The sequence below is a fragment of the Schistocerca gregaria genome, chromosome 7 (genome assembly GCF_023897955.1).
Source record: "Schistocerca gregaria isolate iqSchGreg1 chromosome 7, iqSchGreg1.2, whole genome shotgun sequence".
NCBI classification, from domain to species: Eukaryota; Metazoa; Arthropoda; class Insecta; order Orthoptera; family Acrididae; genus Schistocerca; species Schistocerca gregaria.
This window is the reverse complement of record NC_064926.1, coordinates 117687117-118840549: the sequence shown is the minus strand read 5'-3', so window position 1 is coordinate 118840549 and position 1153433 is coordinate 117687117. Positions and strand designations below refer to the sequence as shown.

General features: G+C 42.4%; 4 protein-coding genes and 1 non-coding gene across 25 annotated transcripts in view; 3 read left to right on the top strand and 2 right to left on the bottom strand.

Moving 5' to 3' along the window:
• The first annotated feature begins 162072 nt into the window (after positions 1-162072).
• LOC126282138 (E3 ubiquitin-protein ligase SHPRH) lies at positions 162073-422542 on the top strand. Of its 3 annotated transcripts, none has more exons than XM_049981639.1 (24): positions 162090-162561; positions 190046-190105; positions 200619-201339; positions 224594-224755; positions 229675-229869; positions 231267-232204; positions 253932-254047; positions 260917-261036; positions 271996-272183; positions 295814-295977; positions 297962-298135; positions 301379-301550; positions 318379-318494; positions 331210-331347; positions 332146-332351; positions 342480-342653; positions 352284-352447; positions 362444-362556; positions 384896-385090; positions 385209-385355; positions 385438-385722; positions 398048-398155; positions 419013-419173; positions 419317-422542. In XM_049981639.1, the coding sequence occupies exons 3-24, from the start codon at positions 200625-200627 to the stop codon at positions 419945-419947; spliced, it is 5382 nt and encodes a 1793-aa protein (XP_049837596.1). In that variant the 5' UTR covers positions 162090-162561; positions 190046-190105; positions 200619-200624; the 3' UTR covers positions 419948-422542. The 3 variants fall into 3 exon arrangements, with proteins under 3 accessions (XP_049837595.1, XP_049837596.1, XP_049837597.1); XM_049981640.1 differs by lacking the exon at positions 190046-190105 and adding an exon at positions 163903-163964 and having other exon boundaries at positions 162329-162561; XM_049981638.1 differs by lacking the exon at positions 190046-190105 and having other exon boundaries at positions 162073-162561.
• Positions 422543-483936: 61394 nt separating this feature from the next.
• On the bottom strand, positions 483937-606656 carry LOC126282139 (tetratricopeptide repeat protein 5-like). The gene is made up of 9 exons (XM_049981641.1): positions 606211-606656; positions 597144-597276; positions 568931-569148; positions 544788-545030; positions 513425-513478; positions 495521-495706; positions 485053-485228; positions 484827-484971; positions 483937-484717 (listed from the first exon to the last, which is right to left on the bottom strand). Exons 1-9 carry the CDS (start codon positions 606274-606276, stop codon positions 484598-484600), a joined length of 1341 nt encoding a protein of 446 aa, XP_049837598.1. The 5' UTR covers positions 606277-606656; the 3' UTR covers positions 483937-484597.
• A 1-nt stretch (position 606657) lies between these two features.
• Positions 606658-1043688, top strand: LOC126282140 (ubiquitin-like protein 3). Of its 2 annotated transcripts, none has more exons than XM_049981643.1 (4): positions 606658-607058; positions 975281-975389; positions 1006912-1007076; positions 1041618-1043688. In XM_049981643.1, the coding sequence occupies exons 1-4, from the start codon at positions 607029-607031 to the stop codon at positions 1041680-1041682; spliced, it is 369 nt and encodes a 122-aa protein (XP_049837600.1). In that variant the 5' UTR covers positions 606658-607028; the 3' UTR covers positions 1041683-1043688. The 2 variants fall into 2 exon arrangements, with proteins under 2 accessions (XP_049837600.1, XP_049837599.1); XM_049981642.1 differs by lacking the exon at positions 606658-607058 and adding an exon at positions 912675-912767.
• Trnat-ugu (transfer RNA threonine (anticodon UGU)) lies at positions 853459-853532 on the bottom strand. The gene has a single exon. It is a non-coding gene; the product is annotated as a tRNA-Thr (tRNA).
• A 97261-nt stretch (positions 1043689-1140949) lies between the features above and the next one.
• Positions 1140950-1153433, top strand: part of LOC126281344 (cleavage and polyadenylation specificity factor subunit 6) — a 167089-nt gene continuing 154605 nt past the window's right edge. For 7 of the 18 annotated variants that reach the window (XM_049980243.1, XM_049980242.1, XM_049980240.1 and 4 more), the window contains exon 1: positions 1140982-1141268. In XM_049980243.1, coding sequence (XP_049836200.1) covers positions 1141209-1141268 — 60 coding nt within the window. In that variant the 5' untranslated portion in view covers positions 1140982-1141208. Of the gene's footprint in view, positions 1141269-1153433 lie in introns of all 18 variants that reach the window. The other 11 variants (XM_049980232.1, XM_049980234.1, XM_049980233.1 and 8 more) reach the window with 7 other exon arrangements.

The following is a 1153433-nucleotide window of genomic DNA, read 5'->3' as shown; positions in this document are numbered from 1 at the left end:
TAGCTAATTCGTGTGCCAGGAGACAGTTTTATACTTCGAACACGGCCTATCAGGCCGGAAGTTTTAAGTGTATTACGGCTAATGTTACACGTTGTTCTTTACAGCCGGGAAGAGTGCTGCACTTTGTGCTGAACATTTCACTGGGAATCACGCAGGTAATGAAAATAAAATGACGACAGCATACACTGAGAAAAGCCACGGTATTACTCCTAATGTCGTGTCGGACCTGCTTTTGCCCAGAATAGTGCAGCAACGCGTCGTGGCATTGAGTCAACAAGTCGTTGGAATTCCCCTGCAGAAATACTGAGGTATGGCTGCCTCTATACCCTTCCATAGTTGCGAAGGTGTTGATGGTGCAGGATCTTGTGTACAAGACACGGACCTCTAGATTACATCCCATGAACGTTCGACGAGAGTCAAATCGAGTGATATGCATGGCCAAATCATTCGCTCGAACTGACCAGAAGGTTCTTCAAACCAATTGCGAACAACTTAGGCGCGGTGACATGGAGCATTGTCATCCATTAAAATTCCATCTTGCTTGAAAACATGAAATCCGTGAATGGCTGCAAATAGTCTCTAAGTAGCCGAACATAACAGAGGACCCAATCCATTTCATGTAAATTTAGTACACACCGTCACGTAGTCTCCATCAGCTTGCAGAGTGCCTTGTTGACAACCTACATCCGTGGCTTTGTAGAGTTTGCGCCACACTAGAACCCTACCATCAGATCTTTCGACAGATATCGGGACCCATTTGACCAGGATACCGTTTCTTAGCCGTTTAGGGTCCAACCGATACGGTCACGAGCCCAGGAGAGGCGCTGCAGGCGATGTGGTGTTAGCAAAGACACTCGCGTCGGTTGTCTCCTGCCGTAGCCCGATAACTCCAAATTTCGCCACACTGTCCTAACAGACACATTCGTCATACATCACACATTTATCTCCACTGTTATTTCAGGAAGTGTTGCTTGTCTGCTAGCACTGACAAATCTATGCAAACGCCGCTGCTCTCGGTCGTTACATGAAGGTCGTCGGCTACTGCGTTGTCCGTGGTGAGAGGTAATGACTGAAATGCGATCATTTCGGCACAGTCTGGACACTGTGGATCTCCGAATATTAAACTCCCTAACGATTTCCGAAATGGAATGTCACATATGACTAGCTCCAACTACCATTCCACGTTCAAAGTTTGTTCATCCCCCTCGTGTGGCCATAACCACATCGGAAACCTTTCCGCACCACTCACGTGAGTACAAACGACAGCTCAAGCAGTGCACTGCCTTTTTGTACAGCTCGTGTAGGTGATACTACCGCCATCTGTATGAGCTTACATTGCTATTCCATGATGTTGTCACCTTACCGTATGCTTCCGTGCTCATAGGTCATAGGAAAATTCCTCTTGACGCTGCATGCCGTTCCTTCTTTGTCTCCTGGACAGCCATCCTACATGTCTGTTCATCTCCCAGCTGAGCAGAAATAGCCGGAGGAAAAAGGAAAAATATATTTTGCATCCTGACGAACCAAATTTTAGTATAAGATGCAAGCATGACGCGATTAGAAAATCTGTTGATTTCACAAAAAAGGAATTAAAAAACTATATGCAAGGGACTTTTAGCATCTACATCTACATGGTTACTCTGCAATTCGCAATTAAGTGGTTGTCAGAGAGTTTATCGAACCAGCTTCAAGCTATTTTTCTCTCGTTAGACTTGGGAAAAAACGAACATTTAAATATTTCCTTGCGAACTCCGATTTCTCTCGTTATGATGATTATTTCTCTCTATATAAGTGGTCGGCAACAGAATATTCTCACACTCTGAGGAGAAAATAGGTGACTGAAATTTCATGAGCAAATCCTGCCGCAGCAAAGAACCCCTTTGTTTTAATGGTTACCGCCCCAATTCGCATATCATATCCGTGGCACTCTCTTATCATAACACAAAACGACCTGCCATTCTTTGAACTTTTTCGATGTCCGTCTACTTATCTGATGCTGATCCCATACCGCACAATACTCCACAGGTGGATAAGAGAGTCTACGCCACATTCGAACACTACTGTCAGCTCTTCCCAACTGAAATCTGGACTCATTTGGCCAGGCCAAGCTTTTCCATACGTCTAACGACCAATCGATATGGTCAAAAGCCCAGGAGAGATGCCGCATGCGATATGGTGCTGTCAGCAAAGGCACTCGTCTCCTTCCGTAGCCCGCTAGCTCCAAATTTCGCCACAGTGTCCTAACGGATACGATCGTCATGCATCCTACATTGACCTCCGCTGTTATTTCATGAATGGCTCTTGTCTGTTAGCACTGACAACTCTATGCAAAAGTCGCTGCTCTCGGTAGTTAAGTGAAGGGCATCGACCACTGCTTTGTCCGTTGTGAAGAGTAATGTCTGAAATGTGGTATTCTAGACACTGTGAAACTCGGAATATTGAATTTCCTAACTGCGTGCGAAAGAAGTGGGGGAATGTAATGATTTGCTTGTTGAACAGCAGACACTCTACCAGGAGGAGGCTACCTGGCTTGATGTAACAATTTGCGAGAACAGTAATTACAAGAATATCTAAAGCAAATTTCTCGTAACGTACTGGAACGTGGCTGCACAGGCAAGTGAAAGAATGAGCATATACTAGGGAAAATATGCGCCACAGTCACGTCAATCCGTGGCGACATGCGCTTTTCATTTTCTCGTTCTGGTGGGACATTTCTACGACAAAATGACGAGGAATGGTGTAACGTTATGCTCTCACGCTACCCGCTCACGTACAACGTGCACTGTCGAGAGAACATTTCCTCATTATTTTAAGATCTTTTCGTCACACTGAACAGCAGGAGAAACAACGGACAGCACAATGCAGTACAAAGAGCACAGAAAATAAGGAAAAATTTGGAAATTTGTGGTAAGGACTATGGGACCAAACTGCTGAGGTCATCGGTCCCTAGGCCTACACACTACTAAATCTAAAACTAACTTAACGCTGAGGACAATACACACACACACACACACACACACACACACATGCTAAAGGGAGGACTCGAACCTCCGACGGGGGAGCACCGCTCGAACCGTGAGAAGTTGCCTTGACCGCACGGCTACCCCGCGCGGCTACAGAATATGGGATCAGAAGTGTTTGTGCAGCGAATTGACAGGCAGAATCGGCATAATAACCGGCGAACGAGTAAAGAAGGAAAAAGCTGAGAGCAGGCTAGACGACGTGGTCCACACCAGGGAGAGTAAGGCGGGATCGAAACGCCGGACCACTGACACCGTGTGAATCGCGTGCAAGCATCGCGTAATGAGAGAGGCCGTGAGAGTAATGGAGAGTCACCACATCAGGCATCCATCTCGGGCGGAGGTGCGTGAGATTGCACAGCTAGATGACCAAAGACAATGAGATATCACAGGGGACGTCTCGGCAGAGCACTGCCATCATACACGCAATGTGCGGTACTGACAATCGCAATCGCAAGCGCAAGACGACATTGACCAGTATTGTGATGACGCAGAGTTCCGGAAAAAATTGGACAATCGGAGCCGTGGAAGGAATTAAGACGAGAGCATGTCTGGATTCGTGGTTTGAAGTGACAGCTCATCGACGTCTTCCTACGCAAAACTGGTGGAAAGACGCTTTAAAGTAGCTATCTGTAAAAAGAACCTAGATAATTCCCGCTTTTGGGGCGAAAAGGAAGAAGGTAGCAAAACAGATCTTGTTGTTCCTAAGCGACGGAAGAAGTGGCTTCCAGGTGAATGCAATAGTCATCTGTGGGTTGTCAATCGATTCCATAATCGGTAATCACATACGAGTAGAGCGGTGATCATTGTTCGGACCACTAAAACCGTGGTCAATTTCTTCTAAGATCCGGTCGCATGAGCTGTAGAGAACTTTAAGGGCACAATTAATGCATTTAAATGTAAGGAGAACGAGGAAATTTACATAGATGGACCACGGAGCTTTTTTTTTTGTCATCAGTCCACTGACTGGTTTGATGCGGCCCGCCACGAATTCCTCCCCTGTGCTAAGCTCTTCATCTCAGAGTAGCACTTGCAGCCTACATCCTCAATTATTTGCTTGATGTATTCCCATCTCTGTTTTCCTCTACAGTTTTTGCCCTCTACAGCTCCCTCTAGTACCATGGAAGTCATTCCCTCATGTCTTAGCAGATGTCCTATCATCCTGTCCCTTCTCCTTATCAGTGTTTTCCACATATTCATTTCCTCTCCGATTCTGCGTAGAATCTCCTCATTCCTTACCTTATCAGTCCACCTAATTTTCAACATTCGTCTATAGCACCACATCTCAAATGCTTCGATTCTCTTCTGTTCCGGTTTTCCCACAGTCCATGTTTCACTACCATACAATACTGTACTCCAGACGGCAGCTAACCGGTGATTTATTAGAGGAAACTTGGGTTCTAGATGATGGGAATTTGCCGTCCGCAAGTCGTAATGAGAATTTCTCGTACACAGCCAGCGAAAGAGAATCTGACGGATATGATGCGACTGGTTGTGGGTTAGAGACCCGCGTACATGTATTATTAGGATTTAGAGAGCCAGACGCCGTTAATGTCTACGGTCCCGTGACACATGCGAATACTGAAGACAGGCTCCAAAAGGAATATACCCTGAAGAACCAAAGAAACTACTAGACCTGCCTAATATCGTATAGGGCCCCCGCGAGCACGCAGAAGTGCCGCAACACGACGTGGCATGGACTCGACTAATATCTGAAGTAGTGCTGGAGGGAATTGACACCATGAATCCTGCACGGATGGCCATAAATCCGAAAGAACACGAGGGGGTGGAGATCTCTTCTGAACAGCACGTTGCAAGGCATTCAAGATATGCTAAATAATGCTCATTTCTGGGGAGTTTGGTGGCCAGCAAAAGTGTTTTAACTCAGAGGAGTGTTCCTGGAGCCACTCTGTAGCAGTTCTGGACGTGTGGGTGTCGTATTGTCCTGCTGGAATTGCCTAAGTCCGTCGGAATGCACAATAGACATGAACAGATGCAGATTATCAGACAGAATGCTTACGTATCTAGACGTATCAGGGATTCCTTATCACTCCAAATGCACACGCCCCACACCATTACAGAGCCTCCACCAGCTTGAACAGTCCCCTGCGGGCATGCAGGTTCCATGGATTCATGAGGTTGTCTCCATACCTGTACACGTCCATCCGCTCGATACAATTTGAAAGGAGACTCGTTTAACCAGGCAACATGTTTTCAGCCATTGACAGTGTAATGTTGGTGTTGATGGGCCCAGACGAAGAGTAAAACTTTGTGTCGTGCAGTCATGAAGGGTACACGAGTGAGCCTTCGGTTCCAAAAGCCCGTATCGGCGATGTTTCGTTGAATGGTTCGCACGCTGACACTTGTTGATGGCCCACCATTGAAATCTGCAGAAATTTGCGGAAGGGGTGCACTACTGCCACACTGAACGATTCTCTTCTGTCGTCGTTGGTCCCGTTCTTGCAGGATCTTTTTCCGGCCGCACAGATGTCATAGATTTGATGTGTACCGGATTCCTGATATTCACGGTACACTCGTGAAATGGCCGTACGGGAAAATCCTCACTTCATCGCTATCTCGGATATGATGTCACATCAATCGTGCGCCGAGTATAACACCACGTTCAAACACACTTAAATCTCGATAACCGGCCATTGTAGCAACAGTGACCTATCTAACAGCAGCGCCAGACACTTATACAGGCGTTGCCGACCGCAGCCCGTATTCTGCCTGCTTACACATCTCTGTATTTGATTATGCATACTGCGGCGGCGCGGTTACTTTTCATCCCTTTCCTGCATCTACCTGCGAACTCGTTGCAGCAGATCGCCGGTAGGAAATCCGAGCAGAAACCAGTACTGCAACTCGCACCAGGCTGCGTACAATCTAGCTATTCCAAGAATTCGGAAAGGTCTCAATTTTGAATGAAAGGTGGAAATACTGGCAAAACTTCGGAATATTCTGAACCTTGATAATGTACACGTTCACTGCCAGACCCGAATTAATCTTAACACAGTCACCCACAAACCGTTTCATTCACGTTAGCAAGTTTAAGGTAACGCATTTCCCGAAATGTGAACAGCTACTAACAGTTTCTTAAATGAAAATGCTCGCCATACTAATAAGTTTATCGGTGTCTAATGCACTCAAGTTTTTAGTCACCTATCTGCTCAATATGCCACGCGGAATTACTGTCTTTCTCACACACAAAATTACTTTAAAAATCCGTACTTTCTATAAGACACACCGGAATAAATACGCCTTCATTTTAAAGCACTTCTCAGGCGTGTAACGCAACTAAAACCAGCATTTATGACTTCCTACGGAGCTCATACTACACACGACCGTACCAGTGAAAGGCTGGGCTCCGACTCCTTAGACTGCTGCAAACATTCTGTATCTTCAGAGAAAGGACGCGCGAAGAATACTCCGTTCTGATTTGTCAGTTTTCTTTAAGGCCAATAGAAAAACATTATTCTCTCGCGTTAGTCCGCGCTTTTCATGACTAACCAATCAAGAAATAACACACTTTCGAACTGTACTTTTTCCCGAAATAAATACTTAACATTCTGATATTTTGTTGATACTTTACGTTACTCACTTTTTTATTTGCACTCGAATTAGCTTTCTTTTTACCATAAACTTACTGAGCATATTATGGTACAAAATTCCCCATCGTACGACGGTCATCAGTAGAACAACGATCTACATATTTACTTTGGGCCACAGTCACACACCATTCACACTACTAAAAGCATATACAAATCTATGCAAACATAAAGCCTTCTAGAAATAAACAGAACAATTCACAAAAACATTCTCTTGACCTGTTTGTTGAATGTCTCTGTGGACCACTGTCCTCTAGCAGATGAAAATTAGAACTACGTACTTGAGTGATGCCAACGCTCGTCTGGAAGCAGGTATGGGCTAATATTAATAACCCGTTCCTGCCGTCGGACATCAGTTCGTTGTGGTACCGTGTCTTCAATGACACCTTTCCGACTAAGCAGCGTCTAGCAGACATCTCTGCCACACGAACGACTGCAGCCAGTGTGGAGCTGCCGATACCAGAGACCACCTTATAGAGTGCCGCTACGTGTGGCGAGTATATGAATTGTGTCGATTGATGGCGGGGCTTATCAACCAGACTGCTCCTTCTAGTGTGACACCAATGTGGATTATCCTTCCTGACTTAAAACTGCACCCAAAAACAAAGTGCAACGCCGTGGCCTGGCTACTGGGACACACTGCCTACGCCATTTTTGAGTTACAACTCAGTGACGCCGTGCAGCACATGGCATACCTGTGGGAATGTCATCAACGATTGGAACGTTCAACGAATTACCGCGACCATTCTGCAAACACTTTATCTGTTGCGTTAGTCTACGGATATCAGAGAACACTTCACTTGCAGTGAATAATTTCGCTATCTGTATCCCTTTTGTTTCAAGATTGGTTGTTCGATACATGAAGAATTTTCAATTTAGGTAAAAATTGTCACGAATTCCAGTCATTGTTTTATGTCTTCTGTATTATTTGTTAGTGTAATGTTGTGCCACTATCATACAACCAGGGAGATGTACAGAAAATACGGTGAAACGTACCCTTTTTACACTATTTCCTAAAGTGATAAGGCCATAATGGCATCGTCAAAACCAATAAATATCATCAGCATAGCATCGTCACATAGATCTAAAGTAAGGTGTAGACTAGGCCACATCGTCCACACAGTCATTAGTGCAACTGGCTACTGAAGTACAGTAGCTACCAGAAATCTGTTTTCCCACATCATCCCTAGATGTCGCTGCTGTCGGCTTAGATTTAGTCATCATTTACGTAAAAACATAACCTGATAAAAACACATTATGTAAAATACATGTAGCAAACTTTTAAAATTGATAACTATCATAGAAACTAAATTGTGATACATTAAAAGACGAATACAGTTACCCATATAAAATTATTAAAAGGAAAGAATAGAATAGGACCGATCCTTTTTATGGTGAATTTACGGCCAACAATTAATATACGTATTACATTTCCTGTAGAAACCTATAAATTGCCTATGAAAGATAAAATGTCTATATTTCCTTTTAATAATTTTATATGGGTAACTGTATTCGAGATCAAATGACTCTGAGCGCTATGGGACTCAACATCTGAGGTCATAAGTCCGTATTCATCTTTTAATGTATCACAATTTACACTCCTGGAAATTGAAATAAGAACACCGTGAATTCATTGTCCCAGGAAGGGGAAACTTTATTGTCACATTCCTGGGGTCAGATACATCACATGATCACACTGACAGAACCACAGGCACATAGACACAGGCAACAGAGCATGCACAATGTCGGCACTAGTGCAGTGTATATCCACCTTTCGCAGCAATGCAGGCTGCTATTCTCCCATGGAGACGATCGTAGAGATGCTGGATGTAGTCCTGTGGAACGGCTTGCCATGCCATTTCCACCTGGCGCCTCAGTTGGACCAGCGTTCGTGCTGGACGTGCAGACCGCGTGAGACGACGCTTCATCCAGTCCCAAACATGCTCAATGGGGGACAGATTCGGAGATCTTGCTGGCCAGGGTAGTTGACTTACACCTTCTAGAGCACGTTGGGTGGCACGGGATACATGCGGACGTGCATTGTCCTGTTGGAACAGCAAGTTCCCTTGCCGGTCTAGGAATGGTAGAACGATGGGTTTGATGACGGTTAGGATGTACCGTGCACTATTCAGTGTCCCCTCGACGATCACCAGAGGTGTACGGCCAGTGTAGGAGATCGCCCCCCACACCATGATGCCAGGTGTTGGCCCTGTGTGCCTCGGTCGTATGCAGTCCTGATTGTGGCGCTCACCTGTACGGCGCCAAACACGCATACGACCATCATTGGCACCAAGGCAGAAGCGACTCTCATCGCTGAAGACGACACGTCTCCATTCGTCCCTCCATTCACGCCTGTCGCGACACCACTGGAGGCGGGCTGCACGATGTTGGGGCGTGAGCGGAAGACGGCCTAACGGTGTGCGGGACGGTAGACCAGCTTCATGGAGACGGTTGCGAATGGTCCTCGCCGATACCCCAGGAGCAACAGTGTCCCTAATTTGCTGGGAAGTGGCGGTGCGGTCCCCTACGGCACTGCATAGGATCCTACGGTCTTGGCGTGCATCCGTGCGTCGCTGCGGTCCGGTCCCAGGTCGACGGGCACGTGCACCTTCCGCCGACCACTGGCGACAACATCGATGTACTGTGGAGACCTCACGCCCCACGTGTTGAGCAATTCGGCGGTACGTCCACCCGGCCTCCCGCATGCCCACTATACGCCCTCGCTCAAAGTCCGTCAACTGCACATACGGTTCACGTCCACGCTGTCGCGGCATGCTACCAGTGTTAAAGACTGCGATGGAGCTCCGTATGCCACGGCAAACTGGCTGACACTGACGGCGGCGGTGCACAAATGCTGCGCAGCTAGCGCCAGTCGACGGCCAACACCGCGGTTCCTGGTGTGTCCGCTGTGCCGTGCGTGTGATCATTGCTTGCACAGCCCTCTCGCAGTGTCCGGAGCAAGTATGGTGGGTCTGACACACCGGTGTCAATGTGTTCTTTTTTCCATTTCCAGGAGTTTAGTTTCTATGATAGTTATCAATTTTAAAAGTTTGCTACATATATTTTACATAATGTGTTTTTATCAGATTGTGTTTTCTGCGTGGTTCAAAAATGGTTCAAATGGCTCTGAGCACTATGCGACTTAACTGCTGTGGTCATCAGTCCCCTAGAACTTACAACTACTTAAACCTAACTAACCTAAGGACATCACACACATCCATTCCCGAGGCAGGATTCGAAACTGCGACCGTAGCGGACGCGCGGTTCCAAACTGCAGCGCCTAGAACCGCTCGGCCACTCCGACCGGCGTTTTTTGCGTAAATGATGTCTAAATCTAAGCCGACAGTAGCGACATCTAAGGATGATGTAGGCAAAAAGATTTCTGGTAGCTGCTGTACTTCGGTAGCCAGTTGCAAAAATGACTGTGTGGACGATGTTGCCTATTCTAACCCTTATTTTAGATCTATATGGCGATACTATGCTGATTATATGTTTTGACGATGCCATTATTGCCTTATCACTTTAGGACATGGTGTAAAAAACGTACGTTTTACCGTATTTTCTGTACATCTCCCTGGTTGTATGATAGTGTATTGTGATACGTATTGCTGCATTATGTTGAAAGACACACTGCTCACTAGGTCTATGTACTTGTATATTACAGATCTGAGGATGGTCATTACGGACTGAAACCGGTCATCGCTAAAGAATTATTATTGTGATCAAAGACTGGAATAAGAAACATATTAAGCAGAGCTGTGGCGATGAGGACAAGGAGGAAAATGCCTTCTATAGGGCAAAGGTTGTGTTCCACGACAGCATTTGTTTGGCTCACCTTGACTTTTCGGCACCTTTCCAGCTCTTCACCGACGCAAGTGCACAAGGCATTGGGGGATGTCTACAATAGAAAGGCAAGAATAGGAATGCGCATATTGTGGTCACATGTGCCGAAAGCTACTGGACCCGGAGATACGGTAATTATTACCAGACTGGAAACGCCGCCGTTGTCTACGCGAAGAAATAGTTGAGGAATTAACTGCTCGGTCGGAGAAGTCGTTTATGCAATGCTCTAACGTCCCTAAGAACAGACAGATACACAAGTAATAGAGTGATGCGTTGGACCGTGGCGATTCAGGAATTCGATTTGGAAATCGCTCGTTACCGGTGTAAACACAACAAATTTGCTGACTAGGTAAGCCGAAATCCTTTGCGGAAGGACGGCTACCAACACGGTGAGCGAGATAGCAATGAGGTTGTAATGGCAATGTTACAACAATGGGATCATGCGTGTAGCCGATACTATAGGAGGGAGTTAGCTGCAGCACAACACCAACAACCAGAAAGCCGGAGAGTAAAGGATTTTCTGCTTTATCGTCAGCGCTATCATCAGCAACTTGGCCATTACGGAGCAACGAAATTGTTTGTGACAATCGCCAAGGATTGGGAACATGGCGTACTTCAACTACAGATCTTAACTAAGTATTTTTAGAGATAAAAGCAAATTAGAAAAAATCTACTTAATACAGTATGTGCATATGTAATGTAACAAATGTACCAGACGCCATCTGTCGGTAAGAGTTTTATAATTAATATAAATGACGTGCATTCTGCCAACCAGTTTAATGTGACGCAGCAAGTGAGGGTTGCTGTGTGTGGACGGGTTACTCCTGTAACCGAAACTGCAGGTACGTTCTGTTACATTTGATGTTGATCGAATAGGACGAAACAGCTTTGCATTTGTGAAATAGTAAATTAGTATCATTGTAATTTCAGATCTGAAGATGGTTCTAGAGGAACCGAAACCGGTCATGTGACTAAACATTTCTGCAATCAAGAAGGATTATAGGTAACGTTGTATAACCAGTGATTGCGGTATCCCTTCAGACATTATGTCGGTTTTTGCAAAATTGTATGAGGTAAGTTGCATGCTACGTGGTATCACAGAATTTTTTAGTTCACTACTTTTTTGGCACCCAGCGTGGGGCGATCTCATTGTTGATCTACACATCATTACATATCAGAGAGGAGAAGTTCTCAATTCATTAAAAGCCTTTTCATTAGTTACATAGGCAATAGTCTGGATGACTGGATGATCTGGCCTCGTACAATCTGCCAACATGGTCCTGTAGTGCTGGTACTGTGAACGGCTGAAACCAAGGGGAAACTGCAGCTTTACTACTTGGCTAAATGATGTTGGTATTCTCTTGGCTGAAACTTTCCGAAGGTAAAATAGCCCTAATTCGGATCTCCGGGCTGGAACCGCTCAGGAGGGTGTTGTTACCAGGAAAAGGGAAACTGGTGATCTCTGTGTGGGAGCAAAGAAGGTGGAATCCTTTAATCACTTATATAGAAAGGTGAATTTGAAAAGTCAAATAAATGGGCTGCAGTTATATATAGTTGGAATTAGTGAAATTCGGTGGCAGGATAAACAGGACATCTGATCAGGTGAGTACAGGGTTACAAATAAATAATCGAATAGGGTTCAAATGGTTCAAATGGCTCTGAGCACTATGGGACTCAACTGCTGTGGTCATCAGTCCCCTAGAACTTAGAACTACTTAAACCTAACTAACCTAAGGACATCACACACATCCATGCCCGAGGCAGGATTCGAACCTGCGACCGTAGCAGTCGCATGGTTCCAGACTGCGCGCCTAGAACCGCAAGACCACCGCGGCCGGCAATCGAATAGGGACGGTACAGGAGTAGGACTAATAATGACTAAGACAGTTGGAGTGCGCGTAAGCTTCCATAGTGGAAAGCGACGAGCATCTCTTCCATTATCATGAGCTTCGCCATACAGAAGGATCGTGTTGGTGTATTCTTCAAACATGTACTAAACCATGTTGCTCTAACATCCACACACACGTGAATGAGTCTCAAACCAAGTCAGAGAGGTAGGACAGACGTCAGATAACATCAGCCGATCCGATGTAAGCACCCTCCACCACGACTACCCTGCTGCGTACCGACCTGGCAAACAACTTTTCAAACCGGGTGAAGGAAAATACCCACTACCATTCATAATAAAAGGTTATTTATTTGTCACACGACCGGTTTCGGGCTTGCGCCCACCCTCAGGTTTTTATATTGTTGGAGATCACTGAATAAATACAAAAAATTATTTGTTGGTGACTACACAGATGCAAGTGGGACAATTGTAAGTGGTAAGGTAGCATTAGACGAAAATATATCTGTACTTACATCAAAATGAAGCACCATTATTACCGTTATGCTGTGGTGACAGTTTTGCCACTTAGTTACACAAATACTGTCATTTTCACGTGCATATTTCAGTTTTACCAAGTATAGCTTCATATTTCTCTGTTATGAGGTGCACTCGTGAAATACACTATGTTTACATACAAACATATGGACTGTGGTCAAAGAACTTAGATGTAGCAGACGTAGGCTATGGTCAGAGAACTTAGCCACAGGAAGTGCAAGGGTGTTGCATATACAGAAATTTAAAAAACTATTATAGACTGGGACGTTTTTCGATACACATTTTGAAATTTTTTGATTCACATTTTCGTCAGAGAACGTAGATCTAGAAAGTACAATGATGTTATATACACTCCTGGAAATGGAAAAAAGAACACATTGACACCGGTGTGTCAGACCCACCATACTTGCTCCGGACACTGCGAGAGGGCTGTACAAGCAATGATCACACGCACGGCACAGCGGACACACCAGGAACCGCGGTGTTGGCCGTCGACTGGCGCTAGCTGCGCAGCATTTGTGCACCGCCGCCGTCAGTGTCAGCCAGTTTGCCGTGGCATACGGAGCTCCATCGCAGTCTTTAACACTGGTAGCATGCCGCGACAGCGTGGACGTGAACCGTATGTGCAGTTGACGGACTTTGAGCGAGGGCGTATAGTGGGCATGCGGGAGGCCGGGTGGACGTACCGCCGAATTGCTCAACACGTGGGGCGTGAGGTCTCCACAGTACATCGATGTTGTCGCCAGTGGTCGGCGGAAGGTGCACGTGCCCGTCGACCTGGGACCGGACCGCAGCGACGCACGGATGCACGCCAAGACCGTAGGATCCTACGCAGTGCCGTAGGGGACCGCACCGCCACTTCCCAGCAAATTAGGGACACTGTTGCTCCTGGGGTATCGGCGAGGACCATTCACAACCGTCTCCATGAAGCTGGTCTACCGTCCCGCACACCGTTAGGCCGTCTTCCGCTCACGCCCCAACATCGTGCAGCCCGCCTCCAGTGGTGTCGCGACAGGCGTGAATGGAGGGACGAATGGAGACGTGTCGTCTTCAGCGATGAGAGTCGCTTCTGCCTTGGTGCCAATGATGGTCGTATGCGTGTTTGGCGCCGTACAGGTGAGCGCCACAATCAGGACTGCATACGACCGAGGCACACAGGGCCAACACCTGGCATCATGGTGTGGGGGGCGATCTCCTACACTGGCCTCACACCTCTGGTGATCGTCGAGGGGACACTGAATAGTGCACGGTACATCCAAACCGTCATCGAACCCATCGTTCTACCATTCCTAGACCGGCAAGGGAACTTGCTGTTCCAACAGGACAATGCACGTCCGCATGTATCCCGTGCCACCCAACGTGCTCTAGAAGATGTAAGTCAACTACCCTGGCCAGCAAGATCTCCGGATCTGTCCCCCATTGAGCATGTTTGGGACTGGATGAAGCGTCGTCTCACGCGGTCTGCACGTCCAGCACGAACGCTGGTCCAACTGAGGCGCCAGGTGGAAATGGCATGGCAAGCCGTTCCACAGGACTACATCCAGCATCTCTACGATCGCCTCCATGGGAGAATAGCAGCCTGCATTGCTGCGAAAGGTGGATATACACTGTACTAGTGCCGACATTGTGCATGGTCTGTTGCCTGTGTCTATGTGCCTGTGGTTCTGTCAGTGTGATCATGTGATGTATCTGACCCCAGGAATGTGTCAATAAAGTTTCTCCTTCCTGGGACAATGAATTCACGGTGTTCTTATTTCAATTTCCAGGAGTGTACATTAACTTACTCAAAGCTATTACATATTAAAAAACGACAGCTAGAAATGTCTTGAGGCACACTGTTGTCAGAGAACGTAGCTCCAGCAGGTATAATAATGTTACACACATGAAATTTTGAAAGCTATTATACATTATACAATGACAGTTACAGCTTGTGTTTACAATATGACTATTACAAATTACGATAATGACACTTGGACTGTTGTATGACTGCTACATCGAATTGCCATAGAATATTAATTTGTTATTATATTAGAGGATAATTAGTTTCTGTTTTTGAATATTTCATGAAATATGTGAAGATAGGATTTGTTTCCAAGCTCCACTTTTTCGCTGAGAATAAGGTCTGGTGAGCTAGAGCTGTGAATATAAATTTCTAGCTCTTCAAGCAGATTCATTTTCTTTCCTTTGTTCACAGTGTGTAGTATTTGTAGGTTTTCTGTGATGGCCGTGACTGAGTGACAATGGTCTTTTAGATGCATTGCAAAGGAGGATTTATCAAAATTATTTAGCCAGAAGGCATCCATGTGCTCACAGTATCTTATAGTGAAACTCCTTCCAGTTTGACCTATGTAGAACTATGGGCAATTGTCAGATAAAAGTTTGTAAATACCTGATTTGTGGTGGCATTGGTTGTTTGTCTTACTTGAGGATGATGTGCTGTTGTAGCTTGTCAGTACGGAAAGAAATTTGAATACCAGTTTTCCGAAAGAGGTTGGTAATTTGGTATGAAATTTTACCTATAAATGGTATGTGGGAGAATGTGTTTTTTCCCTCTACGACAGCATCCACTATGGATAAAATTCTTTTAAGTTTTCAAATGTCTGTTATGTGGAAGAGCTACGTTTTCGGGCATGGGTTCCAATTCAAAACACTATCTACTCAGTCTTCTCTACAAGTGCAAGGATGTAACGGGATGCCGGCCGCGGTGGTCTAGCGGTTCTAGGCGCGCAGTCTGGAACCGTGGGACTGCTACGGTCGCAGGTTCGAATCCTGCCTCGGGCATGGGTGTGTGTGATGTCCTTATGTTAGTTAGGTTTAAGTAGTTCTAAGTTCTAGGGGACTGATGACCACAGCAGTTGAGTCCCATAGTGCTCAGAGCCATTTGAACCATGTAACGGGATTTTTTTCTTTGTTGTTATTTCATCTCCCCCACCCCACATGGGTATGACCTGGGTAGTCTGCGGGTACGATTTCCCACACTCATCAGCCACATGAGAGGAAAGTTTTAAAGTACTAGACATGACGTTTGACAAAAATAAACTTTCTGTAGAATAAAAAGACAGACCGTCAATTGCCTAAGTTAAAACATAAAAGATTGATTCAGTGATTAAGTAATTAATCAATATTAATTCAAATATAGGCTCTGATGAATGTAAAATAAGTGTCGCACACGAAGATATAAAAACAGATAGACAGTTGCATAAAGCAAAACGGAAAGGCTGATGTGTGATTTATTAAAGAAGATACATAAATGAGTGAAGAAATGAGAAGGAAATAGACAGCTACAGAGAACGGTATCAGGGAAACACAGCATTTAAAGGAAGTGCGTGGGAATGGGTTTGTGTAGATGGGTATTTGGAGAAGGTATGGGGTAAGAGGGATTTGGTTCCAAACCAAGACATAGGAAGAGAGTGAAGAGGATTGGAGGGGAAGGGAGTCCTGAGAAACGGTGAGTTGTTGGGATATGGTGGGACAGGTGTATATCAGGTCAGATTTCATGACTGTTTAAGGGAAGGAATAGGATGTGGAGGGTATGAAGGTGCAGTGTTGGTGGGATGTGGTCGCAGAGACGCAGGGGAGTACCAGGATCGATGAGCAGTGGGGAAACTAAGGGGTGGGTAGCATAGAGTTATTAGGAGGTGTTCAAGATGGAAAAGTGGGCTGGGGAATTTGATAAGTTGGTAGACGATACAGGTGAGGGAGGAGTCTTAAGGCTAGGTGGATTGCATGCCGTTCGAGGATCGATAGAGCGTGTTAAAAGGAGGGAGGAGCGGAAGTTCATGCCACATTGGCACAGCAGAGCATGCGTCGGATTAAGCGCAGGGCCGGCCAAACGCTGCATAGTGTGCAGACGTGCGGAAGTGCTGCACATGTGCGCACGTGTGCGACAGCGACATCTGTAGTTATACCTGCGTTCTAAATGGACGGCGGCGGCTCCACTTCCCTATTTATGTGGTATAAGCAAGAGCGCAACAGACCCAGTCTCGTTTACCCTTGGTGACCGTAACTTGAACAGAGTACTGAGAAATGGATGGTACTGTGAAAAAGCAAAGGACGGAAGATCTATGTTCTCAGTCGTTTCGATCAAGCATCAGTGATGAAAGTCTCCCGCAACTGCTTGCGTTTGTCAATGAGCCGTGCTTTTCTGCCCGATATTAACTATATCATTTCTCATGACCAGTGATAAACGTGTTTGGATTTATTCCTTTCATAATTAAAAATTATTGTTTACTAACTGTACATTATTGCCTCATTCTGCTCCATGTTACATTATTATAAGGAAAATTGGTCATTAAACCGATTGTTGTATACTTACATTTAGGGTTTTTTTTTAATGTGAGGGGCTACGCTCAGCGGAAGTCGATAAAACATAACATTCATCTAATTATCGGTTATTATACAGATTTAAAACGGAACTGATGAAAGATATAGCAATAATGCTGCAGGTCTTCATCGAGAGGCCTGCGGTTGTCATTCTGTTCAGAGGTCAACGAGACAGAAATTATGTGGGTGTAACTGAGGGCACCGAGAATTAGTTATAGGAAACCGTGCATTGGTTTAATGTTATTTGAAATCATGACTAAGGTTCGTTGGTAGTCGCTAAGTGCTCTCTTTCTTAAATGCTAGATCAAAAACATTACCCGTATTTACGTGCCGTCAATCAAGCTGCCTTAATAAAAAAACCCACGGTTGTTAACTGTATTACTTGTCTTACTGGGTTAAACTGTTAACATAAAAGTAGACGTTTCAATGAGTAGACTGTGAAAGTATTTTAAATGTTTAATACGCGAAATACCTTCCCATGGTTGGCTTGCAAGCTGTGCAAAGAGCACTAGAATGCGCCGGTACAGAGTATCTCAGCAAGTGGATAAAGGGACATCTGTGCGTAGAAACATGCGCTACATGAACGCTGACGGCTGCGGCGTGCACGCTGTGACACGGAAGTTGCACACGTGCAAGAGCACCGCACGCGTGCAGAATTTCTGGCCGGGCCCGGGATTAAGGTGTGGATGATTGTGGAAACACGCAATCCTCATGTATAGCCAGATAGTAGTTTCAATCATTTTAGCCTATTGTGAGTTTTCTATTGAACGATTATTTGATGAGGTTTCCATGTTAGTCAGCAATCAAATGTTAGTCTGGGATATTTTAGTGTTTTAGTTAACTGGATAGGTAAGGTAAATGATGTGGGGACGGAAGCCGCAGCCTATGACATTTGCCTGTGTTTTGGTGGGGTTGATGTTGAGGAACCACTGGTTTCACCAGGAGGTGAACTGATTAAGATGGACCCGGAAGGATCGTTGGGATTTCTGGAGGGTGGGATAGAGCGTGAGGAAGGCAGTGCCATCGACACACTGGAGAAGATGAACAGGAAGAGGGGGCTTGGTCATATCATCAGGGTAGAGGACATACAGGAGAGGCGAAAGAACAGAATCTTGGGATACACCTGCAACAGGGTGGAAGATGCGGGAGTTGGTGTTGTTGTTGATGATGACATAAGACAGGTTGTTAGAGAGAAATGAGGCAATGAGGCGGACATAATTTATGGGAAGTGCATAGGTCTGGAGCTTAAAGAGCAGTCCATCATGCCATGCGTGATCATAAGCTCCTTCAAGATCTAGGAAGAAAAAATGGCCGATTTGCGGTTGTTGATTTGGTGGGATGGGAGATGAGTAAGGTACAGAAATTGGTCATCAGAGGAAAAACAAAGGCAGAAGCCACTCTGATGGACAGCAAAGGGTAGGTGTTGTTGGAGGTGTTCATGGATACGTCAGAATAGAATGACTCAAGGACCTTGCTGAATATGGAGGTGAGACTGATGGGACTGTAGGAAAAGGTGTCAGTGGCAGGTTTATTAGGTTTGACGAAGAAGAGGATTCGAGAAGTCTTCTACAAGATAGAAACCGATGTATAGGATTGCATTGAAAGAGTGGCTAGGATTTTCAGGAAGGAGAGGGGCCATTCTTTCAGATGTCTGTAGGTGATGCAGTTGTGACTGGAAGCCGTGGTGTGTTTGTGTTGGAGTGTCTGTTGAATGACTTGTGTTGTTATTGGAGTATGCATAATTTATAGGACAACAGAGGGAAGCTACAGAAAGAGAGAATACGTCTGTTCTGGGAAAATTTACGGTACTGTTCATCCAATAATACGAGAATGAATTGGCGAGTTAGCTTGATATACGAATATAACTGAAAATTTATGTAAGCCAGGTCTATGGTTTCCTGCTACAGGACAAGAATATAAAATATAAGCCTTCCGTTGTATAAAAAGGCATTTAGTTATGAGGTTGGTGCCTGAGTCCATACGTTTTTCTTTTGCATGTTGGTACTCGGGTTGCTATGGTTTTTTTATCGATTGTAGTTTCTATCTGTAGTTTACAGCTGCTGTTTGAATTAACACGTTGTCGTTTTGTGATCTGGAGACAGAGGGTGGAGCTGTGGCCGCTAGAAGATGGAGTGCCAAGTGGAGAATTCGGGACATTTTCGATATATTCTTCTGTTTGAGTTCAGTAGAAGAGTGACAACAGTAGAGCCAGCCGTGTATGGGGATAACGCCGTTGGATATACAACGGCAAGGAAATGGTTTTCTCGTTTTAAGGAGCTACGTTTTGACATTAGTGACACTGCACGTTCATTAAGACGTTCAGCGTTTGACGAAGTTCTTTCAAAGGCTTTAACTCACAATTATCCACGTCAGTGTACTCGAGAACTGGCAGATGGAGTTAACTACACCACTGGCCATAAAAATTGCTACACCATGAAGATGACGAGCTACAGACGCTAAATTTAAACGACAGGAAGAAGATGTTGTGATATGCAAATGATTAGCTTCTCAGAGCATTCGCACAAGGTTGGCGCCGGTGGCGACACCTACAACGTGTTGACATGAGCAAAGCTTCCAACCGATTTCTCATACACAAACAGCAGTTGACCGACGTTGCCTGGTGAAACGTTGTTGTGATGCGTCGTGTAAGGAGGAGAAATGCGTACCGTCACGTTCCGACTTTGATAAAGTTCGGATTGTAGCCTATCGCAATTGCGCTTTATCGTATCGCGACATTGCTGCTCGCGTTGGTCGAGATCCAATGACTGTTACCAGAATATGGAATCGGTGGGTTCGGGAGGGTAATGCGGAACGCCGTGCTGCATCCCAAAGGCCTCGTATCACTAGAAGTCGAGATGACAGGCATCTTATCAGCACGGCTGTAACGGATCGTGCAGCCACGTCTCGATCCCTGAGTCAATAGATGGAGACGTTTGCAAGACAACAACCATCGGCACTAACAGTTCGCCGACGTTTGCAGGAGCATGGACTATCAGCTCGGAGACCATGGCTGCAGGTACCCTTGACGCTGCATCACAGACAGAAGCGCCTGCGATGGTATACTCAACGACGAACCTGGGTGCACGAATGGCAAAACGTCATTTTTACGGATGAATCCAGGTTCTGTTTACAGCATCATGATGGTCGCATCCGTGTTTGACGACATCGCGGTAAACGCACATTGGAAGTGTGTATTCGTCATCGCCGTACTGGCGTGCTACCCGGCGAGATGGTATGGGGTGCCATTGGCTACACGTCTTTGTCACCTCTTGTTCGCACTGACTGCACTTTGAACAGTGGACGTTACATTTGAGATGTGTTACGACCCGTGGCTCTACCCTTCATTCTATCCCTGCGAAACCCTACATGTCAGAAGGATAATGCACGACCGTATGTTGCAGGTCCTGTACGGGCCTTTTTGGATACAGAAAATGTTCGACCGCTGACCTGGTCAGCACATTCTCCAGATCTCTCATCAATTGAAAACGTCTAGTCAGTGGTGGCTGAGCAACTGGCTAGTCACAATACACCAGTCACTACTCTTGATGAACTGCAGTATCGTGTTGAATCTGCATGGGCAGCTGTACCTGTACACGCCATCCAAACTCTGTTGGACTCAATGCCCACCGTATCAAGGCCGTTATTACGGCCAGAGGTGGTTGTTCTGGGTACTGATTTCTCAGGATCTATGCACCCAAATTGCGTGAAAATGTAATCACATGGCCCGCATCTCGTGGTCGTGCGGTAACGTTCTCACTTCCCACTCTCGGGTTCCCGGGTTCGATTCCCGGCGGGGTCAGGGATTTTCTGTGCCTCGTGATGGCTGGATGTTGTGTGATGTCCTTAGGTTAGTTAGGTTTAAGTAGTTCTAAGTTGTAGGGGACTGATGACCATAGCTGTTAAGTCCCATAGTGCTCAGAGCCATTTGAACCATTTGTAATTACATGTCAATTGTAGTGTAATATATTTGTCCAATGAATACCCGTTTATCATCTGCATTTCTTGTTGGTGTACCAATTTTAATGGCCAGTAGTGGATAATCATCCCTCCATCGAGCCACATTTGCATGCAGTGGTGAAGTTTCAACCTCGGGTGTGTGAGTACCGCACGCTCTAAGCCAAAATCATTAAATTTAGCGGGCGTCCATATATGCATCTCTGCTTGCTCGTCATCAGTTGGCTCGTGAGCAACACCGACCAGTCGTATCCTATATCATTACTTGGAACGATGATTGCCAACGTAAGGTAAGGAAGGTAATGGCAAAGAAAGTAGCAACTCCGTGCCCGCTCTCACGAAAGACTGTGTTCTGCATCTGGTGGTAAAGCGACGGTGTGGTGTACTAGGAATTGCTTCTCCGAGGTGTATCCGTCACTGCTGATATTTATTGTCAACAACTGAGATGTACTGCAGACGTGATACAAGAACAAAGACCACGACGACTGCATGAAGTGATGCTACTCCACGATAACGCCCTCCCGCATTCTGGTAGTCCGACAAAAAAAACATACAGAAGTTAGGTTGGGAAGTCATTCCGCACCCACGTTATTCACCTGACCTTGCGCGCTCAGGTATTCACCTTTCCCGTTCTGTATCGAACAACCTTCAACAAATTTTCTTTTCGGATCAAAATGCGCCCCGGACATGGCTCGGAGACTTCTTTGCTTCAAAATCACTTGATTTCTACAGTCGCGGAATCGAAAAGTTACTTCAGCGTTGCCAGACTATCGTAAATAGTGAAGGAGACTATATTAATGATGACTAACGTCCCTTGGAACTTATGTACCAGCGCAATAAAACGGCCCAGCACTTGAACAAGTGAGTGTGAGGGTAGAAAATATGGAGAACTTTGTTAACTAGCATGAAAGATAACGGAAGCCAAGGCAGGGCCCTTCGAACTTCTGTTCTGCCATCATCTTAAATAACGCTCGGTCTACCGTGTACTGACTGACCAGCAGCATAACTACGATCGCTCCTGAATGTGAACTCGAAGATAAATTTAACTACAGTGATTAAATTTCTTCTGGGTATTATGCCGCGTGCCGGCCTGGGTGGCCGAGCGGTTCTAGGCGCTACAGTCTGGAAACGCGCGACCGCTACGGTCGCAGGTTCGAATCCTGCCTCGGGCATGGATGTGTGTGATGTCCTTAGGTTAGTTAGGTTTAAGTTGTTCTCAGTTCTAGGGGACTGATGACCTAAAAAGTTAAGTCCCATAGTGCTCAGAGCCATTTGAACCATTATGCCGCATCACTGCTAAAAACTAACAACAATAATAAACTAAAATCGGCGTTTCGGCCGAATTGCAACGGCCTTCCTCAGGGCACGACTGGTTTTGCATGGGGATAGGTGCTTCTATTTATTACAGACTATCGATGTCTGACGTCACTGTTGTGAAGCTTTTATTTGGCCCTGTAATATGATTGGCTAGTCACGACGTAAGGGAATATGGAAGGAAGGAGGCTATTCGTGGATGTCCATGTCGTCAACGATTGGTAGCTGTCCGCCAACCAGCGTTCGCCTTCTGGACGGCAAGTTTTCCTCCTGGGGTGTCCGGAAGTGGACTGACAGTTGCTCTACAGCTGTTCGTGCAGATACGTCAGTGTCTCGTGTAGCTTCTACCCCGCGATCGCTCGCGGTCCGTTGGACTGGGATGGCCGGCAGCCAGGACGTGGGGAGTTTGTAGACATCTTCTCTGATGATGTTGTCAGTCTGCTTAATAATTTCGATCGCCTCCCGTATTTCGCGTTCTCGCATCCACGATTCTTTCGCCAGTACTCGGGCTTCCTGGAACTTGATAGGTTGTCCACAGTTACGGTGGTATTCCGCTATCGCCGATTTATTATGTTGTTGTAATCGTACATAGCGTTCGTGTTCTGCTACTCGTAAGCTGACAGGTGTACCTGTTTCTCCTATGTAGGCAGCTCCGCACTCACACCGTAGTTCGTAAACACGTGCAGTGTTAAGATTGTTGACTACATGCTTGGTGGAACCTATCATTTCGTGGATCCTGTGACTGCTAAGAAAAATTGGTCTGAAACCTCGCCGGCGGAGAACGTTGCCTAGCCGTTCACTGACGCCTTTTACACATGGTAAGTGTAAGAAGAAAAGCTTCCACTGGTACACTTACCATACGTAAAAGCCGAACACTGTTTGGCGGACAGCTACCAATCGTTGACGACATGGACATCCACAAATAGCCTCTTTCCTTCCATCTTCCCTCACGTCATGTGCGCGATCACGGTATCTCTCCTCCGTCTTGTGGCCGAGGAGCCCTCGACGCAGTAAGCTTCGGTCGACAAGAAGAGGGCCGTGTAGCCAGGCTGCGGCACGGTTACCGTTAGCCCCCAGTACAGCGGTGAGAAGCCACAGCCAAGGGGTTGAGGTTGCTGAAGAGGCGGCAACTTCCACGAAAACGGCTGGCACTCTCGTGTTCTTCCGTGTCCTGAACCTGAAACCAACGGTTGGCTACCCTCTTCCAGTATTTGCCATCTTGCGATATTGCAAACTTAATCAAATTAGGAGCCAGAAAATTCGTCAGCCCCCACGAACCCATAGTCTGCTGTTAGGCATGCCGACGGTTATCCCAGGGGAAATTAGTCTGGTAGCGAATAATTAGAAATTAATTGTGACGACTTTTGAAATAACAGTTGAACAAATTCGAGATGCGTATCAATACTTCGTGCACTCTCCATTTGTCACAGAGCTGGACCATGCTGCAGTAGAGGCTAGTGGCAGCCCACGAAAAGTCTGCACTCTCTAAACGGATTAGTGTGGCATTCGTGTCTTTCTGACGTGCTGGCGGTCAACGAGGAAACATGAACTACAGCAACGTTATTACCAATTGCGCCCAAACAGGACCGACTTGCTGTAGAATGTGTCTGTCGAAAACCACCACTCTGGAATTGTGTGTCAAGTTCTCTGCTGGCTGCAGTTCGACACGAGACGCCGGTTAATATGAGACACTCCTCCGTTACAGACAACAAGAAGCGAGTGGTCAGTGATGCCCTATGGTTCTGATCTCTCCCGATGTGATCATCATGCCTTTGGTCCCTTAAAAAAAGCTTTGAAGGATCGACGACTCCTGTTGGACGATGATGTGCAGCAGACAGTTTCGGACTTCTTCACGCAGTTGGACACAGTGTTTTACCGAAAGCGTACCTTCAACCTGGTGCCTCGCTAGGACGATTGCCTTAATGCTCACAGTGACTTTTCTGTTTGGCATATCGACTGTGGACTTTACAGCTTTCGAAAGGAAACTTCTTGATCACCTCTTTCAAAACAAGGCTGACCATGCGCTGCCAGAAGGAAAAGTCATAAGACAAACAAGGAGAAAAAAAATGTAAGGCAGTGGACAATGTCGCTTACCATGGTACTGACAGTGTAAAAGACAGAACATGTGTCACGTGGACTTTATATGTCAGTTCCTTCGTAATACTACCTGAACCTATTTCCATTCCCCCCTGAATTCAGGAAGAATTTCTGTCTCTCCTCTTTTATTACTATGCGCCTTACATTTTCTCTTGATCTTTTATTAATGAGCAGACTTGTGGTTCATTTAACACACCTCGTTCTGTTATTTCCTGACTTTTTTTGTATTTCCAGTTGTAAGACCTTGAATTCTCATTAGCAGATTTATCACGCCCCCCCCCCCCCCTCCATCCGCACCTCGCCAATGTGATTGTATTAATGATATATTCTTTTATTTCGATGTTTTCCTCATAATGACTCAGCTTTTATCTTGTGGCTTTTTCCTCGTTTCCTCTATAATATCTAATTCAATATCTATTCAGTTTCAGTAACTTCCTGTAAAATTCTCTTTCTCAAAGTTCGAATCTGTGTTACCTTGTACCTCACCCTTCGTTGAATAGAATATTATAACTTCATCTTCCCTGTCTGATTCAATCAGATATATCCATTTCTTCCAAGTACTGCTATTTCGTTATTTGTGTCCCCACCATCTTTCATTGCTTCCCCATCTGGAAACATCATCTGACTCATCCCCTTAATTTCTCATCTGAATCACCTTTGCTGCCATAATTATTTTCTTTCTCATTTCCATTTTCCTCCATCTCCTCTGCAAACATCACATCACGTTCTTCCTCTTCTTCCATCACTCCCCATGTTCTACTCTGTGTTCGATTTACCTATGCCGTACTGCATAACCCTTTTTCCCAGTCTTCAAATATTTCACCCTCTTCTTGATCTAGCAATAGTTTCATTCTTAGATTCGTTCTTTTGAGGACACCGGTTTTCCAAAACACTGTTTAGAGATATGTCACTAATTTCCTCTTCCTTTTTCCCTTCCGTCTGGAAGTTACCTGTTCACGTGAAATTTAATTTGTTGTTCACTATGTTTTTTTCTTTTCTTAAATCGCGACACAGTCTTTAAAATGGTTTTCGTGTCTGCTATAATCAGCTTCGATTATAATCGAATAATTATTCGACATTAGCTCTTTGAGCAACTTATTTGTACGTACGTTAACTGAAGGATTTCACATCTTTGGAGGTAGGTTTTGATCATCAGCCAATGAGGAGCTTTAGCAGTTTTGGAACACAAGACGTTCTTTTTTGAATGTGGATTAGGTATTCTGGTGCTATGTTTCATCTAGTTCTGTTGTATTAGACTTGAGAGGAAGCCTGGCTTTGTCGGATGTCCGTCTAAGACGGTTCGGAGTTTCTGCATGAAAGAAGGAACGTGTGAGATATTTTCAGTAACTTGCTGTGGCGAATATTAGGCGAATTTTTAGGTTATTTCAGAAGTATTTTCTAAAGTTCCACACAGTTTACTTTCGATTACTCCATGTTCAGATTCACGAGGATGTCCTTTCACTTGGAAAAATGGAACCTCAAAGGTTCCTTACTTTGTGTTCAATGGAAGCTGACTATACGAGCGAACATTATGTTTTCAATCCGTCGTGTTGTAGATTCAAAGTTTTCATTTTCTCCTGAGCTGTAAATAGGTTATTGTCTCACTTCAATTAGTGTATTACGAGCATGTCTTTTCATTATTCTGCCGAGAAACTTGTATTCACCTTCATAGAATCCAAGTAGGCTTTTAATAAACAAACTTAGTTGTTTGATGACATGCACTAGCGCCCATCGCACATGTAGCATTAAGTATACACTGCAAGACAACTTGAACGCCGTAGCGTATTTAGTTAGGGAGTCCCGAATAAAATGCAGAAACAGTGTTAAGTAAGTGAATATCATCACATCAAGTTAGGCGATGTAAGCAGAGCACGCCAGGAAAACTGAATTGGCGTTTGCGGTGATTTCTCATGGCACTGATTGGAGCACATGGTGATGTATGTAATATATTTGCAACCAATGTAAATATTGTGTGCAAGTCATAGAAGTATTTGTTTGTGACTGATTAAATACTCACCTGACGCCGGCTGAAGCTGCACAAATAAAAGACAAAATAAGAAAAAACACGCGTGACCTACATGTTTAGGCTTGTGCTGCAGCACTCCTCTTGTGAAGTTTAGTACACACTGTTGAGACTCATTGCCGCAATTCTTTGGGGTAGAGTCTTCGTGACAGTCTTCTTCGCTGTGTCGCGCAAAGACTCGTGCCCACATGTAGGTTTGATTGAAGGAAAGCAGAAAGCTGAATGTTGATTCATCTGCTGCACTGCTGAAAGAACTTTCAGTATGTAAATGAAGTTGCTGAAGTATTTTTTTTTTCGGGAAACGTTTCACTTGAACCATAAAAAAATAAAACACCATACATTTTAGATTCCCATGTTCTTTCGCTAGGCACACGTTTTCAAACAATTGTAGGGAAACTATCGGTTACAAGTATTTGATTGTTTCAAATTTTAAATCTCACATCACAGGCTGAGGACACTTATTACTACACTTAAAAGCTGAGTAACTCACTACTAGTTGTTCGAAGAAGTTGCAGTGAATTGAGAGTGCGAACTGCCACAGCTAATCTGAAAGAAATTAGTAGTCCGAGATTGTCGTCATACTTCGAATGTGAGAAGTTGTTGGCTTAAATAGATGTGTGTATTTGTCGAATTACTGGCCGTACTGACATAGCATTAAGACTGTCGTTTGAAGACTTGCTGCCGTAACTTACAAGTTACTCGGAATATGCACTTGTGTGTAACTTCAGCTGTCGAAGTGCCGCTCGCTTAGCGTGCTGTGTGGCCATTCACAAAGGAGCCCCCTCCACTGCCGTTGTCCCCACCCTCTCCACCCTGGCATGGCCCAAGTTATTTTGCTTGCAGCGTATCTTTTCGACCGTCCTTTGCTAGTGGTGACTTCAAGTGTTCATCCCATTTCATATCGTCAGTCTCTGAAGTTCATCTCTCACATTGTAATAATATGCTAGAGAGTTCTTTCTCTTTGTCATGCGCATTTATAGAGAGTCTGTATTCCAAATCGAGACACAGCACAGGTCGGTTTAGCCTTATTTGCGATGATGGTAACATCATCATCCGTCCAAAAGGTGTAAGTAGGCTGTTAAGGTTTTTGTGTTGGTAACGCCACTTAGCGCTCTGTAAGAAAATCACTGGCTGTGCTGTGTGCAGTCTGTGGCTGGTTGGCATTGTTCGAATATTCGCTATTGTAGTGTTGGGCAGTTGGATGTGAACAGCGCGTAGCGTTGCGCAGCAGGAGGTGAGCCGCCAGCAGTGGTGGATGTGGGGAGAGAGATTCCAGAGTTTTGAGAGCGGACGATCTGGACGTGTGTCCACAAGAAAAAGGAAATTTGTAAGACTGGATGTCATGAACTGATATATGATGTTTGAACATTATTAAGGTAAACACATTGTTTGTTCTCTGCCAAAATCTTTCATTTGCTAACTATGCCTATCAGTAGTTAGTGCCTTCAGTAGTTAGAATCTTTTATTCAGCTGGCAGTATTGGCGCTTGCTGTATTGCAGTAGTTTGAGTAACGAAGATTTTTGTGAGGTAAGTGATTCATGAAAGATATAGGTTATTGTTAGTCAGGGCCATTCTTTGTAGGGATTATTGAAAGTCAGATTGTGTTGCGCTACAATATTGTGTGTCAGTTTAGTAATGATCAGAATAATTAAAGAGATAACTGAGTGCGTTGAGTTTTGATCAGCTGTTTCTAAATCGAATAACGTAAGAGGTTTACCAGCACAGTAATTCATAATTTTTCTAAGGCGACATTTCAAAAGATCCAGAGGTGTTTGTATAACAGGCACAGAGGCCTTACTTAATTGTGGTTCTCGGAACTTTGCAAGTAGGGTCTGACAGGACAGTTTGCGCCTATTTTCAAGTGTCAACAACATCAGGTTGAAACCGGCAGAAGTAAAGCTGTGAGGAGGGGGCGTGAGTCGTCCTGGGGTAGCTCAGTTGGTAGAGCACTTGCTCGCGAAAGGCAAAGGCCCCGAGTTCGAGTCTCGGTCCGACACACAGTTTTAATCTGCCAGGAAGTTTCATAGCAGCACACACTCCGCTGCAGAGTGAAAATCTCATTCGGGAAGATCAGGTTTATCAGCATATCTGTGGAGCTCTCCCAAAAGATGCAAATATTTGTTGCTGCTCTTCTTTGACTACGTTCAGTGTCCCCTGTTATTTGTACCTGGTATCGGTCCTACACAACTGAGCAATATTCTAGGATAGTACACCTTACTTTACGTTCTGCTTGACATTCTGTGTCTGGTTCACTTTAACGTTCAGTGTTTCGTAACTCAAAAATTATTACAGCGGTACCAATATTTCTTCAGGCGTCCTAATATCGTATGTTTACTCTCTGCTCAGGTTACTGCACAGTGTCTAACAACTTTCGCCTACTTAGCAACAAACATCGTACAACTCAGTTGCGCTTAATGCTTGCAAGATTGTTGTTGTTGTTGTTGTTGTTGTGGTCTTCAGTCGTGAGACTGGTTTCATGCAGCTCTCCATGCTACTCTATCGTGTGCAAGCTTCTTCATCTCCCAGTACCTACTGCAACTTACATCCTTCTGAATCGGCATAGTGTATTCATCTCTTGGTCTCCCTCTACGATGTTTACCCTCCACGTTGCCCTCCAATACTAAATTGGTGCCGGCCGCGGTGGTCTAGCGGTTCTAGGCGCGCAGTCCGGAACCGCGCGACTGCTACGGTCGCAGGTTCGAATCCTGCCTCGGGCATGGATGTGTGTGATGTCCTTAGGTTAGTTAGGTTTAAGTAGTTCTAAGTTCTAGGGGACTGATGACCGCAGATGTTAAGTCCCATAGTGCTCAGAGCCATTTGAACCATTTGAACTAAATTGGTGATCCCTTGATGCCTCAAAACATGTCCTACCAACCGATCCCTTCTTCTAGTGCTTGCTAGATATCGAGTGTGAAACTAGCGATGTCTGGTTCTTCTTGAATCTGCGCTGATGCTCTGAGAAAAGCTCGTTTCCCACCGGAAACGTCGTTGCGTGCCACCTCAAAATACACTGTGAATAAAAATGGTTGAAGCGAAAGGATGCAGGCGCAACATAGAAGCGGGGTTTGAAATTCTGAGAAAAATTTAATGAAAACGAAAAAAAAGACTGGCAGAAGATCTCTGAGAACGTCGTAATATCAAGAAGCTATACGAAGGCAGAAAGAGGAAAAGGAGCTGAAAGAACACCTAAGATTATTCATAATGCAATGGAGCATAGAATTCCAATGGACACTAAAATTTTTAAAGGAACGTAAAGGTAAACATTTGATCCAGTCGAAGTTTATGATAACTGATTTTCTTAGCCACTCGTGGTAATATCTTGCTAACATCACTGCAACGAATTCGAGCTGTTAGATAACTGGTGTGTCAGACCTTCCTCTCGACAAAGTACGGAAAGCTGTTACAGCGCCGAGTCGAGCAGCGAAGGTTTATGGCTCAGCTCGTGGCGCGCACGTAACTGGCGTGCCGTCTGTTGTTCGTGTGACTGGGCTGCTGGAAGCGCGCCGGCTTCCCGTGCGGCCTCGGACGCGCTCAACTAGGCCGCGGTTTAACCGCCTTATCACTTACAATGCGGAGACAAAAGTCTTGGGACAGCGATATATAGAGCGTGGTAGAGTCTAGTACACAACCTATGAAAGGTCAGTGCATGGGCGGAGCTGTCATTTGTACTCAGGTGATCCACGTGAGAAAGTTCTCACTGTGATTATGGCCACACGACGGGGACTTTAAAGACGGAATGGTAGTTGAATGTAGTCGCATGAGACATTCCATTTCGGAAATCGTTATGGGATTCAATATTCCGAGATCCACAGTGTCCAGAGCGTGCCGAGAATACCAAATTTCAGACATTACCTCTCATCAAGTGAAGGGAGCAGAGGATCAAGTAGGTAAAAAGACGAGGGCTAGTAGAAATCCTTGGGTGACAGAAGAGGTACTGAATTTAATTGATGAAAGGAGAAAATATAAAAATGCAGTAAATGAAGCAGGCAAAAAGGAATACAAACTGCTCAAAATGAGATCGACGGGGAGTGCAAAATGGCTAAGCAGGGATGGCTAGAGGACAAATGTAACGATGTTATCTCACTAGGGGTAAGATAGATACTGCGCACACGAAAATGACAGAGACCTTTGGAGAAAAGAGAACCACTTGTATGAATATCAAGAGCTCAGATGGAAGCCCAGTTCTAAGCAAAGAGGGAAAAGCAGAAAGGTGGAAGGAGTATATAGAGGATCTATACAAGGGCGATTTACTTGAGGACAATATTATGGAAATGGAAGAGGATGTAGATGAAGGTGAAATGGGAGATATGATACTGCGTGAGGAGATTGACAGAGCACTGAAAGACCTGAGTCGAAACAAGGCCCCGGGAGTAGGCAACATTCCATTAGAACTACTGGCGGCCTTGGGAGAGCCAGTCCTGACAAAACTCTACCATCTGGTGAGCAAGATGTATGAGACAGGCGAAATACCCTCAGACTTCAAGAAGAATATCATAATTCCAATCCCAAAGAAAGGAGGTGTTGACAAATGTGAAAATTGCCGAACTTTCAGCTAAATAAGTCACGGCTGCAAAATACTAACACGAATTCTTTACAGACGAATGGAAAAACTGATAGAAGCCAACGTAGGGGAAGATCAGCTTGGATTCCGTAGAAATATTGGAACACATGACGCAATACTGACCCTACGACTTATCTTAGAAGCTAGATTAAGGAAAGGCAAACCTACATTTTTAGCATTTGTAGACTTTGAGAAAGCTTTTGACAATGTTGACTGGATTATGCTCTTTCAAATCTCAAGGTGGCAAGGGTAAAATACAGGGAGCGAAAGGCTATTTACAATTTGTACAGAAACCAGATGGCAGTTATAAGAGTCGAGGGACATGAATGGGAAGCAGTGGTTGGGAAGGGAGTGAAACAGGGTTGTAGTCTCTCCCCGATGTTATTCAATCTGTATATTGAGCAAGCAGTAAAGGTAACAAAAGAAAAATTCGTCGGTATTAAAATCCATGGAGAAGAAATAAAAACTTTGAGGTTCGCCGATAACATTATAATTCTGTCAGAGACAGCAAAGGATTTGGAAGAGCAGTTGAGTGGAATGGACAGTGTCTTGAAAGGAGGATATAAGATGAACATCAACAAAAGCATAACGAGGATAATGGAATGTAGTCGAGTTAATTCAGGTGATGCTGAGGGAACTAGATTAGGAAATGAGGCACTTAAAGTAGTAAAGGAATTTTATTATTTGGGGAGCAAAATAACTGACGATGGTCGAAGTAGACAGAATATAAAATGTAGACTGGCAATGGCAAGGAAAGCGTTTCTGCAGAAGAGAAATTTGTTAACATCGAGTATAGATTTAAGTGTCAGGACGTCATTTCTGAAAGTATTTGTATGGAGTGTAGTCATGTGTGGAAGTGAAACATGGACGATAAATAGTTTGGACAAGAAGAGAATAGAAGCTTTTGAAATGTAGTGCTACAGAAGAATGCTGAAGATTAGATGGGTAGATCACATAACTAATGAGGAAGTATTGAATAGGATTGGGGATAAGAGAAATTTGTGGCACAACTTGACTAGAAGAAGGGATCGGTTGGTAGGACATGTTCTGAGGCATCAAGTATTGACCAATTTAGTATTGGAGGGCAGCGTGGAGGGTAAAAATCGTAGAGGGAGACCAAGAGATGAATACACTAAGCAGATTCAGAAGGATGGAGGTTGCAGTAGGTACTGAAAGACGATGAAGCTTGCAGAGGATAGAGAAGCATGGAGAGCTGCATCAAACCAGTCTCAGGGCTGAAGACCACGACAACAGTACGCAAAATACAAATTCTCTGTAATGTTTATTTATCTCAGAATCTGATTATAAGCAATGTTTCTAGTTACATGTCCAGTAGCAATAACGTGATTTGTAAATGTGAATACGGCGACGCTTTATCATAGCTGTTAGAGATAGCTATTGTTTTCTCCGACAGCCATTTGGAAGCTGTCAAGAGCGCTGTCATGTGTCAGGAATGACTCGACGGTAAGAGCGTCTTGGTTCTAAAGGATAAATGTATGAAAACTTCATTCATGGCGCGGAATTTTTTCACACTTCTCAGTGTTTATGACGTCATATCTTTTCATCTATGTGTCAGACAATGAAATAATGTTGTAGGTACATTAAATGGCATATGTGGATACTGCGTGCAAAATTTGTTGCGAATAGAGTTAGTAGGAAAAAAATAACAAATTTAAACGTCATGCACAGGGCGGTAGTTTTTCACGCCCCTCATTGTTTTGATGTCATACCTCCTGAACTATGATGGGCAGAAAGTCCTTACCTCTACAGCAATTGTTGCCTGGCAGTAAGGGTATATGTACTAAGTTTAGTTGGAATTGTTCAGTGTTTAGGAGCTGATGTGAAACATACACACATACGTACACACACATACAGTATACAGCCATTTTTCTAATATGTATGGATGATCAAAAGAATTGAAGCCTCATTTCGCAGCCCTTAGCAGGGCAGCGGGAGTAACACGTAGAATCTATCGTGGGTAGAAGCAGTTTGTTACTAGCACTGGATTTCAGGGTAAGCTCCATAGATGTTAACATGAATGAAGCACATCTTTTTCGTTTCATGATTGAGTCAACAAGGCAGCCAAGATCAAGGAAAGTGCACTTCATGACTAGGAAATATTTTTCGATTCGTCTAAGAAAGTATTGGAGGAAATTAGTGTTGTTCAAAATTTAGCAGGGATAGGGGACGTGAATGAACTGTTGAACGAGAAAATCGTTGCGGGGGATTGTGGCGAAAGAGACGAACTGGCGAATAACATTTATCATGACATTTTAAATCACTGAATTAACCGATTTAGTGGGGAGTGTAAAAGGAACTGTTTTCTACCGCTCGTGGATCAGCTCAAGCGAGGAGCTCTTTAGCTCCTAGCTTTCAGTAACAGTCTATTAAAGACCGACACTTTTAATCAAGTATTGCAGAATTTCGATTTCGAAAACGAGACCTCTTGACATGACACGACATTCCACTATTATCGGATCAAGTGAAATTAATAGAAAATATTCTTGTTTCCTCGTACTGTCTGCAGACTGAAATGAATGTAAGACATTTTCTCTTTACGAAGTATCAAATGTAAAAAAATCATTACTGTAATTATTCTGAGTTATTATATGTGTCTGGCATTGTCACAGGTTTATGAAGTTTAAGAGATTTGCCTGGATGTATTCTAGTAAAACCGATTCTGAGGTTACCGATAATTAGTTTGCTTAAACCTTAACGAACAGTTTTTAACAATTCACTGCATGTACTGTGGAACGATATTATACAGTATGATCCCGTGATGCTGTTACATACTTTCGGGGATGGTGGAGAAGGATAAGAGAATGAATTTGTGGTAAGGCACCCTGGTCCAGAAACGACTGAGTCGAAAGTTTTTAGCGAAAATCTTGCCTCGGACAGTGGACGTCTTCTGCTACAACCTCTTTGCTTCTCTTATTTTGAGAGGACGTAGTATGGACCAAAACAAGAAAAAATGTTCCCTAAACATGGGCTGTAAATGCATACCTTAAAGCTAAGAGCACTTGTGTATCCTAGCTACTATGAAACATCCATTTTACTGAACAAGGGGTCGTAGTTCTGAAGGTGTGTATTTGGAGCCCCTGTTCCCTAGACATTTTTTTTCGTTGGTTTGGTCCATATTATCTCCTCGCAAAGTATGGTAAGCGAAGACCTTGCAATAGAAAAGGTCCGCTGTCACAGGTATCAGAAAGATTTTCGCTTATACATTTCGACTGGATCATTTCCAGTCCATGGTTCCATACCTCAAATTGATACATTTACCGCCGGCCGGAGTGGCCGAGCGGCTCTAGGCGCTGCAGTCTCGAACCGCGCGACTGCTACGGTCGGAGGTTCGAATCCTGCCTCGGGCATGGGTGTGGGTGGTGTCCTTAGGTTAGTTAGATTTAAGTAGTTCTAAGTTCTATGGGACTGATGACCTCAGAAGTTGTCCCATACTGCTCAGAGCCACTTGAACCATATGATACATTTACCATTCTGCATCATTCCTCAAAGTTTGTCACATCATCACGGAATCACCCTGTATAGTTTTAAAGTAATTCTTTCAGCATTGCAGCGCGTCAGCAATCTTAAGTACCGAAATAATTATGAAAAATCCGCCTCGATTGCACAACTACCTGGTGTTTACGTAGGTTTCAGCGTGGGTAACCACGCCTTCTTCAGAACATGTATAAAACAGCTTGCCTAAATAGCCATAGTAAAAAAAATTATGGAGTCTTGCCACTGTAGGTGTTGATTTTAGCCTTTGACTATCGCTATTTAGGCAAGCTGTTTTATATTTGTTCTGAAGAAGGCATGGTTACCCATACTGAAACCTAGGTAAACACCAGGTGGTTTGTGCACTCGAGGCGGATTTTTCATAATTACTAAATTAATTCATTTGTATTTGTATGCTAACACTTGAACTTGGTAAGCGTAATATCTTGCACATATTATTAACAACATTTCAGTTTCTAACATTTTAACATAATAGTGTGAATTAGCTACTTGGAATCTCTGTTGATGAATAAACTAGCAATAGCGAACTGTGCAAAGGAGCAGAGAGATTTCCGTAAGGGTCTGTATCTGAACTTATGAACAAATAACCCACACCTATCAATCTGGGTTCGCACTAATAACATTTCTTAAGCATGCATATTCAGATGTTTCGTCTCTGTTCATTGGCCAGCTGACAGTCTGTAGAGTTTGCGATTCTTGATGGAGGAAAGTTGTGACTTCTTGTAGCGACAAAAGAAGAGGCAAAGTACTGGAACAAAGGCGGTGCTGGCTTACAGGTTGGAGTGAAGCCTGCCGTATTCCACCTAGGTGCAATGGACAGAGCCGTGCACGCAGATCCTAGCAGGTCTGTAGCAGGCAGGCAAGTGTATCAAAAGCTTTCTTTTTGAAGTAAATGGTTCCATGATTAATGTATGCAAATATTTTCGTATCTTCCATAGCTGCTGAGCAAATCAGTATCCCCTGACTTTGCAAAGAAGATATTGATGAGTGTAGAGACATTGGTAAAAAAGAACGACTTATCTGTATGTCGGAATACCGGGTTTTGTAGACATAATGCCGATATTCATACATCTGTACTACTTTTGTAATATTTCAACGAAATCGACCCATTCCCCCCCCCCCCTCCCCTCCACATATACAGCGTTTTTATAATTCTGTTTTGCATTCATATTTAGTGAGTGTTAGATATAAGTAATCACTATTGTTGATACAGTTTCTCAAACAATCTGAATAAAATGAAGATATTGTAAGCAATTATTATTATTATTATTTCGCTTGTTCCTTAAGAGTATGCAGAACGACTACTTGGCTTTACTCTTCTTATTCTTCTGTTCTTCCCAAAACTTCTTCATCCTATCACTGTTTATCTGTCACTTTACATATGTTTCCTTAGTTTCAGGCTTACTTCTGTTAGTTGTCTGAGTGTGAATTGCATCACTGAACCATTGGCTCAGTGGTGACTGCCCTGAGATATGTATGGGTGACAGCAGTGGTAGGACTGTGCCACTCGGAGTCCACTTTGTATTTTTGCCAGATCCCTCCCCTCCTACTCCTCCATGTCTCTGATGTCACACACCAGTTTCCCTACGTAAAAAATAGCAAGAATTTTTTTTAAAAAATGGACAAAAATTCAAAAATAGCCTAATTGCACTACAAGGTTACCCTCCATACCTGCTAGCACACTGGACTTGCATTCGGGAGGACGACAGTTCAATCCCATCCTGATTTAGATTTTCTGTGATTTCCCTAAATCGCTCCAGGCAAATGTCGGGATGGTTCCTTTGAAAGGGCACGGCCGACTTCCTTCCCCGTCCTTCCCTAATCCGATGAGACCGACGACCTCGCTGTCTGGTCGTCCTCAAAAAACCCAACCCCAACCTCCAAACCTATGATGACACTGTGGAACAGCATAGTTGACTTAGGTTTAAAATTGCAGAAAAATCCAAGGTGCTGCATTGTCCGATTGTGAAATTCAAAAAATCCAAGATGGCAGGCCCCAAAAATACGAGTGCAGCTCTGTGAGATCAGAATCCAAGATGGAGTCTTTGGGAATACGAGCCCTATGATGTCACAATCCAATATGGTAAACCTGATGGATATCAGAGCAGGCTGCATGACTGCAACATTTCTTGTGTTCTAAGTTTAGAGTTCACTTCTAAGCGTACATTGCAGGAAATTCATTAATTATTGGTTCTCCATAGACATTACAACTGAGAGTGCACTTACCTCGAGTTTAAGCATTGTGGTAGTACGGGATAGGAACAATTATGGCTTTATTTAAACAAATACTGCGCTGGGCAATCCCCCAGGTATAACATCATACGAAGTGCAGGCGTCTCACAAACATCATTGCCACCACCGTACAGTCACACCACAAGCACTAAGTCCCACTCGCCAGAGTGATGCCACCACCGGGACACTGCGCAACCATTACAGCCACGAGCCAGATCGCTGGCCTACAGAAAACTGTTAGGTGAACAGTTTTCTTTGAAACTCTGACCAACCATATTCCAGAATATTTTTAATCTCGTTTCCCTTGATATATTGGTGGATATCTGACGCTGCGTAGTGATTACAATCAACATTCAGTACCAGCAGTGACTGTTCCTTTTACCGCTTCCTGTTCACTTCTCGTTTTAGAATGGTGAAGGGAGTGCACAGCTGGGAGCTTACAGGCTGGCTAGCAAAAGATGATAATTCTTTCAAGGAGAGTAAGCTACCATAAAAATGTTCAGAATCATTGGTTAAGTTGCAGCCTCACATAGACAGACAGGTATTCAGTTCCCTCATGTCACAGTCTCCAGGCAGGTCACGGGATGACCACATTCGTCAGAAAAACACAGTTTTGTTGATGAAAGCCTTTCAGCAAGACAAGAGATCTCTACTTAGGTGGAACTTCCCAGAGATTCAATGCGAATCTTCGTTATTTCAGGGGTGATGCCACAAAATAATGTTTGGTTTACATTTTCAGAATCCAGCGTTCTGGTTGGTCCATACTGTCATTTAGTGTAGAGCACGCAAGTTTTCGGCCATGCCTACATACCAGCGGTATACAGTTTCAAAACTGTGCCATGTAGTGGGAGAGATTTTGTGCTTTAATCCCCACCCCTGAGCTCTACTAGTTCGAAATAACAAAAATGAGAAAGAGTAGGAGACTGTTTAACATCACTACTTGAGTTCCAATGAGCCGAACTCGTAATGTCTGCCATTACTGGTCGGACAGTTCCTGCTCTGGGGAAAATGAGCCAAGCTACAAATCATTCAGAGCGAGAATACGTTAGATGATTGAAGAGTACGCTTCACGTTAGGAAATGGTGGAGTAAACACTTCTTATAAGGCTTTAGCTGAGTAATAACTTCATGTTTGAAGGTGGAGGTCATTAGGTTTTTGGAGAACATTGACTTCGAGTTAGGCAACAGCAGAGTACACTTGCCGGTGGGAGATCGTGGAGTAAAGAGATGTCGCTGGACGACTGATGAGGAGAGCCTTGCGGTCACAGAGGATGCGTCCACCCGAGTTCTGAGGATGGAAAGAGAGCTGGAGTATGAATATCCGCCGCTACCTTCCATGTTACGCTGGGAGTCTGGTAAGCTGCGCCATCATTTCCATTGGCAGTGCGGTATTAGTTCACTCCCTTCAGGGACCAGTTATCCCGTTCTAACACTTCGCAGACAGCTAGTCTGCTTTCAGTATGTGCTTTGGCGATCTCACTGGTGTTCGATCCTGTTTTTCCATATTCGTCCTCTAAATTACTAACTATATTCTATTACTATTACTAACTATATAACCAGTTACATTCATATACAATCTGCGTAACTTGGCATTTATTGTGACCTCACGCCTGTGCCATGGTTACAGCTAATAGTGGGGCTAGGGGTTTCTGAAGCAGATAATTCACTCAAAATGGTGGTTAGGTTTCCCCTTCCGCCAACCTATGATGCGACACCCCCTCCAACCCCTGGAAATAACGGGAAAATTTAGCAGGAAATAGGGCAGTTGGTCTATCTCCACTAACTTAATTCTCCCACCCCTCCCACACACCTATGACGTCAACTCCTCCCACCACCACCACCCTGCTCCTGGAAATGGCGGGATACGGTCATTCTCTGTCCAGCTGCCAGAGAGGATGTTTAGTTTACTTTATTTATTTTTGGAAGAAACTGAACTAAAGATGGCTATTAAAGACATCTACATACATAGTTGTACACAAAGAGTGCCTAAAATCGGAATATGGCTCAAAATTGATGATCTCACGCAACTGGTGCTAACCCGATGGAAAAAAATTCACAATATCACTCGAAACTAGTAGCAGGTGGACTCAAAATAATTAGGAACTCTGCATAAGACGCTCCCTTCACCGATAGATCGGAACAAAACTCTCACTGCATTTGTTAATTGGTAGGAAAAAGACTAATTCTAAAACGATAACTCAAATGGCCCCCTAAACTGGTATATACATAGAAATTACGGAGAAACAAGAACTGCAGTGATGTTAAAAAAATCACTCTACTCATACTTGCAACTGCGGTATTCATCACTTTTCTCAAATACTTAATGTGATTAATTAACAGTTGCTGCTAGACCAATGGTGCTAACGCACTTATTTTTTTCTTTTTCTCAATTTTCGAGGCACAGTTCTACAATATGAAGCCCTCACTGCTGTCTAAGCGCACACTGGAGTATCGGAACAATTACGTATCTAAAGATTCATGACATATTTCGAAACCCACAAAAGATCGCGAATAAAAAGACAGACACACAGCAGATCGAATGTTTAAAAGATTCTCCTAGAATTCAAAGCAACCATCCGTCTGAACAAGAGGAGGCTGGTCTGTTTGGATTTGTTTCTGAACACTTGAAAAAAGAAGACACCATGTGACTCTCTGAGATCACGGAATTCTCTGTGTTGCCCTGTTCTCTCCCTGTATTGCTCGACCCTGTCTTTAGAGACTCCTATGTCTTCCCACAAAGGCTGGTTTATGACACTCTGGCGTTATGGAAAGTCCAGTGAATGAAGTATCCTAATTGGTTGTTACTGAGTTCGCCTGCCAAAATGTTGCTGCTGGCGTCATGTCTCTTTCTACAGACAGACAAATTACGAGCATTTCAGCGGAAAAATATTTTTGTGCAGATCGAAAACAACACAGAGTAGTCATATAGCACTGACAGTTAAACCCTGCAAAAGTGGTCTACAGATAATGAAATATGGAAAGTAATGCCCAAGACACTTAGTCAATTACATTGCTATGCTTCTGTCGAGAAAAACTCGAATATTTCGACGTGAAACCGATCTCCAACCAGGCCATATCACCACAGACTATAAGACTACTATACCATGTCGGTACGTCGGTGTAGAAAACACAATTCATATCCTGTACCATACAAAATCATCACGTCTGTGTATACAGGGTGGCCTATTGATCGTGACCGGGCCAAATATCTCACGAAATAAACGTCACACGAAAAAACTACAAAGAACGAAACTCGACTAGCTTGAAGGGGGAAACCAGATGGCGCTATGGTTGGCCCGCTAGATGGCACTGCCAACGTCAGACGGATACCAACTGCGTTTTTTTAAATAGGAACCTCCATATTTTGCTACATATTCGTGTAGTACGTAAGGAAATATGAATGTTTTAGTTGTACCACTTTTTTCGCTTTGTGATAATCGGCGCTGTAATAGTCACAAACATATGGCTCACAATTTTAGACGAACATTTGGTAGCAGGTACGTTATTTAAATTGAAATACAGAACGTAGGTACGTTTGAACATTTTATTTCGGTTGTTCCAATGTGATACATGTACCTTTGTGAACTTACAATTTCTGAGAACGCATGCTCTTACAGTGTGATTACCTGTAAATACCACAGTAATGCAATAAATGCTCAAAATGATGTCCGTCAACCTCAATGCATTTGGCAATACGTGTAACGACATTCCTCTCAACAGCGAGTAGTTCGCCTTCCGTGATGTTCGCACATGCGTTCACAATGCGCTGACGTATGTTGTCAGAAGCTGTCTGTGGATCACGATAGCAAATATCCTTCACCTTTCCCAACAGAAAGAAATCCGGGGACGTCAGATCCGCTGAACGTGCGACCAATCCACTTGTCATGAAATATGCTATTCAATACCGCTTCAACCGCACGCGAGCTATGTGCCGGACATCCATCATGTTGGAAGTACATCGCCATCCTGTCATACAGTGAAACATCTTGCAGTAACATCGGTAGAACATTACGTAGGAAATCAGCATACATTGCACCATTTAGATTTCCACCCATAAAATGGGGGCCAATTATCTTTCCTCCCATAATGCCACTCTATCCATTAACCCGCCAAGGTCGCTGATGTTCCACTTGTCGCAGTCATCGTGGATTTTCCGTTGCCCAATAGTGCATATTATGCCGGTTTACGTTACCGCTGTTGGTGAATGACGCTTCGTCGCTAAATACAACACATGCAAAAAATCTGTCATCGTCCCGTAATTTCTCTTGTGCCCAGTGGCAGACCTGTACACGACGTTCAAAGTCGTCGCCATGCAATTTCTGGTGCATAGAAATATGGTACGGGTGCAGTCGATGTTGATGTAGCATTTTCAACACCGATGTTTTTGAGATTCCCGATTGTCGCGCAGTCTGTCTGCTACTGATGTGCGGATTAGCCGCGACAGCAGCTAAAACTCCTATTTGGGCATCATCATTTGTTGCAGGTCGTGGTTAACGTTTCACATGTGGTTGAACACTTCCTGTTTTCTTAAATAACGTAACTATCTGACGAATGGTCCGGACGTTTGGATGATGTCCAGCATACCGAGCAGCATACATAGCACACGCCCGTTGGGCATTTTGATCACAATAGCCATACATCAACACGATACCGACCTTTTCCGCAATTGGTAAACGGTCCGTTTTAACACGGGTAATGTATCACGAAGCAAATACCGTCCGCACTAGCGGAAAGTTACGTGATACCAAGTATTTATACGTTTGTGACTGTTACAACGCCATCTATCAAAAACCGAAAGAAGTGGCCCAACTAAAACATTCATATTTCCTTACGTACTACACGAATTTGTAATAAAATTGGGGGTTCCTATTTTTTTAAAAAAACGCAGTTGATATCCATTTGACCTATGGCAGCGCCATCTAGCGGGACAACCATAGCGCCATCTGGTTTCCCCCCTCAAGCTAGACGATGTCGTTTTTGTAGTTTTTTCGTTTGATGCTTATTTCGTGAGACATTTGGCCCGGCTACTATCAATGGACCACCCTGTAGATATTGACCGCCAGGCACTCCTACATATACCGCGAAGACACACAGATCCTAAAAACAGAAGCACATGCGCTGTTCGCAGTCATGGTGCTAGATATTCCCAACCGAGGGTGGTCGGTCATCCACTGTGGCCACCTGTCGGCAAATGCCGCCGCGAGCGCTGACCTGATGCGCCATTGGAGCGCCCTCCGCACACAGCTGTCTCTCACCGAAGTGGTGTACAAAGGCTGGCCTGGTTCCTCCTGCACCAAGGCGTCCGCTAACGACATTCGTTCCTGTCGGAAGTGCTTGCTGCCGTGGTTTCTGCAACAAGTTATGACTCTGGGATTACAAGAATATTTACTTTCTGAGCTCTGTCGATGAGAAATGCTTCGTCAATCGCGATTTAATTTACCGATCTAGATACCGATATCAGATGCAATATCCGATTTTACACGCAAAAAATAAATAATAAACAAATAAAATTTTTAAAAATTAACAATGTAAAAATGACGACATTTGTGACACTTTTATCCTACAACCATCGAATACCATAAAAAATTCCAGAATTTCACGTATTTTCAGACGGTTTGCCGAAATATCATACCATTTACCCGACTCTTCTCGATATGAAGCATATAATGTGCTAACGACCACCTGCAGAATACAATTCAGAAGACAAAGAATGGACATTATACCTTTACAGAGCCAGTATCGTAGCGAGGTCATTAAGTAAGACGTTCTGCAAACCACTGAGTAAATACAAAATTGTCTGCGAAGACTTTTACGTGAAGACTCGAAAATAGAGGGAAATGGTGGTTCCACTTGCTTTTTTTTACGAAAACCGGTGTCAACGAGATAACGGGTTCCAGCTCACCTTCATATTTTAGAAGTCTTCTAAGGTTTTAATACCCGTAATCGTATGTGTTTATCATGTCCAGTGAACCTGCAAATGTCTCTTCCACCGGTGTTTCGCCATCTCGATGCAAAAAACACATCCCATCGATGTTCTCTCAGCCCAATACAGCCGGATAATGTGTAATAAAGTGTACCTCAACAACAGCAGGCTTCTGCAACTCTTTAACCTGCTGGACCGACGTCACAAAGACAGAGAGAGAGACATGTAGCGATTTGTCTCAAATGGTAACGAAACTAGGTAATGGAAATCAAGCAACTCTCGTACCGTACTTACACGACATTCGGCAACGAGCGACGTATCGGAAATACTCCTTCATGACGACTGTGGCTCTCGAAATATCAATTTCCTACACTTTCTTCGCACATGTCGGAACACTGACCACAGTATCTATACACTCCAACAAATGCGCTTTACTTACAGGTGCACAACGTCCAAAAAATTACGATACGTACACACTCGACCCAGCTGAATGTTATGTCGTACGGCCTTCTATAGCTTCTCAATAGCAAAACTCTCCCGCTACATCGTCGTCATCACGTAATTGTCGAGGAATAAAGGGCTTAATTATAATTAAAAAGCACTCGCGCCTTTTCTTTATGTAACGAGAGTTCTTGCACAATAGTCGGCGTAAGCCAGGACATGAAAGAGCACCTTAGAAAGGCCCAGCTAACTTCTACGAAAACATCACCTCAGCTCCCCCCCCCCCCCCCCCCCCAGACCTCACGAGATGTCTCGATTCCGTCACCTCCACGAAATGTAGTAATACATAGGTCTTCCAGCTAATCAGAATCGAGATGGAATTCAGGTGTTCTGCTCTTGGGATATGGTAAAAAATGGGTCGGCCTCCAGATTTCATGATTTCACCTTAGAAAGGCCCAGTTAACTTCTACGAAAACATCACCTCAGCCCCCCCCCCCCCCCCAGACCTCACGAGATGTCTCGATTCCGTCACCTCCACGAAATGTAGTAATACATAGGTCTTCCAGCTAATCAGAATCGAGGTGGAATTCAGGTGTTCTGCTCTTGGGATATGGTAAAAAATGGGTCGGTCTCCAGATTTCATGATGAGTGCTGCGTCATCATACATTGATGTGATAGTGGCTATTGGTGTATTCCCATATAATCAGTCCTTGCGATATCGCTGGAATGATCCCGTTTCGCCGGCCGGAGTGACCGAGCGGTTCTAGGCGCTACAGTCTGGAACCGCGCGACCGCTACTGTCGCAGGTTCGAATCCTGGCTCGGGAATGGATGTGTGTGATGTCCTTAGGTTAGTTAGGTTTAAGTAGTTCTAAGTTCTAGGGGACTGATGACCTCAGAAGTTAAGTCCCATAGTGCTCAGAGCCATTTAAACATTTTTTTTTAATCCCGTTTCAATGGATGGTGTATATGTTGGAGTCCAGTACTGGTCTGCATCATGCTGTTTGAAACACTCGGTGCACAGGCAGAGGAATGGAACGGAATGGTTTTTATATAGCCAAACGAACAAGTAACTACCCTGCCTCCTTCGCCCACAGTTTTACTGTATGTTCCTCAATTTTACGTATTTTCCAGAAATTGTCACTGCTTCATTCTACTTTCCTAGCTTTTAGGTATTTTCGAAATTTTACCAGATTTTTTCCCGTAATTTCAACAAATTTTACCCAATCAATCAAGTTGAAAACCACTACTCTTCACGACTTCTCGTGCCAATAAAACATCTCATAGCCTCTATCTCAAATTTACCCCTCCCCCTCCCCCAGCCTCCTCATATCTACCTAATACACAGCTCATAACTAGATGAGGAGAGGCGGCTGCATTGGCTATGTGCATGGCACCTCTCGGTCGTTGTCTGATCCGCCCCCCCCCCCTTCCCCCTTCTCCTCCCATGGACATCGGTGGGCGATATCCCACGCCAGGCTGCTGCGACCGGCACCTGTGTCACATAAGGAGCACGTGGAGAGAATCACAACCGCGTGTACATGGCACCAAAATTTTGACAAGCAACACATGGTGAAAATACGGTCTTTTCCGAACGTTACGACACGTCCCTCCATCGCTTGTAACAGTATACTATAGTAAACGAAAGTTTGGTTGGGAAACCTGTTATTTTCTAACGTCCAGTGGGATAAAAGGTTGGGAATACCCCCAAAACTTTAACATTCTCGGTGGAAGCGGGTATTTAGTTACCAAGTCTCGTCAAATAGGATAATATTCATGTTCACGAAATTTATGTTTGTATTTAGCGTAAATATTACAAACACAATAAAAATACTATCTTTTCCGGGTATAGCAGCGTGTACAAAGGTGCACAATAGCAAACGAAATTGTGTGTCTGGAAACACTGTCTGTTTGTTCTAAGTCGTGTCTCCGTACCACTTTCGCGCAACGACGCTCTGAGCGTGTTTTTTAGGGAATTGACTAGTTTGAACCTGGGACCTGTTGCTGGTAAAGAGACGCCAGACCACACATGACATGTAGAATTCAGAAGAGTTCAGTGAGACTAGCGATGATATAACCAAATACTTAATGATTTCAGCGTCAGCTCCACTGCACTCCCTGTAAAAGAATCTTAATACTAACTAAATTTAGTGGAAGAGGTTCAAGGCTTTCCTATTTTTAGTTAGCTGGTAAAATAACGTCGAAAAGCAGTTAAGTTTACCAATGAAAATTTTATTCTACTCACAAAACATTGTTTATAAATTGCACTATTGATAAAAGGAAGTGTTTTAATACAGGATGGTAAAAACCAACTGCGTTCAACAAATATGTGAACCAATATTCCCTGAATGGGTTTCCAAGTTCTACAATGGATCGAAGGATGACCTATGCCATATCACATCTACAATCTAGGTTTAAATTAAGTTTCACAAAAGAGAAAAACTATCAAAATGGTCTACAGTGACCCTCAATTATCTTTAATTACTTATCTAACTTGTCGTAAATTACAGTGGCTGATGGGGCTTCTCAATAACTATATAACATAAAAATCATCGCGTTTCAGATTTTTACTTCAAGTGGCAAATGTGAACACCATGAGTTTTAATTGACAATCGACATTAGTATTACGCAAAAAGGTGGTGTAACAGATGCGACTTCTGCAGTTCTGAGTGAAGCTTTATGCGCTGTTATGCGGCATTGCGTGCATTCATTACCTTGTCGGTGTTCGTCAGGGGGTGGCGGGCAGCACAGCTCCGCTCACCTCGCCGTCTCAGAAGCAACTCTCTCCTAACTTCTCCTTACTACAATTTACCGAAGTTGGTTTAAAAAAACTATCTGGCTGTGTTTTCATCTGACCAATCAGGGTCTCAATGTTAACCTTAAGCTCCGACTACAAAAATTCTGTCTATCCAATGAGAAACGTTATAACGTAATGTTTTTAAAGTTTGCAACGTAACAGAGATGCGAAAAAGTCTCACGCTAAAACTTGCAGCTGATGTGGTCCTTTTAATGTTATCGTAAGATCTATACTGTTCTTCTGAAGGCCTCTATCTTTTAACATGGGCTGGGGGGTGATCCTGACGTAACAGAGACGCGAAAAAGTCTCACGCTAAAACATGCGGCTGGGGTGGCCCTTTTTGTGTTATCGTAAGATCTATACTGTTCTTCTGGAGGGCTCTAGCTTTTAACATGGCCTGGAGGGGGGGGGGGGGGTCCTGACGTGACAGAGACACGAAAAAGTCTCACTTTAAGGCTCTAACTTTTAACATGGGCTGGGGGTGGTCCTAACGGTTAGCTGGCGACGTGGGTGTCCGTCCCTTACCTTAGGGCCTTCTAACTTAACACTGTTCTGCTCTTGGCTTCTGTTCTCGCTTCTCCCCTCGTAACTGATCTACTATGTCGTTGAGAATGAGTTCACCTGTAATAAGCAATCATTAAATCATCGAACCTCTAGAATTTTTTCAAATTCTTTCAGTGAATCGTCACATACTAGATGGGGACGACTCAAATCAAGTTGTTGGATGTGTACAAGAATGAGCTATAGTGCAAGTCTAGGAAGGTAATAAAATAGTGGGCATAGTTACTGTCACTCTAATTATTCGAACAAATCTTCAGAGACAGTTTATAGCCAAAATAAAAACTACATGGATAGCTGCCTGAGCCGGGGGGCTGTTCACGAGAGACATGGATAGCCGGTTGGTGGGGATAGGGCTGTAGGTCGAATTCCTCCCTATTGCACTAGCTACCCTGGTATTAACCAAATAGCTGTGGGCGAGGCTGTCTAGTGTTCTGGAATACATCCTGAATGGTTAACTTACGTCCTGTAGCTTTGTTATACCACTAGGTGTGCCGCAGGGGAGTGTCATAGGACCGTTGCTATTCACAACATACATAAATGACCTGGTTGATGACACCGTAAGTTCATTGAGGCTTTTTGCAGATGATGCTGTGGTGTGTCGAGAGCTTGTAACAATGGAAAATTGTACTGAAATGCAGGAGGACCTGCAGCGAATTGACACATAGTGCAGGGAATGGCAATTGAATCTCAATGTAGACAAGTGTAATGTGCTGCGAATACATAGAAAGATAGATCCCTTATCATTTAGCTACAAAATAGCAGGTCAGTAACTGGAAGCAGTTAATTCCATAAATTATCTGGGAGTACGCATTAGGAGTGATTTAAAATGGAATGATCATATAAAGTTGATCGTCGGTAAAGCAGATGCCAGACTGAGATTCATTGGAAGAATCCTAAGGAAATGCAATCCGAAAACAAAAGAAGTAGGTTACAGTACGCTTGTTCGCCCACTGCTTGAATACTGCTCAGCCATGTGGGATCCGTACCAGATAGGGTTGATAGAAGAGATAGAGAAGATCCAACGGAGAGCAGCGCGCTTCGTTACAGGATCATTTAGTAATGGCGAAAGCGTTACGGAGATGATAGATAAACTCCGTGGAGGACTCTGCAGGAGAGACGCTCAGTAGCTCGGTACGGACTTTTGTTAAAGTTTCGAGAACATACCTTCACCGAAGAGTCAAGCAGTATATTGCTCCCTCCTACGTATATCTCGCGAAGAAACCATGAGGATAAAATCAGAGAGATTAGAGCCCACAGAGATGCATACCCACAATCCTTCTTTCCACGAACAATACGAGACTGGAATAGAAGGGAGAACCGATCGAGGTACTCAGGGTACCCTCCGCCACACACCGTCAGGTGGTTTGCGGAGTATGGATGTAGATGTAGACGTAGGACCCCTTTATAATTAAAAAAAGCTACAGCGATAGATTACAAGTCCCGTCTTCATTAACAGGAAACAGGTGTATGAAGATATTCGAGCAGGTAGATAGTTGCTGACTGCTGTGTACTGAATCTTTGTGTATGCCTCAGACACATGGACAACAAACCTTGGAGTGATAATACTAAATACCTACGAGCGATGAATCTATACTGAAGCGCCAAAGAAGCTGGTAAAGGCATGGGTATTGAAATACAGAGATATTCTGATTCTCTCCAGTTTCGTTTGATACGCGGATTGGTATTTCCTTCATGAACGTTATTCCTGTTATTCCGTCTGTTTACAGGAGGTACCTCTGCTTGTCGTCACCCACACCTCTGTCATCCCAGTGATCCATTTGTATTATTATTATTATTCCTTCTCACGTTATTACTGTACTACAGATTGCGAAAGTTTCCGCCGTAATGCCTCCTCTTCTCTTGTGCGTTGTGCATTTTGTACGTTATATCCAGTTCTTGTAGTATCCTTTTAAATGCTGAAATATCGTTTACATTTTCCTGTCAGTAACTGTTGCTAACTGAACGGCAGTTTCATGAAACATAAACGAATAATTTCACTGCTGCTACACGGCTCATCAAAAAACTGGTTCTTCTTAACAAGTGATTCGAGACGCCTCACAGGGCTCTTGAATCCAACGAGTCTACACTGAAATGCCAAAAAAGCTGGTATGGGCATGCGTTCTCAAATACAGAGGTAAGTAAACAGTCAGAACACGGCCTGCGGTCGGCAACGCTTGTATAATGCAACAAGTGTCTGGAGCAGCAGTTAGATCGGTTACTGTTGCTACAATGGCAGGTTATCAAGATTTAAGTGAGTCAGAACGTAGTGTTATAGTCGATGCACGAGCGAAGGGACACAGCATCTCCCAGGTAGTGATGAAGACTATTTCACGAGTGTATCGTGAATATCATGGATCCGATAAAACATCAAATCGACATCGCTGCGGCCGGAAAAAGATACTGCAAGAACGGGACCAACGACGACTAAAGAGAATCGTTAAACGTGACAGAAGCGCAACCATTCCGCAAATTGCTGCATATTTCAATGCTGGGATATCAACGTCATCATGCGAACCATTCAACGAAACATCATCGATATAGACTTTCGGAGCCGAAGGCCCACTCGTGTACCCTTGATGACAGCACGACACAAAGCTTTAAACGTGTTCCCTGGTCAGACGAGTCTCGTTTCAAATTGTATCGAGCATATGGACGCGTACGGGTATGGAGACAACCTCAAGAATCCATGGACCCTGCGTGTCAGCAGGGGAATGTTCAAGCTGGTGGAGTCTCTATAATGGTGTGGGGCGTGTGCAGTTGGAGTGATATTGGACCCCTGATAAGTCTAGATATGACTCTGACAGGTGACACATACGTAAGTATCCTATGTGATCACCTGCATCCATTCATGTCCATTGTGCATTCCGACGGACTTGGATAATTCTAGCAGGACAATGCGACACCCCACCCTTCCAGAATTGCTACAGAGTGGATCTGGGAACAGTCTTCTCAATTTAAACACTTCCGCTGGGCACCAAACTACCCAGACGTGAACAATGGAACATTGAAGAGCATATCTGGGATGCCTTGCAATGTGCTGTTCACAAGGGATCTCCACTCCCTTGTACTCTTACGGATGTATGAACACCCCTGCAGGATTCATGGTGTGAGTTCCCTCCAGCAGTAATTCAGACATTAGGCGAGCCCATGCCACGTCGTGTTGCGGCACTTCTACGTGCTCTCGGTGGCCCTACAGTGGGCCTACACGATATTAGGCAGGTGTACCAGTTTCTTTGGCTCTTCAGTGTATAATAGATGATGTTCTGTTACCCGCCAGTTCAATGACATAATTACAGAAAGGAGGTTTAAGAGCAGGATTTGCAGAATGGATTCTTATGCAGACGACGCAGGCGTTGAATCCGATGAAAAGAAAAGCGCGTGATTCGGTTACTGACATGTAGAACGAGAGTCTGCAGAGGTTGCTGCAATCCCTCGAACTCTGCTCAGCGTGAGAGCTACTTGTAATTGACGAGCGTTCCATAACCAGTTAATTTCCTTGTTCAGAATCCCGGTAATTTACAGGTGCAGTGAAAATGGTGTTAATCAACAGCACAAATTGTATAATTCACCAGCGATGTGATCTACTTTCTAACGTGCCTCTGGAAGTAGGCGACTTGCTTTTACTAGATAAGTTCGCCAGTGGTGAAGATATGTGTGTAATTGCAGAGGTTTGAGTCGCTTACGACACACAGACGCATCTTGTCCCTGTGTGTGTGCGTGTGTGTGTGTGATATTGTGACTCACTTTCAAAGCAGCTGGCTGACAAAGCATTTCATTTGTAGTCTCCAACTGTTAGAGCCGTCGCTGCCCCCTGTGTAGTTGTGGCTCTCAAATACGGAACATAGCTCACCGCAGCGCTAATCCACTGACAAGAGATTGCTGCCTCGCTCGAGGAATGCAGCGTTTGTCTCGCCTCAGGTCACGGTAGAGACGGCTGCCCGCGATCCTCCACAGCAGACCGGAACGAACAGTCGTCGTTTCGTTGGCCGTCCAGAGCAGTGATGGGGAGCTCGTGAATGAGTCGCTCAAATGAACGTTTCACTCCAGTGAAGTGTGAACTGACCACTCAATTTCACAGATAGTACACTCCACACTTTTTTCTAGTTCTCTCACTCTCTTCCCCTCTCCCTCTACATCGGCGCTACGTCACTCATTCTCCCTCCAGTCCTCCCTCTCCTGCCTGTCGACGAACCGCGCGGTGTTTGTGGGGAACGGTAGGATTAGGAGGGGTTGGGGGATTAGGGGCGAGGGGAAGGCAGCGTCAGCTGCTTCCTGAAGTGCTGACGTCATTACCCGTGACTATCTGTGCAGTTAATGCATCGCGTCTACGTGCAGCCTACCGTTGGCAGCGCTTGCAGGCAAATGAATATTAAAGATACAAACGAAGAGGCTGACGGTGTGAGCACGCACAGCCAACATGAAAATAAAATGCTTACTTCGTGAGTCTGGAACTGAAGCATGCGTGGAATAAACGCTTGAAAGATAATCGTTCATGTAGGAATGTTTATCTCGTACACATTATTGAATCAATTACACTAAATGTCAATTTGAGGATTGTCCTAATTAAATATAAAAAAATACCCATGAACCATGGACCTTGCCGTTGGTGGGGAGGCTTGCGTGCCTCAGCGATACAGATAGCCCTACCGTACGTGCAACCACAATGGAGGGGTATCTGTTGAGAGGCCAGACAAACGTGTGGTTCCTGAAGAGGGGCAGCAGCCTTTTCAGTAGTTGCAGCGGCAACAGTCTGGATGATTGACTGATCTGGCCTTGTAACACTAGCCAAAACGGCCTTGCTGTGCTGGTACTGTGAACGGCTGAAAGCAAGGGGAAACTACAGCCGTAATTCTTCCCGACGGCATGCAGCTTTACTTTATGGTTAAATGATGATGGGGTCCTCTTGGGTAAAATATTCCGTAAGTAAAATAGTCCCCCATTCGGATTTCCGGGCGGGGACTACTCAAGAGGATGTAGTTATCAGGAGAAAGAAAACTGGCGTTCTACGGATCAGAGCGTGGAATGTCAGATCCCTTAATCGGCAGGTAGGTTAGAGAATTTAAAAAGAGAAATGGATAGGTTAAAGTTAGATATAGCGGAAATTAGTGAAGTTCGGTGGAAGGAGGAACAAGACTTCTGGTCAGGTGACTACAGGGTTATAATCACAAAATCAAATAGGGGTAATGCAGGAGTAGGTTTAATAATGAATAGGAAAATAGGAATGCGGGTAAGCTACTACAAACAGCATAGAGAACGCATTATTGTGACCAAGATAGATACGAAGCCCATGCCTACTACAGTAGTAGAAGTTTATATGCCAACTAATTCTGCAGATGACGAAGAAATTGAAGAAATGTATGACGAAATAAAAGAAATTATTCAGATTGTGAAGAGAGACGAAAATTTAATAGGCATGGGTGACTGCAATTCAGCAGTAGGAAAAGGGAAAGTAGGAAACATATTAGGTGAACATGGATTGGGGGTAAGGAATGAAAGAGGAAGCCGCCTGATAGAATTTTGCACAGAGCATAACTTAATCATAGCTAACACTTGGTTCAAGAATCATGAAAGAATATACATGGAAGAAGCTGGGAGATACTGACAGGTTTCAGACAGAATATATAATGGTAAGACAGAGATTTAGGAACCAGGTTTTAAATTGTAAGACATTTCCAGGGGCAGATGTGGACTCCGACCACAATCTATTGGATATGAACTGAATAAACTGCAAAAAGGTGGTAATTTAAGGAGATGGGACCTGGATAAACTGAAAGAACCAGAGGTTGTACAAAGTCTCAGGGAGAGCACAGGGAACAATTGACAGGAATGGGGGAAAGAAATGCAGTAGAAGAAGAATGGGTAGCTTTGTGGGATGAAGTAGTGAAGGCAGCAGAGGATCAAGTAGGTAAAAAGAGGAGGGCTGGTAGAAATCCTTGGGTAACAGAAGATACATTGAATTTAATTGATGAAAGGAGAAAATATAAAAATGCAGTAAATGAAGCAGGCAAAAAGGAATACAAATGTCTCAAAAATGAGATCGACAGGAAGTGCAAAATGGCTAAGCAGGGATGGCTAGAGGACAAATGTAAGGATGTGGAGGCTTATCTCACTAGGGGTAAGATAGATACAGCCTACAGGAAAATTAAGGAGACCCTCTGAGAAAAGAGAACCATTTGTATGAATATCAAAAGCTCAGATGGAAACCCAGTTCTAATCAAAGAAGGGAAAGCAGAAAGGTGGAAGGAGTATACAGAGGGTCTATACAAGGGCGATGTACTTGAGGACAATATTCTGCAAATGGAAGAGGATGCAGATGAAGATGAAATGGGAGATATAATACTGCATGGAGAGTTTGACAGAGCACTGAAAGACCTGAGTCGAAACAAGGCCCCGAGAGTAGACAACATTCCATTAGAACTACTGACGGCCTTGGGAGAGCCAGTCCTGACAAAACTCTACCATCTGGTGAGCAAGATGTAAGAAACAAGCGAAATACCCTCAGACTTCCAGAAGAATATCATAATTCCAATCCCAAAGAAAGGAGGTGTTGACAGATGTGAAAATTACCGAATAATCAGCTTAACAAGTCACGGCTGCAAAATACTAACGCGGATTCTTTACAGACGAATGGAAAAACTGATAGAAGCCAACCTGGGGGAAGATCAGCTTAGATTCCGTAGAAATATTGGAAAACATGAGGCAATACTGGCCCTACGACTTATCTAAGAAGCTAGATTAAGGAAAGGCACACCTACGTTTCTAGCATTTGTAGACTTAGAGAAAGCTTTTGACAATGTTGACTGGAATATGCTCTTTCAAATTCTGAAGGTGGCAGGGGTAAAATACAGGGAGCGAAAGGCTATTTACAATTTGTACAAAAATCAGATGGCAGTTACACGAGTCGAGGGGCATGAAAGGGAGGCAGTGGTTGGTAAGGGAGTGAGACAGGGTTGTAGCCTATCCCCGGTGTTATTCAATCTGTATATTGAGCAAGCAGTAAAGGTAACAAAAGAAAAAAATCGTTGGTATTAAAATCCATGGAGAAGAAATAAAAACTTTGAGGTTCGTCGATGATATTGTAATTCTGCCAGAGACAGCGAAGGACTTGGATGAGCAGTTGAATGGAATGGACAGTGTCTTGAAAGGAGGATATATCAAATGACCATCAACAAAAGCAAAACGAGCATAATGGAATGTAGTCTAATTAAGTCGGGTGATGCTGAGGGAATTAGATTAGGAAATGAGACACTTAAAGTAGTAAATGAGTTTTGCTATTTGGGGAGCAAAATAACTGAAGATGGTCGAAGTAGAGAGGATATAAAACGTAGACTGGCAATGACAAGGAAAGCGTTTCTGAAGAAGAGAAATTTGTTAACATCGAGTGTAGATTGAAGTGTCAGGAAGTCGTTCCTGGGAATATTTGTTTGGAGTGTGACCATGTATGGAAGCAGAACATGGACGATAAATAGTTTGGACGAGAAGAGAATAGAAGCTTTCTAAATGTGGTGCTACAGAAGAATGCTGAAGATTAGATGGGTAGATCACATAACTAATGAGGAGGTATCGAATAGAATTAGGGAGAAGAGGAGTTTGTGGCACAACTTGACTAGAAAAAGGGATCGGTTGGTAGGACATGTGTTGAGGCATCAAGGGATCACCAGTTTAGTATTGGAGGGCAGTGTGGAGGGTAAAAATTGTAGAGGGATACCAAGCGATGAATACACTAAGCCGATTCACAACGATGTCGGCTGCAGTAGGTACTGGGAGATGAAGAGGCTTGCACAGGATAGAGTAGCATGGAGAGCTGCATCAAACCAGTTTCATGACTGAAGACCTCAACAACAACAACAACATATTTATGAATAAACATCAACGGATTTGGCGAATGGTCAGAGATTTCCAAAAACATGGTTTGTTCCACTTTTTTTCCTGTGAGGTTATTTCTTCTGTCAGTTATAAGGTGTCCTGCCTTCAAGAACACTCTTTCACATGGCGTGGAGGTTGCAACAATACACAGTCGTATTTTTGCAAGTTCATAGAGCGAGGGGTATACTGACAGTCGTTCAGACCACCACTGAAATGGATTGCCTTGTCTCTGTAGCAGGGGTTTTGTAAATATTTGTACACTTCCACTATTGTAGCAGCTCTCAGGTGTGGGTTACTCTGCAGCCTGGAAAACACTTCATCAAATTCGAGCCAGAGACTAGAACTGAGATTGTTGCAGTAGCAGTGGATGTGTTTGTCACAAATTTCTCACAGTGCCTGATCAGGTTTAACTTCACTTTCTCAGCAGAATTTTTATCAGAAAAACCATGTAATTTGAACTGGGGATACAATGAAGTTGCTTCTGCGAAAATGGATTTTTCCTCTATATTTCGAAATCGTATTTTTAGGTCTTCAGCTAACTTTTCGGACATCTGTTGCATGTCTACATGAATTTCAGTGCTATTAACAAACCTGGAACACCATTTTTTCAACGAGCAACTAAGGAGTATAACTTTAGAAGCAGTGACAACATTTTCAGTTGACATTTCCTCAGTGCAGTTTTTGAAAACTTTCAAGGGGTCACAGGCTTATGTTACCCTTGCAATGTCTCTTGCGGTCAGATTTGGAATTAGGGAATTCTTAACCACTATTGTTCTTCGCAGGATATCAAAGGTTGAATTCCATCTTGTAAAAGTGTCCTGTTTTAGTGTCAGAACCGGCTATTTTAACTGTTGCTGCATCTTTTTCAGTTTCGTGCAGGCCTGCAAACTTCTTTTAAAAAATTCAACAATTTTTTTTTCTTTATTCAAAATGGGTTGAATGTGTGGAAGCCCACTCTGAACAATTAAATTGAGTGTTTGTTCAAAGCAGGGGATGGGTTTCCAGGCTGTGAGTCTTATAGCTGCCACAATATTAGCAGCATTGCCGCTAACAACATACACGACTTTTTCTTGAATGCCCCATTCCCTTGTGACACGTCGCAATTCTTCAGCGAGTTTTTATGATGTGTGTCTTTCGTCATATTGAAAGCACGCTAGGAGTGAAGACGCCAGCTCTAGGTCTTTAACGTAGTGTTCTGTCACTGACAAATAACTCTCATTTGTGCTTGAGGTCCACCCATCCATTGTCAGCACAACCGTTTCCGCAGAATGAATTTTGACTCACACAATCTCTTTCATCATGGTGTACTGTTGCTGTAGTAGTTAATTGGAAATGGTCTTCTGAGCTGGCATTCTGTAAGCAGCATTTAGATGGCATACAAAACTTTGGAAATGTTTGCTTTCCACTATGTTGAAGGGCAAATAATTCCGTACAACAGTCTCCAGAAGTGCGAAATCTATCTCCTGATTTCTTTTGTTCTTAAGTGGTTTTGGAAAATACATAGTTAATGTTCCATGATATTGATGTCTGCTGCCTTATAATGAAGTGATACTGTTATTTTCTGGCACCGGCTGTTGTTCGCTTCTGGCAATTTCTGATGTTGGTTCCGGATTGTCTGGGTTATTTGACCAAGAAATACTGGAAAATGCAGGAGCATGGCGCTAAGTGCCTGACCAGCAATGGCATTGTTGGATGCAGCACTTGAAGATGATGCGATAGATTAAATTTATTTCCTCCTTTACATGAAATACACTTAGAACAACAGTTGCACTTTGCTTTCCCATCACCTAAATCGCTGAAGAAACCCCAAATTTCACTACTTTTAAGCGATCGTGAGTTGCTAGCCATTGTATAAGGGTGCTCAGACACAAAAACTGCTTTCTGAATAAAATAAAGAGGGATTTTACCTGAAATCGTACCAATGATTACAGGTGACAGTTAACGTTTTGAATTTGGAGGGTAAACAAAAATAAAATCTACAGGAAAACTTCTGATTAATTACTTAACGTACGTATATAGACGTTGTGACAGTGACAGTGGTAAATATGCTCATTCTATTTTGGATTAAATTTTAAAAGGAACTAAAAATTGGACTGCATTTCGTTTGTAGCCCTAGTTTTCAGTACATAAATACAACAAATAAGGTTTCATTTGGCAGATAAAGACTTTTTTGGGCGCTTCATGAAAAAATGTCGAGCAAGATTAAATTTAATACCTTCTTTATATGTGACAGGCTTCTCTGTTTATCTTTCCTTTGTCCCCTTCGACCATGCTCTATTTAAGTTAACTCAGACGCTGTAAGAGAGTAAAACGTTCCGTGCACGTTACTGCACAGTTTGGCCATCTTTTGGTAAAATTATGAAGTATTTCGAAGCTTTATTCTACGAGCGAGGCGTAGCAAGAATAGCCGGGCTGAGCGGCGAACTGGACAACTTCACCAGGCAATTTCACTTCACCAACTAACCTGCATTGCAATCAGAGGAAGAAATTAACTGCATATATAGCCTCTGAAAAGTATCCAAACCGACGGTCTAAGCAGTTTGGCCACATAGAACGTACCAAAAATTAATTAATTAAAAGTATCCAAAACTAGCTAGCAACCATTGGAAAGTACTTCGAAATATTCGTCCGTCATTCAGTTTGAAGACATTGTGTGACTCTCCAGCCCAGCAGATGGCTCCATCCTTAGTCTCAATAAGTTCACTCTCCCTATTTCATAAGCTGTGCAGCACCGTGTTTCTGTAATGATTAGTCAGATGATATATTTAGCTTGTCTGCTTGTTCCAGTGCTTGTGCTTGTTCCAGTTGAAGATCGTAAATTGCACATTGACACAAAATGCTACATGTCATAAGTAGATGCAAAATTAATCCCATTACCTAATGATTTATAATTATAATATAATATAATTTATAATAAAGAATTACTTATTTTACATGCATTTCCAATATGTAAACATAATAAATAAATAAAATGAATTAGTAAAAAGGGTAATATGTTGAAAAATTTATATTGTGACTGTAAGTAAATTAATTAACAAAGGTAAAATATATTAAAAATAAAATGGACAACAAAAATGGACAACATTAAGAAAGTAAATAAATAAAAAGGATGTTAATAAAAGTAAATTATTTTAAAATTTTTTAAATATGAGTGTAAATAAAAATATTAAAATGTATTAGTTAACAGAGGTAAATTATATTTCAAAAATCAAATTTTATTTCTTCTATCTTTCCTAAATCTTTCAGAAATGTATATAAACTAGAAGTTAACACTAATATAATTTTTTAAGTTTTTCTATCACTTATATAGGAGCATATATTAATAAGTGAAAATTTTCAGTAAATATCCTTGTTCTACATAATATGTAAGATACTTTTTACCTTACATTATTTCATAAGCAAGTGTGTCATTTGGAATTTTATCATGAATAGTTGCACAAAGTTTCATATTTCTTTTTTGTGTAGTTATAACATTTTTTCTACTTGTCACATTAATCACACAATTTGGATAATTATTTACAAAACTAAAATGACTAATATCAATATCTGATCTTAATAAAGCAATTTTTAAATCTAAAAATGCATCATATGTTTTAAGATAATTATTTGGAGGATTAATATTCCACATTCCTTGAGGAAATAATTTTTTTTCTGTTTTTTTTAATATATATTCTGTAATTTAACATGATCAAATAATGATAAATCAACTAATTCATTATTTTTACGATATGTTTGAAATACAAAAAAATAAAACATGCTATATCAAATTCTAAAGAATTATAATAATTTGTGCTATCTAATTCAAAACAATTTTTATTAGATAAAACCAATATTTCTTCTGTTTGAAGTTCACAAAAGGAAATAGGAATTTTAAGAGTTTTTAAAATCTTTTCAAAAAGTCAATGTCATATTTTGAATCATATTTAACAATTTGTATACGAATTTCCATAGATTGTATCATAATTTTACCTTCTTTAGGAAATGTATCGTTTATTTCAACACCTTCATCATTATAATCTGACCAAAGTAAAATTGTGTCTCTAGTACTTGAACTACATGTAAAAACAATATTAAGTTTATCAAACACAATTTCTGCATAATCCTCAAGTAATGATAATGGATAAAGTACTTCAAATGTTTTACTATATCTCTTTCCTGTATTAGCAATATGTCCTTCTAAACTTATTTTATCAGTAACACAAGAAGTTAAATATAATAATGAAATAAGAGGATGTTCAATCCTAGATACTATATTATTTAGTATCTTAACTGTAATAAAAACAAACAATTTAGTTACATTACTATGAATTAATGTTTTATTTTATTTTTCATCATAAGTTGGATAAACTGTACCATTATTTCCAATATTACAAAAATACATATTTAATTGTGCATGATTTGGATGTAACCAACCATCACCAATATTTATTTCAATTTCCATACCTTTGTTAGGAAAATATTAATTATTTTTAGTTGTTTCATTAACAGGAAATGAAAAAACTAATAACTTTCAATTTTATTCATAAAATATTTATTTATCATTGTTTCACCAATTATATATTAATAAAAAATTTAAGATATCTTTAAAATTACAGATATTTGTAAAACAACAGTTACACTAGCCAATTAAAGTCAATTATTTTATAATTTTCATCAGTTATAGTAACTTCTAAATCTTGAATTGTATTAAAAATAGGAACACTTGTAAGATATTTTGACTCATAAATTATTGGTAAACCAAATTCTTCAAGAAAATGAAGATTTGTTACAAATTATTTTACTAGAGGTTCGCATAAAAATATAGATTACTTTCATTTATTACAATCTTCTAAAAATACCAAAACACTTAGTTACAGATATTTTACATTTTAGTAAATATATTTAGACAAGATGATACAAATTTAAATCAAATTTACCATGAATTTGTTAATGGAGATTTAAATTTTTATAAATTTAAGGAATTATGCACTAAATGTTGGAAAGATTTTGGTTTTTTTACAATATACACGGCTAGAAAAATAAATGAAGGTAAATATAAAAATAACATTCAAAATTTCTTAACAACATATACTTTAAATTTAAATATAAAAATGTAAAAATAAAACATAAACATCAAAAGGAAATATAAATATAAAGGTATAAACACAAACATAAGCATAAAACATAAATATAAAATGTAAACATAAAAGTGAGATAAAAAGAATAACATTATCATAAATGTTAATCATAAAGCTTAAACAAAAAAATATAAAATAAATAATGTTTTTACTTCCTTAATTAATGTTTGAAAAGTTTGGTGAAGAAGTTGCTAAAAAACTAAACAAAATAGAAAAAAGCTGAAGAATTAAAAGAAAAATTTAAACATTGGATAAAGCAACCAAGAACAGAATATGAGAAATCTAAAAAGGAAGATCAACATGTTATAGAGGCTATCGAGAAAATAAAATAAGGTATTGAAAGTTTAGGTGATAACGTTTCAAAAGCAACTGAAGAAAATACAGAAATAAGAAACCCAATGATTCCATATCATCATAATATAGAAGAAGTTAAGGAATTTTATTACCAATTAAACCATTAACAGATTGGTCTTAAGATGATATTTCTGGATAATATAATTATACATTAAGTGAATCAGAGACTAATGGTATATTAAACAAATATTAAGCAGAAAATAAATTATATAAATGAAAATAAACATAAAAATATACATGAAAATATAACAAAAATGGAAATGAAAATGAAAGTAACAACATAAATGAAACTATAAAGATAAATGTTAGTGACAGAATGTTGATAAATAATAATCATAGTTAAAATAAAGTATTTGCTTTAAAATCTGCTGCAATGTATAAATATGTAGATAACTTAACTGTAGAATTTAATAGTGATAATATAAAATTTGGTGACAAAACATATGAAGGTACAGATGGAATAATGAATATTTTAATCAATAAAAAATTTGATGCTATAGATTTATGCGGATATATTATTTAAATCAAGACTATAAAATACTTATGAGCCAAATTAAATATAATATATTAGAGGTAATAAATATAATTATTTAATAACATAAATTTTAGATGTTAATTTAATAAATTTAAGAATACAAACTATAGGTTCTTTAGACAATTTCAGAATGAAAAGGTAAAGATTTAATTAAAAAATATACAGAAAAAAATTGAATATCTTTGGATGAAAGATTTTAACAATTAATTGATAGATTAACGGTTATTAATGGTGAATAAATAGCTGGAAATAAGAATTAGTGTAATGAAAAAGGTAGTATATCACAAATGTTAATAAATAAAATTAGTGATTTTTTAATTGAAAATCCAAAAGGAATTCCATATTTAATTAAATTTCAAATAATACATTTCAGAAGGCAATAAATGTAAAAAATGATTGTTAAGTACTATAATTATCAAATTACCATTAGAAATGTATCTTCCACATTTTGAGGTCCAAATAGAAAATTAGAGGAAAGGTTAATAAAAGCGATAATGGTATAAATCCTTTAGATGAAGCATGTGAAAACCATGATATTACTTATAGAGATAAAGATTTACAAAAATGACATGAAGCTGATAAGGAACAACAATTAACTGCAATGGAAAGAATGTATATAGATGATGCTTGATATGGTAAAAAAAGTAACAGAAACAGCAGTTAGTGGAATAATGAAGAAAATGGTTGCGGATTATAAACACCAATATTAATTTTTAAATTATATAATAATCATTGTTCATATTTAATTTATTTAAAATCATTATTCATATTCTATTTATATAAAAATCATTATTCATATTTGAATAATATAAAAATCTTTACTCATTTTTAAGCCTTATAAATACATTTATACATTTTTAAACAATATAGAAATCATTGTTTAATTATTAGTTATATAAATAAAGTAACTGTACAACTGATTATACTGTGCTACCTTGTGATAAAACAAAACCAAAATCAAATAAATTAAAGTTGAATAATGAATAATTAAGTGGAATTGATAACTTTTTTACAGATGTTCACAAAAGGAAAAAGAAAACCAGGTTCAGGAAAATTTACTTATTACATTATGTATTCCTGTTGCAAAAAAAAATATTGACTATTTAACCGAGAAGATAGAACGTTAAGGATTAACACAAAATGAAGGTGGATTTTCCTATTACTACTAGCTGCATTACCACATTTAGCAACAATTGTTTCATTTGAGGATCTGCAGCAATTGCAAATGCAGTATTAAACAAAAACAAAAATGATAAAGAATTTGAAGAACAAAAAAGGCGTAATTTATAAATGGAAAAGAAACTGTGATTGGAATAAAGGAAACATAAAATCAAAAACTAATTAATAAATGTCCTAATGCATTTAGTAATTTTCATATAGAAGAATTAACTACACAATTAATAATTAAACATTTTCATATTGTATATTTGATTGCTGAGTTATTAAATAAAGCATTAAAAATTGAATGTGGTGTAGTTAATTAAGATATATCTGATAACTTTCGTATGCTTTGAGTTTCTTATTTAAAAAAACAAATTAAAAAGTCGTTTTTGATTCTTAGTTAATTATTAGGCAAAAATTAATTATTAAGGAAAAGATGAACTATAAAACAATATAGAAATAATACAAAATTTTGATGAAGTAATACATGTTGTTTTGTTTTTCTAATCATTTTAAAATTGCATTGTGATAATTATAATTTAAATGTTATTTTAGATTCAATAAACGGACATTTTTGGATATAGATACAGTTATTTTTTAAAAAATGACCAAGTACATTATACATCAACATTCAATTTAGAAAAAATTGAAGAAACTATTAAACAATTTTCAAAAATTGAAGAAATTAGAAATATTATTGAACAACTACAATCATCAATCCATCCAAACATAACTAATGCAATTAAACTATTTTTAAAAAATCTAATGATATTTTTTAAATTACTAAAGAATATAAAGTTTTAAAAATAGACTTGTTAATGTAAATGATCGAATTCATTAACGAACATTATTTTGTTAATGGACTTTCAAATTGTGTTACAAAACCAGAATTCACAACCATTTCAACCATATTTAATAACAAAGATTATGACAAGATTATTTCAGATTTAAAGCAACGAAGTGGTCTTATGGATGGTATTATGCAACATTATAATAAAGAAATAAACGACAGGTACATAAATCTTATTAATGCATTAAATAAAATAGCTTCAGTATTAATGTATGTTAAATCATTACAATTAGAAATTATAAAAGCCTTAGATAAAAAGATGAAGCTCTAGATATGTTGAGAAAATTAGATTAATTCTATTTTTTTTGAAGTATATAAATGGAAAATCATTCTTCACATATCTATATGATGTATTGTTTGAAATCTAAAAGGATCTGAAATACATAATCCAAATAGAGTATTAGCTGAGAAGATAAGACAAACAATTGAAAGTTGTTCTACAATTTGTAAAAATTAAACAACGTTATTTTCTCAAAAAAATTGCAGATAGTGAAGGTTAAATTAATAATAATGTTAAAATAATAATAATAATAATAATAATAATAATAATAATAATAATAATAATAATAATAATAAAAACCATATTGATGAAAATTTTATTAATGAATAACATAAATAAATTTGAAAAAAATTTAAAACAATACATGGTATTTCTTAAAATATAGATTATTTATGGCAAGCTAATTTAGTTGAAATGTATTCTGAAAATTTAAAAAGGATTTCATAAGTAAATAAAGGTTATAAATATTTAGTAACCATAATGGATGTGTTTCCAAAATATGCTTTTACTGTTCCTATTCAAAATAAAACATCTGAAAATATAAGTTATGCTTATACCAACATATTTATAATCAGAAAACCAAATAATTTACAAATAGATAGTGGTAAAGAACTTTATAAAAAGAATTTAAAGAATTGAATAAGAAATATAACATCAATCATTATTCTACTTTTTCAGAATTAAAAGCATCTGTGGTTGAGGGATTTAACAGAACACTAGAAAAATGTGGAAACAATTTAAAGGGAATTATAAGAGGTTAAATGTAGTTGAATATCTAATTGATAAATATAGTTATAGAACATTTTCTACAATAGGAATGAACAAATGGAGTAATTTATATAGATTAGCACCAATTACGTTTGAAAAATAAGTATTATTAATTTTCATTAAATTTTGCTTTTGAACTTCTTATGATTTACTTATTTCATCTTTTTTTGTATCATCTTTTATTTTATTTCTTCCCTCTTTTAATTTAATTCTATCATCTTTCATATTTATTATGTCATTGTTTAACTTATAAATCCTTGTAGTTTTTGCATACGACAATCCTTTTGTTTTATTTTACCTTTGTAATATTTGATTACATCTGTCTAGATGAAATACATTTATATCAAAAAATTTATACATACACATTAATTAATTTTATAATTTTTTTAATATTAATAATTGGTAAATTCTATTAATTTATAATTTATAATGACCATATGATAATGTATGTATTTGAATGTATTTTATTATCATGAGGACTTAATGCTTTCCTATTTTGTTGAATTGTATACATTTCATCTTTTTCACTTTTAATTGAATTAAAATCTCTATATTGTTCTAATCTTATTTTGTTTTTAACAACAGATGTTTTAATTCCTTTAGATTTCTTTTTTTGGTCACCAATTTTAAAAGCATAAATCTTTGCGCTTAAACAATAAAATTCTTCCATTACCTTTCGATTAGATTCATCGTTCATTATTTATTTGTGGAATATTATATATATTATCTGTAACAAAGTAATCAATCATTGACTTTTTACCTTTATAGAAATGTTCTAATATTATAAATATAACTATCTATATACTGTAAACTAATTAAAGATTTTCTTTACATCCTAGTTTCATAATTCTGTAATGAAAATCATACATTAATTCTTTAGGTAAATCATGGTTACATAATCAAACAAAAACCGGTTTATTAAATATAAATTTAGTTTTATTCATACGAATAGGAGCTAGAATTTCATTTACTATAATTCTATGTTTGAAGTCAGCTATAGATACAAGTTTATGACATCTTTGACTATTTGAAACTAATATTATATCTAGTCTATTTCTTATATTTTCCATTGTTTTACCAAATACAGAGTATTTATTAATTTAGTTATTAATTATTTATTTAACCATTTGGATTATTTAAATTTTCATACTTTATGTATCTGTGTAAGTTGTATTTCTAAAGATAAATATTGTTAACGATTTCTATAAAGTACCTCATAATTATGCTCTTTATTTAAGGTAGTAATTAATTTACTTTCATTTGTACCAGGAACAAGTTTAGATTCAAGAGCTAATGGTAAATCATTTATTTAAATCATGTAATTCTTTTCAGTAATGTAATTCTGCTACAGATATATAACCATTTCCAGAATTATTTGAAATTTCATTTATTTTTGTACAATTAAAATTATTTGGTACTTCCCATTAAAATCCGCCATATGGTAAAATTGGTTCATAACATAACCATATAAACTATTTGCATCTTGAAACTTTATATAATTTGATATTCCTTTATCATTGTAATATTTTAAATATTAATAAATACCTTTTACATATATTTTACAACATTGTCTAATTCCACCTCTTATTCCTTTTTCAACCATTAAAAGCATATGATAATCATGTAATATTTCAAGTTTTTGTTCATTTGTGTTTAACATTGCATCTGAAGATAAACCTTGTGCTGTAAAATACCATTAAGGTTCTACATTATATGTATTTATACATGTTTTTCTAAAAATCAAACACTTCACTAAACAATAATACATCAAAAGTCTCGAGTTCGAGGCTGCCAGGATGTTTCATATTAGCACACACTCTGCTCCAAAGTGATATTTACATTCTGGAATACTACATCAGTTTTAAGATATTAACCATGATATTCACTGAAATTTTGTGTTTTGAATGCTCCCCAAACTCCTTTTGCATGTTTACAATCTTCATCACTAAGTCACAATTTAGTATAATATTTGTCTTTTGTTGGTAATTGTGGTTCTTCAAATCTATTCCAAGAATCGATAAATTCCTTCTCTAATTAATAAATAAATAATTATGAAGAAAAATACTTTAAAATATTTTTAATTGATTTTTCTTTACTTTTGATGTTAGTCTATGAAGTGAAGTGACTATAAATATAAATTTATCAACAAATCTCTTTTTTAAATTTTTTGTATGTTTACGAAAACTAATATATTTATATTCGTTATTTGGTAATAAAAAGATGTGAATCATAACCCAATAAATTATGTAAATTAATAAGTACAAAATCAGGTTGTTTGAATTAAAATTCCAATTATTGCACAATGGATCAATGTATTTTCAAGTTAGATAATCATGATGACATACTTTATTAATATCTTTTGTATAATTACATTTACATAGTGCAGAATATTTAGGAAATAATATGTATTTTATTTTCTTCATTTGTTGGTTTCCTTTCTTCAATTTCAGTATATATTCTTCCAATTTCTTCAACTTACCGTTTTATACATTCTCTAAATCTTGTATGACAATTAGGTCCTCCATGAACTTATATGTTTTTTGTAGTTTTGGTTGACAATAATCAGTTTTTAAAAGTAAACAATCAAAATCAGCATAAATAACAAATGGAACTTTTGTGTAAATTGATAATTATTAAAATAAACATCTTCTCCATCACCTGGCATTTCAACATTTAATGGTTGTCAGTTATACAACTTGATCAATGATTATCTAATTTTTCTTTACTACTAAAAGGTAATAAACATGAATCACAGATAAATTTTACGTCAGTTTGTTTAGTCGTTTGGCTTGATACAAGCGTAAAAGAACTTTTCTATATGACAGCAATGTCATATGTAGATTTAAATGTTTTTCATTTTTAAAATTTGTTATTTTTAATGGATACACATGATAATTTGCATCTCCATTATCAAATCAATAAACATTACTAAATACATTAATTTTATTTTCTACCTTTCGAATATTGTCACTTCAACACTAAATTCATTATTTTCAAGTTTTTATCAAGAACAAGTCCAAAATATTTATATTTTGTTATAATTTCATCAGTTTTATCTACAGGAAACAAAGCTATTTTTATAGACAATAATAAATATTTTTGATCATTATTTTTTATATTAACACAAGCTTTTTTGTTTTTTATTACTTCAGGTAAATCAATATTAGATGATCCTTTTAATGGTACATATTTATCAATTGTTAGTTGTTAACCAACAGTTCTGTTTAATGATCATCCGCATCCTTGTGCTTGAAAATTAAATATTTTTTCTAAAATACGTCTTTTACCATATTTAATTTAATTATTAAAATCTTTTTCGTTAAAATATTGTAGTTTGGTGTTTGTTGTCCAAAATCTTGAACTTGTTCATCTATCTCAGCTTTTTTTAGTTTATATTCACAATATAAATTAAAATTTATTCTTACACAATGATGTACTTTGAAATAATTTTTAACAATTTTAAAAATTTTGGTTTTTACTGCATTATGAAATGATTAGGGTCAAGTCAATCTATACTGTTTTCTAAATTTATAGTTTGTAATCTATTTCCAAATACTCTTTCAACTAAGTAATCTTTAATTGTTTTTATATCTCTTGGTCTTACAAATAAATTTGTAAAAATATAAATATTCATTCTAATGGTTTATCTTCGTTACTTAGAACAACATATCAAATATCATAAAATTGTAAGTTTTTCAGTATATTCTGATTTATTATTTTTATCAATGTTTGTATAATCTTGTTCAGGTAAATAAATATTAACAATATATTTGTAATTTTTACTTACTTCATTTATATAAATTTTTATTTTCACTTATTTCTTGTTTATTTCATTTTTAACAGTATTTGTATATTTTAACTTGTATTATTTCCAACAATTGATGCATGTGTACTAATATTGTTTACTAAAATTTGAATATCCTTCTAAATTATTTATTTTACATAACTCACAAAGTCTTGCAACATTGAATTGTTTTAATCTAGTGGGTATGTTACTTTGCTCTTCTACTTATTACAAGACAATTTATTAAACTTATAATAAGGTTTTTTAAAATGATAATTATTTAATAGATGAACAAGGATTATTATTTAACAAATAATTAATCAAAAAGAGAATTAGTGTAATAAGAAATTAGTTTTTAAATAATTAGTTTATTAATTAATTAAGAATTAAATAGCTTTTGAACTATTAGTTTATTATTTCTTTTAACAATCGATTCGTTTTTAAACAATTGATTTTATAAAATAGTTTTTAAACAATTAGTTTTAAACAGTTACTTTTTAAGAGAATTAGATTACTATTTATTTTACTATTTAATTTAACAATGGATTAGTTGGTCTTCTATTTATTAAAAAAATTCATTCGATATGTAAAAATTATTTTTATTAATCAATTGATAATTACTTTATAGATGTTTAATGTTTATTATATAATAGATGATTAATCATAAACGATTATTGTATAATAAATAGTATATCATAGAGTTAAGCTTTCTTTTGCTTAATATATTCTAAAGTACATGATTATGTGATGGATTTTTACAAGACGATTAAATCTTAAATTTCCTGGCAAATTTTACATTTCTTTGTTTCTTCAGTTACAACTTCTTCATTATTCATTGTAAATTTAGATTTTTCCTCATTTTCGATTGTTAATAATAGTTTTGTATGTTCTTCACTTGGATTTCGCCTTAAATGTTCTTTAAAGTAATATTTAGCAACACTTGTTTCACATACACAAGGAGTTAAGTTTTTATTGTAATTTTGTACATCTTCTTTATGTATACATGGTCTACATTTACCTCCAGAAGCATCTGTTGCAAATTTTTGTAATGTGATATTATCCAGTAATTTCTCTGTATTACAATATGTACCAAATTTAGTTTTCACAGAACAATCTTGTTGCGCTTGCTCCATTTATGTAGGAAAATGTGTGGATTTGTGAAAAGTAAATTTCTTAATTTTTATAATTTTGTATTTTATTTTTAATTTATTCATAAGAAATGTTTTAAAAAGAATAGTCATCAGAATCATCATCAGGTTCATAAAACCTATTTCTAAGTTGTTGAGGTCTGTATTTTATAGGATCAAGAAGTTTTTCCCAAGATCTAATTACTTCTACAAAGTGGACAATGTTCTTTTTCTTTTAATTATTTTTCAATACATTTTTTATGATAATGATGATTACAATTTGTTTCACCAAATTGATTATTATTGTCATTCCTCAAACAAACAGGACAATCAATATCTTTCTACATACCTCAATTATTTCATATGTATCTTTTTCTTTTCCTTGCATTTAGTTTTGGTTCTCCATGTATAAGAAATAATTTTTATTAAATTTATAAAAAATAAAAAATGAAGTATTTAGTTTTAATTTAAAAATTACATAATTTTAAAAAAATACATTGTGAACTCTGTATTATGAAATTCTTTATTTCTATTTTTAAGTTTCTACATTCCTTTAATTTTCATTTCATTTGTCCTTTTTCAAATATTTCACAATCAAAATTGTCAATTAATTTAGAAAATCTATTTGGTAAAGTAACTTTAAAATCATTATTAAATTCTAGACAAAACTGTTCTCCAAATCTAGTATTTAAATATTCACAATTCGTAATATTGCATAAATTGTTTATCTCTAGCTTATTTACTTCTCTAATTTCTTTAGACATATTTAAATTATTTACCTTCTTGATTAATGTACTTTCCATTTATATAGAAGAAATTTTTATTAGTTTTTTCAATAATTTGTCATTGTTAACGAATTAATTTTATTTATTTGTTTAATGTTGTCCATTTAATATAAATTACCTTCTTAACTAATATATTTGAACTAGTTTAGTTACGTTTAGAATCTAACATTTTTAATATAATTTACCTTTTTAATTAATACATTTTATTTATTTTATTATGTTCACCTATGGGAAATGTATTCAAAATACGTAATTTTTTAATATAATTATTAATATATTATGATATATTATAATATTATATTACTATGTTATTTCATTATTATAATATTATAATTATTAAGGTAAAACAGATAGTAGAATGACTTTGTATGTTCTGGATTATTGGATCAATTTTATGGAAAAGAAATAATGAGAGTGCAAATGAGCAATTTTTTATTTTTTATAGTGAGCCAGAACTTACAAAATCACTCTACTGTAATAAGATCAACTGCTCTCACATAGCGAGACAGAAGTGGTGTTTCTTACTGACAAAATGTGAAAGATGGAAGCCGAATGAGTTTTGATCATTTCTGAAAGAGATGAGGTCCATATTTAACCTCACCTTCCGTTTTCGGGGAGACTTGATTTGACTGGTTGCAAACAGTTGGGTGACTCGGTGCAACTTCTGTTGTCATAGTATAGATCTCTCCAAAAAGGCTGATGCTCCTCACACTACAAGAGGCTCCTGGAACAGACTGATCACTAGTCTTCCACCGGAATCATTTCAGTGTGATTTTATTTATTTATTTATCGTATGGTGACAACAGCAAATAGTGAGAAATACATACAGTTTACAATTACATATTCAAGGATTTATATGTAAAGCTAATATGTTCAAATTCTTAAAAGTAATAATTCAATAATACTAAAATGACGACATTTAAACCATTAAATTGGGATTGTTAATTCAAACAGTTACATTTAGTCAGAGTTCAACATCTGTTGAATGAAGCCTCTTGATAACCGATGGAGCAGCATTAATAAAATCATTAAATTGTCCAGGGAACTTTCTCAGAGACCAGTCTCTGACAATATGCTGAACATTTTGCTCCTGGGCCCCCAATCACAGGCTGGAGAGTCCTTGAATCGACACTTGTTCATCAGAGCATTGCACCTGGTGTGACCAGTCCATATCCTATTAAGTTGTGTCCACTCGCTTCTCTTCAGATCAAATCCTGGTAAGCTGCCAGATGGATCTTGAACACCATGATTTTATTGTTGCAGTACTCCATCATCTGCTTCACTCTTCTTTAGGGTCAAACTTGTGCATGATATCAAGCGGTCTTGAGGAGGGTCATTTAAGACGGCACAAATTGGAATGTCTTTGGGGTAGTCGGGGTGATACACCTTCCTCTATTCTGTTAGTTGCTTGTCTATGTCACAGTTCAAGTGCTGGAACGTTTTTGATGGTGTGCAGCCAAGGAATCGGTGTGCATTTTAGTGTACCTGTAATTATTCTCATTGATTCATTCACACAGATGTCTAGTTTCCCTCTATGAGCACTGTGTTGCCTAACTGAGGCACAGTATTCAGCCACTGGGTATATTAGTGCCAGAGCTGCAGTCGCTGGAGTGGACGCTTTAGCACCCCAGATTATGCCAACCAGTTTCTTCATGATCTTATCTCAAGTCTTCAGCTTTCGGCTATTGCTTTCCATATGCTGTTTTATATGCTAACAACTAATCGAATGTGACACCAAGGTATTTAGGCTGAAAATTGTGTGTAATCCTCTGTTGACAGAAATTCACATTGAACTGTTGCTTTGTGATTCTTTTGTTTAAGTGCAACGTGCAGAGTTCTGTCTTGGTTGCATTTGGTTAGAGTCTCCATGCTTTGCAATATGTCTTGCTATTTTCTGAATGTGTAGACATTATATTCTCTCATTCCTCGAGGGGGCTGGTTTGTATGGCCATGGCAAGGTCATCAATGTAGCATAACTTTTTGCTAGTAGTGCTTGGCACTACAAGTTGAAGAGCAAGGATGCTAGGATGGATCCTTGGGTAAATGACTTGCTCTGTTGTTTTTTTCCACACATGTAGTCAGTTTGTCACTTGGGACACGCTTCTCTAGTTTCAGCAATAGTCCATCTAGCCACCCAACATCGTATGCTGCTGACAGAACAATGGAGGCCACCGATGTCTTTAATTCTTCCGGAATCCAACCTCAGTGTAGGAAGTCAAGGCCTGAACCTTGTCACAGCAGCTGTGTTGGCTTCTAAACCCAGCCGTCTGTGCTTAGACACAAGGGTGAGTTTCCTAGCGTAGAACTGTGCTTCGAAAAGTGAGGAAAAGAAAAAATAAGTGCCTTAACATCCTCGGCTCCAGCAGCACATATAAACTAAGGCCACTTAGCGTTTCAGAATAGTGATGAATTCCACAGTATTAGGTATGTGTAGACCGATTTTTTAACATCACTGCAGTTCTTGTGTCTCTGTAGTTTCTATGTGTATACCAGTTTAGGGGGTTGTTTTTCCTGCTAATTCTCAACTTGTACAGAGAGATTTATTTCGTCTCATAGCAGAAGGGAGCGTCCTATGCTGAGCTACTTTTTCTTTTGAGTCTGTCTCCTACTAGGTCTGAGTGGTATTATGAATTTTATTCCAGCAAGATAACACCAGTTGTGTGACATTGTCAATTTTGAGCCATATTGCAGTTTTAGGGTCACCTTGTGCAGCACTATGAATATAGATGTGTAATCAATAGCCATCTTTACTTTAGTTTCCTACCAAAAATAAATAGTCCACTAACCTATTCTTCCTCTCTAGCAGCTGGACAGCAACTGACTGTTTTCCGCCATTTCCAAGGTAGGGTGGTGGTGGGGCATGGGTGACGTCATAGGAGAGGGGGAGAGATGTGGGAGGCCAACAGTGCCCTCTGGTGGATGTAGTGTGAACAAACTAAGTTGGTCCCTGTATGTTGAGGCGAACTACATGCATCTCTGAGTTAGGTTACTGGAGGTAGTGAAATTGAGCTATAACAAAATAAATTGAATACAATGCCTTCCTCTCCAGCACAGAATTATTGTTTCCTATGAAAAATAAATAAAGTGCACTAACCTTAGCTTCCTCTCCAGTAGCTTGACAGAGACTGACCCTTTCCCACCATGTACAGAAGAAGAATGTTGGTGGGGGTGGGTGACATCATAGGAGTGGGAGGATGGGTAGGTGGAATTAGGTTACTGGAAATAGCCCAATTTCCCTATTTCCCACCATAATTTCCAAAGACTTTCAGGGGTGGAGGACAGCATAATTTCATAGAGGATGGGGGAGGGCGAAGGGGGATGGAAGAACCCAGCCGCCATTTTCAATAGCCCCACTACTATAATCCACCATAAGAACTCTTTGACCAAATGTTTAATGTTCAGTTGTTTATCTCAGTGGGAAACTCATGTATTCTACTTTACTCTAAAAGTCTGACTTTTATTGTCACCATTTGTTTCTCCTGTAAATTAAATGATCCCCCTCCCATTATTATTTCTATGTGCATGGTGTAGTACCCACAGTGTCATGGTTGATTGGGCTACCTCTGTTAATTATCATTCAGTAAGATGTTTCCATTGCTTATGAAAGCAATTTCTAGGGCTATAGTTACTTGTGATGGCTCTGCAGTCCATGTGACCTAAGTTAAAAGGTAGGGAAAAAGCAAAAAGCACACTTATTCATTAATCCATGTTGAAAAATTATGGAAAATTCAAAATTCGCTTGAGTTTATAATGACCCATAGCATACACATACCTTCTGTGGGGAAATTCAAGAGATTGCAGAATCAAATTCATCCTTCTGTGAGAAGATATATGTAGCACTTCTGGAGAGAAGAGTAAGAAAAGTAGGTCCTTTGTTAATGCAATATACCACAATGAATTTTTGTGTAGGGCAAATGGCAGCTATTAAAACAGACCATAACATGCCCTGTTTATAACCAGGCTATAAGCAGTCTCATTTTTTATTTCATTTTTTTTTTATTTCATCCTCTTCATCCTATAGGAGTGGGGAATTGCTATCAGAGGTACAATAATATACTCTTAAACCCAGACCATTCTTAAAATATAACAGAAAGACAAGAAAAAGAATATGAAGAGTGTTTTTAGTTTTTAAGGTAAACAGATTGCAGATCGGCAGCAATTAGGACGAAAAATATATACAACTTAACCACCAATTTCAGTGTTGTGAGATTCTTTTATGAAGAAGCATTGAAGCACTTTGACTTAATATCTGAATGACCTGCATTGGGTGAGAAGTATTCTGGTAGGAGAGAATGTGTTCCATACAGTTAAGGGATGTGGGTAAAAAGATAGATGTATGTTAGGTAGGAAAACTATGGAGATGATAGGCAGAACTTGAGATGGATAGTGGGAACACAGACAGAGGGAAAGAGTGAGGAAGAGGAGTAGTGTGGTGTGTGGGTAGGGTAGCAGCTATGAGAGGAAATGATGGAGATGGATTGAGAGGAAAGAGGAGAGAGGAGCCCTGATGTGGAGTGGGGCAGACAGGAAAGAGTTAAAGTTGGCAGGATGGATAGGTATCAGAGCAAGTCTCATTGTTTGAAGGAGGAAGTTGGTAGAAATTGCATTGGGTAGCATATGGAGTGCATATACATGTAGAAATGGAGGAATGTGTTGGTAAAAGTGCGACAGCACACCAGCATCATTGCTTAGAAGGGAGGCAAGGAGGTTATTGGAATCTAGTTTACAGACAATATGGGAGATGAAGAGGTGTTCGATGTGAGTGAGGGGGGTTGGCATATGATGATGTGGTATAGGATCCATGTGGGCGAAGGTAAACGAAAGCAGGTCACGAGACAGAGTGCATTTGAGCATTTGCAGGGACTTATGGAACTTTAGTGGGGCAGAGATCCGTGTGACATTTGCATAGCAGAGGATGAGTCAAATCAAGGATTCGTAGGTTTCGAGAATAGTGGAGGGGTGTAATCCCCAAATTCGGCCTGTTACTAGTTTTAGCAGTTTTAGTCTGTTAAGGGCTTTCTGTTGGATGATTACTAGGTCAGGTTTTCACATTAGTCGTCAGTTGAGGATTAGTCCAAGATATTTTAGTGTGTTAGGCAACTGGACAGAATGGTCAAAAATGGTAAAGTAGAAGTCATGAAGGTGGAAGCTGCAGGTGGTTTCTCCTATAATTATTGCCTGGATTCTGGAGTGGTTGATCTTGAGGAGACATTGGTTACGCCAGGAGATAAACTGGGTGAGGTGGATTTGTAAGGATCATTGGGATTTCTGGAGTATAGGGTATAGAGTGATGAAAGTGGTGCCATTGGAATACTGAAGGAAGGGTTGGGCATATCAGCACTGTATAGGAGATATAGGACTGAGCCTTCAGGCATTCCTGCAGTGGGATGGTACAGGAATTGGTTCAAAATGGTTCAAAGGGCTCTGAGCACTGTGCGAGTTAACTTCTGAAATCATCAGTCGCCTAGAATTTAGAACTAATTAAACCTAACTAACCTAGGGACATCACACGCAACCCTGCCCGAGGCAGGAGACGAACCTTCGACTGTAGTGGTCGCTCGGTTTCAGACTGTAGTGCCTAGAACTGCATGGCGACTCTGGCCGGCACAGGAATTGGTATTGTTAATACTGACAAAGGATGGGCGATTACATAGAAGGATGCAACAAGGTGGACATACTTAATTGGAAGTGCTTAAATTTAGAGTCTTAAAACGAAATCAGAATGTCATGACAGTTGTAGGCTTTCTCTCGGTCGATGGAGACAAAAATAGCGGTTTTACAGTTTACAGGCGTTGGTGGGTTAGGTGTGTGAGGTGCAGGAATTTGTCATCAAAGGAGAATTTGGGCAAAAGCCACACAGGTTAACAGCAGGGAGGTAGTGTTGGCTCAGGTATTTATGGATGCATTGCGAGAATATGGGTTCAAAGATCTTGCCAAAAGTGTGGTGACACAGATCGGCCAGCAGGAGGAGGTATCAGTAGGTGGTCTATACAGTTTAAGGAAATGTAGGATTTTGGAGGTTTTACACAGCGCAGGACAGTAAACTGTTGAGAGGATTACGGTACAGGGAATTGCAAAGATGACTAGAAAAGAAAGGCGGCATTCTTTAAGGTGTTTACAGGTGATGCAGTCATGAACAGGGAATGTGGCGTCTTTTCAGTGAAGTACTTGTTTTATGTCATGTGCTGTGAATGGTGTATATAATACTGCTTGAGGTATGTTGTAAAAGTATTGGAAGCTGGGAAATAGGGTTGAGACAGCAGCATTCTACATCTACTAGATCTACATCCATACTCCACCTGACGGTGTGTGGCGGAGGGTACCCTGAGTACCTCGATCGGTTCTCCCTTCTATTCCAGTCTCGTATTGTACGTGGAAAGAAGGATTGTCGGTATGCTTCTGTGTGGGCTCTAATCTCTCTGATTTTATCCTCATGGTCTCTTCGCGAGATATACGTAGGAGGGAGCAATATACTGCTTGACTCTTCGGTGAAGGTATGTTCTCGAAACTTTAACAAAAGCCCGTACCGAGCTACTGAGCGTCTCACCTGCAGAGTCTTCCACTGGAGTTTATCCATCATCTCCGTAATGCTTTCGCAATTACTAAATGATCATTAGTACGTTTGCAGATGATAGGGATCAGAGAGTAATCTGTGAGTCATCAGGGAAGGAGAAACTTTTGGGGAAATAGGATGCAAAGTTGTCAGCTTTGCTCTGGTTGTCATGTAAGGGATGGTTGTCGTGGAGGCAGGGGTAGTGAGGTATGGGGTTATTGCCAGTGTGTCAACAGAATACTTTTCAGTACTTTGAAGAACTTATGGGGAGAGAGTGCTGAGTCAGGCACATGTCTGGCACCAGTCCCAGTGGTTCTTTTTTCTCGCATTTGATAAATTCCTGCTGTGTGTCTGTATTTGCTATTGGTGTGTGAGTGTATCCTGGTCACAAGTTCACAGGAAGGAGCCACACATGAGGCATGATTCTCAGAGGAGTAGTAGGGCTTGTGGGGGAGGGTGGAATGATGAGGATATTTGATCTAGGTAGGAACATGGATGAATTCTTGTATAGCATATGACAAGGTCTACTTCTGGAAGAATGTGGCACAACGGCTATCTTCAGGGTGCTGGGTTTCTACAGATTCCCGATAAGCATTCAAGTTGACACAGGAATAGTCCTGAATAACTCTTGGAGGGAGGCTGGGATGAGGCACATGGGAATGTCACTCGCAAAAAATACATCAGTCTTATACATTGCCTGCCATTTACCAAATGTATTTGAGAATGAAACATGCTTAGTTGCAAGTTGACTCATGGCATCAAAAACGTGGAAAATATACATGATGAGAAAAGAACTACATTTCACGATAGCTGCACCCTGTAACGTAGCTGTATACAGTATTTCAACAATAAAAACAGTCAACTATGTTAGATGCAGCACTTGACGCCATCTAGTGAAGAGATGTTGAACAGAATGGACTGTAATAGTGCATGCTCCGCTCTCCTACTGGCAGTTCAAGAGTGAATGGCACCCTTCATAAACACAGTGAGGGTGCATGAGTCATCCATAGTGCCCAGTCGACTGCTGGGGTGCATCGCCAGTTAGAAGTGCAGGAGTCGCAGTGGTGAATGACATCACCACTAGAGACCAATGCTCTTGATGTCTGGTATGTTTTCATGCTTGTAATCGATTGCTGTGGCTCTCCCATATGCTATCAATATGGTACATACACAGTACACCTAAAATACACTCCTGGAAATTGAAATAAGAACACCGTGAATTCATTTTCCCAGGAAGGGGAAACTTTATTGACACATTCCTGGGGTCAGATACATCACATGATCACACTGACAGAACCACAGGCACATAGACACAGGCAACAGACCATGCACAATGTTGGCACTAGTACAGTGTATATCCACCTTTCGCAGCAATGCAGGCTGCTATTCTCCCATGGAGACGATCGTAGAGATGCTGGATGTAGTCCTGTGGAACGGCTTGCCATGCCATTTCCACCTGGCGCCTCAGTTGGACCAGCGTTCGTGCTGCACGTGCAGAGTGCGTGAGACGACGCTTCATCCAGTCCCAAACATGCTCAATGGGGGACAGATCCGGAGATCTTGCTGGCCAGGGTAGTTGACTTACACCTTCTAGAGCACGTTGGTTGGCACGGGATACATGCGGACGTGCATTGTCCTGTTGGAACAGCAAGTTCCCTTGCCGGTCTAGGAATGGTAGAACGATGGGTTCGATGACGGTTTGGATGTACCGTACACTATTCAGTGTCACCTCGACGATCACCCACACCATGATGCCGGGTGTTGGACCTGTGTGCCTCGGTCGTATGCAGTCCTGATTGTGGCGGTCACCTGCACGGCGCCAAACACGCATACGACCATCATTGGCACCAAGGCAGAAGCGACTCTCATCGCTGAAGACGACACGTCTCCATTCGTCCCTCCATTCACGCCTGTCGCGACACCACTGGAGGCGGGCTGCACGATGTTGGGGCGTGAGCGGAAGACGGCCTAACGGTGTGCGGGACCGTAGCCCAGATTCATGGAGACGGTTGCGAATGGTCCTTGCCGATACCCCAGGAGCAACAGTGTCCCTAATTTGCTGGGAAGTGGTGGTGCGGTCCCCTACGGCACTGCGTAGGATCCTACGGTCTTGGCGTGCATCCGTGCGTCGCTGCGGTCCGGTCCCAGGTCGACGGGCACGTGCACCTTCCGCCGACCACTGGCGACAACATCGATGTACTGTGGAGACCTCACGCCCCACGTGTTGAGCAATTCGGCGGTACGTCCACCCGGCCTCCCGCATGCCCACTATACACCCTCGCTCAAAGTCCGTCAACTGCACATACGGTTCACGTCCACGCTGTCGTGGCATGCTACCAGTGTTAAAGACTGCGATGGAGCTCCGTATGCCACGGCAAACTGGCTCACACTGACGGCGGCGGTGCACAAATGCTGCGGAGCTAGCGCCATTCGACGGCCAACACCGCGGTTCCTGGTGTGTCCACTGTGCCGTGCGTGTGATCATTGCTTGTACAGCCCTCTCGCAGTGTCCGGAGCAAGCATGGTGGGTCTGACACACCAGTGTCAATGTGTTCTTTTTTCCATTTCCTGGAGTGTATCTTGGTTTAACGACTGACTGGCATCTAACATGGAAACTTCATCTACAACCACCCAACAAAAATCTAGTACAAGATTAAAACTACTAACTCATCAATCTTGTGAATTGTACCCATCCACTGTCCTCCATACTTCGAAAGCTTGATGGGACTCGCCAATTACTACGCAAAAATTACATGGATATCCACCCCCCACATAAGTTCTAAAAGCCCCTCCACATTCTGGAATGCCATTCACTCCACCTCACTTTGCACATCCCTCTACCTTCCCCCACAAGGATTGTTTACCAACTTATCAATATTCTGCCTCTCCATACTCATAAGGAACAACTCCTGATAAACTACACCATCTGCAAACTCGACTTCAATAATCCTATCGTTTCCCCTCTCCTTCCCTATCCTTGTATCTCACCAGGCCTATCATGACACATCACACCAACCCTACATCTACACACCCTCCACATACTCTTCCAAAGAAATTTAAACCAACTCCTTCTCCTAGACAATGAGATCACTCAGATATTTACCCTCCTACCAACTTTAACTCTTCCCCATCTATCCCAGTCCACCTCAGGGCTCCTTGTCCCTCTCCATCGATGGTTCAAATGGCTCTGAGCACTTTGTGACTTAACTTCTGAGGTCATCAGTCGCCTAGAACTTAGAATTAATTAAAAGTAACTAACCTAAGGACATCACACACATCCATGCCCGAGGCAGGATTCGAACCTGCGACCGTAGCGGTAGCGCGGTTCCAGACTGTAGGGCCTAGAACCGCACAGCCACTCCGGCCGGCTCTCCATCAGTCCCCACTCATTTCTTCTCCTCTTAATACAATATCCTACCCACACACCACACTCCTCCTGAACCTATGTCTTTCCTACCTCTGTCTCCCCACTATTCTACCTCAACAACTATCTTCATACTCATAGTTTTCCAAACTACCATAATCTTGTCCACACACACACACCTCAAAATCTTTGGAACATATTCTCTCCTCTCGAAATTCTTCTCTCCCAGTCATTAAGTAAAAGTGCAGCGTTTCTTTCTTTAAAAACACTCACATTCGTAGATGTGGTTTCACAATGTTTTTTAGCTGCTCATTCTTTGACTTTTTAATTTTAAAAAAAAGACAATCTTCATATTTTCGTTTGTGTAGCTACCAAACAGTTTCATCCTGTTTATCGTTTTTAATACTGTGTGCAACGTTTCTCCTTTAATAAAAGTTCCTATCACCTTTGTTGTAGCTGTAAAATGCTCATGGCCGAAAAGTGGAATATTGCACCTCTGACAGCCCCACCCCCCGGCGCATATGGGTCGAGTGGGTTGAAAGAACAATAAAAGAAAAAAATACGCAGTTTAGTGCATACGTTCAGCAAAACTTTGAATTTTTATCGAAATAAATCAATATTTTACTTAGTAAATTTTGCCTCAAACCAGCTTTCCTACCGTTGACCCTATACATCGAAGAACCAAATGCAGTTATTCAACAAGTTTTAAACTCAACGGATAACACATGACAGCAGTCGCATTACTGCACATCTGAGGATTCCTACAACACTACACATTTTACGCCGTACGTAGGACATCAGACTTTTTCGGCAGGATTAATAGATGGAGACTGTCGTGGAACCTAAAGGTCTAAATCTAGAAAAATGTTCAAATTTGTGTGAAATCTTATGGGACTTAACTGCTAAGGTCATCAGTCCCTAAGCTTACACATTACTTAACCTAAATTATCCTAAGGACAAACACATCTCCGCCGGTACCAGCCGCACAGTCCATGACTGCAGCGCCTTAGATCGCTCGGCTAATCCCTAAATCTAGACAGTTGACATTTGTGACAGACATCAGAAAGATTTAGCCGCACGAGCATGAATCCCACGTAGATGCAGCAACGGAAGTACGTGGTCGCTTTTTCGTCTTACCCCACGTACAAGTGGAATGGGAAGCGGATTGGTGCTTTCAACAGCTACACAGTGTTCGGAAAATCAGCGATTAGTGCAATCAACAGTGAGGCTGAAAAATTCAGGATGAAGGAACGTAAACATAAGAATGAAGATCAATCGAGACGAAGAAAGACAGTTGACCTAAGAAACAGAATAGGAAATGGACACAGGCTCTATAGTTAGAGGTCTGCACGAATGTAGATATCCACAGTAATTTTTAGCTGGCGGATGAAAGTGTGCGCTGTTGCGGATATCCATGGATTATCTGCGGATATACACAGTAATGATTGTTTCGTAGCTAAAAATCAAAGCACAATACCGCTCTTATCACACACTTCACGTCAAATCGTATTACACACTGTCAGTGAACGAGACTGCGTGAAGCGACGCCGAACGACTGTCGTAATGTTAACTGAAAACTTGAAGTCAGCGGCCCCAACTAAAGCGGAAGTTTGTTTTCGTGCTTACCTTCTGGCTGCGACCGCTCTAGCAGCACCCTACAGCCCTGCGTTTCCGCTACCTTCGCTGTCGTGCAATTCGTGAAGCACATCCTGGCCAACAACCTTGGCCAAGGTTCTGCTACCTTCAGTTAACAACGCTTTGTACTGACTGAGTGAGCAAGTAACGAATGCGTCGGGGTAGTTAATAAAATGCCCACCAAGGATATAATTTCATTTATAATTTCATCTAAGGGGAAACAAGATGATTTCGAACTGTAGCGAGAAGCCGAATAGAAATCGTCGATTTGAAAGGAATTTTGCTTATGTACTTGATGGCAATGAGAATATCAGTGATAAAGTAGTTTGCTTTGCGTGTAGAAAGGTATATGTTTAGACTGGATACGAAACTGGGACGTTAGAGTTGTTAAAACATGCGTGCGAGGTTGGACAAACTAGTATATATATTTTTTAATAATAAGAGAGACGTAAAAGTTCTTGAGGTCGGACCGAATTTTAAGGTAAAAGTAAAAAAAAAAAAAAAAAAGACGCATCACTCTCGTAAGCAAAGGCATTGCACCTTTCGAAGTTGCGTGTGGAAATAGACTCTGGATCTCTCAAGGGGGCGTGATTTCTCATTGCTGTGAGAGTCAAGTACGGTGCACTGGGTCGAAAATTGCTATCCCATCCAAGCACAGTTTCAAGAAATGAAAAGAATGCCTCTGATCGTCTGCATGAAGCTGTATATAGAGAGATTAGGAATGTTTTCAGATATTTAGGGAGAGGCATTAAAAATCAATCTATGCAGTGATACATATCGTAACATGAACTGCACGGTATTGACTCCACATCACATTAACAGATAAGAACGAAAACCTGAGGATCGCGTGTAGTGCGCCAGAGATTTGGAGGGTGAGATTAAAAAACCTGGAGAAAATATTAACATGGACTGATAACGAAACTGCGGTCGTTCAATTTATTCAACATTGTACAAGAAGTCCTGTTTGTTGTCGACGCCTATCTGTCAGTTGTACGAGTAGCAGCAATTCGTCTATGTAAGAGACTGTCATGTTCAGCGGACATAATCATTATGTGCTGGAGGAGAAATCAATGACAAGAAGAGTGATGTAGAGCGATCAATAAATTATTATCGTGCTGTCACAACAGTTTTAAAAGACCTGGACTTCAGAACCGCATGTACAATTCGATGACAGAAGATATGGATACAGGATGGGGCAGCAAGCTAGACCCGTCTGAGCCAGTTAACTCGCATAGGTTCCAAGTTCTACCAGTTTTGTCCGACGTAAATCAAGACAGTACAATTGACTCTGTTAACAAAATAAATGTTGGAAGAAATGACAATATTTCTGACCCCATTTAAGTGTCTCTCTCGAGATACTTTAGTATTTTTCCTACATTTAACTTCAACCTCAGATTTGTGAAATATTACGAATCTAAATAAAGTTGATCTGTTTAAGTGCCTCTCTAAACTTTTAACAGACACGATAGCAATATTATTCTAGAAGAGGCTGTTCCGGTACGTGGAGCATTGGGCAGGCTCACAGTGGAGCCTTAACTGCACCTTACTTGGCCCCCATATCAGTCAGCAGCTATGCCGTCTCGACAAGTCCATTTCCACACGCAACTTCGGCAGATGAAATGTGTTTGCTGACGAGAATAACGAGGTCTTTTTTTCCGTGGTTACCTTCAAATGTGTGCGGACTCGGATGCGGATGCAGATATAAAACTTTCGGATGTGGATGCGGATAAGTATCTTGTGGATGCAGTGCGGATGCAGATGGAATTTTTCATATCCGTGCATAGGCTATAACAAACTATGGGCATGTACTGTGAGAAATTATTCAGTAGCAAAATTCATGTAATTATCTGCACTGGAGCCGGTCGGGGTGGCCGAGAGGTTCTAGGCGCTACAATCTGGAACTGCGCGAACGCTACGGTCGCAGGTTCGAATCCTGCCTAGGGCATGGATGTGTGTGATGTCCTTAGGTTAGTTAGATTTAAGTAGTTCTAAGTTCTAGGGGACTGATCACCTAAGAAGTTAAGTCCCATAGTGCTCAGCGCCATTTGAACCATTTGAACCATCTGCACTGGGAGTAGGTAGACTTGACACAGTTACAGTAGTTGTATACGAATATCACATTTGATTACTCTAATTCAGCAAGCATATATAATTGCTACACAATTTGCACAGTATGTCTGCTCGCTATGACACACTGCCAGAGAAAGACAAAGTAACAACGACTGAAGTCGCCTGTTTAACAACATGCCATTTCAATATGGATGATCAGCCATAAATTTTCTCTGCGCCGACACAAAACACACTTATTATTATTATTATTATTATTATTACATTTCTTCGACGAGCTAGACATTGAGGGAGATATTTCTTCTTCCTTATACAGGAACTATTAAAGAAAAAACATTTGCACAGGACACTGGCTCTTTGTAAATATTAACTGAAACATAACCTTTCTTCAAAAAGTAACATTTTTCGCCCCCTCGATGTCTATTCTATTAGACGAATAGCCTATAAGGCTTCGACCAAAAAAATTGGGGGACTTCATCAGTTTGAATTCCATTACAAAGTAACTTGATGTCTATATATTTCAGCAATAAATACATATGTTATGTTCATTATACAACTGCATGGTTGTTTTCCTTTTTTAAAAAAAGGAGTATAGGCATAAAAAGAGAAAAGGCGTGTTCACAAGACTGTGAATACCTAAGTAAAGCATCATGTATTTCTTTTTTTATGAAACGTCAAACAGTTAACTGCAGCAAGGTTTGACTGAGGATAAGGAGGTGCCTTTCTTTGTCTATTATCGCAACACGTTTAAAACAGATATTTACGGACATAAGTTACATTTGAAAGTGAGTAATTGTTAATGTTAAACTGTTTTTATTAACATTATGGTTTCTCCAAATATGAAGTTGGACTACAATTCCTTGTACAAGGATTAAGTAGTTTTGAGAAATTTCGTCATTGAGGTAATGACAAACTTAGATCTTGATTTTTATCTAATACTAAGCAGTCTTCACGCTTTTAAATGAGTAGACGATGACAGTTGAATTGAGAAATATTTGTCTGAATATAATGCAAAGTAGACACAAAGTCTTCTGATGACTGGGCGACGGTAGATGAATTTCCAAAATTTTGACTGAATACAAAGTAGACTTTGTGGTCTTCGGTTGTTCTGATGACGGCAGTTGAATTTAGAAAATCTGAGTACGAAGCAGACTCGTTGCCTTCATGAAATCGCCTGAGGATCAGCGTGGGAGAGGAGGCTGGGCTCCGTGCCCTCAGGTAGAGGCCAGCACGTCGTCTGTGCAGATCCAGCGGCCTGTGCAGACAGCCGGCGATCGCGTTGCCAGCCTTGTTCACCATCACGTAACAGTTATTATGAAACAACGTGAAAGGGCAGTATCAATGCACGATAGAGGCTGCCAGGCGCAAAGCTGCCATTGTGTTTAGGTCCCTTACATCAAATCGCCTATCCCCCCTTAAACAAAACTTGCAGTTACTTAATACGGTCACGATCTGCAACCATAGGGATTTGTGCTATTCATTAGTTTTACGTTGGTACTAGTATTTATGTTTACCGGCCTTACAAAGTACTAATACTAAAACTAAAGTGATTTATTTTGCTCCCACTGGAGTTCATGGTTTAGTGTTCTCTCACTTAATCTAAATCCTTAGCTACATGCACCACAAGAGTGTCCTATGATGGCAGATGGATATAACCCATGCACAGCCAGAAGCTTAAACTTCTGCGCACACTCAACAGAAAGTGCAGGTGTTAGGTTCGAAGCTGAGCCCGGCGTTGTCGGCTGTCACTTTACACAGGCGAGTCTTCCGGGAACAGTGCACAGAACCGTGGCGCATGTGCCTTTCAAAGGTGTCTGTGCTACAAGTGTCCTACAGTTTCAAAGGATTCAGTATTTACATCGGAACCATCACTCGTCTCCACCCTACTTATTACTGACCAGAGATGAGTACCCCCTCGCTGTGCTCATTCATATTTTTCACCGGTGTTTTGTTTTTACTGCAGTGAGGCAGTTTCTTGCACACAGCGATGTAACATGTCCATTTCATTAATAGAAAGCGTCACTTTGAAGTTAAGTGTTCGTGCGTATGTGCACTCGTCATTTTCTTCGCCAAAACTAGCATTCTTTCAACCCAATCCCCGGATCGTGATACTCACTGCTTACGAAGTATTTTCACATTGTACATGCTTTTCTTTTACAAACTGTAATGACTGGGACTATGAAGTGCGGATATCGTTACTTACTGGCTGTGTTTCCAGTCGTTCATCTTGGGCCAGCACTCTAAAGAGAAATAATTAAGCGGCAAAGGTTAGGACAGCAGGCTTTCTAGACCTGCACGTGATGTGACTTAAGGTACCTAGCCTTTCGGAATGAGATACGAAGGAGCAAGTGTACTCAAGTAATGCTAATGGTCAAGGGCTAAAAGAAGTTCCCTAGTTACTTCGAGTGCTCAATCTCTTACAAAAACAAACCACGGCTCAGTTTGGTTTCTGATGCAGTAACAGCTCTCCTCCATCCGAACAGCCCTCGAAAAGACCAACTATACCGACCGATCGCCGTGTCGTTCTAAGCCTATAGGTGTCTTAGAATGCGGACATGGAGGGGCATGTAGTCAGCACACCGCTCTCACGACCGTTGTCAATTTTCGTGACCAGAGCCGTTACTTCTTAATCAAGCAGGTCCTAAATTGGACTCACAGGGGCCGAGTGCACACCACTTGCCAACAGAGGTCGGCAGATCACAGGGGCCGAGTGCACACCACTTGCCAACAGAGGTCGGCAGATCACAGGGACCGAGTGCACACCACTTGCCAACAGAGGTCGGCAGATCACAGGGGCTGAGTGTATACCACTTGCCAACAGAGGTCGGCAGATCACAGGGTCCGAATGCACACCACTTGCCAACAGAGGTCGGCAGATCACAGGGGCCGAGTGCACACCACTTGCCAACAGAGGTCGGCAGATCACAGGGACCGAGTGCACACCACTTGCCAACAGAGGTCGGCAGATCACAGGGGCCGAGTGCACACCACTTGCCAACAGAGGTCGGCAGATCACAGGGGCCGAGTGCACACCACTTGCCAACAGAGGTCGGCAGATCACAGGGGCCGATTGCACACCACTTGCCAACAGAGGTCGGCAGATCACAGGGGCCGAATGCACACCACTTGCCAACAGAGGTCGGCAGATCACAGGGGCCGAGTGCACACCACTTGCCAACAGAGGTCGGCAGATCACAGGGACCGAGTGCACACCACTTGCCAACAGAGGTCGGCAGATCACAGGGGCCGAGTACACACCACTTGCCAACAGAGGTCGGCAGATCACAGGGGCCGAGTGCACACCACTTGCCAACAGAGGTCGGCAGATCACAGGGGCCGATTGCACACCACTTGCCAACAGAGGTCGGCAGATCACAGGGGCCGAATGCACACGACTTGCCAACAGAGGTCGGCAGATCACAGGGGCCGAGTGCACACCACTTGCCAACAGAGGTCGGCAGATACTGACGGTGAGCCATCCAAGGGCTAGCCAAGCCCGACGGCGCTTAATTTTGGTTATCTGTCAGGAACCAGTGTTACCACTGTGATAAGGCCACTGGCGCCATAACAACATGAGTACACAGAAAAAAAACTAAAGCAACATACAAGAAGAAGACAAGTTACTACTTAAATCTCAAGTAGATTATTAAAAAACACAACATAATGATCTACAACCTAAGTACCCATTTCCTCTCGCTTGCTGCTACTAAGGAATGTCACTGTGCCTAATCTTTCGCACTTTTGTTTCAGTCTACACATATTACTCTGCTATTTTCAGAAGATTTTCAAATTTAGGTAGGCAGTGGCGAATTTAGAGGGGAGGGGAGTCACGGGGGTCTGTGTTCCTCCCAGACAGAGTTAGTATGAGACATAAAACATCGCTTGTTACAACACTGTATTCATGACCCACGCATTATGCATGTATGTACTTGCAGCTATGGCCGTAAATGATTGTAGTAGAGGCACTGTTATTCCTATTCGGTATAATTTAAACAAGCAAATTGGCAATCTGTTACTTGTGAAATGAAAGTAACGAACGTGATCAATTCAGTAATTGTTTGTAAGCATACATTTTCTCCTTGCTTCTCGCTTTCCCTTAAACAGGAGACGATATGAATGGGTCCAAACTACAAAAGACACTTAACTGGCTTTTTTGTAAAATCTTTAAAGTTGAAAGTGAAATTAATCACTTCCAGCGATTGTGGATTCACCTTCTACAAGTAATTCCTCTGTAAGTAATGAGAGTGGTTTATGTGATGACGAGACTATTGTGGATGAATACGACATTGGCCATTTGATGAACAGAAAACGACATCTGGCGGACGAGGAAATATTTTAACGGTTAAAGTGCGTTTGGGTACCTCTTACCAAATTTTGCTTTCCGCAAGTTGCAGAAGGTAATAAAATGCGATCGTTCCAGAGAAAATGGTTAGAAAAAATGTTTGGCGGGTTTCGTAAAGCTTGCATTCTCTTCGGTAGGGCGGAATGAGGGAGCAATGATGTAAAATTAGGAAGACTAGTGAATGGACCAATGGAAATGTATAAGAAAGCAACTGAAACTGTACACAGTGACCGAGAGAAAGAGTACTACAAGAGAAATATGGTAGTTTGACAGTTCTTTCTGCGTGTCATTGAAGGGAAGTCATCGGATGTTGTAATAAGAATGGATTAGGAAGAGAAGAAGAGCAGACGAAAACAGAAAAAAACTAATCCCAATTATAAAGACAAGAATTTTATGAGGAGCTCATAATATCCTCTGATAAGCCGAAATATTATGACCACTCGTACCGCGACATTGAATGCCGCTGGTGCCGTGACGGGCACATGACGCGGTAGCAAAAGTTTGTAAGCGGAGCAGACACAGACGACGGCTCACCGCAGCGAAATTATAGGCTGCAAATGGGGAAATCCATCGAGATAAACGACTCTGCCAAAGGCCAGATTATTATGAAGCACAGCCTGTGATCGAGTATGTAGGAAACGGTAGAGCTGGTTAAATGTCCACGTGCTACTGTTGTGAGCATCTACGGAAAGAGATAGGACAGTGAAACTACCACTGGGCGCTAAATTGTTGGACATTCACAACTCTTCACAGAGCGTGGGGTTCGGAGGTTTGTCTGCTCTGTAAAGCCGGATAGATGGTGATCTGTGGCATCTCTGTTTTGTTTTAGGGTGCAAAAATAACTATAGCCATAGAATGAAATTTTCACTCTACAGCGGAGTGTGTGCTGATATGAAACTTCCTGGCAGATTAATTATAGCTGTGAGGACGCGGCGTGAGTCGTGGTTGGGTAGCTCAGTCGGTAGAGCACTTGCCCACGAAAGGGAAAGGTCTCGAGTTCGAGTCTCGGTCCGGCACACATTTTTAATCTGCCAGGAAGTTTCAACTACAGCCATGTCTGATGCGCCCATGTCAGAGCTGCAGAATACGACGACAAAAAAGGAGTTAAAAGCGACTACACTTCAAGCCCAATAGGCGGAAGGAAAGACAGCTAAAAACCAGGACTTTCCATTGGAAAAAGTCCGTAAAATACGATATAAAGACAAAGGAGGTCCTGAACTAAAGATTAAATGTCTTTCGCCATATTGCTACGACGTATAAAAAGTAAAACGCGGTCGACAGCTCGCGCGTTGTTCGCTAAAACGGCCTATAACTCTAACGTCAAACGTAAATGAGAACGTAAGTGGTTAAAAAAAGGGCATTGCGTCAGAAAATGGCTGACCGTCAGAGGTTGAGGGCATTGAGCACATAGTACAGGAGGAGCACAGCATAACAAATGTCGAAAATGGTCTCCTCGCGTCGAGAGGGCGGATAGGAGATCGTCCAAGCCACTGGGAGAGGTTTAATTCCCAAGAACTTGTTCTCATGAAGAGAAGACCAGTGGTGATTCAAATGGACACCACCTACAAACAGACAGCAACACAGAGATAATCGGAGGGAATGGAAGAACTAGCAGGCCGAGGTACGAGGACCGCAGCCTCGGCAGCAGCATCAGCGGCCTCATTGCCCATCAGACCGACGTGATCAGGGACCCACAGAAACAACACAGTCGCTCCATCAAGAATGAGAAAGTGAATGTTTTCCTGGGCCGTTGCACTAAGGGATGGACGATTACAGCTGCACAGAGGCTCTTATGGCCACTGAGAGAGGCGGAGCGGATGACGCAATTGAAAAGCCTGTGTCGCCGGACACAGTAAATACTGAGCAGCGTTCCGAAAACCGAGACCGAAAATGGTCGGTGCCAACGGCGGAGGTACACTCAACACCACAGACAGTCCGAAAGCCATCAGTTTACACAAAGGTACTATCGAAAACTTCTATGCACAGGTCGAGAAACTTACGGCAATACAGAGAGTCTGAAGCAATGTCCGTAGGAAGCGAATGAAATCCACGGTGAATACGGGTTGACACCCATTGGTAAAACAGCAGGTAGCGTGAAGTTAAGCTGCCGGAGCGATAGCAGAAAACGAACACCAAGAGAAGCAGGACGCGCCCCATACTGGCGATCAAAGCAGACATCGAAGAAGGAGATACTGGATAGGTGGCCAGGCATGGCAGACAAACGCCATGCGTCTCTGCTGAGGAGAAACTCACGGTGGCAAGACAGCGGTAGTTCAGCAGCTTCTGCCTACAGACGCTCAATTGGGCTAGTGTAAAAGGAGCCAGTGGCCAAACGGATGCCACGATGGTAGATTGTATTGATATGACATAAGATAGACGGACGTGCAGATGCATAAACGAAACACCCACAGTCTAGTTTCGAACGGACAAGGGACCGCTATAAATGGAGGCGGGTGGTCCGACCCGCTCCTCAGGAAGTTCCGCTATGGACACGTGGGACACAGGGATCGCGTGCAGCAGGTGGGCAAATAAGACACGAGAGGGGACCAAGAAAGTTTCCTATCGAGCATCAGCCTCTGGAATTTCGTAGTTTACACGAATGGAAGAGCAACATGCCCGAAATGTAAAGACAGTGGAAGAAACCCATTGAGTTGCCAGAAATTCATACAAACGGTTTTGTCTGTGGAAAAGGGAAAGCCACCGTCGATGCTCCATGAGTAAAGAAGATCAAGACAATACTAAAGATGGGGTTCAAGGAGACAAGTCCGTGGAGAACAGCAATAGATGGCAAAATCGTCAATAAAAAGGGAGCTGGAGATGCCCAGCGAGAGATAGGCCATAACAGGGTTCATTGCGATTGCAAAAAGGACGACGCTCAGAACGGAACTCTGAGGCATATGTCACGCAAAGCAATTGGAACATTAACAGACAGTAATGCCGTCTCTAATATCTACTTGCATGGAATTTCTGTTTATGGGATGAATACTAGCAGACTTAGGTGTAGTACAAATACACACAATTATTCACATGCTTAACTCCCCATCCACATCATGCACTTTGTGTTGCAATAGATATGTGTTAATATCATCGAAGAGCGGCTTAACATACCTTTGCCACAGGCTGAGATTGAGTCTCTTCCTGGTGATACATATACAGGTCACGCAGGTTCATGCATTTGGATCCTTTATATATACACATTGTCCTGGGTCTCGAGATATTAACTTCATTCTATCGCCCTCAAATACGTTGACGATGGATGGGTTGTTGCTGCTGAAGGTATTGATGTATCGAGTGGATGGTTTGTACTCGGTTGTCACGCAGTCTTCAATGTAGTTCAGTTTGCATCATAGTTGATCCCACTTCATATCACTGAACTGCACCTTTGTATGCTGCCAGTCTTTATTTATTTCCAGTATAACTTCAAATTCTGCTTCAGGTTCTAAACTAACATTTACACATTTTGATCTGTTCGTGGTCAACTGATAAGTAGTGTTGCACTGTGTAACCACTTAGCTGAGGCTTTTTGAGAGGTGCAGAGTTGAATATAGTGGATAGTCAGAGTCTGGAAACAATTCCATGTCTTGCTCCGATACATCAGGTACTGCATCAGAGAGATTGTCTGCACACTAACTTGGTGGTGTTGGTGATGGGCATAGAGGAAACTCAAAGTCTGGAAACAGTTCTCCATGCTGACTTGGTCTGATTTTCACTCCATTGTGTTGTAATCTACATCAGGGGGCTTGTCTGCACACTGACTTGATTTCTACTTCTTTCTGCTGTTGAAATGTACTTGATTTCATCTATAAATTTTAGGAGCTGCATCAGGGAGCGTGTCTACATGTTGGCTTGATATATCCTGCTGCTGCTGCCACTCCTCATATGTGTCAGGCACTGCAGCGTGTACAACAAGGAGATGTTGAACCGAAGGAGAAATAAAAGATCATAAAAACACACACACGCAGACACATATACACACATAACGAGTAATAAATACTGAAAGAGAGGAATTGTTTAGTTCTTACAATTGAATGTGCTTTTAAGTGTATTCTGCCCTGTTGCGGTAGATCTCTGATGATGCTTTATGATGGTGATCAGCCTTTCACTATGGAGTACAGAGTGCAAATGGTGGGTCACTTGATAACTAGTAAGCCTACGCTGAGAATGAGTGGTGGGGGTAGATGACCACAGCGCCACAGCAATTGGAGCAACTAGTTTGGACTGCATTTATGTCCCCAGGTCAGCCATCTTGGATTCTGATATCATCAGAGGCATCATGGATTCTAAAATTAGTACCTGCAACGTGACATCGTAGAAATAGCGTTATCCTGCTCAGTGGTTTACTGTGTTAGGGTGTCAGATGTGAACATGTGCTAGAAATTCATAGCAGAGATTTAATTTTTGATGTTTAGTAAGCCTGGAAGCTACAGGTGAGTAGTGGATAGAAATATGCTGGAAATCATGGATTTAATATGTATAACGTAAAACACAGCAAAAATCTGTGTTAGTTAAAACTTTATACTGCCACCCACAAAATAGTATGTGGGTGGCTCTGGTACAGCTAGCAGAGAATCCTACAGTTAGTTAGGAACCTGTATTCGCCTACTATTTGAATCTATTGAATCTACTACTACTACTACTACTACTATCACTACAACTAATACTATGACAACTACTAGTATGGTACTACACTAACTTAAGACAAAGCGACCCACAGGTCTGTATGAACTGTTATAGTACATTTTGTTGTACAGACACCCTTACAATTAAGCAGAAATGAGAGATGTGTGTTGTGTGTGAGATGGTTAAAGACATTGATGCTGCTTCTGCTATTGCTCAAACTTTCCAAAGGTGGCTGTGTACACTCTGTCAGCTTGCATGCAACACATTGTGGCGAATATCTTATATCTCTGCCAGTCCACTATTTTTACTGTTCCACCTGCATATGGAGCGTTGTGAGAAGGAATAAGTGTCTTTGTCAGAAAACTTTAATCATTCGAGTGTGATGAACCAGTGTGATTTGTACTCTGCAATATGGATCGAAATGGAGAGACTGTCTATGGCGGACATTATTTTGCCAAGTATTTGTTGCAACATGAAGTTAGCGTTCGTGACTTCTGGTCTGCGTTAAATCCTGGGTATGCAGGGTGGCTATCTCAACATGCTGCGTTTGTTTAAATAAATAAACGTTCCTGTCCTTTTCTGTCCTACAACATACTGATCGCTGGGCTTAGATGATGCGCCTCTTCCTAGTAGAGACAGTATCTAACATCTTTGTGTTACTGCATAAAGACATATCATACTGCTGGCCTCTGACTCGGCTTGCAAAGTGAGGTGTGGCAGAGGTGACACCAGTTGACAATGCGACGCAGTTCACTATGGACGTAGTGGTGTTTAAATAAAGATGCAACTGAATTCCTTTCCTGTTCCTTTCCACCGCCTACATATGACGCGATGAATGTTTGACAAACATGCAGATTCCATTAGTGGGCTCTTAAGGTTTAAAGTATGGGCAAGTGCCCTACATCATGGCAGCCAGTAGACTTCCCATTAATTTATTGTGGGAGAAAGTGGTTTTTCTCACCATTTAAACTTATGGTAGCTGGTGTGGAGGGGTAAACTATTTAAACTATAACGTCAAAGGGAGTCTTGGTTGTTTAAAATACAAAGTGGAGAGATGAAAACTTAGAGGTATGAGAAGCAGTATGCAGGGACCACACACCTCTGGGTGGTCTGTATGCTAGAGTTTCACAATGTGATAATGAGCCCAACAGGTCTGAGCTGGATTTTGACCTCATGGAGCCAGTGCCAGTATTCCAGGTCTAGGACCCTGACGTCTTAGAGCTGCGCCAGTACGACCTCGGTGTCCACGTTCGATAATCATTTTGTCATGAATCTGCCCCAGTATTCCAAATCTTGGATTCCAACGTCGTAGAACCAGTGTTCCTGGTCAACCATCTTGCATCACCATTTTCGATTCTGACGTCACAGATTCAATGGAAACGTTTGATGCATCATTTTTTGGGTTAAGCATGCCAAATCATGGAGTAACGATACTTTATCGAGGTCCTTACAAGAGAGGTGAATCGCTCACGGCACGATATTCTCGTTGTTGATGTATATTTTCACCGTCTTTGGATGGATCTTACACACTGTAATTCAGTAATACCTTCAGCGACTGAGACTAGAATCTCCCAGTTACTTGTACTGACACACACACACACACACACACACACACACACACAGCTAATGACGTGTTCTGTACAGGTATCCGATGGATCTTACACACGGTAACTCAGTAATACCTTCAGCGACTGAGACTAGAATCTCCCAGTTACTTGTACTGACACATACACACACACACACACACACACACACACACACACACACACACAGCTAATGACGTGCTCTGTACAGTTATCCACTAGCACAATCAATACACATACACACACACACACACACACACACACACACACACACACACACACACACACACACATAGCTTATGACGTGTTCTGTACAGGTATCCACTAGCACAATCAATTTTATAGTTTTGCAGTGAACACATGGTGTGTCGTGGGGGGATCACTCTGATTTAAAATAATTGAAAAGCCTCGATCGCTTCAATATCGTTTACCAGATGACCGGTTTCAGCACTCTGAAAGGCCATCATCGGATCTGTGAAGCTGTAACATAACAGGTTTGAGGGAGGGCTTACATGAGTTAACTAATACATTACAATTATTACAGAACCACATACCTGAAACGTGGATTAACATTTATAAAACCATATGGACACCATGGCACATGAGGCAGACCATCTGATAAAAATCATTGACACAACCAATAAAAAACAAAAAAAACTGCTCTCATGGTCGTTCTTTCCAAACAATATAAAACTGAAGTCACCGGATGAAACTACCTCTGCTCGCCTGACATCGGTCGGCATCATCACTGGCCTATTCCGCGCAGGCTTCCCTGCTGTGATTCTAGCGGTTCACAACCGGTCACCAGATAGTGCTGTCCAAGCATCGTACACACAGTCACACAGTCCCATGGTATAACCACTCATTACTACGAATTTTAGAGTGCGTAACAAACAGATATGGAACGAAATCATAGACATCAAGTTAGAATCATAACATTATGTACAGCGCAGACGAGATTCACTTCTTTCACTAAAATTTTCCCCGATTTAAGCACGAAATTGATGACTTAGCTCGTATATGTGTTGGATGAGCGAAGGAGGTTTGTGTGTCGCTGTGTTCTTGCTTCCTGCGTCGACGTTATTTGTGAATTTGTAATCATGGTAAATGTTAGGAACCATTACCTGTGTGCAGTCGTTGCTTGTGTCAATTTAATATCCAAACGCCCTCAATAACGTCTGTTGGAATTAACACCTCCACACACACCCAAAAAAATTGTTTCGATCTCTTCCTAGCTGACGGGAGGTGAGGCGCTGAGCGTTACTACAAAGGAAATAGTATAGAAGACACTAGTATCATCAATTCTAGATTCTGATTTCTAACATTTCACGGGCAAGAGCTACACATTATATTGAACTTGCTGCCTTTTCTCGATAGGTTTTGTAAAGTTTGGCATTAATATTTCACAAAATAAACGTCCACACACCTCACAATTGAGTTATCATAAACATAGTCTCGGGGAATTTATTCTCCAGCACATGCATCATGATTTCAAATCGAGCACCAAACTCATCTGTACCCAATTATTTGTCCTCCCCCCACAGCTTTATTTTAACGTGGTAACTCAGTGGGTATTTACTCTTCAACGCAAAATTCAGTGGCGCCGACACAATATTCGTTATAAAAAAGTAAGACTACACCTTTAGATGGAAATTTCGTCGATTTCGATACGATATTCATTGATTTCTCCACAAACTGATGTGAAAATTCAGAGGCGGCATGCAGCTGTGGCAGTTCCATGTTTACAGACATTAGTACGTGGACCACAGGTGGCGAACTTCATGTCAGCAACCACCGTGAAAACCGTAGCGGACATACCTGTGAAAGCACCGGGGCCTCGACCGGTGACGGTGGCCTCACCTGTGCCGGACAGTGTAGGCACGTAATGAGAGGCACGCAGAGGCGTATTACGTCGTGCGAATCATACTGCCGCATTGTATTTGTAGCTTCCTCTCTCCTGCCCTTCTAGCGTGACCATCTGTTACACGGCTTGTGCCCGCGGACTGCACGTGACTCGTGTCTGGCCCCAGAGGCTTATAACCTCGTGTGCTGTGGTTAACTCTAGTCCTGACGCTGTTCAGTTACGCTCAGGCAAGGGAATAATTCGGGGTGGTGGCATGGGAGGGTGTCTGGAAGACTGTTACTCTCCTGGTGTTTGAGTGTACAGTTTGGACTTTACCTTAGGAGGTGGGGGCATAGAGGCATGTACAGCTCGCTGATGTTATTTATGCTACTGTCGTCCGCTCAGTGCACAAATTTGTGGTTAGTTTTAAAAGCATTGAAGCAGGCAAAAAGGAATACAGACGTCTCAAAAATGAGATCGACGTGAAGTGCAAAATGGCTAAGCAGGGATGGCTAGAGGACAAATATAAGGATGTAGAAGCTTATCTCACTAGGGGTAAGATAGATACTGCCTACAGGAAAATTAAAGAGACCTTTGGAGATAAGAGAACCACTTGTATGAACATCAAGAGCTCAGATGGAAACCCAGTTCTAAGCAAAGAAGAGAAAGCAGAAAGGTGGAAGGAGTATATAGAGGGTCTATACAAGGGCGATGTACTTGAGGACAATATTATAGAATTGGAAGAGGATGTAGATGAAGATGAAATGGGAGATACGATACTGCGTGTAGAGTTTGACAGAGCACTGAAAGACCTGAGTCGAAATAAGGCCCCCGGAGTAGACAACATTCCATTAGAACTACTGGCGGCCTTGGGAGAGCCAGTCCTGACAAAACTCTACCATCTGGTGAGCAAGATGTATGAGACAGGCGAAATACCCTTAGACTTCAAGAAGAATATAATAATTCCAATCCCAAAGAAAGCAGGTGTTGACAGATGTGAAAATTAACGAACTATCAGTTTAATAAGTCACAGCTACAAAACACTAACACGAATTATTTACAGACGAATGGAAAAACTAGTAGAAGCCGACCTCGAGGAAGATCACTTTGGCTTCCGTACAAATGTTGGAACACGTGAGGCAATACTGACCCTACGGCTCATCTTAGAAGAAAGATTAAGGAAAGGCAAACCTACGTTTCTAGCATTTGTAGACTTAGAGAAAGCTTTTGACAATGTTGACTGGAATACCCTCTTTCAAATTCTGAAGGTGGCAGGGGTAAAATACAGGGAGCGAAAGGCTATTTACAATTTGTACAGAAACCAGATGGCAGTTATAAGAGTCGAGGGGCATGAAAGGGAATCAGTGGTTGGGAAGGGAGTGAGACAGGGTTGTAGTCTCTCCCCGATGTTATTAAATCTGTATATTGAGCAAGCAGTGAAGGAAACAAAAGGAAAATTTGGAGTAGGTATTAAAATCGATGGAGAAGAAATAAAAACTTTGAGGTTCGCTGATGACATCGTAATTCTGTCAGAGACAGCAAAGGACTTGGAAGAGCAGTTGAACGGAATGGACATTGTCTTGAAAGGAGGATATAAGATGAACATCAACAAAAGCAAAACGAGGATAATGGAATGTAGTCGAATTAAGTCGGGTCATGCTGAAGGAATTAGATTAGGAAACGAAACACTTAAAGTAGTAAAGGAGGTTTGCTATTTGGGGAGCAAAATAACTGATGATGGTCGAAGTAGGGAGGATATAAAATGTAGTCTGGCAATGGCAAGGAAAGCGTTTCTGAAGAAGAGAAATTTGTTAACATCGAGTATAGATTTAAGTGTCAGGAAGTCATTTCTGAAAGTATTTGTATGGAGTATAGCCATGTATGGAAGTGAAACATAGACGATAAATAGTTTGGACAAGAAGAGAATAGAAGCTTTCGAAATGTGGTGCTACAGAAGAATGCTGAAGATTAAATGGGTAGATCACATAACAAATGAGGAAGTATTGAATAGTATTGGGGAGAAGAGGAGTTTGTGGCACAAGTTGACAAAAAGAAGGGACCCGTTGGTAGGACATGTTCTGAGGCATCAAGGGATCACCAATTTAGTATTGGAGGGCAGCGTGCAGGGTAAAAATCGTAGAGGGAGACCAAGAGATGAATACACTAAGCAGATTCAGAAGGATGGAGGTTGCAGTAGGTACTGGGAGATGAAGAAGCTTGCACAGGATAGAGTAGCATGGAGAGCTGCATCAAACCAGTCTCAGGACTGAAGACCACAACAACAACAACAGTACCTCTATCTCTCTTTCCGGCTGTAGAGACTAACTCAAGTCATGCAGACTGTGATTGCTGCGCTATTACACTCTCATTTTGCGTTAGGTGTCTTTCTCTGCATGGAGCTGTCAGCGGTGCAGAGTGGTGCGACTCCAGGGTGTGTGAGTGTGTGTGTCTTACTGTCCCCAATCCTAACGATATGACATGATGCTGCCCAGTTCAGATACGTACCTACTACAGGCACAACCAGCCAGGTGCACAAAACCGAACAGTCTGCTAGAGCGTCTAGCCATCAGTTACAGTGTAACGTTCGAGTTTTCTGGTAGCGAATGCCATCTCTCGGTGGCAAGGAGCGTGGTACAGCACTGGCAAGGTGGCTGTGGCTGCAATATACCTGGTCTTGCCTGTTGTCTATGGCAGTGTGCAGCCGTGGCAGTCCCTTGAATGTTTACAGACGGTAGTGTACTGTCCACAGGTGGCGAACTGGACCTGCACAAACATCCTTTGTCTCTTTGATTCTGACCTCATAGAACTTGTCCCAGCATCTCAGATCTGGCCAGTATATCGGAATTCTACACTGTTACGAGTAGCCCAACAGGTCTGACCTGGAACCTAATATCATACTAAGGATGCACCAGTGTTCCAAGTCTCAGTTTGTGACGCCACAGAGCCTCTCATATTATCACACATCCTGGCCAGTACGCCAGACTTCTGCACTGTCGTAAATAACTCAATAGGTTTGTGCTGGATGGTGACGTTGCAGAGATAAGGGTAGTATTTCAGTTCCTGGTTAGAATGCAGGAATTCCACACTGTTACAAATAGCCCGACAGGGATGAACTGGGTTGTCATGTCACGGAGCTGTGGAGTAGACTTCAGTCATCACGTTCGACCGCCATTTGCATTCCATGATACCCATCTTGGCGTCTGACGGCATAGTTTGGCTGATGCTCGCATTCCAAGTTCGGTTTGTGATATCACAGAGCCCATTCCAATATTCCAAGTCAGCCAGCAATAAAATAAAGCATTTTGAAATTTTTGCTATTTCATACTTAGGACAACAACCTTCCTTCCATAGGAAACACGCTAGCGCAACTGGACTATTTTTTTCTTAATTTCGCGTCAAAATTAGAATTTTCTACCATTTTATATATATTTATATATTTTATATATTTCCTTTGTCAGACGAGGAGGGTGTGGGGGAGGGGAAATATTAGGGTTTATCGATGACGTCATCGAGATTATCATTAATGACGTCCTCATATCATACGAGGCAGCATCCTTCATTATGCCTGTTCTTTCCTTTTTATCCTAGTGCCTTAGGCCACAAGAGGTCCACTGGATACGGGAGTACGCATGCCCGGAGTGGGCACAGCGTATTGTCTCAGAGGCCAGAATCACAACTTTTTACGACTTGTTTCTCTGAGCTGCGTTGTACCAAGCACTGAAAATTGTTGTCGGCGGAGAAGAAGTGCATTCTGCTGTTTATGCAGAGGCCCTCACGTTGATCCTGGGAATCTTCCTGTAACATCGGTAGGCCTTTGAAAACATTTCACTGAAGCGGCCGAAGTGGAACAACTCTGCAGGATGCCTGGGTCTTTGTCATTTGGAGAGCTGTTGCTTTTTTTTCACCTAGGTACACAGGCCACACTGTCCCCTATGCTGGTAAAACAACAGCGTGGCGACTGGAACGCTGACCGTGACGTCAGATAACATAAGTGGTCGCCTGTTCGATGCCTCGAGATGTGTTAGGATTGGAGGAACAGTTTTTCTTGAATTATAGAAGGAGGCTGTACAGTACACAAGTGATATCACATTGACTGATGCAGGAGAGCGCTGCCATTTTCGATCGGTAGCTCTAAGCTTTTTGGTGTATACTCCACGTGAAGCTATTGCGCCAGGGAGATTTGAACTTGGACCGAGGACTCTGGTATGAAGGTGGATCCAAATGAAAGCAGGAGACAGAGATCCACTGTCCAAACAGGCAAACAAATGCAGACGCACTTGCCACTGCTTTTGGGATTTCTACATGCACATGATGAGCATTTCGCAGCACGAGCAATAGGAACCTTGTAAGTGAATTTCTCTCATTGGACTGCGCACTCACGGCAGCAGCAATCGCTGTACAGTTTAAGCATATTTTAGTCGTTTGTTCCACTCAACAGTTCACAATCACTGTCAATCGTATTAGTTATAGCCAGATCACGTTATCCATTTTAAAGCCAGAATTAGAGTCAATTTTCCAACCTCACTTCAACTTCGTCTTGAACATGAGCATAAATATAACTGATGAGCTACGTTCCACGTCATTCATGTCTTTTGGAAACACACTACTGGCCATTAAAATTGCTACACCACGAAGATGACGTGCTACAGACTCGAAATTTAACCGACAGGAAGAAGATGTTGTGATATGCAAATGATTAGCTTCTCAGAGCATTCACACAAGGTTGGCGCCGGTGGCGACACCTACAACGTGCTCACATGAGGAAAGTTTCCAACCGATTTCCCATACACAAACAGTTGACTGGCGTTGCCTCCTGAAACGTTGTTGTGATGCCTCGTAGAAGGAGCAGAAATGCGTACCATCACGTTTCCGACTTTGATAAAGGTCAGATTGTAGCCTATCGCGATTGCGGTTTATCTTATCGCGACATTGCTGCTCGCGTTGGTCTAGATCCAATGACTGAATATGAAGTCGAGAGGTTCAGGAGGGTAATACGAAACGCCGTGCTGGATCCTAACGGCCTAGTATCACTAGCAGTCGAGATGACAGACATCTTATCCGCATGGCTGTAACGGATCGTGCAGCCACGTTTCGATCCCTGAGTCAACAGATGGGACGTTTGCAAGACAACAACTATCTGCACGAACAGTTAGACGACGTTTTCAGCAGCATGGACTATCATCTCGGAGACCATGGCTGCGGTTACCCTTGACGCTGAATCACAGACACGAGCGGCTGCGATGGTGTACTCAACGACGAACCTGGGTGCACGAATGGCGAAACGTCATTTTGTCGGCTGAATCCAGGTTCTGTTTACAGCATCATGATGGTCGCATCCGTGTTTGGCGACATCGCGGTGAATGCACATTGGAAGCGTGTATTCGTCATCGCCATACTGGCGTATCATCCGGCGTGATGGTATGGGATGCCATTAGTTACACGTCTCGGTCACCTCTTGTTCGCACTGACGGCACTTTGAACAGCGGACGTTACGTTTCAGATATGTTACGACCCGTGGCTCTACCCTTTATTCGATCCCTGCGAAACCCTACACTTCAGCAGGATAATGCACGACCGCATGTTGCAGGTCCTGTACGGGCTTTTCTGGATACAGAAAATGTTCGACTGCTGCCCTGGCCAGCAGATTCTCCAGATCTCTCACCAATGGAAAACATCTGGTCAATGATGGCCGACCAACTGCCTCGTCACAATACGCCAGTCACTACTATTGATGAACTGTGGTATCGTGTTGAAGCTGCATGGGCAGCTGTACCTGTACACGCCATCCAAGCTCTGTTTGAGTCAATGCCCAGGCGTATCAAGGCCGTTATTACGGCCAGAGGTGGTTGTTCTGAGTACTGATTTCTCAAGATCTATGCACCCAAATTGCTTGAAAATGTAATCACATGTCAGTTCCAGTCTATTTGTCGAATGAATGGGAATAATAGAATTGGCCAACAGTTGGTACTAAGTGTGTATGTACGTCAGAATACTTATCAAATACCTTATAGTAAATAAACAGAGATGCATTGGTCTCCCATGTGTGTTATACGTGTAATAGTTTTTGTATCAGGGTGTATGAAGAGATTCATGTTCTAAGTACTTAGCAGCTGAATATCTCATACAACAGCACACGGCTGTGTGATAGAATACAAATAAGGTTGATCCCGCGCGGTGACCGTCTGAGATGTGGATATTGGAGCCACACTGCAAAGATGAACAGGATAGCCAGGCAGATGTCCTTGCTGTGTTTACCCGAGTGGACACCTTGCAAACGGCCTGACACACAATGAGAAGTATGCCAAATACTGATGGACTCTTGCAACCTCTGGAGCGTCTAGAATGCACATGTGAAGGCGCATCAATTATTCTGTCTGAGAGCAGGTGTTTCTACCTGCTATAAAAAGAGAGAACGTGTCGGGAATTCAAGCAGCCCGGAGACTCTGGAAGGAAGCGCCCACAAAGCGCCAAAAATTCTAAAGAACAAGTCATGCTTATAAATCACGAATGCCTGCAGGTCCATAGACGAAGCACTAGCGCGAGACTGTCCAGGCATCACGCAGAGATATCCGTTACATAGAAGCGTTGTGTGGCTGCTTTCCCAGCAACCAAGTGCTGAATCCTTGTTTGCCGCTTTTATGTCGTCTCGTTGCCTCTGTAGAGCTGTAACATGGCAAGTAAGGAGAGGATGTTGGCTGGTGGCCGGTATCCTCGTTCTATAGCACAAAGTGCACGCAGTTATTAATTGGGTTCTTTATTCATAAACAAAGAGGTACTTAAGCTTCCACGTGCTGTGGTACAATTTAGTCTGCCAATGGGTATATCGAGAGGAGGACGTCGATGACGTGGGAGATGGATGGTGAGTGAAGAGTGGAGCCGGTCAGACGGTGCAGATGCAAAAACGCTGCTTCGGTTGCAGCAACACACGACAGCCAACAATGTGGAAGCCGTCCCTGGCTCCCGCTGCACAGCTACGGAGGGAGCAAAGAGGAGGCCGGCCGACCCGCGCCGCAGAGCTCCGAGGCGACGCGCCGTACCCAACCAGCGCCTGCCGCCGACATCACCACACAACGAACGACCACGGAGGGTAGCGAAATGTATTCTTGCTCTCATCACTCCCCTTAATAGCTGAGTCGTGTCCACGCCCAGTCAAATCGGCCCTGACGTTTGTATCTTTTTGTTTCTTGTGTAAGAGCTACTGTAGTAAATTCAATCTTTTCATGGAGAAATCTCCATGGTCATGGAACGAGTCAATACATGAAATTATAACATGATAGTAGAAACAGATAAAATGAAATATAAAAAATATATTCAGGCGACAATTCGTAAGTTTAAATAAAGAAAATCAACAATGTAACAAAGGAATTTGATTAATTTTTTAGCTCTTCCGGGAGCTCCTCGACAGAATAGGAGTGATCCATGAGGAAACTCTTCAGTTTAGACTTAAAAGTGTTTGGGCTACTGCTAAGATTTTTGAGTTCTTGTGGTAGCTTATTGAAAATGGATGCACCAGAACACTGCACTCCTTTCTGCACAAAAGTCAAGGAAGTGCATTCTACATGCAGATTTGATTTCTGCCTAGTATTAACTGAGTGAAAGCTGCTAACTCTTGGGAATAGACTAATATTGCTAACAACAAACGACATTAAAGAAAATATATACTGTGAGGGCCGTGTCAGAATTCCCAGACTATTCAATAGGGGTCGACAAGAGGTTCTCGAACTTACACCACATATAGCTTGAACAGCCCGTTTTTGAGCCAAAAATACCCTTTGTGAATCAGAAGAATTACCCCAAAAAATAATACCATACGACATAAGCGAATGAAAATATGCGAAGTAGACTACTTTTCGTGTTGAGCTGTCACTTTTTTCAGATACTGCTCTAATGGTAAATAAAGCAGCATTTAGTTTCTGATCAAGATCCTGAACATGGATTTTCCACGACAGCTTAATATCTAGCCGAACGCCTAGGAACTTGAACTGTTCCGTCTCGCATATAATATGCCCATTCTCTCTGATCAAAATATCGGTTCTTGTTGAATTGTGAGTTAGGAACTGTAAAAACTGAGTCTTACTGTGATTTCGCATCAAATTATTTTCCACAAGCCATGAACTTATTTCATGAACTACATTAGTTGATACTGTTTCAATATTACACACAAGATCCTTCACTACCAAGCTGGTGTCATGAGCAAACAGAAATATTTTTGAATCACCTGTAATACTAGAAGTCATATCATTTATATAAATAAGAAACAGAAAATAAGAAAGAACAGCACCTACCCTTGGAGAACGCCCCGCTTAACAGTGTCCCATTGGGACTGAACATCACTACCACTCTCAATATTGCGGAAAATTACCTTCTGCTTTCTGTTCTTAAAGTAAGAGGTGAACCAATTGTAAGCTATTCCCCTTACTCCATAATGGTCCAACTTCTGCACACAATCTTTTCCATTCGCTTATCAATCCTTTAATCTCACAATCTTTTGCTTTTTAATTTCACTTAATTATTAATAACACTTAATTTTTGACTCTCGATGATGGCGAACTCATTAATAATTTGCATACTACATCATATCATAGTCGACATAAAAGTTTTCTGTGTGTCGTACTGCGTCATGAAGTATAAAAGTACTGCTGCTGGAGCAAAACCAACGTTTCGGCCACTTTTGCAGCGGCTGTCTTTTGGATCTACTGGTGCGTTCTAATTATTCAGTGTTCCTTATGTTTTGTTGTTACTGTTCACTTAGACAACAGAGGTTACGTTCGTCCTCCAACGCAACAACCTATTAATATAAATTTCTTGATGCAATAACATACTAACAGCCGTGTGTATTGTAGAAATTTATTTTATGAACTTCTCAAGTGCTACCAGTTTCGGCATTACATTGATGCCATCTTCAGCCTCCACACATCATAATCGTAAAATCGCTATACACGGTAGGATCCGTGAATCAAATCGCTATGCTACAGCTCTTGGTGGTCAGGCGACACAGACTGGAGCGGTTTGCAAACATCGATGTGTGGTCAAAGATGAAACCCAAATTGTTGGTAAATTATTGCATCAAGAAATACATGCCTGCCGTTGTCCCACAGTCCATAATGAATCAACAAAGATTAAATATTAAAATAAAGTTCCCCTCCTTCTTCCTGAAGTGACCAATGAAACGAACTATCTTTTCAAAATTATAACATAATGGCATGCGCAGTGAACAGTAACAACAAAATATAAGGGACACTGCGTAGCTAGAACGCACTAGTAGACCCAGAAGAAGGCCACTGCAACCGTGGCCGAAATGTTGGTTTTTCTCCAGCAGCATTAGTTTTTTACATTATGACGCGGTACCATACCCAAAAAACTTTTATGTCGACTGACTTTCTTTGCAGAAGCCTACGCAGTTACATCATATCACAGAGTTTTGAAGGATTCACTAGAGTATTGACGTCAACACGGGACTATATAATAAGTAATCTGCAGTTCTGTTTATGAATGGGATCGAAGAATTTTCAATTCATAACAACTTTGACGTCCAGTGTGGAGTGATCTCATTGACTATTTGCATCCTATGTTATATCATAAACATTTTCTTGCCGGCCGGGGTGGCCGAGCGGATCTAGGCGCTACAGTCTGGAACCGCGCGACCGCTACGGTCGCAGGTTCGAATCTTGCCTCGGGCATGGATGTGTGTGATGTCCTTAGGTTAGTTAGGTTTAAGTAGTTCTAAGTTCTAGGGGACTGATGACCTTAGAAGTTAGGTCCCGTAGTGCTCAGAGCCATTTGAATCAAACATTTTCTTGATTCACTGATACATAAAGATGCAGCTACTTAAATGTTGACTAAGTTTACATAAAATAAAATTACGTTGAATTTGTACCCTCTGCTGTCGACTCCACGACCTGTGAACAATGTAATAAACACAAACACACATGCCAAGGTTTGGACACGTAATAAGGAATATAACGCTAAGTTAAAAATGATAATTAACTGCCTGATCACATACTTTCTAGTTATGATTCTCACACGAGTACTTCCAGATTGAGTTATACTTTTGGCAGACGCTCGGGTCAGATCCCAAGACTCCTCGCTCAATATTCTCGCGCTGGAATGGCAGACTGATGCTTCTATTGATAGCAAACTCGCATCACATGTTTTCCTGAAACTCATGGTTTCAATATTAGTAATCCATTCCTGACACCCCCAAATGCGGATAATTAATTGTGTTGCCTATGTTTCTGCTGGAAAAAAACGTTGTTCACCTCAGCAACACCCCATGTCGTTCATACCGCGTGCTTGTACCTGCCTACGTTTGTGTCGCCCATTGCCATCATTATCTCATGACATAAAGAAGCTCTTCAACAGAACTCGCACTGTCTGTACCGTAAGAAATCTTCTACAACAACAAACTGACCGCGTCTTACATGTACTCAGACGAAGGGTGCTCGCAAAGACGCAGAAGAAAGGGTCCCTTCGCTGCGTTAGTGGGGACGAAACTCCTCAGCTGATTTCACGTCAGACGTGCACCAATGGCGTGGACACGAAATAAACTCCAGCGAATCACAATTTGGACGAGTATCCTCTGGCGCAGCCCAACGTATCCACTCAAAACAGCATAAACGACGGTAAAGCACGAACACGCCGACCTACATAGGAAGAAAGGGTCATCATAATAAATAAGGGAAATCAGATCTCACACAGAAAGATATAGGTGTTCGTTTCTTACGCACTGTTCGAGATTGGAATAATAGAGAATTATTGTGAAGGTGGTTCGATGAAACCTGTGCCAGACACTTAAGCGTGATTTGCGGAGTATCCATGTAGATGTAGATTTAGTTGCACATAAAGTATTTGTGAAAACCAACCACACATGGACTCCAAACTTGGAGTAAGACGACACAGTGTTCTGACTTTTAAAGACGACGTGAACAATATAATGAGAGGAGCACACTTCCCCGTGACTTTGTCAGTTACAAGAGAATATTCCAAGGTGTCAATAAACAATCTTGATGAGACTCGGCGGGTGTATAGAGGAGACAAAATAGCGCAATAAGTATTTTTTGTATTTTGTTTGTGACGAACTTCACTTTTAAATGATAATAGATACACCATGGTAATTTGGCATTTTAGGTTTGAAACAATGATACGTATAAAATGTTTTTCACATAAAATTGGTATGCAATTAATGTGCTTGAAACTCTAAAATCAATTTTCCTAACAATTTGAAATTTTGTAAAATACCACACCACTATTACCTCATTTTGAAAAATGAAAACTTTTGTTATGTCGTACATTAAAGAAGCTTACAAGCCACATATATCCCTATGTAATAAAGCTGGTTTCTGAAATGCAGTTTTTGGAAAATAAGCTGTATGCAGTGTCCTGTCAGAGCATTTACAACACACCTAATTTAAATTTCCAAATATTCATTACTATTGTAATTATTTATTTTACTTATATTTGTTTTATGTTTTAAAGTGTTATTTTAGATTTTAAATGCGTGACTTTTTTAATTTGGTTTTTGACATATTTCTATTTTGTTAATTGAAAATAATAAGTAACTCATTATTATAATAGAAAATAATTACAACAATTATAATCTGTATGAAAATACTTGAGATATAAGCTACTTTTACACCGTGCACATAAAATGAACAACATTGCTTCACATAATGTACACAGAAGGAAATATAAAACGAAATTCAGCTGGGTTTCAAACTGTGACTGGTGATCCTCTAAATATCCTGATTCGTATCAGACCTATTTCATTACATTGGTAAGCCTTTGCGAAGAGAATTGACTATGTGCTAGTGACTGCAGCTTGATTGTATTGTTTCTCAAGTGGAGACTGACATCATAATCATTCAAAAGTACTAAATTTTAAGGTCTCCTTACGAAGTTCTTCCAACATCAAAAGCCGTATACATTCTACGGTCATACCTGCGCCTCTGAGCTCTTTTGGGTCATCAGGTGTATTTTGTCCTTGGGCACGTCGATCAAAAAGGTTTTTTTCAAAGTTTTAAAAGACACTAATGGCGAGCTTGGACCGAGAATCTCTTTTTGAAACCCCAAATGTCCTACTGATACCATCGAAATCTGATAAACAAACATCTGACCAGGTCAAAAGATATTTGAAAGACGTTTTCTTTCCCGATGAGGGAGAAATATCTCTATTATTGTTAGATTCTAAAGGTGGTCAGTGTGAAAGAGCCGTTTAGAGCGTCATATCTGAGGATTAAGAAATTGTTCATTTGGTGATCACTCGAAGGGCTTGGCTGCACATGTACACTCCTGGAAATTGAAATAAGAACACCGTGAATTCATTGTCCCAGGAAGGGGAAACTTTATTGACACATTCCTGGGGTCAGATACATCACATGATCACACTGACAGAACCACAGGCACATAGACACAGGCAACAGAGCATGCACAATGTCGGCACTAGTACAGTGTATATCCACCTTTCGCAGCAATGCAGGCTGCTATTCTCCCATGGAGACGATCGTAGAGATGCTGGATGTAGTCCTGTGGCACGGCTTGCCATGCCATTTCCACCTGGCGCCTCAGTTGGACCAGCGTTCGTGCTGGACGTGCAGACCGCGTGAGACGACGCTTCATCCAGTCCCAAACATGCTCAATGGGGGACAGATCCGGAGATCTTGCTGACCAGGGTAGTTGACTTACACCTTCTAGAGCACGTTGGGTGGCACGGGATACATGCGGACGTGCATTGTCCTGTTGGAACAGCAAGTTCCCTTGCCAGTCTGGGAATGGTAGAACGATGGGTTCGATGACGGTTTGGATGTACCGTGCACTATTCAGTGTCCCCTCGACTATCACCAGAGGTGTACGGCCAGTGTAGGAGATCGCTCCCCACACCATGATGCCGGGTGTTGGCCCTGTGTGCCTCGGTCCTTTGCAGTCCTGATTGCGGCGCTCACCTGCACGGCGCCAAACACGCATACGACCATCATTGGCACCAAGGCAGAAGCGACTCTCATCGCTGAAGACGACACGTCTCCATTCGTCCCTCCATTCACGCCTGTCGCGACACCACTGGAGGCGGGCTGCACGATGTTGGGGCGTGAGCGGAAGACGGCCTAACGGTGTGCGGGACCGTAGCCCAGCTTCATGGAGACGGTTGCGAATGGTCCTCGGCGATACCCCAGGAGCAACAGTGTCCCTAATTTGCTGGGAAGTGGCGGTGCAGTCCCCTACGGCACTGCGTAGGATCCTACTGTCTTGGCGTGCGTCGCTGCGGTCCGGTCCCAGGTCGACGGGCACGTGCACCTTCCGCCGACCACTGGCGACAACATCGATGTACTGTGGAGACCTCACGCCCCACGTGTTGAGCAATTCGGCGGTACGTCCACCCGGCCTCCCGCATGCCCACTATACGCCCTCGCTCAAAGTCCGTCAACTGCACATACGGTTCACGTCCACGCTGTCGCGGCATGCTACCAGTGTTAAAGACTGCGATGGAGATCCGTATGCCACGGCAAACTGGCTGACACTGAAGGCGGCGGTGCACAAATGCTGCGCAGCTAGCGCCATTCGACGGCCAACACCGCGGTTCCTGGTGTGTCCGCTGTGCCGTGCGTGTGATCATTGCTTGTACAGCCCTCTCGCAGTGTCCGGAGCAAGTATGGTGGGTCTGACACGCTGGTGTCAATGTGTTCTTTTTTCCATTTCCAGGAGTGTACATCCATGAGATATATACAGCTTTCGCTATTAGAAGAACTTTGTGTAAAGACTTTCATATCTAGTACTGTTGAATGATTATAATGTCAGCGTCCACTTGAGACACATTACAATAAGGCTGCAGTCATTTAGTACATAATCAATTCTCTTCCCAATGGCTTAGCACAGTACTGAAACAAGACATTGGGGTATTTCAAATTATTACAAAAATTGATTACACAGTTTTCAAGAACAGTTACATGCCAACTTTTATATGAAAAACATTTTTTTCGAAAATATTCGCTTAAATGCGTAATTACTTTTTGAGGTGGGCTCAAACAAAAAAAAATAGATAGTGCACTATTTTGCCCCCTCTACCCAACTACCAAGTTTCGGGGAAAGTTTTCTTGTTAGTTTGCTTTTATGAAGTCGGATGTCCCCGTCATAAATTTACTAACCTCCAACTTCCCTTCCAACACCATCTTGTCGGTAAGTAAATCTGTACATGATACATCACACTGAGACTCCTACGAACTATACGACACCACACATAATTATGTGATTCAATCTCAAAATAACATATTTTAGAATCTAAGAATATTAATACCCTAACATCTTTACCGATCAACAATTTAAAAAATTAAATAATTATACTCACAACGTCTATAGTGTTAACCCATACCTCTCCCAACAATATCCAAAACACACATCTCACCTCTGCCATCTTACAAAGGGACGTACAAGAAATACAGGTACAAATATAACCTATCACCAAATCCACAGTTTATGAGTTACATAACTGAAATTATGTATAATGGTTTGTGGTAGTTCAGGGAATTTACTGAAAATGTTTTGTAATTTTAATTGAAATTTTGAAATTGTCTGGAAATTTTTAAATTTTTGAACTCACGATTCACATTGGTACCATTTACTAATAAAGTTTCTAAGAAATTTTCTTGTAAATTTTACTGTATAATCTCTACATAGATATAAAGAAGCCCACGGAAGGATTTCAATTTACTGACATTTAACAAAGTTTTATGTTTAATTATTTTTAACTGAAAAAAGCGCACATCAAAATTCTACCTTCTTAATTATATATCTTGGCATTCATGCACGATATTAAATATTCACTCTGTGTACGTGTTTCTTATACATAATACAAAAGACATTCCAAAAATCACAGTCACATCTTTTCTAGTTTTGGAAATAAATGTACCTGAATAACGTAAGTAGTAATTCTGCTCTTTCATTGTCGTTCCCTCCTTCAAAAGCCACCAGATCTATACTCATGGTCCTCATTTCCTTCCACACTTCTCTTCTGGCTTCTTCTTTTCTGTCTTGTCAGCTGTACAAGGTCTTCAATGGATGTATAGGCTGCAAGTACACGTTGAGTGTCTATCCCCTTTAAACTCCAGGTTTGAAGGCCATTCTCTGCAAGACCTTCATCCTCTCTGAGTTCCCACCATTAAAAACAATAACTTCGTCATAAACTGCAATTTTAACTATGTTGGATGAGCAAAATGTAGTTTGGGGGCAGCGTTTCAATGTGAGGGCATTCAGGGACTCATTAGGATTCTGCATTTTGCCATGAACACATTACTTGAGAAGATCAGGGTTGGATAGAACCCTGAATGTTGGCTTAATGACGTTTAGTAATTACATCCCTCTGAACCTGTTTGTAGCGACACTAACTAAATAGGCAAAGGTTGTGGATGGGATGTTCATCTGCGGATAACATATGAAAATATGTTGCCTAAACAGACTGGTGCATGTCTTCAACACTTGATAGGTTATCCCTAATACTCTTACCATAATACACTTGAAGGGTATCAACCATCTTCTTCGTTAACCTGTTCTTTCCACTTAGACCCTTTCTGTCTTCCAACTTCTTGTCCTTCATGTCATCCACAACTTTTCGCAAACTTGAGCCCATGCGCTTCTGGACGTGACCTACACATTCAAGCTTTCCAATAATACATTCTACAACATATGGTTTGCTGTCACTTACTACCTTGAATGTACTGGAGTCACCATCCCCAAGATACTTTATGTAACTGACTCCATGTTTAGAAACAGATCTGTTAAAAATTATCTTCATTCCAGCAAATTCCATCGAGCCACTTGATCCACAATGGTTCATTCTGCTGCTGTGATTCTTCATCAAATCTTCTGATTTCATATTTCTGGTAATAGGACAATTTTTACAGTAATTGCTCATTACTTGGACATCAAGTACTTTACCTACATCAACACTTATCACACTTGAAATGCCGTATTGGGATGTATGGCCTCTCTTCATAAATGTGCCAGCACATGAAACAACAACATCAGTCTTCACATGATTACTATCCTCATCATCCAAAGGATCATTCTCTCTTGCTGCCTCTGCTGTTGCTGCAGATAAATTCTCTTCACGAACTTCATAAAGTGTCTTGTCCAATTCAGTATTTGCCATTGAAAATCTAGCACATGGTGCTGGCATATTCATCATTCCACAGAGTATATTTCCTCCTTCTGTTCCTACACCAATTCATCTTAGACCATCTAAAAATCTCATATTCGCTTCATAATACCAGGTTTTTGATTTTGATGTTTCAAATGAAGTGTCAGCATCACAGCCCTTGCATAAAATATGTACCACACCCAGTCTGTTACCATCATCGAATAAGTCCAGAATGTCTGAACCACATGTCTTACATGCACATGCTAATTTCACTGCACTTGACAACAACTCAATGTCAATCATCCGATATCCAGTGTTATTTTGACAGTCATCACCATTGTCAGTAATACTGACACTTGAAATATTCTGTCTTGAGCTGCTGGGAGAAGAGTTCACATGCTTATAGCATGTGAAAACTTCTGTAGTTATTGGAGAGAAAACAGTACTCGACCACACAAGCCAGGAGACACGGAACTACTAATTAACTAAAAAAAACAAGAAATAATAATAATAAACAGAACGTATATAAAATCTAGAAAACACAGCCCCTCTAGAGATTGGGCGCGGAACTACACAGACGTCGTGTACAGTAATTACGACCGCACAGCACTGCACTCACACACACACACACACACACACACACACACACACCGACGAGCTTGAATTTACCGCGTGACAGCGTCGCTACAATCTCGTCAGACAACTCGGTACCATTACCGAAATTATTAGCGTGTCTGCTGTTTAATAAAGTACGTACATGCTTCTTGCATATATTTTTGAAAACTTTTCTTTGTCGTGGCATTATTAAAAAAACACAACGAAATACAACGATAAAATTAGCAAAACAACGCAAATAAATACAAGTATTCGCGATTTTGTAAACAAAGCTTATCGTTGTCTTTTGCTTCCAGTGACAATATACACTCCTGGAAATGGAAAAAAGAACACATTGACACCGGTGTGTCAGACCCACCAAATTTGCTCCGGACACTACGAGAGGGCTGTACAAGCAATGATCACACGCACGGCACAGCGGACACACCAGGAACCGCGGTGTTGGCCGTCGAATGGCGCTAGCTGCGCAGCATTTGTGCACCGCCGCCGTCAGTGTCAGCCAGTTTGCCGTGGCATACGGATCTCCATCGCAGTCTTTAACACTGGTAGCATGCCGCGACAGCGTGGACGTGAACCGTATGTGCAGTTGACGGACTTTGAGCGAGGGCGTATAGCGGGCACGCAGGAGGCCGGGTGGACGTACCGCCGAATTGCTCAACACGTGGGGCGTGAGGTCTCCACAGTACATCGATGTTGTCGCCAGTGGTCGGCGGAAGGTGCACGTGCCCGTCGACCTGGGACCGGACCGCAGCGACGCACGGATGCACGCCAAGACCGTAGGATCCTACGCAGTGCCGTAGGGGACCGCACCGCCACTTCCCAGCAAATTAGGGACACTGTTGCTCCTGGGGTATCGCCGAGGACCATTCGCAACCGTCTCCATGAAGCTGGGCTACGGTCCCGCACACCGTTAGGCCGTCTTCCGCTCACGCCCCAACATCGTGCAGCCCGCCTCCAGTGGTGTGGCGACAGGCGTGAATGGAGGGACGAATGGAGACGTGTCGTCTTCAGCGATAAGAGTCGCTTCTGCCTTGGTGCCAATGATGGTCGTATGCGTGTTTGGCGCCGTGCAGGTGAGCGCCGCAATCATGACTGCAAAGGACCGAGGCACACAGGGCCAACACCCGGCATCATGGTGTGGGGAGCGATCTCCTACACTGGCCGTACACCTCTGGTGATCGTCGAGGGGACACTGAATAGTGCACGGTACATCCAAACCGTCATCGAACCCATCGTTCTACCATTCCTAGACCGGCAAGGGAACTTGCTATTCCAACAGGACAATGCACGTCCGCATGTATCCCGTGCCACCCAACGTGCTCTAGAAGGTGTAAGTCAACTACCCTGGCCAGCCAGATCTCCGGATCTGTCCCCCATTGAGCATGTTTGGGACTGGATGAAGCGTCGTCTCACGCGGTCTGCACGTCCAGCACGAACGCTGGTCCAACTGAGGCGCCAGGTGGAAATGGCATGGCAAGCCGTGCCACAGGACTACATCCAGCATCTCTACGATCGTCTCCATGGGAGAATAGCAGCCTGCATTGCTGCGAAAGGTGGATATACACTGTACTAGTGCCGACATTGTGCATGCTCTGTTGCCTGTGTCTATGTGCCTGTGGTTCTGTCAGTGTGATCATGTGATGTATCTGACCCCAGAAATGTGTCAATAAAGTTTCCCCTTCCTCGGACAATGAATTCACGGTGTTCTTATTTCAATTTCCAGGAGTGTACAACAGTCTCAGAAATAAAACACAAAGAGAATATACTACATACATTTCACAGCCGTGTTGATGTTTCCGTAAGTAATACGAAAACTAGAGTCTCTTCAAGCAAGTGGGCGTGGTAGGACGAACACGTTAGGCACTTAATTTTTTTAAGGTGCTTAGGTTGCGATTTGGGTTGTGAAATTTCAGGAGATTATTGCCAATGGGTTGAGCTAACGAAAGAAGATCAATTTAAAAAATGACTTTTTTCGCATTTTATGTACGTCCCCCATTAAATACCTTCCAAAATCATAAGCTCCACGAAGAGATGCTTCAAAAAGCGCACTCAAACAATGCTGGGCTGTGAAAGGTGTTTTCACCAATGCTTGTTTTTTAATGTCTGGTACTACCCCCCTCCAACGGGCAGACAGTTCCTTTTCGACCAGTTCTCTCTACTGTGACATCGTGCAAGCGCCCTTCGGTTCACACCTCGATATCAGTCAGGACACCAATCAAAACTTCTCTCTTTCCATGGGAATAGCGGCGTGGGAACCAGCGCATCTCTCAAGAAATGCAACTATTCTTGAAATTCCTGGGAGCGTTACGGCGAACAAAGTGAAAAGTTTTCTTTTACAGGACGAAATGACGTTCTCTGGAAAAAAAATAACATTGTCAGGGTTAGCCGTGAAAGTTGATGCACGCTATCTCCTCTGTGCGGACACGATCCAGGGAAGGAGCCATAAAAACTCTGGCACATGCCTCTGCACCGATATCTCTCATGTCCCTGTGGGACACTGGTCTAGCCCCTCCGAGCTAGGACGCTTCTGCCACCATTCCTGCCCCACCCACAGAGGAAGCAGTGACTTGAGTAAGGCTCTTCCCCTATCGCTCAGCATATTTGAGCTTAGCGCATCTCATTTTTTAAACTGTATGACACAAAGTGGCTGCCTTGCTAGTCATGCCGGTGATAGTCTCTATGCTCTACAGCAGTCTCAGTTGGCCATGGTGAAGATATGTTTCCAACATGAGCACAGTTCCTTCACCTCAAAATACGGCATGCAAAACTACATTAAAGCCAAGACAGAGCTTATTCAGTGTTAATCCTCTATACAGTTCATTTGTTCATTGACTTGGTCACTGTGTCTCCTTAACGTAACATGAGTGCCGTAATCTGTATGCAGTCCTTTAGGGGAAAGTGAGGTTAGCCCAGAAGACTAGCCACCTTTCACAGTGGTACCCTTGTATGACACAAATCTGCTCTCTGTGCAGGCTGTATCGAATTTCACACACCCTGTTTCTCCATCAGTACCTTTCCTCTACTCTCCTGTGGCAGACCTAAATCCCCCATGACCTGCTAGCACGTGATCATGTTCATCCTATAATACTTTATCTCACAAATTTTTCTGGTACCACCCTTCACGGTCCCAACTTAGTTTCTCTGCACGAAACCCATCCCACACACAAAACTGCGACAAAGGGTTTACATTCATGTTTTCTGTGCTGTCTGCCATTCCTAAAGCTCATAGCCTCCTGTTTGAAATATCGTTACTTTCTTGCTCAATCCATCTGCGTTTCTATGCTTCTTTCTGAGTTTATGTATGAACTCAAACTCAATTCAGTTACTCATACTGTCCATTGTGTAAACCTACTAGATGGATCCTTCAACCCCAGCATTTCTTTCCATATAGACAGCACTTGAAGTATATGATTCAATAGGTAAGTCTAAGTATTTACTATTCCGTCGTGAAGTAGTTCTTCTCTGCTGAGTTCATGCATAGAACATTGGATGTTCCACACCCTCAGCCTCCTGACTCGACACACAACTGAGTGACAGTTGGCTGCATTGTACGACAGAATGAACTCATTATTGAAATTTGGAAACACTAATACTGGACTTGCCGTTGAAGCTTCTTTCAGTCTCTCGAAAGTACGATGACTACTCTGACTACACAAACTTTGAATTGTTTTTCATCCACTGTATTAAATGCCTGGAAATGTCCACAAATCCTTTTACGAACCTTCTATAATAATTCACAACGCCAAGGAATGATTGCAATTCCTTCACCAATTAAGATACAGGAAATTCACATATGGTATTAACTATCCTCGGATCAATCTTAACGCCATTCTTTCTCATTAGGCGTCCAAGGTATGCCACATCTTCTAGCAAAAAATTACATTTATCTGTAGTCAAAGTTAAACATGCAGTCTTTAATATCAGAAACACCTCCCTCAGGCAGCGCATATGCTGCTCCATTTCACTGACAAAGACAATTGCACCATCAAAGTACACCATACAGTGACATGGTTCTAAAACTCTGAGAATCCTATCCAAACAATCTCCGAAACATCGCAGGTGCGTTTTTAAATCCAACAAGCATCCTCTTGGATTGATAATACCCACAACGAAGAAAATTCTGTTTCTGATCAGACCTCCAGGGCCACGTCTAGCTGACTTCAAGCCCATCGATGAAAATATTTGCACTGGCCGAAATAGTCTATAGTTTCCATAATGTTCAGCGTACAGTAGGCATCCGTTACAGTCTTGGTTTTTAGATGCCGAAATCACAACAAAACCTGTGTTTCCTTGACCCATCCATTGAGTTTTTGGGCACGATGACGGTTCTAGTCCCCCAGGGGCTATTACTTTTCTCACTAATCCCATCCTTCAGCTGCTGATCGATTAATTCCTCCAGAATTGGCTACCCTCCTATCCTTCAGCTACTGATCGATGAATTCCTCCAGAATTGGCTGGAGTACCTTGATACCCCATATTGTTTGTGGTAAACTGGTGATTCAGTCCCTGTAGGTTCTTCAGTGCTGCATAATGTGCATTCCTGACAAGAACCCATTTGGGATAGAAAAATTGGCCGGAGTGGCCGAGCGGTTCTAGGCGCTACAATCTGGAACCACGCTACCGCTATGGTCGCAGGTTCGAATCCTGCCTCAGCATGGATATGTGTGATGTACTTAGGTTAGTTAGATTTAAGTAGTTCTAAGTTCTAGCGGACTGATGACCTCAGATGTTAAGTCCCATTGTGCTCAGAGCCATTTGAACCATATGAACCAAAGAAAAATCTTTAAATTCCAGTAATAATTCTTCCATCTGTTCTCTATCACTACCCTTTAGATGCTTTACTTGCACTCTTAATGTAGTTTCAGAGGCATTTGAAAGTTATTTGTGGTCAATAACCCTCGTGTTCCACTCTTCCTCCACCAGGATATCCACATTAGTGATTAACAACTCTATTGTTAACCTTAAACTCTCAGACTGAAATTATCCACAAACACAGGTACCGTTTTTCCACATTTGCATTCTTGTACACATACAACACTTCTTTTCACTAAACGGCCTGTCCAGTCCAGTACTTTGCTTCCAATGGTTCTACCACATACAACATCCCTACTGGTAAGTCAGACTCGTAGCATTAACTCTAATAGTTCCCCAGTACCCTCAGACACACAGGCCAATCAAGCCTTATTGTGCCTCTTCATGGTTTAAGGCTTAAGCCGTTGGTCATACTCAATAGCCTCCCTCGTGAAGTCGCTGCGCTGGCAACAGTTTCACCCCACTGAAGTATTTTTCCGTCAAGCTCCACCATGTGTGGAGGTCGATTTTGGCACAATTCTGAGGCAAGAAATCTAATCCCAGAATCGTGTCATAGCCTTTACTTACATGTGTCACACTTTCTACACATTGTCTGAACTGAACTCTACCCAGGCAAAAATCTATGTCTACTGATCCCAAGAGAGTGATATCTCTGTCCACCACTACATGAAATCTATACCATGGTTAGTTCCACTGCTTATGTTTCGCAGGTCCTCACTGGCAACCAACAGATGTGCCCCTATGACCAACAACTTCTTGCAATTCTCCTTCCCCACTACTCCTTCCTCCGCACAGTCCACCTCTTCATTCGACTTTGTGGCATCTAATTTTCCTGGGAATACCTCTAGGTGGACTTTGGGTTCTCTTTGGCCTTAAACATCTGTTTCTTCCCTGGTCCCCTACCTCTGAAACTACCATACATGCCCCAATTGTCCACAACCATAACACCTTAGACTGGCCAAAAACACTGCCCATCTGACTTACAATCTGGTCGACATATCAGTTTCCTTACATTCCGCGATCAATCTACACTACTGGCCATTAAAATTGCTACACCAAGAAGAAATGCAGATGATAAAAGGGTATTACTGGACAAATATATTATACTAGAACTGACATGTGATTACATTTTCACGCAATTTGGGTGCATAGATCCTGAGAAATCAGTACCCAGAACAATCACCTCTGGAAGTAATAACGGCCTTGATACGCCTGAGCATTGGCTCAAACAGAACTTGGATGGCGTGTACAGGTACAGCTGCCCATGCAGCTTCAACACGATACCACAGTTCATCAAGAGAGATCTGGAGCATGTGCTGGCCAGGGCAGCAGTCGAACATTTTCTGTATCCAGAAAGGCCCGTACAGGACCTGCAACATGCGGTCATGCATTATCCTGCTGAAATGTGGAGTTTCGAAGGGATCAAGAGGTGACCGAGACGTGTAACCAATTGCACCCCATACCATCACGCCGGGTGATACGCCAGTATGCCGATGACGAATACACACTTCCAATGTGCGTTCACCGCTATGACGCCAAACACGGATGCGACCATCACGATGCTGTATAAAGAACCTAGATTCATCCAAAAAAATGGCGTTTTGACATTCGTGCATCCAGGTTCGTCGTTGAGTACATCATCGCAGGCGCCCCTGTCTATGATGCAGCGTCAAGGGTAACCGCAGCCATGGTCTCCGAGCTGATAGTCCATGCTGCTGCAAACGTCGTCGAACTGTTGGTGCAGATGGTTGTTGTCTTGCAAACGTCCCCATCTGTTGACCCAGGGTGGCTGCACGATCCGTTACAGCCATGTGTATAATATGCCTGTCATCTCGACTGCTAGTGATACGAGGCTGTTGGGATCCAGCACGGTGTTCCGTATTACCCCTCCTCCTTACACGAGGCATCACAACAACGTTTCACCAGGCAACGCCGGTCAACTGCTGTTTGTGTATGAGAAATCGGTTGGATACTTTCCTCATTTCGTCACGTTGTAGGTGTCGCCACCGGCTCCAACCTTGTGTGACTGCTCTGAAAAGCTAATCATTTGCATATCACAGCATCTTCGTTCTGTCGGTTAAATTTCGCGTCTGTAGCAAGTCATCTTCGTGGTGCAGCAATTTTAATGGCCAGTAGTGTAATAGCTGCTCAAAAATCAAACGTAAGTTCTGCTTGCACCCCGACCTGTATGTATGATTACTGATCATCCTCATCCTACCCACAAATTCTTCTGCTGATTCCCTATCCCTCTTTGTTACTGTGCCCAACTGTTCTCTAAAATTTCTGGTGCTGTTCTGCTTCCTATATATTTGAACTAACCTATGTTTAAATTCTTCAGATGGTTTAGCTCCTTTGAGAGCTTCCATAAGATCCGCATACGTTTTTGCTCATCCAGTTAATCTTAATTTTATTACCCTCAAAGGTTCCATGTCAGGGCATTCTTCCAATCTGCCAAATTTGTAAATCCTGCACATATGCTTGCACATCTCAGCTGACTTACCATAGAAAGAAGCACCTAGGCTAGTGGCTGACAAATCTATATCTCGCTGTGCTCCCAGTTAGCCAAGTAACACCGTATTCTCTGCTGTCGGTTGTGCTGTCCTTTCCAATAAGATATGCTTTGCCTCTGGCTCTTTCACTCCTTGTGTCCCTGGCTCTGCCAAAGCCTTGCCCCTCTCTGTACTGATTCTGGAACATAAACAATTACGCAAATCACTAAACAAAATACATCAACTTCATTCTTGCATCTGATTATCAGCCATTTTGACTGCCGGTTCTGTCTAGCCATGTAGCCACGAGAAACCCATTATTGCTACTGATTCAGCGGTACACATCGCTGAATGAAGTTTTAAATTACACTGCATACATCTGACAGGTGTCCCCCATTACCCCTAAAGCGGGAAAATACGCGTATTCATTACTTTTCACAAAATTCACCATACAAAAGGCACAGTAGTCAAGTTTCTACATCTACATCTACATCCTTACTCCGCAAGCCACCTGACGGTGTGTGGCGATAGCACTTTGAGTACCTCTATCGGTTCTCCCTTCTATTCCAGCCTCGTATTGTTCGTGGAAAGAAAGATTGTCGGTATGCCTCTGTGTGCTCTCTAATCTCTCTGATTTTATCCTCATGGTCTCTTCGCGAGATATACGTAGGAGGGAGCAATACACTGCTTGACTCCTCGGTGAAGGTATGTTCTCGAAACTTTAACAAAAGTCCATACTGAGCTACAGAGCGTCTCTCTTGCAGAGTCTTCCACTGGAGTTTATCTATCATGCCCGTAACGCTTTCGCAATTACTAAATGATCCTTTAACGAAGCGCGCTGCTCTCTGTTGGATCTTCTCTATCTCTTCTATCAACCCTATCTGGTACGGTTCCCACATCGGTGAGCAGTGTTCAAGCAGTGGGCGAACAAGCGTACTGTAACCTACTGCCTTTCTTTTTGGACTGCATTTCCTTAGGATTCTTCCAAGGAATCTCAGTCTGGCATCTGCTGTACCGACAATTAATTTTATGCGGTAATTCCTTTTTAAATCACTCCTAATGCCTACTCCCAGATAATTTATGGAATTAACTGCTTCCAGTTGCTGACTTGCTATATTGTAGCTAAATGATAAAGGATCTTTCTTTCTATGTATTCGCAACACTTTACACTTGTCTACATTGAGATTCAATAGCCATTCCCTGCACCATGCGTCAATTCATTGCAGATTCTCCTTCATTTCAGCACAATTTTCCATTGTTACAACATCTCGATATACTACAGCATTATCCGCAAAAAGCCTCAGTGAACTTCCAATGTTATCCACAAGGTCATTCATGTATATTGTCAATAGCAACGGACCTACGACACTCCCATGCGGCACACGTGAAATCACTCTTACTTCGGAAGACTTCTCTCCGTTGAGAATGACATGCTGCGTTCTGTTATCTAGGAACTCTCCAATCCAATCACACAATTGGTCTGGTAGTCCATATGCTCTTACTTTGTTCATTAAACGACTATGGGGAACTGTATCAAACCGCTTGCGGAAGTCTAGAAACACGACATCTTCCTGGGAACCTGTGTCTATGGCCCTATGAGTCTCGTGGACGAATAGCGCGAGCTGGGTTTCACACGATCGTCTTTTTCGAAACCCATGCTGATTCCTACAGAGTAGATTTCTAGTCTCCAGAAAACTCATTATACTCGAACATAATACCTGTTCCAAAATTCTACAACTGATCGACGTTATAGATATAGGTCTATAGTTCTGCAGATCTGTTCGACGTCCCTTCTTGAAAACGAGGATGACCTGTGCCCTTTTCCAATCTTTTGGAACACTACGCTCTACTAGACACCTACTGCACGCCGCTGCAAGAAGGGGGGGGGAGGGCAAGTTCCTTCGCCTACCCTGTGTAAAATCTAACTGGTATCCCATCAGGTCCAGCGGCCTTTCCTCTTTCGAGCGATTTTAATTGTTTTTCTATCTCTCTGTCATCTATTTAGATATCTACCATTTTGTCATCTGGGCGACAATCTAGAGAAGGAACTACAGTGAAGTCATCCTCTGTGAAACAGCTTTGGAAAAAGACGTTTAGTATTTTGGCCTTTAGTCTGTCATCCTCTGTTTCAGTACCATTTTGGTCACAGAGTGTCTGGACATATTGTTTTTATCCACCTACCGCTTTGACATAAAACCAAAATTTCTTAGGATTTTCTTCAAAGGCAGGACATAGAACTTTACTTTCGAATTCGTTGAACGTGTCTCTCATAGCCCTCCTCACACTACATTTCGCTTCGTGTAATTTTTGTTTGTCTGCAAGCCTTTGGCTACGTTTATGTTTGCTGTGAAGTTCCCTTTGCTTCCGTAGCAGTTTTCTAACTGGGTTGTTTTACCACGGTGGCTCTTTTCCATCTCTTACGATCTCCATCATAAATTTCTTGACTCAGAGTACCATATGCCTTAGGATCAGATGTTGCACTGAAAAGTTGACGCCAGTACTCTGACACCAGTTGACCAGATGCAAGTGACTCACCTGTAATTCCCAATGCTTTATTAAGTCACCCTGCCATAGCTCGGTATAGGAAGCAGTAGCTTGACGGCAGCAATAGTTTCCTGGGTGTTACTACCCCGCAATGCTGACAGAGTGCAGCGTCTGCCGATTAGTGGCTTGTGTCACAACTGCTTCCACCACCGGCGACTCCAGCTCCAGGTGGCCTCAGCTAGCAGTGACCACATTTATTGTGACATGGCTCACGCACCCCACACTGTCCAGGAGGTAGTGGGCTGGATACATAATGTCAGTGACACGCTGTCCCCGAGTCGATGGCCAGTTGGCTACTTTCTGTGGAGGTGCTGGACTGTCCTAGTGCTGACTCCAGGTCCCACAGTTTCAGAGCGGACTGCCCTAATGCAGAGTCTAACTGTGGACCACGAACAGCATTCTACACAGCAGCCAAGCAACACAACACTGTGGTTATAGACCTGAAATACCAATAGAAATGACTTTATTACAAATGACTAGGTGTCCATATGCTTTTGAGTTGCACTTGTTTGTGCTGTGTTATGCCTTGTGGTACATATTCTAAACATTTTGGCATCTACTGGTGTGGAAAGTCTTACGGTATCTACCGCCTGGATACTGCTGTGTCAACTGTTTCCACATCCTGCCAGGCCAGCTCGCTTTGCAACATAGAGATGGCTGTGTTATATCTGCAGCTGGTGCTGCTGAAATTCAGTTCCATCTTCGTGCATTTATGACCAAATATGTTTGGTGCACTAAATCACTGTCAAAATGTTATATTCTTCGAATTTTATTTTACAGGTCTCTCTTGGTGACACCCATTTCATCAGCCGACAACAGTAGCTTCTGCATCATGTGGTGGGCAGTCACTGGCGAGTAGTGGCAGAAGTCACGAGGGGGCAAGTTGGCGCACCGTGCCCCCCCCCCCCTTTCTTGTGAGAGACTGTAGGGCAGGGCCGGGGATGGCATCTCCATAGCAACGTTGTCATCGAAGTCAGTGTTCGACATCGCAGGCGTCAGCGGGGGCGTCGGAGATGACGGCCGCACAGGACCCAACAATGGTGGTAGTGGAGGCTGCAGCGTCAGGTGCAGCAGGGGGTGCTCAAGAAGTGGGGGTCGAGGCAGAAACGGTAGACAGGGATTTTCCAGGCATGAGCTGCCACTGTGGTGCGAACTGTACCATCTGCAATACGGGAACGGACATTGACGGCAGTGGGAGGTGGGAAAGCCAATGGCCTCTCTGTAACAGCCCCGCCGTGAGCAGCCACAGCTGGTCGAAGTGACGGGATGTCCGCCCATTAGGAGAGCAGACAAAGAACAGGTGAAGGCCTCGGTAGTGGATGATGATGGCAGGAACCCAGTTCGGTCTGTGGCCAAAACCACGAGCCCTGACAGGTGCACCTGGTCAGAACAGCCAGTGACCCTCATTCACCAGCAGCAGGTGAAGGAGGGTCAGTAGTTGATGTCCATGCACCAGCTCCACTGGCCCCTTATCCTCAGCTGAAGTAAAATGGTACGAACTGAAAAGAGGGTGTAAGCAGCTTCAGGGGACCTGCTGGATGCATACTTCTGTATCTGATTTTAAATGTCTTAACCATGCTTTTGGCTTCACCATTGAACTGAGGATCAAATGAGGGAGCTGTGAGATGGTGAACGCCACTAGCCTGACAAAAAGATGCAAATTATCGAGAAACAAACTGGGGTCCACTATCGGTAATTACGGGTGTATGGAAGTCCCTCAGTTGCAAAAATCTTAGACAGGGCTAAAACAGTGGCCGCCGCAGACATGGATGAACAATACGCCACTTACGGAAACTTGGAATAGGCGTCCACTATATGAGCTAATATTTATTTAGGAAGGACCCAGCAAAATCGACATGCAAACGCTCCCACAGTCTCTGGCTGGCTGGCTGGCTGGCCAAAACTTTGATGTGAGAGATCCCCCAATTACCAACATCCAGAAGCCGCAGTACATTACAGAGTATGGATGTGGCAGCCACAACTCGAGGAGCAGGGTCCTTCATAACTAACGAACGAACCCCGTGAAAGACAGAGAGGCGGTGCTGGAGATAGAAGTAATTACGTAAGGGATCTGAGACACGGCCGAGGCTTTTTACAGCCAGGCGTGCTGCACAAAAGAGAGGACTCAAGTACAGGATGCGCGGCGACAGTCGAAGCTATCGTGGCACTAGTGATGGGAAAACCATCGACCGCGCTCTGGATAGTAATATCTAAATAGAACGCCGGATCTAGACTGACTGTGGCCGAGCGGTTCTAGGCGCTACAGTCTGGAACCGCGCGACTGCTACGGTCGCAGGTTCCACCCCTTCCTCGTGCATGGGTGTGTGTGATGTCCTTAGGTTAGTTAGGTTTAAGTAGTTCTAAGTTCTAGGGGACTGATGACCTCAGAAGTTAAGTCCCATAGTGCTCAGAGCCATTTGAACCATTTGATCCAGACTGAAAGGAAGTCTTGATTAAACATCAGGGTATGCGTGTTGCGCCATTAGCCGGTATTGGATTTGATAATGGTAACAGGGGAGAAAGAGGGCTCACCGCTGCAAACGATGTGCTGAATTGTCCGGCACAGAAGCCAAAGGGTTAAAAAGAGCAACCAACGGCTTGTGATATGTGATTAAAGTGAATTTAGAACCATACAAGAAGATGTGAATTTCTCGAGGCTGAACACAATCTTCAAAGCCTCCTCTCCAATCTGAGAATACCACTGCTGATGGGGAGTTGAAATCTTAGAAGCGTAAACAGAATGTCGTTCAGACCTTTCCGCGTTATTTGTGTGCCAGCACCGTCCCAAAATCGTGCTGAGAGCCATCTGTACCAAACACGAGACACTGACCGGGCTGCAAAATGATCAGACACATGGCAGATTGAAGCTTAGATTTAAGCACAGCAAACACTCGGTCACAAGGTGGAGACCAAAAGGAAAGCACATTTTGATGCAAAAGCGCGCGCAGGGGCTCGCAACACGGCATGCGGTGGGCAAAAACTTACAGTAATGCACAACTTTACCTCGAAACGCCCGCAATTCCATAGTGCAGATCGGCCACAACAAAGCCGCAATTGCGTCAACATGATTACACAACTGATTGGCCCCTATGTGAGAAACCTCGAAAGCTAGGTACTCAACTGACGACTGAAAAAATTGAGATTTGGTAAGATTGCACTTGAGACCCTCAGACTGGAAAGCAGAAAACAACGATTGGAGATTACTAAGGTGGTCTTCAATGGAAGAACCCAAAACAACAACTTCATCGAGGTAATTCATCCAGCCGTCCACAGAGGCTGTTAGCTCTTCTAAGAAACGCTGAAAAATTGCAGGCACACTAGCGACGCCAAACGGCAAGCGTTGATAGTGATATAGGCCGAAAGGTGTATTGACAACGGGAAGGTGCCCAGTGGCCCTATCCAAGGGGAGCTGGAGGTACGCCTCTGACAAATAAATCTTAGAAAAGTAGTGGCAACTCGTCAGGATTATGCATTAATCGTGACATTGAAGTCGCCGCGGAGGCGAAGCTTATTTGTCGGCTTCTTAACGATGACCAGTGGTGAAGCCCATTCACTGGAAGACACGAGGCCGAATGACTTTGAAGGATGTCAAACTGCCTCATTCGGCCTTGACAGAGTCGCACAATGTGGCACGCACTTGCTGCTCCTGGAAAAAAAAGGGTGGACAGGCTCTTTCATGGTACTGTGAGCTTGAAAACCAGTGGCAGAACTGAGCCCAGGGGCAAACATCGACGAAAACTCAGAGCAGAGGGACTCCAGTCGCTGACACCTAACTTGATCTGACAAGAAATTTACCTCATCGGCAATGGAGAAACTGAACGCGTTAACCGCATTTAACTCTAACAGGTCTGCGGTATGGGAATGATGCACAATAAGAAAGGTGAGAGGGCGAACAACAGATTTGTAAGAGACAGGAACGGACAACTGACCCAGGATCAGAATCTGCTGTTTATTGTAGCTAACCTGTGTGAGGGGAGGGGAGCCCAAGTCCACGTACGTTTGTGCATTTACTACCAGTGGGCATTTTTAACGGTTTATTGAACACATTCGAGTCAATAAACAATTTGTTCGGGAAGAGAGTCATTAAAGAGGTACAGTTTATGTCCATCGGTATTATTGTGCCCGCCACGTTTCAAGATGAGTTACACATAGATGCAATGTGGACTTTCTTTCAAAATTTGTTGCAAACAGTCCAACCCTTAGGCCACGCAGCACGCTCATATTGCGCAAGCGTGCTTGTGCAAGCTTGCTTGACCCTGTGTAGGTTTAATTAGCGCAAGTATCAGGCTTGCACAAGCAGCTTGATGCTTGAACGGGTTTCGGTTGACAAAGCTTATAGCTGACAGCATAGGTGGGGGTGGTGGGATCACTCATGGGAAAATTCCTGTACTAGTGGGTGTTAGAGCTGCACCTTTTTTAGATTGAAGTCAGCTGATAGGTATTCCTGCTTAAGGGAAGTCTCTCTAACAAAGGAACCACTTTTGACAAAGCTTAGGTATCCGAGTAATGAGGGAATTAGTATATTTTATCAAAATGTACAAGGTATTAGAGATAAAGTTAGTGAACTGCTTATAGAGGTAGACTCTGAAATTATTGGTATATCTGAACACTTCTTAAATAAGGCGATAATTCAGAGGCTTCCTTTAGCAGCAAACAGGTTGGCTGGCAGCTTTTCTAGAAGCTCTTTGCGGTGTGGGGGAGTAGTCATGTATGTGAAAAACGGCAGCCTATTTGAGTCAATTGATGTTTCAAAGTATTTCACTGAAAAGGTGTTTGAGTGTTGTGCAGGTGTGGCTAAATATAACGGAGCTAAACTTCTTACTGTTGTTATTTATAGATCCCCAGACTCCGATTTCACAACATTTTTGCTAAAGCTACAGGAGGTTCTTGGTTCACTTTATAGGAAATACAAAAGGTTAGTTATATGTGGTGCCTTCAATATTAATTGTATAAGTGATTGTGCAAGGAAAAGGATGCTGGTAGACCTCCATAATTCATTTAATGTTATTCAAACCGTATTCTTTTCAAAGAGAGTGCAAGGGAACAGTAGAACAATCATAGACAACATTTTTGTTCATTCCTCATTACTAGAAGGGCATTCTGTTAGCAAAAAGGCGAATGGCCTTCAGATCAAGATGCACAAGTTTTAACTCTAACAGATTTTTGTGCTGCAACACATGTTAAATATAGTTATCTACTTTTTAGGAAAGCTGATCCAGTTCCTTTAGAGACCATTGTAAACCTTATCAAGGAATAAGAGTGGCAAGATGTTTATAGTGCTGAAACAGTAGACGATAAATATAATGCTTTTCTCAAGACTTTTCTCATACTCTTTGAAAGTTGCTTTGCGTTAGAACGTTCAAAACAGGGTACTAGCACAGACAGCCTGGGTGGCTGACTAGAGGGATAAGAGTATCCTGTAGAACGAAATGGCAATTCTATCAAAACGTTAGAAACAGTCAAAATCTAAATGCAGCAGCCCATAACAAACAGTATTGTAAGGTGCTTAAAAAAGTTATTAGGAAGGCAAAAAGTATGTGGTATACAGATAAAATAGCTAAGTCTCAGGATAAAATTAAAACCGTATTGTCAGTCTTAAAGGAAGTGGCTGGTCTGCAGAGACAGGTCGAGAATATAGAATCAGTGGTAGTGGGAATGTCCGTGTTACTGATAAGTCGTATATATGTACAGTATTTGATAATCACTTTCTGAATGTAGCAGGTGAACTAAATAGAAACTTAGTCCCAACAGGGAATCATATAGCGCTTGTAGAGAAAAGTGTTCCGAGACTGTTACCTGAAATGCTCCTCCATGATACTGACAAGAGGGAGATTGAGTCAATAATTAAATCACTAAAGACCATGGAAATGACAGAGTATCTAGCAGAATACTGAAGTATTGCTTTATGTATGTTAGCCCAGTACTTAGCTATATTGGTAACTTTTCCTTTAGGAATGGTCGGTTTCCTGACCAATTAAAGTACTCGGTAGTGAAGCCACTTTATAAAAAGGGAGAAGGGATAATGTTGACAATTATAGACCTATTTCTATGTCATCGATGTTTGCTAAAGTTATTGAGAAGGTTGTATATACAAGGTTACTGGAGCATTTAAATTCACATAATTTGCTGTCAAATGTACAGTTTGGTTTTAGAATTGGTTTAACAACTGAAAATGCTATATTCTCTTTTCTCTGTGAGGCTTTGGACGAATTAAATAAAAGGTTGTGATCGCTAAGTGTTTTCTTTGATTTAACGAAGGCTTTTGACTGTGTTGACCACAAAATATTACTGCAGAAATTGGACCATTATGGAGTCAGGGGAGTAGCTTACAATTAGTTCGCTTCTTAATTTAAGAATAGAAAGCAGAAGGTAATTCTCCGCGATATGGAGAGTGGTAGTGATGTTCAGTCCCATTAGTGCACTGTTAAGTGGGGCATTCCCCAAGGGTCGGTGCTGGGGTCACTGCTGTTTCTTATTTATATAAATGATATGACTTCTACTATTACAGGTGATTCAAAAATATTTCTGTTTGCTGATGACACCAGCTTGATAGTGGAGGATCTTGGGTGTAATATTGAAACATTATCAAATAACGTTGTTCATGAAATAAGTTCGTGGCTTGTGGAAAATAATTTGATGCTAAATCACAGTAAGACTCAGTTTTTACAATTTCTAACTCACAATTCAACAAGAACCGATATTTTGATCAGAAAGAATGGGCATATTATAAGCGAGATGGAACAGTTCAAGTTCCTAGGCGTTCGGATAGATAGTAAGCTGTTGTGGAAAGCCCATGTTCAGGATCTTGTTCAGAAACTAAATGCTGCTTTATTTACCATTAGAACAGTATCTGAAGTAAGTGACAGCTCAACATGAAAAGTAGTCTACTTCGCATATTTTTATATGCTTATGTCATATGGTATTATTTTTTGGGGGAATTCCTCTGATTCACAAAGAGTATTTTTGGCTCAAAAACGGGCTGTTCGAGCTATATGTGGTGTAAGTTCGAGAACCTCTTGTCGACCCCTATCGAATAGTCTGGGAATTCTGACATTGTCCTCACAGTATATATTTTCTTTAATGTCGTTTGTTGTTAGCAATATTAGCCTATTCCCAAGAGTTAGCAGCTTTGACTCAGTTAATATTAGGCAGAAATCAAATCTGCACGTGGAATTCACTTCCTTGATTCTTGTGCAGAAAGGAGTGCACTATTCTGCTGCATCCATTTTCAATAAGCTGCCACAAGAACTAAAAAATCTTAGTAGTAGCCCAAACACTTTTAAGTCCAAACTGAAGAGTTTCCTCATGGATCACTCCTTCTATTCTGTCGAGGAGCTCCTGGAAGAGTTGAAAAATTAAGCAAATTCCAGTGTTTCATTTTTGATTTTCTTTATTTAAACTTACGAATTGTTGTCTGCATACGTTTCTTATATTTCATTTTATCTGTTTCTACTATCGTGTTATAATTTCATGTATTGACTCGTTCCACGACCATGGAGACTTCTCCTTAATTTGGTCCCCGCGGAACAATAAATAAATAAATAAAATAAAATAAAATATGTGTGCCTGTGTCTCCAAGCGTGCCCATGCTTGCTCGTGTTTGCCTTGAGTAGTGAGACTTGAACAATCACACATCCTTCGGTCACAGACTGTGGAGTGCGCTCGTTTATTTAGATTTTGTGTCGTTTCCTTCTTCGTTCTGATGTCGGACCGGAAAGTTTTGAAGGAATTTATTAGGTGCTACGAAAAACATCCATGTTTATGGAATATTAAAAGTAAAGAATATCACGATAAAATGAAAAGAGACACAGTATATGAGGTGCTTCTCACAAAGTACAAAGAAACAGAGCCATCAGCAATTTAAGATACTGTTATTAAGAAAATTAATACATTACGAAAGAATTACAGACGAGAAAAAAGGAAACGTGACAGCACTTACAAATCAGGGGCTGCAGCAGATGAAGTTTACAGACCTGTTCTGTAGTGCTTTGATCTTTTCAGCTTTTTAAATGAACAGCAGACACCAAGATGCTCTTCGAGTAATTTACAAGGAATGTAGGTAAGTGAGATAGGTCGGTATTGGTATTTAGTTACAGCCGATGCTTTTATTTGTTTATACTATACAGCAATACACATTGTTTTCTTTTACATTTTTCCTTACTGCTAATGCACAAAATTATGTTGCCAAGGAACTTGTCCTTCATTCACAAAGTAGTTCATAAAAAACCCCTCTCGCATGTTTTGCATCAAGTGGAATGTTTCCTGCAGTAGACCTTTGCAGTGGTAGCATATTAGAATCCTCTGTTCTTAAGCCATAAGGCGTGACGAGGGACAAAAGATTCAAATACGTTTCCTCATTCTTCCTGAGGTAATTATGCCAATCACGACGATATATCTTCAGTTCACTCAGTAAATTTGTATGAGAATACGATTTTCGTTTTTTAAGTCACTCTTTAATCCACATATCGCGTTTCCTCTTGTTTATTCCGTAAAACAAGCAAAAGGCTGCAACAGCAAAGCGCATCGTCGTCTGTGCTCGACATTTTCCAATGTAAACAAACAGATGCTTGTACGTGCGTGCTTGAGTCGTGTGGAGGCGAGAGCAATTTGTGCACGCTTGAGCAAGCTCGCTTGCGCAAGCGTGACTGCCAAGCATGCAGTAGCGTGTGTGGGGGCCTTTAGACGGAGCAGTAAATCAAAACGGAAGGGGGGGGGGGGGCATCTGGCCACTTATGTGAATCAGTTTGTTGCTGCTGTGGCTGTAACCGACGCTGCCCCATGCGACACTGAGTCAAAGGCTGTACTGCTGCAACGGCCTTCCCGTCATCTTGAACACTTGCAGCTTGCGTAACAGGGGTTGACTGAGCAACTTCCGATACCTCCCATCGCGCAGCAATCTGATCGTCTGGGCCCCGTGACATTTCAAAGGACTGTGCTGTATTGAGCAGATCCGTAAGCGTTAGATTCTCACATTGAAGAGCTTTTCACGGGTCTTCCTTATCCAGGTCCAGACGAATAATAACATCATTGTGATCAGCTTAGGATTCGTGGTGGGTGCTAATGACAAATTTACAACAGTGGCTCAACCCGTGTAATTTTGCAGCTCAGACTTTGTAAGATTGGTCTGGGCGTTTCTGACGACAGTAAAATTCCACACGCGTCGCAATGACATGCTTTCTGTCACAGTAATGGGTTGGGAGAAGGTTGAACATCTCATCAGATGATAAGCTGGCAGGTTCTTGCAAAGGTGCAAATTGGCACAACAACTGATAAATGGGTGGCGAAAACCAGGAAAGACAGAAAACGTAACACAGGTCTGCATCGTCCACGCGAAAAACGTGGAAATGTTGGCATAATCGTGTCTCGTAGGAGTCCCAATCTTCAGCCGATTCATCATATGCCGCAAAGGGCAACGAGTGCACTGATGGAAGAGTAACCTGCCGCAAATACACAGATGCCACTTGATTTAGAGTGGTAGTGAGAACCTGCTGTTCTGCCGTGAAAGCTTGCTGCTGGGCAATGAGACGTTGGAGTAATTCTTACATCGGGATGTATGTCAGATGAATGAGCATGACACTAACACACAGAGAAACATAACGCTCACACGTTGCCGAGTTTGCTACAGCAAGAATAAACCGGATGTTTGGAACATAGTACTTTATAGAGCATCACGTAAGGGGCACAATGAAGTACAGGTTGTGCGTAGCACTTAACAGACTGAGATGTATTTTCACACGGCCACATCTCGTCACGTAAAACACTGATTTGAGTCATGAAAGAGGCCAAGAGCCATTTATTTGTCAATGTGTAATATTTAACTACGCATTGTAATGATGTATTTTCACGATTTAAAAGGAGAAATTAATCAAGCTCCACTGACGCACCTAAGAAACTATAGACTAATTCAGCGCGCATGTAAAAATATCGATATTAAAGACAGACTCTGAAGACATTTGAATATTACAAAGAACAAGCGCGCAATACATCGTCCACTGAAACTAAACCTGTGAAGACGGGGCGAGAGTCGTGCTTAGGTAGCTCAGCTGGTACAGGCCCGCGAAAGGCAAAGGTCCCGAAGGTTTCAAGGAGCAACAATAAGAAAAAAAGAATATACAAACGAAAACATAAAATTACAGTAATGTTAACCAAACTAGGAATATAATAGGTTAATAGAATGAAATGTTTTTTAAATGTGTCGTTGTTAATATATTTAAATAAATATATATGGTTACCAAAAAAAAGTTCGAGTCCCGGTCCGGCACACAGTTTTAATCTGCCAAGAAGTTTCATATCAGCGCACACTCTGCTGCAGAGTGAAAATCTCATTCTGGAAACATCGTCCACTGCCGGACGATATGACTCTCCTTTTATCTCCTGTATAATAAGGACGCACCATTACACAGGCGTCATTATCAGACTTGTAAATAAATACTGTCATTTTGCTGCATGTGGGACTAGTATGTGTGAAAAACGCAGAGTGGTTAATGAATGGACATTTCTAAACTTTTCAAACCATGTCATTTTTACTCACGTAAGTGTTAACATGTTATATGGACTTAACGTCCAAGTTCGTAATTGTATCTGCTTAATCATTTACTTTCTATGCGCCAAGTGGTTTTTTTTTTGTTTTTTTTTTTTCAGAACCAACCGTGTCCGAAGTGTCATTGTGCGGACAGAACAGTCGAGGCCAACCTTAACATAGTACTTATATTTCCCCCTTGTAAAATTATTCAAACTCAGTTTTAAACTGTGTAAATAGGTTGTTTAGGTTTTTATATTGGTAACGCCACGTAGTGCTCTGTATGAAAATCACTGACTGTGCTGTGTGCAATCTGTGGCTGGTTGGCATTGCTGGAATATTCGCTATTGTAGTGTTGGGCAGTTGGATATGTGAGCAGCGTGTAGCGTGCGCAGTTGGAGGTGAGCCGCCAGCAGTAATGGATGTGAAGAGAGAGATGTCAGAGTTTTGAGAGCGGACGATCTGGACGTGTGACCGCCAGAAAAAGGAAATTTCTAAAGATGGAAGTCATCAACTGATATATATATAATGACTTTTGAACATTATTAAGGTAAATACATTGCTTATTCTCTATCAATATCTTTCATTTGATACCTATGCCTATCAGTAGTTAGTGCCTTCAGTAGTTAGAATCTTTTATTTAGCTGGCAGTATTGGCACTCGCTGTATTGCAGTAGTTCGAGTAACGAAGATTTTTGTGAGGTAAGTGATTCATGAAAGGTATAGGTTATTGTTAGTCAGGGCCATTGTTTTGTAAGGATTATTGAAAGTCAGACTGCGTTTCGCGAAAAATATTGTGTGTCAGTTTAGTGATGGTCAGAATAAGTAAAGAGAAAACTGTCTGAGTACGTTGAGTTTTGCTCAGCTGTTTGAAAACTAATAACACAAGAGTTTTTCCAGCACTGCCATTCTTTACATTCAGAGGGAAAGTTTCAACTGGTCCTTACGTACATTTTAAGTGCGAGCGACGTCCGGGAATTTCTTAGCACATTGCTCGCACGAAGCCTCACTGTTCCACAATGGTACGCGGCACTTTCTAAACGGGAAAGGGAGCCACGCAAGTATATGTTGCTTCCCCTCCTCAATCTGATGCTCAATAATAATAATATTTCCTCACATCAGAAGATTGACTGGACAAATTACAGAATAGGCCGAGCACTCTTTTGCGATGTGTTAAATAATGTTGTTCCTTAGGCGGCTCATCAGAACCCGGCCGGGGGCCCAGCCTAGGTGTCTCTATAAGTGGGCGTGTGAACTGTATGGACGCGCGATCTCTGAAATCAGCATTCCGTAGCACAAACGTCAGTTCACATCTTCTACCCATCTTCGCCTTCTTAACTCTTCAGTATTGCCGAGGCTCCCTGACACTTAAATAGCACCCCAGCTTTGCACGTAATGGAAAAATCCTGCCTGTACCTCAGACATAGGTGATCTATTAATCTGATACAATTACATTTTCCTGAAGACAAATGAGTGTAAATTTTATCTTCGATAAGGATAAAAGCCGAAGCAATGACTTAAAATTTTTGCTGTGACTGGGACTTGAAGAGAGGTCTCCCTGCTTAGTAGGCAGATGTGTTAATCATTACATCACTGTACTACTAAGCTATCACAGCTGCCTGGACTGCTATAGCTTAATGACCTCCCTAACATAAACTTCACACATGTACCCCATTTTCTCCTTCTTAAATAGCCGTTATTGGTGAGGCTGTCTGACATTAGGCTAGTACTCCATCTTTTCATGTAATGGAAAATCCTGCTTGTGCGTCAATACTGACGATTTACTGCTCCTTGGCGCTACAACCCTTCTATGGCCTTGGCCTCCCAGACAACCTCCGCCCACTCTTCTCTTCTGGCTGCCTTGGCTCTCCATCTTCTCAATCCCGTCCTTCTCAAAACCTCTTCCACAATGTCTAGCCATCTGGTCCTTGAACTGTCCCTTAAACGACGTCCACCGGGTTTCCCTTTCAAAACTTTCTTGACTGTGCTATTCTCCACCATTCTTTCTACATGTCCCAACCAACGTAGTCTATTACTCTTTATTTCAGTCACAATATCTGGTTTGTTTTACAACTCTCTGATCTCTTTATTATTTCTGATTCTCCAAAAATCCCTACCATTCACTGGCCCATAGATTTCCTAAGAACTTTCTTTCACATCTCAGCAACAACTCCTCATCGTTTTGTGTCATAGTCTAGGTCTCCGAACCATACATCACCACAGATCTAACTACTGTACGATACACCGTCAGCTTCAGATTCCTACTAAGGCTCCTTGCTTTAAACACTTTAACCAGGGCAAAGTAGCTCCTGTTACCAGCTGCAGTCCTTGCATGTATATCATCTATCATCTCATTATTCTCAGTTACCAGTGCCCCAAGATATTTAAAGCTCTCAAGCATTCATATTCTTTTCCGTTTAAAGTCATGCTCCTTTCTCCTTCACTATATCTTTTCCTAGATAGTAACATATACTTCGTCTTTGAATAATTAATAGTCAGCCCCATCTCTGGAGGGTCCTGTTTCCTCCTGGATAACAAATCAATATCATCCACATATGCAAGCTCCTGAGTCACTCTATTAAACAGTGTTCCCCCAGGGTAGTTGCTTTGTGTCTTTCGTATTACACTCTCCGAAGCGACATTAAACAGAATAGTGGAGAGCACATCAACCTGCCACAGTCCTTGGTTAACTTCAAATACCTTTGATAAAAGTGCCCTCGATCTTTACTTTGCATACTGTTCTTCTCAAAGTCATTTGAACCAATCTTATCAGTTTGTTAGGGACTCCTGCCTCTTTCATTGGCTTCCAAAGTTGATCCCTTTGATACTAACATAAGCTTGTTTGAATTCAATGAATGGCTGGTGGACATCGTTGTTGTACTCATAACATTTTTTAAGGATCTGTCTGATAGTGAAAATCTGGTCTGTAGTGGATCTATTAGATCTGAAGCCACACCGGTAGTCTCCTAGATACTCTTCTATGTATGTTCTTAACCACCCAGCCATAATTTTTCCTAATACTTAATGTACTATACAGAGTAGTGCAATTCCTCTATAATTCCCGTAGTCAGCTTTGTCATGTTTCTTATGTATAGGGCAGAGTACTGCTGTACTCCACAGTTTAGTTTTTCTCCACCATATTTTATCATTTCTGCTGTAATATTGCCTAGAGCTTTATTGTTTGTAAGGGACTTGATACTAACTTTAACTTCTTCCAGTGTGGGTTCTGCTACTGATCCCTGGTGCTCATTATTTCTGTTTACTTCCTGCTCCACCTCCTCTGCCATACCGGCATCTACCCCACCTTCATTTTCCGATTCAGCATTCAGTACTTCACTAAAATTCTCCACCCATCTGTCTAAAATCTGCTCTTTTCCTCCAATCAGATTTCCCTCCTTATATTTACAGCAAACTGCTCTGGGTTGGGAACCTTTCCTTATATACTTAACCCTCATATAGAATTTCCTTGTTTATTGAGCAGTATTTCTCTCTTCTAACTCATCAATCCACCGTTTGTAAAATTCTCTCTTTTTCTTCGTACATTCCTTATCTGCTTCCCTTCTCTTCTCCTTGTATTCTTCTACAGTACCTCTAGTTCTCCTCTGCAGCATTCTTTTTCTTGCCTCATTTCTTTCTTCTATCTTCCTCCTACAATCTTCATAAAACCAACTCTGGTTCTCAATTGCTTCATTCTGCCCAGTACAGTTTCAGCTGTCTCATGTATTATTCCTTTAACCGTTTTCTTCAATATCCTCTCCTGCCCACCCTTCGGCTTCATTAAGTCTATGTGTCAAGATATTTTTATACTGTTGTAATGTATTTTCATCATTTTTTAAATTGGTATCATCAAACCTTGGCGTGGTAGCTTTCTTGGTCTGTCTATAATTGGCTATCCTCTGCCTCTATTTGATTCTTACCAAATAATGACCACTATCCCCATCTGTACCACGACACCTATCCACCTATAATATATCTGAAGCATGACGTCTGCCTGTGAGTATGTGATCAATCTGATTTCTTGTGGTCCCATTGGGAGAGCTCCATGTAACTCTCCTTGTATCCTTCCTTTGCATCCATGTGCTTTTAATAATAGTGTTATTGCTCATGACAAAATCAGTTAGTCTGATACCATTATCATTAGAAACTTCATGCAGACTCTCCTTATAAGTTGTTTTCGTGTATGTGATTTCTTATCCTATTTGAGCATTGAAGTCCCCCACAACCACCTTAACATCATGCTTTGCCACCATTGCTATTTCCTGCTCCAGTTGCTCATACAACAATCTTTTTCCACCGATTCTGCATCTTCTGTTGGAGCATATATACATATGAAGGATATATTGGAGAAATGGAGTTTCATTCATAATACGCAGATTCTTTGGCTAACAGGCTTAAAGTTTAGTGTGCAGCCTTTCGAGCATTATCAACCAGAAAACCTGTGCCTTCATATCCTCTGATTCCACAGCTGTAAAACAATGTGTGTGTCCCAGATGATAATATTCCACTTTCTTTCCATTTCACTTCTTGTACTGCCGCCACCGTCACATTATATTTCTTCATTTCCTTTTTCAGGTTCTGTAGTCATCCAGGCTTGTTCAGTGTTCCCACACTCCATGTCGCTAAATACCAATTCATGTGCCGTTTCCGTTGCCCAAGCCATTTATCCATTACATCCATCCAGCTTTCTTTGTCCTTTGGCTCTGTAACGACCTCTTTTATCTGGGGTGAGGTTGTTAGCCTCACACACAACCCCCATCTTGGAGGACCTGGATTTTCTAGGGTCCACCCCGCTAGGAGGGTTGGCTTCACTACGCCTATAGAGCCCCCTTGCCCTATGTTGCGAGACACACTTCGTCTGTCTCCTCTGTCAAGACCAATCCGGCTTGGGTGACCCTGCCAGTAGCTACACTACTGCCGGCACAGCTCTCGGCTTCATTTGAGCACACAAACCCTCCCGCCTGGTACTGAAGGTGCCTAAGATAAGGCAGTGTCTCCTGGGAGGGAACACTAACGATTGAAGACGGGGAAAATGGGCTGAAGGTGTGACGTTTGTGTTAGGGAGAGCACTGGACTAGAAAAGTCCGTGAAGCTGTGGTAGTCACAGTGTCATGATGGTATAGTGGTTAGCACATGTGCCTAGTAAGTAGGTGACATGGGTTCAAGTCTTTGCTGCGGTATGAATTTTAACTCATTGCTTTAGCTCCTATCTTTATTGAAGAAAAATGTAATTCCATCAGATCAGTAGATCATCTATGCTTGAGGTAAAGACAGGACTTCCCTATTATATAAAAGCTTGGGTGCTCTTCCAATGTCAGAGAGCCTCAACAATACGGACAGTTAATAAGGGGAAGATGGGCTGAGCTGCACAGGTGTAGTGGTTAGCATATCTGCCTAGTAATCAGAGGACTCAGCTTCAATTCTGTACCATGGTACAAATTTTAATTCATTGCTTCAGCTTAAAATGGGGTGTAAGGGTGAAGAGAAATTTTTGTTAGGGAGGGCATTGAACTAGGGTAGTCCATGCATCTCTGGTGACCACAATGGTAGAGAGTTGTAGTGGTTAGCACATCTGGTCAGTAAGCAGGAAACCTGCATGCAAGTCCTAACTGTGGCATAAACTGTAATTCTTTGCTTCAACTTCTATCTGTATCATAAATTTAAAAAATTATTTTAAAAATCTTGACCATAAAGGTTACAACTTGAAATAAGCAATTACAATCATCAAAACAGTTTTAATGCCAATAAAATAGCAAAATAACACACTTTAATTACAGCTTTAAATACTTGTTTACTAGCAAGACTGATAGATAGACAGGTTTCAAAGAAATAACAATTCATAAACAGCTCCTCAGTAGCAAGGTCACCCAACCGACGCACCAAATAAGGTCGGCATCATACAGGTCGAGTGTGCGCCTTACAAGTTGTGGATACTAGTGGTCCACTTGACTGCAATCTACAGAAAGGGAAGTTACACACATGCCATACTCTTGAATACATAAGAAGTATATCCACTCAAAAGACATTAAAACATGAAATGTATGCCAAGAATAATTACAAGTTCAGCTGTGCTTGGCAGTACACCTGACTTAATAATCCACAGGCACAAATGTCATCGGCTTATGTAATATCAGTGCCTAACTGGTTCGTATTTTATGTTAGTAGTCTTCCTAAAACTAACCACAACAGCCTCAGGCCGCAGCAAAGATCTTGGTACCATGGAGCAGCAAGATGATCTTTGACCACACTCATCAGATATCTGTCGGACCCAGTGCATGGTTTACATATCTCTGCCGGTTATCTAAGAGTAGTGTGGCTAACATAGTTGAAGGCTTTTGAGAGATCAAGATACGTACTACAGACTTCCTTCTGTTCTTCCGAATCTTTGATAATGTGTGGTCCATTATTTCCTTGCACTTGCAAAAGAAATCTGGATGTAGACTTGCTATCTTCTCCACTGCCAAAATCTACAACTGTAAAGCAGAGAACCATCTCCACTCCTCTTCTTCTATAGCGCAAATCAAAACTCAGCTTTCCTTTAATGCATATTTTAAATCCATTCCAACAACAGTCGAATAACTTGGTTTTGCATCTGCTGAAATAATTTACTGCTACTCTCAAATCTAGTCTTGTTGTAAGCACAGCAAACATTAAACGACACAGTGGTTTAGATTCGCCTATGTAATTTTGATCATTATAAAGCTCTGTATTGCTTTCTATTGTGGGTTTGGTTCCTATTGGACTCTTTAACAATGTTACAATTTATTTATTTATTTAATGTGTCCAGGGCTTACACATCACAAAATACTAAGAATAATAACAAACTTCTTCCAAGCAGTGCTGATTTTCGGTTAGACAGACCGTAAGCACCAGAACTCCGTTGTTTTATGCCTTATCACTTGCTGCATATAGATATTCTGCAGCGCAAGCCTCAGGCAAGTTTCTGCAAACTGGAAAATGTTGTAGGACCTGCAGGTCACCACACTCACAAGTCTCATCTTCAGTCATGAAGTCTCAGTTCCTGTGGTCCGCATTCCATCTGGCACTCCTGTCCTCCATCAGTTTAGTGCTCATGTCACATAGGGAAGATGAAAGCCCACAGCAGGTTCCTCTTTGATATTCTCCCCAGCCCTTCCAGTTAACAAATTTCACCATAGGTCTGTTTGGCAAGTTTCAGGTGTCAATCTAATTTCTGGCTGTTGTGCACATGAAACTTCTCCTTGACCTCACCAAAGGTTTTTGTGGTTCATATCTAAACAGGGGTGTATGGGATAGATTTTCTGCTTCTTTTTTTCATTTCTGTGACAGTTTTTCTGTAAATGTCTTGTTACACTATACCCACAACTTGATAAAATTTAAGTTGTAGGCAGGCACACAATGCGTCCAGTCTCATTCAGCGCTGTAGCACCTGTTGTGTAACTTCATCAAACTGGTGCTGTGTACTCTGCAGCAGAGAATCATGGTGCCCGTGCAGATCTATTGTGCACATTTGGCTGCGAGACCACTTGGTGCCAGTACCTTTATGGGTGATGTTGTTCCATGCAGATACTTTAGCTTTGTTTCTTGGCAGTGATCTTTGAGTATGAGAATATGATCCAGCTTTGTTCCCAGGTATTTTGGAGTATCATAGTGGCATACCGTAGTTGTTGCCCTCTCCAGATAATGTTTGACTTCCTTCTGGCTTACCGATTTCTCAGATGAAAAGCAAAGACCTGCCTCTTTCTGAGGTTTGGCTTTGGGTGGTTATCATCATAACACTTGCTGAGACCTTCAAGAGCTGCTGTCACTTTAATCTCCACTTCCTCAAAGGTTTTGCCATGAACTGCAGTCGCTGTGTCATCATCATTCGTAAACGTTGTTGTTCCAGGGTTGATTAGTTGATAGCTTGTACAGATGTTATATAGCAGGGGTGTCAATATACATACGGAGAGAGACCATTCTTCAAGGTCCTCCATCGGCTCTTTTTATTATTCAATCATAAAAATCTCCTGTTTTGCTACAAACAGTGGGTAAACTGTGTGAAATGGTAGTGTTTTGTGATTGAATATACCTTTCTTATCAACTTCTTGCAACTGACGGTGTCACACGCTGTTGACAGATATATGAATGCCACTCCTGTAACTTTTCCCTTTTCGTATCCATCTCCTATGTACTGAATCATATTAAGCATTTGACCACAGCACCACTTCCCTGGGTGGAGACCTGACTGCTCATTTGTAACGTTTCATCAAAATTTTGTAAATTTAATTGAGGATTATCCTTTTCAAGTCTTTATACAGTTGGGAAGGAAGAGAAAGTGTTTAGGATCTGTTTGTTATTTTCCAGGCTTCAGAAATGCTACATCTTCGACTTTGCTCTAGATCTTAAAAATCTCTAATTTTGAAACAGATGTTCATTAAGTTTAAGATCCATTGTTTTGCTACTGGTCCATACTTTTTAATTTACTCTGGTCTTAGATCATCCAAGCCTCTAGGTTTATTATTCTTCGTAGACTGAGAAGTTACTTCCAGTTCTTCTATGGTCAAAGGAGTACCATGTAGCCCTCCTCATTACTATTTCTTTGAAACATCTTGTTCACCGTTCTTCTTTTAGTTTTCTCATTCAGCAGTAGTTGATATGTAGTCTGATCAGAAGCTGCATTAAGTAGACTTGGAGGAGCAGTTGCTGCATCGCTTTTAAGCTTCTTCAGCAACTTCCATGCCTCACCACTGCTCGTTTTGTGTCTGTTTGTGACACTATACCACATCATTTCCCTCTTCTGGTTGCTGATACAGCGTTCAATAGGTCCTCATCTGTCTGAAATGTTTCTGCACAAAATGGGTCCTCTTCAAATGTGTGCCCATATTTCCGAAGGAGAGAGTTTAAATCGTTATCGAGTCCAGGAATGTAAGATATTCTGCAGCCTCTTGGTATACATCTATGGGAGATGACGCTGGCTAATTCGATAAGCCAATCGTACATCTTTGGGCTTCACTCTAGCTTTATGAGCCCTGTATCGAGTTCTAGGCAGAACTTTTTCCATTGAGATCGTTTAAAATTAAACTGTCTTTTAAATTGTACAGTTTCTGGCTTCACTGCAGTTGCAACAGTGCAGATAACTGGTTCAGAGCTGAGTATGTGAACGAGACTACAAAACTTCCACTTTTGGCTACTGGATAATGTTTGCAGACAAAGATGTTGTCTGGATTCTACTGACCACACCATTTCCCGCTATTGAAAGAGGATGGCAGATTTCGATCATGTATTAGTCAGCCCCATCTCTTCAGACCATTCTTAGCAATATCCCGGCAACACCAATATGTGCTGTAACAGCTGAAGTCACCAATGACCAGCTTTATTGACTAAGATTGAAAACTATGGGGTTCTGCGAACCTGAATTCAGCATTTGGAGGTTTATACACTGATGCCACTGTGCGTGACCAGATCTCAACAGTAAGGATATCTACGTCGTTTTCTGTTGTTAATCCTTTGGACAGGATGTTTAGGCCAGATTTGACAAACTAAGTGCCACCGTACTTTATATGTGGTCTTTCAGTGACAAGTTCCATTTTTGGCCATTGGTCTTGTGGTCCTCTGTGGGTATTCTGTATCAATAAAAAGTCGCAAGCTGTATGAAGTGCAGACATCAGAAAATAAAACTTGTTTATCAGGTAATATTTTTTTCAATATTCAGTGATACTACTATGAGAACTGGCTTTTAGAAAAGCTGTTTTGATTAAGATTGATGTTGACCTTCGTCTTGGTCTGCCACTAGGCTGCCTCCTAACGTTGCCCAGAGTATGCCTGATCATTTGAGGTTTCATATTTCAAGCATGATCTTCTGGGAGGCTTCTTTCTTGTACCCAGGGTACAATTTTTCATGTCAAAACGTTCCAACTGTTTTCGCAAGTATATATGTTGCCTCATAATCATTCCATCATCTGATCTTTCCAAATCCATGCCAGGAAAACATTTAAGTTTCCCATATCTCGCACGAAAAATCGATTTTCCAAAGCTCTTTTAATCTTGTTGCAGCAATTATAATATCATTTACATATAACAGAATATACAGTCTACTACCTTACAAGTTGCTATGTAGAAAGATCTGTTGATGTTTGACTGTCGAAGTCCAATACTTTTGATAAAAATAGCAGATGTTCGATTCCACATATGAGGATGCCATTTCACTCATTTAATTTGAAGATTTGATTATTTTGACCTGTGGCACCTTGATGGATCTGCACAAAGTTCCCCACATAGCAAGGCACAGTAGACATCCATTTGGTATGTATATATATCGTCTTTGGTAATAGTCGACAACAGTTTTCTCAAGATAGTTAGAAGTACAACAGGAGGAAACGTCTCATCATAATCATAACCATTACTCTGAGTACAGCCTTTGATTACAATCCTCCCTTTATCTCTTTCAATTTCTCCATCTCGATAACGTTTAATTTTTAAGACCTTTTTGCTATCAACCGGTTTCTTCTCTGTACAACATTTAGTCAAAATCATTTCTCCATTCATCATTTCCCTCCATTCATAGCGTTCAAGAACATCATCAACAAATGATTCACCACACAATGCCAGTAAATCATTATCGTCAAAACGTGCAGAAACCCTTTTCAGGTATCTTCACCAGTTTTCTTGAATTTGCCGTCTTCTTTCCTTCTTTCTTCTTTTCGCCTCTCAGACGTTATTCTGTCCTTTTTTCTTCTTCTTCTTCCGAAAGCTACTAATCACCAGTTGTCCTGTCGAAACTAAATTTCGTTTTACGAAAAAATCCATCGATTTCTAAAATTACTTTCTTTGGTACTGGACACCAAAATCTGTATGGATTTGCACAGTAGTCAACAAAATTGCATTGAAGTGCAAGAAATCAAATTTTCTAACTACAAGTTCCGTTGGAAATTTAAAAAACCTAAACAACCAAAAGCCTTCATCATCTCAAAGTTGGGTTTTCTCCTATACCATAGGGTCACTGGTACTTTTCCTTGCAATGATGTGCCTGGACTCCCATATGTAATATAGACTGAACCCATCACTGCTTACACTTGTGAAGTTTTGATCTGAGATTCATAGGACTAGCATTATCCAAAATAGTCCTACTTAGACATTAAGATACCCTATTCTGCTGCAGTGCATGTCGTACTGATATCTCAAATTGTAAGCTCATGTCTTCACAGGTCGTCCTCAGCTCATTTGATATATATTCTCACCCATTATCACAATTAAGACAATTTATTTTCAGATTAAAATGAACTGTAAGCATTGTTTTAAAAATTTTGAAAAACTTTTGCACTTCTGACTTCGTTTCTAGAAAATATACACAAGAAAAATAAGTAAAGTCATCAAAAATATTTTAAAACGTGCCTTCCATTATCATGTGAACTTGGAGTAATTAGTACAGTAAGATTTCTGTGGATAAGTTCTAGTCGTCTATTTATTTTTTCTCTTTGCGTTTTATGGGACTGCAAGTCTGTTTTCTTCAATACATATATGACGAAAATACACTCCTGGAAATGGAAAAAAGAACACATTGACACCGGTGTGTCAGACCCACCAAATTTGCTCCGGACACTGCGAGAGGGCTGTACAAGCAATGATCACACGCACGGCACAGCAGACACACCAGGAACCGCGGTGTTGGCCGTCGAATGGCGCTAGCTGCGCAGCATTTGTGCACCGCCGCCGTCAGTGTCAGCCAGTTTGCCGTGGCATACGGAGCTCCATCGCAGTTTTTAACACTGGTAGCATGCCGCGACAGCATGGACGTGAACCGTATGTGCAGTTGACGGACTTTGAGCGAGGGCGTATAGTGGGCATGCAGGAGGCCGGGTGGACGTACCGCCGAATTGCTCAACACGTAGGGCGTGAGGTCTCCACAGTACATCGATGTTGTCGCCAGTGGTCGGCGGAAGGTGCACGTGCCCATCGACCTGGGACCGGACCGCAGCGACGCACGGATGCACGCCAAGACCGTAGGATCCTACGCAGTGCCGCAGGGGACCGCACCGCCACTTCCCAGCAAATTAGGGACACTGTTGCTCCTGGGGTATCGCCGAGTACCATTCGCAACCGTCTCCATGAAGCTGGGCTACGGTCCCGCACACCGTTAGGCCGTCTTCCGCTCACGCCCCAACATCGTGCAGCCCGCCTCCAGTGGTGTCGCGACAGGCGTGAATGGAGGGACGAATAGAGACGTGTCGTCTTCAGCGATGAGAGTCGCTTCTGCCTTGGTGCCAATGATGGTCGTATGCGTGTTTGGCGCCGTGCAGGTGAGCGCCACAATCAGGACTGCATACGACTGAGGCACACAGGGCCAACACCCGGCATCATGGTGTGGGGAGCGATCTCCTACACTGGCCGTACACCTCTGGTGATCGTCGAGGGGACACTGAATAGTGCACGGTACATCCAAACCGTCATCGAACCCATCGTTCTACCATTTCTAGACCGGCAAGGGAAATTGCTGTTCCAACAGGACAATGCACGTCCGCATGTATCCCGTGCCACCGTATGTGCTCTAGAAGGTGTAAGTCAACTACCCTGGCCAGCAAGGTCTCCGAATCTGTCCCCCATTGAGCATGTTTGGGACTGGATGAAGCGTCGTCTCACGCGGTCTGCACGTCCAGCACGAATGCTGGTCCAACTGAGGCGCCAGGTGGAAATGGCATGGCAAGCTATTCCACAGGACTACATCCAGCATCTCTACGATCGTCTCCATGGGAGAATAGCAGCCTGCATTGCTGCGAAAGGTGGATATACACTGTACTAGTGCCGACATTATGCATGCTCTGTTGCCTGTGTCTATGTACCTGTGGTTCTGTCAGTGTGATCATGTGATGTATCTGACCTCAGGAATGTGTCAATAAAGTTTCCCCTTCCTGGGGCAATGAATTCATGGTGTTCTTATTTCTGTTTCCAGGAGTGTATAATCTGACTTGTCAGCTTGCATCTGTAACTTCTGAATTATTGTATCACAGAAATGAATTCTGGGTGAATGTAAAATTTTTAAATTTTTTTCCCTAGCAAGCGCAAAGCTGAGCCAAGACAGGCCCAAGTGCTGTGTCACAATCAGGATTTAAGAAGGAAGAGCCATTGACACTCTACTTTCTTTCAGAGAACACAGAGTGCGACCACAGCAGAATGACAGCATCATACCACCATTCTTATGGCACTGCCAGGTGCCACAACAACATGTAAATCATACGCAAGAACGACTGTCAACCCACAGACATTGCAGAAAGTCTCAAATTGAAGAACTCAAAGACACAGCTGGGATACTACAATAAGATGCACAACATTGACAAGTTTAGAAAACAGAGCCAAATTCGCTCATAGCCACAGCCTGATGCAGTCCATTGCCATGGAATGCTGCTGATGTCTACCCTGCTGCCAAGGTAGCTTCTTCGACCAGCATTCCGCTGAGTGTCAAAGAGGGTGACCTGCTAGCTGCCATCCATATACTACACTTTTCTGGAGAGATGCCTTTTGCTACCCCCCCCCCCCTCCCCTGCCCCCTTCCCATTTGTACCTCTGAGTAGCTATAAGAGCTTTGGCTGTCTCTTGTGAGAGGCCAGGACACATTTCTGCGTGGCTACCATCGTCCTGTGGGGAGCTCGGAGAGCTGTTAGCTGCTGACCAGGACGCAAACTCATGATTTCTTCGAGAGCGCCATGGTAAAGCAATGTTCCACGCCGTCAGCAGCCTGGCTGTTCGGGAAATGCCTGCAGGCCTCTGTGTTGGCACCCTGCATGACGCTGCCCCTGTTGAAGGTGCAGTTTCTTACGTCAAACGTGCACATAGACGCTACCGATCTGGGCATTTCAGCGATTCCCAGCCGCCTGCACTGCTCTGTTGCCATGGATAAGATATTTCCATTGTATAATTCCTGAAAATAAATGTATTTACAGCCAGCACTGTATCACTGACGCCCTTGGGCGTTTACCGAACCACAGTTCCACACTCTGAGCTCGGCATCCTGTGAGTGTAAAGACCATCGCTTCCTGAGTAGCCACAATTGCTGTCAGAATTGGCTGTCGCCTTAGGACTACAGTGGCAGTCGAACCACGTCCACAGAATCACCAGCCATCACCTGCTTGTGCTTGCAGTCTGTCGCAATGTAGTGTAATGATTACCTATGATGGCCTTCTTTTTGTATTCATTTTGCATGGCCTTGGCGAGTTATAGAGACATCAATAACACTTGTGGAAGTATCTTTCTTAAGCTGTAGCAGCCTGCTAACTTTTCACAATTTAGAAGAAATTGCAAGGAAACATATTTAGCGCCAGTGAGGTATAAATTCTGTAATATATGAGGTCACAAGCTGTGATTCAATAAGGCATGCGAAATTTGTAGACAAAGCACAGGACTGTTTTGAGTCTTGTCCGGCCACAATACAGCAAAAAAACTAATTCAGTTTATTTTTGGTATATATTGTAAGTGCTGTTTTTCCATTATTTTCCTTTATTTTAATGGCAGTTGTAGAATACACAAAACGCCAGATGCATGTGCAACTACTACAAGTGAGTTTGTTTGTTGCTGTGTTATAAGAACAGTTAATGAGTTATTGGCAGTTAATTCTCAACAGGAGGATTACATTGAGAAATTATGTAGACAAGTAGAAATACTGCAAGTTATTCAACAGTATTTACAATTGGGATTGGGTGAAGTTAAATTGGTACTGAGTGTACCCCTTCGTTCTGTGGATCCATTAGCAACCAGTCTAATAAAGCCCTTTTCTGGGGAAAAAACGGAGGCTGGTAGTGTGTATATTAATGATACTGTAGCTCCCACCAAACTGAGTAATTGGACAGGCGACGCATGCACATGTATGGCTAATTTATAGTTAGTGGGTGATACTAAAACATGTTATGTATCATTGAGCAGTTAATAAGGCAGATACGTTTGAGCAGTTAGCTATTGGCCTGCGCCAGCACTGCCAGGTACAGGACAAGATTCTCCATGGGAAAGCTTAGTAGTCTGACACAGAAACAAAACGAATCAGTGGAATCCTCTCCAGATTGTATCTGAAAGATAAATGCACGAACATAAGAGCTGAGATGGAGTGCAGAGGCTGACAGAGTCGTTCTGTGTGGAACTGAAAATAGGGTTCTCATTGTCTTTTGTGGTATATTCCCATTGACATGTTATATAGAATTGGGTGGAGAGTCTGTTAGATCTCTCTGAGGCCATTAAAATCATCACTTCGAAGAAGCTGACATTACCACGAAAGGGTGTAGCGACCATTAAGTCTTCACCTCTGAAATAAAATGTTACAGGTGCAGATGTAAGGACCATCTGCAGAAGTAATGTCATGGTTCAGAGTGCTACATTTGTGAATGAGTACGACATAAAGCATGTGAGTCTAGAAATAAAAAAACAGGGAAACAGCATTGGCAGAAGCGTCCATTAAACACAAACATGAATGTGGAATGTGTCGCCCATCGGTAAGCATTCCTGGTAGGACATAATAATGACAGACATATGCAAAGATAGAATGCTATATATAGACTTATTACAGGGCAAGGCATAGAAATTTCTTGTAGACATGAGTACATATGTGTCATTTGTTAATCTGGGCCTCTTAAGCAGTAGGAGACTCGAGTTTCCACATCATAGGTTATGTGGTGTGTCAATGACATAAAGTCATTAGGAACAACATTGCACTGGAGGTAGAAGTTTTGATGAGCCCATGGAAGTGTTGGTGAAGAGTATTCAGCAATTCTCAGACTGGACTTTCTTGATAAACATCATGCTACAATAGACATTTTGTGGTATGCAATTGAACTCAGAGGAACTTTGTTTCAATTGGGAGCAACAACTGCAAGTAAGGCAATGTCACAAGGTATACCGATCATGAAGGTGTTGCCAACTGAACTGTGATGATGTATGATGATAATTGGTTCCCATGGCAATGTACTGTCAGGTACAGGAAAGTTACTTTGGATTACCATAGGTAACAATTTACCACAGGAAGTATTGTGTTTGACAGACCACTAGAAATTAATGAAGATTTGTATAAAATTCATTGTTGTGTGCACAGATGTGTGGCACATTAATAATAAAAACAGTGAGTCTGTGGTTCCAATTACCCTATGTAATTTTGGGATGGACGAGGTTAGTCTGCTAAATGGTTTAATGATTGCCACTTTAAATGTTTTGGATGAAGAAGCTATAGACAGGTCATGTTATGACTAATGCCATCTGATGGAAACTTTGCTCCTATGATACATGGATTTATTTAATGCAAATTGTCTGTTACCACCAACATCTGTTACACAACATCAGTAACACTCCAGACTACAGTACGCCATACTGCGTACCAGAGCATCTCCAGGCTTTTATGGAAGAATTCAATGATCAAGCACTGGCAGAAGAAATAATGAAACATGATGCAAATCCGTGGGGTATGGGAGTGGTCATTGTTCCGAAAAAAATCACCATATTGTACAAGAAAGATACTGATTCTGTTGGGATTACTGAACTTGAATGCAAAAACTGTCACTGATGCACAGTCCATCCCCAGTATTATAGAGAATTTGAACAACTTAAGTCGATGGCAAATATTTTTCAACAATGGGCCTAAGAAGTGCATATCACCAGCTAGAAGTATTCCCAGAAGTTAGACCAAAAACTGCCTTCACAATACCATGGGTCCATTATCAGTATCATAGAATGCCATTTGGATTGAAGAGTGCTCCAGCTATGTTTCAGAGACTCTTAGGAGTATTTAATGGAATAAAGTCTAAGAAGTGTACAGTACACTTGGATGACATCACAGTATTCTCGAAATCTGTGGAAGAACACATGAGAAGTATAGAAGAAGTATTCAACAGACTACAAATATCGCATCTGATGCTCAGCCTGAACAAATCCCATTTTGCGCAAACCGAAGTTAACTACCTCCAAAATTTAATTAATGGAGAAGGTGTAAAAATCAATCACTGATTAACACCATAAGCAACAAAGGAACTACAATCTTTCCTAGACTTATGTAATTATTATCGAAAATTTGTCAAGAATTTTGTGGAAATCACTGTGCCACTGAATCGTTTATAGAGACAAGGTGTAAAATCTGAGCAGCGGACACTCTCAAACAGCATTTCAGCATTGAAAGAGGTAACATCAGATCCAGTACATATATACCCTGACTTCAATAAAGAGTTCAACTTATTGTGTGATGACAGCAATGGTGTGGCTGGTTGTGTTCTCAGTCAAAACACACATGTTGAAGAATGTCCAGTGGCGTATCCACCTAGAAAACTAAACAGTGACGAGCAGAGCTCCTCCACTACAGGAAAGGAGATGTTAGTGGTTAATTATGGAATCATCTACTTTCGCTGATATTTGGATGATAAAAATTTTGAGGTAGTAACAGATGATGCATCGCTAAAATGGATGTTGGGAATAAAAGAAGATGGCACATTGAAGGGCTGAAACTCTGAAATAGGTAGCTACAAAATGAATAAAATCGTAAGGACGGCTGTACGCGTTCTATTTTCTCACAATAGTAAATGGCCCTCATCTGCGAGGCCTCTTGTCAAAAGGATGAACATACAAAAACCAAAAAAAGTCCATTCTAGTATACTGACAAGTTGGGTGCTCAAACTGAGTGAATGCGACTACAAAGTTGTTGAGAAAGCATGTAAAGGTAGAAATGTTAAGCAATAAAATGGGGGCGCTGCAAGCACTAGGCAAAAGCATCGCTGAGTGGCAAAAGGTACAAGCATCTGACGAGGACTGTCAGGCATTCAGGCCACAGTTGCAGTTTGTGATGCATGTTGGTTCACTCTACAGACCAACAAAATGTGAACCACACATGGTAGTTCTGGCAGCATTCAGGGTGAGGTTTTGCAGCAGGTGCATGATCACAGGTTAAGAGGTCATGGCAGTGAGAGAACAATGGATAGAGAAGTTTGCTGAGAAAATCTGATAGAAAATTTCATATGGAACAATATCTGAAATACTGCAGCGCATCTTGTGTCCAGGGGACTGACTTTAGTCGTTACAGAATACTGTTGCAAATATCTCCAGAGGCATCTAACCCTTTTGAAGTGATTGGGCTAGATATTTTAGGACCATTTAATGCAACACAAACAGGAAATGGGTATATACCAGCAATAATAGACAATTTTTTGTGGTACATAGCATTGATGGTAATTCCAGACCCATAAGCTAACACAGTATCATAAACAATGATAAATAGCTGGATACTCTAGTTTGGTTTACCGGATATCATAATTACTGTTCAGGGTATAAATTCCGTATAAGATTTAATGTATCAGTCATGTCATTTGCTTTGAAAAAAAAGTTCATTTTAATCCTCAAGCAAATGGGTGAACAAAGAGGGGGCATAGAACCATTTCTAAAATGTTAAGCCACTACGCAAATAGCCAGCATGGAGATTGGGATACATACCTTAAATTCATAGTTTCAGTGTACAACTTGGATGTCCATATCGTTTATCAATCTTTCACCATATGAGGTGGTTTATGGCAGAAAAATATCATCTCCTTTCTACATGATAAAGCTGAAAGTTGGAGCTAATAGTGAGGCAGTAAAGAAATTTGCAAAACATTAACATGAAGTTTGGTGAAGAGTGACGTGAGCCAATATGAAAGTCTTAGAACGTCAGGAACAGATGGGACAACCCATAGGGGAACTGCCTCAGTATAGAACTGGACAGTCAGCGCTCTTAACAATCCCAATACACCTAAAGGTAAAACTATTAAGTTTTTAAACAACTACCATGGTTGATACCAGGTCATTGAAGCGATTTTGCAATTAAATGTAAAGTTACAATTGTCGGTGAAAACATCTATTGTTTATGGCAATAGGGTCAAGCCATTCAAAGGAGCTGGGGATGTAGTGTTGCAAGTCCCATTCGCTGCACCAGTACCAAAGAAAACATCTAAAAAAATCGTTACCTAATGACAAATAGGTTGCACACAGTGTACTATATGCACTCAGATCACAGAATAAGTAATTTATGATAAGGTTTTTATGTTGTTTCTAGAATTATTATGTACATTTGTTGTCTTTACTTTGTTAATTGTTATTATAAGGCGCTGCAGACATGGACTGTGCTGCTGGTACTGGCGGAGGTTCGAGTCCTCACTCAGACATGGGTGTGTGTGTTTGTCCTTAGCATAATTTAGGCTAAGTAGTGTGTAAGTAGTGTGTAAGCATAGGGACTGATGACCTTAGCAGTTAAGTCCCATAAGATTTGACACACATTTGAACATTTTTTGTTATTATAAATTGGGAGGATTGTCATTGTTCTGATATTACTACATTTCGTCAGAAGAGGAGTACTCAATACAGCTCAAGACCAGCCTGTAAATTCTGGAATATTGTTCTCCAGGCAGCAGTAAGCGAGTACGGTCCATCAGTGCTCATTGAGATAAACTTGCGACCTATGAGATGTAAGGAATGAGCTTTCTGGTTACAAGATATATATCCCATGAGGTGCAGGATTGCAGCCAGATAACATCGACTTCTCGCCGTGGTACTTCCCTGCGACAACCATTCAGCTATCTTCTGGTGACAGTTTTGCACTGAAAAACGGTCACCAGAAGATGGCTGAATGGTTGATAGCCAAGTTATCGTCACAAGAAGTCCACATTATTTGGTTGCAATCCTGAAACTTCATGGAACACTCTTCACGCCAGGAGAGTTTCAAGAATCATACAAGATGTATTCTTGGAGTTAGGCAAGGAAGTGCAGTGAGAGAGTTCTAGAGGAAATACAGGATGCATAACAAGAGTAAAGATTCTCGTATCAAAAACTGAGAGCACAGCTGAACCAATTAACAGAAATAGTACCACAGACATTAGTACAAAGAAAAAGAGAATGGTTGGATGCAGGAGTGAAGTTATTAAAGAAAGTGTTTGGCACAGTGGATGGTGAAGACATGCAAAATTTTAATAACACGGACAAATACAGGTAATAACAGACACCACTAAGGCCACTATGGAGTGGCAAACTATGCAGCTCTCAAGCCTGGAACAGTGTGCATTAAATAATACCAAGATGGTATGGGAGCTGACGATAGAATCAGTGCAATACGTAACAAATGCTATGTGCACGACAAAAAACAACCCAGAAAGAGTAAAGGATTGCTTAAGTGCGTTGGACGGATGAATAACCATAGCTAGAATGTTGTGGGCATTGGTGGACAGCCTCAATGACAAAAGAATAGAAGTATCAACGTTGACTGAAGCGATTAACCATGCAATACATAGGCAACTGAGTTGTGCATTGGTGGCTCCGCAATAATTCTTAGCAGGCTTATGACAGGGACAAACCGAATTGTCCACAGAGCGGCAATATGTGGTAAAATTAACTGAGAAGAGCTTAGAACTATTCTATCAAATATGAACTGTCGAAATAAGTACTGCATGAGCAAATCTGCATGTATCAATCCGATTTCCGACAGTGGGCATAAATGCACAATACTGGTGTCTTACATTTCACACAATAGAGTGGGGAACTGTGCACAAGTGTATATCAGTACAAACAGTAGAAATGCTGATAAAACCTGGGCAGAGTGAAGCTTACAGTATAATGTCACAGAAGATTTAAGAGAATGTCTGAGAGAAAGTGTTACAAATTGTCCAGCCAGAATAGTGGAGATTTGTGTACACATATGAAATGCAGCTGTTTTCGGGAAAACGTAAGTAACATATTGTCAAAGAGAAGTGCTAACCCCACAATTTCATTTCCAGAGAGTGGGAGCACATTGGATTTATTCAGTTTTCCCACCAGAAATCGTAATCATGAATTGTTACAAGAATGGGGAGCTCAAAGCTATAACAAAGTAAAACAACAGATCAGTGGCATCTTGATAAATGTTACAAATTGTGATATAACAGGAGCACAGAGTCGCCTTCATACTATCATCATCGGCATGACTGCAATCAAGTTATCACAACTTTCATTGTATTGGCCAGAAAAACCATCACAAGTGTTACCAGGACAAAACATGACTTTCCTAAACAACGCCTTGGACACCAACATATTATATTCATGAGATGAACTTACAGTATCGCGAAGGGGACGGATTTCCATGGAACAAATGTTCAAGCACATCGACTAATACCAAAACAAATAACATTATAACATCACGACTATAACCATTGTATCTATCAGTGTTGCTATGGTTCTACTAGCAGTTTAAGTATTCTACTTTTGCGTTACACATAAAACTGCCTATCTACTCTGAGTGACCAGTGCATCAGACTCCTGTTGAGTGGCTTTGTAGTATAAATGTGGCACAGAAGGTGTGACATAATAAAGCCGTGAATTTCTATTAGCATGTAAGAGTCACCGGAAATAACGAGAATTGAGAAGCAAAACAAGCACATTATGAACCAGCTTTCATGAACCTTTAAATAACAATTATTGTCAAAGTAAAATCTATGTTATTGGATTGTTTCAGAAATATGAGATAAATTCGGGCCGAATTTTTTAAAGGGGAGGAGAATGCCACATGTCACAAAGAAATTCTGGATGAAGGTGAAATTCTTAAATTTTTTCTGACTTGTGCAGAACCCAACCAACATAGGCGTTACCACAGTGTCCCAATCAGAATTCAATTAGTAGGGAAGCCAGTGTATCAAATAGCGAGACACGCAACGTGGCATTGCCCCACCTCACTTGTGAGGAGAGTAGAGTGTGCAACCATTAGTAGAATGACCACATCATAATGTCATTCTGTCAGCATTGCAAGGTGACATAAAAACATATTAATCATGGCAGAAAGCGCCAATCTGAAGAACTAAAAGCCGCAGTTGGGACACTGCAGTAATGTGTAAAGTGCTGCCAAACTTAGAAAAATGAGCCACATTTGCTCATCGTCACAGCTCCATTAAGTTGTCAGCAAGTCCCATCCAGCATAAATACTGGGACTTCTGAAGCACACATTCTATTTCTATTCAGCTGTCAGCAGTCATTCGTGAGTCAGTGTGACTGTCTTGTGAGTTACAGTGAATCCACATCGAGGCCATGATGTGCTGCCTAATATTTATCTAGTAGCTATAAGACACCAGCCAGCCTGATGCATTCCATTGCCATGGAATGCTGCTACTGCCTTCCTTGCTGCCACTAATGCAAAACCAGAGCATCTTCGACCAGCGTCCCACTGTGGGTTAATCGAGGGTGACCTGTTAGCTGCCAGCCATACACACTGTCCCAGAGAGGTGCTTTTGTGCTCTCCGATGGCTATACCTGTGAGCAGCTGCTACCAGTCTTGGCCATCTCTGGTTAGGATGAAAGGGCATACTTCTACATGGCTACCATTATCACATGCAGAGCTGTTGGCTGCTGACTGGGTGACGAAGTCCCCACTGCTTCGAAATCGTCTTGGGTCAGCAGTACCCCAAGCTGCCAGCATCCCAACTGGATGGGCAACTCCTGCTGACCTCCAAGTCTACATCCTGCATGACGATGTCCCTACTGAAGGCGCTGTTTTCGACATCTGATATGCAACTCTGAGCTGGACAAGTCAGCAACTCCCAACCACATTCACTGCTCTGCTGCCTGCGGTCATTGCCACAGAAAATCTATATGCATTATATGGATCCTGAAAAATGGTTACAACCAGCACCATATCACTGACTCCCTCAAATTCTTCACACTCCTATACTCCAAGCTCAGCATCCTGCGACTGTAGAAACTACAGCTTTCTTGGTCTCCACGACATATTATCATAACTAAGATGAATTGTGCCACAACCTAATTATATCTGTTGTTGAATCTACTTGACATTATAGTTCCTTATCCACAAAAATTAGTTTGTACATGTCTGACTCACTTCTTTGGGCATCAGCAAGAGTGATGTTGTTCTATAGAATAATCTCTTTAACTGCGTGACCGCTACGGTCGCAGGTTCGAATCCTGCCTCGGGCATGGATGTGTGTGATGTCCTTAGGTTAGTTAGATTTAAGTAGTTCTAAAATCTAGGGGACTGATGACCTCAGTAGTTAAGTCCCATAGTGCTCAGAGCCATGTGAACCATTTGAATAATCCCTTTACAGTTCTCAAAATTACGTGCAAACCCTTCGATACTAGTTCGTGTGCTGATAGCACGTTACAGCTTGTGATGCCTCCTATTGGTGCCTATGGATAAGTTCTAGTGTCCGATTCCACTCATCAACTTTGAGGAATCACGTCATACCTAAGGCAAAGACGCTACATATAGGCAATCTATGAAAGAAATGGAGCATACTCGTAAACAAACGAATGTAACATAAATAAAATTACCATCACATTCATGCAGTTATTTACTTAGTCGTGAATTATATCTAAACGAACTGAACATAATGAAAATAATTAAGAGCAAGACTTAAAACCAAATTTTCAGGTCTGAAAAGAAGTAGTCTCGTAATTTATGCGAGTAGAAAAGCACAGAAAACCGTTAAATTGCATTGCAGTAAAGATAATGATGTTGTCACACTATTATAAACTAGCATTACTTTTACTATTAATTATTGAATCTAATGGGAGATGCGCAGGAAAGCTGGGGTTCTCAGCGGGGAGAAACTAAAATGTAACAGGAAAATGAGAAAATGAAATGAATGACAACAAATGCCAAACAGTAGCATGAAATGTGGAGAAACTGACACACTAAATTGTAAAAAAAAAAGCCAGTACATGACTGACAAGTATCTGCAAAAATAAAGAATATTGGAATCGATAACTAGAATTAACCTATGTAGGTAAATTCCAGTTACAGATTCCAACTGCTCCATGATTCATATGTAAATTATTTCTGCAGTTGTATGCTCTGAAACGAATAGCATTTCTACATTTGTAATTGCTCTCTAAAACTACTGCGGTGTATAACAAAACAGGATCAGTAACTAGAACTGACCTAGTTACTGATTCCAAAATTTAACTTTTTTCAGTACTTCAGAGAAAAATTACATGTACAGAAATCATATTAACCTACATTTTAGTGCACATATGTGCTGAAAAAACGATCTAGTTAATGAATCATCAAATGGCTGGAACTGGTAACTAGAATTGACCTATATATGAGGTTAATTCTAGTAACTAGAATTGACCTATATATGAGGTTAATTCTAGTTACTGATTCCAGCTATTCGATGGTTCATAATTTTGGACATATTTGCAGTAAATCGGTGGACTGTTTTTGTAAGATTTCTTGATTTCTTGTTGATCTCAGAACTGCTACGAAAAACTAATAAATATTGTAGGTACAGCTACCATTTTTTCTCTTTTTCATGCTAGTGAAGAGAGTAACAACATATGTAGAAATCCTGTAACACACATTTGATGTTGAAACAGTCTAAATAACGAACCTTGAAATGGTTGAAATCGGTAACTAGAATTAACTTATATACATCAACTCCAGTTACCAATTCCAGTATTTTTAGACCCTACTGTCTGTCAATCTTCGTTACTTGTGCTCTAGTCCTGTTAGTTTTAATAACTAGCATTAAAAGTTAACACTATTTCATAATACTATGATTTCATCATGGACTGTACTGTAAAGGATTTAAAAGTTCTCTGTGTTTTATTTACTCGCATAAATTATGATAATAATTTATTTCAGACACGTATACTTCTCTTTTTCTCTGCTTATTTATTTTTGTTACCTTTAAATCTTGTTGGTATAATTTGTGGCTAAGTAATTAAGCAAATGAACTGTGTTTAATTTTATCATATGTTACATTCGTTTGTTTACGAATATGATCAGTTGCTTTCAAAAACTGCCTCTATGTAGCGTCTCTGCCTTAGGTATGGTGTCATTGCTTAAATCCAATGAGCGAATCGGACACTAGAATTGAACCCTGCCTACTAGCACTTCCAAGATTAGTAAAGGTGTAATGTCATTTTTCTATGCCCAGCCAGTATTCTTAGCCTCATCGAGATATGTGAAAGTGAGGCGCCACAACACTATCTGTTACTGTTGTCAATATCTGTTGATCAATAAATTTAAATTAAAGTTATTACCATCAGCTAGCGGCCTTGTTTAGGGTTTCCCATTAAAGATACTCATTAGCAATTACTATACGGCTCACTTGTCTTTCAAAAGGAATTAATATCTTCGATTTTGCATGGCACATGTACATCGAACTAATTCCTTCAAAAGTCACAGGGCTCATTTAACACAGTTTATTTGATATGATTCGCTAAAATGGGATGTCATACTTCAGCCCAATAATAAATGTCTGTAATTGAAAGTCAGAGAAATTTACTTTTAATTAACTCAGCATCCAGTGAGTCTAACTATTTTACACAGTTGCACCATGAACTTACGAGTCACGAATATTCAGAACTACAATGCTAAAATCTCGAACACAAAGAGTCCCAGACACTAAAGACTCACAAACCCTAGAGACTAGCAGACGTGTTAAACGTTAACAATACATGCATTGGGTTTATATCATAGTTATGAAACAAAAGGATGTTAGTTAGAAACTCTTTGAATGAAGCCTCTTGCTACTTTGTGTGTAATTCTCTTCCATTTGCTCATATTATTCTTTTATTTAATTTGTCTGCTTTAAAACAATAATTTGTGATTTTGTAAGAATTGTTCATGGCCAGCTACAGCAAATTTTAGTTTAAAAAAAGACCAGATATGTAATGGGGAGGGGGTTGTTACAGTCTGAAGGCTGGAATCAACTGAATATTTCTAATCAAAATCAGAATTTTCTTGCCATTTACATATCTCATAACTTCAGTTTCACAAACACTTTTAATATGTAGATGTTCCAGACTGTACAACATTAATTTTAATTGGGGCTTTTAACTTTTTCATATTTTAAACTATATTCTACCATTTATTGAATGCACAGTAGCTCCATAATTCAAATACCATATAATTTCAATTAATGTTGCCGAATTTTCATACCTTCTTGCAGGAAAACGGTAATTATTTTCCTTGGCATCTTAATCATGAGAGGCTGCTCCTACAGATTTTTGTTTTGGTTTCTGTGCTTCGTTTTTCCTTGTTTTTCGACAATCTGATATTCTGTGTCCATTCAAACCACAGTTACAACATCGAAAAGTAAAATGATTAGTGTCTCTGTTATCTGATTTGACATTATTACCAGTTTTAGATTTCTGTCCTTGTTGTAACAAAAACAGTTGATGACTTAATGTGGTTTTTCTTGTCAGTTTGTTTCCTCTTTGTCCCTTCATCTAAAAGTCGATTCTTCACAAAATCTAGAGTTAATTATCTGGTGACAATGTTTCTAGCACTGTGACTAGATTGCCATAATCCGGTGACACTGTCAACAACAGATAGCAAACAGTGTCGTTTTCTTCTAATCTTACTCCAAACAATCACACCTCTAGAATTAATTTGTCGAACTGCACGAAATTATCAGTAAGCAAGTGATTTTTTTTCAGTCAAATCTCATCAAATCAAAAGATTCATGAGAGGTGTACTATTTTATAAATTGTTTAATTTAGATGCCAATGTATGTAATATTGTAGCTCTTGTATGTAGATTGTCAGCAGTACTGATGTTTACATTGTTTACAATATTGTTTGTTCTCCTTGTCTATATAATTTGTATTAACTGACTTCTCCTACAACACAGTACAACCTTTTGTACATAATGTAATTTAACAATATATTATTATCAGTTGGTAATTAGGAAAGATTTACAAATTAATAATGTGGCTTTTCATTCTTCTTCAATTGAAAGCATTGCGCAGCGAAAACTACAGATGAAATAAGGTAGGTTTGTCTTTGGCATACTCCAGAAAATTATCTTCAATTGTATCCATTGGCAAAAACTAGTAAAAATTCTTCGGTAGTTGCATGCTACAAAAATTACTAAAAGAGTTGTTAAAAATCCATGAAAATGCACATTATGTCAAAAATTAGTGATTCTGACAATAGACTTGAGGCTGTATAGGATTTAGTGAAACGAGAGACAGTACAACCAGCCACAGTACAGGATAATATCAGCAATGAACTGAATGGAGGGGCCAGAAATGATAAGTCACAGGTAGCAAATGCATGTAGTAATCATTTCTTAAATGTAGTAGAAAATATGGGGATAGGCAGTTCAAAAAAATGAATCACAGCAGTATACTGAAGACTCAACTCTCATAAAATTCAGTCATATGAATGTATCACACACATATTCTAAAAAGAGGAAAATTATACATACTATCAAAAATAAAAGACCATATGAGTGTGATGATGTTTACAATGTAATACTAAACGTCTGTTCCTTACAGTAAGCTCAGTCTTACCTGAAATATGTAATGCATCACTAATTCAAGACATTTTTCCAGACAGACTGAAATATACTAGTGTCAACCCCTTATTTGAGAAGGGTTATAGGAGAAATATCAATAGCAATATTTCTGAGATGTTCTTGTATTCTAGAATAGCATCTCAGCTGAGCAAGAATAATATCCTCATCAGATGACAGTTTGGATTTCAGAAGAGTTGCTCTACTGAGACTGCCATTTACATTTCCACTTACCAAATTTTGCAAGCATTAAACAACAAAATACTCCTAGATTGTATTTTCTGTGAACTTTCTAAGGCATTTGACTGTGAGAATAGCAGTATCCTCCTAGATACATTGAAGGTTTATGGGAATAATGGTATAGCCACCCAATGGTTAATGTAATATTTAAACAAAAGAATGCCGAAAGCTGTGCCTACTAATTCATACAATTTAGTCTGGCGATGTTATCCTGACTGGGAAGAAATGACTATGGGGTTCCCCAAGGCTCAATCTTAGGTCCACTATTGTTCCTCACACATGTAAAGGATCTTCACTCTAATACACAACAAAATGAATTAGTTCTTTTTATGAATGGAACTAGTACTATAATCAATCCAAGTATACATAAAGAAACAGAGCAAATGGTAAACAATGTTCTTAGAAGCATCATTGACTGGTTTTTTGCTAATGGTCTCACCCTCAGTATTAGAAGGGTACAATCTATTCAGTTCTGTCCATCTATGGGTATTACATAAATGATTAATATAACACATGGTGCGGAAATAATAAATAGGGTGGAAAATTCATAATTCTTAGATGTCGATACTAATGAGAATTTAAACTAGAAAAAGCACATTTTGTAACTCCTAAAACAATTTACTTCAACTACAATTGCAACTAGAATCTCGAGAAGAGACACATCATTAAAATGTTATATTTTGCATATTTTCATTTAATAACGTCACAGAATGGAATATTGTTCTGGGTAATTAACCTTTAAGAAAGAAAATCTTAATTGCTCAAAAAGTGCTGTAAGAATAATATATGGTGCTCACCCACAATCATTTTGTAGGTATCTCTTTAAGGAGTTGGGCATTCTGACTACTGCTTCACAGCATATTTATTCCCTCTTGACATTTCTTGTCAATAATTCGTTGTTGTCAATAATTCACTGCAGTTCTAAGGAAACAATGATGTACATAACTACAATGTTGTTGTTGTTGTTGTCTTCAGTCCTGAGACTGGTTTGATGCAGCTCTCCATGCTACTCTATCCTGTGCAAGCTGCTTCATCTCCCAGTACCTACTGCAACCTACATCCTTCTGAATCTGCTTTGTGTACTCATCTCTTGGTCTCCCTCTACGATTTTTACCCTCCACGCTGCCCTCCAATGCTAAATTTGTGATCCCTTGATGCCTCAAAACATGTCCTACCAACCGATCCCTTCTTCTAGTCAAGTTGTGCCACAAACTTCTCTTCTCCCCAATCCTATTCAATACCTCCTCATTAGTTACGTGATCTATCCACCTTATCTTCAGTATTCTTCTGTAGCACCACATTTCTAAAGCTTCTATTCTCTTCTTGTCCAAACTAGTTATCGTCCATGTTTCACTTCCATACATGGCTACACTCCAAACAAATACTTTCAGAAACGACTATAACTACAATAGCAGAAGGATAACTGACAGTTATTATTCCACATTAAGGTTGTCTTGAGCACGGGGAGAGGTTCACAAAGCTGCAACTAACATTTCTGACCACTTACCCAGCGATACAGCGATGTGTAAAAGACAGTAAAGTAAAATTTCAAAGCAAACTGAAAAAGTTTCTGCTTGACAAGCTGCTTCTATTCTATAGAAGAATGTCTGTTATTGCAATGTGCAAAAACTGGTGATTAGGAATTACTAACTTACATCTGGATATTGAAAAATAAATACAATAAATATAATAATGTATTTATTTTAACCCTCAAATGAGGCAGAATGCTTTGCTTGAACCTAGAGTGCCTCCACGCGAATAATAATAATAGTAATAACAAAATATTTTTAAAAATATTATAAATGCTCAGCATGTAGTCATATTTAAAAATTAATTAAGTTGTGAATGTAAAATGATTCGTTCCACATCATTACTGTTTACCGTGCAAAATGATACATGGAAGATGAAATTAATTAAGTAAATTTTGATAAAATTTATGGCTTCTACATAAGGTCAAGGAACTGTAACACTTGGCAACGACATATCAACGACAGAACAAAAAATGTCACATAGTTGCCACCTGGAAAAAGAATTAGTTTGGAAGATCTATACTGCAGCTCTCACGAAAACAAAGCAACATAAGAAAATAAAGAAAGAAGATGCAAAAGCACAATGACCGCTAGCATACCATAAGTGAGCTTGGCGAATAACGGTTAACTTCCGATCTTAGTAGATGATGACACCTTTCAACCTACAACTTCAAACCTCTCACCTTGATCTTGATGTCCTGTCCCATCCTGTTCCGTTGCGTTGACGACCTGTGTGAATGCCGCCAAATGAAATGCATTGTGGGTTTTCATGTTTTGTTCTGTTCCGTCAAATGCGAATCGACGTTTATTAGTTTACAGTATTTGTTGTGTGTCTATACTTGTACAGCTGATACGTTTCAAGTTCTTGTGTTTCACAGAATCAAATAAATAAAAGGAATTCGAATCATTGTTAATAAATGAGAGGAAATTTCTACCAGGCTCGTTTTGTTGTCAGTGCCAAGCGATTACGATTGCACTTACGATATCGATACGGATCTGTCATTTTCTTATGTCCAAGATAACAATACCGCCGGCAGAAGTTGTGTAGGTGTTGCACAAGAAAGTTTGAGTATTTTGTTTACGTTATTTGTAAATTCAGTATTTTTGTGTACACGATTATTCCTCACTATAATAGGAGAAAATTTCTCAGAAAATCGCCGTCGTAAAAAAGTGCGACGTCTGTCTACTTTTTAGTGAAGTGACAAGTGTGTGTAATGTGGAGTGGCGTCACGTTATAAGTTTTCGTAAGTAGTCGGCAGACAGCCGTAGCAATATTGTGGATTTAATGTTTAGTTAATCCAAATAAATGTGGTTATCAAACATTGTAGTTGTTTAATAACTTTGCAAGTTTACTGGGCAAAAGTTTGAAGCTGTTTCTTATATAGTGAGTATTCTGCCAGTGTAAGGAGGTGCAGTTCAGTACCTATCATTCCACAGAATTCAGCGAGTCACAGTTGTAACAGTAGCAATTGTTCTAAGACTTTTAAACTATGTCCTGCAACATCCAGCCAGTTATATAAGCAGAGTATAATACAAAACAGAAAAGTTAATCAAGGCCTCGATCCTTAGAGATCTCTGTGAATAGTTAAGTGTGATTAATTTCTGTTGACAGTTTAACAGTCCATGATAATCTGCTGATAAAAAATTATTCTTGGTGTGAACTGTCAATCGTGATTCCACCCACAGCACTAAGCCCTCTAGTTAGTTTGTTGGTCTGCTGCTTGCCTGGTAATTTTCATTAGATTTCCACGCATTTAGAATCGAAACGATCAAAGTATTTCATTCATTTGTTGAAAAAAACAATTTCCCGTAATTCAACTATTGTTTGTTTGCTATTCATGGCTATACTGTGGATGGTATGCTTGCAGTGCTGTGAACAGTTGCTTACAGTGTTACAGTACATCACTTCCACTGTATTGAGTTATTGAAAAACCTTTTACTTAATATGTTATTTGGACCATGGGTTGACTTTTTATTTCTGTAAACTAAATAATCATAGCAGATGCAGGTAAACCAACTGTAAATCTGTACCTACAGTTAAAGGCACAAACTACTGTACAATAAGCAACTCATTTTTAAAAACTTTTTCAGCAGCTAGCCGTCGTCTCAAGTCTTTAAAGAAAGCTTCTAAGTACGAATTGAAATTAGTAAAATAAATAAAAATCGGAATATGAAAGATGTATTAACAAGTGCTGTGCCTCAGTTCAGCACTTGGGTACAGAGAAATGCGCCTTTGCGACAAGTGTACATTGTTCCAAGATTATCGGAATTCTTAGGCTGTTTTAATGATTAGGCTTTTTCCCAAATGAATGTTTCATGCTGCAGTGCTCATTTTTGAAAACTGTGAAGTTAAAACCATGTCCTCAACCTGAACTTGAACTGAGAACATTGCCTTTCATGGGCTGTGTTCTTGGTGATTGCGCTACCCAGGCACAACTTAAGCCCCCACCCCCACATGTTTAGTCCTGCCAAACATTGACCACATGAAGTTTTGATTGAAATGTAGTCCTTAGACTTATATGGACAAGCACTCAATAAGTATAGCCCGAACTCACAAGTGCCTTATTCAGAATTCATTATTTCAGGACAGAACAAATCCTAGAAACTGGAATTTTACCTTATCCAGAGTTGGTGAAGCTATAAGCAGGTTTGTTACATATTCTTCTTAAACCACAACATTTATTTTGGTTGCGTGGACGTACTCCTTTATTGTTTTGATCTTCTGTGGTTTGATGTAGTTCTCCATGCCAGTTTATCCTGGGCTAACCTCTGCATAACTATTGCAACCTTGATCCTCCTAAAACTGCTTACTGTAGTGAAGCAGCACTGCCTGAGATGGGGGGGGGGGGGGGGTGGACTGGTCCTCCTGTTCTTTCTGTAGCAATTATGGTATGGGTAGAGCTTGCTTCTTCTATACCATCCATGCCTATGTTGGCTTTCATGAGAACATTTATGTACTATAGTAAGGACATCTTTACAGTTATGATGTAACCAGTCATGAGCAGACATAACAGGATCAAGTTATCCACCAATACTGGATGTCAGAATAGTATCTCATCTGAGCAATAACAATATACTCAGCAGATCATAGTTTGGATTTCAGAAGAGTTAGTTTGACCCAAGTGACATTTTGCATTATTTCCCTGTGGTCTGTCATCTCACTATTGTATCAGAGCTCCATGTAACTTGGTGGCTGCTAGGAGGGGTCAGTAAGCTGCAGTTGCTGAAGCCAGCTATGGCATCACTGTGATTTGCCTCCAAACAGTAAAGTATCTATTAACACGTATCTTCATACTCAGGTGATAGAGCACTGTAGGTTTATTTAAGCTGCATTTTCTAGTGAGAGTGAAATATGTCTGTGGAGATACATCACTGTTTACCAAATTGAGTGGTTACTGGGGCAGTGGAGATACCCATTGAATAGGAAATAAACTGCTTGCCTTTAGGACATCTGTCAGGTTATATCCCATCCTGGATTTTTCAGTGTATAAGATCCACATTGAAAAGGATCACATGTGTCTTGATGGTGACACTTTAATCCAGAAAAGTAAAACCACATAGCATTTCGTTCCCTGGCCAACCTGTGCCCAGAGAGTGAAGCAAAGAGAGATGCAAAAGCAGTTCATCCAGTGTTTGTTGTGTTCTGAAACTGCTAGTGAATTATTCACAATAACAGACGCCCTATTCTTTGTTGATAAATTCAGGAAAGTGGAAGTAATAGAGAAAATGAGAAATGGACCCCTTTTGTGTGAGATAATGAATGCCACTTCATCACATTCTTTGCTATGACATATAACTGCATCCGTTACTTTCCATGAAATATTAAATATGGCGCAGAGTCTTATCCTTGACTAAGGTCCTGTGTGACAAACTGTTGTAGAATTACATGCTAATTTAGAATGATGGGTGCTGAGTTAATTGTCCACACCCTGACAGGTGATAAAGAAAATGGAGTAGATACTGGGGCCTTTTTCTTGACTTTCAAAATAAATATATTTACTGATGTGACATTAAACTGTATGTTGCCCTAACCAATTCCTCTCAGTGCACCCATGCATGATCTTTCTTGTGATGACTGTGGACGACCAGTTTAATCCTGAAAAACACCGGATGTATGTAAACAAAGGCAGTGCTTTTCTCATTCACTAATATATCCTGTACTTAAAAAAAAAGATTAAAGAATATAAAACACTCTTATCAATATTATGTTATGACAGTATGAAAAAGTATGAGCAATTACATCTTGCAATACTGTAGCAGAACTTACGTCTGCAATAGACACTAGACTTCAGACTTTCCCAACACATCACTCCAGTCATGCTGTTAAACATGCCACTTGAACCAGGCCACTCTGCTCCATTTCTTTGATGCAGTTGGAACTGTGATGGCTTCATCAAGCATCAACTGTGTGTCATATGTAATTCCATTTGAAATGTGTCGCATACTGTCATTGTCTCGCTGCGCAAAGACGACTGTTGCGTATCTACCATAAAGTATGTGTTCCTATACAAGATACGGTTTTTGGACAACCGACAACCTACACTCAGAAACTGTTATTACAAATCCCGTTTTAGGGTTGATAGGGGATAAGTAGGGTATTGCACACTTATGCACTCAGAACCCTTCAGATAGTGAATGTCTTCTTTAGAAGCAGTGCCCATTCCAAGTAGGACTACTATTGTCATTACCTTAAGCACTCTATACCTCCCGCCATACATGAACACTATTTTATATTACCTCTGAACAACATATAGCACAATTATTGCAATAAGTGCATCACAAAACCACTCCATAGAAAGTAATCAACAACAGAATGCAAAGTATGGCGAGATCAAATGCCAAACATGGTACAGGTCCATAACCAGAGCTTTTGAAGAACGTTTGCTAAGAAAAGCATTTCCACTGCACACGATTGGGTACTTGTCTGTTGCAGAGTCACTCCATGCAATGTCATGAGCCATCCCGGAGATGGGAGGCATGTGTCAATTCTCCTGGGAGGCAGAGTCACGTGGGACACCGCCTGGGGTGTATCACATTGGACAGTCTCGCAGCTTGTGATATTGCTGCCAGATATTATATCCTGTTCCCTTCAAATTGTTACATCAGCTCAGTAATTGCTCCGCTCACACCAGTGCTGGTCTTCAGGAGCAACTCCGCCCCAACCATCTCGGACATCAGCTCCCCCTTCCCAGCTGGAGAAGCGTAAGACTTCTTCGGCTACTCTCGCCAGGAAGGGGTCCCTTGGGGACCTCCCTTCGCAAGTTACGACCAGTGGAAAAGCGGACACCCGCAAGTGGCTGAAACAACCACCAATCCCTGGTCGTAGGGCCTCACGGTCATCGTCCGTCCCTGAGACTGACCCAGTGAAACCCATGAAGCCTGAACCACCGAAGGCACAGCGCGACAAGCAGAAAAAGAAGAAAGTCCCCAAGATCAACGACATTGCGGTGGCACCCGTCCCACCGCTTCCTACAAGCTCTGCGTCTGAGGATGAGGTGGAGATTCTGGCGTCGGCTGAGGACCTCGATCTCGCCTGTCCCTCAGACACCATAGATAGCACTAGTACTGGTGCTCAATTGGAGGCAGCAGATGACCCAGCGGCGTAATCTGCCTTCCAAGTCCCGTCACGCCTTTCTCAGACATGGACAATACTATCCTCCAGTAGAACTGCGGCGGTTTCTTCCACCATCTAGCTGAGCTCCGACAACTTATCAGCCTTCACCCTCATCTGCATAGCTATTCAGGAAACTTAGTTTCCAGCAATGCGAACCCCCGCCCTCCATGGCTATCGGGGTTATTATAAGAACCGGGCAGCTAATGAAAGGGTGTCTGGTGGCGTCTGCATATATGTCCTTAACTCTCTTCACAGCGAGTCTGTCCCTCTACAAACACATTTAGAGGCAGTCGCTGTTCGGGTGTGGACACCACAGGCTGTTACCATCTGCAGTCTTTACCTTCCACAGGATGGTGATGTTGCGCAGCATGTCCTGGCTGCTCTGATAGCCCAATTGCTTCCACCTTTCTTGTTACTGGGCGACTTTAACGCCCATAACCATCTGTGGTGTGGGTCAGTGGCAACAGGTCGAGGCGCCACCATTGAGCATTTATTGGCACAGCTCGATCTTTCGCTTTTAAATGATGGTTCCTTCACACACTTCAGCGTGTCGCATGGCACGTACTCCGCCATCGACCTTTCCATCTGCAGCCCTAGCCTCTTACCGTCTGTCCACTGGAGATTGCATGACGACCTTTGTAGTAGTGACCACTTTCCGATCTTTCTTTCACTGCCACAGTGTCAGTCTTCTGGGCGGCCTTGCAGGTGTGCTATGAATAAGGCTGACTGGGACTTGTTTTCCTCCACTGCCACTATTGAGCCTCTCTCTAGTGATGACATTGATGCGGTGGTTCAATCTGTCACCACCGGCATCGTTACTGCCGCCGAATCTGCCATTCCGCGTTCTTCTGGGTCCCCTCGGCAGCGGACTGTGCCTTGATGGTCGCCCGAGAGCGCTGAAGCAATTAAAGATCGCAGGCGGGCGCTCCAGCGTCACAAGCGACATCCCTCAATCGAACACCTTATTGCCTTCAAACGGCTGTGTGCGCGAGCCCGCCGCCTTATCTGCCAACGCAAGCAGGAGTGCTGGGAGCGGTATGTGTCCACCATTGGCCTCCATGTCACTCCATCGCAGGTCTGGGCGAAGATTCGACACCTCTATGGCTATCGGACCCCTGTCAGCGACCCTGCGCTCTCACTGAATGGAGCAGTTTGTACTGACTCCGACGTCATTGCAAACCGCTTGGCAGAGCATTTTGCTCTGAATTCCGCTTCTGCCAATTACCCCTTGTCCTTCCGCTCCATTAAAGAGCGGATAGAATGTCGGAGTCTTTCTTTTCGCACCCACCATCCTGAATTGTACAATGTTCCAATCAGTGTGTGGGAATTTCGCAGTGCCCTAGCCACTTGCCCTGATACCACTCCTGGGCCAGATAGCGTCCACTGTCAGATGCTGAAACACCTTTCAGTGGACTGCCAGCGACGCCTCCTCGACCTTTACAACTGTATTTGGGTCGAAGGGGAGTTTCCGTCGCAATGGCAGGTAAGTATTGTTATCCCCGTTTTGAAACCTGGAAAGAACCCTCTGGAGGCTGATAGCTACCGCCCCATTAGCCTCACCAACGTTCTTTGCAAGTTGCTTGAACAGATGGTGAGCCGGCGCTTGAATTGGGTACTGGAGTCTCGGGGCCTTCTGGCTCCATCTCAGGGTGAGTTCCGTAAAGGCCGCTCTGCCGCCGACAATCTGGTGAGCCTGGACTCAGCCGTCCGTACTGCCTTTGCCCACTCTCAGCACCTGGTCGCTGTCTTTTTCGACATGCGGAAGGCGTATGATACGACATGGCGTCATCACATCCTTTCTACACTTCACGGATGGGGTCTTCGAGGTCCACTGCCGACTTTTATCCGAAATTTTCTGTTGCATCAAACCTTCCGCATGCAAGTCGCAGACTCATATAGTTCCTCCCAAGTCCAGGAGAACGGTATGCCACAGGGTTCTGTTTTAAGTGTGTGTCTGTTTTTAATAGCCATTAACAGGCTCGCTGCGGCGGTGGGAACGTCTATCTCAGTTTCCTTGTATGCTGACAACTTCTGCCTTTACTACAGCTCTATTGGCATTGCAGCTGCTGAATGTCAGCTACAGGGCGCTATCCGTAAGGCGCAGTCTTGGGCTGTAGCTCATGGGTTCCATTTTTCGGCAGCCAAGACCTGCGTCATGCATTTCTGCCGGCGAAGCACTGTCCACTCAGAGCCGCGGCTTTATCTTGATGGTGAACTTCTTGCTGTGGTTGAGACACACGGGTTTTTGGGTGTAGTTTTTGATGCCCGGTTGACTTGACTGCCTCATATTCGGCAGCTTAAACAGATGTGTTGGTGGCATCTAAATGCTCTGCGATGCCTGAGCCACACCAGGTGGGGCGCCGACCGATCTACTCTCCTACGGCTCTACCAGGCGTTAATCCAGTCTCGTCTGGATTATGGGAGCCTGGCTTATGGCTCAGCATCCCCATCTGCGCTGTGGCTACTGGACCCAATCCTACACAGCGGAATACGCCTTGCCACTGGTGCTTTCTGGACCAGCCCAGTGGACAGCATACTTGCGGAGGCAGGTGTCCCTCCATTGCGGTTAAGGCGCCAAAGCTTACTGGCCGCTTATGCTGCCCATGTTTTAGCTTGCCCGGGCATCCAAACTATCATCTCCTGTTCCCGCAATCGGTCGGCCATCTGCCAGCACGTCGGCCCCGGTCAGGTTGCATGATCGCGGTCCGTGTCAAAGAGCTTCTCTCAGGGCTTGGGCCTTTACCTCCTCCGCCTCCTTTCCGAGCACCTCTGCGTGCACCCCCGTGGTGTGTGCCTCGCCCTCGCCTTGAGCCGGAACTGGCACAGGGCCCGAAGGATTCAGTCCCTCCAGAGGCCTTCCGCCACCACTTTTATTCCATCTTAGCCATGTATCAGGGCTCTGGCATTGTTTACACTGACTGCTCGTTGGTTGCTGGTCGTGTTGGTTATGCGCTAACTATAGGGGACCATTTCGAACAACTTTCATTGGCAGCTGGCTGCAGTGTTTACACTGCTGAGCTGGTCGCCATCTTAACGTACCCTAGTGTATATCCGCTCCTGCTCAGCTGAGTCCTCCATTATCTGTAGCGATTCCCTGAGTGGTTTACGAGCTCTTGACCAGTGTTTCCCTCGTTCCCGTGTGGTGATAGCTATCCAGGAGTCCCTGCATACTCTTGCGCGTTGGGGCCGCTGTGTGGTGTTTGTGTGGACCCCCGGTCATGTCGGTATCCCGGGCAATGAGCATGTTGATCGCCTGGCGAAAGAGGCCACCAGTAAACCATCTCTGGATATTGGCCTCCCAGAGACTGATTTGAGGGCAGTCTTTCGCCGCAAAGTTTTTGCGTTATGGGACGATGAATGGCGCGAACTGACCACGTGTAATAAACTCCATGCTGTCAGGGAGACGACAGCTGTGTGGCGATCATAGTAGTCCTTTGCCGGCTCTGCATTGGCCACTCCCGGCTGACACACAGTTATTTACTGCGCCGGGAGGACTCTCCTATATGTCGCTGCGGGGCGGCTTTGATGGTGGCCCACATTTTGTTGGCCTGCCCCCTTTTAGCTGTGGTCAGGCAGACGTTTGCGCTGCCTGATATGCTCCCTGCCATTTTATCTGATGACCCTGCTGTGGCTGGCTTAGTTTTACGTTTTATTTGGGCAGGGGGTTTTTATCGTTTAATCTGAGTGTTTGTTATGTTCTTTTGTGTTGATTCTGGCCTTTGGCCTATGATTTTAATCTGAGTTTTTAATGTGTTACTCAGTGGTTGGCTTTTCCTTTTTTGTTTCTATGGTCGGCCAACCACCATTACACTCTGTGTGATTTTAGTTTGTCTTTTGTGATCTTGATCTAAGTTTCTCTTGTTCTGTGTCATCTGTGATCTTTTCTGTTAATCGTTTTATTCTCTGTGGGTTTTTTTAGTATTTGGAAAAAGGGACCGATGACCATAGCAGTCTGGTCCCTTTAATCCCCACAAACCAACCAACCAGTCCTGGTATCTTAATGTCAGTTGACATATACACTTCAGGAGATGGTGTCATATCTGTATCTGTGATTACTAGAGGCTATGAGGTATCTGGGACCAGTGCATCTAGATGTACTTTGGTCAATCTGTAGTCACAGAATGACAGTAAAGACAAACATGAAGAGGATATAATATCAGACTGGCAACAGTGACAAACACTTTTTTAAAAAACACAAGTTTGTTGACATCTAATACAATTTGTTAGGGAGTCATTTCTGAAAGTTTTTTCTGGAATGAAAGGTGAACAATAAACTGTGCAGGTAAGGAGAGAATAGACTCTTTGTAACATTATGGAAGAATGCTGAAAATTGGATGGGTACCTAGTAACTAATGACTGGTGTTCAGGGGTCATCAAATGGTTAATCTGGTAATTGAAAATGTATGAGGGAAGAATTGTAGAGGAAGACCAAGTTTCTTTTTATACATTTCAGTCACAGATCAGCTAAGTGGTTTTACTTCCAGTTTTTACTTATTACAGACTCATCATCAGCATGTGTGTGCGTGCGCGCGCGTGCGCACACACACACACACTGCTAATTACTCTGAAGTGCATGGAGTCACTTCTCAGGGTTTTTTCCTGGTCCCGTCATGTCTGCACTGTAGGAAGAGTGACTGCATTAAAGCGTCTGTGTGTGCACTATAATTTTGTGTTCACAGTTCCTTCAGGAGTTATATGTAGGGCTATGAAGAATATCTATATTATTGTTTATTTATTTAAGGTGCCCCATTACATTATAATATTAAGTGTGGTGAATATTTGTAAGTTTTTCACTTAATGTTGGTCCTAGAAAATTTCTAAGCAAGCTTTCATAGGATAAGTAGAACCTATCTTAAAGAGTCGCCTATTCAGGTTTTTCAACATTTCCGTGACACTCTCCTGTGTGTATACATCCAATATTCCCTGTTATGTCTATACGGTACTTGTCCCACACTCTTGAGCAATATTTGTAAGTGAGATTCAGAAGTGATTTGTAGGTGGTCTCCTTTGTAGATTAGGCTTATTTTCCCACTATCCTGCCAGTGAACCTAAGTCTGATACCTGTCTTACCAAAAGTTGAGTCTGTAGAAAAATTCTTTTTCATATTCCAGTGAACTGTGGCTCCAGTGCCAGAGACTATGGTCATGTGTATGAGTTGCATTTGCGCGAGTGTGTGTGTATGTGTATGTTGTCTAATTTTGACAAGGGCCTTGTTGGCCGAAAGCTGATTGTATGACAGTCGTTTTGTTGTGGCGTTCTGTGACTCAGCATCTATGCTATATGGTTGTAGCAGCTGTCCTTTTCATTATTTTGTTACGTTCCATCCTGGATTTTGCATTGTTTGAATTGTAATACCCAAGAATTTGTATGAGTTAGCTGAAATTAATTGTGAATCATTGATGTTGTAGTCATAAGATACTAGGTTTTTTTTCGTTTTGTGAAGTGGACAGTTTTATGTTGGCATACATTGATAGCAAGTTGCCTGTCTTTGCATAACTTTCAGATCTTATCAAGATCTGATTGAATATTTCTCCAGGTTTTTTAAGACAGTGCCTCATCATAGACAACTGCTTTATCTGTGAAAGTTCTGAGGTAACTATTAATATTGTAATATGTGACAGAAACAGCAACGGAGAAACACCAGAAGTTACTTCTTCTCATGTCAACAACAGATTCCCTCAGAGATAATGTGCTGCATCCTGTCTACGAAGATACCATCAACTTGGTCACAAATTTTGTGTTATGTGGCGTATAATCGTACTTTGGTTAATAGATGTTGGGGTGGTACCGAATTAATGCTTTACAGAAGGCGAATATCAAAATAATAAGAAACTAAATTACAAATCAAATAACTTCTGTACACAATACTCAAATGCATTACACAGTAACTTGCATAAGTGTTCAAGTACATACCGTTGTTTATGGAAGTTTATTTTGTCTGTAGTTTTATTTCCTAGTGTTTTATTATCCCCTTTTCTTTTTTTTCTAAACAGATCATCTGATGATGATTCTGTTATAAATCAAACCTGGTAATGCCACTTGTGTGAAATACAAAACATTTGCTACAGAGTCACTGTGTTTCCCTAAGGCAGTATACCTGGTCTGTGTAAGACTGAGGGTTGACTGGAGTAGCAGGTTCAGTTGGTTCTAGGTTGTTATTGGTGAATGTATATGCAGTGACCTAATAAGTGGATTTTTTTCCTCTATTATGCTCACAAAACTTTATTACTTTATTACATTATAAATAAGAACACATTTTCAGAAGGTGAGCCTATACAGAGATTTTACTGATGCATGCAATTCTCAGCAATAATATCCAGTTGGTAACACTGCTGAGTGACAGTAAAACAAGCAACAATCTGAATGATTGCCTTAGTTATGACTACCTCCCAAGGTACAGGCTTCTCCATGACATAAAGACCCATCTGGTACCAAAAGTGCCTGCTCAAAATAATGTACTCAGTAGTCTGAAATAACCTTACAAGGTAGCAGTGTGTCAAAGAACTGCCACATCCCTCTCCCTCTTGACAAATTCAAAAAGTTGGTGGCTTTATCACTGAGTCTCTAAGGAAGTGTGGTTGTATGTGAAAACTGCAACGGGTCTCTGCAGAAAACGTTACTTACGGGGGTACCTGGTATGATGTCTGGCTACAACTAGCTGTGGTGGGCTCAGGTGGAGTGTTGGTTTTGTCTCCTTCCTCTGACGAACACATGAGTTCTCTCCCTTCTGCTGTTGGCACATATAGTTGGAACCTGCCAGCTCTGCATTGCCGCATCTGAGCAGTCACTATTTGGTTAAGTGTAGGCCAGCCAATATTCTTGCTTCTGCCTCTGTAGGTGCACTTGTGGTGACAATATGCCTGGAACATCAATGAAGGATGGTGATAGTGCCCTCAAAATGCCCCTGAGCTGCATCTCAGTGTCAGATAGCTCAAAAAGACCCCAATGGGGTAGATTTACCTTAAGAGACAGGTCTCATGCTGTTACTACACTGGGGTGAAAGAGACTGGATGTCATCAGGAGATTAGTTAACAGCAGTAACACTCTCAGTTGGATAACAATGATGGCAGCAGTATTGAAGAATGCTGGACCTCAGACTGTGCTGCTGCTATTACTTGTCTGATCGTTGCAGATATTTTTGATCATTATGTCTAGACAGCTAAGCATCTTCAGTGTCAAATGCAGACATTCAGCAGCAAACAGTGCAGCCATCATTGCCGTTGACAGCTCTAGTCAGCATTCAAATACTCATACTCAGACAGTTACCTACAAATGATGCAGCAGTTTGGCTGAGCATACGTAGGATCTGCTGTGTTGAGCTTGACAGGTCCAGGTTGATGTAAATAGAGGATTTCGGTGGGACTTCTCCTGACGATCAGTGCCACCTCCTCTTCAGGAATAAATCTGACACAGCTTCTATTGATCAATCCAGTCCACTAAGTGTTGTTTGTAAAAGTCCCGTCCCACCATTTTGCTACCCTGTTGAATTTATGATAGGAAAGTTACGTAACATAACACTTTGTAAAGCCTTTCTTACATATTGTCCTGCAGGGGCTACATGTATGTCAATATTTGTATTCCATCAGCCACTGTATGGTATCCTTTACATGACACATTGCATACCACCATCACTTCACAGCCATCCTGCTGCAATATGTGAATGGTGTGCACTGAACAAATGTTTTTGTTTGCTCTGATTAAGATTTATTTGGAAGTAAGTAATATGTTGTTTCATTCTGTGTGGAAGCAGTCTTCAAAATGAAATAAGGAGGCTTTCTGTGATGCATCACCTTTCTCGTAGAATCTTCCAATGGAGTTGTATAAGTATCTCTACAATCAGAAACTTTTCAGGGGTTTGTTGAACTTCATAGTTCTTTTGAGAGCAACCCTCCATTCATCTTTCCTTGTGCATCAGTGGAAATTTAAAAATGTGTGGTGGATGAGGATAGGAACCTGGATCCCTGCTTTTTGCAGGCAGAGCACTATCATCTTTGTCATATAAAAGTCATTTCCTCAGAGGCTCACATGTCTTTTGTGCCCCTCAGGGACTCAGCATTAATTTGCTGGGCAAAAATAATGAGCTCGGAAATCCTGGGTTTCTGAGCTGAGGAGTGGCAAGCGCCACCACTTCTCTGTCACCATAAGTTCTGGACATGCTTAGCAACCACCATGTGGTGCAGCTTTGGAACATTGTGTTGCACAGGGATCTTGGCTGGCCCACATGGATTGCAAAGATGGTAAAACCTCTGTTTAAGAAAAAAAACCTCAGTCTCAAGGTGTACAGTACGCCAATGAGATGCATGGATGTTGAGGGAATCAGTCATTAGCAGATAACCTCTAGGGATCATGTCACACCTCAGCTGTATAAGGCTTACCTAGGCATGTGGGGCTCTGTCTGTGTGAACTTGTACTTCCTAGCTGCTCATGGGACTGAGATGGAACCCTCGAAATTATCACCTTCTCCTCCAGTGGAAAGGGTGAGCCACTAGTATAATATTCAGTCAAATAAGAGGGCTTGTTTAGCCAGTCCTCTAGACTTGGGGATTACACAGTCTTTCAGTCACAGGTAACAGAACATATGCTGGTGGCCAGAACTTGTTCCTTATAGTTAAACAGAAAGATAGCATATTTGAGAATGTTTCACCATTCTATGTGCAAAAAGGTTTAGGGGACATCACTGGAACTTTAAAATCTGTCAAGTGCTTGTGAAACAGGATGCTGTTGGTAGGAACTTCTATTTCCCAAATTTCACAACATCTTGAACTACAGTAAAGGTGTCGTGACTTGCAGGTATGTGATGGCATTCCCCGAGAAGAACTGAAAGCTGAGTGGTTCCAGTAAGGCATTGTTGACATGCAAAACATTATGAAAAGAATGGATGGTGATCTTGCGAAATCAGACTCTTTTATACTTACATTTAACATCACCGAACTTCCAGAGCATGTCAAGGCAGGATTCCTTTGCCCAACCATAAGGTCTTATTTCCCAAACAAAATGCGTTGTTTTAAATGCCAGCACTTTTAGCTCACTTCTCTTGTAAGGAAGAAGCCACTTGTTGCAAATGTGGAAAGCCTCCCATAATAGAGTTGGTTGTTCCTCTCCTCCAAAGTGTGTTAACTGCTCCAGGGATCACCTTGTCTGGAGTAGGGACTGCTGTATATATCTTGAAGAACGGAAGATCCAGGAGATAAAAATGACAACACATACCATACAGTGAAGTCAAAAGGATATACAAGGCCATGCACTTGTCCACGTTTGCTGTCTCCTTTGCTTATGTTCTCAAACAACCAGTCCTTAAAATCAATGCTACTACACAAATGGAGATTGCTAGTGTCAGCACTAGTACCTGTGTTTGTCAGTGCATTTGCGCTGCTGTAGTTACTTTGAAGCCTGACCCTCCCCACAGAACTTCTGAAAAGGCTGTGGTTGCTGATATTGTAGAATTCCCTGCCCTCCAAAGATCCAGTCTTGTTCGCCATCCAGCACTGCCACTACCACTTCTGCGGTTGTGGCTCCAAAGCTTCTTCAGACAAAAAAATCAAAGTCAAGGCAAAGATCGTCCACTGACGGAAATGGGAAGTACATAGTCCGACAAGGTTGAATCACCCTCTCTGATGTCTCTCTTGAATCTTCTTCATAGGCTGTAGCCCTTGATGTTGGATTGGGGCAATCATCTCACCCCAAAACTGAGCCTCCACTCATTGTGGGCTCACCTCTCCAGCAGAAAGTCAGGAGGAAAGTGCTACCCCATAATAGATGTCCCTCCATCCTATGTTGGAACATTGGTGGGTTTCTGAGATATGTGGAGGAATTGAAACACTTGGCACAGGAATGCCCCTGTGCTTGTGTTCGCAGGAAACACTTGACATCCCTGCACTATGGGGCTCTATACTCTGTTACAAGGATGACCTGACTGAGGAAACGACTAAGAAAGAGGCTGCTGCATTTGTTAGTAAAGCGCACCACTCCTCTGCTCTTCCCCTGGCTACTGATCTGCAAGCAGTTACCTTTGAAATTCATGTGTATGGACCAGCTCCCCCGACAATTACTCCTACTGGGGATTTCAATACCCACTGTCCTTTGGGCTTGACCTCTACTTGCCCTCAAGGTCTGATTTTGAGGAGCCTCCTGACGTCTCACGAGCTGCGCATCCTCAACATAGCTCCTCCCATTCATTTCTGTGCTGCTACAGGGTCATTCTCAGCATCAACTTCTCTTTCGGTTATCTAGCCCTCATTGACTATGTTCAGTGGGAAGTCACTGATGACTTTCATTCCACTGACCGCTTCCCACTTCGCATTCACCTGCTGGATGGAGCATTACGTGAAGAGAGACCATCAATACAATTGGTCAACTAGGATAACTGGATGCTCTTCAGCCAGTGGGCTATGTCTGAACACTGCGACTGTGTCCAGGAATGGGTAGATCATCATGCCACAGACTTACCCATATCAAAGTTCTAGGGTCATCTTAAGAGGCAACCTGTACCTTGGTGGATGGTGAGTGCTCCTCAGTAATCTGGGATGGACATGTGGCTCTTTGACACACAACATTTTTGGGTTGCAAGAGACAGGGCTCAATGCATAATTAAGGAGAGCATGAAAAGGTCATGACAAGTGTTTCTGGACTCCATTTATCATTCCACTTGTTATACAAAAGTATGGGAAGACATCAGGTGGATTTCTGGTAAACACAGTTGCTTACTAATAGCACCACTACTGAATCAGGGGTATCTCCAAACAATGCTCAGAGACAACGCTCAGACGATGGCAGAGCATTTTGAAAAAAATTTGCCAGTTCCAGCCTGAATCCAGTGTTTTACCATTACGGTGGAACTGTAGAGGGGAATGTTGGACTTCAGATCCAACAGTTCTGAGTCTTCCAACTACACTTTCTTCATGTTAGAGTGGAATTGGTTCTGTCCGAGACTTGTGATACTGCACCCAGTCAAGAACAAATCCAGTATTGGATGCTTCGATATTTGCCTACAGCATCAAAGGAAATCACACTTGAATGTTTTAATTTAATATGGCAGACATGCCACTTCCCCAGCTCATGGAGAGAGGCAATTTTGGATACCTCTCCTCAAACCATGAAAGGGCTGTACATGTTCTAGTAGTTACCGGAGTATCACTTTAACGTGCTGTGTTGGAAAGACCCTGGTGCAAATGGTTAACCATTGTCAGGTCTAGTTATTAGAAGACCAGACAACTCCTTAGCTGCTCTCAGTGTGGATTCCAGAGATTTCGGTCCATTGTCGACAACCTGTCCCTGCTAGAGATGGCTATTGAGCAGCATTTTCTATGTAAACATCACTGTCTCAGCATATTCTTTGATGTCAGTAATGCATACGATACTACTTACAGACACAGTATTCTAGTGCAAGTGGGGCTTTCGTGGCCACCTCCCCTTCTTCCCTTCTTCATATGGTCTTTTCTGTTTCAACAGTTTTTTATGTCCCAAGTTGGTGACATGCTGTCAGATAATTTTGAGCAGGGGAATAGTGTCTCCCAAAGCAGTGTTTTAAATGTCACTTGCTGTCCCATAGCCATTAACAATTTCGTTTCTACTGTAGGGAGTCTCATACAATGCTCGTTATTTGTGGATGATTTTGCTGCTTTTTGTTCCTCCTCCACTGTTGCAATAGTGTCTCGTCAGTTGCAACTTACTGTGCGGAGGTTGGAGGAGTGCACTGCAAAGACAAGTTTTCAGTTTTCTGCAGATAAGTGTGTAAATGTTCTTTTTAATCATTCTTGTCATATTTTTAATTTACCTGACTTGCGTTTGAGGCATACCATTCTACATTTCAAAGACTCACTGAGGTTTCCGGGCCTTAATTTTTTACTCTGAACTGTCATGATTACCATACCTGAGAGACCTGAAAGCCAGAACCAAGAAAGCATTGAATTTATTAAAGTGGCTTAGCCACAGGTCTTCAGGAGCACAGCTGTTCCAATTTTTTAGGGCGTTCATGCATTTGTATCTAGACTATGGGTGCACAGTACACAGGCCAGCGAGGACTTTCTACCAAAGATTATTGACGCAATCCGCCATGAGGGAATTAGGCTGGACACAGATGTGTACAGGACCAGCCCCATCAATTTGTGTGTTGAGGCTGGGGAACCACCATTCACCATCTGGCGGCAGCTCCTCGCGGTGCGTCAGGCATGTAAATTCCTCACAGCACTGACTTCACCTGCATACCATACTATTGCTTGTCCACCTGTGGAACACCTTTTCTGTAATTGTTCATGGGCAACAATGTCATTTGGGATCTATGTGCAGCATATGCAGGAGTCACTTGGTGTGAAACACGTACAACCCCAAATCCAGGGTTTTGACAGCCTGTCACCATGGTGACTGCACAGGCCCAGAGTAGTTTTAGATTTGATGCAGTACAGGAAGGATTTCACTACTGCATATGTTTTTAATTCATTATTTTATGACATTTTAACTAAATATCACTACTCTACAGGTGTCTTTACAAATGTGTTGAAACTGTCTTTGACACAGAATTATATGTGATCTTACGTGCACTAGAGGAGCTGAGATGTCGTTCAAGTGCTAAAGCAACACTTGTACACAGCAGATAAAATAGTCCAGAATATCCAGGACACCCTCCTCCAACTACAATGGGTGGAAAAGGAGGTGTTTTTCTGCTGGGTATCTTGGCACATGCATATTGTGGGAAACAAAAGGGCAGATGTAGCAGCCAAGGATCTGTGTCATGATTCTCAGTTATTTAAGTGTGCCATCCCCCCGCATGCTATCGCCTAGCTGTTGAGATACACACTTAGACGTCAGTGGGAAGGCAAATGGCTGGAAGTGACTGATAATAAGCTGCATCCAGTAACGCCTGCTGTGCAGCTGTGGCATACATCTTTCTAGCCACGAAGATGTGATGAGATCTTCCTCACTTATCTTCACATAGTCCACAGTCCTCCGACACATGGCTTATTGCTCTGGCACGACTACCCTCCAATGTGTGGTGCTCATGGCGTACGGGCCTATATGTGCCACACTTTTTCTAGTATGTGTTTTATTTTTGGACCAGAGGACAGTAGCAGTTTTACTGGCAGATGTGCACCCTCTTTTAAGTGGCTTTGAAACAGATGTGATAATAGTTTTAAGGTTTTATGATCTGTCCAAATTTTAGAGTGATGTTCTTAATATGTTAACAGGGTGACTGGCGCACATATGTTTTTTTTAAGTGGTCAGTCACATTTCCTTGGGTCTTTCTTTTAGCTCTTCTGTGGTTTTACTTCTGTCTTAATCCCATGTCTTACACTTTTCACCCTTCTCCATAGTATTAAGGCCTGTGAGATAGAGTATAGTTCAGTGCAAATGAAATGGGAGTGAGTGAATGCACACACACACACACACACACACACACACACACACACACACACACACACACACACACACACACACACACCTATGAGTACATGCTTGGACATCACAAATCACAGGGCCCTGGTTCTAGCTATGCTACTTCTCTGTCTGTGCTACAAGTCAATGTTTCTAATATTCTTTTTTCCCTTTCCACTTGATGGTCTTCTTGATGCCAGTTGTGCATGGATTTGGTTTATGATTTTGGAGGCTCAATTTCTTCATTTCCAGCCTTATACAACTTTTTATTGTTAACTTTGTGTTGTCCGTTTTTGGATTTGACCTGCTATCTCATTTCCAAATTTTACAGAAGTGCAGTTAGTGTAGGGAAGATCACCCAGTGTGGTGTATATTCCACCTTTTGTTCCTATCTTATTTTTCACCCTTCCCTTCTTGCAGAGATACTATGCCCAGTTCCTAGCACAGTAGCCACTGTGTTGGGGGGGAGGGTGGGGGAGGAGGGGGAGAGGTTCATCAAGTACTTGAGTTGTGATAGGCACCTGATCCCCACACAGGGATGAAGTGTCCCAGAATGCATTGCCTGCACTGTTTTCCCAGCTCGCCCTCTTTCCAAATACTGGGTTACTTAAATGCCCCCAATCCTTTGTGGGGTGGAAATATGACTACTGGCCATGATAAAACTGGTGAAAACTTGCTGATGGAGCTCCATCTTTGGCTCTGGAATAATGCTGTTCCCACACAATACAGGGTAGCATGTGGGTGTTATTCCGCCATTCATCCTTCTGTTTACAGCCCAGGTCTTCTCCCTTCCTTCCATTGGAGAGTCCACAATGACCTGTTTGACAGAGATAATTTTCTGATTATCTTGACATTCCCTCACTGTCACTCACCTGGGTGTCCACCCACATGGGCTCTTAACAAAGCTGATTGGGATGCCTTTGCCTCTGCTGTCACCCTTAGCTCCCCACCACATGGTGATGTCAATGTAGCTTTCCAGAGCACAATTGCAGTTGTTCTATTGGCAGCTGACTTAGTGATCTGCTATTCCTTGGACCTCCCTGTTGGAAGACAGTAACTTGGTGGACCACTGACATTGCTGTTACCATTAGAGATCACAGACAGACTCTCCAACACTATAAGTGATATCCTTTGATGAAACACCATTAAATGGCTCTATGCCCGTGTCTGCCACTTCATGGAGTAAAATGACAGAAACTGGGAACATTATATTGCTATCATTTGACTGTGTACCACTCCATCGAAGGTTTGGGCTAAGATTCAAATCTTCAATGGACGCCAGTCCCCCACAGGTGTACCTAGTCTCTCTCAGAATGGTGTTATCTTCTCTGTCACCGAACATTTTGCTTTGCATTATGCTTGACCCTCTGTGTCTGAGAATTATCAGCTTGCCTTTCATACCCTCAAACAGCAGTTAGAGTTCATTCACTTACCTTTCATTACACATTAGCTGGAACTGTATAATGGTCAGTTCAGTAAGTGGGACTTCCTTCGTATCCCAGCCGTTCTAAGATTGCAAGCATCACACCCTTGCCATTTTCAACTGTATCCAGAGCAAGGACAAGTTCCTATGTCAGTGATGAGAAAGTGTGATTTTTCTGGTACTGAAATTGGATAAATGTTCCCTTGAGAGGGACAGCTATCACTCAATTAGTCTCACTGATGTCCTCTGCATGGTGCTCGAATGTATGGTGATTAGCAGCAATATTGGTACCTTTATTCTCAGGGTCTTTTGGCTCCGTCCCGGGGTGGTTTTCACCAAGAGAGGTCTACTGCTGACAATTTGGTCTGCCTGGATTCTGCTATCCAGTTAGCTTTTGCCTGGCATCAACACCTTATCACTGTTTTCTTTGATTTGAAAAAGGCTTGTGATACCACATGGCATCACATTCTTGTTACCCTAAATAAGTGGGTCTCCAGGGCCTGCTTGTGATTTTTGTCTGGTACTTCTTGTCAACCCATACATTCCGGGTTCAAGTTGTAGTTTGACACAGTACTCCACATACACAAGAGAACAGTCTCACAAGGGCTCTGTATTGTGTGAGCTCCTTTTTCTAGTGGCCATCCCTGGTCTAGCTGCAGCTGTGGGGACTACAGTGTCGCCCTTTGTGTATGCTGTCAATTTTTGCATTACAATTGTTCCTCAGCTGTGGATGTTGCAGGATGCCATACGAAAGGCGCAGGCCTGGGCTCTCACCTGTGCCATCCAGTTTTCAGCCACCCAGGCAAGTATCATACACGTCTGTCACTGTTGTACCATCCATCCCCAGCCAGAACTTTACCTCGACAACCAATTGCTCAATGCCGCAAAGTCTTTTTACTTTTTGCGACTGGTCCTTGATGCCCAGTTGATGTAGCTTCCCCCTGTTCACCAACTTAAGTGAACATGCTGGTCACACCTTAATAATCTTTATTCACTTGGTAACATCAGCTAGGAGTGCAAAGTGCTCTGCAAAGCTCAGATCCTGTCCTATTTTGACTATGAGAGTCTGGTCTGTGGCTTTGCATTGCCTTCAGCATTGCAGATGCTGGACAATATTCACCACTGTGGGGTCTGACTTAAAACAGGCACCTCTTTGGACCAGCCTTGTGAACAGCCTATTCACTGGGGTTCCATCCCCCATCCCACACTCTTACAGATGAGATGCCAACAACTGCTCTCACATATACGATTCACATTCGTTGGTCCCATGAGTACCAAACTACCGTGTCCTTTTTTTTAGGCTGACAGGTCCACTTCCCATGAGAGAGGTTGAGGACTGGAATCAAGGTCGCAATTTGCATAAAGAGTCTCTACTCCACCTACCCTCTCATGGTCACCTCTTATTAGGCAGCAGTCACATACGTCCCCTTAGTGTGTACCCTGTCTGGGCCGAATAACTCTGTTGATCCTGCTGTTTTTCGCCACCTGTTAGTGGTTGTTCTTTATGCCTTTTTGAGTTTGGTAGTGGTGTATACTGATGGCTCTAAGGTTGACAGACAGACAGATTTTGCCTACTCACATATGCAGTGCAGTGAATCATGCTCACTGCAAAACAGAGGCAGTGTATTTGCTGCAGAATGCCTCGCCCCCTTTCCCTGCCTCACCCCCCTTTCCCTGCCTCACCCCCCTTTCCCTGCCTCACCCCCCTTTCCCTGCCTCACCCCCCTTTCCCTGCCTCACCCCCCTTTCCCTGCCTCACCCCCCTTTCCCTGCCTCACCCCCCATTCCCTGCCTCACCCCCCTTTCCCTGCCTCACCCCCCTTTCCCTGCCTCACCCCCCTTTCCCTGCCTCACCCCCCTTTCCCTGCCTCACCCCCCTTTCCCTGCCTCACTCCCTTTCCCTGCCTCACCCCCCTTTCCCTGCCTCACTCCCTTTCCCTGCCTAACCCCCCCCCCCCCCCACCCCCTCCTCCGGGACTCACCACCCTTTGGTGAGTTCGTGCTTGGTTCACCAGCCTTTGTGGCACTTCTTCTTCTCTGTACTGCATGTGTATCCTTCTGCTGTTCTTTTTCCCATCCTTTGGGGAACATGTCTGGAGTATTTTTGAGAATGTGTTCTGAGACATCAGAACGGCACCTCATCAGCTTTCTCTCTCTCTCTCTCTCTCTCTCTCTCTCTCTCTCTCTCTCTCTCTCTCTCTCTCTCTCTCGCCTGAGCTGTTGCCTTCCCAAATTGCCAATTGGTTATTTACATTCAGCTGCTTGGTGATCTGACTGAGGGAGAAATCCAAACTTACCTCTCTGATCAGGCCATCACTGCAGTAATGAAAAAGTTTGATGTAACTTAGTGCCTACGCACATTCTTTTTCTTACGTTTTATTGAGTAGTGCTCACATCCAAGATCAAAGAAGGCTATGAAGTCATAACAATCTGACGATACATTCCAAACCTGATGTGTTGCTCCCAGTGTCAATGTTACAACCACACTCACATGTCCCATCAAAACGTGGTCAAATGTGTTACTTGTGGTAGGGGTGCTCACGACAGCAATTGTCCGCCTCCTCCTTCCCGCTGTATCAATTGCGATAGTGACCATGCAGTCCCATCCTGAGAATGTCCCATGGATCTCGGTGAGCAGGCCATCCAGGGGATCCAGTTGAAGGAAAAAGTACCTTACCCTGTTGCTCACAAGTTGTTGGTTAGTCGAAACCCCTGCATTTTACCATCAGGCACTTACAGTACCATTCTTGCTATGCCCCGCTTCACAGAGGACGTGGCCATGCAGACTTGCGACCTCAAATTCAGCACTGCAGTTGTAAAACTGGCCAGTTTCATGGTGGGATCCCCATCTCCTTCTTCTCCAGCTGCACAACAGGCCACCAAATGTTTGTCCCCGGTGGTGAAATAACCTGCTTCACAAACGGAAGACTCCTGTGAAGATTTCTTACGTACCTCCAGCGAACAAACATCTGTGTCATCTCTATAGATCTCATGGAACAGGATCCTCCAACCTCTGCATCCTATGGCAGTGAGTCTTCGAAGGGTGGCACTTGGCAGCTACCAGGATAACAACCCTTTATTTATTCCCTCCCCCCCCCCCCCCCCTTTCCGTGTTATGACTCTCCTCCAGTGGAATGTTCACAGCATTAGATCCAACATGGAGGAATTGTGGCTGCTCTCGGAATTGCAGTTCCACTTATTTTCTGTCTCCTAGAAACAAAATTGTGTCCGCACGACTGTTTCGACCTCTCGCATTTCCTTCCAGTCTGCTTTGACCTTCCACACAAGGATGGCATTCCATCTCAAGTGGGAGTCAGGCTGCTCATCTGGCATGACATTCGTTGCCAAATCATCTCACTGAACACTCGACTGCAAGCTGTTGCAGTCCGCATTATCCTTCCCCGCTTCACCTTTTCTGTTTGCAACGTCTGAATCATGCATTGTCACTAGGGCAGACTTCCTCCAGCTTTAAGGTCAACTCCCTCACCCCTTTTGGCTGCTCGCCGACCTTAATACACACTGTCCCCTTTGGAGCTTTTCCATAACCTGCTGTTTGTCTTACCACTGGAGCACCCACATTCCTTGCAGACTCCACGCACACTTATATCCATTTGGACTTCTCGTTCTGCATTGTCCAGCTTGCCCCTATCTCAAGTGGTCCGCTCTCCTTGACACACACTTCACTGACCATTTCCCGTGTCCTATCTGTTTGCTAACTTCTACCCTACCACTGTGTAAATCCAATTGGCAGCTTTCGAAGGCCAAGTGGAGGCTTTACTCCTCCCTGGCAACCTTCGATTAACACCATTTCCCTAGTTGTGATTACCACATAGAGTACAATACAAACATTATCCTTACCACTGCAAAACATTCCATACCTCGCACTTCATCTTGACCATGCCATGTACCAGTCCCTTAGTGGGCTGAGGCATGCCACAATCCAATTCATGCACAGACACATGCTCTCCGTGTGTTTAGCTGTCATACTTCAAGGGTGAACTGTATTTGTTATAAACATTGCACAATGGCACATTCTTTGAGATTGCAAAAAAGCTATCTGGATTTCATTTATTAGTTCTTTTAACAGTTTCACTCCCTCTTCCGTCATTAAGGGGCAACCTCTGTTGACTCTCTGAGACCAAGGTCCATTCCCCAGTTTCCAGCCTAACCTTAGCAGATTAGATCATTGTGGACCCTATTGCAATCTCCAACACCTTAGGCCACTATTTTGCAGAGATTTCAAGCTCACCCACTATCATCCCGTTTCCTTCCCCTTAAACAAGTGCAGGCAGCTCAGATGGTACCCTTCTTCCCTCAGAATCAATGTTACAATGCTGCCTTTACTTTGAGGGAGCTAGATCATGCTCTCACTTCATCTCAGTCTTCTGCCCCAGGACTGGACGATGTTAACATTCAGATGTTGCAGCACCTTTCTCTTGTGGGTAATCACTTCCTCCTTCATATGTACAGTCACATTTGGGCTGATGGGACACTTCCCAGACACTGGCGTGAAGCTACTATCATGCCCATTCCTAAGCCCAGTGAGTACAAACACCTTATTTCTAGCTACCACCCCCATTTCTCTCACCGGCTGTGTTTTGCAAAGTGATGTATCATATGATTCTCGGCTGGTTGGTATGGTGGCTCGAATCTTGCAATCTACTAACCACTGCTCAGTGTGGATTTTGAGTGCGCCATTATGCAATTGACCATCTCATCACTTTGTCAATCCAAGTCATGAATGGTTTTCTACGCAAATACCAAATTGTGGCCACATTTTTTTATTTGGAGAAAGCCTGAGACACCTGCTTGTGAGGACTGGTGTCTTCCGTATTTTATACATGTGGGGCTTCCGAGGGTGCCTGCCCCATTTCCTTCAGGAATTTTTTAAAAGACCAAGTTTTCAAGGTACATGTGGGTTCGGCCTTCTCGGACATCTTTATCCAGGAGAATGGCATCCCTCAAGGCTCCGTCCTGAGTGTCATCATCTTTGCTATAGTCATTGACCCTATTATGGCCTGCCTTTCACCGGGCATCTCCAGCTCCCTTTTCATTGAGGACTTTGCTACCTCAAGGTTTTAAACATGGCTGAAACAGCAGCTGTTGAAATTCTTCACAGTAAATAATGACAGCCAAAACAGTTGCAGGATAAAGATTTATTAAAATTCTTGACCAAGATTTCGATATATATAAATATACCTTCATCAGAAGTAAAAAATCTAAAATTACATTCTACAATGGAGATTGGCACAATTGTTTTATTAATCTCCATTGCAGGATGTAATTTTAGATTTTTTACTTTTGATGAAGATATATTTATATATACCAAAACCTTGGTCAATAATTTTAATAAATCTTTATCCTGCAACTGTTTTGGCTGTCGTCATTTACCGTGAAAAACTTTGCTATCTATTGCAGTTCTCCACAGACTTATCTCCTTGAGTGGCGTCTTCAGTGACGTCTCGATCGTCTTTACCTGTGGAGCATTGACAGTGCTTTTGCCTTTCCTGACAAAACCATTTGTATGAATTTCTGGTGGCATAGTGGGGTTCTTCAACCATTTTTACTTCTTCGGCCTGTTGCTCTTCCATTTGCAGAAACTATGAAATTCGTGGGACTCATGCTTGATAGAAAACTTTCTTGGTCCTCCCACATGTCTTACCTCTTCCCTTCTGTACCCGGTGCCTCAGTGTCCTATGCAGTACTTCCTGGAGAGCAGATTGGATCACCCATCTCTATTTGTACTGATCTGTTGTCCGTTCAAAACTAGACTGTGGGTGTTTCATTCATTTGTCTACACATCCATCCATCTTATGTCATCTCAATGCAATCCGCCATTGTGGAATCCGTTCGGCCACTGGCGCCTTCTACACTATACTATACTACACTATACTAGTTGCAGTATCTGTTGATGACTTCCTTGACCGCCAATGTGGGGCATTCCCTTCCCCGTTACATCCCAGAGTTTGCTTTTGGCTCTTGCTCCTTCAGCTTAGCTTCACGTTACCTGCCACATTCCTGGTACATCGATGGCTCTAAGACTGAGTGTGGTATTGGGTATGTCCTTGTCATTGGCACCAACTACTTTCTGTATCAGCTTCCGGAACACTGCTCAAGTTCTTTGCCCTCTATCAGGCCACACAGTATACCCAGTGACACAGGCTTTTGATTTGTGTCATATACTCCAGTTCCCTCAGTGCCCTGTATGCTATATGCAGTCCATCACTTAGTGCAACTGATCCAAGAAATCTTCCACTTGCTCACTCTTGATGGAGCTGCTCTGATGTTTATGTGGATTCCTGGTCATATCACTCCAATGGGAAATGAGGCTGCTGGAGTTGCCGCCGAGACTGCAGTCCTCATGCCTGCGAGCTCTTCCATTCCTTCGGATGATCTCCACATTGCTGTCTGTCAGCAGGTGATGTCAGTTTGGCATCATCACTGGTCTTCCCTTCATGGGATAAGTTCCAGGGAATTAAACCTCCCCCAGCGGCTTGGCCAACTTCCTCTTGGCCCTCTCACTATGAGGAGAGCATTTTAGATAGTTGCGTTTTGGGCACTGTAATTTTTAGCCATCGTTATTTGGTGATTCCCTGCCACTAAGTGCTCATTGTCATCAACTTGTGACATTTCAGCATGTCCTAACCGAATGCCTCTTTTTAACTGCTTGCCTTCTAGTGTATGTTTGCAGTCTGAGTTATCAGCAGTTTTAGCGAACAACACATGGGCTGTCAATGGCTTATACTTTTTATCCATTGTAGCAATATGTCAAAGGACATTTAATCTGTAGTTCAGAACCTCCGCTGTCTCTACACCATATTTTATGGACCTTTCTCCAAGAGGAAGTCCTTGTTCTCAGCTCTTTCCTTCTATCGATGACGCTTAATGTGTAGTCACGTTTAACCTCCTTTTCATATTAGTGTTCTAAGGTTATGGAAGGGTTTCAGCATGTCTTATTGAAACATTTTCTTGTCAGTCAGCTTTGTGTTGTTGACACATGGCTGACCAAAGGCCACATCATCTGACGTGAGGATCCAGCCCACTGTTGGTGTCGTGCCCATCTGACGGTGGCCACATCCTACTGGACCCCCTTAATTTGGCCATCTTACAGTGGAATCGTAAACTTGATGACACACTGCCTCTGGTGGTAGTGATAGACACCACAGGTGTGGAAGCAGTGTTCAGATGCAGGGCTGTGTCTCCCATCGCACGGTGTGACCCGGGAGGCCTCCAACTGCTTTCTGTGTGAAACAACTCTTCCATTTTCACTCTTTTAGCCATCTCTCACTTCAGGTTGTTTGTCTCTCTTGGTTTTCTCGATTCTTGGATACAGTCGGGTTCATCAGGGTTTTTCTTTTTTACCCTTCCTCTCTGGGGATTATCCCGGCTTGACACAAAACTGATTGAGGGACTGATAACCTCATAGTTAGGTCACTTTAATCCCATTCATTCATCCAAGCACACCTTCTGGATGGACTAAAATCTTATAATCAATTAAATATACACATTTCTCAAAAAATCCATTCTCAGGTCATTTGGTTGGTCCCCCTTTCTCAATAGGTGGAACTCTACTGGTTTAAATCATAGCAGTGAAATTAGTTTCTGTAAATATAAACAGTGTACCAAGAATGCCTCAAATACTGTTGGGGATGACATTTCCCTGTCCTCCCAGGCATCTTCGGACAGGAAAAATACAGGCAGATGGTCTACTGATGTGCTCAGCCTAGTGTTACAATTGTTGCAGCTGTCTCTAATGTCATAACAAAATTATTTCCATTGTTTGATTATGCCATAGCAAAAACTATTCATGACACAAGTCTTTGTTTCTGTATTTGTTGTTGAGAAAGTTGTAAGTATTTTCATGCTGAATTCATTACCGATATTACCACAGAATTTTTCTCTGCCTGTTTCTGTTGTGACTCTTGTTGATGGTTATGTATAGTTTTTTCTTACAGCTTGGGAGCAACAGAATCCTTACTCAAATTTGGGAGTTCACACAAGAACTTGACAATAATCACAGTGACTGAACTTTTGTGCGCACAATACTTTAGAGTACTGTACTCCTATACAGTAAGACAGTTGAATAAATTGAGTCCAAAGACAGTTACCTCGGACTCGCATGTAATCTTTATTATGAATTTGCTCAACCCATTTCTCACATTACATGCTGAAAGGCATGGATAAAGGCAGTCAGCTAGATGCAATATATTTCATGATTTCCAAAAACCATTTGACTCAGTACGACATCTTCACTTATTATCAAAAGTATGCTAGTATGGGGTATCAAGCAGTTTTTTAAACTGGATTTCGTCTTTCTTTGTAGGGAGGGTGCAGCACATGAGAGTCGTCGACAGACGTAGAAGTAACTTCAGGTGTGCTCCAGGTAAATGACTTGAGACCCTTCATATTGTATACTGATAACCTGCAGACAATGCTAATAGCAGTCTCAGACTTCTTGCATTTAATGTAGTTATCTGTAAAAAATACTGTATGAAAAAACTTTACAAATATTTATTTGGCTCAGTGGTTCAAAGGATGGCAGTTTGCTTTCAATGATCAGAATTGTAAAATTGTGCACTTCACAAAATGATAAAATATGGTATCCTATGCGTACAAAAAATTGCGAACTATCAGTTTAATATGTCACTGTTGCAAAATACTAACATGAATCCTTTGCTGAAGAATGGAAAAACTGGTAGAAGCCAACCTCTGTGAAGAGCAGTTTGAAATCCAGAGAAATGTAGGGCCATGTGAGGCAATGCTGACCCTACAGCTCCTCATAGAAGATGGGTTGAGGAAAGGCAAACCTATGTTTATAGCATTTTAGACTTAAAGGAAGCTTTTGACAATTTTGAGTGGAATAATCTCTTTAAAGTTCTAAAGGTGGCAGGGGTAAAATGCAGGGAGTGAAATTTTATTTAAATTTTGTACACGAAACAGATGGCAGTTATAAGAGTCAAGTGGCATGAAAGGGCAACAGTGGTTGAGAAGGGAGTGTGACAAGGTTGTAACCTATCCCCGGTGTTATTCAACCTGTTTATTGAGGAAGCAGTAAAGGAAACAAAAGAAAAATTTGGAGTTGGAATTAAAGTCCATGGAGAAGAAATAAAAACTCGTGAGGTTTGCCAGTGACATTGTAATTCTGTCAGAAACAGCAAAGCTCTTGGAAGAGCGGTTGAACAGAGTGGACAGTGTCTTGAAAGGAGGATATAACATGAACGTCAACAAAAACAAAATAAAGATAATGGAATGTAGTCGAATTAAATCAAATGGTGCTGAGGGAGTTAGATTAGGAAATGAGACACTTAAAGTAGTAGATGAGTTTTGCTATTATGGAAGCAAGATAACTGATGATGGTAGAAGTAGGGAGGATATAAAATTTAGACTGGCATTGGCAATAAAAGTGTCTCTGAAGAAGAGAAATTTGTTAACATCGAGTATAGATTTAAGTGTCAGGAAGTCGTTCCTGAGAGTATTTGTATGGAGTGTAGCCATGAATGGAAGTGTAATGTGGACGATAAATAGTTTGGACAAGAAGCTTTTGAAATGTGGTGCTACAGAAGAATGCTGAAGATTAATTGGGTAAATCACATAACTAATGAGGAGGTACTGAAGAGGATTGAAAAGAAAAGAAATTTGTGGCACAAGCTGATTAGAAGAAGGGATTGGTTGGTAGGGCACATTCTGAGGCATCAAGGAATCACCAATTTAGTACTGGAGTGAAGAGTGTGTGTGTCAGTCTTTGGACTGAAGACCACAACAACAACAATGTGAGTACAATATCAAGAAGTCACAAATGGAATTGGTCAACTAGCACATAACTTGAGTGTAACAGTTTTTAGGGATACAAAATGAAATATCACATATTGTCAGCTGTGGGTAAAGCAGGTGGTAGGCTTTATTTCATTGGTAGAATACTAGGAAAGTACAATCAGTCTACAAAGGAGATTGCTTGCAAAACATTTGTGCAACCCATCCTAGAATATTGCTGAAGTATGTGGAGTCCATACCAAATAGGATTAGGAGGGGATAATGAGTGTGTACAGAGTAGGGCAGTATGAGTGGTCGCAGGTTTGTTTGACCCAAGGGAATGTGTTATGGAGATGCAAACTATCCCAAGAAAGCATGCTTATAAAGTTTCAAGGACCAGCATTAAATGACAAATTTAAGAATATACTATAACATCCTATGTGTCACTCGTGAGGTATCATTAGAACAAGATTAGATTAATTAAAGCACACAAAGGGGCATTTAAAGAATCATTTTCCTCCCACTCCATATGTGAATGGAATGGGAAAAACACCTAATAACTGGTATGATGGTAAGTACCTTTTGCCAGTGGTATGCAGAGTATTTATGTAGATGTAAATGTAGATGTAAAATCAACAGCCTAGAACATCAGTCTGGTGGCTTAATAACCATATGATGAGGAACAGTTGCAATGTACATGTAAACTTCAAGGGGCATTTAATAAGTAATGCAACTTTTTTTTTTCTGAAAGCAAGTTCGTTTTATTCAGGATTCCAATACACTACTTTATTTCCCACTCCTTTGGGTACAAAACTTTATTTTTCAGCATAATCGCCATTCACTGCAACAGCCTTATGGCACCTTACTGGGAGGACCTGTCTGCCCAAGTGATACCACTCTGCTTGTTGACAATATCTTGGTGCATAAATAACATCCCCATCATCCACACACTGCTCGCTGCAGAGTGCATCCTCCATTGGGCCAACAGATGGAAGTCGGAATGTATGAGATCCTGGTTCTAGAGTGGATGTACTGTTATGCAGTAGTGTCTGTTTCTGTAGAAGTTGCTTTACAGTGAGTGTATACTGTGAACACCCCTCTCAATATAGGTAGATTTGTGAGTTCCTCTTAGGTGCACATAGTTGTGTGATGCTTTGCGTTGTCATTGAGAAGGAGAATTTGGTTTACATTTTTGTAGCAGCAAACACGCTGAAACTGATCCTTCACTTTCTTGTGTGTACCACAATACATTTCAGAGCTGATTGTTGCACTTTTAGGAAGGACGTCAAACAGAATAACTCCTTCAGAGTTCCAGAAGACTGTCACCGTGACTTTACCAGCTGAGGGTGTGACTTTGAACTTTTTCTTTGGAGGAGAGGTGCTGTGGGGTCACCCCATGGATTGTGTTTTGTTTCCGGTTCAAAGTGATGAACCCACATTTCATCCGCTGTGATGACAATCAACAAAAAGTTGTCACGGTCAGTCTCATAACGCACAAGCAATTCTGCACAGATGGTCTTTTGTTGTTCTTTATGGTCTTCTGTTAATCAGTGAGGAACCCAGCGAGCACACACCTTTGAATACCCCAAGTGGTTAATGTGTTTGCCAGTACTACCAATGGAGACATCCATTTGAGTAGTGAGGTATGTAACTGTGATCCATCTATCACCTCAAATGAATGTGTCTGCAGAATCCAGCATTCCAAAAGTGCTGCAAAATGGTTCAAGTCATACCTCGCTAACAGGAAACAAAGGGTGTCAGTGCAAGGGGCTAGTGAATTAAGTCATCAGTCATCATCAGAATGGGAAGAAATTGCATGTGGTGTCCCACAAGGATCCATCTTAGGGCCATTGCTTTTTCTTGTGTACATGAATGATCTCTCATCAGTTACACTGCCAGGAGCAGATTTCAATTTGTTTGCAGATGACACAAATATTGGTGTGTCGAGTGTAGTTCTAGAAAAAAAGATCTGCTAATGATATTTTCATGGATATTAATAAATGGTTTAAAGCCAACTCATTGACATTAAACTTTGAAAAGACTCACTACATGCAATTCAGAACCTGTAAGAGGTTTCCACCCAGCATATGCATAAAGTATGGAGAAGAGCAGATAGAAGAGGTCAACAGTCTTAAATTCCTGGGATTACAACTTGATAATAAATTCAGTTGGGAGGAGCACACCACAGAACTACAGAAACGCCTTAACAAATCTGCATTTGCAATTCGAGTGTTAGCAGACATAGGCGACATAAAAGTGAAAAAGCTTGCATACTTTGCATAGTTTCATTCCATAATGTCATATGGTATAATATTTTGGGGTAACTCTTCAAGTCAAACAAGGTTTTAGAGTCTAAAAGCATGTAATACGTATTATTTGTGGAGTAAACTTACGGACGTCTTGTAGAAACCTCTTCGAAGAACTGGGTATACTAACTACTGCCTCTCAGTATATTTACTCCTTAATAAAATTTGTCCTAAATAATATATCTCTTTTTCCGACAAACAGTTCAGTTCATACATACAATATCAGTAACAAAAATGATCTGCACAAGGACTTAAAAGCACTTACTTTAGTTCAAAAAGGGGTCCACTACTCAGGAACTCTCATCTTCAATAATTTGCCAGCAAACAAAAAAAATTTAGTTACAAATAAAGATCAGTATAAAAGGAGCCTCAAAGACTTACTAGTGGCCAACTACTTCTACTCCATTGACGAATTTTTTAATAGAAACAAATGATATGTTGTATATATTTATACTATTAGTATTGTTTCAGCTTTTTTTTTAAAAAAAAAAAAAAAAAAAAAGGGACATGTTCCACATCCACGAGGATCTCCTCAACACGGATCTATGGAACGAAAATCTAATCTAATCACAGCCATGTGCAGCCAGCTTTCACACAAGAGATAGGACAGATTTGTGTGACCTTGTTGCAATGATGACACGTGCCTGACTCAATGGTTCACCAGGCTTTTGTTCACTGCCAGATCTCCATAGACATTATGCAAGCATCTGTGAACATATGTCATGCAATGGTTTTCCACCAAAAGAAACTCAATGACAGCTCTGTGCTTGGAACACACGTTGAAGGCTACATACAGTGCTGCCACCTATCGGAACTATATGAAACTATAGGAGCTGAAGCAGGAATATTCCAAAATGTCCCACAGCAAATTCTGCATTTCTTTCAGCTGAAATTGGCTGAGGAAAAAAATCTGCTGCCTTACTTATTGAACACCCTTCATAACATAGGTCACCATCTGTCCAAGGTAAGTGTATTACACAGACAGATTACATGATGTAATTCAGCTGCTGCGTGCCTCTGGCCCAGGCCACGACTGCTAGGTGTAGTGCAGGAAGAGCTGCCGGCTGCTGCTGCTGAGCAAGAGCATGCCACATCACAACGTCTCCAACAGCATGAAATCTCTTTACAAGGCAGGAGCATGTCTGTCTACTGTCACATGTTGAATATGTTTTCATAATTTTTTCTCTAAGTTGGACAAACTGTAAATAAAACATAGGTTTGCAGCATACCAAAACTACTATGGTTTTCAAGTTTTTGGATTTGCAGCCAAGTTGTCCAATGCATCTACACTGTAAATTGTGGTTTATTAGCCTCATAGCATATGTAATCTAAATCATTTTATTCAGATACAGGAGACTTGTCAAAATTGTGCTAAAACTTCGCCATAAACATAGAACGACGTACGATAACAGCAACAGCCTACATTAAGTTATTCCTTGCTCAAGTTATTGTTTCATCCTCTATGAATTCTTCCACTGACTGGTAGCATTTCTCCCACAGAATCTGTTGTAGCCTTATTTTTAGAATCTCTGGTTTCCTATTTAATTTTTTTCACTTAATTTATTGTGTATTGTCATCCCCATATACTGTGAATTTGGTACATATAATTTCAATTGGTGAGTGGGTAACATAAAATTCTTATTATTTCACATGTTTTACATGTGATTAAAATGATTATTCTCAAATAATTTTGTTCTGCTGCGAAGGAAGATTATAATTTCATAAATGTATATGGAGGGAACAGCTAGGATTTGTAGCTTCTGAAGTTATGGGTGGTAAAATTCGTTTTTCTGGCAGTACACATGTATCTGATAATTTTCTTCTGCAGTTCCACTATTGGAGATACACTGTTCGAATTTCCACACAAAATTATACCATAGACAATGACAGATCCAAAACAACTATGATAAGACTATTTTCTGTGTTTTGTGTCAGTAGAATTTGCCAGTATTTGTATTGAAAGTGCAAAACTGCATAACTTATTTGATAGAAAGTCAGTATGTGTATTCCAGTTTAAGTTCTTGTCAACATTTACTCCAACAAATTTGATCATGTCCACGTCTTCCATAGGTAGGTTGTTATGTTGTGTTTTAAGTACTACACATTTCAAACATTTGGTTTTGAAATGTACCGTATGAGCTTTTGCAATGTTCAGTTTCAACGCATTTAACTGGAACCAGTTTTCTAAGGTATCCATTGTGCTCACATTAGTGCTCAGAATTTTTTTCCACATCACCTTTAAGTAAAATAGAAATATCATTTGCAAGCAGAATTGAGGGGGGAAGTATTTACAGGTAAGTCATTTAAGTAGAATAGGAAAGTGATTGGCCCTGAAATGGCACCTCAAGGCATACCTTGTGATAGTGAACTTAATTTAGAATAATAATTTACAGAATTTGAACTGATAATTACCTTTTGTTTTCTGCTCTGCAAGGCATGGTGTAAGCTGTTTCAGAGCATTGCCCTTAATACCATATTTATCTGATTTATAAGAGAAGCAGTCATGATTTGTAGAGTCAAAGGCTTTTTTATGGTAACAGAAGATACCTGCTGCTCTACTCCTCTGGTCCAGTACTTTACATACCTTTTCAATAAAGTTATACTCTTCAAATCACTCTAAAGTGCCTGACAGAGGGTACTTCCATTGTACCAGTTATTAGGGTTTACGCCCATTCCATTCATGTAGAGAGAGCAAGAAAAAGAATTGCTGAAATGCTGTTCTGCATGCTGTAATTACGCATATCTTTCCTTCACTATCCTTAAGTGAGTGATACATGGGGGTTGTAATGTATTCCTAGATTAGTCATTCACAGCTGGTTCTAGAAGCTTTCCAAGTAGGCTTTAACGGGATGGTTTGCATCTGTCTCCATCTAGATAAACATCTACATCCTACTCTGCAAGGCAGCTAGTGGTATGTGGCAGAGGGTGTTTCTGGTGCCAGTAACTGATCCCCCTCTCCCCTGTTCCATTTGTGAATGGCATGTGGAAAGAATGATTACTGGTAATCATCTGTAATAGCTCTATTTTCCCAAATTTTCTTGTTGTAGTCATTTCACAGGATGTATTTGCGAGGAAGTAATGTGTTGTCTGACTCTTCCTGGAAAATATTCTCTCGAAATTTCAATAGTAAACCTCTCTTTGATGCATAACTCTTCCTGGAGTTTATTGAGCATCTCTGTAGTGCTGACGCGCCAACGAAATGATCCCATGATGAAACTAGATGCTTTTTGTCAGATATTCTCTGTCTCTTATATCAGTCCTACCTGGTAAGGACCCATATCGGTGAAGAATAATCGAGAATCAGCCGAACGAGCACCTTGTAAGTCAATTCCCTCATGGATAAGTTACATTTCCTTTAGTTCTCATAAGTTGTCAACCTTCTTCCCCTACTTTCATGAAATGTTGAAGATATACATACATAAATAAATTCAAAATTTGTTTGTTTCATATATTTGTTTATTTGTATTGTCTTTGGTACTTAGCATTTCTCTTTCATATGATATGCAGCTAAACAGTCTCAAAGATGTAACGCAACTCCACAAGACTTACACATTAAGTTTGTTGTTCTTCTCTTTTTTTGTTTTTGAAACATATATGACAGTTTCTTCGTTTTCGTTTATTCCTTTCAAAAATAAGTATTAGTTGGTGTTGGTTTACGTGACCAGAAGTTCTGTCAACCAGAACATGATGAGACGTATGCGATGTAGTGGCAACCTCCGAGTTTTGCTCCAAAGCAGGTACATGCTTAGAGGTCTGTGCAGATAAGAAAAGTGTAATCCGCATCCGCAAGGTCCTAATCCGCATATATTTAAGTTTTGAATGAGTGATTAATAGTAATAGACAGCAGTACTTAGAATTGTGGTATGTAATGACATACTTATTGCCGGCCGGAGTGGCCGTGCGGTTCTAGGCGCTACAATCTGGAGCCGAGCGACCGCTACGGTCGCAGGTTCGAATCCTGCCTCGGGCATGGATGTGTGTGATGTCCTTAGGTTAGTTAGGTTTAATTAGTTCTAAGTTCTAGATAACTGATGACCTCAGAAGTTAAGTCGCATAGTGCTCAGAGCCATTTTGACATAGTTATTCTTAGGGTACCATTTCTGCAACAACTTAACTACTTTTGACTTCTTAAATCACAGGGAATGCTCTATACCTACTCTAAAGCAGACCATTCCAAACAGGAAAGCACTGGTGCTCCAGAGCACACACAGTAATGGCTCGTATCTCACGAGATTCAAAACACTATTTAAAAAAATAAAATTAAATGTAATAGTATTAAATGATGAAAATACGTGTATAGAAACAATTATATTTCGCTGCTCTTGTCCCAAGGCAGCTGAAAATGACAATGGTTTTAAACTGTTACTAGCACATTGCATCATTTACCGACGGTTTTTTTTTGTACTCTGCTTGGATGTGCCAAATTTTGATGCCATTCATGTCAGCTGATGATTATATTATAGCTTACGCGTTCAGTCCTCGTCATTTCCAGGTGAAAATATATACAGTATTAGGCCTACACTGCAAAATGCTGGCACACCTGTGAAAAAGCTAAACGGGCCAGCAATAATTGACATTGTCTGAAAGAAAGAACTCCTCTTCCAAAGAGTGACAACAAAATCAGTGGTTATAGAAATTAGCAGTGGTTGGATGAGGTAGCAGTTCCTTAGCACTCACTGCACCGTACTTGTCCCCCACATCTATAAGAAACTGTGACATCTCGAGAAACCTAGATCAACACGCAACTTCGAATGGTAAAATGTCTTTGCTGACAAGATTGATAAGTTTTTCTGTCACGGCTGTCTTCAAATTTGGCGGAACTTCAGGAACTTTCACGTCCCTCTTGATATTTAAATAAGTAATTATGCTGCTTTGTCGAGCCTCACACGAATGTTTTAGGAAATTTGAAGTTCCACTTTTGTGTCCAGTGTAGGAATATACTTTTTTACATGCAATACAAGCCACTATATCTTTTATCTTTTCGTTGTCATCAAATACGTATGCGAATTTTTTTCCAAATTGGCGGTTTCAATTTATTTTCTTTCACTAATGTAAAATCACCTTTTTTCACCTTACGTGAAATTGTATCCATCTATATGGTGTTCATTTGAAGAAAGAACTCTCACTGATATTTGCTACGATGCACGTTTTCACTCGGTCACTACAAAGCGCTAACTGAAAGCAGCAGAAAATTGAAACAGGCACCTGTCTGGTAGACAGTGGGCAGGTTTGCCACCCAGAGAGCACTTCACAGGCCACACAGAAGACACGGTCGTGGAAACGGATTAGGCACAGGTCTCTTGGGGATAGCTATGTCAGTCGTAGCCAGGGGCTGAGGACAACAGACATCCGCTCTACCCAGGCCCTGCAAGATTCCAAGAATGTCAACAGACTTGAAGTTTTGAACTAACATTGCAACATACATACTGGGCAGATGCCTTGCTCATTATCCGCAGATGACCTGTGGATATCCGCGCCGGTCACAATTTTATCTGCCAAGTAACAAATACTGCGGATATCCACATCTGCGCAGACCTCTATACATGGTCTTTTATTCGTGAATAAGACACTTTCAATAAAAAATAGTGAAATCGGAGACTCTTGTGTTCTGTATTTAAATATTGACCTGTACGGAATACATTAAATAATGTGCAATGATAATAGGGTAATAACTCAAATATTGGTCTGCCCGATCCACTCCATTCATGTATTTGTTGCAGGCTAATACTTTTTCAGCTTTTTAAATTATGTAATTGGTTTTTCCAAATTTTCTGTGACTGTCAGTCAAAGTGGCATTATGTATTGTAGAGATCATTCTTATCGTTTTAGTTTTCGAAGCTCTCCATATCTGTGTGATAACTTCACCTTTTCTAACTAATTAATGGAAAATCTCATATAAAGATGTGAAACAATTACTAACAAAGAGATAGAGGGGCTGGCCAGTACTTACCTCAGCTCAGTACAGCCGATAGAAACACAAAAAACAACCGAAAATTTAAGCTCCTAGCTTTCGGAATAAATGTTCCTTCATCAGGGAGGAGACAGGGGAAAGAAAGGGAAGAAGGGAAAGTGGATTTAGTTACTCACAACCCAGGTTATGAAGCAACAGGGAAAGGAAAACAGGGAAGGTAGCAAGGATGGAGGCATGGTTGTCAGAGGGCTTCCCTCTTGTCATTATTGACACAATTCTTCACTTGAGCTATAGTTCCCCTAATACTATTCTCCTGAACTAAATGTTTCAAATTCCCCATTAAGATTTGACACTACTGCTTCTTTATCTAGTTTACTGAATTTATAAATCTTCTTTCTTTGCCCTTTGTATATCTGTAATCATTGTTGCTCCAAGTGTTTCACAATAACTGGTACCAGTTTTGATGTAGGTATCCTCAGAGTGTCATGTCTATTTATTACCAATATAACAAATATATTTCCATTGTGAGTGGGCTTCTGAACCGTCCATTGTAGGTAAATTTTCAAAGAAGACATTTAGTAATGTTTCACAGGATGTCTTATCATGCCCACCACCAACAAAATTGTAATTATCTTATTTTTCCCTTTCATGATATTTTGACAACTTCTCTAGTAGAAGCTCATTATTTGGGGCAAAGAAATCTGTGCTCAACACCTGATGAAAACAACTAGACAAATTGTCAAAATATAAAGGAAGAGAAATGGCAGCCCACTTGAAACGAAAACAGTTACAAACCATCAATTCCATGAACAAAATTAGCAGGATCACAAAAATAAAGATGTTTTTACCCATTGGTATAAATGGCTTTATACTTCTGTAATGTCATTTTCTACAATATTTGAGCATTAAGATATTTTTTCTTTTTTCAGGGGAAGATGCCTAAGCGGAAGTCTCAGCCCAAGAAAAATGCAGCTGACTCACAAGTCCAGTTACTGTGGAATAAAACAGTTGTTTATGGCCCAGATCCATTCAGAGGAGCTGGCACTTCACAGGCACGGAGGGAACAGCTTGTTAACAGTGACATTAGTGATACCGATGACTCTTCTGGTGAAGAAGGCAGTAATGAGCATGATAGTGACTCGGAATTGTCTATTGTCGAAGAGAGAGAAAGTAGGGCTCAGAGATCCAGTCGAGATAACAACTCAACTGATTCAGACATTGTGATAATTGATGAAATTAACTCTTCCAGTAACGCCGAACTTGATGTGACAGTTATTGAGGATGAATCAGGTCGAACTCCTCCACCAGGTCGAACTCCTCCAGAACTGATTGTCATAGACGACTATCCATCTCATAAGAGAAGAAGAGTGAGTGAAAAGTCACGTTTCTCCAAGGGTCCCTTTTCAGTTCTGAATGAGTACGCATCTGACTGTTCTTTTTATTTAACATTAAAAACTGAGCCACCCACAGAAGAAGCATTCATAGGTAGTGTTGTGATTGAAGGAGTTACATTTGAAAAAGTGGAGAAAGCTTCTTTCATAAGACTGTATATAAGTGAATTTCCTGGTAGAAGCTTTTTGTATATTAAAAATAAAGTTTCAGAAGATTATTGCATAATAACTCAAATTTTGGATGTCACTCTTTTTTCAGGTAAGTTAGAGTCTTTTTGATGTAGTTTATGCCACTGCAACCATAATAAATCAAGTCATTTTTCTGGTTTTGGAAGGCTTTAAGCTGCAGTTGTGGAACATTGGTGAATCATTACATGTATTAAAATAATGTTGCTAAAAGCACATGTAGTATTTATTTGTGGACTGTTTATTTGTAACTGAACCTTCATGTATTTCATGCAACAATTCTAAGAGCTGTACAAGAGATATAAGCACAAAAAAAAATTGTAAAACATGTAACAGGTGGGGCTGGTCAAAGGTGCCCATGCAGGAGAGGGGGTGGGGGCAAGTAGGTCCACGACCTCACCCCCCCCCCCCTCCTCATGTCCTAGAGAAAATATTTAAAAGTCCGTAGTACATAACTTTTTAACAAGATCAGAACTGGAACTTTTTATGGCTACTTAGAAGTCGCCTACATCTCCCAAAACATTAAAAAAAAGTATTCCACACTTCCAAGTCTAGTGTTCCCCCTCCCCCCCCCCCCTCCGCCCCTTCCCCCACCAACAAACTGTTGTATGGGTGCCCTTGGGGCTGATGTGATTCTTTCTACACCCATGTTATTCCTCAAGCTACAAGTTTGTTCTATGTGGTGCCGTTTGATGGACAGTTTGGGGAATTCTGCCAGCAATGTCTAACTTTGGGTTCTGTGAGTACAAGACACTGAACTGAAGTCTGTTCATTGCTGCCAGCACTCTGTTAACATAATGTCTCTGTGCTCCAATCGATAGGTGTGATGGTGGATCATAGCCCAACAGCAGTTTGGGCTAACAGCTTGGAGCATGGGGGTGTCAGTAAGAACACAAATCTGAGCCACATTGTATGCTGCATATAACATGACTCTTTCGTGGGAACAAACGAATCGGCAGAAGTTGAATGGCTTTGAGCCCATACAGAATGTTTCAACCTGTTGCTAACCTTAGCTAATAAATGATACAATACACTGTAGCATGGATAAACACTGTGACTGCTGAGTCAGTTCCAGTATGCTGCCTGGCCTGCAAGAAAACAGTGGGGCGCTCGTGTCCTCTGTGCCTCTTCTCCCCCACAGCAAGCATAAAACTAGGTGGCGGTGATGACATCCATATGGTCACATGGTCCCTGCATCCCTAACAAAAGGGCCAAGTTAAGTTGTGTGTGTAATAGGTCTCAGCCTGATTTGAACCTTGGGCCTCACCCCTTAAATACCTAGTCTCGCAAAATGAAACCTGCTAATTGTACTATAAGCTGCATATTGGTTCTGGTTGACCAGCACCTATTGGTAACACAATCTCCCAAAACATCCACGTAATTGAGCCCTCATGAAAAATACTCACAAAAATAGTGAAGCATAACACTGGGGAAAAAAAAGAAATTGTTATGCTTCAACTGCTTTGGACGTGTTAACGCGTGCGCCTTTGTGCCTGTCCCTGTGTGCTCTGAACGTGTTGATGTGCGCACTAGTCCTTCTACCTGGTACTCTGAATGTCTCTACACAGAGACATTCAGAGTACCACGTAGAAGGACTGGTGGCATGCGTAAACATGTTCAGAGCACACAGGGACAGGTACAAAGGCACGCACGTTAACACGTCCAGAGCAGTTAAAGGGTTAATTATGATGGTCACTTCGAAAGTTCTGCACACTTTAAGATAGAATTAAAGAGAATAATTTATTTTACAACATAATTTTACAGGCCTTCAATATAATTTCTATTCTTGCATTTGACAGTTTTCTAACTTTTTGGCAACTTTTGTATTTTGGATAGACTACCTTCATTGTTGAGCTGTCTGATTACTCAGATCAGCTCACTGGAACGTTTTCCACGAAGTTGTTCCTTCAATTTTGGAAACAAATCAAAGTCTCTTGGGCTCATATCAGGACTGTATGGTGGATGGGGAAGTATTTCCTATCCATATTTGTCCAGCATTATTATTACTGGAAGGCTTATATGCGGTCTTGCAATATTGTGTGAAATGGGGACACCAGCTGCAAGCATGTTGGGCCTTCTTTAATGAATTTTTGGGTGCAAAACATTTTGCGGATGCAGCTCGTAGTATGCACCTGTTACAGATATCCCAAGGACATTTGTAGCTATGACTCCATTCGTGTCATACGTAAAGATCATCAATTTGATGTTTGATTGTTGGTGGCAGAATTTTTTCAGGCATAGAGAGTGTGAACTTCCCCATTGTGACAACTGAGACTTCAGTTGTAGCTCAAAATGTCATATCCTGGTTTCATCAAGTGCAACAGTCCTTTTCAGAAACTGTTCTCCTTCTGTTTGATAATATCAAAGCAATTGTTCTGTGATTCTTTTGCGACCTGCTTTCTGCTCTTCACTTGGATCATGTGAAACCCATCTGCCAACAATTTTCCTCATCTTTAACTTTCCAGTTCTGATTCTGTAAAGTAAAGAGACAGACACAGTAGCCTCATGTATAATTTCTTACATGTTTTTTGTCATTCCCCTCTCAACATGTCATCAACAATAAACTGAGAGATGTGGTCTGTTGTAGATGATGGCCTTCCAATTCTTAGATTGTATTCAGTGCTTGCTCTATTTTCATAGCATCACCATGATGCTGTGCTACAGTTCACTGCACTATTCCTGCACCCCTCTCTCGAAGCATTGTAAATTTCTGTTGAGTTTTTTTCATGTAGAGATTTGATTTTGATGTAGGAACACTGGTCACTACATGTAATCAGACCTGACTGGGTTTCAGTTTCCATTTTAAAACTGAATTAATCAAGACACAGCCATGTGAAACAGCAAACACGTGTATGAAAGTCATGCCTAAAATCTTGCTCACAGCTGACACAAACAGTCTCACAACTGTTTTTTGTTCATTTTTCATTTCTTCATTCACCTTCTCCTCTCCTTTCACCGCTTCAGCATTTGAGGCTCCTCTTTTTTTCTTCTTTCTCCCTGTGGACTTCTGGAGGCCGGTCCATGCATCTGACGTTTAACAGGTAATTGGGTAACAGCCCCAGCAGCAGACCGACAGGTATGATTGGCATGTACCCCCTAATACAGGCCACACCCAGGGAGGGGTGATTGCCTGAGCTGCTACCTTCCCAAATTGCCGATTGTTCCCTCTGTCAGATGTTCGAGAGGTGTTACCTGAGGCATGAACAATAACCTAAGGTGTATGTGGCCCCTTGTGGAGGGGACACCCAGCTGGAAGGCGCGCGCCAACAGAGACAGTGGCAGTCATGGGAGATTTTCTTGCAATGAGCCAATCGTTATCTATGCAGTCCACATCTACCAAACATAAATGGAATGAACCTCCCAATTCAAAGATCCTCCCATTTGCACCACAGTTCCTTGTGGTTTCACTTACTTAAGGTGGTCAGTCCTTTTCAGCGGTCAATCTGTTTATGTTTCAGACAGGTGTTCATGCAGTTGCTGGCACTGTAAAATCCTGTTCTCTTTTCTGCAATGGCACTTTGCTTTTGGAAACTACTCCTGATTCTCAAGCACAACAACTGCTTGCCGCTTCGCTTCTCTGTGGATATCCTGTCCAGTAGGAAGCCCATAGAATTCTGAATTCTTCCCATGGTGTTATTTACACTAGGCTACTCGGTCTGACTGAGGCTGAAATCCAAACATAGCTCTCTGATCAGGGTTTCACTGCCATCCATCGGGCGATGAAAAGGTATGAACCTGATGTGATGCTACCAGTGTCATCATTTCAGCCACACTTGAATGTCTCGTCAACTCCCAGCCAAATGTGTAACTGGTTGTAGCGATGCACACGAGGGCAATTGTGCGGCTCCTTCTCCCCACTGTATCATGCCGTCGCCTCTTGAGATTGTCCCCTTTATCTCGATCAGCGGGCTGTCCAGGAGATCTGGCTAAAGGAAAAAGTACCTTATCCGGTCGCTTGCACGTTATTGGTTTGTTGCAAACCCTGCGTTCTACCATCTGGCACATACCGTACTGTTCTTGCTACATCTCGCTTCATGAAGGACATGGCCACGCAGACATATGTCCCTAGATTCAGCTCTGAGGTTGTGAAATCGTCCAGTATCATGGTAGCATTGCCATTTCCTCGTCCAGCGTGCATTAAGCCGTCAAATTCTTGCTTCATGGGGTGAAATCACCAGCTACACAACCAGCAGGCCGCAAAGGACAGAAAGAATACTCCTATGAAGATTTTCTATGTACCTCCAGCCAACCAGCATCTAAATATTCCTCTGCCAATCGGAAAGACTCAAACAAGTCCAACAAAGGCAAATGGTCTTCTCCTTTGCCGACTCAAAGATCCTCTTTGACGGCTTTGCCACATGCTTTCCTTGCCCGGCCAGCTTCTGTGTTGCCAGTGCATTGGACTCCACAGGCCGACATCAGAAGAAAGCCTATGCTTTTATGGATCTTCCTGCATCTGTGCCATGTAGCATAGTCTTTGTGGGCTGGCTCTCGGCAGCCACTGATGTGACACCCCTTCATTTTTTCCTCATCATGACACTCTTCCAGTAGAACGCTCGTGGCCTTCAATCCCACCAAGAGGATTTATGGCTGCTTTTAGAATTGCAGCGTCCACTTGTTCTCTGCCTTCAGGAAACAAAATTGCATCCTCACGACCACATTGAGCTCTTGTTTTTCTTCCCGGTCCGTTTTTTGACCTCCCCCCCCTCCCCCCCTTCCCCGTCTCCTGAGGTCGGCATTCCATTTCATGGGGCAGTCATGCTGCTGATACAGGATGACACTCATAGTCAACCCACCTCACTGACTACCCATCTTCAAGCTGTTGCAGTTCGCCTTCTCTTTTTCACCTGACTTTTTCCCTCTGTACCATGTATGTCCTTCCAACATTTGATGTCACTAGGGCAGACTTCCTCCAGCTTATTGGGTAGCTACCTCACCCTTTGATGCTACTCAGTGACTTTATTCCACACCATCCCCTTTGGGTTTATCCCAGAACCTGTCCAAGAGGTGCCCTCTTGCCTGACCACCTCAATCAGCTTAGCCTTTTCTGCCTTAACGCAGGAGCCCCCACATTCCTTTCAGACTCCACTAATACCTATTCCCATTTGGATGTATCCTTCTACACTGCCCACCTGGCCCATCATCTCAAATGATTCGTTCTCTCTGACACATGCTCAAGTGACCATTTCTTTTGTGCTGTCTGTTTGCTGACTCCTATTCCACTTCTGTGCACAGCCAAATGTCATCTAACTAAGGCCGACTGGAGGCTTTAGTCCTCCTTGGTGACCTTCGACGAACAAGATTCCCCCAGTTGTGATAAACAGATGGAATGTCTTACAAACATTATCCTTATCGCTGCTGGACATTCCGTTCCTCGCATTTCCTCTTTACAGTACCATGTCCTGATCCCTTGGTGGACTGAGGCATACTGCGACACAATTTGTGCACAGAGACGTGCTCCACACGTTTTTAACTGTTGTCCTACGATGGCAGACTGCATTAATTATAAACAAATGCATGCACAGTGTTGTCACATTCTTCAGGATACCAAAAAAGCTAACTGAACTTCATTCACTAGTTCTTTTAACAGTTCCACCCCCTCTTCCATTGTGTGGATCACCCTCCAACGGCTCTCTGGGACCAAGATCCATTCCTCAATTTCCTGCCTCACTATAGCAGATTGCCATCATGGACTTTATTGCTGTTGCCAAAACCTTGGGCTGCCATTTTGGGGAGATTTTGAGTTACTCCCACTATCACCCTACCTTCCTCCATCAGAAACAAGTGGAGGAGGATCGAGCAATACCCTTCTCTTCTCAGTATCGTGAGTGCTACAATGCCGCCTTTGTCATGAGGAAGCTAGACCATGCTCTCACTTCAGCCCGATCCTCTACCCCATGGCCAGATGCTGTTCACATTCAGATTTTGCAGCACCTTTCTCTTGCGGGCAAGAATTTTCTGCTTCATATGTGTACATTCGCATCTGGGCAGTGGGCAGGTTTCCCAGATGCTGGCGTGAAGCCACTGTCATACGCATACCTAAGTGCAGTAAGGACAAACACCTTCCCTCTAGTTATCACCCTATTTCTCTCGCCAGCTGTGTTTGCAAAGTGATGGAATGTATGATTTGCACAAGGCTGGTATTGTGGCTAAACTCTCGCAATTTACTAACCACAGCACATTGTGGATTTCAAGCACGCCATTCTGCAGTTGTCCATCTCATCACTTTGCCCACCTATATCATGAATGGTTTTCTGCGGAAATCCCAGACAGTGGCCATGTTTTTCGATTTAGAGTAAGCCTGCAACATCTGCTGGAGGACTGGTATCCTCTCTACTCTCTGCATGTAGCACTTCCCTGGCTGCCTGCCTTGTTTCCTTCAGGAATTTTCAAAAATCCAAGTTTTCAAGGTACATGTGGGTTGTTGGACACCTTTAATCAGGAAAACAGTGTGCCTCATGGTTCTGTCTTGAGGTTCATCCTCTTTGGTATCACCATGAACCCTGTCATGGCCTGTCTCCCAACGGACATCTCCGGCTCCCTATTCATTGACAATTTTGTCATATATTGCAGTTCTCCACGGACTTGTCTCTTTCAGTGACATCTTCAGTGGTGTCTCGATCATCTTTACTCATGGAGAATCGACAGTGGCTTTCGTTTTTACACCGACAAAACTTGTTTGTATGAATTTCTCGCAGTGCAGTTGGTTTCTTCCACCATCCTTACATCTTGGGCCTGTTGCTCTTCGGTTCATTGAAACTATGAAGTTCTTGGAGCTGATGCTCAATAGGAAACTTTCTTGGTCCTCCCACATGTCTTACCTGGCAGCTCCTGTATGTGGTCCCTCGAATGTCCTACGTGTCCTCAGTGGTACTTCCTGTGGTGCAGATCAAACCACCATTTGCCGGTCCCTTGTCCATTCAAAAGTAGACTATGCATCTGTACATCCACCCCTCTTATGCCGTCTCAATACTATCCACCCTTGTGGCCCCCATGTGGCCACTGCTGCTTTTGCACTAGCCCGGTTGAGGGTCTGTATGCAGAAGCTGCTGAACTACTTCTGTCCTACCACCATGACTTTCTTCTGAGCAGATATGCTTGCCATTTAGCTGTCATGTGTGACCACCCATCCTAAGCCTCCTCCTTCGATGTCTGCTATGATTACCAGTATGGGGCGCATCCCTCTTCTCTCTTACCTCCTGGAGTTTGCTTTCGGGTCTTGTTCTAGCAGCTTAACTTCTCAACTCCCTGCAACTTTCCCAGTAGGTATGTACCCTTCACCACTTGCGGTGCCCCGTGTTCACCTTGGCATTCACTTGCTTCCTAAGGACACTACTCCAGCCTCGCTCTATCGCCTTGAGTTTCATGACCTTCTTATGGATCCTCGCCATAGTAACTTTGTGTACACTCTCAGACTGACTGTGGTGTCGGGTGTGCCTTTGTCATTGGCGCCAACGTTTTTCAGTATCGACTTCCAGAACACTGCTCAGTATTTTCAGCAGAGCTCGTCACCCTGTTTCAGGCCACACAATACATCAGGTGACACAGGCTTTTCAATAGCGTCATCTGCTCAGACTCTGTCAGTGCCCTTCAAAGCCTGTGTATGCTGTACACCAACCATCCCTTACGGCAGTCCCGGCCAAACGCTGCACAGTGTGCAGACATGCGGAAGTGCTACACATGTGTGACAGCGACATCTGTTGTTAGACATATGTCCTAAATGAACGGCGGCAACTCCACTTCCCTGTATATGTGGTTCAAGCAAGAGCACAACATACCCAGTCTCGTTTACCCCTGGTGATCGTAACCTTAACAGAGAAGTACTGAGAAATGGCAGGTACTGTGAAAAAGCAAAGGATGGGAGATCTATGTTCTCAGTCGTTTTAAAATGACTGGGAACTGCAATTCTTTTTTGTAGCCGTTGGCGAAAACTCAGTGTTTGCTGTGCTGCCGAATAATAGGCGGCCAGCATAAGTTTTCAATTGAAAGACACTACAATACATATCACAAAGATGAATGTAGCGTACTCAACAGTGAAGAACGGCAAGCAAAATTCAATGTCCTTAAAGAAAATGGATGAGACACATCAACTCGATTTTACTGTACGTCACAGTAATTGATACTTCTTGAATTCTTGATTTCTTGTGTTACATTTATGTCTGTTATACTGTATGCTGTACAATGTACTGTTTTCAATTTTTCTGAATGACAACCACACTAAATCTTCACTACGAGCAAGTTTTAAAATCACATTAAGAATTGCACAATCTGGGAAACCCTTTTCCGAAGGGGAGTTTGTGAAAGGGTGTCTGATGCTGCAGAGCTTGTGTGTCCCAAGAACGTTAACAGGTTTCAAGAAATTAGTCTATCCAAACAAACAGTAAAATGCTGAAAATATTTTTTGACTTACATTTGGTCATAGTAACATTCTTGCATGAGAAGGGAAAAAGTGAACCTATGTTGGAAGACCCTTGTTGGATATCAGACCTTGCATTTCTCATGGACATTACATCTCACATGAACAGCCTGAAAGTCAGTTTGCAAGGTGAAAATAATTTAATTTCTGACATGTTGAAAAAAGTAAATGCCTTTGAAACGAAGCTTGCGCTTTGGGACAGAAAACACAGCACATTTCCCGGCTCTTGGACTGGTCCATGAAAGTGCTAGATTTCAAGACTACGTGTCAATAATTGTAAAAATTAAGGCACTATTTCGAGCACAATTTGCAGATGTTACAAGTTTGTCTCCTGTCATTCGCCTCTTTGGTCGACCGTTCTCGTCGTCAGTTGAAGATGCTCCGAATGATATACAGTGCAATACAAGACTGAAGGAGAAGTTCTTTGCAGTTCGAAGTACAAAAGAATTCTACGAAAATTTTTCACAACAAGAATTTCCACGCGTGCACCAAGAAGCCTCGAGAGTTGTGTCCATGTTCGGGTCGAAATATGTTTGTGAAAGATTTTTTCTTGGTGATGAAACTGAATAAATCATGGTTTTGATCAAGCATAAGTAATGAAAATCTTCGCAGCTGCTTGCGTTTGTCAATGAGCCGTGCTTTTGTGCCCGATATTAACTATATCATTTCTCATGACCAGTGATAAACGTGTTTGGATTTATTCCTTTCATAATTAAAAATTATTGTTTACAACTGTGCATTATTGCGTCATTCTGCTCCATGTTACATTATTATCAGGAAAATTATCAGGAAAATTGGTCATTACACCGATTGTTCCAATGTGTGTGGGTGTATGTGCGGATGGATATGTGTGTGTATGTGTGTGCGAGTGTACACATATCCTTTTTTTCCCCTAAGGGAAGTCTTTCCGCTCCCGGGATTGGAATGACTCCTTACCCTCTCCCTTAAAACCCACATCCTTTCGTCTTTCCCTCTCCTTCCTGAAGAAGCAACCATCGGTTGTGAAAGCTAGTAATTCTGTGTGTGTGTTTGTGTGTTTTGTTAATGTGCCTGTCTGCCGGCGCTTTCCCGCTTGGTAAGTCTTGGAATCTTTGTTTTTAATATATATATATATATATATATATATATATATATATATATATATATATATATATATATATAATAGAAAGAAACTTCCACATGGGAAAAATATATTAAAAACAAAGATTCCAAGACTTACCAAGCGGGAAAGCGCCGGCAGACAGGCACAATGAACAAACACACACACAGAATTACTAGCTTTCGCAACTGATGGTTGCTTCTTCAGGAAGGAGAGGGAAAGACGAAAGGATGTGGGTTTTAAGGGAGAGGGTAAGGAGTCATTCAAATCCCGGGAGCGGAAAGACTTCCCTTAGGGGGAAAAAAAGGACAGGTGTACACTCGCTCGCGCGCGCGCGCGCGCGCGCGCGCGCGCGCACACACCCACACACACACACACACACACACACACACACACACACACACACACACACACATTTCCATCCGCACATACACAGACAGTAAGTCTTGGAATCTTTGTTTTTAATATATATAATGACGATGTAAATAAAACAGAAAGAAACTTCCACATGGGAAAAATATATTAAAAATAAAGATTCCAAGACTTACCAAGCGGGAAAGCGCCGGCAGACAGGCACATGAACAAAACACACAAACACACACACAAAATTACGAGCTTTCGCAACTGGCAGTTGCTTCCTTCCTGACGAAGCAACTGCCAGTTGCGAAAGCTCGTAATTTTGTGTGTGTGTTTGTGTGTTTTGTTCATGTGCCTGTCTGCCGGCGCTTTCCCGCTTGGTAAGTCTTGGAATCTTTATTTTTAATATATATATATATATATATATAAAACAGAAAGAAACTTCCACATGGGAAAAATATATTAAAAACAAAGATTCCAAGACTTACCAAGCGGGAAAGCGCCGGCAGACAGGCACATGAACAAAACACACAAACACACACACAGAATTACGAGCTTTCGCAACTGGCAGTTGCTTCATCAGGAAAGAGGGAAGGAGAGGGAAAAATGAAAGGATGTGGGTTTTTGAAGGGCTACGCTCAGCTGAAGTCGATAAAACATGACAGTCATCTAATTGTCGGCTATTATGCAGATTTCAGACGGAACTGATGAAAGATATAGCAATAATGGTATTGAAATAACAGGTGATCATCAAGAGGTCTGCGGTTATCGTTCTGTTCAGAGATCAGTGGGACAGAAATTATGTGGGTGTAACTGAGAGCACCGAAAATTAATTATAGGAAACCTTGCATTAGTTTAATGTTATTTGAAATCATGACTAAGGTTCGTTGACAGTCTCTAAGTGCTCTCATTCTTAAATACTAGATCAAAAACATTACACATATTTACATGCCGTCAGTCAAGCTGCCTTAATAATAACCCATGGTTGTTAACTGTATTACTTGTCTCACTGGGTTAAACTGTTAACATAAAAGTAGACATCTCAATGAGTAGGTTGTGATAGTGTTTTAAATGTTTAAAACGTGAAATACCTTCCCATGGTTGGCTTGCAAACTGTGGAAAGAGCACTAGAATGTGTCTGTACAAAGTATCCCAGCAAGTGGATAAAGCAACATCTCTGCATAGAAACATGCGCTACATGGACGCTAGCGGCTACGGCGTGCACGCTGTTACCTGGAAGTTGCACATGTGCAGGAGCACCGCACGTGTGCAGAATTTCTGGGTGCCGTGCCTTAGGGCAACAGGTCGAGGAAAGCCGTCACTTGCTCACTCTTGATGGAGCCACTGTGATGTTTATGTGGGTTCCTGGTCATGTCGGTCTGACAGGGAACGAAGCTGCTGATGCTGTTACCAAGGCAATTTGTTTCTTTCACCTTCCTTAGATCATGGGTCTGATACTCTTCCATTCGTTGAAACTACGAAGTTCTCAGCCCGCTAGTTCTTACATTCCCTCCGATGATCTCTGTGTTACCGTCTGTTAGCAGGTGGTGTCACATTGGTATCATCTCTGGTCCTCATTTCATGGGAACAAGCTCCACATGATAAAGCTCCACATGATAAAGCCTCTCCCAGTGCCTCTCGCTGCAAGGAGGTCATTTTAAGTATGTTGTCTATTGGGCACTGCGTTTTTAAGCATCACTGTTTGTTAAGTGGTGCTTCCCCACCTCTTTGTGCACATTGCATGCAATTTTTAACTGTCTGTCATTTCCTGACAGAATGCCCTTTTTTTTAACCACTGACATTCCCGTTTGTGTTTGCCGTCTGAGTTATTGGCTGTTTTATCAAATGATGCACACCCTGTTGACCGCTTTTTACTTTTTATCCATAATAGCAATATGAAGAAGGGGATTTAATTTTTAGTTCTGGACCTCTGTTTCTCTCTGGTGTATTTTATTGACCTTTCTCCACATTCTCATTTTTACCTATCTTTTCTACCGTCTGTTGACATTGACATGTAGTCTTTTTAACTCCTCTCTTCATCTTCATGTTTTACAGTTTTGACATGGGCGAGTATGCCCCTGGGTTTTTTGTGCCCTTAAAAAAAACTATTTTTAATTATGCATTTCAAAAATATCATCATCAGGTTCAGTTAAGGGACCAAACATCATACAATGTGCCAAGTCAACTTAAATGTGCCATATTAAGTAGGAGTTTGGTTCCTATTTAATATGGTACACTTATGTGTTCCCTTAATTGAATCTGATCATGATATTTTTGAAATGCATCACTAAAAAGAGTCGTCATAAAAATGCCTTTGGCTGTTTAACTATTACACTAGCCTGCATTTTAAAACTTTTTGTCCAATGATTTGTTGAAAGTAGGTGTTCTTAAATTAATTTTTATGCGATTTTAGAAATAACTACTGTTTTTGTTAATCATGTCAGGTTTTTACACAAAGTAAGAAGTAATAGTTTGATGATTTTCACTTCTGAGCCCATAAATATATTCTCACACCATTTCATGCAAGGTAAGTTTTAATCATAACACATTTAAAAAATGAAATACATTTAAAAATACTCCTCAGAACTCCTCTAATTTGTTTCGTGACTACCTTGTATATTAATAAGAAGTCAGGAGTGTTCCATAATTTTTTAAAATTTCTCTTCTTTGACTGTCTTGTAGATCCTTTTATATGATGACTATCCCACTTGAATATCAAACAATAATCGGCCAACATAGCTGCTGTCTAGTGCCGCTGGATCTCAGATGGAAACCCAGTTCTAAGCAAAGAAGGGAAAGCAGAAAGGTGGAAGGAGTATATAGAGGGCCTGTACAAGTGCGATGTACTTGAGGACAATATTATGGAAATGGAAGAGGATGTAGATGAAGATGAAGTGGGAGATACGATACTGCGTGAAGAGTTTGACAAAACACTGTAAGACCTGAGTCAAAACAAGGCCCCTGGAGTAGACAACATTCCATTGGAACTACTGGCGGCCTTGGGAGAGCCAGTCCTGTCAAAACTCTACAATGTGGTGAGCAAGATATATGAAACAGGCAAAATACCTTCAGACTTCAAGAAGAATATAATAATTCCAATCCCAAAGAAAGCAGCTGTTGACAGATGTGAAAATTACCGAACAATCAGTTTAATAAGCCACAGCTACAAAATACTAACACGAATTCTCTACAGACAAATGGAAAAACTAGTAGAAGCCGACCACAGGGAAGATCAGTTTGGATTCCGTAGAAATATGGGAACACTGACCTTATGACTTACCTTAGAAGAAAGATTAAGGAAAGGCAAACCTACGTTTCTAGCATTTGTAGACTTAGAGAAATCTTTTGACAATGTTGACTGGAATACTCTCTTTCAAATTCTAAAGGCGGCAGGGGTAAAATACAGGGAGCGAAAGGCTATTTACAATTTGTACAGAAACCAGATGGCAGTTATAAGAGTCGAGGGACATGAAAGGGAAGCAGTGGTTGGGAAGTCCGCCCCCGGTAGCTGAGTGGTCAGCGCGACAGACTGTCAATCCAAAGGGCCCGGGTTCGATTCCCGGCTGGGTCGGATATTTTCTCCGCTCAGGGACTGGGTGTTGTGTTGTCCTAATCATCATCATTTCATCCCCATCGACGTGCAAGTCGCCGAAGTGGCGTCAAATCGAAAGGCTTGCACCAGGCGAACGGTCTACCCGACGGGAGGCCCTCGTCACACGACTTTCCATTTCATTTCAGTGGTTGGGAAGGGAGTGAGACAGGGTTGTAGTCTCTCCCCGATGTTATTCAATCTGTATATTGAGCAAGCAGTGAAGGAAACAAAAGAAAAATTCGGAGTAGGTATTAAAATCCATGGAGAAGAAATAAAAACTTTGAGGTTCGCCGATGACATTGTAATTCTGTCAGAGACAGCAAAGGACTTGGAAGAGCAGTTGAATGGAATGGACAGTGTCTTGAAAGGAGGATATAAGATGAACATCAACAAAAGCAAAACAAGGATAATGGAATTTAGTTAAATTAAATCGGGTGATGCTGAAGGAATTAGATTAGGAAATGAGACACTTAAAGTAGTAAAGGAGTTTTGCTATTTGGGGAGCAAAATAACTGATGATGGTCGAAGTAGAGAGGATATAAAATGTAGACTGGCAATGGCAAGGAAAGCGTGTCTGAAAGAATAGAAATTTGTTAACATCGAGTATAGATTTAAGTGTGAGGAAGTCATTTCTGGGAGTATTTATATGGAGTGTAGCCACGTATGGAAGTGAAACATGGACGATAAATAGTTTGGACAATAAGAGACTAGAAGCTTTCGAAATGTGGTGCTACAGAAGAATGCTGAAGATTAGATGGGTAGATCACATAACTAATGAGGAAGTATTGAATAGGATTGGGGAGAAGAGAAGTTTGTGGCACAACTTGACAAGAAGAAGGGATCGGTTGGTAGGACATGTTCTGAGGCATCAAGGGATCACCAATTTAATATTGGAGGGCAGTGTGGAGGGTAAAAATCGTAGAGGGAGACCAAGAGATGAATACACTAAGCAGATTCAGAAGGATGTAGGTTGCAGTAGGTACTGGGAGATGAAAAAGCTTGCACAGGATAGAGCAGCATGGAGAGCTGCATCAAACCAGTCTCAGGACTGAAGACCACAACAACAACACTGTCGCTGGTACCTCCTCATAATATCTCGTTGAAAACGTTCACTCCGCTCGTCAATATAATGTCCCAAATTTCTGGAAAGTAGTCGATATGTGAGTGTAGAAAGTGGGCTTTCACACTCATTTAAGAACTCATCATCTTCAAATTTTGCAACTGTTTTGGCCTTGTAATTAGGATCTTTGTTATTTTATCGAAAGTTCTCAGTAATGATCAAAAGGTGGTCATGCACCTTTTCCTCTTCATTGTCTTCTCAGAATCTTCATCCTTCATCAGTTTCTTTATTTGAGAACTAAAAAAGTATTCCAGCTTTCAATTTATATTGTGTGGTAAGGAGAAATTTCTTGGTAAGGTACTTGATGCAGGGTCCATCCTGTGGTAGAGCCTTTACAAATTACTTCATCAATGCCAGCTTTATCTGTAGATCTTTAGCTCACTAATTTCTACATACTCAAAATGGGCAATTATACTGATTGCAAAAGCTGCTAAACCTAATCGCTTTAGGAGATGCATAATATGAATTTTCCAATTAAGATTTTCATCCATATGTGCACCGAAAAACTTAGTATGCTCTACCCTGGCTACTGATTTCTTTTGCTGTGTTATGTTTATTGAAGGAATTATACTTTTTGCAGCAGAAAATTGGATGTACTGTGTTTTTTCAAAGTTCAGAGCAAGCCCATTTACAGAGAACCGATTAATAACTTTTCCAAAGGCCTTATTTGTATCATTTTCTATCGGACTTTCTTTTACTGGATTAATAATTATGCTCAGCAAACAGTGTCAGTTCAGCATCTTGTTTCACATAAGAAGGGAGGTCATTCAAATATATCAAGAACAGGAGGGGACCCATGATCGAACCTTGTGGAACACCTAATGTAATTTCACCCCAGTTAGATTAAGTGGCAAACTCCTTTGAATCATTTGAACCATATAAAGAAACTTTTTGCTTCGTGTCCTATAGATGTGTCTTAAACCACTCATATGCTGTTCCATTTTATACCATAGAATTGTAATTTCTCTAATATAATGTCAAAAGTGTTGGGAGAGGTACGTCTTGACCATTGGATGCCATATGTCACCTTTCCAAGTTTGGACGAAAATAAGATGCGTTGTTGTGTACCAGACCGAAACAGGTGTCCCTGGCGTTACCATTGATGCTGTGTTATCTACCAGCACAAACGTGATTGCTGAGCACTTTGGTGGGCACTGTTCTCGGGTCTCTGTGTCGGAGAATTACTCCCTACCTTTTGCACTCTCAAATGGCAACTGGAAGGGAAAGTCCTCTAATTCACTACACACCACAGTGAACCCTATAATGCCCATTTACAGAGTGGAAGCTCCTCAGCACTCTTGCACATTGCCCTAACACATCTCCTGAACCAGATCAGATCCACAGTCAGATGATTAAACATCTCTTGTCCGACTACAAGTGACATTTCCTTATCATCTTCAACTTGATCTGGTGCGATGGTGTCTTTTCATCGCAATGGGGGGAGAGCACAATCATTCCAGTGCTCAAACCTGGTAAAAACGTGCTTGATGTGGATAGCTATCAGCCTCACCAACGTTATTTGTAAGCTGCTAGAACGTACGGTGTGTTGGCAGTATGATCGGGTCCTGGAGTCACGTGGCCTGTTGGCTCCATGCCAGGGCAGTTTCCGCCAGGGTCGCTCTACCACTGATAACCTTGTGCCCCACGAGTCTGCAATCTGAACAGCCTTTTCCAGACGCCAACACCTTGTTGCCATCTTTTTTGATTTAAGAAAAGCTTAAGACATGACCTGGCAACATCATATCCTTGCCACATTAAGTGAGTGGGGTCTCTGGGGCCTGGTCCCGATTTTTATCCAGAATCTCCTATTACTCTGTACTTTCCATGTCCAGGTTGGTGCCTCCCATAGTTCCCCTCGTATCCAGGAGAATGGGGTCCCACTGTATTAGTGTCCTACTGTATTGAGTGTATCTCTATGTTTAGTGGCCATTAATGGCCTAGCAGCACCTGTAGGGCTGTCCATCTCATCTTCTCTGTACGCAGACAACTTTTGCATTTCGTACTGCTGCTTCAGTACAGGTGTTGCAGAGCTATCCACAAGGCACAGTCATGGGCTGTAGATCATGGCTTCCAGTTTTCAGCCACGAAATCGTGTGTCATGCACTTCTGTCAGCGTTGTACGCTCATCCGGAACCAGAACTTTACCTTAATGACGACCCACTCACTGTAGTGGAGACATATTGATTCTTAGGACTGGTTTTCAATGCCCGATTGACTTGGCTTCTTCAACTTCATCAGCTTAAGCGGAAGTGCTGGCAGCACCTCAATGCCCTCCCCTGCCTGAGCAACAACAGTTGGGGTGTAGGTCACTCTACACTGCTGCAGCTCTACAGAGCCCTTGTTCCATCCCGCCTTGACTATGGGAGTCTGGTTTATGGTTCGGCGGCACCCTCAGCGTTGTGTTTACTTGATCCAGTGCACCACTGTGGCATTTGATTAGCGACGGGAGCTTTTAGGATGAGTACGGTGACGAGCGTCCTGGTGGAGGCTGGAGTCCCTCTATTGAAGGTTAGGCGTGCACAACTGCTCGCCAGTTATGTTGCACACATTCGTAGTTCTCCTGCACATCCAAATTACTGTGGTTCATCTCCCGCATCAGCGGCCCAGGTCAGGGCTCACAAGTGCAGTTCATGTCTGATCACTTCTGTCTGAACTGGAGTCCTTCCCTTTACCACCTCTACTCAAGGTCCATTCAGATACACTTTCAGGGTATAAACCTCGGCCAAAGCTTCGTCTGGACGTTTCACATGGCTCTAAGGACTCAGCTAGTCCCACAGCTCTCCGCTGCCATTTCCTCTTGATTCTTGACATGTTCTGGGGCTTTTTAGTGGTTTACACCAACAGCTCAGTGGCTGATGGTCACGTAGGCCTTGCGTATGGCTGCATCGTTTTCAGTGCAGAGCTGGTGGCTATATCTTGTGCTCTTGAGCACATCCATTCTTGCCCTGGGGAGTTGTTTCTTCTGTGTATTGACTTCTTGAGGAGCCTACAAGCTACTGACCAGTACTGCCCTTGCCATCCTTTGGTAGTGACCATCCAGGAGTCCATCTGTGCCCTGGAGTGGTCCAGTCGTTCAGTGGTGTTTGTCTAGACGCCAGGTCACGTCGGAATACCAGGCTTGCTGACAGGTATGACATAACCTCAGTATGCACAACAAACAGCATGCCATAAAGGAGACTATGAATGTGTGGAGGTCCTCCATGCGGGCTTCTTGCAGGGACTCTGTGGTTCTCTGCCGGCTCCACATTGGCCACACATGGGTGACCCATGGCTATCTCCTGCACCATGAAGACTCACCTCAGTGTTAGTGCGGCCCCAGATTCTGTTGCACTGTCCTACTTTGACTGCCCTGTGATGTAATCTTCGGTTACCAGACTTGTTACCGTTAATTTTAATTGACAGCACTTCATCGGCTGATTTAGTTTTACAGTTTATACGAGACCGGGGGGGGGGGGGGGGCGTAGCATTTGTATAATTCTTATCTATGTTTTAGCGTACTTCCTTTGTCCCTCTACCCTGGTGCTTTTAGGCTGGAGATTTTAATGTGTTGCAGAGTGGTTGTCTTATCCTTTTTATTCTTGTGATCAGCTAGCCACGGTCATCTGCTCTCTTGTTTTAATCCATTCTATCTGTTTCTTGTCCTATTTTGTCCGTTGTAGTGTTTGTTGCCCTTCTATTGTTCATGTGGGTTTTTTTTTTTTTTTTTTTACCAGTTTTGTGCTGTAAGTCTCGTTGTTTTATTCTTTCTCTTGTGGAATTGTTGTATAGGAACAAGGGACCAATTACCAAGCAGTTTTGGTCCCTTCCCCCCCCCCCCCCTTCCTCTCCTCCCCCACACCTTTAAACCAACTGACCTAGTAACCACGTCAGATGATGGCCTATACCTTGGTGGAATGATGACTATTGATTGCTAATCAGAACCAGACGAGCAGCTCTGCGGAACTTCAAACAGCATCTAAGTACAGAAAGCCTTCATGACTGCCGATCTGCGAGAGCACGTGCAAAACGAATGAGAAAAGAACAGAAGAGGGATTCCTGGAAGGAATTCACAACTTCCATTAATCGGTCTACTTCCACTTTGCAAGTTTAGGAATCAATAAGGCGGATTTCAGGCAAGAGCAGTACTTGTCCTCTTACAGCCTTGTCAAAGAAACTTTTTTTTTCTGTCCAGACATAAGTGAATGTTACATTTTACACAGCTGTCAAATGATTTTTTGTCACTGGCCACTGGAAGATGCCCAACATTATCAAAATGAACATCAGCTTCTGGACGAGCTACTGCATTGGCTCGTTTTGAAGTGCTTGGAGGTGGCATTAGACTCTCACTAGCAGGACACCCCCTTTTCCTGACAACTGGCTTATCTATTTTTGTCAGTACTTTGGCCACAGTTGCCTCAAAGTGAAGCAAATCAAGCATCTTATTTTTAGGAACACCTAAGTCTGATGCTGTTTTCTTGTACTCAATCCTTGAATTTACACATGCAATATCAGTTGCATGAGCAAACACACAAAGCAACCACTTTCGCAATCTGATGAATGTGCGATAAATTGTGATCAGAAAATCCATCTTGCGACCCCTCCCATATGTTGACTGTAAACTTGAAAAACTTCTTTCTGGCTGGTCTATTTCAAAATATTTCTTTTCAGTTTTATCCCACCTTTTACACACAGTTTTGTTTCCAGTTCCCACAAAATTTGAAGCCTTTACCTCTGGCTTATTGTCATACCATTTTGTTACTATAACTTCTCCATCTTTACTTGTTAGTTCCTCAGCAGAGCCTCTACCATGTTTCTTCAAGTCTTTGTCACTAAAAAATGGTGGGTTCTTGAAGCAATTGTGGCACACCGTACATATTGTGTACGTACTCTTATTTCTCAAGTACTGCAGGAGACTATAATTTGAGAAATAATTATCAAAAATGAAAAGCACATTTGTTTCACTGATTGTTTCTGTGAATTTCTCTACTAGTGATGCACCAAGACCAAAATTTTTAAACATTGCTGGATCAAGTTCTGTCGTCGAGCCTTCATATATTATAAAATGAAATATTTGACTGCTTGTTCTACAGAGTGCAACTATTTTTCTTCCACATGGTTTCGGTTTGCTCTTCACATACTGTTTTACATTCAATGACCCCTCGAAAGGCACCATTTGCTCATTGACACTAAGATGTTCTTCTGTTGGTAAACTCAGCAACAATTCTCTTATGGAATTGTATATTGGTTGGAATTGTATATTGGTCCAACTTTCCAAAATCGATCATTTTTATCAGGATTATTTGTTATGTCATCTCGGTGGAAGTTCTGTCTCGCTATTAGGAAAAGGTTAAGTGACACAGTGTCTTCTATTTGGGAAATACGTAGCTGCAGCTCCCTGTAACATCTAATCCTGGGACACTTCAAATTTCGTGTCAGAATGTCAATTCCTAGAAGTGAAAGTATTTCTTCTTCACAAACCTCTACTCATACTTTGATCTTACAATGAATATGAGGCAGCTACAGCTGTAGACTTGAGCCAGGGCAAATGGTTTTCAATTTTCATCAGAGAAGACTACATGTGTCAATTTTAACTGAGCTCGTTGATGTTTTACCTACTGTTTTTAGGAAACGGTGTGCTTTTTGTGTTTATTATTTGATTCCAAATTAACTTGGCTGCCACACCTGAAAGACTGAGCTGAGGATGTCCAGTCATTGATTATTTTGAAATGCCTTAGTAGAAAAGAATGGGGAGCTCTAACAGGTTCTGCCACCTGCAGTTTTATAGGGCAGCATGGTCAATCAACCATCCCAGTTTCCTACTTCAAGATGCTAGGAGACGTCCACCATGAGAGCATCCATATATTGCCGGGAGCCTTTTGGACCAGCCAAGTTCAGAGTCTGTGTGCAGAGGCTGGTGGATCACCGCTCTGGATTCAGCGATGTACCAATTTGGCTCTACAGGCACTGAAAATCTCGGCGTCACTTCAGTCACTGGCATTTAGTGCATCGTTCCAACCCAACTTAGCATGGGTTCTCAGTAACCGGACCCATGTGACCACGCCATTTGGGACACAACCTACTAATTGTCTCCAGGACTTGGAACTATCAGACCACAAAATACACAGCCAGGCATGGAACATGTTGCTGCTGCCTTGGTGTCTTCAGAGGCCCAAAGTGATTTTAAGCTTGACATGGTACAAGAAAAGTTTACTCCATATTACGTTCCCACAACTTTGTTTTCGTCCATTTTAAATACATACCAGTTTTGTCATCGTTTGTACAGATGGATCCCAGCAAGAGAATGTGTTCAGTTGTTCTGCTGTTTTCCCTGATAGAGTTTTCAAAGTGTGTCTTCCAGAACAATTTACAAATTATGTTGTGGAATTATACGGCACCAGAGAGGATTCACAGACATCACTGTACAAGGTTTCTTGCCTGTTCTGACTTGCTTATTGCACTACCGCATTTCACCAAATGTATCCAGTACATTAGTTGATTCAGCTCATCCATGACTCCTTACAGCAGCTCCAACACTGTGGCAAGGATGGGTGCCTGGCCACATCAGGATACTGGGAAATGACATGGCCGACAAAGAAGCCAAGGATGCAAGTCGGGATGGTGTCCGATCCCGTTGCATGCCATCATCTCATTCTCTGACAGACGCATCTTGCGTCAGTGCGAAACTGAATAGTTTCAGGTGATGGTAAACAAACTGGAGCTGCTCAGATCAACCACAGGCATAATGGACTTCATCTGGAGGATCCCTAAATTGTTGGGGAAGGGAGGCAGACTGTAATGCATTATCAACTGCTCCGCATGTGGGGACAGCCTTCGTCCCCACCCGTGAGATTGGCATGCTGACCTTTCATCAGGTTGCTGATGACGATGATGTTGAGTGCCCCTCACCTCAAGTAATAATCATCTATTATGCAACAAAACAGTAATGTAGGAAAATGCATTAAATATCACTTTACTTAACTATGTTAATGAAGTATTTCAACTACACAGAGCACAAAATACCCTCAAAGATCCAGGTAATCTTGTCTTTCTTAAAGTCAGGTAATTGTAAGTAACTAACGCAAAATAATCAGTGATTTTAACTCTGTAATCTAACAAATGACTGCCTGGAAAAATGTATAAATGAAATATGAGGTTCATCCAAATGAAACCTGGTCAGTGCATCTACCTTTGCCTTGCATGTAAGGTGGCACCACGTAACTCCAGGTATAGTGGCGCCCTCTGTTGGTATAGGCACTGACACGTGCCCACCGTTTCATGTTGAATAGCGCCAGTATGGTTTCACGCCATCCATGTTATCGTCCACTACTGAACATGCAGGCGAGTAAGCAGCAACAATAAGGAGTGACTCGATTTTTGGTGGCGGAGGGACTTGGAGGCTGCGAAATGTATCAGCAGATGAAGGCTGTGTACGGTGAGTACAGTCAGAGTCATTCAAGTGTTCAGGAATGGCGCAAACGATTCCTTGATGGGCGCGAGTCATTGAAAGACTATGCTTGTCCTGGACAGGCTCATTGTGTCATCCTACCGGAAATGGTTGCAGAAGTGAATGCTTTAGTCATGGACAACTGCAGAATCACCGTGAACGAGATCCATTGGTTATTGTGTATTAGTGTATGCACCACCCACACCATAATGCATCAACACTTGAACTTCCGAAAAATCTGTGCGCAGTGGGTTCCCTACCAATTGACCACCGAACGGCACAATACTCAGATGGCACTGTCTGTGAGTCATCTGCAAAGTTATCATGAGGAGGAATATGGCTTTCTGTCACATATTGTCACAGGTGATGAAACATGGTGTCACCATTTTGAACCAGAAAGCAAGTGTCAGAGCAAACAGTGGAAACATGTGACTTAACCACCTCCAAGAAATCAAAGGCCTCGCACACCAGTTCTGGTAAGGTCATGATGTCCTTTTTTGACCACAAGGGCTCACTGCTTGTCGAGTTCCTGGAATAGGGAACCACCATCAATGCCCAGCATTATCAAGCCACTTTACAGAACCTTAGATGCGCCATCAAGTCGAAACGCTGAGGCTCATTGTCCAGTGGCCATGATAATGCTGCCCACAGACAGCCAATGTGGTGAAGACAACATTGCAGCAGTTTTGGTGGGAAATGCTGGAACATCCATCATACAGTCTCGACCTTTCACCGTGTGACTTTCATGTGTTTGGACCTCTAAAACAAGTTATTTGTGGACATCGATTTGCAACGGATGACGAAGTGTGTGACTGGGTCCAGACCTGGATCTGACAGCAGCCTACTGGCTTCTTCAAGGATTGAATTGACTGGCAAGTGTCGCAATCGGATAAATGTCCCAACAGTTTTTGTGACTCTTTTTGAGTATGTGTACTGTGTATAACTGCATTTTTGTGTGCTCTTACATAGTACTGTACATCTGTATTTGCACTCTAGCTAGAGAAAGTATTCATTCTTAGAGCTAGCAAGTTTTCTTTCTTTTCTGGGTGCGCCTTTCGGTGACAAACACTTGTGCTTTTCGGTGAGTCGTCTCCTTTACTCCTAAAGAATTTACATTCTACCAGAGCTTTCCAAGTGTCAGTATTGATTATACAGTATTTGTATGCTGGTGGACATCAAGGTTAGTCTTTTTTTCTCTCAACTCCACATTGTTCGGTGTGCTGACATTCTTTCATGTACTAGATTTGAGGTAATCACATAAAATTGTTGAAAGCTAACTTTATTTCTCTTTTTTAATTTGTGACTTACGATATGTTTCAGGTTTGAGGAGCCGAGTATTTCACCTTGTAGCAGAGTGTGCTCCAGAACATAAGCACATGCTTGTACGTGTGTTCATGAACACAAATGCACCATCTAGCTCCAAAGTAGAATTACGCAATAGAAATTCTGTTCTTCAGTATTTTTATGGTGTTGAGCATCCAGGTATTGTTCAATATCACTTGTCAAATTATTGTTTAGTACTTCCTTTAATATTTTTTTTACAGCAACTTTTGTTCTGTAACTAAATTAAATCATTCTGTAACTAAATTAAATCTCTTCTTCTCAAAGTGTGGATACTAGAAATAAACAATTCGGTACAGGTGAATTTGACTTATACAGGCATATGATGCTTGAAGCTACAGTTGTGAAATAGATTGCAAAAACAATTAGTGCACAGGGCATTAAAACAGTAATTTGGGTAAAATAGATTGAAAACACCATTAGGACATAGGGCACTAAAAACAGTAATTTGGCTGGCCGGTGTGGCCGAGCAGTTCTAGGTGATTCAGTCTGGAACCACGCGATCACTATGGTTGTGTTTGAATCCTGCCTCAGGCATGAGTGTGTGTGATCTCCTTAGGTAAGTTATGTTTTGGTAGTTCTAAGTTCTAGGGGACTGATGACCTCAGATATTAAGTCTCATAGTGCTCAGAGCCATTTGAACCATTTGAAACAGTTTTTTGGCTATCTGCAAATTCGTGTTACCTCTATTTTTTTAAAAAAAAATTGTTGGTTATGTTGCCACACAATTTAGAGGGGCATAATTCAGCTGTATCAGATGCAGTGCAGATGGTAGTTGAAAAGGTTTGTAATTGTATTTTATCCATTATAAAATGGCTGTGAAAGTCTGCAGCTTTAAAAATATGGTTTTGTTTTTATCATTAAAGTATTGTCTGATACTGGCTCCACAGAACTTGTTTTGCCACTTGGGGACTGCATGAGCTAATGATAACAGTGGCAGTTTCATCTCCTTTATATTTTCTCTTATCTTTCTCTTCCCACAGTATTCTTTTACCATTTTGTCATGTCTTTTTTGATTGTTTCTTTTCAACCATTTCACATCAGTTTCCTTATTGATGCTGTCTTGAAAACCTTGTACATTTAACACTTCTGAAAAAAAAAAAAAATTCTACTGCACCTTCTGATTTTATGCTTTGGATTTGTAAATCTTTTTTAACTTCTCCAGCTTGATTATTTCTGTTCCTGGAGATATTTGAAAATGTTTTTTATCGGTTTGTACTATATAAATATCCGAAAAACATCATTCTTTTTCTCAGTATTGTTTATTTTTTTATACATTTTCATATATATTTCACTGTGCTTCTTGATTTCCAGGCTTCTGTACTTATTGGTTCTAAAATTTTTCTCTGTAATATTTCTAGTTTGTCTGATTTATAGTCCATTGTGAGGCTTTCAAGTTTCACTACCATGTCATAATGTGTTATTTTTCCATTTCTCGATGTACGCTGCATTTGTAAATTTTTTGTTATTATGTATGCTTCTTTCTTTTTTAAAAAAATCCTTTCATTCACAGCAGACATTAATTATTTCTTTGAGATAGATAGTCTAGTCCACTTTTTCTATTTGACCTGTGACTGATTGTAAAATTTTTGGTGCAGTTTTGAAGATAGTGGTAAATTTTGTTTTCTTTGCAGGTATTTGTAAACCTTCTCTACTGGCTATTTGTGCTGAAAGAGTGACTTGTATATCTACATCTGCTAAATTTTTCAGAGAGTATAGCAAAATTGTCTGCAAATATATTTTACTTTCTTTTTTTCCCACACTTACTGGTGATATTTGATACTCTTTGAAAACAAGAACTGCACCAAATTCTTACTGCTTTTTCTAATGTATGGGAGATAGTCATAATCTTGCCGTAAACATGCATTAATTTTAAAGGGCTTAGAAATTTCACCCACAGAAATTACATTTGAGATTGTATAAGTTGTTCATTGATTGGATTTGTCAGTTAGTTCTCAGATTACTTTGTTTAAAGTGGCTGCATCAACAAAGTCAGGTTCATTATAGAAATCCGCAAATGTTGCAACTATGTATTTAGAGTTCAATAGACTGTCACACATAATACACACATTTAAAAAAAAGTTTTGCATCACCTCGGTTCCAAGAGTTCCAGAACCTGTTCAGAAAATTGGGATAGAGATCAACATAAACATCATTTCCACCATTTTTATTGCTTGTGAAAACCACACATTGCATGTTGTACCACCATACAGCGAGACCGTCAGAGGTGGATGTCCATATTGCTGTACGCACTGGTACCTCTAATACCCAGTAGAACATTCTCTTGCATTAATGCATGCCTGTATTCACGTGACATACTATCCACAAGTTCATCAAGGTACTGTTGGTCCAGATTGTCCCACTCCTCAATGGTGATTCGGCATAGATTCCTCTGAGTGGTTGGTTGGTCACATCATCCATAAACAGCCCTTTTCAATCTATCCCAGGCATGTTCAATAGGGAGCATGTCTGGACAACATGCTGGCCACTCTAGTCGAGCAATGTCGTTATCCTGAAGGAAGTCACCGACAAGATGTTCATGATGGGGGCGCGAATCGTCATCCGTGAAGACGAATGTCTTGCCAGTATGCTGCCGATGAGCCCATCTGTACCGCACTGCATGGTGTCGTGGTTGCAAAGGTGGACGTTGGAGTTCAAGTTGCACATCGTGCAGCCTATTGCGCACAGTTTGAGTCATAATATGACGTCCTGAGGTTGCACAGAAAGCTTTGTTCAACATGGTTGGGTTGCTGTCAGAGTGCCCCTGAGCCATAATCCGTATGTAGCGGTCACTGCAGTAGTAGCACTCGGGCATCCTGAGCGAGGCATGTCATCGACAGTTCCTGTCTCTCTGTATCTCCTCTGTGTTTGAACAACATTGCTTTGGTTCACCCTGACATACCTGGACACTTTCCTTGTTGAGAGCTCTTCCTGGCACAAAGTAACAATGCAGACATGATCAAACCTCAGTACTGACCGTCTAGGCATGGGTGAACTACAGACAACACGAGCCGTTACCTCCTTCCTGGTGGAATGGCTGGAACTGATTGGCTGTCAGACCCCCTCCATCTAATAGGCGCTGCTCATGCATGGTTGTTTACAGCTATGGGTGGGTTTAGAGCATCTCTGAACAGTCGAAGGGACTATGTCTGTGATACAATATCCACAGTCAACATCTATTTTCAGGAGTTCAGGGAATCGGGGTGATTCAGAACTCCTTTTGATGTGTGTAGATTGGAATAGAATATCATTCTAAGTGGGATCTGTCTTTTATAAAGGTGCCTTGATATTCATTTGGTTGTAGAGTGAGAATTTTCTGAGTTCTACTTAGTAGAATTTTTGAAAATAAGTAGTAAGAAATTAGTGGGAGAGACATCCCTCTGCAGTGTCTTTTCATGAGGAGCATGTGTTGGTGTGACTTCCAATTCTTCTAAAATCTTTCAGTTTTCCATATATCTTTAGAAGCAATATGCAGAGCCTTTATAATCCTTGTCTGTGCCTGTTTTTAGGGTTCCATACCTTAGTTGGTAAACATGGAACACTAATAAGATCACTTTGTTGTCTGACTGTCTGTCTCTTTCTCCGTGACAGGTACTTGTATCAAGTTGAAATTTCTCATGAACTAGGGTCTGTGGGTCCTTGGCAGTGTTAATAATTTTGGGTTCTATGCCAATGCAATTGAAATATACCACCATTTATGTAACATATTCCGTTATCTTGCCAGGATCACTATCAATAACAGAATTATGACTGGAAGCAGCAAATGTTTTTATTTTAAAAACAAAGACCAGGGCTTATATAGTTCCACTGCAAACTACAAATAAAATATAGTTCCACTGCAAACTACCAATAATATTTTCTATTATATCACTCTATGTTTTGAAATTGACTGATCCTCTGAGAGGAGTGAAACTAAAGTATTCTTTGGAATTGAGAAATATGAATATTAATAAAATTGACAGTTAAATACTATGCAATCTCCACAAGGACCTTGGCCACTATACACACAATTGCTATTGAATTAATCTTCAATTTTATTTGTACCAAATAACAGAAGTACAGAAGTTAGTTTCAACTGATCTATGATATAAACTTTCACAAGACATGGTGCAAAAAGGCTGAATGGAATTTTCATTTAGTAATAAAGCTTACACTGTAATGACTTGTCCTGATACGTTCTAGATGAGAGTTCAAATCCAGATAGGTGCAGTCTATAGATAATACTGAACAGGCAGAGCTGTCCAAGTATTACACAGACCTAACTCAAATGCACCCAGTAGCTCACCTTGCTGGACAAATGCCATCAGCCATTTAAGATATGGCATAAATGGATCAGTCACACCAGAGCCAATGCTTACAGAATGAAATTTGTGTTCTGCTTCAAAATGGAAAAATAATCACATTGTTATGCATCATATCTAACATCCAGAGTGAAATACCAAAACTCCTAAACTAGTTTTTCACATACCTTGGGGGATCCCCAAAAATTCAAATGTAAATTTTAAGCATGTCTTATTGATGACTACTTACATATTTATTTGCAGTCATTGTAATGGAAAAACGACTAAAGAGAAGTACTTTGAATAAACTCACTTTTTATGTAATGCAAGACAGATAGTTTTCTATATGTCCTTTATTATCACTACCAGCTTTGGTTACTAATCATCATCACAGTGTAAAAACCAAAAGTGTAAGGACCATCAGTGGTGACAATGAAGGACATACAGACAGACACCTATGTGTCTTACATTTCATAAAATACATAACAACTGTTGGCATTGCCTTCAGAGAAATACTTAATATTGCATAAGCTGGCCAGCGTAATTACAGCAATTCCTGTAGCATATTGCACCCTTTGCCGTAACTGCTTTTCCTTACAAATGTATTCCACTAATTCGTCATAGACGTCAAAGATTTTTTTTATACATCTGCTACACAGAGTGCGTAAATGAATAAGTGATGAAAATAATTAGTAACTCTATACATGTCATCTTCAAAAATCAATCTCTCCTATTGTATTTGTTCTATAAACCAATGTGACAGTGCCTTTCTGTTTATAGTGTACGAAGATGTGGAAACTGAAGCAAATGACCCACAAATACTTTTCAACGCTATTAAGAAATATCACCAGGCTGCAGGCTCTGTCATTAGTTCGGTCGATGTTCAGCACCCGTCGTTAGTGCCACAACTTCGTTCTTACCAACAGGATGCCGTGAAATGGATGTTAGCTAGAGAAAACCAACAACAAGTAGAAGGTGAGTACAGATGTGTTGCTTTTTGGGATACGAGAGGGGACCCAAAAGAAACCGGATTCCAAGGGTGCTGCCACCCGTAGATGTAGTGCAGGGTTCTCACTCTAGGTGGTGTTAGTAGATACCTTCATGAAACAGCTGTGCAGACGGCGTCAGTGTAGAGCTGAACGTGCAAGTGTGGTATTGTGTTTCTTTGACTGTTGGCAGGTTTACCTCTGCGAAGTCGTTATGGTAACTTTAAAAGAACAAAGAGTGTGTGTGAAATTTTGTTTCCTGCTTAAGAATACTGTAACGGAGACACACCAAATGCTTCAGGAATCTTTCCAGGAGGATGCTATGAGCCGCACACAGGTTTTCGAGTGGTTTGGGCGCTTTAAATGTGGTGAAATGTGTGTTGAAGACCAAGCTCGTTCTGGACGCCCTTCAACATCGCGAAATGAGGGAACATTGAAAAGGTTCGCCAAAAGATCAACGAAAATCTTCACCGAAAGATCGACCAAATTTCAGCAGAGACAGGAATCAGTTGGAGCTCATGGGAGCGGATTTTGAGTGAGGATTTGCACATGAGATGTGTTGCTGCTAAATTTGTTCTGCGCCTTCTCACACAAGAGCAAAAAACCATCCGCATGAATGTGTCTCAGAACTTGAAAACAGAGATTGAAAACTTCTTGAACAAAGTCATTACAGGGAATGAGAGTTGGTGTTACAGGTATGACCCAGAAACCAAGCAAGCATCAAGCCAGTGGAGGACTCCCAACTGTCCCAGACCAAAACTAGGCAAGTGAGGTCAAATGTGAAGACGATGATCATTGTCTTTTTTGATGTTTGTGGAATTGTGCATCGGGAATTCATACCCCCTGGCCAGACTGTTAACCAGAACTTTTACTTGGATGTTTTAATGCATCTGCGAAAGGATGTGAGGAGGAAACACCTGGAACTTTGGTGATCAGGTGACTGATTTCTGCATCACCATAACGCTCCAGCACACACGGCCTTACGAGTGACCCACTGTTTAGCATCTCAGAGGTGGTCTGTCGTTCCCCACGCTCCGTATTCACCTAGCCCTGTGCGACTTTTTCCTATTTCCACGAATGAAAAAAATGCTAAAAGTGGGAGTGCTATGATGATGTGGAGGCGGTAAAACAGCTTCGCAAAGGGCACTGGACAATATCAAACTTGAAGAGTTCCAAACATGCTTCCAACAGTGGGAAAAGAGACTTGACAAGGTGACAAGTAATTTTGTAAAAAGGTTCATCAATAAATTTTTAATGACAACAATCCGGTTTCTTTTGGGTCCCCCCTCGTATACCCATATCATATTGACAGAAATAAAATTGTATTATTAATTTTATATTTACATCTATTTAAATGAATCTAACATTCATTTATTTTTCTTTCAGATGATCTGCATTGTTTGTACACAGAAATTAAGAACTCAATTGGAGAAGAATTATTTTATAACAGATTTAGTGGTGAAATAAGAAAGGAAAAACCTTTGGCAGATGTTCTTCCTACAGGCGGCATACTGGCTGATGAAATGGGGTTAGGAAAGACAGTTGAAGTCCTCGCCTGTATTCTTGCAAATGTGCGGCCTTTGGAAGACATAAAACTCGAAACTGATTTCAAGGCTACAGTTGAACCAATTGAAAACACTGAAACCATCATAAGCACTAGTTCTGGTGGTCCCCAGTCTCCACAGCTAACTGTGGACTGTGTCCAAGAGAGTGTCGAAATTGTGACAGAAAAAACAGAACCTATTGAAGTTCCCACAAAGAATGAGATTAAGTCTGAGGTGCCTGCAGATAGCACGTATGAGCTCAGTGGAAAAGTGAAGCAAGAATCAAGCTATGAAATGGATGTTGAAGTAGATATTAAACTTCAAGCAGAAATTTTCAGTAAGCATGAGGGCAAAGTAAGGAAAAGAAAAGAAAACTCTAGAAAGTCTAAAGCACTGACTAAAAAAACATACAGAGATAAAAACACACAGAATGAATCACGTGACAGTGGTACAGTGGAAGACCATATTTGGGAGACAATTGAACATGTTATCTCATTCTACTGTCATGGCACTGACAGAAAACTTCGAAAGCCTAGGCCAAAGAATCTCTTAAGGTTATCTCTGCAAAGACTCTATGAACAGAAACTGGCAGAAATGACTAGACGTCCACAGTTTGTGCCTCTGGCACGGCTCACTGTTCAGTGTGTATGCGGTGCAGAATCACCGAACAAGGCGAAGGTGTGTTGCTCACGTTGTGGACAGTGGCAGCATATGAAATGCGTTGGTCTATCTGCAAAGGAGAAGGGTCTCTACCATTGTCCACAGTGCTGGCAGTTAAAGGTATGAGCCAGTTTTATGTCTTTAATGTGTATGTCTGTTTTCCAGTTTGTGTTAAAAGGTTCTTTTGTTGCGGTGTCATATTGCTGACAGTAAAATCAAAATATTACAGTACTTTCTATTAAAAAGTAAATCTGATAATGTTTTACATTGGTTGTAAAGCTATGCTGTGGTGAACATTCAATTTCTTTGACATTTTCGTTGTTAAGTATCTGTAATTCAACAATTCTGTTAACCATTACTGAAAAAGATATAATGCTTAGTGCTTCATATGAGCTTAAATAGTGTAGATAGGTATTGATTCATTGTGAATTCCAGATAGGAAGAAAAATGATGTATTATTCTGCATAGGGACATGTTAACAGGCAATCCATTATACTTTTTGCTAGTTTTTATACGAATGAGTGACCTTTAATTGTTTTGAAGAAAGTTTAATAGCAAGATTACATTCTACGCAAATTATTTCTGATGACCAATTTCAATGGTGAAGACTGTCATCTTCTGGTCTTTTTTTTTTTTTTTTTTTTTTTTTTTTTTTTTTTTTTTTTTTTTTTAACCTTGTCATTATGACTGCATCGCACATGGCACATTGGCATTATAGTGGATAGTATGTAGCACATTTGACACAGGTTTGTTAAAAGCAAACACAGGTTTGTCACAAATAAAAACAGTGAAGTTAAAAAGCACCTTATGCAACTGGTGATGTCCAAACACTTAACATTCCATTGATGTTTGTTAGATGTTGAATTGAATAACAGTGCACATTTATGCACTCCTGTATGTTCGTAAGATGAGTTAAATACTTCATGGATCCACAGTCTTTGAAGTACCAAAGAACCCTGTGTGGAATGTGCTTGTTATCCACCATACCAGGTGCATTCAAAAAGTAAGGTCACTTTATATTTTTATGAAAAATATACTTATTTATTCATCAATATTTGTGTTGTCCCCTTCAAAGTATCCCCCCTCATATACAGGATGATTATAATTAAACTTAAACTATCAAAACACTGTAGAAATAACACCACTGGTCAGAATGACATCAAATTGCAATGGGATATTATCGGAGAAGAGTGAAAACATATGGCAGAAGAAAAAAAAGTAGTGTGAAAAATGATCATAGGATGGTGCTGTATGTGTCAGAATATGTAAATGAAAACACCTGTCATGCGCACGACCCATTGAAGTCAGTATCAACATGCCAAGTACACGACTTTTCCTCCTTTCGCGTGTGTGACGTTCGCTATGACTAGCTCAGTGCAGGTTTTATTACAAGAATGATGACTGTGCACACATCTCTACAGAAGTTCCGGACACTGAAGGGTATGAAAAAAGGCATTGGTCCGATGACTGCCTTGGGTCTGGAGAAAATGATTAGAAAAGACAGGTTCTTTTGGTGTGCAACCTGGTAGAGGGAGAAAAGGAATTGATTCGACATCAGTGGAAGCGGTGGTCACAGCAGTGTAGGAGGAGACAAGTGGTAGTGTGCAAACGTGTAATGCACGGAGAATTGTCCGAACATAGGGCACCGTGAGCACGGTGCTTAAAATCCTACGAGGCATCCTTCTTTGCTATCCATTCAAAATTAACCATATGCATGAATTGCTTCCTGTTGACCTGCCAGCAAGAGAGACCTTTGCTTTAGAATTTCTTGCTCGCATGGAATGGATAGTGATTGGCCGTGGAAGATTTTGTGTACAGATGAAGCCCACTTCCATCTGACAGAGTATGTCGATACATAGAATTGTCGAATATGGGCAACAGAAAATCCACACACAAATCAACCAGTACCACTTCATACTGAAAAGGTCACTGTGTGGTGAGGATTTATGGAATCATTTATCATAGGGCCATATTTTTTCAAAGAGACAGGTGCTTCCAGTCCTGTTACCTGTACCGTCACTGGTAAGTGCTATGAGTGTCTCACACAACCACGCCATTCCAGTTCTCCAACAGTGTGGATGGGATCATTTTTATGCAAAATGGCATACCTCCACACATTGCAAATCCAGTTAAGCAGCTGCTGAAATGCCATTTCGGAAATGCTAGAATTATCAGCCTGGCCATCCCCATCACCTGATCTTAATCCGTGTGACTTCCCGCTGTGGGGCTATCTGAAAGATGTTGTGTTTAGTGGTCCAGTTGCAAGCAGCTGCATTGAAGGCATGCATCACACAACACATTCTGAACATGTCCCCAGAAACATTTTGACCAGTTGTTGAACATGCTGTTTCTCGATTTCAACTTGTTGCAGGAAACAGTGGACAGCATATTGAACATGTTTTGTGCCAGTCATACAGAAATTATGATCTGATTTGATTTTAGTTGATGCTTTTTGTGCAGTTTTTGGCCTCGAGACAACCACATACTGATGTGGTTGATGGTTTGTGTGCGGTTTTTGGCCTCAGGACAGTTAAAAACTGATTTTTCCCATCAGATGTGATATGACCTTGCCATGGTGGATGGGCTTACGTAACTAATCGTATCATCTCATCCCAATCGACAAGCAAGTCACCGAAGTGGCGTCACCTCGAAAGACTTGCACCAGACAACAGGTCTATCCGACGGGAGGCCCTAGCCACATGACATTTCCATTTCCATCAAACATACACCTTAGGCATTGTTGTATGATTCGTTTGTCATATGTAGTCGACCCCTATTAAATTATGTTGTTTACTGTGCCATTTATTTCTACATTTTGCAATTATTTACTTTTCTTCTGCCATACATTTTCCTCCTTCTCTCATAATATTCTGTTGCAATTTGACATCATTCTGACCAGTGGCATTATGTCTACAGCAGTCTGAAAGTTTAATAATCACCATCCTGTACAATACACTTGTGCCAACCATTCGACCAGTCCTCAAAGCACTTCTCATAAGCACATTTACGTACAGCCTTGAGTACTTCCAGTGATGCAGTCTTTATTCCCTCAGTATATAACACTACTGCTCCACTCATAGTACTGACATGCAATTTACCTAGTGATGACAAGGTTTATTTTTGTCATAACGCAGCCACCTGTAACTCTACAGCAGTAGTAAATTTGTCAAATATGGTCTACACTTGCAGTAAATGTTACCTTCTGAGAGGAATTTAGAAATTTGACCCAGTTTACCTAACAGAAAATTGGACTTGAACCTTAATTTCGTAAGAATAGCTGTAGGTATATGACGAGTGACAGTAACTGATTACTGTTAAACGAAATAGTTATACAGTCGCCAGCCTAATTAGGGCCGGCCGCGGTGGTCTCGCGGTTCTAGGCGCGCAGTCCGGAACCGCGCGACTGCTACGGTCGCAGGTTCGAATCCTGCCTCGGGCATGGATGTGTGTGATGTCCTTAGGTTAGTTAGGTTTAAGTAGTTCTAAGTTCTAGGGGACTAATGACCACAGTAGTTGAGTCCCATAGTGCTCAGAGCCATTTGAACCATTTGAACCTAATTAGGCATAATAATGTAAAAGCATTATTCATCAAGAACCTGTTTTTACTACTTCAAAGTGAACTTTCATTAAATACTGTTCTATGAAGTGCAATGAACACACCCAAATGGACAAATTACACAGTTGGTAGCTGTAGTCATCACTTTAGTGGTCACTAGATTTGCAAATGAGCTGTTCTCTTGTTTACTTTAATCACTACTTTTGTCTTTAACTAATATTGCTTAAAACTGCCTCTCATTAACCACACAAGACCAGATAGCACATAACAATAGTCAAGTACAATTAATACACATATTCACTATACGGAAGCGAATAGGACACACAGTATACAAACCTTCCATCTTTGTTTCTCAGTGATTACTTCAAGAATCATTAGCGTGAAACCTACTAAGCTGATTTATTCTTTTTGTTATGATGGAAAAGAAATGTGATGCCACAAACTAGCCCTTTCATTGTAACAACAAAATTTTTGCACTTTCAAATTTATGTATCATTAAGGTAGGATTGGATTACTTTTTCAATTTGAGATCGTTAAGTTTGTACTATTTTAACACTCTTTACCCAGACAATAACCTCTACAAAATAGAATCAATTTCCAGTAAAATTTTACTTCAAACAACCTCTAGACAAAATGCATATAGTACCACTTGTGAAACAATTAAGTTTTGAAAACAATTTTAAATCAGTAGACATTAGTACTTTCTTTTCCAAGTAATACTGTTTCCTAAACTAATTTTTAAGTTCATTTTCTAGTTAAGTTTCAGAACATTCAAACATGGACAGGCACTGTTACATGTATGAGGAACAAGTAATTTTTGCCTAGCACATTAAGTGTACTGGCGTAAAAGTTAGCCACACATTAAAAAAATGCTCCATAGAATTGTTAATGCTTTTTATGCAAAGGACATTCTCGGATTTCATTACTTAATGGAGAGTATCCTACTTGGAAAAGTGCGTAGGATTGACACTTTGTTCAAACACATTTTTGAACATTAGGAATACATTTCCGTAGAACCAAACACAACATTACTGGTACACACATTAATACATTTCTGACCTTTCGTGACGAAGTGGTTGCGCAATCAAAGTGGCGAGTATGTGGCAGCTAGGTGGTCTTTCCATTGCTCTGTTTACCTCTTTTTGGTATTGTTAATAATAATTTTAGAGCTTTTCCCAAATCGAGAGCATTGGTTACAGTGGCCAAGCGGTTCTAGGCGCTTCAGTCCGGGACCGCACGACTGCTACAGTCGCAGGTTCGAATCGTGCCTCGGGCTTGGATGTGTGTGATGCCCTTAGGTTAGTTAGGTTTAAGTACTTCTAAGTTCTAGGGGACTGATGACCTCAGATGTTAAGTCCCATAGTGCTCAGAGCCATTTGAACCAACCAAATTGAGGGCGCCATTTTACAGTGCATATTAAATCCGAGGCTATTCCATTCCACTTGTAATACTATAAGCCTCACTCGGCACCTGCGCTGTTTGCTCGTCAGTTACTTGCTGTTGACTGCCTGCTGTGCTCTCTCGTTTGCCGCTCAGATGAGCGCCACATCCACCTTTTCCTAGCGCTCCATCTCACTTCTGTTGCAGAGGGAACAACATTGGGTTTTTCTTTATATTATGCAAAGTCCCTATGTATGAACCAGTTACAGTGTAGTTACCATCAAACATATTTTAAAAAGTCTCATTTTTTAAGCATATTAAGAAGTCAACACAAATAAACGTAATTAAATGCTACTCTCCTCCAAATAATACAAAGAACGTGACTCGCAATGAATAAACATGTCACAAAACCTTTCCATTTCTTTAAAGTAGATCAAAGACATTACATATTAAAGAATATATGCTTTACATTACTCATAATAAATCAATACAAATCATTTTTAGTATGAAACTGTGATGTTACAAATCATGGAAATTCTTTGTCCTTTCATAGGTCTCTTCAGTTCTGGAAACAGGAAAAAGTTGCAGGGGCCAAATCCGTTGAATATGTGGCAGAGGCATGATTGTCATGTGGTTTTTGGCCAAAAAGTCTCTCACAAGCAATGATAAATTAGCAGGTGCATTGTCGTGATTCAAAAGCCATGAATTGTTTTTCCATAATTCTGGACATTTTTTGCATATTGCTTCTCGCAAACGGCACATAACGCCAAGATAATATTCCTTATTGACCGTACGACCTCAAGGCAAAAACTTCATGATGCACTACACCATGGTAATTGGAAAAAAAAGTCAACAGAACTTTGATAGTTGATTGAACTGTGATTTTTTCTATTTTGGCTCTCTGGGGTGCTTCCATTGGGAGGATTGGGCTTTGGTTTTGATGTCATAACCATAAACCCATGTTTTGTCACCAGTTATGACCCTTTTGAGCAAATCAGAATAATCATTGACATCATTCAAGAGCTCCTGAACAATGCTCATGCTATGGTTCTTATGATCAAAATTTAGAAGTTCTGGAAAAAACTTCGCTGACCCACATCCCATGGCCAAAGCAACCGAAAAAATTGCATGACATAAGCCAACTGACATGCCAACATCTGCAGCAACTTCTGTTATGGTATTTCGAAGATTTTCCTAAACAATTTTCTTCACAGCTTTCATGTTATCATTTGTTGTTGATGTTCCGGGGCGTCCAGAATGAGGTTTGTCATTGGCATCTTGTCGGCCATCTTGGGAGAGCTTATATCAGTTGTAAACATTTCTTTTTACTTAGAATGGACTCACCATATGCCACTGTCAACATTTCAAGTGTTTTAGAGCACTTGATTCCATTTTTCACACGAAATTTGATGCAAATTCTTTGCTCCATTTTTTATAATAATTGAACATCACCAAGCACACTAAAACACATCTAATCTTTCTATCTGTCAAAAACAAAGAAAGTATGCTGTACACTTGAAATTGTCAACATACGTTCGGGACATGTGTACCAACATAAAAAAAAGACCGATAATCGAATGTACATTGCCCACGCAATTTGAAAAGTCATCTTACTTTTTGAACAGTCTTTGTAATGTCAGCATGGCACATGTTATACCATTGTAATGGAATGAGCTTTTTTAAAGACCAGAAGATGAAAGACTTAACTGTAGATACCGGTCATAAAGAAAAAAAATATTGAGTACAATCTTGGCTATTAAATTTGTTCCAGCATTTAGCACACCTTCTGGTTTTGACATTACATCTAGATTACTTTAAAAGAACAGTTAAGCTCCTGGTAGCAATGTATTAAAAATTAGGCAGACTTCCTGCATGGAACCTGCTTTGAACTGTCACTTCCAAACTATCCTGCCCTAATATGCTGAACTGAAAGTGGCACACCGCAAACTTCACAGAGTGGTGGATCCTCCCACTGGAGGAGGAGGCCATGTGTTAAAGGGCTCTCCCTCGCAGGTATTGACGTCTTAAAATTCATTTTAAAATTTATATATCTGCATAAAAGATTCTTAAATTTGCACATAGAATGTCACTCAGACTATGACTTGCTCATTAATGTTAGAAATAAGTCTTAGCCGTTATACAACTGTGTATGTTACAAAAGGAAATTATTACAGTTGAGACTGTTTCAAGGAGAGGGAATAACAAATATGCTATTTGAATATTGTTTAAGACAGACAGTAAGTATCAGTAATTTATTTGTCATTTTATATAAATGAAATTAATAAGTTTTTGAAAATGTAATATAGTTTAGAAAATCTACTCACCAAGCAGTGGCAAGTAAGAATATATATAAAGGTCAATGAAAGGTGCAAGCTTTCAGAGCCAACGGCTCTTTCTTCTGGCAGAAAGGGTAAAGAGGAAGGAAGAGGTATGAAGGAAAGAGGACTGGCGAGCTTTATGAAATGGGAGAGAGTTTGGAGAAGTTGCGTAGACGTCCAGGTCAGGGGAGACTTACCAGAGGGGGTGGAAGGAAACATTTTAAAAAATTCTTAGATTCTCAAGCGGATGATATTGAGATGTGATAAAAATTGTTTCATTGTTTTGTAACTGTACTATGCTTGTACAAGAACTTGGCACTCCACAGGACCAACATGGGGTAATATCACATGGCATATGGCTTATAAAAAAAACAAATGTATACCCATGTTTCTCATTTTTACAAATGCAGAAGTGATGTGTAGGTGACAACTATGTCAATGATTTGTGTAGTTCAAAATTAAATCTTGTTCTTAAAAGTTGTAAAATGCTGGTATACGGTGTTACTGCAAATAGTATTTTTTGCTGACTATGGTTTTCACTGACTGGGATTCTATTACAGATTTTTGTTTTGTCCTAACCTCTAGTGTGTGTCCTTCAACAGCTTGCAAAAATTAGCAAATATGTCGCCATCATTTGTGTCATGTTGTGTTGCAATCAGTCAGTCAGAATTATTTTTTAAAAATTGATTTCATTCTCACTTTGGCAACGCTGTATCGAAATGAAGGAATAAATTTTTGGCAGAAGAGGTTCAACTTATTACTGAGTGCTTTTTTGTCTCCTTCCCCTCACCATGCATGTAATAGGATGCTACCATTGTGTCCCCAATATTCTTTGTATCTGTTTTAATGTTCATTTAATTTGAATTATGTATCACCATCCACATGGTATGTCATCTGAACAGCTGAAAACTAAAATGTATCACTGACATTTTGTAAAATTCTAAAGGCTTTCTCGTGGCAGACTAGAGTGAGTAAATATGTATGTAGTTGTCAACATAGAGTATTAATGTTCCGGAACATCTTTTCAAGATTGTCAAATCAGTCAGATTTATTACGGTGGCCACAATGTTTTCATGAGTAGGCAGAAAATTGTGGTAGCACTTACAAAACTTACTATCATAAATAATTATAAACATGTCCTGCTGTTTGTTACATTATTGAGTAGCTATTTAAGCAGTTTAAAAGTCAATTGAAGACAGGGCTACAGGTGAAGACTGCTGAAGGTTTTAGTGATGTGATATTTAACATGGTAAAATGATATGATTGGAAGCTACTTCAACTTAATTTTGTATACTGGTACAGCAAAACACAGTATTCTCTTTGTGAGTTCTGCTTATTAGACAGAAGTTAAATTAATATATGATGATGGCATATACAGTAGGGCCTCGATAATGTGGTATGCTCGGGGATCTGTCAATGCTGAATTATCAAATATGGCAGATTATCAAGGTCTCTTTAAAAATGTGGTTTAAAAAGGGGATATAAGAAAAGCCCCATAGTTTTAAAGTTAAAAAGTAAGTAATTTATTTATCGAAACAACAGGAGAAATTACAGTATTAAAAAAATTAAAAGAATGTATTACTTTTCTGTAAAAACAAATTTTTTTAATTAAAAGTTGAATACGATATTGCTTTATTAAATCAGTTTATGGCTCATGAAGTTTTAGAAAAGTACAGTACACAAATAATTTTTTGTGCACCAGTTATGAAAGAAAATAAATATGATTGATTTAAAAAGAGCAAACAATTAAAAAAATAGTTATCAAAAATTTGGTGCAGTTAAATTGGAATCATTGTCTGTAGGAATAGTGCAGATGTGTGATGTTATAAAGAACGTGGAACCCGCCTAGTAGAATTTTCCACAGAGCATAATTTAAACATAGCTAACATTTGGTGTAAGAATCGTGAAAGAAGGTTGTATACATGGAAGAGGCCTGGAGACACTGGAAGGTTTCAGATAGATTATACAATGGTAATACAGAGACTTAGGATTCAGGTTTTGAACTGTAAGACATTTCCATGGTCAGATCTGGACTCTGACCACAATCTCTTGGTTATGAATGGTAGATTAAAACTGAAGAAACTGCAAAAAGGTGGAAATTTAAGGAGCTGGGATCTGGATAAACAGAAAGAACCAAAGGTTGTAGATAGTTTCAGAGAGAGCATTAGGGAACGATTGACAAGAACGGGGGAAATAAGTACAGTAGAAGAAGAATGGGTAACCTTGAGTGAAATAGTGAAGGCAGCAGAGGCCTAAGTAGGTAAAAAGACAAGGGCTAGTAGAAATCCTTGGGTAACAGAAGAGATATAGAATTTAATTGATGATAGGAGAAAATATAAAAACACTGTAAATGAAGCAGATGAAAAGGAACACAAACGTCTCAAAAATGTGATTAACAGTAAGTGCAAAATAGCTAAGAAGGGATTGCTAGAGGACACATGTAAGGATGTACAGACATATATCACTAGTGGTAAGATAGATACTGCCTACAGGAAAATTAAAGACACCTCTAGAGAAAAGAGAACCACTTGTATGAGTATCAAGAACTAGGTTTGAAAACTAGTTCTAAGTAAAGAAGGGAAAGCAGAAAGGTGGAAAGAGTGTATAGTGGAGCTATACAAGGACAATTTACTTGAGAGCAATATTATGGAAATGGAAGAGGATGTAGATGAAGATGAAATAGTAGATATGATACTGCATGAAGAATTTGACAGAGCACTGAAAGACCTAAGTTGAAACAAGGCCCTGGGAGTAGACAACATCCATCCCATTAGAACCACTGATAGCCTTGAGAGAGCCAGCCCTGACAAAACTCTACCATCTGGTGAGCAAGCTGTATGAGACAGACGAAATACCCTCAGACATCAAGAAGAATTTAATAATTCCAATCCTAAAAAAGCAAATGTTGACAGATGTGAAAATTACCAAACTTTCAGTTTAGTAAGTCACGGCTGCAAAATTCTAACATGAACTCTTTACAGACAAATGGAAAAACTGGTAGAAGCTGATCTCAGGGAAGATCAGTTTGGATTCTGTAGAAATGCTGGAAAACGTGAGGCAGTACTGACCCTATGACTTATCTTAAAAGAAAGGCAAACCTACATTTATAGCATTTATAGAGTTAGAGAAAGCTTTTGACAATGTTGACTGTAATACTCTCTTTCAAATATTGAAGGTGGCAAAGGGTCAAATACAAGAGGCAAAAGGCTATTTACAACTTGTACAGAAACCAGATGGCAATTAAACAAGTCGAGGGGCATGAAAAGAGAAGCAGTGATTGGGAAGGGAGTGAGACAGGATTGTAGTCTATCCCTGATGTTATTCAATCTGTATATTGAGCAGGCAATAAAGAAAACAAAAGAAAAAATTGGAGTAGGAATTAAAATCTGTGGAGAAGAAATAAAAACTTTGAGGTTTGCCTATGATATTGGAATTCTGTCAGAGACAGCTAAGGACATGGAAGAGCAGTTCCATTGAATGGGCAGTGTCTTTAAAGTAGGATATAAGATGAACATCAACAAAAGCAAATCAAGGATAATGGAATGTAGTCGAATTAAGTCGGGTGATGCTGAGGGTATTAGATTAGGAAATGAGACACTTCCAAGTTTTCCTATTTGGGGAGCAAAATGACTGATGAGGGTCGAAGTAGAGAGGATATAAAATGTAGACAGGCAATGGCAAGGAAAAGAATTTCTAAAAAAGAGAAATTTGTTAACATCGAGCATAGATTTGAGTCAGAAAGCCTTTTTTAAAAGTATTTGTATGGAGTGTAGCCATGTATGGGAGTGAAACATGGACGATAAATAGTATAGACAAGAAGAGAATAGAAGTTTTCAAAATGCGGTGCTATAGAAGAATGCTGAAGGTTAGATGGGTAGATCACGTAACTAATGAGGAGGTACTGAATAGAACTGAGGAGAAGAGGAATTTGTAGCACAACCTGACTAGAAGAAGGGATCAGTTGGTAGGACATATTCTGAGGCATCAGGGGATAATCAATTTAGTATTGGAAGGCAGCATGGAGGGTAAAAATCGTAAAGGGAGACAAGGAGATGAATACACTAAGCAGATTCAGAAGGATGTAGGTTGCAGTAGTTACTTGGAGATGAAGAAGCTTGCACAGGGTAGAGTAGCATCGAGAGTTGCATCAAACCAGGCTCTGGACTGAATACTACAACAATGGTTGAGGTGAAATTTTTTTCAGAGTCCTGTGGAACTTTGCTGAAATGCTAACTTATTTCTTAAATTGAGCACTTTTTTTATCCGACAAAAATTATTTTGTATGATGTGCAGATGCATAACTTGAAAAACTTTTCTTTTTCATCTGTCTTTGTTTCTGATGTCCCCTGCAATTTGAAAACACTTTGTAATGTCTCATCAATTGTCAGTTCATTTTCAGTAAAAACATGGGGAAAAATTTCTGACGCATGACGGTCAATCAGGTCTACTGGATTATAGTGTGCTGGATTATCGCAGTTTGTGCATGAGGAATAACTCTGGGTGTATGGTTGGGGAGGAAGAAGGGGCATGCGTATACACATAATCTGCCTGTAATTTAAGCAGTTTGCTGTCCTTTGAATGATTTCTGCCTGATGCCACCACCTCCACTATTTGGTGAGTAGTTCATTATTGTTTTGCGAGAGGGTACTCAGAAGAACTGAACTAATTTTTTGGTGCGCAGAGCTTTTGTAGTACTGCATTTTGCTGCTGGCAGTACATAGAGCGAACATTCAGTCAGTAAGCAGAGCGCCGTTGCTGAAGGAGGTCTGGACTAGTTTCAACAGAGTTTATAGTTATAACAGTTTTGTGTGACTATTGTTTTTGCAATGGTTGATTTTCAGAGAAAGTGGAGCAGGTACTCTGGAACATTAAACCTTAGTACAAGGACGATGCTAACTTTGACGGTCCGAACACACGAGAATGTTGAAAACATTCATGCAGTCATAAATGAAGATTGACGATGGACAACTGAAAAAGTTGTGGAACTGTTGGGAGTGACTTGAGTCCAGTGCAGGGAATTGTGACAGAAGGTTTAAGAATGAAAGGTGTGGCTGCAAAATTCGTACCATGACTGCTGACTACTGAAAAAAACTGTTCTTTGAAAGAAGAGATCTGAAATTATGCAGACTTTTTTTCAGAAATAACCATATGACAAAACTTGGTGGTATGCTTAGCAAACTTTTTCTTAAAAATTATCGCAAGTGACAAAAGTTGATGCTGTGCTTCTGTGCTTATCACCCTGAATCAAAGCAGCAGTCAAGCCAGTGGAAAACATCAAGTTTAACTTGCCCCAAGGAAGCTGGTCAGGTGAAATCAAACATTAAGACAATGCTGATTAGTTTTTTCGATGTGAGATTAGTCGTCCTTTCGGAGTTTGTTCTGCAGTATCAGACAGTTAACCAGACACTCTACTTGGAAGTTTTGAAAAGATTGCACAACAGTATACAGCAGAAGCCACCTGATTTGAGGTAGTGACAATGCGCCAATTCACACAGCTCTGTCTGTATAACAATTCTTCATCAAAAATGATATGATCAATGTTCCTCACCCCCCCCCCCCCCCCCCCATAGTCCTACGATCTTGCACCATATGACCCTTTTTTTCCCCCTAGAATATAAAGACATAAAAGGAAAGTGTTTGTTGATATTCCTGAGTTGAAGAAAAAAAAAAAATGATGCATGTGCTGTCAAGCATAATAAAAGATGGATTTAAACAATGTTTTGCAAATGGAATAAAAGATCAGAGAAGTGTATTAGCATGAGTGGAGAGTAGTTTGAAGAAGATTGGAGATTTTTGCTTAAAATTTGAATTAATAAGTTAAAAAACATAGTAAGTTCAGTTACTTGTGGATACCTCGTCCCGTGTATAAATCTGTTTCTTGCTGGTCACTGCAACTGAAGGAAGGAAGATTATGGTTTAACATCGAATCAATAACGAAGTCATCAGAGATGTGCAAGGCTGTGTCATTTTTGAGTATACCAGGATGGTATTTGCCATAAGAGACATAGGGAAATGACAGATCTATAGCCATATCTACATCTACATAGATACTCCGCAAGCCATCATACAGTGAATGGTGGAGGATACTCTCTACCACTACTTATCATTTTGATTCCTGTTCCTCTCACAAATGGAGCGAGGAAAACATGGCTGTCTGTGTGCCTCCTTGTGATAACTTGGATTGGGATGGCCAGATAATGATTTCAACCTTGATTCTCCTGAATGGGAGTCCAGTGCACTGTCCGCAGCAGCACCTCCTACAATTAACATGTGGTGAGAGTGGTACTATTTCACTTGTAAAGTTATGTTTTCAGAAGAGAGACTTTAACTGTGATGTACTACACTCCTGGAAATGGAAAAAAGAACACATTGACACCGGTGTGTCAGACCCACCATACTTGCTCCGGACACTGCGAGAGGGCTGTACGAGCAATTATCACACGCACAGCACAGCGGACACACCAGGAACCGCGGTGTTGGCCGTTGAATGGCGCTAGCTGCGCAGCATTTGTGCACCGCCGCCGTCAGTGTCAGCCAGTTTGCCGTGGCATACGGAGCTCCATCGCAGTCTTTAACACTGGTAGCATGCCGCGACAGCGTGGACGTGAATCGTATGTGCAGTTGATGGACTTTGAGCGAGGGCGTATAGTGGGCATGTGGGAGGCCGGGTGGACATACCGCCGAATTGCTCAACACGTGGGGTGTGAGGTCTCCTAAGTACATCGATGTTGTCGCCAGTGGTCGGCGGAAGGTGCACGTGCCCGTCGACCTGGGACTGGGCCGCAGCGACGCACGGATGCACGCCAAGACCGTAGGATCCTACGCAGTGCCATAGGGGACCGCACCGCCACTTCCCAGCAAATTAGGGACACTGTTGCTCCTGGGGTATCGGTGAGAACCATTCGCAACCGTCTCCATGAAGCTGGACTACGGTCCCGCACACTGTTAGGCCGTCTTCCACTCACACCCCAACATCGTGCAGCCCGCCTCCAGTGGTGTCGCGACAGGCGTGAATGGAGGGGCGAATGGAGACGTGTCGTCTTCAGCGATGAGAGTCGCTTCTGCCTTGGTGCCAATGATGGTCGTATGCGTGTTTGGCACCGTGCAGGTGAGCGCCACAATTAGGACTGCATACGACCGAGGCACACAGGGCCAACACCCGGCATCATGGTGTGGGGAGCGATCTCCTACATTGGCCGTACACCTCTGGTGATCGTCGAGGGGACACTGAATAGTGCACGGTACATCCAAACCGTCATCGAACCCATCGTTCTATCATTCCTAGACCGGCAAGGGAACTTGCTGTTCCAACAGGACAATGCAGGTCCGCATGTATCCCGTGCCACCCAAGGTGCTCTAGAAGGTGTAAGTCAACTACCCTGGCCAGCAAGATCTCCAGATCTGTCCCCCATTGAGCATGTTTGGGACTGGATGAAGCGTCGTCTCACGCGGTCTGCACGTCCAGCACGAACGCTGGTCCAACTGAGGCGCCAGGTGGAAATGGCATGGCAAGCCGTTCCACAGGACTACATCCAGCATCTCTACGATCGTCTCCATGGGAGAATAGCAGCCTGCATTGCTGCGAAAGGTGGATATACACTGTACTAGTGCCGACATTGTGCATGCTCTGTTGCCTGTGTCTATGTGCCTGTGGTTCTGTCAGTGTGATCATGTGATGTATCTGACCCCAGGAATGTGTCAATAAAGTTTCCCCTTCTTGGGACAATGAATTCACGGTGTTCTTATTTCAATTTCCAGGAGTGTATGTATTGTTTAAGTCTTTTATTCTATTCTCAGTGGCCTAGAAGAGGTTTCCAGATCCTCAAACTAAGGGAATAAATAATAAATGCCTGTTACAGAACTTTAACTGAAATATCTTCATTTTACTGATGATGTGGACCATTTGCACGTGTACAATCAAAGACTAAAGAGAAGGAAATTCAAGTTAACAGCCGAGTCGTAGCCAGTTGAAGAGTTTTCGTATGTAGGGTATTTAAGTCATCTCATTATTAGTTTATATCCATTTGTGTGGGTGTTGAGGACCAGGAACATCATCTGATGAGCTTTCCTCATGTCTGTTTCCAAAACTTGGCTGATAAAAGTGTATGAATGCTGAACAGTTTACTGCCTATGTGTGGACTGTAAAGGGAAGGATGCAGAAATAAAGATAGTCTGGGCTGTTTCTAGTAAGATTTAAGATAAAAATAATTTTCAAAGCAAAGCTCCCACTCTGTGTGTGAGGGAACCTTACAATCAATGTGTATTACTAGTTTTCTGTTACGGCACTCCGTTATGGGCTTTAGTTATGAAAACCATTCAGAAACTAATGGCTTCTGAACTACCAACTGAGAGATGTGTATTAAAAATTTGTAGGACAGACAGGAAGCAAACTGATCGGTAAACAAGCTGAAGTTGGATAACTTTGTTTTGCTGTAGTGGAAATGAAACTGTTGGATAAGATGTGTAGACAGATGAATGGACAGTAGTTGGTTACCGAAGTTCCAAGAGATAAGGAAAGGTCAAAACGACAACCTAATGGAATGTGGATAGATGGCATTAGAGAATATGCAGAAGCGGAGCTTGCATGCATTTAGAAGAAGACTGTAAACACATGGTAAACTCTAGAGGCAGCCTTTATGCAGCAATGAAAGTGAAATTCCTAATCATGTTGATGCTGAAGTAGTTTTGATAAGATAACCTGGGAGCTTCTTTATGCTCTAGTTTTCACTCATATTAGGCCATACAAACATTTTGTTGGGAAGATGATGATTTTTTATCTTGCAAAGAAAAACCTTGTAGGACTAAAGGTAACAGATCACTCGATAGAATAAGTGTTGGGTCCCCAAAAGACACAAAAAAAGAATGAAAACTTTGCTAGGTTTCTGATGAATCTAAGAATTTTTAACATTTTGCAACCCTGTCAGCAACTGTGATAAATTAATATGTCAAAAATCTGCCTCAGTTGCAAAATGTTATTGGTCTTTACCTAAGTTTCAGCTAGAGTAATCTAGCCTTCTTCAGAAGCATGAAATAAACTAACACATGCCAAAATAAGGCTTTCGATTTTCGCCGAGCAACTTGTCCAGATGGCCCACGCACCCAATCCTCCAACTAGTACTGAGCTGTTACACTGCGAGGTAAAAGGCACTAGACTAGATACTCTAGAGGAGATTGCAAATTTTTAAACATATACTATTTGATAAAGATAACCTTCTAAACGACCAGCTGCTGCTGAGAAATAAGAACTTTTTTGAAGGTGCCATGCATTGTTTTGCCCACCGTAATTCATTTTATGTTAACATCGACCACCGTATTCTCTTTCTGCGACCGCGTACTTACACCGTGTACTTGTCCACCGTAATTCATTTTATGTTAACATCGACCACTGTATTCTCTTTCTGTCACCGCGTACTTACATCCTTTGAATGCCCGCTTATTTGCCCAGAATGTATAAGCTATTACTTTGATTTTGTTAAAGACCTTTTGCTACCATAACTTTGACTTCATAATCCTATACATAATACACCAGCTTGTGATGCTACTATGATACTTAGTACTGTTAATACATTTTAAGTTTCCAAATCACTATATGCAACTTGAATGTAGACGTTAACCCACTCTGTGAATGATTAGTTTACTACTAACAGTTAAGAACAGCATGTAGCTCGAGAATCACACTAACTTTTGAACCTTGTCACTGCATATCCATTCCTGATACATTGACGCTTAAGACTTAGAAATTCACCATGACATTTGGCAACATTCAATACTACAGTTTAATTCATATTCCTTACGGTAAATATATTCTAGTTACAACATAACTGACAGTATGGTAGTCAAACCTACTAACGATGCTGACACACATTGCCTTTTCTTTCTACCCATAGGCATTAAACCTTATGCCCATGTTTAATTCAACCTGGCCAATACTTTTTTACGCCAATTTAAGCTAAGTTTAATATTTATGCAATATTTTTTAAAGTATTCTTCCATAGGCAGATAACCTTGACCTTGTTGCTCTAAAGCATCTTCTTTAATGAAAACTATAGCATTATCCGTGTAGTCAAGCTGCATACAATGTACCCTTATAAGATTATTCCTATCAAAGGTTAGTTTGCAGACTATATTTTGTAAATGCTTGACCTATGTTGGTCACATAAGTGTGATGACGGAGGTGTTGTATTCCCAGTCACCCCCTACTTTAAATATTAGGTTCTGATTTATGCTATTAACCTATGTGAGACACTTATTTTTTGCTCACTATTAGACCATATCCTTAATTTATGTTCCTATTCAGAAGGGAAGAATACAGCTCATGTTCATATTATTAGTGGCCTTTGTTGGTCAATAGTATATAAGTGTGTTGGCAGTGGCATTGTACGCCCTGACACACTCTACTTTAAATATTAGGTCCTTATTCCTTGGTAGTCTATTTGAGAATTCCACCATGCTCGCAATAATCCTCATCCTAAATAGTTAATAGCCTTATAGGCAATATCCTAAATAGGTAGTATCTGATACACTAGAGTGTGTATTTCAACAAGTAGGGTGGCATATCCTATTTAAATGCATAGAGGTCTTGAACCCACTAACTAATAATTAACATTTTCACTTAAGAGTTTTGTTCCACATCACCCTTGTGATTACATATAGTGGACGGTCGTACATGTTATATTTATAGTTAGTGTACGTTTGGTTAAGTTATTACAGGTTTCGTAAACAGAATGTTGACCATCTGTGCATAAAGTCATAAATGATGCCCTAAGCTTTACACACCCAGTCAATCATAAATGGGTAGTAATGTAGTGCAATAACATAACAACATTAGTCAAATTTCGCATTAACAAATTGACTTATTACTCCATGTATAATGGAAATTATTTTATTCCCACCTTCTAACCCTGATAAGTTCTCACGTTACGGACCTATAACCTTGTTCATCCCCCACATGAGATCGTGCGGAAATGTACAACATAGCGGTGATCATATGTGGATTTATTCTAACAAGCTGAACTTAATGATGGAGTAAATTTCTTATCAGCTAAAAAGTCTCGGTTTACAGTTAACGCTCATGGGGATTCTATCTATGTAGTGCCTTGTTCTCTCACAAATTTACAGTTTAACATTATAGGCAAGTTCCTAGTACATAACATAAAGACAGCCAATGGTAGGCACCTTTGGCTTTCCGTGTGCGCATGCACGTGATCCTCCACCTTTCTCGGTACATATCCATGTGCCATAGTCAGTTCCAATGTAGCGTCCGAGGCTAACCGACCGCTTTCCACAAAGTGGGGCTGAGGCTGTTCCTCTGCTAAGTAATGTAGCTTAACATGGTGCCATGGTACTTTAGCTTTTTTTGTTTGACCGTGCCTTATTTTGGCATCTATTAGTTTATTTCATGCTTCTGGGGAAGGCTAGATTACTCTAGCTGAAACCTGGGTAAAGACCAGCAACATTTCGCAACTGAGGCAGATTTTTGACATATTCTGATGAATCCTTTTTTTGAGCTAGAGTATATGCACTTGGAGAGCTACATTTTGTTGACTGTACAGGAAGTAATGCACGCGCCCACACACATGCACCCCGCCCACCCCTATCGCGCACGCACGCACGCACGCACGCACGCACGCACGCACACACACACACACACACACACGCACATGCACACACAACAACAACAACAACAACAACAACAACAACTTTCAGCTGAGCTTCGTATTTAACTGTGATGAGGCTTTCCATGAACGATCTATAAAGATATAACCAGATATTCTGTCTTTCACTGTCATATTTGGTGTGTGTAGACATTCATCAAAGAAAGTCGACCTTCTCTGACTTTGGTCTCTCATGGTAACGTGCACTTAACATGTTGATATATTTATGTGCATGTGTGTACTTGCTAACTGATTTGAGAAGGAAATAAAACTAGATACAGGTGCATCCCAATTGTAGTAGTGAAGTACGAGGGTAATCCCAAAAGTAAGGTTTCCTATTTTTTTACAAGTACAGAACTCTGTTTGTGCGGCAGTTGATCAGACTGTTATGAAGAGTGCTTCACGCGCTGTGTGTAAACATGCGCACGGCACGCTGAGGCGCTTAGTCTTGGCTTGGCAGCCATTGAGAATGGAGCTCCCGTTGGATGTCACCTCCAAGTGCGAATTGCGCGCGGTTATTTGGTTTTTGAACACAAAGGGCACTGCGCTGACTGAAATCCATCGCCAGTTGACGTAAGTGTATGGTGAGTCATGCGTGGATGTCAAAAATGTTTGTAAGTGGTGTAGAAAGTTTGCAGATATTTGGACCGAAATTCACGACAAACAACGGAGCGGGAGACTGTCAATTTCTGAGGAGACAGTGTTGAAGGTTGAACAAAGCATGTGTGAAGACTGACAGACCACCCTGGATGATCTCTGCATATTGATTCCTGAGGTTTCCCGAAGCACAGCTCGCAGAATTTTAACGGAAACATTGAACTACCAGAAGGTGTGCGCAAGATGGGTGCCACGCATCTTGACTGAGGACCACATGTGGAAATGAGTTGATGCTTCCCACCCATTTCTTCAATGCCTTGCAGCCGAACAGGACATCTTTATGGACTCTATTGTCATGGGTGACGAAACTTGGGCATACCACTTTACACCTGAGCCCAAGCAACAATCACACCAGTGGCCGCATTCTTCTACGCCAAAGCCGCAGAAATTCAAACAAACACAGTCTGCCGGTAAAGTCATGACAACCGTTTTTTTTTTTTTGGATCAGAAAGGGGTATTGTTGGTTGACATTACGCCCACCATGATCACAATTAACACTGGCAGGTACTGTGAGACTCTGAAAAAACTCAAACGGGCAATTCAGAACCGGAGAAGAGGAATGTTGAGCAAGGGCATTCACATTCTTCATGACAACGCTCGCCCACAAATCGCTTGGCAAACCGTTACTCTCCTGCAACAGTTTCAGTGGAACATAATCACTCACCCACCCTATAGTCCTGACTTGGTGCCCAGTGACTATCACCTGTTTGCTAAATTAAAAGAAAATTTGGCCAGAAAGCGATTTAGCTCCAACGATGAGGTGAAAGAAGAGGTTCATAACTTTCTGAACAGCATGGCAGCAAGCTGGTATGATATGGGCATACAAAAACTGCCACAGCATCTACAAAAATACATCGACAGAAATGGTGATTTTGTCAAAAAATAGCTAAATGTTCAAGCTGTAAACTGATGTAAACCATTGTAGAAATAAACAGGTCTATGTACTTATAAAAAAATAGGAGACCTTACTTTTGGGATTACCCTTGTAGATAATAGTCTTAATGACAAGATGAACAGTAACAGTAACAGATACTTTTATTCACATGCATTGTGTTCCTTGTATTGAGCTGGTGCGGGAGCTTGTAGCATTTTCCCAAAAGTTTAGTCATCAGTAATATTTTCTCCATCATTGTTTACAACAGTACTGGGGTAACTTTTTCTTTTTCGACTTAGGAATCGTAGTTTTGAGGCAATGAACTCATTGAGACACGTTCGAAGCGCATTTTCATCCATAAAGAAAGTTACATTAAGGTTATTCGATAGTGTGTGGAAAAGGTGAAAATCTGAGGCCACAAGATTGGGTGAATAACCTGGGTGTGAAAAGACTTCCCAAGCCAACTTCTGTATATTATTTTTTGTCAGTCTAGTAGAATGTAGACGGGCATTATGGTGGAGTAGAATCACTTCACACAGTCTTTCTGGTCATTGTTCTTGGATTGTGTCTGCAAGACATCACAGCCTCTCAGTTGTTGACAATAAATGTCAGCAGTGATGGTAACACCTTATGGAAACATTTCGTAGTACACCCCACCATCACTGTTCCACCAGATGAAAAAAAATTTTTGTGGATGCGTGCAGGTCTTTGTACAGGGAATTGCTGCTTTGTTTGGGCTCAGCCATTCCTTTCTTTTCCAAATTTCTGCATAAAGACACCATTTCTTGTCACCAATAATGATACAGGATAGGAATGGTCAGTGTTGTTCACAATCCAGTAGATGTCAAGCAAGCAGGGATGCACATATGGCCAGCTGATAATTTTTTTGATTTTGGATTAGAGCATGCAGTACCCATACAGCTGATTTTTCACATCCCCTTTGCATGCCAATGTGGTATGATGGAGGGATGAGGACTGTTTATCACATTTGCCAGCTCCTGAGTACACTGGTGTGGGTTAATGCACTTAAATAATGGTCTTCCTGAATGCGGAGAGTCACTAATGTAAAAATGATCCTCCTTAAAGTGAGAAAACAAATTTCTTGCTGTGCTCTGTCCAATGGCATTATCCCCATATGCAGCACAAATGTTTAAATGCTACAATGTTGTGCACCATAGTAAATGTAGCAGGAAATATAATTTATGACTTATTTTGAACAATATCAGATTAAAACATTTGCCTCAATTTATGTAATAGTCTGTTATGTGGAGGACAATATGGCCATCATTTTCCAGTGTTCACTACATTGGTGCAGATCACCTATCTCTGATAAAATTAGGGAAAAAATGTTATTGGGAGAGTTTTGAAGGTTGATTTTTCTTGCTATATTTATTTATTTATTTTTCAGGAACCACTTAAATCAGGAGCTACATTGATTGTAGCACCAGCGTCCATAAGCTGCCAGTGGGTTGAAGAAGTTGGTAAACACATCAGTGACAAAAGTTTCAGTGTTCTGGTTTACAGGTAATTCAGTTGTTGTTATTGTTCTAAAAACTGAGTAGTTTTCATCTGAAGTCAAATAACAATAATAATATTGTACGTGTAAGTTATCTCCAAAATGAATCTTGTTCAGCAAAAAGACAAACAGAAGGTTGCACTTACCAAATGACATTTCACACAAAAAAAGAAAATAGTTTTTACCAATCTGCTGCTGGTTAAGTATAATATCTCATAAATACTCAGCTGGTAGCACAGAGTCCTTTGTCTTCTTGAATTGTTTCCAGCCTTATATCTTCATTGTCTAATGCTGTGAGTGTGGATAGATGTGCAGAGCTTTGTTCACGTTGTTCTTTCATACGTCCATACTGGAGCTTCACCCTTGACTTATAGATGCTTCTACAGAATACTTTGTTCCAATACCAAACACCAATATATCATTTTATTAAATTTTCTTCCGTGTATCAATTCCCACACTTGCATCTACATTTGTTCAGATCAAGCATTATCCCCACACTGGGAAAATGGATTGGGCGGGGGATTGCAAATGTTGTAACTGATTCATGCATCAAGTTTTGCAAGTAGTGTGAATAAGAGCTTGAAGTATAAATCTGTGATTCCAGGCCAGAACTATCTACAGTCATAAAAACATTGCCACTCGGACATCTGTATTACTAAATGACTTACCTGGTTCATGACATGTGGCTATAGTTGCAGATTGCCTATTTACTTTATCTAATTACTGTATTGACCAAATTTAAAAATGTTTAATATAATAAGATAATACAGTTAGAAACTGTGTGTATATCTCAAGACAGTGTAACCAAACCCATGAAAATATTCAGATTATATTCATTTGGCATTTGAGAATGAGAACACCGTTACCCCATAATTTCGAATCTTTATGAAACTTTTTCTGTGCTGTGGAACAACTGGTTAAGAATGGCTTAAACAGTGTCTACTCTCTGTGCAAGATCAGGCATCTCATGTATGCCGTTAAAAGACAACACTGTAGCCAACCTGACACAGTGGGGTCATTATGAACCTTTTCGTAGAGCCCACTGATCATATATGGATCATACTTCCAGTGCCTGAGCTACCAGCTCCCCAAGGGTGCCAAAGAGTAGTTTCCCATCTCCTAGGGACATTGGGACTCCCGACAACAGCCTCATGCCAGATGGCCTTTGCTAAAGCTGAGTGCACCGCTGGGGGATGCCCAGGCAAGTGACATGAGGGTGGAGAATTCAAATATGAAGTGCATCAAACTAAATCCACACAATGGCCTTACTGATCTGGCTGTTTCAATAGATAAGTATCGATATTTCATTAAGGACATTTACTATTCACCTGCTCTTCGTCCCCTGGCTTCCCCATGGGAAGATGGTCAGGTCAAAACACTGGGAATTAAACTGTTTATTTAATATCTGGTGTACATTGGAAATGAAGGAGCTACTTCTACATTGGCAAAACCAGTGTTTTTATTGAATAAATAGAAGTTAAATATGGAAAAAATTGAATTACGCCACTATTGATTGAAACCACCTCTGCTGCACAATCTTGAGCACGTCACACATGCCAGTGACTGTTACTCCACATAAAACTTTGAATGTGACACAAGAAGTTATCATTTACAGAGATATTGCACCCCAGAAAGATGAAGAGCTATGAGTTAATATAGCATGAGGAGGCATACATTTTGTCAGATATGTACAGAAAGGTTCAGAAAATCAGCAAGTATGTAAAGGTGGTTTTATCTTAGTTTTTGAAGGATGTGCCTTCCAAGAAATAGTTAGTTATGATGTAAATGTGTGATATGAACCCTTATTTCGCACCGCCCATGAGATGTTTTCGGTGCTTACATTTTGGACACAGTTCATCCTGCTAGACAGCAGACCCAAAATGCAGAGACAGTCGTAGATCACTTCATGAAGGTCATCCTTGTAAACAATCACCTTTCTGTGTAAACTGTATGGAATACCATCCCCTACGTTCGCCAATTTGCCCAGTAATTATAAAAGAAAAGAATATAAAATGATGGACCACCTGTCATATCCCGAGATACGGAAAAATGCGAATGCGAGCATCCAGTCGACATGATGACAGATCATGCAAAATTTGAGCTGTAACTCTACCTACCTCAACTTTTTCAGAACCAAATTTACCTCCTGCTATAAACCAAGAGGATACAATCATAATGACAAATTATGTGCAAGAGGTATAACTGCCCCCTCTTGACTTACGTTCTTGCAGAGCCGGCAGGAGGCACTTCATATCTCGCCAACTGCACAAGAGAGGAAGATCCACCCCACAGCTTCTTCCTCCAAACATGACTGATGTACAATCAGATACTGGTCAGTGGCTAGAAGAGACTAAGACACAGAGCCGATATCTTGTTTGACCATTTTCTTACTCAGACCTACAACCGGAAAAAATACATGAAAGAAAACAGCAAAGTGACAAAAAGGGAAAAATGACAGGAAACAAACAAAACAAAGAACTAATTTGTCACTTCAGATAAAACTGGAACTCTCGTTGGCAGCAGGTGAATCTCTGGACACAATGCCAGTTGCACAGGAAGCACTGGAATGCTCTTCAGATCAACATATCGCCTACATCTTTGCTGAACACCATGGCGGCACCTTTTCACTGGTTTTACAATGGTATTGCAATGGCTAATATCACCACCTGGAAGAAATGTGACCGTTAATCACACACTATCTCACAGTGTGTATAACAATACAAGAATAAAGATTTTTGGAAGATCATCTTCCTACTCATAGAGGATGAAACATATATCGGCAAAAAAGGGATAAACTTGAAACAAATATGAGCACAATAGTCACATCGAACACCTTCACTGGACAAATAACTATGAACAGTGCACTCAAAACAAAAGACATTAGAGTACAATTGAGCATAACAACAACAGTATGTAATACCTACATTCCCCATGACTGAGATATTACTTACAGAGAAATGGAAGACATAATTAAACAGTTACCCTGCCTTTCATTTCATTGGGAGATATCAGTGCACACCATCACATATGAGGCAGCAAGACAATGACTTGTGAGAGCATCTGCTAGAGAGATTATTCACACACTTTGATATGTGCCTAGTAAATTCACAAGCCTGATCGTATTTAAACATCTCCTATGGCTCATACTGTGCAGTAGATTTGACAATCTGCAGTCCTAACCTTGCACCTGTGGTCCAAGGGTACATTGTTGATTGCTTTTCCAATACTGGCTGTTACGCAGTGACTGCAACTGTCTTAAATTTACACCACACTGATTGTTTATTATGTTGGCTACTGCAAAGAGCCAATTGGAATGATTTAGTACAGATGATAACAAATAACAACAATAAATACAGAGAAAACAGTTGATGTAGTAGCACAAGACACACCAGAAATGATCATACAAGCTGTTAACACTACAACACCATTCTCTTTATGTCCTCGTAGATGGAAATCTTTACTGTGAAGGTGCAGTGAGATTGCAAATGCCACCGGTGAAAATTTTATTTTATTCAAAAGATCAAGAGCAAAAGCATTTTACTTAATGAAACAAGAAAAGAAAGAGTGTTAGGAACTCTGTTTCGTCAATGATGGTATAAACCACAGTTTCACAAGTGTGGTCCAAATTGTGGTGGATTAGTGGATTTCAGGTCAATAATGGAATGCAGGGAATCCTTGACGAACAAGAAATTAATACCAGTTCCCATGACATTGCAGAATTTTTAACAACATATTGTGCAGAAATGTCGCATCTAAGAATTACCATCCTACTCACGCTCACCATTGCCTTTTCACAAAATGTAATACCATGCCTTTCATCTTATCAGATCTGTAATAAACTCTTTGCAGTCTGAGAACTAAATAATGTATAGTATAGGGATATGTCCCCAAGATCACAAAATGTCCATAGTCAAACGCTAAAATATCTTGGTGCAAAATAGCAAAAACTGTTCTAAAAAATTTTAACAATACTGAAACCAGAACGAAACCCAAAAAAATAGAAATATCTACAGGCTCATGAATTTAACAAGTAACTTGGATATATTTTTAGAAAGGATGGCTAATGCATGGCTTTTTTGGTGCCTGGAATCGGGAATTGTCCTTTTCTGATTCTAATGCAGATTCCGAAGATCTTGAAATATGACTAATAATCTTACATGATTGGAGTTTGTAGATGGAGAGGTCTTTGTGCACCATTGACACACAGTCACAGTATTTTTTGATTTACACAAATGATATGATACAATGTGGCAGGATCACATTTTATCAACTCTGCATGAGCGGTGTTTTTGGGGAAATTTACCTATCTAGACACTTTTTTTTTTAATCACTTGGATTACTTAGGGTAGGTTGGGCGTGACCCTTAGTAACCAGTATATGCAAGATAATAGAGTCCTACAGGGATCAGTTTTAAGTACCACACTTTTTGGAATTCCAGCGAGTGGCTTTGTAGCTGCAATGGAACATACTGTCACACCAGCATTATATCATCTTTGTTTACTGTATTTACCTGATTGTAAGATGAGGCTTTTCCCCAAATTCACCATTTGAAAAATACAGTGTCTTCATACATTCACAGATAAAACTATTGCTGCTCAGGTTAACATTTTTCCATTGTTTCATAGTGGGTATAAGGGTTATCTAACATTCACTGATGGAGAACTGATACAAGTTATTCAAAGTGCCGGCTGAAGGACACACATTCAGTGTGACACCCTGAAGAAATGGGAGAGGAAGTGGTAAGAGAGTACATGATGTAATAAATTAACCACACACCACCAAGGTGTAAGCAGGCTTCACTACAAAGCTTGAAGAGGGAATGTATTGTGTTATACAGTCTCAGAACACTGGATGTACCAAAAAAAGGTCATGAATTTTTGCTGTGATGGTGATAAGCCTCAGAATCCATCTGTGAATGAATGTTAATGATTGACCACACCCTCAAAGATTGCACGACAATCCGAAACCTGTGAGGGTAAATGACCCTAAGACTTCATCTATCAAATATTCTAGTGGCTGACAAAACACCTGTAAGCCGTGTGTTACACTTGCTACAACGGAGTGGATATTAAGACGAAATTTAAAGAAGACACCATTGTAGGTCAGCTGAGGAATGAAGATGAGATGACAGGCCTGTCACTGTCAATCTAACCCTGAGGCGGCACCACCTGATTCATCATTCGCACCAGCACCTGTTGTCTTTGTTGATCCATTGTGGACTGTGGAACAACGGCTGGCATGTATTCCTTGATGCAATAATTTACCAACAGCTGTATGTGTCGCCTGGCCACCAAGAGCTGTTGCATAGCGATTTGATTCACAGATCCAGTTATATGGCTCCTTCCGAGTATAGCGATTTTACAACTAGGACGTGTGGGGCCTGAAGATTGCATCAATGTAATGCTGAAACTGGTTGCACATAAGAAGTTCATAAAATAAATTTCTACAATACATACAGCTGTTGGTAAATTATTGCATCAAGAGAACCTGTTGTGGTTGACAAAGTATCTCTATCTATATTTCTGTCTCTGAACCTGAGATACTAAGTACAGTGGTGGAAATTAGTGTAAAGGCACATAGTTATTTGTGGATAAAACATATTTATGTATGTATTTGTTATTGCACACTCTTTTCCCTCACAGTTTACAACAAAACAAAACAAAATACGTTCTCATCTTTCTGTTAGCATTGATGGTACTTAAGGAATTAAAGAAACAAGAGAACTTTAGGGCTGGAAATTTGGCCACCACCGAAGTTTCTACATGGCTGAACTAGTTCTCTTGTGCAGAGGTCATGCCAGTAGTACTGAAAACAAACTGGCCCATCCAAATTAAACCTCTTCCCATCTCTGACAATTACTTTGTTCCATTCTATGGTTCATGACACAATATATTCTTCCACAAACTTCATCCTTGCCTCCTTAAGTGTGTTGTTTAATATGGCTTATGGAGCCGTTTTTTGAATGCTGGCTTTGCGTCTTGAGTCGGGATTTGTCAGACACATCTGGAAATTACTGATAACTGCAATCAGCCACAAATTGAGAAGAACACAAGTTTTTGACTTTTGTTTTACACAGAGTCAAATATTTGTGTGTCAACATTTGAAAGCAGTTGGTGAAGAACTTCCAGAGACATGATTTTGAACAAACGAACATGGGGTTTTTGTTAACATCTGTGCTTTGGTAGGTCTATAAAAACACGCTCATATTCAAATGCAACGTTGTGTCAAATTTCAAAGCAATTGGTGAAGAACTTTCAGAGATATACAATTTTGAGCATACAGTGAACGCAAGATGTATGTGGCATTTGAAATGCTTGGAGAGGAAGCAGCTATTATATGGAAGAAAAGTTGGTGATAGTAGTTTTCCTTTTTTTATTTTATTTTTCTGCGGTGGAATCAGGAAACCATTACAATCAGTATTTTGCTAATTATGTTCTTCTCCGTTTTACATTATGTCACATCATCTGTTATTCTGTTATTGTGTATTGTGCACTTTCATATCTCTCTCTCTCTCTCTCTCTCTCTCTCTCTCTCTCTCTCTCTCTCTCTCTCTCTCTCTCTCTCTGGCTCTCTGGCTCTCTGGCTCTCCTCACCGTTCCCCCATCCACCTCCTCATCTACTGTACTCTTTCTATACCCATGCCTTATACATGTAATAACAATTAATAAATTGGTTCTGAATTTGAAAAAAAATAATATTCTGTTTGTGTTACTGGAGGTTTATGGTACAGACTTACTACCAACACAGTAAGTAATTTCGTAGCCAATTTTGATATATTTCTTTTGTCATTGGGTGGACCATTTTACGTCTTTCTGTTAAGTGTATTGTAGTGGTTCACTTGTACAATTCCAACTAATTGTGTGTGTTATTTTTACAGAGGAGTTACCAAGGGATTTGTCCAGCCATACATTTTAGCCCGGAGTAAAGTTGTTCTGACAACGTATGAAACTTTGAGGCGTGAACTAGTCTATGTGGAAATGAACAATGACTCAGCCAGGTAGATATTATTCATCAGTATTTATTTGCAACACATGTTCATCATTCTCATATTGGTCTAGAGGAATTAAACATATATATTTATAAGCTGCTCAAAAGATCTCTCTCTTTTACTCTTGCTAAAACAAAGAATATATCAGGAGTCAACAAGATTTAAACTTGACGCTCTACTTTATTTTAAGTAGTCTGTGAGTTATGTCACATTGTAATGTGAATACCTATTCCTGGCCTGCTGATCACGAAGTCCTCTATATATTGGTCAAACCTTTTTCTGGAAAAAAACTTAGAGAGTACCTCATCATGGAAGTATCTCAATACCGAGGACTAAAATAAATATACAAATGGAAACTCATCAGTGGAAATGGAAGGGTTAGAGGTAGCTGCTCACCATTTAATTGAGACATCAAATGACCATAGGTGCATAGATAAGACTAAAAATGCCAAGCTTTTGAACCTGACTTATACAGAATATGAGTACATGTACACCTGCACAGCTAAGTTGTTTCAACCAGCATATATTGTCCAGCTCAACTGGTGTGAGGGATTGACTCAGGTGGAAAAAGAGGCAGGAATGATGAAAGGAAGGGCGGCTGACAGCTGGGAGGGAGAAGCAGCAAACACATAGGGGAAAAAGTATGGCAGCAGTGAGCACACTCTCGTGTCAGCAGGAGGAGTCGCGCATGACACACAGTGGCCTGGAGGAGACGACCGGAAGGGAAAAGTGGAACAGAGGAAATAGGAGTCTGCAGAGAGTAGGGCACAACTATTTAATGAACAAAGTGTTGGAAGGGATATGCGAGAAGGGGAGAGGGGCAGAGGTCGCTATGAGGAGGATTGCAAGACTGAAGTACGTGTTGTAAGGACAGTCCCCATCTATGTAATACAGAGAAGCCAGTGTCAGTAGCAAGAATCTAGATGGCAGAGGTCGTGAAGCAGCCACCAAAGTTGAGCATGCTGCTCAACTGCATGTTCAGCCACTGGAGACATGGCTCTGCTTGTGATCAAAGCTGTGCAGTAGTTATGGCAGAGTGGATGTGGCATTACTCCTTTCGCAGGTGGCCCATTCCCTGATAGCATAGGATAGGATATCCTTGTGAGGGGACAGGAGTAGGATGTGCCAGTTAGACGGGACAAGTTTTGCATCTGCATCTTGCTTGGGGTTGTGACCCATGTGGTGAGGGGTCAGTGGTAACTGTGGCATAAGGATGGACTGGAATATTGTCTCAACGGTGTATGCAAAGAATGCTTTTTCAGAAGAGGTGAAAAGGGTTGTGGATACATTGTTTCTTATTTCAGACACAATTGTAAATAATTGGAGCAGTGGTAAAGAATGCAGCTAAGTTGTCTTAGTAATATTTTATAACAAGGAGGGTGCTTCTTTGCAAGAATGGTCAGAGAGTTAGGGACACATGCAGATACAACATGGGAGACCTGTTTGTGAACTAAGTTCGGGGGTAATACCTGTATGTGAAGACATCAGTATCACTTTCAATACACTGAATATGGGATTGCTTGTCACTACAAATGCACAATTTGTGAGTAGCCAGATTATACGGAAGAGATTTCTTGTGTGAAAGAGATGCCAGCTTTAAAATTTAGAAGACTTGTTGTTTGGTACGGACATAGACATTTCTGAGCAGTCACAGAAGTGTACAGGAATGTGGTATGGTGAGATGCTCTGGGTGAAGCAAGTGGGAGAGGACATGTTGAGATTTCTGAGAAATGATGGTAGAGTGCCTCTGCCACAGCTGCCGATCACGAAGGTGTTGTTGACCAATGTGAACTGGCTTAGGGGTTTGGGGTACTGGTATCCTCTAGATGCCCATAAACAAGTTAGCACAGGAGTGTCCCATGTTGGTACCCATAGCTGTGCTGCAGATTTCACACAAAAGAGAAAAAATTGAGGGTAAGGATGCAGATCGGGAGTCATATTGCGAATGAGGTCATTAAGCCATTAGGAGATCTAGCATTTGACATCCATGAGGCAGTGTGCATGGGGTATGTCTGTGTTTACAGAAGTGAATCAATGGTGACAATTAAAGATTCAGGTGCCACAAGAGTGGAGATGGTTGGCTTCAGATATTCATATGAAAGAGGAACACCACCACAAAGCTTACCAACTTCTTCAGTTTCATTCATGTACCCACTGACTATGCAGTTCCTGAACTCAGTAGCTCGGTACGGGCTTTCGTTGAAGTTTCGAGAACATACCTTAACCGAGGAGTCAAGCAGTGTATTGCTCCCTCCTATGTGTATCTCACAAAGAGACCATGATGATAAAATCAGAGAGATTAGAGCCCACACAGAGGCATACTGACAATCTTTCTTTCCATTAACAATACGAGACTGGAATAGAAGGGAGAACCTATAAGAGGTACTCAAGGTACCCTCCGCCACACACCATCAGGTGGCTTGCGAAGTATGGATGTAGATGTAGATGTAGATGTAGATGTAGAGTGATTACCTTTACTCCATCCATCATTTTAAGTAAATTTTTACTATTAATACCTAGTGAATTTATGCTCTAGGCGTTTCCAAAGTTCATTATGTCCTAGTTACATTATACCATAAATTTGAATTCCCTCACAAATTAAAGCTGTCTGCCAGACCAGGCCAGGAAAGAAACTATAAACATACTGTTCGTGGGCAATGCTTTTATACACTTGGCTATCCAGGTGAGCACGTGCAACAAAATAGTACATGTTCTCCCTGCAGAGTGGAATGTTCATTGTGTAAACAGCCTTCACAAAAATAAGACACATTAACTATTAAAAGCCTGTGAATTTGTCACTTATCTGGCACCTCTAACCCCTTTTTTTAATCCTATCTCACCTTCATTTTAACACAATTTTCATAGTTAAATTGTTCCACTTCTGTTTTTTGATTTTTAAATTATTACTTTTATTTTCATTACAGTTTCAGCATTTTCTGTACACTAATTTATTATACTACTTTAAGTAACAGTTGTGTTACTGCCTGCCATGTAACCACTTCTTGCCACCTAACCTCTTCTATTTTTCTTTTTGTTTTATCAGATCCATCTAGAACTGATGAATATGATAGTTTCTATTCTGTTCAGCATTTATCTGATTTTTGTTGCTTTGTACATTTTATATAAAGTGTATTATTAATAAGGCATTTTTTGAGGACACTGAAATACCTTTTACTATAAAGTAAAATAAAATTCCAGTGAAATATAAATTTTATTTATGTTGACTTACTTACTTAGTCCTTGGCGCTACAGCCCCTTTGCTCCTTTTGCCACCTGGATTTCCTGTGTAAACCTTTTTGACAACTCAGTCTACATGGCCCAGCCATCTGAATCTGTTACACTAAATTTCAGTCACCAAGTCAGGATTTCTATACAGTTCTTCCAGTTCCTTGTTTCTCCTTATCCTCCATTGCCCCTCCTCATACGTGGCTCTAAAAATCTTTCTTAATATTTTCCTCTCCCGTCTTCTCAAGAGTTCTTCTTCTGGTACAGTCATTGTTCATGTTTCTGAGCCATAATTACCACAGTTCTTATGACGTGACTGAAAGGTCTTGATCAGGGCCCAGTAAGCTCTATTTCCTGCAGCAATTCTAACTTTTATTTCTTCTCATTATCGTCTGTAACCAGCACTCCCAGGTATTGGAACTTCTCACATGTCTCATAATTGCCTCTGTTCTACTTAATATATATTTCTCTTTATTTATGTTTACTCAAGTAAAACTGTAGCTTGGATTACTGAATTATTTTAAATGGCTGTTCAATTGACATTGAAAAATATTATAAATATAAAAATAACTGGAAAGGTTATGACATTAATTTAGAGAAAAAACCCATGTGAAATTGAATATCATAATACATTATTTAGAAACGAAGTTCTCTTTAATAATTTGAATATTATGGATTACTTATTTTTGTGTGTGTGTGTGTGTGTGTGTGTGTGTGTGTGTGTGTGTGTGTACAAATGGAAATTGCACTGGAAAAGTTCCAAATTCTATTATGCCTTTTGGAGAGAGGTAGTAAATTGCAGTTCTCATTTCCTACAAACAAATTGTGGAGCAATGACGGAATGCCATAATTACTTCAGGATGAGATTTTTATTGATATTACTTACTTAAGAGAGGACTGTAAACAGCCATGTAACCTATATTTGACTGCAAAATATTATTCATAGTCTGTTAATTCTGATGTACTAAAAAATTAAAGTAGTAGACATTTTGTGACACAGATGATGACAAAAGATATGCTGCTGAAATAAGTAGTTTTTCAAATGTGTGGTTTCCAAATTGAGACATGTAGTTCAAATCTTTGCCAAGTTCACAGCCAAGCCTGTTATCACTAACTGGCCTTATGATTCCTAACAAATCATTGATTCTTTTGTAATTTTTATCTGAAATGCTTGTTTTATGACTGCTGAGCAAACAACGTACCTACAAGAAAAAGTAGAAAATTGTTAGGTTTTGGATAGATCAGTGCCTTCACTATTTTTCTGTCCCCTTATACATAAAATGCACACATTCCATTCTGGAATTCCCCATTACTGCATGTTTTTTAAATGTGTAATACAAGGGTTGGAACTTCAATAGTGGCAACTATTTATTTACAGCTCAAAACAAAATAGATCCGTGTTTCAAAGCTTTACTGACCTTCAAAGTAGTCACCAGCAATGTGGAAGTCGTAGGATACTCTTAGCAGTGCCAGTTGTGTTGACAGTTTGAGTGGCGCAGTCTACTGCCCGACGAATTTGTGGCAGTTCTGAATTGAATGCCGTGAAGTGTTTCCTTCAGTTTAGAAATCGAGTTGAACTTATGAGGGCTTAAGTCAAGGGAGTGCAGTAGGTGGTATAGCACTTAGCAGCCCCATCAATCAAACAAATCAGTAACAGCTTGCACTGTATGTGTTTGAGCATTGTTCTGCAAAATGATGGTCAGGTCCTCCAGAAAGTGTCATGACTTTTGTCTCTGTGCTGTCCATTTTTGAAACACAACCTACGATCAGCTTAGAGACAGAAGTGATGACACTTTCTGCAGGACCTGACCATCATTTTGCAGGACAATGCTCAAGCACATACAGTGCAAGCTGTTACTAATTTGTTTGACTGATGGGGCTGCTAAATGCTATAACACCTACTGTATTCCCATGACTTAAGCCCTCATGAGTTCAACTCAATTTCGAAACTGAAGGAAACGCTTCACAGCATTCGCTTCAGAACTGCTACAAATTTGTCGGGCAGTAGACTGCGCCACTCAGACTGTCAACACAACTGGCACTGCTAAGAGTATCCTACGACTTCCACATTGCTGGCAATGGGTTGTACGCAATGCTGGTGACTATTGTGAAGGTCTGTAAAACTTTGAAACTCTTATCTATTTTGTACGAGCTGTAAATAAATACTTGCCACTATTAAAGTTCCAACCCTCGTACACATACTATATAAATTATTCAAGGCCATGTGATAAGACCAATAGTAACATGATTTTGAAAAGTTATTGCATTGTGGGCATACCACCAAATTTTTACATTAACAACCACATAAAATCTCTGCAACCACTTTGAATTGCATGACAGCATAATCGACACAGTACCAGGTGTTCGGATTTCTTCGTGTTCCATTTGTGTAAGGAGTACGCAAAGACTGACTGCTGTGCATGCTGTAATTAGTTTGTTCTTGTCTTTGTGGTTTGTATGGGAGGGATACAAAGAAGGATCAAGAATTTCCCTAAAGTCTTCATTTAATGGTGGGTCCCAAATCTTCCTAAGTATGCTTTTGTGGTACAGTTGGCATATATCTTCAAGGACCTACTAATACAGATTTTTTTTAAATTTCTATATCGCTCTCGTGCGAGCCAAACAAACTTGTGATGTATTTGAGCCACCACTTTTTGTATACATTAAATGTTCTCTGTTAGATACATTTCGTATGGAACTCAAGATTTTAGCAATATTCTTAGATGGAATGTATAAGTGTTTTGTAAGTAATCTCCTTTGTAGACTGGCTAAATTTTTCCAGTACCCTGCCAATGAACCGAAGTCTGCCACATACCTTACCTATGTGATAGTTCCATTGTGTATCCCTATAAATCTTTACACTCAGGCATTCGTACAAGTTGACTGATTCCTGTTGCGACTCGATGTTGTGCTCACAGCATATACCCTTTCTGACTAATTTAGCAGTAAAGGGATCAACTTAGTGAATAATAAAAGAGCCAAGTCATCAACAAACACAAAGAATGAAAACTTTGATAGCTTTTAGATGAATCCCCAGGTGTGCTAGAGTACACACACATAGGTGTAATGTGGTAGCCTAGTCTGGGGTTAGAGGTTGAGTCAGGTAGTGTAGACAGAGGGAGAGAAGAGGCAGGAAGAAATAGGAAGGATTAGGGAAGGGTAGCTGATGGCTCTGAGAGAGGTAGCAGGTGTGAGGACAGCGGTGTGAGAGGGAAGGGTTGTTGCAAGGATAACTTCCGTCTACGTAGTTCAGGAAAGCTGGGGCTGGACTGTAGCATGTCCTGCTCAGCATCATGTTCTGCCACTGGGTGATTAACACTGCTGTCAGTCATACATTCTGTAGTACAGTTCATTGGTGGTCATGCCCTTATAAAATACTGTGCAGAAATTGCAGCAGAGCTGGTGTATTACATAGCTGCTTTTACAGGTGGCAGTGCCCCTGGTAGGGTAGAATAAAACTGTGGCAGGACCACAATAGAACCTACAGGATGGGTGGTGAATGGTGTAGGTCTTGTAACTGGGCCTCCAACAGCAATACAGTCCCTGTGGCAAGGAGTTAGAGGTGGGCATAGCATAGAGACAGACCAGGATGTTGAACAGATTGGATGGGCGACAGACTACCATTTTAGGAGTGTCAGGGAGGATCATGATGAGGATGTCTGTCATTTCTGGTCACAATGCACTGACAAGGTTTCCATTGACCAGTGTGCTGAAAGTCTCACTGAGGCCCCGGTAGATGAGCACTGTCATGAAACCTAGTCTGCAAACAGGTTTCCCACATCGTATCCTCCCACCATCCCCAAGAACCAGCTTTAAAGGAGCACATCCTTTATCAGCCACTACCATCCCAGACTGGAGCAAGTGAACCGTGTCCTTCACCAGGTCTCTGATGAGGGACGTCCAATCCACAGTCTTTCCCATCCGTCCTAAAGCCATATTCTGCCACCCCTATGTGACCCTCTTGACCATACCTACACTACTGGCCGTTGAAATTGCTACACCACAAAGATGACATGCTACAGACACGAAATTTAACCGACAGGAAGAAGATGCTGTGATATGCAAATGATTAGCTTTTCAGAGCATTCACATAAGGTTGGCTCCGGTGGCAACACCTACAATGTGCCGACATGAGGAAAGTTTCCAACTGATTTCTCATACACAAACAGCAGTTGACCAGCGTTGCCTGGTGAAACATTGTTGTGATGCCTCGTGTAAGGAGGAGACGTTTGCACCAGCATGGACTATCAGCTCCCTTGACAATGCATCACAGACAGGAGCACCTGCGATGGTGTATTTAACGACGAACCTGGGTGCACGAATGGCAAAACGTCATTTTTTCGGATGAATCCAGGTTCTGTTTACAGCACCATGATGTTCGCATCCATGTTTGGCGACATCACGGTAAACGCAAATTGGAAGTGTGTATTCGTCATCGCCATACTGGCATATCACCCGGGGTGATAGTATGGGATGCCATTGGTTACACGTCTCGATCACCTCTTGTTTGCATTGATGGCACTTTGAACAGTGGACATTACATTTCAGATGTGTTACGACCTGTGGCTCAACCCTTCATTCGATCCCTGTGAAACCCTACATTTCAGCAGGATAATGCATGACCGCATGTTGCAGGTCCTGTACGGGCCTTTCTGGATACAGAAAATGTTCGACTGCTGCCTTGGCCAGCACATTCTCCAGATCTCTCACCAATTGGAAACGTCTGGACAATGGTGGCCGAGCAACTGGCTCGTCACAATACCCAGTCACTACTCTTGATGAACTGTGGTATCGTGTTTAAGCAGCATGGGCAGCTGTACCCGTGCACACCATCCAAGCTCTGTTTGACTTAGTGCCCAGGCGTATCAAGGCCGTTATTACGGACAGAGGTGATTGTTCTGGGTACTAATTTTTCAGGATCTATGCACCCAAATTGAAAATGTAATCACATGTCAGTTCTAGTATAATATATTTGTGCAATGAATACCCATTTATCATCCGCATTTCTTCTTGGTGTAGCAATTTTAATGACCAGTAGTATATTTGACTCCCACACCCAACCTCTTGCCACGGGGCTTGTATCCTTGTGGAAGAAACAGATGCGAGATCTACCTGATTTACCCACTGGGCACATTCTATTCTAGTCCTGTTGTAATCTTGTCCTATCCCACCAGAGACAGGGCCACCTGTGGAAGCAGCTATATCATGCACCAGCTCTTCTCCAATTTCTGAACAGTATATCTTCAGCCAACGTGTTTTATTATTATTATTATTATTATTATTATTATTATTATTATTATTTTCCCCTGATGTTTTGCCAGCACAAGTAGCTGGCACTGTCAAAGATTTGTCCTCCATTTCTTGTGATGGACTGGAGTGAAGCTCGTGACTAGAAGTTATATGTACTTATCACTGGTCACTCCCAATGTAGTTTTCCCACTGCAGTATGGGAATCAAAAATCCGCTTGCCTTCAGGCTTTCATCTTTCTTATTAAAACTATTGTGATATTTGTGAAATTCTGTGGGTTCCCTGAATAAGCGACCATGATTGCTCTTCTCTATAGTGACAGATTCTGTGTCTGTTTATTTTATTACGTGGTTGGTCTCACACTAGGAATGTTCTGCCACAACCAATTTGTCCATGTGTGCCAACATGGAATGCTACAGATGTTGATGGGTCATACAGTCATTCTAGCCTAGACTTTTCCACATGTACACAGGTGTGGTATATTCCTGACATTGTGAGTGGGTCCCTTTTGTGCTCTGCCGATCTGACATTCTTTGACCTTCTCAGTCTATTTGTAGACAGTCTTCAGGTGTCTGTCATTCAGTTTGTCACTCTGGAAATGTATGGCAGAAAGAATGTACTTGACATTTCTTCTTGCAGCATGTAACTTCATACATTGTTATGTTTGTGGCACATCGTATGCAACTAGTGGGGTACCCATTGTTCGGGTGACGATTTAAAAGTTTATGCAGGAGTGTGTTGGTTTTGGTACATGTTGTGGTCCATGTTCTCACCATTCCTTCTAACAAGCACATTTAGAGAAGGTAGCTATTGATACTTTTTTTACATCTGCAGTGAGTTTAATGTTGGCATGGAGATTGTTGAGGTGTCTTAATATGTCACAGAGCTATTCCTCACCATGGCTGCACACAAAGGTGTCGTTGACATGCTTGTACCACACCTTCTGTTTATAAGGTTCCATGTCCAGCACCTGTCTTTCAAAATGTTTATGTAAGTGCCACTCAGTGGCTCTCTGGATCATATCAGTTCCATTTTCCCATGTGACATGACAAAGCTGTTTTGAGCATGTCTTACCATTAGTTCCTTTATGTGGATCAGGCTGGATCAGCTGGAAGGAGTTAGATGTGTAGTCCAGTTAGCCAAGCAGTTTCCAATTTCTTCACGGAGAGTTTAGAAAGACAGTCACTTCCTGCCATACATTCACAGGATGACAAACTGACTCGGCCATATATTGAGCTAACGTGGCACAAAGATCGTTTACATACTGATCTTTAAGATCAAAAAGTGTGTCATATCAGCAGAGTATAAAAAGTCCCTCTAGCAGTGTCAGAACTATATCCGCATATTGTGTATGTGAGGAAAAGTCTCGGTCAGAATGATTGGACGACCCGTCAGTACCAACGTAATTGAATAAAAGCAGCATTACCGGCTGGGACACATGGAGAAAGTTTCTGTGGCAGAACACACACTGTGCGAGACTGACCGTATAATAAAATGCGCAAACATGAAAGTTCTCACTGTGGAGAAGAGTTCCCGTGCCCACTTATTCAAAAAGGCCATTAAATTTCAAAAATATGGTAATAGTTTTAATAACAAAGAAGAAAGCCTCAACGTATATGTACACTAGATTCCAGCACTGCAGCAAACAACCATTACAGGTAACGAGGGGAGAACTAGCAGTAATGATCATGGATAAGCCCTAAGACATTGATGTGTTGGGGTACATATAATCACTGACCAGGGGCTCGATTCCAGTCCTCCATTTGCAATGGAGGATGAACCTTTGACAAGGCCATCCATTCATACTGGTAAAGCATCATAAAAACTATAATCAGTTGTAGGGTCAGAGAGAAAAGGTTACAGGCAATATAACATTCATGAGCATGTGGACGCGAACTTTGATTCCACTGACAGCTTTTGTATATGACCAGAATTTCTTTGAGTTTTGTAACAAATCTTTGGATAAGATTTTGCTGTGGTATTCACTGAAGACTTTACTCATTGCCGCCTTGACAGCCATACACATTTAATTCAGCATTTTTTAAACTGTTCTGCTAAGGGTATATGTAACAAGTGCTTGGTCTGCTGTTCTTCTAAACATGAGCTGTAGTTCTTCCACATCTACTACCCAGAGCCAATGTTTCCACTGAAATATGACAGTACTGCCCCTTATCCAGTTCGCCAAACATATGGATCTTCCTACATGTTTTAGTTGCATATTGTACTTTGGTAATCATTGTTTCTATAACTGCCTCATAGCCATTAAAGCCAGTTTCCATATGTACGTCCTCAGACAGGTGATATCTGTTTGTCCCATTAGGTATAATGTATCGTATTGGCACAAATAAATTGGTAGCATAGTTGGACTTCAGTGAAAATACATTAATGAGTAGAAAATTATGGTGTTCCACAAAATTGCTCAAAGATACAAAAATTAACAAATCCTTAAAAATATTCATTTGTGGTAATTTTTAGACACTGTGCACTTTTTGCAGATTGCGGCATGCCAAGCGGTTTTATGCTCCACCATCTCCTCTCACGTGCATCGAATGGTGGAGAATATGTTTGGATGAAGCCCAGATGGTGGAATCACACTCGAGTAAGACTGCAGAAACAGCACGCCATCTTTTGGCCGTTCATCGATGGGCAATAACAGGAACCCCTATACAGAAGTCAGTGCAAGGCAAGTATTTGGCTGTTTGTTTGTGAAATTCAGTCTGAAGTCAGTGTACTTTCTACAAGACAATTACCCAGTTTCCTTTTCAGTTAGAGTATTGCTCTCATTCTTAGCTTTCTGTATCTTTTTATAGCCTGTCCGTGCTTTGTTTTTGAAAGAAAAATTTTCATACTCCATGCCATTATAAAGTTAGATCAAAGTCCATCACATCATAAACTGCCACAGAATGTAGATTGTTAGTTAGGAAAGATGTTGTTTGAGTCTAGCAGTGTAAATTCAGCATAGTGTGCGGAAAGTTTTGTGTGAATGTCAGAAAAATAGGCATGGGTACTCTTAAAATATTGCATCAGACCTAAGCAAAGGAAAGTTTGTTCTCTTCTCAGTGCCTTCAGAGACGGACAACATTTTGGACACTCCTTGTCAATTAAAAGGTCATTAATGTATAGTAAAGTTATACAAAAGCATAAAATACCCAGTTGGAATACCAATTGCAATATCTTTTTTAATTAAATAAATTGAAAGGGGGGGGGGGGGGGGGGAGAAACTGATGGTATGCGGAATCAGCGACGACATGTGAAAATTTGTGCCAGATCACAATTCAAACCCAGGATCTCCTGCTTACTAGGGATTTGCATTAACCACTGTGCCACCCAGACACAGTTGTAATGCAATTATACAGACTATCTCGTCACACTCACCAGTCGACTCACATTCCCCCCTATCCATAGTCCCCATCCATTTCCTCCATGCTAACTAATTTTAGATGCCCACAGCGGTTTGAATATAAATGTGCATCTGCATTGAAGGTTGTGGATCCATTGCTCATTGCAGTGAATCAGTTATATGAGTGCATGGTGTCTGTTCTTTCAGACATATCCGAAAGAACATACTGCATGCATTCATATAAACTTTCTTTATTACTTTTTGTTCACACACAATTAGTTTTGAGCTACAGTCTTATTATCAAATGTCTTACCTAACAATGAGACATAGAGGAATGTGCTTATAACAGTCTATCACTGCATGTAGGGTGGCGTTTTCACATAAACAAAAGTTCAAACGTGGCTGGATGTTTAAATGATTGACATCTATGGGCACCATTCTACAAAACAGATTTTTGAACGTACAATGTTAAGTGTTTCCCTTTCTGTGCCCTATGCACATGCATAATCTACGGCTATACTGTGCAAACTACCAAGAAGTATAAGGTAGAGGATACATCTCATTTATCATGACTTATTGAAGGTTCTTCCTATTTCATTCACATACAAATACTGAAAACTGATTGCTTTGATGCCTCTGCGCATGCTGTGAAGAGTCTAGCCTCGTCTTCGCACTTCATGCAGGAGTAATATGTAGAGGTTTGAATTGTGTCCCTAGATTCATCACTTACAGCTGGTTCTTGAAGCTTTGTTGGCAGGCTTTGGTAGAATAATTGGCATCTAATTTGTCCTTGTTAATGGGTTCTGTGACTGTGGAGTGAATTGCTTGGTGAAATAACAGCAACCATCCACTCCCTATATCCCCACATGTGGATCTCCTGACTTGGTGGGTTTGTGTTTGGCTACCACAGGGCTTCAGCCTTTGCAACATCTTTTCTCTTATGTGCCGCATGTCTATCCTCTTGCTATTCTTTTTCCTCACCCTTGGAGAACATGCCTGGGATGTTTTTGGAAATGTGTTCTGCATTTTCAGTAGCCGATATCAGAACACTCTCTCCACTGTTTTTCATTCCTTTTTTCTTTCTTCGTTCCCCTTCTCCTGGCCTTCCTCCACTTCAGTGTTTGAGGTTCCTCATTTTCTTCTTCACCGAGTGAGGTGCTGCAATGTTTATGCTTCAGGCAAATGCCAGGATGGTTGCTTTGAAAGAGTGTGGCCGGCTTCCATCCCCGTCCTCCTCTAATCCGACAGAACCAATGATTTCACCATTTGGTTCCCTCCCCCAAATCAACCAACCAACCTCTTCTTCTTCCTCCTCCCTGTGCCTCTTCTTCTTCCTCCTCCCTGTGCGGCCCTGAAGACTGGCCCACACATCTGATGCATAAGAGGTAACTGGGTAACATGTAATTACCAGCCCCAGGTCAACAGGTAGAATTTGCACGGACCACTTGATGCAGGCCAGGCTGGGGGGGGGATTGCCTGAGCTGCTACCTTCACAGATTGGCAAACGGTCCCTCTGTCAGATGTTTGGGAGGTGTGAACAATCACCTAAGGCAGATGCACCCTCCTCTTAGGGGAGGCCCCCCTTTGAAAGGAGCATGCCATCAGAGATACTGGCAATCATGGGAAATTTTCTCACAATTCAGCCAATCATCTTCCATCTTCACAGTCAGCAGCTACCAAAGATAAATGGAATTAGGCTAACAATTCAAAGACTCTCCCAACAGCACCACAGTTTCTCATGGTTTCACCTACTGAAGATGGTCAGTTTTCACAACAGTAAATTCATGTATCATTCAGAAAGGTGTTGATGCAGTTGCTACCCCCGTGAAGTCCTGCTCATGTTTATGGAATGGCACTTTGCTTTTGGAGACTACTTCTGATTCTCAAGCACAACAATTGCTTCCAGCTTCGCTCCTCCTTGGCTATCATGTTCTGTTGAGGCCCATAAACCACTAAATTCTTACTGTGGTGTTATTTACACTAGGCTGACCGAGGCAGAAATCTAAACATACCTCCATGGTCAGGATGTCATTGCAATCCTTTGGGTGATGAGAAAGGTAGGTACATCCTTAGTACCCACACGAAATCTTTTTCTCACTTTTGATAGAGGGATGCTTCCATCAAAGATCAAAGCAGACTATGAATAGTCGGACCCTACATTCCGAACCCAATGCACTGCTACAAATGTCATCATTATAACCACATTAAGATGTCCTGTTGACACACAGCCAAATGTATAACCTGTAGTGGGGGTGCTCATGAGGGTGATTGTCTGCCTCCTCCTCTCCATTTTATCAATTGCAATGGCAACCATGCCCAGGAGATCCAGGTGGAGGAAAAGGTGTCTTACCTGGTCGCTCGCAGGTTGTTGGCTAATCGGAAACCCTGCTATCTGCCATCCGGCACTTACAGTAGTGTTCTTGCTACATCTCGCTCCATGAAGGACATGGCCACGCAGACATGAGACTTCAAATTCAGCACTGCTGTTGTAAAATCACCCAGTGTCATAATAGCATCTCTGTCTCCTCCTCCAGGTATGCAACAGGTCACTAGACTTTTGGCTCATGCAACGAAAGTCACCTGCTACACAACAGGCAGGTCCTTTCTAGCCACAAGGAGACTTTTTATCTCCCTCCAGCCAACAAACATCTGAGTCTTCCACTGCCAACGTGAAAGGCTCCAGGTAATCAAACAAAGGCAAGCAGTCTTCTCCTTCACTGTCACGGTGATCCTCTTTGACGATGTCGCAACATGATATTCTCACCCGGCCAACCTCCGTATTCTCAGTGCACATTACCCACCCATTTCTGTGCCCTGGACTCAGGAGATCGACGGAGGAAGAATACCGATGCCTCTGTTTATCTCATGGAGCAGGATTCACCAGCCTCTGCGCCCAGTAGCAATGAGTCTTTGAAGGTTGGCACTCGTCAACTGGTGGGGTGTCACTGCTTCATTTTTTCTCTCCTCCCCTATCCAAGTCAAGACTCACCTCCAAAGGAACATCAGTGGTCTTAGACCCCACAAAGAGAACTTATGGTTGCTCTTGGATTCGTAGTGTCTGCTTGTTCTCTGCCTCCAGGAAACAAAATTTTATCGTCCTGACCACTTTGAGCTCTCTCATGGAGTCCTGCTGCTCATCCGGGATGACATCCATAGTCAGACCATCTCCCTGACTATCTGGATTCAAGCTGTTGCAGTCCACATTTTCCTTCCTTGCTTCACCCACTGTTTACGTCCCTCTATCATTAGGGCAGACTTCCTCCAGCTTATTGGGCAACTCCCTCACCCCTTTTTGCTGCTCGGTGACTTTAATGTACGCAATCCCCTTTGGGGTTTTCTCAAAAGCTGTTTGAGAGGAGGCACCCCCTTGGCTCACCTTCTGAATCACTTTTACCTCATCTGCCTTAACACGGGAGCACTCATATTCCTTTCAGACTCCATGCACACCTATTCCCAGTTGGGTATCTCCTTCTGTACTGTCCAACTTGCCTGTCATCTTGAGTGGTCCTTTCTCGTGTACTATCAGTTTGCTGTCTCTTATCCCACCAATGTGCACACCCAAATGGCAGCTTTCTAAGGCTGACCGGAGGCTTTACTCCTCCCTGGCAACCTTTGATGAACAACATTTCGCCACTTATGATGATGAAGTAGAATATCTTACAAATACTATTCTTTCCACCTCAGAACATTCCATTCCTCGCACTTTATCTTAGATGTGCAGTTTCTTGGTCCCTAGGTGGACTAAGGCATGTTGTTGTTTGTTGTTGTTGTCTTCAGTCCTGAGACTGGTTTGATGCAGCTCTCCATGCTACTCTATCCTGTGCAAGCCGCTTCGTCTCCCAGTACCTACTGCAACCTACATCCTTCTGAACCTTCTTAGTGTATTCATCTCTTGGTCTCTCTCTACGATTTTAACCCTCCACACTGCCCTCCAATGCCAAATTTGTGATCCCTTGATGCCTCAAAACATGTCCTACCAACCGATCCCTTCTTCTGGTCAAGTTGTGCTACAAACTTCTCTTCTCCCCAATCCGATTCAATACTTCCTCATTAGTTATGTGACTACCCATCTAATCTTCAGCATTCTTCTGTAGCACCACATTTCGAAACCTTCTATTCTCTTCTTGTACAAACTATTTATCGTCCATGATTCACTTCCATACATGGCTACACTCCATACAAATACTTTCAGAAATGACTTCCTGACACTTAAATCTATACTCAATGTTAAGAAATTTCTCTTCTTCAGAAACGCTTTCCTTGCCATTGCCAGTCTACATTTTATATCCTCTCTACTTCGACCATCATCAGTTATTTTACTTCCTAAATAGCAAAACTCCTTTACTATTTTAAGTGTCTCATTTCCTAATCTAATTCCCTCAGCATCACCCGATTTAATTTGACTACATTCCATTATCCTTGTTTTGCTTTTGTTGATGTTCATCTTATATCCTCTTTTCACGACACTGTCCATTCCGTTCAACTGCTCTGACAGAATTACAATGTCATCGGCGAACCTCAAAGTTTTTACTTCTTCTCCATGAATTTTAATACCTACTCCAAATTTTTCTTTTGTTTCCTTTACTGCTTGCTCAATATACAGATTGAATAACACCGGGGAGAGGCTACAACCCTGTCTCACTGCCTTCCCAACCACTACTTCCCTTTCATACCCCTCGACTCTTATAACTGCCATCTGGTTTCTGTACGAATTGTAAATAGCCTTTCGCTTCCTATATTTTACCCCTGCCACCTTCAGGATTTGAAAGAGAGTATTCCAGTCAACATTGTCAGAAGCTTTCTCTAAGTCTACAAATACTAGAAACGTAGGTTTGCCTTTTCTTAATCTTTCTTCTAAGATAAGTCGTAAGGTCAGTATTGCCTCACGTGTTCCAACATTTCTACGGAATCCAAACTGATCCTCCCCGAGGTCCGCATCTACCAGTTTTTCCATTCGTCTGTAAAGAATTCGCGTTAGTATTTTGCAGCTTGGTCTTATTAAACTGATAGTTCGGTAAATTTCACATCTGTCAGCACCTGCTTTCTTTGGGATTGGAATTATTATATTCTTCTTGAAGTCTGAGGGTATTTCACCTGTCTCATACATCTTGCTCACCAGCTGGTAGAGTTTTGTCATGACTGGCTCTCCCAAGGCCGTTAGTAGTTCTAATGGAATGTTGTCTGCTCCGGGGACCTTGTTTCGACTCAGGTCTTTCAGTGCTCTGTCAAACTCTTCACGCAGTATCTTACCTCCCATTTCGTCTTCATGTACATCCTCTTCCATTTCCATAATATTGTCCTCAAGCACATCGCCCTTGTATAAACCTTCTATATACTCCTTTCACCTTTCTGCCTTCCCTTCTTTGCTTAGAACTGGGTTTCCACCTGAGTTCTTGATATTCATACACGTGGTTCTCTTCTCTCCAAAGGTCTCTTTAATTTTCCTGTAGGCAGTATCTATCTTACCCCTAGTGAGATAAGCTTCTACATCCTTACATTTGTCCTCTAGCCATCCCTGCTTAGCCATTTTGCACTTCCTGTCGATCTCATTTTTGAGACGTTTGTATTCCTTTTTGCCTGCTTCATTTACTGCATTTTTATATTTTCTCCTTTCATCAATTAAATTCAATATTTCTTCTGTTACCCAAGGATTTCTAGCAGCCCTCGTCTTTTTACCTACTTTATCCTCTGCTACCTTCACTACTTCATCCCTCAGTGCTACCCATTCTTCTTCTACTGTGTTTGTTTCCCCCATTGCTGTCGATTGTTCCCTTATGCTCTCCTTGAAACTCTGTACACCCTCTGGTTTTTTCAGCTTATCCAGATCCCATGTCCTTAAGTTCCCACCTTTTTGCAGTTTCTTCAGTTTTAACCTACAGGTCATAACCAATAGATTGTGGTCAGAGTCCACATTTGCCCCTGGAAATGTCCTACAATTTAAAACCTGATTCCTAAATCTCTGTCTTACCATTATATAATCTATCTGATACCTTTTAGTATCTCCAGGATTCTTCCATGTATACAACCTTCTTTTATGATTCTTGAACCAAGTGTTAGCTATGATTAAGTTATGGTCTGTGCAAAATACTACCAGACGGCTTCCTCTTTCATTTCTTAGCCCCAATCCATAATCACCTACTATGTTTCCTTCTCCCCCTTTTCCTACTGACGAATTCCAGTCACCCATGACTATTAAATTTTCGTCTCCCTTTACTACCTGAATAATTTCTTTTATCTCATCATACATTTCATCAATTTCTTCATCATCTGTAGAGCTAGTTGGCATATAAACTTGTACTACTGTAGTAGGCATGGGCTTTGTGTCTATCTTGGCCACAATAATGCATTCACTATGCTGTTTGTAGTAGCTTACCTGCACTCCTATTTTTTTTATGCATTATTAAACCTACTCCTGCATTACCCCTATTTGATTTTGTATTTATAACCCTGTATTCACCTGACCAAAAGTCTTGTTTCTCCTGCCACCGAACTTCACTAATTCCTATTGTATCTAACTTTAACCTATGCGTTTCCCTTTTTAAATTTTCTAACCTTCCTGCCTGATTAAGGGATCTGAGATTCCACGCTCCGACCCGTAGAACGCCAGATTTCTTTCTCCTGATAACGACGTCCTCCTGAGTAGTCCCCGCCTGGAGATCCGAATGGGGAACTATTTTACCTCCGGAATATTTTACCCAAGAGGACGCCATCATCATTTAATCATACAGTAAAGCTGCATGTCCTCGGGAAAAATTACGACTATAGTTTCCCCTTGTTTTCAGCCGTTCACAGTACCAGCACAGCAAGGCCGTTTTGGTTAATGTTGCAAGGCCAGATCAGTCAATCATCCAGACTGTTGCCCCTGCAACTACTGAAAAGGCTGCTGCCCCTCTGCAGGAACCACATGTTTGTCTGGCCTCTCAACAGATACCCCTCCGTTCTAGTTGCACCTACGGTACGGCCATCTGTATCGCTGAGGCACGCAAGCCTCCCCACCAACGGCAAGGTCCATGGTTCATGGGGGGGACTAAGGCATGCCGTGATGCAATTTGCATGCCGAGACATGCTGCCCAAATTTTTAACTGTCAGGCTACGCAAGCAACTGTATTTGTTTTATAAACAGTTGTGTGCACAGTGTCATCGTGTTCTTAGGACTAGCAAGAAAAGCTAGCTGGATTTCATTTACTAGTTTTTTTAACAGTTCCGCTCCCTCTTTCATCATGTGGGCCAACATCTGACAGCTTTCTGATACCAAGGTCCATCCCCCAATTTTTGGCCTAACCACAGCATATGATCTCATAGTGGACCCTGTTGCTATCTCCAACATCTGGAGCTGCTTTTTTGCAGAGATTTCGAGCTCCACTCACTGTCACCCTCCCTTCCTCTATTGTAAACGAGTGGAGGAGGCTCAGGCAATACTATTCTTTTCTCAGAATCGTGAGTGCTACAATCCCGCCTGTGCTATGAGAGAACTAGGTCATGCTCTAATGCTTCCTTTACTATGAGGAAACTAGATCGTGCTCTCATTTCATCCCAACGATGTTCTTATTCAGACACAGTACCTTTCTCCTGCAAGCAAGAACTTTAACCTTCATACGTATAATAACATCTGGGCAGAGGGCACGTTTCCCATACACTGGTGTGAAACCACTGTCATACCCATACCCATACCTAAGCTCGGTAAGGCCAAACACCTTCCTTCTACTTATCACCCCATTTCTCTCATCAGTTGTGTTTGCAAGGTGATGGAACGTATGATTCATGCCCAGCTGGTATGGTAACACGAGTCCTGCAATTTACTAACCATTGCACAGAGTGTATTTCAAGCGCAACTTTTTTCAGTTGACCATCTCGCCACTATGCCAACCCATGTCATGAATGGTTTTCTGTGGAAATACCAGACTTTGGCTGTATTTTTCGATTTGGAGAAAGCATATGACACCTGCTGGAGGAATCCACATTCTCTACATTTGGGGCTTTTGTGGCCACATGCCTCAGTTTCCTTCAGGAATTTTCAAAAGACCAGGTTTTCACGGTACATGTGCATTCTGCCTTGTTGGACACCTTCATCCAGATAAACAGTGTAGCTCAGAGTTCCATTCTGAGTGTTGTCCCCTTTGCTGTCACCATTAACCCTATTATGATCTTTCTTCTGCTGGGCATCACCACCTCCCTTTTCATTGACGATTTTGCCTCTATTACATTTCTCCACAGACTTGTGTCCTTGAGTGGCATCTTCAGTGTTGTCTCAATCGTCTTTACTCGTAGAGCATTGACAATGGCTTTCTATTTTCCACAGACAAAACTGTTTGTTTGAATTTCTGGTGGCACATTTGCTTTCTTCCACCATATTTACATCTTGGGCCTGTTGCTCTTCCATTCATTGAAACTGCGTAATTTTGGTGGTCATACTCAATAGGAAATGTTCTTGGTCCTGCCACATGTCTTACCTGGCATCCCATTGTACGCAATCCCTCAGTGTTCTACATGTCTTCAGCAGTACTTCCTGGCAAGCGGATCAGACCTCCCTCCTTTGTTTGTCACGGTCCCTTGTCCATTTGAAACTAGACTATGTATGTTACATTTATGCATCTGCATGTCCATCCCTCTTATCCCGTCTCAATGTTATCCACCATCATGGAATCCGTTTGGCCACTGGGGCCTTTTACACTAGCCTGGTTGATAGTCCGTAAGCAGAAGCTGCCAAACTACTGATGTCAAACCGCCATGATTTTCTCCTCAGCAGATACGCTTGCCATTTGTCTGCCATGCCTGGCTACCCATCCTACGCCGCCTCCTTCAACGACTCCTTTGATTGCCAGTATGGAGCGCATCCCTCTCCCTCTTCTCTGTTGCCTCCAGGAGTTCACTTTGGGCTATTGCTCCGGCACCTTAACTTCACTACCTGCCACTTTCCCTATGGGTATGAACCCTTCACCACCTTGGCTTCGTGCTGCAGCCTTGTTCACCTTGGCCTTCGTTTCCTTCCCAAGGACACTACTCCAGCCTCGCTGTATCGTCATAAGTTTCTTGACCTTCTCACAGAACTTCGCAGTAGTACGCAGTAGTACTTTTGTGAACACTGATGGCTCTTGGACTGGTTGTGGGATCAGGTGTGCCTTCGTCATTGGCACCGACATTGCTCTGTATCAGCTTCCCCAGCACTGCTCAGTATTTACAACAGAGCTCTTTGCCCTATGTTAGGCGACCCAGTACATTCGGCGACACAGACTTTTCAAATGTGTCACCTGCACCGATTCTCTCGGTCCCCTTCAGAGCCTCTGTGTGCTGTACACCGTCCGTCTCTTAGTGCAACAGGTCCAGGAAAGCAGTCACTTGCTCACTCTTGATGGTGCCACTGTGATGTTTGTATGAGTTCCTAGCCATGTTGGTCTGACGGGGAATGAGGCTGCTGATACTGCTCCAACTGCGGTCTTTGTACCTCTGCCCGCTAGTTCTTGCATTCCATCTGATGATCTTTGTGTTATTGTCTTCCTGATGGAATGACCTTTTTTTTTTTTTTAACCTCTTACATTCTCATTTATGTTTGCTGTCTGAGTTATCGACTGTTTTAGTGAATGATGTGCAGGCTATCGACCTTGTTTTATCTTCTATCCATCATAACAGTATGGCAAAGGCCATTTTATGTTTAGCTCAGGACCTCTGTTTCTCTATGGAGTTCTCTAAGTCCCTGTTTTTAGCTGCCTTTCCTTCTATCAATTGGGTTTAACAGGTAGTTGTTTTTAATTCCTTTTTTGTCTTTGCATTTTACGGTTCTGACATGGGCGCGTATAACCCTAGTTGTTTTTGCACCCTACAACAAAAGAAAACAACAAAACAGAACTCCTTGTATAGCTTTATTTTATGCCAAGAAGGGTTCCTGGTTTTCACACATCTTCAACGGGAATAATACATTTATCCGTGTAAATTTTTATCAACAGCAGCCATCCTGTGCTAAATAAAAATTCGTTTAGGTATCACATTCTTGAATTGCCTATGTATATTTAGTTAATAGTTGGGTGCACTTACTTTTTTCTGTAATTTGTGACACCTTCTTCCGCCTTTATACACATAGCCCTAATACTTTCAAGCTCACTGGTGCTGTGCAGCAGTTGCCAAGTGGCTGACTAATGTTTTTGTTTATATCTGATGTTACTTTCAAATTCAAGTTACAGTTTTCTTATACATGCCAAAACCAGTTGCGAAGTCAGTTATGTTTATAGACTTAATATTACTGTCCTTAAAATAGATAAACATGTCTATATGATTTAAAATCGCTCAATGTAAAATGTGTGTTTTTGATCAACAAAACTCTTATAAGATGTAAAATGACTACATTGGCAATTAATATAAGTGGTTATAGTGATTATGTACTTAGTGGAAGAGTGACTGGATAAAGATGACTGAAGGACTAATTATATTGACTGTTTAATAAAGTGATATGATTTGCTCAACCCCTACCCATAGGTGATTGCTCTTCCTCAACATGTACATGCTAGTTATTTCATTCACACCTGTCACTGCCTCAAATTCTGTCTTGGGTAAGCTACAGAGCCACGCCGATGAGCTGCAAAGCACGGAGATGTAAATGCACCTTTAATTTCACATACTAAAATTACTCAAATGTCTTGAAATATTCATATTACTAACTTTTACAGTTGTCGATATCCATAATTTCACATACAGTGCATGTATATTTTTGACTTCAGTCAACACCGAGTGTCTGACATACGTCTTACCCATCAGCACTCAGACCACAAACTGCAAGTTTTGGGTGACATCAGACTACTCATAGATGCGTGTAAGAATAAACTGTTATTTTGTAAATGCGATTATGCTGTTGTTTTGGATGAACTACAGGAACTAATGTGATTTTTCTCACAAAGAAAAAATGTTGCCGACCAGCAATTTGGAAAAATATGTGAACTATATTTTACTTATGCATATGAATTTCCTCATTTAAATGTGAAAGCATATTGCAAATTATAGTAAATCATATGAAATTATTAATGAGTTAATTAATTAATACTGTGTATCACTTTGTACAGAAAAATTAAGGTAACAAAAGTATGTAGTCAGAGTTTGGAATCTAACAATAGTTGTGAGAAAATCAGCACTGTATAATGACAATGGCTCTGAACTTCAAGTTTAATTATTTTAGAAGTTAATTAGTTCTCACCATAAAGAGGAGATGTTGAGTGACAGTCAGGCACAACGAAAAGACTGTTATACAGTGGAGATTTCAGCCAAAAGACCTTCTTCTAAAGTATAAAACATGCACATGTTCACACAAGCACAGCTTGTACCCACATGACCACCATCTCTTAAGCAACATATGGCAACTGCACCTGATGCAAGAAGCAATAGTTGGGTGGTGGGGAGGAGGAGGAGGGAGGAAATACAAGAAGGTAGGGGTAGGGGAAGGTGTAGTGCTGGTTGTGGCAGTGTGTAGGGATGAGGAGGGGACAGGATAGAGCTACTACATGCAGTCGCAAGGTTTGAGGTGGGGAAGGGGAGCAAAAAAGGAGATGAGTATAGGAAGGGAATAAATTATAGTGGGTGCATTTATGGAAAATAAAGCTGTGTAGTGTTGGAGTGGGAGCAGAGAACAGGATAGGTCGGTGAAGAACAGGGACTAGTGAAAATTGAGACCAGGGTTGCTACTGGAATGTAGGATACACTACAGAGAGAGAGAGAGAGAGAGAGAGAGAGAGAGAGAGAGAGAGAGAGAGAGAGAGAGAGAGCTCTCACCTGTGCTATTCAGAAAACTGGTGTCAGTAGGAACAATCTAGATAGTGCAAGCTGTTAAGCAGGCATTGAAGATAAGCATATTGTGTTGGGCATTATGTTCAGCATCTGGGTGGTCCAGCTGTGTGTTGGAGAATGTCAGTGGCCATTCATGGGGACAGAGAGCTTGTTGGTTGTCATGCCCATGTAGAAAGCAGCACAGTGATTGCAACTTAGTTTGTAGATCAAATTACTGCTTTCGCAGATAGCCATGCCTTCAGTGGGATAGGTGACGCCTATAGCTGGGATGGAGTGATTGGGGTGGTGGGAGGATGTGTGTGCCAGCTCTTACATATAAGTCTGTTGCAGGGATATTAGCCATGGGACAAGTGGCTGGCAACAGGGTGGAGTAGAGGTGGACAGGGATATTGCGTAGGTTTGGTGGGTGGTTAAATATAATGTTGGGAATGGTAGTGAGTAGGATTCCTCATTTCGGGACATGATAAGATGTAGTCGAAACCCTGGCTGAGAATGTGATTCAGTTACTCCACTCATAGGTGAAACTGAGTAGTGAGGTGAGTGTCCTTTGTACCAGATGGCAGAAATGTGGGATGTGGTAGGTAACTGGAGAGGCAAGGCATGAGAGATGTGTATCTGTACAATGTTGGGAGGGAAATTTCAGTCTGTGAAGGCCTCACTGAGACTTGTTAAAGATCTTCTTTCCTTCATCCGGTCACAAAAGTGGAAATACTTTTTCGTCACCAAACCTACCAATCAGACTCAAGCCAAACCCAATGTTGAAACCTGCCTAACTCCGCTCACTCCTCCATCCAGTCATGATCCACCCACACTCTCCCCAGCTCATCCCCTGTTAACATTCCAGAATTTCTTAACCTCAAACCTTGCCCCACCATCATTCCCCAAATCCATCAACATGCAAATGAACCTTACATCTGCAGAAGGAACTGCAATTCACCACCTAAAAACTGATCCAGACTTTACAACCTTACCTGCCGACAAAGGCTCCACAGCTGTATTTTTGAGTTGTGGGAATTATCTGATGATGGGACTCGACCAGCTGCCAGATTTGTGCAGCTACAACCCCACAGTGACCCCATTGCAGAATTCCAACAGGATTTCCAATCTCTCCTCAAATTTTGTAGGCCCATCTCGGAACCTCTTCCGAGTCTCTCTGTCTTCTTATCCCTGTCACACCCTGCAGTCCTACCTTCTACGAGCTTACAGAAGTCCTTAAACCCAACCATCCAAAATACCTCATTGTGGCCATTTACTGTGCACCCACTGAGAATTTCTCTGCTTTCATGGACCGCTACATTCATTCTAAAACTAAAGTCCACCTGAACTGACCATGAAGGCCCAACGGTACTGACTGGCCGCTGTATCATTCTATTCCTACAGGTGTCACTGGATGCTGATATGGAGGGGTACATATTCATTCTATAATCATTCTATAATCTACCCTGTTCCTGGCTTTTTTACCACAGGGCACCCTGCTTGTCACTATTGATGCCACCTCCCATTACATGTACCCAATGTCTATGGTCATGGCACCATTGAACAGTACCTTTCCCAATCCCTGACTGACTCCGGACCTACAACTTCCTTCCTGAATTATATTTTCACTCTGCAGCGGAGTGTGCGCTGATATGAAACTTTCTGGCAGATTAAAACTGTGTGCCCGACCGAGACTCGAACTCGGGACCTTTGCCTTTTGCGGGCAAGTGCTCTACCATCTGAGTTACCGAAGCACGACTCACGCCCGGTACTCACGGCTTCACTTCTGCCAGTATCTCGTCTAGATGAATTCGAGTCTCGGTTGGGCACACAGTTTTAATCTGCCAGGAAGTTTCATATCAGCGCACACTCCGCTGCAGAGTGAAAATATCATTCTGGAAACATCCCCCAGGCTGTGGCTAAGCCATTACTCCGCAGTATCCTTTCTTTCAGGAGTGCTAGTTCTGCAAGGTTCGCAGGAGAGCTTCTGTAAAGTTTGGAATGTAGGAGACGAGATACTGGCAGAAGTGAAGCTGTGAGTACCGAGCGTGAGTCGTGCTTTGGTAGCTCAGATGGTAGAGCACTTGCCCGCAAAAGGCAAAGGTCCCGAGTTTGAGTCTCGGTCGGGCACACAGTTTTAATCTGCCAGGAAGTTTCAACTTCCTTCCTGGTTACCATGGCCAATTATACCCTCACCAACTCCACCTCTGAAGGCATCACCTATAATTAAATCCATGATACAGCAATGGGCTCCTTCATTGCACCATCCTATACCCATCTTGCCCTGGGCCATCTAGAGGAATCCTTTCTAATCACCCAGATTCATTGATATCATCTTCTTTATCTGGAGTGAAGGTGAGGATGCCCTATCCATATTCGTCCAGAATCTCAACACCTTCTCCGCCATTCACTTCACGTGGTCCTCCTCAACACAATAATCCACTTTCATCAATGTTGCTGCCTCCTCAAAGATGGCTACATAGGCAACTCTCTCCATATTAAACATACCAACCACCAACAATACCTCCACTTTGACAGCTGCCACATAAATCATATTAAGAAGTTCCTTCCATACAGCCTAGCCACTCGTGGCTGCAGCATCTGTAGTGACAAGTACTCCTCCATGTATGCTGAGGTTCTTACGGAGGCCTTCACAGACCATAATTACCCTCCCAATCTTGTACAGAAACAGTTTTCCCATGCCTTATCTCTCCACTCACCTGCCCATCAGCATTTTGATTACATCTCAGCATGCCCTGAAATGAAGAATATCCTACCCACTATCCATCCCACCCCTCCCACAGTGATATTCCGCCACACCAGACCTACGCAATATCCTTGTCCATCTTTACTCGAGCTCTGCTCACAGTCGTTTGACTCGTGGCTCACATCCCAGTAATAGACCTCCCACCACATTCTATTCCTGTCACAGGCATCTCGTTTACCATCAAAGGTATGGCTACCTATGAAAGCAGTCATTTGATCTACAAACTAACAAGCTGCAACAACTGTGCTGGTTTTTATGTGGATGTGACAACCAACAAACTGTCTTGCTGCATGAATGACCACCAACAAACTGTGGTCAACAGGCAACTGGTCCACCGAATTGCTGAACATGCTGCCTGACACAACATGCTTCATTTCAGTGACAGCTTCACAGCCTGCACCATCTGGATCCTCTTACCAATACCAGCTTTCTGAATTTCATAGGTGGAAACTCTCCCTGCAGTATATCCTACATTCCCATAATCGCCTTGGCCTCCCACCTTCATTAGTCTGTGTCCTACACCCACCTATCCCCTTACCTGCTCCCACTCTGGTACTACACAGCCTTCTATTTCACCTATGCACTCACTTTTTTCCCCAGATCTACTGATTGCACCTAGCAGCCATACCCTGTACCCATGGCGTGCCTGCACATTCCCACAAACAGCACTATACCCGACACTGCTCTCCCTCCCATCTCTCCACCCCAGCCTGCCTCATTATCCCAATCACCAACAGATTGCTTGTTCCATCAGGTGCAGTCTACTCTCCTCAAATCCTTGCTCCTCTCAGCCAATATAATACGAGGGTCGTTTGAAAAGGTCTCAGAATCACCACTAGTGCTAGTGCAACGAGTTGTTCATGTGATATTCATTGGGCTGTTGCCTGTAAACACATGTCATGTCTATGCTCTTGGAAGAGAGCTGTGGCGGTGACGTGGCTCTGTTGTTGTTCCCACGTAGTGATTTGCGAAGATGGAAAAAATAGAGATTCGAGCAGTGATTAAGTAAATAGTCCTCACGGGTTTGCCGCCGGATCACGTTGTGCAAATTCGACAATATTTCCTCAGAGCAACTGTCCGACATCTTCAGGTGGTTCAACCTTGCTCATGGCTAGGTATGACTGACGGTATCCACACACCAACACCCCATTTTTAGAACACATGTGCGAAGAATGCACAGCTGTGGAAATCGCGCATGCGCAGTGATTTGTCATATTCTAAGTCCCTCTGCCGAAAATCGCAGAGCCGCTCTCGCACACGTGCACTGTACGCTGCGTTTGTCAACAGTGCGGCCACACGTTACTCACCAACGGCCGTACTAGACCAGTGTTATGACGAGCCTGTTGTTGAAGAACCTTGATTTTCACATCGTGATTTAATAGCAGCCAATGCAGGGTTCCAGGCTGTGCTCAGTTAAAATCCTGTATCCTTGTTGATGAGATTATCAGCTGTACGGATATGTATTGCTTCCTTAATGACGCAGTCACAGATAGATGATGCCTGGGGATAAAACTTCCGTCTTTTCATAAATTGTACAATGTCCTGTATTCAGGCAGTATTCCGCAATTGCCTACTTTTCCAGTTGACAAAGGCATGTATGATTCTGATGTTCATCACAGCGTTCTTGTACTGTGCGGCATGTCTGGCCTATAAATGCTGCCCCACACTGACAATGAATCTTATACACACCACACTTCCTCAGTCCAAGGTCATCTTCATAAAGTACAAGTACACTTTGATGAACATCAGCGTCATACACATCTTCGTCAAATGGAAAAGTTGGCAATTGAGCCCCTGTTCGGAGTGCATGGTAGCAGGGCCGACATTTGGAACATGAAATGTGTTGAACTCTCTGGCGACTCTACTGTGACCACGTCTCTTCCTTACCGTAGTTCTGTCTCAGTTCCTGTTTCTGCCTGTCCAGCCTTACCCTCCTTGGGTACACTCTGGAGGAGGACCAGATATGCCGGCTTGGGGCGAAACCCTGTCCACAGTTCTTGGTCTGTACCAGGATCGACAGGGGAACTTTTGCTGCCACCAAACCCCATTTCCTCTTTAGAACACACTGAGGACAAGTTCAGTGAAGTTCAGTCATTAAGCAAGATGAGATCTGGCTCTCTCCTTATAAAGACAACTTATGCCAGACGGCCAGCATCCCACTGTGCCCGCGACCATTTAGGAGAAAACCCCATGGCTATCACTCCTCACAAGTCACTCAGTACGACATAGGATGTCATTTTCCATAGGAATCTTCTCCTCGAGTTTGATAATGACCTTACAGCTAATCTGGAATGACGTGGCATTCATTTCACCGGACATGTCCAGAAAGGCCCTAAGGATCATTGTGTAGACACTGGCACTTTCATCTTGGCATTTAAGAAGGATAACCTGCCTGAGAAGGTTAAGGTAATGGTGTACAGATGTGACGTGAAACCTTACATTCCACTTCTGATGCATTGCTTCCATTGCCTCAAGTTTGGCCACATGTCCTCATGATACTATGTCACTCCCATCTGTGGTGACTGTGGCCGCCCTCTTCATGTGGGGACCCCTTGAACCCAACTGCTTAATTGTGTAAACTGCTCTGTGCCCCAGTCTCCCCACTCACTGGAGTGACCAGTGCATATGAAGGAATAAAGCATTCAGGAAGTAAGGAACCTTGACTGTCTGAGCTACCTTGAGGCCCGGAAGAAATTTGATGGACTTCAACCTGCAAATCTCTCCTCCACCTTTGCCTCAGTTACACCTTCCCCTCATCATTCCTCCCCCCTTAACCCTATCCTGCCCCCCATCCCTTTGCTCACCCTCGGTGGCTCCTGTCCCTTCCCCTCCTCCTCAATGGAAAACATCCTCTTCTCTGGCTCCTGCTTGGGATGGGTCTCCATCTCAAAACACCACTCCCCTGCATTCTCAGGATAGGATGCGTGCATCCTTGGGCCAGAGGAGAGACCCGTGCTCTGAGGGCCCCAAAGCCACTCACTCTTTGTCAGATCCTGACGTCACTGCCCCCTATTCCCTTACTGATAATGCATCCTCCCTCCCTCCGAGGGAGAAGAACAAGCAGCACAAGTCAAAGGACGAGGCTTCCCTGTCTTCCCAGAAGGCTTCGCCCCCTCCATCTCATCCCGAATCAGACAGTTTTTATGGATGTCACCCCATCCTCATTGGTGACGAGCAACGACCAAGTAACGTGGCTTTTATATGTCTCACCTGGACTCTCATCACACGATAATCCAGTGAAATTGCAATGGATATCACCGCCCACTGAAATAAAACACTTTGTTTCTCTTACTCTTTGTTCTGTCTTGCTCTTCAAGAAACTCACTTTCGTGATGACCACTCTCTAATATTCCATGTAATTGGGCTTTCTGTTGGAACTGTGCCCCAGAATAGCGTCAAGGAGGGTTCTGCACTTTGGTTCGCACCAATGTCTTTAGTTACTGGATCCCCCCTTCACATCAGCCTGGAAGCAATGACAAAATCTTAGCTAAAATAACTCCATAGCAATCAATGCTTAATCCATGTGGAGCTAATAAAAGTGAAGCTGAAGGCATCACGAAATCATTGAAAATAAATAATGGGGACGTCAAATGTCAAAAAAGCAAACCTTGTTACTGGTGACTGTCACTGCCAGTACATATGTACATTCAGTCCAAGTATGTGCTATTAGATGACATACATTATATTGGTGTTTTGGCCCATTTTGTCTGTATTATTCATGTATATTACTGTATTTGTACTCCATTAGTTGTGAGCACTTCTCCTTTTGTGATCTATTAAAGTAACGTGCATCCCATGGTTGTTCTCTTTTCTTATTAAAATTTTTTTGTATATGTGCAGTGAATTATATATTCCATGTTTGTACTTTTTGTCTCATAACAGATCTGATGACTGCAGTTACCTGAAACACGTAATCTAAATCAGAAATAATAAAGTTTGACAACGACTGAAAAAAACTTTTTGTGTGTTAACAAAAATGCTGCCGGTGTGTGTGTGTGTGTGTGTGTGTGTGTGGACAACTCTGGCAATCACCATTTGCAATGTCTACCTCCCTCCAAGTAGTGGGCCACTTCCTTATGAAGAACTGTCCGCCCTAATACAGCAACTCCCATCCCCTTATCTCCTCTTTGGTGACTTCAGTGCACACCAACCCCTGTGGAGGAGTGCCACTTCATGGGGTAGGGGTCTTCTAATTGACCAGCTTACTACAGAATTTGATTTGTCTCCTCAATGATGGTACCGCTAGCCCCTTCAGTGCCAATCATGGCACCTTTACTGCTATTGATCTCACAATCCCCTCCCCTGCTCTCGTGGCTTGGCTACATTGGTCTCCCCATAATGGTCTTTGTGACAGTGACCAGTTCCAGGTGATTCTGTCATTCCCCTGCCACTACCAGGGAGACAGACCCTCATGTTGTGCACTCCGAGGGCCAATTGGCCTTAATGTATGTCTGCTGTGCACTTCATCACCTCTTTCTCGAATTGCACTTATGCAGTCACGCAGGGCGTGTATGCCATATTCTTCATTCTGTTAGCACTGCTGTCCCCCTATCCGCAGGTCCCCTTTATCATTGACCAGTACTGTGGTGGACCAAGGATGTAGCAGTGGTTGTCCAGGAATGGTGATGGGTGCTGCAGTGATTTAATCATCATCAACCTCCTCACTTTTAACTGTCTCCATGCTAAGGCTCATTACCTTATTAACTGAAGTATAAAGAATTGCTGGGAGCACTATGTTTCCTCCCTGGGAATGTATCGCTCTTCATCGCAGGTTTCGTCTGAACTCTGTAGCCTTGTGGGCCGCCAGTGGCAGTCAGCTGTCCAGGGGCTTATCTTCCTTGGTGCTTTGTCTACTGATCTGTTGGTCCTTGCAGAACACCTCACAACACACTTTGCGACATTATCAGCATCTTCTTCCTATCCTGCCACCTTTCTGCGGCAGAATCATAGAGTTGAACAGACCTCCCTTCTGTTTCAACCCTCAACAACCTGAACCCTATAATGAACTTTTTACTGAATCGGAATTCTTGCAGGCTCTTGCTTCTTCTCGTGACACAGGCCCAGATTCCATCCACAACCAGACGATTCAACACTTGGACATTATACGGAGGCAATATCTACATAGGGTCTTCAACCACATTTGGCTCACGAGTGCCTTCACCTCACATTGGTGATACAGTATAGTAAATTATCCTTGTCCTTAAGCCTGGGAAGAACACAATGTGTCTCGACAGCTGCTACCCAATTAGCATGACAAATGTGTGTTGTAAACTGCTTAAGAGGATGGTTAGCTTCTGATTATGTTGAGTACTCAAATCTCGGGGCCTTTTGTCCCCATATCATGTGGCTTCCGAGAAGAACAATCTCCAACTGATCATTTACTCAGATTGAAACTGCAATCTGACAGGATTTTACTAACTGTTGGAAGCTTGTCACAGTCTTCTTTGACCTGCATAAGGGATATGACATAGCTTGGCGCCATTGCATTTTAGTTACCCTCCATGACAGACTATCACGGCCCCCTTCCGATTTTTATTCATGAATTTTTCTCCCACCGGCTCTTCTGTGTTCCAGTTGGCACTTCACTCAGGACCCCTCAGATTCAGGAGGACAGTATCCCACAGAGTTCTGTGTTAAGTGTCACACTCTTCCACATAGCCATCAGTGGGCTTGTAACCTCTGTTGTATGTCGACAATTTTTGCGTCTGGTGCAGCTGCCACTCTGTAGTGTGTGTGGTGAGTGCTGGCTTCAAGGTGCCATTGGACAGACCTCTGCGTGGCCTGTCTCCCAAGACTTCCAGTTTTCTCCCTCCAAAACGCAGGTTATGCATTTTTGTCATTAATTCATAGTACACCCCAGAACTTTATTTAGGCGACCAGCTCCTAGATGTTGCGGCACAGTCCTGTTTCTTGGGTCTTTTTTTTTTAATGAAAAGCTGATGTGGTTGTCTCATATAAGCTGCCTGAAGGCTACATGCATGTGGAAGCTTAATGCTCTCCACCACCTGGCCCACACATCTTGGGGTGGAGACCATGCTACTCTTCTTTGTCTTTACTGTGCTCTGGTCTTTTCCAGACTAGATTATGGAAGTCAGGTTTCTGGCTCAGCAGCTCCTTACACTCTGAAAATACTTGATCCTGTCTGGCTTTTGGTGCCTACCTCAATAGACCCGTGGACAATCTCCTCACAGAAGTGGGGATTCCCCATCCACAAATACGATAAAGCCAACTCCTGGTTTCTTAAGCACTCCCCATTCACAGATTCCCTGACCATCCTTTGTACTCTGTCCTCTTTGTGAGTGAATGCCACCTTCATCCTGATCACCGCCCACAGGTGAGATTGCCAGTTAGAATGCGTCTCACTTCCCGCCGTCAGGATCTCGATCTCCTTTCACTGAAATACGCCTCATGTATTTCCTGCCACACCCTCTTGCATGGAGCCTAGATCGTGGATTAGGACTGACCTATTCCAGGATCCTAAGGTTTCTGTCGCCTCTATGGTCTTCCAGCATCTTGTACATTCCATCCTTGCAGAGTTTCAGTGTGCTACCTTCTTCTAAACTAATTGTACAAAGGTGGTAGATAAAGCGGGATATGCTTTCACATTTCCTACTGGCTTAGAATGCCATTTATTGCTGGAATCATTTACTGTGTTCACAGCAAAGCTGCTAGTCATTACCTGGCCCCTCCATTTTGTTACTCGGGAGTCCCCCACAGTGTGTTAATATGTATAGACTCAGTGAGGAGCCTGCTACTCTTGTCATCCTTTGGTCTCTGCTATCCATGACCTCCTCTCCTATCTTGGCCATGCGGCCTGCTAAATTGTCTTTCTCTGGCTCCTAAGTCATGTGAGTATCCCAGGGAATGAATTGGCTGATCATTTGGCTAGATAATCTGATACTCACCCTCAATTCCTTTTCATGACTGCAGCTGCGGATATGCAGATCCGTGTCAAATCTCTCTTTGCCCAAAAGTGAAATGACATCTGGCACGCTATTGCTCTCAGTAATAAACTCCGCACAGTCAAGGAGACGACTGTGCTTTGGTGCTCTTCCTTCTGCTCCTCTTGGATGGAGTCCATTGCTTTATGCCATCTGTGTATTGGTCGTACCAGGCTCATCCATTGTTTCTTCTGTGTAACGAACCACCCCCACAGTATCGTTGTGGAGCCAGACTGATGGTATCCCGCATGTTGGTGGAATGTCCCCTTCTTTTGGCCCTTCGTACTAAGTATAGTCTTCCCTAATTTTAATATTAGTAGACAATTCACAGATGGTGAAAGTGGTTATTACCAGATATAAGGTTATACTTACTCCTGAAGCAGAGCAGGGTGGTTGCGGGTGAGACCTCTCTTCACGTTCTCTTGTAGCAGACAATTCATAGATGGTGAAAGTGGTTATTACCAGATATAAGGTTATACTTACTCCTGAAGCAGAGCAGGGTGGTTGTGGGTGAGACCTCTCTTCACATTCTCTTTGTCTGGGACCCCATGACTACTCCCCTGTGGAAGAACCACTCTTTTTTTCCTGTTTTTAGATTTGATCTAACCTTTTATGCCTTTTACTGTATGTGTTTTAAATTCCTTGTTTTATAGTTTGACTCCCTCGACTGGGCATATCCACTTTTAGCGAGCCCTCTTTCTTCTGTGGGTGACTTGGGAATTGCGGGTCTGATGATCTCACTGTTTGGTCCCATAAACCATCTCAGTCAATCAATCAGTATCAAAATTTGTCAGGGAAAAATACTAAAACTTGTCTGGAAATCAGGGAAATATCAGGGAATTTCACTTGGGGAAACTTGTGGCAACCCTGTCCATACAAGCCCTAATGTGTCAGTTCGTATCTTTTTATTCCTCATGCAAAATGTACATAAAAACACAATAGTACAGTAGTAGAATCTTGGGTCTTTTTATAGTACTTTATTATTTTTACACTACTGATCAGCAGATATGGATTTGGTAGGATTCTGCAAGGTGTTACCTATTTACTCCAAAAGTAAGGGGAGAAGAAATTTAGAAGATTCGGGAGTTAATTTCCTTCTGGTTTTAATTCTTACATTTTTTGTATTATTTTAATAACTCAGGACAAATGATTCTCAAAAGAAAATGAGGGATCACTAATACAGTGGAATTTATTTGCCAATAATTTTCCATAGGCTCAAATAAGAAGTTTAAACTACAGATAGTAATAGTTCGCTTCACCCGCCACTTACAGAATTAGATACATCTTTTTCTGGTATGGTTCGACATTGTGACAGGGCATTAAAGCAGACTTTGTTATTAGTATTTGGAGACTGAGTTAGGTTTCTTTAATGTGTCAGCTTGGTGTTGTCTTGCTGCTGATGCAGTTCTTAAGATGATAATCGATGCATTTTAATAGTAATGGCAGTTTTCTATTTATTTAAAAGCTGCCTATTATTTAATTACAAGAGCCTAATGTGTAATTATTTTCTTTATTTGTTATAGACTTATTTGGTCTTCTGCAGTTTTTGGAAGTTGAGCCATATACTGTTCTATCAAATTGGATGTATGCTTTGTACAAGCCATATTGTCTTGGTGACTATGAACCACTTCATAAACTCATGTGTAAAATAATGTGGCGCACTATGAAATGGGATGTATTGACTCAGGTAAATCTTTCATTTTATTTGTAGATATGTGGAAATGTAAATTAAACATTTACTTGTAGAAGAACATAAACCTGATTACAAAATGAGTAACACTTCATGATAATCAGTAAAACTTTATTATTTTACTGTAAACCATTTCGTAGACCATTCTCGAGTGTCACCTGACTTAAAAGTGCAAAGTAAATAATCAATGGACAAATGGAGGTATTATATGATATGTGCTACTGTTGTTGTTGTGGTGGTGGTGGTGTTGGTCTTCACTCTGAAGACTGGTGCAATGCAGCTTTTCGCACTGGCCTGTCCTGTGCCATCCTCATTGGCTCCGAATAATTACTGCAACCTACAGTCATCTCAACCTGCTTACTGTACTAATTCTCTTGGTATCCTTCTACAATTTCCATCCATCACACTACAATTTTTATTCCCCAAACTTCCCTCCATTACCAAATTTACAACTCTGTAATGCCACAGGATTTGGTCTATCAATCAATCCCTTCTTTTAGTCAGGTTAGGACAAATTTCATGTCTCTCTTTGATTACATTATCTATTTATCAGATCTTCAACATTCTCCGTAGCACCACATTTCAGAAGCATCTATTTTCTTGTTGTCTGAGTAGGCTACACTCCAGACAAATACCTAAAAGACTTTCTAAATTGTAAATTTATGTTCGATGTTAACAAATTTCTCTTTTCCAGAAATACTGCTTTCAATTACTAGTCCTCATTTTATATTATGTCTACTTTCGCCACTGTCAGGCATTTGGCTGTCCGTGAAGCAAACTCGTCTACTACTTTTAATGTGTTATTTACATTACAATTATTTTACTTTCTTAATGTTAGTCTTATAACCTCTTTTCAAGAGACCATCTATTCCATTCAGTTGCTCTTCTAATGCCTTTCCTGTGTCTGACACAATTACACAACCATTGGCAAACCTCAAAAATTTTATTTCTTCTCCCTTAACATTTATTGTGTTTCCAAATTTCTCCTTGGTTCACTTCACAGCAGTGTACACACTGAATAACATTGGGGATAGGCTGCAACCCTGTGTCACTTCCTTCTCAACCGCTGCTTCCCTTTCATGTTAGTGTACAGCTATATCTGCAGTCTTGTTTCTGTACAAGTTGCAGATAACGGTTCACTCCCAGTGTTGTATCCCTGATACCTTCATAATTAGAAAGAATGTATTGTTGTCAACATTGTCAAAAGATTTGTGTAAATCTATAGATGCTTTAGATGCAAAGTCAGTGTATTCCCTGACACATTCTTACTTGTCTCTGGAACCCAAATTGATCTTGAACAAGGTCAGATTCTACCAGACTTTCCATTCTTCTGTAAATAATATGTGTTAGTATAATGTATTTTACAAATACGACTTATTGAGCGGGCGATTCAGTAGTATCCAAAGATTTCAGCAAATGCCTTCTTTGAATATGGTATTATTACTTGTTACATAAAATCAGAGAGTATTTCATCTGTCTTGTTGCATACTAGGTGGAATAACTTTTGTCACAATTGATTTTCCCAAGGATCTCAATAACTCTGAGGAAATGTCTTCTTCTCTCAGTGCTTTCAGTGCCGTATCATCCCCCTCATCTTCATCTACTTTATCTTCCCTTTACATAATGTTGTCTGAAAATTTATTTCATATGTTTAGCCCTTCTTTGCATAATATTAGCTTGCTATTTGAGATCTTCATATTCAGATAACTGTGTCTCTTTTTTGAAGGTTTCTTTAGCTCTTTTTGCAATGCCTGTCAACTCATCTTTTGTACATCTGTATTCCCTGTTGCCTTGTTCATTTTTCTCCATTTTTGTGTAGTTGTGAAAGATAGGAGTATCAGTTTCTATTTGAAGTGTTTCTGTCCGGTGTATCGGAAGGTGTGCCTCCCAGAGGTAAGTAACGGCCTCTCTTAAGTTTGAAAATTTCTTGATTGAACTTTCATTGTACACATTTAAATTGTATTTCCTGTTCCTAAACTAGCTTGGTGTGCCAGAGCAGACGGAAAAGATTCATTGGCTACACTTCGCACCCATTGAAGAGCATTTCTATAGAATACAGCACATTCTCTGTTCACATCAGTTCCTGAATAAAGTTCATCAATTTGCAGACAAAAACATCAAGCTAAAAGACATTGACAGGCACCGGTTGTTCAGGGTAAGTCTCTTATTGTGAGTGTTTTAAACGACAGATGTTATAATTATTTTAAGGTAGGACAACAAGCTTGTCGTTCATAGTGTGAAAGACATGCTTTCTGAAAGCTTCAGAAAGTGCCTGATTACAGTGTGCACTTCAAAATACTCTCTTGTGTTTGGTCCATACGAGTTACCAGTTTTGCTCGTATACATGTAGTAACACAAAGAAAAAATAAAATAAAGCATTACTCCCTTTTTTTATCTCATATCCATATATTCAGTCATTTGTTAATCATCAACAACCAGAAACTTTCTGAGCTACTTTGTTTTGTTGAGTATTTGGAAAATCCTCTATTATATTACCAACAACATTTAATTTTAGTTAATGTGCTTTGTCATAGAGATGTAAAAGATGCCAGTTATGAAGAAAATGGGCAAAACAGAATCCACTCCAGTGTGGGGGAAACACAGCAGATTGTTTGGGCAGATGATTGATTTGCAATTCAGATAAAGCTCTCACATCATGGTAAAGAATAAAGATGTTACAAATGTAATAGAAGGGAGTAATATACATTGCTAGAGCACCATTGGAAAATTATTGCCATTTCCATAGTTCATGCTAATTAATATATGAGTGGTTGTGCCTGAGTTCCCATCACATAAAAAAAATATTAACTCAGTGACATTGTGTTTAAGTATTCCATTACTTGTTGTGAAATCAGATTTAATACATATCACTAGTGTGACCATTTAGTATTGTAGATCTGTAAACAGTCTTCTAAATGTAGAGCAGCAGCACACTTTTAACACTGTCATGGAATTTCACTTCTTTTCGCTCTGCGACTATAACTCGTCATTTGATGTGATTGGGTTAATGTTCACATATCTATCTGTCAGAACAGATAATCTAAAGGTAATGAAATAAGTAAACAATAAATAATTTTAAAAATATGCAACACACTTTTCAAACAAGTACCTAGAAATACACAGTTTTATTTTATAATAGCAAAAGTTATTGTCAGAATTGGAAAAGTTCTTAGAAGAGAATACATCTCTAGAAAAGGCAGCGTCCATTACCCAATAGACGAGGTATGCCTCCCACAGTTGGCACCACCTGTTATGATATCTGCCAATTATGATACTTCATGTAGACCAGAAAATATATCCTAAACAAGAAATTCTTGTTCCAGTTGCTTCTGTAATCGGATGTTTTGTATTCATTTAAATTATTTAAGAATAATCGTAAACTCCTCTCATTTTCATCATTTATAACTAAACACATAAAAATTGTGTGTAAAAGATAGTACAAAATTGGTGGTTTTGAACGGAATAACACTGAATTGGCAGTTTTATGAAATATTGAAATTTGATACTTCCCAGTGTAAAAATATTGTAAATGTGAGGACACCAGCTAACAAACATTGTCTATGGAATTTGTGATTGACCAATGATGATGTTTTATTTTTTATAATTTTTGCAAAACAATCTCATGGGCATTTCACAATCCTGTGACCAGTTTCAAGCAGCCCATACTCATCTTCAGACTAGTCACGTGCTATGAGCAGTTATGGTTCTGTTATCTGCTAAACAAAGGTGCAGAGTGTGCCTCCAGTCTGAAGATGACCATGGACCACTCCAAACCAGGCATGGCATTGTGAGAGAGTCATAAAAGTAAATAATTAAGGAGTAGTTAAAAATGCCATACCTGTGGTATTCTGTATGTGTGCCGTGAAAAAATGCAGTGTAACCCTATCAAAGATCTCTGTAAAATGCGTCAGTTTTGGCACAATATGTCCTGCAAAAGTATCTGGAAATATGATAGTGGCATATAAAACTATTACTTTTATCCCTAGTTAAAAGAATTTGCAAGTGGCGTCATTATTGTGTGAAAAGAAATTTTTGATGATGAAACTGGAAAACTTCTGAAACCCTTGAAAAGGTGAATGAAACACTGAAATGAAGTGGGTTACACTTTCAAACAAGGCTGACAGCTCTTGTGGACATAGATCTGTGTAAGCCTGTGTTCACAACCCTAAGTTCTTTTTTTAATCTAGAATGATAATAGTGAACTCAATTAGTGCCAACATGGCAAAAAGCCTGTTATGTATACCTAGAATTACATATCTCAGAAATGCAGAAAAAGCAACAGATCAGCATCATAGTATCTCAGAAGAAGACTTTAGTTACTGGATGAAAAAAACTTTCGGCAGTGCAAGGCTACAGTGTTAATTTTTCTTTTATTGATTGGTTGGTTTTAATTGGGCTTATTTAATTTTTTCCCAATTGCGTAAATAAATATGATGCCAATAAATTTAACATATTTTTTCAACCTCTCCTTGTACAGATCATTCACAAAGCTTCTTCCAATCAGCTATTTTCTCCCAGAGACTATCATTCAGCAGTTCTTCCCACTGCAGTCCTCTTTGATTCACATTGTTCTTCACCTGGTCTCTACATCTTGTTTGTAGTCTTTCAGTTAGTCTTCTTCTAGTGTCTGTCCATTCCAGAGCTCTTCTTAGTATTCTTCCTATTCCCATTTTCTTAATATGGCCAAACCATTTCATCATATTTCTCTCCATAGGGTTTTTAAAAATCACATGGACATTTCACAATACTTGTATTCTAGTCAAATCTTTCTTTGTCTAACATTGTGCTCCATAGTTCAAAATTGATAGATGATACCATTTGTAAATCATGATCTATGCTATAGGAGGAATTTTCCAATTCCTAATTATGTCTGGTACACAGTAATAAAATATTGAGCAGTTCTTTCCTCTCTGTAATGTTTTCCTTGATATATACCCTTTTGTGGTTAGCTTACTTCATAGATATTTGAAAGCATCTACTTCTTTAATACTTTTTTTTTCCCCATTACAACTTATATCCTTAGGTTTTTTTTTTATTTTCCCAAGCGATTTTCAGTACCTCACTTTTTGTTTGGCTTATTTCTATGCCGCCTTCTTCAGTTATACTCTGTCAAGCATGAAGCTGTTCTTCCAGTTTCTGAACACTGTCCTCCTACATCATCACATTGCCTACATATGCTATGACTTTCATATCATCTGCTATTAACTCATGGCGAACTTTCCTTTCGATGTTGCCCCTGATTATTTTGAAGTGCACTGACTGTATTGTGCACAACACATCATTAACGCAAAGATTCACGATATCCCTACTGAGGCATTTGTAGATATGCTTAGTTATATTTTTAATAATTTCTTTGTCTCTCCAGGTAAAATGTCTACTTACATTTCTTTTCTTTCAGTTATTATCACCTCTTCTTTCACTTAGAAAAGCTTGTACACATCACCTAGTTGTGAAAGATTTTGCACCAGACAAGAAAACAATGTCCCTGGAAGAATTACAGACAGCACTAATTAAAAAGACGAAGAATGAATGTGAAGAATTTCTTCGTCAGTATATTGCTGCATTAAATGGTGAGTATTAAGTTTCACAGATTTTGAGGACTCAGACTTGTTTCCTTCTGTTCTTTGGGGTTTTTCCCTTGAAAGTGTCTTTTGTAACAAGGTTGAATACAAATAAAGAAAAGAGAAATTACAACCTATACAACACAATTAACTTGCCCAGGTGTAAGTGCATGGAGGATTGTAGTGTGGATAACCAAAGTGAGTAACCTCAAGGTGATTTAGAGATACCTGAAATAGATCTTGCTCAGTGTAGGTTGCAGGACAAAGCTGACACAATAGCAAGTGGTCAACAATTTGCACTTCTGTGCAGTTGCAGTTGGTACAGACCGGAAATCCCCAGTTTTGGAAATTACATCTCAATCTTCCTAGTCCACAGCTCAGGCAGTCGAGATTACGCCATGTAGTCCACTTCTCTTGGTGGCTACAAGGGAGATTTTAAGGCAGTTCAGGTCGTGGAGATTGTTTACAGCTTGTGCTTTTCACGTTTGTATTCTTGCTTTGGGTGTAGTAATTTGCAAGGTGTTGCTTGTTTTCATGAAGCTTTTCCTAGACCTTGGTCTCTTAATGGTGGCTAGACCTGGTGGCCAGGTTTGTTCTTTCCATACTGGGAGCAACCACCTGTCCAATGTCTGAGGGAGTAATACCTGCTAGAGGATGTACCTTAGCATGTAGTGTAGGCCTCAAAAATCTAGAAATAAGCCTGTATGTTTATTTAGTGCCTCACCGACATCTTTGACATGGACAGACCTGTAGTAGAGAGTACATGCATATTCTCCACAGAGTAACTGCCTTATAATGCATCATTCTTGAACTTTGAGGCTGAAAACCCCATGTGCTCCCAATTATTTTCCATTGGATGTTAATTCTAAAGTAGTTCCTGTCTTCAAAAAAAAAGTTGATAATAAAGTTATGAATAACTACAGGCCTATCTCAATCTCATCCTGCTTTTCTAAAGTTTTTGAAAAAATAATGTACAAACAAATGATGGACTTCATTGAAAAAAAAAGATTTACTAAGTTTAGCTCAACATGGGTTCAGAAGCTACAAATCTACTGAAACTGCAGTATATGATTGCATAAATACGCTTTTAGAACTGTTAGATAGAAAACAACCCATAACAGGCATATTTCTGGATCTGTCAAAGGCTTTTGACATTGTTGACCACAAAATGTTACTGGAAAAATTAGAACACTATGGTATCAGAGGAATTGCAAACAACTGGATTGCTACATTCCTAACCAATCGGATGCAGAGAGTCAGCATGAAATATATTAATAGACAAAGCAACTCAGTAACCGAAATACTATCAAGTAATAAAACTGTAAAGCAAGGTGTTCCACAGGGCTCAGTATTGGGACCTCTACTTTTCCTCCTGTATATTAATGACTTAAGCTTGAATGTTGATGCACACAAATAATAATATTTGCTGATGACACGACTGTACTCCTCAAAGGGGAGAATACAGAGGCTGTGCAAAAAGCTGTGAACTTGGCTACTGAACAACTCAGCAACTGGGCAAAAATCAACAGATTAACTATCAACACCAAATAGACAGCTTCCATGAACTTTCACACAACACAAAATGCAAATTCCTCTCAGCCATTTGTCACTATAAATAACCAGTCAATAGATACCAACATTGTTTTCAAATTCCTAGGTCTGTGGGTTCAAGATAACCTGAAATGTAATACACATACAGGAAAGGTAAATGCCAGGATTTGTACTGGCTGTTATGCATTGAGTGTACTGAAAACATGCGCTAGCTTGAAAACATTAACCAGTGCGTACTACACTTACATACTATCCACCTAAAATATGGTGTAATATTCTGGGGAAATTCTCCAACTGCTCCGAGCACATTCGGAATACAGAAAAGAGCAATGAGGATTATTACTGGGAGCAAACCCAGAGACTCCTGCAAACCCATCTTCAGAAAGTTGGAAATCCTTACACTGCCTTGCCTCTACATTCTTGAGACTCTAAACTTTTTCAGAAACCACATAGTGCCAACTGACCCCAGAGTCATAAAAAATAATGAAATACATGAGCACAATACCAGGAAAAACGCAAACCTGCATGTTATACGTACAAACACTCAACTGTGTAAAAAGGGAGTTTTCCACATGGGCCTCCAACTGTTCAACAATCTTCCCACTAGTATTAAGTGCATCGAAGACAACATAAAATTTAGCAAAGCCGTGAAGTCATATTTGTTGTGTCACTGTTTTTACTCTGTAAATGAATACTTCAGTAATCTTTCTGTTTGTGTTAAATTGAAAACTTTGAGCAATATAATACATTAGGATACTATAGGCCTACGTTAATATTTGTTAACAATGTTAAATGATATTTCTGACATCTGCAACACACTGTGTACCATCAGATCACATGGAATAAATAAATAAATAAATTCCTGCTTTTACATTCAGCCTCGTGTTATGGCAAAGCAACTTATAATTTGAGGGTGGATCGAATGTGACACCATAATATTTTAGATGTGATGTAGCATCCAATTGTACTCCTTGTGATGAGAGACTGGATTTGTGCCTGCCTGTGTTTAAGAAGGAAAGCAAAGAGTTGTATTTTATCTGGATTTCGGTAAACTTAATTGTTATTGTAATAAATACTGATCATCCTCAGGGGGTATACTAAGTGAACTTGCACCTCTTCAAAGGACTTGACCAGAGGTGCTAGGACCAGAACATCTACATAAAGAGAACTCCTGGTGTGCTGTGGAAATTGTTAAAAAGAGCAGCTGCATTTGTACCTAAAAATTTACGTAGAACATTCTGTTTCCAAGTAATTATGGAATGAATTTGGTGATAACATAATCCTTAAGCCAGATATTTTATCATTATATATGGTGACTGACATAAGCAGTTGTCTGGTTGATGAAAGCTAGCTTTTTTGCTTTTCTTCCTCTCCCCCCAAATCAGTCTTCTGATTGGTTTGATGTGACATGCCCTGAATTCCTTCCCTTTGCCAACCTCTTCATCTCAGAGTAGCACTTGTAATGTATGTCCTCAATTATTCATTGTATTTATTTAAATATCTGTCTTTCTTTACAGTTTTTACCCTCTAAAACTCCCTCTAGTACCATAGAATTCATTCCCTGCTGTCTTAACAGGTGTCCTATCATCCTATATCTTCTTCTTGTAAATGTTTCCCATGTGTTCCTTTCTTCACAAATGCTGCAGAGAACCACCTCATTCCTTACCTTATCAGTCCACCCAATTTTCAACGTTCTTCTATAGCACCACATCTCTCTTCTGTTCCAGTATTCTCGCAGTCCATGATTCACTGCTATACAGTACTATGCTCCAAATGCACATGCTCAGAAATTTCTATCTCAAATTAAGGCCTATGTTTGAAAATAGTGAATTTTTCTTGGCTGGAAGTGCTCTTTTTGCCTGACTAGCCTGCTTTTTATGTTCTCCTTGCTTCTTCCATCATGTTATTTTGCTTCCATGGTAGCAGAATTCCTTAACTTAGTCTACTTTGTGATCATCAAATTGATTTTAAGTTTCATGTTATTCTCTGTTCTAATATTTATCATTACCTTTGGTTTTTTTTTTTTTTTTTTTTTTTTTTTTTTTTTTTTTTTTTTTTTTTTCCAATTCACTCTCAATCCAAGAGTGTACATTGCATCCAGCAGAGTCTGTAAATCTTCTTTACATTCACTGAGGATAGCAATGTCGTCAGATGAAGGCTGTGCTTGTAATATTGTTTGTTTCAACCCCTCTCCCCCTCTATGTATTGCCTTAGATTAAGAATCTGAGGTATAAAAATCTTTCCAGGTGTGAAATTAGATTGTTCATAAATTAATGCTGCTTTCATCATGTGCTGTAAGAGATTCATCAACATTCTCTAAAAGAATTTATGTACATGAGACAATGGTCTATAGTTTTTAATATCTGTTGGTGGCATACGAGGCTTCAGAATGGATATCACATGTAATTTACATCAGATTGTGGGAATATGACATGTTCTGAGGCTGTTGCAGAGTTCAAGGATCTATTCTCTCATGTTCTTGAAACATTTTATCTTTTCAGTTCTAATGTCATATACATCTTCTGCTGCACCTTTCTTAGAAGTGTAAACAGCCACTAAAGGGCTGCATTAGTTTATTAGTTTCATGATCTTAAATGTGATTTTATTTTACTACATGAAACTCTTACACAATTTTCTGGTTGGCATTCATTAGGAGCTAGTGGGCTTACTGATTGGCAGGAACATTTGAACATTTGCAGGCTCTATAAAAGTTGTTAAATTGCTACTGAATCTCTTAACAAGTCTCTAGGATTTCTAGCTATTCTTGCTAAGATCCACCGTACCCCTCATTATTACCCATGCATCTTGTTTGTCTTCAGATAATGCTGTTGGCTATTTATGTACAGCTTGCAGTGTTACATCACTGAAAGGGTTTTCATTATGACGATTGAGATAGTCCCTCAGTAGCATCTCAAAGTCTGATGATAGGCTTCTATATACTGTGTTCTACAACATCAGGGAATTGTAATGTATGAACAGTATTTCACAGTATCCACAAACTCATCATATGAATCTGAAACAGGTTCTGCATCAAAAATATAGTCGTCCATGGATGAGGTGAATGTCTAGGGAAAGGTGATTGCAGGCTCTGCATCAGTAGGAATAACAATTGTTGGAGGAACAGTGGACTGCAATTTGTGAAACCAACAACCCAGCCTTGATATTATTGTTTTTAACCACTCCAAAGAGATGTTCTCTCTCTCGCCACCAATGTGGGGTATGCATTTCACACTGATGGCTGAATGCTACACTTTAAGGCAATGTGATGTATATTTTGGTAAGTTCTGTTTCAGTGGTTCTGTCTTCTGTTTTATCTTACAATATAACAATTGGAAATTCCTGGATGGAACAATATGTGAAATAACAGAAAGACAACCATACACTTTAGTGGACTGATGTGTGGAGCATAAAAACACGTAACAGAGAAATATTCACTCTAGTCTTCGAGCTCTTGCTCTTTTCCCTACAGTTGTAATGAGTCTGGTTATTGAAAGTAGTTTCCTGACCTTGTGGGGAAGGGGAGGCTATAGGGAAGGATACACAAGACAAGGAGGGGTAGCAGGATTGAGTGAGACAGATATTCTGACAGATGACTCAGCAGCTATACAAGACGAGAGGATAGAGCTTACAAGAGGTAGAGAGTGGGAGGATAGGAAAAGAGAGGAAGACAGGGAGGGAAGGAAAAAAGGGGGATGGGGGAGAGAGAATGAATGCTCATATGGGGTTAAGAGAGAGTGGTGGGAGAAGACAGTATACAGTCTGGACAGGGAAGGAGTGGTGTGGGCAGAAGAGCAAAGTTAAAAGACAAAGTGAGGCAAAGGGAAACAGGATATGCTGCAGAGAGAATTCCCACTCGTGTAGATAGAGAAACTTGTGCTGGAAGGTAGTATCCAAATGGTCTGTGTGATGAAGCAGCTTTTAAGGTCATTAGTTTTGTGGCATGCAGCATGTTAGGCAACTATATGCTCACGTTTGCAATTTGCCACAGTTTGGCCGTAGCCATTCATGTTAGTAGATGGTAGACTTGCCCAAATAGAATGCTGTAATTGCAGTGTAGCTGATATATAACATGGCTGCTTTCACACATGGCCCTACTTTTTATTGGATAAATAATGATGGTGACTAAACTGTTGTAGATGGTGGTGGTGGGTGGATTTATGGGTCAGGACTTGCACCCAGGCCAACCTCAAGGGAGTGACCGATGGCTGTAGGATTGGGAGCAGGAATGGGATAGAGATGGATGAGGATTTCTGCACGTTGGGTGAGCTGCAGAACACTACTTTTGGTGATGTGGGTATAATTTTGAGTTTTGAGGTGGACCTAAGGGCTAGAGAAGCTCAGGCAAAGGTGATATTGCACTTCTGGGATGGAATCATGGTCATAAGATTTGTATTCAGAGAAGTCAGAAAGTAGGAAGAGATCCTCAGCTACATAGTCATTACAATTCATGACCACAGTGGTGGAACCTTTGTCTGCAATAAGGACAATAAGTTCTGGATTTGTTTTCTAATTACATGTAGCTTTGTGTTTCATAGGAGTGGTGTTGGACTCACTAGAGAGGAATTTAGGAATGGAAGGTGAAACATGGTTAAGTGAAGAATTCATGAAAGATTACCAGGGAATTACTGGGTGACGGGAGAAGAATCACTATTCAAAGTAGGTTGGAATGTTGTTTTAAAAAGTGCTATATGGAGTTTTGGTTGCCTATTGTCAGTGGGGTACACGGTGCAAACAATGACGCCACCATAGTGGTCAGGAATCGTAGTTACTATGTAGCTGACATTCTCTGCCAGCTTTCTGACACCACTCCGTATAAACATTATGACAATGAACGGATCCCAGAAGTCAGACCTAATCTCCAGCAACTCCGCAAGGCTTAGGTCCCTTCCAAAACTTGACACCTGAATCCATCTCACTCCTCACACCAACAACCCCCTGCAATCCTACCTTATACCTATCCCTGTAACACCACAAGCCCAATCTACAGGTATCCCTAATGGTCATCTCATTGATGCAAGGTACAATGTTCCCACAGCATGAATCTCTGCCTTTGTTAACCAACACGACCAAACTATTGTCCATAACCTTCCATCCTACATTTGAGACACTACTCATATCTGTCACAGCCTCTTCAGTCACTGCCTCGCTACCACCAAACTTTTTGTTGATCACATTGAAGCAACGTCCTTGTAGACCTCCCCCCTGCGAGTTCGGGGGTAAGAATAGGCCCGCAGTATTCCTGCCTGTCGTAAGAGGCGACTAAAAGGAGTCTCAAACGTTTTGGCCTTAATGTGATGGTCACCTAAGGGGTTTGACCACTACCTTTCAAAATTTTCTGTTAGTGCGTACCATTTGGGGAAGGACGCCTTACGTGGTGTATTATATATCCATCTTGCCCTAAGCTCTGGCCCACCCAATATTGTCATGGAGGTGGACTTCCATCGAGCTTCCGGCCACATCTGCTGCAGTGTGTTCCGGGTAGCGTACATTTCCTCCATAGTGCACTTCCATCTTTTCCCTCGTGATGTACATGGATATTCTGACACCCGACATCCAGCACGGTAGCCAGTCCGTTGTGGTGGGGTTGTCATGTACCCTCTTGGTGGTAGCCCCCTGACTACACAGGGATCACACTGCTGATGCCTGAGCTGCTACCTCCCCACGTATGCCGAGGAGTAGATGCCTATCCCTCTGGGGCATCAGGACTCCCAGCAAAGGCCATCCTGCCAGGTGGCCTTTGCTGCGGCTGGGTGGCGCCCGTGGGGAGAGCCCCTGGTCGGAGTGGGTGACATCAGGGCGGATGACCCGCAATGAAGCATGGTACATCATCTCTCATTAGTGGGCCTCCACCAGCAGTCTCTAAGCAATCGAGGTCTAACCTCAACGGGAAGAAATTTGATCAGAGATCGTTTCCCTCCTTGGCCACTCCATGGGAGGAACGTATGGCTAAAGAAGGCAATGGAGATTATTCACCCCGGTACCTCGTCTGTACGCGAGTTTATGGGGAATCATTTATGTCGACCAAGCCTCAGTTTTTTGTGGAGCATTTATAGGACAAGTTCGGGGAGGTGGAGGGCTTGTCCAAAATGCGCTCTGGGTCGGTTCTCATCAAAACAGCATTCTCTGCCTAGTCACGGAAGTTGCTCACTTGTGACAAGTCTAAACATGGTTCAGGGTATTATATTCCACAGGGACCTTCTACTGCAGTCCGACGATGAACTATGCGCCAATCTAGAACAACAGGGTGTTCATTTTGTCCGGCACGTCCATCGGGGTCCGAGGGATAATCAGGTAGCCACCGGTTCCTTCATCTTGGCCTTCGAAGGTGATGTTTTACCCGAAAAGGTCAAGGTGATGGTTTACCGTTGTGATGTGAAGCCATATATCCCTCCTCCGATGCGGTGTTTTAAATGCTGGAAGTTTGGGCACATGTCATCCCGCTGTACTTCTGGCATCACATGTCGAGATTGTGGACGTGCTTTGCATCCCAATACTCCATTTGCTCCGCCTCCCATCTGTGTTAACTGCGGAGAACACCATTCCCCCTGCTCGCCGGACTGTAGGATCTTCCAGAAAGAACGGAAGATAATGGAATATAAAACCCTGGACCGCCTGACCTACTCGGAGGCTATGTGGAAATATGAGAGGCTCCATCTTGTGCCAATGACGTCAACGTACGCCGCTGCTGCAATGACGGTTCTTCCATCTCCTGTTTTGTCCCGTACAGTTGGTTCTCTGATTGGTCAGAATCCAACAGCCCCCTTGGTTGTGGGGGGCACTTCACACCCTGTTGCTCCTGCTCCATCTTCTTCAGGAGCAACACCCTCCCAACCATCGGCGACATCTGCTCCCCCTTCCCAGCCGGAGAAATGTAAGACTTCTTCGGCTACTCTTGCCAGGAAGAGGTCCCTTGGGGACCTCCCTTTGCAAGTTCCGACCAGTGGAAAAGTGGACACCCACAAGTGGCTAAAACAACCACCAGTCCCTGGTCATCGGGCCTCACGGTTGTCGTTCGTCCCTGAGACTGACCCAGTGAAGCCTGAACCACCGAAGGCACAGCAAGAGAAACAGAAGAAGAAATTCCCCAAGGCTAACGACATTGCGGTGGCACCTGTCCCACCTCTTCCTACAAGCTCTGCGTCTGAGGACGAGGTGGAGATTCTGGCGTCCTCTGAGGACCTCGATCTCGATCCGGCATGGAAAGCACTATCCTAGGTGCTCAATCGGAGGCAGCAGGTGACCCAGCGGCGTAATCTGCCTTCCCAGTCCCGTCACGCCTTTCTCAGCCATGGACAACACCATCCTCCAGTGGAACTGCAGCGGTTTCTTCCAACATCTAGCTGAGCTCCGCCTTCACCCTTTCCTCTGCATTGCTCTGCAGGAAACTTGGTTTCCGGCAATGCAAACCCCCGCCCTCTGTGGCTATCGGGGTTATTTTAAGAACTGGGCAGCTTATGAAAGGGTGTCTGGTGGCGTCTGCATATATGTCCTGAACTCTCTTCACAGCAAGTCTGCCCCTCTCCACACATCTTTAGAGGCTGTCGCTGTTTGGGTGTGGACGCCCACAGGCTGTTACCGTCTGCAGTCTTTACCTTCCACCGGATGGTGATGTCACGCAGCATGTCCTGGCTGCTCTGATAGCCCAATTGCCTCCACCTTTCTTGTTACTGGGCAACGTTAACGCCCATAACCATCTGTGGGGTGGGTCAGTGGCAACAGGTCGAGGCGCCATCGTTGAGCATTTATTGGCGCATCTCGATCTCTCGATATTAAATGACGATGCCTTCACACACTTCAGTGTGGCAACCTGTGTGGTAGTGACCACTTTCCGATCTTTCTGTCACTGCCACAGTGTCAGTCTTCTGGGCGCCCTAGCAGATGGGCTCGGAATAAGGCTGACTGGGACTTGTTCTCCTCCACTGCCGTTATTGAGCCTCTCTCTAACGATGACATTGATGCAGTGGTTCAATCGGTCACCACTGGCATCGTTACTGCCGCCGAATCTGCCATTCCCCGTTCTTCTGGGTCCCCTCGGCGGCAGACTGTGCCTTGGTGGTTGCCTGAGATCGCTGAAGTGATTAAAGCTCACCGGTGGACACTCCAGCGTCACAAGCGACATCCCTCAATCGAACACCTTATCGCCTTCAAACGGCTACGTGTACGAGCCCACTGCCTTATCTGCCAATGCAAGCAGTAGTGCTGGGAGTGGTATGTGTTCACCATTGGCCTCCATGTCACTCCATCGCAGGTCTGGGCCAAGATTCGCCGCCTCTATGGCTATAAGACCCCTATCAGCGTCCCTGTGCTGTCACTGAATGGAGCAGTTTGTACTGACTCCGACATCATTGCAAACCGCTTGGCAGAGCACTTTGCTCTGAATTCCACTTCTGCCAACTACCCCTTAGGCTTCCGCTCTATTAAAGAGCAGATAGAATCGGAGTCTTTCTTTTTGCACCCACCATCCTGAATTGTACAATGTTCCATTCAGTGAGTGGGAATTTCGCAGTGCCCTTGCCGCTTGTCCTGATACCGCTCCTGGGCCACATAGCATCCACTCTCAGATGCTGAAACACCTTACAGTGGACTGCCAGTGATGCCTCCTCGACCTTTACAACCGCATTTGGGTCGAGAGTGAGTTTCTGTCGCAATGGTGGGAAAGTCTTGTTGTCCCCATTGTGAAACCAGGGAAGAACCCTTTGGAGGTGGACAGCTACCGTCCCATTAACCTCACCAACATTCTTTGCAAGTTGCTTGAACGGATGGTGAGCCGACACTTGAATTTGGTACTGGAGTCTCGGGGCCTTCTGGCTCCGTCTCAGGGTGGGTTCCGTAAAGACCGCTCTGCCGCCGACAATCTGGTGAGCCTGGAGTCGGCCATCCGTACTGCCTTTGTCCACCGTCAGCAACTGGTCGCTGTCTTTTTCGACTTGCGGAAGGCGTATGATACGACATGGCATCATCACATCCTTTCTACACTTCATGGATGGGGTCTTTGTGGCCCTCTGCCGATCTATATCCGCAATTTTCTGCCGTATTGTACCTTCCGCGTGCACGTCGCGGCCTCATATAGTTCCTCCCAAGTCCAGGAGAACATTGTGCTACAGGGTTCTGTTCTAAGTGTCTGTCTGTTTTTAATAGGCATTAACGGGCTCGCTGCGGCCGTGGGAAATTCTGTCTCCACTTCCCTGTATGCTGACGATTTCTGCCTTTACTACAGATCTATTGGCATTCAGCTGCTGAACGTCAGCTACAGGGCGCAATCCGCAAGGCGCAGTCTTGGGTTGTAGCACATGGTTTTCAGTTTTCGGCAGCCAAGACCTGCGTTATGCATTTCTGACGGCGACGCACTGTTCACCCGGAGCCGCGGCTTTATCTCGACGGCGAGCTTCTTACAGTGGTGGAGTCATAGGTTTTTGGGGGTGGTTTCTGATGCCCGGTTGACTTGGCTGCCTCATATTCGGCAGCTTAAACAGACGTGTTGGCGGCATCTAAATGCTCTGCGATGCCTGAGCCACACCAGGTGGATCGCCGACCAATCTACTCTTCTACGGCTTTACCAGGTGTTAATCCAGTCCCGTCTGGACTATGGGAGTCTGGCTTATGGCTCAGCATCCCCATCTGTGTTGCAGCTGCTGGACCCAATCCTCCACAGCGGGATACGCCTTGCCACTGGTGCCTTCCGGACCAGCCCTGTGGACAGCATACTTGTGGAGGCAAGTGTCCCTCCACTGCGGTTATGGCGCCAACAATTACTGGCTGCTTTTGCTGCCCATGTTTTTAGCTTGCCCGGGCATCCAGATTACCGTGTCCTGTTCGCGCAGTCAGTCTCCCATCTGCCAGAACGTCGGCCCCGGTCGGGTTGTCCAATCACCGTACGCGTCAAACAGCTTCTCTACGGGCTTGGGTGTTTCCCTGTTCCACCTCCTTTCGGGGCACCTCTGCGTACACCCCCGTGGTGTCTGCCTCGCTCTTGCCTTCGGCTCAACTTGGCACAGGGCTCTAAGGAAGGACTCAGTCCCTCCGGAGGCCTTCCGACGCCGCTTTTATTCCATCCTGGCCACGTATCAGGGCTCTGGCGTTGTCTACACCAACGGTTCGATGGTTGCTGGTCATGTCAGTTATGCACTAACTCTAGGGTACCATTCTGAACAACGTTCGTTGCTGGCTAGCTGCAGTGTTTACACTGCTGAGCTGGTCGCCATCTTTCGTGCCCTAGAGTATATCCGCTCCTGCTCAGGTGAGTCCTTCGTTATCTGTAGCGATTCCCTGAGCGGTTTACGAGCTGTCGACCAGTGTTTCCCTCATTCTCGTCTGGTGATGGCTGTCCAGGAGTCCCTGCATACTCTTGCCCATTACGGCAGATCTGTGGTCTTTGTTTGGACCCCGGGCCATTTTGGGATACCCGGAAATAAAACTGTTGACCGCCTGTCGAAAGAGGCCACCAGTGCACCATCTCTGGAGATTGGCCTTCCGGCGACTGATTTGTGGGCACTATTACACCGCAAAGTTTTCGATTTATGGGACACTGATTGGCACAACCTGCTCGTGCCAAACAAACTCCGCCGTATCAAGGATACGACTACTGTGTGGCGGTTATCCATGCGAGCAAACCGCAGGGACTCAGTTGTCCTTTGTCGGCTCCGCATTGGCCACACCCGACTAACGCACAGTTATTTACTGTGTCGTGAGGATCCCCCTCTTTGTCGTTGTGGGGCGTCCTTGATGGTGGTCCATATTTTGTCGGAGTGCGCCCTTTTAACCGTGCTCAGGCAGACTTTTGCGCTGCCTGACACGCTCTCTGCTCTTTTATCAGATGACTCTTCCATGGTGGACTTGGTTTTGCATTTTATTCGGGCAGGGGGTTTTTATCCTTTAATCTGAGTGTTTGTTTTTTAGTGTTGATTCTGGCTTTTAGCCTTTGATTTTAAACTAAGTTTTTAAAGTGTTCTTGGTGGTTGGCTTTTCCTCTATTTTTCTCTATGGCCAGCCAACCACTGTCATACTGTGTGTTTTAATTTGTTTTGTCTGGTCTCTGTCAAAGTATTTCTTGTCCTGTTTCATCTGCTGTCTTTCCTGTTGTTCGTTTTTTATTCTCTTCATGTGGTTTTAGTTTTTTATGGAAAAAGGGACCGATGACCATAGTAGTCTGGTCCCTTTACTCCCACAAACCAACCAACCTTGTAGACCTACATCTCCTATGCTCATGGCCTTGCAGACATAGAACACTACCTTTTCCAATGTCCTCCTGATACCACACCTCTTTCCTAATCTTCTAAGCCAGCCACATTCTGGCCACAATTATTTCACTTTGGAAGGTCAAATCTGTAAACAAATTTGTGGTACTGCCATGGGCACTTGGATGGCACCATCCTATAACTTACTACTGATCCATCTGAAGAAATCCTTCCTGTTCAGTCAACACCTAAAACCCCTTGCTTGTTTCAGATCCACTGATGACATTTTCATGATGTGGACTTGTTCATTCCTCCATAATCTCAATATGTACTCACAAATCCAATTCATCTGATCCCACTCAACTCAAAAATGCCAGTCAGATGACTTGACAAATATCTCTGTTCATATCAAACCCATCACCTTGCCACCCATGGGCATTGCATCTGCAGTGGAAAGCAGGAGTTGCTGAAATATACTGATAACCATACCAGATCCTTTATTGATGGATAGTATCCTATCCAGCTCACCCATAAACATCTATTTCTTCCTCTGACACCAGTAAACCTGTTAACCAGCCACCGACCAGCACTCCCCTGACCACCCAGTATCAACCTGGCCTTGAAAATGTCAACTGCATCCTTTACCAGGGCTTTGACTACTTCTCACTGTGCCCTGGGATGTGATGAACTCCTACCCAAATCATCCAAAATAGTTTTCCACTGCCCACACAACCTACAGAATATCCTAGTCCATCCTAATGATAGCCCTGTTCCCCATCCTGCACCTCGTGGGTCATTCCCTTGTGATTGGCCCAGGTGTAAGATGTGCCCCATACAACCACTCACTCACCAGCTCCTACTGCATTTCCAACCCAATAAAAAATGGGGTAACATGTGAAAGCAACCAAGTTATCTTTCAGCTCTGCTACAATTACTGTACAGAATTTTCTATAGGCACAACATATAACCAAGTTTCTATTCATACGAATGGCAGCCATCTAATTGTGGCAAACCACTAACTAGACCAAGCAGTTTCTGAACAAGCTGCACACCACAACATAAATGACTTCTTCAACAAATGCTTTACTTAACAGACCATATGGATACTTCATTCCAGCATAGCTATATTTGAACTATGCAAGCTAGAATTGTCTCTCCAGTATTGCATACACTTTCACAATCCCATTGGCCTAAACGTCTGCTAACCTGTTCCCCACTGCCACACCTCTTCTGTGCTCGCCATCGCTTCCCCATCCAGATCATGTACTTAAACTGCCTTCTTCCATCACTCTCTCTCTCCCCTACCTCCTCCCCCCCTCCATGTCAACACACTCTCCCCCCCCCCCCCCTTTTCCTCTCCTCCCTCTCCCTCTTCACCTTCCACTCCTGTTTTCTCCCTTAACTTCTCCTATTTCCACATCTCTATTCCCCTTATGTGCCCTATCGTTTCATCTTGTTGTGCAGCCACTGAGTCATCTGTCAAAAGATCTAGCTCACTCTACCCCCATACCCCCTCCTTGTCTTGTGCATTCTTCTCTACTGCCTCCCATCCTCCATCAGGCCAGGATATTGATTTCAATAGTCTCAATAAACAATAATCAGTAATCAGTCTCATCTCAGCTGCAGAAGTGTGTGGGTGCACGTGTGTGTGCATGCATTTGCGTGTGTACCTTCCCTTATTTTACGTATTATCTTACAGTATGAAGATTACGCTCCGCTTTTTAAGGATGTCTGTGCTGTTTGCACCCTAAATTGATAGTCTTTGTTGTGTTAATACACTTGCATTTTAATGGTAACATTTATACCATTAATTGCATCTGGGAGTAATAATCTGATAACAGTGATTTTAATTTAAGATTTCATTGTACCAGTGTTCCTGTTTTCAATATTTTAACCATATTTATCTCACAATGTTTCAATGAAAGTGCTAACAACCACAGTCTTGATTGCCCCAGACAGTTCTCACCCAGCACTGTCTTTAATAGTGAGCTTGACTTATTCGAACAGTGCTTTTTTGCAGAGCACCTGCAGCTCTCAAATCAATCTCTCTCTCTCTCTCTCTCTCTCTCTCTCTCTCTCTCTCTCTCTCTCTCTCTCTCTCTGTCAAACACATTCGCACAGGGAATCAAGTCTACAAAGATTTTAGTCTTGTTTACATGCCTGTCTCTACTATTTGGTGAGTCATTACTTTCACTACAAAATTTTTAACATTCTGTCATTTATTTCCATTACCATTTATACCATATAGTGAATAGTTGAGGATGAAAATACGAGCCCATCAGGATTTTGCAGAAGCATATAGAGTTCTGTAAAGATATTCCAGTTTGTGTGTAGCTGATAATATTCAACAGTTCCATTACTTCAGGCCATGCTCCTGACACAGTGTCAGTTTATTTATTTCAGATTGGACTAGTTTTGTGAAATGATAATTACAGTCCTATTTATTTGAAAGTGATTCTTGGGTATTAGATGTTAGGATGGCAGAAGCAGTCTGCAGGTGAACATAGTTAATTAACTAATTGCAAAAAGTGGAGACAGTTCTGAAGATCAATGTTTATGAATGCAGGAAACAGGTGTCAGGACAGATATATTTACTCTGGCTGCTAAGGCAGTGAATAATGCAGTGTTTCACGCTGAAATGTTGGCAACTACTGCATACAGAGCTTCCACCGTAGTAAAACCCTACACCCTCCCCTTCCTGATGGAAGCTCTGTGAGCCTCTATTAGCGTACACTGCACAGAGTCAGCGCGACTCTTGAACACTGGCTCAGATTGCATCATTTGTGACACACCTGAGTCTGCCTTAAGAGAGTGTCAAAAGGTGATGTGATGTCTCCCATAACCCACTCTCCATGATACAATATCTTTTCTATTAAACCTTTCACAATATCTCTAACTATATACTCTGTAGTTCATCCACACCCTACACCGACTGAGGGTCAGAGTCTCCCCCTGCCTGTTTATATACTGTGTGTCTTTCTTGATCATGTTAGTTTGTTCTTTTTAATCCTGCTGTCTTTCGTGTGGCATCTGCTTTGTACTTTTAGGTATTACACACTTTTCTTTGTACCTAGATCGACCGTTACTGCGAATTTGTTGAATGATACCATGTTGTATGAAAATAAACAAAAATTGTACAATTGCAACCAGCATGGAAACATTAAAAAACCTACCTTTGTTTCTTTGTAAATGCTAATTAACTATGGCTATATAAATAAATTACTATTATAAAGAAGACGGAGATGTTAATTTTGTGATGGAGATTTTTTAGTTTGATGGGCCACATGTACCAGTTGCATAAGTTTTGTCATGGTCCATCTTATTCCACTTCTGTGTTGTGAAGAAAGTTATATTTGCCTTATTTCTTTCAACGCCTGCCAGTCAGAAAGGTGATAGTAAAATGTTATAGCACTGAGCTCATATTTCAGAGTAGCGGGTTTCAGAATTTCAGTTTTGCCAACCTGATTTGTTTTACATAGTTTCTGAAATCAGTTGGAACAAATAGTCTGGGTGATTTTCTTCCCCCCTTCCCCCATCCAAGTTTGTGATTTTTATCTCTAAAGGTGTCAGTCTTCCAGAATGAATTTTTCAGTCTGCACTGCTAAGAAACTTCCTGGTACATTAAAATTGCATGTTGGACCAGGACTCGAATCTAGGACTTCTGCCTTTCACACACAAGTGCTCTATTGCCTGAGGTACCCGAGCACAACTTGTGACCCATCCTCGCTGCTTTACATCTGCTAGTTTTTCATCTCATGCCTTGTGAACTTCACTGTTCTCCTGTGTGACTTGTAGCTCTTAACACTACTGGAAGGTGAAGTTTGGAAGACAGGGGGTGAAACACTGTTGAAAGTAACACTGTGAGGATGGGTCACGAATCATGCTCAGGTAGCTCAGATGGTAGAACACTTGCCTGTGGAAGGCAAAGGTCCAACGTTAGAGTCCTGGTCCAGGAAACAGTTTTAATCTGCCAGGAAGTTTTAATGTCAACTTTGTTGGAACATTGTACTGTGGCACATTTCATTGCCTGTTTTGTAGTATAGTTCATTTTCAGTTTAAATGTTCATGTTTAAGTACTGTACTTTTAATGATTTAAAGTTTTTTTTTTACAGGCCTGGCTGCCATATTCATAATTTGTAATACATGGCTGAAAGCTGTGGATGTCTATGAGCGTGTTCTGAAGTTGAATGATGAATTTAAGGGAAAGCTGAGTGTTGATTCTCTTCAGGTAAGGGACAAAATAAATTTTTAATGTAAGGCAGTATTTAATTTTATTCAAAGTTTTCATTGTTTGGACCAGTTTACTTATAAAATTGTATGTTATTTTATATGAATCTATTGTAAAATTCTGATTGTTCAGCCTTACTTTTTGTGACTGTACAGAAAGTGCTTACAATTAAACTGTAATGCAAACCATGATCAATGTGTCCTCTACTTTCAAAGATAGGTTACGTTTAAGGAACTGCCAGAGCGTTAGGAAAGGTACAGCTCACTTTTCTCAATACACACAGTGTCCTACAACCAGTATGTGTGAGTGATCAGATAGGTTCCATGTTACTGGATTCCTGCCATTTGACACCGTACTGCACTATCAACTAACAGCCAGGATCCAGCCCCACAGAATCTCTTTGCAGGCATGTGATTGCCTCGATTGATATTTAATTAAAAAGCGTGGCACATTATAATGGACAAGTAGTATTCCATGAAAGTCATGTCAAGTGTCCTTGAGGAAGAGTAATAGAAGAGGATGTGTTAATATACGTAAACAGTTTATCACATCAAATCAGCAGCACTTTGCTGATGATGTGTTGGTTACAGAAAGGTATTGTTGTTGGTCAGTTGTAAGGGAATGCAGAAAGACTTGGTGTAATGAATGATAGATCTCTTCACAGAAAAGTTCTAGCAGAATGTAGATACTTTTGGATAAAAGGAGACCACTCATCGAAAGTCAGAAATGACACACACACACACACACACACACACACACACACACACACACACACACACACACACACTTGTCCCTATGTGGTGCCAGCACCACCATATGCAGGTAAGTTTTCTTTTTTGTGTGTGCTATCAACAACTCAATGCTTCTGTTTTTCAGTGAGAGGTCTCCTATAATCCAAAAGTACCCAAATGAAAGATAATGCCTATAACAAACAGAGAGAATCTGTTAGTACCTTATTACTAGAGTAGTTGCAAAGAACTGGAGGACACCACACATCACATTCGTGATTCTGGTCTTCAATCCAAAGATAGGTTTGATTCAGGTCTCCACACCAGAGTATCCTGTGCAAGCCTCTTGATGCATGCATAACATTTGCAAGCTACATCTATTTGAATCTGTTTGCTGTATTCAAGCCTTGGGATCTCTCTACAATTGTTACCCCCGCATACTTCCTGTCATTACCAAATCGGCAGTACCTTGATGCCTCTAAAAAAAATCAATAAATAAATAAAAAAAAAAACGGATCGGTTAGCTGGACATGCTCAGTCAGGTAGTACCACAGATTTCTTTTTTACTCAGTTTTATTCAGTACTTCATCATCCATTGTTCGGTCCACCCATCTGATCTTCAACATTCCTTGCAGCCCTGCATTTCAAAAGCTTACATTCTGTCCTCATCTGAACCAATTTTTGTTTTCTTTCACTTTTGAATGGGCCTACACTGAAAACTAAATGCCTTCATAAAAGACTGTCTAACACTTACATTTATATTAGACGATATCAAATTTCTCTTTTTCAGAAATATTTTTCTTGCTATTGCCAGTCTGCATTTCGCATCTCTCTGCAGTGGCAATAAATAATTATTTCATCGCCGCAGTACCAGAACTCGTCTACACTAGCCCCTTTGTTCAAATAATTGAGGGTAATTTGCTAGGAAGTGATACAAAGTGGAATGAACATGTAAAGTCGGTATTAGCGAAGGTGAATGAAAAACTCGATTTGATTGGAAGGAGTCTGGCAAAGTGCGGTACATCTGGAAAGGAGACTGTGTGCAGATGGCACCAGTGTGACCACCTCTGTAGAGCACTGCACCAGAATTTGGAGTCCTCATCAAACAGGTACAGAACACACTGGAAGGTGTGCTTTTAGGAGTGCAAAAGGTGTATATAACCCATATGAAAGAGTAATACAGATGCTAGGTGAACTGTGGGAGAAGGGTGGTGATGTTCTCATAAAACCTTGTCTGATAAACATAGAACTTTTATTCAAGGAAGACTGTGCAGCAGTTTTGCAACCATCTGATGTAGATGTAATGAAAATACAATGAGTGACATTAAGATACATGCACGGGCATGTGGAAACTTGTCTTTCCCTCTCTTAGTATGTATGCCACACTGTACTGTGGCTTGTAGATTGTATTTTTTGTTGTTTTTGTGTATGTAAAGTAGGAAAACAAACTGTTTACAAAGTAATGAACGAAATCCATGGTGTTGTAAATGAGACAAGTTTGATCTTACATTATAGCATCTTGAATGTATGCCATTCATCTTCACTGGTGGTAAAAGCGGAGCAAGTAGAATCAGTCTTCACATCCCATTTTATATGCAGTAGTTTGATCATAATTGAACGAGTTTGCCTTGAGTAAATATGACAAATTTGGATGCATGATTTAAAAAAAAAATTCCTATTAAAAGATACACCACTTCATTGTATGCCAAGCTAAGTTTACTTTGGTAAGTAAGAGCAGCAGTATACTGCTTCTGTTTCATTATTAATTTTCATTCTTTCTCTTCCCAAACAATATCTGCTGCCCAGTTTTTAGTGGTGGCTGCTTGAAAGCTGTATTAATTTGTGTGATAGGCAGTGCAATGTCCTCCGATAATAACTTAAGAGTATTAGAAAATGCTAATCATGTTACAGTGATGTTCTCTTTTTTTGTTAACTGCTTTGCATTGGTCCTTAATGCCTTTTACTAAAAGAGTTTTCCCTTTCTGTATTGATTTTGTATGGAAAACAATTATAAGGAAATGTGAACAAACTGTGCCCTTCCCTGACTGTCTTTTTTACTTCAGGTAATTTTCTGGTCTCTTCAATGGACTTCATTTTTAGGTATTGTTTATAAATTTCGCTGTTAATATAGGAAGTGTTCTTTTGTCTGTAGTAATTTCTTTTTAAGAATATAAAGAAGTGTGTTCACGTGAATACTTAAGTTTTTGCAAACATCAGTAATTTAAATATGAGAGAGCAGTGGCTTTGTTTTGATTTTTACGGCCATGTTTTCTTCTAACTACTAAATGCAAAGAAAAGTATGCCGCAGTATAAATTATTGTACATTTTCCTTTTGCATACCTGATAATAACTGACCATATATTGTTAGTTAGGGATGCAATTAAATTGCATGTGACATTCTCACTGGTAGACGACACTAATCTAAGAAGTCTTCAAAAAGTTCATTATCCCATCCTCTGATCACAAATTACCATAGCTGACAACTATTTTCAGTTAATCACCCTCTTCAGGTGAAGAAGAGTGTTAATGAGCTGCACAAATTGAAAACCTCTAAATATCAACAAAGACAACCACATAATGTGTAACATCTGTGCTCAAGTTGACATAAACCACTTTTGTTTTTAAATAGAAGTTTGTCAGGAAACACTGTAGTACCAGCTGTATAGTACTGTACACACACTATCTTGTAAGGTAAACATATTGTGTTTGCTTCTATAGTGTAAGGGAGCCTGATGAACTCGGCTTCTAGGAACTGAAGGTGCATGTACTACGTACAGAAAACCATTTACAGAAATTAGTGTAGAACTTAAATATTCTAGATAATAACCAGAATAATTTTATCATATGAATAAAAAATAATGTAATATATCTAAAAACAAAGATGATGTAACTTACCAAACAAAAGAGCTGGCATGTTGATAGAAACACAAACACAAACATACACACAAAATTCAAGCTTTCACAACCAACAGTTGCTTCATCAGGAAAGAGGGAAGGATAAGGAAAGACGAAAGGATGTAGGTTTTAAGGGAGAGGGTAAGGAGTCATTCCAATTCTGGTGGGTAACGGGAAGAGAGGGTATACTGAAGAGATATACTGGAACTTGCCCTTCAGTATATCCTCTCTTCCCGTTACCCACCAGGATTGGAACGACTCCTTACCCTCTCCCTTAAAACATACATCCTTTCGTCTTTCCCTCTCCTTCCCTCTTTCCTGATGAAGCAACCATTGGTTGCGAAAGCTTGAATTTTGTGTGTTTTTTGTGTGTCTATCAACATGCCAGCACTTTCGTTTGGTAAGTTACATCATCTTTGTTTTTAGATACATTTTTCCCACTTGGAATGATTCCCTCTATTATATTCAAATAATGTAATATGTTCTAAATAATGTAAAATTTACACCCCATATAAATCTACATCTACATACATATACTACCAGCCCCTATATGGGCACATGGCAGGGGGTACCTCGTACCACTGTTAGTAATTTCCTGTCCTGTTCCATTTGCAAACAGTACAAGGGAAAAAGATGACAGGCTATTTGCCTCTGCATGAGCTCTAATTTCTCTGTTTTGGTCTCATGGTCCTCACGTGAAATGTGTGTTGGCAGTAGTAGAATCAGTCTGCAGTCACCTGGAAATGCCGGTTCTCTAAATTTTCTCAACAATGTTTGTGTATTAGCTTTCCTTTCTACTGTCCTTACATTCTCATTCAACTTCACATCACTGTGCAACATTATGCTTAGACATTTAATCAGTGTCACTGTGTCAAGCAGCACACCACTAATACCATATCCAAAAGCTACAGCATTGTTCTCCCTACTCATCTGTATTAACTTATATTCTTCTACATTCAGAGCAAGCTGCCAGTCATCACACCAACTAGAAATTCTGTCTTAGTCATCCTATATCCTTCTACACTCACTCAACGACGATGTTTTCCCGCATACTACTGAGCCATCAGCAAAAAGTTGCAGACATTTAATCACCCCATCCTACAGATCATTTACATATATAGAGAACAAGAGCAGTCATATCACACTCCCCTGCGGCACTCCTGATGACGCCTTTGTCCCTGTGTAACACTCACTGTCCAGGACAATGTACTGAATTCTATTACTTTAGAAGTCTTTGAGCCACTCACATATCTGGGAAACTATTCCATATGCTTGTACCTTTAACAATCTATAGTGGGGCACCGTGTCAAATATGAGGTTTGTCCACAAAGTAAGATCAGTTTGGTTATATAAAACAAACATGTACGTATACAGAAAAAATATTTACTGTACAAAAATCTACAACTGTTAAACTGCTTTTCTACATAGCTTCCAAAATTTTGTAGGCACTTGTCATAGCATGGCACAAGTTTTTGTATGCCTTCTTCATAGATGGTTGCCACCTGTATATTCAACCATGTGGTAACATGTTCTTTCAGCTTGTCATCATCGTTGAGGTGTTGACCACCAAGGACAGATTTTAGGTTTAAGAAGAGCTGAAGGTGACTAGGAGCGAGGTCCAGGCTTTACGGAAAATGGTGAAACGAGTCTCAGTGAAATTCCCGTAAGAGTTGTTTGGTCACATTTGCCATGTGAGGTCGGCCATTGTCATGGACAAAAACAACACCTTTTTACAGTAATCCTTGGCACTTGTTCTGTATTGCGCTGCACAATTTCTTAATAGTCTCGCAGTAACCCTGTGCATTGATTGTTTGGCCGTGTGGGAAGAAATCAATCATCAAAATGCCTTTTCTGTCCTAAAATATGGTGCATATGACTTTTTGAGATGTCAAGATTTGCTTAGGCTTAACCTTTGTTGGGGATGAAGTGTGCCTCCATTCCATTGATTGCCATTTTGTGTCAGGGAGGTTGTACAAGACCCAAGTTTCATCCCCCGTGACTATCTGAGAAAGAAAACCATCGCTGTCTTCATGGTAGCATGTCAAAAACTGAAGTGCACCGCCCATCTGTTGTTTTTTGTGTTGTTCAGTAAGAATTGTGGGTACCCAATCAAAATTTCCATTTTTCGGTAATAATTTCATGAATTAGTGATCATGAGATTTGCGGAACTTCCATAGCAAGGGCACTGAGTGTAAACTTACAGTTGTGCTTAATCTTCCCTTCAGTTGCATGAACCAGTTCTTCAGCAACCACAGACGGGCATCCACTTCGTTCTTCATCTTGCACTTGATCACATTCTTTGTTGGCCAGTCTGACCCATCTTCTAACCGTTGAATCACTTGTAGCATTTTGTCCGTAAACCTCGCAGATTTGCTGATGAATTTCCTTTGGTTTAACTTTCTTTGCATTTAGAAAACAAATCATAAATCTGATTTCACACGTGGCGGCATTTTCAGTTACGGCTGACATTATAAAAAAGCACTACAAAGCATAAATGAAATTCCAAAACAAAGTCAGTAATTAACCCAAAGGGGTCCACAAATTAACAGTGAAAATATGTTTATCAAATGGCAAGAAATATCAGTAGCTTGAAAATAATATTGTGAGGTTCAATTAACACAGTTATATTTTGTCTGCTTTTGCACAGGTATCAAAAAAGTTCAGATTCGTTTCAGTGGTTAGCACACGAGTGTACCAGCAGTGACGGGCAGACCTCAGACAGCATTTGGTTAGGCACTAACACTCGCCGCTCAGAATGTCTTTTGCCACAAAACACTGATATACAAGCCAGGTTGAATGGGAGGTGTAGAGATGGCGTGATGTGGATGAGTCTTAAAACTTCATGATAAGCATCTCGGTACAAGCATGTCACCATGTGGCATGTCCACTGTGGCCTGGGGCCTAACTTGATGTTGGTGCTGCAAGGAGAAGATCAAGATTGAGAGTGAGGATAGGTCGGTGGAAGGAACGCTAGGAACTGAGCTATAGTCCTGTACCCACAGCTAGTCACCATAGAAGCCACACAACAGAACTGACAGATTTGGGCGAAAGTCAACACGCAAAGTCAAATACTTGTTTTAGCAGATGGTTGTAGTGAACAAAGAATGTGTGAAACTGCTTAGACAGATGTTCTGTGAAAGGCCGTCACACAGTCTGCCCCTTCTCTCTCTAGAACAAAACTCGGATGGTGGCTAAGGTGACCTGATGCTAGTTGAGGGTCGTGTTGTATCAGCAGTTAGGCCACAGTGTGTGGCTCGACACTGCAGCTGCCAGTCATGCTATGGAGGCAGACACTGGATGGCAGGACCACAGGTGTGATATGGGCAGGTCGGCAGGTTGTCAGTAGTGCGACAGCGAGTGGCAGCAGAGTATCGGCAATGGGTGCAAGCAGCAAGTAAGCTCGTAACACATGGGGTAGTAGTGCCAGCCGGAACGGCCTGATTCTGTTTCCAAAGCTAGACACACGGGAGTGGGCAGGCACTGGACACAGTTGTCAGCACAGAGCTGCAGAGGCCAGAGCACAGTGGCACTGCAAGCCGATTGCGATAAGGGGTTGACAACCTGCTGGCCATGTTTGACAGTTAAAAGTGCACATGCTGGGCACTGTGGACGTGAATCACTGTTGCCTCTGTAATGAGAATGGGTGAAGGTAGGTTCTGGGTACAGCAGTGGGAACACTTGAAATAACACTCTTATGGAAGTTGTGGAGGCTGTGATGCAGCGTCAGTGGCGTAACCAGCTGTTTACAGTGGCAGAGATGAAATTGCTGCATTGGGAATAGTCTGTAGGAAAGGTAGAGGGCTAGACACTTGACCGTCCTGCCACAGGGGACCTAGTGCTTGTGTTGTCTACAGCCAGTAGGTCAATGGTGATGTCTGTATGGTATGGAGGGTGTTCTGAGCCATAGTGTGATAGGTAGATGTCTTTGGGACTGTGATGTGAGTGCTTGGCCCAGTGGTGGTGGTGTCAGCAGCAGTGGCAACTGTGCCAATGGAGGTGCTGATGTCGGCGGTGGTATGGGCCTATGGTGTTTTAACAAAGATGGTAGTCTGCCCGGGTATTGTGAGATCAGGAAGCTTATAGACAGGCTTCAGTGTATTGACTGAAACACTGGTAGGGATGCAGTGATGATGGAGGATAAACATCTTGGAGCCCCCATCAGGAGGCAGTGGGGGCAGTAGTAATGCATACAAAGGTGGTGAGGAGGTTCTGGTGAGCGTTGATTCTTATCACAATGTCAGTTCATGAAGAAAAGTTGCTCTGAATGATTGCTCTGCGTTCAACATGGTAAGCTGGACCACAGGCAAATCATGCAGTCCTGCAAGCCGGTGACAAACTCAGGGATAACGACACCCACAGGCACGTCGGCAGGCTGTAGGAAGTCACTTGGCACCGCTAGGAACTGGCCATAAACGAGATTGGTGACAGATGTTTGAAGGTCAGTCTTGTGACTGATGCAGAGACCAATACATACCAGCAGCAGGGCAGCAGTTCACTTACTGTTGTGGCAGGCAAAGCCAGCCTCAAAGGTATGGTGGAGCCATTCCACCATGCCGATGATAGCTGGATGGTAGCTTGAAGTCAGGCACGGGCCAGCCCCGTAGAGGTCTGTCAGTGCATGAGAAAGGGCAGCCGAAATGGGCAACCCTCTTAGAGAGCAAGGCAGTGACTGCTGTGATAGTATTGAAGTTGGGTATTTGTATTTCCTCAAGCCAGCAGGTGAATTTGTCCACCATAGTGAAGAGGTAGTGGCAGCCATCAGAGGAAGGTAGAGGGCTGACAATGTCCACATGAATATGAGCAGAGTGATGCCTGTGCCTGCTTCACATTGAAGATTATACCAAAACAAGTGATGGATTTCATTGACCTCTCTGTATCATTGTTAGTGAACCACCGGCTGGCCATGCCGTGAGGGCTGCCATCAGGATGATGACAGAGGCTGTGCCACAGTCCCATCTTGGGAAGACAGACCAACTTGGAGCCATTGTTGATCAGGATTGGCACTGCAAAGCAGGTGTCACGGATGAATAAGCACTGAGACTGAGCAATAGCTGGGCAAATCCCAGTGGCTGTTCCTGTTTGTGTGGCAAGAGCAGGGCTCCTTACAGTTCGTAGTATCTGGGTGAAGTGCTAGTGGTACCAGCAGAGGCTGGCTGTGTCATGAGAGGTGTAATTAGGGTGGCTAGAGTTGTGGTGGCAGTGGCTGTTGTGCGGGTGGCTGCAGCTGCACAGACAGCAACAGTTGGAATCGAAATGGGCCATGGCCAAGTGCAGAGTTGTCACACTGTTGCTGAGGCAGTGGAGGCTGTCATTTACTCCCAGATGCTGGGCATTATGCTGAGATGCTGGGCGTTATGTTGCGACCCAGCAGGGGGAGAGGGGGGTGGGGAGGGAAGGGGGGGGGGAGCAGCCAATGACATCATTAGTGGTGCTTCAAGTGGCAAGGGAGAGTTCACGGCAGGGTGGCTGGCAGAATGGTGGCCAGCTGACTGTTCCAGGTGGGGTTGAGGTTGGCGCAGTCACAGACAGGGAGACCAGCAACTCCTGCAACCTGTCAGTGAGTCTGACAGTGTCAGTGAACAAGGGATCTTATTGGAGCTGGGAGGCAAGTTAGTCAGATGTTGTATAGTAAATGATCAGAGACCTTAAGTGGCTCTGTCAGGCTTCGAAGTTGGTGCAAGAATTGCAAGGGTTGCTGATCCCCACACTGCTCAAGGGAAAGAAGGACCCCAAGACACTGCATTTTGGATGATTTATGTTGTGCCAGTTTCTCATAGGGATCTCTGGCTTTGGATGACAAGATGAAATCGTTGACCTCCTATCACATACGCCAACTCAAGCCTGGCTCATCGCCATAATGAACTTGGTGGCATCCTGGGTGATGCCATAGCCTGCAAGGATGAGGTTCTCCAATGAAAACCACCGGTGCAGACCTGCGGATTGAAGGGCAGTAGGTGAGCTGTAGCATGCCGTACAGAGTGGTGGCAGTAGCTGGAGACCTGACATCAAGACCAGGCCGCTGGTGGTTCCATCACAAGTTATGCGTGCCAGTCAGTGTTGCAGTATTGTCATTCCACAAGGTGCACAATCAGCTCAGCGATGATGATGTGTGGTACTGGAGCGGCAACCATTCACGGCGTGGCATCTGTTGGACCAGTGGCAGAAGGTATGGTAGCTTGGATGGACAAGGGGGTGGGAAAACACATGCAAGAGAAGTAGCTCATAATGCTAGTGTCTATAGCATGAAAATGGAAGTTGCTGGTGGGATGTGTGAGCAAAAAAGCACGCTAATGGTATGAGGTGGCCAACATGTCGTAGTAGAAAATTAAGTTGACTGTGGTTTTTGGTGGGACACCAATTTAGGAATGTTTCCCTGGCTAACTTACGAAATTGTTTACAAAATTGTGAAATAGTACATAATGGGTACTGCACAAAGGTAATTTCCACACATTGTTGAGAAACAGTACATTTATTAAATGACTAAACTACTACAAAAGAGAAACGTGAAACTGTCTTAGAAAGTACAGCTATCAGAGAGAGCCATGAGCCAGTGTGATGGCACCATACAAAGATGCAGCACAGTAGGAATAGCAGAAACCGAACCTCACCCCAAGTATCACCAGCACAACTCCGAATTTTAGTGATGTGAGGCACGGAATTAATCATCCCTTGTAGAAGAAATGGTCTGGACAAGATCACAGCCAAAGGCATGTGGTTAGCACACGAACATGCCTATACTGATGGGTGGATTTCACAAAACACTCACTGGGGCACTAACACTTGCCAGTCAAAATGTCTTTTGGTGTGAAACATTGATTTACATGCCAGGCCATGTAGCAGCATGGTTGTTGAATCTTAAAACTTTATGAGAAGCATCTTGAAATGAAGCATGTTTGCCACATGATGCATCCATTGCAGCATGGGGCTTAAGCCGATAGTGATGCTCAACATGTACTGGTAGCCAGCAACTGTAGAAGGCAGGCATCTGGTCACATGGCAGAATCAACACCTTGGGGCAGAAGCAAACACATGAATTAAGAAACTCACTTCCATAGCAGATGGCAGTAGCGAGCTAGGAATGTCTGAACTGCTAAGAGAAGTGTGCAGTGAAAGGCCAAGGTCACCATACATTATTTGCTGTCATTTTTCATCATATCAGAAGCTTGGAAAAAAAGTGCTAAAGACTTACTGTGTACCCAGCAAGCTTTTAGTAGAAGATACATAATGTAGTAGTTTTTCCTTCTCAGATCACTCTCAAAAAGGTAGGAAAGAAACAGTGGTCTAAGAAATCTTGTTTGTTTTTTATTTACCTGTCTCACTCAGTTGTAACCACTCAAACATCTGATAGCTGCTGAATTGAAAGATATTTAACAATGAGTTCATGTCTCCAGCAAAGATCCAGCAACTAATGAAGCCTGTGAATATACAAAATACTGTGTGGTTTAGGGCAGTTTCATATCTGTCAGACTTTCCGCACTATTGAACAGGGTCGTATAGAACATGGAAGATGTTTCTGCTTACGCTATCCTGAAAAATCAGTTTTAGCGGAGCATGCACTGGGAAATGGACACCAAATTGCATTTGATAATACTTCTGTTATTAAACAGACCAATGGATTGGCATAGAGTAGTACATGTAGCAATAGAAATCAAAATATCGGATAACATTCTCAATAAAGACAGTGGATTGCATCCGAGTATGGCCTGGGATACTGTGATTGGGGAGTTGAAGCAGGTGCCGGGGTAGTGCCACGAAAACATTGCCACATATGGTGCAGGACTGGGCACCAATCGCATCACTGACGGTGGCACGGCTGTTTAAATATGGCAGCAGAATTCAGATGACAGAGAGCCCATTGACAGTGGCAGATGAGATCTCTGCTGAAAGCTCTTGGGCAGTTAACCACTTGGTGCAGCTTGAAACCTGGGAAGATTTTATTAAAGGACTGCTTGACAGTATTTTACTTTTTAGTTAAAATTTTGTGATTATTTTATAATTAGCAATATTATGAAAAGTATAGTTGCAACTCACCATATAGTGGAGATTCGCAGATAGACACAACCAAAAGACTGTCACAAAATTAGGTTTGGCCAACAAGGTCTTTGTCAAAAATAGATGACACACACACACACACACACACACACACACACACACACACACACACACACAAATGGTACTCACACAAACATGACCACAATCTCTGGCAGCTGAATCCAACTACAATCAGCAGCTGGAGCAGCAGTGCATAATGGGAGAGGCAACTGGGTGGGGATAAGGAGGAGGCTGGTGTGGGGCGGGGAGGGGGAGGGATGGTAGGCTAGGGGTAGGGGATGGTGAAATGTTGCTTGGGAGCATGCAGGGACGAGGTGGAGAGAGGGTAGGGCACCTAGATGCAGTTGGGAGGTTAGACGGAGAGCAGGGAAAGAGGGGAAGGGATAGCAGAGAAGGAGAGAAGAAAAAACCCTGGGTGTGTTGGTGGAATAGAGGGCTCTTCAGTACTGGAATGGGAACAGGGAAGGGGCTAAATGGGTGGGGACAATGACTAACGGAGGTTGGTCAGGAGGGATGTAGTATGTATTGCAGGGAGAGTTCCCACTTGAGGAGTTTAGAAAAGCTGGTGTTGGTGGGAAGGATCCATACGGCACAGGCTGTGAAACAGTCATTAAAATGAAGAATGTTATGTTGGGTGGCATGCTCAGCAACAGGGTGGTCCAGTTGCTTCTTGGCCACAGTTTGTCAGTGGCCATTCATGTAGACAATGCCCACATAGAATGCAGCACAGTGGTTGCAGCTTAGCTTGTAGATCACATTACTGGTTTCACAGGTAGAACCGAGAATAAAGGTGATGAATGGAGTAACAACATTATTTTAAACGTGGGTACTCGTAATCCTAATATAAAGCAGCTGAGTTTTATTTCTTTTTGTGTTCAATTCGTCAGGTAATACATTTATTTAATTTTGTAAATAATACATTAATGAAACTTCCTGTCACACAGTTATAATCTGCCAGGAAGTTTCATATCAGCGCACACTCCGCTGTAGAGTGAAAATTTCATTCTATTAATACATAAATGTTTTGTGAACTGTTTCAGATGATCCACACATTACATAACTTCGCAGAAATTTTGGAACAGCATCAGCATGTAAGCTCTCTCAATCTGACATGTGAAGATTTACGTGCTCAGTGCAAGACTGTTGAAGAGGAATACATAAGTAAAAGAGACTCTCAGGTTTGGCAGTTAAATTCATCATTAATGAAGAATAAGTTTTTACTGTGCCATAAATTTCTACAGTCTCGTACCATTTATCCTATTGAAATTAAATTTCTGTTTTCCACCTTATGTAAAATTACTAAATTATTTTTTTTATTCCTATACATTTTGAAGCAGATGTTCTTTTGATTTAGTTGTACTTTTCCTTTGCTCTCATTTTCTTGTCATCCTTGTTCACTGGATTTTGTTTCTGTATCAAGGTGTTATTACATTATTTACTGTGGGCCATAAATCTGTTATTTGCATCCTTATCTAAAAGCAAGGAACAAAGTATATTGGGAAATTTCTTCCATACTCTTAAATGTCAGTACTTAGAAACAGGAAACTATGCCCATTGTCCCATTCCCTACGTTCATAGCAAATTCTGCACTTTTGTGTCCTTTTTTGTGAATAAACAGTTCTGTAACTGTCACTGACCTTAAACAAACTTTAATTTGCCTCTCTCTGTGTGACAATTTTGTTGTTTTTATCACAGTAATATGTATCTATTTCACATGCATTCCTGAGAATTCGTCCAATCTGTACCATAGTTATTTCAACAGTTAAGGCTAATAATGATAATTGCATGTTAATGGGTGCTATTACTGTTTGTTTAGAATGTTAATGGGTGCTATTACTGTTTGTTTAGAGGTGTTACATACAATATGATTACATTGTCTGTGGCACAAACTATCATATTTTCTACAGTTATGGTTAGCCTATAGAGGTAAGTCTTCATGTTGCAATAGAAAGTGAATTTAAGAAAAATTGTTTCAGGGTGAGGCAGCTTATGAACAGCTTGATTCACTGTCTAAAGACGTGGAGGAATGTGCCAAGGATTTATCAATGGCCAGGGGCGAATGGTGGGAAGTTCTTATACAATACGTTATCGTAGAAGGGCATGAAGATGAGTTCGTTAGTCGTGTCAGGAATGATCTTGTTGATAAAATGACCAAATTTGAAGCAAAATCAGTGCTGGAAAGGTAAAATGCATATCCTCTCTGCATGATAAGATTTATTTTTTTAAAATTACTTCTCTGATAGTCTGCAGTTTTGTTAATTGTGTCTACAGATTTTATGATAGGTTTGGAAAATGTACTCAGATACTAGCCATTCCTAATAATCAGTTTCTTCTATACCAGAGAGAGAGAGAGAGAGAGAGAGAGAGAGAGAAGAGTGAGTGTATGTTTGTGTGTGTGTGTGTGTGTGTGTGTGTACAGTAGCTGAGTCAGTTCATGATAATAGGGACCAAAACAGTGATTTCTCACATTTCCTCCACAGGTTATCCAGCTCACCAATAAACATCATTCACACACACTTGACAACTGTATCTGACTGATGGGGCCAGACTGCAAGAAATGCGCAATAGCTCGCAGGCTGCCCCCAGAAACCAGAGACAGTGGTCAAGTGTGTGTGTCAACGATGTAGGAATAGATGTGTGTGTGTGTGTGTGTGTGTGTGTGTGTGTGTGTGTGTGTGTCAACGATGTAGGAATAGATGTGTGTGTGTGTGTGTGTGTGTTGTGTGTGTGTGTGTGTGTGTGTGTCAACGATGTAGGAATAGATAGATTGCTACTTACTGTAAAGAAGCTGCGTCAAATTACAGACAGGCACAAATTACAGACAGGCACAATTAAAAGACACTCACATATAGCTTTCAGCCGAAACCTTCATTAGTAAAGATGTGTGCGTGTGATCACACACACACACACAGGCAAGCATACCTCACATACACACAACCACCAACTCAAGCATCTCAGCCCAAGATGCTGGAGTTGGCAGTCATGTGTGCATGAGGTGGGCTTGCCTGTTTGTGTGGGGGTGAGTGAGTGGGTAGGTGGGTGGGTCTTTACTGACAAAGGGTGTGGCTGAGAGAGCGTCACTTGAGACACCGCAGATGTCAGTCACAGTTCTAGTGTACCCGGAGTGTTGGGATCGCCCTCACCTCAGGGTGAGTGGCGGACTGCAACGCATTCATGTCTACTCTAGGTGGCGGGTCAATGTGGAGGCTGTCCAGCTGGACTCGCCCCTTCATCCTGTCAGTGGGCAGGTGGCTGCTCCTTCAGCAGGGCCCGAGCAGGCACATGGGGGCAAAGGCTTGCTAGTTAGTGGGAGCTCCAACATTAGGCGGGTGATGTAGCCCCATAGGGAAATAGCGTACAGGGCTGGAAAGAATTCCAACATGCACTTTGTTTTTTTGCTGGGGTGCCTCATCCAAGATGTGGAGACGGCCTTGCCTGCAGCTATTGAGCGTACGGGGTGCAGTCGTCTGCAATTAGTTGCTCACGTCGCCACCAATGATGCCTGTCGCTTGGGTTCTGAAGTGATCCTCAGTTCGTACAGGCAGCTGGCGGATTTGGTGAAGACCACTGGCCTCGCACGCGGGTGCAAGCAGAGCTCTCTATTTGCAGCATCGTTCCCAGAGTGGATCGTGTTCCTTTGGTTTGGAGCCGAGTGGAGGGTCTCAACCAGAGGCTTCGTCGACTCTGTGACAGTCTTGGCTGCAGATTTCTAGACTTGCACTATTGGGTGGGGAATTGTAGGACGCCTGTAGATAGGTCAGGGGTGCACTACACAAAGGAAGTGAATACTCGGGTAACAGAGTGCTTGTGGCGTGCACATGGGGTTTTTTTAGGCTAGGCAGTGGTGCGAGGTTCCCTCGAGTCGATGTGCAGGCAGGGAAATCAGGATGCGCTCAGTGTAAAGACATTTCAGCTATCAAGATATTAGCAATGAATTTTCAGAGTGTTCGGAATAAAGTTCCTGAATTTACTGCCCTCCAGGAAGCGTGTGGCGCGCAAATTATTCTCGAAACTGAGACCTGGCTAAACCCTGAGATAGGAAGTTCTGAAATATTTAGTGAGGGTTGGAATGTGTATCGGATAGACAGATTAGACACCGTAGGAGGTGGTGTCTTCATTGCAGTTGACAAAAATATTTTGTCTACTGAGGTCAAAGTAGAGTGTGATTGTGAAGTTATCTGGACACGTTTAACAGGGCTAGGAGAAATAAAGTTAATTGTTGGGTGTTATTACTGGCCACCAGGTTCCACCATAGCCGCGAACAGACCAGACCTCATTGACGGTGTCAGCGTTGAGACAGGGATTAGTGATCATGATGTTGTCATTACAACTATGGTTACGAACGTTAAAAAGTCAGTCAAGAAGGCTAGGAGAGTATTCTTACTAGAAAGAGCAGATAAGCAGTTGTTAGCATCTCACTTAACAAATGAATCGACTTAATTTACTTCCAGTACAAAGGACGTGGAAGAATTATGGGCAAATTTTAAACATATTGTAAATCACGCATTGGAGAAGTATGTGCCGAAAAAGTGGGTTACGGACGGAAAAGACCCACCGTGGTTTAACAGCGCAATTCAGAGAATGCTCGGGAAGCAAAGACAGTTGCGCTCGTGGTACAAGAAAGGTCGGGAGACTGAGGACAGGCAAAAGTTAGTAGAGATTCATGCTGCTGTAAAAAGAGCGATGCGCAAAGCATTCAACCACTACCTCCGTCATACCTTAGCAAAAGATCTTGCTGAAAACCCAAGGAATTCTGGTCTTACATAAAATCGGTAAGTGGGTCAAAGACTTCCATCCAGTCACTCACTGAATCAGTCTGGCCTGGCAATGGAAGACAGAAAAACGAAAGCTGAAATTTTAAATTTAGCATTTGAGAAATCTTTCACGCAGGAGGAACGTACAGACATACCGCCATTTGAGTCTCGTACAGATTCCCGTAGGGAGGACATAGTGATACACATCCCTGGGGTTGTGAAGCAGCTGAATGGGTTGAAAATAAATAAATCGACAGGTCCTGATGGGATTCCAATTCGGTTTTACAGAGAGTACTCTACTGCATTGGCTCCTTACCTAGCTTGCATATATCATGAATCTCTTGCCGAACGTAAAGTCCCGAGCGACTGGAAAAAAATGTGCAGGTGACGCCTGTATATAAGAAGGGTAGAAGGACATATCCTCAAAATTACAGACCAATATCCTTAACATCGGTTTGTTGCAGGATTCTCAAACATATTCTCAGTTCGAATATAATGAATTTCCTTGAGACAGAGAAGTTGCTGTCCATGCATCAGCACAGCTTTAGAAAGCATCGCTCCTGCGAAACGCAACTCACCCTTTTTTCACATGATATCTTGCGAACCATGGATGAAGGGTATCAGACGGATGCCATATTCCTTGACTTCCGGAAAGCGTTTGACTCCTAAGTAAGGTACGAGCATATGGGATTGTTTCCCAAATATGTGAGTGGCTCGAAGACTTCTTAAGTAATAGAACCCAGTATGTTGTCCTCGATGGTGAGTGTTCATCGGAGGTAAGGGTATCATCTGGAGTGCCCCAGGGAAGTGTAGTAGGTCCACTGTTGTTTTTTTATCTACGTAAATGATCTTTTGGGTAGGGTGGATAGCAATGTGTGGCTGTTTGCTGATGATGCTGTGGTGTACGGTAAGGTGTCGTCATTGAGTGACTGTAGGAGGATACAAGATGACTTGGACAGGATTTGTGATTGGTGTAAAGAATGGCAGCTAACTCTAAATATAGATAAATGTAAGTTAATGCAGATTAATAGGAAAAAGAATCCCCTAATATTTGAATACTCCATTAGTAGTGTAGCGCTTTACATGGTCACGTCGATTAAATATTTGGGCGTAACATTGCAGAGCGATATGAAGTTGGACAAGCATGTAATGGCAGTTGTGGGGAAGGAGGATAGATGTCTTCGGTTCATTGGTAGAATTTTGAGATGTGGATCATCTGTAAAGGAGGCCGCGTATAAAACACTAATACGACCTATTCTCGAGTACTGTTTGAGCGTTTGGGATCCCTATCAGGTCGGATTGAGGGAGGACATAGAAGCAATTCAGAGGCGGGCTGCTAGATTTGTTACTGGTAGGTGCTTCAGGAACTCAGGTGGGAATCTCTAGAGGAAAGAAGGCGTTCTTTTCGTTAATCGTTACTGAGGAAATTTAGAGAACCATCATATGCGGCTAACTGCAGTACAAATTTACTGCCGCCAACTTATTTTTCGCGGGAAGACCACAAAGATAAGATGAGATTAGGGCTCATACAGAGGCATATAGGCAGTTATTTTTCCCTCGTTCTGTTTGGGAGTGAAACAGGGAAAGAAGATGCTAGTTGTGGTAGGAGATACCCTCCACCACACACCGTATGGTGGATTGCGGAGTATGTATGTAGATGAAAGCTATATGTGAGTGTCTTTTAATTCTGCCTGACTGCAACTTGACTTGCCTTCTTTTTGGTAAGTAGCAATCTATCTCTTCCTACATTGTTGATATTCCAACCTGGAGTGTGTGTGTGTGTGTGTGTGTGTGTGTGTGTGTGTGTGTGTGTGTGTGTGTTATCTTTTTTGGAAGAAGACCCTTTGACTGAAAGCTTACATGTTTAGTAGTCTTTTTGTTATGCCTGTCTGCAACCCCACATTTCTGCTATATGATGAGTAGCAGTCTATCCTTTTCATAATTTTGCAATACTATGAGAAGGAAAGTTGTCACTCACCATATAGCAGAGATGTTGAGTCGCAGATAGGCACAGTTGACTTTTCATAATATTGTCATTATTCTGTCCTGGATTCTCCATTGTTTCATTTCATCCACATAAAGTTACTTCTTCCCATGGTCTGATACATCGAAGCCTGTTGGTCAGGCCCAAGTACTGTGTTGAAGGCTTAAAGGAGATACAGTGATGTGAGGGACAGGCAGACACCTCTTGAGTTACACAATCTCTCTTCTGTAGGTGTCAGCTCTGTCTGATTTTCATATTTCTGCTTTTGGCAACTAAAGATTTATTAGCTTAAGTATTCTGTTTTCGCGTTTTTACTATGTACTTACAATTCTAATAATATGAATTAAATCTCTGTAGGCTCATGCATAGAATGTATTGAACACAGCAACTTCCAATCTTGAACTTATATCTTTCTCATTCCTTGTGGCAGGATAATAAATAGCGGTAGCGAAACAAGGAGACTGGTTGTCATAATATTATGAAAAGAAAAGTTTGTACTCACCATACAGTGGAGATGCTGAGTCACATATAGGCACAACAAAAAGACTGCCACGATTAAAGCTTTCCACCATTAAGGCCTTCGTCAACATTAGACGACACATGCATGCATGTGCACGTGCGCAGACAAGTACACACACACACACACACACACACACACACACACACACACACACACACACACAGAAATGGCCGCATTTCACTCCAACACACCATATGTGCAAAATTATGAATGTTCCGGAATTTTTGAACAGACGTATGGTGACATTATGTCAAAACAGGACCGACATACTGTTATTCTTTTCTTGGCTGCCAGGACGAACATCAGTAGACAGCCATCGGAATAGAAGACTATGTATGGGGCAACATGTCTGTCAAAAAATACTGTTGTGGCATGGTGCTGGTTGCAGTTCAACACAGCACTCCTGTATCGCAAATGTTGTAATGCAGAAGTTACGCCAATCCAAGTGGGAGACACTCGCCGCGCCGTGCCGTACACTGTCCCGATTTTTCACCATGCGATTATCTGTCCTTTGGTCCCTTAAAAAGGCCTTGAAGAGTTGAAGATTCGTGTCAGCTGAGGATGTGCATCAAGCAGTTATGGACTTCATCATGCAGCAGGACATGGTATTTTACCAAACAGGTATCTTCAACCTGGTGCATTGGTGGAATGATTGTCTCAGTGCTCACAGCAGTTTTGCTGGATTGACATAACAATTCTAGACGGTATGGCCTTCGAACAGAAACGTTTTGAGCACCCCTTATACTGTGATCAGCTCTGTACAGTATATAGTTGCAACAAAGTAAAACAAAATTATTTACATTTTTGAGTGTTTAAAGTTTATCTGTTACATTAATAAGTTGCATTATGTGGTTCCTGTGGAGAAGCATCTCTTGGGATGTGGAAAGAAGACAAAGCTGTACATTTTATTTGAGTGGGATACAATTTAATCACTCTTTTTTTTTTCCATCAATCTACTGACTGGTTTGATGCGGCCCGCCACGAATTCCTTTCCTGTGCTAACCTCTTCATCTCAGAGTAGCACTTGCAACCTACGTACTCAATTATTTGCTTGACGTATTCCAATCTCTGTCTTCCTCTACAGTTTTTGCCCTCTATAGCTCCCTCTAGTACCATGGAAGTCATTCCCTCACGTCTTAGCAGATGTCCTATCATCCTGTCCCTTCTCCTTATCAGTGTTTTCCACATATTCCTTTCCTCTCCAATTCTGCGTAGAATCTCCTCATTCCTTACATTATCAGTCCACCTAATTTTCAACATTCGTCTATAGCACCACATCTCAAATGCTTCGATTCTCTTCTGTTTTGGTTTTCCCACAGTCAATGTTTCACTACCATACAATGCTGTACTCCAGACGTACATCCTCAGAAATTTCTTCCTCAAATTAAGGCCGGTATTTGATATTAGTAGACTTCTCTTGGCCAGAAATGCCTTTTTTGCCATAGCGAGTCTGATTTTGATGTCCTCCTTGCTCCGCCCGTCATTGGTTATTTTACTGCCTAGGTAGCAGAATTCCTTAACTTCATTGACTTCGTGACCATCAATACTGATGTTAAGTTTCTCACTGTTTTCATTTCTACTACTTCCCATTACCTTTGTCTTTCTCCGATTTACTGTGTACTCATTAGACTGTTCATTCCGTTCAGCAGATCATTTAATTCGTCTTCACTTTCACTCAGGATAGCAATGTCATCAGCGAATTGTATCATTGATATCCTTTCGCCTTGTATTTTAATTCCACTCCTGAACCTCTCTTTTATTTCCATCATTCCTTCCTCGATGTACAGATTGAAGAGTAGGGGCGAAAGGCTACAGCCTTGTCTTACACCCTTCTTAATACGAGCACTTCGTTCTTGATCGTCCACTCTTGTTATTCCCTCTTGGTTGTTGTACATATTGTATATGACCCGTCTCTTCCTGTAGCTTACCCCTACTTTTTTCAGAATCTTGAACAGCTTGCACCATTTTATATTGTCGAACGCTTTTTCCAGGTCGACAAATCCTATGAATGTGTCTTGATTTTTCTTTAGCCTTGCTTCCATTATTAGCCGTAACGCCAGAATTGCCTCTCTCGTGCCTTTACTTTTCCTAAAGCCAAACTGATCGTCACTTAGCGCATTCTCAATTTTCTTTTCCATTCTTCTGTATATTATTCTTGTAAGCAGCTTCGATGCATGAGCTGTTAAGCTGATTGTGCGATAATTCTCGCACTTGTCAGCTCTTGCCGTCTTCGGAATTGTGTGGATGATGCCTTTTCGAAAGTCAGATGGTATGTCACCAGACTTATATATTCTACACACCAACGTGAGTAGTCGTTTTGTTTCCACTTCCCCTGATGATTTTAGGAATTCTGATCGAATGTAGTCTATTCCTTCTGCCTCATTTGACCGTAAGTCCTCCAAAGCTCTTTTAAATTCCGATTCTAATACTGGATCCCCTATCTCTTCTAAATCGACTCCTGTTTCTTCTTCTATCACATCAGACAAATCTTCACCTTCGTAGAGGCTTTCAATGCATTCTTTCCACCTATCTGCTCTCTCCTCTGCATTTAACAATGGAATTCCCGTTGCACTTTTAATGTTACCACCGTTGCTTTTAATGTCACCAAAGGTTGTTTTGACTTTCCTGTATGCTGAGTCTGTCCTTCCGACAATCATATCTTTTTCAATGTCTTCACATTTTTCCTGCAGCCATTTCGTCTTAGATTCCCTACACTTCCTATTTATTTCATTCCTCAGCGACTTGTATTTCTGTATTCGTGATTTTCCCGGCACATGTTTGTACTTGCTCCTTTAATCAATCAACCGAAGTATTTCTTCTGTTACCAATGGTTTCTTCGCAGCTACCTTCTTTGTACCTATGTTTTCCTTCCCAACTTATGTGACGGCCCTTTTTAGAGACGTCCATTCCTCTTCAACTGTGTTTCCTACTGCGCTATTCCTTATAGCTGTATATATAGCGTTAGAGAACTTCAAACATATCTCGTCATTCCTTAGAACTTCCGAATCCCACTTCTTAGCATATTGATTCTTCCTGACTAATGTCTTGAACTTCAGCCTACTCTTCATCACTACTATATCGTGATCTGAGTCTATATCTGCTCCTGGGTACGCCTTACAATCCAGTATCTGATTTCGGAATCTCTGTCTGACCATGATGTAATCTAATTGAAATCTTCCCGTATCCCCGGCCTTTTCCAAGTATATCTCCTCCTCTTGTGATTCTTGAACAGGGTATTCGCTATTACTAGCTGAAACTTGTTACAGAACTCAATTAGTCTTTCTCCTCTTTAATTCCTTGTCCCAAGCCCATATTCTCCTGTAACCTTTTCTTCTACTCCTTCCCCTACAACTGCATTCCAGTCGCCCATGACTATTAGATTTTCTTCCCCCTTTACATACTGCATTACCCTTTCAATATCCTCATACACTTTCTCTATCTGTTCATCTTCAGCTTGCGACGTCATCATGTATACCTGAACTATCGTTGTCGGTATTGGTCTGCTGTCGATTCTGATTAGAACACCCTGGTCACTGAACTGTTCACAGTAACACACCCTCTGCCCTACCTTCTTATTCATAACGAATCCTACACCTGTTATACCATTTTCTGCTGCTGTTGATATTACCCGATACTCATCTGACCAGAAATCCTTGTCTTCCTTCCACTTCACTTCACTGACCCCTACTATATCTAGATTGAGCCTTTGCATTTCCCTTTTCAGATTTTCTAGTTTCCCTACCACGTTCAAGCTTCTGACATTCCACGTCCTGACTCGTAGAACGTTATGCTTTCGTTGATTATTCAATCTTTTTCTTATGGTAACCTCCCCCTTGGCAGTCCCCTCCCGGAGATCCGAATGGGGGGCTATTCCGGAATCTTTTGCCAATGGAGAGATCGTCATGACACTTCTTCAACTACAGGCCACATGTCCTGTGAATACACGTTTCGTGTCTTTAATGCCGTGGTTTCCATTGCCTTCTGCATCCTCATGTCGTTGATCATTGCTGATTCTTCCGCCTTTAGGGGCAATTTCCCACCCCTAGGACAAGAGAGTGCCCTGAAGCTCTATCCGCTCCTCCGCCCTCTTTGACAAGGCCGTTGGCAGAATGAGGCTGACTTCTTATGCCGGAAGTCTTCGGCCGCCAATGCTTATTATTTATCAAAATTTAGGCAGTGACAGGGATCGAACCCGGCACCGAAGACATTTTTGATTATGAATCAAAGACGCTACCTCTAGACCATGGGTACTGCAACACTACACATTATTAAAAAAATATTATGTTACGCTGCTAATGATATGTAAATAAATATAAAACAATAATTTTAAATTTTGTGTCATGATCAACTTCAGTAGTCTAGGAGGAACTGCCCCACCGAAATTTACATGAGTCAATATCAAAACTTTGCAACATTAGGTGTTTAGTAAGCTCTGGCTTGAATGGAAGTATGCAAAGTAAATTCTCATACAGCAGAAATTCTTAGCTGAGCTAAGGCACCTTATTAATTCTAAGATATGAGCTTCATTAAAATAGTTGAATCATCCACAAAGAGAACTAAGGTGAACTGCTAAATCACACTGATTCTGATACAGGAAATAGCAGTTAACAATATTTTGATATTTCTGGATGGGTTAGAAAATGGAACATTCTGTCGAGAGAACTTTCCAAAACCTGAGTTAAGGATAACTAAGTATGTTGTTATGTGATAAATGTATGACTGTTCATGCATGCATATCTTTCAAGTACCTATAATTTTGTTGAGATATTAATATTCTGTAGAAGCTGTTGGTATTCGTAGTTAATTATATCCATAATTTCTGTTGCAGTGTGTGGACTGTACTTATAGTGTAATTGAACCACATCATCTGCTATAAATAAAAGCAGTTTGTAAGCGATAGATCAGATAAATACTGATATTTTTGGAGCTCTTAACCTCACTAGAACACAAGAAACTTATAGGTGTAACCTTTATTATTATTAAATTCATGAAAACACTCTGAATGTACACAAAATAGTAATTGTAGTAATCTCATTTCACCTTTTGTTACAGGCTGAAGACATTAAAAAGCATTGAATATCAACTGTGCAGATGGGATGAAGAACTTAATGATCTTAGGAAGAATTGTCTTAAGAGGCTAGAATCACTGAAAGTATCTCCAGTACCAAAATTGGTGAATGAAAGTGTTGAATGTCATTTACGCAGTTATGCAGCCAACAAGAAGAAGTAAGTTACAAACACACTGCATCCTTTGTTTTAACAATAATAAGTAATTTTTTTTTAAGTTAATGTTCCTTTCACAGATCTTAAATGAAATAATCCCCACGGATGCAAAAAAAGCTGTAAACATACTTTCATTTAAGAAGTAAAAACAGAATTGTCAAATTGTCACAAAACATGTTAACGTACAATACTCTAAAGTGCATATCACACACCTTAGGTTATTTTTCGTTAGGGTACTCAGTCAAAATCTTACAGTTTCTGTGGGTCCCACCTTCTGTTTTCTTCTTTTACATCTCTCTTGAGACAGGCCCCCTTTCATTAAAATTTGGAATACATTATTAAATATTTGGCAGTATTGTTCCCACAGGCTGTATACGACCCGGGAGATCCGGGAAAAACCCGGGAATTTGTACATCCGGGAGAAAACCGGGAAACACCCATGAATTGTTTAGAATTCTGGGAATTTTTCATTGTTTTAGTTTTCAGTTAAATTTTTGTGATTTTGACTGGTAAGAACCAATACTCTAACAAAGAATATTATTGTATCCCACTACTGCAGAATGATACTGCAACAACAAAACATGAACGGGAGAAAAATAAAACGAAAAAAAAGTTGCAACGGAAATGCGCTGTATACAACAACAAAACAGTCTCGTACAAGCGTCTGCCAACAGTAAAGTGTGTCAGTGGCTTTAGGAACACTATGAAATGCTTTATAACAACAAATTGCCTCTAATGAGCATGATGTGACAACTGTTTAAATTAGATTCATTTGAGCAGTTGTGGGCAGGCTCTTGCTCATGCGCACTTGAGTCGCATATGAGTATATTAGTACCTTCTCCCGCTTCTGGTTACGGAAGTGTGGCTGGGCACCACTACTTAATATTGCCCCAGTTCGTAAATATCATAGATCCGGGGCTGATGCACAGAGCAGTCTGAGTTGTGGTGGAGAGGTGGGTCATCTCCACGTGACCTGTGTTTACATTCAGTGATTTTGTTGTTTCCTCTTTGTTTATTTCTCTCATGTTAAATGATAACAAAACCAATTTTTGTGGCTGGGAGCTATCAAATGAATTAAAATACGCTCGCATAATTACTGCAGGCTAAAATATGTTAATAGTTTCTGATTTTATTTCCACCTTTTACAGTCAAGCATTAATCACCTTACAGAACAATGAAGTTATTTTTGCTGGTTTGCTAAAGAGATTTGGCTTTTATTAATCCTTTCTGCTGAGGCAGTCAATTTATTTGAAACAAAGTGTTTAATTTCACACTATTGGCTAGTTTCAACTGTTCGCTACATTTCAAGTGCACGTATGGCATTATGCTATAATAAAGAACCAAACATGAGTACTGGCACTCCAAGAAAATATACATATGGATGTGCAGTTTAAGTCGAATTTTGCACTTTAATATGGTTTGCGAAATTCTGACACTCTTGAAGTATCATTTGATGACTTGTTTCTTTTATGACATAATGTAAGATCTTTTAATGCTTTACACGTACGAACATATGGGCTTCCTGTTTCATCGTAGCTGCGCAAGCGCGGTGACGCCAGTTTTGCAACTGCTGAAACGAACCTATTTCTATCAGGTCGCGGGAAAATATTGCGAATAGTGGTGTGAAAAGTGTTACATTCAAAGCAGATTTCCTTTTACGCAAGATGAATTATGTGCAAGAATGTACGATGAATTTCTTAAATCACAAAGCGTTTCACTCTCATTTAAAAATCAACTCTTTGAGGACTACCATTTAGAGGTATTTTGAGCCCAGAAGATGAAACATTTGCGTTGTTGTTAAAAATCTTACTGGCACATTTGTGTGTGTATCTTAAAGTGCAACACGCAAAAAAGATCAACATTATATGTGGAAGCTCAGCTTCTCTTCTAGCTTATTAATCTTCAAGACCAATGCTATATGTGTATGCTATGTATATTAATTTAAACCATTAACCTCCATATCGTCTCTCTGCCTTGAGAGCTGTAGATGCATCACGACCCACCAGTCCCTCCACAGTGTTGGCAGGCACCATGTTGGATACATTGTGAGGTCCCTTGGCAGCAGAGTCCGTGGGTAAAATGGGTGACACCTGAGGAATCCCATGCAACATGTCAGATAATCTGCCAGTGCCGCATCCCAAGGCACCAGCCTGAAGATGGCTGACTGTGGCTAAAAAAAAGTCTGCTTCAGCTGTTGGTGAAGTTCAATCAGCCCCTACTGCATCCGCATGCATCAAGCACATATCCTATCCATCCTGGTATTACTCACTTAAGAAGTATTAACTATAAAACCACACACAAAAAACTAAATATGCAACTTGCTTCTGTCCAGGGCTGACTCCTTACTGAGATTTATAGCTCGCCTTCAAAAGAAATGACAACTGTGCAACATACTGTCCCAATCTATGCTTTACATTTACTAAAACCCCAAGTTACACTCCTTTAATACAAAATCATAAATGGAGTTTAAGACTTAAACCGAAAACGCTGAAAAAGCTAAATATGTAACTTACTGCTCTGCTAGTGTGTTACAAGTGCCAGCTGTATATTATAAAAGATGACAAATCAAGGCTTACATATGTACAATATGAATATAGACAGAATATAAAGCTTATGTTTCGACACAGAGAAGCAATGTAAATGATGATAAAAGTAAAAGTAAGATAGATTTAAAAATTTGTGTACCCAATAACATTGTGAGAAAAATTGGCGTGTCAAGATTATAAAAACTGTACAGTTCAATACATTAAAAGTATTGGAATTTTATCTCTTGGAAGATTCACTTCCTGGCATGTTTGAAATTGCCATATTGCATGTTTTATTAATAAAAGACTGAAAATAATTTTTATACTTAATGAAAGCATAAAAAAAAATGTTGCTGTCGATGCGTCATCCAATTAGAGTGTAAATTTACATCCCATAGTGTGTGGAAGTTGAAGCACCAGGGAACTGTGGAATAGAGTGCATTAGCTTTGCTTGGACATATCATTGACTGCTTATATGAGCGTGTTTACAAACATCTAGACACAGCTATGAATTCGCAGAGTAACTTTAAAGGAATTTAAAAGTAACGAAATGGAAGACATCTTATCATTGACTTCTTTCATCTCATCCTGCAATAGATCATTTTTCATAGTTCCTTCAGTTGACAGTGTTGCTATTTGTCGAATATGACCAATGTGTAGTAATTTCATCCTCCTCATGTTCACTGGAATTTTCATTCTGTACATCACTTGATATTTTCATCTGGCTTCTCATCACTGTCACTAAAATTTTATCTTCATCCTCATCTTTTTTTCTGCACCTAAATCCATCTCATTCTTCTGTTCTTTCATATCTGCTTTTGTTCTGTTCACCACTCTCCTTCTGATATTTCAAAAATCCTACCTCCATATCAAGTAGTTCACTTTTCCATTTTTTGCACAACTTTCTTTCATGGTAGTGTGTGTGTGTGTGTGTGTGTGTGTGTGTGTGTGTGTGTGTGTATGTGTGTGTGTGTGTGTGTGTGTGTGTGTGTGTGTACATGCACGTATTTTGTCTATTTTCGACGAAGGCTTTGTTGGCTGAAAGCTCACATTCTGATGGTCTTTTTATCGTGTCTGTCTGCGACTCAGCATCCTGTTGTATGGTGAGTACCAACTATCCTTTTCATTATATTGTTAAGATGTAAGTAATCTATTCAGTGACTTGTGTGTTACTTTGCTACACATAACTTCAATAACAGCAGAAATTATATTTTAATATTGAAGATAACTGCTCAGTGGTAATGTGTAGCTATAATATTGTCCCTTTCACATTCCACAAAGTCCAAAGCTAAAGTACAAGTTCCCCTTTTGCTTGCAAAGCTGTCTGCAGTATGTAACTTGTACTAATGCTTAACTTTAGAATTACACTGACTATAATTAGTTCTAAGTCTCTCTGTAAATTACTAATCAGTTATGTTTTCCCTAATACCATTATCCTATAATACACCATAATGAGGAAGCAAAAGAACTTGGATAAACAGTACAAAGATTAACTATTCCATTTAATGAACAAAATACAAAATATTGAATAACTGTCTCTTCCTAATCACTTCAAATGGACTCTGCATCTACTCCACAGCAAGAACCAACAACACTATTACATTCTGTAAAGTGAGTGATAGAAGTGTACCTTATATTCGCAGCTTTATTTCTAAATGTGAAGTTAACCAAAAACTTTTACTCTTGTCATGTACACAAGAAGAAGTTCTGAAATTCACAACTGTCTTAACCAAGTAATTGCAACAACTTTGTGATAGAGATATTCCTGATTTTAAGTTTGGATGTACTTGGACAGTTTTTAGACTCTGTACTTTTCACACAACTATTAAAAGTACATCATTACCTGTAGTTGTGATGTGAGCATGTTCCACTCTCTCTCTCTCTCTCTTTCTCTTCATTACAGCAATTATTGTCCTCCCATATAATACATTTAACAGAAATGCTTAAATGTAGGTAGGTGATGAGAAAATATTTTCAGTTAATGTCTGACAGATAACACAATGCTGTCTGACGCACTGTAACAGCATTTATTACTTTGAATACTCTTTCAGAGGTACATTACAAAATTATTGTAGAGAAAAATTGTAGTTTGAAACAAATCATATTTGGCAAACTAATTCGCTACTGATGATTTGTTCTACAAATGAATAATTGCACCATACATACCGTAGTTCTTCTGCGACTGTAGTTGACATTTTACCAGTTATATTCCATGCTACTGTTGCTTTAATTGGATTGCTCAGTAAGATTCTTTGCCTATTGTCCATTTATTTCTGCGCAATGGATTCACATATAGTCATCAATTCTCCATTTTCAGTCACTCACCTCGACCAGTAAAACGTATTCTTGACACCATTGTACAGTAGCCTATCTGGAATGATCTCTCTACACAGCTCTCACTTCTCTGACAGTTTACACATAAATATTTGTGCCAATCACTTATGCTATTTGAAAACATCTGGTTATGGATTGCCCAGAGACTGGCATAACACCATTCAGCTGCTGTTTTGGTTATTCCTGTCCCATGCATATGCCCGAAAGATGATGGGATGATACAATTGATGAATATTTGCATAGAGTTGAAGTGACACAAAACAATACAGAAGTACCTGCTCCAGTTGTGACATAAATCAGTCTGAGGCCAGTGACCATTATGTAGCCTCTGATTAAGTTTTATATCACCACTTTATCAGGGCGCTATAATTGACATACCACTTGTCAAAAATTACCAAGTCACCTGTTGATTTTAGTGGCCTAATGAGGCAGTCATATAAGCCATACTAAGAATATACCCACCTGAGGTCAATTTGACTCTATGCCTGTCTGGATTAGAACCACTGCTGCTGCCAGGAAGGCTGCTCTGTGCACTGAATTGTGCATCTAGTGTGTGCCCTAATCATTTACCACATGTGTCGTGTACTGGCCCTGCTGTACTCTGTATGCACATTAAGGAAAATTTCAAACAATGGAAAACCCAGGATGGAATGTGACAATATTAGAGAAGGAAAGTTGCTATTCACCATATAGCAGACACAACCCAGTCCTTGGGCTACAGTACAGATCGGTTTGCATCTATGATTACATATTCGTATTTGTTGGTTTTGCTAACCCATGATCGTACTGTCAGCTCCCATCCTCCACTAAAGACAGATGCATAAGTACAACCTACATTCCAAAAACTAATACAGCCACAAAAGGAATATTATAACTGTTCCGTTCATATACTTTTTGTGGACATAAGTCACTCACCATATGCCAGTTATGTTACGGGGCAAATCTGACATTTGGTATCAGTAGGTTTGCGTGACCCACAATGAATGTGAGAGAAGAGGGAAGGATAGGGGAAGAGAAATGTGGTGATAATACACAGCACGAGTAATGAAGAGAGTGCCACAACTGGATGAAAAATGAAGAGTGGAATATATGAAGGTGGTAACAGTGTCTTCACATTTTGACAGAAAGAAAAACTGGCCGTATTTCTACAGGGAAAAAGTTTGAGGTTGCCAAGATGAAGCACTACAGTTTTTTCCTTAAAAGCATAGATTGAGCTCAGACTGCAGGGCAGCTATTTGGAAGAGGCAAACAGCAACAACGGGAAGAGATTACAGGTACTCAACCTCTGATGTGAGATACTGGGATGCATGTGCACTGAGGAGCTGACGAAGTAGAAGTATTGCGAAATAGTCTCACTACTCTTCTGGCCACATTTGTCCCCACTGAGTGTGTAAAGCACTGACACGATCAGATAGACAAATGTAACACCCTCAAGTATTCATGATTAATTCTAACCATCTGCAGTTTCCACTGCTCGTGCCATGTCAGATTAACATGTCAATACTGGAGATTTGCCAGAATGAATGTTTGCAAAGTTTACATTTCAAATGTTATTAGAATACATTCCACAACTAATGGAGAAGTAGAGGTAAGTGGAAGTCTTCCTGCAGTACTTCCTGCCCAGTTGAGGTGATCACCCAAAGTTACACCACTTCTGATAATTTTAGGTGTTACATTGATCTGAGCTGTAAAGCAAAGTTAACGAGTTTATGTGATTTGCTAAAATCTGGTAGAGTCTATATTGTGATCTTGAGGTTGTTTGTGACACATTTCGTGTCATTAATTACGATAATAAATACAGAGTCTATACTATGATATTTTGGTGTTGACAAAAACCAGACTAATAATTGTCAGAGAAGTTGAATTTGTGTAACTATTCAGTCAGTCAACTACGAAAAATATATTCTGGGGTCTCTGGATGTGACGGTTAGTATGCTAATTTGCTGGTAATCGAAATCTGAACATGGATTTTCTTTCTTTCCCATTGAGTGTTTTCCGTACTGATCAAGTTGTTGCCTGTTGCTTCAGAAGAGAGTTTTATTATTGTCTTTCTTATTGTGTTTATTTTAATATGTTTTAGGTAGAAAATGTCAGGATTAGTTCAATATTCTGTGATTCTTGTGTGTAATAATTCTTTGCAGCATGGGGGCTGACTTAAGCATAAAAAAGTCATACAGTTTGTCAACTGAGGCCTGAATAACAGTTCCTAATTTAGTCTTTTCTATGGAGATTTTTCAGCAGAATCATAGATCTCTTTTCCCTGCTCACAATAAATTGAGCTTGCCTAATTTTGGCGTTTTGAATGTTCTGTTTTACCCTATTTTGCAGCTTTCAGTATTCTTCATAGCATTTGATCTTTGAATTTGATTGTAACATCTGTGACCTGCATCCCTGTTGTTCATCGTTTGCCATAATTCAGGTGTCGATCAAGAGTAGGGGTTTTTGTTGCTTCTGTTATGTGTATGGGAACACGTTTGTCACAGAGTGTTTAACAGTAAGTTCAGGCATTTTGGCCATCTATTGTGAGCTCTCTGATTGTTTGATGCAATTGAATTTCTCAACGGTCCACCTTTGGAGCATCACAATCTATATCATCAATGTTTCAGCTAGTTATGTGATGCAATTTGAGTTCTGGGAGATGTAAGACTAGACTATGAACATTACACGATGTAGTGAGAGGCTCAGAGCCAAAGTATGACTGATGTTTTTTACTTCATCAGTCTTTTTCATTGTAGCTACATTTATAAGAGTGTAAATGTGCCATTAGGGTTGTAATGGAAGAATACTAATGTTTCTAAAATAAACAATTTTCTTAAGTTTATTGTGGGGGAAGTGTGTCTCAACAAGTCTGTTCATCCCCCCATCACTGTGACATACTCATATTGACACTGAAGTGGATGTAATTCTGAGTAGAAGGAAGTCATCGTGCTGATTTTTAGAGGCTTTTACGCAACAAATGCTTCTGGCTCAGTACACATTTTTGATGAACATGATTTCTGACCATCTTTCTTCATTGTGGTTCAACATTCTTTGAGATGAGAACGTATGAGCTGGTCACAGCAGGCAGTTTGACAAACTTGCACCTGTGGTGAAGGTCACTGATCCATATTTCTCATAAGCAATATAACTCACGAACAACCGGAATTTTCTGCATCTGAGGAGGTACCTGCACATGGATACTGAAGGAGAGCACATCACAGAGTTTTAGTTTTCTGAGATCACATACATTTGGTAGTAGAGAGAAATAGGGCTGAGATAGTGATGAGTTAGTTTGAAACAGTTTACCTCTTATTCTGAAATAATGATAGCGAGGGAGTAGAAAGTATAAAATGTAACATTGGAAAATCATTACAGTTGAGAGCAGTAAGAGAAAAGAGATGATTTGGTGGGCTGATAACACCAACAGAAAAAAAATAAATGTATTTACTATGAGACTGTCATTTGAAGATATAAATAAATTTTAAAAAATGCAATTATTATGATTGTTCTTTTCTAATTAGGACCTAACATAACCAAGAAGATGTATTTTTAAAGCAGAAAAGGAAAAGTACAATAACCACTGACCTTTTATTGCAGACAAATGAGAGATTGTAAGTCTGTTTCACCTTTGATACTGTTCACAAGTCATATCAGAAGCAGCCCCCCCCCCCCCCCCCCCCACCACACACACACACACACACACACCTTTTTAGAGCATTATTTCTTCAGTAGTGCTTGTAAGAGTTTTACAAATTTCGTGTAAGATTGCTGCCATTTGTGCGTCCTCTGTGGTTGAGAGTACCCTTTTTGTGAAGCATGGCATTTATGTCAGAGTGGACCAGTTCCAATGTACTTGGAACTGTAGTCTCATCTTCCTCCAGGGACTGGACCACTACTATATGCATTATTGTTAGCCTAGTGGTTTACCATTTCTACCAATGTAAGTATCGGTGGAACCCAAAAAAAATAGCGCTATTGCAAAGGACACTACTGTTGACACAAGATCAACTTGTTCTAAATAATGCCACTCTAGGATACATCTTTCATTTGAGAAAAAAATTGTGAGTCAAACTAAACACATGTTTCAGTATAGCTGTCATTTTCCAAATACTATTTTTCACATCCGAAATAAGATGTTGGCAAAATTCCATGTGAAAAGTCATTTAATGTTATTGAGACTTCATCTGTACTGCCCATATGAATGCTGATGTTATTACAGTTGCCACAGCAGAGGTAGACACTGAAATTGCACTTTCAGTATTCACATGGACTGAGTCTTGATAAATCTTTTAAGAAGTGTGACATGTAATGATGAAATCAGCTAATATTCCGTATAATATCTTGATTTTCATTTATGCCTATCAAGCATTGTCTCGGTGTTTAAGAGCAGCTGCTTCAGATGTTTGTCACAATATCTGTCTTATTAGCAGATAGCACTTCATCAGTGTGTGATGTTAAATTTATCTTCTTGCATGCAGTCATAAATCTTTTATTTGCCACTGGTTTTATAAATTGCAGACACCTCTCAGCTAATTTTCTGAAGTTCAGTAGACCTGTTTGTGATTTCATTGTGAGATTGCAGTCTCTGTATACGAAACATGTTCCATATGGATGATGTGCAAACAAATATGCCTTGCTTGATAGGTTCAAGAATGTTAGATGTGTCTGTGTAAACAATGAAATAATAGTTTGACTTGTCATTGGTACTTCCCATATACCGTTAAGCATACATAAGATTATATTCCTCTCAAATTTTGCTAGTTAAAAGTTCTGTTTGCTATTCTATTTTTTCCAGGTGTTCTCTCTGTGTTTGTGAAAATCTTGTAAAAACATATGAGACTAAATTATTTGCTGTCCATACAAAAGATGAAAGACACTCGTTGGTTGGACAATGCCTTGTTCTTGGCAAGGCAGTACAAACTTCATGGCAGTGGTCTCAAATGGAGCAAGTATTGAGATGTAAGGCATCTAAGAATTATTCACCAGCATGCCACCATATTCAAGCATCAGTGTATAAGTTGTATTTCATGTTCTAATGGTGTTGGAATATGCATGATTACTATGTAACATTTAATAGACTGTTAGATCACTGCTAAGTTATCAGTTTTCCTTGTGAGTAGCAGTATAAGAAGGTAAATCTCATTCAGAAGTATATAAAATTAAAAGGAGACAGATTGTTGATTTTGTAATGCGACATGAAGTACAGCTGACTGTCACATGAGGAGCAGCTGCAGCGTCCACTTGTCATCCACTGCTGGGTAAAACTGTCCCCCAGGCTCCCTCCATCAGTTGTGGTGTCCAACTGTCTCTCCTCATGTCATTTACCCACCATCATTAGCTCATTGCGTTATACTTTCCTTATTTCTTGGAATCCAGCAACTGACTTCTTTGGTCCATATTCAGGTACATTTCATGTCCAGAGCCATTTCTTCTTCAGTTATGTCAGAACTGCAGCCCCTTTACCTAGAGTGTGGCTTCAGAGGCTGTCAAGTCAGTCATGGGTAATATATTTTCTCACGCTTCAATACTGACATTGGTGAAGTTTCTTGAGATTGAAAACAATCAAAACAGTTGTCTGTAGATTTTTTTCACCCTTCTCGTGTGAGTTGTTCCGAGCTCTCAGCACCACCTGAACTTTTCGGGGATGCAACACCTCTTGCATCTGCTTCCTCAGAAGCTGGTGGATCTTCATGCATTATCTTCATGTGAAGATGTGTGTGGCATTGTGAACCTTACATCAAATTCTGTATAAAAAGATGCTTATAGTAGCTTTCTTTTGTCATTAGGAAACAGTGTCATTGCAAAACTTTATGTAGTGCTGAAATATCTTCGCCAAAGTGAAATTAAAGTCCTTGTATTCAGTATATTCATTGTTCTTCCTGTGTAATGGCTAGTGTAGTATGGTCATAATTTAATGTGTTGTAATATATGGCATTGTGTTACCTCTCTTATATTAGGGGGAAACATCAGCACCACAGTCAGCCCTTTTTCTTCAAAATCACAGTGTCTACTCATTTATTTGATGTGAGTATATCAGGTTTTTTAATAAAGAATTACTGACATATACTATGTTTCTCAACATGAAGCTCTGTACAGAAACTTTAGAGATAGTTCCATCTTCTTTGTTTCTAACCATATCCTCAGTCTTCCCACGTTGTAAATGAAAGAGATATGAAGATAAGTCTCCTAACTTCCACAAGTCCACAAACAATTCCATTCCTTTCCCTCACTGATATTCTTCTGGAATTCTTGCATACTGCTGATTTTATGTTTACCCAGTTCTCTGTATGAAAAATGCATAATTCTCCTCTGTTTCTTCTAATATTGGCTGTCATTCTCTTCCAACTTTAATGCGTTTTAGCTGCCTCACCTGAAGGCTGTAAGTTTTGCCTGGATTCATGTGCATGGGTGTGAACAAATGTTCTTTGTGGACTGTGCTAAAGACTGTCATCTGATACTAAAGAATTGTCTCTGCCAGAGGGGTGGTACATCCTGTCTTCATCAGTGGTATCTGCAAAAGGAATTTATATATCTCTGAAACGACATCTGTTTTACTAAAACAAATTAAAACTGTCCAATATCTTAATTGCAGTACATTATGTGCTGAATATCAGTGCTAGGTTAACAGCAGTTACCTATATTGGATACAATAAGCAGCAAAATCAAAATGAATTAAAAAACTTGTTGATACAAGAGCTTGTGCTCCATGAGGAACTTAAGAATTCTAATCTTTTGCATAAGAGTATTATCAGATATGTGATGGGGTAATCTGGTGGTAAATAACTTACTCAGAAATATAGTGACAGTGATGTTGTCTGGTCACAAGAATATAGTATTGGTTGGTGTACAGCCTATTAAAAATAAATGAAAGGATGTGTCTTCGGAATAGGAAAGTTCGTATTTGTAAAGTGCCTTTTTAGATTGAGCTTTGAAGGGGGAAAAAATTTGTAAATATGGATAGTGCGAAGTATGACAGTAATTTTCCAGAAGTGAAGTCCACATGAATTCCAGTGTATTTTTCTTGTGTTTTGAAACAAAACAAAATCGGAATTTTGTGTTTGTTTCTTCACACCTTTTAGCAATGCTAAGCAGAATAGGCAAAATTGAAATGTTCTTTGCTGCTCACAAAACCTGAACAATTACTTTACCTTAACATTCCAGAGCAGCATTAGAACTAAACTTTCCCATGTGTCAGGAGGGTCAACTGTAAAAAAGGGGTGAGGGGAAAACACCATCCTCTCAGAGTACCTTTCCTCTCCCTCTCCCTCTCCCTCTCCCCCTCCCCCTCCCCCTCTCTCTTTTTTTTACGCTGAATGGCATCCAATTTGTATACCTCATTTGGAAATTCAATATTTTCATTATCGAGTATCTGTTTCATAGTGAGCTGTTGCTCTTTACAAACAGTTGAAGAGAGTTTTTGTACAGTCATCTCTGTGTTGCTAGCTAGTATGATATCTTTTGGATGTTTTGTCTATCTGATATAAATTTTCATTTTGCTTTCTTCACTCAAATTGTTTTCATTTTTTACAAAATTTTATTTGCAACACCTATTGTCCATAGAAATACAATTCTGATTTTTTTTTTAATTCTGACATTCTGTTCTGTACTCACTGTTGTTCACTTGAAACTCTTGCCTTCTCTTTAAATATTATCTTGTTCCAATTGGTATCTATATTTTTGTTAGCATTTTCGTATCTGCAACGTACAGGGTGTTTCAAAAATGACCGGTATATTTGAAACGGCAATACAAACTAAACGAGCAGTGACAGAAATACACCGTTTGTTGCAATATGCTTGGGACAACAGTACATTTTCTGGCAGACAAACTTTCGAAATTACAGTAGTTACAATTGTCAACAACAGATGGCGCTTCGGTCTTGGGAAACTCTATAGTAGGATATTTTCCATATATCCACCATGCGTAGCAATAATATGGCATAGTCTCTGAGTGAAATTACCCGAAACCTTTGACAACGTGTCTGGCGGAATGGCTTCACATGCAGATGAGGTATACTGCTTCAGCTGTTCAATTGTTTCTGGATTCTGGCGGTACACCTGGTCTTTCAAGTGTCCCCACAGAAAGAAGTCACAGGGGTTCATGTCTGGCGAATAGGGAGGCCAATCCACGCCGCCTCCTGTATGTTTCGGATACCCCAAAGCAATCACACGATCATCGAAATATTCATTCCGGAAATTAAAGACGTCGGCCGTGCGATGTGGCCGGGCACCATCTTGCATAAACCACGAGATGTTCGCAGTGTCGTCTAAGGCAGTTTGTACCGCCACAAATTCACGAAGAATGTCCGGATAGCATGATGCAGTAATCGTTTTTGATCTGAAAAATGGGCCAATGATTCCTTTGGAAGAAATGGCGGCCCAGACCAGTACTTTTTGAGGATGCAGGGACGATGGGACTGCAACATGGGGCTTTTCGGTTCCCCATATGCGTCAGTTCTGTTTATTGACGAAGCCGTCCAGCTAAAAATAAGCTTCGTCAGTAAACCAAATGCTGCCCACATGCATATCGCCGTCATCAATCCTGTGCACTATATCGTTAGCGAATGTCTCTCGTGCAGCAATGGTAGCGGCGACTGAGGGGTTGCCGCGTTTGAATTTTGTATGGGTAGTGGTGTAAACTCTGCCGCATGAGACGATACGTGGACGTTGGCGTCATTTGGACCGCAGCTGCAACACGGCGAACGGAATCCCGAGGCCACTGTTGGATCACCTGCTGCACTAGCTGCGCGTTGCCCTCTGTGGTTGCCGTACGCGGTCGCCCTACCTTTCCAGCACGTTCATCCGTCACTTTCCCAGTCCGTTGAAATTTTTCAAACAGATCCTTTATTGTATCGCTTTTCGGTCCTTTGGTTACATTAAACCTCCGTTGAAAACTTCGTCTTGTTGCAACAACACTGTGTTCTAGGCGGTGGAATTCCAACACCAGAAAAATCCTCTGTTCTAAGGAATAAACAATGTTGTCCACAGCACACTTGTACGTTGTGAACAGCACACGCTTACAGCAGAAAGACAACATACCACCCACAGACTGCGTTGTCTTCTATATCTTTCACATCACTTGCAGCGCCATCTGTTGTTGAAAATTGTAACTACTGTAATTTCGAAAGTTTGTCCGCCTGAAAATGTACTGGTGTCCCAAGCAAATTGCAACAAACGGTGTATTATCAACAAACGGTGTATTTTTATCTCTGCTCGTTTAGTTTTTATTGCCGTTTCAAATATACCGGTCATTTTTGAAACACCCTGTATCTGTTAAATAATTGCCTGTTTCGTCTGTGTCCATATAACCTTCATTTTCTGGGTATGCTGCATATGTTACTTAATTTAATCCGACATATCTCCCAAGACTTAAATAAACCCTCATGATCCGCATTTCTGACTACTTGTTAAATGAGTCTATTCCGTTGTAATTCCACTATATTAGTCTAGTCACTAGAAATTCTATTTTATTTTAGGACCATGACATTCTGTACATTTTCTGCTGTTTGATAAAATGTAGTCCCCTTCATTGTTAATAACAGAAAATCCTAATTCACCTTTTTGGGGAGGAAGAAGGCAGAGATATCACATTAGCTGAGTATTTCCTTTCCAGTCCAGAGATATACTGCTCACCTTGTGTGTGATATTCAATAAGCCTAATGTGCCTCCCAGCTAGTGCTACATGTTCCACATCTCAGGGGGTGCAGTCTTTGCTGGCCAAGTATGGGTCTTTCGATTACAGAGTTCTGGAGTCAAGTTGGGATCTGGCCTGGTGAGCACCACAAGCCTGCCACACATGCAAAATCTGTGCATGCTCTGGTAACCACAGCATAGTGTGGCAGTGGGTTGTTATGTGTAATGAGGAACAGGATTCTTGATTTAACTGCCCAGATCATAAGCACAGTAAAAATCTTCATTAAAAATAAATAAAAAACAACTTAATAGTGAGGTGAGGGGGTAGTTCACTGTTGAGACAAAACTGTGTTTGTGGTCAACCTCTGGGCATCTAATACAGTCTTCTTATATAAGGCTTACCAAGGCAAGTGGGGCTCTGCCTGGAGAGACTATTATTTCACTAGCTACTTGCGAGATGACTGTGGATCATGCAACTGCTGCAAACACCACTAGCTGCTTGGGTGGACCACAGAGGTTGTTGAAGGCACTGTGGAGGCTTATCCTCCTGACGGTCTGAGTAAAATTAGTTACTGGGCTAAATGTCGTTATTGATGCAAAAAAAATGAAAGAACGTGTATCTGAAAAAGTTCACCCTTTGGTATTCATAGTTTTAGAAGGGCTTGCTCATAGCCTAAAATATGTAAAAAAAACTTTTAAATGGAACCCTGTGATTTGAGACTAATAGATCAAATCAGGTGGAACAAAAAAGAACATTAGAAAAATGGGGTGAGTTTGATGTAAGAGTTGAAACACTCGAGTGACAATGTAGTTGTGTCATAATACCTTGGAAAGGGATATCTCACATCTGTATAGTGTTGTGCAGATAAGGAGGCAGGTGGTGTGTGGGGATGCACAGTGCCAATTGTTGCATGGTACACTCCAGCCAGTTGGTGTAATTCTGATAAACCTGTGTGTTGCAAAGGCTGTGGAGGATGCAGTTCTGATGTAGCTGTAGTATTCATTATGAATGGCATATAAGCAAGAAGTGATAGTGATAGTTTTTGAACATATATGTTTGTGGGGAGCATCATAAGCAAAAACAGTGACCCAGTGTGGTGCTTACCACAGTTTTGGCAATTGCAGGACAGGCAATAGATGTAGTGTGAGGTGTGGGAGAGAGACTGGGAGCATGCTGGCGACAACACAGAGCATTCTCTGAGTAGAAGGGATCAGGAAGCTGCCGCCTAAGTTGCACAGCACTGTAGCAGAAATTGTGAAATTCTGTTGCACATTGTCAGCTCATACATGGTTTTCTCCTATGGCAGGAGGACCAATCATTATGTGAAACGTGTGAAACACATGTATCCAAGTAGTGTAATTTAATTTTGTGTGTTTCATTTTCTGAACTGAGGATTGGTCTGCGTCTTCAACAGCCCCTGCCCTCTATTTTACAAGACAATGAGAAGAGTATGGTACAGGTTTTAGGATTTAGCATTTTTTCTAGCCTCCTCCTTAATGCAGTGGAAGGTAGCATTTAGCATGTTACAAAGTGGCTGTGTACTAATCTGTGATCACTGGATTGCACTCAGTATCTTGTTGGTGGAAGTTCAACTAATTGCTGTAAACTGGTTTTGTGATATTTCTCAAATAATGTACACAACACAGTTTTTGATTGCTGTCACTGCTTTGTACATTGTCAGTGCTCACAGTAATATGATGATCATTCTCAGTTCTTATTTAGTATTGTAATCACTGGTAGTCACCTCCAAAAAAGTCTGACTGTGACTAAATTTTTACAGTGCACTTTCATATATGGGGTCTCACAGTTTGAATATCAAAGTTGACTTTCGAGTACACACTCACTGGACACAATAAACTTTCTGATCACTTATTGAAATAAACCAGTGTCCATGCTGTTAACACTAAAATACTCAGACACAACTTGAATTCAAGTTACTCACAGATTGACTCTGAGAAGTTCATGAAACATAAGCCATTATAAAAAAAAGTTGCTTATCTAAATGCTAACCACAATTTTTTAAATACATCTGTGTTGCGCATACTAATACTAGAAATAAATTAAAGATTCTTCGGCAGAGTGAGTTATTTAAATACATGCATCTGAATATTTTATGATCTCAGGAAATATATATTTGTTAAGAGAAATGTGTGGTTGAAATTTACAAGAGTGAACGAGCTGTATGCTCAGGCAATAATTTGGTTTACATTATAAGTGATTAGTTAGCAGTATAATAGAGATTACAGTACTATTTTGTATTTGTACTCTGAGAATTCCCTATTTACTAGTACAGTTGCCATATTTGAAGTTATGTTAAATTGTAAGGTGCTGCAGTCATGGACTGTGCGGCTGGTCCCGGCAGAGGTTCGAGTCCTTCCTCGGGCATGGGTGTGTGTGTTTGTCCTTAGGATAATTTAGGTTAAGTAGTGTGTAAGCTTAGGGACTGATGACCTTAGGGACTGATGACCTTAGCAATTAAGTCCCATAGATTTCACACACTTTTTTTTCCAAACTTGAGAATCTAACAGGTATAGTATCTCAAAAGGCAAAATTAATTTTGATTATGTCCGAACTTTAGTTAAGATTTTCTTCAAATTTAATTAGTTTCAGGAAAATTGAAATATGTTGCTTAAAGTCTATATTCCAGTCTTTCTAATAGTACGTGTCAAAATGCCAAAAAGACTAACTCATCCAAAATTCATTGTTATGTGCTGTAGTAAAAATTTGATTTAATTGTTACTTTTAATTTACGTGGTTTCAGGAAGAACTAAACATTTTATTATAATCAGCATATTGCCAATTAACGCCTGAATAATGAAGTTGCATGAGAGATGGTGTGAATAACATTTTTACCATTTGTGCATGCACTATATACAAGGTGTTCATTTTAACTGAAGATATTGAAATATCTCAAAAACTACACATCGGATCAAAAAAAGTTATAATTCCAAATTGTTTGTCTCAGAGTGGGACATCAAATGGTACCACACTCAACCAGCCAACGCACCTCATGCATGGGTGGTGGGGGGATGCGAGGGGGGAAATGGGAACCCCCATTTTTTATTGCAGATTACAATTCTACAGCAAAATCTACATATGTTTAGTGTGGAGAATTTTCTTCATTTCCACAGATGATGCTGTAGTCAGATGAGTAGAAATGGATATTCAATTACCCAATGGCATGTGGGACCCCACCTCCATGCTGTGACCGTAGGACAGGCCAGCATTGCATAACTTATGATTGCAAAACCCCATTCACCGCACTGTGTTTTTTGAACATATCAAATGGATGACTACTTGAAGCATCACCATGGCCATATAGTGAACTATGATGTGTCATAACAGGCAGTACACACAGTACATGCAGCCATAGAACATATAGTGGCTCTGAACATTACAGTACACACACAGTATTTATTGCCTGCACACCCACCTGTCATCTGGATAATAGAGGTGCAAGTGGACGATGAATGTTGCAGCCACGCAAGAAGAAATTGAAATGATATTTATTTATGGAGAATGTGGTAGAAATGTTGAGGCTGCTGTTGCCTTGTATGTTTTCCAGAGAAAGCTCGCTCTTTTTTGTTCTTTTACAAGGTTGTGAATGTCTTTGTCTGATGGCAGCTACAGACCGGCAAAAGGTACAAAGCAAATGGGTTACAGGGGAAGTAATAAAATAGCTGTACTAGTATCAGTGCACCACAAAAGCATCCAGCAGTTATACTGCAATTCCGGTATGTCCATAGATAGTCTTGTCACAATACTGCGTTGTCATAAATACCATTCATACCATGCGTCACTGCGTCAAAAACTCCACGGCAATGATTTCCATAATCAGGCAGTGTTTCATGAATGGGCACATCAACAAATGCAAATAACCCCCCCCCCCCCCCCCCATCCTTAACCAAGGTTCTATTTTCCAGTGAGTCTACATTCACAAACCATGGTATTGTTAACTGGCTTCACTGGAATGTAGACAATCCCCACAAGATATATGGTGTACCAGCAGGTGCCAACTGGTCGTGAAGACATGGTTAACTGCATTGGAAAGGCCTGTGCTGACATTCCTGCATATGTGCTTCTGTCATTTGTATGATAATTTGAAAAGTGAATCACTAAGTGTACTTAAGTTGGTGGTACTACATTTGAATACTTGTTCTAATTAGAAGAGTAGAGTATCATTTGCCGTGAGCCATAGTCACAGTGGCGCGTCGAGTAGTTCCCTCTTTGGTATGTTGGAGGAGTACAACTTCGCAATGGGGGTGTCCAATTAGAAATAATGAAACACTGTCCTAACCTACCCTCACAGCATGGAGGTGCAGTCCCACGTGCTATTGGATATTTAAGGGCCGTGGAATAAGCTTGTCATGAATTACGATCTATTCCTCTGATTATAGTGCCATCTGTAGTGAAACGAAGAAAATGCTTCAGACAAGACACAGGCAGATTTTGCTGTAGAATCATAATTTGCAATAAAAACAGGGGTTCCCAATGAAGATTTCAAGTTGCACCTGCCCTTCTCCCCGCCACTCACGCATGAGATGAGGAGGGGGAGGGGGGGTCAAATGTGTTGTCATTGGATGTACTCCTTGGAGACAAACAAATTGGAATGATATGGAAATTAAGAACAATAATGTAGCTTTAGTAGGAGAGCAATAATAGTGAGGTGGCTTCAGCTTGCTATTTATTATTTAAGTTGTAACCTAGCCTGTTTGGTCTTTGAACTTACTGTCTTTTTAACCGATATTAACCAAACTTGTCTTTATTTTTTTTTATTTATTTATTTATGTGATGACCCTAATGACCCAGTAGTTTAACTGCACAGAACTCACAAGCGATCAGCAAATCTTTATTTCTTGCTTTGTCCTTCGTATTTTGTGCAATCATTTGAGAACTGTACACATATGTGAAGAACTCCTGAAAAACACTGTCAATAATTTTCTGTATGCCCCTGCATACTTGTGTTCATAGTAGTTGTACTGTAAGCTTATAACTTCTGTGTGCCAGAGAAGTAGGCGGAGCTATAATAAACCACTACCACCTGCTCCCACCTACAGTTCTTTTTAAAATTGTTTTATTCATAACACCAGTGGTGAAGCACCATGATGGTGGATTCAGTTAATTAAAGATGCTGCAGCTTTTAGGACACTGAGTATGTAACAAAGTTTAAACATATGAAGAAGAGCAAAATCTTGAAAGTCATCTTGAGAAAGTACATCTAAACTTGTTGATGTTTGTTGTACTCCTTCAGTTAATGTGATAAGAAAAATGGAGCAGATTGCAAATGCTTTTGTATTCAACTATTATTTTTTTCTTTTTTTTAGCCATACTGACACACATTCGAGCAGACAGATTTAATGTTCCAGAGAAGAAGTCATTGTTCAAAGAAGCAAACAAGCATCTAAAACTGTTAGATGCTATGAAGAAAGAATTCAGAGTAAGCTCTATCGTCTGTAGTTGTCAAAACATTTTTAGTTGTTTCAGTTTTGTGTTGGGGAGAGGTGTAGGTAGATTTTACCCTGATCATATAAAATATTGCTTTAGGGAAGCGAGGATTGACAGCTTTTGAACATTTTTTTTAAAAAAATGTGATGTGGCACAATAGCTATACATCATGCCATAAAAACCATCAATTTCAGTCAAACAAATGACCATGCTCAGGCATTTACAATAAATAAAGGAGAAGAGATAGAGAGAGAGAGAGAGAGAGAGAGAGAGACACAATTAGTCATGCAGTCAGTCTTCATTATTTGCATCTATATAAACATTATACATTAATGGCATCAAAACTACATAAAATCCAGGAAAGTACCTGATCTATACACGAAGCAATATGTTAACAAGGTGAAATGCAGAGTCAGACTGGAGTATTGTATCTCCAGCTGAATATACCAGTTTAGTCAGCCTGTTAACATCCATATTAATAAACAGCTAACACAGTTTGTGTTGTAGTCAGCCTGTTAACATCCATATTAATAAGCAGCTAACGCAGTTCGTGGTGTATGATCCCAGTTGCACATTGTGTGATTAAAAGCTTCCAGGGGCAACAAAAATTTGATTTTCAATATTTCTTATAATTATTTACTAAATTTAAAATGCCAACATAATCTACTCATTAAGACATATAATGGTTCATTGTGTGGGTTCCTGTAGTCATGTCCTGGTTCATGAACCACGGGCAACGTATGAGTGGGCAAGTAAGTGGTCCTGACAGTCGGGATACCAGTTGCTTTGGAATAAGGCTGGGCATCTCGGACATATTCTGAGTCGTGGTCACCTTTGTGCTCAGACGGCAAAGACTACTAAATGCACCGGTTAGTCCCTCAACCGTTAGGGGTAAACCTCAATGGGACTCGGGGCAAGTAAGGCTAGCAACCTGCTTCCCCGATACTTTAAATATGATGCTGGCAACAATCAGAGCAAAATGCCTCAGACCTTTGGAGGTGATGGAGTCCCACCTCTAACTGATAAACCAGGGACTCCTAAGATACGACTTAGCAAACAAATGGTAATGAGATGAGGAGCTATTAATATCAATGGGGGCTACTCTGAGAAGAAGGTAGAGCTGGCAGAGGCTGCAAGTAAGATAGGGACGTTTTAGCTGTTAGTGACATTCAGGTAAGGGGTGAGAAAGAAGAGGAAGTGGGAGAATACAAGGTCTACCTGTCAGGAGTCAAAGCAGGAATAGCACAATGGGGTGTAGGGCTTTACATCAGGAAAGAAATGGAACCCAGCGTAGTTGCAATAAGGTATGTAAACAAATGACTGATGTGGATAGATTTGACAGTGTCTATCAAGAAAATTAGGATTGTATCAGTATATTCACATTGTGAAGAGACAAATCAAGATAAGATGGATAGAAGACGCACTCAGTGATGTAGTTGTTGGAGTAAAGGACAAGGACAGTGTTCTGCTCATGTGTGATTTTAATGTCAGGATTGGAAATCGAACAGAAGGGCATGAAAAGGTTATGGGTAAATTTGGAGAGGATATGGAGGCCAACAGGAACAGGAAACAACTCTTGGATTTCTGTGCCAGTATGGGCTTAGTAATCACAAACTCCTTTTTTAAACATAAGAACATTCACTGGGTATACTTGAAAAGGCAGGGGAACCAGATCTGTCATTGAATATATAATAACAGATCAGGCATTCAGGAATGCTGTGAGGGACACACGTGTATTCAGGGGATTCTTTGATGACACTGATCATTATTTAATCTGCAGTGAAATTGAGATTGTGAGGCCGAAAGTGCAGGAGGTCAGGTCCATATGTAGGAGGATAAGAGTGGAGAAACTTCAGGATAAGGAAATCAGGCTCAAGTACATAACAGCAATCTCAGAAAGGTACCAGTTAGTTGAATGTAGCCAATTATAGTCATTGGAAAAGGAATGGACAAGGTACAGGGATACAGTATTAGAAGTGGCTAAAGAATGACTTGGAACAGTAGTGTGTAAAATTAGGATGAAGCAAACAGCTTGGTGGAATGAAACAGTCAAGGCAGCCTGTAAAAGGAAAAAGAAGGCGTATCAAAAATGGCTACGTACTAGAACTCAGGTAGACAGAGAAAGTTATGTTGAAGAAAGAAACAAAGCCAAACAGATAATTGCAGCATCCAAGAAGAAATCTTGGGAAGACTTTGGAAACAGGTTGAAGACTATGGGTCAAGCTGCTGTAAAACCATTCTGGAGTGTTATTAGCAGTCTTCGAAAGGGAGGTAAGAAGGAAATGACAAGTATTTTGGACAGGTCAGGAAAACTGCTGGTGAATCCTGTGGATGCCTTGGGCAGATGGAGGGAATATTTTGAAGAGTTGCTCAATGTAGGTGAAAATACAATCAGCAATGTTTCAGATTTCGAGATAGAATGGGATAGGAATGATGATGGAAACAGGAGCACATTTGAGGAAGTGGAGAAAATGGTCAATAGACTGCAGTGCAATAAAGCAGCTGGGGTGGATGAAATTAAGTCGGAACTCATCAAATACAGTGGAACATCAGGTCTTAAATGGCTACACAGGATAATTGAAATGGCCTGGGAGTCGGGACAGGTTCCATCAGACTGGACAAAAGCAGTAATCACACCAATCTTTAAACATGGAAACAGAAAAGGTTGTAACAACTACAGAGGTATCTCTCTAATCAGCTTTGTGGGTAAAATCTTCTCAGGTATTGTTGAAAGGAAAGTGCGAGTATTAGTTGAGGACCAATTGGATGAAAATCAGTGTGGGTTTAGGCCTCTTAGAGGTTGTCAGGACCAGATCTTTAGCTTACGGCAAATAATGGAAAAGTGTTATGAGTGGAACAGGGAATTGTATCTATGCTTTATAGATCTAGAAAAGGCATATGACCGGGTTCCTAGGAGGAAGTTATTGTCTGTTCTACGAGATTATGGAATAGGAGGCAAACTTTTGCAAGCAATTAAAGGTCTTTACATGGATAGTCAGGCAGCAGTTAGAGTTGATGGTAAATTGAGTTCATGGTTCAGAGTAGTTTCAGGGGTAAGACAAGGCTGCAACCTGTCTCCACTGTTGTTCATATTATTTATGGATCATATGTTGAAAACAATAGACTGGCTGGGTGAGATCAAGATATGTGAATACAAAATAAGCAGTCTTGCATATGCGGATGACTTAGTTGTGATGGCAGATTCGATTGAAAGTTTGCAAAGTAATATTTCAGAGCTAGATCAGAAATGTAAGGACTATGGTATGAAGACTAGCATCTCCAAAATGAAAGTAATGTCAGTGGAAAAGAAATATAAACGGATTGAGTGCCAAATAGGAGGAACAAAGTTAAAACAGGTGGACAGATTCAAGTTCTTAGGATGCATATTCTCACAGGATGGCAACATAGTGAAAGAACTGGAAGCGAGGTGTAGCATAGCTAATGCAGTGAGCGCTCAGCTACGATCTACTCTCTTCTGCAAGAAGGAAGTCAGTACCAAGACTAAGTTATCTGTGCACCGTTCAATCTTTCAACCAACTTTGTTGTATGGGCGCGAAAGCTGGGTGGATTCAGGTTACCTTATCAACAAGGTTGAGGTTACGGATATGAAAGTAGCTAGGATGATTGCAGGTACTAGTAGATGGGAACAATGGCAGGAGGGTGTCCACAATGAGGAAATCAAAGAAAAACTGGGAATGAACTCTATAGATGTAGCAGTCAGGGCAAACAGACTTAGATGGTGGGTTCATGTTACACGCATGGGAGAAGCAAGGTTACCCAAGAGACTCATGGATTCAGCAGCTGAGGGTAGGAGGAGTCGGGGCAGGCCAAGGAGAAGGTACCTGGATTCGGTTAAGAATGATTTTGAAGTAATAGGTTTAACATCAGAAGAGGCACCAATGTTAGCACTGAATAGGGGATCATGGAGGAATTTTATAAGGGGGCTATGCTTCAGACTGAACACTGAAAGGCATAATCAGTCTTAAATGATGATGATGATGATAAGACATATAATCTTCCAATAAATGCTTAACGTAGTTAGACAAGTATTACAGTTAGAAACTATGTGTATATCATGAGGCTACATAATACATGGCGTCCAAATATCCATGTTACATTTCTCCAGTGTTTGAGAATGAAAGCATTTAGTGCCTTAAAAAAACTTAACACATGATTTAAAACCTTTATGAAACGTTTTCTTGCTCACATCCTTCACAGAATGAAGAGACGAAAAAAGTTTATCATTTACTACACTTTCGCTGTTTGTCCAATAAAAGTGCTGTATCAGGTGTGGCATTGTAATTTGTTTCTTTACTATTTACTCTATTTGCTACACATTTTGCTGGTAGTATCAATGTATTTCAATGAATGTATCTGCAAAATTGTATAATTGTACAACTCACAATTTGTCATAAACATTGAGGCTCATGAAAAATTCTTTTCCTTTAAACAGAATGCAAATTACAGTGCTTGATAAAGTGACCACTTAATGACTTCCAACAGATTTTAAGGATAATATCAAAGCTTGTCTTTACTTTTTCTCATTTACATGCTTAACGTCAAAGATTTAACACATTAAACCATTGGTAAAGTAATCAGAACTTTGAAGCTCTTTTATACATAGGAGTATGATCCTTTCGAGAATTGTAGTTTCACTGGTGCAGCCTCCTGTATGAGTTAGATACTTTACTGCATTCTGTAGTTTTGAAGCACTTACAATTTATCCAGGTACAAATATTCCAAACTACATATGTGTCGTGTATTAACTCCCCCCCCCCCCCCCCCCCCCCCATCTTCTTCTTCCTCCTTCCTTCTTTCTTTCTTTCTTTTAAATGCCTGAGGATGGTATATTGTTTGACTAAGATTGGTGATTTTTATGGAGTTACATACAGCTGTTGTGGCAGATCATGTTTATTTTAATTTTTTCAGCATCACATAAAATAGTCTCTCTTGGTATGTGAACCATTATTGGCAGTTTTTCCCTCCTCAGAGATTAGAGCCAACTAAGTATCCTCAGTGGTAAGACATGTCAAGATCCTTGTACAAATGTAAATATGTGATGTTGATACAACAGGGAAAGTCCTGCAGAATGTAAATAATTTAGGAGTAAAGGTAACCACTCATTAAACAGTAGAGGGATAGAGTTATTGGTAGGCATATAAACGAGACTGAATCCAGCACACAACCAGCACATGGTGTTGCCATTTCTGGTGAGTGTCACGATTTGAGATTAGCTGGGCTTGCTGAAGAAACCAATGGCACTTGTATCAGATTATATTATAAAAGGCGATGTCTTGGTCACTTGCTACTTTCTTGAAACTGATAACTGGCTTTTGCTTTTCAGCTGTTGCCATATCTAAAAATTACAGCAGCAACATCAGGCTTGTAGTCAGTAATTATAAGATCTGATGGTGACTGAAAAGCTACTGATTATCAGAAGTAGCATGTGACTGAAACATTGACTTTTATAATACATTGTTGCCTTTACTCCTAAGTGATTTTAATATTGAATATACGTAATCAGTTCTCTCTTCTGTGCCATATATTCTGAATTTATAAGTACCTCTTTTCTGAGTTCACAGGTTATTACACATGTCAGTATTGTGTACAACAGTAGATTGCTATTATTATTATTATTATTATTATTATTATTATTATTATGTTTCCTTGGTGTTCAAACTGCTGACTTTTGCAAATGTTATAAGTAATACTACTGCAGTAATTTTACTTTTAAATAGGCGCTACACTAACCATGAATATATCTTACACGTATTACACTACACTGCATCGTATTTAAACTGTGTATAACGCAAGCACTGTTGTACTCGTATAACATGTAAGAATGTTAGGCTTCCACTTAAGTCTTTCAATCAATACATTCATTTTTCTATAAAATTTTAATTTAGCGTCCCCTTTAATATTGTCAGTGACTTTTTCAGCTTGTTGAAATAAGTGTATCTACTATTTTCAATTTTTTCCTTTGTCAAATGCAGTTAAATTTTACCATATTTGTTTAATCGTGTACATTGGTGCATTCATTTGCTCCATTTTGTTAATACATAAAAATAAATTAATTTAAGTATTTATAAATAATATGTTGTTAAACTGCGTCCTGGAAAAACTCCTTGTGGCAAGATTTTCTGTGATATACTCATGTATAAGTCTTGTTGCCTTATTTATAATTGAAATATTCTGTTTAAGTGTACATACGTAGCACAGACTCATAATTAAACATGGAAAGTCCACTGTGATGCAACAGTAATATGGGAAGGACAGATTGCTACTTAGCAAAGAGACGGGGCATTGAGAGACAGACAGCCAGAATCAAAAAGAATACTAGAAAGGTTACAGGCTTTAGACAAAGTCCTTCTACAGAAGCAGAACACTCACACAAGAACAACCCGGATGCACATAGCCACTGTTATCTACACTCCTGGAAATTGAAATAAGAACACCGTGAATTCATTGTCCCAGGAAGGGGAAACATTATTGACACATTCCTGGGGTCAGATACATCACATGATCACACTGACAGAACCACAGGCACATAGACACAGGCAACAGAGCATGCACAATGTCGGCACTAGTACAGTGTATATCCACCTTTCGCAGAATACAGGCTGCTATTCTCCCATGGAGACGATCGTAGAGATGCTGGATGTAGTCCTGTGGAACGGCTTTCCATGCCATTTCCACCTGGCGCCTCAGTTGGACCAGCGTTCGTGCTGGACGTGCAGACCGCGTGAGACGACACTTCATCCAGTCCCAAACATGCTCAATGGGGGACAGATCCGGAGATCTTGCTGGCCAGGGTAGTTGACTTACACCTTCTAGAGCACGTTGGGTGGCACGGGATACATGCGGACGTGCATTGTCCTGTTGGAAGAGCAAGTTCCCTTGCCAGTCTAGGAATGGTAGAACGATGGGTTCGATGACGGTTTGGATGTACCGTGCACTATTCAGTGTCCCCTCGACGATCACCAGAGGTGTACGGCCAGTGTAGGAGATCGCTCCCCACACCATGATGCCGGGTGTTGGCCCTGTGTGCCTCGGTCGTATGCAGTCCTGATTGTGGCGCTCACCTGCACGGCGCCAAACACGCATACGACCATCATTGGCACCAAGGCAGAAGCGACTCTCATCGCTGAAGACGACACGTCTCCATTCGTCCCTCCATTCACACCTGTCGCGACACCACTGGAGGCGGGCTGCACGATGTTGGGGCATGAGCGGAAGACGGCCTAACGGTGTGCGGGACCGTAGCCCAGCTTCATGGAGACGGTTGCGAATGGTCCTCGCCGATACCCCAGGAACAACAGTGTCCCTAATTTGCTGGGAAGTGGCGGTGCAGTCCCCTACGGCACTGCGTAGGATCCTACGGTCTTGGCGTGCATCCGTGCGTCGCTGCGGTCCGGTCCCAGGTCGACGGGCACGTGCACCTTCCGCCGACCACTGGCGACAACATCGATGTACTGTGGAGACCTCACGCCTCACGTGTTGAGCAATTCGGCGGTACGTCCACCCGGACTCCCGCATGCCCACTATACGCCCTCGCTCAAAGTCCGTCAACTGCACATACGGTTCACGTCCACGCTGTCGCGGCATGCTACCAGTGTTAAAGACTGCGATGGAGCTCCGTATGCCACGGCAAACTGGCGGCGGTGCACAAATGCTGCGCAGCTAGCGCCATTCGACGGCCAACACCGCGGTTCCTGGTGTGTCCGCTGTGCCGTGCGTGTGATCATTGCTTGTACAGCCCTCTCGCAGTGTCCGGAGCAAGTATGGTGGGTTTGACACACCGGTGTCAATGTGTTCTTTTTTCCATTTCCAGGAGTGTATTTGATTCTCAACAGTCTTCACTGTTTCATGTATCAAGGTTACCCATTCATCTTCTGTTGTTTCCCTTTCCCTGTTTCAGCCAATCGTTGCCTAATGTTCCATTTGAAACTCTTTAACAGCTTCTCATTCTTTCCGCTTCTCAAAGTTCCATTTCCTAAATTTCCTAACATTTTGAAGTTTCTTCACTTCTGATATGCAGTTCATAAACTATATATTATGCTCAGAATCCACATTGCCCCTGAAAATGTCTTGATTTAAAATCTTGTTTTGTAACCTCTGTCGCATCATTAAATAATCTCGAAATCTCTGTATTACCATCAGCTAATATATTTAAGCCTTCCAGAGTCTCCAGGTTGCTTCTCCTTTTTGACATGATTATTAAACCAAGTGTTGGTGATAATAAAATAGCACTCTGCACAAAATTCCATCTGGAAGTTTTCTCTTTAATTCCTTTCTCCCAGTCCATATTCTCTTACTATTTTTCCTTCTCTTCATTTTCCTACTACAAAATCCCTGTCACCCATTGCAATCAGTATTTGTCCTCCGTAGCTGTCTGAATAATTTATTTTATCTTATCATACATTCTTACAAGCTATTCATCCAAGTAGCTAATTAGCATCTAAGCATTTGCTTCTGTGATGGATGTTGGCTTCATGTCTATCTTGATTACAATAATGTGTTCACTCTGCTGTTCATAGTAGCTTACCTATATTCTTAATTTCTTGAGTCATTAGTAACCCTTTTCCTGCAATATCCCTATTTGGTTTTGTATTTAAAGCCCTGTAATCACCTGACCAGAAGTACTGTTCTTCTTGCCATTGCACTTCTTTAATTGCCAATGTATGAAGCTTCAACCTATCCATTTCCCTTTTGAAATTTTCTAACCTACCTACTTGGTTAAAGGATCTAACATTCCACACTATGACCCTTAGAGTGCTAGTTTTGTTTCTTCTGATGATACCAGTATACTTCATGCAAAAACTATGTATCTGTTGTGGTTACACTTAGCTCCTTTTTAAAAACATTCTGTGGTTCATAATCAGTTTGAGTCTCATGAAGGAGGCACTATGCTGAGACAGGATAACACTATCAAATATCTTAGTGAAGCATGGAATTAATGATACTTCTGTGCCTTATATCCTTTTTTCCTTACATCTTTTTTTTTTATACGAGTGAAAAATGCTCCTATCAGACCACAAAAAAGTGAATATGCTATGCTTTAAAAGACTCTGACTAAGAAGTAGTGTGACAGCTGCCTCATTCTACCTTCCTCAGCACCTTTAAAATTTTTGCCATTTTCGCATGCGAACATACTCTTGCTCTCTATAACATGTAGCTCACTTCTCGCTCCCACAATCTCGGCTGTGACTCGCCCACATGCACTAGTCCATTGTTGTAAGTTCCCATGATACTTATGTACCTTACATCCTTTTATCCTTGCATCATTTATTTTATACAAATAAAGAAATGCTTCTATCGGAGCACAAAAAAGTGTGTGTGCTATGCTCTATGCTTTGAAAGACTCTGACTGGTAAGTACTGACTGATAAGTAGTGTAACAGCTGCCACACACACACACACACACACACACACACACACACACACACACACACACACACACACCTACTACTGTCTCATTCATTCCTTCCCACTGCTGCTGGCTGTTCTCTCTCTCTCTCTCTCTCTCTCTCTCTCTCTCTCTCTCTCTCTCTCCTCTCCCTCTCCCCCCTCTCTCCCTCCCCCTCATTGTCATTGTCTTAGACTCTGGCTTTCACACATTTCCACTTTCTCTTTATTCTTCTCTTACTGGCACTGTCTCCCTGATTCTTCCATGAAACTGCTCTGTCACTGTCAACTACGTTCCACTTCTCACAGTGTCCCTCTCTTTCTCTCTCACTTCCATTGTCTCCTTCGCTACCACCACCACTGCTACTGTCTTCCAATATTTATTGTTTTCCAGTCTCTTTCTCACTACCACTGTCTCCTCCTCCCTCAGCATAAAGAAGCACTAATTTTGTGGAACATTTTTATAGCTGCTGAAAAAATAGAATGAGGCAGCTGCTATCACACTTTTCAATCAGTCTTAAACAAACGGGAACATACACTCGCCTTTTTTTGTGCTTCGATAGGAGCCTTTTTCTGCTAGTTCCCTTCTTTTCCCTGCTTCAGGAGGGGATTGTAACTCAAATGAAAAGCTTACTTGTGTGAAAGTGAAATAATGCAAAACTAAGTATACACCTCAGATCGGATTTTACGTGCAAAAGAATTTTACATGTACATAAGTACTAGAACATGGGGATCCCATAAGTCTTCTGATGACAACAGAGACACTTAACATCGTAGTTCTCGATGCTACATCACTTCATACCGTATTTACTCGAATCGAAGTTGCACTTTTTTTCCGATTTTTGTAATCCAAAAAACTGCCTGGGGCTTAGAATCGAGTGCAAAGTAAGCGGAAGTTCTGAAATATGTTGGTAGGTGCTGCCACTACTAGCTTCTGCCGTCAAATACACAGGCATGCTTTGCAGGTACAAAGATAAATTCTGGCACCAATTTCTCTGCGTAAGTAAATAAATTTTAAAAAAGGTGGAAGACGAGCTTTTTTCTCCGTCTCGAATTTCGACCACTGCATTTTCATACGTTATCCAACGAAGTAAATACAAATTCCGTATTGTTCATCTTTGAATGTAGCAGCTTTTCAATGTACTACGAAAATCCGACTGGCAAGACTGTTTGCAATGTTTGTCAATATATGTTCTGAATTTTTTTCTACCTGTGAGAAGAGATGGTTGCTAATGGGAACTTTTATAAATTTTGAATCACATGCAGTATTCTCTTCACCATAAGAATAATACCAATATAAACATTTTGCCATGTATTCTTTCATGTTTGCTGCTATCTCATTTAAATCCTGTCTGCCTAATAAACTACGAAACTAGAGTGAGACAACAGCAAATGCGGAAGAATACACATATCATGTCATGTTTATATTCGTATTATTCTTATGCCTAATAGTGATACAATCAGAAATGAAGCACGGCAATTGAGTAGATTTTTAAATCTAAGATGACTCTAATTTCTGTGCAGAAAGTAATGTACTAAAGAGGCGTCTGCAAAGATTTTCAAACAGAGAAAAATTTTCACTAAATTCTCGTTCAGAACATCTATCATACGCAGTTTATTATTTGGTTCTTGTTGATCATTATCAAAGAAAGCAGCAGTGTAAATAACAACAAATAGCAGTCTCTTGCCATCGTTTTACTAATGAGACGATTCCTCTCTCTCTTTCTCTCTCTTTTTTTTTTTTAAATTATAAGCAGCAGCAGCGTACACCAAAGTAAGCCATGCCGCGAGTGGCGACAGGTCATGAATACACACTACCAGAATGCGACAAACAATGCATGACACAGTACAGTAATACATTTTCAGATTAGAGTGACGTAAACACCTATAACAAAGAGAATGTCACTTATTATATCAAAGAAAAATAAGCAATCAATTCAAACCAGACGAAGCATGTGAAAAACAAAGGGTACCCGTATAAATACGGACGGAACGCCTGATGATAGCAATGGCTACTTGGTAGAGCTTAACTGCTAAGCTTACGGCTCGAACCAAACTACTGTAGCTGTATCGTCATTCATTCTACCTAAATTGTGTCTCATATCACAATGGACTAACTTTGTTTCGATTTGGAGGTGCGGCCTAAAACTCTTCTCTCCCCTTAAATTTTGAGTCTCAAATTTCAGGTGCGGCTTAGATTCGGGAAACATTTTTTTCCTTGATTTCGAGTCTCATTTTTCTCGTGCGACTTAGATTCGAGTAGATATGGTAAACTTCATTTTCACTTCATACCAAATTTTATATAAGTATTTTACGTGTACAAGTAGGGCAACTTTGAACCTCTGTATCTCAGAAATGGATAAAGAGTTGTGGAATTCAGATGGGGGTGGGGGGGGGGGGGGGGGTCTAACAGTTTCCCTGCTGGCGGGACTGATGACATGCCAAAGAAATTGAATATTGGACAGTAGTTTTGTGTGTTCATGGAGAAACAGCATTCATAGAAAAAACATGAGTTTGTTGATTAAGTTGTTTTGTTTCTTTTGTCAGTTCAGTACTAACTATGAGATTATTGTCCTGCATGGGAGTCAGAACCATCTTTTCTACAAATTTTGGGAACTCTGTCCAAAATCAACTGAACAAATGACGACGCAGTTATGCCGCCTAATCTACGACTAACTTTTCTGACCATCAGTTTGGCTGCAACATCGTAGCAACATGTAACTGTGGTTATTTTGGATTTGCAACAAAGATTCATGTTTTAATGACAGTCAGCAATAGCAGACCAACGCAAGTAGAAATTTTAAACATGAAGAAAGGAGAAATAGCCATTAAAAAAAGAAGGGAAAATCTGAAAAGGGCAAAGTTAGGTGAAATTGGAAAAGTAACTAAAAATATAAACTTTGCACCATTCAAAAACTTCAAATCCTTACACAAGTTAATTTTTGAGACAGTTCTGGATGACAGAAATCAGAAACACTTGAGAGAATTTTGTGCTTTCACTTTTCAATCAACATCTGGTAAACTTAAAGCTAAGAAGTTATTCATTGAAACATCATTTTCAGAAGCAAAGTTAGGAGTAAGATTTGCTATTGTTTACCTAACATTGGCGAACTTGCACTGAAAATTAATGATGACATAGAATGATAAAGAGGAAGGTGATGGTGCCAGTGATAAAGAGGAGGATGCCTCCCAAATGGTTAACAAGAAAAGATAGAGTTTTCTTGAAAAGAAAATGGAAAAAGATTATCACTTGAAGGTGTGGCTAAGCTTTCTGTTTAGGGTGAGAAAAGTCTTACATTGTGGGCAACACTAAAGAAAACTTTGCAGGAAGAATTCGGGATGAAAACAAGTGCTGCGGAGATCCACCAACTGCTGTCTCAATGAAAGAAGAAACAAAGAGTTTCTTCAAGAATATTTTCTTGCAATGTAGGAAATTGCCAGCCATGCTGGGACTAACAGCTCACTATTTCAGCTTGTGATGGGTAGGACAGAAGATGATTCAGACATGAAACTTCACTTTATAGAGCTGTATGTGTGAAAGAGTTTAAGAAAAAATTGAAGCATTTGAGGCATTATCAAAGGAATTTGGAGTTATTTCTGAAAAGAAATAACAAATGTTATAGCAATGAAAAATTAAACTCCAGTAACAATGCTAAAGACTCTAGTAACAGTAATACTAAAAGTGCAGTTTGGGGTCCAAACAAAAAGTGTTTCAGTTGTAGTGCAAGTCATAACTGTTCAAGTGATTGCAACCACAAGAGCATCCCATCAGAATATATGCAGGGGAAGAATAATCAAAAGAAGACTATGAATGTGAAGACTGTTAAGAAGAATATTAACAACTGTAAATTCGAAAATGTACGAATGAGTGACTGACTGGTGAAGGCGCCTAAGTGACTGGCAGTCAACTTAATAAATTATGACAACGTCTTTGTGAGATTGTGGATGCTCCAAGTTTGCAAGAAACAAGATTTAATCTTGACAGGATTTGGGAAAAATGTTCTCCCCTCTCCACAAGGATATTTTTCAGGCATTGGGATATTTTTCAGGCATTGCTGAGATTAATGATGTGAAAATTGAAACAGGTATTTATGTGGTTTCTTGAGATGCACTCAATTTAGAAATGGTAAAACAATTTTCTAGATCAAACTGGAGTTTTAATAAACAAGAGTGGAGTTACTATTAGGAAACCAGAAGGGAAAGCTCATATTATGTGTATCCATATAGCAGACAAACCAGAATTAGATATTTAAAGCTTTGTTAATGATGAAACTGAGGAACACATTGAAGATATAGTGACTAATTATACCTTAACAAAAACCAAGCCCAGAATGAATGTTGTTATGAGAGAACACCAACGAATATATAGTATACTCAGAAGATTGTCACTAGGAGAGAAAGAAATTGACAACAACCAATTCCAGTAGTGGCTTGATCAAGGAGTAATAGAACCAAGTTCATTTGAATATGCCAGCCAGGTTGTAGTTGGAAAAAGGTGATTATTTCGACTGTATAGGCTACAGAAAATTAAACAAGATCACAGTAAAAGATCATTACCCATTGCCCCCTCATAGTAGATTTTTAGATAAACTGCAATACATCTGTGTGTTATATATATTTCCTTACACCCAATGATGTTGAAGAAAAAAGCCAAAAATATACCTTGTTTGTTGTACACTCAGGGCAGTTTCAGTTCAGGAAAGTTCCATTTAGTGTTTCAAATTCACCTGCAGTGTTCCATTGTTTTATAAACACACTGTTTTGGGCATTGGCTGAAGAGAACATAATATATTTATTTACATGGTTGATATTATAATACCTACAAAGGGTGGTGATGAGGCATTTCGGTGGCTTGGTTTAGTGTTAAAAACTGCAGCAGAATATGGTTTGGAAGTTAATTTTGCAAAATGCCAGTTCTTGAAGAGAACTGTTTAGTTTCTTTGGTATGTCATTCAGTGTGGACAAATCCGACATCCTTCTGAGAAGACAATAGCTAGTCAAAACTCTCCAGAACCAAAATCTATTGCAGCAATTCAAAGTTTCCTAGCTCTAACATAATTTCTTAGGCTTCTCAAATTACTGTGCAACTGCCAAACTTCTGAGTGATTTACTGAAGAATAATCGAAAATAGAAGTTTGAAGAAGAGCAGAGAGAAACATTGAAGATGCTCAGAGGTATTCTTTCATTGGATCCAGTATTAAAAATCTATAGCCCAAAACACGAAACTGAACTACACATAGACACATGCAAAAAGAAAGTTTTGGAACCATGTTATTACAAAACTCTCCAGATGATAAGTTCCATCCAGTTCCATTTACAAGTAAAAAGTAACACCTTAGGTGGAAAAATATATTAGTTATGAGCTTAAAGTTTTAGCTATTGTTAATGACTTAAAACTCAAGAGAACGATAATGGTTTAACAGCAGTTGAGAGCATGTCTAAGAATGGTGAGATGAAAACTTTTTGATGAGTGATGGAATTCTTTTGAAACTCTATGATGGGAGAGCAATATCGGTGGTTCCAAACACTATGCAACATTAAATCATCAAACTGGTTCATGAGAAAGGTCATTAAGCAGATAAGTGAACTGAGGAGGAAGTAAAACGAGACTATTATATACCAAATTTGACTGGCAAGGTTTAATTGTGAATAAAAAATCAGAAAAGGGGGAAGATCTGCATTCTTTATTCAAAGAAAATGAGCCACTATATACTTATCACATTGCTCATATTGGAACACTTCAATCAAAGCATACAGCCACATTCTAAGTATTATTGACACATTTACCAAATTTACCTGGCTGTATTCTTAAAGACTACAAACCCAAAAGAAGCAATTAGTAAGAAGGACTTGCAGGGAATTAATTTTGGGAATCCAGTACAAGTAATTATTGATAGAGGGACTTGCTTTACTTCTTAAGAATTCAAGGAGCACTGCCCTACAGAAGGGACTGAACACATTTTATTAACAAAAGGACCCTCTAGAGCCAATAAATAGCTTGAATCAATTGTACTTCGGCTGAAATCATTGCTACACTTAGTATTGATACATCTAATGATATCGTCAGTTCAACTTGCCATGAATTCAACATACAACAGAAGTATTGGGAAAACACCATTTGAGCTTTTGATAAGGGTTGTGATGCACACACAGACTGATCTTCACATCAAAAACATATTGGAAGAAGAAATTATTAATTCATTGGAACAGAGACACAGTAAACTGAAGGAAGATGCTAAGCTTCAGAAAACGAGGGGCAACAAGAAAATCATGCTAGCTTCAAACAGTGTCAGAAGGGAGCCTCAAAGTACAAAGTTGGTGACCTGTTGACAATAAAATGAGCACAAACTGGACCAACACTAAAGCTGAAGACCAAGAATTTAAACATTTTTGGAAGGTGACTATTAATAGCCATCAAGTAATGTATAAAATTCATGTTTGATCATCAGCTGCTTTTTTATTTGAAACCTAATCTGTTAATGTATCCTGTCTACTTCTTCATTGTGATTTTTTTTAATGACATAAATACTATATATTATCTTCCCCCTTGTAGTTTATTACATGTGTATGTACACTCCTGGAAATGGAAAAAAGAACACATTGACACCGGTGTGTCAGACCCACCATACTTCCTCCGGACACTGCGAGAGGGCTGTACAAGCAATGATCACACGCACGGCACAGCGGACACACCAGGAACCGCGGTGTTGGCCGTCGAATGGCGCTAGCTGCGCAGCATTTGTGCACCGCCGCCGTCAGTGTCAGGCAGTTTGCTGTGGCATACGGAGCTCCATCGCAGTCTTTAACACTGGTAGCATGCCGCGACAGCGTGGACGTGAACCGTATGTGCAGTTGACGGACTTTGAGCGAGGGCGTATAGTGGGCATGCGGGAGGCCGGGTGGACGTACCGCCAAATTGCTCAATACGTGAGGCGTGAGGTCTCCACAGTACATCGATGTTGTCGCCAGTGGTCGGCGGAAGGTGCACGTGCCCGTCGACCTGGGACCGGACCGCAGCGACGCACGGATGCATGCCAAGACCGTAGGATCCTACGCAGTGCCGTAGGGGACGGCACCGCCACTTCCCAGCAAATTAGGGACACTGTTGCTCCGGGGGTATCGGCGAGGACCATTCGCAACCGTCTCCATGAATCTGGGCTACGGTCCCGCACACCGTTAGGCCGTCTTCCACTCACGCCCCAACATCGTGCAGCCCGCCTCCAGTGGTGTCGCGACAGGCGTGAATGGAGGGACGAATGGAGACGTGTCGTCTTCAGCGATGAGAGTCGCTTCTGCCTTGGTGCCAATGATAGTCGTATGCGTGTTTGGCGCCGTGCAGGTGAGCGCCACAATCAGGACTGCATACGACCGAGGCACACAGGGCCAACACCCGGCATCATGGTGTGGGGAGCGATCTCCTACACTGGCCGTACACCTCTGGTGATCGTCGAGGGGACACTGAATAGTGCACGGTACATCCAAACCGTCATCGAACCCATCATTCTACCATTCCTAGACCGGCAAGGGAACTTGCTCTTCCAACAGGACAATGCACGTCCGCATGTATCCCGTGCCACCCAACGTGCTCTAGAAGGTGTAAGTCAACTACCCTGGCCAGCAAGATCTCCGGATCTGTCCCCCATTGAGCATGTTTGGGACTGGATGAAGCGTCGTCTCACGCGGTCTGCACGTCCAGCACGAACGCTGGTCCAACTGAGGCGCCAGGTGGAAATGGCATGGCAAGCCGTTCCACAGGACTACATCCAGCATCTCTACGATCGTCTCCATGGGAGAATAGCAGCCTGCATTGCTGCGTAATGTGGATATACACTGTACTAGTGCCGACATTGTGCATGCTGTGTTGCCTGTGTCTATGTGCCTGTGGTTCTGTCAGTGTGATCATGTGATGTATCTGACCCCAGGAATGTGTCAATAAAGTTTCCCCTTCCTGGAACAATGAATTCATGGTGTTCTTATTTCAATTTCCAGGAGTGTATATGTGTACCCTATTAGTATTATTATATAGGTCTCTGGTGTAAAATAGCAATATCATATTAATTTCTTGCTTTCACTGTGATATATTCAAAAGAAGTTAGATGTCATTATGAATTTGTTGTATAGCATTCTGCTATTCCAAGAGTTATAAAATACCTTGTGTTCCTGTGACCTTTCATCAAAGGTACAAATCTTCAGTAGCTTCTATTTGATTAGATGAGGTCTTATACAATGTTTATAATTTCCCTCCTTTTGTTTTACATTTAGTATGATAAACACTCAACAATTCTGTCTTTAACTTTTATTGTGTTTGACATGGACTTATGGTCACTAAGTTGGCTTTTGTGTGAAGTATGTTCTGACTCACAACAAGTAGTTCTCTCTTTAATGAGCAATAGGTCTTGTGTTTCTTTTTTAATTAATTAAAACTGTTATTGTCAAATGCAAGTATGTGCATAACCTTCATCTATTTATGTATTAAATAAGTCATCTGTAGCCAGAGGTCTGCATTATGTTTAATGTTTTTAATCTTTATATATGCAAGTACACATTTTCTTCAGTAATCAATTGCCTGGATAAGGTGAAAAAATTTTCTATTTGCTCCTCAAAATACATCCTTTGTGACTGAGCCTCTAATGCCTTTTAGCTAAAGTTTTACTTTTGTAAACAAAATTATTCATCACTACCACTATTATATGCATGTGTTATCAACATTCCTTAAAGCCAAATTTGGACATATGGTTGGTTATGCTGTGGCTATTCCCCCCCCCCCCCCCCCCCATCCCCCTTTATCAATGGTACTAGTATTACTGATGTACTAGGGATCTAATTAAGCACGCTAACTAAACTTAATTTGCATGTGAAGTTTTGCTCTAAATGTAGTCGATATTTTACAATAATTGTTCGTTACCTTAACTTAGATGCATATGAATGCTGGGTGACATTTCAACCTATTTCTGAATACTGTATTTTACCTTGTTTTATGTTATGGATATTATTTTCTTTAAGTTTGTGATATATTTGACATTTGTTTATATACGTTTCACCAAATATTTGCAGTGAATTTGGTTTTTATAATGATTTCTACCTTATTTTGTAAGATTCTATGTTTGGGGTTAGCAACTTTGTTTTTCTGTTTACGTGTGAAACTATACCAAAGATGTTTTGTTTCAAAAATTGCAATGATTTTAAGGACTGAATTATAGGAATGTAACAAGAAAACCTAAAGCTAACTTTATAGTTGATTTTTAATTGACATTAAACGTAAATAATAATAAATCCAACGTGACAGTCGCAGGTTCCCGAAATTGTCGGAAAGAGCTTGATACACATATCTGAAGGAGTAAATATGGAAGAGATAATATTCTTCCCTCCTGAGAACTTACGCACTTCAATGCCAGTCCAGAGCAAGTATCTAAATCCCTACAGTAGTTCCTGAGATTAGCCTTCATGTACGAGCAGAGACAGGCAGTGAGGGGGTTTAATTTATAGTGAGCATGGAGGGAGGAATGCATTTGTAGACACAGGTAATGATAATTTTGTGTGACTGAAGCTCTTAGAACAAGTGTCAGTTGGACATCACTTACGAAACTTAAGTTCCCCTAACCGATTACGCACCTGGGAAAAAGGGGTGTACAGTTTAATGTAGAATCCAAACCATGTATCATTTCTGATAAATCTTTATGTCACTGACAGGTGAGTGCAGGTTTAAAAGGCAGAATGAAAAATAAGTGATCTTACCGGGATTTTATCCCACAACCTTTCAGTTTCAATGCACTTGCTTCACCACTAGACCACAAGGCCCAGCACAGATTTTGGTCTAGCTTCACTGCTCTCTGAAGTTGTAGCGCGAGTATCACTGGATAGAAATGGCATTGTTTTCACAGTGGCTGAGTACTTAATTCATCATAGTTAGCTACTTATCACATGGTACATATTAATTATGTACACAAACCTTCCTTATGACTCGGTCTATTTAGTCAAAAACAGAGCAAAATCCCTACAGTTCCAGTGATTAGCCTGAACATAGAGACAGAAAGCGTGGAATGGTACTTCAGTCTGTACATATATAGAAAATAGACAGATGAAGTCAACTAATAAAAGAGCAAAAAATTGTATGTGACATTCATAGAAAGCCTTTTACCTCCACAACTGTCGTCATAATTCCAGACACCCTTTCACTCAACAAGTCAGCACACTGCAGCACAACAGGTAAAGGGCTTTGAATTTGAGGAAGTAGAACAACAAAAGACAAGCAAAATAATTCTAAGTTAAAAAACACACTCAGGCGCTTGGAATGGTGTTTCCAGCAAAGTACACAAATGCTCATGCATATCTGTACTCTGAAAACTAATGTGAAATGCATGGCAGAGGGTACATTGCGGTTAAACCATATTATCAAAATGGCATGAGAAAGATCAACATTCAGTCTGTGACAAACAGTAATGCAGGCCATGCCACAGGCGTCGACACTGGGACCGTTTCTTTTTTTTTTGTGTTCAAAACTGATATTGTACCACCTTCTTATTCCCTTATAATTACTTATGTTGATGACACCTCTCCATTGTTTTGTGGTGACAAGGAGGAGGATTTTTAACACATGAGAAATCAGAAGTGACTAAATGTTTTAGTAACCAGGGCATAAAACCCGGTGCTACAAACCTGTAGTTACTGGAGTTCAAAGCAGGCAGCTCATGACACACGTATAGAGGAAATATTTGTGGAATTTCGTACATAGACAGTGAAGATTGTAATATCCTTGATCTGAACTCAAATAGCAATCTTTGATGAAAAAACATTGTCAACTTTATACGCAGGGAAATCAGCGTAGCCAAATGTCCAAAATTGAATGTAATAAAATGCTGATAACAGTACACTGTGGGACAATTCTCCCATTCATAAGTTATGGAAAATAATTGTGGTGTGTGCCACAGACGTAGTGCTACAAAGGAGAACAGTTTATGTGATTCATGGTCTGTGATACAGGGAGACCTGTCATGATGCTCGTACCAAAAATATATATATATTGCTTATATTGCTTTGCACACGCGCGTGTGTGTGCGTGTGTGTGTGTGTGTGTGTGTGTGTGTGTGTGTGTGTGTGTGTGTGTGTGTGTGTGTGTGTGTGTGTGAGCGCGCGCGCGCGCCTTGTCGTGTGCGTGTTATCACATTTTTTGTATGCCTTCTGGACACAACCTGATGTTAAACATTTTAAAGAACATAGTTCTTGAAACTTCCTGGCAGATTAAAACTGTGTTTGCTGGACCGAAACTCGAATTCGGGACCTTTGCCTTTCGCAGGCAAGTGCTCTACCAACACATAGTTCTTATTATAGGTAACGGTGATCTATAATTATTATAAATATACGGGAAGCAGTCTTGACTGCATAAATTTTTTGATGTGGTGACCGGTTTCGGTCTTATTATAAGATCATCTTCAGACCGTAGATGTCTGCCGGACTATCAGAGAAATTGTAGAAGAGGTTGGCATCAGCACCTTTTTGGCACATTCCATTGTGACCGAAGATTTGACCATGAAGATAGTCTCAGCAAATTTGTGCTGAAGCTGCTGACAGCAGAGTAAAAGCAACTTTGTGTCGAAGTCTCATACAGGATGTGCTGGACTCCACAAACAGTGACCCTGATTTCGACACCATTATCACTGGTGACAAGTCCTGGGTGTACAGCTACGAACCAGAAGCCAAATCCCAGTCATCACAGTGGAAACGTTCCTCGTCACCAAGACCAAATACGGCCCACCAAGTGCGCATGCACCAACGTCAAAGTGATGCTGACAGCTTTCTTTGACCCCCGTGGTGTGGTAAACCTCCTAAATGCACCACAGAGTCAAATAGTCATCAAAGAGTATTAAAGGGATGTCCTCCATCGCCTACGTGATGCTATGTGGTGCAAGAGACCAGATTTATGGTGAATAGGAAATTGGCGCCTCCGTCATGACAGTGCTCTCCAGCACATTCCGCACATTTAATTCAGACATTTTTTGGTGAAAACCCAGATTGTGTGCTTCAGCAGGCTCCTCACTCTCCTGATACGGCCCTCTGTGGCTTCTGGCTGAAGAGGTCATTAAAAGGAATGCGAGTTCAGACGAGATGACATTATTGTAGCAATGACAGTCGAGCTAAACTCCATTCCGAAAGAGACATTTTCAGCACGCTTCCAGCAATTGCAGCACCACTTGGAGAAATGTGTGTAGCCCCAAGGGAACTACTTTGAGGGTGATTAGGTGTCCAGCACTCCAGGTAAGCCAATTTTTTTTCCCAGGCCAAAGGTCGGATACTTTTCTGACAGACCTTATATCTGAAGAGGGCTAAGTCCTAAATGTGCCATGTTCTGAGCAATAAAATAACTCTATTTTTGAAGCATGAATTTTTGATTAGCAACCAATCCAGCCTTCATACAGTACTACTTTAATTTTCAACGCGTTCGCCTGCCACTTACACGACTTGGTGTTGCAGTTGTGCTACAAGAAATAAGCACAGTTATTACAGATGAAGAACAAAATTAGAAGTAACAGACAAGGCACATACTGGGGATCCATTTAAAACAAAATTAAAATCTTTTTTTTAGGTAAATATATGTCTATATTCACTGAAAGATTTTTTACTTTTAGGTATTACATATTACCCTTGGTAGATGAACCTGTTACATATTAAACCTTTTACACAAATATCATATGCACTGTACCTTTTTAAACAAGGTGACATTTGCAAAAGTCATCATTTGAGCACTATGCACAAAAAGAAATGTAAATAAATAAATATATAGTTGCCACACCACTGCACACAAGGCAAACTCCTAAACTCTGTGCAATTCACATGTCTGATCATATATTTTTGTAGTTGAAATTAAAACATCTATATGTGTCAATTGGTAGTATACATTGTTTTGATCTTATGGTATAATATTAATTACAGCAACTGAGAGTAGCATGGATGCGTTTATTTGATATTGTTGCTGTGCAAGATGAAACTAACATGGCGAGGCTGCGGCTGAGAGTGCGTTATCCTGCAGAGCCCCTACCAGCCCCTCAGAAGCGAAATCTGGTCGGGCAGCTGAGTTCTAACATTGTTAACAAAGTAGAAACAATTCACATCATTGAGGAGTACGAGGTAATACCTTGTGACAAAAATGGAAACATTCTCAGACTTTGTTGAAAGAGTGCTCTCTGTTGCTCCTACATTTATAATTCCAGTATTCCTATGTATCATGGTGTTCATTTGAAAACAGGTGCAGTCACATGCTGTCCGCCTAGAGGCAGATCGTGCAGTAGCTTCAGCCGGGCTTCGAAAGAAATTTGGAATGCTTCAGTATTTGGAAAATCTTAACAAAGATCCTGACCCATGTCCTATTTGCCACTGCAAGCTTGAGAAAAAGGTGAGTAAGAGAAATCTTAGACTGGCTATTTCACTGATAGGTTGTATTGCTTGTTTTTATTGTACATGTGTATTCTTTACAGTGGAGTGTACTTCTCTGTGGCCATTACTATTGCATGGACTGCATACAAACGATGTTGAAGATCAGCGTCACCTCTGTCACGACAACAGTAAAATGTGCCGTTTGCAGAGAAACAACACGGTGTATTGATATTTCCTTTGTTAATCTGGAAACTGAGGACATAACTGGCTATGATGCAGATGTCAAAATTTTAGGCTCCCATTCAAAGAAGGTAGAAGCAATTGTAAAAACAATGCTTATCATAAAGAAGGAAGACCCAGAAGCAAAGGCTCTCATATTCTCTGGGGTACGTATGAGACAATTTCTTTCACTTGTAGTACTAAGTAACTGTAATGAATCAGTTCCATCAATGTTTATGCTACATGTTTTAGGGGATTATACCTTTTGGAAACAAATTTAAATGGGTTTCATATTTTTAGCAAGTAGGTATGATATTCAGTGGCCATCAGCACTTAGTTTTAATTGGCAGTGTGGGCCTATATGGTCATCAGAGTTGTGACTGGTTTGATGTGACCTGCCACTGCAGCCTCTTCTGTGTTATGGCAAATTTAAAGGTACCAGATCACTATCTTTTTTTGTTAGCAACTTTCTGGGATGAAATCTTGAAACTAGAGGGTAGGACAAAGATGTTTAGTACATGGTCCGGACACTGGTCTCCTTCACCACTTTGTCATCATACAGCAAAACTATATGAGCTATGGGGTCATAGAAGGGAAATTCCCATAACTCTTCTTTTGTTCTGTGATGATTATCATGTTATGTCCAGAAATAAGAAGTCAATTTTAAATCCCATGTCATATTTTTTATGCACTGCAGTACACTACTCGTGTCCAATATAAGCCAGTTTTAGAACCTCCAGTGATCACCAAATTTGAGAACCCTTCCTAGCAGTATTACATCTGCAAAAAAATTAAAAAATTGTGATGACAAGTGAGTGGAGGGTTATCAACATGATACAAATATGGCTAATCCAGAAGTAGGTCTAATAATGAATAAGAAAATTGGAATGCTATTAAGCTACTGTGAACAGCAAAATGACAGCATTATGTGATTATAGGAAAGGGAGAGAACAATATAATCACAAAAGGATCGGCAGAAAAAATTGTTAGGAAATCGTGGTTTAGATGAAAGGAATGAAAAAAGAAGCTGCCTCGCAGTATTTGGCAGAGAACACAATTTAATCATTGCTATTACTTGGTGGCATAGTCCATATAAATTCAGCCAGGCTAGGAAAAAATCTGACCTCCATAGTCTCAGATATTATTGAATTTAGCATATGTTAAAATGGAGGATTAAGTAAGGAACACATATTTTTTTGTTTTCTCCAAAACAATTTCTGCTCTGAGATACAGCCCTCCAAAGATGACACTGCGCATATCATTTTGAAGATGCAAATTCTGGAAAAAATATAAAATCCAGTATCTCTGGAACAGTTCTATTTTTTTTTTTAAAAAAAAAAGATAATTGCTTTATGATTACAGAGCAATCCTCCATGCTTTATGATTACAGAGAAATCCTCCATATGGATTTATTGAGTTTTTTTTATGCAAATCCATAAATTTTTTTCTGTTGGTTAGTACCATATAGTTCTACATTCTCTGAAAAGCAGAGCTTCCAGCCTCTTCAGTAGACAAATTAGCACTGAACAACTACAATACAGAAACCTGCAATGAACAGCCACAACGAAACTGACAAGAAACTACAACAAAATAGAAGAAATATCTGCAACAATGAAAGTGAAAAGAAATAACTGCAACAAAGACAGTAGAACTAAACATTGTAACATAGAAATTGGTAAAAAACAACTTCAGTGAAGACATACATCACCCTTGAAAGTTAAAAAAATGTCTTAAAACGATTCATGTTGTCCGTCGTACTTCACATAATGTAGACCGGGAACTGTCTGCTGCTAGGCATGCCCAGTGTGAAACTGACTGGGCAGGGCCCGTGCTGCCAGAGTTGTTGTTCCGTCGGCAGAGGGCGCGGCCGAATTCTCGCGTGCCCTCTGGTGGACGGGACTTTGCTTGCGGCAACTACTGTCCGTGATGCGCTGGACCGATGTGCACCTCCCATGATCTATCTGGTGGCTACAGCAAAAAAAAAAATAAATAAATAAATAAAAATAAAAAATAAAATAAATAATAAAAAATAAAAAATAAAATAAAAAAAATAATAAAAAAATAAAAGCTGTCCAACTTAAAAGTGGTAGCTCTCCTTTACAGAGAGTACTAAATGGTACTAATCAACAGAAAAAAATCTTATCTGTTCTGGATTGGCATTTTTGAAAAAAAAAATTAAAAAATATCTGTAAATTATAAAAAAAAATCAAAAGGCGACAGTAAAAGAACTTTGACAGATATGTCCAAACAGAGGATACCATTGTAATCATACAGCAATTATCTTCCGAATAAAAAAAAAAACCTCTTAACAAAATATGTAGAACTGTCACTGAGGATATTTTTTAAAAAATTCCGAAATTCTCATCTTCAAAATGGTGTTCGCAGTGTCATCTTTAGAGGCCTGCATCTGGGGGCAGGAATTTTTTTGGTGAAAACAAAAAATATGTGTTTCTTACTTAGTCCTGAATTTTAACATCTAAATTCAAAACATCCGAGACTATGAAGGTAACCCTTATGCCTGAAGTGATACGTATTATACCTGGTTTAAGAATCGTGAAAGTAGATTGTATTCATTAAAAAGTATGTACATATATGTACATTTATGTATGTACATATATGTATGGGTGTATGTATGGATGGATATGTGTGTGTGTGTGTGTGTGTGTGTGTGTGTGTGTGTGTGTGTGTGTGTGTGTGTGAGTATATACCTATCCTTTTGTCCCCCTAAGGTAAGTCTTTCCGCTCCCGGGATTGGAATGACTCCTTACCCTGTCCCTTAAAACCCACATCCTTTCATCTTTCCTTTTCCTTGCCTCTTTCCTGACGAAGCAGCCGCCGGTTGCGAAAGCTCAAATTCTGTGTGTGTGTTTGTGTGCTTTATTCATTGTGCCTATCTACCGCCATTTTCCCGCTTGGTAAGTCTTGGAATCTTTGTTTTTAATATATTTTTCCCATGTGGAAATTTCTTTCTATTTTATTTACATCATCATTAATTTGAACCCAACAATTACGTTTGTTATTGTCTCTGTTGCATTTCGAAAACTTCTCTATCATCTTACTTTCTCTTTTTGTTTGTACAAGTAGTTTCACTTTGTATTCATCTTCCCTTTTTCCGTGATCTTCCATACATTTTATCCTGCCTAATTATACTCAATAATACGTACTTTACTTCCAAACCATAACCTAAAAATTTTCAACGCTTTCAACATAACCGCTGCTATAAAATCCACTGTTCCAAGTTTACAAACATTTCGTGTAAACTCGTGAATACTATTTCACAGCTTCAGTTCCTTTTACACATTAAACAACCATCTCAGCTAATTCCAACAACTTTCGTTTTATTTCCATTTCCGCTTTTTTCCCACATAACTGATCATTTTTTTAGCAGCTTCCCACAGGTTTAAACGTTATTATTTCTTCATCAAACAATTGTTAGCCTCATTCTCATAACCTGCCAGTACAAAACCAGTCCTTTGAATACATTTACATGCATATTTTTCGAGATTTTATTCGAAAAATTTTTCGAAATTTTATTATTTTTTCGGGAAATCTTTTTCGAAACTTTTTCGAAAATTTTTTTCTTTTTTTCCTTCGTAACTTTTTCGAGAAATTTTTTCTTTTTTTCTTTCGTATCTTTTTTCGAAAATTTTTTTCGAAATTTTCCTGAGTTTCCCCACGCTTTAACGTGTTTTGGAGACAACACAACTACCTAACCTTTGCACCCATTGTTGTTCACCAACCTAAGTTCAGCACAGGATCAACATAGCTCATCTCAAACCAACACTTTTTCGACTTTTTTCACACCTTTATCTCTCCCTATATAAATTTCTATTTATTTTCACTTTAACCTCATATTACCCTTTCCACCTTCTAATACCATGTCAACCTCACAACATCCCTACAATGACCCCATTAAATTTTATTTACATTCCCTCCGCAAACATGCCTTCACCCTAGCCAGATTACGCTCCCATATTTTATTTACTCAGGCTTGCCTGACATTTGGCATTACCCCCAAAGGCCTCACACTTAAAGTTCCCATCTCTGGCTGCAATCCTTCTTTCCATCAGTCCTTATACCAGTTCCAAACAGCACAATTCATAGCCCTCACCCGCCTAATACTTCATCTATACATCGACTCGGCCAATGAACACACCCGTCAACTCCTATCCCAAATCAAAATCCTCAATCTTTCCTCTCCCACATCCACACCGGCTGTTCATAGCATCCTCCTACAGGCCAACTGCAAATTAGAACAACATGCCACCCTCCACCTCAAAAAACTATCCAATCTCCTGGTTTCCCACCTCCGGAAAGGCAACTCACTTACCCTCCACAACCTTTCCAACAAACCTCAACCTCCTCTCATTGCACACAAACCCAGTCTCTCCCATCTACTCAATCTCCCACTTCCAGCTCCACTCCCCCCAACACCTCAAAATTCTAGTCAACACAATCTGGAACCACAACACCCCAATTCAGTAGTTAACCTTTCCTCCAAACCTCTCTCCGAATCCAAAACCTCTGTCCTATCCAAAGGCCTCACCTGCAGCCCCACTCCCAGGTTCAACCAAACTGCCCTTGTCAAAGATTTACTGTCCTACACTCGTAGTCTCTGCTGGAAATATCACTTTGCCATGAAGAAAAACAATCCTGATCCCACTCCTAATGATCCAACTCCCCTATCCTTTTTCCCCCTAAGGTAAGTCTTTCCGCTCCCGGGATTGGAATGACTCCTTACCCTGTCCCTTAAAACCCACATCCTTTCATCTTTCCTTTTCCTTCCCTCTTTCCTGACGAAGCAGCCGCCGGTTGCGAAAGCTCAAATTCTGTGTGTGTGTCTGTGTGCTTTATTCATTGTGCCTATTTACCGGCGCTTTCCCGCTTGGTAAGTCTTGGAATCTTTGTTTTTAATATATTTTTCCCATGTGGAAGTTTCTTTCTATTTTATTTACATCATCATTAATAAAAACAAAGTTGATGTGACTTACCAAACAAAAGTGCTGGCAAGTCGATTTTTTGTGTGTGTGTGTGTGTGTGTGTGTGTGTGTGTGTGTGTGTGTGTGTGTACCTGTCCTTTTTTCCCCTTAAGGTAAGTCTTTCCGCTCCTGGGATTGGAATGACTCCTTACCCTCTCCCTTAAAACCCACATCCTTTCGTCTTTCCCTCTTCTTCCCTCTTTCCTGAAGAAGCAACCGTTGGTTGCAAAAGCTTGAATTTTGTGTGTTTGTTTGTGTATCTATCGACCTGCCAGTGCTTTTGTTTGGTAAGTTACATCAACTTTGTATAAGAAAGAAACATTCCACATGGGAAAAATATATTAAAAGCAAAGATTCCATGACTTACCAAACGGAAAAGCGCTGGCAGATAGACACATATCCATCCATCCAAGTGTGTGTGTGCGAGTGTATACCTGTCCCTATTTCCCCCTAAGGATTGGAATTCTCCCTACCCTCTCCCTTAAAACCCACATCCTTTCATCTTTCCCTCTCCTTCCCTGTTTCCTGACGAAGTTTGAAATTTTGTGTGTGGTATATACAGGGTGTTTCAAAAATGACCGGTATATTTGAAATGGCAATAAAAACTAAACGAGCAGCGATAAAAATACACCGTTCGTTGCAATATGCTTAGGACAACAGTACATTTTCAGGCGGACAAACTTTCGAAATTACAGTAGTTACCATTTTCAACAACAGATGGCGCTGCAAGTGATGTGAAAGATATAGAAGACAACGCAGTCTGTGGGTGCGCCATTCTGTACGTCGTCTTTCTGCTGTAAGCGTGTGCTATTCACAACGTGCAAGTGTGCTGTGGACAACATGGTTTATTCCTTAGAACAGAGGATTTTTCTGGTGTTGGAATTCCACCGCCTAGAACACAGTGTTGTTGCAACAAGACGAAGTTTTCAACGGAGGCTTAAAGTGACCAAAGGACTGAAAAGCGATACAATAAAGGATCTGTTTGAAAAATTTCAACTGACTGGGAACGTGACGGATGAACGTGCTGGAATGGTAGGGCGACTGCGTACGGCAACCACAGAGGGCAATGGGCAACTAGTGCAGCAGGTGATCCAACAGTGGCCTCGGGTTTCCATTCGCCGTGTTGCAGCTGTGGTCCAAATGACGCCAACGTCCACGTATCGTCTCATGTGGCAGAGTTTACACCACTACCCATACAAAATTCAAACGCGGCAACCCCTCAGCCGCCGCTACCATTGCTGCACGAGAGACATTCGCTAACGATATAGTGCACAGGATTGATGACGGTGATATGCATGTGGGCAACATTTGGTTTACTGACGAAGCTTATTTTTACCTGGACGGCTTCGTCAATAAACAGAACTGGCGCATATGGGGAACCGAAAAGCCCCATGTTGCAGTCCCATCATCCCTGCCTCAAAAAGTACTGGTCTGGGCCGCCATTTCTTCCAAAGGAATCATTGGCTCGTTTTTCAGATCCGAAACGATTACTGCTTCATGGTATCTGGACATTCTTCATGAATTTGTGGTGGTACAAACTGCCTTAGACGACACTGCGAACACCTCGTGGTTTATGCAAGATGGTGCCCGGCCACATCGCACGGCCGACGTCTTTAATTTCCTGAATGAATATTTCGATGATCGTGTGATTGCTTTGGGCTATCCGAAACATACTATTCGCCAGACATGAACCCCTGTGACTTCTCTCTGTGGGGACACTTGAAAGACCAGGTGTACCGCCAGAATCCAAGAACAATTGAACAGCTGAAGCAGTATACCTCATCTGCATGTGAAGCCATTCCGCCAGACACGTTGTCAAAGGTTTTGGGTAATTTCATTCAGAGACTACGCCATATTATTGCTACGCATGGTGGATATGTGGAAAATATCGTACTATAGTGTTTCCCAGACCGCAGCGCCATCTGTTGTTGACAATTGTAACTACTGTAATTTCGAAAGTTTGTCTGCCTGAAAATGTACTGTTGTCCCAAGCATATTGCAACAAACGGTGTATTTCTATTGCTGCTCATTTAGTTTGTATTGCCGTTTCAAATATACCGGTCATTTTTGAAACTTGAAGAGACCATTGGAGACAATGGGGGTTTGAAGAGACCATTGGAAACAACAGAAGCACTTGTATGAATATTAAGAGGTTAGATGTCAAGTGAGTACTGTCAAAGAAGGGAAGGTTGTGAAAGGTGGAAGGCATATAAAGAAGTGCTGTGCAAAGGAAACATTATTATGGAAATGGAAGTAGCTTAAATTAACATGGGAGATACAATACTACAAGAAGCATAAGTCAAAACAAGGCACCTTTTCTAGACAACATTCTCTCAGAGTTTTGAGACCCTTGGAGGAAGGTACCGTGACCAAACCATTCCACCTGGTATGGAAGATACAAGAGTTGGGCAAAATATGCTGAGACTTCAAGAAAAAAGTAAGAACCCCAGTTCCAAAGGAAGCAGATGATGACTGGTGTGAGTATTATAGAATCATCAGCTTAAAGTCTCAGTTGGAATATTTTGACATGAATATGTGCGTTAATCAAGCTGCGAAAAAAATCAAGGAGAAATTTGGAAAGGAAAAGAAGTGAAAACATATTTCATTGGTGACATTGCAATTCTGACAGAGATGTAAATAACTTTGAAGGCTAGTTCTGGGTTTGGATAGCATCTTGAAAATAGGTCATGAGGGAACTAGATTAGGAAATGTGGCATTAAAAGTGATAGAAAAGTTTTGTAGCCTCTCATGTTTTGTCAGTGTGACTGATTAATGATGAGCTTGCAGGTGTTCAGCTGAGTTGTTTCCATTTTATTCACAATATTTCAACAACTAACACGGCTGCCTTCATCGGGTGCTGTTAGCTGTGTTGTTATACATGCTCACTGGTCGGGCCACAACTCGTGGCACTCAAAGAGTGGGTCAGTCGTTGAATTATTGTGTGTAAATGGAAACAACAACTTGGCTGAACACCAGAAAGCACACCATTGGTAGCAGGTGAGTTTTGCTATTCAGGCAGTGAAATAAAGGTATCAGACAAAGTAGAGAAATTTATTAACAATGAATAAAAATTTAAATATTAGGATGTCTTTTCTGAAGGTATTTGTCTGGACTGTAGCCTTGCACTTAAATAAAACTTGGATGCTAAGGAGTTCAGACAAGAAAAGAATAGTAGCTTGTAAAAAAAAGTATTGTAGAAGAATGCTGAACATTAGATGGACAGGTCAGATAACTAATGAGGTACTGAATTGAACTTGGGAAAAAAGAAATTTATGTCACAACCTGACTAAAAGAAGGGTTTTATTGAGAGGACACATTCTGAGGCTTCAGAGACTCATCTATTTGGTGCTGGAGGTAATTGTCAGGGGTGGGGGTTAAAGAGAGTCCTGAGTACAGTAAGCAGGGTCAGATAGATGTGAGTTGCAGTAGTTATTCGGAGATGAAGAGGCTCGCATAGACTAGACTAGTGTGGATGATAAGAGTTGCCCATCATTGCCTGCAAGCTTTCCAAACTGCAGAAATTTTATGGAGAAAAATAGAATACAAATGACCTTTTCTTTGTATGCCCCAGATTAAATGGAAGTGCTAACATTCTTGTACAAGAACTTGAGAAGCTTGGTCATCAGTTGCCAATCTCTATGATGGCTTCATCAGCTTTTTTAGCTACACACAATCATAGATGTTCCATGCGGCATCTCAGGTGCTGCCCAAGATATCCAATAATTTCATTGTACTAGTCAGACCATTAGCAGTAAGACATTCTGGTGCTAGATGTCTCGGCTACTGCAGCACAAAGGTGCATCATCTTTGGTGGGTGCAGATAAGAGTTGTAGATTTGCTTGTCAGGACATGTTTCAGCACTGCAAATTGTGAAATGGATAACGTGAAGGGGCAACAGATTTGCATCAGAATGTGTTTGAAGTTGAAGAAAACTGCAGTTGAAACCCATCACATGCTTACAGAGGCATTTGGTGAGAATGCACTGAGTCAAGGAAGAATATTTGAGAAGCACAAGTGTTTTAAGGAAATCCAAGAATCTGTGGAAGATGACAAATAGTGTGCTCAACCATCAGCATGCACGACACTGGAAATGATAATGAAAGTGGATGATGTGATTCCCAAAAACTGAAGGCAGACAATTAATGATTTTTGTAACAGAGATGGACTATCGTATGGCACATGTCAATGAATTCTAGCCAATGAACTGAACTAGAGAGGAATTGCAGCAAAGTTTGTCCTTCACCTCCCAGCATCAAACAACAGAACCTCAGGATTCAGACATGCAAGGAGATTGAGAGTGTCCAAAATTCTTATCCAGAGTCATAACAGGCGATGAATGTTGGGTGTATGGTTACAAGACTGAAACAAAGCAGCAGTCATCACAATGTAAAACACCATCTTCTCCAAGGCTGAAAAAGCTAGATAAGTTTGCATCATGAAGTCAGCGCCAATCATTTTTTCCCCGACATTCGGGGAATAGTGCATAAGGAGTTTGTTCCACATGGTCAGACTGTCAACAGGCAATTTTACTTCAAGTTTTGAGGCAACTGAGGGAAAATGTTTGACACATATGGCAACAGTTGAGAAAAAAGAAAAACTAGTTGTTGCATCATGACAACACACTCGCACACACCTCTCTCATTGTGAAAGATTTCCTGACCAAAAACATCATTGCAATGGCCCCCACTCTCCCATCTCACCACACCTAGCCCAGTGCTCCCAAAGATGAAAATAGCATTGAAAGGGCAACATTCTGACCATATTGAAGGCATCCAAGTAGAACTGGAGTGTATCCTGAACACTTTCACCTTGGGAACTTCCAGGAGTGCTTCCAAAAATGGAAACAATGCTGGGATTGTTGCGTACATGTACAAGGTGATTACTTTGAAAGTGATCAAGGACATTAGGAAATAAGTAAAGTTTTCTGATATTTACAATGAAATTCCCCAATATTTTGGGTAGCACAGATTCACTGATGACACAGGTACCCACATCTAAAGCTCTCTGTACACAGAAGTGAACACAAGAAAATGTGGAGGGGGTCTGCTTGTGTGCATCATCATTGACTTGTGCCTGCAAATCAGCATTCGCACTACAGCGTATGGAAGAGAAGGCAAATGGTGTGTTTTTTCTTCTTTCTTCTTCTTCTTTTTTCTTTCATTAAAACATTATTGTGGTAAAATTATGTAACCGTATGTTCCGTACAGCATGATGGAGGACAGAAATATTCAATTTGGTTTATTTTGTATGGCGAGCACACTGTTGGTCATGAAAGCAAAATGGCGTGGACAAAGAAAAATGTGTATGTCTGAATCTTTGCACAGGAGTGAAAGAATTGGTGGTTTGTCTCTACTTATGGATTTGCAACTGCTACCATTGCTTGCTTTATTCCAGAAATTCACTCGCACATCGATAGATGATTTTTGCGTTCTTTTATCTGCAAGTGAACTGAAGATTCCAAAGTAAGACACAAATTATCAAAGAGTCATATCAGCAGAAGAGAGGCTGGCCTTAAAACTGTGATTGTTAACAATAAGCAACAATTATGATAGCCTTAAATATGTATTTTGTATACCTAACACACGTTTCCGAAGTAATAACTGAAGTATGTGGTGCTGTATGCAAAATAGTCATGTATTTTGTTGATGTATGCCTAAAAGTGAGGGGAATACCCTTCATTAAAATGAGTAATGTAATGTGAAAATATATGATAGACCAGCCTTATAGGCTAATTGATTACTTGTGTTTTATAGTTTGTTGGATAAACACAACATTATTGTAAGAAAAATAGGAAAAACAAATTTCACTTATGTTGTTTCTGTATTTAAATTTCATAAAGTAGTAGCAAAAGCATGACATTAACACAAATACCTTGGATGTAAGCCCCAAGAATGATCAGGTCTTTCATATATTTTTATTTTAGATTAATCGGCATTATCTGTTTATTTTTCTGCTAGCAGTTGCATGAAACAAACCAAAAGTAAACAAAAACATCAGAACAACCACTTTAAATGTCAGTTATGCAGTACATGTAAACGTGGTGGGGGAAGAGTGGTGTAGTATGTCAGTAGACAGGAGTTCTTCAGAAGAGCAGTTGAAATTGTCCATATCGGCCTGGAACAAGATTTCTTGCAGAAATATGAAATGAATTTGCACAATATTTTAAATCAGATAACATGTGGGTCAAATGGCATGATGAAGCTGAATGAGTAAATCTGTTTGTACAGCTCCCATTAAACCAGATAAATGCAAAATAATGTTATTACATGATTATGATTTTATTGAGCTGTAAACCTCTACCTTTCCTCATTTTATATTTGTCAAGGAGGAATGACAGTGATTTGAAGGCAAACCGCTTGGAATTACGCTTTTCTGCTGCACTCATTCCTGAGGTTGTATGTTATTTAAGCCTTTCTCTCTTTAAAGAAGATTGTAGGGAGTTCATTTTCTCGCCAAGCATAATTTTTTTAAAGTATTTTATGCAGTCCATCTACAGGATCCCACAAGCACCTGTGGCTCTTGACTTTTCTGTCAATAGAAGTACACCATCATCCGGCCACTCCATCACCACAAAAATCACTTTCAATAAATAACAACAAATAGTTTACGTGCAAAAAACAGTGTACTGCACTAAAGTGAGTGCACTTTGTTTATCATAAGAAAGCTAGTGCTGAAGTGGGAAGGACACAGACTTTCTTTGTTAGTTTACTCTAAAACCAACAACCAGTGGATCAAAGTAAAATATCTGCAAATGCAACCCACAATCAGCTGAATACCATGTGCCTGGCATTGACACCAGAGAGTTCCTCATTCACTGGTGCACATACACTTGTGTTTGCTTCAGTGGAAAGGAGGCCTAGAAGTGACATATCATTTACAGTGGACTGCAGGCAAGTGTTCAATACTGGTATATTTTCTGTCAGTATGAGCTGGTTGAATAGTGTAAGATAGAGACGAATAAATTCAGTTACAAAAACTGCCAGAAGAATGCCTGTCATAGATGACTTGCTTTCTGTGTTAAGCTTGACTGGGATGCAGGCTCTTCTTCTGTACTGGACACAGACACAAATGTCGCTACATTTCATGATAAAGCTATTGTGGGCACGCAGTGTTTAGTGGTACAAGTAAATAATCTGAGCTTCAACAGTGGCACATATGCTTATGTGAATTCATTCTTTCAGATAACAGGAACTGCTTATTATGTTTAAGGTAATGTGCATGCCACAGTGTGAAAAACACTGCATGTCTCAAGAAGAATTGATGCTGTACTCTTCTCAGTAAAGAGAGTGGATTTATGATGCGTTGCTCTGATATATGTAAAGTTCTTTGTTTCATAAATCAGTCATTCATAACAAATGCTTCAGTACATACAACATCCTAAGCTTTTCATTCCTCACTAACTTTAGTGCAGGATGTAGTGCATTACTCCATTTTTCTAAAGTGTCTGAATTACCTCATGAACAACCTTTGTGTTCCTTGTAATTATCAGTGTTTTTTCCTTCTTGTTTTTTAGTGGGAGAAGCTACTGGAGATATTGAGAACAGCACTCGTCATGAATGGAATAAGTGTCCGACAGTTACAATCAGGAAACCGATTTCAGCAGTGCCTAGCAGATTTCAAGGTATTAACATTGGCCCTACTACAGTAGTACAAGTTTATATGGCAACTAGCTCTGCAAATGACGAAGAAATTGAAGAAATGTATGATGAAATAAAAGAAATTATTCGGATAGTGAACGGAGATGAAAATTTAATAGTCATTGGTGACTGGAATTCAGTAGTAGGAAAAGGGAGAGAAAGAAACTTAGTAGGTGAATATGGATTGGGGCTAAGAAATGAAAGAGGAAGCTGCCTGATAGAATTTTGCACAGAGCACAACTTAATCATAGCTGACACTTGGTTCAAGAATCATAAAAGAAGGTTGTATACATGGAGGAAGCCTGGAGATACTGACAGGTTTCAGGTAGATAACATAATGGTAAGACAGAGATTTAGGAACCAGGTTTTAAATTGTAAGACATTTCCAGGGGCAGAAGTGAACTCTGATCACAATCTATTGGTTATGAACTGTAGATTAAAACTGAAGAAACTGCAAAAATGTGGGAATTTAAGGAGATGGAACCAGGATAAACTGAAAGAACCAGAGGTTGTACAGAGTTTCAGGGAGACCATAAGGGAACAATTGACAGGAATGGGGGAAAGAAATGCAGTATAAGAAGGATGGGTAGCTTTGAAGGATGAAGTAGTGAAGGCAGCAAAGGATCAAGTAGGTAAAAAGACGAGGGCTAGTAGAAATCCTTGGGTAACAGAAGAAATATTGAATTTAATTGATGAAAGGTGAAAATATAAAAATGCAGTAAATGAAGCAGGCAAAAAGGAATACAAACGTCTCAAAAACAAAATTGACAGGAAGTGCAAAATGGCAAAGCAGGGATGGCTAGAGGAAAAATGTAAGGATGTAGAGGCTTTTCTCACTAGGGGTAAGATAGATACTGCCTACAGGAAAATTAAGAGACCTTTGGAGAAAAGAGAACCACATGTATGAATATCAAGAGCTCAGGTGGAAACCCAGTTCTAAGCAAAGAAGGGAAAGCAGAAAGATGGAGGGCGAATATAGAGGGTCTATACAAAGGCAATGTATTTGAGGGCAATATTATGGAAATGGAAGAGGATGTAGATGAAGATGAAATGGGAGATACGATACTATGTGAAAGAGTTTGACAGAGCACTGAAAGACCTGAGTCGAAACCAGGCCCCGAGAGTAGACAACATTTCATTAGAACTACTGACGGCTTTGGGAGAGCCAGTCCTGACAAAACTCTACCATCTGGTGAGCAAGATGTATGAAACAGGCGAAATACCCTCAGACTTCAAGAAGAATATAATGATTCCGATCCCAAGGAAAGCAGGTGCTGACAGATGTGAAAATTACCGAACAATCAGTTTAATAAGTCATGGATGCAAAATACTAACGCGTATTCTCTACAGACGAATGGAAAAACTGGTAGAAGCTGACCTCGGGGAAGATCAGTTTGGATTCCATAGAAATATTGGAACACTGACCCTACGACTTATCTTAGAAGCTAGATTAAGGAAAATGCAAACCTATGTCTCTAGCATTTGTAGACTTAGAGAAAGCTTTTGACAATGTTGACTGGAATACTCTCTTTCAAATTCTGAAGATGGCAGGGGTAAAACTGGGAGCGAAGGCTAGCGAAGGCTATTTACAATTTGTACAGAAACCAGATGGCAGTTATAAGAGTCAAGGGGCATGAAAGGGAAGCAGTGGTTGGAAAGGGAGTGAGACAGAGTTGTAGCCTCTCCCCGATGTTGTTCAATTTGTATATTGAGCAAGCAGTGAAGGAAACAAAAGAAAAATTCCGAGTAGGAATTAAAATCCATGAATCTGATGACATTGTAATTCTGTCAGTGACAGCAAAGGACTTGGAAGAGCAGTTGAACGGAATGGACAGTGTCATGAAAGGAGGGTTTAAGATGAACATCAACAAAAGCAAAACGAGGGTAATGGAATGTAGTCAAATTAAGTCGGGTGATGCTGAGGAAATTAGATTAGGAAATGAGACACTTAAAGTAGTGAAGGAGTTTTGCTATTTGGGGAGCAAAATAACTGATGATGGTCGAAGTAGAGAAGATATAAAATGTAGACTGGCAATGGCAAGGAAAGCATTTCTGAAGAAGAGAAATTTGTTAACATCGAGTATAGATTTAAGTGTCAGGAAGTCATTTCTGAAAGTATTTGTTTGGAGCGTAGCCATGCATGGAAGTGAAACATGGACGATAACTAGTTTGCACAAGAAGAGAATATAAGATTTCGAAATGTGGTGCTACAGAAGAATGCTGAAGATTAGATGGGTAATTCATATAACTAATGAGGAGGTATTGAATAGGATTGGGGAGAAGAGAAGTTTGTGTTACAACTTGACTAGAAGAAGGGATCGTGTGGTAGGACATGTTCTGAGACCTCAAGAGATCACCAATTTAGTATTAGAGGGCAGCGTGGAGTGTAAAAATCATAGAGGGAGACCAAGAGATGAATACACTAAGCAGATTCAGAAGGATGTAGGTTGCAGTAGGTACTGGGAGATGAAGCAGCTTCCACAGGATAGAGTAGTATGTAGAGCTGCATCAAACCAGTCTCAGGACTGAAGACCAACAACACTGGCCCTTATCTTATATCCATTAATATTTTTATTGTTTTAAAGCTGCAGATACATTGAAATTTTAGTGTAGCTTGTGAGTAACGTGTTGTTGTTGTTGTTGTTAAGTGTTCGTGTTGTGGTTGTTGTTGTTGTTGTTGCTGTTGCTGCTGCTGCTGCTGTTGCTGTTGTCCTCAGTCCAAAGACTGGTTTACTGCAGCTCTCCTCGCTCCTCTGCCCTGTGCAAGCCTCATCATCTCCAAATAACTATTGCATCCTACATCCTTCTGAATCAGCTTACTGTATTCATCTCGTGATCTCTCTCTATAATTTTTACCCCCCACACTTCGCCCAGTACAAAATTCATGATTCCTTAATGTCTCAGAATGTGTCCTATCAGCAGATCCCATCTAATTAGGTTGTGCCAGAAATTTCTATTCTCATTCATTTAATTCAGGACCTCCTCATTGGTTAGGTGATATACCCATCTAATCTTCAGTATTCTCTTGCAGCATCACATTTCAAAAACTTTTATTCTGTTCTTGTCTACACTATTTAACATCCACATTGCTACACTTCATACAAATACCTTCAGAAAAATCTGTCTAATATTTAAATCTATATTCACCGTTAATAAATTTCTCTCCTTTAAAAACACTTTTCTTGCCATTGCCACTCTGCATTTTGTATCCTCTCTACTTTGGCCATCATTAGTTATTTTGCTACCCAAATAGCAAAACTTGTCTATTACTTTCAGAGTCTCATTTCCTAGTCCATTTCCCTCAGCATCGCCTGATTTAATTCTACAACATTCCATTATTCTTGTCTTGCATTTGTTGTTGTTTATCTTATGGTCCTCCTTTCAAGACACTGTCCATTCCATTTAACTGCCCATCCAAGTCCTTTGCTGTCTCTGACGGAATTACAATGTCATCGGTAAAGAAGTAGAGTTTTTATTTCTTCTCCCTGTACTTTAATTTGTACCGTACTATAAATCTGTCTTTCATTCCCTGTACTGTTTGCTCAGCAGTACCAGAACAGCAAGACCATTTTGGTTAGTGTTACAAGGCCAGATCAATCAGTCATCCAGACAGTTGACCCAACAGCTACTGAAAAGTCTGCTTTTCCTCCACAGCAACCACACGTTTTTCTGACCTCTCAACAGATAACCCACCATTGTGGTTGAACCTGCGGTACAACTATCTCTGGCGCTCAAGCCACCCCACCAACAGCAAGGTCCATGGTTCATGTCGGGGATCAGTAACATATTAGGAGTATTATTCAGAATGGAAGTTGTTAGGTGACGAGAATTTGGCCTGAGGAAGATGATTAAGTACCATATGTCACAATTGTCAGAGTGGCATCTATTTTGATAGGTGGAGTATAAAAAAATTAAAAAAGTTAAGAGGCTAAGATTGAAAAATTTTAAAGCTAACGAAAGCATCACAATGAAATGATGAAGTTGTCATGAAAATTTTGAACTATCATCAGAATTCTTCCCCTCCCCCCACTTGGTTATAGTTTGATCAGGTTTAAGTATCTGCTATCTCAAGATTAAAGGTAAAATTAAATGAACTAGTTAGTTGTATCAGAGGAAAATTCAATTAAGACAGCTAATAAATAATGGCTGTAATAGAAATTCCCGGATGGAGCAATATGTAAAATAAGGGAAAGGAAACCACTCACCTGTAGCAGACAAATGTGTGGAGCAAAGAGACACACAACAGGAAACATCATTCAGACTAGTGATCCCCTATTCTTCAGGATTCCCCGTGTCTTTATGTAGTACCTTGGTGGACCTCAGAAATTGTCGAGGCCGTTAAGGAAAACAGGTGGGCTCCCAACACCATAAGCAGAATCCCTCAATCGAACACCTCATTGCCTTTAAGCAGATCTGTGCTCGGGTCTGCCACTTAATAAGATGGTGGAAGCAAGAATGCTGGGAATGATCCATGTGCACACCTAGTATAAGATCTTTGCTTTGATCCATAGATAAACATTCACACACTCATTCATGCACACTACATTATCATTAATCCTCAAGCTGGTCCACCATTTCTCATAACAAGAGCAGGCGCACGGCATATTTTGTACATTTGTAAAGAACAGAAGTCTTTATATCACAAAGGTAAACATGTATGAGCAAAATCAGAATTTATAATAAACCTTACATTACACCATCTGAAGCACTGTTTAATCAAACAATAACAAAATATATGTTCATCATATCACTCTGTTCCCATGTACAGGCATTACCCCACACTAATGAGCCACTCTAAGCATTACACAGTGCAGTTCCATGGGATCCCACCCAACCACTTATTCTATCATTAATTATCTTATAGACAACTGCCTCATTGTGGTACTTTGCTGCTAGCTCATAATCCGAGTCATTTTCTTGCACAGATCATAAATTTTTCCCATGTAGTTCACTGTTTATTTTGTATTACTCCTCACTTGGAGTGTTAACTGAAGTAATTAAGAAAGAATAGGTGTGGGCTCTGAATTATAAAACAACAATGAAATGGTACAAGAAAATGTTATTTGTTGATACATAGCCATGCCCACTTAAGGGCTAAGTGTGCATTATAGTTACATTGCATGGTTTGCTCCATCCTCTCCGTATATTGCCACTTTAATTATGATGACCCAAATTTCTTTCACAGAGCAGAGCCATTACCCAGCACTGCTGATCATACACACTGTCAGACACTAATTAACTGTGCGACCCTTTGCTCAACAACAATGCCTTTGCCCTACCTCATGCCCTCTTTTTGATTAACAGAATGTTTACAAATAAATATAATCTTTCATTTATATATTTTGTTGTTCACATATCATTCAAATATTTACCATAACCACTAAAATATAATCATTGAAAAACAAAACAAAAATTACGATATTGCATGGACAATGGAACACTTGAAAAATTTTCTCACTCTGCTAACAGGTGGCACCAGTTGTTCCTTTTGTGACACATTGGCATATATACGGAGATGTCTCAAAGAAACTGTATAAAAAAATTGAGAAAGAGAAGAACAAAAGCAAACTGTGTCAAAGCCTAGAGCAAAAACAAGTTGGGTGTATCTACAATTTACTGTGTCATCACAAACTGTCTGTGTCAGTCTCAGAGGTAGACATGAAATCTGTGCCCCAGAAGGCCTCCAGCTGAGTTTTGTCCATGTACATTTTTTAACAACCTAAGCTAATAATCCCTCTAGTTCATACAATTCTTCATTTTCTCTTGCTATCTTGGATAAAATAAATGTGATAACAGCACATCTTTCATTAATTTTGGAACGGTATGGATGCAGAGGGTGTGCCACTCGAAACAATTATTTGTTCCACAGGGCATCCACTGAACACTGGATCATTAGATTCTCTTCTGCAGTGCCTTCCTTCAGCTACCTATCTTTCCTCACCTTTAACTTGCCCTTTGTCCACAGTTACATGGGCTTTAAAGCACTCTGCTGAAAATTTCAGCCACAATAACAGAGCCAAAAACCCAGGAGCAGACCATTCTTCTTTTTTCCTGTCACCTACATGTACATTGGACTCAGCAAACCACAGTGAAGAGCACGGCAGAGGATATCCCATCATACCAGTTATTAGCACCTGTTGTAAGGACTTATTACAATTCCTTTTAGGTAGAGAGTGCTGCAAGAATTGTTAATTAAATGCATCTATTCACACTGTAATTAGTGTAATCTTACCTTCACAATGCCACTGGAAGTGATGTCTAGGAGTTTTAGTATATTCGTAGATTTCTCACTGAAAGCCAGTCTAGAAGCTTTGTAAGTAGACTATATCTGGATAGTTCTCATCTCTCTTAAAGCGCCTGTCACTTGAGTTTTTTCAGCATCTCTGTGACCCTCTCCCTTGGTACAAACAAACTTGTGACCCTCATACTACTCTTTCTTGTGTGAGGGTTGGAACTTTAATAGTGGCAACTATTTATTTACAGCTTGTACAAAATACCAGGTGATTAAAAAGTCAGTATAAATTTGAAAACTTAATAAACCGTGGAATAATGTAGATAGAGAGGTAAAAATTGACACACATGCTTGGAATGACATGGGGTTTTACTAGAACAAAAAGAAAAGGGGGGGAGGGTCACAAAATGTCCGACAGATCTCTTGCGTGCGTTGTTTTGTGATGATTGTGTGCTCAGCCACCACTTTCGTCATGCTTCGCCTCCCAGGTCCCCAGACCTCAGTCCATGCGATTATTGGCTTTGGGGTTACCTGAAGTCTCAAGTGTATTGTGATTGACCGACATCTCTAGGGATGCTGAAAGACAACATCCGACGCGAGTGCCTCACCATAACTTCGGACATGCTTCACAGTGCTGTTCACAACATTATTCCTCAACTACAGCTATTGTTGAAGAATGATGGTGGACCTATTGAGCATTTCCTGTAAAGATCATCTTTGCTTTGTCTTACTTCGTTATGCTAATTATTGCTATTCTGATCAGATGAAGCTCCATCTGTAGTACATTTTGTGAACTTTTGTATTTTTTTGGTATTAATAAAACCCCATGTCATTCCAAGCATGTGTGTCAATTTTACCTCTCTATCTACATTATTTTGTGATTTATTCAGTTTTCAAATTTATACTGACTTTTTTATCACCCGGTAGATACGTGTTTCAAAGTTTTACTGGCCTTCAAAGTAGTCACCAGCATTGTGAATAACCTATTGTCAGCTATGTGGAAGTCATAGGATACACTTAGCAGTGCCAGTTGTGTCGACAGTTCGAGCAGCAAATGTTGTGAAGTGTTTCCTTCAGTTTAGAAATAAAGTAGAACTTGTGAGGACTTAAGTCAGGGGAGTGCAGTAGGTGGTATAGCACTTAGCAGCCCCATCAGTCAGCAGTTCAACTCTATTTCTAAACTGCAACAAATTTGTCGGACAATAGACCATGCCACTCAAACTGTCAACACAACTGGCACTACTAAGAGTATCCTACAACTTCCATATCGCTGGCAACGGGTTATTCACTATGCTGGTGACTACTTAGAAGGTCAGTAAAACTTTGAAACACGTATCTATTTTGTATGAACTATAAATAAATAGTTACCACTATTAAAGTTCCAACCCTCATATACAGGCAATGTCCACTGTTAGTCCTGTTTGGTATTCTACCAATGAACCAAAATCTGCTGCCTCCTTTACCCATGACTGAGTGGTGTAATTGTTCCATTTCATATTCCTGTAATTTGTTACACATGTGTATTTGTATGAGAATCAATTCCAAATGTCATTAATTTATATTATATTTTTTCATTTTGTGAAATGCACAATTTTACATTTCTAAACATTTAAAGGAAATTGCCAGGCTTCACAACACTTTGAAATATCGAGATCTGACAGAATGTTAGTGCAATGTTGTTCAGACAATAATTGTTTATAGATAAGTGCATCATCTGCAACAGTCTAAGGTTACTATTAATATTACCTGCACAGTCATTAATATTCAACAATAACAGCAAAACAGCAAGGGTTCCAACACACCTTCCAATTTACCTCGAAATCTACCGATGACTCTCCATTCGAGTTAACATGCTGTATCCTCTTTACCAAGAAATCTCGAATCCAGTCACAAATTTCACTCAGTATCTCTTATGATCATACTTCCAATAATAACTGTAGGTGTGGTACTCAGTCAAATGCTTTTCAACTCTCCACAGTTCCTGTCCCTTTACCACACAGTGTCCTGCTCGTCTCTATTGATGCCACCTCCCTGTACACTAACATTCTTAACGCCAGTGGCCTTACCACTACTGAACACTACCTTTCCCAACACAAGATGGGTTCCAAACCAATAACCTCCTTCCTAGTTGCCATGAGCAACTATATTCTCACCCACAATTACTTCTCCTTCAAAGGCACTACCTTCAAACAAATCCGGAGTAAGCTATGAGTATCCTCATTGCACCATCTATGCCAACATATTCATGGACCATCTAGAGGAACCCTTCCTGAAAGCCCAGAATCCTATACCCTTCACCTGGCTGAGATTCATTGTTGGGCATGTGCAGGTGTGTGCTTGCATGCATGTGTGCTTGACAAAGGCCATTGGCTGAAAGCTTCAATTGTGAAAGTCTTTTTGTTGTGCCTATCTGCAACTCAGCATCTCTGCTGTATGGTGAGTAGGCATCTCTGCTGTATGGTGAGTAGCAACTTTCCTTCTCATAATATTGTTTCAGAATATGAGCAACACTGTATCTACGCGACTGCCTTGATCTGTGGCTTTAGGATGTTAGGTGTAAAATGAGGCAGTAGTGTATTTGGTATGGGCTTTTTGCTGTGTCCTCAAAGGTTTTTATGCATTGAACTCTCCACAGTGTTTCATTTAACATTTCTGTATCTATAGAGCTATGTGTCATTTTACTACTATTATGCAGAAATCACTGTTTCTTTCCATCATGAACAGTTTTACTACATACATATATATCAGGTACATGGTGAACTATTCCTTTAAACTTAAGTCCCAGTTCTTGTATATGCTCCTCTCAAGAGCTAACTATTTTGAGTTCCTTATTGAGATTGGACACTAATGCCTCTTTACCTAGTTTGCTGAACATATAAATCATCCTAGTTGTTTTATGAAAATGCTTTGTTGGTGGAGCTCAATTAACATAATTGGGACATACAATACAAATTTTAAAGTGAGTGGTCTTGGTTCCTTTAGTATTTGCATTGGGATTAGAGAACTCTTGTAAGGGTAGTAAAGCTTAAAAGCACTGATATGTTTGGAGGAAAAAAAGAATATAAAAGGATTCAGAAAAATAAATACTTGTGGTAATAACAACTTGCTTTATTCATACACAGTATCTTGCAAACAGTTGATGCAAGTGTCTAAATAGATTCAGTCTTCCTAGATATTCAAAAGACATACATGAATTTACTGTATAGTCAACGAACTACAAAGATACAATTATGTGGAAAAATCTTCATAATATGTCATTTCCATGACATGTTTTTGAATAATTCAACCCATCAGATGAAAAATGTTGAACAGAAGTCAAAGTAAAATCAGGCAAATCCCGAATAAACATCACAGTAAAGTAGAACCCTCATTGACTCAAAGGTTATGTTGAACAGTGCTTTATAACCTCAATCCTATTGGAGTAGGTGTGCTGTTGCCTTCCTGTGACCCCTGAACCGACTTACGCAGCCAATTCTAGGGGGCCAGCATCTTAACATGCACTCTGAACCATGATACAGCTCGGTATGCTTCACATTGGCAAGCATTACCAGCGGTGAAAGAAGTGATAGATGACAGATAAAAGCCTTAGCACTACCCAGGGAGTAAGAGGACATCTAACTTATCAATATATGTACTTGATTAAATAAAATAGAAAGAAACTTCCACATGGGAAAAATATGTTAAAAACAAAGATTCCAAGACTTACCAAGCGGGAAAGCGCCGGCAGACAGGCACATGAACAAAACACACAAACACACACACAGAATTGCTAGCTTTCGCAACCGATGGTTGCTTCTTCAGGAAGGAGAGGGAAAGACGAAAGGATGTGGGTTTTGAGGGAGAGGGTAAGGAGTCATTCCAATCCCGGGAGCGGAAAGACTTCCCTTAGGGGAAAAAAAGGACAGATGTACACCGCACACACACACACACACACACACACACACACACACATATCCATCCGCACATACACAGACACAGCTTGTGTCTGTGTATGTGCGGATGGATATGTGTGTGTGTGTGTGTGTGTGTGTGTGTGTGTGTGTGTGTGTGTGTGTGCGGTGTACATCTGTCCTTTTTTTCCCCTAAGGGAAGTCTTTCCGCTCCCGGGATTGGAATGACTCCTTACCCTCTCCCTCAAAACCCACATCCTTTCGTCTTTCCCTCTCCTTCCTGAAGAAGCAACCATCGGTTGCGAAAGCTAGCAATTCTGTGTGTGTGTTTGTGTGTTTTGTTCATGTGCCTGTCTGCCGGCGCTTTCCCGCTTGGTAAGTCTTGGAATCTTTGTTTTTAACATATGTACTTGATTAATCAGATAGGATCAGCTGGTGCTGTTTCCTTCAGCAAAGTATCACAAATGAGCCTGTACCAGACAAGGTGCTAGGATCTCGAGTGGCTAAGAAGGTTTCCCATAAACAGGTCAGCACAGGGCAACACTGTGTGAGTGCCCATGGCTGCACTGTGGGTTGCTTTGTATTTGAGTACATCTTCCCCTTGAAGGAGAAATAAGTGCTTGTTGGGTGTATAAGGAATGAGGTCCTGTGTTTGGAGTCAGTAGGATGTTGGGAACGCTTACTTGCAACAGGAATGGGGCTGTGGGTGTGGGAGTAGGGATGCGGCTGGTACTGGGCTGGGAATGGATGAGAGATGACAGAAGGCAGTAGTTTGTGTTTTTGATACAGAAAGCTAGGCCACGGTAACAGGTTGCAAGTTTTAGTGAAGAAGAGCTAAGATTCTTCCTGTAAAAGGACAGCAGTCAGCTACAATGGTTTGATTTGTGGCATTTGGAAAGTATGTAGAAGAAGCCAATGTAGAATGTGTCACAAAACCAGCCAAGTGCAAACTCTGTACGTTTCACCTGTTTGTTTACTTATATGTACATACATTTGCCAACATTTCATATTTACTCCGTGTCTGAGTAAAATCATGTGTCTCAAATAAACTCACTTTGAAAACCTAGGTCCTAAAACTTCGAGTAAAATTCGAATATTTTTTTTGTATCAATTGTATTGTCATTATATATTGTTTAGTTTCAAACACCAACCACTGCAGAAAGCATATGTTGTTCTGTAGCATCAGTTGTAATCTCTATTTGCTCTTTATACAATTCTAGCAGTTGTATAATCATTTACAAAAATCGTTTGCCACAAATTTTACTTTCTGTTTATGTGAATAAACATACATTTTCAACAATTTTCAGACTTACCAGTGTCTTGCATAACACATTTCCTAGTAATCATCATTTGTGATTTACAGATATTGCAGCATATTGTTCCCACTGGAGACTATGGATCATGTCCTGTTCTGAGAATCTTCCTTCATCTGTTTGCATGTTTGTCTTAATGTTATCCATTGTTCCAATTCTCTTCCTACCCGTTTCTCTCATTCCTTCCTCTTTTCCCTCTATAATTCTTTGTTGTGGACGATTCATGTACAGTATATGTTCCAGACAAGGTTTTTCCTCTTTCTGACCACTTCTAACAATCTTCTTTCTTATCCTCTTTTCTCCCTTCATTATCTGTCAGTCCACTTCACCTTAAGCATTCTTCTCGATAGCCACATTTGGAATTTTTTTTCCCTGTGATTCACTTCTGTAAAAAACTTCACACCACACAACATTTTGCAAATATTTTCCTCGGCTTCATTGGAGTTCTTCTAGATGTTAGTAACTGCTTCATCTTTTCATATACTCACTTTCCCATAAGTATGTTCCTCCTTATTTCTTATGTACAGCTTCCATTCCATGTCATTAAAATTTCTGAGGTACAGATAGGATTTTACTTCTACCTTTTTTTTTCCTATCTACAAATATGCTTATTCTCATTACTTTTGTCTTTGCTTTATCTTTATTCCATAGTTCCTCTTCTGATTCCACCAGCACTGCATGACTATTTGCATATATTAATTCTTTATCCTTTCCCCTCCAATTAGTGTGTCTTTTGCATCATCTGTGGCCTAACCCACCAGTTGTTCTCTGTATATGGTGAATAGCTTCAGTGATGGTGAGCATTCTCGTCATACGCCCCTCCCAGTGCTCATCTCTTCCATATCCTCATTCCTTGTCCTGCTACAGTGTTTATCTGTAGCAGTGGTGAATGAAAAACAATTAACAAAGTCAATTATAAATAGTGCAGCACAAGAAATAACACAAAATGCCAAAAACTGCAGATGTAAAATGAAACCTGTCGACATCAACCACTGCTTGCAAGAGGGGAAGGTGCGGACTATGTAAAGAAGATGCTTTGTAAACAAAAGTGAAATGTGCCTGGTGTAACTCTTTTTAATTACATTGCAGTCAGCTCAAGACAGATAACCTATAATAACACATGTTAAGTGTACCTATGTAGAGAGGATAGGCTAATGGGAAATGGAGGTGATGTATTTATCACAGTAAACAATAAACTCAAATCTGCCAAGATAGAAATTGAAGCTGCATGCAAGATTGTTTGGCCAAGACTTGGTATCAGGTTGAGCATGAACTTGTAATTGGATGTTTCTGTTGATCACAAGACTTACTCCTACATGTTACCAAAAACTTTCACAAGTACCTAAGTTACAATTAAGTTATGCAATTGTATTGTCAACATCAGAGAAAACTTTAATTGTACAACAATCAGCTGAGATAATTACAGTTTTGTAAGTGGTGGGCTTGGCAAGACATCCTGAAAAACATTAGTAAATGCTTTCTCTGCATACTTCCTGGAACAGATAGTTCAGTAGCCTGTTCATGAAGAAATTATATTAGATCTAATGGCAACAAGTAGGCCTGACCTCTTTGAGGATGTCCAGATTGTCAGTGCCCATACTGAATTAATGCGAGCAATGAGCAATTATTGACATTTATTGTCTCCTATATTTATTTACCCCCCATGAACCATGGACCTTGCCATTGGTGGGGAGGCTTGCGTGCCTAAGCGATACAGATAGCCGTACCGTAGGTGCAACCACAACGGAGGGGTATCTGTTGAGAGGCCAGACAAATGTGTGGTTCCTGAAGAGGGGCAGCAGCCTTTTCGGTAGTTGCAAGGGCAACAGTCTGGATGATTGACTGATCTGGCCTTGTAACAATAACCAAAACGGCCTTTCTGTGCTGGTACTGCGAACGGCTGAAAGCAAGGGGAAACTACAGCTGTAATTTTTCCCGAGAGCATGCAGCTTTACTGTATGATCAAATGATGATGGCGTCCTCTTGGGTAAAATATTCCGAAGGTAAAATAGTCCCCCGTTCGGATCTCCGAGCGGGGACTACTCAAGATGATGTCGTTGTCAGGAGAAAGAAAACTGGCGTTCTTCGGACCGGAGCGTGGAATGTTGGATCCCTTAATCGGACAGGTAGGTTAGAAAATTTAAAAAGGGGAATGGACAAGTTAAAGTTAGATATAGTGGGAATTAGTGAAGTTCGGTGTCAGGAGGAACAAGACTTCTGGTCAGGTGACTACAGGGTTATAAACACAAAATCAAATAGGGGTAATGCAGGAGTGGGTTTAATAATGAATAGGAAAATAGGAATGCGGGTAAGCTACTACAAACAGCATAGTGAACGCATTATTGTGGCCAAGATAGATACGAAGACCACACCTACTACAGTAGTACAAGTTTATATGCAAACTAGCTCTCCAGATGACGAAGAAATTGAAGAAATGTATGATGAAATAACAGAAATTATTCAGATAGTGAAGGGAGATGAAAATTTAATAGTCATGGGTGACTGGAATTCGAGCGTAGGAAAAGGGAGAGAAGGAAATGTAGTAGATGGATATGGATTGGGGCTAAGGAATGAAAGAGGAAGCCGCCTGGTAGAATTTTGCACAGAGCACAACTTAGTCATAGCTAACACTTGGTTTGAGAATCATGAAAGAAGTTTGTATACGTGGAAGAACCCTGGAGATACTAAAAGGTATCAGATAGATTATATAATGGTAAGACAGAGATTTAGGAACCAGGTTTTAAATTGTAAGACATTTCCAGGGGCAGATATGGACTCTGACCACAATCTATTAGTTATGACCTGTAGATTAAAACTGAAGAAACTGCAATGTCGAGGGACGTGAAAGGGAAGCAGTGGTTGGGAAGGGAGTGAGACAGGGCTGTAGTCTATCCCCGATGTTCTTCAATCTGTATATTGAGCAAGCAGTGAAGGAAACAAAAGAAAAATTCAGAGTAGGTATTAAAAGTCCATGGAGAAGAAGTAAGAACTTTGAGGTTCGCCGATGACATTGTAATTCTGTCAGAGACAGCAAAGGACTTGGAAGAGCAGTTGAACGGAATGGATAGTGTCTTAAAAAGGAGGATATAAGATGACCATCAACAAAAGCAAAACGAGGATAATGGAATGTGGTCGAATTAAGTCGCGGGTGATGCTGAGGGAATTAGATTAGGAAGTGAGACACTTAAAGTAGTAAAGGATTTTTGCTATTTGGGGAGCAAAATAACTGATGATGGTCAAAGTAGAGAGGATATAAAATGTAGACTGGCAATGGCAAGGAAAGCGTTTCTGAAGATGAGAAATTTCTTAACATTGAGTATAGATTTAAGTGTCAGGAAGTCATTTCTGAAAGTATTTGTATGGAGTGTAGCCATGTATGGAAGTGAATCATGGACGATAAATAGTTTGTACAAGAAGAGAATAGAAGCTTTCGAAATGTGGTGCTACAGAAGAATGCTGAAGATTAGATGGGTAGATCACATAACTAATGAGGAAGTATTGAATCAGATTGGGGAGAAGAGAAGTTTGTGGCACAACTTGACCAGAAGAAGGGATCGGTTGGTAGGACGTGTCCTGAGGCATCAAGGGATCACAGATTTAGCATTGGAGGGCAGCATGGAGGGTAAAAATCGTAGAGGGAGACCAAGAGATGAATACACTAAGCAGATTTAAGCAGATTCAGAAGGATGTAGGTTGCAGTAGGTACTGGGAGATGAAGAAGCTATCACAGGACAGAGTAGCATGGAGAGCTGCATCAAACCAGTCTCAGGACTGAAGACCACAACAACAACAACATATTTATTTACTTTCCATGTGTGAGGGGATGGGGAGACTATAGGGCTAGACCAGGAGCTGTGGAGCTGGCAGAAAGGACCAGTGTGCTCTATCCTATTAATACATTTACTTAAACATTTTTAAAAACTTTTTCAAAACATCAAATCGGATGAACCATAGTCATATAGTATGCAGTAATTTTCTACACTTTACAAAGGCTGTACAACAAAAAGTCTGCAATCATTTCAAGAAATATTATAAAGGATCAATCAGCATCAAAAAATCAATGTGTGCATGTCTGTAACACTCACTTCAAGTAAAGTCATCTTATTACAACTGTAAAACATTTTTTTCATAATTCTTTTTAGTTTCAAATAATTCTCTGTGGCACAACCCCCAGATACAGTGAGATCGGCAAGCTGGACTGCTAAAGCAGCTCATCAATGTCGCTATAGCAAGCAGTGTACTTCTGCAATTATTACTGCAGCTATTAGGAGTACTTAGTACTTTATTCAGTGTGCTGCATGCTAGACTGCCTGAATTAATTGACACAGCTGTAGAATATACTGTTCTGTCTGCAGCTAGGTATTCCTTTTCATCTGTTTCTGCTTCTAGTAATAAGTGTTATTGTTCCAACAATTACCCATAATTCCTGTGGACCAATTTTTGTTCACTATGTATTCCTCTTTGTTGCTCATCCTGAGAGTTTCATTTATTTATTTATTTGAATCTGCTACTGTGGTATGAATCAGTTTCACTCTCTTGCACGAGGGATATCCCATTCTGTGGCTGGAAAAATGCCTCTCTTCTTTACTCTCAAAAGTACGTCTTCCCCAATTTTGAGCTCTATAATCGAGTACGCGACATGCTTAAGAATTATTATCTCACTTCGCTTCACCCTCAATTTCCAACTGAACCCAGAATCCTAAAATGCATTTAAAACAGGGGACCATAAGATACCTTCAGGAAAAGAGAAACATTTTACAAATGTTTACAGTAAAAGTAACAAGCCAAACAGTAGAGGCACTGAGTCATCAACAGGCGTGTCAACGAGGCTGAAAAGCTTATTACTTTGGGATGAATCCTGTTTTGTGCCGGAGTGTGCATGTCTATGCATGCCGCCCCGCCCCACTCTGCTCCCCCCTCCCTCCATCTGCTCACACACACACACACACACACACACACACACACACACACACACACACACACACACACACACACACAGCTACACCATGCTGGATTAGTAGGCATTGCCGGGGCTGCTGCTCTGTAGTTGGACTGGGATGAGGGGTCGTATCAGTGGAGTGGGCAAGCGGGCAGCAGGAGAGAGGTTTCGAGAATGGTGGATGGGGTAGAGGTAACAAGTGTGTGAGATGACAATGTGATGCAGATACCAGCAGCAGTAAGTTCGTGCAGCATGCAATGACAGTGAGAGGAGAAACAAAGTGGGAGGGGGTGACGGAACAAAGAAAGAGAAGACAGCAAGGAAGAGGAGTGTAAGCTGAGTGAGCTTAGGGTGGTGGGGGAGTTTGCTAGTGGAGATTGGGAGCTAGGATGGTTTTGGGAGTGAAAGATGTGTTTTAAGAAAACTCCAACCTAAGCAGTTCCAAGGAGTCAGTTGTAGCGGTGGTGTAGCTTCCTTATTAAAGATAGAAACCAGTTTCTTCACCTACAATAGGCCAATCTGGATGCCATTACCACCTGGATTCCTATTTACTGCTGTTGACACCAACTCCCTGTAGACCTACATTTCCTGTGTCCAAGGGATTGCCATTATTGAACGCCCTCTCGTGAAGTCCTTCCGACTTCAGGTCCACCATCACATTCTTTTTATATCGAGTGTAGTCTTAATTACTTCATGGTTGATGTGTGTCACTTGCGGCCACATTGGCTGCCAGCTACCGCTGCATTATGGGTCACACACACACACACACACACACACACACACACACACACACACACACACAGTGGGTCACTTCACAATCACAAGTAACACGGAGCATTGTTGGAACTGGCTGCCAGAAGGTATGTCGGAAATGCGAGATTCTCTGTTGACAGCTGATTTAAAGAGACTAATGATTGAACTACAGCAGACTACTAGTTTTGTAGCCCTGAATTTAAATTTGTGTCCTAAGCTAACCACAACCTCGTGATGTGTGTTGTATCTGAGAAAATGACAATCAGCAATCTGCTGCAGGACTAAAATCATGATGGCTTTGTTGACTGCAATTAAAGATAACCTCTATGAGCAAACTCAAGATAGAAAAATTCAGTTTCGGTGCTAGATGCAAACTGTAATTTCTCACTGTCATTGGTTACTTGAAACTATCTTCGCAATGACTACACAACCGATGAGCAAACCTCGTTGGCACTTAGTTATAAGCGACCCAGGCAGATTAGGGAAAAAAAAAAAAATAATAATAATAATAATAATAATAATAATAATAATAATAATAATAGCAAATACAGTCAATACAATAATGAAAATGAAAATGACATGTTAAAGAATTTAGAAATAAAAAAGTTACATTGAAACCATTTAATTGAATAAAAATAATAATTAAAATCATTTTATTAGGTTTAGAAACAAAAAAAATTGCTGCTTTTGACATGATTCTAACCTACGACCTCCTACAGGTCAGGTTTACATGCTACTGGCACTATGCCACAATGCTGGGTGCAGCAGTTATAATCATGACAGTGGTGCTCCAGTCGCAATGATGAATTGCAGCCAGATACATGAAACAGGATCCAAACACATCATGAAAGAATACCAGACAAGGAATTCGAAGTGAGCTGGCCAGTTGTTGTGGCAGTTGGATAACGGTTCAGGCATGATATTGTAATCATCAGTGGAGACTTTAATCATCCAACAATTAATTGGGAAAGCTATGGTTTTGTTAACAGTGGACATCGTAAGACATTCTGTGAAACTTCACTAAATGCTTTCTCTGAAAACTACTGGGAACGGATAGTTAGAAACCCCACTCATTATGGAAATAAATTGGATCTAATGGCAACAAATAGACCTGACCTCTTTGAGGATGTGAACGTGACACAGTTGTTGCAACAATGATTACCAAAGTACAAAGGACAACCAAAATAAGCAGAAAGAAATGTATGTTCAGTAAACTACTAGATAAATTATCAGTAATGTAATATCTCAATGAGGAATTTGAAGCTTTCAGCAAAGGTCGGGAGCATGCAAAGGAACTCTGGCTCAAGCTAAAAAGAATAGTTGACGATGCACTGGATAGATATGTACCCAGTAGAAAAGTTCGTAATGGGAGGCAATGCATGATGCCTTCAATGACTATTGTGGCAGAATATTGTCAAGTGATCTTTCACAGAACCCAAAGAAATTGTGATTGTATGTAAAGGCATACACAGTTCTTGGAAAAAGGCACAGCTCACATCCATCTACGAAAAAGGTAGTAGTAGTGAGCCACAAAACTACCATCAAATACCTGCGACGTCAATTTGTTGTAGAATCTTAGAACATATTCTGAATTCAAACCTTGAACAGGATGACCTCCTCAATACCAATCAGCTTGTATTTCGAAAACATCGATCATATGAAACCCTCTCACTTTTCTCACATGACATACTGAAAGGCTTGGATCAAGGCAATCCAGGTAGATGCTATATTTCTTGATTTCTGAAAAGCATTTGACTCAGTACCACATCTACACTTATTGTCAAAAGTAAGGTCATACGGGTTACCAAGGTAGTATGTTGAGACCCTTGCTGTTTATGTCATGTATTAATGACCGTGCAGACAATATTAATAGTAAACTGTTATCTAAAACAAAGTACTGTCTGAAAGAAGCAGCATAAATATTCAGTCAGATCTTGATAAGATTGCAAAGAGGTGCAGAGATTGACAACTTGCTTTAAATGCTCAGAAATGTAAAATTCTGCACTTCACAAAATGAAAAAAACATAGTACACTATAACCATAATATCAATGACTCACTGTTGGAATCAGCCACCTCACACAAATACCTGGGTGTAGGGATATGAAATGGAATGATCACATAGGTTCAGTTGTGGGTAAAGCAGGTGGTAGACTTCGGACCATTGGTAGAATACTGGAGAAGTGAAATCAATCTACAAAGGAGATTGATATATATAACTCATGCAGCCGGTTCTATAATTTTGCTCAAGTGGATGGGACCTGTACCAGATACGACTGCCAGGGCATATTGAACACATACAGAGAAGGCAGCACTAATGATCACGGGTTTGTTTAATCCATGGGAAAGTGTCACAGAGATACTGAAGGAACTGAACTGGAAGACTCCTGAAGACAGACATAAACTGTCCCAAGAAAGTGTATTAACAAATTTTCAAAAACCACCTTTAAATGATTATTCAAACAATCATTGTTCCCGTGCCCCATACGTGAATGGGACAGAAATAAACCCTAATAACAGGTACAATGGGGCATATCCTCTGCTATGCACCTCACTGTGGTTTGCAGAGTATAAATGTAGATGTAGATGAGCACTCTGACCTGCTTCCGCAGTGGGTACTGTCCCATGACACATGGCTTTTTACTCCGGTGAGAGAAACCTCTTGTCTACGATGCCTGTGGCATAGAAGTCAGAGAATGCCACAATTTAACTAAGTGGATTTTATTTCATGCTAAATGGGCAGAAGCAAATTTAGGTGGGGATCTGCCCTCAATTTTATCACATGACGAGGCGAATGTGGTGAAGCTTTTAAAATTTTGCGACATGTGTGGACTCTGGCCCAAACTTTTTGGCTGGAGATTTTAGCGTGTTGCAGACTGGCTGGTTCACAAATTTTTCTTCCAGCGATTAGCCAGCCGCAGGTATCTGCTGCCTTCTTTGAATTCTTTCACTGCTTTGTTTCCTCTTTTACCAAGAGCTGGATTTGACACTTCGAGTGTTGTTGCCTTTGTGTGTGTGTGTGTGTGTGTGTGTGTGTGTGTGTGTGTGTGTGTTTGTGTTTGTGTTTGTGTGTGTGTGTTAGTAAGTTTTTCACAGCTTCCTTGACATTTCTCTTCACAGTTCTCAAGTTAATAGTTTATGATATCTCTCCACACTCATCTTATTATGTTTCCATATGGGCGCTAAAGACCTTGCTGTTGTGGGCCCTGAAAACCTTACCATCATCATCACATTATAATGACACTCGCTGCACATTCCTGCAGCCAATAGAATATTCCTCTAGCACTGACCTATAGTTAATAGGGTTAACGTTTATTGTGCAATATGTACATTCTTCAGTTGCTGTAAGAGATGGGGGAAGTCTTTTAGTGGTATACTGTACATATGTAAGAGTGCTTCAGTGATGAAATCTGGAACTTCCACAGCATGTGTCGCTCTGTGAAGGTCCAGTTCTACCTATTACTTTTCAGCTGTAATTCCCAGGTGAGAGATTTACTGTTCTTTTTCTGGAAATTTAGTATTTCCAGAGTTATTTTTATTCAAAATTTTCATTTTCCAGAATGGTCAAATATTAAGATGTAACTCTTTCAAAAATCTCCTCTTCTAGCTCTGACTTTTTTTCTCCCTGCCAGTGTGCTATATACGTTAGGTAAGAATATATAAACAAAATTATTATTATGGTACATTCAAAAGTTAATAAACTTCTTTTAATTTAGAACAAGGATTTACGAGTGGATGCACTCCTCCTCCCTGTCCGTTCCGGTGCCAAAGGTCTTAATCTTACAGAAGCCACACACGTTTTATTGGTGGAACCAATTCTAAACCCTGCAGACGAGTTGCAAGCTATTGGTCGCGTGCATCGTATCGGGCAAAAAAAGTGAGTTAGTTGTCTTTATGTTAATCAACACTTACAATTTCATGTTTATAAGAACAGTATACATTAAACTGAACAGACTGTGTAACTGTTTTATTTTGGTAAAGATGTAACAAAAGTAATTATTTTGTTGTATTGCATCACAGGAAAACAACAGTTCATCGGTTTTTGATACGAGGAACCGTTGAAGAAAGGATATATGAAGCTATGCATAGTGGTGCCAAAGACTGGAGTGATGACAGTATTACTTTGAATCATCTTATGGGGCTTTTCACTGATGCTGAAGGTGCTGCAGCTGCTACATCTGCAGCTGCTCCATCTGTTGTCACTTTAGATGATGGGAATGATAGTCAGTCAAACATAGTTCAAATGAACAATAATGCTCCTAACCCTGCCCATGGATTTTCACACGAAAGATATGAGCATGAACGGGAGACTGAACATGTTGTTTCTTCACAACGGGATACACCGTCAACAAGTGCTTTGTCACAGTCGGCAGAAATGTTTCAGGATGTTGTTCAAGAACGTGTCACTGATTTACAGTGTGCAGGTAGCAGTAACAATAGTGCTGGTGTAAATGTTGATACTGGAACTATGTTGGATGTTGATGAGATAAACAGCTATGATCCTATACCTGGAACCTCCCGTGACACAGGTCACCATTTAGTGCAAAGTACAGTGGACATTGTAATGCCAGTTGGAAGTGTGCCATCAACAAATGACTCATCAATGGAAGAGGAAGGTAGTGCTTTGCAAGGTCTTGTTGATGGCATTTGAAGTGCAGCAAAAAGCACTTTGTTCCTTTAGTGAATGATTGTTGTACAATCTTTCTACAATCATTTTGTAACTTGCGGTTGTGTCTGAGATATGTGTTAGAGTGTAAGAAGCGATTTGGAACTGAGTGTCAGGAATTTCTTACATTGCTACTTACTTTTGACTAGTAACACATGCATTTTTATATAATTTATCAATAACCTTTTGAACTCTGGCCCAAAAATGTTGTGTGTATGGGGAGAGAGGAAGGGGGGGGGGGGGGGGAGAGGCTATGTACATGCACAAGCAAGTGTTGATGTAGGTGGAAAGATTAATGTGATATTGTCAGAATTTCATTGAATGTCACCTCTCCAAGGCAAGAGAGATTAAGTTGTGTAAATCACTGTATTGTCCAAAGCAAACTTAGGAATTATACCACAAAGCACAGGTAACATTTTTCAAAATGTTATGTCTAACATATAAAAATCTTCAAATTTTTACCTTCACACTGTTATCAATTGCAGACTTTCTATTGCCTGCATCAGTTACAGCATGTTGATCAGTTTGACAGGAATTTATCAGTGCTCCATATGTTCTTGTCTGGATTATATAAAGAACGTGAAAATCTCTCTTTCTTGTAACATTATGGGAACAGCTCTTAAAAAAGTTTTGAAAAAAAAATGAGAGATGTGATTCTGATAACTGCCTTCAGATAATTCATGCCTTTCATGCAAATGTGTTTGTTGCAGCTAGCAAAGAATTAATGTGAAAGTAATCCTTCCTTCATTCTCTCCATCCTGTTATGTTACTGTACCCACTTTTTGTCTTCCTTTCACTCCCAAGTTCTCAGTAGAAATTGGGCTTACTGAAATTCATGACTTAGCCCAACATGAGTCTATCTTATGCATGGCTGCATATGTTTAATCAGTTTAAAAATTAAAACTGCAGTTGCCTTAAACACCAATAACACTGCCAATTAAAACTGCAGTTGCCTTAAACACCAATAACACTGCCTACTACAGTCTGTGAACAATCAGTGTCAGTAAAAAGAAACTACTGACTGCTTAGATTGATCCTCTTTCTTTCAGTTACATATGCAGTGACAACTCAATACATGTAACACACACTGCAAATGACATAGGAATGTCTTCAAACTTAAAGAAGATAGAGTAGCTCACCAGTATTTACCTCAGACGATTCATTATCGGGAGGGTGGCACGATGCGAGGACTGATTGAAGAGTGAATTCCCATCAATGGACTTCAGAGAAAAGAGTGCTTGCAGGAGGATGTTGATGGATGGATGGTACCGTGTAGTATTAGCAGGCACTCGAGTCCCTTGATGTATGCTGTCAGGAATGCTCAGCCTGGGGTCTTTTTTGTTTAAACAGCTGTGCAGTGAATGCATGCTGGCTGGTTAGGGTCTCTTCTCAACTTTTTCCCTTGCCCTCCCTGAGTAAAGAACAAAGTTGTGAATGCTGGGAATGGATTTTCTACTTTTATACGTGTCTACTGGCTGTATGTAGAATTCTAGAGCACTGGCCAGCTATATAATGTAACAGTCCTCTCCTAACAGTTTCTTATTCAGGTTTAATACCCTGATGACATATTTTCGACTAGTTATTGATACAAAGAGTTGCATTTTGCTCACTCTTGATGTGCAAATTGATACCTATAAACGCTTTGTGCAAGAATGTAAAGAAGTGATGAAGTTTTGCATTGGTACAGAAAACAGCAGCATGTTAACAATGTTGTATCAGTGTGGAGCCTGTTAAGTATTGGAAGCAATATTTAAAATTTTATAGAGTCAAGCAGATGATCTTTCATAAAGTTGCATCACTATTATTGTTACAGTTTTCAATTCATTATTTCTTTGTTTACTGTGTTCCAGCATCATTTTGAAAAAAATAAAAATTTTATTCTGAAAATGAATTTATATTGACATATATTTATTGAGGAAAAAATCAGTTATAAATGGGACAAGACGTGTAATAATCAGTCTTAGTGCATCCACTGCCAATGTTCACTGCCAGTACTTTGTAATGTTTAATGTAAAGCAGTCTTTGTATCGAGTTAAGCAAATCTGTATAAATAAAGGTGATACCTTATTGTACAATCAGTATGTGAGAGCAGTTTCAATGGTTTTTAGAAGTACATGTAAATTTACATAAAATGGCCACTAAAAATGTAAGTTGCAAAAACTGTTTTGACACATAGTAAAATGAACTTTTAATTTTTTCTTTATAAATTATAAATTTGGATGTTATAGCTGACATAAATCGGCAGGAAAAATGGATAATAATCGGCATTTGTGTATTAGATAGAATCATCTACTGGCAACTTTTGAACTGACACAAGTCTCTTACTCATGTCACAAGTGTAATTTTTGTAAAGACTGAAAGCATTTTATATAACTTTAGCAAGTTAAAATGTGACAATGTATCCAATATGTGCACACTGTGTTTTCTGGCATATAGCATGCAGTATTTTTTTTTTTTTTTTTTTTTTTTTTTTTTTAAGGAGAAAGAAGTTCATTTATTGGTCAGTTGTGATAAATTGTATAAAAGAAATCATAAAATGCCTTTAGAAATGTTAAAATAAAAATTATGTTTTCCCATTCATTTCCACAGCAATTATTTTTTAAAGGTGGTTGTCTCATTTTAACAGTTTATTTGCCACAGTTCATCTTGATGAACAATTACAGTAAACTCTTGATACAATAAATTTGTGATTGTCTGTGAGCTGATTATTCACTTTGCAGATTATCCATGGCGTATTCCTACCACTGATTTTTGCTGATGAAAATTTTTTTTTAACCCAGGAGTAGTCACAGTTGAGCAATAATCTCGTGTTACTGCATGAGTGTAGTAAACACAAACATTGCACGTTCAGGACAGTATTTTGTTTCAAAGCAGTGTTAGGTAACATGAAATTATTTTGTAATGTATTTTTTTAAGGACTGAATTTTCACATGTACTATGATAATTAAAGTAGAATTTATTACAAACATTAGTTAAGTTAATTTAAATATGACATTGTAATTAATTTTTGTCTGCAGTTTTCAAGTCCCCAATGAGCCCAGATAATTTAGAGTTTACTGTACTTAAGTTTCCTTCGAAAGACTCTTTTTATCATCCTGCACAATTATTAGTTTCACAAAAATGAAAACTATACTTTGTCCTTCCTATCATTGTTGTCATATTTTAATCTCCATTACTGTTGCCGTGCAATTGCAATTTTCAAGAAAATGTGGGGCTGCCTTTAGTAGAGGTCGTAGAATGTCACATGTTTCTTGTATACAAAAAGTTCTAAATTCAATATTATAACTTTAAGGAGTGCGAAGTAAACAACCAAACAAGTCTGAAGTCATAGAAGTTGGTGAATGAAAATTATCTGACTGTAGTATGCGTTATACGAGGAATCTCATGTAATCATTGATATTCACTTTGATTAAAATATGTTTTATGTTGGAACAGACATGGCATTCTAATTTCTGGGTCCACATTTAAATTCTATGTAAGTTCTATTCACCCTAATCTTTTCAGACTGACAGTTGGCCAATTATATATATAATAGAGGGAAACATTCCACGTGGGAAAAATATATCTAAAAAAAAAGATGATGGGACTTACCAAACAAAAGCGCTGGCAGGTCGATAGACACACAAAATTCTAGCTTTCGCAACCAACGGTTGCTTATTCAGGAAAGAGGGAAGGAGAGGGAAAGACGAAAGGATGTGGGTTTTAAGGGAGAGGGTAAGGAGTCATTCCAATCCCGGGAGCGGAAAGACTTACCTTACGGGGAAAAAAGGACAGGTGTACACTCGTGTGCACACACACACACACACACACACACACACACACACACACACACACACACACACACACACACACACACACACACATATATCCATCCGCACATACACAGCACAAGCAGACATTTGTAAAGGGAAAGAGTTCGGGCAAAGATGTCAGTCGAGGCGGAAGTACAAAGGCAAAGAACTCCAGAGATGGGAACTTGCCCTTCGGTATATCCTCTCTTCTCGATATCCGCCAGGCCTCAACCTCTGCTAATTTCAAGTTGCCGCCGCTCATACCTCACCTGTCTTTCAACAACTTCTTTGTCTTTGTACTTCCGCCTCGACTGACTTCTCTGCCCGAACTCTTTGCCTTTACAAATGTCTGCTTGTGTCTGTGTATGTGGTATGTGCGGATGGATGTGTATGTGTGTGTGTGTGTGTGTGTGTGTGTGTGTGTGTGTGTGTGTGTGTGTGTGTGTGTGCATGCGAAAGAGCGAGCGAGCGCGTGCGCGAGAGTGTACACCTGTCCTTTTTTACCCCTAAGGTAAGTCTTTCTGCTCCCGGGATTGCAATGACTCCTTACCCTCTCCCTTAAAACCCACATCCTTTCGTCTTTCCCTCTCCTTCCCTCTTTCCTGAAGAAGCAACCGTCGGTTGCGAAAGCTAGAAATTCTGTGTGTGTGTTTCATTTATTGTGCCTATCTACCGCCACTTTCCCACTTGGTAAGTCTTGGAATCTTTGTTTTTAATATATATAAAAAAACAAAGATTCCATGTATAGACACAATAAAAAAAACACACAAACACACACACAAAATTTCAAGCTTTCGCAACCAATGGTTGCTTCGTCGGGAAAGATGAAAGGATGTGGGTTTTAAGGGAGAGGGTAAGGAGTCATTCCAATCCCGGGAGTAGAAAGACTTACCTTAGGGGGGGAAGTATCGAGATAACCCGGATGGTGTAACACTGTGCCAAGATGTGCTGGCCGTGCACGAAGGCATGTTTAGCTACAGGGTGATCCTCATTACCAACAAACACTGCCTGCCTGTGTCCATTCATGCAAATGGACAGTTTGTTGCTGGTCATTCCCACATAGAAAGATTCACAGTGTAGGCAGGTCAGTTGCTAAATAACGTGGGTGCTTTCACACGTGGCTCTGCCTTTGATCATGTACACCTTCCGGGTTACAGGACTGGAGTAGGTGGTGGTGGGAGGGTGCATGGGACAGGTTTTACACCGGGGGCGGTTACAAGGGTAGGAGCCAGAGTGTAGGGAAGATGGTTTGGGGTTTTCATAGGGATGAACCAAGAGGTTACGAAGGTTAGGTGGACGGCGGAAAGACACTCTTGGTGGAGTGGGGAGGATTTCATGAAGGATGGATCTCTCATTTTGGGGCAGGATTTTAGGAAGTCATATCCCTGCTGGAGAGCCACATTCAGAGTGATCCATTCCCGGGAAGTATCCTGTCACAAGTGGGGCACTTTGGGGTTCTTCTGTGAGAGGTTCTGGGTTTGAGGGGATGAGGAAGTGGCTCTGGTTATTTGCTTCTGTACCAGGTCGGGAGCGTAGTTGCGGGATGCAAAAGCTGTTTTCAGGTTGTTAGTGTAATGGTTTAGGGATTCAGGAGTGGCGCAGATTCGTTTGCCACAAAGGCCTAGGCTGTAGGGAAGGGACCGTTTGATATGGAATGGGTGACAGCTGTCATAATGGAGGTACTGTTGCTTGTTGGTGGGTTTGATGTGGAGGGATGTGTGAAGCTGGCCATTGGACAGATGGAGGTCAATGTCAAGGAAAGTGGCATGGGATTTGGAGTAGGACCAGGTGAATCTGATAGAACCAAAGGAGTTGAGGTTGGAGAGGACATTTTGGAGTTCTTCACTTTGAGTCCAGATCATGAAGATGTCATCAATAAGTCTGTACCAAACTTTGGGTTGGCAGACCTGTCATTCAACAACATCTTTGCCTCTGCACTTCCGCCTTGACTGACATCTCTGCCTAAACTCTTTGCCTTTAAATATGTCTGCTTTGTATATATGTGTGTGTATGTGTGTGTGTGTGTGTGTGTGTGTGTGTGCATGTGTGTGTGGGCGCGCGCGCTCGCATACCTGTCCTTTTTTCCCCCTAAGGTAAGTCTTTCTGCTCCTGGGATTGGAATGACTCCTTACCCTCTCCCTCAAAACCCACAGCCTTTCATCTTTCCCTCTCCTTTCCTATTTCCTGATGAAGCAACCGTTGGTTGCGAAAGCATGATATTTTGTGTGTGTGTTTGTGTGTTTTTTATTGTGTCTATCTACCAGCGCTTTCCCGTTTGGTAAGTCAGGGAATCTTTGTTTTTAATATATATATATATATATTTAAGTGCATGTGCTTGAAATATAGAACTTCAATTCTCTCTGTAACACATTTATTAATGTCATTTCATTAATAAAATGCTCACCAGTGTTAATAGTTTGAAGAGTTTCACTAAGCATTCATTTGGTAAAGATAGGTGTTTTCGTTCCATTTTAGAATGAGTGAACCACCAACCCAGCTACACTATGTGATCGGAATGCGGAACTCACGGACTTCAAATGTGGTCAGGTGATAGGATGTCACATGTGTCCTATACCTGTAAGTGAGATTTCCACACTCTTAAACATCCCTAGGTCCACTGTTTCCGATGTGATAGTGACGTGGAAACGTGAAGAGACACGTACAGCACAAAAGCGTACAGGCTGACCTGGTCTGTTGACTAATAGAGACTGCCGACAGTTGAATAGGCAGGCATCTACCCAGACTATTACACAGGAATTTCAACTGCGTTAAGATCCACTGCAAGTACTATGACAATTCGGCGGGTGATGAGAAAATTTGGATTTCATGGATATCACACCGGTAAATGCCGAACGATGCCTTGTTTGGTGTAAGGAGCGTAAACATTGGACGATTGAACAGTGGAAAAAGTTGTAAGTGGTGGCAAATCATGGTACACAATGTGGTGATCCAATGGCAGGGTATGGGTATGGTGAATGCCCAGTGAATGTTACCTTCCAGTGTGTGAAGTGCCAACAGTAAAATTCGGAGACGGTGGTGTTATGGTGTGGTCATGTTTTTCATTTAGGGGGCTTGCACCCTTGTTTTTTTTTATGTGACATCACAGCACAGGCCTACATTGATGTTTTAAGCACCTTCTTGCTTTGCACTGTTGAAGAAAAATTCGGTGATGGCGATTGCATCTTTCAGCACAATCGAGCACCTGTTCATAATGCACAGCCTGTGGCAGAATGGTTACATGACAGTAACATCCCTGTAATGGACTGTCCTGCACAGAGTCCTGACCTAAATCCTATAGGACACCTTTGGGACATTTTGGAATGCTGACATCGTGCCAGGCCTCACCGACCAAGATCAATCCCTCTCCTCAATGCAGCATTCAGTGAAGAAAGGGGTGCCATTCCCCAAGAAACCTTCCAGCACCTGGTTGAATGTATGCCTGCGAGAGTGGAAGCTGTCATCAAAGCTAAGGGTGGGCCAACACCCATATTGAATTCCAGCATTCCCGATGGAGGTTTCCAAGAACTTGTAAGTCATTTTCAGCCAGGTGTCTGGATACTTTTGATCACATAGTGTATTTATGAGGTAGTGCAGACCACAATGGCTGGTAGTTCTCAAATAATTATGATGTCACAAATGAAAGTCACACATTATTCCAGAAACATCCTAGGATCAACTTTGCGTTACACCTTTAGTTGTGGGCTCTAATTTCACCAGTTTAAATTACTATGTTGTAAAACCTCTTCTACAGAAAAGGTCATGTCTGGTATCACCTCTTACTTCTAAACACAGCAGTTCCAGACAATAGTTTCATTTCAAGTGTATTATTTGTCATTTTACCAACTATTCTATTCATACTGCACACGTTATCCACACTTGTAGATAATACTGTGAATAAACATAGCTCTTATTTCAGAAATTTACACTCCTCGTTATAAAGAGAACTGCACCCAAAAGGACTCAACTGATCCACTGCAGCTGGGTGGTTATGTTGCACACTGTCGGCTAAGCCAATGATTTTTACATCTACATCTACAGACACAATTGGCAAGCCACCATATGGCACATGGCGGAGGTAATCTTGTACCACTACTAGTCATTTTCTTTCCTGTTCCACTTGCAAAAAGAGTGAAAGAAAAGTGATTGTATGTCTCCATATGAGCCCTAACCCTCCCCGATCTTACGTTTATGGTCCTTACGCAAAATGTACATTGACGGCAGTAGAATCATTTGGCAGTCAGCCTCAAATTTTGTCAATAGTGCTCCTCAACAAGAGTGTCACCTGCTCTCCGATTCCCATTCGAGTTCCCAAAAACATCTCCATGCCAGTAACAAATCTAGCAGCCTGCCTGTGAATTTCTTTGAACTCTTCCTTTAATCCAAACACTCAAACAGTACTCAACTATGATCCGCACTAATATACTATATGCAGTCTCCTTGACAGATGAACCACACTTTCCTAAAATTCTCCCAATAAGCTGAAGTCAGCCAGTCACCTTCCCTGCAACAGTCCGTATATGCTCATTGCATTTCATATACCCAGATATTTAATCGATGTGACTGTGTCAAGCAGCACACTACTTGTACTGATCTGCATTAACTTACATTTTCCTACATTTAGAGCTAGCTGACATTCATCATACCAACTAGAAATTTTGTCTTAAGTCGTCTTGTACCCTCCTACAGTCACTCAACAATGACACTTTCCCATACACCATTGCATCATCAGAAACTGCCACAGTTTCCTGCTTACCCTGTCTGCCAGATCATGTATGTATATAGAAGATAACAGTGGTCATGAGCAAGTGCAACTGTCTCTGAACATTAACATATCACTTGATAGTGGCAAGTTGCAAGTCTTTCACCCAGAGAACATTTAACAGTAACCTTCACAAAGTGTTTTTCCTAATACATTGATCACACACCTGACCTACTACAGATGACACTGTCAACTTATTTGATGATCGCAGACTGGGCTGAGCAGTTCTGGGCTCGGCCATAAGTAAAAAAGCCATTGCAGTGGCATAGTGAAATGTTTGTGAGCTTGGCTATGCCAGTGTCACTTATTCGTCAATGTAGCTTGCAGTTACTATTGCTTCTTTTGGTTTCGTTGCGAGGTAACAACGTACCTGTGGTACCTTGCTCTCTGGATGACACAGCACTGCAAGTGCTTATACCATTGGCAAGTGACTAAGTGAAGTGGGGTTCGCTGCATGCCAAACATCATGACACCTGCCCACAGTGCCGCCCCAGCTCGCATGCTGTCAGCAATTATTGACATACAAGGTGTACGACTTTGCTTCTGCCATTTGCCGATAGATGGTGGTAAGTAGCGGTTGAAAGAAACAAATCGCAGACATCAGGCAGTTAGCTTGGACCTTAGTCAACATAACCTCATTCAAACATTAGTTGATTTCTGTTTGCATCATAAAGTTGTTGTTGATTGAAAATGTCAGTTTATGAGCCTAATTCTCATCATTTCTGGGAGGTGATATTGTTTTGTTTTAATATGAGGAAAACAGCGGCTGAGTCTCATCGAATTCTCTCAACTACGTATGGTAAGGACGCTATTAGTGAATCGTAGACCAGAGTGGTGGTGGAAGAGAGAAGGTTTTCGAAGATGCAGAACTGGAGCCATTGCTAAGTGAAGACTTGTATCAAACTCGGGAAGAATTGGCACAATTAGTGGGAGTGACACAGCAAGCCATTTCAAAACGCCTTATGGCTATGGGCATGATTCAGAAAAAAGGAACTTGGGTCCCGTGTGAGCTGAAACCGAGAGACATTGAACAGCGTTTTTGTGTTTGTTAACAGTTGCTTCAGAGGCAAAAACGAAAGGGGTTTCTGCATCGCATTTTGACTGGGAACGAAAAATGGATTCATTACGATAACCCTAAATGCAAAAAAATAATGGGGATATCCCGGCCATGCTTCCATATCGACGGCCAAACCAAATATTCATGGCTCTAAGATCGTGCTCTGCATTTGGTGGGACCAGCTCAGTGTCGCATACTATGAAGTGTTAAAACCAAGTGAAACAATCACAGGTGCTCATTATCGAACACAGTTAATGCATTTGAGCAGAGCATTATAAGACAAATGGCCGCAATACACGATTGGCATGATAAAGTGATTTTGTAGCACAACAATGCTCGACCCCACATTGCAAAAGAGGTCAAAACGTACTTGGAAACATTAAAATAGGAAGTCCTACCCCACCTGCCGTATTCTCCAGACATTGCTCCCTCTGACTATCACCTGTTTAGATCAATGGCGCATGGCCTAACCGACCAAAACTTCCGATCTCATGAAGAAGTCACAAATTGGATCGATTCATGGATTGCTTCAAAATATGAACAGTTTTTTCGACGAGAGATTCGTACAGTGCCCAAAAATGGGAGAAAGTAGTGGCCAGCAATGGAAAATACTTTGAATGATACATGTGTAACCAATTTGTCTCATTAAAGCCTCAAATGTTGGGGAAAAGGCAGTGGAAGCAAAGTTGTACATCTGGCAGCAGGTCATCTTTAGTGGTGATTCCCACTTCTGTCTAGGAGATGGCAGCCACCAGGTCTTTTACTGGAGGCACAGTACGGAGTGCCACATACGATTTTTGTTCTTAATGGGCTCCTTGACAGCTGCACAGTACATGGATGAGGTCCTGCAAGCAATATGTCTGCTGGTTATCAACACCAATGCCCACGCCCTATTTCAGCAGGACAGCTGTTATTGGATACTCAGCCATGGCCACCCATACTGGCCAATCTCTCCCTGAACGAGAATGTGTGCCATGAATTGTGGCATAAGGGTTCAACTGTCACCCACCAGTCTGTTGTATCTGCACACTCAGGTCCAAGCAGCATGGGGTGCAGCATCACAAGACTATATCTGAGACCTGTACAACTCCATGCAGAATGTGCCTATGCAACTGTGCAGATCTGACAGCAGACTAGTGCAAATTTTGTCGTGTGCTTTGTGGCACAATACATGTAAGTCCTTCCAGGTTGAAACTGAAATCATTTCATATATGTGATACTGCCTGACTCCATGACAACAATGATAGCAGTCCGCCTAGTCTTCCTGGTGCACCTCTTTTATGACGATGAGAGTATTTCTCATTACAGTCAGTCCCTATCACTAGTTCATCCTCTGGCAAGTCTGTCTTCTAACAAGCTACCCGACATGTAAAACCTTTGGTGAATGAATGCTGGAGTATGACGTAATAGCTGAAACCAGTGATGGTGAGAGATATTTAGGAACATATATGTGATACAGTCAAAGCATTGCATATATCCCTGTTATAACTATTGAAAAGGTGCAGTTAAGGCTAACACTTACTGTTGTGATACTAGTGAACAGATTCTTCTGCAAGTTGTGCCATATGTCAATTTATCAATGTCAGTTTACACAAAGAACAGAGAAACAGCTTTTTGTAGCTGGCATTGTAAAATTTGAATTCCTGCTTTCTCCACAAGACGCCCATTTAACTATAAAGCTCAAACTATCCAGATGCAGAAAGAAAAGATACAATTACCAAACGGAACATCGATTCTCTTGCTGCCTTTCTGCATTTTTCACCTGGATTCTTTAAACAAGTTGTGGACATTTTAAATTTAAATGGAGCACAGTTTGTAAAGGTGAGGCAGGCACGTTGACATTGAGATGTTCTCAGTAGAATGGCAGACTGAGCACCTGTCTAGTTCAGCTCTCGCTTTTATGCGTGATTTCCCTATAGCAATCGAGATGAACACACAAGAGGTTTTATTGAAGGTCCAAGTTAATTTAAATGAATCTTGGTGATGTATAAACTACTTTCCATTTTGTGTACTTGCTCTGTCACACTATTGTGTTTTGTTATCGTCTTCCGTCCTGAAACAGATCTCAGTATAATTACTGCAACCTATATCCATTTGAACCTGGTCACTGTAGTCATGGTGTGGTCTTCTGTACAATAAAGTCACGTAGAAGAAGGTGTATTCAGCAATTGCCCATACAAGAGCACAGAAAGAACTGCCTCCAGCCAGAACACATACAGTATATACAGGGTGTTACAAAAAGGTACCGCCAAACTTTCAGGAAACATTCCTCACACACAAATAAAGAAAAGATGTTATGTGGACATGTGTCCGGAAGTGCTTAATTTCCATGTTAGAGCTCATTTTAGTTTCGTCAGTATGTACTGTACTTTCTCGATTCACCGCCAGTTGACCCAACTGAAGGAAGGTAATGTTGACTTCGGTGCTTGTGTTGACATGTGGCTCATTGCTCTACAGTACTAGCATCAAACACATCAGTGCGTAGCATCAACAGGTTAGTGTTCATCACAAACGTGGTTTTGCAGTCAGTGAAATGTTTACAAATGCGGAGTTGGCAGATGCCCATTTGATGTATGGATTAGCACGGGGCAATAGCCATGACGCGCTACGTTTTTATCGAGACAGATTTCCGGAACTAAGGTGTCCCGACAGGAAGACGTCTGAAGCAATTGATCGGCGTCTTAGGGAGCACGGAACATTGCAGCCTATGCCTCACGACTGGAGAAGACCTAGAACGACAAGGACACCTGCAATGGACAAGGCAATTCTTCGTGCAGTTGATGATAACCCTAATGTCAGCATCAGGAAAGTTCCTGCTGAACAAGGTAACGTTGACTACGTCACTGTATGGAGAGTGCTATGGGAGAACGAGTTGTTTCCATACCATGTACAGCATCTGCAGACACTATCAACTGCTGATTGGCCTCCACGGGTACACTTGTGCGAATGGTTCATCCAACAATGTGTCAATCCTCATTTCAGTGCAAATGTTCTCTTTACGGATGAGGCTTCATTCCAACGTGATCAAATTGTAAATTTTCACAATCAACATGTGTGAGCTAACGAGAACCTGCACGCAATTGTGCAATCACGTCATCAACACAGATTTTCTGTGAACGTTTGGGCAGGCATTGTTGGTGATGTCTTGATTGGGCCCCATGTTCTTCCACCTACGGTCAATGGAGCACGTTATCATGGTTTCATACGGGATACTCTACCTGTGCTGCTAGAACATGTGCCTTTACAAGTATGACACAACATGTGGTTCATGCACGATGGAGCTCCTGCACATTTCAGTCGAAGTGTTCGTACGCTTCTCAACAACAGATTCGGTGACCGATGGATTGGTAAAGGCGGACCAATTCCATGGCCTCCACGCTCTCCTGACTTCAACCCTCTTGACTTTCATTTATGGGGGCATTTGAAAGCTCTTGTCTACGCAACCCTGGTACCAAATGTAGACTCTTCGTGCTCGTATTGTGGACGGCTGTGATACAATACGCCATTCTCCAGGGCTGCATCAGGGATTCCATGCAACGGAGGGTGGATGCATGTATCCTCACTAACGGAGGACATTTTGAACATTTCCTGTAACAAAGTGTTTGAAGTCACACTGGTACATTCTGTTGCTGTGTTACCATTCCATGATTAATGTGATTTGAAGAGAAGTAATAAAATGAGCTCTAACATGGAAAGTAAGCGTTTCCGGACACATGCCCACATAACATATTTTCTTTCTTTGTGTGTGAGGAATGTTTCCTAAAAGTTTTGCCGTACCTTTTTGTAACACCCTAGATAAGATAACATTGGTGACTCGTCAGTCTTTAACCTAAGTTGTTACAGTATTTTATATACTACAGGAAATACGTCATACATACATTGCTTATTATAATAAAAATATAACATTATATTTTAAATCTTTTCCTAACTCATCGAATCATTACTATAACCTTCACACTTATATGAAGTATGGATGTACTGAACGGGATACAAACCGCCATATAATTCTATATATAAACATGAATATAAAGTGAACGTGTATACTTTGTATCTATATGGCTTCGAAAGTATACCATTTGTACTTGCATCTTTACTCCCTATTCCTATTTATAAATTCTTCTAAACTATAATATTGCTTTTTATTCATTTAGACATTCTTCTAGACTATAATAACATTTGCTTTTGTAATATGGAGTATTTTCATATACTGTGAGTCGGTGACAAGGTAGCATGTATTTCAATTTATGTCTGTATACAGCTACAGAACATTCCGGTACAATGATGCTTGACATTTGTGGCTACTTCTATAGTGTACTCGAACCGAATATAGAAATTAATATTGTACAGGCCAGGTGAGTTTTGAACTCACGACCCTCCATGCAACAGCTTAGTATCATAACCACTACACCACGGTCCAACTCAGCTTCTTCTGCAACATTGCTGCCTCCTTAAGAGAACAGTGTCTCGGTGTTACGTCCTCCTAGTCTGGGAACGAGTCATCAGTCCTGCCTACTCCGACTCCCAATGATTGATGCTTGCCCTGGTGGTGATCTTAGAACTTCTTTTGCCGCTACGCTCTTCGTCACCTTTCCGCTTGTTGCCTGTCGCTGGAGCTTTGAATTTGCCCTGGGTTGCAGGATCATTTTAGGGCTTCACTTGAAGGATGTGGACTCCGATCTTTTGTCGTCTTGTGTTGGGATCAAAATCTTCAACTTCATAAGTAACATCAGACAACTGTCTTACAACCTTATAAGGTCCAAAGTAGCGCCTGAGGAGCTTCTCAGAGAGACCAATCTTACAAACAGGAATGAAGATCTAGACAAGGTCACCAGGCTGGTCAACAACAGGGCAGTGGCTCACGTCATATCTTCATCCATCGTTTTCTTGAGCCTGCACCATGCAGAGTTGAGCTAACTGCCAAACTTCCTCAGTTCTGGTTAACACCTGGCCGACGTAGTCATCGTCCACGTTATCAGGATGAAACAGAAACACAGTGTCCATTGTCGTAGTCGCCTCACGCCCATGCACCAGGAAAAAGGGCATAAATCCCGTGGTGTCTTGTTTGGCGGTGTTGTAGGCAAATATGATGAAAGGTAGAACCTCATCCCAGTTGCTCTGCTGAACATTGACAAACATTGATAGCATGTCGGACAAGGTCTTATTAAGGCATTCATTAAGCCCATTATTTTGCGGATGGTAGCCAGTAGTCATTTGACGAGTAATGTTGCACTGACTGTTAATCTCTGTCACAAGATTCGATTGAAAAATTTTCCCTCGATCCATGCGACACGTAGTGACGGACACTCTTAAATTAACCTGGCTAGAAAAATATCTTGCTGATTCTATCATATATCTTCATAAATCCTAAATGTCTGGCCTCAGGTGTGTCATGGAATTTCTGTAGAACATCTAAGCACATGTGTTTTGAATCACTGGTAGCCACCTCTTTCCAAACGGATCAAATTATTTCTTGCAAAGTAATTAATTAACTACCTTAAATTGTCCTTTCACACCCTCTGACCGATTTAATGCAAGCATAATTTGAGATATCTTGGTGTCCTTCTGCTCAGCAGAGAGATCCTGGAGTACAGTGAGACAGTCACTATCTTCATCAAAGTCTTGATGGTCTTGTACAGGGTTTCTTGAGAGAAAGTCGGCATGTTGATGTTTTCTTCCACTTTTGTACACTATAGTAATGTCATACTCTTGAAGTCACAGTGCCCACCTGGCGAGTCATCCTGTTGGATCCTTAAGACCTGTTAGCCAATAAAGTGAATGATGGTCTGTAACAACTGTAAATGGCCTTCCATAGAGATTCTGTCGAAATTTACACATGGCCCAGATCACAGCAAGACATTCTCTTTCTGTAGTTGTGAAACAATTACTAACAAAGAGATAGAGGGGCTGGCCAGTACTTACCTCAGCTCAGTACAGCTGATAGAAACACAAAAAACAACCAAAAATTTAAGTTCCTAGCTTGAATAAATGTTCCTTCATCAGGGAGGAGAGAGGGGAAAGAAAGGGAAGAAGGGAAAGTGGATTTAGTTACTCACAACCCAGGTTATGAAGCAACAGGGAAAGGAAAACAGGGAGGGTAGCAAGGATGGAGGCATGGTTGTCAGAGGGAAGCCAAAGATATTCTACTGTAGGTACTGTAGTTGAGTAGTTTCTCTCGGCTTTTGTAAGTGTCTAGAAGCATAGGCTATAACCTCCTCTTTTCCATCGGAAATTTGCATCAGAACAGCACCGATCCCATACCCACTGGCATCTGTGTGTAGTTCTGTAGTTGCTCCCTCATCATACAGGCCAAGTACAGGGTCAGTCGCCAGAGCTTTCCGCAGCACATCAAAAGAATCTTGTTGAGCACCACCCCAGATAAATTTAGCATCAGCTTTGATACAAAAGTCTCTGATAAAATGATGGTAATAAGAACATAATCCGAGGAAGCTTCGCACATCTCTAATACCTATAGGAATAGGAAATTCCGTTATAGATCTCACCTTTTCGGGGTCTGGCTGCACACCTTCATTTCACACAAGGTGTCGCAAGTATTTTGATTTCTTTTGCTTCAAAGTGACACTTTCTTGGATTAAGTTTCAGTCCGCCTTGTTAGAGACACTTAAGAACAGCCCCCAAGTCTTTTTATATGTTCATCAAATGTCCGAGAACACTATAATGTCATCTAAATAACAAAGACACATTGTCCACTTCAGCTGACGTAAAAGATTATCCACCGTCCATTCAAAAGTAGCTGGTGCATTACAAAACATTAGTTTATTTCCAACAATAAGCAGCTTTCACTCGGTTAATACTCAGCAGAAATCAAACCTCCATTTGGATCGGACTTCCTTAACTCTTGTTCAAAAAGGTGTGCAGTATACTGCTGCATCCATTTACAATAAGCTGCCACTCGAATTAAAAAAATAATAGCAGTAATCCACGCACTTTCAAATCGAAACTGAAGAGTTTCCTCATGGGTCACTCCTTCTATTCTGTCAAGGAGTTCCTTCAAAAGTTAAGCTGATTCTCATTGTATTGCTGATAGCATTTGCTTAAACTTATGGACTGATTTTCTTTCAGGTTCATGAACATTTATTTTTATCTGTTATTACTTTTATGTTGTAAGTTCATGTACTGACACGTTCCATGACCTTGGAGATTTGCCCCTCAATTTGGTCCTACGGAACTTGACATGTAAATAAATAAATAAACAAACCAAATGGCATTACCTTAAACTCATACAGGCCCTCAGAAGTGATGAATGCAGTTTTCTCACGATCAGCCTCATCTACTTCGATTTGCCAGTATCCCGAGTACAAGTCCATAGTTGAGAAAAAGTTACTCCCCTTCAGACAATCTAGTGTATTGTCAATTCGTGGAAGGGGGTAAACATCGTTTTTAGTTATCTTATTAAGCTTACTGTAATCAACACAAAAGTGCCAACTGCCATCCTTCTTCCTGATGAGGACCACTGGTGACGACCATGGGCTCTGTGAAGGCTGAATGACGTCATTCTTCATCATTTCCTCTACCTCGTCGTGAATTATACGACGTTTCGTTGCTGATACATGGTATGATCTCTGGCCTATTGGTTGATGGTCTCCAGCGCTAATGCAGTGCTTCAATGTTGATTTGCCTAATTTGCTCTTCACCTGTGGATTGAAGCATTCAGAGAACTCTTGAAAAATGACAAGTAGCTTCTTCTGTTGTTCCTTAGTGAGATATGGTGATAGTCGAGCGAGAAGATCTTGTCTCGTAGTGGTAGCACTAATTTCGCCCACAGACTCGGCATGGGAGGTTTCTATGAGGCTCAGCTGTTCTTCACAAGTTATTCTTAAGTGGTATGGTTCTCTTACATTCCACTACAAGATCCGTGGGTCGATGCATGACATGACACTTGACAGTTACCTTTCTAGTGTAGACTGCAGGAATGATCACTTCATCCCGCACACATGGTCTCCACACACTCGGATGTGCATCTTCCTGTCCACAGTATCCCATCTCGTCTAGCATAATCTTCGAGCGACCACAATCTATAATTGCCTGACAAGCTTTCAAGAAGTCCCATCCGAGAATGACGTCATGACTACACTCTTGTAAGATGATAAATTCTAAGGGATGCATATGGCCACTTATACCCACACGAATGACACATCTTTCCGTAGGTTTTACATATTTCTCATTAGCTACCTTCAGCAGAGATGTTTTGCTGTCGACAAATACAGTTTTCTCCAACTGGCGATGGTACTTCTACAAAATGACTGAATATGATGCTCCAGAGTCCACAAGAGCTTGGGCTGGTCAGCCACCAATGAGGATATCGACGTAGTTTCCTATCAATTTTGTAGTGATCGACAGCGGATGATTTTTCTCTTCAACGGCCTCACCTCCAAGGAAGATCGCACCCTTTATTTTTTTGGGTTGCGGCTGCTAGGTGATCGGCTGGAGCTTCTAAACGGCGATGGAGACCTTGATCGGCATGTTGGGGAGTGTCCTCTCCAGCGGCTAGCTTGTGGCGATGGTGACCTATGTTGTCCTGCACCCACATCTTCTTGTTCATCTTCGTCATCCTGGAGATGGCGTTGGCTAAGATCGATCTGCTGTCTTCTGGCATGGGCATCATCAAATATCCACCGCCTTTCTCAACAATAGCGCACCACATGTCCCGGTCGTCCGCAGTGGAAACACACTAGTTGATTATCCTGGGTCCTCCAGGCGTCAGTCTTTCTTGGTGCCCAAACAGGTTCCTCATGCGGCATTGTACGTATGTAACTTCACCTGGGTCTTGACTTTTTCGCCGTTTTAAAGGGAAATGAAGGGCGCGAGATTGGGTTCAATGTCTGTTTCACTTCCTCCCTTATGACCTCTTGAAGTGTCTCAGTTTTTTGCTCGCAATGCAATCCAAGTTCCTTCTGAAGTTTCTCTCTCACTATCTGACAAAGAACACTTGTGAAATCAGTTGCTTCTCCATCACAGACATTGATATGATGTTTGAAAGCCATTCAAACTTCTTGCGTGTAATTCTTTTTTGATGCATTGTCTCGATGTACTGGCACCATTTTATGAAGTCGTCTGCTGTCGAAATCTCCTTCAGGAGCGGGGCTTGATACATGTCCTCCGCAACACCCTTCATGAAATGTGCAACCTTATCTTCCTCCTTCATTCTAGGATCCACTATTTTACATAGCCCCAAGACATCTTGAATGTAGGATACTGTAGTTTCTCCTGAACGCTGTGCCCTGCACTTTAATTTATCTTAAGCCTTGCACTTCTGTCGTCATGTGTCACCCAAATTCTTGCACAGTTCCGCCTGGAATACTTCCCAACTTGTGAACTTCTCCTCATTGTTCTTATACCATTGCTTGGCAGTGCCCTCCAAGTAGAAAAATACGTTACCCAAACACACGTGTCATCCCATTTGTTAAATTTGACTATACACTCATGTACCTTCAGCCACTTGTTTGGATCTTGGCCTTTGTCACCAGAGAACCCAGAAGAATGTCTAATGTGGTGGTACACAGTTGCTGTCACCGTAACATCCTCTTCTTCTTCTGTCTCTGATAGATTGCAATGTGATGAATATGGCTCGAACTCGTGTTTCTCGCCACGTAAATGGCGGGTCAGTCGTGGCCTGATGGGAGCCACTGTGTCGTCGATAATGTGCGCTATCACAAGTCCCAATACCCAGCATCTCCACCAGAATAGTGTCACATAGAAGAAGGTGTGCTTAGGTGAATGACAAACACTAACTTCACTTAACGAAGGTGCCCATACAAGAGCGCAGAGTGAACTGCCTCCAGCCAGAACACATACAATGTATATACAGCTACAGAACATTCCAGTACAATGTTGCTTGACATTTGTGAATACATCTAGAATGTGCTCAAACTGAATACAGAAATTAAAATTGTACAGTCCAGGTGAGTTTTGAACTCACGACCCTCAATGCAACAGTATAGTATCATAACCACTACACCTAGGTGTTACTCAGCTTCTTCTGCGACAGTACCAAATTTAATATTCCTTGAACTCTCGGAATGTGTCCTATTGATAGTGACTGGAATGTGACAAGGTTGGGTATGACTTGAGAACCAGTGGAAACCATTCAACCAGCCAAGGGCATCACAGTGAGTCATCATAGGGTAAACGTGTGGACAACAAATAGAGAAAGACAAACAATGGAGATAGCACAGCAGATTAACAAGTCCAGTGGGTAAATCGAAATTGAAAAACCAAGACGAAGCGAATTCGGAACTGAGACAACAAAATGTAGTGAGATCAATATAGTAACACAGAGAAATCAAGACTGACTGCAAGTTGCTTTGCTGCTAGGTTTAAAGGGCTGCTGCAATCGCTAACTTGCCGGCCAGGCGTGTGTGTCATTGCAGTGTTGCTGACAGCAGTGACACCAGCACCTGAAGATTTAGCAGTACCATATAGCAGCTGTCGTCAAATACCGTACCTACCGGCAGACCTTCAGATTCACTGGGCCTGGATACAAGTACTTTTCTCTTTCTTCTACTCCCTTTCTCTACCCCCTACCCTCACCAGTACAGCTATCCCTCTCCAATCCCCACCATGTCCTTGCACACTCCCACATGCAGTACTACTAACGTCTTTCCACACCCTTACCCTGCTATCTCCCCTCTCCCAATCCACACTTGATCCAAATTATCACTATGCACTCGCTACCACCAACTAGATAGCTGTCCCATCACACACTCGCATCAGTTGGGTGTGTGTTTCTTCTGCTTCTGAAGGAGGACTTTGCAGACTAAAATACACTGAAGCACCAAAGAAACTGGTATAGGCATGTGTATTCAAATACAGAGATATGTAAACAGGCAGACTATGGCCCTTTGGCCAGCAACACCTATATACGACGACAAGTGTCTGACGCAGTTGTTAGATCAGTTACTGCTGCTACAATTGTAGGTTATCAAGATTTAAGTGAGTTTGTATGTGGTGTTACAGTCGGTTAAAGAGCGATGGGACACGGCATCTCTGAGGTAGCAATGAAATGTGGGTTTTCCTGTATGACCATTTCACACGTGTACTGTGAATATCAGGAATCCAATGAAACATCAAATCTCAGATATCGCTGTATCGCTGTGGCCGGAAGAAAGATCCTGCAAGAACAGCACCAACGATGACAAGAAAATTGTTCACTCTGACAGAAGTGCAACCCTTCTGCAGATTGCTGCAGATTTCAATGCTGGGACATCAAAAAGTGTTAGTGTGCGAACCATTCCAAAACATAATCAATATGGGCTTTTGAAGCCAAAAGCCCACTCATGTACCCTTTATGAATGCACAACACAAAGCTTGCCTTGCCTGGGTCCACCAACACTGATATGACTGGAAGCATGTTGCCTGGTTGGACGAGTCTCGTTTCAAATTGTATCAAGTGGATGGATGTCAGCAGGGAACTATTCAAGCTGGTGGAGGCTCTGTAGTGATGTGGGGTGTGAGCAGTTGGAGTGATAAGGGAACCCTGATATGTCTAGATACGACACTTATAGGTGACACGTGCATAAGCATCTTGTCTCATCACCTGCATCCATTCATGTCCATTTTGAATTCCGACGGACTTGGGCAACTCTGCCAGGACAATGCAACACCCCACACTTCCAGAATTGCTACATAGTGGCTCCAGGAACACACTTCTGAGTTTAAACACTTCTACTGCCCACCAAATTCCCCAGACATGAACATTATTAAGCATATCTGGGATGCCTTGCAACATGCTGTTCAGAAGAGATCTCCACCTCCTTGTACTTTAACGGATTTATGGACAGTCCTGCAGGATTCAAGGTGTCATTTCTCTCCAGCACTACTTCAGACATTAGTTCAGTGCATGCTAGGTTGTGTTTCGGCACTTCTGCGTGATCATGTGGGCCCTACACAATATCAGGCATGTGTACTAGTATCTTTGGATCTTCAGTTTATTTCAAGCATACCAACAATATTACAAAAAGGGCAGATCAATACTCATCATAAAGATGACATGTTGCATGTAGGCACAAGGAAAAAACTGTTGCACATACAGCTTTCAACCAAAGTCTTCTTCAGGAAAGAGCAGCACACATATATTCACACAAACATATTAACTCATACAAACAGCTGGATGTAACACTTTGTAAGGATATGAAATGGAATGGTCACATAGTTTCAGTCGTTGGTAAAGCAAGTGATAGACTTCAGTTTATTTGTAGGATACTGGGAAAGTGCAATCAGTCTACAAAGGAGATTGCTTACAAATCACTCATGCAACTGGTTCTAGAATATTGCTCAAGTGTGTAGGACCTGTACCAGATAGGATTAATAGGGGACATTGAACATACACAAAACTGCAGCATGAATGGTCACAGGTTTGTTTAATCTGTGGGAGAGTATCACAGAGATACTGAAGGAATTGAACCGTAAGACTCTTGAAGATAGACATAAACTACCGCAAGAAAGTCTATTAACAAAGTTTCAAGAACTGGCTTTAAATGATTACTCTAGGAATATACTATAACTCCCTACATATTGCTCACATAGGGATCGTGAAGATAAGATTAGAATCATTACAGCAAGCATAGAGGCATTTAAACAATCATTCTTCCTGCACTCCATACATGAATGGAACAGGAAAAACTCTTAATAACTAGTGAACCCTCTGCCATGCACCTCACACTGGTACAGATGTAGATGTAGAAGTAAGTACACATCGTGCACATATGGCTGCTATCTCTGGCCACTAAGGCCAGAATGCATTCTGTGTGCGAGAGATGTGCTTGCTTGTGTGAATATGTGTGTGTTTTCTTTTCTGAAGAAGGCTTTGGCCATAAGCTCAGTGTGCTCCCCGCTTTCTGTGCTGAAAAGTATACTGTTTGCCCCCTTTATGTTCAGTGTTAATTTATTACATACTGCCCAATCTTAAATGTCCTTCAGGGTTTCATTTGCCTTCTCCTACACGAGTTCTGATGTTTGATCAGTGAATATGATGTTCCTGTCATCAACAAAGAGAACTTGTTCTCCATGTCTTATACTACCTGGAAAGTAATTGATACATATTAAGAACAGAACTGCAACTACTCTGAGGAACACTTATGTTTATATGTTTCTTGTCTGACAATTGTCTTATGTAAAATATATCTTTACCTTTTCTACCCTGATTTCCAGTAAGACAGGAAACACTCACTTGCTATTCTACATCTACATCTACATCCATACTCCGCAAGCCACCTGACGGTGTGTGGCGGAGGGTACCCTGAGTACCTCTATCGGTTCTCCCTTCTATTCCAGTCTCGTATTGTACGTGGAAAGAAGGATTGTCGGTATGTTTCTGTGTGGGCTCTAATCTCTCTGATTTTATCCTCATGGTCTCTTCGCGAGATATACGTAGGAGGGAGCAATATACTGCTTGACTCTTCGGTGAAGGTATGTTCTCGAAACTTTAACAAAAGCCCGTACCGAGCTACTGAGCGTCTCTCCTGCAGAGTCTTCCACTGGAGTTTATCTATCATCTCCATAACACTTTCGCAATTACTAAATGATCCTGTAACGAAGCGCGCTGCTCTCCGTTGGATCTTCTCTATCTCTTCTATCAATCCTATCTGGTGCGGATCCCACACTGCTAAGCAGTATTCAAGCAGTGGGCGAACAAGTGTACTGTAACCTACTTCCTTTGTTGTCGGATTGCATTTCCTTAAGATTCTTCCAATGAATCTCAGTCTGGCATCTGCTTTACCGACGATCAACTTTATATGATCATTCCATTTTAAATCACTCCTAATGAGTACTCCCAGATAATTTATGGAATTAACTGCTTCCAGTTGCTGACCTGCTATTTTGTAGCTAAATGATAAGGGACCTATCTTCCTATGTATTCGCATCACATTACACTTGTCTACATTGAGATTCAATTGCCATTCCGTGCACCAGGCGTCAATTCGCTGCACATCCTCCTGCATTTCAGTACAATTTTCCATTGTTGCAACCTCTCGATACACCACAGCATCATCTGAAAAAAGCCTCAGTGAACTTCCGATGTCATCCACCAGGTCATTTATGTATATTGTGAATAGCAACGGTCCTATGACACTCCCCTGCGGCACACCTGAAATCACTCTTACTTCGGAAGACTTCTCTCCATTGAGAATGACATGCTGCGTTCTGTTATCTAGGAACTCCTCAATCCAATCACACAATTGATCTGATAGTCCGTATGCTCTTACTTTGTTAATTAAACGGCTGTGGGGATCTGTGTCAAACGCCTTGCGGAAGTCAAGAAACACGGCATGTACCTGTGAACCCGTGTCTAAGGCCCTCTGAGTCTCGTGGACGAATAGCGCGAGCTGGGTTTCACACGACCGTCTTTTTCGAAACCCATGCTGATTCCTACAGAGTAGATTTCTAGTCTCCAGAAAAGACATTATACTCGAACATAATACGTGTTCCAAAATTCTACAACTGATCGACATTAGAGATATAGGTCTATAGTTCTGCACATCTGTTCGACGTCCCTTCTTGAAAACGGGGATGACCTGTGCCCTTTTCCAATCCTTTGGAACGCTTCGCTCTTCTAGAGACCTACGGTACACCGCTGCAAGAAGGGGGGCAAGTTCCTTCGCGTACTCTGTGTAAAATCGAACTGGTATTCCATCAGGACCAGCGGCCTTTCCTCTTTTGAGCGATTTTAATTGTTTCTCTATCCCTCTGTCGTCTACTTCGATATCTACCATTTTGTCAACTGTGCGACAATCTAGAGAAGGAAACACAGTGCAGTCTTCCTCTGTGAAACAGCTTTGGAGGAAGACATTTAGTAATTCGGCCTTTAGTCTGTCATCCTCTGTTTCAGTACCATTTTGGTCACAGAGTGTCTGGACATTTTGTTTTGATCCACCTACCGCTTTGACATAGGTCCAAAATTTCTTAGGATTTTCTGCCAAGTCAGTACATAGAACTTTACTCTGGAATTCATTGAAAGCCTCTCGCATAGCCCTCCTCACACTGCATTTCGCTTCGCGTAATTTTTGTTTGTCTGCAAGGCTTTGGCTATGTTTATGTTTGCTGTGAAGTTCCCTTTGCTTCCGCAGCAGTTTTCTAACTCGGTTGTTGTACCATGGTGGCTCTTTCCCATCTCTTACGATCTTGCTTGGCACATACTCATCTAACGCATATTGTACCATGGTTTTGAACTTTGTCCACTGATCCTCAACACTGTCTGTACTTGAGACAAAACTTTTGTGTTGAGCCACCAAGTACTCTGAAATCTGCTTTTTGTCACTTTTGCTAAACAGAAAAATCTTCCTACCTTTTTTAATATTTCTATTTACGGCTGAAATCATCGATGCAGTAACCGCTTTATGATCGCTGATTCCCTGTTCTGCATTAACTGATTCAAATAGTTCAGGTCTGTTTGTCACCAGAAGGTCTAATACGTTATCGCCACGAGTCGGTTTTCTGTTTAACTGCTCAAGGTAGTTTTCAGATAAAGCACTTAAAAATATTTCACTGGATTCTTTGTCCCTGCCACCTGTTATGAACGTTTGAGTCTCCCAGTCTATATCCAGCAAATTAAAATCTCCACCCAGAACTATAACGTGGTGGGGAAATCTACTCGAAATATTTTCCAAATTATTCTTCAGGTGCTGAGCCACAACAGCTGCTGAGCCCAGGGGCCAATAGAGACATCCAATTACCATGTCTGAGCCTGCTTTAACCGTGACCTTCACCCAAATCATTTCACAATTCGAATCTCCGTCAATTTCCTTCGATACTATTGCATTTCTTGTTGCTATAAACACGCCTCCCCCTTCACTGTCCAGCCTATCTCTGCGGTATACATTCCAATCCGAGTTTAGGATTTCATTACTGTTTACGTCTGGTTTCAGCCAACTTTCTGTTCCTAGTACTATATGGGCGTTGTGACCGTTTATTAATGAGAGCAGTTCTGGGACCTTTCTATAGACGCTCCTGCAGTTTACTATAAGCACATTAATATTGTTATTCCTTGTTGCATTTTGCCTACTCCTGCCTTGCCGCGTCTCAGGAGGCGTCTTGTCGGGCCTAGGGAGGGAATTCTCTGACCTAAAAAAACCCCATGTGCACTCCACACGTACTCCGCTACCCTCGTAGCCGCTTCCGGCGTGTAGTGCACGCCTGACCTATTCAGGGGGACCCTACATTTCTCCACCCGATAGCGGAGGTCAAGAAATTTGCACCCCAGCTCTCCGCAGAATCGTCTGAGCCTCTGGTTTAAGCCTTCCACTCGGCTCCAAACCAGAGGACCGCGATCGGTTCTGGGAACGATACTACAAATAGTTAGCTCTGATTCCACCCCGCGAGCGAGGCTTTCCGCCTTCACCAACTCCGCCAACCGCCTGTACGAACTGAGGATGACCTCTGAACCAAGACGGCAGGAGTCATTGGTGCCGACATGAGCAACAATGTGCAGTCGGGTGCACCCAGTGCTCTCTATCGCCGCCGGTAGGGCCTCCTCCACATCTCGGATGAGATCCCCCGGCAAGCAGACAGAGTGAACACTGGCCTTCTTCCCCGACCTTTCCGCTATTTCCCTAAGGGGCTCCATCACCCGCCTAACGTTGGAGCTCCCAATAACTAATAAACCCCTCCCCCCGTGTGCCTGCTCGGACCTTGCTGAAGAAGCAGCCACATGTCCACTCACAGGCAGAGCAGGCGATGCCACACGGCCAGCCTCCACATCGACCCTCCGCCTCGTGCGCCGCGAACGCCGCTGAACCCGCCACTCCCCTTGGGGAGAGGGTGGCCCAACCGCGCCCGGTACCCGCGAAGATGTCTCGACAGCAGGGACAGTGGGTGAAGCATGTAACACCTGGGATGCACCATGCGACGCACCAGACTCCCCACTGCCGCTACACTCCGAGGCAGCAGCCTGAAGACGGCTGACCGCGGCCATCAACACGCTCAGCTGTTCGCGAAGAGTGGCCAGCTCCTCCTGCGTCCGTACACAGAAGCCACACATCCTATCCATCCTAAGAAATCAATTTACTATAGAGTGTTAATAAACTTTTAAATAGACTGCTAATTCACTAAAGGCGGTTGATTATTGACTAAACTGAGATTGCTAACCACTTCTTGTAGAAAACAAGGAAAATAGCACTACCTGTCTCTGGACTGTATTCAAAACAAACACTAGCACTACTAGCACTATGGCTGACTAAAGGGACTCTCTGACTGTATTCTAAACAAACACGAGATCTATGGAACACTTAATAGCACTCGACTATTAAAGCTTCCTAAAAGCAAAAACACGCAGAAGAAGAAGTGACAAGTAAGAAAAATACAGTTAATACTTAAATTAAGGTAGCTCGCTGCACAGCAGACGTGAAGCAGATGGCGGTTAGGGCGACACTCTTCTTACACCTAGTGCTTCTGGCTCATTTAGCAGTAGAGATGGGTCATTCGTGAACTAACAGGTCCAAAGGAACAGTTCATCAAGATGTACAGAATGAGCAATGAACAAATTCTAAGGAACAGTCTTTCATAGTTCAATTCGGTCATGGCTTTCTACTTATAGTTCCAGGAATGGGAAACGGTCAGTCTTGTTCCTGCAACAAAACATTAGGCAGTCTTGCTCCAGCCTCGTCCCATTCCCGTAGGTCTCAGTCATGGCTTTCTACTTATAGTTCCCAGGAACAGGAAACGGTCGGTCTCGTTCCAGCCTCGGGCTCGTTCCCATCTGTCTCAATCTAGCTCGGCCGGACTTATCCTTCTTCGCATGGCCACTCATCGCAAGTCCACTGTTCATAGTTAGTTCAGTAGAGAGTTGTTCATTTCATTTGCTGCGCACACTCATTCTAGATCTGTTTCAAACCTTTTTTGAACTCTGAACTTCTGGTTCCTTTCATATTCTATTCATTGCCAGACTGGTAATTAAAATGTATTTTAAAATTACATAAATTACATAAAATTACATGGTATGTAATACATACATCTTTTCAGGTAACAAAATGGCATATCAGCTTACTTCACTATTTTGATAAACAGCAGAAGAAATACTTGTAAAAAGGTAAGATTTTTTGTTATTACATATGCAAAGGAAGTCGGCATGGCACACAAGTGGCCATTTTCTGTCCTTTTTTTTTTTTTATTCCAGGTAAAAGAGCGGTTCATTGTTATGGAAGGCAGACCGACTTACAACCAAATGAAGTCTGCGGTTCATCACTGAGTGTCTGTGTCACATTTTGTAAAAAGAATATGATAACTTATACAATATTATTTCAGTGGTACAGGGTGGTCCACAAAAAATCAGCCCCGAGTACTAGACTGCTCATTGTCGCCTACCAATCGACATCTATTGTGTCGAAGAAGTTATTTGCATTAGCTTATTTGTTATTTCTTCACTGCCTAATTACTACATGTTTATCTATTCTGCTCATAGCGGTCAACAAATCCAGCATAATTGGTGAGTAGTCTGTACTTGGGGCCAGTTTTTCATGCACCACTTTATACTATTTCACTCTGATCAGCCACATAATGCTACAGTTGCCTAAATGAGAGGTTTTGCAGAATCACGAAAATTACAAGTGTGTGAGAATTCTGTCATGAATAAAAATTCTGTACTCTATGGCAGAGGCAAGTGCCCCCTCTTGGCGCCTTCCAACTTCAGTCACCTATGCTACTAATTTTCAATTTTTCATAAGAACCATATACCAAGCACAAATGAACAGTGAATGTCTAAAAATGAACGGTTCCCAAAAAAGAGCTTTCACCAGTGAACTAGTTCCCAAGGGTGAACGAGTTTGCCCATCTCTATTTAGCAGTATTTTATGGTCAACAGTGTCAAAAGCCTTGGGCAGACCTAAGACTATGCCTGTAACACAGGCATCCTTGTCAAGAACTTCCAAGTATCGCTTATGTGAAATGTGTAATAGCCGATATTATGCATCTCTCATTTCAGAAACTGAACTGTGCTTCATTGTTATAAATAAGTAAACTGAGTGCAGAATAAATGTTTTTAGTGCAGTTTAAATAGTGGCCTCATGTAGGGGAAGGTGGGTTACAGTATAACATGTGGCACAGTGTAACATTTGTATTTGTGTGAAAGTTATGAAGTTGGTAGCCTTTTGTTTGACCTGTTTACAATTGTCATTTGTGACCATGTCTTCCCAGTGAACTTTGGAAATAATTAAATCCAGCTTTGTTGTACAGTCAAGAAAATGTGTTTTGTGGTATGTTAAGTAAATTTTTAATATTATGTAACACTCTTTCTATGGTATAGAATAATGAAGCATTCCTATAATTCTGAGTATGATTCACACAGCATATAACTGTGTATCATACTGCATTTAGAAAAATTCTTAATGTGTTGCACTTTTTTCAAAACTTACAAAATTGTATAAAGTTGCCTTATGGGGCACAGCGTAACAATTTGATGTGGGGCATAGTGTGATACCATCTCAGTGCACCCCATTACTTTGTATGCTAATGAAAAGTAGTAATTTGCCTCTAAAATGATATATATGAAAACATATAAGAAAAAGAGTATAAATTATCACTTTCAGTAAGGATGTTCTGTTACAAATTGTCAATGGGTTTCATAAAAGACCATGAAAAACTGACATTGCTCTTTTTAATGAGGATGTTATGAGGACTGTTGTGGAATTGGTGTTTTCAGTAACTAGTCTTCACAAGGCACCTACTGTTAAGAACGCAGCTACTGTTAAGAACGTCAATTACAGAACTCTTTCCAGGTAAAACTTCCTTTGAGCATTTGTTGTACAAAATGAGCACTATATGAAAAAAAACACATATATTTCAATATATTCTAGGAATTTCAAGATGAGTAACAAAAATAAAAAAATATATATCCACATGTGTTCAGAATATGATTGCTGGTGAATTTTCTCTGACCAACAAGAACATTCTTTGGTTTACTAGTTGTTGAAATGTGCTATGGTCTCGCTAGTGTAGAAGTAAAGCATTGTGCATTCTAAATGACTCAGCACAAGAAGCTAAAAGTCCCAAGAAAGTGGGAAGGAAAAAATTTGACTGGCATAGATTGGCTCTGTGCTTTTAGAGAACATCATCCAAGCCTTAGCATCCGACATCCAGATGCTCGCAGTTTATCAAGGGCCGCCTCATTCAATTAAACTAATGTTGGAGTGCTTTTCAGTAATATGAAGAATATTTTCAATTGTAATTCAACATTTGATGATGGAATAAGAATTTTCAATCTGGATTAGACTGGTATAGATTCCAAGAAAAGTATGTGCTGCCAAAGAAACTGATAATGCACTAACTGACAGTGATCTTGAAGTCTCATCAAATTAAACTTTAGTTATTGTTCCTGTGACATATGGTGACGCAAACAGTGCAATCCCTGCTCTAGGAGCCATTGAGGATCAATGTGTCACGGAAAGACCCTTATAATATACCTTCAGAGAAAGACCCACCATGCCAGAGTTTGGTTGGCACTGATATATTCAGAGGTTTCATTAAAGCCAATGATAAAATGACCAGCAGACAGAATAGAAAGAGGGGAATGAGTTGCATTGCAACAGATACCCTTGTTAAAGGATTGTTTGAAGTATTATCAAGGCAAGAGAAGATAAAACAGGAAAATCAATGGAAATCACACAAGAGAAGTCTATTTTTAAAAGAATCTGATTTACAAGGGTTGACTGAAAAGTAATGCCTCCACCTTCGAACTCTTCTTCAACAGTTGGCAGCATTGGTATGCAGCAGGTACTGGCTTGTTCTGTAGCCTCTTCTCTACAGCCCCAGTTGGTGGGAAGCCTTAGCATTGAACAGTTGTGTTGTTACAGTGTAAAGTATGGAACCCTGCTCAGTCAGTCAGTCAATGCAATTTAAGCAATGTGCACTCATTGAATTCCTTACAGCAGGTGTCACCCATAGGAGATTCATCGGGGAATGAAAGCAGTTTATGGAGATTGTGGTGATGTGAGTACTGTGCGTCGTGGCCGAGTAAGTTTAAAGATGCTGGGGCAGGAACATCTGACCTGAAAGACAAACACAACCACCGAGTTTCACAAGCAAAATGTTGACAGATTGATTCTCAGAGAGAAATTGCAAGCACAATCAGCATTTCACAAGAATGTGTAGATCACATTATTGCTTTGCTTGGCTATCGGAAGATCTGTGCACAATGGGTACCGCGGATGCTCACTCCTGAAATAAAAGCACACAGACTTGAAATTTGCCGTACGGCATTCTCAACACAGTTCAGTTTTAGCACCATCTGACTTCCATCTGCTCCTGATAATGAAAGACAATCTGCGGGGACATCATTATGCTTCTGATGAAGACATTGAGAAAACTGTGAGACTGTGGTTGCAGAAACAGTGTCGACTTCTTCCGTGACGGCTTCAGAAAACTTGTTCATCGTTGGCAGAAATTTATCGAACTGGCTGGTGATTATGTGGAAAAGTGAATATTGGTAATTAAAGATCACACTCTAAGGATTATTTCTGTGTTTGATTTATTAAAATATTCCCATCCAAACCCAATTAACGAAGGTGGAGGCATTACTTTCCATTCAACCCTCATACATGGAAAGGTCAAAGATAAAATGTGTGGTCCTTTAGATTACTCAGACAATGGAGATATCAATGGCCAAACTGATGACAAAGAAGGAGAAAACTGACAAGCTGTACAGGATGATTATATTTTAGTAGAGTTCCAGAGTAAGAACCTGTTGTGATAGTGCCACGACATTTAACAGTGCCGCCACGACAGTACGCACAAACGGCGATAGAGGCGCTCCGCAAATCAGATGAGCGCGGGAGCGCCACCTAGCTACGAACGGCACCGGCCGCATGTCACGGCACAGCAGTCGAATACGAGAGACTGAGTTGTAATCATGTGATCAGCTATTGTTTCTAAGAGAGAGTGTGAAAATCCACGCAATTATTGTGATTAAAGGTTATAACACTTTTTGGCGACGAGGTCGGGATATTTTCACCGCGTTGTGGATTTGCGTGTTCGTGACGGGGCAGACATGGAACAGCTTATGCAAGCGCTCATTGAACAACAAACACAGCTGACGGCAGCGATTCAGGCGTTGTCGACGTCGCTTACTCATCGTCTGTCTTCCTCTTCTCCGCCTCCATTCCCTCCTTACGACGAGGCCGCTGAAGACTGGGAGAATTATGAGAAGCGTTTGCGGCAACACTTCTTGGCTTTCGGCGTTGTCGACGCTCCTATGTGTAAGTCGTTATTTCTATCTTGGATTTCCCCTCGGGTCTATCAGCTGCTATCTCAGTTAGCCCCTCTGCGGGAACCAGCCTCCCTGTCCTTCCAAGAAATGTGTGACTTATTGTCTGCCTATTATCGAACGAACACCCACGTCGTTGCCGCCCGCGTGGCGTTCTACCGGTGTCGTAAACAGCCCCATCAATCTTACCGGGCTTGGGCGGCGGAACTACATGGCCTGAGTAGGAAATGTCAGTTTGTCACGGACACTCATCACGAGTCTTATGAGGATTCAATGGTTAGGGATGCTATTCTACGGCTTGCTCCTGATAAAGAAGTTCGGCAACGTGCCCTACAACTGCCAAACCCGTCGTTGTCGGAAGTTCTAAGCATCGCTCAATCCTTTGAAGTGTCTCACGCTGCTGGCGCGCAAATAGACGCGTGGTGTGATGTAGGCGCTGTACAGTCAACTCTCGACAAGGACAATTTGCCTGTTGCACAGGAGAACGAAGATGTGGCGGCGGTTCACTCGCGTAAACAACGTCGCGTTGGGCCGCAACGCTCGCAGCGAAACCAGCAACCACAGAAGCCGGTTCGTTCCGCGCTTCCTTCTTGCCCCCGTTGTTTCGTACAGCACGACAGGGCAGCGTGTCCAAAACGTTGGGCCACGTGTAATTCATGTAGGAAAAAAGGCCACATTGCTTCTGTGTGTCAGTCCCATAAAGCTCCTGTCGACGAGGACGAGGCGTCGGACATGGATGTTCACTGTGTGCTTTCTCAAACAAATAAGTTGTTTGTTACTGTTCGTGTTCTGAATAAAGACATCCGCATGCAAGTGGACACTGGCTCTGCAGTAACTCTCATTAATTCTCGCACGTATTTGGCGTTGGGCTCCCCTCCTTTGTCTCCAGTTACGCGCAATCTGAGGACTTATAATCAGCAGAAAATTCCTATCATGGGCCAGTTTGATGCTTCCACTGCCTACAAGTCTGTTGTTCGGCCCCTCACGTTTTATGTGGTGGATCATGCGGGCACTGAAAACCTGTTCGGTTATGATGCTTTCCAGTTGTTTGGATTCTCCATTGATGATGATGTGCACCTCATATCTGAGGACATTCCGTATCAACAGCTTGATGGATTGTGTTGTGAATTTTCGTCCGTGTTCTCTGCTGGTCTGGGTTGTGCCAAGGATTTTGCAGCCCACATTACTCTTAAACCTACGGCTCGCCCTAAGTTTTTCCGGGCACGCCCTATTCCAGTGGCGTTGCGTGCACCTGTCAAGGCTGAGCTAGACAGGTTAACAGCTTCAGGGATTCTCCTTCCGGTTACCTCCAGCGAATGGGCATCGCCGATCGTGGTGGTTTCTAAACCAAACGGGAGTCTGCGATTGTGTGGTGACTTTAAAGCCACTGTCAACGCTCAGAGCGTCATTGACACTTATCCTCTTCCTCGTCCTGAGGAGTTGTTTACCAAGCTCGCTGGGGGCCAGTTCTTTTCCAAACTTGACTTATCGGAGGCGTACCATCAGTTGCCGTTGGACGCTCCTTCCAAGGAATTTCTCGTTATCAACACTCCTTGTGGGTTGTATCAGTACCAGCGATTACCATTTGGCGTCGCTAGCGCACCGGCCATTTTTCAGCGGTTTTTGGAACAGCTCACGGCTTCCGTTCCCGGCTGCATAAACTATCTGGATGACATTGTTGTCACGGGAGCCTCCACTGCGGAGCACCTTCGTAATTTACGTTCACTGTTTCGGGTTTTGCATTCGGCTGGGTTGAGGTGCAATCTGGACAAGTCACAGTTCTTCCAACCCTCCATTGAGTATCTTGGTTTCCAGTTGTCCCGTGAGGGCATACGCCCTCTCCGTGAGCACGTTGCGGCCATTAACGCTCTACCCCGGCCGTCTACGGTCAAAGAACTTCAGGCGTTTCTAGGCAAGATTGCTTATTATCACAAATTCATTCCATCCGCAGCAGCGGTAGCTTATCCTCTGCACCAGCTGTTACGCAAAAACGTCCCCTTCTGTTGGTCCGACGGGTGTGAGCAGGCTTTTGTCCGCCTGAAGGCTCATTTGCAGTCGGCACCTTGTCTTGCCACATTCCGTCCGGGTCAGCACTTGGTTCTGGCGACTGACGCGTCACAGTATGGCCTAGGGGCTGTTCTCGCCCATCGGTATGAGGATGGGTCGGAACGACCCATTGCCTATGCTTCAAAGACCCTCAACGAGGCGCAACGGCGTTACTCTCAAATCGAAAAGGAGGCGCTCGCTATCATTTATGCTCTAAAAAAGTTCAGCGTTTTTTTGTATGGTTCTAAGTTTCACCTCATCACCGACCACAAACCGCTGGTCTCTCTGTTCAGCCCCTCGGCGTCACTTCCGGATAAGGCAGCTCACCGCCTGCAACGTTGGGCCTTATACTTGTCTCGTTTTCATTATGAGATTCACTATCGCCCCACGGCCCAGCACGCAAACGCGGATGCATTGTCGCGATTGCCGATGGGCCCCGACCCTGTTTTCGATCGCGATGAACTCCTCTGTTTCCACATTGATGAGGAAGAACGTCGTGCAGTCGAGGGCTTTCCACTTACAGGTTCGCAGGTCGCGTCAGCTACTGCGCGGGACCCGGTCCTGCGTCGGGTGATCGGTTTTGTTCAACGAGGTTGGCCAGACAGGACCGGGGGCCGGGCATCGGATCCCCTTCGCAACTACCATGCCTTGCGCCTTCGTCTGTCTGTTCGTGATGGTGTTGTTCTTCTGGCCACGGATGGCGCATCTCCACGGGTCGTGGTGCCAGCCCCTCTTCGCAAAGATGTTCTCAAACTGTTGCACGGAGGCCATTGGGGTATTTCTCGGACTAAGTCCCTGGCCCGCAGGCACGTTTATTGGCCCGGCATTGATTCGGACATCGCCCATATGGTTGCTGCATGTGGCCAGTGTGCTCAACAACTGGCGGCACCTCGTACAATGCCCTCTCCGTGGCCTGATCCAGCTCAGCCATGGGAACGGGTGCACGCCGACTTTGCTGGCCCCTTCCTCGGTACTTATTGGCTACTGTTGATTGACGCCTTCTAGAAGTTTCCATTTGTTGTTAGATGTCCGTCGCCCACCACTGCGGCGACGACGCTGGCTTTGTCCAAAATCTTTGCGCTAGAAGGTCTTCCATCCACGATCGTCACGGACAATGGCCCTCAGTTCTCTTCGCAGGCCTTCCGTGATTTTTGTACTGGACAAGGGATTCATCATGTTACCGCACCTCCCTTCCATCCGCAATCGAATGGGGAGGTCGAGCGCCTTGTCCGCACTTTCAAATGCCAGATGAAAAAATTCCTTAGTGATTTTTCCACAGATGACGCCTTGCTGCAATTTCTGAGTTCTTATCGCTTCACGCCTCTGGGTGATCGCAGCCCTTCTGAACTCTTGCATGGCCGCCAACCGCGCACTCTACTGCACCTGCTTCACCCTGTCAGGCCTTGTACTGTGTCCCCTAGTGCGGGAAAATACTCGGTGGGCGCCGACGTGTGGGCACGAGGGTATGGATCTCGCTCTAAATGGATTCCAGGGGTGGTCAAGGCTCTTCGCGGCCGCCAGCTTTGTGAAATCCGTACGGGCGACGGCACGGTTGTTCGCCATTACGACCAGATGCGCCCACGAGTGGTGGCCACGCCTGTGCCACCGCCCCATCCTTCGCCTCCACCAGCCCGAGACGCCAGTCCTGTCGCTGCTGCCGATCTACCGTCCGTGTTGATGCAGCCGCCGTCGCTGCCGCTTCCAAATACTCCGAAACCGGCCCCAGTCGCGACGCCGCCTTCTCCAGGACCCATCTCGCTGGAGCACACTCCCAGGTCAATGACACCTATGGATGCTGCTCCGGAGTTTTCACCCATCATCTCATCCAGGAGGCACGTTCCTCGCACGAGCTTCCGTCCTGGACATTTTCGACCATACTCCCGTGTCTCTGCGCGGGATCTCCTCGGGGCCTCACAAGAGGCCATGGATGTCTCTGCGCTGTCCATGTCTCCAAGGAAGTGGGTGTTTATTTTTTTTCAAGGGGGGAAAAGTGTTGTGATAGTGCCACGACATTTAACAGTGCCGCCACGACAGTACGCACAAACGGCGATAGAGGCGCTCCGCAAATCAGATGAGCGCGGGAGCGCCACCTAGCTACGAACGGCACCGGCCGCATGTCACGGCACAGCAGTCGAATACGAGAGACTGAGTTGTAATCATGTGATCAGCTATTGTTTCTAAGAGAGAGTGTGAAAATCCACGCAATTATTGTGATTAAAGGTTATAACAGAACCTAGTTCATTATATTGGCAAAGTGAGCAGGAATAAGGATGATGATGATGATGGTGATTAAAAAAACCTGTTTCCTTCAGTAAAACCAAAACACAACAACAGAGCCTTAAATTTGATGTCAAACAAAAAATATTTAATCTAGATATTAATTCTGTCTGACATTTAAATCTAGCCTGTATTCTAAAGGAGTTGAATAATACAAACGTATCAAAAATGAGATCGACAGGAAGTGCAAAATGGCTAAGCAGGGATGGCTAGAGGACAAATTTAAGGATGTAGAGGCTTAGCTCATTAGGGGTAAGATAGATACTGCCTACAGGAAAATTAAAGAGACCTTTGGAGAAAAGAGAACCACTTGTATGAATATCAAGAGCTCAGATGAAAACCCAGTTCTAACCAAAGAAGGGAAAGCAGAAAGGTGGAAGGAGTATATAGAGGGTCTATACAAGGCAATGTACTTGAGGACAGTATTATAGAAATGGAAGAGAATGTTAATGTAGATGAAATGGGAGATACAATACTGCGTGAAGAGTTTGACAGAGCACTGAAAGACCTGAGCCGAAACAAGGCCCCGGGAGTAGACAACATTCCATTAGAACTACTGACGGCCTTGGGAGAGCCAGTCCTGACAAAACTGTACCATCTGGCGAGGAAGATGTATGGGACAGGCGAAATACCCTCAGACTTCAAGAAGAATATAATAATTCCAATCCCAAAGAAAGCAGGTGTTGACAGACGTGAAAATTACCGAACTATCAGTATAATAAGTCACAGCTGCAAAATACTAACACGAATTCTTTACAGACGAATGGAAAAACTGGTAGAAGCTGACATCGGGGAAGATCAGTTTGGATCCCGTAGAAATATTGGAACACTTGAGGCAATACTGACCTTACGACTTATATTAGAAGAAAGATTAAGAAAAGGCAAACCTACATTTCTAGCATTTGTAGAGTTAGAGAAAGCTTTTGACAATGTTGACTGAAATACTCTCTTCCAAATTCTAAAGGTGGCAGGGGTAAAATACAGGGAGCGAAAGGCTATTTCCAATTTGTACAGAAACTAGATGGCAGTTATAAGAGTCAAGGGACATGAAAGGGAAGTAGTGGTTGGGAAGGGAGTGAGAGAGGGTTGTATCCTCTCCCCATTGTTATTCAATCTGTATATTGAGCAAGCAGTAAAGGAAACAAAAGAAAAAATTTGGAGTAGGTATTAAAATCCACGGAGAAGAAATAAAAATGTTGAGGTTTGCCGATGACATTGTAATACTGTCAGAGACAGCAAAGGACTTGGAAGAGCAGTTGAACGGAATGGATAGTGTCTTGAAAGGAGGATATAAGATGACCATCAACAAAAGCAAAACGAGGATAATGGAATGTAGTCGAATTAAGTCGGGTGATGCTGAAGGAATTAGATTAGGAAATGAGACACGTAAAGTAGTAAAGGAATTTTGCTATTTGGGGAGCAAAATAACTGATGATGGTCGAAGTAGAGAAGATATAAAAGGTAGACTGGCAATGGCAAGGAAAGCATTTCTGAAGAAGAGAAATTTGTTAACATCGAGTATAGATTTAAGTGTCAGGAAGTTGTTTCTGAAAGTATTTGTATGTTGCGTAGCCATGTACGGAAGTGAAACATGGATGATAAATAGTTTGGACAGGAAGAGAATAGAAGCTTTCGAAATGTGGTGCTACAGAAGAATGCTTAAGATTAGATAGGTAGATCACATAACTAATGAGGAGGTATTGAATAGAATTGGGGAGAAGAGGAATTTGTGGTACAACTTGACGAGAACAAGGGACCGGTTGGTAGGACATGTTTTGAGGCATCAAGGGATCACAAATTTAGCATTGGAGGGCAGCGTGGAGGGTAAAAATCGTGGAGGGAGACCAAGAGATGAATACACTAAGCAGATTCAGAAGGATGTAGGTTGCAGTAGATACTGGGAGATGAAGAAACTTGCACAGGATAGAGTAGCATGGAGAGCTGCATCAAACCAGTCTCATGTCTGAAGACCACAACAACAACATCAACAACAACATGTCTCTCTGTTTGACCTATGTTTAATGTTCCTGTATTTGCGAGTCTACATGTTCTTCTTCAAGTGTTATGTCCTCTGTGTCTGTGTTGGAGGCATCTGTTGTACAGAAGTCCTCATCTGAACTAACCAAGAAGTCTCTTTGACATCTGCTATGATGCCTGTAAGATCTCATTTTTTATAGACAGTGTGTTCTGCCTTGGAGATGTGGTCAGGTAGTTCATTTAGTTGTCACCATTTGTGTGAGTCCCTGAGTGTGTATTGTAGTATGTCTGTTATTAGTATGTCGAGTGCTGGTCACCGTACAGCACAGTGTATTCAAGGGATCCATATTCACTGCATTATTTGTTGCCATCCATAGAAAGTGAGATGCATTGTAGATGCACCATATATGGGCCATGACCAGTCAGGAAATGAACCATGCCACAGCCATGACTGCCATGATTCATCCATAACCGTTTCTTGATGTTCATGATGAAGGTGTACACCCTACAACCTTTATAACTTTGGTCCCACTCCCATTGCCAAACACCCAACCACCAAGTGTTTGATTGATGTTTGTGTTTGGTGTCTTTCCCCTGTTATTTCCCTGATCTTATGCTGTCTTTCTCTCTTAATCCAGTAGTATGTGGCTCAATATCTGATTGGTATGTTGATCTAGAAGACACCCAACACCAGTCTCAGTGCCTCTGTTGAGGCAGAGCAGAACATCCCCAACAGCCTCAGTAACACACTTCTTTGTCCATGTCTTGCTGCTGTCCTGTTGCCCATACCCTTGTTGTGAATCTCAACACTGACTCATAGAGAGTGCAGTGGTATCTTCTGCAGTGTGTGATTGGTAGTCTGTGTTGTGTAGTGCTTATGTGTACAAGTTTGTTGAGTATTTTCTCTGCTTTACTGGTTGTTATGCATATGTGTTGGGTGAACTGTATTTTTCATTAGTGTGTATTCCCACATATTGTGTGGCAGTGTCTCTTTAATGTTTATGTTGTTTGTTTCTATCACACCGACACTACTGGCCATTAAACTTTCTACACCAAGAAGAAATGCAGATGATAAACGGGTATTCATTGGACAAATATATTATACTAGAACTGACATGCAATTACATTTTCACACAATTTGGGTGCATAGATCCTGAGAAATCAGTACCCAGAACAACCACCTCTGGCCGTAATAACGGCCTTGATACGTCTGGGCATTGAGTCAAACAGAGCATGGATGCTGTGTACAGGTACAGCTGCCCATGCAGCTTCAACACGATACCATAGTTCATCAAGAGTATTATACCATAGTTCATCAAGAGTAGTGACTGGCATATTGTATCGAGCCAGTTGCTCGGCCGCCACTGACCACATGTTTTCAATTGGTGAGAGATCTGGAGAATGTGCTGGCCAGGGCAGCAGTCGAACATTTTCTGTATCCAGAAAGGCCCGTACAGGACCTGCAACATGTAATCGTGCATTATCCTGCTGAAATGTAGGGTTTTGCAGGGATCGAATGAAGGGAAGAGCCACAGGTCGTACCACATCTGACATGTAATGTCCACTGTTCAAAATGCCGTCAATGCGAACAAGAGGTGACCGAGACGTGTAACCAATGGCACCCCATACCATCACACCGGGTGATACACCACTATGGTGATGACGAATACAAGCTTCCAATGCGCATTCACCGTGATGTTGCCAAACACGGATGCAACCATCATGATGCTGTAAACAGAACCTGGATTCATCCGAAAAAGTGACGTTTTGCCATTCGTGCACCCAGGTTCATCGTTGAGTACAGCATCGTAGGTGTTCCTGTCTGTGATGCAGCATCAAGGGTAACCGCAGCCATAATCTCTGAGTTGATAGTCCATGCTGCTGCAAATGACGAACTGTTCGTGCAGATGGTTGTTGTCTTGCAACCGTCCCCATCTGTTGACTCAGGAATCGAGACATGGCTGCATGACCTGTTACAGCCATGCGGATAAGATTCCTGTCATCTCGACCGCTAGTGATATGAGGCCTTTGGGATCCAGCACGGCATTCCGTATTACGCTCCTGAACCCACCAATTCCATATTCTGCTAAGAGTCATTGGATCTCGACCAACACGAGCAGCAATGTCACAATACGATAAACCGCAATCACGATAGGCTACAATCCGACCTTTATCAAAGTCGGAAATGTGATGGTACGCATTACTCCTCCTTACACGAGGCATCACAACAACATTTCACCAGCCAACACCAGTCTACTGTTGTTTGTGTATGAGGAATTGGTTGTAAACTTTCCTCATGTCAGCACTTTGTAGGTGTCGCCACCGGCACCAACCTTGTGTGAATGTTCTGAAAAGCTAATCATTTGCATATCACAGCATCTTCTTTCTGTCGGTTAAATTTCGCATCTGTAGCACATCATCTTCATGGTGTAGCAATTTCAATGGCCAGTAGTGTATATTGTATAAGTGTTTAGGATTCATTGGCTTTGCCCTCTAGTGATGATAGGCTGTCTACTGAAACCACTACCAACAGGTCATCGGCGTATGCCATGACCCCACTGGTGTGCAAGTTCTCATCTGTGAGGTGCAAGATGGACTCAATTATTACATCCCAAAAGATGGGCCTGCAAATTGATCCATGGGAGCATCCCTTTGTAATATTCTTGACTACTTGTTGGTTTCCCATCTGTCACTGTGTTTGTGCAATAATTGAGGATGTGGGTACTTGAAGGTTACGAAGTCAAGCAAACAATGTTGACCACCAAAGACTGTCAGAGGTATCTGCAGTGTCCATTAAGGCAGCAATAGCACACTTTAAGTTGAGTGTGTCCTATGACATGAAAGACTGTATTTACTCCATGTACTGATTTTCCTACTCTGGACATATACTGATGGGGGCCAAGGCCATTGAGTGTTCTGTGTTCCTGTAGGCAGTTACATAGGAACCATTCTTGCACCTTAGCTAATGAGTTTATGAGGCGTATAGATATTTAAGACTTAGGTTCTGTTGGGTCTTTCTTTACTGATTTTTTGATGAAATAGTATTACCCATTTTCGATGATTTAGGCACACAACCAAGCCACAGAGCATCATTTAATCCAACGTCAGGTAGTGTGTTATCAGTGATGCTGCCTGTTGTAATGTTCCTACATGGATGTTGTCTGGGCAAAGAGCTTTGTATTTCTTCGGATTGGCAATTTCCATGCAAATGGCTATGTAACATCATCATTTATGTATTCCCTGTATAGATTACCTCTTAGTCTTTGTTGTGGCATTGTGTTCATTGTGGGGTATTGTCTGTGAGCAGTTTATTAAGCAGAAATTGTGTCATGTTTCTCCACCCTTCGGTCACCATCCATTGTGCTCCTTAATGTGGGCAGAATTAAAAGAGATTTTATCTTTTCAGCTATTATTTCATATGGTTGATCCCAGTTGTTTGTTTGTAATTTCATGGCTATGTGCACCTCCCAGTGCTTTCTTCTTGTCTCCTCTAGTTTTTTCTTGAATAGGTCTTTTGCAACCCTGTAGTTCTGTAGTCTGGTTTGTCTGTCTCTGGCTGTAATTGCTCTTTGGTGGGGTCTCCTTTTCCATCTTGTTTCCTGTCTGTCTTCAGTACTTTGTTTGCTGTACATGGTACAGCAACATGTTGCACTGTCAGTAATATCTCATATAGTTTATGTGCCCTGTGTCAATGCTGCCAGTCTGAGTCTAATTCCCTCTGTATGTGGGTCCTTAATTTATCCCAATCTACTTTATTGAGAGCGAGTCAGTTGTACAAGGCCTGTACAAAAAGTTTCAGAACTCTGTCCTCAAAATTTTTGTGTGCTTACCTTTTACTTATTGCGCATGGCCTCCTTCAAAATACTCTCCTCCACAATTGATACATTGCTCCCAATGCCATTTCCACTTCCGGAAGCAGTCTTGGTACACCTCTTGCTGGATTGCTCGATCATGAGAGGTGCCAGTTGCAAATTCTCTCCTATCTTATCTATCACTGCAAATCTTCATCCTTTCAATGGGGCTTTCAACTGTAAAAACAAAAAAGAGTCTGCAGGGGCCAGGTCTGGAGAGTATGGAGGATGAGGCAGCACAGTGCTTTCATTTTTTGTGCAATAGTCATGCAGCTACAGGGATTAATGTTCAGGTGTGTTACCATGGTGCAAGAGCCATGAATTGTCTCACCGCATTTCAGGCCACTTCCTTCTCATATTTTCTTGCAGGTGTCACAACATATCCCTGTAGAACTATCCATTAACACTTTGTCCCTGTGGTATGAAATTATGATGAACTAAACCTTCAAAGTCAAAGAAAACTATCAGCATGACTTTGACAATTGACTTGACTTGATGAGCTTTTTTCGGTCTTGGAGAACCTTTCCCAAACCATGTGAAGATTGAACCTTAGTCTCAATATCATAACCATAGACCCACATCTCACCATCAATTGTGATTCTCTTAAGGAACGTCTCGAGGTCTGATTGCGAGGTGAGGGTCTTTCTGGTCTTGACTCATGAGCTGTGGAACGAACCTGGTAGCAACACAATGCGTTCCAAGATATTATGTCAGAATTTCATGATGTGATCCAACTGAAATATCACATTCTGCTGCAATCTCTCTGACAGTCAGTCTTCGATTGGCATGCTCAATTTTGTTGGCATTCCTGACATAAGTGTCTTCAGTATTGTTGAAGGGCATCCTAAACTAGGGCTATCTTTCATCCTGAACTAGGGCTATCTTTAACTACCATCTGGTGTGTGAGCCATTCATTGAAGGGCTTCCTGTATGAGGGTCATCTTTAAATCCTATCTGGTGTGTGAGCCATTTGTAACACCAAGTACGGCTTAAGTAAAGTACTCATCACTGTAGGCTTCTTGCATCATTTTGTGTATCTCTGTAAAAGTTTTCTTGAGTTTCACACAAAATTTAATTGCTCCTCTAACTCTGCCATCTCAAAATTCGCAAACTATGTGACACAATGTTCTACTCAATACAGCACTGAACATTGAAACTTCCTGCAGCTACACATTAAACCCAGACAAGTGCAGGGATGCCAACCCCATTTTGCTGTAACACACCATTGGTGCAAAATTACAAATGTGCTGGAATTTCTTGAACAGATCTAGTATGTGGCATGGTCCATTGTATTCTGTGGAACATCTATAACGATGTTCTGTTCACTGGTTGTGGCATGTGGTATAACCAGCCAAGTGACGTTCATACTAATGCTGGTGGCATTGGCTAATGTGATTTTATATGCTCACAAAACGAGCAACATTGACATCATATTAGCCAATTATATATATTATATACCAGCACTAGTGGGAAGTTGCATCCCTGGCCGATATAACAGGGCAATATTTTGCCGACCCCAATACACAGACAGCTGAAAGAAGTATTACCTTTATCCTCTCTTCTCAGAGTAGTTTTTTTGGTGATCAGGATCTTTCCGTGCCACCTCCCTGTCAATCCAACTGTGGCGAAGCTTCCTGGAATGCTTCTGCAAGTTCTATCTATTACACTACTAAATAAATAGCCACACTTCTCACAAACAGGGGTATATTTTGCCCAACATTTTCGCTATTACTTTTCACAACACAACTAACAATTCCCACAGTATTACCACTCTCTTGAGTACTTTCAAATGTCCGTACATGTATACTGTAGGACCTGAGAGAAAAACCAGAAGCACAACTACCACTCTTCAATTGTCCATTACGCTCTTGTGGTGTGTCGTTCACTCCATGGCTCTTGGATTCTGGCACTTGCTGCACCACGGCACAAATGATTCCCGGACGACCAGTGGTTGTAACACCATTTTTACTGGTCTCTTTCTCACTGGGTCCAGCACTGCTCCACATTCACTGCACACGAGAAAGGAAAACACACAGTTTACCTTTCCCACTACATTTATTCTTATTCAATATACTCATGAACATCTCTTGTCAATGGCTTTCCAATGGTGTGTTTGGGTGTTTACAAACTCCTGAAACACTAACCTCATTAACAGTTGGTCATATGTCGTCAATTCTGTCTTCATTCCAGAGCATTGATTTGGTGTTGGTGTCTGCTGATATTAGTAATCTCTTATTTCTGGTGTAATGAGCTACATCTCCCACCATTTCTGTGCATGGTTTGATGGAGTGCGGAAATTGAGTGTACAGTGATCATATGACCCAGGTTTGTCCAGCACTGTCTACCTCAATTGTGACAAGATGCCTATTAGAGAACTGTGTAATCTTAATATGTTATGTTCCTATTGAGAACAATTACTGCTGCCACAGCACTGCAGTCTTTTAGTATTTTCACTGTGTGCAAGTGGAGACAGGTAAGCTGTCCACTTTTTAACGTACAGCTCCTGCAAATATAGGACATCCGGTTTGAATTCATTTATGAGCCTTGATAGTTTTGCAGCCACTAGAGGGTTTCTCATTCCATTTAGCTGCAGGATCCTCAGTGCAGCTTTGTGTACGTCAAGCACTTTGTTCCTGTTTATGTGGGAGTAATAGAAGACCCTGCTCTACGCTCTGACTATGCCTTTTTACACAGTGTCAATGTTAAGCTCCTCTTATCTTCAACTCCATGAATGTAGAGCCAGTTCGTGAAGTTCGCGCAAATCTGGTGGTAAGTTTTTGATGTGCATCATCATTCAGACCATTTTTTTCTGTCATTGGGAAGCAGACTGAGTCTCTGTTTGGATTGGACTGATGGATCTACACTCCTGGAAATGGAAAAAAGAACACATTGACACCGGTGTGTCAGACCCACCATACTTGCTCCGGACACTGCGAGAGGGCTGTACAAGCAATGATCACACGCACGGCACAGCGGACACACCAGGAACCGCGGTGTTGGCCGTCGAATGGCGCTAGCTGCGCAGCACTTGTGCACCGCCGCCGTCAGTGTCAGCCAGTTTGCCATGGCATATGGAGCTCCATCGCAGTCTTTAACACTGGTAGCATGTTGCGACAGCGTGGACGTGAACCGTATGTGCAGTTGACGGACTTTGAGCGAGGGCGTATAGTGGGCATGCGGGAGGTCGGGTGGACGTACCGCCGATTTGCTCAACACGTGGGGCGTGAGGTCTCCACAGTACATCGATGTTGTCGCCAGTGGTCGGCGGAAGGTGCACGTGCCCGTCGACCTGGGACCGGACCGCAGCGACGCATGGATGCACGCCAAGACCGTAGGACCCTACACAGTGCCGTAGAGGACCGCACCGCCACTTCCCAGCAAATTAGGGACACTGTTGCTCCTGGGGTATCGGCGAGGACCATTCGCAACCGTCTCCATGAAGCTGGGCTACGGTCCCGCACACCGTTAGGCCGTTTTCCGCTCACGCCCCAACATCGTGCAGCCCGCCTCCAGTGGTGTCGCGACAGGCGTGAACGGAGGGACGAATAGAGACGTGTCGTCTTCAGCGATGAGAGTCGCTTCTGCCTTGGTGCCAATGATGGTCGTATGCGTGTTTGGCGCCGTGCAGGTGAGCGCCACAATCAGGACAGCATACGACCAAGGCACACAGGGCCAACACCCGGCATCATGGTATGGGGAGCGATCTCCTACACTGGCCGTACACCTCTGGTGATCGTCGAGGGGACACTGAATAGTGCACGGTACATCCAAACCGTCATCGAACCCATCGTTCTACCATTCCTAGATCGACAAGGGAACTTGCTGTTCCAACAGGACAATGCACGTCCGCATGTATCCCGTGCCACCCAACGTGCTCTAGAAGGTGTAAGTCAACTACCCTGGCCCGCAAGATCTCCGGATCTGTCCCCCGTTGAGCATGTTTGGGAATGGATGAAGCATCGTCTCAAGCGGTCTGCACGTCCAGCACGAACGTTGGTCCAACTGAGGCGCCAGGTGGAAATGGCGTGGCAAGCCGTTCCACAGGACTACATCCAGCATCTCTACGATCGTCTCCATGGGAGAATAGCAGCCTGCATTGCTGCGAAAGGTGGATATACACTGTACTAGTGCCGACATTGTGCATGCTCTGTTGCCCGTGTCTATGTGCCTGTGGTTCTGTCAGTGTGATCATGTGATGTATCTGACCCCAGGAATGTGTCAATAAAGTTTCCCCTTCCTGGGACAATGAATTCACGGTGTTCTTATTTCAATTTCCAGGAGTGTATAATTGGAGCACAGTTAGAAACACTTTCCTGTGTTCAACACTGCTTAATTTTAGGATGATTCATATCCCAATGTGCCATCCTCTTTGAGTAAAAATCTCTCGGTGTACATGCCGCGTCAATTCAGAATAAAACTCCAAGCTTTCGACCACTACCTCCATGGTCGTCGTCAGGGCTAAAACTGACTATCGTGAGCTAGCGAGGTGCCCACTTTTATATGCAGGTACTTTGGTGAACAAGAGAAGCCACGTTGAGGCTGACCAGGAATTTATACTATACTGCCGGGAATTTATATTATTCCTTGCGAATGCGGCAAGAATTACGTGGGCCAGTCTGTGAGAACCACTGCCGACCGCTGCATCGAGCACCAGCGCCACCTGAAATACAGGTATTTGGAGAAATCTGCGGTGGCTGAACACAGCCTGCTTAACAAGCATAAGATTTTATTTGAAGAAACCAGAGTAATAGCCCACACATTGAATTACTGGGAAGCAGTCGAAATTAGACTTAGCGATAATAACTTTAACAGAGACAACGGCTATGCACTTAGCAACACTTGGAAGAGTGAACTGGATAGAGAAAAATCGCAGAGAAAAACTTCCCGCACTTTACCTCCTGCTTCAAGGGATGGCACCGCAAGCAACGCTGGATAGAAACTACATCTATGGAAGTAGAGGGCACCACTTCACTACGCGCCATATCGCTGTTGCTATGACGTATTCCAGCCAATCAGAAGCCGTCCTTTGCATATAAAAGTGGGAACCTTGTTAGCTCACGACAGTCAGTTTTAGCCCTGACGACGACCATGGAGGTAGTGGTCGAAAGCTTGGAGTTTTATCCTGAATTGACACGGAATGTACACCAAGAGATTTTTACTCAAGAAATACGTTGCGAAAGACTTTGTTGCCATCCTCTTTGTTGAGTTGGTTTGCATGCATATGTTGTGTGTGTGTGTGTTCTTTTTTTTCATCTTGATTATCATGTAGTTCATCACTCCAGTACGAACAAATTTCCCCCCCCCCCCCTCCCCGCCACAGTTGAATTTTGTTTGTCTCATATTTGCTTATAGCATGATTATTTTTGCCACATGCTTTGTTACCACTCTTGCTATTCAGATTATCATTGTTTAACTTTTCATGTCTCACATATGCTTTGCCATCACACACATCACTAACCCTTTTGCAGAGTATACGTCTATGTCCATTTTGACATAAGCATCAGTTTCATTGTGCATTATCTGTCACGTTATTGGCTATGATGGTTATGTCCAAGTTCAGATACCCCCTACAAACGAAGCTCACTGGTTTAATGTACATTTGGCTTTTTGTGGTATGATATACCTTCTATTTGGTCTGCATTTTGTTTGTTGGGATTTGTGGTCGTATTATGTGATGTAGTGTTTTATGCCATGTATCTGATTTTCTGTCAGGACTTCTCTGTTCCCCTAGACTTACTCTGTTGTACTCACTTACCAGCTGTTATCACTGTAGTTCTTATACTTAACATAACTGTAGTCTGCAGAATAGCCCAATGATATGCTCGCAGGTCATTTCTTAACTGAATGCTATCCTGTGTTTTATGAATCCTTCATAGCATATGTCTTCTTTAAAGTCTGTAGTTTTGAGGAAGCTAGATAGAATGATCTCTTGAAAGACTAGTGAAGGAATTACGCCATCTTCAATATTTGGCATTTCTAGAGAGAGGCCATTCTGGCGATGCCAGGAGATTATTCGTCACCAGCTTCCCATTCTCGTGGAAGTTTATTTGTGTTGCATCCAATGGTGCCTTTTTTTTTCTTTTCTGGCAGTCTGACTTTTTATATTCTTCTTTCCCACAGCTGGCAAAAACTATTTGCTTTCTTGGGCAGTGTTTTGTGGTGTGGTCAAGATCACAGCACTTGAAGCAGTAGGGTATGGCTGTAAAGCGTTTGACATATAGTCATTGGAAATCAAGGGCAATCCTGCCTTGACCAAGTAGAAAGGTCTCACATGAGGGCTCACTTAGAGTATGTTCTTTGAAAATCCTTTTCCCTTTGGGCCAGTCTTGAATCTAAATTTGACTTCTTGTGCGTATTGATGTCTACTGCGTATGCGTATTGTGTGCCAATATTATGAAAAAGATAATTGCTACCAGAGGCAGTGGAAAGGGGGGGAGGGAGGCTATGGGGGCTATAACCCTCCCACCACCACCACCACCACCACCACCCCCACTGGAATATAATATTATGCTGGATAAAATTACTTCAGAAATCAGCGAATAAATTACTCTAATATATATATATATATATATATAATTATGTAGCAATATAGGTTACAATGTATTTCAAACACATTTCAACAAAAGAATAATAGTGGCAAATAACTTACAATCCAAACCAATAAATATCATTTAACTTACGATGGGTGTCTTATTATTTATTAATACACATTTTTTTACCCTGAACTCCAATACAGTTACCAAAAACTACTTAGCAACACCAAAACGGGCCTTCATCAGAATGAGACAATGTACGCACGCACGCACGCGCACACACACACACACACACACACACACACACACACACACACACACACACACACACACACAGGAACATAGTCTCTTGCTGCAAAGGTGAAGGACAGTCTTTTTGGTTTGCCTGTCTATGAGTCAGTGTCTCCAGTGAGTAGCAACTATCCTTTTATAATATTGTCATTATTCCATCCTGGATTTTCCATTGTTGTGGAGTGTATGTGTCTGGAACATTATGAATTGTTATAAGTGGCCAGCATTTATATTTGTTTCACATTTTATGTCTTTCAGCTGGCTAGCTTTCTCTTGTAGTTACCAGCAATATTCCTGGATTTTGATTTCAATGATCACCACTGTTGGGAGGGTGAGTGTGCTCTGGTTTTTCTTTGCACAGGCTGATATTTAACTCAAAGGTTATAAAGAGTTCCCTTAATGTAACACATACCCATTAATACATATAATATTCATTTGCACATCTAGTTCCTTTATGCCATTATGCTGAATGCTCGATGTAAAATTTTTCATTATTTTTCCTTTTGTAAATCGTTGTGCGGTTGAATACCTTCTGTATTTTATAGTTCATTTGACTGAACACTGCCATCACTAATGCTACTCTTATGCTTTTACATTATTTTGCCAAATGAAAATTCAACCAAAAAACTATTCAATTACAAGACAAAATTATCGGCCACCGCTTGCCTTCAATAAGTAAAATGTGCAGTACTGCCGAAATACACAGCTTATGTTTGTGTTGTTGTTGTTGTTGTTGTCTTCAGTCTGAAGACTGGTTTGATGCAGATCTCCATTCTAATCTATTCTGCGCAAGCCTCATCATCTCTGAGTAACTACTGCAACCTACATCCTTCTGAATCTGCTTACTGTGTTCATCTCTTCGTCTCACTCTCTGATTTTAACCCCCCACACTTCCCTCCAGTACTAAATTGGTGATCCCTTGATGTCTCACAATATGACTCACCAACCAGTTCCTTCTTCTAGTCAGCTTATGCCACAAATTTCTTTTCTCCCCAATCCCATTCAGGACCTCCTCACTAGCCATGTGATCTACCCATATAACCTTCAGCTGTCTTCTGTAACATTACATTTCAAACGCTTCTATTCTCTTCTTGTCTAAACTGTTTACCATCTGTCTTTCACTTCTACATGTGGCTACACTCCATACAAATACTTCCAGAAAAGGCTTCCTGACACTTAAAACTATATTCACGGTTAAAAGATTTCTCTTCTTCAGAAATACTTTTCTTGCCATTGCCAGTTGTAAAAGGACATCATCCTCTATCATCCCTTTTCCTCAACAGAAGTAGTTGATACCAGAATTTTTTTTTTTTCCCCCGAATTTTGCTCAGGTTAATATTATCTCAGCTGTTTTTGTAAAAGATTTCATATGATTTTGTACACAATGTGTTATATTTCACATTTAAATCTATGAAAAGGAAGTACCTTTTTTTGTGGTTGCAGTCGATATGTAGTAGTTCTGAATGTACAGTTAAAATCTTATTTTTTTTTTTCCAAAATATCTGAAATTGCGAAATATTTGGCACACTTAAAATTTACATTATTAATTATACAATCTAGCACAGTTCCTTATATTTATTTCTGGATTCATTTATAAAATAATAATAAACTAGTCCAAATTCATTTGTCAAGAAAGATTGTAAATCCTTTGGAATACTGTTATACTGCAGAGTGGGCATGCCTCTGATGTGACCTGACATGTTTTTGTATTTTAGACAAACAATGTAATTTCAGCTTTGTTAATGTGAAAATTCAAAGTCCAGTGTGATACAGTAAAATGTGATGCAAAAAACATTGGAAAAACAAAAATGCTTGAAATATATTCCTCAAATTTATTTAGATCAATTGGACCATGAGAAGCCAAAATGTGCAAATTTCAGCTTCAAGAATCAGATGCCTAGACATGAAACGCTGGAGCCAACTGCATGAGAAAAGAAGTTTATTGTAAATCTTACTCCTCTTGAATATTATTAAAAGACTTCATCATAAAGACAGTTGCGACAACAAAGGAGGGTGGGCTAGGTTACACAGTCTGTATTTTATATCCTCTCTACTTTGACCATAATCAGTTATTTTGCTGCCCAAATAGCAAAACTCATATACCGGGTGATCAAACAGTCAGTTTAAATTTAAAAACTGAATAAACCACGGAATGATGTAGATAGAGAGGTACAAATTGACACACATGCTTGGAATGACATGGGGTTTTATTAGAACCAAAACAATACAAACGTTCAAAAATGTCCGACAGATGGCGCTTCATCTGATCAGAATAGCAATAATTAGCACAACAAAGTAAGACAAAGCAAAGGAAATGCTCAATATGTCCACCATCATTCCTCAACAATACCTGTAGTCGAGGAATAATGTTGTGAACAGCACTGTAAAGCATGTCTGGAGTTATGGTGATGCTTTGGCGTCAGATATTGTCTTGCAGCATTCCTAGAGATGTCTGTCGATCACGATACATTTGCGACTTCAGGTAAACCTAAAGCCAATAATCGCACGGACTGAGGTCTGGGGACCTGGGAGGCCAAGCATGACGAAAGAGGCGGCTGATCACATGATCATCACCAAATGACGCGCGCAAGAGATCTTTCACGCGTCTAGCAATATGGGGTGGAGCGCCATCCTGCACAAACATCGTACATTCCAGCAGATGTTTGTCAGCCAGGCTCGGGATGATGTGATTCTGTAACATATCAGTGTACCTCTCACCCGTCACGGTAGCAGTTACTGACGTTTTGCTGTCCAGCGCCATCTGTCGGACATTTTGTGAATTTTTTTTTCTTTTCTTTCTTTAATAAAACCCCATGTCATTTCAAGCATGTGTGTCAATTTTTACCTCTCTATCTACATTATTCCATGTTATTAAGTTTTCAAATTTATACTGACGTTTTGATCACCCGGTACTATTTTAAGTGTCTCATTTCCTAATCTAACTCCCTCAGCATCACCTGATTTAATTTGACTACATTCGATTATCCTCATTTTGCTTTTGTTGATGCTCATTTTATATCCACCTTTCATGATACTGTCAAGTCCATTCAACTGCTTTTCAAAATCTTCTGTTGTCTCTGATGGAATTACAATGTCATCGGCAAACATCAGTTTTTATTTGTTCTCTCTGGTCTTTATATCCTACTCCAATATACAGAGCAAATAACATCATGGGTAGGCTACAGTCCTGTCTCACACCCTTCTCAACCACTGCTTTCCTTTCCTGTCCCTCAAGTCTTATTACTGTCTTCTGGCCTTCTGGTTTTTCATTAATGTCATGCAAAGTAATGATCCAAACAGTAAAGCCCAGAGAATAAGGGTAAATTATTACTATTATTATTATTATTATTATTATTTTACCGTCACTCATTAACAAATCCAAATGTTGATTTACAAAGTACAGTCGTTAACAACCAAAGTACATTACATAGCAACCAAAATAGCGCACCTGCCGCGATAGTTCAAAAACTTGATAGCTTGAGCACTGAAATAAAAAATATACACACCAAACACCAAGTTGTGTGCAGACATTAGATTACGTTTAATTTACTTTCATTCCAATTGATCCGTAATGAGGATGTAGAACATGTCAGAAAAACAATAATACACGACAAATATTTACAACTCAAACAAATAAGCTAATGTACCATTCCACAGGTCCCAAGTGGAATGATCGCCATTTTTTAATGAACACTATATGTAAGAATCATTTTACAAACACTAATGCACTGAATTTAAAATAAAAAAGTTTTTTTTATTTATAAGGTAGTAAACATGTAATAGAACTACTATAATACTTATTTACAATGAACATATTACTGCACTGAAATGGTGCAGAAGTTAGATTGTACTTTTTTACACACACACACACACACACACACACCAGTTGATTCTACTGGGAAATTCATCAATGGAGTAGAAGGAGTTGGCCACCAATAAATCCTTTAGCCTTCTCTTGAACTGAATCTCATTGGTTGTTGAGCTTTTCATGGCTGCCGTCAAGTTATTGCAAATATGTGTTCCTGAATAATTCACAGCTTTTTGTACAAGACTGAATGACTTTAAATCCTTGTGAATCAGTCTGTGCCAAAAGGAAAGAGACAAAATTAATGAAAATTTATCTGGTGTAATTTCAAAAGCTGAAGCAGTTACTTGGAACAAAACACCAATTTACGAACAGACATAAATACAAAATTTGACAGTTTGTCACAAAACCTCAACATAGTCACATAAGACATAAAAAACATAAAACAAGAGCAAAAACAAGTTTTAAAAGATTTTCAGGATACAGTCACACAACAGATCAGTGATTTGACAGAGAATTTTTGCGAGGAAATGAATGTAAAATTTACAGACATGGAAAAACAGCTAAAGCGAGATGTACTTTCCGAAGTAAACAATGACATTACGGAAATAAATCAGAAATTAGACACTTTTAATGAGCAGAATGATACAGTAGATCAACAAATAAAAGCGATTAAGGACATACACAAAACTTGGAAGCTATACAAACACAGTTAACTTATACAGTAAAGAACATCTCTACCATAGTGAACGAACTGCATAAGACACACTGCCTATTTGCTTCTATCTCGGGTTCTTCGGCCGACGTTCATCTGATGATTTTACTGACGTTTCACCAGCACGAATGGCTCGTATTGTCAAAGATCCACCCTCCAGTGGTGAACTGGAGCCGAGCTCGCGGCCGCAGACTATATGTACCTGGCGCGCCCACGTCCAAGGGCTTCTCCACAGTCATTTCCGGTGCAGTTCTTTTCTTGCTACATGCGATGGTCGTTCACTGCAGTTAGGGAAGCCAGGATCTGTTTACCTTAAGGCTTTCCTCTATCTTGTTGAAGCTGTTCCCATGTTTGTGTATTTCTACAACTTCTCTAAACAAGCGGGTGTGATAGTGCTTCTCTACAGCCAGAACTTCCATGTCGGAGAATTTCATTACACAGTCGGTGTCACTCACGCTCCTACAAAACTGCATTAAGGATTAAGAAAATATACCAATATCTATTTATGAACTCACTTTAAAAGTAGCATCACTTGAAATCCGATCAGTCTGTGCCGTAAAAGAAAGAGACAAAATTAATGAAAATTTATTTGATGTAATTTCAAAAGCTGAAGCAGGTACTTGGGACAAAACCAGTACCATAGTGGAAAAGGTAGTGAAAGAGCAAGTAAAACTTTTTAGGACATATTGTATCAGAACAGGGTATATTACCAGACCCAAAGAAACTAGATGCCATACGTAATTGCCCACCCCGAAGAAACAAAAAACAACTGAAAGCATATCTAGGACTAACGTCCTTTTTTCAAAAATTTATATCACAACAGCTTACGAAAAGCAATGTCCTACTTACCCTATTGAGAAAGATTAAACCTTGGCTATGGGATGAGAGATGCCAGGATGACATTACCAAAATTAAAAATGCATTAATATCAGCAAACATTCTGAGTCATCCTGCCACGTCTAAGAACTTCTGTTTATGCTGGGAGCATGTTTGTTCCAGATACAAGAAGAACGAAAAACAGTACTCAAAGTCATCAGCTTTGCCAGCAGAAATTTATCAGAGACAGAGAGATCATATTCCATATCAGAACTGGAAAGTTTAGCAGTAATTTGGGCGTTTAAGAAATCCGAGTATTTCTTTGGGGTAAAAACACTAAGGTCTATTTTGATCACCAATCATTATCTTTCCTCTTAACATGTAAACTGTTACACCGAAGACTAACGAGGTGGTGTTTGTACCTGCAGGAATTCAATTTTGAAATAATACACATAATAGGCAGGCAGAATATTAGATAAACCAAACTGACGACTGGGAATCACCTGTACCAAAATTACCTACTAAAGAGTTAACTGTAAAGGATAAAATCAAACAAACATTAATTACACTAGAGAATAGAGTAGAACACAGAAAAAGGATATACAACAAAAAGTTAAAATGAGTTACACATTTTCTGAAGGGCAACGAGTCCGCTTGGGAACACATCCCAAATCGACAAAGGCCTGTAAGCTAAATAAAAAAATGGCAGTTATAAGCTCAGGGCCCTATATTAGTGCAAAAGTACCTTATCCTGGAACTTATAGGTTGGTATATGAAAGGGCAGGGAGAGACAAAGATCTCTACCGTCACAAAGACTTAAAGACTTTTCGCGAGTAGTGACACATTATCACAGCAGTTTTTTTTTTTTTTTTTTTTTTTTTGTCATAAAATATAAGTAATGTCATAGTTTTTATTATTACTATAGCGATTGTTCCCCTTTAGGAGGGCGATTGAACTGGAATTCATAATTTCATCTCCAGGCTTTTTTCTTCTTTGCTTCACAAAATTTCTTCATCCTCTCGGAAGGTTTCTTCTTCCGTTCTTCTGTCCATTTATTTTACCAGGCGAGCGCGATGTTTTTTCCTCGAATTTCACATTTGCGATCTTATTACGACACTCATTGCGGTCTTAGAGATTTTTATGTTGATCTGCTGCATATCCCTCTGGACCTCTCTCCGCCATTCTATGCCGCATTTACTCCTTGTTATAATATTAAAAAGTTTACTTGCTGTTTTTGGGGTCTTCCATCCTGTAGAGATGTGTATAAAATAGTCTTACAAGTAAATGTCATAGTTTCACAAGTAAACATTTTTATTGTGTGTACTTTTAAAGGAAATGTGTATGAACTCACGTAATTTTCTTGCTTTGTAGGCAAAGACAAACATTTGACTAGAAGGAAGTGTAAAAACCAGCTTCACGCGAAGCGAAATGCAAACTGGAGCAGCGTACAACTCAACTGTGTGCACTCAACAATGCACGCTTACGTCAGTAGTAGGGAAGAGGCATTGACATGGCGCATGCGCAACAGGCTAACTCGTGGCACATCCAAATGGAAAGGCGAAACTACAGAAGTATCAAACCCAATTTCAAAATAAACAATAACACGTAACAACTATATTTCCTATTAGGGGGCGAAAGAATATAATATTACATTTATATCAACATGCGAAGTTGCGTCAGTACTAAGATACAGCTAGAATTAAAAGAAATCATTACAACGGAACATACAGGGCGTGTTAGCTATCAAAATGATAAAGATACCGTAGGAGATGTCAAAGTAACTTCATTTGCAGCAAATGAATAAAAGGAATACAAACGCAAGTAAATAAATATATAAACAAATAAGAATGAAATATGAAAAACGTCTACGAACGAATGTGATGACCGAGCATATGTCTGGCCTGTGAGCTACGAAACACAATTAGTTTTTTAGTTAGATATAAGTTTTTTATATTGCAGTGACCTGTGCTTCGACACGGCGCAGAAGAAGAGATTTACGACAGGTGTTATAGGTACCAAATGAGAAAAACGGGGCGCACCTCAAAGAAAGGATTTAGTTATTAGCATGTCAATGTGTATATTTTGGTCATCAGACAAATGAAGGATAAGAATATACATCGTCACAGTGCAACTACAAAACATTTACCCGTACCTATTGAATATAAAGTACACACTAACACAAAGGCATGTGAGCTCAAATAAAACTAATCGATTCATATCACCTCACATGTGAATATAAACGACGACATATCTACATAATTGTAAAGATGTAAGCATGAGATAATGCAAAAACTTTTGCGTCACGAACACAAAGCTACACGTAAACAATTATGAGTAATACAATGGTATATAGTACATGAGTCGTTAATACGTTCGGTTCCATGAAAACGGAGTTCCCTGACAAGTGATTTAAAAAAGGGCGAATAACATTTCCTTAGTAGTCCATAAACCAGTAGAACAGCATTCCTCATATCCTCCCCAACGCCGTATGCGGCAAGACGTAATTTAGAATCCTGATGTAGGCTAAATGTTTTTCTCTGATTCTCCATAGGAAAATATTAAACTCTCATAACTGATGTATGCATGACTGGAAAATAAAATGTGGATGCACTAAATGCATATATAGTAACACAATGTAATGGAATGTAAATAAGTCATTTGTATTTATGTAAAAAGGAATTTTAATTGAAGCTAACAAACAGGCTATACTAAACAGCAAATGTAACTGAAAAAGGAATTTTATGTTTTAGTATTTACGAATTTTCTACATTTGATACAAATAATGGCTGGAATGTCAACCATAGATGTAAGCCACTGTAATATGCATTGTTATGTCAAAATGTTTATGTGAGTTTAAGTGTACATCGACCAATATGAAAAATACGAACTTGAAAAACTAACAAAAAAGAAAAAATACCTAAGGGCTAAAAACTATTCTCACGACAAAAAGAACGACGAAATAGATGGTGGTATCCAAATGCATGTGCAATATTGCAACGAATCAATTGTGATAATGTCATGCTACGCAACGTCTGGTATATTAATCAGCGAACTACAACTGTGCAGGCATCACTTACCTTGACGTAAGGTGTTGATGTGCAGCATTCACCCCACTGAAAATATGGATATGACGGAGATCATTCCCGAGCCGTATCAAAGGTGAATTATCTGCCACAGCATCAGTTCTTGGATAGTAAACGTACATGCACCGCACTCACAATGTAAGACCACACCACAGCAAATTGTTCGATGGATAGTGTGGCACTCAGTGTGAAAGTGACACTAAAGTGGGAGTGGAAGCGCGAACGACCGTACACAATAATGCGTGGAGTATTAACGGCTCTTGCACAGCCAACAAACATTTCGTGCGCATGCACACAGAGACTGGCAATGTTGCCAAAAGGACAAATACCCGCTCTCGCAGCGCTCTCACGTTAAGTACTTAATGAATTATCATTCCGTGTGTAAGTTGTATATTTCCTGTAAGATAATGTGTAAGCAAGACAAGCTGACATCTCCAACTCTAAATACAAAGAAAAATACGCCGACAAATAAAGGTCATTGTACCCATTTCGGCAAACATTTAGATTTTAGCTGTACGGGTGTATACAAAACACTGAGTGCCACCCCACCGCACAGTGTGGGGGCAATTTTATGGGTACATAAGGAAAAGCCCTGACACCTACAATAAAAGTTATTACCAATGACAATAAACACTAGCCCGGCCACAGTAAGCATCGGCAAAGAGACGTTTCTGTCGTTGATTCTCGTGGCGAGAAGACATATTTCTTGTGATACGGTATGTTGTCTGAATATTAATTTTATGAAAATGTGAAGTCTGAGAGTTAGTTTTTGTGCGAAACTACGAAAGTTTTCTTTTCTTCCGCGCATTATCCCAATATCACGTCACTTTAGCTACCTGCATCAGGAAAGGAAGTTCGATTAAGAATCAATATTGTACACACGATCAAGAATAAACACTAATTATGGCGGAAGGAGAATCGTTTAACCAACTTGTGTAAATCTCAACATCAAAGCGAATACAGAAATTGATGTAAATTAAAAGTGAAGCATGGAGAGCTCCATCAAATCAGTCCCAGGACCGAAGACCACAACAACAACAACAAAGGTGAAAGACATTGCATTCGCTTAAAAATCTATAAGGAATCAAAATTATAAAAGTGAGAAAAAAATCAATATGTCCAATTAATTAATTCATATATATACTTTTATATAAATTTACACATGGTCCGTGAAAAAGGAACCACAGGAGAGGAGGGTAGTAGGAAATCTGGTTTGGTAGTGCTGAGGCATTGTGATGTTAGCGTAATTGGTGGTCATATCCACAAGATGTAGGCAGTGATATTTCTTCTGTGACTCAGTATGTGACAGACGATCAGTAGATTTGTATTCTTGGATCTTCTGTTCTTTGTTAAAAGTTGGGCAAACATAGAGGGTGAAAAAGTTTTGTACAGTTGGCGACAACCCCCCACCCCTCCCCCTCCCCCTTCAACAGAATGACTGTCAAGGTGGATTTTGGGCATAGTATCATTACAAGAAAGGAAGGGTACTAAGAGAGAAAGGCACAAAACATGGAATATATGTGACACTGAGCGACCTTCCCTGCTTAACTTGCACTTCCGTAAAATTTTGGCAGTGAATAGCAATTCCAAGCACAATTGGTACCAAGAAGATCATCCCATGGAAAGGTAGAGAAAAACAAAGAGTAGTGTAAGGATAGACTTGCAACATGGAAAGGCAAGTAGTGTTATGAGGGCTGAGACCCCTTGGTAGCCACGCATGTACTGACAGACGAAGTGATAGTCTCATGGGGAGAAATCGGGAGGGAGGAGCACGGTCAGACACTTTCAGGATGTCCCTGTTTCTCACAGCCATCATACTGGTCCCCTCAGAATTCCATTTGCTTGGGCCCGATTCTCCAAGAGATGGCAAGAGTGTAATTCATGCAGTGAAAACATGGATACGAGCACAGGACTAGAGCTTTTACCAGCAGTAGTACATGAAACGAAATTTTGACTGTTATTGCCACCATTTTCTGACTCTTAAAAATAAATATGTTGAAACTCTGTCTGAACAGGCCTTGGGAGGCCCAACGGTGCCAACCAGCTGTCATGTCATCTTCTTAGCCCAGGGGCATTATTGGATGCAGATATGGAGGGGTTTGTGGTCAGCACTCCGCTCTCCCAGCTGTTGCCAGTTTTCGTGATGGAGCCACAACTTCTCAGTCAAGTAGCTCCACAGTTTGCCTCACAAGGCCTGAGTGTGCCCCACTAGCCAACAGTGCTCAGCAGACCGGACGGTCACCCATCCAAGTGCTTTGATGCTTCAGAATGTATGCTTCTTTCTTTATCATATAAAATTAATAATAATTTTTCCCTATCCATCCAGATTGTTTAACGTTACAAAATGCAAAACATCAAATATCTCTACTATAACTGTGATTGACCTATACTCCTGTTACTCTGAATCTCCCATATAATATATATAAGCTGGGCAAACACGAAAAGAATACTCCAAAATACACTGAAGAGCCAAAGAAACTGGTACACCTGCCTAATATCGTGTAGGGCCCCTGCGAGTACACAGAAATGCCGCAACACAACGTGGCGTAGACTCAACTAATGTCTGAAGTAGTGCTGGAGGGAACTCATACCATGAATCCTGCAGGACTGTCCATAAATCCATAAGAGTACAATGGGATGGAGATCTCTTCTGAACAGCATGTTGCAAGGCAAACCAAATATGCTCAATAATGTCATGTCTGGGGAGTTTGATGGCCAGCAGAAGTGTTTAAACTAAAAATAGTGTTCCTGGAGCCACTCTGTATCAATTTTGGACATGTGGGATGTTGCATTGTCCTACTGGAATTGTCCAAGTCTGTCAGAATGCACAATGGACATGAATGGATGCAAGTGAACAGACAAGATGTTTACATACATGTCACCTGTCAGAGTCATATCCTCATCATTTCGTCATCACCATCATCTTTCAAGACAGTGGCTAGATTGGACTGTGTAAAAATTGGGTCTTTGTTCAGGTCTTGATGACTGCGCAGTTGATCGCCCCACAAACCAATCATCATCATCATATCCCTACAACTGCATATGCTCCACATGATAACAGAGCCTCCACCAGCTTGAAGAGTCCTTTGCTGATATGCAGAGTCTGTGGATTCATGAGGTTGTGTTCATACCCACACATGTCCATCTACTTGATACAGTTTGAAACGAGACTCATCCAACCAGGGAACATGTTTCCATTCATCAACAGTTCAATGTTGGTGCTGATGGGCCCAGGTGAGGCATAAAGCTTTGTGCTGTGCAGTCACCAAGGGTACACGAGTAGGCCTTTGGTTCCAAAAGCCCATATCGATGAAGTTTCATTGAATTGTTCACCACTGACACTTGTTGATGGCCCAGCATTGAACTCTGCCACACTGAATGATTCTCTTCAGTTATCATTGGTCCTGTTCTGGCAGCATCTTTTTCCAGCTGCTGCAGCTATGTTGGAGATTTGATGTTTTACTATATTCCTGATATTCATGGTACACTCATGAAATGGTTGTACAGGAAAATCCCCATTTCACCACTACCTCAGAGACACTGTGTTCCATCGTTCATGCACTGACTATAGCACTGTGTTCAAACTCACTTAAATCTTGATAACGTGCCATTTTAGCAGCAGTAACCAATCTAACAACTGTGCCAGACACTTGTTGTCTTATATAGGCATTGCTGACTACTGCGCCATATTCTGCCTGTTTACATATCTCTGTATTCGAATAGACATCAGTTTCTTTGGTGCTTCAGTGTAAAACTGATAACCTGCTCTAGAAAAAATTATTTCCTGACTGTTTCTATCAGGGAATAAATTTGTTTGGTCTAACAGGTGCATATACTTTCCCATAAACTTCACTTGATTCTAGTCCTGACAGCAGGACAAGTCACATTACTTCCAGCCATTAACAACATCCTTGATTCTCAGTTACAGAAACAGAAACCCGATAGCATACACCTCTATTTTCTGTCCAAGAAGCTAAATGAAGGAATGAAATGCATTTGATCAATAATTTCAATTATGCAAAAATGAGTGATGTGCCCTCACATTTCTCACATTGATCAGTACATTCAATTACACAAGCATCTGTGCTGTTTTTGTCAACATACAGATGAAGAGAGAATACCTGATCATAAATACCATGTGAATTATTGTTGTTGTCATATTTAGTCCAAAGATTGGCTTTATGCAGTTTTCCACACTAGCTTATCCTATACAATTATAACCTACATCCATCCTGACGATTTCTTGATGCCTCACGATGTGCCCCAACAACCTTCTTTAGTCAAGTTGTGCCTTATTTTTTTTTCCACTACTACTTTATAAGTTAGTCAATCAACCCATCCAATCCTCAACATTCTTCTACATCATCACATTTCAACAGCTTAAATTCTCTTCTTCTCTGAACTGCTTACCATCTACCTTTTATTTCCATTTCCGTGTAAGGGTACATTCCAGACAAATACCATCAGAAAAAGTTTTCTAATATTTGACATTATATTCAATGTTAATAAATTTCTCTTTTCCATAATTAATTTCTTTTATATTACAAGTCAGCATTTTATACGAACTGCCTGAACAATGCTTCAGGCATTCTGCACCTAGTAAGAATTCTGGTAACATCTCCATGTCACAGTCTGCATTTAATAACCAACATATAAAGATCTAAATGTTAAAGCTAACATCTTATTGTTATTACAATTCAAAATGTATAACTGATTTGTGTGGCAACTCGTTTTCTTTGTTCATCTTTATGAAATTATGAGGGTTGGAACTTTAATAGTGGCAACTATTTATTTACAGCTCGTACAAAAGAGATACGTGTTACAAAGTATTACTGACCTCCAAAGGAGTCGCCAGCATTGTGTATAACCCGTTTCCAGCAATGTGGAAGTCGTAGGATATTTTTAGCAGTGCCAGTTGTGTTGACAGTTCATGCGGTGCGGGCTATTGCCCAACGAATTTGTAGCAGTTCTGAAGTGTTTCCTTCAGTTCAGAAATTCAGTTGAACTCACAAGGGCTTAAGTCAGGGGAGTACAGTAGATGGTGTAGCACTTACAAGCACTACCAGTCAAACAAATCAGTAACAGTATGTGCTTGAGCATTGTCCTGCAAAATGATAGTCAGGTCCTGCAGAAAGTGTCATCACTTCTGTCTCTAAGCTGGTCATAGGTTGTGTTCTAAAAATGAACAGCATAGAGAAAGAAGTGATGACACTTTCTGCAGGACCTGATCATCATTTTGCAGGATAATGCTCAAGCACATACAGTGCAAGCTGTTACTGATTTGTTTGACTGATGGGGCTGCTAAGTGCTATACCACCTACTGCACTCCCCTGACTTAAGCCCTCATAAGTGAAACTCGATTTCTAAACTCTGGGAATCACTTCATGGCATTCTCTTCAGAACTGCTACAAATTCATCGGGCAATAGACCGTGCCGCTCAAACTATCAACACAACTGGCACTGCTAAGAGTGCCCTACGACTTCCACATCACTGGCAATGGGCTATACACAATGCTGGTGACTACTTTGAAGGTCAGTAAAACATTGAAACACGTATCTATTTTGTACGAGCTGTAAATAAATAGTTGCCACTATTTAAGTTCCAACCCTCATACATAAACATATGAACTGTGTCAACCAGTCTGCATGCAATATTTGTGTTATTACCACTGCTGGATTAACAAGAACACTGCCACATGCACAGTGATGGATGTTTCACCACCAGGCCAAGCTAGGCCTTGGCACGAGGAGCATTTCTCTGCTGTGGCTGCCAATGCACATACAGCATCAGGTATAAGATTGTGCTGTGGCCACAAGCAGTCTCATGGCAGTCAAGGCGTTAAATGTTTGTGACTCATTTGAGAACAATAGTAACTGAAATTTTTTAAATTGTGATTGGTGGAGAGTTAATGTGTGTAAAGACATGGGAGCTGGGACTGGTACAGAACTGTTCCTTAACTGTCAACGTTCACCTGTTGTGGTTACTAGCCTGAGTTATCGAAATTACATACAAAGTTATTAATACAAAAAGCTGAATTTCATGATGTGTTCTGGAAACAATAAATGTGTAAATAATTCAAGTTTAATCGAATGGTGTTCTGTTAGTTACTGAAAAATGTGGTTACACATCCAACATGTTTCAGGGAAAGACATCAAGAGTACAGTGCTACCGAGGAACTACACTCATCAGCCAATTTAGTTAATTCACAAGCACCTGATTTATTTCAACTACATTCCAGTACCCTTATTTTACTTGTGTTGGTATTCATCTCGTAATCTCTTTTCAAGACACTATCCATTCTATTCAACTATTAATCCAAATCATTTTCCGTCCCTGACAACATTACAATGTCATCAGCAAACCTCAAAGATTATATTTCTTTTCCCTGAACTTTAATTCCCTTTCTAAATTACTCCTGGGTTTCCTTCTCAGTTTGATCAACAATAATAAAAAAACTTAAAACTATTGACAGAAGAAAAACCCTTTTCGATTATCAGTAATTTACTGGACACAGCAAGATGAAACTCTAAAATGTGGGCAATTACGTGAGATTGGGGGATGACGGAGAGGGGCAAAAGGGAAATAAAAGCTAGGAAAGAATAAATTGACACCATGCAGTCACTCAGTGAAAAGTAAGAAGAATCAGAAGAGAAAATAGGCTGAGGTTGGGGAGGAAGTAGGGAAGAATGTGAAAACATAATGATCAAACAAGATAGGATGAGAAGCATCAAAGCAGAGAGCAATTCACTTATTAATTAACCCATATTAGCTATTTCTTATTTTCCTTTTTAATTGCTTGTAACATTTTATATTGTATTTCACATGTTTTCCATGTCTGCTATTTTTATAACTTTGAAAGGAAATATGGTAAACAGAATAATTAATATAACACACGTGTTTGAAAAAATAATTTCACTATACCAGTTCCTCTGATTTAAGTCTGTGGTTGTACATAAATAAAAATACTGAAGATTTACTTAGGATTAAATTACATCTCCGTATTACACATCTCATAACATGAAAGGAAATACAATTATAAAACTGTTCAATAGCACATAACATCATTTTGTAAAAGAAGAATCTGATTTTTTCCTGTGTTGATTCATGTGGTTGCAAATATGAGATCAGATTCATCATAGGGGAAAAGATGGAAGGAAAGTTGTATGATTGGATATCACTCTGTTCAGGTCTATGTTTTCTGCTAGTTATTGCTTCTACTGATATTAAAAAGGGATTGTTAACAAATACTTATTCCAAAGTTAGTTTCCAGTCACTCACAATATGAAAGAAGGATCATAAAACATTTCATCTCAAACATCTGCAGTTTGCAGTATTAATGATTTAATCAATAAACACTGTTAATAAATTAAAGAACTACAACTGCAGCTGTAGGAATGTGTTATCACAGTCTTCACAACAACATAATTTAATCTTTCTTCTTATATGTCGAAAGTTGAGCACTTGCTTGTTGGTTAATTCCCATCTTCTTGCCGTTCACAACCAGTACGAGGGGACTGTTTACTCTCACAGAATTATAAAAGTATTTCTAATCAAAAGAAAAGAAAAAAACATGATAAAGACACAAAATAAGTATACAGCAACATTATAATCAATTAAGACAAAGTGGCCAAGAACTAGATAAATTATAAACTTACTGCATCTTTAGTTTCAACACTGACTTTTGTCAGGTAGGGTTCAGGTATAGCAACTGAATCTCCAATTATAACTCCTTTTCCCTTAGCAAAGTTATAAACAGTTACAGCAATGCAAGTCTCCACTTTGTCAACCATACAAAATGTGCTGGAAATTATGATAAAACACATTTACTTTCACGTGCCAAAAGAAAACATTAAAATGATATAAGAATATATCCACACTTACAATGGCACTGCATCTTCGTCTTGTATACTGCAGACCACTTTTCCAAAAATTACTTTATTTTCATTCAGACCTTCTTGCAGATTACTAAATGGTATACATTCTAGCTCAATGGATTCCCCTTTGGAAGACGTATAACTGCCTCCATAATATGGACCCAGCTGTTTCTCATCAATTGACTGTGAAATAGCAGAAAAAGACAATCACTAGCATCATTAGCACAAAACCAACTTATGGGGCCTTGAGGAGGGAAGTGACTTGTACACAGGGAACAACAACTTCGGTGTGTCACTAACATCCACCACTCAACTCTTTTCAATCTGTTCTAAGTTAGTTTCCTATAGAAAGTATAAAATTGTAACAAAGACTTGCTGTCCAGTTCTTACCTTCGGAGGCAAACTATATAATACCGCTGACAGATACACGTAAAGCTATGATGCACTGAAATGGATACTGTCATGTATTTTTATGTGAGTTTATTAGTAACGCTAAATATTTCATCTTCTGCATAGGTTCTTGTGGGTGGCAGAATACCACTGAGGGAGGGGTGGGAAGGGTAGTGGGAAGGATATTCCTCACTTCAGGGTACAATGAGAGGTAGTTGAAACCCTTGCAGAGAGTGTGAGTCAGTTGCTCCAGCCCAGTGTGATACTGAGTCATGACGGAAGTGCTCCTTTGTGGCCAGTTGGTGGGAATGTGGAATGTGGGAGGTGGCTGAAGAGATGAGGCATGGGAGATCTGTTTGTATACAAGGCTGGGAGGTAAATTATGGTCTGTGAAACTCTCAGTGAAATCTTTGGTATATTTTGAGAGGGACTCCTCATCATTAAGGATGCAATGGCCACAGGGGGCTACGCCATATGGAAGGGACTTCTTGGTACGGAATGGATGACCATTGTCGCAGTGGGGGTATTGCTTGTGGTTGTAACATTTTATATGGAGGGAGGTACTGATGTAGCCATCTTTGAGGTAGAGATCAACTCGAAGAAGGTGACTTGTTAGGTTGAAGAGGATGAGGTGAAGCAAATGAGGGAGCAGTTGTTGAGGTTTTGGAGGAATGTGGATAGTGTGTCTTCACCCAAAATCCAGATCACGATGTCATTGATGAATCTGAACCAGGTGAGGGCTATGGGTTTCTAGGTGGTCACGAAGGATTCCTCTTGATGAATAGGTTGGCACAGGACGGTGTCATGTGGGTGTCCATTTCTGTACCACAGATTTGTTTTTGGAGGTGATTCTTTCAAAGGTGAAGTAACTGAGGGTGAGGATGTAGTCGGTCATGGTGAGCAGGAAGAAGGTCGTAGATTTGGAGTCAGTCGGATGATGGAGGTAGTGATCAATAGAAGCAAGGCCATGGGCATTAGAGGTGTAAGTGTAAAGGGAGGTGGCATCAGTAGTGACAAGGAACAGGAACTGTGCAGAGTCAGTGAAGGAAATGGTTTGGCTTTTTTTATATAGAGGGAAAGATTACTGGTAATAGGCTGAAGAGGCACAGTAATTGACCACAATGGGGCATCCTGGGTGGTTGGGTCAACAAACTTTAGGAAGTATGTAGAAGTTTGCAATGCATGGAGTGGTAGGGGTGAGGAGATGGACTCTAGGGAGAGGTTCTGGCATGAACCTAAGGATTTGAGGAGTGACTGGAAGTCCTGTAGTGTTCCTGGAATGTGGTCACTGCAGCAGGGTTTGAAGGTGGACAAATATGACAGCTTTAATTGAACTCGCAGTTGCAAATGAGGACAACCATCCGCTGGGAATGACGACATTGAAATTCTGTTCTGGATCAGGAATCAAACCCAGATTTCCCGCTCGTCACAAGCGGTTGCCTTGCCATTTGGCTATCCGTTCATGACTCACGGTCAGACGCAAACTTCCATACATCATCAACCATGCGTCAATGACCTGTACTCATACATCCATTATGAACGATCTCTACAGTTCAGATGCTGTATTCTAAAGTCGCTTGCCTGTTATCAGCAGATTAATACGATATTGTAGAGCCTGTGTTATTATGATTATGATGCAAAGTTCCTTCGGATATACATGCATGTCCACTGTAAAGAAACTTCTAAAGCCACTGTAAAGAAACTTCTAAGGAAGCACAGACTGCTGCAAAATATGTATAAAACATGGCACAAGGCTGAATGATCTGGGTTTGGCCATTATAAGAGCAATGCACAAAGCCTTCAACAACTACTGTAAAGGAATATTATCAAACAATCTACACAGTACCCAAGGCAAGTAAAGGCTGTTTGTAGTCCCAATGGATAGTGTCCATGCACTCATCGATGAGAGAGGAACTGAAACTGAAACCAGCTACACAAAAGCAGAGCTACTCAACTCCATTTCTAGGTGGTCCTTCACAAAGCTAAATAAAGTAGTATTGCCAACTTAATTCTCACACCATTGAGAAGGCAAATGAAATAACTGTAGTTTCAGTGGCATTGAGAAGCAGCTGAAATAATTAAAAATGAACAAAGCTCCAGGGCATGATGAAACGCCTATCTGATTCACACTGAATTTATGGGTTAGTTAGCTCTGCTTTTAGCTGTAATATCTGGTGCCTCGGTGAGCAAAAAATCATGCTCAGTGGTTGAAAGAAAGGATAGGTCACAACCATCTACATGGAGGGTAGCAGCAGTGATCCTCAAAACTACTGTCCCACATCCTTAACATCCATTCATCACAGAATCTTAGAACATATTCTGAACTCTAATGTAATGAGGTATCTTAAACAGAATTAGTACAAACAAGCATGAATTCCAAAAAGATCAATCAGATGACACACAGAAAGCCAAAGATCAAGGCAGTCTGGTGGGTGCTGTATTTCTCGATTTTCAAACAGCATTTAACTCTGTATCACATCTTTGCTTGATATTGAAAGTAAAGTAGTATGGAGTATCAAGCAAAATTTGTGACTGGTTTGAGTTTTTCTTATTGTGTGTGTGTGTGTGTGTGTGTGTGTGTGTGTGTGTGTACACAGGGGATGCAGCAAGTTATCTTGGATGGAATATCATAGTCAGATGTAGAAGTAACTTTGGGTGTTCCCCAGTGAAGTGTGTTGCGACTCTTGCTGTTCATGCTGTATATTAATGTCCTTGTGGGCAATGTTAATAGCAACTTCAGACTTTTAGATGATACAGTTATCCATAATGAACTACTGTGTGAAAGAAGCGGCATTAATATTCAGGTAGATCTGGATAAGATTTCAGAGTGGTGCAAAGATTGGCAACTTGCTTTAAATACTCACAAAATGAAAAAAGTAGTATCCTGTGACTATTATATCAGTGTGTCACAAATGGAATCAGTGAACTCATACAAATATCTGCGTGTACCACTCGGTTGGGAAAGGAAATGGCATGATCAAATAGGCTCAGTTGTTTGTAGAGCAAGTAGCAGACTTCAGGTTATTGGTAGAATACTAGGGAAATGCCACCAATCTACAAAGGAGACTGCATAAAAATTACTCGTATGATCCATCCTTGAATGTTGCTCAAGTGTGCAGGGCTGGTACCGGATAGAATTGAGAGAGAATATTGAACCTATACAAAGAAGGGCGGCACAAAAGGTCAAAGGTTTATTCGGCAGGTGGGAGAGTGTCACAGAGATGGTTAAAGAACTGAACTGGCAGACTCTTGAAGATGTTGTTGTTGTTGTCTTCAGTCCTGGGACTGGTTTGATGCAGCTCTCCATGCTACTCTATCCTGTACAAGCTTCTTCATCTCCCAGTACCTACTGCAACCTACATCCATCTGAATCTGCTTAGTGTATTCATCTCTTGGTCTCCCTCTACGATTTTTACCCTCCACGCTGCCCTCCAATGCTAAATTTGTGATCCCTTGATGCCTCAGGACATGTCCTACCAACCGATCCCTTCTTCTAGTCAAGTTGTACCACAAACTTCTCTTCTCCCCAATCCTATTCAATACCTCCTCATTAGTTATGTGATCTATCCACCTTATCTTCAGCATTCTTCTGTAGCACCACATTTTGAAAGCTTCTATTCTCTTCTTGTCCAAACTAGTTATTGTCCATGTTTCACTTCCATACATGGCAACACTCCATACAAATACACTCCTGGAAATTGAAATAAGAACACCGTGAATTCATTGTCCCACGAAGGGGAAACTTTATTGACACATTCCTGGGGTCAGATACATCACATGATCTCACTGACAGAACCACAGGCACATAGACACAGGCAACAGAGCATGCACAATGTCGGCACTAGTACAGTGTATATCCACCTTTCGCAGCAATGCAGGCTGCTATTCTCCCATGGAGACGATCGTAGAGATGCTGGATGTAGTCCTGTGGAACGGCTTGCCATGCCATTTCCACCTGGCGCCTCAGTTGGACCAGCATTCATGCTGGACGTGCAGACCGCGTGAGACGACGCTTCATCCAGTCCCAAACATGCTCAATGGGGGACAGAGCCGGAGATCTTGCTGACCAGGGTAGTTGACTTACACCTTCTAGAGCACGTTGGGTGGCACGGGATACATGCGGACGTGCATTGTCCTGTTGGAACAGCAAGTTCCCTTGCCGGTCTAGGAATGGTAGAACGATGGGTTCGATGACGGTTTGGATGTACCGTGCACTATTCAGTGTCCCCTCGACGATCACCAGAGGTGTACGACTAGTGTAGGAGATCGCTCCCCACACCATGATGCCGGGTGTTGGCCCTGTGTGCCTCGGTCGTATACAGTCGTGATTGTGGCGCTCACCTGCACGGCGCCAAACACGCATACGACCATCATTGGCACCAAGGCAGAAGCGACTCTCATCGCTGAAGACGACACGTCTCCATTCGTCCCTCCATTCACGCCTGTCGCGACACCACTGGAGGCGGGCTGCATGATGTTGGGGCGTGAGCGGAAGACGGCCTAACGGTGTGCAGGACCGTAGCCCTGCTTCATGGAGACGGTTGCGAATGGTCCTCAGCGATACCCCAGGAGCAACAGTGTCCCTAATATGCTGGGAAGTGGCGGTGCGGTCCCCTACGGCACTGCGTAGGATCCTACGGTCTTGGTGTGCATCCGTGCATTGCTGCGGTCTGGTGCCAGGTCGACGGGCACGTGCACCTTCCGCCGACCACTGGCGACAACATCGATGTACTGTGGAGACCTCACGCCCCACGTGTTGAGCAATTCGGCGGTACGTCCACCCGGCCTCCCGCATGCCCACTATACGCCCTCGCTCAAAGTCCGTCAACTGCACATACGGTTCACGTCCACGCTGTCGCGGTATGCTACCAGTGTTAAAGACTGCGATGGAGCTCCGTATGCCACGGCAAACTGGCTGACACTGACGGCGGCGGTGCACAAATGCTGAGCAGCTAGCGCCATTCGACGGGCAACACCGCGGTTCCTGGTGTGTCCGCTGTGCCGTGCGTGTGATCATTGCTTGTACAGCCCTCTCGCAGTGTCCGGAGCAAGTATGGTGGGTCTGACACACCGGTGTCAATGTGTTCTTTTTTCCATTTCCAGGAGTGTACTTTCATAAACGACTTCCTGATACATAAACCTATATTCGATGTTAACAAATTTCTCTTCTTCAGAAACGCTTTCCTTGCCATTGCCAGTCTACATTTTATATCCTCTCTACTTCGACCATCATCAGTTCTTTTACTTCCTAGATAGCAAAACTCCTTTACTACTTTAAGTGTCTCATTTCTTGATTGAATTCCCCCAGCATCACCCGTTTTAATTTGACTACATTCCGTTATCCTCGTTTTGCTTTTGTTGATGTTCATCTTATATCCTCCTTTCAAGACACTGGCCATTCCGTTCAACTGCTCTTCCAGGTCCTTTGCTGTCTCTGACAGAATTACAATGTCATCGGCGAACCTCAAAGTTTTTACTTCTTCTCCATGAATTTTAATACCTTCTCCGAATTTTTCTTTTGTTTCCTTTACTGCTTGCTCAATATACAGATTGAATAACATCGGGGAGAGGCTACAACCCTGTCTCACTCCTTTCCCAACCACTGCTTCCCTTTCATGCCCCTCGACTCTTATAACTGCCATCTGGTTTCTGTACAAATTGTAAATAGCCTTTCACTCCCTGTATTTTACCCCTGCCACCTTCAGAATTTGAAAGAGAGTACTCCAGTCAACATTGTCGAAAGCTTTCTCCAAGTCTACAAATGCTAGAAACATAGGTTTGCCTTTTCTTAATCTTTCTTCTAAGATAAGTCGTGAGGTCAGTATTGCCTCACGTGTTCCAACATTTCTATGGAATCCAAACTGATCCTCCCCGAGGTCCGCATCTACCAGTTTTTCCATTTGTCTGTAAAGAATTTGCGTTAGTATTTTGCAGCTGTGACTTATTAAACTGATAGTTCAGTAATTTTCACATCTGTCAGCACCTGCTTTCTTTGGGATTGGAATTATTATATTCTTCTTGAAGTCTGAGGGTATTTCACCTGTCTCATACATCTTGCTCACCAGCTGGTAGAGTTCTGTCATGACTGGCTCTCCCAAGGCCGTCAGTAGTTCTAATGGAATGTTGTCTACTCCCGGGGCCTTGTTTCGACTCAGGTCTTTCAGTGCTCTGTCAAACTCGTCACACAGTATCGTATCTCCCATTTCATCTTCATCTACATCCTCTTCCATTTCCATAATATTGTCCTCAAGTACATCGCCCTTGTATAAACCCTCTATATACTCCTTCCATCTTTCTGCCTTCCCTTCTTTGCTTAGAACTGGGTTGCCATCTGAGCTCTTGATATTCATACAAGTGGTTCTCTTCTCTCCAAAGGTCTCTTTAATTTTCCTGTAGGCAGTATCTATCTTACCCCTAGTGAGATAAGCTTCTACATCCTTACATTTGTCCTCTAGCCGTCCCTGCTTAGCCATTTTGCACTTCCTGTCGATCTTATTTTTGAGACATTTGTATTCCTTTTTGCCTGCTTCATTTACTGCATTTTTATATTTTCTACTTTTATCAATTAAATTCAATATTTCTTCTGTTACCCAAGGATTTCTAGCAGCCCTCGTCTTTTTACCTACTTGATCCTCTGCTGCCTTCACTACTTCATCCCTCAAAGCTACCCATTCTTCTTCTACTGTGTTTCTTTCCCCCATTCCTGTCAATTGTTCCCTTATGCTCTCCTTGAAACTCTGTACAACCTCTGGTTCTTTCAGCTTATCCAGATCCCATGTCCTTAAATTCCCACCTTTTTGCAGTTTCTTCAGTTTTAATCTACAGGTCATAACCAATAGATTGTGGTCAGAGTCCACATCTGCCCCTGGAAATGTCCTACAATTTAAAACCTGATTCCTAAATCTCTGTCTTACCATTATATAATCTATCTGATACCTTTTAGTATCTCCAGGATTCTTCACGTAAACAATCTCAAGAAAGCCTACTTGTAAAGATTCAAGAACCAGCTTTGAATGATTATTCTAGGAATACCACAATCCCCCCTCCCAAATATTGCTCCGATATGGATTGTGAGGATAAGATCAGACTAATTACACCATTCAGAGAGGCACTTCAGCAATCACTGTTCCTGCACTCCATACGTGAATGGAATAGAAAGGCGCACTAATAACTGATACAATGGGATATACACTCTGCCGAATACTTCACAGTGGCTTGTAGATGTAGATGTGCTTGAAGGTAATTTTATTATCTATTAAATTCTTTATATGACTGAATATGCGTTCAAAGAGTTTTATGGCTGAATGCTCAGATTCTTTCTGCATCACACTTGTGCTGATTGAAGGACAGTGGAAATCATTTCTCCTTCTAGTACTGTATGTATGAATATTACTCTTGTTTTCATATTTTGTTTGATAGCTGACTACAAACTTCATAAGGCAGTAATGTAGCATGAGGCAGTTATCAGCATCACATGCCTTCACGCAACAGAAACATTCTTTCTCAATAATACATAACCCCCAAATATGATATGTAAGACATTTGCTTATGAAAGTAGGAAAAGTATGTGAAGTTTCTGACATCTTCATCTAAAAAATTTGATACTACTTGTAACACAAAAGTTGCGGAGATTAGTATGTAGGAAAGTACTGGCAGAAAGTAAATAATTTAGGAGTAAAGGAGACGACAATATTGAGTCACACACACACACACACACACACACACACACATACACAGAGAGAGAGAGAGAGAGAGAGAGAGAGAGAGAGAGAGAGAGAGAGAGAGAGAGAGAGAGAGGAGGTGGGGGGGGGGGGGGGGGGGAGGGAGGGAGGGAGGGAGAGGAGTTGTGAAAGCTAACAACTTTTCTTTCTTTTCTGTATGTATCTGTCAATGTCCCAATGCTTCTGCTGCTCAGTGAACAGTCTCCTTTATTACTAAATTATTTAAGAAGACCTGTAATATGTGACTTCTAGTTCATGCTCTTATCAATATAAGGATCTAAGAATTTAGTATATTTTGTTTCATTCATTGATTTATCCTCAAGCATTCTTTTCAATGGTGTGGTCAGGTCATGTACAGCCCAAAACTTAATATAAAAGTTTGTTAAAGTCTGTGGCTATAACTGGGGTATTGTAGGCAGAGCCCAGCCTTTCTTCATCACAGCACTAGGAGAGGTAGGGTAGCAAACCCATCGTCCCCACTGCCTTTTACCCCCTGGAAAGATCTCCGGTCCTCACTCAATAGCAGGCCAATATAGCGGGCTGACTTAACCTGGAGTCTTGCTGGAGGGGCTGGAACAAGGAAAAATCCTCACTGCTATCTGGATTGAACCTGGGATCTCCAGGAATGGACTCTAGTGCTCCTCCCACTAGACCACAAGAGCCACAAAATTTAATATATTGCATTATCTAAATCCAGTGACAGTCCATCTTCAGAGAACCAGTTATTAATTTTGAAGAAAATTTTATTTCCTTTTTCAAGTGTTGAAGATTCTCTATTAGGTTTGGTTATAATACTTGTGTCACCAGCAAACAGAACTATTTTAGCTTCTCGGATACATGATCAAAGATCATTTATATATAACAAGAACAGAAGTTAATGAAATACACTCTAAATCAAAAAGAATGACACACCACAAAGGAACTATCCAAATGGGACAGATATCAGTACATGTGACATATGTGTACAGGCAAACAAATGTACACAATTTCAGAAATACTGGATGATTTATTCAAGAGAGAGAGAGCTTCAATTAATCAAGTCAATAACAAGTTGGTCCACCTATAGCCCTTATGCAAGTAGTTATTCAGTTTGGCACTGATTGAGAGAGTTGTGGGGTATTCTTCTGAAGAATATCATGTCAAATTCTGCCCAACTGGCTCATTAGATCATCAAAATCCCAAGCTGGTTGGAGGGCTTGCCAGTAATGTTCCAAACATTCTCAGTTGGGGAGAAATCTTCCAACTTTGCTCTCCAAGGTGGGGTTTGGCAAGCATGAAGACAAATAGTAGAAACTCTCACCGTTTACTGGCAGGCATTTTCTTGCTGAAACATAAGCCCGGCATGGCTTGCCAAGAAGGGGAACAAAATGGGGTGTAGAATACTGCTGGTGTACCATTGTGCTGTAAGGATGATGCAGATGACAACCAAAGGGACCCTCCTATGAAATGAAATGGCACCCCAGACCATTACCCGTGTGTGATAGGTTGGTATCCCACTGTAGTCAGGGGCATCTCCAGCCATGTCTTCACTGGTCATCGGGGCTCAGTTTGAAGTGGGACTCGCCGCTGAAGACAAGTCTTCTCCAGTCAATGTGATTGTAGGCCAAAGACATGTCTGGAGAGGCTACAGACAGTGGAGGGATACCTGGCTGACTGCTACCTAGCGTATAGATCGACAAGCAGGAGTTATGGTCTTAGAGTGTATTTATCCCTTGGGAACACCTTCAGTACTTATTACTCATTCTGAGGACACAATTTTGCCGTGCATACTCGCGGCGCTTCTTCATGTAACACTGCATCCAATTAGTTGGATAGGGTGAAAACCAGTTACCAGCAATTTCTCTAATATACTAACATTTGAGCTTTTTGTCACAATACTATGAACTGCACACAAAATGCTTTTGACATGTCAAAAACCATACCAGTTGGTAGTATTTCATCATTTACATTTTCTTCAAAATCATTCATGAAATGAAAAACTGCACTTGCTTTAGACAGGCCTGTTTGACCCAACCTTGACACTACATATTTCATTTTGGGATAGGTTGTTTACTGTTCTCATGTACAAAATCTTCTCAGCTGTCTCTGAGGAGGAGGCAAGCAATGAGAGTGACTGGTGGCTCCTGATGCCAGCCTGCCTGCCTGCCTTCCTTCCTTCCTTCCTTCCTTGTGAAGGGGTCTAACAACAGCATATTTCAGTCCATAAGGAAATGTATACTGTGATACTGATGTGTTACAACTGACTAAATGTGAAGAACAATGTTTCAGTAATTTCAGCAATCATTTCACCAGGAAAACTTTAAGACAAACATTGCAGATTAATTCTTTACATATTTTGTATCCTTAGAATCTTCTGACACTTACTTGCACTAATTGCGAGTATTTCTTGCCCTTCAGCTTCCCTTTATGTTTTACTAAATCTTGGACATTCTCCAAATATTTTAACAGTTGTCTTTCTTTCAGTCTAGGGTCATCCCAGGTGGGCTCTAAAGACTGTGCTTTAGAGAATGATTCCAAGGCCAAATTATATTCTTCTTCATATTTATATGCCTGTGAAATGAAGTAATATATAATTAAGAGGTACATCAGATATTAACTTTTACTACATTCTTTTAATATTTTAAAATGTCTTCTTAAACTATGCTATTCATTGTCTTTGTCAGTCAATATCTCTCAAAACATCGAAGTACAATGATATAACTGGAAATACACTGATGAACCATAAGATTTGTACACCTGATGAATACAATGTCAGCCCAACCTTTGGAATGCACTGTAGCAATGATTCCACGTATCACAGTTTCGACACATCCTCAGTAGGTTTCTGGGGATATTTGGTACCAGATGTCTATGTGTAGCTTATGTGATTCCTGTAAATTATAGCACAGTGTTTTCTGGGTGTGGAGCTGGAGCCCAATAGCATCCCTGATGTGTTTCACTGGGTTCATGTAAGGCAAATCTGGTGGGCAAGACATCAATGTGAGTTTACTATCATCCTCCTCAAACACTGTAGCATGATTATCACCTTCATAAATTTACAGTTATCCTGCTGGAAACTGCCATAGTAATCGGGGAAGATGATGACCATGATGGGATGCAGTTTTTCAGTAACCCTGTTCACATAATCTACACTTGTCATGGTCCCTTTGATTGCTACTGAACATCCCATGGAAGCCCAGGTAGCCTGCCCCCACTTGACATAACATTGCTCCCATCCTGGGTCCATGGTAAAGCACCCGTTTAGAGAAGCCGTTTGCCCAGTCGACGGCATACACGGACGTGACCCTCGACACAGTGTAATGAGAAATGTGACTTGTCCCACCAGATGAGATGTTTCCATTGTGTCACGATCCAATCTTGATGATCCCTTTCCCATTGCAATCGTAACTGATGATATCATGGGTGAATGTGGTAACACATAGGGGTAGTTTGCTGCAGAGGCCAATGTTTAAAAATGTGCACCAAAATATGTGCTTCAAAACACATAGGTCACCACCTATCCTGCTTTACAGAGTGGGCAAGAGTCCAACCTCCACATTCTGCACCAACACATGGATGTCCAACACCTTGTCATCTACCTGCGGTTTCACCGTTCTTCAACAATTTTTCATGCATGCTTTGCTGTTCCCAAGATGCTTGTCCTCAGGCACCAGGCCACATTGATTTACCCTTCGTCAAAGTTATTTAAGTCAAACAAACATTCAATCTCGTGGTGGGCAGTGGTCATAAGATTTTGGCACATCACTGCAGCTATCCTTGTTGCATTTCACTGCAGAAAAAGTTCATTGTCTTGTTAATGGATTCTTCATCACTTCATGGCAAGAACAATTTCTTATTTTAGGATGACAGCAAACATATCGTAATTGTTCTAACAGCACTTACTTATCATGAACTTTTGTTTGGTCCATTAGGTTATCAGCATGTAACAACAAACATTAACATATGTGTTAATGTCAAATAATCAATACTTGGAAACTAAAGACATTATTTAAGTGCTCAGAATTTTTGAGCAGAACAGTCCTTCTGGAATGTCATAAGAAAAGCTCTTAGTTACTGTTATGTGTCAAGCTGCATCCCAACAAATCTTCACTTACTAATATGTGGCAACTTAACAATGACTGCGTAGAAATGTACAGAAAATACAGAAGCTTAGAGTTAAGATATCTATTATTTACACTATTACAAGATGACAGCAACAGGCAGATGTCAAATGGAAGCTGCCACTTAGCCATTGGCTGCAGCAGGTGACACTGCTGCTGTATGTTAAATTTTGACAGACAGCTTGAAGAGTGGAAGGATTTGATGCAGTTGCCCAAAAGTCCCAGCAAAAGTTCACTAGGTGGTGTAATGTAACAAACTAGTGTAATACTCGAAATATACTTCATTATTTAATCTCTTAAGAAAGCATTAATGCTACCAAACATGAATGTGTGTTATTATTTTAAGTTTTTTATATGAATTCTACTTTATGGAAAATTGATAACATAATGATTGTGTTTAATAGTACATTCAAATTGTATATTTCGGAAGCAATTACTGTAAACTGTTAAATATTTAAACGAGAATTGTGTGAAAATGTTAGAAATCATATTTATTATAAAGTTGAAGCGTTATTCAAGATTAATCAATAAATGCAACTGTTAACAGAACATAATTGGCAAATTTACATACTGAAAATGCACATCAACCAAAATTGTAATTATTGATGATTAAAAAAATTAGAAACAAACTTCCACATGGGAAAAATATATTAAAAACAAAGATTCCAAGACTTACCAAGCGGGAAAGCGCCAGTAGATAGGCACGATGAATAAAACACACACACACACACACACACACACACACACACACACACACACACACAGAATTTCGAGCTTTCGCAACTGGCGGATGCTTCGTCAGGAAAGAGGGAAGGAAAAGGAAAGATGAAAGGATTCCCGGTGGAAAGACTTCCTTAGGGGGGAAAAAGGATAGGTATATACTCGCGCACACACACACACACACACACACACACACACACACACACACACACATATCCGTCCATACATACACAGACACAAGCAGACATATTTAAAGGCAAAGAGCATGGGCAGAGATGTAAGTCAAGGCGGAAGTGTGGAGGCAGAGATGATGTTGAATGACAGGTGAGGTATGAATGGCGGAAACTGAAATTAGCGGAGATTGAGGCCTGGTGGATAACGAGAAGAGAGGATATATTGAAGGGCAAGTTCCCATCTCTGCCAAGATGTACTGGCCGTGCACCAAGGCATGTTTAGCCACAGGGTGATCCTCATTACCAACAAACACTGTCTGCCTGTGTCCATTCATGCGAATGGATAGTTTGTTGCTGGTCATTCCCACATAGAAAGCGTCACAGTGTAGGCAGGTCAGTTGGTAAATCACGTGGGTGCTTTCACACGTGGCTCTGCCTTTGATCGTGTACACCTTCCGGGTTACAGGACTGGAGTAGGTGGTGGTGGTGGGAGGGTGCATAGAACAGGTAGGAGCCAGAGGGTAGGGAAGGTGGTTTGGGAATTTCATAGGGATGAATCAAGAGGTTACGAAGGTTAGGTGGACGGCGGAAAGACACTCTTGGTGGAGTGGGGAGGATTTCATGAAGGATGGATCTCATTTCGGGGCAGGATTTTAGGAAGTCGTATCCCTGCTGGAGAGCCACATTCAGAGTCTGATCCAGTCCCGGGAAGTATCGTGTCACAAGTGGGGCACTTTTGGGGTTTTTCTGTGAGAGGTTCTGGGTTTGAGGGGATGAGGAAGTGGCTCTGGTTATCAGCTTCTGTACCAGGTCGGGAGGGTAGTTGCGGGATGCGAAAGCTGTTTTCAGGTTGTTGGTGTAATGGACCAGGGCCTGTTGGCCTCCTACAGGCCAACCGCAAATTAGAACAGCATGCCACCCCCCACCTCAAAAAACTATCCAATCTCCTGGTTTTCCACCTCCGGAAAGGCAACTCACTCACCCTCCACAACCTTGCCAACAAACCTCAACCTCCTCTCATTGCACACAGACCCAGTCTCTCCCATCTACTCAATCTCCCACTTCCAGCTCCACTCCCCCCAACACCTCAAAATACTAGTCAACACAATCTGGAACCACAACACCCCAATTCAGTAGTTAACCTTTCCTCCAAACCTCTCTCCCAATCCAAAACCTCTGTCCTATCCAAAGGCCTCACCTTCAGCCCCACTCCCACCTCAAAAAACTATCCAATCTCCTGGTTTTCCACCTCCGGAAAGGCAACTCACTCACCCTCCACAACCTTGCCAACAAACCTCAACCTCCTCTCATTGCATACAGACCCAGTCTCTCCCATCTACTCAATCTCCCACTTCCAGCTCCACTCCCCCCAACACCTCAAAATACTAGTCAACACAATCTGGAACCACAACACCCCAATTCAGTAGTTAACCTTTCCTCCAAACCTCTCTCCCAATCCAAAACCTCTGTCCTATCCAAAGGCCTCACCTTCAGCCCCACTCCCACCTCAAAAAACTATCCAATCTCCTGGTTTTCCACCTCCGGAAAGGCAACTCACTCACCCTCCACAACCTTGCCAACAAACCTCAACCTCCTCTCATTGCATACAGACCCAGTCTCTCCCATCTACTCAATCTCCCACTTCCAGCTTCACTCCCCCCAACACCTCAAAATACTAGTCAACACAATCTGGAACCACAACACCCCAATTCAGTAGTTAACCTTTCCTCCAAACCTCTCTCCCAATCCAAAACCTCTGTCCTATCCAAAGGCCTCACCTTCAGCCCCACTCCCAGGTTCAACCAAACTGCCCTTGTCAAAGATTTACTGTCCTACACTCGTAGTCTCTGCTGGAAATATCACTTTATCACGAAGAAAAATAATCCTGATCCCACTCCTAATGATCCAACTCCCCAAGACACTATCCAAATTGAACCCTGCCTGGAACAGTTCCGTCTTCCATCACAGCAGGACCCACCTCCTCTTCCTCAAAATCACCCTCTCCAAATCTTCCAGGAATTTCTCACTTCCAGCCTTGCCTCTCAATCTTTCTTGAAAAACTTAATCCTACTCCCAACATCACCACAGCCGAAGCCCAGGCTATCCGTGATCTGAAAGCTGACCGATCCATCATCATTCTTCCGGCTGACAAGGGTTCCGTGACCGTGGTACTTGATCATCGGGAGTATGTGGCTGAGGGACTGTGTCAGCTTTCAGACAACTCTACATACAAAGTTTTCCAAGGTAATCCCATTCCTGATGTCCAGGTGGAGCTTCAAGGAATCCTCAGAACCTTAGGCCCCCTACAAAACCTTTCACCTGACTCCATCAAACTCCTGACCCCACCGACACCTCGCACTCCTACCTTCTACCTACTTCCTAAAATTCACAAACCCAAACATCCTGGCCGCCCCATTGTAGCTGCTTAGCAAGCCCCCACAGAACGTATCTCTGCCTACGTAGATCAACACCTTCAACCCATTACATGCAGTCTCCCATCCTTCATCAAAGACACCAACCACTTTCTCGAATGCCTGGAATCCGTATCCAGTCTGTTACCCCCGGAAACCATCCTTGTAACCATTGATGCCACTTCCCTATACACAAATATCCCGCACGTCCAGGGCCTCGCTGCAATGGAGCACTTCCTTTCATGCCGATCACCTGCCACCCTACCTAAAACCTCTTTCCTCGTCACCTTAGCCAGCTTCATCCTGACCCACAATTACTTCACTTTTAAAGGCCAGACATACCAAAAATTAAATGGAACAGCCATGGGTACCAGGATGGCCCCCTCGTATGCCAACCTATTTATGGGTCGCTTAGAGGAAGCCTTCTTGGTTACCCAAGCCTGCCAACCTAAAGATTGGTACAGATTTATTGATGACATCTTCATGATCTGGACTCACAGTGAAGAACAACCCCAGAATTTCCTCTCCAACCTCAACTCCTTTGGTTCCATCAGATTCACCTGGTCCTACTCCAAATCCCATGCCACTTTCCTTGACGTTGACCTCCATCTGTCCAATGGCCAGCTTCACACATCCGTCCACATCAAACACACCAACAAGCAACAGTACCTCCATTATGACAGCTGCCACCCATTCCATATCAAACGGTCCCTTCCCTACAGCCTAGGCCTTTGTGGCAAATGAATCTGCGCCATTCCTGAATCCCTAAACCATTACACCAACAACCTGAAAACAGCTTTTGCATCCCGTAACTATCCTCCCGACCTGGTACAGAAGCAGATAACCAGAGCCACTTCCTCATCCCCTCAAACCCAGAACCTCTCACAGAAAAACCCCAAAAGTGCCCCACTTGTGACAGGATACTTTCCGGGACTGGATCAGACTCTGAATGTGGCTCTCCAGCAGGGATACGACTTCCTAAAATCCTGCCCCGAAATGAGATCCAGCCTTCATGAAATCCTCCCCACTCCACCAAGAGAGTCTTTCCGCCGTCCACCTAACCTTCGTAACCTCTTGGTTCATCCCTATGAAATCCCCAAACCACCTTCCCTACCATCTGGCTCCTACCCTTGCAACCGCCCCTGGTGTAAAACCTGTCCTATGCACCCTCCCACCACCACCTACTCCAGTCCTGTAACCCGGAAGGTGTACACGATCAAAGGCAGAGCCACGTGTGAAAGCACCCACGTGATTTACCAACTGACCTGCCTATACTGTGACGCTTTCTATGTGGGAATGACCAGCAACAAACTGTCCATTCGCATGAATGGACACAGGCAGACAGTGTTTGTTGGTAATGAGGATCACCCTGTGGCTAAACATGCCTTGGTGCATGGCCAGCACATCTTGGCACAGTGTTACACCGTCCGAGTTATCTGGATACTTCCCACCAACACCAACCTATCCGAACTCTGGAGATGGGAACTTGCCCTTCAATATATCCTCTCTTCTCGTTATCCACCAGGCCTCAATCTCCGCTAATTTCAGTTGCCGCCACTCATACCTCACCTGTTATTCAACATCATCTTTGCCTCCACACTTCCGCCTTGACTTACATCTCTGCCCATACTCTTTGCCTTTAAATATGTCTGCTTGTGTCTGTGTGTGTGTGTGTGTGTGTGTGTGTGTGTGTGTGTGTGTGTGTGTGTGTGTGTGGGCGCGCGCGCGCGAGTATATACCTATCCTTTTGTCCCCCTAAGGTAAGTCTTTCCGCTCCCGGGATTGGAATGACTCCTTACCCTCTCCCTTAAAACCCACATCCTTTCATCTTTCCTTTTCCTTTTCCTTCCCTCTTTCCTGACGAAGCAGCCGCCGGTTGCGAAAGCTCAAAATTCTGTGTGTGTGTTTTATTCATTGTGCATATCTACCGGCACTTTCCCGCTTGGTAAGTCTTGGAATCTTTGTTTTTAAAATTGTAATTATGTTTGACATATCTGTGTTTATTGTACACTTTTAAGTCGTACTCAAACATATGTGAACTAGTAATTTTCAATTACAACTTTATTAACACACACATTTAAATAACAGTTTCGTAAATGCTCAGTCCCTTCATCGTCTTCCCACAGTGCCTGTCCTGTTACTACAAGATTCCTTGTCAGTCACTATCGATGCGATGTCCTAGTACACCAACATATCCCATAATCATGACTTTGTTGTCATGGAACACTACCTTACTCAACAGCCTTATGATACCAAAACCACCAACTCTTTCATAATCCTTCTAGCTAACCACGTCCTGACCTATAATTATTTCACTTTCGAGGGCCAAATCTATAAAGAAATGTGTGGTATTGCCATGGGCACTTCCTTGGCACCAGTATGCCAAATTATGTATAGGCCATCTGGAGAAGTCCTTTCTATCCAGTCAACACCTCAAACCCCTTTTCTGGTTCTGACTCATTGATGTCAGTTTCATGATCTGGACATATGACAAGGGCAACTTTTGCTCTTTCCTCTGAACTTCAACACTTACTCCCAAATCCACTTCACCTGGTCTTTCTCAACTCAACGAAAGCTACCTTCCTAGATGTTGGTCTCCACCTCCAAGATATCTCCATAAATATGTCTTTTCATATCATGTGCACCAACCTTCAGCAGTACCTCCACTTTGACAGTTGTCACCTAATATATGTCAAAAAGTCTCTTCCTTACCGCTGCACCATCTGTGCATGTCTCACGTGTAGTGGATACCAGTAACAATACCTGAGCCTTCATTGGCAAGCAATATCCTATCCCTCTCATCCATAGACATATCTTCTGTGCCATTACCTCTTCTGACACCAGTAACCTGTGAACCAGCCACTGACCAGCATGTTTCTGATCATTCAATATCACCCTGGCCTTGAAAAGCTCAACCACATCCTTCACCACAGCTTCAACTACATCTCTGTGTGCATGAGATGAGGGATATGCTACCCAAAATCCTAAGCACATCAGCCAAGGCAGTTTTCCACTGCCCACCCAACCTACAGGCTATACTTGTCCATCCTGATTCCAACCCTGCTTGCAAGGTTTTACCTCATGAGCCATCCCCTTGTAGTTGCACCTGGATCTTCCACAGGGATATGATCCTCGTGGCAAGAGGTTGGGATTGGGATGGCATAGGGATGCACTAGGACGTTGTGGAAGTTGGGTGTCTCCACTGAAAAAAATTCAGCGCTCATTGACAAACACCTCCAACCAATTGCTAGTAATTTAGCCTCTCACATTAAATAAACCAACCAGTCCCTTCACTGACTCTCCACCATCCCCACTCCTTTACCTTCTGGATCCCTGCTCATTACTGTTGATGCCACCCCCCTATACATTAGCATCACTCATGCCCATGGTCTTACTGCAATTGAACACTACCTTTCCTAATGTCCTTTAGACTCCAAACCCACTATCTCATTCCTGATACACCTCACTGACTTTATCCTAACCCACAACTACTTCTCATTTGAAGAGAAGGTATACAAACAAATCCGCGGCACAGCCATGGGCACTCGCATGGCACCGTCCTATGCATATCTGAAGTGACAAAAACTCCCTTGCTAAGTATGCTGGGTGTCTCACCAAGGCCTTCACATACAGGCATTATCCCCCAGAACTAGTCCACAAACAGATCTCCCCAGCCATTTCCCCTCACAGCCCCAATCCTCCCACCACCCCTAAAAACCAACCACAAAGGAGTGCCCTCTTTGTCATCCAAAAAGAGTGTCTCCTTCATCATCCAGTACTACCACAGACTGGAAAAACATCCTTTGCCAGGGCTCTGATTACCTATCATCATGCCCTGAAATGAGGGACATCCTACCTGACATGCTTCCCAACCTTCCTTAAGTGGTGACCTGTCACCCACCCAAACTCCACAGCATCCTAATGGAACCTTATGCCACTCCCAATCCCAACTTCTTGTCACAAGGATCATATCCCTGTGGAAGATCCAGGTGCAAAACCTGCCCAATCCAAATCAACCCAGTAATTCCTATTCCAGCACTGTCACAGGTTTATCCTACCCCATACGGGACAGGGCCACCTGTGAAAGCAGCCATGTCATTTACAAGCTCTGCTGTAATCATTGCACACACAACACAAAGTGGTTACAAGCTTCTCAAACATGCAAGGAACAACAATCAAGCAAAGAAACAGACTGTTTACAAGTTGCTCAGTTGTGTGCGTCAGAATCAGAAGACCAATGAACAATAAGAGTTCAAGCAGAACTCACAAGGCACTCAACCCCAACAAACTATGCACGTTGACTTGATTCCAATTACGACTATAGTTTGCATCCAACTGCAAAAATCGGTAAATTGGGTTAGGTGTATGGGCACTGTGATACATGGCACACAAGGAATATGCTGTGCAAATGGCGAAGTTAAACTTCTGACTTTGCATCCACCACCTTGACCTCTGGTATCAATGTTTTCGGGTAACTCGGCAGATTTGAATCAGTTTTTACGAAACATTTGCAAAAACAATTCTGTATTTCATATGACACCTTTGGAGCAAATAAAGTATTCCAGGACCAACATATGCCAACTCTCAAAATTCATGGATAAATATAACATTGTGTAGGATCACTTCCACCAGCTCTTGAAACTTAACATAATCAAACAATAGAAACTCTATGTAGGAATATCAACAATTAAGGAAAAAACAGATTGCTACTTACCATAACGAAGACAAATTAAGTTGCAGACAGTCACAATAAAAAGACGCTTACACAAAGCTTCTGGCCAAAACCTTAATCAGAAAAAGAGAAACACACACCATCCATTCACACATGCAAGCATACCCCCAGTGGCTCATGCCACAATTCCTGACCTGAGCTACCAGAGTTGACAGTCATGTGTGTGTCAGGTGTGCTTGCCCTGTGTATGAATGGTGTGTGTTTCTCTTTTTCTGATGAAAGCTGTGGCTGAAAGCTTTGTGTAAGTGTCTTTTAATTGTGCCTCTCTGCAACTTGGCATGTCTTCTTTGTGGTAAGTAGCTACCTATCTTTCCTTACAGTGATTTTTATAAATCTGATTCATGGGCAATGATAATAATCTAGCTGATCAGAAACGCAATACAATCCTAGGTATCAAACATAACAATACATCAGCTTTGTAAACTTTGTTGCAACAGCAAAGTGGTGTGATTAAATTGTTCAAAATATCAGTTTATAACTTGACAGCAGGTAATCCATGTAAGAGCAGAAAAAACACTAGTCAGACAGCACACCAGATGCCAGAATGCACCTGCCGCAATGAAGAGGCGATTGTTATAGTTGGAGAAGAACACAGTTGTATAAGTTAATGAGACAAATCAGTGTTATGATGTGTTGCACTATTTCATCATTTTTAGGGAGAGGAGGAAAGATATCACATCAATATTATGCAGAATAATCCAGATACATGTAATTTTTGATTTGCTATTACTTCCGCACATTATATCATATAAAAGAATCACCCTTCATAAATCTGTAAATCAAATTTACATTTATCTTATTGCTCCTTTCATTTTATTACTTCTTATAGGTAACCAACTCATTCTGAACAATGGACACACCAGTAACATTGTCAAAATGGTCAAATTCCAGCAATGTTTATTGGCAGTTTACAAAACATGTACAAATACGCACAAGACACCATGATGTGTATGTTCCTATGGACATCCTGACTTCTTTTATCACATTCACATGCAATCTAGTATGGGATGAGTTGAAACAGTGTCTACTGCTTGGCAAAAGTCCTTTAATTAGCATGATATCACTGGATGAATTTTCAAGCAAAACCTCAGAAAACTGATGGATTTGATTGTGATGCATCACACTTATGGTAAGACTCGATGCTCGATGTACTCCATCATCGACACATTCTTATATGGCTAAAAAAAAAAAAAAAAATAAAAAAATAAAAAAAAAAATTAAATTAAATTTAAAAAAACCACCACAACCTCAGCTCAAATTGATGATGTCATTTGCGCAGAAAAACTAAATCAAGTAGAAAACTGATTGCTGTTTAATACTGTCACAAAAAAATGATGCATGGACCCTACACTACTATGAACATACAATCAACATGCATGACAGCAACAAATGCACACAAAAGAATCCCAGAGAATTCATTCATTAAATCTGTACTGGTGGTATCAGTTCACTTCAATACAGACATTGTAAACTCAATGATGGAGACCACACAGCTACAATCAGAATGAGAAATGCCGCCTATATTTAAACTTACAATGGATGGATTGTGCCATATTCGGTCCTGTTATCAAAAACATTTTAAACACATATTAACGTGGACTATTTTAATTATGTCAAATTAATAAAGTACATATGCAAACATTTCAACAAGGGAAGCGATATGGCGATATTCAGTGTTGATAGATCTCATGGGCTCACAGATGAAGTTACCAATTTCAGACAGATCAATATATCAGCAGAAGTAAGGTTGTGTAGCACATTTTGAGTTGTCCTATTCACAGTCTGCATTCCAATGCTGTTCATCATAATGTACACCTTGAAAAAGGAGAAAGAGTCTATTTCACAGAAGAGAACACATGGAATGCTGTTTTTTCAACAGAACACACATAACTGACAGCATTTTTTGTGCTGTGTGAAGAAGATGTATTTGCCAAAACATAAGTGTGCGCAGAAGTACCAATGTACTATACATGGGATACTACATCAAAAAAATTTCAAGAACAACAACAAGGCATGCAAGTTAAAGGCTACCAAAATCTGTATTCATCTGATGCATCATTCTGTACTTATGCAGTATATTCACATAATGCTGCATGCTATTATTTGAGAATGCTGCTAAGTAATGTCAAATGCTCAAACGTGCAACTTCATTTGCAAATCTGAGAATGACCACTGGTGTAGGTGCCAAACATACAGTGGAGCTTGCCAAAACTTAGTCATCAACATCACAACACTCATTCAACGTAGCACGGTTGCAACACAACATTCCATATATGACCTTCATGATCAAGATTTCTTGAGAGACCAAGAATTCAAAGCTAGTGACATGTAAGCATCTGTCAAAGAAAATACACAATCCTTAGTTGCAGATAAATCACACAATTACAGATGTATCAGTTAATGGTAGAAAGGGTTTGTTTTTCACTGGTGTGCCCAGTGACATAGGAGGAACAGACCTGAGTTTGTGTTACCTCAAGTCTGCTCTCAAAACTGAATTGCTTTGACACTTGCACTATCAGATACTGTGGATACATTTTTGCATATAAAACAAACAGTGCATTCAGCACTCAAATTCCCACTGAATATACAATTTGCTGAAGCACAAATATGTCATATTTCCAAAGGTTCTGGCATGGCGAAAATGCTGCAAATTTTCAGACTGACTGGCTGGGATGAATGCACCATGGCACGGAAGAAATCACTTGAAGTGCTTGCTCAAACTCTTATGAGCATACGCAAATCCATACAGTGGAGCTCTCATTTTATTAGCAGGTGACTTCCCACAGACTCCACGAGTCATATCAAAATCAACACCAGCTGAAGAAGGCAACGATCACCTCAAAGCATCGCATCTGTGGAGACATGAACAGGAACTCATATTAAAGATCAATAATTGTGTACATATGCTGCACAATGAGTCAACTACGTTTTCAAAACAGCTTTTGGACACTGGTAATGGTTAAGTACCAGTTGATGCTGACACACAATATACAGGGTGATTATAATTAAAGTTAAACTTTCAAACCACTGTAGAAATAACACCACTGGTCAGAATGATGTCAAATTGCAATATAATATTATTGGAGAAGGGGGAAAACGTATGGCAGAGGAAAAATAAATAGTTACAAAATGCAGCAATAGATGGCACTGTAAGCATCATAATTTAATAGAGGTCAACTACAAATGACAAATGAATCATAGAACAATGCCTAAGGTGTATGTTTGACATTAAACAACCTGTACTACTCAGTGTGCAAAGTCATATCACACTGGAGAGGAAAATTCAGTTTTTAATTGTCCTGAGGTCAAAAACTGCATAAAAAGCACCACTCATATCAGTTTTTAATCGTCCTGAGGCCAAAAACTGCATAAAAAACATCAATCATTGGTTTTTATTTGTCCTGAGGCCAAAAACTGCATAAAAAATCATCAATCAAAATCAAATCAGATTATTAATTTCTGTGTGATTGGCGCAAAACATTTCAATATGCTGTCCACCATTTTCTGCAACAAGTTGCAATTGAGAAACAGTATGTTCCACAACTGATCGAAGTGTTTCCAGGGTCATGTTCAGAATGTGTTGCACAATGTGTGCCTTCAACTTTACAATTGAAACATCTTTCAGATAGCTCCACAGTCACGAGTCACACGGATTAAGATCAGGTGATCGGGATGGCTAGGCTGTAGGGAAATGGCGGCTGATAATTCTAGCATTTCCGAAATGACGCTTCAGCAGCTGCTTAACTGGATTTGCAATGTGCGGGAGTGCATCATCTTGCATAAAAATGATCCCATCCACACATCCACGCTGTTGGAGAGCTAGAATAACGTGGTTGTGCCAAAGACACTCATACACCTTATCAGTGACAGTACAGGCAACAGGACCAGAAGCACCTGTCTCTTCGAAAAAATATGACCCTATGATAAATGATGCAGTAAACCTGCACCACACAGTGAACTTTTCAAGACGAAGTGGTACTGGTTGGTTTGCATGTGGATTTTCCGCAGCCCATATTCGATAATTCAGTCTATTGACATATCCTGTCAGATGGAAGTGGGCTTTGTCTGTCCACAAAATCTTCCACAGCAAATCATTGTCCACTTCCATGTGAACAAGAAATTCTAAAGCAAAGGTCTTTCTTGCTGGCACATCAACAGGAAGCAACTCGTGCACATGGGTAATTTTGAATGTATAGCAAAGAAGGAAATCACCTGCAGAGATGTTTGACGAGATACAAGTGTACAGTGATGCTGCAATGAGTCATGCAAAGTGTTTTGGGCTTGAACAGTGTAGGCAAGCCTTATCCGTGTTTTCTACATATGACATGTTGCTGCCGAGTGTGTCCCCAGGCTGCTGACCCAGAAGTAGTAGGAACACCATGTCGAAGTCTGCCAAAAAGCAACAGTCTCCATACCGGAAGAGCCTCTCATATCCACAACTGAAAAAGCAAGGCAGGTCTGCAGGTTGACCAAGAGCATGCTCATCATTTTGACATTTGTGACATTGTGCATCATGAATTAGTCCCCAGGGGTCAGACCATCAATAACAAGTTCTACTGCCACATTTTAAGGTACCCATGGTAGAACATTCGTCAAAAGTGATCACACATCTGGGGCACGAAAAACTGGCTGCTCCATGATGATGATGTACCCCATCACGGCATTTTATTCACATGTGAATTTTTCACCAGAAACAGGGTTCAAGATTATTGTACTCTCACACTGGTCCTATTTGCCAGATTTGGCTCCTATGGACTTCACCATCTTCCCAAAGCTAGAGATCCAGATCGAAGGTTAGCTGTTCCATCATCACTGCAGAGGTTCAGTGCAAACTGCAAATGTTGGTAGAACGATTCAAAAAGGAAACTTCCAGGACACATTTCTGCAGTGGCAGAAATTCTGGGAGCACTGTATTGCTGTACAAGCTGACTATTCTGAAGGTGACAATTTGTAAATGTAGACACGCAGGTAAAGCATTTTCTTGTAGGTAGAGTCAGTCTCCAAAATTTTTGACACTCCCTCGTTTGCTTGACTTTGACAACTGCTTCACTGCCTGTCCCCTGCGGATTGTTCCACTGAAACCAGATTTTCTAAATTATGATGCGGGAACTCTCCCTTCAATATATACTTCATTCCCGTAACTGCACTAGCCTCAATCTTCACTAATCCCTGCCCCCACCTGCTTTTATCCTCTTTCCTGTTCACACTTCAACTTCTCACTCCCCCCACTCCCCACAGCACACCTGCACACTCCCACAGGAAGCACTACAGCACCTTCCCCCACCCCTACTCCACTACACTTCTACCTCCGCACCATACCCCCTCTTCCTTAGCCCCAATACCCATCCCACTCAAGATTGTACTCACCACAGTCAGGTCTCTATGTCCAGAGACGACAGTGGCCACACTGTATGAGTTGTCCAACATGCCAAATAGCAATTTATCTTACTTCATATTGTCATTATTCTGTCCCGGATTTTCTTCACTCTATTCTGCTAGTGTCACATCAGTAATTTATGTAATATCTGTCTGTAAATTTATCATACTAGATATAGCTGAAGCCCCAAGAATTTAAAATTGTCAATTTCTTGCGTAAGTATGTCCAACGATTAAAACCATTTCAGGAGCAAAACCATTCAAGGTTCTGAGCTGCAAATAGCAATTTTTGCAAAGTTTATGAACATTTTTTGATTTCTTCCAAAATAAAAGTTCCCCCACAAAATTACAAAATAGTGAGATAGAACTGCTGGATAGTACTTGGTATCATGAGATGAATTACTTAATACTGCCGACAGACATATATAAAAGCACTCAAACTGTTAACTCTCAAAACTATTAGTTCGATCCTCCAGCAGGAGACATGGGTAGGTCGGAGAAGGGTCAAGGGCAAGGGTAGATCACACAGGCGTGAGCATTAGTGGAGGGGGAGACACCTTCAGTAGGGACAAGGGCACACAGGGACAAATGGGGAGGCATACAGACAGTGGGAGGTCCAAGATCTTTGAGAATAAAATAACTTCGAAGAAAAATTCTTGGTCTCAGTAATCTCTGCATTTGAGATAGTACAAGTTTTTGATAGTCTTCCAAAGTACCCATTAAAAGGGTTTACTAACCCTAACAGCAACTATAAAATTTGAAAATATTAGGTGCAAAACCATACTGACAATGAGTCAGCATGTGATGTATGCTCAGATACTACAGATAATAATCCTCAGCTCACAGACTGTGCAAAGAAATCAAATTTGTCAGGAATTTACAGATAAGCTTACAGGCACTATCTTTTAATCTTACATAGACCCTGCTCTAACAGTAATAATATGAAATGAATAAGAAACAAGGATCCGAAAGGAGAAATGTCTGAAATATATTTCAATAAGTGTGCTGAAAAACAAAAAAGTCAAAAGAAATAAAAAAAAAGACATGTGCACTAAATGTCTGGCAAAGGGAGCAGTAACAATATTATGAAAAGGACAGATTGCAACTCACCATATAGACAAGAGAATGAGTCACAAACAGACACAATGGAAAGACTGCTGCAGCAGTGCCTGTCTATGGCTCAACATCTTCTCTGTATGGTAGCTAACAATCTATCCTTTTCACAATACTGACGTTATTTCATCCTCGACTTTCCAAAGGGGATAGTATGTTATGCAGGTTTGTTCATACATTATATACAAGGATGAATAACCGTATGGTCCAATAAGAGCATGGAAGTAAGGAGTGGTGAGAGGAAATAAAAATAACTTGTGAGTAGTTCAAATATCAATTGAGGGGAGACATGCATATGTAGATTTTACTCGTTCATAAAACTGTTGAAACTTGTAGAAAATTCTAAGCTGCATTAGTTTCTCTGACTATACAAAAGCATTTTACTACATGCAGAAGCATAGGTAAAGAATCATGATGACTACAATGTTAACATAATATCAGCCACTTACAACTTATATGTATCTGTGATAACTGGCAACAACAAGGACTTCAGAAACCCAGCAGATAGAATACTATCGTAATCTCTTTGTGTAAATTAATACAGTGGCATAAATGCTGCAAGAAAGTTCTGTTATTCTTTAAAACACACACAGACACACCTATGCCAGCATCATGTAGGGACACAAGTGTGTGTGTGTGTGTGTGTGTGTGTGTGTGTGTGTGTGTGTGTGTTTTATCTTACTCTAGTTCATCAAAGGATAACTCCAAAAACCTGGCAAGTTTTCTGTCTTTTGTGTGTTGCCTATCTTCTGCTTTTCAGTGAGTGCTCTCCTTTAATGCTAAGGCAATATAGCAGCAGTTACACATTGAATCTGAAATTATTTATGGAGACTAACAGTTAAAATATCACAGCTGTGTCAAACAATGCAGTCACAGAATAAACATTCTGGAAGTTTAGAAAATTGTGGAAGCATTTCAGTAAACCCAATCCAAAGCTCTACATTAAAAAAGTGTAATAACAACCTTTACAATGTCATACATTAGATGCTGTTAGCAGCTATCCAAAATTTTATGTGCATATAAGGAAAGGAGGCGGGGGAAAGGAAGAGGAAGAAGAAGAAGAAGAAGAAGAAGAAGAAGAAGAAGAGGAAGAACAATAACAACAACAAGAACAACAACAACAACAAATGGAGAAGAAGAAGCAGAAGAAGTAAGAAATAATGGTTGAGAAGAAGAACTAGTACAGTTTTAAATAATCTTGATTCTGAGTTTGAGCCTAAGTCATGATCTGCAATTATCAGTTCAGTTAATAACTGTCAATTACACAATGTAAAGCATTCACTACTGTTTGTCTTCAGGAAAATGTTAACATACCTGTACTAATTGTACAATGTAACAATTTTCCCCCTACTTTACAAATTACGTGCCATCAAGCAATAAAATACATAGCAGTAGGTCAACCTGTACCATTTCATCTTTAAGATTAATGTGCTTTCAGGTGAGAATTCATAACAAGATAAAAGTGCATATATAATAGTTTTTAGGCATAAAATAGAGAATCAAGCAAAAGTTTGTACAGTGTTTTACAGAAATAAAACAAGACCCAACAAGGAAAACAATAGTTTGTTGTAAGCTATTAACAATAAGATAATTTTCACAGTTCCAGTAAAAGCCCTACAAAATATGTCTCATTTAATACTCACAATGGCTTTGTTGTAGTGTAGTTCTGGACTGCTACTGGCAGTGATGTCCTTCTCCTGCAAATGAAATTCAATAAACAGTGATTTCACAGATCTAAAACATTTTTTGGGTGCAGATCGTTCTGCAAAATTTTGGGTGAACTGCCAGATGTTAGTAACTTCCTGGCATGATATTTGGATGCAGTCTTCAGTTGTATGATATATATTTGTAAAAAAGTTCAGTGTAGGAAACTTGGCCAAAATATTGTGGCAGAAAGATACCAGCATCTGGAAGTTCACCCAAAATTTCATGAAACAAAGATTTGTCAGATTCATGCCCATATATTATTGCTTAAACCAAAGCTCCATATATGAAAGCCAAAAATTACAGATTAAGAAAAAGCAAACATTTTGAGACGAAGACAATATCAGCCTAGACTGCTGAAAGAGCAGTTACTGAAAAAGGCAAAAAGGACTCATTTTATGGAGCATTCCTCCCCGGACCTGTTGCCTTCCCACTTACCTTGCATGTCTTTTATTCAAACTTCTCTGTTTTCCCCCTGTACACACCTCAGTACAACTGGCTGGCTGTTGGTACAGTACACTGAAATGGCCTCCTACCAGAGTTATGGCGAAAAGAGCAATTGTCTGTGAGGCAAATGGGACAAGATGGTCACCGATATGCAGAAGCTCTCTCTGCTGGAGATGGTGCACATCCTGGAAGAAGGCAGAAGTTCTGCTGGTAATTGAACAACTGTAATCCAGTGTACCAGTACTGGCTTAACAGTTGCAGTACAGTTATGAAGAAGACAACAGAAAACCACCACGCATATTCCCCTATTTCTCATAGCACTATGCTGAAAATGACAAAATGCTTTCCTCCTGGATAGAATATTCCAGATGTTGTAAAATGGTCTCATATTTTGACCTTTGGGCAGGGTCTACTCAGGATGAGCTAAGAGACAAAAGGAACGTTAATGATCGATAGCACACATAATGTCTCAATGCTCATATGACTGTGCTCATCACATAGTGCTAATAAAACACTAATTGAAATTCAAGACAAAGCAACTGAAACACTGGAATCTTGCAAAGTTGAAGGAACCAAAAATTTAGACTGTCTTCAACTGCATTCAATAAAAGAAATAAGGATGTTTCAAAGAGTTACTGTTACCTTCTACAAGAAGTATAGCAAATGCAACACAGTAGGTACTAGTAGCAAAAAAGGCAGAAAAGAGGCAGCCTTGGATTACACTGAAATCAATAAAGTATAAGGGAGATAAAAAATTCTCCATTTCAGCTGCAGAATATGCACTGTAAAGTGACTCTGATGCAGGTGTACGGGCTTTGACATGTACGCAAGAGATTAGTGTGGCATTCATGTCTCTCTGATGTGTATGTGGGTAATGCAGGAACATGTACTATGGCAACATTATTATCAAATGCATCCAAATGGGAGTAATGTGCTGTTATTCTTTTCTTGGTTTCTGAAGGACAAACACGGGTAGACATCCACCAGAGAATGAGTAATGTGTATGGGGGCAGCATGTTTATCAAAAATCATCATTGTGGAATGGTTCGACAAGTGGTGCTGCTGATTTATGATAATGCAAATCCCCATATTGCAAATGTCACAATGCAGAAGTTACACTAACTCTAGTAGGAGACACTCCAGCACCTGCTCTATATTCCTGATATCTCCCCATGTCATTATCACACCTTCAGTCACTTAAAAAAGGCCTTAAACGGTCAATGATCCCTGTTGGACGAGGATTTGCACTAGGAATTTGAGGACTACTTCATGCAGCAGCGTACAGCATTTTACCGAACAAGTACCATCAACCTGTTATGTCAGAGGGTATGGCTGCCTCAATGCTCACAGAAATTCTGCCCGGGTAGCGTACTGATTCTGGACTGTACAGTCTTTGAACGGGAACTTTTTGATCAACCCTTATAATAACAAAAAGATAAAACTACTGAAGGTGAACAACAGTAAAACTGGTCACTCAGTAATGAAATTAATTGGAAATGTGCAAAAACTCAAGAAGAGTGAATGGTGGATAAATTACATAAGACAGATACATGAGATAGGGAAATCCACAAGCTGCACACAGCACAGTGATCGAACATCAAAAGGTAACTGAGTAGCTGAAGCAGAAATTATGGTAAGAAGATGTAAACAGAGTCAAGATATTCAATCCTTATCTATGAAAAAAAAAATGCCTAGCACAAACCCTGGAGGAATAAACGTCCAGCATCCAGATATTCATTAAGTACCAGATGTATTCTTACCAGCATCTAACCAAAGAACTGAGGCAAAACTATACAAGTCTATCAACAAAATTTACAAAATTGCGTAAGTTCCATTAGATTCTGAAAAGAATGTAACTATTACACTTCCAAAGGAAGTTATGAAAATTACCATATGATTAGTCTATCAATTAAGCAATAATAACTCACAAGTGAACGTCTTTGAAGAAAAGAAGGGAGAACAGAAAGTAAATTATGAGAGGTAGTGGCACTGTGAATTGTGGTTTATTAGTCTCATAACGTACATAATCTAAATCATTTGATTCAGGTACAGGAGACACGTTAAAATTTTGGTAAAGTTTTACCATATATATACAACACCTGATTTTAACAAATGGTACCATAACAAAAATACAATATAAAAATAAACATACAATAAAAAAACTAACAATTAATTACAACTGATTTTAACAAATGGTATCATAATAATAATACAATTTTGTTACATATACAATAAAAGACTAACAATTAATTACCCCTTGCTCAAATTATCATGTCATCCTCTATGAATTATTCTACTGAATAGTAGCATTTCTCCCACAGAATCTGCTGTAGCCTTATTTTTAGACTCTCTGGCTTCATATTAAATATATTTTTGCCCATTAGCTTGTTATATATTGTCATCCCCATATACTGTGGAGTTCGTGCATATAATTTAAAATGGTGTGTGGGTAACATAAAATTATTTTTGTTTCTAGTGTTGTATGTGTGGTTAAAATGATTTTCCTCAAATAATGTTTGTATGCTGTGTACAAAGATTATAATGTCATAAATGTATATGGAGGGAACTGTTAGGATTTGCAGCTTCCGAAATATTGGGCGAGAAGATTCTGTTTGTTGTGCACTACACATGTATATTATAAATTTCTTTTGCAGTTTCAGTATTCGAGATGTTGTTGTTGTGGTCTTCAGTCCTAAGACTGGTTTGATACAGCTCTCCATACTACTCTATCCTGTGCAAGCTTCTTCATCTCCCAGTACCTACTGCAACCTACATCCTTCTGAATCTGCTTAGTGTATTCATCTCTTGGTCTCCCTCCACGATTTTTACCCTCCACACTGCCCTCCAATACTAAATTGGTGATCCCTTGATGCCTCAGAACATGTCCTACCAACCGATCCCTTCTTCTGTTCAAGTTGAGCCACAAACTACTCTTCTCCCCAATACTATTCAATACTTCCTCATTAGTTATGTGATCTACCCATCTAATCTTCAGCATTCTTCTGTAGCACCACATTTCGAAAGCTTCTATTATCTTCTTGTCTAAACTATTTATCGTCCATGTTTCACTTCCATACATGGCTACACTCCATACAAATACTTTCAGAAATGACTTCCTGACGCTTAAATCTATACTCGATGTTAACAAATTTCTCTTCTTCAGAAACGCTTTCCTTGCCACTGCCAGTCTACATTTTATATCCTCTCTACTTCGACCATCATCAGTTATTTTGCTCCCCAAATAGCAAAACTCATTTACTACTATAAGTGTCTCATTTCCTAATCTAATTCCCTCAGCATCACCCAACTTAATTCAACTACATTCCATTATCCTCGTTTTGCTTTTGTTGATGATCATCTTATATCCTCCTTTCAAGACACTGTCCATTCCATTCAACTGCTCTTCCAAGTCCTTTGCTGTCTCTGACAGAATTACAATGTCATCAGCGAATCTCAAAGTTTTTATTTCTTCTCCATGGATTATAATACCTACTCTGAATTTTTTTCTTTTGTTTCCCTTACTGCTTGCTCAATATACAGACTGAATAACATCGGGGAGAGGCTACAACCCTGTCTTACTCCCTTCCCCTGTATTTTACCCCTGCCACCTTCAGAATTTGAAAGAGAGTATTCCAGTCAACATTGTCAAAAGCTTTCTCTAAGTCTACAAATGCTAGAAACGTAAGTTTGCCTTTCCTTAATCTTTCTTCTAAGATAAGTTGTAAGGTCAGTATTGTCTCACGTGTTCCAGTATTTCTGCGGAATCCAAACTAATCTTCCCCGAGGTCGGCTTCTACTAGTTTTTCCATTCGTCTGTAAAGAATTCGTGTTAGTATTTTGCAGCTGTGGCTTATTAAACTGATTGTATGGTAATTTTCACATCTGTCAACACCTGCTTTCTTTGGGATTAGAATTATTATATTCTTCTCTGCTTTCTTTGGGATTGGAATTATTATATTCTTCTTGAAGTCTGAGGGTATTTTGCCTGTCTCATACATCTTGCTCACCAGATGGTAGAGTTTTGTCAGGACTGGCTCTCCCAAGGCTGTCAGTAGTTCTAATGGAATGTTGTCTACTCCTGGGGCCTTATTTCGACTCAGGTCTTTCAGTGCTCTGTCAATCTCTTCACGCAATATTGTATCTCCCATTTCATCTTCATCTACATCCTCTTCCATTTCCATAATATTGTCCTCAAGAACATTGCCCCTGTATAGGCCCTCTATATACCCCTTCCACCTTTCTGCTTTCCCTTCTTTGGTTATAACTGGGTTTCCATCTGTTCATACAAGTGGTTCTCTTTTCTCCAAAGGTCTCTTAATTTTCCTGTAGGCAGTATCTATCTTACCCCTAGTGAGATAAGCCTCCATATCCTTACATATGTCCTCTAGCCATCCCTGCTTAGCCATTTTGCACTTCCTGTCGATCTCATTTTTGAGACGTTTGTATTCCTTTTTGCCTGCTTCATTCACTGCATTTTTATATTTTCTCCTTTCATCAATTAAATTCAATATTTCTTCTGTTACCCAAGGATTTCTACTAGCCCTCGTCTTTATACCTACTTGATCCTCTGCTGCCTTCACTACCTCATCCCTCAAAGCTACCCATTCTTCTTCTACTGCACTTCTTTCCCCCACTGCTGTCAATTGTTCCGTAATGCTCTCCCTGAAACTCTGTACAACCTCTGGTTTAGTCAGTTTATCCAGGTCCCATGTCCTTAAATTCCCACCTTTTTGCAGTTTCTTCAGTTTTAATCTACAGGTCATAACCAATAGATTGTGGTCAGAGTCCACATCTGCTCCTGGAAATGTCTTACAATTTAAAACCTGGTTCATAAATCTCTGTCTTACCATTATATAATCTATCTGATACCTTTTAGTATCTCCAGGGTTCTTACATGTATACAGCCTTCTTTCATGGTTCTTAAACCAAGTGTTAGCTATGATTAAGTTGTTCTCTGTCTAAAATTCTACCAAGCGACTTCCTCCTTCATTTCTTAGCCCCAATCCATATTCACCTACTACGTTTCCTTCTCTCCCTTTTCCTACACTCAAATTCCAGTCACCCATGACTATTAAATTATCATCTCCCTTCACTATCTGAATAATTTCTTTTATTTCATCATACATTTTTCAATTTCTTCGTCATCTGCAGAGCTAGTTGACATATAAACTTGTACTACTGTAGTAGGTGTGGGCTTCGTATCTATCTTGGCCACAATAATGCGTTCACTATGCTGTTTGTAGTAGCTTACCCGCATTCCTATTTTCCTATTCATTATTAAACCTACTCCTGCCTTACCCATATTTGATTTTGTGTTTATAACCCTGTAGTCACCTGACCAGAAGTCTTGTTCCTCCTGCCATCGAACTTCACTAATTCCCACTATATCTAACGTTAACCTATCCATTTCCCTTTTTAAATTCTCTAACCTAAGGGATCTGACATTCCTGTCTCCGATCCGTAGAATGCCAGTTTTCTTTCGCCTGATATCGACATCCTGTTGAGTAGTCCCCGCCCGGAGATCCGAATGGGGGACTATTTTACCTCCGGAATATTTTACCCAAGAGGACGCCATCATCATTTAATCATACAGTAAAGCTGCATGCCCTCGGGAAAGATTACGGCCGTAGTTTCCCCTTGCTTTCAGCCATTCGCAGTACCAGCACAGAAAGGTCATTTTGGTTAGTGTTACAAGGCCAGATCAGTCAATCATCCAGACTGTTGCCCCTGCAACTACTGAAAAGGCTGCTGCCCCTCTTCAGGAACCACACGTTTGTCTGGCCTCTCAACAGATACCCCTCCGTTGGGGTTGTACCTACGGTACGGCTATCTGTATCGCTGAGGCACATAAGCCTTCCCACCAACGGCAAGGTCCATGGTTCATGGGGGGGAGGGTATTCGAGATACACTGCTTGAATTTCCCCAGAAAATGATACCATACCTAATGACAGATTCAAAATAACTATGATATGCTATTTTTCGTGTACTCATGTCAGTAAAGTTTGCTAGTATTTGCATTGCAAATGCAAAGCTGCTTAGTTTATTTGACAGGTACTCAATATATGTACTCCAGTTTAAGTTGTTGTCCACATTTAGTCCTAGGAATCTGACTGTGTTAACTTCTTCCATAGGATGATTTTGATGATGTATTTTAAGATCCACACATTTCAAATTTTTTGTTTTGAAATGTACCATATTGGTTTTTGCAATGTTCAGTTTCAAGCCATTTAACTGGAACCAGTTTTCTAGAGTACCCATTGTGCCCACAATGGAGCTCTGAATTTTTTTCTGCATCATCTTCAATCAAAACAGAAGTATCGTCCGCAAACAGAACTGACGGGGAATTTATATTTATGGGCAAGTAGTTTACATAGAATAGGAACAGGATTGGCCCCAAGATGGAGCCTTAAGGCACACCTTGTGATACTGTACTCCATTTAGAATAATAATTCACTGCATTTGATGTGACACTTACCCTTTGCTTTCTGTTGTGCAAGTATGATGTGAGCCATTTCAGAGCTTTGTCCTTAATCCCATATTTGTTTAATTTGTAGATAAGCAAGTCATGGTTCACCGAGTCAAATCCTTTTGAAAGATCACAGAAGATACCTGCGACTTTACTCCTTTCATCCAATGTTTTGCATATCTTCTCAATAAAGTTATTTACTGCATCCAGTGTGTTTTTTCCTTGTTGGAATCCAAACTGGTTACTTACAATAATATCATTTTTACGATAAAATTTTTGATCTGATTTGCAGCTACTTTCTCTACCACTTTTGACAGGATTGGGAGAATAGAAATAGGGTGATAGTTTCCCATATCTTCCCTCGACCCTTTCTTGAACAGAGGTCTCACTTCAGCATATTTTAACACGTCAGGAAAGCACCCCTGTTCAAAAGATTGGTTGATTATTTTAGCTAGTGGGGGTGCTATTATATCATATACTGCTTTAATCACTTTACTTGGTGTCCCATTCCACCCAGCAGAATTTTTATTTTTTAATAGCAATATAACATTTTTCACATCCTTTATTGTGACTTTTTTAAAATCTGTGAGATACTCAGCTTCTTGGTCGAGTCCAAAGGGATTTACTTTGCTCTGATATTCTGCTACATCAACTTCTGACTTTTCTGCATTTATGAAGAATTCATTGAAACACTCTGATATTTGAGCTGGGTTTACAACAACATTATCATCTACTTTAATCTTATTTCATCACTACTGACTTTAACACCTAACTCTGATTTGACAACAGACCACACTGCCTTTGTCTTACTATTATGTTGTAAAATAAACTTATTGTTTGCCATTTGTTTTGCTGCCTTTACAACTTTTTTGAATATGGCTTTATAATGTTTCACATACACAGCAAAAGTCTGTTTTTGTTATATTTCAGTTAATTATGTGGTTGCCTCTTTCTGGCACTAGAAATTTTTATACCCTAAGTTATCCATTTAATCTTCCTAGTCGTTTTGTTACATTTGGTTTTAAGTGGAAAGGTTTCATTAAATATTTCAAGAAAGCTACCAAGAAATTTGTTAAAGTTAGTACTACTTGAGATACAGCTGTCATAAGGTCATTCAAGCTCTCTTAACTTACTGCTAAATATAGTTAGGTTTTTTTCATTGAAGTTCCTTTTCATGTGGCTTTTGTTACATGAAATTTCTTTATAGAGTTTTGGTAGTTCAATGAATAATGCGGAGTGGTCAGACATTCCTAAATCTAAGCAAAATTTATTAACATCTTCAAACGCATAATTTGTTAAAATATCATCAATACAGGTCGCTGACTGTGCATTTATTCTAGTGGGTTGCATGAAATTTGCTTTGAAGCCATTGCATGAAATTTGCTTTGAAGCCAAAGTTTTTCATTAAGTCATTGAATTTGGACACATCATTGCTGTCAGCTATGATACTAATATTGAAATCAGCAGCTATTATAATATTTTCCTTTTTTAAATTTGAGCAGGAAAACTTCAATAGTAGTTTTGTCTGGTGCTCTGTAAATAGAAACTACTAAGACATTTAGGTCCCTTAACTCGATACAACAGTTTCAAATATACATTCTTCATTCAAATGATTAAAAATCATTTCATATTTCATGTTAGCATGAGTAAGTATGCAAGAACGTCCACGTGATTTCTCTCGTCTACAAAAACTGTTAGCTAATTCGAAATTTTCAATTTTATTAAGAATTTTAACAGTACCACATGTAAGCCAATGTTCATTGAGGCAGATAACTTAAATACTTTTAAATTCTGAAAGAATAATTTGTAAGTTATCAAGTTCATGATTTTTGTTTGAAAAGTCGGCACTGAGACCGTTTATATTCAAGTGCATTATACATGGACACTCTTTTTTATTTATGGGTTCAGGCATAGGCCTACTCTTTCTTGGGTACTGTTTTGGTCTCGCCGTTTTTGTTAGCAAACACTGTTTCCCATCCCCATCATTACTTACAAGTTTCCCTTATTATTCAGAATTTTACATGTATCATTGAACATTTTACGGAGAATTCTGGATCCTAGCCTATTTAAATGAAGACCATCTTTACCCAAGCATTTATTGTTTAAGAACTTGTTCAGATTTATAAACACAGCTCCTAGATTGTTACAGATTGTGTTTACATCACGGTTTATTCTGTCTATGTATTGATCACTGACAGATCGTCTGTATACAATGTTACTCACTACAATTCTAGATGTTTTGTAGAGAGTACTGGCTGATCGAATTAAGTTTTTTGTTTCACTTACAATTTCCTCTTCAGTGTTGCTTCCAAGAGAATTTGTACCTACATGAAAGAAGGCTCCTTTACAATTCTTTCAAGAAGCCTCTGCTGGATCATTCTGTGACCTATGTATGTTGCTGAAGTGTTTGTTCAACTGGTGAGTCTTGATTCCTGGGCGAACGTCTACTTTGCATTTTGGCACTACCACATTTTTGAGCAGAAAATCGCCAATAACAAGGAAGTCATTTGTTTTGTTTTGTTTTTCATTACACAGGCGCTTCGAATTCTTATTACTCTATGTTACACTTGTCCACTTATATTTGTTTTCGGTTTTTGAGACTTTCGGGTAGGTTTCTCCCATAGGTGCAGCAGAATAGTCATTTAAGCGAACAGATGTTTTTGATATTTTCATCTATCGCCTCAACTGTTTTGCAAAAACATTTTTTGCCGTGCTTCAGATCACTATTTTCTTGCTTCAGCACTGAGAAACTATTTTAATACTGTGGCTAATAAGAGAGCGCACACTTAGGTAAAACAAAAAACCATGCATTGCATTAATATATTTTCAGAATGCTTCTTATAATATGGATTCCAGTCTCAGACGACTGTCTCCATAGCTGAACAGTTAGGGTCACTTCCATTGGTGCAGAAGAATTTGGGTTCAATTACTAGTGTTCCTTAGATTTTTTCTGAGTTAGGGAGGTCTGTTAATGGGTCCACCCTGTCCCGTGATGCCAAATGAGGACCTTCTTAAATAAATAAGAATCAGCACCATAGAGGGAACAAGTAGAGCAAAAAGTGAGTATCTCACTCAAATATTGATTGAAAATAAGGTGGACATTGTTCTACTACAGGAAACCCACTGCTCAGACAAAACCCAACTTCATTGCAGGTGTAAGCTCCCTGGCTACACTGTTGAGGAGGTACTGAAGAGAATTGGGGAGAAGAGGAATTTGTGGTACAACTTGACTAGGAGAACGGATCACACATTCTGAAGCATGAAGGGATCACCAATTTAGTACTGGAGGGAAGCGTGGAGGGTAGAAATCATAGAGGGAGACCAAGAGATGAATATACTAAGCAGATTCAGAGGGGTGGAGGTTGCAGTAGGTACTCGGAGATGAAGAGGCTTGCACAGGACAGAGTAGCATCAAGAGCTGCATCAGATCAGTCTTTGGATTGGAGACCATAACAACAATATCAGATAAAGAAGGTCATTACTTAGTTTGAGTCACTAAGAGCATTGTTTTAAATCTTTCCCTTTCATGTATGTTAAGATAAAGTGTTACTATCTTACTACTTGGGAATAATCATTTTTCTATGTGCACTACCATGTAGGACACATCAGTAAATATGTACAACAATTTAGTAGTTCATGAATAATTTCTGGAGTTTATGTACATAATGAAAATACAGTATAATGCATGATAGTCAAGAAATCAGAGAAACAGTATTAAGCTCAACCATGAAAGAACTATGCTGATAGTTACGCAGGAACTGGGAAATGTCAAACTTAGTCAGTTGTTGGAGTATATGAAGAAAATGATCCATATTATGACAACTGTTCAAGAAAAAAACAATGAATTCAGTCATCACCTGAAATGGGAATGAAATCAAAACAAAGAAAGACTCCACAGGCTACAAACCCAACTGAAGAAGAGAAGATGGCCAGCAGTCACTTTTGAAGCTCGAAACTTGGGTACAAGAGCAACGTGCAGGTTTTAAAACAGAGGTAGATGAAGTACAGCAGGCCATTACAGAAAGGTGTGTTCTTCTGAATTAGGTTAACACCTGCAAGAAGATAAAATTAATAGTTCAGTACATGAAAGATGTTGAGAAATAATTAGTGCTGGTATGAGAAAACTTCTGGAGTTCAAACTGAAGCAAGGGCTGCATCTAGTCACATTCATGCAACAATTTAAGCACAAATTCTCTCCATTGCAACCTGAGTAACAGAAAATCAGTGTGTGTGTTACTTATTTGGATGAAGTCATAACTTTTGAATATATATTGGCCTTCATAATGACAGCGGACACTGAAATCAAGGTTATTGATACCACCAAATTACAGGCACAATGACATCACAACCTACAAATTTCTGCAAAAATAGTAAAGTGTATACCTTGATGAGTCAGTCAAGGATGCTGAGTTGACAGACATTTTAATACAGAAACTGTACACGAAATGTGAGCTCTCAGAAGACTGAATGTGTGTCCCTCATTATTGATTGTACTGAAACACTCAACAGTTAATGGCGGCATACACCGTGATGACTTGGTCAAGAACTCCAATTTAATAAACATTTTAATACAGAGATTTTCATTACCAGTAAATGAGATGTTAGTCCTCAGGACAATGAAGACATGTCCCTCATTATTGATTGTACTGAAGCACTCAATACTGAATGGTGGCATAGAGAAAGTGGTAACGCAGATGCACTGCATGGTGATGTGGAATCATCATGTGATGATAACTGAAGTGAACGGAATTTCAGAGTGGTGTATAGTGGGAACAAGCACAATGACGCAAGAAGAACTGATGAACATAGGCCACGTTATAATTATCAGCAAGGATGTTGATGCGATTTTCAAAGGAATTACAATCGGAAACTGCACGACAGATCACTACAAAAGACAAGAAATGAGGATAATGTTTTGCCATGAATATTGCAGAAAAACAAAATTTAGTGCTGCTGTTGCTGGCATTAGCTGACACTTACAGGCCACATGATATGACTACAACTTATCAGTATTGTTCTACCAGCTGGCTTTCTAAGACAACACCCATCATCCTGCCAGTCAGTCCACGAGTGTGCAACTTCCAGTCCAAGTCTGCAAGTTTGACATCTACATGCGACGAGCTCTATACGTCAAAGAGCAGTGCATGTCAGTTGGAACCGAGATGTTGATAGAGTAGTAGATGATACAAACTTTGTCTACAGCAGCGTTTCCATACTGTGACAGACTGTCTCATCAAACTGTAACTTCAAGAACCGTTATTGAGCCGTCCACTTTCTCATGAAATCTGGGTGACGTTTCATTTGCATTCGTTCAGAAGCTGTTCAGTTGCTATTCAGAACCTACTGTTAGGATGTATTCTCTGTGTGAAAAATAAAATTTATTGTTCTTGGTTACCTGGGCACACCTCTCTTCTTGTAGCATGTGCTCAGTCCACATTATACGATACTGAAGTGGTGATACAGGTAAATTTTTTATGACTGTTTTGTCTGCGGACGTGCATTCCTAGTATCTTGTGCTCAACCAGGTAGCCTTCCTCTCTGCATTCGTGTGCCCTCCACAAGGCGTTTTCATGGTTTCTGCACCACACTCAAGCATTCGCCAGATTTTGTCCGTTGTTTCCTCTGGATTGTTTGCTTTTGTCAGTGTAGACTTTTTGATCCTCCACATTATGGATCATGTGCCTTTTTAAAAATAATTTTCCTTCTTTCCACCTCACACTAGTGCAGCTTCATTTCTCTGTTCCAGCATTCTTAGTCATGCTGTTTCACTGTACCAGTTCACTTCTGTTGCTCCCTGTCCATATTGGTCACTAGTCTTGTTTGCCCCTTCCATGGCTTCTTCCAAGCCAGAACAATCATTTTTGCAGTTTTCTTAATTATGGTGTAAGCAGTTGCACGATTTTGTTCACAACTTCGCTTGTTTTATTCAGAAATGCTTGGTAACAACATCCCTACATATTATGGACGGGACAGCACAGAGCTTCTGCATTACGGATGGCATTTCCTGCATACCACCGAACTTCTTCAACAGTGCCTCACACATATCAAGGCCTTCACCTACCCAGGATTCATCTCATCTGCCTCCGTGCTTTATAAGACACTTGGTAATAATGTAGGAGAGCTCACTGCATGCCGCACAAACCAAGTCATGAGCATGAGCCATCGTAATATGAGAAGTGGCATAAGTGGTGGTGGGTAGTTGTGAACAGTTCTGGAGACTGGCCACTTAGCGAGGCCAGTAATTCTGACAATTCTATTTTATTAAGTAGTGTGCTGGCAACAATGACTACATGTGCTGAAAGTGGAGAAAGATGGGACCATTTTTGTAATGAACAATGATTAGCACACATAACTACTTGTTGCGACATAAGGTGAGCAGAAGGTGAGCACTGGCGGTGCAAAATACTGATACAAACTATTTACAGAAGAACGGAATAAAGAGGTAGAAGCTGAACTTTGGGAAGATAAGTTTGGGTTATGTAATAATACATGGGTTATGTAAAAATATATGAACCCACAAGAAAATTCTGACCCTATGACTTCTCTAAGAACATAGGTTAAAGATAAGCAAACCTACAATTACAGCATTTTTAGAGTAGAGAAGGCTTATGGCAATGCTGACTGGAATACATGCTTTGAAATTCTAAAGGCAACAGGGATCAAAAACAAGCAGCAAAATGTTATCTAGAACTTGTAAAGAAGCCAGACTGCAGTTTTAAAAATCAAATGACATTACAGGAAAGCAGTAGTCCAGAATGGAGTGATACTTCTCTATCTAATTGAGAGAGCTGTTCAGGAAACAAGGAGAAAGGGAACTAAAATTCAGGGAGGAAAAAAAAAACTTTCGAGATTTGTCAACAACACTGTAATTCTGTCAGAGACATCAAATGACTCGAAAGAGCAGTTAAATGGAATGGACACTATCTTGAAAGGAGGAAATAAAATGAGCATCTACAAAATCAAAACGAAGATAATGGAATGAAGTCAGATAAAATCAGGTGATGCTGAATGAATTGCATTACTAAATGAGAGACTAAAGGAAGTAGATGAGTTTCACTACTTCAGCAACAAAATAACTGATGATGACTAGTACAAAGGGTATGGAATTCAAGCTAGCACAGCAAGAAAAGCATTTTTGAATAGAAAAAGTAATTCGTTTACACTTAATATGAATTAAGTATTAGGAAGTCTTGTCTGAAGATATTTGTATGGAGCGTAGCATGTGGACAATAAACAGTTCAGATGAGGAGATAATAGTAGTTTTTGAAATGTGGTGCTATGCAAGAATGATTAAAATTACATGAGTAGATTGGATAAAGAATGAGAAAGCACTGAATCAAAGGAGAACAGAAATTTATGGCACAACTTGACTAAAAGAAGACTGCAGTTGATAGGGCACATCATCAAGGAATCATCTGTTCATAATGGAAGGAATTGCAGTAGGTAAAAACTTAAGCAAACTGAGGCTCAGCTTCAGTAAGTAAATTCTTATTGGTATAGGTTTCAGTAGCTACATTAAGATGAAGAGGCTTGCATAGGATAGAGTAGTGCCCAGAACTTCATGAAACAGTCTTTGGACTGAAGGCTGCAAGAAAAACAGTCTGCACTACAATATATACTGCTTTCAAGAATAAACTGACACAATCCATATGTACGTCTTGATTCCATTCATGTGTAGGAGTATTTGACATGTTAAATTTAATTTACTCCTCACTGGATGGAAAACATCTTTTGCATCAATACTGCTACATATTCTTCACCTTTCTATTACGTCTACATATTGTGCATTCTAACTGATTTGAAGTTTGCAACATCTACATAAGACATGTTAGCTGCCACATAAACCTAGGATATAGCAACAAAACAGTGGTAACTCAAAAACTCATGTGTTGGAAATTATGGAATTTAGCCAAACTGAAGAACATATGTGACAGTATTAATAAAAACACATATAAAGATGTGAAACAATTACTAACAAAGAGATAGAGGGGCTGGCCAGTACTTACCTCAGCTCAGTACAGCCGATAGAAACACAAAAAACAACCGAAAATTTAAGCTCCTAGCTTTCAGAATAAATGTTCCTTCATCAGGGAGGAGAGAGGGGAAAGAAAGGGAAGAAGGGAAAGTGGATTTAGTTACTCACAACCCAGGTTATGAAGCAACAGGGAAAGGAAAACAGGGAAGGTAGCAAGGATGGAGGCATGGTTGTCAGAGGGAAGCCAAAGATATTCTACTGCAGGTACTGTGCCAGCTTCAAACCAAAGAGGATGCATACAGAAGTAAAGAGGTGTATAGTATAAAGATGTAGGATGGAAAGATGCATGAATGGCTAAAGAGGAAAGGGAAAGAGGAGAAGACTGAAAAGTAAATGGGAGTGAGGTTGTTTAACGTAGGTTTAGTCCAGGGGGATGGCGGGATGAAAGGATGTGCTGGAGTGCAAGTTCCCATCTCCGCAGTTCAGAGGGACTGGTGTTGGGTGGGAGAAGCCAAATGGCACATACAGTGTAGCAGGTTCCTAGGTCCCTAGAATTATGCTGGAGGGCATGCTCCGCTACTGGGTATTGGACATCTCCTAGGCGGACAGTTCGTCTGTGTCCGTTCATGCGCTCAGCCAGTTTAGTTGTTGTCATACCGATGTAAAAGGCTGTGCAGTGCAGGCATGTCAGCTGATAAATGACATGTGTAGTCACACACGTGGCCCTGCCTTGAATTGTGTATGTTTTCCTAGTAGCGGGGCTGGAGTAGGTGGTTGTGGGGGGATGCATGGGGCAGGTTTTGCAGCGGGGTCGGTTGCAGGGGTAGGAACCGCTGGGTAGAGAAGGTAGTCTGGGAATATTGCAGGGTTTAACAAGGATGTTACGGAGGTTAGGGGGACGACGAAAGGCAACTCTGGGTGGTGTGGGGAGAATTTTCCTCTCCCGCAACTATCCTGCAGACCTTGTCCACAAACAGATCTCCCGAGCAATACATTCCTCCCCGTCCAACAACAAAATTCCTACCCTCAGACCACACAGAAGCATCCCCCTTGTCACCCAATATTATCCTGGCCTCGAATACATCAATAAATTACTCCGCCAGGGATATGACTTTCTCAAGTCAACCCCTGAAATGAGATCATCCCTTGACAAAATTCTCCCCACACCACCCAGAGTTGCCTTTCGTCGTCCCCCTAACCTCCGTAACATCCTTGTTAAACCCTGCAATATTCCCAGACTACCTTCTCTACCCAGCGGTTCCTACCCCTGCAACCGACCCCGCTGCAAAACCTGCCCCATGCATCCCCCCACAACCACCTACTACAGCCCCGCTACTAGGAAAACATACACAATTCAAGGCAGGGCCACGTGTGAGACTACACATGTCATTTATCAGCTGACATGCCTGCACTGCACAGCCTTTTACATCGGTATGACAACAACTAAACTGGCTGAGCGCATGAACGGACACAGACGAACTGTCCGCCTAGGAGATGTCCAATACCCAGTAGCGGAGCATGCCCTCCAGCATAATTCTAGGGACCTAGGAACCTGCTACACTGTATGTGCCATTTGGCTTCTCCCACCCAACACCAGTCCCTCTGAACTGCGGAGATGGGAACTTGCACTCCAGCACATCCTTTCATCCCGCCATCCCCCTGGACTAAACCTACGTTAAACAACCTCACTCCCATTTACTTTTCAGTCTTCTCCTCTTTCCCTTTCCTCTTTAGCCATTCATGCATCTTTCCATCCTACATCTTTATACTATACACCTCTTTACTTCTGTATGCATCCTCTTTGGTTTGAAGCTGGCACAGTACCTGCAGTAGAATATCTTTGGCTTCCCTCTGACAACCATGCCTCCATCCTTGCTACCTTCCCTGTTTTCCTTTCCCTGTTGCTTCATAACCTGGGTTGTGAGTAACTAAATCCACTTTCCCTTCTTCCCTTTCTTTCCCCTCTCTCCTCCCTGATGAAGGAACATTTATTCTGAAAGCTAGGAGCTTAAATTTTCGGTTGTTTTTTGTGTTTCTATCGGCTGTACTGAGCTGAGGTAAGTACTGGCCAGCCCCTCTATCTCTTTGTTAGTAATTATTAATAAAAAACATTATGATCAAAGTTAAGACATATTTGCAAAGCACATAAATGATGATGGTATCCATTATTTCTTTAAGGGGCTAGAATTCATGGTCACTGGTCACTGCCCAAAAACATCAGTTTTCTATAGCACAAGTAATTTCAACATGGAGTGTGACTGCCCTAACCAACAACACATGGAGCAAATCTATCAATACATAATTCTGTTAATACTGCTTCATGAACACCACAGAAAAAGAATACTCTTCTTCCTTTTAGTGCAGTCAGGATTTGGAAAGAAGAAAGAAATGCAAACACCACCACACTTACAAAGTGTAAAAAGTTGCGAAACCATCACCTATTTTGCCAGCATTGTGATGTATATAAACCTCAAGAATGTCATTTCCATAGTTCAATATGAAAACGTATAAAAGCCCATACACTAACCTAATGATACAGCAACCAACACAGAAATACCTGCATCATCTTAATGTGTTTCTGTCACTGGCAACTGACAGATGGCAAAATATTTATTTATTCATCCATTCACGACGTTCAGTGGATCCAAATAAGAAGGGTAATCTTCAAGGAGGTGGAATGCATCAAGGTATACATTAACAAAAGACAAAGAAATCACAGACAAATACCCTGTAAAACATATTAACAACAAACTACCACTATAGTCCTCAACACTATTGGCATTTATGAAGCTAGATTTAATTAAATAAACTAGAAAGAAATCTGCTATTTTGCAAAACATCTGATGCCTCCTTAGTTATATAATATAGCTGAGGATTACTTGATTACAATGGTATTTTTCAACAAAAATGTGTCCTATTTACAGTACATCACCATTTGCCATACTGCTTGACAACACCACTCCTATATGCCATGTATCTAACAGAACTATTCGATTCCTGAATCCAAATCTTCAAATAATTTGTAGAAAGAGTGGGACATTCAGTATGCTTTTAATTTATGTTGAATGTGTAGGGTTCTCAATTTCTTGTTTCATGTTAGTATAGAGGAATGTTGGGCGGGGATAGAAACTGTCAGGATGCCACATACCAAAACTCGTCCTAGTTTCCCAAGTGATTTATTATTTCCAGCTACAGTGCCCCCATTCCTTTCGGTCTGCGTCACCAGGTCTCGCAATGCTGAGGACACCACTTCGCTGTCTGCAAAACAGCTTGGAGTGGAATGGCTGTCTCAGCAACCAATGCAGTGCACTGCTGTGTGTCGGCCTTGTATGGCCATGGAGTTGTGATGATGTCAAGATGCGCTGGCAGTCAAGACAGCAGTCTCTGTCTCTGACGCCTCAGCGTTACCCAGCTGCAAGGCGGGCCACAGTGTGCTTCCTTGCCGGCATGGCTAAGATCGTGGCAACAACAAGCACCTGCCAGTGTCCAAATCTGCGGCCCTCACTTCGGGATGCCTCCGGTGTGTGTTGGGAGCCAACAAGACTGCCCGCAGTAGCGAGCCTTAGTGTGACCCACTGCTGGCTGGCTGTGGACGCTGTGTTGGCCTTAGAGGGTCGAACCAGCAACCTGTCATGGACTGGAACACTGGTGCCCCATCTGCTGCTGTGTGTAGCTGGTGGTGTGACATGTCCTGCTATCCAGGAGAGCTGTCACACTTGAATGCCTTGTTAGTGAACCAGCGCCTATTTATATGTGGCTGTGCACCTCTGTTTTGCTAATAAGCCACTCTGAGTCATGTACTCTTAACACCTGGATTGGGCCAGGGGGGCCCTTCTGCCTGTAACCTGCACCGTGCAAACCGCTGTGTTTACTCTTTTCAGCGGGTCTACGACCCTGTGGCCTCCATTCTACTTCACAACCAATGATAGTGTAACTTACTGTTAACAGGCTTGTGCCTGGCTGTAACTTGTGCACTCAGAAATACTGTACTGAAGCTAACCTTTTCCCATCTCAAACAGTGGTGCTGCTACATTATTCCCCCCTTTGGAAAGATTAACTACTCTTAAACTTGTTTGGGTCGGCACATACTTCTGACATACTTACTACCACTATTAGGAGACTTAGATGTGATCTAGTTGTCCTAAAACACATGACATGAGACAAAACGCAAAAATTCCTTACTGGATAACCACTCCACTTAATGCTCGATCATCCACTTACATACCCGTCTTATGCCTTCGGTATCCAATCCACTGGGATTTGGACTACCGTCAGTTCCCTCTTGGAATTGGCTCTCCGGCTGATCAGGATGAAAACAACACGCAACAAAGTTAAGGCTGTGATGGCACTTGGCCCAGAGGAGCTCAAAACAGTCATTACTTGTCGTTGCCCTTCCCTATATTGAGCGACATGCTGCACAAGCTGTTCGGCTGAGATGTGCCCCTCTTGCTCTGTATTGAAATGGTTTACGGATCTCAACAGATCTGACTCCAGAGTTTGATTTAACAAGGTCACATCCTGCCTGGGCAAAAAACTCTAAAGTTGCTACTGGCCAGTACAGCTGTGGCTGTGTAACATTTAATTACATTACTCCTGAAATTGACACTGGCAGAAGGAAGGTTGGTCTTATAATGTTACACGCAGTTCCACTGATTAAAATTCCCCTCCCTTCGAACTCTATATGTTTCGCTTTGGCAAATACTCCCTGCTCAAAACAATTTGCTACTACTATTAATTTTTCATAGGTGGAGAAGATCCAATGCATCCCGACCTGTCGCAAGCTCAATTTTGGCTCCATGATGTCCCTTGGACAGTCTATCTCTTTCCTGCTGGCTAAAAATAACTGCACCATACATGTGTCCGGATTGGTGCTTATCATCCTGGCTGGACATACCTTCCCTCTATGGCACCTCAGTAATTCCTCCCTTGTCATCTTGGTGCGCCGGCTGTTAACTGCCGAGATCAGCAATACCTCCTCAGTTTCTACTTCTACAAACTTGCTCAATGCTCCCCTTTACAGTGACCTGAGGACAGTGATCACCATCACCCTTTCTCCCTCCTCAAAAGACTGCTGTCCCTAGCAGACCCACAATACTCGAAAGCACACACAACACATGAAAATATGATGCCTAATTAATCTACGCAAACCCAATTATACAAAGCAAGAAAACAAAACAAAAAACTACAAATACTCCACTACTTCCTGGATCGCAAAGCATACGGAACATCATGCTGTACTCTATCCTCCTGGTTTTCTCTGCACTGAATACCTCTCTTCACCCTCTCTTTCTCCCTCTTCCCTTCATGTGACATGCCTGGAATCACATCCGGATAACCCTTAAATTGCCACAACTGCCCCAATGTGTACTATCATTGTTCTAGTTGGCAGCTCAAGCTTAACATTAACAGGGGATGTGGTTTCAACTACTATGGCCCTGGATACCTGATGATGAACTTCTTTGTGTAGGGGCTGGATAGCATTACCCATTGCCCTACTCTATACTCCGGTAAACTTCCTTTCCACTTCACTTGGGCAGTAATTATTGTCTCCGGTACATCAAACTTCAAAATCCACTTATTTACTAACTGTTGATTTGGAATAGCCACCATCGCCATATACCTCAAAAAAATGATCTACTATTGCCAGAATGAATCTGTTCCCTGATGGCATTCGACTGAAAGGTCCTAAGACATCAATTCTCAACATAAAAAATGGACATGTTACTAATCGTTGTAGCTGTATCTGTTTCCAATTCAAATCTGCTCTCTGCACACATGGTATCCAATTCTGGACATACTGATCCACATCCACTTTCCTACCTCTCCACCAATACCTCTCTGCCACTCTCCTATTCGTTGCTCTACACTCGCCGTGACCGAATAACATGTGATCATATGCTTCCTTTAAAACCTCATCTCTCAATTTCGCTGGCACTACTACCCTTGGCCCTAACTTCTTTTCCCTGCACAGAAGACCGTCATACATATTAAATTGTGGCTGAGTCCGATACACTTTACAATCATTGTCAGCGTCCTGTAATTCTTGCCATACTACTACGTCACAACCTATGACTTCTACTTTTGCCACCTTTCTACTCAGTGCATCAGCATTATCGTGCTTCTTTCCAGGCTTGTGCACCACATCGTAGTTGAATTAACTAAGCCTCACAGCCCACCTAGCGAGTCTAGTGGACGGATCCTTCAACCCCAACAACCCCTTCAAAGCAGCATGATCTGTCACTACCCAAAATCTTCTCCCATATAAATAACATTTTAAATAGTAATTCCATAGACTACGCTAAACATCTCCTCCTCCATTGTTCAGAAATTCCTCTCTGCTGCATTCAACCGCCTAGACGCATAGGCTAGAGGATGCTCTTCCCCATCAATTTCCTGACTACGAACACACCATAGTGCTTGATTCAATGAACTGCATGCTAGAATAAAAATCCTTTTCAAAATCTGGAAACGCAAGAACTTGACTTGATGTTAACACTTCTTTCAGTTCGTCAAATGCTTTCTGACACTCTTCTGTCCACTCAAATTTCACAACCTCCTGTAACAATCACGTCAATGGCTGTGCTAAATCTGCAAAACCCTTAACGAACTTTCGATAGAACTTGCAGCTCTCAAAAATCCCTTACAGCCTGTACCAACCTCAGATCTGTTCACACTCCGTCCTTAGTGTTGATATAACATAAATATTTCACTTCTTCCAATGCAAAATGACACTTCTCCAGGCCCAACATTAAACAAGCTGCTCTTAACCTCATAAAGACTTCCCTTAGCTGCTGTCTATGCTGCTCCATACTACTTGAAAACACTATAATGTGATCCAAATAGACAAGACACTGCCGTGGTTTCAAACCACTCAACACACTGTCTAGCAAATGCTGAAACATTGCCAGAGCAGTTTCCAAACCGAATGGCATTCTGATGTACTGGTAATGGCCTTCCGGAGTAAAGAAAGCAGTTTTTGGATGATCCTCTGGAGCCACTTCTAACTGATTATAACCAGATGTCAAATCCATCATGGAAAAGTACTGACACTGTCCTAAGTGATCCAAAGTCTCCAATATGTTTGAAATAGTGTATGCGACCATTACTGTCTTATTATTGATGTGTCGGTAGTCAGAACAGAACCTGTATTTCTTAGTTCCATGCATAGATTTTTTAGGTACAACAACAATGCCTGCTCCCCAGCAACTATTACTATGCTGTATACCAGGTGTACCGGTATGAAATGAGTGTTAAGATACAAATGTGTCAATAGGGAACATTTGTTGTTAACGAGCCTTAATTTTTTTTTTTTTTTTTTGTTTGGTTGGTATGACATCTGTCAAAGACATTTAGTATACATCAAGTCATGGAATAAACAACATAATATGTTTTCATCGTGTTAATAATGTCTAATTTTGTACCAGAAAGTGATGATTTGCGGAAAGCATTAATTTTTTGTTTTCATTTGAAAAAAAGTGCTGCAGAGTCACATCGAATGCTTGTCGAGGCATATGGAGATCATGCTTTATCAGAAGCAACATGCAAAAGATGGTTTCAACAGTTCAGAAATAATGATTTTAATGTAAGAAATGAAGACCGTGGAAGACCACCAAAAAAGTTCACTGACACCGAATTGCAAGCAATATTGGATGAAGATAATACTTTGAGTCAGAAGCAAATGGCTGCAATGCTAAATGTTGCACAACAAACAATTTTTGACTGTTTGAAAGCTATGGGAAAGATCCAAAAGTGTGGAAAATGGGTGCCCCATGAAATGAATGAAAGACAGATGGAAAACCGAAAAACCATTGTCAAATTTTGCTTCAAAGACATGAAAGAAAATCAGTTTTGCATCGAATTGTTACTGGCAATGAAAAATGGATTTATTTTAAGAATCCTAAATGGGAAAAATCATGGGTTAATCCGGGATAACCATCAACATCAACTGCAAAACCAGATCGATTCGACAAGAAGACAATGCTCTGTGTTTGGTGGGATCAGAAAGGTGTGGTGAAACTGTGAATACTAATCGCTACAGACAACAAATGATCAATCTGAACTATGCATTGATCGAAAAAAGACCAGACTGGGCCACAAAACATGGCAAAGTAATTTTTTTACAATACAATGCACCTGCACACAAAGCAAAGCTGGTTCAGGATACAATAAAAACACTTGGCTGGGAGCTGCTACCCCATCCGCCGTATTCACCAGACTTGTCCCCTTCTGATTACCATTTGTTTTCATCAATGGGACACGCATTGGCTGAGGAACACTTCGATTCCTATGAAGAAGTCGAAAATTGAGGGTTTGATTGGTTTGCTTCAAAAGACGAACATTTCTATTGATGTGGTGTCCACACATTGCCAGAAAGGTGGTCTAAATGTATAGAAAGCAATGGTCAGTACTTTGAATAAAATGTTTTTACTTTTCAGTTCAAAATTAGCGTTTTATTTTCACAAAAAAAACACTCATTTCATACCAGTACACCTGGTAATACCATCCGCAAGCTACTGATCAATAAAATCCTCCACAATCACCTGCAAATACCTCGGTATTCTGTATGATTAACAATAAACAGGTGCTTCATCCCGTGTTGGTATCCCATGTTGAGCTAATGGAGTTACTGGCAACAGCCCTTGCAGAAAAAACAAATCCTTAAATTCCCACAACAATTCTTCCATATGCTATCTTTCTCCTCCTTTCAAATACTTGATTTTGCCATGCAATGCAGATCTATTAGCAGTTAGTGATTGATCGCTTCACCTATGTCTCGAACACCAATCTCCATCTCTGGTACATCTAAATTCACTACTAAAACTTCTTTTCTCAAATTTGCATCTACAGCCCTAAAATTATCCATGTTCACGGGGACTACTTGCCCGTTGTTTCCCTCTAGTAGGCTTACGATACTATGTTTCACAAAACAACCTAATGGATCCAGAAATTCATCATCCTCCAATGGTTCAGTAACACTTAACATACCCACACTCTACACTTACTCGAAGCAGCTTCCTGGTGCCACTAGACACACACTAACATGAATTAAATCTTAATGTGTGTGGTTCAATTGGTTTGCTCATTATGTTGAACACCCCTCATGAGAGCTCTGCATCGACAACAGTTTCCCCTAGCTGAAATAACATTCCACCAAGTTCCACAGTTCATCGGCCAAGGTCAGTTTTGGCATGATGTTGATGCAAGAAATCGACTCCTACGATCATGTGGTAGCCCTCGCTTACCCATGATACTACCTCCATGCATGCATCAAATCGGACTTTTCCTATGAGAAAGTCAACTGTCACTGACCCCAAAGGCGTGACCTCCTTATTCCCCACTCCACGCAGCCTATAACGAGGTGGGTCTAAATTCCTTCGTCCCATTAAACTCTTAGTAACCACTGACACTTGCGCCCCTGTGTCCAACAAAATCTTAAACTTTTTAGTTCCTATGGATCCTACCACTGAACATTCCACTTCTGCATATGTATTTGCAGCATTGAAATTAAACAAGAGCTCCCTCAGGTGATTCTTGGGCCCCCTCTGCTGTTTAACGATTGTCCACCTCTACTAACTCCATTTCTCCATCCTCCACGCTGCTGATTTCCACCCCTTTCTCTATTACCTGGTGACTGGGTACATTGCCTCTGCAGCTGCCCCGTATGACCACATTTTATACCCACTGTAAACACTGCTTGTCTATCACATATCCCCGTTGCCACGTCTATTTCCTCACGTAGAATTGCCAGCTGAATGGCCAAATACAAATCTTTCTGAGTTCCTTCACGAACTTTCCACAACATATGATCCAGTAATCCCCTCAAAAATACATCAAGTGCCCTTTGTTCACCCTCCTGCAGCAGATCATCATTCACCTCATCGCTCTGACCCAACTTGTAAGTATACTCGTTAATTTCTCTTATCCTGTCCGCAAATTTCACTACCGTCTCCCCCTGCCTCTTCATCGTTGTACTCAATCTCTCCCTGAAGTACCAAGAGCTATTCTGTTTCTTGTACTTCTGTGAAAGCCCCTCCTTCAACTGCTTAAACTGGCCCGCCTTCCTTAAGGCTTCAGAAAACTTTACACATGTCTTCCCTTCACCTGTTAACCTAATCTTGGCTACATGTAACAACTGTTCATCAGACCAACCATTCATCGCGTCCTCCACAAACAAACACACAACCTCAGATGCCTTGCCAGGAAACGGAATAATCAAACTTGCAGCAGCTGGATCAATCTCCTGCTGCGGCATTCTAGGCAAAAACAACTGATCCGATGCGGTTTCCCGTTCACTTCTAGATGTTAATTCACTTCTCAACTGCATACTGTCTGCTGTCAATTGTGCCACCTTTTCCAACAAAATCTGTACAGATTTTGGTTCCGACACACCTTGCGCCCCTGACTCTGCCATCACGTTGCTTTCGTTCTCAGTTAGTACCGAAACAAAACATTTAAGTACAATAATAACCTGACTTCCTACAGCTCTTAATCATCATAGTCAGTATCATCATACACCAATACAAAAGTAATCAAATGGCATGACAAACAACACCTTACTACCCCAAACACACTAACACTTATTCAGACAAAAAAATAATAATAATATGCCAATGCAAAACATCTAAAATAGCCTGCAGGAGCCATACTCAAAACACAAACAAAAAAAGAAAGAAAACATCCAACACTCAAAAAGAAAAATTGGTCAACACTCAGCACATTTTGTGACCGTAATGCAGGTGGTGGTCTCAAATGTCGTACAGCACAGATGAGGCCTGCTATTCTGACACCAAATAAAGAGGGATGTTGGATGAGGATGGAAACTGTCAGGATGCACAATATTAAAACTCACCCGAGTGTCCCAAGTAACCAAGTGATTTATTATTTCTAGCTACAGTGTCCCCGTTCCTCTCGGTCTGCATCACCAGGTCCTGCAATGCCGGGGACACCACTTCACTGTCTGCGAAACATCTTGGCATGGAATGGCTGCCTCAGCGAGCCACGCACTGCACTGCTGTGTGTCGGCCTTGTACAGCTGTGGAGTTGTAATGATGTCAGGATGTGGTGGCAGTCGACTCAGCAGTCTCCATCCCTGCCACCTCAGTGCCACCCCCTGGGAGCTGCAAAAGACTGCCTGCAGTAGTGAGCCCTGGCGTGGCCCACTGCTGGCTGGCTGCAGACCCCGCTTTGGCCTCAGAGGTTCGAACCAGCGACCTGCTTAGTCTGGAATGCTGGTGCCCCATCTGCTGCTGCGTGTAGCCGATGGTGTGACATGCCTCACCGTCCAGGAGAACTGTCACACTTGAATGCCTTGTTAATGAACCGGCACCTATTTACAGGTGGCTGTACACCTCTGATTTGCTAAAGCGTCGCTAACCTCATAACATCTGGGTTGGGCCAGTGGGCCCCTTCTGCCTGTGACTTGTGCCATGCAAACCGCTATGTTTACTCTTTTCAGCAGGTCTACGGCCCTGTGGCCTCCATTCCACTCCGCAACTGCTGGTAGCGTAACTTACTGTCAACAGGCCCACGACTGGTTGTAACTTGTGCACTCAGAAATATTGCACTGAAGCTAACCTTTTCCCATCTTAAACGGTGGTGCCACTGTATTAGAAAGTAATGTGTTGCATATCTTAATCACTGGACCACATAACTCCATTCTGAACTTTGTTGCCCGAGGATGACAAGTGACGAGTGCGATAGCTTCACTGACCTCGACCACAACCAGCACTTGCCACAAAGCACTCTGTTAGCCTCAATGATTTTCACTCCAAAATGGAAGAGTGAAGTTATGTACATACTCACAAAAGTCAAACTGAACAGAAACATGGAAGCGTACACCATAAGACATAGACATGGAGGCAAAGTACACATGAAAATCATTTTTGTCTCTTGTGTTCCAACTTTGTACACCACAGCTCAGCTGAAATTATTTTTATTATCAGCAACAAAAATAATTAAGTCTGTAACAAATTTTAATATTCTGCTAGAGACACCATCTTAGCCAGTACAGTTACTAAGTTTTAGTGCCCTAATTTAAATCTGTAAACCCCTTAGGGGTTGCAGTTTTGAAATTAAAGTCATTTGGGGAGCATTCCATGTGTGCGCAAGTAAATTTAATGCATTTGTATTTGATCATTCATTATTGGGTGCATTTCTTGCTGCCATTGTGAGGAAGTCATGACTGAATCTGGTGGTAAGTGATGTGAAATTGTTGCCACTTCTGCCATGGGCTACATTTCAGCTGAGTCACTATCATTGTTTCTTGCTTAATAACATTCCAAACAGTTGTTGCCTTATTCTTCATGTGTTTTAGTTTTTGAGCACTGTTCATGCATGTCTGGTTTTCAATGACGGACAAGAGGGTTTTGAAATATTGGTGGTAATGGAGTTCCAAATCTTCACTACTGCTTGTTCTCTCAAATACACAGAGATTTTCTTCATAGCACAAGATACTTTAATGACAGGAGTTATCCACCGCTCATCATTGCTTCTGTTCAGTTACTAATTTACTTTAACAGAAAACAAGACTCTGAGCGCTGCAGAAATATGATGATGAAGTCTTCTCAAATTACAGCCGAGTCAAAGCGTCATCTGCAGCAATGTTTTGACAAGTTTCCTACTTGTCATCTTCATGCAAACTCATTGTCTGAAGATGGCAAGTAGGAAACTTGTCAAAACATTGCTGCACAATGATGCCTTGACCTAGCTAATAACATGAGAAGACATCATCATTGAAATTTGCCGAAAAGGTTGCATTCGCTGCAGAAACATGTTCAAGAAAGAGCTAAATTTTTCATCAATAATGTCTGCTTTATAAATTTCTACCCATTGTTCTACATGTAATTTCCCTCTAAACACTGTGACTGAGTCTTTGTTTCTGATTATACAATATGATACTTGTCTTCTACTATCTGTATATAACAGGCCACAAAATTTTATTGTTAACATCAGATAAACCATTACTATTGCTTTGCAGCTAATTGATTCTTGATACATAAGAACAGACACCATTTTGATCCAGCAGCCGCTATAAATTAAGACACAAAGGAGTTACAGACATTGGTGGTGAGTGGGCATTGACAGAAATTAATGGTGAAATTAGTAAATTTGTGCCAGACCAGGATTCATACCTGGGTCTCTTGCTTACTAGGCAGATGCTCTGACCACTAAACCATCTGAACACAGCAGTCATTGCAACTGAATGAACCACCAATGGACAGGAAACGCATGAATTACACATATGTCCCTTTGCCATGAGTGATTTGCAAAGCTCTGCCTTAACACATTCCACAGAACACTTCATCCAGAGCTTACCATAGTGCTCATAAGAGTGACACACCAGTGTGAGGAGGGTTGTCAGCAATGTGCCTGATGTTATCCTCAATTTTATTACTGAGGGTACAGTCCAAACTGTACTTTTATTACATGATAAGAGACTAAACTGCTGGTGGCATCACAAAGTCCTGCATTTGGCTTAAAAATACTATATACTTGATAATCACTTCCCAAAGACATCAGAAAATGTTATAACATTCTCATCCCAAGACTACTACCTAGCAATAAAACATTCTTGGTCTTCTTAAAACATTTCTTCCTATGCTTAGCTTGCAAATTATGGCCTTCACTGTAAGACATTGGAATTTCTTGTGCTGTTTGAATGCTTTTGTCTCCAGTACCTAAAGCATTGAAGATAATGGTGACAGCTACACTGAAGCAGTCAGACTTCCAATGCCACCTGGATCTTTTCACCGATTTGAAGGCTTGATTGCACTCCAGTTTTCACGTATAGGCCTAACAGTACCACTACAAACTGCAGTACACATCACTGCTAACTTTCTTACACCACCACCACCACCACCACCACCACCACCACCACCACCATCATCATCATCTTTTCCAGTTTCCAGTCACTGGCTATGGCCATTTGGAACATAGGTCTCTCCGTGGGCTTCTGTCTTCATACCATTTCTCCATCTCCCCCTCAATCCAGTCTCTTCCTTTTTTTCAGCCGTCTCCTGGTCTTTATCCTCATCTTCATCTTCATCTTTTTCCCTTCCCTTTCATCTTGTGTATCTCTGGATATACTCATTCCCTGATCCTTCTATTATGTAACCATTCCATCTTTGGCACTCCAATACTATTCCCCAAGAATTTCGTTTCACCAGCTTATACTTTGCTTCTCCCCGTTTCTTTCATTACCCAGGTCTCTGGGTCATACATCTAGATTGGGACATAGTAAGCCAAATATATAACCATTTCAGTGTTTTGAGGGTCATCCTTGCTCCATATCAGGTTTCAAACACTCTTCCAGAATGCTGCTTGTCTCTCCGCTCATTTATTTCTCTATTGTTTCTTCCATTCTCATACACTAAGTTTTTGAGATATTTGTAACTCTTCTTCAGTTATCCCCCACCAATTGTTATTCCAGTTGTGATTCACTCTTTCTTCTTGGTTTGTGATCCTGACTTCACACTTACTTACGCTACATTTCATCCCATATCCTTGTATTATTCATTAGAACATGTCCAACTTCTCCAACACTTCTTCCTCCATATTTCTCCAGGTCTTCAAATCATCTGCAGACATCATTGGTTTCATCTTTCCTTCACCAGTTACTGGTGCCACTTTGGTCATTAGCTCATACATTACCACAATGAAGAGCAATGGTGAGAGAGCTCCCTGCCTCAAGCCATTTTTCTGTTCCAGCCAATCTGATCTCTCCCCTCCCACTTTCAAACAGCTCTTACTACCATTGTACACTTCTCTCATTCTCAATTTAGTCTTCTTTTCTACACCTCTGTATTTCGGGGACTTCGGCATCATACTATTTTTGCTTCTTTCTTTCTTCTTTGAAACTCTTGTTTCCATTGTTCTGTTCTGGAACCATGCCTGAAAGGATCTACACTTCTTCTGCACTGTATCTTTCATTTCTTCATTCCATCATAGTGTTTTCTTCCATCTTTTTTTGTAGCTTGTCCTCCAACACACTGCTTCTGATACACACACTGATGTCCTCTTAAATCTGTCCCATTCCTTTTCCACCGTTTTTGGGTCATCCATCGGGAGGTTTCCTCCACTATTATGAGGTACTCTAAGCCAAGTTCCTTTCGTATCCTTAGCTTCTCTAGGTACATTACTAGCAGTTGACAATTGCTGCTTAAGGCATCTGATGGTACTATGACAATATCTGCGACTTTCCTATTCATTTCAATGTCATGTCAATTACCAACTTTCTACTCAAGTCATTAATGAAGCAGATAATCTTGTAGCTAAAAAAACAGGAGTTTCTGACCAACAAACCATTCCATTGGCAAAAATCCAACAGTCTATCACCAAACAAAGTTTCAAGATAAACAGGTGTATTTCCAGCATGTGCAGTTGTAGTGACAATGATTCCATTTCTAGGAGTGACTGACATGTAGGATGTATCACAACATTCCACATGAAACAAACACTGCCATTCTTCACACTTATTGTTATTCTTGGCAATTCTGTAAACTTTGTGCACTTTTCCATAGTGATAGTCAGAATATTTAGTTAAAAAAAGGAAGATAACACCTAAAAGATTTCTAAAACCAATTTTTGAATATTGCTTGATAAACATTTTCAGCATTTTGCCTGATCAGATTGCCTGTTGTCATTTGGAGGCTAAAACAAGATTTATCCATGAAGTGAACACTTATCTACAAAGAGAACATTCATACATGGATCTGCAGTTCAATGTATTCAGTGTTTATGCAGGAATGCCCAATATAAACATTCCTTCCTGTAACTTGTCCTGATTATACACATACTGTTGGTCACCATACATATGTAGCCTCTATATGAAGAATTTGGTTCTCAATTCTCAATGACATCACTCTTCTAGTAACTATAGCAAGTGCAGGCTACACAGTTATGATGAGGTAATGGTCCTACAAAACAGCACTGCACATAGCTGAACCTACTTGATGCAGAAAATAAGTATAAACATTTTTGTCATACCCTAGGAATAACAGAAATGTGATCACTTAAATACATGTCCTTGTCTGTATTTTATCTGATTCCAATCTCTCTCTCTCTCTCTCTCTCTCTCTCTCTCTCTCTCACACACACACACACACACACACACACACACACACACACACACACACACAACCATCTGCAGTCTTGTTCCCCAATATGTTGTTGTCTATTACATAGGAACAACACAAATTTATAGTGCAACCAATTGTTTTCATATGACAGGTTTGTGGAGTGCTATTGGGATAATAAAATACTTGAGTTCTACCATTTCCTCTGTGGTTTTCCAAGGCGTTTTAGATTTTTCCTAAGTGATGGTCACCAGAGAGTTCCAGATTTCACATTAAAAATTAAAGTTCATAAGACAGACAACTCCATTTCTGACAGGAATGATCCAATTGTTGAAACTTACTGCTTGGAAGTATGCTGACATGCATTGCTTTAAAATTTTTGGATTCTGTGAAATAGTAAAATACGATGAAAGATAAGAATTTCCAAGAATTGCCCAAGACTGTCCATCATTCGGATCCAGCTGTACAGCTTCTCTTGCTTTGTTTAGACCCTCCTCAATATTCTTAATTCTCTCCTGGAGTGTCTTGGAAGGCTCCTGACGCAAAACCATGGACAAATTTCTAAGGGATATTTTATTCTTTTTCTGAAACAAAGATAATTCATACTATGAATGTAGAGATTTTCTATTACAAGTAAATGATGTCTTACACAAAGATTAGACATGTTGCAATAAACTGTATACACACAAAAGAAATTATTACTGACTTACATGTTATGGAATGTCTCATATTTAGTGCTAACATTGTTTATACCCAAAGAAATTAAGTGTAAAAAATCATCATGTCTGTCTGTCTAATGATTGTTTCACCATTTAATATTTTGCACACAATTTGGTGTACCAATGTACCCTTACACATTATTTAATTAGACAAGGTGGAAAAAGTAACATGACAACTGGACATTACAGTTTTCCAGACATGAAAACATAAAGCTCAGTTGTTTGATGTGAGACTTTGTAAACAGCACTGTTACAAGGTGTCTACCTGAAGAAAGCTGGAAAGGGCTTTCAGGGATGATAATTTTTGTCTGTTACAGATACATTTATTGTGTTTCAAGAAGAAAAAAATTGTTTTGGGTCTGTTTTTAATATTTCAAAGAGTGAGTCTGAAGATAAGAATGACAGTATTCATCAGAATAGTATAGCCGATCATCAACAAAAAACTACAGTAGAAACAACACTTCATTTGGAAATGATCGTCAAATTAACATCCAACTTCTGTACTGGAGAGAGGAAGGGGAGATAGAGAAGAATAGAGAGAGAGTGAAAGAAAGAAAGAGAGAGAGAGAGAGAGAGAGAGAGAGAGAGAAAGAGAGAGGGGGGGGGGGGGGGGGGGAGATCCTGAACTCAGAAGCATAAATTTTTTATTTATTTAGTTTCTCAGTTGTTTTCAGATGGTGTCAGTTCATACCAAACTTTACATACAAGCAATACAAATTTTATTCTATAAAGAGTCTTTCATCAATCAGTGATGAACAATCAGTCAGCGAGCAGACATGTCTAGGCGCAGTAACTGCCAGCCCTACACAGCAGAGCCTCTGATGATGAGCACAGTTAGACATCAGTCAGCAATACCCACAATAAAATTGCTGGCTAGTGACTATGGGAAACCACGAGGAGGCAAAGTACAGTAAGTATGGATCCATGATCAGAGGTTTCTACGCTTACTGCCAAGCCTAGGCCACACAAGATTTTCAGTCTGTGCCAGTGCTGTTCATATTAGTGTACTTGCATTTGACAAGTCATGCCTAATGATGCACTGACTACACTGTACATCTTCACTGTCAGTGTACATACATGGGACTGGATAATATAACAAACAACTTGGGGATTTAACTTCATACTGTTTGTCTAAGAACTTCACTGTGGGCACACAGAGCTATTGGGGGGTTACTGGGTTTTAGTAAATCCCACAGACTTTGTAGTGTTACAACACCAGAAATATTTGTCCCATAATACAAGCAAATTGAGCAGGTCAATTTCTGTAAAGTGGAGAAAGGCGTGAATTCCTACAGAGCATGAGATTATTACACTCAACTATTTTTGCATAGCCAGTAACAGCATAGAAGAGATGGCTTTGAAAAAAGTTTTAGGTTGCAAAAGGTGGAGTAATTTAGATTTTCAGGTATGTTGTATGTATTATCCCTGTTGTGAAATATCCATGTTTTAGATGTTTTCCTCGTGCATTATCCACCATCTCAAAAAAGTGCTAAGAAATGGGACTTTTTTCAGTTTTTCCTCACTAAATCGCTTCAGGTGCATTTTAGGCAAAAATATGCCATTCTAAATTTTAAACAGCGTTAAGTTTGCATCAAGTTTCATACACAACATGTTGTAAAATTCAGAACAGCTACTGAGATACGAGGCTGCGAAAGTCTGCAAAAATGGCAAGAAATTGCAAAAAAAGTTAGATATGTCAGTGTTTTTGCCATAATACCTCTTTTGGTAAAGTTTTATGCACAACACATAATAATCAGTGTTGTCGTTGTGGTCTTCAGTCGAAAGACTGGTTTGATGCAACTCTCCATACTACTCTATCCTGTGCATCTTCACCTCCCATTAACTACTGCACACTACATCCCTCTGAACCTGCTTACTGTACCTCTTGATCTCCATCTACAATTTTTACCCTCCATGCTTCCCTCCAGTACTAAATTGGTGATCCCTTGATGCCTCAGAATTTGTCCTACCAACCGATCCCTTCTTCCAGTCACGTTTTGCCACAAGTTCCTCTTCTCCCCAATTCTACTCAGTACCTCCTCATTAGTTATGTGATTTACCCATCTAATCTTCAGCATTTTTGTAGCACCACATTTCAAAAGCTTCTATTCTCTTCTTGTCTACACTGTTTATTATCCATGCTTCACTTCGATACATAGCTACACTCAATACAAATTCTTTCTGAAAATACTTCCCGACACTTAAATCTATACTTGCTGTTAACAAATTTCTCTTCTTCAGAATGCTTTCCTTGCGATTGCTAGTATACATTTTATATCCTCTCTACTTTGACCATCATCAGTTATTTTGCTCCCCAAATAGCAAAACTCCTTTACTACTTTAAGTGTCTCATTTCCTAGTCTAATTCCCTTAGCATCACCCGATTTAATTCGACTACATTCCATTATCCTTGTTTTGCATTTGTTGATGTTCATCTTATATCCTCCTTTCCAGACGCTGTCCATTCTGTTCAACTACTCTTCCAAGTCCTTTGCTGTCTCTGACAGAATTACAATGTCATCGGCGAACCTCAAAGTTTTTATTTCTTCTCCATGAATTTTAATTCCTACTCCAAATTTTTCTTTTGTTTCCTTTACTGCTTGCTCAATATACAGATTGAATATCATTGGGGAGAGGCTACAACCCTGTCCCACTCCCTTCCCAACCACTGCTTCCCTTTCGTACCCCTTGACTCTTATAACTGCCATCTGATTTCTGTACAAATTGTAAATAGCCTTTCGATCCCTGTATTTTACCCCTGCCACCTTCAGAATTCGAAAGAAAGTATTCCAGTCAACATTGTCAAAAGCTTTTTCTAAGTCTACAAATGCTAGAAACCTAGGTTTGCCTTTCCTTAATCTATTTTCTAAGATAAGTCGTACGGTCAGTATTGCCTCACATGTTCCTACATTTCTACAGAATCCTGACTGATTTTCCCTGAGGTTGGCTTCTACCAGTCTTTCCATTAGTCTGTAAAGAATTTGTATTAGTATTTTGCAACTGTGACTTGCTAAATTGATGGTTCGGTACTTTTCACACCTGTTAGAACCTGCTTCCTTTGGAATTGGAACTGTTATATTCTTCTTGAAGTCCAAAGGTATTTTGCCTGTCTCATACATCTTGCTCATCTGATGGAAGAGTTTCATCATGGCTGGCTCTCCCAAGGCTATCAGTAGTTCTAACAGAATGTTGTCTACCGCAGGGATTCATTTTGACTTACGTCTTTCAATGCCCTGTCAAATTCTTCCCGCAGTATCATATCTCCCATCTCATCTTCATATACATCCTCTTTCATTTCCATAATATTGCCCTCAAGTACATCACCCTTGTACAGACACTATATATACTCCTTCCGCCTTTCTGATTTCCCTTTTCCATCTGAGCTTTTGATATACATACAGGTGATTCTCTCTTCTCCAAAGGTCTCTTTAATTTTCCCGTAGCCAGCATCTATCTTACCCCTAGAGATATATGCTTCCACATCCTTACATTTGTCCTATAATCATTCCCACTTAGCTATTTTGAATCTCCTGTTGACCTCATTTTTGAGATGTTTGTATCCCTTTTTGTCTGCTTTATTTACAGCATTTTTATAATTTCTCCTTTCATCAAGTAAATTTAACATCTCTTGTGTTAGTCAAGGATTTCTAGTAGTCCTCTTCTTTTTACCTACTTAATCCTCTGGTGCCTTCACTATTTCGTCTCTCAAAGCTACACTATGTGATCAAAAGTATCCGGACACCTGGCTGAAAAATGACTTACAAGTTCGTGGTGCCCTCCATTGATAATGCTTGAATTCAATATGGTGGGTGTTGGCGCACCCTTAGCCTTGATGACACCTTTGACTCCTGCAGGCATACGTTCAATCAGGTGCTAGAAGGTTTCTTGGGGAATGGCAGCCCATTCTTCATGGAGTGCTGCACCGAGGAGAGGTGTTGATGTTGGTTGATGAGGCCTGGCAAGAAGTCGTGTTCCAAAACATCCCAAAGGTGTTCTGTAGGATATAGGTCAGGACTCTGTGCAGGGCTGTCCATTACAGGGATGTAGTTGTTGTGTAACCACTCCACCACAGGCTGTGTTTTATGAACAGGTGCTCGATCGTGTGAAAAGATGGAATCGCCATCCCCGAACTGCTCTTCAACAGTGGGAAGCAAGTAGGTGCTTAAAACATCAATGTAGGGATGTGCTGTGATAGTGCCACACAAAACAACAAGGGAAGAAAGACCCCCCCCCCCCCCCCCAAGAAAATCACTACCACACCATAACACCACCGCCTCCGAATATTACTGTTGGCACTACACACACTGGCAGATGAAGTTCACTGGACATTCACCATACCCACACCCAGCCATCGGATCGCCACATAGTGTAGCGTGATTTGTCACTCCACACAACAATTTTCCACTGTTCAATCGTCCAATGTTTACACTCCTTACACCAAGCAAGGCGTCATTTGGCATTTACCAGCGTGATGTGTGGCTTATGAGCAGCCGTTCGATCATGAAATCCAAGTTTTCTCACCTCCCATCTAACTGTCATAGTACTTGCAGTGGATCCTGATACAGTTTGGATTTCCTGTGTGATGATCTGGATGAATGTCTACCTATTACAGCCCTCGCCTGTGGTTGATTGGGAGGTCGTTCCAAGGCGTGGCAGGCAGCGAAAGGCGTCCCCGGAGGCTGATCAGAAAGCCTCCCCGGTGCGTCTGACAAACCGGTTTCAGGCACTGTCTCTGGCTGAGCCAGATGCAGCTGCCTGCCCTGTTTCAGAGGATCATTCTCAGCCTTCAAGGTCCGGGCAATCGCAGAGGGTGGGCTTACTGGTAGTTGGGAGCTCCAATGTTAGGCGCGTCATGGGGCCCCTTAGGGATATGGCGGCTAAGGAGGGGAAGAAATCCAGTGTGCACTCCGTGTGCATTCCGGGAGGAGTCATTCCTGATGTCGAAAGGGTCCTTCCGGATGCCATGAAGAGCACAGGGTGCAGCCAGCTGCAGGTGGTGGCACATGTCGGCACTAATGACGTGTGTCGCTTTGGATCTGAGGAAATTCTCTCTGGATTCCAGCGGCTATCTGATTTGGTGAAGGCTGCCGGTCTTGCTTACGAGATGAAGGCAAAGCTCACCATCTGCAGCATCGTTGACAGAACCGACTGCGGACCTTTTGTGCAGAGCCGGGTGGAGGGTCTGAATCAGAGGCTCAGACGGTTTTGCGACCGTATTGGCTGCAGATTCCTTGACTTGCGCCATAGGGTGGTGGGGTTTCGGGTTCTGCTGAATAGGTCAGGAGTTCACTACACTCAGCTGGCGGCTACACGGGTAGCGGAGGCTGTGTGGCATGGACTGGGCGGTTTTTTAGGTTAGAAGGCCTCGGGAAAGTGTGGGATGGGCTGCAATGTCAAAGGGTGCTTGGCAATTACAGGACGTGCTTGGATCAAGGAACAGTCGGAATTATAGTTGTAAACTGTTGTAGTTGCGCTGGAAAAGTCCCTGAGCTTCAAGCGCTAATAGAAAGCACAGAAGCTGATATCGTTATAGGTACAGAAAGCTGGCTAAAGCCTGAAATAAGTTCTGCAGAAATTTTTATGAAGTCTCAGACGGTGTTCAGGAAAGATAGATTAGGCAGAATTGGTGGTGGAGTGTTGGTGTCTGTCAGTAGTGGTTTATCTTGTAGTGAAGTCGAAGTAGATACTCCGTGCGAATTGGTGTGGGTGGAGGTTATACTTAACAGCCGAATTAAGTTAATAATTGGCTCCTTCTACCGACCCCCAGACTCCGATGATACAGTTGCGGAACAGTTCAGAGAAAGTTTGAGTCTCGTAACAAATAAATACCCCACTCATACGGTTATAGTTGGTGGGGACTTCAACCTACCCTCGGTATGTTGGCAAAAATACTTATTCAAAACCGGTGGTAGGCAGAAAACGTCTTCCGAGATTGTCCTAAATGCATTCTCCGAAAATTATTTAGAGCAGTTAGTCCACGAACCCACGCGAATTGTAAATGGTTGCGAAAACACACTTGACCTCTTGGCCACAAACAATCCAGAGCTGATAGAGAGCATCATGACTGATACAGGGATTAGTGATCACAAGGTCATTGTAGCTAGGCTCAATACCATTTCTTCCAAATCCATCAGAAACAAACGCAAAATAATTTTATTTAAAAAAGCGGATAAAGTGCCACTAGAAGCCTTCCTAAAAGACAATTTCCATTCCTTCCGAACTGACTATGTGAATGTAGACGAGATGTGGCTCAAATTCAAAGATATAGTAGCAACAGCAATTGAGATAGTCATACCTCATAAATTGGTAAGAGATGGAACGGATCCCCCGTGGTACACAAAAAAGGTCCGAACGCTGTTGCAGAGGCAACGGAAAAAGCATGCGAAGTTCAGAAGAACGCGAAATCCTGAAGATGGGCTAAAATTTACAGATGGGCTAAAATTTACAGACGCGCGAAATTTGGCACGTACTTCGATGCGAGATGCCTTTAATAGGTTCCACAACGAAACATTGTCTCGAAATTTGGTAGAAAATCCGAAGAAATTCTGGTCGTATGTAAAGTACACAAGCGGCAAGACGCAGTCAATACCTTCGCTGCGCAGTGCCGATGGTACTGTTATCGACGACTGTGCCGCTAAAGCGGAGTTATTGAACGCAGTTTTCCGAAATTCCTTCACCAGGGAAGACGAATGGAATATTCCAGAATTTGAAACACGAACATCTGCTAGCATGAGTTCCTTAGAAGTAGGTACCTTAGGGGTTGCGAAGCAACTCAAATCGCTTGATACGGGCAAGTCTTCAGGTCCAGATTGTATACCGATTAGGTTCCTTTCAGATTACGCTGATACTATAGCTCCCTACTTAGCACTCATATACAACCGCTCGCTCACCGATAGATCTGTACCTACAGATTGGAAAATTGCGCAGGTCGCACCAGTGTTCAAGAAGGGTAGTAGGAGTAATCCATTTAACTACAGACCTATATCATTGACGTCGGTTTGCAGTAGGGTTTTGGAGCATATACTGTATTCAAACATTATGAATCACCTCAAAGGGAACGATCTATTGACACGTAATCAGCATGGCTTCAGAAAACATCGCTCTTGTGCAACGCAGCTAGCTCTTTATTCGCACGAAGTAATGGCCGCTATCGACAGGGGATCTCAAGTTGATTCTGTATTTCTAGATTTCCGGAAAGCTTTTGACACAGTTCCTCACAAGCGACTTCTAATCAAGCTGCGGAGCTATGGGGTATCGTCTCAGTTGTGCGACTGGATTCGTGATTTCCTGTCAGGAAGGTCGCAGTTCGTAGTAATAGACGGCAAATCATCGAGTAAAACTGAAGTGATATCAGGTGTTCCCCAGGGAAGCGTCCTGGGACCTCTACTGTTCCTGATCTATATAAATGACCTGGGTGACAATCTGAGCAGTTCTCTTAGGTTTTTCGCAGATGATGCTGTAATTTACCGTCTAGTAAGGTCATCCGAAGACCAGTATCAGCTGCAAAGCGATTTAGAAAAGATTGCTGTATGGTGTGTCAGGTGGCAGTTGACGCTAAATAACGAAAAGTGTGAGATGATTCACATGAGTTCCAAAAGAAATCCGTTGGAATTCGATTACTCGATAAATAGTACAATTCTCAAGGCTGTCAATTCAACTAAGTACCTGGGTGTTAAAATTACGAACAACTTCAGTTGGAAGGACCACATAGATAATATTGTCGGGAAGGCGAGCCAAAGGTTGCGTTTCATTGGCAGGACACTTAGCAGATGCAACAAGTCCACTAAAGAGACAGCTTACACTACACTCGTTCGTCCTCTGTTAGAATATTGCTGCGCGGTGTGGGATCCTTACCAGGTGGGATTGACGGAGGACATCGAAAGGGTGCAAAAAAGCGCAGCTTGTTTTGTATTATCGCGTTATAGGGGAGAGAGTGTGGCAGATATGGTAAGCGAGTTGGGATGGAAGTCATTACAGCATAGACGTTTTTCGTCGCGGCGAGACCTTCTTACGAAATTTCAGTCACCAACTTTCTCTTCCGAATGCGAAAATATTTTGTTGAGCCCAACCTACATAGGTAGGAATGATCATCAAAATAAAATAAGAGAAATCAGAGCTCGAACAGAAAGGTTTAGGTGTTCATTTTTCCCGCTCGCTGTTCGGGAGTGGAATAGTAGAGAGATAGTATGATTGTGGTTCGATGAACCCTCTGCCAAGCACTTAAATGTGAATTGCAGAGTTGTCATGTAGATGTAGATGTAGATGTAGATGACCCTCTTCAACCGTCGGCAGTCTCACCTGTCAGTCAGCAGATGATGTCGGCCTGTACGCTTTTGTGATGTACGTGTCCCTTCACCTTTCCACTTCACTTTCACATTGAAAAAAGTGGACCTATGGATGTTTAGAAGTGTGGCACAGTCACCTGATCATGTTCGAATTCCGTGTGTTCCACGAAGCTCCCCATTCTGCTCTCTCACGATGTCTAATGACTACTGAGGTCCCTGATATGGAGTACCTGGCAGGAGGTGACAGCACAATGCACCTAATATGAAAAACATATGTTTTTGGGGGTGTCTGGATACTTTTGATCACATAGTGTATCCATTCTTCTTCTACTGTATTCTGTTCCCCTGTTCTTGTCAATTGTTCCCTAATGCTCCCTCTGTACTCAACAACCTCTGGTTCTTTCTGTTTATCCATGTCCCATCTCTTTAAATTCCTATCTTTTTGCAGTTTCTTCAATTTTAGTCTACAGTGTCATTACCAATAAATTATGGTCAGAGTCCACATCTGCCCCTGAAAATGTCTTACAATTTAAAAACTGGTTCCTAAATCTCTTTCTTACCATTATATAATCAATCTGTAACCTTCCAGTGCCTCCAGGTCTCTTCCACATATATAACCTTCTTTCATGATTCTTAAACCAAGTCTTAACAACCATTAAGTTATGCTCTGTGCAATATTCTATCAGCTGGTTTCCTCTTTCGTTCCTCACCCCCAGTCCATATTCACCTACTACTTCTCCTTCTCTTCATTTACCTACTATTGAAATCCAGATCCTCATGACTATAAAATCTTCATCTCCCTTAACTATCTGAATAATTTCTTTTATCTCATCATATATTTCTTCAATCTCTTCTTCGTCAGTGGAACTAGTTGGCATATAAACTGGTACTAGTATGGTAGGTGTGGGCTTTGTGTCTATCTTGGCTACAACAATGCATTCACTATGCTGTTCGTAGTAACTTATCCATGTTCCTACTTTTTTATGCATTATTAAACCAACTCCTGCATTAACCCTATTTGATTTTGTATTTATTACCAGAAGTCCTGTTCTTCCTGCCACCAAACTTCACTAATTCCCACTATATCTAAATTTAACATATCCATTTCCCTTTTTAAATTTTCTAACCTATCTGCCAAATTAAGGGACTTGAAATTGCATGCTCCAATCCATAGAATGCCAATCTTGTTTCTCCTGATAATGATGTCCTCCTGAGTTGTCCCCACTTGGAGATATGAATGGGGGAATAATTTACCTCCAGAATATTTTACCCATGAGGACACCATTATCTTTTAACCACACAGTAAAGCTGCATGCACTCGGGAAAAATTACTGCTGTAGTTTCCCCTTGTTTTTGGTCACCCACAGTACCAGCAGACATTCACATACTGCCAGGGATAATAGTGACATTAATAAACTACCTCATGCTGGTTTTCCAGTCACAATCCTTTTCCAATTTTTAAATACTTAATGTCAATAAGTAATGGAATAACTGGAGGTGAAGTCATCAACTGCCAACTCTCCTCAGAGTTTGGTTAAAGAACATAATTTTCCAGACTGTGTTCCGCAAAACAGGCATTTACTTCGATATTTTTTTTTTTATTTTTTAAAATTTTATGATGACTCCTGTCTTACTTAAGTAGTTATGATTTAAAACTGATGTGATCACTGAATAAAACATTTCGTGACAAGCCTTTGCATCCGCAGGAAGCATGGCAACCTACGCCATGTTTCTGCAAAGCCTGACACACCGCAGTGATATCTTGCTCGCCAGTGGGGTCACTCCAACCGTTGGTGAGTCCGGAAAAAATCTGGACAGGATGGAACGCGGGTGAAAGATTTCCTGTCACGGAATGGACCAACGGATTGACGGGACTCGCGCTCAGCGCTAGGCAACAGGCGAGCTGCGAAAACAGCTGGATTAAGACGTGGAGATTGTAGCTGGTGAAACTGATCAAACACACGATTGATCGGCAGACCGTTATGAAGGGACGGGTCCCATAACTACAAAACACCACCATGTTGCAAATCAACGAAGAGGCATAAGACTGCTTGCAGACAACATTGGCGCACTGGAATTTACAGTCACAGGAGAGACCATGGAGCGTCGAAATCCATTCCTGATAAGTCTGATATGGGGACTTTCAACAAGAAAAGAGCGTCTAATGTGCAGAGGTGACTTGTATTTGTGCATCAAAGTGCTCATAAAGGCACCCCTTAATATGGGTAAATGAGAGAATCAAATGATACACATATGGACTGACTGTATTAAAGAAAAACCCAACTTCAATTTTTGTCACGTATCTTATGTGCCAGTAAATGTTTTTCCAACCGTTCAACGTAATGTGACCATAGTTAAACAGATCTAACGAAAACCGGAAACGTCAGTGGAGCCAAGTGCAAAGTGTTCTATGTACTGACTTGACAGAAAATCCTAGGAAGTTCTGGTCTTACGTTAAATCAGTAAGTGGATTGAAACAACATATCCAGACACTCTGGGATGATAATGGCGTTGAAACAGAGGATGACACGCGTAAAGCCGAAATGCTAAATAACTTTTTCCAAAGCTGTTTCACAGAGGAAGACCGCACTGCAGTTCCTTCTCTAAATCCTCGCACGAACGAAAAAAGGGCTGACATCGAAATAAGTGTCCAAGGAATAGAAAAGCAGCTAAAAATCACTCGACAGAGGAAAGTCCACTGGACTTGACGGGATACCAATTCGATTCTACACAGAGTACGCGAAAAAACTGGCCCCCCCCCTCCCCCCTTCTAACAGCCGTGTACCGCAAGTCTCTAGAGGAATGGAAGGTTCCAAATGATTGGAAAAGAGCACAAGTAGTTCCAGTTTTCAAGAAGGGTCGTCGAGCAGATGCGCAAAACTATAGGCCTATATCTTTGACATCAATCTGTTGTAGAATTTTAGAACATGTTTTTTGCTCGAGTATCATGTCGTTTTTGGAAACCCAGAATCTACTCTGTAGGAATCAACATGGATTCCGGAAACAGCAATCGTGTGAGACCCAACTCGCTTTATTTGTTCATGAGACCCAGAAATTATTAGATACAGGCTCCAAGGTAGATGCTATTTTCCTAGACTTCCGGAAGGCGTTCGATACAGTTCCGCACTGTCGCCTGATAAACAAAGTAAGAGCCTACGGAATATCAGACTAGCTGTGTGGCTGGATTGAAGAGTTTTTAGCAAACAGAACACAGCATGTTGTTACCAATGGAGAGACGTCTACAGACATTAAAGTAACCTCTGGCGTGCCACAGGGGAGTGTTATGGGACCATTGCTTTTCACAATATATATAAATGACCTAGTAGATAGTGTCGGAAGTTCCATGCGGCTTTTCGCGGATGATGCTGTAGTATACAGAGAAGTTGCAACATTAGAAAATTGTAGCGAAATGCACGAAGATCTGCAGCGCATAGGCACTTGGTGTAGGGAGTGGCAACTGACCCTTAACATAGACAAATGTAATGTATTGCGAATACATAGAAAGAAGGATCCTTTATTGTATGATTATATGATAGCGGAACAAACACTGGTAGCAGTTACTTCTGTAAAATATATGGGAGTATGCGTGCGGAATGATTTGAAGTGGAATGATCATATAAAATTAATTGTTGGTAAGGCGGGAACCAGGTTGAGATTCATTGGGAGAGTCCTTAGAAAATGTAGTCCATTAACAAAGGAGGTGGCTTACAAAACACTCGTGCGACCTATACTTGAGTATTGCTCATCAGTGTGGGATCCGTATCAGATCGGGTTGATGGAGGAGAGAGAGAAGATCCAAAGAAGAGCGGCGTGTTTTGTCACAGGGTTATTTGGTAAGTGTGATAGTGTTAGGGAGATGTTTATCAAACTCAAGTGGCAGACTCTGCAAGAGAGGCGCTCTGCATTGCGTGTATCTTGCTGTCCAGGTTTTGAGAGGTTGCGTTTCTGGATGAGGTATTGAATATATTGCTTCCCCCTACTTATACCTCCCGAGGAGATCACGAATGCAAAATTAGAGAGATTCGAGTGCGCACGGAGGCTTTCCGGCAGTCATTCTTCCCGTGAACCATACGCGACTCAAACAGGAAAGGGAGGTAATGACAGTGGCACGTAACACCGTTGGATGGCTTGAGGGGTATACATGTAGATGTAGATTAAGTATTTCCCATGTTCAAAACTTTTATTAATCTTCAAAATAAACCAGGATTCCATCAAAATAACTGGATTCTTAAAGTGCTACATCAGAGGAAAAGTTTGAGAATCCCTGTGCTAGAGGAGTGAATAGAATGGTGAACATCAGTTTGTAAAGATGCAGTGGTCTCTCTGACAAAAGTTGCTGACCATACAAATATGAAGAAAGGAAAAGTATCTCTGAATCCTCTCATGCCTCCCCACAAGATAATAATCTCTAAACAGTGTGATGATGGCCTGAAAAAAACGCTTCGAGTACAAAATGCTCCCTTTGCATTGTAAGTTTTTTCGGAGGAAAATACTGACAAAAGGGCGAAGTCCACAGTTACTCTACCTTCATGCCCTTCCTTACCAACTGACACAGAAATGGGAAAGAGCAAATCTGATGTAGTAGATGGTGGCCACCTCCCACACAGAGTTCACAGGAATCACAGTGAATGTTTTTCTGATATTTTTAAAAGATCTTGTTGTGGGTGACAGGAGAACCAACACAGGGTTTCTAAAGGAGGCCGAAATGCACGCGTTAGCTCACGCAGTCTGACGTGAGGTCTGGAACATGACAAGGGAATTAGAATTGAGAAAAACGGATGTAGCTGGTGGAATACTTAACTTTAACCCATTCATGGAGAACGTCGCTCTTTATGGTACATGATTCACAATATCAATAGTACGAATACTGGCGGCTTGCTAGGTCGTAGCAGATAATGTAGCTGAAGGCTATGCTAACTATCGTCTCGGAAAATGAGAGCTTAGAAGTCAGTGAACCATCGCTAGCAAAGTCGGCTGTACAACTGGGGCAAGTGCTAGGAAGTCTCTCTAGACCTGCCGTGTGGCGGCGCTCGGTCTGCAATCACTGATAGTGGCAACACGCGGGTCCGACGTATACTACCGGACCGCGGCCGATTTAAAGGCTACCACCTAGCAAGAGTGGTGTCTGGCGGTGACACCACAAATCTGATATCACGGTCAAAATGCCCTTTTTTTTTTAGAAAATAAAAGGTGCACTAAAAGCATCATTCAAGACTAAAGCCTTCCTAGGAAGTTCTCTTTGATGTTACTGTGTTTTTGAAGTACAAATGGTCACCAAGCAGGCAACAGAAGATGAAAATGTATTAATTATGAAAACCGCTGTGTCGTCATCTTCTAAACACGATTCTGTTATTGGAGAAGACACTGATCTTTTGGTTTTGATGACAGCTTAAATACCAGACAATACACTCCTGGAAATTGAAATAAGAACACCGTGAATTCATTGTCCCAGGAAGGGGAAACTTTATTGACACATTCCTGGGGTCAGATACATCACATGATCACACTGACAGAACCACAGGCACATAGACACAGGCAACAGAGCATGCACAATGTCGGCACTAGTACAGTGTATATCCACCTTCCGCAGCAATGCAGGCTGCTATTCTCCCATGGAGACGATCGTAGAGATGCTGGATGTAGTCCTGTGGAACAGCTTGCCATGCCATTTCCACCTGGCGCCTCAGTTGGATCAGCGTTCGTGCTGGACGTGCAGACCGCGTGAGACGACACTTCATCCAGTCCCAAACATGCTCAATGGGGGACAGATCCGGAGATCTTGCTGGCCAGGGTAGTTGACTTACACCTTCTAGAGCACGTTGGGTGGCACGGGATACATGCGGACGTGCATTGTCCTGTTGGAACAGCAAGTTCCCTTACCGGTCTAGGAATGGTAGAACGATGGGTTCGATGACGGTTTGGATGTACCACGCACTATTCAGTGTCCCCTCGACGATCACCAGAGGTGTACGGCCAGTGTAGGAGATCGCTCCCCACACCATGATGCCGGGTGTTGGCCCTGTGTGCCTCGGTCGTATGCAGTCCTGATTGTGGTGCTCACCTGCACGGCGCCAAACACGTATACGACCATCATTGGCACCAAGGCAGAAGCGACTCACATCGCTGAAGACGACACGTCTCCATTCGTCCCTCTATTCACGCCTGTCGCGACACCACTGGAGGCGGGCTGCACGATGTTGGGGCGTGAGCGGAAGACGGCCTAACGGTGTGCGGGACCGCAGCCCAGCTTCATGGAGACGGTTGCGAATGGTCCTCGCCGATACCCCAGGAGCAACAGTGTCCCTAATTTGCTGGGAAGTGGCGGTGCGGTCCCTTACGGCACTGCGTAGGATCCTACGGTCTTGGCGTGCATCCGTGCGTCGCTGCGGTCCGGTCTCAGGTCGACGGGCACGTGCACCTTCCGCCGACCACTGGCGACAACATCGATGTACTGTGGAGACCTCACGCCCCACGTGTTGAGCAATTTGGCGGTACGTTCACCCGACCTCCCGCATGCCCACTATAACGCTGTCGCAACATGCTACCAGTGTTAAAGACTGCGATGGAGCTCCATATGCCATGGCAAACTGGCTGACACTGACGACGGCGGCGGTGCACAAATGCTGCGCAGCTAGCGCCATTCGACGGCCAACACCGCGGTTCCTGGTGTGTCCGCTGTGCCATGCGTGTGATCGTTGCTTGTACAGCCCTCTCGCAGTGTCCGGAGCAAGTATGGTGGGTCTGACACACCGGTGTCAATGTGTTCTTTTTTCCATTTCCAGGAGTGTATTTTCTTATGCAAGTCTGGAAAGATAACATGGGAGAGGTAATGTATTCCACAACACTTTTCAGGTAAAAGGATACTGTGAAAAACATTCGATTTCTCCACGCAATAAATAGTTGTGATAACACCTCCATTCTGTTTGGACAAGGGAAAACTAAAATTTGCACCACACTTGTGAGCAACACTTTTCACAGTAAAAATGTTCCTATTTTCAAAGATCCAACTGCGGAAAAAGAGAAGATCATGGAAGCAACTGAAAATTTCATTTTGCCACCTTCCTGGAGGTGTTTCAAACATTTCTATAGTTGAGTTGCAATATCTTAACTTTTCTAAAGCTGCTAAAAACGTCCAACAAGGGATGCAGTTCTACATCATGCATATAGAACAAAGTTGAGGGTCTAACTCCAATGCCAATGAATCAAGAGGCAGCTCTACAGGCATTGCTAAACACGATTTAATGCCAACGCAAAAACACTTGTGGCAACAAATGTAGCTGCAGCAAAGTAGACGTTGAAGCTCCATTGTATGTATTAATTGTGGATTCAACCATGTAGGAAAAGCCAGATTATTGTAAAGAAGACACGTCAAGTTGCAGACAGGCATGATTAAAAGACACTCACAGCCTTTGTCAGTAGTTACACACACACACACACACACACACACACACACACACACACACGGCAGCCAGCACCAGCATCTTGGACCACAATGTAACATTGCATGGGATGCCAGCAGCATTCTGCAGGGGTTGGGGAAGGGGAAAGGGAAGGGGAAGGGAAGGGATAGGCATAGTAGTGTGTGGGTGGGGAGAGAGATGAATGCTGTCTAGTAGATTGTGCAGGGACTAGACTGCCAACAGGTGCAGCATCAAAAGGTTGTGGGGCAGGAAGGGGGGGGGGGGGGGGAGGAACAAAATAGGAGAAGAGCAGGGAAAGACAGGCAGATGCTTGGCAGAGGCCTGCAGATAAACAGGGTGGGAGACAAGAATGCAGAGGAGATGATGGGATAAAGGGGATGGGAACTGTTGGGTGGAGGGTGAGGGGACAGTATGTGGCTGTAGGTTGAGGCCAGGATCATTATGGGAGCAAAGAATGTGCTGTAAGGATAACTCCCACCCGTGCAGTTCAGAAAAGCTGGTGGCGGAGGGAAGGATCCAAATGACTTGTGTGGTGAAGCAGCTATCGAAATCAAGTCTTTATCTTCAGCTGCATGTTGTGCCACAGGGAGGTCTACCAGGCTCTTGGCCACAATTTAGCGGTGGCCATTCATCCAGGTGGACAGCTGGTCACTAGTCATACCAATATAAAAAGCTGTACAATGGTTGCAGCAGAGCTGGTAAATGCAATGGCTGCTATAACAAATGGCGCAGCCCCTGATGGCGTAGAATAAACCTGTCACAGGACTGGAATAGGAATTGCTGGGTGGGTGGATTGGTCAGGTTTTGCACCTGGATCTTCCACAGGGATATGATCCTCGTGTGAAGAGGTTGGGATTGGGATGGCATAGGGATGCACTAGGATGTTGTGGAAGTTGGGTGTCTCCACTGAAAAAAATTCAGCACTCATTGACAAACACCTCCAACCAATTGCTAGTAATTTAGCCTCTCACATTAAAGACACCAACCAGTCCCTTCACTGACTCTCCACCATCCCCACTCCTTTACCTTCTGGATCCCTGCTCATTACTGTTGATGCCACCCCCCTATACACCAGCATCACTCATGCCCATGGTCTTACTGCAATTGAACACTACCTTTCCTAATGTCCTTTAGACTCCAAACCCACTATCTCATTCCTGATACGCCTCATTGACTTTATCCTAACCCACAACTGCTTCTCATTTGAAGAGAAGGTATACAAACAAATCCGCGGCACAGCCATGGGCACTCGCATGGCACCGTCCTATGCATATCTGAAGTGACAAAAACTCCCTTGCTAAGTATGCTGGGTGTCTCACCAAGGCCTTCACATACAGGCATTATCCCCCAGAACTAGTCCACAAACAGATCTCCCCAGCCATTTCCCCTCACAGCCCCAATCCTCCCACCACCCCTAAAAACCAGCCACAAAGGAGTGCCCTCTTTGTCATCCAAAACGAGTGTCTCCTTCATCATCCAGTACTACCACAGACTGGAACAACATCCTTTGCCAGGGCTCTGATTACCTATCATCATGCCCTGAAATGAGGGACATCCTACCTGATATGCTTCCCAACCTTCCTTAAGTGGTGACCTGTCACCCACCCAAACTCCACAGCATCCTAATGGAACCATATGCCACTCCCAATCCCAACCTCTTGTCACAAGGATCATATCCCTGTCGAAGATCCAGGTGCAAAACCTGCCCAATCCAAATCAACCCAGTAATTCCTATTCCAGCACTGTCACAGGTTTATCCTACCCCATACAGGTCAGGGCCACCTGTGAAAGCAGCCATGTCATTTACTAGCTCTGCTGTAATCATTGCACAGCTTTTTATATTGGTATGACTACCTACCAGCTGTCCACCAGGATGAACGGCTACCACCAAACTATGGGCACGAGCAAGGTAGGCCACCATGTGGCACAACATGCAACTGAACACAACACACTTGATTTCAATGGCTGCTTCACTATCCAAGCCATCTGGATCCTTCCCTCTACCACCAGCTTTTCTGAACTGCACAGATGAAAGTTATCCTTACAACACATTCTCTGGTCCTGTAATGATCCTGGCCTCAAACTACAGTTAAAAACTGTCCCCACACCATTCACCCAACAGTTTACACCCCATCTGTCCTATCATCTCCTCCTCATTCTCGTCTCTCACCCTGTCCATTTACAGGCCTCTGGTAACGCATCTACCCATCTTCCCCACTCCTTTATTTTTTTGTGCTTTTATCCCCACCTCCCTGCCCCACAACCTCCTGATGCTGCACTTGTTGGCAGTCTAGTCCCTGCACACTCTACCAGACAGCATTTGTCTCTATCCCCACTCGTACACTACTATCCCTATCCTTTCACCCTCATCTTCCTGTGAATATTTTGTGTGTGTCTCTCTTTACTGTCAATGGCTGTGGCTGAAAGCTATATGTGAGTGCCATTTAATCGTGCCTGTCTGCAACTTGACGAGTCTTTTTTACGGTAAGTATCAATCTATTCTTTCCTACGTTGCTGATATTCCTATCTGGAATTTCCACTGTTTAACTATGGATTAAAATTATGCAGTAATGCACCAGAGGACGAATTCAACATGGAAGAAGATGAGTTAGATGATATGCTGCTTATTGGTCAATGTAAAGAATCTGAACCAAAACAACAAAAATTTATGACTTTCTAACTTAAAATTTTGTGTATATCATTAAAATAAAATTTAAGATCCATTTTTAAATTGTAATTTGTTGAAATACAAATACATGTACAAGTGCTGAAAATTTGGATTTCCTTTTCTAAAATATGTATTCCCCAGAAATTACATAAATGGCATGAAATACATGAATATATTGCACACATAAAGGCATTTTAGAATGTCGTTTTTGGCTGAGAATGGCATTTTCAATTTTGAGTCCACTTTCACTAAAATTATTAATCCAACATTTTTCAGCATGTATAGGGAGTAATTGCAAATATTTTGTATCAATCTTGAAGGAAATTATTGAATCCTCTTCGACATTTGTTATTATACACTGTGTACAAAACTGCACTAAAAAAAAGTATTATGGTGAAATGACTGATGTATCAAACTTTTGCAGACTTTCAGAGCCTATTATTTCTGCAGATTTTCTGAATTTGCCAACATGTTACATATGAGATGTGCAGAAAATTTAACACAACTGATAATGGGGTATTTTTGCCTAAAAGGCACTGGAAGCAAGTTACTGAGGAAAAACTGAAAAAATTATCATTTCTTAGTGCTTTTTTCAAGATGATGGGCAGCACACAAGGGGGGAAAAGTCTAAAACTTGGATTTTCCAAGAGAGGCATATACATACAACATACCTCAAAATCATATCTAAAAACAAAGATGATGTGACTTACCAAACAAAAGTGCTGGCAGGTCGACAGACACACAAACAAACACAAATATACACACAAAATTCAAGCTTTCGCAACAAACCATTGCTTCATCAGGAAAGAGGGAAGAAGAGGGAAAGACGAAAGGATGTGGGTTTTAAGGGAGAGGGTAAGGAATCATTCCAATCCTGGGAGGGGAAAGACTTAACTTAGGGGGAAAAAAGGACAGGTATACACTCGCACACACACACATATCCATCCACACATACACAGACACAAGCAGACATTTGTAAAGGCAAAGAGTTTGGGCAGAGATGTGTTTGTTTATGTGTCTATCGACCTGCCAGTGCTTTTGTTTGGTAAGTCACATCATCTTTGTTTTTAGATACATTTTTCCCACGTGGAATGTTTCCCTCTATTATATTCATACCTGAAAATCAGAGTTACTCCAACTTTCGCAAGGCAAAATTTTATTTCTGCTAGCTTTTAAAGAAAAAGAAAAAATGCAATTTGGTGAACTACAAAATGAAAATTACAAGTTGCAAAATTTCCCACTGCAAGTAAGCTGTCCTAACATGTGTCAGCATCACCAAATTTCAGCAGAAGTAATCGATATTATTTGAAAAATGTGACATTAGGAATGTGATGCTTTCAACACATTTGCACAAAATGAAACAATACTCATATTATTTTACTTTGTATACTGTTCAGATCCATTTGGAATTACTAGTGTCCCATCGATCACCTCCTCAGGTGGCGGATAGGGAAATGTTCACCAGATATGGTGGACACCGAGGGAATAAAATATGCCTCTGAAACCTGGGCTCTGACAGCAAAGAATTCTGAATCACTGGATGCATTCAAGAGAAGGATACTCAAGAGACTCATTAGTTCAATTTGTGATAAGAAAAGATGGAGGAGGAGATACAACCATGAGTTATATGCCATGTGCAAAGACCAGCCTATTCAAAAAATTGTGAAGTAATCTAGGCTCAGGTGGGCTGGCACGTGGCATGGTTGAATACAAAAATACCAATAAAAATATTACAGGAACAGCCAGGTGGACAGAGAGAATGTGGTCAACTGAAAACTATGCGGGAGGGCAGGGTCATAGAAGACCGTCGAAAGATGGGCTACAGGAACTGGAAAATGCTGGTAAGGGACTGGGATAAGTGGAAGGAGATGGTTGAAGAGGCCAAGACTCATCAGGAGCTATAATTGTAGCAGATGAAGATATTGATCAGAAGTCAATTAGCACCTTGAAAAATACAGTTTTGCAAATAAGTAACAAGACTGATTTTTTTTTTTTTCAGGTGCACTTTCAGGATCATCATCAAATGTGGTTACCATTTCACACACTAGATTGTGCTGAATAGACAGACACTTCAGTCATATTAATGACTTGGCAAGTGCATGCACAGCCATCATGAAAGTAACACTGTGCAAGTAGCAGCAATGAAATGTAGCATCTTGGATCAAAAAGAAGGGACAAAAGTTTGCTATAAATGTGGAGAAACATCATCAGAAGTTTACAAAGATAAGCAGTGTGTTCACAGGGACAACTGTCTTGGCCATAGTCAAGTGTTCTGCTGCTTTCCACCACTTAATAATGGAAAATAATCTTTAGAAAATATACTATCCATCAGACATCCTGTATATTCTTGGGTGGATGAAAATGTGAGAAAAACCAACGAAATTGTTGCCAGTGATACATGAATTACCATCAGAAAACTCACAGTGAAACTTGGTATCAATAAGAAGCTGGCCAGGTTGATTTTAGAGAAAGAATTGCTCATGAGAAAGATCTGGTCCAAGTTTACACCACATTCACTGGCAGATGAGCAGAGAGAGCACTGAGTTGCATGCTGCACTGGTTTCATCACTATAGTTAATGAAGATCACAATCTATTGAAACAACAGGCACTTTAAAGGGGAAATACTTCAGTGACATTGAGAACAAATGTGCTGTGACCAACAGACTGAAAGAGGCACACAACCAGGATTTCAAGTGTTCTCTCAATAACTTGCATGATCAATTTAAATATTGTATGGAGGTGCAAGGGGATGATTTTGAAGCCTTGTAGCTGTGAAATCGCAATAAATTCCTTACCAATATTATGAAAAGGAAAGTTGCTTCTCACTATATAGCAGAGATGCAGAGTCACAGATAGGCACAACTAAAAGACTGTCACATTGTGAGCTTTCAGTCAACAAGGCTTTTGTCAAATATAGATCTCTCTCTCTCTCTCTCTCTCTCTCTCTCTCTCTCTCTCTCTCTTTCCAACACACACACACACACACACACACACACACACACACACACACACACACACACACACACACAAACGCGCGCGCAGTGTGGCTTCAGTTGACAGAGGCTGCAGTCATATGTGTGTGAGTTGCATTTGCATGGATGCGTGCCTCTGTGTGTGTGTGTGTGTGTGTGTGTGTGTGTGTGTGTGTGTGTGTTGTCTATTTTCGACAAAGGCCCTGCTGGACAAAAGACTATAATGTGACAGTCTTTTTGTTGTGCCTATCTGTGACTCAACATCTCCACTATATGATGAGTAGCAACTTTCTTACTCATAATATTGTTATATTCCATCCTGGATTTTCCATTGTTTGATTTAATGAATTCCTTAGCTTGGATGTAATACTAACTGTCTCTTACTTACATGGTTCACTGCGTATTTCTTATTTTGTATTTTTCTTCTCTTGATTTCTTGAACTTATAAATGATGGTGCAGTAAATAAGCATTTTTTTCCCAAGGTTTTGGTAAAATGGTTGTGTTGTCAACTAAATAATATATTCAGGCGACAATAAACGGCTGTCATACAAACATTTCACTGCCTCCACTTAAACAGAGAAATATGATAGAATGCAATGGTAAATGTATCAGTTACCATTTGGAAGCATGTGTCCATGCAGCAAGCACACATAAGACCACTGCTCCAAGCACCTGAAGAAGATGACTATGTCAACTGTCAAAATACTGTGCATAAAGTGGAATCACCAACTTGAGTAGAACATATCATCACCAACCAATCACATCCAGCAATTAATTGGAAATACAGTAGTATCCTTCTTGGTTTTCCTGATACTGGAGTGCCACAATAGTACTACAGGGTTATTCTCTTCCCTTTTTTCTTTTTGTAAAATACCTGCAAAATAACATGTGAGATCCAGTTCACCAATAATTCTGCTGAAAATTGGAACTAGGAAAGACCACTTGGGTGGGCAAGTTCAGGATAAATCTAACTGATAACAACCAGCTTGGGCATAGTTTTGACAGCACACCTTAGGCACATTTGAAATTGGTGGTCCTTTGCCTCTTAATTTCAATGAAATTAGATGACACTAGTTCCTTAAAACAGAGACACAGTAACTGGCACAAGCTGACAAAAGAATGTGATCAATATATGAAAATGTGTGTACACCAAACTGAAGGCACTTAGAACAAATGATGTGTTGGAATATATAAACACTAAGACAAAACACTTTTTAATTCCAAACATTAGAGTTTTAGTTATAGTGCAGTGTGTGGCAACACCCACCCCTTTAATTCATCATCTGGATATTACATCTGGAGATCTTTCAAACTGCAACTCTCTGCACTATTTCAACCATGCTAGCATTTTAATTAATTACATACTAGTCATTCCCGCTTCATTTTAATTCAGTTCCAAACTGTGAAACTGCCATATCATTCTCTAACTTTAATTGTAGTTTCTTGGCTTTTCTCTCCCTCTTTGATGTATGCCACTGCAATTACTTATATTTTAAATGAACAACAAATAATAAGGTGACATTTTCTTGCTGTTACAATTTTCCTATCTTGTTCCTCTTTGTTCCAAAAACTACCTCTTACCAAATTCCAGTTTTTCTCATCATCTTGGGAACTAGCAATTAATCTTGGCAATGGTACAAACTTTCTTACTTATATTAGGTGATTCCAAGTCTGAGTTATTCAAATCAAGCAACCACTTGTTTTATAAGCTCCTATGGTTTTGGTCTGGACTCTCACACCACTAAACTTACATTGTCACTGAAGCAGATTTTATATCAATATGTGAACTCTGTAACATGCTTATGAAACACTAAAATATCTCTCTGAAATGTCTACACCCACGATTCAAGTTTTCGTCACCGTTACTAAATGAAAAACCCTCTAGCGCATTCTTTCATTACTGTCTATTTCATTCACATTGTCATAACAAATGCTAACCTAAAGGTACCTATAATGTCAGTTTACTTATTTTGTGTTCAACAATCCTAAACACTTTTTTCAAAAACTACTTCAACATAAAAACCAAGTGAAAAGGCGCAGTGTATGCCACACTGGACTTACATTTGGGAGCAAGATGGTTCAAATCCCTCATCCGACCATCCAGATTTAGGTTTTGCAAAGGATACAGCCAACTTTCTTCCCCTTCCTTTCATTAACTGAGCTTGGGCTCTGACTCTAATGACTTCACTGTCAAGAGGACATTTAAACTCTAATCTTCCTTCCTTTTTTCAATGTAAAATATGACATCTGCTATGATGTTAAGCAAACAACTGTTTACAACTCATAAAGATAAACACAAACATTATACTGAGACCACACAGAATATGTTATACTGTAATTTATATACAATTTATAACACCCTGTCTCAAAATCCAAAATGATAAGGATAATACATATAAAAATGAAAGAATATTTACATGTGACAGAGCTGTAGTAAAACAATTTTTGGCAGCTGTAATATCGTCTTTCTTCCAGTAACACTCTCCCAGTTCATTCCACGCATCTACAAATTTTGGGTCGAGTTTCAGTGCTTTCGACAACATTTCCTCAGCTTCAGCATTGAACTGAGGTGTGACATTCAGAGCCCTCCCCCTGAGGTAACAGTACATTGCTTTGTTAGCTTTTGATGCAGGATCTGCAAAAGAACACATGGCCAATAAAATATAGTGTAATGAATTATCAGAACATAGTTCTACATGTATCCGACCACTGAAAAATGGTCCTTCAGTTTCATATTCTATTAACAATTTTTGTCCTTGTTTGCCTCTGGTATTAAAAATAAATTATGCAAAACATTCCTCACAGTTATTAACTACTCAAACAATGAAGTGCTGAATAAAATGATATCATATGAAAACAACAGTTAGCATCTGAAAATGTTCATGTGAATTTCCAAGTTGTTTAACTAGTGCTCGTGTACATATATATTATCATGAATCCAGGCAACATGAAAGCTTAGCTTTTCACATCACTGTTTCTGTAATATGTATCTAGGCTTCAAGCATGTTTGACACTACTTCTTAGATGTTATTTACCTTCTCCACAAAATCTGACAAGCTGCCAAAATTTTCCATGCAGATTGAGTTTATGCTTTTTTTCAGTTATTGGCAACCTGGACAAGGTCTTATCGACATTCCTTCTTTATACTCTGTATTGATGCTATTAGTCCTTGTTCGATCCATGGACACATTGTGAGGGGAAAAGTTCTCATTAGTGGCAAAACCATATTCAGATGCCATCTTTTGTGTTTTGTAAGGATTTAATAAACATTTTACCCATTATGCACAAAATTTTCTATTTTAAGTTCCTCAATAATAATTTTGTGCAGTGTTGCCCAGTGCACACCAATGGACATATCACATGAACATAAGAAACTGTGAAATGATATTTTTTTAACTCTTGATAAAGAAGGTCCTCTATCTGGATGGATGACCTGCTACTCATCAACTTTATCATTCACATTTTTTATGGACTTCCCTAAATCACACCACCATTGTTGCTCAAGTCCCATAGAAGCCACAGAGTTCATGGAGAATTTCAGAGGCAGTCAGTCCGTTTTCAACAAGAAATCACCAACTGTAATACATTTACAGCATGGTCATTTACTTCTCCAACCATCTGGGAGCTTTGGCTATTCCTGGGTTGAAAATCTGTGTGTGCTACTGCTCAAGTGAAAGCTGACTATTGAAGGCACTTATATTTAACTGCCAATCACACCTTACTATTAAGAACAGCCTCGTACGGCTGGTTCTTTTATTAATTTGCCTCCATGCTTGATGTATATAAGTTCAATGGTGTTTATCAGGTGGTTTGTTTGAAGCTTTTACTTCATATTAACACTCCAACAAATGTCTGTCAAAACCTTTTAACACAATCTGTAAGTATGCAAAGAGTGACAGACTGTAATTTTGCATGACATCAAAGAGGCTATAGTCTCACAGAAAAACTGTGATGCAATGCAATTCACACAATGTCCCAAAGAGTTATCAACAAGTACTGCACTGGAAAAGTCTCAGAAAACAAAATATATGCTAGTAATAGCCCAAGGAAAGGCTAAAACTAGAACCCATATGCTGTCAGTGCTCCAAATGTAGATAAATATGCAATTATGACGGCATTTCAATAAGTAATACAACCCATTTTTTTCTGATAGCAGATTTGTTTTTTCAGAATTTCAGTACACCACATTATTCCCCATTCCTTTGGCCATGAAATCCTATTTTTCATCATAGTCCCCATTCAATGTGATGGCCTTACATCACCCTACTGGGAGGGATTGTATGCCATTTGGTACCAGTCTACTGGTCAATATTAGAGCCAACATCCTGTTGCATCAATAACCTCAACGTCATACTGCATCAATATCCTCCCCATTATCCATATACTGCTTCCCACAAAGTGCATCCATCACTAGGCCAAACAGATGGAAGGCGGAAGGTGTGACATACGGACTATAGGGTGGATGAGGAAGAACAGTTCAATAAGGTTTTGTGAGCTCCTGTCGGTTGCGTAGACTTGTGTGAGGCCTTGCACTGTCATGGAGAAGGAGAAGTTCATTTGCATTCCTGTGGTGACAAAACAATGAGGTAGTTTGTTCAATTTTCTGACGATATCACAATAAACATGAACCATGGACCTTGCCGTTGGTGGGGAGGCTTACGTGCCTCAGCGATACAGATGGCCATACCGTAGGTGCAACCACAACGGAGGGGTAACTGTTGGGAGGCCAGACAAACGTGTGGTTCCTGAAGAGGGGCAGCAGCCTTTACAGTAGTTGCAGGGGCAACAGTCTGGATGATTGACTGATTTGGCCATGTAACAATAACCAAAATGGCCTTGCTGTGCTGGTAGTGTGAACGGCTGAAAGCAAGAGGAAACTACAGCTGTAATTTTTCCCAAGGGCATGCAGCTTTATTGTATGATTAAATGATGATGGCGCCCTCTTGGGTAAAATATTCCAGAGGTAAAATAGTCCCACATTCAGATCTCTGGGCGGGGACTACTCAAGAAGACGTTGTTATAAGGAGAAAGAAAACTGGCATTCTACGGATCGAAGTGTGGAATGTCAGATCCCTTAATCGAGCAGGTAGGTTAGAGAATTTAAAAAGGGAAATGGATAGGTTAAAGTTAGATATAGTGGGACTTAGTGAAGTTCGGTGGCAGGAGGAACAAGACTTTTGGTCAGGTGAATACGGGCTTATAAATACAAAATCAAATAGAGGTAATGCAGGAGTAGGTTTAATAATGAATAAAAATATAGGAGTGCGGGTAAGCTACTACAAACAGCATAGTGAACGCATTATTGTGGCCAAGATAGACACGAAGCCCACACCTACTACAGTAGTACAAGTTTATTTGCCAACTAGCTCCGCAGATGATGAAGAAATTGATGAAATGTATGATGAGATAAAAGAAATTATTCAGATAGTGAAGGGAGACGAAAATTTAATAGTCATGGGTGACTGGAATTCGAGTGTAGGAAAAGGGAGAGAAGGAAACATAGTAGGTGAATATGGATTGGGGCTAAGAAATGAAAGAAAAAGCCGCCTGGTAGAATTTTGCACAGAGCATAACTTAATCATAACTAACACTTGGTTCAAGAATCATAAAAGAAGGTTGTATACATGGAAGAATCCCGGAGATACTAAAAGGTATCAGACAGATTATATAATGGTAAGACAGAGATTTAGGAACCAGGTTTTAAATTGTAAGACATTTCCAGGGGCGGATGTGGACTCTGACCACAATCTACTGGTTATGAACTGCAGATTAAAATTGAAGAAACTGCAAAAAGGTGGGAATTTAACGAGATGGGACCTAGATAAACTGACTAAACCAGAGGTTGTACAGAGTTTCAGGGAGAGCATTACGGAACAATTGACAGCAGTGGGGGAAAGAAGTGCAGTAGAAGAAGAATGGGTAGCTCTGAGGGATGAAGTAGTGAAGGCAGCAGAGGATCAAGTAGGTAAAAAGACGAGGACTGGTAGAAATCCTTGGGTAACAGAAGAAATATAGAATTTAATTGATGAGAGGAGAAAATATAAAAATGCAGTAAATGAAGCAGACAAAAAAGAATACAAACATCTCAAAAATGAGATCGACAGGAAGTGCAAAATGGCTAAGCAGGGATAGCTAGAAGACAAATGTAAGGATGTAGAGACTTATCTCACTAGGGGTAAGATAGATACTGCCTACAGGAAAATTAAAGAGATCTTTGGAGAAAAGAGAACCACTTTCATGAATACCGAGAGTTCAGATGGAAACCCAGTTCCAAGCAAAGAGGGGAAAGCAGACAGGTGGAAGGAGTATATAGAGAGTCTATACAAGGGCAATGTACTTGAGGACAATATTATGGAAATGGAACAGAATGTAGATGAAGATGAAATGGGAGATACGATACTGTGTGACGAGTTTGACAGAGCACTGAAAGACCTGAGCCGAAACAAGGCCCCGGGAGTAAACAACATTCCATTAGAACTACTGACGGCCTTGGGAGAGCCAGTCCTGACAAAACTCTACCATCTGGCGAGGAAGATGAATGAGACAGGCGAAGGACCCTCAGACTTCAAGAAGAATATAATAATTCCAATCCCAAAGAAAGCAGGTGTTGACAGATGTGAAAATTACCAAACCATCAGTTTAATAAGTCACAGCTGCAAAATACTAACACGAATTCTTTACAGACGAATGGAAAAACTGGTAGAAGCCAACATCGGGGAAGGTCAGTTTGGCTTCCGTAGAAATATTGGAACCCGTGAGGCAATATTGACCGTATGACTTATTTTAGAAGAAAAATTAAGGAAAGGCAATCCTACGTTTCTAGCATTTGTAGACTTAGAGAAACCTTTTGACAATGTTGAGTGGAATACTCTCTTCCAATTTCTAAAGGTGGCAGGGGTAAAATACACGGAGCGAAAGGCTATTTACAATTTGTACAGAAACCAGATGGCAGTTATAAGAGTCGAGGGACATGAAAGGGAAGCAGTGGTTGGGAAGGGAGTGAGACAGGGTTCTAGCCTTTCCCGATGTTATTCAATCTGTATATTGAGCAAGTAGTAAAGGAAACAAAAGAAAAATTCGGAGTAGGTATTAAAATCCATGGAGAAGAAATAAAAACTTAGAGGTTCGCCGATGACATTGTAATTCTGTCAGAGACAGCAAAGGACTTGGAAAAGCAGTTGAACGGAATGGACATTGTCTTGAAAGGCGGATATAAGATGAACATCAACAAAAGCAAAACGAAGATAATGGAATGTAGTCGAATTAAGTCAGATGATGCTGGGGGAATTAGATTAGGAAATGAGACACTTAGAGTGTAAAGGAGTTTTGCTATTTGAGGAGTAAAATAACTGATGATGGTCGAAGTAGAGAAGATATAAAAGGTAGACTGGCAATGGCAAAGAAAGCATTTCTGAAGAAGAGAAATTTGTTAACATCGAGTATTGATTTAGGTGTCAGGAAGTCATTTCTGAAAGTATTTGTATGGAGCGTAGCCATGTATGGAAGTGAAACATGGATGATAACTAGTTTGGACAAGAAGAGAATAGAAGCTTTCGAAATGTGGCGCTACAGAACAATGCTGAAGATTGGATGGGTAGATCACATAACTAATGAGGAGGTATTGAATAGAATTGTGGAGAAGAGGAGTTTGTGGCACAACTTGACGAGAAGAAGGGACCGGTTGGTAGGACATGTTCTGAGGCATCAAGGGATCACAAATTTAGCATTGTAGGGCAGCATGGAGGGTAAAAATCATAGAGGGTGACCAAGAGATAAATACACTAAGCAGATTCAGAAGGATGTAGGTTGCAGTACATACTGGGAGATGAAGAAACTTGCACAGGATAGGGTAGCATGGAGAGCTGCATCAAACCAGTCTCAGGACTGAAGACCACAACAACAACAACATCACAATAGACTTCACAATTGATCATAGCACCATGAGGGAGGATATCAAACAGAATAACCCTTTCAGAGTCTCACATGTTCAACATCATGACTTCACCAGCTGAGTGTGTGGTTTTGAACTTTTTCTTCAGGGGAGAGGTGGTGTGGCACCACTCCATGGATTGCCATTTTGTTTCTGGTTCAAAGTGATGAACACATTTCATTGCCTGTGACAACATTCAACAAAGAATTTTCATGATCAGCCTCATCACATACAAGCAATTCCGCATAGATGGTCTTTTATTGCTTTTTATGGGCTTCTGTTGGGTGGCAAGCGACCCTGTGGGCACACACCTTTGAATAGCTCTATTAGTGGACGAGTGTGTCAGCACTAGCAAATGTCTAATTCCTTTGTGTCTCACCATTCTTTTATTCACAGCCAGGTCTCCATATATATTCTTGAAGCACCATTGAATATCTGTGATGCTCTGCTTTTCTGCTAAAAGAAACTCAATGACAGCTCTCTGCTTGGAACACATCTCCATTACATACTCGATTTTGAAGGCTACATATAGTGCTGCCACCTATTGGAACTACATGAGACTATAGAGGATAAAGCTGGAATATTCCTTAATGTCCGACAACACATTCTGCATTTTTTCAACCAAAACTGACTGAGAAAGAAATGTGTTGCATTACCTATTGAATGACCCTCATAAAAATAAATTAATAAATTTGTAACAATGAAAAAATTTCAAGCTTTAAATATAATAAATGCAAACAAGTGAAATTACAGGAAAGCAATTTTGAGTGTATTTTTTGTGCTACTATTGATGGTTCTTGGGATGGCAAAAAATAAACATTTTTGTGGATGCACAGCAGCCAAAAAACTGGAGTGGTGGGAAGACAATGAGAGAAAGATCCCTCATACCAACACATTTACATTAAGGTACGAGAAGAGAACTTAAGACTCCCTCAACTTTTTACACATTAGTCAGAATAAGTTTAATTATAAATGCACAGACCATTACTAATCTTACAAATCATGGGACAAAAAGAATAGAAAAGCAATTTTGTGAAGGCAGGAAGCAAATGGGAAATGAAAAATAAGCAGATTATGGGCACTAGTGGAATAAATACATATCACAGTGTAAAGTTAAATGTAAAAAGTGTATACGGTTTATGAGAAGAGGCATAGGATGTGTGATGTAGTCATTTAAGTGGCTGGCGATGCACAGGTGTCAGATTCATTTCCAACATCATATCTCCAGTCGGGTGATGGCGAGGGAATCAGATTAGGAAATGAGACACTTAAAGTAGTAAAGGAGTTTTGCTATTTGAGAATTTGCTCCCCAAATAGCAAAACTCCTTTCCTGGTGATGGTCGAAGTAGAGAGGATATAAAATGTAGACTGGCAATGGCAAGGAAAGTATTTATGAAGAAGAAAAATTTGTTGACATCGAGTATAGATTTAAATGTCAGAAAGTCGTTTCTGAGAGTATTTGTATGGAGTGTAGCCATGTATGGAAGTGATACGTTGACGATAAATAGTTTTGACAAGAAGATAATAGAAGCTTTCGAAATGTGGTGCTACAGAACAGTGCTGTAGATTAGATGGGTAGATCACATAACTAATGAGGAGGTATTGAATAGAATTGGGGAAAAGAGGAGTTTGTGGCACAACTTGACTAGAAGAAGGGATCGGTTGGTAGGACATGTTCTGAGACATCGAGGGATCGCCAATTTAGTATTGGAGGGCAGCGTGGAGGGTAAAAATCGAAGAGGGAGACCAAGAGATGAATACACTAAGCAGATTCAGAAGGATGTAGGTTGCAGTAGGTACTGGGAGATGAAGAAGCTTGCACAGGATAGAGTAGCATGGAGAGCTGCATCAAACCAGTCTCAGGACTGAACACCACTACAACAACAATATCCCCACCCCCTGCCCTCTCATCAGCTTCTTACTCGCCAGTACTTCACTATGGTCACCTCTTTTTCATTCACTCTATATTTCAGTGAATATGTGAATCCTCAGCCACACAGTCTTCTCACTGTTTTCCTTCCAAAAATATTCATCCTGCTCTAAGTGCTTGGCTAGTCATATCACTACTTACACAATACTGAGCCTTCTTTGATGCCTGTTCCAATTTCTGATTTATGTGTATATCTACTGCTTAATGTCAACACCACATGGAGAGTAGTTACTATGATTTACTCTCAACTTTGTCCTACATCTGAATTTTGATGCTATTGTAAAAAGGAACATAAGATTCTCACAACATTTCAGTATATACTGTCTTACCTAGTTGGATTCTTTCTGAATTATAAATTTCTTCAATGTTAAAAAACATCTTCACATAGGTGTGTTGTACATGCACATAAAATCTACCACAATTAGTTTGAAAATGTTAACATTTCTATGCTCAATCAACTTTTACCTCTAGCCATAAAACAGCAAAGAAATGACAAAGAGTGTTAAGCAAAGGCTTGATTCTGGTATTTCTTCAACAGCATCATCCATTTAGGTAATCTTCCTCCCTATTTCACATACTTTACATTTGAGCCACTCTAAATGGGCTGCTAAAGATCTGGTGTCTGTGGAAGGGCACCCTCCTTCTACACACTTCACAAAATCCATAAACGTAACAGTTGTAACTTGGACACACAACACAACTAAAAATGTTAGTATAACTTTATTAGATTGTGGCATGTATGCCAATCACCATAACACAATTAGATAAGGCAAATGCATGCAAGCAGTAATCACATGATAACTGGACATGAGCACAGCATATCAGGGTTTAAATAAGCACTCACCAATAGGGCTCTATAGGAAATTCACAGTGTTGCTCTTTTGTGGTACACTCTTGCAGATGACAACACACTGCTAACGTGTGTGGCTTTAAAGTGTGTGGGCATTACTTCATTCTTCTTTCCTTCGGAAACATCTTGGATTCGCAAGATGTCAATGGTGTCTTCTTCCACAAGGCTCTGACTGAGATGAAGTGCTGAGGCTTAGGTCGAAAGTACCTGGGGTGCAGGCAGTGTCACAGTCCACCTTCTTGTGTCAACCCATATGATAGGATGGGTGATGTTGGTGCAGGCTCCATGTCCACATCAGATTCAGGGGCTGATGGTGGCAGTATCCCCACAGCTGGCTCTGGTGCGGATGGCAGCTGCATCGGTACAGGTAGTGGTATTGGAGAAGCTGCCCCAGGTTCATCCACTGGTTGACGGGGGACCCCCTTGTATGTCGTGGCAGGGACCCAGTCACATCAGGAAATCTGCAGAGCAACGCCGATTGGCATGGTGACATTGGTGCCCACTGTCCAGTCATCCATGCACAGGCACAACTGGTTGTAATGATGTGTACTCCTCCATACAGACACCGCAGAGACGGCAGCCGCGGCAATGGGTAACAATCAAACCCGCGTGCCCAGACAGCCACCCTGGGCCAGAAATGGGACGATGGCTGCATACATTGGCGTCCCTGGCTGGGCCATAGGAGATGCAGTAGCATCCCGGGATGGCATTGTAGAGCAGTTCAGTGAGGCTGTTGTCACCAAATGGCGTGAACTGATCGGAAGACAAATTGATCCAAGGCAACATCAGACAGGAACCAAATACGTACATTTTCATTTTGTGTTTTGAATGTTCTAACTAACCTTTGAGCCTCACTGCTGAAAATGTGGCAAAGCCCATGGGTATTGCAGAAGGGGGCAAACTCCTGCGATCCAAACTGAGGGCCATTATCAGAGACCAACATTGCTGCAGGTCCTTTGATGAAACAAATTTTCAACAGGGCTGCCGAAGTGGACGGGCAATGAACAACATATGAAAACCGAGAGAAAGCACGAATTAAGGAATGTGCCATTGAATCAATGTGGAGATGGTCCCAGGCATGCAAAGGTTGTGGCCACAGAGACAACATTGCCTGCAGGGCAGCTTGTTGCAATACACATTGAGAATATGCCGTAACCGAATGAGTAATGTCAACATCCAACCCAGGCCAAAAAAAATGATGGCAGGCTAACACATTGGCATGTGACACCCCTCTGTAATCACCATGCAGCAATTGTACGATTCCCAAACAGAGACCTGAGGGAGAGCTGAGCAGTCTGTATCAAGGAGTAGAACAAAATCGACAACAAAGAAATGATTCTGAAACACACAGTAGTTACAGAGGGGGTCGGATACCCACGACTGAGGTGCCTCAGGCCAGCCAAGTTGTATTCACTTGTATCACTTTCTGTAAAATCAGATCGATAGCACCAGCTCGCACGACCTGAGTGCTAGTGATTGGAAGACTATCAACAGTTTGTTGAGTGCATTCATCAACATGGAAATATAGTAACTCCTTCTGTTCAAACACTGGGTCCCAACCAGCCAGAAGACGGGAAAGCATGTCAGCATTTGCATGGTTAGCCATGGGGCAGAAATGATTTACGTAGTTGTACTGAGAAAGGAATAGTGCCCAACATTGAAAGCAATGTGCTGCTTTGTCTGGCAATGACACTGACATGTTAAACAGTGACACTAACAGTTTGTGATCCATGATGAGAAGGAATTTTACACGAAACAGGAAAACATGAAACTTCTTTATGGCATAAACAACAGGGAATTTGTGAATATTTGTGAATATCTAGTGAATATTTGTGAATATCTCTTTGGAGCCAAATTAAGAATCTTCTACACATATGCAATAGTCCTCTTGGAACCATCAGAATATTTATGATGTAACAAGCCCCTAGCCCATGTTGGGATGCATCTGTTGCTAACACTAAATGTTGACCCAGTTGATGTGTTATGAGGCAAGATGCAGATTGTAACAAAGACTTCAGTTTGGAAAACACCATTTCAAATGTCTGTGACCTGTGGAAGTATGTTCCCTTACGCATCAAGGCATGTAACAGTTGTGCAACAAGCACCGCCCCCAACAAAAACAGATGATAATAAGCAGTCTTACCTTAAAAAACCTGAAGTTCCTTGACTGATGTAGGATTGAGAAGAGCCACAACAGCAGAGACATTCTGATGAAGGTGTTCGACACCAACGCTAGAGACCTTGAATCCAAAATAAACAATAGAATGCTGAAAGAAGCGACACTTTTCCAAATTGCATTTTAACCTGGTGGCCTGTAACACTGGAAAGAGAGTACATAAGTTGTTGAGATGTTCAGCAGTGGAGGAGCCAGAGACCCAAATATCATGCAGATAGCTGAGACAGCCAGGCACAGACCTTGTTCAAGAATCCGTTGAAAAATCACTGGAGCACTAGCCACGCTAAATGGTAACTGCAAGTATTGCTACAATGCAAAAGGTGTGTTAATGGTCAAGAGTTGTTGAGAGTCAGCATCAATGGAAAGCTCCAGATATGCATCAGAGAAGTCAATCTTGGAAAAATACTTACCACCAGTGAGCTTAGAAAAAAGTTCATCAGGGCACGGCAAGGGATATGTGTCAATGATAGACTGAGCATTGACAGAAGCTTTGAAGAGGAAGTAAGTCAGCTGTGCCCTTTCAGAGGAACCATCCAGGCATTTGCCTGGAGCGATTTAGGGAAATCACAGGAAACCTAAATCAGAATGGCCGGAATTGGGATTGAGCCATCATCCTCCCAAATGCGAGTCCAGTGTGCTAAACACTGCGCCACCTCACTCAGTCGAAATGGAGTCTGGCTGAAGGTGTCATGGTGATGTGGACTTTGAAATTATTGGCACAACCCAAAACCACAAAAAAACATTATGAAAAATTCAGAGCATAAAGAGTTAAACTCTGTGTAAGGCACTTGTTCAGAGATGAGATTAACTTCATCGGAAATAGTAAATCCGAGATGGTTAAAGGCATTCAAGCCAAACAGGTTTTCGCTGCATGCACTGTTCATCACTAGAAAAGTCAGCGGATTAACAACAGATTTACATGTGACTGGAGCCAAGAAATTACCTAATATCAGAACACTTTGTTGATTTTAGGTGACTAATGTATATGACAATGGCGCTAAAGGGGGAGAAACCAAGTCCATGTATGTCTGCAAGTTGAGTATTGACACAGCAGCACAAGTGTCAACTTGCATGTGTAGAACCTTCTGATGAACCTTGACATCAATAAAAAGATTATTGGGTGCAACAGAGATTGCTCATACACAACTGACATCCATGACAATGTCTGCAATAGGCTGTTGGGATTTTACATTACAAACAGGAGCAACGTGGCCCATTTTGTTGCACTGGTGGCAAATGGCCAACAACTTAAGACAATCCAGTCTACCATAAGTGACAAAACACAATGAACAAGAAGGAAGTGTGGAATGTTTGTGCTGTTTTTCATTACCAGGCTTGTTGTGCTGTTGCTGCAGCTGTGGCTGCTGCAGCGCGTTGGGCCAGCCGCCATGATGTTTTGCTCATGTGCGGACCACTGTCACCATATCGTCCCCCTGTGAACCGTCCGACAAACAGTGGAGAGAGGTGGGGGGAGGGGAGGGAAGTGGGTTGAACTTCTGCAACCTCACACCACAATTCAGTTTGAGTACCTGTGGCCCTAGAAACCATAAATGATTGTGCAATAGTCAGAATATCGGAGAGGAAGGGGTTTTTACATTGAAGGGCCCACTCATGAACCTCATAATTGGGGCCAACTGAATTACTGCATTACAAACTATTTAATCGGTGTACAACTCCTTATATACATCAGTGACAGCTGAAACTGTGAAGCTCAGCTGCAAAGGTTTTATAGGAATGGTTTCTTGCAATGCTGATAGAACTCAACTCAAGTGGAAATGACATGCGACCATTCACAGCAGTATTTTGAACGAAGATCGCACGTGTTATCAAAAGAGAGTGAAGGCAGATGCAGCAGGGGGACCAGTTATCAAAGGAGTTGATACATATGAGCGATAACTGTCAATCAAAATGCATGTAAATTCTGCCACAGCTGTTTCTTGTACACTTCCCATTGTTCAAAAGTCTCGTCATAAGTTGGGAATGGCAGGGGATAAATAACCAAGGTAGCAACAGGCAAAACAGGAGGTGCAAGGGGTGACGCAGCAGGTGACATAGATTGAGATGGACCCGAACTGGCCAAAACAGAGGCAAGTGTTTGCAATACCTGGATTTGATATTGTCACATTGTGCCAAATGCCTCCTGCTGTTGGCTGAAATGCTGCAACACTGCAGTAAGAACCCGTTGCTGGTTAACCAGTTGGCATAGAAACTCATCAGCAACACCATCAGTCATCATCGGCACAACATTCTGCCAACTGCTGGGTTCCTCAATGGTAGAGATCTGTTCCTGACACAGTACTGTTTGAGAACCATCACATGAATGTCCTCTTCATTGGAAAATTGTGATGACTGCATATTGATTCCTCCATTGCATAGACATTTTCATTTGTGGTGGACATCGAATGCCTTCCTTGACAATTGCTTCTGTGTGCCCTCGGTCAAATTGTCACCGTTTGGCCATGGTTGGACATGACATTGTATGTGGCTAAAATTTCGTGGAGAATCTGTGTGCAATATAGATACTTTGCCCACGTGACTCATAAGGTCCTGCCTCTTTGATTTTGTAGTATGTTTCCAGTTGCTTTGTCATTTCCCTTTCACCCTGTGATGCAACTGTTACCCATACCGCAGCAGATATGTGTTTACAGGAAACGCAGAATATGTACTCTCTTATGACAGTGCATCACTTTTATTACATGATGGTCTCAGCTTGGGACAACACATGTAGCTTACTTTTTGAAGAACCCAGATATCTTCTGTTTTTCTACCTCTACATGTATCTCATCACCAGCAGAAATCACAGGAGAATTACTCTGAACCATTTTTATTTCAAATGCCTTAAAAATTCAGTCATGATTTGAACCATTAATAAGACTTTTGAGAGAAAAGAAACTTCATGATAACAAAAACAGATTTCAGCTGCCATAATTTTGAGAGATAAACTACTCAAGATTTAAACACTCTTCTTTTTTCTCGCAGAGGTGTAGGGACAAAATGAGAACTGCCTTTCCAACAGTTGGGACTGAGGCAGAATAGGAAAGTTCTCTCGACAAAAAAGACATGTTCAGCTCCAGTGGTTCAGCAGGTGGGCCATGCTCCTTTGACCTGCCGTATAGTTGGCAGCAGCTCTGTTTTTTGAAGTCAAAAGTTTACATGATTGTGGCACCGGTGTAGCCATAAAAGGCCTGGTCATCACTGCTTTCTGCCCTGTTAAGTTCTTTGAAATGAACCAGCAGCTGCAGCTTAGCACAGTCGTGACACATCTCTCTACAGCCATTTACCACCTTGCAGTTAGCAGCAGTTTATCTGCTCATCATCTCGAACAGAATGCGGCAATGTTGTTCATGAATGCTCACCATGTTGATTGCTTGGCGAGAATGAGTATCTAGTGCTACTGGTACAAACACAAATCAATAGAACAAGCCATGTGATAAGATTCATCACAGTCTCCCCCGTGTCACTTCGATCTGCTCTCTGCAGTCCAGTACTCTCTGTCTCAGGCTTCTGTGTACTTAACTACAGTTTCTGTATGTGTGCTCTATGTTGTTCATAATGTTAGGGAAGTCTGCCATCACTTAAATGTTGTGTTCTACTTTACTCAAATGTCAGAATACTCAATGTTTGTGTTACTCCTTATTTCTTTATTATTAGAGTTATGGTATACTCCCAATTTCCAGTATCTGACAAATTGGGGACCATAGAGAGTGGAAAGGAGCATATAGGGAGGAGAAAATATACGAGATTGTAGCTGCTGCTGCTGCTGGTTGTCATGGTCATAATTCTGTTGTTATGGTCATAATTCTGATAATGTACTAGAAGCCCCTTTGGTCCCTCAGTAGTTATTAATATTTCTAGTAAATACTCATGACTCAAACACTTTGTGATTGGAGAACAGCTGTGATATTCTTGATGAACATCGTGTGAAGGTAATGACAAACACTTGAGGTGCCATGTCATTGATAGCCAGCCAACTTAACTACACCAGATGGAATGGAGGCTCACGTTGTCGGAGTGGGCAAGGGGAAATAAAAGGGAAGCAGGAAGTGGGAAGGAGAACTGGGGTAGGGCAGCTGATGGCTCACAGGGAGGTAGAATTGTGGCACTGGTGTGCTCTTTCTAGCTGGAGATGGGGAGTTGTGTACAGTGCACGGTGACACAATCAAGTGGACTGCAAGAGGGAGTCAGAACACGGGAAGAGCGAGACTGTGGAGAGGAATGAGTAAGTGAGTGAGTGTAGGACGAGTGGAGCTGTGGTAAAAGGGTGGGGGTGGGTGATGGCAGGAGCTGGTGGAAACTGATGCCAGGAGGGTTACAAGGTCAAAGAATGTACTGTGAGGGCAATTTTTGTCTACACAATTTGGAGGAGCTGGTGTTAGAGACAAGGCTCTGAATTGCAAGGATTGTGAAGCAGCCAATGAAATTGAGCATGTTGTGGTCAGCTGAGTGTTCCACCACTGGGTTGTCGACTCCACTTTAAAATGCAGTTTGGCAGTCGCCATTAAGTTGGGTAGACAGTTGGTTGGTGGTCATACCTTAGTAAGATGCGGTGTACAAGTTATAACAAATCTGCTATACATGATAAAACTGCTTCTGCAGTTGGTCCTGCTTCTGATAGGACTGGGTAAGCCCGTGATAAGAATAGGACAAGATGTACCAAGTGGGCATATCGCTTTCCATGGGAGTATGACCCCTATGGCAAAGGGTTAGGAGTAGGTGTGACTTGAGGACGAATGGGTATATTGTGTAGATTGAGTGAGCACTGGGACACCACTTCAGCTGGAGTGGAAAGGATTTTGTATGGGGTGTTTCTCATTTCCAGGCACCATGATAAGAAGTGGAAGCCCTTTTCAAGAATAAATATCAGTTGTTCCATTCCAGTCTGATACTGAGGGTTATAGGGGTGTGCTCTTTTGCACCTGGTTTCTGGAGGGGTGGTCGGGATATTAGGGGAGTGTGTGGATATGGTTCAGCATATCTGTTTACAAACTAAGTTTGGGGCATAATACCAATTTGTGAACCTTATTAAGAACTTCAGCATAGTGAGTGAGGGACTGCTCATCACTGCAGACGTACTGACCACAGTGGTTGGACTATATGGGAGAGATTTTATGGTGAGAAAGAGATGACAGTTATCAAACTGCAGATAATGTTGATCATTTATCACACACACTTAGAGTGTGTGATATGGGAGAGTTTTGTAGGGAGCCATCAGAGAGGCAGAGGTCAACATCCAGGATGCTTGGCTGAGAGGACCAGTCAAGGCTAATAAGAGAGAAAGTGTTGAGGCTGTGGAGGAATGAGGATGGCATGTCTTGACTCTCGGATCAGGTCATGAATATACTGTCAATGAACCAGAAGTAGACAAGGGGTTTGCAATTTTGGATGGCTTGCAAGGTTTTCACTAGATGGCCTATGAATCGGTTGGCACAAGATGTTATCCTGCAGCTATTTGTGGCTGTGTATTGTGGATTTGTACAAGTATGTTCCCCTTAAAGGAGAAGTGGTTATGCATAATTATTTAGTTTGTCCGGTCTATTAGGAATAATGTGATGAATATGTAGTTGGTTGAATGTAGGGAGAGGTGATTTTAGACAACTGCAAGGTTTGTAAGATGTTGGAGCATAGGGAGGTGGTATTAACAGTGACGTGTAGGGATTAAAGTGGTATTGGGGTGGGGAGGGTTGACAGGTGGTGAAAGAAATGATCTGTGCCTTGATATGGAAAAATAGGCTGCAGATGGTAGGTATATGTGTTGGTGAACGAGAGCCAAGATTCTTTCCATAACAACACAGAACCAACATGGTTATTGGAGTAATGCACACAGTTGAAAGCTGCATGCATTAGCAGTGTGTTGTCATTCACAAGAGTGCACCACAAAAGAGCAACACTGTGAACTTCCAATAGAGCCCGCCATGGGCAAGTGCCTATTTAAACCCTGCCATGCTAAGCTTGCATTCTGTTATCATGTTACTGCTGCTTGCATACAATTGCCTTATCTTATTGTGCTCAGTGTATGTTATGGTGATTGGTGTGCATGCCACAGTCTAATAAAGTTATACTAACATTCTCGGTTCTGCTGTGTGTACAAGTTACAACACAAGTGATGATGTGATGATAAGTGCGGCTCCGAAAGCCCATATTAAAGATGTTTCAATGAATGGTTCACATGCTGACACTTGTTGATGGCCCAGTACTGAAATCTGCAGTAAATGAAGAAGGGTAGCACTTCTGTCACATTGAATGATTCTCTCCAGTCATGGTCTCGTTCTTGCAGTATCTTTTTGGCACCGCAGTGATGTCAGAGATTTGATGTTTTACCGGATTCCTGATATTCAAAGTACACTCGTGAAATGGTCATATTGGAAAATTCCCACTGCATTACTACCTCAAAGAAGCTGCATGCATCGGCTGTAACAACACGTTCGAACTGACTTTCATCTTGATAACCTACAATTGTAGCAGCAGTAACTTATCTAACACTTGGGTCAGAGATTTATTGTCTTACAAAGGTGTTGCTGACCACAGTGCCATATTCTGCCTGTTTACACATCCCTGTATTTGAATATGCATGTCTATAGCAGTTTCTTTGCCGTTTCTGTGTACAAAGGTCCTATAACAGCTGTACTGCAAGACAGAGAGTGAAAGTGGCATTTTGATCTAGCAACTCCCTTAGACATGCAATACACAAGGAGAATGTTCATAAGGACAAATATCCTAACTGAGGAGTATATAAGATGAAGGGCTAAAATTGCCAGAGCACATACATTGGCCAAACTGGAAAAGTGTTTAAAAGAAGGTGAACATTTGAAAACAACTAAACATACAGTAGGTGAAATACATGAAAGTACGAAAATCATCCACACTACTGATAAAGGTCCTTAGTTAAATGTTTTGGAAGAATAGCAAATTTTCGTAAAAATGAAGAAAAACCCACAAAATTTACTAAACAAACAAAGTGAATTTAATTTACATCTGTTCCAGTTCTCTGCTGAAGTGCTGTAGATAAGCAACCAAAATATAATACCGGTCATACCATCCTAACAGAAATATTTTTAAGAACAGTAGTTTTGAACGCATTTATTTAGAGACATTTTTAAATATATATTTTTATAATGTATTTTGAAAGATATTTTTATTTTTACAGAGGTACTAATGTTTTTGAATGATAAGCAAATACGTACAGATATGAGATGTCAACATACATGCCCAAAAAAGAGGCAATTAAAATACAACTTTCATTTCCTAGAGCTGCAAATAATATTTGGATAGATTATACCATGGATATTACAAGTACTCTTGTACAGTCAATTTCATCTTTGGCACTATCAATGTCATCATTTACTAATGTGCTTTAAACGTAAGATTACGTACTACAGTACAGCCTGACTAATCTTTACTGCTGTCAGCCAATTTTAAAGGCAATCTTTAATGTTGTCAGCCAACTTTATACATAAGTCACCATAGTGGAAGAAGAATATGTACTTTACGTAATGTCAATGTAAGTTTTCCATATTATTTCAATTTGTACCTTTTACAGCGTATATTCTGACGTTGCTCTTTTTCATTTGAAGAGCAAAACCAGTCAATAAAAGATACAAAGTGCAACTTGTGGTTGTTTTCAAAATCTTAGTTTTAACAATCACTTCCCTACAGACAATACCTGCTCTTGTTAAACATGTTTGTTTGATTTGTGGGAGAGCAACAAGGAAGTGCTGAAAAACCTGAATTTTCAGACACTTATTCCTTGCAAGGCTACTTATAAAACTGTGAGAATCAGTATTAAGTGTAGAATGTAGAAATTTACTTCTGTTGTTGTTGTTGTTGTTGTTGTTCTGGTCTTCAGTCCAGAGACTGGTTTGATGCAGCTCTCCATGCTAATCTATCCTGTTCAGGCTTCTTCATCTCCCAGTACCTACTGCAACCTACATCCTTCTGAATCTGCTTAGTGTATTCATCTCTTGGTCTCCCTCTATGATTTTTACGCTCCACGCTGCCCTCCAATACTAAATTGGTGATCACTTGGTGTCTCAGAACATGTTCTACCAACCAATCCCTTCTCCTAGTCAAGTTGTGGCACAAATTTCTCTTCTCCCCAATTCTATTCAATACCTCCTCATTAGTTATGTGATCTACCCATCTAATCTTCAGCATTCTTCTGTAGCACCACATTTCAAAAACTTCCATTCTCTTCTTGTCCAAACTATTCATCGTCCATATTTCACTCCCATACATGGCTACACTCCATACAAATACTTTCAGGAACGACTTCCTGACACTTAAATCTCTTCTTCAGAAATGCTTTCCTTGCCATTGCCAGTCTACATTTTATATCCTCTCTACTTCGACTATCATCAGTTATTTTGCTCCCCAAATAGCAAAACCCATTTACTACATTAAGTGTCTCATTTCCCAATCTAATTCCTTCAGCATCACCCAAGTTAACTCGACTACATTCCATTATCCTCATTTTGCTATTGTTGATGTTCATCTTATATCCTCCTTTCAAGACACTGTCCATCCCATTCAACTGCTCTTTCAGGTCCTTTGCTGTCTCTGACAGAATTACAATGTCATCGGCGAAGCTCAAAGTTTTTATTTCTTCTCCATGCGTTTTAATGCCTACTTCAAATTTTTCTTTTGTTTCCTTTACTGCTTGCTCAATATACAGATTGAATAACATCGGGGATAGGCTACAACCCTGTCTCACTCCCTTCCCAACCACTGCTTCCCTTTCATGTCCCTCGACTCTCATAACTGCCTTCTGGTTTTTGTACAAATTGTAAATAGCCATTCGCTTCCTGTATTTTACCCCTTCCACCTTCCGAATTTGAAAGAGAGTATTCCAGTCAAGATTGTCAAAAGCTTTCTCTAAGTCTACAAATGCTAGAAATGTAGGTTTGCCTTTTCTTAATCTATCTTCTAAGATAAGTTGTAGGGTCAGTATTGCCTCACGTGTCCCAATGTTTCTATGGAATCCAAACTGATCTTCCCCGAGGTCAGCTTCTACTAGTTTTTCCATTCGTCTGTAGAGAATTCGCGCTAGTATTTTGCAGCTGTGACTTATTAAACTGATAGTTCAGTAATTTTCACATCTGTCAGCACCTGCTTTCTTTGGGATTGGAATTATTATATTCTTCTTGAAGTCTGAGGGTATTTCGCCTGTCTCATACATCTTGCTCACCAGATGGTAGAGTTTTGTCCGGACTGGCGCTCCCAAGGCTGTCAGTAGTTCTAATGGAATTTTGTCTACTCCCGGAGCCTTGTTTTGACTCAGGTCTTTCAGTGCTGTGTCGAACTTTTCACACAGTATCGTATCTCCCATTTCATCTTCGTCTACATCTTCCTCCATTTCCATAATATTGTGCTCAAGTACATCACCCTTGTATAGACCCTCTATATACTCCTTCCACCTGTCTGCTTTCCCCTCTTTGCTTGGAACTGGGTTTCCATCTGAGCTCTTGGTATTCATGAAAGTGGTTCTCTTTTCTCCAAAAATATCTTTAATTTTCCTGTAGGCAGTATCTATCTTACCCTTAGTGATATGTGTCTCTACATCCTTACATTTGTCCTTTAGCCATCCCTGCTTAGCCATTTCGCACTTCCTGTCAATCTCATTTTTGAGATGTTTGTATTCTTTTTTGTCTGCTTCATTTACTGCATTTTTATATTTTCTCCTCTCATCAATTAAATTCTATATTTCTTCTGTTACCCAAGGATTTCTACCAGTCCTCGTCTTTTTACCTACTTGATCCTCTGCTGCCTTCACTACTTCATCCCTCAGAGATACCCATTCTTCTTCTACTGCACTTCTTTCCCCCACTGCTGTCAATTGTTCCCTTATGCTCTCCCTGAAACTCTGTACAGCCTCTGTTTTAGTCAGTTTATCTAGGTCCCATCTCTTTAAATTCCCACCTTTCTGCAGTTTCTTCAGTTTTAATCTACCGTTCATAACTAAGAGATTGTGGTCAGAGTCCACATCCGCCCCTGGAAATGTCTTACAATTTAAAACTTGGTTTCTAAATCTCTGTCTTAGCATTATATAATCTATCTTATACCTTCTAGTACCTCCAGGTTTCTTCCATGTATACAACCTTCTTTTATGATTCTTGAACCAAGTGTTAGCTATGATTAAGTTATGCTCTGTGTAAAATTCTACCAGGCGGCTTTCTCTTTCATTTCTTAGCCCCAATCCATATTCACCTACTACGTTTCATTCTCTTCCTTTTCCTAATATTGAATTCTAGTGACCCATGACTATTAAATTTTCGTCTCCCTTCACTATCTGAATAATTTCTTTTATCTTATCATACATTTCTTCAACTTCTTCGTCATCTGCAGAGCTAGTTGGCATATAAACTTGTATTACTGTAGTAGGCGTGGGCTTCGTGTCTGTCTTGGACATAATAATGCGTTCACTGTGCTGTTTGTAGTAGCTTACCCACATTCCTATTTTTTTTATTCATTATTAAACCTACTCCTGAATTACCCCTATTTGATTTTGTATTTATACCCTGTATTCGCCTGACCAAAAGCCTTGTTCCTTCTGCCACCGAACTTTAACCTATCAATTTCCCTTTTTAAATTTTCTAACCTACCTGCCCAATTAAGGGATCTGACATTCCACACTCCGATCCGTAGAACGCCACTTTTCTTTCTCCTGATGACGACGTCCTCTTGAGTAGTCCCCGCCCGGAGATCCGAATGAGGGACTATTTTACCTCTGGAATATTTTACCTAAGAGGACATCATCATTATTTAACCATACAGTAAAGGGAGCATGCCCTCAGGAAAAATTACAGCTGTAGTTTCCTCTTGCTTTCAGCCATTCACAGTACCAGCACAGCAAGGCCGTTTAGGTTAGTGTTACAAGGCCGAATCAGTCAATCATTCAGACTGTTGCCCCTGCAACTACTGAAAAGGCTGCTGCCCCTCTTCAGGAACCACACATTTGTCTGGCCTCTCAACAGATACCCCTCCGTTGTGGCTGCACCTACAGTACAGCTACCTGTATCGCTGAGACACGCAAGCCTCCCCACCAATGGCAAGGTCCATGGTTCATTTACTTCTAACCCCTACATATTGCTCCAGCAGGGACTGAGGATGACATCAGACTACTTACAGTGTACACAGAGTAGTCATTCTTCCCATATTTGTTATGCAGGTGGAACTGAGAGGAATCTTGATGTACTGTTTGCATCGAATTTTGCTGTAATTTGCTGTGTATGTATGTGGATATAGATATAAATAAATAAAAGCAACTCCCCTAGCTTTGTACCACAATCTGTTTTCTCAAATGTTCTTCCTTTGTACTTGTTTTTAACTCTTTATCAGTGCTGAACTGAATCTGGTACAGTACTTATTAATATACTCTCTCTGATGTATTTTCCTTCATTTACTCCTGTCTTTTTGTCATACAAGATGGATCCTTATTAATAAGAGTTTTAAGCAACTCGCCCTCCCCTCTCTTCACGCCGCACCCTCCCAACTCCCCGCCAGCCATTTCGACTTTTCTCCCCAGAAGAAGGATCATTATACTAATTGGACTAGAAATGCTGTAAGTATTCTTTTCTTTGGGTCTACTGGTTGTACTGTGAGTTCAGCTCCTGTAGCTACGTAACAGCCAGTTAGTCTGTCTCTCTGTGAATTTAAAAAATGAAATGGCGAGCCACAAGGATCAGTAGTGTGATGCACACACTGGGAGATGAGTGAGTGGTGGTGACAGCACCAGGACAAACAATGTTATCAGTTACAAAGAACTGTGATTGATTTTGATACATAATGTAGTGAGGCTAGCACGCCACTCCCCATTGCCCGAGTGGACGCTCGATTCCGCCTGTAGCTGCCAAGCTGGTGCCCTGCATTCCTGAAACTGTCAGATTTCAGAGACCATGGCCTTCGATGTCAGTGATGCCACAGATTGTGCTGTGACACTGTTGCACTTGGGGAACAGCCCCTCAGCTCTGCAAGAAGTCACAGTGGCAGTGTGTGGAGTCTGCCGTGTTCAGGACTCAACTCCTCATATAGGAGTTAGATGGCAGCTGGCATTCTGGCACCAATATCCACGAGGAACTCAGTGTAAGTGGTGGCAGGCACAAGCAGCAGGTCAGCAGGGCTGTGGCACCTGCTTCTGTGAAGGACTTAGTGCTGGTAGCAGGCTTGTCCAGTATGGCTCTGGCATTGTGGTAGTGCTGTGAGATTCCTGCGACAACAAGTGATCCCTGCCTCAAAGTCCAAGCTTATTTATATGCATCCAGTGCCCACTTGTTTTGCTAAAACCTGGCACCTAGTTACATTGCCAAAATGAGAGATTTTCCCTGGAATGGTGACACCCACTCGCTACGTGGTTACCGCTGAGGGGCGCCATTTACCGATGAGCTCGACTAACCACCCTTCGGAATCCACTGGTGTGTCTGTTAACTGTGACTCACACATTGCCATACTGGCGGCTACCAACCAGCAGTAGTTAGCACAATGATCTGTGCATTTCCATGCTACTCCTCCTTACTTTTGTTAAAGACTAATAATTATATGTCCAAAGACTGGGTCATGGCACTATACTGCCCTCCCCTACAGAGATGACAAAATACACAATACTAAATTGGCTACTGTTAACTACTCTGCAAATTACTGTATTAATCTCTGACTTTGTAAATCTATGTTTCATCCCTTGCTCATACTGCTTAATCTCACATCATCTCTCAAGGGTCCCCTGCGCTGTTCATTAACTCAGTGCTATAAAAACTTGCCGTGCTCATGCACAAAAAACTTCTAACTCCTTATTCCACACTAACAAACTAAAATGACTCTCTTTCTTTCTTAATCAATTATCCTTAACCTATCAACATCAAAAAAATATGGTCTGGCTTCATTCAACTTTTACATTTGGCATCTCGTACATCTATCCAGTGGTTTCTTAACCCTTTGCTTTGGAACAGCTTTGAGAAGTTTGTCCTTTTGACAACAGCTCTCCTTATGCTTCTCAATACAACATACTCCCGAAACTATCCTTAAGAGAAAACCACATACAGTACTCACATTTCCAAAACTTCAAAATATAGTCCCACTGACTCATCACACTGTAGCACTTGTTATGGACTGAATTCTCCTCAAAATGCTTGGCTTTCTGGCACTGCTGCTTACTCAAAACAACTTCATGGAGCCTAATAGTACTGTATCATGCAAATTACTCCTTAATGTATTTGTACATGGTTTAACTGGTTTGTCTTGTATACCAGGTGCACCTCGTAATGACTCTACATTGGCAACAGCTTTCTGTTGCCGAAGATTAACTTTGGCCTGATATTCAGTCAGAACAGCTCACTGTGCATGTCAGCTGCTTGCCATGTAATGCTGTGACTCAGAATTTGTGCTCGCATCACATTCTGAATCTCTAGCATACCTCTTCAAAAGATTAAGCCCTGTCTACTTGATGATACACTCTACAAACCCACCATCTCATTCTTTTCATCCATTCATCCTGCTACTCAGGAAATATCTGTGCCTGTACCATCTCAGCCACAACAATTACAACACAACTACCAACAACTTCTCATGCATTCCCTGTAGTATATAAAATGACAAAACTGTCTGCAGTTACACTCTGCATGATGCAAAAACCCTCGGCATGTGCACCTCCCCGTGCATCTGGCTCAGTCTCCCTGGCCTCAACACAACACCCATTATCTCTCAAGGGGGCAGATACTACTGCACTTAACTCACCCATGTTGCTATCCTCATCACTTCAGTATGCGTCCGGAACTACATTTACCCCAGACTCCACATTTTCACTGGATATGGGAGTTGGTACTACTACATTAGTTTTTTTAACTTCCACAATGTCATTATTCTGTGCCTCGACAAGTTTAAGTTCATCAACGATAGGCAGATGTTCCTTGGGAACAAGTGTGCTTGTCTATTTCAGCTTCCTCCTTCTCCTTCCTCTCTGCTTCCTTTCTACCTTTTCCAAAATCAATGTATTCCTCATATCTCGAAACCCGCTTTCCATTATTATTTCTTCTCGGTCACTTCTCTCTATACCCCAGAGATCTGTGATAAGTCACTTCCTTCACCTCAGTGTCGAGTGCTTCCAATCTCTCATTCTTCCCCATCTTTTCTGCTTGCAATTTATCTACTTCACCTCTTAAAATTCTCAATACCTCCACCCTGGTAGCTCCTTGCATATTGCCAACCCTGCTTCATGAGGTACTGATGATGATATAATTACCTCCAGTCAGTTACACAATCATAGGCAAGAGGGAACAAAAACACTACAACATACCCCTGTCCTAACACTCCTCACTACCTTACTTGATAAAATGCTAAGTCACACTACTTCCTCCAAACAAAACAAACAATATTGTGACAACATATAACTGTAACACTTACACATTACTCCTCACACAACTTATTCATTCTTACATAAGTGGCTGCTTATACTCATTATTATTATACTTGTACACCGAAACAATGACTTAGCATCAGCTACTGAATCCTTACTCAAGGTTAACAGCTTATATACTACTATACAATGAGCCATATCTCTTCCTCATGACACCCATATTTCAGATACTGACCACGTGAAAAATAAGATTTATATTTGTGCCTCCTCAAAAATATCATTTGCATTCACCTGTTTCCCACTGAACTTACAAGTACATCACAACCCGTGCGAAAACCCGTGACTTGTCATAATTGTCACCACAAAAAAACAAAACAGCGTAAACGCATGAAAATGTTCGATAAACTGTTTGCATGCCACGGTCAAGTCATCTTCTTCACCAACGGGTGGCAGTTGAAGGCATTGTTTGCTGCTCCTGCTATCAGCAAAACAGTGTGGAGACGGGCTTGAAAATCCAGCTTCTAACTCCACTCTGTAGCATGCTGGGGGATGTCAGAGTGGTAGTGACAGGTTGTGGGGGCCAGGGCAAACACTGCTAACTGTTAAAACAAACTTCTATTGATGTTTACACATGACATAGAGAGACAGGCATGCGTCTTCCTGTTGCCCCTGGCTGGTGCTGATGAACAAGTGGCAGCTTCCACTCGTAGCTGCTGAGCTAGTATCCTGCAGCCTTTGGAGGCCACAGCCGTTGATGTCAGCAGCACTAACATTGTGCCACTGTGCCGTTCCACTTGGGGAATGGCCTCTCGGCTCTGCCTGCAGCTGCGGTGGTGCTGTGTGGAGTCTGCAGGGCACGGGACTCGACTCGCTGCCCTGGGACAGGAGTCGGGCAGTGGATTGCGCTGTGGTGCCATGTCTCACCAGGAACTCAGCATCAGTGGCAGCATGCACAGGTGGTAGGTCAGCTGGGTTGTGCAGTAAGTCCCATGAAGGACTTCAAGCTGGTGGCAGGTACAGCCTGGTCTCGAACCTGGCAGCTGGTGGTGGTGCCCAGTCATCTCGCTGTCCAGCGTAGCTGTGGTATTGTAGCAGTGCTGCTAACTTCCAGCAATGCCAAGTCACTGCTTCCTCAAAATCCGGACTTATTTATATTCCTCTGGTGTCCATTTGTTTCACTAAAACCTGGTGCCCAGTCCTGTCACCATAACAAGAAACTCACCCCAGTTTGATGTCACCACCACAACTGCTACACAGTAACCACTGTGCGGTGCCATTTACCACTGAGCTCGCCTATATCCTTCCTTTGTAATCCACTGTTGTGATTCACATATCACCAGACTGGCTGTTACCAGGCCACAGCTGTCGCTGTAATAATCTATGGCACTTCCATGCTACTTCTCCTTACTTTCATTAATGACTAATAATTTTCTGACCAAAGACTGGGTTGTTGCATTACAAAACTTATCATAACTAACATGAACCTTTTGCACATCTTTCTGTCTAACATTCAGTACCTCTCATGTTATACAGTAATAGCTCTTGATTCTAAATGACACAGCAATTTTGTTTTCGGGAGAAGACTACTAATACCACCAGCCAATAACATAATATGAAAAACATACCTTCAGTATGCATTACTAAAGCTGCAAGTGGTTCACAAAGGAGCTCACTATACACTCATAAAACTCTTTGATCATTTGCCCAATAGCATAAAATGTCTGAAAGGTACACAATAAATTTTAAATTTAATCTGAAATCTCTTCTTCCAGACAACTCCTTCTGTTCCACAGATGAACATTTAAGTAAACCCTAACAACCGGTGAAGTATGGTAGAAAAATATTGTTACTTTGTATCTTACTTGTAACATGAAGGGCTAAAAGGTTTAACTACATGATTGTTGGGGGGGGGGGGGGGGGGATTGGGTTATTTGGGGGAAGAGAGCAAACTGTGAGGTCATCAGTCTCAATGGATTAGGGAAGGATGGGGAAGGAAGTCGGCCATGCCCTTTTGAGGGAACCATCCCGACAATTCCCTGAAGCGATTTAGGGAAATCACAGAAAACCTAAATCAGGATAGCCGGATATGGGATTGAACCGTCATCCTCCCAAATACGAGTCCAGTGTGCTAACCACTTCCTCGCTCGGTCGAAACGGAGTCTGGCTGAATGTTTCATGGTGATGTGGATAGCCATATAATAAGAATTTGGGGATCATCAGAGAAATCTTTGAACCATGTATGGGATTGCTGATATGTGCACTTCTTGTTACATTTCTGGAGCTGTTCACTATGAAGCCTCCATTTAATGTCACAGCTGCTTGGTACACCACATTACAGTCTCAAATTGAACAAAGCTTTTTGTTAGGTGAGACTGAAGGAACTTAGTTCTCAACTTTTCCTTTCTCTTGTATCACTTTTATATAAATTTTGTTACTCTTTGGAGCAGTTTTTCTGAAGACTTTGTAATGTAACCTGCAGGAAAAAAAGCTTCAGAAATACAAGTGTCACACAACTGTGGGGTACCAACAGCTGGGTTTCAAAATAAAGCATTTTCAGCATCTGCGTAAATTTTTTACATTATCTCCTACCTTCAATTATTAATTAATTACCAATGATCCTTTTTTGGTAAACCTGATATTATATTTAACAGTTGTTGACATGGAGGACCTAACAGCCACATATGGTGCCAATCATTGTCATATTTATATACTAGTTACTGGTTGTGCCAATGCACAATACTATTTTATTTATTTTACTTAGAAATTTTGTCTATGGAATCTTCAATGAGATCATCTCCCATACTTACCAACAATGAAGGACAACTATTGGTGGGAAAGATAACAAAGCGATAAATGATGATGGTGATGATGAGGCTGTTCCCATCCATTGCCAGACAGAAATAAATGAAAGCCTTCAGGTGAAGTGAACAAATGTGGACTCAGGTATTCTTGTAAATCTGAGGTGGATGAGAAACTGTAAATGCATGATTCTCCACAGAAATAAATTCTAGAATAGCCAAGTGCACCAAAAAGAAAATTTAAGAGAAACAATGACACGATACCTTTGTTGCGTCAAGCAAACTGAAAAGCACATTTTGAGAAAAAGAAAAATGCAGAAAAACTCAATGAAAAAGAAAAAAAAAAGAGACAGAGCACAGACAAAGAAAAATTATCCTAAATTGGAAAGGAAAAAATGAAAAGATAAACATGAAGTGGAGGCAAATTGCTCTATAGGTGTCTATAGTTCCTGTTTTTAATCAATATTGTCCTTAGTGTTTGCTATTTTTTGTGTTCAGTATTGCAGAGTATGGTCATCAGTAACCACCTGTCCATGTCTTTTAGCTGGTTCTGCTGATGCAATAATAAATGAGTGAATGTTAATATATGAGATATTTCTTAAACATACCTTTCAGCCTTTCAATTATATTTACTGTTTCTTTCATTTTGTCAGTTACATCTTTATTCTTCCGTGATGCATCATCTATAGAATGGTTCTCAAAATAATGGTCTCTGAATGTAAAGAGTTGTTTCACTTTGTCCTTAAAAAAAAGAAAAGAAGACTTGTAAATGAAAGTTTAAAACTAAAATTTAACAGTAAAAATAACTAATTGGTACACAATATTAATTCTCACAAAATGGGGGTTAGACAGTACAATCTGCAAGCTGAAGATAAAATACATCAACCTATAAAATGATGGAAGGAAGAAAGAGATAGGAGTAAAAGAAGGGCAAGGGGACTTAAGCGAGTAAAACGCCAGTGGCCATGCCATGTTGGTAACACCAGTTGCTGCCCAACCACCGAAGGTAAGCAACATGGGGTGTGGCTAGTATTTGGATGTGTGACCATTCTGGGGAAAACTGAGTGCCAATGGTTTTAAGGACACACAAGTCACCAAAGTGGCACCCAATGAAAGATATGCACCAGGCTGTGGTGCGACGTGACATTTTTTACAGCGTACAGTGTTGTATGTAGAGGGAAACCACTAGATTTGCTATATCTTACATTGCATTGATTTTAAAACAATAACACATGAAGAACTCAGGCGTATAAGGTAATCAGAACGATACAGTTTCAGGCACGTAAAAAAGGAAAAGAAGCTACTGCAGAGACTGTATGAAAAATTTTCTACTGTTCTGAAATTTTCAAACTACCTGTACATTATCTGATTTAAGGATCAAGTACTGGTATGCTTGAAATCATCAACCAACAACTACAATTACTAAGCATGATAGTATACGAATTAACATCTTTCCTTTAGTGATTGACACAGTGTGTAGGAAGAAATATTAGTTTAAAAAAGTGTACTTCACAAATAAGGGTAAAAATAAAATACATAAACATCTTATTTTTATGTCTAGTAGCTTCCTTTCCATTTGAATTCCACAGAAAAGTAGTAGAAGCATTGCAATTACCAAGATCATGATTTTGTTTGTGTCAAAATACTTTTCATCTGAAAGTAATCTCAAAAATTTATTTACAATGTTATGAAAAGGATAGAATGTTACTCACAGTAAAGATGCAATGTTCAGTTGCAGATAGGTACAACAAAAAGCTATTACACATTTAGCTTTCGTCCAAATCCTTCTTCAGAAAAGGAACACACACATTCACACAAGCAAGCACACTTCACACACACATGACAGCCATCTCCACCTGCTCCAGGCAGAAGAAGGCTTTGGCCAAAAGCTAAATGGATAACAGCCTTTTTGTTCTGCCTGTCTGCAACTCAGCACATCATCTTTAGGGTGAGTAGAAATCTATCCTTTTCATAATATTATTGATATTCTTACCTGGACTTTCAATTGTCAAAAATTTGTTTGTCCTCGAATTTCTTATTTACACCTAAGATACAACTTAGCAAATGAATGGTAACGAGATGGGGAGCTATTAATATCAATGGGGGCTACTCTGGGAAGAAGGTAGAGCTGGCAGAGGCTGCAAGTAAGATGGGGCTGGACGATTTAGCTGTTAGTGAGATTCGGGTAAGGGGTGAGAATACAAGGTCTACCTGTCAGGAGTCAAAGCAGGAATAGCACAATGGGATGTAGGGCTTTACATCAGGAAAGAAATGGAACCCAGCGTAGTTGCAATAAGGTATGTAAACAAATGACTGATGTGGATAGATTTGACAGTGTCTAGCAAGAAAATTAGGATTGTGTCAGTATATTCGCATTGTGAAGGGACAGATCAAGATAAGATGGATAGAAGATGCACTCAGTGATGTAGTTGTTAGAGTAAAGGACAAGGACAGTGTTCTGCTCATGGGTGATAGGATTAGAAATCGAACAGAAGGGTATGAAAAGGTTATGCATAAATTTGGAGAGGATATGGAGGCCAACAGGAACAGGAAACAACTCTTGGATTTCTGTGCCAGTATGGGCTTAGTAATCACAAACTCCTTTTTTTAAACATAAGAACATTCACCGGTATACTTGGGAAGGCAGGGGAACCAGACCTGTCATTGACTGTATAAAGGCACGCGATTTAGCTCACGCAGACTGGCGTGAGGTCTGGAACAGGACAAGGAAATTAGAATTTAGAAACAACAGACACAGCTGGTGGAATACTTAACTTTAATCCATTAATGACGAACGTTGCTCGTGACATTACATGATTCACAGTATCAATAGTAACAGATAATGGCGCCTTGCTAGGTCATAGCAAATAACATAGCTGAAGGCTACGCTAACTATCGTCTCGACAAATGAGAGCGTATTATGTCAGTGAACCATCGCTAGCAAAGTCGGCTGTACAACTGGGGCGAGTGCTAGGAAGTCTTTCTAGACCTGCCGTGTGGCGGCGCTCGGTCTGCAACCATTGATACTGGCGACACGCGGGTCCGATGTATACTACCGGACCGCGGCCGATTTAAAGGTACCACCTAGCAAGTGTGGTGTCTGGCGGTGACACCACACAAGCAGTTAATTTAACAGTGCACACTCTGTCTAGGATAATAGTTTGCTCCATTTATTTACATCACACGTGGTAAAGAGACAATACCAAATCCCTATTAGCAAACTCCCCTAACCAAACATTCTTCCTTGTAGGAGATTTTAATCACACACAGTCTGCTTTGAGGGTCTAATAACCATCTGCCTCAGGCACTGAGTTGTGTAGAGATACTACTAATATGCACTTCAGCATTGGAAAGGGGGGGCGGGGGGGGGGTGGACACCCTCTGCCATTGACCTCTAACTTTTCACTGACCTGTCATTGAAGGCATTGTCCTGTTGTCCTGTAGGAAGTGGGTGGCTACTTTCAGTCCAGTGACTCCCCTCCCCATCATTTAACAGATATGGTTGAGAAGGATGCTCCACGGAGAAATTTGTACGCTGTGCACAAAATTGGTTTCTAACATAGCATTCAAGCTCTGATGTATTAATTTAAAACAATAATGCATTATGCCACTGATGCATACATTCAGAAGGACTTCAGTTAGTCTAAGAGGCAGCCTGACCCTTGGCAGAATGACAAATGACTATCTTCAATTAGAGGCAGTTGTGTGCCTCTATGATGTTTAGAATGGTGAATAACTGAATACAGGATCACAGCCTTCTTTGTCACAAGGGCAAGTACACCAAGAAGAAACCAACAAGGCAAAGAGTCTCTGTTACCATTGTTTTGGGGACTCCATAAAACACCTCCCCCACAAAACTATGGGAAACCAATGGGACAATTTCTGAGAGGCATACCAGGTTACGGATGACTGGTGTACTTTGAAGAGGGAAATCTTTAAACTCCAAAGACATCTCCCAGTCATCAAATGAATGTTTCTTTTCAGTTTCAGCCAAAGAAGCACAAAATCCAACTTTGTATCATCAATTAGCATTGATAGAGGATGGTTCACATTTATTTTACAAAACATGAAGAACATAACTGTCCTTTCTCTTGTGTATGGACTGTTCGCCCTCTCTAACAACAACCCCTCTTACACTGGCTGGGAAAATAGCAGGAAAGTTAATGAGGGCAGGCACTGTCATGAGTGATAAAATACCAGTTATTATAGGGTTCAGAATAGGCCCTTTTTATGGTAGAGAAGACAGAAAGAATCCAAGTTTTAGGAGAGGTTAGGATTGAGACAAACCTTTAGTTTGAGAAAGAAACCAAAAAACACAATTCTAGCTTATTACATCTACATAAACAGCTGTTGATTAAGAATTTTCAAGAATCAGCAGAAATTTCAACTCTACACAATTTTAACTCAGTGAAATGTCAGCTGTCTTTATTGCATCAAAATATTCGAGGACTGAGAAATAAAATTAATGAATTAATTAGCTGCATAGATGAATTAGTCTTCAAACCCAGACGACATAATATGCCTCTCTGAATATAATATAAAATATGGTATAGAACTTTTAAGTGTTGCAGGTTTTAGGTTAGCATCTCACTTTTGTAGAGCAGAAACAGAGAAAGGTGGAGTTGCCACATTCATCTGGATCTGTCATAAATTTAAGAACACAGACATTCATAAACGTTACCTAGAACAGCATATGGAAGCATGTGCAACAGAAGTAGAATTTCACAAAAAATCCTTCATAATATTAAGTGTACATTGAGCACCTGCAGGTATATTTAACCTGCTCATAAACCACCTTGGAGCTGTACTGGCCCATTTAACAAACAAAAACAAAGAAAGAGGGGTTGCTGGTGACTTCAATGTAGATCTCCTTAAAGACTTTCCCAATAAGAACTTATTTGAGTTAGTAACACTATCATTCAACTTAATTCCCACTGTAAAGTTCCCAACAAGGGTAGCCAATTGCTCACAAACATCCATTGATAATATCTTTATAGAAAAGTCCAATAAACAAAATTATATTACAAAACCAATAGTCAAAGGCCTCTCAGATCATGACATGCAATTCCTTCTGTTAAATGTTAATATTGAACAGGATATAACATCTGTTAAATCTAAACTCAAAAGGTAATCAATATAACAAAAATTGATTATTTTAGGACACTCCTCAGAGACGTCACTGGGGTGATGTTTATAGTGCTCATGGCATGAATGAAAAATATAACTCTTTTGCTAATAACGTGCCTACATTATTTGAACATTGTTTTCCCAGAAAACTAACCAAGGTTAGAGCAAAGTCTATCAAGAAGCCTTGGAATAGAGGTATCTTGTAAAACAAAAAGAAAACTGTATCTGTCAATCCAAAACAGTTCTGATGTCGATGCTATTAGCACATTACAAGAAATACTGCAAAATATTAAAGACTGTAATGCGGAAAGCAAAGCAAGTACATTACAAGGAAAAGGTAGTCATATCAGATGGCAAAATAAAGACAATATGGGATATAGTGAAGGAGGAGACTAGTAGAACCAGACATGAAGAGGGACAATTAGCATTAAATGTAAATGATACATTGGTGACAAATGTGTATAGTGTTGCAGGACTTTTTAACAAACATTTTTATAACAGTTACTGAAAAGATGGGGTTCTCAGGTTCTGCAGATCCTGCTTGGGATACCTCAGACCAGACATTTCAAGTAACTTCCGTAGTATGAATTTGACCCGCACTACCCCAGAAGAAGTAATGTCCATCATAAAATCTTTAAAATCAAAAACATCTAGTGGGTATGATGAAATATCAACAAAGTTAATTAAAGAATGAGATTCTGAGTTGAATAACATATTAAGCTAGTCATTTAGCAGTGGAATATTTCCTGAATGGTTGAAATATGCTGAAGTTAAGCCACTGTTTAAGAAGGGGCATAACAAAATAGTGTCAAATTTCCATCCATATTTCAATTTTGCCAGCACTCTCAAAAATTTTAGGAAAGGTAATGTAAAATCGGCTTTATAATTATTTTTCACAAATAACACACTGTTGTCAAAGTCGCAGTTTGGAATTCTAAAGGGTTCTGATACTGAGAAGGCTATCTACACTTACAGTGAAAATGTATTTAATTCATCACACAAAAAATTGCAGGCAACTGGTATATTCTGTGATCTGTCAAAGGCATTTGACTGTGTAAATCACAATATCCTTTTAAGTAAATTAGAATACTGTAGTGTAACAGGAAATGCTGCAAAATGGTTCAAATCTTATATCTCTGTCAGGAAACAAAGGGTGTTATTAAGGAAAACAACAAGTATTAAGCTATCAGGCATCATCAAACTCTGCTCAAACTCTTTGCCTTTACAATGTCTGCTTGTGTCTGTATATGTGTGGATGGATATGTGTGTGTGTGCGAGTGTATACCTGTGCCTTTTTCCCCCTAAGGTAAGTCCTTTGGCTCCCGGGATTGGAATGACTCCTTACCCTCTCCCTTAAAACCCACATCCTTTCGTCTTTCCCTCTCCTTCCCTCTTTCCTGATGAAGCAACCATGATTTGCGGAAGCTTGAAATTTGTGTGTGTGTGTGTTTTTTGTCTCCTATCAACATACCAACACTTGGTAAGTTACAACTTCTTTATTTTTAGATATATTTTTCCCATGTGGAATGTGGGACCTGTGGAAGGTACATAACCTCATTTGTTTTAGTTGTAAATATCTGTCATGTATTATTGTTTTTCTGACATGTGCTACATCCTGAAGGACCTCCTTACTACGGATCAATTGGAATGAAAGTAAATCTAAACTACACAAACATCACATGAGAGGTCAACATAGTGCAGCCACACGTGGCCACCACAGTATTTAGGCATGCACCAAGCTGTATCAGGTAATTTCCTTCAAGTTCTCTGGGTCAGGCACCAACCCCAGTAGTGGACCATAAATTACACATCTCACTAAGGAAACAGTCGGGACATCCGACACTGTGCCACCACCAGTCACTGGACAAAAGACTTTGGTACTGGCCATCAACATTACTTTATGCTGTAACTGTTCAACTCCTGTGTGAACTCAGACTTTCACTTTGTCCATTACTGGGGCCATCTACGCACTAATGAACTTGGTTAAACTCAGCGATTACCATGAGCTATCACAAACACTTCTCACAAATAACTTTCTCTAAGAAGGAGCTGTTGTTTATGTGCTTTTAAAAAATTTGGTCTGCACTGGTTACCTGGGCTGCTCTTATTATAGTAACTCCATCGGCACAGGACATATCAATTTCTTTGTATGGGAGCCAGTGGAGACTCAAGAAATGCTTCAAACTGTAGCAAAATATTACTACAATTTGACATGAGTACCTCCTGGGAAATGCGGCATTTAAAATAAAAAAAAGCTGGGTCTTCGAGGGAGGGGGGGGGGGCAACTGGCATATTTTATCCCCTAATGAAACCAAGGAAGGACTGTGCATTCCTCAGTATTTGTGGTAGTGTAGCTCTCACTACCTAAGTAAGAAAAATCCTGGAATACATGGTCAACCAGCATCTTACCTGAATTCTAAGATCAAGCAAGCTTCTTACTCGCATCCAATGTCGGTTCAGAAGACTCAATTCTACTCTTGATAACTAAACACTGCTGGAGGAAACAATTCACAAAGTATAAAAAGTATTACTATATTGACAACATGCTATTTTTCAATCTTGGACGAGGCCAATAACACTGCTAGAAGAGTCAATATTCTCAGGCAGCTCTGCAAGTGGGGCCTTTGGGACATCTTCTTGCATTTCAATGGTCCTTCTTTTCATGACCGTTTTTCAGGTACCATGCTGGTGACACCCAACCAGACATACACAATCATGACGACGAGGTAATGCTCACAGAACAATGACAGGAACACTGGTACAATAGTTATTGTTTGTAGACAAATTCGCAAGTTTCTGCTACTCATTCTACCTTACAATGACTTCATGTTGACTGTAACTGACAAAATGTGTTTGGAGGATTTGGCAGATGGTATTGGGTTCAAATTATCCTCAGAGAGGTCAGCGTGCAAGTATTTTAAAGGTCGGTTCTCCTGACCCTTCCATACCTAAAATGGAAAATACAGTTGTTAGATACACGAAAACAGTGACATTTGCAGACTCATTTTTGATGACTTGTTGATATGATTGTGATGCCTAAAAGATTTAAAAGCCAAAGGACTGATGGCACATAACACCCTCAAGTGCCTTAAGGAAAAGACCTTTGGCAACAGACATGGTGCACTTGCAGATTATGTATGATGCTCACTGGATGCTTAAGTTTATGAATCAGCACAGCAAACCTACAAAGCTCATTGGCATTGTTCATCATAAGGCAATTAGGCTGGCCACAGGTGACTACATGACCAACCCTACAGCCATGTGGTCATGAGGAAGGACTACTCAGCATGAACAAGTTGATGTAGAGTAACACAAATCTTGCAACAGGCCATACTTATGATTTGACATTTAATGTATTTCTGTTTTTGATACACATTCTCTATCAATTACAGGTCTTTTCAAATACATAAATAATTTAAATATATCTGAATTATCAAAATACTTTAATATTTGTGTGAATGACACTAGCTGGTCTATGAAACCTGATGTGTCTCATACCATGAAATCTTGAGGCAACATAGGATGATATGTATCCTGCAAAAAGGCTGATATGAATTTTGGATAAAACCCAACTCAAGTCAATAATCACTGGTCCCATCAAGGCTCTGAAAATTAGCATGTTTATTTGCAAGCCTTTTGGCAGATACAGAGAACAGAAGTACCAGATACAATAACATACACTGGCTTGTGTTTGTTACTGTAGCCTCCAGAACTCTTCCAATACCTATCTCTCTCTATAGATATCACTGAAGTGATTTCCATATATCTTTAGTTTCTCCTTTCTGTAACAAACTATACGAGACAATATTTGCATTAACAATAACGGTGTTCATAAGAAAAATTTCCAATATTTTGCCTATATATGAAACTGTCATATAAGACAGTGTTAGGAAATTAGAATTCGATGTTGCACCAGAAAAGTAAAAGTTTAATTATGGAGAAAAATGCTATTCGAGGACCATTATTGAGTAACGAAAATTGTATATAAAATTTGAATTAGGTTTGAAAGTCAATGCTTGCGGCAGAAAACTTGTTTCTGTCAGCAAATTTAATGTGAAATAGATTCAGAAGACTTAGTTTCTCTTCTCTTGAAGAAATCAAGCCACATAAATTAATCTACTCAAAGAACTTCCACAAACAAGTTGAGAAGTATGAAACTGTAAAATCTTTACAAATAGTGCACGGACTTTTATAATGTAAGTAAGGCAACACAAAAAACAAAAATTTTGAAATAGGAATTGGTTTCCAAAATGTAATAGTAAGTATGATGCAAACATGTATACAACAATGACATGGCCTTATTACTCGAAGAAATATAAACGGCTCTTCCAGCAAATTTCAAATATCATTTACGAAGCTGCGTTTGTTCTTGTGAGTTCCTACATATTAACTGTTTTCTACGGACCAGTATTCCGCTTCTAGATTATTTTCTATGATTTCTTCCAAACGACTGATACGCCGTGGTAAGATTAAAGAATTACTCTCAGAGAAACAAGAAATTTACAAAAAAAAAAGTCATTTATGTAATGTACATAACTATATTCTTACACTTAACGCCTCGATTGAGACTTCCGTGGGACCACAATTATTTTCGTCCATGGATGTCATCTTCATCGGTAAACAGAACGTGTCTATCACAAGATTTGCATTACACAACACACCCCTAATCTAGAAAATGAATTACACATAACTACAAAAAAAATCCTTTCACCCACGCTGGGCGAAACTATCACCTCTCCATCCTATACCTCCACCACCCACTGTCAACTCCCACACCAAAATATTTACACCTCGAGTCGCCAGAGATGTTAGGATGTTTAGATAAATTTTCATTGCGACGATACGCCTTCTTTTACACAGATTAAGAAATTTTCCACCTATTTGAAATTCGTTAAAAAGTAATTACAGCTTAAATTCTTTTTGGGATAAACAACAAATTCGAGTAAATACTTCTTTCAATGCTTCATCTTCGGTGCCGCTCCAAATCGGGAAGGCAGTGGTTATCCCAGAATGCAGCATAACATCCAGAGACCTTAGAAGTAGATGGAGTTCGCCATTTTCGTTGGTTGGAGCCACTGCTTCTTGCCCGTGTGCCCAAGAAAAGTGTAAAATTATTTGGTTTCGTATAAAAAAATGCAAGTTTCACATCCGTAGAAGAATGGATAGATAACGTGGTTCGATATTATTCTCGTCACTTCGCTAAACTGTGCGTCATTATGGCGTAATAAGAAGTTTAGTGTTGTGTGTTAATGTTGCTCATTTTCGTCTGCTGCCACCAGCTGCTTGGTGCTACGAAAAAAATCAACTCCCTGGGAAATTAGCCATCCACTTCTACGCTTATTGGTTTAAACGACGCAATTTCTAAGATGAGCTCCAGAAACATACCAGCGGACAAGGTAAGACCTCGGTTTAACCAGTAATGAACTGCAAAGTTGTGACGGATGCTGTCACTGTAAATCTCTTTTATTTAGTCCTTCATGTATGACAGAATATGCAGTTCATAATGAACGAGAAATCCTGGTAGGCCTTTTAATTATGTGCATCGACGCAAAGCTTGTTTACATTGTGTCTGTGTGATTGTCAGTCTGGGGATTGCGGATATCTGTCATTTTATGCAGTGTCAAAGATTCCGCTGTTACTGGCGTTATATGCATACGTTTTATTACTAGATTATTCTGCAATTAACAAATTTACAAGATCCTTAGAAATCAAGAGCACTACCGATGATTAAGTACGAGACATGATGAAATGTCATCCGCTTGATTTTTGCCAGAGGAAATGGTTACATTATTTAGTCTGAAGGGATGGTTTGACATGGCTTTCTGTGCAAAGCTATTTCTGTGAATATCATCCTAAACATGGTATAATTGTTACATTTTAGGTTACCCCACAAGAATTTAATCTGCTCAAGAGAGACAATGTTTTTAAATCGATCGTTTATTTGATAAGTCTTTTCTATTTGGAAGCCTAAACGATACAGTTCATCAGTACCAGTAAAAGCATATGCGTGATATTATCGTCATTGATATTATAAGTTGTTTTTAAAATGGTTTAATCTTCATGCGAAATAAATTCTTAAAGGGGGAGGGGGTAGAGAATAAACGATTTAAAAAAGTAGCCTATGTGAAATTCCCATTGTCTTGTGGAGCATCGTTGTTGGCGCTGTATCTTCTCTTCAAAGCTGTATTGACCCGCCTCGTATAGGCGCACTTCGTATCACCTTGTTATGCACTGCTGACTTTGGTGTGTTCTAAATAGTTCAAGAGCATGGAAACTGAAACGGAATATGCAGTTGTGGTGACGACCAGTTTGCATTACAGGGCATCTTCTGCAGTGTACAATCAGGCCTACCGTATCGCCTGTGATCAGCAGTCTCTCAATCAATCAAATTTCCTAACGATATTTGATGTGCTAATAAATTAGCGTCATATAACAAGACTCGCTAGACAAGTGGCATATGAAGTACAATAAATAACGAAGCGAAATATAAATTCAAGTGCGTAGTCACTTGACAAATGGAGATATAACTAGGTTTATTTACCCAGTTCATAAATTGAAAAAGTTATCTGCCTATCTCATACAAGAAAAAGAACGCACTCCTCATGTTTTGGTTGTAGCGTCACGTTAATGGTTAGAGAATTTCCTCCGTATATAAACCGTGCCAAATATATGACTTGCATATTCTATAGCTCACTTGTTATCGGCATGTGTTCTGCACAAAAAAGAAACATTTGTCGACCGTATGTACATGTGCCACTGCTACTGGGTCTGACATGGTGACAGGTTTCCACAGATATTATTTCAATAATAAATCAGAACAAGTGAACATTAAGCAGTTCTTCTCATTATGGAACTCTCAAACAGATATGTGTAATGGGTAGAGAGATACGTAAAATAGTAAATACAATTATTCCGTGTGTGACAAAAATGATTGCCTCTGCCAGTTGTTGAACACAACTTTAAATTCCTGTGACATTCGAGTAGTAGAATTAATTGCACTGAGTTCATAACATGTGCACAAGCTATGCAAACAATGTAGAAATTATGATTTTCAATATAAACTACATAATATTTTAATAATCTTAAGTATCAATGAATATAGTTAATCAGAATAAAAATTTATCCAATTACATAATAATATTTGTGACAAGCACCCTAATTATGAATAGTTCGAGTTTCCATGCAAAAATATAAATGAATAGAGGTACGAGTATTAATGTAGATGATTTGAGTCTTTCATCATTTTTCGTAAATATCATCCGGTTTCGTAAATAGAAAATATCGATCACCTAAAACTTTCATCGTTAGCTCAGGAAGGATGCACAATATTTGTTCTGAACCTCATCCCATTTCGCTGCTCTATGCCTTTACGAGTAGATACATGCCTTCTTGAACGTCACTTTCAGCGATTGGAGGTATTGATATTAATAAATAAGGATTGAAAATCAGTCTACATCAGGAAATGCTGCATTTTAGCCATCTTTTTGTTTACGTGGATAATGTTGACCCTAAAACTACAAAGTTTTCAACTTAAACGGAAATATGTAACCTCCCAGTGAACATTTTCCCTTGACTTGTATTGTCTCATCTTTTTGAAAAGATAGCTTAGTGCAAACAGGAGTGTCATTTCTTGTAATATGCTTCCCTGCACATCAGAGTTTGTTATATGATCTACTTATATATAGGTGAAATTTAGTATGCAAGCATTGTGTGCGTCATGTTCAGTTAAGCTGCATTAGGATATGTGACATTATGTAATGTTACTGATAAGTTATTTGTGTTGGCATTTGTTTATTTTATAGGTTTTATCAGTAGCTTATACATCAGTAACAGTAATGTTCCTCTAAATACGATAGTCATTTTTGTAAGCGATCATAACAGGTCATTATTTTAGTCATACGGTTTGACATGTTCATTGCATTAAACGGACACACAAATAATTTAAAGTAGGCAAATATATGTCACATGTCAAGAATAGCTTTCACATTACTTTTAGGAAGTGGCATTACAGAAGCATCCGATTCCAGTAGTCTGCTTTACAACACATGACGTCATCAATATGGGTAAACGGCTAGTTTCAGCGTATACAATATGGCGGCAATGACGTACTGGCAAACAAACGCGAACAAAAATACACAGTAGCCTACCGTCTCACTCCAAAATTAAAATGAAACTATCGGGACAACCCTGGAAAAATTGGGGGGTTTGGGGCGGGGACAAGTTAAATATACGACAGTAAAACAATACCGCAACATCCTAAAAAAATTAAATTACAGCATTCCGCTACACGAACAAAACCGCAGGAATCGGACGTTTTCCTGACCTATATAGCTCAGCCGCAACTATCGATACAATCGGAAACTTGCGTTGAGCCCAAATGGGGTAGTAGACACTCGAGCTCGATTATTCAAAGAATATTACACGTAAAATAACAATACAATATTCAGCTGGGGAAAAGTAATTATTGCAATATTTGATAATAAATTTTTCTAATGTGTACGCACACTTTATTAGCTTGTCAGGCAGACAAATTTAACCAGTTCACTGCCTTTTTCAGTAATTTTGTATTTCAGAAAATACAGGGATGCCTTTTTCCCCTTATGCTCTATTTTTGTTATGTGAAGGAAAAGTTAATTTTTGATCTTCAATTGTTGTTGTTGTGGTCTTCAGTCCTCAGACTGGTTTGATGCAGCTCTCCATGCTAATCTATCCTGTGCAAGCTCCTTCATCTCCCAGTACCTACTGCAACCTACATCCTTCTGAATCTGCTTAGTGTATTCATCTCTTGGTCTCCCTCAATGATTTTTACGCTCCACGCTGCCCTCCAATACTAAATTGGTGATCCCTTGGTGCCTCAGAACATGTCCTACCAATCAATCCCTTCTGCTAGTCAAGTTGTGCCACAAATTTCTCTTCTCCCCAATCCTATTCAATACTTCCTCATTAGTTATGTGATCTACCCATCTAATCTTCAACATTCTTCTGTAGCACCACATTTCAAAAGCTTCTATTCTCTTCTTGTCCAAACTATTCTTCGTCCATGTTACACTCCATACAAATACTTTCAGGAACAACTTCCTGACACTTAAATCTATACTCGATGTTAACAAATTTCTCTTCTTCAGAAACGCTTTCCTTGCTATTGCCAGTCTACATTTTATATCCTCTCTACTTCGACCATCTTCAGTTATTTAGCTCCCCAAATAGCAAAATTCCTATACTACTTTAAGGGTCTAATTTCCTAATCCAATTCCCTAAGCACCACCCAACTTAATTTGACTACATTCCGTTATCCTTGTTTTGCTTTTGTTGATGTTCATCTTATACCCTCCTTTCAAGACGCTGTCCATTCCTTTCGACTGCTCTTCCAAGTCCTTTGCCGTCTCTGACAGAATTACAATGTCATCGGCATTTTATTTCTTCTCCATGGATTTTAATACCTACTCCAAATTTTTCTTTTGTTTCCTTTACTGCTTGCTCAGTATACGGATTGAATAACATCGGGGAGAGGCTACAACCCTGTGTCACTCCCTTCCCAACCACTGCTTTTCTTTCATGCCCCTCGACTCTTATAACTGCCATCTGGTTTCTTTACAAATTGTAAATAGCCTTTCACTGCCACATTTAGAATTTGAAAGAGAGTATTCCACTCAACATTGTCAAAAGCTTCTCTTAGTCTACAAATGATAGAAACGTAGGTTTGCCTTTCCTTAATCTTTCTTCTAAGATAAGTCGTAAGGTCAGTATTGCCTCACGTGTTCCAACATTTCTCCGGAATCCAAACTGATCTTCCTCGAGGTCAGCTTCTACCAGTTTTTCCATTCGTCTGTAAATAATTTGCATTAGTATTTTGAGCTGTGACTTATTAAACTGATGGTTCAGTAATTTTCACATCTGTCAACGCAGTAGTTCTAATGAAATGTTGTCTACTCCCAGGGCCTTGTTTCGACTCAGGTCTTTCAGTGCTCTGTCAAACTCTTCACGCAGTATCGTATTTCCCATTTCATCGTCATCCACATGCTCTTCTATTTCCATAATATTGTCCTCAAGTACATCGCCCTTGTATAGACCCTCTATATACTCCTTCCACCTTTCTGCTTTCCCTTCTTTGCTTAGAACTGGGTTTCCATCTGAGTTCTTGATATTCATAAAAGTGGCTCTCTTTTCTCCAAAGGTCTCTTTAATTTTCCTGTAGGCTGCATCTATCTTACCCCTAGTGAGGTAAGCCTCTACATCCTTACATTTGTCCTCTAGCCATGCCTGCTTAGCCATTTTGCACTTCCTGTCGATCTCATTTTTGAGACGTTTGTATTCCTTTTTGCCTGCTTCATTTACTGCATTTTTATATTTTCTCCTGTCATCAATTAAATTCAATATTTCTTCTGTTACTCAAGGATTTCTACTAGCCCTCGTCTTTTTGCCTACTTGATCCTCTGCTGCCTTCACTACTTCATCCCTCAGAGCTACCCATTCTTCTTCTACTGTACTTCTTTCCCTCACTGCTGTCACTTGTTCCCTTATGCTCTCCCTGAAACTCTGTACAACCTCTGGGTTTAGTCAGTTTATCCAGGTCCCATCTCGTTAAATTCCCACCTTTTTGCAATTCCTTCAGTTTTAATCTACAGTTCATAACCAATAGATTGTGATCAGAGTCCACATCTGCCCCTGGAAATGTCCTACAATTTAAAACCTGGTTTCTAAATCTCTGTCTTACCATTATATAACCTATCTGATACCTTTTAGTATCTCCAGGATTCTTCCATGTATACAACCTTCTTTTATGGCTCTTGAACCGAGTGTCAGCTATAATTGAGTTATGCTCTGTGCAAAATTCTACTAGACGGCTTCCTCTTTCATTTCTTAGCCCCAATCCATATTCACCTACTACGTTTCCTTCTGTCCCTTTTCCTACTGTCGAATTCCAGTCACCCATGACTATCAAATTTTCGTCTCCCTTCACCACCTGAATAATTTCTTTTATCTCATCATACATTTCTTCAATTTCTTCGTCATCTGCAGTGCTAGTTGGCATATAAACTACTACTGTAGTAGGCATGGGCTTCGTGTCTATCTTGGCCATAAGACCAGAAGTCTTGTTCCTCCTGCCACCGAACTTCACTAATTCCCACTATATCTAACTTTAACCTATCCATTTCCATTTTTAAATTTTCTAACCTACCTGCCCGATTAAGGGATCTGACATTCCACGCTCCGATCTGTAGAATGCCAGTTTTCTTTCTCCTGATAACGACGTCCTCCTGAGTAGTCCCCGCCCGGAGATCTGAATGGGGGACTATTTTACCTCCGGAATATTTTACCCAAGAGGACGCCATCATCATTTAATCATACAGTAAACCTGCATGCCCTCGGGAAAAATTACGGTCGTAGTTTCCCCCTTGCTTTCAGCCGTTCGCAGTACCAAAACAGCAAGGCCATTTTGGTTATTGTTACGTGGCCAGATTAGTCCATCAACCAGACTGTTGCCCCTGCAACTACTGAAAAGGCTGCTGCCCCTCTTCAGGAACCACACGTTTGTCTGGCCTCTCAACAGATACCCCTCCGTTGTGGTTGCACCTACGGTACGGCTATCTGTATCGCTGAGGCACGCAAGCCGCCCCACCAACGGCAAGGTCCATGGTTCATGGGGGGAGTTGATCTTCAAGGCTAGCATGAAATGACCTCGTTACTAAAATTTGCACAATACACCGTACTTTTAGCGATGCTATACAATTTTCCATTTTTCACTAGGTAGTGTGTGTGCCTAGTGATAGTTGCAGTTTTAAATTACCTGCCCTCATCTATGTTTTGATTTGGAATTGCCTCCTTTCACTCAGGTGTAGCCTATAGCACAATGTTCTGGCACAAAGTTGATAATGGACCTAGGATTTCTTATACGTACATGCTGGTAGCTTGTATATTCCCTAATGGTATTTGTGATTAATAATAGCGTTTAATTTAGGAGAACTCAGCAAGTGACAACCGCAAAACTAGAAGTAATTTCCATGTAGTCTATGTAGCTCTCTCTAGGATGCAGAATGTAGTTTTATACTCTGGCGCGAAAATCTGTAACTGGTTGCCCCGGTGGAAATCGGAATGCAGGAGATTGAGAAACCCTTAAAAACAAACTAAAACATTTTAAAGTGAAGTAGTAGGTGAAGACAGCAGCTGAATGGTATAGGAGTTGAGAAGTAGTGGCCTTTTTCAAAATAGCAGTATAAAGCAGGCTACAAATAATTAGCGTTGTTATTAGTTCGATTTGTTGCCAATATATTTTACAGAAGCAGTCAGCAGTGGTTTTTTTTTTTTTTCACTTTAATTTATAACTTACCTGATTACACATTCCCGAACCTTTCTTCGTAATGGGATTTACGGAATCATGTGATTATTCATTGAAGTTGTGCCGCCGTAGATGGCCTGTTGAAAAGGGCTCACTACTGTAAGAAATAACACTAATTATGACTTTCTGGAAATCGTTAATTGTGACAACAATAAAAATAATAAATTGTACTTTCCGCCAGATGTGAAATACCTTCTCAGAAACAATATCATACACTTTGTAGTGTCCTCTCATTTCAAAGCTTTGACCACAGCGTTAGGAAACGCATCTCACAGTGTGATGGAGACTGTGATACTGGGACAGATTTAGCTTTCTTTTGGATGGTTTTGAAAGTACATCCACACACGTTCATCTGAAAGCTACTGCCAGCAAAAACCATGAGACGTCACAAGAAAATCGCGTAATTATCGTTCTAGTGCATTGCGTCCAGAGACAGTGGGCACTGCTAGCGAAGGGATAAGTGCTTAAGAAAGAGCCGCTTGCTGGTTCACCGTTTCATTATATTCGCGTTGAGTTTAGCTGTCGGAATACGCTGATGGACTGTTTATGGGCACGAAATTCTGGAGCAGAAAAGAGAAACAAACCTGAAGGCGCACGAGCTTTCTCGGTAAGGCATTTGACAGTTGGATACACAGTGATTAAAGTACAGTTATCTGTGCCGATTGACTGTGACATATTATCTATCATCTGAAAAAAGTGTTTTAGTGCTTAAAACAGTATGTCTGCGGTCTTGAGATATCACTCGTTGATTTAAATTTGCTTATTCGTTTGTAAATTAATGGGAGTAAAGAATTTTATTTCCTAGCGAAGATCTTCAGCACATTCTTTCAGTGCAGTCTCCTCCTCCGCTCCCCTACCTCGGCTACCCAAAAAATAAATAAGTAAATAAATATCTTACCATCACTCCCATATTTAACACGCAACAGATGCTTAAGTCATTAATAATAATACTGCTAAAATGTTTAAAATGGTCTGTTTATACCAGTGATTAGCACAGTTTTAAACAATGAGCAGCAAACGAGCTTTAAGAATACACAAAATATTACAATTTCCAAACACTAACATGTATACAGTCACAAGATTTACATCTTCCGAGTGCAATAAAACCATAAAAAGATGACTACAGGACAAGAGAATCAGAAAAACAAATACACATGTATCCCATAAAATACCTATCTAAGTAGTTGCATTTGAAAATAGGAGTAAATATCTGAAAAGGTGGACAGTATGCATAAAAAATGTAACTGGCGAAAAATCCTCCTATGGGGTACAAAAAGGCGAATATACTCCTGTTTAAAAGAATCTGACTGAAAACTGTGGTATCAGCTGCCTCGATTCTATACTGTTCTCAGAGCTTTAAAAATGTAACCAAAAACTTGGCATACGAACATATTCGCGCCCTTTTCAACATGTAATACATTCACCCCTCATTCCCGCCAGCTCCCTTTAAACTCTTCAACCTACTAGCCAATCGCTGTCAAGTTGCCTCATACCCGTCGACTTTTCTCACTCACTCAGCTCAACTCATTGTCATATCTATCTCCCCCCCCCCCCCCCCCCACTCTCTCTTATATATGCGTATTTGCTCTAGTAATAAGACACATTTGGCCTCGGGGATTTTCTCTCTTCCTCGTGATGACTGGGTGTTGTGTGATGTCCTTAGGTTAGTTAGGTTTAAGAAGTTCTAGGGGACTGATGACCAAAGCTGTTAAGTCCCATAGTGCTCAGAGCCATTTCACATTTGGCCTTGTTAATGTAACTTGTTTTGTTGATGCATTTCGAATAACGAAAGAGAGGGATTGGATGTGAAAAGGATGCTTTCGTAATGCATTTTATTCCATTTTTACTGTGTTTGTATTGATGGCAAATGATGCTGGAACTCCGAAACTAACGCTTGTTTGCTTACTGGTACTGCTTCTTCTTAGTCACATTTTCAGTTTTCAACTCGTACCAACAACATTTTTAATGTTCACGTTTGCAAAAAAAACTTGCGTACATGTTCTCTGTCAGCGCATAAACGTGTGCAAAGAGGAAAGAAGCAAGGCATGCTATCGTATCTTGTGCATGTCAACAAAGTGTACGATTATTGAAATGCCAAAGAAACAGAACTGCACACAGGTATACCTCAATGCAGAATGGAGTTCTCGTTTTATGAGATTGTCAGTGCGTTAGATTCAGTGTAGTTTACACATCTTTTCACTTTGAAATCTTACATATGATGTGTCATTCAGTGTGGGGCCAGTAATAGCAATTCACTGGGCAAAAAGATATAATTTTAAATGTCCTTCCAGCATTGTGGAATGCTATAAATGTGATTAAGGTTCAAATGGCTCTGAGCACTATGGGACTTAACATCTATGGTCAGCAGTCCCCTAGAACTTAGAACTACTTAAACCTAACTAACCTAAGGACATCACACAACACCCAGTCATCACGAGGCAGAGAAAATCCCTGACCCTTCCGGGAATCGAACCCGGGCGCGGGAAGCGAGAACGCTACCGCACGACCACGAGCTGCGGACTGTGATTAAGGAAAATCGTTTTAAACTTTTAATATCTCATAAAATGAATATTTTTCTTTAAAATGTATTTAAGTAATTCTTTCAGTGATGATTGCTTAACCTATGCTAAGGTGCAGGCCTACTTCTCCAACAGTAGCGTATTTGCTTCTCTTCCCGGAAAATTTCTCGCTGTTAACTCGGTCAGTTTTTCAAGAATAACCAAGCTTAGCACAATTGGAATGTACATCTATTTTGATCATCTACTTGATTTTACTTTTGAATTTCATTTTGAGGTTCTCAAAGTATATAAGCCTACACCATGCTTGTGATATAACAATAGCTAGTTAAATAATTTCACGTTCCACGTATTATTTGCACGATAAATCGTAATAATGTGGAACGAGTCATTGTATATTGACATCAATTTTTTTGTAAATATGTCTCCATGCTGATCATTTCTTAGTTTTTTGTTTTAAGACAGACGGATGTTAGTAATTCAAATGGCTCTGAGCACTACGCAACTTAACTTCTGAGGTCATCAGTCGCCCAGAACCTAGAACTAATTAAACCTAACTAACCTAAAGACATTACACACCTCCATGCCCGAGGCAGGATCCGAACCTGCGACCGTAGCGGTAGCTCGGCTCCAGACAATAGCGCCTAGAACCGCACGGCCACTTCGGCCGGCGATGTTAGTAATTCCCGTCACCATTACACATTACAGTAATAGATCATCTTCTGTGGAATAAGAGGAGTTGTCGAAGACAAACGTTTTCAGTATAGTTTCAACTTTTTTCTTTGCTGTCTGTCAGGCATTTTATACCGATGGGTAACAGACCAAACTTTTGGTTGCAGAATTGTGAACCCTTGTTCGTGCTACAGACAACCTTAATGTGGCGCAATGAATATAATTTTTTTTCTTATGGTATTGTAATTATTTACAACATTGTTCCTATTGAAGTCCAGTGGATTATTTACTTACACACACACACACACACACACACACACACACACACACCTGTTTCTGGAATCGTTTTTAAAGGGGAGGGGAATGTACACAATGAATAATTTTCGGCGGGAGGAATTTAGGGCATGAGATGCCGCCCCAACGATCAGCGCGGTTACGTAGCCGAGTGTTGGGCGATGACGAGACCGTTGACAATGTGTGGCTCAGACCTTGGAGCGTTTGCGATTTTGGAAGGCAATGAAAAACACAGGATCGAAGAGAAAGAACGGACATTGAGTAAAGTAAGACAAATCTAAAATAAAATGACAGAAACAAAACAACTACGATAAAAGCAAACAGCGCAACCATAATTCATGTACATAAAAGAAAATATTGCTTGAACGGCTCCACTTTACGAATGAAATGTGATACCTTTAAGGTTCAGATTACGATCGGATTGGTTAGTACATCCGTAATCAACGTAGCCTGGCATTTTTGAGGAAACAACTACGCCCCCAGACAATGAAAGCGCCCAACACGATCGCAACTGGGCACTGGCGTGTCAGAGTGACGTCACGGGGAAATATCACCGCGGTGAACCATGGAGGTATGAATGCGGTGAACCTGATGATTTAGGCTATTTAAGATGGCGGACGTCGGCTTCAAGTTTGTGATGTAATAACTCGCATCTTTTTTTACCTCCATGGCCGCGACGATGTTGCAAGACCTTTTCTTCGCTGGCACTTGGTAACCCTTTCCAATTCTGATTTCACGTTGTTGTTGTTGTGGTCTTCAGTCCTGAGACTGGTTTGATGCAGCTCTCCATGCTACTCTATCCTGTGCAAGCTTCTTCATCTCCCAGTACCTACTGCAACCTACATCCTTCTGAATCTGCTTAGTGTACTCATCTCTCGGTCTCCCTCTACGATTTTTACCCTCCACACTGCCCTCCAATGCTAAATTTGTGATCCCTTGATGCCTCAAAACATGTCCTACCAACCGATCCCTTCTTCTAGTCAAGTTGTGCCACAAACTTCTCTTCTCCCCAATCCTATTCAATACCTCCTCATTAGTTACGTGATCTATCCACCTTATCTTCAGTATTCTTCTGTAGCACCACATTTCGAAAGCTTCTATTCTCTTCTTGTCCAAACTAGTTATCGTCCATGTTTCACTTCCATACATGGCTACACTCCAAACAAATATTTTCAGAAATGACTTCCTGACACTTAAATCTATATTCGATGTTAACAAATTTCTCTTCTTCAGAAACGCTTTCCTTGCCATTGCCAGTCTACATTTTATATCCTCTCTACTTCGACCATCATCAGTTATTTTACTTCATAAATAGCAAAACTCCTTTACTACTTTAAGTGTCTCATTTCCTAATCTAATTCCCTCAGCATCACCCGATTTAATTTGACTACATTCCATTATTCTCGTTTTGCTTTTGTTGATGTTCATCTTATATCCTCCTTTCAAGACACTGTCCATTCCGTTCAACTGCTCTTCCAAGTCCTTTGCCGTCTCTGACAGAATTACAATGTCATCGGCGAACCTCAAAGTTTTTACTTCGTCTCCATGAATTTCAATACCTACTCCAAATTTTTCTTTTGTTTCCTTTACTGCTTGCTCAATATACAGATTGAATAACATCGGGGAGAGGCTACAACCCTGTCTCACTCCTTTCCCAACCACCGCTTCCCTTTCATGCCCCTCGACTCTTATGACTGCCATCTGGTTTCTGTACAAATTGTAAATAGCCTTTCGCTCCCTGTATTTTACCCCTGCCACCTTTAGAATTTGAAAAAGAGTATTCCAGTCAACATTGTCAAAAGCTTTCTCTAAGTCTACAAATGCTAGAAACGTAGGTTTGCCTTTTCTTAATCTTTCTTCTAAGATAAGTCGTAAGGTCAGTATTGCCTCACGTGTTCCAACATTTCGACGGAATCCAAACTGATCCTCCCCGAGGTCCGCATCTACCAGTTTTTCCATTCGTCTGTAAAGAATTCGCGTTAGTATTTTGCAGCTGTGACTTATTAAACTGATAGTTCGGTAATTTTCGCATCTGTCAGCACCTGCTTTCTTTGGGATTGGAATTATTATATTCTTCTTGAAGTCTGAGGGTATTTGGCCTGTCTCATACATCTTGCTCACCAGCTGGTAGAGTTTTGTCATGACTGGCTCTCCCAAGGCCGTCAGTAGTTCTAATGGAATGTTGTCTACTCCGGGGGCCTTGTTCCGACTCAGGTCTTTCAGTGCTCTGTCAAACTCTTCACGCAATATCGTATCACCCATTTCGTCTTCATCTACATCCTCTTCCATTTCCATAATATTGTCCTCAAGTACATCACCCTTGTATAAACCTTCTATATACTCCTTCCACCTTTCTGCCTTCCCTTCTTTGCTTAGAACTGGGTTGCCATCTGAGCTCTTGATATTCATACACGTGGTTCTCTTCTCTCCAAAGGTCTCTTTAATTTTCCTGTAGGCAGTATCTATCTTACCCCTAGTGAGATAAGCCTCTACATCCTTACATTTATCCTCTAGCCATCCCTGTTTAGCCATTTTGCACTTCCTCTCGATCTCATTTTTGAGACGTTTGTATTCCTTTTTGCCTGCTTCATTTACTGCATTTTTATATTTTCTCCTTTCATCAATTAAATTCAATATTTCTTCTGTTACCCAAGGATTTCTAGCAGCCCTCGTCTTTTTACCTACTTTATCCTCTGCTGCCTTCACTACTCTATAACGAATTCGTTAAAGATGCCCGTAAGTCAGTAACTCTTCATGCAACAAATTTAGTTAACGACAGTGCTATGTATCTTTTCCGACAAATTTTGAAGCACAAGCATAAACAAATACCTTAAAATCGCTACATTGCAAATCAACCATTTCCGTTTGAAGTCCTGGGATAAGACTTCATATATCGGCGTTCAAAGAATTTTGAAAAATCTTACTATCTTTTTCAGTTGCATCAAATTCTGTAAAACGCGTCTTGAAACCTTATTTTTGAAGCAGTCAAAGTTTCAGTTGCAAAATCTTCCGGAAATGGAGACTGATTGAAATGTTGACTCTGATTGCTGACGGATTGGTACATATTAAAATGCGTGAAACATTTTTTGTTCGGTTGAGACTGAAACAAAAGAGTCTTTCTCTTTGTAATTTTAAATTAAGGTCGTTCATATGTGTGTTAAATCTGTATAAAGTGATAAATTCGATAACCACTGTTTGTTTTGAAGGTGAGCCAATGTACCCAAGAAAATTTCATTTGTTCAGAGCTTTCCCACAGCTAAGTCAGCGTACGTTTTTTTCTTCAGTCTTATTTTCTTCTATCTCTCCAGTAAACTCATGATAACGATGATTAAGAGCGTGTGATCTTAATATCTAAATGTCGAGTTTTTCCTGACAGTCAATATATTCTCACAGGGGAACCTCCCCATCGCACCCCCCTCAGATTTAGTTATAAGTTGGCACAGTGAATAGGCCTTGAAAAACTGAACACTGATCAATTGAGAAAACAGGAAGAAGTTGTGTAGAACTATGAAAAAAGAAGCAAAATATACAAACTAAGAAGTCAATGCGCAAGATAGGCGCAACAAGGACAATGCGAGTTCAGGAGCGCCGTGGTCCCGTGGTTAGCGTGAGCAACTGCGGAACGAGAGGTCCTTGGTTCAAGTCTTCACTCGAGTGAAAAGTTTACTTTCTTTATTTTCGCAAACTTATGATCTGTCCGTTCGTTCATTGACGTTTCTGTTTAGTGTCTGTGTTTTGCGACCGCACCGCAAAACCGTGCGATTAGTAGACGAAAGGACGTGCCTCTCCAATGGGAACCGAAAACGTTTGATCGCAAGGTCATAGTTCAACCGATTCCTCCACAGGAAAACGTCTGATATATTCTATACAACACTGGTGACGGCATGTGCGTCATATGACAGGAATATGTTGTCGATCCACCTAACTTGTACACTTGGCGAATGGGTAAAAAGATTCTTCTACCTTGCCCGATTTAGGTTTTCTTGTGGATGTGATAATCACTCCCAACAAAGTGATGAAAACATAAGAGTTTGTCACATAAACTGCAACAAATGAATGCAACAGTTTCACAGACGCACAGTTTTCCCTGTGCCCTGTCAAAACATATGTTTTTAACGTTTTCAAATTTTTCCGTGTGTAGACCGTCAAATTCTGCATATGTCCAAGCAAATCTAAACATGTCCTTGAATTTTGGAGAGCGAAGTTGATTATGTGTGACTGCCTGAACTTTGATAATTGTCTGAAAATAAAAAATTAAACTTTTCACTCGAGGGAAAACTTGAACCAAGGGCCCCTCGTTCCGCAGCTGCTCACGCTAACCACGGGACCACGGCGCTCCTAAGCCCACGCTCTCCTCGATGTTGACTATCTTGCGCATGGACTACTTAGCTTGTATATTTTGCTTTTTTTTTTTCTTAGATCCACACAATTTCTTCCTGTTTTCTCGATTGATCTGTGTTCAGTTTTTCAAGGCCTATCCACTGTGCCAACTTATAACTAAATCTGAGTGGTGTGCGATGGGGAGGTCCCCTTGTCAGCAATATCATTTTCTCTTACAGCTACAGTGTTTGCTGACAAACCAATGTTTTTAAATAAATCAGCTTTTTCTGGACACTTTTCTTCAACCGTCGCAGTCATACAATCGACGCCAGTAAATGGTTGTATATGTTTTGCTATTGAGTGAGCCATGGGGGAACTAGACACGGGTTGGTGCTTCTTGTCCAGCATTTACTTTCTTAAACATCATTTGCTGTGATTTCAGACCGCGTTTCAAAGATCCATAAACACTGCCCAGTCACATTGTGACCACCTGTCAAAATCCCGAATAACCACGGTTTGTAGTGCCGACCACTGCGAGACGTACAGGAAGAGAATCGATGGGGCGCTGGGGAAGGTACGGCCAGGGATGTGTAGCCATGTGCTGACGGCAGTGCCGTGACCAGCTATAATAGGTTTCTCGTTTGAGGGTCTACGACACGAACAGCTCGATCGATGTGGTCGGTTCCGCAGTGTCTCAACTGGGTTTTAATCCGTGGAGGTTGGTGCGGAGGGGAGTTGGGTAAACTTATCCAGATGCTTTTCGAACCACGCACGTACACTGCGAACTGTGAGGCACGTTGCATTGCCCTACTGATAGATGCCACCGTGCCAGGATACTGCGGAGACATGGCTTAGCCACAGCCCGGGGCTGGAAACATCCCCCAGGCTGTGGCTAAGCCATGTCTCCGCAGTATCCTTTCTTTCAGGAGTGCTAGTTTGCAAGGTTCGCAGGAGAGCTTCTGTAAAGTTTGGAAGGTAGGAGACGAGATACTGGCAGAAGTAAAGCTATGAGTACCGGGCGTGAGTCGTGCTTCGGTAACTCAGATGGTAGGGCACACAGTTTTAACCTGCCAGGAAGTTTCAAAGGCACTTTTACGGTCCAGATGGTATGCCAATCAGGTTCCTCTCAGAGTATGCAGTCACAATAGCGCCTTTCTTAGCAAACATGTACAACCGCTCACTTGACGAAAGGTCTGTTCCTAAAGACTGGAAATTAACACAGGCCATACCAATATTCAAGAAAGGAAATAGGAGTAACCCATTGAATTACAGACTCATATCACTGACCTCAATTTGCAGTAGGATTTTGGAGAATATACTGTACTCGAACGTTATAAATCTCACCTTGAAGAAAATGACCTATCGATACATAACCAACGCGGTATTCAGAAAATATCGTTCTTGTGCAACACAGCTTGCACTTTATTCCCGTGAAGCAATGAGTGCTGTCGACAAGGCATGTCAGATCAATTCCATATTCCTAGATTTGCAGAAGGCTTTTTAATGCCGTTCCTCACAAGCTACTATTAATCAAATTGCTTGCAGATGGAGTATCGTCTCAGTTGTGTGACTGGATTCGTGATATCCTCTCAGAGGGGACACAGTTCATAGTGATAGACGATAAATCATCGAGTAGAACAGAAGTGATATCTGGCGTTCCGCAAGGTAGTGTCATAGGCCCGCTGCTGTTCCTGATTTACATAAATGATCTAGGTGATAATCCGAGCAGCCCCCTTAGATTGCTTGCAGATGACGCTGTAATTTACCGTCTAGTAAAATCGTCAGATGATAAATTCCAGTTACAAAATGATCTAGAGAGAATTTCTGTATGGTGCGAAAAGTGGCAATAGGCACTAAACAAAGAAAAGTGCGAGGTGATCCACATGGGTACTGAAAGAAATCCGATAAATTTTGGGTATACCATAAATCGCACAAATCTAAGGGCTGTCAATTCGACTAAATACCTAGGAATTACAATTACAAGCAACTTAAATTGGAAAGACCACATAGACAATACTGTGGGGAAGGCGAAGCAAGGGCTGTACTTTGTTAGCAGAACACTTAGAAGATGCGACAAACCCATTAAAGAGACAACCTACATTACACGTGTGGTATCCTTACCAGGTAGAATTGACGGAGGACATCGAAAAAGTGCAAAGAAGGGCAGCTGGTTTCGTGTTATCGCGCAAAAGGGGTGAGGTGTCACTGATATGATACGCGAGTTGGGGTGGCCGTCACTGAAACAAAGGCTGTTTTCTTTGCGGCGAGGTCTATTTACGAAATTTCAATCACCAACTTTCTCTTCCGAATGCGGAAATATTTTGTGGACTCCCACTTACGTAGGGAGAAATGATCATCATAATAAAATAAGAGAAATCAGAGCTCAAACGGAATGATTTAGGTGTTCCTTTTTCCCCATGCGCCATTGGAGAGTGGAGTGGTGAAGTAGTATGAAAATGGTTCGATGGACACTCTGCCAGGCACTTAGGTGTGAATTGTAGAGTAACCATGTAGATGTAGTTTTTAGATCCAACATGCGTCAGTGCAGCGACTTAAAGAGATTTGAGACAACGGCTTTGAGGTCAGAAAAAGAGTTAATATTAGTTCAGCTCACTGGCAACTATTTTATGGGAAAATAACAAGGCAAGTTAGGGAGACTTTTTTCGTGTTTCTACGCCAACTGCAATTATTGCAGCAACGTTTTGCCTACGATTTAAAAACAATTACACTGAGGTGAGTGGCGGATTTACTTCTAGGCCCACTAGGCTCGGACCTGGAGGCGGTTTGTACTCATTTTAGCCTTTTACATTTTAAAATAAATGCGCTTGCAAACGACAAAATTTTTTAATATTGTTAAACAACTTGGTAGTTTAAATAAGCCTGAAGAACGAAATTCGACAATACAAGCATGGAAATACACATAGTTTACTTGGTGACTGAATGGAAATTTAATATTGGGTTTCTGTCTGGTAACATCTTCATGGTTGTTCAAAATATTTTGAAGTAAGCTGTCAGGACGGCAATCTACAACTCAATGTCTGAAGCATTATTCAGAGAATGTTGTCGGCTTCTACTTGAACCGTACCATATTTTCGCCGTGAAAATACCGGGACCTTGAAAAGCTATGGTAAACTAATCAGTAATTTCTTAAATACTTTAACTTGTTTTGGCCTCAGTATGTAAAACCAGACTCTACTTTAATTTCTTGTAGAAATTACGGGGAAGTATCAAGTCAGCCCTCCAGTAGTGTAATGAATGTGAAAACTCTGTGGTCTTCAGTATCTGAGCTTTGATTAAATAACACCCGTTTAACAAAACATGTTGATACAGGGAATATTTTACATTTTTAAACTCATGTTTATAAGAAAAGACAGTCAGCAGAATACCTAATAATGTGTGATACACTTCACAACAGTTTAAAAATTTTATTTACTTACTTTTTTTGGTTAAAAAGAAAAAACCAGCTTTCATTTGTCTCATTTATTGTGCTGCAGCTAGCACGATATCAAAGTTCCCACTGTGTGCAATCGAATAGTACGTGGCATTGCAAATTTTATATTAAACTTCTTTGTTCCTTCGAGGAAAGTTATTTTTAATTTATGTTGCAACAAAAGGTGCATTTGCGTATAGACGTAACAGCAGTGTTCACACAAATGACATCACACCATATAAACAGCCAACAAGACTACTTAAAGAATGAAATTTTCACTCTGCAGCGGAGTGTGCGCTGATATGAAACTTCCTGCCAGATCAAAAATGCCCGCATCTCGTGGTCGTGCGGTAGCGTTCTCGCTTCCCACGCCCGCGTTCCCGGGTTCGATTTCGGGCGGGGTCAGGGATTTTCTCTGCCTCGTGATGGCTGGGTGTTGTGTGATGTCCTTAGGTTAGTTAGGTTTAAGTAGTTCTAAGTTCTAGGGGACTTATGACCAAAGATGTTAAGTCTCATAGTGCTCAGAGCCATTTTTTTTAGATCAAAACTGTATGCCGGACCGAGACTCGAACCTTTGTCTTTCACGGGCAAATGCTCTACCATCTGAGCTACCCAAGCAGGAGTCACGACCCGTCCTCACAGCTTTACTTCTGCCAGTACCTCGTCGCCTACCTTCCAAACTTCGCAGAAGCTCCCCTTCGAAGTTTGGAAGGTAGGAGACGAGGTATGGTGGAAGTAAAGCTGGCAGGTGTGCTTCTACTGTTCACTGACAACAGAGAAACAGGCGACGATGAAATTAAATTAGTCTGCATTATCGTTCTTTCATAGCACCTTTACGTCGAGTAATCAGAGTTGGTCAATTCATCGCTCCGTGTTTAAAGGAAAAATCTTTGTGGTCGTGTGCCTTGTTTAAAGAAAAGAGCTTTGTGCTCATATGCGGTGTCGTATGCTTGGGACTGGATACTTTCTTTCTTTCTTTCCTTTTACTACAATTTTTTTCTTTTGTTTTGACTGTTTGGTTGATAATTTTGTGAGTGCCTTAACAGGAAAATTATTGAAGGAAAGGTGAGTACGATAAGCCAACGTTCTCTCCTCAGTTGTGCTTCCACTGAATCCCTAATGCGGTTTTAAATGATCCTTGAAAGTACTGATATTTAGAACTTGGTGGTTTTAAACTGTTCCTTCCACCTATGTGATTGGTCTTGATGTGTAGTTAGTATCTCCCCTTTCTTATTCCTTACGGACCGGTTCCTCTGGCAGCTTTTCCTTGAGAGCATCTTAGTGATACCATATAGTTCTTTCACACACTCCCTCCACGCTGCCTGTTCTGATCTATCAGCCTATTCATCTGTCTCTTCTCTCACTCCTTTTCACTTCATTATCTGCTGCTCTATAATCAGCTTGTGCCTGTGCTTTTTGTTGCCTGTTCCTGCTCTGGTCTACTCTTCCCTTGGCCTCCTTTCTATGGGTGATCCTCCTCCCGGTATGTTCGGACATCCAATCTCTCCGCAGGCAATGTTTAAAGCAAAGTCGTCTCTCACTCACTTGCACAAGAGTATTCTGAACTTCTATTCACATTTTCTCCATGTCCTTATCCTCAGCCATCTCCAGTTCCGGCGCCTGGAATCTATTCCGGAGTTCCAGCTGGAACCCCTCAGCTACCTGCTGAATTTTTAGGCCATAAAAGAAAGTTATTTTCCTTGCGTTCGTTTCTGTTGTCTTTCGACAGAAGAATGTGTTGACACAATACAGTTTGATTTTGTTTTATCCGCTGCCGTACACGAAGTACAGTTCAGGAACCATATTACATTTTGATTGAGCGCGACAAGACCGCTGACGCGTCCTTCAGGACAACGAATAGCAGAGTACGGAAACAGCTCACAGCGCTACCACCCAAAATGGCAATTGTGAAATGATCGGGTAATAGTTATTAGGTAAAACATTCTTTTGGGGGGGGGGGCATATAATATGGTGTGCCTAGCGGAGCAAAATTATTAAATCCGCCACTCAATGAGGTGATAAGTCACGGGATGGCGTTGGCGGTTGTCCCTCGTGCACAAGCTATAAAAAGACACTGCATTGGCGGAGGTGTCATTTGCACTCATGCGTTTCACGTGAAAAGGCTTCCGACGTGATTATGGCCACTCAAGACTTCGAACGCGGAATGGTAGTTGGAACTAGACGCATAGGACATTAAATTTTGAAACGCGCTAGGGAATTCAATATTTCGAAAGCCACAGTGTCAAGAGAGTGCCGAGAATACCAAATTTCAGTTATTGCCTCTCATCTTGAACAACGCAGTCGCCGACGGCCTTCACCTAACGACCGAGAGCAGCGTCGTTCGCATAGAGTTGACAGTGCTAACAGGCAAGCGGAACTGCGTGAAATAACCGCAGAAATTGTGCACGTACGACGAACGTATCTGTTAGGAGAGTGCGGCGAAATTTGGCGTTAATGGGTTATTGCAGCAGATGACCACGCTACTGCCTTTGCTAATATCTCTTCCAGCGCCTCTCGTGGGTCGTGACCATATCGGTCGGACCCTAGACGACTAGAAAACCGTGGCCTGGCCAGACGAGGTCAGATTTCATTCGGTAAGAGCGGATGGTTGGGCGCGAGTGTGGCGCAAATCTCACGAAACCACGGACCCTGGTTCTCAGCAAGGCACTGTGCGAGTTGGTGGTGACTTCATAGTGGTGTTCACTGTGTTTACATGGAATTGACTGTATCATCTGGGCCAACTGAACCAATAATTGACTGGAAACGGCTGTGTTCGGCTACTTGGAAACCATTAGTAGCCGCTGATGGACTTCATGTTCCCAAACAACGTTGGAATTTTTTTGGGTGGCACTGCGCCATGTTACCAGGTCACAATTGTTCTCGATAGTTTGAAGAACCGTCTGGAGAATTCGAGCAAATGGTCTGGCCACGCAGATTGCCCAATATGAAATCCAACGAACATTTATGGGACATAATCGTGTACAAAATACTGCACCGGTAACACTTTAGCAGATATGGATGGCTATAGAAGCAGAATTGCGCAGTATTTCTGCAGGGACTTCCAACTACTTGCTGAGTTTATGGGCCGTCGAATTGCTGCACTAACGCCAGGCAAAACGAGGTCCACACGATATTAGGACGTATTCCGCGACTTCTGTCGCCGCAATGGAGTTCACCCGTATTGCAGTCTATGGAAAAGGAAAGCTTTCAAAAAACTATAGAATATCCAAAGCAGTGTCGAAGAAAATGTAAAAAGATAGTTTTTGTTGAACATGATTTGAAGTTGAATCTAACGTGGAATCTTAATGTAATTATTTGTCAAAATCACAGCTCAATTGATGCTTCCTTAATTTTTGCGTAAGAAGATCGGTATTTGAAAGTAGCGTACCGTTATCCTGAAATGAAGACAATTTCAGAGGATACGGGGTGTTTAAAAAGTGACTTCGCAGTGCCGTATGATTGTTAGCCGCGCGTGCCGTATGCCGCAGTGAATATACCGAAATGAAACTCTGTGAAATACAAGTTATTAATCTGTTGAATATTCATTTTTACTGACAAGTGGAGGCCGCCAATTGTGAAATTCAGATTCGATTCATACTGCGCATAATAGAAGCCCATGGCCAGAGGTGTAATGTGGCAAAGCACCAAGATGCACTTCTCAGCCGTTATCGAGAGAATCGACAGTTAAAAGAAAGCGTTGCGGTGAAATACTCTCTACGATTTATAATTTTCTACAGCGTCGTGGCTCAGTGGTAAGCGCTCGGGTTCGTAATCCGAAGGTCGCCGGATCGAATCCCGCGCCATGCAACCTTTTTTAGTATTTGTTTTTTGTAATTCAAATTTACACACACACACACACACACACACATATATATATATATATATATATAATCAGTTGCAACAATTATGCATATAATATGTTGTTGAAAGTCGTTTGTCGTGAAAAAACTGGCGACTTCGTACATCATTGTTTTTCGCAAACAAAGTTGTATTTCACTAATGTTATTAATTGTCTTCATAATGTTTACCACGTATAGTTAACGGAAGACGTAGAAATGATATTCGAAACGAATACGTATAGTGTAAGTCAAACGTTCGAATTAGAAGAGAATTTTTAATCGAGCGAAACCGTGACATCAACTCCAGAGACGATTGTATAAAAATCCAATCCATCGTCCACCACCAATTGTCTTCTCCGATTTTTGCCGATACGATACGATACGCGTGGTATGCATCAAACCTAACGAACGATAGAACAATTTTTCTGAATGTCAATCAGGTGTATCCACTTGAATATTACTTTTGATATTGTGTTTTATTTCAAGTATTTTTCCACGACAAAAAACAAATAATAAAAAAAGTTGCATGGTGTGAGATTCGATCCGGCGACCTTCGGATCACGAACCCGAGCGCTTACCGCTGCGCCACGACGCTGTAGAAAATCACTAATCGTAGAGAGTATTTCACCGCAACGGTTTCTTTTAACTGTCGATTTTCTCGACAACGGCTGAGAAGTGCATCTTGGTGCTTTGCCACATTACACCTCTGGCCATGAGTTTTTATTATGCGCAGTATGAATCGAATCTGAATTTCACATTTGGCGGCCTCCCCTTGTGAGATAAACGAAACAGTGGAATGTTGGGAGAGTCCACTTGAATGGAAGTAACCCAGGCAGGCGAATAATTATATGGCACGTGCGACTAACGATCATACGGCATTATGGAGAAACTTTTTGAACACCCCGTACAACACACCAATTCCTACTTGAAGATGTAGAACCAATTTTCTTCCGTGGCTTCTAAAAGCCAATAAAATTTCGGAAGAGATACTTCGAAAAAGAGTAGTTCTGAAAATAATACGTACCTTCTTTTAATAACTGACGAACTGGAGCAATGAATGCCATTGGATTTCAAATTTATTTATTATTCAGAACATATTTTATTCAGTGATAAAAGTTTTTATCCACGTTAAGTAATGTTTCGAATAAGAATTTTTGTTGTTCAGGAACAGCGAATAATAATTTTGTCTGTATTCGTTATTCAAATAAATTTTGGCCGACTGTGGTAAGTGAAATATATTGGGCACGCACATGCTGCAAAATTGTAGCATTTTTGCGAGCGCGTGATATGCGCATGACCGTTGGCATGCACTCGCTCAGATTCAACGCAGGACATTTTCGGCAACTTCCACCGACGTTTACGAAGTATATTTGTTCTATCATGACTTCCCCTCCCTTTGGATCCGCCCCTGATTAATGTATTACGAAATTGTTTCATCTCACATTTACCTGCATGTTTTGCTTGTAACTTGGCCTGAAAGTGCTTGCTTACATTCGACCCAACCTGCACGTAAAATGAGTCCACAGCTTCACGACTTGTCTGCAAATGTTGAGTTTCACGGAAACCCTAGGCGCTTGCCGAGGACATAGAAAGTAATTCCTGTACAAGCTTAAAACTAAGTAGAAAACCGATCACAGCCCAGTAATCAATCTTATTTGTCGCTTTGTACAGTCCTAAATGATACAAATACGGAATACAATATTGTGGTGCACGAATTCAGGATGCAAAACTTTTTAAAGCTCATCATATTTCCATTATGATTTTTTTCCACGCGTGTCACATGCAGTTGTCAAAAACGTACGTACCGGATTGTTTCTTTGAGAAAGGGTAGTACCAATATTCTTCCCCAATCAGAGGATAAGTTCTGCTGTAATGACCTTGATATTCAGACCAAAATCGTGCGTCTCTTCTACCTAATGCACAGAGTTAGCTAGTGCTGGTATAGCAGCAGATTCATTTTACATGATTGGGAAGCACTGAACAGTTCATTGCATTTTTTTTTTCTGAGGGACAGATAATGGTAGGACTGTACCACTAAGAGGACTGTCTGCACTTTTGCCAGATTTCTGATGTCATACAAAGTTGTCAGATTGCTCACCTTCCTCCTCCCAAATCTTTGACGTCACAGGCCACTTGGGCTTTGTATAAAATCGTTGGAAATTCAAAAATCGTCTGTAAATTCAAAATATCCCAATTGTCGTTAGTAGTGTGTATATTGGCGGCAAATTATGAAATCCAAGACGTCGGATTTAGTTCAACTGTCCAGAGTGTAAAATCAAAAATGGCCACTTGTGTTATTGGGTTTTCCCCAGCCGTAATTGCTATACGTCCATCGTATTGGGTCTAAATGATGTCCATTTACCGTCAAATTAGGGTGATAGCAACTACTTCTCTGCTCTTGCCAGCATAAAACTCTGTTGAGAAGTCGGTTGTTTAGCATCGCGCCCTTGTTTGGATATTGATGGGAGCCTCACATGGCAGGACTATTCTGTTTAAAGCGTTTTATTTGTTGTTTCATTTATTTACGTCGTAATCAGTTTATACCTGCCCATTGGCGGTGACGTATTGCAGGAAAAGAAAGGTCACAGAGGCAGGAACAGAAGTTGTCTGTCTCTCTGGGTGCAAGCACGTGAAGGGAGGCCGTATGTGCTGTATGGGAATATATATATATATATATAATCCAGTAGTTATTATGAATTAAGATAGATTAAGGTAGAGAGGAACTACAGACATTAGCTGCGAGCGGGCATTGATTGAAATCAACGGGGAAAATTGAAAATTTGGCACCACATTAGAAGTATGTGTAAAGTTGAGAATTTGTGTCTGACAGGAGGCGTGCTAGGATAGTCCGTGCAGTTGCAATGACCGCTGTGTACGGAAGGGTTAGTGGCCAAAACATCTGTCTAGTAAGCAGGAAACCTGGTTTCGAATTCCGGTTCGGCACAAATTTTCAGCATTGGTTGAAATCAATGTCCGCTCATAGCCAGTTCTGTAATTCCTTCGTATCTTAAATCTGAGTGTACCAATTTCTTTTTCTTAGTTCCGTTTTCCTTTGCGTCTTTCGGCTATGACACCCGCGAGGCCAGTCCGATGTTCCTTGCCCCCTCCTCATTCGACATATCACATTTCTTACGTGCTGGAATGTATATGTTGTTTTCAGTGTAACTTCTCTACATTTGCGTGCATCTGTTTATAACGTAAACGTATTGTTGCGACCGTCGGTGCAACGAAGTGGATAAACATTCATAGCACGTCAAACGCTGAAGATGATCAAAACGTAACTACTTACAAGACATTCTGTATAAGGCGTACATAACTTTGCATCTTGTAGTCTCTCTGCACCACTGGCACTATATTTGCAATATTTACAAGCAGTTGCAGTAGCACGCCGTGCTAGGTTGGTGATGCACTGTCGTCCGTACACTCTGTGTTTTCGTAGAGCAGTCTGACGATCTGAAGATAATCTGACAATATAAGGCGGAGATTAGAGTGCCGCGGCATAATAAGACTTGCGGTCCAGTCACAATTGCTGGCAGTGAATTGGTTTGACTTGGGCGTCCTTTGATGTCCTGTGTAGCGCCACCTTGCGGCTTGAACGAGCCCTCCATAGCAGCGACTCACGGCGGACAGACGAATAGCCATCGATGCTGTCGATGAACTCCTAAGTTCCTGTTTTCAGCCCAGGAATGGTTTTGGGATTATTGCTGCACACACTGCCCTAAATATAGCCCCTCAAAAGGATTCACGTGTGTTCAGATCTGTGGAATATGGCGGCCAGTCGAGGCCCATGCCAGTGGCCTCTGGGTACACCAGAGACAGAATGCGGTCCCCAAAGTACTCCTCCAGGACATCATTCTCGCTCTCTCCTGATTCAGTGGGGTCGAGCGCCGTCTTGCATGACATCTTGTCGAAATCAGGGTTACTTTAGATAATGGGGATCAGATCCTCTTCCAAAACCTTCACGTACCGTTCGGTTGTCATCCTGCCGTCGAGCAATATCGCACCAATTATTCTGTGACTGGACGTTGCACACCACACAATCATCATTGAGGCTGAAGAGACTTCTCGATCGCGAAAGCGCCAATTTTGTTTATTGACGAACCCATCCAAATGAAAATGGGCCTCGTCGCTGAACAAATCATACTAATTCCCGTACAATTTGAACGTCCTAACGTCAACCGTTTAGAATTTGACTATTTTGTTTAATATAATTCAATTATTGCCACCCTGGAAATATTTCTTCTGTTGAGACGAAAGCGGCGCGCGACGCGTCGAGTGCGGCCGACGAACATGCTGTCGGTACCGAACGTGCAAAGAGCACAGAGAATACTGAAAACGTTGCAAAACCACCTCATTGTGGTACACTGGTTATTCTTCGCCCAGGCTAGAAAATTTAAAAAGGGAAATGTATAGGTTAAAGTTAGATGTAGAGGGAATTAGTGAAGTTCGGTGGCAGGAGGAACAAGACTTCTGGTCAGGTGACTACAGGGTTATAAACACAAAATCAAATAGGGGTAATGCAGGAGTAGGCTTAATAATGAATAAAAAAAATAGGAGTGCGGGTAAGCTACTACAAACAGCATAGTGAACGCATTATTGTGACCAAGATAGATACGAAGCCAACACCTACTACAGTAGTACAAGTTTATATGCCAACAAGCTTTGCAGATGACGAAGAAATTGAAGAAATGTATGATGAAATAAAAGAAATTATTCAGACAGAACATGGAGACAAAAATTTAATAGTCATGGGTGACTGCAATTCGAGTGTAGGAAAAGGGAGAGAAGGAAACATAGGTGAATATGGATTGGGGCTAAGAAATGAAAGAGGAACCCTCCTGGTACAATTTTGCACAGAGCACAACTTAATCATAGCTAATACTTGGTTTAAGAATCATGAAAGAAGGTTGTATACATGGAAGAACCCTGGAGATACTAAAAGGTATCAGATAGACTATATAATGGTAAGACAGAGATTTAGAAACCAGGTTTTAAATTGTAGGACATTTCCAGGGGCAGATGTGGACTCTGATCACAATCTATTGGTTATGAACTGTAGATTAAAACTGAAGGAATTGCAAAAAGGTGGGAATTTAAGGAGATATGACCTCGATAAACAGAAAGAACCAGACGTTGTACAGAGTTTCAGGGAGAGCGTAAGGGAACAATTGACAGGAATGGGGAAACAAATACAGTAGAAGAAGAATGAGTAGCTTTGAGGGATGAAGTAGTGAAGGCAGCAGATAATAAAGTAGGTAAAAAGACAAGGGCTAGTAGAAATCCTTGGGTAACAGAAGAAATATTGAATTTAATTGATGACAGGAGAAACTATAAAAATGCAGTAAATGAAGCAGGTAAAAAGGAATACAAACGTCTCAAAAATGAGATCGACGTGAAGTGCAAAATGGCTAAGCAGGGATTGCTAGAGGACAAATGTAAGGATGTAGAGGCTTATCTATCTAGGGGTAAGATAGATACTGCCTATAGGAAAATTAAAGAGGCCTTTGGAGAAAAGAGAGCCACTTGTATGAACATCAAGAGCTCAGATGGAAACCCAGTTCTAAGCAAAGAAGGGAAAGCATAAAGGTGGAAGGAGTATATAGAGGGTCTATACAAGGGCGATGTACTTCAGGACAATATTATGGAAAGAGAAGAGCATGTGGATGACGATGAAGTGGGAAATACGATACTGCGTGAAGAGTTTGACAGAGCACTGAAAGACCTGAGTCGAAACAACGCCCCCGGAGTAGACATCATTCCATTGGAACTACTGACGTCCTTGGGAGAGCCAATCCTGACAAAACTCTACCATCTGGTGAGCAAGATGTATGAGACAGGCGAAATACCCTCAGACTTCAAGAAGAATATAATAATTCCAATCCCAAAGAAAGCAGGTGCTGACAGATGTGAAAATTACCGAACTATCAGTTTAATAAGTCACAGCTGCAAAATACTAACATGAATTCTTTACAGACGAATGGAAAAAACTAGTAGAAGCCGACCTCGGGGAAGATCAGTTTGGATTCCGTAGAAATGTTGGAACACGTGAGGCAATACTGACCCTACGACTCATCTTAGAAGCTAGATTAAGGAAGGGCAAACCTACGTTTCTAGCATTTGTAGACTTGGAGAAAGCTTTTGACAATGTTGACTGGAATACTCTCTATCAAATTCTGAAGGTAGCAGGGGTAAAATATAGGGAGCGAAAGGCTATTTACAATTTGTACAGAAACCAGATGGCAGTTATAAGAGTCGAGGGACATGAAAGGGATGCAGTGGTTGGGAAGGGAGTGAGACAGGGTGGTAGCCTCTCCCCGATGTTATTCAATCTGTATATTGAGCAAGCAGTAAAGGAAACAAAAGCAAAATTTGGAGTAGGTATTAAAACCCATGGAGAAGAAATAAAAACTTTGCGGTTCTCCGATGACATCGCTTTGCTGTCAGAGACAGCAAAGGACTTGGAAGAGCAGTTGAACGGAATTGATAGTGTCTTAAAAGGAGGATATAAGATGTACATCAACAAAAGCAAAACGAAGATAATGGAATGTAGTCGAATTAAGTCCGGTGATGCTGAGGGAATTAGATTAGGAAATGACACTTAAGGTAGTAAAGGAGTTTTGCTATTTGGGGAGCAAAATAACTGATGATGGTCGAAGTAGAGAGGATATAAAATGTAGACTGGCAATGGCAAGGAAAGCGTTTCTTAAGAAAAGAAATTTGTTAACATCGAGTATAGATTTGTCAGGAAGTCATTTCTGAAAGTATTTGTATGGAGTGTAGCCATGTATTGAAGTGAAACATGGACGATAACTAGTTTGGACAAGAAGAGAATAGAAGCTTTCGAAATGTGGTGTTACAGAACAATGCTGAAGATTAGATGGGTAGATCACATAACTAATCAGGAAGTATTGAATCGGATTGGGGAGAAGAGAAGTTTGTAGCACAACTTGACCAGAAGAAGGGATCGGTTGGTAGGACATGTTCTGAGGCATCAAGGTATCACCAATTTAGTTTTGGAGGGCAGTGTGGAGGGTAAAAATCGTAGAGGGAGACCAAGAGATGAGTACACTAAGCAGATTCAGAAGGATGTAGGTTGCAGTAGGTACTGGGAGATGAAGCAGCTTGCACAGGATAGAGTAGCATGGAGAGCTGCATCAAACCAGTCTCAAGACTGAAGACCACAACAACAATAACCGAAATAATGTCCTAGAGATACGCACCGCATTGCTCTACTACTATGGTATTGTTCGTCCACTCCTTACCTACAAAAACTACATACTTGTAAGATACATACCATTATAAGTGTATAGTAATTAGAACAAGTGGGACAAACTCATCAAGAAATGCTAATGAAAACCCAGTAGGCGAATTCCGCGCGTGTTCTGCTGGTGACCAGGAAGCTGGACGAGAACTTAACTGGGAGGGACGATGACACACTCAGAGCTTACTGCGAATGTGGAGTCGTTCTCAAACTTAGGCTAAAGTGATCGTCACCGATCCACTCGCGAGGTTATTGGAGGTTGATGTATACGCTGGAATATCGCGCGTAGCTGTCACGAGTGGTCGATGTGGAAGATACGCGTGGTAATTTGGAAGTGACGCCATGCTAGTGCAGTTGAATCGACCGCGCATACTGCGCTCACCACACGTCACGTCGCGCAGCGTACCCACAGCTCTTGCTGAAAGTCCTTCTCATGCCTCTTGAGATCGAACCTCCTAGTCTTGTCAGGCCATTCCGAATGTGTTTGTCATTTCATGGTGCAGTTCTACCCATTTCAAGCCGTTCTTTGTGGTCCTAATCCACTTACGCGATTGGCGTTCAGAGCATCTTTTCCGTTATTTTATGTCAAATACTGTCCTTGTCATATGGTTGAGTTCACAACTCGTGACCCCTCAATACCAGTATAGGAGAGTCTCTAGAAGCTCTTGCTGCATCTTACTCTGTCTTTTAGGATCACTCCTCCAGACCAGCGTAGTATCCTTGTCTTTCTGACTTCGAGCTTCCTTTCGTCCGACTTGCACATAGCTAAACATGCTGAACCGTATGTCAGAGCAGGTCTTATCCCTCGTTTGTACACATTTTCTTTGACCACGATAGACATTTTCGTATCAGAGATGGCTCCTGTTAATGACTTCCATTTCAAGCATCCATTTTTATACGGTCTTCAATGTCTTCATCTGTGGAAACAGTGGATGGTATTGCTGATCCGAGGTACTAGAATTGAAAGTTTGATGTTATAAGAACATAGTGTAGATGTAGTTGCCGTTTCAAACTGGTGGTCTTTCTCGGGAAATTGCGATATATACACTCCGTTTCGGTCCTACGTACTGTAAATCTTTTTCGTTCTAGCACCGTGTACCAAGTAGTAAGGTCTTCTTCAGTTTCTGGCAGAGATTCTGGTTTTAGAACTGTACCGTCAGCGTATGACCAGTTTGAGTTGTGAGGAGGATGTCGAGGCCTAATGCTACTAATAATGAGCACTGGGCAGTGCGCCGACTTCGTGAATCTGTGTGTGTGTGTTTTCTCCACAAAACGCCCAAAGGTATGTAAAAGCAAAATCGTATTTAAAACAAATTTTCCTACGCTATTTCGTACCATTTTCTTAAAGCCATTTGACCTAAACCAAAATTGTGACTCTCTGAATTACTCAGTAGTATTCTGAGAACTGGAAAATTACCAGAGGTTTTGAAACAGGGTGCGATAACTACCACCGTGAAACAAGGCAGAGGCGGGACCGCTGCTTTCTGATTGGCATCAGCATTTCTACTCAGCATGATAATCTTTAAGCTACTAGACAGGCCTATTTTAAGTCGCCTACAGGTGAAATCATCATTTGAACAAGGTAGCTTTATGAAACATCGGAGCTACTGTGACCAGGGGTTACCGTTGACAAATCTTGTAGAAGCAGGATTTCAACCAAGTCTCAAATCAGCTACAATTTTTGCAGATCTCAACGGCGGTTTATTGACACTCTTTGGAGGGAGGTTTTGGTGTTGGCGTTAATATCATCCCATGTCACAGGCTGGCGTTTCGATGCTGATGGCCTCCCTAGGGTTCGATTCTGGTCCCAAGTCTATTTAACCTGTATACCTATTACTCTACATCGAAATCCATATTCTGCTAACCACCGTGAAGTGCACGGCAGAGCGTACGTCTCATTGTACCAGTTATTAAGTTTTTTCCCGTTTCATTCACGTACGTAGCGTTGGAAGAATAATTGTTTCAATGCCTCTGTGCTTGCTGTAATTATAATAATCTTGTCCTCACGATCCGTGTGTGAGCGATACATAGTGAGCTGTAGTATATTCGTAGAAACGTTATTCAAAGCCGGTTTTTGAGGCTTTGTTAACAGACTTTCTCGGGATAACTTCTTCCGTCTTCAAGAGCCTGCCAGTTTAGCTTCTTCAGCATCTCTGTACTACGTCCCCAAGGGTCAAACAAACCTCTTAGCATTCGTTTGCCCTTTTCTGAATATGTTCAGTATCCTCTGTTAATCATATTTGGTGCGTGTCTCGTACCCTTGATCAGTATTCTAGAACTGGCCGCATGAGTAGATTGATAAGACTTCCCCAGTATTGTACCAATAAACTGAAGTCTGCAACATGTATTACCCCAGAACTGAGCCTACGCGATCCATTTCATATCTCTACAAAGTGTTACACTCAGGTATTTGTATGAGTTGGCCGATTCCAACCTCTCTTTTTAAGTGCACAGTTTTATGTTTCTGAACATTTAAAGCAAGTTGCCAATCTTTGTACCACTTTCAAATTTTATCAATATCTGACTGAATATTCACGCATCCTCTTTTAACTGCATCGTCTGCAAACATTCTGAGGTTACTATTAATTTTATCTAAAGTATACATGCCAGACACGGACTCCATGAAAATCCAGTTTGCAGGCGGGCTGCCATTAATGTGTCAGAGTAAAATTGTTATGCTCGGTCAAAAAATGGTGCGAAGTGATCTGACGAAATAGATTACTTCCGTAAATGAAAAAAAGTGTGTGAAATCTTTTGGGACTTAACTGCTAAAGTCATCAGTCCCTAAGCTTACACACTACGTAACCTAAATTATCCTAAGGACGAACACACACACACACACACCCATGCCCGAGGGAGGACTCGAACTTCCGACGGGAATAGCCGCACAGTCCATGACTGCAGCGCCTGAGATCGCTCGGCTAATCCCACGCGGCCGTAAATGGAGACTTCAGCTTAACCAAAATGAAACATAGGTTACTGCAGTCCAGCTAAATGCTAAGGAGGTCCAAAGGAAAAGCTACATGTGACTTTTGACATCGGTTCTTGACATTGAAACAGTCAGTGGTCCTAACTGATAATACTCCGCAAGATAGAGGCAGAAAAGTAACCAAGGCAACCTTGCTTTAAATGGTTGCTTCTCATAAGAAATCTTCGTTGTACAGTGCCGTACAAGGTCCACCAACAACTTGTCTGAAATGACAGAAACCACACTGCGTTAACTAAAGAGTGCATTGTTGTACCAATTCTTTCGATATGCCTTCAAAGTGCCGACAACACTGGAACGAACATCCACACGACAATGCTCACCTGGTTCAAGATTCAGTAAAGGAGGTGGAGGACTCCCAACTACTGCACCAAACCTGCTTGAAGCTGAGCCACGCTGGGCCAAGGGAGATGTGGTTACACCTGATAACATTGTTAAGGAGTGCCCACTACCAGCAGTCGATGGTGATCCAAGGACTCTACATCAAATGACTCTGATCGCTCTGGGCTGGTTGTCAGATTTTGACATTATTTTTACACCTGTACCGTATTTCTTTGCATCAAGAACTACATAGCTGTGATTCTGCAACATTGTTTTGAATACTGTCATTTGGTTCTCTACCAAGACAATTTAGAGGAAGAAGTATTGTGTACCGTTGACGCCAGAGTTAAACAACATCACGGAAATGTAAATCTGAGAAGCATGCACTACTAGTCAACGCAAAATCCTCCCTGGCGTAGTTAGGCGTTCAATAAACTACAGTTGAGTGCCGTGTAATCGGACAGCTCGTGCTCGGCCCTTATTTCGTCGTTGATACATCGAACGGAGGAAAAACATACTTTTTTTATATATAAACACAGCACCCTAGTTATTACAAAGTGTACACTTGAGGACTCGCCAAATGATGTGGTTCCAACATGTTGGAGGTTCTGGCCATAATTCCTCAGTAGCAAGAGGTGCATTAAGCTGCTTATTGCCAAAAAGTTGAATGGGAAGTGCCAGTCCTATTCACATGTGCCGAGCACGAGCGCCTGACGTGATAACTTTAGCGTCTTTCCTGTGTGTTAATACATAGCACGTGGTCTATAAGGAGTTTCAAATGACTTTGGAGGACATGAGATGGAATTACTCCACGTTTGTGGACAGCAGTGAGTTGACCAGTGACGCAGCGTATACGAAAGTGTAGTGATGCATATGGTTCTCACTTTGAACACACTCTTTAAAAAAATGTCATGACACACAATAAAGTCTTCATTTGTGTTTGGTTCACAGTCTTTAGTTTCATATATTTTGTGTAGTATTTTAATGTACGATTGTTTACTGATAGGCAGATGACGCAGAGTATGTAATAAAAAAACTGAAGAATTAATTTTTATCGTGCATATTCTTATAATTTTGTCGCTAACAAACATTCCTTTGCGAGCGTCACATGTCGTGGATATCTGCCCATTTGTTAAACATTGTGGGAGAAAGGAAAAGTTAATTGTCTCATCTTAACGCTGGCTGAACGTCTTTTCTAGCGATATAGTGATTTCTCTGATCTGAACCATATTTAAGCGTGTGTAGCCAAAACTGTGACGCGGAAGCATGGCGTTGTGTCCTAAACCGCTGGCGCGAATTTCCACGGACACTGGAAAGTGGCGAGAATTCTCGGCTAGCGGCCGAGGACCGTTCTACAGATGCCCCAACAGCTGTATTCAACGTGCTTCTGCGAGAGTTACAGTACTGAATTTCTCTCGTAGATATCTACTGCTCTGGTGGCCAAAATAGCACATTTTCACTAAAAAAGTTTGTATGTCGATTAGTAATAAAGTTGAGTATACGCATTGCTGTTTGTTTCACGAACCCGTGGTCATTGTTCGTCTTTAACGGGTCTAAAGTATTTTGATGTGAAAAAGTGCCTCACCCTGTATTTCGAGACAAGGAATTTATAAAAAATGTAATTATGTGAAAATCGTGGAAGAACTTATAAGACAAAAGTATCATTCATAATGTTATCTGACATAACTTGGTAATTCTTATATAAAAAGAATAGACACGGCAATAAAGTGAACTGTTCAATATCCGCTTAAGCTAATAAGGATTTAGATCTCGTACGGCTTCATTCAAATCGCCCAAGGCCTCGCTGTTAAGTTGCCTTGAAATAAGCCTTAGTGTTTGACCTTACGAGGCTTCGTACCACAGTGTGTACAAGTCAAATGTTGCTGCCTTCTTTCTCCGGCTTCTCTTGCTCTGACGAAATACAGTCATGAACTTAATGCCTTGCAACGGGTTTTCACAGGTAGTCCCGATAAAAATGAATGATAATTTGCTGAACTTCATACTTTTCGTATCGCTAGACATGACATGCACGGTGCATTGAAAGTGCACCAAAAACAACCATGACACATAGCGTTTAGGCGTAACATTTCGGTATACGTCGGTGTGTGCTGAAACGATCTTCCCTGGCAATGATGTCACGAACCATGACCCAAAGCCATTTCCGAGCAACACTCTTACAACAGAAAATTCTCGCTAGCCTCACCAACCCCCTGGAATTGTTGTCAATAGTGCGTCTTCGCAAAAATTAAACATGAGGCGTAGTCTTTTGGGTTGACTCAGAACTCTAAGCCGAAATACAGATGCAAGCAAAGAATCTTACATTTTATGCTTCCTTGCGCCTCGTTCCCTCCCCATGCTGCTTTTCCCAGAGGCGTTGGGTCTGCGGGCAGTTTCCTTGTCTTTTTGGGCTATAATCAAGTGTGTGACAACAGCTGTGCCGAATTACCATCTCGTGCAGCACGTCGCACGCGCGTGTCTGCTGTGCCGCTTTATTATTATTAGCATTATTAGCAGCAGCCGGATGGATTTTGAGAAGAACGGCTGCTTTTTCGTTTCTGTGAGCGCTGTCATTTCCAGATTTCGTATGCTCGGTGTCTGTTGGCTAGATACATACGAAGAGGCGTAGGAATGTTCCTGATTTCTGCCCTCAAAGACAGTTCTTGATTTCTCTAAGCAGCTTATAGTAATATTATGGCAGCTGTCTTCAAGTACCTACCAGTTCGGATATTTGGACATTGCTGTTACACTCTTGCCTGTAAACAGGCCATAATCCATTCACATTGAACTTGATTATATACCCTTGGTGTCTCCTGTTGTTCCGAGCTGATATGACTCCAGTACATTTAAAAATATTAAATCATTTTACGTGCAATCTTTTGTGTGGATAAACTAAAATTTCCCAGTGTCAGCAACCTACCAGTGAACCGCAGGCAAAGCCTCCCATTTGCTACACCTACAGCATAGACTTCGTATCCGCTGTTTCTCCCAAATATCTGCACAGTGTCAGCAAATGCACAAGTTTGAGAATCAATAAGGCGGATTTCAGTCAAAGGCCGTACACGTCTCCGTCCGGCCTTGTCGAGAAATGGGATCATGGTGGACGCTCCGAAGGGCATGGCTCAGGTTTTAGCTTAACACATTTTTACAGTCACTGCGTCATCCAGACAAGCTCTTGGATTTTAGGTGTTCCATAGGACTTCAGAGTGAGGAAACTGCATTTCTTCTCGCATAATGAAGTCTACAACCTTCCATTCTCCATGTAGGTATTGGAATCAGCTCTGTCGGTGGCCAGAGACACTGCTCCAGGACCTGATGAGATTCATCATACTCCGTCATCTGTGCCCTTAAGCGAAAGGACAGTTCCTCTTCTGTTTCAGTCAGATCCGGTTTGATGGGCAGTACCCGACGTCTTCGAATGAGGCAATTTTAATTCCATTATGGGAACCAGGCAGGGACCATAGCGCTCCCAACAGTTACTGGAGTTTAGCTCTTACCAGTTGTGTGGGTAAGACACTTGAAAGCATAGTCAGCTGCCGCCTCGTCTGACTGCTCGAATCCCGAGCTCACCTGAGCCGCTCCCAGTGCGGTTTTAGGCGCTACTGTTCCAACTGAATTCTACTGGACACGGCTATACAAGAGTCCACCTTACGCCGAAACCATTTAGTTTCCGTGTTTTTTGACCTCAAAGCAGTTGGTGTACCTCCAAGTAGTATCATCATTCGGCTACTTCATGAATGGGGATTAAGTGAATGTCTGCCACTTCTTATCCAGTCCTCCTTCGAGGACCGGCACTTTCAATACCACGTTGGTGATGCCGTGTCTGATAGATATGTTCAAGAGAATGGGGTCACTCAAGGCAATTTACTCAGTGTCACATCGTTTGCCATTGTTATAAATGGCATTTCCTCCACAGTCAGAAGCCCTGTTAATGCTCTTTGTTTGTGGATGACTTGGCAATCGTCTACTCCTCCTCCGACCTTACAGTGACGACGAGGCAGGTACAGCTGACCACCAGGGGGCTGGAAACCCGAACAAAGGCAAATAGGTTTTCGGTTCTCACCAGAGAAAACTACATGTGTCAATTTTAACCATGCTAGTCGAAGTTTTAACCGACCAATGCACACGATGGGGGACAATATTTTATGTTTTCAGAAAAATACGCGCTTTTTGAGTTTATTATTTGGCTAGAAATTAACTTGGCTCCCACACCTGAAAGACCTATGAACAAAGGACTTCCAGTCATCAGACATTTTTAAATGCGTTAGCGGAAAGCACGAGGAGATGACAGGTCCCGTCTCCATCTTTTTCATAGGGCATTTGTTTGATCATGTTTATATTATGGCAGGGTGATCTGTGGATCAGCCCGTATTTCCTACCTCAAGATGTGGGAACACTTCCACCATGTGGGCATTTGGATATAGATTGGAGCCTTTTGGACCAGCCCAGTTCAGGAGTCTGTGTGCAGAGGCTGGTGGACCAGCACTCTGAATTCAGTGACATATCATTTTGGCTCGACAGACACTGAAAATCTCAGCGTAACCTCAGTCATTGGCATTTAGTGCAGTGGTTGTCCGCCCCAGTAGCTGAGTGGTCAGCGCGACAGAGGTCCGGGTTCGATTCCCGGCTGGGTCGCAGATTTTCTCCTCTCAGGAACTGGGTGTTGTGTTGTTCTAATCATCGTCATTTCATCCCCATCGACGCGCAAGTCGCCAAAGTGGCGTCAAATCGAAAGACTTGCACCAGGCGAGTGGTCTACCCGACGGGAGGCCCTCGTCACAAGCCATTACTATTAGTGCAGTGGTCGAACCCAGCTTTGAATGGCTGTTCAGGAACCTCCAGCCCATGCGACCAAGCCATTCGGGATACGTGCTACTGACGCTAAAGGATCTATCATATCTCTGAATACACAGCTAGAGATGGAACGCATTGCCGCCTTGGTCTCTTCAGAGGCTCAAAGTGGTTGTAAGCTTGATGCGGTATTGTTTTCACCAATTTGAAGTAAGACCACAGTTTTATCGTCGTTCATAAAAATGAATCCCAGAAAAGAATGTCCTCGATAGTTCCACTGTTTTCCGTGATAACGGTTTTTCTTCTGGAACAATTTAAAAATTATGATGCACACACAGTTGTTTGGCATTATGATTGCACTGGAAAGGATTCAAAGCCAGCACAGTAAAAGGCTTCTGGTCTGTTCCGACTCGCCTAGTTCACTCCAAGCACTTCACCAAATGTATCCAGTTGACCAGCTGATTCATCTCATCCGTAGCTCCTTACAGCCGCTCAAACACCGTGGCAAAGAGGTCATCTTTTGCTGGGTACCTGGCCACATCGGGATACATTGAAACAACATGGCCAACAAAGCAACCAAGGAAGCACGTTGGGCTGGTCCCATCCCATTGCACGCCGTCATCTCATTTTCTGACCGGCCTACTGTGCATTAGTGGGAGACTGAATTGTTGAAGGTGACAGAAAACAAACTGGAGTCATTCAAATCGACCAAACAGGCATGGCATGACTTCATGTCAGCCTCACTGCTGTAATATGGTTCAGCTTACCAGGCTGTGCATCAGACTTAGTCCTTAAACACGTGGCTTTCTCCTCCAGCGGGAGGCTCCTCCACTCTTTGAGATTTGTAGTCTGCCACCTTCAGTTCAGCATATTTTGGCGGTGCTTATGTTATATACAGGGTAGCCCTCAGTCTCGACGGAGATCTGCCCACCATGCTGACCGATACTGATTCCAGTATTAAGAGTGGGGAAGTTTTGTCTGTCAGGCCTCATCCCTAAATTTGTTGGGAAGGGAGGTGGACTTTAACACATTATAAACTGCCCCACATGTGGCGACAGCATTCGTCCCCACCCATGAGACTGGCATTCAGACTATTCGACAGGACGCTGATGACCATCATGTTGAGGGCCCCTCATCTAAAATCACCACCATCATCTATTCCAATCGTGACTCGTTACTATTATAGGTAAAGACTGCCAGTAATCGACGAAAGTGATCAGCATTTGAGTTGGGTGGTGTATTAAAAGCAGCTCCTTATTCTCTGCATCTTGTCCAATTCAGTATCTGACTGATACAGCAGCAGTTGTGGACTGATTCTAAAAAAATTTCAGGTTATTGTGTGTTGAAAATGCAGGAGTCTTGTGCGTGCGACTATAGTTCAACATTTTTTCACCTCAGTTTCTTGAATATTAGATTCCCTGAATAGCCGTGCGTTTCACAAGGCGTAACATCCTGCGGTTTGCGTCTCCGTAATTAGGAGGAAGTGACTTAGGCGGAACGGAAAGGAACGGGTCTCCTGCACGCTCCGCGCGTTCAGTTGGACAGGCGAGTTTTGCAAGAGTTCTGCAGGGCAGGCCTTGTGGACAACCAGCAAAGTTGTGAAACGCCTGGGTACAGTGGTACTCGAAAGAAGCGCTCCTAAATATTGTAGCTTTTAAATCATAAAAAAGAAGACAATGCGAAATCGTAAACGATGAGATTACAAGAGAGCTCGGTGGTCTTAGTCTCGAGCACCATCTCCCAGTTTACGACTACATCATCTACAGCTCAGATACAGCACTTGAGGAGGTAGACAGAGAATGTTCTGTAAGCACGGTACTAGTGGAGAAGAACATTTACGTAGCTCGTACAACATACTTAAAACTGGGCGATACAGTTTTATATTATAAAGATCAAACTGTGCCCTCACAATTCATGGTGTGGAAGGCGGTTGTCATTTTATCCATACTAAGAGTATGTATTAGGTCGGTGCGTAAGTTCGTAGCGTTTTTCCACAAGTTTAATAAAACAGACATAATAGAGACTTTAGTTGTCAGTATTATATTCTCCTTCACTTTTCACAACAGTCTGCTAACGGGGGATAACATTTAGATAGCGCGACTATACCAATCACGTGATTTTGGACCGAAGAACTCCTTGAGCCATGTTCGGAACGCATTTTCACGCATCAAGGAAGTTCCTTGGAGGTTGTTCGGCAGAGAACGGAAAAGGTGAAAATTTGAGAGCACAAGATCATGTGATTAAGGTGAGTGCTTTATGACTCCCCAACCCAATTGCTTTATACTGTTTTTGTCAGTCTAGCTGAATGAGAGCGATCTTTATCGTTGAGTGCCATCATTTCACGCAGTCTCCCTGGTCCTTGTTCTTGGATTAAGTGTGCAAGGCTACTGAGTTATAGACATTAAATATCAGCAATGATGCTTACACTTCGGGTAAGCACACTGTCGCTGTTCCAGCAGGTGTTGACATTACATTTTGTGGAAGCGCACAGGTATTTGTACGGGGAGTTGCTGCCTTGTTTGGGCTCAGCCATTCCGTTCTTATCCATATGTTAGCATAAACACACCATTTCTCGTCACCAGTAACATAACAGGGCCGGGGTGGCTGGTGGTGTTCACGAGCCAGTTGATTACGAGCAAGTGGAGACGCACATAATATCACCCACTGATTTTTATGATTTTGGCTTAGAGGCTGCGGTACCCATAGACCTGATTTCTGAACCAGATCCACTATCTATCTCCAAACGACAAAATGATAATATGTAAACTCAGATAGCAACAGTGAACTACAAATAAAAAATGACCATCGATAAATAAAGCCACAGCAATAAGAATAGTAACATGCAAAACAAATACGCTAAGAACTTATGCACCAACCTAATAGTATCGTTGTGGAAAGAAAAGAAAAAAACTTTCTACAACTGAGACATCGGGAAGCTCTGCCGCTTCCATCAGAGAAACTCGACTCGTTCTCAACATAGAGTGGAACGACTACGTCACCAGCCTGTAAGCCCTAGCACGACCGATCATCAATAGGATTGTAAGCTGAGATGTGATGATTGAGATAAGTTTGCGTATAAGTGATGCCACAGTTCATTAGCAGCGGTACTGGAAACTGTACCCCGACAGGAAGAACCATATGGAGCTTCTCTGGGGCGTCACAAATGAAAGCATAAACTATTAAATGAAGAACGCCGATGTCGACCTATACACATGTGGGGAACTAGCGAAAATAATCGTCACTTCTAGAGCCAAAATGTCCTTTGCGGGTTTAGTTTCTTGTTGCTGTTGTTCTTGTGGTCTTCAGTCCGAATAAGGTTAGATGCAGCTCTCCACACGGATCCAAGCGTCTTCATCGCTGTCTAACTCTTTCACATACATTTTCCTCCATTACCAAAGCGGCTATTCCTTGATGCCGCAGAATGTGGTCGTATCAGCCTACCCCTTGTTTTAGTCTGATTTTGTTACAATCGAAGGCACTATGATAGCAGTGGATTACGTGAATGTTTTTGCGGACCATCTGCAGCCGCTCCCACAAACCGTCGGCCAAAAATTTGCAGGAGTTACACGATTTGTGCTTAGACATCCGGTGCGACAGAGTTCCGGAAGCCATAACTAAAAACATTTGAGAATTAAATTCTTTTACGGAAAGAGAAAATCGAAACGATAATTCTTAAACGATGAGCATGATTATAAAACATATGTTATGATTATGAAACATATGTTACGTTTTGGTATGTACTGCGGTTTTTTATTTGCTTCATTGCGAAGGACGAGTGTGTGGAAGAAAAAAGGGTGCAACCACTTGCAGCAGCCCAAGAATCTGTGTAACTTTTTCGACGCTTAGGATTGTCACTCGGTGGATGTCAGGTGGCAACTGTCGGCGAGGATAGTGTCGAAACAGTAGTACTGTAGCGATATCCAGGATTTTCATCACTCGTAATTTTTTTAAGCAACAACGACGAAAATCCAGATTCTGGGCAGCACTGAACTAGGACCGAGGTAAGCGTACAGTCGAGCCTTATTCCCGCAGGGTAAACCCGTCTAGGATGAGGAACCAGGTAAGCTAGGTCGCCCCCTTGCAGCCTGGCAGCCTCCAGCCCACATTATATACTCCCCAGGGGCTGCGCTGTGAACCCCTCGGTTTGCACTCCCTCTCGCTGAACTCTTTTAATTGTCCCCACTGGAGTTCGTCGCCAAAGATATCATCTGTTTGTCCTTTTCAACCAGAAGTTTATAATCGAGTCGTAAAATTTTAAAGGAAGCACACTCCGGGGTTGCGTTCAAGACTGTTCATGATTGACTGCCACTAGCGAAGAAGTGGGTCCACGGACTGCATTCCGCCAATCCCACGATACCTGTAACCGCACTAAACACACGAAGTTGCCAAACTTTCACACCGCCACTAGCACATCTAGAGTTGCCGTATGTACCTGGGACCTCGTAGGGACACTCGGAGAGGGGGGTGTAGAAATGAAGCAAAAAATTAATATGATTACTTTTTATTTAGAATACAATTACATGGAACTTGTTGCGGAAGTCTTAGTTTGCACACCATGTTTTTTGGAATATTTCAGCATCTTCAGCAAGCCTTTTATCCCTTTTATGTATTTATAAAACTTCACACAAGTCAGCTGGTGCTGTAAGATTCCTGGCAGCAGTCGATTTCTTTCGTCAGTCCACTTGGCCGACATCAGCGAAAATACACTTTCAACAGTGGTGTTGTGTGTGGGAAACAAAACAAGTAAATAATTTTAAATTATGATCTACAGTTACAGCTAACTGCAAAACCAATCAACATAAAGAGAGCTGTTGAGAATTTCAGGGCTATTTGGAATCAAAATGGACACTATTGTGTTAAAGCTCTAACCATCCAAAACCCAAGCGGTCCTGGTGGGTCATTTTAGCCTAGTTAGTCCAAAATATCAGCAATCCCTACCATCTTCGATCTTGAATATGACAATTTTCCCTCGCTCGACAAAAAGGCTAACAAGATCGTTGACAACTAGCAGCGCTGTTGCCAGCTTTGAACTGCGAAGCACAAACAGCTGCAGACGAAAACAGCCATATATAGAATTGCGACAACACTGAGCCGTTGTCATAGAAACGTTTACAAAATCGCGTTACGTTATTGGAGGAGATAGGCGCGTTAACCTACTGCGCGCAGCCCATTGCAGTTGGGACTATAGGAGTTACAATAGATGAAAACCTGGAATGAGCACATAGCTACTTTGAGAAAGAAGGCATCAGGATATCTCATTGCCCTGCAAAAGTATTGACATGAAAAATAAACTTATGTGAAGGCTTGTACTTCCAGGTGTCTTACGTACGATGTATCATATTTGACTGTCTTACGTCCAGCTATCCTGTGATTTGCAGACAAGCGCTTCTACCACCCTGTTATATACAGTCCCTCGTCTTTGTCGCTTTTGTCTGAACAATGCAGGAGAAACACTCGCTCCCACTATAGCAGTCCACCGCTCAGCCTCTTTCTCTGCGTCCTTTTTAGTAGCAGGAACCTGGCTGTGTAGAATACTCTCCTTCAGTGTATCTGCATCAGAGAACTGAATAACTTCTCCAGCTTCGGAAATAGTTAGTAGCATACCTACTAAAAGAAAAGTAATGTCTGATGCACGCAACGAATACCCAGTTACAATTAACTACCATTCTTTCCAATCAGGGCTTCCTCACTGATCAAAACCAGTAACTGATAGAGTATACCTAAATTTCTCTCCCTAAAAACTGACACATAATATAACTTCCGTATATCTGCAAGTACGTTTGATATCTGCTATTATTATTATTATTATTATTATTATTATTATTATTGGTGGTGGTTGTATTACTACTAGTAGTAGTAATAGTACTTCATAGTACTGTTATTCACATTGTCATAGGATATATTAAAATATGTTTCTTAAGTATTGTATGTGTAAAATCCTGGTTCGATATGGGAAGAGCGTAAAGATCCTAATTTGTTCAGGATAAACAAATAAAAGTATTTAGGGAGACAATTATACGTGGCTGCCCGTGTGAAGTGTGTCTTTGTCGTGGGCCAGAACTCGCGGGCTTTCTAAAGGCTCGCTGGCCCATTTCGCTTCCGTAGTAACTTTGTTACGCGACCCTCACTCGGGACATAAACGACATTAGTTACCTAGGCAATTTCGCTAGCCACTCGCGTAGATGTAAATGTCCCTTCACGGCTTCCTCCCGCGGTAGCTTATCTCGCAGATTGTTCTGCTGGGTAGATGTTTGAGACAAGAAAACAAAGCAACTGTGAATAACAGTCCGTTGTAATGCCTGATAGAGGGACAGTAGCACCTACTTCATATTGTGTTGCTTGTGCATCTTGTTGGCCGAGTAACAGAAACGACGTTGTTAGGGCAGCATACGGCGTTGTATATACTCACGTTTGGACAAATCGGTATTTTTGGTATTTATTTTAATTTCATACATTGTGAAAGCGGTGAACATGCAGTGTTAACTTAAACTCAGTTGTCAGAGAAACCTCTCGCGTCGCTTGATACTTTGCTATGTCACACCTCAATGAAATTCACGCCGGTTCTCTGTAACTGACTGAACGGTGTGTACCTTGTCTAGTTTGTGGTCAGTGCTTTTCCGCGTCATTGCAGGAACGACGAGTGTCGAAAGACTCCGTCCAAATCCGAGTTTCATTAATTTTTTTGGCCTCGGCCGGTGGTAGTACGTTAACACGTGCCAGGTTTTCCGTAAGTCGATTACCCAGTACCTATTCTGGTTGGCTGTGCAAATACTCGACTACATTTTCCGGAAATGCGGTTTTGGGTCCCGTCTGGACGCTCTACTGCATTTGAGTCGTGCTTGCGTTGTCAGGCTTGTTACCGACTTCGAAATGGCGCGTTATGTATGGCCACAGTGACTGTACGAGCTGAAGAAAAAGTAGTGATGCGAATATTCGGCTGACTAGGCAGTTATTCGTTCTCTTTATTTAATTAAGAGTACCCAGGGCATTTGATCGCAAATGGAAAGACATACAGAAATGCTGATATTTTGCTGATTTGGCAGAATCACACACTGAATGGATGGTGGCAAAACATTCGCTAATTTAACTAGAGTATCAATATCTCTCTTCCCATCCGGGAGTTTCCTAGCCCTCTTGAATCTCTACACTATTGGAGTATAATAATGTTGTTTCCCACCTGTAACCACGCGTGCTCGCTGCGTGGGCCATACAGGTCGTATTTGATGTGGGTACGGTTTCCAAAGATCTCTTCTTGAACGCTGCTGATCGTCCGGAGTTGGGTGATTTTCATTAGGAAACCGTAATTAAGCTCACACTCCTAAACACTGAAACTGCCATCGTCCTGACTAAATCTTAACAACTGATTTCCAGAGACCATTCGTTTTTATTTGCTGGTTCTTTATTGATTTCCGGCCTCGGCCATATAACCATGTGCCGAGTAAATATTTACAGAAAACTGATAATGAAATTAAGATACTCAACAGATCAAACAGTGTAAGACGATGAGTTTTTCGATCGTAAAACATGTATCACATCCGAAAGATAATTAGTGCAAAGAAATGTGGATGGATAGTACATATTATGTGGAACGGAAGAAATTGTAAGCGGTCTAGGGGTAGAAATAACAGTTCTACGTCACTCAAAACACACATTTTTCATAGAGGGCCACACGTACAGAAGATTTAACGACCCTGTGCCAGGATCATAGGCGCGTGTTTTCCCCTTACCACTTTCCTTCTTGCTGCAACCACCGACTATGTATCCAGTCCGTTAATTAACTGTAGGTTGGGGAACCATACACGTAATAAGGACCCCCAAGTATGTAGTAAAGGTCGACGTATATTCCACCAGGACACATGCAAATGTGGGCAGCACCGTTCAAAAGATGTTTCAATAATGCAATAATCTCAAAACTGTAACTTATACTTCAGTCACTGTGACCTGTTTGCAATACCTTGTGACTTACTTCGTGCAGTTCAGTCACTCTCGTCATATCCTAGCGTCTCAATCACCTGAAAGTCACTACCGGGACACTCATTGTGTCTTTGCCAGTTGGCCGTAATTAGCACTGGCTCGCACTGACCACACTGGTGGTCTCTTCCGTGAGTGCGCGCGACGTGATTGGCCCCTGATCACCGAGCACGCATCATAGTATCGTCGCTTGTGAATCCAAACCCAACACATTTAATCGCTCCACTGAACTAGAAGGCTCACCAAATTCTGTTTCGAGGCCACCATTGTTGATTCCGTAATCGTCCCGGAGAGGTGTTTTTTACAGCTTTCGGCAACGCAACAGCCGGCGTTGTGGGGGCGAAGCATCCGAATGTACGTGCGCCGCCCACGGCAAGAGCTCACGCAAGACTCGCTGACAAAACTTCGAATCTGAGATAGACATCGCAGCGACACTGCAGTACGCTTATAAATTGTGCTAGCCACATGAAATGTTAATTGAATCAGTTAGAAAAATAAGACTAAAATTTTACGGCAGTCTGTTGAAGTTGGATCGGAAAAGGTACAGAAAAGAGATTTTCAATGTACTTTCCAGTAGACCAACAAATGGCGCAGGGAGGGGTAAGATCTTTAGCGCGCTCAATCACAGGTAAGGGACTTCTCTGACCTGACAAAGTACAGGCCAGCAATCAACAGTGCCACGCTGAACTGAACTCGAGGTGGACAGAGCAACGGAGACAGTCTGCCCGCCAGGGGAAGAATGCAGATGAGGCTTTCAGTAATGAGTAATTTTCACTTAACGTGCTCTCTGATCGCCGTCTTCGAATTAAAAACGATCACATTACAAACACTCATGCATAATGTTCCAATCATTGATTTTACGTTATTTACTATAGATGTATATAGGTATTGTTCGTACTGTAAATATTCAGTAAATACACTGATGTCACAAAGTAATGGGATAGCGATATGCACATTTACATATGGCGGTAGTATCGCGTACACATTTGTACTCAGGTGATACACGTGAAAAGGTCTCCGAGGTGACTGCGGCCGCGCGACGGGAATTGACAGACTTCGAATGCGGAATGGTAGTCAGATTTAATCGCATGGGACGTTGTTTCGTTTGAATGCGGAATGGGTTGTTGGAGTTAGACGCATGGGACATTCAGTTTCGTAAATATTTAGGGAATTCAGTATTCCGAGAACCACAGCGATATGAGTGTGCTGAGAATACCAAATTTCAGGCATTACTTCTCAGCGCGTACAACGCAGTGGCCGACGACCTTTACTTAACGACTGAGGAGCAGTAGAGTTGTCAGTGCTAGCAAACAAGCAGCACTGCGTGAAATAACTGCAGAAATCAGTGTGGGACGTACAATGATAGTATTCGTTAGGACAGTGCGGCGAAATTTGGCATCAATGGGAATGGACTATGGCAGCAGACGATCGAAGAAAGTGCCTTTGCTAACAGCACGACATCGCCTACAGCACCTCGGCTGGCCACCTAAACGTATCGGTTGGACCCTAGAAGACTGTGGGCGGATCATAGAAGTATTTCGGTTGGTAAGAGCTGGTGGTAGGGTTCGAGTGTGGCGCAGAGCCCACGAAGCCGTGGACCTAAGTTGTCAACAGCGCACTGTGCAAGCTGGTGGTGGCCCGATAATAGTGTGAGCTGCGTTTACATTGATCATTGAATGGAAATGACATTTGGGGCCATTCATGCACTTTCTCAAACAACGATGGAATTTTTATGGATCACAGTGCTCCATGTCAGATGTCAACAACTGTTAGCGATTAGTTTGATGGACATTCTGGACAATAAGAGCTAATGATTTCGCCACCTGATCGCCCGACATGAATTCCGTCGAACATTTATGGGATATAATCGGGAGGTCAGTTCGTGCACAAAATTTTACACAGGCAACACTTTCGCAGTTCTGGACGGCTAAAGAGGCAGCATGGCTCAGTATTTCTGCAGGGAACTTCCAACGACTTGTTGAGTCCATTCCACATCGAGTTCCTGCATTATACCGGGAGAAAGGAGGTCCATTTGGAGATAGACCATGTCGTTTGTCACCTCAGTGTATATAAATTAACTTAGTTGAGTTACAGGTATCAACTACTCTTGATCTCAAGAATTGCTACCGGACACGAGGCAAAGCAATTTTATTTATTTATTTATTTATTTATTTTTTTAATTGGGTTGTTCGGTGGGTCTTGTTGCACAGTACCTGAAAGCCGTCATTTTGACGCTCACAGTAGGCCAGTAGGATGTGCTACGAGGCGCGAGGCGGCACATGTGGCACGGAAAATTCCCATGCTTCCTACTCAGCCTTATTAAGCTGCTGATGCTACTTCAGCTAGCTTCTGTACAGCCGCAGTTTGGATGGGATCTTGCTCTGAACTGCTACGTGATGGGTCCCGCTGTTCTTCCCAAAGAAAATTAATGTGCGATTTCATGAAATTACAGTATTCTGTATGGGTGATTTTATATCCTCTCACGGATACGCATTTCTTCGTTATAGATGATTCCGCTGTCTGTTTTCACTCAAATCATCTCCATGAGTTTCCCTTTCCTCTTACATTCAGTGTACTAGTCTATTATCTTTATGGTGTTATTATTCGAAGATTGTCTCCAGTTCTCCGTCGTCATTGACTTTAATGCAGGTTTAGAATCAGTGCCTATCGAAATATTGCTCTCTGCTATATCCTTCGTGTATTTCAGTCTTTAAGGTGTAACTAGAGATTATGCACTAAAAATTGAAATGTTTCTTGGAAATTATTATTTTCAATACTTTGTTGAATGGACAGTAAAAGGTACTACTTAGGTTGTTTTAAGATTCGCTTCTATCCATCAATGTAGATGAAGAAATATGGCCATTTATTGAGCTTCTTCTCACACAGTTTTGGTTGAATATTCACTGGATCCTTCTCTAGGTTCAAAAATAGACTTGTAGGTAAATGGTACATAATGACAGGGCAGTCGCAGTCGTAAATTGAAAGAGTCTTCCTGATGATAATTTATACCTTTAGATAATTCCATAATTTGAGACTGTGATATATGGCTTCGGTGATAGTACTATAATACCCTTCTCCCTACAGTAGAGAATGAGTCTGTGCTTGTGGTTACTGGATTTCCGTCAATCGAGACTTCAAATGATAATTATCTGCCACTAGCTGTCGTAGACGAAACGGGATTCGCATGCTGCTACAAAGTGAGTGGTCGTAGGAGTAGATTTTGTCCCTAAGGATATCGTGAGGCACCTTCACAGCAATTTATTCGATTTGTTTAAACCGCTCCGCTTTCCATTATCATATATAAACTGAGGTGAACCTTTCGGTTATGTTCCACAAATGTTCAGTGGGATTCATGTCGGGCGATCTGAATGGCTAAGCCATTCGCTCGTTCTGTCCGGAATGTTCTTCAAACCATTTGCGAACAGTTAGGACCCGGTAACATGGCGCAGTATCATTGTCAAAGTAGCCGAACATAACATTTTCCAGAGCCATTTGAACCATTTAGAACAATTTCCAGTTGATAATCGGTTCAGTTGGACCAGAGTACTGTGTCCAGTGTATGTAAAGACAGCCCACACCATTGTGGAGCTGCCACCAGCTTGCTCTGTGCCTTGTTGACAACTTCATGGGGTCTGCGCCGAACTCGAACCCTACCATCAGCTCCTACCAACTGAAATCGGGACTCAACTGCCAAAGCCACGGTTCCCGGTCGCCGAGGGTCCAACCGATATCGTCACGAGCACAGGAGAGGCGCTGCAGGCCATGTCCTGTTAGCAGAGGCAATCGCGTCGCTCGTCTGCTGCTATAGCCCATTAAGGCCACATTTCGCTGGACTGTTCCAACGGATGCGGTCGTCGTATGTCCTACATATTTCTGCAGTTATTTCACGCAGTGTTTCTTGTCTGTTAGCGCTGACAACTCTGCTACGCAAATGCAGCTCCTCTCGGTTGTCGGTGGTGAGAGGTAATGCTTGAGATTTGGTATTCTCGGCACACTCTTGGCACTATGGGGCTCGGAATATTGAATTCCATAACAAGTTCCGAAATGGAATGTCCCATGCTTCTAGCTCCCAACTAGCATTCCGTTTCCAGAGTCAGTCAATTCCCGTGTTGCGGCCGTAGGAACATAAAAATCTTTCCACGAGAATCATCTAAGTGTAAATAATAGCTTCGCCAATGCAATGCTCTTTTATACCATGTGTACGCGATACTACTGCCATTTCTGTATTTGCATATCGCTGTCTAATTACTTTTATCACTTCAGTGAAAAATATCCATAGTAATTTTTTCACGGTTTCAGGTGCTCCATACATGTTAGGTGACATTCTAGAGTGAGCTCCACACATTGTACTGTAATTGTATCTTTTGTCACAGGATTGCATCAAACTGTTTCTTTAACGAGCGAGATCAGAGATACGTCGGCCCAAGAAATTCAATTTGCAAATAGCTGTAAAGCATCTGCCGCACTTGACCTATTTTCCATTTCTTTCTGAATTGAAAAAAAAGTGCAATTACACGTCTGATTTGTGTAGCAGCTAACTTTCTCAAAGGCTATTGCTATAAATTACGTTTGGTAGTTGACAGAAGCGTCGTTCGACCAATACCTATGTACTGGTCGTAACAGACACGTTTAGAGGGCGCGAATGCGTCACGGGAACGACCACCCAACTCCAGTGACGGACTTAGCAAGAGAGACGTTGTGTATGACGGTGTGATTACTGTTATAATTGCGTGAGCATGCTTTCCTAGAAGGGCCAACCAATTTATTGCTTCCTCCTACATATATCTCGCGAAAAGAGCATCAAGGTAACATTAGAGAAATTGGAGATCACACGGGGGGTTACCAACAGCTCTTCTTGCCGCATACTGTTCGCTACTGGAACAAGAAATGTGACAAATCACAGGGGTACACAAACTACCCTCTGCCTCACAATTGGCGTGGCGTGCTGAGTATCGGTATGCATGTAGAAATATCTTACATTGTCTTCATCATTTACGTCGTGTTTTGAGCTTCCTTGGGTGTTTAGCCCATTGTGTATCTGTCCTACCACTGAACGGAAGTAAATATTGCAACTCAGGAAGAAACGGATTCCAAATATTAAGATTTTTACAAGCTGTCTTGTGTGCATAGCGTGCTCAAAGATGGATTGAGTCTTCCAATGATGTGCTTGGTGTTTCTGGAGAGCTCGTACCGTTAGGCGCACTCTGCAGATCCGCAGTGTTCGCAGCCCACAAAACTGCAGTGCAAATACCACACATACTCCGCAAGCCACGACACGGTCAAGGCATACTGTTAAAGTCATGTTGTATCCTCCTACACACACTAAAAAACGATACTTTCCGGTATAGTACAGAATCGTTAGCAACGAGTCCCAGACTGTTGCTCAGTCCATCCGTGAGATCGTTAATGCATGGGGAAGAAGAGCAGTCGTATCACTTCCGTGAGAACTCTGGCGAAACCATTGCCTCTCACGAACTCTCGCCGTCCAGGACAACGTACTGGGTTCTGTTGCGCAGTGTTAGTCACTCAGATATCTGAGAACACATATCTAAAGGCTGTGAATCCAAATACCCAGGTGTTGCAACTACAAACAAATTAGTACCGTCTCAGAACCAAAAGCTATCTTTCGTTGGCGGAACATTTAGAAGATGCAAGATGTCTACTAAAGGGACTGCCTACACTACACTTGCCCTATCCTCTGCTAGGGTATTGCTACACAATATAGGATCCGTATCAGATAGGATTGACGGAGGATATCGAAAAAGTTGAAACATGATGATGATGATTTAGTTTGGGAGGGGGGGGGGGGGGGGGGGAGGGAGCCTCAACTGCACGGTTATCAGCCCCCGTACAAATTCCCAACCTGTACTCAGCCCAATCTCGCCACTTTCATGAATGAGGATGAAATGATGACAACACAAACACCCAGTCATCTCGAGGCAGGTGAAAATCCTTGACCCCGCCGGGAATCGAATCCGGGACCCCGTGCTCCGGAAGCGAGAACACGACCGCAAGTCCACGAGCTGCGGACAACCTTGAAAGGAGAGGAGCTCATTACTTGTCATCGCGAAATAGGAGAGTGTGTGTTTGTCATCTTTCTCCTCCGAATGGAAAATATTCTGTTGACGCTCATTATCTGCGTGGGGAGAAATAAAATTTCAGAGTAGTGTACAGGTGTAGACGAGGGCAAGGTCGGGCAGTATGCATTAGTTCTGTCTCAAACGCTTTACGGAACTTGAGGGAAAAGGATTCTGGCTGTTACTCGTCATCAACAATTGAACAAGTCGCCTCGCAGATGAGTAGAGATTCCACAGGGACCGAAAATATACGCACTGTTTGCTTGGCGGATGCCACGTAGTTGTGCTGACGAAAGGTTGTAAGTATGGGAATGCTTGGGTCAGCCGGTGGAAGCTATATGTAGCAAGGCGGTTTGGCAGGAGTGCCGACTCGACGAAGCGTAGGTGCACAGTGGAGTGACGCTAACGGTGCCTGTGGCTCCGGGAGCTGGGTAGGCGATGGGCGGTGGGAGTGCAAAGCCCGGGGCCTGCAGGCGGCCGTGTGTGGAGACGACGCCAGCTCCCAGCCACTGTTCCGCTTGCAGCCGTAGCGCTGTGTGTCCGCCGTCGATTCTACGTAGTACTCCCTTTCTTTCATAGAAGACTTTATACTATCCCCGGTAACGTGCTTCACAAATACGAGCGTACCGGTCATCACCTCAGCCACACTTGTATCCGCGGTTAGCAAGTCTCATGTTCTTTTAAATTTTTGCGTTGGCCGACTTGTGCCGAGTCCGTCAGGTTTTTGGACATAGGAACCTGTGGTCGTTATTTGTTGGAAACAACTTATCTTCTGCCAGTCGGTCACTTTTTCCCTTGTAATTTCAAACATATCTGTTTCAGACAGATTCGCCCGTCTTCGTATCTGCTAAACAATGTTTTATGGCTAATGCTCAGGAATGGTTCATGCATAAATTATTTTGAGATTGTATTGTTAAATCCGTTAATACAAGGAAAGAGCGTGCACTATTGCTACAGGCTTCGTACACCAAAAGCCTATTCGGAAGTGATAGGCAATGACGGTATCAGTATTAAGATAATCAGAAGTGTTGCTGATAGATTAGTACCGGTCTTAACCAACACGTTTACTTTTTTTCTCTTGGGCAGAACGTCATTGATCGCCATGGAAAACAAGGGTAGACCGACTGATCTTAATAAATATCACCATGTGATTATCGACAAATCACCATCTCGCCCACTGCACCCAGAATGCTAGAATACATCGTTCCCGGCGAAATTGCTAAATACTTATTCAAATCCAGCTTAGATGAAAAGTATCAGTCCGGCTTTCGTACACACTATGGCTCAAATTCTGCACTAATGGAAGTAAGGGATTCCCAAAAATGTCACAGCGACAGCTGCGAGGTCACAGTAGTGTCAACTACTATATTTCAGCTAAGCATTTTGTTCCAGTGGCTATGATATACTGCGCAGAAAATATGACAGCTGACATTTACAGAGCGTGCTTTAAAGTGGATTGAAAGCTACTTAAAAGCCGACAGCAACATCTGACAATGAAAAGCCATCCTGGAAGCATGTTCTTTCACAGTGAGTATGGGGTCCACTGTTTTCCTTGCGTGTCAATGACATCTCATAGGCCTTCTCGTCGGTGGTAAGATTGAGACAAAACCTGGGACTTTAAGTAAATACGAAAAAGTTACCAGTAATTTTATTGTCCTGTCAGAACTTAAAAACCTCTGAATTCCTTGTAGAGTTGCCTCTTATTCCAGGGTTGCGATTCTTCTGGAAAACCTGGAATTCTTACGGAACTACATTTTACCTGAATGAAATTTTCACTCTGCAGCGGAGTGTGCGCTGATTTGAAACTTCCAGGCATATTAAAACAGTGTGCCGGACCGAGACTCGAACTCGGGACCTTTGCCTTTCGCGGGAAAACGCTCTACCAACTGAGCTACCCAAGCACGACTCACGCCCCGTCCTCACAACTTTACTTCCGCTAGTACCTGGAGAAATCAGGGAATTAAGTGGTTTTAACCTAGCATTGGAACTTAATCTTATTGACATCTATAAATCACTTTTTCAAAGTAGTTAATTATATGAATATTATTCCATATAGATTATCGATGTTAAAACATTGCAGTGCTCTGATCGGAGAGGAAACAAAAGAGAAAAGTCGTCATTCTGTGATGCTACCTCCTCTCCTACCCTCTCCACGCTCATCGTCCATTATTAGCCGCTTCTTATAACGCTGTCTTGCTTCGCATACGTGGAATTCTCAGGGATTTTTTTATTCATGTTTGAGTTGTCACCTTGTATTCTTCTCGACGGTATTCTAATACTACATCAGAAAACAGCGAAAAAGTTTGTTTTAATTGTGGGTGAGCATCTCAACTGGGCACAAAATACTGTCACGAAACATACAAATACTGTCGCTTGCCTCTGTCACCTCAAAAAGTTTCTGATCATATTTGCAGAGGGTATGAAACGTAAACTTGTGCAATGACTCATTCTATCGAACCTGCACTATTGCAACGTACACCATCACAGTGCGAGTAGTACAAACAGGACCAGGTTAGAACTGATCGTGAATGATTGTGTGTGCTAAACCTGCATCGTCCGTCTCCTTGACCACGCCAGCGCTTCAAACAGGTAGTTAGGTTGGCCGCGAAGGGTTCAGGGACGAAGTACCTGTCGTCTCAACACAATCGAAACACGAGGTTTCACTCGTCTGGTACCCTAGCTGAGCGCACCCGTAAAACTAAAAAACTCACAAAATCGTTCGCTGCTTTTAAGAAAGATTTGAGGCACTTCTTTCGTCACCCTGGTAACGTTTTCCTAAAAACTAACGTGCATGGCCAGTTTTTCTTTCCGACAGACAGCAAAGCAAATGCTCGCACGTTTCCTTCTCTTTCATCTCTCTGTCATGTAACTTTCTGTTCCCTGTCTTCATTACTTATTCTCCCCTTTGTCTCCTTGTTTCACTCTTCGCTCCCGTCCATGCTGCTACTGCTCATAGGTTACGTCTAACATCCTGTAATTTATCTTTATTGTTGTATTTCTCACGGATGAAAGTACATTGATGAGTCAAAACTTTATGACCACGTGCTTTAATAGCTTGTTTGTCCGTCATTGGTTCGAAATATATCACGGATCCGTCAGTTTGCTAATAAGTTTGTGGAGGTATTGGCATTAGATGTCTACGCACAGGTCGTGTAAGTCACATATATAACGAGTCGCTGATTAGCGTACGCGGTGATGGCGTCCGATAGCGACCCAGATAGGTATCATAGGATTTTTGTTAGGCGAATTTGGTCGTTGAGTCATCTACGTAAGTTCATTATAGTGCTCAGAGACACTATTGAAATATGACATCGTCGGCGGGGAAGTCATCAAACATGAAAGAATGCATGTGGTTAGCAGCTATCAGCGTGTCTTCGATTACTACCACAGATCCCTTGCAAGCGCAGGAACATGACTACCATAGCTGAATACTGCTCCCATCAATTTGCGCCCGTGGCGCGCTGCACTTTCCGAGCCGCCGTTCATCTCGATGACGGCGTTTCTGCAGACGATCAGGGACCTAGTGTCGAAAAACTGTGATTCACCCGAAGAGCCGACACGTTTCCATTGATCGACGGTCGAATTTCGATGGCCCCGTGCTAACCGGAATGGTCCGCTGCGGAGCTGCATGTTCAACAATGTACGATGAACGGTGTGCTCCGAAACATTTGTGCGTGCACCAGTATTGTGCTCTTTCGGCAGGGATGTCACAATCACCATCTGACCTACTTCAGAGCGGACAGGGCCCCGAACCGCATGTTCTGTAAAGAGCCACGGACTTCCAACCATTTATCGCCTAATGGTGGTTTCACTGCCCTACCTTCTACCGTATCTGCTCACTACCGTAACACGTGAACATTCGACCAGCTTCGCCATTTTCGAGATACTCAATCACGGGCTCTGTGTAATAACAATCTGCCCTTTCTCGAGGTCGCTTATCTCAATGGATTTGATCATTTGCAGCCATATCTTCGCTAGGGTGATACCCCTTCCGTGTCTGCTCCACTTACATACTTTTGTTACCACGTCACGTGCCCACAACACCCCCAGGCGGCATCCATCGTCGCAGTGGACAGTGGTCATAGTGTTTTGGCTTATCAGTGTATGCTGTCTTGTATTTCTACTCCACAGTAATTTCCAAATGTTATGTTCTTTATTAGATGTAAGTTGTAACATGATTACCGTTCTGAATGTAATGTAAAGTATCTAGAATTCTTCGTTAGAAGCAAGAGCGGTTCTGATGGCCTAATTTTGTCATGTTAAATAAATAAAATTTTGCTGGATAGGCGTAAATCACAAATAAGTGGACCTAAAAGAAATGGTTCATGATACGAGGCCTCTGTGAGAAGACATGAAGGTAGCTAGGGAGGAAATCGTTCCAAAAAGAAGAAAGAAAAAGGAAGGACAAGTTACGTTCGTTTTGCAGCTATTCTACTCAGGCGTATATTTTGTATGTTTTCCGAGACTCCTTTCAAAGGAAGGACAGTGTTTACTGACGAAGTAAGTATGCCGATACTGAGGTTAAGCTGGTACAGTGATCAGATGCGAAACGTGCAATACAAATAAATTTTAGAATTTACACCAAGTAGGCAACAGTAGTGGCGATTACCTGTACTACTGCATTCGCGTACTGATCGAAGAAAAGGTCCTCCAGCGTACCTAATGCATACAAGGTGTCCCAAAGAAACACCGACAAGCTTTGCCAGGTTCCTTACACAGAAATAAATAAAATATGTCTTGTAAACATAGGCCCTAAAATGCATACCTTAAGAGCTATGAGCACTTCTTCAGTAGAAGAGATGTTTCACATTAGAGGAGATGAAAAGTGCTCATAGACCTTGAAGTATGCATTCTAAATCCCCATGTTTGCTAGACATGTTTTTCTTGTTTTGGACAATACTTCCTACCCCCAAAACCTGTAAAGCAAAGACATTGCAGCAGAAGAGATCCGTTTAGAAGATGAAGTGCTCGTACCTTTTAACATATGCGTTTTAGAGCCTATATTTACGAGACAGTTCTGACTTATTTCCGTATAAGGAACCTGCCCTTAACCGTTTGTCGGTGTTTTTCTGAAACACGCTGTATGTAGGTCCCTATGTGCGCGAAAGTTACACAGTTCTCCACAAATACCGATTCTCGCAGCCGGTCCTCAAATATTTTCAAGAACAGCGCCGTCTTTCCTCTAGAGACACCTTTTTAACTTTTTCCGTTAGCCTTGCCGAGGCGGCGCACGCAATGTCTGGACCGAGGCTCGGTTCGGCTGGGCGTATGTAGCGGATGGATGGGTGCGCGCGCCTGCGCAGTGCCTGTTCGTCTGTCTGCATACAGCAGCGGCTGAAGGAGAAAGCCTGCCATAAACTCGCCAACCGCCGGTGTCCTTGCTGCGTGGACGAGGCGGCACGGAAAGTCGAGCAGCGGCTGTGCAACGATACATCTCGTTCATTTATGTCCGCGTTTCTACCCGCTCTCTACTTTGATGATGACCAGGTGCACAGTTCAGACAGCAGTTCACAGTAATTTTAAACTGTAGTCCGTTCAAAAATACTTCAGCATTGAACGCTACGAACGAAGCGGTGTGCCACACGGGGAATGCGAGGCACGCACTCGGTCGCCGTTGCCGCTATGCGCATGCTGTCTGCCGTACTGTGCAACCTTCCGTTGTGCACCGACATCTTGTTTGTTTTCATTTCTTACATTTGGAAGGTCGATATTTTTTTTTTGGATTGCTATTGTTGTCAATTGCAGAAGCAAGTTCGTCAAATGTTATTCATTTCTACATGAATGTTGCTCTCTTGGCCAGGGCACTGCCGTACGAGATCATTCGAGAGAGATTGTTTGCGCGTTGTGTGTCTACACGAGCGGCAGCCAAGAATTCGGCCCGTAGGCACTGCCCCTGGCAAGAGTGCTGTAGGGATCAGTCTTGCTGCACACTTCAGCCACCGCTTCACCATGCTGCATGACGTGTGGAAGGGGAATATAGGGAAACTGCAAATCTGTCGCATTTTTAATGGCACAGCAGTAGCACTACATACTACTTGGTTTTATGCTTCACATTTCGTGATATCATAGATCACTAACAAAACAAGTTTTCAATATCAATTATGTTTGGACCACTCAACACATAATTTTTACCATGTGCAAACTGTCGGTATACAGAGAGACGCAGAATATTTCACAGATTCTTTGCAGTCAGGTTGTCACGTATTCGTGACTTATTTATTATCATTGTCGAGAAAAGGTCAAAGATAATGATCGAAGCAGAAGAAATGAATTAAAATTCATGCTGCGGCTGGGAGTCGAACACGGGTCTTCTTGCTCGCTAGGCAGAAATGCTAACCATTACACCACCGCAGTAGAATGGTCAACATTGCTACACAAACTACCCATTTCTGCCTACCAAGCAAGAAGACCCAGGTTCGTGTCCCGGCCGCAACACAAATTTTAATTCATTTCTTCTGGTTCTATCATTATCGAAGATAATGAAGAGACTTAAATGTCTCAGAGAAACATTTAATTATAAGAGCGAAAAACGCCTTTCACTCAAAAGTTGATCCACTATTATAGCACTTAGCAACCTCGTATGGAGACGTGGAAACGAAGTAGACGTCCTGGACAGTTTCAACGTAAGAGAATTTGTCATTAAAAAGGACATTATCTTCTAACTGAAATGGCAACGGTCTCGGAAACAGTTCGAAAACAGATGTAAGATTGGCGTTGTCCTGAAAATGTGTAGGAAACTACCTTTGTAATCCTTTCAAGGCCTCAATGAATTCTTCGGGTCTCACATTTTCTTCAACGGCAATGAGCTTAGAGAACTGTGATTTTTTTTTAAGAGTTTGCTCCTTCTACAATGCAATTTTCTTTTTAAATGCATCTCCATCAAATCAGAAAAGTTGTCATCTTGCAGTGTTTTACTGTGGGTTGTGTGCGGTCAATTCTGCCTAAAATACGGGGTCTAGAATCCATTCGGTATGTTCCAGTTTCCGTTCCATTGCCCCCCTTTTTCCTTCATAAATTCAACAATAGTGGGTTATAAATGGAAAAATCGTTCCAGGCTTGCCCGTTGACGTCACCAACGTACTGTGCAGTAATGTATAAAGTCTCCGTACTCTTCGTTCAGTACCGGTGAAACCTGTAGCAACTTGACAGTAAAATAATGAGTGCAACCTCAGAAATTTTGCTATTCATACCACCAATTTCTCCACGTGGTGCATGCCTACAAATTCGGCAGAAAGTGCTTCTTTATATAAATGTATCCCATCTGTCGATCGTTGTAATTTTTTTCTTTCATTGTCAACTAAATATTTATTTATTTTTTCTTTTTTGGTATCGCAATACGATAATTCGGATCCCTCTCTTTTGTCTTTCCCATTCATTACTAAAGGCTTTTGCCGATTGTTCGCCAGACTGCTTATTTTGTGCAAACAGCTGCTGGACCTCTGAATGTTCTTCAAACAAATAAAAAAAAAAGGTAAATAGCGCTGACACCACTATTGTGCCGAACAAAAAATGCCTACCGACGACGGTTCCCCATACACGAAATTGACGAGCTGGCAAAAACACACGGGCATACAGCTATCAGAATGAAAAATTCTCCTATCATAGCACAAAAAATGCAAATATGTCCTGGGCAGATTTAGGGATGTGAAAGAAGGGATGTAGCTTCTCGAGTTACCTGGCTGCTTCGAAGACATTTGAATCAAAACATCTTGACATATTCCAGATTTTTTACTTGAAGGTACTCACGCATGTAATTTATTGCATCGTGTCATGGTGCTTGATGTCATGTCATTCAATATGATAAGTGTGTCATTAAAGTTAAGGATGCGTGCATCTTCAGTCTGAGGTTCTTTCTATTGTAGATACATCCCCACTCTCATATACTTCCTATTGTAGATGAATCCCACTCTGTAGAAGCACTTAAATTAATATTTGTTTGTTCTTACATCCTTCACCATACACGTAACACCGAGCGAGATGGCGCAGTGTTAGCACACTGGCCTCGTGTTCCGGAGGACGACGGTTCAAGCCCGCGTCCGGCCATCCAGATATAGGTTTTCCGTGATTTCCCCAAATCGCTCCGGGCAAATTCTGAGATGGTTTCTTTGAAAGCGCACGGCCGATTTCCTTCCCCGTCCTTAACACAATCCTACGTTGTGCTCTGTCTCTAAAGACCTCGATGTCAATGGGACGTGAAAGTCAATCCTTCTTCCTTCCATATGCGTAACAGGGGGTGATCTTTGGGGAGAAATGTTCCGCTCGGGGAAGCTATCACTTACTTTCCCCGCAAAATAGTTTGTGTCCACCCAGGAACGGATCAACCCACAGAAATTTTATATCTCCAGAAGAACCTTTTTACATGTATGTCCGTCAGCCGTATGAATTGTATACTGCTCACTATGGCTGGCAAATCTTATGCATTTTGGGCCCAAGCTATAAATTGACAGATGTAGTTATGCCAACACCTTGCAGCCAAGAGAGCTCACTAAGCTGGAGAAGTACGGTTAGCTCGCAGAAAAGAACGACTGTGTCAAGATATTTTGATTAAAATCTCACTGAAGCTTCCAGATAAGACGAAAAGCTAGTTCCCTTCTTTTAAATCCGTAATTCTGCCGAGAACATATTCGCCTTTTTTGTACTATGGTGGGGCATTTTTCATTCTGGTTACGAAAGTTCCCTCTGAAGATTGGACAAAAGGCGCCACTCGTACGCACCGCATTCTTAAGAGAACATGTTACTATCACGCTGCTAAGAAAATACACGTCATTAAATAACGCCAGTGACACAGTGACTCTCACTTCGAGCGCCTGTGATATCGACCAGTGTAAAGGCAGTAAAGTTCTGCCATTGTCATCAATGAAAACACACACAGGCCATTTCAACTGAATGTTTCGAGTGTGTACTCTAAGTACCTGCATTGCACCATTATATTTTCGTAACTTTTGATTCTTAACGACAAAACTGTTATCAGTATTTGAATTCAAATATTCAGCTCAGGACGTCAGTCTTAATCGCACGGAAGGAAACACTGTCACTGTTTGCATTTATAATCATTGTAGTTTTGAGGTACTGTATTTAGTTACTACTATTCTTCTTTTTTCCAAACCGATAAGGTTCTGCACCTCTACTAACAACATAACTTTTTTGTTATGCTACAGCTGAGTGGAAAATTTGATCGGAAGACTAAATAACGAATTTACTATAAACTTAACGGTTTGTTTCTGTCAGTGAAGTCACACGAGCGACTACTGAGGTTTTGATGCGTGAGCGCAGCGCAATTGCTGTGTAAAGCAAATCTTTCGTGAATGGATTATATTTTCTTGAGATTCTTGCCAATGAATCTGACTGGTTTGTATTTTTCCTACTGTTTGTTTTACGTGGTCATTCTACCTTATAAGTCACTCCCAGTGGTTACTTCTAGATATTTTACGGTAGTTCCAATTTCCAGCAATTTCTCACCAATTGTTTAATCTTGCAGCAGTGAATTTGTTCAATTACGCTTGCGCAAAACGTTGCGTTTATTTACGTTCTGGGCCAACTACCAGTCTTTGCCCAGTCATCGACCCTCTGCAAGTCTTCTTGGAATGTTGTTTTTATACACGATCGACTTCCTGCAAAGAGCGTCACGGTTCTTCCGACGTTATCCGCTACACCATTAATACACACTGTAAACAGTAATTGTCTTATCACATTTCCTTGGGGTTCTCCAGAGAGTACTTTTCTCTATTCTGTTTCGTTGAGAACGACTTACTGAGTTCAGTCTCCAAGGAAGTCGCAAGTCAGATCCGATACTCTGTAAGCTGGCATTTTCTCCACTAGACAGTGCGTACAGTGTCAAATGCCTTCATGTAGTCAAGGAACACGGAATTGCATGAGGGCCGATATCTGCAGCACTGTGGGTTTCCTGGCGGAAGAGAGCGAGCTGAGTTCCGCGAAATCTCTGTTAGCGTAATCCATATTGAATTCTGTAGAGGGAATTTTTGTTCTCCAAAAACCTCATAATCCGTGAGCACAAAAGATGTCCCATAATTGTACAACAGACTGATATAGGCCTATATCACATACATCTATCCTTCGGCCCTTCGTGAAAACGCTTTTTATCCCAGTCGCTAGGTACCCGTCGTTGCTCGTGTGACGTGCGATGAAATGCTGTTACAAGATATAAAAACCTAAAGTTGATGTATTGTACTATTTATTGAAACCATCGATACCCGTTTTGCCGGTTTCGGGGGCCGAGCGGTTCTAGGCGCTTCAGTCCGGAACCGCGAGACTGCTACGATCGCAGGTTCGAATCCTGCCTCGGGCATGGATGTGTGTGATGTCCTTAGATTACTCAGGTTTAAGTAGTTCTATGTTCTAGGGTACTGATGGCCTCAGATGTTAAGTACCATAGTGCTCAGAGCCATTTGAACCATTTGATACCAGTTTTCTCAACAGAAATTAGTATTGCCGTTTTGTGTAAATCCGCGCGTATCTCCGGTTTTGCAGGGTAGCTCATTGTATTCATATTATTTTCAGTTAATAGTATTCCTTTGCCCCATTAAAAGGTTATTTAAGCATTTTGGACATACTCAGATGACATTATTACGGTACTCTGAAGAAGGTAGTCATCCGGGGATTCACGTTCAGTTAAAACAGAATTGTTTATAGTAATAATTATAAATATTCATACAAATCATAATCTGCAGTACCTCATGAATTTCTACTGTTTAGTGCTCTAAAAAATTTCATAACTGATTGCATATTTTAGGAACCGTGATCTCTTGTTGCTTTCCCGACGGACATGTTGTATATATGGTTCTCGGGCGAGACGTCGGATGTCATAGTGGTTAAAATGGCTCTGAGCACTATGGGACTTAACTTCTAAGGTCATCATTCCCCTAGAACTTAGAACTACTTAAACCTAACTAACCTAAGGACATCACACACATCCATGCCCTTGTCATAGTGAAAACCCCACAATATTTCATCAGCGCAACTGGCCGACATGCCTCAGCAGTGTGTTCGGCTCACCTGAAGATGTCGGCCAGTTGCGCTGATGAAATATTGTGGAGTTTTCACAATGACTTCCGACGTCTCGCCCGAGAACCATATATACAACGTGATCTCTTTTGTTACATATTTATAATTAATAAACAAACACGGCCTGGATCACTACAGAAGGTGCTTGTGTATTTATTACAAAATTACGAAAGTTGACATCTGATATTTGTGAAACATCTTTGAAAGATATCTTTGATACATTATTGACTACGGTAGTATGTTGGCGACAAGTGTGACGGAGTTGTTCTGAGTCGACAATATAATGGTCTTGGTACAAGTAGTGTTGGCTGTTAATATAATTATTTAAAGATTTTGGCATGTCTGTGTGAAAAGAATCGTGAAGTTTATGGATGTGGCAGCAGAGATTGTAATAAAAAAATATAGAGTTCTAAGAAAAGTATTTCATTTCGTAGCAACCCGGAACCTCATTTTTGGAGTATCTGAAGGAATTTAGCTGTTCCTGGACATTGACGACACAGCGTTTTTAGTTGAAATAATGTTTTCTTTCTGTTTTCTATCAGCACTACTGTTAGAATATTCACGTCATAGCAGTTAATGTCTAATATACATACGACGCAATGCTGATAATTCATCAACGCAATTTACGGGGATCATTCAATAATTAGAGAGACAAATTGGTCTGGGAAAAAATTGTTTGTAGGAACCACTAGGATGAGCCCTGATCAGCTAATGTATCAACATTGTTTTGTTAAAATCTCAAAAATACATTTCAAGATGGCGAGCCCGCGTGAAATGTCCACATTAATTGAACAACGTTCTGTTGCTCGTTTTTTTACTTGTTGAAGGCGAGAAACTAATGAATATATACTGTAGAATGTCTAAAGTTTATGCTGAAGGTTGTATGAACCGTGAAAATTTTTGCAAGTGGGTAGAGCAGTTCAAAAATGGTCGCGACTCAGTGACTGACGAACACCGTTCTTACCGACCACTTGCAGTTTTAAATTCCTCACTTGAAAGTTGAATTGACGACATTATTCGTGCCGACTGCCGTGTGAATGTGGAAATGATAGGTAAGGTTCAAGTTAGTACTGGTATAGTTCATAACATTATCCGTAACAAACTGAAGTACCGCGAAACACGTGCAAGATGGATCCCAAAGGAGTTGACGCGGCTACACAAGGAAACAAGGTTGAGTGTGTGAACAGAGCTAAAGGAACGTTATGAAAGAGAAGGTGAGCACTTCAACAAAATTTTAACTTGTGATGAAACTTAGGCTCACTATTATTAGCCAGAATCTCAAAGACAAAGCATGGAGTAAAAGCACCAGTCAAGAAAAAATTCAAAACCGAAGCATTAGCAGGAAAAGTCATGTTGACAGTGTTTTGGTCCAGTTTTTGTGATTATCTCGAAGAGCAACGTACAATGAGCAGCCAATACTACATGGATTTGCTTTTAAAGAATGTGAAGCCAGCCATAGACACGTCGTGGATCTCAGAGAAGAGGTGTGATTCTCCAGCAAGACAACACACGTCCTCAAATTGCTCAACTAACCCGTGAAACCATCGACAAAATGGGCTGAGAAGTACTGCCTCATCCCCCTTACAGTCCTGATGTAGCACCTAGTGATTTCCATTTGTTTGGTGCACTGAAGGAGGCATTACGTGGGAAAGGGTTCCAGGACAACGAGGACATGAAAAGGTTTGTGGAAAATTGGTTCAAACATCAAGATAAAGAGTGCTTTGCTGTCGGAATAAAAAACCTTATAGCCCGTTGGAACAAGTGCGTAAATGTTCAAGGGGATTATGTTAAAAAGTAGAAAAAGTATTGTTTTGTAAATATAAACGCTTTTTTCTCCAGACCAATTTGTCTCTTTAATTATTGAATGATCTTTGTGTTATTAATTATTGCTCAGTTGGAGACGGGGTTTAGAAAGGAGAGAAAGTTCTTTCGCATAATCTCTGCAGAATGTTTCAGGATGCATCTCATCTGCTCCACGAGCCTTTCCACTCCTAAGCGATTGTAGTTGTCTTTATATTCCGCGGTCACTTATCTCAGTATCTGGCATTTCGTCGTTCGTGTGATGACCGAAAATAGGTACCGTATTTCGATCTTACGCGGTGTAACAATTTCAGAAGACCGAAATCAGTATTATGGCGTTCCCTCATTTATCGTGCGTTTCAGTGGCAGTATAGACTCTTGAGTTATTGATTAGATAATTTCGAACCGCTTACTGATTTTACTTAAAACCGCAACCTCCCAGGTTTTTGTTCCACATTGGCTGACGAAACTTTACTTTGTCATTGAATGCTCCTCTCACTGCTTTCTTTACGCTCATTCTCGCTTCGTTCCGCTTTCGTTTGTCTGCTAGATTTTGACTTCTAGTGAATCTGTGATGCTATCTTTGTTTGCGTAGCGGTTTTCTAACCTGGTTATTAAAGTCTCGCTGTTTGTGAGGATAGAGACGCGAATAAACACACGAACCACATTCATATACCGTTAATAGCACCATTACACTCTAAACTACGGAAAAGAATACACATTTTGATTAGAAGGTATTTCTCTTACCTTCCTCTTTAGAGTGATGTTTTTGGAAACACTTAACGTCTCCTACACACTACCTATCGGCAACCGAAAAGTACTTATGTCGCGGTCAGCCGTCTTAAGCAAAATTTGTGTACATTTTGTATTAGTTAAAAGTACGTTTCTTTTTAAAAACAATAGTTAATGGCTTATTACATCGTTAAAAACTGTTCGTGGAAATAGTTTCTCGGAGTATCTCGTGACCTGGGAGCACATTAATCGTCAATCGCCTGGAACTGGTCACCATCTAGAGCAGTGCCTCGGCCTGTTACCATATAAGCGCCGCAGCGTTTTTTTGATAAATGGGTTTAATTAGTTCACATGATATTTCACAATTATTCATTGCATTTAACATATATAATTACAATCATGTATATTTGATTAACAGTATTTCCACTATTTAAGTTGAAACATGATACTCCATTGATTTCACAATGAACTTGATGCTTACCTCAAGTTTTGTCGTAGGAAGCTTATAATTGACTCTAAATTGTCACTCGTCAATCGGCTCCAATTGTTTAATTTCTTTATGCTCAGTATGGAAAAAATTGTTAACGTTGTAACTTGACAGAAAACGCTAGCGTATTTTAATGTATTATCTACTAATAACTTACAGTTGTTGCTATCGATACGAGATTCAAAAGGACAGAATTCTACAAGGACCGGTCCTCTGCTTTCGAAGAGGAAATAAAAGATGAATACAAAATCAAAAGAACGAACAGTGAGGGGTGGTCCGCCATCAGATGAGTTGCAGGTTGCAGGCGGCTGTCAGTCCCTCGTCTTCCTTTCAGTAGAGTCTGTTGCTTAGGAAACAATGCGAGGTCGCTAACTTTTAGCAGGAGTGCTCATGGATTGACAGTCTGCTATGTCCATAATAGCGTGCGTTAATCTTCCAATGTTTTGATACTATGTTGTCATGGTGGAAAAAACCGCCAGGTTGGAAATTATGTGGATATTTTAAACTGCGTGTACAGAATAAATACCTTCATTGTTTTATTTACAGATTGCCGGATAGTTAATTATCTCCTTAAACAATATACATTGTACAAATTAGAGAAATGTATTTCTAATCAAATTACAGATAACAGAACTAAAATCACGAAATTGTTTTCGCAACTGCCACTGTGACACCTAGCAGCGTTTCAGACCTCCACCGAGAGCTATACGTAAAATACGTAGCGTAATAGCGGGTACTCCACCGGTGTCGACGTGCCAACATATACGTTTATGACCAACAGCGTCGCCTCAAGTGTCTGAGACGGGAGGCGGGCTTATCAGCTGATGTGACCCTTCTCTGCTCTTGCAACATCACTCTCCTCATACCTTTGCTTATTTTTGCTTTTCACAGACGTCAAACACTCGGTCACTGAATTTGCATGTTTTCTTTATAAAGTATTGTAAAACCAAGATCTGCATGGTACTTTTACGACACTACTTTGAGAGTTTCGCCATCGAGCGATACGATGCTTTTTATCTGAAGTGTTAGTACGACTCGGACCATGCTTTTCATTTTTTGTTCAGACCATCGTATACAGAAAGTACTATTCCGGTTCGTGGAGGAATACTGTCATTTGTAGCAACTGCTACTATTTTTTGTTCAGTTTTCTTATTTTATTGACAGAGTCGCGTCCGCATAAATTGCAGTGAATCCTGGTACAGCTGTCCTCAGAATATCACAGCGCTGTACCATTTCTTCTCGTATTGCAACACCATGTATTCGACTAACTCACAGCGAGAGCTGAAGCATTACTCGACAAGTCCAATTTACGTTGTGATATAGTATTAAATGGGTAAGGCATATTTCGAGCGTGGCTAATTCAATGCGATGTTGGGTCATTCGGTCATGTAGAACAAGTCCTTGGATGTTTTGAACATATGTATTTTTTTTTTTTTTTTTTAGAGATATTTGGATGCCAATTCATTCTGCAGAGTCCTTGAGTGTGTGTGTTTAATTCTGCTGCCAAGTTAATGCAGAGGGCAGAGTTTTGTGTTGTTGGATTACTCGAATTCGAGGATTCGATTCTGCGTCTAGGTTTTTTTTTTCCCGCCTGCCCAGTCTAATCTGCCAAACAATCTGTGCAAACTCTGCTAGTATTGCCAGATTATCTGCGAAAGCTAGACAAAAAATTGTGATACCAGTTGTATGTCTTAAATCTTGCTTGGTTTTCCGATAGAACTAGTAGCTCGCATCCATTCTTCTGTGGTAATTGTGTACGCATGCATGCTGCAAAGAGTTGAAACAAGCATGGTCCAGAGAGTCGCTAAACGTTCTGAGATGCCAGCAGGTTGCTTCGAGCACCGGGTCTGAAGACTTGTTTGCTCTGTGGAAGACGTGCTATCACTGAAAGTATCTTTAAAATATTACAGTTAGCCGCTCTCACTAAATGCATCCGACCAGTAGTTATGTTCAACGTTAAAACATATATTTGTAGGATATGTATAGTTTAAGGGAGGGGGGGGGGGGAGGAGAACTAGACGCAGAAACGAATCCTCGAATTCGAGTAATCCAACAACACAAAACTCTGCCCTCTGCATTAACTTGGCAGCAGAATTAAACAGTATTGGATCAGAATGCTTGTCGTACATTTCATTACACTGTTGCCAAATTTCCATCTTTTTGCCGTCCTTTTTGACACCAAAGGACAAGACGATACACTATGTGATCAAACTATCTGGCTGGAAATGACTTAAATGTTCGTGGCGCCTTCCATCGGTAATGCCGGAATTCAGTATGGTGTTGGCGCAGCCTTAGCCTTGATGACAGCTTCCACTGTCGCAGGCGTACGTTCAATCAGGTGCTGGGAGGTTCGTTGGGGAATGGCAGCCCATTCTTCACGGAGTGCTGCAATGAGGAGAGGTATCGATGTCCGTCGGTGAGGCCTGGGACGAAGACGGCCTTCCAAAACATCCCAAAGGTATTCTATAGGATTCAGGTAAGGACTCGGTGCAGGCCAATCCATCACATGGATGTTATTGTCGTGTAATCACTCCGCCACAGGCCATGCTTAGGAACAGGTGCTCGATCGTGTTGAAAGATGCAATCGCCATCCCCGAATTGCTTTTCCAACAGTGGGAAGCAAGAAGGTGCTTAAAACATCAATGTAGGCCTGTGCTGTGATAGTGCCACCCAAAACAATTAGGGGTGCAAGCCCCCTCCATGAAAAACACGAGCACACCGTAACACCATTGCCTCCGAATTTTACTGTTGGCACTACACACGCTGGCAGACGACGTTCACTGGGCATTCCTCATACCCATACTCTGCTATCGGATCGCCATTTGTGTACCGTGATTCGTCGTTCCACACAACGTTTTTCCACTGTTAAAGCGTCCAATGTTTACGCTCCTTACACCAAAAGAGGCTTCGTTTGACATTTACCAGCGTGATGTATGGCTTATGAGCCGCTCGACCATGAAATCTAAGTTTTCTCATCTCCCCCTAACTTTCATGGTACCTGCAGTGGATCGTGATGCAGTTTGGAATTACTGTGTGTTGGTCTGGATAGACCCTCTTTAACTGCCGGTGGTCTCTGTCAATTAACAGTTGAGGTCGGCATGTAAACTTTTGTGCCGTACGTGTCCCTTCACGTTTCCAATTCACTATCACATCGGAAACAGTGGACCTAGGGATGTTGAGGAGTGTGGAAATCTCGCGTACAGACGTATGGCACAAGTGACACCCTTTACCTGACTACGTTCGAAGTCCGTAAGTTCCGCAGAGCGCCCCATTCTGCTCTCTCGCGATGTCTAATGACTACTGAGGTGGAGTACCTAGCAGTAGGTGGCAGCACAATGCACCTAATGAAAAAAAAAACTATGTTCCTGGCGGTATCCGGATGCTTTTGATCACATAGTGTACTTTGCCAGACACGTTATTGTACTCTTAGTTTACGAGGTACAGTGATGCTGCGTCAGAGTGCGCCATTGTATTGGGAGGGGGGGGGGGGGATCTTTGAACAGACCTGACTTACATGTAATGATTCTTTGCATGAGCGTTTCCTCGCCGCGAGTGTGAGGGTTCGGTGAGTTCCTCACAAACGTTCCTACTGTCTTCAAAAGGGAAACATATCGCTGCATGTTGAACTTTTCTGTTAACGACTTGAGGCTCCAACTTGTCTCTCAAATTCCCTGAGAACTAGACCACTGTCGGCACCAACCAGACCATAGATCTTCTGAATGTGAATAGGGCCATTTAAGTGGTGGTGGTGGTGGTGGTGGTGGTGGTGAGTCCGAAGACTGACTTGGTGCAGCTCTCCATAATAGTACTATATACTGTGGAAGCCTCATCATCTCTGCTTGAGAACTGCGACCTAAGGCCGTTTGAACCTGTTTAGTGTAATAAGTTTCTTTAATTTACGTCTATTGTCACAATCTTTTTTGTTTAACAGATTACATGTTTCGGTCTTTAATGACCATCATCAGATCTGTTTCATAAAACAAAGTCCTAATGTACTGTTTACTGTAGTCAAGACTCGGTCACTGTTCAAAATTTTTACTCTGTACACTTCCTTCCATTACCAATCTGGGTACTGCTAGAAGCCTCAGGATATATCTTGCCAACCGACACCTTGTTTTACTCAGGTCAAGCAACATATAAATGGTTCAAATGGCTCTGAGCACTATGCGACGTAACTGCTGAGGTCATCAGTCGCCTAGAACTTAGAACTAATTAAACCGAACTAACCTAAGAACATCACACACATCCATGCCCGAAGCAGAATTCGAACCTGCGACCGTAGCGTCCCCTCGGTTCCAGACTTAGCGCCTAGAACCGCACGGCCACTCCGGCCGGCAAGCAACATAGCTTTTCAACAGTTTTTAAGTACCACCTCATTAGTTACTCGATCTACCGATCTAAACTTCGACATTGTCCTGCAGCATCGCATTTCAAAGGCTTCTATTCACTTGCGTGAACCGTTCATTGCCCAAGTTGCTTCATTTGCTGCGTTTTTTGTTTTTTCTTCTTCTTCTTCTTCTTTCGTCAATCAGGTTCAGAATCTCTCCCGTTATCTTGTGTTTTTTACTGGGCTTGGCGTTTTGGCTATTTGATAACCTCCTGCCTTCTCTATTTCAGCCACCTCTGATTCTTTCGATTTATCAAAGTCCCATGTCCTTAATTTCCTACGCTTACGCAATTACTTCACTTCAGTGTGTGTGTGTTTGTGTAAGAGAGAGAGCGAGCGAGAGAGAGCGAGCGAGAGAGAGCGAGCGAGAGAGAGCGAGCGAGAGAGAGAGAGAGAGAGAGAGAGAGAGAGAGAGAGAACGCACCAGAAGCCGGCCATTAATGCGGATGAGGGAAGGGCAGAGAAGGGAACAGGGCAACGAATTTGCGTAGTCAACGTGTTGGCTGAAGTATGAGAGTTGGGAGACTGGTGAGGCAACAGGGTCCTGAACTTGCCCCTCAAAATTACGGCCGAGCGCGTTGCGGCGAAGTGGAGATGGTGTTGGTAAGGTGGTCACGTCGCGGTCCAGCCTACGTTCAGGGGATGGCGAGCAGAGAACGTGGTGCGACCGAGATGGAGCGCGCGTTCGCCCACTTCCCAGCAGCTACGCGTAGTAGACCGTCGTACTCTCTCTCTCTCTCTCTCTCTCTCTCTCTCTCTCTCTCTCTCTCTCTCTCTCTCCCCCTCCCTCTCCCTCTCCCTCTCCCTCTCCCTCTCCCTCTCTCTCCTCTTCTTCCCTGCCCCTTATCACCGCCTCCCCCTTTCACAGAGAGAGACGCACTCTATTTTACCAGATTTTCCTAAGCATTTGCTGAACTGGGATGGTCTTAAAAGACACGGTTTTGATAAACAGTTGGATTGACGATTCTGTTTTTCGCGACCGTATCCCGAAGGCAGGCTCACAGGTATTCGTCGGATTCTGCGAGCAGTCCACACCGAGCTACCCACCGATTTGGACCACTCTGAGCTGCTAGGCCGGGATCACTAGAAAGTAGATACGGCGCTACACGCAAACCGCGTTCTCGTCTGCAGCGCTGGCAGAGCCCACCCCTGTGTCCCCAACGGCCGGGCGCCGCACACTTCGTGCATCCTCGCTGCTGTCTCTCTCACTGCGTACCCTCGTCACCCCAGCCTTCGTGCAGCAGTAGCGGCAAGGAAAGTCTCGCGTGTTTATATTCAGTGCCATTAAATGTATGTGGGAAGAGGCAGATAAGGCCAAAATCTTTTATAACTGTGCTCGACAGCTTTCTGACGAGCACTAGCTACTTCTCTCGCTCAAAGAGAATAAAACAGGAGAGGAAAACATACCTGCAAACACTTTCCAAAGATGTACGAGAAGAAGAAGAAAAAAAATTTGTTTTTGGGTAGCATTACGGAATAGATTGTGAGGAGACACACACAATTTCCACTACAATTTCCACATGATCCTTGCTCATTATTTTACATTGGTAGTATCGCAGTAAGCTAAATTGCCCTCTATCCTACATTTTACCCCTTTGTCGAATTATTGGTCTTAGTGTCATAACGTTATAATACGATCGTTTCCACACTCGCTAGCTGTGGCTGACATGTTATACGATATACAGGTTCTTGCGTAGGCCGCACGCTGCTCGTTCAGGCCGGAGTTCACACCACTATCGCCGTGAGAGAGAGATCGAACGCCATGACAGAGGATTTGTTTCGGTTTAACTTGAGCCAGTACCATACTACAAAGTGAGGAAATTTGATTTGTACATATATGACTCGCAGCCTAATAGTTTTCAAGAAATTTATTATTTATTTTATTTATTATTAATTTCTATCTTTTGTGGACGTACTCGGAGGAAGGAGGTCGTTGCTCACGCGGACGGTGACAGTGTATTAAAATGAATGGGTTCGGATCGGATAACTCGAATAAGGGTGGTTCTGACGCGCAGTTTCCTCAGAATTCTTTACTAGTTCCGTCATATTTCGTTCGTTGAAATGTTACTCTCAAAGGACGCGCTAAGGTCGAGGACTTTGCTACCTCATTAGACGACGGAACGTGTTTTTAATTACAAATGCTGTTTTTTAACGAGAAGATGGTCTGAAGTTCAATTTACTAGTTGTCTCTGCTCATTCTCTTTGTGCATAATTTGTTGACTGTGCTAACCAATTTGATCATTTCCTCCGCCACACAAAATCAGTGTATTTGAGCATTACAGACCATCTGCAGTTGGCTCTGGAGCTAATAAAAGAGAGCTGTCAGAAGGAGAAGCAGTTTTATATATGGACCACGGCAATTCAGCCCAGAAGTTTTAATTAACGAAGACGCCGGCCGTGAAAGCTTACATGTTATAAAAAGAAAGCTGTCTCCACCGTAACAGTTGTCGGGCCCAACTGCGACACAATGCGAGTGAGGGCTCAATATCTGTGAAAGCATGCCATAGTGATTGCGGACGACACCAAGACAAGTTGGAGCTGTGGTATGCCCTGGCAAAATACACGACGGAAAAAAAATCACAACACCGAGGAGGAGTTGTGCGACATAAACGAAAGTTGGTGGGTGTGTTTCTATATCTGAAATATGACGTGTCTTAAAATTTCGCACTACTCGCATAAGAGCGGCGATAGTGACGCCACTATGAGGATGCCAATCAGGTTTTCTATAAATACACGTTGTAACGGTCGATTCGGTAGTTACCTTAGAGAGAGGAAGTGGTGAGTTGGTTAGTGTCGAATGCCTCTATGTTGACAAAGATGCCATTATCAACACCTCACAGAGTGAACGAGGTCATGTAATTGTAGAAAGACCTTGCGGGAATATCGCGTCTGTACATGATTGCTGGCACCGGTGGTCACAGAAATCTACGATAGGAAGAAAGTAGGCTCCAGACTGCCACGTGGCACAGAGAGGGAAAACCATCATGTTCGGTGTATTGTCCTGGTGGCGCTTCATACAGCATCTGCACCTACTATTTGAGCAGTTGTTGGCATCATAGTTACACAACTATTACAAATTGGTTACTTCAAGGACAGCTCCGAGCCAGACGCCCAGTAGCGTGCATTCCACTGAACCCAAACCACTGCTGTTTGCAACTTCATTGATGTCAAGCGAGAGCTCATTGCAGAGCCGGGTGGTCTGTTTTCTGGTGAAAGGTGGTTCTGCCTCGGTGGCAGTACGGGCGTGTGTTGATTAGGAGACCATTTGAGGCCCTACAACCAACCAACTAACCCACCCGTCTGCGTACCAGATGCATTGTACCTACACCTGGAGGAATGATCTGGGATGCGATTTCGTATGGTAGCAGGAGCATTCTATCACGAATAATATTCCAGGGGGTGTTTTTCAACACCATAACTCTCGCCCACATAACGCTGGTGTAACCCAACATGCTGTACAGTTTCGGCATGTTGCCTTGGCTTCCTCAATCATCAGATCTGTCTCCAGTTGAGCACGTATGTGACCTCATTGGACAACTCCGGCGTCTTGCAAACAGCATTAAGCGGCCTTATACTGACTGACCAAGTGCAACAGTCAAAGACCTCATCCAGCAAACTAACATCCGTCATCTGTACAAAACAATGCACGCACGTTTGCATGCTTGCATTCAAGATAATGGCGGTTACATCGGTTACTAATGTACCAGCATTTGACATTTGCAATAGCTTATCTCACGCTTACGTTAACGTGTGATCTTGCAATGTTACTTAAATATATTACCTAGATTAATGTATTCCCAAAATTTCATTACTGTATATTTGTTATTTTTTGGTATGCAGTTTATTTCCGTATGTTAACTGTGGCCCGACACCGTACAGATCACTTGTGCACAGTTGTTTGCATGTTTTCGGTAATCATCTGCGGACTGCATAACGTATCTTAACACAAAAAAAACTAAACCCTATACCTATGACGGAACACTGACGTGTGTGACACGGTGATAGCTAGACATTTTTTCTGTTGTAGCAGGTCCATCCGGAGAGGATAAACTATAAATAAAATCCCGATATTCGAGCCGCTTCAGATGGTAGAAAAACCACGATATTTGGGCCGAGTGCTTTCCGACCATTGTCGGATGTCCTGTGGTCCCTGCTGCCGTCCTTATACAGTAGCGCTAACGCCTATGACATCACTGATGACTTAGATTAGGTAATGTTTTGGCTGTAAGACTGCCCCGTGCCCAATTAGACTTTCCGATGACCGTGTCGCAAGCTACGCGTAGCTGCAGACTGCTATGACTATTCAGTGCGCGCCGTTCTTGGTACGCAGTCTGTGCAACATGGAACTGTTCTGTGGTTCCCATTATTCAAGGAAAACGACTACATCAGTATCAGATGTTCGGTACCCCTTTCACGGAAGACCCATGACCAAAAGACTCCCGAAGAGGACACGGCGATGCTTGTGTTTTTACTGTCCTGTGGCCCTGTAACTGGCTCCTAAAAAGGCATAAAGTCCAGTCAGTCTTCAAGCTTCCAACAGAATTCGATAAGTCGTGAGGCCTGTGAAAGATGATGTAGGTCTCAGAACGTCACGGTTACACAAAACACCTTTTGGATGTCGACAGTCTTAAGTTGGACGTACTGTGCGCACTATTGAACAGCCCCTTTTATTACAAAATGGGTTTCCGGCTGCGGAAGTCAGCCGTATCAGAAAATGTTCTGGAAAACGGACACCGACTTGCATTCGACGAGACCAATGGTTTCTGAAATCGAGATCGATATTTTTGACCGCACCATAAAAAAAGACGACGGTCAGTAACTAAGGACGGCAGCCGCGACCACGGGAGAAGACCGTCACTACTTTCCAAACGTCGGAAAGTACTCAGCTCAAAGCTCATAGTCTTTAACGACTCGACGCGTCTGGATGCTTCAGAGAATTTTATACATATTCAAATAGTGGAACCACATGCAGTAGAAAAATGTTAAAACAACATCTTTGTGTTAGTTCTCTACATAGTCGGCATTCATATTTAATCATTTATCGTAAGTCTTAACGAGCTGACAAGCTGTCTCTGCATGAAACTATGCCTCCTGGAATTAAAGACACGCCGTGACAGCCTCTCTAATTACTTATTCGGAGTCAAAGTTGGTTGATACCTTTAAAAATATCAGGGATCAGATATATCGATATTTAAATGGTATCATTGTCGGCTGTCGATATATAGAGAAATGTATCGACATATCGACCGAGAAATAACGACGTACCGGACTAATTAAAATGGCAGCACCTTGTAAATAGACTGCTGGTTTTAGACCTATTTACGTACTGATTTATTATTAGTTTATGTACATGAACAAGCTAGCAGCCTGTCATCCTCTTTAGAGCAAGAACTGAAAGGAAAACGATGCCTCACCAATTTGGTAACATTGATAACTGCATGTGAGGATCACAGTAACAGGTGTCCGATGGGCCCATCGATCGAGCCCACCACAAATCGGACTTGTCCGGAACACTTCATGTTGACTTCCTTGTTTGTTTCATTTCTGCCAACGGCAGCGATCTGGCAGTGTCAAAATTATGTGGTGAAGCTAAACATTGCAGTTTCCGTTGGTAGCGCCGATTTCGTCAGTATTTCCTCCCACACGGCTCCGTCCACCGCAAACCAGTCTTGTCATTTAGATTTTTGTTTATTTTCAGCAACTGTTGTTTAAGACTGCCGATGTGAAGAAACAGTACACTAGTTGAGTTAAAAATTGTTATCTAACGCAGCGGGTGTGCTGTTCCTTCACATCGGAAATCTTGTTATTTCATTCGTAAACCCAACCCTCACCAGTGCAGCTTCTTTGTACCACCTATACTTGCTTCAAACTGGATGTGATGAAAGCTCAAAAAGTAGTAAGACTCCTTCACACAGTGACAGTAAGATTATTTTCTACTAAGGTTTCAAAAGAAAAATTACAAATATTTCCCGAAAGTATCGAACAAAATATATAATAAAAATATCAGCACACGATTTTGCCATTTAGATATTGATATATAGTATGAGAGTGTATTGCCGATATATGTCGTTAGTTTTCTAAAAAATATCGATACATTGATATTTTATCAAGGGCCGCTGTTGGTGGTAGCTGAGCGTGAAGAAGAGGTGATAATTAGGGCTGTCGGGCGATTGTTGAAAATAGTCGCATTTCTTGTGCTTTTAAACGCAGAGTAGCTGAAAATTTTTGCGAAGAATGGTTTTGGCAATAGAAACAGAATTAAAGAGGGGTTCAACATGTCGTAGTTTCCAATCCCACATCTAACGGCCACTATAGGCGAACGAGAAAAAATGTGAGTTGCTGACTGTGAGAACATTAAACACGCTGGCGTATTGCAGTGCTAGAGCCACGCGGAAACACGCTGCACCAAAACAAAACAAGCGGGCCGAGCCAACGCGGTCCGCGACGTGACGCAGTGTGCCGGGATATGAGGGGGAAAGGAGAGGGGAGAGCGTCGGCAGGGTGGTGGGAGAAGCTGCAACCAGCTGTGCGCAGGTCGCTGCAGCGCCATCAGCAGACCCCGAGGCGACTGCGAGAGCGCGCCGCATTCTGAGTGCGTTTCATTTTGTGATGAGAGCGCGGAAGCTAATTTAAGGTCACTTCATTGCCGTGACCGGCCCGTGATTGCACCGGGCGTGGTGCCAGAGTGACGCCCATTCGCAGTGGTCACTGTTTCTTCTGGCATGTGACAATGCACTTGAGCAGCCGAGATGGAGTAATTCTCGTACGACGGCCCGATACTGGTTGCTGTGATTTTGGATGAAGAAGAAAAGCAAGTGAACAAACGGAAGCACGTTCATGGGGAAAAAGTGAAACACACTAAAGAAAAGCCATCACACAAGTAGAATGAATGGCTTTTGCTGGAGGTTAATTAGTATATACTACAATTAACTCTTTCACAGTTTATTGGTAATTTATAAAGTGAAATCAACATATATCGTTATTGGCTTCCGTTGTATAGTCTATAGTGTCGTATTTCTCTCGCAATATCTGAACACCTGTGAAAGTTTCTTTTTTATCTCTCTACTGTCTACCTTGTTTCAGGTATTTAGCCACTGGAGATGCACTAACACGGTTTCGTTTAGTTGTCGCATGGGACATGGTTCGGTGTTGTACGAAAAATCTGCAAGATAATTTCAGAAAATCGATGGATGAATTGCTGCCTACTCTGACAGAAGAAACGTGGAAGAATATCGCTAAGCGTTTTTATGAAATGTCATTTTTTCAAACTTCATAGGAATTTTGGACGGGAAACACGTTTCTCTTCAAGCTTCTTAGAACGCGAGGCCACTACTCTTTAGTTGGACAAAGATATTCCCCATAAGTTCGTTGGAACTTGTAGACGCTCAGTGCAACTATATTGCTATTGATGTCGGGGAACATGGAAAGAAAAACAATCTCAAACAGTAATCTTTTACGTGGATGGTGATGGTCATTGATGTAAAATAAGAAATAATGTATACGTTATGTACTTATTAGTTACCTTTATTTCTGCTCGTATTATATTCCGGGGTGTATTCATCTACGTCGATGTATTCGGTATTAGAACAACCATACAGCACAAGATAGTTGCACACTAATTCAAAAAGCTGCGGCCCTGCAGGGAGAAAATATTATCAGCACGAAATACGGTGATCACGGTACGGTGTCTGGAGTGTCACAGTCAGGACACGGGTGAGTGTGAACACTGCAATTTAAAGCCCCCAGAACAGACCTTGAAACCTCGCGGCACTACCGCTTTCAGGCCCCCGTAAACGATCAAACGTGTTTGACGAAATGGCTCTTATCTAGCCAAGGATTTGCCATGCAAGCTCCTACATGTTCAAACACCGTTTGTCAGTTTAACCTTATTTTAAAGCATACGCTGTTCGTCATTGCAGGTATTTTGACAGTAGTGAGGAAGGGCACAAATGCAGACAAACGAAGTTCTGGCATTGACTTTGTCACTGTGTTTAAAGAAGAAGAAAACAGTACTGTAGTCCAGATAGTGGCTTAAAGTGAGAGATTTGCCCATGAACTCCTGCTAAAGGAAATATTGCTCCCAGAACCCGATAATTACACCAACTTCCTTCGAATGGATAATGAAACTTTTTAAAAAATTTTACGGCCCTCCTAAAGGAACAACTTGTCTGAGGAGTTCTCTCGTATCTAGCCACGGATGTGTCACACTGCCCGCACACGTACCAAGAAAGCTTGTCAGTTTTGAAGTAGAAGCTTTTCGTGTGTCACTAGAGGGAATGGCTACAAATTCAGATGAAGCATTTTTAGTGGCATGGAGAGCTGAATCAAACCACTCTTCGGACTGAAGGAAACAGAAACAGCAGCACTGACTCTGGTACTGTGTTTAAAGAAAACAAGACACTGGTTCAGTGATTGGTTTAAAATGAGAGAGAAATAAACTGAAAACCTCTTAACGGAAATGTTACATTCGGAACCTGATGATTACGGCATATTTCTGCAAACTGACTATGGGAGTTTCAATAACTTGTTTATCGTTACTTCGTCCTCACACTGAAATAAAGACACAAGTATGCTAAAATTTATTCTCTTCTGCTTATTCCTCTACTGCCAGTCACTAAAATAGCACAACGTAGGAACACACAGCCCACATCGTCCGTGGAAGAAACGGAGGAGAACTTTCTTTTATTTCGTTCTACTTCGTCTTGTACGTGACTGATTGGTTAAATATTGATTTTGTTCGTAATCTCTTCGTTCGTAACATATGGCTGGGAAAGATGCTATGCCTCTACCATTTTGATAATTGTCAGTGCTATTTTGTTTTTGTCTGACAGCAGTTTCTGTGGTTGTGGAAAATCACGATACATTGTAATAAAACTATTTCTGCGAAACATGAGCCGCGAAACATTGACACAAATAACATCCGCCTTTTTGTCAAATATCCCGTGAATCAAAATTTCTGGAAAACACGTCAAACAGCACCGTACACGGTCAAATATTTGGCAAGAATAGTTACGTTTGACGAAACGTTTGATTGTTTACCGATGTGTGTGAAGTCGCCGTTTGTTTGGGATCTGCTGATGACGAAGCGAGCGTGACGAGGCTTCTAAACTTTAGTGAGATGTCTAGATTCCAGTGCAAACGTTTAGGGTTAGCTCATCTTTTTATTCCAACGATCAGCCAGACACTTCAAATGTTTTTAAGAAGTTTTTAGTGTTTTTATATTTAAATTTTTACGACCTTTATGCACACTCTTCTCGTAAAATCTACGTGGGGGGGGGGGGGGGGGGGGTCGCTAAAGCTCTTGCTGTAGTGCACTTACGTTATTACATTATGCTCATCATCATAAAACTCATGTTACTTACAGAATATGCAGTATAATATATCACTGTAGAACAATTTTGGATTTCATATTCTTATGTTATTTTGTATATTGAGCAAGCAGCAAAGGAAACAAAAGAAAAATACGGAGTAGGTATTAAAATCCATGGAGAAGAAATAAAAACTATGAGGTTCGCCGATGACATTGTAATTCTGTCAGAGACAGCAAAGGACTTGGCATAGCAGTTGAACGGAATGGACAGTGTCTTGAAAGGAGGATATAAGATGAACGTCAACAAAAGCAAAACGAGGATAATGGAATGTAGTCGAATTGAGTCGGGTGATGCTGAGGGAATTCGATTAGGAAATGAGACACTTAAAGTAGTAAAGGAGTTTTGCTATTTGGGGAGCAAAATAAATTATGATGGTCGAAGTAGAGAGGATATAAAGTGTAGACTGGAAATGGCAAGGAAAGCGTTTCTGGGGAAGAGAAATTTGTTAACATCGAGTATAGATTTAAGTTTCAGGAAGTCTTTTCTGAAAGTATTTGTATGGAGTGTAGCCATGTATGGAAGTGAAACATGGACGATAACTAGTTTAGACAAGAAAAGAATAGAAGCTTGCGGAATGTGGTGCTACAGAAGAATGCTGAAGATTAGATGGGTAGATCACATAACTAATGAGGACGTATTGAATAGAATTGTAGAGAAGAGAAGTTTGTGGCACAACTTGACTAGAAGAAGGGATCGGTTGGTAGGACATGTTCTGAGGCATCAGGGGATCACAAATTTAGCATTGGAGGACAGTGTGGAGGGTAAAAATCGTAGAGGGAGACCAAGAGATGAATACACTAAGCAGATTCAGAAGGATGTAGGTTGCAGTAGGTACTGGGAGACGAAGAAGCTTGCACAGGATAGAGTAGCGTGGAGAGCTGCATCGAACCAGTCTCAGGACTGAAGACTACAACAACAAGTTGATGGTAATATTTAGATGCTGCCATGGCTCTCAGGATTTTCCTGCACATTTTTCGTATTAAGAGTCTGTAGACCCCCCTCCAGACAGTGACAGTTGTTACTAGCGGTAGCGCAAATGGCTGGGATTATTGTTTTCGGTAACTGACGAATGATAATGAAAAGGGATGTAAGGTCCTTTTCTTACGTTCCAGGTGTGTCCTAATTGACCCCGTTTGGAGAAATAAGAGTCCGTGTCTTGAACGTTCTTCGTTTGCCAATGAGTTTGACATCAGCAGCGCCACAAAAGTATGAGTTAAGAGTTAAACCGTGGAGATTACGCCCAACGCAGGGTCGGTGTGGCCTCACTGAACAAGTGCTTGCGCGCAGCATCAGGGACGGAAGCGTCGGGACGACGAAAGTACACACAGCCGAGTCCCTGTCTGTCCTCTGCCCGCGTCCGGCACAGCTGGCGACTGCGGTTTATCAGCGGCTTTTCCCGGCGCTTGCATTTCGGACCCACTATATTTGCGCATTGTGTCGCCAAGGCCCTAAATTTTTTTTACTCACGTACCTCGTGCAATATGTCACACGATGTGCAGGAGGGAGGGGGCCTCTATACTGCGTTTCGCTGACTGTTGTCATTGCAAAAGGAATCGATTTAGCTGAGTCACGAAAACGGAAAGAAGACATAGTTTGTAAAGTATTGTCGCTCCTCTGTGACATGTGCCCCCCCCCCCTTTTCTTTCTTAGGACAAACTCAACATTCATGCCCAAGAGGGGATTCGAAACCAAACCTCGGAGGTAGCAGGCTTCGGGAACTGTGGCATGGCGCCTCAGCTGCCTGCCGGCCGCCCCTGTTGAACAACGGGAGGGAGGAGGACTAATTCCTTCCTCGCCACGGTGGCAGCACCGTCGTGTTTACGCCGTAGGAACAGAGAGGGGGAAGCAGTCTGGCGTATACGCCAGTATTCTTATGAGTGGAGCGCTGCAAGCCTGAAATGTTAAGCCTGACGCGATTTTTCTAAACCCTTCAATGGCAGTTTCCGAGTGTTTTATTCTTCCCGCATTATGGAAAAAAGGTTGAATAGTACTACAGTCAAACATGTCCAATACCTACAATGGCTAGAACTATTCCGAATGGTTAAAAAAGGCTGCGAGTAATTACAAGCGATAAAGACATTGCTAATAAGACTGGCATAAGTTGGGTTTGACGTATTTTTTAAAATTTTTGCTATCTGTTTCTGAGTGACAATCGGACGTTTTGGTTTTTGAGATGTTATATAAACACCTGTCTCCGGCACTTTCGTTTGACATTACTACTCGCACACTAGACCTAACCACATATTAAAAGCTTTCAAAATGACCACTCAGTGGCCGAAACCTAGTTAGATCTTTAAAGTAAAAACAAAAATTGCGATTGATTGCCGACATTTCCTACAGACTTGTTTAAATAAAATTCCACAAACGTTTTGTAAAAAAAAAAAGGGGGGGACGGAAATTTAGCAGCTCGCACGGGGCGGCACTTGGGCTTGCGCCGGCCCTGGCTTTGGCGCATCATACTGCATTTGCAGGAGAAATTTGAGCGGCAGCTGGCACCACAGTGTCACAAGGAACTGTTACAAATCGTTACTTCAAGGACTCCTCCGAGCTAGACGCCCTATTGTGTGTGTTCCACACCCCAAACCATCGCCGATTGCAATTTCAATGACGTCAGCTGAGAGCCCATTGGTTTGCAAGGTGAATGTCTTCCGTGTTTTCTGATGAAAGGTATTCTGCCTGGGTGCCGGTGATCGCCTTGTGTTGATAAAGAGGAGGCCAATTGAGGGCCTGCAACCAACCTGTCTGCGTGTTGGACATACTGGATCTAAATCTGCAATTGTTGTGGTCTTCAGTCCTGAGACAGGTTTGATGCAGCTCTCCATGCTACTCTATCCTGTGCAGGCTTCTTCATCTCCCAGTACCTACCGCAACCTACATCCTTCTGAATTTGCGTAGTGTATTCATCTCTTGGTCCCCCTCTACGATTTTTACCCTCCACGCACTCTCGTAGTTATCCCAAGCATCCTGACTACAAATTTACACGTCAGTCTGGTGATTCGACCCGTTCTGCTGCCATTCATGAACAGCATCCCAAAGTACACTCCTGGAAATTGAAATAAGAACACCGTGAATTCATTGTCCCAGGAAGGGGAAACTTTATTGACACATTCCCGGGGTCAGATACATCACATGATCACACTGACAGAACCACAGGCACATAGACATAGACACATGCAACAGAGCATGCACAATGTCGGCACTAGTACAGTGTATATCCACCTTTCGCAGCAATGCAGGCTGCTATTCTCCCATGGAGACGATCGTAGAGATGCTGGATGTAGTCCTGTGGAACGGCTTGCCATGCCATTTCCACCTGGCGCCTCAGTTGGACCAGCGTTCGTGCTGGACGTGCAGACCGCGTGAGACGCCGCTTCATCCAGTCCCAAACATGCTCAATGGGGGACAGATCCGGAGATCTTGCTGGCCAGGGTAGTTGACTTACACCTTCTAGGGCACGTTGGGTGGCACGGGATACATGCGGACGTGCATTGTCCTGTTGGAACAGCAAGTTCCCTTGCCGGTCTAGGAATGGTAGAACGATGAGTTCGATGACGGTTTGGATGTACCGTGCACTATTCAGTGTCCCCTCGACGATCACCAGAGGTGTACGGCCAGTGTAGGAGATCGCTCCCCACACCATGATGCCGGGTGTTGGCCCTGTGTGCCTCGGTCGTATGCAGTCCTGATTGTGGCGCTCACCTGCACGGCGCCAAACACGTATACGACCACCATTGGCACCAAGGCAGAAGCGACTCTCATCGCTGAAGACGACACGTCTCCTTTCGTCCCTCCATTCGTCCCTCCATTCACGCCTGTCGTGACACCACTGGAGGCGGGTTGCACGATGTTGGGGCGTGAGCGGAAGACGGCCTAACGGTGTGCGGGACCGTAGCCCAGCTTCATGGAGACGGTTGCGAATGGTCCTCGGCGATTCCCCAGGAGCAACAGTGTCCCTAATTTGCTGGGAAGTGGCGGTGCGGTCCCCTACGGCACTGCGTAGGATCGTACGGTCTTGGCGTGCATCCTTGCGTCGCTGCGGTCCGGTCCCAGGTCGACGGGCACGTGCACCTTCCGCCGACCACTGGCGACAACATCGATGTACTGTGGAGACCTCACGCCCCACGTGTTGAGCAATTCGGCGGTACGTCCACCCGGCCTCCCGCATGCCCACTATACGGCCTCGCTCAAAGTCCGTCAACTGCACACACGGTTCACGTCCACGCTGTCGCGGCATGCTACCAGTGTTAAAGACTGCGATGGAGCTCCGTATGCCACGGCAAACTGGCTGACACTGACGGCGGCGGTGCACAAATACTGCGCAGCTAACGCCATTCGACGGCCAACACCGCGGTTCCTGGTGTGTCCGCTGTGCCGTGCGTGTGATCATTGCTTGTACAGCCCTCTCGCAGTGTCCGGAGCAAGTATGGTGGGTCTGACACACCGGTGTCAATGTGTTTTTTTTTCCATTTCCAGGAGTGTGTATTTTCCCACATACCGCTGTTATAACCAAACTTGCTCTATAGAGTGGCGACATGTTGCCTTGGTCTGCTCAGTCACCAAATCTGTCTCCAGTCGAGCACGTATGGGACTTCATCGGACGAAAACTCCAGTGATATCCACAAGCAGCATTAACCGTTGTATAAACCGACCGAATGCAACAGACACACGTAACGTAGATAAATGTGTTTCCGAAAACTCACTACTCTTCCTTAATTATTTTTTGATGTTGCGATTTTTTGTCAGTGTACTGACGTCTCCGAAGACAATCACTGGACTACTACTCTGGAATCAGCTCCTGCACCCCAGGGATTTCATGACGACGACTCTCGGGAGAGCTCCCCATCTACGACTTGAAATTATTTGCACCAAATCCGAATCAGGATCAGACATTTTCATTGACCGTGTCGTGCTTCTGCTTGTAGCGCTTCCGCGAGGTGCTAGTGGCTGCCGTATCTCTGGGACGTGGTGCTGGAAATACCGGATCACGAGTCGGCCCCTTGAGCTCAGACCACTACGTGAAGGAGAGTTAGGGAAAGATCGAACCATCAGATGCAGGGCTTCCCTGCAGAAAGCGACCCTGTCACAGACGGTAGACGCTGGAGGACCATCATCTGAGCTGTCACACTGGGCCCAGCGCTTCAAAGTAGACCCATGCCCTGTGCTGTATTTTTGTCGTTGTTTTCAGTCCGAAGTCTGGTTTGATACATCTCTGCATGCTAGTCTGTCGTGTGCAAGCCTCGACGTCTGTGTACAACTACGGCAACCTACATCCGTTTGAATCTGCTCAGTTGTATTACAGCCTTGGTCTCCTCCTATCTACGGATCACTGAAAGTCATGATTGCCGGTAAAGGGCGATTGGATTCCCTGCGCAAGAAAAGATTTTTTTCAGAGATAATGCACCACGCCACAGAGTTAGCAGAGTCCTTACATTACTGCAATAACTCGATCGAGACTTGAACGGTACTTCCGTGCTTTCCAAATTCGTGGAACCTCACCGCAGCTGCACAGCTGTGGGATAATTGACATTGCCCCGTTTCATGTGAATCGTTCGCTATGCATTTTAAACGACTTGAGATGATAGTGAAGACGGAACCGTTCCAAACCATCTAGGTGCTGTGTGTTCGCTGCAAGCGCCTGACGGTGCTTGCAGGCCATTTTAACAGTGGGACTCGATATGATATACGTGAACTTCTGCGATGAGAAAGGTAATGTTTTTATGTGCCTGATGGAAACACGAGGAAAATGTCAGTGTTACCATTTCACAGTATGAACGAGATCAGTTATAGGTGAAGACTTTACCTATTTTGGAGGCAAGATAACAAGGGATGGTAGAGGCTGGTAAGAAATAGTGGCAGGATACAGTAGGTTAAACTTGCAGCATTTTGGAGCTGGAAAGTTAGTTACCAGTGAAGGTATGCCGACTGTAATACAGGGGCCAAATGTCTCTGGATGTTCATCCAAACAAGAAGAGACTAACTTGTGATATACACACACAAAAAAGTTATGCGACACCCCGATTCCCATAACTCCTGAAGATAGATGTTGACAGTGTGGATATTGTATCACAGACACAGATCCTTTGACTGTTCAGAGATGTCACTAAACCAACCCGAAGATGTAAACAACCATGCTTGAAAAGCGCCTATTAGACGGAGGGGGTCCGATAGCCGATCAGTTCCAGTCATTCCGCCAGGGAGGAGGTACACGGCTCGTGTTATCTGCAGTTCTTCCATGCCTAGACGGTCAATACCGCGGTTCGATCGCGTCCGCATTGTTACTTTGTGCCAGGAAGAATTCTCAATAAGGGAAGTGTCCAGGCCTCTCGGAGTGAACCAAAGCGATGTTGTTCGGACATGGAGATACAGACAGGCAGTTCCTGTCGATGACACGCCTCGCTCAGGCCGCTCAAGGGCTACTACTGCAGTGGATGACCGCTGCTTACGGATTATGGCTGACAGCAACGCCACGATGTTGAATAATGCTTTTCGGGTAGCAATATGACGTCGTGTTACGACTCAAACTGTGCGCAGTAGGCTGCACGATGCGCAGTTTCCATGGCGAGGTCCATCTTTGCAACCACAACCCGATGCGGCGCGGTAGAGATGGGCCTAACAACATGCCGAATGGACTGCTCACGATTGGCATCACGTTCTCTTCACCGATGAGTGTCGCATATGCCTTCAAGCAGACAATCGTCGGAGACGTGTTTGGACGCAACCCGGTCAGGCTGAACGCCTTAGACACACTGTCCAGTGAGTGCAGCAAGGTGGAGGTTCCCCGTTGTTTTGGGATGGCATTATCTGGAGCCGACGTACGCCGCTGGTGGTCGAGGAAGGCGCTGTACGATACGTGCCATCCTCCGACCGTTATTGCAACCATATCGGCGGCATATTGGCGAGGCATTTGTCTTCATGGGCAACAATTCGCGCGCCCATCGTTCACATCTTGTGAATGACTTCCTTCAGGATAACGAAATCCCTCGACTAGAGTGGCCAGCATGTTCTCCAGACATGAACCCTGTCGAACATGCCTGGGGTAGATAGAAAAGGGCTGTTTATGGACGACGTGACCCACCAACTACTCAGAGGGATCTACGCCGAGTCGCCGTTGAGGAGTGGACAATCTGGACCAACAGTGCCTTGATGAACTTGTTGATAGTATGCTAAGACGAATACAGGCATGCCTCAGTGCAAGAGGACGTGTTACTGGGTGTTAGAGGTAGCGGTGTGTGCAGCACTCTGGACCACCACCTCTGAAAGTCCCGCTGTATGGATGTACAACATGCAATGTGCGGTTTTCATGAGCAACAAAAAGGACAGAAATTATGTTTATGTTGGCCTCTATTCCAATTTTCTGTACAGGTTCCGGAACTCTCTGAACCGAAGTGATGCAAAACTTTTTTTGATGTGACTACATTTTAAGACAATAACGTCATGGGAACAATAGCAGAAGCAGCTGTTTAGCGCTGGACTCTCCGAGAACGACCAAAGGTGTAATACACTGAGATGACAAAAGTCATGGGATAGCGATATGAGCATATACAGATGGCGATAGTATCGCGTACGAAAGGTATAAAAAGGGCGGAGCTGTCATTTGTATTCAAGTTATTCGTGCGTGAAGGTTTCCGACGTGATTATGGCCACACGGCGGGAAACAACAGACTTCGAACGCGGAATGGTTGTTCGAGCTAGACGCATGGAACAAGTTACGAAACTTAATCTTCAGAAATCCACAGTTTCAAAGAGAGTACCGAGAATACCAGAATACCAAATGTCAGGCATGACTTCAACACGGACAACGCAGTGGCCGACGGTGTTCACTTAACGGCCGAAACAGCGGCGTTTGCGTCGAGTTCTTAGTGCTAACATACAAGCAACACTGCGTGAAACAACCACAGAAATCAGTGTGGAATGTACGACGATCGTATCTATTAGGACACTGCGGTGAAATTTGGAATTAAAGGATTATGGCAGCAGACGACCTGCGGCAGCAGACGTTTGGTAACAGCACGACACCGCCTGTAGCGCCCCTCCTGGGCGTTTGATCACATCGGTTGGACCCTAGACGAGTGGATAACCGTGGACGGATCAGACGAGTTCCGATTTCAGTTAGTAAAAGCCGATGTTGGCGTTGGAGTGTGGCGCAAACCCCGCGGAGTCATGGACACAATTTTCCAACAAGGCGCTTTGCAAGCTGATGACGCCTCCATAATGGTGTGACCTGTGATTGCATGGAATAGACTTGGTCCTCTGTTCCAACTGAACTGCTTGGAGACAATTTCCAGCAGTTCAAGGACTTCTATGTATTCCAGTGCGCCATGCCACTGGGTCACTGTTGTTCGCGATTGGCTTAAAGTATATGGGGACAATTCGGTCGAATATTGATGGGAGATAACCGATAGGTCAGTTAGTGCACAAAATCCTGCACAGTCAACATTTTCGCAATTATGTACGGCTGTAGAGGCAGCATGACCCAGTATTTCAGCAGGGACTTCGGACGACTTGTTGGCTCCATGCCACATAGTTACTGCACTACGGCGGGCAAAAGGAGGTACGACACGTAGTTACGTGGTGTCCCATGACTTTTGTCACCTCAGTGTATATGCAGTGGATTAAGAGTGATGTAAGATGCGGAAATGGTGTAAGCAGGCAGACGAATGGAATGACCTACTGCTACAACTCAACCTCTAGGCCGAACACTAAAGAAGAATAATATGTGAAGGAACAGTAATTTCCATGTGAACTTTTTTTCCTTTTATCATAGTCTGTTCGTTATCAATTTCTCCATCGGTTGCGCCCAACTTGTGCTTGTCTCTACCGTAAGGCGCCATGACCGAATAGTTCGCAACTTCAAGCCATGACAATGTACAAATAGTGATAGCATATTGAATAATTACCGATTTTATGATTCACTAAAACGAGATTCACATTTATGCGATCCTGAAGCCACTACAACGGACTCGAACGGCGAGAATAGACTACAGTACAGTTAGTAGCGATAAGTTGTCGGAAGATGGTTAGGAGATTGACACAATATACAAGTGGTTGTTCACACTCTCTCTCTCTCTCTCTCTCTCTCTCTCTCTCTCTCTCTGTGTGTGTGTGTGTGTGTGTGTGTGTGTGTGTGTGTGTGTGTGTGTGTGTGTGTGTGTGTCATGACCCGCGCGCTATTTGTTCGAGATCTGCATAGTCTCTACATATCCTTACGTAACACCACTTAGTGATTCACTTACACACGCAACTTGTTCGCTTTCCTCTTCATGAGTGTCACGCGTCCTGGTTTCGTTGCTCTACTTTTCGCAACAGAGGATACTGCAGTCTAGAAGTATGACGTGTTAGCGGAGGCTGCGACTGTACCTCCGCAGGGGCACACTAGGCGCCTCCTTCCTGCGTTTCGGATGGCGTCATCGCTCTATGTCGAGGAATTCTACCGTTTTGTGCAGAAAACTCCCCTCGCTGTTGTATTTAGTTCACAGAAGCTCTGGTGTGATTTCCCTATCCTCGTGATACTCGATACATTACACTGCTTGACTGTGACGCAGAATATTCGGAATAGTAATGAGGAATAGCAACTACATACTGTGGGCGTATGTAACCTGATGCAAAAGGTGTAACTTTCTCATTAACGAAAACAAAACGAACTAATTAGACATTGAGTGTGAAGCGACTAACGGAAATGTTGTCAGACCGCAACAGTCGCTTTAACTAACAACTAGGCTCAAATTTCACTGGGATAGGTTTTGCCTCATGTGACCTCCGAACAAACGTACTTCTTCTCTATTCTAGAATAGGACCACCAGCACGGAGGACTGTGGTCCACCCTGCCGCAAGGTTTATCGGCGTGAAATGAATGGAAATAGTGGGGATTAACCGGACGTGAATGTCTTTCGCGCGTTCTAAATGCACCTGTCACGAAACGCGCTGCTCTCCTGGATTTTCTCGACTTGCTTTAGCAGTCGTGTCTGGTACGGATCTCAGACTGACGGGCAGTACTCTAATCTTGATCGAACGAATGTTTTGTGACCTCTGCGGGTGGACTACATTTCCCGAGGAGTCTTCCAATGAATCTCGCACGTTTCTGCCTTACGTGCAGTTTTATGTGGTCTTTCTGCTTTAAGTCGTTCCGTACGTCTACTTCCAGATGTTCAGTAGATTTTGCCTGCTTCCAGTGCTTGTTCGGCAATCGTGTAGTCTACATTAATCATCTATTGAACGCTTTCGGGAAGCTAAGGAACATGGCATTAACCAGGGCGCCGGTATTTACTGCTTTCTGGATCTCTTGGACGAACGGAGTGGAATGGGTTTGACATGCTGTCGCTGTTAAGTACGGACTTGGACAGAGTACAGGTGCCGTCTAGAGACCTGAAAATCTTCAGTAACTAGTTCACTGGTGGTGATCATTCCTTTTTGGGGACCGTTCATTTTTACTCCTTCAGCGTCCCTTATTTGTGTGATAGTGCTTACTGTATGAATTTTACACAGCTCGTTTCTACATGGAATGGAGCCCAACTGGACTGGTGCGAAGGGGAATAGAACTTATCAGTAAGTGTCACATTATCCGAGCTACGTGACGCCCAGTAACCGCAAGCCACGTAGAGGCCAGAGCGTGCTGAACGGAAGTACGGATTACGGATCCTGTGTACGACCGAGTCGTTAATTACTTTCGAGGGAAGTTCGTAGTCGAGGAAGAACAGTATCTTCGTTTCAATTCGTTAACAGAAAATAATATATATTTGCGCGGCGGTTACTAGAGTGAAATAACTGTAAGTAAACTGTCATCTGTCAGACCAAAATTAAGTTTTCTTTTACAATTTTCGGATGTGTAAATTAACTACGCATCAAAGTGCCATACTAGCTGTTCAAAATGGTTCAAATGGCTTTGAGCACTATGGGACTCAACATCTGGGGTCATTAGTCCCCTAGCCTTAGAACTACTTAAACCTAACTAATCTATGGACATCACACACATCCGTGCCCTCGGCAGGATTCGAACCTGCGACCATTGCGGTCGCGCGGTTCCATACTGAAGAGCCTCGAACCGCTCGGGCACTCCGGCCGGCCTATACTAGCTGCCTTTGAAGCGAAGATCTATTTGGAAAAATCACGACTTACAACACACGACGTGAGAAACTGCATACTAAAATCGGCAGTTTTTATTAGCAAGAGCGGCAGTTACATAAATGTGCTGGAAACACATCATGGAAAAGATCTTTTTGGTTTTTCAAACTCTTGACGACATAGCACACGCCATTTCTGTGAAGCTCTATACAAAAGAAAAAAAATCCAGTATTTGACCACTCTCCAGGTGAAGGGGAGCGAAGGTCACTAGAGTGAAACGAATATGGAATTCAGTAATTACGTATTAACGAGCTTCTAATCTATAATTTACACGCAAATGTATTTGAAAGTAAGAGAAAAATTGACTACTAATAAAATGCTGATAATTTTGTGCAAAGAAACCACTGTAGCGGGTAGCACAGAGAAGCAAACAAACTTGAAAAATAGATGAGCCTCTCTGTGTCACACTTCATTGCCAGAAGAAATGCGAAAATGCAGAATTTACGCAAACTTTCGTACACTAAAATTTTAAAAATATCATTAAAATTACCTTAAAAACTATTCTTTAACGCAAGCAGATGATACCTAAAAAATCTATGATTGAAAAAATAATTTGCCCTGTAATAAGTACACTGAGGTGGCAGAAGTCAGCGGCTATCTCCTAATATCGTATGGGACCTCCTTTTAGCCAGCGTAATGCAGAGCTCTACGTTGCAAGTCTCCTGCAGAAATATTGAGTCACGTTGCCTCAAAAGCCGTCCGTAATTGCGAAATTGTTGCCGGTGCAGGAATTATGCCCCGCAAATGTTCGATGGGATTCATTTCGGGCGATTCTTGGTGGCCAAATCGCTCGGTCGAACTGTCCAGAACGTTCATCCAACCAATCACGAACAATTGTGGCCCGCTGACTTGGCGCTTGGTCATCCATAAAAATTCTGTCGTTGTTTGGGAACGTGACGTTTATGAATGTCTGCAAATGGTCTCCAAGTAACTGAACTTAACCATTTCTCGTCAATGATCAATTGGACCAATTAGCAAAGGCACTCGCGTCGGTTATCCGCTGCCACAGACCATTAGCTGCAAATTCGCCCCACTGTGCTAACGGATACGTCCATCGTACATTCCACGTTGATTTCTCCGGTTTTTTCGCGCACTGTTGCTTGTCTGTTGGCACTCTCAACTCTACGCGATTGTCGCTGCTCTCGGCCGTTAAGTGAAGGCCGTCGGCCACTGTTTTGCACGTGGTGAGAGATCGATAACCTTTTCACGCGAATCCCCCAATACATATGACACCTCCGCCCTTCTATACTTTTCGTACGCGATACTAGCGCCATCTGTATACGTGCATATAGCTATCCCATGACTTTATTCAGCTTATTGTATGTAGAGCGTATGTATGAAGAGAGAATTGGATTTCTCTTTTCGTTGCGTGAACGAACGTATGTATTACATACATCTTCAATTATGTAAATTATGTTGTTGTTTGTTGTTGTGGTCTTCAGTCCAGAGACTGGTTTGATGCAGCTCTCCATGCTACTCTATCCTGTGCAAGCTTCTTCATCTCCCAGTACCTAGTGCAACCTACATCCTTCTGAATCTGCTTAGTGTATTCATCTCTTGGTCTCCCTCTACGATTTTTACCCTCCACACTGCCCTCCAATACTAAATTGGTGATACCTTGATGCCTCAGAACATGTCCTACCAACCGATCCCTTCTTCTGCTCAAGTTGTGCCACAAACTCCTTTTCTCCCCAAGTCTATTCAATACCTCCTCATTAGTTATGTGATCTACTCATCTAATCTTCAGCATTCTTCTGTAGCACCACATTTCGAAAGCTTCTATTCTCTTCTTGTCCAAACTATTTATCGTCAATGTTTCACTTCCATACATGGCTACACTCCATACAAATACTTTCAGAAACGACTTCCTGACACATCTATACTCGATATTAACACATCTCTTCTTCAGAAGCGCTTTCCTTGCCATTGCTAGTCTACATTTTATATCCTCTCTACTTCGACCATCATCATTTATTTTGCTCCCCAAATAGCAAAACTCCTTTACTACTTTAAGTGTCTCATTTCCTAATCTAATTCCCTCTGCAGCACCCGACTTAGTTCGACTATATTCCATTATCCTCTTTTTGCTTTTGTTGTTGATCATCTTATATCCTCCTTCCAAGACACTATCCATTCCATTCAACTGCTTTTCCAACTCCTTTGCCGTCTCTGACAGAATTACAATGTCATCGGCGAACCTCAAAGTTTTTATTTCTTCTTCATGGATTTTAATGCCTACCCCGAATTTTTCTTTTGTTTCCTTTACTGCTTGCTCTATATAGAGATTGAATAACATCGGGGAGAGGCTACAACTCTGTCTTACTCCCTTCCCAACCACTGCTTCCCTTTCATGTCCCTCGACTCTTATAACTGCCATCTTGTTTCTGTACAAATTGTAAGTAGCCTTTCGCTCACTGTATTTTACCCCTGCCACCTTTAGAATTTGAAAGAGAGTATTCCAGTCAACATTGTCAAAAGCTTTCTCCAAGTCTACAAATGCTAGAAACGTAGGTTTGCCCTTCCTTAATCTAGCTTCTAAGATGAGTCGTAGGGTCAGTATTGCCTCACGTGTTCCAACATTTCTACGGAATCCAAACTGATCTTCCCCGAGGTCGGCTTCTACTAGTTTTTCCATTCGTCTGTAAAGAATTCGTGTTAGTATTTTGCAGCTGTGGCTTATTAAACTGATTGTTCGGTAATTTTCACATCTGTCAACACCTGCTTTCTTTGGGATTGGAATTATTATATTCTTCTTGAAGTCTGCGGGTATTTCACCTGTTTCATACATCTTGTTTACCAGATGGTAGAGTTTTGTCAGGACTGGCTCTCCCAAGGCCGTCAGTATTTCCGATGGAATGTTGTCTACTCCGGGGGCCTTGTTTCGGCTCAGATCTTTCAGTGCTCTGTCAAACTCTTCACACAGTATTGTATCTCCCATTTCATCTTCATCTAATCCTCTTCCATTTCCATAATATTGTCCTCAAGTACATCGCCCTTGTATAGACCCTCTATATACTCCTTCCACCTTTCTGCTTTCCCTTCTTTGCTTAGAACTAGGTTTCCATCTTAGCTCTTGATATTCATACAAGTGGTTCTCTTCTCTCCAAAGGTCTCTTTAATTTTCCTGTAGGCAGTATCTATCTTACCCCTAGTGAGATAAGCCTCTACATCCTTACATTTGTCCTCTAGCCATCCCTGCTTAGCCATTTTGCACTTCCTGTCGATCTCATTTTTGAGACGTTTGTATTCCTTTTTGCCTGCTTCATTTACTGCATTTTTATATTTTCTCCTTTCATCAATTAAATTCAATATTTCTTCTGTTACCCAAGGATTTCTACCAGTCCTCGTCTTTATACCTACTTGATTATCTGCTGCCTTCACTACTTCATCCCTGAAAGCTACCAATTCTTCTTCTACTGTATTTGTTTCCCCCATTCCTGTCAATTGTTCCCTTACGCTCTCCCTGAAACTCTGTACAATCTCAGGTTCTTTCAGTTTATCCAAGTCATATCTCCTTAAGTTCCCTCCTTTTTGCAATTCCTTCAGTTTTAATCTACAGGTCATAACCAATAGATTGTGGTCAGAGTCCACATCTGCCCCTGGAAATGTCCTACAATTTAAAACCTGATTCCTAAATATCCGTCTTACCATTATATAATTTATCTGATACCTTTTAGTATCTCCGGGATGCTTCCATGTATACAACCTTCTTTTATGATTCTTGAACCAAGTGTTACCTTTGATTAAGTTGTGCTCTGTGCATAATTCTACCAGGTGGCTTCCTCTTTCATTTCTTAGCCCCAATCCATATTCACCTACTACGTTTCCTTCTCTCCCTTTTCCTACTACCGAATTCCAGTCACCCTTCACTATCTGAATAATTTCTTTTATTTCATCATACATTTATTCAATTTCTTCGTCATCTGCAGACGTAGTTGGCATATAAACTTGTATCTACTGTAGAAGGTGTGGGCTTCGTATCTATCTTGGCCACAATAATGCGTTCTCTATACTGTTTGTAGTTGCTTACCCGCATTCCTATTTTCCTATTCATTATTAAAACTACTCCTGCATTACCTCCGTTTAATTTTGTGTTTATAACCCTGTAGTCACCTGACCAGAAGTCTTGTTCCTCCTGCCACCGAACTTCACTAATTCCCACTATATCTCACTTCAACCTATCCATTTCCCTTTTTAAATTTTCTAACCTACCTGCCCGATTAAGGGATCTGACATTCCACGCTCCGATCCGTAGAACGCCAGTTTTCTTTCTGCTGATAACTACATCCTCTTGAGTAGTCCCCGCCCGGAGTTCCGAACGGGGGACTATTTTACCTCCGGAATATTTTACCCAAGAGGACGCCATCATCATTTAATCATACAGTAAAGCTGCATGTCCTCGGGAAAAATTACGACTATAGTTTCCCCTTGTTTTAAGCCGTTCACAGTACCAGCACAGCAAGGCCGTTTTGGTTAATGTTGCAAGGCCAGATCAGTCAATCATCCAGACTGTTGCCCTTGCAACTACTGAAAAGGCTGCTGCCCCTCTTCAGGAACCACACGTTTGTCTGGCCTCTCAACAGATACCCCTCCGTTGTGGTTGCACCTACGGTACGGCTATCTGTATCGCTGAGGCACGCAAGCCTCCCCACCAACGGCAAGGTCCATGGTTCATGGGGGGGGGGGGGGGATGTAAATTATATAATTATAAAAAAGTTTAACTTTAACAAGGGAACGAGTGACTACTTGGAAAAAAATTAGCCCGAGGCCAGCCGAATGGGAACGGTCGAAGTAAGTGGTAAACGACCGTTGTGTGGACTAGATGGACCGCAACCGCAGTGAGCAGTGAACGGGCGTTCCTTTTAGGTTATTGCTCGGTCCATCCGTGCACTTTGGTCAACCGTTCTGCCGGGGACGGCCCAGTTGTTGAGTGGGGACACGATCTAATAGTCAGTCGCGACACTTCGTCTCGTTTTTGTTACCCCCAGCGGTAGCAGCGCCCCAAGCGGCCAGCGACACTTACAAACACGAAATCAGTTGAGTACGAATACTAACGTTAATATTGGTTTGTAACATAGTTTTTACGTACGTGTATATACTGCCATAACAATCGACAATAACTAAGAAGTTACGTCACATTTGTAGGTCCCGAAATACCCTGGGAAATACGAAACGGTGCATTACAGTACACAGTTTTTTACGATTCTGTAGTTATGTACAGACATTTACTGAATAATGACGTTTTCCTTTAATAACAAAAAATTGCCAATAAAAGCCGTAAGGCAGGACCTTCTACAGAAAGACGTCGTGTATCAGCCAACACACTTCGCTACACTTAGAGCCAAATCAGTGAATGTGAAACGTGTAAACGTTTATGGAATGTGATATCTACATGATTTAATGTATCAATAATACCACCGGAAATGTATCACACACACGTGATAATAAATCATCAAAAACAAATTATTGTTTGCCAACACAGTAGAAATCACTTCCACAATTGATGCTAAATAATAGCCACAGACGGGAAGAATCTTAAACACTTTCGGTTTTGAAGCAGAAGTGATTGCATTTACAAATTCGTGGATTATAATGTCGAGTGAAGTGTTACGGAAGAGCAAATCATTAGACTCCATAAAACATTTTTAAGTGTCAAGGAAAGTGCATACGATAACAACAGACAGCAACAGAAATACAAAATGTATCAAAAAGAGACATCGATTTTTTAAAAAATCAACTATTATGTTATTTGAGATACGTGTGTGAACAACTACTGTTGGAAAGAGGAACCTCTCGAGTTTTGCATGGTTTCCACTAGGTAGCAGCAGTGACCACCCACTTAAGTTCTAGTAAAAATGGTGTCTGGACAACGAAAAGCGTTTTGTGTCCTACGTTTTGCGCAGTGGGGGTCAATGATAACTGTTCACCATGACTTTCGTCCTAGTTATGATACGGATCCTACAACACCACATACCATTAGACGATGGCATGAACCCGAGAAAGAGGTTATTTGCGTAAAAGTAATCGCCGGGCCATCACCGGGTGTGTGACACAGACGTCGAAACCATCCGCCATAGTTTCACAAGGAGTCCGCGGAAATCTGCTTGCCGTGCAGCTCCCGAAGTCCGTTGTGTTGCGTCGACGTTTACGCATGAAACTCCACAAAATTCAGCTGCTGCAAGCTCTTCGTGAAGGTGACAACAACGTGTGAGGTTATGTAATTTCGTTCTTTGCTAGATGGAGGACGAAAACTTTGTTTCACACTTAGTGTTTAGGGACGAGGCAACATTCCATCTAAATGGAAGGGCGAACCTTCATAAAGAGAAAATACGAGATACGGAGCAACCACATGAAGTTGTGCAACGTGAGAGGGGGTCGGTCTCTCTCTCTCTCTCTCTCTCTCTCTCTCTCTCTCTCTCTCTCTCTCTCTCGCACTGGTCATACCGGACTCGAGAGTCCATTACCGCAGCAACCATTTTTCGCCGTCTTTCCCTGTCTTGGGCTATTTTCTTCCATTCACCGTCAACACCTAGGCTCCTCAAATCAGCCTTCACATTGTCCTGCCATCTACGCCTCGGTCCCCGCACTGGACGTTTTTCCTCTAGCTGCCCTACCAGTACTCAGCGCGCTGCCCTGCCCTCACCCATTCGAGCGACGTGACCCGCCCATCGCAGCCTACGTGATTTAATAATACTGATTATCTCAGGGCTTGAATAGAGTTCGTGAACCTCTTCGTTATGCAGTTTTCGCCACTCTCCGCTAGTGTCATCCCTTTTTTGCTCCGAAAATTTTCCTCAGAATTTTGTTTTCAAATACTCGAAATGGCTTTTCATTTTGCACAGTGAGAGACCAAGTCTCACACCCATACAGCATAACTGGTAGAATAATAGTTTTGTATATTCTAATATTTAAATTCCTAGACAGTATCCTTGATGAAAGTAATCTATTCAGTGAGAAGTAGCACACATTTCCCGCCCGTAATCTCTTCTTCAGTTCGGATTCGATCTCATTTCTCGAAGTGATGTCCACGCCTTGATACTTAAATGTGTTCATTTTTTCAAACTGCATATCTCTAACTCTTAACATTTCCTGACATCACACACATCCATGCCCGAGGCAGGATTCGAACCTGCTGTTGGCATTCTAGTAGTAACCAGGTATTTAGTTTTGTCTTCACTTATCCTTAGGTCTACATCTTCACTAGCCTTGATTATCGCATTCGCATTTGCTGTTACAGATTCTTTCCTATCGCTAATGATGTTTAGATCATTTGCATACCCTAATATCTTAATATTTCTATTTAACTCCACAGCCTATGAATTATCTGCTGCCATTCGTACAATATATTCTAGGACTAAATTAAAAAGTAGCGGAGACAGAGCATCTCCCTGTTTAAGTCCGTTCTTTATTACAAATTCTTCTCACTCCAATTTCCCCTAGCCGGCCGCGGTGGTCTCGCGGTTCTAGGCGCGCAGTCCGGAACCGTGCGACTGCTACGGTCGCAGGTTCGAATCCTGCCTCGGGCATGGATGTGTGTGATGTCCTTAGGTTAGTTAGGTTTAAGTAGTTCTAAGTTCTAGGGGACTGATGACCACAGCAGTTGAGTCCCATAGTGCTCAGAGTCATTTGAACCATTTTTGAACCAATTTCCCCACGCGTACTCTCCCTTATGTGTTATTCAAACTCGCTTCTATAAGTCTAACATACCCCTTTGGTATTCCAAGTTCCAAAAGAATTCTGTACAGTTTTGATTACAATACTGAATCATATGCTTTTGTAAAATCTATGAAAAAATTATGAACTAGTTTATTGTATTCCCATTTCTTTTCCAAAATTTGACGCTGGGTGAATATTTGGCCTATAGTTGATCTGTTCCTCCGAAAGCCAGCTTGGTAATCCCCCACAAATTCATCTGTATATGGTGTAAGCCTGCTTAGCAGAATATTCGACAAGATTTTGGAACATACTGGTAATAGCGATATCCCTCTGTAATTACTACAATCTATTTCGTCACCCTTCCTCGTGATGACTGGGTGTTGTGTGATGTCCTTAGGTTAGTTAGGTTTAAGTAGATCTAAGTTCTAGGGGACTGATGACCATAGATGTTAAGTCCCATAGTGCTCAACCATTTGAACCAATTTTATTTTGTCACCCTTCTTAAAAATTGGGATCAGAATCGACTCCTGCCACTCTTTAGGTATCATCTCTGAGTTCCATACTTTAGTTATCACTTTATGAACTACTTCCACCAATTTCTGCCCCCCCCCTTTTTTTTAACTAATTCTGCAGTTATGCAATCTGATCCTGGTTCTTTATGGTTTTGAATGAGACTATGCAAAATGTAGTACTTTGTGCAGCTTCAGGGGAAAAGGTGTATGGTCAATTTTTCTTAGCCGAGAACACTGTTAGAGGAAGCACGTATTCCGATATGCTTGAGAACTTTGGTTTCCCACAGTTGGAGACTGATTCGAACGACTTCATTTACCTCAGTGTGATTTGGCTGTTTTTACTCGTAATTCGTGTCCCTTGGCAACTTGCTACCGCATGGAGCGCAAAAATGAAACAGCTATTCCGTTAGTTAAGTAGAAAACAATTTAAGTCAAACATTATCCTACGATGCACGTGCCTTTCTGCTTTCTCACCGATTGGAACGCCTGTGTTGCTCCAGCTGTCAGGGAGTGTCGTGACTGTAATTGTTAGGTCACAGTGGTGACGAATTAGTGCAGCGTCGGTGTAGGCCGGGAGGAAGCGGGTGGCGACGAGCAGGAAGTGACGGGGTGCCGGGGCAGGCAGCTGCCGGCTGCGCACGTGGATGGGGCAGGGGCAGCGGCCGCGGGGCATCGATCGCCGGGCGCCGCGCCGGCTCCGGTAGGCCTCGCCTCGTGGGGCCCGGGCTGGGGGCGCAGGCCGGCAGGCCGGCACACCCACCTGCACGGGCGGGCGGGGACGCTCCGGCGTACTCGCCTCGGTAGCGGCTGCCGTAGAGTATGGTACTGCTACCTGTCTGTCATCGCAGCAGATGGGTCACACAGGCTGCGCCTCTACGGCTAGTTGAAATAATTGCTTAAATACTCTACGACTACTCTGAAAGAGTAACAGCGCAAACGAACGGCGTCACGTGGATCCTACTTGCTCTGAACAGATCGGCTCAAGAGCTGCGGTATTCCTGGCGGTAACAGTACCAGTCTGTTTCGTGGATTGGTCAGAGCCCCGGATCTAGGGCGCGCGGGGTGGGGGGACCGCAATCCGGGTATCTGCCCCGGGCGGCATCTTCAAGGGGCGCCAAATTCATATTCTTGAAGAAAAAACATTGTTTCCCAAAGCGCGTAGCATCCAGTGCATGTCGGTCTATCGATCATTGACATGATTTTGAAACGCACCCCTGCTGGTTTTTGAACATTTTTCAACTCATTCTAAGTTGATTTCTGAACGAATCATAAGTTGATTTTTGAATGCCTGCGTAGTGTACGTGATGTCTCTGCCAGGGGAATCCCCAATGCATCAAGAAATAAAAAGCCTTACCGCAGACAAAAAGATTCAAATGTCTCTGAGCACTATGGGATTTAACATCTGAGGTCATCAGTCCCCTAGAACTTAGAACTACCGGGTGATCAAAAAGTCGGTATAAATTTGAAAACTTAATAAACCACGGAGTAATGTAGATAGAGGTAAAAATTGACACACATGCTTGGAATGACATAAGGTTTTATTAGAACAAAAACAAAGTATTGCTAGGCGCGTGAAAGATCTCTTGCGCGCGTCGTTTGGTGGTGATCGTGTGCTCAGCCGCCACTTTCGTCATGCTTGGCCTCCCAGGTCCCCAGATCTCAGTCCGTGCGATTATTGGCTTTGGGGTTACCTGAAGTCGCAAGTGTATCGTGATCGACCGACGTCTCTAGGGATGCTGAAAGACAACATCCGACGTCAATGCCTCACCATAACTCCGGACATGCTTTACCGTGCTGTTCACAACATTATTCCTCGACTACGGCTATTGTTGAGGAATGATGGTGGACATATTGAGCATTTCCTGTAAAGTACATCATCTTTGCTTTGTCTTACTTTGTTATGCTAATTATTGTTATTCTGATCAGATGAAGCGCCATCTGTCAGACATTTTTTGAACTTTTGTATTTTTTTGGTTCTAATAAAACTTCATGCCCTTCCAAGCATGTGTGTCAATTTGTACCTCTCTATCTACATTATTCCGTGATTTATTCAGTTTTCAAATGTATACTCACTTTTTGATCACCCGGTACTTAAACCTAACTAACCTAAGGACATCACACACATCCATGCCCGAGACAGGATTCGAACCTGCGACCGTAGCGGTCGCGCGATTCTAGGCTGAAGCGCTTAGAACCGCTCGGCCACACCGACCGACGCCAACAAATAGGGAGGGGGTTTTAAGAGCGGAGCCGAATAAATCTTAACGGGTGAATACCAGTCGCTTATTGTTTATGTATTTGATGGGCCGTGTGAGTGATCAGAGTTGTTGTAATTGTTGGCGAAATCCGTAGATTGCGACTACCAGAATGGAAATACGCGGCCAATAGGAATAACGGGTAAGAAAGATTACATATTATCTTCTCGGTGCATCCGAGAAAATGAAATTTTGACAGATAATTTTTGCCATATCGATACATCACTAAGGGTGGTTGTCGGAATAGCGCGGAAAACGTGTTTTGCGAACACGTGATAACGCCTAACCTAAGAATAAATGCGGGATAACTAACCGGTCATTCTGACAGGGTTAGTGAAGTTAACTGGAGAATAAGTTTTGACAGTAGGAAGAATAGTTACAGAATTAGTCATGACAAGATTGTTTGTTGGAACGAGAAAGGAAAATAAACGTAGAGATAACACACGTTATATGGAAGAATATATAAAAATTTCGTACTACTACCTAGTCTTCGACTTAATGGTTGAGAAACTGGTGCATATGTACGAAATGTGTAACTATTTTCTGACATACGACGTAGGCGTATTAGGCATTTGATACTGGTACTTCGTCAGTTATAATCTTGTCGTGTTATTCATGTAAATGAGGTAGATAATAATTACCATTTGCGCCAAAACAATCTCGCTTATTTGGCGTGTGTTAAAATTGCTGCAATATTATTAAGGACTATTTCGTTTTATCTAGCAGGCGGTGATAAAATAGACGTAATGAAATCGACAAACCACGCCAGGCATGGGTACTATTAGTAATTACAGCCTTATCAGTATTAGACGACATTTTGGTTTTTCATGCGATAAAACGTTTGACGATCTTTGATGAGGTAATAGATTCTTTCGCAGAAAGGAAAGCACGCCATGTAAAGCTGTAGCAAGGTAAGAGAGAACAACACTGGGACCTAAGGACTGAAGATATGTGTAGTGTCTTACTTGTCTCTTGTCTTTACTGGTTTTTTGTTTACTATATTTAATTTTATGTGATTCCAAAGAGAAAGTTATCAGCTAATAGTCAACAAAGAGTGCAAATTTCCTGAAGAGTTCTTATTCTACCGGTAAAAAATTTTTTGCCCAGTGTTAATTGTACGTTTTTTTAAGCTGGGTAGGATGTCAAACCGGCTGACTGGGAGCGGAAGAGGCAACGCAGAACATTTTAATTTCCGCTGTCCGGAATATAGGTTTCGTGGCTTCCATTACAAAATATACATGTTTGAATACCACCGAGAGAAGTACAATGACGTGCTATTCAAGAGTACTGTGTGATGAGGCGTGGCACTGCACTTTGACACACTTACGACGAAATAACATGTCTTACTTTTCCTCGAACGGATATGTTTTGTACATCAACCTCTTTAGAAAGATGTACGCTACAAAATAAACACGTTTAAATTTCAGCCCCCCGTCTCAAACGATCGACTCGAAGGGGACGCACCACTATAAAGGTTTTAACCCTGTACGCAAAGACCACTGATTCGGGGCTGGTTGATCGTGCAAAACAATATAGGAACACAGGAATCTTAGTAAAAGCTAGATATATGCTTAACCCATCTCAGTTCAGAGGCCGTAAGTATCAAAGGGCATAGAAATAGCATCAGGGCGGGAGGAAAGAGAGGAAGAAGAAATGCGCCAGGTTTCTGCTGCGCCCGGACTGTTTACCTGCAGACTGCAGTCGCCTCAGAAGACAGACCCGTCCGGAGGCGGAAGCAAAGTCAAGCGCCTTACGTGGAGGCGGCCGGCCGCCCGGCACAACTCGTATCGGTACACTGGGCGCCCAAAACTATTTGGTCCACCCCGGAAAGCGTTTACCTTTCTAAGGCGGTCGGCCAGGTGCGTAGCTTCAGCAGATGTGCAACAGTTCGCTACGTACTGAACTGCTTCATTCACTCCGATATTGCAAACTGTTGCTGCCTTTCCTTTGTTTGAAAGTGAGAACCTGCCAACGGTACGAAAAGTGCCAAACAGTAAGCGTCCCCAATAGCAAATTCGTGGTGGCTAATGTTACGGCTTCTACGATGATCGTGGTGCTGTATTCAAACCTACCGTGATTCTAGATTTTTATTTCCTTATGTGAGAAATGACAAGCTACGTCGTGATATGGTGTCCTCGTTACACTCGATAAGTTTTCTCTAAGATCGGAACGAGGAGGCAAGGTACTACAATCCTTCGTAGCTAGCGTTAATATTGGATAATGGATTTTGTATTTAAGTGTGAGAAGTATTCGAGAACGGACATGTTAAAGAGGCCAAGTCTGTGAAAGAATTAAATTCCGCCCCTTTTGCGGATACAAATTTGATGAAGAAAACACTCCAGAACGTTTCCAATAACACTTGTTTCCTATATAATAAAGAGTTTGAGATTAGCAGTGATGCCTTCGAAAAGTAAAAGGCTCAAATCAGAAAGGAAACTGATTCTAGATTTTAAAAGTCGCGTGCTCCAGAAACTATTGACGGTGGCGTCGTCTACAAAAGAGACGACTTACACACAACATTTTAGAATGTTGCTCCGATGTGTCGTATCTATGTCAGATGTTACTAACGGATACTGTTGAATGTATACAGAGAAGTGCATCGCGAACGGTCACACCTTTGTTTGACTTGTGGAAATGAGTCACAAAAAAGGTGGAAAACACGAATTGCCACACACTCAGAGACGCCAATTACCCTGCTTACTGAGGTTCAAGGACCAATACTGAGTGAAGGGTTTAGAGATATTCTTCAGCCCAATATGCAGCTTTCCCACAGAGACGATGAAGTGAAGGTTAGACTAACTGCAGCGAGCGAAACGGCCTTCCAGCAATTCTTCCCGTACTTCGTATAGGTGAAAACATTTTCACGCTAGAACAGCAAGTACCCTTTGCTGTGTACTTAAGTTGTTTTTCAGAGTAAGGATATACATCTAAATGACACCGCAATAAACGAATACCGCTGTCAGTGGGATCGTCCTGTTACCTCCCGTGTGCGCTTGCCTCATTTTTCCTCTTACAACTAACTTACAGACTTTATTTCGGACTCCGTACCATTGCGCAAATAGGCAAAATTTTTAACGTAAAGGAAAAAATAGTCCTAGCAATATAGTGAGTTCACAGCAGTAGCACAAAACCGACAAAGCCACCGTGCATCGACCACATACAGTGCATTAAAATAATAAGGCACGCATTTACAGTTATTGGTGACTCTTCTTATTACTTTTCGCAATATATACGATGGTGAGTCAAATGAAAACCTTAAATATTTTTTAAAATATTGTTTATTATGCAGAAGTGGTACAAAGCTGTATCACTTTCCAGCATAATCTCCCCCACGCTCAATGCAAGTCCTTCAGCGCCTACAAAGTGCATAAATTCCTATAGAAAGAAATTCTTTTCGTAGTCCGCGCAACCACTCATACAACGTATGGCGTACTTCTTCATCAGAACGTGAGTTCTTTCCCCATCCTTCCCTAATCCGATGGGACCGATGACCTCGCTGTTTGTTCCCCATCCCCGTACCAACCAGCCAACAATTGCAGCAAGCTGACGGAAGTGCCTGCATCTCAGTGATTCTGTGTGCCAGACTCGACTATTGTAAACCGGATAAACGTTGCCAGAAGCTACTCGCAGAAAAAGCGCTCACTGCCGGGGTCGTAGTCTTCGACCGTAGCGTGACATTCGGCGAGTAGGCAAGAACCGAGGAACGGCGAGCGTGTGCTCTAGGCAGCTGCATACTGCAGACGCGATCAGCGCGGCACAGCACACGACTGATTGTGTCACATGTACACATCCTCATAGTCGCTTCATTCCACCAGCCGACAGGACTGGAAACTCGGACTGGCACGTGAGCCATGTCGCAGCTGATGAGTTGTCAGAGATTCTTCACCAGTAACTAACAGCCGTGAGTCCAAACACGTGATAAACCCGACGTACAAACTTACTTAGCAACAGTTTATACTCCAAAAGAACTACGTCGTATGTCCACCAAAATTCTTGGCCCACCGGAAGAATTAAAGTGGTTGCGTGATGATGTTGGAAGTGCCAAAGACAGTCTATTGATTTCTTCCATTCCATCGTTGCGATTGATGCAGCAACCATAATAAGATACAAGATAAAAATACCGTCTTGGCTTCGGAGGTTTTTATTTTCAAATGCCAGTGACGCGTTTCGCCTGTAGTAGGCATCTTCAGATCATCTACAATGAAAAAAAAATTAAGAAAATAGGTATGAGGAAACGTCCTGGTACCATCTTTTCCACGAACATTCTCTACGGGTCAAGTTTTTATGCACACTTGCAGAAACTGGCCACGGCGCACGCCGGCCATAAAAATGCGGTACGAATACATTGGCAAAATACGATTAGAATCTAAATTTTTTTTGAAAATCCTCAAAGCCGATCAAGTATGTTCCTGAAAAGAACCTGAACAGTGAAGGATTGTTTAATTTTTTTTAAGTTTGATGAACTGTAATTAGCTTGAAAAACCGTGAAAGCAAATACCGAAAAAATCGTAATTACCGTACTCGTTGCCATGCATAACGGACGCCACTCAAGTTAGGAACAGACGCACAGCAGAGTTCCGTGGACCGGCAGTAAAACAGTATGAGCGGGGCGCGCTGACAAACATAGAATGCGGAGAACTATCGTAAACGGGCCTCGAGCGCAAGTAGTGCAGTAGCATCAGACGGATTTACAGATTAGACTGTACGCAATGGAGCGCTGGATATGTTGGACAAACGGGAAGAATGTTAAAACCCAGGTTTCAAGAACCCCTGCTCTCAAATAGAGGGCAGATAAAACAACACTCGCAGTTTGCAGAACATCTAAAGGCATCTGGCCGTTGCCCGCCTACCATCAATAATATGCAAATTTTGCGTTTTGCTTTTAAGGAAACAATTTACTCGAATTTGAGATCCCTAAACGCACGATATTTTATTATAATAATAATTATTATTATTATTTTTATTTGTCGATGGCCTCCTCAGTGATCACCTGATCAGCAAAAATCAGTATTTTTTATATAATGATATTCTTTTTAAAATAAGTTTAGCCTCGTTATTGTGAAGTATGCAGGTATCTCTCCCGTTAATTGAGTCACTTATCTGTAAGGCTTAGTTTATTCTTGTTCTTTTATATTTGTGACTCCTTTTCATAAGGTATAATTATCTTATCGGATAGATGCCAGTTAACTTTACTCTTATTTTTAGGTCTGTTATTTTAGAAATTATATACTTTTTATTTACCAGGACCTTTCATGTTCTGTGTATGAATACGATGCTGTGCAGTGGATAACGTATCGACTAGCTAACACCATCTGTCTGATCGTACTGCACTGCTTGCACTCTAGGCCCGATCACTGTACTTTTTCGCATGCTGTATTTGTCAGTGCGACCCGCTCTTACATATTTTGCTCCTGCTCCATGAAGCTCTGCTGTGCACCTGTTATTAACTTGTGCGGCGTCCTTTACGCATGACAGCGAGTAAGATAATTAAAGGATTTTTCGGTATTTATTTTCACTGTTTACTTAGCCGCCCTTTCAAGTGTAGTTAATTCCAGTTTATCAAACCTTTCAGTTTTTCGCCGCCGTCTTTCGTCGTTCGGTTTTTTTTTTTTTTTTTTTCAGGAACCCACTTGACATGCATTAGGGATATTTCACTTTTTGATGTCGTAGTTGCATTTTGCAAATGTATGCACATCGTGTAACCATCTTTATGGATAGCGTGCGCCGTGGCCAGTTCCTGTAAATTTATATAAAAGCGTTTTTTCCTTAGAGTACATTATTGCCTAAGATGGGATCATCAGGACGATTGCTATACCCGATTTTGTAACTTTTTACATTGTAGATAATCTGAAGATGCCAACCACAGGCGAAACGCGTCACTTAAATTTGAAAATAAAAACATCTGGAACCAAGGCTGTATTTTTGTCTGACAATGTATTGACTTTGGGGACAACTTCAAGCAGATGATCCTCAGAGTTCCTGTCGTGCTGAGGAAACTCTGGCCCAGTACTTGCTATGCTTCGATTGTCTTCCTTCTGTATTATACTACTGGCCATCCAAATGCAACACAACTGAACAAAACCCTCAGGCATGTGTGATGAAGTTTTTTCACACTGCTAAGATACTGCACTTGCATTCGAGAGGACGGCACTTCTGTCTTGTCATTCCTGGTACCTCGATGTTTTGCGTAATTTCTTTAAATCGTTACAGACGTAGGATTAAGTTGTATACATCACAATAATAGGAACTCAGGTATGTCTTCTCAATGGAGATAAGTAGTAGGAAACGATAGTAGCTTCGACGTTATGTTTCAGTATGGCAAAAGATGTCTAGGCCATACCGCTTTGCACAACGACAGGACACGACGCTCAGTTTGTCCAAATGCCACATAATACCTGTAAAACCGACTAATACTCTATATGGTTTCTGTACAACGCCAACAATCGATCACAGAAATCAGTCGTAACCAAAAGTAGCTATCTAAAGTGGAATGCCAACATAAATCTACGTGACAAAAGACAGATGATAGATTGACTGATTTCATTCACTGTTTATAAGAATCGCACGGGAGTGTAATTCGTCCACAGGCGCGATCACTTACAAAACGCGACTATGCCTGATTATCAACGAAGATTATTCTATTTCTCGCCTTTAGGCTGTCTGGACAAAACGTCTGGGAGCAGAGGAAAGAAACTTCAAGTGTCTGTCCGGGTGAGAGTTGTTCTCGCAAGGCTGTCTGTCAATTTAGCAGAGCAGATCACTCCACTTTATCTGTTTTTTTTCCTTTTTTTTCGCTTCTAGCAAGACTACGGTGTCTTTGTGCGGACACTTGTACTTGCTCAGAGGGTTGTTTAGCCAGCCCACTTCTGAAGCTTGTTACAAACAGTGGAGTCGCATTCGGGAAGACTGGGTTTCAGGTACTAGACCGATCGTAGAGGTGTAAATTTTTCATTGTGTCTGTTTCACTGGACGCGGATTCTTTGGAAAGAACACGACCTGTCTCCAACTCTGCCCTCCTCCAAACTGGGCTCGTTCGTCGTCTCCAGTGAACCCGACGTCAACGGGATCTTTACCCTAACTTTTCTTCCGCCTTTCCTTTATCACATTTTCAGACACTCTCCATATAGGTGTGTTCATATAACGTATGCGGCGATGTCTGCCGTCATTATCTGCCACCTTACGATGAAAGATATAGTGAAGAAATTAATCTGGCTTAAAACACGCTGATACATAACGATTTAACTGTCCGCGTAGTTACAGAACAGGTGAACAAATGAACCAATACACGACAGGAACAAGTTGACTAATCGCAAGTTGCTTGGGACACGCCCTTCAAAGGTAAGCGGCACGCCAATAAGACAGCATGCCTTGCCACGAAATGACAGCCTGTACTAACCGATGGGGAAATAACACAATAAAAATGTGATAGGGCACCAACAACATTTGATTACTACGTCGTTGTGTGCACCAAAATCTCTCTCTTTCAGTAACAACGAGATTCGGAACTAAAAGGACAAAATATCCTCTTGTTGTTAAGAGATTCAGATTGCCTTAAATGTATTTGCAGGTAATGAGCACGACAGGGAAACAGTCAGTTCACGATCGTGAGGCTTGCCTCTGAATTCGATCTCTTAGTTTAAATACCGATGAATAACCTTGCGAGGCAATATAACGGGACGCTCAGATAAAATGGAGGGCGAACGGACTACTTAGATTTATTGACAGAATTTTGAGGAAGTTCAGTGTTTCTGCAGAGGAGGCTGCAACCAACTATCTTCTGCAACCGTTTAATGTGTGAGATTTTCAGTAGATGGAATTACCGGTGCCGAATCTGTTACTTGTCTTTCATGTCCATACTAAAAACGTTTCGCTAATCTGTTGGCAGAGGTTGAACGAGAAACGTTTTGTGGAACTAAGACTACGGAACGGTATTGGAAAAGTTTGTAGTAGCAATACTGAAGGTAGATTACAGAACGATTCTACAACTGCCATTGCACATTTTGCTGTAGGAGAGTATGAACAAGGTGAGAGACTTTATGATGTTTACAAAGAGACTTAATTTCCTCTGACCAGATAGCGTCTGGAATAACATAGCGAGCGAAACCTAACAAAATCCCCATTCCACTCATTCTTGAAATTTGCTCGTAAGTCTGCTGCTCTGATAGCTAGGATTAATAGAGGACCCCTAGTGTAGCGTCTTTCATGGTGATTCGTTTAGTATGCGCAATAAAGACACGAAACACCCAGCTCCTATGGCACACGGTGCGAGAAAGTGTATTACATACCATAAAGAAGTTTACTGTCGAAATTCCGAGGGCATACGTCCCAAGAAGAATCTGATAATATATTACTACCTCCCACATAACTCTCGCAAAAAGATTACGACGGAAAAATCGAGCTTACGCGGACGCTCTTCGTTCACGGGTGGACAGGAAAGGAGGAAAAAGCCTCGTGGTGGTCTCTACAAGGGGTTCGTTTACGGGGAAAAGCGCTGACAGAAAACGTTCGCTGAATTGAACGGGAAGAGTGAGGAGCGACCTCTAAAGAACGGTCGTTCATCGCACTCTTCTTGTCGATCTCGTGCGTGGTCCAGGTTCCACAGTACCTTCTCCTCGCCTCTGGCTTATTCGTTTCGTTTTGTTTTAGGTGCGCACTCGTTCGTTGTTCCAGCTCCACCGCTCTCTGTTCAATTAGATTTTCAGCTTTGTCCTTGATTAATGACATGTAATAAGAGTCCAGTAGCTTCTGGTTGTCGATCCTCCCTGTGTCTGTAAACGACTTATTATGGTACATGAACTTGTATACTTTGTCTAGCGGAACCAGTGGCAGAGGATATGTACAGGGTCCCCATATATCTTGACCACCCGAAATAACTTCTTTCTAGAACCAAAATAAAATGGTATGAAGCAAATTTTATTTAGGTACCAGGAGGCATTTAGCCATATGATTGCCTTGCATGTAAGTTTGTTCGTTACGAAGATGTGAATATCAATACCTCCTTTTTTTAGCAGCACCCTATTATTTTTATTGGGTAATCCACTTCCTCTCCTCAAGACCTGTTCAAAACCGTATCACAGTGTACCATTCGTGAAAACCTGATGTTATTAAAATCGTAACACAGAACTGACGTTGACTCTGTACTAGAGCAGAGTGTAGGTATCCGAGGTAAAGTAATTCGTCTGCTTGCTGGAGTTGACAGTAATCAAATGGAAACACAAGCAAAATGCACACAGGTCATTCAGTTGACGGCCGTCAGTAGAAAGTTTCTATGAGTACTGTCCGCCCAACAAAGAGAAGATAGAAATGCAGCTCACTGATACACAACGTATCATTTAAAAGTTCTATAATACTGTACCTCATATACTCGTTATTGTAAATACGATAAGATTATTGTAATTATTGACCTGCTAACTTACATTTTCTAAGGAGGTATTGTGTTTCCGTTTGTTTGCTGTCTATTCCAGCAAGTGGACAAGTTACGTTACTCCACGTAGCTGCGTTGTGTGCTATTGCAGGAGAGTCAATGTGAATTCTGTTACGTTTTCGATAATGTCGTGTCTACGTGAATTGTTCTAGAATAGGGCTTGAAGAGAGGACGTGCTGTTTAGAAGAAAGGCGATAACGCTGGTTAACGATTCATTTGCTCGATACCTGCTTTATTCTGCTTCTGGTCAACACCTTATTTGGAATGGCCAGGTTAAAGAGGACACATTACATCTACATTTACAGGAGCACTCTGCAGTTGACAATGAAGTGCCTGACAGAGGTTTCATTGAACCTGTTCAAGATATCATGTATGCCCGAAAGAAATACTGTAGGAGGGAGAAAATTTCCCGTTCGACATTAGTAACAGAAAAATAAATTTGTTGTTACGTCTATTACATATTATGTCTTTCGTGTCATATCCGATGATCTAGCAGTAGAAATATTGCTTCACAGAGCTTTTTAAAGCTCGTGGCAAAACGCGATGAAGGTAGTGTCGTTTATGGGGACGGTGGAAGAGACACGATGATACCTTCAGAACTAGTGGTCATGAAGGGGACGCCGTCGGACAAATCTGTCTCGCTGAACGAAATTTGTTCAGCAGAGTCGGGTATCATGTGGCGCTCTATGTAGGTGAACAGCCTCCACCTCTACGTGGTTACTCTGCAGTTCACATCCAAGTTGTTGGCGGAGTCTTCACGAAACCACTTCGAGTATTTCCCGATCCCTCCACTCTCGAACAGCACATGGGAAGAACAAGCACTTAAATCTCTATGAACTCTGACTTATCTTATATTGTGCGACGGTCAGTTATGCCTAGGTAGGCAGACGCCAAAACAATATTTTCGAATTCAAATGAAAAAGCTGCCGATTGAAATCTCGTTAAAAGAGCCTGCCACCACGATAAACGTCTACGTTTTAATGATTGCCACTCCAAGTAGCATATCATATTGGTCTCTCTCTCTCTCTCTCTCTCTCTCTCTCTCTCTCCCTCCCTCCCTCCCTCCCTCCCTCTCCCTCTCCCTCCATTTCTCGGTAATACAAAACGAGCTGCTACTGTTTGACCTTTTTCGGTGTCCACTGTCAGTCCTATCTGGCAAGGATCTTAGACCATGCAGTAGTACTCTAGGAGAGGACGGAGAAGAGTATTACAGGCAGTTACTTTAGTTCATATGGTGGATCTGCTTATTACTCGCGTCGGATTTCAGCTGGGAAGTTGAGGCCTCCACATATTAGAAGAGACAAAAACTCGAGCAACATTCTTTCCTATTTGGATGACCAGCATCTTTCATCTGCGCTGTAAAATATTGTGCAGAGTTTTTCTTCTTGAATGTTTAAACACCCCAGGGACATGTTTCTAAAGTCGTATGCACAAGATTCGTTCCGATTAGCTGTGCTTCCTAAAGAGTCATGCTAGACCACAAGAACAAAAGTTTGTCGTGCCATGGATATGGGCGTGTGAGGTGATATTGGCGGCAGAGCATATTATAATACGTCACCCTAGGGAATCTGTCGGAACCTCCTAAAAGCTGAAAGAAAAAAAATGAAGATGAGTATAGAAACAGAAATACATTCTACGGGACGATTCTCCATCTGAAGGAAACTCATAATCGTATCATCCACTCCCTTTTCCAACGCAACCGTCCTATTCCTTTTACAGATATTGTTCTGGAGATAGCCTTCCTTTGGGTGGAGCCCCAACTCCATTGTAGTGCGTGTTACAGACACTTTCTGAGGCTAAGCATACGTGACAGCGGCTCTATCTAATACATGTCATTGTAATGTTAGTTCCCACTGTACTAAGTACGATCTGTATCTAAAGGCAAGACGACATACAGCGAAAAAAGACGTAGGTGTCGGGTAGCATGCGCGATACAATAAAATATAAGTTTTTGTGGTTGACAAATTAATTTATTCACTTATCAGAAGTACATCATGATGAAAAATGGTTAAAAACCTTTCAATTTAAGATCGATTGAACATGAAACACTGCATTAAATTTGTGGATTAAGCATTTTTCGAAGACATTTCTGGGTGCTTCTTCATAAAGTTTTGATACAAATCTTTACCTGCCAGTTTCTTTTCTCTCTCAAATTTTCTGAGAAATCGTAAGCCAACTTCTGAAACTCAACCTTAGCTAACGGTATTAACCTGGAATACAAATCACTCATCGGTGGTACAAGCATTTGTTCGTAGTTTTCTTCAAATGTTGATTTGGTAAACCACGTCTGAGGTGTAATATACTCTGAAGCGTCAAAGAAACTGGTACAGGCATCAACACTCGTATGTAAACAGGCAGAATACGGGGCTATGATCGGCAACGTCCATACGAGGTGCATTCAAGTTCTAAGGCCTCAGATTTTTTATCTAGTTAACTACTCACCCGAAATCGGTGAAACTGGCGTTACTTCTCGACGTAATCGCCCTGCAGACGTACACATTTTTCACTACGCTGACGCCATGATTCCATGGCAGCGGCGAAGGCTTCTTTAGGAGTCTGTTTTGACCACTGGAAAATCGCTGAGGCAATAGCAGCACGGCTGGTGATTGTGCGGCCACGGAGAGTGTCTTTCATTGTTGGAAAAAGCCAAAAGTCACTAGGAGCCAGGTCAGGTGAGTAGGGAGCACGAGGAATCACTTCAAAAATGTTATCACGAAGAAACTGCTGCGTAGTGCGGGTGCGTTGTCTTGGTGAAACAGCACACGCGCAGCCCCTCCCGGACGTTTTTGTTGCAGTGCAGGAAGGAATCCAAAATATTTTCGTAGGATGCACCTGCTACCGTAGTGCCCTTTGGAACGCAATGGGTAAAGATTACGCCCTCGCTGTCCCAGAACATGGACACTCATCAGTTTTTCAGCACTGGCGGTTACCCGAAATTTTTTTGGTGGCGGTAAATCTGTGTGTTTCCATTGAGCTGACTGGCGCTTTGTTACTGGATTGAAAAATGGCATCCACGTCTCATCCATTGTCACAACCGACGAAAAGAAAAGTCCCATTCGTACTGTCGTTGCACGTCAACATTGCTTGGCAACATGCCACACGGGCAGCCATGTGGTCGTGCGTCAGCATTCGTGGCACCCACCTGGATGACACTTTTCGCTGTTTCAGGTCGTCATGCAGTCATTCGGCGATCCCCCAAAATAATTCTTTCCACCTTCTCGATCATGTCGTCAGACCGGCTTGTGCGAGCCCGAGGTTGCTTCGGTTTGTTGTCACACGATGTTCTGCCTTCATTAAACTGTCGCATCCACGAACGCACTTTCGACACATCCGTAACTCCATCACCACATGTCTCCTTCAACTGTCGATGAATTTCAATTGGTTTCACACCACGCAAATTCAGAAAACGAATGATTGTACGCTGTTAAAGGAATGAAAACGTCGCCATTTTAAGTATTTAAAACAGTCCTCATTCTCGCCGCTGGCGGTAAAATTCCATCTGCCGTACGGTGCTGCCATCTCTGGGACGTATTGACAATGAACGCGGCCTCATTTTAAAACAATGCGCATGTTTCTATCTCTTTCCAGTCCGGAGCAAAAACATTGGAGGCCTTAGAACTTGAATGCACCTCGTATAAGGCAACAAGTGTCTGATCATGGGAGGCCCCATCCCATGGACCAGCACTGCGAAGTAACTCGGGGTGGCCCTCGACAGACGCCTCACGTGGGGACCACACGTAAGGGGTATTAGGGGTAGAGCCTATGGAAGATTGAGAACACTTTACCCGATCTTGAACCCGAAGACAGCCCTACCCACACGGTGCGGTATTACGCTGTTTCTCGCCCTTATAAGGCCGGTAACGGAGTATGCGGCAGTCGTGTGGAGCAATGCGGCGACTGCCACATCCGAAGATTGCAGGGCCTCCAGAGTAGAATCCTTAGGATGATCATGAAACTCCCGTGTGACTTCCCAACTAGGTAGCTACATAATATCACAGGAGTACAGACAATTAAGGATAGAATTAGACGGCTCGACTTTTCTACGAAAAGTCACAGCAGTCCGAAAATAGGCTTTTCTCGAATCTCGGAAACAAACCACACAGAAGGGGTGCAACGAGATGATCCGACATACTAAGGCAGTGAAAAACTGCCACAGTGATGTATATAAACCACCATAAAATGCTCAACACACAATAGGACCAACACGAACGATAGGACCACCTAAAATACACATTAGGAAGCGCAGGAACAGTGCAAAGCACTTAACTTGCGTAACCTAGAGATAATCAGGCACTATCCAATTAGGTAAAGAGCGAGCGGTGCAGTTGTTAGATCGGTTACTGCTGCTACAATGGCAGATCATAAAGATTCAAGTGAGTTTGAACTTGGTGTTACAGACACGCACGACCGAGCATCTCCGAGGTAACGAAGAAGAGGGGATTCTGAAGTACGACCATTTGACGAGTGTACCGTAAATACCAGGAGTCTTCGACATCACTTTGGCCTGAGAAAATCCTGCAAGAACGGGACCAACGACGACTGAAGAGAATCGTTCAGCGTGACGGAAGTGCAACCCTTCCGCAAATGGATGCAGGTTTCACTGCTGTGCCATCAACAGGTGTCAGCGTGCGAACCATTCAACGAAACTTCATAGATATGGGGTTTCGGAGTCGGAAGGCCGGCTCGTGTGCCCTTGATGACTGCAGAACAGAAAGCTTTACGCCTCTCCTATGCCCGTCAACACAGACATTGGACTGTTGATGACTGGAAAGATGTCGCATGGTCGTACGAGTCTCATTTCATATTTTATCGAGCGGATGGACTTGTACGGGTATGGAGAGAGCCTCATGAATCATGGACCCTGCTTGTCAGCAATGGACTGCTCAAGCTGGTGGAGGCTCTGTAATGGTGTGGGGCGTGTGCAGTTGGAGTGATATGGGGCCCTTAATCTGTCTAGATACGATTCTGACAGGTGACACGTACTTAAGCATCCTGTCTGATCACCTGCATTCCGACGGACTTGGGCAATTCCAGCAGGACAATACAATACGACACACCACACGTCCAGAATTGCTACTGAGTGGTTCCGGGAGCACTCTTCTGAGTTTTTTAACACTTTCGCTGGCCAAGCTCCCCAGGCATAAACATTATTAAGCATATTTGGGATGCCGTGCAACGTGTTGTTCAGAAGAATCTACACCCCCTCGTACTCCTACGGATTATGGACAGGCCTGCAGGATTGAAGGTGTCACTTTCCCCAGCACTACTTCAGACATCAGTCGAGTCCATGTCGCGTCGTGTTGCAGCACTTCTGCGTAATCGCGGGGGTCTTACACGATATTATTCAGGGGTACCAGTTTCTTTGGCTCTTCATTGTGTGTGTGCTGGTTCCTTACAGCTGACCTTAATCACTTTTGCTGTGTAGTTCTAGGAACATTAAAACTATCGTCAACAGCCCTGTCTGTTACTGCGGCTTCCAAAGCATATGAAACCGTTTGCTTCATTGCAGTCTCGAACCATTCCCATTGACCCTCACTGGCACACTTCACGTTAAACCTTAGTATCGTGTGCAAAAAACAAAGAAAAGTTACATGTGTTGCCTGTATCACACGAGATAGTATGGCTCAGTCTACCCGACTGACATTGCACGTTAAAACATGGTAGAAACAGAAAGCGACTTCAGTGAGCGGACGTTCATTATTATGATAGAATCTGCATTAATCTACTTAAACATCAATACTGTTACGATAGCAGTACTCCTTACCTATAAAAGCATAAAACTTGCTGAAAATTACTCCATTCACAAGAGCCGATACACAGGTTAAAGTGGAGTTGAAGGGGGAAAAAAAAACTGTGACGGGAAGCCGGTTGTTTCAGCGATAACCGCTATCCCTATTCTCTTATGGAGATGTAGGAGCTTAGCCTGGAACTTTGACTCAGCGCAGATACGGAATTCAGAGAAAGAGTGATGTTGCGCAGTTGCAGCCGATCTCGGTAATGGACGTGGTTGGCTGGCGCCTGGCGAGAGCGCACCTACGTCGTGTGAACAAGAGCACGGCAGGAATGCTGGCAGACGGCGCAGGCGCGGGCGCGTCCTCGTTTCTTTTGTCTCGGCGGGTCGGCCGCGTCCCGCGTCAGCCGGCCGGCCCCGTTTCGTGACAGGCGAGCGAGGCGGAACGACGCGCCGTGCAGCAGACCACACCTGTGCGCCAGCCCCTCCCCGCGCCATCAGCTGTACTGTCACTGGACTACTGTTACTTCTTCCGTTTACTTCGCACCTAGAGGAATTGAAGCTCAGTGCGCGAACATAAAGTTTGCAAGATCCCCTCGCATCTAAACTGATACTGTTGTTACTCAACTTTGCCGCGAGTCCGTAGAGGGTGGTATATGTGACGTACAGACTAAATGGTCAGCATTTCCACCCGGAATTTGAGAGTGTAAGTCGGACCTTCCTTGATCCGCCTTGGTGGGTCGTGTCGTCCGATTTCTTCCTACCTGTGCGCGGTGCAGCTCTCGTAAATGTCGTCCCGTGCTGATTCTTCATTGGCGCATTGGATGGTCCCTGTCGGTGGTAGCTAATTATCTGAAATTGCTGTCGATCAACTTTGGGGTATCTATTTACTCGAAATTAATATTCAGAATGTCGTATCACTTTTATTCCTATTACATCAATATTGAAACTCGCTTATGCGTTACGCATCCGCTGCTCCTCTTTCCAGATACGGACATCCACCACCCGCAACGGTGGCCCTGGTCTGGGCTACGACCGTCATCCGCATGCACTTGCTTACACGTCTGTGGTGCGTCCTCCGTCCAAAGATCTATCTTGACATATCACAAGGTCTGAACGACTCGGTTCCGCCTGAGGCCCTCCGCCACCAATCCCTCTTCATTCTAGGTGGGTTTCGATATTCAGAAGTAGGCTATACTGATGATGGCTCGATGGTTGCCGGTCACGCTGGCTTTCCTTACGTTCATGCGCGATCTAATGATCTTCACTCCTTGCCGGATGGCATGTTTTCACTGTGAAATCCCCCCTGCGGGTTCGGGGGTACGAATAGGCCCGCGGTATTCCTGCCTGTCGTAAGAGGCGACTAAAAGGAGTCTTCAAAGTTTCGGCCTTATGTGATGGTCCCCACTTGGGTTTGACCTGCCATTTTCAAAATTTCCGTTGTTAGTGCGTGCCATTTGGGGAAGGACGCCTTATGTGGTGTTTTTCTATTGGTCCATCGTGCACCTCCATATTGCATGCTATCTATTGTCGTGTGGAGGGATTTACACCCCATGTCTTCTGGGTTGCCTCCTCGTCTTGTGCGCAATCCTCTTCTTAGCGCCCACGGCAATTGTGGACCCTTTCAACACCTAAAATCCAGCACGGTAGCCAGTCCGTTGTGGTGGGGTCGTCATGTACCCTCTTGGTGGTAGCCCCCTGACCACGCAGGGATCGCACTACAGATGCCAGAGCTGTTTCCTCCCCATGCATGCCAAGGAGTATGTGCCCATCTTGTCTGGGGCACGGGGACTCCGGGCAATGGGATATCGGCCAGGTACCCGTTGCTTTGGCTGGGTGGCGCCCTTGGGGAGAGCCCTCGTTCGGAGTAGGTGGCATCTGGGCGGATGTGGCGCAATGAAGCGCAATAAATCTCACCAAGCTGGTGGTCGCACTGCCACCAGCGTCTCTAAGCGAGGCAAAATTGAATTCGATGCTGCACAATATGATCCTCAGTCGTTCCCCTCGTTGGTTGCGCCATGGGAGGGACGCAGATCTAGTGCCAAGCAGGAGCCTTATGTACCACAATACCTTGTCTGCAGCAGGACTGATGGTGACTCCTTTCTTTCGACAAAGCCTATGTTTTTTGTGGAACACCTGGAGGATAAGTTTGGGGAAGTGGCGGGTTTGTCTAAAATGAGGAATGGGTCCATCCTCCTCAAGACGGCCTCCCCAGCCCAGTCACGGGCGTTGCTCTTGTGTGATAAGCTGGGAGACGTCCCTGTTACCGTCACTCCCCACAGTAGCTTAAATATGGTCCAGGGGATTATTTACCATCGCGACCTCTTGTTACAGTCCGATGACGAGCTGAGAGCTGACTTGGAACGACGTGGTGTGCATTTTGTCCGTCGTGTGCACAGAGGACCCAAGACCAACAGGGTGGCCACCGGTGCCTTTATCTTGGCCTTCGAGGGTGCTGTATTGCCTGAGAAGGTCAAGGTAATGGTTTACTGTTGTGACGTCAAGCCATACGTCCCTCCCCCGATGCGGTGCTTCCAGTGCTGGAAGTTTGGGCATATGTCCTCCCGTTGCCCATCCAGTGCCACATGTCGAGATTGCGGACGCCCCTCCCATCCCGATTCTCCATGTGCGCCTCCGCCTGTCTGTGTCAACTGTGAGGAACACCACTCTCCATGCTCGCCGGACTGCCCCGTTCTTCATAAGGAGCGAAAGATTATGGAATTTAAGACCCTGGACCGGCTTACAAAACTGAAATTTGGAAGGTTGCATCCTATCCCTCTTCAAACTTCTTATGCTGCAGCTACGTTATCGTCGCCCTCGCGGGCGGCAGTTGTCGCCTCCTCTGTGCCGCCTTCAGTTGGCCCTCGGGGCCGTCCATCTCTGTCTGCCCCCCTTGTGTCTGGGGGCAAGCCTTCCTCTGTTGCCCCCTTAGCAGTTGGGGGCAAAGCCCCTTCTGTCACTCCCCCCGCACATGCTTCAGGAGTGACATCTGCTCCAAAACCAGGGGGCTCGATCCCTCCCCCTCCCCCTTCTCTGCCGGCGTCGTCTCCGCCGGCTCCTCTCTCGCGGAAGGGGTCCCTCGGGGCCCTCCCTTCTTCCGTTTCTTCTGCTACCCCGCCGGATGTCAGCCAGTGGCTGAAGGTTCATCCACCTGCTGGTCGTAGGGCTTCTGCGTCGTCGTCAGCCTCCGACGCTCCTTCAGAGAAACTCTCCCAGCCCTCTAAGCCAAAGGACAGACGCGAGAAGAAGGACCGGAACGTGTCCAAGAAGAAGGACGCTCCGGCAGTTTCAGTACCGCCTGCTGTCAATAGCTCTGGCTCTGGGGATGCGGTGGAGATCCTCGCCTCTGCCGCAGATCTCGCCCTCACGGAACCCTCGGGGACCTCTCCTATGGACACAGCTGACTCTCGCTCGGTGGCGGCCGTTGACTCTGCGGCGCCGTCTGCCTCTTAGTGGACTTAACGCCCTCCCAGTCCCTTCCTGCTTCCATTCTCCAGTGGAATTGCGGCGGTTATTTCCGCCACCTGCCTGAGCTCCGGATGCTTCTGAGTGTTTCCCCTGTTCTGTGCATTGCTCTTCAGGAAACTTGGTTTCCAGCAATGCGGACCCCTGCCCTTCGCGGTTATCGGGGATACTATAAGAACCGCGCTGACTGTCAACGAGCTTCAGGTGGAGTTTGCCTCTTTGTTCACCACTCTGTCTGTAGCTCACCAGTACCCCTTCTGACGCCTTTAGAGGCAGTCGCTGTCAGGATTGAGCTATCGCCGGCTATTACTGTTTGCTCTGTTTACATTCCTCCGTATGGGCAACTCCCCCGACATGTCTTGGCTGCGCTGCTGGCTCAACTCCCGCCGCCATTGCTGCTTCTGGGCGATTTCAATGCCCACAACCCTCTATGGGGTGGGACTGTCTCCGATGACCGCGGTCGCGCTGTGGAGCATGTGTTGGCTCAGCTCGACCTTAGCCTCTTGAACACCGGTGCTCCCACGCATTTCAGTGTGGCCCATGGCTCGTTCTCGGCCATCGATCTCTCTCTTTGCAGCCCCGGACTTGTCCCATCCCTTCACTGGAGAGTGCATCCTGACCTGTGTGGTAGTGACCATTTTCCCATCTATTTGTCGCTGCCCCAGTGTCATTCTTCTGGGCGCCTGCCCCGCTGGGCTCTCAACAGGGCTGACTGGCCGGCTTTTACTTCCGCTGCCACCATTGCTTCTCTCCCACAGGGTGACATTGACGAGGTGGTCCGTGTCTTGACCTCGTCAATTATTTCTGCGGCCGAGACTGCCATCCCTCGCTCTTCTGGACTCCCTCGGAGGAAGTCTGTCCCCTGGTGGTCGCCGGAGATTGCTGAGGCTATTCGCGACCGTAGGCGGGCTCTCCAGCGTCATAAGCGGCACCCGTCTCTGGAGACCCTCATCGCCTTTAAGAAGCTCCGTAAGCAGGAATGCTGGGAGAGGTACATTTCATCCTTGGGCTCCCGTGTCTCCCCGTCGCTCGTGTGGTCCCGCATCCGGCGGATTTATGGATACCAGACTCCTATGGGTGTCCCTGGAATCTCCCTGGACGGCGCTGTCTGCACGGACGCTGCCACCATTGCTGACCACCTTGCCACGCACTTTGCTACGAGCTCTGCGACTGCAACTTACCCTCCTGCCTTTCGCTCTCTAAAGGAGCGCGCCGAGCGGACGCCGTTATCGTTCCACACACGTCGTTCTGAAAAATACAATGCTCCTTTCAGCGAGAGGGAATTCCTCGCTGCCCTCGCCAATTGCCCTGATACAGCGCCAGGACCGGACTGCATCCACGCGCAGATGCTGAAGCATCTCTCCAGGGACTGCCAGAGACACATCCTCACCATCTTTAACCGCATTTGGAGCGAGGGCGTGTTCCCGTCGCAATGGCGAGAGGGTGTTATCGTTCCCATCTTGAAGCCCGGTGCGGACCCTCTGGCGGTGGACGGCTATCGCCCCATTACACTAACCAACGTTTTGTGCAAATTGCTCGAACGTATGGTGGGGCGGCGTTTGTGTTGGGTCCTTGAGTCGCGCGGTCTCCTCGCTCCATCTCAGGGTGGCTTCCGTCAGGGCCGGTCTGCTGCGGACAATTTGGTGCGGCTGGAATCTGCTATCCGTACGGCCTTTTCCCGCCGTCAGCATCTCGTTGCTGTATTTTTTGATCTGCGGAAGGCATATGACACAACATGGAGGCATCACATCCTTGCTACGTTGCGCGAGTGGGGTCTTCGTGGTCAGCTTCCAGCTTTTCTTCAAAACTTTTTATTGCGCCGCTCTTTCCGGGTGCAAGTCGGTGCCGCCTCTAGTTCATCTTATATACAGGAAAATGGGGTCCCGCAGGGCTCGGTATTGAGCGTTTCCTTATTTCTAGTGGCCATTAATGGTCTGGCTGCAGCTGTGGGGTCGTCGGTGTCTCCTTCTTTGTATGCCGACGACTTCTGCATCTCATTTAGCTCAACGACTACGGGAGTCGCCGAACGCAGGCTGCAAGCAGCCGTTCGCAAGGCGGCATCATGGGCTCTGACTCATGGATTTCAGTTCTCTGCGGCCAAGACTCGAGTTATGCACTTCTGCAGGCGTCGGACGGTCCACCCTCATCCGGAACTTTACCTCGACGGTCACCTACTTGAAGTGGTGGACACTAGCCGCTTCTTAGGACTCGTCTTTGATGCCCGGCTCACATGGGTTCCTCATATTACTCAGCTGAAGCAAAAGTGCTGGCAGCACCTCAACGCCCTCCGCTGCCTGAGCCATGCGTCTTGGGGTGCAGATCGCAGCACGCTGTTGCGATTGTACAGAGCCCTTGTGCAGTCCAGGCTTGATTATGGGAGCCTGGCCTATGGGTCTGCATCGCCCTCAGTGTTGACGTTGTTGGACCCCATACACCACTGTGGGGTTCGGCTTGCAACTGGTGCTTTCCGTACGAGCCCCGTGGATAGTCTGCTGGTGGAGGCCGGGGTTCCCCCGCTGCAGATTCGCCGCCACCGACTGCTCGCCGACTATGCTGTCCACGTGCATTGCTCACCGGGCCATCCCAATCATCGCCTGCTTTTCCCTGCCAGGGTCCTCCCTCTGCCCGACCGGCGACCTAGGTCTGGGCTTTCCATTGCTGTCCGTGTCCAGTCCCTGCTGTCGGAACTGGGGTCGTTCCCTCTTCTGCCGCCCTTCCGGGCCTGTGCACCCACGCCTCCCTGGTGTATGACCCGTCCGTCCGTCCGCCTGGACTTGGCACGGGAACCCAAGGACTCGGTTCCGCATGTGACCCTCCGTCACCGTTTTCTTGCGCTCGTCGCCTCGTTTTCAGGCTGTGAGCCTGTCTACACTGATGGTTCCCTGGTGGATGGTCGTCCTGCCTACGCTTTTGCCCACGCTGCCCATGTTGAACAGCGCTCCTTGCCGGCTGGCTGCAGTATTTTTACTGCAGAGCTGGTGGCCATATTGCGCGCTCTTGAGCATATGCGTTCCTGCTCAGGTACGTCCATCGTCATCTGCAGTGACTCCGTGAGCAGCCTCCAGGATATCGACCGCTGCTATACCTCTTGTCCTCTGGTATCCTTTATTCAGGAGTCTGTTTTTGCCATTACCCGCTCTGGTCGTTCGGTGGTCTTTGTTTGGACGCCAGGTCACGTTGGCATCCCGGGGAATGAACGTGTCGACAGGCTGGCCAAAGGGGCGGTCGACGCCCCCACTTTGGCGATCGGCCTCCCGGCTCGTGATTTGCAGCTGGCGTTGCGCCGTAAGGTGCTTCAGATGTGGCGTGACGAGTGGCGTAGCCTGACTTCTCCGAATAAACTGCGGGCTGTCAAGGAGACGACCGATGTGTGGCAGTCCTCCCTGCGGGCATCTCGCAGGGACTCTGTCATCCTGTGTCGGCTCCGCATCGGCCATACCTACCTGACGCACGGACATCTTTTGCGTCAGGAGGATCCCCCCCTGTGTCAGTGTGGGTCCCGGTTGACGGTCGCCCACATTTTGTTGGAGTGTCCCCGCCTGCGCATCCTCCGGCAGACTTTTAATCTCCCGGGCACGTTGCCTTTGGCTTTATGCGACGATGCCTCCATGGCTGACGACGTTTTAAATTTTATCCGTGGTAGTCCTTTTTATGGTTCCATTTAGGGGGGACCTGTCCCTTTCCCTTTCTGTGTATCTTGTCCTCGAGTGTCTCATTGGTTGCAGATTTTAATGTGTGTATTCGGATGGTTGACTCTTTCCCAATTTTTGTACCCATGGTCAGTCAACCAGTCTCCGACCCTCTTATTTTCTTCCGTTTCTTTCTGTCCAGTGTTCGTCTGTACTCTTCTTGTCTCTAGTGTTCGCTGACACATTGGTGTTCTTTCAGTGACTGGGGGAGGGGCGTCTCCTCCCCCCTTGGGGTTTTACCTGTTCCGTAAATTTTGTTTCGCCGGTTTTTTTGGAATGGGGGACTGATGACCTTAGCTGTTTAGTCCCCCTTAAACATCCCAACAACAACAACAACAACAACAACAACAACAACACTGTGAAATTGGTAGCCTTCTCTCGTGCTCTTGAATATATTCCTTCCTACACTGGTGAGTCCTTCCTCATCTGTAGCGACTCTTTCGAACAGTTTACAAGCTCTTGACCAGTGTTACCCTCACCATTCCTTAGCCCTGGCTATCCAGAATTCCCTTTTTGCCCTGAAACAGTGTGGGCGCTGGTGTTCTTTGTCTGGATCACGTGTCAGGTTGGGATATTGGGGGACGAATTCGCTAACAAGCTGGCCAAATTGGCTGCCGGCAAGCTGCCTCTTAAGATTGGTATTCCGGAACTCGACCTTAGATCGATATTATACCCTCAAGTTCTAAGGGTTTGAAATACGGAATGGCATACTCTGACTTCGCCGAACAAATTATGGGCGATAAAGGAGACCACAAATTTGTGGAAGTCCACCATGTGAGACTCCGCAAGGTCTCCATCGTCCATCGCCAGCTAAGCATCGGCCATACTTTAACTCAGTCATCTCCTCCGTCGCGAAGATCCACTCCACTGTTGTTGTGGTGCTCTTCTGACGGTGGTCCACATTTTGCTGGAATGTCCTAACCTAGCCGCCCTGCGGTATACTCTAAACCTTCCTGACTCGCTACTCTTTGCCGCGCGGGATTAGCCGAGCGGTCTAGGCGCTGCAGTCATGGACTGTGCGCCTGATCCCGTCGGAGGTTCGAGTCCTCCCTCGGGCATGGGTGTGTGTGTTTGTCCTTAGGATAACTTAGGTTAATTAGTGTGTAAGCTTAGGGACTGATGTCCTTAGCAGTTAAGTCCCATAAGATTTCACACACATTTGAACATTTTTCACTACTCCTTGTGTTGGCGGACGGTGCCTCAGCGGCTGCCCTGGTTTTATATGTTATTCGTCAAGGGGAGTTTTCATCATTCCCTCTAAGGCAGTGCGCCTCAGCCTTGTCGGCCTGTTTAGGATTTGCCAGGACGCCCTGTTGCCTCCTCTGCTCCGACCGAGCGGTGGCTGTCTGGGCTTGGTAGCCCACCCTAGTCCTCGCTCTACCAGTTGTTTTGTTCCCCCTTGTCGCCTATTTTGTTTTGACGTGGTTTCCTTACTCTGTTTTCCTAGCTTCTCTCGTTCTGTCCACCTTGCAAACCTTTTTTGTGTATTATGGGCGAGGTAGTGGAGTGTCTCTGGTAAGTGGCGGAGGGTATGTCCCCCATCACAGTTTCTGCCTTTGAGAGCCTACGGTTGTCCCTGGACAGGGCCCCCCTGCCGCCTTTCTTCCTTTCCTCCGCATATCCTCCCTTGTTGCTTTCCCTAGGCTTATTTGACCATTCGTAGACATTGGGTTTTCTTTTCTTTGGTTTCGCGCCGTAGTCCTTTCTTTGGTGTGTTGTTTCGTTGACTTGACTGTTACAGTTAGAAGGGAGTGACGACCTCCTTGCTTGGTTCGTTTCAGTATATAACAAACGAACCAACCTTACGAAGATTCAAACAGCAGCACGTATTTTTAAATAGCCCGTCGCGCGGAATGGCCGCGTGGTTAGAGGCGCCGTGTCACTAATTGTGCGGCCCCTCCCGCCGGAGGTTCGAGTCCTCCCTCGGGCATGGGTGTCAGTGTTGTCCTTAGCGTTAAGTTAGTTTAAGTAGTGTTTAAGTCTAGGGACCGATGACCTCAGCAGTTTGCTCCCTTAGGAATTCACACACATTTGAACATTTAAATAGCCCCTCCTTTAATTCTTACTCAGTAACCCATTTTCTCTCTTCAAGACCTGTCCGAAAACGCATTACAGCTTACCTTTCAGTTAAATCTGGTATTTTCAAAAATTAGCACCAAACTGACTGACTCTCATGTACTGTCACACAGTGCAGCTATCCAGGGTAACGTAACTCGCTCGCTGTCTGAAGTGTCAGTGCACAATCTGAAACACAAGCAAAATGCACGCCGGTCGTTACTGTTCCTTCAACTTAAATTTTCAATAACGAGTACTTCCTTTTCCTTGTTGTAAACTGTGTTCTCACAAACGTTCAACTAAAGGCCGATGACTGACTGATTCCTGTGCATTTACCGGGTGCTCACATTTGTTTACTGCCAGTTCTACCTAGTGGACGAGTTATTTTGCCCCGGATAACTGTTCTGTATTCTAGCACTGGAGAGTCAGTAACAGTTAAGCATCAAAGATCAGCCAAAAATGGTAATCGGATGCTTTCATAGAAAACTGAGGTCAGGAGCTGCAGTGGTTGAGGGCTTCAGACAGAATGTGCAGAACATCGTAAGTAATATTCCTGATAGTGTTGTTGTCATATGGGGAGAGTATAGATTGGGAGAGTTACGCTATCAAAACTGGTGATAAATACAGGAGATTATTGTAAATGTCTTGATCGAAAATTACTGGGAGCAGATAATTAGAGAACCAACTAGTGAAGATGACGTTATAGACACCCTAGCTACAAACAGACGTGAACTTCCCGAGTCAGTTAACGTAGAACAAGATACCAGTTTTATGCGCTTTTGTAGTAACTATTGTGTCGTGGAGTGGCACATTGCTGATGGCGCCTTCAGAGGCCGGATACCGGAGCTAGGGACGCAGTGCTCGGCACGCTGGAGTCGCATTCGGGAGGACGACGGTTCAAACCCGCATTGGGCCATACAGATTTAAGGTTTTCCGTGATTTCCCTAAATAGGTCCAGGTGAATACTGGGATGGTTTCCTTGAAAGGGCACGGCTGATTTCCTTCCCCATTCTTGAAAACAATCGGAGCTTCTTGTCCGTCTCTAATGACCTCAGTGTCGACGGGAGGTTAAATCCCGTCTTCCTTGCTTCCTTCGGAACTAGAGGCGCAGAGTGGGTGTAAGTTGCCACGAGGAGACGGTTTCCAGGTACTAATTGTGATTGTTTTGAGATTATCTGTTGAAATGTGTGATATAATGTTCGTGGACTTCCAGTAAATTTTGGTACTGTATGCTGCATTGGGTTGTGTACGTAGCAGGTCTGAAGCTACTGGGGCGCCTGGGTTGTCAGAGCGAAGCTCCTTGGGAGGCTGGAAACAGGGTTTGTCCCTCATTACCGATCTGCGATACCATTCGTAAGTCTAAAAATCTCTACGAATTAATGCAACCAGTCTTCTTTTGTTTTATTATTCGATTTTTAATTTTCCATTACGGGTTTAGAATCGCCTAGCGATTAATCATCAGATGGTACATATTCTTTGCACGTTTGCAATGTAGCTGTGGCAAAATGTATCAACGAAACTTGTAAACACTGTACTTGGCGGGAATTATTCACGTTACGAGATCGATTTAGCTGCGTTACTTACTGTTAATGGTGTCTGTTGCTTTCTTCTTGGTGCATAAATTGTTTTTGGAAACATACCGTATGTTTTCCAGTGACGTTAATTTTACATCACTTCACAAACTTAGGTACAGGTAACAACTTCCACAAGCTTTACAGAACGTAAATAAACCAAAGAGCATGATTAAAGTTACGCTCTGAGAGTTTGTGTTCAGGCAGATTGTGTCTTTGTTCAGCACTTGCATTGTACATTGGCGACAGTAAGTGTATATTTATATTGCAAACTTGGACGTTTGCTGTTTACAGAATTAGACATTTACCTTGGTGTTTGATAGACATTCATCTTTACTGATGAAATAAACATTAGAGGGCTGCATGAAGTTTTTTTTCCTTGGTTGTTTGGTTTTTCAAACGCAAAGATTCTTTAAAACGTTGAAAAAATGGGTTTTTGCTAAGTCAGTTTGTTCGTTTAAGATGGCGTGGGTAGATTTATTGTTATGAGTAGAAATTTCTAATTGTTCCAGGTGATCAACCTTTATTCCTTTGTCTACAGTGTGTAGGGTATATATATAATTTTGAAGTCTGTAATTGATGACTATTTTGTGCTTGGCAGCCCACCCAATCTGTTTAATTAAGCACATGTTCCGGTGAATACCCGCTGAGATATAGACGAGACGTTCGTGTTGAGAGAGAGAGAGAGAGAGAGAGAGAGAGAGAGAGAGTTACTGCGCCTCGCTAGCTGGAATCAATGCCGTGGCTACCATCTGCAGGTCAAGGCCAGCGGAGTACCCTCCTAGCTGTGAGCCGTGACGTCAGCTATTTGCCTACCCCCCCTACCCGTACCTCGCGGCAGCCGCCCACGCGCGACGCCTGCCTCCTTCCCCTCCCCGTCCCCCCATTACACCCACGTCCCTGTTGTTCCGTGCTTCTCGTCTCCGTTCCTTCAGCACCGGCGGCGGCGCCGGCGAGCTACGAGAGATCCTCTTATCGATTGCAGCTCTATGCCTCCTTAACACGGCCAGGCCACTGCCCCTTCAGCCATGGCGGAACCTTGTCTGCCGATCTAAGCCTCAAACTTCCGTAACTGTTAAATTTGTTACTTATAGGCCAATAGAGGTACTATTCAAAGCGACATTTTCTTGTTGAACCCTGAAGTTTAGTCTCCGACTGTTGAGGACATCTTCAAGGAGGGGCGCTAAGAGAAGGGGGAGTTGTAGCTTTTTCGAAGGTACAATATAGAATTCTTTGAATTATTGGAGTTGTCCTTTTAGTTACTCATCACGACTAACTGGTGAACCAGTTTTGGTGAAAATCGATATAGATACAGCTTGAAATCCGAGGAAGACATAGGTTACTTTAGAAAAGGAGAGAGAAAGAAAGAGAGAGACCGAGAGGAAGGGAGGGAGGTCGATCGATCGATCGAGATCGACTCCTTAAAAAAAGGTGCATTTAGATGGGGCAGCATTTGGCCGCATTGGCATTGCTGTCAACATCGCTGCAATAGACGAGTGTTATGGTATGCCTGTCCATATTACTGAAGATGTTACAGTTATTTGCCTACATTTCCCCGAGGGGTGGCTGGTGTAGTCTGCCAATGGTGGAGAATATTTCATTTTGTAGGGCAGCTCTCCCAACATCTGAGAGGCTCAGAAAATACATTATCACCCTCTGGAACAGAAATAGGTCACAGAACGTCTGATATTTCAATTTAAGTCAAGCACAGCATTAAGCAGGTTAATGTTCTAGAATTGAACATGATGAGTCCCATTCCGTCATATATGTTTACACCCACCTTGAAAGATGATATACTGTGGATGTGTGCTAAGTGTCTCCACTCAGTGGAGCCCACTCTACAATTCCCAGAAATTCCTGAATGGAAAATATTTATGCAGCCTACAAGTGACACAATTAATGGTCAGAGAAGTGCAGTTATTTTCTGGTCAATCATTATTTTACCATCAAGTGACTATAACACACTCACATGGCTTTGTAATACTCTCTCAATGACAGACAGCAGCAAGGTGCCAATTTACGAATCCAGCCCCTTTTCCACCTATATTCCATAAGTCACTGACATCATCACGCAAAGCAGACATTCTCAGCCAATATTTACAAAAATGGCTTTGAGCACTATGGGACTTAACATCTGTCTAGTCCCCTAGATTTAGAACTACTTAAACCTAACCAACCTTAGGACATCAAACACATCCATGCCCGAGGCAGGATTCGAACCTGCGACCGTAGCAGTAGCGCGATTTCGGACTGAAGCGCCTAGAACCACCGCGGCCGGCTCACTATTTACAAGAACTTATTTTAGTTGAAGCGTTCACAAACAATTGGCACTATACTTTTTTGTGTTCACAGGAACCATTTACTAAACAAAGGAATACTGATTATATTACAGGTATTGCCCGCCAGTATCTGTGTACTTTTACCGTTGTTCACTTAGCTTCCGTAGAAAACCATTTTTTGTTGGTGTCGCTGCGTCACTTCATGACATGTCATTGGTAGTGAACGTCTTACACCGCATGACCCCTTTCATTGTGCCGAGTAGGACATAGTCGCTAGGAGCCATATGATGGGGAATGTGGCAGCACAGTAAACCTTATTTCACGCACGGTGACAATGGTCTTACGATTGATATGTGGCCGCGTATTGTCGTCTTGGAGCAGAACGTCACGGTCCCATTCTCAGTGGCGGCACTGTTGAATGCATCGGCGGTACTGGTGCGGTGAAAGGTATTGCAGATCACTCTTCAGTATCGTATTGACAGGGAACCAATCCATCAGCAGTATCCCTTCCTGATTCCAGAACACAGTCACGGTCGCTATTTGTTTCTGCTCGAGTAGCCCGGGCCGTGACATCTTGGGACGAGGGCTTCCAGTATGTTTGCACTCCATAGACTGGCGTTTCTTTTCGTTAGTCGCGCGGAAGAAACATGACTCGTCGACGGTGACCTGGCGCTCAAAGAACGCCGCTGGATTTGCACGGTACTGTTACCCCGAATTTTAACTTAGGCTGGATTTGCACTGTACTGTTACCCCGAATTTTAACTTATCTGCACATACTTCTGTCTCTGCACAGTGATGAGTGAATGGGGCACAGATTGTGCACACATTGTCTGCGTCATCATATCCTCATGGATTATGTGGAGGGTACTGCCTTATCTAGTTCGCCAAACATGATTGGCCTGTGCCCCATTATCAAGTCATTGACACGCTGGGCATTGTTTGGTTTGCGTGCACTTTCTGGACGGAATGCTTTTGTGGGTTTCAGCACAGTCCTTGCCGTCTCAACTCTGATACCTAACGAAACACGGACCTACGACTTAGTCTTGGGGTTTCCTGAAGCAGTCACTCCTTCCCTCCAGAGAAACCACACTGTACACCGTCGCCCGTGCTTCCGTGTTGTGTTATCGATATCCACCAGCGTATTCACAAACCGAACAAGTGTTGCTGCAGTGCGACAGCTATGGTAAACGGCAACACCATCTGATGGCAGTAGATTGTGCTATACTCTAGCTTCACACATACGTCAACACATATTTCAAACTGCTGCTTTTCAGGGGATGCGGGCGGTTTGCCAGTCAGTACTGAAAACACTAAGTACTCTAAATAAAGCTCATAACTGCAAATAAGTATTCACTTCATAATTTGAAAATTACTCCAATGGATGAATACCTGCCCAGTGAAGTTGTTTTGTCTATTCAAATAAGAGAACTGAACAGGAAATGCTAGAGAGGTATAGCCTGTCTGTAAACTGAAAACGAGTGGCGCTAGTGGTGGAAGAGGTCACATGTCCCGCAAGAACGTAACAGCTGCCGTACAGGAGTAAGTATGAATTTCCCCTGTAGCAGTGTAGAACAGAGTGTAGAGATTTACGTGGATTCTCTCCGTATGCATTACTTTGGTCAGCGTAGTTAGAAAGTCATATCTGCTTTCCAAGTAGCGTCAACACATTTTATGAAAAATAAACGGACATGTATGTGCACTGCGTCGCCAAGGCGCGCTTTGGGGGGTCGGCACAAGTGTCAGAAACACCGTGTAGTTGGTTCTTGCGACACGTTGTGGGGTATATAAGAGTGGGAAGTCACCTGCTCGCTATTCATTTTGCAGACGTGGAAGGAGGGGGGGTGGGGGGTGAGCAGAACCCGGCTCTGCCTTCCACCCTGTAAACCCCCGGAACACAAAATATCCCATAATATGGCTCTACTACTGCACGTTATACGTGGTACACATATTTAATACTTGTTTTTTAACCGACTTCATTTAAAGATAAACATTACTTTTATGTCATTAAAAAGAGATTTTTAATAATCTGCGATTTTCCCATCCCTTGTATGAGGAAACTATTAGTTACAGAGAAAAATGAGTAGGACACCTTTTTTGTAGGAAATTAAACTGATTTTTTGTGCTAGGAATCGTTATCGATAGAAGCAGCAGTTTTCGAGTCGTTCTAGAAAAAAGTAAAATGATCTTTAAAAGCCCAGCACTCACATCCCTATTGGTCAGGATTTCTACTATGTTGTTCCTGGCATTGCTTTCTACGAATATTCGTATACAAAAGTTTGCGACTACATGAATCTTCTCCCCTAATTTTCGTTTGTTGACTGGAGTACATAGTTAACATAGGAATGTCATGAGTTTCATACTATATCTCGAGAAGTACGCGAAACTGGAATTGATAGTGTAAACAGCGCCGTGTGCTGGTGGAGAACAGTAAAACAAAAATAAAAATTCCACTCTTAATTCTGACTTCCCATAATGAAATCTTTCAGTTCTTCTACGGAAGCATTGCATTCTTCGAGCACCATGACCTTATTCATACATAGTTTCACTAAAGAGGCACATTAAACTTCTGTACGAATCACCACTAGCTAAAACGTACTTCGTTGTGTGACGTAAAAGCAGTAGAGCCACACTCACTAACTGGCGTTCCTCTATTTTGTGGTAGTTGTGTTCCCGCTATTGGCCAGGTAATATATTGCCGCAAACTTTGCAGGGCGATTGTGGCTAGTATGTAGTACGTGTCGCTGTAATTCGTGTGGCCACAATGCAGCAGGACAACATTCTCGGGATATATTTGTATGATACCTGGTACGCTGTAAAATGACAGTCAGCCCTACTACTCGTATATTAGCAGAAATGATTAAGGAACCTGGTTATCAAGCTGTAGTAATTCTAATTTACGTGCTGACTGAAATCTAAATCTGTGTGTATATTTTAGACTTATAAACACATTCCTTCATATTTGGGTGTTTTCATTTATAATAATCAAAAAACACAAAAAATTTCTCTATTTTTCTTTAATTAGAGAAAAACATTATTGCATGACAGATACAATTGCTTTGCAGGTCTTCATGACAGTTTTACTGCTGGCGTTTGCTGTATTACTACGTTAAACGTAATTCAAATGACCTCCATTTCCAGAAATTTCATTTTTTCCTAACCTTTTATCAACTGTAATTTGTTCTCTACCACGTTTTATTCTGTATTCTGTCCAATTGCACGAGTAGAAATGTTCCGTAAGCTGAAAAAGACTTCAAGTTTCGGTGAGCAGTTAACATGCAGGTTTCAGTGAGCAAATTAACATGGAGTGCGTCTTTCTTTTCTCTAACCATTCACATATCCATTTATTCTTGATTGTGTTGACAGTCATAGTTAAAAAGACAGCAAAAAAAAAAAAAAAAAAACACTTAATCGGCCTTAGACTTCTTAGCGTCTTGAAACTACGTTGCCAAATGAAAACCCTAACATAACTCTTGATGGCATGATGGCGGGTTTAATTTATTGGAGGACTGTCAATACGGTATTGTTAATAAATAATGGACGTCTGCAGGCCGCCTTATGTCCTGGCGGTGAGGGGAAAGATACAGACTCGAAGGGTTAAAAACTGAGATTTGCACGCCGTTTCCTCGAGGCGAGGCCTTCCGTTGTCCTGAAGGACAGGGGCGCAAACTACCTGTCAAAATGGTGTCCGCAAGTCTTCAACAGACCCTGTTGTCCACATTTATCGGGCATTCGTCGGCGCGGCTCTGACAGGGTGGCGCAGCCCAGCGTCTCACTGCGGGCGTACGGAGCGTTTTCGCTGGACGTAGACTGTAGAGGTGCAGCTTAGAGATGGGCAAATTCGTTCATTCTTGGGAACTAATTCACTGGTGATCGCTCTTTTTTTGGGAACCGCTCATTGTTACTCGTTCACCGTTCATTTGTGCGTGGTATTGATTCTTATAAAAAAATTTAAAATTAGTAGCATAGGTGACAGAAGGCTGGAAGACGCCAAGAGGAGACACTGACTTATCCCCTCGAGTACAGAGTTTTTATTCATTACAGAGTTTTTATTCATTACAGAATTCTCACACACTTGTAGAAGTAATTTCCATGATTCTGCAAAACCTCTCGTATAGCCAACTGTAGCGTTATTTGGCCGTTCGCAGTGAAATAATACAGGGTATTACAAAAAGTTTCGGCCAAACTTTCAGGAAACATTCCTCACACACAAATAAAGAAAATATGTTATGTAGACATGTATCCAGAAACGCTTAATTTCCATATTAGAGTTCATTTTAGTTTCGTCAGTATGTACTGTACTTCCTCGATTCACCACGCGTTGGCCCAATTGAAGGAAGGTAATGTTCTTCGGTGCTTGTGTTGACATGCGACTCATTGCTCTACAGTACTAGCATCAAATACATCAGTACGTAGCATCAACAGGTTAGTGTTCATCACGAACGTGGTTTTGCAGTCAGGTGAAATGTTTACAAATGAGGAGTTGGCAGATGCCCATTTGATGTATGGATTAGCACGGGGCAATAGCCGTGACGCGGTACGTTTGTATCGAGACAGTTTTCCTGAACGATGGTGTCCCGACAGGAAGACGCTCGAAGCAATTGATCGGCGTCTGAGGGACCACGAAACATTCCAGCCTATGACTCGCGACTGGACAAGACCTAGAACGACAAGGACACGTGCAATGGACAAGGCGATTCTTCGTGCAGTTGACGGTAACCCTAATGTCAGCATGAGAGAAGTTGCTGCTGTACAAGGTAACGTTGACCACGCCACTGTCTGGAGAGTGCTACGGGAGAACCAGTTGTTCCCGTACCATGTACAGCGTGTGCAGGCACTATCAGCAGCTGATTGGACTCTGCGGGTACATTTCTGCGAATGGTTCATCCAACAATGTGTCAATCCTCATTTCAGTGCAAATGTTCTCTTTACGGATGAGGCTTCATTCCAACGTGATCAAATTGTAAATTTTCAAAATCAACATGTGTGGGCTGACGAGAATCCGCACGCAATTGTGCAATCACGTCATCAACACACATTTTCTGTGAGCGTTTGGGCAGGCATTGTTGGTGATGTCTTGATTGGGCCCCATGTTCTTCCACCTACGCTCAATGGAGCACGTTATCATGATTTCATACGGGATACTCTACCTGTGCTGCTAGAACATGTGCCTTTACAAGTACGACACAACATGTGGTTGACGCACGATGGAGCTCCTGCACATTTCAGTCGAAGTGTTCGTACGCTTCTCAACAACAGATTCGGTGACCGATGGATTGGTAGAGGCGGACCAATTCCATGGCCTCCACGCTCTCCTGACCTCAACCCTCTTGACTTTCATTTATGGGAGCATTTGAAAGCTCTTGTCTACGCAACCCCGGTACCAAATGTAGAGACTCTTCGTGCCCGTATTGTGAGCGGCTGTGATACAATACGCCATTCTCCAGGGCTGCATCAGCACATAAGGGATTCCATGCGATGGAGGGTGGATGCATGTATCCTCGCTAACGGAGGACATTTTGAACATTTCCTGTAACAAAGTGTTTGAAGTCACGCTGGTATGTTCTGTTGCTGCGTGTTTCCATTCCATGATTAATGTGATTTGAAGAGAAGTAATAAATTGAGCTCTAACATGGAAAGTAAGCGTTTCCGGACACATGTCCACATAACATATTTTCTTTCTTTGTGTGTGAGGAATATTTCCTGAAAGTTAGGCCGTACCTTTTTGTAACACCCTGTATACGGTGGCGCATGAAAAACCGGCCCCGAGTGCAGACTGCTCGCCAATTCTGCACGATTTCGTAACCGCTACGAGCAGAATAGATAAACATATAATAATTGGGCAGTAAAGAAATAGTAAATAAGCTAATGCAAACAAATACTTCGAAACGATAGATCACTATTGATGGACGACAGTGAGGAGTATAGTACTGGGGCCGGTTTTTCGTTCTCCACCCTGTACCACAGATATTGTGGAGGTAATCGTATTCTCTTTACAAAATATTAGACCAGGCACTCGATTGTGGAGCGCAGGCTTCATTCGGTTGTAAGTCGGTCTGCCTTTATTTTGGGCCAAAAAAAGACGGAAAATTGCCACTCGTGTGTGCCGTGCCGACTTTCTTTGCATGTGTAACAACAAAAAAGCTTGCCTTTTTATAAGTATGTTTTATGCCGTTTATCGAAATAATGAAGTACGCTGATATGCCCCTTTGTTACCTGGATAGATGTGTGTAATACATACAACGTAATTTTCATGTAATTTACGTAATTATAAAATACATTTCAATTACCGGTCGTGGACGCTAAAGAGAATACGAAAAGAACCAGAAGTCCAGAGTTCAAGAAGGGTTTGAAACAGATATAGAATGGGCGCGCGCAGCGAACGGAACGAACAACAACTCGATGCTGAACTAACTAGGAGCAGTCGGTAGTGGAACTGCGACAAGTGGCCACGCGAAGAAGGACGAGTCCGGCCGAGGGAGACGGAGACAGAGAGACAGAGAGACAGAGAGACAGAGAGACAGAGAGACAGAGAGACAGAGAGACAGAGAGAGAGAGAGAGAGAGAGAGAGAGAGAGAGAGACAGAGAGAGAGAGAGACAGACAGACAGACAGACAGACAGACAGAGACAGAGAGAGAGACAGAGACGGGAACGGGACCGAGGCTGGAACGAGACCGACCGTTTCCCGTCCGGGGAACTATAAGCAGAAAGCCGCGACCGAAGTGAACTACGGAAGACAGTTCCTTAGAATTCGTTCCTCGCTCCTTACGTTCATCTCTGTGAACCGTTCCTTTGGACCCGTTAGTTCGCGAACGACCCATCTCTATTGCAGCTAGGCCGTGACAAGTCATTTCCAGGAATTCTGCGAACAAATTTCGCTGGGCGCAGCTTTAATATATCCGTGCACCGCAGTGGAGGGACACCTTCCGCCGCTGTACTTGTTTCCACTGCTCTAGCTTCATTTCTGCGTCCTCCAACTTTTTCTATATGTTATCTGTTCTCCATAAGTCATCCACGTGATGGCGTCCAGCCTTTGTCCCAACTCCACAGTCGCATCGACTTCCGGCTAAAAGCCTGCGCCGATGCGGATATCCGCAATAACGAAACACTGTGTCAGTGTTACGACGTCCGCCTATTATTGCATTACAAGCGAGCGGAAGGGGATAGTGATTATTATCGTTAAAGTCATTGTTATTATCTAGTACCCTGGAGACGGTGGATGCGTTGTTGACGTCTGCCAAGGGCTCAAGCTGGAGACACGACGACCTTCCTGCATTTCCGTAATTTGTACGCGTACTTTCTGTCGTAAAGGAACTCCCTCACGGCGGAGGTACCACTGTTTCGCTTACATTACCAGAGCTGTTAAAAAGTGAGCTGAAGGTTGTTCTGGGACACTTCATCTATTTCAATGTACGTTTCATGTTTCTATAAGACATCCGTCCTATCTAATGTTCGCTATAAAATGAGTGTGTTGATATGGAATCTGAATTACGAGGTCCCTCTCCAGTCGATACAAATCAAGATCAGCGTTATAGCTCCACCGTACAGAACGCATTAAAAGGATCCTCAATGTTCTGACATACCCCCTGCGGGTCCGGGAGGTAGAATAGGCCCAAGGTGTTCCTTCCTGTCGTAAGAGGCGACTAAAAGTAGTCTCACACGTTTCGACATTCATGTGACGGTCCCCTGTAGGGTTTGACCTCCATTCTTCTAAATTTTCCCGAATAGCGAGCCAATTGGGGAAGGCGCCTTACCTGGCGCATAGTGTCTATCATGCGCTGAGACCTCTCGCATCCTTCGTCGACGTGACTCTGCAATTTTGCTCATTCTCCAGCTGTTGGGCGAGGTCGCCCTCCTGGGTGCATTTTACTCCATCCTCTGTGCGGTATCGCTTTCTGTGTTGAAGACGGTAATGAACTTCTTTGCACCTGATATCCATCGCGGTAGCCAGTCCGTTGTGGTGGGGCCGCCACGTAACCTGTTAGTCGTTGCCCCCTGACCACACAAGGATCGCTCTGTTGATGAATGCGCCATTAACTCCCCGCGTATGCCAAGGAGCAGATGCTCGTCACCCTGGTCCATCGGGACTCCCAGCAATGGGCATCCTGCCAGGTGGCCTTTGCTGCGGCTGGCTGGCGCCTGTGGGGAAGGCCTCTGGTCGGAATGGGTGGCATTTGGGCGGATGACACACCATGAAGTGTAGTACATCATCTCTTGCTGGTGGTCAAACATCAGCCGTCTCTAAGCGGTCAAGGTCTAACTTCAGTGCTAAAAAAAAAAGACACCAAATCTCTCCCCTCCCCCCACCCCCCACCCCCTCTCCCACCACACCAAGGGAGGAACGCCAGCACTAAGGATGGCAGTGAAGCTTATTCACCCTGGTACCTCGTATATACGAGAGTTGATGGGGAATCTTTATTGTCAATGAAACCTCAGTTTTTTGTGCAGGTGAGGGCTTGTCCAAATGTGGTCAGGGTCGGTCTTGATAAAAACAGCATCCTCTGCCCAGTCACGGGCACTACTCGCCTGTGACGAGCTGGAGGATCTTTCTGTTCCCATCACGCCCCATACGAGCTGAAATCCTCCAGTGGAATTGCGGCGGGTTTTTCCACCACCTGACTGAGCTACGGCAGCTGTTGCTTTACACCTGCTTTCTGCATTCCCTCCAGGAAACAATGCGGACCCCTGCTCTCCGCGGCTATAAGGGATATTGTAGGAACCGTAGCGAGTATAATAGTGTGTCAGGTGGAGTTTGCATCTTATGTTCTGAATTCAGTATGTAGTGAACCTGTGGCCTCCACATCCCTCTTGAAACTGTGACTGTCAGGATAAGGACGACGCAGGAAATAACTGTCTGCAGTGTATATCTTCCTCCAAATCGTGCAGCACCCCTGAATGTACTGGCTGCACGCACTGATCAACTCCCTAAACTTCTGGGAGATTTTAACGCGCATAACCCCTTGTGGGGTGGCGCCATGCTTGCTGCCCGAGGGAGGGGAGATGGAAAATTTACTGTTACAGCTCGACCTGTGCTTCTTAAATACAGGTGCCCCACACATTGCAGTGTGGCACATATTCGGCCATTGATCTCTCGGTTTGCATTCCTGGCCTTCTCCCATCTATCCATTGGAGAGCACATGACGACTTGTGTGGTCTTCTTGTCACTCCCCCGGCGTCGTGCCTCAGGACACCTACCCATATAGGCTTTAAACAAGGCATACTGGAAAGCCTTCACCTCTGCTTTCACCGCTGAATCTCCCCCACATGGTGCCATCGATGTTCCAGTTGAGCAGGTCACTACAACGATCGTTACTGCGGCAGAAAAAGAGATCCTTCGTTCTTCAGGGTGCCCCCGGTGAAAGACAGTCCCTTGGTGGTCGCGGGAAGTCGCTGAGGCAGTTAAAGAGCGTCGGCGAGTTCTACAGCTACCGACGCAAACGCAATTGCTGAGCACTTTTCTGAGCACTATGCTCGAGGCCTCTGCGTCGGAGAACTACTCCCCTGTCGTTCGCACCCTCAAACCGCGGATGGAAAATAAAGTCCTCTCGTTCACTACACGGCACAGGGAACTCTATAACGTCCCATTTACAGAGTGAGAGCTCTTCAGCACCCTTGTACATTAATTTCCCTGACACAGCTCCTGGGTCGGTTCCGATCCACAGTCTGATGATGAAACACCTCTCGTCTGACTAAAAGCGATATCTCCTCGTGATCTGCAAGCGATGGCGTCTTTCCATCGCAATGGGGGGAGAGCACCATCATTCCGGTGCTCAAACCCGATCAGAACCCGTTTGAGGTGGGTAGCAAACGGCCCATCAGCGTCGCCAACTTTCTTTGCAAGCTGCTGGAGCGTATGGTGTGTATGCGGTTGGGTTGGGTCCTGGAGTCACGTGGCCCGCTGGCTCCATATCAGGGCGGCTTCCGCCAGGGTCGCTCTACTACTGATAATCTTGTGTCCCTCGAGTATGCCTTCCGAACAGCCTTTTCCAGACGCCACATCTGGTTGCTTATGTAAAGCATACGACACGACCTGGCGACATCATATCCTTGCCACATTATGTTTAGTGGCTATTAACATTTTAGCAGCAGCTGTAGGGCCGTCGGTCTCACCTTCTCTGTAGCGGATGACTTCTGCATTTCGTACTGCTCCTCGAGCATTGGTGTTGCAGAGCGCCGTCTACAGGGAGCCATTCACAAGGCACAGTCATGGGTTCTAGTCCAAGGCTTCCAGTTTTCAGCCGCGGAGTCGTACCGTTCAACCTGAACAAGAACTTTACTTTAATGACGACCCACTCAATGTTGTGGAGACATATCGATTCTTAGGACGGGTTTTCGACACCCGATTGACTTGGCTTCCTCACCTTGGTCAGCTCAAGCAGAAGTGTTGGGAGCACCTCAATGCCCTCCGCTGCCTGAGCAGCACCAACTGGGGTGCAGATCTCTCTACGCTGCTGCAGCTATACGGAGCCTTTGCTCAATCCCGCCTTCACTATGGGAGTCTGGTTTACTGTTCGGCGGCGCCCTCAGCGTTGCGTTTACAGTGCACCACTGTGGCGTTCGCCTAGCGTCGGGAGCTTTTAGGACGAGTCCGGTGACCAGCGTACTGGTGGAGGCTGGTGTCCCTACATTCGTAGTTTCCTGAGCATCCGAATTACCGTCATCTTTTCCCGCTTGCGGCAGTCCTTCCCGTTACCACCTCTCCTCGAGGTCCATTCACGTACACCTCCATGGCGTACACCTAGACCGCAGAGTCTTCTGGACCTTTCATATGGCCGTAAGGACTCCGTTAACCCTGCGGCTCTCCGCTATCACTTCCTTTCGATTCTCGACATGTACCGGGCCATGAAGTGGTTTACACTGACGGCTCGATGGCTGATGGTCATGTAGGCTTTGCGTATGTTCATGGAGGACATTTTGAAAACACTCCTTGCCAGATGGCCGCAGAGCTGGCGGCCATATCTCGTGCTCTTGAGCTCATCCGCTCACGCCCTGGCGAATCATTTCTCCTGTGTACTGACTCCTTGAGCAGCCTACAAGCTATCGACCAATGCTACGCTCGCCATCCTTTGGTAGCGTCCATTCAGGAGTCCATCTATGCCCTGGAACAGTCCCGTCGTTCAGTGGTGTTTGTGTGGACCCCAGGCCACGTCGGTATCCCAAGCAACGAACTTGCAGATAGGCTGGCCAAACAGGAATGCGGAAAACCGTTTGTGGAGATGGGCATCTCCGAAACTGCCCTGCGTTCTGTCTTACGCCGCAGGGTAGGGAGATGGAATGGCATAACAGTACGCACAACAAACTGCGTTCATTAAGGAGACTACGAACGTGTGAAAGTCTTCCATGCGGTCCTCTCGCAGGGAATTAGTTGTCCTCTGCCCGCTTCGCATTGGCCATATATGGCTAACGCTTGATTACCTCCTCTGTCGCGAGGACCAACCTGGGTGTCGCTGTGGCTCACAAATAACGGTCGTGCCCCTCTTGCTGGACTGCCCACTTTTAGCCGCTCTGCGAGGGACTTTTAACTTCTCTAGCACCCTACCTTCGATGTTGGCCGACAATGCCTCAACAGCAGCTTTATTTTTACGTTTTATTCGTGAGGGAGGGTTTTATCATTTGATCTGTCCTTTGTCCCTCTTAAGTGCACCACCCTAGTGCTTTTAGGGTGGAGGCTTTAATGTGTTGCATAGTGGCTGCCTTTTCCTTCCTCCTCTCGTGTTCAGCTAGCCATGGTAATCTGCTATCTTGTTTTGATCTCTTCTACATGTTTCTTGTGCGTCTTTGTTTTTTTCTTGTCCGATTTTTTTCCATTTTAGTGCTTTGTCCTTCTGTCATCCTTGTGGTTTTCTCCTTTTTTCCAGCTGTGTTTTGTATATCTCGATTATTGTACTCTCAACCTTGTAGAATTATTTTGATCGGAACGAGGGACCGATGACCTATCAGTTTGGTCCCCCCCCCCTTCCCCCTCCCTTTTAAACCAACCAACCAATGGTCTGACATACGGGGAGGCTGGCGATGTGGATGGTGCAAAGAGCAGATAACTAGTTGTTAATCTCTTGCTTACATTATGAATGGACGTCATTTAGGTCCAGTGTGATGGACGTAGACGAATTACCGGCAGAGTGAAACAGATTGTAAAATCGCGCTCCAGAGAGTATTTGTCGAGTAAGTGGATTAAGGATGGAAAGACCTACCGTTATTAAATAACAAAATCGAAAAATGCTGAGGAAACAGAGATGGTTGCACTCGCGGGCCAAAGAATGCAGACTTGCCTATAGGGTAAAATCAGTTAGAAATCCGTGCGTAAATAAAAAGATCGATGCACGAACCGTCCAACTACTTCCACAGTCATACTGTAGCGAAAGATCTTGCCGAGAAGACGAGAAAATTGTGGTCCTACGGAAAATCACCAAGCAGATCGAAGATTTATATCCAGTCACTCATTGGTAAGAGAACAGCAAAACCAAAGACGAAATTTTAAATTTCGGTTTCTAGAAATCGTTCACGCAGCCGCATCGTACAAGCATACCGGCGATTGATCACTGCGCAGGGTCCGGTATGGACGACATAGTAGTAAGCACCCTTGGCGTAGAGAAACAATTGAAATAGTTGAAAATAAATAAATCACTAGGTTCCGATCGAATACCATTTCGGTCATACAAAGAGTGTTCTACTCAGCCTGCGTTTGTCGCGAATATCTCGCCCAGCGCATTGGCACAAGCGACTGGATTTAAAAGGCATCGCTCCCGCGAGTCTCAGCTAGCCCTTTTCTCACGTTATATCGTGCTAATCATGGGTGAACGGCAGCAAGTAGGTTCCATACTCCTAGATTTCCGGAAAGCGTTTGACACGGTGCCCCACTGGATGTTGTTAACGAAATTATGATCACACGTGTAGGTTCACAGGTATTTGAATGGCTAAGAGCTTTCTTAAGTGGCAGAACCCAGTACGTTGCCGTGGACGACGAGTGTTCATCAGAGACAAGAGTACTGTCAGGAATATCCCAGGGAAGTGTGATAGGACCGCTATTATTCTCTATCTACATTAATGATCTGGCGGACAAGGTGAACAACAGTCAACGGCTGTTTGCTGATGACGCTGTCATGTACGGGATGCTGTCATCGTTGAGTGGCTGCAGGAGGATAAAAAAGGACTTAGATAAAATTTGCTGTTGGTGTGATGAATAGCAGCTAGCGTTAAATCTAGGAAAAGCAAGTTAATGCAGTTGAGTGGGAGAAACAAACCCGGAATGTTCGAATACAGCATTAGTAGTATGCTGCTGGAAACAATGGCATCCATTAAATATCAAGACGTAACGTTGCAGAGCAATATGAAATGGAGCGAGCATGTCCGCACACTTTAAATTTCTTCAAACGATTTTACAGAAACTATTCGTTAAAAATATTTGATTTTTGCGTTACGTGTAGCGTTACATGTCAGCTTCGTCGTGAAGTGCCCACGTCTCACTAATGGTCATACTTATTGTGATATACACAGTTACGTAAGACGCTGCACAAAATCCGAAAGGTGTGCAATGAAAAATAGGGGTCGCTATGATTTTGTTTGGTGCGTATTACAGCATATGTTGCTGCATATGAAATTTAGCTAACATATTGAATTTTTCTTTAGACTTAGGAAGGAGTTCTTTGTCTCCGATCTCGAGAAAATGGATGGTATGTAATGTTTTCACGCCCATTCGCACGCCCGCGAACACCTAAACGATATTCTGGCGAATGGTGGCACATAAAGAGGAGTGTATTTTGCCAGTTCGTAAACACACGGAACTTTCTTACATGTGGCGGTGTGTATTAGAAATTATTCTTTTTATTTTTCACTCTAGTGATTGTGTAATTTTTTAAGAGTCATCGGCAGCTATTGAAACTAGAATTTCCTAGCATGAAAGTAAACATGAAATTTCTTCTCTTACTTACTGCAAACCGACGCTAAGATATTTCCCTCAAGTTATTTACATCTCTGGTCACCAATTGCTTGTTTATTGAGACACTCAGTTTCAGAATTCTGTCGCAATAGCTGCTGCAAGATGGGTTTGTGCAAATTATACCGTGTTTGGAAGAGAAGGACAATTAAACCTGTTAACAAGAGAAATGTGGCCGTTACTCATAAATGACGATCCTCTTCGAATGAGAAAATGTTAACAATTCACACAAAAATAAATCGCCAAGTCTGTTGCAATTTTGGTTGAGTCCCAGTAACTCATAGTATTTTTAACACTGAGCGACTGGAATGGAAATTAACCAAAAAATTTTATTCCTTTTCTCCATCTGAGCAGTATTAAGATGGTGACGAGCGTACCCTTCAAGAGGAATGACACGCACATGACAGATGCAGGTTACTCACCTACGGCTTGTCAAACAATGTGTGACTCACGAATTAAAAAGTTGTTTGTACGCAACCACTGAAAGACGAGTCAATTAAGACATAGTCATTCGTGAGCGTTTCTCGATTGTTACTAGACTGCAGTAGAAATCTGATGTCCACATGTACGTGGTGTATTCTCTCTTGTTACATCAATTGGAAAGTGATCTGAATGAAGCATACGTACTTCAGATCTTGGACGCTTTTTATCAGGAGCACAAAGTGGTCATACCTCTGCAAATTACCCCTTTTCGAATTCTTGTGACGGATCGTAGAGATACGCTAGCATAATAATGTTTTACTTTTCTGCCGTGCTTCCTGATCACATGATTTTGTAATATTCATTACTTCCTTATTCATTAACCCCACAGTGAATCGTCTCTCTCTTCCTACGATCTGAAAACATCGTGTAAGCAGAAGACATAATCGCATTCACTAATGGCTCTGAGTTATTGAAGTGTGCATTGTTCTTGAAAAAACAAAAAAAACTATACAGATAAAGCAAATAAAAACTATAGTGTATTGACGAAAAGAGCAGGAGCTCTTAAACGGTGAAAAACGAAATACTACTGAGTGACAATAAAATTCAGTATATTGTAAAGCTGTATTCTGCGGATGGACGATACAGCCTTACAATATACTGAATTTTGTCACTGAGTAGTATTACGACTTTTACTTCCTCTAAATGATCAAGTTTGGTCATCTTTCCGGTAGCATCGGCAACGACAGAGTCGATGCCGCGTACCAGTCCGAAGACCTCACTAAATCATTCAATCGGTAGTAGCGACGGGCGGTGTGTACAAAGGGCAGGGACGTAATCAACGCGAGCTTATGACTCGCGCTTACTGGGAATTCCTCGTTCATGGGGAACAATTGCAAGCCCCAATCCCTAGCACGAAGGTGGTTCAGCGGGCTACCCCGACCTTTCGGCCTACGAAGACACCCTGATTCCTTCAGTGTAGCGCGCGTGCGGCTAGAAGCCGCCTGTCCATCTAAGAAGAAAAGTAATCGCTGACAGCACGAAGGATGTCACACGATTAGTTAGCAGGCTAGAGTCTCGTTCGTTATCGGAATTAACCAGATAAATCGCTCCACCAACTAAGAACGGCGATGCACCACCACCCACCGAATCAAGAAAGAGCTATCAATCTGTCAATCCTTCCGGTGAGGTTCCCCGTGTTGGGTCAAATTAAGCCGCAGGCTCCACTCTTGGTGGTGCCGAAGTGAGCATATAGCAGGACTGCTTTCCCACTCCCTGCCTAATCCCTCTACAGTGCTAGCGTGTCGCGCGTCGCGAGAAACTGTGCCACAACTACAAAGCCGCGCGACCTGGCGCGTGTCGCGTCCCATTTGAACCTGTGAAGTTATTGTAAAGCGTGCTGTCCTGCGCCACGCCACACGCGCTATACGCGTCTCAAATTGTGCCAGGGAGACAGCACTAGGGCAGCCCATTGTTGAGTACTGCTGAGTATTTGGGATCTGTACCAAACCGGATTAGAGAAAGATTTCGCAGCAATTCAGAGGCGTGCTGCTAGATTTGTTGCCCGTAGCATCGATCAGCACGCGAGTATTACGGATATGCTTCGTAAACTCAAACGGAAGTACCTGGAGGGAAGACGACGCTCTTTTCGCGAAACTCAGTTGAGAAAATTTAGACAACCAATATTTGCTACTGGCTGGAAAACGATTTTACTGCTGTCAAAATACATTTCGCATAAGGACCGCGTAAAATTGCGGCTAGTGCGGAGACGTATAGAGAGTACTTTCCCCGTGCGCTCCGTTTGCGTGTGGAACAGGGACAAGGTACCATGCGCCGTGTGGTGGCTTGCAAAGTGGGTCTGTAAATGTAGGTGAGAATAAAAGACTTACGGATGCCGATGTCATTTTTCCGGTTCATGCAAACCTTTATCGTTCGATGATGTTGAATCATTTTCTGTTAATCTTGTTTGATTTGTGGTCTTTGAGCACTGTTTCGAATCTTACTATTTCTGTACTCTTTAAGGTGAACGCTTTTATTTTTAGATATTAGTAGAAATATATTGCGTAGAATTAGAGTATTGCTTTTTGGAAATCAGTTTACAGTTCTCTTTATAGTAACTATATGATCCATGTATAAAATCATTTTTGAGGTCTGTCGTAATTGATATGAAAAATAATCGAATTTGTTTTCTTTCACTCCTTGAAGAGGTCGTTCATGGAAGTCTTTAAAATTGTAGGGAACGAAATTCTTTTGTTAGGTGTGGTGCATCCATCCTAAAACATGTGGTACGATACAGACTCGTTGGTGTAACAGAAGTGTTCAGAATACGGGGATATATAGGGTGAGTCAAAAAGGACTTCACAAATTTTCTGTAATAAAGAAATTTATTGAGATACCTTACAGAGCCGATAGATGTGTCATTCGTAGCAAACATAAAGTTCGATTTACTTGGTGCATCGGTACCCCATTCCGCCACCAGGAGAGCCAGCGTAATTAACGGTTAAAATGGCTACTTTCACAGGTGCGGAGCGTGCTCGCATAGTGATTTGGTTTTATGAAACGAACTCTGCAACAACTATTCCGCACCGAATACGCCAAAGAACCTCCAAGTAACAACCACAACCACCACCACCACCACCACCACCACCTCATTTCTTCAGAGCAATTCGAGGTATCGTCGGTAATCGCTTCCCATATATCGGTGGATTCGCCGTGAAGGGCCAATTGCATGGCCTACTCGATCCCCAGAATTGACACCTCTCGATATCTTTCTTTTGGCGTTTCATTAAAGACCGTCTGTATGTTCCTCTCCTACCAAACAATTTAGTCGACCTGCAAAAACGAATATACTTTGGCGTTGCACAAGTTACGCCCGATTTGATGGAACGAGTGTGGAAGAAATTGATTAACGGTGGGATGTTCGCCGCATCACCAGTGGGAGTATCCCGAACAAAAACGATACTTGACACTTTTACGTGAAACTCGAGTATGTTGTTGTTGTTGTTGTTGTTGTTGTGGTCTTCAAGCCTGAGACTGGTTTGATGCAGCTCTCATTGCTACTCTATCCTGTGCAAGCTTCATCTCCCAGTACCTACTACAACCTACATCCTTCTGAATCTGCTTAGTGTATTTATCTCTTGGTCTCCTTCTACGATTTTTACCCTCCACGCTGCCCTCCAATACTAAATTGGTGATCCCTTGATGCCTCAGAACATGTCCTACCAACCGATCCCTTCTTCTAGTCAAGTTTTGCCACAAACTCCTCTTCTCCACAATTCTATTCAACACCTCCTCATTAGTTATGTGATCTACCCATCTAATCTTCAGCATTCTTCTGTAGCGCCACATTTCGAATGCTTCTATTCTCTTCTTATCCAAACTATATATTGTACATGTGATTCTTGAGTTTCTCCCGGCGTATTTGATAATCAAAATATCCACGGGTGTACTGCCGGTCTATAGTGTCCAACGGGCACAATATTTCGGCGATCAAACATGTCGCCATCATCAGGTGAACTGACTGACTGAGCTCCTGTGAACGTTCACAGGAGCTCAGTCCGTCAGTTCACCTGATGATGGCGACATGTTTGATCGCCGAAATATTGTGCCCGTTGGACACTATAGACCGGCAGTACACTCGTGGATATTTTGATTATATATTGTACATGTTTCACTTCCATACATGGCTACGCTCCATACAAATACTTTCAGAAACGACTTCCTGACACTTAAATCTATACTCGATGTTAACAAATTTCTCTTCTTCAGAAAAGCTTTCCTTCCCATTGCCAGTCTACATTTTATATCCTCTCTACTTCGATCATCAACAGTTATTTTGCTCCCCAAATAGCAAAACTGTTTTACTTCTTTAAGTCTCTCATTTCCTAATCTAATTCCCTATGCATCACGCGACTTAATTCGACTACATTCCATTATCCCCGTTTTGCTTTTGTTGACGTTCATCTTATACCCTCCTTTTAAGACACTGTCCATTCCGTTCAACTGCTCTTCCAAGTCCTTTGCTGTCTCTGACAGAATTACAATGTCATCGGCGAACCTCAAAGTTTTTATTTCTTTTCCATGGATTTTAATACCTACTCCGAATTTTTCTTTTGTTTCCTTCACTGCTTGCTCAATATACAGATTGAATAACATCAGGGAGAGTCTACAACCCTGTCTTACTCCCTTCCCAACAACTGCTTCCCTTTCATGTCCCTCGACTCTTATAACTGCCATCTGGTTTCTGTGCAAATTGTAAATAACCTTTCGCTCCCTGTATTTTACCCCTGCCACCTTTAGGATTTGAAAGAGAGTATTCCAGTCAACATTGTCAAAAGCTTTCTCCAAGTCTACAAATGCTAGAAACGTAGGTTTGCCCTTCCTTAATCTAGCTTCTAAGATGAGTCGTAGGGTCAGTATTGCCTCACGTGTTCCAACATTTCTACGGAATCCAAACTGATCTTCCCAGAGGTCGGCTTCAACTAGTTTTTCCATTCGTCTGTAAAGAATTCGTGTTAGTATTTTGCAGCTGTGGCTTATTAAACTGATTGTTCGGTAATTTTCACATCTGTCAACACCTGCTTTCTTTGGGATTGGAATTATTATATTCTTCTGGGGTATTTCGCCTGTCTCCTACATTTTGATCACCAGATGGTAGAGTTTTATCAGGACTGGCTCTCCCAAGGCCGTCAGTAGTTCTAATGGAATGTTGGGCCTTGTTTTGACTCAAGTCTTTCAGTGCTCTGTCAAACTCTTCACGCAGTATCATATCTCCCATTTCATCTTCATCTACATCCCCTCCCATTTCCATAATATTGTCCTGAAGTACATCGCCCTTTTATAGACCCTCTATGTACTCCTTCCACCTTTCTGCTTTCCCTTCTTTGCTTAGAACTGGGTTTCCATCAAAGTTCTTGATATTCATGCAAGTGGTTCTCCTTTCTCCAAAGGTCTCTTTAATTTTCCTGTAGGCTGTATCTATCTTATCCCTACTGAGATAAGCCTCTACATCCTTACATTTGTCCTCTAGCCATGTCTGCTTAGCCATTTTGCACTTCCTGTCGACTTTGTTTTTGAGACGTTTGTATTCCCTTTTGCCTGCTTCATTTATTGCATTTTTATATTTTCTCCTTTGAGCAATTAAATTCAATATTTCTTCTGTTACCCAAGGATTTCTACTAGCCCTCGTCTTTTTACCTACTTGATCCTATGCTGCATTCACTACTTCATCCCTCAAAGGTACCCATTCTTCTTCTACTGTATTTCTTTTCCCCTTTCCTGCAATTTGTTCCCTTAAGGTCTCCCTGAAACTCTGTGCAACCTCTGGTTCTTTTAGTTTATCCAGGTCCCATGTCCTTAAATTCCCACCTTTTTGCAGTTTCTTCAGTTTTAATCTACAGCTCATAACCAACAGATTGTGGTCAGAGTCCACATCTGCCCCTGGAAATGTCTTACAATTTAAAACCAGGTTCCTAAGTCTCCGTCTTATTATTATATAATCTATCTGAAATCTGTCGGTATTTCCAGGCTTCTTACATGTATACAATCTTCTTTTATGATTCTTGAACCAAGTGTTAGCTATGATTAAGTTATGCTGTGTGCAAAATTGTACCAGGCGGCTTCCTCTTTTATTTCTTAGCCCCAATCCATATTCGCCTACTACGTTTCCTTCTCTCCCTTTTCCTACTACAGAATCCCAGTCACCCATGACTATTAAATTTTCGTCTCCCTTCACTATCTGAATAATTTCTTTTATTTCATCACACATTTCTTCAATTTCTTCGTCATCTGCAGAGCTAGTTGACATATAAACTTGTACTACTGTAGTAGGCGTGGGTTTCTTGTCTATCTTGGCCACAATAATTGAGGATACTCGCTACAAAATGACATCTATAGATTCTGCATGTTATCACAATAAATTTCTATATCATTCCGAAGTTGTAAAGTCCTTTTTGACTCACCCTGTAGCGTCTGAAGTCAATGACATATTAGTGGGACAACATGCTAGGTTGAGAGTGTCACGTCGTCTTGAGCGTAAAGGGATAAGCGTTGGTGGCGCGGAAGCACGAGTCTTAATGAAGCCGCACTGTCGTATTTCGCCGTAACAAAGCTGAGTGTGGAGGGTGACGTAGCCGAGCCGCCAAGACGTCACAGAGGGCGGCGGCGGCGGCGGCATCGACCCGGCTGACGCATCGCCTCGCCGCTGTCAGCCCCAGGGCCGAGGGCAGAGCCCACTGCCGCCCCGCCCGTTCTCTGTTCGTATTACTTTCGTTTTACACCTCAAGGTTTTCCTTTTCTGAAAACTGTCTTTCGGTAGTCAACAGCGACGGAGGGGTTGTTTGCAGTTTTCGTGGGAGTTCTGACAGGCCTCTGCTGGCACACTGTTGAGATCGTCGTAGTCTACACTCATCTTGGTATCATCCAGAGTGCGAGAGATCTTTAAGCCGGGGGAAGTAAAGTGTGGACTGAGATACGACGAATAGAGGGCTGAGAAACCACAGTAATGCTATTTCTCACCAAAAATTTATTCCTGGAGGTTGTCGTCACGGCACATTTTCACGGTGTAGCATGAAATTACCTGCAATTCACAGCCCCACACGTAAAAAAAAATTGTTCATTTGATTTTGTGTTTCCTCCTCGTTGCATTCTGAGAACGGAGGTAGCTTGCAATGTGCCGCTCCCAATTTTAGCTTTTCGTCTCTGAATCGTATGCAAAAATCGTAACATGTGATAAAACGACAGAATAATTGTGGATCCCTCAGAAGACGGTCCAGGAAATCTACACACATACAACCTTCCAATTATTTTTCGACTCGATCGTGAGCATATGTCACTTATTCAAACCGTGTTCAAGTTTAATTCATTTCCACATTGTCGCTATTGATGTTGATGATGGAGGGTATCAGACGGATGTCATATTCCTTGACTTCCGGAAAGCGTTTTGACTCGGTGCCCCATTGCAGACTCCTAACTAAGGTACGAGCAAATGGGATTGGTTCCGAAATATGTGAGTGGCTCGAAGACTTCTTAAGTAATAGAACCCCGTACGTTGTCCTCGATGGTGAGTGTTCATCGGAGGTGAGGGTAGCATCTGGACTGCCCCAGGGAAGTTTGAAAGGTCCGCTGTTGTTTTCTATCTACATAAATGATCTTTTGGATAGGGTGGATGGCAATGTGCGGCTGTTTGCTGATGATGCTGTGGTGTACGGCAAAGTGTCGTCGTTGAGTGACTGTAGGAGGATACAAGATGACTTGGACAGGATTTGTGATGGGTGTAAAGAATGGCAGCTAACTCTAAATATAGATAAATGTAAATTAATGCAGATGAATAGGAAAAAGAATCCCGTAATGTTTGAATACTCCATTAGTAGTGTAGCGCTTGACACAGTCACGTCGGTTAAATATTTGAGCGTAACATTGCAGAGCGATATGAAGTGGGACAAGCATGTAATGGCAGTTGTGGGGAAGGCGGATAGTCGTCTTCGGTTCATTGGTAGAATTTTGGCATGATGTGGTTCGTCTGTAAAGGAGAGCCCTTATAAAACACTAATACGATCCATTCTTAAGTACTGCTCGAGCGTTTGGGATCCCTATCAGGTCGAATTGAGGGAGGGCATAGAAGCAATTCAGAGGCGGGCTGCTAGATTTGTTATGGTAGGTTTGACCATCACGCGAGTGTTAGGGAAATACCTCAGGAACTCGGGTGGGGGTCTCTGGAGGATAGGAGGCGTTCTTTTCGTGAACCGCTACTGATGAAATTTAGAGAACCAGCATTTGAGGCTGACTCCAGTTCAATTTTACTGCCGCCAACTTACATTTCGCGGAAAGACCACAAAGGTAAGAGAGATTAGGGCTGGTACAGAGGCATATAGGCAGTCATTTTTCCCTCGTTCTGTTTGGGAGTGGGATAGGGAGAGAAGATGCTAGTTGTGGTACGAGGTACCCTCCGCCACGCACCGTATGGAGGATTGCGGAGTATGTATGTAGATGTAGATAGCCTTATCGCACGAATTTCGCCTTCGCAACCTGCTTAAGAAAGATTTGTCAACTGAACACCTGTGCCCTGGATAATAAATGTGCTGTGCAGCTTCTCGTAAGTCACGGTACTGATGTCATCCAGTCTCAGACAAAATTTGCAGGTCTAATTTCGTAATGTATCTGACAAACAGTACGTCGATAGAGACCCTCTCGACCCTGGTGTGGCACTCCATCAAGTAGAAATAACAAGGGAACGATTCAGCCTAAAGCCAATAACGTTGTTGGTTCGTGCACCTTGTTACCATTCTAATACACTTCGTGCTCGAGGAATGACGTCATTCCAGTGGGCTGCGTTTTAAAATTGTACTTCATACTGTACTTTTCGTTTCGGGCATGCCTTATTTTCAAGCACATGTAAAAACGCCACACACCATAATGAGAAGAAACTCATAACATAAATACCGCACAACTAAACTCGATGTGTTGTTTACGCAAACATAGTAGTTGCCTGTAACATATCTGGATACACAATCCTCGCCTCGTCTTACAAAAAATCTCGCGTCATGTGTAATTATGCATGGCACGGTCCTTTAAGTGCATGGTTTAAAATATAAAGTGCACGAAATGATAATAGTTGCAGGGAACACGCTGTTAAAACGACGCATGTAACTAATAACAAGAACAAGACGAACTTCGTGATGCATAGCTAGAGAACACACAGCATTTTATGCTACCAACAGTTATGTACAAGTTAGCGTAGAAAATTGTAACTGTGAGTCAGAGTGTAAATACAAGACCGTGTAGTACTATCGATACACAGTTTCAAAGTAATTCTCGTTTCTTATGATGACAATTACACGGAAGATGGGAAGACATATTATTGTTTACGAGTTGCTGCACCAATAGTAAGCACCGCGTAGATAATGTTTTATACAAATATCACGACGTATTTAAAAAACAAAGTATCAAACTTGTAACATATATTCGTTACAGTTCTGATAAGCGACATTTATAGTACCTTGACTCGAAACTAATAACTTGGTACATAATGTTGAAGTATAACTGAACTTACACACACACCTGTTCTATAGCAGCAGAGTGCATCGCTGTATTGAGCAGGAGTATGAGAAGTTGTGGGTAAAGTAGTATTATATATTCGAATCAAGGTATCAAATGTTATTTTGTTCAGCATAATAGAAACAGGGTGGTATAAAAGTGAAATGATGATACATAGTTGGCAGGATAAAATTAAAAACGTAAAGTAACACTTAAATGTTCAAATTATTCACCAGGGAAGAATGTAAACCGTGACATGTGTAAAACCAAGGTAGCGCAATACTGCACTGGACTTCTCTGAGGTTATATCAGTTAGTTCTAAACGTGTCGTTAGTGTCATGCAAAGTGGACAAGATCTAAAATACGATAATCACAAGTGGAAAACTGTGGGAATACTTACGCAAATGGCTGCATAAGTCAATGTCTTGAAGTATGTTCATCATTCTCCCTCCGTCGATTTTGTGTAGAACCTGAAGCGTCCTATTAGTGTACCATGAGGTTTGATTTTCAGTGCGTAGGTGAGTGCTAAAGACAAATTTGTTGTTCTCCATTAGCACTGTGTGTTCTCTATGCTGTATTTTAAACCTCCGTCCAGTTTTTACTACGAAAAATTTATCATAGTTAATTTTATAAATACCTTATTGTGAAAATGTTAGGAAAGTATCGGTAATGCTGGATATTTTTCTCAAATATCGGTTCAGAAGCCTATCTGAATATCTGTGTTCTTGAACATATTTGCTACTTTAATGTAGTCCTGTGTAGGGTATCACTGCATGACTAGAATTTCCTCATACAGATTCCTTCTCTAAAGTTAGTTAATCATCTGAAACTTTGATTTTTATTTGCATTTTTTTGCGTACCACTCCTGTTGCTCCTGGCTATATATTGAATGGCTGACGGCTATTCACCTAATTCTTTTCGGTTACTGGTATCCTACGTAGTCTATCTAAGATAGAGGGGGAAAAGCGGTTTGTGTGCGACTCCAGATGGCGTGAAGTGTTTTGGATGACAATGTCCATTGTTGTGGGTTTACAGTCTGTGCTGAACTGGTGTCTCTGGTATCTCTTAATTTTTAAGCCTAAGAAATCGATATTCTTTCCTTCTTCGGTTTCATGGTAAACTGGACGTTAGGGTACATATTATTGACTTGGGTTATGTTGTCAGAGCGAGAGTATCACAGTCTTATGACCAATACGGCTGTGCCAGATTATTCTGCTTTTTTGTGCCCCAAGACTCCAATGGAAGGGCAGCAAAATTGCTGTGATGCAATGAACTGCATGCTTGGCTATTACTGTAATCTGAATTTGTTTATTTTCCAGGCACTGCTTGGCCAGTGAGTAATCGGAGAATGCCCCCAAGGCTCAATTCACAAATTCAGTTTAGTGGGATCTTTCTCCTACTTCAACAGTTATTTTGTCTGTACTGCCTTTCTGGACTTGTAGTTCTGTAAGTGCAAGTGGGGCGCTTAACTACCAGCCTAGGGATTGCTTCAAAAATTCAAAGGAGCATTGCCCAATTGTTTGGGGATATGAGCCCAGCCTGCATGGTAAGAGAGCCGACACTATGACATCGTTGTTAAACCTTACGGATGCAATATGGCGGAACTATGTCGTTACAAACCTGATGAAATATCCCTCAAGGTCAAACATCATAGTGGGTTGAAAGATGTTTGCGTATATAGTGTAAGTCACATACAGCTACCAAAATTGTGACTGGTCAAAAAATTGCATCACAACCGCCTCAGGATACAGCCCGTGCGCATGATGTTTTATTTTGTGGCCAATAGTGAATACACTTCTGGCATGATCTAAAAGATCACTTAAACACAATTATACGGTGGCTCATATTAGCAATTACTGCATGCAGTTGGAAGGAATGAGTGAGACAATTACGACGACTTTACAAGACCACTTAAACAGATTCAAAAGACGGTGCAACTCTAATTACACAGCGGTTGCACCGCTTACACGAAAGAGAACACTATAGACGCTAATGTAACACATTGTGCCTTTTAAGGTCTTCCAGATGAGCTTGAGAATTCTATATACGTACTGCATGGTGTATTTATTTAGACACTGAAGCAGGAACGTCTGATGTTGTTAAACATGAGACTTGAACACTTTTACATATTTCAACAAAACAGGCATGCTTGTAACGCACACAATACATCGGACGCCTGTGCAGAGATTGCAAGACCTCGTCTGTACAACCTAGCGAGGAACTTTGGTTGTAGACTGATGTAATAACCAATCAAAAGTGAAATTTCACTGTGGGGTGGTGTGTGAGATGAGCAGAAATGTATACGGGGTGTTCAAAAAGTCTCTCCGCAATGTCGTGTGATTGTTAGCCGCGCGTGCCATATGATTGTTCGCCTGCCTGCGTTTTTTAAGAAAACGATAAACGCACAACGATACTGCAGTGATATTCTGTACCCATTCATAGAACTTGTAAGTTAAATACTGAACGGTTATTTTCAACAAGATGGTGCAACCAAGCATACAGCTCGCGTTTCAGTGTCACTGCTTGCTGGTGTTTTTGGTGATCGCATAATTTCACAGGGACTTTGGCCTCTACGATCGCCTGACCTAACACCACCTGACATTTTCTTCTGGAGTGCAGCGAAAGCAACTGTCTATAAAAACCTCCAAAATCCACCGATGAAGTGAAAACTGCAAATCCACTTTCACTGCTTCTGTTATAGAAGAAATGTTACAGCTTGTGTTTGTAGACATGATTAGATGAATTGAATTGTGTATTCAACAACAGGGGGGGACACTTGCAACGTTTAATGTGAAAATTTGTAAGTAAAAATGACTATTCAATAAATTAATAACTTGTATTTCACAGAGTTTCATTTCGGTATATTCACTGCACCATACGGCACGCGCGGCTAACAATCATACGTCCCTGCGGAGAGACTTTTTGAACACCCCGTATTTGTACCCAGCAGACCAATGCAACTAACATCTCGGACATATGCAATACAGTGTAGTGAACTGTGTTATGTCCTCGATCAGAACGGTTATTTAGAGTACAAGGGCCGAGTCGTGGTATGATGGTTTGAAAGTGTATATCATTCACTGTTACTGTAGTCTAATAAATAGTCATGATACTCCTCTTATCCACTATGTATTTGGGTGTAGGATGTTGCAGTTAAGTGCAGATTAACTACTGTAAAAAGCTATATCAAGCACCTACAAGCACATTTCAAGGCACATTCGGTATACTTGGAGATAGTGTGGACAAAAATTATGTTCCAGAATGAAATTTTCACTCTGCATCGGAGTGTGCACTGATATGAAACTTCCTGGCAGATTAAAACTGTGTGTGTCCTTTTTTAGGGGTTCTAGTCTTACAAGCTACTCATGAGAAGTTTGGAAGGTAGGAGACGAGGTACTGGCGGAAGTATAGCAGTGAGGACGGGTTACGACTCATGCGTGGATGTTCAGTCCCTAGAGAACTTACCCGCGAGCCTTGGTTCAACACACAGTTTTAATGTGTCAGGAAGTTTCAAAAACTTAAGCTATTGAGCTTCTTGGCCTAGATCAAATAGAGTAGAAGTGACCTTGACCGAGACCTGGCGACAATTCAGAATGCACCAGGACGCAGTCATTCCCACTAAAAATGTGAAGGGCTCGGTAATACAAGGTGGCATAGCAGTGAGGGATTTCCTGTACTGTTTGATCAGCTGTGGGGGCAGAAATTGGAAAGAGTGAACCGTTAATTGTCTCATGGGGAAATAGTACAGAGTATGACGTTCGTTATTTAGCTGCTAACACGAAAGCGATGACGCAGTAGTTCTGTCGCTGAAGCGCTGTATTTTAGATCGCAATGTGTAGATACTTAAGGAGCATAAGTTGTATCAGATGCAAGAAGTGGAAGCTGTACTAAAGCTTAACTACATAGAATATACACTACTGGCCATTAAAATTGCGACACCAAGAAGAGATGCAAATGATAAACGGGCATTCATTGGGCAAATATATTATACTAGAACTGACATGTGATTACATTTTCACGCAATTTGGGTGCATACATCCTGAGAAATCAGTACCCATAACAACCACCTCTGGCCGTAATAACGGTCTTGATACGCCTAGGCATTGAGTCAAACAGAGCTTGGATGGCGTGTACAGGTACAGCGGCCCATGCAGCTTCAACACGATACCACAGTTCATCGAGAGTGGTGACTGGCGTATTGTGACGAGGCAGTTGCTCGGCTACCATTAACCAGACGTTTTCAATTGGTGAGAGATCTGGAGAATGTGCTGGCCAGGGAAGCAGTCGAAAATATTCTGTATCGAGAAAGGCCAGCACAGGACCTGCAAAATGCGGTCCTGCATTGTCCTGGTGAAATGTAGGGTCTCGTAGGGATCGAATGAAGGGTAGAGCCACGGGTCGTAACACATCTCAAATGTAACGTTCACTGTTCAAAGTGCCGTCAATGCGAACAAGAGGTGATCGAGACGTGTAACTAATGGCAGCCCATACCATCACGTCGGGTAATACGCCAGTATGGCGATGACGAATACACGCTTCCAATGTGCGTTCACCGCGATGTCGCCAAACACGAATGCGACCATCATGATTATAAAACTAGTAAATCGCAGATAACAGTGAATGATGATAGACGACTGAGAGCGCTTCTTATTTTAGGTGACTTAGGGGATGGGAGTCACAATAATTTTTTTTAAAAAAATGGTAAGTGTGGTGGAAATTATTCGTTTCTGCATTTGTCATAGTTTTATTCATGAGTCGGCCTCGCAGGGTTTAAGCTCAGCTCGTTTGCCTTTGTTTTACTGGTAGAAGAGCTACGGTTGTCTGTCCTGTGTAATCGCTGAAGGTGCTACAAGGACAGAGAGCGCTTGGCTGCTCTGTTCGGACTTAATATGCAATTAATTTTAATGATTATCCCTAGATTAAGGGGGAGGATCCGTGCAACTGAAAGTACGTAGTTTGATTTGGCTACTGCTCTACTACAGCTACAATGTTCAGCTCGCTTTGCTCACTGGTTCATTATCTGGCGCGGCGAGGCGGGTTCAGTCGCAACACCAGCGAGCCGTGTGACGTAGCAGGGGCGCTAGTGTTGTTAATTTGGAAACGGGCTCATAAACGCCCACGGGCCCAGGGTCATCAGTGCACGGCGGCTCAGCGCTGATGAGTGTGCTCGGCGTCCGCAGACACAGAGAACGTCGTCGTTGCGTCGCTGACTGCGACGTTGTCGCACAGGAAACACCACTGTATAATAGACTGGCCATAATTATTATGATCCCTTTTTTAACATTTCTGTAAGTTCCGTAGCTTTGTAGGGCAACGTCCCTTAGTTCTGTATTTGGTAACTTTTTATGAATGTGTTAATTTTTGAAATGACGTTGTAAGTTTTATCATGTATTTAATTCCTTTCACTTACCTCCCCTCCCCTTCCTATACGCCGCCCCACACCTACAATATAGTGTTTTATTGACAGTTATATTGCTTTTATATGTTTGTCAGGGTTCAAAGCGTCGCCCTATTTTTCTCATTTTAGGCGGATTTTGTCAAAATAAAAAGTCATGCAATATGATTATTTCTCTTTTATTTTGAATTTATAATCGTGTATTATCTTCCTTTATTAATTTTCATATGTACGGTAAATGTTCTTTTTCTTTATTCTGCCTTATAACTATGTAGTAATTCCGATGAAATATTTTTAACCAGTGTATTGAAGTGTAGCTGCAGTCATTCAGTTGAACTTCTGTTCTAACCAATGTTTTAAAGTTTAGATGCATACCATGTTTCTCCATAAAAATTTTTGAATATATTTTGTCATATGTATAAAAATGTAGATGTCTTGCATTTACATATTCTACATTCGCTTTATATTTCCCTTCACTCCTATTGTTAAAACATGTATGACATGTGATACATTTGTAATAACTTTCGTTGGTACTTTGCTCGATTTTACACTACTTCTGTTTTTCTTATTTCTTGTGGCATTGTCACATTGTCCACTGTTGTATGTCGTACAGCTGCTGTTGATAAAGGTCCAGAACCGAAACTGGTAGCAAAATAAAATAAAATAACATTATTGCAGACAGCATAGTATTACGCATTTTTAATTTGTACGATTCACTTTTATGTGGCGCCAAAAAAATTTCCGTTCGAAGGTCGTACGTACAGTCTATGATCTGTAGGCAAATCAGGCAAAATCGCCGTGAGCATTGAGGCAATCACCCCACCGACGCACCAGGTTGAGGGCAATCGTCTGGTAAATCACGGTGTCCTGCAGCGTAAAGAAGTCAGCAACTACATCCTCATACGACAGGAATCGTAGACTCTTCAATGCCTTTTTTAAGGGACCAAAGGCGTGATAATCGCGTTGGGAGAGATTACAACTATAGGGCGGATTCTCGAGTGTCTGCCACTTGATTTGGCGTAATGGATGAGGCTGGCCTCTCGGATTTACCGGCGTCTTTTGTCGAATCACGACCAGCACGGAATTTGGCACACCATTCCACAGCAGCGGCTTTCGACAGACGTGCTGCCCCATATACATTCTTCTGAGTCCATTAGATGTCTACTGGAGTTTCTCCTTCGGCGGCCATACAAAAGTTAAAGCATTTTGGATCTGTTTTGGCGGATTTGGTAATAACGTCGCCAGCGTTCACGTTTTCGCGTTCACCGCATGCACGTCGGAAAGGTAGGAAGTCCGGCATGTTAGTACGTGCCTGTATCACAGTCACGCTATGTTGCAAAACGTAAAATTCGTTTTGACCAAACTGTTGGTCTGTATTTCTTTGCCTGATGAACGACGAAAATCCGTTGCGGCAGGGTGCTTCGATGCACGGCAACGTGCGCACGTGTGGTCCGAGGCGCTCGGCTTTTATCGCGTCTTTTATAGGATGGGGCCCCTCCACGCCCACACCAACGTGGTGACCAAACCAAAAGTTCTACTATCACCTCCGTAAACATGTTAGTTTCTTTTAATCAGGCGTCACAGAATGCGGACTGTGATGTTCCCCATGCGTCTGGGTAAGATTACTCATTAACATGGTCCATCAGGAGATAGAAGTGGTCGAAAACGATTGAAGGGTAGCGGTTGTAAGGACAGAGGAAAAAAGTGCCAAGGCAAGAGCCAAGGGAAAAAACCTCTGCGACAGTAGGACGGGTAGTAAGGGCAGTAACGGCAGCAACGGCTTGCTATCTGCGACAGTGCATGCAAGGTGTGGTTGTGTTAGTTAGAGGTATCGTGCATCGTTACCTTTGTCGTTGTTGGAGCTTGTTGCGGCGCTTGCTGCAGTTGCTGCGTCCCTGTAACAGTTAAAGGTCGTTGTAGATTAGTGGGCGATCGGTCATAGATCGGCTCACAGGCGGTGTAGGGGGTGTGTGTGGCTGGTTTGCGTGCTGTGTACAGTACGGTTTCTCTGCGGTTGCCTGATTTTCGGCTGGTCGCACATATGGGTTCCCAGTAATAACTGTGTTGCAGGGGCTCGCCAGTACTGTCGTGTTAGCGTTCTATGGACCATAGCTGTTTAGTTTCTAGCCAGTAATGTCTTCGGTCTGTTATGCTTCCATCTATGGTTGTGGCCGTAGTTACCCAGAGAAAGAATAACCGGGTTGCGCGAGTGTCTCGTTATTGTACAGTCGTGTGGAGAGTTTTTGGAATACCTGCAAGGTGGTATCTAGCCGGTATTCCCGGTGAAGGTCCGCGATGCTTGTGTAGCGCGGAGCATTGCTTATGATTTTGAGTACTTTGTTCTGTATGAGCTGCAGACGGCGCAGGCGAGTTGGCGCAGCGTATTCCCAGACAGGGGCTGCGTACGTCATCAGGGGTCTAATAAGTGTCATGTACATGGACCTAGACACCCTCCTGTTCAGTGTGCTATGCCTGTTAAGCATAGGGTAGAGTTGTTTGAGCCTCGCGTTAGCTTTGTTGGTCACGTGTTGGATGTGGTCCCCCCTCAGAGTAGTTTCCTGTCCAGCCAGACACCGAGGTATTTGACCTTCTCACGGAAACGTATTGGGCGTGTGTGTAGTGTTATTGGGTTGCAGTGCTGATGTTTGCGCAGTTGCTTCGGTCTTCTAGTGAACAGAACGGCCTCGCACTTGTCGACGTTGACTCTAACACGCCATTTCACCAGCCAAGGCTCCGCCGTTCTGAGTGCAGTCTGTAGTCGTGAGTTAATGTTAGACGGCTTCCAATCTTGCGCGAGGATGGCAGTGTCATACGCGTAGATTGCTACCGTCGTGTTATGTGTAGCTGGGAGGTCGTTAATGTAGAGGTTAAACAGTAAGGGCCCTAGGATACTTCCTTGGGGTACTCATGCCTGTATACCATGTCGTGCCGGTTGTTTGCCCTGCACGTCGGTGTTGAAACTCCTGTCCGTGAGATAAGAGTGTATGAGACGTACGAGCCCGTCGGGGAACCCTGCGTCACTAAGTTTGCGTATTAGGCCGTTGTGCCATAGACGATCGAAAGCCTTTTCGATGTCCAGGAACACCGCCCCAGTTGCCTTGTTTGTGTTGTATCCGTGTGTTACGTATTCAACGACGCGGAGGAGTTGTTGTGTTGTTGAGTGGTGATTCCTGAAACCGAATTGCTCCTGTCTCAGGGTGTCATTTGTGATGCAGTGCCTGGTGAGTCGTTTTAGTATTACCTTCTCAACGATCTTGCTGAGCGCGCTCAGCAGACTGATGGGTCGGTAATTTTGTGGGAGGGAGTGGTCTTTCCCCTGCTTCCTGAACATCGGGACCTAGGCCGTCTTCCAAAAGGCGGGGAAGTGTTGGTGCTTGAGTATGGCATTCGTGATGTGTGTTAAGTAGTCTACAGCTTTGTCCGAGAAATCCTGGAGGACACGGTTTTGAATGCCATCGTTACCAGGGGCCTTCCTAGCGGTGGTAAGCATGATGGCCCATTTGATTTCTGCTGTACTGGCTTGTCGGATGTTGTTGCGCGCTGGTTGGGCCAAGATGCGTGTGACCTGGTCCGTAGCAAGTGTGAACGCTGGGTCTGAGGGATCCAGGTTCGGTGTGAATGACGCCGCGAGTGTGAGGGCCATCAGTTCCGCTTTTTCTTCCGCAGAATATGCTGGTCCGTCGGGCCCTTGTAGCGTGGGGGTGTACAGTTTCTCCCTGGTGAAGTGTCGGGCTAGCTGCCACACGCCAGTCCTTAGAGTTTCTGGTCCCACTGTTGTCAATGTTTGTATTTTTTCCCGGATTATACCCTGGAGCCTGTTAATGTGCTGTTGGAAGTGCTGGCGCCTGGTACGCTGCCAATGTCTCCTTAGGCGGTTCCTCACTGAAATTAGGCCCTAGGATTTCCTGGGGCAGGGCTGCACTGTGTTGTTGTGGCGTGCGGATTGGTATGGTGTCAGCTATTGCGTCCTAGACGGCGCCGGTGAGGGTTTCAACTGCCTCGTCAATTTGGGCTGTCTCGTTAATCGCGTGGGTGAGTGGGCTGCGACTGACAAGCGTTTCCTTGAACTGGGTCCAATTCGCGCGCCTGTAGTCTAACATCCTGCGTTGTTCCATGTGCTGCAGTGTTTCTTAAATGTACAGTACAATGGGTTGGTGATTTGAGGGCAGATCGTTTTCAATAGCAACGTTGAGTGTCGTTGTTATGCCCTTGATGAGGGTCATGTCTAACACGTCTGGCCTGTGTCCCCTCCGGTAGGGAATGTGCGTCGGTTCGGTCGGCGCTAGTGTGATGTAGTTTCGTCCTAGTGCGTGTTCGTATAGTTTCTTGCCATTGGAGTTTCGTATTCGTGAGTTCCAGTCCGGGTGTTTTGGATTAAGATCTCCAGCGGCTATTACGCGCGGTGATATGTTGAGTATTGTGCTGATGTCGCGTGTTGTAATGTTTTTAGAGCTGTTGTATACTGACACCAGTGTAGTGTAGGCTCCGTTGAACTTGACCCTGACGGCGGTTGCCTCTAGTTTTTCAAGTTCAGGGAGTACTATGTTTGTGTGTTCTATGTGTTTGTGTATGATGATGACTGTTCCGCCATGACCTGAGCCGTCCGGTCGGCCGGTGCGATAGACGCAGTAGTCGGTGAAGTTTAGTTGGTTGCGTGGTTTGAGCTTAGTTTCGCTCAATAGTGTGATAAGGATACCCTTACGCTCCATGAGCGCGGCAGATTCCGCCCATTTGTTGTTGATCCCGTCTGCATTCCAGAACAGGATCCGTGTTAGTGTTCGGTTGTTGGGGCGGGGTGTGGCGTGTTATCCATGTATGGGTGTAAACAGTGTGGTGAACGCTGTTTTTATGGCGGCCCAGTACGGCTCAGTACTGCCCAGGTTGAGCAGTCATGAGCTGTGTGAAGAGTGTGGCGACGGCCGCCATGATCTTGTTAAAGATCTGAGCGGTCGTGTGATGGGGGAATATTGTTTCCAATAAACCCTCAAATGTTGTGTTGGTGTTGTGTCTGTCGGCCTGTGGCTCAGTTGTGGTGTTGGCGGCCGCTGGTTCGGGTGTTGGCGTTATGTGTGGGTTGGCGCTTGTGTTGCTGTTATGTGGAACATTTTGAGGTGTCTGTGTGTCAGACGTGGTGGGTGGTGGAGTAGTGTGTGTGCTGGTGTCGCTGGCTTGCTGACTGTGTTTGTGTGTCATAGTTTTGTTGTCGCTGGGTATTTTGTTGTGGTACACGTGTGTTCCCGTTCCTGTTTCCGCGTGTACGCCTACGTCTTATCTGGGTTTTAGTTTCTGGGGTTCCTTGTGTGTGTGTGTTTACCTGTGTATCATGTGTAGGTTCGCAGGCAGTGGCTTCAGAGGGCGGAGTTGTGTTGTTTGTGGGGGCTGGTGTTGGTACCGGTGTGGTTACAGTGTCGTGTGTTGGCTGAGACGACTGTGTTGTTGTCGCAGCGGTTATTTTAGGTGCATGTGCTGGGCGCAGAGGTTCCGCGGCCTGCTCCGCTCCTCCAGGGCGTGTAGCCGTGGCGAACGACACTCCGTTCCTGACAGGGTTAGGTGGGGGCCGTGGACGTGTTATGACGTTGGGTGGCTTTGACTGTTGATTTTTCCGCTCTGCGGCTCTCTGTATACGTTGCAGCCCCTGTAGTTGGCCGCATGGCCTTGGCCACATTTGGCGCAACGGCGTATGTTTTCGTGGATCAGAGTACATGCGTTGGATGCGTGTTTGCCAGCGCATCCGCGGCAACGGGGTGCCAGGCCGCAGCGGTGGGCCGAATGACCGAACCGCTGGAAGTTGTTACATTGTTGCGGGACCTGTGGCGGTTCGTATATTTCTACCCTTACGTCCATCCGCAGAAAGCTTTTTATCTGCAGAAGGCCGCGGGAGGCAGCCGTGTCGACCATCTCGACTAGGTAGTGTGGTAGACGGTGGTGAGAGCGGAAGCCTGTCATCCTGGAAGCACTTTTGCAGTCGAATCCTAGGAAGTTGGGCACCGCTTGTACTGTGTTGTTTGGGGTTCTGGGATCCACTCCCTTTACCACGTACTGCTGTGTCCGTTCTTCTGCGGTCCTATACGTATAGTGTTCGATCCTCTTTTCTTTGAGGAAGATAAGGAGATCTTGATAATCAGTGCTAGTTGATACGTACAGTGAGGCCCCAGAGTACTTCGTGTGTAGCGTGCAAGGTGAGTGCCTTTCCTCAAATGTTGTGTTGAGGACGCTGAGGTCCCCGTAGTTCTGTATTACGACAGGGGAAAACCAGTCTTCTGTTGTGCGGGCGTAGCTGCGGTTAGTACTTGTGTGGTGTTGCTGACCGCAGGTCGGGTCGTGATTGTCGTTGTGTTGGTGTTCCTAACCGGAAGTGCGGGTGTTGGTGTAGGTAGCAGCGCCTTTCGGCTACCTTGCGAGTGTGGTTGCTCGCTTGTTTGCGTGGTGTTTTTCTGTTTACGACGTGGGCCCTCCACCTGCCATGGCCCAGTGTAGTGTTGTTCTGTGTCCGCATCTGCAGCTGCTGGTTCCGCCGTTGGAGTCAGATGCCGCAGTGGGATAGTGGTACAAGAGTCACCAGTTGCAGGTGAATGTAATGTTATGTGCAGTGTACTTGTCCGCGTGGGGGAATCACTTGGGCCGCAGACGTCGGTTATCAGTCGACGCTGGCTCAGCAGTTCGTGCGCTTGCGCAGCGATCTGCCGGTCCTTGTCGGCCAACACATCGTCAACGGCGGCAAGCGGGACGCTGACGTCGACGGGAACAGCAGACTCTCGCGCCTCTTTAGCTGCAGCCTTGCTGCGGGTTAGTATCGCGTCTTCTCGGCCTCCGGCGCGTACTTCTCGCGCGAATGGCGCCGGCTTCAGGCATGACGCTACTTTGCCTTATGCTATAGTGTTTTTTGTGTGTCCTTATTGACGCGGGTAGAAAGCAGTATTCTCTCTTTTCTCGTGCTCGTTTTTATGAATTTCACGTTGTGTGTATTTTAATTAAGTTTTTATTTGTTCCTTTTTACTTCTTGTTAGTCTTCGTACAGCCTAGTTTGGAAGTTTATACAATTAATTAACTCGTGGAATATAACGGTGTGCACACGGCCGCTGACGTTTAACGCGCCAATAGTTCTGTGGCGCCCGAGGCGAGTGCCTGGGCTCTGTGCGGCTGCTGCGCGTCGCGTCTCCTGAACTAATGCCGCACAGGGGAGGGGGCGAGTGTGCTGCGCATGCGCGACTCATGCCGCCAGCGTGTGAGCGGCGGGCCCGGCACTGCGGGCAAACAGCTGGGAGCTGGCGGCCGGGGCTCACCTCGCAGCACCCGCTTATGCACGTGCTCAAGAAAATCGTCTACACCGCAGCCGGAGATTGCACGGAGCATCTCTCGCAGACGCAGATACACTCAGTCGCAGAAGTATTCAGACAGCACGTAACGGCGCATAATTTTGCAGTTTTCCGCATGAACAAATACAGAAATTGCACTTCGTAATGTATTTGGGACTCTGGGCACGATGTCGCAACTTGAAACACGCATCAAATACGAAGAATTGTTGTTGGACATGTCCAAACAATGCCAGGTGCTGAGGAAAAAGTGACAGCTTATAGGATTTTCATAAGAAATGAGTTTACGTAATTTCATGAAAAATTTCCTCAGTGCTCCATACTGCCATTAAGTAAAAATGTTTCAGCTAGTGAAATCTCAGATTTCACCAAGCGGAATGAAAGTTACACATGACGCTCTACGACTGTTTTCAGGTTGCCTGAATTAATAGTGTACAGCCCCTGGTTGGATGTATGGATTAAAGACTTGCTAGCTCTTCAGACGTTTTTTCGTTGTCGTTCAGAGAAACGAAATGATAAGCCCCCGAGTAAACCGCGCCACCCCGTAGACGTAACGGACTGCCCCAGTGCGGCACATGGTGAACAGCTTCCTTTCCAGTCGTTAGTCGCATAAGCAATGGTGCGACCTCCCAAGTCAGGTCCGCTACACGCCTGCACAATAACGCACCACACTCTTTACCCACCGCCGTGTTCCAGGTTTTTGTCGGGGTATGCTGGATAAATAAGTCAAATTTTAGAAATCGTGCACAGCCGCTTGCACAACGAAAGATCCGCACCTAACAGGGGGAAAGGTGCACGTGGGACGCCGATGTACAAGAAAGGAAAGAGAAGGAATGCGCTGAATTGTAGACCCGTATCACTTACATCAATGTGCTGCTTTCGAAAATTATGAATCACCTCGAAGACAACGATCTCTTGACACACAGCACGGATTCACAAAACATCGTTCTTGTGCAAGACACGGTCTCTCTACTCTCATAAAGTAATGAGTGCTATCTACAGGAGATCTCAAGTTAATTCCATAGTTCTAGATTTCCGGAAGGCATCTGTGCACAGTTCTTCACAAGCGGCTTCTAATCGAATTGCTTCCCTATGGCATATTGTCTCAGTTATGGATTCGTGATTTCCTTTGAGAAAGGTCACAGTTGTAGTAAGTGACGAAAACTCATTGAGTAAAAGAAATATCTGGCGCTCTCTAAGCTGGTGTTACAGGCCATCTGCTATTTGTAATCCATATAAAATACTTAAGAGAGAATCTGAGCAGCCCTCTTAGATCGTTTGCAGGTGATCTGTCGCTTGCCACTTAGTAAAATCACCAGAAGATCAAAACAAATTGCAAATTAATTTAAACAATGTATCTGTAAGATGCAAAAAGCGGCTGTTGGCCCTAAATAAGGAAAAGAATGAGAGCATACAAATGGGTACTAGAAGAAAATCGGTTAATTTCGTTACACGATAAATCACACAAATCTAAAGGCTGTCAGTTCAACTAAATACGTAGGAATTATTATTTTGAATAACTTAAATTTTTACCGATCATACAGATAATGTTGCGGGGAAGGCGAACCAAAGACTGCGTTTTGTTGGGAGAACATTTAGAAAACGCACTGAGTCTCTCTTAGTAGACGACTTGTTCGTCCTCTGCTAGAGTATTGCTGTGCGGTATGGGATCCACATCAGATAAGATTGCCGGAAGACATCCAAAAATTTAATAGCAGCATTTCGTTGTGTACTATCGCGAAATAGGGAAGAGGGGATATTGGACGCAAGTTGGGGTGGCAGTCATTAAAGCAGAGGCGTTTTTCGTTACGGCGAGATCTTTTCGCGAAATTTCAAACACCTCATTTCTCCTCCGAATGTGAAAATATTTTGCTGAAGCCCACGTACATAGGGAGGAATAATCATCGTAATAAAATAAATCAGAGCTCGTACAGAAAGATGTAACTGTTCATTTTTCCCATGCGTTGTTCCAAACTGGGACGATATACATATAATCGACACCTTAAATAAGTGTGGATTGGTGGCTTTTCTTCAGATGTGTATGCGTCATGGGGTGTTTTCGAGCAGATGATCCAAATAACTATTTTTTCTTTAATTCATCCTATTGTTTATAATAGTCAGAAAAGATCATTTGTTAATTCCGGTGTCGATAGGATTTTGAGGAGACGGCGCTTGACAGATGTCTGAAATGTTGCTAAAATGTTCATTACGGAAACTTAGAGCCTTTCGTAGGAGTGAGAGCATTTTATAAGTCGGGCTAGGAGACCTAGCTTGAAGTGTGCATTGCTCAGAACGTCCTAAAACTTTATAAAAACAGTAAGAGAGCGTCGTATTCGACGATACAAATATGTCTTACGAGACCGGTCTGTCAACTTATTAAAATTTCAGTACCCTTCTATTCCGAACAGTTGAAAGACAAGACGACACATATCTCCGATCGTGTTCATATGATCTAAAATATTTGTTGTTGTTTTGTTGTACTGTGTACTTGCTGTATTCACAGCAAATATTGAGAATTTTTTAAAGGATGATGTACGTTACTCGCCTAGAATACGTAATTATTAGGATATCGGAATTATTTATGCAGACCCTGGTGACTTACACTCGAACTTCAGTGTCTTGTCAATGCTTCATGAAAGAAATTCTCTAAATAAATACTGAACGCGAGAGGTGCTGGATTGCAGCCTTTTGAACTCTTTTGTGGGTTTTAAGTTTTTTCGTGACTAATTACTTAGTTCATTTATTTAGTCATCTATGTATTTCATGTTGCAAGATTAGCAACTTTAAGCCATCTCGCACATCTTTCCTGATATCCTTGGTGGCTCAGCATTAGAATCCAGAATGTCTGACGGCAGTGCATATTTTCTGTGCAGCTGAGATCCTTCTTGCCAGTATCTAACCGTTCAAGAAGTTGAATTGCTGTATCGCACTCTGTGAGTTGCCATAATGAGGCAAGCGTCTGAGTTCTGACCGTTTGCCGCAAATATTTGCCATGAGTTGCTTCTTCTCCACATATGCAGGGTGATGCTTATTAACGTTTAAAAACCCCCGATGCGACATAGCTGACGCTGAGACAAGTAATTTAATAGGAGACACATGGAGTCGAAAGTGACGGGAAATACCCCATAAATTGACGTGACGTCATCGGATTATACATGCTGACTCACGAGGTGTTCCCCCGGTTGCTGAAGGTTATTCCTTAGGTTATTTGGAACAAAAAAATGTAAATACAGTAATGTGATCGAATCCATAATTAAGGAGCTACAACATAGTCCGAAACGGGCCACAGTGTATGGAGCGCTACACTTGAGTTCACAGGTCACACCACCAGTCTTTAGTAGCCAAGTGCAGCGAGTGGTACGTTTCCATAACAATCACGTTGTTTATACCGCAGTCACTGTTTACTGTTATTGTCTCCTGTGTACAGTACACTTTGCGATGCCGTACAAGTTTTCATCGCAGGGGTATGGAGAGATGTACATTTTGGGCTCCTGTGACGGTAATGCGAAAGCTGCTGTTGTCGAATATCGCCGTCGGTATCGTAACCGTAGGATTCAGAGTACCAAAACATTTAGTGGAACATATAGAACATTGCTAGAAACTGGTACTCTTCCCAGTATTCCTATTCACTCCTAAAGACATCGTGACGTTCAAGAACAGGAAAAGATTCTTAATTCAGTAGAGCGCAGTCCTCGTTCAAGTACAAGACGCCAAGCTACCCGATCGAACGTTTCACAATCTAAGCTGTGTAGGATTCTTCATGAGAACGGACTGCATCCTTTTCATGTGCAGAAATTTCGCCATTTAGAGCCACATGATTGTGCCAACCGTTTGCACGAAATCGGCAGCTCTATCGCTTCATAATGTTCAGTGATGAGGCAACCGTTACAAGAGACGGCATCAACAACATGCATAACATGCATGTCTGAGCATGCGAAAATCCCCATACCACGGTATTATCTCAATTTCAACGCAGATTCAGTGTCTGCTGTGGTGGTGTGTGTGACCAGTTACTGTGGCCGTTTATTCCCCCGGGAAATTTAAATGGTCAGATATATGGTAACTTTGTACGAGAAGACTTACCGTAGCTTCTTAAAGATCTTCCTCTGGAAACAAGACGCCACATGTACGTCCAACATGACGAGGGACCTGCACCTTTGCACCAGGTGGTAACAGCTTATCTTAATCAGTGATTCCCACATCGATGAATAGGTCGCGGGCGCCCTATCTGTTGGCCTGCCAGGCCCCAGATTTAGCACGCCTAGATTACTGCATATGGGGGTGGATGAAAGACATCGTGTACGAAGTTACGGTAGAAACACGAGAAGAATTGATTCAACGCATTTATGCCGCAACGTCAGTAAGGAACGAGCATGTGAAATTACGAAATGTTACTCGGCGCGGTTCACTCCCGTGCGAATCTTTGCCTTCAAATGTAGGAAGGAAATTTTGAACGCTTCCTTTAAATCCATTCTGATTTCAAGAGAATTTTTTGTGCCATTTTCCTGAGTTTTTCAATAACTGTAGCTCCTTAATTCTGGATCTGATCCCATTACTTTATTTAAATTTTTTTCCAAATAAGCTAAGGAGTACCCTCTAGAAACCGGGGAAACCTCCTGACGCACCCTATGTACCTCGCCGCACGTAGAGTGGATGGGCTTGGCCTTGAAAGGATAACTGAACGATGCAATACCTCCATTCGACCAAACTGTGCAAATTTCGAATGCCTGTTGTAGATGTGGTTTGTTATAAACGTAGAAGTTACATTTCCATAGCTGTAGCCTCGTAAAAGCTGTTCTTATATTGCGGTTTTTTTCCATCTTTTTCTTACTTACAGACATTACTTAGTAAAGAAAACTTCCGTCATTTACTAGTAACGACGTAGTGAAATATTTTTAAGTGCTTTATCTGAAAACTACCTTGAGCAGTTAAACAGAGAACCGACTCGTGGCGATAACATATTAGACCTTCTGGTGACAAACAGACCCGAACTATTTGAATCAGTTAATGCAGAACAGGGAATCAGCGATCATAAAGCGGTTACTGCATCGATGATTTCAGCCGTAAATAGAAATATTAAAAAAGGTAGGAAGATTTTTCTCTTTAGCAAAAGTGACAAAAAGCAGATTACAGAGTACCTGACGGCTCAACACAAAAGTTTTGTCTCAAGTACAGATAGTGTTGAGGATCAGTGGGCAAAGTTCAAAACCATCGTACAATACGCGTTAGATAAGTATGTGCCAAGCAAGATCGTAAGAGATGGGAAAGAGCCACCGTGGTACAACAACCGAGTTAGAAAACTGCTGCGAAAGCAAAGGGAACTTCACAGCAAACATAAACATAGCCAAAGCCTTGCAGACAAACAAAAATTACGCGAAGCGAAATGTAGTGTGAGGAGGGCTATGCGAGAGGCTTTCAATGAATTCGAAAGTAAAGTTCTATGTACTGACTTGGCAGAAAATCCTAAGAAATTTTGGTCCTATGTCAAAGCGGTAGGTGGATCAAAACAAAATGTCCAGACACTCTGTGACCAAAATGGTACTGAAACAGAGGATGACAGACTAAAGGCCAAAATACTACATGTCTTTTTCCAAAGCTGTTTCACAGAGGAAGACTGCACTGTGCTTCCTTCTCTAGATTGTCGCACAGTTGACAAAATGGTAGATATCGAAATAGACGACAGAGGGATAGAAAAACAATTAAAATCGCTCAAAAGAGGAAAGGCCGCTGGTCCTGATGGGATACCAGTTAGATTTTACACAGAGTACGCGAAGGAACTTGCGCCCCCCCCCTCCCCCCCCCCCCCCCCCCTTCTTGCAGCGGTGTACCGTAGGTCTCTAGAAGAGCGAAGCGTTTCAAAGGATTGGAAATGGGCACAGGTCATCCACGTTTTCAAGAAGAGACGTCGAACAGATGTGCAGAACTATAGACCTATATCTCTAACGTCGATCAGTTGTAGAATTTTGGAACACGTATTATGTTAGAGTATAATGTCTTTTCTGGAGACTAGAAATCTACTGTGTAGGAATCAGCATGGGTTTCGAAAAAGACGGTCGTGTGAAACCCAGCTCGCGCTATTCGTCCACGAGACTCAGAGGGCCTAAGACACGGGTTCACAGGTAGATGCCGTGTTTCTTGACTTCCGCAAGGCGTTTGACACAGATCCCCACAGCCGTTTAATGAACAAAGTAAGAGCATACGGACTATCAGATCAATTGTGTGATTGGATTGAGGAGTTCCTAGATAACAGAACGCAGCATGTCATTCTCAATGGAGAGAAGTCTTCCGAAGTAAGAGTGATTTCAGGTGTGCTGCAAGGGAGTGTCATAGGACCGTTGCTATTCACAATATACATAAATGACCTGGTGGATGAGATCGGAAGTTCACTGAGGCTTTTTGCAGATGATGCTGTGGTGTATCGAGAGGTTGCAACAATGGAAAATTGTACTGAAATGCAGGAGGATCTGCAGCGAATTGACGCATGGTGCACGGAATGGCAATTGAATCTCAATGTAGACAAGTGTAATGTGATGCGAATACATAGAAAGATAGGTCCCTTATCATTTAGCTACAAAATAGCAGGTCAGCAACTGGAAGCAGTTAATTCCATAACTTACCTCGAAGTACGCATTAGGAGTGATTTAAAATGGAGTGATCATATAAAATTGGTCATCGGTACAGCAGATGCCAGACTGAGATTCATTGGAAGAATCCTAAGGAAATGCAATCCGACAACAAAGGAAGTAGGTTACAGTACGCTTGTTCGCCCACTGCTTGAATACTGCTCAGCAGTGTGGGATCCGCACCAGATAGGGTTGATAGAAGAGATAGAGAAGATCCAACGTAGAGCAGCGCGCTTCGTTACAGGATCATTTAGTAATCGCGAAAGCGTTACGGAGATGATAAACTCCAGTGGAAGACTCTGCAAGGGAGACGCTCAGTAGCTCGGTACGGACTTTTGTTAAAGTTTCGAGAACATACCTTCACCGAAGAGTCAAGCAGTATATTGCTCCTTCCTACGTATATCTCGCGAAGAGACCATGAGGATAAAATCAGAGAGATTAGAGTCCACACAGAAGCATACCGACAACCCTTCTTTCCACGTACAATACGAGACTGGAATAGAAGGGAGAATCGATAGAGGTACTCAGGGTACCCTCCGCCACACACCGTCAGGTGGCTTGCGGAGTATGGATGTAGATGTAGATGTTCGGTAGCTTATACTCATTTACTTGTGACACAATACGGTAGATTTTTGTTGTACTGCCGGCCGTGGTGGCTTGCGGTTCTAGACGCTACAGTCTGGAACCGCGCGACCACTACGGTCGCAGGTTCGAATCGTGCCTCGAGCATGGATGTGTGTGATGTCCGTAGGTTAGTTAGGTTTAAGTAATTCTAAGTTCTAGGGGACTGATGACTTCAGAAGTTGAAGTCCCATAGTGCTCAGAACCATTTGAACCATTTTTATGTTGTTGTACTGTACTTTCCAGTAAACCAGCGGAGACTATAGATACCGATAAATAAAACCATAAATCTTCCCTCAATGCAAACATACAGTTCTGTGTGACGAAATAGAAAAAATACTGCCTGACAGATGCAAGAATGGAACCTTAACCCCCCCCCCCCCACCCCTGCTTAAGCCGCGCACGTGGGCCTAGACTCCAGAGCCACCCCGACGGGAATACTTTGACTGCGTTGGGATGGTCAGGTGCGACAGACCGATTGGCTCAACCGCTGCACCGACGGCGAGGTGCGTTACGTGATGTTACATGTTAAATATTTGCCATCCACTTTTGGGGTGTTTCTGACATTTGCGACACCATATGTCTTCTATGAAATTACTTGTCTCAGCATCATCTACGTCACTTAGAGCGTTTTTAAACGTTCATAAGAATCACCCTGCATATTTCCTAAAGCTCACTTATCTTTCTTTAATCACCATGAGAAATATGTTAGGAGACTATCTCGTTAAGCTAACAAGCCTCTGTTCTACATAGTGTCCTGCAGTTAGTTTAAGAAAGATCGATGTCGCAAATCTTATTGGAACTGTCGTGAGAGTTGCTAATGTTTGTTTGATAGATGACTGTTCGAGTTACTGCAATACGAACGGCACCTTGGGATTTGGCTCTAGGAAACGCAACTTGGGATTTGGCTCTAGGAAACGCGTCTCGAAGTGAATAAATACTGGAGTAAACATGGCATCACACGAGTTACGAAATACGGTTCAAATGGCTCTGAGCACTATGAGACTTAACATCTGAGTTCATCAATCCCCTAGAACTTAGAAGTACTTAAACCTAACTAACCTTAGGACATCACACACATCCATGCCCTAGACAGGATTCGAACCTGCGTCCGTAGTGGTCGCGCGATTCCAGACTGAAGCGCCTAGAACCACTCGGCCACATTGGATGCGGGGCTGGCGCAATTCTGGCCAGCCTCCTTAACATACGTGGTCGCCAGCAACAGCGGTAGTTACGCAGGGTTCCCTACTCTGCTTTGCCGGGCGGGCGCCGCTGCCGGCCACCACATTGCAACAGCGGTTACGAGAGGCGTCGTGTAAACATCTTTCTTAGTCTTAGTCTTCGTATTCTTCTTTTCGGTTTAGACATCTTCTGCTCGAGGTCCCACTATCTTGCTGAGGATCCTCTGTTGCTTCCAGTAATTCAGTTCTTAGAAGGTACAGACTTTCCGCGGCAATCGAGGCTTCGGGTTGGATCACTGTCTGGTAATGTCGGCATTTTGCATCTCATCCAGAGATTGATCTTAATGTAGTTCATAATAGGTGGTTTGTTCGCTAAATTGTTGTCTACTCGTGCTTCCGTTGAAGTTTTTCATTCGGATATAAACTCCCCCCCCCCCCCAACTGACTTGCATTCTTTGTGTTCTTTTCGTTCGTACACCTCTTTCTTACGACTCTCGTGACGAGCAGCCAACTCTGCGAGGGACGCAGAGTGACGTGATGAGCTCGCGTTCTCAGCGCAGACCAGTAGGCCGCTTTGTATCCGCAGTCGTGAACGGGACAATGCGGCTACGCCACAGTGTTCCACCCGCCCAGCATACCAACAACGGTCGTCCTGGGCTGGGTGTGCGCCACGAGGAGCGCATTTGGCGTACACCGCAGCCAGGTCGTCCCAAAGTAAACCCGTAACGCCAGCACTTTGTGACTTTAATGCAACTATTGCTTTCCCTTTATTGTTCGATCATAACTCTGCATATATATTTCTTCACTCTTATAATGGACATTTTTGTGTCTGCTTTGTGTACGAAAAAAGTGTGGTTAGCGTGCCAAAGTAAATGGCGCCAACATATCAGCTGCAAGTAGTAACTTGCCGGCCTACATTAGTTATCTCTGTAGCAACTGGTTTTCGGTTACGTCGGTTGTCTCCATGCCAGTTTAACCTGTCTTAAAACCGCTCAAAATAAACGGTTTCCTGAAATAACAGATTTTCGGTTTTTTATCCCTATTATTTCCTGCGAAAAACGTAGAAATCGAACTAAGATTGAAAACTTCAACTCAGCTTCAAGATAAAAAGAATCAAAATATTAAATTAAATAGAAAAGTAAAAGAAAACTTAGTTCGTCCACTGTTCGCAGTTTTTCTCGAAAAGTTATCAGTACTTAATACAATAAGAAACTGTTCAAAAATTATGTTGTAATCAGGAGGCATACGACTATTTGGGAATAAGGAATAGTCTGTGCTAAAAGTTGAACTCTGGTTTTCGTGTTAATTTTCCGTTTTCATGGGCTGCAAGCAGATAAAGGCGTATTCGTAGACATAGGCAGCAGATCAGCTACTACCAGTTTTATTGCACACTATAAATGAATTGTTAAGTTTTTAATTTATTACTGTTGTCATAATTTCCTTCCCCCGTCATTAATTCATAGAAATGGCACACAAATCCTTAATGTCTTAAAGCAAATAAGCACTGAACTCCATTGATACGTTGCTTCGAAAAAATATTTCGAGACTAGTATTCCTGTCTTTCTGAAATACAACAGATGTCCGTCGACGACAGCGAGAAACTGCCCATATAGACCATGTGGGAGCAATTCGTGCACACAGCACGTAAACACATATACCTTAAGCGACGACGTACGGCAACAGAGACAAAATAGAATGCCTTTTCCATTTCCTATAACAACACAATATTTCAAAATTGGCTCTGAGGTCATCAGTCCCGTAGAACTTAGAACTACTTAAACCTAACTAACCTAAGGACATCACACACATCCATGCCCGATGCAGGATTCGAACCTGCGACCGTAGTAGTCACGCGGTTCCGGACTGAAGTGCCTAGAACCGCACGGCCACCGCAACCGGCCATCACAATATTTCAAACCAATGCAAAATTTACTAATAAAAACCACTCCTTTTGTTAAAAAGGTGTATAAAAATGAAAAATTTTATCACTCCTACTATAGATAGTGATATTTCGTGTCTTTTGCTCCGCTATTACTAGAAAATAAAATAAACACATGTTATAAGCGGGACCAAACAAATACCAAAAAAGTCTCGTTTATTGAGAACTGAAATACCGATGCCAGTTTTAATCAGTCGGTTTTTTCCATCACTACCTTAGATGACTTTTGCTATTTGGGGAGCAAAATAACTGATGATGGTCGAAGTAGAGAGGCCATAAAATGTAGACTGGCAATGGCAAAGAAAGCGTTTCTGAAGAAGAGAAATTTGTTAACATCGAGTATAGATTTAAGTGTCGGGAAGTATTTTCAGAAAGTATTCGTATGGAGTGAAGCCATGTATGGTAGTGCAGCATGGACAATAAACAGTGTAGACAAGAAGAGAATAGAAGCTTTTGAAATGTGAAATTACAATTAAATCCAGACCTTTAGCTGCTTACAGGCGTTGATAAATATCAACGAGGACATGTATGCCCCGACCGGGACTCGAACCCTGGATCTCCTGCTTTCATGGAAGACTCTATCCATCTGAGCCACTGAGGGCACACAGGATATTGCAACTGTAGGGATTTATCATTTGACGCTCCCCTTGAGACCCACATCCCCACCGAGCGAGGTGGCGCAGTGGTTAGCACACTGGACTCGCATTCAGGAGGACGACGGTTCAATCCCGCGTCCGGCCATCCTGATTTAGGTTTTCCGTGATTTCCCTAAATGGCTCCAGGCAAATGCCGGGATGGTTCCTTTCAAAGGGCACGGCCGAATTCCTTCCCTAATCCGATGAGACCGATGACCTCGTAGTTTGGTCTCTTCCCCCAAACAAACAAACAAACAAACCAACCCACATTCCCAACTTACTGTTCACACACCACATTTGTAATGCCCCTGCCCACTACACTCATTAGACGCGGCAGTCAATCTTCTTTACCGCAAGAGTTTGGGCAATGTGAGTGCATCCGCACTGAAGATGATCATTGGCCGATTAGCCTTATCTATATGAAGATAGTATCTCTTCTTTCAGACATGTCGAATGGTGTTATTGTTTACAAGTTTCTTGAAATTACTGCAACCAGTCGCCTTTTGTTTTGTTCTTCAGTTTTTTTATTATTCAGTTTCCGGTTTCGAACTGCCTAGCGATTCATCATCAGATGGAACATATTTATTAATTTTCTGCAGCAGTGTGGGCGTCGTGCAGCTGTGGCAAGACGTATAGACGAAACATGTAAGCACAGTGTGTGGCAAGAATGATTCACATAATGAGACAGATTTTGTTGCTTTACTTAAAGTGTATCAGTTAGTATTCGTTGGCTGGATGGATGTTGGTGTACACAGTATTCTGGGAAACATAATGTTTTCCAGTGGCGTTAATTGTACTGCACTTTACACACTGAGACACAGGTAACTCGTTCCATATGCTTTACAAACCGTAAGTAAACCAAAGAATACGGCTGAAGTTTGTGTTAGTGCAGTGTCTCTCTTTCATCAGCTCTTGTAATAAACACTGCCGGCAGTAAGTATGTATATATGACATGTGCTATGTATAAAATCTATTTAACAATGAGTTGGAAGATAAGGCATCTAAAATTTTAGCACTGAAAATTCGATTGACAATTCATTTGCCTTTTGTTTAACGTTGATTAACAATTACGAAATTAACAATAAACATGCATTACACTACAATTGCATTACAATAAACATGCATTACATTTTCAAAATTATGAAACGCGCACGCACGCACGCACGCACGCACGCACGCACGCACGCACGCACGCACGCACGCACGCGCACACGCGCACACGCGCACGCGCACACGCACACGCGCACACGCATCTAATCCCACATACCACCTGGCTTAACAGTTCATTATTTTTTTAAAAGTAACACTGTGATGTTTGTTCATTTCGTAATTGTTGATTAACGTTAAACAAAAGACAAATGAAATGCCAATTATCTTTAAGTCATTGTTTAATATATTTATAAATAGAACACATAAATTTTGCCATATTACTACATGTTATTTTACAATAGAGAGATAGATGCATACTTACTGACGCGAGTGTCTGTTACAACAGCTGAAGAGAGAGACACACTTCCCCAACACAAACTCTTTGACACAACTTTAGCCTTACTCTTTGGTTTACTTAAGTTTTGTAAAACATATGGAACGTGTTACCTGTGACTAAGAGTGTACAGTGCAGTACAACAAACGTCACTGGAAAACATTCATTGTGTTGCCGTAATTCGAAGAAACCTTTATTTGTCACACTCTGTGTTCCTCATCCATAATGGACAAAAGTGTTATCATAATCAGGTTAGAATGTTCCATTAACGAAGGTTATTGTGAGGGCGAGGTGAGGTGTTAATATCACATTGTAGAGAGCTATATAGAAGCTGTTGATTGTGATTGAGTTTCCACCTCACTGTGATATATCCTAGAAGGTTACATTTTACCTAATGAATGTGCGCAGTTCAAAATTACTGACTCATGTAGATATGTCAGACTGGCGACCGTATTTGTACCTGGCTACTCATAATTACTACTGCTGAACGATTTTTTCTTTGAATGCAGCATTCGAATCTATAATATCCCGTACGAAATAGCGTTTTAGAAAGACGAAACGAAACGAATAGCGTGAAAGACAATAGGCAATCACGGTCATAAATCCAGTAAAAACGTAGTTGTAAGTCAGTGTTACATTATATGGTGGAGCCTCGTTATAAACCGACGTGGTGAAACAGAAAACGTTGGGCAGCGGTCAGCGACATCGGCTGATGGCGGCTACCTCGTAGAACGCGACAGGACTGGATGCGGTGCGAGAAGCTAGCTAGCGGCCGTGGCGGAAAAGAAGGGGGGGATGCGGTGACCCAGGCAGCGCAGTGTGGCGCGCTCGGCCTCACAGTGCGCCAGCTGAAGGGACGCGCTAAACCAGCGGCGCACTCTCATTTCTCACGTGGGCAAATATTCTCATCTTAGAGAAAAAAGAAAGCTCAATATCGCAGACGTGCAGCTAGTGCAAAACTTCCCTTCAGTCGTTAACTTGCCGAGCTTCAGACACCTGAGACGGCTATTTCACTCCCCTCTGATGTTCATGTAACGGACCCTCCTAGTAAGGTAACATCCAGTAGGGAGCATTAAAAAGCATGTACGTTTTCTTTGTTTTATTTCTTTTAAATTTTCTGTAGTTATTTGGCGATCTTATGTATGCGAATAGAGATACGAAATTATGTAAATTGATATTGTTACTTTGGATTGTAATTGAATGTATTTGTGTGTTCTGAGGTGACAAAAGACGTAGGACAGCGTCGTGCACACATACAGATGGCGGTAGTATCGTACGCACAAGATATTAAAGGGCAGTGCATCGGCGGAGTTCTCATTTGTACTCATATGAAAAGGTGCCGGCGTGATTATGACCGAGCAACGGAATTAAGACTGAAAGCGGAATGACAGAGCTAGAAGCATGGGACATTCCATTTCGCCAATTGTTAGTGAATTCAGTATTCTGATAGCCACAGTTTCGAGTGTGTGCCGAGAATACCAAATTTCAGGCATTAACTCTCGCCGGCCGGAGTGACCGAGCCGTTGTAGGCGCTACAGTCTGGAACCGCGCGACCGTTACGGCCGCAGGTTCGAATCCTGGCTCGGGCATGGATGTGTGTGGTGTCCTTATGTTAGTTGGGTTTAAGTAGAGTGCTAAGTTCTAGGGGACTGATGACCTCAGATGTTGAGTCCCATAGTTAAGTCCCATTTGAACCATTTGCACCATTAACTCTCACTCCGGACAATCCACTGGCCGTCGGTCTTCATTTAACGACCGAGAGCAGTGACATTCGTGTAGAGTTGTCTGTGCTAACAGACAAGCGACAGTCCTTAAATAACTGTAGAAATGAATGTGGGACGAACGACGGACGTAGCTGCTAGGACAGTACGGCAATATTTGGGGTCAACAGGCGTGGCAGCAGACGAACGACGCGAGTGCCGTCGTTAAGATCACGTCATCGCCTGCAGCACCATCTAGGGTTCGTGACACTCAGTTGGACCGTATACGACTGGAAAACCGTGGCCTGGTCAGATGAGTCCCGATTTCAGCTGTTAAGAGCTGATGGTACGGTTCCAGTGTGATGCTGACTCCACGAAGCTATCAGCCAAGTTGTCAATAAAGCAGTGTGTAAATTGGTGGTGCTCCAAAATGGTGTGCGCCGTGTTTACATGCAATGGACTGGGTTCTCTGGTCCAAATGAATCGGTCAGTGACTGGAAACGATTATGTTCGGCTACTTGAGAGGCCATTTGTAGCGATTCATGGACTTAATGTTCCCAAAAAAACAATGGAATTTTGATGGATGACAATACGCCATTTCACCAGGCCACAGTTGTTCGCCATTGGTTTGAAGAACGTTCTGGATAATTCGAGCGAATGACGTGGCTACACAGATCGCCCGACCTTAGTCCCACCGATTATTTATGTGACATAATGGAAAAGTAAGTTCGTCCACAAAATTCTGCGCTCTCAACAATTTCACAATTATAGACTGCTGTAGAGGCAGCATGGCTCGACATTTCTGCAGGGGACATCAAGCGGCTTGTGGAGTCTAATGACACGTCGAGTTATGCTGGGCAAAAGTAGGCCCGGCACATTGTTAGGAGGCATCCAATGACTTTTGTCCTCTCAGTGTATATCTGAGTAAAAATTGTATATGTGTTCTTATAGCTCACACTTACCTTATTTAAGAGAACACGGCAGAGAATTGAATAGTTATTTCAAAGCGGGACGGACCAAGTCTTAAGTCGATCGGCCCCGAGCGCGGTGGAAAGTTTCATTAAATTGAGGAGAACAGCGTTGTTTCAGCAGTGTTCAATGACGAAGAGGTTGGAGCAAATCGTAGAGTAGAAATATCTCTGGACTAAGCATTGCGTTCTGCGTAGGTTGGCAGCATTAAAATAGGATTGTCAAGCGATCTTGGGAGATCACTGTTTGCATGTTCTTCCTGCGGGGTTCGGAAGATTAATATTAGATGCAACTGTTGCGTTTTTACAATTTCTTAATTCGTAATAGCAGTGACGAATTACTGTTGTTGCAATTGACGCAAAGAGAAATACGTGAAAGTAGAAATAGTTTGTTTTGTACGATTACGGTGATTTATTCTGGTGCTGTGGCTGAATTTTGAATAATCGTTTCAAATCTTTTCTCGTATGTGCAAATGTGTAGGACTGTTGAACAAAGGCTATAGCCATTCGTACCGGTCATTTATAATGGCGAATTTCGGCTTGATGTTCACACTCATAGACGGCATTGGAAATATGCAGCTGAAAATGCCTATTTCTTTTTATTGTGAAACGCAAAACACTTTGTAGCAGTTACACATTTTCCTTCTTGATTCGTATCTGTCAGCCCATACCTGCGTTATTTAAGGGCTGTTTCGCTGTTTTAAACTGGAATATACTTAACATAGGGTACTCTGTAACATTTATGTCTTTTGTTGAAAAGCCAGCTGATTCCAAAAATTTCACTCTTGTCTGAAAAGTTGTTTTGCACTACACAGAAGATAAGCCGTGTGTGTGTGTGTGTGTGTGTGTGTGGGGGGGGGGGGGGCGGTCTGAGAAGTAACTAAAGTTCGCGAAGCTAGAAAATACGAATGTAATGTTAGTTGAAATTCCAGCATGTATCTTACATACAATTTCTCCATAAGCCTGGCGTAGAACACGTCATTTGTTTATTTTTAGAACAACAGTGCCATCCGAAGACTTAAGCCGTATCTCGTGCTTTGCAAATGCTTAAGTCAATAAAAAAATAAAGAGTGAAAATGTATGGTAATAGTGGAGAAGAGAAATCAGACAGACAGAACAAGAGCAACACAAACACAGCATAATCGTAAATTAACAGGCAAAAAAATATGCTAGCTAAGCCCTTTACGTGTGTGTACTTCCCTTGGTGTGTCACATTGGTCTATAACCCAAGAGACGGCACTGAAGGGCTACGACACATTTTACCAGGGGCAATTGGGCATGTAGTGTCGCCCGAGGTCTGTATTAGACTGGAAGGTCATAATTTGGTTGACACTTGACGAAGGCAAAGACTATGACTGAGAAATTTGCGTCATATTAAACGTATTTTTATATATAAAAATTAAAACTCTAATGTAAATTTAAAAACTTCTGTTCTCCGACGAGTATTTTGGTGCATACTGCGAATGACTGTCGAACATAAATTAAGAAAAATGCAAGGTCAGTCCGCTACTTGACTCTCACCGACAACTGTGCTATAGGTTAAATACATTTAGGTGGCTGTTTGATTTATTTCTACTTAGTTCTTAATATGTAATGGTGTTGGTGCGTGCATATAAAACGCGTTAAATAGTTCCTCAGTTTACTAGTAAGCAAAATCGTGACAGAGAAAGAAAATACAGAAAAAAACGGCGAATTGGGTGGCTTTTTTTTCAATTATTGAAGGCAATAGGGTACTATCTAATGGTTGTGCAGTGCCATCAAACCATAATTTACTAGAACACTCATCAATACGGAAAAATGTCCCATAAGGCGGCAAAATAACGATGGCTGTCACAGATATTGTATGCAGAAATGTGACGCCAAGGTACCAAATGGAATCAGATGCGTAACGCAGGGATCGCACATTCATTGGCATCCACTGTCACTCATCCAGTGTCTCCCCCAAAACAAAAATCATTGACTGACTGACTGTGCACTAACTACAAAAATGCATCTTGTGTGGAGGTTTATCTTACAGATCCGTGTATTGGACTACGTTGCATATTTCAAAAGTTATGCTGTAATTACCTTTTCGTTACAAGAACCGAGGTAAAAACATTTTCCTATTTTATTATTTACGGAGCGTTGCCATCCTGCCCATCGTACCCATTTTAAAAAATCGTGCGTTTGCCATTGCTACGTAATTTTTATTTAAAAAAGAAAATTGTGACTGGCAGTAGAAAAGTTATTTTGTAATCAGATCCATCAGTTACATTTTGTTCCGAAGACGGAACTTCAGCTACCTCTACCATTTAACCTGTTGAACTCACGAATGGGCGTGTGGAAAGAATCATTGTCGGCAAACCTCTGTATTAATTCAAATTCCTCGGATTTGCTAATTGTGGTCGTTACACGAGATGTATATGGGAGGAAGTAATGTGTTGCCCGACTCCTCCCGGATAATATTCTCGAAATTTCAATAGTGAACTTCTCCGTGACGCACAACGCCTCTCTTTGGGGTATTTACCACTGGAGTTCGTGCAGCATCTCCGTACCGCTCTCGGGCCGACCAAGAAATCTCGTTTGCGTCGCACTGATGTGGTAGTGTGCAGATTCTTGTCTGACAGTTCTAGGTTTTCGCATTAAAATGGTAGTTCTTTAATGTTGGCCAATTCTTTCAAGGGAACACTTAATATCACAGTGTAATCATAGCTATCAATTAAAAGTTGACCTATCTGCGTATTATCTGTGTCAATATGCAATATTGATGCGCAATGTCTCCCTGTAACAAAACAGTTACCTCCTTTGGTCGTATATAATTACACAGCACTTTGTGGTAACTCTGCCGTAGACTCTGTGACTCTGTGCATCTCTAATGCAATGTAAACCATACTGAATATCCGGAAGTCTGCATATCTTCCATATACCTCAAGTCCGAGGTATCATGTGAACTAATGTGCATTGCTGTGTATCACAGGAGTACCTCGTTTTTTACCGGAATGCTAGGAAGATGCATCAAAACTACTAGAGAGACGGCATACGCTATACCAGCCAGTAACCAGGAACATTTGGCGATTGTAATGTTGCATATTATTTCCCCCATGTTTTAAGCAGACCCAGATGGGAAATTGGGGTTAATAAAAAAGTTTATAACAATATTTCCTCCAAAATAAACACCTTTGAATCTATCATTTTCTGCAAGTACACCACCGTGTGACAACATTTCCATAAGTGTTCACACTTAATGCAGATATCCGGTATTCCCCATTCGTATCTGGACCTTTTCCATATTGTGTGTAAATATATATGCAATAATTAATAAAGCACTTTTACAAAAAAAAAAGTCGTCTTATTCGTTACCCTACCAGATGTGGTGTAATTGAAAGGTAGTTGAAAGTGCAGTAACCTTCTTTCTTACCTGCAGTGGGTCTTTAACATAATAGTACTGTTGTCTGGAGGCACGCAGAAACTTTCCTGAATAAATAGACCATGCAATTTGCAAGCTATCACAATTGAATTTTTTCTAAATTTCCCACAGTTTCTACACTGGGATTTGTCCATGTGACGCCGTAGTGGCCGATTCTTTTTAGGCATCCATATTTGATTGGGTCATAAATTATAACTTTTGTGGTGAATTAAGTCGTAAATAAACGTAGCCCCAAGTGGCCTGCAGAGTGTGAGGGAGGCGGCGACCTTGAAAGTGACAGGTGGAGGAGGTGGTGACTTTGAAAGTGATAGGTGGAAGAGGGGTCCGTTTTTGTTTGTCTGTGAGGCTTTGGATCTGTTTAAATGTACACTGAAGCTGTCTGTGCTTTCTTAGCAGCTTTCGAACACTGTTGGCGTGTCTTTTCCATCCCTTGCAACTGTGCTCTGCGCAAACCTGTCTAAGATGTATTGTACAATTCTCTTGAACATTGTCATTTGATGCTCTAGAATTTTCGTTCTTCGAGATAAGTTTCTCATGCTGACCGCTCAAGTAGTCTGAAATCTGTCTCATGGGACCGATGGTCTCGCTGTTTGGTGCCATTACCCCCGTCAACCGACCAGCCAACCAAATCTGTCTCTTGTGGCTCCTTCTAAGCAGAAATAACTTCATACCTTTCTTCACATTCCTAGTTACCGCCATATTTAGTGATACTTTCTTTACATTGCTATTTACTGCCATATACAGTGATGCTATAAGGGCTCCATGATCACTGAGTCACTGTTTTGCACTGAGTAGTTAAGTTCGTGCCAGTTGGTGACCAGGTGATCTAATATGTTAAAATCACCAGTTGTTTCTCTGGTTAGCTACGGAAGGTAGACATTTAAAAATAAAGCTTTGAGGACATAGTGAATTGTGTTCAGTTAACTCAGTTGGCAGAGCACTTGCCTGGAAACCGCACGAGATCCTGGGTTCGAGTCCTGCTCCTTAGTCGTAATTTTCCTGGAAGTTTCACATGTAGAACAGTTGCACGTGATTGTACTCGCTACAATCCTCATTGTGTTACTTGCCACAATCCTCAGTGTGTCCCAGTCTACGGCTGGTAAGTTGAAATCCCCACCTAATGCCATAACATCACCAGGAAATTCACACGAAATATTCTCGAAATTTCCACTCAAACGTTCTGCCATTGCTGCTGCTGAGGCAGCAGCTTTCTATCATCAGAATAAGTACAGCGTTTCACAAATGTGCCTCTACTTTTTGAAATCCCCTCGTATACCAGGTGTATGTAGATGATTTTGTAAATGAACTTTACCTACAATGTACTTTTTAAAGATAAAACAGGGGTTGGCTTTTCTGATAGTGCATGGGCGTGAATAGTGAGTTTCGGCATTAACATCTATTTATAAATAGCTGTTTAACCATGCGTAACGCCACGGTCCAAGCTAGTAACATATATAATTCTACTAACCACCACTGGTAAAAGCACAAATCGCACCCTGGTTCTAGGCACTACAGTCTGGTACCGCGTGACCGCTAGGGTCGCAGGTTCGAATCCTGCCTCGGGCATGGATGTGTGTGATGTCCTTAGGTTAGTTACGTTTAAGTAGTTCTAAGTTCTAGGGGACTGATGACCTCAGAAGTTGTCCCATAGTGCTCAGAGCCATTTGAACCATCAGTTAACAATAAAAATGTCGATTTTTATTTCAGCTTGTGACGTTTAATTTGTAAGTCATCCAAAGACACTACAGTGCGTCTGTTTGGAATTTTGTCCTTTCACAAGTTCTATAGAATAAAATGAATTTAGCACGTTTCTTGGAGAATTCATCAGACAGTGAAGCCTGTATTTTATTGCAGAAAATGCAGTATAGGTGGAAAATCACCCCACAAAGAGATTTCAGAATCTACATATTTGTTGACAGGCGATGCCTTTACACAATTCAGAACGGAAATGTAGCATTAAGGAAGAGTGATACGTACATTGAAGTAGAGTAAGTACTACAAAACTAACTTCGAGTTACGTAGGTGCTTCTTGAAACAGGAGTAATGACAAACAGTGAACACTTGACACACCTCACCTGTGCGCGGTCGCTTCAAGCACTGAGGATTGGAGGTCCGACCGAGATAACTAACGCCATCGTGAGTTGGTTGCGGGACGCAGACTTGTGATCCCCGGCACTAGCTCGGTGACGTCAAGCGGGCTACCGGTCAGCCGCCAGAGGCTATGGCCACACCGTAGAGTAGGCTTGGGTCGAGCCGCTGTCCGCTAGCCGCCCGGACAGGTTATGCTAATGGCGCGCCGCCATTGTGTCTGCTTGGGCGCGGGCGCCTGCCGTCTGGCGCGCCGCTTCCCGCTACACACCTGCCTGCCTGCCTGCCTGCCTGCCTGCTCTCACTCACTCCACGCCAACAATTGCTACGTACTCCCGTTTGGCTACTCACGCTAATGGCAAAGTGAACAACATTCGCGATCTTTTTTTTTATGAATATGTGTCTGAAGCAAAGGTTCGTTACGTGTCATTCTTGTTAAATGCGTTGGTTTCCGGCGGTGGAAGGTTTGGCCGTTGTCCGATTGGGCAACGTTTCCGGTAGAGATGGGCAAAACTGTTCTTTTCAGAGATCGGATCAGAACTGTTCACTCCCTGAAATGAACTAGCTCTTTTTCATGACTCACCACTCACTCTCGCAATAGAAAATAAGTGGAAGGCACATTGCCCTCTACACTTGGTTTATTCCAGTACTATACCTGTATTTTGATCTTATTTGATCCTATTTTGAAGTAACACAGATAATGAGTAAGAATTTTGTATTGTTTATTGAAATTATCTCGACATGACAAAGTTTTTGATTATTGATTTATTTTGCACTATCGTGGTTTTTTGGGTGATCGGAAAATGTTGTAACTTGAGATTTATATTTGGCTATAATGTATTGAAATTTTATTAACCTCGTACAAATGCATCGCAAGCCATATATTTTTAAAGAGAACGTTTCCCTCCGAAGACGCCTAAAATTGCAAAATCCGTACCAGAACAAAACAAGGAAATTATTGATGTATCACATTTTGCGATACGTTTATGGGTTCGCTCGTAATTGAAGCGTAAATTCGAATGTCCATAATAAAAATCCTATTGTAAGAGGAGTCGTCAGTAACCTATTCTGATCAGTTTAAACAAATAAAAATATAATAAAAACAAATGGTGTATACATAACATAATAATGTAATATACATAGCGTTATTACTGCGAAGAACAATATCCAGAAGAGACGAACTCCGGGCGCAGGGGCGCTGAGTCAAGCAGATAGAGCCGCGAGCTGTATTGCTGCGTGAGCTAAGACCGCAGAGGCCACAGTGACACATGAGTTGCTTTGCTCAACGCTCTGGCTAGAGTCGAGAACGGTGGGATGAGCGCTGAGCGGGCGTGTTCCGAGGGTAGGGGGAGCGATGAACGGCCACCAGTCACCCGCTCCGAGACAAATCGTCCGTTCTCTTGCGAGCAGGTTGTTGCAAGTAGTTCTTATGTTCTCTGCTAGGAGGCTCTCTGTCCTATTGCTTGCATCAACTGCTCAGAGGACATGACGTGCGACTGAAACGATCGCCGACGGAATGCGATGCTAAGTTAAGCTACGCCAGACATTGCACGCGGCAGAGGAAGCACAGAGACAGCACAGCATATGTGAAACAAAATCCAATGGGGCACTGCACAATGCAGGCAGCCTAGGTAGAAGCAGGGCAGAGGCCAGCGCTGGCTGTGTTGTGTGGCATGTAGTGTGCTCTGACCAGCAGAGGCCCGGCTGATATGCTCCGTCTCTCTCTCTCTCTCTCTCTCTCTCTCTCTCTCTCTCTCTCTGCTGTGGGAAACGTTTGGAGCTACCGTTCTTTTTTTCGAAATCACTTATTGTTCACTCCTTTGAAAGATTCAACTCTATGAATCAGTTCAGGAGCGGATCCCCCATCTCTAGTTACTGGGGAGCGCCCGGCATTTTACTTTCTTCTATGTAGCAAGTAGGTAAAATGCACACATGGAGGCACGTTCCTTGCTCCCTTGAAATCTAATCTAATGTGATCAAATGAGGTTTGTTTGACGAAAATGACGACAAATGCGACTGTAGCTGTCGACATGACATGGAACATCTCCCACAATGCCCTGCCTACCCCCACAGATGCACCCTCGACGATCTATGGCTGGCTAAAGAACCAGCATTGGACATTGCCCAATACTGGGCAAACAAATTGTAGTTTCGGGGCACGAAAAAGTAAAAGTAAGTCTTGTTAAATGAAAGTAGGTAAAGACAGCAAAAGGCCCGGGTGTCACAAAAAGAAATAATTTTTGAAGATACCGAAGAAAATCACAGCCCTAATTAAACTATGCAGACAAGAGGCGCGTTTGCTGACTTACGTTAGAGACGACGTAAGTTGTAGAGTATCGAGCAGGTGCTGTGTTCGACACAATGTAAATAAACTTTTCTACACACACACACACACACACACACACACACACACACACACACACACACAGTGATACTCATAGGAAACAGCCTCCAGCTGCATGATCGAAGCCAGCACCACCTGGAGCTACGAGAGAAGAGTGACGAACTCTATTTGCATCCATATCCAGCAATCAGGCATTGTTCTGTGTGGGGCGCCGCCTAGGAGTGAGGACTGTGAAGCGACGGTAGCGTGTCGCACCTCTCCACCGAACCTGCTGCAGGAGGCACAGCACTGCATGCTCGTTCAGGTGTGCATCAGCTACAGCTCGCGCCACATACACGACATACATAGTGTCGCCACAGCACTGTTTCGCCACCTACATAATGGGACACTCGCTCCGGGTACATCGGAAGATGGCCACGAAAATCAGCCACCTTCTAATTTGCAGCATGCCCTGCAGTTCATTACTTCGATGCCAGACATGTACAGTAAATACGCTGTTAGAACGTGTTTGCATTCTAAGGTGACGCACTCTAGTGTCACGATCACTGTGACGACACTTTTTTTCTGGTTCTGCGAGCAGTCCGCCGACTGCTCTTCATTGCGTTTCTGGTAAGCGACGCACTCGCTCCCTTTGTACTTCATCCCAGTCTCTGTCATTGCAGATTAACTGTGTACGTATTTCCCCTTGATTGGTTGTCTCTTAATATGCCAGGTATTTGCCCTGAAGGTCGAACGAACTCTGTGTTATATTCTTGTTCCACGAACCGAACACTTGGCAGTCTTCCCTGCGTGCTTCTAGCAGCGAATCCACCGTTCTCTCTAGACTCGACATTGGCCGCACTTGGCTGACCCGTGGCTCCATTCTCAGACGTGAGGATCCCCTTGTACGCCGATTTGGAGCCGCCTGACGGTGGACCACGTACTCCTAGACTACCCTAATTTGGCTGCTCTGAGGTGCCATCCTAATCTTCCTGACACGCCCCTTCTGGTGCTGGTAGACGACGTCAAGTCGGCTGACCTGTAAGGTAGGGCTTTTTGGCGTCATTGACTGCGTATGGGGTTTGTTTGGCAACCCTCTGCCATTCCCCTCCCGACCCTCAAGGGTTCCCTTGGGGGCACTTGCTGGGTGACCCAGCCTGGCCTCTGCCCTTTCCACCTTTTTAATGTCTCTTCTTTTTCATTTCTCGGTTTTAATGCTTTGTCTTGTTTCTTTTTTTTCTTGGCTTTTATCTGTGGTTTTTTATTTTGCCATCTTAGTTACACTTAGACATTACAGGATTGGCCTTTCGCCTCCGTCCTCAGTTGACTACTCCCGGTTTGGCACTTAACGGATGAAGGGACTGATGACCTCGCGGTTTAGTCCCTTTCACTCCAAACCAACTTACCAGTGTTGCAGGTAAGCCCTGCAAAATTGCAGGAAGGTTCTGGTCAACCGTACCCACCTTTAGGTTTAATTAATTTCGTCACGAATGTTGATGAGTCAAGGACTTAATTCCTTCCAAGGCTTTCCAGAACTAGCGCATCTTAAACATTATTTATACAAGCGGTACAAGAGGGTCGGTTTTGGAGGGAAACCGCTTTTTCACATATCTCCCTTGAACCTGCCAACATTTGTGCATATCCTGCTCAGTGATGTCCATACAGACCACATTTATTCATGCCCAGGTAGCAAGCATGATGATGATGATGATGATGATGATGTATCTGGTGTTTGTTTTACTTTCTTTCCGTTCTTGGTATGTGGATTTTGGCAGTACAGGAAACGCTCCCAAGGAGCTTTTCTTAGATAACGTTCTCACTTTTGCCCCTAGTCGATTGCCATGACATTAAGCTGCTTCCCGTTCTTATTCTTTGTTTCCTCCTCTTTCGTTGTTCTCAAAAGGAAAACGAACTTTTTGCATTTGAATCCAAGCGTTTAATTATTTTATATCATTATTACCTGATATTTTTTCCTACTGACTAAGGCGTCGTTTCTAAATTAAGAATTTTATGTGAAACCATTTACAGCTTGTCAGTATGTTGCGTACTGGAATGTGACTTTTAATAAATAACATACATATTAGTCGAGCATTGTTCGTTCTTAAAGGAAAAGTTTCTCGTAAATTTATCCCATTATAAACGTTTGATTCAGATTTTTCCTTAGGCTACTGTCTCCACACCATTACTGAATTTCTGGAATAATTAACTAAAGAGAACTCAAAATTGCTGTGGTAGTCTCAAAAATCAATCGTATTCCAGTATTTTCATAGGCAATTAAAGAAATTCTCATGTAAATAAATAAGTACGAAAGAACTTTTTGGCGCCATATATGTTCCCTCAATTTTTTTAAAGTTTTGTTTTGACAATTTGTTCGAGGTTCATTTCTCGTCTTACAGCAAGTGTGTTGCGTGGAGATTTTCACTCCTGGAAGAACCGTGAAGGGTTAATAACTAGAGACGAGCAAACATTGCTGTTAGCTTTTAGAGGACGAGCTACGAATATTCGGTGTTTTACAAAGGATCGTAAGTAAGTTAGCCACAGTATCATAGCTTACGTATTATCGCAAAACACGCGGGTTTATGCAGCTCGGCCGTGTGTGTCGTGCACTAAGCGCCAATTGTGTTCGCTAACAAGCAGCAGCTGCTGGCGCTTGGCGGACGTACTGTGTTCCAGCTAGCGGACGCGCCGAGAGAGCGACAGTCTCGGCTCTTTCTGTCCGACGCTTCGCCGTCTCTTCAGCAGCTCGCTGGAGCTGCACTTTCTCACTGGGCGGTTGTCTCTGTTCGGTACTACTCGCGGTTGATACGGGTGCCACACTTAAATCGATGGTAATCACGACAGTCGGCGAATGAATTCTCTCCGAAATAAAAACTGGCTTCCAATTTTACGGAAAATAAACTGTGGCTTTTGCAGTCGCTTTGCAGCCGACTAACGTGACATACCTTCTAATATCAGGTGTCATTCTAAACTTCAGTTTTCAGGTGCAGTGGCGTTATACACTAATGGCCATTAAAATTGCTAGACCAAGAAGAAATGCAGATGATAAAAGGGTATTCATTGGACAAATATATTATACTAGAACTGACACGTGATTACATTTTCACGCAATTTGGGTGCATAGATCCTGAGAAATCAGTACCCAGAACAACCACCTCTGACCGTAATAATGACCTTGATATAACTGGGCATCGAGTCAAACAGAGCTTGGATGGCGTGTACAAGTACAGCTGCCCATGCAGCTTCAACACGATACCACAGTTCATCAAGAGTAGTGACTGGCGTATTGTGACGACCCAGTTGCTCGGCCACCATTCACCAGACGTTTTCAATTGGCGAGAGATCTGGAGGATGTGCTGGTCAGGGCAGCAATCGAACATTTTCTGTATCCAGAAAGGCCCGTATAGGACCTGCAACATGCGGTCGTGCATTATCCTGCTGAAATGTAGGGTTTCGCAGGGATCGAATGAAGGGTAGAGCCACGGGTCGTAACACGTCTGTTCAAAGTGCCGTCAATACGAATAAGAGGTGCCCGAGACGTGTAACCAATGGCAGTCCATACCATCACGCCGGGTGATAGGCCAGTATGGCGATGACGAATACACGCTTCCAATGTGCGTTCACCGCGATGTCGCCAAACACGGATGCGACCATCATGACGCTGTAAACAGAACCTGGATTCATCCGAAAAAATGACGTTTTGCCATTCGTGCACCCAGGTTCGTCGTTGAGTACACCATCGCAGGCGTTCCTGTCTGTGATGCAGCGTCGAGGGTAACCGCAGCCATGGTCTCCGAGCTGATAGTCCATGCTGCTGCAAATGATATCGAACTGTTCGTGGAGATGGTTGTTGTCTTGCAAACGTTCCCATCTGTTGACTCAGGGATAGAGACGTGGCTGCACGACCTGTTACAGCCGTGCGGATAAGATGCCTGTCATCTCGACTGCTAGTGATACGAGCCGTTGGGATCCAGCACCGATTCCATATTCTGCTAACAGTCATTGGATCTCGACCAAGGACCAGCAATGTCGCGATACGATAAACTGCAATCGCCATAGGTTACAATCCCACCTCTATAAAATTCGGAAACGTGATGGTACGCATTTCTCCTCCTTACACGAGGCATCACAACAACGATTCACCAGGGAACGCAGGTCAACTGCTGTTTGTGTATGAGAAATCGGTTGGAAACTTTCCTCATATCAGCACGTTGTAGATGTCGCCACTGGCGCCAACCCTGTGTGAATGCTCTGAAAAGCTAATCATTTGCATATGACAGCATCTTCTTCCTGTCGGTTAAATTTCGCTTCTGTAGCACGTCATCTTCGTGGCTGACCAATTTTAATGGGCAGTAGTGTATTAGAGAGATTCCATCCCATAGGGAGGCTTACCAACAATCGTTTCTCCCGCGAACCATTCGCGACTGGAACAGAAAGAAAGGTGTGGGAGGAGGGGGGGGAGGAGAGTTATTGTGGTACGCACAGCATCCTCCGCCACACATCATAACTTGTATTGCGGAGTTTAGATGTAAATGTAGATGTAGAACATGGAAGATTAATCTTCCCAAATCGCTAGTCTTCAATAAAGTAAAGTGCGGCAGTGACAAAAAGTAATTCAGTGAAAGTAGCGTGTGGTGTGCAGAAGGGAAGGCCAGTGTTTTCGCTGTACACAAACCATACATCAGACAGTGGCAGCGGCACTGTCAGGCTGTACGCAGAAACTCTTGGACGAAATTTACACTCCATTTGATGGATTTATCACTATAGTAGAAAGATCCCGAAAGTCCTCGATCAAAGTACTGTATGTCCACGGCATTCGTTTAATTGCTTAAAGGTAATACTAAAAGCCCATGTAAAGGACGATGAACGCGTAAAATATGCACTGTAAGATTTACATTTGCGGGAAACGTTCGCGGAAACTGTAGAACATCTGTAGTAAAAATCACGCTAGATGCATGAGTATTGCTCCAGAGTTTAGAGTTCTTAGCCAGGAAGCGTGCTAACAGATAACCGACGAGTTTAGGATCGTCAGACGTCGGAAGAGCGAATGCCAAAGTGTCACAGAGTCACTCAGGCAATTCTGATCGAAATCTTCAGAAGAAAAGCGGACGGTGCTCTGGTCAAAACGTCTTCGTGTGAATTTAGAGGAAGGCAGTGCGACAATTCTGCTGCCACAATCGTTTATCTCGCGTATGGAGAGGGAGGGAGGGGGGGCTGGGGGGGGATAGGTCGCTTACGGAGGCGTATAGGCGGTCACTTCCCCTCGTTCAGTATGCGAGTGGAATAGGGCACAAGGTCGCTCATTAAGCAATATAAATTCATGAAGTACCTTCCGCCACGTATTGTACAGCGGCTTGCAGAATATGTGCGAGATTTGAGGGCGAAGGCATACTATCAAGTTTGATAAGCGATTGCACACGCCGCAGCAGCGCGAAGCCTGTCATCAGTGGCGTGTGAAACGTGCAGAGCGGTGTACAGTGACTTCCAGCAGAGTCCCACACAAGCGTGTAGCGACACGGAATAAACCGTCAGATCGCTACAAAATATCAAACTACAAGACAGTGGCTCCACAGGCGGCGTACAGCTACTTTACTAACAGAGGCACAAAGCAAATTAACCGTGATCACGGTAGTACATAATCCGAAATTTTGAAGGTATCGGGGGTACAATACAGGAAGCGGAAGGTTATGTACGACGTGTACATAAACCAGACGGCAGTTATAAGAGTCGAAGTACATGAAGGAGAAGCAGCGGTTGAGAAGGGAATGAGACAGGGTTGTAGCCCGTCCCCGATACTATTCAGTCTGTACATTGAGCTAGCAGTGAGTTAAACCAAAGAAAACTTTGGAAAGGGGATTAAAGTTTGTGGGGACGTAACAAATTTGATGTTTGCAGACGGTATTGTAGTTTTTTCTCAATGGCGGCTAACAACTGGGAAGGCTAGTTGAACGGAATGGGCAGTGTTATGAAAAGAGATTGTAAGATGAATATGTACAGAAGCAAAACCAGGGTAATTGAATATAGTCAGGCGATTCTGAATTAGTTTAGGAAACAGACACTAAAAGTAATAGATCAGTTTTATTATTTGCGCAGCAAAATAACTGATCATGGCCGAAGTACAGACCGTGTAAAATGCAGACTGACAATAGCAAGAAACGTATTCTTGCAACGGAGGAATTTTTTAACGTCTGATATAAATTTAAGTGGAGTGTAGAGTTGAAGCAAATGAAATGTGAACGATAAACAATTCAGTCAAGAAGAGAACTTGGCTGTACTATGAATGGCTTGAATAACTAAAGACGATGATATGCACTGAATCGAATTTTGGAAAGTAGCAATTTATGGCACGACTTGAATAAAATAACCGGTTTGACAAGACAATCCGCAAGCATGAAGCACGCGCCAGTGCCGTAGTGGAGGAAAGTCTGAGGGACAAAATTGAATGAATACCGTAAGCAGCTTCCAAGGGTTGTAGGTTGTAGTTAGTAGTTAAGCAGAGATGAAGAGGCTTACACAGAACAGACTGGCGTGGAGAGACGTCTGACTGAAGACAACCGCAACATCAGTGAAACTTTCCCAAGAAAGAAAACTAACTTCTGGAAAAGTACTTGCTTGAGTACTACAGAACTGGTTATATGTAAAAGGTAGTACTCTTTTTACTCACTGTTGTTTGTATAGTGTTATATACACTCGTGGTCATTATTTGAAAACATAGAAACTTTCAAAAACGGCAGTCTATGCAAAGAAAAGGAGTCTTGCTTCGGAATGCTTCGCCCGCATCAACTTCTTGAATTTGGCCGATACGTAACAGTTCACGATGTTGACTCCAATTGTTTAACTGACAAACGAAGTTTCAGTACATCCTAACAAGTTCAAAACTGCAGATGGAAAGTTTACAGCGATACACAAATTAATTAGCTCTTTGAACCTTGACACTATTTTTTGTGCTTCCAGAAATTATAACCTCTCACGAGAATTTAAAAAAATACTGGCTTTCTTTCGTTAGTATACACAAACGGTTACCTTTCCTGTACCACTAGAACATTTGATGTGCATATTAGATTTCGTAAGCTTTTGGATAGTTCTAGTTCGTACGAATTACGGAAAAGTATTTGATAATTGTGGCTCTTATTAAATGTGTGTGTGTGTGTGTGTGTGTGTGTGTGTGTGTGTGTGTGTGTGTGTGTGTGTGTGTATGTGTGTGTGTGTGTGTTTTAATTCTTTCATCAGACTGACATCTGTTTTTTGTGCTTGCAGGTGAGTGGAGGTGGACACAGGACGTAAGTACTGTAGCTGTTTCCTCGGCTGCTTGTACATCTGTAGCGTCTAGTGTCTACCTGCTGCAGTGCTGTGCGGTAGTCTCCTCCGGAAATTGATGGGCGTGGTTGGACTTCCGACGTTGACGCTAATTAGGCCGTGTCGACCGCTGCATATTGATGGGGGCGGGTCGCCGGAAAAACTGAATATTCCGCATTGATTAAGCAGTGAGCTGAGGTGCATACAGGAACTCTGTCCCATATTTAAACCACGTACCTGAGCGACCCTGCGGAGCTCCGAAGATCAATAATGAATTACTTATTCATGAAGCCGTACACGCTGTTCACATTTCAGTCCTCTCGGGATGAAATTGCCTCAAAATAATAAGGTTGATGGCGCCAAACTAGTTAATTTTAGCCCTCTCGCTGATGCATTTTCACCTGGTCGACTTTTATGTTAGTATCGGCAGGCCCCGCTGTGTCGGCTCACTTATCTAGTGTGTGCGGCGGCGCTGGCTCGGCGCATCGCTACTACAAATCCAAATACTTCAGACTATTTCGTATACATGCTGTTACTTTGCTCTGCCGTTTTCTTTAAATCAGGAGGCAGAATTACTCATTTTTGCAGATGTTACTAGCATTGTTCTTAAACAAAGCAAAGAACTATCAACATAGAAAAATTAAGCGAATGGTTTTGTGAAAGTTACTAACTTCGATCGCACAAATGGGCGAGCTTCAAACTTCGTAAAAACACAGGTTATTATATTTTGTACTCTCAAAAATATGCCATCTGTTATTAACGTAGTATACCAACAAGAAATAATAGAGTAGAAAATTCTAAGTTCTGGGTGTACATATTTGATGAAAACTTAAACCTGTTTGGTTCCGCTACTTCGCCTTAAGAACACCTCTCAGGATATAGAGGTCAGTAAGTTAACGTATTTGGCATATTTTCACTCACTCATGTCTTAAGAAATAATATTCTGGAGTAACTGCTCACTCAGGAGAAAAAGTATTCATTTATGAAATGCTTGGTAACAACCTATTTGAATTTGATAGTAACAAAGATAATCGCAGGTACATTACTAGAATTAAAAACTATCTGTAATATCATTGCATTAATGTCACTTTGGCACAGAAAAAGGTGAAATATACAGCTGTAAGAGGTCTTCGACAATCCACCACGGGATTAAAATATGAGAGGTAGCAGCTTTCTCCTAACAACTCCGTGTATACCGCAGATGAATTCTTCAGTAGAAATAATTTTGTAAGTTTTTACAGGAAAAAGCATTTTAATGATCAGCATGTAGCCATACAAATATTTTTTCATATACTGTATGTAAGGGGCAGTCAAATGAAAACTAGACAGATGGACAAGAAGTACGTAAATCGTTTATTAGTTCAAAAATTATTGCCATAATTGTTAATGTATTTATTACACTGAGAGACAGGACGGTAAATGTTTTCACAGAAAATCGTTTGCTTACGGAACCACGATTGTACCTAAGCGTACACTACTCCGTCCGAAGCAAATAGACGGTCACGATCTTTCTTCAGCACTCCAAAAATTAGAAATCGAATGGGGGAGGGAGGGGGATTGTGTGTGTAGAGCATGTAAGGCCTTCCCAGTGAAACTTCTGCAGCATACTGGAAACAACCTTGGCAACTTCAGGGCGGGCATTGTCGTGCGATCGAATGATGCCGTCCGTCAAAGTTACTGGGTGTTTGGACTTACTGCTACGCTTCAGTTTTTGCAGTGTCCACATACCGCTCTGCGCTAATTGTGGCGCCGTGTTCCAGAAAGTCAATGAGCAGCGGAACCTTACAGTGAAAGAAAAACTTCATCATGAGTTTTCTAGAGCTTTCGTGGTTGTTGTTTCGACTGCGCTGCGTAAATTTTGTTGGGAAGTACTTACACATCGTCCACACAGTCCCGACATCTCCGTATGCTGTTGCCATTTTTTTTTTTTTTTTTTTTGCGCCGAAGAAAGATCTTGGTGGTGGTTGACTTGCGTCGGATGAAAAGGTGCACAGCTGGGTTCAGTAATGGTTCTCTAGGCTGCCGTAAACATTTTTCCTTGAACACACTGACCGTCTTCTCTCACAGTGAGATAAATGCATGAACAGTTACGGCGATTATTTTTGAAATGATAAACAGGTTACATACTTTCTATCCATCTGTCTTGTTTTCATTTCACGGCATATATATACAACGGGGTGAAACACGCAAAACTTGCACCAAAATATTGCGGAAATGAAAGGGGATATTGATTTACAGTTTCAAAGAATGAATTGATAGTGGTTTGTATTGTTAGCCAACCAACAGATTGTAATTATATTTAGAACGTTCATTTTTGTGCAAACATACAATTTTTAAATTTAGAATACCTGTTGACATTAACAAACTAAGTAGGGCGAATTACAATGTGAGTGGTGTTTGTAGCACGATTCTAGTGCAAGTCGTTTACGAGATACCGTATTTCGAAATGTTTCCACTCCTACACCTGTTCGTGCCGTTTCACCTGCGTAATTGGTAAGTATCATGTTGTTATGTCTGCTTATAGTGTGCTTGTGTGCACTGCGACTTGCTAGTCAGTTGGTGTGTGAAAGTCCAAGCACTTGGTCGTGAGTGGACGATGGGATTTACGAATGCAGAAAAAGCATGGCGGCGCGGCAGTGACGAATTCCGAAGCGCCAGCCAGAGGTGCCTCACACAGAGAGCACCCAGGGTGCCCCCCTGAGAGCTTCGACACTAAGAAGAATCGCTTCTCGGCTTTCGGCAAAATCAGTGTGTAGTTTTTTATTGTTTTAAAAAATCACTGGAAATAAGAAAAGGATAGGTACTTTCTTTCTATTTTTATAATAAAATGTAATATCAGCAACCATTTTAATTTTTGCACAGGAAGTACTGTGAGTGGAGCTTTGCCTTTAACAGTAGAGGTATAATTGCTTATAGCACCTTCCTAGCAGACGAGGTGTACAACCGGGACATGGTTCGGTCCTATTCCGTCTCCCATATGTCATTTGTTGTGAGGAAAAGCATAGGAAGAATGCATTTGGTTATTGTACGGTGTATGCAGCAAGATATCCCAAAAGGCGTCAACCATCTCGGCAATTATTTGTGAGCATCTTGAACTAACGCCTAGATAACGCAACAGAAGGAAACAAGCGACTACAGAAGAGTGAGATATTAATGTTCTTGCTGCTGTTGATCCACACATTAGATCCCGCGCAATCGCGCGTGGAAGTAGCATGGTCAGGCAAGTGTTCTGTGCATTCTCTATGGACATAGGTTCCATCCCTTTCACATATCTCTTTACATCAAGAACTGCATGGGAACGAGTTTTGAGAGAAGCGTTAACTGCTGTACACGGGCATTAAAACAGGATACTCCAGATGTATGATACATCTTGTTTAGTGATGAAGCCACGTTTACCAATCATGACCAGGTAACTATTGACCTGTTGACAATCCCCATTGGCTTCGTCAGTTGGAACGTCAGCGTCCATCCAGTGTAAACGTTTGTTGTGGGATAGTGAACCATCATCACATAGACGCAACACTGAAAGCTCAGTGTCGCAGCATCCGAACAGACCATCTTCTAGGCGTAGATTTTTTCTGTGGGGATAGCTGAAAGACTCTGTGTACATGGACATACCAGCTATACCCGACGATATGCAACGACGTTTCACTACAGCCTGTTCGGACATCTCTGCTCAAACGCTGGAAACTTGTGTTGCCGCTGTTGGTGGTCGACTTGAACACAACCATAGGGTGGTTACTCGTCAGAAGCCATATAACTAGCGTATGAACTTGCGTTCTTTAATGCGTGCTACCAGAGGTGTTATACAAGTTTGGGTCTGCAAACGTTTCAAAATACTAAATACGGTATACAACGCACACTGGAATCCTGCAACAGACACGACTGAAATTCTGATTTATCCTACCTTTAGTTTGTTAATGTGAGTAGTCATTGTTACATTAAAAAACCTGTATGTTTCCACAAAAATACACTTTTTTAAGCATTATTACTCTGTGTTGATCGGTTAACAGTACGATCCCCTAACACCAGGCCAATTCTGTGAAAATAGCATAGCAATAGTATTTTCCATTTACGCAATATTTGCAGTAGAAGTTTTAGGTGATTCGCTATATATTTTTTCTACGTTCGTTCTGTTGACACATTGTAGAATCATCGTAACGATTATAGTGAATGTGATATATGGAACAACTGAAGGACTTCCTTCAATAGTGGTACAAGTCCATTACCTCCACTTCTCTGTCTATAATGCGTCTGAAATTAACGACCCAGACAGACAGAAAGAAAGGTTCGTCTCTGGCAAGAAGCCATATTCCTGGTATGTCAAGTGCAGATTTTTCAACTCTCATTTAACTTTAAGACTCTGTATCTCAAAATGAACAAAAATGGACTTATACCACTATTGAAATAAGCCCTTCGACTAAGGAGGTTGTTTCCTCGCTTTCGTAGTCTAGTCTTTCGCCAAAATATCTTGATCGCCATAGATGCTGCATTTGTTTCTTTGGGCGAAAATCCCTTTTGATGCTACAGCGCCAAAGTGATTAAATAGAAAGAGCGCCTTGGAAGCCATTTGACTCGATAGTGCACTTCGTTGTGCGAGTTGTACTGTTTCATCTGCCTGTGTTAGCCGGAGGTATTGGCCAAAACAGTAGTGTGATGGAAGATCCTAAAAACGGTGACCTCGCTGGTGGGTGTATCAGAGCAGGTGCAGCGAGCAGCTAAGTTACACCCACATTAGCGACCTCCGCCATCAGGTTACTGGAGCGTATTTGTCAGTGAACAGAAACGCCTGAGCACGCGCTAAAGAAATACTAGTGGCTGCGTGTACTTGTGAACTTCAAACACGATATGATATGAAGTGATAATTACATGATTACTTGTGCACTCGTAGCATTCAGTCAAATCCACAGTGGATGAACATTAAACCATTTAAAATTGTTTGTCTGCTGCAGGAATTGCGGTTTCGCAAGTATTTGTTTTTCGAGCGCCGTTACTTTGTCGACGAAGTATTCAGCTTGACGACTATGCCACTCGATGGCTTACACCCGCGGGCAATACAAGTGCGGCTGCAGTATGGGTGGTGTGTGCGGTGCGCACCGGCTGCAACAGGCGGTGGGCGCGGTCGGTGTGAGCCCGGCCCTCGGAGTCGCCGGACGCTGTGGCGGTGTGGGGCAGAGCGGCAGCCGAACAGCCGACTGTCCGTCAGTCGTTAGGTGCTGTGTTGAGCGCACCCGACACTTGTTTCTCCCATTTATAACTAAAATCGAGCCCTGATTTTAACAGCTGAACGCCTCGTTGTATTGGTACTACTACAGTCAAGATCATTTTTCCGAATTTCCCAATGTCAATCCGATGGTCATCGATTTTCAACTTGGCCTCGCGAAGCAGTAAGTTAATAGTTTGAAACGTTGTATTAACAATTCGAGTTTTTAGGAGCGACATAATGACAATCTTCGATGAATTTCTGTATTTGATGCACTGTGAGCCATTTAGTCCAGCGCAAGCATCGTAGTAGAAGACAAAATATTTGGTTTGGCAGGAAGCATTTATATATTTCTGACGACCCCTCAACAATACGTATGACATGTTTACTTATGCTTGTATAGGAAACTGGCTTAACGCGGTGCACCGCTCGAGTAGACTGTATGATCTTTTATGTTGTTCATAAATTGCAACAGCTTCCAAACTTTTCACGCTAAATAAGTTCATACAAGCATGGTGTATTCCGAATTTACTTACAACAAAAAAGCGATTCTGGCGGCTGGAGTCGGACGTCTTTCTTAATCGTGACTTTAGAGTTGTTTTGGTGATACTTCCATTAGAACTTCTTTCCGTTAGCTCATATTTCTTTAGAACTCAAATACCAATTTTCATAGATTTGGCTTTAAATGCGTTTTAATATAACCAAATATACTCGTACAAAATTTCATCCCATAATTCTACTTTTCAGGGGTTGAATTTTCAAAAAACAGTGGAACACATGTTTTTTAATTTCTAAACGAGATTCCAAATACGAATTGTCAGACATTTAGTTTCCGAAATGCATTAGTAACGAAATGCTTCCATAAAGACTTTCATCTCTATTTTACCGCCTTAGGGGGCCGAATTTCCAGACACACTGAAACACGTATTTCTTAATTTCAAACAGAGAAATCAAGTGCCAATTTTCATAGATATAGATTTAAAATGCTTCAGTCGTTCTTTAATAATGGTTTATTTTCAGAAAAAGCTTTCAGCCTCATAGGGGCTACAGGTCCAAAAATGCTGAAACAGGTATTTCTTTATTTCTAACGAAGTACCAATTTCGGTAGTTCTAGCGTCAAAATTGTCTTAATAGCTCAATATTTTCAAGAAACCTCTCATCCTCTGTTCTCCTCCCTCCTCCCGTAGGAATTGAATTTCGAAAAATCTCTTCTTAAGCGACGCCTACAGTACAAGATCAACACCCTCTCCAAATTCTAAGTTTTTCCCATGGCGGGTTAGCTGGACGGTGTAGTGTCAGTCCTAAGTCAGGGAGGACATTGCCTTTCTATATATACTGTAGGTTACATCCGTTCGTGTGTCATTTTAGAATCTTGCGCAAGTATGTGGCACGCGTACCAAATGGGATTTGAACGTATACAGAGAAGAGCAGCACGAATGGTCACACGTTTATGTTTGAAGAATCAGCTTTGAATTGTTACTCTAGGACTATACTAAAATCCTCTGCTTATCGCTCCCATAGGAATCATGAGGACAAGATTCGAATAATTACAGCACGCACAGAGAATTGTAAACAGTCATTCTTCCCGTGCTCCTTACGTGAATGGACCGGAAAAAAATACCTGGTAAGAGAGACTTACCTGTCATATATTTCAGAGTGGTTCGCAGATTATGGATGTAGATGAAGATGAAGATATAATATGCAGTGTTTACAGAAAGTAAGCGTTTGTTGTATGAGTTCCGCTCAGTGTAACAGGCCTACAGATACTGCTACAGTATCAAGATAAGATGCGTAATATACCACAAAACGTTCATTGTATATAAAATTGTTACAGTGAATTAGATATCAACTTATTGTCGTCTCAAAATCCCCGTAATTAATCGACTTTCACGTCTGAAGACCGACATATTTTTAAGAGAGACATACATAGTGACCCTTACGACTTAATCTGTAATATTTGGACATAAATAAATACTCAAATAGAAGACGATTCGACGATCGGATCTGCTTCGTAACGATGTCACCGCTTACCTCGAGACTGTAAATTTACAAACTTTCCTGTATTTTTAAAACAACGCCAGATATTACTTTCTTTCATATATCTTTCGGTGGAACCAAACGCTGCACAAGATTTCCCCTTTGTGACAGAGAAAGCACTGGTAAGAGCAGCACTGTTAAGATTCTGTTCACTGTTGTTACTGGTCGCAGACTTTGGCGATGGACCCAGAATCGACGATGAAATCTGGAAGCACGAACTGGTGAGTGGCGCCGCACATCGCTGTACGGCTGATTGTAAATGCAACTGCATCAGGCTGCGTAGCATCTCTGTTGCCAGCTGGCACCGTTTATGGTATGATCGTCTATTTGAATGGGATTAGATATGCTTGCACGCGTCAGACATATCAGCAGTGGCAGAATACGAACATACAGTTCCGTAAGGTCATTACGGTTTAGAGAAACCCCACGGTAGCACCTATGGTAGGGGTAGGGGGAGGTTCAAATCGCGAAGAGAAAGATGAGAGAGGCTGTCGAGATTGCAAGACCGGCTGTAAAAATGAAGCGCGAGCAACTTAATAAATACAAAATTGTAGATGGTTCGGTAACCACCCGAAAAAGCCCTTCGGCTTTGCTGTCCGGATTTTTGACTGGCTGATCAGTGATGATTGTTATTTTTCGCAGGCACGAGTGTCTGGAGTGTCAGGGGATGAGCGTCGTTTGCTGGTGACCTCGGACGAAGACAACAGACGTGAAGCTTATAAATTGTCGGCCCCTGCTCTTTGCCAATCACTGCTGGGCAACACCTGTGCTTCGAAAGACGGTAAACACTCCACTGGAGGACGGGCAAGCATTGGTGCCACAACCCTCACCCCCCAGCTTCAGTTACAAACATCCAGACATTGGTTTGTCACAAAAGCTGCTGACTGATTCTCTTCTCAATCCCAGGGCACGCATGAATCCGTGAGAATGAGTGAGATGAGAGTTCAGGCGCGTGGTGACGCAGCGTGTCAGCCATTACAAGACTCTGCACTACATTACACTACACTAGGTGCCTGACACCAGTTGAGTCAGTGAGGAGACGAGTGTTTGGCTGTACAGAGCAACAACAAGTGGCACTGACAACGACACTGGCGGTAGGGCGCACAGCTATCACGTGCAGAGATAAGACGACCCCGTTGTAGCGCTTGTGGTCACATCCTGACAGATTGCGTTATGCGTGCAAGAGCACAAACCGGTCTGGATACTGAACTACACTACGGACAGTGAGTCGAATGCTCAGAAAGTTTTAAAGTCATGTTTTACGCTTTCGACAATTTGTTTTCTTTGGTAGAGTTTTAATTAAAACATACTTTATATAGTACCTACATGTGTAGCTCCGCATATGCGTCTAGTATCAGATTTCTTAGCCATATCGCACGATAGGGAATCTACGTAGGTCTTGTTAACGGCGCATATGTACGTCCTAAGCATCATCCATCTTCCCTCAGGGTGGGTGGTTGCAGTCTCCATCACACATCGTGACAAAATGATCACAAATGCTAGCAAGAAAGCGAGGAAGTGTATCCGCATATTACATGGGGAATTTTTCTGAGGCATGCAAGTAATCATTAACACTTATAGCCGCGGAATCGTGACTTCAATTGTTTTATTATTTTTTATGGGGCCATACAAGTTGAACCGTAACCAAATCGACACGTTATTGGGGATACTTGCTGAGTATGTTGGAATAAGGAAGCAGCCGTTTGTAGTGGCTTGTTACAGAATAATAATTTTGGTATGATTTATTTTTTTATCCCAACTACCTTTGTTTATCTGAAAACATTTACAGCAGTGAAAAAGCCTAGAATATGCTATCCCCGAAACGTAAAGGACAAAATGAGGTGCACTGCAACAACTCTCAGATGAAGGACGAACACATTGACCACAGTGTGCACTATATGTTCTGCTAGTATACAGTACAGTATGTAACAAACGACAGGCGTCGCCTTACAAGTACTGGTCAAAATGTCGAAACCCTAATCACGGCAGGGTGGAGGGTCTGCGGCTGTAGACCAACAGCTAAAACTGCCAGTAATACGCTACTGGCCATTCAAATTGCTACACTAAGAAGAAATGCAGATGATAAACGGGTATTCATTGGACAAATATATTATACTAGAACTGACACGTGATTACATTTTCACGCAATTTGGCTGTATAGATCCTGAGAAATCAGTACCCAGAACAACCATCTTTGGCCGTAATAACGGCCTTGATACGCCTGGGCATTGACTCAAACAGAGTTTGGATGGCGTGTACAGACAGGTACAGCTGCCCATGCAGCTTCAACACGATACTACAGTTCATCAAGAGTAGTGACTGGCGTATTGTGACAACCCAGTTGCTCGGCCACCATTCACCAGACGTTTTCAGTTGGCGAGAGATCGGGAGGATGTGCTGGTCAGGGCAGCAATCGAACATTTTCTGTATCCAGAAAGGCCCGTACAGGACCTGCAACATGCGGTCGTGCATTATCCTGCTGAAATGTAGGGTTTCGCAGGGATCGAATGAAGGGTAGAGCCACGGGTCGTAACACATCTGAAATGTAATGTCCACTGTTCAAAGTGCCGTCAATACGAATAAGAGGTGCCCGTGACGTGTAACCAATGGCACCCCATACCATCAAGCCGGGTGATAGGCCAGTATGGCGATAACGAATACACGCTTCCAATGTGCGTTCACCGCGATGTCGCCAAACACGGATGTGACCATCGTGATACTGTAAACAGAGCCTGGATTTATCCGAAAAATGACGTTTTGCCATTCGTGCACCCAGGTTCGTCGTTGAGTACACCATCGCTGGTGCTCCTGTCTGTGATGCAGCGTCAAGGGTAACCGCAGTCATGGTCTCCGATCTGATAGTCCATGCTGCTAAAAACGTCGTCGAACTGTTCGTCGAGATGGTTGTTGTCTTGCAAACGTCCCCATCTGTTGACTCAGTGATCGAGACGTGGCTGCACGATCCCTTGCAGACATGCGAATAAGATGACTGTCATCTCGACTGCTAGTGATAGGAGGCCGTTGCGATCCAGCACGGCGTTCCGTATTACCCTCCTGAACCCACCGATTCCATATTCTGCTAACAGTCATTGGATCTCGACCAACGCGAGCAGGAATGTCGAGATACGACAAATACGTTCAGAAGTCAGTCAGTGATATTTTCGGAATATTTTGGTTCAAGGGCTCCATGGTCCTTAGTGACACGTTACAGCGTAACTACACATTCGTCTGATTTACTACTCTCATTTACCTTCGTAACCGTATTGCGCTGAAAATATCCGCTGAACACTGCAAAAGTCAACAGTAAGCGCTGTGTGTCTTTTTTCCACTCACGCGCTGTAATTCTTGTTGACAACAGTAAGATATAGTTAACACTTCGCGATAGGCGATAGGCTACAATCCGACCTTTATCGAAGTCGGAAACGTGATGGTCCGCATTTCTCGTCCTTACACGAGGCATCACAACGTTTCACCGGTCAACGCCGGTCAACTGCTTTTTGTGTATGAGAAATCGGTTGGAAACTTTCCTCATGTCAGCACGTTGTAGGTGTCGCCACCGGCGCCAACCTTGTGTGAATGCTCTGAAAAGCTAATCATTTGCATGTCACAACATATTCTTCCTGTCTGTTAAATTTCGCGTCTGTTGCAAGTCATCTTCGTGGTGTAGCAATTTTAATGGCCAGTAGTGTAAAAACTCGAGAGATAACAGTGCAGTTCTTAATGCAAGCTTGAGGACGAAGTGTTAACTATATCTTACTGTTGTCAACAAGAATTACAGCGCGTGAGTGGAAAAAAGACACACAGCGCTTACTGTTGACTTTTGCAGTGTTCAGCGGATATTTTCAGCGCAATACGGTTACGAAGGTAAATGAGAGTAGTAAATCAGACGAATGTGTAGTTACGCTGTAACGTGTCACTAAGGACCATGGAGCCCTTGAACCAAAATATTCCGAAAATATCACTGACTGACTTCTGAACGTATTTGAGCGGATATCGGTTTCACTGTGTGTATTTTCAGCGACACTGGAAAGAACCTTGACCGATATAACTTGTGTGGAACGCGATCAAGTACTACCCAGACAAGTACGTCTCAAAGCGCTCTCCCGCGCCAGGGGACGTCTGCGCTGCTGTTCCGAATCTAAGCAAACGGTTTTGTCCTACGTAGCTTTGCCCTTGGCGGTGCTGGTGCCGCGATCAGCAGCTTCCTCTTCCAGCTACCGAGACTTTCGCCTTGTATCTTGTATACCACGGTCCTTGTTTCCTTATATACTGATAAAAAAAATAACGGCACCAAGAAGGGATGGTGTGTCATAATTGAAAGTTCGTAGGCGTGTATCTGATGATATTTAAATTTCACATCGCGCTTAAGAATGGCGCTAGTAGCATCACTATGAGGATGCAAATCAGGTTTGCTTTAAATACACACTGCAGCGATTGTGAGCGGTAGTTGCCTTTGAGATTGGACATGATGAGTTGATGTTAGTGTAGAATGCCTTCATGGTGGCAAAGATGTTGTTATCAACGCCCCACTGAGTTTGAACGAGGTCGTCTAATAGTGCTACGAGAAGCTGGATGGCCCTTCTGGGATATTGTAGAAATATTTGGCAAGAAAGTAGCCACTGTACTTGATTGCTGGCAGCGGTGGTCAGGGGAATGTACGATAGCAAGAAGATAGAGCTCTGGTCGGCCACGTGACACTACAGTGAGTGAAGCCTATCGTCATGTTTGGCGTATGGCTCCGGCGCATCGTATCGCATACACAGGAGCAACTTGAGCAGCAGTTGGCTCCACAGTGACACAACGAACTTTTACAAATTGGTTACTTCAAGCACAACTCTTGAGTCAGATTCCCTGTAGCGCTCATTTCACGTACCACAGCTGGCTCTGAGCACTATGGGACTTAACATCTGACCTGCGGTCGCGCGGTTCCAGAGTGAAGCGCCTCGAACCGCTCGGCCAACAGTACCGGCCCACGTACTACAAACCACCGCCGTTTGCGACTTCTGTGGTGTCAAGTGAGAGCTCGTTGGAGGGCAGGGTGGAGGTCTATTGTCTTTTCTGACGGAAGCTGGTTCTGACTCGGTGCCAGGGATGGCCGTGTATTGGTTAGAAGGGGGCAACCAACCTGCCTGCATTGAAGACCAACTGGAAGTTTGGTCCGTAGTGCAATTTCGTACGATAGTAGGAGCACTGTCGTGTTTATCCCACGCATCCTGACAGCAAAACTGTGCGTCGGTCTGATGATTAGACTAGTTGTGCTGCCATTCATGATGAGTTTTCCAGGGAGTGTTTTCCAACAGGATAACGCTCGCCCACGTACAGCCATTGTAACCCAACGTGTTCTGCGAGAGTCTACGTGTTGCCTTGGCCTGCTCGATCAGCAGACCTGTTTCCAGTCGAGCACATACGGGACATCGTCTGACAACTCCAGCGTATTCCACAGACCTCATTAATCGTCACTGTACTAACCGACCAGGTGCAACAAGCATGGAACTCAACCCCCACAAACTGACATTCGGCACATGTGCAACATATTACATGCACGTTTGCATGCTTGCGTTCAACACTCTGGCGGTTACACCGATTAATAATGCGTCGGCATTTCAGATTTGCAATGGCTTATCTCGCGCTTGCGTTAACCTGTGAACTTGCAGTATTGATCAGTTAAGTATGTTACCTGGACTGATATATTCCTGAAATTTCATTCTCTACATTAATTATTTCGTGGTGCTGCGATTTTTTTCTGTCTGTGTACTTTTCAAGTATAGCGAATGTGGCCAAAGTGTTAGAAAACGATGCGGCTCTAACCTGAAAAGTCCAGCGAACTCGCTTAGTCTTCGAGGTCTGTCATTCTGTACATAAAAAGATAAGAATCTGGAGAGGTGAGCAACAGAGTAGCCAGAGAAAAATAAGTGACTGATTTTCAGAGATGTGGCTGTGGTAGGCCACACAGTCCAAGAGGCTGCTAGAATGTGAGAGTTGGGCAGCGACTGGAGCTTCACGTTGTCAACTTCACCGCGTGGACTTTCAGAATCGGCTACAGTAAGCTGTCTATGAAAAGTGGAAAATGACATCACGTTCATATGCAACATTGCGTCTACGTGAAGAATCGTTTAGAAGCCACGGCTAAACGAATCTTCCCAGTACCCATTGCTAGTAAGTTGTTTTTCTACTTCACTGTGCCTGCGTGGGTTATATACAACCTCGAAATGTCAACGTGTATCGCTGGCTTTTCAAGAATCGCACCATTGGAGCCGGTTTTTTAATGGGAATCTATAAACAGCCGCAAATATCTACAGTCCCTAACAGACATTCTGCCATACGTATCTTAATACATAATACTGGACATCAAGAAATCCAATTCGTACCAGTGCGACGGATGCCCGCCCGTTCAGCTCAGATAATTACAGATGATATGGAGATGGTTGGAGCGTTGGTTTGGCTAACACGAAACGGTCTGTACTCTCGTCTGCCTTAAGAGCTGTGGACTCTTACTTGCGGTTGTTATTAACACTAGAGATCTCCAAGGACACACCGACCAGTACAGAAAACGTGAAACGCCGTATAATGCGGTAGGCCTATACAGGGTGTTACAAAAAGGTACGGCCAAACTTTCACGAAACATTCCTCACACACAAATAAAGAAAAGATGTTATGTGGACATGTGTCCGGAAACGCTTAATTTCCATGTTAGAGCTCATTTTAGTTTCGTCAGTATGTACTGTGCTTCCTCGATTCACCGCCATGATTTCATACAGGATACTCTACCTGTCCTGCTAGAACATGTGCCTTTACAAGTGCGACACTACATGTGGTTCATGCACCTGCGCATTTCAGTCGAAGTGTTCGTACGCTTCTCAACAACAGATTCGGTGGCCGATGGATTGGTAGAGGCGGACCAATTCCATGGCCTCCACGCTCACCTGATCTCAACCCTCTTGACTTTCATTTATGGGGGCATTTGAAAGCTCTTGTCTACCCAGCCCCGGTAGCAAATGTAGAGACTCTTCTTGCTCGTATTGTGGACGGCTGTGATACAATACACCATTCTCCAGGGCTGCATCTGCGCATCAGGGATTCCGTGCGACGGAGGGTGGATGCATGTATCCTCGCTAACGGAGAACATTTTGAACATTTCCTGTAACAAAGTGTTTGAAGTCACGCTGGTACGTTCTGTGTTTCCATTCAATGATTAATGTGATTTGAAGAGAAGTAATAAAATGAGCTCTAACATGGAAAGTAAGCGTTTCCGAACACATGTCCACATAACATTTTCTTTCTTTGTGTGTGAGGAATGTTTCCTGAAAGTTTGGCCGTACCTTTTTGTAACACCCTGTATACTTTGGTAAGTGCAAGCGAAATTCAGTTCGCAGAATGGTCTTGCTGAAATCGCTTTGTAGCGTATATTAGTGTCAAAGATTTTGTACAGTTTATATGAAAATAACAAACACCTAGAGTGTGGCTGAGTTTCGTATTTGCTTATATTTGGTACAGAAGGACACATGTTTCTGGGTCCACGTCTTGACAGCGAAACTGTGATTAGCAGCGCTGTTATCTTGTTGCTGTTTGAGCAGTTTCCAACTACGTTATGAAGTTGAAGTAAAACTAAAAAACCTATGTCATAATTCGGCCGTTATCGAAGGTGAAAATTACTCGCTTACGTGAGAGAATTGGCCAGACTGTCCGCTACAACTCAGAGAGAGTAGTCGGTGTGGTCACTCGCTTTCGATATATTTGCTGCGCGCCGCCTCAACTGCCAACCCTGTAGTTAAGGCCAGTCAACGAAGACAAAGCGCCACCACGGAGCTTTTGATAATATGGAAGTTGTTTCTCTTTGTCACGTAAACATCGGATAAAGGAGCTAGATCGATTCTTTACAGACAGTATTTCCGTTCCGTTTACAATGATTTGCAGTCCTTTTCCCCAAAAACTCTCACTGCGTGTTCTGAACAAACGTTGAATGTGCTATTTTTATAAGCTCTCGAATTATACGAGCGGCTACTAAATTGGTGATTGCGCATAAGCAGATTAATATTTTAGGAAGCGCAGGCTCACTAGGTGTTATGATTTGCCGGAAACAATATTTCCGTTTATTGAGAACCGTTTTTGAAATCCAGGGGGAGTCCACGTTAAACGGCACTCCGTGCACTCGCGTCAGCCGCCTCCGGAAGTGAGAGTACGGGACACTGGTAACGTCCGACTGGTAAATCGTATTGTGAAAGGAAAGTCGGTTTGTTATAGAGTAAGGGAGTGAAAATGACTAAACTGATGGATGAGGTAAGAGGCACCTGTAGTGCGTGGTCACAACTCTGGTGCAGCCGGCCACGGTGGCCGAGCAGTTCTAGGCGCTACAGTCTGGAACCGCGCGACCGCTACGGTCGCAGGTTCGAATCCTGCCTCGGGCATGGATGTGTGTGATGTCCTTAGGTTGGTTAGGTTTAACTAGTTCGAAGTCCTAGGCGACTGGTGACCTCAGAAGTTAAGTCGCATAGTGCTCAGAGCCATTTGAACTCTAGTGCAGCTGCTAACTGAGGTCCAGTAACGAATGTGATTATCGTATGGCAGCGAAATTTGTTAGTCATGATAACACGTTAATGCGAAACCGATTTACGTAGGAAAAAAATGGTTTTAATTTTGACCACCAACTGCAAATCTGGCGCTATAGATGCAAGAAAGTTTGCATATGTAATGGCTTAGGATCGGGACGTGGGCAGAAAAGGTGAAATAAGTGGGAAAATGACATAATTTTGATTTTATTACTGACCACCACATACACATTTTATTCACCGGGGACATCAACGATATGCTACATCTGTAAAACGCAACAGTTGCTCGCGGCGCAATGGCTCTTCGTGCACAACAAGGAGTTTAAAAGTACCTCTGATTGTGCAATTCTGTGTGAATTCCCTTCACCCTGTAGTGCTAATGTAGCACATTACTGTATAGAACATTGTCAGGCTACATGTCATAAAGTTCGATTTGTGCCACAAACCGAAGACAGATCATGAGGTTTCAGCTACTTCAACGTCTGGGTGTTGTACCGATACCAGTGTAAAATCGACCGGAAAACTTTCCGGCCTGTAGACCGTGGGGAGGAGAACTCTCATGGCACTGCACGAGCACTAGCACTATCTGGGAGTTTGCGCTGCACAGTCAATTACAGCCACAGCTACCTCGTCAATGATTTCCACCGGGATAGGACGCCTTCCTCTTCCAGATGCCACACCAAGCTCACCGCTGTTTTCGAAGTTCTTGATCATCATCTTGAAACCATTTAATGACGTCGGGCCTCTCCTCAGACCTGTCAGTCGGCGATTCTCTCAATGCAGCATTGTCAGTGCTGCTGTTTTACGTCAGTCTCACTAATAGCGCACGGTCTGCGCGGTAGCCGTTCTGTTGTTACGGCGTGTTAAATGACAGTGTGCATGTCATACAGTCATGAAAACAGTGTACAGCGCTATATTTGCACGTTCTGGTCAAAACTGGAGCTAACGTTTTCCAGCATAAATCGGTTCCGCATTAATACATCAGCATATCTGCCAAGCGTCCCCTGCCATAGGACAGTTATGTACGATACTGGACCTCTGAGTAGCTGCTCTTTAATTGTAACCACCAAGTACTTAATTTCGTTTATTTCGCCCATCCGGTCGGGACATTGACAATACGGTAACAAACAAAGGTTGAATGCAACTTTTGCGTTGAAACACCCGCGACTGTTTGACAGTTCCTTGGAATGAGTATTGCCTAACGTAAGAAGAAAGTGCACGACTGCTTGAAGATTCCCGTAATATTCGTATCGGATATGAATATCTGTTTTCCGATCACCATTGCATGAGTGGTGTAACGTCGGCTCTAGCGTCAGCAGGTGTTTTATGTTTGTTCTAGAGATCAAGTAATCAGCGTACATTTCCATCCCGTAACACCCTGTGCTGGATGCCGTGGCAACAGTTCTGAGAGATGCGGGCGAATCACTGAGTGAGTGCAGAGTGCCGCCTTCCCTTTGTGTGGCGTTGGATCGAGCCTGGAGCGGGCCCCTTCCCCTCCCTCGCACAGTTCCGTGTTCAGCACAAGTGCCGCCTGTGTGACCCAACATAACGGCTCCTGCGCTATACTGCGGCGCCACGTCACGTTGTTCTTGTAGCACTCACATACAACACGCTCATTAACGGGTAACGTAATCGCTTTAACCAGCGTGGCCTTTTTTAAAATTTTGTTATAGTCATGTTACACATGTCTGAAACACCTTATCTTTCTTCTAGTTTAGTGCTTTTGTATTATCTGTTTTCCACTTGGGATCATGCCATATTCATTCGCCAGCTGGGATAATGCCCTATTCAGTCAGTCAACTGTATTGATAATGTTCAAAGAAGTTCACTATCACCACTTACGTGAACCTAATCATTCTTCTAACACTGCCTCTTGTGTTTCATACACGATGCGATAAGTAAAGCCATCACCAACTCAAGAGCTGATACACAATTATTCCTGACCCGATCCCATAGGAATTGATAGGACCTTTGTCTTTCTCGTACATAAGAAATGGCTTACATAGCCTGGTATAAGAGACCTGTTGGTTAACGTGGAACACTATACACACTGCAAGTATTTCCGCTCTGGAACACGCTTATGGTAAGCACAGTAGTATCTGTAATAGAATGATAGATTAATAGTGTGTGCAACGTCATGTTCATCGTTCCATTCTTTACTCAACCCGTTCCTTCCATAATCAGTGAAATAGGGAAAAACATAAACCCATATTTTTACGACAAAAACGGACATAATTTGGATCATGTTTCAGAACTTCAGTGCGCTGTGGATGTTTACAAGTGAGAAAAGTCTCCCTCCATCTCGGGCGGATTTGAAGCCACGACCTTGAACGTTCGAGGTCAACACGCAAGCCGGATGCTTGCTGGCGCAGCCAAACTTCGCTCTCCATAGGATTCATTAAGAAAAATAGGGTGAGCTGTTTCCCGTTTCTTCCGCTAATTGTCAGCAAGTGGCTGTTTGGGGAAGCCTTTTAAGAGATTCTCACGACACTTGCTTCCGCTCTCAGCGCTATATTGTGTCGACTTCGGCTTTTATCTTATTCGGGGTATCTCGTCCCACCGTCTCCCTTCGTTTACTATCGAACACGCCGTCGTCTGTATTTCCGCATTGGACGTCTTCGAACTAGAGGCACATGGCGCAAGCGGTTTCCATTGCGTTGTCGATTTGGGCAGAACAACTTTGTCTGAAAACTGAGGAGATGGTGCTAAATTTAAAACTATCCAACATCCGCACAATCGCCATCATTCATGTTTTGTGAGTTTCGGGAGTGTTCCTTGTTGGTTTTACATCTTGCAAGATAGTGAAATCTGACCCGTTAGGAAGACTGCGGAGAGCACTTCTAGATCAAATTGGTCTTAAGCAAATGCGGCATCGACGTACATATATGCATTGTTTATTACTTTGCGATTGAGTTGGAACCTTGCCCGAGTATCTTCAAATAACGGTAACAGGGAAAATACACCTTCGCCGTGCCTCTCATATTTCATGAATAGTGATGTGAAAATACCTAATTGATGTGTTTACTCTTAGTTTCGGTGATATTTTGAAAATAGCCAAAAACACAGGTATCAATAGCGTATTCAGAATCATTTTCATTATAGTATCCTAAAAGTACTCTTGAAATTTTTTTCGTTCGGCAGGTTTGTTGTCAAGTTCTTCCAAAGGAAGCGACTTTTCCCCCTTGCTTCATCTGTGTAAAATAGTGAGTGGTACAGTACTAGTGAGTAATACGTTGGTACTGTATATATATCTTAATACGTTGGTACTGTATATATGTGAGCTTAGATGGTGCCGCTTGTGTTAAGCACTCTAAACGCGTCGTTGTACGCCAACGTCGTTGTACGCCTATAGGCGCGCAAAACTTAAGAAAAAAAATACACTATGTGATCAAAAGTATCCGGACACCTGGCTGAAAATGACTTATAAGTTCGTGGCGCCCTCCATCGGTAATGCTGGAATTCAACATGGTGTTGGCCCACACATGTCAGCTTCCACTCTCGCAGGCATACGTTCAGTCAGCCACTGGAAGGTTTCTTGGGAAATCGCAGCCCATTCTTCACGGCGTGCTGCACTGAGCAGAGGTATCGATGTCGGTCTGTGAGGCCTGGCACGAAGTTGGCGTTCCAAAACATCCGAAAGGTGTTCTATAGGGTTCAGGTCAGGACTCCTTGCAGGCCAGTTCATTACGGCAATGTTGTTATCGTGTACCACTCCGCCACATGCTCGATCGTGTTGAAAGATGCAGTCGCCATCCCCGAATTTTTCTTCAAGAGTTGGAAGCAAGTAGGTGCTTAAAACATCAATGTAGGCCTGTGCCGTGATAGTGCTACGTAAAACAAGGGGTGCAAGCTCCTCCATGTAAAACACGACCACGCTGTAACACCACCGCCTCCGAATTCTGCTGTCGGTATTCTACACGCTGGCAGGTGACGTTCACCGGCCGTTCGCCATACCCACATACTGCATCGGATCGCCACGTTATGTACCGTGATTCGTCACTCCACACAACGTTTTTCCAATGTTTACACTCCTTACACCAAGCGAGGCGTCGTTTAGCATTTACCGGCGTGATGTGCGGCTTACGAGCAGCCGCTCGATCATGAAATCCAAGTTGTTTTCTCACCTCCCACATAACTGTCATAGTACTTGGAGTGTATCCTGATGCAGTTTGGAATTCCTGTGTGATGGTCTGGATGGATGTCTGCCTATTACACATTACGACCCTCTTCAACCGTCGGCGGGTTCTGCCAGGCAACAGATGAAGTAGACCTGTACGCTTTTGTGCTGTAAGTGTCCCTTCACGTTTCCACCTCACTATCACATCGGAAACAGTGAACCTATGGATGTTTAGGAGAGTGCAAATTTCGCGTAGAGACGTATGACACAAGTGACACCCAATCACCTGACCACGTTCGAAGTCAGCGAGTTCCCACTTCTTAAAATAGCTCAATGAAACTTGAATTGTACATAAAAAGAACTGTTACAGTACAGTACAGAAGGCAAGTGAAAGAAATAAGGAATGAGACGAACAGAAATGACTCTTTTATTTTAATAATTACACCTTACACAATAATTACGCCGCGTTTTGTGACTGTCGCCTGCACGTTACGAAAGGTGGGGCGTTGATCTTAATTGGGTGTGATCACCGCGGACTGCAGTGTATACTCTGCAGCATGTTCCTATCCTGACCACAAGACTGATATGGAGTTCTTGTTTTAGGGCGTCCCATTCCATCATCAGTGTAGTTGCCATCTGCTGGATGGTCCGTGGAGGATGTGGACTTCGTGCAATACGTCTCCCCAACGCATCCCACACGTGCTCGAAGGGATTTAAGCCGGCGGAACGGGCAGGCTTGTTCATTCGCCGAATATCCTCTCGTTCCAATAGCTGCTTCAGCTGCGCTGTTCTATGCGGATTCGCGCATTGACATCCCTAAAAAGTAATTCAGGGCCGAATGCATCACAGAAAAGGTGCACATGGGAAAGGAGTCACGTTGACTGATAGTCTAAAATTTGAGGTCAGTACGCCAATGCAACATTATGGCTCCTCACACCGTAACGACTTGACCATCAAAACGATCATGTTCGTCAATGTTTCCTGGTGGTTGGTTGATGTGGGGGAGGGCACCAAACAGCGAGGTCATCGGTCCCATCGGATTAGGGAAGAATGGGGAGGAATTCGGCCATGCCCTCGCAATGGAATCATCCCGACATTAGTCTGAAGCGATTTGGTGAAATCACGGAAAACCTAAATCAGGATGGCTGGACGTGGATTTGAACCTTCCTCCTCCCGAATAAGAGTCCAGTGACGCCACCGCGCTTGTTGTTTCCTGGTACATTACGTGTTCTCGCCATCTGAGGGTACCCCCAGAAGAGACACTGCTCAGAGTGAACCTGCTCTCACCCGAGAAGAGCACGCGACCCCACTCCTCGTTGGTCCAGTCGCTACGCCCCTGTCACCCTTGGAAACGGTGCCATGCATGTGCGTCTGTTGACGGAGCACAAAGTACTATTCGTCGGGCAAAGAGATCACCACATGAAGTCACTGTAGAGCGCGATATCGCGTACGTTGCAGTCCTGTTAAATGCGGTTTCAAAAGCGCTCGCTGTTTGACGAGCGTTCCTTCTTGCATGTTGCCAAATGCAGAGATCTGCTGTAATCGACCTTGGTCGACCCCTCCCCCCCCCCCCCCCCTTTCTTCTGGCAGCAGGGCCACTGGTTCGGAACGCTCCCAACCACGTGATATGATTGCGAGCAATACCAGACTGCTGGGCTAGACTCATTACACTTCGTCCTTCCAATTTCCTGATGATTCTTCCCCCAGTCCGCAAGCTGTTGTCTCTGGACCGTGTTGTAATGAATACCACCACCACCACCACCCACACCATCCCCACTACCACAGTCCACGGTAATTGCTCGCTGATTGATGCACAATTTCTTTTCCCTTTCCTTCAGCTGTCTGTACCCACCCTGACCTTACACCATGTGACCTCCAACTTTCTGGCACGACTGGGGGACCTCTGGCAACATGCTTTCGCACATTCATTCATGTCTGTTGAGTAGTGAACATGTTACTTCATCTAGATAGACATTAAGGGGACTTGCTCGTGAAATGTAGTTTTTTTCATCCCACACTTTGAGTGTATTACCCGTGATCTATAACACTTGCTGTTTTATGACAACGCTGAACAGTATTTGGTTAAGCAGTCGTATAAATTATATTTGTTTATATGTACTAGTTTAATTTTAACAATAACTTGTTCACGCGAGGTTTTTTGAAGACACATTTGGTTTTTGGTACCGTTATCTCGGAACAACGGGCGTCTACGTGTGATATCACTCAAATTGTGTCATTCTTCTCTCAGTTTTCATATAACTGATGTTATGCGTCACTCTGTATAGTTTGGGGTAAAGTGCTCATCATTGTTCATGATCATTCTTAAAGAAAAAAATTATTGGGTGAAACAATTTTTAAGTACTCAGACGTGGTTCAGGTAACAATATTTGGGGCATATGGTAGTTCTGTGTATGTTGAGAGAGGCGTAACACACTCTGAGTGATATTAAATGCATGGTGTCCTAGATAATGGTACCGAAATTTAAACATGTGTTCAAAGTTTATCATGTAATCAATTTGTTGTAGTAATTAAACTATTATGGATAAATAAATATAATTTATATTGTCATTTAAGATAAACATAATGCAGACACTTCAAATGGTTCAAAAGGCTCTGAGCATTATGGGACTTAACATCTGAGGTCATCAGTCTCCTAGAACTTAGAACTACTTAAACCTAACTAACCTAAGGACACCACACACATCCATGCCCGAGGCAGGATTCGAACCTGCGACCGTAGCGGTCGCGCGGGTCCAGACTGTAGCGCCTAGAACCGCTCGGCCGCTCCTGTCGGCCGCACACACTTAAAGCTGACCCAGGACGACTGTACTTTGTTTATCAAAAGTACCAAGTTAGTGCTCGTAATAAAAAAAAATTTACAAACTGTAAATTGGTTTTCTAACTACTGTTGTATAAGATTTGATAGTTTAGAAAAAAATAGTAAATAAAAGGACTGGACAAGTGCGAGTAAGCCTCGCGGTCTGAAGGTTCCGCATAAAATTAACAAACTCAATAATATATATAGATAATTCATCCATAGGTTGTGAGGAGGGAGTTTGCGGGTATCGAAATATAAGACATAAGTGGCCGTATCTTTTTATTGAATTGACTTTGTCGTATATATTTTTATAAATATAGACGTTAGTATTTGACGTAAATTTCAACGTGGTATCTCTACCTGTTCATGAGAAAAGATATATTCACAGGCAGACAGACAGACAGACAACAAAGTGATCCTGTAAGGCTTTCGTTTGTATCGATTGAGGCACGGAACAGTTGAAAAAGAATCACGTTTGCACTTACGTGAGGAATTATTTCGTTTCCTTGCCCCCAAGCTTTTGCTGCTTACTCGAAGAGTTCAACTGCGACATACTAATAACTACATCTGTCACGCAGACGGGCTTGTCGAATTAATGATAACGTGACGCAATCTTAGGCCTTAGGCGATAAACTGCCACTCGCAAGAAATAACGTGCCTTAGACCTACGCTCACGTACTGGTAAGCTGACACCTAACTGCTCCTTGTTGCCGCTGGGCTGTGTCCTACGTGGACAACCTGTTGCGAACGCGGCGGTCGCCCGCGCGAAAATATCAAACAGTGGCCAACGGTCGAGTTGTCCTACAAGAGCACTCATGCGGCGACATCGTGCGACGGGCGATGCGGCGAAGCGTACGCCGTCAGTTGGTATGATATTTTCGTGCGCAGTGGACAGTGTCTGAAATTTTGATCAGAGCTATTCAATGACGTGTATATTGTAGGACAAGAGAAATAAAATTGGTTCTTGTTAAAAAGAAAAGTAAGAATAGCAATATGAAATGAAATGCCACAGAAGAATTATATGCACAATGATCAGCCATTCCATCAAATGGCTCTGAGCACTATGCGACTTAAGTTCTGGGGTCATCAGTCGCCTAGAACTTAGAACTGATTAAATCTAACCAACCTAAGGACATCACACGCATCCATGCCCGAGGCAGGATTCGAACCTGCGACCGTAGCGGTCGCTCGGCTCCAGACTGTAGCGCCATTGCATTAGTACTTACAAAGAAATAAAAGAACAAGACACTCGGTGACGCAGCACTGGGCACATAAGGTATTGAAAACAACCTAATACATAGAGACCAGTAATGGTGAGGAAAACTACTGCCATCACCTGATGGCGTTGCCAATTAATACAGCGCATAAACGACTAACGAAACATGTAAGCGACAGGGGATCATACACTGGACATCCATTATGTGCTGTGCAATTTGAAAACTATGGAGAACCCACACAGGCACAGTATCTGAAAAAATTTGAGATAGCACAGAATAACAAAGCAACATAATGTGCAGATTTCATGTGGAATGATAACTGCTACAATTACCAAGCACAGAGCAAACATCAATAATAAGGTAATTTGTAAGAAGCTGTGTCACATTCTACAGTCACAGTCTAAGCAGTTATGAACATAAGTCATTGTCTCTGTATTTTATATCTTGCACATTGTTATAGTTTACTTTTTATTGATACCTGCTCTATTAACAGCTAACGTTCCACATGCAATAAGTGTATTTTTTTGTTGTTATTTTGTGCAGAACATTTTTTTTTTTTAATTCTACGCCTGCATGGTTCCTCTCTGGTTTCCAAATTGTATAGTACACAATCAGTGTTCAGTGTATGGTTTCCGGTTAGTTACATTTCTCGATAGTCATTTATGCGCTGTATTAGTTGCTAATGCCATCTGGTGATGGCGGTTGTTTTCCACATCGCTACTGGTCTCTGTGTATTTTCACTTTGGCACTAGGCTCCATACATGTTGTATGGCTGTAGGGCTCGTTGTTTACGTCTTTGTAGGTACTGATGCTACGTCTGACCATAGTGCATGTAATTGTTCTGTGGCATTTGATAGTGGTACAGAGCTGTGGTCTGACGATGTACTAAAACATGTAAATACATTTACAACCAAGACTTTTCACAGTTCATTTAGTGCCAATTCTGCATAGTCGTCTATCTCATAGATGGAAGCGTAATATCTATCAAGTGAAGACATGTGAAATAAAAATCTTCATCTACATATATACACCGCTAGCCACCAAGCGGTGTGCGGCAGAAGGCACTATTCCCCCCTTCTGTTCCACTTGCGGATCGCGCGAGGTAAAAAAAAAAAAACTGTCTGAACGCCTTTGTTAAAGGACTGCATTGCTTCAGAATTGTACCAATAAACCGCAGTCTAGAGTTCGCCTTACCCGTTACTTGTGTAATCTCATCATTCCATTTGAGATCATTTCGAATAGTCACACCCAGATACTTGACGGATATTAGCGCTTCCAAAGATTGGGCATTTATTTTGTACTCGTACATTAATGGGGATTTTTGCTTTGTTAGGTTCCACTTATCAATATTGAGATATCTGGCCACTGTGGCCGAGCGGTTCTAGGCGCTTCAGTCCGGAACCGTGCTGCTGCTACGGTCGCAGGTTCGAATCCTGCCTCGGGCATGGATGTGTGTGATGTCCGTAGGTTGGTTGGGTTTATTTAGTTCTAAGTCTAGGTGACTGATGACCTCAGATGTTAAGTCCCACAGTGTTTAGAGTCGTTTGAAACCCTTTTTTTTATTTTATTTTATTTTTTTTTATTGAGAGATAACTGCTAGTCATTGCACCACGCACTTATTTTCTGCAAATCGTCATTGATTTGTTCACAACTTTCGTGTGTTCTTCTTTCCTGTAGACTACAGCAGCATTGGCAAACAGTGTAATGCCGCTGTCAATACCATCAACCAGACCGTTTATGTAAATCGTAAAAAGCAACGGACCTGTTACGCTGCCCTGGGGCACACCTGATGTTACACTTGTTTCTATTGAAGTCTCCCCATCCAGGACGACATACTGCTCCCTGCCTGTTAGAAAACCAACCGCATATGTCATTGGATAGACCGTAAGCGCACACTTTTTGGAGCAAGCGACAGTGCGGAACTGAATCGAATGCCTTTCGAAAGTCGAGGAATATGGCATCAACCTGGGAGCCGGTATCTATAGCCTGTTGTATATCATGCACAAAGGGGGCCAGGTGTGTATCGCATGACCGCTGTTTCCTAAAACCATGCTGGTTTCTGCAGATGAGCTACTCTGAGTCTAGAAAGGTCATTGTGTCTGAACACTCAATATGATCGATGATTCTATAACAAATCAATGTCAGTGAAATTGGTCAGTAATTATGTGCATTCGATTTTCTACCCTTTTTATAGATTGCTATTACCTGGGCCTTCTTCCAGTCCCGTGGAACTTTCCGCCGTTCCAATGATCTCCGATAGATGACGGATAAGAATGGTGCTATATTTTTAGCATAATTGTCATAAAATCTTAAGGGGTTACCGTCTAAGGATCTTAACTGTTTTACTATCCAAGACACACTAAACACTATGACAGTCATCCTTGCGTTTGTTCGATAATTGGAAGGGGGAATGGTGCTGCAGTCCTCTACCGTAAACGAGTTTTTGAAAGATAGGTCTAGAATTTCGGCCTTCTGTTTATCATCATCAGATACATTACCCGTACTGTCAGCAAGAGGAGGTTCTGAATTATTTGTAGCGTTCATAGATTTTACGTACGACCAAACTTTTTTGGGGTTATTTTTAGAATCAGCAGATAAAATGCTTTCAAATTCGTTAAAAGAATCTCTCGTTGACCTTTTGACAGCTGCTTTCATTTCGCATAATTTCTGTTCGTCAGGGGGGCAGTGACTAAGTTTAAAACGACTGTTCAAAATTCTGTGCTTTCTCAGCAACATCGTAGTATGTTTGTTGAACGAAGGTGGATTCTTTCCCTCCCTTATATTTTTGCTACGCACATATTTCTCTAGCATGTGGTGGACAGTACTTTTAAATTCCGACCGAAGATGCTCAATATCTTTGTGTCCCGCGGTGAATGCTTGGAGCTGACTATGAAGATATTCATTAATGACGCTTTTATTTGCTTTCCCAAACAAGAAAACTCCACGCTGTTTTTTCCAACTTCCACTGACATAGAAGCCACAACGTCATTATGGTCGCTAATACCTTCTTCTAGATTAACTTCCCCCTGTTTGTCGCCAAGATATCTAATATGTTCCCGTCTCGAGTTGGTTTTCTAACCAATTGCTGAAGGTTGTATGTTGAGAGCGCTCCTAGAATAACTTCACACGAGTCTTTTCTTCTGCCCCCTGTGATTAACGTACAATTTTCCCAGTCAACGGACGCCAGATTGTCTCCACCTATACCTAATGGATAATTTGGATATGTATTTCCTATGTACTCAAGACTTTTCCTGAAACGTTCTGCGACGTTTATTGCGGATGCTGGTGGTCTATAAAAACATTCTAATACAATGGTCACTCCTTGTCTGATTGACAGCTTTATTCAAGACTATTTCACAGTCCGACCCAGTATCGATCTCACCTGCGTTTAAATAGGTTTTAACTGCAACACACCACCTCCCAGATCATCAATCCTATCCTTCCTGAACATTGTACAATCCGACTTCAGAATTTCACTGCTATTTGTCTTGTTTCAACCAGCTTTCGGTACCTAATACAATATTGGCATTACTACTGTTTATTTCGGAGAGTAACTCGGGGACCTTGCTACAGACCCTATCCAGACGTAGTTGCTGCTGGATAGGAGACGCACGTCCTACTGGCTCAACGTAGCACGACCTACTAGTTGTACGACTCGCCCTGCTTTCCGGGTCGCGCGAGGTGTCCTTACAGTCTGCAGCCGCTTCCGACCGTCTCGACCTTCAATCGTACAATATTTCCCAGCGTCTTGTAAGCAAAGTTTGAATCACAATAGCAACATGCGTTACATCACTATACGCGTCTTTTCCAGAGCGTCCGAATGATTAAAAAAAAAATATAGCCGTCCCATTTAAAAAACATTTACTTGCCTCATCATCTCGGTCACTGTAAACGTTGTGATTATTGTACATGTGCCAACATATGTGCCCCATAGTCGGCTATGATTTGCCGAACACCGCTTGCTGATACGTGCAATCGCCCCGGGAATAAAGGGGATGTTACGTTTTACGCGACTCACCCTGTATACGTTAGAATGCCGAGGGGTGCGTGTTTTTGTTAATGTTTTTAGCGCTGGTATCAACGGAGATATTGAAGCAAGTACGGTATGTCTTTTTTGTTTAACTCTGTGTCAGAATGGCAGCATATTATTCTGTTTACTTGTCTGTACTGCAGGCCATTCAGTTCTATTTCAACTTCCGTTGCGTGCAGACATGTATACCATTGAGGAGAATTGGATAGACCATTTTTATATGGCGAATGTAAAAGAAATGCCGTAAATCAGTACATCGGTATAGGGCTCTCTATCCGGATCGCCAGAGTCCGACGCACCAGGCAGTTCTAGGAGTTATTAAGACGTTAGTGAGGACAGGCTGCTTGAACGTCAGAAAGAGGACAAGAAAGAAGACAACACGAGGAAGCTGTTCTGGCTGCGGCCCTAATGAATCCGCACAGTGGTTGGAGTCATATTGCCAAGGAAAGTAGAATCAGCCAGATGAGTGTGATTCGCATCCTGCATCGACAAAATTTCCATCCCTATCCCTATCACTTGTCACGTTAGGCACTCGACGACCGTGATTTCGAGCGTCGTACAGAATTTTGTCGGTTTGCCCTTCAGCAACTGGGAGACGATCCTACGTGTTTCCGTCGTGTGCTCTTTACCGATGAAGCAACGTTTACTAACCAGGCTAATGTAAAGTTGCGTAACATGACTTCTGGGCAGCTCAAAATTCACACTGGCTTATTCAGGTTCAACATTAACGGCCGTGGAGCGTAAACGTATGGTGCGGCATCATAGGACATTACTTTTGTGGGTCCTTACTTCATCGCAGGCGCTCTAAATAAGCTGTTGTACGCACCCTTTGTGACGAATATTCTGCCGCTTCTTCTAGAAGAGGTACCATTGGATATTCGGCAGTGTATGTGGGTGCAACACGACGGTTGTCCAGCTCACTCGTCCGGTGTAGTAACGCAGATACTGAATGAGAACTTCTCTGGCCTGCGAGGTTTCACTTCCCTTGATATCTTTCTTTGGGGAGCATTCGAAGATGCAGTCTATGATGAATCGCCAACTACACCAGACGATATATGTTGCCGGATCCGCAGTGCATGCTCAACCATATCATCCACTGTAATTACATCTGTTCATCGACTGCAAATGTGCCTTTCAGTCACGTGGTTAAATAAAGGAGAAAGTTATTTTTGGAAGATTATGTTATTTGATTTGGGTGGTTAGCAAATTATTGTTAGAAAATTGCTTGTTTCATTTACGTATGAGCGAAATTGCATTGTAATCTCAAATAAGTCGACAGATCGTATTGCGCGTACGAGAGCTAGCAACACTGTCATTACGCGCTTACATTCAGCATGAAACGACGTTTCGTTAAGAACAATATTTATTCTGCGGTGTACAGGCGGTCATCAAAGTATTTTAATAAAATGTTTAGTTCAACAAGTGAATTCCGTATGATATAATTTAGTACAGTGTAGGTAGAGACAGTTGCCCGACAGCATATGTTTTACCTCTAAGAAGCGTCAGTCACGTACAGGAAAGGATAGGTCAAGTCTTCCTTCTAGCATTTAGGTATTTAGTACAGCAGTTGCTTTTTGTAGCGTAAAAGACCTTTTTTATTTTTGATGAATGAACTGCTGATTACTCTGTTTCAACTCAAGTAAATCTGGGAGGAAAAACAAATGTGAAATAGTTTTCCTAAGTCGTTTGTGATACGCTAAGTTGTAGCATATGTCGTATTTCCGTATACAACATCCGTAGGTGATACTTCATCTAGGTCGTAAGTTGATTGAAGGGAAAAGAAAGATTTATTCTCGTAGCGCAGGCCTACCTCACGGTATACAACTACGCAGCCTGGTCCGAGACACCTGCTTGACTAAATCACATTCTAGGACATTTCTTGTTTTTTTCTACCACAGGTTTCAGCGTAAAAATTGACAAACGTTATATCACTGTAATTCTCTTCTCAAGAGCTATCGAGTGCAGTTATAAAAAGTATACGCTTCCATTTAAGAAAACTTGCTTGCTTGCTGCATCTCCCCGTTGATACCATCGCTGAAAACATTTGCCCAACAAAATTATATGTGTCCCTCGACGCTCTAACATTTGCCGAAAATCATGTCTCCATATGTGTAATCGTTGACGAAATAAAAGGCGTATTACGTGACTCACCCTGTGTTTTCTCATCACAGGTTGGTCATTTATTGTGCGTGTGTGGTTGTCGGGTTTCTCAATTTTGACATTTTAGTAGGATATAAACGTAATATATAAACTGCGTTATGTGCAGCTATCGTTAGTTTGTTTTCTACGTGCTAATTGCTTAGTTTTTAACGAACTTCCCTACTATTTTCCCCTAATTTAGCTCTTGGAATGGCAGATACTGTATTAGCAGATCGTCTAGGCAGGCGATGCAGTCTCTGATGTTTCTTATACCCTGAAACGGGTTCAGTAATGCTTCTATGGAAATATCCCAGAACTCTGGTCTACAAACATGTCTTGCGAGCAACCTTTAGCGAAGTTTTTTCACAGTTTTCCTTACGAGGTATTCCAGTTTCACTAGCCAGTCCGTGCAGTAATCTCGTGAGTTATTATAGACACACCTTGGGCAGTTAATCAGGCTCGTGTGAGTTGCTGACGCCTCTGGAAGGTGGACCACAATCGGCCTCGAGTCTCCGCCGCCGCCCGTGTAGTACGCTGTGTGTACGGCCCGCTTGTCGCGTCGCTCAACGCGTGAATGGCGCTTGGCGTGACGTCACGTCATAGCGGCCACGGCACTCCCCACCACACTGGCCAGTTGGCGACTGCTCGTCGCTACCGCCTGCGGAGACAGGCTACACGCAATTCACGCTACTACCGTACGTCAGTTCTATAACGATGTTGCACAGGTCTTGATAATTCTATATAAGAACATCTAACTTCAGTCTGGCTCTTGTTCCGTGGTCACGAACAATGCTGTTTGTGAAATAATTGTCCATTTTACTTTTGAAGTGTACAGCTCACATAAATTTAAACGTCGTCACTTCATACTTAGTAAATGATCATACACAAACACGCAATTCACGCTACTACCGTACGTCAGTTCTATAACGATGTTGCACAGGTCTTGATAATTCTATATAAGAACATCTAACTTCAGTCTGGCTCTTGTTCCGTGGTCACGAACAATGCTGTTTGTGAAATAATTGTCCATTTTACTTTTGAAGTGTACAGCTCACATAAATTTAAACGTCGTCACTTCATACTTAGTAAATGATCATACACAACTTCAACCCCAAATTTCCACGGAAACAAGTACAATACAGTAGTTCAAATAATTTTGAAGGCATGAATATTTATCGTAAAATTAACATTGTTGTCCGGAATAAATGTGCGCAGTGTATATGCAACAGTAGGATATCCAATATACTGACAGTTGCATTCAAATGGTATCGTATTTGATGTCAGTGGTACAGTATATAAGAAGACATCAACAATTCAGGTGATAGAGGATGGCTCTCAGCATAAAGGTAGTCGGCTTTGTGTGGTGTTAGAGTGTGCGCATGTGCCTTTAGTGCATATAGGAAATGCACACTATTAACGACAGTGCGTATTGTGTACATAAACAACGATTGTGACGATGGCGTGCGGAAAACAGTTATCATGAAATGAGAAGTAAAAATTGTGCGTACAAGGAAATGGGATTCTGATCGTTAAATCGCCAAGGTAGAACTGGTCAAGTACAGCGATTGATAATTTTATTAGACTGGGCACGAAACATATGGGTACATAGAAAATTGTCATCTAAACGGCTATTTTTGCGCAAAGCAAGGCTACAAACCGTCAAATTTTGTCAAACGACAAACCTGGTGCATTCAAGAAACGACTGCAGAAACCTGCGCTAACACCCAAACGTAAACAAGCTAGATCAGTGTCATGGAATTCAGAATGGGACAAATTGATCTTCAGTGATGAAAATAACTTAGATGGGCCGAATGGATTTCAGTACTATTGGTACGATCTGAGAACGGAGCGCCAGGTAAGAATGAGTAGAAATTTTGGTGGTGAAAGTCTTAAGATTGGGGTAGCCGTCTACACTAGATGTAAAACACGCATTTCTTGGCTGAATTATTGAACGAACTCAACGTGTACACTGATATGCTAGACACACAGTTGATTAGAATGTATAAGAACCAGGGGAACGAAAGTATGTATTCTCAAATTACGAATATGATTATATACCAGCTGTTCACATAATTAGTGACATGCGAAGGTTTGTGCCAGACCGGCACTCGAACCCAGACTTCCCGCTTACCAGGAACGGTCACCTTAACAACTTCGGCTATCCGTGCACGCCTCCTGGACAGACTCATACTTCCATATGTCGTATATTGCCTATGTCATCTGTGCTCACACTTTTTGATCTTTATTATCGACATTTTAGCCCGTTGAGGCATGTATACCAATGATTTACACGATTTCTGCACACACACACACACACACACACACACACACACACACACAGTGGCTGCATATTACATTACAATGGCCTTCAGGCATGCGTGTATGTCTGAACGAACAGACACTGTTTGACGAGTCAGAGACGTTGTAGATACTACGAAATGGGTTCATGTCCCACGAATTAAATAGACGCGTGCTGTGAAAACATATTCGCAATTTCTGAATCCATTTCGTAACATTTACAGCAACTGTGAATTGTTGCTGTCTGTCCCATCAGACATTATATTAGGCTACACAGACACTGAACAGTATAGACATTGGCAACCTGTACTTCACGCCACAGCAAGGCAAAACGACGAGAATAACAATGACTGTCCTTGCGCGGGAACGACCGAACTTCCCCGCATGGGGCCTCCCGGCCAACAATGCCATACGATCATTTCATTTCACAGGAATACAAGCGAGCGTGGGGCATAGACATTGTTTGGGTCGGTTCCGGAATCGTGTACGAATAGCCAGAGTGGTTAAACCGAGTCCGGCACAACGTGTAAAAATATTTCGCTAATCACTCGTACTGCTGCTGTGTAATAATTTTCGCAATTTGTGAATGCATTTCTTACATCTGATGCAGCTGTAGGTAGTGCACAGTGTCTGTTCCTTCGGATATGAATTAATCATTACAACACTACCGTGCAGCTAGCTACCAAACCGTGGAGAAGGGTGCGTTCGTAGGCAAACCAGCCACTTAACCTAGTCTCCTTATCCAATCAAACAGCTCTCTTGTGCTCTTAATTTGTGATCTACATGTTCATACATACTCCGCTAGCCACCAAGCGGTGGGCACTATTCGCACCAAGTCATATCTCCCCCCCCCCCCCCCCCCCCCCCTCCCTTCTGTTCCAGTCGCGGATCGCGCGAGGGAAAACGACTGTCTGAACGCCTCATTACGACTTCTAATTTCCCTTATGTTTGAATGGTGACCATTGCATCCCCTCCCCCTTCCCCACTTCTCTAGTCCAATTGGGTGGGCTGGATTACCAGGATTTATGATCCAAAAATGATGTGAGACACTTTGACATTACAGTGTATGTTTTACTTTTCCCATTTCTGTCACGGTTGCGAAACCTAACCTAACCTCGTGATGACTATCGTCGGAATACATTGTTCAGTTTCTAACCATAGCCTTCAAACAATACATAGCTGTTAATGTAACCTTTAAAAATTTGTACATTCTAGAAAACTGGGCAACTATCCTTAGGTGTTTAACATTAGGTTACATACCTTCGTTGTAAATGTTAACATACATTTTCAGCTGTGCACACATATACAGAGTGGGCCAGAAGTCACGAACGGAAAGTATTAATTACTATAACATGTAGTTTTGCGGTTAGACGAATCTGGGCATGTATTCTGGGTGGAAAACCATATACGTCTGTCTTCTGCTTCAGGCAATTCAAATTACAACAATGCAGGCGATAATTGCTGTGCCGTGTTGTTGCGTTCTTCGGGATAGCAAGAAAGCTAGTTGGATTTCCTTTACTAGTTCTTTTAAGAGTTCCACTCCCCTCTTCCGTCATGTAGGCCAACCTCCGACGGCTCTCTGGGACCAGGTCCATTCCGCAGTTTCCATCCTGACCGTAACAGATGACGTCATAGTGGACCCTATAGCTATCTCCAACACCTTGGGCCGCTTTTTTGCGGAGATTTCGATCTCCACCCTATATCACTCTACCTTTCTCCATCGGAAACGAGTGGAGGCGGCTCGGGCGATACCCTTCTCTTGTCAGAATCGTATGTGCTACAGTACCGCCTTTTCTATGAGGGAGCTAGACGATGATCGCACTTCATCCTGATCATCCGCTCCAGGACCGGATGGTGTTCACATTCAGGTGTTGCAGCAACTCTCTCTTGCGAGCAGGCACTTTCTCTTTCATACGTACACTCGCATCTGGGCGGAAGGCACGTTTCACAGACGCTGGCGTAGCTAGAGTAGTGCTTCCATCAAAGACCGAAGCATGCTATGAAATCATCACAGTCCGACCGTATGTTACAAACCCGATGCACTGTTCCGAGTATCAACATTACAACCACACTCAAAGGTACTATTGAAACATGGCCAAATGTGTTACTTGTGGTAGGGCTGCTCACGAGTTCGCTTGCCTGCCTCCTCCTCCCCGCTGTATTAGTTGCAGTGGCGAGAATGTCCCATTAATCCCGAGAATGTCTCATGTACCTCGATGATCGGGCAGTCCAGGAGATCCGTCTAAGTGAAGGAAAAAGTGCCTTTCCCTGTCACTCACAAGTTGTTGGCTAGTCGAAAGCCCTGGCACTAATAGTACCGTTCTTGCTACCCCTCGCTCCATGAAGGACATAGCCACGCAGACTTGTGACCTCAAATTCAGAACTGCAGTTGTCAAATCACCCATTGTCATAGTAGCATCCCCATCTCCTCCTCCTCCGGCTGTGCAACCAAATCTTGGCCTCCGGCGCGGAAATCACTTGCTACACAACCAGCAGGTCGGAAAGGAGAGAAGGAATAATCCCGCGAAGACTTTTTACGTCCTTCCAGCCAACAGACGTCTGAGTCTTCATCTGATAATTGCAAGGACTGTGAGAAATCAAACGAAGACAGTCAGTCATCTTTTTGGCTCACTCGGAGATCCTTTTCCACTGTGTTGCTGCGTTATACCCGCACTCAGCCAACCTCGGTTTCGCCGGTGCCCACTGCCAATGATTTTTCTGCTTTGCAAACCACAGACCGACTGCTGACACCTCTCTAGATCTGATGGAACACGATCCTCCAGCCTATGCGCCCTGTAGCAGTGAGTTTTCGAATGCTGGCACACGGCAGCCCTTCATTTTTTTCTCTCCTTCACGTTCCCCATCATTACCCTCCACCAGTGGCAAGTTCACGACATTTTTCGATCCAACAACGAAGAATTATGGTTGCTTTTGGAATCGCAGCATCCCTTTGTTTTCTGTCTCCAAGAAACAAAATTACGTCTCAGAACCGCTTTGACCTCTCGCAATTCCTTCTGCTCCACATTTGACCTCACCCACAAGAATGGCATTCCATCTCAAGTGGGAGTCACGCTGCTCTTCCGCCATTTCATAGCCATACCTAAACCCGGTAAGGACAAACACTTTCCTTCTAGTTAACCATTCCTCTCACCACTGGTGTTTTCAAAATAATGGTACATACGATTCATGGCCGGCGGGTGTGATGGCTCGAGTTTCGCAATTTACTAAACACTGCACAGTGCGGATTTCGAACGCGTCGTTCTGCAGTTGACCATCTCGTCATTTTGTCAACCCATGTCAAGAATCGTTTTCTGCGGAAATACGAGACACTGGCCCTGTTTTTCGTTTTTGAGAAGGCCTACGACACCTGCTGGAGAACTGGTATCCTCCATACTCTTTACACGTGAGACTTTCGTGACCGCGTGCCCTGTTTCCTTCAGGGATTTTTACAAGATAGTTTTCAAGGTGCGTGGGGGTCCTGCCTTGTCGGACACCTTTATCCAGGAAAACAGTGTGCCTGGGGGTTCCGACCTCTTTCCTATCGCCATCAACCCTATAATCGCCTGTCACCCGCGGTGCATCTCCGGCTCCCTTTTCGTCGACGATTTTACAATTTACTGCATTTCTCCACGGACTTGTCTCATTGATCGTCGTCTTCAGCGGTGTCTTGATCTTCTTTACTCCTGGAGCATCGACAGTGGCTTTCGCTTTTCCAATGACAAAACCGTCTGTATGAATTTCTGGCGGCGCAATTTGTTTTTTCCACAGTCTTTGCATTTTGAGCCTGTTGCTATTCCGTTCGTTGAAACTATGAAATGCCTGGGGTTTACGCTAGATAGGAAACTTTCCTGGTCCTCCCATGTGCCTTACATGGCCATCCACTGTAGCCCCCCCTGGGGGCTCAGGGTCCTTTCGTGAGTACGTGCCTGGCGAGCAGAGAGCCCCGAGCTGTTGCAGCCTTCCTTCTTCCCAGGCTGCATTTCCTTTCCCCTCCCATCCCCTCCCGTCCCCTCCCCTCCCATTCCATCCCCTCCCGTCCCCTCTCCTCCCGTCCCCTCCCCTCACCTCCTCTCCCCTCCTCTCCCCTCCCCTCCTCACCCCTCCCCTCCTCTCCTCTCCCATCCTCTCCTCTCCCATCCTCTCCTCTCCCCTCCCCTCCTCTCCCCTACGCTCCCCTACCCTCCTCTCCCCTACCCTCCCATCCCCTCCCCTGCCCTCACCTCCCCTCCCCTCCCCTCCCCTCTCCTCTCTCCTCCACTCCACTGCCCTGCCCTCCCCTCACCTCACCTCACCTCCCCTCCCCTCCCCTCCCTCTCTTGGTGCCCTTGTTTACGTTGCTCCCGCTATCGTCCTGGTTGTGTTGGCTTTGCAATTTGTTTTTGTTGAGTAATCACCTCATCCTTTTGGCATTCTCCGGTCCCCCTCTGGGGTTTGGCCTCCATTACTAAATTCCTATTCCATGGCGTGAGCCATTTGGGGAAGAGCACCTTAGCTATTGTCTCCGGCATGTGCCATCCTAGTTCCTTCCATCTTTTCCTCCTCGTTGTCTGATGCTAAGGTACATAGTCAGTATGGTAGCCAGCCCTTGTGGTGGGGTCGCTATGTACCCTTTTGGTTGAGCCCCCTGAAAACATAGGGATTACACTTCTGATACCTGAACTGTGACCACCTCATGTAAGCCTAGGAGTGTTTGCTTGTCACCCTGGAGCATCAGAACTTCCGGCAATGGCCACCATGCCAGAAGGCCCTCGCTGTGACTGGGTGGCGCCCATGGGGAGAGCCCCCGAAACGCATATGGGTCCAGAACTCTGGCCTTTCTTCTACGCTCGTCTTTTTGAATGGAAATGATCCTTTTAGTGCTGCTTCTTCTGCCCCCTCAGCCTTCCCTTCCATGGCTACACTGGAAGGAGGGACAGGCTCGTCGGCTAGGAGCGAACGATTCCCCCCGCTATCTGGTTTGCACCAGTACTAATGGGGAAATTTTCACCAATACCAAACGTTTATTTTTTGTGGAACACATTGATGACAAATGTACGGCGTGTTCAGAAGGGCCCAAAGATCAATCGCCTTGATACTGGTGCCTTTATCCTGGCCTTTGAAGGGGACTCTCTGAGGAAGGTGCGGTCGGATTCGTTGTTGATCAAAACTGCTTCAGCTGCCTAGTCTGTTGTCTTTCGTGATCAATTTCTGTGTCCAGTACCCCCCACCAGTCTTTGAATATGGATCAAGGTCTAATTTTTAACAAGGACATCATCCTTCAAATTGATGAGGAACTTAAGGACAATCTAGGACGGCGGGGTGCTCACTTTGTACGGCGTGTTCAGAAGGGCCCAAAGATCAATCGCCTTGATACTGGTGCCTTTATCCTGGCCTTTGAAGGGGATACCCTCCAGGAGGTCAGGATTATGGTTTATCTATGTGACGTGAAGCCGTACATCCCACCACCTATGAGACGTTTTAACTGCTTGCATCCTGGACACGTATTTCCACTGTTCGCAGATCCCTCTCTGTGGTGACTGTGGACGTGCTCTCCATGAGGGAAGTTCCTATGTTCCCGTCTCAATGATGTCTAGCTATGCTTTAGTTACATCTTCACCCCTTCCCCGCTCTTCCCTACCCCAGTCCCAAACCCCTCTCCTCACCCCTCCCCTTCGATTCCCACCCTCCCCTCCGGGTGCCGCTCCCCCTCCCCAGTTGGAGAAGCGTCCCACTTCTTCGGCGTCTGCAGGTCAAGGGCGCCCCTTCCGGGACCCCCCTTTCTGGAACCTTCCAGGGCACAGGTCTGCTGCCACACGACGACCACGAGAACCACAGTCTGTGGGCCACTAGGTGGCCAACACTCTTTCTGTTCCAGATCTTGCTGCAGCTGGCTTCTTTTTGCAGCACAGCTCTCCTCGATCTCAATCACAAAAGAACCAAAAACATAAGTCCCGGGGCAAGGAGCCTCTGGTGTCACCAGGGTGTCCCATCACCACCTTTTCGGGGTCCTGTCCCCACCTTCGCAACCTGACTCTGACCTGTTCGTGGATGTCGCCCCCCTCTTTTTCGGCGACATGTGGTGACCTTGCAGCATCACTGGCTTTAGCCTGTTCACTCCCCATTTGAATCATCGTTCTGTGGTTATCCAATGGAATTGTAATCGATATTACCACCACCTTCTGGAGGTGAAATCCTTTATTTCGTTTTACTCTGCAGTTTGTGTGGTTCTTCAGGAATCTCATCTTACTTATGATCACTCATCGACCCTCCATGGATTCCGTGCTTTCTGTCGAAATCGGGTTCGCCCCCACTGCAGGGGTCTGGTGGCGTTTGTACGTTGGTCCATACGGACGTTGCTAGCACATGGATTCCTCTTCAAACTACATTGGAGGCGGTTGCTGTTAGCGCCCACCTGGAGTCTGGTGTCACAGTTTGCATCCTTATCTCCATCCTGACAGAACTCTTTAACACCTGCTACCTTAACTGCCCTTCTGTAGCAACTTCCTCCTCCCCAGGGATTTTAATGCTTATCATCCCTTGTGGGGCAGTGCATTTCCATCTAGTTGGGATCTTCTCTAGATCGGTTTCTTGCAGACCACGACTTGTGCCTTCTTAATGATGGCTCCCTTACCCATTTCAGTGCCAGTCATGGTACCTTTTCTGCCATTGATCCTCCCTCCCTTCATTACACTGGTCGCTACACGACGACCTTCGCGATAGTGATTCCCTCGCTCCCTTCCCGCTCTCAGATAGACAGGTTACCTCATTGGTCTTTCCAACGCTCCTATTGGCATTTATATACTACTGCGCAGGTCGTTTTTTCTCTCTCTTTGTTGGATTGTATTGATGACGCCGTACGTGAAGTGTCTGACGAGATTGTTCGCGCTGCAAGCCTTGCTATCCCACGCTCATCTGGGCCATTTCGCCGCCCGCAAGTCCTGTGGTGGAGTACGGCGATTGCCATTGCCACCTGTGATTGTCGTCGAGCTTTGCAACGCGTTAAGAGGCATTCTTCCGCTGCCAATCTTATTACCTTTAAACGCCTTCGCGCCAAAGCCCATTACTTAATCAAACGGAGCAAACGGACGTGTTGGGAACGCTATGGTTCTTCCCTCGGTTCTACTGTTCATATGCCACTGGTATGGGTTACTCTTCGCTCTCTCCATGGTTGCCATCGGCAGTCTACCCTCCCGGATGGTCTTTTCACGGATCCGTTGACTCCCGCGGAACATCTTGTGACCCATGCCGATGCAATAGCATCGGCATCAACCTCCTATCCGGTTGCTTTCCTTCACCAGAAACAGTGGGCCGAAGCTTCCGCCTTATGTTTTACCCTTGTCAGTCAGAATCTTATAACAAACCTTTTACTAAATGGGAACTTCTTTCCGCACTTAGTTCTTCTCATGACACGGCCCCTGGCCCAGACTCCATTCATAACCAATTGCTTCAACATCTCAGTGCTCCACAACGACATCTCTGGGTGCTTAAGTGTATCTGGCTCCAGGGTGACTTCCCTTCTCAATGGAGGGATAGCATCGTGGTTCCCGTCCACAAGCCTGATAAGAACCCCCTGTTTGTCGAAAGCTATCGGCCAATAAGTCTGACAAACGTTGTTTGCAAGTTTATTTTAACGGATGCTAGCCTGTTGTCTCAATTGAGTCCTCGAATCTCGGTATCTGATGTCTGCTTACCAGTGTAGCTCTGGTCTCTGATCGATCATTTACTGCGCTTGGAATCCGCAGTTCGACAGGCTTTTTCCCAGCGCCGCCATTTGGTTGCAGTATTTTTCGACCTTCGCAAGGCCGGTGACATGGCTTGGCACCATCATATCTTTCTTGCATTTAATGAGTGGGGTCTTCGGGGCCCACTCCCGAATTTTATCCGCCAGTTCCTGTTCTATAGGTCGTTCAGGGTTCGGATGGTACTTTTTTTTTCTCCACGGACCCAGAAGAATGGCATCCCACAGGATTCCATCTTGAGTATACTTGTTTTCCTCAGTGCTATAGATGAACTTACGGCTTCCCTGCTCTGTATGTCTGTATGTGGATGATTTCTGCATTTGAGTTAGTTCCTCTTCGATTGCATCTGCAGACCGTCAGCTCCAGGGTGCTGTACGGCGTGCCTCTGCATGGACCCTCTCACACGTGTTTCAATTCTCTCCTTTAAAATCGTGGGTGGTCCACTTCTGTCGCCCTACTACTGTCCACCCCGATCCGGAACTCTACCTCGATGCACAACGATTACCTGTGGTTCCACAGTTTCGTTTCCTGGGTCTTCTTTTCGACAACAAGTTCAGTTGGCGTACTCATATCAGACTTCTGAAGGTAGGATGTTTCCATAAACTCGATGTTCTTCGCTTCCTTGCCCACACCTCTTGGGGTGCGGATCGTTCCACTCTTCTGCGCCTTTATCGGGCTCTAGTGCTGTCTCGCTTTGACTATGGTTGTCAAGTTTATGGTTCAGCTGCTCCTTCTACATAGTGCCTCCTGGAACCGGTCCACCATCGTTTTATCCGTTTGGCCACCGGTGCATTCCCTACTAGCCCTGTTGATAGTCTCCTGGTTGAAGCTGGGATCCCCTCCCCCCCTTTCTGTTCGGCGGCCCCAGCTTATGGTTTCTTATGCAATCGCTGTCCGTTCCTCTCCCACTCATCCTTCCTATTCTATCCTGTTCCCAGACCAAGGACGTGGCCCACCTGATTCCCGCCCTCGGGCGAGTTTACCGGCTGGGCTACGCCTTGCGTCTCTTCACCGTGATTTTCAGCTTCCTTCTTTGTCCTGTCTCCCACGTCCCCTCGCCAACCCCCCCCCCCCCTCCTGGTTAGTGGTTAGTTCTTCGGCTCCGGGCTCGGGTGGATCTCTGCCGAGGTACGAAAGATTCCGTTCCCCCGTTGCTTTTTCCGCCGAATTTAATGGGAGTTTCGGGATGCTGTTGTTTTTTACTCTAAATCTGCTGATCGTGTGGGATATGCCTTCACGTTCTATTTTGGAATGGAAAATCATCTCCTGCCAACTGCATTTGGGTTGTTTACTGCGGAATTGATGGCAATTTCCCAGGCCCTTACCTTTATTAAATGGTTAAAATGGCTGTTTAGGTGAGTCAAAAAGGACGTTACAACTTTGGAATGGTACAGAAATTTATTCACTTAACTTGCAACATCGGTAGGTGTATCATTTTGCAGCGAACCACTTCAATTTTCACATAAGTGTCATTATGGTTCGATGCGGCAAACATCCTACCGGTAATCAATTTCTTCTCACACTTGTTCCAGCAAATAGGGCGTAGCTTGTACAACGCCATCGCAGATTTAATATTTCACGTCGGCTAAATTGTTTGGTAGGGGAGGAACGTAGACACGGTCTGTAATGAAACCCCAGAGAAATAAATCCAGTGTGTCAAGTCTGGGGAGCGAAGTGGCCGTGGGCAATCCTTCACGGCCATTCCACTGAGCCGGCCAGTGTGGCCGAGCGGTTCTAGGCGCTTCAGTCTGGAACCGCGCGACCGCTACGGTCGCAGATTCGAATCCTGCCTCGGGCATGGATGTGTGTGATGTCCTTAGGTTAGTTAGGTTTAAGTAGTTATAAGTTCTAGGGGACTGATGACCTCAGAAGTTGAGTCCCATAGTGCTCAGAGCCATTTGAGCCATTCCACTGACGCGGGAAGTGACCATCAAGGAAATCTGGAATCCGTTAGGAAATGACGTGGCGCTGCGTCTTGCTGGTAGTAAACCATCCCGCCCCGGTTAACTTCGTCGATCTGTTGACTGCGGGCAAAGCTCTCCCTAACGTGTTCGACATAATGAATCCGGAGGTCGCCTTCGTGTTTTTCATCATATCGCAGTGAACAACCCGTCTCAACGAAGTTCTTGTGCCAAGAGTAAATTGTAGGCTGCTTGGAGGTTGTTTAGCGTATTCGGTGCGAAATTTACGCCGATCAGGTGTAGTAGAGTTGGTTTTATGAAACAAAACATACAGCCGGCACGCCCCGCACCAGTGAAAGTAGGTATTTTAACTGTGCACTATGCTGGCGCTCCTGGTGACGGAATGTGGTACGGATGCACTACGCGAATCAAACTTCAGCTTGTTTGCTACAAAATGACGCATCTACGATTCTGCCAGTTACCACAATAAATTTCTGTACCATTCCAAACTTGTAAAGTGCTTTCTGACTCACACTGTTCAATGCATTCGATTTACTGCGGTGCTTGCGTGGCCGAGACATAACTGCTCGCTGCAGATTGTCCCAGTTAATTCTTCCTGTCCTCAACAAAGGGACAGATAGGTGCTGACAAACAGTTGCAAAGTTGTCGACAGGGCACAGCTTATACTGGACAAGCTGACCTGTCCATGTTGCAAGATGGCTCTGTGAGTGACAAGGAGAGTTACAGAACTGAGCAATAACCTTGAAATGTAATCTGTGGTATAGGTATGCAGTTTAAATAGAAACACGCATTCCTTAGCTAGTGAACGGATTTCATCTCTGCTGAAGTGCACAAAAAAGTTGCAGCAATTTTTGAGAAGTGTTAAGTTTTAGGAAATTTTTGGTTATCATGCCTTTATCTTGGTCAGTTGTGCGATATAACCTTTATTACTGCCATATGTTGCAGTGCACAAGTTGCAACTGTATTTTTTCCATTTCAAATGAGAGATGTATTAACGCATAGGAACGCACAATAGCCACAACACGTAAGACTATCGTAAGCTTTCGTAGTGTGCCACCAGAAAGTGCTACGAGGAGCGAACCAGATGCCATCCTAGCCGAGCACTTTGCAGCCCTATACAGACTGCCGGCCGCTTCCGCCGTCGACTCCTACACACGAGCGTCGGCAGCTGTGAACTGCTTGCTGCAGACCGTCGGTACAGGATACTCGAGCAGCCTGCTCCTTTACCGCTGAGACTTCACTACCGTGTCTCGTCCGTGCACTGAGCATTCTCAGCAGCGCGCAACTTGCCGCCGCTAGCGAGGCGAATTGCAGCGTACACTTCGTCGGTGACGCCTCGTGACGAAGCCGGGTTAATTCTCAGCCATGTTACTCATGTACTATCGTTTTAACAGGGATCTCCAGCGCCACTTTGAGTCCAGAGACAGCTTTAACACTTTCCACTTGAACGGCGTGTGGCTGAATTTTGTTTCCCGCCCCCACTGTCGAGCCCCCTTCCAGTCCGACTTTGGTAGCTCTCACATGCTCCACTGTCGAATCTGACTGTATTAGGCATCAATGCTGTGTGCTGCTGCAATCTACGGAGGGTTGTATTAACCCTAATTGCAGTACTTGCGTTGGGAGAAAGATTGTAATTCCTACGTTCGAGTTAGTAGGCGCGAAATGGCTAGTTCTTCACGCCCAGTCCCTTGTGACGAAGAGATTCAGAGGAATGTCTTACTGTAAACGATAGTGAAGACGATTTTGATGACGACGGTGGTTCATTTGCAAACAATTCGAGTGAAGTTGAAAATTTTACACAATAGAAAGTTTTGGATTGTAATGGTTATGTAGATATATTTCAATGAACGCACACGTTCTGTTTTAATGTACTCCCTAGTAGTTGGTCAGAGTGCTTTTGGTTCCACAAAGAGACTGGAGCAATTCTCTGCGGCGTGTTCGCCGCGCAAGTGGCGACGATTTAAATAAGGGCGCGGAGACGCCCTGTGACTGCATTACGGAATGTAAAGGGTTAAAATCGTCACTGCTGCTTCACCATCACTAGCGATCCGGCAACCTTCAAAATACTCCTACATCCGACTGCAGTGTTCCAAAATGAGCAACGCAAACAGCCAATCGATCCCACGAGGTCTAAAAACACTCCAGGAAATTATTTAACATGGAGTCCATCGAGCTAACAAATAGAATCGGGAACAGAATGTAGCCATTTTCCTGCTCCCACTAACAAAGCTTCTGTAAAGAGCTTCTTTGTTGCAAGCCATTTACAGATTTTCTCTGTAGCTGACGTCGGAATACACCGGTCATCTTGGGAAATCGGGGACCTGGGGAGGTTCCGGCCACAGCCCATGTTGTGGCTTACCAACACAAGTACAAGGATAGCGTACCAATAGGGACAAAAAAGGAGGCATTAAGGGCGCCAAAAACAGAAATAACAATCATCCATTTATTGCACCATTACACACGCACATCATGATATACGAGACATTCTAATTGCCATACTAAAATCTATTATGACAAACAATATGTATCATGAAGGGCAAACACACTTGAGTTTAAGAAATGACAATGGCACATCAACTCCGTTATGACAAGCAGTGTGCATAATGAAGCCGCACAATTTTATCAATGTAAGAAATATATAATAATACTAGCATAAAATTAACTAAAATGCCTTGAAGGAAATGTTTATGAGAAGAACACGATGGGGCCGCAAGGGAGGAGGCAACACAATACTTCACTCAGGTGCACCAAGACAAACAACGGACAGCAGTCCGCGCCAACCACGGACACGTAAGGCACGCAACTACTCTCTCCATTGCGGTTCCGCGCGTTCCATCCAAGTAATAGCTACCTGAAACATTTTAATACTTGGAATAGTACGCCAGTGATCAGCAAATTAACAAAAAACAATATGACATAAAATTACAATAATTTATGAAAATCACATCATATGACTATGAGCTTAAGGTCTTACGGTAATTAAATTTCTCTGTACCCAAGTTGCACTTAACGCAACAAGAATTAAATCATTTAAGTGATAATGTTATTTTAAAATAATATACAGCAGAGGACCAAGAATGGCCCGATCATTGCTCCCCAGTGAAGCAGTTCACACAAACGGTACTCCACGGCTCCGAGCACACAGCCCCATACAAAATGCAACACAACCACAGCGACGCGGCGTACTACCAGAACCACCAGGCAGTAAACCAAAATCGTACTGAGCCAAAAAGAAGGACCGACTTTTAAAATAACGAGACCTAGCCCGGGCCGGACAACAGACCAAATGCCGGGAAATCCATAAGAAACCTCAGACAACTTAATACCAAAACAACAATTTATGAACCATATGCAAAACACAAGACCTTTCAGTCCAAAGGCTTCTGTTTAGTCGCGAAGGTGGCTCCGACCCGAATGCTGAGGCGCCAAGCGTCGTACGGAGTGCCGAATCAAGTTTAACCTCCGTTAACGGAAAGCGGAAGCACCACAAGACAAAATAATCTCCAATCTAACTGCGCAAGGCAAACTCTGCAGTGCCACTCGAAGGCTATGCACTTGTAGATCAAACATAAAGCACCCAGACTAACGTGCCGCTGAACGACACACTTCCATCACCAGCGTCTAGTAGAGTACGGATAGCAGCGTACCCAATCGGTATACATCCATGGGACGGTAAACGAGGATAGCAATCCCAGCGAAGGAGAGAGAGGACGAAGAAACGGTATTTCAAACTCAGGCTCAACAAACTACAACAGGCGAGATTTTGCTGCCCTTGCGAATCAAGTTAAACGGCAAACCACGCCGCTGTCCACACTATTAACCCTAAAATCACGGACCGGTCTTCCCATCGGGCCCCACTCGGCGTCCAGACGCAAACAACCCCAGCCGAGCCGAACTGTCTCCACGCCAAGGCAGCCACCTCTTTCCTCCTCACACGCCTCCAGCTAAGCTCCGGCCAGCGATCACACACGGAAATAACCGCCTAACGCCAAAGCGCCGTCTGAGTGAAAACTCAGCGCTAAGATCGATACAGACTTGGAAATAAGCGAGCACCGTAACAACCCATTTAGGAGGATTAGGGAAAGCTCAGCTCATCACCTCGTTGCCCTGGGCTATTGTCTCTGACCTAAACAGTAGCGACAGAGATGTCGCGACCCGGAAATGGCGTGTGTTAAGTCATCTTTCGGCAGTTTGAGGTGTGAGCTTCACGCGTTTCTCTGCAGTTCGCCGTCGTGCTGGAGTGCGAGGCACGGAGAAGCAGCAGCGGCGCTGAGCTGAGCCGTGCTGCGCTCTCCTGTGCTGTGCCGCCGCTGCCGCTATCGATTGCCGCCCACTCTGCGGCAGACCTGGGCTCTGCCCGTTCGTCCCCTTCCCTTCACTTCAGTTCCAACTCCTTCAATTCCCAAACCTTACCCGTGTCTCCTTGCCACATTCCAGCTTGACCCTCACTACTACCACTATCTTCTCTTACCTTCCCTACTTACTTTTCTGCTGGTACGTCTCTTAACTCACCAGGAGCCGTGGCCCTAGTCGAGGTGGGGTGGTTTGCGTGTAGGTCCGACACCAGGAAATCTGTGGAGAGGCGAGACAAACACGTGGTTCCAGAAGAGGGGCCTTTTCAGTAGTTGTAGGACTAACAGTCAGTACGATCGATTGATCTGCCTTTGTGGCGTCAGCCGGTATGGCCTCACTGATCTGGTATTGCGAACGGCTGAAAGCGATGGGAGGCTGCAGTCGTAATTTTTCCCGAGGGCATGCAGCTCTACTATTCGACTAAATGGTGATGGCATATTCCAGTGATAAAATAGTCCTCCATTCGGATCTCCGGGCGAGATGCAGCGTGATGCGACCGCGGAGCTGCTCTATGTGAAGAGCTGTATCAAACTTCTACGCAGGAGGGACAACTACAGTTTTGTGTGTTCTGCAGACCAAGGCAGTACTGCTCTATTGATTTAACTTTAAAATATGGACCAAACGACTGTTGGATGGCATTAAAGCAGCAACAGCACATTTGCACCGAGAACACAGTACAAGAAATCCGCTGCGTATGTTGGAAGTTCTATGTACAGTGTAAAACACTTACAGCTTTGACGAAGTTCTGTCGGCTCTGTGCACATGTTTCTCTAGCCATTTGCTTGACAATTATTGTGTGTCTGTTTTAGAGAGAGAGAGAGAGAGAGAGAGAGAGAGAGAGAGACTGTGGTGATCTAGTTTTCTATTCTGTTTTTATTCTCGGCATTAGTAGAACATACTGTTTTAATTTCGGACGTCAGACGCTGCTGTCCTACACACGTCTGTTTCCGACAAGAGGTTCTCTTTAATTGGATTGGTGCTGACGTATGCAGTTCTATGAATGACGTCTGCTTCTGTCTCGTGCACTAACGGAGTCTGTTAGCCGGCAACGTCCGTCATTCCAAGTCACCTCTGCCATTGCGACAAGCGTTCGGCGATCGTAGCGGTCTCGCGTCTGGATATCGATGTGTGTTGCGATCTGCTGACGTCCCCTGCACTTGTTTAAAGATACAAAGAAAAAAAACGTCCCTACCCTACTGCACACATGACCAAACAGTCCCGGCTACATTACTGGATTCTGCGGTGCTCACCGTGGCTGGTGTAGCCATCTTCAACCGCGACTCGGCTCGGGGTGTTTGTTTAGATAAATAAACGTTCGTGCCCTATTATATCCTACAACATATTTACCCATTGTCTTAAGTTTCGTGCTCGCTGATAGTACAGTCGGTATCTAACATGGTTGTGTATTTGCACTTGAGGTAAAAACATATCAAACCATCAAGTAAGAATACTTTGTCGATGGGAAAACGGAAGTCTTCTTCTGTAGGAGTAGTGAGTTCACCCATCTTCGAGGTTCTTATTTGAGATGTGAATCGTTCTGGTACCTGACACGGCTGTATTTTTCCATAAATACGGATATCACGCGGGATTTATAATTAAATTCAACAGTTCCTAACAAACAGCGGGTTGCTCTTAACGGTGGGGAAACACTGTTCGTGCACGACCCACGATGGCGTTAAATACATGTCTTTTTTTCCGATACAGTTCTGTCGTCATATGAAGAAAATACGGAATATCAAACTAGATTTGCTGTTGGGTTTGAGAGTTACTAACAAATAGCGCGTTATCCTTCACACGGAGGAAAGCTCATGAAATCGGTGGTGTCTGGTGCAGTCTACACGATTTCGGCTCGTGTCTCAGTGCTCAGTCTAGATGTTCGCCTACATAGTAAGCCGCTCCGCATTTTCCAAATTCAGACCCGGTTAAGAGCTCTATGTAAGCCCCTGCTAAGTGTCGTCCTCTGTTGGCATGTACTACATGTCCCCAAACGCCCGAGAGGAGAAGATGGATACATTTTGAGGATATTGTTGTTGATAAAAGCGAGCAGAGATGGGAGGGCGCAGTGCTGAAGTTAGCGGTGGTAGCCTGCGGCTCGTAACATTAGTGAAACAATGGAGTTTTCCAGCTGTGAAAGGTCAGAACTGTTGGGGCGTGTATCTGCCTCCATTCCCAATTGTATGACGTAGCGCCGTCCAGTTCAGATACGTACCTACTGCAGGAGAAAGCTGTCGCTGACGTACGCCGAGGCCCCCGAGAGAGAAGGGCCGTGGCGCGTAGTGACACTGCAGGTCATCCTTGTGCTAGGAGCCGTGTCCGGCGGGGAGCGAGTAGCTGTTTCAGGGGAGTTTAATAATAATTTAGTGCGCGTTTAAATGCATGCAAGTTCTCGATAGCAGACGACAAAAATTAAGACCTGTAACATGAACCTTTTGTGTTAAATATTGATTTCCCGTGTGCTCTGCACAGATCAGAACGTTGCCGAAGTGTGGCGGACGAACCTACCTGTGTGACGACACAAGTCCGTTGCAGGGCCCCTATATCTCGCTGACACGTTGGTTGGCCCGGCGTACGGCCTTGTGACGTCATGCGCTGCGCCCGGAGCGGTTCTGTTGCTCAGCTACATGCGGCCTGTGGCCTGGGTGTATGCCTTCAGCACGGCGCGGTGGTGCGGCGGCAGTTGACGCTAGATGGCGCCCGCGACTAGACCTCCATTCGGCGCGGAGCGGTCTGGGTCAGTGGTGTTTAAATAAAGATGCATCTAAATACTTCCCGTATTTCTTCCGCCCCCCCTCCCCCAACTACATACGACAGTGATCAGTATTTCACAACCGTATAGGTTGCATCAGTGGGCTATTCAGTTTTAAGCTTAGGACGAGCGCTCTGTGCTTTTGACAGCCAGCCAGCCGAATGCCCATCCTTTTAAACGTGAGGTACGTGGATTTTTGCAGAGGGCTACTGCACCAGCAAAAGCAGATGGAACACGTAGAACGTAGATTGTCGTTGTTGTTGTTGTTGTTGTTGTGGTCTTCAGTCCTGAGACTGGTTTGATGCAGCTCTCCATGCTAATCTATCTGTTCAAGCTCCTTCATCTCCCAGTACCTACTGCAACCAACATCCTTCTGAATCTGCTAGGTGTATTCATCTCTTGGTCTCCCTCTACCATTTTTAGCTTCCACGCTGCCCTCCAATGCTAAATTTGTGACCCCTTGGTGCCTCAGGACATGTCCTACCAACCGATCCCTTCTTCTAGTCAAGTTTTGCCACAAACTTCTCCCCAATTCTATTCAATATCTCCTCATTAGTTATGTGATCTACCCATCTAATCTTCAGCATTCTTTTGTAGCACCACATTTCGAAAGCTTCTATTCTCTTCTTGTCCAAACTAGTTATTGTCCATGTTTCACTTCCATACATGGCTACACTCCATACAAATACTTTCAGAAAAGACTTCCTGACACTTAAATCTATACTCGATGTTAACAAATTTCTCTTCTTCAGAAACTCTTTCCTTGCCATTGCCAGTCTACATTTTATATCCTCTCTACTTCGACCATCATCAGTTATTTTGCTCCCCAAATAGCAAAACTCCTTTACTACTTTAAGTGTCTCATTTCCTAATCTAATTCCCTCAGCATCAACTGACTTAATTCGACTACATTCCATTATCCTCGTTTTGCTTTTGTTGATGTTCATCTTATACCCTCCTTTCAACACACTGTCTATTCCGTTCAACTGCTTTTCAAAGTCCTTTGCTGTCTCTGACAGAATTACGATGTCATCGGCGAACCTCAAAGTTTTTATTTCTTCTCCATGGATTTTAATACCTACTCCAAATTTTTCTTTTGTTTCCTTTAGTGCTTGCTCAGTATACAGATTGAATAACATCGGGGAGAGGCTACAACCCTGTCTCACTCCCTTCCCAACCCCTGCTTCCCTTTCATGCCCCTCGACTCTTTATAACTGCCATCTGGTTTCTGTACAAATTATAAATAGCATTTCGCTCCCTGTATTTTATCCCTGCCACCTTCCGAATTTGAAAGAGAGTAATCCAGTCAACATTGTCAAAAGCTTTCTCTAAGTCTACGAATGCTAGAAACGTAGGTTTGCCTTTCCGTAATCTAGCTCCTAAGATAAGTCGTAGGGTCAGTATTGCCTCACGTGTTCCAACATTTCTACGGAATCCAAACTGATCTTCCCCGAGGTCGGCTTCTACTAGTTTTTCCATTCGTCTGTAAAGAATTCGTGTTAGTATTTTGCAGCTGTGGCTTATTAAACTGATTGATTGGTAATTTTCACATCTGTCAACACCTGCTTTCTTTGGGATTGGAATTATTATATTCTTCTTGAAGTCTGAGGGTATTTCACCTGTCTCGTACATCTTGCTCACCAGATGGTAGAGTTGTGTCGGGACTGGCTCTCGCAATGCCGCAGAAACATTAATAAGCCGTTATTTCACTAGCAGTGGTATTCGCCAGTATTGTGTGTGATACTGTCGATTTCATAGTTATATACATCTTCTTCATGTCAACCGCTGGATGTTTTGGCTTCCGCGTATTCAGATATTCAGAACCGATACCTTCGTCATATATATGTACATATATCAGCTTATTAAAAGAAATTACAATGAAATGAACAGTCATGGCTGCATACAGTAAGTCAACGGGGACAGTTGAAAATGTGTGCCCCGACCGGGACTCGAACCCGGGATCTCCTGCTTACATGGCAGAAGCTCTATCCATCTGAGCCACCGAGGACACACAGGATAGTGCGACTGCAGGGACTTATCTCTGGCACGCCTCCCGTGTGACCCAGATACTTATTGTTCGGCACTATGTTCATAGTGCCCCTACCCATTATATTCATTACTCACGCCTTAACTGCCGATTTCCGTAAGAGTTCGGGCACTGTTTGTGCATTTGCACAGAAGATGATGGTCAAATGGCCGGTGAGCCTTAAAAAGATGACTTACCAAATGAAAGCCCTGGCATGGTGATAGATGTACAAACAAACACAAACCTGCTTCATCAGAGGAGAGGGAAAGACGAAAGGATGTGGGTTTTAAGGGAGAGGGTAAGGAGTCATTCCACTCCATGGAGCAGAAAGGGGAAAAGGACAGGTAAACACTCGCACACGCACACACATCCATCTGCACATACACAGACACAAGCAGACATTTTCGGGTGATGGGACGACCGACCGACCGAACGACCAGCCAATGGTCGTTCTCGCTCCAGTCTCCTTCAGTCGGACAGTCCATGTATGTCGGCAGCGATCGGCAAGTACTGGTTGTCCGCACGTCACTGGTGCTCCATCCACGACGCTCCTTCGTCGTCGATCGCTGCTCCGTCCCCGACTGCACTACTGGTCCGTCTCCAACCCACTTCCCGACACACGACGACCCGTAAATACTATCGGTCGCTCCAGAGATGGTTCGACAGTGCACTATGGATACGCGCTGGTGCTGCCACTGACGGGCAAGTAAGGCAGGAAGTTAGTGACGCCAGTAAATGGAATAAGAAAACGAGCTTGCAGTACCGTAAATAGAAGATGACAAACAATAAATGGCATGAAGACAAGCCGTGCACTGCTAAATAATTGTCCGTGTATCGGAGTCGGAACCGTTCTACTATGGTTTGAGGAGCATTATAGTGAACTCAAGTTCATGTCTCGGCTACCAAATTCGCCTGACGTAAATCCTATGGAAGCTGCCTGGATCGCTATAGAGCGTACACAAATCAGCGGCCCGTTATTTACCCGAATTACGTGACCTGTGCATAGGAATCAAATGTCACATACCCTCACAAACCTACCAACAAACTGTCGTATACCTGATTCGCAAAATCATTGATGTATTCATTCCAAAGAAGAACAAGCTATTAAGCAGGTGGTCATAATGTTCAGTGAAAATAACAGCACACAGAAACCGCCTTACGCTTTCGTTTGTCTGTTATAAAAGAAAGTCCAAAAGCCGCGTGTAATGATGCTTGCCATGCATTTTTTTCAGTACTGTTGTTCTTTGATATTTAAACGTTGCAATTTGACCGTCATTCCGTACCAGCCCTGCAGATGCTGCTCTGTCCCTTATTGGTTTACATTATGAACACAAACCTCGTTCTCACTGCACTGTCCAGTATTTCTCTCTCGTGCATTAAGCATCTGCAGTGGGTGGAGCGAGTGACAATCAGTGTGTGCAAAGTTTTAATGTGTACATTCAGAAGGTCATAACTCCGTACTGTCAGAATTATAGCCCAGATTTTCGTGCAAGTTGGATTGCTGGAGCTGGATATTTTGCGAGTCTGCGATTTCTACGTAAAATATAAAATAGAGTTGATGATGTCCGTTTCTCAGAAAAGCCGATTCTATACGCAGCTCCCATCGTCGTCTGCCGGACGGACAGATCGCGACTACTTGTGTGCGGTCCCTTTTGTCTGTGCAGCGCTCGGTGCCGCTCTCCCTCAGCGCCCACCCCATCTCCCATTGTGATTTTACGCAGAACGTACATAAATGTGCATGCCGGGAATTACTCTAAAATCGGATGATAAATGTCGGACATGTGGCGCCAGCACGTGACGTGCCTCACCGCAAGTGCAGGGGTTGAGCCTATCGGTCTATCGCACATCACATCCCAGCTCTAGTCAAGTATTGCTGTTAGCAGCACGACGTCGCTGCGCCTCTGGGCCCAAGAGCGCGACTTTTGCGCGCGGGCTCAGGGTTCCAGTCTTGCGTTTGGCAGTCAATTTTTTTTCATTGCATGAGATAGTTACGTGTTTACAATGAGGTAAGATTTATTATTTTATTTGCCGGTCTCGCCGTTTCCGCCGGTTAATTTCAAAATACAACGTGGCACTACACAAAACCAGCGCTAATGGCATAGGCACATAGGGAACACACGACACAGATCTGTAAGTCCACGGTATTGGTGATAAGTTGAGAAAACAGTCCCTTAACACATGTGCTACAAAACGCCACTGTACCCTGACATCAATATAGGATATGATCACCATGCACACGTACACAGGCCTCCCAACGGGTTGGCGTACTCTGGATCAGGTGGTCGAGCAGCTGCGGGGGTATAGCCTCCATTCTTGCACTAGTGCCTCTCGGAGCTCCTGAAGTGTCCTGGAGGTTTGAAGACGTGCAGCGATACGAGAGCATACCAGACGTACTCGATGGGGTTTAGGTCTGGAGAACAGGCAGGCTACTCCATTCACCTGATACCTTCTGTTTCAAGGTACTACTTCACGATGGCAGCTCGGTGGGACCGTGCGTTATCGATCAGGAGGAAGGCTGGAACCACTGCACCCCTGAAAATGCGGACATACTGGTGCAAAATGACGTCCCGATACACCTGACCTGTTATATTATACTTATATGCCCGTCAGCAGCTGAAAATATTAATATAATTCTTTCGTTCTGGACGGCAGCAGGTCATCAACGGTGTCTGTTCTTTCGGACGTATAAAGTTCTGGCAATACTGGCCATGACCTCCTCCTCCTCCTGTGCGGATGCACACATATTCTGCGAACTCTTACGGCACTTGGTAAGAATGTCTTCCTCAAGTAATGTGTGTTGGGGAGGGACACTACGAATGTAGTGTGTGGACATACAAGATGAAAATGGGGGTCTCGCGGGAGGCGTGCGCGAGATAGTCCCTGCAGTCGCACTATCCTTTGTGCCCTCATGGCTCAGATAGATAGTGTCTGCTATGTAAGCAGGAGATCCCGGGTTCGAGTCCCGGTCGGGGACATATTTTCACCTGTCCCCGTTGATATATATCAACGCCTGTCAGCAGCTGAAGGTATTAATATAGACTAATTTTAATTTTGACCCGTTACAATTCCCATGTCAAAGACATGCAGGGGTGTATGTGCACCACTCATGATCCCACCACACACTATCAAACCATCAAACCATGACCTCCATACAGGTCCCTTTCAAGGACATTAAGGGTTTGGTATGTGGTTCCTGGTTCACGCCAGATGAAAACCTGGCGAGAATCCCTGTTCAGACTATACCTGGACTCGTCCGTGATCATAACCTGGAACCACTGCTCCAGTGACCATGTGCTGTGTTCTTGATATCAGGCTTCACGGGCTCTCCTGTGACCAGGGGTCAGTGGAATGCACCTTGCAGGTCTGCGGGCGAATAAACCATGTCTGTTCAGTCGTCTGTAGACTGTGTGTCTGGAGACAACTGTTAGAGTGGCTGCTGCAAAGTCCCGAGTAAGGCTACCTGCAGTACTCCGCGGCCGTCTACGGGCACTCATGGTGAGATATTGGTCTTCTTGTGGGGTTTTACACTGTGGACGTCCCTACTGTAGCGCCTGGACACGTTTCCTGTCTGCTGGAACCGTTGCCATTATCCAGAGATCACACTTTGTGGCACGCGGAGGGCCCTGCTGTGTTTGACCAGCCTCCCTCCAGTCGCCCTAGTATTCTACTCCTCATAACGTCATCAATATGTGTTCTGTGAGCTATTTTCAATACGCAGTCACCATCATCACGTCTGAAAACGTCTGCACACTTACTCGCTGCACCGTACTCTGACTTATACCAACACACCTCTGCATATGTGGACTGCTGCCAGCGCCACCGTGCGACGACCGCAGGTCAAATGCACCGCATAGTCATACCCCGAGGTGATTTAAACCCGCAAACCGCCCACCAGAGCGTTTTTTCACCATGTATCAGCATAATCCTTAATTTATGAGCATGAGTGTACTGACACACCATATCTTGGTAGGGTAAATAGAATTTGAAAACAATTAAACCTGTACAAAATGTTTATTAGCGTATACATGTACTTTTATACACAGAAGAGAACTCTCTCTTTATTTTTGGTTGGTGCTAACTAAGTGTACATTGGATTCTTCCAGTTCTTTCTCCAACTAGTAATCTGACAGGTACAAAGAAGGAATGTTCTCGAATTCCAAAATATATCTCATTTTTTCCTGTAAACTGTCTCTTTTATGGCTTTTAACAGTTAGTTCTGTTCCCTCCATCAGTTCTTCTAGACGGCAACATTCGGCAGTTTTAATCTTGCCTCTTATTTCCTACATAATACTGTTGTTATAAAACTCCACATCTTCCTGTGTAGGCTACCAGATCTTCTGCCGCACATTTTTGTGGAATTTCATTATATGTTCAGTATATGGGCATTAAATGTCGTTATGTCGTTGGTTTTAAGCTCTGCAAACGGTTGTTCTGTTGCTAAATGCACAACTCCAGTCCAGCACACTCAGATACAACGTAACCATCCTTTTTAAGCAGATCCAGGTAGGAATCGAGCTTTATAAAAAGGTTCTTTGTGTGACCTTTAATGTAGTACACGTTCTCCAATCTACCCCATTCGGCCAGGTCTCCAACATAAGGACACTTACCATTGCTATTAAGAGTAAATGCAGATATTTTATATTCACCAGCGGTGGCCAGATTTCGCCACACACTGTGTTTAAAGCAGTATGTATGCCTTGCCTGTACACTTCCAATAGCTTCTTCCTTATCCAGTTGCAGTTTATATTCCTCCTTTAAGGCAGTTGTCTTCGCCATATACTCCAGTTTTCGTTTTATTGGCTTCCATCTCTTCCATTCCCAGTTTTCCTTTTCATACACACACCAATTTAAATACGCTTAAAGGCGTGATTTATTTAATGGTAAATGGCTTAAGTCTATTCCACACATTGTAATCCTTTCGTTCTCTTTGTTGGAGTCAGAGGAATCTCCACGTAGTTTATTGGTAGATAATTAAAACTGTATGCAGACAGGGTATAACTTACTAAATAAAACGGTGACTGGTTACAGTGAACTTTTTGTTTCATTTAATGTCAGTAACAGTCACCGTAAAGCCTAACCTAAAAATGTTCACATTTAAAGTACAGCTTACTTACAATATGCATGGTTTCGTATGTATTAGAAACGACTATATTGATAGAAATAATGACGTCAGGTCGTATTAGTGACACCATAGCAAATTTTATACGCACTACAGATTTTCAGCCAAAGATAATGTGTGTATGAGAAACACCAAATCGCGATAGATAAACGACCTGCTAAGCCACAACCACATGCTAAATTTTGTGAAAGGTTGGCAAAATTCTGATGCTTTCTGTTAAAAATGCCGTGTGTGTAGCATAGCACAGTACTTCTGAATTAGATGCTTGTGATTTGTTACATGTTTTACAAAATATTATACTGTCCACACATGTAGGGGAATCGTGTGGATCCATCACTTTGGTGAGATTAGCACCTAGCAGAAATACCGCAGCTCAGTATATAAATTCATGCAAAGCCATCCCTACATTACTGGCGGCCGGAGTGCCGTGCGGTTCTAGAAGCTACAGTGTGGAGTCGCGAGACCGCAGGTTCGAATCCTGCCTCGGGCATGGATGTGTGTGATGTCCTTGGGTTAGTTAGATTTAAGTAGTTCTAAGTTCTAGGGGACTGATGACCTTCGAAGTCGAGTCCCATAGTGCTCAGAGCCTACATTACTAAGGTGTGTTTAAAACGTGATTCTTCTCACATTGGTGGAATGACGTCGTAGCGAAATTGAGATGATTCCAGCTAAAATTAATAATTACACACATACTGAGGTGAGCAGTGTCTCAAGCAACCATCCACGTAGCCAGTAAGGTAGCTCGACCTTCGAATTCTGACGTATGGTGTGTGGTCGCGAACAGTGCTCCAATCTAGCAGTGGTCGAGGAAGTTGTACACAAAAAGCACTCAGTCATTCTGGGAGGGGACATCTCGCCACAACAAGCCAGTCATAATTCGCTGACGCCTTTGCAGATTATCGTTGCTGACAGTTTTTAGTTCCAAGCACTCCCCTCACCCTTCCTATGTGGGCCAGTGAGAAACAGGACCTCTTCTCCCTCAGCTATCATGCTTTTAAAACTTGTGCTTGTGCGATCCAATATTCAGCTAGACAACATTCCCAGGTGGAGTGAAGACACCCAATTATAATTACAGTTTCCAAGCAAAATAAATCCTGCAATGTTGTTAGTAGATGTAACATTACTATATGTCTCGTATTTTAAATACAGCAAAATCACAGTGTAGCCATATTTATTAACGTAATTCCGATTGATGTATAGAAGTCCAAAGACATACGCTGCACAACTAACACACTACGGTATTTTCAAAACAAATATCACTATGAAAACTTACCTGTGCGTTAATAATGAGTTGCATCACATACACTGAGGTGAGAGAAGTCATGGGATAGCGATATGCAAATATACAGATGGTAGTAGTATCGCGTACAGTAGGTATAAAAGTGCAGGTAATCCGTCTGGAAAGTTTTCCGACGTGATTATGGCAGACGACGGTATTTAAGACTTTGAACGCGGAAAGGTAATTGGAGCTAGACGCGTGGGACACTCCATTTCGGAAGTTCTTAGGGAACTCATTATTCTGAAATCCACTGTGTCAAGAGAGTGCCGAGAATTTCCGATTTCAGGCACTACCTCTCCCTGCGGACAATACAGGACCGAGAGTAGCGGTGTTTGTGTAGAGCTGTCAGTGCTAACAGCAAAGCAACATTGCGTGAAATAACCGGAGAAATCAGTGTGGGACCTGCGACGAATGTATCCGTTACGACAGTGCAGCGAAATGTAGCTTTAATGGCCAGCCATTCATGGACTTCATGCTCCTGAACAGCAATACAATTTTTATGAGTGGCAATGCCCCATGTCACTGGTCCACAATTGTTCTCGATTTTTTGAAGAACATTCTGGACAGTTCGAGAGAATGATCTGGGCACTCAGATCGCAAGACATGAACCCCATCGAACATTTCTGGGGCATAATCGAGAGTTCAGTTCGTGAACAATATCGTGAACCAGCAACACTTTCGCAGGTATGGGAGACAGCGTGGCACAATATTTCAGCAAGCGACGCAGAGCTGCTGAACTACACCAGTTAAAAGGAGGCCCGACACTATATTAGGCTGTATCCCGTGACAGTGTGCATGTACGGTCTTAATAGTGGAAAGCCAAGGCATTACCACTAACCATCCACAATACGATATTTGTACAAATAGAGCCTGCAATATTATTAGTTTGGGCGATGCTGTAAGGAGTCGTAAATACAATCCTACAAGAACACTGATCCCCCCTCCCCCCCCCCCCCCCCCCAAGGGGTCCACAACTCTTTTGTGGATACATGCGAGGCGAGCACGGGGCCCGAGCTATTGCAGCCTTCCTTCTTTCCAGGGTTGCATTTCCTTCCCTTTCCCCGCCTTTCCTCTCCTTGCTCCTTCACCCTCACCCTCGCCCTCTCCTGTCCCTCTCTTGGTGTCCTTGCTTATGTTGGCCCCCGCTATCCTCCTGATTATGTTGGAATTGCAATTTTGCTTTGTTGTGTAATCACCTTGAAATCCCTTATTTCGTCTTACTCTGCAGCTTGCGTGGTTCTACAGGAATCTCATTTTAATGATGATCACTCACCAACTCTCTGTGGGTTCCGTGTTTTCTGTCAAAATCTGGTCGGACCCCCGCGGGCTTCTGGTGGCGTTTGTAGGTTGGTCCGTACAGACATTGCTAGCACGTGGATTCTTCTTCGAACTACATTGGAAGCGGTTGCTGCTAGGGTCCACCTGGACCCTGAGGTCACGGTTTACAATCTTAATCTCCCTCCTGACAGGACTCTTACACCTGCTGCCTTAACTGCCCTTGTTCAGCAACTTCCTCCTCCCTTCCTCCTTCTCGGGGATTTTAATGCTCATCATCCCTTGTGGGGCAGTGTATTTCCATCTAGACGAGGTCTTCTCATATACCAGTTTATTGCAGACCACGACTTGTGCCTTCTTATGATTGCTCCCGTACTCATTTCAGTGCCGGATATGGTACCTATTCTGCCATTGATCTTACTCTTTCTTCTCCCTCTCTCATCCCTTCATTACACTGGTCGCCACACAAGGATCTTTGTGATAGTGACCATTTACCGTTGATTCTCTCTCTCCCTTCCTGCTCCCCGATTGACATGTTACCTCGTTGGTCTTGGTCTTTTACAACACGCCGATTGGCCTCTATACACCGCACAAGTCGTGTTTTGTCCCTCTTTGTCGGGTTGTATTGATGACGTCCTACGTGACGTGTGTGACGCTATTGTCCTTGCTGCACCGCGCTCATCTGGACCATTTCGTCGCCGGTAATTCCCGTGGTGGAGTACTGCCATTGCAATTGCCATCCGTGATCGCCGCCGAGCTTTGCAACACCTTAAGAGGCACCCATCCGTTGCCAGCCTTATTACCTTTAAACGCCTTCCAAAGCCCGTTATTTAATGAAACAGAGCAAACGGATATGCTGGGAACGATTTGTTTGTTCCCTCGGTTCTACTGCCCCCATGTCACAGGTATGGGCTACACTTTCGCTCTCTCCAAGGTTGCCATCGGCAGTCTACCCTCTCAGATGGCCTTTGTACGGACCCGTTGATTCTTGCGGAACATCTTGCGGCCCATTTTGCAATGGCAGCATCAGCCTCCTATCCGGCTGCTTTCCTTCACCGGAAACAGCGGCCCGAAGTTTCCACCTTATGTTTTACCCCTTGTTAGTCAGGATCTTACAACGAACCTTTTACTGAATGGGAATTTCTTTCTGCACTTTCTTCTTCTTTTCGTGATACGGTCCCTGCCCAGACTCCATTCATAACCAACTGCTTCAACATCTCAGTGCTCCACAACGGCAACATATTCTCCGGGTGTTTAACCGTATCTGGCTCGAGGGTGACTTCCCTTCTCAGTGAAGGGATATCATCGTGGTCCCTGTCCTTAAGCCTGGTAAGAACCTACTATTTGTTGACAGCTATCGGCCAATTAGTCTGACCACTGTTGTTTGCAAGTTACTTGATTGAATGGTAGCCCGTAGGCTCAATTGGGTCCTCGAATCTTGGTGTCTATTGTCCCCTTACCAGTGTAGCTTCCGAGAGGGATGTTCTCCGACCGATCATTTACTTCGCTTGGAATCCGCAGTTCGGCAGGCTTTTTCCCAGCGCCGCCATTTGGTAGCAGTATTTTTTGACCTTCGATAGGCCTATGACACGGCCTGGCGTCGTCACATCTTACTTACACTTCATCAGTGGGGTCTTCAGGGCCCACTCCCGATTTTTATCCGCCAGTTCCTGTTCCATCGGTCATTCAGGGTTCGGGTTGGTACTGTTTTTTGTTCTCCATGGACCCAGGAGACGGGCATCCCACAGGGTTCTGTCTTGAGTGTACTTCTTTTCCTCATTGCTATAGATGGACTTGTGGCTTCCGTCGATCTTTTGGTCACCCCTGCTCTGTATGTCTGTATGTAGATGATTTCTGCATTTGAGTTAGTTCCTCTTCGATGGCCTCTGCAGACAGTCAGCTCCAGGGGGCTATACAGCGTGCCTCTGCATGGACCTTCTCACACGGGTTTCAGTTATCTCGTTTAAAATCGCGGGTAGTCCACTTCTGTCGCCCTACTACTGTCCACCCCGATCCGGAATTCTACCTCGATGCACAACGATTGCCTGTGGTCCCACAGTTTTGTTTCCTGGGTCTTCTTTTCGACAACAAGCTCACTTGGCTGCTCCATATCAGACTTCTAGGTAGGATGTTTCCGTAAACTCGATGTCCTTCGCTTCCTTGCCCACCTGCTCTTGGGATGCGGTCCACTCCCTCCTCCTCCATCTTTATCGTGCTTTAGTTCTGTCTCGCTTGGACTATGGTTGTCAAGTTTATGATTCGGCTGCTCCTTCCGCACTGTACGTGCTGGACCCGGTCCACCATTGTGGTATCCATTTGGCCACCGGTGCCTTCCCTACTAGCCCTGTTGATAGCCTCCTGGACGAAGCTGGGATTCCTCCTCCCCCCCCCCCCCCACTTTCTGTTCGGAGGTCCCAGCTTCTGGTGTCTTATGCACTCGCTGTGCGTTCCTCTCTCACTCATCCTTCCTATTCTATCCTGTTCCAAGACCATGGGCGTCGCCCTCCTGACTCCCGTCCTCGGGTGGGTTTACCGGTTGGGCTCCGCCTTGCGTCTCTTTGCCATGATTTTTAGCTTCCTTCTTTGTCCTGTCTTCCTCGCTCCCTCCCCTCCACCCCATCCTCCCCCCCCCCCCCCCTCTCCTGGTTAGTTCCTCGAATTCGGATGGATCTCCGCCGAGTTCCGAAAGATTCCTTCCCCCAATGGTGTTCCTTTCCTTTTTCCGCCGTATTTTATGGGAGTTTCGGGATGCTGTTGTTTTTTACGCTGAAGGCTCTAAATCTGCTGATCATGTGGGATATGCCTTCACGTCCTCTGTTGGAACGGAAAATCGTCATCTGCCACCTACATGTGGGTTGTTTACTGCGGTGTTGATGGCAGTTTCCCAGGCGGCCCTTACCTTTAGTAGACAGTCCCAACTCAACAGCGTTTTGTTATGTAGTGACTCAATGAGTAGCCTTCTGGCTATTGACCGGTGTTTTTCGCATCATCCCTTGGTCTCTGCCATCCATGACCATCTCGCTGATATTCACCGTGCTGCTTGTTCCGTTGACTTTCTTTGGGTCCCTGGCCATATGGGTATACCGGGTAATGAGCTCGCTGATCGTTTGGATGGGGGAGCAGCCATTTACCCCTGTTCTCTGTAACTCCTGCAGCGGAGTTACGGCTTCACATCAAAATCCACTTCGCACAATCATGGGCCAACTCTTTGGAGGCTACCTCCCTGTCTAATAAACTTCGTGCGATTAAGGTGACACCAGGCCCGTGGCGTTCTTCCTTTCGCCTCTCCCGAAAGGACTCGACCACACTGTGTCCTCTCCGCATTAGCCATACCAGGCTGACCCATGGTTTCCTTTTGCGTGATGAGCCACCCCCACTTTGTGGTTGTGGAGCCTTCTAATCAGTAGTCCACATTTTGGTTGAATGCCCCATCCTTTTGGCTCTGCGTGCTAAGTACAGACTGCCCTGCACTTTACCTTTGATGTTGGCTGGCGATTCCCGGATGGTCGACCTGGTTCTCGGTTTCCTCCGTGAAAGTGGTTTTTATTCTCAGTTTTAAGGTTTTTAATCTCTTTGGTGTTGGAGCAGGGCGGTGAGTGTTGGGATATCTCCCGCTGTAAGACGTGTTTGGAGATTCCCGACTCTCCTCCCTGGCCGAGATCCTCTTTTCTTCCCCTTTTACTCTGTTTTTGTCATTTTTTTTAGGATTGGTTAGTCTCCTTTTCCCATACGCACTTCTACATTCTAGCGGTTGCACCTTTTAAGTCGCAGGTGGTCTTGCCTCTGCTGCTTCAGAGGTGTCGGATATTTCCTGTCTCTAGCATAGCGTTGGGCTCGGTCTTTGCTGACTTACCTCATTTTGTTTTTACCATTCTTCATTTTCTACATTTTTTAGCCTTTTCCCTTTTATCGTTCTGACTTTTCTGAGATGTCGCACTATCGGAATGAACCACGTTTGAAACAAGGGACTGATGACCTTGCTGTTTGGTCCCTTCAACCACAACCAACCAACACTGATACCGGACGAGACCTGCCAGGGCTCCCAGAAAGGATGAAGAAAGACGTAACTGTTGCAGTATTAGTATTTACGACTCGTAAATAGAAGCGAAAAACCTCTGAAGTATTTCATACGTCCTCGTCACACACATGAAAGACTGAGCAATGGCCACTGTGCCGCAGAAATAAGCTAATTGTACTTATACAAGCATAGATTGACAGACGCCAGAGCACCTCCGTCGCTATACGATAATACGCAATCTTAAACAGTTGCAGAGTTCGCGCATCGTCTTTCGGTAAGTATATTATCCAAAGACTAGTTATTTCAATTAAGCGTGATTCAAACTGCGAGCGACACACACACGCGCGCGCACACACACACACACACACACACACACACACACACACACACACACAGCTGGAAAAATGGGCTGCTGCACATACCTGATAACAGTAGAATCGTCAGTATTTGATCACCTACTTATGTCGTAAAAACTTGTGGCTACACTCTTGAATATAAATACAGATATCCCGTACGACCGTATCGTATCTTGATTTTACAGAATTTATCAATATTTCTTCATATTTCTTTTATATTCCACGTGTAAATGAAAAAGTGTAAATATTCTCTTATTACTTGCATCACCGGGTGTGACCTGCAGTTTTTTAATACTATCCAACTTTCGTCCAGAGTCCCAACGCAACCAGGTTACCCACAAACCATCGATAAAATTCACTCGCACATATGTGGATTGCCGTTGACGTTATTCCGTTGTGAGCCCATACAGCTCAGTTACACAGTTTCGCGTGTAGGCTAGGTACTTAGTTGCATGTCCCATGGATCATTTTTCACGATGGATCGTAATGATGTGGAACGAGTCATTTTACAGTCACATCGCAAATTAATTTGTACATACGGTTACATTCTGAACACTACTAAGATTTTTTTTACAAAAAAAATAAAAAGAGTGATACGGAAGAGAGTTGAGAATTCCTACCCACCACGTCTGCACATTACAGTAATGGAAATCATTCTACGGAATAAGAGTTGTCAAGGAGAAACTTTCTCAGTTTGCTACCAAATGTTACTTTTCTGTCTGTCAGGCATTTTATACCACTGCATAACCGATCAAAAATTTTTGTTGCAGAATTGTACACTCTTTTTATGCTAAAGACAACCTTTATGTAGAGTAATAAATGTTATTTTTCTTCCTGGTATTGTAATTAGGTACTTCATTCTTCCTTTTGAGCTGTAATGGATTATTTACAACGGACTTCGTGGGGGAATAAACATACCGCGAAATGGCTGTCAGATTGCCCAACTCCTTAACCAGATGATCGTGGATGGGCATCACATGTTATTCTTACAGCAGGTTTTTGAGCAATAAAGGCTTTCTTTTTTAAAGATGAATTACACCAGGAGATTATTCCATAAGACATTATTGAAAGCGCAAATGTGCCTGGACTAAGTTGGTTTAGAAGTTCCAAAATGTGCTTTCATTTTCAATTTAAATTCCCATCTGTATGGATCCTAATAATTTTGATGTTTCCATCCTATTTATTATTTCCTCGCCATGTGCTACACTTACAACTGGTGTAGTACCTCTAGAAGTTCAGAACTGAGTATGTTGTGTTTTTCTAAAATTGAGAGTGAGGCTATTCGCAGGAAACCAGTCAGTGATACTTTTAAGAACTTTACCGTATCTTCTGTTTCTGTACGTTTGCTTTGATTATAATACTAGTGTCATCTGCAAAACTAATTTTACTTGTTTCATGCTAGGTGGAAGATCCTTTGCATACAGCGTGTTCATTTTAACTGAAGACATTGAAATATATCGGAAACTACACATCGGATCAAATAAAGTTATAATTCCAATTTCTTTGGCTCGGAGGGGGGGACATCCAGTGATATCACACCCCGGGAACCCCCTTTACTATTCTACGGCAGAATCTATGTACGTTTTGTCTGAAGCATTTTCTTCGTTTCGCCACAGATGACGCTGTAATCGGAGGAATAGAAATTGGTACACAATCGTAATTTACGACCAGGCGTAGAACAGATAACGGCTGAAACCACTACAGCACTTGCACAGTGTTTATTGACTGCATGCCCACCTATCTTTTGGAAAACAGAGGTGCAGGTGGACGATGAATGGTGCAACCACAGAAGAAAAAACTGAAATGACCGTGATTTACGGAGAATGTAGGAGAAATGTTGAGGCTGCTGTTGCCTTGTATGGCGAGCGTTTTCCAGAGAATGGTCGCTCTCGTTCGTTTTTTTTTTTTTTTTTTTACTAGGTGGTGAAGGCTTTTACGTCTGATGGTAGCGTACAGATCGGCAAAAAGAAACGAAGAAAACGTGTTACAGGAAAAGCTAATCAAATAGCTGCACTAGCGGCAGTGCATCACAACCCACGGATGAGCGCCCAGCAATTACACCGCGATTCTGGTATGCGCGTAAGTAGTATTGTTACAACGTTGCAACGTCATAAGTATCGTCCATACCTAAAGTTACCATCCGTACCATCGGGATCGTCACCGTTATGGACCATCTTGCCGCATCATCCGGACAAGACCCAATTTTGTCTCGATTGTACAAAATACTGTTACAAGCTTGGCTCAAGTACTGAAGTAACGTCATCTGTTAGCGTAACATGTAAATACAGCGTCAGTTAGTTTTATTTATATCAACAAGTTGTTCTTGACAACGTCGTCTCACAGATGGCGTTGCATTTTGCGCATCCTGTATCGACGGTGCGATCACCTTCTACATGAAGCGCCATCATTCGAGAAAATAAATAAAGTAATAAGGAAGATGAATAAATAAAAAGTAATTATTAATTTTAATTATCAACAGACTCAGTTGCACCGTTTACCTAGAATTTACCTAGGTTTCAGTCGGGATAACCCAACCTTCTTTAGAATAACAGTAACTACCGTTTGTCCATAGTGAACATCGTGAAGCTAAACTACAAATCCATAAATTATCGTCACTGTAAACTTATCTGAAACTGTCTCGGCCCAGCTTCGCGACCGCGATGCGGCAGCCACGAGTGCTGTACGGGAACTTAGATAAGTTTACAGTTTGTCGATAATTTATGGATGTGTAGTTTTAGATTGACAATGTCCACTGTGGACAAACGGTAGTTACTGTTATTCTGAAGAAGGTTGGGTTATCCCGACTGAAACCTAGGTAAATTCTAGGTAAACGGTGTAACTGAGGCTGTTGATTATTAAAATTAAAATTAATATTTATACAGTTGCTGACAGGGCCGCGAAATGTTGAAGATTTGAAGAAAAGTAATTATATTAAATAAATGTTTATATAATTTCTACACCCCCATCTCAGAGTGTGCCGACCAGGTACATAGGACAACCATATCCACACCACGTGTCACTGCATCAAGAACTTCATAGCGCCGATTTCCATTACCGGGTATTGTTTTGTGAATGGGCACGTCAGCAAATGCAAACGACATCCACATTCTTTGCCGATGTACTATTTTCCGATGAGTTTACATTCTCATAGCATGAAGCGGCATAACATGCATTACTGGAGTGTAGATAATCCCCAGTGGTTCCGGCAAGTTGACCATCAGCGCCATTGGTCTGTTAACGTATGGTGTGGCATCATGGTGAACAAACTTTCGCTTTGAGCCACGTCCACAGTGGCGCGTCGCGTATTCTGTTGTTCCATATGTGTCCTCGGCGTCTTTCGCGGCGGCATGACTGGATAAAATCTCGGTTTTCAAGCCGCGTCAGTTCCAATAAAATACTCGAGCTTTCGATGGCTAGCTCGGATATCGTACTGACTACCGGGACTGGCATTATTTGCCGCTTATATTCCTACGATTACGCCCACTGGCCACAATCAGAGAGGGCCGAAACGACGGGCTGGGCAAGTTCGGCAGCTCATAGCAGCTCCAAGATAAGAGATTTGTTGCACTCTGTTAGAGACGATATAGCTGTGCGTGTGCACGGTGTGTATGGTGTCCCTTGCGATTGCGGCAGCTTCTATATAGGCCAGACAGTTCACACAGTTGCGGAGCGTTGTACCGAGCACAAGAGACATATTAAGCAAAGGGAGCTCCAAAAGTCGGCCATAGATGAACATTGCCTCGAAAACTGACACAAAATACAGTCTGAGAACACAAGAGTCTGGGCTCATGCGTCAACATATTGAGACTCAGTTACAAAAGAGGCGGCCTAGATCAGAATGGACAGGAAAATTTTCAACAGAGACCAGGGCTACACACGAGTAGGGCGTGGGGGCGGGCTCTGGACGTCGAAAGGAAGCAACGGCGGATGCTTAGTGCTTGAAGGGAGGCGGGAGCGGCAGTTTCAAACGTAGCGCCGGCCCCTCGCGCCACCTGACGCCACTCGGTCCTGCGGCAGGCTGGAGCTGCTATGAGCTACCCAACTCGCCTACCGCGCACCCGTCGTTTCGGCCCTCTCTTAATGGTGCCAGCGGGAAATAACACGAGTCCCGGCTTTCAGTAGTTTTACTACTGACGACGATGGCGGAACTAACCATCGAAAGCTCGAGGATGTTATTGGAATTGACGCGGCTTGAAAACCGAGATGATTTTATCCTGTTCGATACGTCGCAAGAATACAACGTTGCGAATGGGGTTTCCAGTTAGCAGTTACGAAACACTGGCCTGTTCTACCCTCGCATCATCGAGGTGTGGTCCCATGTGCAATTGGATGTTCAAGAGCCATTAAGTAGTATGTCGTAAATTACGATTGAGTATCCATTTATATTCCTCTCATTACAGTGCCATCTGTGGCGAAACGAAGAAAATGCTTTAGAAAGTGCTTCAGACAAAATGTATATCGATTTGCCGTAGAATCGTAATCTGCAATAGAAAATGGGGGCTCCCTTTGAAGATTTCAAAGTTGCCACCCACGCACAGGGTGGGGTGGGCGGTCGAATGTGGTATCATTGGATGTACCCCTCAGAGACAAACAAATTGGAATTAGAACTTTTTTAATCCGATGTGTAGTTTTCGAGATATTTCAATGTCTTCAGTTAAAATGAACAAGCTGTATATCAGGAACAGTTGTGGATCTGAGATTGAACATTTGGGAACTCTATACGTGATTTCTCTCCAGTCAACATAATGTCCTGGACTGTATTGTTTGTATTACCAAGTACAACGTTCTGCATTCTTTTGGTTACCTATGATATCCATTGGTTGGCTATACCATCAACCCCATAAAACGACAATTTATCTAGGAGAATACTGTGATTCACAGAGTCAGATGCCGTTCAGAGGTCGCAGAAAATACCAACCGGTGCTGTTATATTATTAATTCGTGTAAAATCGGATTAGTGAACGTGTAAATGGTACTCTCAGTCGAGCAGCCGTTGTGAAGTTCATATTGTGATTTGCTAAGGATACTATTGTTGCTAAGGTGGGATGGTATTCTAGAATACATCGTCATCTCAAAAATTTTGTAGAATGATGTCAGCACTGAAACAGGCCGGTAGTTGTGGACATCTCTCTTCTCACCTTTCTAAAGAGGTGTTGAACAGTAGCATATTTCAGTCTGTATGCATTATATATTTGAGATGAGACTGGGCTTATTACGTAAGAACAGATCTTTAGTACTCTATTGGAAACGTATTGGAAACATCATCAAAATCAAGTGAGCTTTTATTTTTGAGAAAATGTATAACTTTATTTCAGGCGGGGAAGCTGATGATACTTTCATCTGATTCAATTTTATGAAAGTTGCGTACTGCTGTGATATTGCTCTTGAAATGTTTGTCTCCTTGCTTTCTACTACATTTAAGAAATGATTATAAAAGGGATGTGCTACCTGTGATTTATCATTTGTGGCCCTCCCATTCAGTTCAGTAGTGATGTGTTGTTCTGTGGCTGGCTGTCCTGTCTCTCGTTCTACAACATTCCCTATAGCCGTAAGTATGTTGTCGGAATAACTCATTTCTGACATTATGTGAATGTTCTTTGACTTTTTAAATTTTCAGTAGCTTTTATGGTGTGCAGCATCCGTATTTGTTCTTGCCAAAAGATACGTTTCCCTTTTCCCTTCACAAGGTACTTCAATCCCTCTAGTGATCCATGGTTGTTTACGTGGCTGTTTTGTGTCCTTTCTATTAGCCTACACAAAAACTATTTTCAAATTATGATATTAATTTGTCATGGAATAGATTAAATTTTATGTTAGCGTTTGGTTCATTATAAATTACATTCCATGTCATGTACAGTAGAGTCTCGATAGTTAGAGTTCTTTTTTTTTACTGACATGATAAATAGTGAAAACATCACTGCAAAAGATAGGGAGAGTACAGCTCAGTGACAAAGCAGACAACAATGCAATCGACACCGACGATTAGCTCGCTGCCCTGTTGCTCGAACATCTGTTGTCAGTATGGCACGAAATATCCCGACTGCTGCCGATCAAAACTGGGGAGTTCATACGCTGCTGTAGTTCCCAGTACCTGTACTGTGCAGTGTTGTGTGTCGTTTTGTTTGTTGACTGTGTGTTCCGTTGTACTCCTTACAAAGATGAGTGCTGTAACAAAAAAGAGGAAATTTGTTCCTTTGCATCTAAAATTAGAAGCACTAAGACGACTTGACAAAGGAGAAATAATAAAGAAACTTGCTCTCGAGTATGGTGTCGATGAAGATACTGTTGGTGACTGACGAAGAAACCGACTTAAATTGGAACAATTTTCTTCACAGAAATGCTCACACGAATCTCTCAGTCGAAGAAGTATAAAGGAATCACACTTCGAAAAAACAAGTGATGCATTGTTCATGTGGTTTACCCAACAGAGACAGAAGGGTGCTCCGATTTCTGGCCCAATCTTGCAAGAAAAAGCTTTGTTTTTCATAAAAGGAAGGAGATGACAATTTCGCCGCTAGTGTGGGCTGGCTCGACAAGTGGAAGAAGAGGTTCGGAGTGCATCAACTAGACGTATGTGGAGAAAAACTCTCTGGTGACGCTGAGGCCGCTTCAGAATTTATCGTAGAGTTTCAGAAAATCATAACTGACGAAAATTCGTCTAATGAACAAATATATAACTGTGACTAAACTGGACTAAGTTTTAAAATGTTACCAGCGAGAACACTTGCTTCTTGTGAAGAAGAAAGTGCTCCTGGGCACAAAAAAAAGCAAAGAGCGGCTCACAGTTATGGCAGCTTCAAATGCAACTGGAAACCACAAACTAAAACTAGTTGTGATACGGAAGTCTGCCAAGCCAAGAGCATTCAAGAATGTATCCATTCATTTCCTCCGGTTGTCTGTACACATCAGAATAATGCCTGGATGAATCAGGAAATCTTCAAGAACTGGTTTTTTAAACTCATTTGTACCTGACTGCAAGAATTTTTTAAAAGAAAGGGTACTGCCATGCAACGCTATTTTGCTCCTCACATCCAATTGCAGGAGATCTGCAGTGCGACGGTATCCGCGCTTTGTTGTTCCCACCAAACGTTACTTGTCTTATTCAGCCCGTGGATCAGGGCGCTCTGGAATGTTTAAAAAAAAGTATCGACGGCGATTGCTACAGTCAATCCTGCTTTCCGAAGACAACGAAAGCATTGTAGGAGCTTTGAAGAAAGTGACTATGAAGGACATCGTGTACTGGATTAGCGAATCTTGCAGCACAATTTCTAAGTCATGGGGGGGAAAAAACTACAGGAAAGTATGCCAGACACAGAAACCGAAGATTTAGCAGATGAGGCCTAGCAACCATTGTGTAGTTTAATCAGAAGATTGCCAAGGTGTGAAGAGGCAGGAGAGGTGGAAGTAGGCGAGTGGTTAAATTCGGACGAACAGTCGGAATATAAGTCTATAATGGACATGATTAACATTCCATGGCAGTGTGAGAGTGACAAGGATGACGAGGCAGAGGCTGCACCGATGACGAGTCACACCTATGGCTACGCTGCTCTCGAGGCCGCCATATGCTACGTTGAACAGCCTGAGGCGACACCAACTGACCTACTGCTCCTGAGACACTGGCGTGACATTGCCGCGAGGAAACGTTGCAGCTTCGCCAAACAAAAGACACTTCACTATTACTTGTCTAAATAAATAATTATTGTTATTCTGCCAATTCAAATGCATGTGTAAATACTTTTATTTTAATAAATTTCATATTTTGACCTGTATTACTTATAATACCATAATATTTCTTTTTCCCATTTAAATTTCGATAGTCAGAGTTTTCGATAGTTCGAGGTGGTTCCGGTCCCGTTCACCTCGAACTATCGAGACTCTACTGTACTAACGATTCTCAAAAACATTTGTCCTGAAGCCATTAATTATTCTGATTTCTATGCTCTGAGGCGCTATATTATTTATCCTAAGTAAATGTACGTCACGATCAGAGAATTGGTTACTGGGTAAAGCCGGCCGCTGTGGCCGAGCGGTGCTAGGCGCTTCAGTCCGGAATCGCGCTGCTGCTACGGTCGCAGGTTCGAATCCTCCCTCGGGCATGGGTTTCCGTGTTGTCCTTAGCGTAAGTTAAAGTTAGTTTAATTAGTGTGTGATGACCTCAGCAGTTTGGTCATATAGTCCTTGCTACAAATTTCCAAATTTTTTACTTTGAGCTTCAAGAAAACATTATCAATTAACGTCCCACTGTCTTCATCCACCCGTGTTCGAAAGTTAATTACCGGCTTCTCGCGGCGAGTCACCACTCACACCCTCACCGACATTTAGGATGATCCACGTTTACGTTGGGGGGGGGGGGGGTGGAGACTAGCCCAAGGATCACATGTTGGGGGATCTTTAGAGGGTCTCTGGCTCGTTGACACAAATATAGAACAAATTAAAATTATACCTCCATGAAATGTAAAGGAAGTATTGCGTGTGGGAAAGACCTTTTAAAGTTTTGGTATGTATGTAGTCCCAAGATCTTTCTGTAGTTTTATTTAATGGGGTATAATACTAGCTTGGATGTTATCAGTCCTGACATCTTTTCTGACTATGGTTCCTAAAATTCAAATGTGTAAGTATTATATGTTTTAGCTGAAGAATGAACATATTGTAGAAGACAGTATGGTAGAATTCAGTAATGCACAGAGATAATCTACTTACAAAAGACAATCAGGACCTATATTCGTTATAAAAGTATGCGCTGTATGCCTATAGTTTTAACGTGGAAATCGATTACACAAAATAGCATACTGGTATCTGTTTTGTAGCTGATTCAATGTTGGAATTTTCGTCTGCCCCGTTACTTCCTGTGGAACCAAGACTGGGAAGTACGCTTCATTATACACTCATAGCTATGACTTGCAGAAACATAGCCTTTCCAGATGTGTTACTCTAAGTTCTTTAGGTTTTTCGTGGTGTGTTACGACAAAGTACGGGATTTGATCGACAGTCTGGGACACTTGCAGTTTGGATTAACGCTTATGGGCTATAACTATCGTGAGAACTACTTCCATTTTACTGACAGTGACGTGCGTATATACATAATCTGAAATTGTTATTAATAAATACTTACAGCCTAGGCTTCAGTGATGTGACTTAACGTAATTTTTATTAACAAATATGCAAAGTCTGTATCTTCTCCCCACGCTGCCCATCTCCTCTGTGAATCCCACCCACTCAAGTGTCCCAGTTACAAAAGATAGTGTTAGGAGGGGTGCTTGATCCTCACTGGCCCAGGTGTTGGGGAGGGGTGCTCGATCCTCAGTGTTCCGGGGGGGGGGGGGGGGATTTCCCGCCAATCTTGTATTACGCTTGTGGAAGGGGTTCCCGTGGTTGACCTTGATCAATTGCTACTTGTTTCCCGGGGTGGGGGCGGAGAGCAGGGGCGGGGAGGGGAGGGGGGTGATTATAAGTCGGCCAAGTGGATAAACTGACACCCGATGTGTAACCTGATACTCCGCGTAACCTACCCCAAGAATGGAATGTTATAGAACTCGTATAGTACCGAGAACCCAGTAGTAGTGAAAACTCTTTCTGTGAAGGAATGTCGATTGCAACGTTTGACATTTCAACCCTATAATTTTTTATTTAAGAAGAAAACATTTCATATCCTTTTCGTAGCCAATTTTAGTGGATTATTAATATTCACCCTCATGCGATTAGTAATGAAAACTAAGTCTATTATTTTTATTAAAATTTGGTTCGATTTGTGTTGACTTTTCAGTCTGATGGTAAATATACGTAATGCCTGAATTTTTTAATACTGTTTTCAGTATGTGTTGCGGTATTGCATGTCATGCATATTACTCGGTTGACTTTCCCGCTTCGCCGACGCAAGTTGCAACACACTGCCGCTAGAGGACACCGAATGTAGTGTTGACGATGTGTAAACGTAACTGCGTCAGCGCGTGTTTTAATCGAGATTAGAATTCGAAGAGTTCGTCCACACATGAAGGAGACTCACTTCCAACATGGCAATGACGACCACTCGCGAGCCCCGCGACATCTGCGAGAATCCGACGCGTTGGGTTCAACGTCATCGAACATCCTCCATATGCTTCCGACTTGGCCCCATTCGATTTTCATTTGTTTCCAAAAGTTAAAGAACAACTTCGAGGACTTTGCTTTGATAGTGCAAGTGCAGTGCAAGCTGAGGTAAGCTTGTGCCACTGTCAGCAAAGTCAAACATTGTGCAGGGACGGTACCAACAAACCGCTCTCTTATTGGGGAAAAACGTGTTCGTCGTCAGGTTAACAGTGTTGAGAAATAAATATGTAGTTACGAAGAATGTTAGTAACGTTTGTTTTATTTAAAAACTTAGTTTTCGCATAGAAATTCTGGGGCATTAATTACTGTGCAGCACGATGTCGTAAAATTCAAGTATAAGGAAAAATATTGCATCTGGGGAGAAGCTCAGCACTAGGAGACTAGAGAATCGCTTACGCAGCTACCAGAGGCTCTCTTTAAAAGAGTGCTGGAAATCGTTTCTACTTCAGAGAGTTCAATTCTTGAAAGTCGATTTTTCCAGAAGCTCGCCGGCCGCTGTGACCGAGCGGTTCTAGGCGCTTCAGTCCGGAGCCGCGCTGCTGCTACGGTCGCAGGTTCGAATCCTGCCTCGGGCATGGATGCGTGTGATGTCCTTAGGTTAGTTAGGTTTAAGTAGTTCTATGTCTAGGGGACTGATGACCTCAGATATTAAGTCCCATAGGGCTCTGAGCCAATTCCAGAGGTTCGTCACAGTTTCGGGAAATTGTCTCGTCACTGATTCAAAAATTTTATAATTGTGAAGGCAATAAGAGAGAACCACTAGTGAGGTGGCCTTCTTAGACGGTGTTTTATTTACGTAAGGTAAGCTGCTACAGGTGTTGTCGGCTAGATGTAGACTGGTCCTCACGGCAGTAGCTGATAAACCTTGCAGTGGCGCGAGGCAGGCGTGCTCCGTTTAACGATTGCAGCTGCAATATTAGGCGTGCGCGGCTGACCGGAGAGGAGGGCAGTGCTGTGCCGCAGCGCCAGCCGTGCTGCAGCAGGAGCGCGAGGCGGCTGGTGTATGCCTGCCTCTGTCCGGCCGGAGGTAAAGGCGGCAGTTGTGGCCACCTGCTGATCTGCCTGCAGCTGTCGGGTCAAAAGCGCGAGAGGCGGGTACCAGGCGAGCAGGCAGTCAGCGAGGCAGGTGTGCGAAACGTGCGTCGGTACAGACAGCTTCCGTAATAAACGGCGTGACACTGGCCACTGCTGGCTCCACTAGCGGCAGTCGCTCTGCACAGGAATACATGCAAATCGGTCTGCTGGCAGTGCCTTCGTAGCGCCGATACCCGGACGAGTTAGTGTGTGCGACGGCTGCGGTGGGGCCGGCCTGTGGCTTTGGCTTCGAAGCCTGGCGGTGGCGCGCGCCCAGTGCTACTCGCTGCGCAGCCGGTGACAGCTCGTTTAGACCTGTTGCCTGAAACTTGGCGACCACTCCGGACGCAGTGTCAACAGACGCATTGTAGTTGCCAGTCGTGTTCCGGGAACTCGGTAGTGAAATTCAGACGATTTCACCTGGACTGGGCGGTAGTTGTCCCGAGATTGCGAAAATACCGATGTCGCCTAGGGTGAAGCCGTCGCCTTCAGTCTTAAACATCAAATGTATTACGACCTCGTAGGCAGCCAGGATCTCTGTATGGTTCATTTTATAGGAAAAACCCTAAGGTACTCAGGCTCAGAAGCACACTAACAAAACGGCCGGAAGCATCTGAAAACATATCTCCAGTAACAGAAATCGTGAGCAGTGCAACCCGCGCGGGGTTCGGCATGCTTGGAAGCCTCCCTTTCCCTGCCCCCCCCCCCCCCCCCCCAAGTCAGTTCCATGGTTACTTCACGTCAGTGGTATCCGACCACGCACTGTAGACTGTCCGGCTAGAACCTCGTGGAGTGGCGATACAAGTTTATCGAGTTTATGTTGACACAGTTCTCACTCTCGGCAGGTGGTATGCTACAGCAGCAGGTACCCCGAATCCGACGAAGCTCAATCCTTAGCGCAGATGACGCCTTTGGTGGGATTCAGAAGTATTCCACAGTCGGCGAAGCGGCCGAAAATTTTTCCAAGAGGACGTTCCTGTTCTGCTGGCGAAGATGATGTCATCAGCACATCGTCATTGTAGGCAGAACGCGAGTCTAGGCCATTACCACCGCACAACTGAACCGTTGGAAAGTCTGTGAAGTGCTGCACAGACCGTACGACACGTAGAATTCCCACGGTGGTGTTAAACATAGCTTTTACGTATGCTCTGGGTCACTGGTATCAGATCTCAGGCGTAGACAAGCACCAGCACGGCGAAGAATACCGTATAACTCGGACGACGACATGCTTAATCTGGATCGTGTCCCGGCGTGCAGTGATACGAGTAAATAGTCACACTGAGCCGCCAAACTGGCGTCTCTGCGAGGCAGTGCAGCGCCGACGCCACGTGCTTTCCTACGGCCGCTTCACCGGATCTCGCAGTGGCGATCCCAAGTTTGTCGGCAGGAAGACGGCGCTGTCGAGAGAAGACAGGAGACCCGGACCGGCTGCAGTGGGTACGTGGTACCACTGCTGGGTCGCGCGGGAGGGGTCCGCCACGCCCCACATAGTGTGCTATCCACGGAAATGTCAAGAGGTGCGACACTGCCTGCGGTCCTGTAACGAAATGCACAGTCGGATCGCTGCCCCGAGTTAGCCAGTCGTTATTGCTGCGCACCCATTACGAACATACCGTATCAGGTCAACATCTATATCATTAAGTCCTTGGCATAGGGTTCATCGAACCACCTTCAAACGGTTTCTCTACGGCTCCACACTCTAACAGCGCGAGGGAAAAACCAGCACTTAGATCTTTTCTGGCGAGCTCTGATTCCTCTTGTCTCATGATGAATATTTCTCACTATGTCGGTGAGAGCTAAAAGAATATTTTCGCATTTGGAGGTGAAAGATGGCTACTGAAATTACACGAGGAGATTCTGCCGCTACGAAAAACGCCTTTCTTTTAGTTATTGCCGTCCTAATTTACGGGTCATGTCCGTTGCACACTCTCCCCTATTTCTCAGTAATACAAAACGAGATGGATTTCTTTGAACTTTTTCCATTTTCTCCGTCAGTCCCATCTAATGCGGATCCCACACCACACAGCAATACTCCATAATAGGGCAGACAAGCATTGTGTACGCAGTTTCTTTAGTCGATCTGTTGCATTTTCTACCAATAAATAGCAGTCTTCGGTTTTCTTTACCCACAACATTGTCTTTGTGATCGTTCCAGTTGAAGTTATTCGAAATTGTAATTACTAAGTATTTAATTGAATTTACAGCCTTTAGACTTCCCTGATTTATCGCGTAACCGAAATTTAGTGGATTTCTTTTAGTAGTCATGTGATTTTGATATTTAGAGTCAACTTCCACTTTTTGCACCATACAGAAATCTCGTCCACATCATTTTGCAGTTGGTTTTGATCATCTGACGACTTTACAAGACGGTAAATGACTGCAGTTGGTTTTGATCATCTGACGACTGTACAAGACGGTAAATGACTGCATCGTCTGCAAACAACCTAGGAGGGCTGTTCAGATTGTCTCTTGCGTCGTTTATGTGGATCAGGAACAGCAGATGGCGTATATCCCTTCCTTCGGGAACGCCAGATATTACTATTGTTTTACTGGGTGTGCCAGATATTACTATTGTTTTACTGGGTGTGCCAGATATTACTATTGTTTTACTGGGTGTTTTGCCTTCAGTTAATACGAACTGCGACTTTTCTGACAGGAAATCACAAATCGAGAAGATACTTCATAGGCACGCCATTTGTTTAGAAGACTTGTGAGGAACGGTCTCGAAAGCCTTGTGGAAATATAAAAATACGGAATCGATTTGAGAACCCCTGTCGACAGCACTCACTACTTCATGAGAATAAAGAACCGTTTTTCACAAGAACGATTTTTCTGAATCCGTGCTGTCCGTCAATAAACCGTTTTCTTCGAGAGAATTCATAACGTTGGAACACAGTATATGTTACAAAAGCCACCTGCAAATCGACGCTAGCGATAGGTTTCCTTTAATGGGTATTGGTGTGAGTTTTGCAATTCCAGTCTGTAGGTACAGATCTTTCGATGAGTGAGCGATTGTATATCATTGTTAGATATGGAGTTACTGCATCAGCATACTCTGAAAGGAACCTGACTTGTATGTACTCTGGACTGGAAGCCTGGCCTTTGTTACGTGGTTTAAATTGCTTCACTACACCAAGGATATCTACTTCTAAATTACTCGTGTTGGCAGGTATTCTAGATTAGAATTCTGGACTATTTACTGCGTCCACTTTGGTGAAAGAGTTTCAGAAAACGGTGTTTAGTAATTCTGCCTTAGTGGCACTGTCATCAGTAACATAACCATTGTTATCGCGCAGCGAAGGCATTGATTGCGTCATAAGAACGGCGCAGAATACTTACTTATCATCTGAAAGATGGGTTTTATTGCATGGCGTCCGCTGCCAACGGGAGTGCCGCTGGGAATGCACGCGCGTATTGTCCAGTGTGAGCTCCAGCTGCAGCTTGCTGGCGCCGACTTTGTATGTCTGGCAGGCAGACTCGTGCTTCGGGCGCAGCGCACACAGCTGTGTGTGAAATCTTAACTGCCGTAAACAAGTGTTTTGTCCAAGTTTCAAATCAGACTGTAGGAATTCACGACCTGTATCCCTTCGCACTCGACGAACATCAAAATGTTCCTGCTGCGGGTCATCACCATAGCTGTTATACTGTAATTAGTCACGACTAACAAGTAATAAACACTGATATGTACACGTATTTGCTAACTGCTATATCTCGGCACGTGTACTGTGCCAGTGCAACACAGCTGACTTGTTTCCGCCAGTAAAGGCGATATTTGTCAACACCTAAGGTTGGCTTTATCAGTGTACCAACTGACAAAAACTTAACGTCAGCCGTAATTAGTCTTTGCAACTATTCTTCTCAGTTGTTATTTGATTGTCTAAAACGTGATATTATACTTACAATGAGATATTAGTTGTGGTGGCAGACTGACGTGTAGCGTAACCTGGAGTCGAGGCTACATTGGAAGGTGACAATTCGGTTGTGAGACGGCGAAGCCAACGAATCTGAATGCCGAGTAAAGGGCGCCCCGCAACGTTGCCCAGTGTTTATGTTCGCGCCAAATTTAAATGCTCATTTCATTACAAAAACTAAAACGTCAAGGTAAATTCAGAAAACGTAACTTGTATAGTGGATAAGTCTCTGACGAATATTCTCAGGCATACTATGTATATATATATCGTCCATACGAGGATTGCCCAGAAAGTAATGTACCGCAAGTTTTTTTCTCAGCCGAAAACAATGCTACGGATGCGAAACTTTAGGTATGCATTATTTGAAGTCTCCTGAGTCAGCGCGCCAATTTCCGTCACTTCCGATAGATATCGTAGCTGCATGACAGTTTCAAAATGGCGTCTTTAGGTGATATATGTTACAAGCAACGTTCCGTCATAGAATTTCTCACTCCACAGAAAGAAACTGTGGGGAATATTCACAAACGCTTGTGCAAAATGTCTATAGAGCATCTGCTGTCGACAAAAGTACGGTTAGTCGCTGGACACGGAGGGTGAGGTCATCAGAAGGCGGTTAGGCGGAGCTCCATGGTTTGCAGTGGTCAGGGGTCACACCTGACATGTTGCAGCGAGCTGCTGATGTCATTCGCGAGGACAGGTACATTACGACTCGGCAGTTGGCGCTGCATCTGTGAATCAGCAAAGGAAGTGTGGATGTAATTATACGCACTCCTGAATATCCAGGAGTGTGTGCAAGATGGGTCTCGCGGTGTCTAACGGTAGATCACAAATCGCACAGAAAAAACATTTGTCTTAATTTGTTGCAACGCTTTGAAGCTGAGGAGGAGGCCTTCTTGTCCTGGATTGTGACATGTGATGAAACTTGGGTTCACTATTTTGAGCCCGAAACAAAACGACAGTCGGTGGAATGGTGCCATTCACACTCTCCATAGAAGGAAAAATTCAAAGCAGCTACTTCCGCCGGTAAGGTGATGATCACCGTGTTCAGGGATGGTGAAGGTGTGATTCTCATTGATGTGGTGCCAAGAGGCAGTACCATTAATTCAGAAGAATATGTCAATACATTACCAAAACTCAAGACGCGCTTCCGGCGACTTCGACCTCGCAGTAACCCAGATGTTTTGCGGCAACAAGATAACGCTGTGCCCCCCCCCCCCCCCCCCCCCGCACCCCACCGCCACAAGTCTGAGGACTGCTGAACATATCGCAAAACTGGAAAACTGGGTTGGACAGTATTACCCCATCCACCCTGCAGCCCTAACCTAGTCCCCTCGGACTTTCATTTGTTTGGGCCATTAAGGATGCCATTCGTGGAAGACATTTTGAGGACGATGAGGAGGTGACTCACACAGTGAAGCTCTGGCTCAGCCGCTAGAACAAGGACTGATGCAGACAGGGTATACACGACCTTGTTTCGCACTGGAGGAAGGTCATAGAACGGGATGGAGATTACGTGAAACAGTAGTGTGTGTAGATAAGACCCCATTTTTTGGAAAATTGTGGTAAGATCTTATGGGACCAAACTGCTGAGGTCATCGGCCCCTAAGCTTACACACTACTTAATCTAACTTAAACGACCTAAAACTAACCCCACACACACACACACACACACACACACACACACACACACACACACACACATGCCCGAGGGAGGACTCGAACCTCCGACGGGGGGAGCCACGCGAACCGTGACGGGACGCTTGAGACCACGCGGCCACCCCGCGTCGCTAAAACATCAATATTTCGTGGCTGTAATTCTCATTATGTTCAATAAATAATTGTTGAACAAAATGCGCTGCATTACCTTCGGGGCAACCCTCGTAACATACAAAAAACACAAGGGGGGCGTTCACTACTTAGCCTTCACCTCATGGTAAACAAAAGTTAAGGGACAAGGATATTCCGTTGTGCACAGAAAATTTCATCACAACAAAACCGCGTGTAGTAACTGTTGTTTACTCTGTAGTAATTTATGTTATGATGCACTAAATCACACTATTAATATTTTTACACTTGTTTCATTACTACAAAATTTCTGGGCAAAGGAGGAACAAATGTACAGTACGAGTTCGTATTTGAAATACGTGGATAATTGTTTCGACCATAGATAGGTTAGACATTGATAGTGTCAGAACAAAGTTCTTAGAACGAAATACGAAGGTCAGGTGACACTGCACATACCGTTGAAAATTATAATGGTACTTTCAGTTGTTGCTTGTCATATATATCTCAAATAACATGGGCTTCCGTGGTAGTGTGAGTACTCTAAAACGGATGTTGCGCAACCTAGTTGTGACTGAAACCGCAGCCAGATACTTATAACTTGTTACTGTGAAAACTTTCACTTCTCAGTCACTTGCGATTTGTAATAGATAGGTGAATTCTTTGTTGGTAATGCTCCGGCGGCATCTTGCTGGAGGAATCCTTGCTTCTTGGACAGCTCTTAGTCTTTAGACTGCCGTAGTTGTGTCCTCAGCCGCTCCAAATTCGCCTCTGGCGGTGGCGGTGCCGGCGCCGTGTGTTCGCCAAGTTGGTTTCCTCGCTTCGCGGAATCCAGTTGCGAGGGGCAAATAAACTAAGGCGATTTGTAGTGGCACACGGTTTTATTTACGTAACTGGGTACAGAGCAGCGTTTATAACTACGCAAGGTCGTTAAAAGGAAGGTCGGGCCCAAAGCGAAGCGGATTGCGACCGGCTAAGGCATTGAGATGACGTCATTGTAGGGACAGAGCGAGTGAGTCTCTCGCGCAGGGAGCAGTTCTAGCAGTTCGTTAGCACAACATAACTACCCACAACTGCAATACGTTTTCACAATATTATGTAAGGCAGTTATTCACCTGTTCATATGTTGAATGAAGATAGCCACTGATAGGATTTTCTGTCTTGTGCTGCTGCTGCTGGCGTTGCTGTTCGTATTTTCAATTTCTGGTTCAGGAACCACATGCGAATAAAATAGTCTAATTCTATAGTTTCCTAATTTCTGGTGGAAAATCAATATATTTCGTTTGGATAGCAGTGCAGATTGTTTGCATTTTATTTGTTTATGTGTTTATTTTTTCGTGGAAACAGTCTCCAACTGGTTAAATTCGTTAGAAATACAGTAGAGCGTCGATTATCCCAAGTAATTGGGGGACACGGGTGTTTGGAGAACTGGTATGTTCGGATAATCGAACTGCACGTTTATTTGCCAAAAAGAAGTACTGTACAGTAAATTTATTCATAAAAACAGGCATCTCCTTTAGTATTACAAAGTAACATACAAAGGCAACTACAGTAGGAATATATAGTATGTGGCACACTGCATTCCTTCTCACACAGAATGGGACCTGAGATTGGTTCTCCTTCCGATCTCTTTTGTGTAAAGCACTTGTAAACAGCATCATCTAGATCAGTGCTAGTGACGAGCTTCAAAGTTTTACGCCTTCTTGATCCATCAGTAGGATCAAGCATAACTATTAAATTTGCTATGCTCGTCTTTTGTTTTTTTTTTTTTTTTTTTTATATCCGTAATTGTCGACTTCCCCACCTTGTACTCATTGGATAAAGTGGTTGCAGATTTACCTTCTTCTAACCTTTTAATAATCTCGTACTTGTCCCTCAGAGAAAGGACAACACGTTTAAGCATTCACGTAGCAACACACAAGTGGTCGTAACAGAGAACAGAAGGTGACTGCGCCGTGAGAAGCTCTCCTTCAGGCACGTCTCAACTCTAAGCTGGCGCAACTGTTGCTGTGAACAGCTTTGACACTGCCGCTACTTCTACTGCCAGTACCGAGCCGACAGAAGTGTCCTGATTGTGGAAACACAGCGACTGGCGGCTTGCTCGGTCAGCAGCGCCTTGTGAAGGCCCCATTAGAAGCAATATTCAGCCAGCGGTGGCCCAGTGCGGCGACTGCTGTGGGAAACTTGGTTTAGGAGTGAGGGGGGATGATGGACGGTAGGGTGGGAGAGTAACAGGTGCGAGCGAGTACACAGTTCGGTTAAGCGGTAGTTCGGTTGACCGACGTTCGGATAACCGACGCTCTACTGTACTTATAACTGAGATACCTCATGCAAGGAGTCATCTCTCGGAGCCCACTGCGAAGTTGGACTGTGATCCAGCTTCAATGTTCCAAACATGTAGCAGGGCAAGGTAAATTACCAGTGCGCGGTGTTGTCAGTGGGTTGTCATAGTTCTTTGTAGTCCGCCTTGCAGCGGAATCCTTCTGCAGAACAGTGGGTTCCGTCTTTGACTACAGATTCCTCTGATAGGAAAGTTGATATCTTGCAGTTCTCTCTCGCTATCATTTCCGATGCTTTGCCCATGTCTGACAAAATACTTCCTAACGGACGCGATGTCAAGAATTTCCCAGTGTCCTCGGTACATGAGTGTCAGCAGCGTTGTGCCCCAAGAGTAGGGGCATTAGGCGATGTTATACTTATGTTGGATAGGTGACAGATTGCTCTTATGTGTGAGTAACAATTCTTTAGTGCGTCTTCGTTAAAACGTGGCTTAAGATACGGGCTGGAGATCAGGAAACGGTTCGATCAATGAGCGAATTATTGTAGCGGAGCCTCTGCGAAATGGGGGCAGTTCCCTTAAAATTGTTTTCTGAACTTTACTCGTGCATCACATAATTACATATTAACATATTTTTAACATAGCATCTTCCGGGATTCAGGATGCCAATTTCGTCATTCGCAAGTTAAATAAAAACTGCTGCTTCCTTTTCATTGGGCATCGGGTATCATAGTAGTTCAGCCACGGCGCTCGAAAGAGATTGCGTAACTAAATGAACGCTTTGACGTTCTCGAGTCTTGGCGCTGAGGTAAATTTGCAACAGCTTAGGACACAATTTCGGTTCACTGCTACTTTTTCGCACCAGAAAGTCTTGTCAGGCAAGTAGAAATTCGTTCCTGTCATATTAAGACCATTCCAAACAGAATGATTTTCCGCGTTGTAGACGTACACTAGCGCAGTAACAATATAGCCATTGTCTTGTACGGAACAGAGAATAGAATTTAACTGAACTGCTATTACCTGTTTCTCAGAATTACAGTGAATGGGATGCTTCAAACCGCATACCATTATAAATGTCACGTTAGTGTGCAACCATGTGACTCAATCTTAAACTGAATCGCATGTAACAACACTGCTGTCTCTATTAATTTCATCAAGCGAGAGCTCGACACTCAGCTTCTGCCGGCCCGTGTGGCTGAGCGGTTCTAGGCGATTCAGTCTGGAACCGTGCGACCGCTACGGTCGCAGGTTCGATCCTGCCTCGGGCATGGATGTGTATGATGTCCTTAGGTTAGTTAGGTTTAAGTAGTTCTAAGTTCTAGGGGACTGATGACCTCAGTTGGTAAGTCCCATGGTGCTCAGAGCCATTTGAACCATTTGAACTCAACTTCTGACAGTAAAGATGACTGAGCATTAATTAGCTGTAAAATATCAGAAAGCACACCAGAAAAGTATGTGAAATAACGTCATGTCTATTTTTTCAGGGTTGGTGCTTATGGAAGTGGGAAACAAAACTTGTTTCTTAAAAACATATAGCACTTCATTGCTGCAGCACACACATTTTGTCACTTTCCTTGTGCCTTCATACTCAACAAGCAGTTTATTTGCGTTCGTGAGTATAATTTGCCCAAAATTTCGGTCACTTTCCCCTGCATTTGGTTCTTTTGACACTTTCCCTGACCCTTGTTTCTGAAGACAAGCTTTCACTTTCACCTTTGACCATTGTTACGTTACATGTAGTTTGTACACGTTGATGTCTGTCTGTCGTTTCTCTATTCTAATTCTCTGCGTTTACTAACTTCGCGAATTTGTTCACTATTAATGTCACACTCGTCTGTAGTTCCTGTGTGGTTCTTCTTTTTAGGCGCCTTAGCCAGCTGCTCAAGTGAGCTTTGCTTTGTTTTCCTTGCCGGCAACCTACCTGCTCTATTCTGAGACACAGTAGGTAAACTAAGAGCTACGTCATCTCCACTCGTATTATCGCATACACTTGGAACACTTCTTGTTCCGTTTACACTAGGCACTGCGTCTGGTTTATGCAGTCTTCTTAATGCTAGACTAAGAAGTTCTGCTCACAGGCACGGCTATAATCATCTGGCGTGAGGTTTGAAGCGGTCTTCCTTGTTGAACTCGGTAATCTACACTAACTGCGGTTGAACATCTTTCGGGAACTAATATTAGATTATATATCGGGGCTTAGAGTGCGAAAGGCGTCCCGTTACGATGCAGCCAGGCTTTTTAAAACAAAATTTTGAACACTGATCAGTCGAAGATAATCATGGGAATGCAGATCAACGGGAAGGGCAGTGACAATGGAAAGAGCACAAATTCGACTCCTTAATTGTGATACTTTCAGCATTCAAGATTTGCAAAACAACAGAAAACGAATAGTAAGCACTGAAATCTGGAGAAAAGATTGAGTAGTGTTCAGAGTAGAGCTCACATGTTACTAAGGATGAGTTTAAAAAAGTTTTAAAAAATTCAATCATTGAAGCCCATGAAGTATTTAGACGAACAGTATGAAGAGAAATGCTAATGAGGAGGAGCTAAAGCGTAGCCTGTAGGCCGTAGCTGTCGCCCACTGAGTGCTCTCTGATGGACCCGGAAGCTAAGCGTTGACTGCTCCAGGGCACCGCTGAAATTCGGTCGCAGGAAGGAAACGCCAGACTGTCAGAGTAGACACCGTGTTGTATGACCACCACTTTAAAGGCTTTTCCTCGAAAAAGTCTTACCAGCCACTTGAGAGGAACTCTCAAGATTTCTTAGGTTGCCATAGATTCCATATTCATGGATTTCCAGGAACTTTTGACACCCTGTCTCAAAAACGGCTTCTAATTAAATTGTGTGTCTATGTACTCTCGTCTCAGCAGTGCGAGTGGCCTCGTGATAACCTGTCAGGGAGGTCACCGTTCGTAATAATTGACGAAAAGTACTGCGTCGAGTATAACAGAAGTAATATCTGAGTAGACCTCTTAGATTGTTTGCAGACGATGTTATCATTGACCGCATTATGAAGTCATCAGATGATCAAAACAAGACGATTTAGACAAGGTATCTGTACGGTGCGAAAAGTGGCAATTGACTCTTAATAAAGTAATCCACATGCATACCAAAAGAAATCCACTAAATTTCGGTTACACGATGAATCTTACAAATCTAAAGGCTGTAAATGCAACTAAATACTTACGGAATACAATTACGAATAACTTAAGTTGGAACGATCGCATAGATAACGCTGTGGGTCAAGCAAACTACGATTTATTCGCAGAACACTGAGAAAATGCAACAGAGCTACTACAGTACACTTGTACGTCCTCTTCTGGAGTATTGCTGTGCGGTGTGAGATAAGCATCATATAGGATCAACGGAGGACATTGAAAAACTTCAAAGAAGGGCAGCTCGTTTTGCACTACAGCGAAATAGGGGGGAGAGAGAGAGAGCGAGAGAGAGAGAGAGCGAGAGAGAGAGAGAGAGCGAGCCTCGGGTATGAAACGTGAATTGGCGTGGCTGTCATTAAGAGAAAAGTGTTTTGTGTTACGGAGGATAGTCTCGTGAAATTTCAGTCACCAACTTTCTCCTCAGAGTGTCAAAATATTTTGTTCGCACCCACCTACAAAGGGAGGAATGATCATCATAATAAAATAAGGGAAATCAGAGCTCACACAGAATGATTTAAGTGTTCTTTTTTTCAGCGGAACGGTGGAGAAACAGCTTGAAGGTGGTTCGATAAACTCTCTACCTGCCACTTAATTGTGAATTACAGGCTAATCATGTACATGTAGATCAGACCTGGGTAGTCGTGGCCGCTAAGTATCTCCGAGGAATGTGTCCTATGCTCCGAGCGTCCTTCTACAAACCAAGGAACTTCTCTAACGGTGACCGCCATCTTGCTCAACACCAAAAACTTGTTGGTGATCCGGCCGGAGTGGCCGAGCGGTTCTAGGCGCTTCAGTCTGGAACCGAGCGATCGCTACGGTCGCAGGTTCGAATTCTGCCTCGGGCATGGATGTGTGTGATGTCCTTAGGTTAGTTAGGTTTAAATAGTTCTAAGTTCTAGGGGACTGGTGACTTCAGATGTTAAGTCCCATAGTGCTCAGAGCCATTTGACCCATTTTGGGGAGAAGAGAGATACTTTGAGGTTAGTCGATGGCATTGTAATTCTGTCAGAGGCAGTACAGGGCCTACAATAGGAGTTGAATGGAATGGATTGCCTCTTGAGAAGAAAACATAAGCTGACCATTACAAAAATGAAACATTGGCAAGGGAATCTTGTCGATTTAAATCAAATGATACTTTAGGAATGAGATGCTAAGGCATCAAGAAGTTGTGAAGTTTATAATGAAGGGAACTATGGAACGAAAAAAAAGTAGCGACCCACCGCGGTTTTGTACTGGTAGTTATAAGTACTTACGGTAGGACGACTTGTCTGGCGTAGGTGTCATTTTATTTACGTGCCACAGCGTAGTTTTATGATTGAAGTACTGAGAACAACGTTAGCCAACTGCATAACATCTCTTTCATAAAACTTAAACAATTTAAGCAGCGCGCGACAGGAAAGTTCTCAGAAGGCGTGAATGTTGTAATGTTGTGTGTTGTACGTTTAATGGACGCTCCGGGTGACACCTTGTGGCAATGACAGAAGCCGCTAGCTACCGCGCCTCCTGGTCAGCCCTGAATTAGTATATCTATTAGTGAAAACTGCATCAAAAGCCCTACAGTAGTTTCTGAGATTAGACTTTATATATAGATAGAAAAACACGGGGGAGGGAGGGGAAAACTGTGATTTATAAAATGTATTGAAGAAGTAGATATGTGTAGATATATATTTTTTAATTGTAGTTTGGTGTGGCTCTTTCAACTAGATGGCTCTTCATATCGGTACTTGACAACATTGACTTAAACAATTAAGATGCACGGAGAGCAAGAATGTACAAACCGCAGAACGGAAAACACGCTCTCGATCGCGCAGCAACGGTACAGATTACGAGTTGTGCCAGGTACCGATAGGGTGGTACCGACTCCGTTATAACAGCGGAGGTTAATTTTAATTTGTTATAATTCAACCAATTTTCGCTAAATATTTATTAATTATACACACGAATCTTCTTGGTCAGTCAGTCAACCTATTAGTGAAAACCGTATCAAAATCCCTATATTAGTTCCTGAGGTTAGCCCAAAGGTGCAGAGAGAAGCGAGCAGGGGATTTCAGTTCATATATCTAGAGAAGAGAGGATGTAGAGAAAAGAGAGGATTGTAGAGGAAGACAGAGGCTTTAAGACAGGAAGGATAGTAAGCAGATTGAAATAGCTGTGGGGTGCAGTAGATACACACTGATGGAGACTTGCACACGACAAGCTGACTTGGCAGGGATTGCATCTGCTGTGGCTTGATACCAAATAATAAGCTAGAAACTCTTGTGTGGTGGCCGTTATCAAGTACATCGCTTGTTGTCTGTGGTTACATTTCACCTCACACAATTCAGAAAAAACACGGCGGTCTCCTGAAAGTTCGTAAAGTAATCTATGTGAAATCTTGTGGGACTTAACTGCTAAGGTCATCAGTCCCTAAGCTTACACACTACTTAACCTAAATTATCCTAAGGACGGACACACACACGCACGCACGCACGTGCGCGCGCGCGCGCGCGCGCGCGCGCGCGAGGGAGGACTCGAACCTCCGCCGGGACCAGCCGCACAGTCCATGACTGCAGCGCCTAGACCGCTGGGCTAATCCCGCGCGGCCCTGAAAGTTTATCGTGTTGCTAAATGCATTGCGTAAGAGACTGTAGTTCAGGATGGGATACAAAAGAAAGATAGGTTGCCCCTTTTTGTACGATGACCACGCATGAAGAATCTATTAAAAAAGAATATATGTCCCCCTTCTCTCTCTCTCTCTCTCTCTCTCTCTGGAATCGAACGGGAAAACAAGAGACTGTAATGTCGTAAACAGAGAAGCGACGCTGCTGACTGGTGACAGTGAGCACAAACTACCGTATGGAGCTGTTTGGTAAGTCGAGTGACGCTGCTAGTGCATGTGCGCGTGCTTGCGCGCGTTGGGGCATATTACATACCCCTAAGATTGTTGAGCCACACTTTGTTCTTAGAGCCGCTCCCTGTACGCATACGAATGAAATTCTATAACTAACTTGAGAAGATTGGCGCGACACGTCATGAAATATTTTCACTAAAGAAGGAGTCATCTTGCAGGACAAGTTTTCATCTATGTATTCATATTCCTCAGTATAGTCTACTGTGTATTCTTGATGTATATTATTACCTTTGTTTGCCACCGTTACGTCAGTGACGGTGATTTAAGAATACATTTGCATTTTTGTGCTTTACAGCATTTTCTGTGGACAAAGCTTACTATATTTGAAGGATTTAGTTGCACACTTGGCGCGATGTATCTGTGGCCCTGTAGATGTCGCTTCTGCAACTTGGTCGGGTGACCTTCGATACGGCTATCGTCTCCTGCAGCATACATGTGTTCTTCCATTATTAGAAAGGACTGTTTGCCTTGCCTCTGCAGAATGTCGTCTTGCTATCCTGGCATCAACTGTTAATTGAGAAGGTTGGTCTGGGTCCGTTGTTTCAAAATGTGTCGATCCCACATGTGGAACACGTGACAGATACCCCACATACACTGAGGAGCCAAAGAAACTGGTACACGTGCCTAATATCGTGTAGGGTCCCCGCGAGCACGCAGAAGAGCCTCAGCACGACGTGGCATGTACTCGACTAATGTCTGAGGGGAATTGATACCGTGAACCCTGCTGGGTTGTCCATTAATCCGTTAGAGTTCGAGGGGGTGGAGGTCTCTTCTGAACAGCATGTTGCAAGGCATCCCAGACATGCTCAATAACGTTAATGTCTAGGGAGTTTAGCGGCCAGCGGAAGTGGGTCAACTCAAAAGTGTGTTCCTGGAGCCGCTGTGCAGCAATTCTGGACGTGTGGGGTGTCGAATTGCCCTGCTGGAATTGCCCAAGTCCGTCGGAATGCACAGTAGACATGAATGGATGCAGATAATCAGACAGGATTCTTCCTACGTGTCACCTGTCAGAGTCGTATCTAGAAGTTTGAGGTCCCATATCACTCCAACTGCTTACAACCCACACCATTACAGAGCCTTCACCTGCTTGAACAGTCCCCTGCTGACATGCAGGGTCGATGAATTCATGAGGTTGTCTCCATACCGGTACACGTCCATCCGCTCGATACAATTTGAAACGAAACTCATCCGACCAGGCAACATGTTTCCAGTGATCAGATGTCCGTGTTGAGGGGTTTCGTGTCGTGCAATCATCAAGGGTACACGAGTGGGACTTCAGCTCCGTTAGGGCATTATCGATGATGTTCCGTTGAATGCTTCGCACCCTGACACTTGTTGATGGTTCAGCATTTAAATCTGCAGCAACTTGCGGAAGAGTTGAACGATTCTCTTCAGTCGTCGTTGGTCCCGTTCTTGCAGGATCTTTTTCCGGCCGTAGTGATGTCGGAGATCAGATGATTTATTGGATTTCTGATGCTCACGGTTCATTGGTGAAATGGTCGTACGGGAAAAGCCCAACTTTATCGCTACTTCGAAGATGGTGTCCCATCGCTCGTGCGCCGACTTTAACACCACGTTCAAACTCACTTAAATGTTGATAACCTGACACTGTAGCAACAGTAACCGATCTACCAACTGCGCCACACAGTTGTCTCATACAGGCGCTGTCGACCGCAGCGCCATATTCTGCCTGTTCGCATGTCTCTGTACTTGTATACGCATGCAAACATAAGTTTCTTTGGCGTTTCAGTGTATAATCAGGCGAGAGTGGCCAGTGGTCCCTTCAGTGTAGTTGCACACCATGGCCGAATTGGGATTCGGCGAAATGCCGCAAGTAATGAGAATAATGGGCAGCACAATAGGCGTGTTAGGGTAGCCCGTGCAGTTGCTATGGCCACTGTCTCCGAATGGCTCAATGGTCAGAGCATCTGCCTGGTAAGCAGGAAATCCTTCATGTAATCGTAGTCCGATACAAATTTTCAACTTTCCCCATTGGTGCAAATCAATGCCCTCTAGCTGCAATAAATTGTCAGTGTTCGGGATGAACCGAAACCAACAAAAGTGGTACGCCAGTCACTTGGTGAGAAATGCAGTTCGGCTTAAAGACTGTCATCTTCCTGCCCGTCACACGCCGCTTTTGCAGGCGGCTTGCCCTCTCTCTTTTCTATCCACTGACATGGGCGAACGGTGGTGCCATTAGAGAGAGAGAGAGAGAGAGAGAGAGAGAGAGAGAGAGAGAGAGAGAGAGATTAGAATTAGAATTAGAAAATAAATTATTCATAAAGGACTAAATCGCCATACTAGGAAACTGACTGGTTCTGCCTGGGAAAAAAAACCCTTCAAAGCGAGATTAGTATTGAGTTAATAAGTTTCATTTGCTGTAATAGATATCCATAATACATGCCCTTGCTTGCAATTAACCTACGTAAACCAATCACTTGTCTTTGGTTTGGAAGTTATCGTGTGATAAAATGTGTGGCGTTTTTTTATGCATTTAGCCCTTCGATGCTCCTGGGTGCGTGGCGCCTCGTGTAGTAGGGCCCATTAGCAGTGGCGGCGTTGTCGCGCTGCTAATTGGTAGTGGGCGCGGTTTCTGGGCGCGCGGGCCGGAAGATGCGGCCGCCACGTTGGCAACACTGGCGCGCTGACCTGCTTTCCTCTCGACTGCTGCCCGCACCGCGCCGGCGGAAGCTCCTGCTTGCCTGTACGAACTCGCTGCCTCCTGTGTCTCAGTGGTAAAGGCCCGTTCGCACTAGCCGACACTTCCGCACTCCGGCCACTCAAGTACTAAACGGCGACAGTTGTGTACTTCGTAAACAAAGTCGGGATTTACTATCACAATCAACGAGCTAATTTTCGTTAATTGAATTTTATCCATAATTGATGCAGCTGCACTCCGTGACCCTTTATAGGGTGTTACGTGTAGTATAATAACCGCTATGAGTCACAATTAGAGGTGACGTTATTTTAGCAGACGTCAGGTTTCGGGCTTATGCCCGTCTTCAGATGGTTTACATTCATTTACATGTTCCCACACTCAGTGTTGAAATTCATTGTTTAAGTAAAAATAATAAATGTATTTAGTCTTTATCGCAACAGAAACAATTGGAAGTGGCTAAGCGACATGTGTTGGAAATACGTTGTCGCTTAGCCACTTCCATTTGTTTCAGTTGTAATTTAGTAGTCATCGCCACATTATTTGGTTTTTAGTTTAACAGTGAACTACAACATGAAATTCGAATAAGTGTAAACGAATGTAAATCACGTGAAGATTCCCAGAAAGCCAAAGCCGTCATGTGTTTAATAAAATCATCATCTATTCTGACTGGTAGTGGTTATTATTCTACACCCAACGATTTCATCAACGATCGAAGTTTGCATGGTGCACTGTTGAGCAGCTAAACAATAACAAAAATGTCGCCCAGAAATTTGAATGAAAACATGACAAATAAACAGAGTTCGGATGACTGGTTTGTTGCAACTCTCCACATTACTATATTGTGTCCAAGCCTCATCATCTCTGAATAACTGCTGCAAGCTACATCCATTTGAACCTGCTAACAGTATTCGTCTGTTGGTTTGCAGCTACACTTCTAACTGCCCCGATTCCGCTCTAAATTGACGATTTCTTGATCTCAGAGCGTGGCCTGTCAACCGGTATCATTTGTGCACAACGCAGGCTGCTTCTCCGTCTAGCTATAGTAAGACGCGCTCACACACACACACACACACACACACACACACACACACACACACACTGGTCATACTGGACTCGAGAGTTCATTACTGCAGCAACGTATGTATTTTCGCCATCTGTCTCTGTCTTGGGCTATTTCCTTCCATTCACCTTCAATACTTACGCTCCTCAAATCAGCCTTCACATTGTCCTCCCATCTACGCCTCGGTCTCCCCACAGGACGTTTTCCCTCTTAGTGCCTTACCAGTACTCTGCGCGCTGCCCTGTCATCCATTCGAGCTACGTGACCCGCCCATCACAGCCTACGTGATTTAAGAATACTGATTATCTCAGGGCTTGAATAGAGTTCGTGAACCTCTTCGTTATGCAGTTTTCGCCACTCTCCGCTAGTGTCACCCCTTTTTGCTCCGAAAATTTTCCTCAAAGTTTTGTTTTCAAATACTCGAAACGGCTTTTGATTTTGCGCAGTAAGAGACCAAGTCTCACACCCATACAGCATAACTGGTAGAATAATAGTTTTGTATATTCTAATCTTTAAATTCCTAGAAAATATTCGTGATGAAAGTAATCTGTTCAGTGAGAAGTAGCACGCATTTCCCGCGCGTAATCTCTTCTGCAGTTCGGATTCAATCGCATTTCTCGAAGTGATGTCCACGCCTATATACTTAAATGTGTTCACTTTTTCAAACTGCATGTCTCAGTTATAGTAAGACATAAATCATTATTCACTTTCACAAAGCTTGCGTATCTCTTGGAACAACAGTCAAATCCGTCGAATATTATTTGCTATATGTTACAAAAGCGAAGAAAAATAATGAAATAAAGACTAACAAGATGCAAAAGCACCAGTTCGACTGCTGTAACATGAGCCAACGCGGGTTGACTTCCAAAGTTGGCAGACGACGGCGCCGGCCCCTCCTCACAGAGTCAACATCAGTACTGCCTTCCGGGAGAATCGTTTACTCTGTCGCCCCGTCCCGTCTGAATGAATGCCACCATTTGAAACCCGTCGTGGAATGTTTTGACGTTACGTACCGTCACAACCTGAATCGACCTAAATACGGATCAGCTGGAAGGTCGACCTGTTTCACAGCAAGGCAGTGTAAATACCCCGCGGGTAGCACGCCGCATGAGCTCAATTAAAGCTCGCCTAGCTGCTGTTCGTTTTCGACCCTGCTTTGGAAGTGGAAGTTCACTTTCTGGCTAGCGTTTTCGGTGTATGTACAGTTCACCGCTCACGACAACCGTGGCTTTGTTCGCGTTCGTATCGGGCGCGGACACTTCATACTCTCCCCTAATTCGCAATAACGCAAGAAGTGCTGTCGTTCTTTGATCTTTCTCGATATTCTCCGCCAGTCCTATCGCAAGTGAGGACACCATGCCGCGCAGCAGTTCTCGAGAAGACGACGAGCATAGTGTAGGCAGTCTCATTATTGTTAAGTGTTCTGTCAATAAGACACAGTCATTGGTTCGCCTTCCTCACAACGTTTCCTATGCGTTGATTCCAGTTTAAGTTGTTTGTGGCAGTAATCCCTAGGCAATTATTTGTATTGACACCCTTTAATTTTGTGTGATTCAGGGTGTAAAGGAAATTTAACACAGTAGATCCTTTTAGCAATCATGCGGATGACCTCAGCTTTTCATTGCCCGAGGTAATTGGCACTTTTCACACCGTACAGATATCTTGTATAAATCATTCTGTAATCGTATTGATATCGTGATGACTTTATGTGACAGAAAACGACAGCAACATCTCCAAACAATGAAAGAGGGCTGTGCACATTACCTCCCAAATCGTTTATATAAACGAGAAACAAGAGGGCCGAAATGCTTTTTTTGGGAATGTCATGTTTCACTCGATGAATCCCGTCGGTTACTAAGAACTGTGTTCTTTGTCACAGGAAAGTCACGGATCCAGTCGCACAACTCGGATGATACTTCATAGGCGTGCTGTTTGATTAGAAGCCGCTTGTGAGAAGTAGTGTCAAAAGCCTTGTAACGATAATCGTTATTTAAGACAGCCCATACTTTCGGAATAAAAACACAAAAAATTAATTAAAAAAGCTGATGTCATGATAAGTGATTATACCTAGTACTGTACTAAGACACAAAACAAGAACGAATAGATAATTTCAAAGAAGTACAAAAGTTCTAATATCGATGTGGAAATGTAAACTGCTTATCACAGGTATTGTATTTGGTTATTGACATAAATTCCTGTCACATTTAAATGTGTTTCTCCTTGTTATTGTACCTGTAAACTGGTAAATTATTTTAGAAAAATGTATGTTTCGTCTCATTTTTGGGTACAGTCTCATGTGTGGCACTTAATGTCCTATACCTAATAGTGTGTCATCTTAATAACTTTGCCGTTTCTTGGAAGCATATGATACATATCTGGTAGTAGTGTTGCAGACACTCTTGATAGTCAAATTCCAATTACTCCGTAAATAGCGACTGCTAAGTCGGGAGGTAGTATTCGGACTAATGTAGAGAATGTAGGCATTGAACTGAACAAACGGCTGGTTCGTAACTATCCACGGCGCATTTTGTTTTGATGCCTGTCCTTGGAAGGACTTCTCATGTCCGAAGTATAATGCGGAAGCGATACAGTCCTCAATTGACAGCGTTCTGTACTGGCTGTCCACACTTATCAGCAAATGGATGCAACTCGTTGTGGAAGTGGCACAGAAGCAGAAGAGAGGTCCGAGATTGAGAGTGCCTTCTTGAGGCTGTTGCTGAGAACTTGAGGAGTGCCAGGAGAGTGATTGTGCCTTTGTGGTGGCAGCCTCTCGCTGTTGCAGCATCAGTTGTGTACGTCTTGCTCGGTACGCAATGTACAGGGAATAGACAAAATAATGTGGACTGTAGTAGCAATGGCATGGTTGTGTTTGACGCTCAACAATGCAGGTAAGCACGTGTCGCGCTGGACTGTGCGTGTTCAGTATGGACGAGGCTTCAGTGCAGGTTGTTCACGAGTAGTGCACACTGCGTATTTGCATTCAGAGGCCGAGGTCGACGTGCAATGGAAGGCCTAACAGAGTTCGAAGGAGGGCAGATTGGGGAGGCCCGATTAGCGGGAGTCAGCTACCAAGACAGCCAACTTATTGAATGTTTCAAGAGCAACTGTTTCAACAGTCACGACAGCCTACACAAAACATGGAAAGACGTCATCGTGTAAACGTAATAGTGGGTGCAAATCAAAACTATATGACAGAGGTCGTCGTACGCTAACACGAATTGTTCAAAACAACACAAAACTACGGCTGCTAAAGTGGCTGCGGAGTTCAGTAGTTACCTTCGAGACCCCGTATCTGTCGACACTGTCCGCCGAGAACTCCATCAAGCGAATATTCATCACCGAGCTGCTATATCTGAACCATTAGTGACCAACGCAAAGAAGCGTAAAACATGATGTCAGGAGTATAAATCCTGGACTCCTGATCAGTGGAAACACGTCATATGGTCCGACATTTTCGTTTTTTCCGACATCGGACCGGGTAAACGTTTGGAAAACTCCAAAAGAAGCCTACAATCTTGATTTCTTGGTTCCAACGGTTGAGCATGGAGGTGAAAGTGTGATGGCGTGGGCAGCCATATCATGGTATTCTGTTGATCCATCCATTACTCTCTAACACCATGTTACAGCCAACGATTATGTGAACAATTTAGGTGATGAGGTGCACTCCATGATTCAAATGTTGTTCTCCAACAACGATGCCATATTTCAGGACGATAATGCACCCATGCACACTGCCAGGTCATCGCAATCGTGGTATGAGGAGCATGCAACTGAACTGCAGCGTGTTCCCTGACCAGCACAGTCCCTGGAGTCGAACCTTGTGGGCGGTATTGGAGAACAGACCCCGAGCAAATTTCCGCCTCCTTCGTCACTACAGGAGTCAGAAGAGGTTCTGATCGAAGAGTGGTGTAACATTCCACTGGAGTCTATAGAGTCATTATACGCCAGGTATTCGCAGCTGTATTATGGGCAGATGGGGGTCCAACCCCTTTCCCAAGTAAGTACAGGTGTTCACACTATTTTGCCTACCACCTGTATGTTCCTTTTCCATTCGTGGATGGAGCTTCGGAAGAACGCTACTAACATTATGAACATTGGCTTCAAGTTTGTGACGTCACGGCATCTCCCCATATTATACTTGATGGCTATAATTAAACTTTCCCTATTCAACACGTTATTAATCGGAAACTAAGTGCCGCATGAATTCCAAAGCTTGGTGGTATTTATGACAAGGATGTGGGGAAAAGAAGTGATGCAGAATCAATTCATTTGAAACCCTTTTAATGTGCTGCTACAGTGCATCATACCGTTGCATACCGGTACAATTACTGCTACGAAAGGGGTTCCATATGGCACCCATTAGTGTCCAGAAGAGTCTGAATTCTGCACATCAGAACGAAGCATATCCGCAGATATGCTGGCTGCCTCTCTCGATATGTTGCACTTCAGATGTGTGAATGTTCCCCTGGTAAACCCTTTCCTTCAGGTTGCGCCACAACCAGATATCACAGGGAGTGAAATCAGGTGATCGTGCCGGCCAAGCATTTGGAAACGGTTGACTGATAATTCTATCGTTTTAAAACGTGTTTCGGAAAACAGTTGAACTTCACCAGCGGTGGGGCCCCATCTTGCATGTAAACTGTTGAGTTCGGTGCGTCTCTCTCTCTTGCAGAGCGTGTATGACAGGCTGCCGAAGCATATCGCAGTAACGCTGGCAAGTCACACAGCACATCTTTGGTCCTTGATTGCCAACCTGTTAAAAAAAAAAAAAAAAGGGCCAATAATGAACGTAGCCGTGAAGTCACACCATAATGTCACATGTTCATCATACAGAGGAACTTGATGCACAGTGACCGGTGGTGAAGATCCCTACTATTTGAGAATGGTTCGAAGCACCTTCCTTACAATTAACCACGAGATGTTCAACTGTAGTGACAAGCACGCGCACTGCTTGCCAGACGAGATTTGCGCGCAGCGTCGTCTGCCATACCAACAGCGATTTCATCAACCACCTGTGCTGCAACCGGTCATCGGTCTCTTCCCGGAACGACACCCAGTTCTCCATTTCATTCTAACTTCACCATGCTCTGCACAGTGGGTGAAGAAAGAGGATCCTTCCTGTAATCTTTTCAGCCGGAGGTATTCTCGAAATACAGCTGCAGCATTACTGTTGTTTTGATAATAAAAAATGGTTCAAATGGCTCTGAGCACTATGGGACTTAACATCTATGGTCATCAGTACTCTAGAACTTAGAACTACTTAAACCTAACTAACCTAAGGACATTACCCAACACCCAGCCATCACGAGGCAGAGAAAATCCCTGACCCCGCCGGAAATCGAACCCGGGTACCCGGGCGTGGGAAGCGAGAACGCTACCGCACGACCACGAGATGCGGGCGTTTTGATAATAGAGCTTTACCAGTAGTGCCCTGCTCCTTTTGTACCAGCTTAAGTTGGCGCGTCAACAAGTGCACTGCGACGCGTCAGATGTGTGACTATGAATCACGATAAGTGATCACGGCACCTGATGGCTAAGGTTGGAACTGGATGGTGACACTCTGACAAATGGCAATCGCGCACCCCGTACTCTGGTCATTAATGATACCAAGTTTGTTACTCGTACGGTAATTAGTTTCCGTGTTAAACAGGTAACGTTTAATTATGACCACCCGGTACGTCCATGATTTTCCACATGATAAAACCGTTTTTTATCGAAGATCTAGCCGGCCGAGGTGGCCGTGTGGTTCTAGGCACTTCAGTCCGGAACCGCGTGACTGCCACGGTCGCAGGTTTGAATCCTGCCTCGGGCATGGATGTGTGTGATGTGCTTAGGTTAGTTAGGTTTAAGTAGTTCTAAGTTCTAGGGGACTGATGACCTAAGATGTTACGTCCCACAAGTGCTCAGAGCCATTTGAACCAATCGAAGATCTAAATTAAATAACAAACCACATCTCTGACAAACAAATCGATATTGTAACAATCGTACACAAATATGACGAAACAGAAGTGCCGTATCTGCTCCTAAATCACTGGATCGATTTCAGTCTTAACGTGGTGCACGTAACACGTATTGTCTTGAAAGAGGTACTTTGGGGGTAAGAACCACCTAGCTCCCATTGGGGTGGGGGTGACATAGGAGGTGAACAGTGAGAAGGAAGAGGAAATGGTCAGAGAGATGGGGAGGAGGGAGAGGCGTAGGATGCATGTGAAGAGGGATAGATAGGGTGTTAGGAGGCATCAGGAAGAGGTAGAGATAATGAGAACGCACCAGGAGGAGGGAATAAATAATTACCTGGTCAAAGTCGGGGTTACAGACTTTGTGTAGCCGTATATGCTGGTAATGACGGCATGAACCACTGCTCGTAATCGGTAGCGTTAAATAAAATATTTAAAAATACAATTGTGGTTGATTATTATTAGAACAATATACATTTCATACAGTTTGTTGTGGCTACAAAATAGAATACACAAAAAAGGATATAGACCTACTGTGAAATAAGACAATTTCGAAATCTGAAAGGATGCTAAAATTATACTCCTTCACAGATGGGATCAGACAAGACATAAGAAACAACTGATCTATCAAGCTAATATACACTATGTGATCAAAAGTCTCTGGACACTCCAAAAAACATAGGTTTTTCATGTTAGGTGCATTGTGCTACCATCTACTGCCAGGTGCTCCATATCAGCGACCTCAGTAGTCATTAGACATTGTGAGAGAGCAGAATGGGACGCTCCTTGTCATACGTCTGTACGCGAGAGTTCCACACTCCTAAACATCCCTAGGTCCACTGTTTTCCGATGTGATAATGAAGTGGAAACGTGAAGGGACACGTACAGCACAAAAGCGTACTGGCCGACCTCATCTGTTGACTGAAAGAGACTGCCGGCAGTTGAAGAGGGTCGTAATGTGTAATAGGCAGACCATCTCACAGGAATTCCAAACTGTATCAGGATCCACTGCAAGTACTTTGACAGTTAGGCGGGAGGTGAGAAAACTTGGATTTCATGGTCGAGCGGCTTCTCATAAGCCACACATCACGCCGGTAAAGGCCAAAGACGCCTCGGTTGGTGTAAGGTGCGTAAACACTGGACGATTGAACAGTGGAAAAACGTTGTTTGGAGTGACGAATCACGGTACACGATGTGGCGATCCGATGCAGGGTGTGTGTATGGCGAATGCGCGGTGAATGTCATCTGCCAGCGGGTGTAGTGCCAACAGCGAAATTCGGAGGCGGTGATGTTAAGGTGTGGTCGTGTTTTTCATGGAGGAGGTTGCGCAACACAGGCCTACATCGATGTTTTAAGCACCTTTTCGCTTCCCACTGTTGAAGAGAAATTCGGGATTGGCGATTGCGTCTTTCAGCACGATCGAGCACCTGTTCGTAATGCACGGCCTGTGGCGAAGTGGTTACACGATAATAACATCCTTGTAATGGACTGGCCTGCACAGAGTCCTGACCTGAGCCCTATAGAACACCTTTCGGATGTTTTGGAATGCCGACTTCGTGTCAGGCCTCACCGACCGACATCGATACCTCTGCTCAGGGCAGGACTTCGTGAAGAATGGGCTGCCATTCCCCAAGAAACCTTCCAGTAGCTGACTGAACGTATGCCTGCGAGAGTGGAAGCTGTCATCAAGGCTAAGGGTGGGCCTACACCATACTGAAGTCCAACATTACCGATGGAGGGCGTCACCAACTTGTAACTTATTTTCAACCAGGTGTCCGGGTACTTTTGATCACATAGTGTACGTGAAGTGAAAGATATTCTCTACATTATGCGCTACAGCATTGAAGAAGACGAACAGGTGAGGAGCAGGTTGCGGGTGGGATTCTCAAGCTGTATGGTGGCCAGTGAGTGTGGATTCTCACGCTGTACCAGCAGCCCAGCCGTTGGGAAACAGGGCATTAGATCAACAAATGTTAGTTGATTGGAAAAGAAACGTGTCTTTCCTACGGCTTTCCTTAGACCTCATCAGGAGAGCGGGAAATTGAAAGAACCCCCAGAGCAGCAGATTCCGCGTCACCAAAAACACTCGCAGCAGTTCAACAAGTTTTGGGAAGACGAAGGAGAAACAGGTGCTAGTGGTACATTTGAGGATCACCGTCATGTGCTGACGGTGTTCACTTCAACTTGAACAGTAACTGCAAGAAGTTAACACAGCAAATTTAAAAGCAGAGCTTACGTAACGTGCATCCACATACATATACTCCACAAGCTATTGTACTGTGTGTAGTATTATGTTATGAAATAATGTGTGTCTAGTGCGTGCTCTGATCGATAGTGAGAAATAAACCATGGAGCACTAGTTTTCTGCATTGTTTAATAGCGTACGCTTTTGTACACTAGGCATACGCTGAATGAGGTTGCGTTGTTTTAGACAGACTAGCCTTGTATTCTGGAGGAATTAACTTGCCTCTATTTTTTTGTGTAATACATTTGAATTACTGTAAAAATGAATCTCATAGCACCCAACAACGAATGGTGGTACGTAAATCAGTGCGAAATATGTTTCTCCTTGTTTTCTCCAGTTTTGACTTATCATTTACACTTAAAAACAAACTCGAGTGTGGTTTCGTATCGCAGATTACGAACACAGATGATGCTATTGCATCTGCAGAATCTATATCGAGCCTTAACAGGTAAAACGTAGTTGGCAGCATCGATATGAAAATGGATGAAGGTCGAGTTTTAGCTCTTTTCAAATGACGAGAAGGCGAATAGAAATGGCATACAACTAGACTAAACTAGATACACGGACTGTGTATTGTATACAGTGTGTAATGATCGTTACGCCGTGTTGAGTGTAAATTGAACCATTATGTGAGACGATACATTCGACAACAGTTGCGAAGCGTTCTGGATATCTTTTTTTGCGATATTGGATTACGTGCTGCGTATCTGTTAAACGGGTGTTACAGTATTTAGCGTGACAGTACGAAAATTTGAGGCCTGCTTATTTGTTTTGTTTTGTTGCAGTCGCACGATCTGTGTACAAACAAGCTTTGCTGCAGGTGGTATAGAAAGAACAAGTGTTAAGCTGACCACGTCACTAAGTAAACTAGTTGTTTGATAACGAACCGGCAGTCCGTTGCTTCTCTTAACAAGTAAACTCAACGTAATGTAGTTGCTTTCTGCGCGAAGAGTTAGAAGTTGTGGGTCAAGTGATATGGCGATTGAAATATTTAGGCATACGTCCAAAATTATTCTGCGATTGCTGTTGGATTTTGTGGACATAGCAGCAAGCTTGCTTCTTAGGCACGGTAAATGTCAAACAATGCGTTTAATTTTCTTTGCCTTTGACTATAGATTTTGTTGATTTGTGGGAACTGAGTGTATATACTCCCCTTTGCTTGTTTTATTTGTTTATTAAGACGCAATCTGTTCTACTGTCTATTAACTTTTGGCTTCACTACAACATTCATTTTACTTTTCAGGTGAGTCGCAGTTGCAAGCAATGTCGGTGTTAAGATTTGCTTCGTAATACATGTAAGTACTGCACGTGTCGCATGGAATGCCCCCAGCGGTGTCCTAACCAAGTAATCGGGCATAAATTTGCGTTACTTAGAACTTTCGCACTCATCAGGAGACGTCAGGATTTTACACATTTGGAATTTTAAGGAGGAGATATTAGGAGGAAATTAAAATCTGCCACAGAGTGGAGACCGGATAGTGAAGCTCTTCGGACAGTTGGAAGTGGGCGCAAACAAAGAACGCAGGCGGCCGGCCGGTGCGATACAGCTACACTGCGGTCACCAGCTGCCCTGCAGTCTCTCTCAAACGACTTCATAACCATCTTTTCGTTAATGGCCACAGTTATCGTGATACTTCCAGTCCAGTTCCCGGCAATGAGAGATGGCGCTTACTATGAACGTGCATTTGGCGCATGCTATGTCGTGCGTTGTTGTCTATCAAATGTGGCCGATATATTGAACTTTTTTCAGATTTCAGAGAAAGTCCATCTCCAATCTCGAGAAAATATACTTTATGTAGTGCCCTAACTTCCGCGTGCCCGTGCAAACAATATGGTTGTACTGAATTATTCGTAACGTCCATCGTATTTGATAACAGATGAGTATATCGAAACCAGTTTTTGGCAAATGGTAATACACAAAAATAAGATATTTTGGCGTATGATTAGTATGCAAAATATTCGTGTATATCGGAATAGACCTAACTTTGGGTTTTGATGCGAATAATTTAACAACTATCTATATTTAATGAAAAGAGAAATTCTGTGTGGGTATGTGACAACTTACGTGAAGAGATTTCACCTTTATTTTTAAACGACACTGACCTATTTCATAAGCTATTGATCTTTCTTGCCCTCATTTGCTTGTTTAATAAGAGACTTTGATTTAGCGTTCTGTCGTAATTAAATTGGAATGTTAGTGAAGTTAAATGTGTGATCTTCGCTGTTTCGGGAAATGAAGCAAAATTTTTTAAGATAAGAAGAGAAATGCGTTACTGTGAACTCTGCAGGAAATAAAAAGATTAACTGGTCAGACAGAAATAAGTCTCCATTTTAGGTGCAATTTCCGGAGAATCGTGCAAGCTAGCGTATTTTTACTAAACTTGCTATTATTCGGCATTAGGCCTATTATTCGGTATTTTGCCTGTTCGGCTACTTTTATCCTATTCGTCCGAATATTCAATATCTATGTACTATTCGGCCGAATACCTAAGTAAGATGTTTTATTGTAGTCAGATAACTGATAAAATGAAAATGTAGATTTATTTTATAATAATAATAATAATAATGATGATGATGATGATGATGATGATGATGATGATGATGTTGTACGAGGGCTGTTTTTTTCAACCTCAGATTGGCTGTAAATAAAACAAAAATGTACAGTAAAGTCTTGTTTTTCTACATAATCGCCAAAAAGATTGAGGCACTTGTCATACCGTGACACAAGCGGCCTTCCTCGAAGAATGTTGCCGCCAGTGAAAACAGTTAAGTCTTAACGGCGTCCTAAAATTCTTCGTTAGTAGCGAAACGCCGCCCACCTAAACGTGACTTCAGTTCTCGGAACAGGTGATAATCACTTGGTGCTAGGTCCGGGCTGTACGGTGGATGTTCAAAAACTTCCCATTTAAACTTTTTGAGGAGGTCTTTTTTCATGTTGGCACCGTGTGGTCGGGCGTTGTCATGGATCAAAACAACGCCAGACGAAAGCATTCCTCTGCATTTGTTTTGAATGGCTCTGTGGAGACGACGTAAAGTTTCACAATAAACTTCCTTGGTTATCGTCGTAGCTTGCTCCATAAAGTCCACCAGCAGTACTTCTTTATGGTCCCAAAACACAGTGGCCATTGTTTTTCTTTTCGTCAGTGAATGTTTAAACTTTTTTGGCTTGCTTGGGGAAGCTGTGTGCATCCACTGCTTTGATTGTTCCTTTGTTTCAGGATTGTCATAGAGGACTCACGTTTCATCGCCAGTAACAATCGACGTCAAAAAAATGTTTCCCTCATTGGCTTAACGTGTGAGAAACTATAATGCTGACGCCATCCTTTGCGTTTTATGGTCTGTACTCAGCATTTTTGGGATCCAACGTGCACATAATTTCCGATAGCCTAGGTCTTGAGTCACAATTGTGTACAAAGCAGACCTTGAAATGTCTGAAAATTCATCAGACAGTACGCTAATTGTAAACCTTCATTTGCATCTCACCGCCTGATCGACACGCTCAACGAGGCCTACAGTGGCGACAGACTTGCGAGCTTGTCCACCTTTATCATGGACGTCTGTTCGTCCTCCTTTAAATTTTCGACCCCATTCCCGAACACTACCATCACTCATAATGTTGTTACCATACACGTTGCTCATTCTGTGATGGATTTCCGCAGCACTACACCCTTCTATTTGCAGAAAACGGATTACACTTTGCAACTCACATTTGGCGGGAGCATCGAACGTAGCGGCCATGTTTACACAGACGTAGCTAGGCTACGACTGACACACTGCAGCTGAAAACGGCAGAGGTTGTGTGCACAATCGTATGGCGCGCAGGTCCGGCCCCTTCCTACCTCTTACTTGCTTAGATGGACGATCGGAGGTTGAAGAAAAAAAAAACAGCCCTTGTATTTTTCTTGCAATCATTAGGCATAAATACATAATCAACCTACGTACTATAAAAATTAACAAAAAACTAGGTGTCAAATTTAGGTATTCTGCCAGCACATTTATTAAATTAATAAATGCCTGTGCACTTGAATTCTTGTAATTAAAATTTAGAAGTGGAAGATTATGGTGCAGAAGGACTAATTTTTCTGCGTTTTTAGGCACTAGTTTACTCCTCTACTTCAGGTAGACATTCCCAAGTTTAGAGAAAAGGCGCTGTGAATGAACACTATTTCCTGCGCCAACAGATATTTTGCTGCAAGATTAAGAAACACTAAAATTAATTTTTCCTTGTTGCCACTATGTGTATGGATTGTCACAACGTGACATATTCTTAATACTTAAATAAAAGTCTGTTGCAGTTGTAACTGCAATTTTTCCTTTTGATATCCCGGTATTAGCTGTGTTTTTTTTTCTGCAGCCACTTCTTCGAAACAATCCATAAAAGATGAGTGAACAGTCTGCCTTAGACTGCTCTTCGGTTCCCATCCTCTTGGCCCGAATATGCGATGAATTCATGCTATAGTCGCTGTATCTTTCTCAGTTGATCTTTGGACTATCCATCAAAATATACTGCCTTACTTTTTCTCTTTGAAAGTTAACTGGTGAAGCATTTATTTTAAATCGTGAGTCTAAAGCGGTAGCCACAAAAGAAGTTTTAATTTTGTGTTATCATCAAATCATTCGTGTAACCCTTGTTGTGTGACAAGCCTCACCTGGCTTAGTGTTAGTGGAAGCTCTGGTGTGCTTGTTTTATCGCATTAATGTTGCAGCGTGCGGAATAATTTCAGAAATGCAAGCGTTTCCGGAACTTGTAATTTTTTTATTTCCTGAAATGGTTATAACAATTTCAAAAGATCCCCTATAAGCTTCCATTGTGCAGCAGTCAGACGCAATATCACAATCTGAGAGACGAGTGAGTTTCGTTAGTCTTGCAAGCATAAAACAGGTGGAATTCCACCACGTACTGACGTCTTGCTCCAATTCGTGCTGAGGGCAGTCTAAGCGCCTAGCATAAATGCACGTTGGTCTGCCGATTATTCATATGATTTTGAAACGCGTCACGGGTTTTTGAATACATTTGAACACGTTCTGATTTCTGAACGAATCATAAGTTGCTTTTTAAATGCGTGCTTAGTGTACGTGATACCTGTGCCAGGGGAATCCCCGTCGCATCTAGGTTTAATAAATTGCTCGCAGAAGCTGAGCCGAATAAACCCGAACGGGTGAATGCCAATCGCTCGTTGTTTATGTGGCTGACTGGGTGTGCGAATGATCTGCGTTGTTGTAATTATTCAGCGAAATCTATAAATTTAGACTACCAGAGTTAAACGACTGACAGGAATAACAGGTAAGAAAGATTAAGATATCTTCTCGGTGTATGCAAGAAAATGAAATTTTGACAGAAAACTTTTGCCAGATCGCTACTTTATTAATGGCCAGTTGTGCAGTCCGCGGTTAGCAGCCACTAAGTTCTGTTCTCGAAATAGCGCGGAAAACACGTTGTACGAACACGTAATAACGCGTAATGGGAGAATGAACGCGGTGTAATTAAACCGGTTATTCTGGGAAGGTTAGTGAAGTTAACTGGAGAATACGTTTTGACAATAGCAGGAATAGTTACAGAATTAGTGATGACAAGAGGAAAGAGAAGAAACACACACATCGCACACATTATATGGAAGAATATGACGATTCCAAATTTGTATAAACATTTCGTACTACTACTACTACTACTACTACTACTACTACTTTTCGATCTCGTGCTTGAGAAACTGGAGCATATGAGTGAAATGTGAAACGATTTCCTAACATAGTACTTTTTTCTTGTAGTAGGCCTAATTGGTACTTCGTGGATTATAGTCTGTCATGTTATTTATGTACACGAGGTACATAAAAATGACAATTTGTGCCAAAACAGTCTCGCTCATTTGGCGGGTGTTACTACTGCTGCAATATAGGGAAGCCCTATTTCGTTTTATCTAACAAAAAATTTTTCAAATGGCTCTAAGCACTGTCGGACTTAACATTTGAGGTCATCAGTCCCCTAGAATTAGAACTACTTAAACCTAACTAACCTAAGGACATCACACACATCCATGCCCGAGGCAGGATTCGAACCTGCGACCGTAGCAGCAACGCGGTTTTGGACTGTAGCACCTAGAACCGCTCGGTCACAGCGGCCGGCTTTATCTAACAGACAGCGACAAAATAGACGTAATGAAATCGAGATACCACACCAAACTTGTGTACTATCCGTATTAACACCTTTCTCAGTAACTGTTGGACAACGACATTTTGATTTTTCATCTAGCAAACCGTCTGAGGAACTTTCATGAGGTAACAGGTTCTTTCGAAGAAAGGAAAGTACGCCATGTAAAGCTGTAGCAAGATTAGAGAGAAAAGATTGCTCGGACCTAAGGATTGAAGAAATGTGTACTATCATGCTTGTCTCTCTCTTTTTTACTGTGTTTATGTTACCTATAATTAATTTTATGTCACACAAAATAGAAAGTTATTAGCTAATAGGCAACAAAGATAGCAAATGTCTTGAAGTGATCGTATTCTCCCGGTCACAAATATTGTTTGTATTGTGAGTTTTTCTAAAGAGGGATAGGCTGTCCAACCTGCCGACTGGAGGCAGGAAAGGCACCACAGGACATTTTAATTCCCACTGTCTTGAATGTAGGTTTGATGGCTTCCATTACAGGATACACATGTTCGAATTCCACAGAGTGAAATACAGGGATGTGCGATGGAATAATGCTGTGTGAAGAGGCCTGACATTGTACTTCGGCACTTTTAATACCAAATAACACGTCTTGCATTTCCTCGAACATAATGTTTTATGTATCAAACACTCATGTTTTGTGTGCTAAAGAATGAACACATTTTTGAAAAATCAATTTTTTAATGGTTTTTGACGTCTTCTCTCAAACTCTCGAGAGGAAGGGAGGGGAGTGGAGTGGTTGAGGGTGAGAGCGCCTCCATTAAGTTTTCGCCCCGGTTCTTAAATAGAGTAGATCCGGGGCTGGCTGAAGGAGATCCAAATCGTTTTGGATGGAATGCAGTTTTTTCTGTGCAGTGCCAGAATGATTAAAATGAGCTACGATCCTCCTCCGTGCTGCTATCATTTGAGTCCGTTGTTTAATTTTACTCTTCACGTATTGGTTAACGACTGTCTGACGGTTCGAAGGACACTTCTGCAATACTAACAGCTTTTACAATGTTTCGTCCGTTATTGTGAATAAGGACGTGAATTTTTGCGTGCTGGATGGTCCATAAACTTGAAATTTCCTGTGTACTATTCGCCATATTTACTGCTGTGTGATGTCGCTCAAAATGCTTGATGCACAATACTACATGTTTGACATCAATGAAATGTGCAGTTTTTCTGTTTTTATTATGCAGACACGTCCACAAGTCGCATGCCACGGAAATGTAATCAGTCTCTGAAAGTAATCTTTCAGTTGTCTCAACTACCTGATGGTATATTTCTTGAAATACTTTTTCTGCAAAGAAAGGGCGGCGTGGTATTTTATAACGCGGCAAAGAGCTATTAATCAGTCTTCTAAAAGAGCCCTTTCTACTATATTTACTGCCTCATTGTCAAGTGCTATCATTTCAGCAATTGAGAGATGGTGTTTTTTAGCCTTGGGATCATTAATATCGCATGGTTTACGTATTTCAGCACATTCTTCAAGACTTAGTTGATGTCGAAGGCTTGCTTACATGTGTATCCTGATCCGTTATGTCTTGCCCCCTGGGAAGCTCAGGCTGCAACTGAACGACATTCGTCGCTGTATTTATTTTTCAAATGATTTATCGTTCCTGGTGTAGTCGCCATCTTTTCAACGCCACCACGAGAAATGTTTGTTTTGCACAATTTACACACAACCCTTTTTGGATTAGAAGCCTTTATCGATTTTTGTTAGATCTTGCACAGTTTCACTTTTAAACAAATCCCTTCCTCTCGAGAGTTTGAGATAAGACGTCAGAAATCATAAAAACTGTGTTTACGATGTGAATCATACTAAAGTTATGACAGATCACGCAGCAAGGTATCAGTTGAGCGCACGAGACGGCTCTGCGAAGAAGGGAGGTAACTACATCCAAACAAACGAGCGAGAAACAAACACGTCGATACCAGTTTTCCAGCCACGACCAGGCCGAATACGTTTGCCTAATATTCGGTTGATTGGCTAGGAAGTGGGCAAATTATTCGATACTCGGCGTGTTGCCGATTATACTGTTCCTTGCAAGTCCCCTTTTTAGTAATAAGCATCTGGAAATGAAACTTAAGGATTTTTTTCTACGTCTCAACGACCTGTGAAATAGGAATAAAAGAATTTGCAGCAAATAGCGTACCAGCTTATTTTGGTTGCTGCCCCTGTGCATGGGCCGGCCGGGGTGGCCGAGCGGTTCTACGCGCTACAGTCTGGAACCGTGCGACCGCTACGGTCGCAGGTTCGAATCCTGCCTCCGGCATGGATGTGTGTGATGTCCTTAGGTTAGTTAGGTTTAAGTAGTTGTAAGTTCGAGGGGACTGATGACCTTTGAAGTTAAGTCTCATAGTGCTGACAGCCATTTGAACCAGTGCATGGTGAAGGACTGGCCTTTTTCACTGCAAATATCAATATATTATAATTCGTCAAAGATATTCAGTAATTTTTTTTCAACTGAACAAGCAATTATCTCAGTACCTGGGTTCTACAACTAATCGGTGTGTTCATAACTTAAGATCCATGAAACAGTTGATGTCTGAATGAGAATTACTTTTCTGTAGTTAAAAACTCGGTGTAGTTCAATTTTTTTTAAAGAAAGATCAACTCTTGTATGTTTATCGATAACAAGATTGATTTTTCACAGAACTGTCGTAAGTGGTGAATTGCCCATAACACTTGATTTGTTGGCATGTAAAATATGGGTTCTTTTACGACAGTATAGAAGGACACACACAATATGTTGATGCAGCTGCAACTGCAACAGAATCTTGATCATTGTCTATTATTGACAACAACAAAAACCAAGAAAAGTCAGTAGCTTGTAAGAAGCTCATTGTCAGTATAAAGAAATCGAACGTCTCTACTTCCGATGTTGCAAGCCCACATAAATTCTACTTTCGATAGCTATAAATGACCCATAGAAAATTGCACTATTGCAGTACAAAGATATGCAGTTAATTCTACTGGGTACCCGCAAAGTATCGTAGGCCCCTACACTTACATCAGTAAGATAACGAAGACCTCTTAAGGGGAGTTTTCTTGAGATATGAACCATTCCTTGTCTAGATATCATTCTGTACACCATTAGTCTCATGAGAAAGAATAATACCCCGCCAGGTTCTGTGCGACATGTTTTCGAGTATTGCTGTTGCAGCTTTGGTAAAAGCGTATATCACAGCATGTTTGGGTAGTGAATGGTATCGTAACGCTTTTGTGAAACGATGTCCTCTATTTACCCACGTAGCGAATATCAGATGTGGTGGATGTCTGACCTCGGTGGCCACTTAAATTGGAAGTGTCAGAATAGATATGATCGTTAACGAAAAGAATTAAAAAAATTTTCACGTAATATTTTCAAATAAAACTGCTCGAGAGGGAATGCACTCGACAACTGCTGGTGCTACAGCACTGGAGCTGTACTGACTAGCTGTCTAAGAGACGTTACCAGTGTGCGCCTCCGAGCGTATATAGCCGAGCTAGGTTGCGAGGTTAGTCAACGAGCTTTGTATGTGTTCTGAAACGTGGAGGTCGGAAATTTTTTCTCCCAAGGGGTTTGTTACCAGCTGTCAGTGGTCGGATTTAGAGCTGGGTAGTCCTCGCACGGTGTTTGAGTCGTCCTCTCACGGCATCTATCATTGCGTATTCTAGCGAGCGTCATCTGCCCTCGTATTAGTGCCGTAGCCACGGCCAGAGGCGGCAGCTGGCCGGCGTTGGTATTCCGGCTTGTGCGAGGGCATCCGGAAGCGGGCGGCGGACGCGCCGGTGTATGTATAAATGTGTGTGACGAGGGCCGGCGCCAGTAGCCAGTAGGGAGCCGACATGGCGCAGCATTGCTGCTTCGCCAAGATGCTGTTCGGGCCTCGGCTGGAGCTCTGGCCGCGTTACTCGATCGGCCACCTCTTCGACGAGAAGGTGAGCGCCCCGCCCAAGCTGCCCGCCTGCCGTCACAACGCCTGCCGTCACAACGCAAGCGCGCTGAGCGTCTCGCGACTGCCGACAGCTGCTTGCTTCACGTGGCGCCGCATCGAGTGTGAGGTGCGCCTCGGTCCAGTAGAGCACCGACTCTTATCCGAGAGGGCGGCGATTCCCATCCCCGTCCGAGCACCCAAATTAAGCTTTTGGGTTGCCGTACTGAAAGCGGGTGCCGCGTTGATCCCCAGTCCAAGTGTGTGTGTGTGTGTGTGTGTGTGTGTGTGTGTGTGTGTGTGTGTGTGTGTGTGTTTCGATCTTGTTACACTCGACTGAGGAGGGACCGCACGGCTGGGCAGCTGGTTCTCGTGCATTTCAGGGTCAGCTCCCCGATATCAGTATCAAAAAGTAGTACGAGACACACAGGATCGCATTGTCTGTATAGAAGTAAATTAAAATTTGATACAGACCGCCGAAATGAATTTTTGTTGCATGAAAAAATTATTACGTCATTTCTACAATTCAGTCTGTGGAAATGAAAAAAATATTTTATTTCCGGTGAAGGACGCAACGAGCCACAAATACTTGTTAAAGGTTTGACCAACAGTATGTTGTTTTCCCACACATTGCACAAGAATGTTTGAGTATTTAGTGCCACTTTATAAGTTGGTTCGTTAGCAAAAATATGCTATAGTGCTTGCATTTATATATGGTGCAAAATAGTTGTGTTCACTTCTATAAGTTTCAGTAGATGGCGATTAGTTTTGTTGTGGTCCATGTCCAGCTGGGAAACGCGGACCACAACAAAACAAATAGCCATCTATTGGAACGTATGCAAGTGAACACAACTATTTTGCATCATATATACATAAATGCAAGCACTATAGCATATTTTCTTAATGAAAGAACTAATAAAATGGCACCAAATACTTAAATACTCTTGTGCAGTAGGGGAACAGACGGCATGCTGTTGGTCAGAAAAATGTGTCTAACTAAAGAATATTAGCCATCTAAAGATAGTCATGGTAGCCCGAAACCAGGTATGGCACTAAAATAAAATATTCGAAAAGTATTTGTCGGTAGTTGCGTCATTCACGAGCTAACATTACCGGTCGCGCAGTACACAAGATACAGCACGGGTAAAATAACTTATTTGATTCTCTGTTCGATGTTACGATTTTTTCTACCAAATTGTAATTTATTCTAAATGCTCGCGTTTAAGAACGGAGAAAATGGGAGAGCGCTACTCTGTGAGGTCGGTTTGTAAGACTGTCTACCACTGCCGGAAGCGCCCGCTGCAGGAGCAGCCGTTTCCGTGTGTCTGCTCTGTACACGACAGTGCTGCGTGGTGTCACCTCACAACTGCGTCGCGAGTCTCTCAGAACCGCTCGTACTGGCGGCATTTCTACAACACGACACTTAATCATGTTTTGGTTCTTACTTTTGGGGAGTTCAGTGTCTCTTCCTTCCTGGATAAACCCCACGGTCGATTTAAGGCACAGGAGTCTAGTTGTCAGGAAAAACAGTCAGACGTTCTGATCACAGTTCTGTGCTTATTTCTGGTGTTATCAGTGGGGGGAGTCGATGTTTAGTATTTTCCCTAGTTTAGAGCTACTTTAAATTTCTTTCCCTACCGAAACCGGCTGATCGTTCTCTTTGAGTCTCGGGCTGTCCGCTCAGTAACCATAGAACGTGATCTCCTCTTTCTCGTAGCTCGCTCTTACCGTATGCTGCTCTCTCTTCCGTAATTGCACCCGTCGCTTTCTTTAACATCACATGTACATTTTCTTCAGTGGCTCTTTAATTCCCATTTCAGGCTTTCTGGGGCATGCAGTGTGAAAAGTTCTTACTACAATACCGCAGTATTTCATGAGAGTTGTTTTATAGCGTATGCTCCTGCAGAGAGGTCCGCTTGTTTCCAATTTGGAACATCTGCCGCTCGTTGCAAGGCCTTCGATAGTCTTAGGGGTAATTCGTTTTGTAAAGTCTTTCGAAGTTTCATTTGCACTTCATCTGCGTACAAGATAGAATCGTGTGCCAGTCTGAGGTCGGTGACGACGGCCTCGCCTTTCTTAATGCCGATATATGGGGGCCTAATTGACAAGACATTGCTTAATGTTTACCGTAAAATAAATTTTGTGTCCTCGCTAAAATGTCTCTTCCAAACGTCTCTGCGTAGTTAATTGAGAAGTTTTGGTGACTGCTATTCCGTAACTCCAGCCATGTGCAGACCCCAGTGGAACATCGACGCCTGACCTCAAACTCCTTATCTTAACTGCGTGGTGTCAGATCACAAAAGCTTGCTCTCAACTGCGGTAGTCCCCTGCCAGTGCCTGCTACGCATTCGAGACCAATGTTCCCTTTAAATCGATGATAGTCGTAATTGAGCAAGACATTAAGTTAGTGTGGCGAACGATTTTCCGTAAAATACGATATTTTATTTAAACGTGGTAATGCAGGCAAGCAAATACATATTCGTGCTAACAAAGATCTACAGTTACTATTGAACTCAGCTGAAATTGTTCATAAAGTTGCCCAACGGATTATTCGATCGCTGTACTTCTACCTGTTGATACCAGTGTTGCAAACGGGTTACATGTTTGCCAGAAGTATGATCTCTCTTATTCACTGTCAGAGGAGTAGCAGCCGTGCGTATTTTCTTGGCACGCAAATGTCGTCCGCTCCGTGGCTACTGTCTCTGGCACTGATCATTCGGGTCACATCCACGCCGGCGACCCTGCCTGTCGTCTAAGAATTATCATTCACTGGGCGACTTCACCCAACTTCAAACAGCTTGCCGTGCCAACTGGCGTCTCTAAGGGCAGGAAGTAACTGTAAACCAGAGAGAAGGCCGAATACTAACATATTACAATATTAGAGGTAAATTTCTAGAGCTTGTTCATCGTTTGAATGCGTGGAGGGAGCACTACGAAGCGACATGAAATTTAAGGGAACACGTCGAATCATAAAATGAGAGTGAACGGGGAACTGACATTTTTCGGCAGAATTCTTGGAAAGTGCAGTCCGGGCAAGAGTCTAGTACGGTATACTGCACAATTGGCAACTAGTACTTTTGGGAACTTAAGGCCGTTACATCTCGTACAATAAACGTCAGAATAAGATGAAGTCTGATACAAAGACGCGCAGACAGCACTTTTCCTCTAGCTCCAAAGTGTTTTGTGTTTGTAAGTAGAACTGAGTTTCTCGGCATTGCAGCAGGCTGCTCAGCACGATGTGTCTTAAGTCCAATTTCTTTTTAGATTCTTGACGTCATTACGAAGTCCGAAAAAATCGTTTATATTTGTGACATAACCTGTGGAAACAGCGCACGGCGCACAATGTGCTGTACGTCTCCTTTCTTTACTTCTTTCCCTTGTGTAATTCTTTTACCTGGAACAAGGGAGCGTTGGCGTCGCAGTTTGGTCCCCTTCCCCCCCCCCCCCCCCCCCTTCTTTAAACCAACCAACCAACAATGTTTAAATTCTCTGAAGTAATCAAAGTGTAACTTTAATTTATCCCTCTGTGCTCCATTCTTCTGGCCTAGCGTTTTCTTAGCGTCGGGATGTGCACTATTAACCAGCAAGAAAACGGAGAATCAGACGAGAAGTAAAGATTAATGACCTGAATGAAAGAACAACAAAATGTAGGAACAGCTACTGAGCATAGCATGAATGTAAGGAGACACCGAAACTGAAAGCAATATACGACAAAATGAAACGTTGGCGACCGAAGAAAAGGTGGTTTCCATAAAGTAAATACACAAAAAGCCATTCAATTCTTCATGCTCTCCACCGTGTTGCCACCGCCGCCGCCGACGACGACACTACCGTAAATGTACTCTTGCCCGGACTGCACTTTCCAAGCATTCTGCCGAAAAAGTCAGTTCCCCGTTCACTCTGGCACGTGCTAGAAGTGTTAGCGACAAATCTGCGTGCCGGCCGTGGTGGCTGAGCGGTTCTAGGCGCTTCAGTCTGGAACAGCGCGACCGCTGCGGTCGCAGGTTCGAATCCTGCCTCGGGTATGGATGTGTGTGATGTCCTTAGGTTAGTTCGGTTTAAGTAGTTCTAAGTTCTAGGGTACTGATTACCTCAGATGTTAAGTCCCATAGTGCTCAGAGCCATTTGAACAAATCTGCGTACTGGAATGGATAAAGGTGAGTTTCTTGTTAAGGGCCCCTCAACCGCTGCATATTTATTACACAATAATGAGTATTGTGTAGTCATATTGACCGACAGAAGTCGATATTTACGGTTTGCGCAACATAGAGATTGCAAAGATTTAAAAATGTTGACGATCGTTCAGTATATTACCCAGTATGTTGTAACGTGTAAGGGTGATATTGTGCAATGCACGTCAGTTCCTGTGGAGATCGAGAAAAATTCAATTCGATCCGGATGAAGCCCCGTAAAGAAGTCGAAAAAGTAAATGGCGAAAGATCAGCAGGTGGGCTCGAAGGTGTATATGAAAGCATTATGTGGCGCTTTAAAGAAATGAATTTACTGTTTGATGAAGTGTCAGTCTTGTATTTACCAAATGTAGTTGCCGCTCAATGTAAGTGTGTCAGGAAGAGAACCCCCTACCATCGAACGTACCTGCTTCTCTCGCTGTGGCCTACACGCAGGCATCAACTACACACGTTCGTGGCAGGCTCAAAGAATGGTTTAGATAAATTACTGGAAAACTGAACAACAGCAACTAGCAACAGTTTCCAATAATTTATTATGAGAAATTACAGTTTACACACTTTGAATGTGAAGATGTGTGCCAGTGTAGCGTAGTATCCACTTGCGCTGATTATGAATTTCACTTGAACACTTGGTGTAGGCCTGAATACAAGACTTTCCAGTTGGTCTCTTGTGGTGGCGAATGCACTGCCTCGAGGCACGATGTTGATATTTTCGGATAAAAGCTGAGTGGAGCCGTGCGTCTGCTTGTATGCGCGTCTGGCGGATGGATGTCCACCTGGGATCTGTTTAAGTGGGGTAAGGCGGAAGCGTAACACAGTCCGTGTTGTGCGCTTCTGACCGCAGCTGTGTGGCGCGTCTCTGGAGGCCTGGCCCTGCCTGTCTGGACTCGCTGCTGCAGTACCAGAGGAAAAGCCCGCAGGTTAACAAATAGCATCAGAGCAGCTGTTTGTTTTTCTTGCAAAGTTGTCACTGTACACAAGCAAGACAATGTAAACTTTCATCAGCATAACATTGTGCGAGTTGCAGTAGAGGAATACATAGGAAACCTCACATTTACGTGATAAACTGCACGCTTTAATTTGTGTTTAGTTGTTGCGGTTTACGAATCTGTGCCGGCTCGAAAGAGCCCACCGACCCATTGAAATATTCACAGAGAGCTTCTGCGACTTGTTTCGCCGTTTCTACATGATGTCTGCTCGGGTTTTGAAAGGCAAACAATATAGTCACAGTACGTGCGAGTTCCACATCGTCGAGAGCTGAAGGTTCACTAAGAAGGCGTCGCGGTCGAAAATATTGTGCCTTGTTTGGCCTTGCATTCGGCACATTGTCGTGACACATTACTGTGAGAGCAGCTTTATAACTATGAAACACCAAGCCTGTGGGCCATTTGCAGCTAACTACGAACGTGTAATGTCAATTCTGGTAGCTACAGGTCGAGGAATTACTCCTTTTACAACCAATTGTTCCCGCAAAAGTGCATCTTAATTTCCTTCAGATGGCGACATTAGTCAGTGGTCCACGTTCCAGGGCTGGCGGCGTCTTACCACCACTCCATCCTCTCGACTTCACATTTCAGAACGTGCATGCCTTACAAGCAGGACGGCAAGTTCATTAAACCGCAAGTATGCGTGTCATTCTGAAAAAGTAGAACTGAACGAAGACATTGCCCAACCCGTATAGATTTCTCAAGGACTCAGGAAAAGACAGAAATTTAGGCAGGATGCCTTAACGTCTATGCAATTCACGCCTTTTCCTTGTGTTCATAAGGGACGCTGTCATTCCAGTAGGCAAGTTTGCACTTAGGTGTACCCGGCAAACCTCATGGCGGTTGACGCTAACGAACCAGCCTTCACTTCCTTCCAGCGACTTAGTTAGGCTCACGGACCCGCCTTCGACCGGACCGGAGCGAAGCGATAATCGAAAAATTCTTATGGCGAGGCCGTCGGAGAAAGCAAGTACACCCCCGCGGGTGTCGGGCGGACCAGCTATCAAAAGGCTGTTTCCCCATATACTTCTCTCCTGTGGGAAATAGCGCATTGAAATACAGTAACCTTCGGCATACAGTGGATAAACAGCGAGTAAAATGTCCCCCCCCCCCCCTCCCCAAACCCCATGTCCTTCCCCAAAGAAAATTGCGAGGTCATCCACATGGGTACTAAAAGAAATCCGATAAATTTTGGGTATACGATAAATCGCACAAATCTAAGGGCTGTCAATTCGACTAAATACCTAGCAATTACAATTACGAGCAACTTAAATTGGAAAGACCACATAGATAACATTGTGGGGAATGCGAAACAAAGACTGCGCATTCTTGGCAGAACACTTACAAGGTGCGACAAACCCACTAAAGAGACAGCCTACATTACACTTGTCCGTCCTCTGCTGGAATATTACTGCGCGGTATGGGATCCTTAACATGGAGGATTGACGGAGTACATCGAAAAAGTGCAAAGAAGGGCAGCTCGTTTCGTGTTATCGCGCATTAGGGGTCAGAGTGTCACTGATATGATACGCGAGTTGGGGTGGCAGTCACTGAAACAAAGGCGGCTTTCTTTGCGGCGAGATCTATTTGCGAAATTTCAATCACCAACTTTCTCTTCCGAATGCGAAGATATTTTGCTGACATCCACCTACGTAGGGAGAAATGATGATCAAAATAAAATAAGAGAAATCTGAGCTCGAACGGAAAGATTTAGGTGTTCCTTTTTCCCACGCGCCATCCGAGAGTGGAATGGTAGAGAAGTAGTATGAAAATGGTTCCATGAACCCTCTGCCAGGCACTTAAGTGTGAATTGCAGAGTAATCATGTAGATGTAGATATCTCTGAATGAATAACCCCTCGTCTGGAGTTACCAAACTACACGAGGGGATCAGAGCGTCGCATATGCGGCTGGGGAACTTGCTTTTCACTCAGAAAGTGCCTAGATTGAAATAAGTCGCGTCAACAATCAAACCCAGAATATAAATAAATGAAAGGGTCTAACAACAGCGTTTCTCAGTTTGGATTTGTCGTTCAGGTGTAACAGTACACGCACAAGCTACATTATCAATGAGACTACGTGTTCCTCACACTTCGACTTTCTGTACTAAAGCTATTCGTGCCTTTTGCGACCATGTCGTTACGGTTAACAACAAGGTATGTGGTTTGTGAAAGGGCTTATCAGCCCAAAACCGGTAACACATGCAACTGAGACTGACAAAATAAATTTTCTCAATACGACGTTGCGGATCTACCACCCCGCAGCAGCATGCCTCCAATTATCAAATAACAGTATCCCTTGTGCAGCTTTCTGCTCTTCTATTATCAGTTGTGAGTACGCGGTCAGTAAGTTAAGACAACGGCAGTCGATGGGAACCGTTCCAAGAATAGTGGCGCTGCAGCAACTGTTGCAGGAGAACGACTTACAATGATTGCGACATGTTAAGCAGTGTCTTAGTCCATCTTTAGTCCATCTACGGAACGCAATACGGTGATGATTCTGCGTGTCACGGATTGTACAAGTCCGTGGTAGTTGCTGGAGATGCTTACACACAAGTCGTGCAGTTCCCGTAAACCTCTGACCGTCGATTTGTAGGGGCCGACCTGGCGCCCCACACTATCCCAGATGTGTACCATCGGATTCAGATCGGGCAAAGACATCAACGTGAGTTCGCTATCATGCTTCTAAAACTGCTGCAGCACCATTCTGACCTTGAGAGCTGACAGTTGTCCTAATCCAGATGACTTCGCCTTTGGGGAAGACATCGAGCTCACAGGTAACACAATAACGTTCACGTTGCCCACAGATGTCATGATGCCATAGATAACTGCCATAGCTCCCATGGAAGTCCCGGTAAATGCAAGCGCGCGCGGACACAACCCCCCCCCCCCCCCCCCCTACCCACTTTCCCGATTTCCAGCTTGCAGCATGAGCTTCCGCTGGCGACTGTGTTGTCACCTGCCGGCCGTGACAGAGACCTGCTAGATATTGCCATGAGAAACCGTACTAACTTTTCTGGGATTCTTCGACGACGACGTGGAGTAAACATTTGTATGAGCCTTCGCTCGCTTTGGGAAATTCCAACGGCGAACAAAGTGCTTTTGCGTGTGTGCATCTAGGAACGATGAGCCCTGTGAATTGCTAACTGTTGGATCCCACCACTCCGGAATATCTGACGATCGGGTGATACATAAATCGGATAAGGAAGTTAATTGATTGCAATCAAAGAATACAACGCCGACTGCTACTTGTACCACTTCCACGAAGAAAGTCGACACCATCGTTAAACATAGCTCGAGTTGATGCTGTTACTTCTTGAGTTTTGACAATTTTTAGTACATAGCACATGTTTGGATCAGATGACTCAAACCTTCGTGTTAACTTCCATCAGGAACTAACGTATGACAACATGACGGATTAATGACCCACGTATGATACGCCATGCTGTTAACAGGAAAAATCACACTTGTGTTCTAAGCCATTTAAGTTAGCAGCCCATGCTGCGGTTGTTTGCTTACGTTACTAAGGACGTTGTGGCTGTGGTGACCTTGGTGGCCAGTCAGCAAACCAGAAACATCAGAAAAGCTGAAATTACTGTTTTCAGAGGGTGAGCGTAGCTTTTACACCACGTAGTTCAATTTATTACTAGGGCAGTAAGAGTGCTGTCTGGCGACTAGGAGTCACTTATTTGACTTGCCTTGTAGTGAAGATCAAAAGGACGTAAATAGACCTCCCCAATTCTTATCTCCCTCGTCGAAGAAATCGAAGTATTGAGGTTGAGTCGATGATGCTGCAATTGCTGACTGTTTATTTTGCAGTAGTTGTAACAGCAATTTCTACTGCTGCTGTGGGAATTCCCTCTGCGAAGACTCGGTATTACGGTACTACCACGTACCATGTGTCGACAGGTGGTTCCACTTATTCCCCCACTGGAATTCTTCTCGCAGTGCCAGGATTTCTTATTCTCTCCGCCCCTGCGGGCCCGGCTGTTCTGGCCTTTATGTGATGGTGACCTGTAGGATTTGACCTCCATTTTTCAAAATTTTCCCGAAGCTCAGGCTCATTGGGGAAGGGCGCTTTACAAGGTGCACAGTGTCCATCATGCGCTGAGACTTCTCGTACCCTTCTTGGATCTGCAATTCCGCTCCTTCTCCAGCTGTTGGACGAGGTCACCCCACCCTCCTGTGCGCGTTTTCCTCCATCCTCTGTGCAGCATCGCTTTCCGCGCTGTTGACGCTGATACTCAGCTTGTTTGCGCCTGATATCCAGCTCGGTAGCCAGTCATTTGTGGTGGGGCCGCCATTTACCCTGTTGGTTGTAGCCCCCTGACCACACAAGGATCACTCTGCTGATGCCTGCGACGTTAACTCCCCACATATGCCGAGCAGTAGATGCCCATCATCGTGGGGCATCGGGACTCGCAGCAATGACCATCCTTCCAGATGGCCTGTGCTGCGGCTGGGTGGCGCCCATGGGGAGGACCTCTGGTCGGAGTGGGTGGCATCAGGGCGGATGACATGCGATGAAGCGTAGTACATCGTCTCTTGCTGGTGGTCAAACACCAGCAGTCTCTAAGTGTTCACGGGCTCAATTCAGCACACAGAAGTATGACGCCAAATCGTTCCCTCCCTGGCCACACCAAGGGTGGAACGTCAGGCTAAGAATGGCAGCGTCTCTTATTCGCCCTGGTACCTTATATGTTCTAGAGCTGAAGGAAAATCTTTCACGACGATGAAGCCTCAGTTTTTTGTGGAACATTTAGAGGACAAGTTTGGGGTGGTTGAGAGCTTGTCCAAAATGTGGTCAGGGTCAGTCTTTACAAAAACGGCGTCCTCTGCCCGGTCACGGGCATTACTCGCTTGCGACAAGCTGGTGGATGTTTCCGTTACCATCACGCCTCAGAAGAGCTTAAATATGGTTCAGGGTATTGTATTCCACTGGGACCTTCTCTTGCCGTCTGACAACAAGTTGCGCGTCACCTTAGAGCGACGAGGAGGTCGTTTCATCCGGCGCGTCCATCAGGGTCCGAAGGATAATCGTGTTGCCACCAATACCATCATCTTGACCTTCGAGGGTGACACATTACCCAAGAAGGTCAAGGTAATGGCCTACTGCTGTGATGTCAAGCCATGCATCCCTCCTCCAATGCGGTGTTTTAAGTGCTGGAAGTTTGGCCATATGTCTTCCCACTGTACTTCCAGCCTCACATGTCGAGATTGTGGACGCCCATCACATCCCAATACTCCATTTTCCCCGCCTCCCATCTGTGTCAACTGCGCAGAGCACCATTTGCCTTGCACGCCTGACTGCAGGATTCACCGGAAGGTGAGGAATATCATGGAGTACAAGACCCTGGACCCACTGACCTACACTGAGGCTAAGAGGAAATTTGAACGCCTACATCCTGTACATATGACATCGTCTTATGCCGCCGCTACAACAGTTCCAGCCCCATCAGCTCCACCAGCCAAAGTCACCTCGCAGCTGGAAGACTACACCTGCCCCCTTGATGGTGGGGGGGGGGGGGGGCACTTCCCTCTCTGTGCTCCTGCACCACCTACTTCGGGAGCAACAACCCCCACAACCATCGCGGATATCAGTCCCCACTTCTGCGCCGGAGAGGAGTAAGTCTTCTTTGGCTCCTCTCGCTAGGAAGAGGTCCCTTGGGTCACTCCCTTCCCAGGTTTCTGCTAGTGGGAAAGATGACACCCGCCAGTGGCTGAAGTGCCCAAAAGCAGCTTCATGGAATCAGTGAAGCCCTCCCAGCCAGAGAAACCCAAGGATCAGCGAGAGAAATCCAGAAAGAAGAGCCCCCATAACCAAGGGAATTGTGGGGCACCCACACCACCGCTGCCTACAAGAACTGCGTCTCAGAATGATTCTTGCGTCCGCGAATGACCTAAATCTCGCCAGAGCCTCACACACAATGTATATAGCCCGTTCAGGAAATACGTCAGTCGCAGTAGGTGACCCTGAGGCGTAGAGTGCCTCATTTAGTGTTTCACGCCTTGTTCAGTCTCACGATCACGTCATCCTCCTGTGAAATTGTGGCGGTTTTTTCCACCACCTGGCTGAGATATGGCAGTTGTTAAGCTTTATACCTGCTTTCTGAATTGCCCTCCAGGAAACCCGGCAATGCGGACCCCTGCCCTCCGCGGCTATAACGATATGATAGGAACTGTAGCAACTGTAATAGTGTCGGGTGGAGTTTGCGTCTATGTCCTGAACTCAGTATGTAGTGAACCTGTGCCCCTTCAAACTCCACTTGAAGCTGTGGCTGTCAGAATAAGGACGATGCAGGCAATAACTGCCTGCAACCTGTATCTCCCTTAGATGGTGTGGTACCCCAGAAAGTATTGGCTTCACTGATTGATCAACCTCCCAAACCTCTCCTAGTTTTGTGAGATTTTAACGCTTATAACCCCTTGTGGGGTAGCACCATGCTTACTGGTCGTAGTGGAGATGTCGAACATTTACTGTTCCAACTCGCCAACTGCCTCTTAAATACTGGGGCCGCCACAGATTTCAGTGTGGCTCATGGTAGTTATTCGGCCATCGGTTTATCGATTTGCAGTCCAGGACTTCTCCCATCTATCCACTGGAGAGCACATGACGACCTGTGTGGTAATGACCACTTCCCCATCTTCTTGTCACTCCCCCGCCGTCATGCCCACGGACGCCTACCCAGATAGGTTTTAAACAAGGCAAACTGGGTACCCTTCACCTCTGCTGTCACCGTTGAATCTCCCCCACGTGGTGCCATCGATGTTGTGATTGAGCAGGTCGCTACAACGATCGTTTCTGCGGCGGAATACGCGATCCCTCGTTCTTTAGGGTGCCCCCGGCGAAAGACAATCCCTTGGTGGTCGCCAGAAGTCGCTGAGGAAATTAAAGAGCGTCGGCGAGGTCTACAGCGACATAAGCGGCACCCTTCCCTAGAGCACCTAATAGCCCTTAAGCGGCTCCGTGCTCGCGTTCTCCAGCTTATAAAACAACGGAAACATGAGTGTTGGGAGAGGTATGTGTCGGCCATGGGTGCCGTACGTCACCTTCCCAAATCTGGATGAAGATAAGACGGCTTTTTGGGTGTGCTCTCTTACTGACGCAGAAGCGATTGCCGTGCACTGTGCTGAGCACTATGCTCGAGCCTCTGCTTCAGAGAACTATCCCCAGCCTTTCGCACCCTCAAACGGGTGAAGGTAAGTTAAGTCCTCCCGTTCACTACACGCCATAGTGAACCATTTACAGAGTGGGAGATCCTCAGTGACCTTGCGCATTGCCCCGACACAGATCAGATCCACAGTCAGGTGATTAAACATCTCTTGTATAACTGTAAGCGATATCTCCTCATTATCTTCAACCGGATCTGGTGCGCTTTCCATCGCAGTGACGGGAGAGCACCATCATTCCGGTGCTAAAACCCGGCAAAAATCCATTTGATGTGGATAGTTATCGGCCCATCATCCTCACCATTGTTCTCTGTAAGCTGCTGGAACGTATGTGTGTCGGCGGTTGGATTGGTTCCTGGAGTCACGTGGCCTCCATGTCAGGGCGACTTCCGCCAGGGTCGTTCTACCTCCCTCGAATTTGCCATCCGAACAGCCCTTTCCAGAAGCCAACACCTGGTTTACGTGCTTTTTGAGTTACGTAAAGCATGCGACTCGACCTGGCGACGTCGTATCCTTGCCACATGGTATGAGTGGGTCTCCGGGCCCGCTCCCGATTTTTATCCGAAACTTCCTGTCGCTCGGTAGTTTCCGTGTCCAAGTCGGTGCCTCCCATAGTTCCATCCGTATTCAGGAGAATGACGTTCCGCAGGGCTCCGTATTCAGGGTATCGCTATTTTTAGTGGCCATTAACGCCCTAGCAGCAGCTGTAGGGCCGTCGGTCGTACCTTCTCTGTATGCGGATGACGTCTGCATTTCGTATTGCTCCTCCAGTACTGGTGTTGCTGAGCGGCGCCTACAGGGAGCCATTCACAAGGCGCAGTCATGGGCTCTAGCCCAAGGCTTCCAGTTTTCATCCACGAAGTCGTGTTTCGTGCACTTCTGTCGGCGTCGTACCGTGCATCCTGAACGAGAACTTTACCTTAACGACGACCCACTCACTGTAGTGGAGACAGATTGATTCGTAGGACTGGTTTTCGACTCCCGATTGACTTGGCTACCTCATCTTGGTCAGCTTAAGCGGAAGTGCTGGCAGTACCTCAATGCCCTGCGCTGCCTGAGCAACATCAACTGGGGTGCAGATCGCTCTACGCCGCTGCAGCTCTACAGAGCCTTTCTTCAATCCCGCCTTGACCATGGGAGTCTGGTTTACGATTCGGCGGGGCGCCCTCAGCGTTGCGTTTACTCGACCCAGCGCACCACTGTGGCGTTCGCCTAGTGACGGGAACATTCAGAACGAATCTGGTGACCAGTGTGCTGGTGGAGGCCAGAGTCCCTTCAATGCGGATCCGACGTGCACAACTGCTCGCCAGTTATTTTGCACACATTCGTAGTTCTCCGGAGCATCCGAACTACTGTCTCCTTTACCCATTTGCGGCAGTTCATCTACCGCATCGGCGGTACTCCTCCATGGCGTACACCGCGGCCGAAGCTTCGTTTGGACCTTTGGCATGGCCTCAAGGACTCAGTTAAACCGGCTGATCGCTGCTGTCACTTTCTCTCGATTCATGTCGTGTTCCGGGGCTCTGAACGTGTTTTCACCGACGGCTCGATGGCTGATGGTATGTTGACCTCGCCTATGTCCTCAGAGTCCATATTGAACAGCATTCCTTGCCCGCTGGCTGCAGTGTATTCACTGTGACCATATCTTGTGCACTTCAGTACATCCGTTCCTGTTCTGGTGACTCGTTTCTTCTCTGTTCTGACTTCCTGAGCAGCTTACAAGCTATCGACCAGCGCTACCCTCGTCATTCATTGGTAGCGAACATCCAGGAGTCCATCTCTGCCCTGGAACGGTCCAGTCGTTCATTGGTGTTTGTGTGGACCCCAGGACACATCGGAATCCCAGGCAAGGGTGACGGAGTGGCATATCATTATGCACAACTAACTGCATGTCATTAAGGAGAGTGCGAATGTGTGGAAGTCTACCCTGCGGGCTTTTCGCAGGGAATCAGTTGTCCTTTGTCGGCTCCACATTGGCCATGCGTGGCTGACGCATGGTTACCTCCTCCGTCGCGAGGATCCACCTCTGTGTCGCTGTGGCTCCCAAATGACTGTCGCCCACGTCTTGCTGGACTGCAGGGTGGGTTTATCATTTGATATGAGTTTTAGCGTATGTCTTTGTCCAACTGTGTCCTCCACCATATGACTTTTAGGTTGGAGGTTTTAATGTGTTGCAGACTGGCTGGCTTCTCCGTTTTTCTTCTCATGGTCAGCCAGCCATGGTACTCGGCTTTATTGTTGTTCTTAATCTCTTCTCCCTGCTTGTTGCGTGTCTCTGAGTTATTCTTGTCCTGTTTTGTCCATTGTAGTGTATCTAGTGTTTCTGTCGTGTCCTTTCTCCTGTTATTGTGCCATACGTTTTCTATGTTTTCTTCCTTCCCTTGGGTAATTGTAATTGTTCTACTGGGAACAAGGGACCGATGATCTCGCGATTTGGTTACTCCCCCCCCCCCCCCCTTTTAAACCAACCAACCAATCTTATTCCCTCGCTTACCCAAAGTAATTTTCAAAAGGCTCTGAGCACTGTGGGACTTAACATCTGAGGTCATCAGTTCCCTAGAACTTAGATTTACTTAAACCTAACTAACCTAAGGACATCACACACATCCGTACCCGAAGCAGGATTCGAACGTGCGACAGTAGCGGTCGCGCTGTTCCAGACTGAAGCGCCAAGAACCGTTCGGCCACACCGGCCGGCAAAGTAACTTTCTCGTGCCTTGTGTCACTATATCACGCGATTTAGGACATTAATTGGTTTGCCCGCAGATTAACTAGTTTGTCTCAGTGAAATGCTTTAGGGGACAGTTCCCTGCACTGGAACACTGTTCCCTGAGGTTTCACCTTGCATCGCTGAAGCTCAGTTTTGGCAAATGCTTGAACCGAAAGTTAGTCCTAGGGTCGCACAGCGTCCTTCACCTTCCTTACACCCATTGTGCACAGCAGCCCACACTGTCTGCAATTCAGCGTGGCTGTGACCTAGGGATCGCGCTACCGTACCCTTCTGGTACTGTAGTGGAGCTGTGCCATTCCTGGAAAGTGTGTCCATCGTTCTTGTTATATAAACTAACTGGCCACTTGCCCTAGACTCCATCCTCTCTGGCTAATCCTCTCTGGACCTCCTCGAGGCACAGTTTGAATCAGTACACTAGCAATAGTTGAAAAGTTAGATGCTTTTTTACAACACGCATTTTAATGTGACTGAATTTACACCATTTCCACCCCACTCCCCTTTCCCCAAAGAGAATATGGAGTGTCCTAGACAATTCGATAATCCTTTGATGTTGTAGAGAACAACATTAATTAAATTTATTTTGACAAGTAATTTGTTTTGTGGCAAGAATGTTAACAGATTCTTCCAGAAGTTTTAATAAATGGGAAATACAGGCGAAAAGTTTGCAATAATTTATGCATCCACAAACTCAGCACCTATTCCCAAACCTGGTAAGCTGGTGTAATTTGCGACCCAAATGTAAACAAACGGCACACATCTGCTCTTAGTTATGTTGAGACTAATCTAATTAACGGCCTTAAATTTTTAGCGTAATGACCATAATGTCATTAAACCACGCAGTCAATTGTGGCCCTATTGTATAAACAAAATGGCCACCGTATACTTGCCTAACGTAAACAAACCGCTTACTTGTGCTCTTAGTAATATTTAAGCTAGTCTTATTTAAGACCAAATGGTTAATTATCATAATTTATGACCTAAACAGTTGCCTCCTCCCCTCCTCTGTGCCAACTGGCTGATCTATAAATGTCAGTTCGGGCTTAATTAACACAGTTTAAAACTCGAATGACATCAGACACTTCAACACTACAGTTGATTTGTGAAATTTGCAATTTCTCTTTCGTGATTGGCAGCAGAGTATTACGGTCATTGCCATTTCCTGCGACAGAAGGTCACTTACCATTGCTGTTTGCAGTTTGGGCTATTTGATAAGATTTTTCCGATTTTCTTCCAGTATTACACAAATAACCACTTTTCAGTAAGACACTCGTAAAAGTTTAACAAATATCGCCACAGTCCATTATTCAAACAAATACACGGCTATTCCAATAGTTTAATGTTTAACGATTAGCACAGTGCAACAAATACACTCGTAGTGCTTTTCACTTTAAGGAACTCGTTCTTTCATTACTTGTGGGTTAAAACCAATGCATCACTACCAGGTCGCCTGAATGGAATGTAACACCATAACATTACTGTGGGCTTGTAGATAATGGTGGTAAATCAAAGTAGGGGCGTGTACACACACACACACACACACACACACACACACACACACACACGACTAAGTAACACTGATTTACCATATCTGTGCTGCTGCTGCTACCACTGGGAAACCACATATGTGCTGCTGCTGCTGCTACCACTGGGAATAGGATTGTAATGGTATAGATATGAATTTTATTTAAAAGAAGTAAAACAACTTTTCCGTTACCCATTTCATAAGTGTGTGTGGCCTTTGCACTGTACGCGTACAGCGCGTGTTTCGTGACGCATTGCAGCGCGCATTTTTGTAACTTTAATGGTTGTGGTGTGCTTACTGTAAGACCTTCGGTACCCACACCATCAGATTATTTGACTTGTCGCTCTAACGAAGTAGGCGAGTGTCAGCAATATGTCTCGTGGTCTTATTGTGGCGTGTTTAACTTATGCCGTTAGGTCAGACGATAGAAATGCCACTTGCACGCTTAGAGTAGCAGATTGACCACATCACCATACCAACTCATCAACTCTCTGGGAACGGATGAAAACCCTGACCAGAGAGCACCAATCACTACCATCCATCGCCAATTCAGGCGCTAGTCATATAAATCAATACGCAAACATAAACATACATCATCATCGCCGCTGCCTCCACTAACAAAATCTACCCAGGGGAAAAATGAGCCCTAACCAGTACCGTATAACCCCCGAATCCGTATCACCGAGGAACATTTCGAAAGACAGAGAGTTTTCAAGGACGCTGGTTCTTCTACACATCATGGGTACAGACCCAGCCATATCAAGGAAAGCGTTCCTGAGGAAGAGAAATTTGTTAACATCGAGTATAGATTTAAGTGTCAAGAAGTTGTTTCTGAAACTATTTGTATGGAGTGTAGCCATGTATGGAAGTGAAACATGATAAATAGTTTGGAAAGGAAGAGAATAGAAGCTTTCGAAATGTGGTGCTACAGAAGAATGCTGAAGATTAGATGGGTATATCAGATAACTAATGAGGAGGTATTGAATAGAATTGGGGAGAAAAGGAGTTTGTGACACAACTTGACGAGAAGAAGGGACCGGTTGGTAGGACATGTTCTGAGGCATCAAGGGATCACAACCTTAGCATTGGAGGGCAGCGTGAGGGTAAAAATCGTAGAGGGAGACCAAAAGATGAATACATTAAGCATATTCAGAAGGATGTAGGTTGCAGTAGGTACTGGGAAATGAGGGAACTTGCACAGGATAGAATAGCATGGAGAGCTGCATCAAACCAGTCTCAGGACTGAAGACCACAACAACAACACAACCAATGAATTACCTTCAGAACCCAAATTTGCCCCTGCAATTGTCTTACAATTTTAAATCTGGTTCCAACATCTCTTTCTTGCCATTATATAGTCAATTCGAAACCTTCTAGTGTCTCCAGAACTCTGCCAAGTACAAAGTCTTATTTCATGAGTCTTAAACCAAGTGTTAGCTACTCTTTTTAATTAAAACACTCGTACTGAATCAATCTGCATAGGCAATTAAGAAAAAGTAACGTTCTTGGAGCTCCGTGTTTTATTTTTTCCTTACACCCGAACGTACCAGGCATAGGATTTAGCATCTCGTAAATGCTTTGTGTATGTATAATTCTACGTAGTACAGATCGCAGGTAGCTGGACAAGCAAGAGGCTGGGAGAAGTGCGAAGGAAAGAGTGGAGTGGTGCTACCGCAGTGCTGCTTTCTCTGCTTTCTGCGGCTGTTTTCTCGCGGCGGCCACACTTTCTCCCCGGCTGCTGCCTGCGGTTTCTAATCGCGCGGCTGACTCGCACTACCTAATCGAGTGCGCCTGGACCGGGGCAAGCAAGTGCGCCACCGTGTTGTTGTTTAAAATAGGAATAGAAGGTATACTACATCAGCCTTGTGTGAAGAACAGCTCACTCAATTTAATTAGTAGGATTGTAACTCACTGGTGACCGTAAAATCACTGAAAGATCACAAAGGTATCAATAATCTAAAAAACCACCATGCGTCTGGCACAAAACATGTTGGGTATTTCGCAAACGGAGATCGTCGCACGCAGATCGGTGTCTCTACGATCCAAGCAGCGACACATCTGCGTTTGAAAGAGAAACTTTAATAGCGTATAGTTTAATACCAACTTCCTGCAAGAATTCAAACACCAGTTCGTACGAATTTACGTTCAGTGTTGTCAAAGACATTAAAGGGGTGGTCAGCTTTCATTGAAACAAGCTCTTTACGTAACCAATCAGACTGACTTGTGTCAATGGAAATCCTAATTGTATACGTGTATACGTTTCTTATCCTGATTTCAAACTGGCAGTGATCAGCAGAAGTGGCTTCACGTTCTTCCGACCGGAGGAGCTGCACATTTTTCGGTGTGGCTTTCTCGCCAACATTCCTAATGAACGGCCTCGGTCATCACTCCCCTTTGCAGCATCTTTTCCCTTCCGTGCTGCATGTCTATCCTCTTGCTATTCTTTCCCCCCTCCCTTGGGAAACATGGCCGAGGTGTTATTGGGAATGTTCTGCACTGTCTGTCGCTGAGGTAAGAACAGTCTCACTACTGTTTTCGCTCCCTTCTCCTTTCTTTGTTTCCCTTCTACTCTCATTCCTCCGCTTCGGCGTTTGAGGTTCCTCTTTTTCTCCTCCCTTCCTGTACTCTCCTGAAGTCTGCCTACGCGTCTGACGCGTAACAAGTGACTCGGTAACGCGTAATCCCGAGCCCCGGGTCGACAGGTAGGGTTTGCACGTACTGCTACAGGCCACGCCCAGGGAGGGCTCATTGCCTGAGCTGCAACCTTCCCAAATAGCCGATTGGTCCCCCTGTAAAGTGTTAGAGAGGTGTGACCTGAGGTGTGAACAATTACCAAAGACGGGTCCGCCCGCTTGTGAAGGGGGCCCCCGATTGGAAGAAGCGTGCCATCGGAGACGCTGGCAATCATGGGGGATTTTCCCGCAATGAGGCAATCATCATCAAAATCAACGTCTACGAAACGTAAACGTAATCAGGCAAAAGATTCAAAGACGCTTCCCGCTCCACCACAGTTCCTCGTGGCCTCATGTAATGCAGACAGTCAGTTCTTCACCACAGTAAATCCGTTTATTATCCAGAAAGGTATTGATGCAGTTGCCGGTCCTGTGAAATTCTGCTCTCGTTTACGGAATGGCACTTTGCTGTTAGACACTACTTCTGATCCTCAAGTACAGCAACTGCTTGTCTCCTCGTTACCCCACGGCTGCTTTGTTCGTGTCGAGGCCCATAGAACTTTGAATTCTTCCCGTGGTGTTATTTACTCTAGGCTGCTCGACAGTCCAACCGAGGCCGAAATCCAATATTACCTCTCTGATCAGGATGTCATTGCCGTCCGTGATGAAAAAGGTAGGCCTAGATTCCTCCTTAGTGCTCAAACGCCGCGCGGGGTAGCCGTGCGGTCTGGGGCGTATTTCACGGTTCGCGAGGCTCCCCCAGTCGGAGGTTCGAGTCCTCCCTCGGGCATGGGTATGTGTATTGTCCTTAGCGTAAGTTAGTTTAAGTAGTGCGTAAGCCTAGGGACCGATGACCTCAGCAGTTTGGTCCCATAGTCCTTACCACAAATTTCGAAAATTTTCATTCTCACCTTTGATAGAGTGGTGCTTCTGTTAAAGCTCAAAGCAGGCTATGAAATTATTGAAGTTCGGCCGTACATTCAGAACCCGATGTGTTGCTACCAGTGTCATCATTTCAACCACACCAGACCGTCTTGTCGACACTCAGTCAAATGTGTAACCGTGGTAGGAACGCGCGCAAGGGCGATTATCCGCCTCCTCCTCCCCGCTGCGTAAACTGCAGTGGCGGCCATGCTGTTCCTCCAGGGATTAGTAGTAGTAGTAGTTAAAGAAATCTTCAGTACTTCTGCAGTTTCCTCTGTCGTTACTGTACCATCTGCAGTCTTGACTGTTGAAACGTGACGTATGCCGAACGTAAATTCGTGTTGTGTTCAGTTTTTTGTTGTTAGTTGTCTTGTTTTTGGTATCATTACTACTGTATACTCGTAAGTTGGGTAAGACCTGGTAAGAAGAATTGTCTTAGTTTTGACGTTGTTGTTGCTGACCATGACGGTGGATTTGGCAGTGTCGAGGCATCACGGACTAGTAAGTTTTTGAGTCCTCTACCTCAGTCGGTAAAAACTGGTCGCTTATAGGATCACTTACTGTCGATTGTCTTCCTGTCTGTCCGACTGTTAAGTACCATTTTTCTCAGGAGCGGGTGGAGCTATCAGATTGAATTTTTTGCGACGTACTAAGGTATTTGTAGTCCATTGGCGGGGTGAAAAAATTACTCCTAAGCAATGCAATCAAGATATAGGCCGCATTTTGATATTCCCAAAGTCAATCATCGAAACCTGTGGAGGAACTGTATGTACAGAGGCGGACAAAACTATTCAGACACTGGGAGTAATCAGAGAAGTAAACCTTAAATGAGTTTTTAACTCAAAACATATATTTTATTCTTTGCAGATGTATTATACATATTTCAATCTGAACATATGTGGAACAACAAGTAACAAAACACACTTTATGTAAAAAAGGAAAGAAAATTGAGTTATACAGTGGGCAAAATTATCCTGACAGTCAGCAGTCAGTATTTGGTAATTTGTATTACAGCCCTCAGTCTTTATGGCATGGAGTAAACAATCTTCTTCGTTATATCCGAACCGATATTCACCCAATCTTCCATCAGTGCACGCATATGTGTCAAACTGCTCACATGTCGTTTGTGTAGTCTCGTTTTCAGTTTATTCCAGATGTTTTAAATGGGATTGATTTCCGGAGACAGCGACAGGGTAATGAGGCGATGAAGCGTCTTGTGTAGGATCCACTGTTTGACAGTTTCTCTGGTGTATGCTTAGGATAATTGTCTTGTCGGAAATAAGTCACCTCCAAGAGCCAACTTCGCAGACCTTTTCGTCAGATTTTGTTTCAGTGTATAGAGATAGACAAATTTGTCCATGATCCCTTCAATAAAGATAAGCTCCCCGACACTTCTGGAAGACATGCATACCACTGCCGCCTCCATGTTTGATGGTTGCTTGCACGTTTTTGGGCTCCAACTCTGTTCGCTTGACGCCACACTAAACTGCGGCCCTCCTCGTAGCGCAAAGTAAATTTGCATTAATCACTCCATAGAATCTTGTTCCAAAAGGTCACATCCTTGCTGACAAATTCTTCTGCAAAAACCATCCGCTTTTTTGCGTTACACTTACTGAGGAACGGTTTGCACCTTCGCACTCTGGCATTGTACCCAGCACTGTTCAGGCATCCGGTTACTGTTCTAACATTAACTTCGGTACCAACGCCTTCTGCCAGTTCTGCCGCTATAGCAGGGGCCGTTGTTCGCAGCTTGTTTTTCACCCATCGAAATATGTTTCAATTGTGTCTGTTCGTGAGTTTCTGACGACGCCCCTGTCGTGGACTATTGACGAGAGTTTTTTCTTTCCATTTCTGGACGATACTAAATGTAGTTTTTCGGCTTTGCTTGACGATCCTGCCTATTTCTGCGTATGATTTTCCCTCACTTTGCAACTACCGTTTCCCTACCTTTTCGGGGCATGGCGCTACGTTGGTCTTTTTTTACGTGATCAGTGCCTTCCTGGAGTACGAGACAGCTGCCTTGCATACTCTGACTGCTTGCTGCCGCCGAGCTGTGCCTTCAAACTGCGGTTACCTTATCAAGCGGGCGGTGTCTGATTACCTTTGTCCTGCGTGAAACACACGCCTGTGATGGTAATCGTTCCAGGTAGTGTACGGTGCATTCGCATAGTAGATGTCTTTCGAAATATCCCCTGCATTATGGCACATACGCAGATACACATTCCGTGTATGCATGTCACAATTGACCGTGAGATATGCATGTGACTGTGTCTGAATACTTTTGTCCGCCTTCGTGCGAGTCGCGGCTGTTGGTCTAGCGGTAAAGCGCGTGCCTGGGTTCAGAAAGGTCGCAGGATCGAATCTAGATAAGACCACTGGTTCTACAGACTCCGTTTTCACTTAGCTCGTACCTCTCAGCGAAGTGAGACGTTATCTGAAACATGTGGTCCGAATTCCACATTAAACTGTAGGTCCATTTTTCCCCAGTTGAATGGCTGCGGTAGACTATGGACAAGCAAGTCGCCGAAATGGCGAGCCAGATGAAATTATTATTAGCATCATCAACCCCTGTATACATATTAAGTTTGTGTGAAATCCTCAGAGTCCTACGCGCAGTTGTCTTTTTTTAAATATCGTGATATTTATTTCTAATGCTTAATTTGCATTTGGTCAAACTGTGTTTAGTAAAGAACGAACTATTAAAGTTTTCTTCATTCAGTTGCGTATTACGTGATAGTTTCCTCCTTTTTGGTCGCATACCATCTCGACGAGTGGTCTCCATTGCCGTGAAAGCTTGTGTGTTGTTGTGTCCAGTGGCAGCGCAGTCTTCCAGTTCAGTAATCGATACCCAGTGAGACGCGTAGTTCGAAGAGACTGCAGCGGCCGTACAGTGTTTGACCCTGTATGCGCCCGCACACGGAGTTGGCGAGAGAAAACTGCGCCAGGCTGCTTTCTCTCTCTCTGCTGGCTGCTTTCGCTGCAGCCTCCCCAGGCGAACCGCGTGCTTCTTCCTTTCCCTTTTTTTTCCTTCTTTGGGAAATTGTGGCGTGGCACCGTGATTTTTATTAAGCTTTCGATATTTCTCAGGCGCAATTGCAAGAGATGTGCCATCTGTTCAGGTTATACCTCTGCAGTTGTTGGGCATTATAGAGCCAAATCTCGTGGAATTGTGTATAAGTCCACTCTTGCTAATTCGAACCTCGCTAAATCGAATTCCTTCTTAAATCGAAACGGTTGTCCGGTCCCGTGAAAAATCTCGAAAGTCGATGAAATTATGTGTTGTGGCGCAGTGCACTCGATAAATGGAAATTATCGTCGCAACAGATCACCCGCAAACACTGTTTTGTGTAATTACAACGTTGCGGCTGTCTAACCCCCAGTAATCCGAATTGTTACGTTAGTTGTTTCTATATTGGTTCCGTCATTCAACTCTTTGCGACGCACCTTTGTTTGCTTAACGATGCGTGACTTAGTACAGTACACACATCAGTTGTACAAATGACTTCAAAGAAGTACAGGTGTTGGACTCCTGCAGAAAAGATTGTTGAGACAGTGGAATGTGTGCCGAAAAAGAAGGCTGTGGCAGAGCTTTCGTTATTCCGCCATCCACGCTTTCAACAGTCCTGAAGCAGAAAGGTTAGACTGCTGGAAGCGTATCATTTCGTACAGAGCGACAAGTGGACCTAGTTGAAGAAGAAGAAGAAGAAGAAGAAGAAGAAGAGCTGATTCCATCTATGACTCAAAAAGAGACAGTCGTCATTGGAAACGTTGCGCACGTACTCTTAAGAGCGGGAGTAGAAAATGACGTGCTTTCGGCTCTTGCTACAATAAGGAATTCCTTTTCAAAAATCGCCGTTGCGGTCACTGAAATAGAAAAATGTCATTGATTTCTTTGCAAAATAAAACCGAATGTTTCTTATGCGTTTACGAAAGTTTTGTATGTGCTTTTAGTTGTAAATGTTTAAACTCTCAGTTGTTACAGCTTTTTGTGAGGTCACTTGAACTTGGAATGATCCTTTAGCGTTCGATATAAATCATTGGTTGAGTGAAATCTCTGCTTGGGTGTACCACACGTGGCCCATATTCAACTTCTGTGTATTGAAATAAAGCTTTCAAGATTGCTGGTCAGTTGACCTCTTCTACTGATCACTTCATACCCTAGGTCGTATGCTCCATGAGATGTTCCTCTACCGGCATTTGTTGGTTCATAATATGCCACACTGTCTTAATAATACTTCCTGGAGCTGCTGCTAACTACTCCCATTTTGCGCTGATTATTCGAGTTATAAATTCTGTATTCAACTTTTCTGTAACGTAGCACAAATGATGGACGTCAAACTTTCAACGGTGAGCAATTCCGCATATTACAGTACTTTATCTAAGCTGTTGGCCACGTGGTGCTTACGTTCAGTTGCGTCGCCCACTTTTCTTATATAAAAGAGTAACTTTAATTTGTTGTGATTTCCTCGTCAGTGGCTTTCCTGAGCTGTATTTGTTTCGACTTACGAAGACTAGTAAAAACTTTTGATCCATACGTAGTGCTTTTTCTCCTCAGAGAATAGCAGCAGATTTTCCTGTTTGTGGTGCTGACCTAGAAAAGGAGAGAGGCTTGATGACTTTATGGTTAATTTTGTTATTCTGCAGATTGTGCTCGTCTTCTGGCTTGCTTTCTTCTTCTTTTAGACCATGAATGTGGATAGATAGACCCATAATCTGCCTCTCAAATGTGGATATGTCCTGAGGTTTAACGAGGAAAGCTATACCGTCTAAGTAGTAATGCCTGGAAACATTAAACATTTGGTGTTTTGGTACAAGAAGTTGTTCCAGCTCTGCCTTGCAATCAGCTGAATGATGTTTGTCTAAAAACACTGTTTAGATAGCTGTCACCTAGAGAATCTTCACTGTGCATACTTTGTGTTGACTTACATACAGAGATGATGACAGCACAGGGCACTGGCAAATGGTGATTATGGAAATCGTGCGTCTCCATAAGCGATGAAGTGATTGCTTACGCTTTGGCGTCACGGCTTGGTGGTGTTTTGGAAGGCAGAGAGAAAGAGATGCTGCATACAGTGTCAGCACCCGGAAACAGTTGAACGAAGCTGAATAGAAATATCAGCCTCTTGCCTGACATAAGATTCAATTCGAAAATTTTGCTCTGGTTAATATAAGATCTCTTCATCCAGTGTTCAAAAATGGTTCAAATGGCTCTGAGCACTATGGGACTTAACTTCTGAGGTCATCAGTTCCCTAGAGCTTAGAACTACTTAAACCTAACTAACCTAAGGACATCACACACATCCGTACCCGAAGCAGGATTCGAACCCGCGACGGTAGTGGTCGCGCGGTTCCAGACTGTAACGCCTAGAACTGCTCGGCCACCCCTGCCGGCTCATCCAATGTATGTGGATGCTACATAAGAATAACAAAACACAAAACAGTTCTTTCTTATGCCATTTCGTAGCTTGAAAACTATAGAGCTGTCTTACAGCCCTTGACCCTCTGCAAACGGGAACTAAGGCGCATAGCGAGAGTTGCTTGCACTGCATAGCAGGTCCACAGTATCAAGAAACCACAAGAAGGCAACCAGAAGCAAACTATCAAGGAAGAAGTTCACAAGCAGCGTCAGGATGACAGATCATTGAAACGTAACACGTCTTATGAAACGCAAAAAGTCTTCTAGGCTCATAAGAAGCCCTCTCTTTGTCGGCATTACATTTCAGTATGTAGCCAGACATTCTACACATTTCGTGTAATTTCATTCGAAAGCCAAAATTTACCATGTAGACTAAAATTCGTCTGCTTTATTTAGACATTAATACGTGCATTTTTATGAGCAATATCCTCTGGAAGTAGAATGTAGCTGGACTGCCATTTACTGGGTCAAAAACATGCAGGTGTTGTATCAGACGGCAGATGTGACGTATTTACACCAAATGTAGTGGATGGGTGCCAGGAGGTGCCGTATTAAAACTCGGCGAGCACTTTCCAAATGATTTATTCGTTTCCACTACAGTGCTTCGTTCACCTCGGTCCGCGTCACAGGGTCCAGCAATGTTGAGGCCACTGCCCCAGCGACCTAGTGCAATGCGCTGTGTCGAGCCGGCCTTGTACGCCATACGAGTGCATCGTCGTCAGGATGCCGCGGTTGACTCGGCGATCTGGGCCCCAGCCGCCTCAGCGCCGCTCTGTGTGGGTTAGCATTCATCACAGCCCTACGCCATAGTGACGTAACGCTACGTCATCCTGGCGTATAGAAACCGAAATCGACTTCATGAGTACGTATATAGATCTTTGCAGTTGTGTAACAGAGGTTGCACGGTAACGTGAAAGCTAAGTGCAAATACACGTTTACAAACGAAGTGACAGCAGTTATGTGGTATGCTCATCCTAGTTGAATTACTTATTAAGCTGTAATCTCAACAGTTTTCGATGTTATTGCGTGTTTCTTGATGTAATGAATGTCTGCACGACGGAACCAAAACAATAACGAAATAGCGTCTAGTCATTTTTTTAAAATCCGATTAATTAAAGTGTTTCGTATTTTTATAGAAGCCATGGGATTGTACATAATTCTTCTGGACAGAAACGTTAAACTGAGAAATTAATGTGATTCCAAAAATAATTCCGAGTGTTGCTGGAATTTTAATTTTGCCTTCATGCTGTAGATCAGCACAGACACTTTACTCTTCAGACGTAAGTTATTGCTGATGATTATAATGTACTGATCTGTTATAACACATGTCATTATTTTTCTTCATATGTTGTATGCTGTGAAAAAACAATGACATGCAAGTCGCATTTACCAGAATTTTAAGCAACTGAAAGCAGTGAGTGCTGTTGCCATTTTCAGCTACTTTTCCTATGACTCTTAAGCAATAGCTGTAATAATCATGCCAAACACCCCCAAAATTAATACCACATCTATTGAGAGAATAAACAAACACAGCATTTCACCATCGCATATGAAACATCGCTTAGTGCTGCTAAAACTGTGGGCTGTTGTAGCTATTTTGTCAAGTAGCTCACCCATTGTGACCGCCACTGTTTCAACATCATTTGGCAACTACTAGGAGACTTACTTTTTTTGTATAGTTGATACTGCTTACGTATTAAAATGTAACAGTTATAGACTAAATATCGTTGTTTTTTCACAGTATACAGCGTATAAATAAAAATGACGTGTTGTAAACACGTTATTTATACATTATAATAATCAGCAATAATTTATTTCTGTAGAGCAAAATTTTGAGTTGATCTGCAACATGAAGGCAGAATTAAAATTCCAGAAACATTCCGAATTATCTTTGGAACCACATTAATTTCTCTGTTTAACGGTTCTGCCCAGAATTGTTATCTACAATCCATCGTCTTATATAAAAATACGAAACACTTCAGTTTCTCCCTATTTCACGTGTCTGCCCACATGATTTATGCACAATTTATCGGATTTTTTTTAAAATGACTACTCGCTTTTTTTTTACCTTCGTTGTTATGGTTCCTTTGTTCAGATATTCGTTATATTCATGAAACACACAATAACATCTCACATTCTTGGGATGAGAGCTTAATAATTATTTCACGTTTCTGTCGACACAATCAAGCAAAATTCATGGGATTTTTCAAAAATGACTACAGCTCTTTCTTACTTTCGTTATGTTACAATTTTTTTTGGATTACAGCTAAATAATTATTTCGCGTTTCTTCCACATTATTTCTTGACGATTCATCGGATTTAAAAAAAATGACTACAAGAGTTTCTTTTTTCTTTCGTTATGATCAAGAAACACACAATAACATCCAAAACTGTTGCGATTCCAGCTTCATAACTAATTCAACTGGGCTGAACATAGCACATTTAGCTTTCACGTTACCGTGCAACCTCTGTTGTACAACTGCAAAGATCGATACACGTACTCATCAACTCGATTTAGCTTTATATACGTCACGGTGACGTAGCGTTACGACACTATGACGTAGGGATCTCCTCAGCTAGCGTGGGATGCATGCTACCCCTCGGTGTGAGCTGCAGGCGGCCAGCAGCGCCCGCTATCCGGCGTCCGTGTCCACGGCTCTCGTATCGAAGTTTCCGGCGTGTGTCGGGAGCCGAGACGACTGCCCGCGGGAGAGAGCCGAAGAGCGGCCTGCCGCTGGCTGGCTGCGCACCCCGCGTCGGCCTCAGAGGGTCGAACCAACGACCCGCCGTGGACTGGGACGCTGGTGCACCATCTGTAGCCTGGTGGTGTGATACGCGCCGCCGTCCAGGAGAGCTGCGACACTTGAATCAATCTCGTTAGATAACGGTACTATTTATACTCGGCTGTGCGCCTCTGTTTTGCCACGCGCCACGTACGCGTTAAACTTAGGTTGGCCAGTGGCCCTCTTCTGCCTGTGACTTGTGCCATGGAAACTGCTGTGTGCGCCCTCTCCGTCAGTTCTACGCCCCTGTGGCATCTATTTGCCTTCGCAACCGCTGGTATGCTTAACTTACTGCAATCCGGCGCGCACCTGGCTTTAACTCGTGCTCCGAACATCGCACAAAACTAACTTTTCCTGTCCTAAATGGCGGTGCCGCTACACAAGTATATGTCGATGTGGAGTACACGTCAGAGTGCCTTACCAGACTCTCTCCTACATTTCGAGAAATTGGATCAGTATGCTGCAATTGAGTTACCCCACAATATCACACCGTTTCCCCCCTAATACAGGTAATGGATTTCTCCTCGGCACCATTACCACCTACTTTTGGACGTGAGTTATTTCACAGCATAAAACAGCACTACTCTTTGTGGCAGGATACCGTGCATCGTTGATTGTTCTAAGGAGTTTACTTTGCAAAATGGATAGACATGCCTGGAGGGAAGTGGTAAGGGCTATTGTCAATACATGTGTACGTGATCCTGTCACTAAATGCGTCTACAGCCGCATAGTAATTTGAAGCTGGCATGTGACTAACCTGGTGCTCGTTAACAGGATGGGCAACAGAACTCCTGGCTGCAGGGTTACTATTATTATGTTCAGGAGAATGTATGCAAGATGGCTGGGGACGAGGAGGGGGCTGATGCCGCGGTGATCGCACCGGTTCATGGCGTGCCGAATGCGATGGCGGAGGTGTTGCTGTAGCTCTGCGTCCCCATCTGGATGGCTCAAACGTTCCTGCAGAAAAAAAAATAACGAAAGAGATAAGTATTTTGTGTAACAATCGCAAAAAGAACAAACGTAAATAATTATTTTGGTACTTCTGTAAAGCGTCATCATCTGTACCAGTGTTACCAATGTCACCTCATATTCAAGTGCTTTGAGTTTCGGTATGGTGCTTACTACGGCAATCAGCAAGTCGTCTTTATCCATGACACTCGTTTCAGTGCTATTATCCAAAATCTCTAGAAACAAAACGGCATATGATGAGCATATGTTAACATAGATCATTACTGTTTTTTTATGAATTCCTAATTGCGTATTCCTCCTTGACAATTTGAGTCATACCCCATGAAGTAGTCTGATCAAGAATGGTTTTGGAACAACGTTATCATGTTCCAGTTAGTTTGCTGCAGTCTCAATCCATTTCATTAGTAAGAGTATAAACATTATTATTATTTATTACTATTATTATTATTTACTACTGCTACCACCACCACCACAACTACCTTGAGATGACAAAGGTCATTCGATTTGCCTCTCAACATGGACAACACATAGATTAACGGGCTTCACATAACGACAGAGAGGAGCAGCATTTGCGCAGAGTTGTCGGTGGTAATAGACAAGCAACACTGTGTGAAATACAACTTACATATGCGTTAGGACAGTGCTGTGAAATTTGACTTTAATGTGCTATAGCAGCAGACAACCAATGTGAGTATTTGGTAAATGCATGACGTTGCCTGTAGCTCCTCTCTTGACTCATGAGCGTATCAGTTGGACCCTAGGCGACTGAAAAAGCTGTGGCTGGATCAGATGAGTCCTGATTTCACTTGGTAAGAGCTGATGATAGGGTGAGTGTGGCACAGACCCTTAGTGGCTCCACAATGGTGTGGGGTGTGTTTACATGAAATGGACTGGATCCTCTGGTCCAAATGAACCGATCACTGACTGGAAATTGTTATGTTCAGCTACTTGGAGATCATTTGCAGCCGTTTTGTACTTCATGTTCCCAAACAACGATGGAAATCTTTTTATGCACTAAATCCTTCACTGCCTACTGAGACAGCATGGCTCAGTATTTCTTCAGGGTACTTCCAACGACTTGTTGAGTACATGACATTATCAGTTGCTAAACTATTCTAGACAAAATGTGGTCTGACATTTTTCCGAGAGGAATCCCATGAGTTTTTCGTGACTTACCTTACTTCATGTTGCTATTACAGTAGACTGAAACGATGAAAGGCCAATTTGTGGCAAGAGGCAAATTTGATAGCCCCGCTCAAACCAGAAAGAGTCTGAACGTGACCCAGTAGTTACTGAAGCGCCGTCTGATCGAGATGTGTAGGAAAGAACCTAGAGCATATTGTCAACCATCTCCTGGTTCAACTGTCTACAGATTGGCCGTGTTAGATGCCGATATCCAGCAACCTTTCCTACATAAACATCATTATCTAGGGGTATCTTTCGCCATCAGTAAGGCGTAGACACTACTTGCACCTCCCCCCGCTCTGAATTCCGTCCTTCCTCTCAAGAAGCCATTTTAGGTAGAGAGTTGATGAGGCGCTGTCAGGTAGTTTTGTGCAGGAGAATCGTATTCCCTGGGGCACTGTTTTAAGTTTCGACGTATTTACGATATCTATTAACAGTATAACATCCTCAACAATGTGTCCTTTCCAATGCTCCTTGGTTCAAATGGCTCTAAGCACTATGGGACTCAACTCTGAGGTCATCAGTTCCCTAGAACTTAGAACTACTTAAACCTAACTAACCTAAGGACATCACACATCCATGCCAGAGGCAGGATTCGAACCTGCGACCGTAGCAGTCGCACGATTCCGGACTGCGCGCCTAGAACCGCGAGACCACCGCGGCCGGCTTTTAATTGCCTGGAACCCTGGTTACTGCAGAGGCTCACAGTAATTTTAGATTTAGTGCAATACAGGAGAGATTGCATTCCTGCATATGTTTATTAATGCATTGTTTCGTAATATTTTAACTTTGCTCCACAACTCTGTAGCTGTAGTTACGAATTGGTCTAAAGAGGTTGCTCTGTTGTTTTCCCTGATTATGCCCTCAAAATCAAACTGCCTTCAGAAATTGTCATCAATGCGAAATTGTACGCGATCTTGTTGGCAATGGAGCATATGAGACCTGTTTTGAGAGCTAAATGTCTCTCTTGCTCAGATTTCCTGGATGCCCTTTACTCTCCAGCAGATAAAATAGTCAAGAATATCCAGGACGCCCACCTCCAGCTACAGAGGCTGGGGAGAAGGTTTCTTTGTGAGGCTGGATGGAGACACGGGGGCTTTACCAGACGCAGCTTATTGTGTGTCACTCCCAGCCATTCTTCTTCCCACTACGCGTGACTGTACCTCAACAGCGAGGGAAGAGAGCATGTACACTAAAGACCGCGACACGCGTCCTTGGCAGCAACATCCACCCTTTCGTTCCCTACAAAACCCATGTGCCCTGGCAGGAGGAGGTTCTTCTCACTAGTCTTGGTTTAGGACACAAATCTTACACGCATGCTTCTTACTCTTGCGAGAGAACCCTCCATGTACTTCTGTCGTACAGAGCACTGTGCGCCGCACTTGGCCTTCCCTCCCAACCCTCCGACCTCCCTCCATTTCAACTCTTCTTCAGTCTTTCTTTTGCGGTCACGTTGGCCGTACTGAACAGCGCTCCTTGTTGGCTGCAGCGTTTTCATTGCAAAGTTGGTTGCCATCCATCGTGCTCTTGAACATATCCGCTCCTGCGTCGGTGAGTTCTTCGTCACCTGTAGTGACTGCTTAAACAGCCTACAATCTCTCGACCAATGCTTCTCTTTGTTAATGACTATCCAGGAGTCTCTTTATGCCCTCTGCACTAATGGACGTTCAGTGACCTTCATTTGGACCCCAGGAAATGTCGGGATACCGGGCAATGAACTTGCTGACCTGGCCAAACAGGCTACCAGTGATTGGCCTGCCGGAGACCGATTTGCGATCGGTCTTCCGTGGCAAAGTTTTCGCGCCCTGAGATACTGAATGGCGCACCCTCAGTACACCAAATAAACTCAGTGTTATCGAGGAGTGGCGGTCATTTATGCTAGCCACTCGCTGGGGAATCTGTTGTCCCTTGCCGGTTCCGCATCGGCAGTACGTGGCTAACACATGGTCACCTCCTCCGTGGCAACGACCCACCTTCTTGTCGCTGTGGCTCCCCAACGACTGTCGTCCACATCTTGTTGGACTGCCCGCTTTTAGCCGCTCTGCGGCGTACTTTTAACCTTCTCAGCACCCTACTTACGGTGTTGGGCGACAGTGGCACAACAGCAGATTTAGTTTTACGTTTTATTCGTTGGGGGGGGGGGGGGGGGGGAGGGAGGGAGGTAGGTAGGTAGGTAGGTAGGTAGGTTATCGAACCACCCACGGGTGGGCGTCTCGCCTTGTCTCTGAGGCCTCCGCCCTCCTTCCGATTTCACTCTGCATTTCTCTGCATTTTGTTTGCTTTGTTGTTCGTCTTTTCCCTGTGTGTGTTTTGGGCTGGACAGTTTAATGTGTTGCGGAGCGAATGGCTCATCATCTTTTTATTGTTGTGATCAGCCAGCCCAGACCATCTGCTCTCTGGTCTTAATACCTTCATCTACTTTTTTGCGGTGTAAGTTTTCCCCCTTTCTTGTTCGTTTCTTTAGTTTTCTCTTTCGTTGTGGTTCCCCTCTCCTTTGAACCCATTTTACTTACCCCAAACTAAATTTGGATGTTGTTTTACCTTGAGCCTTGTTTGCGTCAGGAAAAAGTGACGGATGACCCTGTAGTTTGGTCCCTTTTATACCCCAAACCAACCAATCAGACACCCACTCTTTCTTTACTGTTTGTTTGCCTTGGTGTTCGTCTTTTCTCTGTGGGTCTTTTCTCTGTGGGTGTTCGTCTCGCCTTCTCTTTTAGGCTGGAGATTTTAGTGTGTTGCAGAGTGGCTGGTTCACCCTTTTTTATTCTTGTGATCAGCCAGCCCAGGCTATCTGCTACCTTATTTTAATACCTTCCAAAACTTTTCCTGTTAGTGTACGTTTTCCCGTTTGGTTAGCTTCTTTCGTTTTCTCTTTTCATGTGGTTCCCCGTTAGCTTTGTGCCCTTTTACTTTCCCCGACTCCTTTTGAGAATTGTTTTAACTTGAGACTTGTTAGCATGAGGAAAAAGGGACTGATGACCCTGGACTTTGGTCCCTTTACACTCCCAACCAACCAACTAGATTGCGTTTTATTTTCAGACCAGAGGGCAGTGGCAGATTTACCAACAGATCCACCCTCTGTTTCAAGTAATATTCAAACGAATATTGTTAGAGTTTGATGGTTGTTATAAATCGAACTTCTTTCCTAAAATTTTTGGGAGATGTCCTTGACGTGTTAACAGTGTGACTGGCTCACACTGTCTTTTTATTTAAGTGATCAGCCAGTCACATTTCCCTGAGCTGTTATTTTACTTATTTTTCAATCCCAGATATTGCACCTTTACCTTTTCCCTTTTCTCCGTTATCGTGCGGTGTGTAAGATAGAGTAATTGTGTGGGACAGTGTAAGTGAGGTAGGTGTGAGTGAATGAGTAAGTGTAGCTTTGTAAGTTTACTCCTCACCGTGTAACATTTCTAGCGATTTTCACCGCAATCGTTTCTTTTAATATTTCTAAGGGCGTTGATAAGCTCGCTATTGAGCGCCCATAAACTACACACACACACACACACACACACACACACACACACACACAGGTGTGCAGATGTTGTTGAAAAAACTGAATAAGATTGTAATACTTGAGTCTAGATCTGATAAAAGTAGAGGGCCTATAAACAAACATATGAAGTTCTACTTCATATTGAGCAGAATGGTAACAACTGTCAGCATGTAGATAAAAGTCAGTGTGAGAAGGCTTCCTACAAAAGGCATGCCCCAACGTACCATCAACCTTCCTCTGAGCAACACATCAAGGAACGGAAGACAACCGTCCTGTTCCACCTCCATCGTTAAACAGATATTCGATGTGATTGAATTCAGGTGTTCTAAAAGTCTTTCAAATTCTAATTGCCACGAGGCAAAACAACAAAAGTATCGTCTACATATCTGGTAAACACACGTAGGTGACAAGCCACAGAGTCCAGTGCACGTTCCTCTAAATCTTCGTAAATAAATTGGCAGTAATAGGTGACAACAGCAGTCCTATTGCAACTCTGTGTGCCCATAGTCATACTGGTCATTGAATAAAAAGTGAGTGGAAGTCAACACACGTCGAATTAGGTTCGTTAATTGAGCACCAAACCTAACCTTATTAAACTATAACGAGTCAAATAAAGGGATGCGAGTGACGAGAGACACTTCATGGTAACTTAATAGAATATCAGTCACTCAAAAACTCATTCCTTGATAGTCTCCTGTGTCAAGGAACTTTTCTTCAGGAGGCTGTTAGTCTTTCTGTCAGCACTTTTTGTGGGGGTGAGCATCGATCTTGTGATGCGTTGTATCAGACAGTAACAATGCATCTTTTAAATGTAATCCTACTTGTCCGCGGCTAAAATAACAATATCCAGACCAACTCTTAAGTGAACATAAAGCAGCCTTCTCAGCTGATTTTCTTACTCTTGGGTGGACGTGCCTAAAAAAATTAACCATTGGCAAACGGTTGGGTGTTGGTGCAAAGCTTAAACCTTTCCCTAGCAAGGATAAAACTGCATCGTCAAAAGCTTTGTCCATGAGATTTATTAGCAATTAACCTTACAAACAGAGACGAAGGTTTCTGCTTAAATATGTTTTAGAGTGATCTGCCTGTTTTGAAGTATGAATGTTACTATACCAGATATGATCTGAACTCAAGATGTCAAATCGATGGAACACCTCCAGTTAAACTACACTCTAAGGGCTAGGAAAAAGAACAAGTAAAACGAATAATTTTTTCATGGTTTTTTTCCCTTAAATAATGTGCAGGCGCGATAGGTTAGGAAGGTGGTGAGAGGATGGTAATGACTGTTTCTCTATAAACCTCTGTTCCATACACACTGAACTACATTTGAGTCATACAATGGAATTAGAAACAAAATCAATTTTGTAAGAAAATATGCATTCATTCATTCATTCTGTATAGACCATCTTTGGACAACGTTATTTCAACTGTCTAGCTTTACGTATTCTGATGTTTTCCCAGTTGCTCCTTCGTCTCCTGGATCTAAGCCTTTCCTGTTTTTAGTTTTGGCTTTTCTTGGAAACTCTGCCACGCCATAAGTTTCTCCTCGAGTGGGACACGTTCCAAGAAATCATGGGTGATCCCCACTTCTTTAAGATCTTTTTCCACCTATGTGAACCAGGCCCATTTTGTTTTCTTCCCCTGAAAGTAGGCAATCATATGATTGGTGAGTCTTCCAGGGCTCATTCAAGTCATATTTCTATAAAACGTAATCCTTCTTTTCCAGATGGTATCTGTTATCTTCTCTATGTGGAAATATAGTTCATGATTATGATTTCTTCTATATTCCCCATTCTCTTTGATGGGACCTAAGATCTTTCTCAAAATCTTCCTTTCCCTGGCCCCCAGTTTTTCGATTAGGCCTTTTTTGTTCATTACTAGGCATTCAGAAGCGTACAAGACATCCGGACGGATAACACTGCAGTAATGCCTTAACTTTGCATTGAGCGATACTGATCCTTTGTTGTAGATGTTTCTGGTTAAATGGAATGCCATTTTCATTTTGTTCGTGCGTCATATGAAGGCTTCTTTCTCTGATAAAGTGGCTGCTATTTATTCTCCGAGATATTTAAACTTTTCAACTCGCTTAATTTTGCCTTGACCCACTACAAGCTCCCTTGATGGTGAATTTATGCCCGTTATAAACTCGCTCTTCTCAAATGAAATTTGGAGGCCAGTCTTCTATGCTTGTACCTTAAGCTAATTAATCTGTCTCTCAGGTGTTCCCATGGAATCAGGAAAAAATGCAAGATCATCTGTAAAAGCGTTACAATCGATTTCAAAATTTTGTTTATTGCAACCCAGCATGTCACCATTTTTAATTTCTTGGTTTTCCAGTTTTTTGCGCCACTCACGAATCACCTGTTCGAGGGCACAGTTGAAGACCAGAGGTGAGAGCCTATCTCCTTGCCTCACTCCAGTTTTGTTTCAAAAGCGTCTGATGTTTCTCCGCTAAATTTCAGTTTTGAAGTTGTGTTGGTTAGTGTTTGCTGGATTATTTATTATTAAATCAAACAGTGGAAAATCCAGGATGGAATGTAACAATATTACGAGAAGGAAAGTTGCTTCTCACCATATAGCGGAGATGCTGAGTCGCAGATAGGCACAACAAAAAGATTTTCACACTAAAAGCTTTCGGCCAATGGGCTTTGTCACACACACACACACACACACACACACACACACACACACACACACACACATATGACTGCAGTCTCAGGCAACTGAAACCACACTGCGAGCAGCAGCACCAGTGCATGATGGGAGTGGCTACTGGGTGGGGGAAAGGAGGAGGCTAGGGCAGGGAAGCGGAGGTTGGTATGTTAGGGATGGCGGACAATGAAGTGCTGCAGGTTGGGTGGCGGTCAGGGGAGAGATGGGGAGGGGGGGGGGGTGGCGGAAAAGGAGAGACGTATAGAGAAAAAGAGACAAAAAATAAAAAATGAAGAATAAAATAAAAAGGACTGGGTGTGGTGGTGGAGTGACGGCTGTGTAGTTCTGGAACGGGAGCATGGAAGGAGCTGGATGGGTGAGGACAATTAATGAAGGTTGAGCCAGGAGGTTTATGAGAACCTAGGATGTATTGCATGGAAAGTTCGCAGCTGTGCATTTCAGAAAAGCTGGTGTTGCTGGCTAGGATCCATATGGCACAGGCTGTGAAGCAGTCATTGAAATTAAGGATATCATGTTTGGCAGCATGTTCAGCAACAGGGTGGTCCACTTCTTTCTTGGCCATAGTTTGTCGGTGGCCATTCATGCGGATAGACACCTTATTTGTTGTCATGCCCACATAGAATGCAGCACAGTGGTTGCAGCTTAGCTTGTAGACCGCATGACTGGTTTCTCAGATAGCCCTGCTTTTGGTGGGGTAGGTGATGTTAGTGGCTGAACTGGAGTAGGTGGTGGATGTATCGGACAGGTCTTGCATTTAGGTCTATTATGGGGGTGTGAGCCGTGAGGTAAAGGATTGGGAGCAGGGGCTGTGTAAGGATAGATGAGTATATTGTGTGCGTTCGGTGGACGGCGGAATACCACGGTAGGAGTAGGAAGGATAGTGGGCAGGACATTTCAGGGCATGACGAGAGGTAATCAGAACCATGGCGGAGGATGTAATTGAGTTGCTTCAGTTCTGGGTGGTACTGAGCTATGAGGGGAATGCTTCTCTGTGGCTGGACTGTGGGGCTTTGGGAGGTGGTGGGGGACTGGAAAAATTAATTATTATTACATATTTTGATGTAGTAGATGCAGTGATTCCTTTTTTCCTACATCAGCAATCATTTGAGCTCCATTCAGGTTTCCTACCATAGTTACCGTACCGTCCAACATTTGTGCAATCAATTTTCCATTCGAATTTTGATATGAAGTGCGGGATAAGATCAGCAATAGCCACAGGTCGTGTATCACTACTTACATCATTGAACCCAAAGTGTCATCTTTAAAAGGAATTCACAGATGCTTTTCAGACTACATCAACAGCTATGCAGTATTTTGCAATGAATTTTTTGTATGCCGTAAATTTGATCTGCATCACTTTCGAAGCTAAACTCAGCGTTTAGGGATTTAATGCTTATAGTAGCTGGCTACAGCAAACGGAAGAAGCAGATGTGCTGGGGAGTGCTTATAGTAGCTGGCTACAGCAAACGGAAGAAGCAGATGTGCTGGGGAGAACGAGCCAGATAATTCTCCATTGTCGTTTGAGCATTGATGTAAGACATCACGTGACATAGGTCACCCCACTCCACACCTGCAAACTGCACTTTAACACCGTTGAACAGTTAGGATTTCCACCAATTAATGGCAGTCACTGTCTGCTTGTATACCTCCATTTGCACATTAGGATCCACTGGCAGAATTATATGTAGTGGCAGGATGAGGAGTTGGTGGAAACTCGAATGGCTCCACCTCCTTATCCCAGATACCAGGTGGACTATATACTTGTGATGCTGCTGCGATGGTGTAGATACTGGAAACACGAAGAAATAGCATAGAAACTACATAATCAAAAGCTAAGGCGGAACAGGGACATCCGTAAAAGACTTGCTACGGCACTGTGTTTCCTGGAGGAAAAAAAAAAAAAAAAAAAAAAAATTGCCCACTTCGATGACACGATGAAACAAGTAATTCTGTTAATCAGGGAAGTTATATGAAATTTTTGAAGTAAACTAAAGAGTATGATCCTCTTTCAGCGCAGACATAAAAATCTCTGCTGTGTTCAAAGGAATTTCTAACCGAATTCAAAGTGATTAATACAAGTAGTAGGTTCAACTTTTTTCCAGCTACGGAGCGAGGTATTGTGGATGCTCTTTTTGTAGCCATCATGGCTGACGAAACTTCATATGTGTCAAATAAAGAACAGTTTTCTATTTCCCAGTGTTATGTATGTGAAGGAGGGATAAAGAAAAGACTCTTTGCCTTCTGTGATGTAAGTAGTAATACACGTCCGCAGACTACTTCTGATCTTATTCTGCACTTCTTATCAAAATTTAAATCTAATGATGAATTGATTGCACAAATGTTTGACGGTGCGGTAGCTATGGTGGGAAACCTGAATAGAGCTTAAAAAACCTCACACATCCTGAAGCCTTGTTGTTCGTTGTTATGCTCATGTACTAAACCTTATTTTGTCTCAAAACACCAGACAAATACTGAAGTCTAAAATATTTATTAACTCGCGTGATGGATATTCAGTTTTTTCACCCCCAAGATCTTCTAAACGTATTAAATTTTTGGATACATTTTTGCAACGTTTTCTTTCTCCCGTCTGTAAAATACGGGTGAAATTACCGTCGCAGGTGAATACTGTATGCAGATACAGAACTAAACTTTGTAATGTGTTTATTGCCATGCTACAACATCCTCACGAAAATTATTCAGATACTTTAGCTTCAATTAAGGGCTTTGTGGCAATGTTAGAAGATGTCGAAATTGTTTTTCTCTTGGATACATTTGACTATCTTATCTTCAGTGATGTGCTGGAAACGTCCTGCAGAACGAAGCAAGTGATATTTTCTAGCAACAAGAAACAAGGAAAAAATGCAAGAAACTCGCCGCTTCATAGTCGCACAACGTAACGACTGTCAACGTCGTTTCCGGGAAACCGTGTCTCAAATAGGGGAACACGAAAAATACGAACTATAAACGCATCTGTTGCAAAGTGTTTGATGACATTGATACCCAATTAGATTTAAAATTTCAAGATTACTCTAAATTGATTTTTTAAAATTTATTGCCACATAAAAACTATGGACTATACTGTAACCAGTTATTCGATTAAAAATTATCTGACAGCAGAAGAGTTCAAAATTAAAACCACAAGAGCCCTATTTGAGTATCAAACAAAAGTTTTCAGCAGTTTAATCTGTTAGTGTCGTTACTATATACATTTCTGTGAATACCGCATCAGCAAAAAGGTTGTTTTCAGCTGGAAGAGAATCAAAAGCTAATCTCGAAATTCTGTTGGAGAAGAGAAACTCACCTTGCTATTGAAACTCACCCACTACGAGAACTTCGCTTCCCAGGACACAAGAATCAAATTTCAGTTCCTTTAATCTTGCAGTGATGGTCTACCAAAGTATCAAGGTAGAGATTACAGCCAGAAATTAGTTATTTTTAGAAAAGTTTGCTTATAGTAATATAAATTACTTCAAAGAATGTTCTTTCAGTTTAGACCGTTACCAGTTGTGATTTCAGTCTTTAATATAAATTCTTTTAATTTCAAATATTACCAGTTGTGTCATCGAGATCAGCTTGTCCCGTGATATACTATTGTTTACTAAAAATTATAATATTAATGTAAGTAATTAATTAGTTATTAAAATAATTATAATAAATATACTATAACAATATAAAATAATATAATATTCAGTGCTTCGGCTATCTGAACGGTCACCGCACACGATTGCGTGTGAGGTGGATTAGAGTATGGTGTGGCCGCTGGAAAATCGCCGATGCAATAGCGTCACGGCTAGTGAGTGTGCGACCGCGGAGTGTCTTTCGTCGTTGGGAACAACCAAATGTCTCTAGGAACCAGGTCAGGTGAGAAATCACTTCAAAGTTATCACGAAGAAACTGCAGGGTCACGTTCGCCTGATGCGCTGAGGCGTTGTCTTGGTGAAAGAGCGCACGTGCAGACTTCTGTTCGTTTTTCACGCAGTGCTGGAAGGAGCTTGTTCTTCAAAACATCTCGGTAGGACGCGCCTGTCACCGCAGTGCTCTTCGAAACACAGTAAGGATTACGCCATCGCTGTTCTAGAACGTGGCAACATAATGTTTTCATCTCTGGCGCTTACCGGAATTTTTAGGTGGCGGTGTCAGGATTTGAAAACGGCATCCTTGTCTCACCCGTCCCCACAATGGATGTCAAGAAAGCCCCCTTCGTGCCGTAGTCAGGGCTTAGCATTGGCTGGCGACTTGCCGCGCTTGCAGCCTTGTGGCCGACCGTCAGCATTCTTGGCACCCACCTGGAGGGCAGGTGGTAATGTAGGACCGTGTGCACACATCTCACGGAGGCGATGTGTTCCACAATTGTTCGACGATCCACCAACACAACTTTTTCCACACGCTCGATCGTCCTCAGACTTGCTGGTGTACGCGGCCGTGATTGTGTCCGTTTGTTGTCACACGACGTTCTGCCTTGCTTGAACTACCGCACCCACGAAAGCACGTTAAACACAGTCGCCCCGTTTCTCACTCAGTTGATGATGAGTTTCAGTCGGTGTCACAGCACCCAAATGGAAAGAACGATTACTTGCTGTTCTTGTGGTGTAGCGTCGCCATTTTTAGAATGAAGTAGTCCTCCGTCCCCGCTATAGTTGTGTGTGACGTACGGCTGCCATCTGTGTCCGGCTTCAACAATGGATAGTCGTCCATTTCAAAACAAAACGCATTTTCTGCCCTTTTCCAGTCCTGACAAAAAAATCAGAGTTGTTGAATGTACCCGATGCTAGTTGTGTGTCAGGAGTTCTTCTCTTCCGAGTTCCTATATTATCTACGTGACTATCAGCATCTGTAACCATAATACTTGCATCATAGTCCCAAGTCACAGCATCCAGGCGACTGCTAACACGTGACCTACCATGTGAAATATAAATCAATCTTTTGCCTCCTGCTTCACAGTAACGATCTTACTGACTACGTTACACCTAATTTCGCAATATTGTAAATTATTTGGCAGTGATGCGTGGTGTCTATAGCGAAAAGTCTTTGTTAAGTCACAGAAGACACCCATGCAAACCTATGAGTCTGGAGAAATTTTCAAAAAATGGTTCAAATGGCTCTTAGCACTATGGGACTTAACTTCTGAGGTCATCAGTCCCCTACAACTTAGAGCTACTTAAACCTAACTAACCTAAGGACATCACACACATCCGTGCTCGAGGCAGGATTCGAACCTGCGACCATAGCGGTCGCGCGGTTCCAGACTGTAGCACCTAGAACCGCTCAGCCACTGCGACCAGCGGTGAGTTTTCTCTGTAACTATCGAGCCCGAAGTCGCCAAATTGAAATTTGCAGTAAATTTCCACAAATTGAACAAAATTTGATAGGGAACAAATGTAATCTGTTGGTTTTGTACTGTCATCTTCGATGAGGCCGATTTTAAAGTGCGTTTTATTCACAGTTACAGTACTCGATGTATTGCGCGACAGCATGTGTCGAAAGACAATTGATGTTTTTATTTATTTATTTTTTTTTTTTTAAAGGCTACATTCAGGGTCTGAGGCGCTTGCTAGCGAAAACCGACAATCATCAACAACGTTTGAGTGTTACAAGGAATAGAATAGTCTTAGTCGTGTTGCAAATCGTGTTAGGTGCCTATCAGCTGCTGAACTGAATGTTAGTATTGCCATGCGCGTTTGCAATTCCAAAAGAGAGAGTGCGAAGTAGAGTCCTGGATAGTTGCATTTAGTGTTTTAGGTCACATACCTGATGGCCAGAGTGGTTCAATGAATTGAAACAAGGAGTAAAGTCCCTGGAAAATGTAGTCTGTACAGACATATAGCCCAGCTGCAGCAGTTGCAAAGGACGGGGGAAGACGGGTGCGCTGTGTTTTTCCAAAGCCGCGGGGCGTACAAGTTAGGCCAGAGGCTGGATTCGGTCGAACGTTGGTCCCCGATACACTGGCGCTCGACTTCGCATCCACACTAAACGAAGGGCTTGGGACCAAGGGATAACTTGACAACGTTGCTCCCGTTTTGTTATAAAGTTGCATTTTAATTAAAACTTCGTAGGCCGATATTATGAGGAAAGAAGAGCAGTATTTATTTGTAGTCATGAGGCTGACCAAAAGAAAAAGAAGAAATGACGCCGTTGGACGCTCTGCCATTTAAAAAGTAGGGAGCCCTGAGGGTAGACAAGATTGTCTACCTTAAAGCTGAATTGTAATATGGGCCATTTCATAATTTTTTCCGTAATGAAGGCGACGGATTTCGAATTATTCTTGCATTGAGGAGGCTTTGAAATTTCCAAGGATAACACCCCTTTTAGGTGAGCTGTACCTGTAGCGGAAACTTAAGTCACTCCCAGTTTTGTTTGTTCCTCTTTGTCGTTCACGGCGAAAAGATGTCAGTAAAGACAACAATTTCTTTTTCACATCGTGCGTATCACTTTCTGATAGCTGAATTATTTCCTTCCAAATGTCTAGTCTTTTCAGCTTGCTTTCATAAACGCAGTTCGAAGGGGCCCATAAATATTTCCGTTCGCGATGGATTAGCTTTTATGCTGTCTCCATATTACACTCCATACTCAAGTATTTTTAAACACGATCATTACACACCCTTTGAGAAAGAATCCTTTGTGTGCAGGGGGAACAGCGACTGTTGAAAGTTGTTGAGGACAGCGTCAAGTCGCACTCAGTATGTTTTATTGGGCGATTTCGCTCTTTAATTTAACAGCCAACCTCTGTAATTTGAACTATAAATTCCAGAGTTTCTGATGACGCTCTTGTTAAATTAAAGAGCGAAACCAGTCAATAAAACATATTAAGTGCGAGTTGTGGCCGTCCTGAAAAACTTAAATACCCATCCGTTCTAGGGACACACTAGGGGCAGGGTCCCAAGGCCAACCAACCGCCAACGCTTTGATGTTACCGCCAGACACCGAACCGCAACCAATGCCAACCGCTTCATTGGCTCAGATTTGCCGCCTGTACGCTAAGCAAATCTCGTTCGTTGTGGCGTGTGGACGCGCCTTAATGGACACGTCTTTGACGGGCCTCCAAACCGTCGTCTCTTGTCCCTCCTTCCAGTCTTGCTGACGAGGGCGAGCTAAACAGTAATACGCACTTTTCTGTTGCGTGTGGATCTTAGCCACTAAATATTTAGAAAGAATCTAGGGTGGGCCTGGATGGTGCTGTCTTTGGACCTAAAGTAGAGAATATCCAGGCGTAGCACCTACTCGAAAGCGAAATGCATTCTTGAGCATCGCATATAAACTCAAAAAGTAGCTTTGTCTGCCTAGGAAGCATTTTTGAACGAATTCCTGAAGGCAGTCATGTAGTGGAGCCTTCATTGAGTAGTTTGAGAGAATGAATCGCTCGTACGACTTGAAAACATATGACTACATTTCTGAAAAGTTGGTATTTAACTACGTTATAAGTTTTAAGGACCCTGGTAAAATAAGATAGCAATGGCAGTGATTCCAGTTCCCAAAGTACGTTGATTAATAGTAGTTTCTTTATATTATCCCGTCTCCTGCATAACCCTACTTTTTCGTCTTGCATTTGGTGCTCATTTTCTCGCGTTTTAGTTTTTATCTCTCTATCCACAGGCCAGTTTTTCTCATACTGCAATGAAAGACGAGAGTGGTCGTAGTGTAGGACGCGTAGCGTATTACGGACAGAATGCGGGTAAGGAATGAAGCAACGCTCTAACCGCCGACGCGTTGCTTTCTGGCGGAACATCGTGGGTCTGTTGTATCCGTTTACGGGAAACTTGGACAGCTGCAGTTCTCAGTATACGCGGCTCCTTTTTAATCGCCGCGGCACGCCATTAGTGCCACTGAGTTAATCGCCGTGTCCCGCTCGGTCGTCACATCACGTGGCGTCACTCGCCGTTGTGAATTAAGAGTAGGCCTTTGGAAGACGGCTCCAGCAGTTGTGGGCTGCAGCCGGTGTCCGGTCAGCCGAGTGTCGGCCGCGCCGCGCCGCGCTGTTGCCAGCCCGGAAGCCGCAACGCCCGCCGGACGCTCGCCACTGCCGACCCACAGACGGCGACAGGACAGGACAGGACGCTGCTGGAAACCAGCTAGGCGCCGGGCTCTTCTCTCTTTTGTCCTCAACTGTTAGAGGGGGTGTTGGTGGAGGTTGTTGTCGGATTTAGACATTTCCTCCTCTTTTGTGTTGTTTTTAATGCTGTGCTTTTGTGCGTAGCTGGTTTTTGAGAGGTGTCAATTTACTGATTGTGCTACTGCAGGAGTAGCGACTTCGGTCTTTTATATCTGTCCCCATTCTGATCATATTGCCCAAGGGTGTTTATTAGCTCATTTTGTGAATTCCGTGCCGTGGCGTAGAAAGCTTCTGCCATGGCACGGAATCGTGTTGTTAGTGGCTCTATGTCTGCAGCTTCGTGCAGGTCCGCCGCGAGGAAGCGCGTGGGGACGTGTAAGGCCCGTCTTAGCGCTCTGTTTTGGACCTTCTGTATGCGATCTATCGTCGATCTGGCTGCATAGCCCCATACAGGGCACGCATATTCCAGTATCGGTCGAATTAGACTTCGATAGATCGCTACTCCTGTTGCGGGGTCGAGGGAATTGGTGCTGTTTAATACAGGGTACAGGCTCTGCATCCTGGCGTGAGTCTTTCTGCGAAGTTCCTCTATGTGACACTTCCATGTCAGGCGTCTGTCAAGTGTGACACCGAGGTACTTCGCAGAATTTCTCCATGGCAAGTTCTGCCCCTGTAATCGCAGCAGTTGGTATGGTCTTCTTGGGGGTCGGCGTTTCCCGTATCGTCTGGTGAGCAGCATGGCTTGTGTCTTTTCTGAGTTTATTGTGATTCGCCACTGCTTGGCCCAGTTTTCCGTCCTGTTTAGGGCGGTTTGTAGACGCCTTGTAGCCAGGTTCCTGTCTGTCGAGCAGGAGAAGAATGCAGTGTCATCTGCATATTGTGCAGTGTGTACATGCTGAGTCGTAGGGGTGTCAGGAGTGTAGACACTGTAGAGGATGGGTCCCAGGACCGAGCCCTGGGGCACACCTGCACCGATTCTTCTCCTGGTCGACAGGAATCCATCGATCTTAACTGAGAAAGTCCTACCGGAGAGATAGTTTTTAACGATTTTGACGATTTTTCCGGGGAAGCCTAGGGTGTACATCTTGTGTAGTATCCCGGTGTGCCAGACTGAGTCGAAGGCTTTTGCTACGTCTAACAAGACAAGCCCGCAGTAGCCCTTTCGGTTGAAGCTGTCCGTAGCTGCTTCAACCACCCTCATAATTTGCTGTGGGGCGGAGTGTCTTTGCCTGAATCCGAATTGGAATTTCGGCAGAATCTGCTCTCTTGTGATATGGTCCTGTATGGGGGTTAGTAGGAGGCGCTCGTAAAGTTTACTGAGGGTAGGCAAATTGGTCTATAGTGTTGCGGGAACACCGGGTCTTTTCCTGGTTTTGCGATCGCAATGACTTCTGCGTGCTTCCACTGCGCCGGGAATTTTTGTGATCGCGTCAGTTCGTTAACTATATCGGTCAGGTGGGTGATTGCCAGAGGCGGGAGGAGTTTCAGCAATTCATTTGTGAGCTGGTCGTGACCCGGGGTCTTCCTGCTGGGCAGGGACTTGATGCAGTGCGCCACGTCTTCAGTACTGAAGAGTGGCGTGTAGTCATCTTCGTCGTCTGCTTCCAGGAACACGGCCAGTTCTCGGCGGACTGTTGCAACGTGTTCTCTTTCCTGTACTTCTGCTGGTCTGAACTGTTTTTCGAACACGTCGGCTAGTGCATTAGCTTTGTCAATGGGGCTGAACTGCAGTCCGCGTTCGCCATGCAGTGATGGCATTTTCGCGCGTCTTTTTGTGTACTGTTTGGTGGCTTGCCATAAACCATTGTCTTCTAGTTCGAGAGCTGAGAGCCTTGCTGACCATTGTTGGTTGCGGTATTCATTGAGATCTGCTTTCAGCTCTCTCTCTGTAGCCTATTGAGTAGCCTCCGTGTGACCTTGTTTCTGGCGAGCTTCCACTCTTTGGCGATCCTGTTTTTGTGCCGTATTTGCGCAAGCAAGTGCGGCGGGAGTTGCCTGGAGCGGGGGGGTCCCGCATGAGGCGGTGTGGCTCCCTCAGCAGCTTGCAGGATCGCTCTTGTGAGGTCGTCTAGTGCCTGTTCTACTGTCTCTGCAGTTGGAGGCGGGGTCTGGGCAAGTTCAGCTGCTACTGCGTTGCTGAATTGCTCTTTATTGATGCGCTTGTACGTCGCATGCCGTTGTGGGATAGAGAGCCATTCTCCCATATCGACCTCAGAGATCACGGGATTGTGGTCCGACGACATTCTGTTTACCGATGTCGCGGATACAAAGCCCACCAGATTCTTTGTGATGGCTATGTCGAGGACGTCCGGTCTTCCTCCGTTCTTTGGGAAGTGTGTCGGTTCCTCTGGGCCCCATATTTGTAACTGGTGTGTGCGCGCGAGTCGTTGCAACCAGCTTGGTTTCGGCGTCTCGAGTTCCAGTCCTTGTGCTTGGCGTTTAGGTCCCCTGCTATTAGCAGTTTGCCTCTAATACGGCTTAGTGCAGCTATGTCGTCCTCTTCTAGTCTTTGGGAAGGGGAGCGATACACTGCAACGACTGTTAGGGGGCCAGTTACTGTGGCCACTTCGATTGCCGCCGTTTCTATTTCTGCTGTATTCGGGGGGTATACTTGGTGGTGTCTGATTCCTTTTTTGACATATACCGCGACCCCGCCTCCGTGAGTGGGTCGGTCGTTTCTGTAACAAATGTAGTTTGGTACAGAAACTCTTAGTCCCACTAGGCATATGTCTACGTTTTCGTCCTGTATGAATTCTCTAAACTCCAGGGGTTGGCGAGTAAGGTTGTCTGCGTTAAACGCGCATATTTTGAGACCTTGTATGTTAGGTCTCCTATCCGTGGTGGGGGACAGTTTTCCCTGAGGCTGTCGCTGCTACAGGCGACTGCTGTGCTGCCGATCTGAGGTCGGCGGAGAGTTGCGTCAGAGTTGCTAGTATACCTGCTAGCTGGGTCATCTGTGCCTGTAGCAGTTGGATGGACGACGCGAGTTGCTGAATTGTAGCAGACTCGACTGCTTCTTGCGGACTGGTTTGTGGGTGGCATGGAGGACTGACTTCCCTAGGACTTTCGTCAGCTTGGGGAACCTGGTTGCTGCTGTGTTGTGGTGGTAGTGGGTGGTTCGGCGGGTCAGGTGGGTCACCGGCAAGCGCGCGGGAATAAGCGGTGGATGCGAAGACCTGCGTTATTACGGTATCATGTTGTCTTCTCTGGGGAGGTGGCCTGGGCGCTGGTATGTTTTTCGTATGATTCGGGGTTTTACTGATGTTTTTGCCCCTCTGCCTGTCCCTTAGAGCTCTGTATTCAGGGCATCCTAGGTAACTGGCGGGGTGCGCTCCTTTGCAATTAGCGCACTTTTCTTTTCCCTCCCCCCTCGGTAATTTGCACTGGTCGTACGTGAGGAAGTACAGTTGATGAAGCAGTCTGCTTTCATTAGCCTCCACCTTCCTTGCTTGCTACTACATGTATGTTGCTCCCCCAGACATTCGCCAAGAGCACTGTGGGAAATCCGTCCAAAACAGTAGTCAAGCGTTTATCATTCCGACGTCCATTGGCTGGTCTGGGGTGGGATGCACGACGTCCAGCTCTGGCTTGGTGGGCTGATGGGGGAAGCTGGCTGCATACGTGTCTTCTGATTCTGAAAAAAAACAAACAGCCTTGGATTTCTGCCGCCATGCAATGAATGTGGTGTGGTCCTATTTGATTTTTATGGCGCGTTGAAACTTCATTTGAATGTTTAATTTTATATGCAACTTCGCCGAATTGCTCTATGACTCTGCCTGGTGCTAATATCTTTTTGCCTAATTTGTACAATCAAATGATACCGCATCATTGTTCAAAAAATGTTTGTTGCGTCTGTTGTCGAAGCTCGGCTTGTGGACGAACGAGTGGCTTTAAAACTGACATTGATGTTCGGTGAGATCTTCCGTGTTTCTCAGCTACAGATTGTGCATCGTATGGCGTGGCCCCGTACAGAGAGAGGAAGATCACTGAAGCACTGTCTTTATTGAATGGTTGAACCAGCTTCGCCATGTGCGACTCGAAAGTTCTTACGACTCTTTTAATGAATCCGTTGGCCTCGGAATAAAACGGTGCCGCCCTAAACTGTGAAAAGTCCTTAGTTTCACAAAACAGTTCAAATTCTTGAGAAGAAAATTACGTGCCGTTGTTAGCGACAATAGATTTCGACAATCCTTAAACAGAGAATATCTTTGACAAAGCCTGAATAGTCTTTGTTGCAGGTATCGATGACACCTGGGGGACAGTATGTGTCGCAAGTATTGCACTTCACGTTGAAAGTAGATCCACTTATCTTTATTGTATTTCAAATTTATCAGTTATAGAAAACGGATTCGGCCAAGATAGTTTACAGCGTTTGGAGCTTTCCAGACTAATTGTTCAAATATCTCTGGAACAAATACAGTGTGTTGGCAATGCCAAAGGGTAACATTTGGCAACGGTGAAGACCAAATAATGTATTTATCACCATAAATCTTTGCGCGTCGTCCAAAACGGTTTGCAAATATGTATATTTAAGCTTCAAATTGGCAAAATTCTCACATCGGCTAACTTCCGGCTTGTGGCTTGGATTGAGTCAGTAATATTCTGCATTGACTGTCGCTTCGAAATCTCTGCAAATGCGTAATGTGCTGTTCGATTTCTGTACAACTATGATTGGTGTCATTCTGTTCAAGACGGTCGAATACTTGCTTTACTTTAACCTTTAACATAAACGAAATGTTGCGTGTTTTGCAAAGTTTCTCACCGTATTCGGGTTCAGCAAAATTTTGACACCGCATTCGGCTTCACTGTGATACATGCCTTTATATATAAAAAGCCGTTGATCATGCTTCTTTCTTTTGAAAAAATATCACTATATCTCTGCTACACCTGAACCAACTGTCCATTCAGAATAAAACTTTGAATTTGATTTGCACTCTCGTGATGAATGGTAAAGCTCAAAGGATTCAATAGAATCCGTTGTATTATTGGAATTCACTGCAACGAATGTAGCCTGTTCCGTGACGTGTTTGCACATAACATCTGTTGCAGCATTGTCCTTTCATTGGACTCTCCCAATTGCTGTTAACTTTGCCATTCCTAAATTTCGGTACACTAACAGGCTGTTCAGAAGTTAAGACCCTGTCATTTTGTGTATTGATTGGCATTTCGTTAACTCGAAGAGCCGTAGATAACGTTTTGTTACTGACAGAAAAGACGGCAATCACATTACGTTTCGTCCATGGAGGTTTTTTGAATTTTCACTTGTTCGTTTTGAATATTAGTTGACTTTATTTTTAACCTTTGCAGTATGCTGGAGTTTCTTGACTTGCGTTGGTTATGCGCCGTTTTGCGCACCTTAGCCCCATGTTCGGCCTTTTTAAAGAAATTAAAACGTGTGTTCTGACAGAAACAGTTGTCCCTTGTGTGGTTTACACTACAACGTGAACAAGACTGTAATTTGCCATTTCGAAACTTGTCCGATCTGTAATCCCTCCCTTGCGGTCGCACGTTTGAATTTCTATGCCCTCTCTGTACAACGTAGCTTAGTAATGTATTTTAGTATCAGTGCAACCGCCTTTTCGGAACTAGGACCTGTACAGTTCTGTTCCACTGTACTTTTGTACGTTGTGCTTGTGTTCTATGACTACAACTGCTTTTACTTTTACAGGTTTGATAATTACTGGAGTCAGATCAATTTTCAAGCTTTTTTGAAAGATGTGTGATAACAATGTTATTGAGCGTTTCAACGATTTAGAAGTGTTTTGAGCTATCATATGTGGCGGAAGTGATTCTGGTACTACCAATAGCGTTGCCTCTTAGCCATAGAGTGTCTTTATTCTTAAGGTGATACCCTCATGGATGTCCAAGATGATTTTTTCTGCTATTCACGTGGTCAGATTCAGGAAGCTGTAAATTGGCCTTGGTTTTCATTCATGAAGGGCGATGGAATAAGATGTCTGTATGACTTACTAGCACGCCCATTGAGCTCTTGAATTGGATTTTAACGTGCCGCAAACGTGTCGATAGTGTTAATTCGGCAGATTACAATCTGGAGCGTGTCCCCAGGAGCAATAGTCGGTCTTAAAGTATATTGCAAGAACCGTCGTTCGAAGCAAAAAAGTCTAGTAAACCGGGTTCTAAAACGCGTACCTTAAAAGCTATGAGCGCTTGTTCAGTAGAATAGATGTGTTTCACAGTACCGAAAAAGAGCGAGTACTTGTAACTCTGCAAGTATGCGTTTTGGAGCCCATGCGTACTAGACTTTTTTTGTTACGAATAATAACTTCTGTCCCATCCCTGAATATTGACCATACCTCTTGGGACACCCTATATATTTAACATTGTCTATTGGGACAAAATGTTACTGGACCAATTTGACTCGCATATGGAGAATCGATCATACATCTAGATACAGACACAAAATGCAAGTAGAACAAACTAAAGATCGCGAGGAGAGTGGATGAAAGAATGATACGCACTTATTTATTTGCAAGAGGATAGATCGCTTCAACAGACGTAGTGACGTAAGAAAGATAGTAATAATGGACGAGGCTTTTGAAGGACGAGGTGGGCAAACGTGGACCTGTTCGGAACTTGTTACATCGTGGCAGCAAGTGTGCTGTCGTGACACCAGTTACAAAAGCATTCCGCAGCTGTTGTCGATTATGATACAAGTGTTTGTGATTCAGTATAAAATCATTCTTCCAGAATAGTCCGATCGAAAGTTTTGCTGAGGCCTTCTTCTGGGAAGAGGCTGCATACTGTGATGAAATGTCAGACTCCCGTTAATTTAACGACAGTAATTGCTGCATTTATTAGCATAGATAATGATTATGATTGACTGTTGAATGACTTTGCTGTGTTGGTGGAGACGTTCATCATTCACCTAGGGAGTGGAAGACGGGCCGTGGGTGGTACCTTGCGCTGGTTTTTAGATACACCGTTAGAGGTCTCGTAGCACTGAGTGTAGGCAGCAGTGCCACCCGAAGCCAAAAGCTGTCGACATCATTCAAATTGTTCGAACATTTAGCAACCTAGACTGCCTCTCTGACTTTTCGTTTTCGTTGGTGTGGCGCTATTGCTAAAATACACTACTGGCCATTAACATAGCTACACACACGCGAAATTTAACCGACAGGAAGAAGATGCTATGATATGCAAATGATCAGCTTTTCAGAGCATTTACACAAAGTTGGCGCCAGTAGTGACACCTACAACGTGCTGACATGAGGAAAGTTTCCAACCGATTTCTCATTCACAAACAGCAGTTGACCGGCGTTGCCTGGCGAATCGTTGTTGTGATGCCTCCTGTAAGGAGTAGAAATGCGTACCATCACGTTTCCGACTTTGATAATGGGCGGATTGTAGCCTATCGCGATTGCGGTTTATCGTATCGCGACATTGCTGGTCGCGTTGGTCGAGATCCAATGACTATTAGCAGAATATGGAATCGGTGGGTTCAGGAGGGAAATACAGTACGCCGTGCTGGATCCCAACGGCCTCGTATCACTAGCAGTCGAGATGACAGGCATCTTATCCGCATGGCTGTAACGGATCATGCAGCCACGTCTCTATCCCTGAGTCAACAGATGGGGACGTTTGCAAGACAACAACCATCAGCACGAACAGTTCGACGACGTTTGCAGCAGCATGGACTATCAGCTCGGAGACCATGGGTGCTGTTACTATTGACGCTGCAGCACAGACAGGAGCGCCTGCGATGGTGTACTCAACGACGAAACTGAGTGCACGAATGGCAAAACGTCATTTTTTCGGATGAATCCAGGTTCTGTTTACAGCATCATGATGGTCGCATCAGTGTTTGGCGACATCGCGGTGAACGCACATTGGAAGCGTGTATTCGTCATCGCAATACTGGCGTATCAAACGGCGTGATTGTATGGGGTGCAATTGGTAACACGTCCCGGTTACCTCTTGTTCGCATTGACGGCACTTTGAACAGTGGACGTTACATTTCATTTTAGATGTGTTACGACCGGTGGCTCTACCCTTCATTCGATCCCTGAGAAACCCTACATTTCAGCAGGATAATGCACGACCGCATGTTGCAGGTCCTGTACGGGCCTTTCTGGATACAGAAAATGTTAGACTGCTGCCCTCGCCAGCATCTTCCCATATCTCTCACCAATTGAAAACGTCTGGTCAATGGTGGCCGAGCAAGTGGCTCGTAACAATACGCCAGTCACTACTCTTGATGAACTGTGGTATCGTGTTGAAGCTGCATGGGCGGCTGTACCTGTACACGCCATCCCAGCTCTGTTTGACTCAATGCCCAGGCGTATAAAGGCCGTTATTACGGCCAGAGGTGGTTGTTCTGGGTACTGATTTCTCAGGATCTATGCACCCAAACTGCGTGAAAATGTAATCACATGTCAGTTCTAGTATAATATATTTGTTCAATGAATACCCGTTTATCATCTGCATTTCTTCTTGGTGTAGCACTTTTAATGGCCAGTAGTGTACAACAGGATCAAAGTTTGTATTCTGACCACATTTTTCACTATGCCCAGCAGGACATGACAGTCATGCATAAAGGAGGTGCCTCCCAGTAGAACACCAGTCAACAATAGCGTGATGGGGCATAATTTTTACAACTACTTTATGTCGAAACTTGGCCGAATACCCAAAGCTGTTCTCGTTGTGTGTAAAGTATGTTAGCGGCAAGACACAATCAGTGCCTTTTCTATGCGAAAGTTATCGATGACAGAGTTGCTAAAATCTCAATTACTAAACAAAGGCTTCCGGATTTCCATCACCAGAAAAGACTAAGTAAATATTCCAGCATTCTAATCAAGAATAGTTGCCACAGCAGTAATTTAAAAGTTGACAACCAAGGAATAGTGAAGCAACTTAAATCACTTCATAAAAGAAAATGTTCCAGTCCAAATTGTATCCCAATAGGTTTCTTTCAGAGTATGATGATGCATTAGCTCTATACTTAACAATCTTATACAACCGCTCGCTTGACGTCCAAAGACTGGAAAGTTGCGCATATCACACCAATGTTCAAGAAAGGCAATAGGAGTAATCCACTAAATTACAGGTCCAGATTATTAACGTCGATATGCAGCAGGATTTTGGAACATATATTGTGTTCGAACATAATGAATTACCTCGAAGAGAACGGTCTGTCGACACATAGTCGACGCGGATTTAGAAAACATCGTTCTTGTGAAACACAACTAGCTCTTTACTCACACTCACGTTTCGATACTTGATCCATTTATGTAATACGACAATTGTTAAGACTATATGATTACCAGTACGCAGTGACAGAAATGGGCGCGTTTCATCAGACGGATGAAAAAACAAGTATCTCGGAAGGGAATGAGACATCGTTCTACCCTCAGTTTTTAATGAAATTGCTATATCTTATCTACATTTCGTGCTATGCTTTACTTAATTTGATGCAAAACATTAACTATGATGAATAACGAAAAGAAATTCAGTCCTTTAACGGCTAAAAGCGAGGGGAAACTACGGCCGTAGTTTACCCTGAGGGTTAAACGATGATGGTATCCTCTTGGGCAAAACATTCTGAAGCTAAAATAGTCCCCCATTTGGATCTCCAGGTGGGGATTACTCAGGAGGATGTCGTCATCAGGAGCAACAAAACTGGCATTCTATGGATCGTGCTATGCTCGATCCTTAATCGCACATATAGTTTAGAAAACTAAAAAGGGAAGTGGATGGGCTGATGTTAGATACAGCGGAAATTAAAGAAGTACTGTGGCAGAAGCGACAGGACTTCTGGTCAGGTGAAACAAGGCTATGAACACATCAGATAGAGGTAATGTAGGAGTAGGTTTAATAATTAATAATAGGAACGCGGGTTAACTACTATGACCAGCATAGTGAACATACTGTTGTAGCCAAGACTAACACGAAGGCAACACTCACCACAGTAGTAAAAGTTCATACGCCAACTGGCTTCACAGACGATGAAGATAGTGCTGTAATGCATGATGAGATGAAAAAAATTATTCAGATAGTTAAGGGAGACGAAAATTTTATTGTGATGATGGACTGAAATTCAGTAGTAGGAAGAGAAGGAAAAATTGTATGTAAATATGGACTAGGGTAAAAGAATGAAAAAGGAAGCTACCTCGTAGAATTCTGCATAGAGAATGGTTTAAGAATCATAAAAGAAAGTCGTGTACGTGGGAGCTACCTAGACACACCCTATTATATAATGGTAAGATAGAGATTGCGGAACCAGATTTGTGAGAGATTTCCAGGGGCAGATGTGGATTCTGACCACAAGTTATTGGTTATGAACTGTACATTACAGCTGAAGAAATTGCAAACAGTTTGGAAATTAAGGAGATGGGACCTGGATAAGTTGACCGAACCAGAAGTTGAGAGTTTCAGAGGGAGCATTACAGCAGTTCACTAGAACATGGGAAAGCAATACAGTGGAAGACGAATAGGTAGCCTCGAGAGATGAAATAGTGAAGGTAGCAGAGGATCAAATACGTAATGGATAACACAGAAGATACTAAATTTAATTAATGAAAGGAGAAAATATAAAAAACGCGTCAAATGAAGCAGATGATAGGGAATACAAATGTCAAAAAAATCAGAACGATAATAAGTGCAAAATATCTAAGCAGGAATGGCTAGAGGACATATGTAAGGATTTAGAAGCATACTTCACTAGGGGTAAGATACATACCGCATACAGGAAAATTAGAGACCTATGGAGAAAAGAGAATCAGATCTATGAATATCAAGAGCTCAGATGGAAAACAAGTCCTACGCAAAGAAGGGAAAGCTGAAAGGTGGAAGGCGTATATAGAGGATCTATGCAAGGGATATGGTCTTGAAGGGAGTATTATAGAAATGCAAGACGACATTGGTGAACATGCGATAGGAGATATGATTCTGTGAAAAGAATTTAACAGAGTTCCAGACGACCTAATTCTAAACAAGTCTCCGGGATTAGACGGAATTCCGCTAGAACTACTGACAACCTTGGGAGAACTAACCATGACAAACTCTTCCACCCTGTGTACAAAATGTATGAGACAGGCGAAATACCTTCAGACTTCAAGAAGAATGTAATAATCCAGACTCCAGAGAAAACAGGTGCTGGCACGTTTGAATGTTACCGAACTATCAGTTTAATAATTCATATTTGCAAAATACTAACAGGAATTCTTTGTAGAAGAATGGGAAAACTGGTAGAAGCTGACCTCGGAGGAAGATCAGTTTGGATTGTGACGAAATATAGGAACACGGGAGGCGTTACTGACCTATGATTTATCTTAGAAGATAGGTTAAGGAATGGCAAACCTACGTAAATAGGACTTGTATCCTAAGAGAAAGCTTTTGACGATGGTGATTAGAATAGTCTCTTTGAGATTCTTAAGGTAGCATGTGCAAAATACAGAAGTGAAAGGCTGTTTAGAACTTGTACAGTGACTAGACGGCAGATACAGGAATTGAGGGACATGAAAGGGAAGCAGTGCTTGAGAAAGGAGTTAGGCAGACATTTGTCATGTTATTCAACCTGTACATTGAGCTAGCAGTGAAGGAAACAAAAAGAAAAATTTGGAGTAGGATTTAAAGTTCAAGGAGAAGAAATAAAAGCTATTTCGTTTGTCGATGACATTGTCATTCTGTCAGAGACAGCAAAGGACTTGGAAGAGCAGTTAAACGTAATAATGGACATTGTCATGAAAGGAGGATATAACATGAAATCAACAAAAACAAAACAAGGACAGTTGAAAAAAATGGTTCAAATGGGTCTGAGCACTATGGGACTCAATTGCTGTGGTCATCAGTCCCCTAGAACTTAGAACTACTCAAACCTAACTAACCTAAGCACATCACACACATCCATGCCTGAGGCAGGATTCGAACCTGCGACCGTAGCAGTCTCACGGTTCCGGACTGCGCGCCTGACAGTTGAATGTAGTCGAATTAAATCATCTGATGCTGTGGTAATTAGATTAGGAAACGAGACGCTTAAAGTAGAAGATGAGGTTTGCTGTTTATGCAGCAAAATAGCTGATGATGGCTGAAGTAGTCTGAACAACTGAAATTTGTTAACATCGAATATAGATTTAAGTGTTAGGAAGTGTTTTCTGAAGGTATTTGTATGACAATGTATGGAAGTGAAACGTGGACAATAAACAGTTTGGATAAAAATGGAATAGGAGGTTTTGAAATGTGCTGCTACAGAAAAATACTGAAGCTTAGATGGGCAGATCACCTAACTAATGAGAAAGGACTGAAGAGAATTGGGGAGACAAGAAATTTACGACACAGCCTAACTAGGAGAAGGGATCTGTTGATAGGACTCATTCTGAGACACAAGGGGATCACCAGTTTAGTATTGGAGGTAAGTGTGGAGGGTAAAAATTACAGAGGGAGACCAAGAGATGAAAACAGTTAAGCAGATTTAGAAGGATGTGAGTTGCAGTATTATTCGGAGATGATGGGTCTTGCACAGGATAGAGTAGCACGCAGAGCTGTATCAAACCATGTTCGGACTGAAGACAACAACATTGAGCAAAGATATCGAACAGTAAACTGAGCAAAAATTAAATTTTCTTAATATCGAATGATAAGTATTCTATAACGGTCAGAACACCATCTCCCATCACAGGCAGCATAAGGCGAGCAGTACAGCAACAAGAAAGCCACTTTCAGCACGGAATCCACAGAGAACGTCTGTAGCAGCCAAAGGATCGAAATTTATAATTAATAGTTTAACACTGAGATAAATAAAAAGAAAAAAGTTGTTGGTAGCAGCGGGACTCGAACCCAAGCCGACGAATTGTCAGTCTATGCCCTAAATGACTCAGCCGCGGTGCCGTTAACAACAGGTGCACCTCTAAAGTGCCTCGTACGTTTTGCTTGCAGTGCTCAAAGAAAAATGCTGACCTAGTGCTACAGGCCATGTGGCATCCTCAGTACTAGCAGGGATGACGTCACATCAGGCCATGTGACATCGAAAACTAACAGTTGCGTCGCTTCTCTGATTTGATCATAGTGGTGCTGACTGTCATTTCAACACTCGACACTGGTTTCCAGTTTTTGCGGAGACAGCATTTCAGCACACATTTGAAGAGAACTGCCGTAATTTTATTGATATTTCCTTCTCGCATTCGAAGAGGATTGCCATAACTTTAGTGCAATATTTATTGTGTGCTGTAGCACATCAGCACGTGGTCACAGGCCGCCACTGATCAGAAGATTCTGCAAGAATGCAGTACCATATAACTTTTAACATAGCATACAAAATATTATTTTTGAAAAGGCACGAACACACACATTTCCACGCCAGGTTAGAGGCCAGATACAACCACAACCACATTTGATTTCTTTCTCTTCGTAAAACTGACAAACTACTCTGATGGACGTGGGAACACGTCATAATGCGCGTAATATAAAAATGTAATACGGGGTTTTGTGCGCATATGTTTGTATTGAGCTGTCGTGACGTGGGAATGCGTTGGATGATGGCATCTGACGCAACACGCCTTACGACGCGTCAGATGGCGTCAGGAGAGTCAAATGGTTTCTCCTGTTTCGTTTCCATTTACTATTTGAAGATGAAGGAGATGTTGATTGAGTACGTTCGGTCAAATCTGGTGCTGTATGACCCTACAAACCGGGACTATCGTAACCGGAATTCAAAGAAAGGGGCTTGGGTCGAAATAGGAGAAAACCCCGGTATTCCAGGTTAGTGAAAACAGTTATTTTTTCCATACATTTTATTAGTTTGTTCTTTTTTTACAATTTATAATGGTTCAATATGCGTTACATTTGGTATTGATTGAAAAAAAGTATCAATCGATATCAAATAAAACCTGATGTGAATATAACAGATTTTATAATATAAATTTGGTTATATGAATTTATAACTAAAAATAACACCCAAAGTTGAAATTAGGTTGTATTGAACTTAAAATGGTCGGTTATAACGAATTCACCTATTAAATAAACAATGCTGGACGTGTCACGGAGCAACTCTACCCTTTCGAATGCAGTGGCATTGCCAAGGACAACTTGCTGGACCATAATCAGAAACGAAGTACATTTTGAACTTTGGTGAAGGCCGCTTCTCTCACGAAATTTCTACGAATGGGTTCGAGGTTGGCTAAACCATGGAGGTTGGCTACACCATGAATGTGTTCACTTTCCATTCGGATTTGTTCCTTGAAAGGGGAAATATTGGTTGATGTATTCCGAAGCGTGTTGTGTAGACAGGTGGAAGCTAAAACTTTTATATCAGCAGTTTCTGGTTTAGTTTCAAAACGTTTTGGAAATATGCTCCAGCGCCCTGCTAGAATTCCGAACGCGTTTTCTACAGTCCGTCGAGCTCTTGAAAGGCGGTAGTTGTATACCTCCTCTTCGTCACTTTTAGTGGCTGCTTCTCCATTGCAGGTAGTAGCTCTTTGTCTTGTGAAATGGCGTATTTGTTGCTTTCAAATCTTTTTCCCATCTCAGTTCGCTCAAAATTTCCTCCCGCTACTTTTGCCGTGAGCTCCACCGTCAACAACAGCGAATGTGAAATTTTCATCTACCAAAACCAATAAAACAATGGAATATGTGCCTTTGTAGTTCTAGTACAATGAACGAGCACCAGCCGAACATCGGATTTGAACGTGCTTGCCGTCCAAAGTTCCTTTCTGTGCAGTGTGGATAATTCCACTTCTCATCATAATCCTTGGCGATTTGTTTCCATTCGTCTTCCTTTCGTTCTGGCATGTATATCGGTTGTAGAGTTCTCCAAATTACCTCGCAACATTCTTTAACTATTTCTCCAGTAGTTGAAAATCCAATCAGAAAAGAAAAAGCCAGCGTTATATAAGAATTTCCAGTTGCTAAGTATCTGTGAACAGTGAAAAAAATCCCAATTATCGAAGTATTACTCTTTACGTTGTCCTTTGGCAAATGAATAACTAATAGATAACTAAAGATAAACTTAGAATTCTAAACTCATTTCTCTGTTGTAGGTAATAACTGTAAAGACAATTGGAATGAACTACGGAACGCGTACATCCAGGCTAAACACCGTAGAGCCACAAAATCAGGTCGGGCAGCAAAGAGTTTGAGCAAATGGAAATTTGAAGATGAATTGGCCTTTTTGAATCCAGCTCTCGTAACAAGAAAAACTCGAGGAAATGCGGAAGACAGCCTGTGGTGCCACCGCAAGGCACCACACTTGCTAGGTTGAAGGCTTCAAATCGGTCCCGGTCCGTCAGTACACATCGGACCCGCGAGTCGCCACTGTCGACGCTAGCACACCGAGCGCCGCCACTCGGCTGGTCTTGCGAGACAAGCTAGCGCACGGCCAGTTCTACAGCCGACTTTAATAGGAATGGTTCTCTTGTTACAGCTTCAGAGACATCATTTGCAGAGACGCGCCGGCCGGGGTGGCCGAGCGGTTCTAGGCGCCTCTGTTTGGAACCGCGCGACCGTTCCGGTCGCAGATTCGATCCTGCCTCGGGCATGGATGTGTGTGATGTCCTTAGGTTAGTTAGCAGTTCTAAGGTCTAGGGGACTGATGACCTCACATGTTAAATCCCATAGTGCTCAGAGCCATTTGAACCATTTTGCAGAGACGCTAGTTAGCATACCTTCATCTAAGTCAGTTGCTACGACCTAGCCAGGCGCCACATACAGTTTATGCATTGACAATTGTTCTATATGTGTGAAGCAATCAGAATTGTAAAGAAGTATTTGCAGTTCAGTCTATAACTGCATTTGTAAATGTTATTGTGCAAAGTCAAGATCGACGTTCACCGCTGATGACGAATTAATGCTAAGTATTTAATTGTATTCCTGTCTACTAACTTTCTAATCACCTGAGATGTTCCAGATACAGCCCGTGAAGTATATTCAAGTATAGTTCATTGATCCTCACGTCAGCCTACGTGATCAACGCGTGCAACTAATGGCCACACCTCGTGATGAGACTAAGAGTCAAATTGCGTGACTCAGCTGGGTCACCCTTTTTCCATGAGGCCCATAGTTCCGCCTCATACAAAATACGACCTCAATAATGGAGATTATGATGGAACACGTGAAGAGATTGGCTTATGTCCGCTTAATGAAACAGACTCACAGGTGGTCTCGTCAGAAAGTGCCCAATCTAACCCACCAAGAAACGACCTATTCCAAAGTGCAGTCCCTGCAATGGCGGAGGCCATCGACAGTCCCACAGCCAACGTGTCAAATTGTCCAACTTTTAGTCAACCTTCAGTGAAGCCCGTAAGGCCATCATTCGTACAAGAAATGGTCACATTTATGAAAGACAACCAACGCTTGCGCGCCCAACTACTTCTACAAAGTGCGCCCGCTGCGTCTAGTAACAACGTGGACGATGAATGCGGACGTCTTTTCCTCGGAATGGCGAAAATGTGAAAAAAAATGGGTCCTGATGAGCAAGTCAGGGTGAAGATGGAAGTGAGGAACATTGTTTTGGGGGCAGCGTTGCAAGCTGCACATGGGAGCTCATTTTAGATGAACTCTGGTCACCACAACACTCTTAATACAAATCCTTCATCATTCCATCAGTCCTCCTCAAGACCATCTCCTCAGCAATCTGAAGACATCTTGGAGTGCACAACGGAGTCAACGTTCTCCTACACTTGGCAAGAGAAACAGCAAGAATACGTTACTAATTTGTATTTGCTTTTCTGATGTGTAAAAAACACACCTTGTGAAAAGAAAATCAATTAAAATTTGCAAAATGTCACTGTGATATATAATAAAGTAATGTTTTAGCTCTTTCCTCAAGCAAACTGCAAGGTGCATCTCAGCCGGAATGCTTTCCCTGAGTTGAGTGGAGCGTTTCTCTATTATCGGACTAACCAAGCTCAAGAGATGGTAGAAGTCAGTTTTTGCCATTCTGGAATACCACTTAAACCGCTCTTCATGTTCTATTAGTTGAGGCAGTAAATTTCGGAACTCCCCGAATTCGTATCGCCCCATATTGATAGGATGCACCCATTCTCAAGACGAGCAAATGGATGCAATATACAGAGCAGTCATTTCTTCTTCTTCCAGCACGTCAAAAACAGGGAATACATTCATGGTTGCAGGTTCAAAACAACCTGCACAAATGCTCACGAAGCAGTTGTTTCATGTTACTATACGTCAGGCCAATGTAATCACCACTTCATGTGAACGTGGTCCCACGGTGCCTCACGTGACGTGTTTCCACGTCATGTCAGAGTAGTCTGTACTTACCCTTAGCCTACGGAGCGACATGAGTGATTTTTCGCAAGTGTACTATGAGGTCCATTTAGGTGATGCAAGGTGATTTATATATGTGCATCATACTGGAAGAATGTAACGATAAAGATTGGAAAATACTTTTACCACATCTTGGACAATCAGTTCATGTGATGAGTAAAATATTGATATCAACATTTTATATCTTTTAGTCTGAAAATGTTGTTCTTAGTACATACTTGAAGACGTTGTCAGGATTGCCAACATCAGGTCTAAATATATCCAAACATTAACAATAGGCCCAAATCTGCTGTAGTTTTTTAATAAAAAAGAATTCACTTCGTGTAACAAGTATTGGAGCTTTCGTAGATATCAAACAGTTATTTTAACAGTGACTGTTAAGTTGTGTCAAAAGAGCAGGTGGGCCAGTTCAGGAGGTAAAGGGTCCACGGTTAAAAAGTTGATGGAAGCCTTAAATTTGTGTACTCTTTGAATTCACTCTTGCGTACTTGTGCTCCACATTCGTTTTCCCGCTCGTGTTGCAGATCAACTTGCGGCTCATACTGGTCAGCGGCAAGACGAAGGAGTTCCTGTTCAGCCCGAGCGACTCGGCTGGCGACATCGCGCAGACCGTCTTCGACAACTGGCCGGAAGGTGGGCAACACACACGGCACACAGCGAGCGGCAAGCGTACCGAGTTCATACTGATGGAGGAAGCCTTTTGCATACATGAATTTACTAATTGTGTTTCAGTTGTAAGTTCATCGCGTGACTTTTAATCAAAGCTGTGAAAAAACGTCCTATAATTAAATGATAGCGTTTCCACCTCGTTCTGTAAGTATTGTTCATTTTGCACTATTGGCTAAGCTGTGTGGCCTGCGGTATATGCCGGGAAAATGGGTAGCCACGCGTACACTCCATAATTTCATGTTTGCCCGCCATATGTTTATGGGTGCATGGTTCGGTGCCTCGTGCCCCCGCACTGACCAATATTGCAAATAAATATGAAGACGGAAAATATTAACAGATTGTGGTACCTGCCCGAAGAAGAGTATCAATGGAGTGTTACTGAAGAATAACGGAGATTAGATGGGTAAAGCAGATAACTAACCAGCGGGAACTGAAACCAGTTGTGACTCGCAGTACAGTGTGGCTAAAGTAAGTGCTATTGCTTCCTTAGTCATCAACGAAATGTTAGTTTGTATTATTTTCAGTTACTGGAATCTCTGTGTCTTCATCCCCCAGGGTGGTCGCCAGACTTTGGCGGGTTCGTGCTTGGCTACCACGGGGCGCCAGCCTTTGCAGCTTTTTTTCCCTTCCGTGCTCCATGTCTCTATGTCTAACCTCTTGCTATTCTTTTTCCCCTCCCTTGGGGAACATCTCTGGGTGGTTGTTGTGAATGTTTCGCATTGTCTGTCACTGACATAAGAATAGTCTCATCACTTTTTTCTTTCTCTCTTCCTTTCTTTGTTTCCCTTCAAGTCTTGTTCCTCCGCTTCGGCGTTTGAGGTTCCTCTTTTTCTTCTTCCTCCCTGTGCGCTCCTGAAAGCCGGCCCAAGCGTCTGACGCATAACAGGTGACTAGGTAACACGTAATTCCAAGTCACAGCTCGACAGCTAGGGTTCGTCCATATCTCCTGGTCCAGGTCAGGCCAGGCCCATGCCTGAGCTGCTGCTACCTTTCCATGTTAGCGATTAGTCCCTCTGCCAGGTATTCGGGAGGTGTGACCTGAGGTGTGAACAATCACCTAAGGCGGGTGCGCCTCCAGTCGGAAGGCGCGCTCCATCGGAGACACTGATTATCATGGCGGATTTTCTTGCAATGAGCCAATCACCTTCTTCACAATCAACGTAAAGGGAATGAGGCTAACGATTCAAAGACCCCTCCAGGTGCACCACCGCTCCTCGTGGTTTCACATACTTAAGACAGTCAGTTCTTCGCAATGGTAAATCCGTTTATTATTCAGAAAGATGTTGATGACATTGGTGGCCGCATGAAATCCTGCTCTCGTTCACGGAATGGCACTTTGCTTTTGGAGACAACTTCTGAATCTCAAGCCCAACAACTGCTTGCTGCCTCGCTTCTCCACGGCTACACTGTTCGTGTCGAGGCCCATAGAACTTTGGATTCTTCCCGTGGTGTAATTTACACCAGGGTGCTCGACGGTCTAGTCGAAGCCGAAATCTAATGTTACCTCTCTGATCAGGGTTTCATTGCCGTCCATCGTCTAATGAAAAAGGTAGATTCCTACTTAATGCCCACCCGCACTCTTTCCCTCACCTTTGATTGGGTGGTGGTGCCGTCCAACCTCCAAGCAGGCTATGAAATTATCACAGTCCGCCCATACATTCTGAACCCGATGTGCTGCTACCAGTGTCATCGTTTCAACCACACTCGACCGTCTTGTCGACACCCAGCCAAATGTGTAACCTGTGGTAGGGATGCACACGAGGGAGATTGTCCGCCTCCTCCTACTCGCTGTATCAATTGCAATGGCGGCCATGCCGCCTCCTCTCGGGATTGTCCCGTGTATCTTGATGAGTGAGCTGTCTAGGAGATTCGGATAAAGGAAAAAGTTCCTTACCCACTCGCTCGCAAGTTATTGGCTAAGCGCAAAATCCTGCGTTCTCCCGTCTGACACTTACAGTTCTGTTCTTGTTATCTCTCGCTCCATGAAGGACATGGGTACACAGAGATTCGACCTTAATTTCAGCTCTGAGCTCGTGAAATCGCCCAGTGCCAAGGTAGCTCGCCATTCCCCCCGTCGAGCTGTACAACAAGCCATCAAACTCTCGCCTCAAGGGCTGAAGCCACCATTTACGCAACCGGTAGATCAGAAAGGACAGGAGTAGTAGTCCCGAGAAGACTTCCCGCGTCCCTCTGGCCAAACAACACCTAATTTTTCCTCTACTAACTGGACAGGCTCAAAGAAGTCCACCAAAGGCAAAGTGTTCTCCTTTACAGACTCGTAGATACTCTTCGACATTGTTGCCACATGATACCTCAGCCTGTTCAGCCTCTATGTCGCTGGTGCGCACCACCAACCGTTTCTCTGAGTTGGACTCAACGGAAAAGACAGCACAAGCAAGCAAGCCGATGCTTCTGTGGACCTCATGGAGCAGGATCCTCCTGTTTCTGCGTAGGCTGTCATTCGGCAGCCGCCGAGGGTACACCTCTTCATTTCTTCCTCATCATGACTCTCCTCCAATGGAACGTTCGCGGCCTTCGGTCCCACAAAGAGGATTTACGGCTGCTTTTAGCATCGCAGTGTCCCCTTGTACTCTGCCTTCAGGAAAGAAAATTGTGTCCTTACGACCACTTTGAGCTTCCACATTTCTTCCCTGTTCTTTTTGACCTTCCCCCGACGTCGGCATTCCATCTCGTGGAGGCGTGATGCTGCCGGGAACGTTCATAGCCGACGCATCTCCCTGACTACCCATCTTTAAGCTGTTGCAGTTCGCCTTTTCCTTCTCCACCTACGCTTTCCGTCTGTACCATTTATGTCCCCCGTCATTCGATGCCACCAGAGCAGACTTCCTTCAGCTTATATGGCTGTTACCTCTCCCATTTCTGCCACTCGGTGATTTTAATACACATCATCGCATTTGGGGTTCTCCCTTGGCTGATCTTAATTAACTCAACCTCTTTTTCCTTAGTAATGGAGCACCCACATTCATTTCTGACTCCTCACACGGCTGTTCCCATTTGGAACTATTCTTCCGCATTGCCTAGCTTGCCCATTGCCTTGAGTGGTCCGTTCTTTCTGACACCTACTTGAGCGACCATTTCCCATGTGATACCCTTTTGCTGACTCCTACCCCACCTGCGTTTACACCAAAATGGCAGCTTACGAAGGCTGACTGGAGGCTTTACTCCTCCCTCGCCAGCTGTCTTGACCAGGGGGAATATGTCACAAGTGCTATCCTTGCTGCTGCAGAACGTTCCATTCCTCGCACTTCATCTTTACCAGGCCGTGTCCCAGTCCCTTGGTGGACAGAGGCATGCCGCGACGCACTTCGCGCACGGAGACGCGCGCTTTTAACCATCATCCTACGATGGCAAACTGCATTCGTTATAAACAGATGCGTGCAAAGTGCAGTCGCGTTCTTCGGGATAGCAATAAAAGTAGCTGGATTTCATTCACCAGTTCTTTTAGCAGTTCCACCCCTTCCTCTGTCGTGTGGGCCTGTCTGGGACCAAGATCCATTTGCCATTTTCCGGCCTGACAATAGCAGCCAATGTCATCGTGGACCCTATTGCTATCTCAAACACCTTGATCCGGCATTTTGCGGAAGTTTTGAGCTCTTCCCACTATTGCCTGCCTTCGCTCACCCTTCTCACACTCGAGATGCTACAGTGCCGCCTTTAATATGAGGGAGCTAGGTCATGCTCTCAGTATATCCCGATCCACCGCTCCAGGCCAGACGCTGTCCACATTTAGTTGCTGCAACACCTTTCTCTTGCAGGCAAGCAGTCTCTGCTTAATACGTGCAACCACATCTCGATAGAGCGCACATTTCCCGGACGTTGGCGTGACGCCACTGTCATACCCATACCTAAGCCGGGAAGGACAGAAACCTTCCTTCCAGACACCGCCCCATCTCTCTCACCAGCTGTGTTTGCAAGGTGATGCAACGTACTATCCACGCCCAGCTGACATGGTGGCTCGAGTCTCGCAATTTACTAACGACCGCACAGTGTGGGTTTCGAGCGCGGCATTCTGCAGTTGACCATCTCGTTACTTTGTCCACCCACCTCATGAATGGTTTTGAGCGTAAATCCCAGCCTGTGTCCGTATTTTTGGATTTGGAGAAGGCCTACGATACCTGCTGGAGAACTGGTGTCCTCCTTACTCTGTGCTCGTCGGGCTTCGGTGGCCATATGCCCTGTTTTCTTCAGGAATTTTTAAAATACCGAGTTTTCAGCGTGTGTGTGGGTTCTGCCTCGTCGTGCAACTTTATCCAGTAAAACTGTGTGCCTCAGGGTTGCATCCTGAGCGTCGTCCTCTTTGCTATCATCATTAACCCTATAATGGCCTGTCTCCCGCCGGGCATCTCCGGCTCCCTTTTTGTTGACGATTTTGCCACTTGTAGCAGTTCTCCACGGACGTATCTCACTGAGCGGCGTCTTCAGCGATGTCTTGATCATCTTTACTCCTGGAGCATCGGCAATGGATTTCGATTTTCCATTGGCAAAATCGTCTGTATGAATTTCTGGCGACGCTAGTGGTTTCTCCACCATCTTTGCATCTTGGTCCTGTTGCCCTTCCGTTAGTTGAAACTACGGAAATCCTGGGGCTTATGCTTGATAGGAAACACTCTTTGTCCTCGCATGTGTCTTGCGTGGCATTCTGGTGTACACGGTCCGTCAGTGTCGTACGTGTCCTTAATGGTGCTTTCTGGGGGTGCAGGTGAACCACCCTCCTTCGTTTTTACTGGTCCCTTATCCGTTCGAAACTCGACTATGGATGCTTTGTTCATACGTCTGCACGTCCGTCCCTCTTACGCCTTCTCAACACTATCCAACATCGTGGTATTCATTCGGCCACTGGCGCCAGTTACACTAGCGCAGTTGAGAGTCTGTAAGCTGAAGCTGCTGAACTACCACTGTCCATCGCCAAGACTTCCTCCTCAGCAGGTTGCGTTTCGTTTGTCTGACTTGCTTGTCCACCCATCCTATGCCGCTTCCTTCAGTAATTCCTTTGGTCGCCAGTATGGGGCGTGTTCCTCTTCTGTATTGTCTCCTGGACTCCTTTCTATGGTGGCTTATCTTCACACTTTCCCGGTGGGTGTGAACCCTCCACCACCTTTGCTTCCTGAAGCGGCCCGTGTTAATCCTGCCCTAAGGACACTACTCCAGTCTCGCTCTGTTACTTTCAGTTTCACGACCTTCGCACGGGTGCCCGGTGTACCTTCGTCACTGGCGGCCACGTCTTTCTATATCGGCTTGCGGCACACTACTCAGTATTTACAGCTGAACTCTTCGTCCTGTGTCAGGTTACGGAGTACATCCGGCGACAGAGCTTTTTCAATTGTGTCCTCTGCTCAGACTATCTCAGCGCCCTTCGAAGTCTATGTGCGCTGTACACCGCCCATCCCTTAGTGCAACGGGTCCAGGAAAACGATCACTTGCTCGTTCTTGGTTGAGCAACTGAGATGTTTATGTGGGTTCCTGGTCATGTCGGTTTACCAGGAAACGAGGCTGCTGACAGAGCTGCAGTCCTCAAACCTCAGCCCACTAAATCCTAATTCCCTCCAATGATATCTGTGTTGCCGTCTGTCGCCATTGGTCTCCCCTTCATGGGAATAAGCTCCGGGTTATTAAGCCTGTCCCAGCAGCTTGGCCGGCCAGGGTGGCCGAGCGGTTCTAGGCGCTACAGGCTGGAACCGCGCGACCGCTACGATCGCAGGTTCGAATCCTGCCTCGGGCATGGATGTGTGCTGTCCTTAGGTTAGTTAGTTTTAAGTAGGTCTAAGTTCTAGGGGACTGATGACCTTAGCAGAAGTCTCATAGTGCCCAGAGCCATTTGAACCAGCTTGGACAACCTACTCTTGGCCCTCTCGCCGCGAGGTGGTCATTTTTACTAGGTTGCGTATTGGACACTGCCGTTTTAGCCATCGTCATTTGATAAGTAGCGCTCCCCCACCACTTTGTACAGATTTAACTGTCCGCCACTTCCTGGCGGAATGCTCATTTTTTTAGCCGTTTTCATTTCCGCTTGGGTTTGTCGTCTGAGTTGTCGGTCATTTTAGCAAATGACGTACGGGTTGTCGGCCGCGTTTATGGTAAGATGCAGTGAAATTGTGGTCAAGGAAGCGCCTTTTGCCATTTGTGTCTTTTGCTGGAAGCTCTATGTATTTGTTTTGTTGTGTCGGAATCCAGGGAGAGTTGACAAAAGTTCCATAAGTTTCTCAGTCACGTAGTACATTATTTTCGAAAGATTAGTATTGTTGTCTCTCCGTACTGCAAAAGTGTACTCGCGACTAGTCAGATGTTGTCATGTCCTGACTGTGGGTTTTGCGAGGTACTGAGTGACCGCGTCCATACTAAAGGGATTTCAATCGGTTGGTCGAAGTGATATGAAGACTCGATTGTCTGACTTAAATTCCTGAGGTGGACATGTAAGATCGGATACAATTTTACTTCAACCTTTCATACCGAATCTCAGTTATAGAAACGACTTCCCTAGCTGAGTTGCCTCGAAGGGAAGTCGTTACGCAGAGCCTTGGACTGTTCATCATTGTTCTGTTTGCTAACTCGAACCCTCGCATAACATCTTAGGAGCAGTAGAGCTTCCAGCCCGTAACGCAGGTTGCGACCGTCCGCGACTGCTTCTCACGACGGACACCGTTACTGCCCGCTGCCGGCTTCGCGACCACCGATTGCCTGTGGACACTCGGCCCTAGAGTGCTATCTCCTTTTCCCTTTCGAGCCCGCTTGTCTCTGACATTAGTCAAAGTCGATGGCTTCTCATCCCCTAATTGACTACCCTTGTCCTTCTCTTCAGATATCTTTGAGTCCGAGTGGAGGGAATACGAAGTGTTTCCCTGTACGGTCTCGCACTACGTCCTAAGCCCTTCATTGGCTTATCCCCCAATCGCCGGACTACTTTCTCTCCCGTAGCTCCTGTTTCGTGTGCCAATTCTTATACCTTACAGTCCAAAGGCCTTTGCTTAATTAATTCTGTCTCATTGTAAGGACCCTACCGTATTGGTTCTGAAACTTTACTCACACGTCAACGTAAAAGGATAGTGCTAAATTAATTCGGTCACATCGCATACGTCTTTATCTTCTGAAGACCTTCTGTCTTCAGTTCTGTCACCTAACTCGCTGCGTCCGTCAGCTGACCTTATGGCCCCTCAGGCTGCTTCTGCTGCACCAGTCTCTGTCTTCACTTTGGTTAATTTTCAGCATTGTTCCCGGAAGTTCGCTTTTCGCTGTGGAAGCAACAATGTGACAAAGATCTGGAAAATAAGACACTATCCACCAACGATCGATTAAATTTTTGATCCATCGCTGAGTATGTTAATCACTTCAGGTCGCTACGTATTTGCGCGTCGTAAACACCGAGTCCAAATCCGAAAGCAGCATTGTCAATAAAGTACTCACTTAGCACTGAAAAGCACGTTCATTTTCTACAGTAATGTACAGGTGGAACAGTAGCGTCTCCTGCTATCAACGTGAACATAAAACATGTCCAGAACCTCCTAGAAATGATAAAAATACTAAAGAACAAATTATTGTTGGTGATCGGATTTGAGCTAGCAACCCGGACCACGCGAGCCGATGGCTATAACCCCCAGACCATATTGCGCGCAGCACAAATTGCGGCAATGTATACAGTTTTTATGCTTATGTTGTTAATATTTGACATTTCACATTTGTGGTCAATGAATGTTGCACAAACTGAGTAAAGGAACTTCCAACTGTGTGATGTGAGATTACCACGCCAGTTGTGAATTGTGGGTTGTTTCCAGGAACTGTGCAACATCATCTGTAGAGCAAGTAAATACCACTACTTCCGATTTCCGAGATTATATTGCTAGCCCCTCTTTTACTAGACAGCTGTTAAGCAGTGTTCCAGAAGTATGTCAGATATCCTGGGGGGATGTGGACATTGACTACGAGGAACATAACATCTGCATAGTGTAATTGTTTAGCAACTGTTAGTTCAGAAAGTTCACTATATGTAGTATATTACGTTGGGATGAGGACTGCACATTGAAGAATTCTGTGTGAGCCTTCCGTCCAAATTGAGGTCCAGCAGTGGAGGGTGAAGCTTTGACAATGCCAGCCACGCAGACATACAGGTACGAGCGCGCTCAGTGTTGAAGATAACAGTATTCTCAGTCTGAACAAACACATACACATTTCCCTACACGTAACACTGCAATCTCCCGAGACTGAAACATTTCTTACCTCATGATTATACGTGTACCATCAGAATCATTAGATCTGCCATACATCTTCAATGAAATGCTGCTTACAGGAAAGCTCCCAGTGATGTCGGGCACAGAAACCTACGTACGGAAGCAAGGAAGAAGGCCACTCACACTGGGTCTTAAAGGTCAAAAAAATGGCTCAGAGCACTATGGGACTTAACTTCTGAGGTCATCAGTCCCCTAGAACTTAGAACTACTTAAACCTAACTAACCTAAGGACATCAAACACATCCATGCCCGAGGCAGGATTCGAACCTGCGACCGTAGCGATCGCGTGGTTCCAGACTGTAGCCGCCTAGAACCGCTCGGCCGCTCCGGCCGGCTCTTAAAGGTCATTTCCACTAATCTTACACATAAGCAAAATTTTGATATTCCTTGTTAAAACATGACTACCGAGCGAGTATGGTAGGTACCTGTCGAGTATTCCAAGAGCACAAAGCTTATGTCTTCGTATACCGACTTGTAGTCTGCGGTGAAGGAGCAGATACGGAAAAATGCGACCAAGGAGTCACTCATGTTCGCCTCGTTTTTCATATGGGTTGCTGAGAATACACGAAAAAACTTTTTTTCACCATTTTTTTGCTGTTAGCAGCGGATTTACAAATAACTAACCACATCAGATTTCTCGCGGTTTACCTAGAAGTGTCATCTTCCCGTTTTCAAAAACTTTATCCATTATCAACAAACATCCCAAAAACATGATTTTTTGATATCAAAACAAACGGAGGCGCGGATTCCAAGACGGATATTTGCAGCAAATGGCTGAAATTTTTGTAATATCTTCCTGAGATCCTGATCTCAACGAACGATAAAAATTTTCATCATACCTTTATCCCTTTCCGAGATAAAGAGGTTCAAGGTTACCCTACTTGTACACGTAAAATGCGTACGTAAATCCAGTGAGACTCGGAAACGTTTATAAAGTGACTTGACACGAAGAAATAGTCTATAAAGTGTCTTCATTATCATCAGAAGGGCTCTGGGAACCACATATTATGCTGAAGAACGTGCAAAATTTTTGTGATCGTAAAATCCTGTCTGAGTTGGAAATTTAGTTTCGCATTATTTCAATTTCATATCAGTAAACTATCAAAATTGTACTGACTCGTCAAGGTATTTTCATATGAGTGACGTGCCCTGCTGTACCAGGGAAAAGAATGGAACCAGCGGAAAATGCTCCCATAAAAGCGCAAGAAAGGCAAATGTGCTCCCGTTTAAAATAAACTGTGTCTGGAAAGAGTAGTACCAACTGCCTCATTCTACCTTCTTGAGCACCTTTAAAAATTTCCCCAAAAATTTTCGCATGCGAACATACACTCCTGGAAATTGAAATAAGAACACCGTGAATTCATTGTCCCAGGAAGGGGAAACTTTATTGACACATTCCTGGGGTCAGATACATCACATGATCACACTGACAGAACCACAGGCACACAGACACAGGCAACAGAGCGTGCACAATGTCGGCACTAGTACAGTGTACATCCACGTTTCGCAGCAATGCAGGCTGCTATTCTCCCATGGAGACGATCGTAGAGATGCTGGATGTAGTCCTGTGGAACGGCTTGCCATGCCATTTCCACCTGGCGCCTCAGTTGGACCAGCGTTCGTGCTGGACGTGCAGACCGCGTGAGACGACGCTTCATCCAGTCCCAAACATGCTCAATGGGGGACAGATCCGGAGATCTTGCTGGCCAGGGTAGTTGACTTACACCTTCTAGAGCACGTTTTGTGGCACGGGATACATGCGGACATGCATTGTCCTGTTGGAACAGCAAGTTCCCTTGCCGGTCTAGGAATGGTAGAACGATGCGTTCGGTGACGGTTTGGATGTACCGTGCACTATTCAGTGTCCCCTCGACGATCACTAGAGGTGTACGACCAGTGTAGGAGATTGCTCCCCACACCATGATGCCGGGTGTTGGCCCTGTGTGCCTCGGTCGTATGCAGTCCTGATTGTGGCGCTCACCTGCACGGCGCCAAACACGCATACGACCATCATTGGCACCAAGGCAGAAGCGACTCTCATCGCCGAAGACGACACGTCTCCATTCGTCCCTCCATTCACGCCTGTCGCGACACCACTGGAGGCGGGCTGCACGATGTTGGGGCGTGAGCGGAAGACGGCCTAACGGTGTGCGGGACCGTAGTCCAGCTTCATGGAGACGGTTGCGAATGGTCCTCGCCGATACCCCAGGAGCAACAGTGTCCCTAATTTGCTGGGAAGTGGCGGTGCGGTCCCCTACGGCACTCTGTAGGATCCTACGGTCTTGGCGTGCATCCGTGCGTCGCTGCGGTCCGGTCCCAGGACGACGGGCACGTGCACCTTCCGCCGACCATTGGCGACAACATCGATGTACTGTGGAGACCTCACGCCCCACGTGTTGAGCAGTTCGGCGGTACGTCCACCCGGCCTCCCGCATGCCCACTATACGCCCTCGCTCAAAGTCCGTCAACTGCACATAGGGTTCACGTCCACGCTGTCACGGCATGCTAACAGTGTTAAAGACTGCGATGGAGCTCCGTATGCCACGGCAAACTGGCTGACACTGACGGCGGCGGTGCACAAATGCTGCGCAGCTAGTGCCATTCGACGGCCAACACCGCGGTTCCTGGTGTGTCCGCTGTGCCGTGCGTGTGATCATTGCTTGTACAGCCCTCTCGCAGTGTCCGGAGCAAGTATGGTGGGTCTGACACACCGGTGTCAATGTGTTCTTTTTTCCATTTCCAGGAGTGTATTTCGCGCTTTTTATGCTGAGAGAGGAGGCAGTGGCTTCGGGAAAGAGGCGGAAAAGCAGAAAATCCTGGAAGATAGTAGACAGTGGTTGTTGTATGGATGGAGCGAAGGAGTCAGTGGCACTGTGTGTGTGTGTGTGTGTGTGTGTGTGTGTGTGTGTGCGTGCGCGCGCGCGCGCGCGCGCGCGCGCGCACCAGTGGGAGGGGAATAGAGAGGAGAAAGTGGAATTGGATGAGAGCCATTGATAATGAGAGACACTGTCTATGAAAAAAAGTGACCATGACAATAGACGGCAGCAATGGGAAGGAATGAATAACAACAGTAAGAGAGAGCAAGAGGGAGACAGTGACAATGGGAGAAGAGAGGAGGAATGGTAGTAGGACAGAACGAAGGAGGCTGTGGCTGTGAGGCAGGAGACAATGACAGTGACAGTCAGACAGAAAGAGAGAATGGGAGTGAATTGGTATGAATGAGTGAGAGAGAATGGGCAGTAGGAGTAGATGGATTCGAGCAACTTAAAAAGGCAAAGATGGACTAGTAGTGTAGTCGTCAAACTGTGGCCCGAATCAAGCATTCGCGTAGCCAGCGACTGTCAGGTGTATTTTATAATAATGTGCAGCTAACAGCTGATAAAAAAAAAGCTGACAGCTTCTTAAGTGCGTAGTTTTCCTGCTGAGTAACAAACAAAAATAGTATTTTAAAACGTTCTTAATTATAATTGACGTTTGTGAATTCGACGGTTAGCCACGTTGGATGGTACCTCAAGGGGCAGAGGGGTAAGCAGCGCAACCGCTCCAGGGATAGAGGATGTGAGAGGGAGAATGTTTTATTGTTTGCCTGGCAAGTCACGGACGTGCGTGAGTAGAAGGAAAATTGTATTCAAAACATTTGATAGACAGTTGTGATCGTGAGTCATATTTCATAAAGCATTTAAATATAAACACTATTGCTGTTATTAATAAGTCGTCCGCTAACAAGACAGCACAATAACACTTGGTCAGGCAATTACAGTGTCACAGCTTTGGGGTCGCTGAGAGTGGCAGCAATCTGGAACAGAGAACAGTCGGCACTAAGTGTTCCGAATGGAGCCGACTTTAAACATGGGGCCGGCGGCAAACTTATCGTCTGTTTACTATAGTTAGTGTATGGGGAGATCACAGCATACTAATTTATGTCAAATAACAAGGGGTACTGCAATCACTTGTAAATAATGTTAATTTCACATCGAGATTTCGGTTACTGTGGGCCGTCTTCAGTGCACTAAATTTACGTTACAACATTGAAACCATTTACATATGCACATAGTTCCAACTGGAGTGCTCTTGTCAAAGGTTAAGTGGGAGTGTGAACTCTAACCTTGACACGAATAGTCCAGTTGTGATTATGTGCGTTTATAGTATAGATGTGGTTTTAATGTTTTAACTTACTTTTATTGCGCTGGAGATTGCCACACTGTCGCCGAAATCTGGATAGGCAATAAACATTTGTGCGACTGATTACTGTTCCCTTTACTACTTAAAATACAGTCACTGGGCACAGCTGTTTCCCCATCGAATCTTATTTATCCAGGGTAGCTGTTAATAAACAACATCGGAACAAACGTGGCCTGAGGTGCCACTGTACAATGACAGTATTGGTCTGCAGCAAAAAAGTTTGACGGCCGCTGGACTAGTAGGTTGTGGACTAGTAGGTTGAGCGAGGTACAGTTAGGGGAGCTTGTAGGAGTGACGTGAGATGCATGTTATAAAAGGGCACGAATACGTTCGCGTGCCTTAATTTTTGTAAATATTTTTGAAGGCAGCAGATACCCCACTTTTCAGTCAGTCCTGTAAACAGGAGCATATTCGCCTATTTTGTGCTCCGATAGAATCATTTTTACGCTGGTCATAGGAAGACTTTCAGGCTACTGGATGCTAAATCAATTACTCCAGATCACAACATTGGAATATCAGCCTGATACGCAGCCTCAGTTTTAAACATTGTAACATCGTTCACGGTACTCTTCATCCAATTTTTATTTTGCCGTGAAATGTACACTAGCACCTGAATCAAAGTACCAATGCCTTAAGCGCTTGCCAAATGTTGATGAGTCCGACTTGTGAAAACAAATGCGTTCCAAACGTAGGCTTAAACTCCACGGCTCACATTAGTGGAAAACGAATGTAGGAGCAAACTTATTTCTTATGTGTTTGGTATGGCTCCATCCAATACATACATTATCCAAGAAACAATACACCGTTAGAGAAAGAAAACTTATGTTAATTACCGCGATTAAATATAACCTCGCCGGCCGGGGTGACCGTGAGGTTCTAGCCGGGGTGCCCGTGAGGTTCTAGGCGCTACGGTCGCGGGCTCGAGTCCTGCCTCGGGCATGGATGTGTGTGGTGTCCTTAGGTTAGTTAGGTTTAAGTAGTTCTGGGTTCTGGCGGACTGATGACCTTAGAGGTTAAGTACCATAGTGCTCAGAGCCAAATATAACCACCTCGACTCTAAGCGCAGTGTTCGGCCCATATCCAAAACATATCGGTCCGACACAAAGAAGAGGGAAAAAAAAGTTTGAATGAATCGGAACGACGTGGAAACGCACTGAATATGAAATGTCGTTACATATACCACAGTGATTTCGAAACTACTCTAATTTCTGGAGTTGCAGGTATTTTCCTATTAGAATTCGTTCAAGTGGAGCATTTATTGTTGTAATTACATTTTTGTTGACAATATTTACGTTTAGATGTCGTGTTATCACATTCCTTCTGAAGAACTCACACCTGAAGAGGCCCTCGAAGATACATTTCTGTTGAAGTATTGTTTATGTGTAAACATTTAAATTTTGAAGTACGGTAAGGAACAGGAATTAAAATGTCTGCCAGAGCAGTATCACAAGAAACAAAGGTGTAGCTGAACAACAGGTATCGATATTTCTGTTGTATTTCGACTGTTTCGCGCGTGACGCTGGCCCATTTCGTACGCGTCGTCTCTAACCGCCTGCGCACGGATTTCGTCGAACTAAATGGTACGGCAAGGGGTTAAAAGAACTGCTTAAAAATACTGCACTAAAGACATTTGAGGCTCTGTTTTGTTCGACATCATTAACCTCACTGTAGGACAAGTACTTTTTAAAGTACTTGTTCTTACAGTTACAGCAAATAACAACTTTGGTTGGTTGATTTGGGAGAGGGAACCAAACAGCGACGTCATTGGTCCCATCTGATTGGGGAAGGATAGAGAAGGAAGTCGGCCGAGGCCCGTTCAAAGGAGCCATCCTGGCATTTTCCTCAAGTGATTTAGGGAACTCACGGAAAACCTAAATCGGGATAGCCGGACCGTCGTCCTTCCGAATGCGAATCCAGTGTGCCAGTCACAGCGCCGCCTCGCTCGTTAATAACTTCTTTGTTGCCAGAGTTGTCAAACAACAATCTCTGTTGCTTCCACAAGTCCGTTGTCGTTTTTGCTTCGTCTGCATCTCCGTACTAAGATGGAGCAGTAGTAAGAATTATTTACACTTTGGTCATGGAATCCTCTTTTTCACCTACCTCTGAGACACATCTCACCAATCCTTCGAGAATAAGATCGTTCTCGATTGCAAAAGCCTAGTCTCCGTAATTGTCACATCCCTTAAGCTTCGGCAAATTATTCATTGCCTTATTTGTTGAGTAAAACGATTATTTTGAACAACAATATACTGGACTTCAAGTGGGGACCCCTTATTCCACATCTCTTAACCATTTTGACCAAACGCAACCTACAAACCTTGGTACTTGAGCCCAAAACCTATTGAGTGTTCTATCACATGTGAATTCCGCCGAATACTTACTTGTGCTGACAACCTTGCATACTACTGGACACTTTATTAGACGACTTCATGTTAAGAGCAGCTCACACATTACATTACATTACATTACACTACACTACACTACACTACACTACACTATACACAGCGAACGGACATGACCAGACACACCAGATACACATGGCACATGGGACACAACAAGACAAGACAAAGAAACAGTTTAAGAAAGACAGACAAAAGGTTATGCCTCAAAGAGTCCACAGACATTGATCTGAATGCTTTCATCAAACTCAATATTGTTTAACAGTACCAAGTTTCGGCCTTTTATTAATGAATAGCCACGCTGTTTCACTCGACTGACTTACAGCTGCATGCTGTAGGATTAGGAGTCGCCACAAGTGATACATATTGGTCAGTGAGAAAATTTACTCTCATAGGTCATTTGGTATGATTTATCTTGGTGGACACTAAAGGGACATAATTCTCAAGAGAGTAGCAGTACAAAATGTTTTCATGATGATTTAAATACATACACTTGAAGACAAGAACGACGAAACGACGACGCACCATGAATAAATTATCTGAATGGGATGGGAATGGATATATGTTAAGTATGTGTACAGACAAACTAATGATTACAATTTCAGGAAAATTGGACGATTCATGCAAGAGATCGAGTTTCACAAAGTAAGCAAGTCAGTAATGCAGTGGTCCATTTCTGGCTCTTATGCAAGCATTTATTCAGCATGGTATTAATTGTTTGAGTATTTGGATGTCCTCCTGAGTTATATCATGCCAAATCATGCCCAGTTGGCATGTTATGTGATTAGAGGGATAGACTATGTTCTGGCGCATGTTGTTAGTGTGGGCTGCATACATTCAGGGGCAATCTTGATTTATGATTTCTCCCTTTGCCGTTAATGTATTGTTCTGTTAAGTGGTTTATGACCCCCTTGGGATTGATTTATGAACCCCCTCACCAATCACTACAAGCACACTTTCATATCAAATTTACGATTCCTACTGTTTACGAGGTTCAAACTTTATTATGGTTCAGAAAATATGATATGTTCACAACAGTCCTATAAAATGATCGTTGGCAGCTTAAAATGCATGCAAGGAAATGACATCATCTTACAAGGAAATGATCACCACGATCAGTAGCCAGAGGAGACGTATCAGTCTTATTGCAGGTTACTACTGCCTCTGGTAACGTTCTTCTTTGCATCCAGAAGTCATGGTCCAGTGTTAGGTTGTATTGCTCATGTGCAGGATAATATGGCCATTTCGCCTTCACACATCTATGGAATGCCTCCTCCTTCCACTATTAAGGTGGATATATATATAATCAGTCCAGATCACACAGTTAGCACTCATTTCATGGTATTTTTTCTCCAATTTATTCTCAGTCAATTTCCGTATTTGCTAGTTTTCACTATTTTACATATTTCTTCACATTTCTCCGAATTTAATGTATTTCTAAAGAACATTTCATGATTATATCATTTCTCATATATTTTGACAGTTTTCCATATTTATATGGTCATATTGCTGACATACCCATGTGTTGTTTGATTTTCTGTGAGAATATTTGAGCGTCTTATATACCAATCTACCAAGACCTCCCCTCCTCCTGTTGATCCACATGAGTGCTTTTCGGACAGGATGATCATGAAAAATATAGTAATAGTCGCTTTGTACCTATATGAGGCTCAGCGAGTGGTGCAGATAATGAATGCATTGCAAACTCGAAATCGGGAAACAATTACATGTATTGGCCTGACCCAATCAGAGACCCTGTCTACAGATTCATGTAGTGCTGCACGTCATGGACACTCAAAGTCTGGAAACAGGTAGTTCTACACATTCATTTGACTTGCAGCCCATTGTGTAGGGATCTGCAATGGGGAGTTGACTTCTGTTGCTGTCTACGTGGCATCTAATAGATGGCGTTGCAAATACTGTTAGTGTGGTAAATCTCTAGGAGTGGCATGACGGAGTTGCAAATATCGCTTAAAACCATGTTCCGTAGCTGAATAACTTTCTAAATTCGGTGAGAAGATCGATTTTATTTCGAGTTTCCGCAACTGGCGATGTGTACCCATACTTTTGATGTGTTAATACACACCCCAGCGAACACCGTCTATACTGAATGTTGTGGTATTTGTATAGAAGAACCACTTCATTAGGAAGTAACACCATAAAGCATGTATAGTTCTTAATATGGATATCGTCAGTGACTGTTTGTTTGTGCCTGTACAACCAAGACTGCTTCTTATGAAGGGCGATAGAACGTAGCCATTGTGGTTGTGTTTTTAATAGCGTGATCCTTACGCGAAATGTATGTTGCCGGCAGTGGAATCCTTCAGCGGTCAGCTTCAAATGTCTGTTCTCAATAGCGTTCCTCGAAAAGAACATTTTATTTCCTCCAGAGATTCCCATTTGAGATACCTGGCGAGTGTAATCCGATTGCAGAGGACAAATTACTTGCCATGCAAAGTGACTCTCTTGGTCAATTTAATTAATTAATCTATCAGTTGGATATCTATAACATAAAGTGATGCCTAGGGTGTCACGGATGTGATTTAGGATTTGGAGTGGTAATGAGGCATTTTTTTGTTGTGGCGATATCTTTTAACAAAATTTCAATCTCCCACCTACACGGTGCGAGATGATCATCGTAATAAAATCAGATGTGTTACCGAATTTATAAAGTGCTACAGCTATAAACCTGATATTTACAACTTCTCTGTGCTGTTACCTTAAGACTTGGTATGTGACGAACCGTTTGGTTACTTTAAGGAAGCTTTGAAAGTGAGGAGGCATCCTTTGACAGAGGTAGATCTTAGCATTCCGTCATAAGTAAAAAATGAATTTAATGTTCTGGTTCTGTGGTGTAGGCTGTAACAGATATTAAGCTGATTGGAACAGATTTTTTAGCCTGATGAGAGAATACTTGGAAGAGGAAAGATAGCGATGCCACGCTGTTACAGGACTTTCACAACATGTAACGACACTTTAGTGATGTAAAAATGCATGTATGCCCCGATTTCTTCTGCCTTCGAAAATAACTTGAATAAAAGGGAGAAGTATCTACACAAATCAAAAAAGTTCTGCATCACCTTGATTCCGAGAGTTGTGGAACCTGTACAGAAAATGGGAATAGAGATCAACATAAACATAGTTTCCCCCTTTTTATTGCTCATGAAAACCACATATTGCATGTTGTACTACCATACAGCGAGACCTTCAGAGGTGGTGGTCCAGATTGCTGTACACACAGATACCTCTAATACCCAGTAGCACGTTCTCTTGCATTGATGCATGCCTGTATTCATCGTGGCATAATATCCACAAGTTCATCAAGGTACTGTTGGTCCAGATTGTCCCACTCCTCAACGTCGATTCAGCGTAGATCTCTCAGGTCGGTCACGTCGTTCATAAACAGCCCTTTTCAATCTATCCCAGGCATGTTCAATAGAGTTCATGCCTAGGGAACATGCTGGCCACTGTAGTCGAGCGATGTCGTTATCCTGAAGGAAGTCGTTCGCGAGATGTGCACGATGGGGGCGCGAATTGTCCATAAAGACGAATGCCTCGCCAATACAAGGTGCGACAATAAAGTAATGAGACTGATGTGAAAAAAAATGTTGCTTACCGTTTTAGTCAAGTTTGGTGCTGTCTCCTTCGAAGTAGTTCCCTTCTGATTGCACACACTTTTTCCAGCGCTTCTGCCATTGATGGTAACATTTCTGGAACTCATCTTCTGTAATATCCTCCAAGGCTCTCGTCACAGCTTTTTGGACATCTTGTGATTTTTTGAAAATGGTTTCCCTTGACTGCCGTTTTGACTCTTGGAAATTGAAAACAGTCGCACGGAGCGATATCTGGTGAATAAGGTGGTTGTGGTAGTACTGAAATTCGTTTTGAGGTTAAAAATTGCTGTACTGACAGAGAAGTATGGGATGGCGCATTATCGTGATGCAGAATCCAATTATCAGCAATGTTGGTACGGACACGAAGAACTCTTCTACGAAGTCTTTCTAAATTTTATTCGCAGTAATATTGGTTAACTGTTTGTCCAGGAGACACCTACTCTTTATGAACAATTCCCTTGGAAACAAAGAAGCACACAAGCATTCATTTCACTTTTGATTTTTTTTTGTCTGGGTGATCACTTTGAGCACCATTGCGAACTTTGGCGTTTTGTCTCTTGATCGTACTGGGGGGGGGGGGAACAACAACAACAACAACAACAACTTTCATCACCAGTGATAACATGGCTCGACAATTCTGGATTGATCTCTGTTTGCTCTAACAGATCGGCTGCCACATTTTTCCATGTTTTTCGCTGTTGTGGTGTGAAATTTTTGGGGACTATTTTTTTTTGCACGAATTTTTCTCATACCAAGATCTACAGTTCTTATTAGACGAACCGTTTCTCGATTGATGTTCAGTTCTTCTGTAATCATTTTCACGGATAATCTTCGATCAGATCGTACGAGTTCACGCACCCTGGCCAAGTTGACATCTGTCTGTGAGGTTGATGGTCTTCCACTGCGGTCTTCATCTTCAATATTAATTCTGCCTTCACTTAACATTTTATGCCAAAGAAAAATTTGAGCCCTTGTCATAACCTCCTCTCCAAAAGCCTTCTGAAACTTACCGTAAGCTGTAGTCGCGTTTTCACCCAATTTAACGCAAAAAGAAATGGCATACCGTTGCGCAATATTATGCGGTTCTATTTCCGTGACGAGAGACACAAACACATTTTAACTTATTGCAGCTCAACCCATGACTGAGCAGTTGCATCGATGTGCCGCTTGGACTAGCTTGTAGACCAAGGTCTAAGATATTGTATCTACGCAAGCCTGCAGGGTTGCCACATCTTGCAAAAAAAGTAGGTCTCATTACTTTATTGTCGCCCCTCGTATGGTTGCACTATCGGAAGGAGGATGGAATTCGCGTATCGTACAGCCGTTACGGCGCCTTCCATGACCTCTAGCGGTGTACGTTGGCCCCACATAATGCCACCCCAAAACAGCAGAAAACCTCCACCTTGCTGCACTCGCTGCACAAAGTGTCTAAGGCGTTCAACCTGACCAGGTTGCCTCCAGACACGTCTCCGACGATTGTGTGATTGAAGGCGTATGTGACATCATCGGTGAAGAGAACATGATGCCAATCTTGAGTGGCCCATTCGGCATGTTGTTGGTCCCATATGTATTGCGCTGCATGGCTTCGGGATTGCAAAGATGGACCTTGGACGTCGGGAGTGAAGTTGCGCATCATGCAGCAATCTGCGCACATTTTGAGTCGTAACACAACGTCCTGCGGCTGCACGAAACACGAAAAGTTTTATTCGACATGGTGGCGTTGCTGTCAGGGTTCCTCTGAGCCATAATCAGTAGGTTGCGGTCATCCACTGCAGTAGTAGCCCTTGGGCGGCCTGAGCGAGGCATGTCATCGACAGTTCCTATCTCTCTGTATCTCCTCCATGTCCAAACATAATCACTTTGGTTCTCTCCGAGATGCCTGGACACGTCCCTTGTTGAGAGCCCTTCCTGTCACAACTGTGGTAGCGATCGAACCGCGGTATTGACGGTGTAGGCATGGTTTAACTACAGACAACACGAGCCGTGCACCTACTTCCTGGTGGAATGACTGGAACTGTTCGGCTGTCTGACCCCATCCGTCTAACAAGCGCTGCTCATGCATGGTTGTTTACATCTTTGGGCAGGTATATACATCTTTAGGCAGGTTTAGTCACATCTCTGAACAGAGGGACTGTGTCTGTGATACAATATCCACAGTCAACGTCTATCTTCAGGAGTTCTGGGAACCGGGATTATGCAAAACTTTTTTTGATGTGTGTGTTTCGCGTGGGAAATTCAAGGTGTATGATGAACATCGCTGTCTAGGATGGTTAAAGTGATTTTTTTTAAACTAGGGGGAGGGGGTCTATGTCAGAGTGGAATTGGTTAAAAGTATTGTATACATCCAAGTTGCAGCTGTTTGTCTTGCAGGGCATGACATCCGTCAGCATGAGTGGTCAAGAGGCTTCGGAAACTGGAAGTCTCGGATTAGCTTGGGTTGTGAAGTGCAGTTTGGTACAAAGAATCCGCCGATCTGTCTGCTCTTATGTGTGGCAGGTAGGCTGCTGAAGTGAACGGTGTGCTGGGCAAGTGGCGGCAGAAGCAGACGTGTGTTCCGTGAAAAGATTCAATATGATGGATGTTTGTGATGGACGGTTATTCCAACCATCTAAATTCATTGATTTACTGGTTGGTGACAGTCTCTCTCTGACCTCTGCGTGTTTCTCCCGGCCGGCGTGGATAGTGCTACCAAGCAATCGGCGGATGCCACATACTTCGCGATCGCGAGTTTGTGTGATCGGTAGGATTTTTTCACCTAATATGTTTAGTGGAAATGTTGTAGAGGGGGGTGTTCGTATTGCCAAACGTAATTGTATACAAGTTCTCGGCTATATTTAGCACTATGATCTATTTGTGGCGGAAATTTCATTGCTTGATTTGCATAGCGTTTGCGTGTGAGACTCAAATGCGCTTTAAATCTGTTTTTATAATGAAGGATCATAAAAGGTGGGGGTGAGTGTGTTAAGCGATCTATTTGACTCTTGTAAATTGTTAAACAATTAAATTTGATAGGGCACAAACCACAAAACACCTTAGGCTTGCATTTCAGCAAGATAGTGCCTGCCTGCACTTGAGAGTTCCTACACTGTGTCTTTGTACTTGTCAAACCCTATATTGGCCAACAAGGATGTCTCCCCAATTGAGAGAGCGTTTGGAGCTGACCCTCGAACCAGCTCGGGATTTTGTCGATCTAATGTGACAACTGGACAGAATTTGACATCGTTCTGGAGGCTATATAACAAATCTAGCAATCAATGCCAAGCCGCGTAATTGCTTGCATAAGGGTCAGAGGTGGACCACCGTGTTATTGACATGCTAAATTTGTTAAGGTCTTTCTCTTGAATAAATCGTCCAATTTTCCTGAAATTCTAATCGTTTGTCTGTACATGTACATACCATCTACCAATTTCTGTTCCATTCAGATAAATACTTCGTGGTGCGCCGTTTCGTTTGGCTCTGTTTTCCCCCCTTATAATGTGTAATATGAAACTCCATGTAAGCAGGTAAGAGAGCTGAATAATGAGACACAACAGTTAATCAGTAAACCATATTTTTACATGCCAATGGGTGAAGACAACAGGGCAGTTGATCAGTGCCAATTAGTCCATCTGGGGCCAGAACGGCGGAGCTTTCACACATGATATAATTACAGGAAAAGAAACTGGAAACTGGATATGCGTCTGTAGAAATAAGGCTACCAAATGTTGGTAGTCTCAGCATATTGGAAATGTGACTCAGATGATAAGACTGGAACGCTGTATATAACAATAACGTGGAAAGCTGGGGAACATTCCTTTCAACTTTGTCATAACTTAAACTTAGCTTGTCCAGAAGTTCACAGAAAGATGATTGTTAAGATATTGTAATAAATTGATCACGAAAGAGATCAGATATGTTTGAGAAGATTTAAAACATTTATCTGAAAGATATCGAAATGTAATAAAGAAGCAGACATATGAAGAAAGAATATATAGCAGGATGATACAGCTAGCAAAATCTAAATATTATAAATATCAAATTCGAACCTATTCAGATATTTGTATGACAGTTCGGCGGGCCACACACAAATACAAAGAGGAATGAATCTAATAGGACAGAGTGGGAACATGATGCTTCGTGTCAAAGGGGAAAAAAACTGACTGACCCATGTACTGTGTTTTCCAATTGAAATCAGTATTATGTAAATATAGTTCAGAAACTAATGAAATAAATGGATGCTAAAAAGAGTAAAAAGTCACCAGTAATGATAAAATTCCTGTTCCTTTTTCCAACAGGTTACACAGGAGCTACACAAGTAATCAGATCAGGGAAAAATAAATATACAGGCACATGGATGGAATACCTGCTAAACTCACCAAACACTGCTCACAGCGTAATTTTTTTCACATGATATTCAGCCTTCGGTAGCTTCGAAGTTTGCCGATGATAGTTGTCTTCCAAATGTTGAAGGATCTGATGAATATGTGTCACATAATGTACATTACACTTTCAGTCGCTTCATTTATTTATAATCAGTGATTCTTGTCTGATGATCAGAAAAAAAGTGTGTTAAGCATATGAACGTGGTAAACAGTTACTAATATGTAATCTCTCACTATTTGGACACAAAGTGTACCCAGTGGTTATCATTGAAGTAAAGCTACTCACAGACGTCCAGTGTGAGTTGTAATTATTGTATGGCAGCGAAACTTGGTAGGTGTTCTAACGCGTTAATGCGGAATCGATTTATGCTGGTTTCAGTTTTGGGCATCTGGCGCAAATCTGGCTTTGTGAATGCAAGAAAGATGTATAGGAATGTTTCCATATGTGATGGATTAGGAACAGATGGTGTACAGAAAAGGTTAAACAAGTGAGAAAGGCGCAAGTTGGTTTTTTATTAACCTTACACGATGAATAAGAAACGTGAAGGAAATGCTGTACAGCGCCAGATTTGCACCTGGTGGCCAAAATTGGAACAAATTTTTCTCATTGCAAACCGGCTCCGCATTAACGTAAGAGCATGCCTACCAAGTTTCGCTACCACACGATAACTACAGCCCACACTGGACCTCCGTGAGTAACTGCACTTTAATTATAACTACCCGATACATTGTACATTGCTAAATCACAAAGTAGCTAATATTTTCGTAGCAGAACACAAAGTAAATGACTGATATTGAGTGGCAAACTGAGCATATTATATTAACAAGACAACCGACATGTGTTGACTGAATTTTTGTATGTCATACCTATTTGAAGATGTGCATACTGCTGAAGATCATAATGTGTTATTACATTTTTTGATATCAACATAAAAGATAGCGAAATTAGAGGACACAAAATTAAATAGACAAGAGCAAGGCTGTTAACTATGAAATGTTTAACCACTGTTTTATGAAGCTGATTTCTTAAATGCAAGGATTCCTCGGAAAAAGCTTTGAGAAAACAAAATTTTCCGAATTGAATAATTAACAAACTGACAAGCTATTTTAGTGAAAGTGGGCATTTTTGGAATCAGAAAAATTCAGCCTGCAAAACTATGGTGCTGAGTTTTGGAAATAATCGCCATTAAAGATCGGCACTTTCTAGATTGCTGAAATTATCATTACAAATAAGTTTTGAAATACAAAATTTTTGGAAAAGTAAAACGTTTGTGGAAAAATGACTGTTCACTGAAAATTTCGCCTCCACATGTTTCATATGAATTGTAAATTGTGAATATTCCTTTAACTAAAATATTTCCATAATGATTGAGTGTAGTATTATCATCAGTGGTGCGAAAATTATAAAGTGTAGCTTTAATTAAATAAAGTACAAAAAGGAAATTAGCTATTTTGTGTAATTCTGGTATACGTGCTCTTAGCAGAAACATCAGATAAAGAGAAGAAGTCAGGAGTGATATGAAAAGAAGTTACCTCTGTTACAACAGCATGGAGTTGGGCCTCAGATATTCCTAGTAGAAGGCTCTGTTCCAAACATATTTGAAAGCGAGTAAAGGTGGTGACAAGGAGAGCTCCTGGACACTATAGAACTGTAATGATTACTACATCTACCTTATTAAAAACTGTAGAAATGACCATAAAGATACAGAGTTATAAAATTAATAGAAAAACAAAATATCCTGGATGAGACACAGCATGGATTTGGTCAAGGGAGGTCTATCAACACAATAGTAACAAGCTTCTTGACACGCACAATCAAAAGCATTAGAAGAATGTGAGAGGTCTATAGTGTATTGTTCGCCCCCTCATAAGTTTTTGACTGTGCATACCGCACTACACTCTTCGATCAACTGCGTAGATATGGTATTGGGAATGCAGTCAGTCCAATAAAATTATTTGTAGAAAAATGTAAAATTAAGATACAATGTAAACAGTTTGTACCAAACTTTTTACTTTGATTTTCAAGTGGCAAAGTATGGGGTAGTGCAAAGTTTGATACTCAGTCTAATACTGTATGTGAAAAATCACTGAGTGTTAGCAAGTACGTCTGAAGCCCAATAATAAACATTTGCTTAACTTGCACCACCCTTCTGATAGATCATTTGACACTGTCAACAGGAAAACGAACAACGCAACATATTGAATGTTGTCAACAGCTATGCCTTTATCAATATATTGTATGACTATGCAACTGTGAGCTGATACATGGAATATAACACGTCCAAAAGCTTTTACTACCTCACTTGCGTTAATTAATATGCAGGCTGATGTAACTGATTTCAGTTCAATTTCAGTCCTGTTGCCAGCATTGCAGAAATTAACAACATTGCCTGAGAATGGGATTTTGGGGAATAAATTTCTTTCCCAGCAATTATAGGGTAAAGATCCCATATACTCTCGACATAACCTGAAATAGCTCCATGGCTGCGACTGTGCTGGTGTCTCTGTAACACTTCTGCAGGAACAGCTTGTACTCCAGAACTAGGTGCACTCGTCACCATTCTGTTGTGCTATTAGGAAGAGTACGGCTGAAGAAAATTAGAGAGCCCTTTTTTACCTCAGTTTCTTAATTTTGCATTGTCACTTGGCAGATTCCTGGAGTTGTCAGATCGCATTGTGTGATATTTGCGTTTCCTATGTGGTTTATATTGTGGATATTGTATACGTCTTCTGCTTGTGTACCTTGAGGAGCCTCTGTCATTGGCTGTTGTATAGTACTATAGTGGGTTTACAAGAGCAGGAAATGTGGCCCAGATTATCTACCCTTCGCAAAGATCCAGCTAACCATGTTGGATTGCTGTAATGGCACGGATGCTTCTTGAATGGCACTGTGTATCACTAGCACTTGACTATAAGTAATGGAGTGCTGTTTATTGAATGAAGTGCAAACATGTTCTGTAACTCCAAGCAAGCTAGTTAATGGACTGTGTTCGGGGGTAATTCGAACTTGAGCGCTATTGGATTACCCCAAATATTTGAAGTGATTAAAGCCGTTAACATCTATAGTAACAGAATTGCCTTTGCTAATTAATTTGGTCGAGATGTGAAGTGTGGGAGTTAAAAATAGCAGAGAAGAATCCAAGCCTCGAATTACATAAACATATTAAAATGGAGATTCATTGCAGTAATTTTGTAATGACGAACAGAATTGCACATGATTGACTTGTTTAGAGAGCTGCTACAATAATAATTATACAGTAGAGTAAATTTGGCAAGACTTGCATGTGTGTGGTGATAAGTATTGGACCGCTGGTGCATTTTGCTACAAAATGATTATGCAGTGAAGCAATAGGGAACCTACCTAGGAGCCCAGTGTTGTTCTCTGAAGAGCCAAAGAAACTGGTACACCTGTCTAATATCGTGTAGGGGCCCCGAGAGCACGTAGAAGCGCCACAACACGACGTGGCATGGACTTGACTAATGTCTGAAGTAGTGATGGAGGGAATTCACACTATGAATCCGGGCTGCCCATAAATCCGGAAGACTACGAGGGGGTGGGGATCTCTTCGGAACAGCACATTGCGAGGCATCCCAGATACTCAGTAATGTTCATGTCTGAGGAGTTTGGTGGCCAGCGGAGGTGTTTTAACTCAGAGGAGTGTCCCAGGGGCCACTCTGTAGCGATTCTGAACGTGTGGGGTATCGCATTGTCCTGCTGAAATTGCCCAAATCCGTCGGAATGCACAATGGACATGAATAGATGCAGGTGTTCAGACAGGGTGTTTAGGTACGTGTCATCTGTTAAGAGCCGTATATAGACATATCAGGGGTCGCATATCGCTCCAACTGCACACGCCTCGCACCATTACAGTGTCTCCACCGGCTTGAACAGTCCCCTGCTGACATGCAGACTCCATGGATTCGTGAGGTTTTCTCCATATCAGTACACGTCCATACGCTCGGAACAATTTGAAACGAGACTTGTCCGACCAGGCAACATGTTTCCAGTCATCAACAATACAATGTTGGTGTTGATGTTCCCAGTCGAGGCGTAAAGCTTTGTGTCGTGCAGTCATCAAGGGTGCACGAGTGGATCTTTGGCTCCGAAAGCCCACGTCGATGATTTTTCCTTGAATGGTTCGCACGATGACACTTGCTGATGGCCCAGCATTGAAATCCGCAACAATTTGAGGAAGGGTTGTACTTCTGACACGTTGAACGATTTTCAGTCGTCGTTGTTTCCCGTTGTTTGAGGATCTTTTTCCGCCCGCATTCGGAAATTTTATGTTTTACCTGATTCCTAATGTTCACGGTGCATACGTGAAGTGGTCGTATGGGAAAATCCCCACTTTATCGCTACCTCGGAGATGCTGTGTGCAATCGCTCTTGCGCCTACCATAATACCAAGTCCAAACTCACTTAAATCTTAACAACCTGCCTTTGTAGCAGCAATAACCGATCTAACAACTACACCACACACTTGTCTTATATAGGCGCCGTATTCTGCCTGTCTACATATATCTGCATCAGTTTCTTTAGCGCTTCAGTGTACTTTGAAGGGTTGAAATGATAATGCAAGAGAGTGAACACACTGACTTGTTTAATGACTTTCAGTACGAAAAGTGCATCAAATATTTGCTGTATCATTTATGTTGTTTAGATTGGAGGTTCAATATGCACGCACATCACTCATTTGCAGTTTGCTGTCCTTAATAAAATTAGTATTATTCTTTCTGTGCAGCTCAACAGAAGAATTTTATTCATTTGCAATTCAGAATGTGAAAATAGAATGGAAATAACTAGGTGAAACTTTACAATTTTAGGAGCAGCTAGATTCTTCTGTGTTACTGCACTATCTTTAAACTTACATCTGAACTTGGCTCTCTTCATTGTAGAGATGTTGTTATCATACATATGTGAGATGGAAAGCGAAAAGGGACCTCGTGTTGAAGAAGTACAATTTTTAATATGAGCAAAAACATTCGATAGTCGGTTTTTTGAAAGTTGTTTGAATCTGACAGGATTAAACAATATCACTAAAAGCAATCCATGTCAGTCTTCTGAAAAGGATGTCTTCTCGTTTTGGGGAAATGACAAGAGGCCAACTTTATAAATCTAACAGCTATCCACGCAGCGCTTCACAGAATAGTATCTTCAAAATTTTTAGGAGCTCAGAGTATCTCTCTGTAAAAAACAATATTCCAAACAACACACGCGGTTCCTTTTTGCATGAGAGTTATAAAAGCCCACAGATGGTACCAATATGCAGTTGGCACCGCGGAAATGCCACCTGATAGATGACGTTACTGCAGCAACAAAAACCTAAACCTCCGATTCACGTTAACTCTGCTGTTGCTGCTAAAGTGGGAAAGGTGAAGTTGCTGCTAAATGTCTCGAACAATGTTAATGCTAATAAAGTGCCACACATAACCAAATACAGCCCGTTTCAGTTCATCGTTAGCTACAAAGGTAGTTTACGTTGCAAAGTGATTTTGCTGGAAATGAATTTGCGCACGGCATTTTATTCTGAAGAAAATGGAACCATTGGGCTGTCTGGTGCAGTAATTCCAGCAGGACTGGCAAGACAATGAAAAAATTATATTTTTAAAACATCAGGTCCTATTCCTGAAGTAAAACCAGAACCTCAACTCAGTGACACTGAGGGTCCTTAGGAAACACCTGATCTACCAAATATTTCAACAAAGAAGAAGAGGCGGAAACATTGTTTGTGAGCTATCTTGAACCCATTGAGACACAGGTATTTTAGAAGTGGAAAATCAGATAGTATCGTCTGATCTAATGCAATAAAATGTGGGATTTCGGTAATCTATGGTTGGGGTTTTGTGAATTCAAAAATTTAGACAATTTTGGTTTCAAAATCAAAATTTGGTCCAAAGGTGCCGTAACAGAGTAAAAATACCAGCATTTTGCCCAGAAAAGCTGTGTAGAGTTACTCCCAATTTTTCTTCAGATAGGGCGAATTTATTTGGTTTTGAATTTTTTGCAGTGTGCTGTGGGTCTGAAGGGTTTAACCATTTAATGTATAATGTTGACTTAAAAAAAAATGTCTATACCATTTGACAAAGTACTTTTTAAGTTAATATACAGAATGTGTTACTTAAACATGTAAAATTAAACAATGGTAATAAAGTGAAACTTTAAAATACATTATCCCAAACACTTACTTTCCGTCACCAACATTCAACATGTAACTCATTCAGATTTAGAGATAGATTTTTTTTTTTTAAGAAGTCGTTCAGAATTTAATGCTGAGCGTAAAAATTACAATAGCTCAAAATACAAAATTTTCGATAAAAGGCCCCATTTCTCTCTCTGTCTCACATCACATAGAGGGTATCCATAATTATAGTTTGCGTTTAAAAAGCTGTAGAAAGAGAACCACTGTGCAGAATTATGCCAGACTTGAAGAACATATTATTGGCGCAGTGGGAAACGTTATGGAACAAAAGTAACGGACATTTTTATCAGTAGATGCAGTTTTAACCGTCTCAACGTAAAGGGGATCTGCTATAAATATAGGTGAATCGGAATATGACGGCTACGGGTAGAGTTACACAATACACCATTCATTCCGTCCAATATGCACGACTGCTCAAGTGCGGCAGTCAACAGTTGTGGCACTGTTAGTCAAAGCCCATCGACCACTGCAAGTTCGCACCACATCGGATGGAAAAAATTAGTTTTTAATTCTCCTGAGGTGAAAAATCGCATAAAAAGCAAAATGACAAAGACTTATAAATGTCATGAGGCTAGCGCAAGACGTGTCTAACACTGTCCACAAATCGAAAAAAAGCTTGTTCCACAACAGATCGTGGTATTTTTTTTGGGAGGGGGGGGGGGGGGGGAGGTGGGGTGTCACGTTCAGAAAGCGTTGTGCAACGCGTACCTTTCAGTTCAGCTACGTTCGTAATTGGAGCACTGAACACATCTTTCAAATAACCCCACAGCCATAATTCAAACGGATTAAGATCAGGTGTATGTATGGCCAGGCTGTAGGGAAACGACGGCTAATAATTCTCTTATTTCGGCCATGCCTCTTGCAGCAGCCACTTCCCTGGCTGTACAATGCGCGGAGCATCTTACATGAAAATGATCTTATCAGCACATCGATGCCGTTGAAGGTTTGGAGTGACGTTGGTGTGCAAAAGACTATCTTAGAGTTTACCAGAGATGTTGTAGGTAACTCGACCCGCAGGACTCATCTCCTTGAGAAAATACGGCCCTACAATAAACAGTGTCTAAACCGGTCATCTTTACAGAATGCAATGGTACTGGTTGATGTGCATGCGGATTTTACGTTACCTATATTCTGCAATTTTGCGTATTGAGACGCCTTTTAGATGGAAATGGGTTAACTCTATCAACAAAATATTTAATGTCCATTCATTGTCCACTTCTATCCAAGCAAGAAATTCCAGAGTGGACGTTTTGTCCTGCTGGCATGACAGCAGGAAACAACTGCTGAACATGAGTGATGTTTCGTAGGATTTTATACGCAGTGCTCACAGACGTGGCCAACATTTGGACAAATTCCTGTGCGCTCCATGTTTGCACACCACTGCTTTAACCTTCTTGCAATACTGTGACTACACCTTCAACATATGTCGGATCGACTGCTTTCTTCCCTTTGACACGTTGCACTTCAAAAGAACCTTTCTTTTGGAATATTGTAGTAATTTTCTCCATAGCAGACATCACACCAATACCTTTTTTCATATTCTTGAGTGTCCGGACATCTTAAGTCTCATTGACGCAAACTGTTGAACACTTTTGTGCCCGAATTTGTTGGTGTGCATGTTCTGACACTTTTAACGCCACCTATTGGTCCTCCTCCTTATTTTACCCGCTGTCTAAATTTGACGTCTTTCAGAGGAGCATATCACTTTCCACAGCATTTTGATACTGGAACTGGTGGTTGAAACTGAATCAGAATTTACTGACAGGTAATTATTTCTAACACATACATATGTGAAATAACACGGAGTTGAAATAGTGCTGTATCTAAAGTATTTACAAAGTTGTTCTGCTGTTAAAACAGATACGAGTTTCCTAGTATTAATAAAGATTTCACACAAACTTTGTGCCTGGGTTGTTAACAGTTTAAGGAACAAGGGTATATAGCAAGATATTAGTCCTAATATGTCACTATAGGTGCAAAGATATTTGCAGGAAACAAGGAAAAACTGCTGGACTGAATCAGATTTCTTTCTCAATATGTTTACAAAAAATCTAAGTTGTGTTTTAAGCTACAATTGTAAAAATAACAACTGTTGGCCCATTGTAAAACCTAAATTTACCTTGATTACAGAAATCACGTTCAGTAAAATATAAACCTTCAGTTGTGTCTTCACTGTTTCTTTACATTACATGACTGATAGAGAATTACTCTATGGCATTTGTCCAAGTGGAAGGAAAAGTTGACGACGGTGATGATATAAACTCTTACTAAAACTTTTTTAGTAAAATGAATGGTATGTGCCCATATCTTTTCCATTCTGTATAAGTGTCATTCTGAAGTTATAAGATTTATGATATTGAATGTTTCACTTTAATGTTAGAATTAATTCTGGAAAAGGGCTGTGGGATGTCACATTGTTCATTATTGCACAGAAAGTATTGCTGTATTTAAATTATGAGAACACTGTGTTTATTTATGGTTTATTTTACAGATTGGGCAGAAGAAGCAGTGGCCAAGGCAGAAATTCTTAGACTAATATACCAGGGACGGTTCCTGCACAGTAACGTGACACTTGGAGCTCTAGGTCTGCCGTTTGGCAAGACGACAGTAATGCATCTCGTTCCCAGGGAGAATCTACCAGAACCTAATTCACAAGGTAAGTTTGAGTTTACTAATTATAGTAACTATGTTCTCACCATGACAGGTGCCAACTGCCAGACACACTGTATGTGACTGCCTGGATGCTAATGCCATCTATAGTCAAGAATAAATCAAAGTCCAACAACATACGTAGCAAATGCAAACAGTTCTGCTGTTGTAGATGTTGAGATATAAACAAAAAGTTTACTGATTGTTAACAGTGTCTTACATTGTCTTTAGCATCCAAGCAGTGTCTTATAATGTGTATACTGAATATCAGATAATTCACAGGTCCCTCCCCTCCCTCCCCTCGCTCCCCTCGCTCCCCCCTCCCTCCCCTCGCTCCCCTCCCTCCCCCTCGCTCCCCTCCGCTCCCTCCCTCCCCTCGCTCCCTCCTCCCTCCCCTCGCTCCCCTCCCCCCCTCCCCCCTCCCCTCGCTCCCCTCCCTCCCTCTCGCTCCCCTCCCTCCTCCCTCGCTCCCCTCCCTCCCCTCGCTCCCCTCCCTCCCTCGCTCCTCCTCTCCCCTCCCTCCCCCTCGCTCCCCTCCCTCCCCTCGCTCCCCTCCCTCCCCCTCGCTCCCCTCCCTCCCCCACGCTCCCCTCCCTCCCCTCGCTCCCCTCCCTCCCCTCGCTCCCCTCCCTCCCCTCGCTCCCCTCCCTCCCCTCGCTCCCCTCCCCTCCCCTCGCTCCCATCCCTCCCTCCTCGCTCCCCCTCCCTCCCCTCGCTCCCCTCCCTCCCCTCGCTCCCCTACCTCCCCTCGCTCCCCTCGATCCCCTCCCCTCCCTCCCGTCCCTCACCTCCTCCCGTCTCCTCCCGCTCCCTCCCACCTCCCTCCCCTCCCTCACCTCCCTCCCCTCCCTCACCTCCCTCCCCTCCCTCACCTCCCTCCCCTCCCTCACCTCCCTCCCCTCCCTCACCTCCCTCCCCTCCCTCACCTCCCTCCCCTCCCTCACCTCCCCTCCCCTCCCTCACCTCCCTCCCCTCCCTCACCCTCCCTCCCTCCCTCCCCCTCCTCCCTCCCCTCCCTCCCTCCTCCCCTCCCTCTCTCCCTCTCCTCCCTCTCCTCCCCCTCCCAAGATGATGTATCGTTCTGCCATCCATCAAGGTAATTTATCTGTACACCTTCACATTTGAGTGCAATTGATTCTTGAAGGCTTACAGATCTAAAAACCAAATTTCCAGCAATCTGACTTAATGGACAATTGTGACCACAGTGTTACAGATTGCTGCTCACTATATAAATAAGATGTTGGGACACAGACAGGCACTTTGAAAAGACCGCTTTACATAGGAGCTTAGACTAAAAAAATCTTCTTCTAAAGTAGAAAACGCACACATTCACACAAGCAGAACACACACACACACACACACACACACACACACACACACACACACACTCTCTCTCTCTCTCTCTCTCTCTCTCTCTCTCTCTCTCTCTCTCTCTCTCTCTCTCATAAGGCTGCTAGGTGAAGCATGAGGTTTGGATGGGGGGGGGGGGGGTGGAAAGGGATGCAGAAAAAGAGAGAAGTAGAGAAGGGAAAAAGACTGTGGGTATGTTGGCAGAATAGAAGGCTGTGTGATGCTACAGTGGGAGCAGGGAAGTGGATACGTAATTGGAGGACAGGGACTAGTAAAGGTTGAAGCCCAGGGGGATTATGGGAAAGTAGGGAGAGTTCCCAATCTGAACGATTCAGAAAAACTGGTGTTGGTAGGAAGAGCCCAGATGGTGCAGGCTCTGAAGCAGTCATTGAAGTGAAGCACATTGTTTTGTGCAGCTTGTTCACCAACTGAGTGGTCCAACTGTCTTTTAGCCACAGTGTGGTGGTTGCCATTTATGCAGACAGTTTGTTGGTTGTCATACACACAGAGGAGGCGACTCACTGGTTGCAGCTTAGTTAGTAGATCACACAGTTGCTTTCACAGGTAGCCATCCCTTTGATAGGGTAGAAGATGCCTGTGATGGGACTAGAGTGTTGTTGTTGTTGTTGTTGTTGTTGGTGGTGGTGGTGGTGGTGGTAGAATTATATGGGACAGCTCTTGCATCTATGTATATTGCAGGGATGTGAGCCATGAGGCAAGATGCTGTGAGCAGTGTATAGGAGGGACTAACAAGAATACTGCTTAGGTTCGGTGGGTGGCGGATTATCGCCGTGGGAGCCATGGGAAGGAAAATGGATAGGATATTCCTCATTTCAGGGCACAATGAGAGGTACTCTGAAACCTTTGTGGAAAATGTGATTCACTTGCTCCAGTCCTGGGTGGTGCTGAGTCATGAGGTGAATGCTCCTTTGTGGTTGGATGGTGTTTATAAGGAAGGTGGTATGAGACCGGATAGATAAGGCACAAAAGGTCTGCTTCTGTACAAGGTTTGGGAGGCTAATTTTGATCTGTGCAGTCCTCAGTGAGACCCGCAGGATATTTGGAGAGGGACTGCTTGGACTACCGAAGTGATGGGCACAGGTGGCTAGGCCATATGGCCCCCCAGGGGGCTCCCTGCTCTTTGGCAGGTTTGTGCTTGGCTACTATAGGGCTCCAACCTTTGCAGCATCTTTTCCCTTCTGTGCCACATTTCTTTCCTCTTGCTATTCTATTTCCCCTGCCTTGGTTGACATGTCTGGAATGTTTTTGGAGATGTGTTGTGCATTTTCAGTACCTGATATCAAAATAGCCTAACTGTTTTTGTTCCTTTTTTTCTTTCTTCGTTCCCATTCTCGTATCGTTCCTCTGTTTCAGCATTTGAGGTTCCCCTTTTTCTTCTTCCTCTTTGTGGCACTCCTGAAGGCCAGTCCACATGTCTGCCACGTAACAGGTGACTGGATGACGTGTAATTCCCAGCCCCAGTTTGACAGGTAGGGCTCGCACGTACCCCTTGGTACATGCCAGGCCCAGGGAGGCCTGATTGCCTGAGCTTCTACCTTCCCAACTTGCTGATTGGTCCCTCTGTCAGGTGTTTGGAAGGTGAGACTTGAGGTGTGAACAATAACCTAAGGTGAGTGCGCCCCCCCCTCTATGAGAGGCAGGGGGGGGGGGATCTCTCAGTTGGAAAAAGTGCACCATCAGAGGCTCTGCCAATCGTGGCGGATTTTCTTGCAATGGGTCAGTCATCTTCTTCACAGTCAACATCTACTAAATGTAAATGGAATGAGGCTAACAATTCAAAGACCCTCCCAGCTGCATCACGGTTCCTTGTGGTTTCACATACTGAAGGTGCTCAGTCCTTTGTTATGGTAAATCCATTTATTATTCTGAAATGTGTTGATGTAATTGCCGGCCTTGTGAATTATTCTCTCATTTATGCAGTGACTCTTTGCTTTTGGAGACGACTTCTGATGCTTAAGCACAATAACTGCTTGCAGCTTTTCTCCTCCATGGCTATCCTGTTCGCATAGAGTCCCATCAAATGCTTAATTATTCCCATGGAGCTATTTACACTAGGCTGCTTGATGGTCTGACTGAGGCAGAAATCCAAACTTCCTCTGATCAGGGTGTCATTGTTGTCCTCCTTAGTGTCCAGATGCACTCTTTTTCTCACTTTCAAAACGTCAAACCAGGCTATGAAAAATCTGAACCCTGTGCACTGCTGCCAGGGTCTTTGTTACAACCAAACTTGAATCTCCTGTCGACAGCCAGCCAAATGTGTAACCTATTGTCGGGATGCTCACAAGGGCAATTGTCCACTTCCGTCTCCTCAGTGTATCAGTTGCAATGGTGACCATGCCGCCGCCTCTTGAGGTTGTATTGTGCATCTCGACAAGGGGGCCGTCCATGAGATCCAGGTGAAGGAAAAAATATCTAACCTGATCACTGTCAAGTTGTTGATTATTCAGAAACCTTGCGTTCTACCATCCAGCACGTACAGTACTGTTCTTGCTACATCTCGCTCCACGAAAAACATAGCCAAGCAGATATGCAGCCTCGAATTCAGCACCACATTTGTAAAATCGCCAATGTCATGGTAGCATCCCCGTCTCCTCCTTCAGCAGTGCAACAAGCTGCCAGATTTTGCCTCACTGGGCAAATTTAACTGCCACACAACTGGCAGGCCGGAAAGGACAGAAGCATTACTCCCACAAAGACTTCTTACATCTCTCCAGCCAACAAACATCTGAGTCTTCCTCTGCCAACTGGAAAGACTCCAAGAAATCAAATAAAGGGAGATGGTCTTGTCCTTAGACAACTAGGAGATCCTCTTCGATGGTGTCGCCATGATACCCTCACCCGGCCACCCTCCGTGTCACCGGTGTGCACCGCCAAGTGTTTTTCTGCCCTTGGGCTCTGAAAACTGACAGGAAGAGAATGTTGATACCTCTGTAGATCTCAGGGAGCAGGATCCTCCAGCCTCTGCACCCTGTCTGGTGAGTCTTCGAAGGCTGGTACTCGGCAGCCGCCAAGGTACCACACCTTTGTTTTTTCTCTCCTCCCCTTTCCTCAGTATAACTCTCCTTTAATGGAACGTTCATGGCCATTGATCGAGAAAGTGGATTTGTGACTGCTCTTGGAATCATAGCATCTGCTTGTTCTGTGCCTCCAGGAAACAAAATTGCATCCTCACACGTGCTTTGACCCCTCACATTTCTTCCCAGTCTGCTTTGACCTTCCCTCAGAGGACAGCATTCCATCTCGTTGGGGCTAATGCTGCTCATCCAGAATGACGTTCATAGTCAATCCATCTCGCGCTAAGGGTGCTGACTTACAAAAAATTTTTGGGGGGGGTGGGGGGGCATACTGGAGGACTTGCCTGGAAAATGTTACAAATTTTGGACGAAAAATAGTGAGTTTTAAAGTTTTTTTAAGCATTTTAGAGTCATATTATCAACATTAGAACCCTGAAAACTGAACTCTCGATAACTCTACACTCCGAGAAACTCGACAAGTCTGACACATTTTTTGGCTTTGAAAAAAGAAACAAAACATAAACACGCAGGGTATTTTCATAAAAGAACTAATTTAATTTACAATAATAATCATGCTTATAGATTATTACAAGGTAGTGAATATATAGCTCTGAAAAGACTGAAATTATATTTAAATAAATTCTAAACTATTATTAAAAGAATAAAACATAAAATATTGCTGTTGCACAGTAATAGCACTTTGATTAATAAATGAAGTAGCTAATTTAAGCTGACTTTGAATAACGCTAAGGGTTAATTAAATAAAAACAATATTTCAAAGTTAATGCTTTAATACAGTTAATAAAGTCAGTATAATACGCCTAATACTTTCAGTCAAAAAGTATGTAAATAGCGGGTTTTAATTGGGTCTTACACCCTAAAAATATTTAAGTATTTGAAAATTACTTATACAGTACTATAGTAATGCAGTAATGAACTAGTACTAATATTTCGGAACTGAAAATTTAACATTATGTATGTATTTAATTTAGGCAATGGCCTTGTCACAGTGGATACACTGGTTCCCATCAGATCACCAAAGTCAAGCGCTGTTGGGTATGGCCGGCACTTGGATAGGTGACCATCCAGGCCATCATGTGATGTTGCCATTTTATGGGGTGCACTCAGCCTCGTGATGCCAATTGAGGAGCTACTCGACCGAATAGTAGCAGCTCCGGTCAAAGAAAACAGTCATAACAACTGGAAGAGCAGTGTGCTGAGCACACACCCCTCCTATCCGCATCCTCAGCTAAGGATAACAGGGCGGTTGGATTGTCCCGATAGGCCACTTGTGGCCTGAAGACTGAGTGCTATGAATTTAATTCTCTATTTTTATTTTATAAAGATTTAAATATTGATCTAAGTGCCATTATTAGGGCTAGAGTGTCTTTAGAAAGGTGCAAATGTCAACCATCTGACTGGATTACTGAATATGAAGTCGTTGATGACTGACTGGTTGGATATCCATTTCATCCAAATCATCTCTGTGGGCATGAAGGGCAGTCAAGTTGTTCAGTTGCTTCTGTCCCCATTGTTGATCAGAGTTATGACTTCAGGCATCTAAGGGCACTAAATAACCATTCTGCTGTTGCTGTTGTGATTGGAACTACTTGGAGAAGCTTAATGCACTTCACTACTTCACATAACATTCCTCCGACTGCAGGCTCTTGTGTAATGTACTTTCTTATATCACACGTTTTTTAAGACCATTTGTTTTTTATTTGCAATTTCGGCTAACATATTCAAGTGTAAGCGCAGTCTCTCAGTGTCTAGGTCATTTTTGAAAAACTCGGTTGATTTTTCCAAAATTGTTTCGCTTGTTCAACTGCAATGTCCTGTGTGAGTCCAGTTGAAGCAAACCGCTCAGTATTGCAAGATGCGCTGTTTCACAAACTTCAATGTAAACAGCTTTGTAGTATTCCTTTGGGGTTTTGAATGTGTGGTCAACTGGTGAGGGTTTTTCTTTTAAACACAATTCCCAGAAGTGTTCAAAACTATCACGCCTTCCATTCAATATACAAATCGAGCCCTCATATGTTTTTTCCAGATCAGCAACACTTGGGCGAGAGCATTGAAGTTTTTCTTTGATATCCTTTACTGAGTTCATTGCATGGCAATAAAGATGTAAAAAGAAATAAGTCTTGAATTGTAACATTGTCTCAAGGTAGCCTGCACATTTGTAACCTGCCTCTGTTTTGTCCTGAGCAGAAAATGTCTCAAGAAACTCTAGAAGTTCTTCAAAGTTTTTCAGTATTCTCAAGATACCAGAAGCTCACATAGTCCATCAAGTCGGGCAAAGGGATCGTGGACCAGCTTGGCTTTGGCACTCACAGCGTATGCTTCTGAAAAGTCCCATCCTTTTGTTGGATTCCCTTACGGTGTTTATGAAGTCCTTCGCTAAACCCATAATATCCCTCATAGACATGAGATGGTGGAGACTGTCTGCAACTTCAAAGTCTAAACTGTGAGCAGTGCAGTGCACATAACGTGCTTTTGGATGTATATCCAAAACTAACTCTTTTATTCCTTAGAACTTAACTCTCATATTCGAGGCACCATCATAACACTGTCCTCTTAAGTTATCCATTGACAAATCAAGACAAGCGAAAACGTCAATAAAATCTTCATTGATGATTGAGGAATCATCAACAGTACGAATACAAAATGACACTTGTTCGTGAATCGAAGAATCGCTTGTTTCATCAACCATAATAGAAAAATGTTCAGTCTTATTGACTGAGGCCAATACCTTTCTCAACACAGAGTTTCCTAGTAGATCAATGATCTTGTTTCGAGTATCGTGGGACATCCACTTATACCCCGAATGCCCTATCCAATCTTTAAACTCAGGTATGTCATTCTTTCCGAGTTCAAACAATTAGAAACAAAAATTGAGTTTACATCTTCATGCCTTCTAATTGCTAGTTCTTTGCAGCATAGAAATTGCATGTTAGTAAAAATTGTGTCAAGAGCTACACAGCCTTTCTTCAATTGGGTGGCCACACTTCGGTTAGTGATAGAATTTAGTTTCAGAACACCTTCTTCAGGCGTAAACGTATTTTCAGGAAGACGGAACTTTTCCAAAGCCTTTTTCCAGTTACAAAATCCTACGGAAGTACATGCATCTTTTTTTTTGTGTGTGTGTGTGTGTGTGTGTGTGTGTGTGTGTGTGTGTGTGTGTGTGTGTGTGTGTGAGTGTGTGTGTGTGAGTGTGTGTGTGTGTGTGTGTGTGTGTGTGTGTGTGTGTGTGTGTGTGTGTGTGAAGGAAATTGTAATAGATTTTTAGCATCTGCCTCTTTGCAGGTTTTGCAAAAAAACTTTTTTGGTAGATGCTTCATATTCTAGCCATGTATATTTGATCAACCAAGACTTCTGAAGTGATCTTTCCTTACTGGATTGTCCAGGTTTCGGCTGTGAGTGGTTCTCGCGTGAAGACGACGAAGCAGTTGACGACACAATAATTGTTGGAGGTTAACTTACAGTATCATCAACTTCCAAGTGTGCCTTTTTGGTAACAAATTTATCCTTTGCAAACTTAATTCACAATGCACTAAGAGACTAAAGTAAATGAATAAAATATAGCCATTTCAAATAGTCCACTAGACACTAAAGTCTGAATACTAAACATGTCTGCAGCATGCGCTGAATGAAACTATCCACACTGAATGACTGCAACAGCAGGGTGGGATTTATGTAGCTGCGGCACCGTAATGTCTTGAATTGTCAAGGTGACGCAAGGCAGAGGGTTCCAGGCACGTCTGCTGCAGTCCTTTTGATGTCGCTGCAGCCGCAGCTCTGGCCCGCCAGTGCCAGACTTTACTCGAAAGTTTGTGCACTGGGATAAATTCTGAGAGTTCCCATAGCACTGTAACACTATCATGATTCATACCACTCATTTTCAGTTAACTTGCTTACTACCATAATAATTATTTGTTTTAACTTATTACTGAATGTATTTTAAAAGGTAACTATCATCAAACAAGGAAAATAAAAAATTCAAACATAATTTTGTGATTTTTCAAAGCATAATAAAACTAATAATTATATTAAATTATTGTGGGCACTGCCCCCCCCCCCAAATGAATTTATGGGGGGCCTTGGGCCCCCTCAGGCCCCATGGAGTCGGTGCCTGGCTATCTGGCTTCAAGTTGTTGCAAGTCTGCATTTTCCTTCCTCACTTGACCTTTTCCCTTTGTACCATTTACATCCCTCCATCATTCGGTGTCATCAGGGCAGAGATCCTCCAGCTTATTGGGCAGCTCCCTCAACCCTTTCGGCTGCTTTAACGTGCACCATCCCCTTTGGGATTATTCCAGTGTGTGTCCGAGAAGTGCCCTCTTGGCTGTTCTTCTCAATCAACTTAACCTCATTTGTCTTAACACGGGAACACCAACATTCCTTTCAGACTCCTCCCACACCTATTCCCATTTGGATCTCTCCTTCTGCACTGCCCAGCTTGCCCATCATCTCAATTGGTCCATTCTCTCCGACACATACTAGGTTTACCATTTCCCATGTGCTATTCATTTGCTGACTACTACCGCACCCACATGCACACCGAAATGGTTGCTTTCTAAGCCCAACTGGAAGCTTTATTCCTCCCTGGTGACCTTCGGTGATGTAGGTTCTACCTTGTAGGACACCTTTATCCAGAAAATTGATGTGCCTCAGGGTTCCATCCTGAGCCTCATCTTGTTTGCTCTCACCATTAACCCTATTATGGCCTGTCTCCCATCGGGCCTCTCCGGCTCCTTTTTCATTGACATCTATTGCAGTTCTCCATAGACTTGTCCCCTTGAGCGGCATCTTCAGCGATGTTTTGATAATCTTTACTCATGAAGCATCGACGATGGCTTTTGCCTTTTCCACTTGAATTTCTGGCAGCACAATTTGTTTCTTCCACTGTCTTTCCTTCTTAGGCCTGTTGCTCTTCTGTTTGTTGAAGCTACATAATTCCTGTACGTCTTACCTGGTCTCACACTGTATGTAGTCCCTTAGTGTCCTACATTTCCTCAATGGTAGTTCCTGGGGAGTGGATTGGACCACCCTCCTCCATTTTTACGAGTCCCTTGTTCATACGAATCTAGACTATGGGTGTTTCGTTTATGCATTTGCATATCAATCTGTCTTATTCCATCTCAATAAAATCCACCATTGTAGGATCTGTTTCGCAGTGGTGCCTTTTACAAAAACCCGGTTGAGAGTCTGTATGCAGAAGCTGCCATTCTACTAGTTACCACTGTCCTACCACAGTGATTTTCTCCTCAGCAGATTTGTCTGCCAATCGTAGCCACCCACCCTATGCCTCCTTCTTTGATGACTCCTTTGATCATGTGTATGGGGCGCATCCCTCTTCTGTTTTTTATCTCCTGGAGTTCACTTTTGGCTCTTGCTCTGTCAGTTTAACTTCACGTTACCTGCCACCTTCACCGTCTTGGCTTCGTGTGGTGGCCCATGTTCATATTGGCTTTCATTCACTTCCTAAGGATACTACTCCAACGTTGATCTATTGCTGTAAGTTTTTCGACATTGGCACTGACAATTTTTGATTTCGGCTTCTGGAACACTTCTCAGTATTTACAGCAGATCTCTTTACCCTGTATCAGGCCACGCAGTACATCCGGAGACACAGGCTTTTCAATTGCGTCATCTGCTCCAGCTCTCTGTGCCCTTCAGAGCCTGTTTAGGCTGTACATTGTCCATCCCTTAATGCAATGGGTCCAGGAAAGCTGTCACTTGCACACTCTTGATGGAGACACTGTGATGTTTATGTGGGTTCGTAGTCATGTCGGTCTGACGAGAAATGAGGCTGCTGATGCTGCTGCCAACTGCGGTCCTTGTACCTCGGCCCACTAGTTCTTCCATTCCATCCAGTGTTCTCTCTGTTGTCATCTGTCGACAGGTAGTGTCACTTTGACAACATCACTGGCCTCCCTTCATGGGAACGAGCTCCTCTACTGTGGGAAGATCATTTTAGCGAAGCTGCGTATTGGGCACTGTCCTTTTAGCCATTGCCGTTTGTTAAGTGGTACTCCCCCACCACTTTGTGCTTATTGCTGTCAACCTTTGGGTTTCACCATTTTCTGACAGAATGCCATTTTTTAACCACTTATGTTCTCATTTATGTTTGCCTTCTGAGTTATGGACTGTTTTAGAGAATGGCACGCAGGCTGTCGACCTTGTTTTACTTTTTATCCATTGTAGCAATATGGCACAGATGATTTAATCTATAGTTCAGGACTTCCATTTCTCTATGGCACATTTTATGGAAGTTTCTCCAAGTGCCTGTTTTTAGCAGTCTTTCCTTCCTTCAATTGGGGTTAACATGTACTGGTAGTCAATTTTAACATTTTTCTGTTTTTTTCTGCCCTTCTGACATGGGTACATACAATTCTCATTGCTTTTGCACTCTAAAACAAAAGAAAGCAAAACAAATAGACTCTATGGAATGGGTGGCAGTTGTCAAGCTGCAGGTTTTGCTGGTGGTTGGTAGGTTTGACATGGACAGATGTACTGATGAGGTGGAGGTCAACATTGAGGAAGGCAGCTTGTTGGGTTGAGGAGGACCAGGTGAAGGGAATGGGGGAGAAGGTGCTGACATTCTGGGGAATGTGGATGGAATGAACTCATCCTCAGTCCAGGTCATGATGTCATCAGTGAATGTGAACCAGGTGTGCTGGTCAGCCATCTTTGGCCACTTACGGCAAGACAATGATACTGGTGCTGGGTCATAGTACTGTACTGTGCTGTGCTCGTACTGCTATTTAACCTCCCTACTTCTTTTAACTAATAATTTTGCAGAAATATGTTCAAATTTAGGTTGTGAACTTAGTAATTATCTATATAATAAACTCTTTCGTTGTCTCTCCTTTTGTGTGTGACTTGATATCTCATTTATATCTGTCATTTACATTGTTTGATTCTATCTATCAATTGGCACACTTTTCTTTTTGTTTTCTTTGCCTTGTAGCAGACTTTACGATAAAGACTGCATAGCTTTCATTATGATGGTAGCTGCTGACTGTCTAAAGAATATCTTTCTCTTTTTGCTTTCAGTGTACAGAATTAACTGACTCTCAAGAAAGAGCATGTCAAGATGACAGATTTGAAAATAACTGTGAAACAGTTTCTAAAGTTCCTAATTTCGAAGTTGTTACACAGTACAGCTGGTATGCAGACCAACTGAAATAAAACGTGCAAAACCACATACATGATGTTTGTTTTAATGATATTTTAATTTCGCCCGTGTGTGTGTGTGTGTGTGTGTGTGTGTGTGTGTGTGTGTGTGTGTGTGTGTGTGTGTGTGTGTGTGTGTTGGGGGGGGGGGAGGGAGAGGGGGGGGTTAATAACATGTGAAAACAATATAGGAACAAATTACAAACAAATTTTTGTTATCACTTTGCCCCAGAAATTGGTATCATCACATTTAGTTGCTTTTTGTTTCAGCTTCTTACAGATAACATTCTGTAGACATTGATAGCCATGAAGTTTTCAAGGAAAAAAGTGTTGAACCAAGTTTTAATGGAGCAAATACTGTTATAGTGTGCTGTAATATGCTGACCTGTGCATGGGTTTGAATAGTCACATATACTCTTCTGTAGGAATAAGACTTGCTAAAGTGAAACATATGTTTTGCAATAACTGTTTATTGCAAGAATTAAGCTAAATATAGACTCTGAGAATAATGATAATGAAATTTGAGAACAGCAATGTATTGAAAAGCAGGGACACAGTCTTACAAGGCTGTCAATTCAGAGGCAGTCTCTTGATGCGCGGTAGGTGCTATGACGACATGGTCCTATGAGGCTGTGAGCTTGTAAGCAGTCTACTGGTAATGAAGCAGTCCTGTAAGGTGATGTATGTGTGGGCAGTCACAACAAATACTTCAAAGCAGTGTCCTAGGAGCAGCTTGTGGAAGTGAAGTGTTGAACATGGCTCAGGATGAGGGCAACACGGCACCTTGGTGTGCAGCAAAGTGGCAGCAGCAGGCTGTGTACATAGTAGAAATTGAAGCGACTGTTGGTTACTTGGAGCTGCAAGCATAACTAGCTCTCCAGGGCAGAGTGCTGACTTAAGTACACATCTGCAGAAGAATACATGGTATCACGTGAACATGTGACAAAATTAGTACCTGTAATTGCAGTGCTGTGCACTGCGACTTGCATGCCACAAAATAGTGTTGAGACTGGCACCCCTCTGACATTGTGGCTACTTATAATGGCTTGACTGTACACAGTATGTGCCTCTTCTGTGTGCAAATGACCTCCTATGTGATTCCAGGCCTGGAAAACATATGCATAAATGTGGTGGACAAAATATGCAGGGGGCAGCCCTACATACTCAGCATACCTCCCTCCTTAAAAGGAGATGGTGTAGCCATTCAAAGGGAGCACCACTCACAAGGCAGGGGGCACACCACAGCCACCGGTGCTGACTGCACAAACAACTGGAACAAAATAATAGCCCAGTCAGCCAATGTGTAAACATGTGCTGGAGAAATGATCAACTTATGGATGGGAAATTTAACACAGCCCTGCATTTCACAAGTGTTGAATAGAACTAAAACATTAAATAAAACGTTAACCCCTGACAGGGCATGAACATTTGCACTAGAATGTAAGATACAATGAACAAGACTTCTGAGAATGGGGTGTAGGACCCTTGACCACAGATAGACAACAACATCAAAAGCACAGAAACATCGCAGAATAGCTTCCAAAAGCTCAGTGCAAGGCAGTTCAATATACTGAATAAAACTGCTAAACAAGAAAGTTATCCCTAAAACTACAAACATACCGTGTCCTTGTAGGGGAATGGCTAATGGCTTCAGCATGCAATGGCTACACCGGCCAGGCATCGGCAGTGCTTGTGGCAAAACTTCCATGAAGGCATAACCCATGGCCCATAAGAACACATGACAGGATCTACAGTGTTAGCAGGAACAGTAAGACTGGCAGGAAAGCCAGCAGCAGCAACGGAAGCAGTCAGTTGTGATGGTAAGAGACCCAGTCGTGGCAGTGCTGGAGAGGAACTCACTGATAAGACAGTTAACATCGGTGCTGACAGGATTGACAGCAAGAGGATGGCCAACTGTAACAGCACTGACACCGACGGTGAGAGAACCAGTGTCTGATGGCATCACAGGCCAGGGTTGGACCAAGAGTGGCAGGGTGAAACAAGGTCAGTGCTGACAGGACTGACACCAATGACGAGAGAATCGACATTCTTTGGTGTTAGTCACAGGCAAGGGTTGGGCCAAGGGTGGCGGGGCTGCTGCTGTAGAACCCTGTGAACCGAAACACGAGGGCTGCTTCAAACGAAAACTCTGCAAAGAACCTGACCGAAGGTGGCCCAGCTTGCTGCACACAATAACAATACTTGTGGACGCCGAGTCCAGATACTTTCCTTGAATAAGCTCACTAGAGCACTGTGCTGACAACTAACTAACATTAATCGAGACCGTGGCATGCACAGTGCTTAGCTGGAGGTGACTGTCACAACAAAAACTTAAACCAAATGTTTCACTAACAAGTCATGATCCATGTCACAGGACATGAGCCTGGAAAAATCTGACAACACAAACAAAACATTTCTACCGCCCCATGTGCAAGAAAGTGAGTGTTGTGTTGCATACCTTGTGTACTGTAAGTCATAAAGTGCAGCTGTTGATCGTACATGTTCCAGTCCTCTTTCTGACTGACAAACACATGAAAAGTTCGTGCAAATGTGGGAGCTGTGTGCCAAGAGGCGGTTGTAAAAGTGAAAATGTGAGCAAGCTAAGTCTTGCACCAGTTTCTGAATTTGCTGCTCCTGTAAATAAACAGCTTGAGACAAGCACAGCTCTATGGTACAGAAATGATGAAAGGGACACACGAACTTCATGCAAAAATATGCCTGCCAGCGAATGAAACTTGAACCGTCAAGTACTGAAAACAACTCGGACCAGCAGCTTCAGCTGAGAGAATTCACACTGCGACAACACACAACTCTGCTGAAGAGACATCAATTACTGTGAAACTTGGTGCACAAATGTGCATAGACTGAGAAACTTGTCCTGTTATAGGAAGTTGAAATGTGATGGACACCACTGTCTGTAGACAACAGCAACACAAGAAGCATGTGCTGGCCTAACAAACAAACTATCACACAGTCAAAAATCCACTAGGTTGAAAAACCACACAAACAAACTTGATAACAAATATTGCTTCAACAAGCAAACTAAGCTGCATCGAACATGAGGAAAGACTTGAAGAACCAAATGTCAAACCTGTTACCTAGTCACCAAATGTTCTGTCCTCTTCTTCAGTAGTGAGGTTGACTGAAGTGAGATGTAAACTTTGCAGTAACAACTTTTTATTACAAGAACTAAGCTAAATAAAGCCCCTGAGAATAATGGCTATGAAACTTGAGAACAGTAATGTATTGAGAGCAGAGAAGATTAACGATGACACAGTCCCACGATGCTGGTAACTCATAGGCAGTCTTCTGATGAACAGCAGGTGCTGTGATGACACGGCCCTATGAGACTCGTAAGCAGTCTGCTGGTCACTACCCCCTAAGAGGCGATGAGCACATGGGCAATCACAACAAATAGTGTGAAATGGTGCTCTCGGAGCAGCTGTTGGAAGTACAGTTTCGGACGTGGTACAGGCACCTCGGCAGGCAGCTAAGTGGCAGCAGCATGCGGTGTCCATAGCGGAGACTGGAGACGGCTGTCAGTTGCTCAGAGCTAGGGACGTAACTGGCTCTCTGTGGGCGGAGCACTGACTTAAGTTCACACCTGTGAAAGGATACGTGCATGGTATCGAGTGAGTATACGGCTGTGAAGACATAAATTAGCAGTGGTGTGTGCTGCGTTTTGCATGACACGTAGTGGTGAGACATGTGCTACTGGATGCCGTACAGAATACCTCATCTCTTCTGTTTGCAAATAACCTCCTAGGTGAGGTAGGGACCATACCTGGCCTGCGAAACATAAACATAAATGCAATGGCTGAAATAAGCAAAGGGGCAGCCCTACATACTCAGCACACACACTAAGACTTCATTGTCATCAGATGATATTAACACTCTTACTAAGTTAGCAGAACTATGATCCACACTTATTGTTCTGTTTTTATTCTGTTTATCTTTACTTATGAGAATATAACTGTATGTTGTGGCCTTTAGTCTGAAGACTGGCTTGAAGTAGCTCTGCATTACGATCTGTGCAAGCCTCTTCATCTATGCACGTGTACTACAATTTACTTCCATTTGAATATGCTAGTTAAGCTTCTATCTCTTCTTGTCTGAACTGTTTTTGTCCACTTTCCATTGCTGTGTAATGTTACACCCTCAGAAAAGATTTCTTAACACTTACATTATATTTCATATATCTTACAGAAAAAACAGTTTCTGTAAGTTTTGTCTGAGCATCTCTCACAGGACCTATTAATCATCCTCTCAACATATAAATTGTGTTGCATTAAACATGAAGCATTGTAACAACATTTTTGGTTTGAAAGTTAAGCTCAACAAGTTAGCCTTGTATAGATGTGTTACATGTATGAGCTTGTTAATACTACCCATTTTCTGATTTCAACATTGAAAAATTTCAAATTTTTTGTACTGCAGCATGTGTTGCAATAGCTTAGAAAACTAGAATATACTTGGAAATCTGATTATTCGACACAGCTTTTTGCAACATTAAAGAAAGAGGAGGGGAATGTGTTAAGGGGATTGTACAGAATACTGACATATGAAGGATAATGAAGCATGATGAAAGGATTTTGTTATGACTTAATTAAGATGATCACAACATTCTGTGATGTAGGGAATTGTAAAACTGAAATTATTCTGGCCGTATGGGGATTTGGAGCATACTTGTCCCAGATAAGGAACAGTATTTTAACCCCTATGCCATGTTAGAAGTATGAGTCTTAACACATTCTCATTTTACTGTTGCTCTTACACTGAATATTTCATTAACCCAAAATTTTGTACATGTGCCTTAAAAACATGAGAACATATCAGGATTATATACAGGAGTGGAGTCTGCTCTGTCAGACATGTCCAAGAGAACAGACATCGCCCATGTCTATAATTCTATGTGTGCAATGGCTGTTTGATGAAAAAGTTTGTGTAGATTTACAAAAAATGTCCAGACTCCTACACGAATCGGGAATCTGTAAGTAGGATGTTACTGGGTGGGAGTTGTCGCAGTGTAGCGAGCAGGAAGTTGGATGTTTGGATCTGACAGAAAGCATGCCTGGAGAGAAGTGGAGCATCCAGGTTCAAATCCCGGTCCAACACAAATTTTCTACTCTTGCCCCCCCCAAAAAAAAAAGGTTGTGTAATTATATTTTTTTTTTTTTTTTTATTTGCGGGTAAATGTCTGCGGTCCTGGTACACATTTAAACACCCGTCATCACCACCACACCATAGCATGCAGTTAGAGGAGCCAGAACCAAATGGCACAGTCCATTGATGAAACTGAGACCGATTGTGTTGTTTTGTTCCTACTCCTCTGTCAGTCTGCTGTGATACTGCAAACAAACTAAACATGAAACATGTAACTTTATTTTGTCGAGATGATGATTAAAACTTTGATTACCCCTCCTATAAAGTGAATTGTATATTCAGTAACTACACAGTTATGTGTAAAAACAATATTTATTGGTCTCAGTTGTTGTAAAATATTAGAATATAGTGTGATTTAAGGAAATTGTAGAAGATTGAGACTGTTGTGGCCAGATGTGGATATGAGGCCCATTCGTGCCACATAAAGAAATAGGATGGGTAACAACAGACTAACAAAGCAGATCCTCAAATACTTTTGGCAAAATGAGTCAGATTCAAGCTGGGTTAGAAAGATAAAAAAGGGGATGAAAAAACAGATAAGGACAGTTTTACAATAAATGTATTACATATGGAAGGATTTCAAGACCATAAGGAATATAAAACAAGTTGAAAATGGCTCGGAGGGGGGAAAATGTAATTGAATGAATGAATGTATGGATGTATATTGGAGAGAGAGAAGTATAGGGGAGAGATAGAAAGGTAAAATAACAGAATACAAAGAACTGAAATTGGCACATGTTCCTCTGAAGGGCTACACAAGTGAGTGGGAAAATAATTTGTTGAACATGGAGTTAGCTGCAATTACAGAAAGGTATCTGCAGTTAAACAGAGCACAATGAAACACTGCACTGACAGGAAAGTGTAACAGGGAATGTTGCAGTGGCATTGACAAGGTGTAAGTTGCAGAAAGCGCAAACCAGTATTTCAGTAGCTAATTTGGCTCCTGTCTGTAATGTCGCACAGTTTCTCAACACTCTCTTGAAGATCATTCTGCCATTATTTCTGCAAACAGATGTATCTGAGATTTCATCATAACCTATCCTATCAGTGAAAATTAGGGGGGATCTTTGTAATTCGGGTTGAAATTGGATTTCTTGGATACAATTATTCCATTTGTTCGACATTAAAACAGTCTGTTTTCCTTGTCAAACTAAGGTGGTATATTACACACATGACGAAAGACGACCAATCAGTAAAGCCCATCATTGTGTGGCACATAAACACTTGAAACACTGTGGACAAACTACTAGCTTTCGAACTGTCGCAGTTTGTCTGATTTAGTTAGAAATGCTCAGATGCACCCAGCCGCAGCTGTGGTGACACTGACTGATTACGAATGTTTTCTCAGATTGTCCCGCTGTTACATGTGTGTATGCGTCACACATCAGTTACTGATCGGCGAAATGTTGTCTTTCATTATTTTGGTTTATAGTTTCCATCCTGGAATCATGCTTGTAGCTTTATCCTGCCTTTGAAAACATTAAGTAGGCTAATATCTGTTCTGTATAAATTTCACACTATATGTGGTGTAATTGTCAAAGATACAGAGAAACTGAACCCAAAACTTTATAGAAAATTGGCTATTGGCTCGAAGGCTTTTGTTTTTTACCATAAGTAATTTTTTTGTATTACTACAGTTTTAAACTGTGTGACACGTTGCATTCGCCTGCTGGTAGATGCCGTTCTGGCAAGGAAACACAAACTGCATGTAAGGGTGAACGTGGTCCCAAAGGATAGATTCGTACTTCTGTTGATCCCTTATGCTTTCCAGAGTAATAGTATCTCCCTGGGAATACCATGAAAACATTCCCCAAAGGGTAACGCTCCCTCTTCTGGCCTTGACCTTTGTGGCAGTTGTTGCAAGGTCTTTGCTTTCAGACGTTTCACACTAGGCATGCCAATGACCATCTGTCTTGTGGAGCATAACAGGTGATTCTTCTGAAAGGACTACTTGTCACCACTCTACGAACATCCAGTTGTGGTATTAGCATGAAAATTCCAATCTTTGTCACCAATGAACAGTAGTCACCATGTGCACTTGGACCAGGCACCTGCTGTGGAGGCTCCTGTGCAGCAGTGTTCACTGAACAGTTGTCGAGTAAGACACTGTTGGTAGTGCCTTAGTACAGCTGAGGAATCAGCGAAACAGCTGCTCAACATCTGCACAGCTGTTGTTCACCCTGTCGTTTGTGGTCCGTGGGTGCACCACAGTTCCTGCCTCAGTGCTGGTTTTGGATAGTGCCGTGTTGTCGTACGTGCAATGCTTTAGCCACAGCAGTGTGAACAGTTTACAGACGTAGCTGTTTCAGAAATGCTTCAACCCTTGGCCTGAAAGCCAGTGATCATGCCGTTTTGGACATCACATAAATTGTTCAATTTCCACATTACTACAAAGACTGCCATGTTTCCCACATTGTCCTGACACACTTTACATTTCTTCCATGGCTAGTGCTGCCACCTGCTTCTGTTAATGGTTACTACATGTTCATGTCGACAGTAAGCAGTGGTCACATTAATGTGACTAGACAATGTACATATTGATGTGGGGGCATCTAGGTAGATGCATGGCTGATTTATTGTCTTTTTACAAGCAGAATTAAGCTTTCTACATTAAGCAGTGGAAAGAGCTAAATTTCGGCCACAAACAAATGTAACAGGATCACTAATGTTCATGGTTCATATTAATTAGTTTAAGCTGTTGTGTTAGCTGCAGTCTGGTTTTTCATATAGAAGAAAATGTGTTGAATATTTTATTAATATTCGATCCGTCTGGTGCGATGAGTAAAAAACTGAAAATCTAGTGATCCTTGAATGTGCAATAAATTAGTCACAACTGAAGTTATCATTTTCCATCATCACCGCTGAGTAATAGTGATATGAAATGAACCAGTCACTTAGGTTTAGTCATGGGTATCACATACTGCAAGGTTCAATTTGTGGAGATGATATTTGGGAAACATTGTCTGCATGTACCTCTCAGTTATATGCAATCCATGTAGGGTGGGATTCACATGCACCACGATGCACATAGTGTAGGTAAAAAAAGGCAGCCTGTATGAAGAAGGGGGGTCTGAATGGGTATGGGTTATTTCAGCTTACAGAAACTTCAAGAAAGCCATGTAAAATTTTGAGAAAACTTAGCAAAATCCTAGGATGTTTTCTACATACATGCTTCAGTCCCTTGTATACCATTCTGGTTCGGACTGTCTGTAAAGATAAAATTATGCTAATAACAGCTTAGACAGAGCTCATTTCATTACACTATTCTTTATTTACGTATACATTGACATTTACCTGAATGAACCTCATTGTGTAAGTGTACCAGTCTGTCACTGCAATCAATACCTGCACAGTTGTATTGAATAATTTCATGTGTTTGCTCTGGTCACCTGCACAGGTACAAACACGTATGCAGTTTTGCCATCCATGCACTGGATTTGATCTGCATAGGCACAATCACACAGTCAAACTTATTAAGTCTGTGTGAATGTATGTAGTGATCTTTCTGGAGGACACGTATTTGGTAAGAATAGCATGTCCTATTACAAACTAAATGTCTCTTCCCCCACAGATGGTTGGCATCGTGTTCCACTCAGTTCCTGCCACTGGATAAAAATATGGTGCTATAAGCAGTCATAGTGTGAAATATTTTCTGTTTTGACACCAGTATGCTGTTTGTTGGTTGGTGGAGCGTTTTAATTTCTCTTCTAAAGTGATTGTTGGTGTGAAGTATTAAGAAGGTTGAAATTTTCCATACAAAACGCAGTTGCTGTTGCGGGGAAACACTGTTCACTGCTGGTAAAGTTGTTTTATCAGAATAGCAACACTGTATTGCAGGAATATCACTGACAGAAAAATGAGGAAGAGGCTTCCATGTCACTAAGTGGACCAAAGAATATGATCAATAAACTTGTAAAAATAAGTGAATTAGGTGGTGCAGCAGGGGGAGGGAGGTTGTCAACTTCAGTGTCAGCTGTTAAAGAAGTTGCTGTAGCTATAGCTGATCATGCCTCAAACCCTCAGGTAGTGCTTGAGCTGTGTCATGGGAATTCTCTCCCCTCTGGCCAACCGTTAAAAAGATTTTGTGCCAGATTTTACACTAAAAGATTCAGAATGTGCACCAAATAAAGCCCCAAGGTAGGCTACAATGCTGTGACTTAGCCTTAATTTTTTGGCAAGCATGGAAATATTTGGTACGTGGCAGTGGAGTATTCTTTGGGTGGACGATGCACATTTTACTCTTCACAGTGCCGTGAATGCACAGAACTGTTGCATAGGGGTTTCTTCTGTGCCATATGTCATACAGGAATGTCCACTGCACTCAGCCACTCAGCTTATGTGGTTATGCGGTGTGGTTTCACAAGCTCCACTTTTCTCTAGCAGATGACACTTCGTGGGACTGTTAGGTGTATAGTGACATGTGTACGGGATTGCAGCTTTTTAAGAATGCAACTGTGTCCCAACTGCTATTTTCGTGCAAGATGGGTTGACACTACATATCATTTGCAGGTGAAAGATGTTCTTCGAGGAACCTTCGGTAATGGCTGCTTATCTCTGGACAGTTTCAGCATGTGTGGCTTTTTAGATCTACAACCTAAATCCATGTGGCTTCTGGTTCTGGGGATATCTGAAAGGTCATGTCTGTCAGGGATGTATTTGAACTCTCCCTGGTCTGAAGTATAGCATATGTCAACATCCTGCTCTGATTACACTGGATAAGCTGTGAGCAACTGTTGATCGTGCTTTGTTACGGACACCGTGGTGCTTAGTTGGGAGACTGTATCGAATACATCTTGTAACTTGTGACCATATTCTAATAAACGTGCCAGAGCCACTGTTGTCCTGTGTTTAATCATTCCTTCCCTTTTCCTGCAATCACGCCACATTCTGACTCTTTACAGTGCCATATTTTCACCTGGTGGCTGAAAGTGGAACTATTATTGCACTTCACAAGTCCACCAATTAATGAACACACTGATGATATTTCAGCACCCTGTGATGTATACAGCCCTCACTGCAGCACTCTAAACACTGCCAGTTTAATTATAACCACACGGCAGCTGGATTGAACTGATTTGTCTTGCATTTTCACCAGTAGCTTTTGTTATGCTTCAGAGATATTAGTAATGCAGAAAAGAAAAATATTGGTAGAAGTGACTGCTTTATTTTGAATACAATGGAATAAAACATCCAGATTCATAATAATGAATTTTGTATATATCTGGCTGGGTGTTTCATAGGTTACAATTTAGATTTTGTATTTGGAAGAGTATGTAGTTGTTGGAAGGGTATGGAAAAATCTGAAGATCTTAATTGAATCTAAAGTAACAGAAAAATGTTAGTTTTATTTTGGAGAGAAGGAAAAATAAATTAAGAACAATGAAACACATCCCTATATGTAACCAGAATTTAGTCATTCCAATAATTTTAAAAGAAAGCATTTTACTATCATTATTACACACAGGGAGGAAAAGAAATTGGGGAAAACAATTTTTCTCTGTTTTTTTAAAAAGAAGTGTTACGCACCAGATATTTGTTTGGATGTAAAAAGCTAATGTCCTCATCCTGAAGGAGAGTTTATACATTGCAGTGCGCTACCAGGTGCATCCGCCCTGATAGCTGGATGGTCCGTGTGACGGACTGCCGTCTATAGGGGCCCGGGTTTGATTCCCGGCTGGGTCGTGGATTTTCTTCGCTCAGGGACTGGGTGTTGTGTTGTGTTTATCATAATTTCATCCACATCTGGCATGCAGGTCGCCCAGTGTGGCACCGAATGTAATAAGACCTGCACCAAGGCGGCTGGACCTGCCCCGTAAGGGCCCTCCCGGCCAATGATGTCAAACGCTCATTTCCATTTACTACCAGGTGCACTGCTGTTGCTGCTTCAGGCACACCCTCACCTTATTCTGATCTTAAGACTAACTTTTCCGATTTGACATGGATCTTGTATTGTTGCCCAACTCAGCATTTTGCAACTTGACAACTTGTTGGCAGAGGTGAAGGAAGAGCTAAGTGACATGAAAAAATAGCAGGTTCAGTTTGCTTGAACCCTAGACTTTTGTATTTGCAGTCTTTTTAAACATAATATATTTCCTTATTACAAACCCGGTAGTATTCTCAGAGGAAGAGTTGATCTATGTGGAATGTTACGTGTGCCATGCCACCTAGTGTGAAAGTCCACTCACTCTTACTCATTCAATGAGCTTGATAATTTTTTCACTTGTATGCCACTAGCTGTTCAGCATAAGTTACTTGGTAACTCTGCATCTGTCGTTCAACTTTGTTACAGTCAAATGACCCTCCGCACCTTTTACACCAGTGGGCCTCAGAATAGCTCATCACCTCTTATCATAATACTGAAATAACCAAAGTGAATTCAGTACTTCCTTTCTGGCCAACTGGATCCACAGACCAGCTCTACTCTCTTTATATATTTGTTCCTGTATATTCCTGAGAAAGATAGTGTTGTAGTGTTGCGTACTGAAAGAGAGTTTGTTGTAATATTGTTGTACATTAATTTATTTTGGACCTATATGTAAAATAAAGGAAAGGCAACCACTCATATGCAACTGATGGATGTGTTGCACATAGAAAACACTCAGCAGACTATGTTACTGACACTAGCTTTTGAGTTCATGATCTTTAGCAAAAGTGCACACACATCTAACCCAAAGTGTCACCTGTGGTCGTGGGGAGAGTGAATGTCGATTATCAGTTGCTGAGGGCAGTTACCTGGGTAGATGGAGGCAGGAAGGCAGTAGGCAGGATGCATGAGACAAGGAGTGGCTTGTGGGATAGTGTGAGTCATGTCTTTCGAAAGATGAATCAGCGGCTGTGTAACAAGTTGTAAAAGGGTAGAGCATACAAGTATAAGAGGTAAAGGGAAGGAGGGGGATGGAAGAATAGGGGGAAAGGAGATGAAAGGGGAAGGGAGAGAGAAAGAGAATGTGCTCGAATGGCCCGGGGGGGGGGGGGGGGGGGGGGGATGGATAAGAAAAGACACTACATGATCTGGACAATGAGGGAGTGGTGGGGACAGAAGAGAGAAGGAAAAAGATACGGTGGGTCAGTGGGAAACATGTTAGCGCAGTATTAGTGCAGAAACTTGCGAGAGTGTAGGATATGCTGACAGTTTGGGAGTGGTCATTTGTGTGAGTAGATAGACAACTGGTTACTCATCATGCCCATGCAGAATGCTGCACAGTAGTAACATGGCTGCCTACACATCACCCTGTCTTCCACTTCTTTCTGAGGGTAGAATACAGTAGGAAGTAGTGGATGGGTGTTACGGACAAGTCTTGCATCTGAGTTGATCACAAGAGAATGACGCATACCAGCACATTCTGTAGGTCACCTGTGTGTGGCGGAACATTACTTTGAATTATGTGAGTAGGTAAAATACATCTTACCTCAGGACAAGACAAGAGGTAGTCGAAGTCCTGTTGAAGGAAGTGGTTGAGCTTTCCAAGACCAGAGTAATGCTGGGTAATTAGCAGAGTGCTGTTCGGTGGCTGGTAAACAGGGTTTCTGGTGTCAGTGGAGATGTCGCAGGATATCTATTTGATTCAATTCCAGTGATGCTCAACTTTACTGGCAGCCAGCCTAACATTTTGACCACAAATTTTTGCCTTCTTAACCATTTGTTACCTATTTTTCTGTCACTCCTATTGTCTCTCAAGCATTCAACCATTCTATCCCCGACAATTCTGAAAACTCTTTTTTTGCCCTAGCAAGATTCCAATCACACATCTTCTTTCTGAAATCTTGCTAGGCACATGGTATGTCACCTAGTGGGCTGTGCTCATCCTATCTCAAGAACCTTCACCTTTTCCAATTCCATCACTCTCTTGCTTTCACCAGTGTGGTCGTTCTAAACTCAAACCTTAATTGCCAGCTTCTATACTCATTTTGCAAAATCATTTTATCTTGTGACCACAACTTACTTATTGTTATCTTTGTGGTAGAAACCCTTGCCCTTAAACAGCTGGAACAGCATTCCCAGTACCATCTGAGGAAGCTATCCCAGCTCCTCTCTCCTATGCCTTCATGGCATTACCTATAGCCAAGAAGAGCTGCCACATTGATGTGTCCCCCACCCCCTTTCTGACAATTCCTTATAGGTCCCCCATAATGCCTTGCTGACTTATTCCTCCATCCATGAAACACACTGCTCCAGAATACCCATCCCGTAACACTGTTGTCAACATTTCTGATAAAAGTCTGACCCCTGCAGAAGTCTCAGTGCTTTCTAAAGACCTCATGTTAAGCCCAAAACACAAGTTCATCCCTGCTAGACTTCCAAAGGACCTCCTTTCATTTACTCATTCTCTATAGAGGAAACATTTCTTTGCCATACACCCTCTGACAACAGCCAATCAAAACCCTTAGAACTTCAACCCAGTCATTGACTGGGAGCAGTCTTTCAAAAATTCCTCACTTCTAAGTTGGCAGCATCCTCTCCAATTAGGCCAACATTGCTTCTATGGAACACACATCTAATTTGTAACTGGAAAACTAGTCCAGGCCTTATCATTCTTTCTGCATGCAAAGATTCCACCAAAGCAGTAATGAATCATAATGACTATGTGGTCTCCACCAAATTTCCTACACATCCCAACCCAGAAGTTCAACAGGACCTCCAAGAGCTCTTCAATGTTTTAGGTCCATTCTGAGCTGCTCAATGCTTTAGGTCCATTTCAAAACAGGACACCTGAATCCCTCTCCTTCATCTCACCAGCAGCCCCCCTGCATTCCTACCATTTACCTAATCCCCAAACTCTACAAACCCAACACCAAGTCTCTCTACTGGTTGTCCTATTGTGGCTGGGTACAATACTCCCACAGCACGAACCTGTGCCTTTATTGAGCAACACCTCCAAACTATTGTCCATCACCTCCTATCCTACATTCAAGACACTGCTCAGTCCCTTCACCATCTTTCAGCAATTCTGGTCTGTTACTGCCAGATTCCTTTACTGCCAGACTCCTTGTTAGTCACTGTGGATGTGACGTTCTTGTTCACCAACCTCCCCCATGGCTTGGCCTTATGGCCATGGAACACTACCTCTCCCAGTTTCTTCCCAGTAGCAAACATACCACCTGTTTCCTAATCCTGGTTACCAATCACATCGTGACTCACAGTTATTTAACTGTTAAAGGCTAAATCTGTAAACAAATCTGTGGTATTGCCAAGGGTACTCACGTGGCACCATTCTATGTCAATTTATTTATGGACCATGTGGAGGAATCCTTGCTATTCTGTCAACACCTAAAACCCCTTGTCTGCTTCAAATTCATTTATGACTAGTTCATTATCTGGCAGGGACAACATTTGTTCTTTCCTACATAACCTCAACACCTACTGCCAAACACACTTCACCTGGTCCTTCTCAGCTCAATGGGCCACTTTACTAAATTTTGATCTCCATCAGTCAGATGGCTCCATAAATACATTTCTTTATATCAAATGCATCAGCAAGCAACAGTACCTCCACAAGTATTTGCCTCATAGCATCACCACCCGTGAATGTCGTATCTGTAGTAGAACCTTAACAGAGACTTTATTGACAAACAGTATCCTATCCAATTCATCCACTAATGGATCTGCTATGCCAGCTCCTCCTCTGACACCAGTAAATGTATTTACTGGCCACCAACCAGCACGCCCACCATCCTATCACATCCTTCACCAGGGCTTTGACTAGTTCTCATCATGCCCTGAGATGAGAGCCCACATCACCCAAAGCTGTGTTCCACTGCCTACCCGACCTACAGAATGTCGTTGTCCATCCCTACTCCAATCCTGCTCTCAACCTTGCATGCCTTGTAGCCAACTCAGACACAATACTTATCCTGTACACCCTCCCATCACCTCCTACTACAGTCCAGTCACAAGCATTACGCTATAACAGGCATGGCCATATGTGAATGTAGTCACGAAATATATAGTTGTGCTGCAGTTACTGTCCAGCATTCTATGTGGGTATGACAAATAATCAGCTGTCTACTCACGTGAAAGCCCAACACTAATCTGTGGGGAACCAGATAGTTGCCAAACATGCTATGCATCACAACACAAATTACTTCAGCAGCTACTTCATTACACAAGCCACTTGGATACTGCCTTGCAGCACTAGTTTTTCTGAAATATGTAGGTGGGAATTCTCTCTCCAGCATATCCTGCATTCTCACAATTCTCCTGCCTCAAACCTCCACAAACAGTTTGCCATTGCCTCACTTTACCAAGACCTTCTGTCTTCGGTCCCCACTACTCGTTTCCCATCAAGATCATGTACTGCCTTCTCTTAAAACTCCCCTCCTTCCTGCCCCTCCCCCCTCCCTGCCCCATGTGAGTGTTCTGCCCCTCTGCCCCCCATCCTTCTCCCTGTCTCTTTTCTGTCCATCTCTCCCTTCATGCCCACCCTCATTGCCTTTGTTCCCCTTCTTCCCTCCCTCTCTCTTTCTCTTATGTACTCTAGCATGTGAATGCATTACAGCTTGTTGTACAGCCATTGATTCATCTTTTGAAACACCTGTCCTCACACCATTCTGTTACCCCTCCTTGCCTCGGGCATCCTTCCCTAACTCCTACCCACCTCCATCTATCCAGGCAGCTGCCCTCAGTAATTGATAATTAACAGTAAGTCTCACTGCGAGTGCAGTTGTGAGTGTTTGGGTGTCTGCATTGTGTGTGTGTGCGTATCTGTGTGTGTGTGTGTGCGTATCTGTGTGTGTGTGTGTGTGTGCGTATCTGTGTGTGTGTGTGTGTGTGCGTATCTGTGTGTGTGTGTGTGTGCGTATCTGTGTGTGTGTGTGTGCGTATCTGTGTGTGTGTGTGTGTGCGTATCTGTGTGTGTGTGTGTGTGTGCGTATCTGTGTGTGTGTGTGTGTGTGCGTATCTGTGTGTGTGTGTGTGCGTATCTGTGTGTGTGTGTGTGTGTGCGTATCTGTGTGTGTGTGTGTGCGTATCTGTGTGTGTGTGTGTGCGTATCTGTGTGTGTGTGTGTGCGTATCTGTGTGTGTGTGTGTGCGTATCTGTGTGTGTGTGTGCGTATCTGTGTGTGTGTGTGCGTATCTGTGTGTGTGTGTGCGTATCTGTGTGTGTGTGTGTGCGTATCTGTGTGTGTGTGTGCGTGTGTGTGTGTGTGTGTGTGTGTGTGTGTGTGTGTGTGTGTGTGTGTGTGCGTATCTGTGTGTGTGTGTGTGCGTATCTGTGTGTGTGTGTGTGTGTGCGTATCTGTGTGTGTGTGTGTGTGTGTATCTGTGTGTGTGTGTGTGTGCGTATCTGTGTGTGTGTGTGTGTGTGCGTATCTGTGTGTGTGTGTGTGCGTATCTGTGTGTGTGTGTGTGTGTGTGTGTGTGTGTGTGTGTGTGCGTATCTGTGTGTGTGTGTGCGTATCCGTGTGTGTGCGTGTTTGCCAGAGGAAGCTCATGAGCTGCTGAGTGTTTCCATGCACAATGCATCAATCAGCTATAGGTGAGTGGTTGCCTTTCCTTTCCTTTACGAATTATTCCACCTAGTTATTTCCATTGTTGCTACCTGTATTTCCACAGCAATACCCCCTTTCAGGCATGTTATACATCTGAAATTTGCCGTCCATATTTCGGGAAGGGTTGAACTACTATTTGGGCACTAATCTTGATCACAATTTGATTTGGTCAACAAATACTTGAGTGTAACAATTTCTAGGAACATGAAATGGGATGACAACATATGCTCAGTTTCAGGTGGAAGTCTTTGATTCATTGGCAGGATAAAGATGCAGTCATTCTACAAATGAGACTGCTCACTAAACGAATGCGAATGTGTAATATTAATCAAATATGAGATCCACACCAAGTGCAACTAATGGGGTACACATTCAAAGACAGGAAGCATGAATGGTCACAGGTTTCTTTGACCTCTGAATTGGCAGATGCTGGAAGACATGTGCTATTAGTCCCTTGAAAGTGTACTTACAAAATTTTGAAGACCATTATTAATGTAGTAAAAATGATCAGGTTTATGCATTTTGTTCCCTTAGGCACTGTGAGGACAGGGTTAAAGTAATTATGTGAACACACTGGAATTTTAGTAGTCATCTTTCATACATGACTGAAATGGGAAGAAATCCTAATATGTAATGTAAGGGAAGTAGCTTCCCATGCATATCACAGTGGCTTACAGAATCTGTATGTAGATGTAGACTAAGAAGGTATGGATCACCAAGTTGAAAGCCTTTGTGAGGCCATAGAAGATTTCTGCTACTTATCATCCCTTCTCAAACTATTATTCACCAGATATTCCAAGTCCTATGCCACCCTGGGAGAATTGCTGTATAATCAGTAAACCTCACAGTTTTTATGGGACCTCGCTGAAGTTGATTCCCTTTCAGATTTGTCGTTTCCTTCACTGCTTGTTCAGTGTATAAATTGAATGACAAGGGAGATACGCTGTAACTCTGCTCCACTGCCTTCTCAGTTGCTGTTGCTGCCTTCAGATCTTTTAGCTGCTCTGGCTTATCTACAAATTGTAGAGAACCTCTCATTCCTTGTATTTTTATTGCTGCCACTTCGTAATTTCAAAGAACATGTTGCAGTCAAAATTGTCAGACACTTACTATAAATCTACAAATGCTGTAAGTATAGGTATTTCTTCCAAGACGTCAACTTCTACCAGTTGCTCCACCTGTCTTCAGTTGATGTAAGTTAGTATTTACAACTGGGATTAATGAAACTAATGTTGGTTCTCTGAAGGATATTAATGATTCTTAAGGAGTGCTGTCTACACCAGGTACCACGTTCAGACTTTAGTGGATTATCCAACTCTTCTAACAATATCTTATCGCATTGTCATCCATTTCTTCTCCTCTTTCCATAAGATTGTCATCAAATTTTTTCGCTTTTATACATGGTGAACCCAATCTCTGCTGACAGTATTTGAGAGTTTGTCGGGCATATTTTCTGAGTATTCTACTGGTGGGGATTTGTGGTCTCAAATGGCTTTTGACAGAGTAGTTGTGTTTTGTTTATCATTAATTTTTTTAGCCTGTATTACTTTTTGGAATGTAAGTTCTGCTGACAGACTAATCTGTAGCATAACCCAAGGTATTAATCAGGTTAAAAGGTGACAGTTCAGTTATGAGCGACAGTTCAGTTATGAGCGACAGTTAATGACTCGTGGTACTCCCTATTGACAAGGGTAATGCTGAATTTACTCTTTGTTTGAGCTCGCACCCAGTACTGCTCGGTTACATCTTGGATGTTTTCTTCCGGGAGTATTGGTCATATGTCAACAGTTGTACAAGGTAGAACATATATGTTTACTGATAAGAAGCCAGGTGATATGCATCTCAACGTAAGTGTATGTGGAGTGCTACTGAAAGGCAGTATGATGGTGACTGTGTTGCAGTAGCTTCCCATATGACAGTTGATGCATTGTTCTCTACATTCTTACAGCTGCCTATGTTTGCTTCAAAGGTTTGTTTAATTTTCCTATAAGCATCAGAACCATTCATGCGTGCTTCGTATGTGGCCCCTTCCCCCTACTTAAGGGATCTGTCTCTCATCTCTAATATTGTCCAACTGATCCTTCTATCTATCTGAGTGGGGAACTATTACATAGAAAAACTAGGGTAGTTTTTGTAGTTGTTTGTGTGTTTTGTTGCGAGTACTCTTGGTGGCAGGTAGAACCCAGCCATTGGGTTTCATAAGTAAGGTTTCTTTTGATATGACTATTTCTGCTGGATGTTGCCTCTTTGCTTAGTTTCTCCTTTGCTGCCTTCATTATTTTGTCTCTCAAAGCTACCTGTTCCACTTCTGATCTGTTTATTTCCTCTTTTCTTTATCATATCATGCTCTCTTTGACATTCTCAATGATGTGATGTATCAATATATCCAGGTACCTTCTTCTTGATTTTCTACATTGTTTTGCACTTTCGTTTTTGTCTGCAATTCAGAACCAATAAATTGTAGTCATAGTTTGCATCTGCTCCTGGGAATGTTTTGCCATTTAGAATCTGTTTTGTAAATCTCTATTTTACAATTATGGCAGAACTTTTAGGAAACATCCCTCACTTATAGAGGAAGAAAATATGTTACATGGACATGCATCTGGAAATACTTTATTTCCACGTTAGACCTCAGTCTCTACAACTCTTCAACACGTTAATCATCGGAAAGACATAAGAAAAGACCATATCAGCACAATAGGAAACACTTTCCTATATAAAATGTTCAAAAACCCTTCCATTAACGAGGATACGTGCATCAACCCGTCACCCCATAGAATCCCCGATGCCCTGGTGTATCCCTGGAGAACTGCATATTGTTGACGGCCTTCCACAGTACTGAATGTAGATTCTGCTCATTTTGTACTGAAGATCTGAGCCCAAGAACTTTCAAATGTCTCCACAAATAAAGGTTTAGTGAGTTTAGTTCAACAGAGCATAGAGGCCAAAGAATTGGTCTACCTCTACCTCTCCAAATGCCATGGAATCTGTCATTTAGAAGCGTATGAACACTAACTCTGAAATGAGGAGGTAGTCCACCATGCATGAAGCACACATTTTATCGCATTTGTAAAGACCTGTGTTCAAACAGAATGGGCAATATATTCCGTAAGAAGGCACAGTGAGTTTCTGCATGTAATCTGGGTGGGAGAGCATGAGGCCCTGACAGACAATTACCAAGAATGCTGGACCAAATGTTGACTGAAAATATAAAATATTTGTTCATGACATGATTGCACAATTTCGTAAGGATTTTCGGCAGCCCACACGTTTATTGTGAAATTTTAAAATATCATTGAAATGTAGCATCATCCTTCATGAACACCATGTTTAAACTAAGATAGGATTGATACATTGTTGAATGAACCATACACCAAATTATACCTGTGTAGGAAAAGCAGTTGTTGACAGTGCCTGCACACACTGTACTTGGTACGGATACAGCAAGTTCTTGTGTAGCGCTTCCCAGAAAGTCATGTGGTTAGCTTTGCTTGTTGCAGCTAATTGTTTTATGTTGACACTAGGGTTGTCTTGAACTGCACAAAGAAGTTCCTCCTCCACTGAGCTACCCTCCGCCTTCTAGGCCTCTCCCAGGGTGAGTAGCAGGTCTAAACATCCCAGGCTTGCTAAAGCAATGATCAATAATTGCTTGAAGATTCATCCTGTCGGTGCACTGTCGTTCTGGAAATATCTCCTGATGCAAATATTTATCACCATGGTCATTACCAAGAAAAGTAGAAAATAAGCTTTAACAAGGAAATAAAGCATTTCTAGACCTCTGTCCATGTAGGGCTTTTAATTTTTCTTTATGCGAGTAATGTTTCCTGAACATATGGCTATAGTGTTTTGTTACACTGTTTATAATACATCTGAGAAATTCCTGTGCCTCCACATGTTTCCACATGTACATTCCTCTTTCATGATTCTCAGATCAAGTGTTTGTGATGGCTGAGCTGTGGTCTGTGCAAAATTCTTCAGAGGCTTCCACATTAGTTACATCCTCTAGTCAGTCCATATTCTCAGTCTTATTCCGTTGTCAAAGTCCAGCCACACATTACAGTTACATTGTAGTCTCTCTCACATAATGAATAATTTCTTTTATTTGAATGCACGTTTTTTTAAAACTAATTGTGATCTAAGCTACTAGGCATGTACTCTTGTATTACTGTGGTGGAGTTGGCTCTATTTCAGCAGTGGTGATCCGTTTGGTTTGCAGACCTTAGTCACTCACCTGAATTCCTGTTGTCTTATTCACTTTCAGACTTATTCCAGCATTACCTGTTCTTAATTTTGTGTCGAGAACCCTGTTATCACCAGAACAGAAATCTCGTTCTTCAGTGCACCTTGTTTTACTATTCCCATTATGTCTAACTTCACCCCCTATTATTTTCCTCTCCTTCTTTCTATGCTGTCAACAACACAAAATTTTCAGTATCGTATCAAACATATCCCCCTCCTCCTTGCACACATGACAGACATTAAAGCAGTGATGTGTCTTGTGCGTCTCAGTAACAAACTGTATGTGCAACTATTTCCGAGTGGTATCTGTGAAGAGGATAGACTAATATAAGGATCCTGAATAGGTGTAGAAGTCTTTTCAGCACTGGCAAAGGCAACTGTCAGAAGGATTGCATGATGTAACCTTATAACAGTTGTCAGCACAACTATGCCATATTGCTATTGAGATATGTGTGAGAACGTAGGGGGAACCACAGGCATCTTGTTTACTCAGGACATCTGTCTCTTCTGTGTGGCTTTATGATGATGGCAATCATTGCCTGCTAATTACAATGGCTGAATTTATCTATGTGAAAGGCATAATGTTCATTGTCATTCAGAGAAGTTTGCAGAATGTTAATTGCGACAACGGTAGACTTGAGAGATGTAGGTCAAGACCCATGGCACTGTGGAGAAACTAGACATGGAGGGTGCTATTTCCTTTTGCAATCTAGAGCATCAGCTAAGACAGAGTAGGAGCTCCCAGCAGTTGAGTCAATTGGGTGGCATTATTTATTGAAAGTCTTTGTTAATAAGTAATTTGGATACGTGTTTTTGACTGAGAAGGAAGCCTAATGTGTGGTGTGATACTAATAACTCCATCATGCACTTCACAGTGATTTGCAGAGTATATTTGTATGTGTGAATGCTTGTATATGTATATGTAGATGTAGATAGTACAGGAAAGTTTGAGCAACATTTTGAGAAGGAAGAGATAATCATCTATGGGGCATAATGCTAAGTGAAGTAATTTGAATTTACTGCTTTGAATGTGGACTGAGTGTAATGTATGGGATGGTATTGCTGAAAATTCATCAAGAAATAAGAAGCTGTGGTGTTGGTGTGAGAGAGTATCATAGATTTGTTTGGCTGACTCGATGTGTGTAATTCTTCTTTTGTATGACACTGCAATATTTCTTGCTGAACAGAAAAAAAAATACGAAATCAGGTTGTGCTTTTCTCACTTCCATTGTTTGGCCCATCTTCACTCTGCATAATGCTCTGGGGATTTTGGTCAGAGAAAGGTAGCAAATTATTGGTTGAGAAAGTAGGACAAGATTACTAATGCTGTGAGGGTACATGGTTTAGTTCCAGTAGTGGCCAAAAACTCCTGAAATTGATGGTGATTAGGCTGAGGTACAATACATTTTAAACCATCTGTCTCTCTTTAGTGTAAATCAGTTGTTTCCAAGTAAAATAAAGAAATTAAAAAATTATACCTTGCTCAATCACAATATCCAACCAGCTACTCTCACAGTACCAGTACCATCTTGTGTAACCTGCTAAGTTTTTTTTTGTTATTTGTAATACACCTGTCACTGTCAACTTCTTATCCATTTTTTTGGTGTGCCATCATTTTATCTTTCCTCATGGATAATCTCTTATTGGTGCACATATTTAAGCAAACTCTCTCACCATTATTATATTAAACTGTCAGCATGTGCTGAATTGTGTGCATAAGTTCGGTCTTGCCACACACTTTTTTACTAGCGAAATATGTGATGTAGAATGTGACATTAAGTTTAGTATTTGTGTTGAGGAATGTGAGAAGCTTACAAAGAACATCTAGGAAAATTTTGAAGAAGTTAACTATTTGCTAATGCAAGAAGTCAAAAGAAACACTTTTCACATCCTTCTGAGAGTCTATTGGACACACCTTTCAAGAACCCAGGTGTCTGGAATGTCACAATATTAATTATGACCTTTTTCATATAATGAACAACTGATTAAAGTGTTACGGTACAGTCACTATTATTTATGTTTCAACTTGTATTTATTTGCAGCCTTTGCATTTACATGAGTTTGTATTCTTATATTATTGTTTTAATTATTGACAGATCAACGCCAGAAGAGTAAGGGTGGTGGAAGCAGTTGCTGTTCGGCATCGTGTTGCATACTCTAATGTATTGCAAGATAACATTGTGATGACTTTACCAAGGATTGGTGCATTGACAGTTTAGGACAGAAATGCCTACGTACATAGTCAGGCACCTCAAGTATTACTATTGACTTAAACAAGCAAAGCATCTCCCCCTGACAGAAGATAAAGATCTTGTGAGATTTCATATTGTTGTGATATTCAAGTAGCATAACAGAAAATTTTAAATATGAAGACGAGAGTTTTTTTAGTGGGAGGATATGTGATAGTGGAGACTGATTGCCCATCGCAGTGAAATGTACAGTGAAAGAAATTAAGTTTCTGTGTTACTTTATTTTTGTATTAAAATTCTAATATTAATCTTCTCAATTCCTATTCTTTTATGTACCATAAATATTATGGTATAATTTTACTCATCAGATGTATGTTATACAGATTACCTATGTTACAGGACTTATATGTAGAAGGAATGTGATTTTCTTTCATTCTAAGAAGAAAATTCTTTGCACTACATAGTTTCCTACTCATTGTTAGAATAACTCAACAGAAACTGCTGGTAATTGTGCAGAGAGCATCTTATTACCAGCAAGTGACTTTGAGTGTCAGACATTTACATTTTATCATGTGCTGTTGATGTGAATATGGATACGATACTGCTGAATTTCTTCATGAATATGACCGGTGTAGCGTAGCTTCTAATAAGAATCTGTAGCTGTCAGAAGAATAATGGCACACAAATTCCTTATGTTGATTCCTGCTTTGTTTAACTACTGATTTAAATTTGTATAAAAGGATCAGTATTTTAATGGTATTGGAAGAAAACTTTTCTCATCATTCCTAAATGCAGAAGATATATTTTCTGCTGATATTTTTGTTTTGCTTCCAGAGAAATGACATAAGTACCATTTGTTATACTAAGATTTATTTGTATTTAGGAAATTGTGTAGGAAATATCATTACCCATAATGCATGTTAACATCCCAAATCCTTCTTGTGGTTACCTGGGCGCAGAAGTGAGAAGCAAGAATGTTACTCTGATAAGCTAAAGAAAAAGAAGCATATTGTGTAATGAGGGGAGAAAGGAAGAAAAAAATGTGTCCCACAATTTCCATTTGAAATGCACTTCAAATAAATATATCGAACTTATTGGAAATATTTATGCATTAACCTGTATATTATAAAACATGGTTAATTAAGTGTGACAGTAATTTTATGTAGTTTATACTTTTGTTGAATGAAAATACTTTTAAAATGAATATAAATTTCAGTACCTTTTGAAGGTAATGCAACTAGTGGCCTATGTTACAAAAAAAGTTTGTTTAAATCATTGTTAACATTATCCGTCATAATTCACATAGATATTCTGTTACATGGAGAATTGGTCCATGAGTATATTAAAAAAAAAAAAAGAAACCAGTTCGTAAATATAAGAGAGTGGATATATCATATATATATATATATAAAGAAACACAGATATATTATCAGTTAAAGTTGTATCTTTATCTGCATGATATTTCCTCTTACTATATTAAATTGTAATTTTTCTATAGAATTCATAATACAGAGTTTATTTTGTTGGGCTGTAGCGGCTTCAGCTTATGTACGGGTACCCAAGATACCACACTTTCTTTCTTGCTATTTGTGTATTGGAAATTTAATTGCATTTTGGATTTGTAATTGCCCAGTACTCTTCGCTCTTGTCATTAAGTGAAAAAGCCATAATACAGACACCAAGAAAAGATATTTGGGAGATATAAAGCATGAGTAATTTAAAAGCTTCTGCATTAATAGTTGAGGCTGTGTGTACAATTTCCTCATGCTTTTTGTATGTTTATGCTATATAGCAACGAAGCAGCACATTACTACAAACATCTTTGTTTCATATGATGTATGTTGTACTCTAGTTTCTATTGTAAATATAGTAACTAATGTATTTTTTGTTACATTACGACATATAACTCCTCAGTGAGGGGATTTTATTCTGCAGAGATGGAGTAGTATTATAGAATAAAGTTGAGATCACAAACACATTCCTTGGCTCAATGTTATTTTACCCTGCTTAATGACATATTAAGAAACTGCAATTTCACCAGGCAAGTATGGAACAGCTGCAAATGTGGGCATCATTGCGGTACTACCTGTAACCAGAAGTATACTCTGCAGCACACTGGTTGGGATCAAATGCTTGTGGGCAAATGAAGATTATACGGCAGTTGAACTGAGTACACAGCACGGCAAGAACTAGATACTGCCTGTTAATGGAGTGTACTTGTCACTGTACGTGCTCAATAGAAGAAGTTCAGACTAATGTTGAAAAAATGGTTCTTGCTTTCATTTACAAGTGATAACCTATTTTATTCAACTCCAAAGCTGTTAGAAGATGCAGAATTCCTTTCAGCATGGGATCAGGAAACTGGGATATTTTGACTTTTGTTTCTTCTTTCTAATACCTGTGAAGTAGATATTGATGAATAGATTGATGAACACAGAAGTGTGGATTTCCTCTATGAAAGTGTCTTTCAAATAAATGAAATTTATTCATGGCTGTGCTAGTCTTATTACAGATATTAAAGATTAGTAGATATTTCGTTTATAACAATATATTTAAATGTCACTACTTTAGTGAGGCTGTGCCTCTCTGTTGTTCCTATAAACATTCAGATTTCCTGCCAAATCGCAAAGAACATGTAAAGAACCTTGCTTTGGATAGCCACCAGAACTGCTTTACTGTAATACAAAAAAAAGCTTAGAAACAAAATAGATTAGAGAAACAATTTATGTCCCTTTGATTGATGTTCAAAATCGTGCACAGCAGATGAGTTGCTGATTCAGAATGCACATTCCCTTTCTTGGTAATTGAATGATTCTGTATTGAAATATTTGTGAGACTGAAAAGTTGTTGTAATTTTTTTACACTTTCAGGCATAGAGGATTGAAAACTGTTGGACCACACAACCACAAATTGCATGGTCTGCGTAATCCATCAGACTCTCTAGTATTCTTTAAAATTGTGAGTTAAACACTGAACTTCAAATTCTCTGTCACCACCTCATTTGCGGTACATAACTTGAAGCATCATATGTCTCTGATCTATTTTATTTGTTACTTTTAGATAAATTTCACAAAATATTTAACTGTTTTGTTTTTCCTCACTTTTTTAAAAAAAATTGAGTGTTATTCCACAAAACATAACCTTTTTGACACATTTGCTTTTCTAGTGTCTTCTGTTCTCAAAAGTCCTGATTTGAAGGAAGCCATTTTGACAGTTAAATATTACACCGTACAAATTTTTATGTGCAAAATAGTTGAGCCGTGAAGATATGAGCTTCTTGAGACATAACTGTATAGTTAGCAGCAGTTACTCTGAAATATTCAGTTTTCTCTCAAAAAACAAATTATTTTTCATAATTGCTCTGATAGCTTTCCAGAAATAAAGAATTTTTTTATTTTTTTAATTTTTTTATTTTATTTATTTTTTTTTTTTTTTTTTTTTTTTTTTTTTTTTTTTTTTACGAAACTGGACATTACACTGATCAATTTGATACCTCATTTGTCCTTTTACAATTCATCATTTGGCTGTGCAAATTCATACAGATATGATTAGATAAGTTATAGGAAATCTTGTTTTCACTCCGCTCAAACATCTGACCAAATAATTTGATTGACACTGTGGTCCCATACAACATTCACAATTGCATGATCATCAACTAGTGTGTGGCCCTGTTGGCTGGTGGGCAGCTTATGAATAAAATGCATCTGCTTATACAAGCAAAGGAAATATTAACCGGTGCCTGTGACTCGTGTAGCGGAATTGGAACAATATTTTCTTTAGTGTCAAAAAATGTATTTAAGCTCACATTTCAAATCTTATGACGTAGCACAAGAGATGAAGGCTCTTAATTATATCATTGTTCATAATTAGACAAGTATTAAACTGGAGGTTGACAGTCTTTCTGTGACTACTTTCTAATAAATAAATAAAGTGGTAGTATAAAGACCTGTCATATTATTAACTATAACAAATATGTACAGATATTCACTCTGGTCAAAATGTCCTAATAATGGCAGACAAATAGGTCTTTTGTGAAAAGTAATTTTTTATGCACATATTATTTGTACTGACAGGCACAAAGTGTACAGTGATGCGCCTGTGTGAAGTTCCATAATAAAACATAGATCAGACAGCAGGAGGAGTCCAATGGTTAAAATTTTAAAACTTCTTTGTTAGTTTTAGAAAAGCATGAGAATAGGATGTGACTGTTTGTCCTACAGGTCAATTGTACTTAGTCCATTGGTGTGCCAGACTGTAATACATGTGTATGCTGCTGACCATTAAAGTTGCAACATTACGAGGTATCCGACAATTGTGAAATTGTCACAAAGGGTTCAATGTGCTCCGACACACAGACGATCAGCATTTCAGCACAGTTGTGTAAAGCAGGCAGGAGTGACGTTGTCTGCATTCTGTATATGAGGACAGGGTACAGGGTGGATTCCTCATTTAGAAATTGTGCTCAGTACTACTGACCTATCGTTTGCTATCTGTGAAGGTCCGAACAGTTGTACCTTGAGTCAGGAACACTACAACGTGTTGACCGATGCAGAAGCTTTCCTAGACACGGCAGCAGAGAGAGACATGCCAAAAGTGGTGAGTCTGACAATGGAAGTGACACCACATTGTCATTTCAGGTGAAGCATTGTTCCACACACAACATTGAGACAGACATACAAGTGTGCATAGGCTTCAAGGATGACAAAGATTGGATTTGCCATTGGCAGAAAGGCCCTGCAACTGAAAGGGAGTATATGACACTATGACTCTGCTTCAGCTAATAGGTAATTTGGACAGCAGCCACTATATATCTGATGTGTTGAGACTGGCACTAGTGCTCTATCTTTTCGGACTCCTTGATATTATCTTTCCAAAGGACAACACAAGACTGCACGTCATCCCGGCAGCAGTCTCTCCATTGAAAACATCTGGTCTTAAGTGACCACTCCTTAGCCATATGATTGTTGGATGCTGACACAGGCTCAAAGCAGTACAGAGGACACATCTGTACCTTTTGTCTGAACTCATTTTGACACCGTGCTTAGCTGGTATAGTGCCAGAGGTGGCAGGTCCATGTACTAAATACAGCACCCAGCAAATGATGTATACTTTGATATTTTGCGTATTACTATCCACGATAATCGACTTTGCATTTTGATCGATGTTGCCAGTTAAGGTAATGATACAAATGATTGCGTTCCTCAATTGTGCAGGTATATACATTGTGGGTGCAGAACAATTTGATTGTCATGGCGTGTTCGTGGTGAGAAAGCTTCCAGAGCTTCAAATTCTCTAATAAAAGAACTTTTTCAAGTGTAGGTATTTGGTATGAATTTAAGAATACAGTAAATAAATAGTTATTCTATAATTTTTACCCTGACACTTCACTCCGTTACCAAACTGATAGGACACTCCCAGAGGCATCAAGGTCTTATCAGTCAGTCCCTTCTTTCAGTCAAATAGTGCCATAAATTCAATTGTGTACTCGTTCTACTGTATCATTTAACAGCAATAAAGAAAATATCATTTCTTATCCTTCCTTCTGTGGCAGTTTTAATGGCCAGCAATGGATAGTGACTAACAACAACATCCCTCTTAAGAGTAAATACAAGTAAATTCACCATACCACCTCAGTTTTCATACCTGAAATGTGCATTGTACCATTATTTGTAGCTAGCTAACTTGCTACATTGTTGGAGTCACCAGAACAGAAGCTACGCCCTTAAGGCTCTATGTTAAAAAGTTCGTTATTTTTTTTTTTTTTTTTTTTTTTTTTTTTTTTTTAAATCGCTCAAATCAGTTTTGCAGCTCCTTTCCTCAAACTGATCCTGAATTGATATACCTGTCTGTGTCATGGTCAGTATGTGAATTTGGTTTGTGAACATGGAGCAGGGGGGGAGGGGGGCAACATATTTCACCGAAACACTAAATTGGTAGGTTTTCTCTATAGCTACAAGAATTGCTGAGAGTGGTGGTGGTGGTGGTGGTGGTGGTGATATGAACATCCATCCATATCCAGTACTAGAACTGATTATCAATTCTGGGTCTCCAGCAAACCTTGTTGTGTCCAAAGGTTTGTTTGAGCAGTTGCAGGAGAACAACTTTATAAAGTGCCACAAAACAGGCATTACTGCACATGCGCAGCTACCGTGCCGCAGGAACCCTGTGTGTGGCGTTAGCTCTGCTCAAACATGTTTCAGTGCATTTTTGTTGGGAATTTCGTGTGTGCTGGGGCATCAAATGATGATGTACAGCACTCGGCATATTTTTCAGGGGAGCATATGGAGTTATTGTACTTAGGGCAATTATTTATTTTATTCTATGCAGATACATCATCATCATCATCATCATCATCATCATTTAAGACTGGTTATGCCTTTCAGCGTTCAGTCTGGAGCAAAGCCCCCTCATAAAATTCCTCCACGATCCCCTATTCAGTGCTAACATTCGTGCCTCTTTTGCCTACCCTCTACTGCTGAACCCATGAGTCTCTTGGGTAACCTTGCTTCTCCCATGCGTGTAACATGCCTCCACCATCTAAGTCTGTTTGCCCTGACTGCTACATCTATAGAGTTCATTCCCAGTTTTTCTTTGATTTCCTCATTGTGGACACCCTCCTGCCATTTTTCCCATCTACTATTACCTGCAATCATCCTAGCTACTTTCGTATCCGTAACCTCAACCTTGTTGATAGGGTAACCTGAATCCACCCAGCTTTCGCTCCCATACAACAAAAGTTGGATTGAACGGTGCACAGATAACTTAGTCTTGGTACTGACTTCCTTCTTGCAGAAGAGAGTAGATCGTAGCTGAGCGCTCACTGCATTAGCTTTGCTACTCCTCGCTTCCAGTTCTTTCACTATGTTGCCATCCTGTAAGAATATGCATCCTAAGTACTTGAATCTGTCCACCTGTTTTAACTTTGTTCCTCCTATTTGGCACTCAATCCGTTTATATTTATTTCCCACTGACATTACTTTCATTTTGGAGATGCTAGTCTTCATAACATAGTCCTTACATTTCTGATCTATCTCTGAAATATTACTTTGCAAACTTTCAATCGAATCTGCCATCACAACTAAGTCATCCGCATATGCAAGACTGCTTATTTTGTATTCACATATCTTGATCTCACCCAGCCAGTCTATTGTTTTCAACATATGATCCATAAATAATATGAACAACAGTGGAGACAGGTTGCAGCCTTGTCTTACCCCTGAAACTACTCTGAACCATGAACTCAATTTACCATCAACTCTAACTGCTGCCTGACTATCCATGTAAAGACCTTTAATTGCTTGCAAAAGTTTGCCTCCTATTCCATAATCTCGTAGAACAGACAATAACTTCCTCCTAGGAACCCGGTCATATGCCTTTTCTAGATCTATAAAGCATAGATGCAGTTCCCTGTTCCACTCATAACACTTCTCCATTATTTGCTGTAAGCTAAAGATCTGGTCCTGACAACCTCTAAGAGGCCTAAACCCACACTGATTTTCATCCAATTTGTCCTCAACTAATACTCGCACTTTCCTTTCAACAATACCTGAGAAGATTTTACCCACAATGCTGATTAAAGAGATACCTCTGTAGTTGTTACAATCTTTTCTGTTTCCATGTTTAAAGATTGGTGTGATTACTGCTTTTGTCCAGTCTGATGGAACCTGTCTCGACTCCGAGGCCATTTCAGATACAAAATGCGAAAAAAAGGAAGCAGTTCTTGGCGTAATATTTATTTCAGAACTAGAATGTAAGTTCAAAGTACACTAATATTTTGCTGTGTGGTGACTTTAACACAGATTTTTTTTATTTATACTCTGCTGTACTGTTACGTACAATTTCCTATCAGCTTTATTAGTATTACGTATAAACAGCACTGCAAACTCGAAGTAAGAACGAATACAAATTTCTTGCAAAAATAAAAAAAACAGTTGCTTATATAGACCAGAAATAAGGACAAGTTATTTCATTACTATTTCAGATAGTATAACGAATTAATAAGGTTATCAGTGAAGCCAAGAAACTGTACAATTGGCGATATATGTTCTGCACTAGGAATTAGTCTAAAGAAACATTGAGAGTTATGATAACAAAACACATTATACTGTCAGTCTTTAATGTATCAAAGAAAGGCATTCTGTAAATTTAAGATATAAATGACAAAAATTAAGAAATAATGTAAAGCCTGTAAAACTGATTGGAAATGCTACATTACAGTATTTCAGGGTATGAACAAAAAATCTGTGTTCTTTAACACATAGCAAAATATTAGAGTACTCTGAGCTGTGGAGTCTAGTTTTGAAATGAATATTATACCAAGACCTGCTTTTGTATTTTGCGCTGCTTATCTAGATAGAATATAATGAAACAATTGCTCTAAGTACAATAACTCCGTTTGTCCCATAAGCGTTCCCACGGATTTGATTTCTGGGTAAGTTTTCTCAACAAATGGACGTTGTAATAAAGTGGATTTGTAATCGGACACAAAACATCAATACTTATGATTTAGGTAATAAATTATAGCATTCATCATCATGCAGAAATTGGTCATTAGAATTCTTTTTGTCGATGGTAACTCTACAGAGATTTTTCCTTGTATGATAGTGAACACTGTTTAGAGATGGAATGGAACATTTGCACACACATCTACATCTTTCAAGTGGTATAGTTTTAAACAATAGTGACATACTGAATGAAGGGATCAGCACAATGACCATCATAAAGAGAGGAGAAGTACATGAAAAAGGATTTTCATGTTGCTCAGTGCACATAACACATGCCCTTTGTAGACCCATTGTCCAGTCGTTGTGGTAGAAGTAAAGAGGCAAGTGTAGTGTTTTATGTCTTGTTGACAGCAAAGGTTATCAGAGAGAGAGCATTGCTTGGATTTTAACATTGGAGGAGAAGGAAGCAGTGAAGCCTTTGTAAGGAACTGTCCTAAAGTTTGCCTAGAATGAACTAGAAAATACGGAAACCCCAAATCTGGATGGCTCAGTGGCTCTGGGGTTCAACCTGGGTCGCCAGACTGCACGAAGATTACCGACTTTTGGCGACACATAAGCCTACTGATTTTAACTATAGCATGTAAAAGTTTAATTGGCAGTTTCGCACCCTTTCCCTAATCGGTACTTCTCGAAAGAAATCAGCAATGGTCATGCAGTTTGAGATCCCTGTGAATATTACCAATCAAGTGAGTAACTTTGTTAGAATAGGATTGATTTAATTTCATCCTCAAAACTAGAAATAAGCACCACATTTGAATGCAGACGTATCTGTTATACGCTTTCAGGAAGCAATGTTACTTCCACGTAGGGTTGCCATCCATCCTGATACACTATGTGATCAAAAGTATGCGGACACCCCCAAAAACATTCATTTTTGTATTAGGTGCATTGTGCTGCCACCTAGTGCCAGGTACTCCATATCTGCGGCGACCTCAGTAGTCATTAGACATCGCGAGAGAGCAGAATGTTGGGAGGACGATGGTTCAATTCTGCATCCGGCCATCCTGATTTAGGTTTTCCGTGATTTCCCTAAATCTCTCCAGGCATATGCCGGGATGGTTCCTTTGAAAGGCTACAGCAGACTTCCTTCCGCATCCTCCCCTAATCTGGTAAGACCGATGACCTCGCTGTTTGGCCTCCTCCCCCCAGACAACCCGAGAGCAGAATGGGGTGCTCTGCGGAACTCACATACTTCAAACGAGGTCAGGTGATTGGGTGTCACTTGTGTCATATGTCTGTACGCAAGATTTCCACATCCCTAGGCCCACTGTATCTGATGTGATAGTGTAGTGGAAACGTAAAGGGACATGTACAGCACAAAATGGGTCGTTATGTAATAAGAATAAGAAAGTAGAAACATCTGAAGATTCCGGCCACCATTTAGCAGCAAAAACATTACCAGATGCAGAGGCAGAGCCCAGCACTTTGTCTAAACTTCCACAACAAAGTTCATTGACTGATTCCTTTAATCACACGGATATTGGCAATTCTTTGGATATGCATTACTAGCCATTAAAATTGCTACACCACGAAGATGACGGGCTACACACGCGTAACCGAAAGGTAGAGATGCTGTGATATGCAAATGATTGGCTTTTCAGAGCATTCACACAAGGTTGGCGCCGGTAGCGACACCTACAACGTGCTGACATGAGGAAAGTTTCCAACCGATTTCTCATACACTAACAGCTGTTGACCGGCGTTGCCTGGTGAAACGTTGTTGTGATGCCTCGTGGAAGGAGGAGAAATGCGTACCATCACGTTTCCGACTTTGATAAAGGTCGGATTGTAGCCTATCGTGATTGCGGTTTATCGTATCGCGACATTGCTGCTCGCCTTGGTCGAAATCCAGTGACTGTTAGCAGAATATGGAATCGGTGGTTTCAGGAGGGTAATACGGAACGCCGTGCTGGATCCCAACGGCCTCGTATCACTAGCAGTCGAGATGACAGGCATCTTATCCGCATGGCTGTAACGGATCGTGAAATCACGTCTCGATTCCTGACGTTTGCAAGACAACAAACATCTGCACGAATAATTCGACGACGTTTGCAGCAGCATGGACTATCAGCTCGGAGACCATGGCTGCGGTTACCCTTGACGCTGCATCACAGACAGGAGCGCTTGCGATGGTGTACTCAACGACGAACCTGGGTGCACGAATGGCAAAACGTCATGTTTTCGGATGAATCCAGGTTCTGTTTACAGCATCATGATGGTCGCATCCGTGTTTGACGACATCGCGGTGAACGCACATTGGAAGCGTGTATTCGTCATCGCCATACTAGCGTATCAGCCGGCTGCCATTTGTTAGACGTCTGGGTCACCTCTTGTTCGCATTGATGCCACTTTGAACAGTGGATGTTACATTTCAGATGTGTTACGACCCGTGGCTCTACCCTTCATTTGATCCCTGCGAAACCCTACATTTCAGCAGGATAATGCACGACCGCATGTTGCAGGTCCTGTACGGGCCTTTCTGGGTACAGAAAATGTTCGACTGCTGCCCTGGCCAGCACATTCTCCAGATCTCTCACCAATTGAAAACGTCTGGTCAATGGTGGCCGAGCAACTGGCTCGTCACAATACGCCAGTCACTACTCTTAATGAACTGTGGTATGGTGATGAAGCTGCATGGGCAGCTTTACCTTATACGCCATCCAAGCTCTGTTTGACTCAATGCCCAGGTGTATCAAGGCCGTTATTACGGCCAGAGGTGGTTGTTCTGGGTACGTATTTCTCAGGATCTATGCACCTAAATTGCGTGAAAATGTAATCACATGTCAGTTCTAGTATAATATATTTGTCCAATGAATAGCCTTTTATCATCTGCATTTCTTCTTGGTGTAGCAATTTTAATGGCCAGTAAATATTAGTGATGATATAAAAGAAACTTCTCACAGCTCCAAGAAAACCTGAGAAAGGTTATATCTTTCCTATTTCTGAGCACAACAAGAGGAGACGGATTGAACGCAGACAAGTGCACAATAATCACTTTGAACGGTATCTATGGCTGGTGTTCTTACAAGTTAAAATGAGACTTCTTTGAATTAACTGTTCAATTATCGTGAATACTGGAATGGTTGGAGAAAAGAACTCCATTATGTGACTGAACCACTAACAAAACCTTGAGACCACTCTCAGTTCAGCTACCACGTTGAAGCGTCAGCAGATGCAAAATGATTTTTGACGAGAAGATACAACCGCGAACTTCAGGTCATAAATCAATTGTCAAGACAGAGAATGGAAAACATTAGGGAAAACAGAGACCTTCTTGTACCTATAATAAAAACAACATATTTCATGGAAAGCAAAATATTCCTCTGGAGGGGCATAGAGATGATGGTAGTCTATTAGAAAACGAAAATGTTCGTGGAAGTATAGTGCGTAACGAGGGAAACTTTAGAGCTCTTCTAAGATTTAGAACTGACGCTGGAGACTTGTAACCAACTTGACACTACTGAAGCTAACGCCACTTTCATAAGTAAAACAACGTGTAACGAACTTATTTCATGCTGTGACACAGTGATGCTATCGAGAATACTGGAGGAAATCTAAGATTCTCGTTATTACAGCATAATGTTCGATAAGACTATGGAGATAGTGCACATCGCCCGACCAGCCGGCCGGTGTAGCCGTGCGGTTCTAGGCGCTTCAGTCTGGAACCTCGTGACCGCTACGGTCGCAGGTTCGAATCCTGCCTCGGACATGGATGTGTGTGATGTCCTTAGGTTTAAGTAGTTCTACGTTCTAGGGGACTGCTGACCATAGTGCTCAGAGCCATTTGAACCATCGTCCGATCGAGTTTAGCTGCAAGAAATGTTCATGGTGACGGCAGATTACTCGAAAGATTTTTGGGCTTCGTTGACATCCATAAAGACAATGATTGTGGTGGAAACATTGACGATGAACCTCAAGAGAGTGAAGATGAAGAGCGTAGCGTTACTGGTGAAGTATTAGGTACTACGATTCTAAGGAGAATGGAAAGCCTTTCCCTGTCATTGGAGAATTGTGTGAGTATAGGCTGTGATGGTTGCTCAGTTAATATGTCAGAATTGAAAGGAGCTGTGGCTACAATAAAAAAGAAAGCTATCAACACGCAAGTAGCACCTTGTCGAAGTCATCAACTCAATCTCACTGTCTCTCGCAGTTGCAAAGTTTCAAGTGTGAGAAACTCTCTTGGTACTATTGAAGTAGTATCGTTCTTCACAGAATCTAGCACGCGGTTCGCAACATTGAAGAGTCACCTAAAACACTCGCAGCAGTCACATTGTCAAACGAGGTGGGTTGAGCGAGATGATGCTGTTATTCATTTCTCAGCTGATCTCTGAACAGTTTACAAAGTTTTTAAAGAAATACAGTGTTTGAGGGATAGAACAACGGCTACCAAATATTCTTCTTCGAGCTCTCTCTGATTGTGAGTTTATCATCACTTTGTTTACACTGAATGAAATTATGAGCGTAACATATCCAGTCAGCAAAATCTTACAATACCCTAGCTTGGACGTCGCGATGGCAAAAGCAAAATTAGATTAGACGCTCGGGGTGTAAGACGGCGTGAGACCTAATGCTGAGTCACTTTACTCCTATTGTTGAAGAGGCGAAGCAGTTAGACGTGGAGATGAGTGTTGTTCGTCTTACAGGCAGGCAAAGACACAGGGAAAACTACGATCACAATGATGACGCTATGAATATTGGAAAGGAACTGTTATTATTCCAACACTAGACCATGTTACGACTGACATGAGAGAACGTTTCGCTGAAGAAAATATATATCATTTAAAATTCAACGTGCTTTTGCCCTCACAACAACTGAAACATGACTGTAATGATCTGACACATAAACTGAATCAGTGCTTAACTGAACTACCGTTCTCTGAAGAAGAAACACTGTTTGTGATTAAAAGGAGACTAATGGGAGAGGTTCTTCAATACAAGCAAACGAGCATAAACGTCCTTAGTGATCGTGATTCTGTTATGCAAGCGCTGTCTCTTTGTCCTGGATCCGACTATCCTACTTTGCGCACGCTGCACAAAATATTTGCTTGTCTATCTGCATCTATTGTTACACTAGAAAGAATTTTTTCAACATTGCGGCGTACAAAGACAATGGCTGAGGTCGACAATGGAGGGGGATCGACTTAATGACTTAGCTCTATTGAACACCCACCCTGATATTGATTGGCCTGTTGACATGTAATTAACCAATTTGCCAGGAAGAATAGTCTCATAGAATTCATCATGTAAGGAAGAGAACCACAGTTGTAACTTTTTTATATCATAAGATGGCATTGTTTTGTGTATATGTGTAATCAGTTTAAATAAGACTTTCTTAAAATTTGCATGTGACCTGATTATTTTTTATTACGGTGAAAGTAAAAGTAAATCAAAATATCTTTAGCGCCCCCGCCCCCTCCCCTCCCCTCCCCTCCCCTCCCCTCCCCTCCCCTCCCCTCCCCTCCCCTCCCCTCCTTGAGGTTTTTCTGTATCCGCCACTGGTCCTGACAAGACCCAGTTTTGTTCCGATTTTGCAAAATATTGTTAAGAGCTTGGCTCAAGTACTGAAGTAACGCCACCTGTTAATGCAACATGTAAATGCAGCCTCAGTTAGTTTTATTTATACCAACAAGTTCATGTCGACAAGGTCGTTTTACAGATGGCGTTGTATGTTGCGTAACCTTTATCGACGATGCAAACACCTTCCTATGTCTAGCGTTATCATTCGAGAAATACCCTTCTCTAGTAATACGCGGCTCGAAATACTGAAGCAGCGCCGCGCGGAAGAATCGGGAAGTTCCATTTGAATAGCGGTCTGATACGACGGATCTTAGTAAACGTAATACTAACAACGAGTGCAAATTAGTAATTTTTGAAGTGTTTACTGCGGGTATATAGAGCGTGAAGTGTATAGTGACGTGTACTTGATTTTAAAAAATGTCGCGTGACGATGGCCCTCCCGTGGGATAGACCGTTCGCCGGGTGCAAGTCTTTCGATTTGACGCAACTTCGGCGACTTGCGCGTCGATTGGGATGAAAATGATGATGATTAGGACAACACAACACGCAGTTCCTGGGGAAGAAAATCTTCGACCCAGCCAGGAATTGAACCCAGGCTCTTAGGATTGACATTCTGTCACGCTGACGACTCTTTTTTTTTTTTTTTTTTTTTTTTTTTTTTTTTTTTTTTTTTTTTTTTGAGGCCTAACTGACTTTAGTGGCATTTCGGCACTGAAATATATCAAAGCTAATAGGTGAAAATTTTTGCCGGACCGGTAGTCGAACCCGGACTTCCCGCCTTACGCGAGCTATCGACTTAACCGCTTTTTTTTTTTTTTTTTGGGCAGTTCGCAAACACTAAATGAAATGCATCCTCTGCAAAAACAAAAACAAAAGAAAATCATTGTACAACAAATCACAAAACGTAAAGGAACAGGGATACAGGGATGTTGTTTTTATTTATTATATTTATTTATTTTCCACAATCACCCTGTTAAAAGGATCATGTAGATCATTTCATGGTATAGTATGTGCATTACATATGGAGCGTTGAGAGAAGCGTGAGGTTCATTATCAGCTGTCAAATGTGCACACCGACTGCACCCGGCACATCCCAAATGCGTGGGGGGTCGAGGAAGACTGCCTGAAGATAGTTGGCAAAGGTTTTCCGATAGTGTGACCATATATGAACCTCATAGTGGGCTTGCTGTAAGAAATACCAAAAGTCGAGTCGCGACTTGGCAGCATCCCCATAGAGGTACGCGATCGTCCAACCTTTGACCCAGATGATCGACTGTGATTTAGTCGCCGGAAAGTAGTCACTCTCCGGATGTAAGAAGGAAGCAGGTGTAATATGTTGCGGGGTCACACGGAGGTAGCAAGCCACCATCTGTCGTCCTAGGAGCCATACGTCCTCCACCGCGATACAAGTTAAGCGGTGATGGTCGTCATCCACTTGGCGACATTTCGGGCACAGTGGAGTGTCCACTAGTCCAATTGCATGGAGTTGTTGGTTGGTGTTGAAATTGCCACAGGTGACAGAGAACCACAGTGCCCGAACGAAGGTAGGAAAGAATTTTTGGTGCACATGTCTCCAAATCTTCGGCCAATGCAACGTGGGGTGTTTCAGTTCAATGACATTACGACTTATCCGTCGTAGCAGCCAAACATAAAAATCCTTCGCGCATGGTGGTCTCGTGCGCGGAAGCTCGTCTCTGATATAACTAAGTTCCACGATAAATGTTGATGCATGCGCAAAATGTGGCGTAATGTTGCCTACCGCCACCGGAGGTGAGAGGGACGCTGGAACTAGGAGATCCAGTAGGCGGGATGTAAGGGAATCACGCCCGCTACGCCATTGCTTGTACATCGTGGCTAGAAGGAGCGCCGTCGCTCGGCAGCGAACATTCGTAAGTCCGAGTCCCCCCTTGTCCGTAGGGAGCGTGAGCGTTGCGTATCGCACCTTGAGGGGCGACCCAGTCATCACAAAATAGCCTAGTGCTGATTGAAGTCGATGCCCGAGCGTGAGTGGTAGGGGCAGGATCTGCGAAATATGCACCATTCGAGAAACCACATAAGTGTTCAGATATTCGACTCGCTGCAAAGGATCAAGGCGTCGTAGGAGATGTTGGCGGACCATGGAACGTGTTGTCTGTAACATACGTCGGTAGTTAACTGCCGCAGTATGTTTCACAGATGAGGTAAAGTCTATGCCGAGATAGCGGAATCGTTGCACATAAGGAAACGGACTGATTTCTTCCGGCGTAAGGCCCTTTCCAACCGGCATTGCTGCCGATTTGTTCATGTTCACTGCACTACCCGCCGTCACACTGTGGTCCAACAACAGTTCAAGAACCGACTTCACCTCTTCCTCAGAACGAACGAGCAGCAGGAGGATGTCCGCATAAGCACGACATTTGAAGGTGTAGCCCCGCAGTTCCACCCCAGAAAGATAATTTGTTAGCCTCCCAATTAATGGTTCCAACGCTATCGCGAACAGCAGCATCGAAAGAGGGCAGCCCTGGCGAATGGAACGTCGAATTTGAATGGGCCCTGCTATACGCCCATTAACGTGTACCAAGGATTGTGCGCTCCCATAAATCCTTCTAATGAGACCAGTAAAACAGTCTGGAAATCCCATTTGTTCCAGTACAGCGTACAGATAGTTGTGGCGCACCTTGTCAAAAGCACTGTCAAAATCAACCGCCACCATCGCCGCTTTAAGCCGGCACTCCTCCGCCAGCGCTATTACATCACGGCATTCGCCAGTAGCTGTTTGCACATTCACCGATCCACCCGGTGTCGTCTGTTCTGGGGAGAGAACGCTACGAATTAACATACGACATCGGGACGCTAGCATCCGTGCAAAGATCTTATAGTCTGCATTAAGCAGGGTGATGGAGCGATAATGTGTGACCGTAATTCCTGGCTTCGGTTTATGTACTGGCACCAAGAGGCCTTCCATAAAAGCCGGTGGAATAGGCGCATCGGAATTTAACAACTCGTTGTACATTTCCGTCCATCGCGGTGCCATTTCGTTGCGAAATTCTCGATAAAATTCAGCAGGAAGTCCATCAATGCCTGGGGAGCGATTCAACGCACCCTTTGCGATCGCATCATGTACTTCCTCACAGCTAATAGCTTCCAGTAAGGTTCCAGCGTCTTCCACCGTTAGTGTACGGGAGACGTATGTGGCTATACGTTCGAGGTCATCAACACGGGCTGCTTCCTCCCGATAGATGTGTTGGTAATGGTCGACGAATGCAGAGACAATGTCCGCTTGACGCGTCACTCTTCGGTCTTCGCGGGTAATTAACTCCCGTATCAAAACGCGTCGTCGGTACTTTCGTTCATTCACGACGTGGTGCATGGAAGGAATCTCGTGTCGTATCGTATCGTGACATCTGGCGCGCACCATGGTTCCCTGAAGATGTTTCCGAGCTAAAGCCACTAGTTTAGCTTTTATCCTTTTGCGTTCGATCCAGACGTCCGGTCCCGGCGGACCATCGTCCAGGTCGCGCAGCGCTGCAAAATAAAAGTCGGTCGTACGGCGGCGCCATTCGGCCATCTCCCTGCTGTATGAGATGAACGTACGGCGAAGCGCCGGTTTAGCACAAGTCAGCCACCAATCAAGCTTCGTCGCATAGCTTCCAACCTTTCGCTCGCACATCGTCCATGTCTCAAGGATCCGTTGACGACATTCGGGATCATGTAGATGTTGAATGTTTAATTTCCACAGGGCCTTGCTTTTCCACACCTCTCTACGGGGAAGAAGCACCGTACAGATGTAAGCGCTGTGATCGGAAAATGCCAATGGCCAGCGTTCCGCGTCCTGCACATCATTTGCATGAGCCCGTGAGATATAAATGCGATCTAATCTGCTCGCCGAATGACTTCTCGCATAGGTGTATCCCGGTGCATCTCCATGTCGTAATTCCCACGAGTCACTAAGTACAAGGTCGCTGACAACGATTCGCAACTCCTGGCTGAAGTTTGCTTGCGGCCATTGGTCTTTCTGGCTGAGAACACAGTTGAAATCTCCACCAATTATTACACATTCATAACGTCCATGGAAAAGTGGTGCAATATCTTCTGCATAAAATAGCGCCCTTTCCCGCCGCCGATTGTTTCCCGACGGTGCATAAAGATTGATGATGCGTGTCCCAAACGTCGTGAAAGCCATTCCCCTGGCCGACGGAAGGTAACACACGTTTTCCACGGGGAAGCCATCTCGCACGTAAACTGCCACCCCACTCCCATTGTGATCTCCATGTGACGAATAGGATTGGTAGCCTGCGATGTGTGGGAGTGCAGCTATGTGGACTTCCTGCAGCAAAGCAATATCCGCATCAGATGCCCAAATCGTTTCCTGCAGTAGGTGTATTTTGGTTGGTGAACGCACGTCATTTATATTTAATGTCGCAATACGGTTCGCATGGCGTTGAATCCCACTCTGTCGAGGCGCAACAATATCTCCCTGCATCGGCGCTGGGGGCTGAGTTAGAAGACGTTCTCTCGCCCCTCTCTCTTCACCTTCAGCAATTACTAGGCCATCTTTGTGAGTGCCGGCTGCCTCTGTATGACGTCCGGCGCCTCCTCAATATCGTCATACCACATCTTTGCAGGCAGTGATATATTCGTGTCCATAGCCACAGCATCTGCGTCTGGAGAGCCAACTGGTTGTGGTTCCTCTTCAGCATCACCACGTCCCGCTACCGTCAATGTGACAGACCGCTGCGGGTCTGATCGAACAGTTTCCATTGCCTCATCCTGCTTCGTAGAGGCTGTTGTGTCGCCTTGCTCCACAGGCGCATCGTCGTCGGGGCAAGGGGAGTCATCCCTAGGAGATGTCGTGCGACGACGCCGTTTCCTCCTTTTCGGGGAACGTTGTTTGCGTGATCTTCCTTCCGCGTCCTCAGTTTGTAGGGAATCACGGCTGCCCGACAGAAAAGCATCTGTAGGAACTGGAAGTGTTTCGAGTCCCATCGTTGTAGTTGGCGGTAGTTCGGTCGAAACTGATGTTGTCGTCACAGAGTGCGTTCCAGACGGAAGAGCATCCGTAGTGACTGGAACTGCTTCGTGTACTATCGGTGTGCTTGGTAGGAGTTCGGTGTCAACTGATGTTGGCGCCGTAGATTGTATGCTCGATGGAGCAGCATCCTCTTTCATCCCGACGTCTGCTACAAGGTTTCGGAGAGTGCCATCGGGAACTTCCACTGGGGCTGTGTCCTTTCGGTCATCAGCTGACGCAGTGAGGGCTTTGGCATAGGTGATCGGTAGTACTGTCATCTCTGGCGACGGCTCCCGCACATCTGAAGGCAGTTGCGTAATCCGCCGTTGCATACAGTTCGACCTGAGGTGTCCCTCCTGGCCACAGCCAGAACATGTACGTGGTTGCCCATCGTAAATCACCACCCCCTACAACCACCAATTGTCAGATAGGACGGTACATGCTTCTGAAGATCAATAGTGATCTGTCTCACTCCGTTAAGCACGGGGTACGTGGCGAATTGTGTCCAGCGTTCTGCTGTGTGACCATGTACCGTGCCGTATGGCTTAAAAGCCTCAATAACTTCGTCAGCCGGGAGCTCAAATGGCAGCTCAAAAACACGTATTGTCCGTACACCCAGACCAGCATGTTCTACAGTTACCGTGCCGACATTCCCGTCACTATGGCAAAATCGGAGACCTGCTTTTGTCGCCTGTAGAATTCTCTCACACGCCGCGTCATTTACCATCTTAACATACACCGTGGGACTAACGATGGACAGGTGAATTCCGACAATATCGTTTGGCGGTATCTTGACGTCCTCTCGTATGAATCGTTCCACTGCTAAAGCCTTTGGTCTTTCGTAGTCTTTGCAGAAATTGAATCGTAATGTAGTGTTTCTGTACTTGTTCGCCATGATCGTTGTTATTAACCCGCGCGCAGACTAAGTCCACAAGTAAACAAACACTCGCACACGCCGCACAGGCGGAAGTATCGGACCTCCGCTCCGCACGGCCGCTAGCGCCGAACTGAACGACTCAGCTACCGAGGACGGACGTGTACTCGATGACTGAAGTGTTATTTTCGACTGTTTACCGTCTAATAAACTTCTCTTACCATAACATACCAAAATTTCTAAGGATGGAAAGACAAAGTGTCACTTTTCGGATGGTTACACAAAAAAGAGTCGTTGGTTGATTTGGGGAGAGGCGACAAAACAGTCAGGTCGTCAGTTCCAAAAGAGTGATCTTTTGTCAATAAAGAACGTATAGATCATTTGAGGGATGGGACCAACCGCGAGGTCATCCGTTCGAAGAGAGTGGGTCTTTTGTCAAGAAAGAACGTACAGATCAGGAAGCGTTGTGTGAGATTTTCTGCTGTTTCATCTCAGTAACTCTCGGAGGTAAGGCAGATGTGAGGCATCGCGTTTCTACGAAGAATCATACAAATAGATTCGCGTTAGCATCGACATGGAAGCTTATTTCTATATTCGCGATCATCTACAATCACTGCAGGTTGGGGACCATTCCTACAAGAGAGTGGAAGAATTCAAATAATTAGGGGCACTTTTCACTGAGAACTCGTCATGTGAAGCAGAGATCAATGCCAGAATGCAAGCAGGAAACCGATCTTACCACAGCCTAAAACAACTGCTTCGGTCCAAATATCTCTCCAGACAGTTCAAGATTCGACTGTACAAAACCCAGATCCAGCCTGTTGTTCTATATGGCTGTGAGACATGGAGCATCCGGAAACAGGACTTCCATAAGCTCCTTGTTTTTGAGAGAAAAGTGCTTCAGAAGATCTTCAGTCCGGTTCTGGATGCAGATACAGGGGACTGGAGGATCAGATACAACCAAGATCTCGAGGAACTATACCAGCAGCTCAACATAGCAGGAACTGTCAAAGCCAAACGAATGCAGTGGCCCAGATGGAGGATCACAGATGTCCTCGGAAGCTCCTGGATTTCACACCTACAGGAAAGAAACCGCCAGGGAAACCCAAGAAGCGTTGGAGGGATGGACTGCATGAAGATTTAAACCAAGTTTCAATAGATGTGAACGGATGGCGGATAGCAGAAATGGAGAGAATACAGTGGAGGAAGAAACTTGTAGATGCGTGCGGTCCACTGGGCCTGATCACGTAGTAGTAGTAGTAGTAGTAGTAGTAGTAAAGAAGATACTCAGTAAGAATTGCTCGTTGGTTCCGCTGTACTAACGCCAGCTCATAAAATTGTCGAGCATCATCATCCTCTTGACCCTACCGTAACACTGAATGCCGCAATGTGCTCGTATCCTGACTTCAAGTCGCTGCAAAGCAATCTACAGTCAGAACCAAAGCTACAGCGATTGTTAGAAGTATTCTCGCACCACCCTCCGTATACGAGTGCATAAAACAATTGCAAGAAGTTTCATTTTACGGCACAGGCACAGGCACAGACGCATCGAACTACAAGGCTGAAAAATGTTTCCTTTAGTTGATCAATACTTTACTGAAACTGACGGAATCCGGCAGAGGCTGTTGAAATTTGATTCGCTGAATAACGAAAAATCGGAGACAAGAGCAAGGTTTTGTCTTGACACTTGTACAACTGCAAATTCCACTAGGTAAATTAATCGCTTTTTGTGGAGACATTGCCAATACCAGTTTCGGAGGGCTTCATCGACGAGGGCAGCGGAATGTGTTTCACTAAATTAAAGAATAACTAGGAAAAAATGTAGAAGGAATTGAATGCCTTGCCCGCTTTCTCCACAAGACTACACCAAGTGCTGCTGGAGTCTTAACTGTCGACATTGCAATAATCGTTATAAAATATTTAATTTGTTTTAATACACACGGTAGGAATAGAGAAGCTGAAAGAGTTCTGCTTACGCGTCGATGTCAATCATCAAACTCTTCTATCTCACTCAAAAATAAGACGCCTGTCGTTAATACATGCAGTTGAGAGAATTCTTAAGCTTTGGATTCCTTTAAAACAGTTTTTTTAAGCCGAAGATAAGCCATCTGAAATAATTTCAGATTTTTTCAGTTGTGCGATCAGTGAAATTTACTTCATGTTTCTGCAGCCAAACTTGACTCTGTTTGAAAATAACATAAATGCGTGGAGAATAATAAAGTCTCGATAACTGAAATAAGTTGTACATAAGGAAGACAGACGATATTATTGGCATGCAAACCAGATGAATCTGAATAAATTAAAGAATGAGAATCCTAACCAAGAAATAATTAATTTGAATCTGAAATCTGAGGAAGAGAGATTGGCTTTCTGTACCGTATCAAGTATTTGATTGGATGACGCTACCTGAAACCCCAGATTGGGAGAAGATAATATTTGATTGAAAACGGTGTGAAGATTTCAGGCGACAATTGTTTCCAGGAATATCTGAAGAGTTTCTTAGAAACTAACAGCGACTTGGAAGAATGGAAGTCTAAACACACTGTGGAAGGAAGATGAATTTACTTTCTCACAAAAAGCAAAAATCCTGACAAAAACCAACTGCTTAAATTACGCGAATATTTGTTTTTATTCCCGCACACAACCCCAGTGTGGAAAGAGTATTCTCACTGATGTCGATCCAGTGGAATTATGAAAAAAAAATGTACTGCTGCCAGGCACTGTGGAATCAATCTTACAGTGCCAGTAACTACAAGCTGTCATGGAGTTTTATAAATACGTAAAAGGGAAAAAAGACTTACTGAAAAAGGTGAAATCTTCCAAAGAATCTGGTGTACCAACTACTTCTGCCGCTACAACTTCCATGTAATTGTATTCGAAATGAAAAGGAAAGTATTCGGACAACGTATGTATCATTCCAAAGTACTGTTATCCAAGAGAGCGGCGATGACATCATTCAAGATGGCGGATTTTGGCGGGAAGTTTGAATTTTAGTGGGAAAGTGCCATGCCCCCCTCCCCAGAAAAATGGCTGTAAGTTCAAATTCCAAGAGGATAATGCACCACACGACAGTTATCTCTACTAAGCCAAGAAATTCACAGGAAGATAGCTCACTTAGCCTGCCTCCACTAACCTAAGTCACCCGACAACCACTTCCTCCAAGGAACTGGCACCAAGTTTGAATTTTTGCACTAAACAAAGGTCATTTGGGGTTTCGCTACCAACCTAAGAAAATTGTGGCAAACAAAGCTCATCTCCACTAACCTAAGTCACTCGGCCGCCACCTCTTCCTAGGGGTTGATGGTAAAAGGACTCAGCCTGCACTAGACTGATGGAGAGAGGGAGGAGTGTACTGTCAAACCATGCACAACTGCCTTCAAGCATGAGGTGGCGACATCCCATTCATACTTCACACTTTAGAAATTTCTATCCAAATACAAGTTCACTTAGACCCCGATGATGATGTGACTGGATGGGAGCGAAGGCATATTTACAGATCACAAACGCTAGAAGGCGGTCCGCACACGCTTGCGATCGATGAGGCCGTCAGCTGTCAAAGCACACACAGTAAAATTAACAACGCTACATTCCATACATCTGATAGGGCGGAAACCTAGGCGATCTAACATTAAAGCCCGTTTTTAAGTGCAGAACGTTTTAGTCTTTGGTGTGCGTGTGTTTATGTTCTCCCTCTCTTACCAATGCCTTCCAGGCACCGATCCTAGACTCTAGAACAATACTTTAGAGTTGATAGCTTGGTTGATTTACATAAAAATGCACCGAACTCCATCCATCTGGAGCTCGATTGCATATAAAAATCATTCATTTCTTATTCTTCTTAACTGTCTGCTATTACATCATGGTACTTTGAAATCTGTTATTATACATCGATAAGGAGTGCTAAGCTCCTCGACATGGTCATATCTCTAGAAATCTTGTGCATTTGGATGGGTTAGGACTTGGAAAGCTCTGTTCATTCATGAGACATTCTTCTTCTTCTTCTGATCTGTTGTAGATTATATCGGTAACAGTGCTGCACGGCGTGTTGGTCAATGACAGTGTGAGGAGAGCATTTTACCCTAAGACGGCGAGAATGCTCTGTGACTCCCATATGCAGAGAGATGGATCATAAATTAAGTACTACGCTCGAAGTGATAGAAATATGTAGAGCACTGTCTGGTATTTTTTGATTATTTATGTCTTTGAGAATTAACTGTCAATGGGTGTACTGAACAGTCACCTATCCTTGTTGGCAATGATACTCGCAAAGTAGATAAGAGATGGTTTAGCTATGATACTGAAGTTGGGGAAAGATGCTGTCACATGATTGGTCAGTGTTCGAGTTACTGTAAAATTCTTTGCGCTATGAAGTGTGTTGCTTAATATTACAGTACATCGGCCGTGTCTTTTCCATCCCGTCCATGCATTGATCTGCTGTTTGAGTTGGGGAAAAAGTTTATTGGATGGGTGGGGGCTGCTAGGAGCGAAACAGTGATCGCGTACATGAGTGCAAAATGAGGAATCACCCGAAACGGAACACGGAGCCATCATTTATTCCATTACTGTGACAGACGAGTTTAAATGTAGAGGTCATCAATCACTTTCGGATGGTAGTTTGGAAACTCTCCACAACGCAGCCAAACTCTTCTAGTTTCCTCATGTTGTAACTGTCGTTTATTTAAAATCATCCAGTGTTATGCTATCCGCCGTAAGAATATGATTTACACCATGCGGTGTCTAGTTTTCTGTGAGAGGCCGTGGATGAGAGCGTCTTAATGTCAGTTTAGAACCTGACACAGGCATCGAAGTCGAGCAGACAAAAGGAAAACAGTGTTTGAAACAACTGAACATGGTCAGAGGGGACATCTCATACGATCATTCGCCTAGAGTGTAGATGATCAGACTTTAAAAGTGCCCTCTGCTGTGCCTGTATATATTTAATAGGGATGTACTCACATAGGCATCTGCAGTAGCAGTAGCAGTAGCAGTTTGAGGTGAGGGAGTGCGAACGCCGTTAGGAATGCTTGGATGGCTGCGCTCTGGACTATTCTGAGGAAGTATTGTGAAATCTGTTTCTCCGCGTTGGAGATCCGCTGCAGCTATGCGTCACTGCGCCTGCATCAATGCCTAGGTGACTTGTAAATTCTATGAGTTTTTATAGTGCAAAATTTTTATATGTTGTGGGGGTAGAGAATAACGATGATAGCACGTTGGGCTGATTGATTCGAATGGACACAGATCTGTAGTAGTTGTGTCTAGTTTGGGGACGCATTTCCACCGAATGGTCAAAACATGGTCCTGTTGCAGCAACTCAGGTCGTTCTGTTTCTACACATGTTGCAGAAGGTTGAGGATATGTCTTTCTCCGACTTCTGCTTAGTTCCAACTTAAATTGGAACGAACACTTGCGGAAAGCTGTAGAAATGTGTGTGACTGCAAGATGTGAAGGGTGTGACTAAAACCAGGTTGTAATTTTACTGTAGCAGACAGGTTTGAGGAAGGTGACTCATTTAGAGATATGAGAGTGCCTGAAATATGATTCACTTGTGGGTGTGAGCCTATGCAAGTATGTGCTTCAATGGAAATATCTGATTCCAAATGATGGACATGATTTCTAACATATAGCATAACAGTAGAGATCTGAGAAGCTAGTGTACATTTTTCTTCTTAGTACCTGAATCAGCAGACCATCTACTACTAGAATGAGATTTTCACTCTGCAGCGGAGTGTGCGCTGATATGAAACTTCCTGGCAGATTAAAACTGTGTGCCCGACCGAGACTCGAACTCGGGACCTTTGCCTTTCGCGGGCAAGTGCTCTACCATCTGAGCTACCGAAGCACGACTCACGCCCGGTACTCACAGCTTTACTTCTGCCAGTATCCGTCTCCTACCTTCCAAACTTTTACAGAAGCTCTCCTGCGAACCCTGCAGAACTAGCACTCCTGAAAGAAAGGATATTGCGGAGACATGGCTTAGCCAAAGCCTGGGGGATGTTTCCAGAATGAGATTTTCACTCTGCAGCGGAGTGTGCGCTGATATGAAACTTCCTGGCAGATTAAAACTGTGTGCCCGATCGAGACTCGAACTCGGGACCTTTGCCTTTCGCGGGCAAGTGCTCTACCATCTGAGCTACCGAAGCACGACTCACGCCCGGTACTCACAGCTTTACTTCTGCCAGTATCCGTCTCCTACCTTCCAAACTTTTACAGAAGCTCTCCTGCGAACCTTGCAGAACTAGCACTCCTGAAAGAAAGGATATTGCGGAGACTACATGGCTAAGCCATTCAGAGGTAATGTTGTAACTCGATTTGTGAAGTGGGTATAGCATTTAACATGGATACTGGTGTGCACATCTAGAACCAAGACCACTTGTGACAGTAACATGCAGTAGTTGTTGTGATCGGGTTTTTTTCTTTAGCATCTGGTCGATTACGTCTATGACATAGTGCTAGGACTCGCAAGAAGAACATATGAGACATGCACACCCATCGTTGATTTTCAGTCAGTATTATTTCGTATCGTAGGCAAACAGTTATTCACGAAGTACTATACTTAGTATTAGTGCTGGGTGCGTGATATGTTCACATTCGAACATGAGGTTCATAAAGTATGTGTGTTTGTGTAAAGGAAATGACTGTGTCCAGTCTTGACGTAGGTATGGATTTGACTTGGAGTACTGTGATAGCAAAGGGAAGAGTATGTCCACTAGTAAGGAAGGTAGAGATATTTCCAGAGCCGCAGCCTTCAGAGTGGTGTATTTCCGATACTTCGCTCATTGCCAACAGCCGTTCAATTGAGACCGTGATCGTAACATTTAATTGTGAATATAATGATAGAAGATATATGTGGCCGGTTTTCTAGAATGTTTCCATGTATGCAAAGTCTGTGGTGGTATTGATTCACATTCCCTGTTAACGGCAGCAGCCTTCCGAATTCAGAGGCCTGTTGCAGTGTAGAAATGTATCAGAGTTAACTTTGCAGTCCTCTAGACGATCGAATAGCGGACTAATACCTACTATGTGTTGGCTGGCTTTCGTGATTAAGTGGAAATTTGAGAAGATTATGTATGGAGGTGCGTTTACAGTGGAGCGTTATTCCCTTTTGTGTAAATTGTTCGGTTGACTGCTTCTGCACATTTGATGCCTTTATTTAGTTGAGAGACGATCGATTGTGGTGTGTGGAATACACGTTTGCCTGTTCTCTAGACATGGGAAAGACCTTAGTTGGCATGTCAATTATTTGAGTGTTTTAGTGGTTTACAGCATGCTGCATCTCGCTAAAGTTTGGGGTTTGTAGAGAAATAATATCCAGTCTATATCTTGGGAATTATATTGCGCTAGCGATCGGTATGGTGCTGTCTAGTGCTTGATATCGGGAAGTACCGCGAAAACGGAATAATATTATGGTGAAAATACGGGTGTTCTTGTAATCCTCGAGTCTGGATATGTGCATAGAAAAGTGAGCGAGCAAGGAAGCAGAGACAGTAACGCGTTTGTACCGAGGTGGAGACGATCTCGAATTTGTAGAAGAGTTCCGAGAGCAAATTCAGTTCGCTGATGGATGATTTTGTATGGTGGACGATATGAATTGTATGTTTACTAGACTGAATGGTATGTGCTGATACACTCCTGGAAATGGAAAAAAAGAACACATTGACACCGGTGTGTCAGACCCACCATACTTGCTCCGGACACTGCGAGAGGGCTGTACAAGCAATGATCACACGCACGGCACAGCGGACACAGCAGGAACCGCGGTGTTAGCCGTCGAATGGCGCTAGCTGCGCAGCATTTGTGCACCGCCGCCGTCAGTGTCAGACAGTTTGCCGTGGCATACGGACCTCCATCGCAGTCTTTAACACTGGTAGCATGCCGCGACAGCGTGGACGTGAACCGTATGTGCAGTTGACGGACTTTGAGCGAGGGCGTATAGTGGGTATGCGCGAGGCCGGGTGGACGTACCGCCGAATTGCTCAACACGTGGGGCGTGAGGTCTTCACAGTACATCGATGTTGTCGCCAGTGGTCGGCGGAAGGTGCACGTGCCCGTCAACCTGGGACCGGACCGCAGCGACGCACGGATGCACGCCAAGACAGTAGGATCCTACGCAGTGCCGTAGGGGACCGCACCGCCACTTCCCAGCAAATTAGGGACACTGATGCTCCTGGGGTATCGGCGAGGACCATTCACAACCGTCTCCATGAAGCTGGGCTACGGTCCCGCACACCGTTAGGCCGTCTTCCGCTCACGCCCCAACATCGTGCAGCCCGCCTCCAGTGGTGTCGCGACAGGCGTGAATGGAGGGACGAATGGAGACGTGTCGTCTTCAGCGATGAGAGTCGCTTCTACCTTGGTGCCAATGATGGTCGTATGCGTGTTTGGCGCCGTGCAGGTGAGCGCCACAATCAGGACTGCATACGACCGAGGCACACAGGGCCAACACCCGGCATCATGGTGTGGGGAGCGATCTCCTACACTGGTCGTACACCTCTAGTGCACGGTACATCCAAACCGTCACCGAACGCATCGTTCTACCATTCCTAGACCGGCAAGGGAACTTGCTGTTCCAACAGGACAATGCACGTCCGCATGTATCCCGTGCCACCCAACGTGCTCTAGAAGGTGTAAGTCAACTACCCTGGCCAGCAAGATGTCCAGATCTGTCCCCCATTGAGCATGTTTGGGACTGGATGAAGCGTCGTCTCACGCGGTCTGCACGTCCAGCACGAACGCTGGTCCAACTGAGGCGCCAGGTGGAAATGGCACGGCAAGCCGTTCCACAGGACTACATCCAGCATCTCTACGATCGTCTCCATGGGAGAATAGCAGCCTGCGTTGCTGCGAAAGGTGGATATACACTGTACTAGTGCCATCATTGTGCATGCTCTGTTGCCTGTGTCTATGTGCCTGTGGTTTTGTCAGTGTGATCATGTGATGTATCTGACCCCAGGAATGTGTCAATGAAGTTTCCCCTTCCTGGGACAATGAATTCACGGTGTTCTTATTTCAATTTCCAGGAGCGTATATTGCCGGGATGGAGATTGGTTTCGCACACTAATTTCAAACTCCTGTCCTCAGTGGGAGAGCAGTGTAAATGAGTAATAGTCTTTCTGTATTTGACATATGTATGGCGCTTTGCTAGGTTTAGTTGCCGATGGATACACATATAAAAGATACCTGCGGCGTTTGTGTGTATATATTGCACTGTAAAGTTAATATGGTTTATGTTATGACAAGACTAGAGAGAATGACTGTGTGTCCTATCGTGAGGGACGTATAGATTCAGCACATCAATAACCGCGAGAGATTTTTTACGTGTAAAATTATGTGCTCTATAGATACTGAAGCACAGTCATCAAGAGGAGAAAATACGTGTACATTGATCGGTGTCAGACTGTAGCGTCAATGAATGGTGACATTTAATTGTAGGTACACTGGTAAATATCTTCCTGGCTTCCAATATTCTTGTGAGTCTATTATGTATTTGATAATCTGGAGACAACTTTGCGTGTTTAACTATCAATGCAGTTTAGCGATCTGCGCAGAAAGCCCCAGAAAGAAAAGGTGGATGATGCTTCGATACCTGTGGCATCAGTAATACATCGGGTAAACTCTATAAGAACCAATCAGAATACTCCATCGTTTTTGCCGGTATATAGGAGCCTCTACATGGCAGTGAGAACATTTGCGTATGTTGAGAGCAGGAAGGCTATCACGTTAGGTCCACGAGGAAGACTGCATTCAATGTTATTTTGGCAAATAGGTTCTGTTAGGGCAAGAATTTCCGTGCATACGAGCTGAGGCATCAACGAAGCGCGCGTTAACTGTTTCTGGAACAGTATAAAATTCCTGAGAGGTTGACTTGGCTGTTATTTTTTACAAAGCGATGTGATGTAAGAATAACATTGGGAATGTTGTTAGATGCGATTGCAACTATGTGCGTGCACTTGGCGGTGTTGTGTCAGTCACGCAGGGTAGTTAAGCATGGTTAAATGGGTGTGTAATGGACCTTGCCGTTGGTGGGGAGGCTTGCGTGCCTCAGCGATACAGATAGCCGTACCATAGGTGCAAACACAACGGAGGGGTATCTGTTGAGAGGCCAGACAAACGTGTGGTTCCTGAAGAGGGGCAGCAGCCTTTTCAGTAGTTGCAGGGGCAACAGTCTGGATGATTGACTGATCTGGTCTTGTAACAATAACCAAAACGGCCTTGCTGTGCTGGTACTGCGAACGGCTGAAAGCAAGGGGAAACTACAGCCGTAATCTTTCCCGAGGGCATGCACATTTACTGTATGATTAAATGATGATGGCGTCCTCTTGGGTAAAATATTCCGGAGGTAAACTAATCCCCCATTCGGATCTCCGGGCGGGGACTGCTCAAGAGGATGTCGTTATCAGGAGAAAGAAAACTGGCGTCCTAGGGATCGGAGCGTGGAATGTCAGATCCCTTAATCGGGCAGGTAGGTTAGAAAATTTAAAAAGGGAAATGGATAGGTTAAAGTTAGATATAGTGGGAATTAGTGAAGTTCGGTGGCAGGAGGACAAAGACTTCTGGTCAGGTGACTACAGGGTTATAAGCACAAAATCAAATAGGGGTAATGCAGGAGTCGGTTTAATAATGAATAGGAAAATAGGAATGCGGGTAAGCTACTACAAACAGCATAGTGAACGCATTATTGTGGCCAAGATAGATACAAAGCCCACACCTACTACAGTAGTACAAGTTTATATGCCAACTAGCTCTGCAGATGACGAAGAAATTGAAGAACTGTATGATGAAATAAAAGAAATTATTCAGATAGTGAAGGGTGACGAAAATTTAATAGTCATGGGTGACTGGAACTCGAGTGTAGGAAAAGGGAGAGAAGGAAACATAGTAGGTGAATATGGATTGGGGCTAAGAAATGAAAGAGGAAGCCGCGTGTAGAATTTTGCACAGAGCACAACTTAATCATAGCTAACACTTGGTTTAAGAATCATGAAAGAAGGTTGTATACATGGAAGAACCCTGGAGATACTAAAAGGAATCAGATAGACTATATAATGGTAAGACAGAGATTTAGGAACCAGGTTTTAAATTGTAAGACATTTCCAGGGGCAGATGTGGACTCTGACCACAATCTATTGGTTATGATCTGTAGATTAAAACTGAAGAAACTGCTAAAATGTGGGAAATTAAGGAGATGGGACCTGGATAAACTGAAAGAACCAGAGGTTGTACAGAGTTTCAGGGAGAGAATAAGGGAACAATTGACAGGAATGCGGGAAAGAAATACAGTAGAAGAAGAATGGGTAGCTTTCAGGGATGAAGTAGTGAAGGTAGCAGAGGATCAAGTAGGTAAAAAGACGAGGGCTAGTAGAAATCCTTGGGTAACAGAAGAAATATTGAATTTAATTGATGAAAGGAGAAAATATAAAAATGCAGTAAATGAAGCAGGCAAAAAGGAATACAAACGTCTCAAAAATGAGATCGACAGGAAGTGCAAAATGACTAAGCAGGGATGGCTAGATGACAAATGTAAGGATGTAGAGGCTTATCTCACTAGGGGTAGGATAGATACTGCCTACAGGAAAATTAAAGAGACCTTTGGAGAAAAGAGAACCACTTGTATGAATATCAAGAGCGCAGATGGAAACCCAGTTCTAAGCAAAGAAGGGAAAGCAGAAAGGTGGAAGGAGTATATAGAGGGTCTATACGAGGGCGATGCACTTGAGGACAATATTACGGAAATGGAAGAGAATGTAGATGAAGATGAAATGGGAGATATGATATTGCGTGAAGAGTTTGACAGAGCACTGAAAGCCCTGACTCGAAACAAGGCCCCTGGAGTAGACAACATTCCATTGGAACTACTGACGGCCTTGGGAGAGCCAGTCCTGACTAAACTTTACCATCTGGTGAGCAAGATGTATGAAACAGGCGAAATACCCTCAGACTTCAAGAAGAATATAATAATTCCAATCCCAAAGAAAGCAGGTTTTGACAGATGTGAAAATTGCCGAATAATCAGTTTAATAAGCCACAGCTGCAAAATACTAACGCGAATTCTTTACAGACGAATGGAAAAACTAGTAGAAGCCGACCTCGGGGAAGATCAGTTTGGATTCCGTAGAAACACTGGAACACGTGATGCAATACTGACCTTACGACTTATCCTAGAAGAAAGATTAAGGAAAGGCAAATCTACGTTTCTAGCATTTGTAGACTTAGAGAAAGCTTTTGACAATATTGACTGGATTACTCTCTTTCAAATTCTAAAGGTGGCAGGGGTAAAATACAGGGAGCGAAAGGCTATTTACAATTAGTACAGAAACCAGTTGGCAGTTATAAGAGTCGAGGGACATGAAAGGGAAGCAGTGGTCGGGAAGGGAGTAAGACAGGGTTGTAGCCTCTCCCCGATTTTATTCAATCTGTATATTGAGCAAGCAGTAAAGGAAACAAAAGAAAAATTCGGAGTAGGTATTAAAATCCACGGAGAAGAAATAAAAACTGTGAGGTTTGCCGATGACATTGTAATTCTGTCAGAGACAGCAAAGGACTTGGAAGAGCAGTTGAATGGAATGGACAGTGTCTTGAATGGAGGATATAAGATGAACATCAACAAAAGCAAAACAAGGATAATGTAATGTAGTCGAATAAAGGCGGATGATGCTGAGGGAATTAGATTAGGAAATGAGACACTTAAAGTAGTAAAGGAGTTTTGCTATTTGGGGAGCAAATTAACTGATGATGGTCGAAGTAGAGAGGATATAAAATGCTTTTGAAATGTGGTGCTACAGAAAAATGCTGAAGATTAGATGGGTAGATCACATAACTAATGACGAAGTATTGAATAGGATTGGGGAGAAGAGAAGTTTGTGGCACAACTTGACCAGAAGAAGGGATCGGTTGGTAGGACATGTTCTGAGGCATCAAGGGGTCACAAATTTGGTATTGGAGGGCAGCGTGGAGGGTAAAAATCGTAGAGGGAGACCGAGAGATGAATACACTAAGCAGATTCAGAAGGATGTAGGTTGCAGTAGGTACTGGGAGATGAAGAAGCTTGCACAGGATAGAGTAGCATGGAGAGCTGCATCAAACCAGTCTCAGGACTGAAGACCAGAACAACAACAACAACAACGTCGCGCTAGGAACAACGCGCACTGTGCTACATGTCATCAACGGTAAAGACACGTGCTGTCCAGAAGTGGCTCGAGTATTGGGGGCTGTGCGTTGGAGTCAGTATAACAGTAAATGTATACTCGGAAATAGAGCCAACTTTCACCCGTATTCGGCGCCGGCGGCTCGGGGCTGTGATGGAACACTCGGTCCTGAATGGACACTTTGACAGCTGATGGCGCACTTTTCACATGTGTGCGTGGACCGGGTTCTAGTGTCTGCGCTCTGTAAATATGCCTTCGCTGTCTGATTACCTCATCATTTGTGTCTAGGTGAACACGTATTTGGATAGGAATTTCTCAGGTGTGAAGTATGAATGGGACGCCGCCACCTCATACTTCAGGGCAACTGGCGTGGTTTGACAGCTGACGGTGTACTAGGTCAGTTGGACTCTAAATCTTGTGGTGGAGAGGTTGTCTGGAAAATAAGGACTTAAGGACTTGTGTCCAGAGTTGTTTTCCTGCCATTTTCCCCCACCATCTTGGGCTAAGTCACAGGAGCGATGACAGTGTCCTGTGCTGGCCGTACTGAGTACTAGACCTTGTGGTGAGCACACTGTTTGCCGCCATCACGGATAACTGTACTTGCGTCATCACCTGACGTCATGAGAGCTCCCTCTGGTGGTGGCGATGTGTACTAAGTCAGTCGGGTGCTGGACCTCGTGGTGAACACACTGGGTGGTGGAGCTGTCTCTAATTGTTTAAATAAAGACTGGTATATGATTTTGAGAGTTGATGATTAGCAGGCATGTTTGTAAAGTGTTTTAGATGGGTTATTATTTTGACAATTTATGAGTCGTTTGGCTCTCTGAACGTAAATATATTGCATTATTTACGTGTGGTTTGCATGTCTGTAGGCTGTGCAATGCGTTATTTTTACAGTTTACAATTAGCAAGCGTGTGTGTAGAGCCTTACTCATGAGTTATGTAGGAGTAGTTTGCAGGTCTGTATGCTGTGGGGCATGTAGAGCGTGTGTTCCGTATCACTGTGATAAATATACTCTATCCCTAAATAAGTTGCTCCAAAATAAATAAAGTACACTCCTTCCTCTCTCCATCAGCCTAGTCCAAGCTGAGTCCTTTTACCACCGGCCCCTAGGAAGAGGTGGCGGCTGGGTGACTTAGGCTAGTGGAGGTGAGCTTTGTTTGCCACCGGTAGTGAAACCCCAAGTGACCTTGGTTTAGTGCAAAAATTCAAACTTGGCGGCAGTTCGTAGGAGGAAGTACTGGTCGGGTGACTTAGATTAGTGCAAGTGACCTATCTTCCCGCAATTCTCTTAGGTTGGTAATGAAACCCAAAGTGACCTTTATTTACATCCAAAATTCAAACTTGGCGCCAGTTCCTAGGAAGCAGTGGCGGTTGGGTGACATGTTAGTGGAGGGAGGCTAAGTGAGCTATCTTCCCGCGATAACTGTGGTGTGGTGCATTATCCTCTTGGAATTTGAACTTACAACCATTTTTCTGTGGAGGGGGCATGGCACTTTCCCACTAAAATTCAAACTTCCCACCAAAATCCGCCATCTTGTATGATGTCATCGCCTCTATCTTGGATGGTGTCATCACCGCCACCTTGGCTAATGGTCCTTTGGAATTATACATATGTCGTCCCAATACTAAGGAATTGTATTAAATAATTTTTTTACTTCTTTTCTATGCCCCCTTTTCAATGTGTCCCAACGAGATCCCACCTAGATACGGTAACCCTACCTCCCCGCGATGTCAGAAGCGGCTTGCATTTTTTTTTTTTTTACCCTTCGATAAACGCAGTTTCAAGTAAATATAGCCATTTGTGAGTTTTTTTAGAAATAGCGTGATTAATGATTGTCCCTTTTTTATTTTCCATTCAGTGTCTTTTTCAGTATTCATTCTTATTATTTCATTTATTTATCAGTACTACCATTCTCTATATTTTCTTGCTCCACTGTCGTCGACGTGTGCTTCCTGCGGGGTCTTTCATTGAGTGCTGCTAAACCTGGCAGCGGAGGAAGCATCAGTCGTCGACTGACTATAGTGGTCAGTTATTTTCGTCAGTTTAAAACAACATGACATCTGAATGTTTTATTTGTGTAGAAAATGTTATAGAGAGGGTAGATCTGACACAGTGACGGAAGAAGACATACAATCGTTTATTAAGAGGATTAAGATGAGTAAGGATGGTAAACATGCTTTTTTGACAAACTATACCGCGCTTCTGTTTATGAAAGGTGCAGGAAATCTTATTCTAAGGGTCGTAGTGCTAGAACAGCTACAGTGGAAAACTATATTTATTGACTGTCATTCAAAAATTTTACCTTAAAACAAGCTGTATATTTTGTGGGGATTACATGAAAAACGACGTGAAGAAAATGATTTTTTTATAACAAGTTGATAGTGACGTTTCACACACATTTTCAAAATCAATAGTGGAAACTGCGACAAAAACGAATAATGACAGTGGCACAGAAGTAAAATTTCGTGTAGGGCACGTCGAAGATCTTATTATTGCAGATAGATACCATGGTAATTGAGAGAAAAGGTTTTTCAAATCTGATGTAATTCAGAGTATCTTTGAACGATCGATACATAATGAGGTACCTGTTTGGGTGAATTTCATTCGCAAGCGTTTGGAAGCAAATGAAGATGAATGCAGTTCACACTCTAGAGACATTCTAAAGTATCGTAACGGATACTTTCCAAAGATCGACACGACTCAAAAACGGCTGTTCTGAAAGTTCTATGAAGATCAAGCTATTCCATCTTATGTGATTCTTGAAGTTTTCCCGGCGTACTGAGTATTCGATGAGATTTCGGGATTGCAGCCGGATCACGTTGACTTCTTGCCACGATATTTCGGCTGGCAATCGTCCAGCCATCTTCAGGTGAGTGTGCGTCACTGGAGACTGCAAGTTCCGGGAGTCAGCTTTATAGCAAAAAATTGGCGCGAAAACGCATGCGCATTGGCCACCGTCACAGGAGCGTCCTCTGTCGAAGTCCGCGCCCTCTGGAGCTACTGTTCTATCTTTGGAGCGCAGGCACATGCGTAAAGGTGAAAACTACATGTCCGCCCTCTGTCGGAATGCGCGCCCGCGTCGCTAAAAACAGACGTCAGATGTCGCTAGACGTGTCATTTAGAATAAACCGTCTTCTCTCAGAGGAAATTAGAGAGATCACCGGGTCCCAAGCCTTGTCCAGTTGAAAACCGCCGTCACGATTTATAAGATTTTGCGCTAGGCGTATCTCCACAGATTCTTTAATAACGGAATCCCAAAAAGTTTTCGCTGGGGCCAAGATTTTCGTGGCCGAAAATTCCATAGCGTGTCCTGTGGTAATACAATGCTCAGCTACGGCCGACTTACTGGGCTGCAAAAGGCGAGTGTGGCGTTCGTGTTCAACGCACCTTTCATGTACTGTGCGCGTCGTCTGACCGATGTAAGCTTTGCCACACTGGCAAGGAATTTTATAGATTCCGGCCTTCCGCAGACCCAGATCGTCCTTTACCGAACCGAGAAGGGCACTAATCTTCGCCGGTGGCCGGAAGATTACTTTTACTTGATGTTTCCTTAGGATCCTGCCTATTTTAGATGAAAGGTTGCCGGCGTATGGAAGGAACGCCCTGGACCTGAAAAGCTCCTTATCTTCTTGATGTGAGTGGTCACGTTTCTTCCTTCTTAGCGCTGGTCTAATCTGATGTGGAGAGTAACCATTACCTCTGAACACCGACTCTAAATGTTCCAGCTCCTTTGTAAGGCTGTCTCCATCAGAAACAACATGAGCCCGGTGCACCAACGTTCTAAGGACACCAGTAGTTTGTGAAGGATGATGACAACTCGACGCTTGCAGGTAGAGGTCCGTATGTGTGGGCTTACGGTAGACAGAATGCCCTAATGACCCGTCCACTCTCTTGGTAACCAAGACGTCCAAAAACGGCAAGCAACCATCCTTCTCTATTTCCATCGTGAACTGGATGTTATTGTGGATTGCATTCAGATGCTGCAAGAACCGTGACAGTTCTTCTTCACCATGGGGCCACACTACAAAAGTGTCATCTACGTACCGCCAGAATACACTCGGTTTAAGTTCTGCCGAATCTAGTGCCCTTTCCTCAAAGTCTTCCATAAAAAAGTTTGCTACCAAAGGCGAGAGAGGACTTCCCATGGCAACACCGTCAGTCTGCTCAAAATACTCGTTATTAAATAAAAAGTAGGTTGAGGAAAGGACGTGATGGAAAAGTGCTGTTATGTCGGCCGTGAACTTATTGCTGATGAGAGACAAAGAGTCCATAAGAGGAACCTTAGTGAAAAGTGAGATGACGTCGAAGCTGACTAGTAAGTCAGTTTCACTGAGCCGAAGTGACTTTAGTCTACTAATAAAGTCAGCCGAATTGCGAACATGATGCGCACACTTCCCCACAAAAGGTCTCAGTAGAGAGGCGAGATGTGTCGCCAAATCATACGTGGGGGCGTCGATATTACTGACGATCGGCCGTAAAGGAACCTCTTTCTTATGGATCTTCGGAAGACCGTATAACCTGGGTGGCACAGAACTGTGAGGTCTTAGTCTTTTCGCCACTTCTTGCGGAATAGAAGAAGAATTCAGCAGTGCTGATGTTTTCCTTTCCACTTTCGCTGTGGGGTCTTTGCCAATCTTCCGATACATTGGTTCATTCAGCAAGTTGTAAATCTTCTGATTATAGACCTCACGTGGCAAAAGCACTGTAGCGTTTCCCTTATCCGCTGGTAAGATCACTGTATGAGGATCTTCTCGTAGCTTTCGTAATGCGGCCCTTTCCATGGCAGAAATGTTGCTCTTCTGACGTGGAGCTTTCGTGAGTGCACGGCAGGTTTCACGTCTAATTTCTTCTGCAGCATCACTAGGAAGAGGTCTTACAGCTTCCTCAACAGCACTAATAAAATCAGTTAAAGGCAGGGTCCTTGGCGTAGGAGCGAAGTTCAGGTCTTTCCCAAGCACAGACAGTGTTACGTTGTCCAAAACTTTATCCGTTAAATTGACCACGGAGCGTCGTAAAGCATCTTCTTGCGGTAACGTTGCTGACAGCCGGGTGAACTTCGAAACCTGTCTTGATGTAGATTCTTTATGAACCCAGTCCGATTTAGCCCAGGTCACGCCATCGACCCATGCCCAGGAAAGTGATGGCAGGCTGGATGCAATCTCCATATGCAGATGAAACAGCTGTTTCGATATGGCGTCCAGTTCACGCCGAGTAAACCGGATCCTCTCCTTCACTAATGCCAAGCTCGCCTTTCGTGTAATGAATTTTGCAGCGGCGGTCTGGATAAAATGCCTCACTCTGGCAAACTTCGGTATAAGGCCATTGTCCCGACACTTCAGTAAAAAACACAGAGAACTTAACAGTCTCGCTCGCTTATTGCGTAGCTTGTCCAACCTCTGGATTTGTAATGCCATCGCCTCCCCAAAGAGGTATCTGATGTGATTCTTGAAGTTTTCCCGGCGTACTGAGTATTCGATGAGATTTCGGGATTGCAGCCGGATCACGTTGACTTCTTGCCACGACAACTGGACAAGGCTTGGGACCCGGTGATCTCTCTAATTTCCTCTGAGAGAAGACGGTTTATTCTAAATGACACGTCTAGCGACATCTGACGTCTGTTTTTAGCGACGCGGGCGCGCATTCCGACAGAGGGCGGACATGTAGTTTTCACCTTTACGCATGTGCCTGCGCTCCAAAGATAGAACAGTAGCTCCAGAGGGCGCGGACTTCGACAGAGGACGCTCCTGTGACGGTGGCCAATGCGCATGCGTTTTCGCGCCAATTTTTTGCTATAAAGCTGACTCCCGGAACTTGCAGTCTCCAGTGACGCACACTCACCTGAAGATGGCTGGACGATTGCCAGCCGAAATATCGTGGCAAGAAGTCAACGTGATCCGGCTGCAATCCCGAAATCTCATCGAATACTATTCCATCTTATCTGCCATGTGTTATGAAATCAGAAGCAAATTCCAGCAGGAATGCATCTAATGGTTGAAACTGCCACTGTAATTCTTGAGGACATTAGGTCACGATTTTATGAAGTGCAGTCGACCCTCCTGGAATGTTCGTGGATAAAGCTCAACGTGACATCCAGAAATTACTTTTTAGAATGATCATTTGTCCGAAAGAGAAATGAGACTGCTGAACTCTATAAAGACGAAAATCAACTGCTTTTCACTTTCTGTTATTTCAGCTGCAAAACCGAGCTCCTACACTTCTAATACACAACTACGTATTTAATTAATTTATTTAATCTTGTCAGAAAAACACACTATAGCTTAGAAGTTATACAAAATGTTCCAATAGATGACTCTATAAGCATTACAATTACAATGAAATGTGGCGTGACCAGTATGCAGCAACTTCGCATACTCCCTTGCGGCACCGATGACATTCCGTGGCGAGCATGACGTTGGGCATAGGCTGCAGCAAGAAGATGACTCATTGTCTGTTCTTCGCCACATTCACTTGCTGTAGAGTCGCATGCAAATCCCATCTTTTTCAAGTTGGTCTTCGTTCTGCCAACTCCAGAACGCAGCCTGTTGAGGGTTTCCCATATTGACCAGCTTTCTTAGTGACCTGATGGGAGGCATTCGGTTGGGATCACCCACCCTGCAAGGTGGCTGGATCTGGAACGCCATGAGTTGACTCTGAGTTCGAAGGTGGTTCAATGAGGCTTTCACTTGAATGGAGAAAGCTTTTCCTTGACTTGAGCATTGGTACTGCTGGCTGACACCCGTGTAGCGCGTGGGTATTCAGATTCAATGCCTTAGACTTTTCCAGTCTGGAGGTGGGATGCCCGCTAGACAAACTTTATCAAGTGGTGTAGATCTCAGACATCCCGTAATGAGTCTGCATGTTTCAATCAAGGGAATATCCACTTGTTTTGCATGACTAGACCTGCACCAGACAGGGAAAGCGTATTCTGCAGCTGAATAACAAAGATCTTATAGATGGCTGTCAAATTTTGAATTAATCCTATAACGACATTTGAGGTATCCAGTATTCAAAGAGTAGTACAAATCTTCAAGACAGTTCTTTTATTCTGCTCCTATTCAACAATGTGGACGTTCATACTGATAAAATTAGTCACAAACATAAGAAGTATCCATATAAACAAACTTTTTGTCCCATATTTAATGTTTTTCTTTTAACTTTATTGTTTCAAATAGACACCGGTGTACGAAACTTAAGGTCAAAAGTAACTTTTGCATGATGTGTTACTGCCAATTGACACAGCTCGATCAAACTCGGACCATACACAGAAAGAACTGCTACAGTGTAGCACAGAATGTAACTGAAAGAAATGTGCAAGGAGTAACAGAAGTGACACCTGTCATTAAAAGACGGTAATTACAATGACGTCACTGGACATTACAAAGGTCGAGCCCTTGTAATAAGTTGTGTGATCACCTGGGACGACAATGCATGCTTCACAACGTGCCTCCATGCTGGCCACGAGTTTGGTACACAGTTCAAGGCGTTCCATTCCTCTATCAGCGCTGTTCTCCAATGCATCCCACATGTAGTCAATGCGGTTTAGGCGGAGAAACGGGAGGGCTGAATGTTCTCTCGTGTCGAGAGCCGCTGCATCTGTGCTCTTCGATGCGCTCATGCATTGTCATCCATACAAATGAAGTAAGAGCCGAATGCACCCCTGAAAAGCTGCACATGGGGAAGAAGTAGACTGTCGCAAAAATTGTTGACTGGTTAGTATACGGTGTCGAATGTTTTGGTGGGCTGTACATCTGTGAAACATTATGCCTCCCCACAACATAACACTTGGACAACCAAAACAATCATATTAGACGATGTTTCTGGGCGCATAACGCGTTCCCATTCCTCGCCATACGAGGGTACAGCCAGCATGGTAGAAATGATCATTTTGATGGTCTCTGTTATGGTGTGGGGAGGCAGTCTTACTGACCTCCAAATTTATCCAAATTTATGACCGTTGTACACTCACCAGTCAATGTTATTGTAACGCTGTACTCCTATCCCCATGTGCGTTTTTTCTATGGTGAATTCGTCCCTTACTTCAGTTTTATTGATGACAAATGGCGACCGAACTGGAGCCGCTCGTGGAGTGAGGGGATATTCGGCGAATGGGCTGGTCTGCTCATTGCCCCGTCTTAAATCCCACTGAGCATGTGTGGGATGTGTTGGGAAGGCATACTGCAATGCATCCACATGCATCAACGACCATCCAGCTTTTCTCTATCACACTGGTCGAGGAATGGACCGCTCTGCTACAAGAACTTTGTACCGACGTCGTAGCCATCGTGCCAGAACATTACGGAGAAGGCAACACTCTAGTAAGAACCGAATCTCACCTTTTATAATGAATTGCGGTGACCACATTGTTACCAAATCTTTCAATGGAAGAATCATTTCTGTTAGTCTCATTGCTTATTTCTTTGTTACGCTATGTACTCTACTGTAGCTGCTCTTTCTATGTAACGTCAAGGTTTCATCGAGCTATGTTATTTCTCAGTGACATATCACAAAAAAGTTGCTTTCATCCTCAAGTTTTGGACATCTGTGTATTAGATTGATGCACGAGATGGTTCAAATGGCTCTGACCACTATGGGACTTAACATCTGAGGTCATCAGTCCCCTCGAACTTAGAACTACTTCAACCTACCTAACCAAAGGATATCACACACATCCATGCCCGAGGCAAGATTCGAACCTGCGACTGTAGCAATCGCGGCTGGCTGATGCATGAGAGTTCTATTAAATTGGTAAATTGCGATATTTAATTACTAACTATGTGTTCCGCCATTTTCTTAGACATTCTGAATGAGATTTCTATGAAATTGGCAAATGGCGATATTTAATTACCAACCTTATTAACCGCCACTTTCTTAATCTTTCTGAAAACCCACACTGATGCTCTGCACATTTTCTCTGATACAGTTTTGCGCCAGAATGGTGAATTGTCAGATATTTCACTATCATATAAGTGGAAGAAAGTAAAGTAAATATAAAAAAGCAGATATTACCATATCACACAACCTAGCCATTCCTTTCCCTCAAATAACATACCTTACAATAAACATTTAAAAAAATACCACGATAATAACGACAATTTCTGGAGTTTCCAGGAAGCTGACGACGAAAGGTATTTCTTTGCTGCTGCCCTCTGAACAAATGTCTTCCCACTGCCTCCAGCTTCAGCAAGTGTGGCAGTTGGGGTAGTCCTCACAAGGGGACAGCGCTACCTGTACGTTCCAGGACTCCAGAGAAACTGCATCCCATTGAGGCTCAGTCCACACGTTGATGCCAATATTGTCAACAATATTGGCTCAGCCTCCTCCCATTGAACCATGGACCTTGCCGTTGGTGGGGAGGCTTGCGTGCCTCAGCGAAACAGATAGCCGTACCGTAGGTGCAACCACAACGGAGGGGTATCTGTTGAGAGGCCAGACAAACGTGTGGTTCCTGAAGAGGGGCAGCAGCCTTTTCAGTAGCTGCAGGGGCAACAGTCTGGATGATTGCCTGATCTGGCCTTGTAACAATAACCAAAACGGCCTTGCTTTGCTGGTACTGCGAACGGCTGAAAGCAAGGGGAAAGTACAGCCGTAATCTTTCCCGAGGGCATGCAGCTTTACTGTATGATTAAATGATGATGGCGTCCTCTTGGGTAAAATATTCCGGAGGTAAAATAGTCCCCCATTCGGATCTCCGGGCGGGGACTACTCAAGAGGATGTCGTTATCAGGAGAAAGAAAACTGGCGTTCTACAGATCGGAGCGTGGAATGTCAGATCCCTTAATCGGGCAGGTAGGTTAGAAAATTTAAAAAGGGAAACTGATAGGTTAAAGTTAGATATAGTGGGAATTAGTGAAGTTCGGTGGCAGGAGGAACAAGACTTTTGGTAGGGTGACTACAGGGTTATAAACTCAAAATCAAATAGGGTAATGCAGGAGTAGGTTTAATAACGAATAGGAATGCGGGTAAGCTACTACAAACAGCATAGTGAACGCATTATTGTGGCCAAGATAGATGCGAATCCCACACCTACTACAGTAGTACAAGTTTATATGCCAACTAGCTCTGCAGATGACAAAGAAATTGAAGAAATGTATGATGAAATAAAAGAAATTATTCAGATAGTGAAGGGTGACGAAAATTTAATAGTCATGGGTGACTGGAATTCGGTAGCAGGGAAAGGGAGAGAATGAAACGTAGTAGGTGAATATGGATTGGGGCTAAGAAATGAAAGAGGAAGCCGCGTGTAGAATTTTGCACAGAGCACAACTTAATCATAGCTAACACTTGGTTCAAGAACCATAAAAGAAAGCTATATACATGGAAGAAGCCAGGAGATACTGACAGGTTTCAGATAGATTATATAATGGTAAGACAGAGATTTAGGAACCAGGTTTTAAATTGTAAGACATTTCCAGGGGCAGATGTGGACTCTGACCACAATCTATTGGTTATGACCTGTAGATTAAAACTAAAGAAACTGCAAAAGAGTGGGAAATTAAGGAGATGGGACCTGGATAAACTGAAAGAACCAGAGGTTGTACAGAGTTTCAGGGAGAGCATAAGGGAGCAATTGACAGGAATGGGGGAAAGAAATACAGTAGAAGAAGAATGGGTAGCTTTCAGGGATGAAGTAGTGAAGGCAGCAGAGGATCAAAAAGGTAAAAAGATGAAGGCTAGTAAAAATCCTGGGGTAACAGAAGAAATATTGAATTTAATTGATGAAAGGAGAAAATATAAAAATGCAGTAAATGAAGCAGGCAAAAAGGAATACAGACGTCTCAAAAATGAGATCGACAGGAAGTGCAAAATGGCTAAGCAGGGATGGCTAGAGGACAAATGTAAGGATGTAGAGACTTATCTCGCTAGGTGGTAAGATAGATACTGCCTACAGGAAAATTAAAGAGACCTTTGGAGAAAAGAGAACCACTTGTATGAATATCAAGAGCGCAGATGGAAACCCAGTTCTAAGCAAAGAAGGGAAAGCAGAAAGGTGGAAGGAGTATATAGAGGGTCTATACGAGGGCGATGCACTTGAGGACAATATTATGGAAATGGAAGAGAATGTAGATGAAGATGAAATGGGAGATATGATATTGCGTGAAGAGTGTGACAGAGCACTGAAAGACCTGAGTCGAAACAAGGCCCCTGGAGTAGACAACATTCCATTGGAACTACTGACGGCCTTGGGAGAGCCAGTCCTGACAAAACTTTACCATCTGGTGAGCAAGATGTATGAGACAGTCGAAATACCCTCAGACTTCAAGAAGAATATAATAATTCCAATCCCAAAGAAAGCAGGTGTTGACAGATGTGAAAATTACTGAACTATCAGTTTAATAAGTCATAGCTGCAAAATACTAATGCGAATTCTGTACAGACGAATGGAAAAACTAGTAGAAGCCGACCTCGGGGAAGACCAGTTTGGATTCCGTAGAAACACTGGAACACGTGAGGCAATACTGTCCCTACGACTTATCTTAGAAGCTAGATTAAGGAAGGGCAAACCTACGTTTCTAGCATTTGTAGACTTAGAGAAAGCTTTTGACAATGTTGATTGGAATACTCTCTTTCAAATTCTGAAGGTAGCAGGGGTAAAATACAGGGAGCGAAAGGCTATTTACAATTTGTACAGAAACCAGATGGCAGTTATAAGAGTCGAGGGACATAAAACGGAAGCAGTGGTTGGGAAGGGAGTGAGACAGGGTTGCAGTCTCTCTCCGATGTTATTCAATCTGTATATTGAGCAAGCAGTGAAGGAAACAAAAAAAATCGGAGTAGGTATTAAAATCCATGGAGAAGAAATAAAAATGTTGAGGTACGCCGATGACATTGTGATTCTGTCAGAGACAGCATAGGATTTGGAAGAGCAGTTGAACGGAGTGGATAGTGTCTTGAATGGAGGATATAAGATGAACATCAACAAAAGAAAAACGAGGATAATGGATTGTAGTCGAATAAAGTCGGATGATGCTGAGGGAATTAGATTAGGAAATGAGACACTTAAAGTAGTAAAGGAGTTTTGCTATTTAGGAAGTAAAATAACTGATGATGGTCGAAGTAGAGAGGATATAAAATGTAGACTGGCAATGGCAAGGAAAGCGTTTCTGAAGAAGAGAAATTTGCTAACATCAAGTCTAGATTTAAGTGTCAGGAAGTCATTTCTGAAAGTATTTGTATGGAGTGTAGCCGTGTATGGAAGTGAAACGTGGACGATAAATATTTTGGATTAAAAGAGAGTAGAAGCTTTCGAAGTGTGGTGTTACAGAAGAATGCTGAAGATTAGATGGGTAGATCACATAACTAATGAGGAAGTGTTGAATAGGATTTGGGGGAAGAGAAGTTTGTGGCACAACTTGACTAGAAGAAGGGACCGGTTGGTAGGACATATTCTGAGGCATCAAGGGATCACCAGTTCAGTATTAGAGGGCAGTGTGGAGGGTAAAATCGTAGAGGGAGACTGAGAGATCAATACACTAAGCAGATTCAGAAGGATGTAGGTTGCAGTAGCTACTGGGAGATGAAGAAGCTTGCACAGGATAGAGTAGCATGGAGAGCTGCATCAAACCAGTTCTCAAGATTGAAGACCACAACAACAACAACAACGTTCCCGTATTACCCAAGCACACTATACTACACTGGTGATAGCCGCGGTTTGAATACGCAGTAATTTTGAAGTAAAGCTCACTTTGCAGTCGATTTTAAGATCACTTATCTGTTCTTTTTTAGCTTTATGAACATTCCGGTAGGGGCATGAACCCCTCAACACCCTCCGGCTACGCCTGTAGACTATGTCTCCTCTGAACAACATGCCACAGTGGCGCACATGGAAACATGATGCCTCAGTCCGCCTGAAATTCCAAACAAATGCGACAAAATCCGTTTGAGCAGAGCAACACCGAGCACGGAGTTCCTACGTCATCGTAGCTTCGCATGTGCAATAATGCATGTTTTCTGGCCCTCGAAAGTAACCCTCTGCCAGCTCCTCGTCACGGTCACGAAGACTACTGACTTGTAGCTTTATGTATTGAACAGATTTACAGGAACGAATGACAGCTCGGCGGCGACAGACTGACATATTCGTAATATTATGAACTATAGCCTTTCGTTTTGTAATGAGATAATCTGTCACTTGTGTCAATGAATCTGTAGCTTCTGAATGCTTGCTTGGCCATTCTGCCAAGCGAATCAACAACTTTTTGAGAATGGTGGTATGAACCTTTATGGTCCATACACATGAAATGATGAGCCTGTGCAAAAGTATCTGTGCACTTCCCATCCGCTCGTACATATTGTTGCCTGTGGTCAGCAGATTTGCGCACATATGAGATATGGGCAACCCTGGAAGACGGAGCTGGACGTTTGAGTGCCATTGCTAAAATGTGCAGGTCGAATCACATCTACAAAGAAAAGTTGAAGCGTGTGAACAGAAGATCGCCACAAATATGACGCGCGGTCCGTGCACGAATCAGCTGCTTGATCTGTCAGGAGTTTCTCATCTGTTTGCGCAACGTGAATTTCAAAATAACATATACACGTCAGTGCTCTACAGAGTTAATTGTCAAAATTATCTAATGTATAGAAGTCATAGATATTTGTGGAAAATTAAGAGCTGAGAATATAGCAGCGATAGAGACAAGAAAGTAGCTGCTTTTAACGGTTTAGAAGAGAAATTACAGGCAGTTGACACCACGTCAGACAGGGAGACGGTAATAAAATAAAATTTTTTGTTGCGGGCTGCTTGCTGCAAAGAGTAAATGAAACTAACGAAAGCTATGGGGTTTGGTAAAAGCTAAAGTGATTTGGCGTTGTCTTATGCCTAGTGAGCCTATTTGTTCTGAAGAAGATTAGACCCAGAATACTGTGTTAAGCTTATAATGAAAGATCTTGAAACAGTGCTTTCAGAAACATAGGGATAATTACACTTGTTTTACTTCCTAATCTAACATTTCCTTCATAACAAGAGTGATTTACAGGTAAAAATTCAGTATGTTAGCTAAATTTCATATGCAGCAACATATGGTGTTATACGCACCAAACACAAAATCATAGAGACCCCTAATTTTCGTTGCAATCTTTTTGAGTTTTACGCAGTGTCTCACTAAAATGTGTACATCACAATAGGGAATGGCCATTAGCGAGATGATGGGTACTTCGCCACGAAGCTGACATATAACGCTACAAGTACGGCAAAAATAAAATATTTTCAGTGAATAATTTCGGTAAAATCATTTGCGAAAGATACAGGTTGCGTGCGCTTCTGTTCTGTCGGCGCAGCGCGCGTTTTTGTAACATCACAGGTCAAATGGGACCTCGCAAGTTGGGACGCGACGCGACTGGGACGCGACACGCGCCTGCGCCAGGTCGCGCGGCGTTGTGGTTGGGGCACAGTTTCTCGCGCCGTGCGCCGAGCTTGCCTCGTTAGCACTGTGGGAAATTGGAGGCGGGGAGCGCAAAAGTAGCCCAGCCATATGCTCACATCGGAACGGCACATTTGAGTATTGCCCATACGATAAATTTTACCTTACTGTGTACTAAACTTTATTGCCTTTGGGTAGTGTTTCGTTTTTTGCCATTTAAACGCTCCAGCTTTCTTCGTTAGTATGTTTTACTTTTCTGTTATTTATATCTGTATAGTTTTGTTTTGTTTTTCTTCTGTCAAGAAAAATGCATACTTCAGTAACTGATGAGCCATTGGCCGCTAGAATTGCATCATAAGCCTTCCGCGATGTTTTCAGATCGCAAGAAGGGACAGAGGGTAGTGAATAAGGAAACAAGGAATATTATTAACTCATGTGATTAAGAATCAAGGCAGGAAAGTAAAATAAGATTATCTTCTCATTGCCTAGTATGCTGGCGCGTCTGTACTATCTGTTACAAAAATTTAGAAGGCGATTATCTCCACAGGTGTGATCCCTTTGTGCTTCTGGTAAAATGCGTCCACGATCTGAAGTATACAAGTCTCACTGTGATTACTCTGATATGGATGTAATAATGCAATACGAGACACTGTACTACATGCATGTGAACATCATATTTCCACTGCAAGCTAGAAACAGTCGAAAAGCAGTCACAAATAACAACGTTTTATTTGGTTCACCGTAATGACAAAAAGCATTTCAATTCTTGCATGGACATTATCAGCATTAATAAACTAATTATACAACAGGCTATACATAGGAAGAAAATGGTCTGTGTTATTACGAAAGTAGGAATATCGTAAAAGAGTGTTTTGATTAGATATATTTAATTTGTTGAAATGTACTGACAAAGGCAGATCTTACATGACAATGTTTTTCGAACTGCAACTCACAAGGCACACATGGCTAGCTTGTGCATTCCTGTCGCGCGCATTATCCTTCGCTGCTGACAAACACTGACTATTGTGTTGTGCGACAGATCAATTGTTTATTTTTCTCAATAACAACTATTTTATTCGCGATCACACATTGTCAGTTTGGCAAGCCCTAGGAGAGTAACCAGTATCTAGCACGTGCATATCATTCCGGCTGAGGGAACGCTCGTCACTATTTTAATACTGCTCAGATCAAGAGAAGGAATAAAATCCTTTGGTAAGTTTCCATTCCAGTCGCCCAGTGTTAAAAATACGATGGGTTACGGGGATTCCACCAAAATTGCCAATCTGTTTTTGTGTGAGTTGTTAACCTTTTCTCATTCGAAGAAGCATCTCCATTTATGAGTAAAGGCCACATTTCTCTTGGTGACTGGTTTAATTGTATTTCCTTTGCCACAATGTAATTTGCCAAACTCACCTCACAGCAGCTATTGAGACAGAATTCCGAAACAGAGGGCCTCATTAAACAAGTAATTGGCAATCACATAGCTCAATACCTTACGAAAAACCTCATAGTATCAGTTTGAAGTAACATAAAGGAAGAAATTTCATGTTTATTTTCGTACTAGGAAACTTTTGTTTCGCTAGCTGTCGATAACTCTTAAAAAATTACAGTCACTGGAGTGAAATAAATAAAAAAAGAAGTACTGATATATCGCCACAGATAAGAAAGTTCCGTGTGTTTAATAATTGGCAAAACACTCTCCTCCTTGTGTGCTATCATTCGCCAAACTTTCGTTTCGATGTCTCGAGCGGTTTAGGAGATACGAGAGATGTTGCGAGTATTTCATTCTCGCGGGCGTGAGATCGGAAGTGAGCGCGCTACATGGGATCCATTTTCTCGAGATCGGAGGCAGTTAGAGATCTCCTCCCAAGTCTAAACAGAAATGTTAGCTAAATTTCATACGCACCAACATTTGGTGTAATATGCACCAAATGCAAAATCATAGCGACCCCTAATTTTCGTTGCAAACTTTTTGAGTTTTGCGTAGTGTCTTACTAAAATGTGTACATCACAGTAAGAATGGTCATTAGCGAGGTGATGGGCACTTCGTTACGAAGCTGACATATAACACTGCAAGTAAGTCAAAAATCATATATTTTCAGAGAATGGTTTCTGTAAAATCGTTTGAGAAAGATGAGAGGTTGCGCGCGCTTCGGTTCAGTCAGAGAAGAGCGTCGCCAGTCGGCGCGTACGAAGTATAGTGTACGCGTCGCAATATGCGCTGCACCCGCGCGACTCGTGCGGAACGTATGTGTCGCGATGTAGTGTCGTGTCACGTCACACGTGCTATACGCTTCTCAATTTGCGCCTAGCCTTACTGTGTACGACCCACACGACGGTCCCGGACAAAGTATCCTTTACCACAGCCAGGACAAACGCCGTAGCCCGCCGGTGTGGCCGAGCGGTTCTAGGCGCTTCAGTTTAGAACCGCGCGACCGCTACGGTCACAGGTTCGAATCCTGCCTCAGGCATGGATGTGTGTGCTTAGGTTAGTTAGGTTTAAGTAGTTCTAAGTTCTAGGGGACTGATGACCTCAGATGTTGAGTCCAATAGTGCTTGGAGCCATTTGAACAAACGCCGTAAACTGGATAAATCGATGGCAATGTAATATCTGTATCACACTGATGACAAGAACGTCACAGACTCCTGGTACATACTGCAAGAGCAACATGTGATCTTGCGGTGACACGTAAAATATAGACTACATTTTTCTAATTACTTGGGTTCGTTATTCACGGACCATCCGGCTAGCTGGCGGGTATGTGAATTGAAATCAGAAGACGGCTCACCGTTCAGGAACTTACGTTCACGACTGATGTATTCAAGACACTACAGCGAGAAGCCGACCTAGATACATGCTAAAAGTTTTTTTTTTTTTTTTTAGTGAAATCTTTAAATCTAGACGGCGTTGGGAGCCGTTTTACGTTCGGGTGTGTTGAATGGCACCTTTAGTATCTGTATGCTGTGTTTTGCAACAAATCAGTAACCACAAAAAGGACCGCAAATAAAAATTAAATAAATAAAAGAATAGAAATGCATTTCATACCTTGGACCACATCCCCAGAAACGGGAGGGAGGAGACGTGGCCAGCCGTCGCGTTGCCTCCGTCACCCATGAACTGGCCCCATTAAAAAGTGGTCACGATGTTGGTCTACCATGCAGGCTAGCCGTGTGCAAACCACCGGTGGGCCAATTTTTTTCCCGCTGTTCGCTGTAGTCAAATTTGTGTCTGTGTCGCGGTGCAACGTCCGTTTGAAAAACCAAGGAATATACCTTTAACCCTTCCGTTCATGGCGTCCTCATATAAGGATATACCAAATAAATGTTTAGTTTATTAAAGTTCGTAAAATTTTACCATTGGTGATTGTTGTCCTCATATTGTCAGAAGCAGAGAGTTTATTTGAGAACAGTGTCGACATCTCCTGTCAATTTGTGGTACCACAAAACAAAACTGAATATACACTGTCACAAGGGCGCTTACCAGTAATCTTTGTACCTCCCATCACTCGGTTAATATCTTCTGAGTTTAGGTTAAAAAACTTATTTGTGCGTAGAAAGTTGCATTCTAGAAGGTGAAAACTAAAGGTGTCTTTCAGAACGAAAGGTAAGTGATATATTTGTAACTTATACATGTCTCCAAATGAGGACATTGTGATTGAAAGGTTGTAATAGCATAGAAATTTAGGACATTATTTCGCTGTCTTTTTAGTCATCTTACGCTGATTTCACAATTCCCCGACGCCAAGACAAAGGCCACTTACAGAAGAAGAAGTTATAGAGCTCCTTAATTCATCTGAAACTGACCATCTATCCGATGATCCTGGCTATAATTTTGAACAAGAGGACAATGATGGAGGTAATGTTAGACGTTTTATATCATACGGTATATTTAAGCAGAGTAGCCTAGACGCAAAGCCCGTTAACTGCATGACAAGTAACACTGAGGCAATCACGAAACACTCGTCCCATCCAAACGACTATGCATTGTCAGCGGGAATGTTATTGTTGCGCACGAATTTGGTACAGCGCAGCCAACCTACAGATGAATAAGAAAAATATCTATTCTAATAGTAACAGACTGAAAGGTAGCTTTGACTGTCTAGATTGGTGAGTCTGATGTCTATTCTCCTGCTTTGCGTCCGGACATGACAGGGCGACAGCCAATCCTATTGGGCATTTAGCGGACTTTGCACCCGAAGACAGCAGTTAGCTGCTTTTGAAATCGAACATGATTTTCGACGGCCATTTTCGAGTGTTTATAGCCGGCTTTGCAACCTGAAGCATAGCCCATCATTTAGGCGCTGAAAAAATCTGCACTGCCGTGTGCCCACCTCAAAATCGACATAAAATGAATTTAGCGGCTTTTTCATCTGGGTTACTCAGATGTACGTTTTTTATAAGTTTTTCTTTTCTTAATAGCATTTTTTATTATTGGATTTGGATAAGTATGTTGAAATCAAACGGCCAGAAGCTATTCAAGTTTACAAACAACATATGGGAGGGGTCGACAAGATGGATTTTCTGGTCACAGTTTATCCCTCGTTCATCAGATCGAGAAAGTGGACGCTTCTCACGTTTGCTTATGGAATTGATACCACACGTGTAAATGCATGGATTGACTCAAAAAAAAAATGGTCATAAAAATAAGACCCGTGATTTGCTTGTCTTTAGGGCAAGTGTGGCCACAGTACTGACAAAAATAGATAAGCCGGCTGCCAGGAAAAGGAAACGTCCCACTTGTGAGAGTCCAATACCATCTCCAAGAACTTCAAATCGAGTCAATGCGGAAGTTCGTCCAAGAGCTGATTCTCGTTTGGACAACGTTGGGCATGTTCCAGTGGTCAGTGACAAAAAAATCATTTGACAGGCGCAAGACACCGGGTTGCAAAGGCAAAACAACATTTTATTGTGTAAAATGTAACATTCACATATCTCTGGATGGAAAAAAATTGTTTCTTTGATTATCATTCTTCACAAGCGTAAAATCATAATTTATGTATCTAATCATTAAGTAAGCTTTGTATAATTTATGTATTTGGGGGAAATAAAATTAGATAAAATACTTTGACTTTTCGACTTATACTGCACCCATCTGAACACAATGTTCTCATTTGGGAATGCGTTGTAACCCTCTTTACGGGGCACCTCGGGATATTTTATACATCTGAAAAATCATAATTTAATTCGAAGAACTAGATAGCAGAGCCTTCATTTTCTTACGAAAAAAATAATTCATGACCTTAATGGTTAATGACAGTTCAGTCTACACAACTACCATATTAGTATCTGAAACGAAGTAATACGTGTGTCTCACAGTATGATGGGAATCTCTTACCGACGCACCTAATTTGTACGCCTGGTAAGTGAGTGAGATATGCCTGCTTGCCCGATGTAGGTGCTCGTATGGATGTGAAGGTAATCAGTCCCAAGGAAACGATGAAAACAGTAGTTTGTCACATAATCTGCAAAAAATGAACGGAACAGTTTCAAAATCACGCAGTTTCTCTATGCTCCGTCAAAACATAAGTTTTTAACAGTTTTGAAGTTGCGTTGCGTTTTGGAAGTTTCAAATCTTGTAACATACTTAAGTTCACAGCCGTTTATTTTTTGTTTTCATTTCGGTGACACGTCTATGTGATATCTCGCCTGCTCTTACTATCCATCAAGTTTACTTGCGACGGTAACATATTCTTACTATACGACTCATATTCGATAACCAGTGTATGGTATGACAACTGCCAAGACTACAGAAAGAGAACAAACATTTCAGTGACCAGATTGATAGTTTAAAACGCTGTGAAAAAATAAAATAAAATAAAAACAAATGGCATTAGAGAGTTTTGAACATGGTTCGTCCGCCTCAAACTACATCGTGATCACTTAATCACGACGCCGCGTCTCTGAATGTGTGCTTAATCTTCGCTTGTTAAGATTGGACCTTTCACTGTTTCTATTTTGCTTTTTTTCTGCAGTTCATTACACCATCTTCCTGTTTTAATGCTTGATCTGTGTTCAGTTTTTGACTGGCTATCCACTAGGCCGTCTTACCTCTAAACCTGACGGGGGTGCGATGGGGAATTACCCTCGTGAGACTCATAAGGGCCTGAAACACATCACCATCGATTGTGAGGTTACAGGATTTATTCATGTTTCTGAAATCTGTTGATGTTATGGTGAGTCAGGCTTTCCTGTGCTGTTAGGCCCACGTTGCATATATGAAAATCACGAAAAGCTCGATCACAGGTTTCTCTGATATTCACTATATGAGGGATCGACGGCGGTGTGTTTTTGGCCGTTACAGATCTCAGCGCCTTATCTGTATTCTAATCAAGTGACCATGTTGGTAGACATTACTACATGAGTTTAATCATTTCCACAAACAGCACTCTGTATATGGAGCTGGTTGTTTACTGGGTGGAAATTGGCTTTCATGTGCAATGTAAACATGAACTACGTTGAATCTATTTTAAATGCTAACAGAAAAGTAAAGCTGTGAGGACGGGTCGTGAGTTGTGCTTGGGTACATCAGTCGGCAGAACACTTGCCCGCGATAGGCAAGGGTCCCGAGCTCGGGTCTCGATCCGGCACACAGTTTTAATCTGCCAGGAAGTTTCATAGCAGCGCACTCTCCGCTACAGAGTGAAAATCTCTTTCTGGGAAAATTCAAAGTAAATTACGAGGAAAACTTAGCCGCAAAGGAACTACGGCCTTAGAGAACAGATCCTTTGACTGAGAGAGTAACGAAATTGAATAAGAGTGACTTTAACTAAGAAGCGTACAGTTAGCATAAATTGTTGTATGGGTGCAGTGTAAGAATGTATGATTTTCAGCCCAGAAGTAAATTCGTGAACTAATACACTTCTTTAGTGATCTTGTAGATTTGTCCGAAAAATTGGAAAAGCACGAAAATTCCCACTTACACAAAAAAAGCGAAATGGAGAATTGCGGAAGCTTACACAATATTTCGTTATTGCCCTAAACTTAAACTGTACTTAATTATGCATAAAACAACAAAATTCCACAAAACGATTATTTCTTCTGTAATCGTAATTGTTATGCAGCAGATGCTATTAATTTCACACTGTCAAATTTATCTGATACTAAAAATTTGTGAACGCCCGAAATGTGAACTCACGCTCCTCCACTGACTTTACAAACGCATTTTTATTTCATTTTTATGCGCGAATGTAGAGGAGAAAACAATGTTATTAAAAATAATTTCTTATAACTAGAAAAAAATTAGCGATGTTTGTAAAAATTTTTCAAACTGACTTATCATTTTAATCTGTAGAGCCTCTTTCTCGAGAGTAAGGAAATTATCTCTGAATTCATTCTGAATTTTGTGCAAGTTTTTTTGTTGCCTTCCTGCGTAGGTTTTGCAGATACATAAAAGGGACTATTATCATATCTCGCAATCAAGTTTCCATATGTCATATGAATCCAGCTGCAGTGTAGTTATTTCGGGAGACACTGTTTCTGCACAAAAATATGTGCAGATAAATGCAACATAAAACATTGACCACTGATTTTCTGAGCTAGACTAATCAGTTTTAGTAGTACTCTAAATTTTGATGACATGATGCCAAAAACATGTTTAATTACCTTTCGTGCTGTAAACTGTTTGTAGTTGTAAATCCTTTCCGATGCCGATGATCCTGGCTTGTGCCCTGCACATGGCTTCATCATGTAAGTAATGGAAATGCGTCATGTGCCACGAAAACGAATGGTACACGACGTGCTGTAGCGCTTCACGAGCTGGCACATTCAGGGATTGTTGTTCTGTCTTTTTGTAGAATTAGGTGTGCTTAAATACTCCACCATCCGAAATCCGCCCTTGACATCCAACTTCAGTATGAATGTAATTGAAGTTACTGTCTGCAACTCCCAGCAGTGTAGTTAAACAACCTCCCCTTATGTTGGGGAGCCAAAATTTATATACGTTCGCCGTCGACACTACCCAAGCATTGAGAGAAATTCCATATTTTATTAAATAGGTCAGCAATAGCTCTCCGGTCAATTTCAGTTTTTCGCACTTGTGACAAAACAAGTATTCTTAGTTAGTATTGGTACATATAGGCTATATTATGAAGGTAGTACGGATAGTCTGTTCACTGTTCATGTATCTGATGATCACTTTGGATTAGTAAACGATGACAACAGATAATGACAATAATTTCTGTTTTCAGAACAGTTGTAACACAGAGTATGTAAATCTTGAGTATGAGGAGTCATAAGTAGTTGCGATCGACACACCCTATTTTAAAACATGAAGCCTCTCAAAACCAACGTTTAAGAAACAGAATGTCTCCGTTATCTGGGAAGTAATAAGCGGTATGAAATCACTTGCATCATCCAGAAGAGAATACACACTGTTTGGTGAACTAATAGTAAACAAACAGAGGAACTCCACCCGACCAAAACTGGCGGTATCTGTTAATCGGTACACCATACACAATGCTATACATCGTCTGGAAATGGGATCATATTAGTAGTGGGGCAATAAAGGAGTATCAGCACAGTTTGTTAGTGCAGGTAGCCTACATTCAGGGGTACGCATACATGCAGGAGCAAACCTATTGTTTTCTTTTGATTGACAGCTCATTAACCTATTGTTCTGCTAAGAGGGTTATGATTCCTTGGGGATAATCCACCCTTCTCATTGACAGGTCCTAAACTCATTGTTTATTTAAGGGATTTTTTTCAAGGAATCCCTACTCATCCCCCTCCCCTCAGCTTCCTCCTTTCCCTCCCCCTCCTCCTCTCCATCCCTCTAGGAACGCCTCTTGCCAATACAAGCACTCTTTGGACATCAATTTGATTGACTAATTAATTAAATCAATCAATTAATTAACCCCTCCCCCTCTGGGAAACCCTCTAGCCCTTCCCTCTCCTCCTCACTTGGAAATTGGTGGGAAAAACTCAGTTGATCGGTCATTTGTCGGGAAATAGATTACAGTGTATGGAATATTGTTTAAACAACTTAGACACTGTGTGGAATATTGTTTATTTAAGCAATTTATTGGATACAAGGCAGAGTATAGAACATAGCTTATATATTTACTTAAATAATTTAGTGGGAATCGATTGCAATGTATTGAATGTTGTTTAAACAATTTAGACAGTGCATGAAATACTGTTTATTCAAACAATTTAGCATATACAAGGTGGTGTTTGGAATGTGGTTTATTCTTTTATTTAAAGAATTTGTCAGGAAATTGATTGCAGTGTATGGAATACTGTTTATTTAAACAATTTATAAGATACAAGGTCGTTTATGGAATATACGTTATTTAAGAAATTTATCAGGAAATCGACTGCAGTGTGGAATCTTTAATCAATAGGTCACTTTATTATTCTTATCATATATGAAAACGCTGAATGGGCTTAGTTTATATTTGCTGACGAGTCATGGATGTTAAGGCTCTTATTTTTTATTTTCCTCACTTTTCGAAACACACTGGTGTCTAATCATAGACGGAAATGTCACAACAATTACACATCTAAACGTTTATGACATATTTCGCAACACACCGCCACTTTCTGCAGACGGACAAATTGCTATAATCTCAGTGTCTATCTATACTGTACATATTGAGGCACAACAGTCATATTGCACTGACAGCTAAACCATGCAAACACCAGAAATAGAGTGAAATAATCCATTTGCACAACTCTATCCAATTAATTGTTTAACAATTTACAGGAGTCTAATAGATCGCTTAAAACACTCACCTCAACCTTACCATGATCCTTCTTCGTAATAAAACATGTTTACAACGTCTGAGTATCACACACAAAAGTTATGTAAATCAAATTTCCGCCACAAATAGCACTAAATATATCTAAGGTCTTGTATACGTCAACGTTTAAGAGCACAAACACTCTTTGGCGTTGCGACTGGGTTTTCTAAATTACTACAGAATTCCTAAATTGACTGGTTTTCTCAGTTTCACCAGGATGAAGAAGGAGGAAGGAAAGAATTTATCATGTGACATGGTAGTAACAATAACAACAACAACAACAACAAATACTGCTGCGACGTATTGAGAAGCACTTAACACTATATACTTAAACCGCGATTTTATCTGTAGTAATAAGTTGTTGTGGCTAGATGTCAGAGGTCACTATCAATCGGGAATCTGACGTTGCTATTGGGCTTTTAAAGCACCATAGACTTCCTAAATCGTTCCCTTCCAGTACATTCCGATCGAGGAAGGCCTACTGAATAGTTTGGTAGAGACAATGGCAAATACCACTGCAAGACATAGTCCACTGCGATTTATTGATAAGCACTAAACATGACACACTTAAACCACTATACAGTCCGTAGCAGCTACATGTCAGAGATCGCTGAAACACTCACAAATCCCATGTGCTCATGTCCTAATGTCACACACAGCGCACCAACATTCTGGTATGCTGCCACTCAAAGGTCGGTAAGAACTACCACTGCTACCGCAGCCACTGTTTTGTACATGCGTGTATCCCAGAGTGGAGGACTGTGGTGATAGGAATGCACATGTTATCAATGAGTCCATCACTAACACCCATCGTTTTGAATCTTCTCTCATGCGACACACACGTCGGCTTCTGTCGCGCTCTCCCAGCACACTGCTCACTTTGCCAGGCCTCGCTGCCGTGGGCGACATCAGACTGGTCGGCGCATTCTTTGTACGAATGCCGGACATTTGCCACGCCGGACATTTGCCACACTTGCCCCTTCGTCAGGTAGCTTGAGTAGCGATCCCTCAGGTAACGGCGCCCTTCCTCGTACTTCTTCTGTCCGCTTTCAAACCGCCGTCTCCACCTCTTACTCGGTACAACCAATGCCTAAGGGGCCTTATTCTTCATCTTGGAGAAATCAGAGCTTCTTTTCCGAAATCGAAATATTTATAACTTTTGGGAAACGAAAGCAATATCGACGATTATGTCAGAATGTAATTAGTTCTGCCAAGTATAAATATAGATCCCTCTGTCTGTACGGTAGCTTCTGATTGCGATAGAAACAGTCCATCGCCATGGGAGCAACAAGAAAGGAACGATGTAACGAGAATGCGAATGTACGCTAATCATTTCGTTTTGACCACTGCATTTGTGCCTACTTTAATTACTGCAACTGCATAGCCAAAAGACAATAAGGAAAATATAAATGGGTATGCGAATGTTTGAAAAGAAGAACGACATACTCCATATTAATTTACTCTCTAAAAACATTAGTTAATAAAGTGTAGCGGGACAATTTTCAAAACATAACTGAAAACACGTTCTCTAAATAGAGATAAGAACATCTATAATTGACATGTCATCTAAGGTCGACGTACAATTTTCAAATGTTAGAAATGAGGAAATGAAGTAATACAGAATGCTACGCTTGTAGCGTACGTTGTTGTTCTACATTGTTTAGCTCTGGTATTTATAGGGTCACAGAGAAAGCATCCTAGGTTCTGGAGGGAAAAGCTGTAATTGTAATAACAACAGAAACAACAGAAACAAGAAGCACAACTTAAGGAAAAATAATATAATGTGTGTTCCAGCTCACAAGCGACATTGAAGCAGATAGTTCCTGTGACATAGTACGGGCAGAGGTTATATTCGACAACCGGAAAAAATTAATAACTGGCTCCTTTTACCGACTCCCTGTCTCAGACGAAACAGTTGCTGAACAGTTCAAAAAGAACTTGAATCTCATCACAAATAGGTACCCTTGGCAGTGACTTCAATCTACCTTCCGTATGTTGACAAAAATACATTTTCAGACCCTATTGTAAATAGAAAACAACTTCTGTAAATGTTCTAAATGCTTTTTTAAAAATTATTTTTAACAATTAGTTGATGGGGCCATTCAAATTGTACATGGTTACGAAAACACACTTGACCTCTTAGCCACAGATAATCATGAGCATCATGGCGCACACAGGGATTAGTGAACACCCAGTCGTAGCGAGGCTCACGCCCGTAACAAAGAAATTCACCGAAACTAAACGCGAAATATATCTATTTATAAAAACAGCTAAAAATTCGGTTGACGGTATTCAAAGAGATACTCCCCAATCCTTCCAAACTATGTAAATGAAGACCATATGTGGCTTAAGTTCAAAGAAATAGTATCAACAGCACTCGAGACACTCATACCAAATAAATTAATAAGTGAAGGAACTGATCCCCATAGTACACGAAACAGAACAGAAAGCTGCTGCAGGAGCACCGTAAAAGGCGCGTAAAATTTAGACGAACGCAAAATCTCCAAGATTGGTGAAGTTTTTCTGAGGCTCGAAATTTGGTGCGGATTTCAATGCGAGATGCATTTAATAGTTTCCACAACGAAACTCGCTCTAGAAATATGGCAGAAAATCCAAAGAGATTCTGGTCCCAAGTTAAGTAAACCAGCGGAAAGGCTCAGTAAGTACCTTTCCCGCGCGACAGCGACGGTAATGTTACTGTTGACAGTGTTGGAGTTACTTGAATGCATTTTCCGAAATTCCTTCGCTAAAGAAGACGAAGTAAATATTCCAGAATTCGAAATGAGAACAGATGCATACATAATTTAGAAGTAGATATTCCTGGTGTTGCAAAGCAACTGAAATTACACTGTCAGTGACAGAGGAAATGATAAAATATCTTTTCAAAAAGTTTGTAATGTGTAAGAAAAGTAGGTCTAATACATTTGTTTCTGATGTTCTTTAGTAACAATTAATTTTCAGTAGTAAGCTCCTTGCTTTTACTGACCTGTTTAAGGATAATCAACAATTTAGTAAGAAATTTTAATTTTTAAAGGACTATATCTAAATGTACTTCAGTAGATTTACATCTACTATAAATGTTTTCAGCTAAACTTAAAATAAAAAATATTTGAGGTGCCAAAATTGTCAACCTTAGGATCAGATTAGGTTTGGGATGTCAATTTTAGGTGCAATTCAAAGGTTCAGTTCCCATTTTCTTTTACAAAAACGTATACTATCACTTTAACAAACCATGATATTTTAGGTGATAGTTGCGACTCTGAAGCTTCAGGAAATAATTTTAGAACTCAGTTATTTAATAGTATGGCCATAATATTGGAAGGTAGAAAAAAGTTATCTTAACGTGGCAATAATAGGGATACTTTTGTGAGGCTTGAAACACTTTTTAATTTTTACATTGATGGCTGATTCGCATCACACTTTGCACAGGCTTTGAACCGTCAAAATGATAAATGACCATTTACCATTCTGGCGTGTGTAAAATCGGACTAAACACGCTGAACTAATGTACACTCTATTTACAATTACAGCTTAATATTAGCTCCGATAATGCTGCTTCAAGGTTTAATAATTTTATCTCAGTAACCTGCAAGGACTCAGTGGTCTTCATAGCTTTTAATACATTATTTTTAACGTATTTTAGTCCAGTTTTTGAATATGGGCGATGGCTTTCAAGCAAGGCCTAATGTTGCCAGTCTCTTCATAATTCTTTACGATTCTCTCTATCCTGTCGTCCAGCTTCAAGTACTTCTTCTTCCTCTGCTTACCTTCAAGATTCATTTCCAATTTCATGTTCATGCAGTTTGTGAGCTCTGCTTCCTTTTTTTTTTTTTTTTTAAAAAAAAAAAAAGGCTCTGAGCACAATGGGACTTAACATCTATGGTCATCAGTCCCCTAGAACGTAGAACTACGTAAACCTAACTAACCTAAGAACATCACACAACACCCAGTCATCACGAGGCAGAGAAAATCCCTGACCCCGCCGGGAATCGAATCCGGGGCTTCCTTTTTCAAGCACTCCACCAAATAGTTGATTCTAGGGTGAGGGTTTCCAATAATACTATTTATGTTGTTGCGCCACCCTTCAACAGCATTCGTCGTTCGGGGCCTTTTTCCGTAACATTCCCATATTTATATTGCGATGTCCTCATTCTCTAGCCAGTTATTTACAAAGTAGTCAAAAAATTGAGAGAACCTTCCGTTATATGGAGCTTCTGCGTGAATCTCAATCCATCCATTGCTTACGTCATCCGGTTTTACAAATGCCAGCGCTGCAAACATGCTGACATGAAGTCAAATCCTCGTTCTAGCGGTATTCCTCAGTTAGACCAAGAACTTGATTTCTTCTCCATAAACTCTTCTTCATATGGGAATAGAATCGATGTATTTCAGTTGTGGGAAAAACTTGAAGAATGGCCGATATCGCCGCTGCCTCAAAATCGACGTTCACTTCTTTAGGACACCACTCAGGGACTGCCTGTTTTATCAGACGAAACAGACGAACATTGTGTCTTTCTTTTTATTAGGGAGCAGTGCAACTACAGTCGGAAGAATGTTTATTTCTTTAATCGGGCCTCAGTGCATCAGCTCGTTAATGTACCTTCCATAAAAAAAATGGAAACATGTTTTTAAACTTTCTTTTCCTTTGCTTCCACTGAAAACCATTATTCTCCTCTAATCTATCGTCTTCCAGAAGAAAGCTGCTGCCATCTCCCATTTGTAATAGATCTTCATGAAGATCAATTTCATAAGAGTTTTTAGGCTCTTGTTGGCTCCCCCGCGCTTGACTCCATCGACGACGCATGGTTCTCTTCATAGATTCTGAATTAGGCATCACTGTAACAAAGTCATGAACTTTATTATGTAGATTTCCCATTCCATCCGCGTGTATCACCGATAACTGTGTAGTTTCTTCTCGAGACCTTCTCTTCGCCCTTTCCACTCGCTTTCTCACTTCCAGAGCCGCATCGTCAGGTGGTCCACAGAGATGTTCTAATACGTTCCTCGAAAGCAGCTTTCCCTTGAAATGTAACACCTCCCTCTGTTTATCCATGTAACACCTCCCTCTGTTTAAGATACGCGTAACCCTTGCAATGAGCAGGAGGCCTGCCCTTGTTCGTTGTAGTAACTTCCACTGATGATGACGTTAGGAACTTCGAAAGCAAACTGGGCGGGCGGCTGAGAAGGAGGAGGGGGAGACAAGGGACCCAACCCTTCGGAGCAGGTAAAATCGTGGCAACTGTCCGGACACTCTTTGTACCCATCACAGGCTGAACTAATCCGCAACTTTCGGTCGCTGAAGGCTCTTGACCGCCTTGGAAGCGAGCCGTGGTGCAGTGCAAAACAAGCAGCTGCAGCTTGGATGTATACACTAGTTCCAAACAATTACACCCTGACATAGATTCACCAGTTTAAAAATCCCGCGTTACCCAATCCGAGACAGCAGTATTGTTGACCATACATCTCGAATTTCTCAAGTGAAATGTAGATTTCTTCCTCTTATATAAATCATTTTCAAAGACAGAAGAAATGAGAGGATACACACTTCCTTGCATCTCTGAAGTATCGTTACTTGTTGTGAACATCCTGTAACAGTATGGCTTGGGTACATTTCCTCTAAGTATCCTCTCGTCAAGTAGGAAAAAAAATCTTTTCTCATCTCTTACGTCATGCATCACTGGACTAGAATATTAAACTCATTTTGGGTTCTGTCACAGGACGCCTCCTTACTTTCGAACTGTGTCTTAAAATAGCCAAACGCCTCGCCACATATGAAGGCTCTTAAGGTGATAGCATACAGAAGTTGCAAATTTCAGGGTTATACTATGTATCTCTTCATAAATTCGGTAATACATCTGATTTTATTACGATGGTCGTGTCTCCCTGTAAAGGTGAGAGATTGAAATATCACTAAAAAATATCGCCGTAACGAAAAAGAATGCATGTTTAGCACTCCAAGTCAAGAATGAAATCTGGTGTATCCTTCCACCCACTAGTTGAGACATCATTGATATCAATTTGATAAGCTAATTAATTAATTAGATCGTGGGAGTCACTTTGCATGGCGAGTAATTTTTCTTTTTCAATAATCGGATTACACTCACTAGACATCTCAAATGGGAATCCCTGGAGGGAAGATGATGTTCTTATCAAGGAATGCTTTTAAGAATTGACATTTGAAGCTGACCACAGGATTCTACTGCCGGCAATGCACATTTAGCATAAGGACCGCTCTGTTACAAACACGATCACAATGGCTGCGTTAATGTCACCCTGCATAAAAATGAGGTCTTGGTTCTACAGACACACACAAGAGTCGCTGATAGTGTTATGGTTTCTGATAGAAATGCTGTCTGCTATTTGGAATCAAGTCTTTTCATTCAACAACATACTTGTGTTGGATTTAATGGAGATACTTTTTAAGTATTATAGCCACTAGTGAATCATATTCATGCCATTCTCATATCTTGAAATGAGTCACCTTTTTCGAATCTGTCTGTTACAGCAAAACTCCAACATGGTTTCTTAGAGAGTCCCTCTGCATCCTGGAACTGTTCCCCATTTTCTGCCCCGTCATCCATACAGCTTCGTGCATGTGATCATTCCCATATAAGTTGGAAGTGAATGTAAGTCAGAGAGTGCTATATCTACCACCTTCTGCAATCAGACAGATTATCTGTTCCAAGAGAGGGTCCATGCATTGTTGTTCGATTTAGTGTTGTATTCTGCTGTGACAAATCCAAGCAGTGTATGACAACAGTTTTGCACACCGTGACTTCGAGGTCTGTGTCAGGCTCTAAAACAACGTTAACACATTTCGATCCATTGGCTCTCACAGAAAACTGGACATTGCATGATGTAAATTATGCTGCTGCTGCTTCCACAACACGTACAGGATGACTGAAATAAAAGACAGAGGTGGTGTTTCTTACTGACAAAAAACTCGTCGGTGATATGTAACCGCACTGTTGGTCTGATAATATACACTCTGGTCATCACCGTCTGTATTCAGTGTCACAGTATTTGTCTGGAAAAACCACTTTATTCAGAGATCATGTCATAACTCGATTTAATAAGGCTTTTATCGTTAGTGATACATGTGACCACTTGTAGAACCAAGACCGCTGTCATAGTAACATGGTCATTGCGACCATGTTTTCAACATCTTTCTAAGACACGGTGGTCCCACTTGCAGGAAAAACTTCAGACACGTCCACCCATTGCTGATTTTCGCTCAGTATTGTTTCGTATCACCAACAATAAGTTATTGACGAAGTATTATACTTAGTAATAAGGGATACTTGATAGGTTCGCCTTGAACATCAGGTTTATAAAGTATGTGTGTGTGTACCAACATGTGCAAAGGAAATGACTATGTCCAGTCCTAAGGAAGGTATTTATTTGACATGGAATACTGTGATAGCAAAGGGAAAAATATGTCAAGTCATAAGAATAGTACAGATATTTCTATTTCCAGAGCCACAACCGCCAGCAGAGGTTATTCCCGATACTTCACTCTCTGTCGAATGTCGTCCAATTGAAAGTGCAATCGTAATTTTTATTCGTAAGTAATGATAAAATATATACGTAGTCGGTTTCCAAGGACGATTCCGTCTGGGGGTGCGTGGCGCGCGGGGCAGTGCATTGTGGCGGGAATGATTCACGTTTCCCGCTAACGGCAGGAGCTGTCCGAATGGAAAGGCTAGTTGGGATGCATGAATATAGCTGACTTAACCCTGTCGTCCTCTAGACGGCTGAATAATCAACTAATACTGACTATGTGTTGGGTAGCCTTCATGATCGTGTGGAAATTTAAGAAGATTGAATGTGGGTGTGTTTTTGCGCTGGACCATTATTCCCTACGACGTAAATTGTCCAGTTGGCAGCTTCTGCACATTTCCCGTCTCTATTCGGTGGAGAGAACATCGATTGTGGTGTGTGTTGTGTGCACCTAGCAAGTGAAATACTTGTGGGAAATACGTTTGCTGGTTCTCTAGACATGGGAAAAACCTTAGTTGACTGTGTAAATTACAAGGATGATTTGAAATCTGTTATATCACTGACATCGGTATTCACGAGTGGAAATATCAGTTTCCTCTATTTTTTTCGAGTTTTCACATAAAGGTCTTCGCAGACGAGATAAATTTCTACTTACTCAGTCATTTACAGCACGCTGCACCTCGATAAAGTTTCGGGTTTCTAGATAAATAATTTCCAGTGTGTATCTTCGGAGTTATACAGCACAAGCGCTACTGCTATGGAAGCGATATTAATATATGGTTGATGTCGAGAAGAATCGGAAAAATTGTATGATGTTCTGGTAAACCATGTGAAGACACATATGTTCTTGTAATTCCAGCGTCTGGAAATGGGTGTAGAAAGCAAGCAAGCAAGCAGGTTGGGGCCAGAAACAGTAACATCTTTGTGCAGAGGGGACATGACCCCTACTTTGTACGACGTTTCAGAGAGTGACTTCGGTCTGCTGAGGACGCTCTGATCATGGGGGACGGATGACTTGTGGCCGTCAGCTGTAGTGGATGACCACCCGACCCCAAGGAAAATATATAGTGCTGCTAGGACTATATCCACAGTGCATGGGCTTATGCTGACTGTCTTCCCAGTGCCGGCTGTGGTGGCCGAGCGGTTCTAGGCGTGTCAGTCTGGAACCGCCCGACCGCTACGGTCGCAGGTTCGAATCCTGCCTCGGGCATGGATGTGTGTGATGTCCTTAGGTTAGTTAGGTTTAAGTAGTTCTAAGTTCTAGGGGACTGATGAATGTAGAGGTTTAGTGCCATAGTGCTCAGAGCCATTTTAGTCTTCGCGGTATAAGTACGAATGTCTGGCGGTCGATAGCTATATGCATGATGCAAAAGAGGTGATTTTGTATGGCACAGGATACGAATTGTGTGTTTACCACATCGACACGATATGCAGTGACATATTGCCGGATTTGAGATCGGTTTTACGCTATAATATTCAAGCTCCCGTCCTCAGTGACAGAGCAGTGTAACTGAGCAAGTGTCTTTCCGTATTTGACGATCTGCAGACCACTTTTGCAGTTTTTAACTGTCAGTGCAATATGACGATCTGTATAAAATAGTTTTTCTGCTGAAAGTCTCGTCTGCAGAAAAAAATGGCGGACAGTGCTCCCACACCGGCAGCAGCAGCAGTTTGGCAGGTAAATTCAGTAAGAGCCAATCAGAATCCTCCATTCATTCACAAGGCATCCTTTGTGCTGGGACATAGGAGCCTCTACATAGAGGTGAGAACGTTTACCATTTCTGAGATGCATGTTGAAAGCAGGACATTGCGGTTTTCAGAAAGGGTAGCATGGTGATGTCTCGTTAGCACCAATAGGAAGAATTCAGTGTTATTCTGAGCTATTTTCGTAAACAGCTCCTGTTAGAGCAAGAATTTCCATGCAGAGTGCTGAGACATCACGAAAGCTCCTACAACAACAGCAAAGCGATCGTTAACTATTTCTGTGACACTTCATGTTTTCCATGAGGGGCTGATATGTGATGGATGGGCTCTGCTGTTAGGAGCATCAGGAAGGATGCATTCGGTGTTATTCTGGATAATTTTCGTTAACAATTTCTGAAAGCATTGCAGAAAATGTCTATAGCACGTCCAGAGGCAGACATGGCTGTTATTTACATAGACATAATACATCAGTTTAACACTGACAGCCTTTTAGCTTCACCTGCGAGGGTGAGTAGCTATGCAGACATTTCTCGCTTGGCAGTTAGGCCTGCACTGGACCGGCAGGTATGCTTGGTGGCTGGGTGAACACCTACGTGGCCGGAGGTGTCTCGCATGTCCTGTTAGGACCGCTTTGGAGACTGCAGTCTTTGCCACTCTGGGAAGCATTGCAACCGATTTCTATAGCGCGTTCAGAGCGAGACTTGGCTGTTATTTACATAGACATGTGACGTCAGTATAACATTGAGAACATTTTAGCTGCGTCTTCGAGGTTGAGCTGCTATGAAAACATCTCTCTCGGCGCTCGACTGCTGGTAGAAAGGCTATGCATCATCGCCGGCTGGAGTGGTCGAGTGGTTCTAGGCGCTATAGTCTGGAACCGCGCGACCTCTACGATCGCAGATTCGCATCCGGCCTCAGGCATGGATGCGTGTGATGTCCTTAGCTTAGGTTTAAGTAGTTCTCAGTTCTAGGGGACTGATGATCTCACTAGTTAAGTCCCATAGTGCTCAGAGCCATTTGAACCATATGCATCATCGCACAAATGATGGTAAACAGGCGGCCTGTGTGGCCGAGCGATGGCCGCGGTGGTCTAGTGGTTCTAGGCGAGCAGTCCGGAACCGCGGGACTGCTACGGTCGCAGGTTCGAATCCTGCCTCGGGCATGGATGTGTGTGAAGTCCTTAGGTTAGTTAGGTTTAAGTAGTTCTAAGTTCTAGGGGACTGATGACCACAGAAGTTAAGTCCCATAGTGCTCAGAGCCATTTGAACCATTATGCCGGCACGGTAGCTCAGCGTGTTCGGTCAGAGGGTTAGCTGCCCTCTGTAATAAAAAAAACTGAGTGAATGGATCAATAACGAACTTCAATAGGCGTCAGCTGACGTGCGCCACGAACAATTGAAACAAACAATAACGAACAAAATGAGATTACAAAAAAAAAAAAAAAAAAAAAGCGGTTCTAGGCGCTTCAGTCTGGAGCCGCGCGACCGCTACGGTCGCAGGTTCGAATCCTGCCTCGGGCATGGATGCGTGTGATGTCCTTAGGTTAGTTAGGTGTAAGTAATTCTAAGATCTAGGGGACTGATGACCTCAGATGTTAAGTCCCGTAGTGCTCAGACCAATTTGAACCATCGTTTTGATGGTATACACGCGCACGCGGCCCACGGCTGTTTCGCTGGCTGAATCGACGTGCTCGTAGTGCTCGCGCCGTCCCGACGTGAGCGCCTTGGGACCTCTCTAGGGGACGGTTCGCTGAGGTCGACGATAGTCTGAAAGCGATTTTACGTGCAATGACTGATTGTGCACTGCATTACTTCGACTGTTTAAGCGTTGTCAGCGTGTTGGCAGAGCGTTAAGTACGCATTATTTTTTGACAATTTCACGAGTAGTGGATGTGACCGTTGCATTATTTTGTGAACTGATATATAGGCTGTGCAATGCATTATTTCGACAGTTTACAATTAGTGAGCGTCTTTGCAGAGCCTTTTACATGCATTATTTTTGACAATTTATATGTACTTTGTGTGTCTGTACATCAGTGTACTGTATTATTTCAGTAATTTACGAGTAGTTTGCAGATCTGTATGCTGTGTATCGTGACCCCAAGAACGTCAGAGCGAGTGTTTTGTATCAGATTAATAAATAATCTACGTGAAATCCATCCCTAAATAAATTTTACTGGGCTGGAGAGGAAGGAGTGAACTTTATTTATTTCGGAGCAGTTTTTTTTATGCTGATTTCACACCCTGCCAGGCAAAAGTCATTTGTATTGTCGTTTCAGATTCTGATATCATACTGTTGGTGAACATATATTATTATCTACATCTACATTTACATCCATATTCCTCAAGCCACCTGACGATGTGTGCGGAGGGTACCTTGAGTACCTCTATCGGTTCTCCCTTCTATTCCAGTCTCGTATTGTTTGTGGAAAGAAGGATTGTCGGTATGCCTCTGTGTGGGCTCTAATCTCTCTGATTTTATCCTCATGGTCTCTTTGCGAGATACATGCAGGAGGGAGCAATATACTGTTTGACTCCTCGGTGAAGGTATGTTCTCAAAACTTCAACAAAAGCCCGTACCTAGCTACTGAGCGTCTCTCCTGCAGAGTCCTCAACTGGAGTTTATAATATTATGTTTTGAACCCCGCTATAAAGAACACATTGACTGTTTCAGACTTGGCAAACTGAATGGTTCAAATGGTTCTGAGCACTATGTGACTTAACTTCTAAGGTCATCAGTCCCCTAGAACTTAGAACTACTTAAACCTAACTAACCTAAGGACATCACACACATCCATGCCCGTGGCAGCATTCGAACCTGCGACTGTAGCAGTCGCGCGGTTCCAGACTGTAGCGCCGAGAACCGCTTGGCCACCTCGGTCGGCGGCAAACTGAATAAATCAGCTATAGCGAAACATATAAATGAAACAGGACACAGTGTTACAATAGACAACGATCTCAAAGTACTACATAATTTAGAAATGGACATCTTGAAAGAAACGGAAATATTCATCAATGGCCACATGGGGAATAACGAGATCGTGAATGAAATGACAAGACTTCAAAAATTCACATTTCTTTTCCAGTTTCACTACAGTAATCTTAGAATAAAAGATACATAACATCACAGTCATGTGACTATAGCCCCAGCAATAGCTTAGAAATGTGTAAAATAAATAGTTTTTATACCATCATTTGGACCATAATATTGCAACAGGTGCTCAGTTTGTAATGTATTTCGTTAACCTACATCATTAATACAATAACATCAGGTGCAGAAGACATTGTAAACATCTGACACCACATAGATCGACAGATCGATAGTCAAATCGAAACCAGTTGTATTTTGACCACCATCTTGTCCATTGCACTACAGACATGTTTTTGTATGGTCGTGTTTCCAAGATACTGGTACGTTCGTGAAAATTTGTGAACAGAAATCAAGAAAGCCAAGAGAGCCACAGAAATGGAAACACCTCAGCTCATCACAACGAGACCACCACGGCATAAGAACAAAGTGAGTGAGTGTTACAAAACATTTAAATCAAAACATCAATCCAGCTTACAAAGTGACATCGCCTCTTACTAATCTTTCTCTTCTCTCAAAGAATAACCTCAGCATTTATGAAATGACTATGTAAGAACTGCATGGGCCTATTGTGAAATTGTTTTTGTAATGCCATATAGCCTGCCGATGAGGTGTACCCTCGAAACATGTCGCAGAATAAATAAATAATAAATTAGTTACCAAATTTTGTGACTGGTCGCAGTAGTTAAAAAAACTTTCCTTGGTGTACCCCGGCGATTAGCTTTACATCTGTCGGTTTTGTTCCGTTCAACGTGGCGACTTGAGTTCTGCCTGCGAGGAAGCGTTGGATCTGGTCCTGTACTCGATAAGCTCATATTTTCTTCACTAACCAGCAGCGCAGGACGTGCCAAATGCCTTCCTGAAGTAAAAGAACAGGGCTTCAATCTGAGCGCCTATGTCCACAGAGCTACTGATGTGACGGAGGAACAGAGCGAGCTGAGTTTCGCAAGTTATCTGTTTGTGGAATCCATGTTGACTTAAACATGTTCCATAATTCTACAACAGACTGACTTTAACGATATAGGCCTATCATTACGTGCATCTGTCCTGCAGCCCTTCTTGAAATCGTGCTCCGTACCATTCGTTGCTAAAGCAGTCTACGATAAATTGCTGCTAGAAGAGGAGCGGGGTTCTTTCGCGTAATCTTTGTATAATCTTACAGGTATCTGTTGTGGTACTGATGCCTTTCCACCACTAAGCGATTGTAAAGGGTGCCGCATTAAGAGCAGACCGCCTCCCCTTTGAATGCGAATGCAGTATTTTGACTTCTGGAATAGAGTTAACAGCTACAACAATTGACAGTTTTATGCAATAATCGACTGCTGGCATTTCAATTTCTTTCATCGGTACAGTTGGACGTTTCTGTTTCCGGTATGCAAAATGGCTTTCTCGATAAAAGAAATGATTGAAATTGTGGAAACAAATGTGAACATAGATCCGATTAAGAAAACTCGTGAAATTTTCAGGGTCAAGTTTCTATACAGAGGACTACTGGCCAGATGGTAATACAGAATGTATGTAAAAACTGGCGCACGTACGGACCTGTGCAAGATGTGAAACGACAAAGAATTCCTTCAGTTCACATACCAGAAATTATTGCAGACATTCGCCGTAGAATTACTCAGTAGGTAGGAGGAGTTGCGAGATGATATTAAAAAGTCTTAATTTGAAACCATTTCGTGTGACGGTTTGCAGCAATAATGGAAGTATGACAGTAAGAAATGTGTAGCTTACTGCACGTGGCTTTTGAATAACATTATCGCTGGTTTGTTAAACCCATTCTCTTACATAATGAGTTATGAAGCGTGGTTTCATCTTTCCAGTCTCGTGAATTCACAGAACACGTGGTACTGGGCAGCCAAGAACTCTAACATTGTGTGTCAGCAACAACTCCGTGATGAAAAAATCGGGGTTTGGTGCCTTGTAACAGGAACGCGTATAATTGTGCAGCGGCGCGGAGCATTTCTGCTGCGTATGAATGTCCATTCCTCTTGTGGTGAATCTCTTCTCATGCGTACGTCTCAAGTTACTGCGATGCAGTTCTCAGGCGAGATAAGCTATAGAAAAGAATAAATAAAACTGTAAACCTCGCCACCACAAGTCGCCCTGAAATTTGTATTTGCCTGTGAAAGTTTAATAATAGTTAAATGAAAGCATCTATGCTAGGGTGACCAAACGTCCCGGAAAACCAGGATTTTCCCGGTTTTCATCCCTATGTTCCGGTGTCCCAAAAATTTGTTTCGGGACGCTCAAAAGTCCCGGAATTCAGTTTTTAAATACATTTCCTGAAACTTTCTCAAATTTTTGGGATTTCGCTATATAAAAGGAAATAGAACACAAGAAATTAATATATTTCGGCTTATTCGTCTAAAACCTCCATTGTCCCATACTAGTAATCACTAGTAATACACTCAGGCAATAATTTACTTTGAGCGGTACTTTGGCCAACAAGTAGTTAGTTGTATTATTGTAACAGAGCTATGAAACCGTCCGATTGTCGCGCCACTTACTCACACACTCATTGCCAGAACAGTATAGTAGTTGATGTTTTGTCAGACAAACTGCAATAGTTTTTTTCTTATATTAGTGCTATTACTGCTGCAGTACTGTGAAACGCAATGCCGAAACGTGCCTGCAAGTTCAGTGACTGTTATTCCAAGGAATGGAATTTCATTAAGAAAGGTCGTTTTGATTACGAAGCAGAGTGTTCCATATGTAACTGTTTTATTAGTATAAGACATGGTGTACGTTCCGACATAGTTGATCACATCAGCTCAAAGAAACACATTAACAGATACAGTGCACGGAGATGCAGTAAAACTCTACAAAATTATTTTGTGAAACACCAGTCAAGTGAAGAGACGAAAGTTCGAGCAGCTGAGCTTACACTAACCTACCACAAGGTATAACATCACCAAACTTATAGATCTAGTGATTGTACTAATAAGCTTAACTGCATTATGTTTGATGATTCTTCCATTGCAAAAAAGTTTAGTTCAGCATGAACTGAAGTGTCAGCCTCAGTGAAAGGAGTTATTGCTCCCCAGAGCAAGACTGTATACGTTTATTAAATGTTATTAATTATACAGATAATCTAGATTATATCAATCTTTTGTATTCTCTTATTAGTTATAATAATTGGGTTAACAAAATGTATCAACAAAACATTAATATTTAAAATTAAGAAACCTGGGTACATGTGGAATGAGGTGTTCATTGGCACCCGGGTGAATGTGTTCCGGTTTTCAGCGAAAATAATTTGGTCACCCTAATCAATGTGGGTAAAATTTAACTCCATTACAGTAATCTTGCACACACCAGTTACTACCAAGCTTTACTCAAAGATGTACAAAGTCTGAAAAGCCCGCAAGCACACATCATTCATAACCATAGCGTAGTTATATATTATCCTTCACCATAAGTTTACAACCGGATTGTTTCTTTTAGAATAGCTCACTCAAATGTTGCTATAATCAGTCTCACATAAGAAGATGTTCACGTTTGCTAGTAGCCATCATGCCAAGGGAAATTTAGTTATTAAAAATGTCATCAAAAGTTCTGAATTTGACACCATGCATTACATCGAACGCTCTTCCACGCTTTACAGCACTTCACAAACATTTTTGAACCGAAATATCACAATATTAATAATTTTCTTCGGAGAATCTACCAATAGCTCTGATCACTATGAGATACAAACCTCGACTCTCATCCCTATACAGGGAATATGCGCGAATATGCTAATTCCTGCCTGGTGGAGGAACATCACAGCCAGTCGAAAGCAGCAACATATCCGTTCAGTCCTATGCATTTGCATGGAACCAATCAAAATTTGTCACTGAATCAGAACGATAAACTAGTTTATAACAAATTCCCAAGTACAAATGACTAACACACACATCATTCTCGAACATTTCTCATAAGACCAGTTACTTCAATTTATAATATAAAAACTTAACCTAAAACGTTATTTCACATTCACACCTTCATTCACTCTCATAAGTAAGCACAATTATAATAGTAATTAATAAACAATTAGAAAATTAAACAGGCCGAACTGCAAATAAAATGGCAGTATTTTCACTGCAGGTCAAACAGTGTCTGTCAGTTAGTGACTTCTACCAAATTGTATAGGAACTACATATTCTCAGGTATCTCACGCCATCTGTCCTGAATGTGACTCATATTGCACATCTGTTCACTGCTGTTACGATCTCAATAGGCACAATGTAAGGTGCTATGCCTCACACAGCCCTTTAATTATGAAAAAAATTTCTTGCAAGTCAAAATTTTGAATAATTACATTCAAACATCGGGACAGTTCCAAAACCAAAGTATAGTATATTATAGTTCCCTTACTTCACCCTTGGTAGTTCTAAAACTAACCTAGCATATGATTTGACAGAATCATATTGCGTCCAAACTCATCAAAATAGTTTTTCATACAAAATTAGTTTTTTCACACAACAATGAAACTTTTCCTGTGCATTTTACAATATTTATAAAATTTGCCTTTTTTGCTGTAGACGGCGTCTCTTAATTTTATTCCAATTAAATTCTCTTCTACCTTAATGTTAGCACTCGATTAGTGTTACTATTTCTTCTTACATTCATTTCTTAATTATGTAGAGCACCCAAGTACATGGCATTCATAATATATAACTTTTAACTACAGTCAATATTTTTAGCTAGAAATCCGTTGTTTCTAAAAACAGTTTCGCCTAAGCCTACAAATAACAATTATATCTTCCGGAAACGAATCATTATTATAAGTGTTTCTTTTATTCCATTTTCCAATCAACTAAATTAACAGAAACTTTACACTATATAGTGCATTAAAGTGGTATGCAATTAAATTTACTTGAAACCATAAGTAATTAAATCGAAATAATTTCAAAACTTCAGCAAACTACGGCAACCAGTGCAAGAACTTTGCTTATGTACTAGCTAACTGAAATAGCCTATTTACGTAAAGCAGATTCAAGTTGATTCAAAACTGACTTACATCTAGAGTAAATCTTTCATTGACAATATTCACAACATAACATAACATATTTACTGCTGCTTGTACTAGATCCTTTATTGTGACTGATGTACAGCCTCTTACATATTAGTTTAGATAATGTCAGTATGAGTATTCTCCTTTCCAAACTTCATTAGATTCTTTACATCACCATACTAATCAGTTAATCTCAGGTCACATCTGTTATTTTTCCATGTTACAACACTCTGTTAACCATTTTCCATCAAAACAACACACCACATCCTTGCAACATTTCATCTTACTCCTTCATTATCTGTTTTTCATGTTGACAACACACCTCTGGTTGCAACAAAACGCCTTATTCCTCATTAGTCTCCATTTACTAATATTTTACTTCACATGCCATCTTCAGTAAACTTTATCTAATCAATTCAAAATCCAATACCTACTTTTCGTTAGCACTAAACTTTTCACTGTTTCAAGTTGCCTCAAATCACCATTAATCACTTCATTTTCACAACCACACCCACTAATCACTTGAGATTACATTAACTCTTTGTCCCACAACTAACAGTTCTATCTGTTTATGACCTTCAACATGACAGTGCCTGCTGCTGCTTCTACTTTACTACAGACATGAAAAAACTTAATGATGATAGACCTGAGTTCAGAATGACAGAAGAGGAGGATTCGAAACATGAAAAGAAATTGAAGTAGTAGTGTCAATAACTTGAGTACCTGGCAATCGTCAGTTACCTAGAATTGCAAAGAGTGCAATGCCATCTGAGGTATTTACCCCAACTCCTTGTGTTTTTTAATCTGCCTGATACCTTAAGCATTACTGAACTCACAACTTTCAAGGGCCCGTTTCTGAATCTATTTTTGCCTGGCTATCCAATTACTAGAATCCAGTTCTCTCTCCATCTTACAGGGTGTTTCAAAAATGACCGGTATATTTGAAATGGCAATACAAACTAAACGAGCAGCGATAGAAATACACAGTTTGTTGCAATATGCTTGGGACAACAGTACATTTTCAGGCAGACAAACTTTCGAAATTACAGTAGTTACAATTGTCAACAACAGATGGCGCTGCGGTGTGGGAAACTCTATAGTACGATATTTTCCACATATCCACCATGCGTAGCAATAATATGGCATAGTCTCTGAATGAAATTACCCGAAACCTTTGACAACGTGTCTGGCGGGATGGCTTCACATGCAGATGAGATGTACTGCTTCAGCTGTTCAATTGTTTCTGGATTCTGGCGGTACACCTGGTCTTTCAAGTGTCCCCACAGAAAGAGGTCACAGGGGTTCATGTCTGGCGAATAGGGAGGCCAATCCACGCCGACTCCTGTATGTTTCGGATAGCCCAAAGCAATCACACGATCATCTAAATATTCATTCAGGTAATTAAAGACATCGGCCGTGCGATGTGGCCGGGCACCATCTTGCATAAACCACGAGGTGTTCGCACTGTCGTCTAAGGCAGTTTGTACTGCCACAAATTCACGAAGAATGTCCAGATAGTGTGATGCAGTAATCGTTTCGGATCTGAAAAATGGGCCAATGATTCCTTTGGAAGAAATGGCGGCCCAGACCAGTACTTTTGAGGATACAGGGACGATGGGACTGCAACATGGGGCTTTTCGGTTCCCCATATGCGCCAGTTCTGTTTATTGACGAAGACGTCCAGGTAAAAATAAGCTTCGTCAGTAAACCAAATGCTGCCCACACGCATATCGCCGTCATCAATCCTGTGCACTATATTGTTAGCGAATGTCTCTCGTGCAGCAATGGCAGTGGCGCTGAGGGGTTGCCGCGTTTGAATTTTGTATGGATAGAGGTGTAAACTCTGGCGCATGAGACGATACGTGGACGTTGGCGTCATTTGGACCGCAGCTGCAACACGCCGAACGGAAACCCGACGCCGCTGTTGGGATCATCAGCTGCACTAGCTGCGCGTTGCCCTCTGTGGTTGCCGTATGCGGTCGCCCTACCTTTCCAGCACGTTCATCTGTCATGTTCCCAGTCCGTTGAAATTTTTCAAACAGATCCTTTATTGTATCGCTTTTTGGTCCTTTGGTTACATTAAACCTCTGTTGAAAACTTTGTCTTGTTGAAACAACACTGTGTTCTAGGCGGTGGAATTCCAACACCAGAAAAATCCTCTGTTCTAAGGAATAAATCATGTTGTCCACAGCACACTTGCACGTTGTGAGCAGCACACGCTTACAGCAGAAAGACGATGTACCACCCACAGACTGCGTTGTCTTCTATATCTTTCACATCACTTGCAGCGCCATCTGTTGTTGAAAATTGTAACTACTGTAGGTGGACCTTATGTAGCCCCAGGACGGATTGTGATTGGACGGCTCCTGATTGGACGGCGAATACGTCATGGTGTCTCAGATGTTGTCGACACCTGCACTGGTGGCGCCATCGCTCCCAGAGTATCGAAGACCCGCAATCTCTCTGACGCTTCTCCATATCGAGCGCTCGCTTCCATGCACCACTAAGATTGTAACCATTGTCACGATTAAAATTGTTATCGCACATTCTAATTTCGATCGCCTCTTTCATTACCGAGTCCCAGTATGTGGAGGCCTTTACACTTATCTGTTCAGTTTGCTTTACCTGCAGGATATCAAGTTTGGTATCTGCCTCTCTTGTCTCCTCTTTATTTAGGTCACCCTGGCTCATGTCAAATAAATCTGTTTTTTTTTTTTTTTATTTTCTGCTGTTTCTCCTCTACAGTTGTAGATAACTGTTGCAAATTGCGAACTGAAACTTTATTAATTTATAGTTCACCCACATTTCTCTGCCCTATAGTGCTTGCCTGACCGTCACTGCCATCAAACTGAATCACATCCTCCTCCTTCACAACTAGAGAATTATCATTTCCTTACACTTTAAAAAGTGTTTTGATACAAGCAAACAGTAAATGAACTAAACTTCACTTATTTCTATTTGTCGACTGTAATCTCGGCAAGCTGAAGCTGCGGGTCCGTCCTCCACCTCGAGCTGTCCCAGTTCATGACCCTAAGCTACTGCCAATACCGTCAATGCAGATGTTGAGATAGTGGCTTCCGCTGCATCTTTTGTTCTATCGGCTAACGCAATGCTGCTTCTTACAACTTCCTTCTTTTTCTTCCCATCGTAGGATTACAGTTTTCACTGCAGTGTCGTGCTTTTCCAGTTTGTCACATACTATTCTATCCCAGCTTTTGAACTCTGTTGGACACCGTTCATTTTGACGTTTATTCCCGACCGCGGTCCTCTTCTCTTCATTTTTTATACTTCTCGGCCGATGCACCATTCCTGGCGGTGCGGCGCATTGCTGCTGCGTGTAACACTCCACTCACCTTGTGCTGAATCTCTTTTCACACGATATCTCCTTGAGGTTACTGTAATTCAGTTCTCAGCCAGAAAAAATTATAGAAAAGACAACTGTAAACCTCGTAACCACAAGCCACACTACATTTGGTTTGTCTGTGGAACGTTAATAATAGTTGATTGAAAGAATTTATGTGCGTAAAATTTCAGTCTATTGCTGTAAGTTTGCATGTACCAGTTACCTCCAAGTCTTACTCTAAATTGTACAAATTCTGAAAAGTCCACATGCACACATCATTCATAGCCATAACCATTTTACAGTAGTTATTAATTTCCTTCACCGAAAGTTTACAAATGGATTGTTTCTTTTAGAATAAATCACTCAAATGTTGCTATAAACAGTCTCACATGACAAAACGTTCACATTCACAAGTAAATAAGTCGCCACACACAATCTAGTTATTTAAAATCTCACCAAAATTTCTGAATTTCACACCTTGCATTACATCAAACGCTCTTCCACACTTTACAGCACTTCACAAACATTTTTGTACCGAAATATCAAATGTTAATAAATTTCCTCGGGCACCTATCAAAAGGTCTGATCACTATGAGATCCAAGCCCCGACCTTCCTCATGTCTCCACACAAGAGAAGTTTCTATTTCCAAAATACACGCGATTACGGTAATTTCTGATTGGCAGAGAAACATGTCTGCTAATTGGAAAGCACCATCAAACCCCTTCAATCCCACACATAGATACAGAACCAATCAAAATTGGTTACTGAATCACAAGAGTAAATTAACATAAATAAATCATGAAAATCAAAAAATATAAAATTAATTCCCTCTTAACAACACTTCTTTACCGAAATCATAACCTAATGTTGGTCATTCATACCGGGCAATTTGTTATGAACAATTTCGCCAGTTATGGTATGGGTAATACCATAACTGGCGAAATTCTTTATAACAAATTGCCTGGTATGAATGACTTAACATACAAGTCACTCTTGAACGTTCTTCAGGACACCAGTTACTTCAATGTACAGTATGAAAACTTAACCTAAAACATTATTTCACATTCACACATTCATTCACTCTCATAACCAAGTACAATTGTAATGGTAATTAACAAACAATTAGAAAATTAAACAGGCAGAACTGCAAATAAAATGGCAGTATTTTCACAGCAAGGCAAAAGTGTCCATGTGCTAGTGACTTTATATCAGATCACATAGAAACTGGCATCTCATGCCACCTGTCCTCTGTGCGACTCATACTGTTTGTCTGTTCACTGCTGTTACGATCTTAGCATGTTTTGACAGTATTCTCAAAACGGTTCCATCTATGGAAATGTTTGATACTTTTGTGATCAACTCACTGAAAATGAAAGACAGCAAGATGGGGAAACTTGCCACACGTCTAAGATATCCCTGGGACGAGTCCATGGTGTCTTCACCGAGGAACGAACTATCAGCCAACATTTATGACCACCACGTTCGCCAGATCTAACAAGATGGGTTTTTTCCTATGGGGACATATGAGAAGCAAGACCCACGAAACAAATCCACACGCTATACAAGTGCTGGAAGACGACATCAGCGGTGATGTTGCCGCCATCGATGTACAAACTCTACGCCAGGAGTTTCTCAGTAAGCTTAGACGTGCACAGCTTTGCATTGATGTTGGATATAAATGTATTTTTCAGTGTAAATAAACGATAAGTCTGCTTTTCGTTTCTGTAGTTTCACTGCGTCTCCTTTTTTCTCACCCAGGCTTCTTTCATCTGCGCCACTCTGTAGTTGCTTGTCTATTCCGTGATAGATTATCTCAATATCTGCCATTTCGACGTTCGTACAATGATCGAAAAGAGGAATCGTGCTACGATACAATTTCAGAAGATCGAATGAGAGAATCTCGGTCTTTTCCCAATCAAACCTCTGTTTTATTTCTGTCCATTCCGAACGTCTAGAGCTTCACAGACATCTGCACATACACTTCAGGTGTAGGTGCAATTATGGTATAGCTATCAGTAACGTTGAGGCGTGTAACCTCCCCATGGTTCATTGGGTGGGTGGGTTTATTAATACATCTTTGAAAATGTTTATGAAGGTCTCTGCTTGTTATGACATATACCTTCGGCTTTTCAAGAGAATACATCGTAAAGAAAATTGAGAGGCATATCGTGAAATGAAAAGTGCAGGAATCTAAAACGGTATGTGGTGTAATTAGATTTTGTTCTAAACCAATAAATAACCTCCCTAATTGTGCAAATCACTCTGACATTTACGGTACTGGGTACTTCCCATTATACCACAAGTTATGACCTTCCTCCTCTTCCATAAGGGAAGAATTTCTGCTTAAATTCGTATGTGAGTGCAGCGATTATTCTGTGATAAATATAACTTTGTGACTGACGTTTGAGCAAGTCAAATCATAGAGCACATACTCCAGCAATCATAGTTTTTTTCTCAAGCGCCATGTGCTCTGATTGTTGGCTGTTTTGCTGATATAGTTAGGGACACATCTTGCTGGTTGCATATCGATAAGAATTCCACATGCCACTGTAATTCGTTAATCATGAACTGATTTTATTTGAGCCATATATTAACCTGGTACCTATGGGAGCGATTCTTAGGGGGTGTACTATATTCCTAGATTCCTCGTGTAATACTGTTTCTTGTAAATTTGTAAGAGTTGGCTCAGTGGTAAACTGCAGACTGTGGATCCGAAGATCTCAGGTCCAGTCCCCAATAACTCGCAGCATTTTAACTTTTTTTTTAAAAAAAAAATCACTTCAGTCAATATTTATTCATTCGAAAAATCCAAGTTGCACCTTAGCTCGAAGTCCATTTTAAACTATACGTCCTCTATAAGTGGCTGGGTAATTCAGTTGAGTTTTGGAGGGAGGGAACGACATATCACCTCAATTAGGACCATGTCTATCTAATGTGGTGCCCATGCTCTGCCTGCAGGAGAACTGCAGCATAGAACCCAAGTGTGATGTGACTCTGCCTGTTTATTTAATTTTTATAGCAAACACTATAACGCTGACGTTAATGTGCGTTCAGTCATATACACTGTAAGCATATTATCGAACATACATATACAGTAAAATTTATCCTGTGGAAACAAGCTGTATTTATATGAATGAATAAATACCGATTGCGGCAGGCGTTCTTGGCCCTTCAGTAACCAACTAAAATGCTGTAGGATTAAAAGGTATAGCCATAACTAAATATCTGATCCGTTTCCGCTGAACATAAATTGTTCTGGGTTCAGAGTTGAGCTTCACAGAACAATTCATGCCAGAGCCGTTATTTATCTGCTGCTCTCCCACATCTAAATAGGTTCTATGGTATTTCATGCTCGTAAAATGATTCGAAAGAACGGCATTAAAATTACTTGATGTATTCTCTCAGTACTAATTTTGTTTTATTCCATCGTAGTACAGTGTACAGAACCATAACAAAATGTTTTTTGATACCTTCTTGCTAGAAAAAACTCAGCTATAACTATTTTCTTTAGTGCAATGGTTAATCCTATGTGACTACAATTTAAGATAATTGTGCCAGAGTTATCTGTACACAACAAATACCAGGAGAGTTCAGCACCACACAGGCACAACCACTAGCCTGGCGCCTTTCAGTTCTGTGTAGCAGCCTCCAGATGGCGCTCATAAATTCGGACTTCTTTATGCTTCCATGCCGTGTACATCAGCAGACCGTATATGTCTGCTGGTAGTGTTGCAAGCCCCCAAAGAGAGCACTCACAGCCATGCACTACACTGCTTCCGACTTGATGAAAATCCTTCCACCGACAGGCACAAAACACGACGCGCTGCCGAGACTCTCAGAATTCCGATATGTCAGTCAGTGCCTGCTACCAGCTCAGTACAGCTCCAGCAATTACGGTACTGATTGTGAGTACAGTTCCACAGATTCCACTGAAAAGACTACATTTCGATTTAGCAATCGCTATTCATCGAATAACGAGACAATTAACCAAGAATGCCTGGACACCATGGTTATTTAGATATCATTGTATTAGGTGTAGAACTTCATGGGCCACAAATAAAATCGTACCTACTCTTAATAAACGTTGCTGGTTATTTCTTATTGTGTTGCTACCTTTCTATTCTAGTGCTGCCCTGTCAAGCAAGTGTATATATTAATAGCTATAGTATGCAATCTGTCACTTATAAAGAACTACAGTTGCAAAGCAGTTTTCTGCTACTGTGGATGTCTGGGCTGAATTAATAGTATCACTTAGATACAACATTCCCAACAAAGATTAGCTGCACTTTATTGTTTTTAAACTGTTGTTTTAACCATATGATTAAGCTGTACAATTATTTACAGGAAGGACACCCCCTTCCACACCTATCCCCCCCCCCCCACAAGTCGATGTCAACGTCTCCCCCAATCTCCCAATTGTAGTCTGATGACACACAAGATGGGGCAGAAAGAAGATGGCGATTTTAATCAGACAATTGTGCCACATATGAATATTAAAAAAGTTCATGCATTACTCTATGTAAACTGTGTTAGTGTAATATTGGAAATAAGAGTGAAGCATAATTACAATTATAATGTGAACATTACAGATAAACGATGACAGAGCAATAAAAGCAAACAGAAATTTCAGCTCAAAATTAGTCCTGATATCACACAGTCTTAAACGAAGATGGAGGCAGAACAAGAGAATAATTATAGCTCCAATAATTGCGAAATATAACAAATCGCATTATATACATTAGGACACTGACATTATGAAAAAAAGCTGTGTAAAGAAATGATGCTCGAAAGTTAAGAGAAAAACGCCTAGTGAGCCTCATGTTGTAATACAACCATCATCTTGTGAAGAAAACGATGTGAACATTATACAGAAATTTCACTCAGGGAACGATACCGAAAATTGTAGGTCATGTGATCATGCAAAATCAATCAGACAGAAATTTTATGCCTATGTGATGTTGAAGAACAAAATGAGTTTTTAAGAAAAAGGAACTGTAGCGAGTTTTACAACACGAAAAAGTTAAACCCTAAACGGTACACACTATAACAAGAGCTGGCAGAGCACGGCTGCATCACAGTAGGCCCATGTTGCTAACATACCACTCACAATGATACAGGGCTATTAACAGACCCTACCAGAACAGAGCAGGCAGCACCATCAGACAACAACTCTGCAAGAAAGTGCAACTCCGTAGATCAGAAAATCTTGGTGCCTGATCCCTCGCCAGTCAATAGTAGGTTTTGTGTCTGTAATTGGTCGTTTCTTATGACACTCTTAATACCACCTCCATCTTTAGTCAGGTACATTATAAATTCGGTAAGTTTGCTGTGTAATCGATTTCCATGAAATCTATATGTAAGTTAGTTACCAAAGAAAACAAACTGTCATTAAATGCAGTTATTCCTCCAGGTAAAAGTCAGCAAAATGCTTTCCACCTTCTAGATTTGCAATGAGGTCTTCCTTAAACCAGTGCTCACATTCAGAAGACTGTTACACAGTCTATATCAACTTTGGATTTACGCCCCACTTCCCATTAAGACACAGAAAAATTTCTAAAGCCTTCTGTTGTTTATATCATATAGAAATGTGCAGTGTATTGTAACTACTGGCTGTATGTGCAGGGTCAATCACTATAATCATAAATTGTAGCTCCCAGTCTGGCAATACTACGTTCTTTAATAGAAAGGAAAATTATTACAAAACTTTATAAAATGATAAGATGGCTACCAAATTGTAATCGTGATACTATTTTAGGATTTCTGGTAGAGTGATGAATAAGAAAACAGGAAAACTGTAAAAAAAATTATTAATTTTTGCATGTGCAATACATAGAGTCAACTCTTTCTATATTTTTCTGTGTTCTAGCTTTATTTATATCTTACAAGTAAATCTACGTCCCAATCATTTCATAATTCTTTTGCCAGTAATGCAATAAAAACAGAGATTTTAGAATTCTAATATATATGTAATTTTATTCCTATAAACTACCTCTTGTATAGCCTTAACAATCCAATACCTGTAAAAAACATCATATTCAAATTTCCTTCAAATATTTCGTTATCTCATCATTGTTGTTGTTGTTGTCTTCAGTCCTGAGACTGGTTTGATGCAGCTCTCCATGCTACTCTACCCTGTGCAAGCTTCTTCATCTCCCAGTACCTACTGCAACCTACATCCTTCTGAATCTGCATAGTGTATTCATCTCTTGGTCTCCCTCTACGATTTTTACCCTCCACGCTGCCCTCCAATACCAAATAATCCCTTGGTGCCTCAGAACATGTCCTACCAACTGATCCCTTCTTCTTGTCAAGTTGTTCCACAAACTTCTCTTCTCCCCAATCCTATTCAATACTTCCTCATTAGTTATTTGATCTACCCATCTAATCTTCAGCATTCTTCTGTAGCACCACATTTCAAAAGCTTCTATTCTCTTCTTGTCCAAACTATTTATCGTCCATGTTTCACTTCCATACATGGCTACACTCCATACAAATACTTTCAGAAATGACTTCCTGACACTTAAATCTATACTCGATGTTAACAAATTTCTCTTCTTCAGAAACGCTTTCCTTGCCATTGCCAGTCTACAGCTTATATCCTCTCTACTTCGACCATCATCAGTTATTTTGCTCCTCAAATAGCAAAACTCCTTTACTAAATTAAGTGTCTCATTTCCTAATATAATTCCCTCAGCATCATCTGACTTAATCCGACTACATTCCATTATCCTCATTTTGCTTTTGTTGATGTTCATCTTATATCCTCCTTTCAAGACACTATCCATTCCGTTCAACTGCTCTTCCAAGTCGTTTGCTGTCTCTGATAGAATCACAATGTCATCGGCAAACCTCACAGTTTTTATTTCTTCTCCGTGGATTTTAATACCTACTTCGAATTTTTCTTTTGTATCCTTTACTGCTTGCTCAATATACAGATTGAATAACATCAGGGAGAGGCTACAACCCTGTCTTACTCCCTTCCCAACCACTGCTTCCCTTTCATGTCCCTCGACTCTTATAACTGCCATCTGGCTTCTGTACAAATTGCAAACAGCCCTTCGCTCCCTGTATTTTACCCCTGCCACCTTTAGAATTTGAAAGAGAGCATTCCAGTCAACATTGTCAAAACCTTTCTCTAAGTCTTCTAAGATAAGTCGTAAGGTCAGTATTGCCTCAAGTGTTCCAGTATTTCTACGGAATCCAAACTGATCTTCCCCGAGGTCGGCTTCTACTAGTTTTTCCATTCGTCTGTAAAGAATTCCTGTTAGTATTTTGCAGCTGTGGCTTATTAAACGGATTGTTCGGTAATTTTCACATCTGTCAACACCTGCTTTCTTTGGGATTGGAATTATTATATTCTTCTTGAAGTCTGAGGGTATTTCGCCTGTTTCATACATCTTGCTCACTAGGTGGTTGAGTTTTGTCAGGACTGGCTCTCCCAATGCTGTCAGTAGTTCCAATGGAATGTTGTCTACTCCGGGGGCCTTGTTTCGACACAGGTCTTTCAGTGCTCTGTCAAACTCTTCACGCAGTATTGTATCTCCCATTTCATCTTCATCTACATCCTCTTCCATTTCCATAATGTTGTCCTCAAGTACATCGCCCTTGTATAGACCCTGTATATACTCCTTCCACCTTTCTGCTTTCCCTTATTTGCTTAGAACTGGGTTGCCATCTGAGATCTTGGTATTCATACAAGTGGTTCTCTTTTCTCCAAAGGTCTCTTTAATTTTCCTGTAGGCAGTATCTATCTTACCCCTAGTGAGATAAGCCTCTACATCCTTACATTTGTCCTCTAGCCATCCCTGCTTAGCCATTTTGCACTTCCTGTCGATCTCATTTTTGAGACGTTTGTATTCCTTTTTGCCTGCTTCATTTACTGCATTTTTATATTTTCTCCTCTAATAAATTAAATTCAATATTTCGTCTGTTACCCAAGGATTTCTAGTAGCCTCGTCTTTTTACCTACTTGATCCTCTGCTGCCTTCACTACTTCATCCCTCAAAGCTACCCATTCTTCTTCTACTGTATTTCTTTCCCCCACTGCTGTCAATTGTTCCCTTATGCTCTCCCTGACACTCTGTACAACCTCTGGTTCTTTCAGTTTATCCAGATCCCATCTCCTTACATTTCCACCTTTTGCAGTTTCTTCAGTTTTAATCTACAGGTCATAACCAATAGATTTTGGTCAGAGTCCACATCTGCCCCTGGAAATGTCTTACAATTTAAAACCTGGTTCCTAAATCTCTGTCTTACCATTACATAGTCTATCTGATTCCATTTAGTATCTCCAGGGTTCTTCCATGTATACAACCTTCTTTCATGATTCTTAAACCAAGTGTTAGCTATGATTAAGTTGTGCTCTGTGCAAAATTCTACACGCGTCTTCCTCTTTCATTTCTTAGCCCCAATCCATATTCACCTACTATGTTTCCTTCTCTCCCTTTTCCTACACTCGAATTCCAGTCACCCATGACTATTATTTTTTCGTCTCCCTTCACTATCTGAATAATTTCTTTTATTTCATCATACATTTTTTCAATTTCTTCGTCATCTGCAGAGCTAGTTGGCATATAAACTTGTACTACTGTAGTAGTTGTGGGCTTCGTATCTATCTTGGCCACAATAATGCGTTCACTACGCTGTTTGTAGTAGCTTACCCGCATTCCTGTTTTCCTATTCATTATTAAACCTATTCCTGCATTACCCCTATTTGATTTTGTGTTTATTACCCTGTAGTCATCTGACCAGAAGTGTTGTTCCTCCTGCCACCAAACTTCACAAATTCCCACTATATCTAACTTTAACCTACTCATCATTATAATCATACACTCCTGGAAATGGAAAAAAGAACACATTGACACCGGTGTGTCAGACCCACCATACTTACTCTGGACACTGCGAGAGGGCTGTACAAGCAATGATCACACGCACGGCACAGCGGACACACCAGGAACCGCGGTGTTGGCCGTCGAATGGCGCTAGCTGCGCAGCATTTGTGCACCGCCGCCGTCAGTGTCAGCCAGTTTGCCGTGGCATACGGAGCTCCATCGCAGTCTTTAACACTGGTAGCATGCCGCGACAGCGTGGACGTGAACCGTATGTGCAGTTGACGGACTTTGAGCGAGGGCGTATAGTGAGCATGCGGAAGGCCGGGTGGACGTACCGCCGAATTGCTCAACACGTGGGACGTGAGGTCTCCACAGTACATCGATGTTGTCGCCAGTGGTCGGCGGAAGGTGCACGTGCCCGTCGAGCTGGGACCGGACCGCAGCGACGCACGGATGCACGCCAAGACCGTAGGATCCTACGCAGTGCCGTAGGGGACCACACCGCCACTTCCCAGCAAATTAGGGACACTGTTGCTTCTGGGGTATCGGCGAGGACCATTCGCAACCGTCTCCATGAAGCTGGGCTACGGTCCCGCACACCGTTAGGCCGTCTTCCGCTCACGCCCCAACATCGTGTAGCCCGCCTCCAGTGGTGTCGCGACAGGCGTGAATGGAGGGACGAATGGAGACGTGTCGTCTTCAGCGATGAGATTCGCTTCTGCCTTGGTGCCAATGATGGTCGTATGCTTGTTTGGCGCCGTGCAGGTGAGCGCCACAATCAGGACAGCATACGACCGAGGCACACAGGGCCAACACCCGGCATCATGGTGTGGGGAGCGATCTCCTACACTGGCCGTACACCTCTGGTGATCGTTGAGGGGACACTGAATAGTGCACGGTACATCCAAACCGTCATCGAACCCATCGTTCTACCATTCCTAGTCCGGCAATGGAACTTGCTGTTCCAACAGGACAATGCACGTCCGCATGTATCCCGTGCCACCCAACGTGCTCTAGAAGGTGTAAGACAACTACCCTGGCCAGCAAGATCTCCGGATCTGTCCCCCATTGAGCATGTTTGGGACTGGATGAAGCGTCGTCTCACGCGGTCTGCACGTCCAGCACGAACGCTGGTCCAACTGAGGAGCCAGGTGGAAATGGCATGGCAAACCGTTCCACAGGATTACATCCAGCATCTCTACGATCGTCTCCATGGGAGAATAGCAGCCTGCATTGCTGCGAAAGGTGGATATACACTGTACTAGTGGCGACATTGTGCATGCTCTGTTGCCTGTGTCTATGTGCCTGTGGTTCTGTCAGTGTGATCATGTGATGTATCTGACCCCAGGAATGTGTCAATAAAGTTTCCCCTTCCTGGGACAATGAATTCACAGTGTTCTTATTTCAATTTCCAGGAGTGTATAATATACTAATCATTCAACCTGCCTATATTCAATTATATTTCCATGTAACGTTCAACATCATCTTTCTTCAACCGTAGTATATATACAATCGTATTTGACCTGCCTCATCACGCATTTTACTACTTCTATTTTTTTGTGTCATATCTTTCTCACTTGTAGATGCTCCTGCTACATTCTCAAATTATTCTGTTTCTTTATCCATTTTATAATACCTTTATATCATTACATTTAGCGCATTTATAGCCTCTGACAGTACATGCTTATCCTAAGTGAGCTCTCATAAAACTGTAAGTGCTGCAATATAGATAGATTCACTGAAGTATTTCTTCAGAAAAGCAACGCAGCGAAATTCATTAACATACAAATATAAGCATGATAAATATCTGACCAGAATGCCAATGCATCAAAATATCTTATCCTACACATGTGCAGCCAAAAAATCAATGTGGTTAACAAATAAACAAAATGAACCTTAGTTTTTAGGTTAAGGCACATCATATCCAAATTTTCATCATAGAAGCAATACAGTAACTACAGCCATGTATGGTATCACAAAAATGCAAGATATCAGTGTCACCACTAAATGCCAACATGAAGTCAGTGTCAAAAGCTATGCTGGGCACCAATAATTGTATAGTAGGTGAGGTGACATAAGGCAACAGCTATCTTAATCAGTAGCCATGTTATACAACACAATTGTATAATTTTACATTAATAATCGAAACCATGCCAAGAAAATTAATGAATAACTGCTAAAATGCAAATAGGAAAAAAGCATTATGGATTAGTATCACATTGTTCACTAAAATACACAGTTTTCCACAAAATAGATTTATATTTTGACTAATGTTCTCTCTATACAGATTTTCCATCTCTGCCATGTTTCATCATAAAAACTTGAGATTCAACAGTGCATCGCCTGTTTAATTGCGTCTCATAAATCTAGAATATGTGTGTCATAGACAAATTCGTTGTAATATATAATCTGGTCTGAAGACAACAAAGGGTGTAGTTAATACAAAAGAAAAAGATACATACTTCAACAGTAGCATGCATTCATAAGTTGTATGTATCAAAATCAAAATAATGATCACAACACAAAAAACATACTATGTATGCCACACCGGTTGTACCTGAGGATCCAAAAAACTTCACATAAAAAATAATTGTGTTGCCTTTTACCACACTGGTGTTACTTACCATTTGAGATCTCTGTTTTGCTACTAACCACATAACGATTCATCACTTTCCTTTTACTACATGCAAGTCAATGAAATATATCCATGGAAACAAAAAATCAACTTTGACAACAACAGGGACCCTAACATGTGCCCTAACCATTACCAACTCATTACATCAATTCGTAACCATTGAATCGTTCTGTGATACTGTCATCATTATAATAATCATCATCATCATTAATAATCATAAAAATCTTCAACATATGTATCTCTAATGCATCATCATCAAAATACCCCCATATCTCATAATATCCTCATATCTCTGTTTTTTTAATCAATCTATACAAGAGAAACATTCCACAGTCACTCTTTAGAAATAATATCACTGTGCAAACAAACCTTCATTACTGCACAACTCAACACAAAAATAAACTCTCCATAAAATACATATTACCTTGGGGACTGATAATTTTCTTCAGAAGACACAATTTTACCTTTAACAACCTGTAATTATTCCTTGAACTCATAGAAAATCTTTCATATACCTGTAATTCATCACTACCGCTACTATTATCAAAACTGATTTTCTATTTGCATAACACAACTATGATCTCAATAAACTGCATATCTCATAAGAACTGGTACTAAATCTTGCATTTTATAACTCATGCCTGTTATTACTGTACACAAACAATGATGGTATTCAAAGCATTGTACCTGATTCACCAATCTGTTTCACTTTCAAAAATTTCGTTTTGGAACATTTTACTGAGAACGATTCCTTTATCTATTTTGTTGGTGGGACGTTAAGTAAGATGTTTTTAACACAGTAAAATTTTGTTACTGTGGTTAAATGCATGTAATGGAAGGTTTCATTTTTGTTAGAATCGGAATGTACGTTGTTACCAATATGACACATTATTAATCACAGCTCACAAGTCACTAAAATTACTTTCAACATATTTACATGAGGATAGTAGAAGAAAACTTCATGTACTTATCGCTGAAAGAGGTAGGAGGAGAAGATGAGTGTACATAGAACCTAAAAATAGTTAAGACCCACCTCATGGAAGAATCGTTTGCCAATCGATGTATTCCAAAATGATATGATGGATTCCCTGTCAACATTAGAACATTGTAAAATGCGTGGAATTCTGATTATCACTTCTTTCTGTATTTATTTTGCAAAAAATACTCAGTGTAACAGTGTGCCAACAGTCCACTGTCTTGTGTGTAAGTGCATTTTTGTACAAGAAAATAATCGCCAAAGTTGACTGTATGAATAATTTGTAATCGTCACTGTAGGGTTTCTGTATCCACAAAACCTCATTAACATGCTTCCGAAGCTGTTGTTCATTGTTTCGACTGCTAATGAAACTCTGTTCTCACAAAGAGTCACTTAAATGCCTTGAATACATACGAACTCAGAAAGTGCCAAAATATAAACGAGAACAACCAAAATCATTGCACTTCACTACATGTAGGCTGTTGTTGCATTATTCTTACAATATCGTCAGTATGCTGTTTAGAAACCTTTACGTTTCTTTGAATGAAGTGGTAAAATGTTATCTGAGCTTCTGCTTGTGTCACTCGAAATTGTAGTTGATTGTTCGTGTTCTTCACGAGTCGGAATGTCTAGATATTCGGGTTGTTGAATTGTAATGTTACAGGATATTTCACTCTTTCCTTTAGATATTTGTTCTATTTTGTCACTGGGCGAATTTCTTTCATGTTTAAACTCTTGTTGGCTAATGTTTTTGTTAACATACAAAGTTGTTCTTTTTGTTTGTCAGAGTTCAGCCTTAATACATTTACCTGTTCACTAAATTTTTCAACAGTGATATTAAGTTGGTCGTGTCGCTCTGTGAGTTGCAAGACTACTGCCCTCAGTACAGTAATATGTTTTTGCAATTATTTCTCCAAGTCGTTCTCTTGTGTCGTTTTTAATTTATTTTGTTCACTATCAAGGTTGCATAGAATGGCTCAGGTGACTCATCACTGACCGATTCGTCTCCTGAAATTTCTTGTTGACTGTTTGAAATCTGTTCTGTTGCAGTCCTGTACTGGAAAGTTACTTGTATTCTTAGAAATATCAAGTGAATTACTTATGTATACCAACAGTTGTGCTTGTTCTCTTACATTAATAACTAAATCATTACTTTGTGATGTAGTTTGTGATCTAGTAGCATTACGAAATACTGTGTTGCTAAACATAATGTTGAAATGTAAAAACTGAATTACAGACAAAATTTCTATTCGTAATTAAATAAACGAAAATAATAAATTATTTTACATGACAGAAATATCTGCAAAAAATTTAGGTAATGCTGAAATGTTTTAGAAGATTTGTACTGTTATCTACTTATGTAACAAAGACCTTCCCACTCAATATGTTTTTCAAAAGGAGAAAGAAAAAATTTTTCACCCAAATATGACAATGAAATTGCAATAGCTAAAATAAAAAATGGAAGTGTTAGTACATATATGCATAGCGCTGGCTGTTTTCTCGAATATGATTTGCAATCTAACTATGTCATCTTGGCAAACCCTATTTAACACACACACACACACACACACTCTCTCTCTCTCACACACACACACACACACACACACACACACACACACACACACACACACACACAGAGTCTTCCATAGGGTTAAAAACACTACCGATTCTATAGTTATAAACTGTAACTTCCACTCTGGTAATATTATGTGCTCTAGCGAAGGAAGACATAAACGTTTCTCATAGATGCTTGTCAGGACAATTTATAAAATCGATGAGATGGTCCCTGGTATCTTTCTGCACCTTGGGATTTGTAATCGGACATACAGATGTCTCTTATATATACCGGGTGAGCACAAAGTCTTGCCCTGATCATAACAATTTATTACAGAATAACCATTTGACACAATAATTTACATTTGATGCTGTTACGTAGGTTAGTGTTACTAGTTTTTGTAAGACCACTTACGTTAGTAAACCTCAATGTGTGCTCCCTTGGTAGCTCGGAGAATGTCGAGGCGGTATTCCCGTTCACGCCAGATGTTTCGTAACATGTGTTCTGTCACAGTACCCACATCAGCTTGTATCTGGACCTTCAATTTGTCGTCGTCAGCAATTAGTGTGACGAAGACTCTGTCCTTGATATAGCGGCAGAAAAAAAAGTCAAGGAGCGTAATGTCTGCAGAGTGGGGTGGTCAGGTTCCTTCCAATCCACTGATCCGTAAATGTTCCATCTAGGAAATCACACACTATCAAAGCCCAGTTGGGGGGTACTCCATCCTGCTGGGAAATTATCCATGGTTATGTTCTTCTAACTGTGGGGCAATGAACTGTTGCACAACTTCTAAGTGAATGTTAGCGCTAATGGATTTTTCCGTGAAGAAAAATGGTCCAAAAACCTTTTTATGCATGAGGCCACACCAAACATTCACTTTCTCGCTGTCTCGCCGTAGCTGTACAGTAGCATGTGGAGACTCTGAACCCCATATACAGACATTAAACCTATTTACCTTTCCACTGACATGAAAGGTTGATACATCGGTAAAGCATATGTGACTTAAGTAATCCTTAGCGCCATCAATCCTGTTGAGAATCTCAGTTGCAAATTCAGCACGTGCCAGCAAATCATTCGGTTGCAAGGCCTGCACGATTTGCACTTTGCAAGCATGCAACCATAGCGCTTCGAGAAGAATCTTCACCACACTTGCTTGCCGTATTTGAACTTCACGTGATGCATGACGAGTTGTTTTAGACGGGCTCCGTGAAACGATTGCCGAACACGATCAACAGTTGCATCACTCACACGAGGCCTGCCAGTTCGAGGACTATCTTCAACGCTGCCTGTTTCTTTAAACTTTGCATACCATCGCTTTATTGATTTAACGTCAGGAGGGCTGCGTCCATGAGAAACCCGAAATTTACACTGAACACTGATGGGCGCTTCGTTTCGTGAAACCAAAACACACATTGCGCTTTCTCCTGCTTCGACGCCATGTCGCCAGCAACCAACGTGACGAAACAGACCGCGTCGGTGTTGTGGAGCACTAGTACCAGCTATTGGTCAGAAAAACTAGTAATGCTAACATATGTAATGGCATCAAATGTAAATTATTACATCAAACGGTTTTTCTGTTATAATTTTTTATAATCAGGACAAGACTTTGTGCTTACTCTGTATAAAGGAAATGTTGAGACTCACTGACTGATTGCCACATTTATCATCATTCAGGCCAAATAGCTAAGGACAGAAACTTGAATTTTGGAACGGGTGTTGATCTTATACACCAGGTATCGTTTAAGAAGGGGTTTTCCAAAATTCCACCCCTAAGGGAGTGAAACATGCGATGAAAGGTTTTTTTGAAAACAGTTTATTAAGCTAATTTTGAGCTAGAACTGCGAAAATTGTTATTTCGTTTCTCGATCAGAAATAAAGAAATGCATATTTTTACATTTTCGGCAGTTTCAACCCCACACGGGCGAAATGCCTGTTTTAAAGAGCACTTCTTAGCAAACAGAATTTAAATGTGGTTACGCCGATTACAGAGCCTTTTTGCGACAGTATTCTGCTGTTTAAAATCTGTGATCAAGTTGCCTGCTGGAAAAAAATTAGAGGTTGGATGGTCTGTAAATCTAAAGAAGGTAAATTCTCAAGTTCGTCACTGCAAACGACAGTGTGAGTCCAACTGTACCGTATCTCCCACACGAGAACGACAATATGGAAGTAAGAGAAAAAATGAAAAAATGGGCAAGGAAGTGCAGGAAAGCATTTTGAAGAGATATGAAAATCGTGATGCTGTATCATATAAAGTAGAATTGGCTGACATCAAAATAGCTATTCAGATCGACCAAGCGCCTTGAAGATTGCAGCAGCTCTGTGTAGATAACTGTTACCTTGTGGATCAGGAAGTAATGCAAGATTTTGCTGGGGTTTTTAACAATATGGAAGTGTGTGATTAGCTAATATCAACCGACTACTTGTGTGTGCATGGAAGCTACTGAGGAAATGGCAATGTGATTGTGAACAAAGATAAGACAGTTGGAATAGAATATTTAACATGGATGAATTACATTTGTGAAGATATAAAACAAATTTGTATGTCGCAGCACAGGCTCCAGAGGGAACAAAAGATAAGTATCGTTTAATAAAGAGGCCTGATATGCATCCACGAGAAAAGTTCACGTCCTTCTTGACTAGAGAACATGGTATTACCAGATTGGAAGCTACAATTTATAACTACAGAATCGATGATGTGTTTAACTCTATGAAAGACTCTCTGTCTTTAGCAAACACGACTAAACATAATTTACAATGTTCTCACTGTATGCTGTACTATTCGCTTCCATGTGATGTAAACTAGTTGACAGCTTACAGAATAGTTGCTGGCTTGTGTTTAGTAGTGTTCTGCAATTTGTCTATTGGGGCAATAATACATGGATGTTGAGTGGTGTACAAACAATCTTTCCAGACAATCAAAACTGGGAAAAGATTTTATTTGTGCTCTGTCTACCTACATTTTTAATTGTTTACCTCTGAACTATGTGGAGATGCTGACACAGACTCCAAAAAATATTACAAATGCATTATAGATAGGAACTATATTAAACCTGTAGAAGCATATTTTTCTCAATCTAGAGTAATGTTCATTATAACACCAACTGAAGCAAGTATTGATGAATTAGGTCTGGTTTCCCCAAATATGTAAAGTTATCCCACAGGTCTTAAGAAAAGGAACTAACATATGAATCAGACTTAAGCCATTCCCTGTTAAATGAATTATTCATTTAAGTCTAGTTAAATACCTATTTGGTTCAGTTTAAAAAGGATGCTTATATTGTATCAACATATGGTGGCTGGACATTTTGAATCTAGCGACTGAAAATCCGTTTACAGAGTTTAATATGGGTTGTGGTGTTGACAATGCTGACCACATTGTCAATATATAAAATTGTCTGACATCTCAACCACTACTGCAAGTGGCCTTCCTAAGGGCTTTGTGCTGAGCTGACTACTGAATGATGGGGAGGCTTTAGATCTTATATAGTAGTAGAGAAAGGTGATTACGTAATTTGATAGGGTAATTTTGTATAGGAGCAGGGGTGTTAGGTATTCTTTAGTGATTTTTATATTATTCTCTGTCATTGGTGGATACATATGTGCCTGACTGGTGTTTACGTTTTCTGTTGCTATTGGTGGAAACAGGCAAATTACAAACGGGTGGTAGCTGTGATGTAGCGCTGTTTACTTGTTACCAGGTGCAGGATAATGTGTGCCCATACTCTGTGAATGTATTTAAACTGCATTCGCAGCGTGTCTGTATGAGTTGCTTTGCGTTCGCCGCCCTCCCTTACGTTGTCACTGCTGGCAGTCAGTAAGCCCAAAATCCATTCTTCCTTATCCTGTTGACAGATCGCATGGCTGTTTCTGTCGCCTCTTTAACATTCCTCCTAAGTGCAAATGGCTATTTCACCAGTTGCCCGATTCATGGAATATTATCCCTTTATCGCAATCATCCTGATGTTCCGCCACTCCTGATGTTGTGTGTTGTCCCAAACAGATAGATGTTTCATACTCTGAAGTTCGTGTGATGATCGATCGTAGACTCTTGTGGAGTTTAGTTTGTCGATCGCATCTTTCGTTAAGGCTAGAGCATCTTTAATTTTGATATTGCTCTGAAAGGTTGGCTTGATGTCGGCTCGATAAAGAATTTTGACTACTCATTCAGTGTCCTCTTGTATAGGGTTATGTTCTGTGCTTCCTTCTGCTCTTCGTTATGTCCTCATCTTTTGTCATCATATTCTTGCCATAACCATTGGCTCCTAAAATGGATCTGACGTTTTGTAGGCCCACCTCCAGGTCATCGCTGATCCTGTGGGCCCACCTGGTTTAAGTGAGAAGGGTGGACTTCTTCTGCATAGCACGCTCGTGGGAGAAGGCATGGAGGTACCTGCCCATGCTACTGGATTTTCTTTATAATCTGTGAATAACTTTACTATCAAGCTTTCGATACACTTCCATGTTGAGAAAAGGCAGCACCCTGTTCTTCTCAATCTCTATACTAAACTGTATTTTACTATGCTGTGACTGAGATGTTGGTGGAACTTCTGTAGTTCTTTCTTTCCATGTGGCCAAATGAGGAAGATATCATCGACATATTGGAGCCAGCAATCAGAGCGTAATGGTGCAGACTGGAGAGCTGTTTCTTCAAATGCTTCATGAAAGTGTCTGCTGCAATAGGTGAGGGAGGGGAACCAATAACTTTACAATTTATGCAATGTAATACTTTTATTTACTCATTTATACGTTCATTCAGAGGTACTGAACAGAGGTACTGAACAGAATTGGGGAGGGAGGAATTTGTGGCACTACTTTACTAGAAGAGGGGATCGGTAGGTAGGACATGTTCTGAGGCATCAAGGGATCACCAATTTGGTATTGGAGGGCAGCATGGAGGGTAAAAAACGTAGAGGAGGACCAAGAGATGGATTCAGTAAGCAGATTCAGAAGGCTGTAGGTTGCGGTAGTTACTTGGAGATGAAGAAGCTTGCACAGGATAGATTAGCACAGAGAGCTGCATCAAACCAGTCTCTATTCTGAAGACCGCTACAACAACAACAACAGCAATGTCCTGTCATTGGTAGCCAGTTGAAGTGGTGGCGACGTGATTTAGTTATTTTATTTTTAGTATGTATAAATAATAATAAATCTTTGGAAGTATGGGGAAGGCGGCTGACCAACAGCTGCTATTGCTATGTTCAACTGTAATTCTCATTAATGTCATGTAGCCGGCCGGAGTGGCTGAGCGGTTCAAGTCGCTACAGTCTGGAACCGCGCTTCCGCTATGGTCGCAGGTTCGAATCCTGCATCAGGCATGGGTGTGTGTGATGTCCTTAGGTTAGTTAGGTACAATTAGTTCTAAGTTCTAGGCCACTGATGAACTCAGAATTTAAGTCGCATAGTGCTCAGAGCCATTTGAACCAATCTCTTGTTAATTAATATCTGTGGAAGTTATCGCTTTATCTATTTTCTTTTGGGTAGAAGCAGCTCCAGAATCTTTTTCTGCAGCCTTCATTTTACTAGATAAAAATTTCTTCTGATCATGTCATATCAATGAGACATCGTCTTAGTAATTTGGCACTTACGTCGATGCGAGATGCCTTTAATAGGTTCAACAACGAAACATTGTCTCCAAATTTGGTAGAAAATCCGAAGAAATTCTCGTCGTATGTAAAGTACACAAGCGGCAAGACGCAGTCAATACCTTCGCTGCGCAGTGCCGATGGTACTGTTATCGAAGACTGTGCCGCTAAAGCGGAGTTATTGAACGCAGTTTTCCGAAATTCCTTCACCAGGGAAGACGAATGGAATATTCCAGAATTTGAAACACGAACATCTGCTAGCATGAGTTTCTTAGAAGTAGATACCTTAGGGGTTGCGAAGCAACTCAAATCGCTTGATACGGGCAAGTCTTCAGGTCCAGATTGTATACCGATTAGGTTCCTTTGTGATTACGCTGATACGATAGCTACCTACTTAGCACTCATATACAACCGCTCGCTCACCGATAGATCTGTACCTACAGATTCGAAAATTGCGCAGGTCGCACCAGTGTTCAAGAAGGGTAGTAGGAGTATTCCATTTAACTACAGACCTATATCATTGACGTCGGTTTGCAGTAGGGTTTTGGAGCATATACTGTATTCAAACATTATGAATCACCTCGAAGGGAACGATCTATTGACACGTAATCAGCATGGCTTCAGAAAACATCGCTCTTGTGCAACGCAGCTAGCTCTTTATTCGCACGAAGTAATGGCCGCTATCGACAGGGGATCTCAAGTTGATTCCGTATTTCTAGATTTCCGGAAAGCTTTTGACACCGTTCCTCATAATCGACTTCTAATCAAGCTGCGGAGCTATAGGGTATCGTCTCAGTTGTGCGACTGGATTCGTGATTTCCTATCAGGAAGGTCGCAGTTCGTAGTAATAGACGGCAAATCATCGAGTAAAACTGAAGTGATATCAGGTGTTCCCCAGGGAAGCGTCCTGGGATCTCTACTGTTCCTGATCTATATAAATGACCTGGGTGACAATCTGAGCAGTTCTCTTAGACTGTTCGCAGATGATGCTGTAATTTACCGTCTAGTAAGGTCATCCAAAGACCAGTATCAGTTGCAAAGCGATTTAGAAAAGATTGCTGTATGGTGTGTCAGGTGGCAGTTGACGCTAAATAACGAAAGTGTGAGATGATCCACATGAGTTCCAAAAGAAATCCATTGGAATTCGATTACTCGATAAATAGTACAATTCTCAAGGCTGTCAATTCAACTAAGTACCTGGGTGTTAAAATTACGAACAACTTCAGTTGGAAGGACCACATAGATAATATTGTCGGGAAGGCGAGCCAAAGGTTGCGTTTCATTGGCAGGACACTTAGAAGATGCAACAAGTCCACTAAAGAGACAGCTTACACTACACTCGTTCGTCCTCTGTTAGAATATTGCTGCGCGGTGTGGGATCCTTACCAGGTGGGATTGACGGAGGACATGGAAAGGGTGCAAAAAAGGGCAGCTCGTTTTGTATTATCACGTTATAGGGGAGAGAGTGTGGCAGATATGATACACGAGTTGGGATGGAAGTCATTACAGCATAGACGTTTTTGTCGCGGCGAGACCTTTTAACGAAATTTCAGTCACCAACTTGTACGATGAAGCGAACCTCGGCGTGCTGTTCAAAGATCGCCTCCTCCAGACCATAGCCGATAGTCAGAAAGGTTAACGTGCCACAATATCCCCACATATCCATTATTTTGTGCATGTAGGAAGTAAGTATAGGTTGTTACTGTCATAGGCTATTTTTATTTTTTATTATAGTATTGTGACAACCATATTGGATTCATCTGCATGTTTCACACTGCAGAGGTTACATATGTTAATAGATTTACTATTCCAGGCACTAGCAGTGCGATCAATTTATATTCTTAGGTCTGTTTAGTCAAGGAGATTAAAATATTAACATCTTTGGTTTAATATTTTGCATTTTGAATGTGAATATCTTTGGGTTCAAAGTCATGTACTTTGGATTGTTGCTGTAGTTTGATTTTGTGCATTGTGAAATTGTTGCACTTGAGCCTAGGGATTTTTTGTTGACTGTAACTGATCCCTGCATTTACCCAACAGAAAGTGCGTTTGTTCCTAGTTGTAGGAAGAAGTTTTCTCATTGTGATAGTCGTTCATCGCAGTTGCGTACTTAGAAAAACGACGCAGGATACTGGACCATTCAGCGCGAGAAAGCCAAAATGGCGGATGGCGTGGACATTGATTTATACGCCGACGACATAGAACAAGATTTTGCGCAGGTGTGTCCTAAATGTTATGCTTCAACAGTTTTTTGTGAAAAGCTGTGTGCCGTATTCTCGAGAAGTTCGTCATATTAAAGATTCGGGAATAATGTTTATTTATTGTGATTTTATGCGAACGTAGGCAGTTTACATTCATGATTAATTTGTTATAATCCTATTTTATTTTTGACCGTTTTTAGCCGAGTGCTTTGTTTGAAATTCTGTAAAATCACAGTTTTGATTATGTAAACTTGTGTGATTGATTGTTGTGTATGTGGCATGAACTGATGATTTAAATTAGTATGCACCATTGCCCGATTTTTAATTACCGTAGGATGTTTGTCTTGCCCATGTTATTCGAACGTTTCATGTAAAGTGTTTATTGGTCTTCTTCTGTTGGATGAGATTCTGGAGAAAGGCTTAATATGCATCGTTGTGTACCAATGTTCATAAGAGTAGTCCTTATATCTGGTTACTCTCATTATGAAAGACTTTAATGGTAAGTGTTGAAGTCGGCCAGATTTTTTACGGTTCGAATCAAATTTTTTACAACGTGTGGTGCTAACTCCACATAAAATCCTGCTTGTGCTGCCACAGGCTTAGTGATATGTATCATAGCTCAGTGTTTAGCTGTTGTTGTTGTTGTCGTCTTCAGTCCTGAGATTGGTTTGATGCAGCTCTCCATGCTACTCTATCGTATGGAAGCTTCTTTATATCCCAATACTACTGCAGCCTGCATACTTCTGAATCTGCTTAGTGTATTCATCTCTTGGTCTCTGTGTATGATTTTTATCCTCCATGCTGCCCTCCAATACTAAATTGGTGATCCCTCGATGTCTCAGAACATATGCTACCAACCAATCTCTTCTTTTGGTCAAGTTGTGCTACAAACTCCTCTTCTCCCCAATCCTGTTCAATACCTCCTCATTAGTTATGTGATCTACCCATCTAATCTTCAGCATTCTTCTGTAGCACCACATTTTGAAAGCTTATCGTCCATGTTTCACTTCCATATATCGCTACAGTTCATACAAATACTTTCAGAAACGACTTCCTGACACTTAAATCAAGACTCGATGTTAGCAAATTTCTCTTCTTCAGAAACGCTTTCCTTGCCATTGCCAGTCTACATTTTATATCCTCTCTACTTCGACCATCATCAGTTACTTTGCTCCCCAAATAGCAAAACTCCTTCACTACTTTAAGTGTCTCATTTCCTAATCTAATTCCCTCAGCATCAATCGACTTAATTCGACTACATTCCATTATTCTCGTTTTGCTTTTGTTGATGTTCATCTTATATCCTCCTTTAACACACTGTCCATGCTGTTGAGCTGCTCTTCCAAGTGCTTTGCTGTCTCTGACAGAATTACAATGTCATTGGCGAACTTCAGAGTTTTTATTTCTTCTTCATGGATTTTAATACCTACTCCGAACTTTTCTTTTATTGCTTGCTCAATAATAGGATAATGTATGAAAGCTGATAATATGGTTGTTCATTGGCTAAGGCAGTGAATATGAATACTTATTGTCAAACACTTCCATGTTATAAACCAAAACCATGTAAATTAAAAATATGAAGTATTTTATTAGCTTATAGGCAAGTTTGAATATTTTGATGTATACTACACCTACTTATTGTCATAAACTAATAACTCATGGGTGTCTACTGTTCTCTTAGGCAAACATAATGCATACTGTTCAGATGAGTGTAACTTCTATCGATTTTGAGCCTAACAGAAGCTATTAAATTTGGTTTTATAAGTTTTTTTAGTCCGTTATATTGTGGTGTGCAATCACAACTGAAAATGGCACACAGATGTTGATAAAAATGGTCTGTTCTTGCCAGTGTTTTCTGTTAATGTTTGTGTAATATGTTAACTTAAGTGCAACATTTTATTTTTATCATGGCAAAGAATTTGAGTCTGATACTTAAGTTGTAGGTACTTATTAACCTCATAGGACTGTTCATGTTGTCCCCCTGTGACAGTGTAGCTGTGCGCACGAGAAAAGTGTGTTGCTAAATGGTGTGTTCATGTCTGCTATGTTTTTCACCTTTGCATGTAACAGAGTACAACAATTGCAAACCATTTATTAATGTAGCAAATCAGGAGGTGAGGCATCCTTCCCAGAAATAGAATTTACAATTTTTCTGAGAAGTAGCCATGGAGTGATATTGTTTGGCATAAGCACAGTTAAGACAGTATGTAATTACAGTGGTGTCAAAATAAAGACATATGATACACACTCCAAAGGAAATATCATAGAACTGCTAAGAAGTGTTTGTATCCTACACAAATAGGTCTACATAAAGAAATATTTCACAATTGGGAAGACATGCATAGTTGTGGAAGACTCTCATCTGTAAGTGTTATGGGCATTGAACTGTGAAACAGGAAGGCAATATGCTATCCTGATTAGTGCAAATTTCTCTCACGTTTCCAGCCTTTGATAAATTAACATGTTTGGTTTGCTAGATGATGGTTTGATTAGAGACAACACAGTTCATAATACCTTGTTTTAGAAAGTTTTTTTGCTTATTTCAGTAGCAGTGAGGTAGAGATCACACAGTGCCACATGGAACCCAAAATTTAACAGGACACGCACCGTTCCATGATCTAGCTACTTAAATTAATTTTATAGAACTTGTAAGTGGCAAATATGATGTGACATCTGGGTTCTAGTACATGGGATTAGTTTATGGAGTCATGCTGCCCGAATGCTTGAAGGCCTGTGAGTTCATGTTAAGTTGTTAAGGCTTAAATTGACTGGCATTATCAGCATCTTTGGCTACTAATCTGTTTCTATCAATCAGTGCTGTAAATTTCCCCCTTTCTGTTATGGTCTTGTCAGATAGGGTGGAGGGTGTCAACGGAGGCTTCCAATCCCACCCGTCAGCTTTGGCCCATGACATAAGGGTGTTGTGGTGTGTTATGTCATGACAGCGCGGAGTTTAGTTTATGGGTGTGTTCGTTGGTGTCCTCTGACATACGATTGAGACTAGGCCTAATCTTTCGTGTGTTTTCTTGTTTTTCTGTAATTTAATTTGACTTATTCTTGCTAAAGTAAGATTTTTACCATGAGTGAAAAGTACCTGATGTGCCATAGAATTGTTAGCCCCAGTGTTTGGTGTGACGGCTGCAGTAGTTTTTTCCATTGCGGTGACTGTAGCGGCGTGGGAAATGGGGAAGTGGATCAGACTCGTCAGTGGTTCTATAAGATATGCAGTAGAGATGGAAAATAGTGGAACAGGAGGGGAAAATTGCTGACCTTCAGGCACAGTTAGAGCAGGCTAAGGGAAGATATGAACAGGTTGGGTTGGTTCCTGTTGATTCTCTCAGTAAGTGGGATTATACTAGACATAGCTGACACCTCAACAGGAAAGGGAAGGGTAAACTGGCTGGGCTAATAGCAGGAAATGTAAGGGGGGGAGGCACTGCCGTGAGTGGTAATATACCAGTGGTCATAGGTGTTGGAACAGCACTTTTATAGGATAGGTAGGACAGAACGAAGTCAAGTTCTGAGAAAAGTAAAGATTGAAACAAACCTTCAGTTTGATAAAGAAATCAAACAGCATAATCCTGGCACATTGGATCAGTGAACACAGCTGTTGATTACAAATTAACAGCAATCAGCAGAAATTTAATTTCCACTCGACTTCATCTCACTAAGTGTGAAGTGTCAACTATCTTTAGTGCATCAAAATATTCGAGGGCTTAGAAATAAAATTAATGTACTGCTTATGTGCATTGATGAATAAGAGTCATTGAATCCATTTGATACAATCTGCCTCTCTGAACATCATGTGACCACTGGTATAGATATGTTAAACCTTACAGAATTTAAGTTAGCCTCCTACTTCTGTTGACAAAAAATGGAGAAAGGAGGAGTTGCCACATTTGTTAAAAACAGTTTTAAATTTAAGAATATTGACAGTAATAAATTTTCCTTTGAGAACCAGTTAGAAGCATGTGCAACAGAGATAGAATTTCATAATAGGTCCTTTATAATAGTAGCCATATACAGAGCACCTTCAGGAAATTTCAACCTGTTTATAAACGGTCTTGAAGATTTATTTTCTCATATAAAATTAAAAAACAAAGAGCTAGTGGTTGCTGGTGATTTTAATATAGATTTCCTGAAAAACACTGTCTGCGAACAGTTACTGAAATCAGTTACATAATCATTCAATTTAATTTCCTCTGTAAATTTCCCATCTAGGGTATACAGATGTTCTAAGACTGCCATTGATAATATATTTATAGACAATTCTAGGCAACTAAGCCACACTACAAAACTATCAGAACAGAGTACAGAAGGCCAATAAAATGGTCAAAAACTGAGAAATTTAGGAGATTGCTCAAAGAAATTAATATGATGGATGTTTACAGCGTCCAAGACACAAATGGAAAATACAAAACATTCATTGATAAAGTTAGCACCTTACTTGAAAATTGTTTTCCGCTGAAGGCAACTTCAAATTAAGCAGAAGTCTTAATAAGAAACCATGGATCACACAAGGGATAAAGATATCGTGAGACAAAAAGGAAACACTATCTGATGTGTAGGGATGCATTTGATACTAGCATTATAGCTCATTACAAAAATTACTGCAAAATATTGAAGGTTATCCAGAAATCTAAACACCTGCATTATGAGAAGAAGATAAATACATCCAGCAATAAAATAAAAACAATATGTGATATAGTTAAGTCAGAGACAGGTAGGGCCAGAAATGAAGAGGAACAAATAGCTCTAAAAATAAATGAAACCCTCGTAACCCACACATGTTGTGTTGCAAACCATTTAACCCTTCTAATACCTAGTATTTTTTGTTACACTGAGTACCATTGGGATCTTTAGTGACCCCAACAGAATTTATTTTTTATTAAGGATAGTTTTAGTAATGCTAGAATAAAATCGCATTCCTTATTTTTTCCACAATCTAAAACATGTCAGTGACATTACATTAAATTAAAATGCATATTTTTTTAAAATTATTTATTTCCGTAAAATTTACAAACGATTCTCGTGAAACTACAAACATTTTTGATTAAATTCCAAATTTATATTTATGACGCATTACACTTACAGCAATAAATTGCAGAGTGGTTTTTACACACAGAACATCCACGTTTTGAACATTTATCGGTGAATTTTCTATCCTCAGACCTTTTACAAAACAGACACTTTCCTCTTTTTTGTCTGTACTGTTGATGGAAGTACTGGGGAAATAATTTTGTCTGGCTTTCTTTCGATGAGCTTTCCTAATTCTATGAGAAATGCCCGTCTCTTGTAGTTGGTCCTTTCTGCCCAGTCTGGTGTAAGATGTAGCCATATGATAAATGCATTCAGAGTGCTGATATCAAGCATGTTGTAAAATAATACCATTGGCCACCTTGTGCTCATCCTCTTTATAGTGCACGTTCTAACCAGCTTGTCCGTGGTATCTACTCCTGATTTTGTTTGATATAATCCTGAATCATTACTGGCTTGCATTCTTCACAAAATTCCTCTTCCTTCCTTGAATGCATTGTACTAAGCAAACTTTCCCTTTTTTCAGACAATATGAAACAATTGATGCATGCTCTTGGAATCCAAAAATAGATGAATATTTGACTCGGCCTTTGGTCTGAGTGAAAGCTTGTGGTAGTTCTCCTTTATTTTTTCTAATTGTTTCTAAGAGTGAGAGATTGATTTTCAGAAGTTCTCTCGCCACACTAAGGCTACTGAAAAAATCGTCAGTTGTTAGACTTCTGCCACTGTTTTCTAAGCCTCTCACCATATCTGAAGCAATTTTCTTGCCTTGACCAACTTTACGAGATTCATTTTCTTGTCGACCAGTGTAAACTTGGAGATTGAGAACATAAGACATTGCACTATCACGTACAGCCCACAATTTCAACCCATATTTTCCTGGTTTTGAAGGAATATATTGCCGAAATGGACACATACCATGAAATGCCACAAGTTGTTCATCAGTTGTTACATTGCTGTGAGGAACATATGCTTCTTTAAATGTGTGTACCCACATTTCATATTTCTCTAATGGGAGCCAACTTGTCAGGAGCACGGTTGAGATGTCTCACATCTGCGTCATCAAATCAGATACACCTTGAAATTTGCATAAAGTGATTTCTAGCCATTGCTTCACTAAAAATCGGTCTACCATCCTCTTTGTTACACAGATGTGTAACTGCTTCATTATGGGCCTTGTAAGCACCTGCTAGGATCAAGACACCGATAAAGCACTTTAGTTCAATGGCATCTACTGGTTTCCATTTACTGTGGTAAACAAGACAACCCTCTTTGTTAGTGCAATTTGGAATTTCATCAACAATGTTTCTCCTAAGAAACAACTGAAAAGCTGATTCTGTGGAGTCTACATTTTTCATTGCGAATTTCGTTGGACCTGGCTTTACTCGCATTATGTTCCATCTCCCTTCTATTCCACAAGATCTTCTCAACTCGTGTTTGTGCCACAATTCTTTGTTTTTAGACCTACACAAAATAAATAAAAAAAATGCAAAGGCTGTATCTTGGCGCAAGACCCTAATGCACATTTACAATAATACAATGTGTACTTACATATAACAGTCAGAAATATGTGTTACTTCCTGTTCAGGATGGGCATCTGTGCTATCCACATCTTCTTCTGAACTTCCATCTGATTGAGGAATATTCTCTTCTAAGACGGCAATTTCTCCATCGCTGCATGAGACATCAGACACTATATCGCTGATATCACTATTTGATTCTCCAGACAGAGGATTATCCTGCAGTAATATTTCAAGCACTTCATCTTTGGAAAGGTGACAAGACATTTTCCACTAAATGCAACATGCACAACAGTAGCCTCCACTTGTATGAAACAAATAACTGTCATCTTATAAAGTACTGGCAACAATGACATGTTACAACAATATTAACAAGAATAAAACAAAGGAAATAATGCAAAAGTTACGGATTCAATGCAGCATTATTGGGTAATAATATCGCAAGAGAGAAATGGGGTCGCATTTAATCTCAATGGTATTCAGTGGTTCTCTCTTGATTTTCTGAAAAACTAAATATTTTCAAAAAGTTATATTAATATACTACAAACCCATTACTTAATTCAGGAAAAGTCCGAATTTTTCATAATTTTTAGGAATAGGAAATAAGGTATATTTTACAGAAAATTACAGCCTGGTGTCATTATAGACCCCACGGTATTAGGAGGGTTAAACAAGTATTTTGTCTGTTACTGATAGCATGGTGTTGTCATGTTCAGTAAATAATGCAATGTAATATCTGAGACCAGTGCAAACTAGAAATCTCAGTATAATGGAATTGACACTTACTTCACCCAAAGAAATAGAATCCATCATAAAGTCCTTGAAATCATAGCATTCTAGTGGTTATGATAACATAACAAAGTTAATAGAAGAGTGTTCATGTGAGCTTATTTTAAGTTACTTGTGTAATTAATCACTTGTCGCAGGAACATTCTCGGACTGGCTGAAATATGCTGAAGTTATACCTCTCCACAAGAAAGGGGACAAAGAAATGCCATCAAATTACCGACCAATCTCACTTGTGCCATCTTTTTCAAAAATCTTTGAAAAGATTATGTTCAAGCATCTACTAAAGCACCTTAGTGAAAATAACATACTGTCAAAGTCACAGTTTGGGTTTCTTAAGGGTTCTGATATTGAGAAAGCTATTTACACTTACAGTGAAAAATGTCCTCAATTCATTGGACAACAAATTAGAGGCAACTGACATATTCTGTGACCTGTCAAAGGCGTTTGACTGTGTGAATCACAGCATTCTTTTAAGTAAATTAAAATATTATGGCATCACTGTTAGTGCCTCAAAGTGGTTTCAGTCATATCTTACTAATAGAAAACAAAGGGTGTCATTACGTAACACTGCAGCAGTAGGCAATCAGACATCACTTGACAGGGAAGAAATTACATGTGGTGTTCCCCCAGGTTCCATACTAGGCCCACCACTGTTTCTTGTATATATTAATGACCTGTCATCTGTTACGTTACCAGATGCCAAGTTTGTATTATTTTCAGATGATTGCAATAAATAGTAAATCAAATATAAGTTTAGAAAGGACAGCTAATCAAATTTTTACTGACATTAATAAGTGGTTCATAGCCAATTCGCTGTCATTAAACTTTGAAAAGACCCACTATATGCAGTTCAGAACTTCCAACGGATTTCCTTCTGGTGAGTGTATAAAATATGACGACATGGAAATAGGAGTTGAGAGTGTAAAATTCTTGGGATTACAACTTGATAATAAATTGGGTTGGGAGTAACATACTAAAGAACTACTGAAGCGCCTAAACAAGTCTGTGTTTGCAGTGCGAATGATGTCAGACATAGGAGATATAAATATAAAAAACTGGCATATTTTAGTTATTTCACTCCATTACGTCATATGGTATAATATTTAGGGGTAACTCCATGAACAGAGAGATTATTTTTATAGTACAGATGCGTGTAATAAAGGTAATGAGTAGTGTAAATCCAAGAACATCATGTCGAATACTATTCAAAGAATTGGGCATATTAACCACAGCTTCTCAGTATATTTATTCCTTAATGAAGTTAGTTGTAAATAATACATCTTTTTTTTTTCAACTAACTGTTAGTACACAGTATCAATACTAGGAATAAGAACAATATACATAAAGATTTAAAATCACTTATTCTTGCCCAGAAAGGAGTCCAGCATTCAGCAACGCATATTTTCAATAAGTTACCAGCAACCCTAAGAGCTTAGTTTCGGACAAGGCACAATTTAAAAATAATTTAAAAGAATTTTTGGTGGCCAACTCCTTCTATTCCATCCATGAGTTTCTCAAGTGCAGTAGACCATATTAATGAAAATTTATTATACTTTAATTTTTGACAATACTTAGTTGTAATAGCCAAAAAACTAGCTAATGTTTGAATGATGGGTTTAATGAAAGCAGATGTAAGTATTAAACCTGTAAATATTAGAAGTTTAAATTTAATTCATGAACATAATTTTACTGTTTGACTGAGGGTCATTAAAATTAATGAAACTCAATTTTTTCTAATTACATTTTTGTAATGTGTTTGTCTGACATGTTCCACACTAAAGAGGATTCCCTCTTTTATGGGTCTGTGGAATGAATAATTACTCTAATCTAATATTGGGGGCTTTGAGGATGGTCATTTCCGCCATATTGGTGACGACATGCGCCTCAGCAGACTGTTGGAATCGGACGCTTCTTTAATCCCGGTGGAGGAGTGGGTGAAGATTCAAGGCAACTCCTTATCGATGGTGGGAAACTACCCCTAAAGATGGAAGAATCTGTTGTGATCTATGGTATAAAGATGCAAGAGGCAAGGAAACTACTACATGAAGTATAAATATTGTGTGTCTATTGGAAATTTGTCTTGTAATTGGAAAGTCATTATAGCCTCTCCAGTGGCAAAAAATTCAGGGTTATTGTACCATGTGGATGTGGGAAGATGACTAAAAAGACTGAATGCAGTAGGGAAACTAAAAATTTGAAAAGGAGTAAGCAAAGGCTCAATCTATGTTTAGCAGGTGTCAGCGAAGTGAAACAGAAAAAGGACAAGGATCTCAGTAGCAGCAGAAAATGGTATTACATGTGTAGGATTTCATCTGAATGACATGGTAAGGCAACTGTGAAGGGATTATTGGAATCAAAGCAAACCAATGCCAACTCAAATAGTTTAGGATAAAAGTCAGCATCACCTTCAGGAGGGGAGGGTGCAAGTGTTGAATGGGTATAGGGAAATGCAAATCTAATAATCATTGGTGATTACAATGCTGTATTAGGGGACAGAATAGACAAGTACAGGAGAATATAGCCTCATTAATAGAGATGAGAGTAGGGAAATACTATTTGAGTGATTGTAAGCTACAGCAAAAATAGGTGATATACTACAGGAAGGAGACTTTAGAAGTTACCAAAATGAAAAAAGGTTAAAAGGTGTAAGGGATTGATGCAGTCTTTCTCTCTCTACTAGTTGGTATTTACCATGAGGAATCAAGACTGAAAATAAAAGAAGTTTAAAGAGTGGGATTGAAATTTGTGATGTAGGTGTCCTCAGTAAAAGTAAGGAAGAATTACAGAATGTATTAAATGAAACATAGAATATAGACAGTCAGCAAAAAAAGAAAAAGGAAAAAAAGGGTGGGGGCGGGAGTGCCATTGTAATGAGAGGTACCAGTGCTATGGTTATGGATAAACTTATCATCAACACAGTAAGGCAGTAAGAGACTGATGGCTTCATTAATGTGGCAGACGTGTGCACCTCAAGTTGTGACCAGTGGATGCGATTAACCACACAGAAATATTGACAAAACAAAAACTGACGAACTAATGTACCTCTGCAGGCACAGATAAAATAAAGACGTTGTAACACATTAGTTGGCATCACTAATAAGTGTGCACACACAGACACTTGGGTTGATTCTGATGTCAGTTTGCAAAGCACAGTGGCAGAATTGTGATCTACTCAATTGGCATCAGTGTTAGATGTGTGTAGGTGTAGTAAGTGACCAAATTTAAGCCTCCATTTGCAAGAACGGAAGAAATTTTGTAAAAGGAAGTGCTCAGACATTATCTACAGTTGAAATATAGACACAAAAATGTTGTGAACTTAACATATGGCATTAAATTTCAAAGAATGTGATTATAGCTCATGTTGTTCACTAAACCTGAGCATGTAGTAGATGAACTGAAAGAAATCTGCTGCCTCAGAAGCAAAATAATTAATGGCAAATGAAGGAAGGTGGGTGTAAGGAGCAGATTTGTACAGGAATTTCCTGTCTCCCTCATCAAGAGAAGTCTACTAGTATGAAACGTTTAATTTGAGGAAGAAATTTCTGAGAATGTGTGTATGGAGCACAGCATAGCATGGAAATGTTTTGTGGAGTGTGGTGAAACCAGAAAAGAAGAGAATCAAAATACTTGAGATGTGATGTTACAGGAGGATGCTGAAATTTTGTAGACTGATCAGAAAGTAGGTGGTTCTCTGCATGATTGGTGAGGAAATGAGCATGTGGAGAACAGTGACTAGAGGGGACTGTTGTGTTACTGGAGAATAGTTACTATGGTATAAGGGGGAGCCATAGAGGGAAGACAGAGATTGGAATGTATCCAACAAAATTGAGGACGTTGCGCTTCAGTATAAGACGAAGACATTGGCACAGGAAAGGAAGTTGTGGGTGGCTACATTAAACTAGTCTAAAGATTAATGAACCCTTCTCTCCAACCTCCACAAAAAAGCTGTTTCTAGATATATTTTAGGGTCCTATATATGTATACAATGAAGTAAAAGTAAATATTCTTCTAATAAATGTGTACATCAAAATTGAGTTAACTTATGTGTGTACATTTTTGACAAACCTCACATTGATATATAGTACAATTTAATGAAATTAGCAATATGGAAAATACATATACTTCGTATCTAATAAGTGACATAGAAAACATGCATAATTTGACATGACATTTGGTGGTATTGGATACCCTCCAGTTTTAATGTGTGTTATCTTTGTGATGGGTGAGAAGTATTAAGCATCTTAGGTTATAGGAGGAATTGTCATAATCATTAACAAAGAACTGCTACTCTTGAAACATGGCACCAAAAATAACTACAAGGGTAATCACAAAAGTAAGGTCTCCTATTATTTTATAGTTACATAGACCTGTTTATTTCTACAATGGTTTACATCCGTTTACAGCTTGAACATTTAGCTATTTTTTCGACATAATCACCATTTCTGTCAATGCATTTTTGTCGATGCCCATGTCATTCCAGCTTGCTGCCACTCTGTTCAGAAAGTTATGAACCTCTTCTTTCACCTTGTCTTTGGAGCTGAATCGCTGGAACCACAATTAATGCTGACAAGTACTGTGAGACTCTGAAAACACTCAAATGGGCAATTCAGAACCGTAGGAGAGGAATGTTGATTTAGGACATACACGTTCTCCATGACAATACTCGCCCACACATCGCTCGGCAAACCGTTGCTCTTCTGCAAGTTTCAGTGGAACATAATCGCCCGCCCACCCTATAGTCCTGACTTGGCACCCAGTAACTATCACCTGTTCCCTAGGTTAAAAGAACATTTGGCCCGAAAGCAATTCAGCTCAAGCGACGAGGTCAAAGAAGAGG

Bases quoted from the DNA above. Each gene is read 5' to 3' on its own strand.
- LOC126282138 (XM_049981638.1), top strand. From the start codon at position 200,625: ATGCCTAAGCGGAAGTCTCAGCCCAAGAAAAATGCAGCTGACTCACAA. The intron at 224,756-229,674 runs GTATTGTTCAAT...TTCTGTTTATAG, and splicing joins TTATGGTGTTGAGCATCCAG to TGTACGAAGATGTGGAAACT. The intron at 298,136-301,378 runs GTAAGTCTCTTA...CTTTTCTTTCAG, and splicing joins ACAGGCACCGGTTGTTCAGG to TTATTATCACCTCTTCTTTC.
- LOC126282139 (XM_049981641.1), bottom strand. From the start codon at position 606,276: ATGAAGATGACATCCATGGACGAAAATAATTGTGGTCCCACGGAAGTC. The intron at 597,277-606,210 runs GTAAGAATATAG...CTTTTTTTTAAG, and splicing joins TCTCAATCGAGGCGTTAAGT to GACAAAGTGAAACAACTCTT. The intron at 485,229-495,520 runs GTAAGTGTCAGA...GCTATTTCACAG, and splicing joins AATACTCGCAATTAGTGCAA to TCAATTGATGAGAAACAGCT.
- LOC126282140 (XM_049981642.1), top strand. From the start codon at position 912,675: ATGGCGCAGCATTGCTGCTTCGCCAAGATGCTGTTCGGGCCTCGGCTG. The intron at 975,390-1,006,911 runs GTGGGCAACACA...TTTATTTTACAG, and splicing joins CTTCGACAACTGGCCGGAAG to ATTGGGCAGAAGAAGCAGTG. The intron at 1,007,077-1,041,617 runs GTAAGTTTGAGT...AATTATTGACAG, and splicing joins ACCAGAACCTAATTCACAAG to ATCAACGCCAGAAGAGTAAG.